At 47.0% G+C, this 1,153,433-nt stretch overlaps 4 protein-coding genes, 1 long non-coding RNA gene and 1 other non-coding gene across 10 annotated transcripts; 1 reads left to right on the top strand and 5 right to left on the bottom strand.

Annotated features, from left to right (window-relative positions):
• Positions 1–17,853: 17,853 nt before the first annotated feature.
• Positions 17,854–81,068, bottom strand: si:ch73-234b20.5 (uncharacterized protein LOC449923 homolog). Its single transcript, XM_038791659.1, has 3 exons — positions 80,586–81,068; positions 29,984–30,142; positions 17,854–18,191 (listed from the first exon to the last, which is right to left on the bottom strand). The coding sequence occupies exons 1-3, from the start codon at positions 80,586–80,588 to the stop codon at positions 18,048–18,050; spliced, it is 306 nt and encodes a 101-aa protein (XP_038647587.1). The 5' UTR covers positions 80,589–81,068; the 3' UTR covers positions 17,854–18,047.
• Positions 36,862–36,932, bottom strand: trnag-gcc. The gene has a single exon. It is a non-coding gene; the product is annotated as a tRNA-Gly (tRNA).
• Positions 81,069–94,332: 13,264 nt separating the features above from the next.
• LOC119963082 lies at positions 94,333–95,929 on the bottom strand. The gene is made up of 2 exons (XR_005460022.1): positions 95,736–95,929; positions 94,333–94,951 (listed from the first exon to the last, which is right to left on the bottom strand). It is a non-coding gene; the product is annotated as an uncharacterized LOC119963082 (long non-coding RNA).
• Positions 95,917–103,845, top strand: ostc (oligosaccharyltransferase complex subunit). Its single transcript, XM_038791658.1, has 4 exons — positions 95,917–96,143; positions 98,466–98,559; positions 99,493–99,690; positions 103,687–103,845. Exons 1-4 carry the CDS (start codon positions 95,933–95,935, stop codon positions 103,703–103,705), a joined length of 522 nt encoding a protein of 173 aa, XP_038647586.1. The 5' UTR covers positions 95,917–95,932; the 3' UTR covers positions 103,706–103,845.
• A 104,286-nt stretch (positions 103,846–208,131) lies between these two features.
• LOC119963080 (ethanolamine-phosphate phospho-lyase-like) lies at positions 208,132–261,748 on the bottom strand. Its single transcript, XM_038791657.1, has 13 exons — positions 261,391–261,748; positions 246,688–246,806; positions 245,003–245,162; positions 243,846–243,920; positions 241,860–241,953; positions 240,556–240,672; positions 238,432–238,514; positions 235,557–235,782; positions 217,842–217,996; positions 217,030–217,119; positions 216,263–216,393; positions 214,541–214,635; positions 208,132–209,178 (listed from the first exon to the last, which is right to left on the bottom strand). Exons 1-13 carry the CDS (start codon positions 261,447–261,449, stop codon positions 208,990–208,992), a joined length of 1,593 nt encoding a protein of 530 aa, XP_038647585.1. The 5' UTR covers positions 261,450–261,748; the 3' UTR covers positions 208,132–208,989.
• Positions 261,749–322,446: 60,698 nt separating this feature from the next.
• Positions 322,447–1,139,440, bottom strand: LOC119963079 (collagen alpha-1(XXV) chain). 5 transcript variants are annotated; one of them, XM_038791652.1, is made up of 38 exons: positions 1,138,818–1,139,440; positions 1,138,405–1,138,474; positions 689,708–689,752; positions 672,667–672,674; positions 550,563–550,589; positions 550,406–550,432; positions 540,290–540,349; positions 528,429–528,536; positions 528,015–528,050; positions 524,858–524,884; positions 515,134–515,178; positions 509,785–509,820; positions 499,800–499,835; positions 499,645–499,689; positions 476,054–476,086; positions 475,906–475,941; positions 470,221–470,265; positions 457,518–457,580; positions 455,981–456,049; positions 453,749–453,793; positions 433,301–433,345; positions 433,124–433,201; positions 430,181–430,204; positions 429,728–429,772; positions 423,831–423,875; positions 423,635–423,706; positions 422,135–422,206; positions 411,742–411,792; positions 408,676–408,702; positions 405,799–405,879; positions 386,732–386,767; positions 385,196–385,249; positions 354,143–354,196; positions 348,210–348,236; positions 347,611–347,655; positions 340,282–340,368; positions 325,240–325,278; positions 322,447–322,530 (listed from the first exon to the last, which is right to left on the bottom strand). In XM_038791652.1, the coding sequence occupies exons 1-38, from the start codon at positions 1,139,169–1,139,171 to the stop codon at positions 322,528–322,530; spliced, it is 2,100 nt and encodes a 699-aa protein (XP_038647580.1). In that variant the 5' UTR covers positions 1,139,172–1,139,440; the 3' UTR covers positions 322,447–322,527. The 5 variants fall into 5 exon arrangements, with proteins under 5 accessions (XP_038647580.1, XP_038647581.1, XP_038647583.1 ...); XM_038791653.1 differs by lacking the exons at positions 405,799–405,879; positions 540,290–540,349 and adding an exon at positions 528,830–528,907; XM_038791655.1 differs by lacking the exons at positions 354,143–354,196; positions 405,799–405,879; positions 540,290–540,349 and adding an exon at positions 528,830–528,907.
• Positions 1,139,441–1,153,433: the final 13,993 nt, after the last annotated feature.

Here is a 1,153,433-nt window from a genome sequence, read left to right as displayed (position 1 = left end):
CCTTTCCTGCAGCGTAAGAGGTAAACTACATTGGTCGAGTCGCACGAATATGTGCCGCGTACCTAGTGGGTGGTGCTACCACGTGTAATGGTGGTATCCAAGTCGATGATCTGGCATGTCTTGCAGAGATTGCTATCCCCTATGGACAAGCCCTCCGTATACACAGGATCTGCTGAGACGAGGAGGAGCGTAACAGACACCTACAGATGCTGAAAGATGCTCTCGTACGAACGGGATATGGCGCTCGACTCATCGATCGACAGTTCCAACGCGCCACAGCAAAAAACCGCACCGACCTCCTCAGAAGACAAACACGGGACACCACTGACAGAGTACCCTTCGTCGTCCAGTACTTTCCTGGGGCGGAGAAACTACGACATCTTCTTCGCAGCCTTCAACACATCATCAATGAAGATGAACATCTTGCCAAGGTCATCCCCACACCCCCACTACTGGCCTTCAAACAACCGCGCAACCTCAAACAAACCATTGTTTGCAGCAAATTACCCAGCCTTCAGAACAGTGACCACGACACCACACAACCCTGCCAGGGCAATCTCTGCAAGACATGCCAGATCATCGACTTGACTACCACCATTACACGTGGTAGCACCACCCACCAGGTACGCGGCACATATTCGTGCGACTCGACCAATGTAGTCTACCTCTTACGCTGCAGGAAAGGATGTCCTGAAGCGCGGTAAATTGGCGAGACCATGCAGACACTGCGACAACGAATGAACGGGCATCGTGCGACAATCACCAGGCAGGAATGTTCCCTTCCAGTCGGGGAACACTTCAGCAGTCAAGGGCATTCAGTCTCTGATTTCCAGGTAAGCGTTCTCCAAGGCGGTCTTCAGGACACGCGACAACGCAGAATTGCCGAGCAAAACTTATAGCTAAGTTCCGCACCATGAGTGCGGCCTCAACAGGGATCTTGGATTCATGTCGCATTACATCCACCCCCCACCATCTGGCCTGGATTTGCAAAATCCCACCAACTGTTCTGGCTTGAGACAGGCTTTAACCTGTGATTATCCCTCTCCCTGGATCTGTAATGATTTGATTACCTGCAAATGCTCGCATTCCAAGCATTGTCCAGCATCTCTGACTTTGTCTATATAAATGTTTCTGGAACATACCTCACCATTCACCTGAGGAAGGAGCTGCGCTCCGAAAGCTCGTGTTTGAAACAAAGCTGTTGGACTTTAACCTGGTGTTGTAAGACTTCTTACTAGGACAATGGCAGCAGATACATGGGAACCCCATTACATGGAAGTTTCCCTCCATCCTGACTGCGCTGGGTCAAACTCCTGGAGCTCCCTCCTTAATAGCACAGTGGGTGTGCATGCACTACACTACATGCACTACAGCAGTTCAAGAAGGCAGCTCGCCACCACCTTCTCAAGCGCAATTAGAGATGGATAATAATTGCTGACCTAGCCAGCAAAACCCGCAGCCCTAAAATTAATTTTTAAAAACTTAGCGTATGGCCACACATACCTTCAAAACTGCCACCCTAACAAACAGTTTCAGCTCCCAGGATGTTGACAGGTCCCCAGTCAAAAACTGCAGAATTAATGAGAGTGCCGCCGGCATGGTCTTCACCAAAAATAGCGCAGATCTGTGGAACATAATATCTGCTTGCAACGGTCCGAATGGTCTAGATCCACCAATGCTCAAATAACGAAGAGCTGCAACAACTGTTCTCTGCTCCTGGATCAAAACTCTTCCACCTGCCTGTACTGCACCACTGAGCTCATCAACTTTAATTGCTGATCTTGGATGGCTGTGCACCTGTCATGTCAGCTGGTTTCAGTCTGTCCAAAAGTTTTTGTTTCATTAGAAACTGGGAGGGTCTGTTTCCTTTCTTGGTTTCCATCTACATCTAGAGCAGGGGTGGGCAAACTTTTCCGTGCAAGGGCCACATTCAGAAATTCACAATTTTAAAGGGCCGCATAGTATATTAAGTAAAATAATTACTTCACCCGGTTATGATTCTGGGCGCCTCATATAGAACATAGAACAGTACAGCACAGAACAGGCCCTTCGGCCCTCAATGTTGTGCCGAGCAATGATCACCCTACTCAAGTCAACGTATCCACCCTATACCAGTAAGTAACCCAACAGCCCCCCCCCCCCCCCGCCCATTAACCTTTTGGTGGGCTGCATAAAGACCTTTGGCGGGCCGCATGTGGCCCGCGGGGCCGTAGTTTGCCCACCCCTGATCTAGAGTGACATCGAAGCTTGGCAAGACATCGAAGCTTGGCAATGACAGATTTGTCACATTATGCTAATTATCATGTGACTTGGGCCTTCTACCAAGTGTTCACATCCTTCCTAAAGTGTGCTTCCCAGAATTGAACAAAATACTCCAGCTGGGCTCGAGTTAGGTTTATCATAACACATCCAGGCTTTTTACTCTTATGCATCTACTTACAATGTAGTGGATCTCAAATGCTCTATTATCTGCTTTCTTAATCTATCTTGACCTTCAAAGACTTGTGGACAAACACCAGCTGATCTCCAGTCTTGAATTTCCCCCCCACAACCCAGTTTCAAAATGTACCATTTAGCTTGTATTGCCTCCTTATTCGTCCTTCCTAATGTATCATCTCTCAGTTTTCTGCATTGAAGTTCCTCTGCTGTGTCACTCCATTTCACTGGCTCATCTACTTCACTGTTTACTATACTTCCAATATTTGTGCCATTTGCAAATGTTGAAATTGTGTGTGCCCTGTGCCCAAAGTTAGTCATTAATGTACATCAAAAACAGCAGTGTTCCTATTATTGAACTCCTTTATGTGCCTCCTCCAGTCTGAGAAAATAAACATTCTCTGTAACACTTTTTTCTATTCCATATCTAATTTTGCTAACATGCCCAATATATGCTGTTTTATCAGTGCCTTTTGAAAGCCCAGATACACATCAGTTGGATTATTCTCTCATTCATTCTTACTTCATCAGAAAACTTGAATCGCGTCAGTGCAACATAATTTCCCTTTAAATATGCGCTTATTCTGCTTTATTATTCCAAGCGGCTGTTCATTATCTCCCAAATTATAAAACCTTTCTCATCAACATTTAACTGGTTGACATGTAATTGCTGGATTTATCTTTTTCCCCTTATTTGAGCAAGGATGGTAACATTTGCAGTCCTCTGGCACCACGCATACATCTAATGAGTCATGGAAGATAGGGGCCAACATCTCCACAAATTCTATCTTTACTTGCTTCAAAGTGCCAGAGACCCAGGTTAAATTCTAGCCTTGGGTGATCGTCTGTGTGGAGTTCACACTTTCTCCCTGTGTCTGCGTGGATTTCCCCCAGGTCAGGGGTGGGCAAACTTTTCCGTGCAAGGGCCACATTCAGAAATTCACAATTTTAAAGGGCCGCATAGTATATTAAGTAAAATAATTAATATTTTAAATAGCCAAAATAAAAGGTCTTAAAGAAAAAAAAGCACATTTATCTGAAAAACAAAGTAACTCAGTAAGTAACAGAACAATGTCAATGAGAATGATGCATCTGACTGCAGTCATTTACCAGTTTGTTGAAATCAGGTGTCAAGTTGCTTGTGCTAATCCTTAACACTGACAGAAGCACAGCCTAGCCGAGTCAACGATAAAAACGCGCGTAGTGGGGTGGATGAGTGGGGCTGCCTTATTGGTCGTTTAGTTGGGTGTGCGACCAATAGGAGTCCAGGTTACAAACATAATAAGGCTTATTGTTTGTAACCTGGACTCCTATTGGTCGCACACCCAACTAAACCGACCAATGAGACAGCCCCACTCATCCACCCCACTACGCGCGTTTTTATGCGGCCCGCCAATGAGGTGCCCGGAATCATAACCGGCATTTTGAAAAGCCGCCGGGGAAAAGCCGCTGAAGTAAATGCGCTTATTGAATACGCATTTACTTCAGCGGCTTTTCCCCGGCGGCTTTTCAAAAATGCCGGTTATGATTCCGGGCACCTCATTGGCGGGCCGCATAAAAACCTTTGTCGGGCCGCATGCGGCCCGCGGGCCGTAGTTTGCCCACCCCTGCCCTAGGTGCTCCGGTTTCCACTCACAGTCCAAAGGTGTGCAGATTGGATGGATTATTGGCCATGCTAAATTGCCCCTTAGTGTCCAAAGATGTGCAAGTTAAGTGGGGTCACAGGGATAGGGCTAGGGACTGGGTACTTTTTCAGAGGGGCGGTGCAGACTTGATGGGCAGAATGGCCCTCCTGCACTGTAGGAATTCTATGGTTCCCTCAGCAACATAGGTAGCATCTCACAGAGATGTATCCACTTATACTGCCAGATTTGTAGTACTTTTATTTATATCTCATTCAGTATCCTGGTATCCTCCTTCACTGTAGTTTTGCCAAAACCTTCTTCTTTGGTAAACATTGATGCAAGTACCAGACTTTCTGCCACAATCATTTTGACACCTCTGACTCCTATGTCTTACGGTCTGATGGACTACCTTTTGATGTTAATAAGCTAACAGAGACCTTTAGATTCCTTCAGTGTTGGCCAGGTGTGATGTCATACCCTTGTATTCAAGGCATGTGAAAACAAACCTCACTTCATGGTTGTGTTCATCTTTGTGTACAGAAATTGGTCCTTATTTCAGCATGCTTTCATAGTTTTTTGTGTAAAAGTCAAAACTTCAGTCATGCCTTTTGCACTGTACATATCCATTGATATTTGTGTGCGGACCTGACATCAAATTATCTCCATAAAAGCAAATTACTGTGGATGCTGGAATCTGAAACCAACAGAGAAAATGCTGGAAAATCTCAGCAGGTCTGGCAGCATCTGTAGGGAGAGAAAAGAGCTAGGTCATTGGGATTCGAAACGTGAGCTCTTTTCTCTTCCTACAGATGCTGCCAGACCTGCTGAGATTTTCCAGCATTTTCTCTGTTGGGGTCAAGATTGTCTCGTCCTGTTATATCCCCCACCAAACCTATTGTATCTGGACAAGGGAAGCTCCTCTTGAAAGGAGGCTATAATCGATTCAGAAGAGAAATGGGCTATCTTAAGGCCGGCACATTGGAGTTTAGAAGAAAGGGAGGTGAACGTCAATGAGAGATAAAGTGGTTAAGAGGCAGGTATACTTGCCTTTATTAGCCAAGGCATAGAGTTTAAGGCAGGGAGGATATGCTGGAATTGTATAAATATTGTATAAAACGCTGGTTAGGCCACAGCTAGAGTATTGTGGACAGTTCTGGAATCCACATTATAGGACGGATGTGATAGCACTGGAAAGGGTGCAGAGGAGGTTTACCAGGATGTTGCCTGGGCGGGAGAGTTTTAGTTATGAAGAGAGATTTGAAAGATTGGGATTGTTTTCCTTAGAGCCAAGGAGACTGATGGGGACATGATTGAGATGTATATAATTATGAGGGGTATAGATGGAGTAGACCGGAAGAAACTTCCCCTTGGTAGAGTGATCAATGACCAGGGGACATAGATTTAAGACAAGGGGCAGGAAGTTTAGAGGGGATGTGAGGAAAATCTTTTTCACCCAGAAGGTGGTGGGAGTCTGGAACTCCCTACCTGAAAGGGTGGTGGAGGCAGAGACCCTTGTAACATTCAAGAAGGCCCCCATCTGCAAAAACCATAGATTCATCACCGTGACGATGGACGCCTCCTTCAAAAGGTGGGAGACAGGATGAAGGGACACTGATGATAGGGGACCTCTATGTAGATGGCAGAATAGTGACTCTGGGGGAAGTCACGGACAAGCTGTAATTCACAACAGGGAATGAGCTAAGATGCAGACAAATCAGAAACTTCTTTCAAAAAGAGCCAACGCGTTCTCCAGAAATGAGGACACTCATTATTGGACAGACGTCTGACCGTGGGCGAACTAGGGATGGCAACTGCGCGGACATTTGCTAACGGATACTAGAAGGTGTACGCACATCCCTTGACAAAACACAGGTGAAATGGGAGGAGGAATGGGCATGGAGATAGGGGAAGGACTCTGCACAAGGCGAATTCTGCCTCCACACGCACGAGGCTGAGATAACACAGCTAAAGGTGGTGCACGGGGCACACTTAACCAGAACACAAATGAGCAGGTTCTTCCTGGAGGTGAAAGACAAATGTAAACGGTGCCAGGGAGGCCCGGCCAACTACACCCACATGTTCAGGTCTTGTTGCCCCAGGCTTGTCGGGTACTGGACGACCTTTTTTGAGGCCATGTCCAAGGTGGTGGGGGTGAGTGTGGAGTCAAGCCCACTAGCGGCGGTCTTCGGAGTATCAGAGCAGCTAGAATGTATGGGGAGAGGGGCAGACACCCTAGCCTTTGACTCTTTGATGGCCCTTTGAAGACTCCTGTTTGGCTGGTGACCGGTAGTGGTGCCCAAGGCCGCATACTCGCTGTCTGATCCGGGGATCAGAGGAAGTCTTCCACAATGCATGGAGGCTATTAAACAGCCTGTGCCAAGACCTGTTTGTAACCAGCAACCAATAAGCGGTGTGTGGGGGTGTGTGGGGGGGGGGTGGGGGGGGGGGGGGGGGGGGGGGGGGGCAGTGGAGCAAGACAGGCAATAGAAGAAAGAAAGGGGGAGGAGATAGGCAGGGGACGGAGGATACGAGAGGGAGCAGAGAAGAAAAGGGCAAGTAGGGGGCCTGTAGGGACAAGTAGCGGAGACGCATACAACTGCGACCATAACAGCATTGCCGAGTTTGGCGTCAAACGCCCCCCTGTATGTTCCACCAGGAGGCAGGGCGGCCCCGGGCTGCTGTGTGTGTGGAATTTGCACATTCTCCCTGTGTTTCCATGGGTCTCACCCCCACAACCCAAAGATGTGCAGAGTAAGTGGATTGGCCACACTAAATTGTCCCTTAATTGGGAAAATAAAATAAGACCCGGAGGCGGCACGTACATAATCAATACAGTACAGTTGCAGCAACTGACCACCAGGTGCACAAAAGGAGGGCCCCCCAGACATGTACATATATTACTCTTGACTGTATACATGTTCATTTGTCGTGTAATTCCCTTTCTTTTTTTTACCCTTTTTGTATCCTTTTTTTTGGGAGATTCCTCTTTAGTATTGTGTGGGGCAGCACGGTAGCATTGTGGGTAGCACAATCGCTTCACAGCTCCAGGGTCCCAGGTTCGATTCCGGCTTGGGTCACTGTCTGTACGGAGTCTGCACATCCTCCCCGTGTGTGCGTGGGTTTCCTCCGGGTGCTCCGGTTTCCTCCCACAGTCCAAAGATGTGCAGGTTAGGTGGATTGGCCATGATAAATTGCCCTTAGTGTCCAAAATTGCCCTTAGTGTTGGGTGGGGTTACGGGGATAGGGGGAGGTGTTAACCTTGGGTAGGGTGCTCTTTCCAAGAGATGGTGCAGACTCGATGGGCCGAACGGCCTCCTTCTGCACTGTAAATTCTATGTAAACAAAAAATAACCCTGGAGAATGGCATGATAAATAAACGTAAAACCAATAAAAATATTTTTTGTAAAAATAACGCTCAAGAAGTATTTAGTTGTGCACTTGTGATACCAAGGCTATGGGCCATTTGCTGGAGCATGGGATTAGAATAGTTAGGTGGTTGTTATTGCCCGGCGTGTGCACAATGGGCCAAACGGTCTTTTACATAGAAACATACATAGAAAATAGAAGCAGGAGGAGACCATTCGGCCCTTCAATCCTGCTCCACCATTTGTTTGTCTGCACTGTGACTGCTACAAGGATGGACGAGAGTACTTTAGAGTTGGGTGAAAAAAAGAGAATTCAAATGGTGAGTTATAAGGGGTAAGTAGTAATTAAACTTATCTTCAGGGTAGATTACAACTCCATGGAGGTCAACCAAATTACAGAAAGGAAACAAACTGAGGTACAAAGCAAAAAGGACCACTCCTGTTATGGGCACTGCCCAAACATAACAAAGATCAACGGAAACTTAAAAACATCAAATGAACGTGCAGTTAGAGGAGTCGGCAGGGTAATGGTGGCCCTATGCCACGAGAGGGGCATCTCCTCGGTCACGATAAGTTCCCCCTGGACCCCCACGTAGTCGCTCCCCAGGACGTCCCAGAAACCCTGAAGAACTCCACGGTCAGCACATCCTGCCCTTGGGTTTTGTCCCTGGACAGGCTGTCAAGGGTCAGCTCCCCCAGGCTTATAGGGGTATCAAACCGACCTGCGCTCTCTAGGCTGACAAAGGTCCTCTCACAAAACTCTGCAAGCAGCCTCGCCGGATGGATTTGGGGAGAAGAGAGTGTTGTAGAAGCCTTGGATTTGGGCCCTGACTTCCTCCGAATCCAAGACAAGGGTCCCGTTGTCGCCAAGGGCATAAGGAGCTGCCAATGGACTCTGCGTCTTTTTTCCAGCGAGTAGAAGGGGGTGCCACAGTCTATGTCTGTGAGGATCTGGATTTGTGACCTCACGTATGCACCGTGGGATCCGATAATTTGCAGGTCCCGCACCGCATCCTTCTTCTCTCCGTGCACCAGCCTCAGGGCCGAGCCTTCGTCGGGCCGACCGAGACCTGACTTCGGGTCAAGTACCTCGTTCTCCAACTCCTCGACACTGGATTTCCGCCTCTTTGTCGACCCCCTCGCAATCTCCTGACAGAAGTGACGCACATGATTCTTGCCCATGTTCCACTCCAGCCTCAAGAAGGGGAAGCCTCTCCGCTTCCTTCTCCAGCCAGCCAAGAAGCCACAAAATAAGCCCAGGAACCGCTCCTCCTCCAGCAGCAGGCTGTTAAAATACCAGTACGCGGACCGCGATTGAGCACGAGACAGGGTGAGGCCCGCCCACACCAGATGGTGGTCAGAGCAAGGCATCTGCTTTACAGAGACTGTCGGAATGAGGGGCAGATACGCCCTTGAAATGTAGAGGCGGTGTATTCTGGACGCTCCACCCCCAGGCCTCACAAAGGCGCAAGTGCTGGAGTCAGGATGCAGAGTCCGCCAGACGTCCACCAAGTCAAAGAACTCGACCAGGTTCCTTAACTTCACCACCACACGAGAGCTACACTGGGTAACGATGTGGTGCTTTGACTCAAGGATTTAATTATTAAAATACTCCCCCCAGGACAATGCATTCGCTCACGGCGATGGTGCCAAGTCATGGATGGCATGGTGGCAGAGTGGCTAGCACTGTTGCTTCACAGCTCTAAGGTCCGAGGTTCGATTCCCAGCTTGGGTCACTGTCTGCACGTTCTCCCTGTGTCTGCGTGGGCTTCCTCCAGGTCCTGCGGTTTCCTCCCACATGTCTCGAAAGACACGCTGTTAGGTTAATTAGGCATTCTGAATTCTTAGGCATTCTGAATTCTCCCTCTGTGTACCCGAACACGTGCCGGAGTGTGGCGACTGGGGGATTTTCAGAGTCACTTCATTGCAGAGTTAATGTAAGCCTACTTGTGACACAAAACACTAATAAAGATTATTATTATGAATGGACACATGCTCCAAGAAAGTCATCTGCTGCTGGCCAACTTGGGAAGCGCCCACATTCACAAACTGAAATACCTCCCCCCCACCTCACGGACGGTCAGGGCCAACAACCGGCCTGGCACTGGCTCCTTGACCCCCCAAGATTTCGGCTGAAAATGTGGGGCCAACAAGATAGCCACCCGTCCAAACGTGAGGTCAGGTGACTCATGCAATCCCCTCCCCCCCCCACCCAACCACTCCAGGACCCACGTGGCTTTGTCTCCCGGAGTGGTGTGGGTTTCCTGCAGGAAGCAGGGTGCATACCTCCCATCCTGGAGGAGTGAGAAGTTCTGGAATCTGCGGAGCATATCCCTGCTGCCGTTGTTGAGGCTGGCTATGATTACCACCATGTCAGCAGCAAAATGCCACTTTCGCCGTCACCTTTTTAGTGTTCGGAAGGAGCAGAGGAGCACGTGCCCCTCCACTCCTCAGGAGTCTGGCGAGGAAAGGTTTAAGCCAGCGCTGCTCAGTCACATCCGCGTCACCCGCCTGTCGAGCGTAGGCGCGGGAAGACTTAATGAGCAGCACCATGACTGACAACCGGTCAAGGGCTAACTGCACTTGGTTTCGGCAACGCGTTTGTATGAAGAAAATCGTGGAGTTTCCCTGGGGGCATGAGGGAGTCCACCGCCTCACCAAAGATCAACTCAACCATCCCCTGTGCCCCCACCAAGCAGACATCTCCTCCAGGCAGCCGCCGTCTGGGACCGAGTTCCCCACCACATTGAGTGTGGCGGACGGCACAGACCCAACCCCGATCATCAACAGACGGGTTCCTGGCAGGCTCCTCTCAAGGTATCAGGCCAGAGGGAGGTGGTGGCTCAGACCCCCCCCCCCCCCCCCCCCCCCTTGCTGGAGGGCAGATCCGGGAACAATTCTGAGAAAAGCTCCGGAATGGAGATGGAGGCACTCGGCATCAAAGGTTGGGGAAGAGCGGCCCTCCCACGCCACCACCGCCCACTGACCCTGAGGTCAGGGAGCCGCCGCAGCCCTCCGGCCACGTGAAAATGAACAAAGGTGCAAAATTTCACCGGGTGGAACGAGCCGCCGAGGGTCTTGCTGGAATCTGGCCCTGAGGCATCCTGCTGGGGGGGGGGGGCTGCTGTGACAACTTAGGTGTTGAGATGTGCTGTACCATTTCTGTTTTCCTGCAGGGGCTGGGTGTGATATTGAGAGGCAATTATCGGGGTGCCACACTCTCCGCACCGGAAGGGTTATTATGTTTTTCTCCCCCCCCCCCCCCCCCCCCAAGGAGTGGCGCTGTCTATGGGGGGGGGGCTCTGCACCGAGGAAACCTCTGTCCTTGTATCACCCCCCACTTCCCTCAACACTCTACCCCCGGGTTTGTGACTTTATCGATTTACGCACTGGCTCGGGTCAAGCGCATCACCGCTGCCCCCCTTGTTGACCCGCGCTGACAGGATGCCGGGACCAGTGCCTGATGCTGAGCTGTCAATGGGCCCTGGATGAGGTGGAGTGTCTGTGGGGCAAGGTGTGTCAGTGGCCCACGAGCTGGGGTTCCAGGGTGCGGGGTTCTCTAGGGCGACTGGATCGGGTGTGTCTGGGCCAATCCCCACCCCGCCGCCTTATGGGTCTTGGCAGCGGATTTGTCAGTAGGTGCCAGTGTGATGTTCCCTCGCGGGGGTGGGCTGATAACGTCAGTGGAGGGAGATGGAGCGGCAGTGCCAGCCATGGCTACCTTGGTATCTGTCGTGGCTTTGGAGGTAGGCCAATTCGTCCACACATACCCCACCTTCTTGCAGGCATGGCACCGCACCCAATCTGCAGACCAAAAAAAAAGGTAAGTCTCCCCTTGATGGGAGAGTTTGAATCCCCCCTCTAATACCTCCTCCTGGGCCAGGTGGATGAACGTATGGCGCTGGAAGAAGTAGATGTGCCTGAGGAGTGCACCTCGGAATGCTCCTCCCCCAGTAGTTGGAGGTGGGAAAGGAGGAGATCGTAGGGAGGTAGGGTGGTACATTGGAAAATATGCCCCTTTAGGCGGTGGCCTCAAGAGGATGCACCGCCCCGTAGGTCCTGCCCACCGTGAGCCTCTTTTTAAGGACGGGGTGGACCACCCGCTCAGCCCTCAGGAAAGATTCGACCTTCCCGTCCATGTGAGAGGCAGCTACAATGGTCGAGGGGCCAACGGCCCCGGCCATTGCCCGAACGCACGCATCTATGGTCACGGTGGGGTATGCGCAGCACTTGACCCTCAGCTTCCGGGTTAGCTACTGGAATGGTGACAAAGATGTGGGGGTAGTGGAGGCCACCACCCCTGCATAGGTGACTCTGGAAGGCCCCGCCACTGGCAAAGGTGGAGTAGCTATTAGGGCAAGTGCCACGCGCATCCAATGTGGACTTTGTCACATCGGTTAGTCTTCAAAATAGACAGGGAAGAGTGAGGTGGGATAATGCACTCTCCTCCTAAGAAGGCACGTAGAGGAACGAGGAAAGAAAGGGAAGAGAGAGCAATGGACAGGATAGCGGCACAGCGGGGTGGGGCACCACGGCTGGATTGGTGCCTGAGATGGGAGACTCCTGTGAAGTTGAAGGGTGGGAGGATAGCGGAGTAAAGGTAGATCTTCAGCCCGTGAGGGGGCCCAGCAAACACACAGTCCATACTTCCACCCGACCACACCAAAGAAGATGCTGCTCATGTGCGAGGTCTTCAGCCTGGGAGGGGCTCAGCAAACACACCTTCTACTAGATCCCCCTGCTTTGGAACAAGCACACCTGATGTCCTCGCTGAAGGCAGTTGTTGATGGGTGGGAGGACTGGTCTGGGCAGGGCCCTCAGCCCTGGAAGGGCCCAGCAAACAAGCAATCCAGAAGGCTCCACTCCAACCTTGGTCTGGAAGCTGGCTTCTTCTCCTTCTCTCCTTCCATCCCTCCATCCTTTCCTTTCCCCAGTCAGCTCAGCAGCAAACAAGCACTGGGAACAGGCAGCTAACTGATAGGCAATAGAGTGAGGGAGAGCAGCAGCAGCAGCCACTCCACGACAGCAACAACTTCACAACTCCAAAGTCTGCACTGTAAGTGTTACTTGGCTGGACAAGGGTACTTTAGAGTTGGGTGAAAAACAGGGAATTGGGTGAAACTAGGAGAAGGTGAACCCGAAACATCGGGAGCAGAACTGCCGGAGATTTTTGAACAGCAGCCTGGGAAGGTAAGTGGTTTCACTGATACAGTAATTGAATGTTCCGACTGGGGGAGAAAAAAAATTGAAAAGTGGCTTCACAGGAAGACTGTGATTTGACTGGCTTATAAGGAATCTGTGGAAATCTGAAAATCCATTTTAAATTACTGGTTATAAATTGTGTTCAGGCTGAGGTAATAGGCAGGGATATAAAAAAAAGTTTTAAAAGTAAAAATACCAAATAAAAAATTAATTAAACAAAATAGAGGTGCATGGTCAAGTGATGTGTTGTTCCTGCATGGCGTGGGGGCTGGTGAACCCTATTGTGGTTCCCAGTGACCACATCTGTAGTAAGTGTTGCTTGCCCGAGGAACTCCGGCTCAGAATTGATGAGCTTGATTCTGAAACTTGGTACACTGCCACACATCGAAGAGGGAGAGAGGTATCTGGACACTGTGTTCCAGGAGGCGGGCACATCCCTTAGGCTAACTACCTTTAATTCGGCCAGTGGTCAGGGATAGGAGGATGTGACTTTGAGTGAGGCAGGTAGAGGGATCCTAAACTCAGGCATGGAGGAGCCTCAGCTCCTTGACCTTTTCCAACAGGTGCAAAGTACTTGCTCCCTGTGTGGATGAGGAAAAGGACTGTAGGGAGCATGAACTAGCCGACCCCTGCACAGCGGGTCAGGGGGCCATTCAAGCCAGGGTGGGGGTAACAAACAGACTAGTGGTAGTTGTAGGGGATTCTATAATTAGGGGACAAATAGTATCTTTTGTAAGCAGGACCAAGAGTCCCACGTGGTGTGTTGCCTGCCTGATGCCAGGGTGAGGCACATCTCTGACCTTTGAAAGGATATTGGAGTGGCGGGGGTGGGGGAGGATCCAGTTGTTGTAGTCCACGTTGGGACAAACAACATAGACAAGACTAGGAAAGAGGATCTGTTTGTGGATTATCAGGAACTAGAAAAAAAATTAAAGAACAGGTCCTCAAGAGTTATAATCTCTGGATTACTTCCCCAGCCACGTGCAAACTGGCATTGGACTGAGAGAATTAGGGAACTAAACATGTGGCTAAAGGAGTGGTGCTGGAAAGAGGGGCTCCATTTCATGGGGCATTCACATCAGCATTGGGACAGGAAGGATCTATACCGTTGGGACAGTCTCTGAACCAATCTGGGGGAAGTGTTCCAGCGGAAAGGGTAAATAGGGTTGTCACAAGGACTTTAAACTAGCAAATGTGGGGCGGTGGGGCATATTTTAAAACCCTGTACCTAAATGCACGCAGAATTCGGAATAAGTTCAATGAGCTGACACAAATAGAGACAAATGGGTATGATTTGATGGGGATCACTGAAACAGGGTGGCAGGAGGACCACAACTGGGAGTTGTATGTCCAAGGATACTCAGTATTCCGAAAGAATAGACAGAATAGAACAGGAGGTGGAGTTGCTTTATTGGTTAAAGGTGACATCAAGTCTATAATAAGAAATTATATTGGCATTAAGGGCTAAGATGTTGAATCGATATGGGTGGAAATAAAAAAACAAGGAGAAAACTCCTTGGTAAGAGTTTTACAGGCCCGCCGAGCAATACTCCCAAAGTGGGGCATAGTGGTAAACCAAGAAATAATGAGGGCTTGTGAGAAGGGCACAGCGGTAATCACGGGTGATTTAACATGTATATTGCTGGATTAATCAAACTGGCAAGGGTAGCCTCAAGGGATAGATTTGATAGCATGTATGAGGGATTGTTCTTAGATCAATATGTTTATGGAGCCAACCAGAGTGCAGACTATTTTAGATTTAGTATTATGTAATGAAGAAGGGTTGATAAAAAGTCTTGCCATTAAGGATCCTCTTGGAAGGAGTGATTACAGCATTTTAGAATTTCAAATATAGATTGAATGAGAGACGACAGACAGCTATTCTAGAGTTTTAGCATTGGCTAGAGGTAATTATACAGGCCTGAGGAAAGTGTGGCCAAAGTAGACTGGGCACAATAATTGAGGGTAGGACAGTTGAGGAACAATGGCGGATGTTCAGGGAGATTTTAAACACCTCTCAATTATAGTATATTTCTGAGAAGAAGAGATTTGTAAAAGGAGAAAAAAATTCCAAGGCTAAACAAGGAAGTCAAGGAGTCCAAGGCCAAAACAGGGCATACTATACTGCCAAAGCTAGCTGGAAGGTTGGGAGAACTTTAGGTGTCAGCAAAAAAGTTACTAATAGAATCAAAAAAGCTAAGTTGAACTATGAAGGAAACTCGCAGAAAAATAACACTGATACCAAAAGCTTCAGCAAAGTATATAAGAGGACGATTCTCCCGCGTTCTTGTTTGTTTTTCAGTGTCTCCCCCATCTTTATCCCGCGGTCTTTCTTTAAGAGGCTGAATAAAATTATTCTGGGATTTGTATGGGCAGGGAGTTCCCGCGGGTGAAGAGGGTGATGCTTGAAAGGAACAGAGAAGAAGGGGGGCTGGCGTTGCCGAACTTCAGTAGTAACTTTCAAATGGATAAATACTAAGGGGAAATCTGCGGGTTATTAGGAAAGTGCAGGGATGAGGGATTAATGGCTGACTTCAGTGCAGTTTCAAGTGCTGCCAGTCCATACAGAATTGTATTATTCTGCTTTCCTTGGGTGGGAAGAGGGGCTGAGCTTCCATGGTGTGATTTGATGCTTCTGCTGTTGCTGCAGAAGTCAATTAATAGGAGATGTCATCCTAATATCCCACTGGTGCCTGTGTCTCGGGTGTTATTACACACAGGTGAGCTGTTATGGATCTTTCACACAGCACTGACAGCATGGTGCTGCCACGCTCCCGGTGAGAATTTGAACTACAGTTTGATGCTGATAAATAGTTCTTCAATGTTACCTTTAAGGTGAGCTGAGAGTTTGTTTTATTGGTATAACTATCTTAAAACAAAATATGCAGGAATGCAGTTTAGAAGCAGTGATCATGCAGTCTGGTTCTGTATGTTCTCCTTGGTAGCGTGGTGTCTTGTATTGTACGTGCTATAAACAAATTACATTGTGTGGAAGTTGCATGTTCTCCCCGTGTCTGTGTGGATTTCCTCGAGGTGCTCCGGTTTCCTCCCACAGTCCAAAGATGTACAGGTTAGGTGGATTAGCCATGCTAAATTGCTCTTGGTGTCCATGAAGGTTAGTTGGGGTTACTGGGTTACAGGGATAGGGTGGAGGTGCGGGTTTAAGTAGGGTGCTGTTTCCAAGGGCTGGTGCAGACTCGATGGGCCGAATGGCCTCCTTCTGCACTACAAATTCTATGATTCTATGAAAAAAAAGTTAAAAGACACAAACTTAGCACTTTATTGAAGACATCTCATTCACTGTGTATTTCCATTTACAATTTCACTTTCTTTTGTCTTTAGACTGTACATTTAATAAGTAACAGAATATGACTTGATATAATGCTTTATCCCAACTCCCAAGCAAACATCCTTTTAACTTACCAGTAACAATGGACTGAAAATGATAAGTTCTTCCTCATTGGCGAATTAAGGAAAGGACAGAACTTGCATTTATAATAATCTTTATTAGTGTCACAGTAGGCTACATTAACACTAGCAATGAAGTACTGTAAAATCCCCCTAGTCGCCACACCCTGGTGCTTGTTCGGGAACACAGAGGGAGAATTTAGAATGTCCAAATGACCTAACAGCATGTCTTTCAGGACTTGTAGGAGGAAACTCGAGCACACCGGATGAAACCCACGCAGACATGGGGAGAGCGTGCAGACTCCGCACAGTGACCAATCCAGGAATCGAACCTGGACCCTGGCACTATAAAGCAACAGTGCTAACGACTGTGCTACCGTGCCATCTATATGTAGTGGGACTTTATGATCGCTGGACATCAAATGTATTTTCCAGCCCATTGGACAGTTTGAATTGTAATCATTGTAACATAGAAAAACACAGCAAGGCCCCACCAACAGCAATAAAACATATTACCAGATAATCTGTTTTAGTGACATTAATTGATTAGGTCTCCAGAAATTCCCTTCAAATAATCCCATTGGATTACTTATGTACATAAATGTTCACCTAACACTAGGGTAGATGGGACCTTGATAGAACATCCCTTTTGAAAAATGCTGCAGCGCTCCCTAAGTACAGTACTGAATTTATAGTATGGCATATAATAGAGGGAAGTAAACAAACAGCAGTGTTGCCTAATAGTGTAACAGTTTGAAATAAAATACTTCCAGATCAATATCCTATTCTTCCTGTTTACCATCACCCTTCCCTTATTTTGCAGTGCTTAGACCAAGAAAACTACAGAAACAATGAAGCCACTTTCACACTTTTCTTGGTGAGTTCCTACTTCTGTACACAAAGTTTGATTCATAGTTATAATGTAACCTTGCTTGCTTTTTCTTCCTTTGCTACTGTTGTTTCCCTTTGCTTCTTCATCTCTGTCAACCTGTGTTACAGCACTCTGGAACCCTGCCATCATATATCTGGAAGGGTAAAGAGATGGAAGCAAAGATTTTTGTTGAAAAACACAGTGCGTTCATCAAATTATGTCCCCCAACTCCACCTCCCTCTCACCCTTGCCCCCAGACCAGAAAGATAGCCTATCTTCTAATTCAGTTGATCCAAACTGGGGTAACAATAGGGCTGGTGCAATTGGCCTTGACACCTTAGAAAGGGTCTGTGCTATAGACTGCTTTGACGCCTGCTGGAAGCATAACATGCAGTGAGATTATGGTTGATCACAGCTGAATAACCTGTAGAAGTCACTATGTCAGTTCACTTGGAGATTCGTAGCATTTATCCACCTCAACTTCAGCTGTAATCCCAACACCTTAGAAAATAATTGTCAGTTGAGTAGTTTTTGTAGAGGGTTGGGAGGAAGGAACTTGCAGGAAAAACTAGAACCAGAGGCCACCGTCTCAGACTAAAGGGACGATCCTTTAAAACAGAGATGAGGAGGAATTTCTTCAGCCAGAGGGTGGTGAATCTGTGGAACTCTTTGCCGCAGAAGGCTGTGGAGGCCAAATCACTGAGTGTCTTTAAGCCAGAGATAAATAGGTTCATGATTAATAAGGGGTTCAGCGGTTATGGGGAGAAGGCAGGAGAATGGGGATGAGAAAATATCAGCCATGATTGAATGGAGGAGCAGACTCGATGGGCCGATTGGCCTAATTCTGCTCCTAAGTTTTATGGTCTAAGCTGGAAATATGTTCTACATACAATTAAATAGGCTTTGTAACAATGTAGGTAGAACTATTTTAATTTATAGGAATAAATAAAGTTCAAATATAAATTCCTTTATTATTCATTTGTTTTTTTAAAGTTGTTGTACATCTTTACATACATATGATTGTCATGTAATTTGTTCTATTTATAGCATTTAATACATATTTCTAGAGAAGAATTGCACTATATACAAGAAAGTGAAATTGCTCCAGTAATTGTTCCATCAGTGCAAGGTAGGAAGGCCCTATGTTGGGATGACACCTGTGGCAAAGAGAATGATGAGGACGATGATCACAATCACAATTACCACAATGATAATGATCATTTTTTTGTTTTTCCACCACATCTTCCTTGCAATCTTTGTGGATGTCTTCTGAAAAGAGTCGGCCTGAAATCAAACAGGATAGAGAGTAAATTAAAAGCAAATTATTGCGGATGCTGGAATCTGAAACGAAAACCAGAAAATACTGGGCAATAATCTCTGCAGGTCTGGCAGCATCTGTGGTGAGAAAAGGATAGCGAGTATGTATCGGTGTTCCAACCAAATCCTCATCCTGCCTCCCTAAAACAAATAATTTGGAAGGCCACATTCCAGCAAGAATGTACAGATAGAGAAACCTTGTCCACAACACTTTACTCAGAGTCCACTTTGTTGCTGGTGAACTGCAAGGGTCTTGCTGACTAGTAAATGATCCATATCACTGTTACAAATTCACACCTCCTGTGGATACCTTCTTGGGTTCTGTGGCATCATTGCTTTCAGAAGTGCTCTGAATGTCTTACTTTCATGGAATTTACTGGCACCACCCTGGATCTACTTGTTTGATAGTTGGACTCAGGTGTAATAATGGTGTCCCTTTTGCAAATTGGACTAGGCACTCATGCCATTGGGTGCACTTCTTAAACCTATCCAATGCAGATACGCTTAAGTTAAGATGTGGTGAAGTTTGGTTTGAATTGTAAATTGTTCTGTTTCATAGTAAGGTGAAATACAGAGAGCTGATCATAGAATTTACAGTGCAGAAGGAGGCCATTCGGCCCATCGAGTCTGCACCGGCTCTTGGAAAGAGCACACTACCCAAGCCCACACCTCCACCCTATCCCAATAACCCAGTAACCCCACCCAACACTAAGGGCAATTTTGGACACTAAGGGCAAGTTAACACGGCCAATCCACCTAACCTGCACATCTTTGAACTGTGGGAGGAAACCGGAGCACCCAGAGGAAACCTACGCACACACGGGGAGAACGTGCAGACTCCGCACAGACAGTGACCCAAGCTGGGAATCGAACCTGGGACCCTGGAGCTGTGAAGCAATTGTGCTAACCACTATGCTACCGTGCTGCCCTGAGAGTCATTTACTTCAAGCGGGACAATATATTTTCATAAGACCACTGATCCTTCTTTGGTAGGTTGTCTGACTTAGCTTAAAAAAATAAGTTTTCTAATTAATCCACCCATATTTCTATCCTCAACGGAGGCCCTTCTAACTTTTTCCTTCACAAAAGATTGACCGCCCTTGCAGACTTGCTGTTTCAAACCTCACCTCAGCATGAAGCTAGGTCCTTTTTCACCTGCCCCTTTCAGCCCCCTGTGGGCTGGCTGAGAGAGCTACAAATCAAACCTACTTGGATGGAGGCCCCTTGAAGTTAGCTTCCCACAAAACTCAAAAAGACAAAGCATTTGAAACCCTCTGATGTGAATGAATGTTGGAAAGTATTTTATTGAGCTCCCATTATCCGAGCCAATCTGATTTACATCCCATTTTGAGCTTGTCCTGAGAAGCTAGCCTTCTTAAAAAAAATTCAACTTAGAAGTATGATTTAAAAATAACACATCTATCTCCCTGCTGTGAAATAACTGTTAAAATATCGATATATGTGACAATCAAATTGTGCTCTGCCACTCATTCATATTAGTCCATGCATAGTGGTTAGCACTGTTGCTTCACAGCGCCAGGGTCCCAGGTTCGATTCACAGCTTGGGTCACTCTCTGTGTGGAGTCTGCATGTTCTCCCTGTGTCTACGTGGGTTTCCTCCGGGTGCTCCGGTTTCCTCCCACAAGTCCTAAAAGACGTGCTTGTTAGGTGATTTGGACATTCTGAATTCTCCCTCAGTGTACCGAACAGGCGCCGGAATGTGGTGACTAGGGGATTTTCACAGTAACTTCATTGCAGTGTTAATGTAAGCTTACTTGTGACACTAATAGAGATTATTATTATTATGTGAAACAATCTTAATAGAAACTGCTTTCAATTCCATTGAATTAAATAGTTTAATTAAAAAGGCCTTTCCTACCGTAAGAAATTGTTGGAGCATTTTCCCGTGGCATTTTCTGACAATTTAATAACTTATTTCCTTCTGAATGAGGAAACACGTTGCTTTTATATCCTACTAAGTATGCAACGTGATTAAGGAGTTTGAAATCCAAACCCAACATTCAGGAACGATCAATTCTATTTCCTCTCTGTTCAGGTTGATTTTCAGGCCTATGCACAGAATATTGTCAGTGGCATGTTCACAATGGTGGACCTGGACGTTTGAGCCATTTCTGCTCTCTTGCTTTTTCCAATTAAAGTTTAAAGTGCCAGCAGTGTTCAGGGAAGCACATGAGATTCTGTGGCGGGAACCTTTTCTCAGTGGTGAAACCCGTCATCAGCTGACAATGCAAAAACTACCATGGCTTATAAAAGAGCCTCTGATTGAAGAGAGAGGCTCTGCATTGATGTACCATCAATGACCACGAGACGAAATGGTGAAACTATTGAGGCTTTATTGCACTAGATGTAAAGCCTCCTGCAGCTGGAACCAGAATGGAAGCAGCGCTGGAGAGCGTACCCTTTTATACTGCGCCTGCTGGGAGGAGCCAGCAGGCTGGGATGTACTGTATTAACTATAGTACAATGGCAGTACCGTAATACATGTAGTGTGTTACCAGTGCTGTTTACCATATTCACCCCCTGTTAAAAAAAAAAAGTCCAGCGGGGGCGAAAACAACGTTACAGGTTGAGTCTGTCGGGGGCTTTGACCCTCCGCTGCGATCGCCTCAGTCCTGGCTGTGGTGTGGACGCCGATGTGGGTACCTGTGACTCCAGGAATGTGTTCTCGTCTTCGTCACCCCTTAGTGGTTCCGGTGAGGGGACGGACGCTGCTGGGGTGGGGGCTGTGGTGAGGGTCGCTGGTGGGAGGGTGAACGGTGCAGGGGAGGCAACCGGAGGGGGAGGGGACGGTACCAGGTCGGGGGTGGTGGTGGTTGTGGATGGGGAACCAGCGGGTGCCAGGTCCCGGAGGGAGACTGTGTCCTGTCGCCCGTCATGGTGTGCCACGTAGGCGTATTGTGGGTTTGAATGGAGAAGGAGGACTTTTTCAACAAGGAGATCCGATTTATGACTCCTCGCATGCTTCCGGAGGAGGACAGGCCCAGGAATTGTCAGCCAGGTTGGGAGCGAGACCCCGGAGGTGGACTGCCAAGGGAAGGCAAACACACGTTCGTGAGGGGTCTCGTTAGTAGCAGTGCACAGGAGCGACTGGATAGAGTGGAGCGCATTGGGGAGAACCTCCTGCCAGCGGGAGACCGGGAGATTCCTAGACCGAAGGGCCAGCAGGACGGCTTTCCAGACCATCGTGTTCTCCCTCTCCACCTGCCCGTTTCCCCGGGGGTTGTAGCTGGTCATCCTGCTCGAGGCGATGCCCTTGCTGAGCAGGAACTGACGCAGCTCATCACTCATGAAGGATGATCCCCGATCGCTATGGATGTAGGTGGGGAAACCGAACAAGCTGAAGACGCTGTGTAGGGCCTTGATGCCCGTGGCAGACGTCATGTCGGAGCATGGATTGCGAAAGGGAAGCGGGAGTACTCGTCAATGATATTGAGAAAGTACACGTTGCAGTCAGTGGAGGGGAGGGGCCCTTTGAAGTCCATGCTGAGGCGCTGAAAGGGGTGGGAGGCCTTCACCAGATGCACTCTGTCTGGCCGGTAGTAGTGTGGCTTGTACTCCGCACAGACTTGGTAGTCCCTGGTCACGGTACTGACCTCCTCGATGGAGTAGGGCAGGTTGCGGGCCTTGATAAAACGGAAGAATCGGGTGACCCCCGGGTGGCAGAAGTCATTGTGGAGGGCCCGGAGTCAGTTCACTTGTGCGCTGGCACATGTACCGCGAGATAGGGCATCTGGGGGCAATACAAGATCTCATAATTATAGGTGGAGAGCTTGATCCTCCACCTCAAGATCTTGTCGTTCTTGATCTTGCCCCACTGCTCCGCTGTGTATTGCTAAACATGAAGGCAACCGACCGTTGGTCAGTGACGAGAGTGAATCTCCTGTCGGCCAGCTAATGCCACCAATGTCGCACAGCTTCTACAATGGCTTGGGTCTCCTTTTCGACAGAGGAGTGCCGAATTTTGGAGACATGGAGGGTGCGGGAGAAGAAAGCCATGGGTCTGCCCGCCTAGTTGAGGGTGGCAGCCAGAGCCACGTCCGATGCACCGCTCTCCACCTGAAAGGGGTGGGTCTCGTCGACCACGTGCATCGTGGCTTTGGTGATGTCCGCCTTGATGTTGTTGAAGGCCCAGCGGGCCTCAGCCGTCAGGGTAAAACTGTGGACTTGATGAGTGGCCGGGCCTTGTCCGCATAATTAGGGACCCACTGGGCGTAAAATGGGAAGAACCCCAGGCATCATTTCAGGGCCTTGGGGCAGTGGGGGAGGGGGAGTTCCAGGAGGGGGCGCATGTGGACGGCTTTGGGCCCCAGGACTCCATTTTCCACAACATTGCCAAGGATGGCTAAGCGGGTGGTGCGGAAAACGGTATGGAGGAATTTCTGGAGATTCGCGTCATGGTCCTGCTGGTTGTGGCCGCAAGTGGTGACATTATCTAGGTACGGGAACGTGGCCCGCAGCCCGTACTGGTCAACCATTTGGACCATCTCTCGCTGGAAGCCCGAGACACCATTGGTGACGCTGAAGTGAATTCTAAGGAAGTGATAGAGGCGGCCATCTGCTTCGAATGCAGTGTATTGGCGGCCCTCCGGGCACATGGGGAGCTGGTGATAGGCGGACTTCAAGTCAACTGTGGAGAAGACTCGATATGCGCAATCTGATTGACCATGTCAGATATGCGTGGGAGGGGGTACGCATCGAGCTGTGTGTACCGGTTGATGGTCTGACTGTAGTCGATGACCATCCGGTGTTTTTCCCCAGTCTTAACTACCACCACTTGAGCTCGCCAGGGGCTGTTACTGGCCTCAATGACCCCCTCCCGCAGAAGCCATTGGACTTCCGACCTGATAAAGGTCCTGTCCTGTGCACTGTACCATCTGCTCCTCGTGGCGACGGGCTTACAGTCCGGGGTGAGGTTTGCGAAAAGTGAGGGCTGGTCGATCTTAAGGGTTGTGAGGCCACAGACGGTGAGAGGGGGCAGGGGTCCGCCGAACTTCAGAGCAAGGCTCTGGAGGTGGCACTGAAAATCGAGACCTAGTAACAGGGCAGCGCAGAGGTGGGGGAGGACTTGTCTGAAGTTACTGTACTCTAAGCCCTGTACGGAGAGGGTCGCGATGCAGTATCCCCTGTACGGAATGGGATCCGGAGGCCAGGAAGATTTTTTGGGTGACGGGGTGGACCGGGATGGAGCAGCGCCTTACTGTAGCAGGGTGGATGAAATTCTCTGTGCTCCCAGAGTCGAAGAGGCAGGTCGTCTCGTGCCCGTTGATCCGTACAGTCGTTGTAGCGGTCGCGAGGCTGCGGGGTCGAGACTGATCGAGGGTGATGGAGGCGAGCTGCAGAAGATGTTGGGAGTTGTTGGGCTGGTTGGCGGTGGTGGAGGTATTGGCAGGCCTCGAACGGCCAGGCGAGCAGGGGTCCTGAAGCGCGGTCCAAGATGGCGGCGCCCACAGGGCGCACATGGCGGACAGCATCCAAGATGGCGGCGCACATGGCGGACAGCATCCAAGATGGCGGCACCCACAGGCCGCACGTGGCAGGTTGCGGCGAAGATGCGGCGCCCCTGCATCGCAAGTGGAGGGTGCAGCGATGTTGGGCCTGGAAAAGGCAGCGACAGAACGGGCCTGGCAAACGGAGACAAAGTGGCCCTTGCCACATCCGTTGCAGGTCACGCTCCTAGGTCTGGGCAGCATTGTCTGGGGTGCTTGGACTGGCCACAAAATTAGCATTTGGGGTCTCTGGAGTTAGCTGGCTGCCGGGTGGTGTAGGCTTGCGGCATACTCGGGTCGGAAGATGGTGGGGCCCATGACGCCCACGAGGGTGCCGCGCGGTCGCAGGTGGAGGACTCTAGATTATGGGAGGCCACTTCTAGGAAGTTAGCGAGCTGTTCAGTCTCTGTAAGGTCGAGCGTACTCCCTTCTAATAATCGCTGGCAAACATAATTGGACTTGATGCCCGTGCATAGGCGTCTCTGATCAGCGGTTCTGTGTGTTGGACTGCTCGACACCGCCTTGCAATTACAGTTCCTACCAAGTATCCGCAGAGCACGCAAGAAATCGTCCTGAGATTCCCCCGGGGGTTACCATCTCGTGGCTAGGAGGTGCCTGGCGAACACCTGATTCACAATCTTGATGTACTGTCCTTTTCGTGATGCCATCGCTTCCGTGTAGGTGTGTGTGTCCCGAAGGCAGGGGTAAACCTGTGGGCTCACCCGTGAGTCGAGGGACTGGAGCTTCTGCGGGTCTGAGAGGGCTTCAGTGGCTGCTCCGAGATATCCTTCAAAGCAGGCTAGCCAGTGCTTGATGGTGGCTGTGGCATCAGGGTTCAGCACCAGGTGATCAGGCTTGATTAAGACGTTCACCTCTAAAATTCTAGTGCAATAAATTGATGTACCACCAATGACCAAGGGATGAAATGGTGAGACAATTGAGGCTTGGGAGGAGCCAGCATAAGACCATAAGACATAGGAGCGGAAGTAAGGCCATTCGGCCCATCGAGTCCACTCCACCATTCAATCATGGTTGATTTCAACTCCATTTACCCGCTCTCTCCCCATAGCCCTTAATTCCTCGAGAAATCAAGAATTTATCAATTTCTGTCTTAAAGACACTCAATGTCCCGGCCTCCACCGCCCTCTGTGGCAATGAATTCCACAGACCTACCACTCTCTGGCTGAAGAAATTTCTCCTCATCTCTGTTCTAAAGTGACTCCCTTTTTATTCTAAGGCTGTGCCCCCGCGTCCTCGTCTCCCCTGCTAATGGAAACAACTTCCCTACGTCCATCCTATCCAAGCCATTCATTATCTTGTAAGTTTCTATTAGATTTCCCCTCAACCTCCTAAACTCCAATGAATATAATCCCACGATCCTCAGACGTTCATCGTATGTTAGGCCTACCATTCCTGGGATCATCCGTGTGAATATCCGCTGGACCCGCTCCAGTGCCAGTATGTCCTTCCTGAGGTGTGGGGCCCAAAATTGCTCACAGTATTCTAAATGGGGCCTAACTAGTGCTTTATAAAGCCTCAGAAGTACATCCCTGCTTTTATATTCCAAGCCTCTTGAGATAAATGACAACATTACATTTGCTTTCTTAATTACGGACTCAACCTGCAAGTTTACCTTTAGAGAATCCTGGACTAGGACTCCCAAGTCCCTTTGCACTTTAGCATTATGAATTTTGTCACCGTTTAGAAAATAGTCCATGCCTCTATTCTTTTTTCCAAAGTGCAAGACCTCGCACTTGCCCACGTTGAATTTCATCAGCCACTTCTTGGACCATTCTCCTAAACTGTCTAAATCTTTCTGCAGCCTCCCCACCTCCTCAATACTACCTGCCCCTCCACCTATCTTTGTATCATCGGCAAACTTGGCCAGAATGCCCCCAGTCCCGTCATCTAGATCGTTAATATATAAAGAGAACAGCTGTGGCCCCAACACTGAACCCTGCGGGACACCACTTGTCACCAGTTGCCATTCCGAAAAAGAACCTTTTATCCCAACTCTCTGCCTTCTGTCTGACAGCCAATCGTCAATCCATGTTAGTACCTTGCCTCGAATACCATGGGCCCTTATTTTACTCAGCAGTCTCCCGTGAGGCACCTTGTCAAAGGCCTTTTGGAAGTCAAGATAGATAACATCCATTGGCTCTCCTTGGTCTAACCTATTTGTTATCTCTTCAAAGAACTCTAACAGGTTTGTCAGGCACGACCTCCCCTTACTAAATCCATGCTGATTTGTCCTAATCCGACCCTGCACTTCCAAGAATTTAGAAATCTCATCCTTAACGATGGATTCTAGAATTTTGCCAACAACCGAGGTTAGGCTAATTGGCCTATAATTTTCCATCTTTTTTCTTGTTCCCTTCTTGAACAGGGGGGTTACAACAGCGATTTTCCAATCCTCTGGGACTTTCCCTGATTCCAGTGACTTTTGAAAGATCATAACTAACGCCTCCACTATTTCTTCAGCTATCTCCTTTAGAACTCTAGGATGTAGCCCATCTGGGCCCGGAGATTTATCAATTTTCAGACCTTTTAGTTTCTCTAGCACCTTCTCCTTTGTGATGGCAACCATATTCAACTCTGCCTCCTGACTTTCCTGAATTGTTGGGATATTACTCATGTCTTCTACTGTGAAGACTGATGCAAAGTACTTATTAAGTTCCTCAGCTATTTCCTTGTCTCCCATCACTAGCAGGCTGGGATGTACTGTATTAACTGTAGTACAGTGGCAGTACCATAATACATGTAGTGTGTTACCAGTGATGTTTACCACATGCATCAAGGCCACAACTTTCCTGCCCAACTTCATTGCCGTTAACGTAACATGTGAGCAAAAAGATTGTATGGGTGTTTTTGTCAAATTAAAATTTCACTTGTAAATAATTTACATTATTACTTCCCATTTCACTCCCATGCCCCTGACGCCACCCCTCCCCACCATCATTGATTCAGTCTTGCCGTCCTGAGCCTCAATACAAGCTGCCATTCTCCTGCTCTCCTTCCTTGTGCTGTAGAGTTCAACAAAGAAAACCCCTGACCTCAAGACACAACTCCACAAATCCAACTGTTGTGTGCCACTTTTAAGCTATCATGAACCAGGTGCAACAAGTATCTATTGCCCAGTGGATGAGGCCTGACCCCACAAGAACTTCTGAAGTCACCCTAACCATTATTCTTTCAGCAAGCTCGGCGGCACGGTAGCACAGGGTCCCAGGTTCGATTCCCAGCTTGGGTCACTGTCTGCGCGGAGTCTACGTTCTCCCTGAGTCTGCGTGGGTTTCCTGCAGTGCTCCGGTTTCCTCCCACAATTCCCAAAAGGTGTGCTGTTGGGTGAATTGGACATTCTGAATTCTCCCTCTGTGTACCTGAACAGGCGCCGGAATATGGCCACTAGGAGATTTTCACAGTAACTTCATTTCATTACTTAATGTAAGCCTACTTGTGACAATAAGAAAAATAATAATTATTAAAGGTAGGCAGTCGCAACTGGGATATAAATTGGGCTACATAATTGCAAAGCATATTTTTGCCTGAGTGAAGTAGTAGCATCGTTGGCTGAGGTTGTGTGTAAGGAGAGCTGCCCTGTTTATTCCATAGCGATCTCCCCAGGGGAGAATTGGGCAGCACCTGACATCAGGTGGCAGCCAGCCAGTCTCAGTAATGTATGCATTAATCACAGAGCTTGGGAACAGATGCTTAGGAAGATGACACAGTTTAAAGAAAAACTGCCTTTAAGGTAAGCCTACCCAACTGCCTCACTTCTGAGACACATAAAAGTCCTGGTTCATAATTTACTTGCACACTGCATATTCACTAAATGGCACCAAGTGTGAACTGCAGCGTTGGCAGGCCTGTCAGTGAGTATGTATCATGCTTAGTAGATGATATTCCTTCTTTACCTCCCAGGTGTAGATGGCAGCAAATATGAATGAATAAACTCAAACAGGAGGAGAGCTCAGAAATTACTTTAGAGAAAGCCAGCTTGCTTAAAAGAAGGTGAAACCATAGGGTCCACAGAATATAGTGGGTTTCCCCCTGATTCCAATTGACTCCTGTTTACCTAGGGCTCCTTGATGCCATACTTGATCAGACCCTGCCTTGATGTCAAGGGCTGTTACTCTCATCTCACCTCTGGCATTAATGTTGGAACCAAGGTTGGTGTGTCCATGTTTGAACCAAGGTTGCAATGAGGTCAGGAGCTGAGTGATCCTGGCGGAACCCAAACTGAACATCCCTGAGCAGGTTATTGCTGAGAAAGAGCTGCTTGATTGCGCTGCTGATGACCCCTTCCATCAGTTTACTGATGATGGAGACTGGACTGATGGGCAGTAATTGGCTGGGTTGGATTTGTCCTCATTCTTGTGTACAGGATATATCTGGGAGATTTCCCACATTGTTAGGTAGATGCCAGTGTTGTAGCTGTACTGGAACAGCTTGGCTAGGGGTGCGGCAAGTTTTGGAGCACTTGCCCTCTTCTCACTGCCATCATAGGCTTATACAGAAAACCACAATTCAATGTTTTGTAATGTGAGGTGATACTTGGAATTAGCAACAGAAAAGCATTGAACCTGCTGGTCATTGTAAGGGCACCTTATACTTTGAAAAATGCAGCAGTGGTCTTGAAACATACACCTTCTCACATATGCTGTGATATGTGTCCCTGTGGACTTTTAGAGCCCTCATATTTAATTATTTTCCACTGCCAGTCTAATGTTTCATCTGCCATTCGCTCCAACTAATTCATTTGGGGGTAGGTCTCTTTTCCTTTCACTTGAATTAATTTTGAGTCCAAAACATTTATCTTTATCCATTTTTATAATCTTAATTACTGTCACAGGTAGGCTTACATAACACTGTAATGAAGTTACTGTGATGATCCCCTAGTCACCACATTCCAGCGCCTGTTCGGGTACACAGAGGGAGAATTCAGAATGTCCAATTCACCTAACAAGCACGTCTTTTGGGACTTGTGGGAGGAAACCGGAGTACCTGGAGGAAACCTATGCAGACACGGGGAGAACGTGCAGAGTCCCCACAGATAGTGACCCAAGCCAGGAATCGAACCCGGGTCCCCGGCGCTGTGAAGCAACAGTGCTAACCACTGTGCAATGTGTACCTAATTAAGTTATGAAGATGATATCCCATTATTCTTCTTTCACGGAATGCAATCTAGCACTGCACCTCCCTTGTTGAACATGCAACATACTGCTTAAGGAAACGATTTTGAAAGTGTTTTAAGAAAACTCTCCCCACTTTTTGCTACAAATGTTTGATTTGCTCTTTTCAATATTGTCAGCAAATATCCACTCCTATTAATTTAAAGTTTTCGTTTGCTGGAAAAAAAGTGAATTATTCAACAGTTTGAATTAAGCAATTAAGATAACACAGCTCAGGGGTGTTCTTTGCACAATTCCAATCAAATTAATAGACCTTTCAAATTGAGAAGACTAGACTAAACCAAATCTCTTCCAGAGTTTGTCTCTCTTTCTTTTCATGTAATACGTCCTCCACCCACCAGTCATATTCCACACGTACATCTGACATGAGCATCATCACTCAAAACTCAAGGAGATAATGCACTGTTTTGAATAATTAAATAAAAACATATGGTTCACAATGGTGTCATAAGGCAGGGTGGTGCAGGTTTGATCTTTTAGGTTGTTGAGATCACAGAATCACAGAATGTCAGTGTCATATCTCTTTCAGGTCACAGTGTTGCAGTTGCTGACAGTCCCTACGTTGTAGCATCCACGTCATGACAGACAATGGTATTGGCTGCCACTCTGGCTGACTATGAGAGCCTATTCTGCCTACACCATGCCAACAATGCAATTTTCCCATAGCTGGCTTATGGGGGTCTGCTCCACCCAAAAGTTGCACTGCTTGCAAACTGATATAAATGGGCAGCTTCACATGGAAAAGTCACACACATTGCTGGTGTAGAAACCAAAAATGTAATCCGCATGGGATTGCGGCCAAAAATATATCGGTGAGGTCATATGGACTGACCATCTGACTGGTTCCATCTGATTTGGTATAATTGATGCTAACACTAGGTGTAACAAAATGGAGATATTCCTTAGCCCCCCATAACCTTGAAGAAAATATGCAGAGAAAAATATGAAAAATATTTGGGAAACTATTTCCAAGGCCGAATATACAGACCGAACTTCTTTTCCCATTCTTCTTTTTAAATTCGTGAATTTCCCTGTAATGCTGGGAAAAAGGGATACTTACAGTAGCTTGGAGATCGTCTGTTTTAATGATTAAATCGTCCAGCTTTTCTCCTCTCTCCAGAACCTTTTCAATGTTCTGTGACATGATGCCTTTCACATCATTCACCTGACCTTGCAGGCTCGATAACTTTTCAGGGCATGGATCAACGGTGTAGCTAGCCTGAAATGAGAAAGATTTACACTTCAAAATCTGCCACATCTCTCACAAAACACGTGAAGTCCTTCACAAACAACAAATTATTTTGAAGCCAAATCATTTCTGCATATATAGAAAAATTATCTAATTTTCTTTGGTGACAAAAATCATGTTTAAGCTGATACTCGCTGTTTAAGCCGAAGGGGTGATTCTAAAACCAAAGCGTCAAATCTGACCCAGAGTGGAATTCCTCTGATGATGCCACAGCCAAAGTAACTCAGAATGAATCTGATGAACTCTTTGCGTTGGATGCCAAACACGGTGAATTTGACGATTGTTGAAACGTTTCGATTGTGGTTAGAGATATCCTTGTAAAATTAATTAGTTCAATAAAATGTCACGTTGACTTAATTTGAGTTTCTGATGCTTTTACTCATGTTTCAAAATGACAACCAGCTACACCTGCGCCAACACCAACAGTTCACATTTCATATTTGCCATATAACGTGGGCAGCACAGTGGCTAGCACTGCTGCTTCACAACGGCAGGGGCCTGGGTTCGATTGCAGCCATGGGTGACTGTGTGGAGTATGTACATTCTCCCCATGTCTACGTGGGTTTCCTCCAGGTGCTCTGGTTTCCTCCCAAAGTCCTAAGAGGTGCGGATTAGGTGGATTGGCAATGATCAATGAGCTGGGTTTCAGGGATAGGGCAGGGGAGTGGGCCTAGGTAGCGTGCTTTTTCGAAGAGTCGGTGCAGGTTTAATGAGCCAAATGGCCTACTTCTGCAGTGTAGGGTTCCTATGGAATATGAAATTGTCCATTTTGGCAGGAAAAATAAAAAAGAAGCTTATTATCTAAATGGTGGGAGATTGCAGAGCACTGAGGTGCAGAGGGATCTGAGTCCTGGTGCATGAATCACAAAAGGCATACAGATATTGTAGGCAATTAGGAACGCTAAAAGAATGTTATCATTTATTGTGTGTACAAATATAGAGAGGTTATGCTTCAGTTGTATAGGGCATTGGTGAGAACACATCTGGAGTATTGTGTAGAGTATTAGTCTCCATATTTAAGGAAATATTTGCCATATTGGTTGGTCATGAGATATATCAACTCCACAATCCCAGAATACCTTGATCCAATGTAATTCGCCTACCGGCACAACCAGTCCACAGCAGATGCCATCTCCCTGGCCCACCACTCGTTCCTGGAGCACCTCAACAATAAGGACTCCTATGTCAGACTCCTATTTATTGACTACAGCTCTGCCTTCAACACCATAATTCCAGCCAAGCTCATATCAAAGCTCCAAAGCCTAGGACTTGGCTCCTCCCTCTGCATCTGGATCCTCAACTTCTTGACCCATAGACCACAATCAATAAGGATAAACAACAGCACCTCCTCCATGATAGTCCTCAATACCAGGGCCTCACAAGGCTGTGTACTTAGCCCCCTACTATACTACCTGTGCACACACGACTGTGTAGCAAAATTTACAAGTTGACTGATGACACTATTGTGGTGGGACATATCTCGAACAAAGATGAGTCAGAGTACAGGAGGGACATAGAGAACCTAGTGGCATGGTGTAACAACATTAATCTCTCCCTCAATGTCAGCAAAAGTAAAGTGCTGGTCATTGACTTCAGGAAGCAAAGTATCGTACGCACCCCTGTCCACATCAATGGTGCTGAGGTGGAGATGGTTAACAGCTTCAAATTCCTTGGTGTGCACATCACCAACAATCTGTCCTGGTCCACCCACATCGACGCTATGACCAAGAAAGCACAACAGCATCTATACTTTCTCAGGAAACTAAAGAAATTCAGCATGGCCACATGGACTCTAACCAACTTTTATAGATGTACCATAGAAAGCACCTTCACTGGCTGCATCACAGCCTGGTATGGCAACTGCTTGGCCCAAGACCGTAAGAAACTTCAGAGCATCATGAACACAGATCCCAGTCCATCACGCGAACCCATCTCCCATCCATTGACTCTGTCTACACCTCCCGTTGCCGTGGTAAACCGGGTAGCATAATCAAAGACCCCTCCCACCCGGCTTATTCACTCTTCCAACTTCTTCCATCGGGCAAAGATACAAAAGTCTGAGAACACGCAGGAACAGACTCAAAAACAGACTCCCAAATGACCCTCTTATCGACTGATCTGATCTCTTCACACATCATCTCCACTGAGTAGTACTACACTCCTGTATGCTTCACCCGATGCCCGTGTCTACGTATTTACATTGTGTATTTTATTTTTGCCCAATGTATTTTGTTTTCATAGAACATACAGTGCAGAAGGAGGCCATTTGGCCCATTGAGTCTGCACCGACCCACTTAAGTCCTCACTTTTTGCCCTTAGTGTTGGGTGGGGTTACTGGGTTATGGGGATAGGGTGGAGGTGTTGACCTTGGGTTGGGTGCTGTTTCCAAGAGCCGGTGCAGACTCAATGGGCCGAATGGCCTCCTTCTGCACTGTAAATTCTATAATATTCCACCTTATCCCCATAACCCAATAACCCCTCCTAACCTTTTTTTGGACACTAAGGGCAATTTATCATGGCCAATCCACCTAACCTGCACGTCTTTAGACTGTGGGAGGAAACTGGAGCATCCAGAGGAAACCCACACACAGAGAGAGAACATGCAGACTCTGCACAGTGACCCAGCGGGGAATCAAACCTGGGACCCTGGCGCTGTGAAGCCACAGTGCTAACCACTTGTGCTACCGTGCTGCCAATTTCATGTACGGAATGATCTGTCTGAGCTGCACGCAGAACAATACTTTTCACTGTACCTCGATACATATGACAATAAACAAATCCAGATATTTAAATACATTAGAAGCAGTTCAGAGAGGGAATTCCGGTGGCGGCCATGGTGTGCCTGGTCGCACACAAACAGCTCCTGCTTGAAGGCATGGAAAAGAGTTCTTTTTACCTGAAATTTGGTGCATCAGCAATGGAAAATTGGAATTAAAGTTCGGAGGAGAAGTTCCCCCCAGGAGTGGTACGTTTGCTGGTTACCAAACCCGGCAGAATGTAAAAGACCTAGCCAAGGAGTTGGAAGAGACCTGTGGCGCAGCAGCCAGTGGAAGGATGGTAGAGGGGGAAGGGCTAGCGCAAGTAGCAAAGCCCCAGATGGAACAGTTGATGACCCTCCTCAAGGAAGAGTTCCACCAGCAGAGGAAGGAGATGTAGGAGGATCGCTCGAAGGCCATAAAAGGTGCTGTGGTATGCTTGAAGGGCTCGATGGGGAGGGTGCAGAAATGCTTGGAGGCACAGGGGTCGCAGATCCGAGAGATTGAGAGGGTGATGTCGGACCACAGCAATCGGTTGGTGGCATTGGAGATGGAGGTAGGCTCTTAGGAGACCTTTGCAAGACATTGAAAGCAAAGATGGAGGAGCAGGAAAATAGATTGAGAAGGCAGAATTTGCGAATAGTGACGTGCTTGAAGGAGTGGAAGGTGCAAGTGCCACGACGTACGTTTCGAGGATGCTGGAAGAGCTAGTGGCGGAGGGGGTGTTGGATAAGGCCGCTGAATTGGACAGAGCGCACAGATCTCTGAGGCAGAGGCCTAGAGTGGGGGAGCCGCCGTGGGCGGTGATTGTGAGGCTCCACAAGTTCGTGGAGAAGGAGAAGATTCTGCAGTTGGTCAGGGAGAAGTGCAACTGTGAATGGGAGGGAACAAGGTCCGAATATACCATGACATTGGAGCTGAGCTGGCAAAATGGCGTGCGGAGTTCAACAAAGCCAAGGCGGTGCTATATCGATGGCAGATCAGGTTTGGGGTGCACCACCTGGCGAAGCTTTGGGTGATGTATGAAGGTCTGGAATACTATTCTGAGACCCCAGAAATGGCCAATGACTTTATAAAAGAGCATGAACTGGAGGAGAACTGAACTGAACAATTCTGGGAGTCTGAGGTGTTGGCAATTTGCAGTAATTGGGAACACAGGTAGAGTGGGGGTTGGTGGGGGGGGGTTTCTTTTCCTCCGATGTGGAGAGGTTTTTTCTTTTTTTTCCCATCGGGGTGACAAAGGGTAGCAGGGGTGGAAGGTTAGTAAGGGGACGGCTGACCCCATCCCCCCTCCTGCTGCCTGGGTGTGGTGAATGTATTCACCTAAGTATGAACTGTCTGTATAGTGCTGTGACCTATGACCTTGTATTGGAACCCCAGGGGGCTCCGCCTCTGGCTCCGCCCTCCCTGGGTGATATATAGACCGGCCACCTGTGGGTGGCACTCATTTGTACAGCTGACACTGGCAGGCGAGTTCCTGGATAATAAAGCCTTATATTCACTCGTTCTCACGGTCTCATAGTATAACAATGGGGTTGTGTTTTTTTCCTTCTGTTTGTTCTTGGGAAGGTGACCTGAGGTTCGAGATGAGTCTTTGTTTGGGGAGGGGAGGTCAGCCTTCTTCACAGAGCAGAGAGGCGGGAGAGGGGTGGGGCCAGTTGGAGGAGCCTGTGTGCTGGTGTTGCCACGCTGGCAGATAATGCTGTTGAATGGAAGTGAGGTGGGGGAGAAGGCAGAGAGAGGTGGCCGTAGGGAGGGGGGGGGGGGGGGGTGGGGGGGGGGGGGGTACGCAAAGAGGCGAAGTTGGAGAAGAAACATGTTCGGGGCAGAGAAAGGAGCCATCTTGGATGGGTCAGGTATAGGGTGAAATTAACGGGGATACAGCCAAAAGGGGAGAATGGCGTATGGTAGAGGGGAATGGAGGCGTAAGCCCCTGGTAACGTTGATAACATGGAACGTGCGAAGGCTCAATGGACCGCTCAAAGGATCTTGTGTCTTTGTGCACCTTAGGAGCTTGAAAGCGGAGGTGGTCTTTCTGTAGGAGATGCACCTCCGTGTGAAGGACCAGGTTAGGCTAAGGAAGGGGTGGGTGGATCAGGTTTTCCATTTGGGATTTGATTCAACGTCGCGGAGGGTGGCAATTTTGATGATTCGGAAAACAGGGTTTGTGAGCGCGAAGGAAGTGAGGGTTCTGGGTGGGAGATATGTGATCGTGAGTGGGGTATTAGAAGGGACGCCAGTGGTGTTGGTGAACGTGTATGCACTGAATTGGGAAGATGTCGGTTTTCTAAGGGGGTCGCTGGCAGTGATCCCAGACTTGGCCATGCACCAGTTGATCATGGGAGGAGATTTTAATTGTGTCCTAGAGCCGAGGGGAATTAAATTGAGTTCCAGGTCAATGGGTAGGTGATACACAGGGTACATATGACGTGGGCAAGAATTCTTTGAGGGGGTGGCAGACATTTGTGAGAGGTCTGGGCGGGAACCAGTGAACCACACACATCGGGCTGGATTCTCCTAGCCTCCGTGCCGATATCGCGGTTGGCATGGGGGCGGAGAATGGGCATTAACCCCGAAATTTTGACTGGCCTGACCGGTCCCTGGAGAATCACACGCACGTGAACTATGCAGCGCGGCTGGGGAGCCATTGACAGAGCCCTCCCCCCCCCCCACAATTCTTCGCTCGCAACTGGCTGAGTTCCCGATGGCGTGGTTCTAAGCACTTATCGGCCGTCGGCTACGTCGGGTGGCGGCTGCGGACTCAGTCCGAGGCCGCCCTGGTGGCGGGAGTGGGGGAATCGTTCACCCGGGGGGGGGGGGCCTCATGGTTGACCAGGCATGCGATCGGGCTGCACCGATCCGCGGGCATGCACGATCTCGGGGGGACTTACTTCTTCCATCCCAGTCCGCGGTGCCTGTCCGCCATGTCGCACAGCCCGGCCACCGCAGTCCACCGCCGTGTGCATGCCTGGACTACCCACCGGAAGTGCGGGGCCCTGTATCCACAACCAGAGCTGCAAGAACCATTCCGGTGCCCTGCCAGCCTCCTGCAGATGGGAGAATCATTCAGGACTTAAGGAAAGTCCAGAGTGAAACACCAGCATTTTTACGCTGGCATGGGGACATAGCCGCATTATTGGAGAATCCAGCCCATGTTCTGGGGCTGCGAAAAGTTGGAGCGATTCTGGGCGGGAGTGTTCGCAGCGCTAGGAAGGATAGTGGGGGAAGAGGTCGAGCCGGACCCTTTGGTGGCGATATTTGGGATATCGGAGAAGCCGGAGCTGATGGAGGAAAGGAAGGCCGATGTTGTGGCCTTCCCCTCTCTGGTTGCCTGGTGACGAATCTTATTGGAATGTCGGTCAGCAACACCACCGGGGGGTAGCGGCCTGGCTGGATGACTTATATGACTTTCTTCGGCTCAGAAAGATCAAGTACGAGTTAAGGGGTTCAGCGGAGGGTTTCGATGTAAGGTGGGGGGATGTTCGTGGCTTTCATAGAATCATAGAATTTACAGTGCAGAAGGAGGCTATTCAGCCCATCGAGTCTGCACCGGCTCTTGGAAAGACCCAAGGTCAACAACTCCACCCTATCCCCATAACCCAGTAACCCCACCCAACACTAAGGGCAATTTTGGATACTAAGGGCAATTTATCATGGCCAATCCACCTAACCTGCACATCTTTGGACTGTAGGAGGAAACCGGAGCACCCGGAGGAAACCCACGCACACACGGGGAGGATGTGCAGACTCCGCACAGACAGTGACCCAAGCCGGAATCGAACCTGGGACCCTGGAGCTGTGAAGCGATTGTGCTATCCACAATGCTACCGTGCTGCCCCCTGTGAAAATGTAGTTGTGATGAAAGAAAGGTGGTGGTAAGAATGCAGAGAGGAATGAAAAACTGCTGGCCAGAGGAATGAAAAAGAGGTGCGATGCATTGGCCGTGAATCGAACCCGGGCCTCCCGCGTGGCAGGTGAGAATTCTACCACTGAACCACCAATGCTACTCCTTTTTGAGGATGTTTGAGGAGTTGTTCATTCGGGGGGGGGGGGGAGCAAAAAGGAGGAAAATTTGTACAAACGGTATAGTTGTGTGCTGGGAAGTTTGTTTCCCCAAACTGTTTCTGTGTTGTATCTTTTTATAGACGTTTGGAATTAAATATAATTTTTAAAAAACAGTTCAGAGTAGGTTTACTCGACGATTACCAGAAATGTGTGGGTTGTTTTACCAGGAAAGGTTGGACAGGTTAGGTTTGTATCCACTAGAGGCGGCTTGATCAAAACCTTTCCAATCCTGAGGAGCATTGGCAGGGTCTGTATGGAGAGGATGTTTCCTCTGATCAGAGAATCAAGAACTAGGAGTTGCTGATTAAAGATAAAAGAGGTCACTTATTCAAGACGGAGATGAGAAATAAAAATTCTGTCAGAGGGTTGTGAATCTCTGGAATTCTCTTCCACAAAAGGCATTGAAAGCAGAGTCTTTGAATAATCTGAAGGCTGAGCTGGATAGATTCTTGATTAACAAGAGGGTGAAAGGTTGTCGGGTGTAAACGGGAATGTGGGGTTGAAGTTACAATCAGATCAGCCATGACCTTATTGAATGGTGGAGAAGGCTTGAGGGGTTGAGTGCCCTACTTATATTCTAAATTCATATGTTTGGGTCAGTCAACCCTTGTTTTTGGTAGGGTTTTTCCAGGCTTCAGAGGTCAATTTAAATGCCGTGATCTATTGTAGTTATGATAGGAGTGCTGTGAGACATGAACTTGTCAAGACCTAAACTGCAGCTCTACCCAATATTCCAGTCAGTGTACTGTAGAGATAAAGCAGAGTACATAGTATGGCATGGTAGCACAGTGGTTAGCACTGTTACTTCACAGCACCAGGGACCTGGGTTCGATTCCGGGCTTGGGTCATTGTCGGTGCAGAGTCTGCACCTTCTCTCCGTGTCTGCGTGTGTTTCCTCTGAGTGCTCCAGTGGATTGGCCTTCTAAATTGTCCTTAGTGTCCAAAAAGGTAGGTGGGGTTACGGGGTTAGTATGGAGGTGTAGGCTTAAGTAGGGTGCTCTTTTCAAGGGCCAGCAGAGACTCGATGGGCCTTATGGCCCCCTTCTGCACTGTAAATTCTATGATTCTATGATACACAGGTTTGTGCAATGATACATTTAGAAATTTGTGAAGTGACCAGTGATCTGGGGCAACCTTCCCTATATCTTAGGGGTCAATTGAATCTTTGACAGGGGTGAAAAAGAACCATAGCTGATAAGCTTGAGGCAATTGGCAGCTGGTGTTAGTTGAGGGAGGAATGCTGCAAAGGATTTTAAGTGAATTTCCTACACTTCTTCAAAAAGTGTAATGGGATCTTTAACATCCAATTGAAACACTGAAGCATGTACTTCGCATGGTTAACATCGCAATAGTGATGTGCTCCTTGGTCAAATCCCTGCACACACTCGATTGCCTAGGTTTATTCATGATGTGTAAAGCAGTGAGGGCTGCCTGTAAATATGGAACTGTTCCCTGGCAAAGGAACACATATTTGGGAAACCTGGGAGAAAACAAAGAGTGGACAAATTGCAGATCACCAAAAGCATCAATCAACAGTTCATATGGAGGTGAAACCTTAACAGCTTTGCACAGATTTATTGGAAAGCAAGGTCAATGAGGTAACCTTGTGTACTTACTTCTAATCATTGTTTGTGGTTCATGTAATCGGGAATCTGGTACACACAGAAAATAGGGCCACTATCACTGTCTGAGATTGTGGGACAGCTCAGTTGTAAATGCTCTTTATGGAGTGAACCATTTTGGAAGTTTTAGTGATCTGTAATCCCAAGACAGATTTCAGATAAATATGGTTTACGGAATTGGAGCTGTGTTTACCCATTAGTTTGAGGTGGTTATGCTGATGGCAGGGCTGGTCTCAGTGAATTTTGTGCAGCACGAGTATATGAACTCAATAAGGCAGCACGGTAGCACAGTGGTTAGCAGTGTTGCTTCACAGCTCCAGGATCCCAGGTTCGATTCCCGGCTTGGGTCACAGTCTGTGTGGAGTCTGCACGTTCTCCCCGTGTCTGCGTGGGTTTCCTCCGGCCGCTCTCGTTTCCCCCCACAAGTCCCAAAAGATGTGCTTGTTAGGTAATTTGGACATTCTGAATTCTCCCTCTGTGTACCTGCACAGGCGCCGGAATGTGGCGACTAGGGGCTTTTCACAATAACTTCACTGCAGCGTTACTTGTTGTGGTGAATGTAACTCCGTAATTCACACTGCATTGTATATACATGAGACCATGCATTTGTAAGCGCAGTTGCGTTGCCCGACCACTAGGGGGAGTAGCGCTGGGAATGCTTAGGAGTTTGTACAGGGCTCCACCCTTGGCTCCGCCCACGACTCCTCCCCCTGGACTGCTGTACAAATACCAATGCTTAGAGCCAGTCGTTCAGTTCATCGAGAGTTCAACGCGGAACAGGCTGGCTCTGTTGTAAGTAGATTAAAACCACTGTTCATATCTTAAAGCACGTGTCTAGTAAATTGATGGTTCCATCAATTTAATCTACTTAAGAAACAGTCAGGATCAATCATGGAATCAGCCCTCACGCCTGAGCGACTGGAACTCGACCCGCAGGATGCAGAGGCAAAATAATTTTTTTCTCATTGGCTGCGGTGTTTTAAAGCCTACCTGGCGGAAGCAAGCACAACCGAAACAACGGAGGAGCAGAAAATGAGCCTACTGCACGCGAGGGTGAGCCACAGAATCTCTACTCAACTAAACTGCCGGTTCGTATACTGAAGCCCTAGCGCTACTCGACAATATGTATGCGAGGCCTGTTAATGAAGTCTATGCACGACACGTGTTCACTACTCGCCGCCAGCGGCCTACGGAATCGCTCGCAGAATTCCTGAGAGAGCTTAAAACTTTATCCAGTGACTGTAATTACCAGGCGGTTACCACGGCAGAACATAGAGAACTTGCTGTATGCGATGCCTTTGTTGCAGGCCTTAGGTCAAATTACGTGCACCAGCGACTGCTTGAAAAGGGGGCCCTAAATCTTGAAGCGACTGTTGAACTTGCTGCCACTATGGAGGTCTCCTTCCGCAGCCTCACCTCGTTCCCCGCGACCCCGTCATGGGCCCCCGACCAGCGACTCCCCCAGGCCTGCGCCGTGCGGCCGCCCAGCCACAATGCTGCCCCAGCCTGCCACTTTTGCGGCCAGAATCAGCACTCACGGCAGCACTGCCCGGCCCGCAACGCGACCTGCAGCAGCTGTGGGCGAAAAGGAGACTATGCCAGAGTGTGTCTGGCAAAGAAAGCCCCAGCCTCTAACCCTCCCACAGCTCAAAACACTCGTTCCCTGAATTCACAGGCCCGCGGGCCCCAAAATGCTGCAGCCTGTATGCCGACTCCGCCCCCACCCGACATGTGCGACTCATGGGGGCGGCCATCTTGGCAATCCTCCTCCATGCGGCCGGCCATGTGCGAATCATGGGGGCAGCCATCTTGGCAATCCTCCTCCATGCGGCCGGCCATGTGCGACTCATGGGGGCGGCCATCTTGGGATCCATCCCCTTCAAACTCTGAAACTCACCTCGACGACTACGAACTCAGAGGGCAGTCATCACGGGGCCACTCCAGCACAGCTGATCGAGCCGCCGACTACCCGCAACTCAGCGCAGTCACTCTGGACCAATTGCGCCCGAAGCATCTGCGAAACCCGATGACAGGTCCAAATCAACGGGTACAGCACGCCATGCCTTTTCGACTCCGGGAGTACTGAGAGCTTCAAACACCCAGATCTGGTAAGACGCTGTTCGCTCCCCGTTTTCCCCGTGCGGCAAACTATCTCTCTCGCTTCAGGCTCCCACTCTGTCCAGATCCAGGGGCGCACCACCGCGACACTCACAATCCGAGGCGCTAGCTATGCAAAATTTCAACTCTACGTCTTGCCCGAACTCTGTGCGCCACTCTTATTAGGCCTAGATTTTCAATGTAACCGTAAGAGCCTCACCCTCAGCTTCGGCAGGCCCCTGCCTAAACTCACTATCTGCAGCCTCGCCACGCTGTGAATCTCCCCCCCCCCTCCCCGCTTTGCCAATCTCACACAGGACTGTAGACCCGTAGCCACTCGCAGCAGGCGGTACAGCCTGCAGGATAGGGTGTTCATCAGATCGGAGGTCCGAAGGCTTCTCATTGAGGGGGTCATAGAGGCCAGCAACAGCCCCTGGAGAGCTCAGGTGGTGGTCGTGAAGACCGGGGAAAAAGTCTGTATGGTTGTCGACTATAGTCAGACCATAAATAGATTTACACTCCTTGACGCGAATCCCCTCCCCAGGATTGCAGACATGGTAAACCAGATCGCCCAGAATTGGCTCTTTTCCACGGTGGATCTGAAGTCTGCATACCACCAGCTCCCAATCCGCCCGCAGGACCGCCACTTCACGGCGTTCGAGGCCGATGGCCGCCTCTTCCATTTCCTCCGGGTCCTTTTCGGCGTCACTAATGGGGTCTCGGTGTTCCAACGAGCAATGGACCGAATGGTGGACCAGTACGGGCTGTGGGCCACGTTTCCGTACTTGGACAATGTCACCATCTGCGGCTATGATCAGCAGGACCACGACGCCAACCTCTACCGTTTTCTCCAGACGGCTCAGAAATTAAACCTCACTTATAACAAGGAGAAATGCGTTTTCCGCACAACCAGACTAGCCATCCTCAGCTATGTCGTGGAAAACGGAGTCCTGGGCCCAGACCCGGACCGTATGTGCCCCCTCTTAGAACTCCCCCTCCCTCATTGTCCCAAGGCCCTCAAACGGTGCTTGGGTTTCTTTTCCTACTACGCCCAGTGGGTCCCTCAATATGCAGACAAAGCCCGGCCACTCTTTAAGGCCACACTATTTCCCCTGTCAGCTGAGGTGCGCCAGGCCTTCAACTGCATCAAGGAGGACATCGCCAAGGCGGCCATGCGGGCGGTGGATGAAGCCACTCCATTTCAGGTTGAGAGCGACGCCTCAGAGGTAGCTCTAGCAGCCACCTAAATCAGGCAGGAAGGCCAGTTGCATTTTTCTCCCGTACCCTCTCCGCTTCGGAACTCCGACACTCGGCAGTCGAAAAGAAGCACACGCCATTGTGGAGGTTATTCGTCACTGGAGGCACTACCTCGCAGGTAGGAGGTTCACCCTCATCACCGACCAACGATCGGTTGCCTTTATGTTTGACAACTCGCAAAGGGGCAAAATTAAAAACGATAAAATCCTGCGGTGGAGGATCGAACTCTCCACCTATAGCTACGATATTAAGTATCGACTGGGGAAGCTCAACGAGCCTCCAGATGCCCTATCCCTCGGGACATGCGCCAGCGCGCAGATTGACCGCCTGAAAGTCATCCACAACGACCTCTGCCACCTGGGGGTCACCAAGCTCGCCCACTACATCAAAGCCCGAAATCTGCCTTTCTCCACTGAGGAGGTAAAAGCCGTCACCAGAGACTGCCCGATCTGTGCGGAGTGCAAACCGCACTTCTATAGACCAGACAGGGCCCACCTGGTCAAGGCTTCTAGGCCCTTTGAACGCCTCGCGATCGATTTCAAAGGGCCACTCCCCTTAACTAACAGGAACGTTTACTTCTTAAACGTCATAGATGAGTTCTCCCACTTCCCATTTGCTATCCTGTGCCCCGATATGACCTCCCACACAGTCATTAGGGCCCTACATAGTATCTTCACCCTGTTTGGTTTCCCCAGCTACGTGCACAGCGACCGGGGTTCGTCCTTCATGAGCAACGAGCTGCGTCAGTACCTGCTCGACAAGGGCATCGCCTCGAGCAGGACTACCAGCTACAACCCCAGGGGGAACGGGCAGGTGGAGAGGGAGAATGCGACGGTCTGGAAGATCGTCCTACTGACCCTCCGGTCCAGGAATCTCCAAGTCTCCCATTGGCAGGAAGTCCTCCCAGACGCGCTCCACGCTATTAGGTCCCTCTTATGCACAGCGACCAATCAGACCCCTCACGAGAGGCTCTTCATTTTTTCCAGGGGCACTACCATGGGGGTCTCACTCCCGGCATGGCTGAAGACACCGGGGCCTGTACTCCTGAGGAAGCACGTCAGGGCGCACAAAACCGACCCCCTTGTTGAGAAGGTGCGCCTGCTTCACTCCAACCCCCAGTACGCCTTCGTCGAGTTCCCCGACGGCCATCAGGACACCGTATCCCTCCGGGACCTTGCACCCGCCGGGTCCAGCATCCCCTCTATCACTACAGATGCACCCCTCACCCTACACCCCATCCTGCCGCCCCCTCGGGCTCCCGAGCCCACTAGCTCGCTGCATCGGTTCCGCGCAACCCAGCCGCCCCCTTGCGCTCCCGAGCCCACTAGCTCGCTCCACCTGTTCCGCGTGCCCGCACCGGCTAACCCCCAGCGCCCTCAGTCCCCAGTCGAACCAGACGGGTTTGGAGCTCGGACGAGATCTTTCCTGGAGTCCGCCATCGTACCCCAACCCACAACACCCGTCCAGCCACCGCAAGAGGCTGCAACCCCGGTGCTCCGCAGATTGCAGCGGACAGTCCGACCACCGGACTCAATTTATGAACCACCACCCCCGCCGGACTTGATTTTTTTTGTAGGGGGTGAATGCGGTGAATGTAACTCCGTAATTCACACTGTATTGTATATACATGAGACCATGCATTTGTAAGCGCAGTTGCGTTGCCCGACCGCTAGGGGGAGTAGCGCTGGGAATGCTTAGGAGTTTGTACAGGGCTCCACCCTTGGCTCCGCCCATGACTCCTCCCCCTGGACTGCTGTATAAATACCAATGCTCAGAGCCAGTCGTTCAGTTCATCGAGAGTTCAACGCGGAACAGGCTGGCTCTGTTGTAAGTAGATTAAAACCACTGTTCATATCTTAAAGCACGTGTCTAGTGAATTGATGGTTCCATCAATTGTGACAATAATAAAAGATTATTTAAAAAGATTATAAAAGCAGGAGTAGTACATACAAAGCCTTTGAGTCTACTCCACCATTAAATATGGTCGTGGCTACACTTTCCTGCCTGGTCTCCATACCCCTTGATTCTCTTATTTCCCTTAGTGTGAGTAAGACTCCCTTCATGTCCAAGAGGCCCGAGCCTGCATTTGTTTTTCTCATGCTACATGAAAAACATACTCATTGGGAGAGGCCTATCACACGATTGGCTGTTTGCCATTTAAAAGGGAGTGGGTCATTTCAGTAAATGGACTTGGGCTGCAGAAGGATTGTCGTTGCTATGATGAAGTGTGTATATTGTTAAGTTTGATAAGGTGTGCAATGAGGGCACTGGGGATCACACCCTCCATTCTAAAGTGTGTGCTGAGATAGGAGCTTACGTCAAACCTTGTTGACATCTAATTCCTTTATCCTGACAGAGGGATAAGATTGCCTGAATATATGCTGTTCTGTGCAAGTGGCTGAGCAGCATGATGCATTAGTTGCTCTCGGTGAAAACACAAGCCTGCACTTCCTGGGCCCCAATGCAGCTGGAGGGTGTCGTAGACCCCACCCAGTGCCAGGAGCTGAAGACCAGTCAGAGATGGGAGGCAGAGAAGGCAGCCCTCCAGCAGAAACTGGAATCAGAGAAGGCTGCCCTCCAGCAGAAACTGCAGACAGAGAAGGCAGCTCCCCAGCAGGAACCAGAGGCAGAGAAGGCAGCTCTCCAGCAGAAACTGCAGGCAGAGAAGGCAGCTCTCCAGCAGAAACTGCAGACAGAGAAGGCAGCTCTCCAGCAGAAACTGCGGGCAGAGAAGGCAGCTCTCCAGCAGAAACTGCAGGCAGAGAAGGCAGCTCTCCAGCAGAAACTGCAGACAGAGAAGGCAGCTCTCCAGCAGAAACTGCAGACAGAGAAGGCAGCTCTCCAGCAGAAACTGCGGGCAGAGAAGGCAGCTCTCCAGCAGAAACTGCAGGCAGAGAAGGCAGGTCTCCAGCAGAAACTGCAGGCAGAGAAGGCAGCTCCCCAGCAGGAACCAGAGGCAGAGAAGGCAGGTCTCCAGCAGAAACTGCGGGCAGAGAAGGCAGGTCTCCAGCAGAAACTGCGGACAGAGAAGGCAGCTCTCCAGCAGAAACTACAGACATATACAGCAGCCCTCCAGTAGAAGGTAGGGGCGGTTTCTGTGATTAATCAGGGCCCCAAAGAGAGTTCGGAAGATCTATTGAGGCATAATTGCAGACTCCATAATCAATTTCTCACCACTTCCGCACAGTAATATTTTATATAACTGCAGCCCTCATGTTACATACCACAGCTATCTTAGTGCTGGCAAATCATAGAAGATTCATTATTTTTATTGATTACTGGTGCAGCAAGAGGACCACAACAATCTTGTGTGCAGATGTATTGCAGCCTGGAATCATGCCCTTCGTGACTGTCACAATGATGGAGATAAAACTGCAAATTATGTTCAGATATATTGGCCATTTAAATAAGTCAATTGCATTAAAGAATAAACATACAATGCAAAGGTGGCTGAAGATGCAAATTCTCATTATGTAAACTCCATCACTGTCTGAATTGCTCCTGTGGTGGTGATACTAAGAGAGGATCAAGGGGTGTGATTCAACCACCTCATCGCGCCCATTATTGAGCCAGGTGCGACGGGTGGATCATGGGAGAGGCCCAAATCGGGCTTGAGTAACCCGACTCACGGTGCCCGGCGGGATCTGGATCACACCCTCGCTGGGTATGATCAAGATAATCATATTTAATTGAGGCTCATTTAAATAAGTGCGACCATCTTGATGCCGCATTCACCTGGTGCCTGGGAGTCACCGGCAAGGCCTCAATCGGGCGCCGATTAGTACTGGTCTCCAGAAGTGGAATGCCGACCTGGGCGCCCAGGTGCCAGGTTGGAAGTGCTAGGGTGCCTGAATGCCAGGTAGGCACTACCAAGGATCAGGATCTGAGGGAGGCCAAGCCCATGAAAGGGGGCATGAGGGGGGTTTGATGGGTGGGGATTGAAGGGAGATAAGAAGGGGCCACATAAAGGTTGGGATGGTGATGAGGTTCATGAAAGGGGGGGCCCAAAGCAGGGTGTGGAGCCTGAAAAAGGGGGGCTCTCAGCGATTCCATAGCAGCATGTCATGATTTGGGAGGAGGGTAATGCTCATATTTGTGGGAGGTGGCATTGCCCTTGGGTGGGGGATTCTCTAGCTCACTTAGAGATTGGGGCAGCTTTTCAAAATGGTGCCCCGATCTCGGAGGAGCCGTTCCAACTGGCGAATTCAGCTCCCCACCAATGAAAACATTTCTTTTTTTAAAAAATAATTTTTATTGGAATTTTTTGAAAAATATATAGCAACAGAACAATAATAATAATAACAATAATAAACACCCCCCAGCACCCGTAGCAGCGCATGTAACAAACCCCCCCAAACCCAATAAACAACAAAATAAATTAACAATAAGCAAATAAACTTAAACAATACTCCCGAGTTCTCCCATCCCCCCCCTCTCTCTCTCTCCCCCCCTCTCTCTCTCCCCTCTTTCTCTCTCTCTCCCCTCTTTCTCTCTCTCCCCCCCCCCCTCGGGGTTGCTGCTGCTGCTGACCTAGTTCCTTATTGTTGAGCCAGAAAGTCGAGGAAAGGCTGCCACCTCCTAAAGAACCCTTGTACCGACCCCCTCAGGGCAAATTTGACCCTCTCCAGCTTAATGAATCCCGCCATGCCATTGATCCAGGTCTCCACGCTCGGAGGTCTCGCATCTTTCCACTGCAGCAAGATCCTCCGCTGGGCTACTAGGGACGCAAAGACCAAAACATCGGCCTCTTTCGCCTCCTGCACTCCCGGCTCCACCCCAACCCCAAATATCGCGAGTCCCCAGCCTGGTTTGACCCTGGACCCTACCATCCTCGATGCCGTCCTCGCCACCCCCTGCCAGAATTCCCCCAGTGCCGGGCATGCCCAAAACATATGGGCATGGTTCGCTGGGCTCCACGAACACCTAATGCACTTATCCTCACTCCCAAAAAACTTGCACATCCTCGTCCCGGAAATATGAGCCCTGTGCAGTACCTTGAACTGGATGAGGCTAAGCCTCGCACATGGAGAGGAGGAGTTCACCCTCTCCAGGGCGTCCGCCCATGTCCCCACCTCAATCTGCTCCCCCAGCTCCACTTCCCACTTAGCCTTCAGCTCCTCTACCGACGCCTCCTCCACCACCTGGTAGATGTTAGACACCTTCCCATCCCCGACCCACACCCCCAAAAGCACCCTATCCCTTGCCCCCCGCGGGGGCAGTGAAGGGAACCCCTCCACCTGCCGCCTACAATGAAAATATTTCTAAGTGTGGGCTAGACCAGGGATAGAAACCGCAAGGCCCACAAAAATGCGTAAATTGCACCTAAATCTCATGCCATGTCTCACCCAAGAAGCCGAGAGGAAACACTCCACCAAACCCATCAAACATGACATTTCAAAATGTTTTGGTTGAATCGTGCCCAAGAATATCACGCCTTCTTTCTGGACAGGGACATTTCAAAGGTGTGAAAGGCATGGCGAAACTTATCTGCCATCTCCTGTGGAGATAATGGAAGCTGATTATCATCTCAGCAGGAATTCTATCCTGTAAATGATGTCCCAGACTGGTTTGTGGTTTTTTTGCCTTCTGGAATACACAAGAAACTGCAATAAAAGTCAACTGCAAAACCTGGTCAATGTGGCCTAGTGCTGGACGTGTCAGAGTGTGTGACACAGAAACAAAAAGTCAGCAGTAGTCATCCCTGCTCTAAAGTAGGTACAAATGCAAGTCATGCTCTCTCTCTGATTGCTGAAGCAATCACAGCTGAAAGGAAAATAGGACAACTTCTCGGGTAAACTGCAGGACCCCAGAATCTCCAAACAGCTACTCAACTGCTGAAGTCAGTGCTTTTGGAATCATGAATCTCAAGTGGCTGCAACATTTTACCATCTACTCCTCACAGGCAAGTCAAAGACTGATGTGTATATTTTGTTTTAACTTATTTTTGGACTCAATTCTCATCTCTAATCTGTGTGAATGAATGTGCATGTGTTTTAATTTTATTTCTTGTGTTTAGTAGCTAACAAATCCACTCTTTCTTTAACTCCAGAAAGCCTGGTTAAATTGGCTCGTTTAAAGCGAAGATATATTGGGACTGAGAAAACAATTCCGCAAGGGGAGGGATCCTCTTGAAATAATCAGATTGGGACCAACTGAACGGGTTGAATATAGAAAGTGCACCAGTTCATCCCTCCTCACCCCGGGGTGTAACAATTTTGGGGTATCCCATCCAGAATTTTAAAAATCGAAGGGAACTTGTCTGGAATAACAAATTTAGGGGAACTTGCAGGGGCCGATCATAACAAACTGGGGGCTAATCTAGTTTAGTGCCCCTAGGCACAGATATGTTCCTTCATTTTCCTTACAGGGTTAATTACAGGGCGGCTTGATGATCACCATTGGCAATAGGCAAAATTTACAGACCAGAGGACACATTGTTTGTTCAGCCCCCGGCTTTTGCCGGATGGGAGTCAGATGCACTCAGACATTCCATATATGGCCGTATGTGTCCACACTTCATAAACACTGGCACACATGACACAGCAAAATTCCCACTCTCACCCGGAAGATGAACACTTTCAAAGGTAGCCTTCTGAAAGCATTATTTATCTTAAATTGAATTCACTGTAAATGTCCATCTGTTTTAACATCACACCTCTCCCTGCGATAGATGTCTGTGCCATCTCGATTGTGATCTCAGTTGTGACTTTAATGGTTTCAATGAGTTGATGCTCATATTTTTCCTCTTCCCTCCCCATCTGACGCATGTTTCACCCATCAATTGAAGCCAAAGGTGTTGAGTGAGGCGGAGATCTCGAAGGAGCTAGGCATGCTGGACAATTACATCACGGAGAAGATTGTGGATTTTAACAGAAAATCAAAATGGACCCAAACTCAATCAGCAGTGCAGTGTATTGAGAACGTGCAGCTATTTGTGTTTGTTTCCATTTTTTTTCCAACAATAGAATTGGTGCAATTTGTATGGAAACCCTTATTCTCGAGGGCCAATTCTGTGTTTTAATTATGTATCATTGCCATTTCAGCACAATAAGATTTGCATAGTTTTCATGCAACATTTTGTTCAGAGTTTATCAGGACATAACCTCCAGATCTGCAGAATCAATTTATTAATCTTGGTCATGTCTTGTTATGCTCTAAGTGTGGCATAAGCGGCTTCCTTGTGGTGCACTTGACAAAGGAAGGTTCAGACGTGGAGATAACTTCAACACGTCTATTAAACTATACACGCTTCCATTACTCGGGTTCGACACTACTGCTAATCCTACTATAGCTACCCAGACTGACTAACCAGACTGCTACAATCCATGTGGTAGGAGTGATATTGAATCAACCCTGTGTCTGTACTCACTGACTGTCTCCACTGGAAAGAGGCAGATCATGTGTGTGGTGTCCTTTATATATGGGTTGGTGTAATGCCCTCCTGTGTGTACCATGAATGCCCATTGGTTGTGTCCTATCTAACTGTTCTATTGGATGAGTGTCTGTGTGTCATGTCTCTGGTGCTCCCTCTAGTGTCTAGCTAGTCTACATGTATTTACATTAACCCCTTGTGTATTTACAGTGATGCACATCACCATATCCCCCCCTTTTTAATATGTTACATATTTTTTGGACACTTTTAAGAAAATTGAACACAAAACAGGTAGATAAGTTAAGGTATATACACGTCATGGGCGGTAACTAAGGCATCCAGTCTGTAGTGCAGATTGTGCTTGCGGTAGTCCTCCTTCGGTCCTGATTCCATTCGTGGGCAATCCGTAGTGCTGGCCTGTTTGAGAATATGCTGCATAGACTGCTGGCTGCTGCATGCCTGAATACTGGGGTTGTCGAGCGTAAGCTGTCATTGGCTGCACTGCTGGTGTGGAAGAAATATGTGGGTATGGCTTGGAAGGATAGAGCTGTGGTGAATCTTGGTGTATTCCTCTTGGACTGTAGCCACTACTTGTTATTACTGACCCAGTGTAATTGTTAAGTGATCCATCTCCTGTCGTTGTGGCATCTGCTGTCACCCTGAGCGTGCCGTCACTGAGGTTGCGGCACTCCCTGTCTGGAGTAAAGTCCGGCTTACGTAAATCAGAGTCGGCATTTGGTTGCTCCCCATCTGGAGTCCGGTCTGTTTTAACTAAGTCAGTGTTGGTTCGTTGATGCTCCCCGTCTGGAGTCTGGTTTGTGTAACCTGAGTCAGTTGTGGTTTGTCGGTGCTCCTCGTCCGGAGTCTTAGCAGGTTCACTGGAGTCAGCTGAGATTTCTTGAGGCTGCACGTCTGGAGTCGGAACATGCAGGAATGCATTGACTTGCGAAGAGGTTCGGGCGAATGAGGTTGGAAGTATTATGGTGTCACCGGAGTCACCAACGGTCTCTCAGTGATCGTCGAGTGCCTCTCTGCACCCTAGCTGAGGTCTGTCACATTGCACATCTTGCATGGGAAGTGGGATGCTGTCGTCACTCATCTCACATAACGTGGGTAGAGCCTCAGTAGCTGCTTGTTGTTCACTTGGGTTGGGTAAATTGTCAGAGTCTTCATCTGGTGGCGCAAGCAATGTGGGTGAACTGTCATTGTCTTGCTGTTGTTCTTCATTTGGGCTTGGACTGTCACCGTCGCTTTGTTCTGCACTGGAGCATGATAGACCGTTATGGTCGACCTGCTGTGCGCTGGAGCGTGGTGGACTGTCATTACTTGAGCATGGCAGACTTGCATCGTCTGCTGCTAGTTGGTCAGAGGAGGTTACCAGGCCCTCAGGGTCTTGTTCCTGCCAGGACTGCACGTCGGAGTCTTGCGTTGCTTCCATCGTGGAGGCTGTACACGAGCTCGCTCTGGAGGCTTGTGACACTCAAGTCACTTCTTGTTCATGCAAGGACTGCGGTGTGGCTTGTGACAGTGGAATCACCTCTTGTTCGTGCAAGGACTGCAGTGTAGAGTCTTGCGTGTCTTCTGTCGTGGAGTCGGGAACCCTTAGCGGTGCGCGGACCACACTCTGTGTGGCAGCAGGCCGCTCTTTGTGGGCTTGTACCGCTCCCTGTCCCTTGGTTTCAGGACGCAGCATAGTCCTGCACTCACGAGTCGGGATGTCGTAGTCACTGGGCTGCAGATCCTCAACTGCGAAGAATGAATCCGCGTCTGCGTTGGATTCGGTACGGGGGTCACCATTATTTATGAAAAAACCTTTGTCCGAGTCGTAGTCCTCTAGGACCATATCATCACTGTTTGTGTCGGAGCTGGCATTGGGCTCGCGAGGTCCAGAAAAAATATAAAGGTCGGTTTCGAAGTATTCAAGGTCGGAATCATCGGTTTGGGCGTAGGTAACTGCTTGTTGCAGGGCTCTTTGGAGGTAAATATCATTTTCTGGTTCAATTTGAGCCACTGTTCTGTCTTTCCAGGTGAAAGGGATGTTTTTGCGGCTTTAAGAGTTTTTTTCTTTGATTTGGGACATTTCCCCTTTAAATGGGTGTGGTCCAGCACCTCTGACGTCATGACGCATGTGACGTCAGACGTAGGAAGCGTTTGCGCATGCGCATATCGCTGTTCCTGTACTGGGGGCCGTTTTCGCAATTGCGCATGCCTGGCTTGTTGCGCATGCGCAAACGGACCTTCCCATTTGATTCATGATCAATAACTACTGAAACGAGGAAGTAGTCCGAATTGAAGGCTTTAATCAACAAGATGTTTCCCCAGCAGCTCAAGTACAGAAAGAAGGTTGGCTGCTGGGAAACACGGGTTCTTATACCCCACCTCACTGGGCGGAGCTACCTTACGTTCCGACCAATGAAATGCAAACACTTGGGCCAATGAGCAGCGAGCCTTCTCCACCACTGGTAGCTCACACTCCCAAGTACCGTAGTACCTCTAGTCATACTACCACATTCATGTTGAGAAAGGAACCGGGGTGGGGGGGGGGGGGCGGGTGATTTTGGGCGTCCAGCCATGACGGCTAGTCCGGTGTGGGTGGGACAATTTACTGGTAGTATGACTAGTGACATGGGACTATACCTCTCTCTAACGGCGGCTGCCCACTGGCCCGAAACTATGTACAGCGTCAGGAATTGTGTTATCAACATGGTAACTATTTACAGAGGCAGAAAAAAAATCCATTAAAAGTTCATATCGACTCAATCAGACGATCGGGGGCCTTGGACGTCCTCTGCGACCGACGGAGCTTTGGCGGAGGTGTTGATGGAGATCCGGGCGTCCATGACTCCGGGAGCGATGATCTGGTCCTTGTGGAGGTTTCAACACCCCTAGATGGTGCTGGTGAGGGCCGAGCCGGGGGTGGGGGCGTCTAGTCCTCCAGGCGGCGCAGGTGAGGGGGTTGGCGGGCCAGGGAGGAGAGCGCCTGCAGGGAGCAGTTGCGGTTGGGTGGGTCCCGCCATAGCCTGTAGAATGGTTTTCCAGACCGTACCGTTCTCCCTCTCGACCTGTCCGTTACCTCAGCGGTTATAACTGGTCGTCCTGCTTGAGGCAATGCCCTTGCTGAGCAGGAATTGACACAGTTCGCCACTCATGAAGGAGGACCCCTATCACTGTGTGTGTAGGCGGGGAATCCGAACATGGAGAAAATGCTGTGGAGGGCTTTTATGAAAATCGCTTATTGTCACGAGTAGGCTTCTAATGAAGTTACTGTGAAAAGCCCCTAGTTGCCACATTCCGGCGCCTATTCGGGAAGGCTGTTACGGGAATCGAACCATGCTGCTGGCCTGCTTTGTCTGCTTTCAAAGCCAGCGATTTAGCCCTGTGCTAAACAGCCCCTTAAGTGCGGAGGGCTTTTATGATGGTGGTTGTGGTCATGTCGGGGCAGGGGATGGTGAATGGGAAGCGGGAGTACTCGTCAATCACGTTGAGGAAGTATGTGTTGCGGTTGGTAGAGGGGAGGAGACCTTTGAAGTCCATGCTGAGGCATTCAAAGGGACGGGAAGCCTTTATCAGATGCGCTTTTTCGGGGCGGTAGAAGTGCGGCTTGCACTCCGCGCAGTTGTGGCAGTTTCTGGTGACTGTCCTGACCTCGATGGAGAAGGGCAGGTTGCGGGTCTTCACGAAATGGAAGAAGCGGATGACCCCCGGGTGGCAGAGGTCTTCGTGGAGGGCTCGGAGGCGGTCCACTTGTGCGTTGGCACAGGTGCCGTGGGACAGGGCATCGGGAGGCTCATTTATTTTCCCAGGACGATACAAGATGTCGTAGTTGTAGGTGGATAACTCGATCGTCCACCGCAAGATCTTGTCATTTTTTATCTTGCTGTGCATTGTCAAACATGAAGGCCACCGACCGTTGGTCTGTGAGGAGGGTAAACCTCCTGCCGGCCAGGTAATGCCTCCAATGCCGCACATCTTCTACTATGGCCTGTGCTTCCTTCTTGACCGAGGAGTGGCGGATTTTGGAAGCATGGAGGGTTCGCGAGAAGAAGGCCACGGGTCTGCCCGTTTGGTTGAGGGTGGGCTGCCAGAGCTACGTCAGACGCGTCGCTCTCGACCTGGAAGGGGAGGGACTCGTCGATGGCGCGCATCTTGGCCTTTGCGATATCCACTTTGATGCGGCTGAAGGCCTGGCGGGGTCCGTCGACAGGGGGAAAGTGGTAGTTTGTATGAGGGGACGGGCTTTGTCAGCGTAGTTTGGGACCTACTGAGCGTAATAAGAGAAAAACCTGAGGCAGCGCTTCAGGGCCTTGGAGCAGTGGGGGAGGGGGAGCTCCATCAGGGGGTTCATGCGTTCCGGGTCGGGGCCTATCAATCCATTTCGCACTACGTAGCCGAGGATGGCTAGGCGGTCGGTGCTGAACACGCATTTCTCTTTGTTATAGGTCAAATTCAGGAGTATTGCAGTTTGGAGGAATTTGCGGAGGTTGGTGTCGTGGTCCTGCTGATCGTGGCCGCAGATGGTGACATTATCGATATACGGGAAGGTTGCCCGTAAATCATATCGGTCGACCATTCGGTCCAACTCTCGTTGGAAGACCGAGACCCCGTTTGTGACACCGAAGGGAACCCTTAAAAAGTGGTAGAGCCGCCCGTCCGCCTCGAACGCAGTCTACTTGCGATCACTCGCGTGGGTGGGGAGCTGGTGATAGGCTGACTTCAGGTCTACCGTGGAGAAGACCTTGTACTGTGCGATCCTGTTGACCAGGTCGGATATACGGGGGAGAGGGTACGCGTCCAGCTGCGTAAACCTGTTGATGGTCTGACTGTAGTCTATGACCATCCTATTCTTCTCCCCGGTCTTTACCACCAGAACTTGTGCTCGCCAGGGGCTGTTACTAGCCTCGATGACCCCTTCCTTCATAAGCCGGTAGACCTTGGACCTGATGAATTCCCGGTCCTGGGCACTATATTGTCTGCTCCTGGTGGTGACAGGTTAGCAATTCGGGGTGAGGTTTGCAAACAAGTACGGGGGATCGACCTTGAGGGTTGCGAGGCTGCAGACAGTGAGGGGAGGTATAGGGCCGCCGAATGGGTGAGACTACATGTGTCCCACGCCTTTGGGAATTCAGCCTGTTGGGGGCGGAGCATTGGGGGCCGGGCTTCAGGCAATGGCCTGAGGCTGTGGATACGTGGCGCGGCATACTCTGTGATTATGCTGTTTTGAGGGGGCTGAGCCGCGCGGAAGAGGCATTGCTCCCGATTCTGTCGGGAATTTGGATTCTCCGGCCTGTCGCCAAACACAATTTTGGCAGCAACCATCTGTCCCTAGCAGCAGCACAGATCCGGTAGGTAATGAACGGCATAGGCTTCAAATAGGAGCACTGGGTGAGGACAAATAAGTGGAAGTGACAGGCAAGGAACAACAAACGGCAGGCGAGAGCACACTGCATTTATATCCAACTCAATTTCAGTTCTCAGTGCCACAGCTGTGGATAAAAATAGTAAGTCGAAGTCTAGGGGCGCGATCTACCCTCAGCATTGCACCTGAAAGGCGGTGCAATCGGTAGATGCCAGGACATCCTTCTTCTGGGATCTACCCGGCTTGCCACGCCCCGCGAGATCACTCTAATGTACACTCCCCTGATCTACTCTGCTGCTTGCTCTCTGGGCAAGATGGCACCCTGGCACTGCCAGCCTGGCACTACAAAGGTGCCCAGGTGGCACTGCCAGGCTGATATTTTTCCTGTGAGGGCGATCAGGCATGGGGATGCACTGTGCCTGTGAGGTGGGGTGTAAGGGGGCCAAATCGAAGGGGGGGTGTGAGAGATCGGGACGCTATTTAAAATTAACTTCTCGATCTCGTCCTGCGCTGAGGAGTTTCAGTGAGCGGAGCTCCTCAGTGCAGAAGATGGGACTAAGTGCAGTCTCGGTGGGGAATTCCTCACTGAGGCCCCGAAATAAAAGTCCCGATAGACAGCGTGGTACCAGCACCGGGAAACACCCGGCTAAATGCGCTTGTCACAGGAATCTGTTCCAATTTGGTTAGATCGCGCCCTAGGTTTTCAGGAGAAGCCAAAACCTACAAAACTTTACCTCATTGGATAAATATAATCGAATAATGGTGACATATTTTTAATATTTTGTTTAAACCTTCATTTTAGACACTAGCATTTTTACTCCTGACAAAAAGATACCCGATAACCAGACAGTTTGAGTATACACAGTGTACCTAATTTCCTTTGATAATATGTTTCCTAGCGTTCTCTGTTCAGCTGTTTTCAATCTTATTTGATAAAAAAGAGAGGTCAAGTTTCAAAAGCTTTATCGAAACAAAATGTATGTAGAAGGTGGTTTTATTTAAAGTGGGAAAATGATCTGGTCGAATTACTCATGGCTTTTGTTTTGACATCTTATGAACATCAGAAAATATAATAAGCTGAGCAGGATAGCAATGGAATGTAATTTGAGAGAGGGAAAGATAGTTAGAGATACTGAGTTCAGGGAAAGAGTGGAATGATAAAGAGAGAACCTATAAGTTCATAAGAGACTGGTGAGACCGCAGCGAAACGGCGGGAATCAGATCACAGTTACATATCACATTTCAACCTCAAAGTTAGTAACCCATTAGTTCGTGTTTGTTACTGGCATTAAAGAAAAAAGATGAGAGCTATCTTTGACCACCCCAGCACATAATCTGGTGATTGTTGTTGAATCAGTTAACAGCAGTTTCAGAGAACCAGGTGCCTCCCATGACTACATGGTTACATAATCATTGGTGGGACAGCGTGGCATAGAATATAGGGGAGGGGAGGTGGGGAAATATTTTTAAATTAATTATTCCAGACAAAGGCATTAATCTGATCCTAAAAACAAAGTAGTAAAACGGATCTTGCATCATTTCAAACTTCATGGATTGCAAGCATGCCAGCCAATGACAACTACCATACAGGAGGTGGCGCTGAATCTCACATGCATTGTGCTTTGGAGATAGGACGGGCTTAGAGCACCCAGAGCAAATGCAAGGTGACAATCAGCAGCAGCATTCATTTACTTCCATTTTTATCGATACAACCAAGTTGCATTTCATCCTTATTTATCCAATGGAAAGTCAAATATTATGGTGTAAATCAAACAGTTCAAACCTTTTAAGGAATTTGAAAAAAATACCTTTAGCAACATGAATTATAAAAGAAATGAGTGTGTGAAATATGTGAATTGGCTGGACAGCTGGTTTGTGACGCAGAGTAAGGCCAACAGTGCGGGTTCCATTCCCGTACCAGCTGAGGTTATTCATTTTTTTTTTAAAATTTAGATTATCCAATTATTTTTTCCAATTAAGGGGCAATTTAGCGTTGCCAATCCACCTACTCTGCACATTTTTTGGTTTGTGGTGGCGCAACCCACGCAGACACGGGGAGAATGTGCAAACTCCACACGGACAGTGACCCAGAGCCGGGATCGAACCTGGGACCTCAGCGCCGTGAGGCGGTTGTGCTAACCACTAGGCCACCGTGGTGCCCAAGCTGAGGTTATTCATGAAGGCCCCGCCTTCTCAACCATACCCCGCGCCTGAGGTGTAGCGATCCTCAGGTTAAATCATCACCAGTCAGCTCTCCCCCTCAAAGAGGAACGCAACCTATGGTCATCTGGGACTGTGGTGATTTTGGTTAGCTGGCTAGAGTGTGGTGCAGAATGACACCAACTGTGCGGGTTCTATCCTCATGCTGGCTTGGTAGTTCACGGAGGCCTGATCCTTACGTTTCCTCATGCTTGATGTGGAGTAGGTAGAGAGCACAGAGTCTCACTCTATGCGGATGATGTGCTCCTCTATATCTCGGACCCACAAAGCAGCATGGACGGAATCATCGCGCTCCTGAAAGAGTTTGGAGCCTTCTCGGGCTACAAACTCAACATGAGCAAAAGCGAGATCTTCCCAGTACACCCGCAAGGGAGGGGGGGGGGGGGGGGGCAGCACTAAAGGGGCTGCCGTTCAAACAAGCCCGACATAAATTCCGCTACCTGGGGATCCAAATAGCCCATGACTGGAAAGGGATCCACAAATGGAACCTCACCAGCCTGACGGAGCAAGTTAAAAAGGACCTGCAAAGATGGAACACACTCCCGCTCTCCCTCGCGGGGAGAGTCCAGACGATCAAAATGAACGTACTGCCCAGGTTCCTCTTCCTGTTTAGATCCATTCCGATCTACATCCCCAAGGCCTTTTTCAAAGCGCTGGACAAACTTATCATGGCGTTCGTATGGGGGGGGGGGGGGGGGGTAAAAATGCTAGGATCCCAAAGAAGGTCCTACAAAAAACAAAATCCAGGGGGGGCTAGTCCTCCCGAATCTACAATTCTACCACTGGGCGGCAACAGCCGAGCGAGTAAGGGGATGGATCCAGGAGCCAGAAGCCGAGTGGGTGCGTGCGGAGGAGGCCTCCTGCATGGGAACCTCCCTCCGGGCCCTCGCCACGGCAGCACTCCCATCCCCACCCAAAAAACACTCCAGCAGCCCAGTGGTGACAACCACCCTCCAATCCTGGAACCAACTGCGGCAGCAATTTGGCCTGTACAAAATGTCGGACAAGGCTCCCATCTGCAACAACCATAGGTTCAAACCAGCACTGACTGACACCACCTTCAAAAGGTGGAGGCAGGACGGGGGGACACTGACAGTCAGGGACCTATACACGGACGACAGGATCGCAACACTGGACGAACTGACACAGAAATTTCAGCTAGCTGGGGGGAACGAGCTACGGTACCTGCAGCTCAAAAACTCCCTACGAAAGGAGACAAGGACGTACCCACAACCGCCACGACAGACACTACTGGAAGACCTACTGGACGCAAGTATCCTAGAGAAAGGGAACTGTAGTGACATGTATGACTGACTGGTAGATAGGGACGACACCGTACTGGATGCAACAAGAAGGAAATGGGGATGGAGATAGGGTGGGGACTCTGGAGCGAAGCACTGCATAGGGTCAACTCCACCTCCACGTGCGCAAGGCTCAGCCTGACGCAACTAAAAGTGGTACATAGAGCCCATTTAATGAGAAACCGTACGAGTAGGTTCTTCCCGGAGGTGGAGGACAGATGTGAGCGGTGCCAAAGAGGCCCGGCCAACCACGCCCACATGTTCTGGTCTTGTGGATTACTGGACAGCCTTCTTCGAGGCTATGTCCAAAGTGGTGGGGGTGAGGGTGGAGCCATGCCCGATAGTGGCGGTCTTCGGGGTTTCAGACCAGCCAGATCTATTCCTGGGGAGGAGGGCGGACGCCCTTGCCTTTGCCTCCCTGATCGCCCGTCGTAGAATCCTGTTTGGCTGGCGGTCAGCAGCACCGCCCTGAGCTGCAGACTGGCTGTCCGACCTCTCGGAATCTCTCCAAATGGAGAAAATCAAATTTGCCATCCGAGGGTCAGACGACGGCTTCCACAGAACGTGGGAACCATTCATGCAATTGTTCCGGGACCTGTTTGTGGCCAACGTACAAGAGGAAGAATAGTCGGGTGGCCAAGAATCAGGGGAAAATGGACAGGAATTGGGGGAAGGTAGCTGGGGGGGGGGGGGGGTTACGGGCTCGTTATGGGGGTTTGATGGCAAGCTAAGGCCCAAAACCAAACTATAAATAAATGCCTATAAACATGTGCCTCGGCCATATTGGGGAGTGCAAAATATGTATGCTGGCTAAAGGGGGCGGCCACAATTGTTGTTATGAAGATGCTTACCTGTAAATATTCACGTTAAATTTTTGTGTTTTCTTTTTTTCTCTCTAATAATTTGTAATTTGTCATATATAAAATATGAAAACTCAATAAAAAACATTTATAAAAAAAAAATGCTTGATGTGGAGTGGTGCTCCTCAAGCTGTATAACCACTGCTCTCTCTCTAGAGAGATGCCCATGGTTCCTTGTGAACGACAACTAATTACCAACAAGTTTATAGAATTTTTAAAGTCTATCTTAGCTCACATACATAATGGGCTGGATTCTCCGATTTGGAGACTATGTCGCCATGCCGGCGTGGGAACGGCAGGAAAGCCTTTCCCGAAATGGGCACCGATTCCCCGTTTTGCTGGGGGCTAGCAGGCAGGCAGTTTGGAGCACCCGGCTCCAGCTGCCGATATGGCCTGGAGAATTGCAGGGTCCGTGGCCGCGCATGCGCGTGGCGGCGGCCTGCAGCGGCCGTGCCGTGCTTCATGGGGGTTGCAGTTAGCGGACCCGGCCCGCAAAATAGTCCCCCCCCCCCCCTTTGGTCGGCTCGCGCACCCCGGACCGCCCCACCACAGTGCCCCCAGCCCCGAATATGTCCACCACTGCGGTTTGGCCCTCCCCCAACCCGTGGCAGTGCTGGACTGAGTCCGCAGCCGCCACACTGAGTTCCGAATGGGTGGGACTACATGTGTCCCACGCCTTTGGGAACTCAGCCTGTTGGGGGCGGAGCATTGGGGGCCGGGCTTCAGGCAATGGCCTGAGGCTGTGGATACGTGGCGCGGCATACTCTGTGATTATGCTGTTTTGAGGGGGCTGAGCCGCGCGGAAGAGGCATTGCTCCCGATTCTGTCGGGAATTTGGATTCTCCGGCCTGTCGCCAAACACAATTTTGGCGTCAGAGACCAGAGAATGCAGCTCTGGTCTAAACATCTTTTGGTATGCTGGGATAAGGATAATAATAATCTTTATTAGTGTCACAAGTAGGCTTATATTAACACTGCAATTAAGTTACTTGTGAAAGTTCCCTAGTTGCCACACTCCGGCTTCTGTTTGGGTACACAGAGGGAGAATTCAGAATGTCCAATTCATCTAACAAGCTCGTCATTCGGGACTTGAGGGAGGAAACCGGAGCACGCGGAGAAAACCCACGCAGACACGGGGAGAACGTGCAGACTCCACACAGACAGTGACACAAGCCGGGAATTGAACCCAGGTCCCTGGCGCTGTGGAGCAACAGTGCTAACCACTACCATGCCACCCATAATGGTTTCACTTGAATTAGATAAGAAAATATTTTGTATTCTTTGCAAAAGGATAACCAAGTTAAAAATGAAATAGCTAAGCTGGGAATGATGGAATATACGGACATGGTTTAACGTGAGATGTCAAGAATCACATGCCAGTCTCTAATTAGCTATACTCCCAATTAACTTAAAGGACAGTGGGAAATACTAGTTGGACTAAATTTTATGGATCTGGTCCCGATACTACTCCCGTGATTCCAAGGCCCAGGAGAATACTGTAGAATGTTTCACTTCATTGCTAACATTCTTTGTATTTATGATAAGTTACTTCTCCTCAGAAATGTTTCTTGTTTTTTTCCAATTAAGGGGCAATTTAGAGTGATCAGTCTCCCTACCCTGCACATCTTTGGGTTGTGGGGGTGAAACCCATGCAGGCACGGGGAGAATGTGCAAACTCCACACGGACAGTGACCCGGGCCAGGATCGGACCCGGGCCAGGATCGAACCCGGGTCCTCAGTGCCGTAGACACTGGAAGAACGTGCAGACTCTGCACAAACAGTGACCCAAGCCGGGAATCGAACCTGGGACCGTGGAGTTGTGAAGCAGCTGTGCTAATACTATGTTACCATGCTGCCCTGAAATGTTTCTTGTTGCGTAGTTCTCTAAGCAGTATGATACTTTAATCATATCAAATATTACTAGTTTCCTAATGCAACCAGTGACATATTGCAGAGATAAAGCATGCAACTTCATATTTTGGAGGTTAGAGTTTTCACCCTTTTATAGTCCTAGTGTTGCAGGAATACATGCACGTTTTTACTTTCCCATTTTAAATTTTGTCACATTGAAACGTTTATTTTCTCTATTCCCTTCAGTACCTTTGATCGGTACCTGGACAGGAGGCATGTAACAGGACCTTAGTGAAGATTTGTTGACATGTTCTGCATAGAATCCCTACAGTGCAGAAGGAAGCCATTCAGCACCGACCCTCTGAAAGTGTCTTTTATCTAGGCCCACTCCTCCGCCTTATCTCCGTAACCCAGCGCATTTACCATGGCCAATCCACCTAACTTGCACATATTTGGACTGTGGGAGGAAACTGGAGCACCCAGACAAATCCGCCCAGACATGGGGAGAATGTGCAGACTCCACACAGTCACCCAAGGCCAGAAGCAAACCTGGGTCCCTGGCGCTGTGAGACAGCACTGGCATCCACTGTGCCACCATGCCACGTCTATCCACCATGTCTATCCAAGGTTGGGCGGAAATGTTAAACTCACCATTTAGAACCACTGGCAGCATGATAGCATAGTGGTTAGCACAGTTGCTTCACAACTCCAAGGTCCCAGGTTCGATTCCTGGCTTGGGTCACTGTCTGTGCGGAGTCTGCACATTCTCTCCGTGTCTGCGTGGGTTCTCTTCGGGTGCTCCGGTTTCCTCCCACAGTCCAAAGATGTGGGGCGCGATTCTCCCAGACAGGGAGAAATCGTAAGGCTGGCGTCAAATCCGGGCGGGTTTGACGCCAGCCTCCCCCTCCCCGACCGGGAACCGATTCTGGTCCCCGGTCGGGGCTAGCATGTCGCGGCCGTGAACTCCGGCATCGCGGGCTTAACGAATTTCGTTAAGCCCGCTTGCCAGAGTTTGCGCTGGCTGATGCGTCACATGACGTCAGCCGCGCATGCGCAGATTGGAAGACTCCAACCCGCACATGCGCGGATGACGTCATCGCGCATTTGCGCGAAACCCGCGCATGCGTGGGCCGGGATGCCCCTCAGCCGCCCCGCGAAGTGATACAGCGGGGCGGCGGAAGGACAAAGAGTGCGCGGGAATCGGACCCGCTGCCCGCGATCGGTGCCCACCGATCGCGGGCCCATGGCACCCTTGGCACGGCCGTGGTACTGCCGTGCCAATCGGTGCCATGGTTTTCAAAATCGGGACATTACGGCTGTTTTTACGAACGGCCAGACCAGGTGTGTTTGCCGTTCGTAAAAACAGCCATAAAGGGCTTGGACTTCGGCCCATCGGCCAGCTGAGAATCGCTGCTGGCCGTAAAAAAACGGCGGCAGCGATTCGTGTCGGGAGTCGGGCGTGGGGGGGGGGGGGGGGGGAGGGGGGGGGGGGGAGAATAGCGGGAGGGCGTCAGACTAGCGTGGCCGTAAAAATTTACGAACCCCGCTATTCTCTGCACCGTCGTGAGTGCGGAGAATTGCGCCCGTGGAGTTTAGGTGGATTGGTAATGCTAAATTGCCCTTAGTGTCCAAAAAAAGGTTAGCTGGGGATAGGGTGGAGGTGTGGACTTAAGTAGCAGGCTCTTTCCAAGAGCCGGTGCAGACTCGATGGCCCGAATGGCCTCTTTCTGCACTGTAAATTCTATGATTCTATGAACCAAATACCAAGTCCCCTAAACTGAGCTGGACCTGCATTCTCTTGTCACTGAACTGTGTTGGCTTCCTCCAGTAATTGATTTTGATGTGCCAATGAATTCTAGGGACCCAGCGTTTGATAAGCACTGTTTTGGTGCTGTGGTAAGGACAGAAATTTGATTGGAGGATGCAAGCATGGAAGAATGGAAAAGATGGCCATGGATCAGGAAACCGACATTACACTCAAGAAGTTTGGAGAGAAAGTGAAGAAATGGTGGAGGGGAGGAATTTGAAAGGACAGTGGGGTTGTTTTTTTGAGACGGGCTAGATGATGACATGTTTAAAGAGGAGGTGGACTGCGGTTGAAAGCTAGTCTTAATAATGGTGACCATGAAACTATCATTGATTGATGCACAAACCCACCTGCTTCACTATTGCCCTTTAGGGATGGAAATCTGCTGTTCTCACCTGGACAGGCCTACATGTGACTCCAGATCACAGCAATGTTGTTAACTCTTAAATGGCCCCTGAAAAAGCCTAGCAAGCCACTAAGTTCAAAGCCTTGCCAGCGACACCCACATCCCATCAAAGAATTAAAAAACTGAGGGGAAACGACTGTTAACAATGTCAGCTAACATAGAGGACATGAAAGGAAGACAGTGTCAGCAGAATAGTGAAAGCAAGGTCAAGGGAGCAGGAGGTGGTCTCAGGTCAAGATTGACGTGGAGAGGGTGTGAGGGGAGGCAGAAACTCGAGGCAGATGTGAGTTCAAGTAGAGGACACAGGAGGGAAATGATCAAAGCAGCAGAACAATTAATTACTTTATCAGTGTAGGAAATGTTGAATACAGTAGCCAAGTAGTTATCAGTTTGGTTCCACAAACTGCAAATTAATTATCAGATAACATCTTGCTGGTAGTGTTATCTGAGGGTGCAATGTTGGGTAGGATAACAAGAGATTCTTTGCCTTCTTTCACGTGGTGTCAATGTGAGCAGGTAGAGGGAGTTCTATCGGACATTGACACCTCCAACCAACTGGGCCTTGAACCCACATTTTTCTGCGCAAGTCCATAAAACCATAAGACATAGGAGCAGAATTAGGCCACTCGGCCTAATGGCTCTGCCATTCAATCATGGCTGATATTTTCTCATCCCCAAAACCCCTGATCCCCTTAATAAAACCATAAGACATAGGAGCAGAAGTCAGAGTGCTACCAACTCAACAAAGGTGACAAAAAATTTCAAACAAACTAATGTTAATTTTTTAATTCTCTTTTTTTGAAGGCTGAGACAAACAGTATTTGCTGATGGCACAGGATATCTGATGTGCACAACTATATCACCAAACAATTCGAGGTCTTACAACACCAGGTTAAAGTCCAACAGGTTTATTTGGAATCACTAGCTTTCGCAATGCAGCTCTTTCATCAGGTGACTCACCTGATAAAGGAGCTGTGCTCCGAAAGCTAGTGATTCCAAACAAACTTGTTGGACTATAACCTGGTGTTGTAAGACTTCTTACTGTTCCGCCCCAGTCCAACACCGGCATCTCCACATCATGGCTACTGTGGAAACCTAAACTTGACCCTCTGAAGCATTGTGGGATACATGACATAAAGTCTTAAAGAGTCTCATTGTAAAGTGCTTTCTGCACCTCATTAATTCAGTTAGCAGACAAGTGGCCCCTTGTAAATTGATTACATTGTCTTGGGTTTAATCGATCTCTTGACGAGATCAATTCAGTTTGTATGGTGGCACACACACACCATTGTTCAAACAGTACCATCGGAGCCAGTGATGCCAGTCGATTAGCACGACCTTTGTATTGCCAATATGTATTCATCTCTGTAAGATCACTGCAGGAGACATTGACGTCACTGATCACTTCTTCTTTGTAATAGAATTGTACCTTTGTCTCTGTGTAAGCCAACTGAAAGGCTCAGCAATGATCAATGTATCACCTGTGAGGGAGGATGGGGTTCTTTTGTGTATAAAGATCTCCACGTCCCTCATGTTCCTTAGAGTGTGCCTGCTGCGACCCTTGATTCCAGCAGCCTCTCTCCTTGTGACAAGTAAAATCATTTAACTTGAACTGTTATCTGTTATGCCTCTTTCAGTCTAAAAGTCTTACTCGGGTGTTAAAGATTTCGACACTACCAAACAGCTCAGAATAGACCAGTTGGTACATAACCAGTGGAATGAATGTCTTTTTGTATGCTGCAATATCTATGATTTATGATCTGTCATCTTGGAAGAAGGCACCAGAACACTTGAGTTTGTTACCATTGTCACTTCCAGGGTAAGTGTCTACTAGCAACAACACCAAGAATAAAAATATATTCTGGAACATTGAAACCAGAACTAGGGGGCATAGCCTCAAAATAAGGGGGAGCAGATTTAGGACTGAGTAGAGGAGGACCTTCTTCACTCAAAGGGTTGTAAATCTGTGGAATTCCCTGCTGAGTGAAACAGTTGAGGCTACCTCGTTGAATGTTTTTAAGGCAGAGATAGATTTTTGAACAGTAAAGGAATTAAGGGCTGTGGCGAGCGGGCGAGTAAGTGGAGCTGAGTCCACAAAAAGATCAGCCATGATCTTATTAAGTGGTGGAGCAGACTTGAAGGGCCAGATGGCCTACTCCTGCTCCTAATTCTTATGTTCTTATGTAAGCCTACTGGGGGAAAGGGATGGGAAAAATCTTCCATCTGCAATCAATGACTCGAAAAGGTTGACAAGTTTGATACTGTTAACCTGCCCCAGTTGAGTTGATGAATTTGGATAAAGTTGAAGCAATAAATGGGCAGCCAATCATAAATTGATTCCTCTCTGTTTAAATTTAAGAGTTTGTTTGCAGTAGCCTTACTTATTTTCATTATTGCTGCATTGTTTAGCATTGTTTTGTTAAAAACAATAAATATTAAGGACCTCTGAGATGCCTGGGGCTGGAAAGCCTGGTTTCTGTCACCTGGGGCAGGTGGGGAATGGGTGGCAGCAACATGGGTTGGAACTTAATTGTACCAAGATTCTGCCCCACTTGCATTGGTCCTTTAAATCCAGGGGCAGGAGAGCACCATGCCCCCATGTGAGGGAGGCAAGCCCAATGAAGCGTTCCGCCAGCCCAATGAAGTGTTTATAAAGGTCTTGTGCAGACCGGTACACAGGTACATGTTTCCCCTTGTAATTGAAGACCTTTTAATGTGTTTTTTCTTTAGGAATGAGGGGGCATTGAGCTTGCACTAGTGGAGCAATATTGGGCCAATACATCATCTTGCAGATGGATTAGAATGAGCAGCACTGAAGTGGCTTTGCAGACATAATGCCAGTTAATGACCCCGTGTTTAAGGCTGAGGTTCTATAGCTTCAGGTTAAGGTGAATGGCAATTTTGCTCCACTGTATTTGTACCTACTAGGGCTAACAGTCTTTACAATAGAGGTGAAGAGAAACCAGTTTTTGAGCATACCATCGCCTCACAAATCCACCACAGGTTAACCTTATTATACATACAGGAGTGTTTTGTTTTGGACAGGGATTGCCTGGCAGGGGTGTTAGATGCCGAGTATTTGTACCAGTGGATTAGGTCTTCATGGATTTTAGAGCCCAAATGTTTTAAAGTTCAGAAAGGAAAACTTGAGATACAAGGATTGAAATGTCCTAGAGGAAGTTCTTTGAATCACTGAAGATACAAATATGTTGCCAACAGTTCGTCCACAGTGTACTGAGAAACACTTTGTGGTAGTATGACTAGGGGTATTACGGTACCTTGGAAGTGAGCTGCTATTGGTGCAGAGGACTCGCTGCCCATTGGCCCGGGTAAGTCATGTGCCTCTCAGCCGATTGGCTGAGAGGTTGGTAGCTCTGCCCACGGAGCGGGGTACAAGAACCCGTGCTTCCCGGCAGTCGGACTTTCTTCTGTACGTCTGCGGCCGGGCACACATCTTGCGGATTAAAGCCTATCGTTTGGATCTCATCTACGTTTCGTGTCCATTGATTATGCATCAATTTAATGCACACGTTTTTAAAGGATGGAGCTTCATATCAAGCCAGAGTGCCTTCGACTCAGCCCGCACGCAGAAAATGCAACAGCAGCATTTAAACACTGGCTGGCTTGTTTCAATAGCTACTTGAGCACAGCCAAAAACACCCCGACGAGGGAACAAAAACTGCACATCCTCCATTCGTGCGTTGGCACCGCCATGTACACGCTCATAGAGGACATGACAGACTACGACGCGGCTATGGACTTAAAGGACATTTCATCCAGCCGGTAAACCAGGTCTACGCTCAGCACTTACTGGCCACGAGACAGCTATTCCCTGGTGAGTCTTTAGACGCATTCTACCGGGCCCTCCTTGTTCTGGGGAGAAACTGCGCCTGCCCACAAGTTTCTGCGGCCGAGCACACCGATCTTTTAATCAGAGACGCTTTCGTTGCAGGTATGCAATCTTCCCAGATCCGTCAGAGACTCTTAGAGAAATAAACTTTAAGCCTCGCCGAAGCACTGGCCCTCGCCTCCTCCCTAGATGTCGCTAATTGCAATGCCCGCACGGACGCTCCCGACCGCGCGGCGGCCCCCTGGGCAGCATGGAACGCGACCCCCCTCACCTCCGCAGACTTGGACCCCCCTCAGGCCTGCGCCGCAGGGTGCCCCGATAAACCCACGGGTCCCCGCTGCTTCTTTTGCGGCCAGGCCAAGCACCCCCGCCAGCGCTGCCCGGCCCGCACCGCAACCTGTAAAGGCTGCGGCAAGAAGGGCAACCTTGCGGCCATTTGTCAGTCCAAGGCGGTCGCTGCAGTCCCGAGCAGTGACCACGGGTCATCCCTCCGCGCTCCTTAGGGGCCCCGTGCAGCCCGTGGACCTCGCTGCCCCCAGCCCCCGCTGCCACGTGCGATCCCCGGGCGCCGCCATTTTGGACCCCCAACTCCACGTGCGATCCCCGGGCGCCGCCATTTTGTTCACCCCATACCACGTGCGGCCGACGGGCGCCGCCATCTTGGATCAGCACCGAGGACCCCGCAGGCGACTGCTCCCTGTCAGATGACGACTCCGAGTTCCTGCCATGACTCGCCTCAGTAACATTGGATCAGTCGCAGCCCCGCACGCTGTCCACGGCAACCACGAAGATCCTTCTCAACAGCCACGAGACGAGCTGCCTGCTGGACTCTGGAAGCACAGAGAGTTTCGTCCACCCTGCCACGGTAAGACGCTGCGCAATTCCCGTTTACCCGGTGAAACAAAGAATCGCTCTGGCCTCCGGTTCGCACTCGGTCCAGATCACAGGGTGCTGCATAGCGGACCTCACTATAAGCTCTTCGTCCTTCCCCACCCCTGCGCGGCAGCACTCCTGGGGTTAGATTTCCAGTGCAACCTCCAGAGTTTAACGTTCAAATTCAGCGGCCCTATGCCCCCCCTTAATGTCTGCAGCCTCGCGTCCCTCAGGGTCGATCCCCCATCCTTGTTTGCAAACCTCACCCTGGATTGCAAACCCATCGCCACCAGGAGCAGACGGTACAGTGCCCAGGACCGGACCTTCATCAGGTCCGAAGTCCAAAGGCTTCTGAAGGAAGGGGTTATCGAGGCTAGCAACAGCCCCTGGCGAGCACAAGTGCTGGTGGTTAAGACCGGGGAGAAAAATCGGATGGTCATAGACTACAGTCAGACCATCAACAGATTTACGCAGCTGGACGCGTATCCTCTCCCACGTATCTCCGACCTGGTTAACAGGATCGCGCAGTACAAGGTTTTTTTCCACGGTGGACTTTAAGTCCGCCTACCACCAGCTCCCCATCCGCGCGAGTGACCGAAAGTACACTGCGTTCGAAGCGGATGGGCGACTACCACTTTTTAAGGGTTCCTTTCGGTGTCACAAATGGGGTCTTGGTCTTCCAAAGGGAGATGGACCGAATGGTCGACCAACACGGTTTATGGGCAACCTTCCCGTGTCTCGACAATGTCACCATCTGCGGCCACGACCAACAGGACCACAACACCAACCTCCGCAAATTCCTCCGTACCGCAAAACTCCTTAACCTGACCTACAATAAGGATAAGTATGTCAGGAGTCACTTTGGGAGCCTCAGAGGTCTCTCACTACACTGGGGAGTTTTGGTCAGCGGTGCCGCCGTGTGTACAAAATGGGGCTATGTTGGCCTCGACCGCATGTTCCCCTCTGAGGACCCTTGTGCAACACGTGTCGCATTTAATAGCCATATGTTTCTCGGCTCTGCGTGCGCTGGGAAACATGCAGCTAAATGTGCTCGCTCTGGGACTTTGTTCTCAATTAGTTGAGTAACGTGTTGGCAGAGCCGACAGGAAACTCCCTGAAAAACCCGCCACAAATGAACTTTGAACTTTGAAATTTTTCTGTTAAATTCCACCCATTGACTTCAAACTTCATGAAATCTCATTACATGGTCTGACATGGGCATGGAAATCTACTATAGATCACCACCTTCTGACCTCCTTCAGCTGATTACTTGGTACTTCTCCATGTTGAACACCACACGGAAGAATCACATAGGATGGCAATGGCATCATTTTGGGTGTGAAATTTCAATATCCTTCAAATCCATATACAGACACAAAACTGGCAATGAGAGAGCGAAGTGAACAAGTGCGAGAGTGAAGTGAATGAATGAACTGAGGGTGCAGTCGAACAGAAAAGTTTCTAAGTGTCAGTGTGGTGAATGTAACATGGTAATTCACACTGTATCTTTGTAAGCGCAGTAGCGTTATCCGGCCACTAGGGGGAGTAGCTCTGGGAATGCTCAGGAGCTTGTACAGGGCTCCACCCTTGGCTCCGCCCACGACTCCTCCCCCTTGTGCTGCTGTATAAATACCCTTGTCCAGAGTCAGCCTGCAGTTCACCGAGAGTTCATCAACGGGTAACAGGCTGGCTCTGTAGTAAGTAGATTAAAGCCTATATTGGAAAACACGTGTCTGGTGAATTGATGGTTCCATCAATTTAATCTACTTAAGAACAGTCAAGATCGATCATGGAATCGGCCCTCAAGCCTGGACGCCTGGAACTCGACCCGCAGGATGCAGAGGCAAAAGAAATCTTCTCCCACTGGCTGCGGTGCTTTAAGGCCTACCTGGCAGAAGCGAACACAGCCGAAACGACAGAGGAACAGAAGTTAAGTCTACTGCACGCGAGGGTGAGCCACAGAATCTCTACGCAACTAAACTCGGCCGGTTCATATACCGCAGCGCTAGCGGTACTCGATAAGATATATGTAAGGCCCATTAACGAAGTTTACGCACACCATGTGTTCACGACTCGCCGCCAGCGGCCTACAGAATCACTTGCCGAATTTTTAAGGTAACTCAATAATTTGTCAAATGACTGTAATTATCAAGCGGTTACCGCGGCTGAACACAGAGAACTTGCTGTACGCGATGTTTTTGTAGCGGGCCTCAGGTCTAATTATGTGCGGCAACGACTGCTGGAAAAGGGGGTCCAAGACTTAGAAATAACTGTGGAAGCTGCGACCACGATGGAGGTCTCCTTCCGCAGCCTTAACTCGTTCCCCGCGGACCCCGCGACCGAATCATGGGCCCCCGACCAGCGACTTCCCCAGGCCTGTGCTACGCGGCCGCCCAGCCACCATGCTGCTCCAGCCAGCCACTATACTGCTCCAGCCAGCCACTATGCTGCTCCAGCCAGCCACTATGCTGCCCCAGCCTGCCATTTCTGCGGCCAGAATCAGCACCCGCGGCAGCACTGCCCGGCCCGCAATGCGACCTGCAGCAGCTGCGGGCAGAAAGGCCACTACGCAAGAGTGTGCCTTGCTAAAAGTGCCCCAGCTTCCAACCCGCAGGCCCGCGGGGCCCGAAGTGCTGCAGCAAATGCCCCGACTCCGCCCCCTCCCGCCACGTGCGATCCATGGGGCTGCCATCTTGGCGAACCTCCACCACGCGGCCGGCCATGTGTGACTCATGGGGGCCGCCATCTTTGACACCATCTTGCTCGCCGCCCGCTACGTGCGATCCACGGGCCCGACCTGCATCGCCACGCTCGGACAACACATCGGAAGAGTACGACTATGAACTCAGAAGGCAGTCATCACGGGGCCACTCCAGCACAGCTGATCGAGCCGCAGACTACCCGCAACGCAGCGCAGTCACTCTGGACCAATCATGCCCGAAGCATCTGCGAAATTCGATGACAGAGGTCCAAATCAACGGGTACAAAACGCCATGCCTCTTCGACTCCGGGAGCACTGAGAGCTTCATACATCCAGACCTGGTAAAACGCTGTTCGCTCCCCGTTTTCCCCGTGCGGCAAACTATCTCGCTCGCTTCAGGCTCCCATTCGGTCCAGATCCAGGGACGCACCGCCGCGACACTCACAATCCGAGGCGCTAGCTACTCAAAATTCAAACTCTACATTTTGCCCGACCTCTGCGCGCCACTCTTATTAGGCCTAGACTTTCAATGTAACCTTAAGAGCCTCACCCTCAGCTTCGGCGGGCCCCTGCCCCCACTCACAACCTGCAGCCTCGCTACGCTGCGAATCCCCCCCTCCTCTCTTCGCCAATCTCACAAAGGACTGTAAACCCGTAGCCACTTGTAGCAGGCGGTACAGCCTGCAGGATAGGGTATTTATCAGAACAGAGGTCCGAAGGCTTCTCAGTGAGGGGATTATAGAGGCCAGCAATAGACCCTGGAGAGCTCAGGTGGTGGTCGTTAAGACCGGTGAAAAATTCCGCATGGTTGTCAACTATAGTCAGACCATAAATAGATTTACGCTCCTCGACGCGTATCCCCTCCCCAGGATTGCAGACATGGTAAACCAGATCGCCCAGTACCGGCTCTTTTCCACGGTGGATCTGAAGTCTGCATACCACCAGCTCCCAATCCGCCCAGAGGACCGCCACTACACGGCATTCGAGGCCTATGGCCGCCTCTTCCATTTCCTCCGGGTCCCTTTCGGCGTCACTAATGGGGTCTCGGTGTTCCAATGAGCGATGGACCGAATGGTGGACCAGTACGGGCTGCGGGCCACGTTTCCGTACTTGGACAATGTCACCATCTGCCGCTATGACCAGCAGGACCACGACGCCAACCTCCACCATTTTCTCCAGACGGCACAGAAACTGAATCTTACGTATAACAAGGAGAAATGCGTTTTCCGCACAACCAGACTAGCCATCCTCGGCTATGTCGTGGAAAACGGAGTCCTGGGCCCAGACCTGGACCGTATGCGCCCCCTCTTAGAACTCCCCCTCCCCCATTGCCCCAAGGCCCTCAAACGGTGCTTGGGCTTCTTCTCCTACTATGCCCAGTGGGTCCCTCAATATGCGGACAAAGCCCGCCCACTCTTTAGGACCACACGATTTCCCCTGTCAGCCGAGGCACGCCAGGCCTTCGACGGCATCAAGGAGGACATCGCCAAAGCGGTCATGCGGGCGGTGGATGAATCCACTCCATTCCAGGTTGTGAGCGACGCCTCAGAGGTAGCTCTAGCAGCCACACTAAATCTGGCAGGGAGACCAGTCGCATTTTTCTCCCATACCCTCTCCGCTTCAGAACTCCGACACTCCTCAGTCGAGAAAGAAGCACAAGCCATTGTGGAGGCTATTCGTTACTGGAGGCACTACCTCGTAGATAGGAGGTTCACCCTCATCACCGACCAAAGATCGGTTGCCTTCATGTTTGACAACTCGCAAAGGGGCAAAATTAAAAACGACAAAATTCTGAGGTGGAAGATCGAACTCTCCACCTACAATTACGATATTAAGTATCGACCCGGGAAGCTCAACGAGCCTCCGGATGCCCTATCCCGTGGGACATGCGCCAGCGCGCAGATCGACCGATTGAAAGTCATCCACAATGACCTCTGCCACCCGGGGGTCACCCGGCTCGCCCACTACATCAGAGCCCGAAACCTGCCTTTTTCCAACGAGGAGGTAAAAGCGGTCACCAGGGACTGCCCGATCTGTGCGGAGTGCAAAACGCACTTCTATAGACCAGATAGGGCCCACCTGGTCAAGGCTTCTAGGCCCTTTGAACGCCTCGCGATTGATTTCAAAGGGCCACTCCCCTCAACGAACAAGAATGTTTACTTTCTAAACGTCGTAGATGAGTTCTCCAGTTTCCTATTTGCTATCCCGTGCCCCAACATGACCTCCCACACAGTCATTAGGGCCTTGCATAGCATCTTCACCCTGTTTGGTTTCCCCAGCTATGTACACAGCGACCGGGGCTCGTCCTTCATGAGTGATGAGCTGCGTCAGTACCTGCTCGACAAGGGCATTGCCTCGAGCAGGACTACCAGCTACAACCCCAGGGGGAACGGGCAGGTGGAGAGGGAGAACGCGACGGTCTGGAAGGCCGTCCTACTGACCCTCCAGTCTAGAAAGCTCCAAGTCTCCCAGTGGCAGGAAGTCCTCCCAGACGCGCTCCACACTATTAGGTCCCTTTTGTGCACAGCGACCAATCAGACCCCTCACGCGAGGCTCTTCATTTTTTCCAGGGGCACTACCACGGGGGTCTCACTTCCGGCATGGCTGAGGACACCAGGCCCAGTACTTCTGAAGAAACACATCAAGGCACACAAAACGGACCCCCTTGTTGAAAAGGTGCACCTGCTCCACTCCAACCCCCAGTACGCATTTGTCGAGTTCCCTGACGGCCGTCAGGACACTGTATCCCTCCGGGATCTGGCACCCGCCGGATCCAGCGCCCCCTCTACCCCCACAGAAGGACCTCACACCCTACACCCCATGCTGCCGCCCCCTGCGCTCCCGAGCCCACGAGCTCGCTCCACCAGTTCCGCGCACCCACGCCGGCCAGCCCTCAGTCCCCGGTCGAACCAGGAGAGTATGAAGCTCGGATACAACCCTGCCTGGAGTCCGCCATCGTACCCCAGCACACAACACCCATCCAGCCACTGCAAGAGGCTGCAACCCTGGTGCTCCGCAGATCACAGCGGACAGTTCGACCACTGGACAGACTGACTTTGTAAACCACCACCCCCGCCGGACTTGATGTTTTTTGCAGGGGGTGAATGTGGTGAATGTAACATGGTAATTCACACTGTATCTTTGTAAGCGCAGTAGCGTTATCTGACCACTAGGGGGAGTAGCTCTGGGAATGCTCAGGAGCTTGTACAGGGCTCCACCCATGGCTCCGCCCATGACTCCTCCCCCTTGTGCTGCTGTATAAATACCCTTGTCCAGAGTCAGCCTGCAGTTCACCGAGAGTTCATCAACGGGTAACAGGCTGGCTCTGTAGTAAGTAGATTAAAGCCTATATTCATATCGGAAAACACGTGTCTGGTGAATTGATGGTTCCATCAGTCAGTTGTGGCAGATTTTGCTGGGAGTTTCCTGCCAGCTCTGTCGGCGAGTTCCCTACCGTTATCTAACCACACTTCGGGCTGGATTTTGTGGCCACGGCCACTGTAAGATTGCCACAGATAGGACAGGGATCATGTAAAGGTGCGTTGACCTTGGACGGGTATTTCCGGTCACCAGGCAAGTGTGGACGACAAACGCTGTCCTCAGTCACTTTTTAAGGCCCTGGGGGTTTCTCCCTGGTCAAGCCCACACTTAATTATTTTCATCACTGGGGAGCGGAACTCACTGGCCATACCGCCTCCTCAGAGATGGGGCACCATTTTGAAGGGTGCCCTGATTTCTAAGAGGGCTTGTGGGTCCTCCACATCCCCCACCCATGGGCAATGTCACCCACCACATACATGGGTATTTACCCCCTCCCTCCAAGTGATAACACTCTGCTATAGGGTCGCTTAGGGCCCTCTTTTTAGGCCTTCCTGTGCCCCCTTTCTGGCACCCCACTTCCAGGACCCCCCCCCCCCAATAATCCAGAGGCCCCTTCATACCCGCTTCCACCCTCCTTTCATGGACATGGCTGTCCCACACCCTGGCCCTTGGCAGTGCCATCCTGACACCTGGGCACTCTGTTACAGTGCCAATATGGCAGTGCCAAGATGCCAGCCTGGCAATGCCAAGGTGCCCGTGTTCTAGGGGGTGGGCCGCGGTGCCACCCTGACCTGTTCTTGACCAACTAATGGGCCTCCAATGGCCGGGGAGATACCCCGGGTACCATTCCGCCTAGTCCACGTTTGTGCGGACCAGTACTGAACGGCACCTGGCTGGGGACTCCCTGGGGAGGCCGTTACATTCCGGGAGCCCGGTAGATCCCGGATGAGCATTCCTAAGTGGGTTTAAAACTGACTTCAATGCACAAGGCTTGGTCACACCCATTGTGGGCAGAACCTGATTACGACACCTCGCGAGGTCTGGACAGATCTCACGAGGCGTACTGGCTGCCGGGAAGTCCACGGGAGATTTCTCTCGGCCTTTACCCGCCGTGCTGCACATCCGTTACACAACGCGGCCAATAGATCGCACCCCGAGTGTTTGTGAGAGTGAGTGTGTGTGAGAGAGACAGAACCCTGCGTGTGCACACTGATCCTGAATATCACTGAAGATTCTTTCACAGATCAATTATTTAAAACATATATAATTTTATATTAGAAACCAGCTCTTCAGCTGGTCAGGTTAAAATGAAATGATGTCACTTTAATGGAAGTTAAATCAATAATTCAAGTCAGTCATGTATGAGTGTAAATAGGATCAATGTCAGGGTGGAATTCAAGAGATAAGATAGCTCATGGACGGTGGTGTAAAACCAGAGTATGATTATATTACTGCTAATGAAAGGCAGTCCAGTGACAGAGCACATTGCTAGAGATCATAGGTTCACATTCACAATTCCTCATGTAGTTAGTTGCTCTTGCGAACAGCGTCATTAAGGTTTATGAAATCTACGGCCCCTCTTGATAGATGCAGGGAAAGGCAAGAAAAAAAGGTGCAGGAGCGTGATCAGTGGCTGCTGTTTCTCTCCTCAATGTCAGATTAACTGCAGAGGATTAGATCAGACATCTGGGCTGGAAAACGGTGGGCTAGGTAAAGAGGGGTTTAAAAACTAAATGAAAGAAAGTAAGAAAGAGGAAATCAATAAGGGGGCTACAGTTAGCAGCACGGTAACACAAGTGGCTAGCACTGTGGCCTCACAGTGCCAGGGTCCCAGGTTCGATTCCCTGCTGGTGCTCCTCCGGGTGCTCCGGTTTCCTCCCACAGTCCAAAGATGTGCAGGTTAGGTGGATTGGCCATGCTAAATTGCCCTTAGTGTCCAAAAAGGTTAGGTGGGGTTATTGGGTTACAGGGATAGGGAGGAAGTGAGGGCTTAAGTGGGTCGGTGCAAACTCGATGGGCCGAATAGCCTCCTTCTGCACTGTATGTTCTATGTTCTAGTAGCTAGTTCTGAGCCCATCCATTTCCAACCCCAAACATATGGAAACGTTTTATGCATTTCTCACTTGTTTCTCAGCGCACCCAAACCCCTGCTGCTAGATTTATATTGATCAATGTTAATATTTGAAAGAAGGATGGACAGATAGACACAGGCCTTGTGAAATACTGTCTTATTGAGGAAGCATTTGTCAAAGCTTTTTTTATTTGGCTCGTTTACAAACACAAAGCAATGATGTAAATTGAACCAAATTCATCATTACTTCATTCGGTTCTTTTCTCACCAAATGGAAGACTTCCCAAGCAACTTTTCATGAAGATGCTGCTTACCTCCTCAAATGTCTCCACACTTCAGTGAATTCTTTACGAGATGCTTAGAACATAATGCATCAAACTCTTGTTTGGTTCAGTTTGATATGTTCATCTCCTTAGCAGTTCATATTTATTTAGTTGACCAAGTGACCACACAGGAGACTATGGCCAGAATTTTATGGAGTTTGGGAGGGATGGTGTGCAACCCACCTTATTTCACATGAAATTGCACGTGAAGATATTGGGAGCGTGTCCAAATGTCATGGTGCCATCGTGCAATCCTTTGGTTGGAGGGGCACGTGCGAGATCGGAAGCATGGCTGCTGACACTTGAAACAGCCTACTTGTGACAATAAAGATTTTTTTTTCTAGAAGTGTCCAATTGATCCTGATTTTAAGTGGCCCGTGGGTTTCTACGCATGGGCCAATCGGCCAGACGGCGTTCATGATTCACTATTGATGATCCAGGGTGGGATAAAATTCTGGGATGAATTTAAAATAAATATTTGAAAGTTGATGGCTGATGGGTTATGCTGCCAGTTGTTGATTTTGCACGATAGAGAGTTTGCAGTATTTCTTTGGCGAAAATGCCATTAGAAACAATACTGCTTACCTTGAGGCAGCTGTTAGCCTTCAGGGTGCTGGCCGGAAATGCCCGGCAGCACCGTCACCATACTCGGTGCCTGCCCCTTTCCCCCCCCTCCCCAGCAGTCCTCAGCCTTTCACAGCATGTGTTTCACTCCAGCTGGCTGGTTAATTGGACAGTGTGAACTCGTGCTCCGGGGCCAATCGTGGCCTGAAGCACTTTTCGCGCCCGCTCCAGGGCCTGTCGAATACGCGTGCCCCACAGGTAAAAAAATTCAGGCCAATGTATTTCTATCCATTAGCCTGCAATATGCTGAAAATTCCAAACACCGTGTGTAGAGGAGTGTCCTCAGATGAGACCCCTTAAAACTGAATAGCTAGGACAACACTAGACTAATTCCACATAAATTAGTTTATTAAGGATTGAGACTAATCATAGAAAGTATACCCAGTAATCATTAAATATGTATTTTTAAGACATAGCTGTAATAAGCATTCAAACTCTTGCTACAAGCAGTGGCCAAATGCATGATGGGATTTAAGCTAGCTAACTTGAAGCAGTGGCCATATGCATGATGGGATTTAAGATAGCTAACTTGCCCAAGTTTTTGAGACCAACAGGATTAGACATAATAGTGGGGTCAGCAATAACACAGACAGCTCAGTAAGCAGTTCTTATCAGTGCCACCAACATCCTGGGCTGGATTCTCTGATTCTGGGGCTATGTCCCCACGCAGCGTCGGAACGGTGGTGTTTTACGGCAGAAGAAAATGCATAATTCGGCCAGCGATTCCCCGTTTTGCTGGGGGATAGCATGCTGGCAGCGTAGGGCACTCGGCTCTAGCTGCCGATACAGCCCGGAGAATTGCTGGGTCCGTGGCTGTGCATGCGCACCTCAGCGACCTGCAGCAGCCCTGCCATGCTACATGGTGGAGGCCACTCGCGGACCCTGCCCGCGAAATAGTGCGCCCCCTTTGACCGGCTCGTGCATCACAGACCACCATCCCTTCATTGCTCCCAGCCCCTGATGATGTCCCCCCACTGCCCATGGATCGGCCCTCCCCCAACTGTAGCGGGGCTGGACTGAGTCCACAGCCACCACGCCGAGTTCGCAACGGGTGAGACCATGTGAGACCCATGCTGTCAGGAACTCGGCCGGTCGGGGTGGAGCATCGAGGGGTGGGCCTCACGCAATGTCCTGAGGCCGTCGGTATGTGGTGCGGCGTACTCTCCGAAAGCGCCGCCGCCCCCAATTTGGTCAGGAACTTTGATTCTAATGCCAATCGCCAATCGTGATTTCGTTGTCGGCAACCAGAGAATCCAGCAATCTTACGCAATCCATGGTATAAAAAGGAACCAACTTTGGCATCCTGCCCCTAAATGAACAATGTGGTGGGCAGGAACTGACTGCGATAAGAAAGATGGGAATGGACGAAAAACAACTTTATAACGGATACAGTGTCCTGATAAACAACAGGCGAAAGGATGGGGTTAAATCATGATTGGATTGGATTGGATTTGTTTATTGTCACGTGTACCGAGGTACAGTGAAAAGTATTTTTCTGCAAGCAGCTCAACAGATCATTCAGTACATGGAAGAAAAGGGAATTAAACAAAATTCAAGAAAATACATGAGAATACATAATAGGGCAACACAAGATATACAATGTGAGCTGATCACAGTCATCATTTTGCTTAAAGTAAATTTTGCTGGTCAATATAAAATTGACAGCTCCAAGAATTGGCTCAAGTGCAACTGGGGTAGGCTATTGATTTTTGGAAAGCTGTATATTTGGGGTGTCTGTACCAGTGTCAAGCAGAGTGATTTTGGCATTTATCCAGATCACTCTCCCACGTACGTGGACCAAGCTTGGAAAAATAAAGCCGTCTTAACTGGAGTTGATGTGTCTGCAGTCTGCGAGTTCAGCTGAGCTGTAACTAAGACGAAGAACCTCATGTAAAATCTAGCTCAATTCTCAGTCCTTGGAAACGTTCCTAATTCGTGGTCTTGGGAGAATGACAAAAGACAAGAGATACCCCAAAGACTAGGATATTCCAGCATTTATAGTAATACTGAACATTCTCTATTAAAAATATATGGAGCTACAGTTCTAATGTTATAAATCGTGCACTTAAAAATGCCGTGAAGAGACAAAAAGAAATTCAGAATAAAAGAAAGAAGCAGCGAAAGGTAGGGAGAGATCAGAACAGAGAACACATTAACTTAACTGCCCCTGTGGTCCATGTGACTGAGACAGCATTCTGTTTATGTTTATGTTGCTGGTGTGGTTTGTACTTATGATTGAGAAATCTCACTTTTTAAATCAATTTTAACAGATATGGCTTTTAAAAGAGATATTTCAGAGAGGTCTGTGTAGCCAACAGGAAGTTGGATTTACCACCAGTAGATTTTTAAAAAATCAACTCCCTGCCCTTTCCTCCCTCTGCCTTCGTGGTAACCTCCCCTTGTACTGAGATTCTTGTTCATATAGAACAGAACCTGATAGAGGTCTACAAAATTATGAGGGGCATAGACAGAGTGGATCGTCAGAGGCTTTTCCCCAGGGGAGAGGGGTCAATTACTAGGGGGCATAGGTTTAAGATGCGAGGGGCAAGGTTTAGAGTAGATGTACGAGGCAAGTTGTTTTTTTTTTTACACAGAGGGTAGTGGGTGCCTGGAACTCGCTGCCGGAGGAGGTGGTGGAAGCAGGGACGATAGTGACATTTAAGGGGCATCTTGACAAATACATGAATAGGATGGGAATAGAGGGATACGGACGCAGGAAGTGTAGAAGATTGTAGTTTAGTCGGGCAGCATGGTTGGCACAGGCTTGGAGGGCCGAAGGGCCTGTTCCTGTGCTGTACTTTCCTTTGTTCTTTGTAGAACAGTTGTCACATTAGTTCATTGTTTGTCTGTGGCTGCTGAGCGGGTCTCAGCTGGAATTGTCTTTGGGTGGGGAGACATTCTGGCACCAATGTCCCTAGGGAAGGTGATGGAAAACAAATTATCTACAGTTCCTGCCCCTTATCCTACCTGCTGGAAAGTATGTGTGGAATTCAGGTGAGCACAAACTCAGGGTTGAAAGTGGTCCTGCCAGTGGTCAAACAGCCTGCCGATATTTACTGTCACTTGGACAAAGTCCTCGAGGGCTGCTGGTGACTGGGGAGTCACACCCAGTATGAATCAGCCCGCTTCAGAAGAAGAGGAAAGAAAAGGGGGGGAGGAAAACTGGGCAAAGAATGCAATCCCCAATGCAACAATAACTGTTGTTGGGCTTGACATTTATCGCATTGCAATAGAGTGGGATAAATGGTGATTCAGTTGGTGTTTGTGAAAAGAGTCACGATAGTTTGTGACGGATGAGGTAGATGGGTTTGAAGTTGCAGCCAAGCGATATAACATTTTCTCAGCGAGGCCTCTGCTGAACGTATTTTTCTGCGTGCTTACCAAATATTTTGGGCAAGGCGAGGGGTCCTTTAAACTTTACAATGCTGCTCTTCATACTTGTAAATACCAAATGAGAAAATTTACCGAACCCTGCTGAGACTAAAGTAGAGCCAAAAGCTCAAGCCTTTTCGGATTACAGTAGAGTTGTTATTGTTCACAGCTTCTCCACCTTTCACTTCAGTCTTTTTGTCAAATAATCAGCTGTGTGCGTACACTATATTGAAAGCCATCGGAACACTTGTGGTAAGAATAGATTTGACCAGAAATTACATATTTTGATTCAAATTAAACAAGCTTACCATTGTTGTCTGTGAAGCTGCTCCTACTTTTGCCGATGGGTGTAATGGAAGACAAAACGCTGAAACGACTGGTTAATATTTAACTTGGATTACAACATTTTCATCGACGGCCAACCTGTAAGCAGAGCTGATGCTACATTCCTCCCCCTCCCGCTTGCACTGAAGCTAAAACAGAAGCAGTACAGGCGCTGCCTGTTACTGAGTGAAACCAAAGCAACGTAACAACAGGTGAGATTCTTCCTGCGCTGCAGCTGTTTACTACATCTGGAGGTTTCTGAACAAGTTTCCGCGCATCCTGATCCACCCTCAGAAAATGGCTTTGCCTGCTGTTGCTGGCAACGCTGATTCTCATTGGTTAGTTATTCTGTTGTGATTCCCACCTGCCACCAGCCAACACCTGTTCGAAATCCCCAGTGAATGGAAAGGGCTGGGCAAAGTTCACCTTCCGATTGGCGGAGCCACAAACAGGCAGCTAACAAAGCTGAGGAGACAGAGACATCTGTGACTGCGTGCAGTTAGTCCGACAGAGCTGGAAAGGTAAACAGGTACCAGAGGTTTATTCTCCAATTCCGATTGGATAAAGGTCACAATATGAATAGGCTGCAGAGGGAAGAAACGAATTCCAAGAGTAAGTAGTGTTGGTACAAGTAGAACAAAATTGCAAATGCTGGAAATCTGAAATACAGGCAGAAATTGCAGGTCAGTCAAGTATATCAGAGGAAAGACAATTTCACCATCAGGTCTGGACCTCAACAGATGCAGTCCCCTCCACAATGGGGTCCAAATGCAGATTGGGGAGTCCATTCTCTGCCGCCCGCTGCCTGGAGGGGAGTTCCAGATGCAGCACTGAGAGCTGATCCCATTCCGATGCTCCGGTCTCCTGCCACTGGCAGCAGCGGGCTACATGCCTGGGTCATTTGAACCCATGTGCATCCAATTTACAGGCTGGCAACCCAATTCTCCATTACTCTGTGATGCTCTAGCCCTCTCAGCTGGGATAACTCGGGCGTGGATTGGTGCAAGTATTTTCCAGTGTGGCCCTGATATGCTGGGTCAAGGGGATATGTACGTAACATAGGTGCCCCCAAAGTCCATCCTCCCCCCCCCCCCCCCCCCTCCAACACCACACATCCTGCCCACCCCAGCCTCCCAGCGGAACCCCTATCAGAATTCCTCATCAGACCCCTCCCATGATCCCCATCAGACCCCCATACTAGAGCCCCATCAGCCCCCCATCAGACTCTCATCAGACCCCCATATCAGAGACCCCCATCAGATCCCTCAATCAGAAATAGTTTTTACAAGTATCACATTCCTGACCAGCGCCCAATAGTAGCTAGGATACTCAACCAAAACACCAATATTTTAGTTTATTTTGTAAGTCTGTGTGGGGGCGGTTAGCACTGTTGCTTCACAGCGCCAGGGTCCCGGATTCGATTCCCGGCTTGGTTACTGTCTGTGCGGAGTCTGCACGTTCCCCCTGTGTCTGCGTGGGTTTCCTCCGGGTGCTCTGGTTTCCTCCCATAAGTCCTGAAAGACGTGCTTGTTGGGTGAATTGGATATTCTGAATTCTCCCTCTGTGTACCCGAACAGTTGCCGGAATGTGGCAACTAGGGGCTTTTCACAGTAATGTCATTGCAGTGTTAATGTACGCCTACTTTGTGACAATAAAGATTATTATTATGAAAGAATACTTCGCTCCAGGAGTGATTGCATAAAGAAATAGGGATTTGTTATTTTAAAACTAAACTTTATTAGTAACACACTATTAAACTCTTTAACATCACACCTGAAAATAGCTTACAATTACCCCTTAAACAATACTACTGGGCAGCACGGTGGTCTAGTGGTTAGCACAACCGCCTCACGGCGCTGAGGTCCCAGGTTCGATCACGGCTCTGGGTCACTGTCCGTGTGGAGTTTGCACATTCTCCCCGTGTCTGCGTGGGTTTCGCCCCCACAACCCAAAACAAAACGTGCAAGCTAGGTGGATTGGCCATGCTAAATTGCCCCTTAATTGAAAAAATGATTGGGTACACTAAATTTATTTTTAAAAAACCAAAAAAACAATACTACTCAATACAGTAAATACAATACCCTTAACTGTAATCTCTATTCCCAATTAACATACAAGAAAGAAAAAACATACAGTTGTCAATCCATCACAAATCCCAATGGTACAGAGTAAAACTTGCTTTCCAGAACAGATTTGGGTCATGTTAGAACCCCTGCAGACTCTGGCTGGATGTCTTCAAAAAGCTGTTTGAACTGGTTTGTTTCAGCTTCCGCGTTGTCCTCAGACAAGTCTGCACTTCTTTAAATACTATTATTCTTTTTAAATTATCCTACTGGGAGCAAAATACTTTGCTTGTGGTCTAAAAGGGTAGCCAGATTAGAACTCAACTCAAAAAGCTTTCTCAAAATGCCTGAATACATTGGCAATGTCATCTCCCGAAGCTGAAAACAAATCAACTTCCCAGGCTGAAAACACATTAACTCTCCAGGATCTCCCCCAAGATATATAACATTGCATTAGCCTAGTCCCTTGACTCTGGTCAATTTTACCACTGGCTCCTAAAGCTTTCTGGTCTTGCAGTTAAACACACTCTAAACCCAGGCATTTAACCGGTAAATTACTAAATGCTTATCATTCAATATATCTAAAATTCCTGCATTTGTCATACAAGGTTGTAATTGACAGAACAATAGCTTCCAGATACCCAGGTGTCTGGACTGTTTATCATCATTTCCCTTCATGCTTGAATGTGTCCCAAGTCCCTTGCTGTGAGCGAACCACAATGTTTATAAATATCTAGCTATAATTGACACGTCCTCACCATATCAAAAGCAGTCAAGTGCTTTCTGCTGAGAAAAGGAGGAAGTGAAAGCATTTATCTCCTGCCTTGGAGAGCTGTCGGCCAATCCTCAAACAAGAGGAGGTAACGGAGCTGGACTTTAAGGTAGGTCCAGGGCAGCAGCTGGACCCGTGGTTGCTGGATTGGAGATGACAGCGGGTGTGTCTAAAGGGGGATATTATCTTTGTGGAGGGTGCCTTAAATGGGCACAGGGTAACCCACAAAGTGATCACCTCCATCTTGCCTGTCCTCAGCCCATGCAGTGAAAGTTACCGGGCTATCCGCCTTCTCTCTGCCCACTCCTGCTGGGGTAAAATAGCGGTGATAGAAAAATGAGGCCCTTAAGTGGTTATTAATTGGCCACTACAGGCCTCAACAGGCTTAGGGGCAGGTTGGCTGCCTGAGGCTTTCCCTGCCACTGTAATATGGGATAAAGGTCCGGAGTGTGCTGAAAGGCAGTGGGGCGACCATGTGCTGTACTTTATAAGCACCCCTGCCTTCAAATATGCTGGTGGGGGCAGAGTTATACTTTGTGGGGCTCTGCGTTCACCTTCAGTTCTGCCCCCCCCCCCCCACCCCACGACATCACGGCACACCCGACCCAGCCCACCCTCGTCCCACAGAACGGAAAGGTGCAAGCCACAAAAATACACAAATTGTTCCCTGCTTCAGTGCTTTTTAACTTGTAAAAACCCGCCTGTACGAATAATTGCTGAATTGAAATCCAAGCTTCCCTGATGGTCAATATTGTGATGCGGGTTTCGAGGTGAGCAGGCTTGGAACTTACTGATGAGCAACGAGATATAAAAGTCAGCCAATGACATCACTTTTTTTTTATTTGTTCATGGGATGTGGGCGTCATTGGCTGGGTCAGCATTTATTGCCCATCCCTGAGGGCATTTAACAGTCAACCACATTGTTGTGGATCTGGAGTCACATGTAGGCCAGATCAGGTAAGGATGACAGATTTCCTTCCCTAAAGAGCATTAGTGAACTAGATGGGTTTTTACAATTGACAGTAATTTCGTGGTCACCTTTTAGACTTTTAATTCCAGATTTTTATTGAATTCAAATTTTACTGGCAGCACGGTGGCGCAGTGGGTTAGCACTGCTGCCTCATGGTGCCGAGGTCCCAGGATCGCTCCCGGCTCTGGGTCACTGTCCGTGTGGAGTTTGCGCATTCTCCCCGTGTTTGCGTGGGTTTACCTCCACAACCCAAAGGTGTGCACGGTAGGTAGATTGGCCACGCTAAATTAATTGGAAAAATGAATTGGGTACACTAAATTAATAAAAAAGAAAAAAAAAATTAAATTTCACCATCCGCCATGGCGGGATCACTGCAGCATACTCCAATCAACAAGATGCATACAGTGCCATTCACTATATTTTAGAGCCTCATTTAGTTTCAAAACTTGACTTCCTCATTTCCTGACAAAATCGAAGATGTTACTGCTGTAAATGAGCGGAGTGTCCAGTGAGTCCAAGTCCAATATCAGTGGCTCTGTCTGCAGGATTCTGTTCTTTGTTCTCGAAGGCCAGTCTTGTCCAGCAGCACGTGACCAGCAGCAGCTAATTTATCAGACCAGCAGAGATCCATTTTGAAAAATTGAATTTGAGCAAGAGAATATGAAGATTTTTAAGATTTTCTTGTTTCATCCCTTGCTGGCATGGCAATTTAGTTAGACTATTTCTCTACCTTTTATTCCCCAATTTATCAATTACATCATTGTAAGTAAAATCTTGTAAAGGTGTACTTTCAATCATCAATATTGCTGAATTTGTCAAATGTTCCCGATTCATTGTACTTCGCAAATAATTTTTAACTCGTTTCAATACAAAAAAGAACGATCACCAGAAGCCTTTGTGACAGGTATTGTTAAAATTATTTTCAAAGTTGGTTAGCCCTGCTGCCTCACGGCGCTGAGGTCCCAGGTTCGATCCCGGCTCTGGGTCACTGTCCGTGTGGAGTTTGCACATTCTCCCCGTGTTTGCGTGGGTTTCACCCCCACAATCCAAAAATGTGCAGGTTAGGTGGATTGGCCACGTTAAATTGCTCCTTAATTTAAAAAAATGAATTGGGTACTCTAAATTTATAAAAAATAAATAAATAAAATATTTTCAAAATGGTTTCCACATTTGGAAAGGTTGCCTGCAAACCATCATGTACAAATCAGCTGCTGATCTCGAAGCACAGAGCTCATCATTATCAATGAAATTAATGAATTGTTTCACTTTATCTTCAAAAAGACATACATGTTTTGAACAAAGTTGAAAAACCGGACAGCTCCCTCACAGGATTCAGCTGCAGCATTGCAGATTAAATTCAAGGAGTGACTGGAGCATGAGTTGAATGATGCACAAGGGTTTTCATTTTTCAGTGCTTTCAGACCTGAATATTATCCTGCCATATTTGTGGCATTATCAAAGCTCTGCCCACAACATTTTTTGATGTCCAAATCTAAATTTTCAATGATTTCCAAAACTGTTGTCTCTAGAAGTGTGGGATTGTAGCTGGACAAAACAAAGAAGTTGCTCCACAATATTACCATCACTTGTCACATATCTTAAAATTAATGTTAATTGGTCCATACGAGCCATATCTAGTGTTGTATCAACTATTATGGACTAGTATTTGACATATTTTACTTGGTTTCTGAACTGCTCTGCTATTATAATGATGAAGTCATTGTAGATTTGGTGTTTTAAAAAGTTGATCTTCCCTGAGCCACAATATTCACTGAGATATTCAAAGCAGGCTAAAAAAATACCTCTTTGACTTGACAATGATGACTCATTATGTCCTCTTTGAGGTAGTCCGAAAGAAGACAGCAGTTTGACTGAGGAAACAGCACATCTTAGCACTTTCCTCCAAAAAGAACACTCCTTTTGAAACTAAGCTAATAATGTGACATCAATTCTAGATAATTTACATCTTTGAACGGATGCACACATAGCTTTTATATGAGCTTTGGAAGTCCCATGATCAGCAATATTTCTTCCAACATTTCTCCAGTTAGAGTACCCATCAACAAATGACTGTTTCCCTTTACTAGGGTCAAGGAATAACTCGCAAACACAACAGCAGACTGCCTAAGAGATTTTTTAAAAAAGCAACCAATTTCTAATTTCCGTCATCCCATTTCTCTTCATCCTTTGAAAAAGGGGATTATGAAGACTTCTAACCTGCTTTCGGCCTCCAACCTCAAACTTTTTTCTTAAATTTTCCTTTTCATCTATGTTTTCTGGTTTATTTAGTACGAAATATTCAATTATAATCAGCGGAACAGATTTTGGCCATAAGGCAATAATAATCTCTTATTGTCACAAGTAGGCTTCAATGAAGTTATTGTGAAAACCCCTAGTTGTCACATTCCGGCGCCTGTTCGGGGAGGCCAGTACAGGAATTGAACCCTCGCTGCTGGCTTATGTACTGTCATACAAGCCAGCTGTTTAGCCCACTGTGCTAAACCATCCGCCAATATCTTTTGGGGGTAGGTTTCTTCCCTCACTTCAACGGAAGAAATATCTTGTAGTTCTCTTGCCATTTCAGATTCCACTTCTTGTCATCAGATAATTCACCCATACTTTTGGTGGATGACAATGAATGTGCAGTTTTGGACTGCTCAATATTTTGAACTTTTTAATGTAAAATGACAAACTGTCTTTTTGCTGCCTTTGACCTCTTGCCTTGCCTTCAATTTTCTGCATTGTTGACAGCCAGATTGATAGGGTCATTTCATATTGCTAAAGAAGCTGATCTTGATTTTAATGAATTTTCTGAAAGAGCAGGCTTTTGCACAATCAATCCAATGTTAATTAAAGCTCTGCAAAAATTGGATTAATCTTTTAACTATGAAGCTGTGACTCTGGATTTCACATAAGACTCTCTTTACTCTTCTCCTGCCGATTTCCACCTCAGAAACTCACAAAGTCTCCTTCCTTCCAAAATGCCTGGTCCTCCCACACTCTCCCTCACAATCTTCCCCATCACCTCTCATACCCTCACAATCTCTTCCCCAATGCTCACCGTCTCACTAACCTCACTCGCCTGGAGTCTTCAAGGCGGCCTCCTGCCTCACGTGTTGTCTCCTCATGCTGGTAAGACTTGATTCGGCGCCTCATGACTCCACTGTTGCTGGCTAGTGTTGCTCGTTCTGGGTGAGTGTGCTTTCCACTCAATTGGCTCTGTTTTACTCCTTAGCTCTAGAGTCGCCAGGTATCTTTATGATACCACCACAAGGTTCAAGTTCAAGTTCAGATCAATGACTCAATACACCAGTTAGTAAGTTCAAACAAGGCACGTTTATTATTACACAGTTATTTACTACTCATGCATATAATACTAAGACTAAACTATTCCTACCAATACTAGGCCAATACTTATCTGGAATAAGGGAACTGCCGGATCAGGGAACAATGGGCTCTTGCTCTGTCCTGGATCTGCAGGCTTCCAGTTGGTGTGGACTAAAGGGGTCAGGAGTGTCTATTCTCGTAGCGGGCATTGTATGACATTTACTTGTCGGGGTAGCAATTGGCCAGGCCAATGCTCCATGCCCAATGGGCCGAGTTCCCGACCATATGGTTGACGTGTGGTCTCAACGGATGGGAACCAGTTGTGGCGACTGTGTCCACAGCCCCACAGTCGGGCGGGAGCTATGCTACTGGACGGGGGGGGGGGGGGGGGGGGGGGGGGGGGGGGTGCGCACTTCCGCGAAGGTTGGGGTTGGCCTGGGGGTGGTCAGGCAGTGGGCAGTGAGGCACTATCTGGCAGTTCGGGTCCGCGTGCGATCAGCGCCATGTTTTACTATGTGACCGCTGCAGGGTCATTGCCATGCGCAGGCGCAGCCATGGACCCCGCCATTGTCCAGCCCTTTATATCTTGGGAGCTAGGAGTTTTACTCAGTGTGGCTGCTAGTCCATCGCTGGTCGCAGGATCGGTGAGGGGTTGCCGCCGATTTCTTTGACATAAAACGCCACAGATCCTCCGCACTCAAAAACAATGATTCCAGCCCCTCATCTCCCTCTGTGACAGATGTCTGTGCCATCCCGATTGTGATCTCAGTTGTGACTTTTAAAAAATAAATTTAGAGTACCCAATTCATTTTTTCCAATTAAGGGGCAATTTAGCACGGCCAATCCACCTACCCTGTACATCTTTGGAATGAGGGGGTGAAACCCACGCAGACATGGGGAGAATGTGCAAACTCGACACGGACAGTGACCCAGGGCTGGGATTCGCATCCTATTTGATTTAGTTTACTTATGTTGTAACTCCCGCGGGATGGACCGATTGCTCTCCCTGTGGGGCTTGTGGAATACAAGCCCCCTCACTCAATTTCACCTCCTAAAAGCTGGCCAGAAGGGAACCAGTATCTTCGGATGATCCTGGCTGTGACTAATTGTGCTCTCTGTCGCTGAGTGACTTTACTTTGTGTTGGAAATAAAAGTATTTTTACTAACCTTTTCGGACTCCTGGTGATGAGGCTAAACAGAGTGGTGCTGTTGGACATCCTGAACCCCTGGATGAGGACTCACAGAGGTGCTACATCTGTGCTCGGAGGAACCTCAGGGACCAGGAAGTCCAAATCAGCCATAAGTGTGTCGCCCTGGTCAAGGGACATGCCCGTCGAGAGCCAGAGTTTTCTATCTGCAACCTGCGAGGAAGGTTGAACTGCATCCCCGTGCTCCCCCATCAAAGTCACTGTCCAGGTTAATGATCACCCATTCGTCATGGACCTTGACACTGGAGTTGCGGTCTCAGTGATAGGATGGCAGACATTCCAGAAGGTGACGCTGGCAGACGTTCAAGTGAGTAGCATTTGTGGTTCAGTGGTAGAATTCTCGCCTGCCATGCGGGAGGCCAGGGTTCAGGGTTCGATTCCTGGCCAATGCCAAGCTGGCTGGTGTTTAATTGTTATTTCAGTTCTTTGCAAGGGGCTGTTTGGCACACTGGGCTAAACCGCTGGCTTTTAAAGCAGACCAAGCAGGCCAGCAGCACGGTTCGATTCCCGTAATAGCCTCCCCGAACAGGCGCCGGAATGTGGCGACTAGGGGCTTTTCACAGTAACTTCATTGAAGCCTACTCATGACAATAAGCAATTTTAATTTTTTTAATTTTTAAGAAGGTCAGGTGAGGAATCCAATGCCTTGACCTGGGGTTATTGAGGCACATTTGGCAATGCACTCATTGGCCCGTTGGTCATCGCAGGCACAACAATGTCGCTAGTTGCTGATTGTCAGCATACATCTATTTGCCTTTGATAGTAGTAAGGGACCCGGACCCAACTGTCTGTTGGGTGGTGACTGGTTGCAGAGGCTCCACCCAAGCTGGCAGCAGGTTTTCAGGATGGGCACCGGGGGTTTATGAGAGGTCCTAGGGAAATATCCGTAAGTCTTCCAGAATTGTCTGGGAAAGATCAAGGGTGTAGTGACCAAAATCTACATAGACCCTGAAGCCCAACTGAGGTAATATAGGCCCCATCCAGTTCCCTATGCCTTACTGAAGAAGGTAGATGATGAGCTCAATCATTTCGAAAGCCTTAGAATCATTCGGCCTGTACAATTCGTGGAGCGGGCAGCGCCTATAGTCCTGGTGCTGAAGTCGGATAAAACCATCTTTCAATGTGGGGAATACAAGTTAACAATGGACAAGGTCTCTCACTTGGATGGGTACTCGATGCAGCACATGGAAGACCTCTATCCAAAGCTGATTGGAGGACACCCCTTTTCTAAACTTGACATGAGTTACACATACCTCCAATTGGAGCGGCATCCAGAAGGTTCGTGACCATTAATACCTATAGGGGCCTTTACAAAAATATACAAGGTTTTCATTTGGCGTATTATCGGTTTGTGCAATTTTTCACAGAGTTATGGAGAACATTCTCCAAGAACTTCCAAGGATGGCAGTTCACTTGGATGATGTCCTGCTCACCAGAGCTGCAAAAAAGGAGCACCTGCGGAAGTCCACTGCCGGTTTTCTGAATATGCATCCTCCTTAAGAGGTGCAAATGTGTTTTTCATGCAAACGAGGTCACGAACTTAGGGTCATGTACCAGGTCAACAGGTACGGCTTGCACCCGATGGAGGAGAAGGTATGGGCCAGCAAACAAGCCTCCCCACCTGAGAACATGACTGAACTGTGGTCATTCCTCAGAATAGTGAATTATTAAGGGAAATTCATCCCAAACAGTGACTGAAGAAGTTGTATCGGCCTTGAATTTTATGGACACTCTGCCAGTCACCAACGCACAGATTCGCGACACAGAAGGACCTAGTCTTGGTGAAGTTACACCGTACCATCTTGCACGGGGGTTGGCAGGGGAAACTGCCTTCGGAGCTGTAGGTTCTCGAGACTAAACAGCAAGAGCTCAGCATGGAGGATGGCAGCCTCCTGTGGGGAGCCCACGTTCTGATTCTCAGCCAGGGTGGAAAGTCCATACTTCAGGTCTTACTCAATGGACACTTGGGTGTGTCGACGATGAAAATGCTCATCAGGAACTACATATGATGGCTCGGCTTGGATGGCCATATCGAGCAGTTGGCACAGCAATGCACCACATGTCAGGAACATCAAAAGCTCCCACCAGTCATGTCCCTCCACCCCTGGGTGTGGCCAGGACAACCTTGGGTACAATTGCCGGACCCTTTCAATTCCTGTTGATAGCCGATGCCCATTCCAAGTGGTTAGATATCCATCAAATGTCGTCCACCGCTTTGAAGGCTACCATTGGGAAATTGCGTCTCTAATTTAGTACCCATAGCATCCTGGAGGTACTGGTCACAGACAACAGTAACCCTTTTACCAGCGAGGAGTTCTCATACTTCTCAAAGTCAAACTGGGTAAAGCACATTCGGACCGCCCCATACCACCCTTCCTCAAATAGTCTGGCAGAACGGGCAGTGCAGACGTTCAACAGGAGCATGAGGAAACAGGCCACGGGATCTGTGGAGACGAGGTTGGAACATTGCTTATTCAACTACTGTAACACGCCACACATATTGGTGGTACTGCAGATGGGCCGGAGGATGAGGACCAGCCTTAGTCTGGTGTTCCCTGATATTAGCGGGAAAGTAGAACAAAGACAAGTTCTCCAGAGGCAGTATTGCAGCAGACGGACGCAGGACAGAAGTTTTAAACTGGTGCACACGGTATACATCTGGAACTTCGGAGAAGGAGCCCGGTGAATACCAGGGACCACAGTGGAACATGCTGGACCGGTACCATATACGGTGAAAACACTGGAGCGGACGGTGAAAAGGCAGATAGACCACTTCCGCAGCAGGGAGCCAGCATCAGGACCGACCCCGCCGGATGAGCCAGCCCTTCATCCCTCCTTCCCTTCACCCAAGGGCCAAGGGGTAAGACACCCTAGGGGAGCAGACACCATGAGGTGGAAGACACAGGATCCGACATGGAGACACAAGCGGCATTTTTTTTGGTGACAGCCTTGCCAAGGAATGGTCACCGATGGCGCCCATCCCAGATGATCGGTGGGGAAGCGATGTTCACCAATGCGTTACATGCCCCCTGACTCAGGTCCGCAAAGGCGGGTGAGGTGAAGAAGGAGGCCTCCTCCACCCTGTGACAGACGGACTTTGTGAGGGTGGGATGTTTTTAACCTCATGAGACCCACAAGGTCGACCCGATTGATCGCCCTGTGGGGCTCGTGGAACACGAGCTCCCCTGCTGGAGGGCGAAAGCCCAACTGCAGGGATCATTAATTTCACCTGATAAAAGAAGGGCGCAAAAGGAAACCGGCATCTTCGGATGGTCCCGCCTCGAACTACTTATGCTCTCTGCCGCTAAGCGGCTTCACTGACTTGGTGTTGGAAATAAAACTATTTGGACAAACCTTTTCGAGACTCATCGTGACTATAACTTGGTTAATAGATTTACCTCAAAATAATGATAACCACAAACTTATGGCAATTTTCTGAAATCCTACGTTCGAATCCTACCATGTAGATGGTTAAATTTGAATTCTGAAATCAACCTCCTGTGGCAGGTGATGCTCACTTGACTTATTTCAAGACTCCAAATTGAACTCAACTTGATCCTTAACTTTAATTTGCATTCCCCCAGTTCTCGTGGATAGTGGATCATATGAGCCTTCCACCTTGTACACCGAGCTACTCATGATAAGCTCCCTGATAGGCTGGTGTCCAGGACCATTGGCAGTGCCCATCCACACTGTTCATGCCCTACAGCTGCCCCTTGCAGCCTGAGGGTGGGGCATAAATGTGACTGGCCTGACTGACTTAAGTTGATCTTTTCTCTACACCTTGATATAACTGTAACATTATATTCTGCAGTCTCTCCTTCCTTCCCTATGTACGGTATGCATTGTTTCTACAGCATGCAAGAAACAATAATTTTCACTGTATACTAACACATGTGACAATAATAAATCAATTCAATTCAATTTGTTGCCCCCTTTCTAGCAGGATCCTGTTGCCTTCATGGAGCAACTCCCCACTGCAAGTTATTGTCACCTACATTGCCCATCCGACCTGGCATGACACCGGACCCCACCTTGGGACCTCATTGTGCTGACCGTGGAGATTTTCCCACTCCCATCCACTCCTAGCTGCCACCCAAGAAAAGCAATCTCTCAGAGGAACAATCGGTTAAATCCCAGCAAGGGTGACCCGAGATGTGCAACCTCCACATCCCCAACAAGCGCCAGGCCCCTTTGAGACCACAAGCACCACAATAATGGAAGCCTGCAAAGGCCTGTGAGCAGAAGCCCCTCCCCCACTCCCAACTGCCAGGACACAAACCCCCTCTCCTGTCCCTGAGAATGACTTGGCAGATTCTCCCACATCCTCTCCGGTGCCTCCACTCCATTGGACTTCCTGGTTGGCAATGGTGACCTATGCGCTCACCTCTTTTTTTTATTTGTTCATGGGACGTGGGTGCTGCAGGCTGTTCCAGCATTTATTGCCCGTCCCTAATTGCCCTTAAGGGGGCAGTTAAATGTCAAACATATTGCTGTGGGTCTGGAGTCACATGTAGGCCAGACCAGGTAAGGATGGCATATTTCCTTCCCCAAAGGACATTAGTGAACCAGATGAGTTTTTACGACAATTGACAATGGTTTCAGGGTCATTAGACTTTTTAATTCCAGATGATTTTTTATTGAATTCAAATTTCACCATCTGCAGTATGGGATTTGAACCTGGGTCCCCAGAGCATTACTCTGGGTCTCTGGTTTACTAGTCCTCTACGCTACTGCCTCCCCTGAGATCCCCTTAAGAGGTGATGTTACAAGGTTCACAATTTTATGGTTTCTGAGGGTGGAAGTGCTGGTGAGACAGCTTGTTAATGATATATAATTTATTGAAATGAGGTTCACGACCTTCCTGGGTGGGAACCTCATTACATTATGGGCAAAGGGCTTGGAAAATCAGGAAATTAGATCTCATTGGTGGGAGTCTAGTTTCCCGACTCTTGTGAGATTTTGGGTCCGTGCCTCCATTTACACTGACAGCTAACACAGGCTCAAAATTCCCCACATACTGATCAAGGAAAGTCTCCTGAACACACTTCAAAAACTCTTCCCCCTTTCTCTCTTATTACGATTCCGGTTTATTAGATAACTAAATTCCCCCATAATCACTGTAGTCTTTGTGCTTCTTTGTATTTGCACAGAAATTTACTCCTCTATATCTTCCCCACTAATTGGTGACCTATAAAATAGATTCAGTATTGTGTTATGGGTAGGGGTGGTGGGGTTCATTTAAACAGAACTAATTTCTGCTCTCATCACCCATCCATGAACAGTAAGGTGTTTTTGATTTCCTTGCCTCTTTATAAGTGATGGCATATTTCCAAACCCTCAGTTTTGGTGTGATTCAATTTTTTTTAACAACCGCACAGCAAACATAAGGTAGGATGAACTCAAAGGGTTAGTTTATTTGCATACACTCAAACTGCAAGAGAAGGTGGCAATATTTCCTCTTCTGCATTTTGAAGGTAAAGGGGATAGAGAAAGAGATTTACAATGCAAAGACCCACAGAGAAAATAAATTGTTTTATGTGGGCCCAAAGTCAAGATTCAAAGTCCAATAAAGCATTCCTTCGTGGAGGTCAGCAGGCTGCAAACCGAAACTGCATAATACAGTATTTCAGTAGCGTTAATTTCCCACGATGAGGTAGGCATTCAAGATGAATTAGTCTTGTAGGCAATGATACAGCAGTTCCAATCGAAACACTGGAGATGGGGCCAGGTATTCAATCTGGGCAGAGCTTTTCTTTTTGTAATGCTGCTAGTTAATGGTAAAATGGCAGACTGAGTTTACAGTTCCTCAAGGCAATATTACTGCTTTCACAAACTTAAAGTCAATGTCGCCTCTTTACATTGTCTTTAACATGGGATGTGTAGTCCTCATTCTGTCACCAAGCACACTCCCGGTGGATGTGCGGATTCCTGAGCAACAGCTCCCTGATGACAGCCACTCCTCCATCATGTGGTGTGTGGCGACCGCTCTCCAGACTTTGATCAGGCCCTGGTAATAGACAAGAAACACCTGTAAGGAGCTACGAAGGCCCGTCAGGTGATAACTAGAAGCCTGCCTAGGATTGTGCCTCTTAACCAAATAAGCTAAATCAGCAAGCTGTGATAAATTAAAAATGCAGTTCCTTAAATACTGCATCAAAGTAATCAGAATCTCAAAGGAAACTTCAAACCTCCATCGCTATAATTTCAGGCAGAGAGGAGGGCTATGACTACTGGCTGGGATGATCAAAATTGGTGATGTGCTGGGTGGCAGAGAATGGGCTGGATGACCCCTTTTGAACTGATGTGTTGGTGGGCATCCAGTTTGTGGCCAATACATTCTATCGGTGGTGCTCAGCTGCAATGGCACACAAGGTCTTCAGAATGCTCAGGTGTATGATGGACTCCCCTCTGAACATACCCCTGCTAGGATGGAAGTTTGCATCAAAACAAAACATCATGAAAGGGGTAAATAATCCACCCCAGTCTCCACGGTACCCACTGGGCATGGAGGCCTCGATGGTGCCAGCACAGACCACCTGCTCCCTTTCCAGGGATACCCAGCAGCGAACATAGCTGTGGAAGAGACAGTCGGGGTGGATCACCCCCTCGACTGCCCACTGCCTGGACCTACCAATGGTCAGCATGGCGAGGCCCAGGAGGAGTCCCACCAGGAGGTCATCCTCCTTCACCTTAACCAAAGGTCAGGAGTGTGAGGCTGAAGTGCAGCCAAAAAGTAACAGATTTCTCAGAAAACTAAAAAGGGGGTGCAGCCTGGGACAATTTACATATACCTGCCTGTAGTTGTATAGGGAATCTGATAACGATTGGAATCAACAACCCAGTAGCCCAGATAACACGTGACAGCTCAGTGCTGGAGACGAGAGTGTCAATAACCATTGTGACGTCATCACGGGGCAGCCCGCCCGGTCGCAAAGCGCGGATCACGTGATCATCACCGACAGGCCCACGTGATCACCAACTGGCTGTGATGCAGGGCTGCGTACCGGAAGTGATTGCCGGTGCTTCCGGGACACGTTGCGGTGGGGGTCAGTGTTCGGACATGGAGACGCTGTTCGGGCTGCCGTTTAAGGTGCTGGAGTGTCCCAATGTGAAGCTCAAGAAGCCGGGATGGCTGCACATGCCGTCCGCCATGACCGTGTACGCGCTGGTCATCATCTCCTACTTCCTCATCACCGGTGGTGAGTGAGCCAGTCAGCAGCAGCGCACAGGGACCGTCCCCAGCAACAGTCAATACTCAGTCCCTCCGCTCTGAAACCCTTCCCATCCTTGACTGTTCGCCCAGACAAATCTTCACAAACCTCTTGTGAAGATTGCCATAGAAATGCAAGTTACTAAACTGATTCAAATTGATGCCGGCCCCGAAGTTTTTTCACACTGGCGTTTTTTAAAGTTAGTTTTTAATGTAATCAATCTTTTGTCCTGCATACTGTATATACTGTAAACCTGGGGCTGAGACCTGACTTGACACTGCATATAGTGGGGATTAACTCTTGAAGGAGGGAGTCTTACATTGTGAGTTCCATAGAATCTCTACAGTGCAGAAGGAGGCCATTCAGCCCATTGAGTCTGCACTGACCCTCTGAAAGGGCACCCTGTCTAGGCCCATTCCACTTCCCCATCCCTGTAACCCCACCTAACCTGCACATCCTTGGACTCTGGGAAGAAGCCAGAACACCCGGAGGAAACCCACCCAGACTCAGTGCATGCAAACTGTGCACAGTCACCCAAGGCCGGAATCGAACCTGGGTTCCTGTCTCTGAGGCAGCACTGCCAACCACTGCCATGGTGTCTTAATTCAGTATAGGACTTTATTACTAGTTCTTGAAAGATTGTTTGACTAGAGGATTTGATAACTTTAACTATTTTGAAAATATTTAAATTTGTCTTTTATGAGACCTCAAAAGATTCAAACCCTTTCTGTGACTTAACCATTGTAGCTGCTTTGTGGAGAGTGATGACCCCCCCCCCCCCCCCCCCCTCCCCCACCCGACAGGAATCTTGGTCACAGATTTGAAATTAACAATTAACTCAGCCAGTTGCCATTTGTGGAAGAGAGTTTCAACCTTCCATCACTCTTTTGTGTACAGAAGTGATTCTTAATTTCACTCCTGAGAGCCCTAACTTTTAGGTTATAATCACTTTGTCCTAGATTCCACAATTTGACAGATTCTATCTAGCCTATTTGGTTTCTCTTAATAATGGCCTCATAACCTATCTAAATTCCAGGGTTTACAATATTTGTTTGTTTAATTTCTCCTTATGATTTAGCCCATGGGAGCCCAGCTATCGTTCTGCTAAATTTGTACTGCATGCCCTCAAAGGCCAATACATTTTTCCTAAATATTTTGCCCTGAACTACATCTCTGTGCACTAAATATGATCTAACAAGGGCTGTGTACAGCTGTATATGACATCTATCCACTACTTCCTAATCCCTGGATCTTAATGCACGTATTCCATTAGTCGTCTTAAAAAATATTTTTAGGGACTTCCGGTGATGGTGGGCGGGAGGCAGCCGGACGCTGGAGGGCTCCTGTTTGGGAACGGCATTGTTGGGTTTTAACGCCCGGCCCTAGGGGCAGCTGAATGGGACACCATAACTGATTAGTATTCTTTTCCTTTTCCCTTTCCCAGCTCTGGGTGCTCAACCTGTGAATCTGGCCCTCAATTAACCCGGATCAACCATCTCAGCAGAGATGGGGATTTAACCTACAAATTTCTGGTCTGATAGCTAAATAGGACAATGTCTTTACCAAATGAGTTATTGGAGGAGGTCTTTGTTCAGAACCACCTTTTGGAAACCAAATTTGAGAAAATCAATGGACCTTTGACGTGATTATAAATGAAAATCGCTTATTGTCACGAATAGGCTTCAATGAAGTTACTGTGACAAGCCTCTAGTTGCCACATTCCGGCGCCTGTTCGGGGAGGCTGTTACGGGAATCGAACCGTGCTGCTGGCTTGCCTTGGTCTGCTTTCAAAGCCAGCGGTTTAGCCCAGTGTATTTGAGATGTTGATGACTTAGTTGGCTAAAGCATTGAATAGCTGAACAGGAAGGTCCTGACTTCTGTCCTTGACTATGCCAGTTTTAGTTGATTCAAAGTCGGTGAAGGTCAGGAAATAATTAATTTTGCGCAGAGGCTGTCTGCTTCTCTGGACTTCTGTCTGCACACTGGGTAAGGAATAAATTAAACTTGTCTGTGATTCAGTGTATTCTCATCCACGGTCAAAGAACCTCCAGACACGTTATATTTGCAATCTCTTGATGAGGGAATGAAGATTTGCTGGCGCTTGCCGAAGCAGTGTGGTCAGGGGGGAGACATTTCCACAGCATGATTAGAGTACTAAGTACTGGGGCTGTGAAACATTTTGCTTTCAGTTACAGGGAAAGTCAGTCTGTTTTCTCCCAATATTGCTTTTGATTTTAAATAAAGAAAAAGTGTGTATAGAGTTCTCTGCTCATTGCTGTTATGTTTATAAAATATTTAATGCTTTATTAGGTATCATTTATGATGTTATTGTGGAGCCTCCAAGTGTGGGATCAATGACAGATGAACATGGCCACCAGAGGCCTGTAGCCTTCCTAGCGTACAGGTATGCCTGAGTGACACTGCTGCCTTTTAATTGTTTCTTTCCGGTTTTCTCCCGTTTCTCCTCCGAAGACTTTGAACCATTGCTTGATTGTGGTTTCCTAATGCATGTGCCTAACTGGACTATTATGGATTAATATACATCCTATGACTCTATAATATATTGTCAGCCGTTTATTTCAGATTGGCATCACAATTTATCTGATTCTGTTCTTGCCTGTTGGCGAGGCACACATCCCATCTTGCAGGACTCTTGTAGTTTTCTTCTAACCCAAGGGCTAAGAGGCCAACAGTGAATTTTGGAGCTTTATTTTGGTTCGTATGTGAGGGCATTAATTGATAAACTCACTGGGTCAGCGAAGAAACACCTTGTTGTAAAATCATTGCAGCTGATTTCTCCCCCTTCCCATTGCTCCTATGTTTTGCTAGTTTTTCAAAATTTCCCCAGCCGCCTTGTTTTTTAAATAAATTTTAGGGTACCCAGTTATTTATTTTTTTTTCCAATTAAGGGACAATTTAGCTTGGTCAATCCACCTAACCTGCACATCTTTGGGTTGTGGGGGTGAGACCCTCGCAGACACAGGGAGAATGCACAAACTCCACACGGACAGTGACCCGAGGTCGGGATTGAACCCGGCTCGTCAGTGCCGTGAGACAGCAGTGCTAACCACTGTGCCACCATGTCACCCGTGAGCCTGGGCTGTTGTGCATATTGCAAAGTAAGATTGTTATTAGGAAAAGATAACCTTTTTTGTGATTTGTAATCAAAAATCCATCAAAATCGGGCGCACATGTGTCTGCTACTTTCACACCTAAATCTTTCATTTGCGAGTCCTTTTAAGAGTTGCTGCTACATTTACAATGACCTGTTCCCATACTTTTCTTGTCTTGGAGCCACAGTAGATTGGAGCTGAAGATGTTTCTTTTCCCGTTTCAGAGTGAATGGACAGTACATTATGGAAGGTCTTGCTTCTAGTTTTCTGTTTACAATGGGAGGACTAGGATTCATAATCTTGGATCGTTCAAACGCCCCCAACATTCCAAAACTGAATAGATTCCTGCTTTTGTTCATTGGTTTCGTCAGTGTGCTGTTGAGCTTCTTCATGGCCAGAGTCTTCATGAGAATGAAACTGCCGTAAGTAATAGTCATCCAACTTTTACCAAATGCTGTCTAGGTGCCTTTTTATTTTGGATGATACATGTTGCAGTTTATCATTTGACTAAATGCACTTTAATTTTTCTAGCTTAGAACTTTAATCATGTTAAAGGAAAATTAGCCAGATAAGTTTGTGTAAAAGAAGTAACACTAATTGGTTACATGTAATGTATTTCTGGGCAGTATAACTTCCACCTGGGTGATTTGTAGGAGCAAGCGGGCAGCACGGTAGCATGGTGGTGAGCATAAATGCTTCACAGCTCCAGGGTCCCAGGTTCGGTTCCCGACTGGGTCACTCTGTGCGGAGTCTGCACGTCCTCCCGTGTGTGCGTGGGTTTCCTCCGGGTGCTCCGGTTTCCTCCCACAGTCCAAAGATGTGCGGGTTAGGTGGATTGGCCATGCTAAATTGCCCGTAGTGTCCTAAAAAGTAAGGTTAAAGAGGGGGTTATTGGGTTACGGGTATAGGGTGGGTTTAAGTAGGGTGATCATTGCTCGGCACAACATCGAGGGCCGAAGGGCCTGTTCTGTGCTATACTGGTCTATGTCTATGTCTAAGCCTAACTATTTGTTTAGAGAGATCTAATTAATTTTGATATCGCTGCTGGCTTCAGTAGTGGTTCTCAAATATTCTCCATAAAGAGAGGTGAGATGTCCTTTTCCATTAAGAGAATCATTCTCAAGACACTGCTTTGGAAGGTAAACCCACTTTATCCAGGTGCTTGTTCTAGAGTGTTATTATTATGCATCATCTTGTTTAAATCTGTTGCTCATGTCATCGGTAAGTGCTGTGAAGTAATTTGTTGTCACTTGTGTATATTCGTATTTAACTGCCGTTAGTCCTAATTCTATTATGTTACTGTTATTTTGATTTGATTTATTGTCACTTGTACCGGAGTACAGTGAAAAGTATTTTTCTGTGGCCAAGGGAATGTACACAGTACGTACATAGTAGGCAAAAAAAAGAATAATGGACAAAGTGCATTGACAAATGGTACATTGACAAAGTGATTGGTTATAATGCGGAACAAGGGGCCAAACAAAGCAAATACGTGAGCAAGAGCAGCATAGGACATCATGAATAGTGTTCTTAAGGGAACAGATCAGTCCGAGGGAGAGCCGTTGAGGAGTCTAGTAGCTGTGGGGAGGAAGCTGTTCCTATGTCTGGATGTGTGGGTCTTCAGACTTCTGTATCTTTGCCTGATGGAAGGGTCTGGAAGAAGGCAATGCCTGGGTGGGAGGGGTCTCTGATAATGCTGTCTGCCTTCCTGAGGCAGCGGGAGGTGTATACAGCATCAATGTGGGGTGGCAACCTTGTGTGATGCGTTGGGCTGAGTTCACCACAATCTGCAGTTTCTTGCGATCTTGGACCGAGCAGTTGCCATACCAAGTTGTGATGCAGCCGGATAGGATGCTTTTTATGGTACATCTATAGAAGTTTGTGAGAGTCGATGCAGACATGCCGAATTTCTTTATCTTCCGTAGGAAGTAGAGATGTTGTTGGGCTTTCTTGGCTGTTGCATCAACATGAGTGGACCAGGACAGACTGTAGGTGATGGTGACCCCCAGGAACTTAAAGCTATTGACCATCTCCACTTCGGAGCCATTAATGCAGACAGGAGAGTGTGTCGTGATGCGCTTCCTGAAGTCGATGATCAGTTCCTTGATCTTTCTGACATTTAGAGAGCGGTTGTTTTCGGTACACCATGCAACCAAGTGATTTATCTCCCTTCTGCAGTCTGATTCGTCGTTGTTTGAGATACAACCCACCACAATCGTATCGTCCGCAAACTTATAGATTGAGTTGGAATTAAATCTTTCCATACAGTAATGTGTGTATAGGGAGTACAGTGGAGGACTGAGCACACATCCTTGCGGGGCTACTGAGGACTATTGTGGAGGAGGTGCTGTTGCCTATCCGGACAGATTGGGGTCTGTTAGTGAGGAAGTCAAGTATCCAGCTGCACAGGGAGGTGTCAAATCCAAGATTGCAGAGTTTGGTTATAAGTCTTGTCGGGATAATGGTGTTGAAGGCGGAGCTGTAGTCTATGAACAGCAGTCTCGTATAGGTGTCCTTGTTGTCAAGGTGTTTGAATGTTGATTGTAGAGCCAGGGAGATAGCTTCTGCTGTGGACCTGTTGCGGTGATGGGCGAACTGCAAGTATCGAGACCGTCTGGGAGGCTGGCGTTGATCCGTCTCGTGACTAACCGCTCGAAGCATTTCATGATAACAGACGTCGGGGCCACCTGTATTCGTTGAGGCAGGCTACCTTGTTCTTCTTTGGTACTGATATTATCGTGGTCTTCTTGAAGGAGATGGGGATCTTGGAGCGGAGGAGTGAGGTGTTGTAGATGTCTGCGAATACACTCGCCAGCTGGTCTGGGCAGGCTCTTGAGTGCTCGCCCAGAGACTCCGTCGGGGCCTGTCGCTTTCTGCGGATTCTCTTTCAAGAAGGCAGCTCTTGCCTCCGAGGCTGTAATAGTGGGTATGGGTGTGTCCATGGCTGTTTGTGCGGGTGGCACTGCATTGGCTGACTGCTCAAAGCGGGCATAAAACTTGTTTCGATATTTAACTAGCCGCTCCCGTTTTTGAGTCCAAACTATATTTTAAACTTTTTTATTTTTATATTATTAAAGAATGGGAACTTTATGTTTCGGCTACCTTTTGGTGGTCAAGTTACCACAGTGCCCTTCTCTCTATCATCTTCCAATAGCTGCCACTTCACAAAAGAAATGGAAGAGCCGACTGAAATCTTGACTTCCCTAGCCTTTAAGGCCACTGTGGTCTTCAATGACATTGGCTCAACCACAAAGAAAGTACAATACCACATGGAAGATTGCCAGCATCAATCTGTTCCAGGAATTTGATAAGAATATTTGCTTCTTGAGAAGCCAATGTGGAGAAAACTGGAGAGATGGGCCAACAGAGCCTCCTTCCCTCTCTAGTCCAAATATCAAAGCACATAGGATTTTGAAGGAGTTTTTGAGTTAGCTGTCTGTCTGTGCTAGGTGCTGTATCTATAGATTGAAGCGGTGCAAAATGTTTGGATAGGTGCTGTTAGGCTAAGGTCAAATCTAATCCAGGCTTCAATTGGCAGGAAAAATTGACTAGGTCCCCACAATAAATACTTAAGTAATTAACTGTGGAGGATATTGTTAGTTCTGTACCTTTTGTGCAGTGGATAATTGGATCCAGTATTGCAGTGTTTCTCAAACTTTTTTCTGGGGACCCATTTTTACCAACCGGCCGACCGTGGAATTTGAGGCAATGAGTTCAGTAGCAAATGTCCTGTTTTAATTATTTTTAAATTCTTCTTTGCTGTTGAGTCTTGATGTGGAAGCATTTAAATTAGTTATGCATCTTGAGTGGTTAGGCAACAAAATAAATGTTGTCAAATCAGGAAATCTTTGTGCAACAATTGCCTCTGACCTGTTTTAAAACGCAATCACACAGCCTTCAAGAAACTTGTAGATTTAGGATTGAGTGATGGGGTATTTTACTGTTAATCAATCAAATATTCAGCATCCAATAGGATAGCTCAGTTGGATCAAAGTTAAAAGTTATGATATAATTATATGAAAGTATCTGAGCTGGTGCAAGCTTGGACAGCCACATCGAGTTCCCAATGAGCTTGGTTGTATGGTACAAATATCCCCACAATTATTACTGATTTGGCAGACTCACCTTTTAAAAAAAAACTTAAAAGTACCCAATTCTTGTTTTGCCAATTAAGCGGTAATTTAGCATGGCCAATTTCACCAGCAGGCACATCTTTGGGTTGTGGGGGTGAGACCCACGCAGACACGAGGAGAATCCACATGGACAGTGACCTGGAGCTGGAAATCGAACCCGGATCCCTGGCGCTGTGAAGCAACAGTGAAAACCACTGTGCTACCGTGCCGCCCCAAAGAAAGGGAATGGATGATATTGATGTGATATCATAAATGTTTTTTAATGATTTGATTTTTGTTTTTCAGGGGCTACTTGATGGGTTAATACCAATTTGGAAGCGCCAAAGCTAGAATTTCCAGATGGAGGCAATCAATCCCCAAACTGTAAAAAGTGTGCTGTAATTTGAAGGTGAAAGAGAATTTGTAAAGAACAAAATAAATTTTTACAACACTTGTGTTTAAATACATTGGTGTAACTTTATTAGCTACCACAACCTGTTTCAGTTCAAAGGGAACTGTACCAATTCGGCGATATAAGTATTTGAAGAGCGGGCTGTCAGTGGGATAAAAGTCTTGTGCAGCATGTGGTTTTGCTCTTGCCATTTGCATGGCACCTTTCACAACCTCCCGATATTTCAAAGCAGTGCACAGGCAATTAGTTTCTTTTGAATTGTAATTACTGTTGCAATGTAGGAAATGTGGTAGCCAATTTGTGGATCATAAGATATCACAAACAGCGATGTCTAGGTCTAATGTAAAGAGTTTATTGCAGGTATTTTCAAATATATACAAAAAACAGACTCGTTACTCAACGACAATGTAATAACCTGTCGAACACTAACTTTGCACAGTCCCTCCTACCTCCCTCATCCCTCCTCTTATCCAGTGTAACCTTTGACCTCCTCTCCTAACAAGGAGACTGAAAGAAAAAAAAAGCCCCCTCTCCCCTGCTGAGGTTTTGGTACACTTTAAAGAAGTCGATGACCAGCTTCCATCACGTGCAGAACCCCTCGTCCATCTCCCTAATGGTGAACTCAACCTTTTCTAAGTGAAGAAATTCCGCCAGGTCACTCGCCCATGACTTTATTTTTGGTGGCTCAGAATCCTGCCAACTCAACAAGATCCTCTTCCGACCTAGCAAGGAGGCTAAGGCCACTGCGTCAGCCTCTTTCTCCAACTGAGCACCCAGATCTTCCAACACTCCAAAAATTGCTACCCACGGGCTTGGTGTTACCTGCACTCCCAAAATCTTTGATAATACTCCCGTCACCCCAGCCCAGAGTCCCAGCAGCCTCAGACATGGCCAGAACATGTGGGTATGGTTCACCGGTGTCCCAGCACATCGCCCATATTGGTCCTCTACCTCTCGGGAAGAATCGACTCGTCCTGGACGTCATCATAAGTCCCGAGGAAGAGGTGGTTATTAGGTGAATTGGACATTCTAAATCCTCTGTGTACCCAAACAGCCGCTGGAATATGGCCACGAGGGGATTTTTCAGTAACTTCATTGCCGTGTTAATGTAAGCCTACTTGTGATTATTATTATAATATGTGCCCTATGGACCACCTTAAACTGTATTAGGTTTAATATTGTACATGACGAGGATGTGTTAATCCTGCGTGGGAACCCCTCCACCCCCACCAAGTTTCTCCGCTCACTTTCGCCGAATTTCCTCCACTGGTGCTTCCTCCGTTTTACTCAGCTCCGCATAAATGTCCGAGACCTTGCCTTTCCCAATCTTGTCCTCGGAAACTAACCCAGCTCCTTTCTCAGGAAGGCCCTGATCTGTACGTACTTGAATCCATTTTCCTTCGGCAACTGATATGCCTCTTCTAGCTCTGACAAGTCTGCAAACCTCCCCCCAACAAACAGGCCTCCAAAACACCCAATCCCACCTGGTCCCACGCCCGAAACCTAGTGTCTAGTCTCGATGGCACAACTCTGTGGTTGTCTCAGATCGGTGCCCTCGTGTATGTGTCCTGCCAAAGTGCTGCCCGCACTGGTTCCACACCCTCAGCGCAGAAACCACCATTGGATTTGAGGAGTATCCGGCGAGAACGGCAGAGGTGCTGACACCAATGTTCCGTGGCTTCCTTACACTGTCCTGGTTCAAGGGGTCTTTCCTGCCATAGAAAGCTCATTCATCTTACTCACTTTCCTATAAAAATGACTTTGGAAGAAAATTGGGAAATTTTGAAACGAACAGGAATTTCGTAAGACCGCCATTTTCACTGTCTGAATTCTCCCGGTCAGGGACAGTAATATCAAATTCCATATCCTAATGTACACCCTCATTCCCTCCACAAGTCTCACGACTTATGGAGCTGAACTTAGCTTCTTGCCACATGCATCCTCAGGTAACGGAATCTCAACCCCACCAACTGGAATGGTAGCTTATTTGGACTTCCATCCTGCCCCCTGGTGTTTATCGGAAACACTTCACGTTTTGGCATATTAAGTTTGTATCCCAAGAAGGTACTAAATTCTCTCATGATCCCCGTTATCCTGCCTGCTTTCCCGTCCCTCCCGCCCTGCTCAACACTCCTCCATTCCCAGTGACCTGAAAAGCCAAAGCCAATGGCTTGATCTCCAGGGCAAAGAGCAATGGGGAGAGTGGGTACCCCTGTCTCGTCCAACGCTGCTACACAAATTACTCTGAACTGACACTATTAGTCAGGAAACTTACCCTCAGGGACCTTATACAATAATCTGACCCAGTCTACAAATCCCTGTCCAAACCCGAACAGTTCCAACACATCGAGCGAGTATGCCCACTCCACCTCGTCAAATGCCTTCTCCGCATCCACAGATACCACCACTTCCACCTCTTTCCTCACTGTAGGCTTCATGATCACATCCAATAACCTCTGTAAATTTGCCGAAATTGCCTGCCCTTTACAAACCCCATCTGGTCTCCCCCTATCACTCTCGTCACACAACTCTCTATCTGTGTAGCCAGCACCTTCGCCAACATTTCGCATCAATGTTCGGTAGTCAAATCGGCTGATATGACCCACACTAATAGGGGTCTTTGTCCTTCTTTAGGATGAGTGTAGATGCCTGTGACAACCTTGTTGGGTGGGGGGCACCCTTCTCAAGCACCTTGTTCTACATCCCCACCACCAAGGAACCCAAACCACATATGGAATTTGGCTGGGCCCAGGGCCTTCATTGCCTGCATTGCCCCCACAAAAATCATCACTCTCGCATCCCGATGGGGCCCTTGGCCTCTGCACACTTTTCTGCTTTACTCTCAAACTCCAGTCTATCCAGAAAACACCTTCCCACCTCGGCCCCTGGCAGTGGTCTGATTGCTAGTTTCTGGTAAAAGGCCTCAAATACTCCGTTACTAATACTAATATTTATTATGTCACAAGTAGGCTTACAATACACTGCAATGAAGTTACTGCAAAAGTCCCCTCGTCAACACACTCCAGTGCCTGTTCGGGTACACTGAGGTAGAATTCAGCAGGGAGTTACCACCTACAGGTTATTTCTCCACAGCACCTTTTAGCAGAAACTTGTGTTCAGGAAAGCCTGCTTGCTGCATCTGGGTGTCTGTCTATGATGGCAGCTGCTTCTACTGTGTCCCTTTCTTCAGTTATTGTGCTATGGATACATAATTCTTTCCCTTTGATGTTACACATTCTATGGATCCAGCTTTTTAGCAAATAAGTGCCAATTCCCTTATATCTGCACTTTAGAAGTTACCTATTCTATCCACCATTATTTCCCCCCTCAAGTCACATAAGTAAACACTTGCTGTTTACACTGGTATGCTAATTCGCACATCAAAACACCCCCTCAGACAGCTGCACTTCTAAGTCCCCTTTTTATTTTATCCCAATTTCATTCGTGAATGTTTACTTTCCTCATCGTAAGACATTCATGTAAGTTGCTGTTTCTCTGCTTTCCTTCTGAAAAAATACTGATCACACGTTTACAAAGTGATGCAGTATTTGCAACACAAAAATGGGCCGGTCAGTGCAACAGATGCATGCCATTGTGTATTGTCCACATGAACCTCCTCCCATTGCTCTTCAGCTAACTCTAACATATTGTATTTACTCTCTGGGCAAAGACATTTCTCCTGTATTCCCCATTGGTTTATTAATGACCATCTAATGTTTATGACCCCTGGTCTCACCTGCAAGTGGAAACATCTTTACTTCAACCCTACAATCCGTTCACAATTTTGACCACTATCTGATCACCCCTCAATCGTTTTGAGAGAAAGACCCCCAGCCTGTGCCAACCTTTACCTCTGCTATCATTCTGGTAAACATAGAACATACAGTGCAGAAGGAGGTCATTCGGCCCATCGAGTCTGCACCGACCCACTTAAGTCCTCACTTCCACGCTATCCCCGTAACCCAATGACCCCTCCTAACCTTTTTGGTCACCAAGGGCAATTTATCATGGCCAATCCACCTAACCTGCGTATCTTTGGACTGTGGGAGGAAACCAGAGCTCCCGGAGGAAACCCACCCAGACACGGGGAGAATGTGCAGACTCCGACAGACAGTGACCCAGCGGGGAATTGAACCTGGGACCCTGGCGCTGTGAAGCCACAGTGCTATCCACTTGTACTACTGTGCTGCCCAAACTTTATTTTTTGCAACTTCTCCAGTGCCTTTACGTCCTTTTTATAATATGGAGATCAGAACTGTTCACAGTACCCCCAAGTATAGCCTAACCAAGATTCTATACAAGTTTAATATATCTTAGACCATCAACTGTGCAGCTTTGGAAATAAAGCCCAGTGGTCTTTATTTGGTGATCACCGTAACCTGCATTTCTCCTTCTAGTTATGTGTATCAAGATCTCCCTCTCCCACTTCCTCATTTAGAAACACTTTTTCCAAAACGTATGTGGCCTCCTTATTCTCCCGTTATTTTTGAACTGAGGATTTGCGACTAGCTTCCTTTCTCTTGCCCCATCAGAATCCATGTCTCCACTAAATAAGGGACATTCAACTTGGCGAGACTCTGTCCCTGGCTCAAACCATGTGGCTACCCTCTTCCCCCCCCCCCCCCCCCCCCCCCCCCCCAACCCCCACTGGCCTTGCAAGAGGCTCTTGCAGTTACTACCAATCACACCCCGCCACCAGAGCCTATACCAGAGTCCGCAGTGCCAAGTGGGAGCACCTTGGACCTGGTTGGGCATGGGGCTGGGCACCATGCTAACATGTCTGCCTCACCCACTGCAGACAGTTGATATTGGAATTCAACCAGCAATGGTGGCCTTCCTGCTGGTCACCGCAGCCCTGAGGGTTGCCCTGCAGCTCTATTAGCTGAAACTACTCAAGGATGAGGAAGCTGCAGCAGCGGAGCGTGTAGCAGCGGAATATGAGGCAACCGTGAAGGTGGAGAGCTGGCCACCCAACAGGCTGAGGAGGAGGTGGTGTGAAGGAGCTGCCGCACGAGGCCTCCTGTGTACTGGCAGCGCAGTATTTGAGGACCTGCCGGACCGGGCATGCCGTCGGAGACTCCGGCTGAACAGAGAAACAGTGCAACATATCTGCCCGATCATGGCGCCCCTGGCATTGTGGGAGAATGGGGGAGAACACCTGCTCCCGGTGGACATCAAGGTGACGGTCCCTCTGAATGTTTACGCCACGGGGTACTTCCAGGTGCCTAGTGGGGACCTGCCCGGGATCTCGCAGAGCTCGGTGCACAGGTGCATCCGCGCTGTAATGGAGGCCCTATATGCCCAGTTCGTGCAATACATCCGCTTCAATGTGCACCGAGTGATGTGCCATCAATTAAGACGGAGAACGCAGAGTGAATTAACCATGGCTTTAATTGACTTACAACAGAACTGGCAGTGTGCCCCAGAATGAGACAGTGAAAGGTCGGCAGCCTATATACCCAGGCCTTAGGGGGAGGAGCCATGGGCAGAGCCAAAACCGTACAACATGTAATATAGTGGCAATACTGTACAACACGTAATACTGTGGCAGCACAATACAACACAGTGGTTTCACCACACCGAGCCCTCTATGATACCCAGGCAGCGGGATTCGCTGGCATCACCAACATGCCCCGGGGGGGGGGGGGGGGGGGGGGGGGTGATTGACGAAATGTATGTTGCCCTATGAGTGCTTGCAGATGACAGGCCACTCTACACAAACTGAAAGAGGTTCCTCTCTATCAATATGCAGCTGGTGTGTGACCATCAGCTGTGTATCATGCATGTCTACACCCGATATCCGGGCAGTGGGCATGACGCCTTCATCCTGACACACTTGATGATTCCCGGCCTCTTCGAAACGCGCTCCCGGGTTGGAGGGTTGGCTCCTGGGTGGCAGTGGTTATCCACTGCAGTCATGGCTGATTAGGTCAATACGAAGGCCACAGCCGACAAGGAGACCCGCTACAAAGAAGCCCGTGCAGCGACCAGGGACGTGACCGAGCACAGCTTCAGCCTCCTGAAGATACGGTTCAGGTGCTTGGACCACTCTGGAGGAGCTGGAAGGGTAGCTCGCATCGTGGAGGCCTTCTGCGTCTACCACAACATCATGTAGCAGAGGGACGACGTGCTGGAAGAGGCGGATGAACGCCAGGCCTCGTCCACTGAGGAGGATGCGGGGGAGGGAGATGGACAGGCACAGGCACGGGAAGCCGTACGACATGTGCGCCAGGACCAACGCACAGGGAAGCTCTGATCGCCTCCAGGTTCGCCGACTGGAGAAGGGAGGTGAGTGTGGTGTGGGGGTGAGGGTAATGTGGGGGTGAGGGTAATGTGGGGGTGAGGGTAATATGGGGGGGTGAGGGTGGTGTGGGGGTGAGGGTGGTGTGGGGTGAGGGGGGTGAGGGTGGTGTGGGGTGAGGGTGGTGTGAGGGTGGTGTGGGGTGAGGGTGGGGTGAGGGTGGTGTGGGGGTGAGGGTAATGTGAGGGTGGTGTGGGGTGAGGGTGGTGTGGGGGTGAAGGTGGTGAGGGTGGTGTGGGGGTGAGGGTGGTGTGGGGGTGAGGGTGGTGTGGGGGTGAGGGTGGTGTGGGGTGAGGGTGGTGTGGGGTGAGGGTGGTGTGGGGGTGAGGGTAATGTGAGGGTGAGGGTGGTGTGGGGGTGAGGGTGGTGTGGGGGTGAGGGTGGTGGGGTGAGGGTGGTGTGGGGGTGAGGGTGGTGTGGGGGTGAGGGTGGTGTGGGGTGAGGGTGGTGTGGGGGTGAGTGTGGGGGTGAGGGTGGTGGGGGTGAGGGTGGTTTGAGGGTAGCGTGGGGGTGAGGGTGGTGTGGGGGTGAGGGTGGTGTGGGGGTGAGGGTGGTGGGGGGTGAGAGTGGTGGGGGGTGAGGGTGGTGTGAGGGTAGTGTGAGGGTGAGGGTGGTGTGCGGGTGAGGGTGGTGTGGGGGTGAGGGTGGTGTGGGGGTGAGGGTGGTGAGGGTGGTGTGGGGGTGAGGGTGGTGTGGGGTGAGGGTGGTGGGGTGAGGGTGGTGTGGGGTGAGGGTAATGTGGGGGTGAGGGTGGGGGTGAGGGTGGTGTGGGGTGAGGGTAATGTGGGGGTGAGGGTGGGGGGTGAGGGTGGGGGGTGAGGGTGGTGTGGGGGTGAGGGTGGTGTGGGGGTGAGGGTGGCGTGGGGTGAGGGTGGTGTGGGGGTGAGGGTAGTGTGGGGATGAGAGTGGTGGGGGGTGAGGGTGGTGGGGGGGTGAGGGTGGTGGGGGGGTGAGGGTGGTGGGGGGGTGAGGGTGGTGTGGGGGTGAGGGTAATGTGGGGGTGAGGGTGGTGTGGGGGTGAGGGTAATGTGGGGGTGAGGGTGGTGTGGGGGTGAGGGTGGTGGGAGGTGAGGGTGGTGGGAGGTGAGGGTGGTGTGGGGTGAGGGTTGTGTGGGGTGAGGGTGGTGTGGGGTGAGGGTGGTGTGGGGTGAGGGTAGTGTGGGGGTGAGGGTGGTGGGAGGTGAGGGTGGTGTGGGGGTGGTGTGGAGTGAGGGTGGTGTGGGGTGAGGGTGGTGTGGGGTGAGGGTGGTGTGGGGTGAGGGTGGTGTGGGGTGAGGGTGGTGTGGGGTGAGGGTGGTGTGGGGTGAGGGTGGTGTGGGTTGAGGGTGGTGTGGGGTGAGGGTAGTGTGGGGGTCAGGGTGGTGGGAGGTGAGGGTGGTGTGAGGGTGGTGTGGGGGTGAGGGTGGTGTGGGGTGAGGGTGGTGTGGGGTGAGGGTAATGTGGGGGTGAGGGTGGTGTGGGGTGAGGGTGGGGGTGAGGGTGAAGGTGGTGGGAGGTGAGGGTGGTGTGAGGGTGGTGTGGGGGTGAGGGTGGTGTGGGGTTGAGGGTGGTGTGAGGGTGGTGGGAGGTGAGGGTGGTGTGAGGGCGGTGTGGGGTGAGGGCGGTGTGGGGTGAGGGTGGTGTGGGGTGAGGGTGGTGTGGTGTGGGGTGAGGGTGGTGTGGGGGTGTGGGTGGTGTGGGGGTGGTGTGGGGTGAGGGTGGTGTGGGGGTGAGGGTGGTGTGGGGGTGAGGGTGGTGGGAGGTGAGGGTGGTGTGAGGGTGGTGTGGGGGTGAGGGTGGTGTGGGGGTGAGGGTAATGTGGGGGTGTGGGGTGAGGGTGGTGTCGGGGTGAGGGTGGTGGGAGGTGAGGGTGGTGTGGGGGTGAGGGTGGTGTGGGGGTGAGGGTAATGTGGGGGTGTGGGGTGAGGGTGGTGTGGGGTGAGGGTGGTGTGGGGTGAGGGTAATGTGGGGGTGAGGGTAGTGTGGGGGTGAGGGTGGGGATGAGAGTAGGATGGAGGGTGGGGTGATTATGGCATGTGGGTGAGAGTGGTGGGGATGAGGGTGGTGGGGTGTTGTTGGAGAGTATAACACACGTGTCACATGGAACCGCAACTCAGCAGACTCCCTTCCTCGCCCCTGGCTGACCTGCACCCCGGTGACTTCCCTTTCCTCAGGGCCGTCAGTCACGTCCAGGGCCCGCTGCTCTGTCATGTGAGGGGCCGCAGCTCCGGCGGTCCCCCTCCAATTTTCAAGCTGCTACAGGTGGTTATGAACGGCGTTCTCTTGAGGGGGGGAAACAAAATTAGTGTTAGACTGTCCGACGCATGCAACCCATGGGGTGGGTTGCTGGTGACCTCAGTGGCCAGGGCAACTGGCCATGGAGGCCTGTATTGGTGCTGCCATGTGGTGCAGGGTGCGTGTATGGCCGCTCTCCTGGTGCGGGGTGGGGGGGTCACGGGTGTGTGTGACGGGGCTTGGTGCCAGGGGCACAGTGCTGCCTACTCACCCTGGCTGCTCTGAGGAGGTGGTGCAGTTTTTTCCTATACAGCTGGCCAGTTCGGATGGTGTGGCCGGTGGTGCTGATCGCCTCTGCCACCTGCGCCCAGGCTCACCGAATCGCGGCGGCTGGCAGTCGCCTTCCCGGGCCGGGGTACAGGTGGCCCACCTCTCCTCCACAGCGTCCAGGAGGGTCTCCAGCTTGGCATCCGTGAAGCCTGGTGCCGTCTTCCTAGCTGCCAACTTGTTGGCTGGGATGGTGTGGGGGAGTAAAGTGTATATGCGGCTGCAGCTTGTCAGTCGCCAATCCGGTGAATCCGGAACCATTTCTCATTGGAATCGATTGTATTCCACATGGCACTGGTGCTGGTGCTGACCTCTTAACAGTCGCTGAATCGGTCCAGGTGTGACGCCAGTTTCAGTGTCGTGGAACTGACGAATTCTGCCCCGGCGTCAACACTTAGTTTCAGGAACGGAGAATCCAAGCATCGGTCTGGTCCCCAATCTGTAATAATCACCGGTTTTCCCCGTGGAGTATGGATGGGGGGTTCCGGGTATGGCGGAGAGCAGGGATTGAGAGGGTGGGGGATGTGTTCATTGAGGGGAGCTTTCCGAGTATGAGGGCGTTGGAGGAAAAGTTTGGGTTGGCGAGGGGAAACAAATTCAGGTCTTCGTGTGTGGGGGGGGGGGGGGGGGGGGGCAAATACCCGCGAATGAGGAGGGTAATGCTTGAGCAGAGTCGGGGAGAGGGCAGGCTGGCGCTGCCGAAATTTAGCAATTATTACTGGGCGGCTAACATAGCCATGATTAGGAAGTGGGTGGTGGGGGAGGGGCCAGCATGGGTTCATATGGAGGCGGCTTCATTCAAGGGCACAAGTTTGGGGGCGCTGGTAGCTGCGCCTCTGCCATTCCCGCTGGCACGGTACTCCACCAGCCCCGTGGTGGTGGCGGCCCTGAGAGTCTGGGGGCAATGGAGGAGATATGTGGGAGCAGAGGGAGCATCAGGCTGGTCCCCAATCTGCGATAATCACCGGTTTGCCTTGGGGAGTATGGATCAACCCCCAATGGCTGACATTGATGCGGCCATCCAACATCATGTCCAATCCACGAATGCTTCCTTCGGATGCCTGAGGACAGAGCCTTTGATGACCTTGACATCCGTGCTGACAACAAGGTCCTCGTACACAAGGCAGTCAGCCTCCCAACTCTTCTATACTGCTCAGAAACTTGGACTGCGTACAGGTGCCACCTCAAGTCCCTGGAGAGGTCCCTGAGATGGATTTCCTGCTGCCAAAACAAACCCTCACCCAGCTCCAGGAAGGCTCCTGTACAAGAGGAGGATAAAGAAAGACACCCTGAAGGCTTACCTCAAGAAATGCAGTATAGCCATCAATGCCTGGGAAACCCTTGCTCAGAAGAGGCCTACTTGGAGGAACCTTTCTGATTGAAGGGACAGATTTGTTCGAGGACAATTGCCCCTTAATTGGAAAAAAAGGAATTGGGTACTCTAAATTAAAAAAAAAAAACTGCCACTACGCGCAGTGTCTCATATTGGATCATCAGTACGACTCTGCAAAGAGGGTGAGTATATTTTATTTATCACCCATAGCTAGTGCAGTAAGTCTGTCCAGAATGATCTGACAGAGAACCAAAGGAACTGAGAGGGGAACTGAGGATGAGGGGTTGGTGGTGTGGGGGTGGGGCGCCAGGGTAAGGATAGTATGAAACAGTAGGAACATAGAGGTGCAGGCAGGATGGGTGGTAGTTGATGTGACCATCAATTCACTAGAGACACGATTGGAAGTAAACTGTGGTTTTAATAGTCTTACAACTGAGCCAGCCTGCGACCAGAGGAACTGAGAGCAGGGCTTACGGCTGCAGCACTTTATACTTCCGGTAGTGGGAGGGGCCATGGGTGGAGCCATGGGCGGAGCCAAGGGCGGAGCCCTGTACAAGCTCCTCATCTCCTCCTATGGGCAGAGCCGCGCAACGGCTCACATATAGAGCCCACAAGGACATAATACAATGCAATGCAATACAGTGTGAATTACAATGCAGTATAATTCACCACAGTAGTGAAGCCACAGTCCAAGCTGCAAATATAGTGCCGTATTTTGTTTGTTCATATTTTCTGTTTGTTGTGTTTTCTGAATTGTAAGAAATTATTTTTTTTAGAGTACGCAATACTTTTTTTTTCCAATTAAAGGGCAATTTAGCGTGGCCAATCCACCAACCCTGCACATCTTTAGGTTGTGGTAAGAATAAATTTAAATAGCATAGAACCAATGTCTAAAACAACAGGCAGCGTTATGGACTTTGATTGTGCAGCCGAGAGCTCCATCATGAGGTTCATAGCAGAATAACAGTCAAAATGAAATAAGAAAACACAGAAGAATGGAAGCCAGAAGGGACCCCCAAGGGATAGGAAAGCTGATGGATAGGAGAGAAGAAGGACAAATAGCAGAAAGGAGATGGTTTATTCTTACATCGGTTTATATCTACAATATTTAGATAAATGAATGACAAAACCCAGAACAGCCAGTGGCTGCAGTTTGCATATAATAAATCTTTATTGTCACAAGGGGGCTTACATTTACACTGCAATGAAGTTACTGTGAAAAGCCCCTAGTCGCCACATTCCGGCGCCTGTTCGGGTACACAAAGGGAGAATTCAGAATGTCCAAATTACCGAACAGCACGTCTTTCGGGACTTGTGGGAGGAAAACGGAGCACCGGGAGGATCCCACGCAGACACAGTGGGAACCTGCAGACTCCACGCAGACAGTGACCCAAGTGGGAATCGCACCTGGGACCCTGGAGCTGTGAAGCATCAGTGCAATCCACTGTGCTACCATGCCGTCCCTATGGGGCATATCGGGGTGGGGCCATGCCAGTGCACCAAAACACAATCACCGACCGCCCCTTGTGCCGAGGACACTAAGCCTATGTCCCTTTGGCCATAATCAATAAATTTGATAACACTACAGGATAAGGCTAAGCCTGAAGGAATTGAATATGCTGAGAAATGGGAAGGTGAGGGGTTGGTGTCACTTTACCTTACCTGAAAGCAGAGGAAACTGATCGCTAAAATTAAACAGTTCAGCTAGCCAAACTGTAAATGATACAGGCTTGTGTCTCAAAATAAAATATTCTGTCGGTGAAAAGCATTTTTACAAACTTTAAACCAAGGCCATTCAGAGCATGTTGATACGGACAAGTACAGCTCCTTATGCGATTGTGAGAAGCTACACTAAACATTCTGTCATATATTCTCCCTTCCCTTGTACTAGCGAGATAGGAACAATGAAAGTTGAAATGTATCAAATTAATTTACTGTTCCGTTACTGCCGTGTTTACTTCTGTAAAAAATGTTTAAAGTTAGTTTGGACAGGAAACTAAAGTTCATTGAATGTTAAACTCTGTTTAAAATAAATTCAATCTGTGCTAGGATTCAAGAGATAGGTTTGAAAGTTAGCAATCCATGTTTAGAAATTGGTAGGTAAGTCTGTTCCAAAACAAAGATAAGACGAGTTTGGCAGCAAACCAATATGAACTTCCCAATACATTTAAGTTATAAAAAAATGTTCAGAATCAGTTAACAACTCGCTTCATAAAGTATCCTTTCCAACTTTGGTTAAGTAGCAAATATTGGAAAGTGAAAGGGAAAAGGATAGACAGCAGAAAATGAAAATGAAGCAAATAGAACAAAAGGAGTTTTAAAATTACGTAAAGGGACGCAAATGCGTGCAAAGTTTCTCCGCCCACTCCCCGTCCCTTTAGGAAAATTAAACATTTCAACAGACAGCTGATTTATTTTAAATCTCCTGGAAAATTGCATGTCTATGATAATGTATCGACCTATGTTAATTTATATAAGGTTTACTTGTGGATTTGTGGGAATTCAACAAGACCAGTTAAATGTGGAAATTTTAAGCATAGTCCAGAGGAACATGGAATAAGTGTGAGAATTATATTATGTTTGTCACATCCCGCCACATTAGCAACAAGCATTTTTGCAGGTGGCAATTTATTTGGTTGAGAATGCACCTGAGACTTTGAATCAACGAAGAATAGGTAATGCCTACAAAATCAGGCATTGGAAATTTGTGGACGGGGATGAAGACGGATGTTCTCACCTTTGCTTTGTTGATAGCCCGGAGGCAGGTTCTGCCGGGATGGAGATCATCTGCTCCGCCCAGTGCCTCGGCCTGGTTGGATGACCTTATGGAATTTTTACATCTGGAGAAGGTCAAGTATACTGTCAGGGGGGTGGTCGAGGGATTCTACCTGAGGTGCGGCCATTCATTTCTTACTTTAAAAAATTAATCACCATCAGCTGTTGGGGGGAGCATGGGTTTAGTTATTCGTTATCATTGTTGGGGAAAGGGTGTTTCTTTCCTGGTTGGACTTTGAATGGTTGGTTTTGTTTTTTCTAATACTGCATTTTGTATCATCCATTTTCCGTGTTGTTATTGTGTATTTTGTTTGTTATAAATGAAAATTCTTTAATAAAAATATTTTTAAAAGAGAATTTTAAATTGATCATGAGAGAAAAAAAGCAGCCCATTTGATAGAATATAAAGGCCAAGGAGGATGAAATATTTAGTAACAATTGACAACAAGATATGAAAAAGATAAACTCTAACAAGCAATCAGCAGTTGCTGTTGGATATAGAAAATCCATATAGAACACCCCTTCATGCTGATTTTGAACATGGGAAGATTGAAAACAGTTTCAGACGCTAGAAGGGCTCAAGGGGAGAGTGTATTACTTCAATGGGCAGATTACAGTAGTTAAGGACTGGTGAAACAACCCAGTGGGATATATATACATTTTGAAAATATTTTTATTGAACTTTTAACATTTTATATCAAAAAATTTACAAAACAAAACAAAACCAACACATGTATCAAGAAATTCCAAACAGTGGCAATAACCCCAGTAACAGAAATACAACTCCCCTCCCCCACTAACAGCTAACAGTAACCAATTCCTTAAAGTACAATATGAAAGGTCACCATTTACGATAGAGCCCATCGATCGACCCCTAACTGTAAACTTGGCCTTCTTCAGGTACAGAAACTCCATCAAGTCACCTAGCCACGCTGAGGCACTAGGTGGCATTGTCTCCAGCTCAGCAGAATTTGCCTCCGAAAAATCAACAAGGCGCATGCCAGGACATCCACACCCGTCCTCAATTCCGGCTGGTCTGACACTGCAAATATAGCTAATAACGGACAGGGCTCTCAATCAATATTTAGATTTGCCAATATGGTGCTGACAAAAGATACCCAAAAATCTACTAGTTTGGGCAGGACCAGGACATGTGTGTATGGTTTGGGGGCCCTCTTGAACACCGCTTGCACCTATCTTCAACAAAAAATGGACTCATTCTGGCCTTGGTGAGTTGCGCCCTAAACATCACTGTGAGCTGGATCAAGCTCAACCTCGGAGGGGGGTCACTCCACACCTCATCCTTTAAAATGGGTCGCAGCTCCTCCTCCCACTTGGCCTTCACTTATTCTACTGAAACTTGGTCTTCCCCCAAGAACCATCCATATATCCAGAACATGCTACCCTCTTAATAATTCATTTTAATAATCTTTATTGTCACAAGTAGGCTTACATTAACACTGCAGTGAAATTACTGTGAAAAGCGCCGAGTCACCTCATTCCGGCGCCTGTTCGGGTACACAGAGGGAGAATTCAGAATGTCCAATTCACCTAACAGCATGTCTTTCGGGGCTTGTGGGAGGAAACCGGAACACCCGGAGGTGAACCACACAGACACGGGAAGAAAGTGCAGACTCCACACAGTCAGTGACCTAAGCTGGGAATCGTACCTTGGACCCTGGTGCTGTGAAGCAATTGTACTAACCACCGTGCTACGGTTCCGCCCACCTATACAGGGGAGTATCCTCTGCAATAAAGTGGATAACAGTGCTACCTGGAACTTTGTCCGCCGAACAAAGTTCCGTACCTGGAAGTACCTGAAAGTATCTGTCCTCTCAAATCCTGCTTTCTCCTTCAACTCCTCCAAGCTGGCAAACTACCCTTCCTGAAACAAATCCCCCACCCTCTTCAGCCACTTACCTTCCACCTCCCAAATGTGGCATCCAATTTCACCGGCTCAAACAAATGATTCCTACAGTTAGTGTTCCACCTTGACATTGCCCCAAGCTTAAAATGCTGACGAAGCTAGATATCCAAACTAGATCGCACCCACGAAACAATCCCAGGACCCACACCAAACCGCTCTAGAACTGCGAAAAGATAGCTCCACTTAAACCTATCAAGTGTTTTTTCTGTGCCCAGAGACACGGCTCTCTCCAGTTCTGGCCCCACCACCACGTGAGCAGCTGCCTTACTTGTTGGATGACAGTTTTCTGTCCTTCACAAAGCCTATCTAATCCTCCCCCACTAACACTGGGACAGTGGGTTCCAAACTCAACTCTGAGACCTTAGCTAAAAGCTTCGCATCCACACTGAACAGCAAAATTGGGCGGTACGGCCCACTCTGTGGGGTCCTTATTCTTCTTCAGGAGGAGGGAGATGGGCTCTTGTGCCAGCGTCCCTGGGAGAGAACCCTGTGCCAGTGAATTGTTAAATATCCCCAACACTAACAGGGCCAACTGATTGGCAAACCTCTTATAAAAGTCCATTGGGAACCCGCCTGGCCCCCGGCACCTCCCCACGTGCATCTTTCCTAAAGCTGTTGGAACCTCCTCCAACTTCAGCGGTGCTTCCAACTTCTCCCGCAATTCCTTTTCAACCTGAGGGTACTCCGAACCCTCTAAAATCAGCCATTCCATGATCGCCCTCTGACGGCTCCATCCTATAAAGCCCCTCATAAAATGTCTGAAACACCCCATGCACATTTTCTGGGGTGGAAACCAACCCACCCCCTAAAATTAATTGGTGTGCATCTGTGGTGAATGTAATATATATATATATGATAATTCACACTGTCTTTGTAAGCGCAGTAGCGCTATACTACCACTAGGGGGAGTAGCTCTGGGAGTATCCTAGGAACTTGTACTGGGCTCCACCCTTGGCTCCGCCCACGACTCCTCCCCCTAGTGCTGCTGTATAAATACCCTTGTCCAGAGTCAGCCTGAGTTCACTAAGAGTTCATCAACGGGTAACAGGCTGGCTCTGAAGTAAGTCGATTAAAGCCTAGATTCATATCGGAAACACGTGTCTGGTGAATTGATGGTTGCATCAATTTAATCGACTTAAGAACAGTAAAGATCGATTATGGAATCTGCCCTCAAGCCTGGACGCCTGGAACTCGACCCGCAGGATGCAGAGGCTAAAGAAATCTTCTCCCACTGGATGCTTCAAGGCCTACCTGACAGAAGCGAGCACAGCCAAAACGACAGAGGATCAGAAGCTAAGTCTACTGCACGCGAGGGTGAGCCACAGAATCTCTACGCAACTAAAATCGGCCAGTTCATATACTGCGGCGCTAGCAGTTCTCGATAAGATTTATGTAAGGCCAATTAATTAAGTTTACGCTCACCATGTGTTCACAACTCGCCGCCAGCGGCCTACAGAATCGCTCGCCGAATTTCTAAGGGAACTCAATAATTTGTCCAATGACTGTAATTACCAAGCGGTTACCGCGGCTGAACATAGGGAATTGGCGGTACGCGATGTTTTTGTAGCGGGCCTCAGGTCTAACTATGTGCGCCAACGACTGCTGGAAAAGGGGGCCCAGGACTTAGAAACAACTGTGGAAGCTGCTACCATAATGGAGGTCTCTTTCCGCAGCCTTAACTCGTTCCCCGCGGACCCCGCGACCCAATCATGAGCCCCCGACCAGCGACTCCCCCAGGCTTGTGCTACGCGGCCGCCCAGCCACCATGCTGCTCCAGCCAGCCACTATGTTGCTCCAGCCAGCCACTATGCTGCTCCAGCCTGCCATTTCTGCGGCCAGAACCAGCACCCGCGGCAGCATTGCCCGGCCCGCAATGCGACCTGCAGCAGCTGCGGGCGAAAAGGCCATTATGCAAGAGTGTGCCTCGCTAAAAGGGCCCCGGTTTCCAAATCCCCAGCTACTCGAAGTAATCGCTCCCCTCACTCACAGGCCCGCAGGTCCCGAAACGCTGCGGCCTATGCCCCGACTCCGCCCCCTCCAGCCACGTGCGATCCATGGGGGCCGCCATCTTGGAAAACCTCCACCACGCGGCCGGCCACGTGCGACTCATGGGGGCCGCCATCTTGGACGCCATCTTCCTCGCCGCCCGCCACGTGCGATCCACGGGCCCGATCGGCATCTCCGCGCTCGGATAACTCTGCGGAAGAATTCGACTATGAACTCAGAGGGCATTCATCATGGGGCCACTCCAGCACAGCTGATCGAGCCGCCGACTACCCGCAACTCGACGGCATCAAGGAGGACATCGCCAAAGCGGTCATGCGGGCGGTGGACGAATCCACTCCATTTCAGGTAGAGAGCGACGCCTCTGAGGTAGCTCTTGCAGCCACGTTAAATCAGGCAGGGAGACCAGTCGCATTTTTCTCCCGTACCCTCTCCGCTTCAGATCTCCGACACTCTTCAGTCGAGAAAGAAGCACAAGCCATTGTGGAGGCTATCCGTCACTGGAGGCGCTACCTCGCAGGTAGGAGGTTCACCCTCATCACCGACCAAAGATTGGTTGCCTTTATGTTCGACAACTCGCAAAGGGGCAAAATTAAAAACGACAAACTTCTGAGGTGGAGGATCGAACTCTCCAACTACAATTACGATATTAAATATCGACCCGGGAAGCTCAACAAGCCTCCGGATGCCCTATCCCGCGGGACATGCGCCAGCGCACAGATTGACCGATTAAAAGTCATCCACAATGACCTCTGCCACCCGGGGGTCAGCTGGCCCGCCCACAACATCAGGGCCTGAAACCTGCCTTTCTCCAACGAGGAGGTAAAAGCAGTCACCAGGGACTGCCCGATCTGTGTGGAGTGCAAACCGCACTTCTATAGACCAGACCACCTGGTCAAGGCTTCTAGGCCCTTTGAACGCCTCGCGATTGATTTCAAAGGGCCACTCCCCTCAACTAACAAGAAGGTTTACTTTTTAAACGTCGTAGACAAGTTCTCCCATTTCCCATTCGCTATCCCGTGCCCCAACATGATCTCCCAAACAGTCATTAGGGCCCTGCATAGCATCTTCACCCTGTTTGGTTTCCCTGGCTACGTACACAGCGACCGGGGTTCGTCCTTCATGAGCGACGAGCTGCGTCAGTACCTGCTCGACAAGGGCATTGCCTCGAGCAGGACTACCAGCTACAACCCCAGGGGGAACCGGCAGGTGGAAAGGGAGAACGCGACGGTCTGGAAGACCGTCCTACTGACCCTCCGGTCTAGAAAGCTCCAAGTCTCCCAGTGGCAGGAAGTCCTCCCAGACGCGCTCCACGCTATTAGGTCCCTTTTGTGCACGGCGACCAATCAGAAACCTCACGAGAGGCTCTTCATTTTTTCCAGGGGCACTACCACAGGGGTCTCACTTCCGGCATGGCTGAGGACGCCGGGTCCTGTACTGCTGAGGAAACACGTCAGGGCGCACAAAACCGACCCCCTTGTTGAAAAGGTGCGCCTGCTCCACTCCAACCCCCAGTACGCATTCGTCGAGTTCCCTGACGGCCGTCAGGACACAGTATCCCTCCGGGATCTGGCACCTACCGGATCCAGCGCCCCCTCTACCCCCACAGAAGGACCTCTCACCCTACACCCCATGCTGCCGCCCCCTCGCGCTCCCAGGCCCACGAGCTCGCTCCACCAGTTCCGAGCACCCGTGCCGGCCAGCCCCCAGCGCCCCCAGTCCCCGGTCGAACCAGGAGAGTATGAAGCTCGGATACAACCCTCCCTGGAGTCCGCCATCGTACCCCAGCACACAACACCCGTCCAGCCACCGCAAGAGGCTGCAACCCCGGTGCTCCACAGATCACAGCGGACAATTCGACCACCGGACAGACTGACGTTGTAGGCCACCACCCCCGCTGGATTTGATTTTTTTGCAGAGGGTGAATGTGGTGTATGTAATATATATATATGATAATTCACTGTCTTTGTAAGCGCAGTAGCGCTATCCTACCACTAGGGGGAGTAGCTCTGGGAGTACTCAGGAACATGTACTGGGATCCACCCTTGGCTCCGCTCATGACTCCTCCCCCTAGTGCTGCTGTATAAATACCCTTGTCCAGAGTCAGCCTGAGTTCACTAAGAATTCATCAACGAGGGGCAGCACGGTGGCGCAGTGGGTTAGCCCTGCTGCCTCACGGCGCCGAGGTCCCAGGTTCGATCCCGGCTCTGGGTCACTGTCTGTGTGGAGTTTGCACATTCTCCCCGTGTTTGCGTGGGTTTCGCCCCCACAACCCAAAGATGTGCAGGTAGGTGGATTGACCACACTAAATTGCCCCTTAATTGGAAAAAATGAATTGGGTACTCTAAATTTATAAAAAAAAAAAAAAAAAAGAATTCATCAACGGGTAACAGGCTGGCTCTAAAGTAAGTCGATTAAAGCCTAGATTCATATCGGAAACACATGTCTGGTGAATTGATGGTTCCATCAGCATCTAACTCTGATATTGCACTCAGCAATCGTCCCATAAAATTGACATTGTCCGAAGTCAGGCGGTACACGTTCACTAACACCACGGCCTTCCGCTCCAGCGTACCTGTAAACATCACCACCCAGAATGGCCAGAACTGTCCCCACCTGACAGTGAACTCATTTACTGACCAAAATTGCCATCCCGTTCCCTCCCCAAACCCTACTGTCAAACCCTGAGTGGAAAACCGGGCCCACTCAAGCCTTCTGCAACCTGGTCTGGTCCCACACCCACGGTGAGTTTCTTGTAGGAATATCACGTCAGGACCCAAGCCCTTTAAATGGGAAAAAAACTCTTACCCTCTTCAGAGACCCCCCTGGCACTGCATGTTCCAGGTGACTCCCCCTCGAGTCAGCCATCCCCACCATGATGGAAACTCCCACACAGGTTTCTGAGTCCCCCACCTAAGATGGCTTCCAGCCCCACCTCTGGGGTGGGACAAAGAGAATTCCCTGGCCACTGCCGCCACAACCAAGCCTAACCCGTCACCAAACAAATAAATAACTGGACCCATTGTACCCACCCAACCTGGCCCAATGATTCGCAGCCTCTCCCCCCCCCACCCCCAACTCCACTCGCGATCGCTAGCCGCCCCTTCATGTTAGCGAGGTGGCGCCCCTTCCAATACCCGCTACAAATAACAACCATCCAATCCCTCCGGACACACTCCCCTCCCCAACATGCCCAAACACCAACATCATTAGCAAGCTTCTCTCCCCACCAAGAAACATGTCACTTCCCCTTTCTTACAGCCTCAACCCCCGAGAACATAAAACATAACAAAAAGAGGCATAAACAAACACCCCTTTATAGACAGAGTCCCAAAAAGTCCTCCTCAGATCGGTCCCAGCTTCATCTCTCTGATGAAGACCTCCGCCAGCTCTGGTCGGCTTCGAGCCCTCCACTCCCTCCGACAACCCCACCAACCTGAGGTTCAACCACCTTGACCTGTTCTCAAGATCTTCCACTTTTAACCTCAGGCTTCTGTTGCTCTCTGCCACAAGCAGCAACTCCACTTCCAGTGAGGCAAACTGATCCTGGTGCTGCAACAAGGCCTCTTCCACTTGAGGTCTTTGCAAGCTGTTCGCGAATTGGGCCCTGATAATAATCAACTATTTTCTGATAGGTAAAAAGGCTATTTTAATGTAAATATTAACGCCCAGTCTTAATACCCATTTTAAAATAAGGATTTCAGTACTCATAACCTCAGGCCATGACAAAACACATAACCTCAACAGAAGCACAAAAGCCTGACACATGCATAAACTAATTGTAGATTAAAACAACATCTCTGCTGACAAAATGAACAAACTATTGTTCGAATAAACAGATTTTCAAAATCAGTTTGACATTAAGAAATGAGCTGTACCAATAATCTAGATCAAGGTTGAAGGAAACACCATAGCAATATGAAGGCACCATTGTTCATAATGTGGATAAAGTAAAGTCAGCAGAAAACCAGTAAAAACCAGTCTTGATAATAGCACAATTTCGCATTCCATAGCATGCACAAATTTTCAAACATGAAACATTCAGAACTTATGTTGCACATTGAGGATTGACAGTTAACCATCGAATCAAATGTATTTGATTCTCACCCAAACGAATTAGGACAACATAGAGGTGTCGACAGGTGGCTTAAGACTGATAAAATTCTCCTTAAATATGATGGTCCGTACAGCCATCTTTATCCAGGATCATTCTATACTTTGATTTAACTACTCGCTATCTATTTTCATATTTTCACTTTTCCACTCTGACTCTTGAAGTAACTGCAAGCTGTTTTGCCGTAAGCAAGAAACCATTTCTGTATTATTTTGGAAGTTAAATTGTTTATAAATTACTTCTCTTTAAGTCCTTTTGCTAGCCGGACTTTATTGAGAATAGAGAATATTGAGAATAGATATAAGTTTCTCTTAATTGTAATCAAATAGAGACAATAAGATTCTTGTTTACATCCGAGAAGTGTAACTCAAATTTCTACTGAGTTTTAGTGTTGCAAGACTTGACTAGATCCGTATGGTAGATCTCTACAGGCCCAAAACCTCCTCAACAGTGGCTTTAAATATGATTCCTTTATCTCCTTGCCCTGCTGCCATCACCACAGCTCCTGCACCATCACCACAGCCAGCGTTCTAATGTAATGGGCACAGCAGGCATCTTCACTCCCTCAGGTTCTTTCGACAGGCTACGCTCTGGGCTTCTTTATCGATGTTTTGACATGCCTCCGTCGAGCAAACGTCCACCAATAACTTGGTTTAGACTCCAAAATCCCCAGATAAAACAGATAAAAGGGATCAAAACAAATACTCTGCCGGGAGCCACTTTTTGTGCATCTTGCTCTTACATGACATCACCGGTGGGATTTATATAATAATAATAATAATCTTTACTGTCACTAGTAGGCTTACATTATCACTGCAATGAAGTTACTATGAAAAGCCCCTCGTCCGAAACTCCAGTGCCTGTTCAGGTACACAGAGAGAGAATTCAGAATGTCCAAATTAACTAACAGCACGTCTTTCGGGACTTGTGGGAGGAAACCGGAGCACCCGGTAGAAACCCAAGCAGTCACGGGCAGAACGTGCAGACTCCGCACAGACAATGACCCAAGCCGGGAATCGAACCTGGGACCCTGGTGCTGTGAAGCAACAGTGCTAACCACTGTGTTTTTAAAAATCAATATTTTTGTTGAAATTTTATCGTTTTATACCAAAATGAACATAACCAACACATATGTCAGTAAATACAAGCAACAACAGGAACCCAACTAACCAAAATTATACCCAGAACAATCCCTCCCATCTCACTAACCTGCCCAACCCCCTTTCCCCACACTAACAGTGACCAGATCTTTAAAGTGCAAGAAAAACGGCCGCCATCTACGATAGAACCCATTGATTGACCCCCTCACTGTGAACTTGACCTTCTCAAGGTACAAGAATTCCATCAAATCACCCAGCCATGCTTTGGCACTGGGTGGCGTTGCCTGCTTCCAGCTCAGCAGTACCCGTTGCTGGCCCAACAGCGATGCGATTACTAACGTATCCCCCATCCCCGTCTTCAACTCTGGTTAGTCCAACACCCCAAATACAGCGACTAACGGACAGGGCTCTAAGTCAATATTCAGAATTACCGATATGGTGCGAAAAATGGACCCCCAATAAACCGACCAGCTTGGGACAGGACCAGACCATGTGCGCATGGTGAGGAGGCCCTCTCCATCACCGCTCACATGTATCGTCGACCCCCTCAAAAAATTGACTCATCCTGGCCCTGGTGAGGTGCACCCTAAGTACCACCTTTAGCTCTATCAAGCCCAACCTCATGCACAATGACGTAGCATTCACCCTCTGAAGGGACTCACTCCACACCTCTTCCAAAATAGATCCTCCCTCCACCTGGTCTTCACCTTATCCACCGTTACCTGCTCTTTCCCCATGATCCACCCATAAATCCCAGTCATGTTGCCGTCCTCCAACCCCGCACCTGGAAATAACATAGATGGTGGTGCCTCCGGGAAAGTCGGAAATGCCTGCTGAACAAAGTCCCGCACCTGGAAATATCTGAACCTAGCTGGTCCCTCAAGCTCTGCTTTCACCTTCAACTTCTCCAAACTCGCAAGCTGCTGCTCCAGAAACAAATCCCTCACCCTCTCCAGCCCCTTGCGTTTCCACTCCTGAATGTAACATCCAATTTTGTTTGCTCAAATAGGTGGTTCCTACAGATTTGGGCCCACCTTGACACGGCCCTCATCTTAAAATGCTGACGACGTTGCTGCCATATTTTCAACATGGAGACCACCACCGAATTTACGGAATATTCCACTGGTGAAAATGATGGAGATGCCACCGTCACCATGACTTCCAGCCCCGTCCCTCTACATGACCGCGACTCCATCTGTGCGGAACTAACCTCCTGATCCCCAAACCACAGCAACATCTTCTTCACATTGGCCGCCCCATAATAATGCACCAAATTTAGCAGCGCTAATCTCCCACCTGCCTTTCACTCTGTAAGACCCCTCTCTGAATCCAAGGTGTTCTTCCCGCCCATATGAAGTCTGTTATGAGCTGCTCCATCTCCCAAAAAAACAAATTTGGCATAAAAACTGGAAGGCGTTGAAATAATAACACAAATCGCGGCAAAACGTTCATCTTAATAGATTGAACCAGTGGGATATATGACTAACGATACATGCGCTTGTGTAGACATCCAAGGAGAAAGGTTCGCGAAACACTAATCTAAACCAAAGTGCTTTACTAATTGGTCTCGTTTTATAGAAAATTAACACTAGCTGACTGGAGATGACTGGGGAGGTCATTAGCTTAAGTTTACAGAATGTTAACAGCCGTATCAACTCTTGTGAGACTGATGACCATAGTCATAGGAATGGGAGGTGTACCTGCTCCTTGACATCACAATAGAAGAAGCAGCCAAGGCCTTGTCACCAGCCATGCAAACTGACTCACCCCCTCCAACCATGAGTCCAGGACCAGAGATGGGCTTGTATTAATTAATGGGCATAAGATTTTGTACGATAATATACACCATGAGCTAGTCCCCGTAGTCCTAAATATTACAGATATTGCCTTGCCTCACTGATGTTCAATTTATATTCAAGAACTCACAAACTGCATCTGGCTTTAACCGATCAATTAGTGACCGAAGCAGTTTAGATTAATGGTGGGGTGTGGCCAATTGCTGAACCTAGCAATAAGTCAGGTTAAGACGTGGCTTGATGAATTGTCAGAATCTAACAAATGTCGTCAGCTCTGCTTTCTTACAGGTATCGGCAGCATGGGGTGACCCTCCTGAACGCTGGCATGACCTTGTGTTAAAGTCCACATGAAGAAACTGCAGATGGAGTTGTTGGGGTCCAAGTGGGAAGGACTCTATCAGGTGCTGTTCACAACCCAAGTGGCTGCGAAGCTCCTGGAAAGAAGGCCTGGATCAATGCCTCACTTGTTAAAAGAGCTCATTATGATTGAAGCTAATTTCTGTAAAATGCTTGCCACCATTTTGGTTTTTGGTTGTCTTTTCAGTTTAACAGACCATGACCAACCCACAAAGGCTCGCAAGGAGTTAAATGATAACAATTTTCTTTATATGTCCAAGGTGTACGCCAAAGATTTGAATGTCTCCAATTGTTGGGTATGCATTGCTACTCCCACCCACTCAGGGGTGGGTATTTCCTTTTTGTCTATTCTTTTTAGTATTTCTGAAGCAACATTTTCCAAAACACTGCCCGTTCTTCCCAAGCTCGTGAGGGAGCCGCCACATGTAGGGGCCCCGAATTCTGGTTCTTCCTGAGAAAGAGGGCTCGGTTGTGGAGGTCTGCAGGTTACCCGCCGACGACCTTTTCAGGGTGGTACCAGCCCAACTACGACAGGGACCAGAATCCTCCCTATATAAACCTCCCAACCACCTTCATTCAGGAGGGATCTGCGTGTTTGATAAGTCATCACCCTAAGGGGCTGAAGATGGGATACAGTAATTACACCCATTTTAATGTAAGTAGGGCTTACTGATGTACTCCAACGTTAATAGAGGCCGCTCTCGGTTCTTCCCCACTGACAGGCCTATACAATTCTACTGGCGGTGGGGATTTCACAGACCGCTGATACCCAGAAAATGTTGCTCGCTTTACATTTTACAATGATGCTTATTGTGTTTGTGACCACAGAGCCTATCCTTGGCTTCCACGTTTTTGGTCAAGATCATGTTATCTGGGGTATGTGATACCCGCTATTCGTCATTCCCCTTCTCTATTAGAGTAGCAGGGGCCAGTGGTAAACGTGCCATTACTGCACGTAACAGGTTGTTCGCTTTGTTTGTTCCTTTTTCTGGTGATGCCAAGGAAGTCGAAGAGTTTAATAAAATGGTAATCATCATAGAAAAGGTAGCTATTGACACATTCACAGCCCTGTTCAAGATTTCTGCTTAAATACTAGCTAGTCCTACTGTGACCTTGCAAAATCAACTGGCTCTTGATTACATTCTTGCCAAGAGAGGTGGGCCATGTGCCCTGATTGGGTCAGAATGGTGTGCTTAAATTCCAGATAGCTCCAAAGAGATCACTGATTTGAAAAGAGGTTGAAAAACTCCAGCAACCCGAATCCAGAACCCTTTAGGGTTGGGCTACTGGGTGGCTAGGGTCCTTGGGGGCCTCAGTGATGCATGTTTGGTCATGTTCTTTGTAGTTATTTTTGCTCTGTATGTTTTGTTTCTGATGATCAAATGGATCTGCAAAGAAATGGCAAGAAGTCCTAAAATGCTGCCTAAGGATTCGCTTAAACAAACACCTCCACAGGGTATAAGCGGTTCTTACTATTAGTCCAAAGTGCTTGTAGCTCTTTCAAGGCTTGGCCATTCCAGTGTTGAAGGCTATTCCTAAACAAAGGGACTATCAAAGGCAATTGTGAATGTGTTCCTACTAGTTTTGATTTATTTTATTTTAGTCTCCTTTTCACGTTACTTTAATTCTGATTCATTCTATTAGGTTTAGAAGAATCAAAGCAGGGATTGATAGGGTCTAGTTTTATTCATACAGGAGCTTGTTGAATGCATATGGCTAAAGAAGCTAAATATTAAAAGTGTCTTGACTGTGGGAACTCAGTCAGGGTATCATATAATGAATAAACCATTGTATTCCAATGTATTCAGTACTGAGAACGTATTGTTCTCTGTCTAATCAACCAATCAATTATTAAGGTCTCCGCCAATCTATGAGACATTGCAAAATGTGAGAAAACATACCCAATAATTTTCCTGAGACTGCGCATGCAGATGCTAAACTACTTTTGATAGGCACCAGTCAATCTTAAGTAATGTCCAATCTTTTATTAACAAATCATCCTCTAAGTAGCAGACATTCGTTTGAACAAACCAGGAGGTCTCAGCTGAGAATTAGAAGCCAATGAAAGTAAATGAGGGGTTAAAAAATAGATTAAAATTCCCTTAAAAGTAGGACCATGTGGTCAAAGTCTGCATTCTTGAATTCTTGAATCATCTATCTGTTTGTTTGTGTTCAAGTGATTTATTTTAGAGCTTTACGCTTTTTTCCATGTGCTTGACTTTTTTATGTATTGTTTGATATTTAATTTCTAAGTTTTGATTCAGTTCTTATTCAAGTGTATTCAAGTGAATATTTAGTAATAAAGGTGTATTTTTGCCACCTCTCACCAACCGGACTACTGATTTTTATTAGAAGGTAAAATAAGAGTTCCACAATGAAGAAAGAGGGATTTGGTATTATTAGAAAAGAATTATTATTAATATAATATTAAACTCTTTAACATCGCACCTAAAAATAGCTTAAATTACCCTTAAACAATACTACTCATTACAGTGAATGCAGTACCTTAATTACTACCTCTATTCCCAATTACAATTAAACAACAATAAAGGAAAAGCATCCAACTCTCAATCCATCCTACATTTCAAACAGAGTAATGCTTGCTTTCCAGAATAGATTTGGCTCCTGTAGAACCCCTGTAGACTCTGGCTGGATGTCATCAAAAAGCTTTTTCAACTGGTATGTTTCAACTTCCCCCTTGTCCTCCGAGAATTCTGCATTGCTTTAAGTACTATGAATCTTTTTTTTAAAACTTTCCCACTGTGAGAGCAAAATACCTTACTTGTAGTCAAAAGGGTTACCTAGATCAGGACTCAACTCAAAAGTTTTCTCAAACTATCTGAATGCCTTAGCTCCACCCAGCAACGACATAATCTCCCAAGCTGAAAACACCTCTCCAGGCTGGAAACACATTGGCCGGGATTCTCCAATCCCGCGGCCAAGTTCTGACGCCGGCGTGAAAAGTGGCGCCAACCATTCCGGCGTCAACGGTCCTCGATTATCAGGTATGCTCCTCTTCCTAGGGGGCTAGGTCGGAGCCGGAATGGTTCCCGCAGCTCCAGTAGGTGCGGCATGGCTGCCACGAGTTCGCGCATGCGCGCTACGGCCGGCATGAGTTTGCACATGCGCGCCACGGCTGGCGTGATTCCACGCATGCACTTGGGTTCCTGTCTCCGCGCCAGCCCCCGGGCAATATGGCGGAGCCCTACAGAGGCCCGGCACAGAGGAACATGGGCCTCCATGGAGCCAGCCTGCCCGCCGATCGGTAGGCCCCGATCGCGGGCCAGGCCACCGTGGAGGCCCCACCCCGGGGTCGGATCCACCCGCACCCACACCAGGGCAGCCCCCACACACAGAAATTCCAGGTCCCGCTGTATGGGACCATACGTGATCAACGCCGGTGGGACTTGGCCGAACCCGCCGGCCACCCGGCCCGTCAGGGCGTGGAGAATCGCTGGGATGCCGCTTTCAACGGCCCCCAACCGGCGCAGCGGCGATCACGCGGGCGCCCAAGAATCGGAGTCAGAGCGGCGTGGCGCGATTCTCCCCCCCCCCCCCCCCCAGGGCACGTGGTCGGAGAATCCCAGCCATTAACTCCCCAGGGACTCCCCTAGTCAAACAACAGTGCATTAGCACGGACTTTTTCCTCTGGTCAATTTCAATTCTGGCACCTAACAGCTTTCTTGTCTTGCAAAACAAAGGCTGGGCTTCTCCCCTACACGGCGGGGCGGGGGGTCCCGGCGTACCAGAGTGGCGAGAACCACTCCGGCGTTGGGCCTCCCCAAAGGTGCGGAATTCTGAGTCCGTGCATGCGCCGGAGCGTCAGTTGCCGCTGACATCACACCAGCGCATGCGCAGTGGAGGGGGTCTCTTCTGCCTCCGCCATGGTGGAGGCCGTGGCAGCAGCGGAAGAAAAAGAGTGCCCCCACGGCACAGGCCCGCCCGGCGATTGGTGGGCCCCGACCGAGGGCCAGGCCACCGTGGGGGCACCCCCTGGGGTCAGATCGCCCCGCGCCCCCCCCAGGACCCCGGGGCCCACTCGTGCCACCTGCTCCCGCCGGCACCAGAGGTGGTTTAAACTACGTTGGTGGGAGGGGCCTGACAGCAGCGGGACTTCGGCCCATCGCGGGCCGGAGAATCGCCGCAGGGGCCCCGCCGACCGGCGCAGCGTGATTCCCGCCCCCGCCGATTCCCAGGTGGCGGAGAATTCCGACCACGGCGGGGGCGGGATTGACTCTGGCGCAGGGCAATTCTCCGACCCTGTGGGGGGTCGGAGAATTCCGCCCAAGATTCTTTTAAAAACATGCCTACTGCAGTCAAACGCACTCTAACCCAAGCTTTTAACTCTTAAATTGCCAAATGTTTATAATTCAATATCTCTAAAATCCTGCATTCATCACAATGGATTCACACATTCCCCATGCCCCAGCTGTGATGCAAATGATAGTGCTTAGATAACTAATGTATCTCATCCTGCAGACTAGGAAGACACATAAGGAATGACAATGGAGATTAAGCTTAGTAATTGGGGTAACAAGGTAAAATACCAAGTGCCTGTACGAGGGGCCGTATAATACAGATGGTCTGACAACCTGCCTTTATGAACCTAAGCTAGCTATCTGGCCAACATCAATGGTGCGGGGAGACAGGCGCCGGAATGTGGCGACTAGGGGCTTTTCACAGTAACTTCATTGAAGTCTACTCGTGACAATAAGCGATTTTCATTTCATTCATTTCGTAAAGAAAACAATTGGCAACTGCATGTTGACCAAATAGACCAAGGACCAAATAGGGGGACTGTTGTAGAGAGGGAAATGAACAAGGTTTGTTCACAATGATTTATTGAGGCAATCAACTATTATTCTTCGGGATTCTTGAACTTATATAATGCAGTATAGTTTACTAGAACAGTAGAGGATAATGTTTCAAAGTTGTCACCTATTAATATGCTGATGTGGCAAAATTACACAAGTATTGCTAACTGAATGCTGACATAGCATCTTTTGCAAATAGTCAGAATAAGGGTCAAACAACATATTTTCAAACTAACTGGTTCTTAGTGACCATAGCACCTTAGCAACTTGTTTTTCGAGACATCCTCTGTGAGAAATCAGAATAAGGGTCAACAATATGCTTTCTCGTTTAACCTATAGACCAGCCACATCTAACTTCTGACAACAAGGGAAAGAGTCATAGAAAGATAAGGGTAGATAATACTCACTCTGCCTAAGTGCGTATCTGCAACTTGTTTAAATGTGAAGTTGAACCAGACAATGCTCAAATATAAACAACGTCTTTGCCTGCGTAATCTGCATTGTATAAATCAGGGTTGCGACCCGTGGGTGGGACGCGGGCTGGTGTTGGGAGGGCCATGGAGCAATCGGTTGTGGCATTCCCGATCGCGTGAAGGCATCCCAAATGGCCATGACTGGCTTTTAAGAATGCTGGCCGCTGGCAGTCCCTGATCAGTTGTGGCTTTTGAGGGGGCTGCGCGAGGCTGCGCTGTGCGCTAGTCACAGTGCGTGCACAGGGTGGGGGTGGGGTAGGATGGGGACAGGGGCTGATGGGCACTCACGTGGACACGCGATGTTAACAGTGGTGGTCCCAGCTTGGAGCTCCACTCTGCTGTTTGTCCTCTGAGTGCTGCTTGGCTTGTCCCGTGCCACCTATAGGCAGTATGCACCGTGCGGCTCAATGGTCAAGCTGTTTAATGGCCGGTACAATGTCCGCTTGCACTGCCACGATGTGAAGTACTGGTGGGAAGTGGTCAGCAGTCTGTGACTAGGGTGGATGCAGCTACTGGACAATGAGAGGGAAGCCAGGCCAGGTTTGCAGCGAGGAACACCGATCAAATGAGATGAGTCACTACGGCTGACACATGTCAACACGGGAAGAAACCTATACAGTGATCACTTTCTGTCACCACTCTCTGGAAAACAGGAAGTAAGTGCTTTTGGTGAGAATGGGGCAGGAGATGACTTGGATATTTGGATAGTGAAAGCAGTAAGAAATATTGTAACATTGTATGTGTTTGACAAGTTACTTCATCTCATCTAAAGTCATACTTTGGAAAGTAAAAACAAAATTGTACTTTTTTCTAGACTTGTTTAAATTTCTAAAGAATTGGGAAATATTTAAAACAAAGTTTGTGTGTAAATGTAAGGATGTGCATGTTCAATGGAAATTGTTTTAATTTTCAGTAGTAAAAAATCATAAACTTGGACAAATCAGGTATTGGAATTAAAAGTTCAAAGTAACAAAAAGAAAGCCGACCGAGACCGGCCTTTAAAGATAAACGATGGAGTCTTCCCGCCAGAGGCAGCGACAGAGAGAAGGTCACATGTCCAGAACATACACTGACGCCACATGCTCTGTACGTCCGTGGTTTGGGTGTGAAATCATGGAGGGAAGATGGATTATTTTGTAATAAGGAAGAGAGAGCTTGATTAATGATACTTGATTAATGAGGGGATCAGGGATTATGGGGAGAAGGCAGGAGAATGGGGATGAAAAAAATATCAGCCATGATTCAATGGCGGAGCAGTCGATGGGTCGAGTTGCCTAATTCTGCTCCTACATCTTGTGGTTTTAGGATACCAACAGGCCAGGATCTCACACTTGAATCTGCTGGAGAGAGCTGCTCAGTAGAGTCCATGGCAGGACAAAGCAGTGCTGGTGTGAGCTGTACCCAGAGCTCCAGGGCCTCTGGTGAACAAATAATTAAGAAGAAACTGAAGTGGGAACAAAGCAGTATAAAGATGATTTCTTGATGTATGGATTTGTTAATTGTGCCAATGCAAATCAGGATGCAAAGCTCATGTGTGTTTATGCAGGGAAGTACTGGCAAATGAAAGTTTAAAACCCTTAAATCTTTAAAGGCATTTGAAGACTAAGCATGGCGAGTTCCAGGACAAACCTCTTGATTCTTTTCAAAGGATGCGGTGCAAACTCAAATCATCAGCTGAAGTCCTTAGCAGAAATGTAACATTGAATGACAAAGCAAGTGAGATCATGAGGACCAAGCAGGCTGACCTGCCGCATTAAAGGTATGTCGAAATGATGTGTCGCGAAGGTCGGCCGGCATGGGTCCCGAAGGTCGGCCGGTTGCTAAAAGTGGGTCCCGGGAAAAATAGTTTGAAAAGCACTGGTATAAATGTTAGATGCTTTCTCCAAAGTCGTTCTCTCCCAATGGTCAATAAACAATTGTTTTTGTACCTACGTTTCATCTTCTTTTGCATCAAAAAGAAAATACAACAACACTAGCCTCAGAGTCAAAAGGAGATGTTGAATAATCAAGAATTGGGTGATGATGGAGGAAATGAACTGGTGGAGAGTGGAGATTTGAGAAAAATGGCAGGAGATTGGGTCGGGGTTGTGGGGTGGGGGTGTAAATGTTGAGGAAGCAAAAAAAAAGCAACTGTTGGGGAGAGGATAGAGCAGTGAATGGCTATTTGCAATGATGGGATCTTCCATGGCAAAGAAATTCATGAACTCATTGCACTTATGAATGAAGATGAGGATGGAGAAGGAGAAAGGAGTTTCGGAAGATTTCCTGAGGAAAATAAATATCCTTGGCTTCCTGGATGATCCTGGATAACTGTTCTATCATCCCAAATTATCAAGTTTCTTCCATTGATTGATTGTCACATGTACCGAAGTACAGTGAAAAGTATTTTTCTGTGGCCAAGGGAACATACAGAGTATGTACACAATAGACAAAAAAGAATAATAGACAGTTCGTGAATGTCCCTGCAGTTCAGTACAGTCCAAAAGCTGTCCCTGCAGTACTTTCAGAATTGTTCTTTGGAAATTAAATTTTGCAACATTCGCCATGTTACCAATACATGCAACATTCAACTCCAATGAAATTAGTGAAGCTGAATCTAAAGCCTTACTGGGAACCTCGAAAGGACACCAAACTCTGCAATATCCCATTTTCCTATTACTGTTACCACCTTTAATTTCAGAAACTGTGACTTAGATCACAAGTAAATTAAAAAATCCATTCTGGTTATCTGTCCATTACACTTGTAAAGCTGCAGATGGCGACACAACATTGACAACCAGGCTGATGAAACTCTTGCCTTGGAGGTCTTCTAGCTTGAGCAGGACTTTAACAATCTCTGACTCCAGTGCCTTCAGGTCCAGTGGCTTTTCTGGAATTTCTTTTTCAAAGGATTTCTGTGAGGCTTTGGATCCTACTGTTTGGACTGCAGCAACACCGTGCCAGTGGGATTTTTGGTGCCAGATCCAAGATTTCAGATAAATATCCTTAGCTTCCCGGATGATCCTGGATAACTGTTCTATAATCCCAAATTATCAAGTTTCTTCCATTGATTGATTGATTTATTGTCACATGTACCGAAGTACAGTGAAAAGTATTTTTCTGCAGCCAAGGGAACATACACAGTACGTTACATTGCAGATTTCCAGCATCCACAGTATTTTGCTGTTGTTATACAAACAATGGGCATAGATTTAGAGTAATTGGTAGAATGATCTGAGGGGAATGGGGAAGTAATTCTTTTAACCCGGAGGCTGGTGGTAGTTTGGAATTCACTGTCTAAACCGATAATAGAGGAAGACACCTTTACCACACCTAAAAATGACTGGGACATGCATTTGAGATGATGTGGGGTTAGACTGCATAGCTCTTTTTCAGCTGGCACAGACCAGGTGGGCCGATTGGCCTCCTCTGTGCCATAAACTATTTTACGTTTCTATAAAGCCATTGCCTGTTTTACACCATTGCATCCAGGAAGTAACAAAGGATTATTTGGTTCCAGGAGAAACAGTTTGATCACTTCCCCATAAAATAGAGGCAGCAGCACAAGGCAAAAAACATTTACTACATGCAGGATTCCTGAGGCCTCATTGATGATAAACTAAAAGAAAAGATTAACCTTCACCCAGCAGCTGGTTCATTTTCAAATGAAAAATGATAATGAATAAGGTGTGAAGCTAAAGTCCTCCATAACTATTTCAACAAGAGGCAGCACGGTGGTGCAGTGGATTAGCCCTGCTGCCTCACGGCGCCAAGGTCCCAGTTTCGATCCCGTGGGTCACTGTCCATGTGGAGTTTGCACATTTTCCCCGTGTTTGCGTGGGTTTTGTCCCCACAACTCAAAGATGTGCAGGCTAGGTGGATTGGCCACGCTAAATTGCCCCTTAATTGTAAAAAATTAATTGGGGACTCTAAATTTATAAAAATAAACTATTTCAATGAATCATAGAATACCAACAGTGCAGAAGGAGGCCATTTGACCCATCGGGTCTGCACTGACCCTTCGAAAAAGCACTTTGCTCATGTCCACTCCCCATCCATCCCTGTAATCCCATAACCTAACCCGCACATCCCTGGACACCAAGGGACTATTTAGCATGGCCAGTCCACATAACCTGCACATCCTTGGACTGTGGGAGGAAACCCACGCAGACACGGGGAGAAAGTGCAAACTCCACACAGACAGTGACCGAAGGCCGGAATTGAACCCGGGTCTCTGGCACTGTGAGGAAGCAGTGCTACCCACTGGAGAGGTTACTGACATGCATGCAACTGAATGGAAAACCAGTCATGGCGTTGAGATGTGTAGCATCTCTTGTCTGCTTGGGAGTTACCTCCACTCCACACCCCTACCCAATGGTTACCTTCATGAACATCAAGCCAAGTGATCATAGTGAGAGATCAGCTTGCAGAAATAGCCCTGCATTTAAAATGACAGGTTTCAGAATTAATCTTGGAATCAATAGATCTTCAAATTAAATTCATAACTCGAACAAGACCAGTTAATACCAAATTCAAGGAAAACATTTCATACAAGAAAATGGAACACAAAAGTTTTTCGATGCAAAGTAGTTTAACATGTTTAAAAGGGCAATAACATCAGGATACTCAATATTTCGGTCCAAGAGAGACAAGACAGAAGATTGTTCATATCAAAACTCTAAAACTTAGGACTTGGCTCCTCCCTCTGCAACTGGATCTTCGACTTCCTGACCCATAGACCACAATCAGTAAGGATAAACAACGACGCCTCCTCCACAATATCCATCAATAACAGGGCCCCGCAAGGCTGCTTACTTAGCCCCCTATTATACTCCACATGACTGTGGCAACATTTGGCTTCAACTCCATCTACAAATTTGCTGATGACACAACTGTAGTGGGTCGGTTCTCAAATAATGATGAGTCAGAGTACAAGTAGGAGATAAAGAACCTAGTGGCATGGTGTAACGACAACAATCTCTCCCTCAACATCAGCAAAACTAAGGAGTTGGTCATTGACTTCAGGAAGCGATGTATCGTACATGCCCCTGTCTGCATCAATTGTGCCAAGGTGGAGATGGTTGACAGCTTCAAATTCCTAGGTGTGCACCTATGTCGAATCTACGACCAAGAAAGCACAAGAACACTTCCGCAGGAAATTTGGCATGCCCACATTGACTCTTACCAATTTTTACAGATGCACCATAGAAAGCATCCTATCTGGCTGCATCGCAGCCTGGTATGGCAACTGCTTGATCCAAGGCCGTAAGAAACTACAGAGAGTTGTGAACACAGCCTAGTCTATTACATGAAACCGCCTCCCATCCATTGACTCTGTCTACACCTCCTGCTGCCTTGAGAAAGTGGCCAGCATAATCAAAGACCCCTCCTACTCAGATTACTCTCTTTTCCAACCTCTTTCATCGGGCAGGGGATACAGAAGTCTGAGAACACGCACTAACAGGTTCAAAAACATCGGGTGGGATTCTCTGACCCCCCCGCTGGGTCGGAGAATCGCCGGGGGGCGGCGCGAATTCCATGCCAGCCGGCGGGGCGCAAACCACTCCGGAGGATTCCACACCTTTGGGGCGGCCCGACGCCGGAGTGGCTCCCGCCACTCCACTACGCCGTTTCTGCCCGCCCCACCGTTTCCGGTGAATCCCGCCCATCTTCTTTCCCGCAGTTACCGGACTCCTGAATGACCCTCTTATGGACTGAACTGATCTTTTCACACATCTTCACTACTGAGTAGTACTGCACTCACTATGCTTCACACAATGCCTGTGTCTATGTATTTACATTGTGTATCTACTGTATGTCCTATGATTTTTTATGTATGGAACGATCTGTCTGGACTGTATGCAGAGCAATACTTTTCACTGTACCTCGGTACTCATGATAATAAATCAAATTCAATTCAATTCAATTGGGACTATAAAGATATAGTTGATATGGCTAGCACAAATAGCGCAGCAGGCATGGTAATTACATTTTTATATTTGAAATTTCATATTGCTGCTTATTTTGTAATATGAGTAGTGTGTTGGGGGCAGCTTCCCTTAATCACACTGGGCTAACCTCTGAGAGAGGAGAAACAGCAGCTCCAACAACACTTAAGAAGCTCAAACCATCAAAGCAGCTCGCTTAATTGACATGCCATCCACAACATCCAGTCCCTCCACCACTAACACACAGTGGTAGCAGTGCGTACCATCTACAAGATGCACTGTAGGTCCTTAGACTTATAACTGAAGCAGAACATCCTTATTTTTATATTAAATTCCTCTCATAATAATGGATAACATTCCATTAGCCTTCTTGATTATGTGCTGTACCTGAATACTAACGTTCTATGACTCATACACTGGAATACTTAGATCCCTCTGCACCTGGGATTTCTGCAGTCATTCTTTATTAAGTAATATTCTGTTTTTTCTTCATTCTGCCAAAGTGAAAAACTTCACATTTTCCCACATTATACTCCATCTGCCAGATTTGTTTATTCATTCAACCTATCTATATCCGTCAGCAAACTCATTGGGCTGGATTCTTCCTTCTGGGGACTAAGTCCCCACACTGGGGGAAAACCGGCGCCAACCACTCCGGCGTCAACAGCCCCCGAAAGTGAGGAATTCTCCAAATTTTCGGGGGCTAGTTTGACGCCGGAGAGGTTGGCGCGGAACGGCCGGCATATTTCTGCGCATGCGCGGGGGTTCCCATTTCCGCGCCGGCCCCCGGGCAATATGGTGGAGCCCTACAGGGGCCCGGTGGGGTGGAAAGGTGGCCCCCACGGAAACAGCCCTTGTGACACTTTTTGTTGAAACGTTTGGTTGCATGTCATCCCGTACGCTGACATAAATTTTTCCCTCTCTTTAATCGCTGTCCTTTGTGGTTTGGAAAGCTAGAAAAAAAAAGAGGACAAACAACAGGTGCCTTCTGAGCTTTTTTCACCATTAAATCTCTTGAGATGTTGTGAATACGTGTTATATTTTCCCAGCACATATTGGTAGTTCTTTCAACACCTTAATATGAAAAGGCAGAGATGATTTATTATTTGTTTACAGCTTCATTAAGCACCCAAGTTTACAAAATAACTCTTGACATGCAAAAAAAAATTTGTACGCTTAGGTTACTAGGTTGAGATGGCTGACGATCTGGAACTGGCAAAATCTGGTTGTTTGACCCTTCAATGGGTAAATCCCCACCAACTTTATTTTCATTCCCTCTATGATTTTCACAACAGTTTTTTAATTCCTTTGGGCCTATCATCTTTCTTTCTTGTATTTATGGGATGGGTTCCAGCAGAGGGCAGTAGAGCGGAGCTGCTGATTGGTTGTTGCGGGGAAAATTTGCATCAGTGCATTGCGATCACTGCATCCATAATGTGTACATGAGCAAGACTCCCTCCGTGTTCAAGTGAAGGCAAGCATCCAGCAGAGGGCAGTAGAGCGGAGCTGCTGATTGGCTGTTGCAGGGAAAATTTGCATCAGTGCATTGCGGTCACTGTATCTTGAAGGTGGTTTGTGGAGGAGCTGTTGGCAAGTGACAGTTAAACCTCAAACACTTCTTCAATGTTTCCCTCCCTACCTCCTCTTCTAACCAAAATAAAAACAATCAAGGATCCCAGCCAAGTAAAGTTAAAGAGGGAGACTCGAGGGCAGGTAGAAGTAGAAAGAAGTTGAACCGTGATGTCACAGCCTGCAGGTAAGTGATTGGCTGGTGACTGGTAAGTAGTTTTTCTTTTCATTGAGGTGTTATCGTGCGGGGCACAGTGGTTGCTGAGTGAGTGCTTGCTGAGAAGGGGAATAATTTAAAAAAAAACTTACTGTTGGGAGTTTCCAGCTGAATCTGGTCGGAGTGATGACAGAGTGACTGCTGGGTAATTAGTAAAGATTTAAATTGTTTGTGCAGGCCCATAACAGCTGATTGCTGTCTTGTGTGGGGCACAGTGGTTGCTGGTTAAGTGTTTTATTTTTACCTGTATTTAAGTTGGGCAGTTCCTTAACCCTAGACACTACACTTGTAGTGTCCCCCACCCTTCCACCTCCTTTAACCTAAGGGGTAGAGTGAATAACAGGTAAGCTCTTTCTTTCTTTTTCTTTTTTTTAATCTAGAGGGGATGACAGGGAAGGCAGTGCAATGTTCCTCCTGCAGAATGTTTGAGGTGAGGGACGCCGTCAGTGTCCCTGCTGATTTCACCTGTGGGATGTGCACCCCTCTCCAGCTCCTCAGAAACAGCGTTAGGGAGCTGGAGCTGGATGAACTTCGGATCATTCGGGAGGCAGCGGTGGTCATAGATAGTAGCTTCAGGGATGTAGTTACTCCGATGTATCAAGATAGATGGGTGACAGTGAGAGGGGCTGGGAGGAAGCAGTCAGTGCAGGGATCCTCTGCGGTCGTTCCCCTCAGTAACAAGTATACCGTTTTGGATACTGTTGAGGGGGACGACCTACCAGGGGTGAACGGATCTCCAGCACTGAGTCCGTCCCTGTGGCTCAGAAGGTAAGGAGGGAGAGCAGGAGAGCAATAGTTAGAGGGACAGATAGACGGTTCTGTGGCAGCGAAAGAGACTCACGGATGGTATGCTGCCTCCCGGGTGCCAGGGCCCATGACATCTCGGACAGTGTTTTCAGAATCCTTAAGGGGGAGGGGGGAACAGTCACAAGTCGTGGTACACATCGGTACCAACGACATAGGTAAGAGAAGGGATGGGGATTTAAAACAGGAATTTAGGGAGCTAGAGTGGAAGCTGAGAGCCAGGACAAACCATGTTGTCATCTCTGATTTGTTGCCGGTGCCACGAGCTAGCGAGGTGAGGAACCGGGAGAGAGTGCAGATAAGCACGTGGCTGCAGGAATGGTGTAGGAGGGAGGGTTTCAGCTATGTGGATAATTGGAGCACATTCTGGAGAAGGTGAGACCTGTTCAGACAGGACGGTTTGCACCTGAACCAGAGGGGCACCAATATCCTGGGAGGGAAATTTGCTACGGCTCTTCGGGAGGGTTTAAACTAGTTTGTCAGGGGGCTGGGAAAACAAGCTGTAGTCCAGAAGCCAGTGTTGAGAGTAGTGAGGTACTGAGGAGGGTATCAAGGTCGCAGGAGTGTACTGGCAGACAGAAAGGTGGGTTGAAGTGTGTCTACTTCAATGCAAGGAGCATCCGGAATATGGTAGGTGAACTTGAAAATGAAAATCGCTTATTGTCACAAGTAGGCTTCAAATGAAGTTACTGTGAAAAGCCCCTAGTCGCCACATTCCGGCACCTGTTCTGGGAGGCTGTTACTTGGAGTGTGGATTGGTACTTGGAACTACGATGTTGTGGCCATTACGGAGACATGGTCAGAGCAGGGACAGGAATGATTGTTGGAAATTCCGGGGTATAGATGTTTCAGTAAGAATAGGGAAGGTGGTAAAACAGGTGGAGGAGTAACATTGTTAATCAAGGACAGTTTAAAGGCTGCAGAAAGACAGTTCAAAGGGGATCTGCCTACTGAGGTAATATGGGCCAAAGTTAGAAATAGGAAAGGAGTGGTCACATTGTTAGGAATTTTCTATAGGCTCCCAAATAGTAATACAGTAGTCCCCCGTTATACCACGCTCCGCAATACCGCGGTTCGCGATATACCGCGGGGGGGATTATGGACCCCAACTGTCAGTTGTGCCAATTTCAGCGGCCGGCTGATTGTTTCAGTGAGAGAGCAGCTTCCCTCTCTGGATCAAAGTGAGCCGGCCGCTGAAATTGACACTGCCGGCTGCTCTCTCCCTCCAATCAGAAACATTAAAACTTAAAAGTTGGATTGGAGGGAGAGAGCAGCCGGCAGTGTCAATTTCAGCGGCCGGCTCACTTTGATCCAGAGAGGGAAGCTGCTCTCACTGAAATAATCAGCCGGCCGCTGAAATTGACACTGCCGAGGGGGGGGGGCGGGTGTTGGGGGGGAGAAGGGGGGGGGGGCGGGGGGTGGGGGGGGGGGGGGAGAAGAGGGGGGGCGGGTGTTTGGGGGGGGGGGAGAAGAGGATCGCAAAATGGCGAGGTTTTTGCACTGAATTGATCCCTTAAGTGATGCTGTTTGGAGCTCCTTGGTCCTGATAGGGTCATCCATGACAGCAAGGTTGGTGTTGGGGGGGGGGGGGGAGAAGAGGGGGGTGGGTGTTGGGGGGGGGGGAGAAGAGGGGGGGCGGGTGTTGGGGGGGGAGAGGAGGGGGGCGGGTGTTGGGGGGGGGAGAGGAGGGGGGCGGGTGTGGGGGAGACCCCCCTGGGGGGGTGGGGGAGAGAGGGTGGACCTGCGAGTGTTGGGGGAGAGAGGAGGGCCCTGCGGGTGTTGGGGGGGGGAGAGGAGGGGGGCGGGTGTTTGGGGGGGGAGAGGAGGGGGGCGGGTGTTTGGGGGGGGAGAGGAGGGGGGCGGGTGTTTGGGGGGGGAGAGGAGGGGGGCGGGTGTTGGGGGGAGAGGAGGGGGGCGGGTGTTGGGGGGGAGAGGAGGGGGGGCGGGTGTTTGGGGGGAGAGGAGGGGGGCGGGTGTTTGGGGGGGGAGAGGAGGGGGGCGGGTGTTTGGGGGGGAGAGGAGGGGGGCGGGTGTTTGGGGGGGGGGGAGAGGAGGGGGGCGGGTGTTTGGGGGGGGAGAGGAGGGGGGCGGGTGTTTGGGGGGGGAGAGGAGGGGGGCGGGTGTTTGAGGGGGAGAGGAGGGGGGGCGGGTGTTTTGGGGGGAGAGGAGGGGGGCGGGTGTTTGCGGGGGGAGAGGAGGAGGGCGGGTGTTTGCGGGGGGAGAGGAGGAGGGCGGGTGTTTGGGGGGGGAGAGGAGGAGGGGCGGGTGTTTGGGGGGAGAGGAGGGGGGCGGGTGTTTGGGGGGGAGAGGAGGGGGGCGGGTGTTTGGGGGGGAGAGGAGGGGGCGGGTGTTTGGGGGGGGAGAGGAGGGGGGCGGGTGTTTGGGGGGGAGAGGAGGGGGGCGGGTGTTTGGGGGGGAGAGGAGGGGGGCGGGTGTTTGGGGGGGAGAGGAGGGGGGCGGGTGTTTGGGGGGGAGAGGAGGGGGCGGGTGTTTGGGGGGGAGAGGAGGGGGGCGGGTGTTTGGGGGGGAGAGGAGGGGGCGGGTGTTTGGGGGGGAGAGGAGGGGGGCGGGTGTTTGGGGGGGGGAGAGGAGGGGGGCGGGTGTTGGGGGGGGAGAGGAGGGGGGCGGGTGTTGGGGGGGGAGAGGAGGGGGGCGGGTGTTGGGGGGGAGAGGAGGGGGGCGGGTGTTGGGGGGGGAGAGGAGGGGGGCGGGTGTTGGGGGGGGAGAGGAGGGGGGCGGGTGTTGGGGGGGGAGAGGAGGGGGGCGGGTGTTGGGGGGGAGAGGAGGGGGGCGGGTGTTGGGGGTGGAGAGGAGGGGGGCGGGTGTTGGGGGGGAGAGGAGGGGGGCGGGTGTTGGGGGGGGAGAGGAGGGGGGCGGGTGTTGGGGGGGGAGAGGAGGGGGGCGGGTGTTTGGGGGGGGAGAGGAGGGGGGCGGGTGTTGGATGGGGAGAGGAGGGGGCGGGTGTGGGGGTGACCCCCCTGGGGGTGTGGGGGAGACCCCCTGGGGGTGTGGGGGAGAGAGGGGGCCCTGCGGGTGTTGCGGGAGAGAGGGGGGTCCTGCGGGTGTTGTGGGGGGGGCGGGTGTTGGGGGGGGAGCGGGGGGGGGGGGCGGGTGTGGGGGAGACCCCCCTGTGGGTGTGGGGGAGAGAGGGTGGACCTGCGGGTGTTGGGGGAGAGAGGGGGGCCCTGCGGGTGTTGGGGGACGGGGGAGGAGGGGGGGGGGGAGGGGGCGAGCCGGAGGGTGTGGGGAGGGGGCGAGCCGGAGGGTGTGGGGGGACAGGGGGCAAGCTGGACGCTGTGGGGGAGAGCAGGAGGGTGTGGGGGAGAGGGGGAGAGGGAGGGAGCGAGCCGGAAGGTGTGGGGGGAGAGGGGGCGAGCTGGACGCTGTGGGGGAGAGCAGGAGGGTGTGGGGGAGAGGGGGAGAGGGGGAGAGGGAGCGAGCCGGAGGGTGAGGGGGAGAGGGAGCGAGCCGGAAGGTGTGGGGGGAGAGGGGGCGAGCTGGACGCTGTGGGGGGAGAGGGGGCGAGCCGGAGGGTGTGGGGAGAGGGCGAGTCGGTGGATGTGGGGGGAGAGGGGGCGAGCCGGAGGGTGTGGGGAGGGGGCGAGCCGGAGGGTGTGGGGGGACAGGGGGCAAGCTGGACGCTGTGGGGGAGAGCAGGAGGGTGTGGGGGAGAGGGGGAGAGGGAGCGAGCCGGAAGGTGTGGGGGGAGAGGGGGCGAGCTGGACGCTGTGGGGGGAGAGGGGGCGAGCCGGAGGGTGTGGGGGAGAGGGGGAGAGGGAGCGAGCCGGAGGGTGTGGGGGAGAGGGGGAGAGGGAGCGAGCCGGAAGGTGTGGGGGGAGAGGGGGCGAGCTGGACGCTGTGGGGGGAGAGGGGGCGAGCCGGAGGGTGTGGGGAGAGGGCGAGCCGGTGGATGTGGGGGGAGAGGGGGCGAGCCGGAGGGTGTGGGGGGAGAGGGGGCGAGCCGGAGGGTGTGGGGGGAGAGGGAGCGAGCCGGAGGGTGTGGGGGGAGAGGGGGCGAGCCGGAGGGTGTGGGGGGAGAGGGTGCGAGCCGGAGGGTGTTGGGGGGGAGAGGGGGCGAGTCGGAGGGTGTGGGGGGGAGAGGGGTCTAGTTGGAGGATGTGGGGGGAGAGGGGGCAAGCCGGAGGAAAAAAAAAGAAATTGACACTGCCGGCTGCTCTCTCCCTCCAATCAGAAACATTAAAACTTAAAAGTTGGATTGGAGGGAGAGAGCAGTGGGCAGTGTCAATTTCAGCGGCCGGCTGATTTCAGTGAGAGCAGCTTCCTTCTCCGGATCAAAGTGAGCCGGCCGCTGAAATTTTAATTGGATCCACGATGGGGGTTTTAAATTTATTTTAAAATCTATGCTAGCGCTTCCCATTGTGAGTCTACGGGGGTCTGACCTCTCCCCCCGCCCCCCCGTAGACTCTCAATGGGAAGCGCTAGCATAGATTTTTAAATAAATTTAAAACCCCCATCGTGGATATCCGCGGCTCGGTTGCAACGCGGGTGGATGTCTTGGACCCCAACACCCGCGTTATAAAGGGGGACTACTGTAGAGATGTGGAGGAAGAAATTGCAAAACAGATTATGGATAGGTGTGGAGGTCTCAGGGTAGTTGTTGTGGGTGACTTTAACTTTCCAAATATTGATTGGAACCTCTATAGGTGGAACAGTTCGGATGGGGCAGTTTTTGTACAGTGTGTGCAGGAGGGTTTCCTGACACAATATGTGGATAGGCCGACAAGAGGGGGGGACACATTAGATTTGGTACTGGGTAATGAACTGGGCCAAGTGTTAGATTTGTTTGTGGGAGAGCACTTTGGAGATAGTGACCACAATTCGGAGTCTTTCACTATTGCAATGGAGAGGGATAGGGCCATATGGCAGAGCAAGGTTTATAATTGGGGAGGGGAAATTATGATGTGATTAGGCAAGAATTAGGGAGCATAAGATGGGAACAGAAACTGTCAGGGAAAGGCACAAATGAAAAGTGGAACTTGTTCGAGGAACAAATACTGTGTGCCCTTGATACGTATGTCCCTGTCAGGCAGGGAGGAAATGGCCGTGTAAGGGAACCATGGTTCACAAAAGAGGTTGAATGTCTTGTCAAGAGGAAAAAGGAAGAGTATGTAAGGATGAGAAAACAAGGTTCAGTTGGGTCGCTTGAGAGTTGCAAGGTAGCAAGGAATGAGCTCAAAAAAGGGCTTAGGAGAGCTAGGAGAGGGCATGAGAAGTTTTTGACGGGTCGGATCAAGGAAAACCCCAAAGTATTTTACTCTTATGTGAGAAATAAAAGAATGACCAGGGTGAGGGTTGGGCCGGTCAAGGACAGTAGTGGGAATTTGTGCATGGAGTCAGAAGAAATAGGAGAGGCGTTGAATTAATACTTTTCTTCAGTGTTCACCAAGGAGAGGGGCCATGTTTTTGAGGATGAGAGTGTGATACAGGCGGGTAGGCTGGAGGAGGTAGATGTTCTGAGGAAGGATGTATTAACAATTTTGAAAAATCTGAGGGTCGACAAGTCCCCTGGGCCAGGTGGGATATATCCAAGGATTCTTTGGGAGGCAAGGGATGAGATTGCAGAGCCTTTGGCTTTGATATTTGGGTCCTCACTGTCCATGGGGATAGTGCCAGAGGACTGGAGAGTGGCGAATGTTGTTCCTCTGTTCAAGAAAGGGGATAGGAATGACCCTGGTAATTATAGGCCAGTTAGTCTTACTTTGGTGATCAGTAAGTTAATGGAAAAGGTCCTGAAGGATAGGATTTATGACCATTTGAAAGGTGCAGCTTAATCTGGGATAGTCAACACGGATTTGTGAAGGGTAAGTCTTGCCTCACAAATTTGATTGAATTCTTTGAGGAGGTAACTAAGTGTGTAGATGAAGGTAGAGCAGTTGATGTCGTGTACATGGATTTTCATAAGGCGTTTGATAAGGTTCCCCATGGTCGGCTCATGAAGAAAGTAAGGAGGTGTGGGATAGAGGGAAATTTGGCTAATTGGATAAGTAACTGGCTATCACATAGAAGACAGAGGGTGGTGGTGGATGGAAAATTTTCAGACTGGAGACCAGTTACCAGCGGTGTACCACAGGGATCAGTGCTGTGTCCTCTGCTATTTGTGATTTTTATCAATGACATGGAGGAGGGGCTGAAGGGTGGGCCAGTAAATTTGCTGATGACATCAAGATTGCTGGAGTAGTGGATGAGGTGGAGGGCTGTTGTAGGCTGCAAAGAGACATTGATAGGATGCAGAGCTGGGCCGAAAAATGGCAAATGGAGTTTAACCCTGAAAAGTGCAAGGTGATTCATTTTGGTAGAAAAAATTTGAATGCGGATTACAGGGTCAACGGCAGGGTTCTGAGGAATGTGGAGGAACAGAGAGATCTTGGGGTTCATGTCCACAGATCTCTGAAGGTTGCCACTCAAGTGGATAGAGCCGTGAAGAAGGCTTATAGTGTTTTAGCGTTTATTAACAGGGGGCTTGAGTTTAAGAGCCGCGGGGTTATGCTGCAACTATACATGACCCTGGTGAGACCACATTTGGAGTAGTGTGCAGTTCTCGTCACCTCATTATAGGAAGAATGTGGAAGCATTGGAAAGGGTGCAAAGGAGATTTATCAGGATGCTGCCTGGTTTGCAGAGTAGGTCTTATGAGGAAAGGTTGAGGGAGCTAGGGCTTTTCTCTTTGGAGCAGAGGAGGATGAGAGGCGACTTAATAGTGGTTTATAAGATGATGAGTGGATAGCTAGAGTGAGTGTTCAGAGACTATTTCCTCGGGTGGATGTAGTTATTACAAGGGGGCATAACTATAAGATTCAGGGTGGGAGATATAGGAGGGATATCCGAGGTAGATTCTTTACTCAGAGAGTGATTAGGGTGTGGAATGGACTGCCTGCTGTGATAGTGGAGTCGGACACTTTAGGAACTTTCAAGCGGTTATTGGATAGGCACATGGAGCACACCACAATGACAGGGAGTGGGATAGCTTGATCTTGGTTTCGGACAATGCTCGGCACAACATCGAGGGCCGAAGGGCCTGTTCTGTGCTGTACTGTTCTATGTTCTATGTTTTCCTCCAATCAGTCCCATTTCCTCTGGGACTTTACTTCTTCCTGGTGCCTGTTTTGACTTCACTGCACTCACCTGGGGCACTTCAACTATGTGTGGCATGCTCCTCACTTCCTGCCTGCTAGCTTGGGACCTTGCTCGTTCCCATTTAATTTTTTATCACAGGTGTCTGCAAGATATTTCTCTGCATATCTGTAGTTTTAATTTCAGCACTTGCTCCATGTTTGTGGCTCTCTCTTGGCCTGTACAAATTCTGATGGCTTTGACTCTGCCTATTGGATCCTTGTTGAGGTTTTCTCAACTCTTCAAGTGGCTGCAGAATTTGTTTCTTAACTATGCCAGTGTTCACAGTTTCTGAAGACTGTTTGGAGCCGCTGAGGATAATACCCTACATCCTGCTAGGTCATTACTCAGTAATAGATCTACACCTTGCATGGGTAAGCTTCAAATTACCTAAACTGTTATTAACCCTGTAACTAACTTACTCTGCAGGTATATATTGATTAAGGGAACATTCAAATATAGCCCCTTCACCAGCACACTGGCATCTATTTTGCTTTTGGGCAGAAGATCTCCACCTTCTTTCACAAGTGAAGTCCCCATGCAACCAGCACAGGAAAACTTTTCGCTTTTCCTTGTTTCTTGACAAATTTTTCTTTCAGCCAAACTTAAAAAAATATTTATCCTGGTTTATTCCTGTTACTTTCACAGCGGCAGACACTGTTTTAACCATTAAGCCCCCTGTTGGTTTACCCTTCTAATGACAACAGGCTGCCTTTTTGTGTCCAGACCTGCCACAGTGGAAGCAGATTGCATGAGTCCCTTTTCTGCTCTCTTCCTGACTTCTGCTTTTTGGAGTTGGGAACTGATCTGTCTGTTTTACCCCAATTTCCTTCTCTCTCAAGCTTACTTCTTCTTCGCCTTCTGCCCTTTCACTGTTGCCCCATCTCCTATCGTTCTCCATTTTCCTGTCCTTCCCAGTTTTAAATTAGAAGAAGGAATTATTTTCTCAACAATCAAATGTGTAAACGTAACAGCAGCCACTCATTCATTTGCACAATGTCCACACACATACAAAAGATGGTTACAAATGATGTAGCATGCACTTAGGTTACTAAAAAAATCAAAAGCAAACATCTATTATTGGTCCTCAACGGGGCAGCATGGTGGCACAGTGGTTAGCATTGCTGCCTACGGCACTGAAGACCTGGGTTCGAATCCCGGCCCTGGGTCACTGTCCGTGTGGAGTTTGAACATTCTCCCCATGTCTGCGTGGGTTTCACCCCCACAATCCAAAAGATGTGCAGGTTAGGCGGGTTGGCCACGCTAAATTGCCCCTTAATTGGAAAAAATAATTGCGTACTCTAAATTTTTTTTTAAAGTTTAAAAAATAATTATTGGTTCTCAAGATAGTAGTGTAAAATGTTTAAGGTCTGAAGATCTTCTCTTGATTACCTAAAGATAGTGGAGGAACAAAGTTTCTGGTGATGAACCTATGGTAGCTTACCCCCAAGCAGCAGCGGTTTTCTCGTCTTTCCAGTCTAGATTGTGGTAGACCCCCTGAAGTGAAGAATATAATCTGCAGATAAAAGAAAAGTTTGACTTCTCTGCTTGAGGTAAAATTTCACAGCAGCTTCCTTCTTTTCAAGGTGATTTCTCTTCCCGTTAGGTACTTTGGCCCAGGCTGACTCCCCTGGGCTATCCTTGCAAAACAAAAATGTGCTTCCCATCACAATACAGTTTCTCTCATCTGACCACAGCATCAGTGCCCTCACTGTCCACACAAATAGTTTCATGTTCTAAGCAATTATCAGATAATGGGGAATATTTGATAGCCCCACCATTTTATGAATTGCCTCCAAATATCTTTATTTGCATTTCCATCTCCATAAGCCTGGCAAATCAATCCGCTATTGTTACTCTGAAACATTTTAATTGAAATGGAAAGATGCAAGAAAGGTTGTTTTCATTTAATGACTTCTCAGACTCTTGCCAGACAGGACAAAAAGACAAAAAATAAGATCAACTGATCCCTCTGTAGTCCATCTGATCAAGGTAATTTATCCATATTCTATGCTGCTTTTCAAAACAAAAATGTTGATCTACCTCATAAATTCACAGGCACATAAACAATTATGATTGCGTGATGGTCTTTATTCTTCGTAAGCTGGGCTGGTTTAGCACAGTGGGCTAAATAGCTGGCTTTTAAAGCAGACCAAGGCAGGCTAGCAGCGTGGGTTCAATTCTCGCACCAGCCTCCCCGAACAGGCGCCGGAATGTGGCGACTAGGAGCTTTTCACAGTAACTTCATTTGAAGCCTACTTGTGACAATAAGCTATTTTAATTTTCATTTCATGTTTTCATAAGCCTCTTATTCCATTTGGACTTATGTCTCACGCACATTGTCTGGCGAGATGGCAGTTCCTGGGTATCTAAAAGTGTAAAGGTGCAAAGGTGTGATGGAGTGAGGAAAAGGGGATGGAGTGAAGTGAGAGGTGGATGGTTTTACCTTAACACGGCCTGTGGAAGGAGAGTGAGGTGAAATGTGAGAAGCTGGGTGAGGTAAGAGTTTACAGTCGGCCTCAATGGTTTAATGCCCACAGCAGGCCATGGCTTCAGTCTAGCTGCAGCAATGATTACCAGCAATGTCTCTCCCATAGGGGGTTGAGGACTTGCAACCATGTCTCTCCGTCACTGATTAGGTGTTGCTGCCTCTAATTATGCGTCATCTCGTCCTCAAATTTAGTAACGAAAGGGAAGCGTGCCGGTGAGCAGGGTGCTATGTTTATTAATGCCCTTGCCACTTCTGGTCATGTGTGTGCAAGATGGGAAATGTAAGTATGCGGCCTGCAAGGGTTCTAACCTTGTGAGGATGAAGTAAAGCTTTAAATGTCAGCTATGAGTCCTGGATGATAGTGATTGTTGATAGGTGTGAAGAGGGTATAGTGCAGTGTGAGAAGCTAACGGTTTATTTGTAAGAGATGTCATGTCAAGATATATTCACAGACGTTGACCACTTGTTCTATTCCCACTGCCTTCTTAGTATCTCCCTTGGCTACCTGAAGGAAAAGGAGGCCCTTTCTCCTCTTCTGCACTGAGGCCTCCACTGCTGCATTGGAGAACATTGAGGTACACCCTTGGTCTATTGCACCATTTGTACGGATTTTACTGCTCACAAATTATATTTAACCACTTCCTGCTCTTGCTGCAGCTAGGATGCAAATCCCTTTTAAGAGGAACAACCTGGCTTTAGGCCAGCTTTAAATGGTGCTGGAAATGAATGGACTGCAGAATTGAAGAGACACTCAGTGATGTGTTCAATGCTAGGCTGCACATCATTATTATTAATATCAGCTGGCAACATGAAGTTAGCTGTCTGCATTACTTTGAATGGGCATGAACTAATTGGGCATCACGATCCTCATGTCTGTTTATAGGGGATAACCAATTTTGCCTCCTGTGTGTCTGTGGCGATTTCTTCAGTCTTATTAATTGAAGAGTCACACTGTTTTTTGCCTTGCTCACACACACCACAGCTCCCCTGTAGAGGGTACCGCACTAGATTAGACCCCCAGTGATTGCAGGCCTATGCTTAAAAGTCTGTGAGATCTCCATGGGCAGCTGTCTGCGTAGGGAATAGTGAGTGCAATTTTACTGCTGACCACTGAATCTGAGTCAAAGACATTGCAGCAACTTGCAATTGAGCTGCAACCTTGAGAAGATATTTCTGGGGGGGGGGGGGGGGGGGGGGGGGGGGATTCCCCGTTTGCCGAAACGTGATTGGGCAGAGAATAGCCTCCGACGTCAAAATCGTGGTGGGCGCCTAATTGATGCCAAATCATGATTCTCCGTCACCTCGACAGCGGCGTCTATAGTAACCGGAACGCACGCATATTTAAAAAAAAATTTAGAGTACCCAATTCATGTTTTCCAATTAAGGGCAATTTAGTGTGGCCAATCCACCTCGCCTGCACATCTTTGGATTATGGGGGCTAAACCCATGCAAACACGGGGAGAATGTGCAAACTCCACACGGACAGTGACCTAGAGTCGGGATCGAACCTGGGACCTCGGTGCCGTGAGGCTGCAGGGCTAACCCATGGCGCCATCGTGCTGCCCCAAAACGCATGCACATTAAACACCATTCGCATACCATTAGTGGGCCCGACCCGGTATTCTCCAAAGCCCCGCGATGCTCTGCCTCCGATAGGCCGAGTTCCCAATGACGTGGTTCACTTGTGCTTTCAAAAATCATGAAACCGATGTGTTGGCTGCTGAGGGAGAGAGAGGGGGCACGGAAGGTGTCCAACCTCGGCATAGTTTGCTGACAGTTGCGCAGCTGGCTGGGAGGGCTTCTTCCAGGGCCGGGGGGAGTAGCGGTGAGGAGGTGGACTGTGGGGTTGGGGTGGACGGGCACAGAACATCATTGCCGCGGCCTGCAAGGCAGCCATGCAGTTACACATGTTGCTGACAGCCCACTGTGAACTTAGGGCTGCGGGTCGTATAGGTGTCCCCCCCCCCCCCCCCCCCCCCCCCCCCCCCCCAGGCCACCTGTAGGGTGCCCTCTGGCCTTAGCCAACCCATCACCTGTATGGGCGCGATCCAGCACAACCAGTGCCATCTTATTGGCTGAGATGAGTGGGGATTGTAATGTGTATAGGCGGCTGCAGCTTGTCAGTCTCCCGAGTGTCAATCACGGACCCGGCGAATCCCGCACTGTTTTCCAATGGAAACGACTGTTTTCCAATGGAAACGATTATGTTCCACATGGCGCTGGTGCTCGCCCCTTAACAGTTGCGGAATTGGTCCAGGTAGGGCGCCAGTTTTGCTGTCATGGAAGTTCATGAATTCTGCCTTGGCGTCAACATTTAGTCTCAGAAACGGAGAGTCCCGCTGCCTTTCTTTTGGTGTACGTAGATACATTGATCTGGACAGCGGCCTGAATTCTCTGGCCATTGCGATTATCTTTTCCCACCAGCAGTGCACTCCCACCTGCGGGTTTCCCGGCGGCATGGGGTGGGTTCAATAGGAATTCTCATTGACAAGCAGTGGGAGTAGAGAAGTCCATTGCCAGCGAACAGCACACCGCCAAGAAACACACGCTGGGGATCCAGTGGATCCAGCCCAGCATGTATCCACACTGCGTGCAATCTACAATTCCATGGGCCTTTGGCATGTCTACCACTTTTTAAAATTGCAGCACCTTGTCATGTTGCCACCATTTGCCCATGGGAAAGCTGATGAAGTGACAAATGTACACAGCTGTATGATTGGCAATTCAGCTGTTTCCAATGACCATCTGGAATGATCCTGCAGCATGGAAATAAAGGTCCGTTCTGACCTGAGTGGGGGAGCAATGCAGTGATGGTGGACTGCAATGTGCGGTCTAACTTTGTACCAACTTCCTTTAAAGAACGATGGGCTGGATTCTCCAATTGTGAGGCTATGTCCTCACGCCGGCGTGGGTACGGTGGTGTTTTACGCATGAAAATTCGGTGGAAAATGGCCACCGGTCCTCCGTCTGGCTGAGGGCTAGCATCCGAGCAGCGCAGAGCTCCCGGCTCTAGCTGCCGATACGTCCCGTAGAATTGCTGGTCCAAGTTTGTGCATGCGCACGGCGGTGGCCTACAGCAGCTGCACCCTGCAACATGGCTTCGGCTGCGCGTGGACCCGGCCTGCGAAATAAGGCCCCCCCCCCCCGGCCTGCTTACAATCCCCGGACTACCCCCCAACAGTGCCCCCAACCCCCCCAGCCCCTGACAAAGATCCCCCTGCCCGCAGATTGGCCCTCCAAGTCCGCAGCCGCCACGCTGAGTTCCCAACGGGTGAGACCATGAGAGACCCACACCGTTGGGAATTCAGCCTGTTGGGGACGGGGCATTGGGGGGTGGGCCTCAGTCAACGTCCTGAGCTCGTCCATAAGGCACGCAGTGTACTCTGCAAGTACGCGTCTTTGGAGGGGGCGGAGGATCGGCGCCCCTGATTTGGTCGGAAACGGGTATTCTCCGCCCAATCGCCGAACGTGATTTCGGTGTCAGCGGCCAGAGAATCCCGCCCATGGCTTCAGTCAGCTGTTGGTTGGAGCACCTCCATATGGATAATGTAGAGCACTGCAGGTGAGTGCTCCAATCCACACCACCTTCATGTTGTTTGATCCATTTGCTCTGCCACTTGCCTCTCATCTTCTTCCAAAGTAAACTATAGTGGAGGAGCCCAGTCAGGTAAATTTCAGCCAGATATATTTCTCCAAGTAGATCACAAATATTAGATATTGAAAGAATGTTCAAAGGTACTTGGTAATCTAGAAATCAGTCACTTGTAAATAACTGCTCCTTTGGATAGAGTTGTAATGGATTTATGATCGAGTGGAAATGATAGAGGTGTAATATCATCATGTCATATCTGAAGGCAGGTGCCCAGAAGTGAACAGCTACTTCGCTGGCCCCTGGAGGTGGCGGCAATGGGGCAGGCATGAAAGTGAATGAGCAACTTTCCTGATAATGGTGAGTAGAGGCAAAGTCAATGTTCCTAATGTGGAAAATGTTAAAGTGTTATTGTACGTTGGCTAGAATCCAGAAATAACATTGATCCAAGGTTAGAGTGTTTACAGAGTGTTTACAGAGCTCACTATTTATTTATCAATTGTTCTTTGACTTTCCTGCTCTGCCATTCCATTCCTTCTCTTTCCTGCCTCTTTTTGACTTCTGTGCTTGTACCTTTTCTCTTGGCCGCATTCTCTTTTTTTTAAATTTAGAGTATCCAGTTATTTTTTTTCCAATTATGGGGCAATTTAGCGTGGTTATGGGAGCAAAACCCACGCAAACACGGGGAGAATGTGCAAACTCCTCACGGACAGTGACCCAGAACCGGGATCGAACCTGGAACCTCGGCACCGTGAGGCAGCAATGCTAACCACTGTGCCACCGTGCTGCCCAGGCTGCATTCTCAATCCTTGTTCTCTTACTCACATCTGTGTGCGTTGCCTGGCTACTATAGCTATACCCCTGTAGTATTTTCAAACAATAGAATATCAGCTACAGTAGTCATTATATAAAGGCAGAACTGGATTGAGATGTCATATTTTCTGTGGAAAGCTTTGAAACACTCGATGTTTAAATGGAGAGCTCTTGTTCAGCTTGTTTTACATGTCCCCGCGTAGGTGTTGCGTTAGCGAATAACCTCTGAATTGTTTGAGCTACATGCTTGCCAGCTGAACTGAAAATGAACGCAAAGGACCTGAGAACTGCATCACCATTAACCTTGAACTAGGTTAACCTGAATACTCCTAATACTCAACATGAACTGGGCCTTTTAAAGCAAAGAGGTTATGGTGCAATGTTTCTTTTCTGTTTCATGTTTAACTTTATAGATGGTGATTTTTGGTCAAATATCATGAATACCAGGAATTGTGGAAGGTGGGCCCTGGTTGACAAATCTAATTGATAATAATAATCTTTATTATTGTCACAAGTAGGCTTACATTAACGCTGCAATGAAGTTACTGTGAAAAGCCCCTAGTCGCCACACTATGGCACCTGATAGCCAGATATGTAGTGTTGACAAAGAATATAAAAATGAGAAGTTTAAATCAAAACAAATTTATTTTACACTACTAAACTTGATTAGATTCGCACACTTTACTAATAACAGATAATAAAATAATAATACTGAATCTGTAGTACAGTAATCAATATTCTCTACCTATTAAACTACACTATACTCAACCTTGTGCTATATCTCTACAATTAAATCTCCCTCAGCTTTCTCTCTCCGTCTCATCAGCTTCTCATCATCTTCTCCCAGAATTCCTAGAGATGCAGCCTTATATACAATTACTTAGTAACGACATCTAGTGTTGAGTTACAAGTAGTATCTACTGTTAACCCTTTACTGCATTTGTACTATACATACCATTACAGTAGGGAGCTCCCAGGTTTAGAGATGAATATGCATATCAAGATGTTTGGGGCATTGGTGGGCCTTCGACCATCTCTTGTCACTGTTAAGGAGCATGGAGGAGTTCAGCTCTAATGTGACACAGGGCATCAGGCAAAGCTGGGAGTTCATCCATTCCATTATGGAAATGGTGGCAACCTCATGAGGCACTAGCAGACTCAGTTGGGATGGAATACCCGGAACCTGCTGTCTCAGCTTCCATTGCGGCAAAGAACTAATGTCTCACTACTGCGGTGGAAGCTCAGGCAGAGGCCATAAGGCCCCTACTTGGTGCCATGCAGGCTCACACAGCAGTCCAACAACTTGTGCTCCAGCAGGCTTTTCGGATTGCTGAGGCACTGCCTTGGGAAGAGTGACAGTGACTCCATGGAACATGAACTTGTTGTCCTCTCTTTGATAACACCATTCGTCCACCTTCCATTCTGCCAGTATCCCTGCTGTTGCCTCTTAGCCAGCCTGCCCAGTCTGCTGCCCCCATGCCAAGATGGTGCAGTCCAAAGACCCAGAGCCTTTCAAGGGCCTCCTCCAAGGCTATTTGCAGTGTCCCATAATGAAAGTCAGCAGCTTCCTCCGGCCATGTTGCAGCTATACTGGACTGACACCACATCGGAGCACTGGAGACGGACAAATACACCCACCGAATGGACACTAAGGCCATGCACAAGGCTGATTAGTTCATTCCTCTTTGGAACTTGTTCTTGGAAGGTAAAAATAAGGTTTTGTGGATGGCCTTCATTGTTGAATGGTGGCCAAGGGAACATTGTGATGCATGTGACAATAAGGAATATGGGTCCATGGTGATCAGAAGAAGTAGTTTAATTGAAAAGTTCATTTGAAAATGTGGAACATAGGAACAGGAGTAGGCCATTCAGCCCCTCGAGCTTGTCCCTCCATTCAGTGAGATCATGACTGATTTGTGACCTAACTCCATACACCTGCCTTGGGCCCATATCCCTTAATATGTTTGTTTAACAAAAATCTATCTAGCTCAGATTTAAAATTAACAACTGTTCTCGAGTCAATTGCTGTTTATGTGAGAGAATTCCAAACCTCTCCCACCCTTTACGTAGAGATGCTTCCTAACATCTCTCCATAACCTCCAGATGACCCCATAAACTTCTAAATTATAGTGAACATGTAATGGGGGCAGCCCTCGCTCCCAAGCAACTGGCCTCAGGTTCATTGATAACTGAAGATGGTGGGTAGGGCTGACTGCGGCAGGATGAGTGCATTGTGGTTGCTGCCAAGGTAATGATGTTGCCGACATGTTTACACTTCAATTGCACAGTTCCTGTACCTTTCCCATTCAGATGGAGGGCTCGTACAGTGATATCTTTGCAGTCAAGGACACCCAACGCCATTGGGAATTGCGCTATCCTCGGAAAGCCACATGTCTTTTTATTCTGCTTGTCCCTCTTGAGTGAGAGGACAATGTACTATCCTTCTCAACAATAGATGGCCTCTGTGATTCCAGGATGCTCTGAAGAACAGTGTACTTGGATATTAGAGAATGCCTCCTGCTATTGCCTGGATAAGGAGGAGTAAACAGGCTCCATTTTATTCAGCCCCCATTGGTTGATCATTATAAAGATTTTAAAAAATATATTTCCCCCAGAAATGCTTTTTCCAATCAAAATGTATTTACCGTTAACAAGGAGCCAATCAAACCAAGATTTCTTGAGTCCATGAAAGAGTAAATTTATTCATTGAAAATCTGAGGAAAAAAGATAAAGATGTAACAATGCACACACAGATCTCAGAAGTAAAAAAGGTTTGAGGGCAGCACAGTGGGGCAGTGGTTAGCACTGCTGCCTCATGGCACCGAGGTCCCAGGTTCGATTCTGGATCACTGTCCATGTGGAGTTTGCACATTCTCCCCGTGTTTGCGTGGGTTTTGCCCCCACAATCCAAAGATGTGGATTGGCGTCGCTATATTGCCCCGTAATAAGAAAAAATCAATTGGGCACTCAAAATTTCTTTTTTTAAAGTCTACTTTCCTTTTTCAAAATTTTTTTAGAGTACTCAATTATTTTTTTTCCCAATTAAGGGACAATTTAGCGTGGCTAATCCATCTCACCTGCACATCTTTTGGGTTGTGGGGGTAAAACCCACGCAGACACGGGGCGAATGTGCAAACTCCACACCGACAGTGACCCAGGGCCGGGATTCGAACCCGGATCCTCAGCGCTGCAGTCCCAGTGCTAACCACTGTGCCACCGTGCTGCCCCCAAGTCTACTTTCCTATTTGACTCCTGTAACCCTTAATTCCCTTGAGTATCAAAAATTCATCTAACTCTGCCTTGAATAAATTTAATGATGTGGGGCGGGATTCTCCGACCCCCGCCGGGTCGGAGAATCACCCAGGGCCGGCGTCAATCCCGCCCTCGCCGTGTCCCGAATTCTCCGCCATCCGAGATTCGGCGGGGGTGGGAATCATGCCGCGCCGGTCGGCGGGCCCCCCGCGGCAATTCTCCAGCCCGTGATGGGCCGAAGTCCCGCCGCTGAGAAGCCTCGCCTGCCGGTGGGAATCAAAACACCTACCTGACCGGCAGGATTGGCGGCGCGGGCGAAGGGGTCCTGGGGGGGGTGTAGCGATCTGACACGGGGGGGTGCCCCCACGATGGCCTGGCCCGGGATCGGGGCCCACCGATTGGCGGGCAGGCCTGCGCCGTGGGGGCACTCTTTTCTTTCCGCCTTCGCCATGGTCTTCACCATGGCGGAGGCGGAAGAGACCCCCTCCCCTGTGCATGCGCCGGGATGAATTCCGGCCCCAGTTTCTTTTGCTTTCTAGAGAACAGAATTCCACATTCTAACAACCTTCTGAGGGAAAAATATTTTTCCTAATTTAGTCTTAAAAAAGCGACCTCCTATTTTTAAACTATGTCCCCTAGTTTTAGTCTCCCACACAAGTGAAAAGATCGTTCTGGTATCAATCACGTCAAGTGCTCTCACAACCTTCTATTTTTCAAGATCACTTTTCATTCTTCCGAACTCCAATGGGTATAGGACCAGCCAATTCAACCTTCCTTCATAGGATAAGCCCGTCACCTCAGGAATGGGTCGCATGAAACTATTACTGCATCTATTGTAATTATATATATTTTTCAAATAAGGAGAACTGAGACGTCCCTGTGCTCCCAGAACAACATTCAATATTATATAGCTCTAGGAGCTAAATCCAGCGGGTAATTACCATGCATAGGCTATATGGTCACATTTGGGAAAAGTATCCTCAGTTTCAGCGAAGATGAAACCTTCTCTGTTCATGTTTTGATCTGAACCGGCTCCCCGTTTAGCAATAACTTGTTTTCGGGAGACTGTTCTGCAGCTGGTTGTGGCACTCCCAGCCACATGAGTAATTTTTTAATTAAATGGTTGTGGTAATGAATTCTGTCTAAAGAACTTGGTGTTCTGATTTTGAAACTTCTCAAGACATTTTAGGAGATTATGGTCTGCACATATGATTGTCTCTGCTGAATTACTGAAAACATCAATCTCAAAATGTTGTAATGCCAATACCAAACTTATAGGGTGGAATCTTACTACAACTTGGTAAAATGCCAGGCACCGACAGAAAACGGGCATGTAACTCAGGTTGCACAGACCTGCTTTCTCACAAAATCTTAAGCCTCTTTTTTAAAAAAATATTTTATTCGAGGCATTTTCAGTAATATACAGAAACGAGCAGAGGACCTGTAAATATCCTTCACAAACTACTGTCCAGATACCTGAAGCCCTCCATCCCAGCTCACTCCCTCTACCCCATTTTCTAACTATAATAACAAAAGAACCCTGCCCAGGACCCCCAGCTCACATTGTTTATACAAACACTCGCCATGGGGGCCTGTATAACCCAATCTACAAACTCCTGCCCAAACACAAACCATCCCAACATCTCAAACCAATGCACCCATTCCACCCGGTCAAATGTCTTCTCCATGCCATAGGCACTATCACCTCTGCTTCCTGGCCCACCGGGGGAATCATGATCACATTCAACAGCATTCTAATATTCACCGATAGCTGCTGCTCTTTCATGAATCCACTTGGTCCTCACCGATTATCCCTGGCACACAGTCCTCTATACGCGGTGCTTCGTATCCACATTTCGGAACGATATCGGGTTGTACGATCCACATTCCTCTGGCTCCTTATCCTTTTTTAAAATAAACAAAATTGAAGCCTGAGATAACATGGGCAGAGTTCTGTCCCACCGCCTTTCCCATAAACATAAGCTCAAACTCCAACTGGAGCCTCTTCCTCTCCTTTAGCAATGCCTCCTCGGGGGCCGCTGAGTACCTCCGATTCAACTCCAGAATGGCCTCCGATTGAAATAAACTCCCCCCTGATCACTGCCTTCAGGACTTCCCACGCTACAGAGATAGAAAGCTCGTCCATCCTGTTCAGCAGGGACACAGTGTAGAGCTCCCTACTCTAGCTGCCGATACGGCCTGCAGAATTGCCGGGTCCGTGGCTGCGCATGCGCATGGCAGCGGCCTGCAGCAGCCGTGCCGTGCTTCATGGCGGACGCAGCCCTCTGACCTAGGCCGCAAAAATAGTAGCCCCCTTCGGCTGCTCGCGTGCCCCGGACCGGCCACACCCCCCTCAGTGCCCCCAGCCCCGATTGAAGCCTACCCTGCCCGCGGATCGGCCCTCCCCTGACTGTGCCGGCGCTGGACTGAGTCCGCAGCCGCCATGCTGAGTTCATGACGGGTGAGACCACACGTGTCCCGTCGGGAACTTGGCCAGTCTGGGACGAAGCATCGCGGGGCGGGCCTCAAGCAATGGCCTGTGGCTGTGGATAAGGTGTGCAGCGTACTCCTAGAGTACACCGCTTTTCAGGGGATGGAGCATCGCGAAGGCGGCGCCTCCCCCAATTTGGGCGCCATCAGGGAATCTCCGCCCCCTCACTGAACGCGATTTTGTCTCTTTAAGTCCGCAAAGATATGTGACCTATTGATTGACCCATTCAGTTCCTTAACGTTCCAGGTGATCAGCCTGGTAGAAGTGTTCCAGCCCACCCCACCCACCCCCCCGAACAACCATATCCACTGTTAAATGAGCTTCTCCAGGCCCACGCCTCGTCTACCTCCCAGGCCTTGTCAAGATGACGGCAACCATCCCCCATTAAACAACTGTGCCACACCAACACCCTCCATATCAGCAACCCATCCCACACCTCCTACCCTTCCCCCAACCCAAACACCAAACATCCTATCATCCAAACTCCACCATCCCCCCAACAACAAACAAAGAAAACCATTCCCTCCCAAGCACTGCACCCTCTCCCCTCTCTCACCACCACTTTACCCCCCCCCCCCCACTTTGCTTCCAATAACTAGCCTACCTACTAGCAGGGTGACCCCCACCCGAGGCAATATCTTCTTCCCTCCCAAAAACATCCATCCGACCCCTGTCCCACTAACCTCTGTGTCCTCCTGAACCCCTTCATTCCCCCCCCGCCCCACGCTGCCCACATGCTAATATAAATCAGACACTACTCCCAACACTGGGAAGATAAAGTTACAACAATTCTGCCTGAGCAGCTAACTAACTAAACCCAATACAAACAAAGCCAAATCTGGCACAAACATAAACAGTTCCCCTCCCTCTCCGAATGTTTCACAGGTGAATTACCCAAGTTTCAACGTTCTCATAAGTCCCCCAGTTCATGGTCCCTCAGGAACTTACTCACATCCTCCGGCGTATCAAACTAGCGTTCCTGCCCCTCATATGTGACCCACAAATGAGCAGGATACAGTATCCAGAAATGCAGTTTATTCCTGAATAGGGCTGCCTTGACCCTATTGAACCTGGCCCGTTGCTTGGCCGGCTGTGCTTCCAAGTCCTGATAGATGCAAACTGCATGCCCTTCTCAGGTACACTCTCTCGTTTCCTTCACCCAATGTAGGATCTTTTCCTTATCCAAGTAGCGGTGTAGGCACGATGTTCGCCCTTGGCAGCTATCGGTCTCCTCCTCAGCGACCTGTGTGCCCGAACTACTTGAGGAGGTTGGTCAAACACACCTCCTCCACCAGCTTCTCAAACATCCTAGCCACATACTTCGTGGCCTGTGTTCCCTCAATCCCTTCAGGCAGCCCCACGATCCTGAGATTCTGCCTCCTTGAGCGATTCTCCAAATTGTCCACCTTCTCCTGCAACTTATTTTGATTCTCCGCGACCATCAGCATGTCACCCTCCAATGAGGCCAAACAATCCTCGTGGTATGCCGTTGACTCCTCTACCTTCTGAGCGAGGCATTCTGCATCTCCAGCCTCTGCTCCACTCACTCTAGGGCAGCCCAGATTGGCTCTGCCACCAGAGCCAAGTCTTCTGAGACTGTCTTCCTCTGTTGCTGGAATTTAGCCGTTCCGCCATCTTTGCCTCTGTAGCTCCTCGAGAGTCCTCCAGGTCTGACTTTTGTTTGTTGCACTCCTCGTTTGGTAGGACTTAGACATTTCCAGCTGCGTAATATCCTGCAAAACGGGCGAAAAGAAACAAAAAAATCCAACCTCGGGCAGAAGGTCCAACCTAATGTGCGATCACTCACTCCATGCCCGCCACCGGATGTGCCCCCGGCATTCCCTGCGTACCAAACATCAATGCAGCCCAAATGGGCTCCCACTAGGCCCTGCACTGGCACTGCCCCCTGGCACATATTGACACTGTCAGGTTAGCACTGCAAGTCTGGCATTGTCAAGTTGGCAAAGTGCCAGGTTGGTATGTCCCTCTACACCCCAGGAGCTATACGTACCTCTGCGCCCCCAGAGGGATCCCTTCAAAAGCCTCACGTCTGCGCAAACCTGTTGTAAGCCTTGCCAACATGACATTACATCAGTGTGTTTGAATATTTACTGAGAGGCGATCATGTGGCGGGTGGGGGGGGGGGGGGGGGGGGCGCTAATAATATGTAAATTTAACAGAATGTATTAATGTGACATCACTGGCGAGGAGTAAGGAAGACCGTGTTTCCTGATTCTCACAGGATTTTCCACCCACGTCACTGATCCCGCAGACGGTAAGTGTGGGCTCAAGATCGCCCCCAAAGCCTGTTTGTCAATTGTGGAATACTTCTGTTGATGAGGATTTAATTTGCTTGAGAAATACCCCACAGGCTTCTCGATTCCAAGTTAATCTTCCTGCAACAACACAGCCTCCATGCCAATGTCACTAGCATCCGCAGCCAGTTCAAGCTGTCGTAACAAGGTGCGGCTAACATTGGCGCTGTTGTCAACAAAGTTTCTAAATGTTGTTTGGCAGTTCTCTGTCCAGTTAAATTTCTTGTTGATTTCCAAGGGTTCTCTAACTGTTGCTCGTACACTGCCAAAGGTCCGTAAGAACTTACAACAATATCCATTGATTCCAAGAAACTTTAAAATCTCTTTTCTTGTTCTAAATTTTGGAAAATCCCCAAATGGCCTGTATTTTCACATCTCATGGAGCCATTTGACCATGTCCCATGATATGTCCTGGATATGAAATGTGAGCTTTAGCAAATATGTTTTTTGCTAAATCCATGACTAGATTAGTTTCTTTTAAGCATTTAAACAGTCCTTCTACATATTGCAGATGTTTTTCCACAACTTCAACGGAACACCACTAAATCGTCATTGTACACTGCACAGTGACTCAGTCATTCAATAACTTATTTGCTGGTCTCTGAAATGTTGCAGTGTGTTCTTCATCTCAAATGGCATAGTTTTACATTGATAAAGCCTTTTTGATGTAACAAATGCTGAAATGCCCATTTCCCTCTCAGCCAAAGGTACTTGCCAATTATCCCTTTAGCAAGTCTACCTTTGTGATGAATTTAGGCTGTCCAACTCTTTCAATGCAATTCTCCAACCATGGCATAGGAAACAAATCCCTCGGTGATGACATTCACTTTCCTGTAGTCCACACAAAGGGCTGGAGTGTTTCTCAGCAACCCACCATTAGCCGGTAGTGGGTTCTTCTGATTCCAACTCTATTGATGCGATTTCCCATTGATTCTACCCCACCTCATCGGGAAACCCATGGTGGGATGTGCTGTAGGCGGGTCCAGAAGATCTCATTGGCGTGAAGAGCTGGAAGATCTCACCAAAAGTCTTTGTGTTCCATCTGGCTTTGGCACCATTATGATAGATGAATTCCAATCAATAGAACCCAATTTAATAATGTTATTTTGGAGCATATATTCAATTTCCTTGTGGTAACTTTGCTGGATTTAACCTATATGGATGTTGCTTCATGGGAACTGTTTCCCCACATTTACATCACGCATTGCTATCTCTGTTCTACCTCATATATTCTCATAAATACATTTATAAGACTGCAGTAACTCTTTCAATTTGCCTCAGCTCTGATCTGGAAGGTAACTTAACCACTTGTTTAAATACCCCAGTATTTCCTCATCACCCAAACAAATTAGAGGAAAATCACTCTCACAATTTAACCCTTTCTCTTCTCCTTGCTTCATTACTATCAAGATGTTGTGCTTGTCCTCCCCTCCTCTATCCCAATATCTCTGAAGCACATTAATTTGACATACTCTGTGAGATTTGCATCTATCTGGTGTGTATACCAAATAATTTACTTTTGCTCAGTTTTCCTTCAATTTGATATGGTCCACTAAATCTAAATTTCAACAATTCATACAACACAGGTAATAACTCTAACACTATCTGCCCTGCCACAAAACTAAGAATGTGTGCTCTCCTATCAGCCATTGTTTACATTCCCTGCTGTGCTGTCTTTAAATGCTTCCTTGTCATCTCACAAGCCCCATTCAACCTTTCTCTGAAATTCGATATGGAGTCCAAAAGTGCCGGCCGAGATTCTCTCAGCCCACGCCGGGTCGGAGAATCGCCGGGCCGGGCGTGAATTGCGCGACGCCGCCCCAACGCTGGTCCGTCGATTCTCCAGTGAACGGAGAATCAGCGCCAGTGGCGCAGCCCCCCTGGTGATTCTCCGCCCAGGATCCGCCGAGTGGTCGCAAAAAACTCCGAGTCCCGCTGGCGCCGTCCATGTATGGTCTTACCCGGCGGTACCTCGGCGTGCATCCTTTTTGGGAGTGGCCTGGTGGAGGGGCCTCCGCAGTGGCCTGGCTCACGATTGGGGCCTACCGATTGATGGGCCGGCCTCTCGGGCTGGGGGCCTATTTTGCTCCGCGCTGGACCATGTAGCTCAATGCCATGTTGCGCCGGGGGCGGCACGGAGAAGGAAGCCACCGCGCATGCGCGCAATCACACTGGTCGCAGTGCGCATTCGCGCATTTGCGCCGGTCGCAGCGCACATGCGAAGACCCGCGGTGCCCATTTGATGCTGGTATCGGCATCTGGAGTGGCGTGGGTAACTCCTGTGCCATGCTGGCCTCCTGTAGGGCTCAGAGTCGCAGCTCCTGGGGGGCCTGTTGACGCCATCGTAAAATGTGACGGCGTTTACGACGGTGTCAACACTTAGCCTCAGGATCAGGGAATCCCGCCTGTAGTCTCTGATTTCTGACTTAACACTTTTTCTTGGATTATTTTCAATGGTCCTCTAACTTCATGTTCATAGACCAATTCAAAAGAACTAAATCGTAGAGAATCATTTGGTGTAACTCAAATGGCAAATAATAAAAATGGAATCCCATTGCCCGAATCATGAGGGTAATCCTGACTATACACACTCATTATTATTTTCAAAGTTTGATGTCACCTCTGTAATGCTCCCTGTGACTCAGGATGATATACTGATTATTTATACTGTTTTATTTCCAGGCTATTCATGACTTCTTTAAATAATCCTGACATGAAATTTGACCCTGATCCAATTGTAACTCTTTTGGTAAGTCACATCTAATAAAGAACTTGGTTAAGCCCTGTATCACTCTCTTGGCTGTAATGTTTTTTAATGGTATAGCTTCAGGAAATCTAATGAATATATCCATAAAAGTTAACAAGTATTGATTTACATTTCGTATTCTCAAAGTGGTCCAACACAATTGACTAGAACGCTTCCAAAGCTGGAATAGGGATCAAAGGTGATTTCTTTATTGCAGCGTGTGGTTTTCCAATACTGGGCATGTGGGACAAGTTCGACAAAATTTAACTACATCTTTATGTAGTCTTAGCCAGTAAAACAGTTTCTGTATCTTCGCTCCTGTTTTCTTTATTCTTAGATGTCCTTCTAATAGAATTTCATGAGCTATCAACAAAAAACAAAGAACAAAGAAATGTACAGCAAATGTACAGGAACAGGTTATACGGCCCTCCAAGCCTCTGTCAGCCACGCTGCCCATGTAACCTCAAAACTTCTACACTTCTGGGGTCCGTATCCCTCTATTCCCATCCTATTCATGCATTTGTCAAGATGCCCCTTAAATGTCACTATTGTCCCTCCCAAGCTACAACATGACTTGCCAATTTTTAAACTCAATACCCCGGCTGTTGAAGGCAAGCATGCCGTTTGCCTTCTTGACTACCTTCTCCACCTGCATTGCCACTTTCAGTGACCTGTGTACCTGTACACCTGGTCCCTCTGCCTGTCAATACTCCGAAGGGTTCTGCCATTTACCGCATATTTTCCACCTATATTAGATCTTCCAAAATGCATTCTCACATTTGTCTGGATTAAACATCATCTGCCTTCTCTCAGCCCAAGTCTTCAACCGATCTGTATCCTCTGACGGTCCTCATCGCTATCCACAATTCCACCAATCTTTGTGCCATCTTCAAACTTACTAATCAGACCAGTTACATTTTCCTCCAAATCATTTATATATACTACGAACAGCAAAGGTCCGAGCACTGATCACTGCAGAACACCACTAGTCACAGCCCTCCAATCACAAAAGCACTCTTCCATTGCTACTCTCTGCCTTCTACGACCCAGCCAGTTCTGTAGCCACCTTGCCAGCTCAACCCTGATCCCGTGTGACTTCACCTTCTGCAACAGTCTGCCATGAGGGACTTTGTCAAAGGCCTTACTGAAGTCCATGTGGACAATATCCACTGCCTTCCCTTCATCAACCATCTTTGTCACTTCCTCAAAAAACTCAATCAAGTTAGTGAGACATGACCTTCCTGTTACAAAACGAATACATCCATTTGCTTCCAAATTGAAGTAAATCCTGTTTCAAAGAATTCTCTCCAGTAATTTTCCTACCACGGACATAAGGCTCACCAGCCTATAATTCCCTAGATTATCCTAGCTGCCCTTCTTAATCAAAGGAACAGCAGCAGCAGCAATTCTCCAGTCCTCTGGGACCTCAGCTGTAGCCAGTGAGGATACAATGATTTCTGTCAAGGTCCCAGCAATTTCCTCCCTTCCCTCCCTCTGTATTCTGAGGTAGATCCCATCAGGCCCTGGGGACTTATCTACCTTAATGTTTTTCAAGACCCCAATACCTCCTCCTCTTTGATCTCAATGTGACCCAAAGTATCTACACACCCTTCCCCAGACTCATCATCCATCAAGCCCTTCTCTTTGTTGAATACTGATGCAAAGTATTCATTTCATACCGCACCCATTTCCTCTGGCTCCACGCATAGATTCCCTCCCATGTCCTTGAGTGGGCCAACCCTTTCTCAGGCTACGCTCTTGCTCTTTATATGTGTATAAAAAGCCTTGGGCAGGGCAGCACGGTGGTGCAGTGGGTAGCACTGCAGCCTCATGGTGCCGAGGTCCCAGGTTCCATCCCGGCTCTGGGTCACTGTCCGTGAGGAGTTTGCACATTCTCCCCGTGTTGCATGGGTTTTACCCCCACAACCCAAAGGTGTGCAGGGTAGGTGCATTCTCCACACTAAATTGCCCCTTAATTGAAAAATGAATTGGGTACACTAAATTTATATTTAAAAAAATAAAAAGCCGTGGGATTTTCCTTAATCTTGCTTGTCAAAGACTTTTTGCGACCCCTTTCAATCCTCCTGACTCCTTGCTTAAGTTCCTTCCTTCTTTCCTTATATTCCTCACTGGCTTTGACTGTTTCCAGCCTTCTAGCCCTTACAAATGCTTCCTTATGCTTTGCACTCGGCTCACAATATTCCTCGTTATCCAAGGTTCCCGAAACATGTCATACTTATCCTTCTTCCTCACAGGAACATGTTGGTCCTGAATTCCTATCAACTGATATTTGAAAGCCTCCCACATGCCAGGTGTTGATTTACCCTCAAACATTCACCCCCCCCCCCCCAATCTACATTCTTCAGTTACTGCCTAATATTGTTATAATTAGCTTTCCCCCAATTTAGCACCTTCACCCAGGAACTACTCTTATCTTTAGCCAACAGTATGTTAAAACTTACTGAATTATGGTCACTGTTCCTGAAATGCTCACCTACTGAAACTTCGACCACCTGAACTGACTCATTCCCCAATACCAGACCAGTACTGCCCCTTCCCTAGTTGGGCTATCTACATATAGTTTCAAGGAGCCCTCCTGGATGCTCCTTACCAACTATGCCCTATCCAAGCCCCTAGCACTAAGTGACTCCCAGTCAATACAGGGGAAGTTAAAATCACCCACCACAACAACCCAGTTGCTTCGACACCTTCCAAAATCTGCTTATGTATCTGCTTCACTATCTCCCGCTGGCAGTTGGGAGGCCTATAGTAAACACCCAACATTGTGACTGCAACCTTCCTATTCCTGGGTTCTACCCATATTGCTTCACTCTTTGAGCCCTCCGAGGTGTCCTCCCGCAGTGCACCTGTGATATTCTCCTTGACCAGTAGTGCAACTCCCCCACCCATTTTACATCCCCCTCTATCCCTCTGAAACATCTAAATCCTGGAACTTTTAGCTGCCAATCCTGTCCCTCCCTCAACCAAATACGTCTCTGTAATGGCAACAACATCATAGTTCGAAGTACCAACCCAAACTCTAAGTTCATCTGTCTTACCTGTTACACTTCTTGCTTTGAAACAAATGCACTTCAGGACCTGTTCCGCTGTGTTCAGCAACATCTTCCTGCCTGCTCTTCCTCTGCATCTTGCTGGCCTTATTCACTCGTTCCCCTCAGTTATTTCACCTTCTGATGTATTGCTTTGGTTCCCACCCCCTGCACACTAATTTAAACCCTACCGTGTGACACGAGCAAACCTCGCGGCTAGGTTTAGATTCAACCCGTCCTTCTTGTCCAGGTCCTACCTGCCCCGATAGAGATCCCAATGGTCCAGATATCTGAAACCCTCCCTCCTACACCAGCTGTTAAGCCACGTTTGTAGCTGTACTATCCTCCTATTTTTAGCCTCACTGGCACTTGGCACGGGTAGTAATCCTGAGATTACAACCCTAGAGGTCCTATTTTTTAACTTTCTACCTAACTCCCTAAACTGCTGCTGCAAGACCTCATCACTCTTCCTACCTATATCATTAGTACCAATATGTACCACAACCTCTGGCTGTTCACCCTCTACCTTCAGAATGCCCCTGCCCATTCAGAGACATCCTGGACCCTGGCACCAGGGAGGCAATACCATCCTGGAGTCTCTTTCACGTCCACAGAAGCGCCTATCTGTGCCCCTGACTATAGAGTCCCCAATAACTATTGCTCTTCTGTGCTTTGTCCCTCCCTGCTTAACAACAGAGCCAGCTGTGTGCCACTGTTTGGCTGCTGCTGCTGGTATCCCCTGATAGGCCACCACCCCCCCAACAGTATCCAAAACGGCATACTTTTTAGAGAGGGGGACAGTCACAGGGGATTCCTGCACTGACTGCCTGACCCTTCTAGTGGTCAGCCATCTATTGTTCTGCCACATGCATGCCCCTAAGTGCATCCAACTGCTGATCCATGCAGTCTGTGAGGAGGAGCACTTCCTGCAGATGTGGTTGTCTGGAATGCTGGATACTTCACGGATCTCCCACATCCCGCAAGTGAAGTATGTTACCCCTCTAACTGCCATTTATAGAACTAATTAATACATTTTACATTTTCCTCCAAATCATTTATATATGCAACGAACAGCAAAGGTCCCAGCTCTGATCCCTGCGGAACACCACTAGTCACAGCCCTCCAAGTTCGACCTGGGTCACTGTCCGTGTGGATTTGCACATTCTCCCTGTGTCTGCATGGTTCTCATCCTCACAACCCAAAGCTGTACAGGGTAGGTGGATTAGCCACGCTAAATTGCCCCTTAATTAGAAAATCATAATAATAATCTTTATTGTCACAAGTAGGCATACATTAACAGTGCAATGAAGTTACTGTAAAATGCTCCTAGTTGCCACATTCTGGGGCCTGTTCGGGTATACCGGGAGAATTCAGAATGTCCAATTCACCTAACAGCACGTCTTTCAGGACTTGTAGGAGGAAACTGCAGCACCCGGAGGAAACCCACGCAGGTACAGGGACACAGACAGTGACCCAAGCCAGGAATCGAACCTGGGACCCTGGAGCTGTGAGCAACAGTTCTACCCACTGTGCTACCGTGCCACCCATAATAATTTGGTACTCTGAACTTATTTAAAAAAAGATTTGCTTCAATTTGGAAACGACCTGCTTTAATTCCAGCAATTGCTTTGAGCTAAATACATCTGTTTCTTATCTTTCCTCTTTTGCATCTTCATTCAGATCACAAAAGATAGTATCAGATAACCTTATCTCACTTTTTTCATCCTGTGCTCTTAACTCCTCTTTCTCTTGTCTCATCTTATGTGTCTGTGACCTCATTACCGCACAATCAGGAAACACCCCAGGATGGTCCATTTGAAATTTTTCTACCGGTTGTTCAACTACAGTAGAGGCATCACTACTATCTGTGATCATAGAATCAGAGAATTTACAGTGTAGAAGGAGGCCACTTGGCTCATCGAGTCTGCACTGGCCCTTGGAAAAAGCACCCGACTTAAGCCCACACCTCCCCCTGTTCCGGTAATCCAGTAACCCCATCTAACCTTTTTGGACACTAAAGGCAATTTAGCATGGCCAATCCTCCTAACCTGTCATTCTTTGGACTGTGGGAGGAAACTTGAGCACCCGGAGGTAACCCACGCAGACACAGGGAGAACGTGCAGACTCTACACAGACAGTGACCCAAGCTGGGAATCGAACGTAGGACCCTGGAGCTGTGAAGCAACAGTGCTAACCACTGTGCTACATAATAATAATTTCCTAGAAGGAATTGAATCCCTGCAATGGGCAATGTTTCTACCATTCCGACAACCACTTCCCACTTTTTGAAGATACTCCTTAAGTTCACTTTCACCTTTTTTGTCTCACCGTGCATATTGCTAACCAGAACCTCTTCTTTCACTATCCCTTGTGGACAACAAATATCTTTATCCCATAACATTAGGCATTGATTTGCCCCTTTATCTCGTAAAATTCTAATATCTTTTCCCATTCTATTTTGTAAACATGAGATATTTTTCCTTTCACATGCAAAATCATTAAACACATCAGCCACCTGTTGCTCCTGTACAAGTTGTGCACACATTTTCAACCCTTTATTCACTCCTATTATTTGTTCGTAGAATCATAGAAATAACAGTGCAGAAGGAGGCCATTTGGCTCATCGAGTCTGCACCAGCCCTCAGAAAGAGCACCCTACTTAAGCCCACAACCCACCCTATCTCCTTGGCCCAGTAACCTCGCCTTATTTTTGTTCTTCGCATTGTACAAGCTCTGCCAGCTTCTCTTGTTCTCCAGTTTCTGAATTAATATTTCCTTTATTAAGACTTATAACTCAAACCGGTTTGCCATTAAACCCCCAACATAATAATTTGATATGGCCTAATTTATTACAATGAAAACATCTATCTTTCCTCGCATCTCTCATTCCCTCAGAATCCCTTTTGTTCTTTGAGGTGAAGTCTCCTTGGAATTTTCAATCACCCCCTCTCTTGCTTGCCAGTCTTTTCTCGCACCTTCCCAATTTCTCTCTTTCTCCGATTTAAAACAGTGTCAAAAAAGGTTTTTGATCCCCGACCAGCCTCCCCGAACTTGCGCCGGAATGTGGCGACTAGGGGCTTTTCACAGTAACTTCATTGAAGCCTACTTGTGACAATAAGCGATTTTCATTATTTCATTTTTCATGAACCAATTCATAGTCATCAGCAAGCTTCCCGGCTGGCCTCACAGCTTCAACTCTTTGTTCCTTCACGTGAGTTCTTATCACTGCAGGTAATGAATATTTGAATTATTCCAACAGAATTACTTCTCTTAGAGCTGCATAGATTTCTTCGATTTTTGATGCTCTTTCCTACCTATCAAAATTACTTTGCTTCACCCTTTCAAATTCAATACAAGTCTGTCCAGACTGTTTTCTTATATTTTGAAACTTTTGTCTGTAAGTCTCTGCTATTAACTCATAAGCACTCAATATCGCGTCCTTCACTGTATCATATGCCTCAGACCTTTTCTCTGCCAAAGATGAATAGACTTCACCAGCCCTACCGCCAAGCTTACTCTGTAAGAGTAGCATTCAAATATCTCAACCATTCATTTGTCTCACTATTTTCTCAAATTAATTTTTAAAAATGCCTTGCCATCCTTTTTGTCAAATTTTGCAAGTGACTGCACAAATCTAAACATCTCCCAACTAGGTTCATGCCCAGAACAACATCTTTCCTCACCCTGATCTAGAGTCTCTGCTGTAACTTCCAGCAATTTAAGTTGAAGTGCTCACTCTTTCTCCTTTTCCTTGTCTTCCCTTGCTAATCTTTGCATTTCCACATCAGGTTTCCTCATTTCAATTTTCTTTTGAGAAACTCTCTCTCTTTCTTATTCCTCTCTTTCCCTTTCTTTTGTTTTTCCTGCATCTCTAGTTCAAGTTTCTTCATGATTTAGCACATTGGGCTAAATTGCTGGCTTTGAAAGCAGACCAAGGCAGGCCAGCAGCACGGTTCAATTCCCGTACCAGCTTCCCCGAACAGGTGCCGGAATGTGGCGACTAGGGGCTTTTCACAGTAACTTCACTGAAGCCTACTCGTGACAATAAGCGATTTTCATTTCTTTCATTTTCATTTCTATTTCTTTTTCTTTTTTGTTTTCTGACATTTCTGAATTCTTAATTTCTATTTCTTTCTGTTCATCTTTTCCCTGCATTTCTAACTATTTCATTTGTAATTGAATTTTAGTTAATTAAATTTCCTCTCTTTTTGAAATACTTTGTCTATCTGACAATTCTTCTACATTTAAAGCCTTCTACCTTTCAATTACCTCAGCTTTCTTAGCCCCTGCAGGCAATCCTAATTGTAATGTATTTTCCAAATCCATCAGTTTAACTTTAGGTACACTTTTCAAACATTCCAAGGTTATATTGTCTACTCTCAAACAAGTCTTAGCCATAGCAAGAGTCATGTATCAGCCATTTTATTTTAAATTACAGTCCTCCTCAATTGGTTCCACGCTTTCTCACTCTCGTTACTTTTAAAAGTCACAAATCCGTTCCCTGATTCTTACAGAATTTTCTGCCCCACCGCCGATCCCACAGAAGCGGTGTGGGCTCAAGATTGCCCCAAAGTCTCTTTTTCAATTGTAGAATTCTTCTGTTGATGCCAGTCAAGTGCTCTCACTTCCTCTTTCGCTCTGCAGAAAGCACTTAAGTTAGTTTCACAGCTGGCTATTTGAAATCCACTCAAGCATGAAGGGAAATGAGGTTAACCAATGCAGATAGCTGGCTGTCTGTGCAAGATGTCAATCACAGCCTAATAAATTCAATTTCACACTGATGTGAAAGAAAGTCTTGCAGATCAAAGATCTGAGGGGTTTAAACCCAACTGGTGTGTTTTTCCCTTTCTGGAAATTTGCAGGTGGTGTTTCCTCTGCTATAGCCACGAGGTGTATTGAACAGTTGCGTTTTAAAACAGTGATTGTTTTTTTTACTCTCCCTGTCTGGAGTCTCTGTAATGGAGGCTTACTGGCAGGGGCCTCTCTTATGAGGGTCTCTGGTGGGGTTCGGTGTGGGAGGGGTGTTGAGGTTGGGTTACTCTCATACTGTGAGAGAGGGTGACTCAGAAAATCCTCTGTGGGGGGGAGGGGGAGGTGTGGGGTGTGGTCATGGCAGAATTGCACTGTGGGGGACCCAGCTGCCGGACTTCACGATCGGGCTTCCCACTCAAGATGGTGGCCTGATAGTGGGATTCGCGAAGGAATCCCTCGGAATCCCCGCCAATGCATGAATTTGTGTGGCAAGAGATAGTGAATCGCCTCTGATTTGTACTCCCAATGCGAGCGGAAATCAGCGGCAATTTATCTCCGGCGGGAGAACATAGTCTCCCAAACGGAGAATTCCGGCCGCTAGTTGTGACTTGCCTATTTCTAAGACCTTGGCTTTCTTTTGCCGGAGTTTTTATGTGAAACACTGTACTAGCCAATGATTTTCAATAGCAGGAACAAAACTAATGATAGATTGTTGGCAACAAGGCACACTTTCAATCAGAGCCAATATTATGCGTGATGTTTTCCACCTTAGAACATAAGAACATAAGAGCATAAAAACTAGGAGCAGGAGTAGACCATCTGGCCCTCTAACCTGCCCCGCCATTCAATAAGATCATGGCTGATCTTTTGTGGACTCGACTCCACTTATCCGCCACAACTCCACTTGCCACAAAAATTTTATTCCTTTACTGACCAAAAATCTATCTACCTTAAAAACATTTAAGGTTGAAAATGTTGAAAAACATTCAACTGCTTCACTGAGCAGGGAATTCCACAGGTTCACGGCCTTTTGGGTGAAGACGTTCCTCCTCGACTCAGACCTAAATCTACTCCCCCTTATTTTGAAGCTATGCCCCCTAGTTCTAATTTTACCTGCCAGTGGAAACAACCTCCCCGCATCTATTCTATCTATTCCCTTCTTAATTTTATAGGTTTCTCTAAGATCTCCCCTCATTCTTCTAAATTCCAATGAGTATCGTCCCAATCTACTTAGTCTTTCCTCATAAGCTAATCCTCTCAACTCTGGAATCAACCTAATGAATCTCCTTTGCACACCCTCCAGTGCCAGTACACCCTTTCTCAAGTAAGGAGACCAAAACTGTACACAGTATGTATGTATGCCTCTGTGATCTTGGCTAAAGACTCCGTGGTTGCATTTACACCTCTGAACCAGATGGCTGTGCACTGTTGAGACTTGAGCTACTATCTAGGCTGGGATTTTAGTGCAGCACTGAGGGGAGTGCCAGTCTGTTGGAGGTCTGTTGTTTAGACCAGAGGATAAACCAAGGTCTTTGACGCCTTTGCGCTAAAACAAATTCACTGCAACTCTTGCTGCCATGTTGAAAGGCGTCTGGTATAATTACACATAAGGGCGGCACGGTGGCATAGTGGTTAGCACAGTTACTTCACAGCTCCAGGGTCCCAGGTTCTATTCGGGCTTGGGTCACTGTCTGTGCGAGTCTGCACGTTCTCCCCGTGCCTGTGTGGGTTTACTCCGGGTGCCCTGGTTTCCTCCCACAGTCTAAAGGTGTGCAGGTTAGGTGGATTGGCCGTGCTAAATTGCCCCTTAGTGTAAAAGGTTAGATGGGGTTACTGGGATAATGTGGAGGCGTGGGCTTAAGTAGGGTGCTCTTTCCAAGGGCCGGTGCAGATTTGTTGGGCCGAATGGCCTCCTTCTGCACGGTAAGTTCTATGATTCTTTGATTCTATGTGCAGTGCAATCAGACCAAAATGCGGACACCTTCATTCCTGACACCTTTCTGGTCAGCAGCAGTCATTTGGACTGGAATGATTCACTGCAGCACATGCAACAATATAATTTGCTGGCAATTATTTATCCCAGTTCCCAATCTGTGATGAGATCGCAACCTCAGTTAATGTTAATGTGATTGCTGTTTTAGGGCAGGGATCCTTAAAGTCTGGGTAGCACATATGGTAGATAATAGGATTCATAATCTCAGGCATGTTGCTTTGAGTCCGATGTTGGATAATTAACTTTTCCTTAAATATTTAGATCATTGTTTGAGTTGTTGCTTTGTAATATTGACTGCCCTTTTGGTCAGTAGGCCTAATATCTCTTAATGGGACCTGGTGTCATATTTTGTTTTATAATGTTCCTGTGAAAAGCCTTGGGACAGTTTATTATGTTAAAGGCACAGTATACAGATAAGTTGTTATAACATGTGTCGCCTTGCTGAGCAAATAGCAGAGGCATCTTGATTTCCTTCTGTGTAAGCTACGATGTCAAACACAAGTTAAAAGACTTCTGCCAATACCATGCTGTGTGTGTCAGCATCTCCCCATTCATTTAGGTTATCTGACTGTTTAGCTGTGTGATTTCAGTTGGAAGTTGCAGTTAGAAATGGTGTGCCGTGAATACACCTGATAAGCAATGAGAGAGTTGTAACTTTTTCTGATGGTTTGGCATGGACTGGCAATAAATGTACAGCAGACGACAGGCAACACTTTACACCATGCATAGTTAGGGTGCCCATCGGTTGTATGATGCTGCTGTGTAGCCACATCTTGATCTTAAGGTTTGTCATCTGTGTCTGCATCTGTTCCTGAGTCTTGTGGATACAGTACACTACAGTGGCTTTGGTTTCCACCTTCTCCCAGGCATGCCATAAATGCTAAGTGCTAAACAAAGAGACCCTCTTCTTGTGGGCAGCATCTCTACTCTGCCAACCATCAGTGAGTGTTCCAGTTTTTCACAGATGCCTCTATATTAGTTCTACCATGCACTGTTTTATCCCCCCAGTCACTCCTTTTGACCCACTCGACCTTCAGATAGAATGGCAAAAGCATCTGATCACACAGGTATCTGCTTTGATTTCTGCTTGAAATTTTCTAAAATTCCAACTGCACTACATGGTGATCCTTACCCGCCTTGTCAAGATCCTGCTTGAAGACATTTCAAGAGCTTGTTCAGAACATCTAATTAGGATCAAGTTTCAGTGAAGTGGGAAGGCCTACCATTCCTGCTATCGATGAGTGCAAATAAAATTGTTCTGCAGCTAAAGCAGAAAGTCTGGAAAACAGCCCCAAGTATAACAGCATTGACAGTATTATTGTCTCACATGCGATAAACTCCTCTAAATTATTGGAGCACTACAAATATTGACTTGTTATTCAATTTTAAAATGCCTTCATCTTCCTTACTCTTGAAGAGAAAGAAGATCCATTTCAGAAACAATATTCTTTTCCCCTTAAACTTCTTAAATGCAATGATGGGCAGTTCAGACTTAGCAATGAACCCATTTGGGAAATAAGTTAATTTATCTGCCAAGGCACCAAGATGCTTTATTTGTGACCTAAAGTTCATGACTTGAGTACAGTTACAGATTACAACACAACAACCCGGGGAAAAAAATAACTGCAAGTGAAATGTTTTTAACATCAATGTTGTGCGTATGGAGTTAGACAGGCAAACACTGCAAACAAATATTTAATCAGAAATTAAAGAAAAATATAGACAAGTTAAGTCGATCATTTGTAAGAAGCATAAATCAGTCAGGGCAAGCCAAAGACCATGGGCGCAATTCAACGGGATAAAAAAAGAGGGTGGGATTCTCCGGCTGTGCCCGCTCGGTGACCGAAGAATCCCGCCCAAGGTCAATGGACTTCTCCATTGTCCACGTCTCGCCCATGGCGGTCTTGCGGCGGGCAGGATGGAAGAATCCAGCCAGGAGGTCCGTTTTGGGTAAAGTGAGCAGAGTCTTTCACGCTGCTATACAATGGCACTCTGCCGGGTTTTTATGGCCTTGGCCGGGGACACCCTGCCAAAGCCATACTTATATCAATTTGTGCACTGATGAGCTAAGCTCACCAGTGCAAGAAGAGTTCTCGCTATCAGGGCATAATTTTTAAAGGTGTTTCAACCCCTTCATCTAGCCCCCCCCCCCCCCCCCCGTGGCATCCGGATTACCCGCCAGCACTGCATCCAACCTACCTCTCTCGGGATTCTCGAGTCTCCCCCTCACCCTACCTCTTATGGTCAAGGCACCCAGGCCTGACCCCGGGCATGGGCAACCTGGCACTGTTCCTGCCAGCCTGGCAGTGGCACTTTCACAGTGTCAGGGTAGCACTGCCAGGGTGCCCGGGTTGCAGTGCCAAGGTGCCAGGCCCCGGGGGGTGGTGGTGGGTAGATATACATTTGGATGTCGGAGAGACAATTCCAATGGGTCTGGTGCTAGTGTTGCCCCTTGCTTCTCCCGGACGGATTTTGCTGCCGTTGTCGTCTCGTGCTCACTACCACTTCAGCCGGCCCTCCCGTCTTCCGCCTGTATTTTCTTTTTTCTCTGTTCCTGTGGATGCCAAGTTTGTTAACGTTTCCCTGCCTCCCCCACCTCCCTGGCTCTCCTCTATTGTTCCCTGTCTCCCCCCCAACCCCCCCCCCCGTGGTTCGCCTTTCCTTCCTCTTAGATTTAGCTGTCCCTCCCCCCCCCCCCCTCTCCCGGTCTATCTCTCCCTCTCCTGCTTTGGCTATTTTCCCCTGGTTCTTGGCTACCTGGCTATTCTTCTGCTTGTTTGTTGGCCGCAAACACGTCCCAGAACAGATGGGTGAATGGCTCCCACGTTCTGTGGAAGTCGTCGTCTGACCCCCGGATGGCGAATTTGATTTTCTCCATTCGGAGAGATTCCGAGAGGTCGGACAGCCAGTCTGCAGCTTTGGGTGGTGCTGCTGACCGCCAGCCAAACAGGATTCTACAGCGGGCGATCAGGGAGGCAAAGGCAAGGGCGTCCACCCTCCTCCCCAGGAATAAATCTGGCTGGTCTGATACCCCGAAGACAGCCACTTTCGGGCATGGCTCCACCCTCACCCCCACCACTTTGGACATTGCCTCGAAGAAGGCTGTCCAGTACTCCACAAGTCTGGGGCAAGACCAGACATGTTGGTGTGGTTGGCTGGGCCTCCTTGGCACCGTTCACATCTATCCTCCACCTCCGGGAAGAACCGACTCATACGGGTTCTTGTTAAGTGGGCTTTATGTACCACTTTTGGTTGCATCAGGCTGAGCCTTGCGCATGTGGAGGTGGAGTTTTTATAAAAAATAATTTTTATTGAAAAATTTTGAATTTATACAACAACATCACACCATACTAAAATACCAACGATAACAGAATTGACAACAATCATAAACCTTCGCCCCTCCTCAATGAACAACCCAACATATTAACAACAACTTAAGTTAACCCAGTGTTAAGTTACATAACCGTAGCGAAAAAAAATAAATATAGAAACTCGACAGTAACAGGTCATCGGCAGACAACGACACCCTATGTCCCTCCCCACCTCGCACCAAGCCTCTCCACCTCTCTGAATCCCTCAACGCCATTGCCAGCGGCTCGATTGCCTATGCAAACAACAAGGGGGACAGGGGGCAACCCTGCCTGGTCCCTCGGTAAAGCTGGAAGTACTCTGACCTCCTCCCATTCGTGGCCACGCACGCCATCGGGGCCTCATATAGCAGCCTCACCCATCTAATAAACCCTTCACCAAATCCAAACCTCCCCAACACCTCCCATAGGCACCCCCACTCCACTCTATCGAAGGCCTTCTCCGCATCCAGCGCCACCACTACCTCTGCCTCCCCCTCAATCGCCGGCATCATGATGACATTCAACAATCTCCGCACATTCGTGTTCAGCTGCCTTCCCTTCACAAACCCTCTCTGGTCCTCGTGTATAACCCCTGGCCAGGATTTTTGCCAGCACCTTGGCATCTACGTTGAGGAGAGATATGGGCCTGTATGAACCACACTGCTGGGGGTCCTTGTCCCTCTTTAAGATTAACGAGATCAGCGCCCGCGACATCGTCGGGGGAAAAGTCCCCCCTTCCCACGCTTCATTGAGTGTCCGCACCAGCAAGGGGCCCACTAGGTCCACAAACTTTTTATAAAATTCCACCGGAACCCATCCGGCCCCGGTGCCTTCCCTGACTGCATCTGCCCGATCCCCTTAACTAGCTCCTCCAGCTCAATCGGCGCACCCAGCCCCTCCACCTGCTCCTCCTGCACCTTCGGGAAAGACAGCCCGTCGAGGAACCTCTTCATTCCCCTCCTCTCCCCCGTTGACTCCGACCGGTACAGTTCCCCGTAAAAGTCCTTGAAGACCTCATTCACCTCTACCCCCTTCCGCACCACATTCTCACTCTTGTCTCTCACTCCAGCAATTTCCTTTGCCGCATCCCGCTTGCGGAGCTGATGAGCCAGCATCCTACTCGCCTTTTCACTATGTTTGTATACTGCCCCTTGTGCCTTCCTTCACTGTGCCTCCGCCTTTCTAGTGGTCAGCAAATCAAATTTAGCCTGCAGGCTGCGCCTCACCCCCAACAGTCCCTCCTTTGGTGCCTCTGCGTACCAGCATCCTTCCCACCAGTCTATCCCTCTCTCACTCCTCTCGCTCCTCTCCCTGTGTGCCCGGATGGATATCAGCTCCCCACGAATCACTGCTTTCAGGGCTTCCCAGACCACCCCCACCTGAACCTCCCTCGTATCATTCACCTCGAGGTACCCCTCAATACTTGCCTGGACCCTCCTACACACCTCCTCCTCCGCCAACAACTCCACATCCAACCGCCACAACGGGCGCTGGTCCCGCACCTCCCCCATCTCCAACTCTATCCAATGCGGAGCGTGGTCGGAGATTGCAATGGCCGAATACTCGGCCTCCTCCACTCTCGGAATCAGTCCCCTACTCACCACGAAGAAGTCTATCCGAGAGTAGACCCTATGTACGTGGGAGAAGAAAGAATACTCCCGTGCCCTCGGCCTCACAAACCTCCATGGATCCACCCCACCCATCTGGTCCATAAACCCTCTCAGTACCTTGGCCGCCGCCGGCCTCCTACCCGTCCTAGAGCTGAACCGATCCAGTGAAGGATCCAATACCGTATTGAAGTCCCCCCCCATGATCAGACCTCCCGCCTCTAGATCCGGGACCCGTCCCAACATACGCCTCATAAAGCCCGCATCGTCCCAATTTGGGGGCATACACACTAGCAAGTACGACCTTCTCTCCTTGTAGCCTGCCCCTAACCATAACATACCTACACCCCTTATCCGCCACCACCTCCGATGCCTCAAACGACACATTTTTCCCCACCAGAATCGCCACTCCCCGGTTTTTCACATCCAACCCAGAGTGGAAAACCTGCCCCACCCATCCCTTCCTCAGATGGACCTGGTCCGCCACCTTTAGGTGGGTCTCCTGAAGCATTGCCACATCTGCCTTTAGCCCCCTCAGATGAGCAAGCACCCTCGACCGGTTCACCGGCCCATTCAATCATCTCGCATTCCAGGTGACCAACCGGATCAGAGGGTGTCCCACCCCCCTCTCCCGTCGACTAGCCATAGCCCGTCGATTGCCCGCCCCAGGCCAGCACCCCCCCACCCGACCCAGTCCCCACAGCGACAACACCTCACCTCTGTCCCCCCGGCCCCCACCAGCTCCTTCCTGCCAGCAGCAACCCGGTATTTCCCCCCCCCCCCCCCCCCCCCCCCCCGCGGGCTAGGAACCCACCTAGCCGCGAACCATCCTCCATTGTACTTCTGTGGGTCAGCTAACTTCTGCTGACCCCGGGAACTCCCGCCAATAACCCGACCCCTCCCAAAGTGGGATCATCCCTCATCCTATCCCTCCTCCAGGCACCGCTCCAGTGCGGGGAAGAACCAGTTAAGGCCCCGCCTCCCCCCGTCATCGTCTCCACCCCCCCAGCCCGCAGCGCGGAAAACAGAGGAAAGCCCGCGCTTTCGCACTGCCCCACCATACCCTTCTGATGCAGCTCCCAAATACAGGCCCCACTCCATACCCCCAACCCGACATAGAATACAACAAACCACCCCGACCCTCCCCGCAAGATACAAAACTCAAACAATGCCCCACAGCAAAAAAACATAACAGAACAACACCCCCATAAATAACCATATCAAAATTGCAAAAGTACAGAAAAAGAGAACACAGCAACAGCAGAATCCAGCAATAAAGTACTACAACCGACCCCGCAACCCCCAACCCCTAGTTCAAGTCCAGTTTCTCCGTCCGCACGAAGGCCCACGCCTCCTTCGGGGAATCGAAATAATAATGCCGGTCCGAATAAGTTACCCACGGGCGCGCAGGCTGCAACATTCCGAACTTAATCTTCTTCTTGTAAAGCACCTCTTTCGTCCGATTAAACCCGGACCGCCGCTTAGCCACCTCCGCACTCCAATCCTGGTAGATCTGTACGACCCCATTCTCCCAGTTGCTGCTCTTCACCTTCTTGGCCCAGCGCAGCACACACTCCCGATCACTGAACCGGTGGAACCTCACCAGCACCGCACGCGGGGGTTCATTCTCCTTAGGCCTCCTGGCCAGTACTCTGTGTGCTCCCTCCAGCTCCAAGGGCAGATGGAAAGACCCGGCCCCCACTAGCGAGTTCAGCATCGTAGCCACGTAGGCTGTCAGGTCCGACCCCTCCAGCCCCTCCGTAAGGCCCAAGATCCGCAGATTTTTCCGCCTCATGCGGTGATCAAGCTCATCGAAGTGTTCCTGCCACTTCTTGTGGAGTGCCTCGTGGCCCTCCACCTTACTCACGAGGATCCCGGCCTCCTCCTCTCGTTCAGTGGCCTGCGTCTGCAACTCCTTGATGGCAGCACCCTGGGTCGTCTGAATCTCCGAGAGCCTTTTGTTCGTTTCCTGCAGAGAGCTCAGTACCTCAGCCTTGAAATCTGCAAAACAGCGCAGGAGAGCAGCTTGCTGCTCCTGGGCCCACTGCTTCCACTCCTCTGGTGCTCCGCCGGCCGCCATCTTGGATTCCTTCCCCCGTTTTTTCTGGGGAGCTGCTGCCGTTTTTTCCCCCCTTCCACTCCGAGTTCGAGTCATGAACTGTGGGGAAAGTCGATCAGCACACCTTCTCCCACCAGGAGGCGTCGAAAAATTTCCGTTTTGGGCTCTAAAAAGAGCCGAGAAGTCAGTTTGAAAAGGGAGCTCCCAAATGTGCAGCTTCCTACGTCATCGCCGCCACCGGAAGTCGTGGAGGTGGAGTTGACCCTATACAGTGCTTCGCTCGAGTCCCCACCCTATCGCAATCCCCGAGTCCTCTTCCCATTTCATTCTTGTTGCGTCCAGTACGGTGTCGGCCCTCTCTACCAGTCGGTCATACATGTTGCTACAGTTTCCTTTTTCTAGTATGCTTATGTCCAGTAATTAGATCATAGAATTTACAGTGCAGAAGGAGGCCATTCAGCCCATCGAGTCTGCACTGGCTCCTGGAAAGAGCACCCTACCCAAGGTTAACACCTCCACCCTATCCCCATAACCCAGTAACCCCACCCAACACTAAGGGCAATTTTGGACACTAAGGGCAATTTATCATGTCCAATCCACCTAACCTGCACATCTTTGGACTGTGGGAGGAAACCGGAGCACCCGGAGGAAACCCACGCACACACAGGGAGGATGTGCAGACTCCGCACAGACAGTGACCCAAGCCGGAATTGAACCTGGGACTCTGGAGCTGTGAAGCGATTGTGCTATCCACAATGCTACCGTGCTGCCCAAAGAGGTGCGATGCATTGGCCGGGAATTGAACCCGGGCCTCCCGTGTGGCTGGCGAGAATTCTACCACTGAACCACCAATGCAAAGTACTATTTTGTTTTCTAGGAGGAAACAGGTACTTCCAGTTCTTCCAGTAATGTCTGTCGTTGCGGTTGTGGGTATGTCCTTGTCTCCTTTCGTAGCCAGATTTTTGAGTTGCAGCAACCGTAGTTCATTGCCCCGGCTAGCTGAAATTTCTCTGTCAGTTCATCCGCCAGTGTACCACCCTGTCAAGAGCCTGACCACCAGAGGTCGCTAATGACCTGGCCTCACCACTGGTGCTATTAGGCCTCCTCCACATGTCCACATTTAGCACACCAGGGCTAAACAACACCTTGGTGAGGTCTCCCAGGTGGAGCTGTTAGGCCCCAATTGCGAGGAGATTCTGGCGCAGACATACTCAAACGAGCTTAATGGCTCACTTAAATATGCCCATCTTGATCTCGCTCAGCAATATCTCCTGAGATTCCGTTCAATCTTTCGAGACATTTTGAGCGTTGGGAATCTTGCAAGAGGCCTCTTGCGAGATTCAATGGTCTCGGAGCGTCACCAAATTGGGTGCGATGAGGCCAGTGAATCACGCCCTAGCTTTTTAAAATCGAAATATTTAATGATGAAATTTCACTGCCTTGTGTGTCTTCTTTGAAAATCAGTTTTCAGGAATCAATTGTCTTACAATGTGATACGTTGACATGGTTATTTTCTGGCCAGCTGCATTATCTTAATTCTCATTTGAAGAAAATGTCAATGAGGTTCCCATGTTTTTAACGGTGTATTTTCTGTTAATTGTGAGGAAAGAATTTTGGGAAAGTGGAAAAAGCAGGCAAATAGTTTGCTTCCAGTGTCTTTCACAGGCACTTTACAGGTAAGGTATGATTTATGTGAGAAGCAGAATAAGACTGCAGCCAGTATTTCCGCACTGCTATCTATTGGAAGAATCTCTGGTCAGCCCATGTGATCTTGATCCCTGCGTGTTCAACCTTCAATTGTATGAAAGCAAGGGTGATGCCACTTACAGTGACAATGATCATCCTGAAATCCCGGGACTGGAGAGAAAGCAGCATGTGATAGACAGAGCTCAGCGTTTGCGCAACCAATGGATCAGATCTAAGATCTGCAGTTTAGCCAAATCCAGTCATGAATGGTGGTGGGCAATTAAATAACTAACAGTAGGAGGTTCCACGAACATTCCCATAATGGGGCAGCCCAGCATGTCAGTTAAAAACAGGCTGAAGCACTTAGAGCCACCTTCAGTCTGAAATGCCAATTGGATAATCCATCCTGGCCTCTTCCTAAGGTCCTCAGTATTACAGATGTCAATCTTCAGCCAATTCGATTCACTCCACGTGATATCAAGAAACAGCTGAAGGCACTGGATACTGCAAAGGCTATGAGCTCTGACAACACCCTGACTATAATGCTGAAGGCTTGTGATCTGGAGCTAGCTGGGCACTTTGCCAAGTCGTTCCAGTATATCTACAACATTGGCGTCTACCTGACAATGTGGAAAATTGCCTTGGTATGTCCTGTCTGCAAAACTTAGGACAAACCCAACCCAACCAATACCGCCCTATGAGCTCACTCTTAATCATCAACAAAGTGACAGAAGGTGTTGCCGACAATGCTATCGAGCAGCATTTACTCAACAAAACCCTGTTCACTGATGCTCAGTTTAGGTTCCACCAGGGCAACCTGGACCCAGACCTCTTTACAGCTATGGTCCAAACATGGGCAAAAGAGCTGAACTGAAGAGGTGAAGTGAGAATGACTGTCATTGACATTAAGGCAGCATTTGACCAAGTATGGCATCAAGATGCCCACGCAAATTTGGAGTCAACGGAAACTGGGGAGGGGGGTGGACGGGAATGCTTCACTAGTTGGAATCATGCCTAGCACAAAAGAAAATGGCTGTAGTTGTTGGCGGCCAAATACCTCAGCCTCCATTTCTTAGGCTACTGGTTCAGCCATCGTCAGCTGCTTCATCAATCACATTCTCTTCATCCTGCAGCTATTCATGATTGAGTGAGTGGGGTGAAAAATGTGTGCTGTGAATTGTAGGTGATCATTGAATCATACAATATACAGTGCAGAAGGAAGCCATTCGGCCCATCGAGTCTGCACCGGCCATTGCACCCTACATAAGCCCACACCTCCACCCTTTCCCGATAATCCTGTAACCCCACCCAATCTTTTTGGACACTAAGGGAAATTTAACATGGCCAATCCACCTAACCTGCACATCTTTGGACAGTGGGAGGAAACCGGAAAAAACCCACGCAGACACGAGGAGAACATGCAGACTCCGCACGGACAGCGACACAAGCCGGAAATCGAACCTGGGACCTTGAACCCTGGAGCTGTGAAGCAACAGTACTAACCACTGTGCTATCGTGCCACCATGGTGATAGGCTGAAATGGCCCTCCATGACTGTCTATTGACTAGATTCACTCATGAGAGAAGGCTTGTGGTGTGTGTTCATGGAAGAATTCGTAACAGGAAAATCATATTATATTGTCCTGTCCTGCTGATACCAAACACTTGAGTGATAATGATCTGAATAGTCCAATCAGGTTAGCATTCTTTCAGAGGTTGTTGTTCAAAGTCATGCAAATTGTTTCATGAGATGAGCTGCCCCTATTGTATTTCCAATGCATGTCAGGCATGATAATCATATCTGTCCATTAGCCAGTGCTGTTTGTCTCTTGATCTTAGACATATGTTTTGAAATATCCTAAGTATCTCAGCTATTGCAGTTTGCTACTGGATCATATCACTTCAAACATCATGACCGGAGGCTGAGAAGGGTCAACTGGAGGTGTTTTCCAATGTAAGCTAACCAGTCTGGAGTTTTAGCCAGACCTGCCAAGATGCAATTGTCTTTATTTCTTCTTTTAAAAAAAAATTTAGAATACCCAATTATTTATTTTCCATTTAAGGGGCAATTTAGCGTGGCTAATCCACCTAACCTGCACATCGTTGGGTTCTGGGGGTGAAACCCACACAGACATGGGGAGAATGTGCAAACTCCACACGGACAGTGACCCAGGGACAGGATTCAAACCCGGGTCCTCAGTGCCGTAGGCAGCAATGCTAACCACTGTGCCACGTGCCACCCTTAAATTACCTTTATTTCAACAACTGGACCTGGTGGAGGGCTGTGCCTGGAAAGTTCCAGCTGTTGTTGGTGAAGACATCTCCTTTCCTTTGACGAAGATGTCTTAGATGTCAAGGTAAGCTGAGAGTGCCCCTGGACCCCACCCACCAAAGCTCATGTGACACCCACCCCTGCAACTTCCATCCTTCCCTTGCTCTGAGAAGCAACCTCTTTTTTTGGCTATTTATTTACTTTCCTTTACTTCTTAAATTGAACAGAATGAAGAAAGTTCCTCTCCCATCTCTACAAACAATGGACAGGTCTTTTTACTTCTTTAAGATCCCCACTCTTGGAAGAAGGTCTCCATTTAATTCATTATAATGGCAGACCTAAGTCTTGGGGCAAAGGTAGCCCGTGAAACTTTGAATGGTAGGGTAGCTCCTTGTAGCTCCTGAGGCTTCTCCTGCTGACTCTATCACTATTCATTCAAACCTCTAAAAAGATGTGAAGAGCTACACTAATCCCAATATACTTTTATATAAATTTAGAGTACCCAATGCATTTTTTCCAATTAAGGGGCAATTTAGCGTGTTCAATCCACCTACCTTGCACATCTTTGGATTGTGGGGGTGAGACCCCGCTTAGACTTTCTCCTGCAACTCTTTTTTCTGTCACATCGATGGCTGTATAGGTGCCGCTTCATGTTCTTGTTTTGACCGACAAACATTTATCGATTCTGCTTCCAATTACCACCGCGCTCTCACCTTCACATGGCCCATATCCAACACTTCCTTTCCCTCCCTTGACCTCACATTTTCAGTTCTAGATTAACCATCAGCATTCATTACAAGGTCACCAACTCCAACAGTTATCCCAACTACAGCTCCACACACACCACCCTCTGCGAAACTGCATCCTATTCTCTCATTTTCTTTAAAAAAAAATCTTTTATTGCCATTTTCAACATTATGCCCATTGACGTTCGTGTTTATTTATTGTACAGTGTAACGGCAAAAGGCTTTTATCCGACTTTACTTTATTTACAGACTGCTGCCGTCTAGTTCAGCGTGTCCTCTCCCCCCCCAGTCACCCTTTCCCTCCCGGTCTCCTCCTCCCCCCCCCCCCCCCCCCCCCCCCCCTCCCAGGTCCCCCTTTCCCTCCCCCTTCCCGGTCTCCTCCCCCCTCCCCTTCCTATCCCCCCCGGTCAATCCGGGGTGTGCTCTCCCTTTTCCTTGCTCCCCCCCTTCACGTCTCCCTTTGTCGGCTTCAGACATTTTCTTTTGTGAATGAGTGGGGGGAGGGGGGCTACCCCCCTCCCCCTGTGTTGTCCCTTTTTGCCCGCCTCAGACTCTCTGCTCCCTTTCCCTCCCCCCACCCCCCCTGGATTGTGCGTCCCTGGTGTTCCTCCTTGTCTTTTGGTTTTTTTTCCCCCTCTCTAATCCTTCCAGTTTCCCCCTCTACTGGCTGTTGTTGGCCTCAAACAGGTTTTGGAACAGACCAACAAATTGCCCACATGCAGTAAGGAAGCCTTCCTCTGACCCAGGGATGGCATATTTTATCTTCTCCAGATGGAGAAATTCCGAGATGTCAGCGAGCCAGTCTGCAGCTGTGGGTGGTGCTGCCGATCGGCAGCCAAGCAGGATTCTCCGGCGTGCGATTAGGGAAGCGAAAGCTAGGGCGTCGGCCCTCTTCCCCATGTGTAGCTCTACCTACTCTGATACCCCGAAGGTTACCACACTTGGGCATGGCTTCACCCTCATCCCCACAACCTTGGACATTGCCTCGGAGAAGGCTGTCCAGAACCCAGCAAGTTTGGGACCTGCCCAGAACATGTGGGTGTGGTTGGCTGGGTCCCTCTGGCACCGTTCACATTTATCCTCCACCTCCGGGAAGAACCTGCTCATTTGGGTTCTGGTCAGGTGTGCTCTGTGCACTACTTTGACTGCATGAAGCTGAGCCTTGTGCAGGAGGAGGTGGAGTTCCCCCTGCTTGGTGCTTTGCTCCAGAGTCCCCACCCCACTTCTGTCCCCAGTTCGTCCTCTCATTTTTGTCTGGTCTCGTCCAGTGGTGTTCAGGGTCTGTCCAGTAGCTGTCCGTATATTTTCCCACAAAGTCCTTCCTTCTTACTGTCCGTGGTCATCAGGTACTCTAATAGTGTGGTCTTTGGGGCCCTGGGGTCTCTTTGCAGAGGAAATGTTTTATTTGTAAGTGTCTCATTTCCTGGCCTGTCAGCAATTCCCATTCATCCGTCAGTTCGTTCAGCGTCACTAGTCTGTGCCCTACGTAGAAGTCCCGAACTGTCAGCGTTCCCCCGTCCCATCTCCATTTTTTAAACGTTGGGTCTAGCATGGCTGGTGGGAATCTGTGGGCACCGCAGGTGGGGGCTGTGGGTGACAACCCAGTCAGCCCGAAATGTTGGCCTAGCTGGCGCCATGTTTTCAGTGTGGGCGCCACCACTGGGCTCAGTGTGTATTTCCCCGAGGGGGGTGGGAGTGCTGCCGTGGCCAGTGCCTGGAGAGTCGTCCCCTTGCAGGGGGCCACCTCCGTCTGTACCCACTCTGAGTTGGGCTCGTGCACCCATCCCCTCACTCTTTCCACTTTTGCTGCCCTGTGGTAGTATTGCAGGTTTGGCAGTGCCAGGCCTCCCTTACTTTTCCTCCTTTGCAGTGTTGATTTGGGAACTCTTGGGTTCTTGCCCCCCCTCCCCAACCCCCAGGTGCCATAATTAAGCTATCTAAGTTCTGGAAGAAGGCCTTGGGGATGAAGATCAGTCTGGATCTAAACAGGAAGAGGAACCCTGGCAGTATGTTCATTTTGATCGTCAGCTCTCCCCGCCAGGGAGAGTGGGAGTGTGTCCCACCTCTGAAGGTCCTTTTTGACTTCCTCCACCAGGCTGGTCAGGTTCCATTTGTGGATCTGTGTCCAGTCTCTGGCTATTTGGATCCCCAGGTATCGGAATCTATTTTGGGCTATTTCAAACGGGAGTCCCTCAAGCTCTGTCCCTCCCCCATTTGGGTTCACTGGGAATGCCTCGCTTTTGCCCAGGTTGAGTTTGTAACCTGAGAAGGTTCCAAACTCTTTTAGGATCCCAATGATTGCTTTCAGTCCTTCCTGTGGCTTTGAGATGTACAGGAGCAGATCATCAGCATAGAGTGAAACTCTGTGCTCACTGTGACCTCTTTGGATGCCCTTCCAGTTTTTTGCACCTCGTAGGGCTATCGCCAGGGGTTTGATTGCTAATGCAAACAGGAGCAGGGACAGTGGGCATCCTTGCCTTGTGCCTCTCTGCAGCCGGAAGTATTCAGAGCTGGTGGTGTTAGTTCAGACACTCGCCTTGGGGGCGTTGTACAGGAGTCTCATCCAGGCGGTGACCCCCCGCTCCTAGACCAAACCATTCCAGTACCTCAAGGAGGTAGTTCCATTTGACTCTGTTGAAGGCCTTTTCTGCGTCTTGGGAGATGATCACCTCTGGTGCCCTCTCCCGGAGTGGGGGGGGGGGGGTCATTATTACGTTCATCAACCGCCTGATGGTCGCAATGAGTTGTCTACCCTTGACTAAGCCCGTCTGGTCTCCATGATTTCTCCCAGATTTATTGGTGTTTCCAGCTCCCCCTGACTGTCCTCCCCACAACTAGCATTTCCAGTCCATCGAGGAACTGTTTCATCCCCACGTCCCCATTGGGGGGTTCGAAGGTGGTATTGTCTCATTTTCTTCTCCTCCATCGCATCTGTTCTAATGATGTCACCTTCAAAAATGGTGCTTCTGACATATCTGCCTTTTCCTTAACCAAGGATCACCCTGCCCCGCTCTGTGGTTGACAGGGCACTCGAGCGGGTCTAACCCATTTCCCACACCTCTACCAATCGCAAACAGTGTAATGCTAACCCCTCCCTCCTCACCTTTCAAGGCCCAAAAAACCCAACTTTCAGATGAAGCAACATTTCATTTGGCCAATTGTATTCACTGCTCCCAATGTGGTCTCCTCTACATTGGGGAAACTGAACTCAGACTGGTTGACCACTTTGCGGAAAAGCTTTTCTCAGTCTGCATGACCTCCACCTTCCTGTCACCTGCCATTACAACTCAGCATCCTGCTGTCATAGCCACATACCATCCTTGGCCTGCTGCAATGTTCCAGTGAAGCCCAACACATCTGGAGGAGCAGCAGCTTATCTTCTGATTGGGCACGTTACAGCCTTCCGGACTCAACATTAAGCTCAACAACTTCAGGCTGTGACCTTTCTCCTCCATCTTGACCCCTTTTTTATCTAATTTGTTTTTGACCCCATGCAATGCCCTCTCTCCCCACACCGGGCCATCTGTCATTTATTCTTAAGTTTTGCTTTCACTGAGCACTAACATTTGTTCTCCTATTAACACATTCTGCTATCTTACCTTCGTTCCACTATCAGCACCTTCCATTATCCTTCACACTGCCATTGACACTTGCTTTGTCTTGTGCCCTAAACATCTTTGTTGCAAGATGTTGCAAAACATCTGCTTTACTCCACCTGCTCCACCGACTCTTATACAGCGTATAATCCATCACATTTCTCCCTCTCTTTAGCTCTGAAGAAGTCATACAGACTTGAAACGTTAACTCTGTTTCTCTCTCCACAGGTGCTGTGAGACCTGCTGAGTTTTTCCAACATTTTCTGTTTTTATTTATTAAAAACTTATCAATCTCTGTTATACAATTTTCAGTTGACCTCGCCTCCACAGCTTTTTGGAAGAAGAGATTTTCATTCCCGTTTGTGTGCAGTTGGATTTCCCGACAGGACCCCTGAATGGCTGAGGTCGCATTTGAAGGAGGAAGCTTTAATGTACATCAATGAATTTTATCATGACTGACCTGGTGGGGCTTGATGCATTCTGCAGAAATAAAACATGCGAGAAAAAATGCATCAGAGGAACATCCAACTAAAAGGGAAAGAGAAAAGAAAAGGTGGATAGTCTGAGTGGAGCCCTGTGACAGAACTGCTGAATATTAGGCTCAGAGTGTCAAAACCATAGTGGTAGATTTCGACATGGGTTTCTAAAGATATTCTGCCACGACCTTGGCTCAAGAACTATTGAGAATGCCTGAAAAAATGAAACAGATTCTTCAAAGGTGGAACAAGGCTAGAGGTTCCAGAGTATGAGGCAGGGTTGTGAAATTTATTTTCTAACATTGAATTCTTTAGAACCCCAGGTCATGAGGCCAGCCCAGACTTTACATACAGCCATGTGTCGAGAGTATGCCTCCCTTCGCTGAGCTTCATTTGCAGTACGTTGATGAGAGTCTCAGGAGCTGCTCCTCCCACTCCACACACTTCGGGAGTCCCATCACAACCCCTCAAGAGTTCCTGAGCCTTTGTGAGAGGAGAGGGGAAAACTAAAGACATGTTTTCTCTCTAGCTGGGCAATGATGCTAGTTAATCATTCCCTCACTTTCCCAACTCCCATGACAAGCAATGGTCGTTATTCTACACCAATATTCAACCAACAGCTTGCATTCATATCATGCCTTTAATCTAGAATAACATTCCAAGGCACTTCACAGGAGCGTTAAATAAAAAATGAGCCAAGGATGGCTGTATAATGGTGGATCCTGAGGTTTTAGTTCAGGATGCAGGTTTTATGCGTGGCATTTATAATGTTGCAGCACTGCTGCCTTGCCTGCAAGTCAATAGCTTTCACTCTTCTATATATTCCACACCCCTTGCAATTATGTGACACTCCTGCCAACTTCTTATTCTGGCTTTTCAAAGATAGTTTCATCACAGAAAATGTTTTGAAATGAGATTTGCTGAGACATCGCTCGCATTAATTTTTATGCGCAGCCCCAGAAAGAATAGAATTCTAATGGCACTCAGGTCGCAGATTGAATATATATTGCAGATCTTGGCCTTTGGTATGAAGTCATTCTGAGGCAGACAGTTGATCAGTGGTTTCGGGTTCCCTATCTGTATTTTGTTTCTGAGATTCAGCAGTTTACTGCAGCAAACAGGTTATTTATAGGAGTTTCTTTTTAACTTGCTGCAACAGTGTAGTCTGTGAAGGAGTAAAACACAAGGGGCATTTTTGTATTGAGCCACAAATTTTTATACCAATCGAAAGTACATTGGAGTCATAAATGAGTGATTCTGAGTGACTGATTTACAACTATTGATAATCATTTAGTCTGACTCAGTTTTTGCTTACGTTTCCTCCCTTCAAGGGATAAGTCACAAAGATCATTGTGAACTTATACACAAGACACAAACAGAAAATGCTGGAAACACACAACTGATCGGCCAGCATTTGTACTAATAGACACATTCACATTGATCTTCCTTCAGAACTGCAAGAAATTACTGATGAACAGCATGCAAAAGTTATTGGAGGTAAAGCCAAGAGATTGACTTGCCTGTTTGTCTCCACTGATGTTGACTGAGTGTTTCATCCTTTCCTTTCAAATTGTGAGCATTTGCAGTTTTTTTTTAATAAACAATTTTATTGAGGTAGTTTTTGGCTTTGTAAACAGTTACAGGCATCAACAGAAAGAAAGCAAAAAAGGCAAAAATGTGCAAACATCCACGTACATTCAATACTTCAATCGTAACATACTGCACCAGCCCGCTCCTCTCCCACCGGTACTACCTGCCATTTTATCCCCTCCCACTCTACTCTACTCTACCCCCCCCCCCCCCCCCCCCCCCTGCTGATGCTCACTCTCCTGCAAAGAAGTCAATAAATGGTTGCCACTTCCGGGCAAACCCCTGTACAGATCCCCTCAAGGCGAACTTAATTTTTTCCATACCCAGGAAACTTGACATATCCACAAGCCACAACTCAGTCTTCGGGGGCTTTGAGTCCCTCCACGCCAATAGTATTCGTCGCCGGGCTATCAGGGAAGCAAAGGCCAAAACATCGGCCTCTTTCTCCCCCTGGACTCCCGGGTCTTCCGAAACCCCAAAAATTGCCACCCCTGGACCCATCGCCACCCTTGTTTTTAGCACCCGAGGGACATGACGCCCGCAAATCTCTCCCAGTGCCCCCTAAGCTTAGGGCATGCCCAAAACATGTGAACGTGGTTCACCGGTCATCCCGTGCACCTAGCGCATTTGTCCTCTATCCCAAAGAATTTGCTCATCTGAGCCACCGTCATGTGGGCCCGGTGAATGACCTTAAATTGAATCAGCCCGAGCCTGGCACATGTTGCGGTCGCATTCACCCTAGTCAGGGCCTCTGCCCACAGCCCATCCTCCATTTCCCCGCCTAGCTCCTCCTCCCATTTAAGCTTCAGTTCCTCCGTCTGGGACTCTTCCTCCCTCATGAGCACCTTATAAATATCAGAGACTCTATCTCCCCTCCTTCCCCCCTAGAGATTACTCTGTCTTGGATCCCCATTGGCGGGAGGCGTGGGAAAGATGGGACCTGTCTACGGACAAAGTCCCGCAACTGTAGGTACCTAAAATCATTTCCCCTTACCAGACCAAATTTCTCCTCCAAGCTCCTCAAACTCGCAAAGCTCCCTTCCAGGAACATATCGCCCACCCTTCCCACCCCCGCCCGCCGCCATGCTCGAAACCCCCCCCCATCCATACTCGAGCATTTGCAGTATTAACCAAAGAATCCCTACAGTGCCGAAGGAGCCTATTTGGCCTATTGAGTCTGCACCGAATCTCTGAAAGAGTATCCCATCTAGGCCCGCAACCCACTCTAGGCCCACAACCCCACCTCACCTGCACATCTGTGGAAACTGAGGGGCAAATTAGCAAGACCAGTCCACCTAACCTGCACATCTTTGGAGGAAACCGGAGCACCCAGAGGAAACACACGCAAACACGGGGAGAACGTGCAAATTCCACATAGTCACCCAAAGCTGGAATTTAAAACCGGGCCCCTGACACTGCAAGGCAGCAGTGCCAACCACTGTGCCACCCTTACTGTGCCACCGTTATACACAAGACTTCCAGCTGGAAACTGAGTGTCACTTTTATTTTGGCAGTGGCAGACAATTCGCAATAAAGGATTAACCACCAGTTCCATGCCTCAAATTCAATGGGAAAGAAGGTTTGACAGCCCACAATGATTCAGTACCACCGTGGCTGAAAGTGAAGATTGGCTGACCTTTCTGTATCCAAAATGTCAATTGATCAATTTTGCTCTGCGATGTTCAATGATCTATCTACTATGTGCTAGCACCATTTTTTTTCCAATTAAGGGGCAATTTAGTGTGCCAATCTACCTACCCTGCGTATACATAGATTACATAGAATTTACAGTGCAGAAGGAGGCCATTCGGCCCATCGAGTCTGCACCGGCTCTTGGAAAGAGCACCCCACCCCCTATCCAAGGTCAACACCTCCACCCTATCCCCATTACCCAGTAACCCCACCCAACACTAAGGGCAATTTTGGACACTAAGGGCAATTTATCATGGTCAATCCACCTAACCCGCACATCTTTGGACTGTGGGAGGAAACCGGAGCACCCGGAGGAAACCCACGCACACACGGGGAGGATGTGCAGACTCCGTACAGACAGTGACCCAAGCCGGAATCGAACCTGGGACCCTGGAGCTGTGAAGCGATTGTGTTATCCACAAGGCTACCGTGCTGCACATCTTTGGGCTGCGGGGGTAAAACCCACGCAGCAAGGGGAGAATGTGCAAACCCCACACGGGCAGTGACCCGGGGCTGGGATCGAACCATATCCTCAACGCCATGAGGCAGAAGTGCTAACCAGTGCGCTACTGTGCCGCCCTATGTTAGCAGCATTTCTAATGTATTTCAGATTTTGGCAATTGGTTTTTAAGATCTCATCAATGATTCCCAGGCTTGAGCTTCTGAATTATCTGTTCAAATAATCAATTATTGACTAACCTGTTCTAGTTATGTATTGCTTTGCTTTTGATGGTTACAAAATGGTGGGGAGAATAGTTCAGAAACTGTGTTGTTGTTTTCTTTTGGGAACAGAGTTGAAATCTCAGAAATGTTTCTGGAATAATTGTTTCTCATTTGTCAACTGCAAAGGAGTTTGGGCTCTTTGCCAAGTTGCTACTTGGTACAAGCTCACAGAACCTTTTATTGACAGTCACACCTAAAGACCCCGGGGCGGCTTTGAGGAACAGCACCCTGGTGATAGAATACCACACCCTCATCGTTCCCTCTCAAAGTTATACATCATCATTTTCTAACTTTGATTTTGAAAACAGCAATAAACCGAGAGCTGATTGGGCCCAGCATGTACTACTTGACTAATCAACTGTGCCAAATATTTTATTACATTTTTCAGATTGATATTATGCTATTGACATCATGATGTGAGGAGAAACCACTTCAGTAAAATTGTTACAATATTACAGCACCAGATCAATGAAAAACTCATGGTTAAGAATGATCTGGTTTTGTAGATTAAATACACACAAGAGTAAAACATTACAGCTACCTTAAAAGTCCCTATTAAATTTATAAGAGGTAGTTGATACATTAATGATGAATGCTGTAAACTGATAAGCATTCGTACTACATTACAGCCCAATATAGTAGTCACTTACAATGTGGAGGATGAAGAGGACTTGAATTACATAATGATATAGAGACTCTGGAAATAGTTCAACACGTCGCTGGATTTATTCTTTCTTTAAAAGCCTTTAGTTATCATGATAGGCTTAGAAAGTTGGTTCTTTTGCTTTAGAAAAGCATAAACAACAGGATGGCTTAATTGAACTATTTAAAATGACAAAAAGACTAGACTGTGGGTGGTATTTTATGCAAATGATGCGGGGTCTCACCCGCCATCTGGAGAGCTGGTGAGAGATCCATGGCTGGTATTAAGTGCCAAGTGGCCCTTCCACAGGATCAAGGATCCCAGGGGCAGAAATGCCACACCCTAGGAGCTGCCAGCCAATCAGAGCCCAGCAACTGTCCATTGCAGGCAATGCCAGCAGTAGCCATGGTTGCTGTTGGCATGCACCCAGAAAGAGGCCTCGGATTGCCGAAAGACATAGGCCTCAGGTGAGAGTGAGGGTGGGATACAGGGCTTGGGGACGGGCTCACAGGAAATGGGGGAGTGTGTGTTGGCAGCAAGAACAGGGGCATGGCTCTCAATACGCTTGCCTCTTTCTGATACCAGGTTTCCCCGTTCTCAATGCTAGGCAGTGAATGCCTGAGAGGCCCATCACTTCCAGGAGCCTGAAAGGGTTTGCTTTACAGGTTTCCTACGTGGTGACTGCCATGCCCTTTGCTGCTGGACTTCCAGTGACAATGGGTTAAGGTCCTTAGGTGCTTCCTTCCTGCCTCAGACTTCATCGGGGCAGAGATGGAAAGGTCCCCAACCTGCTGAGTTATTGCCCTCCTTGGCCTCCAAACATGCCTGAAGAGAGTGCATTAAATTCGGTCCTTCGTCTCTGTGGTCAGATAATTTCAAGGAGAAAAGTTAGGGAAAAGGAGCCATCATCTTTGTCAGCCCTTGAAGTAGGTCAGATCTGACCGGAGATTTCTTTGGATTACAGAGTTATTTAAAACAAGTTTCTGGTTCATGTCTTGAGTGCAAATTTGCTGCCACATTTTGAAGAGGAGCTGCTTGAGATTAATATGTGCATTGAAATACAAATGTGAGGGAGCGTGGGATCTCCAGCAACTCATTTTGTTTCTTTCAGGATATTTTCAGGTTTTCCTGCAAATTGAAAAGTTTAATTTGACTTCTTTAAGAGATTACTGGATGTGAGGTGGATGGGAACATGAGGGGTCATACTCCTCAGTAGCATAATGATAGCTTGAGACAGGCTAATTGGAACAGTCAGGCTTTTCCTGTGTTTGGGTGAAATTTTGTTAGTTCCGCAATTCTCTTAAATCTCTCTCGTGAACAGGTTTGAACTGTTAAAATAAGTACTATGGTCCAGTTTTATAAGAGTCCTGTTTTCAATATGAATGTTGAAAATATTCCTGTATGGCAGGCATTATCAAAGTCAGAGGCGCGACCGGGTGTTGAGACGTGGTTGGGTCGCATGCGGGTGTTGAGAGTGTCGCGGAGCCCCCGTCGCGGCACTCCCGACAGCACAAATCCTCGCACAACAGCCGTAGCAGCAAGCGGCCTTCAAAATGGCCACACACATATAAAAGAAATGCGGCCGCACTGTGCATGCATGCCTGCTCATTGGTGCGTATATGCAGACTTTTTCGCATGCGCATCAATGAGCGGGCACGCATGCGCAGTGCGCCTGCATTTTTAAAATACGGTTGCAGCCTTTTTGTTAACAAGTTCGGGGGAGTTTTTATTTGATAAATCTTTACAGGAAAAAAATGCAGAAACTGAAAATGTTTTCATCCTCTAGAAATTGGAGGTTCACCACATTTCACCCAAACATTACAAGGTAAGAGAAAATGATGGGTTGCGAACGTCGACCAGCATGGTCTGCGAAGTTCGGGCAGCGTGGGTCGCGAAGGTCGACCGGTGTGGGCTGTGAAAGTCGGCCCGTGTGGGTCGCGAAGATCGGCCGGTGTGTGTCGCGAAGGTCGGCTGGTGTGGGCTGCGAAAGTCGGCCGACATGGATTGTGAAGGTCAGCCAGCGTGGATTGTGAAGGTCGGCGGGTCGGGTCGCGAAGGTTGGCTGGTTGGTAAAAAAAGTTTGAAAAACACTGCTGTATGGCCACTGCCCGTGTGGAGTTTGCAAATTCTCCCCGTGTTTGCGTGGGTTTCGCCCCCACAACCCAAAGATATGCAGGGTAGGTGGATTGGCCACACTACTAGCACCTACTCTGCACATCTTTGGGTTGTGGGAGCGAAACCCATGCAAACACGGGGAGAATGTGCAAACTCCACATGGACAGTGGCCCATACAGCAGTGTTTTTCAAACTTTGTTCCCAGGGACCCATTTTTACCAACCAGCCAACCCAGCCGACCTTCATGACCCAACCCGGCCGATCTTCGCGACCCAACCCGGCCGACCTTCACGACCCAACCCGGCCGACCTTCACGACCCAACCCGGCCGACTTTTGCGGCCCACACCGGCCGACCTTCGCGACCCACGCCGGCCGAACTTTGCGGCCCTAAATTGGAAAAAATTAATTGGGAACTCTAAATTTATCCAAAAAAAAAGAAAATATTCCTGTATGTTTGATTGTTTCCCCTGCTCCACAGGTTTAAGATCGCTGACATTTTCTCGTCAACAAATTGCATAAAGAGCAACATTCAGGCGTTTTGGGGAAAGATTTATCCTTGCTAAAAAAGGGAAATTATTAACAAATCTATGTATAAACACACATGAAGAATTTGTTTAGAATTTGCTCTAACCTATCAGCAGAAGACATCGTCACTCATGGCAACCAGTTCAGCAAGTTCAGGCCCACATACTTTGCCGGTCATTTAAAATTAGCTAAAGGAAGACAAACTTATCAGTTGTATACCTCTTCGTTGACGTTTGTTCTGAATTTGGACAAGGTATTATGAAATGTTTACCACTGTGACTGTAGTATCAGTGAATGAAAAATTTCCTTCTAAATTATGAAATAATGGCATGGATTCTCTATTCTGGAGATTAAGTGCTCCTGCCGGAGTTGAATTGCTCTTGGTCTCTGGTGCTAGGAGCACCACCCAGGGGCGATTCCCTCTCCTTTTCCATGAAAATTTTTTTTCTTTTTTAAAATAATTTTTATTGAAATTTTTACAAAATACAAAATATAAACATCTTAACTCTATTAACATACAACCGCGGTAACACCCCATGAACAATACCCCCCCAGCTTCAAGAGCAACTTCAAACAAAAGGAAAGAACAAAAACAAAGAAAAAGAAAAAAGAAAAAAACAAAAAAGAAAGAGATAGCACCCTCCACAAACCCACGTGCACAGTTCTCCCTCCTCCCAATCCTTACCCCACCCCCCCCCCCCCCCCCCCCCCCCTCCGGGTTGCTGCTGCTATCGGCCTATTTCCCTACCTTTCCGCCAGGAAGTCCAGAAAAGGCTGCCACCGCCTGAAAAACCCTTGTACTGATCCCCTCAGGGCAAATTTCACCCTCTCCAATTTAATGAACCCTGCCATATCCGAGATCCAGGCCTCCATGCTTGGGGGTCTCGCATCCTTCCATTGGAGCAAGATCCTCCGCCGGGCTACTAGGGACGCAAAGGCCAGAACACCGGCCTCTATCGCCTCCTGCACTCCCGGCTCCACTGCAACCCCAAAAATTGCGAGTCCCCAGCCTGGCTCGACCCTGGATCCCACCACCCTCGACACCGTCCTTGCTACCCCCTTCCAAAACTCCCCCAACGCTGGGCACGCCCAAAACATATGGGCGTGGTTCGCTGGGCTCCCCGAGCACCTAGCACACCTGTCCTCTCCCCCGAAAAACCTGCTCATCCTCGACCCAGTCATGTGGGCCCTATGCAGCACCTTCAACTGTATGAGGCTAAGCCTCGCACAGGAAGAGGAGGAATTCACCCTTTCCAGGGCATCCGCCCATGTCCCCTCCTTAATCTCCTCACTCAGCTCCTCTTCCCATTTACCCTTCAGCTCCTCCACCGAGGCCTCGTCTACCTCCTGCATTACCCGGTATATGTCCGAAATCCTCCCTCCTCCGACCCACACCCCGAGAGCACCCTGTCCCGTATCCCATGTGGGGGCAACAAGGGGAACCCCTCCATCTGCCGCCTGGCAAACGCCCTCACCTGCATGTACCGAAACATGTTCCCCGGGGGGAGCCCAAACTTCCCCTCTAACTCCCCCAAGCTCGCGAACCTCCCCTCCACAAACAGGTCCCTCAACCTCCTAACCCCTGCCCTGTGCCAGCCCAGAAATCCACCATCAATGGTCCCTGGGACGAACCGATGGTTCCCCCGTATCGGGGCCTCCATTGAGCCCCCCATTTCTCCCCTGTACCGTCTCCATTGCCCCCAAATTTTGAGGGTAGCCGCCACCACCGGGCTCGTGGTATACCTCGTTGGAGGGAGCGGCAACGGCGCCGTTACTAGCGCCTCCAGGCTCGTGCCCACACAAGACGCCGCCTCCATCCTCTTCCACGCTGCCCTTTCCTCGTCCATTACCCACTTACGCACCATCGCTGCGTTGGCCGCCCAGTAGTACCCACAGAGGTTGGGCAACGCCAGCCCCCCCCCCCCCCCCCCCCCACCCCCATCCCTGCCTCGTTCCAGGAACACTCTTCGAACCCTCGGAGTCCCATGCGACCACACAAATCCCGTGATACTCCTGTTGACTCTCCTAAAAAAGGCCTTCGGGATAAGGATGGGGAGGCACTGGAACAGGAACAAAAACCTCGGGAGCACCGTCATCTTGACGGACTGCACCCTCCCCGCCAGTGACAGCGGTAACATATCCCATCTCTTAAACTCCTCCTCCATCTGCTCCACCAATCTTGTGAGGTTGAGCTTGTGCAGGGCCCCCCAGCTCCCCACCACCTGGACCCCTAGGTACCTGAAGCTCTTCCCTGCCTGCTTCAATGGGAGCCTACCAATCCCCTCCTCTTGATCCCCCGGATGTACCACAAACACCTCACTCTTGCCCAGGTTCAACTTATACCCCGAGAAACCCCCGAATTCCCTAAGAATCCTCATCACCTCCGGCATCCCCCCCACCGGGTCCGCCACATACAGCAACAGGTCGTCCGCATACAGCAACACTCGATGCTCCTCCCCACCCCGCACCAGGCCCCTCCAGTTCCCTGACTCCCTCAGTGCCATGGCCAGGGGCTCAATCGCCAACGCGAAGAGCAAGGGGGACAGGGGGCACCCCTGTCTCGTCCCCCGATACAGCCGAAAGTACTCCGACCTCCTGCTATTTGTGGCTACACTTGCCATCGGGGCCTCGTAGAGCACCCTCACCCACCGGATAAACCCCTCCCCAAACCCAAACCTCTCCAACACCTCCCACAAGTTCTCCCAATCAACCCTATCGAAGGCCTTCTCCGCTTCTAATGCCACCACTATCTCCGCCTCCCCTTCCACAGCCGGCATCATATGACGTTGGGAAGCCTTCGTACGTTTGTGTTCAGCTGCCTTCCCTCCACAAACCCCGTCTGGTCCTCATGTATGACCCCAGGCACACAATCCTCTATTCTAGTGGCCAGGATCTTTGCCAGCAGCTTGGCGTCGGCGTTCAGCAACAAAATCGGCCTATATGATCCACACTGCAGAGGGTCCTTGTCCCGCTTCAGGATCAAGGAAATCAGCGCCCGTGACATAGTTGGGGGCAGAGCCCCCCCCTTCCTTGCCTCGTTAAAGGTCTGGACCAACAGGGGGCCCAACAGGTCCAAATACTTTTTATAGAATTCAGCCGGAAACCAGTCCGGCCCCGGCGCCTACCCCGACTGCATGCTCCCTATCCCTTTGACCACCTCCTCCAGCTCGATCGGCGCCCCTAGTCCCTCCACCTGCTCCTCTTCCACCCTCGGGAATCGCAACTTGTCCAAGAAGCGCCCCATTCCACCCCCCTCCACCAGGGGTTCAGACTGGTACAATTCCCCATAGAAGTCCCTGAAGACCCCATTGACATCTACCCCCCTCCGCACCACCTTCCCAGCTCTATCCATCACTCCCCCAATCTCCCTGGCCGCGTCTCGCTTCCGGAGCTGTTGGGCCAGCATCCTGCTCGCCTTCTCCCCGTATTCATACACCGCCCCCTGTGCTTTCCTCCACTGAGCTTCCGCCTTTCTGGTCGTCAGTAGGTCAAATCTGGCCTGAAGGCTACGCCTCTCCCCCAGCAACCCCTCCTCTGGGGCCTCCGCATATCTCCTATCCACCTGCACCATCTCCCCTATCAGCCTTTCCCTTTCCCTCTGCTCCCCCCTCTCCCTATGGGTTCGGATGGAGATCAATTCCCCCCTCATCACCGCCTTCAATGCCTCCCAGACCGTCCCCAACCGAACCTCCCCTTTATCATTGGCCTCGAGGTATCTCTCGATACACCCCCGGACCCTTCCGGCCACTCCTCATCTGCCAGCAGCCCCACCTCCATGCGCCAGAGCGGACGTTGGTCCCTCTCTTCCCCCAGCCCGAGGTCCACCCAGTGCAGGATCTGAAATGGCAATGGCGCAGTATTCCACTTCCTCCACCCTCGACACCAGCCCCCTGCTCAGGACAAAAAAATCAATCCTCGAGTAGGCCTTATGTACATGGGAGAAAAATGAGTATTCCCTGGCCCTTGGCCTCGCAAACCTCCAAGGGTCCACCCCCCCCATCTGGTCCATGAATCCCCTCAACACCTTAGCCGCCGCCGACCTCCTACCCGTCCGGGACTTGGATCGATCCAATGGGGGATCCAGTACTGTGTTAAAGCTCCCCCCCATGATCAGGCCCCCCCGCCTCCAGGTCCGGAATGCGGCCCAACATACGCCGCATAAACCCCGCATCGTCCCAATTTGGGGCATAAACATTCACCAACACTACCCGCTCACCCTGCAGCTTGCCACTCACCATCACGTACCTCCCGCCACTGTCAGCCACCACCTTCAACGCCTCAAACGACACCTTCTTCCCCACCAGGATCGCCACCCCCTTACTCTTCTCATCCAGCCCTGAGTGGAATACTTGGCCCACCCACCCCTTCCTCAGCCGGACCTGGTCCACCACTCTCAGGTGTGTCTCCTGGAGCATGGCCACATCCGCCTTCAGCCCCTTCAGGTGCGCAAATACTCGGGCCCTTTTGACCGGCCCATTCAGCCCCCTCACATTCCAGGTTATCAGCCAGATCCGAGGGCTCCCTGCCCCCTTCCACTGCCGATTAGCCATACCACATCCCTTGCCCACCCCAGGCCAGCGTCCCACACTCTGCCATTTTCCCACGGCGGCAACTCCCCCCCTCCAGCACCCCCTGCATCCTCCAGCTCCTTCCTGACCGTTTCAGCAGCAACCCGGTACCCCCCCCCCCTCCCCTCCCCCCCAGGCTAGGACCCCTCCTAGCTGCGCCCCCCCCCTCTACAGCACTCCTGTGAGCCAGCTAACTTCTGCTGACCCCGGCCGCTCCCGCCCTACTTTCGGCTCCTCCCAACGTGGGACTGCCCCTCCTCCATTGTGCCCGTCAACGAGTCCACCCTCCCCCCGCTCCTGCGCGGGAAAAGAAAACACGCCCCCTCCCTCTCACAGCGCGGGAACCCCGCAGAAAGCCCGCGCTTTCGTCCTGCCGGGCCCCGCCTCCTCCAGGGCCACTCCCATTGTCAGTCCCCCCCACCAGCTCCCCGAACACCCCGTTTACCCCTCAGTCCGAACCCGTCCACCCAACTCCTACTTGAAAACCTATTAAAAAAAACCCGTACGACATCACCCCACCCACCCTAAAGCCACCCCACATCTTACCCTAAACCCAACAAATACAAATACAGTATAAATAAATACAGTATTATACAGCATCCCCCATCAGGGGGACCCTCAGTTTGAGTCCAGTTTCTCGGCTTGCACGAAGGCCCACGCCTCCTCCGGGGACTCAAAATAGTGGTGTCGATCCTTATAGGTGACCCACAGACGCGCCGGCTGCAACATTCCAAACTTCACCTTCCGTCTGTGGAGCACCGCCTTCGTCCGGTTAAACCCGGCCCTCCGCCTCGCCACTTCCGCACTCCAGTCCTGGAAGATCCGCACCTCCGTGTTCTCCCATTTGCTGCTCCGCTCCTTCTTGGCCCACCGGAGCACACACTCACAATCCACAAACCGGTGGAACCTCACCAACACCGCCCGCGGCGGCTCGTTCGGCTTGGGCCTCCTAGCCAGAATTCTGTGGGCCCCCTCCAACTCCAGGGGCCCCTGGAAGGACCCAGTCCCCATCAGCGAATTTAGCATCATCACCACATAGGCCGCTAGGTCCGACCCCTCCAGCCCCTCCGTGAGGCCCAGGATCCGTACATTCTTCCTCCTCGACCGGTTGTCCAGCTCCTCGAACCGCTCCTGCCATCTTTTGTGGAGCGCCTCGTGCATCTCCACCTTCCCCACCACGGCCACGACCTCGTCCTCCCTTTCGGCGGCCTGCTGCTGCAGCTCCCGGATCGCAGCCCCCTGGGCTGTCTGGGTCTCCATCAGTTCCCTGTTGGTTACCTTCAGGGACTCCAGCAGCTCCAACTTCAGCTCCTGGAAGCAGCGCAGCAGAATCGTCTGCTGCTCCTGGACCCACTTCCTCAGCTCCTCAAAGCTTTCGCCGACCGCGATTTTGTTTTCCTGCCCCCGATTTTTCCTGGGTGTTTTCGTCGATCTTCTCTCTGCCCCACTCCTGGTCCAGACCATGGGACCGCTGGGGAGACTCCTGGCCTCTTCCCCCGTCGAGATTTGCCTCCTCAGCTCCGTTAGGGGCCCTGAAAAAAGTCCCGAAGTCCGTTAATCGTGGGAGCCGCCGAATGTGCGGCTTAACTGCGCATTGCCGCCACCGGAAGTCCTTTTCCATGAAACTTTATGCATGGAGGAGAGCTTGCGGCACCGGTCGCTATTTTGAGCAGGTGGCCCGATACCGAGGTCTGACGGCTGGCTCTCCCTCCCTGTGACAACGTGAGTCCTTCCCCTCCTCCTCTGTTGACAAGTAGGGACATGCTCCCCACCTCCATGGGAATAACGGGCCGCACCCCCATAGCATGCATGCATGAAGGTGACCCAATGATCCCCCACCGCCGGAGGAAACCCACTCAGACACGGTAGAGAATGTGCAGACTCCACACAGTGACCCAAGCCGGGAATCGAACCAGGGACCCTGGAGCTGTGGAGCAACAGTGCTACCCATTGTGCTACCGTGCTGCCCATTGCTACCGTGCTGCCCATTTTGCACCCTGTGAAGTGTACTGGGATTTTGAGGAAGCCTCTGGCGCTTGTAACAACTGCTACTTTAAACACTCCTTCCTGAGGAAGGAGCAGTGCTCCGAAAGCTAGTGTTTGAAACAAACCTGTTGGACTTTAACCTGGTGTTGTAAGACTTCTTACTATTTTCTAACATATATAGAGAGCATTTATCTACCTTTAACTCAAGGTTTGCTACATTTGAGTTGGAAATCCTAATACTTGTACTACAGTTTCTGAAGAAATTTCATTTGAGCTTTTGAAAAATCAACATATTCCGTTTAAAAACATTCTAATACATATTTCTATACTCTGTATTTCATTTCTCAGCTCATAATCACCAACCAAATTAGCGGGCAGACTCAAAGTCACAATAATCCGTTTAAACTAAATTGTAAAAAATGGAAATGGAGCTTTTCTGCAAACTTGAGTTTCCAATGTCATGATGTTTTTAGTTGAAGAATTGAGCTTCAACTACTGGTTGTTCCATCAAATATAGGCCCCATGGGCGTGATTTAGGGCCTCGCTGCACTTGACTTTGTGTCGAGAGGGGCCTCTCGCATGATTCGCAATGCTTGAGACGTCTCGCGAGATTCAAATGAACCTTGCGAGACGTCGCAATCTGGATCTTGCCCACTAATGAGCCATTAGGCTCACTTAAATATGCATGTGCCGGATTCTCAAAGCATCTGGAACTAGCAGCCTACCCAGCGAGGAAGGGGGGGGAGGGAGGGGGGATCCTCCCAGGCCAATGGCGAAGCCTGAGTGGTTGGGGACAAAGCAGGGTGGGACTCAGGTTCTCCCTCTGGCTCTTGGGCACCTTGGCACTGCCACCCTGGCACTGCCAGTGTGCCCAGATGACACTACCAGGCTGGCAGGAGGACTGCCAAGATGGCAGTCTCAAGGTACTTGGGTACCAGGGTGGCACTGTGAAGGGTCAGGGCCTGAGGGGTGCCATGCCCATGAAAGGGGAGGGGGGGGGGGGAAAGGTGGGTATAAAGGGACCTCGCAAAGTTTGGGGGAGTGAACAATGGGTGAACCCCCATGGGTGGGGGTCTCCCTCAAAAACTCACTTAGAGATCGGGACACCCTTTCAAAGTGGCGGCCCGATCACGGAGGAGCTGGTCTTGACAGTTAGCTCACCTCCCCATTGCTGAAAGAAATTCCAAGTGTGGGCTGGTCCGAGCGAAACTCCCCAAGGCCCAAAACAATGATTCAGTGTGGTTAAACACCGACCTGTGTGGATCTCACCCAAAAAGCCGAAGAGAAACACTGCGCCAAACTCACGTTAAATAACACTTGGAAATTTTTATATTTAAAAAATTAGAAAATATAAATGTTATTTCCGTAATTTAAAAAGTGTTTGCAGGTGCTGTGCCTTCTGATTTGCAGAAACCGACATGGTAGGGAACCAATATTCTGACAGTGGAACAACAGGGCTTGCAAAAAATATTTACTTCAATGAGTCACACAGTTGTCTGAGGGAACACGGCCAATGTTTAAATACATGTTTCCAATAGATTGAACACGTTATTTTAGTAACATGTTATAGTAACAGAAATTCAGTGTGGGAGTCAGGAGGCCCCATATATGAGTCTCTAACCAGCATGGGAAAACTCAGAATTGTACTTTCATGGGCTAATTTGAGGATTATAATGCCTGTTTATTGAAGCTGCTGAGCGAGAACCTTAATGCAGTCATGATGTCATGAGGGTGGAAAGGCTGGGCTGCCTGAGCCTTGCAACCAATTCTCAGAACCTACCACACCAAACCTTGCACGGGAACACATTCCAGCAGTATGTCTAATAGTCCCAAATGGGTGTCTGACGTGGAAAAGCTGGAGAGGCTAGGTTTGTATCGTCTGGAGTTCAGAAGAGCAAGAGGTATCTTGATTGAAACATATAAGATATTGAGGCGACGTGACACGGTGGATGGGGACAGAATGTTTCATCCTTTGGGAGAATCTAGAACTAGTGGCCACTGTTTAAAATTAAGGAGTCATCCATTTTTTTAAAATAACGTTTTATTACGGCATTTGTTATTTTTTAAACAACAATTTTGAATGCAAACATAACACAGTCAATAACACCTCTCCCCCCCACCCCACCAGCCAACAACAATGCCCAGTCAACATTGCTTCCACACACAGTTCTCCAGTCCCCCCTCCTCCTCTCGCTGATGTCCCCCCGCTCCCTCCCTATTGTATCTGCTAACAGCTTAATTTACCCCAAAGGAGTCGATAAATGACTGCCACCTCCGGATGAACCCTATCGTTGATCCCCTCAGTGCGAACTTGATCTTCTCAAGCCTGAGAAACCCAGCCATGTCACCAACCCAGACCCCCGATTCCGGGGTCTTTGAGTCCCTCCACGCCAATAACATCTGTGAAAAGTTATCGAGGCTCGGCAGAAATGTGAATTGAAATGAAAATTAGATCAGGCATGGTATTATTGAATGACCAAAGGCCTAATTCATCTGTTTGAATGTTAGTCTTCACAAAATAGTTCTGTTAAATAAAAATGTTTTTTGAAGAAAAAAATAAAGCCTGCTCAAATTCAAAATATACACCAGGATTTTCCTGGGCGTATGGGGTGGGGAGATAGTTGGGGTTGCTGTCTACCTAATTGGCTGCTCTAACTTTACCCACAGTACACCACCTAAATGGGTTTTGGGTCAAAGAACCCAGAAGGATGCTCAGTAATAGCTAATAGTCAGTGTACAAACATGTTAACATTAAAAAAAAACCTCTTAAAACTGTGGAAAAGCTCAGTCTAAATGGTACATGTGACAAAGTGCTGCAGACCAATTCATATGCAAATGAAAGTGACAATGTACAAGGAGGATCAGATCAAAATAACTGAACATGCAGTTCACGTCCTAATCCTTTTGCATGACACAGCACCATGTTCACTGCGATAGGAACTTTGTTGCTGTCCACAAAGATCTCTGTTGTAATGGTTACTGTTTTCATCTGCAGTCTCCTCACTCTGTAAAGCCTCGGTATTGCGGAGCTCATCTACCCTGCTACTGTTCAGCTCAGAAACGCTGGCTTGTGGAAGCTGTTTTGAAACACAATCAGAAAAATCAAACAACAAACAGGTTTTCTCCCTTCGTACCACACCCATGGCAACAGATATGTTTAACAGTGACATAGAATATTTGCCACACCCTCGACTTTCCTCACTTCTGAATCTCAAGCATTTCTTTGGTCACGTGGTTCGCAGAAATCCATTGGTGTCACGCGGCAGTAGGCAGTCACTTGTCAACTCAACTTGTACAAAGTGAGATATCGCTAAGTAATGAGGCGGCATGGTAGTGGTTAGCACTGCTGCCCCACAGCGCCAGGAACCTTCGTTCAATTCCAGGCTTGGGTGACTGTGAGGTTTGGACATTCTCCCAGTGTCTGTATGGGTTTCCTCCCAGTGCTCTGGTTTCCTCCCATGGTCCAAAGACGTGCAGGTTAGGTGGGGTTATGGAGTTACGGGGATAGGGCGGGGGAGTTGGCCTAGGTTGGTTGCACTTTGAGGGGAAGTGCAGACTCGATGGGCAAAATAGTCTCCTTCTGCACTGTAGGAATTCTACAATTCGAACTGACTCCGGACAGTGAGATATCACCAAGAATTATAACTAACCCAGTGAGATATCACTGAGAATTATAACTGACCAGGCACAGTGAGATATCACTGAGAATTATAACTGACTGGGACAGTGAGATATCACTGAGAATTATAACTGACCCAGTGAGATATCACTGAGAATTATAACTGACCTGGGACAGTGAGACATCACTGAGAATTCTAATTGACCCAGTGAGATATCACTGAGAATTATAACTGACCAGGCACAGTGAGACATCACTGAGAATTATAACTGACCCGGGACAGTGAGATATCACTGAGAATTATAACTGATCAGGCAGAGTGAGATATCACTGAGAATTATAACTGACTGGGACAGTGAGATATCACTGAGAATTATAACTGACCAGACACAGTGAGATATCACTGAGTATTATAACTGACCCAGTGAGATATCACTGAGAATTATAACTGACCCGGGACAGTGAGATATCACTGAGAATTATAACTGACTGGGACAGTGAGATATCACTGAGAATTCTAACTGACCCAGTGAGATATCACTGAGAATTCTAACTGACCCAGTGAGATATCACTGAGAATTATAACTGACCTGGGACAGTGAGACATCACTGAGAATTCTAATTGACCCAGTGAGATATCACTGAGAATTATAACTGACCCAGTGAGATATCACTGAGAATTATAACTGACCAGGCACAGTGAGATATCGCTGAGAATTATAACTGACTGGGACAGTGAGATATCACTGAGAATTATAACTGACCCAGTGAGATATCACTGAGAATTATAACTGACCTGGGACAGTGAGACATCACTGAGAATTCTAATTGACCCAGTGAGATATCACTGAGAATTATAACTGACCCAGTGAGATATCACTGAGAATTATAACTGACCCGGGACAGTGAGATATCACTGAGAATTATAACTGACCCAGTGAGATATCACTGAGAATTATAACTGACCCGGGACAGTGAAATATCGCTGAGAATTATAACTGACTGGGACAGTGAGCTATCACTGAGAATTATAACTGACCCAGTGAGATATCACTGAGAATTATAACTGACTGGGACAGTGAGCTATCACTGAGAATTATAACTGACCCAGTGAGATATCACTGAGAATTATAACTGACCAGGCACAGTGAGATATCGCTGAGAATTATAACTGACCCAGTGAGATATCACTGAGAATTATAACTGACCCGGGACAGTGAGATATCACTGAGAATTATAACTGACTGGGACAGTGACATATCACTGAGAATTATAACTGACCCAGTGAGATATCACTGAGAATTCTAACTGACCCAGTGAGATATCACTGAGAATTATAACTGACCCAGTGAGATATCACTGAGAATTATAACTGACCCGGGACAGTGAGATATCACTGAGAATTATAACTGACTGGGACAGTGAGCTATCACTGAGAATTATAACTGACCAGGCACAGTGAGATATCACTGAGAATTATAACTGACCCAGTGAGATATCACTGAGAATTATAACTGACCCAGTGAGATATCACTGAGAATTATAACTGACCGAGCACAGTGAGATATCACTGAGAATTATAACTGACCCAGTGAGATATCACTGAGAATTATAACTGACCCAGTGAGATATCACTGAGAATTATAACTGACCCAGTGAGATATCACTGAGAATTATAACTGACTGGGACAGTGAGGTATCACTGAGAATTATAACTGACTGGGAAAGTGAGATATCACTGAGAATTATAACTGACCCAGTGAGATATCACTGAGAATTATAACTGACCCAGTGAGATATCACTGAGAATTATAACTGACTGGGACAGTGAGATATCACTGAGAATTATAACTGACTGGGACAGTGAGATATCACTGAGAATTATAACTGACCCAGTGAGATATCACTGAGAATTATAACTGACCCAGTGAGATATCACTGAGAATTATAACTGACCAGGCACAGTGAGATATCGCTGAGAATTATAACTGACCCGGGACAGTGAGATATCACTGAGAATTATAACTGACCCAATGAGATATCACTGAGAATTATAACTGACCAGGCACAGTGAGATATCACTGAGAATTATAACTGGTCCAGTGAGATATCACTGAGAATTATAACTGACCAGGCACAGTGAGATATCACTGAGAATTATAACTGACCCAGTGAGATATCACTGAGAATTATAACTGACCGGGCACAGTGAAATATCACTGAGAATTACAACTAACCCAGTGAGATATCACTGAGAATTACAACTGACCCAGTGAGATATCACCAAGAATTATAACTGACCCAGTGAGATGTCACTGAGAATTATAACTGACCGGGCACAGTGAGATATCACTGAGAATTATAACTGACCGGGCACAGTGAGATATCACTGAGAATTACAACTAACCCAGTGAGATATCACTGAGAATTACAACTGACCCAGTGAGATATCACAAAGAAATATAACTGACCCATGTGAGATATCACTGAGAATTATAACTGACTGGGACAGTGAGATATCACTGAGAATTATAACTGGCTGGGACAGTGAGATATCACTGAGAATTATAACTGACTGGGACAGTGAGATATCACTGAGAATTATAACTGACCCAGTGAGATATCACTGAGAATTATATCTGACTGGGACAGTGAGATATCACTGAGAATTATAACTGACTGGGACAGTGAGATATCACTGAGAATTATAACTGACTGGGACAGTGAGATATCACTGAGAATTATAACTGACTGGGACAGTGAGATATCACTGAGAATTATAACTGACCCAGTGAGATATCACTGAGAATTATAACTGATCCGAGACAGCGAGATATCACCAAGAATTATAACTGACCCAGTGAGACATCACTGAGAATTATAACTGACCAGGCACAGTGAGATATCACTGAGAATTATAACTGACCCAGTGAGATATCACTGAGAATTATAACTGACCCAGTGAGATATCACTGAGAATTATAACTGACCGGGCACGGTGAGATATCACTGAGAATTATAACTGACTGGGACAGTGAGATATCACTGAGAATTATAACTGACCCAGTGAGATATCACTGAGAATTATAACTGACCGGGCAACTGACCAGGCACAGAGAGATATCACTGAGAATTATAACTGACCCAGTGAGATATCACTGAGAATTATAACTGACCCAGTGAGATATCACTGAGAATTATAACTGATCCAGTGAGATATCACTGAGAATTATAACTGACCTGGGACAGTGAGATATCACTGAGAATTATAACTGACTGGGACAGCGAGATATCACTGAGAATTATAACTGACCCAGTGAGATATCACTGAGAATTATAACTGACTGGGACAGTGACATATCACTGAGAATTATAACTGACTGTGACAGTGAGATATCACTGAGAATTATAACTGACCCAGTGAGATATCACTGAGAATTATAACTGACCCGGGACAGTGAGATATCACTGAGAATTATAACTGACTGGGACAGTGAGATATCACTGAGAATTATAACTGGCCCAGTGAGATATCACTGAGAAATATAACTGACGTGGGACAGTGAGATATCACTGAGAATTATAACTGATCCGAGACAGCGAGATATCACTGAGAATTATAACTGACCCAGTGAGATATCACTGAGAATTATAACTGACCTGGGACAGTAAGATATCACTGAGAATTATAACTGACCTGGGATAGTGAGATATCACTGAGAATTATAACTGACCCAGTGAGATATCACTGAGAATTATAACTGACTGGGACAGTGAGATATCACTGAGAATTATAACTGACCCAGTGAGATATCACTGAGAATTATAACTGACCCGAGACAGCGAGATATCACTGAGAATTATAACTGACCCAGTGAGATATCACTGAGAATTATAACTGACCGGGCACAGTGAGATATCACTGAGAATTATAACTGACCTGGGACAGTGAGATATCACTGAGAATTATAACTGACCTGGGATAGTGAGATATCACTGAGAATTATAACTGACCGGGAAATTAGTCTGGTGTTCCCTCACCCCTTATCCTCAAACACACATTGTTAATTTAGAGTAGCCAATTATTTTTTTTCCCATTTAAGAGCAATTTAGCGTGGCCAATCCACCGAGCCTGCACATCTTTGGGTTGTGGGGGTGAAACCCACACAGACACGGGGAGAATGTGCAAACTCCACACGGACAGTGACCTGGGGCCGGGATCGAACCTGGGACCTCGGTGCCGTGAGGCAGCAGTGCTAACCACTGTGCTGCCGTGCTGCCCCCCCAAATACATATTGTTGCAGGGGTTGATGGGTGTTTGTAACTGCTGGTGACAGGCGTTGATCGAATCTAAAAAGATGCAGCTGATTGACCCTTTCCAATCGCAGAGGTGTTGAAGCCAATTTTAGTTCCCTCACCGGTGGCCCGGCTAATGTCACAAAACAATGATTGAACTTAGAAGGCTCTTGGTTTCCAATGGCTCAGTACCAGGCCACATGATCTACAATACCCATGATTGGATTTAATTTCCCCTGCGCACTAAATTTAGCGCAACACATATATTTCTGCTAAATTCTTAACCGTGTTAAGACTTTCAGACCTTGTGATTGGGATAATCCAAGCAGCGAACCATATCCATATGCGGAATGCTTGGGAATTAAACTTCACTTGGCTCATGTGGTTGTGTTTTGTTTGTTCGAAGCAAGATTGAAAGTGATTCACCTGGACCCAGTCATATCTAATGCTATCCTTGTCCTTAAATTCACAATGAATGTGAATACTCAGGAAGCTTTTCTTAATGAGAATAAGAACTTGCATGCCTTTCGTTTGCTGCCACTGTGTGTCAAGGGTAATCCATTTGCTACGGACTTCGACTCCTCATTTGGAACTCCCACTCTGGTTCCTTTTTCAAGATCTAGAGGTGTAAATAAAAAGATGGCAAGAAAAAGATTGATAATTTACAAAAGGTGTCAAAAAAGGACAATAGCAAAATTGTGCCCGGTATTTCCTGGTACCTAGCCAAACCATGTTTTAGCACGTTTTACTGGCAGGCAATCCTCCCTTGCCTAATGGCGGCACAGTAGCACAGCGCCAGGAACCAGAGTTCGATTCCTGGCATGGGTCACTGTCTGTGTGGGTTTCTTACAGGTGCTCCGGTTTCCTCCCAGAAGTCCCGAAAGAGTGCTTATCAGGTTAATTGGACATTTTGAATTCTCCCTCAATGTACCCGAATAGGTGCTGGAATGTGGCGACAAGGACATTTTCACAGTAACTTAATTGCAGTTTTAATGTAAGCCTATTTGGGACACTAATAAAAATTATTACTACTCGCAGAAATAACCTCTCAGTTTTATTGAAATAACGAGGTGATTGAATTCCACCAGTCTCTTTCAGATCTCCCCGAATGCTACGTTTTTCCAATGCAGGGGGTTTCAGCTCACCAAGTCCTCCTCTGAACATCTTCCAGGCCCACCAGAACCACACCAAGTGGAGACCAAATCTGGTCATGGTTGGCTGGACTTTACCAACCCTTTAATAAGGGGCTGGGGGCTGGGAGGAGGGAGGGCTGGTAGAGCAGAAATTAAATAAATGAAACTGCTCTGCCTCAATAATGTGTCTTAAACCCAATGTCACACATCACCACAGTGCGGCCCCACACAAACCATTCTTCTGCCTCTGAGTGAGGCTCCTAGTTCAGTATTTCATTGGGTCCACACCCAGAAGGGGTTGAATTGGGACTGCCCAATCTCATTTTACAATGGGTACTTACGGTCCAAAATGGGAGATTTGCATCCCATTTGTACTAGAGGTAGATCCAGATGTCAGATTATACTTGCCGGCATTTTAACCTCATTAAATCACCCAGTCCTTTCTTGGTTATGTTTTCAAAATACAGAAATATTTATGGCCAAGGGTTTTGTGAGCACGTGAAACCCTCCTCAAAAATAAAATGTGTGCACCTGTCATCATGTGGAAAAGGGTGAAAAAGGGTTGGCAGACACTGCTCAAGGACGGGCAGCCATCATTAATAGGGAGAAGGGTGAACTGAGTTATTAGCTCAATGGGAAGTGGCAGATGTGAGCTGGAACAGAGAGCATCATACTGGAATAAGAATTCTACCTCTTTGGAAAACCTATTATTACATAATACAATGAACTGGACATCAATCTGGGTTTATTCTCCTGATAATAATGGAACAAGGAAATGTTACTCCTAAAAAATGGGATCAAAACCAGTAGGAGTAGTTTTCAAAATATTCCCTGAGCAAGTTTCCCTCCCTTCAAGGATACATCAGGGTGGGTGGAAACGGTCAGTAGTTGATGTGCCCCTCTATAGTGTACTGGTTACGGTACTGGGCAGGATGTTTCAGCCCTTCCCACTTCAGAATCTCCCAGTCCCACCAAAGGCGAACCCCGCGGTGGGTTCACTGGTGGTGGGATGGGCGAGCCACATAAATCGATGTAGACATCAGCAGGGCAGGAAGATCCCACTGGCGGCAAATGGCAAGCCGCTTCCGGATATTTTCCTATCGTACAGCATACCTGTGAGAATTCCGTCTATTTTCTCCACCGCAAACTTGGCATTCTCCATACTAAAACACATTGGTGGTTTAAATTTCAGTACGTTTCGATGGGGCCCATCAGCACTCAACAATATATTTTGTTCCTTGAGTCTGTGGGAATGTTAAAAAAAAGGCTTTACTACATTGAATAGGGGGCAAATTTCTCCCTGTAGCGTTGCTTCCAGCAATAATAGCCTTGCCCCTTGCAAAACCTTCAATCTTGGACATACCATTCTCTCTTGTACATCCAATTTCATTCCCTCAAATTGAAGGAATGGATCTGGTGCATAACGGATGTAGCCTCTGAACAACCCCCCCCCTCGAAACCTCCCCCCCAACCTTGGCACAACCAGTGGGTTACAGTGGGACACCCTTTTGGTATCTGAAGCTTGTCGGCGTAACCAAAAAGGAGAGTAGATCCTGATTTTGGTTTGGGCCTCATATCAGCATAACTGGACAAGTGGAGCAATTGCTCTGTTAATGTGGCTCCCACAGAACCTCCATGACCCTCACGGGTTGTCTGGCTAACAACATTCTGGATTGATAGCCAGGGTATGAATTTGTTCATCCATGCTGACTGAAATCTGAAACAAGAATCTATCATTCAAATGCTCACTGATATTTTGTGCCTTTCAACCTATTGCCTCTTTTACTTTGCATATCCAGGCCTTGTGACTTTGTTACCTCTGTTCTTTCAAATAAATCTTACAACAGAAAAAAGGTTTTGGATGCCTTCTCACTCTTTACCTGTAAATTATATATTGTGCTTCTGCCATTGCTGGAGTTCTCTTTTCACGATCTTTAACCAGGTCAACTCCAATAAACAATCCTACACCTCTGCAGTGAGAGAAATATTATGCTTATTAAAAAAACCCAGAATGTTTAACCTCAAAAACAGATCTGTCATTTATAGTCTTTGGGAAATATGCAGAATGGTGCAGTGAGTGGAAGCAATGTCTGAAGACAGTAAGATAATGATGATTGTTGGACGTTGATCACCACAGATCCAGGATATCGTTGTAGAAATTTCTCAGGGCATTCTAGGCATAGGCAGCTTCAGCTGCCTCACTGAGCTTCCCTCAGTTTGAAAGCCAGGATTGGTTGCTGTACAAGATTGATTCTGATTTTCAGATCCATTCACAACTTCGCTGGTGAAGCAGTCTATGGCAGCCCACAACAGGCTAACATCCAGACGTATTAGCCGATCTAAAATTTAAAATTGAGGTAAAATCTGAGGTAAAATATTTTAATAAGTCAGCCTCCTCCTGACGGTTGGTTGTCTCTCCCCATCTCTGTCCAGTTAAAACTGAAAGTGAGTGGGACTGAGGCAGGATGGGATTTTAAAAACATTTTAGCATTGCACCTCACTCAAACTCATTTATTCTTGTGGCCGTGGGGTGGTGTTTCTGTGCAACTATGTGAAGAACTCTGCCATCAGTCCCTGGCTGGATTACGATAAAATTGTACCACAGCAAATGTTGTTTCACTTCTTATTTAGATTATTTACAGTTTAGATTCACTGTCATACTGCTAACAATCTCGATTGGTAAAAACATTACCTGATATCCCCAATAAGCTGATGTTTGGCTTGCAGTTCCTTCAGTAAGTCGATCAGATAATTTCCTACTTTGCTTGCATTACCACAGAGATCCTCCTTCTCGATGATGTTCAGGACTGCCAGGCCAATAGCGCACGAGACTGGGTTACCTCCAAACTGAGATAGGTACAGGAAGGTTAGGTTGTAGAACACCCCCCTCTCAAAATCAAAATGAAACTTGAAATGTGCAAAAGCTTTATCAAAAAATTGACGTTAATAAATGCAAGTGACATTTCTCACAAATTTACTGCCATTCCCATAAAGAAGATATTTTAACAGTACAAGTACCAGTCATAGCAAAAGCAACAAAAATGTAGCTAACTGCTGGATTGCCATGCTCAGCTTCTTTTTTATATTATTCTTTCCCAGGTGGTGGTCATCGCTTGCTAGGCCAGTACCTGTTGCCCATCCCTAATTGCCCTTCAGAAGGTTGATGGTGAGCCACCATATTGAACTGCTGCAGTCCACATGCTGCAGGTACACCCACAGTGCTATGAGGAAGGGCGTTACAGAATTTTGACCCAGTGATAATGAAGGAACATTGATGCAGTTCCATGTCAGGATAGTGAGGACTTGGAGGGGAACTTGCAGTTGGTGGCGTTCCCATGCATCACCTACCAGTGTCCTTTGAGGTGGTAGAGATCCCTGATTTGGAAAGGGTCGTTCAAAGAAGCCTTAGTGATTTGCTGCAGTGTATCTTGCAGATGGCACACACTGCTACTACTGTCCTTTGGTGTTTGAAGGAGAGAATGTCGAAAGTGGTGTTAAGCGGGTTGCTTTGTCCTGGATGGTGTTGAGCTTCTTGAATGTTCCTGGAGCTGCACTCATCCAGACAAGTGGAGAGAATTACATCACACTGCTGACTTGTGCCTTGTAGATGGCGGACAGCCTTTGGGGAGTCAACAGGTGAGTTACTTGCCGCAGATTTCCCAGCCTCTGACCTGTTAGAACCACAGAATTCCTACAGCCCAGGAGGAGGCCATTCGGCTCATTGTGTCTGCACTGGCCCTCTGATAGAGCACCCTACCTATGCCCACGCTACCTCCCTATCCCATTAATCCCGTAATCCCAACTAACCTCATTTTAGGACACTAAGGGGTAATTTAGCATGGCCAATCCACCTAACCTGCACATCTTTGGACTGTTCTTGTAGCCACAGTATTTATATGGCTAGTCCAGTTCAGTTCCTGGTCAATGGTAAACCCCAGGATGTTAATAGAGGGGGATTCATTGAATATCAAGGGGCAATGGTTAGGTTCTCCCTTGTTGGGAGATGTTGTGTGGGGAAAATATTATTTGCTACTTATCAGACTAAGCTTGAATATTGTCCAGGTCTTGCTGCATATGGACATAAGCTGCTTCAGCATTGAAGAACCACGAATGGTGTTGAATATTATGTACTTATCAGTCTACATCCCACTCTGACCTATGATGGAGAAAAAAATCAGTGATGAAGCAGCTGAAGATTGTTGGGCCTAGGACACTACTTTGCATGTAGTGATGTCCCGGCACGGAGATGATTGGCTTAAAATAATCACAACCATTTTCCTTTCTGCTGGGCATGACTCCAAACTGTGGAAAGTTTCCCCCCAAATCCCATGAAGCCCAGTTTTACCAGGGCTCCTTGATACGGCAGCACGGTAGCACATTTTGCTAGCACAGCGGCTTCACAGCGCCAGAATCCCAGGTTCGATTCCCTGCTGGGTCATTGTCCATGCGGAGTCTGCACGTTCTCCCCGTGTCTGCATGGGTTTCCTCCGGGTGCTCCGGTTTCCTCCCACAGTCCAAAGATGTGCAGGTTAGGTGGATTGGCCATGCTAAATTGCCCTTAGTGTCCAAAAAAGGTTAGGAGGGGTTATTGGGTTACGGGGATAGGGTTGAAGTGAGGGCTTAAGTGGGTCGGTGCAGACTCGATGGGCCGAATGGCCCCCTTCTGCACTGTATGTTCTATGTATCTATGATGCTACATTTGGTCAAATGTTGCCTTTGGGAATTCTCCCATTTTGTGACTAAAATGCAGCGACGTGCAGCTGTGGAAGCACCTGTCCCCCTAGCCAGAACAGTGGGATCCTGCACCAGATTCAGCACTTGGAACCGCATTATGTGCAGGCAAGTTCCCCTTGACTCTCCTGGTGGACTGACCGATTCATCTGTCCACCTGCCCTCAGCTGACCGGTTTGAAGGATCTGGCGCCATATTTAAAGGGCAAGTCCAACACACTCACGTCACTCTCTCCAGCTCAGCAGAGGCAACAAGCTAGTATCTTGAGCAATCCAATGGTCTGCTCTATGAGAGTGTGTGTGGGCAGCACGGTAGCACAAGTGGCTAGCACTGTGGCTTCACAGCGCCAGGGTCCCAGGTTCGATTCCACGCTGGGTCACTGTCTGTGCAGAGTCTGTATGTTCTCCCCGTGTCTGCGTGGGTTTCTTCCGGTTTCCTCCCACAGTCCAAAGATGTGCAGGTTTGGTGGATTGGCCATGCTAAATTGTTCTTAAGTGTCCAAAAAGGTTGGGAGGGGTTATTGGATAGGGTGGAAGTGAGGGCTTAAGTGGGGCGGTGCAGACTCAATGGGCTGAATGACCTCCTTCTGTACTGTATGTTCTACGTTCTAAGGGCTGTGTTAAAGTCAGCAAAACTATTTCTGTGTGAGGTGTGAGCAACGTTGTACCTTTTTTGAGCTGGAGTCGGGGAGCACCGTCCCAGGGTTATGACCCAGTGTTTAAGTGGGTAGCTTCTATACCCCAGCAACAATCTCTGCAGATTTTTTGGCACTTCAGGCACCTTAGAGCAAATCATAGAATCCATGCAGTGCAGAAGGAGACCAATCGCCCTATTGAGTCGGGACTGACCTTGCGAAAGGGTATCCCACCCAGGCCGAATCCCCCGCTCCATCCCCATGACCCCACTCAGCCTTTGGACACTTAGGGGCAATTTAGCATAATCAATCATCCTGACCTGCACATCTTTGGACTGTGGGAGGAAACCAGAGCACCGGGAGGAAATCTATGCCGACACAGGAAGAATGTGCAAACACCACACAGTCACCCAATATCAGAATTGAACCCGGGTCCCTGGCTCTGTGAGGCAGCAGTGCTCACCACTGAGCTACTGAGGATGTGGGCATCATGGGAACTCTCAGAGACCGTGCACCTAAATGCAGAATATGTTTTAAATGGCCGCACACCAACTGCATATTGACGGAATGGAAGTCCTTGCGGTTTGATGAGCGTCAGGGCCTGCTGTCAGGCAGCCCGTACAGCCACATGGATGCTGTCTATTGCTCTCTGCACCCTGGGGAACCCAGAGATAGCTGTGAAGCCTGTGAATCTCGGATCATGGCTACCCTTGTCGGGAGTAAAGTTCACATCATAATGGGCCTTCATGTAAAGGGCATTTGCTCACATCCTGAGTGCATCAATGTGTTGCTGACTGTAAAATACCACACAAGACGCCAGCTGCTCCCTGGAATGACCACGGGGCAAACAAATTGAGCGGTATCATCACCTTCAGGGCCAGTGGCACGGGGAAGGCTCCGAACCCACATGGTGTCAAGTCTTCTCAGGGCAAGTGGCATGTGTGGGAATGAAATCTCTGAACAATTGCAGCCTTGCCCTGCACAGCCTCTCACTCCTGTGTAAAATGGAGATTTGTGGACAATAGACCCCTGGTGTTCCTCGTCATCTCTGAAGTCTGGATCTCTGCTTCTCAGCCTCCTGTTGATGCTCACATTCTCCCTCTCCTTGTCCCACATGCAGTACTTCCTGCTGGAGCTGTGCGTGCAGCTGCCATTCCCTCCTTCACCTTGAATGAGAATTCATAGGAAAGGTCCCTGCCTTTGGTAAAGGCTGATTAAAACAAAAGTGTCAATGACAGAGCCAAGGGAGAAGAGCAGCTAAGCTGTGGCAATTTAGATTGCATTGTTCCTTATTATGAGCCCCCCCCCCCCCCCCCCCCGCCGCCGCCCCGCCCCGCGCCCAACACCTGCGATGTGCCCGTGTGTGACACTTTACCCCCCCTGGGACTCTAGCACACACAGAGGTGTGGAGAGTTCACAGCCGTTACACCTGGAGCCCTGTGGAATGTGAGATCTTGAGAATGATCTCATCGAACCAATTTGGCTCTGCACTCCACTTATTGACGGTGTAACTATGACAACCGTAACACAGCACTGCAGCCCGGATCTGTTTTGGCATGAACACTAATATACTACACTAATACACACACAACCCGTAATCTGCAGTCTGCATGCATCTCCTAATGCAACTCCTAAATTACCCTCTTATGGACTGACCTCATTAACACTACACCCATGTATGCTTCATCTGTGCCAATGCTTATGTAGTTACATTGTATATATGGTGTTGCCCTATTATGTATTCTCATGTATTTTCTTGAATTCTGTTTAATTCCCTTTTCTTCCCATGTACTGAATGATCTGTTGAGCTGCTTGCAGAAAAATACTTTTCACTGTACCTCGGTACACGTGACAATAAACAAATCCAATCCAATCTCCTTCTAGTAATACATGTGCTATCCCTTAGACCCCCTGGTTTGTCTGAATGTCATGCAACCTTGTCAGAGTCCGGTGTCCCTCCCCACGGTCTTCTCTCTGCCTTCCATTGTTAATCCTCTTCATCCACCTCCTTGCCCCTCTATCTGCCATTGTGAGCCCTTGCCTTTTCCCCACCCTCATCCTTGCTGTGCCCTCCTTCCACATTGCCTCTCCCTTGCTCCCTTGTCTTTGCCCTCACTTCACAAACCCCCTCAAACTTTGGGTCTTTGCTGAGGTGGCTGCATTGTCTCACATCACAGTGCTGTCTAGGCAGACACTGGCGTGTGACATTGGAGGGGGGATAGGGGAGGGGGGATGGGGGCGGAGAGTTTAGGAGACTCCTGTACTCCCCAACCTCGGTTGCAGTACCGATCAGAGTTGGTGACACGGGAGGGTCCATGGGTCCAGCAGCATGGTGCTGTCCATAAAGTCCAGCTCAGCATGGAGGCGGAGGCAGGAACCTGGCCGGGTGGTGCACAGAGCATCAGATGTAGCACAGCTCTATGGTTGGTAGGCTTTGCTTGTTGGCACTCACCTCAAAGCCTCTGGCAAACTTAGGGCTGTCTTGTGTCTGCCAGCCTTTTATCAATTGAGTTTGGCGCGGATGTCAGTTCCCACTAGTGTGACGCGAGATTGGAAGTCTGACAGGATTCCAGTAGCCAGCTGTTTTAATGAGCATTCATGAAATGCAAATGGTCTTTGCGCCACCCGCCAGAGAGAGAATTGTAACGTGATTTTACGCCAGTGGGTTTCTGACTTCTTGGCACACATCAAATTCAGCGCAGCACCCGCCACCAAACTCGCCGCAGGACGTTCAGAAGAATGCTGCCCTTAATGTCAAGGGCAGTTATTCTCACCTCACCTCTCCAGTCCATGCATGAACCAAGGCTGTAATATGTTCTGGTGCTGAATGCTCTGGCTGGAAATGAATCAAGCATCAGGGAGAAGCTTGTTCAAGTTAGTGCCTCTTGATAGCACTGTCGACGACACCTTCCATCACATTGCTGATGGTGACGAGTAGGCTCATGGGGCAGTATTTGACTGGGTTGGATTGGTCCTACGTTTTGCAGTCAAGACATACTTAAGTAATTTTCTACATTGCCAGATCGTTGCCAGTGTTGTAGCTGTACTCGAACAGCTTGGCAGAGTGTCTGGCTAGTTCTAGATCAAAAACATTCAGCATTACAGCCAGGGTGTTGTCAGGGCCTTTGCAGTATCCAGTGCCTTCAGCCATTTCTAGATAGCGAGTGAATCGAATTGGCTGAAGATTGGCATCAGTGATGCTGAGGATCATGGGAAGAGGTCAAGATGGATTATCCACCCCACACCTCTGGATGAAGATAGTTGCAAATGTTTCAGTCTTTTACCCAGAATCCTGGGCTTCCCCATCATTGAGGATGGAAATATTTGTGGCGCTCCTCCAGTTATCTGTTTATTGTGCATCACTATTTGCGGCTGAATGAGGCAGGGCTGTAGAACGTATATCTCATACGTTGGTTGTGGGATTATTTAGTTCTGCGTATTGCTTACTGCTTCTGTTGCTTGGCACCCAAGTAGTCCTGTGTTGTAGCTTCACCAAATTTTCACCCAGTGTTGTATGTGCATGCCCTCCTGAATTCTTTATTGAACCCAGTTTGATGTTAATGGTAAGTGATTATGCTGAGCTATGAGGTTACAGATTGCTGCCGATGGCCCACAGCGCCTCATTGAATGCTCAGTTTTGAGTTGCTAGATCTTTTCAAAATATACCCCATCTAGCACAGTGACAATGCCACACAAACATAGAGGGTATCGGAACTTTGTCTCTACAAAGACTGTGCGATGATCACTCCTACTGACGCTGTCATGCACAGATGCACCTGGGGCAGGTACATTGGTGAGTAAAAGGTCAAGTAGATTTTCCCCTCTTGTTGCTTTCCTCACCACCTGCTGTAGACCCAGTCCAGTGGCTATGTCCTTTGGTCTTCCTGAGCTATTCTTGGTGATGGACATTGAAGTCTGAACCCAGGGTATATTTTGTGTCCTTTTCACCCTTAGTGCTTCCTCCAAGTGGTGTTTAACATGGAGGAGTCGTGATCAATATGTTTGAGGGGTGAAAGGGTGTGGGCAGGTTGCAGCAGTAGGTGGTAATAGTCGGAAGGTTTCCTTGCTTATGTTTGACCTGATACCATGACACTCCATGGAGCCCAGAGTTGATGTTAAGGATTCTCTGGTGCAACTCTCTCTCGACAGTATACCACTGTGATGCCACCTCTGGTGAGTTAGTTCTGCTGGCAGGATAGGACATACTCCAGGATGGTGATGATGTGTTGGGAAATGACTGGAAGGTGTGATTCCATGAGTATGGCTATATCAGGCTGTTGCTTGACTAGTCTGTGAAATAGCTCTCCGAATTTTCACAGAAGCCCCCAGAGAGTAGTAAGGAGGGCTTTGCAGAGTTGACGGTACCTCGGTGGATGCTGGGTAATCCGACTGGTTTCATTCCATGTTAACTTTTCTCTGGGCAGCAAGGTGGCACAGTGGTTAGCACTACTGCTTCATGGCACCGAGGTCCCAGGTTCGATCCCGGCCCTCGGTCACTGTCCGTGTGAAGTTTGCACATTCCCCCTGTGTTTGCGTGGGTTTCGCCCCCACAACCCAAAGATGTGCAGGGTAGGTGGATTGGCCACACTAAATTGGCCCTTAATTGGAAAAAATGAATTGGGTACTCTAAATTTAAAAAAAAAAGACATTTCTCTGGTACTTTGATATGACGGAATGGTTTACTAGGCCATTTCAGCAGGCAACCACATTGCTGTGGGACTGGAGTCACTTGCAGGCCAGACCTGTTAAGGACGGCAAATTTCCTTCCCTAAAGCTCGTTAGTGAACCAGATTTTAAAAAAAATGACAAGCGACAATGGTTTCATGGCCACCATAACTGGGACTAGCTTTTATTTCCAGATTTATTAATTAAATTTAAATTCTAGCAGCTGAGATTTGAACTCATGACCCAGATCATTAGCCTAGGCCTCTGGATTGCTAGTTATGTATTCAAGTAACACTATTGGCTGGTGACATGTCATGTGACATGCAGTGATGTCAGCAGAAGAGAAAACTGATGATGAAGATTTAGGGCCGGAGAAAATGACTGATGAGGGTTTGGGCTGGAAACAATGAATCATCCAGAGTTTGTGCCAAGTAAAAGAAAATAGTTCAGACCATGGGAAGCTGTCGATGATTCAACCAATAGATTACGACAGCTGCTAGTGCAAATAGGGTTTCAAAACACAAATCAGGACGCAACTGTGAGTGCTGGGGCATATCTTTTAAACAAAAGAATCAAAGTTTCAGGCATTCTTACTGCTTGTAATGGGTAGAAGCTGCAGAGCGCATGTAGCTTTGTAAACAGGCTGCGGGAATGGGAACTTAGAAGGCTGCAGACTCTGCAATCTATTGCTGGGGATCCGATAATTCAGACAAGGGAATAATTAGTGTGCTTGGAGATTACTTGCTTTCAGGAAATGAACAGAAGGGCGAAAGGCTGAAGAAGCATAGATCAGGGAACCGGGATCAAAAAAAATGTCGGGGAAAATGCGGGGCCATGAACATGTCTGATGAGGATTATGAGACATGGAATTCTTGCAAGGAGAGATTCCAATTGTATCTTGTAGCAAATCAGACACTGGAGAACCTGCATGCCACGACTTTTCTCATTGTGACAAACACTTGACGATACACTTAGAGACAGGCTGGTCTGTGGTCTCAGAAATGAAGCCATCCAAATGAAACTGTTGACTAAAGGTGCATTAACCCAGAAAACTGCTGTGGAAATTGCTAGTTCCATGGAACTGGCAACAATAAAGAGGCTTCGTTGATTGGAATGCAAGCAAACGTTCATAAGATGGAGACTTCCAGAAGCAGGTCTTCAAAAAATGTCATCACAGTACTCGAGTGGGGCATTCAGCAGGAGAATGTTGGAGTAAAGAGAATAAATGCAAATGTTTTGGTAAAGTAGGCCACATTACCAAGGCATATTGGTCACACCATCAGCACAAAAGAAGCGTACCAAGAAAAACACAGCCAGGTCTGCTGATCAAGTTCATCAGTTAAGTGATGGAACCGAAGACTCACTTGTTAAGTCAGCTTAAAGAATTCAAGCTTGGTGTCTTATCAGTTAAAGGAGAACAGCAAAGCTTTGGGGTTTATCCAAATCTTAATAGAAACACCATCAAGATGGAAGTGGATAGGGGACCACAGTATCACTCATGCCCGAGACAAGATTCAGTCAGAAGCTAAAACATCTTCCTTCAAAACCATCAGATGTTATCCTGAAGACAGATACTGAGTTAGATTCACAAGAGGTACTGCCGACAAGTGAACAGGAAGACATTTCCGTGAGCTCATAGAGCCAATTTCCTGAATGTTGGATACTACCTAAACGATACAGACATCCGCCAAAGAGACTATCTTACAAGACACGATGATGTTAAAGCGTTGAAAAGAAAAGTCGTTGGCACTAAAGGAGTAAATGGGGAGTGGTGTATTGTATTCAAGTAACACTATTGGCTGGTGAAATGTCACATGATATGCAGTGACATCAGCAGAGCGTTTTGCAGTCTTTTGGGGAATTCCCCATTTTACACTGTAGGAGCAACAACTCTGAATAAACATTGCACTATGTTTTTACAAACTTAAAGCATGACAACTCTACTGCTTTTTCTCTTTGCGACAACAAATATATAACAGTAGTCCAGTGGCATCATCACTGCACCGCCACCTCCTCTCGAGAAACACAGAACATTTATGACACAGACGAATTCCATTCAATCCTTCATGTTCGTCAGTTGAGAAAGAGCTGTGCAACCTAATTCCAGTTTCCAGGTAAAAGCAAATTACGGCAGATGCTGGAATATGAAACAAAAAAATATCTGGACAATCTCAGCAGGCCTGACAGCATCTGTGGAGAGAGAACGGAGCTAATGTTTCTCTCTAGTTTTGACAGAGTCATACGATCATAAGACTTAGGAGCAGAATTAGGCCATTCGCCCCATTTAGTCTGCTCTGCCATTCAATCATGGCTGACATTTTTCTCATTCCCATTCTCCTGCCTTCGCCCCATAACCCCTAAACCCCTTATTAATCTATTTCTGTCTGAAAAACACTTAGTGACTTGGCCTCCATAGACTTCTGTGGCAATGAGTTCCACAGATTCACCACCCTCTGGCTGAAGAAATTCCTCTTCAAAAGGATCATCTCTTCAATCTGAGGCTGTGCCCTAAGATTCTAGTTTGTCCTACTAGTGGAAACATCCTCTCCATGTTCACTCTATCTAGGCCTCACAGTATTCTGTAAGTTTCAATGAGATCCCCCTCATCCTTCTAAACTCCATGGAGTACAGACCCAGAGTCCTCATATGACAAGTCCTACATTCTGGGTAACATTCTTGTAAACCTCCTCTGGATCCTCTCAACGGTCAACACATACTTTCTTCGATACAGGGCCCAAAACTGCTAACAATACTCCAAATGGGGTCTGACCAGAGCCTTATACAGCCTCAACAGAACAATCCTGCTCTTGTATTCCAGCCCTCTAGACATGAATGATAACATTGCTTTTGCCTTCCTAACTGCCAACTGACCCTGCAAGTTAACCCTAAGAGAATTCTGAACTAGGACTCCCAAGTCCCTTTGCGCTTTTGATTTCCGAAGCCCTTTCCCATTTAGAAAATAGTTTATTCCTCCATTCTTCCAACCAAAGAGCATAACCTCACACTTTTCTGTATTGTATTCCATCTGCCACTTCTTTGCACACTCTCCTAGACTGTCCAGATCCTTCTGCAGCTCTATTTCCTCAACACAACCTCTACATATATTTGTATCATCTGCAAACCTAGCAACAATGCCCTCAGTTTCTTCTTCTAGGTCATTAATATGTATTTTTGAATATCTGTAGTCCCAACACTGACCCCTGCGGAACACCACTAGTCACCAGCTACCAGCCTGAGAAGGGCCCCTTTATCCCCACTGTCTGTCAGTCAGTCAGCCAATCCTCTATCCATGCCAGTACCTTGCCCCTAACTCTATGGGCTCGATCTTATTTAGCAGCCTATTGTACGGCACTTATCAAAGAACTTCTGGAAATCCAAATAGATCACGTCCACTGGTTCTCCTTTGTCCAACATCCTCGTTACCTTCTCCTCAAAGAATTCTAACCAGATTTGTCAGGCATGACCGCCCCTTGACAAATCTGTGCTGACTCAGTCCTACTCTACCATGCACTTCTAAGTACTCAGTAATATCATTCTTAATAATACTCTAAAATCTATCAACAACCAATGTCAGGCTAACCGGCCTATAATTTCCCGTCTTCTGCCTCCCTCATCCAGACTCGAAACATTAGCTTTGTTCTCTCTCCACAGATGCTGTCAAACCTGCTGATTTTGCCCCGCATTCACGGTTTTTGTCCCAATTTCCTGATGTTGGCCCACAGGTAATGACAATTGAAGTATCTATACAAGCACATTCTAAATGCAATGACGGTTTCTTGCTCTACAACCCTTTCAGGCAGTCAGTTCCAGGCTGTGCACCATGCTCTGGGTGAAAATATTTCTCCACCAACATGCCCCTCTGATTCTACTCCCATAGAACATAGAAAAATACAGCACATAACAGGCCCTTCGGCCCACGATGTTGTGCCAAACCTTTGTCCTAGGTTAATCATAGATTATCATAGAATTTACAGTGCAATTACTTTAAATCTGCACCACTAGTTATTGATCTGTTAACCAAGAGAAAGAAGTTATCCCTATCCACCCCCTCTAAGCCTTTAATTTTATGCATCTCATCCAAACTCTCTCGAGCCACTTTTGGTTCAAAGAAACCAACTACAATCTATCCAACCAAATCCAATCAACCAGTATATGATAAGCATGGTTGAGGGGGACATGATAACACATGGTGACTACTGCCCCAATAAAGTGTATTGTGTTTTGGTAAATTAGTCACTGCACTTTAAGGAATGGAATATCGTGCAACGGAAATTTGACTTGAGGCTTTTAATTGCCAACCAAATTGATGAAACAGCAAAATAACAAAACATGTATGCTTTTCCTCCCCAGAGTAAAGATTGGAATTCATCTGTCGGTAACTTCCAAAGCCAACTCTACTAAAGTGCGCAGGGTTAAGGGCAGTCGAGTTTCAATGGTGGAAACATAGACCACAAGGAGAGCATCTTAGGCACTGCCAGACTGGAGAGATCAGGAATCGTAGGGAAATTGGCTGCTCCTGGGGTGGTGATTGTGGGGAGCTGTTTAAAAGAAGTGTTGAAGTAATTTTTCAGCCTTATGGTTGAGGTCCCATTCCCATTTCCCTGGACTAATGGACTTGTACACTCGTCTTCAATTGAGTGCCTTGTACACAAGTCTCACAGAAATTAATTATTTTGGACAGCAACTATCCCAATTGAAGCTCATTTAACTTTCGGAGAAGCCACAGTTATGCTGGAACTAAGACAAAAACACTTCATTTTTGCCAACACAGTGTAAATGTGTTTCTTTTAAGCATAGGACCGTGAGAAGAGCTCATGATCACATATTCTCATCACCACAAAGACATGGGGCGGGATTATCTCCTATCCGGCAGGGTGGGGGGTCCCGGCGGGTTGGAGTGGCGTGAACCACTCCGTCGTCCGGCTGCCCCAAAGGTGCGGATTCCTCCGCACCTTTAGGGGCCAAGCCCTCACCTTTAGGGGCTAGGCCCGCGCCGGAGTGGTTGGTGCGCTGCCGGCCGGCAGGAAAGGCCTTTGGCGCCACGCCAACCGCGGCTTAAGGGAACCGGCGGGGGGTCGGAGATCTACGTCCACCCCAGCAGCATGTTTTACAGCAATGTGTAGGTAGCCTGCCATTGGCCGGTGGCGGGAATTTCTAGTCCCGCTGCTGACAACAGGGCTTCCTATTGTTCACATGCGAAGTCGTCGTCGGGACCGGAAGATTCCGCTGGCGGGAATAGCCAGAAAATCCTGCCCTGCGTTTACATTTTGTTTTTGGATAACAAAAAGTGGTGATGATTCTGCTTTCCCATTTACACCTCCTGCACACTTACCATTTGCTCCTTAACACTACCATCTCCTTTTGTTCTGCGTCATCATCCCTTTTGTCACTTAATCACTCCTGCCTTACAAATCAGCACACATTGCGTCATTATCCCTTTCGTCACTTAATCACTCCTGCCTTACAAATCAGCACACATTGTGGATGCTGGAAATCTGAAAGAGAAACTAATAATACTGGAAATACTAATAAACAATTGGACATGCTGATCGATGAAAAGGTTCACTGCCCTAAAAGGTTAACTCCATTTCTTTCTCCAGGTGCTGAATGACCTGCTTGAGTATTGTCTGTTTTTATCTCTACCATGTATCTTCCCTTTTGTTCTTCACTCTCTCCAACATTTCACTGCCTCTGTATTTACTTGAAACCTGTCACCTCTCATAGCCTTTTCAGCTATGATAAAAACAGTAGCTGTGTTTTTCTCTTTACAAATGCTATCTGACCTGTTGTGTATTTCCAGAATTTTCTGTTTTTAAAACCAAATTTCCATATCCAAAGCATTTTGCTCCTGTATTTCCATCACAAAAATCCCTATTTCCATCCACCATGACCTCACCCAACAACACCCCTGCCTCAACCCATTTGCTGCAGAAACACGCAATGCTTCTGTCAGCCCTAGATTTGTCTATTCTAGCTTTTTAATTTAGGCATAAATCTCCTACATTTTACCTTCTGTAAAATTGAGACAACCTGCTGCATGTCTTAACTCTCACCAAATCCTGTTCACGCATCTATCCTGTGCTTGCCGATCTATATTGGCTCCCAGCTTCGATTTTAATTTCTCCCCCTGGTTTTCAAATCTTTCCATGACTCTATCTCTCCCTATCACTAACCTCCTCCAACCCTCTGGAGATATTTGCACTACTTCATTCTGGCCTCTTGCGCATTCCCACGTTTGAAATTTTCCACCACTGGTGGCCATGCCTTTAATAATAATAATAATAATCTTTATTAGTGTCACAAATAGGCTTACATTAACACTGCAATGAAGTTACTGTGAAAATCCCCTAGTCACCACATTCCGGCGCCTGTTCGGGTACACAGAGAGAATTCAGAATGTTCAAATTACCTAACAGCACGTTTTTCAGACTTACGGGAGGAAACTGGAGCACCCGGAGGAAACCCACGCAGGCACAGGGAGAGCGTGCAAACACTGCACAGATAGTGATGCAAGCTGGGAATCGAACCTGGTGCTGTTAAGCGACAGTGCTAACCACTGTGCTACCCTGCAGCATTAGCTGCCGAGGACCGACACTCTGGAAAACCCTTCTAAATATCTTCCTCTGAACCACTTCTCTGACTAAGCTCCATGCCAATTGGACTGCAGCAATTCAAGAAGGCAGCTCACCACAATTAGGGATAGGCAGGTAACAAATGCTGGCTCAGCCAGCGAAGCCCACACCCTCATGATTGAATAAACAAAGTGTGTCTGCGTGTCAAATGTTGTTAGATATCAGTCCTGACAAGCACCTGGGTACATTTTATTATGTTACAGATGCTAAATAAAAGCAGGGTGTTATTGTAGACTGAACAGCAACTACTACTCTCTTTTGGGATTAACTCAGCTGCACAATAAAGTACTGGATCCTGAACATCTAATAGTAGTAAGTTTGAGTACAATATTGAGAGAAAACTGAGGCTGGGTCACCTCTCTTTGCCAATCCAGATCTAAATTCTCTAACTGTTTAGCACAGGACTAAATTGCTGGCTTTGAAAGCAGACCAAGGCAGGCCAGCAGCACAGTTCGATTACCGTATCAGCCTACCCGAACAGGTGCCGGAATGTGGCGACTAGGGGCTTTTCACAGTAACTTCATTTGAAGCCTACTTGTGACAATAAGCGATTTTCATTAGACAGGAAAAGAGAAAAATCTTTTTTTTAATATAAATTTAGATTACCCAATTATTTTTACCAATTAAGGGGCAATTTAGCGTGGCCAATCCACCTACTCTGCACATTTTTGGGTTGTGGGGGCGAAACCCACGCAGACACGGGGAGAATGTGCAAACTCCACACGGACAGTGACCCAGAGCCGGGATCGAACCTGGGACCTCAGCACTGTGAGGCGGTTGTGCTAACCACTAGGCCACCGTGCTGCCCTAAAGAGAAAAATCTTAACAATAACAACAGAGAATCCTATGAGCCATGGGGAGATTTACAAAAGAGAATGGAGACAAGGAGCTGAATTCTCTACTTCCCAATACCGGCAATGGGAATAGAGATCAGGCAAAGGATTTTTTTCTTCTTTGTTTTATAAATTTAGAGTACCCAATTAATTTTTTCCAATTAAGGGGCAATTTAGCGTGGTCAATCCACTTACCTGCACATCTTTGGGTTGTGGGGGCGAAACCCACGCAGACACGGGGAGAATGTGCAAACTCCACACGGACAGTGACCCAGAGCCGGGATCGAACCTGGGACCTCGGCGCCGTGAGGCAGCAGGGCTAACCCACTGCGCCACCGTGCTGCCCTAGATCAGTCAAAGAATAGCACGCAATGGAAAAACCGCGATTTGTGCCCGGTGCTGATTCAGTCGCCATGCTTCAATCCCTTGCTGCCGGTGTTATTTGGGTTAGTGCCCCGAGCCGGCAGGTCCATGCACAACCATCATTTGCATGGATTTAAATCTCATTAGCTGGTTGGACACTTCGGCCGGGATTCTTCCAAACGGGGGCCACTGTTGACGCTGCCGTAAACACCAGTGTGTTTCATGTCGGCGTCAACGAGCCTCTTGGCCCAGCGATTCCGTGGCCCACAGGGGACCAGACCCTGATCACGGGCCTGGCCGTCAAGAGATCCCCCCTCCCCCGAGACCAATCCCCCCACCAGGACGGGCATTGCAGCCGCGACGCCGAGCTCCCGTTGGGTCTTACCGTACGTGATCCAAGTCGGCGGGAACTCGGCCGGTCGACCGTGGAGAATCGCCGCGGGGGCCTCTTTTAACAGCCCCCAACCGGCACCACGTCATCCGCGCACGCGTAACTGGCGCTGATTCTCCAATCGTCGGAGGTTTTGAGTCCCGACATCAGACTTGATCGCGGGATGCCCCATTCTCCGTGATTTAGGCGGGGAAGCTCCGAGAATCCCACCTTTTATGTTTCACCTTTCCGCAATGCTACGCTCCTAATGGACAGAGGTCACACAGGTGTGAATTGGTACTAGTATTTACAAGCAGGTCCTGGGTGCGACGGGTGATACAGCTGTTGAGGGAGAACAGGAGGCTCAAAAAACTCTCAAATTTTCTCAAACATTATCGGGCTCACTGAGGGGTTGGCTGTCGGGGATGTGGGGAGTAGCGGCGAATGACTTGGTGCCAAAACCGTGGACTTGGGGTGTCCTCCTTGGGATCAGGGTGGCCTGATTCAGACTGCCATTGCTGCAGTATGTGTATTAAATGCACCCTGTGGTGCTACTTACAGGCTCCTGGCTGCTCACACTGCTGATTTCTCACTGTGTCCTGTAAATGTTCAGTGAGCCTCTGGTGAAATGGGAGCCCACCCAGGCTGCCCCTCAGGAAACCCTCATACCCCAGCGGTATCAAGGGGATGGGTGTGGCCAAGCTCAATAAGTGGCCCATTGGGTGTTGGCACTCCTCAGAAGCCCTGCCCCACTGCAAAGGAAGCAGGGGATTAGCAGAGCTCACCCCAACCGAAGGACACTTGCACCATGGCCTGTGGAGCCATCCCTGGTTCTCTCTCCCTCTCAGTGCAGAGGCCCCACCAGTGACCTCCATCCCTCAGGATCACCAGCTGTCATGTCTTGGTGAGGCTGGCAGCACTGACTGCCTCTGCCACCACCTTCCAGGCACTATTCAGGAGGGTGGGCCTGGGTCTGCTGCCCATCCTACACACCTCACTGGCATTAATCAGTGGGTTCACCTCGGACTCCCGATATCAGGGGTCAGGCCTTTGCTGAACCATCTTTGTGGCTGCAGAGGGTGCGTGGCAAGTGGAGCACCAGGTTATTTTCGCCCTAATTCTGGCCTCAGGAGTTACACCACCCAGTGGACCAGAAATTGGAAATCGGACACAGTTATTTCACAAATACTTTTTTTTTCTTTTTAAAAAAAATTAGAGTACCCAATTCATTTTTTTTCCAATTAAGGGGCAACTTAGCATAGCCAATCCACCTAGCCTGCACATCTTTGGGTTGTGGGGGCAAAACTCACACAAACACGGGGAGAGTGTGCAAACTCCACACAGACAGTGACCCAGAGCCAGGATTAAACCTGGGACCTCGGTGCCGTGAGGCCGCAGGGCTAACCCACTGTGCCACCGTGCTGCCCTCCGTCACAAATTACTTTAAGTTTCCTTTGCACAAGTAAAGGTCCAGATACCATTGACTAAAACCCTGCCATCATCCAGATCCACGCCACCCATGTCCCCCCAACCACCAAACGCAGCCCCTAGTTTCCTCCTTTTATTGGAGCACAAAATCTCACTGCGATTGGTGCAAAGAGCAGCACTTTCTAAAACCTCACGCCTTCTAAAGTCGAGCCTGGAAGTGAGATTGTCGGTAAATCATTCAACAAAACTATAACAGCAGTAGATACACATATTTGTGCACTTTCCAGTGGGGTGAGAGTTCAGAGTCACTGGGTAAGGATCCAAAACAGCAACTCTTAGCTAATTTTTCTACTCCCTGGTTCAGGATGTTTGGTCAACAGTAGTGAGACTTTCACTGGCCTGGCTAAAATCAGTTAACTCACTCCTTTAAAAAAAAAAAAATTTAGTGTACCCAATCATTTTTCCAATTAAGGGGCAATTTAGAGTGGCCAATCCACCTATCTTGCACATTTTTAGGTTGTGGGGGCGAAACCCATGCAAACACGGGGAGAATGTGCAAACTCCACACGGACAGTGACCCAGAGCCGGGATCGAACCTGGGACCTCAGCGCCGTGAGGCCGCAGTGCTAACCCACTGCACCACCGTGCTGCCCCCCAGTTAACTCACTCCTGACCTAGGATCCAGGATGGCTCAGTTTTGCACATGCAGTTCTCTAAAAGCCTTAATGAACTAGAATCTTCAATAACTTACTGTGTTAAAATATTCAAGCCCAGATGCTCCAAATGCTTCGGCAATTTCCTTAGTTGTAACCACACACGACATGGGATGGCCATTTCCGATGGGTTTGCCCATGGTGATAATGTCTGGAACAAAATCCCCTCCTTGCAACTGGAAGGCCCAGAAATGTTTTCCGACTCGGCCGAAGCCCACCTGGACTTCATCGGCTATAAACACTCCCCCCACATTATGCACGTATCTGCAAACAAAAGCAGCAATCCAGTTCCACAAGACGTAACAATTCACAAGCTGCAGAATAGATCCTTGACAAAATTAGGGTTTGTTAATGTTCCAGTTAAAGACTGGTAGATTTCTTCATTGCATCTATTCAGAAGAATATTTTGTTTTAAACTATGATTTAGAATTTAAAAAAAATTCATTTACGGGATGTGGGGTCGCGGAGTAAGCCAGCATTTATTGCCCATCAGAACGTGGTGGTGATTTGCTTTCTAGAACCGCCCAAGTCCTTAAGGTGTAGGTTCAATTGAACAAGTGACAACCATGGAGGAGGATTTGGAACTAGAGTTTAAGTTCTGGATATCTGAAGAGTCAGTAAGACTCCATGGACCTTTAAAAATGGCAGCCAGGACCTGGATGTCGAGGCCCTGCCCCCATTTCTGGCGGATCCATTTTTTGCCACTAAGAAATGAAAAATGAAATGAAAATCGCTTATCGTCACGAGTAGGCTTCAAATGAATTTACTGTGAATAGCCCCTAGTCGCCACATTCCGGCGCCTGTTCGGGGAGGCTGGTACGGGAATTGAACCGTGCCGCTGGCCTGTCTTAGTCTGCTTTAAAAGCCAGCTATTTAGCCCTGTGCTAAACCAGGGAAGATGGTGGGCTGTGATTTGTGCGGGCAGGAAACTAGAACTCAGCAGAGACATTTGAACTTGTGCGGATTTCAAACAGACCCGATTTTGGCTGTTGCAAGGACCTTAAGCCGCAATCGGAGAGTCACAATTGGATGGATTAGATGTAAACACTCTTGAAGGGACAATAAGGTCTGTATAACTACAATCAGTTTTTCAAATGGACCTGCTTTTCAGTCTTAAAAAAATAGGCTGCAGTGGTCAATGCGAGTTCACAAAACCCTTGTGCCGGATTACTTTGATACACAGACAGAGATTAGAAAAGATAGGAGTGTCTGGTCACGCAGTTTCAATCAAGCTCATTGTTAACATTTCCCCCAAGGGCCATCACTGTGTTATCATGAATAATATGGGTAAGTTTCAAATGCTACAAATATCTCAGCAGGACTTTCTGAGTTCAGTTTGATTGATAGCTTAAAGAAGCTATGAGAGAACTGGGTTTTGTTGTTATAAAAATAAACTTCTGCGAGTCATTTGAAAACGGCAGACATAACCAAATTCTGGCGTTCACTCTCCCATTTCTGGCACCCCCAATTTTTGCATTACATGGTAAGGGCGTGTGTTATAATCCTGCATCCTCCACTCTATACCTAGCCAGTTTTATTGCAAGGGTAGGTATCTCCTAGCATACATCTGTTTTTATGGAGCAGGTCAACTTCTTGATTTATGGCCACTCAGGATTTATGAACCACAGTCTGGATGAGGGAACCTTTTGAAAGGTAAGGTTGAAAGGTCCTACCACTGCCCTCCCCATGCAATTCAGTACCAACTCAGGAGCCTCATTATGCATCTTTGGCAGAGAGCCCAGACTAATAAAAGGATTCTCTCAGTGGGATTCAGTTTTGACAGCTGGCAAGAATTGTTGACTTCATTTGATTGACATTTTAAATGATTACAATAAGTGTTTTTATCTGTGATTTCTTTTGACAGAATCCCAATATATAATGCACTAGATTAAACGGTATGAAGTGTTTAAGGCTTAGATATTGGTATTTTAATGGACTGTCTGATTGACACTTTTATGTGGTTTTAGGAAAAGCAATTGGTTTTCAAACGAACATTGTGCATGGGTGTGTATTTTCTCAGCAGTTCACCATGTGTGATTATCATGATATGGCTCATTTGTTCTGTACAAAGTGTTCATTGGGTGTATGGGCATGGGTGAGCCATTAGTTGGCATGGGCCTAAGGGGCCATTGTGGATGGGAGGCATGAGTTTCCATTAGGAAGGCATGAGGAGTGGGTAGGTGGTGAGGCTTGAAAAAGTTACAATGCAACTGGAGGTGTGAGTGTCTGTCTGTGTGTGGGGGAGGGGGGGGGGGGGGTTAACATGTTTAATATGCTGACACGCAATGGGTTTAGATTCACATTCGAGTTCCAGGACTCAGCGGCAATGTCAGAGTGAGGCAGAGCAGAAGCCAGGAAATTCCTGGAAGGGATGGAAGAAAGAAAAAGCATAAAAAGGTACTTAAGATTGTTCTCGAGATCTACTTCGCAGGTGGGTCAAAAGAGACGGTGATAGAGGCCTCAGTATAGATTATTTACCTTTTCTCTTTGCTGAATGTTAAAATGTAGAATAGGGAAACACCACATGGCAAGGTACAAAATATAAAGGCAGCTTTTCCATAAGGTAGGTTAAAGAATATATAAATAATATGCACAAATTTCAAATTATCACACCCCAAAGCATTAATTAGTGGCCAGCTCAGAGCATATAAAAATTTTTATTTTTTATTTTTTTTTAGAGTAGCCAATTTGTTTTTTCCAATTAAGGGGCAATTTAGCAAGGCCAATCCACCTACTCTGCACATCTTTGGGTTGTGGGGGTGAGACCCACACAAACACGAGCTCAGAGCATTTTAAAACCCTAACTACTCTTATTCTTGGGAAAGAAAGATAGAAAATTTTGATCATAAAGTAAATTAAAAGCTACATCAGTCTTTCTTTCCTTAAAAAGAGAAACATAAACTATGTACATACTGTGCCACTTTCTGGAAGTAGCCAGGTGGTGGGATTATTTGACCTCCGCAAGACTGCATGGATTCAGCAATAAACGCAGCCATCTACACAAAAGAAGATGACATGAATACTACATATCTCAAGCTTGTACTGTGCTAAAAGGAATCAAATTGTCAGTGCTGACACCGAAAGCCAGGGGAAAGAACAGTTAATCACTCCACAGTCACTTAAACAAAAAAAAACAAGGACATTTGAAATTACTGTACATCTTCAGCATACTCTGCAAACTAGAGTAATCCATCGTTTCTGCGAGGATACATGTCATTTGTAAAAATATGGCAACAAGAAAGTTTCTGTACCTAGGGCTGAAAATCCACTGACTCCTGTCATCTTGAATGTGCTGGTTGATGTCCCCAAGTAAAATGTCTTTAGGCAATGCTTCAACAAAATTGTTAACTGCTTTGGTTTATTTTAGTGGAGTTTCAACCCTGGCTGTGTTTGCACAGGTTGCTATGAAGAGTAGGCCAGTTAGCAATAGTGCAAATATTTCACATGAAAAGGTCAAAGGCACAATATGCAATGGGCTTCATTCAAGGCTCCTTGATCGACAAGGGATCCATTTTAGTACATTTTACGTCCCTAAATCACAAAAGACAAGTTCTCTGTCTGAATTTGCAAAGTTATCAATATATTAGGTAAAAAGTTACGAGCCCTCCCTGGATATTACAGTTCCACAGTAGATGGTCCTCCTGGAAATAAACCACGTCTCTGGCCTTGGTGAAGTAGTGAGAGAGTAACTGAGCAAGCTGGTGCTTCAAATATATTACTGCACAAATGCCACTTGCACATTTGGCACTAGCTTTTACTCTCTCTGCGACTGACCAACATCATGGCTACCTGCAAAAATATCCAATGAAGAGGAAAAAAAAGAAAAAAAAACTATCCATTAGTAAAGGAAAGTATAAGGTCATGACCTACCTAACCTTTTGGACTGATGGTTAGGACAAGTGATTTGGCAACAAACGGTGTAGTCCAAATTGCCACATTTTGCATAAAAGGTGCTGGAGGAAGTACAGTGGGTTGAATTGGTAAATTATAACCTGCAACAAATCACTTGCCCTGCTGATGGCTGACTCTATTTACAATACAATGTGTCAGGACAGGGGAGTTCCCTCAGAGTTCCTCTCACTCTGTCATTATAACTTTGCCAGAAGTCGGTCAGAATTTCCCATTGCAGGTCTGGCGGAGTTGCAAAGGTGCGAGTGCAGGAGCGGCTCCGAGATAACCCCCAGATAGTAAATTAATTTAGTCGCTCTGTAACATGCAGGAGTTCCAGCGCAGGACCAATTCTTCCAGTGACATTTCAAAAGGCACAAATTATTCAGAATTGCCCACCAAACTCAGAAAAATACTTCCCAGTTCGATAATATTTTTCTTCTGTTTCCACGTCAATCAAAGTTGGGCCTGCCGAAGTGATTTTGTGAATCAAGGTGAAATTGGGAAGACTGCCATAACTCAGTTCACAGTCTGCACTGCTTTTGCTCCCAGCTCTCAGGGTTGAAAGAGCCAGATTTTAATGGAAAGCTTTGAGGTGTCTATCAAATACAGCAAGGTACCAACTTCGTCACATTACATCACAACTGTACCTCATTTGTACAGCTTTGTTGTGCTTTCCTGTCAAAACAACTTTTATCCAAGACGTGGGCTGATTATTGAAATTCACAGCCCCATTTTTCACCTTTAAAACATTTTCAAATCTATTTTCTGTCACAGCTCATTTGGCAGATGAACATTAGGTCCAAGCAAAAAAAAAAGTAGGGTGGGGGAAATCTTTTTGCAAAAATTATACTTCAAAGAAGTAAAACTTATCACAAAGGATCATAGCTATATTCTTGTCATTCTGCAAGAAAACATATGTACAGTAGGATACTGAAAGTTACATATTAAGTATCAATACTGTCGCAAGTTTAATAGCCTAAAATAATTTTAATAAATGTTTTTGCTTCAGGTCAGAAAGCTATGAAAAAAGAGACACATTTTAAAAACTTGTTTACTCCTAGGTAATTTTGGATTTGGAAGCAAAATTCTGTATGGGCAATATTCATCCACCACAGCACAACCAGTTTCGTTCAGCGGCCTACAAACCTTGCGGCCTTTCTTTTGCGCCTCTTGGATCAGCAAGTTTACTTCACCTGCGTAGGCTGAGGCAGGATCAGGATGGTCCTCTCTGTACCTTCCTCTGTAGATGTCTGGGGATGGTGCCTTAAAGAGGATAAAGTAAAAATTTGATTTACAAAGCTATGTTGAACAGCATAACAAAAAGAAACACAGGTTTCAGGTAGTCACGACCCGAAGCAGTCCAAATTCGATCGCACCCAATTTCTTAGGTCGAGTGTGCGATGGATCCATTTTCAGTGGCTCAGTGAAACAAAAATAAAGAAACCTTCCTGTAAAATATGTCTAAAATGGCCAAACATTCATGCTACTCTGAGCTGACAGCTCACAATATCTATTGACACTTCTTCAGTTCTCTGCAGATGATGCTGACTGGGTGCAAGTTCATAGGCAGTGGCTGCTGCCAGATAACTCACCCAAGTGGCTATTCTTTGTGCATGAGCTTACACAGCTTCATACACAAGCCTGATTGTGTCAACACTTGCATTTCGTCACAATTTGATAGTTGCAAATTAGCAGTAAGAAATGGTTTATTTTTCTCAGTCCTGCCTAAACATGCTAATTGTAGCTTCCTTACTATCGTAGTAGAGATTAGTCAGATAGCTGGCCAGCAATGGAAGAAAGATCCCAGCTGATGCACATGGCTCAGTTCCAGACAATGAACTCTTTTACAACGGAATACCTCTTGGAAGGTATTTTGTCGTGGGGCCAAATCTTCTCAGTTTTGGAATCGCCAGAGGCCAGACATCTGTGGGTCAGGACCCTGCGGACATCCTGACGTATGGACCTATGTGAGAATTGCCTGGGAAGTTTAAACTTCTAAAGGGAAATTCCCCTGTTACCCGGGACCCTCTGCAAATATCGGCGATTCTGAGATTTTGGACTGTTCCATGGTACATACCTGAATAATGACCCAGGAAATGCTGAGCAAGATTAAAACCCAGTTTAACACCTGGGTAACAGCACCCTGCAATCACCGCTTCCTCCTCCCCGAGACTATCCCTGCAATCCGCATCTACTCCCCCATCCACCCAGCTCTCCGCACGATCACACCCCCCCCCCCCCCCCCCCAACCATCTGACTAACTCCTAACCTGACAACTTCCCGCTTGATGCAGAAGGAACGCACACCAGCATCAGGTCAGGAAAATCTTCCAGTAGCAATCCGCTCCTCGTGGTTCCTGCACTGAAAGATTCAGGCCAGTATCTACTGAATGTTTGCTTGCTAACACCATTTCCAAAGGGCAAGAAAGGTTAACTATGACCAATACTCACAACATGCACAAACTCCTTTTGCCCTCCTGAGGGAAGCTCACGGAATTTGTAGGGGCTGATGTCGATCAAAGACGTTAAGTGTCCGTGATATGCACTGTATGGAAAGTGAAAGAAATCCTGGATCAATCCAAGACCTTGGAACTTGGACTGTCAGGGTTGCAACTTCATCACAATACTCTTTGTCTTACATGGATATAAATCTTTCAAATACTTGCAGCAAATTTTCCTCTGCCACTCAATGTGGACTGAAGGTACCAGACAGCTTTTACAAATCACAGGGAAAAGTGGATAATTCTGAAATACTAACAACAAATTTGCATTGAAGTGACAAAGTCTCTCAAAGCACTGTATTGGGACAGAGGAAGAAAAATAGTCTTTAAGCAGGGTCTTAAGGAGAAGAGAGAGGCTTAGAGAGGAAATTCCATAGATTGGGATCTGGATGGATGAAGACACAGCCACTAATGGTGGGGCGATGAAGGTGCAGGATGGTTAAGATGTCAGAGTTGGAGGAACACAGTTGTAAGTGAGTTACATAGACATAGAATTTACAGTGCAGAGGGAGGCCATTCAGCCCATCGAGTCTGCACCGGCTCTTGGAAAGAGCACCCTACCCCCTACACAAGGTGAACACCTCCACCCTATCCCCATAACCCAGTAACCCCACCCAACACAAAGGGCAATTTTGGACACTAAGGGCAATTTATCATGGCCAATCCACCTAACCCGCACATCTTTGGACTGTGGGAGGAAACCGGAGCACCCAGAGGAAACCCACGCACACACGGGGAGGATGTGCAGACTCCGCACAGACAGTGACCCAAGCCGGAATCGAACCTGGGACCCTGGAGCTGTGAAGCGATTGTGCTATCCACAATGCTACCGTGCTGCCCCGAGTTGTGGGGCTGGAGATTGTCACAAAGCTAGGGAGGGACGTGTATACAAAAGGTTTTGAACAAAAGGTGAGAATTTTTATCTAGTCGACCTGAAGACAACAACCACATTGGGACACATGATGATGATGTGCGTTAGGATAGGGACAGAGTTCTGGATGAGTTTTGGTTCATGACGGATGGAGGAAGGAGGAAGGATGGGAGGTCAGGCAATACAGGCTTGGAATTGTTGTGTATGCAGCTGGCAAAGGCATGGATGCGATTTTCAGCAGCAGACTGGCTAACGCAGAAGCTGAGGTGAGTTATATCAGAGAAGTGTGGTCCTCGTAAAAGAACATATGCAGATTTAATAGGTGCACTGACAGTGAAAACATGAACAACTGGAAACACTGGATGGGTAGGAGAAAGCTGTGACTTAACAGAACGGTTGGGAGATCTTTGTTAGGTGAACTGAGATTTTAATATGACAAACCTATATAGTTAAAGATACAAAGTCAGAATTCCATTGTTTTTACAAGTCTTATGCGCCCTGCTGCAATGTTTAAAGTGCCAGAGTTGGAGGAACACAGTTGTAAGTCAATAGTCACAATATTAGAAGACTTCATGCTCCCATCTCACTCCCATCTCATGCTGTAAACAATCAACACATATTTTCTGGCTGAAACAGAACAAAATAATCTGTCTGATAATCTTGGTAATGAAGGATTGAACTCAATGTCCATGATTAATACAAGAATTTGGTGTTGTAGCACACTACAAACTCTTCTTGCCTTTTACTCTTGTGGTACAACAGTAAGAACACTTCAGATAAAATGCTATTCCTAGACTTTAACCTTGACACAAAAAAGTAGCTTGGCAATTCTAGCAGCCAGAACAAGAGAAATGCTTTACTCTTGTCTAAAAATAAGTAGCCCACACAAAGCCGGTCTTTCTCTCAACCAAAAACTATAAAAGCATCAATATAAAGGAATAATAGACTGCATTTGAATCCAGGTCCCAGAGCCTTGATTTAAAACTGGTTGAACTTCTAGTCTGACTTTCAGGACTAAAAATGACCGATTTCAACATGTACATCCTATAAATTTCCACTACTTACTGGTCAAGGGTAATGATATCTTGGTGACCTGTATACTGGCGAGCTAGTCGAAGGGCAAGATCATTGGCTTCGGAGCTGTTACAAGAAAATACAATATCACAAGAATGGACTGAACAAATGCACCATAATAACATGCACGTGTGCCAAGTTCACAGTCGGTACAAGGTCTATGAATGTAAGAGACTCCTAGGAACATTCAATATACAACTTTACACAGGATATTTAATATACAACTTTGCACAGCAGAGTGTTAAAAGATGAAGTTTCTCATGGTTCACCCAAGGTTGGGTGAACATTCTCATCTATATGACTGCAAATAATGCCATTTGTCAGAAGGAGAAAATCTTGAGATCTGATCAAAATGAATAGAATGCATATCATACATTATCTAATTTTAAGTGTGAACGCTGGCAGAAATTAAGGAACACAGTTAACTACTTCATACAGTGGAGATCAGATAGAACAAACCGGACGATTCTAATCACCAATTTGATTTTCTTTTCATTTCAACTTCAGTACAAATTCAAGCATGGCAGTATTGAGGCCATGGCATTCAATATTCTCTCATCTCAAATTTATCAATGCAGATGGGCAACCACAAGTGGAAGAGGGCGCACGATGGCAAATCAGAGGTTCTCCATGGGGAGAAGTTGGAGAGAGAACATATAATTCATGTGCAGACTTGAGAAGGAGCAGGACTCCAAATCATAATGGTTGCACCAATGTATGCGAAGGGCAATGTCATTAGTCTGAAAAAAACCCCAGAAAACACTGGATAAACTCTGTGGAGAGAGAAGCAGAGTTAATATTGAGTCCATTAACCCTTCTGCAGAATCTCCCCAATCTCAGTTCTGTAGAAGAGTTATGTGGACTCGAAGCATTAACTCGGTTTCTCTCTCCACAGATGCTGCCAGAACGGCTGAGTTTATCCACCGCTTTCGGTTTTGATTTCAGATTTCCAGCATCCACAGTATTTTTCATTTAATTAAGTTATTAAAGTCTGTATTGAAATAAAATTGTGCTTAAAGATAGATCACTGTCGTCACCATACTGGACCCCAAATGCCTTCATTAAAAAAAGTGCAAACGTATAATTCCCCTTACTTCCTATTCCTCTCAAAAACATGCAAACAGGATAAAATGTGATCCCAGCATTACCCCGAGTTGACAAAGTAGCAAACGGAAAGTTTGGGGGAGAGAGTGGCAGTGAGTTGTTTGGCGTATTGGACAAGATTATCATGCAGGAAACGAGAGTTTGTGTTCAGCAGTTCCATCTGCCTGACAGCAGCTTGCACCACGTCCGGATGGCTATGTCCCACTAGAAAAAAAGGACAAAAGACATAATACAAATGAAAACTCAATCGGAGCAAAGGCTAAAAATTCCCTTCTACTTTTGTGCAGAAACAAACAGAGAATGCTTGATATTGTCCATGACTGACAAACCACTATCAAATTCACAAGAATGCAATACTTCAATGAAGCAGAGTCAGGATGTAGTAAATGAGAGTGCATGGTAGACATTCACCCATTTTGTTTGGCATCCTTGCTCTCAACAAACCAGAATTCTTGCCATAGTTAACAAACTGATAGAAATTGGCTTTTCTGGGTAGCTATAGATGATATAGGTAAAAGGTTTAATTGAGAACTCATTAAGAATAATTAACTGAAATCATATTAAGCATTAATTCAGTGGAACTATAGCTGGGAATTAATCAGATAAGAATCTGTATTTTCACATTCACAAGCTGCTTGAGGCCTGCAAGGTCAGTGACTCAACTAGCTAAAAGACCCTGTTGTTTGGTAAAAACTGGGTGGCTGCCCAGTACGGGCAGTTCCGTTTCTATAGTAACAGCCAGTCTATGTTGAGATGCAGGTGTCGATAATTTGGGAAATTGGCAAGCGATGGTATGGGAAATTCACACCGATATATTTAAATACATATCTCTCTTAAATTAATGGACAGACACTTGGGCCGAATTGGGTGAATTATAAATTAGTTAAAGCCAATCGTAGCTGTAAAGAATGCAAAACCTTAAGATAATAATCTTCTTAAGAATCACTTGTCGGGATGGAAAAATCCATTCCGGAATCAATCTATCTCTTTCTGAAACCTATTTTCTCGGCTTGCTTTTGCTAAATCGCCATCTTTCTTTTGTTTAAATCATTCAGTCTTTTTATACTGTGTGTGTTATGATTTGAAGAATTACCACGATTTGTATTTTAAACTCAACCACTGTATTCGCTAAAGACAATCAATCTGACTAGCTTGCTAAAGGGCTAGTCGGAATTCTCTGAATGTTGTATTGAAAATAAAGTTACAAGTGGGCACCACAAGCTGACTAATAAAGCTCAACTGAGCTTTGCCAATAAGCACAGACTTGATCTCTGTTATTTGGGAAGGGATAACGGATATCCAGGGTTCCGAATAGACACAGAGATCCATCACCATAGTTAACAAACTGGCTGTACTTTAGCCTTTACCTCAAACAGGTGCACCGAACTGCACCTGGACAACGCTGCTGCTTTTAAAAATCAACCATTCCTTATAAAAGCAAGTCAGTTTATTGCAAGATTGGAGTTAACAATTCTCACCCTTTAGAATCAGGCTAGAGGTTGCTAGCCACATTTCAATCACCAATCCCTTACCCTGTGTTGCAGCTTAAGTTTTCACCCCTCTACTCTGAGCTGGATTCAAAAGCAAATTACAGAGCTACAAAAATATATTTAAGCTACATCATTCAGCTTATTTGAATTTAAAAATGAAGAACTCAATGCTCAGCTGGAAGTTAAGCTTCTGTATTACAGTGTTGCAATGCATAAAGTTATAAGCAGCAGCTCCTTACCATGAGCTACATTGTTAATGCAGTCCAAGAACTTGGTGTCATTCTCATCATACATGTACTGGCCCTGGGCGCGGATTATCTTGAGTGGGTCCTTTGAAAAGAACACCTTGCATGATGGCCTAAATAGAAACAAGTGATAGAGGTCAAAAGCTGAACTGTATTTAGTAGTTTAATACAAACAAAACAATTTACAGGTTATATAACCACATTTACAGACTATATAACCTAAAAAAAAGGCTTTCATCAGAATCCCTACAGGAGGTTATTTGACCTATTGAGTCAGCACCGACCCTCTGTAAGAGCACCCACCGAGGCCCACTGCACCCGATCCCGGTAACCCCACCTAATCTTTGGACAATAAGGGGCAATTCAGCAAGGCCAATCCACCTTTGGACTGCGGGAGGAAACTGGAGCACCCGGAGGAAACCCACGGGGAGAATGTGCAATCTCCACACAGTCGCTCAATGTTGCCCGGGTCCCTGGCCCAGTGAGGCAGCAGTACTAACCATGGTGCTGCTCCAATATCTGGTTAATCAATCCTGAGTGGGAAGATCACCAGCCAATTTGAAAGATGATTACCACAGTAAATACCAACACAAGATTTGGAATTAGGCCCTGGGATCTTTCCCAAGGAACGGGCTCCACTCTTGCCTGGAAATCACGGCAGGAGCTATTAGCAATTCGCCTCTGTCTGCCATTCTAATTCAGGTCAGATCCAATGATTATTAACACTGGAATAAAAAGAAACACCTTGTGAACTATTGTCTGTTAACATTGGCAACACTAATTCTGAACCTATAATTGCAGAGATTGAGGAATAATTGTGCTAATCTTACTTCTTTGCTGAACACTTCAGATTCATCAATGATATAGAAAAAATTCCTGACTTCCCCAAATCAAATTTCAGCAGTCCTGATGCAGTGCTTTCCTTGTTGGGAACATCTTAGCAATTAGGGCATTCCCGTACAGAAAGTCACATCTGATATGTGCGCCCAATGTGCAAAGCTCTGCTGCTTTGTACGTCAACTCCCTCTCTCACCCTTCTGACTTCCCACGCTGTTTCAGCCAAGTTTAATACAAACAGTTCCTCATTTCCCCCTCCAGATGCTCTTCAGCCCTCTGGCTCGAATGTTGTTTCCAACAAGTCTGCCTGACCTTCTGCTGAATGCTCTCATTTACATTCCATTGCTTTTCTGCTCCTTCTTGAGCTATTTAATTGACCTTTTGTTTCTCTTTGAATTAATTTTCACAACGGAGATTATCTTTGTATCCCATACAACTCCCTACCCCATTTACATCTATTTAAAGGTATCAACAGTCCTTATGAAGACACTTGGAATATCCTGTACCTTTTAAGCAACAATGTCCTGGGTCAATGTACTGTACACCAGAAAGAAGTCACAAATTGCCTTTCCATTGTAACTGCACATTGCTTCCCGAGACATTCAACTAGTGTTGGTTACTAGCATGAAATAGGCAGCACAAACTAAACCTTGGCCCAGAGAGGGTGGTGAGAGACCCAAGTTACTGGGTAAATTTGCCTTCGGACCCTCATTTAAATTCAACTGGTTAACTGTATTGAAAGAAACCGATTTGCATTGTACGGTAAGTCATGTAAAATTGGAAGGGTTACACATTTTCTAAAAAAAGGTATATATATATTTTTTTATGTTTTTGTTTTTCTCATTTTGTGTTTCACACTTCAGCTCAAAACTTAAATTAGGGCAGCACGGTGGCCTAGTGGTTAGCACAACCGCCTCACGGCGCTGAGGTCCCAGGTTCGATCCCGGCTCTGGGTCACTGTCCGTGTGGAGTTTGCACATTCTCCCAGTGTCTGCGTGGGTTTCGCCCCCACAACCCAAAAATGTGCAGAGTAGGTGGATTGGCCACGCTAAATTGCCCCTTAATAGAAAAAATAATTGGGTAATCTAAATTTAAAAAAAAACTTAAATTACATGTTGCATACCCACGCAAAGCAAAACATAGCAAAAAACAAAACAGAAAAACAAACAAGGGAACAAGTTGAAATTATTAAACAGGAGCAAAGAAAACGAAGATAAAAGTGAAGGCAAAGACAATCAGAAATCTTCGCATATATTTACAGGCCATTTTCTCCCCTCCCGCTGCGGCCATGTTCCCCGTTTCGGTGGTCAACAAAGAACAAAGAAAAGTACAGCACAAGAACAGGCCCTTCGGCCCTCCAAGCCTGTGCCGACCATGCTACCCGTCCAAACTAAAATCTTCTACATTTCTGGGGTCCGTATCCCTCGATTTGTGTATTTGTCAAGATAAACGTCACTATCATCCCTGCTTCCACCATCTCCTCTGGCAGCGAGTTCCAAGCACCTACTATCCTCTGTGTAAACTTACACTCCTCTTGTACACACCTCCGTGTGGCCCGAGCGCTTATTTAAGGTGTGTCTTTACCTTTTACTTTGCATTCCAGCTTGCTCTGAGGCCTGCCCCCTGCAGATTTGTCCCTTGCCTCTCTCGCCTACTTGGCATGCCTTAGCACTCCCCCAAACCCCCGTTTCCCTCCTTCTCCCATGGTTCGTTTGCGATGGCTTCCCCCTCTGCCACTCCCTCCCACGTCTCTCCTCGACCCCTTCACCTCTCCCCACTGGGCCCCTCCCCTACCTACCTCCCTGGCCCCTCCCCCACCTCTCCCCTCCCCATCTACTTGTTGCTGGCTACGAACAGATCCTGGAAGAAGTTGGTGAACAGCTTCCAAGTCTTGGGGAAACCCTCTTCCGACCACCAGATGGCAAATTTAATTTTCTCCAGCCACCTTCCCCTCCCCCTAAAGAGTTCTGGCTGTTGTGAATCCCCGGAAACCGCCACTTTTGGACATGGCTCCACCCTCACCCGACCTTGGACACAAAGAAGGTTGTCCAGAACCCGACGAGTCTGGAGCAGGCCCAGAACAGGTGGGTATAGTTGGCCGGGTCTCCCTGGCACCATTCACATTTGTCCTCCACCTCTGGAAAGAACCCACTCATTCAGGTTCTGGTTAGGTGCACTCTGTGCTGTGTTGGGCTCAGCCCTGTGCATCCGGAGGTGAAGGCACCCTGTGCAGTGCTTTGATCCAGAGTCCTCTTCCCTATCTCGATGCCCAGTTCTTCCTCTCATTTTTCCCACGTCTTAACCAGCGTGTAGCGCACCACCTCCAACAGTCAAACCTACAGGTCCCCGCAGTTTCCCCTCCCTAGGTCACCCGCGACCAACAGTTCATCTAATGAATGTCCTGGTATCTGGGGGTACGCCGTTGTTTCCTTACGGAGGAAGTTTTTGACCTGTAGGTGTCTCAGTTCATTTTCTTTTGGTAATTGGAACTTCTCTGTGAGTTCCTCCAGCATCGCTACTCTGTTATCTGTGTACATGTCCCTAACTGTCAAAGTCCCTCCTCATCCTGTCTCCACCTTGCACTGCACTCCAGCATTTCCCTTTGTTAGCAGGTCATCCAAAATGGCCACGGTCACCGTATTCACCATGAGGCCAGGCCCCTGTGTTCCTGGGTTTTCCTTTATATTGGGGGAGGGGGGGGGGGGGGGGGCTCCAAAGTGGTCACTTGCAGTGCCTTTGTATTCCTTGCCGCCATGTGTGATCTGCCCGAGCCAGCCTAGCACCCTTCCCCTGCTTGTTCCTCAGTTTTCTCCCGGGTCTGTCATCCCCTTCTCCTACCACCACCCCCCCCCCCCCCCCCATCCCTGAGAGTTTCATCCCCTCCCCAAGCTTTCCCCCCCCGCCTGCCATTACCCTCCATCTGTTCTGTTCCCTCCTCCTATTGGCCAGGCACTCTTCCCCCCTCCTGGCACCAGGCACTCTCCCGCCTCCTGGCGCCAGGCACCCTCTCCCCAATGGGAGATGTGCCACAGCCACCCTGGGGTCGATCTGTATCTCCCTCTAACCGATGCATGTCCTTGTCTTCGCCCACCCACCCCCCACCCCCCAATGACCTGCTGTTCTCACCCCCTGCTTTCGGAGACTCAACAATCAGTATTAAAAAGAGCCGGTTCAGTCCCACGCAAATAGTCTCTCCATGCTTCGCAGTTCAATACATTGCAGTATTTGGTTCATTGCTGGTTACGTTGCCTCCCCAGCCCATGCTGGTGGACAAAGTCCTCCGCCGGTGCGATGAAATAGTATTCCCTGTCCTGGAATGGCATCCAGAGCTTGGCTGGGTACAGCATTCCGAACCGCAGGACCGCCTTGGCTTTGTTAAATTCTGCCCAGCGTTTGGCCAGGTCTGCCCCAATATCCTGTCGAGTGACCCTCCCAATTGCAGGAACGTGTATGTCTTGCCCAGTTCAGGATCCATTCCTGGACTTGGTACCAGTACAGCTTCATGATGATGGCCCGCGTCTGTTCCCTGGCCTTGGGTCGGAGTGACCTGTGGGCTATGTCCACTTCTGGGGTTTGCAGAAGCTTTCCCTTCCAACCAGATTGTCTAACATCTGGACCATGTACTCCGTGGGGTTCCTGCCCTCGCTTCCCTCCAGTAGAGCCACAATGCGGAGGTTCTGGCGTCGCGACCGATTTTCTTGGCCCTCGATCTTTATCCCTAGTGTCTCTTGTGTCGCCACCAACCTTGCCACTTCTGTCTCTAGTGAGGCGATGTGATCGCTCTGGTCAGTTGCAGCCTTCTCCAGCTCCTTGATTGTTGCCTCCTGCATTTCTAATCACCTTTCCATCTCCTCCAGCTCTGCTTGCAGGGTGCCCAGCGCCTCTGCTACCGTCACCTTCACCATTTCCATCATTTCCATGTAAATGGCATCCCTGAGCTCTTGTGTTCCTGCATTATGGAGTCCCCCATTCGTTCGTCAAGGTGGGCGGGGGTGTGTGGGAAGGCGTGTGGGTATACTCCAGCCGTCCTTCTTGCTCAGTGTGGCCATGACCTTGATGCCCTGCATGCTTGGCATCACCTCGGTCCACCTCTCACAGCTCTTACTGCCTTTGCTGTCTCTTCGGCCCCTTGGGTTGCTGCTGCTTGGCATGTCTTGATGGTGTTGGGGGAGGTTGAGGTTGAGGGTGTGCCCCCCCCCCTCCATCCAGATTTAATGGGCTATTTTGGGTTGGACGTGCCTAAATCCATGTTTCCGGGGGAGAGACACCTTTTGTGCGTCCCCTCAGCACACCCCAGTCACCGGAAGGTATATTTTGGGGAAAAGAAATCGGATGATCAGATGCATATTGCCAATTGGGAGCTAAGGGTCATTTGGCTCTGATGCCAATGGCTGGCATTCCAGTGCTGCATTGTGGGTGGTCCTGTCTTCTGGGAGAGCTGGGAACCATCCGCTCTTCCAAATGGATGTACAGGATCCCATAGCACTGTTTTGAAGAAGAGCTGGGGAGTTATCCCTGGTGTCCTGGCCAATATCACAATGCTCTTTGTGGGAGCTCACTATGTGCAAATTGGCTGGCGGATTTCCTTCTTCAGTAACTATACAAATACTTCATTGTCTGCAAAGTGTCCGGAGATACCTGGAGATCATCAAAGGAGCTATTTAGATGCAGAGTTTTCTCTTCAGATTCTGCTCGAGCTGAATATTTCCATTTTTAAAAACAATTGTCAATTTCAACTCCTTTTGTAATTTAATCACATGCCCTCTACACGACCAAACACAGACTTTCCTATATTCCATGCCCTCCCCACTGTTCCTCAGCTCAATAGCTAATCACATGCAGCACCTTAGAACCATAGAATTCCTACAGTGCAGGAGGAGGCCATTCAGCCCATAGAGTCGCACCAACCCTCGGCCCACTCCCCCACCCTATCCCACATATCCTTGGACACTAATGGCAACTTAGCATGATGAATCCACCTAAACTGAACATCTTTGGACTGTGTGAGGAAACCGGAGCACCCGGAGGAAACCCACGCAGACACAGGGAGAATGTGCAAACTCCACACAGTCATGCAAGGTCCCAATTGAACCCAAGTCCCTGGTGCTGTGAGGCAGCAGTGCTAACCACTGTGCCATTGTACCACCCTAACTGCTGAGTTCTTCCAGCTTTTATTCCACACCCACACAGAACTTTAGACTAAAGCAGGGTTTTTCAAAGTGCAGGTCACAGGATTGAATTGCTTCTTGCTGCAAATATCAGCTGCGAATGCAGAGTATCCGAACACAGCATTCAGAAACCTGCAGGGAAAATCCAGCCTAAAATGTCAATTCAGTCCTCTCCTTAAACAATGGATTACAATGAAGACAGATTTGACCATTCGGGATTCAGGTTTATTGTAGCAGATTAATGTTTATCAATATTTGTCCTATAGTTATTTTAAAGAAGTAATTTCAGTGCACTGTATTTGGTTTCAGGGACATAAGGAGCTGATGGACGTACATTTATCAGGAAGATCACAATAGAGTGACTGCAACTCTAGAGAAGTGACTGTGTGTCAACCACTGTAGGTGAGAACAGAACCGGGCTTCAGATCTTCAAATCCTTCCCTAATTTGTGCTCAGCATTTCTGCCTGGAAATGTGATAAAGCTGGCCGCTGATGAACGAAGGGTTATCAAATTGTTAACACGCAAGAGGCAACTTATCTTTTGAAGGATTGGCAAGTTCATAAACATTGTGTCTAATAGATTTATCTGTCTATTGCCGTCGTTATTGGGCCAATCAACTAATTAGAAGAACTGAAATTAATTAAGGGATAAATCAAAGGGGGCCACTCCTATAAAGAGCAACCGGAGCACAGTCTAAGAAGGGAAGGAGTCTCCAACTCTCACTTAGTGAACGAGGGGAAATTGCACATTGTCTCGGAGGCAGATTTATATGCCCCTATCTGAAATTCAGTTCTAACTGCATAATAGAATTGAGCATTGGGAGTGTTTGGAAAGATTTGCAGATGGAATTCAGACTATTTTGAGAATCAGCACATATTTGTTTTTCACCCCTCCACAGCACTACAAAAACTGTCAGTCACTTCTCGGTCTATTTTAATTAAATGCCTGTCCACTTGTTCTAATTTCATGTGACTGTGAAGGCAGATGTATTCAATCACACAACTCAGCCAGCTAACATAACCCTCAGAGGTTTCAACACTTTGAATATGGAAGACACCATGGCCAGGATTCTCCGAGCCTTCGCGCCAAAAAGGCACTTGGCGCAGCGGCGGAGAAAGGAGCCTCAGAGACCCGCGATCAGGTCCGAAGCCGGGACGCGATTCTCAGGCGACCGTGTCCCCATCGGACACACACAGCACCGACCGGCGACTTCGAGCTGGTGTGTCCCTGAGGGTCTTGGAAGCTTGACCACCACGATCATGTTCACCCGGTGACCGGAGAATCGGCGGCAGCTGCGCGCGGTCGATGCGGCACAGGTTGGGGCTTGTTGAAAGAGGTGCCTGCGGTGATTCTTCGCGGTCGACCGGCCGAGTTCCCGTTGGCATGGTTCCACCCTGTGGGAGCTACCTTCTTCTTCCGCGCTGGCCCGCTGTGTGGCTCCACCATATTGCACGGTGCTGCTGGGAAGCGGCCACCGCGCGCATGCGTGGACCCACGGCCGGCTGCCGCGTACATGTGCGGACCAGCGGCCGGTCGCCGCGTACATGCGTGGACCCGCGGCCGGCAGTACAGGGTCGCGTCCGGCAGCTGGAGCAGCACAAACCACTATGGTGCAGTGCTGGCCCCCTGTGGGCTACAGAATCGCTGGGCCAAGACCCGTTGACACAGGCGTGAAACACTCTGATGTTTACACCGGTGTCAACACTTAGAGAATCCCAGCCAGGATGTCTGAAAAAGGATGCGCCTCTTACCCTTCATTTTAGCTTCGGGTTGCATTTCCACGAGCAATAATTAAAACAGAAAATTATTATCTTGGAACATGTGTTTCATATTACATAGAATCCCTGCAGTGCATAAGGAGGCCATTCGTCCCATCGCATCTGTACCGACCCTCTGAAAGAGCACCCTACTGAGGCCCACTCCCCTGCCCCATCTCCGTAAACCCATAACCCCACCTAATCTGCACATCTTTGGATACTAAGGGGCAATTTAACATGGCCAATCCACCTAACAGTCATATCTTTGGACCGTGGGAGGAAACCGAAGCACCCGAAAAAAACCCGTGCAGACACAGGGAGAACGTGCAAACCCCACACAGCCACTCAAAGCCAGAATTGAATCTACGTCTCTGGCACTGTGAGGCAGCAGTGCTACTGTGCCACCCGTACAAATGTAGACCTATAAACACTCACCCAGCCAGGCAACATATTCAATGATAAAAAGGAAATGGCTGAACGTTTCAGCTCGATAGAATTCCATCACAGCTATGCAATGCACCTGCGGCTACTGGATAGTGACTAAGAACAGGAAAACTAGATCAGGGTTTTTCCAAAGAGCGGGTTGGCGCAGCGGGCGTTGGGAGGATCGCGAAGCGATTGGCCACGGGTCCCAATGGCCAAGACAAACTTTTAAATTGGGAATGCCAGATGCAGCCTACTTTTAAATGGAACAATTCAATCTTCCAGCCAGAAGCGGCGGCAGAGTGCTTTGGTTTCCTCCCACGGTCCAAAGATATGACGGTTAGGTGGATTGGCCATGCACCCAACATGTACACTCCGTTTTCTAGCTGCGAGCGAGAAGGCAAGGAACTGTGAAAAACTGAAGATGGATCGTTTTGTTACAAAGAAGAGAGGACCCTTGACACAAACAGACAGTGTACCTCCTGGTCAGGAACTTACAACTGAATCTGAAGGAAAGTCCACGGTGGGACAGAACAGAGCTAGTGTTAGCTCTGTACAGAGCTCCAGGGTGAACAGCCAACAAAGAAAAAAATGAAATTGGGAACAAAGCAGTATAAAGATGACTGGTTCAGGTATTGCTCTGTTAATTTTTTTTTTTATAGCTTATTGTCACGAGTAGGCTTCAAATGAAGTTACTGTGAAAAGCCCCTAGTCGCCACATTCCGGCGCCTGTCCGGGGAGGCTGGTACGGGAATTGCGTCAATGCAAATCAGGATGCAAAGCCCATGGGGTCGATTCTCTGAGCCCCGTGCCAGGCCGGAGAATCGCCGCAACCGCGCCACGATGCCTCGACGCCGGCGCACGATTCTCCAAGGTGCGGACAATTGGCACCATTTGCGCTGGCGCGGCACTGGCCGCGGGAATTGGCGCAACCGCCGAATTTCCGGCCCGGATAGGCCGAGCAGATACGACAGAGTCCCGCCGGCGCCGTTCACCCCTGGTCGCTGCCGGCGGGAACTCTGTGCGAATGGTCGGGGGGGGCAGCCTGTGGCTTGGGTGGGCGGGGGCTCCTTCCCCGGGGGGGCCTCCAATGGGGTCTGGCCCACCATTGGGGCCCACCGATTGGCGGGCCAGCCTCTCTCCCCCCCCCCGGGGCTTTCCTGCGCGGCTGGCCCCTGAACACCGACACCATGTTGAGTCGGGGCCAGCGCGCGGAAGAAGTCTTGGAACCAACAATTCTACGGACACGTGCTTGTAGGATTAGAATAGCGGTTTTAATATACTTACAACAAAGCCAGCCTGTTAGCCGTTGAACTTTCAGTGAACTGGCCGGCTGACCCTGTGGCACTGATCTTTATACAGCAGCTCCCGGGGAGGAGTCCTGGGCGGAGCCAAGGGAGAAGCCCTGTACAACTCTCAAGCATTCCCAGAGCTACTCCCCCTGGAGGTCAGATAGTGCAACTGCACTTACAATATAGACACATGTATATACAGGTTATAATCACCACATTCACCCCCTGTGAAAAAAATCGAGTCCAGCGGTGGTGGTGGCTCACAGAGTTAGTCTGTCCGGTGGACGAATTGTTCTTTTTGATCTGCGGAGCACCGGGGTTGCAGCCTCTTGCAGTGGCTGGGTGGGTGTTGAGAGCTGGGGTACGATGGCAGACTCCGGGGCGGGTCTTGTCTGAACTTTATACACCTCTGGCTCGACCAGAGACTGGGGGCGCTGGGGGCAGGCTGGTTCTGGCGCGTGGAACCGGTGGGGTGAGCTTGCGGGATCGGGGGAGCGAAGGGGCGGCAGCATAGGAAACGGGGTAAGGGGCTCCTCAGTGGGGGTGGGAGGGGGGCTGGATCCAGCGGGTGCCAGGTCCCGAAGGGATACTGTGTCCTGGTGACCGTCCAGGAACTCCACGAATGCATACTGGGGGTTGGAATGGAGGAGGCACACCTTTTCAACAAGGGGGTCAGTTTTGTGCCCCCTGACGTGCTTCCTCAGGAGGACCGGGCCGGGCTCAGCCACGCCGGAAGTGAGACTCCCGTGGTAGTGCCCCTAGGAAAAATGAAGAGTCGCTTGTGAGGGGTTTGATTTGTAGCTGTACAGAGGAGGGATCTGATAGCGTGGAGCGCGTCTGGGAGGACTTCTTGCCATTGGGAGACTTGGAGTTTTCTAGACCGGAGGGTCAGCAGGACAGTCTTCCAGACCGTCGCGTTCTCCCTCTCCACCTGTCCGTTCCCCCTGGGGTTGTAGCTGGTAGTCCTGCTCGAGGCGATGCCCTTGTCGAGCAGGTACTGACGCAGCTCGTCGCTCATAAAAGGACGAACCCCGGTCGCTGTGCACGTAGCTGGGGAAACCGAACAGGGTGAAGACACTATGCAGGGCCCTAATGACTGTGTGGGAGGTCATATCAGGGCATGGAATGGCAAAAGGGAATCGGGAGAACTCATCGATGATGTTGAGGAAATAGATGTTTTTGTTAGTGGAGGGGAGTGGCCCTTTGAAATCGATCGCAAGGCGTTCAAAGGGCCTAGAAGCCTTGACCAGGTGGGCCCTGTCTGGTCTATAGAAGTGCGGTTTGCACTCTGCACAGATCGGGCAGTCCCTGGTGACCGCTTTTACCTCCTCGTTGGAGAAAGGCAGGTTTCGGGCTCTGATGTAGTGGGCGAGCCGGGTGACCCCTGGATGGCAGAGGTCCACGTGGATGGCTTTCAGATGGCTGATCTGCGCGCTGGCGCATGTCCCGCGGGATAGGTCATCCGAGGACTTGTTGAGCTTCCCCGGTCGATATTTAATATCGTAACTATAGGTGGAGAGTTCGATCCTCCACCGAAGGATTTTATCATTTTTTATTTTGCCCCTTTGCAAGTTGTCAAATATAAAGGCAACTGATCGTTGGTCGGTGATGAGGGTGAACCTCCTACCTGCGAGGTAGTGCCTCCAGTGACGAACAGCCTCCACGATGGTTTGCGCTTCCTTCTCGACTGAGGAGTTTCGGAGTTCTGAAGCGGATAGGGTACGGGAGAAAAATGCAACGGGCCTCCCTGCATGATTTCAAGTGGCTGCTAGAGCTACCTCTGAGGCGTCGCTCTCAACCTGAAAGGGAGTGGATTCATCCACCGCCTGCATGGCTGCTTTGGCGATGTCCTCCTTGATGCAGCTGAAGGCCTGGCGCGCCTCAGCTGACAGGGGAAATCGTGTGGCCTTAAAAAGAGAGGGCAGGCTTTGTCCGCATATTAAGGGACCCACTGGGCGTAGTATGAAAAGAACCCCAAGCACCGTTTGAGGGCCTTGGGGCAATGAGGGAGGGGGAGTTCTATGAGGGGGCGCATGCGGTCCGGGTCTGGGCCCAGGACTCCGTTCTCCACGACGTAGCCGAGGATGGCCAGTCTGTTTGTGCGGAAAACGCATTTCTCCTTGTTATAAGTGAGATTTTATTTCTGTGCCGTTTGGAGAAAACGGTGGAGGTTGGCGTTGTGGTCCTGCTGGTCATAGCCGCAGATGGTAACATTGTCCAGATACAGAAACGTGGCCCGCAGCCCGTACTGGTTTACCATTCGGTCCATTGCTCGTTGGAACACCGAAACCCCGTTAGTGACGCCGAAGGGAACCCGGAGGAAGTGGAAGAGGCGGCCATCGGCCTTGAATGCCGTGTAGTGGCGGTCCTCCAGGCGGATTGTGAGCTGGTGGTATGCAGACTTCAGATCCACCGTGGAAAATAGCCGATATTGGGTTATCTGATTAACCATGTCTGCAATTCTGGGGAGGGGATACGCGTCTATGAGCGTAAAGCGATTTATGGTCTGGCAAGAGTCGACGACCATGCAAAATTTTTCCCGGTCTTGACGACCACCACCTGAGCTCTCCAGGGACTATTACTGGCCTCTATGATCCCCTCACTGAGCAGCCGTCGGACCTCCGAACGGATAAAGACCCTATCCTGTAGGCTGTATCGCCTGCTGCGAGTAGCTACTGATTTGCAATCTGGAGTAAGATTGGCGAAGAGAGGAGGGGGGGGGGGGGGGGGGGGGGGGGGGGGGGGGGGGGGGGGGGGGGGGGGAGGAGATGCGCAGCATGGCTAGGCTGCAGATAGTGAGTGGGGGCAGGGGCCCGCCAAAGCTGAGGGTGAGGCTCTTGAGGTTGCACTGGAAATCCAGGCCTAATAAGAGTGGCGCGCAGAGGTCGGGCAGGACATAAAGGTTAAATTTAGAATAACTAGCGCCTCGAATTGTGAGCGTAGCGACGGTGTGTCCTTCGACTTGGACTGAGTGGGAGCCCGAAGCGAGGGCGATAGTTTGGCTCACCGGAAAAATAGAAAGCGAACAGCGTCTTACCAGTTCTGGATGTATAAAGCTCTCGGTGCTCCCGCATGGCGTGCTGTACCCATTGATCTGGACCTCCACCATCGAACTCCGTAGGTGCTTGGGGCGGGATTGATCCAGGGTGACCGCGTTGAGTTGCGGGCCGCGTGGTGAGTGCCCGAGGAAGTTGTATTCTTCAGATGAGCTTTCTGAGCATGCCGATGCAGATGGGGCCCGTTGATCGCACGTGGTGAGCGGCGAGGAAGATGGCGGCCCCCATGAGTCGCACGTGGCCGGCCGCATGGTGGGGGTTTGCCAAGATGGCGGCCCCCATGGATCGCACGTGGCGGAGCCGGGGCGTACCCCGCAGCGTTTCGGGCCCCGCGGGCCCGCTGGTGTTGGGAGCGATTTGTTCTCTCTGTAGGGGAGTTAAAAACTGGGGCCCTTTTCGCGAGGCACGCTCTGGCATAGTGGCCTTTCTCCCCGCAGCTGCTGCAGGTCGCGGATCGGGCTGGGCAGTGCTGTCGCGGGTGCTGGGTTTCGCCACAGAAATGGCAGGCTGGGGCAGCTGAGTAGCTGGCTGGAGCAGCTGAGTGGCTGGTTGGGGCAGCAGAGTAACTGGCTTTGGCAGCGCGGTAGCTGGGGGGCCGTGCGGCACAGGCCTGGGGGGACTGTTGGTCGGGGGTCCACGATGGGGTTGCGGGGTCCGCAGGAAACGACGTGAGGCTGCGGAAGGAAACTTCCATAGTGGTAGCAGCCTCCACAGTAGTGTCTAAGTCCTGGGCCCCCTTTTCTAGCAGTCTTTGGCTCACATAGTTAGACCTAAGGCCCGCTACGAAAACGTCCCGCGCAGCAAGCTCCCTATGCTCAGCCGCGGTAACGGCTTGATAATTACAGTCATTGGAAAGATTGTTCAATTCCCTTACAAACTCGGCAAGCATTTCTGTAGGCCGCTGATGGCGAGTCGTAAACACGTGGCGTGCATAAACCTCGTTAAAGGGCCTAATGTACATTTTGTCCAATATTGCCAGCGCTGCGGTGTAAGAACCGGCTGGATTCAGCTGTGTGGAGATTCTGTGGCTTACCCTCGCGTGCAGTAGGCTGAGTTTTTGTTCCTCCGTTGTTCCAGCGGTGCTGGCTTCTGCCAGGTAGGCTTAAAAATATCTCAGCCAGTGGGAAAACATTTCCTTAGCCTCTGCATCCTGTAGGTCGAGTTCTTGGCGTCCAGACTTGAGGGCTGCTTCCATGATTTCTTAGACTGTTTCCGAAGTATATTGAATTGTTGGAACCAACAATTCTACGGACACGTGCTTGTAGGATTAGAATAGCGGTTTTAATATACTTACAACAAAGCCAGCCTGTTAGCCGTTGAACTTTCAGTGAACTGGCCGGCTGACCCTGTGGCACTGATCTTTATACAGCAGCTCCTGGGGAAGGAGTCCTGGGCGGAGCCAAGGGAGAAGCCCCGTACAACTCTCAAGCATTCCCAGAGCTACTCCCCTGGAGGTCAGATAGTGCAACTGGACTTACAATATAGACACATGTATATACAGGTTATAATCCGGTGTGAATCACATTCACCACAAATCCCTCAAAACTTCAAAGGCATTTGAAGTCTAAGCATGGGAGGTGGAGGACAAACTTTTTGATTTTTTTCAAAGGATGCAGCCAGGATGTGAATCATCAACTGAAGTCCTTAGCAGGAAATGTGACAAAGCAAATGAGATTGTGAGGACCAAGCAGGTCCCATTGAAGATCAGTGAAAAAAAAAAGTTTGAAAAACACTGAACTGGATGATTTTTCTTTCCCTCACTTGCCCGGGAAAGAAAACTTTAGTGTCCCAAACACTGCCTTGACTCAGGATAGATTGAGTAAGTGAGCGTGGCATGGGGCATGAAGGGTGGCCAGTTGCCAAAAAAAAGTTCGAGAAACACTGGACTGAAGGATCATTAGGAAACCCGATAACTGCAAATGAAGGAGTCAACAGAAAGGAGCTGACAGCAGGAGGGGTAATTAATGACGGTTATTGCAGAGGGTAGACTGAGGTGTAAATACAGCAGCAGCTCCTGTATAGTCACAAAGCTCACACAGGGATGCATACCTTCCCACTTCTCATTACACACATACAGCGTTTCAAACTAGTATTTGGGTCGGGGGTGGGACAGAAGGAATAGAATTTAAAGGTGAGTAGCGGCTGGACAGTAGCCACACTTACCCGATGTGCCTGTGCCGGAGTTGAATGGTTTGCTGTTTGTTGAAGAGTTCAGTGGCCATTCCGCCAGTTTCTGGAGCCCGGGAACTGTCAGTTTCTGGAGCCCGGGAACTGTCAGTTTCTGGAGCCCGGGAACTGTCAGTTTCAACAGTGCGTCAGGGCGACCCTCTCCAAACCTGTCCCAAAACCTGGCGTTTTTTTTTCTGTGTCCTCTCCTCAGTTACGACAATTTGAATGACACTTGTGACTTCCGCACAGAACTCGCTCTGCTCCCTTTTATAGTGTTTGGTAAACAGGTTCATCATCACGTGTGTTGGACTCCAGCCTGTTGTTGCTTTCAATACTTCTCCTCCTCCTATGCCCGAGTTCATTTTGTTTCTCAATGCTCACTCCCTCCTCCCATTCCCTCTCGCCTCGGCTCGGAGCTCCCCGGGGGGACCTTCTGCTAACATTGGCACACGCAAAACTGTTAGCTAACCAAGAGGATTTGAAAAACAAACACACAATACAAGTAACTTACTTGCTAAGCCAATCATTAGAACAGATCATGGGAACTTGCTGTCACATAAATCTGATCGCCCCAACAGTACTTCGCAAGGTATTTTCTTAGCTGTGAAATACTTTGAGAGGTTCCGTGTTCCTGCCTGACTGTATCTTAGGAGGACTCTTTCACCAGCCCCTAACACCTGGGACCTCTGTTTAGAAACCTGCGTGCTCTTGTTTTCCCTCAACAGAATTCCCTTCGTCTCATTCTCTTTCGGATATTAACTGTGTCCAGCAGCTACCCGCACCCCCCCCCCCCCCCAGTCCCTCATCTCTTTCCGCTTGATAGATACATTAATACATCGAGAGAAGAAGGTTAAGAGGTGACTTAATTGAGGGATACAAGATGATCAGAGGATTAGATAGGGTGGACATTTAGAGCCTTTTTCCTCGGATGGTGATGTCCAGCACGAGGGGACATAGCTTTAAATTGAGGGGAGATAGATATGGGACAGATGTCAGAGGTAGGTTCTTTACTCAGAGAGTAAGTAAGGGCGTGGAATGCCCTGCCTACAACAGTAGTGGACTCGCCAACACTAAGGGCATTCAAATGGTCATTGGATAGGCATATGGACGATAAGGGAATAGTGTAGAGCAGGGGTGGGCAAACTTTTCCGTGCAAGGGCCACATTCAGAAATTCACAATTTTAAAGGGCCGCATAGTAAAATAATTACTTCACCCGGTTATGATTCTGGGCGCCTCATATAGAACATAGAACATAGAACAGTACAGCACAGAACAGGCCCTTCGGCCCTCGATGTTGTGCCGAGCAATGATCACCCTACTCAAGTTAACGTATCCACCCTATTATGACTTGATCTTGGTGGGCCGCATAAAGACCTTTGGCCCGCGGGCCGTAGTTTGCCCACCCCTGGTGTAGAGGGACTTTAGAGTGGTTTCACAGGACGGCGCAACATCGAGGGCCGAAGGGCCTGTACTGCGCTGTAATGTTCTATGTTCTATGTTCGAACATACTTTTTGACAACACTGAGCCAACTGCGAGCATATCTCCTCTTGACCGAAGAATTAAATTCTCTCAGTCCACAGTGCGTCAGAGAATCGCTGGGCCGGGCGCGATTTGCGTGATGCTGCCCTGACGCCAGTGACCGGAGAATCGCGCCATTGGATGGGCCGAGTGGCCACTCAAAAAAGCCCGAGTCCCACTGGCACCGTTCACATCTGGTCTTAACCGGCGGGACCTTGGCATCCATCCTGTCGGGGGCTGCCTGGTTGGGGAGGGGGGGGGGGGTCCCCCCGGGTCCTCCACCATGGCCTGGCCCATGATCGGGGTCTACCGATCGGTGGCCCGGCCTCTCATGGTGGGGGCCTCTTTTGCCCTGCGCCGGCCCCTGTAGCCCTACGCCATGTTGCGTCGTGAGCGGCGCGGAGAAGGAAGCTATCCCGCATACGCGCATATGCACCGGTCGCAGCGTGCATGCGCAGACCCGCAGCGCCCATTTGACGCCGGTATCGGCAGCTGGAGCGGTGTGGGTCGCTCCGGTGCCGTGCTGGCCTCCTGTAGGGCAGAGGATCGCTACACTTAGCGGTCCGATAACGTCGTTCTTAAACTCTCCAGTTTGTACAATGGCGTCAACACTCTGCCTTCAGATGGGAGAATCCCGCCCAGTGTTTTTGTGGCAGAGATAATTTTTGAAGGAATCATACTTTTAAGTTGCAAGTTAATTTTTAAAAGATACTTGTTGCCCAAATAGTTTGTCTAAGTTTCCTGAAGTTTGTCTGAGTGTACCACATATTCCAGCAGGATACAGATAACTCTATTTTTCCAATACCACTGCTCTAAGATCCAGTGTGATACATCTATTTTTTGTTTTGTGAAATTGGGTGGGCTTTTGTCCATCTGTCCTTCTTTGAAGCCACATTGGGATAGATTTTAATCTTCACAACCTGGGGAATAATCTGACAGAATTATAAACCCACTTGATTTTCAATCCACCGAAATCTGTAAAGGACAGTAAATTCACTCTGGCAGTGAAGACAATAAAAAAAATCAAGGGCAGCACGGTGGCGCAGTGGGTTAGCGCTGCTGCCTCACTGGGCCAAGGTCCCAGGTTCGATCCCGGCTCTGGGTCACTGTCCGTGTGGAGTTTGCACATTCTCCCCGTGTTTGCGTGGGTTTCGCCCCCACAACCCAAAAGATGTGCAGAGTAGGTGGATTGACCACGCTAAATTGCCCTTACTTGGAAAACAAAATGAATTGGGTACTCTAAATTTATAAAGAAAAATCTACCTGATTTTATAAAATATATATTAAAATAAAGTAAACGTTCATGAAGTAATGGGTAATATATTAGCATAGAAAGAAGATTGGCCGGCTGGCGGAAAACAGAGAATATGCATGAAAAGGTGGGACAAGCAAATTTTATTATTAAACCTGACTTATTAAAGGATACTGGCAAGTACCTTTATCAGACAGGGCGAACAATGTTTCAGCTTTTGTGACGCCAAATGGTCTGAATCAGTTTGAACTCATGTCGGTTGGAACGAAGATTGTGCCAGCTCATTCCAAAGGTTAACCAAGAAGGTCACTTCTAGACTACAAAATTGTGCAGTATTCATTGACGATTTGGTGGTGTTCAGTCACATGTATAAGGGACATTTGGAACATTTAGAGGAATTATTCGATCGATTACAGAAGGCTGGATTGGTGGTAACCCTGGCTAAATGTGAATTTGTGAAAGCTCAAGTTACATTCTTAGGCCATACAATTGGACATGGTCAGATGGAATGTGAAAGCAAAAGCTATTGGGGAGTTTCCAATACCATCAATGAGGAGAGAAGTTTTGAGATTTCTGGGCATGAGTGGTTTCTACTGGAAATTCATGCCAAATTTTAGCAGTGTGGTTGTTCCACTGTCTGAACGTCTGAAAAAGCACCAGAAATTTCAGTGGACTTCGGAATGTCAGAAGCCATTAGACAATCTGAAAACTGTGTTAACCACTACACCAGTGTTGGTGACACCTAATTATGCCAAGCAATTCAAGATGGCAATTGATGCACGTGATGTGGGCGTTGGTGTTTTATTGTTGTAGGAAGACAATGAAAGAATAGAAAGGCCTGTTAGTTATTTTTCTTGGAAACTAAATATTCATCAAAGAAATATTTCACCATCGAGAAAAAGACAATGGGCGGGATTCTCCGAGCCCCCGCCGGTCGGAGACTCACCGGGGGCAGCGTGAAACCCGCCCCGCTGCTCTGACGCCGGCTGCCACATTCTCCGGTGCCGGGGTTTTGGCGGGGGCGGGAATCATGCTGTGCCGGTCGGCGGCCGCTGGTAGCGGTCCCCCGGCAATTCTCTGGCCCGCGATGGGCTGAGCGGCCGCCCATTTTTGGCCGGTCCCGCCGGCGTAAATCAAACCAGGTCCGTACTGGCGGGACCTGGCTCTACGGGCGGCCTGCAGAGTCCTCGGGGGGGGGGGGCAGGGGGATCTAGCCCCGGGGGGTGCCCCCGTGGTGGCCTGGCCCACGATTGGGGCCCACCGATCCGCGGGCGGGCCTGTGCCGTGGGGGCACTCTTTCCTTCCACGCTGGCTGCTGTCAACCTACGCCATGGCCGGCGTGGAGAAGAACACCCCTGCGCAGGTGCTGGGCTGACGCCAGCACGCACTGGCACTCCCGCGCATGTGCCAACTCGTGTCGGCTGGCAGAGGCCCTTCAGCGTTGGTTGGCACCTTCCGGGTGGTTCACGCCACTCCTCGGTGCCGGTACTGCCCGCCCCGCCGGGCAGGGGAGAATCCCGCCCATTGAATTTAGTTTAGGCATTACAACATTTGACATTTTGTTGTGAACAATGCATTAGAGACAATGGACCATAATCGAATGAAGTTTTGGAGAAGTTTAAGGATCAAAATGCAAGACTATTTTGATGGAGGTTATTACTACAACCATTTAACTTAAAAATTATACATGTAACAGGAAGAGAAAACGTGATGCAGATGCTTTATCACAGCTTTTCGATGTGAGAAGACTGGAACGTTCGAATGTGGAAAAGAAAGACTGAAATGGACTCTCCTGATGTTTAAATGTGCATGCTTAAATATAATATGATATGCATCTGATATAGTATTAGTAGTCATAGAATCCCTACAGTGCAGAAGGAGGCCATTCGGCCCTTCAAGTCTGCATCGAGTAGTGTTGAGCAATGAGAAATGTTTACAGTTGAAAGCCTGTGGAGAATGAGGCTATCTTTTCATGTTGTTGGTTCATTTTTTTTTTAAAGAGGGAGGTGTGATGAATGTAGGCATTTCATATATATATATTTAGAAAATCTTTTTATTGGCTTTTCTCATATTTATAAACAGTTGTTGTGTATATACATTACATTTTCCTTGCCTGCGCTAATTTACTTTATTTTAAAGAGAAGTTTGTTTTATCCTTCATTTAACTAACTCTGTGTACATTTTGCTGCCCTCTGGATCGGTCTATGATTCCCCCCCTTCCTCTCCTCCCCCCCCCCCCATTGGCTTCAGCACCCTTCCTCTTCTCTTGTGGTTTCCCCACCTTCCTTCCGCGCACTCCCCCCCCCCCCCCCCCCCCCCCCCCCCCCCCCCCCCCACTACCACTACTCCCCCTCCCCGGTTACGCAATCCATTGGTTCCTCATCTATCTTTTTTTTCTTTGCTTACTCGTCGTTGCTGGCCTCGAACAGGTTTTAGAACAGGCCGAACTGCCCCCAAGTATCCAGGAAGCCTTCCTCTGACCCTCGGATGGCGTACTTAATCTTCTCCAGATGGAGAAATTCCGAGAGGTCAGCGAGCCAGTCTGCAGCTTAGGGTGGTGCTGCCGATCGCCAGCCGAGGAGGATTCTCTGGCGTGCGATTAGGGAAGCAAAAGCCAGGGCGCTGGCCCCCCTTCCCCCTGTGTAACTCTGGCTGCTCTGATACCCCGAAGATTGCCACTATTGGGCATGGCTTCACCCTCACCCCCACAACCTTGGACATTGCCTCGGGGTATTTCAGGTATATTGTATTATCTGGATTTGGTGCAGTAAAGGGTTAAAAGCCTGGCGTAGAGTGTGACTGCTGCAAATTAAAATAAAATATTCAGGTTGCTGCCCAGTACCTCACAGCTGTTGGCGTCTTGTCCGGGCTCGTAATACCTATGGGGAAAGATTGGACAGGTTTATCTCATTTCCATTGAAGTTTAGAAGAGTGAGGGGTGATTTGATTGAAGTATATAAGATCCTGACTGGTCTTGACAAGGACATGGAAAGGGTATTTCCTCTTGCAGGTGTACCCAGAACCAGAGGGGACTGTTTTATAATTAGGGGTCATCCTTATTTGGCAGAGATGAGGAGAATTATTTTCCCTCGGAGGGTTGTGCGAATTTGCAACTCTCTGTCTCAGAAGGCAGGTGAGGAAGGAGCAGTGCTCCGAAAGCTAGTGTTTGAAACAAACATGTTGGACTTTAACCTGGTGTTGTAAGACTTCTTTCTGAGTCATAAGCTCTGGGTTCGAGTCCCACCCCCGGGCATAATGTGCAAGAAATGTGTATTCACAATGTGGTCAAACAGGTTCACCGTGTCAACCTGTCAATCCTTCCAAACACTCCAATGGCTGGCAGTAAGAGCTGGAGAGATTCCGAGTCAGATATGCTTGATGTGAAATGGCACCCCTCAAGTTATAAGCCTCTGGCCAGTGAACTGATCAAGGAATTACTAACTATGAAAGCAGACAAAAGTCTATCTTAGTTCACCAGTAGGTGCTGGAAGAGAATTGGAATTGGAAATATTTATCCAGCAGTAAAGTATGGCAATGAGAGAGGCAACGAAGGGCTGCTGCCATTCATATGAGGTCATGTTTAGTATGATTCATGATCATAATGAAATGCTATATGACGAATATTGGAGTGGAAATGCCCTAAACTAAAGTGGTTCTTATGTTAACAATATGATTCTACAATTTCAGCATATTGGACTCCTGACACACATCAAATAATTAAACCATTATAAAATACCACTTTGAGTAGTGCTTTTGTTATGATGGAGCAGTGCCATAAAGTCACAACAGTGTAGAATGAGCCATTTGGCCCATTGCGTCTATGCTGGCTCTCTGTCAAGCCATCCAGTTAGTCCCATTCCCACATTCTATCCCTGTATTCCTGCAAGTTTATATCCCTCAAGCACCCACTCAATTTCCTTTCAAAATCATTGATCTTCTCTGTTTCCACCACCCTTGTAGGTAGAGAGTTCCAGGCCTTTACCAGTTCCTCTGTAAAAATGTTCTCCTCATGCCCCACTTTTCCTCTTTCCCCCGACTGTATATCTATGTCCTCTAATCCTTGTACAATCAACTAACAGGAACAGCTTTGTTTTGTCTCCTTTATCTAAATCTGTCATAATCTTGTACAGTGTGGTGAATCATAATAGCATAATTCACACTGTTATCACACATGTTGTACCATGCCTCTGTAAGCTCGGCACACGAGCAGTTGCGCGGCTCTGCCCCTAGGGGGAGGTGTACTGGGAATGTACGGAAGTTTGTACTGGGCTCCACCCTTGGCTCCGCCCATGACTCCTCCCCCCCACTGGTTGTATAAAGCTTGGCAGTCGGAGCCTGCCTGCCAGTTCATCTAGAGTTCATCTCGTCACAGGCAGGCTCTGTTGTAAGACGATTAAAACCACTGTTCACTTCTAACCACGTGTCGCATGAATTGATCAATTTAATCGTCTTAAGAAACAGTAAGGAACGACTATGGAATCAGCCCTCAAGCCTGATCGACTGGAACTTGACCCACAGGATGCAGAGGCGAAATAAATCTTTTCACATTGGCTCCGATGTTTTAAGGCCTACGCGGCTGAAGCAAGCACCTCAGAAACGACAGAGGAGCAGAAACTCAGCCTACTGCACGCAAGGGTGAGCCATCGTATATCTACTCAGTTAAGTTGTACCGGCTCATAAACAGAGGCCCTGGCCCTACTCGACAAAATGTACGTGAGGCCCGTCAATGAGGTCTACGCGCGCCACGTTTTTACTACTTGCCACCAGCGCCCCACAGAATCGCTAGAAGAATTTCTAAGAGACTTAAAAGCCTTATCCCGGGACTGTAATTACCAGGCAGTAAATGCTGCTGAACATAGAGAACTTGTTGTCCGCGATGTCTTTGTTGCAGGCCTTAGATCAAATTACGTGCGCCAGCGACTGTTGGAGAAAGGGGCTCAAAATTTAGAAGAAACTGTTGAACTCGCTACAACTATGGAGGTCTCGTTTCGTAGCCTCACCTCGTTCCCTGCGGACTCCACGACCGCGTCATGGGCCCTCGACCAGCGACTGCCCCAGGCCTGCACCGCGCGGCCGCCCAGCCACCATGCTGCCCCAGCCTGCCACTTTTGTGGCCAGTCCCAGCACCCGTGGCAGCACTGCCCGGCCCGCAATGCGACCTGCACGCAGCTGCGGGCGCAAAGGTCACTATGCCAGAGTATGTCTGGCAAGGAAGGCCCCAGCCCCTAACCCTCCGGCGGCACAAAGCAACCGCTCTCCGCACTTGCAGGCCCGCAGGCCCTGGAACGCTGCGACCTATACCCCGACTCCGCCCCCGCCCGCCACGTGCGATCCATGGGGGCCGCCACCTTGGCGGACCCCCACCACGCGGCCGACCACGTGCGACTCATGGGGGCCGCCATCTTGGGCGCCATCTTCCTCGCCGGCCACCACGTGTGATCCACGGGGCGGTCATCTTGGGCTCCATCCTCTCCAAACTCATAAAATTTGATTGAAGACTGCGACCTCAGCGGGCAGTCATCGCGGGGCCACCCCAGCGCAGCCGACCGAGCCGCCACCGACCCGCAACTCAACACAGTCACACTGGACCAATCGCGCCCAAAACATCTCCACAACTCTATGACAACGGTCCAAATCAACGGGTACAGTACACCGTGCCTTTTCGACTCCGGGAGCACAGAGAGCTTCGTACACCCAGATCTGTTCGCTCCCTGTTTTTCCTGCACGGCATACTATCTCCCTCGCTTCGGGTTCCCACTCTGTCCACATCCAAGGTGCTAGTTACTCTAATTTTCAACTATATGTCCTGCCCGAACTCTGCGCTCCACTATTACTGGGACTCGACTTTCAATGCAATCTCAAGAGTCTCACCCTCAGCTTCGGCAGACCTCTACCCCCACTCACTATCTGCAGCCTAGCCACACTGCGAATCCCCCCCCTCCTCTCTTTGCCAATCTCACTCCGGACTGTAAACCCGTAGTCACTCGCAGCAGGCGGTACAGCCTACAGGACAGGGTGTTCATTCGTACCGAGGTCCGGAGGCACCTACGTGAGGGGATCATAGAGGCCCGTAACAGTGCCTGGAGAGCTCAGGTGGTGGTCGTCAAGACCGGGGAAAAATTCTGCATGGTCGTAGACTATAGTCAGACTATTAATCGGTTTACGCTCTTCGACGCGTACCCCCTCCCCAAGATTGCAGACATGGTAAATCAGATCGCCCAGTATCGGATTTTCTCCACGGTGGATCTGAAGTCTGCATACCACCTGCTCCCAATCCGCCCGGAGGACCGCCACTACACGGCCTTTGAGGCTGTTGGCCGCCTCTTCCACTTCCTCCGGGTTCCCTTTGGTGTCACAAATGGGGTCTCGGTGTTCCAACAAACAATGGACCGAATGGTGGACCAGTACGGGCTGCGGGCCACGTTTCCGTACTTGGATAACGTCACCATCTGCGGCTATGACCAGCAGGACCACAATGCCAACCTCAATCGATTTCTCCAGACAGCCCAGAAGCTTAATCTCACGTACAACAAGGAGAAATGCGATTTCCGCACAACCAGACTAGCCATCCTCGGCTATATCGTGGAAAACGGAGTCCTGGGCCCCGAACCGGACCGTATGCGCCTCCTCTTAGAACTCCCTCTCCCTCATTGTCCCAAGGCCCTCAAACGGTGCCTGGGGTTCTTTTCATATTATGCCCAGTGGGTCATTCAATATGCGGACAAAGCCCGCCCACTCTTTAAGGCCACACTTTTTCCCCTGTCAGTTGAAGGCCCGACGTTGAAGGAGGACATTACCAAAGCGGCCATGCGGGCGGTGGATGAATCCGTCCCTTTCCAGGTTGAGAGCGATGCCTCAGAGGTAGCTCTTGCAGCCACATTAAATCAGGCAGGGAGACCAGTCGCATTTTTCTCCCGAACCCTCTCCGCTTCGGAACTTCGACACTCCTCGGTCGAAAAGGAAGCACAAGCCATTGTGGAGGCTATTCGTCACTGGAGGCACTACCTCGCAGGTAGAAGGTTCACCCTCATCACCGACCAACGATCGGTTGCCTTCATGTTTGACAACTTGCAAAGGGGCAAAATTAAAAATGATAAAATTCTGAGGTGGAGGATCGAGCTCTCCACCTACAAATACGATATTATGTATCGACCAGGGAAGCTCAATGAGCCCCCAGATGCCCTGTCCCGTGGCACGTGCGCCAGCACGCAGAGCGACTGCTTAAAAGCCATCCACAATGACCTCTGCCACCTGGGGGTCACCCGGCTCGCCCACTCCATTAAAGCCCGTAATCTGCCTTTCTCCACCGAGGAGGTAAAAGCCGTCACCAGGGATTGCCGATCTGTGCGGAGTGCAATCTGCACTTCTATAGACCAGACAGGGCCCACCTGATCAAGGCTTCTCAGCCCTTTGAACGCCTCGTTATCGATTTCAAAGGGCCACTGCCATAGACTAACCAGAGATGTGTACTTCCTAAATGTCATTGACGAGCTCTCCCGATTCCCTTTTGCTATCCCGTGCCCCGACATGACCTCCCACACAGTCATCAGGGCCCTGCATAGTATCTTCACCCTGTTTGGTTTCCCCAGCTATGTACACAGCGACCGGGGTTCGTCCTTCATGAGCGACGATCTGCGTCAGTACCTGCTCGACAAGGGCATCGCCTTGAGCAGGACTACCAGCTATAACCCCAGGGGGAATGGGCAGGTGGAGAGGGAGAATGCGACGGTCTGGAAGACTGTCCTGCTGACCCTCCTGTCTAGAAAACTCCAAGTCTCCCAATGGCAAGAAGTCCTCCCAGATGCGCTCCACGCTATCAGATCCCTCCTCTGTACAGCTACAAATCAAACCCCTCACGAGCGACTCTTCATTTTTCCTAGGGGCACTACCACGGGAGTCTCACTTCCGGCGTGGCTGAGGACACATTCTTCCTGTGTTTGCATGGGTTTTACCCCCACAACCCAAAGGTGTGCAGGGTAGGTGGAATGGCCACGCTAAATTGCCCCTTAATTGGAAAAATGAATGGGGTACTCTAAATTTATAAAGAAAAAAATTGGCCAGGCATTATTCTTCACATGTGCTACCAGTGTAATGAACAGAGGAATACACCCAATATAAATTCAAATTTTCACGGACAAAAAATGCTTATGATTGAATTTACTAATTACAGCAAATATTAATTTAGAACGGGTGGCATATAGCGTATCAGAGCCCTCTACTGGATATGAGTAGAACAGTTGAAAGTAAATGAGAAATAGTCCCACATTTCATCTCAAACATCTCAAAACATTGACTGCACTGTTAAAGTAATTCATTATCTGTAAGAGCATGTTTGCCAGTTATATAATTTTTCTGGGGCTTTTCCACTGAAAGCATGGCTGGGAGACCTCCTGTGGAGATTAACCCTTTGTTTTCCGCTCATACAATGTAGGTCTGGTATCATGATCAATGTAAAACATTCTGGCCCCACAACTGCAAAAATACAACCCCCCCCGCCCCCGCTCCTATTGTTAAGGCAACTGTGTTTGCATAGACCTATCTAGCACTCCTGGGTTTCCCGCTCCTCTTGTTAAGGCAACTGTGTTTGCACAGACCTATCTAGCACTCCTGGGTTTCCCGCTGGGGACCTCTTTCTAATCTTGTTGTCAGTGGCACTTCCTGTAACCTCGCCCTGCTGAGGGCTGTTGCCATGGATTGTGCAGAGGTGGCAGAAGAGCACATGAACCACTTAGCTACAAGATATGTCTGCAGACAAGCTTTCACTCAGAAACAGAGATTAAAAAATGTATTTTCATTAGCGTTTTTCCATAATAATCAACACAAACGAGAATAAAAGAATACAAAAAATAACAAGCAAATATGAGAGTACATAAACCTGACACATAACTAACTTAAAGATTAAAAATAAACTAAACCCCCTAACAGCTGATGGGACTAGATATTAAAAAAGGAAACATCTTGGGCAAAATCTCTCCACTGATGGTGAATTTAATTTTCTCCAAGTGTAGGAATGACATGAAGTCACCCAACCCAGCAGAGACACTGAGCGGAGTGGGAAACCTCCAACCAAACAATATCTGCCTCCAGGCTATCAGAGAGGCAAAGGTGACAACGTCCACCTCTACCCCAGACTGAATAGGGCAGCACGGTAGCATTGTGGATAGCATAATGGCTTCACAGCTCCAGGGTCCCAGGTTCGATTCCGGCTTGGGTCACTGTCTGTGCGGAGTCTGCACATCCTCCCCGTGTGTGCGTGGGTTTCCTCCGGGTGCTCCGGTTTCCTCCCACAGTCCAAAGATGTGCAGGTTAGGTGGATTGGCCATGATAAATTGCCCTTAGTGTCCAAAATTGCCCTTAGTGTTGGGTGGGGTTACTGGGTTATTGGAATAGGGGGAGGTGTTGACCTTGGGTAGGGTGCTCTTTTCAAGAGCCGGTGCAGACTCGATGGGCCGAATGGCCTCCTTCTGCACTGTAAATTCTATGAAAATGAATCACGGGTGAATCCGACACCCGAAATATGGCCACCAACGGACATGGGTCTAAATCCACATGAAGTATCTCCGACATGGTCGTACAGAAGAAGACCCAGAAGCCTACGAGTTTGGGACAGTTCCAGAACAAATACGTGTGACTCATCTGACCAAGAGCACAGCGATCACATCTATGCTCAACATTTGGGAAAAACCCACTCGTCCTTGCCCTAGTCAAGTGCGTTCTGTGTAATACCTTAAATTGAATTAGACATGAGGATGTGGAGTTGACCCTGTGAAGGACCCCACACCAAACTTCACTTGTAATTCACTTTCCCATTTTGCCCTCACCTCCGCTCAGCTGGGAGGGTCCAATGAGAGAATATGGCCATGAGGTCCGAAATAGACCCAGGCAGAGCCAAGGTCATACAGACTCCTCTTCAGTGAGGAAAAAGGTGGCGCCAAAGGAAAGGAAGGAAAAGTCGTGCGCGGTAAGTCACAAACTTGAAAATAACAAAAAAGGCTGGAGCTGGGTAGCTGAAATGTATCAGTGAACCTAAAACTCACACACCTCCCCTCCACGAACAGGTCCACAAAATGCTCCAGACCCTTCACTTTCCAAGATTTATATGTTGGGTACAAACCAGAAGGCAGGAAAAGGTGATTGTTATAAATAGGGGCTAGCGAAGACAGGGTAAGGAGCTCAGTGCTATCTTAACTGTTTCCACATCCTAAAAGAGGAGACTACCACTGGATTTCAGGAAAATCTAGCCGGGGAAAGGACAATGGTTCAGTGACAATGGCAATGAGTAGAAGTGGTGCAGGAACGACCCTCCATTTTTCCCCAAATAGAATCAGGGTCACTGATCCACACCAAAATGTTTTAGATGTTAGCAGCCCAGTGATAAAACATCAAATTGGGGAGAGCCAAGCCTCCCGTCTGTCTATCCCGTTGGAGTAGAACGCTACGAATTCTGGGATTCTTACCCATCCAAATAAATTCGGTTAGCAATTTGATAACTTTGATAAAAAATGATTTGGGCAGAAAAATGGGAAGACACTGAAAGAAAAAGAAAAACCTCGGGAGCATGTCCATTTTAATTGTTTGAATCCTACTCGTCAAAGATAGAGGAGGGTGTTCCACCTCTGTAAATTTTTTTACATCACACAATTTATGTCTGAATTTATGGCAACGAAGAACCTGAGTTTCCAACTTTTATCCCTAAATCTGACTGTTCCTTATCCTTTATTTGGAAACAATTCCAATTACCCTCTATCAGTGGCTTAGGATGAAGGCCATGTTGTGTCACCAGACCTCACTGGACCCTCCCCTTCTTGAGCCCACTTTTTGGGACCCCACTCATGCGACCATGCAATAAACCCCCTTGACATTTGAGCTAATGACAGACAGGATACCGCTGTCTCCTCCTCCACTCCCATATTCCAACAGATCCCCCCCCCCCTCCCAACATACCTCCTCTTCCACCTCCCCCGCTTGTACGGACTCCTGTGCCCAGCCTTGGCACAACTTGTGATACAGACACCCAAAGTTTCACAGCAACATTCTTTTATCTTTATAAATTTAGAGTGCCCAATTCATTTTTTCCGATTAAGGAGCAATTAGCTTGGCCAATCCACCTACCCTGCACATCTTTGGGTTGTAGGGGCGAAACCCATGCAAACATGGGGAGAATGTGCAAACTCCACACAGACAGTGACCCAAGCCAAGATCGAACCTGGGACATCGGTGCCGTGAGGCAGCAGTGATAACCACTGCGCCACCGTGCTGCCCTCACAGCAACATTCTTAAAAGGAGGTGTAAGCACCATCTACTGACCTTGAAGTTGTTGATGAAGTGAAGTTCACCGGGTACATGCCACTTACACACAGTTGTGAAACAGACCGTTCTAATTATGCACTAACCAAGACTTAATTTGAAAGGCGAACATAACTCTAATGAGCTGGTCTTTTAATGAGCGTTCATGCAAAGCAAATGTGGTTCCTGACACAGATCAGAGGGAAACTGGATGAGTCTTTAAACCACCATCAAAGTCAAGAGAACAAAATTCCAAACTAAATTCAGACCGCTGGTGGGAAACAAACTTATTCCAACACGCCAAGTTTAGTGACCCCGCCCGCCACAATTCCTGCTGCTGCTGGGAATTTTTTTATTTTTTACATCTAATACAGTGACATGAATAAGGAGTGACAAATGTTGTGGGTATATTTACCTGAACTTAATAATAATCGTAGAGGCCTATTGGACTGAGAGTAAAATGTACTAACATTTTTTTTATCTGTTCATGGGATGTGGGCTCCGCTGGCTGGGCCAGCATTTATAGCCCATCCCTAATTGTCCTTGAACTGAGTGACTTGCTAGGCCATCTCAGTGGGCAGTTAACAGTCAATCACATTGCTGTGGGTCTGGAGTCACTGAAGGCCAGACAAGGTAAGGATTACGGATGTCCTTCCCTAAAAGACATTTGTGAACCAGATGGGTTTTTACGACAATGGTTTCATGGACCGTTTAATTACAGATTTTTACTGAATTCAAATTTCACCATCTGCCATGGTGGGTTTCGAACCAGGGTCTCCAGATCCTTGCCCTGGGTCTCTTCGATTGCTAGTCCAGCAATAATACCACTACACCACTGCCTTCCCTGCCTTGACTATACAGGTAGTGTTGCAAACGAGGAGGCAAATTTTCAACTGTTCTAGGCTGAGAAAAGGAAGGGTGGGAGATGAACGTCAGGCGGCTGGATTGGGAGTGGTGTGGGAAATGTGGTTATGGGGCTGTTTAGCACAGGGCTAAATCGCTGACTTTGAAAGCAGACCAAGGCAGGCCAGCAGCATGGTTCAATTCCCGTAACAGCCTCCCCAAACAGGCGCCGGAATGTGGCGACTAGGGGCTTGTCACAGTCACTTCATTTGAAGCCTACTTGTGACAATAAGCGATTTTCATTGTTTTCATTTCAAATGTGAGCGAATGAGGAGACACCAGCAATGTAGCACAGTGGTTAGCACAGTTGCTTCACAGCCAGGGTCCCAGGTTTTATTCCCAGCTTGGGTCACTGTATGTGCGGAGTCTGCACGTTCTCCCCGTGTAGAACATAGAACATAGAACAGTACAGCACAGAACAGGCCCTTCGGCCCTCAATGTTGTGCCGAGCCATGATCACCCTACTCTAACCCACGTATCCACCCTATACCCGTAACCCAACAACCCCCCCCCTTAACCTTACTTTTATTAGGACACTACGGGCAATTTAGCATGGCCAATCCACCTAACCCGCACATCTTTGGACTGTGGGAGGAAACCGGAGCACCCGGAGGAAACCCACGCACACAGGGGGAGGACGTGCAGACTCCACACAGACAGTGACCCAGCCGGGAATCGAACCTGGGACCCTGGAGCTGTGAAGCATTTATGCTAACCACCATGCTACCCTGCTGCCCTCTCGTGTGTGCGTGGGTTTCCTCCGGGTGCTCCGGTTTCCTCCCACAGTCCAAATGTGCGTGTTAGGTGGATTGGCCAAGCTAAATTACCCTTTGTGTCCAAAAAAAAGGGGGGCTGGGGTTACTGGGTTATGGGGTTAGGGTGGAAATGTGGGCTTGTGTAGGATGCTCTTCCAAGAGCCGGTGCAGACTCGATGGGCCGAATGGCTTCCGTCTGCACTGTAAATTCTATGATTCTATGAACACTGCACAGTTCCAGCTATTTGTACCAAGCGTTGAGTGGTTTAACTATCAGTTCTTAAAAACACAAATGTAAGCCTCTCAAAAACACCCCAAGTAATTTGTGGCATCGGAAAACTCCTCCCAGAAAATCCTCTGGCCTACTTCCATCCTATTTGAGACGCCACTTAATTGTCTCCTATTCTCTCCTCCTGACCGGTTGATGGGGGGATTAGAACATAGAACATAGAACAGTACAGCCAGAACAGGCCCTTCGGCCCTCAATGTTGTGCCGAGCAATGATCACCCTACTCAAACCCACGTATCCACCCTATACCCGTAACCCAACAACTCCCCCCCCCCCTTAACCTTACTTTTTAGGACACTACGGGCAATTTAGCATGGCCAATCCACCTAACCCGCACATCTTTGGACTGTGGGAGGAAACCGGAGCACCCGGAGGAAACCCACGCACACACGGGGAGGACATGCAGACTCCACACAGACAGTGACCCAGCCGGGAATCGAACCTGGGACCCTGGAGCTGTGAAGCATTTATGCTAACCACCATGCTACCGTGCTGCCCTATTTGTCCTGTCCTGTTAGGCAACACAGTTTGTCAGCTACTTTTGAACGAGACTGGACCGAAGCAAGGTTCAAGCTTCCAGACAGTAGCTTTGCACAGGAGGGGGGGGGGGGGGGGGGGTGTCACAGCTCTTCCTCTGATATTTGTGCCTGTTTTGGGGTGAAAATCATGAGCAAAGCCACCTTCACAAAGAAGGAGTGGCAGGAGGAGGAGGTAGGGCATGAGAAGGATGAGAGGGGATGGGGACACTAGGGGCTAGGGGAAGAATGAAAGAGGAAGAATAGAGGAGTGCAATGTGGAAAAGAGGTGAGGATTGAAGGAGAGAGGCTATGAGAACATATGAAAAGGGAGAACAGAAGCAAAGGAGGAAGATGGGATGGAGAAGAGGAGTGGCAGGGAAGTTCTGGGATGTGAGTGCGAAGAAAGCCAGAATTGCAGTGAGGGGAGGAGGGCAACAAGAGGAGAGCAGAGTAGGGAAAGAGGAGGAGGGGACAGTGTGAGGAGAGGCAGGTTTTGGGAGAGGGAAAAGGAGAGAGGTTAGGAATGAGATGAAGGGTGGAGGAATGGGACAAGGGGATGGATGATTTTTGCCTCAGAATCCTTATCCTGTTGCTGCCATATGTTCACAAGCTTGCATTTAGAAATACTCAGCAGGTCAGGCAGTATCTGTGGAGGGAGAAACAGAGTCAAAGTTTTGGGTCATATTACAGGCCAGGGTTTAGAAAACTCCAAAGTATATCATGAAGTTCACCTGACATATAACTGTTTATTGAATTTGGCTGGGATGAGCAGAAGAGCCTGCCTTTCAGATATTATTCAACAGAGTTCTTAGGCGCTTTTAATTTTAAAAAAAGTTTAATTCTACAAATTTAGTTAACATTTGTATAAACACACACAGTAAGAATTCTTATCAACCACAAACACAAAGACCCCACACAGCTATACTAATCTGTGTATAACCCTATTGAATCCCCCCTTAACTGTTCCAATTCAATAACAAAATCCAAGTACAACCAGAAACCCCTTTTCAAAGGTGTGGCCCAGCACACAGCTTTCTTACTGGTATAGGACTTGTTATTGATAGTCTGTTCCCCTTTTCAGACATCAGGTTTGAATTCCTTCCAGAAAACAATGATCTCTTTTACGTTACCAAGTAGTCTGGAAACAGCTTTTAAAATGAAGATGGAGAGATACTTCTTTCAACATGTGCAGTTCAAAACCAGTCCAAACTCAAAGCGAAAGTAAACTCCCAGAGCCGCAGCCCAGCTCCACCCACACAATGACATCACTGAAGCCATGTGATAAGACAAAAACATTTCTTAAAGGGACATTTCCATGACAGTCAACAATCTTTCATCAGGGCCGTCGACAGGGCTATTGAGCAGAATCTTACCAGCTATATGAGATGGCTTTGGTGGCCGGAATATTTTTGCAATTGGCACATTTGGTGCGTTCCTGCCCAGCAGTGACAGGTGACTGAATGGAATCACATTCTTATCTAATTGGGGTCAGATGGGAATGCCGCTGAGATCTTACTGAGGAGGAACGTCCCACGATGAGGGCATGTCCATGAAGGCAGCCTTTCAACGGCAGGCCAGGAGGCCAGCAAAAACCCATAGGTCCACAGCTGCCGTCACAGGCATCATGTGGAAGGGGCCCTGTCTGCTGTGGCCACAGATAATTAAAACAAAACATTTCAATGCCTCACTCTTCTGGTGCGGCTGCCAGCAGAAAATGTGGGCCCATTCATTGGCTCAGCCGGGCACATGTCCCACCCAATTCCTTAATTAGATGGTGCTGCTTGAGGTGGCCTCTTAATTTGTCATCTCCAAGAGGAGTGAGTAGGAAAGGTGGAAGGGCTTTACCAGCAGGGGTGGGCCTTGTTTTTTTAAATAAATTTAGAGTAGCCAATTATTTTTCTTTTCCCAATTAAGGGGCAATTTAGTGTGGCCAATCCACCGAACCTGCACATCTTTGGGTTGTGGGGGTGAAACCCACGCAGACACGGGAAGAATGTGCAAACTCCACACAGACAGTGACCCAGGGCTGGGATTCGAACTCCGGTCCTCAGCGCCACAGTCCCAGTGCTAACCACTGTGCCACATGCCGCCTGGGGTGGGCCTTGTTTTTTGGCCCTGACCTCTGAAAATCCTTAAAGCCGGTAAGATCCCACCCATTGGGTGAGATTTTCCGCCTGTTCATACTGACAGGATCTTCCAGTCCCACCGAGCTTGGGGTGGATTCAATGGGAAATCCCATCGAGAGTGGTGGGACCAGAAGTTCGTAGGCCGACAGGCTCCTGCTGTCAAGAAGCCCACTGCGGGGAGACCAGAGAATCTTGCTCCTTAACTCTGATTCTCTCATCCGGTGGCGGCCTTAAAGTGAGTGGTCGCTTATTTGGTAGCTCCCGCTCGTGGTGGACCTTTGGGACCTATTCCCCTGCCTTATGGGGGATTTGATTGGTAAAATAGGATATTGGTGAGGCAGAGGAGAGGAGTCCCCCACCGATTTATTAGGTCGTGGACCAGAAGTGGTCCGCAAAGCAGAGATTGTTGGGCAAAGAAGGGAGTGGAGTCTGCAGCACAGGAAAACATGGCGGAGGCTCAGGGACTGGGATTGCCGGCCCAGTGGTCAACGGAGGAGCTGGTGGAATTCCTAAAGGAGAGCTTTGCCAAGCAAAGACAGGAGTACCTGGACCTGATTAAGACAGGTATTGACCGGGTGGAGCAAAAATTGGAAGCCCAGGGACAGGTGATCCAGAAGGTTGAAGAAACGGTGGCTGAGCACAAGGACCAGCTAACTGCGATGGCGGTGGAGATGGAGCTGATAAGCGACCACCAGAAAAGGCTGCAGAAGAAGATGGAAGATCTGGACAATAGGTCGCGCAGGCAGAACGTGAGGATCGTTCGCCTCCCGGAGGGCAGCAAGGGATCGGACGCAGGAGCATATGTAGTGCGTATGTTCGAGAAGCTGCTGCGGGAAGGTGCGTTTACCCAACCCTTGCAAATGGACGCAGAGCACTTGCGAGGAAGCCGCGGATGAATGAGCCGCCGAGGGCGATGGTGGTACGAATGCACCGGTTCCTGGACAAGGAACAGATCTTGAGGAGGGCCAGGCAGACGAGGAGCTGTAAGTAGGAAAATAACGAGCTGCGCATTTACCAGGGCTTGGGTCTGGAACTGGCCAAATGAAGGGTGGGCTACAACAAAGTTAAAACGGCCCTCTTCAAGAAGGGGGTGAAGTTCACTATGTTGTACCCAGCTCGTTTGTGGGTCACTTGCGAGGGTCAAGAACTGTATTTCGGATCGCCGGATGAGGCGATGAACTTTGTTAAGGACCAGGTGACTGGCAGGTGATTGAGGACATTGAACTTGGGGGCAAGGAATTCTGTGCCTGTGCTGCTAAATGTATTTTCTTTTGGGCGGTGTATGCAGTGCCTTTGTACCAATCTTTGTTGCTCAGTTTTGTATTTGGGTTAACTTTGTTCTTGTTCGGGGATGGTGCGTGGAATTTTCTTCTTTGTGTTTGTTTGAGATTGTTTGAGCGGGGGAGGGGGGGGGGGGGGGGGGGAGGGGGTGGGGGATCAAGCTGATCACATGGAACGTGAGAGGGTTGAATGGGCCAGTCAAGCGAGCCTGCGTGTTCGTGCAATTGAAGAGTTTGAAGGCGGATGTGGCAATGTTACAGGAGACACACCTGTAGGTAGTGGATCAGACTAGGCTGAGGAAGGGGTGGGTCGGGCAGGTAAACCTAAAACTAGGGGAGTTTTGATCTTGATCAATAAGCGGGTGTCATCTGAGGTATGGAATATATGGCGGATTCAGGGGGTAGGTGTGTCATGGTGAGTGAGAAGCTGGAGGGGATGCCGGTGGTAATAGTGAATATTTAGGCACCAAACTGGGACGATGTGGAGTTTATGAGGCAAGTGTTGGGGAAGACTCCGGACCTGGCCTCGCATAAGTTGATCATGGCGTTGGGTCTTTAATACGGTCATCAATCTGAGGTTGGATTGGTTGAGGTCAAGGACAGGGAGGGTGCCAGCCGCGGTGAAGGAGCTAAAGGGGTTTATGGAACAGATGGTGGGGGGGTAGATCCATGGAGATTCAGATGGTCAAGAGCGAAGGACTTTTCTTTTTTCTCCCATGTTCACAAAGTGTACTCCCGGATTGATTTTTGAACAGGGCTTTGCTGGTGGGTGTGGTAGATGCCGAGTACTCGCCGATTGTTGTGTCAGACCATGCCCCACACTGAGTGGATTTACGAGTGAGCAAGGAGGGGGGACCAGCGCCCGCAATGGAGATTGGGTGTAGGACTGTTAGCGGATGAGGGGGTGTATGGGCGGGTGAGGGAGGCCATCCAGAATTATTTGGAGATAAATGATACGGGCGAAGTTTCTGCAGCAACGGTATGGGAAGCACTAAAGGCAGTGATTATGGGGGACCTAATTTTGATACGGGCCCATAGGGAGAAGACGGAGCAGGTAGAGATGGATAGGCTGGTTAGGGAGATACTCCAGGTGGGTAGAAGGTATTCTGACGCCCCGGAGGCAGGATTGTTGAAGGAGCGGCAGCGGCTGCAGATGGAGTTTGGTCTGTTATCCACAAGGAGGGCAGTGGGCCAATTGAGGCAGGCGAGAGGGGCAATATATGAGTATGGTGAGAAGACCAGTAGGATGCTAGCACACCAGCTAAGGAAAAGGAAGGTGGCCAGGGAGATAGGAAGAGTGAAGGACAGAGGGAGGAACACGGTCTTGGACCCAGCAGGGTGAATGGGGTGTTTAAGGAGTTATACAGTTGGCTTAATGAGTCGGAGCCCCCAGCTGCGGTGGAGGAGATGAGGCAGTTTTTGGAAGGGTTGGAGTTTCCGAAGGTGGGGGAAGGGTTAGTGGAGGGGTTGGGAGCCCCAATCGGGATTGCAGAAGTGGGAGAGGGATTGGAGGCCATGCAGTTGGGCAAGGCCCCGAGGCTGGACGGCTAGCCAGTGGAATATTACAAAAAGTTTTCTGGGATGTTGATGAGGGCATTTAATGAGGCAAAGGAGCGGGGTGTTCTTCCCCCAACAATGTCACAGGCAGCACGGTAGCACAAGTTGGGCAGCACCGTAGCACAATTGGATAGCACTGTGGCTTCACAGCGCCAGAGGTCCCAGGTTCAATTCCCAGCTGGGGTCACTGGCTGTGCAGAGTCTGCACGTTCTCCCTGGGTCAGCGTGGGTTTCCTCCGGGTGCTCCGGTTTCCTCCCACAGTCCAAAGACGTGTAGGTTAGGTGGATTGGCCATGATAAATTGCCCTTAGTGACCAAAAAGGTTAGGAGGGGTTATTGGGTTACGGGGATAGGGTGGAAGTGAGGGCTTAAGTGGGTCGGTGCAGACTCGATGGGCCAAATGGCCTCCTTCTGCACTGTATGTTCTATGTTCATTGATCCTGAAGCGGGAGCAGGACCCAGAACAATGTAGGTCATACAGACCAATCTCCCTACTGAATGTAGATGCCAAATTGTTGACCAAAAATCTGGCTTGAGGATAGAGGACCGTGCTCTCGGGAGGGGGGTGGGGGGGGGGGGGGGGGGGGGAGGCCAGATGGCAGGCAGCTAATGGCCAATGTTGTAAGGTACCTGAATGTGATCATGGTGCCCTCTGAGAGGAGGGAGGCAGAGGTGGTGGTTGCTATGGAAGTGGAGAAGGCCTTTGACCGGGCGGAATGGAATTATTTGTGGGAAACCTTGGGACGGTTTGGGTTTGGGCAGCGCTTCATTGACTGGGTGTGGTTGCTATACCAGACCCCGGTGGCGAGCGTGCGGACGACCCGGGTGAGTTCAGACTACTTTAGACTGCACCGAGAGACAAGGCAGCGATGTCCTCTCTCCCCACTGTTGTTTGCCTTGGCTATAGAGCCAATGGCGAAGGCGCTGAGAGCGTCAAAGGACTGGAAGGGGCTAGTCCGGGGGGGGGGGGGGAAGGGGTGGAACACCAGGGGTGGAATTCTCCTCGCGCCGGTCGGCGGGCCTCCTGCGGCGATTCTCCAGCCCTCCAGCCCGCGATGGGCCGAAGCCCCGCCGCTGACAGGCCTTTCCCGCCGGCGTGAAACCACCTCTGGTGCCGGCGGGAGCAGGCGGCGGGAGTGGGCCCTGGGGTCCCGGGGGGGGGGGGGGGGGGGGGGGTGCGGGGCGATCCGACCCCGGGGGGTGCCCCCATGGTGGCCTGGCCCGCGGTCGGGGCCCACTGATCGGCGAGCGGGCCTGTGCCGTGGGGGCACTCTTTTTGTTCCGCCGCCGCCACGGCCTCCACCTTGGCGGAGCCGGAAGAGACCCCTTCCACCGCGCATGTGACATCAGCGGCCGCTGATGGTCCGGCGCATGCACGGACTCACGCCAGCCGGTGAAGGCCTATCGGCCAGCCATTCGCGTCGGCTGGCAGGGCGCCAAAGGCCATTCGCGCCGGTCGGCGGGACGCCAACCACTCCGGCGCGGTCCTACCCCTAAAGGTACGCCGGGACCCCCTGTCCTGCCGGGTAGGGGAGAATTCCGGCCCAGGTCTCGTTATATGCAGACGACCTACTCATGTATATTTCTGACCTGTTAGGGGGGATGGGGGACATTATGCGGATCTTAGGAGAATTTGGCCGATTTTTGGGGTACAAATTGTATATGGGTAAATGTAAGATTGTTGTGATCCAGGCGAGGGGACAGGAGAGGAGACTGGGGGAGCTGCCGTTTAAAGTGGTGGGAGGGTGTTTCCGTTATTTGGGTATCCAGGTCGCACGGGTTTGGGAGCAGCTACAGAAATTAAATTTGACCCGGCAAGTTGAACAAATGAAGGAGGACTTTGGGATGTGGGACATGCTCCCGTTGTCCCTGATGGGGAGGGTACAGACCGTAACAATTACGGTCCTCCCTAGATTTTTGTTTGGTTTCCAGTGCCTCCCTATTTTTATACCAAAGGCCATTTTTAAAAGGGTGGAGAGGGTGATATTGGGGTTTTGTGTGGGTGGGTAAAACCCCGCGAAGCCGAGGGTGGGGGGGGAGGGTCAGGTGGGCTGGCACTGCCGGACTTTAGGAACTACTACAGGGCGGCAAATATAGCCATGGTTAGGAAGTGGGTGGGGGGGGGGGGGTTGGTCGGTTTGGGAGCGGATGGAGGCGGCCTCATGTAAGGGCACGGGTTTGAGGGTATTGGTAAGGGCTCCTCTGCCGTTCTCGACGGCCCGATACTCCACGAGCCCAGTGGTAGTGGCGGCCCTGAGAGTTTGGGGGCAGTGGTGGAACCATATGGGAATGGGAATGGAGGGAGCGTTGGTGTGGGCTCCAATTTGTGGTAATCACCGGTTTGTCCCGGGGAGGATGGATGGGGGTTTCGGTGGTGGCAGAGAGCAGGGATTGAGAGGCTGGGGGAATTGTTTACTTTCCCTGTTTGGAGGATCTGGAAGAGGAGTTTGAATTGCCGGGAGGGAATGGGTTTCGTTATCTTCAGGTGAGGAATTTTGTGCAAAGGCAGGTTTTGACCTTTCCGCTTCTACCGCCACAGGGGATACAAGACAAGGTAGTTTCTAAAACGGGGGTGGGGAAGGTATCAGAAATCTATAAGGAACTTATTGAGTGGGAGGAAACTCAGATTGGTGAGATAAAACGTAAATGGGAAGATGAGCTGGGAGGGGAGGTAGAGGCGGGTCTGTGGGATGATGCTCTGAGCAGAGTCAACACATCCTCATCATGTGCCAGGATCAGCCTGATACAATTCAAGGTGGTTCACCGGGCACACATGACGGAGGCCCGGATGAGCAGGTTTTTTGGGGTGGAGGACAGGTGTGTGAGGTGTGCAGGAGGGCCCGCAAACCATGTCCACATGTTTTGGGCATACTCGAAGCTTAGGGAATTCTGGCAGAGATATGCAGATGTCATGTCCACGGTACTAAAAACAAGGGGGGCGCCGAGTCCAGAGATGCCGATTTTTGGAGTGTTGGACTATCCAGGAGTACAGGGGGCGAGGGAGGCTGATGTTTTGGCCTTTGCCTCCTTGGTAGCCCGGAGATGGATATTGCTAGCATGGAGGGACTCGGAGCCCCTGAAATCCGGGGTTTGGATTAGTGACGTGGCTGGGTTTCTCAGTTCGCCCTGAGAGGATTAACGTTAGAGTTTGTCCGGAGGTGGCAGCCGTTTATCGACTTCTTTGGAGTAAACAAAACTGTCAGCACATTCAATAAGGGGGGGGGGGTGGGGGGGGGGGGGGGGGGATTAGGCGGGAACAGTGGGAGATAGAGGGATGTGTTACACACTGAACTATGTTTGCTTGTGTATTTATAACTTTTATTGTTATAAAACCATATATGCCTCAATAAAATGTTTGTTAAAAAATCTCTGATTTGTGTTCACAGCTGCTGCTCAGGCTGATGAGCATTTACAGCATTTTCTGTTTTAACATTAGTTTTCCATCACCCACATTACTTTGCTCTTGTGCTGATGTTTTCTTTCCCTCACGGATTAAGAATTGCTTTCGATAATGATGAGAGTTCAGCAAAGGTCTGTCAGTAATGTTGGGTTTACTCAGTCTTTCTGTGGCCCTTTCAGCTGCAGTGCCATCACAATCTGGAGGGCAGCCGCCCTTATTAAGATATGTCACCAAAGGAGCGGCATGTGGCACAGTGGGTAGCACTGGGACTGCGGCGCTGAGGACCCGGGTTCGAATCCTGGCTCTGGGTCATTGTCCGTGTGGAGTTTGCACATTCTCCCCGTGTCTGCGTGGGTTTCACCCCCACAACCCAAAGATGTGCAGGCTAGGTGGATTGGACACGCTAAATTGGCCCTTAATTGGGAAAAAAAATAATTGGGTACTCTAAATTTATTTAAAAAAAAGATATGTCACCAAGTGACTTTCATTAACATTAGTAAGCGAAGGAAATAATATTCACTTTCATGCAGGCATAACTTCAAAAATGGAGCAAAAATCTCAAATAATCACAAATGTCAGTAAACAAGGACTGAGTGTTCAACTGAAAATCTTTGTAAATTCATTGAACTGAAGCCTTTTTGTTCCACTCACTCACGTCACGTTGCCATGTATCACTGCCCTTTAACAAAGGCAAACAACAGTAAACAAGTATTGTTCATTGTCTTTTCCCTTTTCTTAGATGCTGGTAGATCTATGCTCACTTACACCATTACCAGCATCTGTTTCAAATGCCAACCAACATGATGTGGTCCTACAGGAGGCCTTTAAATGGAATTTGATGCAATACTGTACAACTATGAAAATCTCATTCCAGCTGTGAGATGGGCTGCAAATCAACCACCACGTTGCGTCTGGTGCCGATCTGGGCGTACCAGTTAAATAACGGGAAAGGCCAAAATTGAGTTCACGCCAGGCATGTATCAGTTTGCTATCTAAACGATCTGCTCCTGATCACGGCAAAATATGGTGAGCATATCATTGACCCCAATTTGCATTCATTTCCATCAACGAGATTGAAGTCAAATGGAACGGCCTCCCAGGAACTAACCCGGTGAGAAATCATGCAGGTGGCGTTTCATACCACTTTTTAAAAACTTAAAGCCAGCGCAACGGCTGCTGGGGGGAATTGAAGAGGTGAGTAACCATTTCGATTTTCCGGCATGCAGCTCAGGGGCAGTGGAGCTGCTGCCCCGGTGGTCGGTTGGGGGGGGGGGGTGCTCTGGGGTGTTGGGTTTGATTGTGGGGCTGAACATTCTAGATCCCTGGGCTGAGGAGGTGTTGAAAGCCTTTTAGTCTGCGAGGTCTTTAAGCCACCTTTAAATATTGCGGATACCCATACAGGGGAAACTACAGCTGCTTCATGTCTGTCCTGCCAAACACTTCCAAGACAGAGCCCTGCTCTTGGTTATATGCTGAAGGTCAATTTAACAGAGAGCACAGAGTCTAGCTCTATGCAGATGACCTGCTCCTCTACATTTCGGACCCATAAAGCAGCATGGACGGAAACACCCACAAGGAGGAGGGGCAGCACCAATGGGACTGCTGTTCAAACAAGCCTAACATATATTCCGCTACCTGGGGATCCAAATAGCCCATCACTGGAAGGGGATCCACAAATGGAACCTCACCAGTCTGACGGAGGAAGTAAAAAAGGACCTGCAAAGATGGAGCACACTCCCACTCTCCCTCACGGAGAGAGTCCAGATGATCAAAATGAAGGTACTTCCCAGGTACCTCTTCTTACTTAGATCCATTCCGATCTACATCCCCAAGGCCTTTTTTCAAAGCACTAGACAAACTAATCATGGCATTCGTATGGGGGGGGGGGGGGGGGGGGGGGGGGAGGATGCTGGGATCCCAAAGAAGGTCTTACAAAAAATAAAGTCTAGGGGAGAGCTAGCCCTCCCAAACCTACAATTCTACCACTGGGTGGTGACAGCTGAGCAAATAAGGGGATGGATCAAGGAGCCTGAAGCCAGGTGGGTGCGCACGGAGGAGGCCTCCTGCAAGGGGACCTCCCTCCGGGCCCTCGCCACGGCGGCACTCCCATCCCCACCCAAAAACACTCGAGCAGCCCAGTAGTGATAGCCACCCTTCAGTCCTGGAACCAACTACGGCAGCAATTTGGCCTGACCTAAATGTCGGACAAAGCCCCCATCTGCAACAACCATAGGTTTGCACCAGCACTCACTGACGCCACCTTTAAAAAGTGGGGCCAGGACGGACGGACACAGACAGTCAGGGACTTATATATGGGCGGCAGGATCACAACACTGGACGAACTGACGGAGAAATTCCAGCTAGCCAGGGGGAACGAACTAAGGTGCCTGCAACTCAAAAACTTCCTACGGAAGGAGACAAGGACATACCCACAACCGGCACGACAGACATTACTGGAGGAGTTGCTGGATGCGAACATCCCAGATAAAGGAAACTAGCAACATGTATGAACGACTGGTCGAAAGGGCTGACACCGTACTGGACGCAACAAGAAAGAAATGGGAGGAAGACCTTGGGATTGAAATCGGGCGGGGACTCTGGAGTGAAGCACTGCATAGGGTAAACTCCACCTCCACGTGCGCAAGGCTCAACCTGAGAAAACTAAAAGTGGTACATAGAGCCCATCTAACAAGAACCCGTATGAGTAGGTTCTTCCCAGAGGTAGAGAATAGATGTGAATGGTGCCTGGCCAACCACGCCCACATGTTCTGGTCTTGCCCCAGACTTGTTGGGTACTGGACAGCCTTCTTTGAGGCAATATCCAAAGTGGTGGGGATGAGGGTGGAGCCATGCCCGAAAGTGGCGGTCTTTGGGGTATCAGACCAGCCAGACCTATTCATGTGGAAGAGGACGGACGTACTTGCCTTTGCCTTCCTGATTGCCCGCTGTAGAATCCTGTTCGGCTGGCGGTCAGCAGCATCACCCAAAGCTGCAGACTGGCTGTCCGACCTCTCAGAATCTCTCCAAATGGAGAAAATCAAATTAGCCATCTGAGGGTCGGACAACGGCTTCAACAGAACGTGGGAGCCATTCACCCATCTGTTCTGGGACGTGTTTGTGGCCAACAAACAAGCCAAGAATCAGGGGAAAGTAGCCAAGGCGTGAGAAGGGGGGAGAGACCCCGGAGGGGTGGGGGGGGGGAGACAGTTAAACTTAAGAGAAAAGAAAGGTGAACCGCAGGGAAGGAGAAGGTGGTGAAGGGCGGAAGAGGGGGGCAGGGGCGGAGAGGGAAGAAGGAGGAGACAGGGAACAATAGAGGGGAACCAGAGGGGGGAGGGAAGTGAGGGAATGAAAGCCGGAGAGAGAGCACAGGAAACGACAACAACCACGGCAAACACAGTAACAGAGAGCAAGAAAATACGGGAGAAAGAAGGGACGAACGAGCGAAGCGGAGATGAACATGCAACAACAACGACCGTGAAAACCGATAAGGAGAAGCAGACAACAACACCAGATCCATCCTCGTATTGCACTCTCTGTATTGGATATAATTACCATAATTGTCTCTCCTGGACACAAATGTATATATACTTCCCCAGTTTCTACTTATTTGTTAAACGTGATTTTGCTAACTGTACAGAGTTGCTGTTTTTGAGCTGGTGTACAATATCTTACCAGTTTTTTCTATTTTATTCTGTGTGCATAACTGTAAATATATTATGTTCAAAATCCCAATAAAATAAAAAAAAACAGTACAAAGAAGTTACCCGTATCCGAAACAACCCGCCGCTCCCTCCACCTCCCAAAGCAGACTAACCAGAAAGGTACACTGATGCAGAGCATGGTGGAAGAGGGAGAGAGCACACTTTTCTAGACTCCCACCATGGACAAAAGGGGTTGCAGCAGGCAAACACACAGCCACCAGACATTAGGGACTGGTTTAGCACAGTGGGCTAAATAGCTGGCTTGTAATGCAAAACAATGCCAGCAGCGTGGGTTCAATTCCCATACCGGCCTCCCTGAAAAGGTGCTGGAATGTGGCAACTAGGGGCTTGTCACAGTAACTTCACTGGAGCCTACTTGCGACAATAAGCGATTATTATTACTAAATAACAAACAGGCAGCAGTACAATGAAATTACCAGCATCTGTATAAACCCACTGCCCTCTCCCCGTCCCGCAGATCCCAGCAGCAAACTCACCAGAAAGTCATGCTGACGCAGAGCATGGCAGAAGAGCGAGAGAGCATCTATCCCAGCTCGTGCTGCAGACAAAAGGGGCTTCAGCAGACAAACACATGGCCTCCAGACAACAAACAGCACAAGAACCCCCCCCCCCCCCCCCCTGCGAGTCCCCTCCCCAACAGCTCCAGCAGTATCAGTGGAAAGTCGCTCAGAGATGAGCAAAACAATAAAATGGAAAAATCACACCGGCACAGAGCGTAGCAAAAGGGCAAGAGAGCACTCCCTCCCCACCTCCAGTAATGACAGTAGTTCCAGACTCCAGACCACAGAAGCAAAGGTGCTGCATCCAATAAGCCCACATCATCAGGCATTAAACAGTAACAGCACACAGCTTCCGAACATTAAACATAAACAAGCAATAGTACGGAAAGGCACCAGAAATTTGCACGGCCTCCAAACCTGAAACAGTACACAGTCACCAGCACAATAAGCCACCAACAATCTTCAAAGGCTTTGCTTCACGACCTTCAAGTTGTGTAGCTGAAGCGAGCCGCCACCCTTCCCTTCCTGTAGTACTGCCGTCTGGTAAAAGAGGTGGTGACAAGCAACAAACTGTTGCCAGACATGAAACATTGGAGAGTCAGCAATACAATAAATGCACCAGAAAGCTGCAAAGCAGTTCTTCGTATCTGCAGCAAGCTATTCAGTTGAATCAGCTGCCACCTTTCCCTTCATCAGCACTGGCAGTAGTTGCATCTGGCAGCAAGCAAACACAGTTTCCATGTTGCTTAGAGTTCTAACAAGCCTCAGGAGAAATGGGCTGAAGCTCAACAAGCAAAAGTGCCAATTTGGAGTAACTGAAGTTACATTCCCAGGTGACAACTTGATAAAAGTTTACAGTTTACACTCTGATCACAGTTTACCCTCTGATGGTAGTTTCTCTGCTGTTTGGCCTTTCACACCTTTTGTTCTCTCTGGGGACTGTCATTAACACTCTTTCCCCTTGGTATCTGTGGTGATTAGCACCCTGTTTCCCTGGGTTTCTGTGGTAATGACTCATCTTTCATTCTCACTCCACAGTATAAATATTTCCCACTTTCTCTGTCTTTAGCTTTGACAAAGCGTCATCTGGACTCAAAACATGATGTGGAGATGCCGGCGTAGGACTGTGGTGACTTCACCTGAGGAGGGAGCAGTGCTCCGAAAGCTAGTGTTTGAAGCAAACCTGTTGGACTTTAACCTGGTGTTGTAAGACTTCTTACTGGACTCAAAATGTTAGCTCTTTTCTCTCCCTAAAGATGCTGCCAGCCCTGCTGAGATTTTCCAACATTTTCTTTTTGGTTCCTAGGTGACAAGCTCTCATTGCATGACATTGAACCTGACGTGGACAAAATCCAAGCAATTCTCAACATGTCAAAACCACCCACGACAAGAAACTGATGGATGTAGAAATGGTACAGCAATTATCATGGGGGATTTTAATCTACATGGCGATTTGTTTAACCAGGTCGGTCAAGGCAGCCTTGAGGAGTAGTTTATAGAATGTATCTGCGATATTTTCCTAGAACAGCATGTAATGGAACCTATGAGGGAACAAGCAGTCCTAGATCTGGTCCTATGTAATGAGACATAATTGATTAATGATCTCATAGCTAGGGATCCTCTCAGAAGGAGCGATCACAATTTCACAATAAAGATCAATTTTATAGGAAAATGAATTCCAAACCTGTCAGCAAAAACAACATATCTATGTGATCGCCTGCACAAGATAACGGATTTCACAGGGACTGAGAAACGTCAGCAAGAGTTGAAGAAGCTCAAGATTCAAAACGGAGGTATAAAGCCAACATAAGGATACTTTACCTGAATGCTTGTAGTATTTGGAATAAGGTAAATGAGTTGATGGCGCAAATCATCGTGAATGACTATGATTTAGTGGCCATTACTGAAACATGGTTAAAGGATGGTAAAGACTGGGAGTTAGAATCCAAGGGTATCAAACTATTCGGAAGGACAGAGTGCATGGTATGGGAGGTTGTGTAGCTCTGTTATTTAAGGATGACATCCGGGCAATAGTAAGGGATGACATCGGTGCTATGGAGGATAACGTTGAATCCATTTGGGTGCAAATCAGAAATAGTAAGGTGAAAAAGTCACTGATAGGAGTAGTCTATAGGCCATCAAATAGTAACATTACGGTGGGGCAGGCAATAAACAAAGAAATAACTGATGCATGTAGAAATGGTACAGCAGTTATCATGGGGGATTTTAATCTACATGGTTATTTGTTGAACCAGGTCGGTCAAGGCAGCCTTGAGGAGGAGTTTATAGAATGTATCCACGATATTTTCTGAGAACAGTATGAAATAGAACCTATGAGGGAACAAGCGGTCCTAGATCTGGTCCTGTGTAATGAGACAGGATTGATTAATTATCTCACAGTTAGGGATCCTCTCGGAAGGAGCGATCACAATATGGTGAGAAGGTAAAATCAAACACTAGTGTTTTGTGCTTGAACAAAGGAGATTACAATGGGATGAGAGAAGAGCTAGCTAAGGTAGACTGGGAGCAAATACTTTATGGTGAAACAGTTGAGGAACATTGGAGAACCTTCCAAGCGATTTTTCACAGTGCTCGGCAAAAGTTTATATCAACAAAAAGGAAGGAAAGTTATCCATTTTGGTGGGAATAACAGGAAAAGGGATTATTATTTAAATGATAAAATATTAAAACATGCTGCTGTGCAGAGGGACCTGGGTGTCCTAGTGCATGAGTTGGTTTACAGGTTCAACAGGTGATTAAGAAGGAGAATGGAATTTTGTCTTTCATTGCTAGAGGGATGGAGTTTAAGACTAGGGAGGTTATGCTACAACTATATAAGGTGTTAGTGAGGCCACATCTGGAGTATTGTGTTCAGTTTTTGTCTCCTTACCTGAGAAAGGACATACTGGTGCTGGAGGGTGTGCAGATGAGATTCACTAGGTTGAGGGGGTTGGATTACGAGGAGAGGTTGTAGCCATCTGGGATGGCCACTTACAAAGTAAACATGGATACTTGCAAAGACTCAAGGGAAATATGGTCAATACAGGATTCAGGCAAACCCAGAGCTAGAGGGCTTAGAGGGCAGCACGGTAGCATGGTGGTTAGCATAAATGCTTCACAGCTCCAGGGTCCCAGGTTCGATTCCCGGCTGGGTCACCATCTGTGCGGAGTCTGCACGTCCTCCCTGTGTGTGCGTGGGTTTCCTCCGGGTTCTCCGGTTTCCTCCCACAGTCCAAAGATATGCGGGTTAGGTGGATTGGCCATGATAAATTGCCCGTAATGTCCTAAAAAATGTAATGTTAAGGGGGGGGGGGGGGGTTGTTAGGTTACTGGTATAGGGTGGATACGTGGGTTTGAGTAGGGTGATCATTGCTCGGCACAACATCGAGGGCCGAAGGGCCTGTTCTGTGCTGTACTGTTCTATGTTCTATGTTCTATGTATATTTGCTGACAGAAAACCAGACAGTATTGAAACCCCTAGCAGATTTGCATTCTAATGACCCATTTCCCCAGGACAAAGGACTGATACTCAGGTATCAGATACAATTCCAGACACATCGGCGCCACTCCCTTCACCCAGGAAGCCCAAACAGCCACGGTCAATGACCGCTCAGGACAAGCCCAGCCATCAAGGCACCCACTCCTTTATTGGCTCAAACCGAAGGTAGTAATTGAAGCCTGCCGAATTATTGGGTCCAAAGCTAAGGACCACCCAAAAGAGCGCAAAATCCCAAAAGGATAAAGAGAGACACTGCCATGTGTTCTATCTCTTTTGGCTCTGGCACACCGGCACTCTTTGGCCCGGCCTATACCTGAAGCCAACTGCAGCACCACAACCAGAAGCAATTTCAAGATCAACGATCGCAACCAGATGGGTGAGCCCAGCAGAACCGAAGTTACTTCTCCAGACCCAGCCACTCCATATCCGAACAAAGGCCTTGTTCCTCTGCCAAAACCGGGTGCCTGAAAGTTAAGTACAGGTTGTTGTAGTGTTAGGTGTAGTTTAGCTTGTAATGTTTTTGTGTTGCATGTGTGAGTTAATCTTGTGTGTAAATAAACCATTATTGAACTTAAACTAACTGACTGGTTGTTGTGTCTTTGATCAATATCCGGTTCAACATTGTGGTGGTATCATCTGATACCTGGCGACTCTGAAAAGCAATATTACTCAATATTAAGAAGGGCAACATCAACAGTTATTAGTGACGTGGGTGGGATAGTATTCCTCTCATTAAAATTGGCAACAGTTATTGGCGACTCTGGTGGGACTCGACCTAGAAGTGATTTTGTCACTCAGAGAGAACCCACAAAACGTTGAATTAGAAGTCCAATTGGAAAAGTGAAAGAAACCACAAGTGTAAGAGCCGTATTGATCAAACCTCCAAGATTCAGAAGTGTGTAGTAATTTGCATGCGTACTAACAGGGGTATAAGCTAAACTCGTTAGATTTTGTTGCGTAAAACTATCGGGAGTTTTGTAAACCGGAAAATAGCTGAGGCCATACCCGCTATTTGCATCGCCGCCCTACTCCCCCAGTTCCAAATTTAGGATACAGAAGAGAGATACCAGTAAAAATGGCAACAAAGACAATGGAACGCCTTATGAACCCACAGGAACCCGAGGTCGCAGCGAACAACAGAGCACAGCAGTGTCCCATATGGGAAGACGGGTTTTATTTTATTTTTTTTAAAATTTAGAGTACCCAATTCATTTTTTCAAATTAAGGGGCAATTTATCATGTCCAAACCACCTACCCTGCACATCTTTGGGTTGTGGGGGTGAAACCCACGCAAACACGGGGAGAATGTGCAAACTCCACACAGACAGTGACCCAGAGCCGGGATCGAACCTGGGACCTCGGCGCCGTGAGGCAGCAGGGATAACCCACTGTGCCACCGTGCTGCCCTTGGGAAGAAGAGTTGAGGAAATATTTAAAGGGGAAAGGATGGCCCCTTTGGTCTGAGTTTTGTGTGAATTAAGAGTCAGGTCCTGGTAGTATAGGACAAACTTGGTGGGACAACCTAACCGAGATACAGAAGAAGAATTTTGGGAAAGTTCGTAAGCCGATGGCAATCGTGTCCTGTCTGGCACAATTGCGAGGCACAGAGGAGGTCGCGAGGACGCTCCGCAGACAGCTTGTAGAGAAAGAGGAGAAGAGTGAGGGAAATGTTAGCAAGTGTGAAAAAGTTAATGAGCAACTCTGAGAGCAGCTAGCAACAAAAGACAAGGAGATGGCTGATGTCAAACGGGCACACCAATTTTGCTTAGTTCACCTAAGCAGCTTTCAGACACAATATGATAAGGCCTACCAGGATACCCAACGCGGAGTCTTGGTAAGAGAAGAGACGGAACAACAGGTAGAACATTTAAAGAAGCAATGCGCAGACTTGAAGGCAGCTTTACGATCACTCCACAGTTCTACAATGGAACAAAGGCAGAGTTCAGCAGACCACGCTAAATGCAGGCAGCAGATTTCACGGTTAGAGTCACTGCTCTCAGTGCAAAATGGTTTCAGAGATACTTTTGGACCAAATTGAGACCAGGAAGATGGCCCCGATTGGCAGGAACTTAATGAAACTGCCTATAGGTATGTAGAAGATACCGAAAATCAGAATAGAGCCCCCCAGGCGCCGAAAAGGAAAGGACCCGCACCACCGACTGCACAGGCAGCACACCCCCATGAATTCAGTCACCACGCAGCACAAGTCACCGATTGACGACGAGCCGGATTTTGTGTACACCGCCCCATTATCCATCACACAATTGAGAGATGCCTGCGCCAAAATTGAACCATTCCAACCCACAGCAGACCCACACCATTTCTTTGAGCGAGTAAGACAACAGACAGTTATGTACGGTCTGGACGAACCAGAGGAAGTGAAACTTATAGTGATGAGCCTTGACCCATGCGTTAGTTCAGCATTACCAGACCCACAGAATGTAGGAGGAGGAAGCCTCCAGGACATGAAGGCAGCTATTTTAGATGCAATTGGTTATAACAGAGTATATCCTGTAGAAGGTCTAAATCACTGCGGACAAAAGGGAGAGCATCCGACTGCATATACAGGACGCCTTTGGATCTATTTTAAAGCGGTCTTTGGGGATTTAGTCTGCGCACACTTACATGTCGAAAACACAACCAAATGGGCCCGCACTTTAGTCTCCCACGCCACAGAAGCAGGTCAAAAAGCCTGTGCGAATTATGACCCCTCAGATGCCACACATAACGAAGTGTGGGTTCTGAAGAGACATTTCAGAGCTTGGGAACAATTCCTCCATCAAAAGCCAGAGCAGGAGAAAGTAGAAGCAAACATGAATCCAGTAAGGACACATCAGGACCCCGCATGGGGAAACAAGAGTAGATGTGACGGAGAGCACCACAGAGCACAGGGATGTTATAATTGCGGACAAAAGGGACATTACGCCCGTGAATGCAATGCCCCCCCCCCGAACCAGCAACGGAATCAGCAAGCAAACGCCCCACATAGGAACAATGCCAGGCATATACACAGTATTAGCGCCCGCCCAGACAATTCTGCCATAAATAGCACAGATTAACGGTGTTCGGACTCCCCAATTTGGGTCTGCGACACACTCTGGGACAAGTCAGGTAGACCAGTAGTCACAGGCACAGGCCGGGGACACCCAGTAGAGTTCCTTTGGGACACAGGAGGGTCCCGCACCATTTTAAGCTCCTCCACAATGTTTCAGCGAGATAAATGGCCCACTACAGACACTATCACTCTTAGCGGATTTACAGGACATATCCAACAGGGATATATTACGGCCCCCGTAGATATCTAAATCATAAACGTTAATGCCAAGCACCCCGCTGTGTTAGTTGATTTGCACCGAACAGCAGAACACATTTTAGGGATTGACTTCATGACTTCACATAACCTGTCTTTTGACCCCGTGAATAAGTGTGTTTGGAAAATGGCTAGAACAGTGAGAGCCCCCGCCATGCTCGCAGTAGGAGACTACGAACACAGAACCTGCTCAGTAGACGACTATTGGTTTGATCCGCAAGCCATTTTCACAGATAGGACAATTAGAGAGGTCCTATGGAAAAACAAAGCATCCTTCGCCCAGCACAAGCATGACTGTGGAAAAATTCCGGGAACAGTCGCCATTACAGGTCCCGATCCCAAGCCCCAGAAACAATATGGCTTCCCACAGCAAACTGAGGGAGAAATTGCAAAAGTAATTCAAAGTTTGCTCGACCAAGGTGTAATTCGGCCTGAAGCCTCAACAAACACTGCCCCAATTTGGCCCGTATGGAAACCAGACGGTTCATGGAGACTGACCATCGATTACAGAGAACTCAATAAAGTAACTCTACTAGCAGCCCCCACCATTGCCACGAGTCCCGAGGCAATGCTAAAGCAGGTATTTTACGGAACTGGACATTAGCAATGGCTTCTGGTCCATTCCATTAGAAAAGAACTGCCAATATAAATTTGCCTTCACGTTCCAAGGACAGTAATATACATGGACATGTCTTCCGCAAGGTTTCCACAACCCCCCTCCATTTTCCACCGACAATTGGCAAATGGATTAACCAAATTTTCCCAACCCGAATGCCTCATTCAGTATGTGGACGACTTGCTCCTACAAACTGATACCAAGGAAGAGCACATTTCACTTCTTTCCGAACTATCAGGTCTCCTACACTCAATTGGATGAAAGGGAACCCGAAAAAGGCCCAAATCCTAAAAGAAAAGGTATTTTATTTAGGCACAGTCATCACGCACGGAAAAAGAGAGATAGAGCAAAAACAGATTGATTTGATTGTTAAATTGCCCTTGCCCCATAATGTCACTGCACTCCGGTCATTTTTAGAACTGGTTGGTTACTGCGGAACAATATAGACGGTTTTGCCACCAAGGCAGCCCCACTTTCCGAGCTCCTAAAAAGGAACGCCCCTTGGGAATGGCTTCCACAGCATACGGATGCCATTGATGCATTAAAACGCACCCTAGGTACAGCCCCCACTTTGCAGGTACCAGACCCACACTCCCCATATGCCATAGAAGTAGCGACCATCGACCGAACCCTATCGGCCGTACTACTCCAAGAAAGGCACGGTCATTTAGGGCCCGTAGCCTATGCCTCACGAGCTTTGGACCCAGTGGAGCAAGGATTTTCAGCCTGCGAAATTTACTTGCTCGCAGTTCTTTGGGCTGTTCAGTACTTCGCATACATCACAGGCCTCAACCCCGTAACGATTTTAACCGAGCACACCCCAAAGCAACTACTGTTAGATGGTAGGTTAAAGGACGGTTCAATTAGCCAGATTAGAGCAGCGTGCTGGACCCTACTCTTACAAGGAAGGGACATCACAGTAAATAGAACAAAGACATACACATTTTTAGCAGATAATTTGCAGTATGAAGGAACCCCACATGAGTGTGAAATCATCGCAGCCAGGCACAACACAGGACCCTTTAATCCTAAATCGTTACCCACAAAAGCAGGCATCGGACCGCAGCAAACCCAGCCCACGGATAAATCTTAAAACATTTATGTAGATGGCTCCTCCACCGTTGATAATGGGAAAAGAATTACAGGATGTGGTATATATGTGGAAGACGTGCAGGGACGCGCATTAGAGGAGGTATCACTGAAATTACCAGGACATTTAGGATCACAAGCAGCCATTGCATACATAGTGCAGCACCCAGATTCATTCCCGAGCCCTGCAGATATATGTTTGGACAGTTTATATGTCTGCAACAGTTTGACGGAATTCCTGCCCCTGTGGGAATCTAGAGGATTCATATCTGCCGACGGTAAACCTACCCTCAGCGCCATTACTGAAGCACATTCTTGGAACAGCTAAAAACCGCAAATATGGCATAATAAAGGTTAGAAACCATCATCGTTCGTCCCCACCCGGTAACCTAAAAGCAGACGCCCTAGCAAAGGCAGGATCACGACACGGTCACTTCTGGCAACCCCCCGAGAGTGCCCCAGTACAGGCAGTCCAGGTCTCACAGATGAATATCCAAGATTTAGCACAGGCCCAAAAGGCAGACGACACTCTTCAGCAAATTTTAAATGGTAACTTCCCAGCCCCCTACGACAAATTCAAGGACACACTGATGGTACAAGATGGAATTATATTAAAGAATGGAATTTATGTGGTCCCCACCCAGGACAGGAACCAGATTATTTGTGAATTTCATGACGGAAACGGACATCAGAGGATAGAAATCACCATTGCCCACTTAAGACCTTTGTGCTGGTGGCCCAATTTAAAAGCAGACATCACACATTATATTGAAAATTGTTTAATTTGTGCTCAAAATAACCCAGCCTGATACTCCAGGAAAGGTCAGTTAAGACACGCCCACCCTGTTAATGGCCCATAGACGAATTTACAGCTAGATTATATTGGTCCCCTTCCCCCCTGCAGGAATAGTTTTAAAAATGTGTTGGTGGTGATCGACACCTTCACAAAATGGGTGGAAGCATTTCCCTCCAGGACAAACACGGCTAAGGCAACAGCCAAGATTTTAACACAGCAAGGGACTCCCCCGCAGCATTGAATCGGACCACGGTTCGCATTTTACAGGAACAGTGATGCCAAATGTTTAGTCGATTTTTGGGATAAAACAAAAATTCCATGTTGCCCATCACCCACGATCCAGCGGCATTGTGGAACGTATGAACAGAACCCTAAAAGCGACTATCAGGAAAATGGTGCAACAGCACAACACTACATGGGACATAGGTCTCCATTTGCACTTATGTTTATTAAGAACAGGTTTCACCCCCCACACCCTTATGACCGGACGACCCATGAAAGGAACTGAATATTTATTAGGACTTGATTTGGCTATCCCACAGTCACCGCCCTCACCCACGAAAAAGCAGTCCAACAGGAAATGGACAATGTTAAAGCAGCCCAGCTCGCTGCAGCTGTCCGACTAGACGCCAGGAAAAAGCAGAGTAAGGCCTGCTTTGATAAAACACTACACCCAATAGAGTATACAATCGGTCAGCCGATATAACCTCAGTTCATTCCTCTCCCCTAAATTTGCAGGACCCTACTCGATTTCAGACAAAGTAAGCCCCTCGGTATATAAAATAACGTATCCTAATGGAAAGTCAAGATGGTTTCATATCAACCAACTTAAGGTTTATGGAACCCAGTGCAGCCAATCACACCACGTCTCCCTGGCAATAGCAGACGACTACGCCCCGCCCATGACAACCTAGCCTGACCCTCCCCCAGCCAGGACAGCACGTCCACAGACCCGACCTTGTCCCCGCCCCCAGGAACGACTTTCCACCTTAAACTTGATCCGGACGATAGCGACAGCGCTCCAGACCTGTTTGAAATCAATGACCAATGGCACAACCGCCCAGGCCCCAGTCGCTCCAGCCCCAGGAAACCCGACCAAGATATGTTTGGCCCCTCATACCCCCTTTCATTGCCACAACCAGAGCCACTGCCACCGCCTGATGATAGAAATTTGTCCATTGCAGCTACCGCCCCACAGGACAAGAAATAATGGCATCGTGATAACTCTTGTCGGTTGACAAGGAATGATGATTTGGAACCCACGACGGCCACGGCACGAAAACGCTAGACACAAGTTTGGCAACCGGGTAATGGTGATGACTCAGAGTCTGACTCCCATTATGGTAACTCCTTTACGACGCTTTTTGAAAAGGAATCCTGAGGTGTCCAGATGATGAGAAAAAGGAACCGATTGAGATTTACGGTATCCAATTTTCTGATGGAGCCTGCCCGCCTTCATTTCTTGAATTTCTTGATACAGTTTATTCTTCCGGTCTCGGATGTTTCGTTAATGTCACCTGTCCACTAAATTTTGTGATACCGTCATGATTACTCGTCTGCACATTCTCAGAGTCCATATGTTACAAACTCTTTCCGCTCGTGTAAGGTCACCCAGGCAGTGGAGTAACGGCACTAATCCCCGCCCTGCCTGAGGACCCCCTATATATTCGGTCAGCCAAGCTCGGGTAGTGGAGCAACGGCACTGATCACCGCCCTACCCGGGGATTCCACCCATTCCTGCGCTGCCACGGCTCATACGCAGCCCATGTTCCCAACACTGATCTGGAAAAGTTTTAAAAACTCTTTACTGTCTCTGGCAGGTCTTTGTTTCCCCTGATAAGTTCTTTTTGCCTGTGGGTTAAAGAATGCTCTTTGCCAGTCTCTGCACTCAACTTTGGTTTCCGGCGACCCTTCGGTCGCCAACCCCAACTGCTATTTACATGTTCAACACACTTGGTTGAAACAAAATTTGCTGCTATTACAAAAAACTACCTCAGCGCTGGACGGATACATTGTCCGCCCACTCAACGCATCAACCACAAGCTGCACTTTAACAGAATGTTCTTTTCGGATGTCTTGTCTCCAAAATGGTTGGTTTAAAAAAAAATGCGGGAGTCACACATGGTGACAATTCTAATGGGAAATTGATAGTAAGGAGAAACAGACAAACGAGATAATCAACAAAGGTAATAACAGATATTATGCTTGCACCCCCAGGAATATACGAGGATACAAGGAACAAAAGACAAGATGAAGACAGAACTGATGACCTCCATCATGATCATCGTTGGATCACTACAGTTGCGCGCATCGATGGCCCCTGTAACCCACGCCACATTGGCCTCAAACACAACCATACCACACGATACCCCTAGCCTGGACACCATACCTCCCATGAAAATAAACACTGGTACCCTCACATGGTGCAATAACATTGTAAAATGGTATTCCCTCTTATACACTGTAGAAGCCCTATTAGTTATTGCAATACACTGCAGTGTCGTTCAGACACCGAGGACTCCGCAGGCTGCCCTGAGAGCCAGGTCCCGCCGGTATGAACCTTGCCCATTTCACGCTGGTGGGACTAGCTGAAAACAGGCGGCCGCTCGGCCCATCGGGGACCGGAGAATCGCCAGGGTGGCCACTGCCAACGGCCCCTGACCGGTGCGGCGCGATCCCCACCCCTGCCAATGAACCGCCGCCGGAGAATTTGGCAGCCGGCGTCGGAGCGGCGGGGCGGGATTCACGCCGGGTCGGAGAATCCTGCCCCAGATGTCTCGGGTGGTGCCCAGAGTATCAAATTTTGTTCTCTTAAATAAAAACATAGACAAGGACACAAGCATTACTAAGAGAAAGTACAGACACCCTGACAGTAATCATATGGTAGGAAGCGGAATAGAGGAGGAAATCATGTGAACTGGTCAGAAAAGCATGTCGATAATCATTGGAGATTTTACTTTTCATATAGAAAGGAAAATCGGATGGACCAAGTAGGTGAGATGAGGATTTCATGGAATAGTTTTGGGATAGTTTCTTAGAACATCCTGTGCTGGATTCTCCGATTACGAGGCTATGTCCCCACGCTGGCGTGGGAACGGTGACGTTTTACCCCCGGAAAACTGGTGCAAAACGGCCACTGATTCCCCATTTTGCTGGGGGCTAGCAGGATGGCAGTGTAGATATTGCTGCCGATATGCCCCGGAGAATTGCCGGGCCGGTGACCGCGCATGTTCATTGCGGCGGCCGGCAGTGGCTGCGCCGTGCTTCATGGCAGCGACTGCTCATGGACCTGGTCCATGAAATAGCTCCCCCCCTTCGGCTGGCCCAGGCGCCCCGGACCAACCCACCCCACAGTGCCCCAGCCCCGAATAATGTGCCCCCCTGCCCGTGGATCAGCCCTCCTCTAACTCTGGCGGCGCTGGGCTGAGTCCGCAGCCACCACGCCAAGTTCCCGATGGATGAGACCATGAGAGACCCACGCCGTTGGGAACTCGGCCGGTCGGGGGCGGAGCATCAGGGGGCAGGCCTCAGGGCATGTCCTGAGGCCGTCGATACGTGGCGCCGGGCAAGCTGTGAGCGCGCCGCTTTGGGAACGGGCGGAGCATCGTGATAATGGCACCGCCCCGATTTGGTCGTAAATTCTCCAGCCGGTCACTGAACGCGATTTCGGCGTCAACGACCGGAGAATCCAGCCCTAAGTTCCAGAACCAACCAGAGGCCAGGTGATGCTGGACTTGGTATTGTGCAATGAGACAGGATTAATTAATGATCTCATAGTTCGCCGCCATCGCTGGCACAGATGTCCATGATGTGCAGCTCATGGTCACACACTAGCAGAATGTTCATCGAATAGAACCCCTTTCGGTTTGTGAAGACCGGCTCATCATGGGCCAGTGCTCATAGGGGGACATGCATCCCGTTGATCACCCACTGGACATTGGGCATCCCAGCGATAGCGGCAAACCCCGCTGCCCGGGCATCATGGTAGACTCGGTCCATGTTGAATTTTATATATTGTGCCGTGCGGGCGCACAGGGCCACCGTGACAGCGCGGATGCACTTGTGCACTGAGGTCTGTGCGATCCCGGACAGGTCCCCACTCGAGGCCCTGCTCAGCCAGAGTCTCAGACGGCATGCCCTGTCTGATGGGTCCTCGAATGACAGGCGCTGTCAGTACCCAGAGTGCCCCAGGCATTAGACATCCTGGCCCTTGGCCGTTACCTTCACCCCCAAGGCCTCCACTGTGGTGGCACACATTGTTGTCACCGCCTCCTGCCCCTGTAGGCGGTTGGAATCCTCCAACTGCACCTGCAGGCGTTTCACGGTTGCTCACAGCCCCTCATCTAGTCCGCGGCTCTATGTCTGCATCTCCATTATCGATGGAACCGCCCTTTCCAGAAGCCCGAGGCCCTTCTTAATGGCAGCTAGTCCCTGGGGTTGGGCCGCTCTCCGACCGTCTTCCCCCTGGGAGCTCCTGCCTCCACCTGATGTACCGCAACACGTGTGTGGCGCGCACCAGAGTGTGTGTCAGGAGCGTCTTCACTAAAATGCTCAATCGGGGTGAGGGTTTCTGGGATGGCGGAGAATGTTGGGGACAGCTGTGACAGGAAGTTGTTGTCGTCCCCGGACTGGTGCTTTGGGGTGTCTCAGGCTGGTGTTTGGGGGCTTGCGTCTCTGTCCCTTGCCTCCTTGTCGCTGGGTTGCTGTTGGGGGCAGGGGACACCAGGAGGTCCCACCTCATCGCCAGGTGATCCTGCAAGACACAAGGCATGACGCATGATTGGTTCACGGGTGCGGGTGGTGGGTGATAGTGAGGAGGTGCTGTCGGGGTGGTTACCTATTTTAGTGTCAACTGCAAACTTGGCTATAGTATCTTCTATCCCTACATCCAAGTCATCAATATATATTGTAAATGGTTGGGGTCCGAGGACCTAACCCTCTGGCACCCCACCAGTTACCTCTTGCCAACCAGAGAAGGACCCATTTATCCTGACTCTGCCTTCTGTCAGTTAGTCAGTCTTCTATCCAAGCTTATAAATTAACCTGCAACCCCATGTGGTCTTATCTTGTATATTAACCTTTTGTGCGGCACCTTATCGAATGCCTTCTGGAAGTCCAGATATACTACAAGATGTCCATTATTACTTGGATTGTTACATCTTTGAAAAACTTTAAGCAAATTAATCAAACCGGATTTACGCTTCATAAAACCATACTGACTCTGATGGATTGCGTTTTGGCTTTCCAAATGTCCTGTTAGTACTTCCTTAATAATAGATTCTAACAATTTCAGATGTTAAACTAACTGGTCCATAATTTCCCACATCCTGCCTCCCTCCCTTTTTGAATAATTAGCATTTTTCCAATCCGCTGGAACCTTTCCCACATTCAGGGGATTTTGGAATATTATAACCAATGGATCCACTATTTCCGCTGCCACTTCCTTTAAGGTCCTAGGATGTAGGCCATCAGGCCCTGGGGGCTTGTCTGCCTTCAATCCCAATAGTTTGCTCAGTACGTTTTTCCTATTGATGATGATTGTTCTAAGTTCCTTCATTTCTATTACCTCTGCATTACCTGTCACTATTGGGATGGTAGTAGTGTCCTCCACTGTGACACAGAGGTAAAATATTGATTTAGCCTCTCCGCCATTTCTGTGTTCCCCACTATTAACTCCCCAGTCTGGTTCTCCAAGGGCTGAACATTCACTTTAGCTACTCTCTTCCCTTTTGTATATTTATAGAAGCATTTGCTATCCTTTTTTATATTTTGCACTAGTTTTCATTCATAATTTACCTTTGCTTTTATTGTAACCCTTTATCAATCCATGGTACTGAAAACAGACTGAGAAGATACACATAGGCCAGGAACAGAAACTGTCTTATGAGACCCTGGAATTGATCTTGGCCATCTGCAATAGCACTCAAGTCAATGCATAAACCTGTTATCGCTCTATGGACTTTGTGACTACTCACTCCAAAGACTATTAATATGTGACAAACTTCCAGACACAGGTGATCAACTTTGCAGCAGGACGAAGGACAGACAAAAAAAGCCATCAGACTCCTTAATGAGCTGACGGCTGGACAGACAAAGGGAGTTTCAGAGGACAATGGGTCTTGATTGAACCACCATCGATAAACAGGAGTATCCTGTCTTTCCCATTAACCAGTTGGGGTCTGGGTAGGACAATGGCCAGTGGTGGCCGTAAACCATGACTCAATCCTAGCTCACCAGTATAAAGAAAGGAACATTGAACAGATCTTCAGCGATAACCTGGGGAGTTGCCCAGGCACAACCATCGCAAGAAGAAAGGGCCCTGGGTTTCAAACCCAGAGAAGACATCAACATCGAGTGATTGAAGCCTGCCAGCCAGCCTCCTTTACTAAGTGTGGGTAAAACCCAAAGCTCAGCTGTGAGTCTGAGTCATATTATGTTGAGTAACAGAATTTGGAATAAAATTGTGTCAAACTGTGAGCCTGTTTTGTCAATTGTTCATCTTGTAATTAAAGACACCTGGGTTAAACTTTTGAGTAAGTAAACTGGTCGAACAGATCAGAGGTTTTAAAGTTACAACAGATGTTTTAAAGTTTCCCAATCTTCCAGCTTGCCACTGGCCTTTACAGTATGGTATGCCTTCGTTTTTGTCTTTATGTTACCTTTAACTTCCTTACTTAGCTGTGGATTTGTTTTCTCCTCTTTCAATCTTTTCCTCTCTGAAATATATTTAGTTGGGCTGAATTGAATATTTCCTTAAACAACTGCCATTGCTCATGAACAGTCCTACCTTTTAGTCAACTAGGGCCAATTAAACAGAAACTGGAACTTTAGTTTCTTGCCATCAAACTGATTTGAAATTCTGTCATACTAAGGTAATTAATTAATCCTTGCTCATTACACAATACCAAATCCAGAATAGCCTGCTCCCTGGTTGGTTCCACAATATATTGTTTCGAGAAAGCTTCCCTCGAGGCTACGCTTGCCAATTTGATTAATCCAGTCAATATGCATATTAAAATCACCCATGATTATTGTAATACCTTTCTTACAAGCCCCCAGTATTTCATGGTCTATATTATGTCCCACTGTGGAGCTCCTGTTTGGCGATCTATAGTTTACACCCACCAGGGATTTTTCTTATTTCTACCCAGGCTGATCACATGTCTTGATCTCCACTGCCTATATCATACATCGCAGCACTGATCCCTTCCTTTACTAGCAAAGCGATACCACATCCTTTCCTTTCTGTCTGTCCTTCCAAAATATTAAGTACTTTTGGATATTCAACTCCCAGACCTGGTCTCCTTGTAACCATGGGCGGGATTCTCCCCTACCCGGCGGGGCGGGGGGTCCCAGCGGGATGGAGTGGCGTGAACCACTCCGGCGTCGGGCCGCCCCAAAGGTGGGGACTTCTCCGTGCCTTTAGGGGCCAAGCTCTCACCTTTAGGGGCTAGGCCCGCGCCAGAGTGGTTGCCGTCCCTCCGGCTGGCATGGAAGGCCTGTGGCGCCATGCCAGTCGGGGCCGACGCAGAGGGGAAAGAGTGTCCCCACGGCACAGGCCCGCACGCGGATCGGTGGGCCCCGATTGTGGGCCGGGCCACTGTGGGGGCAACCCCCGGGGCCAGATCGGCCCACCCCCCCACCCCCCCCGAGGACACCGTAGCCTGCTCGCGCCACCTGGTCCTGCCGGTAAGGGAGGTGGTTTAATTCACGCTGGCGGGACCGGCATTACATAAGTGGGACTTCGGCCCATCACGGGCTGGAGAATCGCCGTGGGGGGCCCGCCGAATGGCACGGCGCAATTCCCGCCTCCGCCGACTCTCCAGTGCCGGAGATTTTGGTGGCTGGCGGGGGGGGGGGGGGGAGATTCACGCCGCCCCCCCCCCCCCCCCCCCCCCCAGCGATTCTCCGACCCGGCGGGGGGGGGGTGTCAGAGAATCCCACCCAGTCTCAGTATATCTCAGTAAGAAGCCTTACAACACCAGGTTTGTTTCAAATCACTAGCTTTCGGAGTACTGCTCCTTCCTCAGGGATTTAAAGGCACTAAACATTTCAGCAGGATGGCTCAGGAAATGATATTCTGATAAGAGCCATCATTAAAAAGACAAGATCAAAGAGTTCGGCACTGCAGTCAAGAAGGAGGGTCAGGAACAGTCACCTTGGCTTGCGAACGTACTATTCATGCTGGGAGGATCAACCACGTGAGTGATTGTAAGTAAGTTGTCAGCCAAATCCAAGGGTTATTGGTGCTGACATTTCAAAGTAACTTAAGCATAACAATCAAACCCTGCGCATGGCCGGGGGGGGGGGGGGGGGGGGGGGGGGGGAGAATTGTGTTTGAATTGAGGAAGGTTTGGGAGGGGAGGTGGGTTTGAATTGAGGAAGGTTTGGGAGGGGAGGTGGGTTTGAATCGAAGAAGGTTTGGGAGGGGAGTTGTATTTGAATTGTTATGGGCCAGGGTTTAGAGAACACCAAAGTGTATCATGCAGTTCACCTGACCCACGACATTTAATAGCTTGTGGTTATGGGAAGCACAAAGGCATACTTTATAGGTGTGATACAACAGAGATCTAAAGTACTTATTTATTTATAAATCCAGTTAACACTTTATAAAACCACAGTAAATATCTTAACAACTATCAACACCAATAATCCCCACAGATACAATATTCTATAAATAAACCTTCATAACTTTCATAACATCCATAAGACCAAAAGACCCTTTTTACAGAAAGACAGCAGGTTTAAATTCTCTACAGAAACAGGTATTACTTTGAAATCCTCAAATGATCTGGAAACAGACTTTAGATTGCAGAGAGATCAAAGCATTTTCTTGCTGTGACTTCAGCTTCTTCAACTCCAAAACAAAACTTATGCACACAGACACACACCAGCATTTTTGCTCAAAGCGAAAGTAAAAGCAGAGTCACAGCTCAGCTCCACCCACACACTGACATCACTGCAGCTATTTGATAAACACCCATTTCTTAAAGGTACATCCACTACAGCTATTTGATAAACATCCATTTCTTAAAGGTACTCTCACATGACAGAATTGAGGAAGGTTTGGGAGGGGAGTTGTGTTTAAATTGAGGAAGGTTTGGGAGGGGAGGTGTGTTTGAATTGAGGAAGGTTTGGGAGGGGAGGTGGGTTTGAATTGAGGAAGGTTTGGGAGGGGAGGTGGGTTTGAATTGAGGACGGTTTGGGAGGGGAGGTGGGTTTGAATTGCGGAAGGTTTGGGGCACAAACATGGAGTTTGCCTGTGCCTTTCTTTGTACACGCTTTTTGATTATCATGGTGAATTTAGGTGGGAGCCGAGATTGAACCATGGGCATATTTAAATCGGGCTAACTGATTAAAGGTGTGTAGAATCATTTAAGCTAGTTTAGAGCTCTTTGTTCAGGCATTAGGGGCGTGATTTAACCAAAATGTTTCTAAGTGCGGTAGCGAGCGGGAACTGCTATGAGCTTCCTGACGCTCGGCCCTGCGAGGCCATCACCGCTATAAAACATGGCCCCATCAGCTTCATGCTGTAACTGATGGTCCCGCTGGCTGATTCACCGGGACCAGGCTCACCCGCCTCCCGCTAGCAAGCACTTAAACCACTCCTGCACTATCAACCCCACTCAGCTCACAGCCATGCTATCGAGAAGATCAGCCCCACGATTTGGGGATACCAACCGTGGCAGATTACTGGACGCGACAGAGGCCAGACAGGATGCCCTGTTCCCCTGAGGGTCTCGCAGGGTCAGCAACAGGGTAGCCAGTGCCGCATGGGAGGAAGTAGCAGTGGCCATCAGCTTGGGGAATCTAACCAGGAGGTTCGGCACCCAGTGCCACAAGAAGGTCACCGATCTCCACCAGGTTGCACAGGTGAGTTGGCACCAGACCCCCGACCCGCACCACCCCCACCAAGAGCATGCACCTGGCACCACCCTGCCTAGCACCATTACATGCCCCAGCAGTGCCGCCCACGCCGCACCCCCATACTCCCCATTTCCTCAACCCTTTCCCATTCAGCCCGTCTCCTTGCCCCCCTGGAACCCCTCACCCCAAAACCACCCCAACGAGCCACCCCCACCCCCACGATGAATGACGCATGAGGCTAACAATGTTCCCTCTGTGTCCCCGCAAGAGACGTTGTCCCACGGCAGGCAGGAGAGGGCCCAGAGGGCAGTGGGGTGCTGAACATCAGAGTCCTCACCTCCATGCGGACTGGGCCCTGGAGGTCGTGGGGATGCCCGAGGACTGATCAGTAACCAACGTAAAGGTTGACGTAGGGCACATAGGTGAGAGTCCACCGCCCCCCATCCAGAACTCTCATACGTCAGATTGTAATGACATACAGAGTGACCCATCCCTCTCACTGACCACACACCCATTCTCCTGCAGGATCTCCATCGGGGGATTGGGACAGTTCGGAACACATTTATTACATAATGCAAATCATGACCAATATGACACCTCTGGCACTTTCTCCCACAATGCAGGCTGAGCACCAATCCTATGCCACATCTCCTTCAACCCCGAGGTCCTGGATGACTCTTCATCCCCACCCGGATTACCCTGCCCATGCAGTACTGGCCGTAGCGGAAGCCCCTGCTCACCGGACCCCACACCCTCTATCAGACGCCAGCACGTAACGTTACCTGGACCGGACGCTGGTCCACTCCCCAGTTCACACACTCACCCTGTGGTTGCTGAAATGCCCACGGTGCTGGGGTCCAGCCCATGAATGTTCAGATGTTGGCAGCTTTATCCGTGGGTGTTGCCTCCCACAGTGTTCAAGCACAGTATCCAGGCATCACAGACTCATTGGGATGCTAAGCAATAACCCTCACATGCTACATGACATGCTACCCATGGGGATTCACTTGGGAGGTGTGAAGGCAATAATCAGAGGCCTCTGCGGTCAGTGGGAATTATTGTTGGTCAGTGGGGCAGGTGTAGGGGCTGGGGTTGCCCCGGAATAGGACTACTTGATCCAGGGGTTGGCATGGCAAACCTGTGGGCGCTGAGACTTCCCTCTTCCCCCCCATCCCAGCCCAGGCCTTGGATGGCCAACCTCCCTCCCCCGATGAATTTCCCTCCCACACTGCCCCCCCCTTCCACCGATGACAGCACACCCCGACCGAGGCTGGCCCTCCCCGGGGGTTCCCTCACCCCTCCTCCGAGAACCGGGGCAGCAACCCCAGTTCCCCTGTGTTCATTGTCTGTGAGCAAAGCTGGCTACTAATATCCTCGGGTCCCCGCATCAGCTCTGCTGCCAGCTTTACATTTTTACAAAGGAGTACTAATCGGCTCCCACATGATCACTTGGGGAGGCTGTTAGATCACGGGAGGCCATTAGATAGACGCCATTCCTGTTAATTGACTGGAGATTGCCCTTAAATGATGATTATTGGTTTCTTGTCATACCATGGCGGGATCCTGATTTCACCAACGGGAGCAGGCCGGTTAAATCGCTAACCGATCGGCGCCCGGTGAGGTTCTCGATTTTTGCCTCTCTCGCGATTTAACGGCCTCATCGCACTCTCACTTAAGCACAATGCAGCCATTAAATCGCGCCCTAGGAGTTTTAAAAATAAAAATGTTTGTGGTTGAGCCAAACTCCGTGTCTGTGCAATTTTCTTCCCTATTAAATCCTGAAGTCAAGAATCATTTGCAAGGGAAGCGGGACCGTGAACCTCTTATTGGGAGCATTACTGCTTACTCTGCTTCATTAAAAATCACTTTGTCTGAAAGTGACCTCTTTTTGAATGGCTGCAGCTGTCCATTTAAGGATTGTTTATTACGTCGTTAAACATCCGATATCAGTGGATTGACACTGCACGGGGAATTTGTTGCCCTCTCGGATGTGGGAAACTGATATGGGAACCATATAGAAATATCCAAATAAGGGTCCCATTGTTTAGGGCCAGGGAAACTGGACACTCATTTTGAGGACTGCTTGAAAACTGAGACAAGACCTGGCTTGCCAATGGGGAATTGAAAACAATGTTACCTGCCAGGCAGCCTGATTTTCAGCATCTTCAGAGCGGGAAGTTGAAAGGAATTGGCGCTTCTGCTTCCTGCTTTAGGAATCTGTGCCTTCTTCGATCACTGCTCCCATTAAATGAAAGCCCATTCACATTTACCTTCATTACTTTTGACTTCAGCCCCAGATAAGCAATCACATAACACCTAGCACCTGTCTCCGTCAACATGGTCCTATGGTACGAGAGGAAAATCATATGTCCACAGGGTAATTTATTTGACTACACCATGACTATTGCACACCAGTTACCTTTAGGGTACAATTTGACTTTATTGCCTGTGTGTAAGGCATTGCCTGAGGTAGCTAGCTCATCCATTTAAATTCATGAACAGATAATCTAATGATGACAATGGGGGTAGTGGGGACAGTTGCAGACCTCCCCACTCAATTTTCCCCGTGTCCTCCAGCCAGGGGAATCATAAAATTGCTACAGTGCAGAAGGAGCCCATTCGGCCCATTGAGTCTGCATCGAACTTCTGAAGGAGCACCCTACCTAGGCCCACCCTATCCCTGTAACCCCATGACCCCACCTACCCGTTGGACACTAAGGGGCTATTTATCATGGCCAATCCACCTAACCTGCACATCTTTGGATGGTGGGAGGAAACCGGAGCACCCAGTTGGAAACCCACGCAGACATGGAGAGAACGTGCAAACTCTGCCTGGAGTCCAGGTGTTAAACATAAGAATATACCCACTTCCAAAATCTAGTGATAGGGATAAATTGATCTTTTCAATTTGTATTGAGATGAAAATTGCGAACTAGAGTTTCCACATTGCTAAGTCGAGATGATAATGCTGTGCTTTCAAATATTACACTACACCATGAACCAAAGGTTAAGAGTGATGAGTTAGGCAGGTTGGTTTGATGTGGACTGCACTCGATGCAGGGAAGTTAGAAACAGACGTCTAACACTGGAGAAGATCCAACACTATTTTATTCAACTATAGAACTCCTACATATTCAGCTGTGGGCCGACACTATACTGATCTGACTGGTGACCTTGTAGTAGCCTGACCAGACGTACTAGCTACCGCATGGTGTTTGCACTTGCTAGCTCGTGGACTCTGGCTGTCTCAGTACCTGGGTCCCCAGAGTGCGAGAAACCTAGTGCCCTCTGGCTTTATAGTGGTAGTGTCCTGTCTGGTGATTGGCTGTACTGTGTTATATGCTTACTGGTCATCCTATGTGTCAATCACTACCTGACTGCATCTCATTATATACATGAGTGGATATTATGACAAAGAGAATTATTGTGGCCACGGATGCTGTCACATGTATTTAGGAGTTGCAAGTCTCATGAATACAGTGTTGTAAAATGCTCTACATCACTGAATTAATAGTCTATTTCTAAAATTAGTGCAGTATTAAACTATTGCTGTTCGCCATAGGTGAGATGGCACTTATGCCCGAATAAATGACTTAATAAAACAAATAATTTGGTACACCAAGAATTTTTTTTATTCTGGCAATACCAACAAAAGACAAAATACTGGTATGGTTCACAATTGAGAAAGAAACTGTTCTGACCATTGTTTAAAATCATATCCTTAACTAATGATGATAAATACATCTTTGAACAAATCGATAAAATGTCAAATAAACAGACCTTGAGTGCTTTAATTTTCCTATGAAAGTGTTAAATTACATCCACATTTCCTGTTATTAGCTGTGATAAAATGTATGTAAATTGGTCAGCTGAATCATAGGTATGGCACTGCCGAAGCTGCCCACTCCATCAGGTTCTTTGAACAGACAGGAATAGTACAACATGAGAGTGGTGTTGTTATAGTAAGGTACTTTGACACACAGGTAGTCTGGATAAGAATCCTTTTTATTGCCCGAGTTGCTTTGTTTCCTTTCTCTGGTTTCCTGCTATCTTGCACGGTCGACAACCAATGTGGCAAGTGACCTTATTTCTTAGACAGCAGAGGGTACAAGAGCAACTTTACTTTGGGGAGTAATTGAGCCCGTGTTGGTTCTTTGCCAGAGTGAAGGTGGATACGACCAGGAGGTTGGCATGTGAGTGTACTACTGGTGCTCCAACGTATTTGTGCATTAGGGCCAGCAAACCTATTGGTTTTCAAATTCTTGTTTGAATGAAGAGAATAAAAATCACTAAAACGGTACTGGAAAATTTGATGCTTCAGCAGATCGCATGCATTGCAGTGCATGTTTGACACGCAGTTGATATTGGCCGTTTTGTTGCAGTGCTTTATCGTGAGTTAAAGCAGGCTATTATAGTCATTCAGCACAACCAAAAATTACTCCTTGATGGGGGAATAAAATGGTGCCATTTACAAAGAATTGTGCCTAATCTGATACAATTCTCAAATGGTTTGTCACTTGCAATTCTTGAATCGGAAATTGATACAGCAAAGATGAGTTACTCAACGGCAGAAAGTGGATTAGAATTTAAGACCATACCTGCTTCAGTACATTACAGAAATTGATACAAAAAAAAAATCTACAGAATGACCAGTAAAGAAATGCAATGGTGGCTGGGATATATATTATTAGACAGTCGCATACACAGTTTAGTGTGATCATATTCAAATGCGCCAAAAACAGCATCTTGTAAAAATAGATCTGAAGGTCAACTTCTTAATATTGAAACAAAACTTTGGAAATATACAAAAACACAACTGAAATAAAATGGGGTGAAATATAAACCCTTCAAACAAATAATATAAAAATGAATCAAGGTCAAGATAATACAAATCCTCATCATGTCATCAGAATCAAGCCACAAGAAGAGCAGGCGTTAAGTTTATTGTTGCTTTTGAAATGTCCAAAAAGTCAACACTTGAACCTTTTTTTTGTCTTTGCTTTGCTGCATTCAAATATACAACACGTTTATTCCCCTCAGTCAAAGCAGCAAAGAGCAATATAACCTTGCTTGAAATTAAAAACTGACAGTATTTTCTGTTACATTCAAAAGACAGTGACAAGACCTGCCCTTTCAGATTATATTAACTGTGGAAATTAGATGCAGGGAAAATAAACGCAAACTAAAGTCAAGCCTGTGTTGTATATACCATTTTTTTTTTACAAAACATTTATTTTAAATGTTCCACCAAAATAACTATAGTAAAGCATATGCTTGAATAACATACTTCCATTACGAGAGTAAAACAATTGCATTCCTGCAAAGGCATAGTAGAAGTTATAAGAAATGCCACCACATTAGTCCCTGGTATGCAGTGGACTGTAGATGGTGACATTATTCTTACTGATGCCTTTGGTAGACATACCACCTTTTTTTTTGGAGAAGGCAGAGGGAATTAAGTTAGTGCATAATGATTAAAAAGTCTGCATTATAGGTATATAATAAACCAAACTGAGGGACAATTCAGTACGGAACCTAGACCTAGATTCTCAAAGACTCATGGAGGGGTCTCTAAAAATGGGAGATGGAACCTGGATCTGGATCCAGAAGTCCTACCCACATTCCTGATAGATCATGGGTGGCATTCTCCCGTACGCGGCGGAGAGGGGGGGCCCGGCGGGACGGAGTGGAGTGGACCACTCCGGCGTCGGCCCGCCCTAAAGGTGCGGAATCCTCCGCACCTTCAGGGGTTAGGCTGGCGCTGGAGTAGTTTGTGCCCCACTGGCCGGCGTGGAAGGCCATTGGCGCGACGCCAGCCGGGGACGAAGGGGCTCCGCCGGCCGGTACAGGTCCGCGCATGCGCGGGAGCGTCAGCGGCTGCTGACGTCATCCCCGCGCATGCGCAGTGGGGGGGGTTCACCTTCGCGCCGGCCATCGCGGAGGACCACACGGCTGGCGCGTAGGAGAAGAGTGGCCACACGGCACAGGCCCGCCCGCGGATTGGTGGGCCCCGATCGCGGGCCAAGCCACCGTGGGGGCTCCCCACGGGGCCAGATCGTCCTGCGCACCCCCCCAGGACCCCGGAGCCCGCCCGTGCCGTCAGGTCCCACTGGTAAGGGACCTAATCTAATTTACGCCGGCGGGACTGGCAAAGATTGGGCGAAACTTCGGCCCATCGCGGGTCGGAGAATCGCCGGGGGGGCCGCTGCGAACCGCCTCCGACCGGCGCGGCGCAATTCCCGCCCCCGCCGAATCTCCGGTGCCGGAGAATTCGGCAGCCGGTGGGGATGGGATTCATACCGCCCCTCCCCAGCGATTCTCCGACCCGGCGGGGAGTCAGAGAATCTCGCCCCATATTTTTGTTGGTTGTGGGGGTTGAGGAGGTGGAATCAGGGACGGCTCCTCGGGTTATGACTCACACTAGGGAAACCCAAACTCAACAGGGCCATTTGAATTGAAACAGACCCTATTTTCACTGTAGCAAGGGCCTTCCCTCACAGTGTGACTCATGTATTTTTAGAGTAGATGTAAGGATGGATAAGGTACATAGTATAGTCAAGTTATTTGAAAAGGCTGCCTTTTACAAATTGAGCAAAAGGATTGCTTGCCTGAGTCTGAGTTGAAAAGAAATCTATGCTTGCTGTTCCAAAAGCTGTTTGTTGACATGCCCGGAGGGTTACCATTATATTATCACTGTTTAGCTGCTTCCACAACTTGTCATTATCAGTTAGCGGGGCCTGTAAATTCATTGTGTGATTGACAGCTCCGAAATCATTAAACAATAGCTATCTTTGACATGGGGTTATCAATGCAAATGCTTGTTTTTATAAGGGATTAAGTGTTTGATAGAATTTAAGCGTATTGATTGGAGTTTCATGAATGAGAGTCTGTTTCTATGTAATGAACTCTGTAATAGATATTTAGAACTATATTACATCTATGCATGGTTCCTGAAATATATCAAGGTGGATACTGGGTGAATTGGCATGAAGGGTGTAAGGGCATAGGTGGTGGGTCAGACCATCAGCTGATACTCAGTTGGCATCGTGGCTATAAGAGACCATTGGGAGAGTGGGGGACATGGGTTTGCAGGTAGGGGCAAGAGAGGTGAGTGGAGACAGGGATTGAGGGGGTGAGGGGCGATGTTCAAAAAAGCAACTGGGGCAAAGTCCCAGAGAAGCAAAGCTCGTCTTGGCATTCAGCAGCCCCTGTGGTTACCTCAGATCTGCATCCGGGGACTGTCGGGCCTGACTCCATCCCCCCCATTCTACCCTCATTCCAAGACAAAGATCCTCAATCCAGGGCACCTTTTTCCAGCGAGCTTGGAGATTTCCACCTCAGGAGTGAAAACCCAGGCCCAAGAAGTAATAGAGATTTCTCAATGTGGGAATTGTGACAAAGCAACAAAAAGGGAAATAAAATAGTAGGATGATATGGTGCAGAAGATGATTCCAGGGCTTTACTGTTCGACAGTTGCCCATACTTGGGATACCTGTTTATTTCTAGTTACATCATGCATTGGGAAAGATGCAGGAAAGCATCAAGACTGAAACCAAATGCAGAGGGGATGAGCCATCAGATCAGTTGCCTGAATACAGAATGACCAAAGGCTCCAGGATTTTGCAAGACACGGTCACTGCCTTCAGCCTGTTCCAGCCACCTCCGCAGATCCTCTGGTCAGCAGTGGTCTAAGAAATGTCAGAGTGAGTATTTATGAGTTCTCATTAAGCAGAATTGCAGGGAAATTAGATGGGTGGTTACAAATGCTCCCTTCTGCCTCCTGATACTAGCTACACCGAATCTGTAGGAAATTATTTAAGATCATGGGAGGCCCTAACAAAATAGTGAAGCACTGGGGGTGGAGACCGGCTGTGTAATGATCTCTACCACTTTCCCTCCTGCCCTTCAGCTGGAAAAGCTAATTCCCAAGGCACCGACAGGGCAGAGGGAATCAAAAAGGCTATTGATAAAATGTAGGTCTTTCTATCCAGAACAATAGAATACAGCACCAAAAGTCAATCATCAGCTATAGAAAGCCCTAATTAGACCACGCCTGGAGTTCTCCGAACACCACCACTTAGAAGGAACATATTTTGCCTTGAAGAGGGTGCAACTAGAATTAAATCTGGACTCCCAAGGCTAAAGCTACGAGCAGAGATTAAACAAACTAGATTTGTATTCATGGGAATGTAGGAGGTTAGGGGATGCTTGATTGAGGTTTTCAGGGGATTAAGGGAAAACAGATGGGGTAGATTGGGAGGAAATACTTTCTCCAGATTGTGGGTCCAGGGCTGAAGACATAAAAAATAGAGCTGGATCTTTCTGGAGGGAACTTAGGAAACACTTGCATCTATAGATTCTATGGATATGGAAAGCTGGATATTTATGCATTCTGGTGCCCAGTGAGCATGTTTTCATGGTATTAAGTAGGATGGTCCCACAGTGTAATGGGAACCTTCAGACAGGGGCAGGGAAATGATTATATTAGGAAGCCTGTTCACAATGCAGAATTTTCATAAACAATTAGTGGCAATAATTGTCAGCACAGGCTCAATGAAAATGAATAACTTGTCAATCAGCAGAAAGGCGAGCAGGAATTATGTTTGGATATGATACCTCTGTACCCTGTGCAGATCTTTCTCAATTTGGATTTGTTGTATTTTACTGCCAATGTAATGGCCCTTTGCAGTATCATGCCTTTGCTCTTATGGTGCACTCAGCAGCAATTAGTCAACTGACCATTCAGGCAATAACTGACACTGATTCAATTGGTTACTAGGATGCTGATATCATAAACTGACAAGAATGGGTTTTCTTTAGTTTAGAATCAATAAAGTTGATAATTTAGCTGAAAATGGAAGCAAATCAAATGGCATACATAATGACATTAATAAGGGTACTTCTCAGGGTACAAAATGCCATCTTCAGAGTAAAAAAAGAAAAAAGGACAGAATAGTTTTGCTGCTTTAACAGTCAATGGGCTGAATGGCCTCACTAATACATGATTCTATGAAATCGGGCACTGGAGAACCTCTAACCTCATATGTCATTATCAAACTGGAAAATGCTTGATAGAAATCAAAGAGGATAACACAATAGAAGACCAATTCCTCCAAATCCCATTCATTAATAAACTATGTATGATTTTCTTTTGCCTTCAAAGATTTAAATTTTTATGATCCCGCCTTGTTGGAGTAAATAATGCAATACCTATTGGTACATGCATTATTGTGCAAGGACGAGGCCGAGGAGACAGTGCTTCTCAGTGGTTCATTAAGTCTGCTGTTGTGCCAAGGGGGATATTCCACAAAAATATACTGGAACAACTCGGCCATCACTAGCGAAACTGAACCAGGAGCTGATGTGTAACACTGTTCCGGTAAATTCACACCATTCTGCAGTGAGTACACGGGCAGCAAAATGATTCCATGTATTAGCATTTAAATAAAAACAAAATCAATACAAAACATTTGCACAGGAAACATTTCAAACAACTTTTTTTTCTGAGCTAACTAGTTTGAAATGTAAGCTTCCTGACTAAGCAGTGTGATGTACATTTAGTTTAGAAAAACCTGAAAAACAATAATAATGTTAATTAATTGCAGTTCAGTGGTGCATTTGAGGCTTTGAACAGGACAATGAGCAAATATATATAAATATATATATTAAAAATAAGAAAGCTTGCATAAAATATTCCCTTCATTTAAAAAATAATGCTGGTTTGATGAACCACTGTCATAACTGCGCATTGAAAAAAACACTGAGGAACATGCGGAATGGTTAAAGTTAGAAAATAAAAAGTAACTGGCATTTTATACAAAAAAGATACATAATCTATGCTTAGCGCAATCAAAATATAAACCATGCTCAGCTAAAGCAGCAATGTGATTTTGGCAACTATACAAAAACTTGGTCTTAGCATGAAAAAATGTACAGTTGCTTCATCTTTTTGCCTACATCATGTTAAAATAAAGTACAATGAAGTAGGTTGCGAGGCCTTCATCCATGTGTTGGAATAAACATAAACATGACTCAATTAATACATTATTCAATAACTCACTTAAAACGGTAAAGAAACCAGGATCAAGCCAAAATGTTCCATTTTAGCAAGGATAGGTGAAGAACAAAGGGCGATAGGACCAATGCATTATGTTCAATAGGGAATGAACATGTTAAGTGCTGAATAAAAAACACATCAGGAAACATCTGCGAATTAGATATATCTTGTGTAAATCAGTCTCTTATGATACATTCTATTCATACAGAACTGTGCTGTGCAGCATAGGACTCTGAAAGAAGCATATCTTAAATAAAAGTAATACAATCAATTCCCAGTTGTAGCCATGATCAAAATTGGTATTAAGTGTTGCAGCTGCCATATCTAATGGTGAGGTTAGGGTCACATAAAATTTGCAATCATGCCATTTAAACACAATCCGCAAAGCATGGATCATTGATTGGAACCATAGCTATAGTGATCCACTGTTGTCATGGGTGCAATTATTACATTATTTACATAATGATTGACAACTTATAACCAAATTACTCTTGTAAATTATATCATTTTAGATCAATACTGCTAAAAGCTTTCTTGAAACGCAGGGAATAAATGAAGGAAAAAATAGAATCATGAGTATGAGTTTGGAAATGAGCTCATTAAATTCTGCTTTGTGCAGACCTGTTAGATTTTTAAGCAAGCTTTAAAAAAAATGCATGCTTTTCCAGGAGAAGATGTGAATAGTTGGCAACAATAACTTGACATGTACTTCCATGTTCTGCCAAGCTCAATACTGTTTAACAGGTGAGTAAAGGGCGGGACATGGAGCTTTGATGCTTTCTTTACAGATAATGAAAAACCTAATACCTAATTACAAATTCTGATCCATGAAGTTTCCATTGCAAAGGGTTAATGCACTTTTACTATATTCCTGTGCACTATGCTTGGATGGGTTATAATTAATTGGATTGATTCTTATGTAAGAAAGGCATGCAAGTAATGAAATACAAACTTTGGCATTTCCATTCTCAAAAGATGTAAAAGAGCGGGGAGAAAAAGAAAGGGTTACTTTTGAAAAGTGAAGGCTGTTAGTATCTGGCTTCCACATTAGAATTTGCAGACATTCAAAAACTCAAGATTATCTGATACAAATCCAGCCCACTAGCAACCATGTGAGCTTCTGTGTATGTCAGAGCCATTGAAAGGATGCTCCAAATGCAATAGGGGATAGACGTCAAGCATTAACCAGTGATTACTCAGAAACAAAAACAGAAAGCAAGGTGCCATAAAAATAAAACTGCCTGCAGATGCAGATCAGTGCAAGGAAAAAACACAGTAAAAGAAACTGAATCAGATATAAATGTTATGTCCACAGCAACTGACTGCAAAAGATGGTAAAATATAGAACACACTATAATAATTAATAGCTGACAACAGATTATCATAAAATGACTCAAATGGATATTTTTATATATATATATATATATATATATATATATAATACTGTGCATTTGCATTTACATTATGAAAGATGAATGTATAAAGTAGTGAACCCACAGCCAGTAGTTGAGGCACAAAAGGTATTTGTGCATTGATGCATCAGATTAAAGCTTTGGGATCATATGCTTCAGAGAGCATTTCCATACAAATCCAAACATTCTTGCTTTTTCACGCTGGAATCTTCCTAATTGTCATGCACAATACCTTCAGCATCTCTCCACTGTTTGTAACATCAAAAAAGTGTTTTGCGAGATGCCTTAGTTGTATGATACCAATCCTCTCATTGAAATTCAACTCCACATTACCCACTGGAGCCGGTTTGCAATTCCCATTCGGGGTGAACAATGTTTGGGTGCCAGTTCCCAATCTCAGGCAAGGGTTCTTTCCTTTTTGCCTCATTCAGGATTAACACCTCTCTGCACCTTGGGGAATTGTTCCTTATTCTCAAATGGAATTCTCAAAAACACCTTCATCTTCCAAATCCTCCGAATGAAATGTGTTCCATGCTGTAGCCGTACAATGAAAACACCCAGTGCTCACCGGCTGCGTGTGAACCAAGGACTGAACCTTAGAGCACCGAACTGTGAACTCCATCACTTTGCCATCCACTGGAGTTGGCACGCACAAAACAAAAAATAACTTATGTTGCCATGGTGACTTGACCCACAAGACAGGATGTTGTACAACAGAAGTTTAGGTTGCTTTTTTTCTCGCACATTCAAAACCCCTTTTCATCTGCATTTCTTTTATTTCTTTCTAGCAACAAGCCAGGGGTTTCCTCCCTTTAGATGAGGAGAGAAAAAGAAAGTTCAGGGCCTAGGCCACAGGTCTGGCTGTACAAGACGTTTGCGTTTGATACTCAGAAGTGGTCACACATCAAGCACTTGTCAAACACTTCATGCACTTCTCTTTAGAACAGATACGACACCAGAAATCAGTGATGGAACTTTAGGTGGAGGTTGGAAGCAAAGATCAGTAATTTGCAATGGCAGCAGCCAATGACCTTCCACAGTATTCATCTGTTTTAGTCTATTTGGTCACAATTATATGACAGAACGTGGCCCAGATATGTATCAATGGTACTTGTCCATGCAAAATACACAAGCTGAGACAGAGCTCACAGTGAGCTCATGCAAACAACATTCCAACATTGTTTCTTTTTAACACTATGAGTCTCTGACAGGACTGTTCTATCAGTCAATGTACAATGTGTAACTTCTTACTATAAAGAAGTAGAAGCAGCTATGTGTGAACATGTTCTTGACTTTTTTAAAAACAGTTACAACTATATAAATACAAAATTATGGAGCATTATATACAAACTTCATGCTTTCGTGTTAGATTCATCACTGCAAAACAAAACAATCAGACAAGCGTTAAGTAAACACACACTAAAAGATTAGTAATAACACATGGTCAAATCCTGTTGATCTACACATTCTTTGAAGACAGTAAATGAAAAAGGCTTCAAGTAAACACCAGCAATAAAGTGGCAATTACATCAGTTGCTTCCCAACCAGCTGCTGAAACTTCAAATTACACAGCTGTGCGCCAGACAAACATGGCTGCCACGTCTACCAGCAATTAGGATTAGGGTAGCTTTTAGCTGAACATTTTCCTTTTAGAGAAAGATTATATAATAATTGACCCCCATTGTTCAATTTTAAAATTCTCATCCTCTCCAATCCCTCAATGGCTTCACCCATCCCTGTCTTTGTGTCCTCCCCTAGTCCTCTAACTCTTGAGGAGCTCTGTATTCTTCCAATTCTGGTCCCTTGTGCATCTCCCTCAGTCCTTTATTCCCATCACAGGGAACTGTGCCTTCAGTTGTCTCAGCCCCTAGCTCTGGAATTCCCTCTCTAAAAATCATTCCACCTGTTCAACTCCTTTCTCCTTCAATTTAGTCCCATCTCCTAACACTTCCTTCTTTGACTCATGTCAATTTTATCTCATTACACTTTAAGAGTCACATGTCGGCCAGACCAAGTAAGAATGGCAGATTTCCTTCCCTAAATTCCAGATTTATATTAACTTCAAATTTCACCATGTGCTGTGGTGGGATTCGAACCCAGATCCCCGGAGTATTACCATGGGTTGCTGGATTACTAGTCCAGTGAAAATACCGCCATTTCCTTCACTGGAGGGCCATATGAATGGAGCAGTTTTTCACTAATATATTTCCTCAATTTGAATACTGTAAACTACTTATTCATACATTTTAGATAATAAACCATCTATTAGTGCTCAGCTTGCACTTCATTGTGGATTTGTGCTATTTCATTCTTTTCTGAAAAAGAAGAGGATTTATGTGGAATCATGTGTCAAAAAGAAATAGGAGCCAGAGTAGTTTAGTGGTTTGTACAAAGGATAAGAGTTCTCTGTTACACTCCCTAACTCATGCTACCATTTGAAATGAAAATCACTTATTGTCACGAGTAGGCTTCAATGAAGTAACTGTGAAAAGCCCCTAGTCGCCACATTCCGGCGCCTGTTTGGGGAGGCTGGTACGGGAATTGAACCGTGCTGCTGGCCTGCCTTGGTCTGTTTTAAAAGCCAGCGATTTAGCCCAGTGTGCTAAACCAGCCCCTTTAATTGGGAAGAATGTGTGCGCTCTGGATAGTAGAGGATGTGGTGTCCGATTGTGGGGGAACCAGTGACAGAGAACCATCTGGCATAAAAACCCTAAAAATGTGAACAACTGAAGCAACCTCGGGTGACTGGGCGGCACAGTGGACCAGTGGTTAGCACTGCTGCCTCACAGCGCCAGGGACCTGGGTTCAATTCCAGCCTCGGGTGTCTGTCTGTGTGAAGTTTGCACATTCTCCCCGTGTCTGCTTGGGCTTCCTCCGGGTGCTGCGGTTTCCACCTACAGTCCAAAGGTGTACAGCTTAGGTGGATTGGCCATGCAAAATTGTCCCTTAGTGTCCTAAAGGTTAGGTGGTGTTACTGGGTTGCAGGGATAGTTTGGGGGCGTGGGCCTAGGTAGGGTGCTCTTTCTAAGGGTCAGTACAGACTCAATGGGCCAATTGGCTTCCTTCTGCACTGTAGGGATTCTATGATTCTATGACTATCTGTGTGGAGTTTGCATGCTCTTCCCGTGTGTGCGTGGGTTTCCTGCGGGTTCACTGGTTTCCTCCCACAGTCCAAAGATGTGTAGGTTAGGTGAATTGGCCATGCTAATATTGCCCAATGGTTAGGTGGGGTTACGAGGATAGGGGAGGATGATTGGGCCTAGGTAGGATGCTCTATTGGAGAAAGGGCCGGTACAGACTCAATGGGCTGAATGTTCTGTATCCTTCACAATTCTATGAATCTATGAAACACTAACTGGCCTACAATTTCTTGACTTATTCCTGTCTCATTTGCAGAAGGGAGTCACATATGCACAATGTTCCATCTCAGAGAAATTTTCAAGATAGATTGCCCTAATTTCCATCAGAATAAACTGGAGGGCCTTGATGATTTCCAAAATTGAACATGAACACTTCGGCCAGGAAATTTCTGGAAACTGCTTTTGCTCGTTGTGGTTACTTTGTTGAAAGTGAGGCAGAGACCCCTAAGCCTGTGTAAGCTCCACAAAAGGAACAATTATATTCTTTCTCAGGCCCGATTATTTCAGATTAGGAGGCCATTTCACGTGGGCTGTCTGTTTGTGTCGCAGGATTTGTTCAATAAGCCTTAGAACTATAATTGGGGTCTGACCTACATCATTAGGAGCATGATTTGCATGGGAGAAGAGGCCTACCACCTCTTCTAAATGGGCACATCATTTGCACAATGGTAGGCCTTTTCCAAAAAGTCAACCACCTGTCTGGTGGTGTGAATGGGGCAGTGGGTCTACTGATCCCATTGTGAGACTGTTACCCTTCCTCCATGTAATAGATTGACTTCCTGTATCTGAATTAGTATTTACAACTTTCACCATAACAGCAAACAGTGAAACCATGCCTAACATAATATAAAGGATACTACAAGGATATGTTTATGATACGTATCTGTGGTGAATGCATCACAATCTTTATACCCATTATCTTTAAAAAAGATCATGCACTACGTACCTTCTGCCAACATCCTGGCATCGGCAATCCATCTGGGCCCTATTTTAACCAAAGATAGAGACTTTGACTAGTATGCAGAAAGACAGGAAGAAGCAAAAGCAGGGATCGGCACTCTTGCCAAATGACCTATTTAACTGTGTCATTGTCAGTAAAAACAATTTTACAAACTTGATGATTACCAAAGAGGAATTCAGTATCTAAATTTAATAGATCTAATAATGATGGCACATTGTTCAACAATTTCCACATTACAGTGCAAACCAAGCTTAAATGCTGATTCAGCTACCCAATGGATCAATGGTAGTTCTGTAACTAACTTGGTAAGGTGTAGTAGTTCCAACTCTACTCTTCTGAACCCTGCTTTTGCAAAAGATAATGGGCGTGATTCAGCTGAAAGGTTTCTATGTCCGGTTTCGGGTGTGTTTGGCGGGATATTTCTCGGCAAGGTTGACTCCGCTATTCAACAGCACCTTTGCTGTTTTTTTGGGCCTCGGGGAGTTTTCCCCATCGAGGCCAGGCATTTCCTGCACTGGGAAACTGAGCTTGCCAGGAGGACCGGCTCCTCGCAGATCAAGGCGCCATTTTGAATGCTGCCCTGATCGCTGCAATCCTCCCCCTTCAGATCCCCCTCTGCTTTGAGGACCACCCCTTCAACTCCCAACCTTTCTTTGTTCCCTCAAACCCACACTCATCCTCTCTTCTCATGGGCAAGGCCTCTCAGGCCTTCCCCTGACAGTGCCAACCTAGAACACAATACTGCCGGGCTGCCCGATGAAACTGCCAGGTTGTCAGAGTGGCACTGCCAGGGTGCCATGCCAAGGTGCCAGAGTACTACCCTGCCCTGTCCCCAACCACGTGGGGGCTCTAATGAATGCGAGCCCCCCCTCCCCCCACCCCGAGGTGCCACTGTGCCTGGTCCACGTTTGTGGAAACTAGTGCTAAACAGCATCTGATTGAGGTCTCGCAGGCGTGGCCTTGACTCCCTGGTGCCGAATGCATATGGTATCTGGGCATTTAAATAAGCCTAATGGTTCATTTAAATATAAGTATCTGCCCAGTGAGGGTGTGATCCAGATTGCAATGGGCATAGTGAGTCAGATGATTTGCGATCGGCCTGATGCGAAGCCTGATTTGGGGCTCTCGCAGGATTCACCTGTTGCGTCTGGCAGAATCACGCCCAATACGTACTCATACAAACATGACACCAAGCCACGTGCTTGCTCACATACATTTGCCTGGAAAATTGTTTTGTTAATTGCCTTATTGTTGGTAACTTACAGAATTGGTCCAGAAGTGATGGCTTCTTTTCAGTTTTTATCAAACTTGCAGGTTAACAATGTTGTCGCACTTTTGAATCTTTTTTTGAGTTTTTATGAGCACGGTTTTTTTCTGTCCCAACATGCTCCCCTTCTGAACATATTGAATTTTGTTGGTTTTGCCAGCACTGGCAGTTCTCAGCTTGTCATTCTTAGAGTTATAGAATGGCTTTAGTAGAGGAGGCCATTTTGTCTATCAACTCTGTCCTGGCTCGCTCCCAAGAGTAATTCACTGAAAGCCTCTTCCCTGTATCCCTGCAAATTGATCCAATTTTTGGATGGGACTTTATGCTATGGCCAATATCCTGATGGCGGGACTGAAATTGTGTGAAACTTCTGCGCTTGGGTGGGATTGGTTGACCGCTCATGAAGGCCAGCCAATTATCCATGTAGTGTCAAGAGTCTTGACCATTTGTGTAATGGGGGCAGGCAAGAAGTTACTGACCCACGCATTATGTCATGGGTTCAAAGGTCTGGCCGCCATATTTCAACTGCATTGGACAGGCACCCACTCCCTGCAGGCCAGCAGCATCATTCCACCTGCCTGAGAGGAGGAATTTGAAATGGAGATGTTGCCAACATAGTGTTCTTGGATCTCTGGAGCTTCTTTCAATCTCTCTTCCACAGACACCCACGTTTGATCTCCCTGGACTATCAACCCCCCCCCCCCCCCCCGCCCCCACCCGCCCCCCACCCCTGAGTTCAAAGCACAGCTCAGCCTAATCTCCCCTGTCCAACAAAGTGCCTTACAGAAAAAAAAGCTCCTACTCTCTCCATGTCTATCACATCAAGTCTACCAAGACTACGTGGCCCGCTGCATGCCACTTATAAAACCCTGTTGTCAATCTGAAGGCAGGTGTTTTTCTTTTGCTGCCGTCTCAATCTCAAAAGTATAATTTAATCGGCTATGTACTTTAGCAAATATGAAAAACATGGTAATGGTTTAAAAGTAGGTTCTTACCACTTGCAGTCAGGAACCATGATCAGCTTTCAATCTGCTACCAACTAAATTCTCAATTTTCATCCCTTTGATGGGCAGCTGCTGTTTCATCTTCCATTAAATTAAGTGACCCCCGGACACCTCATTCCTTCTCCTGGGAGCATTATTACATAGCACCCTTCGTGTGTAAAGCAGGGAGTGTGGGCAGACTTTTAATAATAATAAAGTCAACATCCAAGCTGAGACTTATATTACCCAATTTCCACTCGTACATTTTCCATTGGTTTAAGAGGTTCCTGAATTAATTTCCTTCCCCCATTCTAATGCAGGATCAGGATCAGACTTACTTTTGCTGCCTCACGCTATCAAAATCCTGGAACTCTCCACATAACCTAATTATTTTGACCACATGGACTGCAATGGTTTATGAAAGCCCACCACCACTTTCACAAGGGCAACTAGCAATAAATGCCAACCTTGCAAGCAAGGCTCATACCTGAGAATGAATTACAAACACTTATCTCATTAGTGTTCAATATTTGATCTGTTAAATCTGTCAAGATATATCTCATTTTATGGTCTTTCCCCAGGCATCAGAGGGGTTAGGAATTGTTTTCTAATTCCAATTATGTTTAGTGTTGATTTGCTAGTTTGCTTGTGTCTTCTTATGCTTTTTACACAGAGCTTATTTTAACACCTATGGGGTGAAACTATCCTGGAGTTCTTAATTTCTCACTAAAATGAATTCAGCAGGTTGGTGGAAACATGGCAAAATCAGCAGGAGAACTGGAAAACCCACGTGGAAAAACTGGGTACATATAATAAATGTAATGCTCACTTATCCACCCCCCTCCCTACCCCCCCCCCCCCCCCCCCCCCCTCACACCCCCGCACTTCACCCCATCATAAGTTGGGTGGTGTCCTTTTTGCTTTCACTCAGCTTGACTTCCACTGAATGTTGTATTTAGCTAGTTTAAATGGGCTGACTGTACACTGGCCAGGATAACCATTGCAGAATTGGCATTTTCTTCAACTCAAGGCTGGAAAGTTACGCATCCTTAAAGGTCTGTAGCAGTGCAACCTCCAGCAGAATTTTGGTCTACAACCAATAGCAACAAATGGCCTTCATCCCCACTGTGTAGATTGACAAAGCAAAGACTTACATGATGGGCTCACAGGAGATTTCTGCCAGCCGCTTTACAGTTCCTCCAAATCTGTCCACCTCATACCTTCCAGCACTCAAATTCATTATTTATTTCAGGTGCAATAAAAAGGAATAAGAAGAATTAAGAAATCCTTGGAGAGTGACATAGGAGGCACTATTAGGACGCTCATGTCTGTCCACCCAGGAAATGTGCTCAATACAGACAGAGAGTCAGTAACGTAGGTGTCAGCTCCTATCTATTTCTAAATCCTGCTGCCTGGGCTGTTACACACAGGAACATCTTCTTTCCTACATCTCAGTTGGGTTGAAAGAAAAGGTCCTCTATCAGGGTTTGAGATACTCTGTTCTGGATTGTTTACGATTGCCCTTGTGATGCCATATATTTTATCATCCGTTTGAACACTGTAATGTAGCACTTGTCACATGTTCAAATATCATTGCACCTACAGCAGCACCATCATTATTAGCTCCTTGTTCTCTCATTCGGAATCAGCAATCATAGGACTCAAGACTGCAGCTCTTTATGTAAACTACAGGTGCAAATGTGCAGTCAAATCAGTTTTTAAGCAACACAAACTTAGCACACATGATCAATAGCAGTCTTACAGCTTATTGCTAGCTGTTGCTTATCACAACTTTCTATAATAAATCACGTATAATGTCCAGAAATCAGAATGATAACATTGTCAGGATTTTGTTTAGAACCGACATTTTGTTCCCCCAAGAGAAGATTATCATGCACAACAACGCATTCCATTGAACACTTTACCTTTATAGCTAGGGTCAATCGGTCTGAACTGTGAAAGAACCAAATACAATATACCACAGCTTTTCATAAATATATAATGTGCGCATTGGTCATATTTTCATTCATGTGTGAGATGGAATCTCATCAAAATGTAGTCTTCTATTAAAATACACAATTCATCGTAAAACATTTCACTGATGAATTTTTATAAGTTTTATATGTCCCAAATGAGTATTTAACATTTCAAATTTTGCCCTATTGGTACAATAGAAGTAAGGGGTACAATTGGTTACACAGTTTATATCACAAACGGAACAGGAGGTTGCATTACAAGCTAAGAAGGGTTTGGGAAGCAATATCGAAATCTAATATGAAAAGTTGAGTCATTTTGGGAGTGAAGTGCAATTTGTTGCGGTCAGCCAGAAGCCTTGACATTATGTTAATAGTCAGGGAAGGGTTGCTAGTGTAAGCTTGGAACTGATGAGCTCAGGGAAGACGTCTTGGTTAAATGTATACTACCAAAGGGGTAAAAGGAGCATTAAGTAAGCAAGATTGATATATTCCAAGTTGAAGAGGAAATTAGGAATGCTTTCTTATTTCAGGAAGACAAACAAATGCTGCAGTGATTCACATTACACTTTGCACCTGCTTTGATAATAGTGGGGTGAATTTAATCCAACCTGTTGCAGTGGGAAAGATGATGGTTATGATCATTTAAACGCGCAGGAGGTCAAATGTCAAGGTGCCGGGTGGTGGATTCAACCGGCAGTGGGTTGCTGCCAATGTGGAAATGGGAGCGTTGCGCCCTCTTGCAGGCAAGATGCCATTAAATTTACAGCGGTGCTTAATTCCTAAGCCACTTGTTTCTTCCCGGGGTCAAATGGGGGACAGGGGTACGCTCGTTGGGTGGATTGTGAATTTTCAGACCTCTTGAACTACCCCACAAATGCCCAAGAATGAACTTGAGGGACACCACTTGACTCTTCTTTCTAGCCCTTGAAAGGTGTCACGTGTTTGAGAACCAGAAAATTGATTGCCGGAGATTTTAAATGCACAGCTTGTTCAAAGCCTACAGGAGAGGTGAAGTCTCGCAGGTCTGGCTGCCCGCCCTTTAAATCTGGTGCCCGGGCCATAAATTGATATTTCATAGAATTTACAGTGCAGAAGGAGGCCATTCGGCCCATCGAGTCTGCACCGGTTCTTGGAAAGAGTACCCTACCCAAGCCCATACCTCCACCCTATCCCCATAACCCAGTAACCCCACCTAACACTAAGGGCAATTTGGACCCTAAGGGTAATTTATCACGGCCAATCCACCTAACCTGCACATCTTTGGACTGTGGGAGGACCCGGAGCACCCGGAGGAAACCCACGCACACACAGGGAGAACGTGCAGACTCCACACAGACAGTGACCCAAGCCGGGATTCGAACCTGGGACCCTGGAGCTGTGAAGCATTTGTGCTATCCACAATGCTACCGTGCTGCCCTGGGTGGGCCCTGCCACGTGATCATGCCGAAAGCCCGCTTTTCCTGCAAACATCGGCTGGTCTCCACAGGATCAGGTTCAGCTGACACAGATCCCTGATGGATTCTGCTCCGGCCGGCTGGTACCACAATGGGAATGTCAAATCCAGCCCAATGTTTCCCTCCCTCTACAGTCTTTAAATGTTAACACAAATTTGGACCTGAACAGAAGACGTAATAAAAATGTTCAACTCTATAACAAAATTAGAATGAAAATGCCAACACCTATTGCACCCAGTTGGAAATCGTACCTCTACTGTAATCATCCCAAGTATCTGTCAGGTTAGAACACGCTCTGCTTTCCAAGGAACATCCTGACCATCTGCATCTTAGTTTATCAACTTGTGAGGGCCGAGTTGAAAGTTTCCTCTGACCATTGCTTGTTGACTGCTTCATTTTAAGGTGGGAGGGACTGCATTGATTGGTTATGCATTTTTATTGACCATTTCTCAAAATGAAACCCTGTAACTTCAGTTAGACTACTCTACTGGTCTGAGCTTGAAGGCTGGGAGGGTTAAGCACAACCAGCAATAACTGGGTTATCTGGACTCTTGTGGTGGTAAATTGTACTCTACCTCCCTGAAGAGAGTTCTGTGGCTGAATGTTTATTTGCATCAACCAAGTTCCTGACCATTCGTGGATATTTCTTTATTAAAAAAGCTTAAGTGGGAGTGTCCGCTTTCTCCTAATTTGAAAACAGTAAAACCCCATGCTAAATATGCAATCACTAAAACTGTTCACTATCCAGGAATGTAAAGACAAAGCCCATCTTCTTTTCTTGACTACAAACTGTTTTCTTAAACTACCCCCTCCTGGCTTGGATATTTCAGCCTGGTGGCATAGTGGTTAGCACTGCTGCCTCCAACGTCAAGCACCCAGGTTCGATTCCTGGCTTGGGTCACTGTCTGTGCGGAGTCTGCACGCTCTCCCTGTGACTGCTTGAGTTTCCTCCGGGTGCTTCGGTTTCTTCCCACAGTCCAAAAGTTTACAGGTTAGGTGGATTGGCCGTGCTAAATTGACACTTAGTGTCCAAAGCTGTGCAGGTTAGGTGGGGTTACGGGGATAGGATGGGGGAGTGGGCCAAGATAAGATGCTCTTTCAGAGGGTCGGTGCAGACTTGATGGGCCAATTGGGCTCCTTCTGCACTGTAGGGATTCTATGGATTCTATGGAACCCCTTGCAGGGGATGTGGTGGATCAACCAAAAGTCCATTGATTTTTGACAGGACTGGAAGACCCTGCCTCTATCTTGCCCAGCCTTCCTTAGACTGCAAATCTGTTGTCATTCATTCTCCTTTCCAGAAAACTACCCTTGATGTCTCTGTACCTGGAAATTACTGACTCATTTCCAACTTCTCTTTCCACTCCAATTTCTTGCTGTTTCAGTAGCAATGGTGGGTTTAGAGACTGAGGCTGCTAGTCCCATGTCCAACACTCCTTTTTGAACCAGCTTGGGACTGGCTTTGGTGGCATGACTAGACAACTGGATAGCAACAAGGTTCCTCCCATCACCATCAGGCAACGGCATATCAAGGCTGCTTTCCCTGCCTAGGAAGTGTGATAAACACCACTGGTCACACACTACGTGTATTACGGTACTGCCACTGTACTACAGTTAATACAGTAAATCCCAGCCTGCTGGCTCCTCCCAGCATTCATTGCTAAATATGAAGGCAACCGACCGTTGGTCAGTGAGGCGAGTGAATCTCCTGCCGGCCAGGTAATGCCGCCAATGTCGCACAAATTCCACAATGGCTTGGGCCTCCTTTTCGACAGAGGAGTGCTGAATATCGGAGGCATGGAGGGTGCGGGAGAAGAAAGCCACGGGTCTGCCCGCCTAGTTGAGGGTGGCGGCCAGAGTCACGTCCGATGCATCGCTCTCCACCTGAAAGGGGAGGGTCTGGTCGACCGCCTGCATCGTGGCTTTGGCGATGTCCGCCTTGATGTGGTTGAAGGCCCGGCGGGCCTCAGCCGTCAGGGGGAAAGTGGTGGACTTGATGAATGGGTGGGGCTTGTCCACATAATTAGGGACCCACTGGGCGTAATATGAGAACCCCAGGCATCGTTTCAGGGCCTTGGGGCAGTGGGGAGTTCCAGGAGGGGGCGCATGTGGACGGCGTTGGGCCCCAGGACTCCATTTTCCACAACGTAGCCAAGAATGGCTAAGCGGCTGGTGTGGAAAACACATTTCTCCTTATTGTAGGTGAAGTTATGGAGTTTGGCGGTATGGAAGAATTTCTGGAGATTTGCTCGTGGTCCTGCTGGTCGTGGCCACAGATGGTGACATTATCTAGGTACGGGAATGTGGCCCGCAGCCCGTACTGGTCAACCATTCGGTCCATCTCTCGCTGGAAGACCAAGACCCCATTGGTGACACCGAAGGGAACTCTAAGGAAGTGATAGAGGCGGCCATCTGCTTTGAATGCAGTGTATTTGCGGTCCTCTGGGCTGATGGGGAGCTGGTGATAGGCGGACTTCAAGTCAACTCTGGAGAAGACTCGATACTGCGCAATCTGATTGACCATGTCAGATATGCGTGGGAAGGGGTACGTATCGAGCTGCGTGTACCGGTTGATGGTCTGACTGTAGGTGATGACCATCCGGTGTTTCTCCCCAGTCTTAACTACCACCGCTTGAGCTCGCCAGGGGCTGTTACTGGCCTCAATGACCCCCTCCCGCAGAAGCCGTTGGACTTCCGACCTGATAAGGTCCTGTCCTGTGCACTGTACCGTCTGCTCCTCGTGGCGACGGGCTTACAGTCCGGGGTGAGGTTTGCGAAAAGTGAGGGTGGATCACCTTAAGGGTTGTGAGGCCACAGACGGTGAGAGGGGGCAGCGGTCCGCCGAAGTTCAGAGTGAGGCTCTGGAGGTGGCACTGAAAATCGGGACCTAGTAACAGGGCAGCGCAGAGGTGGGGGAAGAGGTAGAGTCTGAAGTTACTGTAATCTATGCCCTATACGGAGAGGGTCGCGATGCAGTATCCCCGGATCTGTATGGAATGGGATCCGGTGGCCAGGGAGATGTTTTGGGTGACGGGGAGGACTGGGAGGGAGCAGTGCCTTACTGTAGCAGGGTGGATCAAACTCTCTGTGCTCCCAGAATCAAAGAGGCAAGTCATCTCGTGCCCTTTGAGCCGCACAGTCGTTGTAGCGGTCGCGAGGTTGTGGAGCCGAGAAGGATCCAGGGTGATGGAGGCGAGCTGCGGAAGATGTTGGGAGTTGTTGGGCTGGTCGGTTGTGGCGGAGGTATCAGCAGGCCGTGAACGGCCAGGCGAGCAGGGGTCCTGAGGCGCGGTCCAAGATGGCGCCGAAGATGGCGGCCATGGTGGACGACATCCAAGATGACGGCGCCCACGGGCCGCACGTACCTTCACCGGATCCACTACTAGGTGAAGAAGGAGAGGACAACACACTCCCGGAGTCACAGGTACCCACATCGGCGTCCACACCACAACCAGGACTGAGGCGATCGCGGCAGAGGGTCAAAGCCCCCGACAGACTCACCTTGCTGGACTTTTTTTTAAACAGGGGGTGAATGTGGTAAACACCACTGGTCACACTACGTGTATTACAGCACTGCCACTATACTACAGTTAATACAGTACATCCCAGCCTGCTGGCTCCTCCCAGCAGGCGCAGTATAAAAGGGTACGCTCTCCTGCGCTGCTTCCATTCTGGTTCCAGCTGCAGGAGGCTTAACATCTAGTGCAATAAAGCCTCAATAGTTTCACCGTTTCATCTCGTGGTCATTGATGGCACATCAGGAAGCAACATGTCCAGGAAGGAGGGTGATGTAGAGATCAACATCCACACAAGAATCGGCAAAGCAGCAGCAGTCTTCTCGTGGCTGCACAGGGTCTGAGCATCCACACCATCAACATGGCCATGAAGCTGCAACTCTCCAGGTCCACAGTAGTATCAACTGCAATTGATGCCAGTGAGACATGGAAGAGAACAGCAAAGGTGGCATGTAAGTTGGATGTCTTTCACCAGCTCTGCCTACATAAGATCCTGGGCATCACATGGAGAGACAGCATCACCAATGAGGAAGTGTTTCAGAGGACTGGTTGGAGACGTTGGCATGATGGAGTGGTGACTGATGCTGGCAGGACATGTATTAGAGTGGATGCCACCGGGCAGAAGAAGATCTTGTGAAGTATACTTAAGAAGGATCTCCAAGAGCAGGACACCATCTGGGCTAAGGTGAAATAGATTGCGATGGACCAGGGTTGGTGGCAGAGTCTTGCTTTCCACTGTCCCACATAGGACTGGAGAAACTACGTCTAAATAAGTAAGTTTCCTTTCCAAAATCTTTGAATGAATTAACTCATCCCAAATCTGTGCTTACCTTTCCCACAATTCCAGATTTGAATCCCTTCAATCAGGTTTCTGGCCTGGCTACGGTGCCGAAACAGCCCACTTTAAAGTCACAAAGTACACCCTTTATGACTTTGACCATAATAAACGACCCCTTCGCATCCTTCCTGACCTTTAGAACAGTACAGCACAGAACAGGCCCTTCGGCCCTCGATGTTGTGCCGATCAATGATCACCCTGCTTAAACGTAACCCGTATAACCCGTATAACCCAACAATCCCCCCCATTAACCTTACACTACGGGCAATTTAGCATGGCCAATCCACCTAACCCGCACATCTTTGGACTGTGGGAGGAAACCGGAGCACCCGGAGGAAACCCACGCACACACAGGGAGGACGTGCAGACTCCACACAGACAGTGACCCAGCCGGGAATCGAACCTGGGACCCTGGAGCTGTGAAGCATTGATGCTTCTTGTCTGCAGCCTTCAACATGGTTAACCACGCCATTCTCCTCCAATGCATCACCACTGCCTTCCTGCTGGGTGGAACTACCCCGGCTTGGTTCCATTCTTATTTATATAATTATAGCCAGACAATCACTTTTTCTCTGTGGCTCTTCCCACTCATTCTCTGTTCTCTTTGCAGTTCATGAAAGATCTATCCTCACTCCCATTCTATTTTGCATCTCAATGATAATTCTTGGCAACATCGCTGGAAAACAGAAGGTTCCACACATATGCTGATGACCCCCCAGCTCTCTCTCTACCTCCTTGGACTCTGCCGTTGTCTCTGATTTGTCATACGATTTGTCTGACACCCAATTGTAGATCCAAAGATGTGCTGTGCACGCAGTTGTACCATCATAAGGACTGCTAACTTCAACCTGCATAACATTCTTTGATTGTTCCTGTGCATCTGTTGCTGAAACCCTCATCCATGCCTTTGTTACATCCAAATTGGACTACTCAATGTACTTCTGTTCACCATCCCATCTTCCATTCTACACAAACTGTGCTCATCCAAAGCTCTGCTGCACATATCTTCATAGAATCCCTGCAAGCAGGAGGAGGCCATTCTCCTCTGACCCTATGTAAGAGCACTCGACAGAGGCACACTCCCCTGCCCTGTCCCCGTGACCCTACGCATTGATCGTGGCCAAGCCAGCTAACTTGCACATGTTTGGACTGTGGGAGGAAAGCAGAGCAACCTGAGGAAACCCACGCAGACATGGGGAGAACATCCAAACTCCGTAGTTATCCAAGGTCAGAATCGAACCCGGTCCCTGGTGCTGTGAGGCAGCAGTCCTAACCACTGTGCCACTTTAACATGCTCAATTCGGTTCACCTATCATCCATGTGCTAGCTGACCTTCATTGGCTCTCCATCTAATGCTGTCTCATTTTTAAAATCCTCATCCTTGTTTTAAGCCCCACCCCTGTAGCCTCTGTAGCCTCTTCTTGCCCTTCAAGATCTCTCTGTTCTTGCGTACCTCTGGTTTTAATTGCTCCACCATTGGTGACTATGCATTCTGCTGTCTTGACTCTAAGCTTTGGAATCCCTTCTGTAAACCTCTCCAACTTTACATGTTCCCTCTTTGATCAAGCTTAATGTTAAACATTATAATTTCTCCTTCTGTGGATTGGTGTCAAAATGTTTTTTTATTTATATCACTTGTTAAATACTTTGGAATGTTTTACCATGTTAAATGAGCTATATTCTAAGTACGTTGTTATTATTGAAACCCCATTTTCTAATCAGAGGTCGTACGCTGCAATACAAATGAGAGGTCGAATTTAATCTGCATCAGGCAACCACCATACCAGTACAGGAATGTACCATCATGACACTATCTACAAGAACAGAATGCCCTGTCCCTGGTTAATGATATGGTCAATACTTGGATTCTGTGAGAAGCCTTTCAGATTATTGTGTCCTTTGTCACCCAGTTCCCTGAGGAGTCTGATAGATCCAGTGTAATGAGGTGTTTGGTGGTTCCAGTGTATCTCAGCTTCCTGACTGTCTCATGGGTCTGAAATCTCCAAATTCCCTGAGTACACTGGCATTCCAAGGAGGTTTTTCCCCACTTGGATGAACGCATTCAAATAAAATAAAGTGAAAGAGATCTTTACAACTCACCAGATCAAAACAATTCCATGCCTCATTAACATACATCTACTTGCAGGCAAATACTAATACAGGTATCACTGGATTGAACTCAGTTGATATGTATATGCTGGACATGTTGTAGTTCTCTCCTGTCCCCTGTGTATTCCCAGTGTATTCCATTTTAATTTCAACATCTGGCTCTTTGTGAGGGTATTTTGGAGCGAGAATGTCATTTGTTGCTTTTTCTGTAAAATGAATTTGCATTCACCAGCATCTGGGTAGGGATTTATCAAATGTATTTTACGACTGTCACAGCCAACAGGCAGGGACATTTTGAAGCCAAGGCCAGAGGTAAAACACACTGGAGTAAACTTACATCTTCACTGCATCAGTGGTTACCTGGTGGAAAGGATGGCTTGCCCATTATAGAACCTGCATGATTGGAATAAAAATTGAATAGGATGTGGTGGAAGACAGGAGCCACTGCCTACAGTCTCCAGCAATCCAGAACAAAGGGGTTTAGTTGGGAGGCTGGTGGGAGCACCGAGCAAAGGAGGGAGCTAAGGAGAGCTCATGGGGGAGTTGAGAGGTGGGCGGAGAGTCTAAAGATCTTGGTGGTTGGGGGAAGGGTGGAGCGGGGGCGGGGGGAGGGGGTTGTGGGGGTGGGGTCAGTGGATTTTAGGGAGAGTGCAACTGAGGTGGAATATTTGTTGAAGGTGCTGTAAGATAGAAGAACAAAGAACAAAGAAAGGTACAGCACAGGAACAGGCCCTTCGGCCCTCCCAGCCTGCCCCGATCCAGATCCTTTATCTAAACCTGTCGCCTATTTTCCAAGGATCTACTTCCCTCTGTTCCCCGCCCGTTCATATATCTGTCCAGAAGCATCTTAAATGATGCTATCGTGCCCGCCTCTACCACCTCCGCTGGCAAAGCGTTCCAGGCACCCACCACCCTCTGCGTAAAAAACTTTCTACGCACATCTCCCTGAAACTTTCCCCCTCTCACCTTGAAATCGTGACCCCTTGTAATTGACACCCCCACTCTTGGAAAAAGCTTGTTGCTATCCACCCTGTCCATATCTCTCATATGGTGGTGGTTGGGGTTGGGTGAAGCACTCCTGCTCCTACTGGCCATCAAACAGTGCTGGAAAAGAATGTACCTGGCAGTTTCTATCTCCCTTCAGCTGGTGGGTTTCTGGAGTGCTGGAAAACCCAACTCACAGCTGTTACATTCAAAAGACTGCCAAAATCTGATGAATGGAGCCTGATATAAATTTTAGAATCACTGACTCTCCAGAGAAAACTGGCTGTGGTGAGAGCTGGTGTGTTCATTGTGGGTTCGGGGGCACTTTCACACTTTTACCACTTAACCCCACCCCTCCACCGTCATGAGGGGAAACGGGTTAAAATTCTCCCCATTAGAAATAATTGTCTTGCATACACAAACCCAGGTATAATTAGGATACAAATCACTATTGGAAATGTAATTGTAAGGATGGTTAATGCATTTGTATTACATTCCTCTCTTTGCTATGTTAAAGGAGAACTGACTAGCCTTCAATCCACTGAAGAAGGTTGGGTCCTGTTGAAGATATTTCTAATAAGGACCAATGCAGTCTTATTCTGAATTTCTAATACTCTGAATATGTTGATGTTTCATTATTATCTCTGAGCATTCCATCCTAATGCTTTTCCCCAAATTCCTAAGTGATACCCTGGAAAGAACTTTATCAGGGTCAGATTATACAGCACATGTTACATACTGGTCAGTAAATAAATAACAAGCACACCCTTCTTGCATTGGGATACGTTAATTGAGGGAAGGTCCAGTCATGCGCATGCATTAAACCTGCAATGCAAAGAGGATCAGACCACTGCTTTGCATTGTGACAGACTGCCTAATTAAAGACTTCATGCAGGGTTGGTAGGAAAAAGAATACTGTACCAATTGGCAAGGGGCATCCAGCCCATCCAGGCCTGGCTGGCCTGGCTCCCCTTTTTCCCCCTTATTGCCTCGGAGTCCCTGTTTATTGAAATCAACTTGCATTGTTATTGACAAATGAATTGCTCTGCCTGCTGAGAGGCCAACACTTGACAGTTTCCAAACAGGAGAGAGAAGCTGCTCGTGGATCAATGGGCCGTGTGTGGAGAGAGGGGTTTCCATAACGAAAGCCAAGCTGGAAATATACAAGGACATGAAACTGAGCATCCTCTCTTCCACTTTTTACTCTTAAAAATCTCAATAATCTTAATTTGAAGAAACAGATGCTCAATTTGTCAAACTGTTCTTGTGTCTCCATCTTGGGTTGTACATTTCAAATCATCGAAGTGCAAGATTGAAATCTTTTTCCTACCACCCCCCCCCCCTCCAAAAACGGAGGATCTGAAGTGGCATGGATTTTGAAAAAAAAATTTAGAATACCCAATTCTTTTTTTACGATTAAGGGACAATTTAGCTTGACCAATTCACCGACTCCTGCACATTTTTTTGGGTTGTGGCAGTGAGACCCACACAGACACGGGGAAAATGTGCAAACTCCTCATGGACAGTGACCCAGAGCCGGGATTGAACCCGGCTCCTCAGCGCCGTGAGACACAGTGCTAACCACTGCGCCACTGTGCTGCCCATGGACTTTTAAATATTTGATGTGTTTGTGTGAAGATGAATGCCCCACTGCACAATATTGTGAAGGGATGGAAACCCCCTTACATACAGCAAACAATTCTTGCATTCATTGTGACCCGAATGCCACAGGACAAATATTGTAGATGGTTAGTTCAGCTGAGCTGGTGCTCGCCATGAAATCTTCGATTAAAATACTGCATAATTAATTTATTTCACCATGTGCACTGCACTGGGACAAAATGTGCCTCTCTCCTGTTTGGCTTTAGATGTGTGAATACCAATACACAGCAGAGACATACCAATGGGCAAGGTGCATCTAATCCAGGGGCACCCTGTTCTCCTTTCTCCCCCTTTGGCCCTTTTTTGCCTTTCTTTCCCTTTTCCCCCTGTGGACACAATGGTTTGGTCAAAAAAAAGTTTTGTGAACTCAGACACTGCTACATGTACATTAAGTTAAGCCAATTTGAACACTATGAATTAAACACTAAAAGAGTAATAATGAGTTCAAAGCCAGAAAAACGCTCGGCGGTTATAAGGAGTAAAGGGACTTCAGTGAGGATAAAGGGTGATATTAGAAAAAAAGGGGAATTAGTGAGGTTGCAGGAGCACTTAGGAGCAAAGTTATATTCAGAAAGAGGTAAAACTGCAACTCTTTATTATAGCAGTCAAATTAAGGAGTAAAAATTAAAAGGGTGGGGCAGGTCCATAGGTGGGAACCAATATGCTTGGGTTTCAGAGGGCAAAGGGGGAAGGAGAAAGGTAGGTACCTCCAGGAAAGTGAAGCATGCTTCAATCTGAACAACTTGAATAAAAAGCATCTGGAAGGAAGAACGTTTCTACAGAGGAAGTGGCCCTTTGCATTTACCTAAGAATGCTCTTGTGACAAACGGAAATCTGCTGTATAGCGCTTTGGCAATTTTCTACATCAATGATACACATGTTGCAGTCCGTGGTCACTGTCCTCATTCACAAGTGCTGCATAGGCAAATGGAAAAGGACACTACCTCTACAAACTGAAAACAATTCAATCAATTGTGCAATTAGAAGCAAAATGGAAATAAAATATAATCATTTAACACAGCCCTCCTAATACTATGAGATATCTAGCAAAGCAAATGTCCAACTATCAGGGAATTACACCCTCAAGAATATGAAACATGGCATTTGGCCAATGAAAGAAGTATTTAAAAAAAAATATTAATACATCCCTTGATATTTTAGTCTCTGAATAATTTAATTGATGAGATTTGGTCTTGGAAAGTTGCATGTACAAAGTTATATACTTTTTACAAAACTGTGCCAGTGGTTTGATCACAGTCTTTATTGCATTTCATACCAATTATGTCTTTAAAATAAATGTCTGACCGGGAAAAGACCTGTTTAAGACATTAGAACCACTATTGTTGGATAACTTGTACACTTAAAAGGAGGGCTGTGGATGGATAGCACACACAGGTCTATTTTCTGAGTAGGTGCTCCTGGCGACGTGTTTTACCAGCTGGCAGCCCATATTGGGAAGCTGCGGTAATGCTGCCCATAATCTCCTCACAACGTGCTGCAGGCAAGATTCGCTGCCAGTGTTGCCCACTCAGACAATCAACCATCAACAAGAGATGGATAACATATACACCTTCAAAAATGAACTGTTGATTGATAGTTCAGACAGTGCACCACCTTGCAATTGCCGTCAGCTATGCCAGCAGACAAATACTTACTTTGCACATATGACATTTCTTTGTTCACTATTTTCAATGGAAAAGTTAAAGTACCAAAACTAAAATGCTAACACTTAGTGGTCAGAGGAGTACAATAGGACTTTGTTAAATATCCATCCAGTTATATTGCCTTTTCTTGGCCTATATAAATGGATGTGGAAGACTGGCTTGCACGGTCGACACAAAATTGGGCAACTCATGCAGTCTACATTAGAGCCCTCGATGGACACAATTAATGCAGCCTACACAGTGTTGTGGATCGTCTTACAGCCAATAGATGAGATGTGGTTATCTGGTTCATGCCATTAGTCAGCTCATACAAAACCACAAGAAACCTATGGATGGATTTTACATGCAACTTAAAAATGGTCTCCAAACAAACACCTCTGTGCTTGATTCAAAAACATTCATGTCGGAATCCAAATGCTAATGCTTCAGTATTCCTGATTACCTCGTTCAATCAATCACTTTCCACTATTGCATTTGTTTTACTTTGCCATTACTGATTTCACATGGGCTCATTAAAATAAGCACCTTACTTTTCGATCAAAGGCTTTAAGATGTCAAACAATAAAGTAATTGGGAAAACTTAGTTCATTTTTGTTGTTGCAAATTTTTTGGCTGGAGAAGAATCAGAGTATAGGTGACCAAGGCACAATCAGCCCTTCTAGTAGACACCTTCTAGTTGGTGAGTAGCAAAAGTAAGAGGCTACCTGTTCCAGTTTCTTGAGTCCAACTGACCTAATTACCCTAAAAGATACAAAAAATGAAACAGCTCGGGAGGGGGGGGATTCCACCTGCTGACAAATTTAATAAAAATCAAGAATTTGGGGGGGGGGGGGGGGGGGGGGGGGTTTCATTGAGACAAAGCTTTTCCCTAAAACTAGGAATACATTAGGTGAAAAATAAAAATAAATCTAGTAACTTGGTTCATTACCTTTTCCAAATTTTTGTGACTAAGATCCAGGAAAAATGGTTAACGCAACATTATTGATAGGATTTTACATTATGGTTTACATCACTGGAATAATTTTAAGTATAAAAATCTTGTGCATATTGACACTGCGGTCATTATTTTTGGCTAATTTTTTAAGTCAAAACATAAGATACAATCTGATTTGAAATATTACCAAAATAATGCAGATGCTGCACTTCTGGAGGAGTCAGAGTAGACTTAAAACAAGCCCCAAGTGTGATTTTGGGTTTGTTTGGTGGGGTGTTTCTTCACACCCACGTTGGCGAGATAGCGGCCCGTATTTAACTGCACTTAGTGCCGGAAATGAGCCCCCATGGGCCTCTTGCCATTACTGGCTGCCTTGTCGTCTGATTCGCCAGAATCATGCCTCAGCATCTCGCTGCTAACAAGGGGGAACTGCTTTTAAACACTTGCTCACCACCTCACTCCCAGTCAACACACAATCATGGCAGCGTGCAGATTTCTCTTCGCTTTGGGGATGCCGACCTGGCCAGGCTTCTCGATGCCGTTATACGTGATGGGACATCCTGTTCCCCTGAGGGGCTAGAGAACCAGCAGCAAGGTCACCAATACCGTAGTGGCCATGGCTGTCAGTTCGGGCATCATGACCAGGAGGACCGCCGTCCAATGTCGGAAGGAGACCAATGCCCTCCATTGAGTTGCAAGGGTAAGTTACTACCTCGCTCCTGGCATCAGTTGCACCTGCCACCCCTCAAATTCCCAACCCCTCCTGGCTGACACCTTGCACCTCCTCGCATCCGATCTTTGTGCTTGCTCCTCAGAACATACTGGCACCCACCAGCACAACCCCTTCATGTCCAGGTTCGGTGCCCACACATGCCACCTGCCAAAGACACCCCGCTCCATCAAACATGCATTTCACAAAGCCCTCTCTTGTCCCCGTAGGAGAAGGTAGCCCATAATAAGTGAGAAAGGGTCAAGACGGGGGGGGGGGGGGGGGGGGGGGGGGGCGTGCGGAGTACCATAGATTTGAGTCCTCACCAGTATGAGAAACGGGTCGTGGAAATCACAGTTTACAGAGAACAGCAAGGTCGGCCTGCGTCAGAGAGGTGAGGATCCACTGCCCCTTCACCCAGATGACCTGTTTCAAGTGAGTTGCTCATGTCAGACAAAATGATCCTTCCCTCTCACTGACCACATGTCCACTGCCTCGCAGGATCTCCATCTGATGGGTCCGGGCCATCCGGAGCTATTCCCCCCCAACCACCACCCAACAGACCACCTCGGATGAGACCTCTGAGGAGCCCACCACTGAGGCAACATAGCTATCAACCCCACCTTTCAACATTGCAGAGATGTACACCTCGGTGGGCCACAGTGGTGGACGGGCTTACAGGGCACAATCTGGTGAGCATCACACAGTTGCTGATGCAAATCAGGTGGAGGCAGGAACATCCAAGGGAGTCAGCATTCAGAGGTCTGCTGGATCCCAGGACTCAACTGGGTCCCAGTCAGATGTCAAGCCTCTGGGCAAGGACCTCCGGAATCTGATGTATAAGATAGAACACAGCCGTGACATACAGGAGGGGATGTCAGTGACATTCCAGTGAGTGCACAGCCGAATGGAGGAATCCCAAAGGGTACGGGCGCAGGAGATGATGCCGATGATGCCATAGGAGATGATGCATGGCACCGAGGCCAACACTGCAAGGATGCCAACTGCAGTGGAAAGCTTGGAGCACGATGTTAACGTCGGCATCTTGAGTGATGGTGCCCAAGGCATGGCTCAGTGTGTGACAACTATGGCTGAGGGCCTTGACATCATGTCTCAGTGGCTGATGGATATGTCCCAGAAGCAGGTGGACATTGCCAGGCCCAGTTACTGAGGAGTATCACTGAGGGCGTCGACACCATGGTGTAGACGGTGGGGGACCACCAGCACTGACAGAGCCAGTTGACGCAGAGGTCTCTGGAGTTCACTGCAGCTGCCCCTCCATCTCATGGAGACCCCCAGGGCCGTAAAGGCCATCAGGGAGGAGGAAGCCCTGGAGGTCAACACGGGGCCTGCCACCAAGGAGACAGTGGTGATCTCCAGTTCTTCTGAATCCCTCCCTCCTGACACCAGTGCATCTCAAGGGCAGAAGGCAGAACAGGATGGCATGGCAATGTCAGTGACACCAGTAAGTCGGCTGGGGCCTGCCGCCCCCAGGCCCTCCAGAGGATGTCTACCAAGGGCATCAAAGGCCAGAGGAGAGCAGCAAGCATAAGGCTGCCTCCACCTCTGATGTGTATCCTGGGGACACACCTAGACGCAGCAACAGACTACGGAGGAGCAAGAAGAGAGAGGATGACTGATTGAGCATGTTGGGGAGAGCACGTTACACCTGATACATGCGAAGCCTCAGTCGTGTTAATCTTCACAATCGGCCTACCTGCAACCCCACCCCCGATGCAGACCCCATTCAGAGGATGGGTGAGAGCGTGTTGTGAGCAGCAAGAGGAGCACAGGAGCTTCCCTAACAGCGAGCGATCATCACTCTCCTGCCTTGTATATTGACCCACTGACAGTTCCGACACAATTCATCATCCTGGGGTAATGTTACACAGACCCTTAGATGGTGGAACAGGGTAGTTGGAGGTGGAGAGAATGGGCAATGGGGGGAGGAGGATTGGGGGAGTAGAGGAATTGGGAGGGATTGGGGAGGAGGGGAATCCGGGTGGGAGGGGGATAGGGAGAAGGAGGGATTGGGGAGGAGAAGGGGGTGATCTTACGGACAAACCCTTGTCCTATGAGAATCGGGTGAGGATGAGGGCATCCCTAGTCCTCCGAGCATTCTGGACCCTTTCCGCCTGTCCTCCATCCTCCGGCTCCTCCTACGAGTCTTTCCCGGGCTCGTCCTCCAGCTTCTCCTGGTTCGCCTCCTCTTTGGGCGGGGCTGCATGTTCCTCCTCCTCCAGTATATCGCCCTGCTGCTGTGCCAGATTGTGGATGGAAAGCAGAAAGCAGACCACCACAAAGTGGGAAACCCTCTCGGAGATGGGGGTGGGGTGTGGGTGGGGGTGTATTGCAGTGCACCTCTAGAGCGGTCCAGGCATTGGAACCACATTTTGAGCAATCCAATGCACGGCTCAATTACAGCACAGGTGGCAGCATGGGCTTCACTATATCGGGCCTCTGCCTCGGGTCTTCAGCCTCTGCGCTGGCGTTATCTGCCAAGATCTCAGCCGGTGCCCCTTATCCCCAAAGAGCCAACCCATCCTGGGGTGTCCTCGAAGATGCCAGGGATCTCAGAGTGTCCTAGGATGTAGCTGTCATGAACACACCTTGGGAAACATGCACACACGTGCATGATCTGGAGGTGGTAGTCGCACACGAGTTGAACATTCAGGGAGTGGAACGCCTTCCTGTTAATGAAGAGCCCTCACTGATGTCTGGTGCGTGCAAGGCAACATTATTGCCATCAATTACTCCTGGACCTGGGGCCCGGACATCTTGGTGGGCTTGGTCGAGCTCAAAGTTGGTAAAGTCTGATCCCTGAGCAAACAGGACATCTGTGACATCACGGATGCACTTGTGGGCTGTAGCTTGGGAAATGGCGCACAAGTCCACCCTGAAGCCTTGGAATGAACAGGTGGCTTAAAGGTTCAGGGCTGCATTGGAAATGAATGCAAATGAAGGCTAATGATATGCTCACCATATTTGGGCATGGTTCTGAACTCGCCATCGGGAGCGGGCTGGTTAGATAGCAAAGTGATTTGCGCTGGGAGCGAATCTCTATTTTTGGCCTTTCAGGCTATTTAACCGGCGTGCCCAGATCCGCACTCGGCGCAACACAGTGATTAAATCGCACAGTCACTTTCTCTCTCGACACAGGCTGCCAGACCTACTGAAGATTTCCAGCACTTTCTGTTTTGATTTCCGAATGGAAATCCTTGCATGCAAACATTTGCTCATAACAATGTAGTTACAGGTTCTACCTAGTAGGCAGTACTTTGGAACAAATCTCCCAACTTCACTGGCAACTTGGATGCATGAAAAGAACAGATTTATTAACTGATCTTGCAAAGGGCCATAGACAACTTACTGTCAACACAAAAAACTGTTTAAAGTTCCACTATTGCAAGCTGTGGACATCATTGCCTGACATTTACTTCAGGCGCAAAACGATTAGTAAGATAATGAACCAAGTTCTAACATTTATACAATTGTTTTTTTATTCATGGGTTGTGGATGTCGCTGGCTGGGCCAGCACTTATTGCCCATCCCTAACTGCCTTTGTACAGAGTGGCTTGCTTGGTCATTTCAGAGGGCATTTAAGAATTAACCACATTGCTGTGTATCTGGAGTCACATGTAGGCCCGACCAGGTAAGGATGGCAAATTTCTTTCCTTAAAGGACACGAGTGAACCAGAAGGGATTTTACGACAATCAACAATGATTTCTGCTCATCATTAGACTTTTAATTTCAGATTTTTATTATTGGGATTTCAACCCAGATCCCCCAGATTATTTTGATTTGCGAATCTGGATTACTGGTCTGGTGAAAATGCTACTGCCTTCACCAAAGTTCTTTACACATTACAATCACAACTTTTGCATGATGTTTAACCCCTTGCATTTTATTTTTATCCATCAATGATTATCCATATGACATGGAACATGATAAAGAAACAGTTTGGAATGAATTGAGAAATAATCTGAGTGAATTAATTGTCATGTACTTTATCAGTTCGATAATTTTCTTTTGTATTCACTGTACCATGTCCAGTTGCAATTGGAAAGTAATACAACAGGCCCATATCGAGTGAATGGAGGCTACCTCACTCACTGTATTGTGTTGTGCCCAATGCAGATTAAAAAGGAATACTGGAGCTCGAAGCGCATTTGGTTCTCATGCTCACGGATCATTTCATTTCACGAACAATGGAAACAACCATTTGAAGACAGTCATGAATAAACATATCTGTAACTGCACCTTTTCTCCCCTCTCTCCTCTATCTCCTTTCGGACCAGAGAAACCCTGAAAGTAAAACAAGTCATCAAAGGAACTCTGAATAAATTTGTAATGCCCGCTGTGAAAAAAATAAAATGACAAAGAATCTGTTTACTCAGACACATTTTACTGGTGTAAAGGGGAACAGATACTTTTTCTCAATCTCCAATAATTTCCTTCTTGTTCCTAATTTTCAACTGTGTCCCTGCTATTTAAATCCTTTGTCAGGATAAACAATTTGCCTTGATTAATTTTGTCAGTTATCTTGATTTTCTGAAAAGATTCACCTAGGTAGATTGACAAAAATGTATTTTCCAAAGGAAAGACATCCAACTATCTATTCCTCAGTTAAATACCTTAAATATGCAATGAGCGTTGCTGTACACCTCTACTTCTCCTTAATAGCAATCATTTTACTGAAAATCATTCAGGCAATTTGAAATCCACAAAAAAATTGAACAAAACTTGGACAAAAGGTTAAATATTTTACAAATTCTGGATGGTCTTTTTAGTGAAAACACTTGTAATCCTTAGAAACAAGAGGCTGGTAGAAACAGGAGTATAAAGGAAATGGGACTTACATCTAACCCTGGATCTCCATCGATACCCTGTCAAAGAACAACATATACATAATGACTGACACATCTGCTTTCAATTTTTATATTCAATGCAATATTCTCGGGTTCTAATTTCCTGTGACTGGACATCAACTGATTTATAACTTGGTTCATCCAAGTCACATCCAACACTTTCAAAAGTCCTAAATAAAATCCAACAGATGATGTTCGGTGCTGCTGTTTTCTTTGGGCTATTGTAACGATTGCTCATTCATATCTCAGGTCAGTGTCTCTTCGATCCTGAATGATGTTTTGCTGAAACACGGAGGGTGAATTTCTACAGGGGTAGGTCCTACTTTGCTGGACGAGCTGGAGAATCCTGAAAGAAACTGTGCAGGCATCAGGTCTCCTTGACTCTTCAGTTAGAGCAGGGTGCAAATTCACACTCGCATTTTGAGAAATTGTGAATGCAGGACTTGTTGAGGGCAACTTATTTATTAACTCGCTAGAACATAGCAATTCCAGGGCTCCTTGGTTTGTGTATTATACAAGGTGACAATCCAGGTGTGGTCATTTTCAGGAGCCCTGATGCGATTGTATGCCAATTCGGCAATTATCTGTTTACCATTGGGGTTTCCATGCCTTTTGTAGGTGGAGAGTCTGTCCTTCACAGCTTCTGGCCAGTCAGGTAGTTGACAGCTCTTCAGTGCCAACAGCACCACCAGACATGGTGACCATTGCTGGTACTGCAGCAGGTCCTGGAGCAGCCATGATGGAAGAGGGGAATGGGTCAAGCATGCCAGGGCCAGTCAGGCAGGGCCAAATGAGAGTAGCCGGGGTCTTGTGGAGGCTGGGGATGGGGGAGACAGAGAGAGTCGGGACAACAATTGGCGTCCTGCCTTCCCTTCCAATTCTATGGTCGTCCTGCCTCCAACCCCCCCACTCTCATCCTACTTTAAATTCAGTCCACTGTTGTAGCTACCGGGGTTTTATAAATGGTGGTTGACCTGTCCCACCAGATGACTGCCCACACAGTATAAATGATGATCTACCCCAGTTTGTCCGGCAGTAGCAAGTATCTAACACAAAACATCTGCAAATGTGGTCTCTGGCACAACCATGTAGGTTTTCACACACCAGGCATGGCTGGTTAGGAAATCAGCATGCACCAGGTTTTCAACCAATCAAAGGTGATGTTCTTCTCACTATAGCTTCCATCTTCAAAATGAATTGTGAGACATGCAAGATTGAGAAAGGAATTATCTTAAACTTTAAAACAAGTTAATACCAAATTTCAAATGACCACATCAATTTATATTGCAGAAGAAACGGTCGCTGATTGGCTGTCAAATCAATGCTGTTTGGCCAAGGCATTGTCATGGAGAAAACAACGGGGAGTATTAGGCTCCTCAAGCTCCAATGTAATTTTAAAAAGGTGCAAGACTTGGACAAGTTCCTTTTATTTGCAGATAACGCGTCCCTGCACAAAATGTATGTAGTTTCTAGCAAGTGTAAAAGATCCACATTATGAATTGGACAAATTATCTTAAATCGTTTGTTAGGATGGCTTTTTAAAATTTAATTCAGGGGTTGTGGGCATCATTGGCTGGACCAGCTTATATTTCCCAACCCAAATTACCCTTGAGAATATGGTGGTGAACTGCCTTCTTGAAATGCTGCAATCCATGTGGTGTAGGTACAAATACAATGCTGATAGGGAGGGAGGTCCAGGATTTTGACCCAGTAACAGTGATCAAACTGTGATTACAGTTCCAAGTCAGGATGGTGAAGGCTCGGAGGGGAACTTACAGGTAATGGTGTTCACATGTGTCTGTTGCCCTTGTCCTTCTAGTTGGTAGCATTTGTGGGTTTGGAAGGTAATTTCTAAGGAGACTTAGTGAGTTCCTGTAGTGCATCTTATAGATGGCACACATTGCTGCTGCTGTGTATTGGTGAAGGGCGTGAATGTTTGTGGATGTCTGTCAATCAAGCAAGTTGCAATTAGCGCACTCAGGGTTGTTCAGTAAGTGCTGCCCAATTGTGGAATCACATCTAACAATAGATTTGTTTCGGGATTTGTAAGTGCAGGCTGGTTGATCATTTGCCTATTACAAATGACCGAAGGAACATGAGCCCAAATCTTGCACTCATGGGGCGTGCGCAATCAGCGGGCCCAGAAGCAGATGTGATATGCCCTTCTGGTCGTGATCGGCCCCTGACTGTGATTTCACACTGGCCAATTGATTGAAAGTCAGTGTGAAATGGGTGCTGAGAAAGGCTCAGTGCTGCCAGGGGAGTGCAAGTAGAGGGTGGGTGCTGAGAGATGTGTAGATGCAAGAGGGTGCTCCCTGAAGGCTGGGAGCTGCAGTATTGTAAAAATGAAAGTAGTTCGATAAAATGTTGCAAACCATGTCTCACTGCAAAGTCAAGTAGTTGACAGTAAATCACATAATACATCATTCATCAAATGTCTTCTTCTATTCTCTTTAAACCTGAATATTTAATCTCATTCTGGATGAAGTTTGTCGTGAAAACATGAAGGCCGCCTAGCCAATTGGCACACCCGCCGGCTGTAAAAGTGGAAAGGCCACGTAAAATCATTTGACAATTGGTTCCTTTATGGGCTTAATTTCCCGCTTGCCTGCTGAGGTCAGAAATATGCCCACTGGCCGTTACATTGCATGTGAGCGAGTTGATGACTTCTCACATGATTTCACGCGATTCTGGGTCGGGCATGTACCCGCGTGTTCAACATAAACATTTGGCCATGCTGTTTCATTCCATCAGCCAATCACTGAGACTTTAGCTGGCATTGCATCAGTACTTACATTGATACATGACTTTGCTCAGTTGTGTGATAGGCAGAATGTATATATGATTATCAGTATAGGCGCAATGCCATACGTTGGCTTTATGTCCCAGTAATCAGCTAATCAAGTCAAACAGCATGTTCATTCAATGGTTCATATATAGCAGAGTACAGACCGTTCTCAACCAGCCTTCACTCGTAAAACCCAAAACCGAATGTCTACTGTTAGATGTGATTCTGCGATTGGGCAACATTTGCTGAACAATCTCAGTGCGCTAACACTAAGAATCAATTTAAGATAATCCATCAAGCTCATAAAATTGCTGATTTATGCTTGCTAAAGCAACATACGTTCATTAGCAGGGAGCCATTCTCTGCAAACTAAAGGAGTATGTTCACCTATTTTGAATTACCTGGGAGCTTGGGGAGTACAGTTTTGCATTGCTTTTACGATGACAATAACTCAGCCGAATAAGAGTTAACTTGCCAACCAGTCAATATCCTTTTCTTTTGCAGCATAAATCGGCATGATCATTTGAAATTTAGCATTCTTGTATTTGTCCTGATGCATGCAAGATAAAAACCACTCTTTTTCAGCAATATTCAAGTTCTGTATTACCAAGTGACTGTGAAACAATGCTGCCAAAATCATAGAAACAGTGACAACATGAAGGAACAAAGAACAGAGGAAAAAGAGAAAGCCAGGTACACTTAAGAAAATGTTTCAAATGATTTGCTTTAATGTTAAATTGCTTTTTAAGTGACTGGAGCTTGGATAAGCTTTCACATAACATAAATGTCTGTTCAATAATGGACAGAGTAATGCAATTTCAACATCATAGAATTTTACAGTGCAGAAGGAGGCCATTCGGCCCATCGAGTCTACACTGGCTCTTGGAAAGAGCACCCTACCCAAGCCCACACCCTATACCCATAACCCAGTAACCCCACCCAACACTAAGGGCAGTTTTTGGACACTAAGGGCAATTTATCATGGCCAATCCACCTAACCTGCACATCTTTGGGCTGTGGGAGGAAACCGGAGCACCCGGAGGAAACCCACACACACACGGGGAGAATGTGCAGACTCCACACACACAGTGAATCATTCATCCAACAGTAACTTCTATCACTGCATCAGTTTTCACAGGGCCTCCAGTCACCGAATTAAACATTAATTACTATAAAAAAATGAACAATGACTGAGAAACATCAGAAATAAATTATGCAGTAGGTGAATTCAAGTATAGTCGCAAGCATTGGGCTGGATTTTAGTCCTAGTGTTGGGACCCCTACACTGGGATCATTTCCTGCTTCCGATACTGTGATACTGTGTAATGTGCTATTTTTGAAGGGGTGATACATGCTCACCGTTTAATTAAGGATGATGTGTGGGGGTCCTTCGGCTGAAAGCCCAATACGGGGCCCTCTAGCAATGAGTGGCAGTCCCACCAGAGGTGGCAACCGCTGTCGCAGATAAGCCAGAGAGAGGGTGCCTCAATCAGGAGACCCCTCAAAAAGTAGAAAAAGTTATTCAAAAAAACTGGCCATATTTCAAGAGCACTATTGTGAAGCTGTGGCCATTTAGTAGTCACAAGGCTTGGGTGTTACATTTGGCATCATATGCAAATAAAATAGCATTGATGTTCATAGAAGAATAACCCCACAGTGATTAATATTGCATGTTTCTAGGTAAATGAAAAGGCTGGTACTTTCATGGTTCAGATTTGAGGGGAACTAAGAGTTGTTTTTTTGCTATCGATATTCGTTGTGCCTCTGACAGGTGTCCTGTGCCTGTGAGGAAGAACCTACCTGCTTTCTTCTGACCAAATCTCAAGCGAGATCTCTGACCAGTTTGTGCACCTCAGGATTGGGATAAGCCCTGCTCCTGGGATTGGGCCTTTTAGTTGTTCTTCCCAGAAAGCAGCAATCATGAAATACCAAATTCACCAGATCATCTTTGGGATGAGGAAGGTCCACCTTTACTTGCCTCTGATGGATCAAGACTGACTTGATCCCACACCCACCCCACCTGTCCCCCCCACAGGTGAACCATTATGGGCGATTCCAGCAACTGGTCCCTTCATCAGAATTTTCTTAGGCACCCAACAATTGTAACTGAAGTAGCAATTTGTGCAAGTCCAGAAACACCTAACTCTGAAATTACACGGCTGTATGTGTCCTACAAATACATATATTGTGGGGCACCTTGCATAATATCGAATTTGTGCAAAGTGATCTGAGTTCTGATAGACAGATGTCCACTCTTTCTCCCCTTCACATGCCTAGAAAATGGCCGATCTGAGGAAAATCTACCCTCATTGCTCCTTTACCTTTCCTTCCAAATAATACCTTGCTAATGTCAAGCTGGAAAACTGGCCTTTTTTAAAACCATTTCCACAATGGGCACATCACAGTCACAATCATTGTGGTTATATAAATACAAACTGCTCTCATGGACTGAAGCACATTTTGAACGACAAGCAAAATACCACAAATGGCAAGAATCCAAAGTAAAAACATAGCGCTGGATTCTTCAGCCCCAGCCGCCGCAAGATCGCCATGGGCAGGACACAGACCATGTAAAGGTCCATTGAACTCGAGTGGGAATTTCCGGTCGCCAGGTGGGCGCGGCCGGTAAATCCTGCCCAGAAAGTGTTGGATAGATTTTCCGGCTCTTTTCCGGCTCTTTCTGTTTTTGTTTAAAATGTTGGCCAAGATTTTCCAGTCCTACCGTGGCATGATTTCCTGTCGTGGATTTGCGAGTCAGTGGCCACCGACAGGATCTTCTGGTTCTGCGGAGTCTATGGACTTCTGTGTGGCTCGTCTGCCCTGTTGTCAGGGGACCAGCTACGAGGGGTCGACTCAGGCGGGAGTAGGAGATCCTGCCAGTGGTAGGGGCTGGAAAATCCCACCCTTTAGCAGTCTTTACCACCCTGAGTTGTGTTTCTGAATCCATCACAACCCATCCTGTTCATCACAGAAACTGCTCCGATAAGCTTCTAAAGTGTAAATTCCAGTCACAGGGTTAATAAAATGTTCGTGAACTAATTATCAGCCATTTGTAATTGTGGCATTAATTCAAAATCTGCACAAAGTAGCACTGTCCCCTCTTGCAGTTAGACATACTAACACTCAGTATACTTACAGGCAAGCCTGTGGGTCCCCTTGGCCCTGGGTTACCAAGTGTTCCTCTTTCACCCTGAAATGACAACACTTCACATAAACTAAACAATCACAGTTATGAAGAAGTAAGCATTCTCAAATGCTTCTGTTATCTTAAGATGTCACAGAGGGCTCCTGGCCCCGGTAAAGTTCAGGGAGGCCCTGTTGGAGGTGATGAGGTTAAAAAGCACATGTCCAGAATTCAAAAGTGGCACTGCAATGTGACAACGTGGGTTTTTGCTCCTCATTTTAGCCTTTCCGTTTTTCTTTAAAGTTTCCCTTTTCTCATTAAGTTGTTTGTTTTGCTTTCTCTCTCTTTTTTGATTTTATTTTCAAGTTGGCTTTTGATTTTTGGGTGGTGGGGCTGCTGATGCTGATGGAAGGCCAGATGGTGTAAATTCCGGTTGAGCTGGGTGGGTGCTGGGGGTTAACTGAGTTATTACTGAGGCCTGGGATGACTAGGGCTTTACCCAGGCCGAGCGTCTTTACCAGGGTTGAGAGTTAGCAGGGCTTTACCGGAGCTGGAGTTAGCAGGACTTTACCAGGAGCCGGGAGTTAGCAGGACTTTACCGGGACAGGGGGTTAGCAGTACTTTACCGGGATAGGGGGTTAGCAGGACTTTACCGGGACAGGGGGTTAGCAGGACTTTACCAGGAGCCGGGAGTTAGCAGGACTTTACCGGGACAGGGGGTTAGCAGGACTTTACCAGGACAGGGGGTTAGCAGGACTTTACCAGGATAGGGGGTTAGCAGGACTTTACCGGGACAGGGGGTTAGCAGGACTTTACCGGGACAGGGGGTTAGCAGGACTTTACCAGGAGCCGGGAGTTAGCAGGACTTTACCGGGACAGGGGGTTAGCAGGACTTTACCGGGATAGGGGGTTAGCAGGACTTTACCGGGATAGGGGGTTAGCAGGACTTTACAGGAACAGGGGGTTAGCAGGACTTTACCGGGACAGGGGGTTAGCAGGACTTTACCAGGAGCCGGGAGTTAGCAGGACTTTACCGGGACAGGGGGTTAGCAGGACTTTACCGGGATAGGGGGTTAGCAGGACTTTACCGGGACAGGGGGTTAGCAGGACTTTACCGGGACAGGGGGTTAGCAGGACTTTACCAGGAGCCGGGAGTTAGCAGGACTTTACCGGGACAGGGGGTTAGCAGGACTTTACCGGAGCCGGGAGTTGGCAAGACTTTATCGGGACAGGGGGTTAGCAGGATTTTACCAGGACAGGGGGTTAGCAGGGCTTTACCGGAGCCGGGAGTTAGCAGGACTTTACCGGGATAGGGAATTAGCAGGACTTTACCAGGACAGGGGGTTAGCAGGACTTTACCGGGATAGGGGGTTAGCAGGGCTTTACCGGGACAGGGGGTTAGCAGGGCTTTACCGGGACAGGGGGTTAGCAGGACTTTACCGGGATAGGGGGTTAGCAGGGCTTTACCGGGGCCGGGAGTTAGCAGGGCTTTACGTGGGTGGCAATGTGCCCCTAGCTAGCGAGTCTGTGAACATCTCCCGCAGGTGCGGGGCCAGCGCTGTCGCAAATTGTTTGTAGAAGTCCGCCGGGAATCCGTCCGGTCCCGGCGCCTTCCCCGCCTGCATGGAGCTAATGCTCTCCATGATCTCTCCCAGTGCTAGTGGTGCTTCCAGATCCCGTTTTCTGCCCTCTCCCACAACTGGTATGTCCAGTCCGTCAAGAAACCGGTTCATCCCAGCCTTCCCCGTTGGGGGCTCTGAGGTGTACAGCTCTTGGTAGAAGGCCTTGAAGGTTTTGTTAATCCTCTCTGGTTCTGTTTCCAACGTGCCTCTGGTATCTCTGATTTGCGCAATTTCTCTGCTGGCTGCCTGCTTTCTCAGCTGGTGGGCCAACAGGCGGCTGGCTTTGTCTCCGTGTTCGTATAGGGCCCCGCGTGCCTGGCGGAGTTGGTGTACTGCTTTCCTGGTGGAGAGCAGGTCAAAGTTCCTTTGTAATTCTTTCCTCTCCGCCAGGAGTTCTACGGTCGGGGCCTCGGAGTATTTATGGTCTACCTCCAGTATGGAGTCGACCAGCTTCTGCCTAGCCACCCTTTCCTCCCTATCTCTTTGCGCTTTGTAGGCTATGATTTCCCCTCTTAGTACGGCCTTAAGCGCTTCCCAGAACGTGGAGGGTGAGACCTCCCCGTTTTGGTTGATCTCAGTGTACTCCGCTATGGCCCGCGCTATCCTTTCGCTGAAGGCCTTGTCAGCTAGTAAGGCACCGTCCAACCTCCATTTGGGGCGCTGGGCCCTTCCCGTCTCTAGCCGCACATCCATGTAGTGTGGGGCGTGGTCTGATATCACAATTGCGGAGTATTACACCTTGTCTATCTCTGGAAGCACCGTTTTCCCCACCACAAAGAAGTCAATTCTGGTGTACACGTTGTGTACTGGGGAGAAGAAAGAGAATTCTTTCTCCCCCGGGTGGGCGAATCTCCAGGGGTCTACTGCTCCCATCTGCTCCATATAGTGACTGAGTTCCCTTGCCATGTTTGAGGTTTTCCCCGTTCTGGGGTTTGATCTGTCCGTCGTTGGGTCCTGTACAGAGTTGAAGTCCCCCCCCATGATTAGTCGGTGCGTCGCTATGTCCGGGATTTCTGCCATGGTCTTTTGGATGAAGCTCGTGTCGTCCCAGTTGGGCGCATACACGTTAACTAGGACTACCGGCGCCCCATCCAGGGCCCCGCTGACCATGACATACCGTCCCCCTGGGTCCGTAACCGTCTTTGTCGCCCTAAACATTGTCCTCTTGCCAATCAGGATCGCCACCCCCCTGGCCCTTGCCCCATAACAGGAATGATAGGTTTGTCCCACCCAGCCCTTTCTTACCCGCAGTTGGTCCTGCTCCCTCAAGTGCGTCTCTTGGAGGAAGACTATGTCGGCCCTCATGTTTCTAAGGTGGGTGAGGACTCTAGATCTCTTCACTGGGCCATTAAGTCCCCTTACGTTCCAGGTGACTATTCTGGTGGGGGGCTTCTGCCCCCTTGCTCCTGTGGGGTTAACCATATTTGTCCGGTGGACGCGCCCCTGCCCTCTGGGGTTTCCCTTTGTTAGGGGGCCGTCCAGGATGTCCACTATCACTGCTCTCCCCATGCGGTCGGGTCCCTGCGCTCCGGGGTTCCCCCTTGTCCCGGGGACACCCGCCATGGCCGTCCACTGTGTGTCCGCCACGCGGGTAGCCCCCTGCACTCCGGGGGGCCCCTTCACCCACAGACCGTACTGGGTGGGTGTTTGCAGCAGTTCCCTGTTTCGAGCCCTTGTCTGTGGCACTTTGTGGCCCTATTCCCTTTCTGGCCTCTTTTGTCCCTTCGTCCCTGCATTTCCCCTCCCTGGTCTCTCGCCCCCCGAGTGCCCCCCCCCCCCCCGCTCTATCCCTTTCGGGGATACCCCTGTGTACCCCTCCATTGCCCCTCTCTCCCCCATTCCTGTCCCCATTTGCTCTCCCACCTTTGATGGGTGATCCCCCCCCTCCCCTGCCTGGCGCCTTCCCCCCTGTTGGGGGTGCGCTGCGGCCCTGCTCTGTTGCGCGCCCCCTTCGCTAGCTTTCCTGCTAGCACGGTGGCTCCCCGCTCGGAGGTTGCTGTCCCCCTTCCCCTCTCCCCTCTCCAGTACTCCCGTTCCCTCGTGCCGGGGCCTGGCCTCCCACCTGGAGCGGGCCCTTGGGCATTGGGTTGTTTTTCCTGGGTGCTCCTGCCAGGGGGGAGGGGGCTGGCTTTGCCTCGCCCCTCCCCACCCCCCCGTCGGCATGACGTATCTCCTTGCCATGGGCCCCTCGTCCCTACTTCCCATGGCGTTTTTCCAGCCCGTGCTCCTCAACGAATCTATTCGCCTCGGCAGGGGCTGTAAAGAAATATTCCTTGTGTTGGTATGTGACCCAGAGTTTTGCTGGGTACAGCATACCAAAACGTACTTTGTTCTTATAGAGAGCTGCTTTCGCTCTGTTGAACTCCGCCCGTCTCTTAGCTATGTCCGCTCCAAAATCCTCGTAGATTCTGATGGCGTGCCCGTCCCAATTGCAGGCTCTATTCTCCTTGGCCCAGCGCAGGATTGTCTCCCTATCCCGGTACCGGTGCAGTCTGGCTATAACTGCTCTCGGTTTTTCCCCTTCCTTGGGCTTCGGGCGCAGTGACCGATGAGCTCTGTCTATTTCCGGTGGGGTGGGAAAAGTTTCCCGCCCCACTAAGGAGCCCAGCATCGCAGCCACGAATGTTGTGGGATTTCTACCCTCTATCCCCTCTGGCAGGCCCACTATCTTAATGTTTTGCCTTCTCGAGTTAATCTCCTGGTCGTCTACCCTGCCCTTCAGGCTCCCCTGTGTTGCACTCAGTTTCGCCATTTCCCTCTCCAGGGACATGACCCGGTCGCTCACGTCAGTCGCTGCCTTCTCCAGCTCTTTAATGGTTGCCCCTTGGGCTTCCAGTATCTTCCCTTGGGCTTCCAGTATCTTCCCTTGGGCATCCACTTTCTCCTCCATTCTGGTCAGAGCCTGCTGCACCCCTGACATGGCCCTGGTCACTGCTGCCTGTGCTGCGGCCTCTGTGTCTGCTTTTAACTCTGCCTTGATTGCCTGCAGCTGCTCCCTCACCACCTCGGCAATGGCTTCCTTCCAATTCACGCCCCCCTCTAACCCCAGGGGAGAGGTTGCCCGCCCGTCCAGCTCTTTTGGATGCGGCGATACATTCTTCCCGCTGCTTCGCGTGTTGACTCGTTCGCCCAAGCTGGTTTGCCCTTTGCCCCGTCCACCTCCGGTGCCCCCTTTCTCTTGGGTCCCTTCTGGCATTTTTTTCTCCCCCTTCCCCTTCATCGTTTCTTCTCTCCTTGTTCTTCTTTTCCCCCTTTTCCGCACCCTATTTTCCATTCAATGAGATCATGACTAATCTGATATAATCCTCAACTCCACTTTCCCACCTTATCCCCATATCCCTGGATAACCTTACCGATTAAAATTCTGTCTATCTCAGATTTGAACATACTTAATGACCCAGGCTCTACAGCTCTCTGGTAAAGAGTTCCACACAATCACCACCCTCTGAGAAAAGAAATTCCTCCTCATCTCCATCTTAAATGGGTGACCCCTCAATCTGAGATTATGCCCTCTGGTCTTAGACTCTCCCTCAAGAGGAAACATCCTCTCAGCATCTACTCTGTCAAGCCCCCTGAGAATCCTAGATGTCTCAATACGGTCACCTCTCATTTTTCTAAACTCCAATGATCACAGGCCCAATCTACTCAACCTCTCCTCATACCTGGGATCAGCCTAGTGAGCCTTCTCTGGACTGCTCCCAATGCCAGCATATCTTTCCTTAGATAAATGGACCAAAGCTATTCACAGCATTCCAGGTGCAGGCTAACGAGTGTCTTGTATAGTTTTGGCAAGATTTCCCAATTCTTCCTACCAAAGTGCATAACTTCACATTTTCCTCCATTATATTCTATCGAAAAAAATTTGCCCTCTCAGTTAACCTGTCTACATCCACCTGTAGATTCTTTGTGTCATTCTCACCATTTGCTTTCCCACCTATTTTTGTGTTGTCCGCAATCTTGGCAATAGGACAGCCACTTCCCTCGTCCAAATCATTATATATATTGTAAATAATTGTGGCCACAGCATTAATCTCTGTGGCATTCCACTATTATAGGTTGCCTTCCTGAAAATATCCCTCTTATCCCAACTTTCTGTCTTCTATTAGTTCGTCAGCCCTCTATCCATGCTGATATACTACCCCCAACACCATGGGCTCTTATCTTATTAAGTAGCCTTTTGTGCAGTACATTATTGAAAGCTTTTTGGAAATCCAAGTATTATTACATCTACTGATTCCCTTGTATCTACCTTGTTCATTACCACTCAAAGAATTCTAATATATTTGTCAAGCATGTTTTCCCCTTTATGAAGCCATGCTTGATTATATTATGTATTTCTAAATGCTCTGCTACTACAACTGTTATAATGGACTCTTCCTCAGGGTAAGTAGGGCTTTTCTGGGGCTGGAGGTGAACAGGGCTTTTCCGGAGCCAGGATTGTTTAGCAAATGTTGTCCAATCCTGGAATCACAGCTAATGTTGGACACTATTGTTTTGAGTTTTTCAATATTGGCTGGTTTGACAGCACTTCCTATGCAATCCTGATTATGCTAAGAATTACACTGAAACTCAATTTGAGATCATCAGTTGGGCTCACAGTGTAGTTTACTTTCACATGCTAGAAGCCACATATATTCACACACAGGGTCTTGTCCTTTGCAGACAGAAGGAGCGTATCCATGCCTTTTCCAACTAAACTAAAGCTTATGGGACAGCCATCGTCTGGTTTAGTCCCCATGACCATGCCTTGGCTGATCAGAGTCGATCTGTCTGGTTTGAATTTGAGCAAAAAGCTTGGCAGTTAACTGTTCTCTGCTGTATTCTCCATGGCAATGCCTGAACTAATCAGAATCCATTTGCCAATCATCAGCAATGTCTTCTCACCAGTATAAACTGTTGTTGCCTTGATCACTGGTTTATTTTGCAAGCTGCCCTGATGACTGCAAGATGAAATGCTTCGACAGCATGTCTCTTTTATCAACAATGCTCAAGTTCTGGATTACAGACCAGTTACTTTTACATTGATAGCCACAATGTGCTCAAAATATCTTTTAAATCCTGTTGCTCCACATATTGATCAGTTAGAGTTTGCCTATCAACCTTGTAGCCAGTGGACGATGCTGTTCTGGCCTTGGTCCATTTGATCCAACAGCACAGAAAATGATTAGGCAACTGGGTTAATGCAACTTTTGTTGATTTCTATTCATAAATTATATGTCTTTTAAAATTTTGAATACCCAATTATTTTTTTTTCCAATTAAGGGGAAATTTAGTGTGGGCAATCTACCTATCCTGCTCATCTTTGGGTTGTGGGGGCGAAACCCACGGAGACACAGGGGGAATGTGCAAACTCCACATGGACAGTGACCCAGGGTCCTCAGTACCATAGGCAGCAGTGCTAACAACTGTGCTTCCCTGTTGATTTCTATTCAGCTTTTAATACCATGCAACCATTCAAACTGATTGAAATATTGAAAAGCCTTGATATCATTCCCACTCTTCTACGTTGGATCTTTGATTTCCTTCACACTGGAACCCAAAGGGGGTTAGTTTCTGGGATTTATTCGGAGCCCATGCTAGGTCTCCTTAAGGCCTGTTATTGTCAACTTTATTTCTTATCCTCTATACGAATGATTTTCAATCAGAGTATGACTACATAACAATCCTGAAGTAGGCTGATGATGTACTCATGACTCATCAGGAATAACAAAATAAACTATAGGGATTCAGTGGATACGTTTGTAAAATGATGCAATAACAATTCTCATAAGCTGAACAAAAACAAGGTGAAAGAACTAGTTAAGACTTTCGGAAAAGGCCAGTTAATGATGTGAAGATTCATGATGTGGACATTAAATAGTTACTATCTATTTTGGTGTGAAAGTAGATGATGAGTTGAATTAGAGGGAATAGTGTAGAGATGGGCGGCCAAGGGGCATACACAATTAAACAACGGCGGCGGGAGAGGCCTTACAGCGACGGGACTTCGGCCCATCGCGGGCCGGAGAACCGCCGCGGGTGGCCCGCTGACCGGAGCGGCGCGATTCCCGTCCCCGCCGATTCCCGGGTGGCGGAGAATTCCGGCCACGGCGGGGGCGGGATTTACGCCGGCCCCAGGCGATCGGAGAATTCCGCCCCTGATGTATGGACAAGGATATGCACACAGAGTGGGACTCACTGGCTGATTACTTTAATGCATTGAAATAGTTTTTAACAGACATTTTAATTAAAGTTAGATCTGTGAAATGGGGTGATTTTCTTGCTTTTATTGCGGTTATTCATTTATATATATATTTTCTAATGAACAAGCAGCTTACCATAAATTAATTTCTGTATGAACTTATGTATGGATAATGAAATGAAATCTATAAACAGTCAAATGCCTCATGGAAAATTACAGCTGAAATCAAAACCACAAATGGGGAGGGTCTGATTGTTTGTCACCATGTTCTCAATACTTTTTTTAACAAAGGAGATAACATAATAGCTTTGGTAGATTTCAACACTGCAGTAGCAGCTGCAATAGTCTGATTTTAAAAAATCATGTTGGGAATGTCACATTGTGGATTAGGAAAATCCTGAGGCTGTTTATCTTATGCTAATGATGAAATTGTTCAGATTGGAAATGGAGTCCTGCTTTGTAGGTAATTGGGTTTTTCCACTCTCGCGTGGCCGTCACAAACAGATTCCACATGAAGTACAAGTCATGATTTAAGGAGAGTGCAGCAGAATCAAAAATGCTGCATTGATTCAAAATCCCCTGCTCACCCCTACAACCTCACAGTTTATGTTTGTACTCGGGCTGGTGGTTCACCTTGTGCAGGACTAGCAACCCTTACACACTGAAACAACAAAAACTCTCAAATTCTAAAAAGCACCATACGTCCAACTTAATCACATAACAAATTCCCATTGTAAACATCCAATTTTTATTCATTAAACATCCTGAATTGCCCTGAAGGGAGCTCCCTTCTTAAACCACTGCAGTCATCTCGTGTAGGTACACCCACAGTGCGTTAAGGAATGAAGTTCCAGCAGCTGGATTCTCCGATTTTGAGGCTACGTTCGGAGCATGTGTCTAGTATTAAGACCAAAATGTCGGTGCCACCCCTGCTCCGCCCGATGGAGGGCTGGCAGCCGCACCACATAAAACCCCCAGCTTTCCCTGCAGATACGGACAGAGAAATGCTGGGTCTGTGGGCCCGTATGTGCATGGCGGCGACCTGCAGGGTTAAGCCATACAACATGGTGCCAGCCGCGCACAGGCCAGCCTGCCAGATTGTGACCCCCTGTAACCCCCCTCCCCACCCTCGGACCACCTCCCACCAGCCCCCCCAGTCCCCGCCAAAGCCCCCCTGGCCAGCGGAGTGGCTCCCCCCGACTGTGGCAGTGCTGGACACAGTCTGCAGCTGCCACGCGAGGTTGATGAAACTTCAGGCCACAAATGATCCATGCCAAAAAATACCCGGAGGGTGACAGCATGAGCGTTGCTGTCCGCGGCGGCTAGTGTCTGGCCCAGGGAGCGAGGAGCAGCAGGAGGGAGGAGATGCTCTGTCCATGCTATTACCATTGCCCCCCCCCTCCCCCCCAACCTCGGGAGGGAGGGTCTGGCATTCTAACAATGACCACCAATACAAAGCACAAATTTGATGCCAACAAACCAGTACCAACCATAAAGGGTTTATTTACTCGCGGAGCTACATGTAGCACCAAGTTGAGACAAACCTTACAAGTGATTCAGGCACTTGCTACTTCAGATCAACTTGTTGGCAGGCCAAATTAATTCTACAAGCAGTCTCCCAAAAGAAAGCACTGGAATGATGATCATCCAAAGAACTGCAAGAGATCACGCACACAGCTTGCTCAAGACAGCACAGAATGTAGCAATGAGAACTCAGAAAGTCAAGCCATGGCAAAAGAAGCTTATTGACTTCTGGTTAAAGCTAATCCAAGTTAGCAGAGCATGTGCAGTACACGGCTGACCTGATTGCAAAGCTAACTGCACAGAGTGCTGATGATGAGTTCAACACCGATTCGGAACAGGCAGCTGAGTCAGAACAGGAAGCCATGTCCAAGGTGACCACAGAAGCTACAGAACAAGAATCTTTGATGAGAGTTCTAAGATGGGGTCTGATGAGGAAGAAGTTGTGGCAGTATGACTAGAAGTACTACGGTACCTGGGAATGTGAGCTACCATTGGTGGAGAAGGCTCGCTGCTCATTGACCCGTGTTTGTCTTTTCATTGGTCAGGACGTAAGGTAGCTTCGCCCAGTGAGGTGGGGTATAAGAACCCGTGTTTCCTAGCAGCCATCCTTCTTTCTTGTACTCGAGCTGCTGGGGAAACATCTTGTAGATTAAAGCCTTCAATTCGGACTACTCCTTCGTTTCAGTAGTTATTGATCGCGCATCAATTTAATCTACAAGATTTTAAGGGATGGAGCTCCGCATCCAGCCGGAATGTCTACGATTCAGCCCCCACGCAGCTAACGCAGCAGCTACATTCAAGCATTGGCTAGCTTGTTTTAATAGCTACCTCAGCACGGCGGAAAACGTACCGACGAGGGAGCAGAAGCTACACATCTTCCACACGTGCGTCTGCACCGCCATCTACATGCTCATCGAGGACACGGCCGACTACGACGCTGCCATGGAACTGCTTAAAGGACACTTCATCCGGCCGGTAAATCAAGTTTACGCTCGGCACTTGCTGGCTACGAGGCAGCAGATCCCTGGTGAGTCGTTAGACGATTTTTACTGTGCGCTCCTTGTACTGGGGAGGAACTGCGGCTGCCGCACGTGTCTGCTAATGAGCACACCGAACTCTTAATCCGAGCCGCCTTTGTTGCGGGCATGCAGTCACCACAAACCCGCCAGACACTGTTAGAAAGGGAAACTTTGAGCCTCACGGAGGCACGGGCCCTCGCTACCTCCCTCGACATCGCGAACAGAAACACCCGTTCATACGCCCCCGACCGCGCGGCGGCCCCCGGGCAGCGTGGAATTCAGTTACCCCTTCCCCTACGGACTCTGAATCGCCTCAGGCCTGCGCTGCAAGATGCCCTGGAAACCCCGCTGGGCCCCGTTGTTATTTTTGCAGCCAGGCAAAACACCCCTGACAGCGTTGCCCAGCCCGATCAGCAATGTGTAAGGGCTGTGGGAAGAAGGGCCATTTTTTGTCCATTTGTCAGGCCAAGGCGGTCGCTGTGGTCCCGGGCAGCGACTGCGGGACGTCACCCAGTCTCTCTCCAAGGGCCCCGTGCAGCCCGCAAACTTCTCTGGACCCATCCCCCAATGCCATGTGCGGCCCTCGGGCGCTACCATCTTGTGTTTCCAACGCCACGTGCGGGGGACGGGCGCCGCCATTTTGTCCATCCCCTGCCATGTGCGGTGGCTATGACCAGCAGGACCACAACGCCAACCTCCACCGTTTTTTCCAGACGGCGCAGAAATTAAACATCACCTACAACAAAGAGAAATGCGTTTTCCGCACAAACAGACTGGCCATCCTCGGCTACGTCGTGGAAAACGGAGTCCTGGGCCCAGACCCGGACCGTATGCGCCCCCTATTAGAACTCCCCCTCCCCCATTGCCCCAAGGCCCTCAAACGGTGCTTGGGCTCCTTCTCCTACTACGCCCAGTGGCTCCCTCAATATGCGGACAAAGCCCGCCCACTCTTTAAGGCCACACGATTTCCCCTGTCAGCCGAGGCACGCCAGGCCTTCAGCTTCATCAAGGAGGACATCGCCAAAGCGGCTATGCGGGCGGTGGATGAATCCACTCCATTCCAGGTTGAGAGCGACGCCTCAGAGGTAGCTCTAGCAGCCACTTTAAATCAGGCAGGGAGAGCAGTCGCATTTTTCTCCCGTACCCTCTCTGCTTCAGAACTCCGACACTCCTCAGTCGAGATTGGTCGCCTTTATGTTTGATAACTCGCAAAGAGTCAAAATAAAAAATAATAAAATTCTTCGGTGGAGGATCGAACTCTCCACCTACAGCTATGATATTAAGTATTGACCCGGGCAGCTCAACGAGCCTCCAGATGCCCTATCCCGCGGGACATGCGCCAGCGCGCAGATTGACAGACTGAAAGTCATCCACAACGACCTCTGCCACCCGGGGGTCACCCGGCTCGCCCACTACATCATAGCCCGAAACCTGCCTTTCTCCAACGAGGAGGTAAAAGTGGTCACCGGGGACTGCCCGATCTGTGCGGAGTGCAAACCGCACTTCTATAGACCAGACAGGGCCCACCTGGTCAAGGCTTCTAGGCCCTTTGAACACCTCGCGATCGATTTCAAAGGGCCACTCCCCTCAACTAACAAGAACGTTTACTTTCTAAACGTCGTAGATGAGTTCTCCCGTTTCCCATTTGCTATCCCGTGCCCCGACGTGACCTCCCACACAGTCATTAGGGCCCTGCATAGCATCTTCACCCTGTTTGGTTTCCCCAGCTACGTGCACAGCGACCGGGGTTCGTCCTTCATGAGCGACGAGCTGCGTCAGTACCTGCTCGACAAGGGCATTGCCTCGAGCAGGACTACCAGCTACAACCCCAGGGGGAACGGGCAGGTGGAGAGGGAGAACGCGACGGTCTGGAAGACCGTCCTACTGACCCTCCGGTCTAGAAAGCTCCAAGTCTCCCAGTGGCAGGAAGTCCTCCCAGACGCGCTCCACGCTATTAGGTCCCTCTTATGCACAGCGACCAATCAGACCCCTCACAAGAGGCTCTTCATTTTTTCCAGGGGCACTACCACGGGGGTCTCACTTCCGGCATGGCTGAGGACACCGGGCCCTGTACTCCTGAGGAAACACGTCAGGGCACACAAAACCGACCCCCTTGTTGAGAAGGTGCGCCTGCTCCACTCCAACCCCCATAATGCCTTCGTCGAGTTCCCTGATGGCCGCCAGGACAGAGTATCCCTCTGGGATCTGGCACTCGCCGAATCCAGCGCCCCCTCTACCCCCACAGAAGGACCTCTCACCCTACACCCCATGCTGCCACCCCCTCGCGCTCCCGAGCCCACGAGCTCGCTCCACCAGTTCCGTGCACCCACGCCGGCCAGCCCCCAGGCCCCCAGTCCCCGGTCGAACCAGAAGAGTATGAAGCTCGGACACAACCCTCCCTGGAGTCCGCCATTGTACCCCAGCACACAACACCCATCCAGCCACCGCAAGAGGCTGCAACCCCGGTGCTCCGCAGATCACAGCGGACAGTTCGAACACCGGACAGACTTACTTAGTAGACCACCACCCCTGCGTGGTGAATGTGGTGAATGTAACGTAGTAATTCACACTGTATTTACCAATACCATTGTAAGCGCAGTAGCGTTATCCGACCACTAGGGGGAGTAGCTCTGGGAATGCTCAGGAGTTTGTACAGGGCTCTACCCTTGGCTCCGCCCACGACTCCTCCCCCTTGACTGCTGTATAAATAACCATGTCCAGGGCCAGCCTGCAGTTCATCGAGAGTTCAACGGGTAACAGGCTGGCTCTGTAGTAAGTAGATTAAAACCACTGTTCATGACTTCCGGTGGCTGTGATGGATCAGTAAGCCACACATTTGGGGAGCTCCCGTTTTAAAGAGATTTTTCGGCTCTTTTGAGAGCCCAAAACGGAAATTTTTCGACGTCTCCCGGTGGGGGAAGGTGTGCTGAACGACTTTCCCTGCAGTCCATGACTCGAACTCGGAGTGGAAAGGGGGAAAAAACAGCAGCAGCTCCTCAGAAAAAATGGGGGAAGGGATCCAAGATGGCCACCGACAGAGCTCCAGAGGAATGGAGACTCTGGGCCCAGGAACAACAAACTGATCTCCTGCGCTGCTTTAAAGAATTCAAGGATGAAGTACTGAGCTCTCTGCAGGAAACGAACAGAAGGCTGTCAGAGATTCAGTCCACCCAGGGTGCTGCCATCAAGAAGTTGCAGACGCAGGCCATTGAACGAGAGGAGGAGGCCGTGGTCCTCGTGAGTAAGGTGGAGGGGCACGAAGCACTCCACAAGAAGTGGCAGGAACGCTTTGAGGAGCTGGATCACCGCATGAGGCGGAAAAACCTGCGGATCTTGGGCCTTGCAGAGGGGCTGGAGGGATCGGACCTGACAGCCTATGTGGCTGTAATGCTGAATTCGCTAGTGGGGGCCGGATCTCTCCATCTGCCCTTGGAGCTGGAGGGAGCGCACAGGGTGCTGGCCAGGAGGCCCAAGGAAGATGAACCCCCGCGTGCGGTGCTGGTGAGGTTCCACCGGTTCAGTGATCGGGAGTGCGTGCTGCGCTGGGCCAAGAAGGTGAAGAGCAGCAATTGGGAGAATGGGGTAGTGCGGATCTACCAGGACTGGAGTGCGGAGGTGGCTAAGCGGCGGTCCGGATTTAATCGGACGAAAGAGGTGCTTTATAGAAAAAAGATAAAGTTCGGAATGTTGCCGCCCGCGCGCCTGTGGGTAACTTATTTGGACCGGCACCATTATTTCGATTCCCCGGAGGAGGCGTGGGCCTTCGTGCGGACGGGGAAACTGGACTTGAACTAGGGGTTGGGGGTTGCGAGGTCGGCTGTAAGATATTAGTGCTGGATTCTGCTGTTGCTGTGTTCTCTTTTTCTTCTGTTGTTTTCTTCTTGTTTTAGTACTTTTGCAATTTTGATATGGTTATTTACGGAGGGGTTGTTCTGCTATGTTTTTGTTTTTGTGCTGTGGGACATTGTCTGGGCTGTGTATCTTGAGGGGAGGGTCGGGGGGGGTATGTTGTATTCTATGTCGGGTTGGGGGTATGGAGTGGGGCTGATATTTGGGAGCTGCGTCAGAAGGGTGTGGTGGGGCAGTGCAAAAGCGCGGGCTTTCCTCTGGTTTCCCGTGCTGCGGGGCTGGGGGGTGGAGATGGTGACGGGGGAGGTGGGGCCTTAACTGGTTCTTCCCCGCGCTGGAGCGGTGCCAGGAGGAGGGATAGATTGGGGGATGATCCCACTTCGGGAGGGATCGGGCTATTGGCGGGAGTTTCCGGGGTAAGCAGAAGTTAGCTGACCCACGGAAGTACAATGGAGGACGGTTCGCGGCTGGGAGGGTTCCTAGCCTGGGGGGAAGGGAGGGGGGGAAAGGGGAATACCGGGTTGCTGCTGGTAGGGTCAAGAAGGAGCTGGTGGGGGCTGGGGGGACAGAGGTGAGGGGTTGTCGCTATGGGGACGGGGTCGAGCAGGGGGTGCTGGCCTGGGGCGGGCAGTCAACGGGCTATGGCTAGCCGACGGGGGAGGGGGGCGGGACGCCCTCTGATCCGGTTGGTCACCTGGAATGTGAGAGGGTTGAATGGGCCGGTGAAGCGGTCGAGGGTACTGGCTCACCTGAAGGGGCTAAAGGCGGATGTGGCAATGCTTCAGGAGACCCACCTGAGGGTGGCGGACCAGGTCCGCCTGAGGAAGGGATGGGTGCGGCAGGTTTTCCACTCGGGGTTGGATGTGAGGAACCGGGGAGTGGCGATTCTGGTGGGGAAAAATGTGTTGTTTGAGGCATCGGAGGTGGTGGCGGATAAGGGGGGTAGGTATGTGATGGTTAGGGGCAGGCTACAAGGAGAGAAAGTGGTACTGGCTAGTGTGTATGCCCCAAATTGGGACGATGCGGGCTTTATGAGGCGTATGTTGGGACGGATCCCGGATCTGGAGGCGGGAGGTCTGATCATAGGGGGGGACTTTAATACGGTGTTGGATCCTTCACTGGATCGGTCCAGCTCTAGGACGGGTAGGAGGCCGGCGGCGGCCAAGGTACTGAGAGGGTTTATGGACCAGATGGGTGGGGTGGATCCATGGATGTTTGTAAGGCCGAGGGCACGCGAGTACTCTTTCTTCTCCCACGTACATAGGGTCTACTCTCGGATAGATTTCTTCGTGGTGAGTAGGGGACTGATTCCGAGAGTGGAGGAGGCCGAGTATTTGGCCATTGCAATCTCCGACCACGCTCCGCATTGGATAGAGTTGGAGATGGGAGAGGTGCGAGACCAACGCCCGTTGTGGCAGTTGGATGTGGGGTTGTTGGCGGAGGAGGAGGTGTGTAGGAGGGTCCGGGCAAGTATTGAGGGGTACCTTGAGGTGAATGATACGGGGGAGGTTCAGGTGGGGATGGTCTGGGAAGCCCTGAAGGCAGTAATTCGTGGGGAGCTGATATCCATCCGGGCACACAGGGAGAGGAGCGAAAGGAGTGAGAGGGATAGACTGGTGGGAAAGATGCTGGAGGTGGACAGGAGGTATGCAGAGGCACCAGAGGAGGGACTGTTGGGGGAGAGGCGCAGCCTGCAGGCTAAATTTGATTTGCTGACCACTAGAAAGGCGGAGGCACAGTGGAGGAAGGCACAAGGGGCAGTGTACGAACATGGTGAAAAGGCGAGTAGGATGCTGGCTCATCAGCTGCGTAAGCGGGATGCGGCTAAAGAGATTGCTGGAGGGAGAGATAAGAGTGGGAATGTGGTGCGGAAGGGGGTAGAGGTGAATGAGGTCTTCAAGGATTTTTACGGGGAACTGTACCGGTCGGAGCCAACGGGGGAGAGGAGGGGAATGAAGAGGTTCCTTGACGGGCTTTCTTTCCCGAAGGTGCAGGAGGAGAAGGTGGAGGGGTTGGGTGCGCCGATTGAGCTGGAGGAGCTAGTTAAGGGGATTGGGCAGATGCAGTCAGGGAAGGCACCGGGGCCGGATGGGTTCCCGGTGGAATTTTATAAAAAGTTTGTGGATCTAGTGGGCCCCTTGCTGGTGCGAACACTTAATGAAGCGTGGGAGGGGGGGACTTTGCCCCCGACGATGTCACGGGCGCTGATCTCGTTAATTTTAAAGAAGGACAAGGACCCCCAGCAGTGTGGTTCATACAGGCCCATATCTCTCCTCAACGTGGACGCTAAGGTGCTGCCAAAAATCCTGGCCACCAGGATAGAGGACTGTGTGCCAGGGGTTGTGCACGAGGACCAGACAGGTTTTGTGAAGGGAAGGCAGCTGAACACGAATGTGCGGAGATTGCTGAATGTCATTATGATGCCGGCGATTGAGGGGGAGGCAGAGATAGTGGTGGCACTGGATGCGGAGAAGGCCTTCGATAGAGTGGAGTGGGGGTACCTATGGGAGGTGTTGGGGAGGTTTGGATTTGGTGAAGGGTTCATTAGATGGGTAAAGCTGTTATATGAGGCCCCGATGGCGTGCGTGGCTACGAATAGGAGGAGGTCGGAGTACTTCCGGCTTTACCGAGGGACCAGGCAGGGTTGCCCCTTGTCCCCCTTGTTGTTTGTACTGGCAATCGAGCCGCTGGCGATGGCATTGAGAGATTCAGAGAGGTGGAGAGGCTTGGTGCGAGGTGGAGAGGAACATAGGGTGTCGTTGTATGCCGACGACCTGTTACTGTATGTGGCGGACCCGGTGGGAGGGATGCCGGGAGTGATGGAGTTACTAGCCGAGTTTGGGACCTTCTCAGGTTACAAATTAAACTTAGGCAAGAGCGAAGTGTTTGTGGTGCACCCTGGAGACCAGGAGGAAGGAATTGGTAGGCTCCCGCTTAGGCGGGCAGGGGAGAGCTTTAGGTACCTGGGGGTGCAAGTGGCCAGGGACTGGGGGACTCTCCACAAGCATAACTTTACCAGGCTGGTAGATCAGATGGAGGAGGAGTTCAGGAGGTGGGACATGCTGCCATTGTCGTTGGCGGGGAGGGTGCAGTCCGTCAAAATGACAGTGCTTCCGAGGTTCTTGTTCCTTTTTCAGTGCCTGCCCATATTTATCCCCAGGGCCTTCTTTAGGAGAGTGACTAGCAGTATTCTGAGTTTTGTGTGGGCACATTGGACTACGAGAGTGAGGAGGGTGTTCCTGGAGCGAGGAAGGGATGGAGGTGGGCTGGCACTGCCCAACCTTCTGGGGTACTATTGGGCAGCCAATGTGTCAATGGTGCGTAAATGGGTGATGGAGGGGGGAGGGGCGGCGTGGAAAAGAATGGAGATGGCGTCATGTAGAGGTACGAGCCTGGGTGCCATGGTAACGGCACCGTTGCCGCTCTCCCCTAAGAGGTTTACCACGAGCCCGGTGGTGGCGGCGACCCTAAGAATCTGGGAACAATGGAGACGGCATCGGGGGAAAACAGGGGGCTCGATGGAGGCTCCACTGGGTGGCAACCATCGGTTCATCCCGGGGAACACGGATGGGGGATTCAGGGGGTGGCAAAGGGCGGGCATCAGCAAATTGAGGGACCTGTTTATTGGCGGGAGGTTTGCGGGCCTGGGGGAACTGGAAGATAAATTTGGCCTTCCCCAGGGGAACATGTTCAGATACCTGCAGGTAAAGGCGTTTGCTAGGCGACAGGTAGAGGGATTCCCTTTGCTGCCCTCGCAGGGGGCGATGGACAGAGTGCTTTCGGGGGTGTGGGTAGGAGAGGGGAAGGTGTCTGACATCTATAAGGTAATGCAGGAGGTGGAGGAGTCGTCAGTGGAGGAGCTGAAGGCTAAATGGGAGGAGGAACTCGGGGAGCAGATAGAGGACGGGACTTGGGCGGATGCCTTGGAGAGAGTCAACTCTTCCTCCTCATGTGAGAGGCTTAGTCTCATCCAATTTAAGGTGCTGCACCGGGCCCACATGTCCGGGACTAGGATGAGTAGGTTCTTCGGGGGTGAGGACAGGTGCACCAGATGTTCGGGGAGTCCTGCGAACCACGCCCATATGTTCTGGGCATGCCCAGCACTGGAAGAATTCTGGAAGGGGGTGGCGGGGACGGTGTCGAGGGTGGTTGTATCCAGGGTCAAACCAGGGTGGGGACTCGCGATTTTTGGAGTTGCGGTAGAGCCGGGAGTGCAGGAGGCGAAAGAGGCCGGTGTCCTGGCCTTTGCGTCCCTAGTAGCCCGTCGAAGGATTCTGTTACAATGGAAGGATGCAAGGCCCCCAAGTGTGGAGACCTGGATCAGTGACATGGCGGGATTTATAAAATTGGAAAAGGTCAAATTTGCCCTGAGAGGATCAATACAAGGGTTCTATAAACGATGGCAGCCTTTTCTGGACTTCCTGGCTCAGAGATAGGTAACTGGGTCAATAGCAGCAGCAACCCGGGGGGGGGGGGGGGGGGGGGGGGTGCATTATTGTAGTGTTTATTCTGTAACTTTATAGTGTGTTAATATGCGTTGTTGTTAAAATGCTGGGTTGTTCATGGGGATGGGGCGAATGTATGATTGTTAATATTATTGTTATTTTCGGTATTTTACTAAGGTGCGTCAATGTTGTATAAAATCAAAATTTCTCAATAAAAATTATTTAAAAAAAAAAAAAAAACCACTGTTCATATCTTAAAACACGTGTCTCGTGAATTGATGGTTCCATCAGCCGCCATCTTCAATCAGCTCCGAGGACCCCGGCACGGGTGACTACGCACTGCACGATGACGACTCCGATCTTCTGCCATGCCTCGCTTCAGTCACCTTGGACCAGTCTCGACCCAGCACCCTCTCTACGGCGACGACAAAGGCCTTGCTCAACGGACACGAAACGACCTGCCTGCTGGAATCCGGGAGCACACAGAGTTTCGTACACCCTGCCTGGTAAGACGCTGCACTCTCCCTGTCTACCCCGTAAAGCAAAAAATCGTCCTGGCCTCTGGCTCCCATTCGATTGAGACCACGGGGTATTGTATCACCGACCTCACGGTCCAGGGGAGGAAGTTTAAAAATTACAGGCTCTACGTCCTCCCCCACCTCTGCGTGGCCGCACTCCTGGGGTTAGACTTCCAGTGTACCCTCCAGAGTCCAGCTTTTAAATTCGGCGGCCCTATACCTCCCCTCACTGTCTGCAGCCTCGCGACCCTCAAGGTCGATCCCCCGTCCTTGTTTGCAAACCTCACCCCGGATTGCAAACCTGTCGCCACCAGGAACAGACGGTACAGTGCCCAGGAGCGGGCCTTCATCAGGTCCGAGGTCCACCGGCTTATGAAGGAAGGGGTCAACGAGGCTAGTAACAGCCCCTGGCGAGCACAAGTTCTGGTGGTAAAGACCGGGGAGAAGAATAGGATGGTCATAGACTACAGTCAGACCATCAACAGGTTTACGCAGCTGGACGCGTACCCTCTCCCCGTATATCTGACCTGGTCAACAGGATCGCACAGTACAAGGTCTTCTCCACGGTCGACCTGAAGTCGGCCTATCACCAGCTCCCCATCCGCGCGAGCGATCGCAAGTAGACTGCGTTCGAGGCGGACGGGCGGCTCTACCACTTTTTAAGGGTTCCCTTCGGTGTCACAAACGGGGTCTCGGTCTTCCAACGAGAGATGGACCGAATGGTCGACCGATATGGTTTATGGGCAACCTTCCCGTATCTCGATAATGTCACCATCTGCGGCCACGATCAGAAGGACCACAACACCAATCTCTGCAAATTCCTCCAAACCGCGAAACTCCTGAATTTGACCTATAACAAAGAAAAATGCGTGTTCAGCACCGACCGCCTAGCCATCCTCGGCTACGTAGTGCGAAATGGATTGATAGGCCCCGACCGGAACGCATGAACACCCTGATGGAGCTCCCCCTCCCCCACTGCTCCAAGGCCCTGAAGCGCTGCCTCGGGTTTTTCTCTTATTACGCTCAGTGGGTCCCAAACTACGCCGACAAAGCCCGTCCTTTCATCCGAACAACCACTTTCCCCCTGTCCACAGAGGCCCGCCAGACCTTCAGCCGCATCAAAGCGGATATCGCAAAGGCCACGATGCGCGCTATTGACGAGTCCCTTCCCTTCCAAGTCGAGAGCGACACGTCTGACCTAGCTCTGGCAGCCACCCTCAACCAAGCGGGCACACTCATGGCCTTCTTCTCCCGCACCCTCCATGCTTCGAAATCCGCCACTCCTCGGTTGAGAAGGATGCACAGGCCATGGTAGAAGCTGTGCGACACTGGAGGCATTACCTGGCCGGCAGGAGGTTTACCCTCCTCACAGACCAACGGTCGGTGGCCTTCATGTTTGACAATGCACAGTGGGGCAAGATTAAGAACGACAGATCTTGCGGTGGAGGATCGAATTGTCCACCTACAACTACGACATCTTGTATCGTCCTGGGAAGCTAAACGAGCCTCCCGATGCCCTGTCCCGCGGCACCTGTGCCAATTCACAAGTGGACCACCTCCGAGCCCTCCAAGTGGACCTCTGCCACCCGGGGATCACCCGCTTCTTTCATTTTGTAAAGACTCGCAACCTGCCCTTCTCCATCGAGGAGGTCAGGACAGTCACTAGGGACTGCCACATCTGTGCGGAGTGCAAGCCGCACTTCTACCGCCCAGAAAAAACGCATCTGATAAAGGCTTCCCGTCCCTTTGAATGCCTCAGCATGGACTTCAAAGGTCCCCTCCCCTCCACCAACCACAACATGTACTTCTTCAATGTGATTGACGAGTACTCCCGTTTCCCATTCGCCATCCCCTGCCCCAACATGACCACAACCACCATCATAAAAGCCCTCCACACCATTTTCTCCCTGTTCGGTTTCCCCGCTTACATACACAATGATAGGAGGTCCTCCTTCATGAGTGACGAACTGCGTCAATTCCTGCTCAGTAAGGGCATTGCCTCAAGCAGGATGACCAGCTATAACCCCCAGGGTAACGGACAGGTCGAGAGGGAGAACGGCACGATCTGGAAGACCGTCCTGCTGGCCTTACGGTCCAGACATCTCCCAGTCTCCAACTGGCAGGAGGTCCTCCCGGACGCCCTCCACTCCATCCGGTCTCTACTCTGCACTTCTACTAATCAAACTCCTCACGAACGCCTTCTTGTCTTCCCTGGGAAGTCTTCCTCAGGGACCCCGCTCCCGACCTGGCTGGCAGCTCCCAGGCCCATCTTCTCCGGAAACACGTGTGGGCGCACAAATCGGACCCGTTGGTCGAGAGGGTCCAGCTGCTCCACGCTAACCCGCAATATGCGTATGTAGAGTACCCCGACGGCCAACAAGTCACGGTCCCTCTATGGGACCTGGCGCCTGCCGGATCCCCGCCATCGCCCTCGTTACCAGCCCCATCCACTGCCCCCCACCCCCCCCCCCCCCCCCCAACCACGACTGCTCCCTGCAGGCGCTCCCCTCCCTGGCCTGCCAACCCCCTCACCTGCGCTGCCTGGAGGACTAGACGCCCCGGCCCGGCCCTCCCCAGCTCCATCTAGGGGTGTTGAAACTTCCACGAGGACCGGATCATCGCTCCCGGAGTCATGGACGCCCGGATCTCCATCAACATCTTCGCTGAAGCTCCGTCGGTCGCAGAGGAGGTCCAAGGCCCCCGATCGTCTGATCGAGTCGATATGAACTCTTAATGGACCTTTTTTTTTCTCCGTCTCTGTAAATAAGTTGCCATGTTGATAACACAACTCTGTACATAGTTACGGGCCAGTGGGCAGCCGCCGTCGGAGAAAAGTATAGTCCCATATCACTAGTCATACTACCAGTAAATTGTCCCACCCGCACCGGACTGCCAGTCATGGCTGGACGCCCAAGCACCCTCCCCCCCCCGGTTCCTTTCTCAACAAGGGGTGAATGTGGTAGTATGACTAGAGGTACTACGGTGCCTGGGAATGTAAGCTACCATTGGTGGAGAAGGCTCGCTGCTCATTGGCCCAAGTGTTTGCCTTTTCATTGGTCGGGACGTAAGGTAGCTCCGCCCAATGAGGCGGGCTATAAGAACCCGTGTTTCCTACCAGCCAACCTTCTTTCTGTACTCGAGCTGCTGGGCAAACATCTTGTTGATTAAAGCCTTCAATTTGGACTACTCCTTTGTTTCAGTAGTTATTGATCGCGCATCAGAAGTTTAGGTACATTATATTCTAGACTGCTTAGACACGAGACACTAAAGGGGAATGAGACACTAAAGGGGAATGAGACACTAAAGGGGAATGAGACACTAAAGGGGAATGAGACACTAAAGGGGAATGAGACTTATTTCCCCTGCATAGTTTTCTGAAAGAACTTCAGTGCTGCACCAATGACTGCCAGTTATATGAACTGCCATCCTTGTCATCTCTAGCTTCAGTTGTCATGTGTAATTTTGTTCCATGCATAAGTTGATAATTGCATGTTTAAAATATTTCATTTTATGTAAGGAACTGTAATAGGTAGCCAGGAAACTTGACGGACAGGATTACTAAATCTGTCCTTGGTATGTAAATGTATTCCAGGAAAATGTACATTTAAGAATATATGCTTTTAGTGGATACGCCATTTTGTGTAATAATTTTTTGTAAAGTTAAAAGAAACAAGTGATCCAGCTATCAGGAAGTTGGCCATCGGGGACGGAGCTTTGGGGGAGGGCCTTCAGATGGTATCCTGAGGCCGTTGCGATGACGTGTAGCGTACTCCTCGATGATGCTGTTTTGGAGGGGGCAGAGCATCCAAAAACAGGCACCGCCCCTGATATCAGCATCAAAAAGGATTCTCCAACCAATCGCGTTTCCCGATTTCGGCATCGGCTGACGGAGCATCTCGTTCCAGGTTTTTGACTCAGTTAAGGAGCAGTGATTATAGTTCCAAATCAGGATGGTGTGTGGTTTGGAGGGGAACTTGCAGGTGGTGGTGTTCGCATATACATGGTGCCTTTCTTCTTGAAGGTGATAGAGCTTGAGAGTTTGGAAGGTTCTGTCCAAGGAGATTTGGTAAGTTGCTCCAGTACATTATGTGTTTGCTCCATACTGCTGCCACTGTGCGCCAGTGCTGGAGAGAGAGAAAGTTTAAGGTGTGTGGTAGTCACCACTGTTTGTATATATTACACACATGAGATGTAATACGGTAAGGCCCCTGTACTACAGGTACGGGGGTAGATCTCTGCTTGCTGGCTCCGCCCAGTAGACGGAGTATAAATGTGTGTGCTCACCGAGCTGCAGCCATTTCGGCAGCAGCTGTAGGAGGCAACACACCTCTGCGTAATAAAGCCTCGATTACTCTCTAATCTCGTCTCGTCGTGATTGATAGTGCATCAATTTATTACACAGAGGTTTTACAGCGATGGACCTTCGCATCAAGCCTGATCGCCTGCAGCTGCACCCTCAAGGAGACAATGTCACGTCGACCTTAGACCACTGGCTAGCTTGCTTTGAAGCCTACATCGGATCAGCGACAGAACCATCCTCAGAAGCACAGAAGCTACAGATCCTGTACACAGGGCTGAGCTCCGATATTTTTCCTCTTATCCGGGACGCGCCCAACTACACTGAGGCCATGGCGCTTCTGAAAGAGAACTACACATGGCCGATCAACAAACTCTACGCCAGGCACCACCTGTCCACGCGGCAACAACTCTCCACTGAGTTATTGGAAGATTTCTGGCGTGCCCTGCACGCCCTGGTGAGGGACTGCGATTGCCAGGCAGTTTCGGCCATTGAACATTCCGAACTCCTAATCAGGGACACTTTTGTTATGGGCATAAGGTCGGCGTATATCCGCTAGCGCCTCTTAGAAGGGGCTATCCTTGGCCTCGTGGCAACCAAGAAACTCGTGACCTCACTAACGGTAGCCTCCCGTAATGTACAAGCGTATACCCCCGACCGCACGGCGACCCCCTCCTGGACATCGTGGACCCCAGCAGCGACTGACCCAAGCCAACCCCAAGCCCGCAGCCAGCCAACCCTGGGGGGCCCAAGTGCTATTTCTGCGGGCAGACAAAGCACCCCCAGCAGCGTTGCCCGGCAAGGCCTGTGGGAAGAAAGGACATTCGCTGCGGTGTGCCAGGCCTGGTCGATCTCCACTGTAACCAGCCCCATTGTTCCTGCACCCCCCACGTGCGACCCGTGGGCGCCGCCATTTTCACCCCCGCAACTCACGTGTGGCCTGTGGGTGCCACCATCTACCCCCATCAGACCTTGTGCAGCCCGTGGGCGCCGCCACCTTTAATGGCACCATCTTCGGCGCCATTTTGGATGGCACCTCACGACCCGTCGGGCACCTCATCGTGCGACTCATCGCCCGCAAAAGCTGCCGACCAGCCCTGGGCCACCAACACCAGCCGCAGCTTGCCTCCATCACGCTTGACCAGACCCGGCCGCACAACCTCGCAACTGCGACAATGACGATGAAAGTCGATGGCCTTGAGACACCTTGCCTTCTCGACTCTGGGAGCACAGAGAGCTTCATCCACCCCAATACGGTAAGGTGCTGCTCCCTCGCGGTACACCTCATTACCCAACGAATCTCCCTGGGCTCCGGGACCCACTCCGTGGCGATTCGGGGGGTACTGCACCGCCAACCTCACCGTCCAGGGCGTAGAGTTCAGCAACTTCCGGCTCTACGTCCTCCCCAACCTCTGCGCTGCCTTGCTACTCGGCCTGGACGTATAGTGCAACCTCCAAAGTCGAACTCTGAAATTCAGCGGGCCCCTACCACCCCTTACTGTAGGCGGCCTCACGACCCTTAAGGTCGACCCACCTTCCCTGTTTGCGAACCTCACCCCGGATCGCAAACCCGTCGCCACCAGAAGCAGACGGTACAGTGCCCAGGACAGGACCTTCATCAGGTCGGAGGTCCAGCGGCTGCTGTGGGAGGCCAGCAACAGCCTCTGGAGAGCCCGAGTGGTAGTTGTAAAGACTGGGGAGAAACACAGGACGGTCATTGACTACAGTCAGACCATCAATCGGTACACGAAGCTCGATGCGTACCCCCTCCCACGCATATCTGATTTGGTCAATCAGATTGCACAGTACCGGGTCTCTCCACAGTGGACCTGTAATGTGCCTACCACCAGCTCCCCATCCGCAAGGCGGACCGCCAATACACTGCGTTTGAAGCAGACGGCCGCCTTTACCACTTCCTTAGGGTTCCCTTCGGAGTCACTAATGGGGTCTCGGTCTTCCAACAGGAGATGGACCGAAAGGTTGACCAGTACAGACTGCGGGCCACCTTCCCGTACCTGGACAATGTCACCATCTGGGGCCACGACCAGCAGGACCACGGCGCTAATCTCTCCAAATTTCGCCACAACACCAAACTCCTGAATCTAACGTATAACAAGGAGAAGTGCGTATTCAGCACCAACCGCTGAGCCATCCTTGGCTATGTGGTGCAAAATGGAGTTCTAGGGCCCGAGCCCGATCGCATGCGCCCCCTCATGGAACTCCCCCTCCCCTACTTCCCCAAGAGCCTCAAACGAAGCCTGGGGCTATTCTCATACTACGCCCAGTGGATCCCTAACTATGCGGATAAGGCCCATCCCACTCATTCACTCCACAGTTTTCCCCCTGACGGCCGAGGCTCACCAGGCCTTCAACCGTATCAAGGCCACCATCGCCAAGACCTCGATACACGCGATCGACGAGACCCTCCCCTTCCAAGTCGAGAGCAATGCATCAGACGTCGCTGTGGCCGCCACCCACAACCAGGCAGGCAGACCCGTGGCATTCTTTTCCTGCATCCTCAACGCCTCCGAAATTCGGCACTCCTCCGTCGAAAAGGAGGCCCAAGCCATCGTTGAGGCGGTGCGGCATTGGAGGCGTTACCTGGCCAGCAGGAGATTCATTCTCCTCACTGACCAACGGTCGGTTGCCTTCATGTTCAATAACACCCAGCGGGGCAAGATCAAAAATGTTAAAATCTTGAGGTGGAGGATCGAGCTCTCCACCTATAATTACGAGATTTTGTATCGCCCTCCACTCCATCAGATCGCTACTTTGCACTGCGACTAATGCAACCCCATGTGTGGCCACTGACACGGCTATCCTGCGTCTGTATCTGTAGGTAAAGGCAGGGGCTTTACATGGTGCGTCTGCTAGGCCCCCCCCCCCCGAGCGGAGCAACAGTGCGGGGTGGCGCCGACTTTTTGATCGTAAGCCTATACGGTTCCTCCAAACATAGTTGCAAAATCGGAGAATCCAGCCCTAACTGTTGATGCCGTGTCAGGATTTGTGGACTTCCACGACAGCAAAACAGGCGCCAAAGCTGGACCGATTCAGCGACTGTGGAGGGGCTAGCAATTTGTTTCCAATGAGAAATGGTGTGGGATTCGCCGGGTCCGTGATTGACACTCATGAGGATGACAAGCTGCATCTGCATATTCACATTACACTCCCCACACACACTCTTCCCAGCCAATAAGACGGCACTGATTGCGCTGGAGCCGGCCATCCTGCTGATGGGTCGGCTAGGGCCAGAGGGCACCTGGGGAGGTGCCCTGGGGGATACTCATACGTCCTGTGGCCCTAAGTCCACACTGGGCAGTCAGCGGTGTGTGCAGCTGCATGGTTAATAATAATAATCGCTTATTGTCACAAGTAGGCTTCAATGGAGTTCCTCTGGAAAGCCTTAATTGCCACATTCGGGCATCTGTTCGGAGAGGCTGGAACGGGAATTGAACCCGCGCTGCTGGTCTAGTTCTGCATTACAGGCCAGCTGTCTTAGCCCACTGTGCTAAATCAGCCCCTTGTAGGCTGCGGCAATGGTGCTCCATGTTCGTCCACCCTGACCACACAGCCCACCTCCTGGCCACCCACTGTTGCTCCCCCGGCCCTGTCAGAACACACAGAATCATATCTTACCGACAATATCCCAGACATCACTATCACCATTCCTGGGTATGTCCTGTCTCATCGGAAGGACAGGCCCAGCAGAGGTGGCAACATAGTGGTGTACAGTCGAGATGAAGTTAACCTGGGAGTCCTCAACATCAACTCTGGACCCCATGAAGACTCATGGCTTCAGGTTAAACATGGACAAGGGAATCTCCTGCTGATTACCATGTACTGTCCCCCTCAGCTGATGAATCAGTACTTCTCCAAAATGAACAGCATTTGGAGGAAGCACGGAGGGTGACAAGGGTGCAGAATATGCTCTTGGTGGGGGACTTCGATGCCCATTACCAAGAGTGGCTCGGTAGTACCACCATAGGCTGAACTAGCCGGGCCTTAAAGGACATCGCTGCTAGACTAGGACCGCAGCAGGTGGTGAGGAAACCAACAAGAGGGAAAAACATACTTGACCTCATCCTCACCAATCTACCTGCTGCAGATGCATCTGCATCAGTAGAAGCGACCACTGCACAGTCCTGTGGAGATAAAGTCCCATCTTCACATTGAGGATACCCTCCATCATGTTGTGTGGCACTACCACCGTGCCAAATGGGATAGACTTCGAACAGATCTAGCAACTCAAGACTGGGCATCCATGAGGCATTGTGGACCATTAGAAGCAGCCAAATTGTATTCAACCACAATCTGTATCCTCATGGCCCAGTATATCCCTCACTCTACCATTACCACCAAGCCAGGGGATCAAACCTGTTTCAACGAAGAGTGTTGGAGGGCATGCCAGGAGCAACATCAAGCATACAAAAAATGAGTGAAGCTACAACACAGGAATATTTGTGTGCCTCACAGCATAAGCAGCAAGTAATAGACAGAGTTAAGCGATTCCACAACAAACGCATCAGATCTAAGCTCTGTAGCCTGCCACATCCAGCTGTGAATAGCGGAGTGCAATTAACCAACTCACTGGACGAGGAGGCTCCACAAATATCCCCATCCTTAATGATGGAGGAGCCCAGCATATGTACAAAAGACAAGGCTGAGGCATTCGCAACAATCTTCAGCCAGAAGTGCCAAGTGGATGATCTATCTCGGTCTCCTCCGGAGGTCCCCACTGTGAAGTTGGGCTTACCAGCGTGTCTAGCCCCAGCCTCTCTCAATGCTGGTGCAAGGCACACTCCCATCCAAAATGTCAAAGTGTGGGTGGATTGTGATCTGAATCGTGCTGACCCACCTGGCAGGAATTGCACCACGTTTCCACCGGAAACAACACGGAGAAATATTTTGGGAAGAATTGCGTCCTTAATGTTTGTGGTTACACAAATGGGTTTGGGCAGAAACTTGAATGATAATTCACTTTGGAAAAAGAGTGCAATTTGGGCTCAGTTTGCCAATTGCCTCCAAAGTGGAAATGCTACTCCCTGATTATTGGTGAATAATATAGCACAGTGGTTAGCACAGTTGCTTCACAGCTCCAGGGTCCCAGGTCAATTCCTGGCTTGGGTCACTGTCTGTGTGGAGTCTGCACGTTCTCCCTCTGGGTGCTGCGGTTTCGTCCCACTGTCCAAAGGTGCAGGTTAGGTGGATTGGCCATGCTAAATTGCCCTTAGGTTAGGTGGGGTTACTGGGGATAGGGTGGAGGCGTGGGCTCAAGAGGGGTGCTCTTTCCAAGATCCAGTGCAGACTCGATGGGCCGAATAGCCTCCTCTGCACTATAAATTCTATGAATATTGTCCAGAGTGACAGAAGGAAAGTCTCCTCTATTTGCTAGCTGAAAGTGTGCGGTGCATTTTAGCAAATTTCATGTTGCAGTTTCTGGTGCATATGGAGTTATAGCACAAAACTGCCTCAAATTTCTTTACTGTTTCAACGTTTACCTTTGAGAAAATAATTTACGAATAGGAAACTACACATCAGTATTCCTTTACACTCTGGGCAAACTTTCAGTTTTCACCATCAAAATGTCAAGCAGCTCCTGGCAGAGCGGTGATGTTACAAAATCAGAACAGAGTAACTCTTTAAATCATGCCATATTTACAGAGCAAATATGATCCAGACCAAAGACAAGGCAGATTTAAATCTCCTAAATTGGATACTCAGGGCATACACAGGGAATGTTTAAATTTAAAATTCCATGCTGAAAGGCATGATAAAGGGATGTTGTCACATATACTGAGTGCGATTCTCCGAAATGGGGACAAAGTCCCGACGGCGGAGTGAAAACTGGAGTGTTTCACTCCGGCGTCGGAGCCCGCTCCCAGCCCCCTATTCTCCCGCCCCCGGGAGGCTAGGAGCGGCGTTGCGTATTTTACTCGCGCTGGGCCTTGGCGCCGCGTAAAAAGCGGCACCGGGTAAATGACGCGGCCAGTGTCGCGTAAATGAAGTCACCCGCGCATGTGCGGTTGCCGTCCTCTCCAAGGCCGCCCCGCAAGAAGATGGCGGATGGATCTTGCGAGGCGGTGGAGGAAAGGAGGTGCTGCTTTAGAGAGGTCGGCCCACCAATCGGTGGGACCCGATCGCGGGCCAGACCCCATCAGAGCCCCCCCCCGGTGCAGGAACCCCCCCCCCCCCCCCCCCCCGAGCCCCCCCCCCCGGTGCAGGAACCCCCCCCCGCGTTCCCATGCAGTTCCCGCCGGCAGCAACGAGGTGTGGATGGCACCGGCGGGAACCTGTCGTGTTGGGGCGGCCGCTCGGCCCATCCGGACCAGAGAATTGCCGCTTGCCTTTGCAAATGGCGAACGGCGCTTCTCCGAGTGGCTAGCCGTGATTCTCGCCACGCTGGTTTTGGGGGGTGGGAGAATCGCGTGCGGGTGCCAGGGCGGCGTGGCGGGACTTGCACGGTTCCCGGGCGATTCTCCCACCCGACGTGGGGCGAGAATTCCGCCCACTATTTCTGAGACACATGACAGAGGTGCTGCCCTGAAGCAAGAGACTGTAGCTTAAATTACTAAATCGACCCAACTTGAAATGAGCAGCTTTTGGTCTGGGTAGGTTGTCACAGGTTACAGAACAGTGACAGGCTGCAGGACTAAATGGAAGACAGAAGCTTTGCTCACTTCACCTAATTGAACAGCTCTTGGGTAAACGGAGAAGGGTTTTCAGGGGCTGTCATAGAAACATAGAAATAGGAGCAGGAAGAGGCCATTCAGCCCTTCGAACCCACACCGGCATTCATTATGATCATGGTTAATCATCCAGCTCAGTAACTTATTCCGTTTTGCCCCCATATCCTTTGACCCCTTTAGCCCCAAGAGGTATATCTAACTCCTTCTTGGAAACATAAATGTTTTAGTTTCAACTGCTTTCTGTGGTTTCCACAGGCTCACCACTCTCTGGGTGAAGAGATTTCTCCTCATCTCCGTCCTAAATGGTCCACCCCGTATCCTCAGACTGTGACCCTCTGGTTCTGGACTCCCCCACCATTGGGAACATCTTTCCTGCATCTAGCCTGTCTAATCCTGTTAGAATTGTATAGATTTCTATGCGATCCCCCTCATTCTTCTGAACTCCAGCGAATGTAATCCTAACCAACACAGACTCCTCATATGTCAAACCTGCCATCCCAGGAATCAGTCTGGTAAATCTTCGCTGCACTCCCTCTGGAGCAAGAACATCCTTCCTCAGATAAGGAAGCAAAAATTGCACACAATATTGCAGGTATGGCCTCACCAAGGCCATGTCCTATTCATTCAATCAAAGAATCTCATCAGGGTGCAAATAGGAAGCTGGGGGTAGGGTGAGAAGTGGGGAATTATGAATAGGAAATGCCATAAAGTAAATGATACAAAAGATCAGGGAAGAACAACAGTTATAGACACAGCTTTACTGCCAGCCACTGGTAGTTATCTTTCGTCAATGACTCATTGAAGTGTAACATTAAAGTATTTCTGTTTATTTCTAGCACTGCATTTCTCAATGTACATTATACATTCTACTCCTTCTCAATTCATGTACGACATTGTAACACATTCATGCAATTCAGCACTTACTCTATCTCCCTTTGGGCCTGCTGGACCTGCGGGACCCAGTGGACCATCGATACCCTTTGAACACAAAGAAAACAATTAACTGTGGTGAACATTCCCTCAACACGTTGAGAAATGAAAAGGCTAGTCTCATCTCAAAGATAGAGATAAAACAAAACATCTCACATTCACGAGAATTGCCCCAGGGCTCCGTCCTATTAATGGCGTTCAAACATTTGCAAAATAACAGACGGGATCGTGCGGAAGATAGTATTTTTCCTTCCAATTGCACAATTTTGTTTTTACTTCCTCAACCTGTGACTGCCAGAAACTCCAACAAAATGACAAATGACCAGAAAATTGTATTGGTTAGAAATACCATTCGGAATCATGTTCACCTTGTGAATGCACCATCTGAGATTGGCTCCAAGTTGATCCGTTATAGAAGAGAAGCCTCTATGAACTCAGAATGTAAATCTTGGCTACTTCTTGCTGGTTCTTGGGAACATTGGGCGGGATTCTCTAAGCCCTGGGTCGGAGAATCTCTGCGATTCTCCACAGAGCGATGCCGGCCGGGGGCCGCCCTACGGCCCCCCCCCCCTCCCCCCCCGGAGGATGGGCTGAACGGCCGTCCGTGTCAAAAAACTCGAGTCCCGCTGGCGCCGTTCACACCTGTTCTCAGCCAGCGGGAACTCGGCATAAAAGGGTGGGGGGGGCGCGGTCTGTGGGGGGGGGGGGGATCCGACCCCAGTGGGGCCTCCGATGTGGCCTGGCCTGCAATCAGGGTGCACCGATCGGCGGGCCGGCCTCTCGGGCTGGGGGCCTCCTTTCTTCTGCACCGGTCCCGTAGCCCTGCGCCATGTTGGGTTGGGGCCGGCGTGGAGAAGGGAGACACCACGCATGCGCGCATTGGTGCCGGTGCCACTACACATGCGGAGACCCCGCGGCGCCCATTTCACGCCAGGATCAGCAGCCGGAGAGAAACGCGACGGCATTTCTGACAGCGTCAACACCTAGCCTCAGGATCAGAGAATCCTGTCCATTGTTTGCCAGGTCGTTCCCCATGTGAAGATTCTGATTTGGAGCTCTCACAATTTACTAGGCAATTCTATTAATCACTCCCTACTTAAACTAGTGTGAAATCCATGCATGTATGATTGTGAAAAGGCAAACTTGCCATCGGCAATATAAAAATAATTGACCAAACCAATGATTAGGGTTTCTTTCATTGGATGTATCCGTGACTGGATCAGGGTAATTGCAAGGGTTGGATAGTTCTAACAGCGGGCAATATTTAAAGCTAAATCCCAAGGTAGTCTCCATGTCTCAATCTCCCTGGAGCAACATTACCCTGAATAGATAGTGAAAAAAGATAAATTAGTCAACACAACTTGCCAGTGCCTCCCAGTGAGTTTTGAGCGTTCCATGCACAGAGAGTGGAGTGAGTATGAAGGAAGCGGTCATGAGCACAGCATTCAGTGACTCCAGTGGACTGCCAGCACCAAGCAGAAAGGAGATAGTCAAAAGCAAGGACAAAGAGTACAAATGTGACTCACTCACCCGCAGTCCTGGCTGTCCATCTAAGCCAGATGCACCCTGCATAGTTTGTGTCATTAGAGGGGTGGGTAAGAGGAACATGTTTTTAGTGTACGATGGTTAATGATCATAAACAAACATTACACAATGAAATCAAGGTGGGAATTCCTGATTCAATTGTGTGTTAAATATGAATCACAGACATAAAAGGACTAAAAAAAACACAAAGGGAATATATAAATGATAACAGGGAACAGATGCTATAAAATTACACAACACTACAGTTAATTCATCTGAAACAGTTATAGGCGAGAAGTGCCCAAGAGACTGGTTTAATACTAGTCCTACTGTGCTCAAGGGATATTTAGACTACCACAGCTGGTTCTGTGGAATAAGCACAGTGGAAGATTTTCTCTGTAATGCAGATGCAGCCAAATTATAAAGTTGATAAAGAACAGGTTTAAAATTTGATTCCATCTGGAGCACATAGGAAACCTTCTCTTGACATTCTCACCATTGACTCACATCAGTTGCTGGAACGCTTAAACATGTGTCGTGAACAGTGGCTGTGTCAATAGGTGGATCAATGAAATCAAAATATGATGAACCTGCCTAATGATTAGCAGATTTAAAAAACTAAGAATTCAAAAACGCACTCCCCAAACACACTCCAAACTTTCACTGTGATACAGGCATGTTTCAACCTTCAGCCTCAATATAATGCAGTTCGTGGAAGCAGTTCATTACAATCAGATGCACAGAATAGTGAACATCTCATAATGTAGCCAAAATTAATGTGAATCCAACATCAATAGTTTGGTGGGAGAGTGAAAGCCAATCTGGCAAGGTGGGATGGTCTCCCTCTGTCACTGGCGGGTCGGGTACAGGCGGTTAAAATGAATGTGTTGCCGCGATTTCTGTATGTTTTTCAATGCCTACCAATTTTCCTGCCAAAGGCTTTTTTCAGGGAGATTGAGGGAAGGATTACCTCGTTTATATGGGGAGGGAAGGTGGCCAGAGTGAGGAAGGTGCTGCTACAGAGGGGAAGGCAGGCAGGGGGTTTGGGTCTCCCGAACCTGATGTACTACTACTGGGCGGCGAATGTGGAGAAGGTGCGGGGCTGGATCAGAGGGGTTGATTCCCAGTGGGTCAGAATGGAGGAGAGTTTGTGCAGGGAGTCGGGACTGAAAGCACTAGCAACAGTGCCGCTCCCGATGGCCCTGGGGAAATACTCAGGGAATCCGATAAGAATAGCTTCATTGAAAATCTGGAGGCAGTTTTGCCAACACTTCGGGTTGGGGGCAGGGTCAAGGGAAATGCCAATTCGGGGGAACCACAGATTTGAGCCAGGGAAGTGGGATGGATGTTTTCGGAAATGGGAAGATGCTAAAAGATTTGTTTCTTAGGGGTCGGTTTGCAGGATTGAGGGAGCTGGAAGCGAAGTATGGGCTGGAGCAGGGAGAAATGTTTAGATATATGCAGGCTCGGGACTTTGCCAGGAAGGAGATACCGAGCTTCCCGGAGGAACCAGCCTCCACATTGCTGGGGGAGGTGCTGAGGACGAGGGGACTCGAGAAGGGGGTAGTGTCAGCGGTGTACGGAGCTATTTTGGACGAGGATTAGGCACCACTGGAGGGGATCAAAGCAAAGTGGGAGAAAGAGTTGGGAGAGGTTATAGAGGAGGGGGTCTGGTGTGAGGTGCTCCGGAGAGTAAATGCCTCCACCTCATGTGCGAGGTTGGGGCTGACACAGCTGAAGGTTGTATATAGAGTGCACCTCACGAGGGCGAGGATGAGCCGATTCTTTGAAGGAGTAGAAGTTGAGGGTGAGCGTTGTGGGGGCGGGGCCCGCTAATCACGTTCATATGTTTTGGTCCTGTCCAAAGCTAGAGGATTACTGGAAGGAGGTTTTAGGGTAATTTCCAAGGTGGTGCACGTGGAACTAGACCCGTGTCCCCTGGAGGCCATATTTGAGGTGTCGGACCAGCCAGGGTTGGAAACGGGCATGGAGGCAGATATCGTAGCCTTCGCCTCGTTGATTGCCCAAAGGTGGATCCTGCTGGGATGGAGAGAAGCCTCTCCACCCTGTGCCCTGGCATGGCGGGGGGACCTGTTGGAATACTTGACCCTTGAGAAGGTTAAGTTTGAACTGAGGGGAAGGACGGAGGGACTCTACAAGTCATGGGCATTATTCATTATGCAATTTCAAGAACTGGGTAACATCGAACATTAGTTGGGGGGGGAGGATGGGTGGGAGGGTTGGGGGGGGGGGAGACTGGGTGTATTAAGGGTGACTATGGGTAATCCCTGATTCCTTTTTGTCATTTGTTTATGTAAACATGCGGGCTGATGTTTGGGGGTTGGTGGGAGGATGGGATCATTGTTATTGGGATTGTCATATTTGTTACTGATTATTGTTTATTGTTGGTGGGTGTAAATTTGGGAGAAAATGTGAAAAAGGAGAATTAAAAAATATTTAAAAAAATTAATGTGAATTGAACAAAGATGATTCAGCAATTTAATAATACAAATTTTTAAAAAATGCTGTAAATCAGCTGGAAATTCACAGTACGTCCATGAGCATCGGAAAGATATTTAGCATTAACCTTTGTAACATAAGAAACTGTAAGACAAGCCCCTTCTGTAAAAGTGAAGATGAAAATATGGAGAAAAGGTACAGATAAAAGTCTAGAGAACAATACACTAACCACAATCTCGCTGTTAGAAACATTGGGGTTTCACCACTTCGGCCACTGAACTGTGAAGGGAGGTGAATGAATCAGAGCTGCAGATGGTTTGTAGAAGCTGTCAATCACAGACCACTACAAGAAAGCCATGCATGGCTTGCAGCTAATGGACCTGTGAGAACCAGACTAAGGTCACAGCTGTTCTCCATCGAGGGATGGACACGTGGAGCTTCAAGGTAAATAATACATCTGAAATACCTCTCACTGCCCCTGTCTGGGCTGCTCTCTAGCTTCCAGACAGGGCTCTCTTTTCTGTGGTGGGGGTGGGGGTGGTTCCTTTAGGTAGGGGTCCCTGTGGGGGGTTCCGTTTATGTCGGAGGCCCTGTGGGGGTTTCCCTATTACGGGGGACCTTGTGGGGGGTTTCCTATTACGGGGGACCTTGTGGGGGGCTTCCTATTAAATGGGTCCCTGTGGGGGTCCCCCTATTACACGGATCCCTGTGGAGGGGTCTCCCTAATACAGGGGTTCCTATGGGGTGCATGGGGGGGGGGGGGATCTGGTAGAGGAGGCATGGGGAGGCAGTGCATTGTTCGGGGGGGGGGGGGTGGTGGTGATTCTACCAGCGTGCCACCATACCAGGGATATGGTGGTAGAGACCACAAGTGAGCTGCGCCAACCTGATTCCCGGCCGCAGGGACAAGAGAATCACGGGTGGCCGGAGCATAGGTCGCCAGGCCCGCTAAATAGATGCAAATGGGTCAAGAAGACCCATTTGCATTTATTTACATTCCCCACCGGCGTGCAGGTCACGATGCCAGTGGGGGGTCAGAGCATCGTGTTCAGATCGGCGCCAGGGAGCGCATTCCCGGCATCTCGGGACAGAGAATCCCGCCCAATGCTACTTCCATACGCAGATACTGGAACACTCATGGCTCTCAGATACGTTTTGCAGGACTGTTTATTCAGATTCTACTCAATCCCATCCCTGACCTCTTCCTCTGATATTTTTGTGTGGCATCATCCTAACTGAGGAATCTTGCTAATGTTTCCTATTTCCACCCATTCCTCCAATATAAGGTCTATTTCTGAACTATTACTCCTTCTTTCTAACTATTTATGAGTTTTCCACAGACATCTTTTATAAGCAATTGTACGATATTTCTTTCCACCTCACTTCCTGCAAGCTCATCCAGTTTTCCCATCTGTATCATATTGGCTTCAACGACTCCAGTAGTACATCAGAGTTTATGAAATTTCCTTTCTCTTTCCTCCACTTTTGCTCCCGTGATCGCAGCTTCTTTATTTTTATTTACCCTATTTTTTTGCAGATCATCCCTTTCCCTCCACGCATATCAAGATTCCTCTTGCCTCTCCATTTCGTCTCACTGACATCTGAAAGAGCTAGGTCATCTTTCACCATTTAGTTCATCAACAACACGGCCCTACTACGAAACACACCTCCTACACATCGACTTACAAGAGAGATCAACTTTCCCCGATAAATAATTTCAACTCCATTTTCATGTCTTTTCTCCATTCACCCTCCACTTCATTATCTTTCCATCTTGCAGCCATTTTCACTCCCTTTTGCTTTGTATTGGACTTTCATTGATGATTGTGATGATTTTTATGCAACAAATCTACACTTTTTCCAACAAACAAAAATACTCTCAGGATATTAGCTCCTCCTCTGAACTTGTAATTACTATGCCCAGCACTCAACTTTTACAAATTTGCTCCCTACCTTTTAGTTTAGTGCGATATAAATCTTCCAGTCGCAAGTTCTGATAAAGGGTCAAAGCAGAAATGGCAACAAATCGTTTTTTCCTTTCAAACACAACTGATCCCTGGAATGAAGAGCTTGTCGTATGAGGAACGGTTGGGGACTCTGGGTCTGTACTCGTTGGATTTAGAAGGTTATAGTTTGTGACTGTACACAGTAGCAACAGGATTGATGGCCCACAGCGCCTCTTGTTTGTCCAATCTTGAGTTACTAGGTCTGTTGGAAATATATTCCATTTAGCACAATGCCACACAACACGATGGAAGGTATCGTGGGGGCATAGCCTCAAAATAAGGGGAAGTAGATTTAGAACTGAGTTTAGGAGGAACTTCTTCACCCAAAGGGTTGTGAATCTATGGAATTCCTTGCCCAGTGAAGCAGTTGAGGCTCCTTCAGTACATGTTTTTAAGGTAAAGATAGATAGTTTTTTGAAGAATAAAGGGATTAAGGGTTATGGTGTTCGGGCCGGAAAGTGGAGCTGAGTCCACAAAAGATCAGCCATGATCTAATTGAATGGCGGAGCAGGCTCGAGGGGCCAGATGGCCTACTCCTGCTCCTAGTTCTTATGTTCTTATTATGTTCTTATGTGAGCGGGATTCTCTCAGCCCAGGCCGGGCCGGAGAATCGCCGGGATGGGCGCGAATTGCATGGTGCCGCCCCGACGCTGGTCCGCCGATTCTCAGGAGAGCGGAGAATCGGTGCCATTGGCGCCGGCGCAGCCCCCCGGCGATTCTCGGCTCGGGATGGGCTGAGCGGCCACACAAAAAACCGGAGTCCCGCCGGCACCGTTCACACCTGCTCTTACCCGGCGGGACCTTGGCATGGATGTATGCGGGGGCGGCCTGGTTGGGGGTGGAGGGGGGTCCGACCCCTGGGGGGGCCTCTGCTGTGGCCTGGCCTGCGATCAGGGCCGACGGATTGGCGGCCACCCTCTCGGGCTGGGGGCCTCTTTTGTTCCATCCTGGCCCCTGTAGCCCTACATCATGTTGCTTCGGGGCCGGCGCGGAGAAGGGAGCCACTGCACATGTGCTCATTGACACCGGTCCCACTGCGCATGCGCAGATCTGTGGTATCCATCTGACGCCGGGATCGGCAGCTGGAGTGGCGTGGGTCGCTCCACTGCCGTGCTGGCCCCCTGTTAGGGTCAGAATCACGGCTCCTGAGGCCATGTTGATGCCGTCGAGAAACGTTTACGACGGCGTCAACACTCACCACAGGATTAAAGAATCCCGCCCCATATCCTCAGTGTGAAAGCGGGACGTTTTCGACGCGAGGGCTGTGTGAGGGTCACTCCTACCAATTCTATCATGGACAGGTGCACCTTTGACAGATTGGTGAGTGTTATATTTCTTTGTTGCCACAAAGAGAAAAGGTATGGAGGTGCCCACACTCTGGATTCTTGTCAAACACGATTATTAAGGATGTTGCTCATACAGTGATCTCCCTAAGCCCGTGCAAACACTCTGCTGACGTCACTACATAGCATGTGATGCAGAACCCGCAGAAATATATTCTCTGATGCATGACAGTGAGGATCAGGTCAAGTAGGTTTTCTCTCCTTGTTGGCTCCCTCTCCACATGCCACAGACCAAGTCTAGCAGCTATGTCCTTTAGAACACAGCCAACTTGGTCTCTAATGGTGTTTCTGAGCTACTTGTGGTAATGGACATTGAAGGCACCCACCTAGAGTACATTCTGTGCCCTTGTGAACCTCAATGCTTCTTAGGGGCTGGTTTAGCACACAAGGCTAAATCGCTGGCTTTTAAAACAGACCAAGCAGGCCAGCAGCACGGTTCGATTCCCGTACAAGCCTCCCCGGACAGGCGCCGGAATGTGGCGACTAGGGGCTTTTCACAGTAACTTCATTGAAGCCTACTCGTGACAATAAGCGATTTTCATTTTCATTTCAAGTGCTGTTCAACGTGAGGAGTACTGATTCATCAGCTGAGAGAGGGCGAAAGATGGCAATCATCTGGAGTTTTCACCTTGTCCATGTTTAACCTGCTGTCTGATTTAATTGAATCCGGAATCAAACTATAGTCAGTTTCTGATTCATAACCAGAATGTCATTTTGAAAAGGAACAAAGTACCTGCCCCCAATCCCCTCATATTCTTAATGCAGATTTTTCGTATAGTCATGAGAATGGAGACAAAGGGGTAGGAATTCCAGGCTTGTGCTCAGAGTGCATGCCTCAATTGGAAAAAACAATACTTAAATTGGGTCTCAAGAGCCTTATTAGCGTTATTTGGATGAGCTGCCAGATGAGCTGCCACATCCTCGCAGCTTCTTTTATAAGAATGAATGCTGAACTGCATGCCTTGTCAACAGCGGTTTGAAGGTAAATTCCCAGGTTAGGGGGTGCAATTGCTGAGTGAGTGGCTCTCAGGAGTATTACAGCTAGCTGGGAGGCGCAGGAATGCAGCTTCCTCCTCCAAATTAAACTTAAAATAATACTTTTTTGTAATGGCTACACCCATGACTGTCACAGTTGATTGGTAGGTCTGGCATCTGCTCAAGGGGCCTCACTTTTCCTGCAGGGTCTTGAAACAGCATTACGTTGCTCATTAGTACGTGTAGAGGACCTAACATCAGCTAATGCAAATTCCAGAAAAATGGCTCCACCCCTCAATATTAGGATCGAACATCTTTGGTCTCTGAAATTGGTTCTCAACAAACAGTAGCACAGTGGTTGGGGACCCAGATTCAATTATGGCCTTGGGTGACTATCTGTGTGGCGTTTACACGTTCTCCCCGGGTCTGTGTGGGTTTCCTCCTGATCCTCCGGTTTCCTTCCACAGTCAAAAGATTATGTGGATTGGCCATGATCAATGTGCGAGATTACGGCGATAGGGCAGGGGAGTGGGCCGAGGTATAGTGCTCTTTAGGTGGGTCAGTGCTGACTCAATGGGACAAATGGCCTCATTCTGCCCTGTTTCTAATCTTTTAAAACCTGGGACGGGATTCTCCAGTCGCCGACACCGAAATTGGCGTTCGGCCGGAGAATCAATGTTGGCGCTGAAATTGGAGGCGTCGCCGCTTTCACAATGCTCCGCCCTCTCCAAAGCGCCGTATTCCTAGGGGACGTTGCATGAGGCCCACCCCCCGATGCTGTGCCCCCGACCAGCCGAGTTCCCGACGGCATGTGTCTCTCATGCTATTATTTGTCGGGAACTCGGCTGGGCGGCTGTCGACTGAGTCCAGCGCCGCCACAGTCGGGGGAGAGCCGATCCGGGGGGAAGGGGGGACTTTGGCAGGGGCTGGGGGCACTGTTGGGGATGGTCCGGGGATCGCGTGCCTGGCCAAAGGGAGGCACTATTTGGCAGGCCAGATCTGTGCGCCGCCGGCGCCATGTTGCACGGCGCGACCCATGCAGGCTGCAGGCGTGCGCATTCACGGCCACGGACCCGGCAATTCTCCGGCCGTATCGGCAGCTAGAGCCGGGTACTCTATGCTGCCTGCCTGCTAGCCCCCCCACCAGACGGAGAATCAGTGGTCGTTTTGCGCCGAATTTCCGGTCGTAAAAGGCCACCGTTCCCACGCCGGCATCTGGACATAGCCTGAAAACCAGTGAATCCAGCCCCTGGATCATTCTCCAAAACTGATGCAATGAGGACCAATTTGTACTCCCAAAACTTGAATGAGTTCGAAGAGGGATAATATATGATATCTCTAAATACTGAGATCAGAGGCTTGAGGTGACTGCCATCTCCTGGGGTTTCCTGTGCAGTGCATCAGGAATGTGACACTGGGCAATGTTTTAATATTGGGAGTCAGATTTTTCAAATTCTCGGGCTTGATTAGAGTATTTTAATTCAGCAATCTTTGCTCTGGAGCATGCTTCTTAAACTTAAAAATATCCTTCCTGTTGAAGACTGATAGTCCCAAGATCTCGGTTTGGAGTAAAAGAGTGGAACGACTGAAGAAAGTCAAGCATGTACTTCATTGTTTTTCACAATTACTTCACTTATTAACATCTCATATTTTGATGGTACATATTTGAGCGATTCTTTCTCACAGGAATTTTGAGCAAATGCTGCCTGTTGTTTTTAAACAGTAGAATTTTAATGAAAAAATGACTGAAATTTTGGGGAAATGGAACACAGTGATGCACTCCATTACACAGATGTTGAGTCATGGGAAAACAAAGATCTTAAAACTCCTGAATTTAATAAGCAGAAAATGTTGGAAAGGGTCAGCCTTTCCACAGATGCTGCCAGACCTGTTGTGATTTCTCAGCATTTTCTGTTTTTATTTCCAATATCTTGCATATGTCCTAAAATTCCTGGCTTATTAATGTTTGAAAATTTTGATAAGACGAGGGAGATTGCAACTATGCCCTGCCCCGGACAACATTTAGGAGACAAGATTCTTATAGTCAGAAATCCTACCAGCCAGAAAAAGGAATGGTTGCACAAGGCAGCTGTACTTTGAAAGATCTGGTGAAATCACAGAATCATTATGGCACAGAAGGAGGCCATTCGGCCCATCATGTCTACACCGACTCTCCAAATGTGCATCATGACTGACTGTCATACCCTGTATCACTGCACATTGCTTCTATTCACATGATCATCTACTGTCCCCTTGAATACATTGATTGAATGTGCGTTCAGACTAGCCAATCGCGTTAAATCTCGTGAGGCGTTACGAGCGAGGTAGATCCCGGGAGCGAGGTCTCCTGGCTTCTATCGCCACATTGCGCTGCGGCAAGTTGCCTTTTGGACACAGCATGGCCATCTGATCGCGGCCAATATTTTAAAATCTGTATTAGTTGGGCTCCACTATTTCAAACTGAGGCCTGACCAAAAAACAATGTTAGCCTCTTGCAATCTATAATTTTGGATGTTGGCACTGCCAATCCTGAAAACAATCCTCCCTCTAATCCTCCGCTTCTTTTTCTCTCTCTCTATTTCTTCAGTTCCATCCATCACTCAGTTCCTTCATTTCTCTTTCTTCCTCCACCACATTTTTGTCCTTCTCATTCATTTTTATGTTTCTCTCCAGCACTTCCTTCAATGCCACTTTACACTGCTTTACTTTCATTTCTCTTTCAACATTCACTTCTACTTCCTGCCGACTGGTAAAACGTTTTCCTTCACTTCTTCCTCTTCTTACTTTAGTTCTCTCCGATTTCCGTCTTGCACCCTTCTTCCACTTTTCTTACACTCTACATATTAATTTATTTCTTTCACTCCAGTAACTCTTTCTTTTCCTGTCTCTCCTCTTTTACTTGTCCTCTTTCAATTCCTGCCCTGTTTTGCTCTTTCTTTTCTGTTTTATTCTTTCTTTACACTTTTTATCTGCACTTCAGTTTTTTCTCACTTCTTCATGTTTGCCTTTGAACAGAAAGGATGATGACAGAGGGTTCAAATTCAACTTCACCGGCAGTGAAGACTGTGTATTGGGAAACCTTCCCCTTTCACTGACTTGATGATGTATATCGGAAGTCCATTCATTACCGCCCAATGTACATATAACGTACGTACAATGAGCAAATAACCAAACTCAATAATACCCAAAAAATTACTGTAAAATTAGTAAAGAAGCAAGTTTAAAATACAAAACTATAATTGTTTTAGATTATGGAATAAATCAATTAATGCAAGTTGAGTCAGTGATAATATTACAGGCAGGAATACTGGGAATTTGGTTTCACTTAGCTGACTTCCAAGCAGCTGGCATGTTCATCAGGTTAAAAATTTTACAGAAGACCAAGATTTTGTGGGATAATGAATGAACGGGTGGAACACAGTGACACAAGGGCCAGCTGCATGGAAACCTATTGCAGATGTGTAAGGCAAAGTATGTAACTCCTCTCTCTGGACAAATGACACCATTTGTGGCAACATTGCAGCAAGGAAACAGATTCTTCACAGATCTACATATTCTTTGCAAAGAGAAGATGGAATTGTAAAAGTGCTGCCGAATTCTGTGACTCATTCTGGCTCCCCAGGATTTATTTTCTTCTTTTCACATCTCCCACCCCATGTGGGGATGGACGTGGAGAGGATGTTTCCACTAGAAGGAGAACTAGAACTAGAGGGCACAGCCTCTGACTTAAGGGAGGGTCCTTTAACACTGAGATGAGGAGCAATTTCTTCAGCCAGAGGGTGGTGAATCTGTGGAACTCTTTGCCGCTGAAGGCTGTGGAGGCCAAATCACTGAGTGTCTTTAAGACAGAGACAGATAGGTTCTTGATTAATATGGGGATCAAAGGGATGGGGTGAAGGCAGAAGAATGGGGATAAGCAACATATCAGCCATGGTTGAATGGCGGAAACCCGATGGGCTGAGTGGCCTAATTCTGTTCCTATGTCTTATGGTCTGATGTAACTTTCACACTGCATGAACATTATCTCAGACCAAGGTCACAATTCTCCTGTCCTGAATCGGGATGGGAATGGAGGAGGGGTGGCAAACAAAATGGCCGCAGAGCAGACCCTGAATTTATGGGCTCTTGGATGCAATCCAACTTTTTAATGTATTTATAAATACTTGACTATGTGGGTAATTGCAGCATTAATGTAAGCCTACATGTGACAGAAATAAAGATGATTATTATTATGAAAGGGTAGGGGGGACAAATAGATTTAAATTTTAAGTTACTTTTGAAATATAAGTGTCCAGGCAGCTCACAGTTGACAAATCTCTGACATTCCTGTTTTATCCGCGTGATGCACTATCAATTACGCAAAGACGAGAGTAGGATGTAATCGAGGCTTTATTACACTGAAATGTGTGGCCTCCTACAGCAGCTGACGAAATGACTGCAGTACGGGGAGCACACATATTTATACTCCACCAACTGGGCAGAGCCAGCAGGCAGGGATCTACCCCCATACCTGTAGTACAGGGGCCTTACCGCAAAGCACATATATCAACATCCTCTATATACAATATATACATTAGTGGTGACTACCACATTCACCCCCTGTTAAAAAAATGAGTTTGGCGGGGGTGGTGGGGAATTATATACAGGAAATTGTGTTTTAAAAGTACAGATAATATTACAAATTCAGGCGGTCTGGTGCCTTAATCTGCTGTCGAGAGCGCCGTAGTGCTGGTGGCGACTCCGGCGGCGGTTTGGTCTTCTGTGACTCCGGGAGTGTGTCGAAATCCTCTTCATCCCCGGGTGTGGGCAAGGGGAGGACGGATTGTCCCGGAGCGGGGGCTGCGCCGGGGGAAGGGAGGGTGGCGCCATGGGGGGTTTCATTCGTCGCAGTGCACAGGAGCGACCGAATGGAGTGAAGTGTGTCAGGGGGGGACCTCCTGCCAGCGGGAGGCCGGGTGATTTCTGGACCGTAGGGCCAGCTGGACGGCCCTCCAGACCGTCCCGTTCTCCCGCTACACCTTCCCGTTTCCCCTGGGGGTAGTAGCTGGTCGTCCTGCTCGAGGCAATGCCCCTGTTGAGCAGGTACTGGCGCAGCTCATCGCTCATGAATGAGGATCCCTGGTCGCTGTGGACGTAGACGGGGAAGCCGGACAGAAGGAAGATGCTGTTGAGGGCTTTGATGATGGTGGCAGACGTCATGTTGGGGCATGGGATGGGGGAATCGGGAATATTCATCGACCACACTGAGAAAGTACGTGTTGCGGTCGGTGGAGGGGAGGGTACCTTTGAAGTCTACGCTGAGGCATTCAAAGGGGTGGGAGGCCTTCACTAGATGAGCTCGGTCTGGCCGGTAGAAGTGCGGTTTACGCTCCGCACAGACCTGGCCGTCTCTGGTGATAGCCCTGACTTCCTTGATGGAGTAAGACAGGTTGCGGGCGTTAATAAAATGGTTAAAACAGGTGACCCCTGGGTGACAGAGATTGTCCAGCAGGGTCCGGAGTCGGTCCACTTGTGCGCTGGCACATGTACCTCGGAATAGGGCATCGGGGGTGCTCGTTGAGCTTACTGGGGCGATACAAAATCTCTTAGTCGTAGGTGGAGAGCTCGATCCTCCACCTCAAGATTTTATCGTTTTTGATCTAGCCCAGCTGTGTGTTATTAAACATGAAGGCAACCGACCGTTGGTCAGTGAGGAGAGAGAATCTCCTGCTGGCCAGGTAATGCCTGGTTGAGGGTGGCGGCCAGAGCGATGTCTGATGCATCGCTCTCCACTTGGAATGGTAACGTCTCATCAACCGCATGCATCGAGGCCTTGCCGATGTCGGCCTTGATATGGTTGAAGGCCTGGTGAGCCTCGGCCATCAGTGGGAAAACGGTGGATTTGATGAGTGGGCGGGCCTTGTCCGCATAGTTTGGGACCCACTGGGCGTAATACGAAAAGAACCCCAGGCATAGTTTGAGGGCCTTGGGACAGTGGGGGAGGGGGAGTTCCATGAGGGGGCGCATGCGATCGGGGTAGGGCTCCAGAACTCCGTTCTGGACCACACAGCCGTGGATGGCTAAGCGGTTGGTGCTGAACACGCACTTCTCCTTGTTGTAAGTTAGGTTGAGGTGAGTGGCGGTGTGTAGAAATTTCGCAAGGTTGACGTCATGGTCCTGCTGATTGTGGCCGCAGATGGTGACATTATCCTGGTACGGGAAGGTGGCCCGCAGTCCGTACCGGTCAACCATTCCGTCCATCTCCCGTTGGAAGACCGAGACTCCGTTGGTGACGCCGAAGGGAACCTAAGAAAGTAGTAAAGGCGGCCGTCTGCTTCGAACGCAGTGTATGGGTAGTCCGCCTTATGGATGGGGAGCTGGTGGTAGGCAGATTTCAGGTCCATTGTCGAGAAGACCCGGTACTGTGCAATCTGATTGACCATATCAGATATGCGTGGGAGGGGGTACGCATCGAGCTGCATGTACCGATTGATGGTCTGACTGTAGTCAACGACCATCCCATTTTTCTCCCCAGTTTTGACCACTACCACTTGGGCTCTCCAGGGGCTGTTGCTGGCTTCGATGATGCCTTCCCGAAGCTGCCGCTGGACTTCAGACCTGATGAAGGTCCTGTCCTGGGCGCTGTACCATCTGCTCTTGGTGGCGACGGGTTTGCAATCCGGGGTTAGGTTTGCAAAAAGGCAAGGTGGGTCGTCCTTAAGGGTCGCGAGGCCGCACACAGTAAAGGGTAGTAGGGGCCTGCCGAATTTCAGGGTTAGGCTCTGAAGGTTGCACTGGAAGTCCAGGGCGAGTAGCAAGGCAGCACAGAGGTTGGGGAAGGATGTAGAGGCGGAAGCCGCTGACCTCCACGCCCTGGACAATGAGAGTGGCGATGCAGTACCCCCGGATCGCCATGGAGCGGGATCCGGAGGCCAGGAAGATTCTCTGGTTGGCAGGGTGTACTGCGAGGGAGCAGCGCCATACCGTATCGGGGTGAATGAAGCTCTCAGTGCTCCCGGAGTCCAGCAGGCAGGAGATCTCATGTCCGTTGACCTTCACTTTAGCTGAAGCAGTTGCAAGGTTGCGTGGTCGAGACTGGTCAATCGTGACCGAGGCGCGATGCGGCTGGTCGTCAGTGGTTGCAGGTGATGAGCGGCCTGATGAGGTGCCTGATGGGCAGGGGTTCTGAGTCGGGCAAGGTGGCGGCGCCCACGAGCCGCACGTTTCATGGGGGAAGCAAGATGGCGGCGCTCGTTGGTCCTGAGAGGAACAAGATGACGGTGCCCACGGGCCGCACGCTTTGCGAGTCGAGCAAGATGGCGGCGTCCACTGGCCGCATGTGGTCCAAGGAGGGGAAGATGGCGGCGTCCAGTGGCTGCACGTCGGCGGTGCCGGGACAATAGCGGCGATTGAGCATTTGTGTCCCCCGGGGTTGGTTGGCTGCCGCGCGGCACAGGCGTGGGGCTGGCTGAGGGCAGTCGCTGATGGGATCCATGATGGGGAGGCCGTCTGCGGAGTCCACAATGCACAAGAGGGGTGGGCTGCGTGGTCGGGGGCATAGGCCTGAATGTTGCGTGATGCGACCGTAAGTGAGAGCGCTAGCTTTTTGGTCGCCCCTTCTAAGAGGCGATGGCGGATGTAGTCAGGCCCTATGCTGTAACAAATGCGTCTCTCATCAGCAAATTCGAGTGTTCCATGGCCGAAACAGCCTCACAGTCACAGTCTCTAACTATGGCGAGAAGGGTGCGCCAGAAATCTTCCACTGACTCACCGGGAAGTTGGCGCTGTGTGGGGAGGAGTTGTCTGGTGTAAATTTTGTTAGTCCGCTGAGCGTAGTTTTAATTCAGTAGCGCCATGGCCTCTGCGTAAGTTGGCGCATCCTGGACGAGTGGAAAGACGTTGGAGCTCAGCCGTGTGTAAAGGATCTGGAGCTTCTGTGCTTCTGGAATTGTGTCTGGCGTAGACCCAATGTACGCTTCGAAACAGGCTAGCCAATGTGCAAAGTCCTTTTTGGCGTTGTCTGCTTGAGGATGCAGCTACAGGCGATCCGGCTTGATGCGGAGGTCCATCTCTGAAAACTCAGTATGATAAATTGATGCACTATCAATTACGCAAAGACAAGAATAGGATGTAATCGAGGCTTTATTACACTGAGATGTGTGGCCTCCCACAGCAGCTGACGAAATGGCTGTTGTACGGGTAGCACACATATTTATACTCTGGCTACTGGGCGGAGCCAGCAGGCAGGGATCTACCCCCGCACCTGTAGTACAGGGGCCTTACCAAAAAGCACCTGTATCAACATCCTCTATATACAATATATACATCAGTGGTGACTACCACACCGCGGAGGCATGCAGGTATGCTGCAACAGCAACTTGCTGTCTGTTTTTTACTTCCTCAAATCCTCTGGCCAAGGGCTCAGGGCCAGAAATTCCTGATTTTGAGTTGTAGCAGATCCTCAGTTTTTCATCATTCCCAGGGACATCAAGTTCATGGCATATCTGATGTTGTGGGGATGAAACTTGGGTTGAGCAAGGTTTTCCGACCCTCTGCAGCTTCTGCTGGCTGTTCAAAAATGGGAAACTGCAATGAGCAGTACTTCATGCCTAATGGAGAAGGAGCTGGGTAGTCTCTTGCTAAATAGGCACTCTCAGGTCCACAACACATTGTTAAGTTTAGTTTCCTCCATGTGATTGAAGTAGGAAACCTCCTTCTCTGCCTGTCCAAGAACCAACTGATATGTTGCAAATTTAAATCGTAAAAGAGTTAATTTTGGGAACATATAATAAACTCTTGTTCCATAGAAGCACTGACCCGTAGAATCCCTACAATGCACAAGGAGACCATTTGGACCATCGAGTCTACAGCAAACTTCTGAAAGAGTAGCCCAGCCAGACTGAACACAAAGGGATAATTTAGCATGGCCAATCCACCTAACCTGGACATCTTTGGACTGTGGGTGAAAACTGGAGCACCCGGAGGAAATCCACGCAGACACAGGGAAAATGTGCAAACTCCACACAGACAGTGACCCCAAGGGTGGAAACTAACCCGGGTCCCTGTCGCTGTGAGGTAGCAGTGCTAACCACCGTGATGCCCTGTTCATGAGGTAAGACATTCAACTTGGGAGATAGTTCAAAACGGGTGGTATTGCAATGACTGCCTGTTTTGCTCTCACTGGATATTCACTCCTATTGAAGCCAACTTAACTGAATATTGCACATGGTGCAAAATAGACAGGCGAAGAGATACTACAGGGGGGGTATTCTCCGCTACCGATAAAAATCGGGATGGCCGTCGTGAAATGGGCCGAGGTTCACGCTCCCCTTGGGGCCCGCTCCCCGCACCTAATCCACCCCCACCCGGGGGGCTAGGAGCGGGCCTCCGTCTTTCCCGGCCGTGACCTTGTTGTGCCAGGAATGACGCGCAAAATGGCGCATTTGTGAGGTCATCCGCGCATGTGCGGGTTGCCGGTTCCAACCCGCGCATGTGCGGATGACTTCATCGCGCAAACGGCGCGAACCGCGCATGCGCGGTGGCCGTCTTTCTCCTCAGCCGCCCGGCAAGACGTGGCGGCTTGATCTTGCCGGGCGGCGGAGGGGAAAGAGTGCGTCCGTTTTGGACGCTGGCCCGACGATCAGTGGGCACCGATCGCGGGCCTGTCTCCTCCCGAGCACAGTCGTGGTGCTCCCGTGCCAATCGGGCCCCTAGATGCCCCGAACGGGCATCTGACGCCCGTTTCACGAATGCAGCGACCAGGTGTGGTTTCTGCCGTGGTGAAACGGGCGTGAAGGGCCGGCCGCTCAGCCCATTGGGCTCGGAGAATCGCCATTCGCCGTGAAAAACGGTGAGCGGCAATTTTTCCGAGCCGGGGGGGGGGGGGAGGGGGGGAGAGAATCGCTGGGGGCGCCAGGGGGGCGTAAAAAATGTTGAGAGGCCCTCCCACGATTCTCCCACACCACATGGGGAGCGGAGAATTCCACCCTACCTGTTTAGTGCCACTTCCCAAAGAGGAATTTGTATCCTTGTTGTCCGGGTCCAAACAAACTTATCTTGTACAGCATTTACTAGTTGCTAATTGAACTATACTGTATTAACCGTTGAAGTGTGGGAATTGTGTCGGAAGCCAGAGCAGGACACAAGTAGTTGCAAAATTTCTACAAATTTAAATGTACAAGAAACTCTATAACTAGGCAGATTTTCACATTTCCATACACAGGGTAGTTTTGCCCCAAATTGTCAACATATGGCTGAGCCATTGTCCAGCCACTATGGCAGCTGGGGCTCCCTTTGGACACAGACACCAGGCTTGTCAATGTATTCAAATTGGGATCAAATGACGAGAATCTCATATTCCTTTGCCCGCTTGACTATCACCAACCACTTCCTCTTCCCACGGCCCAGTTGTGGACAGTGCACTCAGAAGGCAGCCATTTCCGTTGCACATTAAAGGGATCCTTACCGGCTGTCAGGGAAAGCTGGATGGAGATCAGAAGCCTTTTTGTGGCAGCTGCTTGTGGGTTTTGCAATTTAAGTAATTTTAGTTCAATGCAGTTACTGCTGGAGTTTCTGCAAAGGTTTTGCCACGATTCCAACTTCCTTTTAAAAAATTCTTGACACTTCTACTCCTCCCCATTGAAGGTGCAACTGTAGGGTCCCATTCAGCCAACTAGTCCATTTCCCACTTCCACAGGTTTCATGTAGCACATTGGCAGCTTCCAAGCACATTATAATGAGGATCCATGACCAAAATCTGATGCTGATAACTCGATCGGCATTGTGGGATCATAGTAATACAAGAACAGGATTAGACCGTTTAACTTTGCGAGCCTGTTCCACAATTCCACGTCAACATGGCTGATCTGTGATCTAATTCCATGTCCCACATCCTTTTGTACGTTTGTTTAATAAAAATATTTACATCTCAGATTTAAAATTGATAACTGATCGAGGATCAACTGTCGCTTCTGGAAGAGAGTTCCAAACTTCTACCATCCTCTGAGAGTAGAAACAGTTCCTAATTTTACTCTTGAACAATCTGGCCCTTAAATTTAGACTATGACCTCTAGTCCTACGCTCTCCAGCGAAGTGGAAATACATTCTCTCTGTTTCCCTTAAAGTGAACGTTTGATCAAATCACCCCATTTCGTTCAACATAAAACCCTGGCAATCTCCTCGTAATTGGAGTCCAGGTATTATCCTGGTATATCTGCACTGTATTACCTTGAAGTAACAACATTAACACTGCAATGAAGTTACTGTGAAAAGCCCCGAGTCGCCACATTCTAGCACCTGTTCGGGTACACTAAGGGAGCATTCAGAATGTCCAATTCACCTAACAAGCACGTCTTTCGGGGCTTGTGGGAGGAAACTGGAGCACCCAGACGCAACCCGCGCAGACAGGGGGAGAACGAGCAGACTCCGCACTGACAGTGATGCAAGCCTGGAATCGATCCCGGATCCCTGGCGCTGTGATGAAACCATGCTAACCACTGTGCTATTTTCCAACCCCATCAAAATTGAAATATCCCTAATTTATTCCATAGAAACAGTTCTCACAAAGTAATAACTCCTGTAATAACCTATATTACTTGCACTACAGGCAGAATCACACTGTGGCTGTAGTAACATTTCATTTATAAGCAAATTGGATGTGAGAATGATTATACTGACAAAAATGGCTAACAGTTGACCATCGGTTTTCACATTTGGCCCAACGCTGCAGAATAACGCGTGCCAAATCTCACCCGGCACTTAGTACAAGACAGCTATTAATATTTGCCTCCATGCACTAATGGTTGTGAACATATTAACTGAAATTATGAAAGGGGCTTTCTGATGTACAGTTACACTGAACCTTTTTTTTTGCTAACATGGGCAAATGGAGGAAAATGTACCCCTAAATGCTCTTAAAATAAGTTAAATTAAACGCAACTGTGCAACTTGTGGGATGTCCACACCATTCTTCAAACAGTTTAAAGGAAATTAAGAAGATACACTAAAAAAGATAAACCTAAATGAGACATCACAAGACAGGACATAATGTACATATAATGACAATGGTGCTTGTTAATCCTCTGCATTATCATCTGCATTCTGCAGAAGTGAATTAAAGAAAAACTAATTTGCGAATAAAAACAGTTATTAAAGGAATCTAATAAGACAGCACACAATGTAACTAGGTGATACTGACAGTTAGTGGTTTGTTTCTGCTCCAGCACTGTGCATTTGTTCTCCAGTATTACTCAGAGTAAACCAGAGATTGGCACTCTTACGATGTAAGCTGTATTAAATGTTATCTACTTACTGGGAGACCAAGGGGTCCTCTGTCACCTTTTTGACCTGGTTCACCCTTCCCTCCTTTAACACCATTCAACCCCGGTTCACCCTAAATGTAAAAGTAAAGTCCACCTTTTTTTTGCTACTTTGAAGCTGGGACAGAAATGCATTTAAATTAATCACAGAAAGCTACTGCAAATACCTGTGCATCCGTCAACGGATTATTTCTACACCCGCCCCTCTCCCACCCCATTCCCAGTGGCCAATGCTCTTTCCAATCCTTCTATATTACATTAGCATTCCTGATATTTACTTCATATTAGATGCAGAAAACATTTTCTTCTTCCTTGATTAAATTATACATAGAAGGAAGAAACCTATTTCAGAATGGTACATTTGCAGTCATTTTTAATATCACAGTGGTCGTATCTGGCTTTGTGCAGTATTTCATCTGTTCAAAGTTGTCATTATGTACTTTACTTATGGAATAATCTGAGACACCCAAATGTATGGTTTGTTAGTAAATGTTTTGTCTACCAGCTCCCTGAAGGAGGGCTGTCATTTCCCCCTATATTTCACAGCCGGGATGCTGGAATACAAGCCTAGAACATACTACTGGCAATATTGGACAATTAACATTTAAATGTGTTCACAAGGCACTTCTCAGTTCGCAATTCTATTAGAGTCATTAACTAATTTAAAATAAATAGGTGATATCAGTGTAAAAATAGCAGATAGATGACCACTGTACGAAAATACTAGAGTCTTTGTTTATTATTAAAAATTAGGAGTGTGCAAAAGAAAAGCGTAGCTTAATTTATTGTAGGAATTTAGGACTTTGGCGCAGGAATAGGTCATTCGGCCCTTCAAGTCTGCTCCGCCATTCAATAAGATCACGGCTGATCTAATTGTGGTCTCAACTCTACTTTGCCGTCTGCCCCACCATGGCCCTTGACGTCCTTGTCTACCAAAGATTTGTCCAACTCAGCCCTGAATAAATTCAATACCCAGCCTCTACTGCTTTCTAGGGCAGAAATTCCATAAACAAATAAACCTTTGAGAGAAAGAAAATCTTTTCATCTCTGTCTTAAATGGTGAACTGTGTCCCCTGGTTCTAGTCTCTCTCACAAGAGGGAACATCCTACTGGTATTTACCCTATCAAATCCCCTCAGGATCTTGTATGTTTCAAAATGATCACCTCTCATTCTTCTAAACTCTAAAGTATAGGCCAACCTGTTCAACCTTTCTTCATAAGATAAGCCCCTCATTCCAGGAAGGGGTGCAGCGAACCTTCTCTGAACTGCTTCTAACACAATTATATATCTTTTCAAATAAAGAGGCCATTGCTGTACACAGTGTTCCAGATGTAATCTCACCAAGGCCCTCCATAATGAATGTAATATCTCATGGAACCTCACCCCGAAGTGTTTGTAACATAATGACCAATGTATTGTATGCACAAAGTTCAAAATCTACAGAACTGCTTTCGAAGCAATGAGAGTGCTCATTGCCACATCTGCACAGCTGTGTATTACATGGGCAGGAAGCCTACAAGAGTCCTTGCTCAGAAGACACTGATGTAGAAGAAGATAACTCTTAAACTTTGATCAGATGCATTAACTGTAGACAAGTAATTTGCTAATGATGCTGATTTAGGTATGCGACTGGTGAAACTATTAATAATACACTGACAGATGCACAGAAATTTCAGTAACACCTTTTGTGCGGTGATCACTTTAAACCTATAAGTTCATGAGCTGTGATGGTGATATACAATGTGGTTAGTTTAGAGGTTTTTAAGCATTGGCAAACTGACGATAGTAATGGAAAATGGAATGTATTTTCTGCTTTCCATTCAGCGACAATATGTAGTGTTCTAAGTCAGAGACAGCTTGTGTCAGGAGCAATGAGGAACCCTCCCTACATTAACTGGACACAGTGAGATACTGCCTCTCGGAGTGACAATGGTGCCTGCTGCAGAGAATTCGGGGTTCTTTTCTGCATGGCATTCACAATTATTGGACACCTTAATTAAACTGTCCAAGCTAGGGTGACATGGTGGCGCAGTGGTTAGCACTGCTGCCTCTTGGCGTTGAGGACCCGGGTTCAATTCCGGTACCGGGTCACTGACTGTGTGGAATTTGCACCTCCTCCCCTTGACTGCATGGGTCTCACCCCCACAACCCAAAGATTTGGAGGGTTGGTAGACTAGCCACACTAAATTGTCCCTTAATTGAAATTTTTGGAAATTAAAAAAAAAAAAGTAAATAAACTATCTAAGCTCTCTTCAATTACAGCGGTATCATTATCAGTTGTCAAGGCATGAGGAAAATGTCATCACTTGTCTGACCTGCAGTTCCTACATCCTGGAAGTGAGGGCTAGTTGCTCTGATTCAATATGCAGTCCAATCAAATTGTTAGCATTATATAATATTCACATGATGTATATTCTGCATGGAGCCCCGAATATTCTGTGAAGCCAGGGCACAGATGAACTTCACAGAAATTTTCTAATGTCTGTACAGGGCAGTTGGTTGAAATCTATCGCCTCTGGCTTTGTGCTACTTCAGGGATTCTGCCTATAAATCTTCTCCCTCTCCAAGAAAAACAGAGTCCTACTGATGGCTGATCAATTTAAGATGGGAATTTACTTTGTATGAATGCATCTTGGGCCATTTTCAACAAGACTTTGTTAAATTTTGTTAAGCTTATAGGAGAAATTTATTCAACAGCCGCAAGAACTTACAGGTTTAAAGATGCTACAACATAAAATTGACATTAAATTAGTCAAGCAAATGACACAAAGCATGCATAGCTAATTTTAACAAAGGGCGTGGAGACAAATTAAAAAGTATCATTCATTTTCATTTCGCTAGATCCCCTTAGCCTTTGTTGATGATTTACCTTAGATCCTGGAAGTCCATGTGGCCCCTGGAAGAACAGAACAGAACAGCTGATTGAAAATAAGCATGAGTTGATATGAACCCTTCAGTATTGTATTCTAATCAGAAGATCTCTCCCCCCCCCCCCCCCCCCCCCCCCCCCTCCCGCACCCCTCCCCATCCCACCAATTTCTTTTGATATTCTCTATTTCAAATATTTATCCATTCTTTTCATTCTCTTTTGAATATTGGGGTTTCGGATGCAATGGCTCCTTGCAGTAAAGTGTTCCAATTTCTATTAACCCTCTGCGTGAATCACTTCCTCCAATTCCCCATTCATTCCGCAATGGATCATTCTCAGTCTATGCCCCCTTGTCATGTGCTTGTCAACCAAAGGCAATTATCATCTCAGTAATTATCATCTCAAAACCTTTCAAATATTGAAAACTTCTGTTGGATCGCTCTTTAAACTTTCTCAGTTCCAGTGACAAACTTCTCAATATTGTAAGCCTACCCTCATAACTATAACAGGTTCCAGGCACCATTCTAGTGAATTTGCAACATATCTTGAGCTGTTGCTGCAGCATTGAATTTGAATGGCCACCAAGAGGTTAAGCTATCTTTTGTTTAATGAAACCCATTGCAATTTGAATCCATGTTCCCTCAGACATGTTTCCTGTGAATTAAACCACCCAACAGCAGCTTCATAGATCATACAACTTACAGTGCAGAAAGAGGCCACTCAGCCCATTAAGTCTGCACCGGCCCTTGGAAAGGACACCCTACCTAAGCCCACACCTCCACCCTATCCCCGTAACCCCATCTAACCCTTTTGGACACTAAGTGCAATTTTGCATGGCCAATCCATCTAACCTGCACATCTTTGGACTGCTTAATGATAACATTTTGACATATTACACAAATCCTCCTATTCCTTCTTTCCCTGGTGTATGGTCAGAAATTCCAAAATTTGACACAGCTCAATATATGGAATGCAGAATCCTATGTGCTTTTTAAATGGCTTATCTGCCTTCATAGATCTCTGCATCTTTATTGATCCATTCTCATAAGGCTCATACTGTTTGAGGAATGCTTTACTTTCATGTGTACTAACCACATATTTCTCTGCATTGAGCTGGACTTGCTAGATTCTGTGCACTGTGCCTCAGGAAGAATACACTGAGCTTTAAGTGAAGATTCACCTGGAATCATATTCAGGATAAAGATCAAATGATGTGGGCAGGTTGCATCGCCTAGGTTTGTATTTCCTTGAATGTTGAAGATTAGGGGATGATGAATTGAGGTGGTTTAGGGTGGATGATTAAAGGGACTGATTATGTACATAGACAGAAGCAATTTCCATGAGGGACAGGATCCAAAACAAGAATAAATCTTAAAAAACTGGAACTGGGTTCTTCAGGGGTGATCTTAGAAATACAGATTCATGCTAAGTGCAAGGTGTAACAAAGGTTTACAATAGCGTTCTGCTGTTCTTATGTAAGAGTCCCTTCAAATACCTGTGCTCTGCCCGGGCAGTGCCAGTGGGCAGTGCTGGCGGGTGGGGTATTTCAGGTGAACCTCTTTGAGCTGGGGCAGCATTTAAAAATGGCAACCAATCTCCGAGGGACTAAATTGCTGGCGAGGCGGCCGAATCGGAGGCCACACCGCCAGTGTTATGTTATGGGATTCACGCCTTAAGGTTTCTTTCTCTATGCCCAGCACTATATGGCAGGGAAAGCGGCTTTAACACTACTTTTCCTGCTCGCTATCGGCCTTTGCCAGATGCCAGGAAAATTCCACCCAACTTCTTTCCAGTCCAAGTAACTCTGGGGAAATTTGTATTTTTGTGGGATTTGGCTAGCGTTACAAACAGATCAAGGATACGGTAACAGCAAGGTTCTATTTACACAAAGACGTTAGCATGCAAGTAAAGCAAGTGATTAAGAATGTAAATGGAATTTTGGTGTTTTTAGCAAGAGGAATGGAATATAAAAGGAGGGAAGTTTACTGCTTGCTGTACAGGGCATTAGTGAATCACATCTAGAATATTATGTAGAGTTTTGGTTTCCTTATTTGAAAAAATACATAATTGCATTAGAGACAGTTCAGAGAAGGTTCACTCGATTCATTCCTGGGATGAAGAGTTTGTCTTACGAAGAAAGGTTGAACAGATTGGGCCCATACTCATTGGAGTTTAGAAGAATGAGAGGTGATGTTATGAAACATAGATTCATAGAATTTACAGTGCAGAAGGTGGCCATTCGGCCCATCGAGCCTGCACCGGCCCTTGGAAACAGCACCCTACTTAAGCCCACGCCTCCACCCTATCCCCGTAACCCAGTAACCCCACCTAACCTTTTGGAAACTAAGGGACAATTCAGCGTGGCCAATCCACTTAACCTGCATATCTTTGGACTGTGGGAGGAAATCGGAGCACGCGTGTAAAGCCACGCAGACACGGGGAGAAAGGGCAAATTTCATAGACAGTCACCCGAGGCCGAAATTGAACCCGGGACCCTGGAGCTGTGCCACCGTGCCGTCCTGGGAAACATATGAGATTCTGAGGGGATTTGATAGGATATATTCTGAGAGAATGGTTCCATTTGTGGAAGAGACTAGAACTAGGGGACACAGTTAAAGATTAAGAGGTCTTTCTTTTAAGACCGAGGTGAGGAAAATCTTTTTTCCCCTCAGTGGGTTGTTGGTCTGTGGAATTCCCTTCTCCAGAAAACAGTGTCATTGAATTTATTCAAGGCTGAGTTAGATAGATGATAGGCAATAAAATCAAGGGTTATATGGGGGGGGGGGGGGGGGGGGGGGGGGGGGGGTTGGGCAGTGCTCAGGGTGCGGCAGACAGGTAAGTGGAGTGTAGACCATAACCAGATTATCCATAATCGTATTGAATTGCCAGCAGGCTCAACGAGCTGGATGGCCTACTCCCACTCCTACTGCTAAATCCTATGTTCCTATGTAAGTTCACATCTGTAAGAATAAACCTTGATGGTAAGCAACTTTTAAGAACATTCACACACCCTTCAGCAAATAGGAGTGGCATATACATATTCTCAAAGCAATAACTGTGACTTACCATTGGACCTGGTGGACCTTGTGAGCCAGTAGGTCCTGGGGGTCCAACAACCTGTACAAATAAACAACAGTTCTGTCAGGCAGTAAGAAGCGGGTATTATTTTAAAAAAAATCTAAATACTAACTGCACTTTCTTTGTATTTGCATGATCTGTTCACTCTTAACCAACAATAATATAAAGACATTGGTACGGTGCTTCTAATGATAAAATATTTCAATGTGTCGCACGCACGTTAGGTGCAGCAAGAGATTAAGAGGGTGAATAAATGGCTTTCCAGTGTTCAAGATCGGGGTTTCAGCATTCTGAAGAATCTGCAGATTGTGGAAAGTGGAAGCAAGGAGAGTGATTAGAGAACTATTAGTGAAGTCAATAACCCTCAAGGTAAAATGGCTTGGATTAGAGCTCTGGGGCAGGGGGAAAGGTAGGGCTCTGGTAGGTGCAGAAGAGCAAGATGAAGGGATGGAGGCTGCCATTGTGCACAGACAAAAGCGAAGAAATCAAATTAGAACATAGCAAATAGTAATGCAAAAGGGTAGCAAAAGAAAAGAAGTAAATACACTATCAGGGAAATTATATACCAGAGGAGGTTTGGAATATTTATTGGAATATCCTCCTGATTGGATGCTGTAACTGTTTAAGAGTCTATCCATTTATGTTGATTATCTGCCAGTTGATTGGGAGAACTCCTGCGGAAATTTAGGCAATTGTGGTTAGCAGGAATCTATAAAGGCTTGGACCTAATACAAGGTAGGTGGTATAGTGAAGGTAGAACTTTGGTTTTCAATTTAAATTTAATATAAGAGGTACAAATACCATTTGCTTCTGTAACTTCTGACTATACTCCGAAAACATTTGAACCTAGCTATGTGAATATTTACTTCAATAAATACTCATTTCCAAATCATGTATGCCACTCAAAGCAATCTTTATAGGCAGGATCGTTGCAGTCGGGAAGGGTCAGTGTACCTTTAAAACATGGTGAGCAGGGTTCAGATGTGGATAACCCGACCTCAATTACGAAATCCAATTTTTGCTGGTAGGGGAAAGTGGTCAGGAGTGATTCACACAGGTGGGAAACCCAAACATGGCATGGCCATTTAAAATCAGTGCTGAGTTCAAATGGATCTTATTTGAGCTGTTGCTATAGCCTTAACCTGCAATGTGGGAGTCATAAATTAATGGAGTAGATATAAACACTCTTGTAGGGTGTATAAGATCTATATAACTGATATGATCTGAAGTTTGGATAAATGCTCACTCTTTAAACCTCAATAAAAAAACAGGCAGCCGCTGTTTGTGAGTTATAAAAACCCTCTGCTGAACTACACTGCCAGGCACAGGTTAGAATAGAATAAGCATCTGGTTGTGCAGTTCCAATAGACATTTGCCCAAGGAATATCATTATGCCATTATGAATGTTTGGATGAAGCTACACTTATCTCAACAAGGGGTTTGATGAACAGCTTAAAGAGGCAATTTAAAGGATCAGCTGTCTTTGATGTGGGATCTGAATAGAAGTTTGTTTTTATAAGAGATTCACCATTTGTGGAGATTTTAAAGTTTTGAGCAGATTTTATGAATGGGAGTTCTTTTCACTATTAAATGTGTAGAAGTGAGAGCTGTGTTACGATTGCATAAGTATATTTCTCAACTCCATATGACTCTGAGGTCCGCACATGGTACACACATGGTGAATAGTGGATAACTGGCTATGGATGTGGCGTGGAAGCAATGAGCAACCATGAGGTTGGGTGGCGGTTATGAGTTGGCATTAAGGGTTTGAGCACCATGATTGTTCACAAGAAGGTAAGATTATCTATGAAAGAATGATACATCCAAAAAGAACAGCACGTACAAAACAGAGTGGCCAAACATAGTGAGAAAATTGGTCATTCTTTGTAAAGAATTACCTTCTTATTAATTCAAGTATGAAACTTAGTCTAAACCTTAATACATTCCAGGATCAATTTGGTGGGAAAAATCCAATAGGTTTACTTTGGAGGTTGAATTTAAGTTCATCTGAGTCTGTCAAAGTCAATGAGGATTAGCTGCTGATTGATTCATGTTATGTGTTTCAAACTCCGCTGTGGTACATTCTTCAATCAGCAAAATAAATGTGTTTTAATAGATTTCTATTTCTTTGTTTTTCTCACAAAGAGGGTGTTGCATTGTGTTTTCATTAGAAATTATGGGAAAATGACAAATTTCACATCTGCCCGAGATATTCTCTTCAGTCCAGCATTTCTACACACTCTGTCCCTATGATCTGGAGTGTACCTTTACTACTTATTATCTGACTATGTATTAACACAGCTCTAGAGCTGTAACGTTATGACTCCTCATTGAGTATTGGACACCTGCCTGGTGTTTCCTATCTTCCAGAAGGTGAACTGTGAATTACTCGAGTCAGATGAGCTATGCAGTATGAATGATCAGAGTACATTTTTTAGTGAAATTTGATCTATTACATATTGATCCTTGGAAACTAAAAAGTGGCAGCTCTTAGTGGATTAAACCTACTATATTTTTAAATATATATTTTTATTAAAGATTTTCCATTTTACAATGAATTTTATGAAACAAACCTCAACCCTCTCCTCAGAGCAGCGAATGGTGACTAATTCCTTGCCATGGCTGGTAGAACCCCTCAACCGACCCCGTAATGATGTACTTGACTTTCTCCAGGTACAAGAATTCCAATAGGTCACCCCCCATACTGAAGCGATGGGCAGAGTAGGAGACCTCCACCCCACCACAACTCGCCTCCGAGGAATCAACGAGGACATCTGCCTTCACTCCCGCCTGTAGCCTCGGCGTGTCTAGCATCCCAAAAATGGTCACCTAAGGACAAGGCTCCAGATGACCAGTCAGAACTGCTGACGGTGCTAAAGAAGGAAGCTTACTATATTGGGACAAGTCCAGAACATGTGTGTGTGTGTGTGTGTGTGTGGTTGGCCGACCCCACCAAACACCGCTCGCACCTGTCCTCTACCTCCGGAAAGAAACCACTCATCTTAGCTTTGGTCAGGTGCGCCCTGTGCACCACCTTAAGCTGGATCAACCCAAGCTGCGCACACAAAGACATGGAGTTCACCCTATGCAGGGCCTCACTCCACATCCACTATAGATCCCAACTCTCTCTCTCACTTCACCTTCACCTCATCAGCCAAGCCCGAATCCTCAGACAGAATTTGCTTGTAAATACCGGGCATGCTGCCCTCCTCCTCCTCCGACCCTGCCAGCTAAAGGATCTTTTCCATCAAAGACATTGGCAGTGCCACGGGAAATGTTGGGAAAGCCCCTCATACAAAATTCCTGATCTGAAGGTACCTGAACGAGTTCGACCCCACAAGTCCAAACTTCACCAAAATTCCTCCAAGCTGGCAAACCTTCTCTCTACAAACAGATCCCCGAATCTCTCAAGTCCGTTCCCTTCCCATAAGCCAAACATGGCGCCCAGTCTCGATGGCTCAAATAAGCGAAAATAGGAGCCGTCCTCGATATGGCTCCCAGCTTAAAGTGCTGCCTGAATTATCTCCATATCCTTAAAGCGGACGCACCCACTGGGTTCGAGGAGTACCTTGCCAGGGAAAATGGAAGCAAGGCTGTCATCAATGCACCCAAACTAGATCCCCTAAATGACTTCACCTTTATCTGTCCCCATGTGGAACCTGGGTCACTGCACCACCTTCTCAGCACTGGCCGCCCAATAATAATAAAGTAAATTCAGCAATGCTAGGTTCCTCAACTGTCTCTCCCTTTGATGAACTGCCCTGTGGATCCTCGGGGTTTTGCCCGCCCATCTAAAGGTGAATTAACCCACACACAAAAGACTTTGGGAGGAAGAGAGGGGCCGGGATCCTCCCTTCTGGGGACTACGTCCCCACGCCGGCGGAAAAACCGGCGGCAACAACTCCGGCGTCACCGGCCCCCAAGGTGAGGAATTCACACCTTTCTAGGGGGCTAGGTTGACACCGGAGGGGTTGGCGCCGCTCCAGCCGGCAGCAAAGGTACGGCGCGAGTTCGCCCATGCGCAGAACAGCCGGCGTGAGCATGCACGGACTGGCTACGTATTCTCGCGCATGCGCGGGGGTTTCTCTTTTCCGCGCCAGCCCCCGGGTAATATGGCGGAGCCCTACAGGGCCCAGCGCGGAAGGAAGAAATGCCCCCATGGAACAGGCCCCCCGTAGATCGGTGGGCCCCGATCGCAGGCCAGGCCACTGTGGGGGCCCCCCTGGGGTCGGATCCCCCCATGCCCCCCCCCAAGGACCGCCCATGCATACTCACCTGCCAGGTCCCGCCGATGAGTGAGGTGAGTGATTCACGCCGGCGAGACTGGCCAAAAATGGACCCATCGGGGCCCGGAGAATCGGGGGTGGGGGGGGTGGGCGCTGTCAACGGCCCCTAACCGGCATGGCGGCGATCTTGCCCCTGCCTGAAAAGTGGCGCCGGAGAATACGGCAGCCGGCATCAGGGCGGGATTTGCGCCTCCCACCGGAGTTTTTCCGACCCAGCAGGGGGTCGGAGAATCCCGCCTAGGGAATCTGAAAGGGTTAATAAATCAATCTATATAGGTTCATATATATATATACAGTATATATAAAACCAGGTTGAAATAACTCCTAATTTTTCACAGATATTGCTGTTTGCTATCATCAGAGAATTTCCACAGATAGTAGAAGCTTGTTGCGATAGTAACAGATAAGCGTCAAAGATTTGTTGTTGCAGCAAGGCTTCCTGCATATAGAAATTTAATTGATCATGAGGCTGCTGCTCACTTACAGGACAACCAAATGGGAGTATGGGAACCAGGCTTATGCGTATATTATATCTAATACTTGTCTCGAAGGCTTGTAGATAAGTGAAGACACCTACGTGCTTGGGATATTATAGTACCATGTACGTGCCTTGATTGTGATTGGTAATTATACTCATAGGTAATACGTTATATAACCCTAATTATTACTTGTGAATGGACATAGATAATTTCTGAACAAATGTATTCTTTTGATTGTATTTGTTAATTACATGAGATGACACACAAAAGTATAATTGCTCTGTATTTTCTGTGATCGGAGAGCTTGCAAGCCATCTAGTGGTAGCTTAGCTCCCCTGCTATAGTTTGAATAAAGAACTTCATGAGCTGGAACTCAACTCCAAGTGTCATCTGGTCAGTTGTGGAGTGAAGTACGCTATAGTTGAATAACTAATGGTGAAGCTCCCGCAACAGAGACATTGAAATAAAACCTTGGACTCAATTTAATAAAGTAGACTCTGGAGGGACAGGGGAAGGTTATCTCACTTTTTCAAATTGGATTTAATCTTACTCACCAGACTTGCCGGGCCGGGCCCAATCGTGGGCTACCCGGACATCCAGGTACCTGAAGTTAGAACTGGTCAAGCGAAAAGGCAACATCTCCAAATTGGCTCCCCTCCCCGAGGGATTAACCAGAAAATACACACTCTTTTCCAAATTCAACTTGTAACTCGAAAATGACCAAAGCTCAGCAGCTATATTATCTCACCAACAATGGGGACCGGGTCCGTAACATAAAGCAGCAGATCATCAGCATATAGGGACACTCTGGGCGAAATTCTCCCCCCCCCACGACGGGTGGGAGAATAGCGGGAGGGCCTTCCCGACTTTTTTGCCGCCCTCCCGCTATTCTCCCCCCCCCCCCGCCGAAATCCCGACACGAATCGCTGCCGCTGTTTTTTTACGGCCGGCAGCGATTCACAGCTGTTAGAAGGGCCGAAGTCCCAGCCCTTTACGACCTTTTTACGAACGGCAAACACACCTGGTCCTGCCGTTCGTAAAAACGTCGTGACCACCTGGAAAAAAATAACCATGGCACCGATTGGCACGGCAGTACCGCGGCCGTGCCAAGGGTGCCATGGGCCCGAGATCGGTGCCCACCGATCGCGGGCAGCGGGCCCGATGCCCGCGCACTATTTGTCCTTCCGCCGCCCCGCAGTATCAATACGCGGGGCGGCTGAGGGGCAACCCGGACCGCGCATGCGCGGGTTTCGCGCAAAAACGCGATGACGTCACCCGCGCATGCGCGGGTGGAGTCTTCCCACCTGCGCATGCGCGGCTGACGTCATATGACGCGTCAGCCGGCGCTAAGTCCGACAAGCGGGCTTAACGATTTTCGTTAAGCCCGACTTGTCGGAGCCTCCGACGTCGGGCTGCTAGCCCCGACGGGGGACCAGAATCGGTCCCCCGTCGGGAAGGGGCGCGATGCCGTAAAACCCGCCCGGGTTTTACGGCAGTTTGACGATTTCTCCCGTTTTGGGAGAATTTCGCCCTCTATGTTCCACCCCACCCCTCTGAGGGGGTGGGGGATGTCACGGAAAGCGATAAAATTCTAACAGGACTAGGCAGGGGAGATGCAGGAAGGATGTTCCCGATGATGGGTGTGTCCAAAACCACAGTCTGAGTGTACGGGGTAGACCAATTGGGACAGAGATGAGGAGAAATTTTGTCACCCAGAGAATGGTTCACCTGTGGAATTTGTTACCACAGGAAGTAGTTGAGGCCAAAAAATTGTATGTTTCCAAGAAGCAGTTAGATACAGCAATTAAGGCAAAGATGATCAAATTGTATTGGGGGGAAAGTGGGATTAGGCTATTGAGTTGGATGATCAGCCATGATCGTAATGAATAGCTGGGCAGGCTCAAAGGGCAGAATTGCTTCTTTCTGCTCCTATTTTCGATGTTTCAATCTTATTCCCTTCCACTTCCCCGAAGTCCTCAAAACTACGGCTATGGGCTGAATTGCAAATGTATATACGAGGGGGGGGGAGGCACTCCTGTCTTGTCCCCGTATTGGAAGTCCCTCGAGCTCAAGGTGTTGGTACGAACACAGCCAAAGGGTCCCCACAAAGTAACTGTATCCACAAAATTAATTTTGGCCCTATACCAAACCCCTCCAGAACTTCGAAAAGGTGCTTCCACTCCACGCTATCAAATGCCTTATTGGCATTCAAAGATACAATTACCTTTGGCTGGGGCCACCAGGTGGGCAGAGGATCCCATTTTATAACCTATCATTCCCCCGGCCCCAATATTAGCTGCCAATAACCTCTCTTGTTGTAGAAGTACCCGAAAACCTCCAATATATCCCTGTCTGGAGAGAATGGATAGAATCACTACCTCACTGGTTGGGTGTAATTGAACGGACACGCTGTGTCCGAAAAGCAACTCACAGTGCCACAGCCGATAAACGCCGGGAGACTCCCCTCCCAGGATTTACCCGACTCACAATGCCTTGTGACATCTAACGCAATCTCGCAATGCAAATTCTGGCCATTGTGGGCGGGATCACTTTTTGTCAAATCTGCATATTAAAGCGAGGCAGCTCGTCGCACTTTAATGTGCAGATTCCCGAGGTATTGCGATTTATTCCCTTCACCTTGGAGACCTCGGGCCAGTGCCTTTCAGTACTGGTCTCCAAAAACAGGGACCAGACGGAACAGCCCTTGTCGGGGTCTCGCTCGGGATTGGAAGACCCAGGTGCATCCCCTTTGGCAGGGTGGTACCCTGGCACTGCTGGTGCCACCTAGCTACCCTGGCACTGCCAGCCTGGCACTGTGGCAGCACCACCTGGGTGTCAGCCTGGCAGCACCACCTGGGTGTCAGCCTGGGACAGCCAGGGTGTCCAGGTGGCACTGTTAGCTGGAAGGTGCACTGCCAGATTTGCACTGCCAAGGTGCCAAGTTGGCATTTTTATGTGTTGGCAATCGGGCCAGGCGTGCTCTGCATGGGCATTGGGGATGCGGAAGATGGGTCCCGGACCCTCCCATAATGCATTGGAGAGCTTGTGAATGGGGGGAGGGGGGCGCTCAGGGATCACTTGGTTGGTGGAGGCTCCAGAAATCGGTGCTACGAGTGCCGGGAAACACGCAGGTAAACACCTTCACTATGAGACTTTGTTCCCATTTAGTTTAATCCCGCCCATTATTTCAATCTGGATGAACTGAACTCATTTTAAGTTTCATTTGTTCATTATCACCACAGACTTGAGGGGCTGTCGGCATTGTCTTGCCTTTTGTTTTACTTTATTCACCCATCCGATTTTTCTCTTCCTCTTCTGATTTTACCCTCAATGGTTGCCAAGACAAGGCTGTCGGGTCCTCATTGCCAATGCCTATACCTGGCTATCTTTGACTATGCTTATCAACCCGTTTCATTTCTGAACTTCTACTTTGATCTAATGCACTCATCTGTCATTCTGCCCATTCCACAGAAAGAGAAAAAACCTCAAAGCACGCTCTGCACTCTCTGAGAAAAGATTTACTTTGAACAGCAGCCTCTCTAAGGCTATGGCTTATGTATCACAGCCTTTCCAACTTGTCAGTTTCACTGAAGAAGCTCTTCCTGCCGTCAACTTTCCTTGGTTACCCTGGAGTGTTGCTGCCAGGTTGATAAACAGCTGGAAAATCCAGGATTCAGGGCTACAGAACCACACAATTGGCTTTTTAATTATTTATGTGACAGATCCAAGGGGGTTTCCCCGCTTGCCTTCAATGCCACCCTGGGGAAAGTCAGGAGAGGGTGAGATCATGCAGAAATCCTAACCCGACTCCACTTTCAGGGCTTATTCACCTTTCATGCCCCCAAACATGCCTTGGAAAATTCTGCCTACACATCGGAAAGAGCAGCTGAAATTGAAGCCAAACATGCAAAAGGCTGGAACAATCTTCAAGATCCATTTTTAGATCATCACACTTGATATGTTATTCACCGTCATGACTGCCATTTCAATTGGTCATGTCTGGTTCAGCTACCACTAACCACATTTAGAAACGCTGGCAGATTATGAATGTTCGCCTGTTATGCTGAAGAAGAAGTAGAAGCAATGATTTGCTGATCTTGAGGGGTTAGGAAGAGGCTAATTATAGCAAAAATTGATCTCAAAATGTTACCTTATCACAAGGGCGCGATTATCCGAAATGAATGCCGTCGTGTTTCACGACAACGCGAAATGGGCGCGGGGACTACCGACTCTGGCCCCCACAGGGGCCAGCACGGCACTGGAGCGGTTCACGCCGCTCCAGCCTCCCTGCCCGGTGCCAAATAGGTGCCACGCCAACTCATAAATGCGCAGTTGGGCTGCGCCAACTCAGCGCGCCAGCCCCGGCGCAACAGGGCGTGAGGGTTCAGGGGCCAGCCGTGTAAATAGGGCCGGGGTTGGAGAAGCCGGCCTGATGATCGGTAGGCCCTGATCATGGGCCAGAGCCCATCGGAGCACCCCCCCCCCCCCCCCCCCCCCCCCCTGCGAAGGAGCGCTTTTCCCCGCCCCACAGGCCGCCCCCCCCCCCAGACCCTCCGCCGGCAATGACCAGGTGTGGTCAAGGCCGGAGAGAATCGGCGGCCCAGCCACGGACAGTGGCTTGCGACTAGCGCCGCGCCAAATGCACCGCTGCAAATGGCGCCGATTCTCCGCTCCTCGGACATTCCCCTGCCAGAGGAAAAAATGGTGCGAACGCCGATTCTCCCTTACGGCGCGGCATGGGATAATCACGCCTATATTTGTTTCTCATGGTGATTTCGCCTCAAAGACGCACCATATTGAGTTTCCTTTTCTCTCGAGCCATTTAATTTCTGTCAATTTTACCTGCATCCCAGAGGTGTTCCATTCATTACACTGGGACCACCACTTCAGATTGGCTTTGGATCTGATCCAGAGCAAGCCAACCCAGGAAAGCTTCTGCCAACTGAGGCAGAAAACCCGCACTAAATTGTCTCTGCATTTGCTGTCACCGAACCAGTTTTCCTGCTCCTGGGTCCCACTGTTTTTACATCAGTCATACATTTTCCCTCTAATAAACCTGTTCTTCCCAAAGGTATATGAGTCAGCAGGATACTTATAGTGACAATAATAAGTGGCTCCCTCCATAACAAGGAATTATTAAATACATAGTCCTACCGAAACAATGTGTGATATAGGAATATCCATAGAATCCTACATTAGAACAACTTAGAACATACAGTGCAGAAGGCCATTCGGCCCATCTAGTCTGCACCAACCCACTTAAGCCCTCAATTCCACTTTATCCCCGTAACCCAATAATCCCTCCTAATCGTTTTTTGGCCACTCAGGGCAATTTATCATGGCCAATCCACCTAATCTGCACATCTTTGGACTGTGGGAGGAAACCGGAGCACCCAGAGGAAATCCACCACGGGGAGAACGTGCAGACTCGGCACAGACAGTGACCCAGCGGGGAATCGAACCTGGTGGTGTGAAGGCACAGTGCTAACCACTGTGCTACCGTGCTGCCCAGTCTTTATTATTAAAGCAGCAAAGTGCTGCCTTGTTTGACAAATATGAGAGACTTGGCCTACTTTATGCAATGATGACCAGAATACCTGGTTTTGAAGAACTTACTAAAGTGCCCTTGGGACCAGCCAACCCATGATCTCCTTTCTCTCCTTTTTCTCCCTTTTCTCCATTAACGCCCTGTCGAAACAAAAGGCAAGAGTTACAACAGAATTGTAAATTAACCTTTGATGATGTGAACTCTCCAAAGTATTCTGATTTAAAACAAAAGTAGTCTTTAATATTGATGGAAAATGTTTACTGTTGTTGATTGGTACATATAATTCTTAATGTTCACCTGAAACGCTAGAATAAGCAGTTTCAGGCCAATGTTTAATGGTTAACATCCAATTAAAGGACATATCTGCAACAATTCAGCATACTCTCAGTCCTGGAACGACTAGTTCTGGAATGACACTTGATTGAACAACCTTCTAACTTGGAGACAATCAGCTGAATGTGGCTGAACATGATATGGATTAATCATGGAATATTCTCTTCATTTTTTTGTTTTAATGGGATGCCAGTTTCATCACAGGATAATATAGAAGAAAGGTAGTATGATTTCAGTTATCCAGGCACTCTCTTCTATCTTGGATACCGTATTTTTGGAAGAATATAATGACTTTGGATGGATCGATGGGCAGTGAGGATTCACCAGGAAGATACTAGAATGAAGGATTGTAGGAATGATGTGAAACCATAACTTTAGACTTTACTCCCTAGAAATTATAACATTAAGAGATGATCTAATTTAGTTGTCTAAAATAATGAGGGGAATTGACAATATAGATAGGGAATATCTTTCTCTTCAATTAGGAAACACCAGAAAATGAGAGCAAGTAATATTAGACTAAAACTAGAACTAAACTGATTAAAATTGAATCCAGCAAACTGTTCTTCATAACAGGGCTGTGACAATGTGAAATACTCTGGCCCAAAGGTCATAATAAAAAGCCAACCAAGGTGTTTAGAGGATTGGTGGACAATTACTGGAGAAGTAAGTGTATCAAGGAATATATAGAAAGGATTGAGGAACACAGGTCTAAAAGGACATTTCATGACAAAATGGTGAAGCAGATTTGAAGGACTTAATAGTGAAGTTCTATTGCTATGTTTTGGAATCCTGATGTTGTCGGGCGTACATATATATAAAATGGGCAATGTATAAATACATTGATCATTTCAACCAACATGTAGTCTGGAGTTAACTGCCTTTATATGGCTAGTGAGTTCAAGGGCATACCTAAACCTGATCTATTCCTCACTAGATGGACAGTAACCTGCGTTTTCTAGCTGTGTCACTAGATTAGAGTCAAGAGAGGGGTTCATTCTTTGTCTTTTTATCCTTGGTTTGCTGAGACCAATTGTACTATTCCTCCTGGCTCACTTGAGATGAACTAAGTCAGCAGAAACCTGAGGTATGCATTCATATATGCCTCCAATTTCCCACAGCTCATTTAGCAAGTGAACTATCAGGTATCAGTTAATACACTTTCCCAGTACAGAATATCAAAATCTGGTTTGAAATTTCCTCACACTAACTCTGACCGTATCAAATGCACTCACAGGTAATCCGGGTAAGCCTATGCTTCCTTTGTCTCCTGATAGACCAATGTCACCTTTTGAACCTTTCGGACCCTGAAAATAAACACAAAAGCTGAATACTGTGGAAAAAGAGGTGACTTATTAAATTTTTAAAAGCTTTTCATTAAAAATGTTGGGGGAAAATTTCAAACCATCAAACATGAGATGATTTCAGTACCTGCGTGCCCTCTGCTCCAGGATGGCCAGGATTACCCATGTCTCCCTGTTGTTCAGTATAAAAAGGAATGCAAAAAATTCTTCCAGTGAATGACAACGACATGTTATCAAGTTCATAATGATAAGCTAAATCCATGTGTTCTTTCTCTCCCACCCTGCTACTAAATATACCGATTTTTTAGTCGCCCATCTTGAAATTGGTAGTAAAGAATCACCCAGAACCAACTCCATTTTAATGCCATGGTTCCCATTAAAGCTATTACTTTCTCTCAACCAGGCATAGCCCGTGGCATGGCCCTCATCTCTGCCCCCTTCATTCCAAAGGATGCAGACTTTAAGGGAAGTGGTGGACAACTCTATCCTGGAATTAGCTTGGAGTGCAAAGATTACCCTTGACTTGTTTGCTCTCCTGCACACCGTCTTCTTACACCCATTTCCCCATCTCTTGCACCCTCACACAATAACAGGTACGAGGAGATCATGGACTTCTTTGTCACTAAGGTCGAGACAACCCAATCAGCTGTCTCTGCTACATCCCTCTCATCTATCAGTCCACTGGGCCAAACTTCCATAAAGGTTGTCCCTTATTTTAACCATAAACTTGCATCTTTCTCTTCTTTATCTCCGACCTCAACACTCTTTCTGAGCTCATCTTGTCCATGAGATCCATCTTCTGATTCCTTGACCTTATTCCTATCAAAATGCTGACCATCTAACTTTCCTACCTGGCACCCATGTCAGCTGATATTTATAACAGTTCTCTCTCCTGAGGTGCCACCCCCTCTTCTGTAAATCATGGAATCATAGAATTTACAGTGCAGAAGGAGTCTATTTGGCCGATCGAGTCTGTACCGGCTCCTGGAAAAAGCACCCTACCCAAGCCCACACCTCCACCCTACCCCCATAACACAGGAACCCCACCCAACATAAGGGCAATTTTGGACACTAAGGGCAATTTAGCATGGCCAATCCATCTAATCTGCACATCTTTGGACTGTGGAAGGAAACCGGAGCACAAGGAGGAAACCCACGCACACACGGGGAGAACGTGCAGACTCCACACAGACAGCGACCCAAGTTGGGAATCGAACCAGGGACCCTGGAGCTGTGAAGAAATTGTGAGAACCATTATGCTACCGTGCTGCCCTCTGCCATCCATCATCATCACCCGCTCATCAAAAATTAATTCTTGACTCCTCTATCTTGACAAACTTCCACTCTATCTCCAACTTCCTTTTCTTTTCCATATTCTTTGTACATGTTGTGCTGCCTCACAAATCTGTGTCATCTTTCCCTGCACTCCATATTTGAATCCCTACAATCAGCTTTCTGCCCCTGTCAGAGCAGCAAAATGACTCTCATCAAAGTAACAAATGACATCCTATGTGACTGTCAAAATTAAGCTATCTGCCCTCATTCCTTTGCTCATTCTTTCAGTAGATGTGTGTGTTTCTGGCAAGACCAACATTTGTTGCCTATCCATAACTGACCTTGAGAAGGGAACAGCGGGGCAGCACGGTGGCAGAGTGGTTAGCATTGCTGCCTACGGCGCTGAGGACCCGGGTACGAATCCTGGCCCTGGGTCACTGTCTGTGTGGAGTTTGCACCCCCACAACCCAAAGATGTGCAGGATAGGTGGACTGACCACGCTAACTTACCCCTTAATTGGAAAAAATAATTGGGTACTCTAAATTTATTAAAAAAGAGAAAAGGTAACAGCGAGCCCTCTCTTGAACAGCTGCACTCTTTTTCGTGTCGTGAGGAAGTGACTTGTTCTCGACCAGCCTGCAGTCTTTGACACCGTTGACCAAATCACCTTCCTCCAATACTTCTTCATTGTTGTCTAGCTGGGTGGGGATACTCTCACCTGGTTCAGTTGTTATCTATCTAACAGTAGCCAGAGAGTCAACTGCAATGGCTCATCATCCTCCTCCTGCACTGTTACCTCTGGTATTGCCGAATGATCTACCCTCGGACACATCCTATTTCTCATCTACATGCTGCCCCTTGTCGACATCGCCTGAAAAAACAATGTTAATTTCCACTAACATGGGGCGGTATTCTCTCACCCCAGGGGCTGGCTGGAGATTCGGCAGGTCCGGAGCGAATTGCGCCACACCGCCCTGATGCTGGTCCGCCGATTCTCCGGAGAGCGGAGAATCGGCGCCATTGGCGCTGGCGCAGTTGCCGCAGCGCAGGTCGGGGGTCACTCTATGGGGCTCCACCCAGCGATTCGCCGCCCGGGATGGGCCAAGTGGCCACGCTAAAATATCCGGGTCCCACAGGCACCGTCCACACCTGCTATTACCTGGCGTGGTAATTATCCTTGGGCAGCACGGTGGCACAGTGGTTAGCATTGCTGCCTCACGGCGCTGAAGTCCCAGGTTTGATCCCGGCTCTGGGTCACTGTCCGTGTGGTGTTTGCACATTCTCCCCATGTTTGCGTGGGTTTCGCCCCCACAACCCAAAAGATGTGCAGGGTAGGTGGATTGGCCACGCTAAATTGCCCCTTAATTGGAAAAAATGAATTGGATCCTCTAAATTTATAAAAAAAGGAAAAAAAAAAAGAATTTCTGCTCCTGAAGCCATATTGACACCGTCGAGAAACGCGACGGTGTTTACGGTGGCATCAACACTTAGCCTCAGGATTAGAGAATCCCGCCCATGGTGTCAGGTTTTCGTCACCACCAACACTCTTGACCCCTCAGTGTCCCTAAATTGCCAGACGCCAAGTATTGCATGAGCAGAAATTTCTCCAACGAAATATTGGCTATTAGACCAAACCAATTCCCATTGTCTTTATTCCCTCCCAGAAACACTGTTTGTCAGCCACTGACTCCATCCCACTCACTGGCAACTGTTTGTAGTTGAACCAGGCTGTTTACAACTTTGATAACAAACTTGACCTGAGATAAGCTAACGACCACATACTTGTGCCATGACGAAGACTGGCAATTTCCACCTTTGTAACATTGTCCGTCTCTGCTTCTGCGTTACTTCCAGACTTGACTATTCTAATGTGCTCCTGACTGGTCTCCTACATGATACTCTGACAACTCTCTGATACTCTACAAATCAGACTCCTATTTATTGACTATAGCTCCGCCTTCAACACCATAATCCCAGCCAAGCTCATATCAAAGCTCCAAAACCTAGGACTTAGCTCTCCACTCTGCAACTGGATCCTCGATTTTCTGACCAACAGACCACAGTCAGTAAGAATGAACAACAACACCTCCTCCACAATAGTCCTCAATACCGGGGCCCCGCAAGGCTGTGTACTTAGCCCCCTACTCTACTCCCTGTACACACACAAGTGCGTGGCAAAACTTGGTTCCAACTCCATCTACAAGTTTGCTGACGATACGACCATAGTAGGCCGGATCTCGAATAACGACGAGTCAGAATACAGGAGGGAGATGGAGAACCTAGTGGAGTGGTGTAGCGACAACAATCTCTCCCTCAATGTCAGCAAAACTAAAGAGCTGGTCATTGACTTCAGGAAGCAAAGTACTGTACACACCCCTGTCAGCATCAATGGGGCCGAGGTGGAGATGGTTAGCAGTTTCAAATTCCTATGGGTGCACATCTCCAAAAATCTGTCCTGGTCCACCCACGTTGATGCTCCCACCAAGAAAGCACACAGCGCCTATACTTCCTCAGGAAACTAAGGAAACCCGGCATGTCCACATTAACCCTTACCAACTTTTACAGATGCACCATAGAAAGCATCCTTTCAGGTTGTATCACAGCCTGGTATGGCAACTGCTCGGCCCAGGACCACAAGAAACTTCAGAGAGTTGTGAATACCGCCCAGTGCATCTGGGCAGTATTCTAACAGTACGAACCTGCCTCCCACCCATTGACTCCATCTACACCTCCCGCTGCCTGGGGAAAGCGGAAAGCATTATCAAAGATCCCTCCCGCCCGGCTTACTCACTCTTCCAACTTCTTCCATCGGGCAGGAGATACAGAAGTCTGAGAACATGCATGAACAGACTCAAAAACAGCTTCTTCTCCACTGTCACCAGACTCCTAAATGACCCTCTTATGGGCTGACCTCATTAACACTACACCCTGTATGCTTCATCCCATGCCGGTGCTTATGTAGTTACATTGTATACCTTGTGTTGCCCTATTATGTATTTTCTTTTCTTCCCTTTTCTTCCCATGTACTTAATGATCTGCTGAGCTGCTCGCAGAAATATACTTTTCACTGTACCTCGTACACGTGACAATAAACAAATCCAATCCAACTCGAGGCCACCCTAACTCTGCTGCCTGTACCCTGACTTGCATCAAATTCTTTTTACCCATCACCCTTGTGCTCACTGGCTTACATTGGCTCCCAGTGAAGCAACGCCTCGATGTTAATGTTCTCACTGTTGTTTTCAAATCTGTGCAAGGCCTTGAGCCTCCAATCACCCCCATCTTCACAACCCTTTGAGATATCCTCTAATTTTGGCCTCTTGATTTTAATCGTTACATTACTGTAAGCCATCAGCTGCCAAAGTCCGAAGCTCTGGAATTTTCTTCCTGAACTTCTCCACCTCTCCACTTCATTTTGCTTTCCTCCTTTAAACCGCTGCTTGAAACCTACCTATTTGACCAACTTTTTACTTGGCTTAATATCAGTCTTTATAATATCCCTGAGAAGTGGGTTGGGACATTTTATTACATTACATTATCAATATAAATACTAGTTATTGCTGTTCACATCATATATATATAAAATAAAAGCTAGATGGTCTCAAATTAAATGTAGCCGCATCTTGCCTGAGATTAACGTTTACTTCAAGTTTGGGCGCAGTAGCCGAATGTTTCTATCTCAGCAAGTTTTGAAATGTTATTTAATAAATGTTTTAATTTGTGACCAATAAAAGTGCTGAATTGTTGTAAAAGCTCAACTGAATTATTAGTGACCTTCAGGGAAACCACCACTCCTACTGGTCTGCTCAACATGCAAATTTAGTCCCACACTCTGAATATAATATACACTGGCTGGCAAGTCCCATTCACATATTAAGAACAAATTAGTGGTCACTTAAATACCCTTCCTTACATCTTAACTTTTCTCACAGCACAATTTTATTCTCCTGCTCTGCCGCCATTATCTTATTTACCTCAAGCCAGAATTATTCAGCTCGACTCAACCACTGGCACAAAACACTGCAATCGAAACACGTCTTGGAATTCTGCACTTTACTCATTCCTAGTCTACCAGATTTAAATAATAATTGAAATATTTTATTAAAAGGTGGAAAATGCAACTGCTGGAAAACAGAAATGCTGGAAATGCATTCAGAAGCTGGAAGGGAAAGGTAGGTTTGCACTTTGAGGGAAATGTTTACTAGAGCTAGAGCGTTGGATTTTGTGGTAATTTGGACAAAGAGTTCCATCCAAAATATTGGTGCGTCATTTGCTTTCGGAAGCTGACTGGCCTAATGTGAAATTGTATATTTTTGTTTTATTTTCATGACCAAAATATCCACTGCAGTAGGGCTTATTTGCTGTAATGAAAAATTGATTTGCATTAGATAACTTAATAAACAGGTTCCATTTAAATAGTGAAACAATGAGCCAGAAAGTAGCTGTGCAAGCTTGCTGTTTTATAGAACTTTGCACAAACCAGCAAGTTTTCTGCAACTAAGAACAAGTTTGCACCGAATTAATGGGAAATGTGCAAACCTGTGCTCATGTTCCACCTGGACAGATCTCACACTGGCTGTGCGTAAATGAACAGATCTGCTTCCTTTAAAAACAGCAGCACTGACAGCAGGAAACCAAGTTTCACTCTGCACCATCCTTTTCAGTCTATGTCATTAAAATGAGGCTGTCCCCCTGTGACTATCGAGAAAGCCCGCTGTCAATCATAGAAAATAAATAAGGTTTTCCTACCTTTGGGCCTGGCATTCCTGAAGATCCTGGAGGCCCTGGTGGTCCCTGATGACCCAGAAACAAAAATGAATTACTTTTGCATGGAAAGAGTGGAAATGTTTTTAGATCAACATCCGTTCGTAGATTATGCAATTTATGAAATCCAAAATGAAAACACAACAATGCAAAACAGAGCTGGCCAGGTGCAGGATAATAATGTCTATGATAAAAGGCATTAAACTAGTAGAACATTGATGAGGATTGTAAGCAATGAGTGGTTATTGTAGTTCACTAATAAGGTGTACCAAGAAGCTTACATTAAAGGCAGGTTATATACTCTACACAGTGCATTAACACTGTTACTGATCTGAACTTCAGCACATCAGACAATTATTTACAATAGCCCAAATTCATAATAATACAGCCATAAGTCATAACAGCACATGCAGTAACCCTCAGGAACCATCTTGTTACCGTCACAGTTAAGGTGGTGATCCTCTGTTGAGAATGCCAAAATTAAAGAAAGAAAATGGAAGGATTAACTTGTAAAAAGGATAATTATTTCTGCAGATAATTCATTTATTTCTGCAAACGGACTTGTACTGAAGACACTCTGTACATTGAATGTATTGCTGAAAGCTGGGTGACTGGTTTTATTTACTTGAGCCAGGAATTTCCTCGGAGCTGCTTCTTTTCCATTGTTCTAACTTGACTGGAAAGGGCACTTGTGAACGTAAACTGGCTTCTGATTCAGAGCTGTGTCCAACTACTGCAGCTCGGATCTTGCTACCTTTTGACCAATAAAACAATTCATGTGTGGGTGCAACAAAGCCCAAGGTGGTAGGTTCACCTCCTTAGTGGCTGATGTCCTGCGGGACCTTTGTTGGCATTTTTGTTGTGAAGGAAAAGGTGATAAGGAGAATTTAGGATTTTGTTTGTAGCAGGTTCTCGATATTCTTCCAAAAGTGACTGAAAATGATGTACAAGCAACTTTCCTTTTGGCCCAAGGGTGAACTTCAAGGCCAACTCCAAGGGGGCACATCCCACAGGAAAGTGACATTACCTTTTCCTATTTCAGATAGATGAGAATTGTGAACCCTACAAATTAGGATAAACTTACTCACAATTCCCAACTGCGGATTCCAGCCCAATAGGAGCAGGCTAACACACATTTGAAGCAATTTTCTCATTGAGCGCTCCTCTCTGTTTAGGGCTGAATTCAAACCCAGAATCAGAAATGAAAGGGCATTGTCTAAAATCAGTGTGACAACTAGGCAGTCATTTTCAACATCTTGTGATTGTGCATTCACATTTCTTCCCCATGCCAGCAATGCAGATTGCACAGGCCAACTAAGGGACCATAGAGCTTTAAAATGTAGATACTCCCATGGGATTTTTCAGATTTTCATTAACTCTTGTTTATTACTGGATAAAATGTGAGGATAGAATGTCCTTAGCATAAACTGTTTTATTGCAGTGTAAAAGCCCACACAGATGGACAGAAGCTTTCAAGATTGTCATGGTAACTGAGACATGAAAACACAGTCCAACATTTTAAAACCAATGGGTTAAAAGCTCTCCACAATAACTCCACTTCAAAATAACAGCGTTTTAAAGTTAAGCAGTATTTGATTAATATATACGTCTGGCAATCTGTGCTCACTGTCCTGGACAATCTGAAAGGACTAGCTGTTCTTAACATCACATCTGGTACCTATATCTATTGCTCTGATATAAGCTCAATGGAAAACAAAGAAGTTTATAATTGCACGATCATTTCTTTTTAGCAAACAGTGTTACAGATATGAAAATAGACCAGTATAGATCTGCTACATATGATGAAAGATGGGAATATTACAAGCAGAAGGTTATAGTCTTTCATGATTCCAATCTAATATTTGCATTCTGAGTTCAGTTTGCCTTTAAAGCTAAATTAATCAAATAAAAGCTTTGAAGATACTGAGATAAAAAAGAACTTTTATATCAACAGATGTCTGAGGCTACAGAAACAAACTGAAGAGCCAGAAATAAAATTGAGATAAAATCGGCGATATTGGGGCCGTGATTCCACAATCTTCCTGTGCTGTCTTGACTATTTTGGCATTGACCTCTGCTCCTGACCTCACCAGAGTATCTGAGTTCAGAGTGGGGGCTAGCTCATTGCACAATTCTGACCTTCATCCACATCAATATGGGGACGCCAGTAGTGTTGTTGGAGGGTGGAGAGAGGGGTTGTAATGCAGGAAGATACAGCTCTGACTAGCCATTTGGGAAGAAGGCAGCATAACTGACAGAAGGTTGCTAGAATGGCGGAAATCGGGCATCTCTATAACGAGGCCAATTCCATTTCTGTTTCTGGTTCCAATGGGTAATGCACCCATGGCATAAAACACATATAACGTAACACTGGTTGGTTCAAAGTTGCCATGTTCACTCAGAGATCTTGGGCGGGATTCTCTCAGCCCGGGGCTGGGCCAGAGAATCCCTGCGATCGGTGCGAATCATCCCACGCTGCCCCAACGCGAATTTCCACAGAGCGTAGAATCGCCGCCATTGGTGCCGGCATGGTTGGCGTGGCGCCGGTCGGGGGCGCTCTACATGGACCCCTCACACCGATTCGGCCGTTGTAAAAAACCCAAGTCCCGCCGGCGCCATTCACACCTGCTCTCAGCTGGTGCGACATCAGCGTGGAAGGGTCCGGGGTCGGCCTGTGGAGGGGTGGGGGGCCGACGATGTGGCCTGGCCCGCGATCGGGGCCCACCAATCGGCGGGGCTGCCTCCTTGGCTGGGGGCCTCCTTCCTTCTGCGCCGGCCCCTGTAGCCCTGCACCATGTTGCGTCGGGGCCGGCACGGAGAAGGAAGCCAACGCGCATGCGCGCATTGGCGCTGGTGCCACTGCGCATGCGGGACCCCGCGGCGCCCAGCTGGTGCCGGAGTCAGCAGCTGGAGCGGCATGGGTTGCTCCAGTGCCATGCTAGCCGCCTGTAGGGGCCAGAATTGCTGATCCTGAGGCCGTGTTGACGCCGTCGAGAAACACAAAGGTGTTTTCGACGGCGTCAACACTCAGCCTCAGGATCACAGAATCCTGCCCCCTAGAAGGTGCTGAATATTAAAATGTCAGGCTGGTCCTTCAGAGGGTATTTTTCTGAGGGTGCGGGAATGAAGCAGAGTAACTGGAGCTTTACTCTCTCTGGCCAAAGCCTGATCTGCTATATGCTATCATTGAGTTCCTGAAGCGAGAGAGTGCTTAATTTCCCTATACTGGCATCCTTCAACTTAACAGCAGAAATAACATACAAAACAGGATTGAAGCATTCCTCCTGAAATGCATGTTGTCCTTTATTTGATACGTATGTAAAAAAAAGCTGTTTTGTGCAAAGTCTTGAGGCAGGAGAGGGTTTGTGCAGCTGCACTCACCTGTAGTGCTTGATGGATATTGCCATTGTAGTCTATTATCTCTGTTACTCCTTGTTCTCCTTTCTGCCCAGGTGGACCCTAAAAGAGCATCATTACAGTCCACAGTCAATTCAAGTCCACAGATGGAAAATGTATAAAAACTGATCAAAGAATACCAAGAAATACAAAACAACTTACTCTGGGTCCCATAGGCCCTGAGTCCCCAGAGACTCCACGGTCACCCTGGAACACAAAATAATTATAATTTGGTTTCACATCTGTGTGCACAAACAGTGCGGACAGGTTAACCCATAGATGCGCTGTTACAATTACAAGAAGTTCTGAATCAGAATGTTGAGTATGACACCATAAGTGTGATGGACACACCAGACGTATTGTATGGTGGGGATTGGGCAGTGACTGCCAAGAAGCAATCCCCATTCACTCAATAAACTAGGGCAGTCAATCTCAATGTGTTTCTGTCTTTGAGCTAAGCTTCATGCCAGCAACTAGTCCACAAAGTTGAACATTTGGATGTCTCTGACTTCAATTATACTTAATACTCTTCAGAATTAGACCACCTCAACATTGAAGATAACAGAAATCTGGCCAGTTTGGTTAATTCTTAAATTTTGGCAATTCATTTGCACATATAGGGACAATATATAAACGCACACTCTATACATATATATATATATATTCTAGAACATATGCAATCAGATTACAGACTTCAAATCACTTCCACATATATATTATGTTACAGTATATATGCTGTGACAGGTGTGATTTATTCATTTAATGTATTACATCATGATGGCATCTATGCTGGAGGAATAGTGGCTATGATGATCACTTCCAGTTTATCAATTGACACTCAGCAATTTGAATTGAGAATTAACACAGGAACATGAATTGGTTGTGCTATCTACAACAAAACCTCAAGGTTAAGAATGTCAAAGTTACAAACTCTCTAGTCTGCCAAATACAAAATGTATCTTAATCAAATACCACTCAGGATGGATTTATATTGCATTATGTTCCTGTCTGGTATTACATTTTAATTATCTGAATACATGGGGGGGCGGAGGGCGTGGGGATCTTCGACCTCCATTTAAAATGGAAAGGGTATCAGCAAGGTTTTTGTGCTGCCTTCCCACAGTCAACATCGATAGGCCACAACCATGGAGAGGCCTCATTTAAATGCTGTCAATATGCTCTAGATGCCAAATGGTCACTTCTCTGAAACATGCTGGGTGTGAGGATGGAATTATTGGGGGGAGGGGGGAAGGGGGGGGGGGCGGACGGTGATGGAAAGAGTGACAAATCCTGGCATGGAGTATGTTTGGACCAAAAGCATCTGGAGGTGTGTCTGTAGATTCAGGAGGGTGCACATATGTTTCTCAAAAATAAAGCATTAAAATCTCTTTGACTGCTTTGTTCTTGGCTTTTAATTACTGTCTCAAAGTGTTGCTGATTTGACCACTCAGCCCTTGATACGAATAAGTGGATTATGTGCTGCGCATACTTGCCCCATTTTACCTGAAAGTCCAACCGAGGTCTTTCAACTGGTTACGGGTATTTGCATATTTAAGCAGCTACCTGCTAGTTTCAGAGGGGTGCGATGCCGGCCCATCCATAGGCCCATCTGAAAATAAAATCAGGTGGGTCCTGGATCTCAATGGGGTGACCAAAATGTCCTCTCTCACAGTCCCCATCTTCCCCCACTGCTATAGTTCCTTTTCCTGGATGAAAAAAAAAGTGACCAACAGTCGAAACTCATTTCTTTGTGTTTAACAGTACAGTCAGTGCAATGGTATAATACCCACACTGTCCATTATCAAATTGACTTCACAAACATGTTTCTGTGAAGTATTATTTACTGAACCTTTTGTTTTCAAACAAAAATCATGATGCAGTCACATAAATCTCATTGAAGTACGATTTGTTCATGACATCTCTTGATGAAAATTATGGGCAACATTTATTGCTTCTCCTTTGGCGAGTTTGGTGGTGAAGGGAATTTAATTGGAGGGGAGGGTAGTGGGTAGAGACCAACTTTGACCTATTTATGTCCGGGGCATAAAGGTTCATGGATGGTCTTCCCACCCCGACACCAATTAATGCCCATTAAGGGCCTTCTCCCACCATCCCTGGTATTCACTCAGCAGCGGGCAGGATGTTGAAATGTCAGGAGCATGAAAAGTAAATCCTGTCGAGCTGCTTGTGGGCTTCCATGGGGGTCCCTTCTCAAAAGTACTCAGTGCCTGATTAAAGGGTCCAGGCATCAGAAAGGCGGAGGGAGGGAGGTGTCCTGAGAGCCATCCCCTTGGACTTGCTGGCACACCTTCCCTTTTCCCCCCTGAAGCATGGCGCAGAAAGAAAGTTCAAGGTCATCCAAACTTTGGTTTCGGTGTCCAAACCCACACAAAGTTCTGGTCATCCATCATTCCTGTGCTCACTGTTAAGCAAAACCTTGGGCGCAATTCTCCGGAAAGGTTTCTAAGTGTTCTAGCGAGCAGGAACTGCCGCAAGCTTACCGTTGCTCGTCCCAGAGAGACTGGCAAGACAATTCAACATGAATTGGTCTACTTAATGAGGCCTCACAGACTTCTCGCTGCAAATGAAGGCTCACCAACTGATTTGCCGGCACCACGCTCGCCAACCCCCCACTAACAAAGTTGAGCAGCACCTAAGCTGCACTTGCTCAGTCAACCCCAGCCAGCTCGCAACAATGGTGCCAGGAGACCGACCTCAAGATTCGGGGATGCAGACCTGGGAAGGCTCCTAGATGCAGTGGAGGCCAGGAGAGACATCATGTTCCCCCAAGGGTGCAGGAGGGTCAGCTGTAGGGCAGCCAGTGCTGTTTGGGACCAAGTGGAGGTGGCTGTGAACTCGGGGATGTGACCAGGAGCACTGGCCTCCAGTGCAGGAAAAAGTTCAACGACCTACACTGGGCAGCACGCTCCCCCCCCACCGAGACCTTCCGCCCCCACGGGAGCACCCATCCCCAATTCCCCATCTGATCCCCAACCCTCCCTCCAACACCCCCTCCCCTTTCAATCCCCAACCCTTCCTTCAGACCCTCCCTTCCACTCTTTGAACCTTGCGTGTGGCTAACGATGCAATCTCTGTGTCTCCTCAGGAAAAGCTCTCCCACAATTGCCATTCCCTGAGTATTCCAGATTTCAATTGCTTCACGAGTGGTGGCTCGTACCTTCAGCCACCTTAGTTCCACAGTCTCAGATTCAAGTCCAGAAACATTCCCACCTCACTTCCCTCCTTTGATATACTCCTTAAAACCTACCTCTGACTAAGCTTTTAGTCTTTTCCCCTAATATTGCCTGAAGTAGTTTGGTGCCAAAGTTTACTTTAAAAGCTCCTGTGAAGTCCCTTGGGACATTTATTACATTAAAAGTGCTATGTAAACGCAAGTGGTTATCGGAAAAAATTGCAGTTAAGGTTATGAAAGAAACATCACAGAATGAAGACAGATTGCTTAGAGTATCAAAATATCAAAGAACATTTTGGAATTAAGCATTGTAAGAGAAATGAAAGATAAAATCAAAATTTTTTTAGTTTTTGAGAAAAAAAAGCAAACCAAAGGATGGAGTTGAGCCATTTAAAGTACGATTGATGTATTTCAGGTAACTATGATGGACAGGTTGAAGAAGTGTTCAATAAGTTTGCTGCCTCTGCTTTTGCCAAGCTGGAGACAGGTAACTTATCTGCTCTGGAAAAAATGCTACAGAGCTAAGTTGTGATAACATTTACATCACCACCAGGATGGCGAGCAAACAACAATGCAAATTTAAAGCAAGTATGTTCCGGGACTTGGGGAGTTGCACCTGAGGATGTTTAAGGAAAGGGAACAAATTCCCAAACTCTGGAATGAACCCTCCAGAAATCATTGAATGTTGGAGAGGTGCCTGGTGACAGCAAAATGCAGATGGTACCTTTATTCCCTGAAAAGGTAACAAATGTGACCCAGGAAACTCAGAAACCTGTGAGTTTGACACTTAACGTGCGTAAAATTATGGAAATTATGATTAATAGAACATAGAACATGCAGTGCAGGAGGCCATTCGGCCCATCGACTCTGCACCGACCCACTTAAACCCTCACTTTCATCCTATCCCCATAACCCAATAACCCCTCCTAACCTTTTTGGACACTAAGGGCAATTTAGCATGGCTAATCGAACTAACCTGCACGTCTTTGGACTGTGGGAGGAAACCGGAGCACCCGGAGGAAACCCACGCAGACACGGCGGAGAAGGTACAGCCTCCGCACAGACAGTGACCCAGTGCGGAATCGAACCTGGGACCCTGGCGCTGTGAAGCCACAGTGCTAGCCACTTGTGCTACCGTGCTGCCCAGGTAACTTATTTGCTCTGGAAATAAGATCATATCATGGAGCATCTGGATAGATATAACATTATACAGGTAGAGTACCTCCAATCCAGCAACTATAGGACCAGTCCGTGGCGGATTTTGGAATTGCCAGTTTTTGGGAAAAAACCCAGAATGCTTTCTTTAAATTGAAATACCTTAATTCAGTGAATAGGCGACTCAGGAAAACCAATCAATATGAATGCAAATTACTTTAGGTTAATAGCCACGTCACTGTTTCCAAGATGGCATCCGATGCCCATGGAACAGCGCCCATGAGAGGCTTTTGGGAATCAAGTGCAGCATTTGAATTTAAACCTGTGTGTGCTTCCATTTGGGTGGCCTTGATGGCATTGAAACTTAATACAGATACCCTGCACAGTAGCAAGAATAGGCATAAGTCCTGCTCCCAAGGGAGTCCCTGACGGGAGCGGGAATACCATCAGGGTTCTGGGGAATGTCCTGTGGGGGAGTTTGGTGTGGGACTGTTCAATAGTTATCAGTAGCTCAAAGTGGCTTTAATGCTTCTAACTTTTTGTTTGGGTAACTATTGATACAACACAGCCGGAACCATCCGTAGTTTGCGACTGAGATCGCATTTTTGGTAGGTTACCTTGCAATGCAGGGCATTTATGCAGGGGAAGCTCGGACTTCTAAGCGATTGGTGGGGAGGGGGGTGATTGATGTTCCACAACGCATCTTTGTAGAGTCCACCAGAGACACTGCCCTGGAGCTCTGAAGTTACAATGCTATATGTATGGGAAATTGAAAAAGTAGATCTGGGAGACTTGATTGACAACAACCTGAAGCTTTTGCGACAATACTAAGTGGCATGGGAGTAAAGCAAATCAGATGTTGAGAAGCATTAAAAGGCCAGTATTGAGCTGCAAAGGTGAGGTAATCCTTCCGCTCTGTAAATTACTGGAGAAAATGTACGTGGAATACTGTACAACAGTTTTGCTTGCTGCAGTGGACAAAGGATATTGCAAAGATCGAGAGGATATACAAACGGGCAACCAGAAAGATTGAGGGGTTGGAGGGGGGGAACTGGATTACAAAGAGCGATTTCTTAGGCCAAGCATGTTCTCACTGGAACAGAGAACGTTGAGGGTTGATGTGATTGTTGAATTTCAAATTCAAAATGGACTAAAATAATCTGGATCACAGCAAATTGTTTCAAATTTTCCTGCAGAATCGAACCACAGGACATGTCCAGTGCTTGAATGGGGGTAAATTTAAAAGATAAAATTTAACATTTTGGGTTGGTATATGTGTAATCTGAGCCATGAAATTCGGTAACCAGTGTGTCTGAAAGAAACATGTGACATTGAGCCTTTGGCTCCCAAAGCTTATATGACTAAGTTGTCCTCACCACATGTCTGGGTCTGTAGTAGACTAATTGATAGAGATTGATTGGCCTGATTCATCATCAACTTCATCATTGTTTTGGCATGCAATGCTGGGATGATAGGCAAACCAGATGGCCTTTCATGCTTTTTCATTTAGCAATTCTTACGCTCTTTTTAGTTGCAATATCAGTTTGCAGTATTTGATGGCCCTTTTATTTTGTTTTCTTTATTGGAAAGGCACAGGCATGACATTATTTTGGCAATGGGTCCCTCTGGATGAAAAAAATCAGAGAAAATTGTGGCTATGGGAGAAAAGACAATCGCAATGTTCCACTTGAGAATTAGATTCATAGCCTCCAGGAACGCGACTGACTTGCTACCTGCTCCATTGTTGAGGCAGCTGTAAAATACCATGGACTTGTGACTGAGATTTGCAGCCACCCTATTAATATAAATGAAACCCTGCCAAAACAAATATCACCCAGGGAGTGGGGGGAGGGGGGAACCAAACAAATGTGCCAGAATGTCTCAATAACAATGAAAAGTATGAATGCTTGTGGGGCACAGAGATGAGGAAAGTACACAACTTACTTCATAAATGGAAGATATTAAATAAACTTCAGTGTGTGCTTCTTTGATGAGTTCCACATGCACCACATGCAAAAAACAACTGTGTCCTTCAGAGTCCACTGTAAGCATGATGGATGAGTGAGCCCGAAGGAGTAAAATCTTTCACCTTTATCAATAAATAATGGCTTACATTTCTGAGGTTTAATTAAGCACCCCCCCTTTTTTTTAACCTGAAACAAGCAGATAATTTGGGGTAATGATTTATCTCTGTCTATTTGCACAGTGATTCCAGTAAATGTTTTGAACGTGAGGTGCTTGTGCAGAACTGGACTGAGTCAGACACTTGTTCTGTTGCAATGATCTTCCAGATGGAAGAGGGAACTGTTCAAGAAGTAGTTGAATGCTGTAATAGGGAACATAGGACGCCATAGAGATTGTCCATTCAGCTGCCTATTTTCTAGCCACCCCCATTATCTTAACCTTGAACTCCTAGGTATGTTTAGTTTAGTTTCCCTTTCTTACCATGCACTCTGCAAGCTTGGCTCACCAATGAGGTCCAAGTCCTCCTTCCCTTGATCACCTATTTCCATTACTCTGCTGACTGCTTAATGACCTTTCCTGGCTGCCATGCAAGCTGGCATGTATTCTCTCCTCAGGAGCTTTCTCAGTACTCTCACATCTGTTGTCACAAACACCTGGAAAGGGTGCAAAGGAGATTTACCAGGATGCTACCTGGTTTGCAGGATAGGTCTTATGAGGAAAGGTTGAGGGAGCTAGGGCTTTTCTCTTTGGAACGGAGGAGGATGAGAGGTGACTTACTAGAGGTATTTAAGATGACGAGGGGGATAGATAGAGTGGACGTTCAGAGGCTATTTCCTCGGGTGGATGTAGCTGTTACAAGGGGGCATAACTATAAGGTTCGGGATGGAGATATAAGAGGGATGTCCGAGGTAGGTTCTTTACTCAGAAAGTGGTTATGGTGTGGAATGGACTGCCTGCTGTGATAGTGGAGTCGGACACTTTAGGAACTTTCAAGCGGTTATTGGATAGGCACATGGAGCACACCAGAATGACAGGGAGTGGGATAGCTTGATCTTGGTTTCGGACAAAACGCGGCACAACATCGAGGGCCGAAGGGCCTGTTCTGTGCTGTACTGTTCTATATTCTATGTTAAACCATCCCCCCTACAATCTTCTGTCCATGAAAATCACTGCCCCTTCATTAACTTATCTTTCCTCGCTAAATGTTTTTTTTTCCAAATCTGCCCATTTCTCTTGCAACTGACTAAACTCCTCCAAACAGGTATCTACCAATCCCAGAGCACGAAATGGCCTCAAGCAAAGTCATAAGTAATGTTCACTGTGGCTGTAACTGTGGTTCATTATCCTTCCTCATCTTCCTCGGCCTCTCTGTAATCTTTGACATGCTTCCCACTCTATCCTCCTACAACCTCTGGCCTGTTGTCCAACTTCATATTACTGCCTTCACTTGGATATATTCCCATCTATCTAGTCTTGACCACAGCACCGTTACCAATTATTTTCCCAACCCCACACTCAGGAGCCATTCCTCCTGAAGTCTCCCTTTTCCCTTATCTGTCTGCTGACTCTTGTGACATTGTCCTCAGGCAAATGTACATTTCCCTATGTGTGTGCGATGATATTTTTCACATCCACCCATTAATTGTGCACTGTCTGTATGCTGTCTGATTGCTTCAGTGATGCTGTGTCATGGATAAGTTACAATTTTCTCCAGTTAAACATTGAGAAGTACTGTGACTTCCATTAAAACTCTGTTCTTTCTATCAATATTCCCCTTGCCTCTATCTCAGGTTCAACCAGACTATTTGCAAACTTTTTATATTGTCCTGAGCTGCTAACCCAACAGAGATAGCCTCTTTTCCCTCCATAACATTGTCTACCTCCATCCCACCTAATCCAGTCCCTGCACTTCATCTCTAGAGATCCTCTCCTCTTCCTTATCAACATGCTGCTCTGGAAACATAATGGATAAACAAGGGTTCAGCTTCCATATGTAAGCTACTGATACCCAGCTCTACCTATCACTACTTCTCTCAACCTCTCCTCCATTGCTCCTTGTACCATGTGGCAATATCCAGTCTTGAAAGACCTACTTAGCATGAGAAGTTGAAACCATCATCTTTGGACTCTACCACAAATTCTGTACTTTCATCACTGACCCGATCCCTTTCACTATCGCAGGCTGGAGGAGACAGCCTACTCCATCTCTTTATCTTTATTCTTTCATGGGCTGTGAATGTCGCTGTCAGGACCTGCATTATTGTTCATCCCTCATTGCCCATGAGAAGGTGCTTTTTGGACCCCTGCAGTCCATTTGGTGCAGAGGCACCCACAGTGCTGTTGGGAAGGGAGTTCCAGGATTTTGATCCAGTGACAGTGAAGAAATGGCAATATAATTCCAAGTCAGGATGGTGTGTGCCTTGGAGGGAAACTTGCAGATTGCGGTGTTCCTTTGTGCAGGCTGCCTTTGTCCCTTTCGGTAGTAGAGGTCAAAAATTTGGAAGGTGTTTGCAAAGAGGCCTTGGTGAGTTGCTGCAGTAAATCTTGTAGATGGTACACAGTGCTGCCGCTGTGTATCGGTGGTGAAGGGAGTGAATGTTTAAGTTGGTGGATGGGGTGCCAGTCAAGCGGACTGCTCTGTCCTGGATGGTGCCAAGCTTCTTGACTGTTGTGCAAGCTTCACTCATCCAGGCAAGTGGGAGCATTTCATCACACTCCTGGCTTGTGCTTTGTAGATGGTGGCAAACATTTGGGAGTCAGGGGGTGAGTTACTTGCTACAGAATTCCCAGCCCCTGATCTTCTCTTTCAGTCATAGTATTTATAAAGTCTTTTGCTACCTTACTGTATTGTGATTGGTAGCACTACTGTATGTAACATGCATTACTTGATGAAGAAGGCTCAAAGTTATCCAGAGGTATTGAAAGGTTTATTGAGTAACAGAATGTAACAACTGCGTGAGTTCTTACTTCAAGATCAATACCAGTAGAAAGGTTACAACATTTATATACAGTAGCTATGTCTGACCACTGAACTAAATCTATGCCCCTGCTCTCGTCACCGTCTAATCACCAAAAGAGGCAGAGAGCCGCTTGCGTCTGCTTTTATACACGCCAGTGCTGCCCCCCAGTGATCTTTCAATTTCCAATTAACCCCTTATGTACATACCCATGTAAAGATCACTACATAAAGCTGGTCCAGTCCAGTTTCTAATCAATGGTAACTTTCAGGATGTTGTCAGCAGATAGATTCAGCGATGGTAATGTAATTAAATGTCAAGGAGAGATGGTGAGATTCTCTCTTGTCGGAGATGGTCATTGCCTGACCACTGCCTGTGGTGCAAATATTACTTGTCACTTATCAGCCCACACCTGAATATTGTCCAGTCCTTGCTGCGTATTAGCACGACTTCTTCAGTATCTGAGGAGTGGCGAATGGTGCTGAACATTGTACAGTCATCAGTGAACATCCCCACTCCTGATCTTATGATGGAGGGAAAGTCATTGATGAAGCAGCTGGAGATGGTTGTGCCTAGGGCAATACCCTGAGGAACTCCTGCAGTGATGTTCTGGGGTCTGGGATGAGTGGCCTCCAAAAGTCACAACCATCTTCCTTTGTGCCAGGTATGACTGCAACCAATGGAAAGTTGATTCCCGTTGACTTTAATTTTTCCAGGGCTCCTTGATGCCAAACTCTGTCAACCGCTGTTGATACGTCAAGGGCAGTCACTCTCACCTCCTGCATTGTCTATCTTCCATTGACTGCTGCAAGTTTAATCTATGCCTTTGTTATGTTCAGACTTGACTATTCCACTGTTCTGTTTGGTATCCCATCTTCCATGTTCTGTTAACCTTAGTTCATCCAAAGCTCTGCTTTCCCTATCCCAATCCAAACCAGTCCCACTTATCTATCTTACTGCCCTTGCTGATCTAAATAGTTTCTCAGTATGTGGCATTGATTTGTTTAACATAATGTGGGCTAAATTGGACATCCCACAGAAATGGGCACCAGGTTTGAGATGCTCAATTGACCTGTGTCCCCTGGATGTAATGCAGACAGGGCAACATCTTTGTGCTACCTGCTCATTTGCATGATTTCTGTATGTAGCCAGTGCTAAATATGTTACTGTTTTGCTGCATCTATCAACAGGGAGCTCCAAACTTACATGATAGAATTATATAAAGCATTGCTTAATGATAGCTTGCATCATTAGGAGGTGGGTAGGGATTCTCCCCTACCCGGCGGGGCAGGGGGGTCCCGGTGTGATGGAGTGGCGTGGACCACTCCGGCGTCAGGCCGCCCCAAAGGTGTGGAAGTCTCCGCACCTTTAGGGGCCAGGCCCTAACAGTGAGGGGCTAGGCCCGCGCCAGAGTGGTTGCCGCTCCACTGGCTGGCGTGGAAGGCCTTTGGCGCCACGCCAGCCGGGGCCGAAGGGACTTCGCCGACTGGCGGAAGTCCGCGCATGCGCCGGAGCGTAGGCGGCTGCTGAAGTCATCCCCACGCATGCGCAGGGGAGGGGGGTCACTTGCGCCTCCGCCATGGTGAAGACTAGGATGAAGGCGGAAGGAAAAGAGTGCCCCCACGGCACAGGCCCGCCCGCCAATCGGTGGGCCCCGATCGCGGGCCAGGCCACCGTGGGGGCATCCCCCGGGGCCAGATCGCCCCGCGCCCCCCTCCAGGACCCCGGAGCCCGCCCGCGCCGCCTGCTCCCGCCGGTAAGGTAGATGGTTTGATCCACGTCGGCGGGAGAAGCATGACAGCGGCAGGACTTTGGCCCATCGCGGGCTGGAGAATCGCCGGGGGGGGAGCACGCCAACCGGTACGGAGCGATTCCCGCCCCCGCTGAATCTCTGGTGCTGGAGAATTCGGGACACGGCGGGGCGGGATTGATGCAGGCCCCCAGCGATTCTCCGACCTGGCGGGGGGTCGGAGAATCCCGCCCATGGTGAAATGTGGCTACTGCAGATGCTGGGAGTTTTGTGGGAGCTAAATCTGACCTTGAAAAAAGGTAAGAAAGGCTCAATATGGAAGAGAGCAGCCATCCATGTTTTTTGAGGCTTGGTGGCGAAAGTGGAAAGAAGGAGACGTGTCACGTATCTGCAGGGGCCAGTAGTCCTTAAAGACACATACTGAAAGGGTAGTCGGAGCAGACAGCCATGGATGTCAATGCAAGCAGTCTAACCCCGTGGACCTGAACACAGTGAGGCAAAAAGTTGTGATCGCACACGGGCTGTCCAGGTCAGTGATTGCATCTTCGACTGCCATAACCCACCAATTGCTTCAGGCACTGTTCAAATCACCACACCCACATTGCCCACAACCTCTATCCATCTGGACGCATACCTTTTTTAGAAAATATTTTTATTCTCCTTTTTCACATTTTCTCCCGAATTTACACCCACCAACAATAAACAATAATCGGCAACAGATATGTCAATCCCCATATCAATGACAACGATCCCATCCTCCCACCAACCCCCAAACATCAGCCCGCATGTTTACATAAACAAATGACAAAAAGGAATCAGGGATTACCCATTGTCATCCTTAATATATACAGCCCCCACTTCCCCCCAACCCTCCCACCCATCCCCCCCAACTAATGTTCGATGTTATCCAGTTCTTGAAAGTGCATAATAAATAGTGCCCATGACTTGTAGAACCCCTCCAAGCTTCCCCTCAGTTCAAACTTAACCTTCTCAAGGGCCAAGTATTCCAACAGGTCCCCCGCCACGCCAGGGCGCAGGGTGGAGAGGCCGCTCTCCATCCCAGCAGGATCCGCCTTCGGGCGATCAACGAGGCGAAGGCTATGATATCTGCCTCCGCACCCGTTTCCAACCCTGGCTGGTCCGACACCCCGAATATGGCCTCCCGGGGACCCGGGTCCAGCTTCACATGCACCACCTTGGAAATTACCCTAAAAACCTTCCAGTACTCCTCTAGCTTTGGACAGGACCAAAACATATGAACGTGATTAGCGCCGCCCCCCCCACAACGCTCACACACATCTTCTACTCCTTCAAAGAATCGGCTCATCCTCGCCCTCGTGAGGTGCGCTCTACATACCACCTTCAGCTGTATCAGCCCCAACCTCGCACATGAGGTGGAGGCATTTACTCTCCGGAGCACCTCACACCAGACCCCCTCCTCTATAACCTCTCCCTACTCTTCCTCACACTTCGCTTTGATCCCTTCCAGTGGTGCCTTTTCCTCCTCCAAAATAGCTCCGTACACCGCTGACACTACCCCCTTCTCCAGTCCCCCTGTCCTCAGCACCTCCTCCAGCAATGTGGAGGCCGGTTCCTCCGGGAAGCTCGGTATCTCCTTCCTGGCAAAGTCCCGAACCTGCATGTACCTAAACATTTCTCCCTGCTCCAGCCCATACTTCGCTTCCAACTCCCTCAATCCTGCAAACCGACCCCTAAGAAACAAATCTTTTAGCATCTTAATCCACTTCTCTTCCCATTTCCGAAAATTTCCATCCCACTTCCCTGGCTCAAATCTGTGGTTTCCCCCGAATCGGCATTTCCCTTGACCCTGCCCCCAACCAGAAATGTTGCCGAAACTGCCTCCAGATCTTCAATGAAGCTACTATTACCGGACTCCTTGAGTATTTCCCCGGAGCTAACGGGAGCGGCGCTGTTGCTAGTGCTTTCAATCCCGACTCCCTGCACAAACTCTCCTCCATTCTGACCCATTGGGAATCAATCCCTCTGACCCAGCCCGGCACCTTCTCCACATTCGCCGCCCAGTAGTAGTACATCAGGTTCGGGAGTCCCAAACCCCCTGCAGCAGCACCTTTCTCACTCTGGCCACCTTCCTTCCCCACATGAACGAGGTAATCCTTCCCTCAATCTCCCTGAGAAAAGCCTTTGGCAGGAAAATCGGCAGGCATTGAAAAATAAACAGAAATCGCGGCAACACATTCATCTTAACCGCCTGCACCCGACCCGCCAGTGACAGAGGGAGACCATCCCACCTCGCCAGGTCGGTTTTCACTCTCCCCACCAAACTAGTGATGTTGTACCTGCGAAGCCTCCCCCACCCCTGCCCCCACCCCCGGCCGAGACACCACAAAATACTCACTCTTGTCCAGGTTCAGCTTGCACCCCGAGAAAGACCCAAATACTCGCAGTAGCTCCAATATTCCTTCTATCGACGCACTCGGCTCCGACACATACAGCAGCAAGTCGTCGGCATACAAGGACACCCTATGCTCTATCCCCCCCCCCCCCCCGCACTATTCCTTTCCATGCTTACAAACTTCTTAATTTGATGGCCAACGGCTCAATCGCAAGCGCAAACAGCAGGGAGGACATAGGACATCCCTGCCTCGTCCCACGATGGAGAGAAAAGTATCTTGAGCTGATATTGTTTGTGCGGACACTCGCCCTCGGCTCCTTGTATAGTAGCTTTACCCAGTTCACAAATCTTGGTCCAATCCCAAACCGCTCCAGAACTGCCATCTGGTACCCCCATTCTACCCGGTCAAAGGCCTTCTCGGCGTCCAATGCCACAACCACCTCTGTTTCCTTCCCTTCCGCCGGTGCCATAACGACGTTCAAAACCCTCCTGCCTCCCTTTCACAAACTCCATCTGATCCTCACCTATCACCTTCGGGAGGCACTCCTCCAGCCTACCCGCCAGTACCTTCGCCAATACTTTTGCGTCCACATTCAGAAGCGATATAGGCCTATACGACCCACACTCTGTCGGATCCTTATCGTTTTTTAGCAACAGTGAAATCGATGCTTGCCCCAAGGTTTGTGGCAGCACCCCCTTCCCTATCGCCTCTTCAAACATCCCCACCATCAGGGGTGCCAGCTTATCCTTGAGTTTTTTTATAATGTTCCACCGGAAACCCATCCGGCCGTGCCACCTTCTGCGACTGCATCCTCCCAATCGCATCCTTTATCTCCTGCTCCACTATTGCTCCTTCCAATGTAGCCCTGTCCCCCTCCCCTAACCTCGGGTACTCCAACCCATCTAGAAATTCCTGCATCTCACGGTCTGCCCCGGGTGGCTCTGATCTGTACAACCTCTCATAAAACTCGTCAAAAACCTTGTTAATCCACTCCGGAGCCACCACCAACTTCCCTGCCCTATCCCTCATCTGAAGAATTTCCCTTGCCGCTGCCTGCCTCAGCAGGAGCTGACCTGCTAACATACATATCTCCACACTCATAAACTGCACCCCTTGCTCGTCTCAGTTGGCGCACCGCCTTCCTGGTGGATAGTCGGTTGAAGCTTGCCTGTAGTTCCTTCCTCTTTTCCAGCTTCGCTGGGTCCCCATCTTCTGCATATCTCCTATCTGCCTCCAACATCTCATCTATTAGCCTCTGCCACTCCAACCTCTCCTCTTTGTCCACCCTGGCCTTAAACAAAATTACCTCACCCGTCACCACCGCCTTTAGAGCCTCCCAGACCACTGCCTTCGACACCTCACCCGTACAGTTGAATCTTACATATTCCTTAATTACCTTTTCAATTTTCTCACAGAACACTTGGTTCCCCAAAAGCCCCACATCCAGTTTCCACCCCGGCCTCTGCGCTACCCCCTTCTCCAGCACAATATCCACCCAATGCGGAGTGTGATCTGACACTGCAATTGCCGAGTATTCCGACCCCTTGACTCCAGCCAGCAAAGCCTTTCCCACCACAAAAAAGTCGATCCGCGAGTATACCCTATGGACTGCTGAGAAGAACGAGTACTCCCGTTCCCTTGGGTGCAGGAACCTCCAAGGGTCCACCCCTCCCATTTCCACCATTAGCCCAGCTAGCACCTTCGCCCCCCCCCCCCCCCGGCCCCCCCCCCCCCCCCCCCCCCCCCCCCCCCCCCCCGATGGGAACAGCAAGCGCGGCCGTGATCTGTCCAACCTTGGCTCCTGCACCAAGTTCCAGTCCCCCCCCACTATCAGTTCGTGTGTGTCCAAGTCGGGAATGGCCCCAAACACCTTCTTCGCGAATCCCACGTTGTCCAAATTGGGACCGTATACACTTACCAGCGCCACTAACCTCCCCTCCAGCGCCCCTGTCACAATCACATATCTACCCCCCGATCTGCCACCACCTTCTCCATCTGGAAGCGTACTCTTTTGCTGACCATTACCGCCAAATCCAGAGTGAAACACCTGACTAACCCAGTCCTTTTTAAGTCTCACCTGGTCCTTCACCCTCAAGTGAGTCTCCTGCAGCATTGCCACATCGGCTTTCAAACTTTTAAGATGTGCAAGCACCCTTGACCTCTTGACCAGACCTCCTAACCCCCTCACGTTCCACGTGACTATCCTAACTGGGGGTCTCTCACCACCCCCCCCACCCTTCTTATCCACCATCATCATACCACCGGGCCCTGCCCCATGAGCCTGACCCACCCATGTCCATTATTAACATCGAACCCCTTCCTCCCCTCCCAAGGACCCCCTTACATTTCTTCCTGAAACAACGTCTCCCAACATCCATCCCTTCCCCCCCTCTCGTTCTCCTCGTAGGCCCATTGAAGCCTGCTATCCAGGCTCCAACGTCCGCAGCCCTCCTTTCACCTCACCTCCGTTCACTAGCTGACTTTAGTTAGCTAGCCCGGGTGGCTCCCCCGCCAAGATATATCGTCCCTTTCCACCCAGTCCCAGAGAAAGAAAGAAAAAAACACAAAACCAACAATCCAACCCCTACAATTCGCTAACATAACATTTAACCGTCGCAATGCAGAGAGAAGTAAATTACAATACACATCAGTAAAAAAAAAGTTACAGCATTTATACATTTTCCAGCTGCTCAAATACAGTCCACAGTCTCTCTTCCAGTTCAGCCCCTCGCGTCTGTCCCAAGCCTTCTGTCCTCACGAACGCCTCAGCCGCCTCCGCTGACTCAAAATAAAAGTCTTTGGCGTTATACGTTACCCTCAGCTTTGCTGGGTACACCATACCAAATCGCACCCCCTTCTTGTACAATCCCGCCTTCACTTGCCCAAACGCCGCTCGTCTTTTTTGCCAACTCCATTGTCAAGACCTGGTAGATCCGAACCACAGTACCATCACACAGCACCTCACGCTTCTGCTTCGCTCAGCTTAATACCTTCTCCTTCATGCAGAACTTATGGAAGCAGATAATTACTGATCTTGGCGGTTCGTTCACTTTGGGTTTCGGCCTTAATGACCGATGAGCTCGGCCTAGTTCATACCGGGAGGGGTTCTCACCCTCCCCCATCAGCTCCGCAACTTCTTAGCGAAGTATTGTGTTGGCCTTGGGCTCTCTGTCCCTTCGGGCAACCCCACAATTCTCAGATTGTGCCGCCTTGAGCGGTTCTCCAAGTCTTCGAGCTTTGCTCGGAGTCCTCTGTTGACCTCCACCACCCTCCGCAGCCCGTCCCCATCGAGGTGACCTGGTAGCTATGTCGTGACATGGCCTCCTCCACTTCATTCATCTTCTCGCCCTGCTCTCTCACCTCGGCCGATGCCTTTGCCACCGCCACCCTCACCGGGGCGATTGCCTCTTCCACCAATGACTTCAATGCGACCACCGTCTCCTTCCTCAAGGCCTCCATGTGCCTCGCAAACTGTTTTTACAGCTCCACCGCCATCACCTCGGCCATCTTCTCCACCGTAAGTAGTGCGGCCCCGCCTTGCGGTTCGGCTTTCGCCATCCTGTCAGCACTTTTGCTCGTCCTCTCATTCAGCGGCAAACCCGCGTTTCCTCCTTTCTTCGACGCTGCTCTTCACATCCTTTAGCGGCTTATTGTTTTTTCTTTCTTTTCTCTTCTCTCCCCTTTCACCCTCCTGTCCTTCATCAATCTGAATTATTCTTTTTTTTTTAAAAAAGGGGGGGGAAAAAACTTTCACCCAACTTCTTTAAACTTTCTTTCTTTCTCCTCTACATTCCCCCAGAGCTCCCCTGGGACCGGACTTCAGCCTTCTTTCTTCATCCTAGGTGGGAGCCATCCGATGTGGGACACCCTACCTACATCGTACCCTGGCCTCGGGCCTGCCGCCTCGGCCTCCTTGTAGCTCCGCCCCCGCTGCTCCGACCTCCACGCCGCGCTGGGCCCAGCGCCTCAGTCCATGCCACCTGACACCCGCGCGGGGTTCTGCGCCAGTTTTTAAACAGGGCCCGCTAGCTGCCTGTGACGGCCCCAAAGGCCAACGATAGTCGGGGGGTGAGTGATGCCTCAGGGAAATCCCCGAAATCGCCGCAAATCGTGGACACCGGCGAGAGCTCTTCTTACTGCGGCCGCCCTGCTCGCCCACGCCACCGGAAGTCCTCCAGACGCATACCTAACAGTCATGAGCTTCACCTCACCCTCACGTACATAACACTACTGCAACTCTCACATCCACATCTCACAGTTTGAACGCACTACCAGTTATTCAACCATGACTGCCACATCACCCAAAGATTGAACCACACTCACTGACACACTTCCGTTCTCCTCTACGTCAAGCTGTGCACACCCGGAGGCAACAGGAGCTAACTGGAGGGGGCGGAGTGGGCGTGCACGTTCTAATCTCCATTGAGGAGACAATGCTGGGCCCAATTGGCAAGGCCATTCCTGATGCCATGGCTAGTGGCAAAGCCGAAACAATTGAACAAGATGTCGTCCTCATCCCAAATCTTCTTTCTCACATCCCATCTCCCCCTCACCCCACAATCCCTTCTGGTGTACAAGCCACAGATGATGTGATCATGCACCTCTTCCTTTACAACCTTCCAGTGATTAAACAGCAATGAAAATTGGTGGTTTTGATAACCAGTGGCTGATCCGTAACACTATTTCCATGCTCTCCAGCAAGCTAAAGATCTTCCCCAATGGTACAAGTTGTGTGAAATTGTTTTTCCTGCATGGGAGGTGCTTATTGTTTTCACAGTAACTTCCCTCCACTGACACTGATGGTGAGTGGCCCCATCACAGATCTCACACAGATCTCCCTTCCTACAGTCTGATTTGAAGAGGTTCAACCTGGCAAGGTCACCGTGCCACCTGTGCGACACTGACATCCCTGTCTTAAACACTGCCTGATAATTGTCCAAGGCCAGACAAGATGCCCACCTCTCAACTTCAGTGAAACAGTTTCCGAGAGAGAGAGAAAGAAAAAGAGAGAGTGAGAGAGGTGAGATCGGAAGTTTATCTCACATCATTATTATTTAGCTGGAAGAAATGAAAGTATGCTTTGTAACATACGAATTGGGAGCAGGAGTATTGTCTCTCAACGCACACAGGAATTGCAGTGATGAGGTGTGAAAGACCTGGTCTTCTTTGAGCTCAATACAGACTCCAAAAACCAGGGCAAACCTTTAGATGATTCCCTTATGATATTTTTGTGGATTAAATTGGTCCCTGATAGTTTCCCTGGAGCTGTCAGTCTAGACTGTCTGGAAATCCTGAAGTTACGTCCAACAGGCACAAGACTAATCATTGACCAGATTACCTACCCCTTTACATTAATAGCTTAAAAGGTTGGCCATGGTTTATGGAACCTTGGGAATTTAAGTCCCAAGCTGGACCCGTTCAAATAGAAAAGTTGGAATGCTCGAGAACTATCATTATAAGAATAAAACATAGCAGAAATATGCTGAAATGATTCTGCAGGCCATTGTTTGAAAGCTTTGGGAACATTTCCTCTTCATTAGTGACACCATGATGCAAAGCAATAAACTCCTGAGTTTAAAAATCTCCTAGGGCATTCATCTCAGATTTTTCAGTGCTAGTTTTTCTGGCACACATTATTGGGTGGCACGGTAGCACAGTGGTTAGCACCTTTGCTTCACAGCACCAGGGTCGCTGGTTCGATTCCCGGCTTGGGTTATTGTCTGTGTGGAGTCTGCATGTTCTCCCTGTGTCTGCGTGGGTTTCCTCCGGGTGCTCCGGTTTCCTCCCACAAGTCCTGAAAGACGTGCCGTTAGGTGAATTGGACATTCTGAATTCTCCCTCAGTGTACCCGAACAGGTGCCAGAGTGTGACGACTAGGGGCTTTTCACAGTAACTTCATTGTAGTGTTAATGTAAGCCTACTTGTGACACTAATAAAGATTATTATTATTGGGTATTGTTATTCTAATGGTGCTGTGCTCCAAATGGCACTTGCTTGGCTCAACATAGGTTGAGCGACCGGAGTTTCCTTTCCTTCTCTGTCACACTCTGTGGTTGGGGGACAAGTTGTGCTATTTGTGTGTACGTGCACGCACATCAGAGCTCTGCTTATGGGTACACAAATGCTGGTTCAGTTTTACTATCAAGACAACTGGTTCACCTCTCACCTAGCAGCAAAATTATTTAAAAAATAAAAAGTGCAAAATATTGCACGAAGCCACTGCACAATTTGGCCACTTTTCACAGCTTTGCTTTGTGCAGGTTGTGGGTGTGTCACACTGGGAATGAAGCCAATCAAAGTTATACTTGATTTGATCTTGCATCTGTTACCTAAAGGTGCTTCACATCTGAATTACATCACACAATTTGTATTGGTGTGAAGCCAAAGAAGCTTTGCATCCATGTAACCTGTGTATTACAACCAGTCTGTTGCAAGACCAGTTAGCGAAAGATATATATCTATATATTATATATATACACACAGACACACAATGAAAATCTCACCCTGGATGTGAGTCCATGAATATTTATCTCCTGTTGCACAGGATTCTGAGTTCAGCACCTGAAGGTGAACAGCTGGATTTAATGCTATTAGCTTGCTTCTATCGGGGGTTGACTCTGCTGAATCTTCATTTTTTTTTTTAGAAAAACACATTAACAAAGATTTATCAGTAAAAAATAAATCCATGGAACAACGAGAGCCTTTGGAGTAAGCAGTACACACAGAGCGAGGAACAGCAAGAACTTTGGTCACACATCTGTCAGCCAGTATAAATTGGCAGGCAGCTGTAGGGACACCAGAGTACTGAGGCCTCCCTATCGGACATCCTGCTCTGTGGCAAAGTACCAGGGTACTTAAGGTGGACTAGGAGGGAAGTCAGGCAAAACATTTCACTCGAAGGCTAATAGAGTTCTGGAATAATCTACCAGGGAAGGCCACTGATGTGAATTCAATGAATTTGTTTAAGAGAGAGAGGGTGCAAGGGGTCCAATAAAGGGTGTGATGTGTAACAATTGATGGCCTCGGTGGACCTAAAGAGTGTTTTGTTGCTCTTACACAGATTCTATTAAGCTTTCTGTTCTGGGCAATGCTGACAGCCTTTAACCTTGACAGCTCAGGACCAATTTCACTCCTACCAAGTTTTTCTGAAGTCGCTTCCGATTATTAACAAATAGAAAGAAAACTACAAGCATTGAAGTAACCTACAGCACTGACCTTTACTCCATAGCGGCCTGGCATCCCTAGTTCACCTGGCTCGCCCTGTTCCAGGTCACACAGCAACAGGTAAGGAAAAGCAGCAGAAGGGGAGCAGCAGGGAAAGATAAAGGTGAAACATGAAATCATTTTGTGAACAGAGACTGTTGAGAAGCATGGTTAATGATATATTGATACAAGTGCTTTGTTCGAATGGCAGTCCAATTTCTGTAATATACTCTATGCATTAAAATGAATGGGTTTAACTAACTTGGAGTGCAAGACTCTTTTTGATTTTTGTTTGGAGAAGTGGGATTTATTTAACTGATATTGTTGGTCGTGAATTTAGCAATAATAGAGATAAATTGAGTATAGCTAGGATTCTTCTGTACTTTTTTTTACTAACTATAGTTTAGAAGTTATACATCTATCAAATATGTCTTAAAAAAACCCAATATTTTGTCAGTCTGCCTCATCTTCTCTATTCAGAGTAACAGCTCGAGTTCTGATATGCCCCTTGAGGTTGCAATGAGGTCCCCTAGCCTTCAGGGTTACAGTGAGGTTCAAACTATCCTTCCCCACTTCTGGGGCACAGCCGATCCCCACTCCCAGGGTTATACAGTAGTAAGGCATAATGATCTTAATCCCCTCTCCTGGGGTTACAATGAGGTACAGTCAGCCTTTCCCCTTAGGGTTACAGCCAAGACCACACTGAAACTTTGGAGGGGAACGAGCTGGACCACACTATGCTCTAGGAGGGGGAATTTCAAAACCCTGGCAAATGGATTGCCATGATGACAAGTGTGAGGCCATCCACTTGTACATAATTAGGACAGAACAGGGAATTTTCTAAATAGTCAAAAGCTAGAAGTAGTGAAGGTCCAAAGGAGACTTAAGGGTCAGGTACATTGATCATTAAAATGGCATGAAAACATATAAAAAATAATCCAACAGGTTAATTTAATGCTGCCATTTATATCTATTTGACAGGAATACAAGTGGATAAAAGTCATGCTTTTGTTAAGTTCTGATAGTAACTGTATAATAAGAACTAGAAAGCAGATCTTGACTGCTTCAACTCCAAATTTGAGTCTGCAGCTGCCACGTGAGGTTCCCGATCGGCAAGGACCACGCCGTCGGAAACGTGGCCGGTTGGGAGCGGAGGATCGCTGGGCGACCTCTAGCAATGACCCCCCCCCCCCCAAGCCGCACGGAGTACTCCACAAACACGCCGATTCTCGGGTCCCGGAGAATCGGCGGACTGGCACCGGGTCCGATTTTGGTGCGAAAGCTGATTCTCCGCCTCTGTGATTTTGGGGCAGAGCTGCGGAGAATCCAGCCCCTTGTGTTTAATCTTGAAATAGGAGGTCATAGATCTAAAGAGTTTTTACATCGCGGAAAGAGGCCCTTTGGCCCATCATATCCATGCCGGCCATCAAACGCCCATCTATTCTAATCCCATTTTCCATCACTTGGTTCGTAGCCTTGTATGCTATGACATTTCAAGTGGTCATCTAAATATTTCTTAAATGTTGTGAGGTTTCCATCCTCTACCACCCTTTCAGGCAGTGAGTTCTAGATTCCCACCACACTCCGGGTGAAAAAGTATTTCCTCACATCCCCTCTAAACCTCCTGCACCTTACCTTAAATCTATGCCCGCTGGTTATGGACCCATCCGCTAAGGGGAAGAATTCCTTCCTATCCACCCGATGTCCCTTGTAAGTTTGTACACCTCAATCAGGTTCCCCCTTTTCTGCTCCGAGAAAAACAATCCCAGCCTATCCTGTCTCTCTTGATAGCTGAAACACTCCAGCTCAAGCAACGTCCAGATGAATCAAGGTACTGCTCCTTGAAACCACACAGTCTATGAACTGCCTCTAAATTGAAAGCACAGCAGTCCCATAGCATTGCAAAGATATTTGCACAGAGCAACTGTGGAGACCTGAAAAATCAATTGAATTGAAAACAAGTTCTCCTAGTCAGTCAGCAGTGCATTGTTCAAAAAGAATTGTTTGTTGGCCATGTAAAACAGACCCTCAGTCACAAATGATCTCCTGCTCAGTTCAACAGTATGGAGAACAAAGATCTGTCAACCCATGCAGACACCAACTGCACGTTTTCTGGACACAACTAAAGGTAGAGTCTGGAAATGTGTGTGATATGGTGCAAATGAACAACTCAGCACTTTAAACATCATGTGCACCAGTGTGAACAAGATTTTTAAAAAACCCTGGGTAAAACAATCAGCTGACCTTTGGGCCTGAAGGTCCAGACAGGCCTATTTCACCTCTTCCTGGTGGCCCTCCATCTCCTTTCTCTCCCTGTTAAAAGTACCACAGAACAAACAGCATCACAGATATGTTAGCCCAGGTTTCTCGGCAACAATAAGATCGGCAAGCCCAATGGTAAATTCCATCAGCTAGCGCACTGATCTTTCTGTTGGTAACTTCCTCCACATTTCCCAATGAGAGTATGCAGAATAGTAACGTATCAGAGGCAGGCTGCAGTCAGGCAGGCTGACGTGCGAAAGAGTTTAAAGGCAGACAATGAGTTGCTGGATTGGGTGGCAGGCTGTTTAAAAGGTTCACCTCAGGGCTTTGGGACGTCATTCTTCCTATAATAAAAACAGAAAGATCCTCACCCCTCACACGCCCTTACCCCTCCCGCAATGGATGGCTAAACCTTATTATGTATTCTTCACTGAGTGCCCAGAAGTCCATTAGTCGGTTGAAATACCTGAGCCCCAGGGAAAACATTGCTTGATTGAAAGTTCTGGCTCCCTGATGTATGCTGTCAATTTCACAACATTTATTTATACAAAGTAGAGGTTTCACATGCTTGCCGATTCAGCTATTAATACTTTAAAATGTCTGGATGCGGCAGCACAGTGGCACAGTGGTTAGCATTGCTGCCTCACGGCGCCGAGGTCCCAGGTTCGATCCCGGCCCTGGGTCACTGTCCGAATGAAGTTTTCACATTCTCCTGTGTTTACGTGGGTTTCACCCCCACAACCCAAAGATGTGCAGGGTAGGTCGATTGGCCACGCTAAATTGCCCCTTAATTGCAAAAAAAGGAATTGCGTACTCTAAATTTTAAAAAAAATGTCTGGATGATTGACATTTTTATTGTCCTGTAGTAATGTTTTTTTTAAAAAGTGGAAATATATTGAAGAATGACAGGCTCGTGTAAAGCTTTTGTTTTCCACATCCTACTGTTGCCATAGGGTTCATTGCTTCTATATAGCATATACTGGGTGGATGGGAATTGAAGTGCCTTGGCGTGGCATGGGGACATGAGATGTCAGTGGGCGGCAAACCCTGACGTGGAGGGCATGAGGGGCTGCAGGGATGGGCGAGGGACGTAACTGAGCACAGGGACATAAGAAGGACTTTTCGAACCAACGTTTCAATAGTTTCCCTCATACAGACTGTAGTTCATGGGATCTTTGAGCCCTTGTGAACCATGACTCTTTGGAAAACTGATTGGATTCAATGAAAATTGCGAAGGACTAAGACATGCCTAATCCTGCAATGGAGCTGGTCGGGTCTGGAGTGCAGGGCGCAGGTTCACGACTCACCCCAGACCCTATCGTTAAAAGAAAATTGGGAACTCGTGAAGGGGATCAGGAATCCTGGAATCGAGAACTCTACAACATTTGTAAAGGGTTTCCAAGTCACCTGGACTCACAGAAATCCAACCCGACAGGTCGAACAAATTTTAGGCAGGGAATAGACACAGGGTCAGTGCTCTCAGGCTGTAGCGTTTCACACACAACTGCAATGAACTCACCTTTGTCCCTGGTAACCCAGGCAACCCAGGTTCTCCCTGAGGTCCCCAAAATCCAGGTTCACCCTAAAATAAAAATGTCAAAGTTAATATGTATTCAATCTTAACAGGGTTTGAACTTTTGATGTTTTTTTGAATTAATCATCCGTTTGATTAACAGGCTAACAGCTTCCATAACTCAGGAAAAAAGCAATACATTGATTCAAAACAAGATATAAATTAGGAGGTTGCATTTTAAAGATCTAGACTACTTCAAACAGACTCGAGTGCTAGGATATCAGCCAATCATAAACAGCCATGAAGCCAAGATGCAATGTTGTGCACAGCAGAAATTGAGGGTAAAAGTAGCAGTCAGATCATCTAGCTGAACACCAGTACACGTTCCATGTAAAGGCAGCTATTCACTTTCAGTTTGAAATAGAATGCTCCGCCAATGCACAGGATATGAGCCTCAAATAAATGTCCTTCATTCCCTTCCTCAGTCCACAATTGGATGAAGAATTCTTGGGGTCCTGGGCACTAAGAATATTTGGACCACCAGCCAAGTTCAGATATTGTGGAAAAAGCATTCTTCAAGCCCGATTGAGAATCTTGTCTCCTGGAGTTGTGATTCTGTCCAGGGTGTTGTGAGACACTGCAGGGCTGGAGCAGAGTCTGGCCCAGCAGTGAGAAATCTAAAGGTGACAGATGCACACTGACCTTTGATAAACATGTAAGTCCATCAGTCGATGTTAAACCAGCCGCCCAGAGATGCGCTTTTTGTATTAAATGTGAAACTCAGTGAAGCCTCCATGGTCTCTCTGCTGAACACCATGCAATCCAGATCACAATGTCACACTGTAAAATGCCAACATGGTTCCCATATTTTGCTCTGTCCCCCAGGCATAGGCCCTGTAGTCACATGTATTCATCCCTCTCCCTGCCATAACTCACAGAGGCCATCAACTCCACAAGCTTAATAATATTATTAATGATGTTTCTACACTTTAACTGGTCTGTTCGTGACTAATCCGAAAAGAAAAAAGAAACCATCGTAACAAAATAAAATGTATTTTTCCACTTGACTGAAGAGCAGATTCAAAGTTACATGTGTTATAATTTTTGCAACTGGAAAACACTTGCTCTTTTAAGTAGCTGTAATTCTGAAAGCATTTCCTCAGTGCATCAGAAATCTTGTGTTAAACATCAGTTTCCATGTTTGCTCTTCCAGTCTTGATACCTTGCTTGGTGATACCATTGTGTGACTACCGCATGTCTACAGATGGCACATAGATCAGATCCTTCAAAGCACATTTTGGACTTATCTTCAAATAACATTTTTCTTTGTTCATCCCAGATGTACTAAGCTGTGAATGAAAACACCCTGGTGGCCTCTCTTATTTTTCCTAAGTCTTCATACAATCTCCCCAACAGCTCGTACTAATAAAGAAAAAGCAGCAACAGCTGGTTAGATACCAGCCAATGGAGAAATCAATGGCAGTATGTCAAACCCAGCCCTTTCATGCTTTCTCACGGTGACAGTAACCTTTCAACTAAAGAGATCCCTATTGACACAAAAATGGTGCTTGTAAAAAAAACGTAATTTGAGACAAATATGAGATGTTGAAACGATGACATCTATCTTAAATTGAAAATATGCATAACATAGCACTAGGGAAAAAAAATCAAATTGTGCGTCACGGTTAGAAAAAGGTGTGAATTCCTACTTGGTAACTAAGACCTGAGCTGCAATTGTTTCTTAACATTCAAAATTTTCAACACTCTTTATTTACCTTTCTTGTCGATAAATTGTTCACTCTCATGAGGTAATTTGTCGACAAGCACGTGAGGTTATTTTTGCATAGAACATCAGAACATAAGAACTGGGAGCAGGAGTAGGCCATTTGGCCCCTCGAGCCTGCTTCGCCATTCAATGAGATCATGGCTGATCGTTTGTAGACTCAGCTCCACTTTCCGGCCCGAACACTATAACCCTCAATCCCTTTATTCTTCAAAAAACTATCTATCTTTATCTTAAAAACATTCAATGAAGGAGCCTCAACTGCTTCACTGGGCAAGGAATTCCATAGATTCACAACCCTTTGGGTGAAAAAGTTCCTCCTCAGCTCTACTTCCCCTTATTTTCAGGCTATTCTCCCTAGTTCTGCTTTCACCCACCAGTGGAAACAATCTGCCCGCATCTATCCTATCTATTTCCTTCATAATTGTATATGTTTCTATAGAGGTGAACAATAGAAACTTTTAGGAAAAGACACACTACTGTCGCCAACTCCAAGTCATTTTTTTTCTTAGCCTGAAAGTGAGGAAGTTTTATCCCTCTGTCATCTCTCCTTTTAAACTTATGTTCTTAAAATTCAAGGTTGGCGCCTGTCATCAAAGCAATGATTCCAAATCGATCTGGTCTTTTCCTTTACTCTTTTCAATCTTGAACTATAGATCGTGATCCCTCAGCTTAGTTAATCCATAATGGCTGGAAGTGCAGCATAATTCTCAATGACTTCAATGGGATTATTTCTCAACTGTTATCTAATGCGAGCTATTCATTTTTCTGTCTATTTAGTAGAAATAACAAAAGGAGACGAATTATACTTGTCAATGACAATCAGATAGACTGAAAAAGAAGACAACTGCACTGCCACAAAGGATTGTCTAAACACATATCTCTAAATTTAAGCTGTCAGTAACAACACTCTTTAATTTTAAAGCCAGTTAATGCTGTCCTTCAATCACGAATGGCACTAACTATGTAGAGTCTTCTCTTATTTAATTGGGGCCGATATTAATTCTCCAGAAGGGTTCCTGTCTCTTCACGGGAAGTGTCACTAAGAATCTTGAGGCTTCTAACATTTGATCAGGAGGGACGCCAGTGATCTTAAGCCTCCTAATACTTGACCTGGAGCAATGACAGTGATCTTTAGATAGGTGACACTTGAATCGGGAGCAGCACTGATAAGCCAAAAAGAAAAAAATTACTGATTCCTACTGAAGGAAAATAGTTCAAGAATCATGGAACAATGCAGCAAAGAGGGAGGCCATTTTGTCCACCGTATCTGGACGAACATTTTGAAACAATTAATCCTACTCCCCTGCTCGCTCATTATATCCTTGCAGATTATTTTCCTTCAAGTGTTAATCTAGTTCCCTTTCGAAAGATGCCATTGTGGAATAACTAAGCTGAGGGATGAAGATCTATAGTTCAAGTAACCACCAAGATTGAAAAGAGTAAAGGAAAAGACCAGAATGATCTGGAAGCATTGCGTTGATGACAGGCACCAACCTTGAATTTTAAGAACATGAGTATGTTAGAAATAAATAAAATTACATTGATGTGACGAGTCATTCTATGTAACTGGCACACTCTCTAATGGCATATTTAACTGAACCGTCAGGTGATGTTTTGGAAGAATTTTATTGAGGCTTTAAATCTCCAGAAGCAGTTGCATTTCAGACTGACATAGTCAGCCCGTATTATGAGGCTGAAAAAACAGGGTAGAAAATCCAGCCGCAATCAGAAGGTGGCACTGTTTGCTTCTGATCCATTCCATCGCACGAACCAGCAAACTTGACATTTTACCAGTGCACACACTCATGCACATGCACCGACTCATGCACAACAAAGGTGTGAAAGCAGTTTTCAGCTTTGTTATCATAGTCCTGATTTCATAATTAACTACATTACATCAACCAGAGGCTAATATATAAAATAGTACACTCAAGAGCACATGCACAGGCAATCAGTTCTCCATCTGCATGCTGTGCTGTGTATAAATACACCTTGTAATTAATGTCTCGCTTTCACTGCCCCGACAGGGCTGCAACCAGCTGGAAATATTTGTTTTAATTTTGTGGAGACCCCTGCCTGTCGACAGGACCATCTTTAACTGGGGTTTGTCCACAAACAATAGGCTTAAAAGCCCAGACACGTTTGATCCTGATGTATATGCCAGGATCTGCCTGCCGCCGATGACATCATCAAAGCTTGCAAAGCCAGGGGAGAGGCTTTCAGGGGAGAGGGGAAAGGATGGGAATCTTCACCACCTGCTAAACGATAGATAGAGGCTGGACTTCCCCCATCCATCTAAAAACAGAGAATATGGGCTCTACATCTGGCATTCAACGCGTTAGTTGGTCTGCTTTTACCTGGTGTACTGACACACTGATATCCTGCTGGCCCTGTGATGAGGAAATTCCTGGCTGCAGCCCCTCTTGCTCCTTTACTTTGTTTGGAGCGAGTGGTGGCTTATCTCTTCATTATGCTCTGTGGGAATTGTTATGTAAGGCTCGGGATCAAGGTTATGTTCTAATCTGAAACCCATCCACTGTCTTCCCACAAGACGCATGTTAGGGCTATACTAGAACAACTGCAGATTTTCAGCTTCAATCATATCTATATGCAGAGTCCAGAGGCACGGGCAATCTGGCACTACCACTCTGACACCCTGGCAGCACCCCTGCCAACCTAGCAGTGCCAACTGGGTACCCTGGCAATGCTAGAGTGGCACTCCCAAAATGTTAGAGTGGCTCTGCCACGGTGCCACGTTTGTGGAAACCAGTGCTAAAGTGAGCCATGGCAAGGTCTCCCAAGCACGGGTGTTTGATTCCGGGCATTGGGAGACTCTGGTGTCGGCATACTGAAGTGATGTTAACTGCTCACATAAATATGCAAATCTGGATCCCGTCCTGTGAAGGCGTGATCCAAATCGTTACGTTTTGCGAGATCTCGTTAGATCTTGTGAGGCGTCCCGAGCATCATACATCTTGCGAGATTTAACGGCCTCGTCACGTCACCGAGTTGGCGTGAGAAGGCCATATGGTCATGCCCTATATCTCTTAAAGCCTTGGACTGAAGTCTTAGCAGCTCCAACCATTGGAGCAGATCGGAAGATAAACTAAAGGAGCAAAAGACACAATACTGAAGGGCGAATAGTACTAATTCCAAGTCTACAAAGAGGGATAAGGATAGATTCTTACAAGCAATTCTGGAACTTCAGTGATCTATTTAATTTAATGTCTTACAGGTCTTGTATGTACATGGAAAGTTTCCTATTAAAAGTCATGGATCTATAAATCTTGAGGATAATTTTCCTGGTGATAAATTAATCAAATAATTTGCCTGTGAGGGGTTAGGGTTTCACTTTTTGGCTTTCCAAAAGCCTCCCTGACCCCTTCACATAGCTCCACAGATACCTGCCACCCACTGACCTGCCAACCTCCATACGTGAGTCTGCTTGATCAAGCAAGCCTGTTAACGCATTGTATTTTGGGCTTATGAAATCTACCACAATTTTCACTACCATCTACAATTTAAAATGATGATGAATGTGCTGATTAACTCCATTAAAGAAGATTGTCAGTGCAATGAGTAGAGAATTCCCATTGCTGCCACCTGTGTTCTTACACCGGCAAATACTAGTCTCCTAAGTAAGGTCAGAATTAAATTAACATGACTGCTCAATTGATTGATTCAGTCCCGGGCGTTGAGATATTGACCTATTCTCAACTTTTAAAACCTGGCATCGTGTAGGTAACCTCCTATCTGTCTCTCAATGGAATCAACAGAAATAAAAATTGGGGAAGGCAGAATGAGAGGCTGAATGAATACTATCTATTTTACGTAATCGCCCAAAGTTAAAATGATCCCCAGTGACTCTTCTACTGGAATACAAAGAGGTTTCAAAGGGTTTTCTGATAAAAAAAACCAACGTACTAGTTATCTGGTATATTATTATACAAATTATACACTTGCTGACTCAGCTCTTTGCAATACCTCAACACTAGCTCTTCCTTTGTGTACATTTCCTACAAAACAGACCGAAAATGTCAAACCATCACCGAATACCACCACTGAAAAGATGTCTTGCTGGCCGTGAGTCAGATTGAGTTTGCAGCTGGCTGCATGACGCTTCACTTCAGGAAGCCAGTACCTACACAAGCCTCATGCAATTTTAAAGTGCTCCCAACTTTATTGGGGAAACAAAACAGCCGTCGCCTCAGTTTGCATGAAAGGAATGCCGAAGAGCTGCTTGCGGACTTCAATGTAGTAAACTGCATTGCACGCAGTAGAATTAAATGGAAAATTAAGGAACCCAAAGATACAGCAGCTGGGGATTAGGCTCTTAAATTTCCACGTTATGCTGATACTTAAAAATGAGCAAACCGAGGGAAACATTTGTTGTTATTTTATAATTCCAAAGATTTTTTTATTCTGCCACAGGATGTGGGCGTTGCGAGCTGGGCCAGCATTTAATTTGCCTGACCCTAATTGCCCTTGAGAAGGCGCTGGTGAGCCGCCTTATTGAATCACCCTACGGCTGGGATTCGCCAGGGCTTCCCGTCAATGGAGAGAATTCCGATGGCCAGGTGGATCGGGTGTCAGGCCAAAAACGGGTTTCACACCGGTCATAAAAGCTGTTGCAGGTCCGCCAGCCCACCCCGCCAGCCCCAATGAAGTTCCCAACATCCCTGGTGAGCTTCTTGCCCAGACCAGTGGAAACATGCAAATAGCTCATTAGAGTCATTGTGTAAGTAATTTATGGGCAGGGTGTTCAATTCACCTGCCTCCTGGAATGCTCCAGACCCCCAGCTGAGAGACCCACTGGCGTGAATTAGTGCAAGTTCTGAGAAATGGGGACCTGGTGGCTTGCAGTCCGAGGAGTGGCAAGGGGGTGAGTACCTTCCCTACAAATCCCTCCAGGCTTCCGGGGTGGGCCTTCATGGGACATGGGGGTTCTGGGCTTTAAACAGTTTATCAGTATGCCAAGTTAGAAGATCTGTGAGATGAAGGTAAAAGTATTTTAATGTGGTGGAAACATATGAAGTGGATTTTCCAGTCAATCTCATTGCCTTTTAACTTTTTTGATCCTGTTTACTTTTTCGATCCTGTTTATACGTCTAGAAGTCTAAAAGCTTTGAACTGCATTCTTCACATTCAATCTCACTGACTATTGCCTTTTCGAAGCTTTCTGACAGGTCCGGGCAGTTTCAAAGGAAGGCTTAAGATTGTTTATTCATATAGTTCTACAGGATCCATTAACACAGAGGAGCCGCTGTTTTTCTAACCATAGTTTTTGTTCTCAAGAGCTATCAGGTGCTGCGAACAAAGAGACAGCCTCTTAAAAAAATCTGCAGTTTATGGGGTCGGTGGGAACACTTTCACTTAATTATCTCAGAACTGTATTTTTGAGATACTGACATGCATGAACACTTAAGTCTCCGATTGGGAGAGTCGCACCCAATGTGGTGTAGGTACACCAAAGTGCTGTTAGTGAGGGAGTGCTACAATTTTGACTCAGCGACAGTGAAAGAACAGTGAAATAGTTCAAAGTCAGAATTAAGTGTGGCTTGGAGGGGAACTTGCAGGTCAAAGAGTTCCCATGTATCTCTTCCCCGTGTCCTTCTAGTGGGTAGACGTCACAGGATTGGGAGGTGATGTTGAAGAAGACTTGATGAATTGCTGCAGTGTATTATGTAAATGGTACACACTGCTCCATTGAGTGCCGATGTTGAAGGTGATAAATGGGGCGCCAATCAAGCAGGCTGCTGTGTCCCAGAGGTTGTTGAGGTTCTTGAGTGTTGTTGGAACTCCTCCAGGCAAGTGAAGAGTATTCCATCACATCCCTGTGCATCATAAGTGGTGGACAGGTGGAGGGAATGGATGTTGCTGGTGGTGGGTTGTGTGCCAGTCAAGGGGGCTGCTTTGTCTAGAATGGTGTTGGCAGATTCTTGAGTGTTGCTGGAGCTGCACTCATACAGGCAAGTGGTGAATATTCAGTCATAGACCTGCCTTGTGCCTTGTAGATGGTGAACATGCTTTGGGGAGTCAGGAAGTGAATAACTGTCCACAGAGTTCCCAGCCTCTGATCTGTTCTTGTCACCACAGATGTTACATGGCTGGTCCAGTTCAGGCTTGTAGTCAATGGTAACTCCTAGGATGCCGATAGTGGGGGTTTCAGTGATGGTGATGCCATTAAATGTCATGGGGAGATGGTTAGATTCACTCTTGCTGGAGATGGTCAATGCCTGGCACTTGTGGGACATGAATGTAACTTGCCATTTGTCAGTCCAAGTCTGGATATTGTCCAGATCTTGCTGTATTTGGACATGGACTGCTTCAGTATCTGAGGAGTCACGAATGGTGCTGAACATTGTGCAATCATCAGTGACCATCCCCATTTCTGACTTTATATTGGAAGGAAAGTCATTGGTGAAGCGGATGAAGATAGTTGGACTTGGGGCACTACCCTGAGAAACTCCTGTAGTGATGTCCTGGAATTGAGACAATTGACTACCCATCAGCACAACCACCTTCCATTGTGCCAAGCATGACTTCAACCAGCGGAGGATTTCCCCCCCGATTCTCATTGACCCCAGTTTTGCTAGGGCTCCTTGATGCCATCTTCAGCCAAATGCTGCCTTGATGTCAAGGGCAGTTTCTCACATCTGACCTCTGGCATTCAGCTCTTTTGTCCATGTTTGAACCAGGGCTGTAATGATGGCAGGTGCTGATTGGCTCTGGAGGAACCCAAGCATTGTCGACATCTACTTCCACCACTTTACTGATGATGGAGAGTAGACTGACGTGATGGTAATTAGTCGGGTTGGATTTGTCTTGTTTCTTGTGTACAGGACATATCTGGGCAATTTTCCACATTGCTGGGTAGATGTCAGTGTTGCAGCTGTACTGGAACAGCTTAGCTAGGGGTGTGATAGGTTCTGGAGCACAAGTCTACATTACTATTAGCGGAATATTGTCAGGGCCCATAGCCTTTGCAGTATCCAGTGCGTTCAGCCATTTCTTGAAATCACAAGGAGTGAATTTAATTGGCTGAAGACTGACATATGTGGGGCGCGAGTCTCCGACCCCACGCCGGGTGGGAGAATCGCAGGAGTGCCGGGTGAATCACGCCACGCCGCCCTGGCACCCGCACGCGAATCTCCCCCCCCCCCCAAAACGGCGTGTTGTGTTTTGCGACAGGCCGCTCGGAGAATCGCCGCTCCAGTCGAGCGGCGATTCTCCAGCCCAGATGGGCCGAGCGGCCTGCCTAATACGACCGGTTCACGCCGGCGCCAACCACACCTGGTCGTTGCCGGTGTGAACAGCGTGCGACCGCTGCGTGTGGGGCCTGTGGGGGGCGGAGGGAGAATCGAGCACCAGGGGGGTGCTCAGGAGGGGTCTGGCCCGCGATCGGTGCCCACCGATCGGCGGGCCGGTGTCTCTGAAAGACGCACTCTTTTCCCTCCGCCGCCCCGCAAGATCACCCTGACGTGTCTTGCGGGACAGCAGAGGGGAAGACGGCAACCGCGCATGCGCGGGTTGGCGCCGGCCAACCTGCACATGCGCGGGTGACGTCATTTAGGCGCCGCTGGCCACGTCATTCAGGCGGCGCCTCTTTGACGCGTCAAGACCCGGCGCCCGAGATTGACGCGCTGCCGCTCCTAGCCCCCTGGGGGTGGGAGAATAGGGGTCAAGGAGCGGCCTCCGACGCCGGAGTGAAACACTCCGGGTTTCACTCCGAAGTCGGCACTTTGTCTCCTTTTGGGAGAATTGCGGCCGTAATGTTGGGACCTCAGAAAGAGACATAGATGGGTGATCCATTTGGCACTTCTAGTTGCAAATATTTAAGACTTTACTTTGCACCAATGTGCTGGGCTCCCCCATCATTGAGGATGATGTTATTTGTGGATCGTCCTCCTCTAGTGAGTTGCTGAAATATCCACCACCATTCGCAATTGGATGTGGCAGGACTACAGAGGTCAGATCTAATCTGTTGGTTGTGGAATCACTTAACTCTTGTCTATTGAATGCTGTTTTTATTGTCTGGCATTAAGTCATCCTGTGTTGTCGCTTCACCAGGTTGACAACTAATTTTTAGTTACGCCTGGTGCTGCTCTATGGGAAAGTTTGCAAGTTGCAATCTTACTTGATTGAAACCATTCAGAAATATTGTTGCTATAAAATGCACTTCATATTGGAGTATCTGGATTTGTTCCCTGTGAAAATTGTACCTGAATGAAACTTTAGGTAAACTCAGTGGAAACAAATGTTTTCAACGAGTAGATTATTGCAAAAGAGGCAATGCTTTAATGTCAGGGCATGGAAGGAGTTGAGGGAAGAGCTGGATGCCAGCTGTCTCAGGAGGGGTGGAGGAATGAAAACGAGTTCAGGGGAAGGAGGTGGTGGTCGATCTCACTGCCCCATTTTCCTGTCAGTTCCATCACTATTCCTGCTCAAATGGAGGCATGATAGAGCAGGGAAATCTAGTCCATTTTGTGCTCGTTGCATCAGTGTGAAACCAAATCAAATTTATACTGATGCAAACTGCATATAAAACCATAAGATCCATAAGACAAAGGAGCAGAATTAGGCCACTTGACCCAGCGAGTCTGCTCCACCATTCAATCATGGCTGATATTTTCTCATCCCCATTCTCCTGCCTTCTCCCCATAACCCCTGATCTCTGTTATTAATCAAGAACCTATCTAACTCTGTCTTAAAGGCACTCAATGATTTAGCCTCCACAGCCTTCTGCGGTAAAGAGTTCCACAGATTCACCACCCTCTTGCTGAAGAAATTCCTCCTCATCTCAGTTTTAAAGGATTGACCCTTTAGTCTGAGATTGTGTCCTCTGGTTCTAGTTTTTCCGACAAGTGGAAACATCCTCTCCACATCCACTTTCTCCAGGCCTCGCAGTATCCTGTAAGTTTCAATACGATCCCCCCTCATCCTTCTAAACTCCAACGAGTACAGACCCAGAGTCTTCAACCGTTCCTCACACGACAAGCTCTTCATTCCAGGGATTATTCTTGTGAACCTCCTCTGGACCCTTTATAGAACTGTCATGCCACTGAGGTGGTGAATATTTCTGCAGTCTGACCAAACGTCTTGATCAAGTGGGAATTCTGAATGACACAAGCTGTGTGTTTGTGAGTGAAGTGAAACAAACTTGATTTTCTGACTGTACATCTTGGTTTGAAACCCATAAATCCAATAAGCGCAAAGGCATAGAACACACAAGTGCACCCACCATTAAGTTTTTTTCAATAAGTGATGAGAGATCCTAACTGTAAAACTATTACCCTTGAGCATGATAAACTGAAGTGGAGGGTCCCTGTTATTTCGTCCCCACTGGACGCGTAGAAGTGGCTCCTTTACAGCTTTTCAATAAGTATTCTGTGCAGGTTTCCTGCTGATATCAAAGACATCTGGGTCTTCACAAACATATTGAACTTGACTGAAGAGTTCTTGCTGCTTATGTTAGGCACAAACCCAGCTCTGTCACCCCACAATTTGATAAAAATAAGTTTTTCTTGGGCCACAAAAATCATCTAGTTGAATTCTATTCCTTGCCTTCATTCTCCTTAATATTCAGGAATAAATATTCAAAGATGTCCAAAGATATGTAGGTTAGGTGGTTTGGCTAAATTTCCACTTAGTGTTCAAAGGTTAGGTGGGGTTACGGGGATATGGCAGGGGATTGAACCTAGGTAGGGTGTTCTTTTGGAGGGTTGGTACAGACTCAATGGGCCAAATGGCCTTCTTCTGCACTGAAGGCATTCAATGAATCTGTGAATACAAGTGAACCAACTTTCACTGTTGCAGATATAGTAAAACAGGGTACTATTTTATTCAGTATTTCCAACTGATAGATAATTTCAACATTTCCCATTGTGATACCTTATTTTAAACCAATAAGGAGTTCACCCGGCTGAGAAACATTTGAAATGATTGATAATACCGGAGTATTAAACTATCAGAAACATATTTTGTTCATTGAGAAAAGGCGATATGGCCATTCCTTCGACAGCCCGTGTACTATGTGCTTTAACGAGCCCTCTACACAACTCATTTGGTCTGCTGAAGAAAAGGCTCTACAGGTGTCTTCCTGCTTCAAAGGCCAAAGCTGCCCATCGAATAAGAAATTGTGCTATTAAACCAATCTAGTGCTGATTCTGCCTCCACCAAAATAATATTCTTCTTTATTACACAGCTCGAATGGACAGGCGCAAATCATTCTCAATGAAAGGCAATGTTTCAAACCCTTTCCTTTGGTACATTTACAATCATGATGCAAATTTTATCATTGTATTGCTTACACGCAGTCACTGTAACAAAGGGACACCCAGCTTTTTCTCCAAGACAAAGTTATACTTTTTAAAATACAGATAATGTTAACTCACTAAAGATTTTAGTGACAACTCTGTCTTTGAAAGTTAATGGGCAAATTCTCAATTCAATAGAAAAAATACATGGATTAGCGGATGGCAACAAAATCCTTGTTCTTGATTAAGGGATATGTATTTGTCTAATGTATAAAAAATAATTAGAACAGGTAGACTTTATTCAGGTAATAAAAGGCTGTCCTTTTACAAAACAGCAACAAAATAAATGTCCTTGACACGGTGTCCTTGCATAATGCATTGTTCCTTGTTGCATTAGTGAACTTTGAATTAATTACAAAATTGAGGAAAATGTAGGAAGATGAGGAACCCTTCAGAGCTGATCCACAAAACAATAAAACTTCTGATAATTAGCAAACTAAAACCAACTAAAAGGAATTGATCAACTTTACATATCAAGTTAAAACTGAAGGGAGGAGCCACAGACGGAAACAGGTGACTATGCATCGAAAACCAAGCAGGCACATGGCAGCTTTGCTTGCAAAATCTTTACCATCCACCCCAATGTGCAGGCTGCAGCAGTCATTACCTTTATCCCAGGGAGTCCAGGAAGCCCAGGAAGACCTGGTTCACCCTACACAGGAAAATTACAAAACATTATAGAAGACTGTTCAGCTGTCTTAAGAGCCTTGTTTATCTCCATCTCAAAGGTAACTCAATGATATCTGAATCATGATTCAATTGAGAACAAATACAATATGCCTTTGTTTGCTTTTCAGTCATGGCAGTGTGACTTCATAAGCCATTCAACAAGGAAACATTTTTAAATGTATTTTTCTTTTAACAAGTAAATTTTGAATTGGAGCAGGATTGTAAAGTCTTGTAAAGATGTTCACGTTTCCTCAATTTTATCTGAAGTCACTGTAATGGGGCACTAGGTGGCACCATGCATCAGATTACTGCCCATTCATATCAAGGGCCTGGTTTTAAATGCTGGCAAGATGGAAAGGATGAAAGTTTCCCCATGTCTACAATTAGGGGATCTTACAGAAAACAAGCTTTAGCAAACCAAATCCAGCTCCCAGTGGGCATGAACTCCCACCATTCAGTTACCCTCACAGTAGAACTAATTGGTACGGAGTAAAATCTGGCTTCATTATTGCATAACAATTGCACCATGCGCAAAATACCCTGACGTACAGGCTTAACTTTGTGTGTCACTTCAGATGATTCCCCCTCATTTATCAGGATGTACATTTTGGAGGGTGCCAATCAAGGATTAATAACAAGCACTGGTATGAGATCTATATTGATGTGAGAGGAAATGTGCTGTCACTCATGAAATAGAAGATTTACTTTATATCCAAGTCTTTGTTCGTTGAATTAAAACGTTTAATTTTTTCCCCATCTCTGCCTGAATGCCTCAATTCATGTTGCACTTGGGTTCTACAATGCGTGACAGCTGGTTGTGCCTCATCAAGTGGACTATTAATGTGTGAATTTAAACATCAAGGGCGTGATTTTTTGGATCCACTAGCTGCGGCACAAATCATATTACAGCTGCTAAATCTCATGAGGGCCATAAAAGAATTTGTGCTGGTGAGATCTCGGTTTGAGATCTTCCCCACCCCTGCTGGTGATGTGATCATGTTCATGCCCAGGAAGAGCATGAACTTGAGATCTATAATCTTCAATGCAGTTATATATAATTAAACGGCTTTAAGTCATAGCTTCTGGCCCCGTGGAAACCTCCCCCTTGGCTGCGAGACATCACTCCGGTGCTGATTTTTGAAAATGGGAATGAGTCACGGCAAGGGTACGGATGTACCTGGAGGCCCCGGGATTGAGGGCAGAGGCTGGGCATTGCTCCCTGGGCACTGCCATGGGGTAACTATCCTCCATAGGGAGAGGCAGGCTTCCTCTAATGTGTGATGGGGAGGGGAGAGAAGGGTGCGCACCAATGAATGCACGCAGGATGGGAAGAGGGGGACCCCAATACTTCTGTGATGGGACGGAATCACCCCAAAGCTTGTGGAGCAGTGCGTGTCCTCTATGACTGTGGGGGCAGGGGGGCGGGAGATTATCTTTCTCGCAGATGGGGGCACCCATTAAAGATGGCGCCCGATCTCTCTGTAGCCGGGTATCCTGGCTCCATTAGGCCTTGTCCCACCAGGAGTGGCGGTGCAAACCATGCTCTCCCTCAATTGTTTTTTACAGAGCGTCTGAAGATCGGATCAGAAAGATTGGCTGTGTTTCTGGAAATAACGTGACACTTTGCCATTATTAAAACAAAATTCTGTCCCAAATGTCCACAGATTATCTGACTGTGGAAAAAAGTATAGTTGGACCTGATCTTGTCCTTATCTGAAGCCCTAAGATGTGTTCTTTTCTACAGGGAACACCGGACAGCAACCAGGATAGAAAACCTATTACATTTTTCCCATTCTCAGGACCAAGGAGGCAGAGGCCAATTTTAACATTGCACCACTGCACTTAGTGGCGATCAGCTCACTGAATATCAGGGGTGCAAACCTCCTGATTTGTATTGTTCAGAGCTATACTGAGTGGTGAATGTATTCCCTGAGTTGGTGAGGGAATGGTTACTGCGCTTTTTAATGGAACTTTTGTGCAATTTGCCATGTTTTGATGCAACATGAAACATACTGGGCAGAAGGAGGCTATTTGGCCCATCGAGTCTGCACCAACCCACTTAAGCCCTCACTTCCACCCTATCCCCGTAACCCAATAACCCCTCCTAACCTTTTTGGTCACCAAGGGCAATTTATCACGGCCAATCCACCTAATTTGCTCATCTTTGGACTGTGGGAGGAAACCGGAGCACCCGGAGGAAACCCACGCAGACACCGGGAGAACGTGCAAACCCCGCACAGACAGTGACCCAGCGGGGAATCGAACCTGGGACCCTGGCGCTGTGAAGCCACAGTGCTATCCACTTGTGCTACCGTGATGCCATTAGGCAGGGCCTAATGGAGCCGGGTGCCCGGCTACACAGAGATTGGGGCGCCATCTTTAATTGGTGCCCCCATCTGCGAGAAAGATAATCTCCCTCCCCCCCTGCCTCCCACAGTCATGAAGTTACTGACTACAGAGGGCTCATTTATCCAACATGGACCTGAATAAGAGGTTTCTGTTTCTGAATTCTGAAGGGGTATCATCAGTAAGAAAACATTTCATCAAAAAAAATCAAGAAAATATTTTGTTGCCTGTACATCATCGAAGCAAATTGCAATTGCTCAAATATTACAATTCCAAGATTCAACAAGTAAGACCCCAACACAAACTGCTACTGCATCAAGTTACTCAAACATGTGCTGATTTCTGAATGACCAGTGGAATGCCTAACATACCACATTGATTAGCTGATGTGAAAGTTCACAAAAGTTCAGTGACTGACGCTAGACTTTTCTTGTTTTGATTGTATTCCTGTTCAAACTATGAATAATTCCAACAATATTCTCACTAATGTGTACTGCATCTGATATCGACAATTTGGTTTTGAAACACAAAATGGTGGGGAATGTACAACGATCAGTGTCTAAAAGAGAACGAGAGACTCGTGTTTTGAATGTGATTCTTCACCAAAACTGGTGATGAAGTGTCCCACCTGAACTGTTGACCTCTCTTTCCTGTTTCAGTTGCTGACTGAAATGCAGCACATTTCCAGTAGTTCTGCTTGTTTTATTTCAGATTTCCAATGTTCAATTTTTTTCTTTTTATTTGTGACCTGCACTGTTGTCTGAACCTATGTAATAAAAGTGTGCTGGACAAACAGAGGGAAATGTTGCTCTACTGTATCAGGAACAGATATATATATATATATATGTCTGTACTTAGATACATAAGACAGGATAGTGTGGATTGTATAAAAAAGGATCTGTCAAAAAGGCCATAAATACAATACTAATGAAATTATATATTTGCAAGAAATAAACATATATAATTAGCTTTCAAACTGTCACAATTCTGTGTAATGGTGTTTTCTTCTCTTAATACCATATTTATGAAGCACTCATTTTCAATTTATCAAATACTAACGAATCTGCTTATAGGCTGTGGTAAAGAGTAACAGGGGCACAGGGGTGCTGTGGTTAGCACTACTGCCTCACAGCGCCAGGGACCGGGTTTGATTCTAGCCTTGGGTGACTGTCTGTGTGGAGTTTGCATGTTCTTCCCTTGTCTGCATGTGTTTCCTCCGGGTGTGCGCCAATTTCCTTCCACAGTCCAAGGATGTGTGGGTTATAGGCTGGTTGGTCATGATTAATGTGTGGAGTTGCACGGATGGGGTGGGGGAGTGGGCCTAGGTGGGGTGCTCTTTCAGAGGATCAGTGCAGACTTGATGGACCAAATGACCTCCTTCTGCATTATAGGGGATTCTATGAATATCTTTGGGTTCAGAATTGCCCACAAAAGGTGAGCTGACTTAATTGCAGCAAAGTCAATAGTTGTCAGCGACTATAGGGGACTGGGAGCAACAACAGGGGATGTCATATCAACAATTCACCTGTTTGCAAGTGAAACTACCCATGCCAAAATAATATCATAGAATTTACAGTGCAGAAGGAGGCCATTCGGCTCATCGAGTCTGCCCCGGCTCTTGGAAAGAACACCCTACCCAAGGTTAACACCTTCACCCTATCCCCATAACCCAGTAACCCCACCCAACACTAAGGGCAATTTTGGACACTAAGGGCAATTTATCATGGCCAATCCAACTAACCTGCACATCTTTGGACTGTGGGAGGAAACCGGAGCACCCGGAGGAAACCCACGCACACACGGGGAGGATGTGGAGACTCCGCACAGACAGTGACCCAAGCCAGAATCGAACTTGGGACCTTGGAGCTGTGAAGCGATTGTGCTATCCACAATGCTACCGTGCTGCCCGGTAGATCTTATTTGAATCACATTCAAATAAGATCTGGCTCACGCTCTACTTATTTGGCAGAGCCCTGGCTGGGCAAAGGAGTGGGATAAGGAGCAGGGAAATTGAAATGGAGAGCAAAATATGACAAAATAAAAATGAAACACTAAAAAAAACCAAACAAAACGAAATTCAAACTAAATTTCTTTGAGATATATAGAATCAATCTCTTGAAATGCGCTTGGGGTTTAGAAGAATGAACGGGAGTAGTTTTGACGTTGATGACAGTCAGTCAACACTCTCTTTCACCTCTTCAGGGGGTTCAATGGAAATGAAAAAAGCAGAGTTGTAAAACATTCTGCTGATTTGCTATTGGTTCTTTGACACTCTTGCACAAAGTCAAAATGACCTCCAATAATTCCTTCCTGAGGGAAAGCCTATTCATCATCCGAAAAGGAATGTAACATCAATATAGAAATGGATGTTTTTGTATCCATCATATTCCCAGTATCTGACTTCAAGCAGTTTTTGTTCTGAGTCACATAGCATGTCTATAATTCCCCATGGTCCATACTTCTCTCATTTGCTTCAAGAAAAAAAACACTACAGGATTGAGTGTCACTTTTCAGTCCATGAATAACAAACAGAATTTTATTGGTGATAGCTGACAAATGGCTTTGTTTGGATAGGTTACTAGACAAATTGATACTAACAATTTAGGAAAGCACCAGTCTCATTTATTTTCTTTGCAGAATAACATGGACCTTCTCCGCTAACTATTAAAAAAGCAGTGATCAAGAGAAGAGAAACATTGGGACTTAATTGCTGAAGAAATGTCAGGAAGGATTTAAATATTTAAACACATCTTCCATTGTACTCATACCCAAACAGGTGGCTAGCTGAGCGAGTACAATCCTATCTAGATGAAGAACAGAGATAATTAGGAATTACAAAAGGTGCTTCCTGAATTTTGGCTTGTTAGATATGTTCAAATTTTTTAATAATCAGAATAATATCTTTTCATACTCTTGAGAATGAAAAAAATAAGTGGTTTAGTATTTTCGTGAAGCATTCAGGATTAGAGCAGGTTAATGTGACACAATCAAGCGTATTAGTGGGAGCCTCACAGTGTATTAATGGTGATGTTCCGATCGATTCCTAACTACTTGTTTAATGGACTGTCTATCTTTGGCTATTGATTGAAAGACCTATGCCAATAAGTCACTGTTAATTCTACTTTCACTCTTTCTTTACAGCTTACTACCTGAGTAATCAGCAGATGCAAGAGCAGTGCAGAAAGTGAGTTAATTCTTGCCCAAAGACTCCCAACTACAAAAGTATTGAAAAAGAAAACAGAAAAAGCAGCCGCATGCCTTTCTCCTTTGCAATTACCTTTTGTCCTTGATGCCCAGGTTGACCTGGTTCACCCTGTAAAGGAAGGCGAGAAAGGAAAGATACAATTCACCCAACGACCAATAATCATTCAACAAAGTTCAGAGCTAATAAAGAACAGAGCTTCAGCAACAAGAACCAATCTAACCTTTATTCCAGCAGCTGATGATCCAGGGTCGCCCTAATCACAATCAGAGTGAAAAAGCAAACATACTTTAGTCCTACAAGTAACATTAAAATTAATGTAGAAAACATGGCACATGCTTCTTCTGATGATCAGCTCTATTTCATTGCAGTTTGTGGGACCTTGCTGCGCACATTTTGGCTGCCATATGTGCTTACAATACAACAGCAACCACACTTTAAATGTAACCTGTTGGCTGTAAAATGTTTGTGTTTTTTTGGGGGACATAAAAATGCTATATGAATGCAAATCTTTGTTCTTTTCAATGTCTATGGTGCGGAATAATCCACCGGATGGCCCAGTCAAGAACTAGAACATAGAGCAGTACAGCACAGTACAGGCCCTTCGGCTCACAATGTTGTGCTGACCATTTACCTAATTTAAGATCAACCAACCTACACCCCTTCAATTAACTGCTTTCCATGTGCTTGTCCAAGAGTCGCTTAAAAGTCTCTAATGACTCTGACTCCATCCCCTCGCTGGTGGTGCATTCTATGCACCCACTACTCTACAGAACCTACCTCTGACATCTCCCGATACCTTCCTCCAATCACCTTAAAATTATGTCCCCTCGTGACAGCCATTTCCGCCCTGGGGAAACATCTCTGGCTATCCACTTTATCCATGCCTCTCACCACCTTGTACACCTCTATCAAGTCACCTCTCTTCCTTCTTCACTTCAGTGAGGAAAGCCCTAGCTCCCTCAACCTTTCTTCACAAGACATGCCCTCCAGTCCATGCAGAATCCTGTTAAATCTCCTCTGTACCCTCTCCAAAGCATCCACATCCTTCCTATAATGAGGCGACCAGAACTGGACACAATATTCCAAGAGTGGTCTAATTAGGGTTTTATAAAGCTGCAGCAAAACCTCACGGCTCTTAAACTCAATTCCCCTGTTAATGAAAGCCAACACACCATACGCCTACTTTGGGGCAGCAGGGTAGCATGGTGGTTAGCATAAATGCTTCACAGCTCCAGGGTCCCAGGTTCGATTCCCGGCTGGCTCACTGTCTGTGTGGAGTCTGCACGTCCTCCCCCTGTGTGCGTGGGTTTCCTCCGGGTGCTCCGGTTTCCTCCCACAGTCCAAAGATGTGCGGGTTAGGTGGATTGGCCATGCTAAATTGCCCGTAGTGTCCTAATAAAAGTAAGGTTAAGGGGGGGTTGTTGGGTTACTGGTGGATACGTGGGTTTGAGTAGGGTGATCATGGCTCGGCACAACATTGAGGGCCGAAGGGCCTGTTCTGTGCTGTACTGTTGTAAAAAATTCTTCTTAACAACCCTATCAACCACGGATGGCAAATTTGAGGGATCTATGTACGTGGACCCCAAGTTCCCTCTGTTCCTCCACACTTCCAAGAATCCTGCCTTTAGCCATGTATTCAGCATTCAAATTCGACCTTCCAAAATGAATCACTTCACATTTATCTAGGTTGAACTCCATCTGCCACTTCTGGGGAGTAAATCGGCCTGGCAGAAAAGTCAAACATCTTGGACTTCATCCTGTGCTAGTCTATGATTGCTTCGGAGACAAGGGGTTCTCCGCGATTCTCCGACCCCCACGCCGGGTGGGAGAATCACGGGCGTGCCGGGCGATTCCCACCACGCCGCCCTGGCACCCGCACGTAATTCTCCCACCCCCCCCAAAACGGCGTGCCGGGTTTTACGACAGGCCACTCGGAGAATCGTCGCTTGCCGTTTCTAACAGTCGAGCGACGATTCTCTGGCCGGGATGGGCCGAGCGGCCTGCCCAATCCGACCGGTTAACGCCGGTGCCAACCACACCTGGTCGTTGCCGGCGTGAACAGCGTGCGAACGCTGTGTGTGGCCTGTGGGGGGGGGGGGGGGGGGGGGGGGGGGGAGGGAGGATCGAGCACCAGGGGGGTGCTCAGTGGGGGTCTGGCCCGCGATCGGTGCCCACCAATCGGCGGGCCAGCATCTCTAAAAGACGCACTCTTTTCCCTCCACCACCCCGCAAGATCATTCCTCCATGTCTTGCGGGGCGCCCGCAGGGAGGACGGCAACCGCTCATGCGTGGGCCGGCCAACCTGCGCATGCGCGGGTGACGTCATTTAAGCGCTGCCGGCCACGTCATTTACGCGGCGCTGCTTTGACGCGGCGCCAAGGCCCGGAGCGTGAAATTGACGCGGGGCCGCTCCTGGCCCCCTGGGGGTGGGAGAATTGGGGGCGAGGAGCGGCCTCCGACGCCGGAGTGAAACACTCCGGTTTTCACTCCGGCGTCGGCACTTTGTCTCCCGTTGGGAGAATTGCGCCCAAAATTATTCCAGAATAATGTTACAACCTCCTCCCATTAAAGTGCAGGAAGTGGGTTAATTTTGCTGTAGGTCTTCTGTGGAATAGCATTTCTAATCAAATCCCAATCAAATGGATCTCTGTCATGGTTATCAAATTCTGGTGGCTTGAAAAGCGAACATAACCTTTGTGCAAATACATTAGTAAACAACAACAAATTTATCTGAAGATCCTTTCACTTCATTCTTCTGATGCCCTGAAATTCTCCATAAGTCAACAATGTTTCAAATTAATAAAAAGATTCCACAGTAAAATTTATTTGCAATCAAGATGCAGGTTCTCGGTAATGGGGAATGGAAAATGTTCTCATCAAATATTCGTATCTTCCAGTTTTAATACAGTATATGCATAATGTAAACGAAAGCTCCCTCCACTCTGCTCTAACATAGATGCCACTGCACCCAGGAAAATACTTGATATTTTCAGAACAGACATCCTTTTCTGCTCTGAGACTACCAATCTGCACTGAATTAAGTCTGCGCAAAACTGTGAAACCTTCCTGTTACGAAGTGGCTTCAAAATTCCCAATTTCATTTCATGAGTGCTTTAACAGCCGGCCGAGAGAATAGACATCCACTCCATCTGTCTGGGCTGATTGCCACCCCAGATGCTAGAAGTGAAAGACAGATTGCTGAGCCGCTGCGTACATAACAATAATATGTAATACCATAGTCAGAGATAGCGGAGTGCAATTTGAACACTGGTTATCGTTGGAGTCAATAGTTGCTGTGGAACTCAAACGCAGCTGAAATGAATCAACCAAAATGTTTCCAATTTTCTCTTGTCTGGATTGGTTTTACTGTGGGTAATCCAAGTGCAATTTCAAGTTGAGTGCCGAGAACTGTCAGTAAAGGAATTCCATTATGACATTGAGGGTGCGATTCACCGGACACATTTCCAAGTCCGGTTTCGGGCACGTTTGGCAGGGTGTTTCTAGGTGGCTGCAGTGCTGAGATTGACACCGCTATTCAACAGCACTTAGCTGTTTTTTGGGCCTTTGGGAGTCTCTCCCCTTCGAGGCCACACTCAGAGAGATTTCCTGCACTGGGGAGCTGAGCTTGCCAAGAGGACCTCACAGAGTGGGGTGCCATTTTGAAGGTTGCCCCGATTGCTAAACTCCCGCGTTTCAGGGCCCCCTTTCTTCCCGCAACCTTTATTTGCCCCCTCATCCCTTCTTTCATGGTCATGACTCCCAGGCAGTGCCAACCTGGCACCTGGACACTTTGGCACTGCCACCCCGGTACCCTGGCAGTGGCAACTGGGCACTCTGGCTGACAGGTACTGCAAGGGTGCCTAGGGGGCACTGCCTGGGCTGGCAGTATCAAGGTTCCCATCTGCCAGAGGGAGTGCCAGTGTACTACCCTGCCCTGTCCCTGACCACCCAGATGGCTCTAATGGCCTGTGAGACCTCCTAAGGTGCCATCATGCCTGGTCCACGATTGTGGAAACCGATACTAAATGGTGCCCAGTTGAGGCCTCACAGGTGTGGCCACTGATACCCGGGCGGCGGGTGAATATGGCGTCCTCGGCTCATTTAAATATCATTATCTGGATCACACCCATGGTCTGCACCATGCGCCGCAAGTCAGGTGACTTGCACAAGGTTTTGTTCCTGGCGCAGAACCTGATTTGGGCCTCTTCAGCGAGTCACCCATCGCACCGGGATGTGATGGGGAAATCGCGCCCTTAGAATGGATTCTCTTCTTTCAGAAAAACATATATGGTGGAATCTTACCAAAATTTTGCAAAGTGTCGGTTCCAGTGTGGAGATCAACACAAATCTCACCGGAGCTGGAAAATCTCACAGAAAATTGAGCCTCCAAAAATGTTATTTTAACCACGTGGATCACGCAGCGCTCCCTGCGGCCTCCTGCTGATTCGCTCGCTCTGGGACAAGTTAGTCTAAGCAATCACTGGGGAGCTCCATGCAAACACCTCCCCAGCACTGGTTCCAGGTCCAGTAGAGGGGATGGCTGCCAGGACACCAGCACCAGGGGTCACAGAGGGAGCCCTGACCAGACTCCTGGATGATGTGCAGCAGAGGTGGGATGTCCATAAAACCATAAGACATAGGAGCAGAATTCGGCCAGTCGGCCCATCGAATCTGCTCCGCCATTCAATCATGGCTGATATTTTCTCATCCCCATTCTCCTGCCTTCTCCCCATAATCCCTGATCCCCTTATTAATCATGAACCTATCTATCTCTGACTTAAAGACACTCAGTGAATTGGCCTCCACAGCCTTCTGCGGCAAAGAGTTCCACAGATTCACCACCCTCTGACTGAAGAAATTCCTCCTCATCTCTGTTTTAAAGGATCGTCCCTTTAGTCTGAGATGGTGTCCTCTGGTTCTAGTTTTTCCTACAAGTGGAAACATCCTCTCCACATCCACTTTCTCCAGGCCTCGCAGTATCTTGTACGTTTCAATAGGATCGCCTCTCATCCTTCTAAACTCCAATGAGTACAGACTGAGAGTCCTCAAACGTTCCTCATACAACAAGTTCTTAATTCCAGGGATCATTCTTGTGAACCTCTTCTGGACCCTTTCCTAGCACATCCTTCCTTAGATATGGGGCTGAAAACGGCTCACAATACTCCAAATGGGGTCTGACCAGAGCCTTATACAGCCTCAGAAGTACATCCCTGGTCTTGTATTCTAGCCCTCTTGACATGAATGCGAACATTGCATTTGCCTCCTTAACTGCCGACTGAACCTGCACATTAACCTTAAGAGAATCGTGAACAAAGACTCCCAAGTCCCTTTGTGCTTCTGCTTTCCGAAGCATTTCCCCATTTAGAAAATAGTCTATGCCTAACTTCCTCCTTCCAAATTGCATAACCTCACACTTTTCCACATTGTATTTCATTTGCCACTTCATTGCTCACTCTCCGAGCCTGTCCTAGTCCTTCTGCAGCGCCCTTGCTTCCTGAATACTACCTGTCCCTCGACAGGTCTTTGTATCATCTGCAAACTTAGCAACAGTCCTTCAGTACCTTCTTCCAGATCATTAATGTATATTGTAAAATGTTGTGATCCCAGCACAGACTCCTGAAGCACAGCACTAGTCACCGGCTGCCATCCTGAAAAAGACCACTTTATCCCCACTCTGCCTTCTGCCAGTCAGCCAATCCTCTATCCATGCCAGGATCTTACCCTTAACACCATGAGCTCTTAACTTATTTAACAGTCTCCTATGCGGCACCTTGTCAAAGGCCTTCTGGAAATCTAAATAAATCACGTCCACTAGTTCTTCTTTGTCTAACTTGCTTGTTACCTCCTCAAAGAACTCTAACAGATTTGTCAGACACGACCTCCCTTTGACAAAGCCGTGCTGACTCAGTACTATTTTACCAAGTACTTCGCAATCTCATCTTTAATAACAGACTTTAAAATCTTACTAATGACCGAAGTCAGGCTAACTGGCCTATCATTTCCCGTCTTCTGCCTCCCTCCCTTCTTAAACAGTGGTGTTATATTAGCCACCTTCCAGTCCTCTGGGACCCTTCCTCCCTCCAGTGATTCCTGAAAGATCATCATTAATGCCTCCACAATTTCCTCAGCTATCACTTTTAGGACCCTGGGGTGTAGTCCATCCGGTCCAGGTGACCTATCCACCTTCAGACCTTTCAGTTTCCCCAGAGCCTTCTCCTTAGTAATGGTCATTGCACTGCACCTCTGCCCCTTGGTTGTCCAGGAGCTCTGGCATCCCATTGGTGTCTTCCATCTTGCAGACAAAGTAACTATTCAGTTCATCTGCCATTTCTTTGTTTCCTATTATTACTTCTCGAGACATATTTTCTGGTGGTCCAATGTCTATTTTTGCCTCTCTCTTACCTTTTATATATTGAAAAAAATCTCTTCCTATCTTCCTTTATATTACTAGCTAGCTTGCACTCGTACTTCATCTTCTCCCCCCTTATTGCTTTTCTGTTGTCCTCTGCTCGCTTTTTAAGGCTTCCCAATCCTTTGGTTTCCCACTAATTCTCACCACTTTGTATGCTTTTTCTTTCGCCTTTATGCTGTCCTTGACATACCTCGTCAGCCATGGCTGCCTTGTCCTTCTCCTCCTTGGGATGAATTTCTGTTGTGCCTCCCTAATAACCCCCAAAAGCTCCCGCCATTGCTGTTCCACTGTCTTCCCTGCTGGCTCCTTTTCCAATCAACTCTGGCCAGCCCCTCCCTCATGTCTTTGTAGTTACCCTTATTTAATTGTAATACTGTTACATCTGATTGCAGCTTCTCCCTCTCAAATTGCAGGGTAAATTCTACCATATTGTGGTCACTGCTCCCAAAGGGTTCCTTCACCTTAAGTTCCCTAATCAAGTTTGCCACATTACACATCACCAAATCCAGAATTACCTGTTCCCTAGTAGGCTCTGTCACAAGCTGCTCTAAAAACCCATCTCATAGACATTCCACAAATTCCATTTCTTGGGATCCAGTACCAACCTGATTTTCCCAGTCTACTTGCATATTGAAGACCCCCATGATTATTGTAATATTGCTTTTTTTACATGCCTTTTCTATCTCCTGATTTATTTTCTGCCCCACATCCTGACTACTGTACAGGGGGCCTGTATATAACCCCCATCAGGGTCTTTTTACCTTTGCAATTCCTCAACTCTACCCACAGAGATTTTATGCCTTCTGATCCTATATTGCTCCTTGCTATCGATTTAACTTCATTCCTTACTAATAATGCAACCCCGCCCCCTTTGCCCATCTGCCTGTCCTTTCGATAGGACATATATTCTTGGATATTTAGATTCCAGCCCTGATCCCCTTGCAGCCACGTCTCTGTAATGTCCATATCGTACCGGCCAATTTCAATGTGCACAACAAGCTCATTTACCTTGTTCCATATACTGTGTGCATTTATGTACAACACCCTCGATCCTGCATTGGCCACCTCCCTTTTCACACTCTCCTCAGTCACTGTACCTCTTTATGATTTTTGAATATGGCTTCTCTGCTTTACACTTTCCCCCTTACTGTTTTTGGTCCTGGCCCCGTTTTACTTCCCTCCGACTTCCTGCATTGGTTGTCATCCCCCTGCCACATGTCTTCCATCCACAGCCACACAAACATCCTTCCTGCAAAGTCACCACCCCCACCTGGGAGGCAGTGGCAGTGATAATCAATGCCAGCACACTGCAGAAGAGGACAGGACAGCAGTTCTGCAAGAAGATGAATAACCTCCTTCATGCTGTTAGGGTAAGTCTGTATAATCTAGTCTCCCATTGCACCTCTTCGCACAACCCCAAGGCGATCTCTCACCCAGCTACCTCACGAGTTGCCAATGCTTGTCACGAGGCCCTCTCTCCCCCCCAATCCCCAGGATCTCCCCCAGTATATATTCTGCTCCTCACATCTCCTCTCCCACTCAACTCTCACACATGCCACACCTCACCACCATCTGAACCGGCAGGACTCCGGCCTACACTATCCCCATCCATCTCATTGCAGGACAAACTCGAACATAACAGGCATGAGCGAGCACAGACATCCAAAGTCATGAGCGAGCTCAGAAGCCTTACCCCCTTGGAGGAAAGAGCCCTTGAGCTGGCTGAGAGTGGAGGACCGTGCCCGTGCAGAACACTACCTGGAAGATTGCAGACAAAAGTGAGAACCCTCAGGACACAGTCATTCTTCAAGCCACATGTGATTAAACATTGTCCCATCATTTATCCCCTGTGATGCACTCCTGCCATCTCCCTTGGCTTGAAAGGCAATCAGTAGACCATCCCGGATAATCCTCATGCCTTCTGACATCACGGACATGAGGGAGACTTCTCAGACACCACCACTGAAGAGCTGTCACATCTGGCGCCTGCACCCTCTGCCAGCAGATACTCACATCTCAGTGGGATTAACTCATAGGCAGGCCTCTGCTTCACTCACTGGTGAACACCTCAAAGCTGAAGATCCTCAGGAGCCCAAGGTAGGGATGTCCAGGAGACCGGCACTCTGTTGAGCCCCTGGCCGACGATGTGCCCTGGGTCCAGTTGTTCTAGAGCTGCTGGAACTGCAAAGGCAGAATCATGAACATCAGAAAGGGATGACATCATCTCTCCTCTGAGCAAGGCCATTTGGAGGTGTCCCACCACCTTCTGTCCAAGGAGATGTTGCCATCACGCCAAGCAATGAGGCCAACACTGCGAGGGTGGCCATTATAGTGGAGTCCCTTAGTGCTCCATGGCTGAGGGCATGAGCTTCATGAGTACAGGGCTTCAATTCCACTAGTGGGAATCCACGAGTATCTGTGCCGGAGGATGACAGGGCTTCTGGATCTCAGTCTGTCCCACGAAGGAGCGTTGGGACCCTCCCAGGCACCCAAAGGGAAGAAGATTGGCAGAAGTGCAGCCTGGGGCCCTCCACCTCGGGGAACCTGGAGATTTCTGACAACTCCCCTCCCTGTGAGCGACACACCTCCAGTCCAGCACATTGAGGAAGGGACTTCTGTCACACCACGGCTGCTCCAAAGTAGGCCAGCCGCCCCCCCCCCCCCCCCCTCCCCGGATGCCCACAAGGTCATCTCAGGCAACAAGGTGTGGAAGGCAGCAGGCTGCCTAAACCTCCTGGGGATACACAGTGGCAGAGTGAGTGAGAGTAAGAAACTGTAGGCACCTCATGGGCATGGGTGAACCTCGGCACCAGTTGAGATAGGTCACCAATTTATGTAGCTCCTGTATTGAACATCACTTTGTTCACCAGCAAATTCTCCACCCTGTCATTTCATGGTGCCATACTCCACAAATCCCTGCGTACACTTGCCACTTCATCCCTGTGAAGTGTGAGAGTAGCAGCGCTATGTCTCTTGCATCTCCCACACTGATTACTCTGCAAAGACACACTGATAGTGGCACACCCCCCACCCCCATCTCTCCCCCCCAAACCCCCATGAGACTGGTTATAGCGAGTCTCTGTATGTGTTTCTGGCCTCTGCACTGGCACTTTCAGTCACCACCAGAATCCCCTTATCCCCGAGGAGCCAGCCCTCCAGCCGCTGCTCTCAACAATGTCACGGACTTACGAGGGCCTCAAGATGGAACTGTCATGGACACTCCCAGGGAAATGGGCACACACTGCATAATGCGCACCATGTGGTCACAAATGATCTGGATATTGAGGGACTGGAATCCATTGAGGTAAATGAATGACGCTGCACAATGCCAGGAGACCGAGGGCCACATGGGTGCAGTCTATCACACCTTGCACCTGGGACATGCCTGCTAAGCGGGTGAAGGCCATGGCACTGGGGCCTTGGTTCGCCTGGCCCAGGTCCAAGGTTATATACATGTGTACCCTTGCATAAAGGGAATTTTTTACCTCCCTCATGCATTTGTGTATAGCTGGCTGGGAAATGCTAAACAGGCCATTGGTGTTACCCTGAATCGAGCTCCTTGAATAGAAATTCAGAGCGGCGGTAACTTTTAAGGGCCACGGGCAGTGGCTGTCCTCCCCTTCCATGTTGTACCAGTTCTTGCAGGACCTGCAAAGGTGGTCCACTGTCACCCGGAACATACACAGTGTTCTCCAGCACTGAAGCACCGGCATCTGCAGGCAGGATGTTCAATGTTGGAAGACCCTTTGCCAGTAGTGTCCCCTATGACGCTCCACCATCCTGGAATCAGGTGCTTCTCCTGGAATAACGGGCTCAGCCTCCCCCTCCTCTGCAGGGTGCATGGCACGTCAATGTCTCAATTATTGCTGTGAGTATTGGCTGGTTTAGCTCATTGGACTAGACAGCTGGCTTGTGATGCAGAACAAGGCCAGAAGCGCGGGTTCAATTCCCGTAGCAGCTTACCTGAACAGGCGCAGTAATGTGGCGATGCAGTGGCTTTTCACAGTAACTTCACACTTGTGACAATAAAAGGTTATTATTATATTATTATTATTATTATTAGAAGCGCCACCTCAACTGGCTCCAAGGTTCTCCACTGCACTAAAAAGAAGGGAATGCCAGAATGGAGGGTGATGGTTGACTGAAAGCTCAACTCCGAAATCCTCCTCAGAGGTGAGGCTGCCAGTTCGTAAACCTGTAGCAAATGCTGCCGGCGTGACATCGCGCAGGTGGTCGCTGAATATTCAGTGAGGAGGGAGGGGGGATGTCCCAGAGTGAGTTCTCAAAGGATGCCTTATATCTCCCAAAGATGTCCTGATACACGATATCCAAAGGGGTAATTTATCTTTCCTAAGGGCTTAGCTGACCATCCAAACTTTTACCTGACCTAATCTGTATTCCCTTCCAAAATTGCACTTCAGCGGAGGCTGCTGGTGACTTGAATGGCCACCTGGGTACACGAATCATGCACGCGTGTGCAGCCGGCCCGACTATAGCCCCACCCCAACAAGATGGGAAATGCCAGGTTCAGGGGGTGGGATTTAGAATTTTGAGCCACTTCTGGGATTTTTACGGTGAAAATTTGGATCTTAATTTCTCGCGAGGTGGTTAATGCTGTCGCTAGTACCCAGTTCTCATTCTGAAGGTTTCTTATGTGTACTTTAAAGGACTGCTCTTTTTTTTAAGGCTGCTTGCCATTTGTGATTACATTAGCTGAAATTTGCTGTGATGATAATTTTACAGTTCAAGTGTTCTCCCGTGATAGGTTTTGCTCCACAAAGCCTCTGGCACATCATGAGCCAACACAATCTTTATATGTATGTATTTTTTTTTTAAATTTAGTGTACCCAATTATTTTTTTTTCCAATTAAGGGCCAATTTAGAGTGGCCAATCCACCTAACCAGCACATCTTTGGGTTGTGGGGGTGAAACCCACGCAAACACGGGGAGAATGTGCAAACTCCACACGGACAGTGACCCAGAGCTGGGATCGAACCTGGGACCTCGGCGCCGTGAGGCAACAGGGCTAACCCACTGCGCCACCGTGCTGCCCTTTATATGTATGTATAGTTCATAAATCTACTTTCAAATGCAAGATGTCAGTTGCATTAATCATCTGCAGAAAACTACTAACTCCTGGCCCAACCAAAACAGGAATTAATTATACACAGCACAGGAACACGGGTTCATAGAGGTCACAGACTGTGGGCAGAGGGCTATAGGTTATGGCTGCAAAAAGTTCTTAATGATATTCCATTGATATAACACAGCAATCATCCAGGCTTTGAGGATCACGCAGACTTGGTAAGTAAGCAAACTGCCGCTTACACACAGATATGGACACAATTTCTTGGCATCCTGAAGTTCCCGCAACAAAATAAATGTAAATATAATAATACGAATAATATGTAGCAATTTTATGTCTCATGTGATTGAGACAAAGATACTCTGCCCATGAATGGCCACAGGGGTTTTCCTGTCCTTCTGCTGTAACATCAGCAGGTGGGTGGGGGAGGGGAGGGGCCGAGAAGCAGTTAACGGCCTCAATAGTCACAGCCACAATAACGCTTCTTAAAGGGAAAAACGTCAAACTGAGAAATTATTTTCTGTGGTTTGTTAAATGTATATATTCTAAACCTTTACTACATATTGTGAAGACCGGTTTAGTGAGCTTACTTTGGGTCTGAGATTCTATGATCAGCTTTGGGTACAAGTGCTGTAGTTCTGACCTGGCAGGTAAGAACTCAGAATGTCAGTAAAATACAGTACACCTGATTTGCATCTCATCCAACATACACCTCAAGCATGGGTGGAGCTGAGAGTTGGCAGAAGATGCAGCCATCCCTAAAGTAGTGCACTTGGTGCAGCACTAAAGGTGCAATTTCAAAGTGACCTTGCACTTGAGCAGCACAGTAGCACAGTGGTTAGCACTGCTGCTTCACACCGCCAGGGACCTGGGTTCGATTCCCACTTGGGTCACTGTCTGCGCTGAGTCTGCAAGTTCTCCCCGTGTCTGCTTGGAATTCCTCCGGGTCTCCAGTTTCCTCCCACAAAATCCCAAAAGATGTGCTTGTTGGGTGAATTGGACACTCTGAATTCTCCCTCAGTGTATCCGAACAGACGCCGGAGTCAAAAGTAACTACGGGACTTTTACAGTAACTTCACTGCAGTGTTAATGTAAGCTACTTGTGACAATAAAGATTCTTATTTTTATTTCAGGAAAGCCTGCCTTCGAACAATAGTAATGTGTCTTCACGTGCAGCTGGGAAAATGGATATAAGTGGTTTTCCTGGTAAACTTGCTTTTCTGTGACCATTGAAGGGTTATAGTTTGCATTCTATGCCAATGTCACCAGTGGCAACTTGAAACAACCTGATGGCAGACATTTTTAATGTTGGGTGGTTTCCATGGCAATAGACTGAGCTGTCCCTCTGCTGGATCTAGTCTTCTGGCCAGACTCAGATGACAACATAACTCAGTAACAGCCTCCCTTGTGAAACAGCAGTAGTGAAGTTAGGTCTGCTCCAACATAGCCAAGTTCAATGTGCTTGACATCTTGGTTCCTGAACCAATCTGAATTGGGCACTGGATGCTTAAGGTGCAAGGAGATCTGCCTTTTCATGCTCTTGCTTGAACTCCTCTTTCTCCCAATCCTTGGCAGATGTTGGCAGGGACACTGGAGCACCATGGTTAAAAGTTCAGGTTTGCAGCTGCTGAGGGACGTTTAGGAGCAGGAATAGGCCACTAAGCCCTTCAAGACTGTTCTGCCGCCATTCAATGAGATCATAGCTGTTCTTCAACCTTTGTCCCATGTCCTTTAACAGCCTTGGTGAACAGAAATCTATCAACTTTACATTTAAAATTAACAAATGACCCAGCATCAACTGCCATTCGCGCAGCGGAGAGTTCCAAACTTCCATCACCTTTTGTGTGAAGGACAGTTTTCTAACTTCTCCCAGAAATGCCTGGCACTAAGTTTGAGACCATGTAGATTCCCCAACCAGTGGAAAAGTTTCCCCCTTCTGTTCCCTTTCATAATTTGAAAACATCTATCAAATCAAAGTTGAGGAGGGGAGTGGGTATAGGAAAGCGAGCGAGGGTGGTAAGACCAGTCAGAGATGAGCAGCAGACCCCAACAGTTTAGAGGGCCAAGCAGCGAGCCCGCTGAATGGAGTGGACCTGAAGAAGGAACTGAAAGTCTGGGGGAGGGATGGAGGCTGGTGGAGGGGTCCACTGGAGGACAGTAAAAGGCTAAAGCAGCAAGAGCCTGAAATACATCAAAATATCCCAAAGGACTTTGCAGAATTAATCAATTTAGAATATAGTGACCGTTATGTAGCAGCTATTAAGAAAGAAGATGAATGAGTTTTCAAGAGTTGTTTGGCGCTATTAATTTAAGGTAGATTTTAACCAGGGAATGGGGGGATTTCCCTACTCTGCTTGAAATAGTGCCTTGGGATGTTTAATGCTTACCTGAACAATGTGGACAGGACCAAATGATGACATTTTCAACAGTGCAACGCTCCCTGAGTACTACATTGAACGGTCAACCAAGATTATGTGCTCTAGTCAAGTCCTTAATCTTCTGAGTCAATGTTACCAATTGTATTTGCTCCTGTATAGACACCATTGCAAATAGATCACAGAAATCATCAACTTGCAAATGAAACGTATTCCGATGCTTAAACTAATTTCTTGCTTTTCAACTTTGCAGAGTTTCTCCATTGAATAAATCATTGCTGCCTCCATGCTGAACAATAAAAACATTGCAGGTGAATAGCTGTGGGGTTTCTCTGCTTATCTAATGTAAGAGCCATGGGGACCCCAGAAAATGGTGTTTTTTTCACCTTAATTAAGGCAGACTACCAGGAGAACCCTTTCAAAAATTCACGCCTTTGTGTCAAAGAGGTTTCTTTCTCTTATGGTAGATTTGATCTGAAATGTTGGAATTATGGGTGTAATGGAGATGAAGAGCTGTACCATTACCATCTGCGATTATTCATGCAGCTATCTCTGGCTGTTGTAAAAATTGAGTGGAAAAGCAAAAGAGGTAAAATATTACTAATGCATCTGCGAAGACTTGCTGTGCCATGGGGTTTAGTACCCTGCATGCAAACCATTGAGCACTCAGCCAATTTCATTAAAAACAGCCTGACCTTCCGAGAACAATTGTAATACTAGATGTTCAGTTAATAAATGTCACCTGTACCTGCCCTTTTAGATTATTTTGATGTTTTTTGAAGGTGGTGTAAAAACTATATCCAGCAACAGATAATGCAGGGACTTAACCCTGTCAGCGCTAAATATCTAACTACAGGTTTCAAAACACCCAGGCCCATATTCTGAGGTACTTGTTCCACCTGTTGAAGAGGACGTTGACATTGTCCAAATTGAAAGGCTTGGGTAATTTTACCACTGGGTTGGATGGTCTAGTATTGCAGTGCTGAAGTGCCTTTGCTCCTCGAGTACTTTAGGTCAGCGTGAAGGTTCAAGATGGAATTCATGGAGCTGTTAAAAATCAGTGCTATCTTGAGAACATCTACAAACGTACCCATAAAACAGGTGATGATCAGAGGCCATCATCAATTGAAAGTGCATCATAAGCTGGAAACAAGACCAGTGGAGCATTCCACTCCAAACGTCTGCACCACACTCACCACCCCACTTTCCCCATTACGCTGACCACCACCACTACCCTCTCACAAGCCGCAACATTTTAGATCCACTTATTCGACCACCAGCTGCAAAATTCTTTCTTTCTTTTCTCTTTATAATCACTGTTTGGAGTTACAATATGTTGTGCTCTGGATTACATGATCATCAGTGAAGGATCAGTACTCAAAAGAACTGCCTACAAACATTGAACAGAGTGCAGACTTCCTCTACTCTGGGGCTGGATTCTCCCCTACCCGGCGTGACGGAGGGTGCCGGCGTAGGGGAGTGGCGCCAACCACTCAGGGGTCGCGCCTCCCCAAAGGTGGGGAATTCTCCCCACCTTTGGGGGCCAGCCCCGCGCTGGAGCAGTTTGCACCAGAAGACTGGCGCAAACACCCGGCGCAGTCGGAAGCGGGGCTGGCCGAAAGGCTTTCGGCGGTCGGCGCATGCGCCGGCAGTGACGTCAGCGGCAGCTGGCCGCTGACGTCACTGCCGGCGCATGCGCGATGCGGGGTTCTCCTCCGCGTCCGCCATGGCGGAGGCCGTGGCGGCGCGGAAGGAGAAAGAGTGCCCCCACGGCACTGCCCCGCGGAGTGAGCGGGGGGCCCCGATCGCGGGCCAGGCCTCCGTGGGGGCACCCCCCCGGGTCCGATCGCCCCCCGCCCCCCCAGGACCCCGGGGGCCTGCTCGCGCCGCTGAGCCCGCCGTTCCAGAGGTGGTTTAAACCTCGGCGGCGGGAGAAGGCCTCCCAGTGGCGGGACTTCGGCCCATCCGGGCCGGAGATTTGAGGTAAGTTTAAAAAAAATGAAATCCCGCCGGCGCCAGCTGTTTTCACAGGCTGCCGGCGGGATTTGCACAACGCCGGTTTATGACCGGCGGGAGAATTCAAAAACCTGCGGGAGCGGAAATAACGCCGCTTCCCGCCAATTCTCCGACCCTGCATGGGGTCGGAGAATTTCGCCCCTGATGCCAGTTTGAATTTGACAGCTCCTACAAGAGAAATGCAGTGGTCAACAACAAGGTATCCAGCAGGCAGGGTGGCATGGTGGTGCAGTGGTTAGCACCATGCCTCACGGCGTCTAGGACCCGGGTTCAATCCCGGCCCCGGGTCACTGTCTGTGTGGAGTTTGCACATTCTCCCCGTGTCTGTGTGTGGGTCTTACCCCCACAACCCAAAGATGTGCATGGTTGGTGGATTGGCCACTGTTATTACCTGCCTGCTTACCATTGGCTGGGGACTAATGACAATCCCACAATCCTATTGGAGTATGAGCTTCCCCAATGAGGGGGCGGAGAAATCATTAGCAGACTCCCTGCATAAATAGAGCTGGCCAGTTTGGAACCAGAGAGAGAGGAGTTTGGCAGCAAGAGAAGTTGTTGCTGCTGTTGTATATATATGTTAATTTGTAAATAAATGTTATTTCATTGTATCCTGAAAACTCGTGCTGGATTCTTCGTGGCCCTCACAAAAGCCACAATTAATTTACCCTTAATTGGAAAAAAGAATTGGGTACTCTAAATTTATATTTAAAAAGGTATCCAGCAGGCAGTCTGATCAGCTTAAAAACCTCTCCAGATTGCAAATCAAAAATTAAAAGAATGGGAAAACAAATCACATTTAAATCATAGTAGTGAAAGCAAAATAAAAGTTTGGACACACATATGGGGTGAAGGGAGAAGCACATAGAACATAGAACAGTACAGCACAGAACAGGCCCTTCGGCCCTCGATGTTGTGCCGAGCAATGATCATCCTACTCAAACCCACGTATCCACCCTATACTCGTAACCCAACAACCCTATTAAAAACTTGGCAGGATTCTCCATTTCAGACACACAGGGCGCGATTCTCCGGAAAAAATTCCAAGTGCTGTAGCGAGCGGAAATTGCTGCGAACTTCCCGGCACTCAGCCCAGCAAGGCCGGTAACATTATTTAATGTTAATTGGTCCACTTAATGAGGCCTCACAGGCTTCTCGTCCCGAATGCCGGCTCGCCAGCTGATTCATCGGGACAGTGCTCACCAGCACTCCGCTCACAAGGTAGCACTTAAGCTGCACTTGCTCAGCCAACGCCAGCCAGCTCACAACAATGACACTGAGGAGACCAGCCCCAAGATTCAGGGTTGCTGACCTGGGGAGGCTCCTGGATGGGGTGGAGATCAGGAGGGATGTCCTGTTCCCCTGAGGCATCCCAGTGTTTCCTGGGACGAGGTGGTGGCAGCAATCAGCTTGGGCACTGTGACCAGGAGGACTGGCCGCCCATGTCAGAAGGTCAACGACCTACACCAGGTAGCCAGAGTGAGTAGATGCCAATGTCCCACTCCCCATCCCCCCAAGGGAGCATCTCCCCAGGCAACCCACAACACTCCCTCCATCCCCCTCCCCTTTCAGCACTCCCTCCACTCACCCCTTCAATACTCCTTCCACCGCACCCCTCCCTTCACACCCGCCCCCACAACTGTGAACCACGCGTGTGGCTAACGAAGCCCTCTCTGTGTCCCCTCAGGATAAGCTCTCCCATAATTGGTGAGAGAGGGCCCAGACTGGCGGTGGGGTGCTGGACTTGAGAATCCTGACCTCCTTTGAGGAGCGTGCCCTGGAGGTGACTGGTGTGGCCGAGGACAGAGCGGTCACCAACGCGGAGGTTGGCGGACGGCGCCGAGGTGAGGGACCATCAGGCTCTACTTTGAGGACCTGTCAAACATGAATAGTGATTGCCTTACTGACTGACCACATGTCCATTCTCCCGGCGGAGCATCACAGAGGCCCAGAGAATACCGGGTCAGGCCCGCTATGCGGAGGACGTTTACTGTACGTGCGGAGTAGAAAGCATTGACATCGTTGTTGAGGCACTGGAGCATGGCATTCTGGCAGGCACCCGGTGCCGGCCTCAATTTTGGCCTCACAATTGATTCTCCACCCAATCACTTTTCCCGATTTTGGTGATCGCCAACAGAGAATCCCACCCTATTCCTGACTGATCAAAGCTCAACACTTTCATTTTTCGATGAGAGTAACCTGTGAAGAACTGAACTTCACGATCTCTGGTGTTTTAATTATTCCATCTGTATCGACTATAACGCTGTATGTGTGGAGGAGCAGGGTATCATTGACAGCAACTTCCATGTTTCTGCATTTAACAAAGGGGACATGATGGCATAGTGGCTCTGCCACTGGACTATTAATCCAGAGACACAGGCTAATGCCCAGGGGACATGGTTCAAATCCGACAGCAGCAGCTGGTGCAATTTAATTTCAGTTAATAAATCTGGAATATAAAGCTCGATTCAGTAATGATGATCATGAAACGATCAGCAATTGCTGGAAAACCCCATCTGGTTCATTAATGTCCTTTCGGGAGTGAAATTTGCCATCCTTGTGTTATGCCATCCTGTGCAAGTGGGCGGTAAATTCTAGCCCCACATGCCCAGGTCACAACACAAGTGAATTAATCAATAATTCATATAAAAATTCCCGAAGTCTTTAACCCTTGGCTGCCCAATAATTACCGTCACCAGGGTTGTAAGTAGAAACACAATTAGTGTTCATTTATAACAAGAATGATGATGAAATATACAGTTAACACAACTGGATAATGACAAGCTAACCTACTACCCCCTTTATCTATCCCACCCTCAACCCTTACACACAAGACAGACAAACACAGAGGGAGGAAGCGTAAAAAATAATAAAGATGAAGGTCCAAAGCTAAGGGGTGGGATTCTTCCTTGGCTAGCGCCGAAATCCAGAAATGTTTGACCCGAACGGCGATATAGTTCCAAGTCAGGATGGTGTGTAGCTTGGAGGAGAATTTGCAGGTGGTGGTGTCCCCATGCTCCTGCTGTCCTTGTCCTTCTAGGTGGCAAAGGTGGATTTGGAAGGTGCTGTCGGAGGAGCCTTGGTGAGTTGCTGCAATGCATAATTTCTTTCTAAAGTTTAGAGTACCCAATTATTTTTTTCCAATTAAGGGGCAATTTAGCGTGGCCAATCCACCTACTCTACACATCTTTGGGTTGTGGGGGTGAGACCCACACAGACACGGGGAGAATGTGAAAACTCCACACGGACAGTGACCCAGGGCCGGGATTCGAACCCGGGTCCTCAGCGCTGCAGTGCTGAAATGCATCATATAGATGGTACATAAGCTGACATTGTGCATCGGTGGTTGATGAGGTGTCAATCAAGCGGACTGCTTTGTCCTGGATAATGTTGAGCTTCTTGAGTTTTGTTGGAGCTTCACTCATCTAGGCAAATAAAGAGTATTCCATCACACCCCTGACTTGTGACTTGTAGATGGTGGGCAGGCTTTGGAGAGTCAAGAGGTGAGTTGCTCATTGCAAAATTCCCAACCTCTGACTTGCTCTTGCAGCCATTGTATTTATACGGCTGGTCCAGTTCAACTTCTGGACAATGGTAACCCCCAGCATGATAATGGTGGGTATTATATCCCCCACTAAGATGACAGGGGATCACTCCTTGATCTTCCCATAGGCTCCGTGGGGTATGAGTTCCTATATTGAGCGGGCGGAGGCCCACCCAATAAGGCCCTCCAGCTGGGCTTTAAATACTGACCCAGGTGCGGTCTGGGGAGTTCCCTGGTGGTCCCAGGCTGAGGCACTTGTTCTGGAAGGCACAGCTGCAGCTTTATTTTTGTTGTGGAATAAACCTTCTTTCCTTCAAGCCTGGAATTATTACAGCGGGTGTTCAGTGATGGTAATGCCATTGAATGTCACGGGGTTGACAGTGCAATTTATTTGTTGGAGATGTTCATTGCCTGGCACTTGTGTGGTGTGAATGTTACTTGCCACTTATCAGTCCAAGCCCGAATGTTGTCCAGGACTTTTTGCATATGGATACAGACTGCTTCAGAATCAGGGGCGGGATTCTCCCTTACCCGGCGGGGCGGGGCGTACCGGCGTAGCGCCAACCACTCCGGCGTCGGGCCTCCCCAAAGGTGCGGAATTCTCCGCACCTTTGGGGGCTAGGCCCGTGCCGGAGCGGTTGGCATCACGCCAACTGACGCCAAAACCGGCACCAGTGGCCTGTGACGCCCGCCGCCCGGGCTGGCCAAATGGCCTTCACCAGTTCGCGTATGCGCCGGTGGTGACGTCAGCAGCAGCTGCCGCTGATGTCACCACAGGCGCACGCGCGCTGGGGGATTCTCTTCCGCCTCCGCCGTGGTGTAGGCTGTGGCGGCGGCGGAAGAGAAAGAGTGCCCCCATGGCACTGGCCCGCCCGCCGATCGGTGGGCCCCGATCGCAGGCCTGGCCACCATGGGGGCACCCCCCGGGGTCCGATCGCCCCCCAGGACCCTGGGGGCCCGCTCGCGCCACCGATCCTGCCGCCACCAGAGGTGGTTTAAACCGCGTCGGCGAGAGCGGCTTCCCAGCGGCGGGACTTCGGCCCATCGCGGGCCGGAGAATCGCCGCAGGGGGCTCGCCGATCGACGTGGCGGGATTCCCGCCCCCGCCAATAACTGGGTGGCGGAGAATTTCTGCCACGGCGGAAGCGGGATTTTCGGCGGCCCCGAGCGATTCTCCGACCCTGCGTGGGGTCGGAGAATTTCGCCCCTGAGGAGTGAACTTTGTGCAATCATCAGTGAACATTTCCATTTCTGGCCTTACGGTGAAGGGAAGGTCATTGATTGATGAAACAGATGAAGATGGTTGGGCCAAGGTCACTATCCTGAGGATCTTCTGCAATGATGCCCTGGGACTGATATGACTGATCTTCAACAACCACAATCATCTTCTTTTCTGCCAGGTACGATTCCAACCAGTGGTGAGTTTTCTCCCTGATTCCCATCGACTCCAGTTTTGCTAGGGCTCCTTGATGTCACACTTGGTCAAATGCTGCCTTGCTATAAGGGTGGTCACTCTCACCTCACCTCTGGCATTCAACTCACTTGTCCATATTTGAACCAAGGCTGTAAAGAAGTCAGGAGCTGAGTGACCCTGGCGAAGGCCAAACTTAGCTTCCATGAGCAAGTTATTGGTAAGCAAGTGCCGTTTGATTGCACTGTTAATGACCCATTCCATCACTTTGCTGGAGATCCCGGATAGACTGATGGTACAATATTTGGCTAGGTAGGATTTGTGCTTTGCCAGTTACCATATTCAGCTCAAGTGGAGCATGTTTAGATATTTTGTGCACAGACTATACGGGGAGGGCAGGAGTTCAGGAATGAACAGGGAAGAATATTTCTTACTGAGTTCTTAAATTTCCTGACTGTAGGAAACCACTGTGAAGTATGGTGTCTGATTCCTACACATCTCCTTCCACCCTTCACTTCTCAGCTTTGAATTCTGTGGCTTGAACTCAGGGGGTTCAACGTGACATTGTAACATATAAAATGGATGATCGTAAGTCTGTTTTGCCTCTCCCTATTTATATTTCCAAATATGTCCTATTCAGTAACTTACTGTTGAGGGCTGCAATCCTCAGCACTGACCCCTGCTAAGTCTGCTCTTAGGAATGATTCAATACAGTTAACCACAGGTCTGCAATAATTTGGCAAATGAGCTTTAAATATCCAATGCTTCAGCATGGGCAGGTTTCAACAAAAGGCCAGGCATTTCCTCACAGAGAGTAAATGGGGAAAAACAGACCACAAATAGGCCTGGGACACATTGGTGTAGTGACATGTAAATTAATTGTCTTACTCCGGATACACTTATCAATTTTGACAGATACAATTACTGTATTATTCAATGTGTTTTTAGAAAATCCTTACAAGCATCTCACAATCATATATGTTACTTCCCTCCAACCACATATAGAGCTGTTAATCTAAACTCCATAGCCAAGTTTATTTTAACTTGTCTGGTTATAGGACCGAGCCAAACCTGAGCGTTGTCAGGCTCAGCTCTGTGGATCTCAAAACAAAGAAACGGCAGGCAAAAAATAATCTCGTTGCACAGTATGCAAGGACTCTATCCATCTGTGATAAGGAAAGGTGAATGTCTATTTGTTCAGCAGTAGAACTCTGTCAGGAGCTCCTCTATCTGATGAACTAGCATTGTTCTTGACATGGTCCCAGAGATCAAGATGAAAGGGCTCCAGGTTATCAGGAGCCCATTACTGCTGAAGCCAGTACCGCCAGAGCAGTTAATGTTACTGTAACGCTGCTAGTATCGGCAAAGCTGCTCATGGTTGCTCTTTGAAGTAAACACGGCAAAAAAAAAACAACAGAACTGCTGAATAATTTGAATCCCATTGCAATTTGCTTGCGATAAGTCAAATAATGTTAAAAAATATTTTTTAAACCTTCAGATGTTTTTCAAAGACCTAGCAGCATCAAGACGTTGTCCAAATCATTACAGTAATGGGGGTGTGGGGAGGGCTGGTGAGGTGTGGAACTTATTGGTCAGGAAGAAAGAAAGGAAAAGAAAGTTACGGAGATGAGTCATGTTGTACTTGAAAGGTTAATTCGTTCTCTCGCCACAGATGCTGCCAGACCTGCTGAGTTTTCCCAGCACTTTCTGTTTTTATGAATGAAAAGCCCTGCATGTCATGGCCACCAGACCCCTCAAAGCTCCTTGCAGCCAAATAAATCCCTGTTTGAGCTGTTGTCACTGTTGTAATGTAGGAAATGCAGCAGCCAGTTTACGCCCAGCAAAACTCCCACAAACAGCAATGCCAATAATGACCAGATAATCTGTCCTTTTGCGACATTGATTGAGGAGTTAATATTTGCCAGGGAGGCCTTGATTTAATGTATCACCTGAAAGACACCACCTCCAACAGTGTAGCACTCACTCAGTTCCACATTGAAGTGTCAGCCTCGATTTTTGTGCTCACACAGGTCATCATTTGTTATTATTCAAGCTGCAGGGTGGGATGTGAACCTGCTACCTTGTGGCTCAGAGGCAAGAGTGTTACCAGCTGACTTACAGATAACAAGGTTGGGAAGAATGGGCTTCCCAGAGATTCTGACAAGCAGGTCCAGACCTTTTTTCATTAACCATTTTCCAGCCGTAGACAGCCATATCGAGAAGCTGGTTTGCTTTTGGTGAGGTAGGCCTGATAATCTAGGCCACAGTGAGAGATTTGTCATGGTTTGTCATGGGGTAGGTATTCGGGGGCCGTGTCATCAGGAGAGGATTGCACTTATTCTTGGGGGGGGGGGGGGGGGGGTGGTTATTGGATAGAGTGCTGGGAGGTGGGGTCACGGGTAGGTGACAATATTGCTGGGAGTTGCGGTATTGAACAGATTGCCAGGGAGCAGTATCAGAGAGATTTCTGAGGGGGGGGGGGGGGCGTAGGCAGGCAGGCAGGCAGGGGGATATAGGACCGATTGTTGATGTCAGTCAGATAGCAGGTAGGTGTCCCACAGATTATAGGTGGGAGTTTGACAGATTGTATTGAGGCTGAGATCTTACAGATGTGCTTGTTTGCGAAGCAGGGGAACCACTCCTGCTCCTCTTGGCCCACAAGCAGTGCTGCAGAGAGATTTATCTGTTGGACCTCCCCTTCCGCTGCAGGTTTGCTCAAAACCAGTGGCTGTTCAAAAATAAAAGCAACCTTAAGGTGGAGGCACGCAGACCCCTTAAAGATTCCAGTGATTGAGCTGCCAGCTTGCATCCCCCCCACCACACCACCTCCATCCACCTCATCCCAGTGAAAATCCATTAAAACCAGAAGTCGGTGGGCTTGTGCCAAGTTCCTCTTGTTATTATTAATCTCACACCCAGCATGAGAGGGTCGAAATTACCCCCAATCACTCAGGTTATTGACGAGTTTACCTTTCCTCCTTTGTCACCTTTCAGTCCTGGCTTCCCACCGTCACCCTGAGCAAGTGGAAAAGAAGCTCTTCAGTTGCAGACAGTCAGACTCGACTTCAATCAACTTAATTTAAAATTGGAGCAAGTGCAATAGTTGAACAAAGCACAGTTCTCACCTTATCACCACGATCACCAGTACCTCCAAGCTCACCCTGATGAAAGGAAACAGCAGAAAGAAAAAAATCCTGAACGTGAACGTGACAAATGTACATTCGATTTATTATTAAAATTTGGTCCAAACATGAGAATCTCTACCTAAAATACTGCAAACTAAATTCACCTTTGTGCTTGACATTTCTGCTCAGTTAGTCGAGCTTTTGAAGAGGGATTTTAACCTACATGAGGGGCTGGGTGCAAATGTCAGTGAGTGCTGGGAGTTGAAGAAGGAAAAGAGCCAGCATATTGGAAACCCTGCATGATCCTCTGAGCTGTGGATGTAAACTCTGCGTGTGGAAAACCCCTGTGCAGGATGCTCTGCGATGTAAATATGCAAAGTGCTCACTGATTGAAGGGTAAACCCTGAATTCTGGCTTTACCTGCAGGTGCACGTTTCCTGAGTGGTCTGAAATTCGCTCGGGAAACAAAGTGAGAGCTCAACGGTGAGTGACATAGTTGGAAAGCCTTTAAACATATTGAACTATATGACCAATTGCTTCTTTGCGTAAATGAAAGGATTTTTCTCCCCAGAACTTATTCTGAGAGTATGTTTTCACGCCTTTAGAGGTACATCCAAGAGATGAGGTTATTTCCGCTACCTTAGACTTTACCTTTGATCTGCACGTCCCTCCAGGCATAGCTTCTCAGCACCATGGGAGCAGCTTATACAACTCTACCTTGGATGTCTGATCAGGAACTAGAGGAGCAGCAACAGCAAATCTACCAACAACAGGAGCAGCAGCTGCCTTCTCCTCAGCCACCTGCACCTCCATAGAACAGCGGAGATAAACACAGAACTCCAGCTTGAAGGAGATGAGACCCGGGAATGGGCATTCACAAAGAGGATTGGCTTCTTGGACATCATTGAGAAACCTTGCTTTAGGAGGCTCAGGCTCAGGCATTTTTGGCAGCATCTGCAGCTTTTTGAGACAACATTTCCTTCTAAGTGGGCAAGGCGAGTAGGCATTGCCAATGGCTGTCAAGGTCACCTGAACTGCTTTGCCTCCTGCTCCTTCCAAAGATCTGCCGGTGACATCTGCAGTTTTTCACAAGTGAATCTCTAAGGTGACAATTGCCATGTTTGCCAAGGCCTCCAATTGTGTCTACTTTGCTGCTGAGGGGGCCAGTCAGAATTAGCGGGCCCTCAAACTTGCTGCAATGGTTGGATTGCCATGGGTACACGGAGTGATAGACTGTAGCGATGACAACCAAGGTTCCTCAGATCAACCAGCTGAATTTGTCAATCAAAAAGGATTTTACCTCATTAATGTTCAGCTTTTATGTAACCAAGATATCCTGCTAATGACATGCTAATGAAGATGATTGGATAATGGAGACTTGAGATAACGCTTAATAACATAAATATTGACAACAAAATTGATACAGTGATAAACTCTTAAATACCCTCATGATTCCCCTTGTGAAACAACAAACCTTTCTTGTTCTTTTTCTACCACTCTCACATGGTGCTGTCCCTAGGCTGAGGAAGAGCTGTAGAAAGGCTGCTCATTCCCCTGTTCTGGCAGCTATGCTGATATCAGCTGACATCCACTGGGTTTTGGAGCCTGTGAGGGTCCTGCCAAAGACTGTTCCATCTGCATCAGTGCAGAGGTATACTTGGCCACCAGGACAGGAGGCAGTTTGTGGGACTGTGACTGAGGGGGTAGAGGGAAAGGGGGAGGAGTGGGAATGCTTTGAACACAGTCCACATTTCCAGGTGCCCCTTTTCCATCTTCCCTCTCATGGCCCAGCTGCATTTTCCTGCTAGGAGTTGGAAAGCATTTTGCTGCACTTCAGTGAGGCTCTGACTGGCCAAGATGAGGCTTTCCTCAATCTTATTTAAGCCTCTGGACAGGCCATTGGTCAGGGACAGCATGTGCTCAGTTGCCTGATGGCTTGATGCTCCAAGCAGATGGCCACTGTTTCCATGGTGGTGCCTCTCCCTCGAGATGTGCTCACTTCTCCTATGAGGAGAAAAAGTAGAGACTTATGAATGCGAGAAAGTGAATGTTTTGAGAGGATGGGAGGGTAAGATTTATAGAGGTTGACTGAGGGATGGATGGACATGGGATTTTAATAAGTTTAAAGGAAAGATACATGGGGCGGAATTCTCTGATAATGGGGCCATGTCCCCACTTCCGCGAGAAAACGGGCACGAGTCACCGTGATTCTCCATTTTGCAGGGGGCTAGCAGGGCCCTGGAGTAGTCCTCGCAGCTCTGGCTGCCGATACAGGGCCCTGCACTTCTGGCTGTAGGTCCGTGCAACATGGCGGACCCACACGCGGGCTGGTCGTGACAATATAAGGCCCCCCCCCCCAGATCGTGATCAGTGGCCTCTCCGAGCTCCCACCCGGTGGAACTATGAGTGACCCGGAGAATCGCCGCGGGAGCCTCTTTCAATGGCCCCCGACCGGCGCCGCGTCGACTGCGCGTGTGCGACTGGTGGCGATTATCCAGTCTTTGGAGAGTGGCGGGAAGGCGTCGGACCCGATCGCGGGTCTGACGCCCCATTCTCCGCCCCCGCGCTGAGCGCAATTGTGGCACAGAGGCTCAGAGAGTCCCGCCCATTGTTCAAATAAGTGAAATCTATAAACCCAGAATAAAGCCAAGGACATAGATGTAGAGATGTGTTTTGGGTGAGGGCAAGCAAAGTGTGACAGGAACAGACATTGTTTAATGGTCACAAATAAGGTCAAATCAGGGAAACATGTTAAAAAGTTAAAATTAAAACTGTTTATACTAAATGTACCAAATCATAAAAAGAGAGGAATGAGTTTGATCTGATAGCTAATTTAAAAAAGTACTGTAGATGCAGGAAATCTGAAATAAAGCACGTTCAGGTCTTAATTCAGATTCCAGCATCTGCAGCATTTTGTTCTTGAAAAAGCAAAATATGTTGGAAATACTTGACCGGTTTAGCAACATTGGTGGAGAGAGAAACAGAGTTAAGGGTTTCAGGTTGATGATCAGTTGTGTTGAAAGGTCACCTATCTGAAATGTTAACTCTGTTTCTCTCTCCATAGATGTTGCCAATCCTGCTGAGTATCAAAAGCATTTTCTGTTTTGATCTAATAGCCATTACAGGAACGGTTGCCTGGTGATCAATTGGTTGGGAACAAAATATTGCAGGGTATGTAAAGCTTCAAAAAGACAGACACAATGGTAAAGGAGTTGGTGGGGAGCGACCTGTGGGGGTGCTGAGCCTGATAATAAGGTGTAACACAGGGACCAGGGTGAAGATGATTTTTGGCTCAGGAAGTAAAATCAGAATGAATGGCGATAAGAAATGAAATAGGTCGGAAAATGCTTGTTAACAGGCCACCAGACAGTAACTATACTGTTGGACAGAGGCCGAAATTCTCCTGTCGTTGTGATTCAATTTTCCCGCCAACAGCGGGTTTCACAGTGGGATGTTTACAGTGGGAAATCCCACTGACAATTGGCGGGAAGATAGAATCCCTTCGTCAGCGAACATCCGGCCGAGAAACACGCAGTTGGTGGGCCGGATAATCCCGCCCAGAATATTAATCAATTAATAATAATAATAATAACCTTTTATTGTCACAAGTATGAAGTTACTGTGAAAAGCCCCTAGTCACCCAATTCTGGTGCCTGTTTGGGTAAGTTGGTGCGGGAATTGAACCCGCGCTGCTGGTCTTGTTCTGCATCACAAACCAGCTGTCTAGCCCACTGAGCTAAACCAACCCTTAATAAGGAACCAGCAATTAATAAGGGGAGATAGTAACAAAGGTTCCACAATAATCATGGAGGACTTCAATCTTTATAAAAACTAGACAAATCCAATTGACAAAATAATTTGGCAATACAGTTCATGGAGTACATTTCTGGCAGTTTCCCAGAACAATACATTGTGGAATCAATAAGGCACCAAACAAAAGTTTGTTCCACAAGATAGTTAGAGTAATATATTAGCATGGATAGAGAATTGGTTCAAGGACAAAGAACCAAGAATAGAAATAGACAAGTCAGTGCTGGTGACCCAACTATTGGCAATCTATATTAACGATTAAGATGAAGGGATTAAGAATAATGTATCCAAATCTTCTGATGAGACAAAGCTGGGTGCGAAAGTAAGCTCTGTGGAGGATACAAATAATTTACAAAGGAATGTAGACAGGTTGGGTGAGTGGGCAAATTGGAAGTTGGAGTATAATGTGGGGAAAAGTAAGGCTATTCACTTTTGTAAGAAGAATAGATAAACAGAGTATCTTTAAATGGTGAGAAACTATTAAATGTTGGTGCTCAGAGAGATCTGGATATCCTTGCGCAAGAGAAATAAAATTAATATGCAGATATAGTATGCAATAAGAAATAAAATGGTACGCTGTCCTTTACAAGAGTAAGGAAGACTACCTGCAGTTGTAAAGGGCTCTGGTGTGACTGCACTTGCAGCACTTCAGAAAATGTGGACCTCCGTAACTAAGGAAGGCTATACCTGCCATAGACACAGTACAAAGAGGATTCACCAGGTTGATTGTTAGGGTGAGAGAGTTGTATTTTGAGGAGAGATTGAGTAGAATGGGCTTATGCTCTCTAGAGATTTGAAGATTGACAGGTGATCTTATTGAAACATAAAGGCCGGAACTCTCCAGTATCCAGTGGGGGGGCTGTACCGGTGCCAAAGAGTGGCGTGAACCACTCCGGCGTCGGGCCGCCCGGAAGGTGCGGAATCCTCTGCATCTTTGGGGGCTCTGCCAGCGCTGGAGTGGTTGGTGCCACGCCAACCGGCGCCGAAGGGCCTCTGCTGGCCGGCGCAGCTTGGCGCATGCGCAGGAGCGCCAGCATGTTCGCAGAACCGCTGGCGTGTTTCCTGCACATGCACAGTGAGTTTCTTCTCCACGCCGGCCTGTGTAAAGCTCCACCATGGACAGCGCGGAGGGAAAGAGTGCCCCCACGGCACAGACCCACCCGCAGATCGGTGGGATCCAATTGCAGGCCAGGCCACCGTGGCCCCCCCCCCCCCCCCCCCCGGGCCGGATCCCCATCCCCCCCCCCCACCGAGAACTCCACAGGCCGCCCTCAGAGCCAAGACCCGCCAGTATAGATCTTGTGTAATTCACGCCGGCGGGACTGGCCGAAAACGGACGGCCGCTTGGCCCATCGGGGCCCGGAGAATCGTCGGGGGGGGGGGTGTCACACTGCCAATGGCCCAGGCTCGCACAACGTGATCCCTGCCCCCCGCACCCCCCCCCCCCCCCCCCCCCCCCCCCCCCCCCCCCCCCCCGGCGATTCTCTGACCCGGCGGGGGGTCGGAGAATCCTGCCCAAAGAATTCTAAGAGGGCTTGACAGATTCTGAGAGAGGTGCTTTCCTACGGCTGGAGAGTTTATAAGTAGGTGACATAGATTCAGGATAAGCGATCGGTCACTTCCGATGGAAATCTGGAGGAATTTTCAACACTCGGAAGGACATGAAGCTTTGGCATTCTCAACCCCAAAGAACTATGGATGCTCAGCCATTGAGGATATTCACACTTGTGATCGAGAGATTTATGGACTCTAGTGGAATGAAGGGATATGGGGGCTAGGTAGAAAGTACAGTTAAGGTCAAAGATCAGCCATGATCTCAGTGAATGGCAAAGCAGATTAGAGAGGCTGTTCAGTGTACTCTTGCTTCTACTTATTATCCTTTGTTCTCATCATATTTTATCCTACTCATTTGGCCCCATTACCTAAAAGCTATGAAACTCCTCATTTTAATCAGTCAATCTTCCTCTGAAGATCTACAGACTTCAAAGCCTGCTTTTAATCCAGCTTGTTCGTCAGAAACTGAACAGGCATTTAAAACGACTGCTGGGACTTAATCACACCAATCCATCTGCCTTTTCTTGAGGGTAAAATGAACCTGCTCTTTTGGGCAGGCGAGGCAGACACCTACCAGATGTTAACGAGGCCCTTCTTTAAACATGCAGGTCAGGTTCCAATGATGTCATCAGGGCTTGACTGCAATTATAACCAAATGCCTTCACAGAGAAAGCTTTCCTGCCCTTCCAACCTCCCCTCCAGCATTTATTGCCCATCCCTAGTTGCCCTTCAGAAGGTGGTGGTAAGTTGCCTTCTTGAAGCGCTGCAGTCCCTGAGGTGCAGGCACACCCACAGTGCTGTTAGGAAGTGAGTTCCAGGATTTTGACCATGTATGTAAAGTTTAACATGTATTCTCTACGTGATCGATGCATGCTATAAGCTTTTCTGGCAGTTGGCAAGACATTTCCATGCTGCCTCTTCAAGGCTAGCAAAGGCAAGTCTAAATCCAAATCATAAATAGAATTAAATTTTTTACAATGCTATTCATTAATGAAATTAAATGAAATTCACTTATTTTCACAAGTAGGCTTCAAATGAAGTTACTGTGAACCTAGTTGCCACATTCCGGCTCCTGTTCGGGGAGGCTGGTATGGGAATTGAAAAATGAAAATGAAAATCGCTTATTGTCACGAGTAGGCTTCAATTAAGTTACTGTGAAAAGCCCCTAGTCGCCACATTCCGGCGCCTGTCCGGGGAGGCTGGTACGGGAATCGAACCGTGCTGCTGGCCTGCTTGGTAAGCCAGCGATTTAGCCTTGTGAGTTAAACCAGCCCCAGGTTCAATAGATTTCACATTTCAAGAAGTTTATTACAGAGGTTTATGTGAACGAAAATGAAATTGTAATGATTAAAGCTCAATCGGCCTTTTGACACATGCAGGGTTAAAGAGAAGTACATCAACTACAAACCATGAAATAAATTCCAAACTCTATTGTAGTTCCACTAGCAGCTTATTTGCCATAGCATAAAATGTGTCAGAGGACTGATCTCCATGACCTTGAAATTATATTGTGAGTTAGAAGAGGGTGAATGGTTTGTGCATTTATCTGAAATTCCTATCTCCACAAGTGAAAATTGTATTTCATTTGTTTTATTCCACAGTGCCATTTCAGGGTTTGTTTTTACTTCCACTGTATTTTGTTTTGGCGTTTCTCTGCTTGGTTGGGCCCTCTTTCGCCACACCACCCTTATATTGGAATCCACAATTTACGAGAGAGGGCATGAGGCAATACATTGCTGCCCAATACTGACCCCATTCTTTGACTGGCTGTGATCCAGATTAACTGGGTATTCTTTGGGTAATTTATCCTGCAATGTGGACTCATTGGAATAGTGGCTGGGCAGTAAGCATTACTTAGACCAAACGAGGAGAGAAAATAGAAATTCAGAAACGAAAGGGAAAATGCGGGAAAATCTCAGCAAGTTTGGCAGTATCTGTAGGGAGAGAAAAGAGCTAACGTTCCGAGTCCGATGACTCTTTGTCAAAGCTAAATGGAAATTCAGACTGGAAGGGCTGCATGCTTCAAACAGTGAATGAGCCTAATTTTTGTCCATTTTGAATTTAATTTTGCCCAGATCGTGTTCAGCACACAAACGATAAAGGCAGACATATACCGCACAATATTATGACTTGTGAGCCTATATTCCTATCTTGCCAATCTGTTGTGCTGCATGTCTAACACGCTGCACTAGCAAGAACATCACCTCCTTCAAACATAGTAAAACATGAGAAGTATGAGCGGTTATTTCGCAAAATATTCCAATCAGATTAAAATATTTACCACACAATTTACATGATGAGATCTTTACTGCACCCTCGGCGCTCATATGGCCATCAAGCAGTTTTAAAAAAAATAATAATTTTTATTGAAATTTTTGAAAAATGTATAACAACAAAACAATAATAATAACAATAATAAACACCCCCCGGACCCGTAACAACGCATATAACGAACCCCCCCCCCCACCCTCCCCAAACCCGATGAACAACAAAATAAATTAAAAATAAATTAAATTTAACATAAACAATACCCCCCTGAATACCCCCCTTCACCCCCGGGTTGCCGCTGCTGCTGACCTAGTTCCCTATCGTTGAGCCAGAAAGTCAAGGAAAGGCTGCCACTGCCTAAAGAACCCTTGTACCGACCCCCTCAGGGCGAATTTGACCTTCTCCAGCTTAATGAATCCTGCCATGTCATTGATCCAGGTCTCCACGCTTGGGGGTCTCGCATCTTTCCATTGCAACAAGATCCTCCGCCGGGCTACTAGGGACGCAAAGGCCAAAACACCGGCCTCTTTCGCCTCCTGCACTCCCGGCTCCACCCCAACCCCAAATATCGCGAGTCCCCAGCCTGGCTTGACCCTGGACCCTACCACCCTCGACACCGTCCTCGCCACCCCCTGCCAGAATTCCCCCAGTGCCGGGCATGCCCAAAACATATGGGCATGGTTCGCTGGGCTCCCCGAACACCTAATGCACCTGTCCTCACCCCCAAAAAACCTGCTCATCCTCGTCCCGGACATATGAGCCCTGTGCAGTACCTTGAACTGGATGAGGAGTTCGCACATGAGGAGGATCAAGCAGTTTTGAGTCACCAGCAGCCTTTGCCAGCTTAAATGTGAGGCTGAGTGTCTTCTATCATATTGCAGGTTAGCACAGAGACAGGGGGCGAAATTCTCCGACCCCCAGCAGGGTCGGAGAATCGCCTGGGGCGCCTAAAATCCCGCCCCGCCGTGGCAGAGATTCTCCGCCACCCGGGAAGTGGCGGCGGCAGGAATCTCGCCACTCCGATCGGAGAGGCCCCTGCAGTGATTCTCCGGCCCGGATGGGCCGAAGTCCCGCCGCTGGGAGGCCTCTCCCGCCGCCGAGGTTTAAACCACCTCTGGAACGGCGGGCTCAGCGGCACGAGCAGGCCCCCGGGGTCCTGGGGGGGCGGGGGGGGGCGATCGAACCCCGGGGGGTGCCCCCACGGTGGCCTGGCCCGCGATCGGGGCCCCCTGCTCAGACTCCGGGCCAGTGCCCTGGCTGCACTATTTTCTCCCGCGTCCGCCATGGCCTCCGCCATGGCGGAAGCGGAAGAGAACCCCACATCGCGCAAGCGCCGGCAGTGACGTCAGCGGCCAGCTGCCACTGACGTCACTGCCGGCGCATGCGCGGACCGGCGAAAGCCTTTCGGCCAGCCCCGCTGCCGGGGGTGCCGATTTTTTGCGCCGGTCTTCTGGTGGCAACCGCTCCGGCGCGGGGCTGGCCCCCAAAGGTGGGGAGGCGCGACCCCTGAGTGGTTGGCGCCACTCCCCTACTCCGGGGCCCTCCGTCACGCTGGGTAGGGGAGAATGCCGCCCAGGATTAGGAGTGAAAATGGAAGAATAACCAAATCCACTAACATTCTCATGAAGGTTTATAAAAAAAAACATGATAAATCTGCAATGAAAATAGGAAATGCAGAGATGGCTGATTAACTCTCACCAGAGTGTGGTGTAGAAGGCAACTTTGTTTTTATTCAACATCAAAAAAATCTTGATTTGTTTTTATCCAGCCCCCTTGAGTTAATATTTACCCAAATAAAAATGTAATTATCCAAGGTGACGAAGTGAGTAATCTAGAATTTATCTGAAAAAGTTCATTAATATCGATTTTTTTCCCCCACAGTATTTTGGAAAACCATAGAAAATACAGTGAAGAGTAACATCTTGAGTTGTGATTGCACTGTGCCGCATTATTAATGAAGGCTTTAAGTTTCTTGGTCCTTTTTTTAAGGCATCAAATGGTTTAATGCTTTTATTAAAATGCTGGAGAAAGGAATTTCATTTGACTGCATTAACACATTGGTTATTAATATTGACACATTTTCAAAGTAGTTAGTTTTTTGAAGATGGAGTAATCTCATAACCCACAAAACTATCAGTGTCAAGTTATTCCAATCTGAATGTGAAGATATCAGCAATCTATCAATTTTATTATTTAGCTGCCATTAAATATTTTGTTAGAATTGGAGACTAACATTGCTGTCAGTGGAGCTGATCTTTGTATACTCATTGTATTGTTGACAATTGATACTTTTGGGCCAATGACATTTTTTGGGCATTTATAGGAATTAAGAATTCTAACAAAACAGACAAACCTTGGGGCCTGGATCACCATCCTTCCCAGGATCACCCTGGAGAAAAAAAGGATTTGATGAGAAAAGTAGAAAAATGAATGTACAATTTTGGTGCAGTACACCCTGAGTGAACTATATGGAGAAGCAAAGAAATCACAGTGAACGGTCTTGATTGTCCTAAACCAATTTTCAATTTGGTCAAAGCTTGTTTTCCAACATGTGTATTGAATACAGCAGAGTTTCACAGTGCCAACTGCTTCTTGCACTAAGTGGCAAGACATCATTGGAATTGCACAAATAGGATCTGATAAAACACTTGCTTGGAATTGTCCACGTAAGTCGCCAACTTTTGTCCACCTCTAAATTCAGAAGCACAATATTCTTACAGCTAAAACAATATTCAAAACAATTGTCAGGCTCATTCTAGAGGACTCTTCAGAGCTTATAACAATAGTGTATCTTTCATAAAGAACTCGATATCTGGCCTGGTAGGAGAAAATTATGAATTGCTTTTGGAGAATTACATCCTTCAAATATGACCCAGCATTTTGTTAATCCCAAATCACTGTATCTGGGGCATCCTATATACCTTTATGGCACCATTTCTGTTTTTGTTCATGAAATCGTTCTTTGAAACTAACAGGCTGGGAAGCCTGTGATAAATGAAGCTGATTAAACTCCAGCAATGGTCAGCTGTGAAGCTGCTGTTCACAGTGTTTTGGAAGACACTCTGCCAATGTTTCACTTTGCTCACCTTCAACCACACTTTCCTGCAGACAGCCTTCACAATGACACAGGAGCAGTTCACGCAACTTTACTTACCAGCTTTGAGGAACAGCAGTAGGAGCAGCAACATAAACAGAAGTGCCAGCACCTATAACAACAACAGCTGCCTTCTCTTCAGCCACAACAGACCGGCCCATAGGAGAAAGGAGATGGACATCAGTGTTCAACGGTGGTGGAGGGAGTGGAGTGCTGCCAATCAAGCAGACTGCTTTGTCCTGGCTGGTATCGAGCTTCTTCAGCATTGTTGGAGCAGGGCTCCTCCAGGCAAGTGGAGAGTATTCCATCACACTTCTGACTTCTGCCTTGTAGATGCTGGACAGGTTTGGGGAGTCAGAAGGTGAGTTACTTGCCACAGGATTCCTATCATCTGACCTGATTTTGTAGCCACAGTATTTATATGGCGGGTTCAGCTCAGTTTTGGGTCAATGGTAACCCCCAGGATGTTGATAGTGGGAGATTCTGTGATGGTAATGCGATTGAATGTCAAGGGGCGGTGGTTAGATTCTCCCTTGTTTGAGATGGTCATTGCCTGGCACTTGTGTGGTGCGAATGTAACTTGTAACTTGTCAGTCCAAGCCTGGATATTGCCCAGGTCTTACTGTATTTGGACATGGACTGCTTTAGTATGTGAGGAGTCACGAACGGCGTTGCACATTGGGCAATCATCAGAGAACATCCCCACTTCAGACCTTACGATGAAAGGAAGGTCATTGATGAAGCAGCTAAAGATGGTTAGACCGAGGACACTACTCTGGGGAACTCATGCAGTGCTGTCCCAGGACTGAGATGATTGACTTCCAAAACCACAACCATCTTTCTTTATGTCAGGTATGACTTCAACCAGTTGGTTGGAGGATTTTCCCCAAATTCCCATTGACTTCAGTTTAGCTAGGGCTCCTTGTTCCATACTCAGTCAAATGCTGCCTTGATGTCAAGGGCAATCATTCTCACCTCACCTCTGAAATTTAGTTCTTTATCCGTGTTTGAACCAAGGCTGTAATGAAGCCATGAGCTGAGTGACCCTGGCAGAACCCAAACTGAGTGTCCGTGAGCAGGTTATTGATGAGCAAGTGCCGTTTGATAGCACTGTTAGCCATTCCATCACGTTATTAACGATTGAGAGCCTGGTTGGATTTGTCCATTGCCTTCTGCCATTTCTTGATATGATTTGGCGTGTATCGAATTAGTTGAAGATTGGCATCCGTGATGCTGGAGACCACCGAGGAGGCCGAGATGGATCATCCACTCAGAACTTGAGCTAAAGATAGTTGCAAAATCTTCAGTCTTAACTTTTGCATAGATATTCTGCACTTCCCCATCATTGAAGATGAGGATATTTGGGGAGTTCCCTGCTCCAGTGAGTTGTTTAATTGTCCACTACCATTCACAACTGGATGTGTCAGGAGCTTAATTCTGGCCTGTTGGTTGTAGAATCGCTTAACTCGGTCTATTACTTGCTGCTTATGCTGTTTGTCACTCACGTAGTCCTGTGTTGTAGCTTCACCAGGTTGGCACTTCATTTTTAGGTATATCTAGTTCTGCTTCTGACATACTTAGCTGCATTCTTCATTGAACCAGGGTTGATCCCTTGGCTTGGTTGTAATGGTAGAGTGGGGGATGTGTCGGACCATGAGATCACAGATTGTGGGTGAGTAGAATTCTGCTACTGCTGATGGCCCACATCGCCTCATAGTTGCCCAGTGTTGAGTTGCTAGATTGGTTTGAAATCAATTCCATTTATTACGTTGGTGGTGCCACATAACACAATGGAGGGTATCCTCAATGTGAAAACAGGACCTTGTCTGCGTAAGGGCTGTGCGCTGGTTGTTCCTACCGATACTGTCCTGGATAGATTCATTTGCGGCAGACAGGTGAGGGTGAGATCAGGTATGTTTCTCTGTTGTTGGTTCTCATACCACCTGATGCAGACACAGTCTAGCGTGTGGCGGTAATACCGAGCCACTCTTGGTGAATGACTTAAGGTCTTCCATCCAGAGTGCATTCTGCGCCCTTGGCACCCTCTGTGCTTCCTCCAAGTGATGTTCAACATGGAAGAGTACTAATTCACCAGCTGAAGGGGGACATACCTGAGAATCAGCAGGTTTCCTTATCCATGTTTGGGCCTGATGCCATGACACGCCATGGAGTCCAATCTCCCTCCCGACTTTATACCACTGTGCTGCCACCTCTATTGGGTCTATCCTGCCAATGGGGCAGGACATACCCATGGGTGATGATGGTGGTGTCTGGAATATTATCTGTAAACTATGATACCGTATGATTACGTCAGGCACTACTAGACTGTGGCACAGCTCTCAGTTTTGGCACAAGCCCCCAGATGTTGGCAAGGAGGACTTTGCAGAGTCATCAGGGCTGGGCTTGCCATTATCATTTCCGATGCTTAAGTCAATACCTGGTGGTCCATCCAGTTTCCTTCCTTTTTATTGTGTCTGTAGCGGTTTAGTACAACTGAGTGGCTTGCTCGGCCTTTTTGGAGAGCATTTAAGAGTCACATATTGGCCAGGCCAGTTGAGGATCGCAGATTTCCTTCCTTAAAAGATACTAATGAACTAGATGGGATTTTACAACAATTGGTTTCATGGTCATTGTTAAACATTTAATTCCAGATTTTTACTGAATTCAACCTCCATGACCTGATTGAAACTCAGGCTTCCTGAAGCATTAACCTGGGACTCTGGATTGTTAGTCCAGTGGCAAATACCATCACACGTCCCATCATGAGTCCAAACTAAAATACAACCGGACACAGCTACACCTTCAGTTCAATTGAGTACAGAATCCATTGAGGGGATCATGATAATAATGTTACCCCTGTGGGGTTAGAAATCAAGTTAATGGGCATAATTTAATGGGAAACAACAGAGTCCCGTTTTGGGCATGTTTTGCGGGGTTCTTCTTGTTGACTGCAGCACCGAGACCGACCCCGCTATCAAAGGGGACTCTTTTTTCTTGCCACAGCGAGGAACACCATTTAAAATTCCGTGAAGATCTCTTAACTCCCCACCACAGCCTCTGGATTCCCCCAACTCCCCAACTTACTTGTTCGGGAGTCTTTGAGCCTCGTTCATCCCACCTCATAAGGGCAGGGCACCCCCGGACCCTATCCCCGGCATGGGCAACCTGCCACCTGAGAACTTTGGCACTGCCAAGTTTCTCTCTCCTGGTGGTGGTGTGCTGCCTTCTCCTGTTAGGCAGTCGCCAATTTTGCTATTGTAGAAGTCCACCGATTCTGTCCCAGCATCAGCACTTAGTCTCTGAAACAGAGAATCCCGCCCAATATCTCAAATTATCTACTTCCAGGGAATCTCCATCAATCATATCAAAGTTCCATTAGGTATCTCTTTGTAAGCAAGTCCGTGATTGGAATGAATTATTATTTCACTTTTACGACATCTTATTGCACTTTTTGCAGACACACCGGCCTCGCTTCTCCAACCCCAGAGAATTGCGGCACGCTGCCCGGACGCCGGCTCGCTGATTCTCCGGCGCTGATTTTCGGGCGCCCCCGAGAACGCCGCCGCCGCGGTCAGGGGCCGTTGAAACCACCCCCCTGTATCCCCCCCCATGGCGATTCTCCGGGCCCCGACGGGCCGAGTGCCCGCTGAATTAGGTGAGTCCCGCCAGCTTGGGTTACGTATGGTCCCACCCGGCGGGTCCTCGGAGTTCTGTCTGTGGGGGATGTCCTGGTGGTGAGGGGGGGGGGGGGGGGGGGGATCCACGGTGGCCTGGCCCGCGATTGGGGCCTACTGATTGGTGGGCGGGCTAGTTCATGAGAGTCTATGTTCCTCCTCGCCGGGCCTCTGTAGGGCTCCGCCATATTGCCCGGGATCCGGCACGGAGACGGGAACCCACGCGCATGCGCGGGCTCACGCCGGCCGTGGAGCGCATGCGCGGGCTCACGCCGGCCGTGGTGCGCTGGCTTTCAGGCGCCGAAGCTGCGGAGACCACTCCGGCGTGTACTAGCATCCTAGGTCGGGGTGGATAGCTGCCAGATGAGGCCCTTTGATGCCGGAGTGGCTTGCGGCACTTTTCACGCCAGCGTCAGAACTTGGCTGAAGGATTGGAGAATCCCGACCACCGTCTGCCTGTATGTTAAACACTGATTTTTAAAAATATTACTGAACAGATATAAGTACCTTAACCCAGGCTTTAAATAACATTACTACTACAGATATATATATATAAAACAATCTATATAAACATTTCCTACATTCATCCTAATTGTTTGATTAAAGGCACATTCTGACATGGGCTTATGTTCATGTGGCATTGAGACTTATGATACCACACAGAGTTTGCACAGACAATGTACAGGAGTGGACGAAAGGCAAACACAGGTCACTGATGCGAAAGGATAAAATATTGATACACTGTCACAGCCAATGTCTCAATTATTGCACCATGAATTAAAATTACCCAAATACTTTGACTGGTGTATCAAAGCAACCAATGCAATTCATCCATTTTGGGAGGAAAATGATAACATTGCAGCAATCTAACTGGATTGGGAAAAGTGTTTCTCACTGCATGCATGATGTTAAGGGTGAGTGTGCGGATGCTCACCTTTTGTCCGTGGAAGCCAGGAACACCAGTGACCCCTATCGAGCCCTACCGAGGTCAAAAATAAATAAAAAGACATTAGATCCAGAACAGATAGCAGGTCCTTTCGTATTTGCAAGGATAAAATAAAGGTTATTCTGGTGCATATTCTTTGCCAGGCCTTGTCTAAGGCTGCATATGTTTCCAATAAGTTATATTCCTTCCACATTATTCTGTTGTTAGTAATTTGCTATTTTTATAAACAGGTCCAAACATTTGATGGTTTGACCTGAAAGGTATATTTTATTGTTTTGCAGCTTAAGTGAGTTCTGTGCCAGGGTGTTGTGTCTCCATCTGTGATCAAACTCAACAAGAAAGCACTGGAAGCACTCAGTTAATTCTGCTACCTGGAATCTACAGTGACAGACATTCTGTCTCCTGACGAAGAGCTCTGTACATGTTCTGGAAAGGCACTAACTTTGGCCAATTAACAAGACTTGCATGGGGAAAATAACAAATTGACCCGTCTGCATAAAGCCTGTATCGTCAGAAAGTTGCTGTCTGATAGCAAAGCCTGAATACCTTTATTTACTAAGAAAGAAACACTCAATGACATCCAACTCTGGTATCTAGACTCATCCTCAGCATCACATGGAAAGACAATGTCACCAATGAAGCAGTGCTTTCTAGGGGAAGCATGCCAGGAAAGCTAACGTTAAACAAGCAAAGAGAGTTTCACTGATTTGGGCATATGCACAGGATAGAAGATGGGCACATCCCCCATATGAGGAAGTAGCCTATGTCAAGAAACCAACAAATCTCCGATTCCAGGAATGCTGTCAAAAGAGACAATGAACGCCCTCAACATCAAACATGGCAAATGGGAAACTCTAGCTGACGATCGATGTAAATGGCGACACCAGTTGTGGGCAGGGATTTGTCACCATCATGACGTGTGGTTTCAGAAGCTCTACAGCAGATGCCAGCCTGGCAAACAAGGCATCAGCAGTGGTTATCCCACAACACGAGCACGGGACAACGTCATGTGTGGCAGACTTTGCTTTTCCAGAAGCAGCTTGTTCAGCCATCAAAACAAGTACAGCAGCTAATCTCATCTGACCTCACCAGCTTCTGAGGCTGCATTCCCATCATCTCTCACAGATGGAAGGATGTCAATCAGGCCATATTGAGAACTCTATTACTTATCTGAGGGCCTACTACTCATTACTCTTTTACTTTAGTTTCTCTTGTTCTGGTTTTCAGCTGCGAGATCTGTGAGAGATCTACTCTCAGGTCTCTGTCCATGCAACTCTTCAGCTGGCTTGAGGAAGTGGGCCTTGTCACATTCTCCTCCCTCTTCACAGATACAAAGCACAATGGGAGTTTGAGGGATATCCCTGGCTCCGGTGGGGCTGCAGGTGGCTTTAATATTCCATTACATATTATCAGCCATAATGAGGATAACTGGGTCACACAACTTAATTTATTGAGAGACGTGTCCCAAAGCTATGCCTTGCAAGAAGAGCAATGAAGTCATTCACCATTATTTTTCCAAAAACAAGGATTTATATTGATATAATATTTTGCATTTTCTCAACGCAGATAAATTCTTATTGTGGTTGACTTATAATTTAAAAATTATGCACCTTCTGGATTGTCAGAGCTCCAAGTACATTTCAACCTGCAAATTACTTTTTGTTAAAATAACACACGAACTAGGGGAAATTCAATACTCCCTATATAACCACCATCGTGAGTCCCATGTGGTGTATTGCCTCTCTGGTAAAGTGTAAAGGAAATCATGGAAAGGGAGCAGAATATTCTCTAGGCGGAAGGGAGTGAGCGAGATGTTGTGGTACATATTGGTACGAACGCCATAGAGAGGGCAGGTACTGAGGTTCCACAGTCAGATTTTGAGGAGCTGGGAGGAAGCTAAAAAGTAAGACCTTGAGGGTGATAACCTCTGCATTACTCCTATTGTGTGACAGTGGAACAGAAATTTACAAATAGGGAGGATCAATACAGGGTTTGAGTCACGGTGCACGATGTGAGGAGGGCTTCAGATTCTTGCAGTAAAGGATCCAGTTCAGGGGTGGGGCACCTATTCAAAAGGGACAGGCCGCATATCCATAAATTAGGCCCAATGGCCTCATGGGAGCTTTACTAGTGTGGGGTGTTAGGGTACTTAAATTAAATTGGCAAAGCGGCATGCACGAGCATCTCGAAGTAGAAAAGAGGAATAATTGCATAAAATGAGAGTGATGGACAGTTCTAGAGAAGCAAATAGTTTTATATTGGATAATAGCAGGCTCGGAAGGACCACGAGGAATGCAGGTTTACAATACATGTTTGTAAACGTACAAAGTATGAGGAATAAAATTGATGAGTTACAAGCATAAATATCTGTGTGAGAATACGAAACAGAAGTAATAATTGAAATGCGACTTAAGAAGGTGAGATCTGGGTGCTTGAAATTCAATGGTAGGCAGTGTTCAAAAAGTCAGGGAAGGAAAAAAGCTGGGTGCAGTGGCAGTGCTGATTAGGGAAGACATAGCAGTGGAAAGAAGGAATGTCCTTGAGACAGCAAAGACATAATCCACTTTGTCCATGTCAAGAAGCAAAAAGGGCATGATAGCGCCACTGGAGGGAATCCATCAGCCTCCAAATAGCCAGAGAGAAATCTAAAGCAGAACTAAATTCTCCCAGATTGTTAGAACACTTTCAATGGAATGAGGAAAGGTCTGGCCGGGTAAGATGGAACCAAAGACTGACAGGAAAAACTATAACGGAACTCATGATTTTTAAGGAGGAGATGTTTCAGGAGGCTAGGTACATTCTAACAAGGGGAAAGGTGGAGGGGGACCAAAACCAGGTTACCTTAGATGATGAGGCAGATGAAACAAAGGAAAAAAGATGCATGTCAGGTGAATTCTTCAAGTGAGAACCAGGTCAAATACAATGGCTGTGATTTAGCTGGCGCGCTAACTGCGGGCGAAAATCTCAGAATGGCCGCTAAATATCGTGAGTGGTCAAAAACAGGATTTGTGGCGGCAAGATGTGATCTCCCCCATCCCCTTTCGATGATGCAATCAGGTTCACGCCCAGAAAGATTGTGCACCTGACTAGCATAGCTTATGACAAGTTAAAATGTCATTAGCAGGCTTAACGCCATAACTACTACCCTCTCCATATGGTCCCACCTAGCCAGCGTGACGTCACGCCAGCATGAATTATTCATGGCTTTCAAAAACAAAAACCAGTCATGGGGACCATGCCAGGGGCGCACAGGTAAGTATAGCCCCAGATGGTGAAGGGCATGCCCAGCACTGGCACCCTGTCAGTGCCAACCTGGCACTGCGAGGGATGGGCCCTCTGCGGAGCTCAATTGGATGGGGTTCCTCTCACATGTGGTGGGGTTGGGGGTTTGGCAATGTCTATGAGGGATGTGTGTGCCCTGATGTTTGCCTGGTTGGGGGGTGGGTGATGGAGGGGAAGGATTGCCCAGATACCTGTGTGGGGGGAAAGGGTCAGAGAGTGGCCCGATTCTTACCTGGTGGGGTGGGGGGAAGAGTGCCCGGAGAGTTGCATGGTGTGGGGACAAGTGGCAGATGGAATTTAAGACAGTGAAGTGTGAGGTGATGTTGACAATCTCACTTTAAAACCACACAAATCTTAATATGCAGTAGTCTGACTTAGAGCAATAAAATGCAATTTTATCACAATTAAAATTGACCAAGCACTTTTTTTTCAAACATTCTTTTTCTTGTAATTTCCTTGTTTTAAGTTATTCCTCCCCATGTTTGGTCTGCATGGCCTCTACATCTCTGTTGCTGAAGGAATAGGTGCACTTCCAGACGGTCACTAATAGTTCCTGTAACTGGTCTGCAGGAAGCATGCAAGCCCAACAGGCATGACCTCTCTCGTGTGGAGAAGCCACACGTTGCATTACATTTGATCTTCACTCTCGGAATTAGTGCTCCAACACGAAGCTCCCCCAACATTTATGTTTTGCCTTGCTAGGAATGGAGATTTATGTTACAGCACTGTTTTCCTAACCAGATTGCATCTGTGAGCTAACTCCTGCCTAAATGACTTCCAACTCTTCATGAGAGGAAGTTGCTGATGAAGTTTGATTAAAAAATAATGAAGAACATTAAGTAACTTCCTCTCATCAAACATTGGGTTCCTTTTCAATATCACCAATCTTCTTTTGACTAATCTACTGGTGAACTCCAAAACTGAATTAAAAATCCAGTAATTTCCAAATTGGGATGGATTTGAAAACTTTAAGGTAGTTCTATTGGAAAGATATGATGGAATTTATCGCTCTAAGCACGTACATGATCATATTATATAGCTATGTGATTGCCATATTGATAGGTCGCATGCAGAAGAAATGCATCTCTCCATAACACCGTGTGCTTTTTGACAGTGGCAGGGAGACTGATAGCATAGTGTGTTAAAACATTACTTTATTCTCATACTGTTGCATGCATTTGATCTCTTTGACACTTTAATAGTATCTTTAAAGTAAATCTCCATAGCAATGTCATGAGTTATGTAGGTAACTTGTTTTCCTGACAGTTTAGTAATAAAGCACATCCAATTTCAATAGTCATGCAGGATAAACAAATGTGTTTGAATCTGCATGTGGTTCAGGGAGCTGCTGTTTTGATCGGTTTGATTTCCAAGGCAGGCTGGGACCTGATACTCGATGGGCTGCAGTCTCCACAGTTATGTAAATGTTGTTCTCACTAGTGCTCCCCAATGCTGACTGTCAAAGTTTGAGGGGTCATGCATTAAATCCCGTGTAGCTAATTTATATGGGGAAGGCAGATGCCTGCACCCTTAGAGGCACATCTCCGGTGCCAGTCTACCCTCACAGTTGGGAAATCTGGCACCTGCTCAGCATTGGGCAGGGCCTTTTATCCATGTTCGTTCTTTGGCCGCTTTCCTAACATTAGGCCCCTCTGGATATCAGTACACCTCAACTTACTGGGCTTTCCATCGTCCTATACTGCTCTGGGTCCCAATTAACTCAGGGAAGCTGGAAGTCTATAGACTCAACCCTCCCAATGTAATTATCCCCTTATAAAGCAGCTTGAAATATCTTGGAAACAGTGAATACTTGGCACAACCTGACCCCTGGAGGCAATTTCTATTGTAACAAGTTTTTGGAGCATTTCTCAAGGAAATCTGAAACCATTTTCCTTTCCTTACGTTTGCATCAAAGAAGTTATCAAAAGAACGTAGGGTGTATATAATAGACATGCAATCGAGCATGAATTTAATTATGCGACTTTTATAAATTTGTATTCTTTTAATGAAAAGAAGAGGTATTGGCTGCACCTAAATAAACATCAATAAATGTGCAATGTTGACCTAGCTATTCAGAATAATTTTAACTCGACATACAGAGGAATGGAATGTACGAAACTGGGAGCTGCATGACATTGATTCAAGAAAAGAAAGTAGCCAAAAGCTAAACTTAAAAAAATTACACAGCATTACGTTGAATATGTAGCACAGAAACAGGCTATTCAGCTCAACAAATCTGTGATGGAGTTTACATTCCATACAAGTCTCTTCCCATTCCATCCAGCTCATCCCAGTCTTTTTCTAATGTACTCTTCTAATTTCCTAGTGAAAGCAGTTAAGCCTTAAGTATGTTCTACGATAACCAATTCCACATTATAACCATTCTCTGAGTAAAGCAATTTCTCCTCATTTCCTGAATGGCTTATTTTTGTGACTATCTTGTATTTAAGGATTCTCCCACAAGTGCAAACATTCCCTCTGCATCAACCCTGTTCAAGCTATACAAAATTTTAAAAACAATTATCAGATCACCTCAAAGTCTCCCATTTTTAAAAAAGGAAAACACCCAATTTGTTCCTTTTTTCACCCAATCTGGTGCAATCCTTGGCTATTGTTTTTAGACTTCCTCAAGTGCTTCTTAATTATCCTCTTTATTGAATGGACACCGGAACAGTGCATGATACTCTATGACCTGACCAGGGCCCGATACAAGTTTGACATAACTTCATTACTTTTAAATTCTACACCTTGGAAATAAAACCCAGTGCTTTGCTAGTATGTTAAATTGTTTTGTTGGCCTGCGACACTGTTTTAAATGATTTGTTCACCTGTATATCCCTAGACCCCTTTGCTCCTCTACTCCATTCAGTTTCTTAATTTTTTTAGCTGTGGTTGTGGGTGGTATTTTTATTTTTCCTATCAAATTGCATTACCTCCTATTACAGCTGATTTGTCACTTAATTGTTCAGTTTGCTTGTTTTCTGATGGCTTTTTGTCTTATTTTGCATGCTTCCTAAGTTAAACTTACACACCTATCATATATCAGAAACACTGAGTGCCAAAACAGGAAGTAAACCTACAAAAGGTATAGAAAATGAATGCTGAAAATGTTAGGAATAAGACACCAGAAGTGGAAGTTACTGTAGCAGGAATAGCAATATGAAAAGCATGTTAAACCCCAGACGATGGTAATGAATACAACATACAATGATACAGAATGCTCACAAAAGATAGAACAGACATGAAAGGAGGTGGTGTGGCCTATAATCAGAGACACAAGGGAAGATAAAAATGCTGATCGCTGGGAGGTGGAAAAACTCATTCTGACCTGGCATCTTCTGCATAAAAAGAATAAAGAGAAAATATGATATAGTATAGAGTGGTGGGTCTGAATACGACAGCAGTTTGCTTTATGAAAAGATAAGAAGGGTATGTGAACTTCAAACAACTAAATGTAATTTGGGAATATTCAGAGCCCAAGTTGATAAATGAAATGCATAGCTGTTTCATGACTCCATGTGTCAGGGAATACCTGAGGGCTCATGACCTGGTATTGGTCGATCCAGGCACCATATTGAAATTGGGAGTAATGGCATCCTCAGGGGTGACCATGATTACGCTTGAAGTCAAGAGAAAGGGAAATGGATGAGGTGTGGAATGAGTGGCCCATCCATTACAACCCATTCTGTGCCCCTGCTGAAGGTGACACTTTGTGAGATGAGCAGAACGATCTAGAGGCACAAAGTGCTTTAAATTTGAGATTCTAAAAGTTCCTCAAAAAGAAAATATGATATCATATGAGGGTAAATCACTAGGATAATAAAGGTCAAGTAATAAGAAATATTAATAAGGAAGAAAATTAGAAAAGAGAATGCTTGACTACGAGCGACTGTTGAGACCAAGACCATAACATGGTTCAACCAGGAACCTGGAGAATTATTTGACATGGTGGAATATAAAAGGATATAGTAAAAAGGGGAGTGAATCAGAGTGGATGGCTCCAGCTTAAGATTTAGCACCAACATAGGTTGGATGGGCTGCAGAGCCTCATCCTATGTTGCTATTTCTGTGACTGATTACTTTATTTGCCACATCAGCATGTCAAATTCTAACTGCTGTCATTGGAAGAGATTTACTAAGATTTAAAATGTTAATTTGCAAGCTATGCATCTAATTTTCAGTATGTTTAAGAGTGAGATTGTCATTTAATCACATTAGGTAATTTTGGGGATTCTCTGCCAGCAGGATTCTCCGTTGCACTGGCAGTGCACCCTTGCCCCTGGGATTCCCGGCAGCATGGGGTGGCCACAATGGGAAATCCCATTGGCAGGTGGCAGCAACAGAGAATCCTGCTGCTGGCGAGGGTGCGCTGTCTAGGAAAACATGGCTGGTGGACTGGAGAATCCCGCCCATGACTGTCACATGTTCTAGAGCAGTGGTACTCAAAGTGTGGTACGCGTACCGGTGCCAGTACGCGAGCCATCGTCTGCCGGTACGTGGAGTGTTTCCAGAAAAGAAAGAGACAGTAGTGATATTCAACGCCACGAGAGACTGCTGGTCCCTGGCACGTTGAAAAAAAAAACTGCCGGTCCGCCACATCAGATAGTTTGAGAATCACTGTTCTGGAGCACTGTATTAGATTTTGCTAATGAATGATTTGTTGGGACAATTTATTGCATCTCAATTAACAAAAATTACATTCAGATATTTAACAGTAAATTTTAGTTTTTTGTTTTTAAACAGCCATGCTAATAAATGGACCTTAAAATACTGAACCTAAATTACATTGAAGCTAACTATCCAACTTTATTGGTTCAGCAAAAACCACCCAAAGCTAGATTTGATGAGATTTAGCACGAATAAAAAGATGTTTGGAAATTCTCCAGAAATTCAAATAGGATATACAAAGAAATGTAGATGCATCTACATAAAACCCTGTCAAAGTGCACATTTCACAGGGGCAGGGGAGGCCAGAGAACATGCTGCCTAGGGTTGAGATCAATGTTGGTCACAATAGGGTTAAGTGGAGTCAGTAATATCTGAACCAAAGCTTAGCTGTTTGGCTCATGAGCATAGCAATAAATTTGTGTTTCGATCCAATCGCTTTGAAACATTAAAAGATAGATTTTTCAATTTATAACGGCACTTGTTGTTTATCTCAATTCACTGACGCATCCAATCTTTCCATTTTATTTGAATAGCTTTCTGAATGATTTCCAGTCTCCTCTGCCAATATTTCTTGCAGAAGGGACTTTTGAGAGTGTTGCTCATTTTTCTAACGCTCTCTTTATTTTTGATTATTTCTCTTCAGTTTTACCTCTCCACAATCATTGATTTTACTTCATGTAACAGCTCAACTGAAGTAACCAACTTCACTGGCAAATTAAATACAATGTTAACATATCCTACACATCTTCCTCCACCCGGCATTCTTGCAATGCTGACATCAAGATTGCATCATTTCTGACTCATTATTTTCCAAGATCTCGAAACTATGGACTCAGTCTTTTAAAAACCCATTCTAATTTTTTTAACATAAAGGAAACAGTATCTCAATGAATCATGGAATCTCACACACATTTGTTTTGGTGGCTTATGGGGAGAGAGGCGATCAACATTTTAGTTAAGACTTTCTGTAAATTCTTTTAAAGCTATGTTTGCTTGAAACATTTTCTGCAGCCAAAAAAGGGAAAAATAAACCTGGAACAGGGCGATGAATACTTTTTCTTTCAAAACTTCTTTTGTTTTTATGGAAGGGTTTCAGAGGCAAGCTTCCAATGATTGGTGGTTGGCAGTAAGGTAAGAATATACAACTGACGTTCTTTACGATGTGGTAATGAAGAAATCTCATAAATCGTGTGTTGAGTTTATCAAAAAAGAAAAACTGGCAGCCGATTCTGATAACTGTAAAAGGTGCTGACAGAAGGTCCAGGAAGTCTGTCATCAAGTTACCTCAGAAACAGGAAAAGACCAGCGGCTCAGTGATCACAGCAAAACCAAATCCATTCATCAGCGACACATAGAAAGTTTTGCTCAGTATCAATCATATGGCAGTGATCAATTAAGCTTAGTGTGGGTTGAAGTAGAAACTGTATCCTCTGTACATGTTTCAAATTTAAATTCCAGAGTTTTGCCAACATTGAAATGGGAAGACCAGTAACTTTATTTTTTTTTTAAGAAAGCATTGCTTTTAACATTCGTGTCCTGAAGAAAAACTTAAACCTGCCCAAATATTTTAACTTCCAACTTCATATAATGGAGAAATTAAGCATGTTATATACCATACAATACCGCGTTATCTTGTGTAGGTTGCAGACATGACTATATACTAATTTCTGAACTAGAGTAGCCTATTTCCTTTAGAGTCTGGGTCAAATGTTGGAAATGAACAGTTTGCTTTCTCATCCATATTGGTATAACAGTATTGTACCTTTTGTCCTGGTGGCCCCTGCGGTCCCTAGAAAAACAAAGGCACATTAAGGTGTTACTGTCATCGTGATAACAGCATAAATGATCAATCTTCAAAATCTAACCACGTAAGTGGTTCAATGTAACCTCTTATGCTGCTTAAAATGTTAAAGACACAGGAACCAAAATATTATATTCATTCTAAGGAGAAAAACTATTTGTCCTGCGAATAATGCCAGTGATTTTGGTTATAACTTCACCCATTGGAATTCAACTCAGTGACACGCTCACCAAAGATGTCTAATCCATTCCAGTTGCAGCTTGCGACACTGCATTCTTGTTTGTCAAAGTGCTGAATAAACCTTTGCGTATTTTTTTTGTTAATGAGGTGAGCATGGAAGATATTTGGTCAAACAGTAACATATGTCAGTCTCAGTTACGACTCGAGTATAAATTAGATACAGTAAATTTGCATCGGCCAGTTATCTAAGAAGGTTGTTGATTTCTAATTGTACTCAAAAAGGCCTCCAACTGAATGCAGTTGCTTTCCTCTCAAGTTTGATAGAACTAACCATTTTACCAGATCCTGAATGAGCTTGCTTTCATTAATTTTGCTGTTTCCAGCAGAAAGAATTCACGAGCCTCATGAAAACAGCACCCTGTGGTCTAATAAGCACCATACACCTGCTGCACATACTACAGAATCTCACATTTGCATGGGAATAAAAAGGTTGAAGGGAGATAGCATAAGCAGCCTGATTCTTCTGAATACATATTGTTATGCAGGAGTTGGAAATATGATTGTGTGGTTGCAAAATTCTACAGACAACCTAGGAGGAGAGAAATAATCCTTCCTTGGCTCCTGAAGGGTAATGCCGTGGCCGTTTATTTCCTTTCTTTAAAAATCACGGCTTGCTACGTGGGATAAAGAAATCAAAAACATGTCGTTACTCAATGTAATTCCCTCAAAAGGCTGATGAAGGTGCCTCCATAAGTGGACATCTGTTTCAGGCTAAAGTAAGAGAGTTATATTGCAACACTAACGTTACAGAAGTAGCCAAGTTCCAAGGTGAACACCTGGTGCATTTGGCAACTCTCTTTTTCATGCCGGTTCCTTCAAGGGCTGTCAATTCAGTGTCAGACTTTAATGGGCGTTGAGGTGATTTTATGAAATATTGGAAATGATGCTGTTAGAAAGCAAAAAGAGTGATCAGCTGCAGGGGGAATGACCGATGGAACCAGCTGCACTTTCAATTGATAGCTGGCACAGTCCCTTTCGGAACAGCACACCATCATTTCCGAAAGGAAATCTCTCACTTTCTGGGTCACACTGGATTGCCCTGGTGCTACTCAGTCTCAGACAATGGCATCAATACTCAGTAAAAGTAATAGAACAAAGGTGAAACACTTTCAATATCGCAACAATGTGTACTTGGGGAAAGCTTAGGTAGAGGCTAACATTTCAAAAGAAAACAGCATCGAGACTTATGGTGGTGTCCCGCTCAAACATGTAACAGCCATCAAATTGCTATGGGTGGAATTCAGTTTTCAGCTAAATCACTGAATGCAGCCCCATGGTAGCTGAATATCAGTTGCTCTTTTTTTTTAAAATTTAGATTACCCAATTATTTTTTCCAATTAAGGGGCAATTTAGCGTGGCCAATCCACCTACTCTGCACATTTTTGGGTTGTGGGGGCGAAACCCACGCAGACACGGGGAGAATGTGCAAACTCCACACGGACAGTGACCCAGAGCCGGGATCGAACCTGGGACCTCAGCGTCGTGAGGCGGTTGTGCTAACCACTAGGCCACCGTGCTGCCCTAGAATATCAGTTGCTCTTAAAACACAGGAATAGAATGGTCCTGCTTGGGATATGGGGACAGAAAATTTGACACTCTGCTTCTTGCCTAGCCAGTTCAGCAGTGCTTTTGCTGTCAATCATTGAAAAATTCAAGGCCATAGACATGGTAGGATATCTGCAAAATGTTTTTGCAATGCATTGGGATGAACCACTAGCACTAGCATTGAACTGACTGTATCTGTCCCTGATGGAATCATAGAATCCCTACAGTGCAAAAGGAAGCCATTCAGCCCATTGAGTCTGCACTTACACTTTTGAAAGAGCACCCTACCCAGGCCCCTGCCCTATCCCTATCGCCGTGGTACTGCCGTGCCAATCGGGCCCACAGATGCCCCAAACGGGCATCTGGCACCTGTTTCACGACAGCTGCGAGCAGGTGTGTTTGCTGCCGTGTTGAAACGGGCGTGAACGCCCGGCTGCTCGGCCCAGGAGAATCGCCGCTCGCCGTAAAAAACGGCGAGCGGCGATTCATGCCGTGGGTCGGGCGTCGGGGGGGGGAGAATAGCGGGAGGGCGTGAAAAATGTCGGGAGGCCCTCCCGCTATTCTCCCACCCGGCGTGGGGGGAGGAGAATTGTGCCCTTAATCTCCAGAGATTGGGTGGGGTGGAATCCTGGGCAGGATTCTGTGATCCTGAGGCTTCAGCATGCCCCCAAGAGCAGCGATTCTGACCCCTACAGGGGGCCAGCACGGCACTGGAGTGACCCAAGCCGCTCCAGCTGCTGATACCGGCATCAGATGGGCGCCACGGGTCTTCTCTGTGCTGGCCCCAGCGCAACATGACGTAGGGCTATAGGGGCTGGCGCGGAGCAAAAGAGGCCCGCAGCCCAAGAGGCCGGCCCGCCAATCAGTAGGCCCCGATTGCGGGCCAGGCCACAACGGAGCCTCCCCAGGGGTCAGACCCCCCCTCCAATCCCCCACCAGGTCGCCCCCCCGGATGGATGCATGCCGAGGTCCCGCCGGGTAAGACCACATGTGGAAGGCGCTGGCGGGACTCGGGTTTTTTATGCGGCCACTTGGCCCATCCCGGGCTGAGAATCACCTGGGGGGGTCGCGTAGAGTGGCCCCTGACCGGAGCTGCGCCGGCGCCAATGGCGCCGATTCTCCCCTCTCCGGAGAATCAACGGACTGGCGTCAGGGCGGCGTCGCACGATTCGCGCCCGGCCCGGCGATTCTCCCAAATATATATCCCAAACATTATCAAGCAAAAAGTCACCAAATTCATCCATTATAAACAGGGAAAATTTCCCTGACCCGCTTCCCATGACCTGAAACATCTTATTCGATCAATATGAAACAAGATAAGTATTTCACTCACCGTTAATCCTATTTCACCTCTTGATCCTATTTCACCCTAAAACCAAAATATGAATGTGTTTAGTAAACTTCACTAATATTTATATTTGATAAGTAAATATATTGAAAATTTGATGTCTATCATTGGCGTTTTTTGTCAGATCTGACACATGTTCCCCCTCTTTCTTTATTGAATCTCACTGGGCCATGGAAGAACGCTCAATGCTGCTCTGCAATGAGATGTTAAGGGCTGCACAAAAGAGCCACAGAGACAGTCTGTGAATTTCCCTTCCTTCATCTCAAGAGAGGATCACTGTGGGACATCTCCCAGTGGCTGCATTGAGCCCATGTCCTCCTGCTTCATGGTGCAATGCCTTTACCACATTAAAAGGAAACCACAATATAAAGTACTGAAATTAATCTGGTGAATTCTTACAGGTGCTCCTGGCATTCCTCGAGGACCATCCTTTCCTGTGTCACCTGGAGGACCCCGTGGACCTGGGGGACCAGGAGGCCCAGGTGGCCCAGCTTGTCCTTGATCACCCTGTAGATTGGTGAAAACGTATGTGAATAAAAATAACGTGCATGAGATAGCCAGTTTGGTTATTTTTACTTTCAATGACAAAGTCTCTAGGGAGACCATTTTTAGATTTTATGATCAATGAAAACTAATTACAATTAAATTAAAATTCCTTTGAGCAATGACACAGAAAATTAAGTCAACAGCAAATATGTAATTACTTCAAATTGTAACGCAAGTAAGGAAAATCAAGGAAAAGTAAGAGTAATATTTACAGTAAAGAATGCAAAGAAGAATTCTACAAGTACTAGCACTACCTTCATGAGACGTCGCTTAATAAACTGCTGATCAGCCGACAGGAACCCATGATTGACTCTTGGGTAAGGAAACGCCATCTGATCAGGCAAGGAAAGTCAAAGTTTGGAGGTCAGAGGTCAGAAAGGTGAAGGAGTGGCAAGGGAAGGTTTCAAAAGAAGGAGGAGAAACAGTTAAGAGCAGCAAGTTAACATTTCTATCAACTACATACAGTTCAGGCTTTTGGCTATGAAATCCATGCCCTATCAATACCAATATATGAACACAATAATATAAGCAAAGGAAGCAGAAACTGGTGGGATTGATAATCCAAAGCTTGATCCATCTGTCTGTCATCAAATGGACTAAATGTTCAGCTGTTTGATATCAACCTTTCTTTCTTTCTTTCTGTCTAGCTTTCTATTCATTTATCTCCAAATTCAAATGCCAAAAATCTGGAAATTAATGGTAACATGATTAGCTAAATTTTCCCATTGCCACTGTTAACAGGGTAGCAGAGCCTTTTGAGGCCTCGGTCAACTCTGCCCTTTTGCAAATCACTCCAGGTCTGGGTAAAGGTCCCATTTTCAGGGTTATGAACCATGGCCATTTGCAGAACCAGTGAATTCTTGGTGGTAATGGCAGAAGACCTAGAACCATAAGAGACAATGGATGCCTATAACAGGAAGAGGATCCTTAAAAAAATTCTGTTTTCTTTAAATGCACATGAGGAAGACAACTCATGCCTTCTTTTTGCTCACTAAAATTTGAATTTGGGGCCTCTTAGAAGCAACTGAAGAAGAAAGTGTAATGCTGCAGGATGTGGTGAAATGAGCAGAAAGCCCTGCTCTAAGACACATCAATACTACAACATTAGTATTACTTTGACACATTTAATATCATTCGGAAAGTCCTAGACCAGGGGTGGGCAAACTACGGCCCACGGGCCGAAGGTCTTTATGCGGCCCACCAAGTCATTAAAAAAAAAAATAATTTTTTAATTTAAAAAAAAAATTTTTTTTTAAGGTTAATGGGGGGGCTGTTGGGTTACTTACTGGTATAGGGTGGATACGTTGACTTGAGTAGGGTGACCATTGCTAGGCACAACATCAAGGGCCGAAGGGCCTGTTCTGTGCTGCATTGTTCTATGTTCTGTGTTCTATATGAGGCGCCCAGAATCATAACCGGGTGAAGTAATTATTTTACTTAATATACTATGCGGCCCTTTAAAATTGTGAATTTCTGAATGTGGCCCTTGCACGGAAAAGTTTGCCCAATCCTGTCCTAGACCCTGTCACTAAGATTCTTGGTGATGCAGAAAATCCAACCAAAAAGTGTGTTTCATAGGTGCAGTGATGTCAAAAATAGTCACTATTTATCTCCCCATAGAGGTGCCTATTTAGGAAGTCCCTCTTTTATACCAGGTCATATAATTTTGCTGGTCTGATAACCAGCAATGTAAAATTGCACACCTTAGTGTGTCTATTAATTGGTAGATTTCCATGGATTCCACATACAAAACCATTATGATTTATAGCGATGCATTCAGTCAGACATTAGTCCAGCATACTAATTCTGTGCTTAATCAAACAATGAATAAAATATTACATTGAATGAATTTAACCCTTAGATCCCGGTATCAAAGATGTATTGGTATCAAACGGTCAACCAACTGAATAGGATTATTTTATTTTAATGTTTCAGAGAAAGCTTTGTTCAAAACCAAATCATGTATAGTTAATAAAAAGAGTCATTTTATTAAGACCACGGCTGCTTCATGAATCAGAAGTGGAATAGTACGACATTCCTCTTCATGCCACATTAATTAAAATTTATTTGAATGCAGAAACCTTCATCATCTGCTTAAATTAAAATCATGTAATTTATACACATTCTCTTGATTCGTTAACTGCATTTGAATTAATTTTGTATCTAGTTTCCCTTTTTCTTTTCCTGGCTGAATTAAAATCCGGTCAGTTTCACTTATCTTTGTTCACCCTTTACCCTGTCCCCCTCTCCTGAATCTCTTATTTTCCCTCAAGTGGATCCACACTGCTCTTAAAGACTGGAAGGTGAGACAGTTGCTCTGGTTGCTCTTTGGAGGCTTTCAGTCATCTTTGGTGAAGCAATCAGCCAGAGCACTAAGGATAATCAAAGCTTAAAATACTGCGAATGCTTGAAATCTGAAACAAAATTGGATATACTCAGGATATCTGGCAGCATCTGTGGAGAGAGAAACCAAGTTAATGGCCGGAATTCTCCAGCTGTTGGGATTCTCTGTTCTCACCTGCAGTACATCCCCCATTTGCGGGTTTCCCGGCATGGTGGGTGATTCCGATGAGAAATCCCATTGACAAGTGGCGGGAGTAGAGAATCCAGCCACCAGCAAATGGCATGTCGCCGAAAACCACCCGGCTGGGGTACCAAGGAATCCAGCCCAATGTCTCAAGTCAGATACGACTCTTCTTCAGACACTGAAGTCATATTCAAATCAAGATGTCAATTCTGCTTCTCAAGGCACTAGAGGTGTTTGGAGAGGGAACTTCTCTTCTGCCACTATTACTTACTTTTGATTTCAGATGACCGAAAGAGATTTTCTACCCCCCTTTTTGGCAGGAGGGAATGGCAGAGCAGAGTGCGTAAGGGAATCCCAAAACGGCTTTTATGCCAGTGAAATTTTCACGCACGATTGTCTACGCGCCCCCCATTGTGACATAACGGGGTGCCGCCATACAATGACAGGAACCCCATGACCTCGGAGATGGCTGTGAAGGAGTAAGTTGCACATTTGGTGGCTCCTGCTCCGGTCGGACTTTTGGACCTTTTCCCCCGATTTTCTACCGGACTTGAACTGGAAAACTGAAGACAGAGGCAATTGTGTACTGGATTCCCACATCAGCGCATGGAGAGAAGGACTAGAAGTGCTTGTAAAGGCAGAAACAGAAAGACAGAGAAGGCTTGGGCTGAAGCTGCAGCGGGAGACAGCAGGGCGGAGGACCGGACCTCTGGTTTGTCGACCCAGTGGTCAACGGAGCAGCTGATGCAAGTTATTCAGGAAGGCTTTGCTAAGCAGAAACTGGACTGCTTGGAACCGATAAAAGAGTCGATTGAGCGGCTGGAGTTTAGATTGGACGCCCAAGATCGGGTGATCCAGAAGGTGGAGAAGGCACTGGCTGAGCGGGAGGAACATCAAACTGCGGTGGCGTTGGAGGTGGGAATGCTGAGAGACCAGCAGAAGAAACTCCTGGAGAAGGTGGAGGACCGGCAGAACTTGAGAATTGTTGGGCTCTCGGAGGGGTCCGAAGGAGCAGACTGTGGGCATACATCGCAGATATGTTTGAGAAGCTGCTGGGGGATGGGGCATTCTCCCAGCCCTTGAAGTTGGACAGGGCTCACAGAGCACTCAAGAGGAAGACACGAACGGGAGACCCCCCCGAGGGCAATGGTGGTGAGATTCCACAGGTACTTGGATAAGGAGCGCATTTTACAGTGGGCCAAGCAGACACAGAGCTGTAAGTGGGACAACAGTATCCTATGGTTCTACCAAGTCCTGAGTGTGGAGGTGGCCAGGAGAAGAGCAGGCTTCAACCAGATTAGGTCGATCGTTTTTAAGAAAAAGGTGAAGTTTGGACTGTTGTATCCGGCCCGTCTCTGGATCACGTACGAGGAACAACACTTTTATTTCGAGTCGCCTGAGGACGTGAAATGGAAAGGACTGGTGGTGGACTGAGAACTTTTGAACTTTGCTGCAACGTTCATGTTTTTTTCTCTTTTTGTTTCTCTGTTCTTTAAAAAAAAAAGTTTCTCGTTTTTTGTTTTGTGGAAGCTGCTTGTAATGCCTTTTGCATTGATTTGGGACCAGTGGCAGAACTGAGTGAGTTAAGGTTTTCATTTGCACTGTTGGGGGATGGAGGTGTGCTTGTTTAGATTTTGGTGTTTTTCTGTCAGGCAATTGTGTTGGGATTGTTTGATGTTGGAGTATGTTTGTATGAGCGGTGGAGGGGTGGGGGAGGGAACAATAGGTGGGAGACTATCCGGCGGCCAGGGATGGGGGCCACCAAGCTAGCTGGGCGGACTAGCTCACGGAAGCGCAGTGGGGGGTGTGCATATGTTCGATTTATCAAAGGGGTTGGGTTACAGAGTGTTGTTACCGGAGGGGGGGAAATGTTCTGCTGACGAGGGAAGGACATGGGCCAAGGGACAGAGAGGAGGTTGGGGGTGGAGGCTTCCTGGGGGCGGGCCGGTGGAGGCGCGGAGCATGGAGCAGGCCCAAAAAAGCGGATGGCTCATCGCCGAAGTGGCGGGGGGGGGGGGGGGGGGGGGGGGGGTCAATGAGGACCCCAACTAGGCTGATCACCTGGAATTTCGAGGGTTAAATGGGCCGGTCAAGAGGGCATGTGTGTTTGAGCATCTTAGTGGACTGAAGGCGGATGTGGTAATGTTGCGGAGACGCACCTTACAGTAACTGCCCAGATTAGATTGAGGAAAGGCTGGGTTAGTCAGGTCATTCACTCAGGACTGGATTCAAAGACTAGAGGGGTCGCGATCCTGATCACTAAGCGGGTGGTGTTTGAGATGGGTAGAATAGTCTCGGATGTGGGAGGTCGGTACATTATGGTCAGTGGGAAACTGGAGGGGGTGCAGGTGGTATTAGTAAATGTGGATCCGCCAAATTGGGATGAGGTGGAGTTTATAAAGAGGGTGCTGGGGAAGATAACAGACCTGGACCTGGAAGGTTGCTCATAGGAGGGGACTTCAACACAGTTATTGACTCTGGCTTGGACCGGTCAAGCACGGAAATGGGCAGGGTGCCAGCAATGACAAAGGAACTAAAAGGATTCATGGAGAAGATTGGGATGGGGGGGGTGTGGATCCATGGAGATTTGGGCAGCCGAGGGTGAAGGAGTTCTCCTTTTACTCACACGTACATAAAGTGTACTCCTGGATCGATTTCTTCATTTTGAGCAGGGCCTTACTGGCAGGGGTGGTGGACACGGGGTACTCGGTGATCACAATCTCAGACCATGCTTTGCACTGGGTTGACCTGCAGGTTAGTAAAGACAGTAACTAGCGCCCCCACTGGAGGTTAGATGTGGGACTTTTGGCTGACGAAGGGGTACGCAAGCGGCTGAGGAAATGTATTCAGAGCTACCTGCAGCTCAATGGCATGGGGGAAATTTCAGCAGTGGTGGTCTGGGAAGTCTGGGAAGGTGGCTTTGGTCAGAGGGGAGCTGATCGCGATATGGGCCCATAGGGAGAAGGTGGACAGGGCAGAGACAGACCGACTGGTTAAGGAGATACTACAGATTGATAGGAGGTATGCGGAGACCCCAGAGGCAAGGCTTTTAAGGGAATGGCGGAGGCTACAGGCAGAATTTGGCTTATTAACCACAGGGAGGTTGGTTGAGCAGCTGAGAAAGGCGAGGGGGGCGATCTATGAGCATGGAGAGAAGGCCAGCAGAATGCTTTCACAGCAGCTTAGAAAGGAGGAGACAGCCAGGGAGATAGGGAAAGTAAATGACGGAGATGGGAACCTGGTTGGACATTCAGTAGGGGTGCATAAGGCGTTTAGAGATTTCTACAGTAGGCTGAATAGGTCGGAACCCCCTACGGGGCCGGAGGGGATGAGGCACTTCTTGGGAGGGCTGAAGTTCCCAAACGTGGACGGGGAGCTGGTAGAAGGGCTGGGGCCCCCGATCGGGTTGGAAGAGATAGTGGAGGGCCTGAAGGCCATGCAGGCGGGTAAAGCCCCTGGGCCGGACGGGGACCCAGTGCAGTTTTATAAAACGTTCTCTGGTATATTGGGGCCAGTGTTGATGAGGATATTAAATGAGGCAAGGGAAAGAGGGGTGCTGCCCCCGACGATGTCACAGGCCACAATTTTACTGTTTCTGAAGCGGGACAGGAACCCAGAGCTGTGTGAGTCCGACAGGCCGATATCCATGTTGAATGTGGACGCCAAACTGTTGGCCAAAATTTTGTCCTCCAGGATTGAGGATTGTATTCCGGACGTTATTGGAGAGGACCAGACAGGGTTTGTTCTGGGTAGGCAGTTGGTGGCCAACGTAAGAAGGTTGTTAAATATGATCTTGATGCGCAATGGATGTAGAAAAGGCTTTTGATCGGGTAGAATGGGATCATCTGTGGGAGGACTGGGACGGTTCGGATTTGAGCAGGGCTTTATTGACTGGGTCAGGTTGCTGTATCAGGCTCCTGTGGCAAGCGTATGGACAAATAGGACAACATTGGACTATTTTAGATTCATCGGGGGATGAGACAGGGATGCCCTCTCTCCCCACTGTTGTTCGCGCTAGCTACAGAGCCGCTGGCAATTGCTCTGAGAGCCTCAAGGGGCTGGAAGGGGCTGGTTCCCGGGGGGGGGGGGGGGGGGGGGGGAGGGAGTCTCGCTCTCTGCAGATGACCTGCTTCTGTATGTATCGGACCCATTAGAGGGGATGGAAGAAATCATGAGGATTCTAGGGGAATTTGGACGGTTTTCGGGGTATAAGCTAAATATGGGGAAAAGTGAGATGTTTGCGGTCCAGGCGAAGGGACAGGAGAGGCGATTGGGGGAGCTGCCGTTTAGATTAGTAGGGGGAAGCTTTAGGTACCTAGGCGCGGGAATGGGACCGGCTGCATAAATTATATCTGGCCCGGCTAGTAGACCAAATGAAGGACGATTTTCGGAGATGGAACGCGCTCCCGTAGTCATTAGCTGGGCGGGTGCAAATGGTGAAGATGACGGTCCGCCCGAGATTCCTGTTCGTGTTTCAATGTCTCCCCATCTTTATTCCGCGGTCCTTTTTTAAATGGGTCAACAAAGTGATATCTGGCTTTGTTTCGGCGGGCAAGACCCTGCGGGTAAGGAGTTGCGGAGAGGGCGGGCTGGCGCTGCCAAATTTTAGTAACTATTACTGGGCGGCGAATATAGCCATGATCAGGAAGTGGGTGGTGGGGGAGGGGTCGGCATGGGAGTGTATAGAGGCGGTTTCATGCAAGGGCACCAGTTTGGGGCGTTGGTAACTGCACCTCAGCCGTTCCCACCAGCACGGTCTGGTCCCCAATCTGTAATAATCACCGATTTGCCCTGGGAAATGTGGATGGGGGGGGTTCCGGATATGGCGGAGAGCAGGGATTGGGAGGATGGGGGATATGTTTATAGAGTGGAGCTTTCTGAGTATGAGAGTGCTGGAGGAGAAGTTTGGGTTGGCGAGGGGAAACAAATTCAGCTTTCTATTGGTATCAATATGGGACGTTGATGTTTCCTCCTTGTTTAATGGTTAGTCTGATATGTGCCCTCTATTAACAGGCAGGGATCTAGTCCCTGAATGTTCAGATTGTGTGTGACTACTGCCTGAGTGTCATGCACATGTGTGCAAGCTTCCATGGGACTGTGCATGACAGCTACACCTTGGGACACTTGGAGATGCCCGGCGTCTTCGAGGACCAGCCCAGGATGATGGGTTGTCTCTTTGGGGACAAGGGGTAAGCGCTGAGGCCCTGGCTGATGATGCCATTGCGGATTCGGAGACTGAGGCTGAGACCTGATATAATGAGGCCCAGGTTGCCACCTGTCATGTCACTGAGCGGTGCATCGGACTGCTCAAAATGTGGTTCCAATTCCTGGAACACCTTCCAAAGGGTCCCCGGCTTTGTGGTACTCTCCTGTGCCCTCTACAACCTGGCAGAGCAGCGGGGCGAGATGCTGGAGGAGGAGGAAGAGGGACATGCGGCTTTGTCTGAGGAGGAGGCGGTCCAATGGGAGATGGAGGACGAGCCTGGGGAGGACTCGCAGGAGGAGCTGGAGGGTGGAGGACAAGCGGTCGCAAGGATCCAGAGGCACGGAGGATCAGGGAGTCCCTTATCCTCACCAGATTCTCATAGGATGTGGCTTTCTCCATCAGCTAAACAACCTTTACCCCCATCCCACCCCCCCATTTACCTTCTTGCCCAAATCCACCCTCCCCCATTCACACTCGCTGTTTCCCTCCTTCCCCTCCCTCATTTCCCTCCTTCTTCCTTCCCACTCCTCCAATCCCATCTCCCCATTTCCCGCATCCCCCACACCATGCCCCCCCATCCCCAACCAAGGATCCACCCTCCAAGGATCTGTGTAACATCACCCCAGGGTGATGGGCCTGTCTTGGCACTGTCAATGGGTCAATATCCAAGGAGAGTGATATCTCGCTGTAAGACAAGCTCTGGTGCTCCTCAGTTTATGTCAACTCTTGTCTTTCTGCTGGCAGCCCGTTCATACCCATCCACTGAACGGGGTTTGCATGGGGCCTGTTTGATCTTGGACTACTTTGCCTGAGTTGGGCGGGGGTTGGGGGAAGCAGAGGGCAATGGGTGGAGATGTGAGCAGGCTCGCTGTGAAGATTAACGTGGAAAAGGCTTCACATGTATCAGGTGTAAAATGCTTTAATAGTGAACATTTGAGATTTCCATTCCCCCTGGCTACAGATAGTAACCCCCTCCCTTATCAATCTTCTTGATCTTTCGTGGTCTACTGCTACTTCTAATGTGTCTCCAGGATGCAGATCAGAGGTGGAGGCAGCCGACTGCTTTCCACACCATGTGGCATTCGATGCATTTGGCGGACGTCCTCTGGAGGGCCTGAAGCCTGGGGGCCCTAGCCGACTTCCCGATGTCACTGGCATTGCCATGCCATCCTGTTCTGCCCGCTGCCCTTGAGATGCACTGTTGTCAGGAGGGGGAATTCAGAAGAACTGGAGACCGCCCTCATTTCCTTGGTGACAGGTCCCAGGTTGGCCTCCAGCGCTTCCTCCTCCCTAATGGTACCCATAGGGCCCTGGGGGTCTCCATGGGACAGAGGGGCAGCTGAAATGAACTCCAGGGGCTTCTGAGTCATCTGGCTCTGCCAGCCCTGGAGGGTCCCCATTGTCTGCTCCATGGTGCTAATGCCCATGGTTCTCAGTGACTGGGCATGCTCTTTAGTGCCTCGGCAATGCCCATCTGTGTCTGGGACATGTCCCTCAGTAACTGGGGCATGATCTTGAGGTGCTCAGACATGGTCGACACATACTGAGCCATGCCTTGGGCACCACCACTCATGATTCGGATGTCGTGCTCCAGACTTTCCATTGTGGTCGCCACCCTAGCAGTGTTGGCCTTGGTGCCATGCATTGTCGGCATCATCTCCTGCACCTGTAGCCTTTCAAACTCCTCCAAGCGGCTACGCACTCGCTGAGATGTCACTGACATCCCCTTCTGAATCTCACGGCTGTGTCCTACCATCTGCATCAGCCCTGGGAGAACATTGTCCAGAGGCGTGACATCTGTCTGGGATCCAGCTGAGTCCTGAGATCCAGCAGATCTCCGAATTCTGTCTCCCTTGGATATTCCTGCCTCCACCTGAGGTGCATCAGCAACTGTGTGCTGCTCACCAGATTGTGCCTCAGAAGCCTGCCCACTAATGTGGCCCACCAAGGTGTGTGTCTCTGCGCTGGTGGAAAGTGGGAATGACAGCTGTGACACCTTGATGGTGGTCTCTTGGATGGCGGGAGGGGAGGGTGGAAAAACGACTCCGGATGTGCCGGTCCCATCAGTTGGAGACCCTGCGAAACAATGGATATGTGGTCAGTGAGAAGGAAGGATTATTTTGTCTGACATGAACAACTCACTTCTGGCAGGTCATCTGGGTGAAGGGGCAGTGGACCCTCACCTCTGTGGTGCAGTCCACCCTCACTGTCGGTGACTGCTCTCTCCTCAGACAACCCTGTGATTTCCAGTGCTTGTTGCTCATAGAGTGAAGGCAGAAATCTCTGGTACTCCCCCCCCCCCCCCCCCGCCTTGGCCCTTTCTCGCTTATTATAGGCTATCTTCTCCTGTGGGGACAAAGAGTGGGCATTGTGAGATGCATGCTTGATAGGTCAGGAGATTTATAGCAGGTGGCATGTGTGGGCACCGCACCTGGACAAAAAGACAGTGTGCTGGTGGGTGCCAGGGGGTGCTGAGGAGCAATACGAAGATCGAATGTGAGGGGGGTGCGAGATGTCTATCAGAGATTTGTGGGGTGGGGGAGGGTTGGGATATTGAGGGGTGACAGGCGGAACTTACATCAGAAGAGAGGTGGCAACATACATTTGCAACTCGGTGAAGGTCTTCTTCAAACATTGGATGACGGTCTCCTGATCAAGCTGTCCGACTGACAGCCATTACCACTGTTTCCCAGACGGTATTGTTAACCCTGTTGCAGATCCTCCTATCCCTCGGGGAAACAAGGGCCGGGATTCTCCCTTCTGGGGACTAAGTCCCCAAGCTAGTGGGAAAACCGGCGCCAACCACTTCAGCGTCAACAGCCCCTGAAAGTAAGGAATTCTCCGAACTTTCGGGGGCTAGGTGGACGGCGGTGGGGTTGGCGCCACTCCAGCCGGTGCCGAAGGGACGGCGCGGGTTCGCACATGCGCGGATCGGTCGGCGTGATCTCACGCATGCGCGGACCGGCCGGCGTGTCTCCACGCATGCGCAGACTGGTCGGTGTATTTCCACGAATGCGTGGGGGTTCAATTCTCCGCGCAGGTCCCCAGGCAAATTGGCAGAGCCCTACAGGGGCCCGGCGCAGAGGGACAAGCCCGCCCGCAGATCGGTGAGCCCTGATCACAGGCCAGGCCATCGTGGTGGCCCCCTGGCGTTGGATCCCCACACGCCCCCCGAGGCCGCACACTCACCTGCTAGATCCCGCCATGCGTGAGGTGAGTAATTCATGCCGGCGGGACTGGCCACTCGGCCCATCGGGGCCCGGAGAATCACCGGGGCGGGGGGGGGGGGGGCGCTGTCAACCGTCGGGGGGGGGGGGGGGGGGGGGGTCGGAGAATCCCGGCCCAGATGTCCCATCTCATATCCACAGCGCCCCGAAGCCTGGCCAGGTCGGATCGCCAAAGCAAGGAACACGTCTGCGTGCTGCCACGCTTGTGTGTTGACTGAGAGTGAGTGGAGAGGGAGTGTTTAAAAGCAGCTTCTCCATGTTAGTGGTGAGATGCTTAGGTGGCAGACTGGCGAATCAGACGGCAAGACAGCCATTAATGGCGAGAAGCTCATGGGGGTGTATTTTTGGCACTAAGTGCCGTTAAATACAGGCCGCAATCTCTCCAACATGGCCTTTGAGAACACCCCACCAATCCCATCCATAATTACACTCATAAATGTTTCCATTAAATCGCTGCCCTTATCTCATATATGCCAATACTGAGGAAGAGCTTTTCTTTCATTTTAAAGACTCTTTTTATTTAATTGGCCTCATTTTTAAAAATTGATTTTGTATTGGTCATTGAGGGAGGGATTTGAAATTCCCACCCTAAGTCAACAGAATTTTGGCTATGCTCCAAATATTCCAGCCCACCTGCAACAATGGCCGCCAATGGCGGGACTGTAAAATCCTGCCCCAAGTCTTATTCAATTTAAATAATTACAGTAGTATGCTGGTTGAGGTCTGACTGAGCACCCACACATTATCCACAAACCTTGACAGTGAGGATCTGATTACTGTGCAGAGCCGCCACTGAGGGGGACCCCGGCAAACCCTGGGAACACAACACAGTATAGGAACAAACAAAAAAAAACACAACAAAACAGCACAAGGTTTCCACATTGCAACATATAACAGGACATGCCAGCTTGTTACATTCTCACTGTTATCGTTAAGAGTATGACAACTTTATCTACACCACCACTGGAGACGAGCTAAGATTCTGAAATAACTTTCCTTGTGGCAGTTTTCCACAATTTTTATTCAACTTGTGCCATTTTCTTAATAGTTCTCTTTATCCAGTTGAAATTGCGCTGCATGACGTGACAGTCGTAACCTTCCCAAGCTAGGAGGGGAAGTAAATAAATCTGGCCTCCTGTTTCTGATTGCCCAATGCTCGGAATGCATGAGTATACGCCAAGTGAGGCCAGAATTGGAATGAGCTTTCGTACTCTTTGTGATTAAATAGGCAGGCCAACGCATTAAAGGGATGTTTTTAACGTAATCTGCTGGTTATGGAATGGAAAGCAAAAATAGAATGGGCAGATGTTCTGATCCTGTCAATTCCTTGATTGAGGACTTATCTTTTGGAGGGTCGGTGCAGACTCGATGGGCCAAATGGCCTCCATCTGCACTGTAGGCATTCTATGATACCAAGTGACAAATCTTGTTTGAGTCAATACTTTTAGGTAAGCAATGAACAAAAGGGAATCTGAGATCAAATAAAGGGGAGCAAAGCAGCATGATTGGCAGCTTCAACAATGGCATTTTCTGAAGAAATATCAAAAGGCACTAAAACCCAATCAACTGTAAAATAACCTACATTGCTGCAAGTAGAATATGTGCTGCAGAATAAGCATCTCTCAAATAATAGGCAACTTTTCATAGCTGAGATTTCAGAACTTTGCTCTCTAATAAGGCAACAATCCCCATTCCAAATAAGGCCACAACAAGGAGATCAACATTAATATTTGGAATCCTTGGGGGTGGGGGGTCTTCATTTCAGAATCTCAGCATCGTCCCCTGCCTGACGTTTCTCCTGAAACGTGTTTACAAATGATGTCCCAGTAAAATGTGTAAAGGTTGCGACGCAACAGCATTTCTCATCAAAAGCACCAGAATATATCAATCTTAATTTGAGTATCAAGCCCGTTTCTATCTCAAGATTGTTTTATGTCACTGACCCAGGACTTGCGTTCAAGAGACAAAGCAGAAGTCAGTTAAAAGCCCATATTTCTTTTTTATTTATGGCAATCATTTCCCATTAGAGACAATTATGATTGTTCATAGCTATAAAAATGAGGTTTAGCATCGTTTAGTTAGGCTAGTTTGCCATTACAATATAATAATCTTTATTGTCACAAGTAGGCTTATTAACACTGCAATGAAGTTACTGTGAAAAGCCCCTAGTCACCACATCCCGGCGCCTGTTTGGGTACATAGAGGGAGAATTCAGAATGTCCAAATTACCTAATTGCACGTCTTTCGGGACTTGTGGGAGGAAACTGGAACACCGGAGGAAACCCATGCAGACACGGGGTGAATGTGCAGACTCCGCACAGACAGTGACCCAAGCTGGGAATCGAACCTGGGACCCTGGCATTGTGAAGCTATAGTGCCACTACCATGCTGCTCGTTATAAGATATCATAGTGTATGATAGTCTTTCATTTCGCATTAAGTATTTGCAACATTGCGTAAAATATTAATAATGGCATTCCTTTGTTTTCTCATTTTCAGTCATGGTTATTTATCATCTTGCTAGTTGAAATTAATTTTTTTTTTGAATTTAGATTACCCAATTATTTTTCCAATTAAGGGGCAATTTAGTGTGGCCAATCTACCTACTCTGTACATCTTTGGTTTGTGGGGGTGAAACCCACGCAGACATGGGGAGAATGTGGAAACTCCACACGGACAGTGACCCAGAGCCGGGATCGAACCTGGGACACGGCGCTGTGCTAACCACTAGGCCACCGTGCTGCCCCTGCTAGTTGAAATTCATACAGGCTGTCACTCTTTATTTCTATCCTTAAAATAAGCCTTGCAAAACAGATGTTCCAATTTTGATTTGTCAGGGATAGAAAGTGTATCTAATACAACAATAATCATGGATTCTATTACAAAATATTCCTGATTTTTAATCTGCTTTAATTGTTTCTAACATTGAAAATTGAAACTTTGTAGTAGATTAGGCGTGCCGAGATCAAAAAATAAGTTTTTGACTAACATTTTACACTGAGGAGCAGCTTAGCAGTGTTGAGATGGATGGATGGATTTGATTATTGTCACGTGTACCGAGGTACAGGGAAAAGTATTTTTCTGCAAGCAGCTCAACAGATCATTAAGTACATGAAATGAAAAGGAAATAAAAGAAAATACATAATAGGACAACACAAGGTACACAATGTAACTACATAAGTACCGGCAGCGAATGAAGCATGCAGGGGTGTAGTGTTAATGAGTTCAGCCAATAAGAGGGTCGATTAGGAGTCTGGTAACAACGGGGAAGAACTGTTTTTGAGTCTGTTTGTGCATGTTCTCAGACTTCTGTATCTCCTGCCTGATGGAAGAAGTTGGAAGAGTGAGTAAGCCGGGTGGGAGGGGTCTTTGATTCTGCTGCCCGCTTTCCCCAGGCAGCGGGAGGTGTAGATGGAGTCAATGGATGGGAGGCAGGTTCGTGTTATCCTAGCAGTTATCCATAAATTATTTCAAGACAAATCAAAAAAGCAGCAAATCTTTATTAAAGAATTCACGTACTACGATTCCCTCAGTGGACCCTTCAAAGTGAGTGAATGGGTGAAAGGACTTTTATAGAAAAAAATTCTTCTTTTATTTAACTCTGCTTCCTTCTCCTGCACTCGATCTCCTGGTCGAGTAGAGCCAGGTTACATGTGGCCAACCCTTTGGGGTGCCTATTCTATAATGCCTGTGTTTAATAGGTGTGTGAGTGTAGGTTGATTTGATGCTCTCTGATTTTCATTGTTGCTCTCTGCAGAGGTCTTCTGGAAAGTCAATCTGAGATTGCCAGCTTGTCACTCACTGTATTAGTAGATAATGGACACAAATTCCCAACCTATTCAGTGATACATCGATTGGTGTAGTTGTACATCAAACTATCGACTAGCAAAGATGATGATGATCAAAAACTGTTAAGTGCTCATATGTATTGATTGTAAATAGTGACAAGATCGCACGAAAGAGAAAGAGGTTAAGTTATTAAAATGCGGAGCTGTTACCTTACTAAAGATCACTACTGCAGTGATGAATTTATTAAAACATTACTTTTAAGATTTCCTTTGTGGAGCCTTGGAAATAGATCATTTCTGAGTGTGAAAGTGATGTAACAAGCCCCACTTGGAGTCAATTAATTCTTAGCACTAGTGTCCGGATTGCTTTGACTTCAAATAGGAGCTAACCTTTTTTTAAAAGCCCGGTGAGTAATTTACAACATTAACTAAAAACTATTTGAAGATTTATTTTAAAAGAATGACCTTCGAGTTGGGTTGTAAATGATACTGTGCCTCGTTTAATGCTCCATATTGGTGTATTGCAAATATTCAGGAAATCGCTTGTGAAAGGTAGTCCCGTGTTGCCAGAGATACAAGCCAGTTGCAGTGCAAGTGCAGCCAAATTTTTAAACTTTCAATTATAAAATTAAAAACCCTTCAGGTGCACCACTGTAATACCTTTTCATTTCTACTGCCTGAAAATAAACTGATTATCCCATGAGCTTGTTTAAATGATCTGACATGACAGCGATCGGTGACAAGATCTTGGTTAGTTTATTTGATAACATACAAACAAGGCCTTACCTTGCACCATTCCCATTCAAAAGTGATGTGAGCAAGCACATCCCAGACTGACCCTGCACTGCATAGAACATAAACCTGGCTTCAAATTCATAAATTTTAGCACCAGAGTGTGACTTTATTACTTTCCATTTACATTGAAAATTGATAGACTCCAATGGCACTGACTAGACGTGCTAAAACGTGTGCTTGTTTTATACATACTTTTTACATGGATACTCCCAAAGGAGACATAATAATTCAGAGTGTATCATAGTACAGGATGGTTCCATTATTTTCCACTTATCAAGAAAAATCCAATAGTTAACAGTTGTCTAGAGTGTGCAAAATTTGTTTCTCGCACACTTCTTAATCAGAAGTTTAACATCTTGGTATTGTAATTCTGCATTACTTGAGAACACTCTGGTGTGGAATGTGCGTTATTTGATTTTGATACTTCACATTGAAACAGATTGAGAAGATGGGGTTCAATTCAAATTGTGAGGAATTTTGAAATAAAAGCAGAAAATGTTGGATAAACCCAACAGATGTGGCAGCATCTGTGGAGAGAGGATTGTTTCGGCAGCACGTTAGCACAAGTGGATAGCTCTGTGGCTTCACAGTGCCAACGTCCCAGATTTGATTACCCGCTGGGTCACTGTGCGGGTCTCCCCGTGTCTGTGTGGGTTTCCTCCCACAGTCCAAAGATGTGCAGGTTAGGTGGATTGCCCATGATAAATTGCCCTTAGTGACCAAAAAAGGTTAGGAGGGATATTGGGTTATGGGGATAGGGTGGAAGTGAGGGCTTAAGTGGGTCAGTGCAGACTCGATGGGCCAAATGGCCTCCTTCTGCACTGTATGTTCTATGTTGTTTCAAGTCCGTATGACTACTTCAAAACTCTGAGGAAGAATCATACCTGTGCAAAACCATTAACTCAGCTTCTCTCTCCACAGATGCTGCCAGACCTGGTGAGCTTTTGCAGAATTTCTGTTTCCATTTCAAATTTCGAGCACCAAAGTGTTTTGCTTTTTTATGACGAATTGTGAATTGATTGCAATTCAATGACATGCGTCGTGTATAGTATGAATAAAAATAAACCCATAAAAGAGTCAGATTAAAATAATTCAAAGTTTGCAGCCCACAGATTGTTTTCAGGACTATCGTTACAATTAATTTTGGATGGATATTATTATGATAATTAGGAAATCTAGGTAGATGAAGTACAGTGAAGATAAATTCCGTTACATTTGAAAATTGGACACAACAAATATATAAAAATCATTCAACGTCATTTCACTGGGTTAATTAGATGTAAGCTAGTTTAAATATGAATGTAAAGTATCATTCTTTGTTCATTATATTTTCCAATCAGCACTCATAAAGCAAATATTTATTTTGCCTTACTCATCTGATAATAGCCATAAAAAGGCACATGTGTGGATCATTAATCCTAACCTGAATTCCTGAACATATCACATGGCTAAACAGAAGATTTATGAGAGAGACGTTTTCTATTTAAATTGTTTACTTTCTCGCAGCTTCCAGTGCCCCAGCTATACGGCTCCATTTTTCCTTTCGACTGCAGTTTTTAGCCTGAATTTTCATTTGAGAAATGTAGCCATTTCCATGTGGTTTTGTGTGCAAAATAGGTGAGAGGGCTTTTGCTGCAACTCTGCTCCTCAAAATAGTCATTGTGACTTCTCTCCCATGACCCTGATGTGTTTGCTGCAAGAATGATCCAATGCATTTAAATGCTGAGAGAAGGGGAATTTTGAATTTAGATGATAGACCAAACATGATTGACTCCATTGGCACCTGACCAGACGTGCTAAAATGCGTGCTTTTTTTATATATACTTTTTATATGGATACTCCCAAAAGAGACAATAATTCAGAGTGTATCATAGTACAGGATGGTTTCATTATTTTTCACTTATGAATAAAAATCCAATAGTTAACGGTAGTCTGGAAGTGCGACATTTATTTCTCCTACACTCCTTAGTCAGAAGTTTAACATCTCTGGTAGTGTAATTGTATATTTCCGGAGAACGCTCTGGTCTGGAGTGTGCTTTATTTGTGTTCCCCGTCGATGATTTGAATGGCAGGTGCCTAGTCCCTGACATCCTCAATATTCAGGCCAAGAGTTGGAGTGGACAAAAATCAAATCTTCATTTCCATGGCAAATGTTGCCTAACTTTAAACGATTCGCCATTTGAACTACAGCATTAAGAAACATAGAGCCTACTTAAGAGGGGGTCAGCTTGCACATGACTGGCAGAAATGAAGGAAACTGAAATGCAGCACTCAATGACAACAGTTCTGATCTTTAAAATGAATTTGAACCAGGAATGCCTGTTTCAGGCACAATGTGAAACCTGGTCCCTTAACTGATTTGCGGCCATAAGTCACATGAAGCACAAATAGCGAGTAAACGCTGTGCAATGGGCCACCATGCCTTTTCCCTCTGTTTTGTATGACAGAAATAGGCGCAGACGGGATGTATTGCACAAGAAAATTGGTCACTTTATCACTAAACTGCCTGAGGAACTGGAAGCTGTTGATGACTTTGTACTTTCCAGAAAACAATACCCGAGCAGCAGGCAGCTTTCCTCAAGGAAATGCCTTTACAGCTATTGAAAAAATATGTCCCTTGCTATTATGTTACACATTACAGGTTATACATTATGCAAACCAGCGTGTTGTCTTCAGTATCCCCAGTTCTTGTACCCACTCTGCTCTTGATCCTGCCGGTGTATCATATATATCTTGTGCCAGTATGGGTACAGTCTGGAAGCTCACTCAGGCAGTAAGAGCATGGAAAATATGGCGTTGAATGGCTGCATTTGGTTCAAGGGTGAGGGGTAGAAATTTCCCTGAAGATGCAGTGTTAAAAGAGATTTCTCCCCCCATTTCCAGGAGGGTTGATCAGAGAAAGGCTCCATGGTAGTGCTCTCAGCTTGGAGTCAGAAGGTCATGGATCTAAGCCCCACTTCAAAGATCTGAGCACATAATCTCGGCTGATGTTTCAACACATTACTGAGGGAGCGCTGAAATGTCTTTTGGGTGAGTTTTTAAACAAAAACCCCAACTACCCGCTGAGGTGTACGAGTTGAAAAGCAGGGACGTTCCCTCGGTGCCCTGAACAACAGTTATCCCTCATCAAACAACACAGAAATACCTCCATTGGCTATTATCTCTCATAGCCGTTTGGAAGACTTTCCAAGCTGTCTGCCACATGGTTTACATTAGAACAGCGACTGTATCTCAAAAATACTTCTTTCGTTATTGAGGGTTTTGTGACATTCTGCAGATGTGAAAGGTGCTACGCTACGCTAAAGAAAATTATTTTGCTTTCCTTGTATTAACATTTCAACCATTATAGACAAAAACAGTAAATGACACAATCCTAGCCGGTGGTACTACTCTGTCTCTCAATTTAAAAAGTGGCAATCTATCATGCACTTGTAAGAATATTAATTAATCAATATTCAGCGCATTCTTTGCATTTCCCTTTTTAACAATTTTTATTGTATGACATGGAAACTGTGGGGCTGAGTTTTGGAGGGGGGTGCATATTACTTCACCATCCCCCACCCCTCCCCCCAAGTTATAGAAGTCAATTTGAAACCAAATGAGCGACTTTTAGAAGTGCCGTCCCACAGCAGTCTAAATGATCTGATTGGCCAGCAGCCTGAGCATTGCTAGAACTCAGTAGCGGTCGCTGCTGGAAGCAATGGGACATGGACAAAAGGTAAGTCCCAGGATTTTAGGTAGGGATCAGACAGGATCTGGAGGCTAGGCAGAGAGGCACAAAGAAGGGCTATCATTTTGGGCAACAGTGCTTTCTATGTGCACAGGCCGCCCCCTTAAAAACCCTCCCGGCCTTTAACCAGCTGGTTTAAAAGAGCTACCTGCTCACTCTCGCCCACCTGCCCCGTCAACTGCATTTTAGTATGGGCAGTGCAATATTCTGGTCAAATGGTTTCTTTTTTTTTTAAAATAATTTTTATTGAGAAATTTTGATTTTATTAAGGGCAACACAGTAGCATGGTGGTTAGCATAAATGCTTCACAGCTCCAGGGTCCCAGGTTCGATTCCGGCTTGGGTCACTGTCTGTGCGGAGTCTGCACATCCTCCCTGTGTCTGCGTGGGTTTCCTCCGGGTGCTCCGGTCTCCTCCCACAGTCCAAAGATGTGCAGGTTAGGTGGATTGGCCATGATAAATTGTCCTTAGTGTCCAAAATTGCCCTTAGTGTTCGGTGGGGTTACTGGGCTATGGGGATAGGGTGGAGGTGTTGACCTTGGGTAGAGTGCACTTTCCAAGAGCTGGTGCAGACTCGATGGGCCGAATGGCCTCCTTCTGCACTGTAAATTCTATGATTAAGCTCAGCTGCTTTGCCATTTTTTTTCTTAAATGGCAGGTGAGTTGTTGATTTCAGGGCCTACCTATTATTTTATGCGGACCGGATTGGGAGTGGGCAGGAAGGTGGCAGGCTAGCAACCTGTCATATTTTAAGTGGCCCCACCCTACTCACCCTGTCAAAAATGCAGCCGACAGGGCTTGTAACATTCAGCCCATGTCTGCAGGTTACAAATGTAAATCATGATTCAGATACTCCTGGTTGAAGCATTCTGGGTAATAGAGTAAAGTTACTATACTCAGCGGCATGTTACTGCACTGTGACCACAATTCAAATTATTCAATGATTACAAGTTGACAACTGTCAGGTTGAAAGGTTGAAAATCTGTTGTGTAGTCTGACGCCTGGGTCTCCATTTGTACCGACTGTTCAGTGTATTTTCCTGATGGTAACAGCACTGAATTTGATCAGTATTGTTTGAACTGCTGCCACTCAGTAACTGATCAATCCTTGTTAACTGAATTTAGCTAGAAGCATGTACTGACCTTTTGCACAAGGACAGGCAAATGCAATCTTCAGTTCTTGATACTTTGACAAATAGGGAGAATACATTTGTTTCATTTAGTATTTCTGGACATCAACTATTGCTTCAAGTGCTAATTTGAGGGAGGGGAAGAGGTGGAGATGGGCAAATAACATATTGTCAGAAAATTAACTGCTGCAATGTTTGTTTTAACTAGAAACACCCTTTGGAGGAACATGAGATCTGGTACACTACAAGAGCACATGAATCAAAAACATGCTGTTACAATCCACATGCTGTGACTGTAAAAGGCCAAAGATCAATTATCTTTTTTTAAAATCATACTACAAAGTGCTGGAGGACACATAAAAGCTGAGCATTTGGCTGTGGTGGTGAACAGATCTAATAACACACAGAAGTTCTTAATTTAAATGAGCTGACATCTCAAAAGAACAGAAAACCTTCTTCTAACACTTGTATAATCAGACACACATGAAAATTAATAGACATCATTTGTCCAACTCCCTTGCACGCTCTGTGTGCCTGTATGTAGTCATCCCGTCAGACTGCTTTTCCAGAGTTGCTGTAGACTGAAAAGGGGAAACTCTAATCCACCCGGTGGCAATGGAATGGGGACAAGGGAGTGTTTAAATGGTGTCCAGCCTTACTGACCCATTATCATTATCATGCTTATCATTTTATCATTTAACTGCTGCAGAGTCTCAGAAATTTATGAAAATTAGGGTTGCATCCTAGCTAACGGGGTCTCGACTGAATTCAAACTCAGGCCGCAACAATCTTCTTGCCAGCAGCTGTTAAGGGGATGAAGATTCTCCAAGGTACCTGGAAATCATTTCTTTATGGGGCCAGAAGCAACGCCTGGCCAGCTGCTGATTTCTGCCCATTTAAAGCCAAACATGCAGGTGTGGTTGAGAGTTACGGAGATACCATCTGTGGGTGTGCCCAAACAGAACCACTGGGGTAAAATCTCCAACATTACTGTACTTACCAAGACATTCACACCTCTAGTGCATTCTGCTTTATTTTTATTCTGTGGCTAGCAGAACCAATACGGACGGTAGTACCATCACAGGCTGCTGAAGAACAAGCAGTACAGTAAACAGGAACATTTATTTCGAATTATCAATGCACGTCGTTGATTGAGAAACGTTGGAGAACTGATCTTGTGTTGTGGATGCACAGTCCCTTCTAACCCCAGGAAGGCCTAACACTTCTAACACTAGGTGCAAAATGGGACCTTCAGCACTGCCCTGATGTGTCAGCTGCACTAAAACGTGCTCCAGTATGGCCAGTTGACGACATTGATGTGGAGTGGAGCAGAACATTGAGAAAAGAGTCTCACGGTTTCATTAGTAACTACACTCAAACAATCATGCAATACACCTCAGAATGCCATCACGTGGCGGTTAGAAACTTACCCGTGGCCCCTGGTCCCCTTGATCACCCTGCAGGACACAAATATGTTGAATTAACATCAATGCAGAAACAATAGGAAATTTAGAATTTTGTTCAATGGAGCTAGGTGTCACATAAAAAGAAAATATATTATCTGTAAAAATGATTATTTTCACAAACCTTGTCTCCTTTTGGACCAGGTGGACCCTGCAATGAAACAATTTAAAGTCATTAATTGTTTTATCCTCAAATTGTACTCCTGAAATTCAAAACCAGCTCATTTAGTTGCTTTTCTGAAAGAAATTAGTGCCACGTTCTCAGATTGAATTAAAATCAAGGATGCCTATTTCCTGCAAGGGCAGCATGGTGGCAAAGTGGTTAGCGTTGCTGCCTATGTCGCTGAGGACCCGGGTTCGAATCCCGGCCCTGGGTCACTGTCCGTGTGGACTTTGCACATTCTCCCCGTGTCTGCGTGGGTTTCATCCCAACCCAAAAAGATTTTTTTTAAATTTAGAGTACCCAATTCATTTTTTCCAATTAAGGGGCAATTTAGTGTGGCCAATCCACCTATCTTCCACATCTTTGTGGGGGCGAAACCCACGCAAACACGGGGAGAATGTACAAACTCCACATGGACAGTGACCCAGAGCTAGGATCGAACCTGGGACCTCGGCACTGTGACCCAGAGCCGGGATCAAACCTGGGACCTCGGCGCCGTGAGGCAGCAGGGCTAACCCACTGCGCCACCGTACTGTCCACAACCCAAAAAGATGTGCAGGATAGGTGGATTGGCCACACTAAAATTGCCCCGTAATTGGAAAAAATAATTGGGTGCTCTTAATTTATATGCAGCAGGTAGCACAAGTGATTAACATTGTGGTTTCACAGCGCCAGGGTCCCAGGTTCGATTCCCTGCAGGGTCACTGTCTGTGCGGAGTCTGCACGTTCTCCCCGTGTGTGCGTGGGTTTCCTCCGGGTGTTCCGGTTTCCTCCCACAGTCCAAAGGCATGCAGGTTTGGTGGATTGGCCATGATAAATTGCCCTTAGTGACCAAAAAAGGTTAGGAGGGGTTATTGGGTTATGGGGATAGGGCTTAAGTGGGTCGGTGCAGACTCGATGGGCCGAATGGCCTCCTTCTGCCCTGTATGTTCTATGTTCTTGCCACCTCTCAACCCAAACGGAGCTGGTGAGTGATTGGCTAACACCGCTCCACAAAAAGACATTGTTTATGAATGTTGTGGAGTGGTTTGCCCTTCTTTCCTTTGTAAAGCACCTGCCTTCATCTTGCTGATCTGGCTAAAACTGAAAATCGCCTGTCTGTGCACTAGTGAGAGCCAACCTACACCTATATTCAGTGGCGTCCCGAAGTATCAATACCCTGCACCATGCACATTAGGGGTGGAATGTAATGCAGGTGACAGAGGACGGGTTCACCTGCAGGCTGGCGAGCCAATGAGAACCCCTCCTCACTTCTTTTTGGGAAGGCCTGCCGTATTAAATGTCAATCAGGCACTTAACTGGGCACTGGCAGGGCTTGCCTGAAATCAAGGACACCGGGGATGGAAATCCTGCCGCTTGAGAGTTGCCAGACAATCAGCGGCAGCAAGGGCAGGGATAACTTTCAGTGTTCCTCCCCACTTCTCGAGGCTGGGTCCCTCGATCAAGCACAACTACCTGATGACGATGAATCTCCCACCCCGGGATCAGGTGAACCAACCTGGCAGGGCTTTGTTTATCAAAATCACTTGGTGAATCCCCTACCCGCTGATGGTTAAATATCAGCAGTGTCAGAATGAAGCCCTTCAGTGGGCATCAATTCTCCATTTGAAGGCTTCAACTGGCGACAGCTCAGGAAGGCAGTCCGAGGGCCTTCCCAGTCCAAATCTAATCAGGGCAGAAGTGGGAAGATGGTGGAGTCCTCAACTGGCACCTTCCTGCCTGATGAAATGACCTTCTGCCTCCAGGCGTACCTTGGAGGAAGGCATTAAATTCCATAACAAATCCGTTGTGTCTTTAAAACAATCCAGTAGCTTTCATGGAAGTTATTTTTAATGGAATTTAATATCACAATTCACCATGATGCGATATGAATTCACCAGGAATGCTAGCGCAGTATGATAATAACTAGGTTACAACACCCTAAATCTGTGGCTTGAAAAGTGTAAGCATGATGAAGAAAGTTCCAAATATATGGACTCATTTTATAAGGTGGCTTTTATGGGAGAAGGATTGAGCTGTTTGCTATTGTTTGCAAATTGTCAAAGGTGTTCTTTGTGCACAGGTTTAGGGTTCCAAAATTTACGGTGGCAATAGAAATCTCCCACAGGTCATTACGATTAAACTGTACATAATGCTGAATGTGTTAGGTTTGACCCACAAATACCGAGTTTTCTTCTCATTAAGGGCCCACCTTGGACATCCTCCAGTTGAGGAAGCTGGGAATTCTGTTTGAAGCTGCTCACTCTGGTGATGGTAGTTTGGGGGGGGGGGGGGGGGGGGGGGGGTGAATGCTACAGCTGTTGGGGGAGACATAAATAAATAAAACCATTTTGTGGTCCGATATTAGTGTGTTTGCTACCATTTTTGATATGGGCCGGGATTCTCCCCTACCCGGCGGGGCTGGGGTCCCAGCGTGGCGGAGTGGCGCCAACCACTCCGGCATCGGGCCACCCCAAAGTTGCGGAGATCCACACCTTTGCCCGGGCTAGCCGAAAGGCCTTCGCCGGTTCGCGCATGTGCCGGTGCGTCAGCTGCCGCTGACGTCACCACCGGCGCATGCGCGCTGGGGGATTCTCTTCCGCCTCCGCCATGGTGGAGGGCGTGGTGGCGGCGGAAGAAAAAGAGCACCCCCACGGCACTGGCCCGCCCGCCGATCGGTGGGCCCAGATCGCGGGCCCGCTCGCGCCGCCAATCCCGCCGCCACCAGAGGTAGTTGAAACCACGGTGGCGGGAGAGGCCTCTCAGCGGCGGGACTTCGGCCTATCGCGGGCCGGAGAATCGCCGGAGGGCACGCCACCCGGGAATTGGCGGGGGCGGGATTTTCACCGGCCCCGAGCGATTCTCCGACCCTGCGGAGGATCAAAGAATTTCGCTCATGGTGTGCAGGCTTGGACACTGCACTACCACCCACCCCCGACACAACTCATCCATATTTGAGTGCACCAGATTCGTACTGGTGTTTAGGGCACTCAGCATAAGGGAGAAATAAAACCAAAGAGTGAAAATACTGACGCTGGCCCCTCTGAGGTTCGGGTAGGACGATGATTCTGCTCTGACTGGGAGCCACTGTGCAGGGGTCGTGTATGCACAGCCCAAAAAAATAAACTCTCAAGTGTGTTTTAGTAATTACACCATTCACTCCACCCTCCCCATTCATTTTGTCAGACTTTGGGCGACATCCTTTCTGGTTGTTGCTCTCAGGTGTGCCTACCTGCCCTGTTACTTCCTCTCCCTGGTTCACTTCCTTCTCCATCCCAATAACAGGCTCTGAGAATGAAAAGGTCTGTCGCAGGAGCATGACTAGGCCATGTCAATCATCCAGGGCAGGAAAATTATAAGCACATTTTCCCTCACAGGGCAACGCACTTGCATTTAATTGATGCATATGGATTCCTAATTGATGTAAGCACGAGTGGCCAGAGTAAGAATTTAACCAATCTTATTTCCTTCAAATGCTAACTGACCTGCTGTACATTTGCTGTATTTACTGTTTTTACTTCTACATAACTATGACTCCCCATTTGAAGCACTGGGTGTGAGGTTAACAAATGCTGAGCAAAGACACAAAGGGTCAGATGGATTCACCTGCAGCTGAAAATGCTTGTGTGGTCCTGAAGACTAGTGTCCAATAAATCTGCATTGAATAAAAGGTATCAACTCCCCCCATGTCCGGTGTATGTCTTTAATTATGGCATAATTGTTCATCTTCTGACATGTGATCAGTCAAAGCTCCAGAACTGCTCCACTGACACAAAATATTGACAGTCGGAGATAATTTACCGGTAAATAACTTTCCCAAAAAGGTTTAACTGATGTGTGATTAATAGCTGCTTGAAACACAGAAGATTTTGGAAAAAGTAAATTCCAATTTGTTTTGCACAATTTGTGGTTTACACAAGAAGACAAATCGTTTTGGAACGTTGAATATAAACAGTCCACCTTAAAAACACTGGGTGGGATTCTCCCAGCCCTGGGCCGGACCGGAGAATCCCCGCGACCGGGCCACGCCGCCCCGACGCCGGCACGCAATTCTCCGCAGAGTGGAGAATCGGCCCCATTGGCGCGGGCATAGTTGGCACGGCGCTGGTCGCGGGCTGCTCTACGTGGCCGGCCCACCGATTCTCCGACCTGGATGGGCCGAGCGGCAGTAAGAAAAAAACTGAGTCCCGCCGGCACCATTCTAACCTGCTGTGAGCAAGCGGTACCTCAGCATTGAAGGGTCAGGTGGCGGCCTGTGGGGGTGGAGGGGGGAAAAGGGGGGGCGGTCCGACCCAGGGGGTGGCCTCTCTGGCTGGGGGCCTCCTATCCTACGCGCCAGCCCCTGTAGTCCTGCGCCATGTTGCGTCGGGGCCGGCGCGTTGAAGGAGGCCACTGCGCATGCGTGGATCCCGCGGCACACAGTTCACGCCGGGATCGGCAACTGGAGCGGCGCGAACCGTGCTGGCCCCCTGTAGGTGCCAGAATTAGTCCTGTGAGCTGCCCATTCACGCCGTATCAAAACGCGACGGCATTTACGACGACCTGGACACTCTGCCGCGGGACTGGAGAATCCTGCCCACTGTTTAAATTCTGTCGAAAACGCTACAAAAAATGTGGGCAGATGTTGGTCTAAAAATAATGGTTTATTAACGACACGTTTATTAATATGCAAATAGGCTAGCAGGCTCACGTAAGAGGGACAACGAGAGTTATGGGGCTGGATTCTCCGACCCCCCACCGGGTCGGAGAATTGACGGGGCTGGCGTGAATCCCACCCCGTCGTCCGCCAAATTCTCCGGCATCGGATATTCGGCGGGGGCGGGAATCGTGCCATACCTGTTGGCCGGCGGGCCCCCCCACCCCCGGCGATTCTCTGGCCCATGATGGCCCGAAGTCCCGCTGCTGTTATTCCGGTCCCGACGGCGTGAATTAAACAAGGTATTTACCGGCAGGACCAGGTGGCGCAGGCGGGCTCTGAAGTCCTGGGGGGGGGGCACGGGGCGATCTGGCCCCGGGGGGGTGCCCCCATGGTGGCCTGGCCCGCGATCGGGGCTCACCGATCCGCTGGTGAGCCTGTGCCGTGGGGGCACTCGTTTCCTTCCGCGTCAGGCATCAGCCTCTGCGATGGCCGACGCGGAGGTGACCCCCCCCCTTCGGTCCTGGCTGGCGTGGCGCCAAAGGCCTTTCTGCCCGCCGGCAGCGCGCCAACCACTCCAGCGCGGTCCTAGCCCCTAAAGGTGAGAGCTTTGCCCCTAAAGGTGCGGAGGATTCCGCACATTTGGGGCGGCCTGACACCGGAGTGGTTCACGCCACTCCATCCCGCCAGGACCCCCCGCCCCACCAGGTAGGGGTGAATCCAGCCCAAGAATCTTCAGAAATTGGTGGTTCGTTTATTGCGCTCTGCTATTTGCACTCATGGCATCTTGTGTTATCTTCCTTGTCATTTTTAAGATTGCACTGGATTGGCATGTTAATTGCCCATTAAACGCGTTACAAAAAATTAGGACGGTAGTTAGGCGAAAGATATCCTTTTTGAAACATGATAATTGTTAATGCAATACCAGTCGACCGCTCTGGCCCAGAAAGCGAGCAATTTAAATTGGTCAATTCTATTCTTGCATGTAATACATTGTTGTTGGAGATTTCAAAGAGGCTTTGCTACTATTTCTTATAAAAATGCCTTAGTTTCCTTTCTGCCTCTTTTTACCCCCTCTCTACTAATCCGATTTTTCTTTCATTCTCTTGGGGCCATGTTTTGCACCTGATTGGTCTCTTATTCACACTCCTTCTCCCTCATTCCTCTTTTTTTAAACACTTAATTCATTGGTTAAAAAAAATGTCCTTTTGGTCCTGCTTGTTCACAAAGGTTCTAAGTTACTCGTTGCCCTTGCTACATTGTTACCAACTTACGCTTTCTGAAAGTTACTGCATGGGACAATTTTGTGATGAAGGGTGCAGTTGTGAGAGGCGCAACTCTGGCAAGGTCCAGCCCATTTCTATTTACCACATTGCGCAACAGGCAAATTGGCTCCAGAGCTGACCTGATGCATGGAGGCAGTGATGGGGGCGAGCGGGATAATCATGTTGCTAGTGTAGGATCAGCCTAACAGTGTTGTGGACAAAGGTGGTAAATGGGCTAGCTTATAGCACTCGATCCTCTCGTATGTGATTCTGGAGCCCGTCTTAGAGAGGAAAACGTGAAGTTGGTCTACAACTCCTGTAAGAAGTCTTACAACACCAGGTTAAAGTCCAACAGGTTTGTTTCAAACACGAGCTTTCGGAGCACGGCTCCTTCTTCAGGTGAATGGAAAGGCTTGTTCCAGAAATGTTTATATAGACATTGCCTGCAGGTGCTCGCATTCCGGGGCATCTCTGACTGTGTCTATATAAACATTTCTGGAACAAGCCTTTCCATTCACCTGAAGAAGGAGCCGTGCTCCGAAAGCTCGTGTTTGAAACAAACCTGTTGGACTTTAACCTGGTGTTGTAAGACTTCTTACTGTGCTCACCCCAGTCCAACGCCGGCATCTCCACATCGCAACTCCTGTGACCACTGTTTGTCTGTCACAATCTAGCTGTCTATTGTTAACCATTTCACCAATAAAACTACAGGGCGAGCAATACCAATCAAAAAGGAGACATGGTGGGACTAGGCAAATAGTTCAGGAGAGCTATTTTCCATGTCATTGATGGGCAGGAAGTACCATTCAGGGTATGATGATTACATTTTTGCTTTATTATGGGAAAACCTTAACTGTTACATACTGATCAACTGTTTAATGAATATAAAGGCTGAAGATGGGGAGAGCAACCAAAGGAGCCCCATCCTCTGGAAGACCCCTGACCCGAGTCCCTCGAGCCCAGCGCAAGACCCCTTGGTTCCCAGCTCCCATGAAGAGCCCCCTTGGCACCCTGGCAGCAATTGTTGGGAGGGTATTTATCGCCCCTCGGACTGCAAGGTACATGGCTTGCGTTGCTAAGGGGTGGGGCATGAAGGGCGGAACCTGGGGGAGTGGGAGTGAGGTACGGGCTTGGGGGACTGAAGGGGGGGTTTTGTGGTGGTGGGGGGGGGGCGATTAGGTTGCGATGGTGCCCTGCCTGCGATCTTGGATGTGGAAGGGGGAGCCGCAGCAACTAATGGAGATTGAAAAAGGCGCTCCAATTTCTAAAGCCTGGGACCTTATCAAGCGATTAGGTCCTGCCCCTCTCAGATGCAGCACAGATTCCAGCAGGGCATGGAAAACCAGATTTGCCCAAGACAAATTCTAGGTGCCATGGAATGGCACATTGGGGGCGTTCTTAGCAGCAGCGGAGACCAATCCCGATTCTCCACTGGCGGGAGCACTTAGACTCCCAAAAGGAGAATCCCGGCCGTAACTCTTCCTTTCAGGAGAATAAGCCAGGTCACCCTCCTGCAAACCCTCCTTTTTTGGCCCCAACAACATCACAGGGTGCCATGTGCAATTTTAATCTGAGGCCTGTGCCATTTTGTCTTCTATACCAGGCCAACATTGCAGTAAACAGAGCTGAAACCGTAAGAGGCTCAGAAACGCAAGTTAAACATTTTTTACTTTTATTGTTGGGCAGGAGAAGGAGGAAATCTTGGACTGGTACTGTTCTAAGGTTTGCCGGACAGGCCGTATAACATCTGGAGCATCGAGACTGGCATATGACATGCATGAACTGCCCATTTCCTGGCCTCCAATTTGCATACATAAACAGCCTAACATCTGGTTTGAGCGAAGCACCCATTTAAAGGCCTGCCTGAAATTATTCAGGTGAGAAAATGGGCACTTAAGGTTCTTGCCAAACCTTTAACTTGCCCGATTTGCAGGGGAGAAACAAAGGGCCAGCACTGAGAATCTCCCCCCTCTAACTTTAAACTGACTAATGCTTTTAACTTTAAATCCTTTTCTGATCAGATACTGAATATTGATCAAAAGAGAGACAAGTTGTCAGAACTTTTCATCCTGCACTCCTCCGGACAAATGCAAGAACACCAAATTTCAAGCAATCGCAACAATTTCGGCAGCACGGTAGCACGGTGGTTAGCACGGTTGCTTCACAGCTCTGGGTCCCAGGTTCGATTCCCGGCTTGGGTCACTGTCTGTGTGGAGTCTGCATGTTCTCCCCGTGACTGCGTGGGTTTCCTCCGGGTGCTCCCACAATCCAAAGATGTGCGGGTTAGGTGGATTGGCCATGCTAAATTGCCCTGAGAGTCCAGAAACAGTTAAGTGGGGGTTACATAGGGTAGCTACATGGGCTTCAGTAGGGTACTCTTTGTAAGGGCTGGTGCAGACTCAATGGGCCGAATGGCTTCCTTCTGCACTGTAAATTCTAAAAACAAAAAATTTATACTGCAGGAGAAAAGGGCGCTAATCGGTTAACAACTCAATTATGATTGGTCAAGGCATTCCCATGGAGATAAGCAGATATTCAACAAGGTAAAAATCCTAACCTTACGTCTTTATATAGCCATTTACATTTTGCTCTCATAGCCTCTAGCACTGTTCTTGTAACAACCCCCGACCTCCCCAACGAATAACTTGCAGTGTTAGAAATCATCGGCGGAATTCTCCGTTCCTGAGACTAAGTGTTGATGCCGGGGCGGGAATAACCAACTTTCACAACAGTCAAACTGGCGCCGCACCCGGACCCATTCAGCCACCGTTGAGGGCTAGCACAGGCATTACTTGGAACACAATCGATTCCAATGAGAAACGGTGCCGGATTCACCGTGTCTGTGATCGACACTCAGGAGGCTGACAAGCTGCAGCCACATACACACACTTCACTTCCCCCCACACACCATCCCAGTCAACAGGATGGCACTGGTTGCGCTGGAGCGTGTCCATCCCACTGATGAGTCGGTTCAGGCCAGAGGGCATCTAGGGGGTGGCCTAGGGGGTTGCCCGTACGACCCATGACCCTAAGTTCACAGTGGACCATCAGCGGCGTGCACAGCTGCATGGCTGCCTTGCTGGCTACGGCAATGGTGTTGCATGCCTGTCCACCCCGACCCCACCACCTGCCCCCCCCCCCCCCCCCCCCACCACCCCCCCCCCCCCCCCCCCCCCCCCCCACCCCCCACCGCCTCCTGACCCTGGCAGACGTCCCCAGGCCAGTGGCACAGCTGTGAGCACACAATGGCGATGCTGGACACTTTCCGTAACCCCCCCCCCCCTCCCTCAGCAGCCACTGCGCCACTTTCACAAGTGAACCTCACCGTCACGAATCTGTCCCAGTGGAGGCGGAGAATCCCCGAGGCCCTGGAGAATACCAGGTCAGGCCCGCTATTGCTATACCAACGGTATTTACTGTATGTGCGGAGTGGAACGCATTGACGACGCTGTCGAGGCACCAGAGAATTGCGATTTGGCACGAAACTGGCAACTGCCACAATTTTGGCGTCAAAACCAATTCTCCGCCCAATCCCGTTTCCCGATTCTGGCGTCAGCCGACGGAGAATCCTGCCCCATATACATCTGGAGCTTCATAACAAAAGATCTGGCAGCATCTCAGCATTGGCTTTGTGTGTGAAAAGTAATATGGGAAGTCAATGTGAAGGTTCTGAGTCTTAAATCTAACAGTGTGACCTTGGTACATCACATCACAATGCAGCAGGCCCAGAAGCTTTAATTTACTTTTTGGTTGCTTGGGTTCTGCACATTTTACTAATAGATTTCATGGCCACAGCTTTTAGCCATAGATAAGGAATGTGTGTCCAAGGAGTCTGGCCTGTTGGGCAATGGTTTCTGGAACGAGGGAGAGACAGATTCATATGGTGTACATTACTTCACACTCAACTGAGGGCTATTCGTCAATATAGCAAGAAACTTGGAAAGCTGGAATAGGTACAATTGCAACTCCAGGAGTAAAAGTCATAAAACTTCAGGAAAGAGGGAAGTCTTTTCAGGGGTTCTTTTCAATTGAAAACTTAAGAATTTGCAACTTCTGCCAGAGGTCTTTGATTTATCGCTCTGTCTACAAGAAATCTCCTCTTGTGGAAAAGGTTATTTTTACATTGCTTGTATTAAGAGCGAACAATAAAGGCTCTGAGTGACACCTTGGTGCTAAAATAAATTGGAGGCAGCATGCAAATGTTAAAGTTGTGCTACTGTAAGATTCCTCTGATGATCACATATTCTATATTCCCATTTATAGTGCCTGTTTTTTGCAAATTGAAATTTAAAAACAAAATTGGACTGAAATGTTGTGGAGTCAATTATGCTAAGGTCAGAGGCCTTTGGGTGGGTAGGGGGGAAGCAGAGGCAAACACCTGATGGGGTGGATAGGTGGCCATAGTACTGGATTGGAGCCCTGGTTGGAGTGGGGGTGGGTATGATTAGAGGACCCGTGGAGAAAGTTGGGTGGTGAGATGCCAAATCACCTGGGTCAGGAGTTAGGTGAAAATACACTAATTCCTGGATATGCCATGCGTAATTCCAGGTTCTCTGAAGCTTGGGAAACCCATCCAATTGGAGTCAGAGTTGAAAACTATGGCCTCATTGTCAAATTTGAAATATTAACACACCGCCTTGGAATGGGTTGAACTGTCTGCCCACCTTTCAACTTCACTTAAAGCCAAAATGGGCCGGTCGGAGGTGAGTTTGGGTCAGGAACCTGAATTTGAAATTTTAATCCCCCAGTTGACCCACATCTGCCTGATTTTTAAGGTTAAGATTACCCCCACTGATTGGCCTCTCTCATTCCCAGAACCTTAGAGTAGTGTCACAAAATGTTTAATGCCCTCACCAGGACAGGCAAGGTAATAAACAAAGAAACATATCAAATTGGAGTAGGAGGAGGCCATTCGGCCCTTCAAGCCTGCTCCTTCATTCATCACGATCTTGGCTGATCAACCAACTCAATAGCCTAATCCCGCTTACCCCCCCCCCCCCCCCCCCCCCCCAAATAGCCTTTGATCCCCTTCATCCGAAGTGCTATATCTAATTGCTTTCTGAAAACATACAAAGTTTTGGCCTCAACCAGTTCCTGTGGTAACAAATTCCTCTCTCTGGTGAAGAAATGTCTCCTCATCTCTGTCCCAATTGGTCTACCCCATATCCTCAGACTGTGACCCCTGGTCCTGGACACAACCACCATCGGGAACATCCTTCCTGCATCGATCCTGTCTAATCCTGTTAGAATTTTATAAGTTTCTATGAGAAACACCAGAGAAGTTTCTTTTGAACATCAGCGAATACAATGCTAACTGAATCAATCTCTCCTCATACGTCAGTCCCGCCATCCCATAATACATTAACACACTGTTCATTCTCTCAAATTACCAGTGCATGAGTAACCATTCGCACTGTGCTCAGCAATCAGAGCAGTTTGTTGGTAATCATATTGGCGACAGTTCTGTGTCAATGCCAAGTGACAGTGGGTTCTCTCTCTCAATGCAACGACCACAGTGATCACAGCTAAGACGACCCTTTGACATCGACACTAATCTATCAGAATTAGCTTCAGATACAGATATAGGGCCTCTGTACCTCTGCAGATCAGCAAGTGATTGTTCAGTAGTCACCTATATTTTCCTTCCCAGTGAGGGAACACTTGATAGTTGTGTACATCTACAATCAATTTTACAATGTGCAAAGGCAAAAGCTGTGGCTAAGGTGAAAGAGAAAAGAAGTGAGACTAACTGGTAGTTCCTACAGAGAGCTGGCACAGACCTAATGAGCCAAATCACCTCCTTCAATGCCGCATGATTCTACGATTCTATGAAGGACAGAAAGGAAAGGGGGGGACTTCCGGTGGAAACTATGAGCTGAGTGGTCACACGAAAGGTGGCTCTCTCCTAGGAACCTCTCACTGAACCTTTTTAACCCATCAATTGGGAACCAAAAGAATGACAAAGTTCCCCAACGTAACACCCACTTACTACCTAACTGACTAAGATGCCGTTGAACCAGCAACCAGGCCGCAAGTACAGCAAGAGCAGTGAAAGGACGACCCTAACCCCAGAACAAGGGGACATGCGGCGAGCCAGGCATGAGCATGGTGGATCCCAGACATGAGCATGGTGGACCCAGCAGTGCTGCCAGTGCCGGCCTAAACATTGACGGAGCAACTGATGGAGTTTATCTCTGCAGAGCTCCAAATACACAGAGAAGTGATAAAAGAGGACCTCATGTCGGCTATGAAGTCAGCATTAGAGGTCACACTGGCACCCATAAAGGGAGAAATGGACAGATTGGAGTGGAGACTGAAGGCCCAAGAGGTGACAATGGTGTAGGACCTGGAGAAATCAGCCACTGACCAGGACGGGCGGGTCGCCACACTCGAAGCCGAGGTGGCACGGTTGGTGAAGACCCTGAAGGCGCTAATAGGCAAGGTAGACGACCAGGAAACAGTCCTGTCGACAGAATCTTCGCAGCGTCAGGATACCAGAAGGTGCAGAGGGCAGGAATCCGATGGAATATGTTTTGAGGATGTTCATAAAATTGGTCAGAGAGGAGGGCTTCGACAATCCCCTAAAGGTGGACCAGGCCCACAGGACACTCCGACAAAAGCCCAAATCTGGGGAACCACTGCGGGCAATAATAGTGAAACCCCATACGTTTCAGGACAAGGAAAGGGTTTTGAGGTGGGCGAACAGCATGCGGCCATGTAAGTGGGAAGGATACATCACCCCCATGTATCAGGATATTTTAGCCGACCTGGCCAAGCGCCAGGCAGAATTTAGCGGGGCCAAAACTGCACTGTTGAAGAGTAAGATGCAATTCAGTATGCTGTACCCAGCAAGGCTTTGGGTCATGCACAAATAAATAACTTTATTTCAACACACCGGAAGAAGTTAACAAGCTTTTATGATAGTACGGACTTGGGAAGAAACAGTGTGGGGCAATTAAGAACTATGTAGAATTACGTGATCTAAGAAGGGGAAGGCGACAACTGCACATGGGGATGTGGAAGTGGGGTGGGAACCAGACAGGTCAGGTACAAAAAGATCCATTTCCAGTGGGGGAAGCCACCACAGTAGCAAGCAGGCTGGTGTCTGGGAGTAAAAAGAGTTGGGGAGGGGGTGGGGGGGGCGCAGTGTGTCTCCCGAGAGGGCGAGAGCACTGACAGGAGGGGGGTAAAACAGCAAGCTAGGGTGTAGCAGGGGGAGGAAGGAAGGAGGGCAGGCAAGGAGGGGAGGAAGCAACAGGGGAACGGGGAAAGGAAAGGTGGGACTGTATGGGCAGAGGAGCTCAGAGAGAGGATCATGGGGTTAGATGAGGGGAGGAGAGGAGGGACAGGGGAGAATGCTGGTTAGAACAGGACGCACAAGGTGACAATTGGAAGGAGGAAGGCGATGGTGGCCATCTTGGGTGGCCCATGAACAAAGAGAAACGCCGGCGTGTAGGGGCATGTCCACGAGGTAAGTATGACTGACCCCACAGGTGGGCAGAAATACCCCCACCGGAATAGTCACCTGGAATGTGAGGGGACTTAATGGACCAATGAAAAGATCCGGAGTCTTTGCCCATCTCAAAAGCCTGGGGGTCGACATAGGGCGCGATTCTCCGCTCCCCAGGTCGGGTGGGAGAATCGCGGGAGGGCCGCTATGGCACACCCCGCGATTCTCCCACCCCCCAAAATGGCGTGTCACGTTTTGCGACACGCCGCTCAGAGAATCGCCAGTCGCCGTTTTTCACGGCGACCGACGATTCTCTGGCCCGGATGGGCCGAGCGGCCTGACGATCCCGACCTGTTCACGCCAGCGGCAACCACACCTGGTCGCTGCCGGTGTGAACAGCGCGCGACAGGTAAGTGTGGGGCCTGTGGGGGGCGGAGGGAGGATCGAGCACCACGGGTGTGCTCGGGAGGGGACTGGCCCGCGATTGGTGCCCACCGATCGTCGGGCCGGCATCTCTAAGAGACACACTCTTTCCCCTCCGCCGCCCCGCAAGATCAAGCCACCATGTCTTGCGGGGCAGCGGAGGGGAAGACGGCAACCGCGCATGCACGGCTGACGTCACTTAGGCACCGCTGGCCGCGTCATTCTCGGCGCGCCGCCTTGACGCAAGCTCTTTCTTCCAACGCCGCTCTTAGCCCCCGGGGGGGGGGAAATAGGGGGCGAGGAGCGGCCTCCGACGCCGGTGTGAAACACTCCGGGTTCTCGCTGGCGTCGGCCGTTGCGGAGAATTTCGCCCATAGTCTTTCTTCAGGAGACAATTTTAAGAGAGAAAGATCGACTGAGGGTAAGGAAACACTCGGGGGAACAGACATGCCAGGTGTACTTTGACAGAAGGGCAACGGGGTGGCCATACTGTTTAACAAAAGGACAGCCTTCATAGCGATGAACACGGTGACGGACCCCGGCGGGTGGCACATAATGGTTAGCCGGACCTAGAAGGGGCGGTGATACTCGTAAATATACATGCCCCAAACTGGAATGACACTGAGTTCATTAAAAAGTCAATGGTGGAGATCACCAACTTGGACATCCACCAACTAATCATGGGATTTTTGGGGGGGGGAGAAAGAGAGAGAGACTTCAACTGTGTGTAGGATCCAACGACAGACAAGTCCAGCCCCAAATTGTGGGCTAAATCAGGAATAGCGAGAAAACTAAACATCTTCATGGTGCAGATTAGAGGGGTGGACCTGTGGCGGTTCAACCTTATGAGGGAGAAGGATTTCTCCTTTTTCTCCCATGTTCACAAAGCCTACTCCCACATAGACGTCTTTCTAGTGGGTAAGTCAGTGCTCCCAGCGGTGGTAGGGGTGGAATACTACTCCCCTATGGGCAGCACGATGGCACAGTGGTTAGCACTGCTGCCTCACTGTGCCAGGGACCTGCATTCAATTCCAGCCTTGGGTGACTGTCTGTGTGGCGTTTGCACACTCTCCCTGTGTCCATGTGGGTTTCCTCCGGGTGCTCCAGTTTCCTCCCACAGTCCATTGGTGTGCAGCTGGATGCCCTTTAGTGGTGGTCTTCAGAGTGTCGGAGCAGTCAGAGCTCTTTATGGGGAGAGGGGCCAATGCCCTGGCCTTCGCCACCCTAACTGCCCAACAGAGACGCCTGCTCGGACGGAGATCGGCAGCGCCACCCAAGGCCATGAACTGGCTGTCCGACCTAATGGAATTCCTGAAACGGGAGAAAATAAAACTCGCCATCAGGGGGTCGGAGGAAGGCTGCCACTACACATGGGGGCAAAACACCAGCCTCTTCAAGGACCTGTTTGTGACCAGCAACTAGGTGGGGGGTGGAAAAATTAGAATGGGGAAAAGGAGGGGCGGAAAGAGTGAGATTGGGGGAGTTGAGGAGGCAACATCCAAAACACAGGAAAAATACATAATACAACGGGGGTGCGGGTGCCCCCGAGCAGCGCTACAGAAGCACATTCCCAAGTTCTCTTCATGAGGCCTCACCAATCTTGGTGGGCCTCACTCTAGTGTACAACGTGCTGGAACTAACTTCCCACAGGTGACAACAGGGGGGGCCTGTGAATCATAAAGTTACCATGCCAAGCACAATATAGACCACACCAGCAAAATGTACAGCATAAATGTAACTGCATAGTCCCTTGAACGAGTTAAAAGATGTAAAATATTTAATTCTGTTACCTGTGTTATGTTTTTGCTATTATTATTACTCCAGTGTTGTACTTGTTTTCTTTTTTATCTTTCTCAGGGCAGAGACAATTGGATAGTCGGAGCATGTGTGTGATAAGTCTGTTTGTCATAAAACAAAAATTTTTCAATAAAAATAATTTTTTAAAAAGCAAGGAAAGGGCTCAGGTATAAAGGGACCAAACTGGAGGAATATGTAATGAAAAATCCAAGTAGCTAATCCCCAGTGACACAGGCTCCCGTACATCCCTTCCAATTGCCTGGAATGTTACATTTCCTCTCAATGGGAATGCAACTGGTTGATTGTTTCTTCAGTTCTTTATGGACCAGTTCTTTTTTTGCCTGGTAAATTTGAACCTCACATTTCACAGCTTCATCACCATCGTCTGGCAAGTATTATGTGTGCAACATTTATACTTGGAGAAATATCTGCTGCACTCATGAACTGCCTTTATCCGCTCTTCACCATTGCTGCTCTTTCATTTGCCTTCTGCTCTGCTAGGATCATTCACTGCCATACTAACTTTTCAATTTTCTTGCCACTAAGGAATCACTCATTACTAATTGTCATGATATGCAGACATACAGATAATGATATACAGACAGGCAGTTGATGAACACAGAGAACAGGACATGACCAATGAGCAGGCAGGACACTCAGGGGTGGTATCTCACTATAAAAGGCACGAGGCACTCACACTCCGCCTCTTTCCACTGATGAACATCTACAGAGTGAGTCAGGGTGTATGCACAGTATCACACCTCCAGCACGTGGATAAGAGCTAGTCTGGTTCAGTCAGACAGAGTAACCACACTTAGGTTAGCAGAGAGTCGAACTCATAGGGAACTGTGCTAACTGTGCTACTGGTTCAATAAATCAGATTGAACTAACTTCAAGGTCTTGAGTATCTTTTGGTTAAAGCTGCATCCGGTTGAATCCTGTGTTATCCCAGAGTACATAACACAACACTAATGACCTTTCAGGAGTTTAAAAAAAAACTAATTTTCTCACTTTTTTGCAAAACCTATTTGTTGGTGTACAGATGTTAGATTAGTGCAGAACATCTGTTGGCACTCTCTCCCACATTACACCACTTTTTAGTCAGATATATTTTTTACCAACATTAATACTGATAGGAATGTTGGTCCTCTGGTGTCCGATATTGAACACTGTACATATCGGTATAGCCCCTTGAATACAGAATCACCAGTGTTTGTCAATCATGTACTAGCGCATTCCTTAGGGGAAATCTTGCAGCTGCAAAACTGCTGTGCAGGCTGTGCAGTCAATGCATATCAATTAATCATCAGCATACCGTTTAGTGATTTGCCGATATGTTTTAACTAATATGAGGATCTCACAAAACGTCACTTCACCCACCTGCCACTTCACTGACCTGCCACCCAAACCATCTACCACCTCGCCCACCTGCCAACCCAGTCACGTGTTCATCTCACTCACAAACCCTCCCCACTTACCCCACCCACCTGCACTCCCCACCACCCTATCTATTACCCTTTCACTCGTTCATCCACTCGAGCCATTCATACTGGATCTTTAAACTTACCGTACGGCAGCTAGTGCCATAGAAAAGGAGTGTTTCCTACATTCTCCACCAACCTCGCGATGCCACAGCTCTGTGATGGAGTTCTCCGGGAGACCCAGGCTTCGAGGACCAGCAGGAAATGTGGAGCAGCAGCGAGGCATGGAAAGATTTGAGCGGAATGGCAATCTGACAGTGGTTCCCACTTCGCCGAAGGTTGAGGTCAATGTTGTGACTTTTTGTTCACTCTTTATTAAATATGCATGTCAGTGTCCAGTGCTGTAGTCAGCACTTTGCGGGATATGGCTGAACGTGCAGGCTCAGCCGGCCCTCCCTTCCATAAAGGAGATTGTCCGAGGTCACCACCGGTGGGGATAATTGAAATGCTGCAGATGAACTCAAAGTCCACAGCCCATCACCGTGCCCCCCCCCCCCCCCCCCCCCCCCCCATTGATTCACCCTTGCCAATTCCCGAGCTCCCATAAAAGCTGCTATTCCCCTACCGTGAGCAGCAGAGTTCAACGTGGAGGAGGAGGATACGTGCTCCCGGTGACCTTCAAGGTCACCGCAGCCTGAACCTTTACGCCTCAGGATCATTTTAGGGCTCGAGCGGGGACTAGCGTGGCATCTCACAAGTTACAGTCCACACGTGCATCCATGAGGTCACGGATGCCATGTTTGCCCAGGCATTTACTGTATAAACTTTGACCTGGACCAAGCCCAACAAGATGCCCAGGCAGCTGGATTCTCCATCATCGACAGGATGCCCCAGGTCTAGGGGACATCAAGGAGTGCCGTTCATCAACAGGAAGGAGTTCCACACCGTCAACATCCAACTCGTGTGTGACCAGCACCTCTGGAAGATGCATACTTCCCTAGGAGTGTGCACAATAGCTACGTACTGGGCCAGTTAGACGTCCCGAGCCTATTTAAGGACCATCTCAGGATAGCCAATTGACTCTTGGGGGATAGGGGGTAGCCACTTAGGATCTGGCTAATGATGCCAGTACTGAGGACTGTGACCGATGCAGAGACCCATAGACAACGAAGCCCATGTGGCCACCGGGGCTGTCATTAAGTAAGACATCGGAATACTGAAAATGCGGGTCAGATGCCTCGACAGCTCTGGTGGTTCACTATAGTACTCGCCCCCATCCCCCAAAGGTCACCCACTTTGTTGTGGTCTGCTGTACCCTCCACAACCTGGCATAGCTGCGAGGCGATGTGCTGGAGCTGATGGAGGAGGAGGAACATGTGGCCACCTCCGAGGAGGATGAGGAGATGCTAGACCAGGAAAGGCTGTAGGAGCAGCCCGGGGAGCAGCCGCAGGACCAGCTGGGGGGTGGCAGACAGGCGACAGTGGGGACGGCCTGGCATGCCTGGAGGGCCAGAGAAGCCCTCATCCTTGTCCGCTTCACATAGGATGTGATGTTGTCCTTCAACTCACCCCATTCCCCCCTTTCCACCCACCGTCCTACTCCACCCATCCTCAATCCCCCACCCGCCCCACCCATCCCAGCTCCCCCTCCCAACTGCCCTGTCCCATCCCCCCCAGGGTCTGTGTAACGTCACTCTAGGGTGATGGTCCTATGTTGGCACTGTCAGCGGGTGACTGTTGAAGGCAGAGGGGGTAATGATAACCTGCCATAAGCTGAGCTCTGGTGCTCCTCAATACTCCTGTCTGACTGCTGAGCGCAGGCTCACACTCATCACCTGCATGTGGTATGCCTTGGGTGGGGAGGGGGGGGGGGGAACCAGGACCACCATACCTGGGCTTTGGAGGGCGGCCTGTATTGCGCAACAACGTGCCAGAGGCTTCACATGTCTTGGGTGGAACGTGTTTTAATGATGTACATTTATGACTTCAACTGTCCCTCGCCCCAGACATTACCCCTCCTCCCCCTTACCACCCCTCCTCCCTCCTCCCCTTCCTTCCCCCATTTCCCTCTCAGTGATCCTCAATCTGCTTAGCCTTCTGAGCTCTGCGTTGCATCTCGATGTATCCCCAGGTTGCACATAAGAGGTGGAGGCAGCCTGCTGCTTACCATGCCCAACTGCCTTTGTTGCCCCTGGCAGGTGTCCTCTGGGGGCCCTGGGGCGGCCCGTTCAGCCCCAGCCCATTCCAGCGGCACATGCCTTGCAGTATCACCCTGTTCTGGAGGCTGGCTCTGAGACGCGCTGTTGTCGGAGCGGGAGGAGCTCGTAGCAGCTGGTGGCCACCTTTGCCACCCCGTCAGAAGCCTCTGAGTTGGCACCCAGCGCTCCCTTCTCCTGGTTGGTGTCCATTGGGCCCTGGGGGTCACCTTGGGGCAGCTGGATTGAGCTCATCTGACTCTCAAGCCCTGGTGGCTCCCTAATTACTACACAATGGTACCGACTCCCTCAGCAATGACTGGGACATGCTCTGGAGCACCCTGGCAAGGTCCACCTGAGACTGGGATACGTCCCACAGTGACCGGAACATGCTCTGGAGTGCCTCAGCAATGCCCACCTGAGACTGGGATACGTCCCACAGTGACCGGAACATGCTCTGGAGTGCCTCAGCAATGCCCACCTGAGACTGGGACATGTCATCCAGCGACTTGGCGATGCTGCCACAGCCCTCAGCCATGGCTATCACTAACTGTGCAATGCCTTGGACACCTCCACATGCTGCCGACGTTGTGCACCAGGCTCTCCACTGCAGTCGCCACTCTATGCACCTCTGGCACCATCTCCTGTGCTCATAGCCATTGGGACTCTTCCAATCAGCTCCTGACTTCTGGAGTGTTGCTGATAACACCCTCTGAATCTCACGGCTGCGCCCTATCGACTGCAGCAGCTCCGGGTACACCTGGTCCAGAGGCTCAACTTCCGACTGGGACCGTCCTGGGTCCGCTGACTGCCGTCTCCCCTGAACCTTCTTGCTTCCAACTGATGTGTGCTGCTCACCAGATTGTGCTCCAGAAGCCTGACCATTGTGTCATTGAGCTGGTGGAGGGTGGTGTTGACAGTTATTACACATTGATGGTCGTGCTCTCGGAGCTCTCCTCTGAGGTGTTCTTTTGGGAGGCAACAGATGGGGATGGGGGGTAGGAAGGGGTGGGGGACCAACCCGGATGGGCCGGCACCATCGTATGGAGATCCTGTGGGGGAATGGACATGTGGTCAGTGGCAGGAAATGAACATTCTGTCCGGCATTAATAACTCACGTGTGACAGGTCATCTGGGTGAACGCCGGTGGATACTTACCTCTGCGCCATATGCCAACCTCTACATTGGTGACCGATCTGTCCTCAGCCACCCCTGTGACCTCCAGGGCCTGCTCCTCATAGGGGATGAGGATTCTGATGTCCGGCAGCCCTCACGAAACTCACGGCAGTTCCTGCTCGCTACCACATGTAGAAACTTTTCCACTATATTGGGCATTTAATCTCTGCATCAGCCTCTCCCGTCTGTTGGGGACCAACCTCTCCTGCGTGGGATACAGAGAGGACATTGTGAGCCACACACTTTGTGCATCACAGGGCGGGGGAGGATCAGGCGTGGCTACCACTGCTGGACATGTGTGGCACGGTATGGTGCTGGACGGGGGTGGTGCCGGCACATGGTCATTGGGGCGGGGGGCGGGGGGCGGGGTTCTGTGCCAAAAAACCATTCGGCCCAGTGGAGGCCATTAATCTTCTTACAGCACTGGGTGCCGGTCCTCCTAGTGACACTCCCTGAGCTGATAGTCGCTGCCACTTCCTCCCAGGCGACACTGGCTGCCCTTTGGCTGACCCTCTGAAGCTGTCGGCGGTACAGGTATCTCGTCTGGACTCGACCATGTCCAACATTCTGGGCAGGTCGGCATCCCCGAATCGTGGAGCTGCTCTACTCGAAGGCAAGGCTGTGAGCTGTATGGGATTTGCTCTGCGGGATTAGATTAAGTGCTGCTCCCCATTGTTAGCGGGAGCTGGTGGGCACGATATCGGCAAGTCCACCAGCGGCACAATCATTTGTGGTTTGAAGCCCATGGGGCCTCGTTAAGTGGCCCAATTAACTTACCGGTAACGGCCATGGCAGGTTGACTGTTTGGAAACTCACGGCAGTTCCTGCTCGCTACCACATGTAGAAACATTTCCACTATATTGGGCATTTAATCTCTGCATCAGGAAACTGAAATTCAGCGTCCTGTTTGATTCAGTCACCCTGCATACCACCTTTCTCGCTCCTGTGGCCTCCATAAAATCCCCCCTTCCTCCACCTCCAGCGACTATTACAGGTGCATCATATGTTTGTACAGGCATCCACACAACAGTACAAGAATTCCATGCCAGCTACTATATAGACATATCAACATCATTGTACATATCTCAATGTATGTACAGTGTATAATGTGCCAGTTTAAGCACATTGCAGAGTAGATAATCAAACCCAAGTACATTATGTATGTTTAGATATTCCAGTAGATGTACCCAGGTTCGACATACAGATATCCCAACACAATCATTTCACATGCCAGTGTAGAATGATTTGACCTCATCCTATCCAAGCCAGATATATTTTTCTTGCCCTGCACAGTTAGAAATTCTCTCCTCGTCTAACACCATGGTCTTGAAGGTACATCCATAACACTAGATATTGGTTACAGCTGCACGCTTGATATTGAGCCTTAGGATTATGGCATGCCACGTCAATTAGAATATTTATACAAAATAATTTGTAGCAGCTCAAGGGGAGGATTTCCCTCCATGTAGCAAATAGGAAAAATATTATAAGATTCCCCCTTCTGCTCACACACATTTACACTTACTCCAGAGAACAGGCCATTTGGCCCAGCATTTGTTTGCTTAGAGAGTAAAAGCCGACAGTCCAAATCACATTGACCTGACCTGTTGCCATGTTCCTTCCCACCTTTTCCTTTGTCCGTCAATACAATCTTCAATGTTGAGATAGTTTCTGTCTCAACCACTAACCCTCCAACTGAAATACACAGCTACACAACTCTTGGCAATAGAAAAGTTTCTCCTATCATCTGTCCTCGATCTCTTGTATTTAATCTTTCCTGAACGGCTTCTCATTTTTGACACCCCAACAGTCCACTTTTATCTAACTTATCCCAGCAAGGGGATCGTTAGAACGATAGTCTTGGCTGACAGCAGTTGGAGTGTCTTGGATGAAGAGAAATTCCCTAAAAATCAGAACCAGGCCTTGCAAGACTGATATTAGGAAACACACAAGGATTGATAGATGTTTGGAACCGTCTTCGACAAATGGTAGTTGACACTGGGTCAATTGTTAACTTGAAAACTGAGTGATGATTTTTGTTAACCAAAAGTATTCAGAGCTATGGGGCAAAGGCAGGCATACGTCCTAAAATAATGGTGCATATGTTAGGTCCCAAATCAGTCACCAGCTCATTGAATGGCGAAACAGACTCAAGGGGCTAACAGTTCCTATGTTCTAAAAACTAAAGGAACGGGTGAAAGATTTGCCAAGAATAACTGAGAGGTAGTGATGAAGGTTGGAAATGTTCCGAAGACGGAAGGTACTCAGGAATAGCGATGGATTATTGCGTTTGAAACCCAGCTCAGGGTTAGGACACCAGAGTTGCACAATTAAAAAAAGACTTCTTCAAGAAAATTAGGCAATGATTAATATGTTCCATCTTTAAACAAATCGCCTATCGATTTACCACCTGCCCAATTGAAACACATGATTAAAAGCCTAAACAAAATGGAAGAGTTAAATCATGGGATCACTTGCGGTTGGGAAATATGTAGACTTGGAGGAGAGTTTTAGGTTCTTAGTAGGTGATTTATGTCAACAGTAAAATATATGCCTTTGGGACTTTTTAAGCAGCAAAGTAAAAGAAACACTGCAGGAGACACGGACCCATAAAAGGCAGTAATTGAAACAATATGGCAAGAAACTACCAGTAGCTGTCTGGCTATAGAGCATAATGTAAGTTACCGGACCATGGACATACAGCATGACAACAGGAGAGAACAGTGTGACTATTCGATGTAAAATAATGCATCTGTAAGATATCATATTTCTTTGAACAAATTATTTTATGTCTTTGTGATAATATTCATAGCTAAAAAGTGATATTCCATATGTGCATCAAAGTAACATGTGGTTTCTAAATAAGACTGAATGCACAGACAGGCAGTGCCCGATTTTGAATGTTTGAAATTGACCTGAAACTGAGAAGTTCTCGAGAAAGACTACCCGGTTTTAAAAGGTGCATTATAATAATTATACTGAAGTGCAACCCATTAACTCTTTTAGTCCTGAAGGACCCTTTCTCGTTTTCTATTGCAATATCTACAAAATTGATTTTCCTTATATTTCCAATGCAGAGTGAATAAATCAAAAGAATTACAGGTCATATTTTCAAACAACATAATGTCAGAGTAAAATATAACTTTAGAATAGGTGTTAATTGCTTTGCCCCTGAAGAGGAATACTTGCAAATAGCGTCTCCTTATGACAACAAAAGTATTTCAGTAATGATAAACTTGAGTTTCCTAGGCTCAGGATCTTGCTGTGGAACATAAATGTTCCAAATATCATCTTGGAGCAAAATGGTGAACCAGTGCCAGGATTAAAGAGAAAGGTGAGATATTTTATAGAAGCAAATTCCACAATTTTTGAAAAGCAAATGATGTGTTTGAAAATAAATAATATTAAAGAGCATATGAAGTAAACAAGAAATCAAAACTAGATTCTGTGGCTCAGGTAGGGAAATGCACTGGCACAGATTTTTTCTTCTTTTTTTTAATAAACTTAGATTACCCAATTATTTTTTCCAATTAAGGGGCAATTTAGTGTGGTCAATCCACCTATTCTGCACATTTTTGGGTTGTGGGGGCGAAACCTACACAGACACGGGGAGAATGTGCAAACTCCACACGGACAGTGACCCAGATCCGGGATCGAACCTGGGAACTCAGAGCCGTGAGGCAGCTGTGCTAACCACTAGGCCACCGTGCTGCCCTCTGGCACAGATCTAATCATTGTGAAAACACCGCAACAGTCAGCCGATGATTAGGGCAAGAGGAGAGAAATCATAGCAAAGGCAAGTGAGATCAGGACTAGAAGAAAGTAGGACTCAGATAGAGGAAAAGGAAAATGACATTGAGGGAAGGGAAAGAGGGGTGAGGGACAGGAGAAAAGCGACATTAGGTTCAGGGGAAAACAAGATTAGGAAGAGGGGGTACAGCAAGATAGGGACTGGGGAACAGTGAGAATTGGGACAGGGGAACAGTGAGATCAGGGACTGGGGAACAGTGAGATTAGGGACAGGGGAACATAGAGATTAGGGACAGGGGGAACAATGAGATCAGGGACAGGGGAACAGAGAGATTAGGGACAAGGGGAACAGTGAGATTAGGGACAGGGGGAACAGTGAGATTAGGGACAGGGGAACAGTGAGATTAGGGATGGGGGAACAGAGAGATTAGGGACAGGGGAACAATGAGATTAGGGACAGGGGAACAGTGAGATCAGGGACTGGGGAACAGTGAGATTAGGGACGGGGGAACAATGAGATCAGGGACAGGGGAACAGAGAGATTAGGGACAAGGTGAACAGTGAGATTAGGGACAGGGGAACAGTGAGATTAGGGACAGGGGAACAGAGAGATTAGGGAGAGGGGAACAATGAGATTAGGGACAGGGGAACAGAGAGATTAGGGACAGGGGGAACAGAGAGATTAGGGACAGGGGGAACAGAGAGATTAGGGACAGGGGAACAGTGAGATCAGGGACTGGGGAACAGTGAGATTAGGGACAGGGGAACAGAGAGATTATGGACAGTGGGAACAATGAGATTAGGGACGGGGGAACAGTGAGATTAGGGACAGGGAGAACAGTGAGATCAGGGACAGGGGGAACAGAGAGATTAGGGACAGGGGAACAATGAGATTAGGGACAGGGGGAACAGTGAGATTAGGGACAAGGGAACAGTGAGATTAGGGACGGGGGAACAGTGTGATTAGGGACAAGGGAACAGTGAGTTTAGGGACAGGGGGAACAGTGAGATTAGGGACAGGGGGAACAGTGAGATTAGGGACAGGGGAACAGAGAGATTAGGGACAGGGGGAACAGAGAGATTAGGGACAGGGGAACAGAGAGATTAGGGACAGGGGAACAGTGAGATTAGGAACAGGGGGAACAGAGAGATTAGGGACAGGGGGAACAGAGAGATTAGGGACAGGGGGAACAGTGAGATTAGGGACAAGGGGAACAGAGAGATTAGGGACTGGGGAACAGTGAGATTAGGGACAGGGGGAACAGTGAGATTAGGGACAAGAGGAACAGAGAGATTAGGGATCAGGTTTGGGTTAGGCTATAAAGTCTGAGAACACGCATGAACAGATTCAAAAACATCTTCTTCCCCACTGTTACCAGACTCCGACTCCTACACAACCCTCTGCCCGATGGAAGAAGTTGGAAGAGTGAGTAGGCCGGGTTGGAGAGGGGTCTTTGATTATGCTGTCCACTTTCCCCAGGCAGTGGGAGGTGTAGATGGAGTCAATAGATGGGACGCAGGTTTGTGTGATGGACTGGGCTGTGATCACGACCCTCTGAAGTTTCTTGCGGTCTTGGACTGAGCAGTTGCCATACCAGGCTGTGATGCAGCCAGGTAGGATGCTTTCTATGGTGCATCTGTAAAAGTATGTAAGAGTCAGTGTGGACATGCCGAATTTCCTTCGTTTCCTGAGGAAGTATAGGCGCTGTTGTGCTTTCTTGGTGGTAGCGTCGACGTGGTTGGACCAGGACAGATTTTTGGTGATGTGCGCACCTAGGAATTTGAAGCTGTTAACCATCTCCACCTTGGCTCCGTTGATGCTGACAGGGGTGTGTACAATACTTTGCTTCCTGAATTCTGTGACCAGCTCTTTAGTTTTGCTGGCATTGAGGGAGAGATTGTTGTCGCTGCATCACTCCACTAGGTTCTCTACCTCCCTGCTGTATTCTGACTCGTCGTTATTTGAGATCCGGCCTACTATTGTCATATCGTCAGCAAACTGGTAGATGGATTTGGAACCAAATTTTGCCACATAGTCGTGTGTGTACAGGGAGTAGAGTAGGGGGCTAAGTAAGCAGCCTTGTGGGGCCCGGCATTGAGGACTATCATGGAGGAGGTGTTGTTGTTTATTCTTACTGATTGCAGTCTATGGGTGAGAAAGTCGAGGATCCAGTTGCAGAGTGAGGAGCCAAGTCCTAGATTTTGGGTCTTTGTTATGAGCTTGGCTAGGATTAGGGTATTGAAGGTGGAGCTGTAGTCAATAAATAGGAGTCTGATGTAAGAGTCCTTGTTGTCGAGATGCTCTCGGGATGAGTGTAGGGCCATGGAGATGGCATCTGCTGTGGACCAGTTGTGACGGTAAGCGAATTGCAGTGGATCTAGGCGTTCTGGGAGTATGCAGTTGATGCGCTTCATGACCAACCTCTCGAAGCACTTCATTACGACAGACGTCAGGGTCACTGCATGGTAGTCATTGAGGCACATTGCCTGGTTCTTCTTTGGCACGGTATGATGGTCGTCTTCTTGAAGCAGTTGAGGACCTCAAGAGCGGAGTAGGGATAGGTTAAAGATGTCCGCGAACACATTTAGGGGCCTCACGGTAGCATGGTGGTTAGCATCAATGCTTCACAGCTCCAGGGTCCCAGGTTCGATTCCCGGCTGGGTCACTGTCTGTGTGGAGTCTGCACGTCCTCCCCGTGTGTGCGTGGGTTTCCTCCGGGTGCTCCGGTTTCCTCCCACAGTCCAAAGATGTGCGGGTTAGGTGGATTGGCCATGCTAAATTGCCCGTAGTGTAAGGTTAATGGGGGGATTGTTGGGTTACGGGTATGTGGGTTTAAGTAGGGTGATCATTGCTCGGCACAACATCGAGGGCCGAAGGGCCTGTGCTGTACTGTTCTATGTTCTATGTTCTATCTGTCAGCTGGACCGTGCAGGCTCTGAGTGCACAACCAGAGATCCCATCCGGACCCTCCGCCTTCTGAGGGTTCACTTTTAGGAAGGCCGATCTGACTTTGGAAGATGTGACAGTGGGTACAGGTGCGTTTTGGGCTGCTAGGGCAGCGGATCGATGGTTTCCTGCTCAAACCGAGTATAGAGTTAGGGGCTGGTTTAGCTCACTCGGCTAAATCGCTGGCTTTTAAAGCAGACCAAGCAGGCCAGCAGCACGGTTCGATTCCCATACCAGCCTCCCCAGACAGGCGCCGGAATGTGGCGACTAGGGGCTTTTCACAGTAACTTCAGTGAAGCCTACTTGTGACAATAAGCGATTTTAATTTCATTTTCATTTCATTTTCAGAATGTATTGAGTTCATCGGGGAGGGGTGCGCTACTGCCGGAGATACTGCTCGGCTTCGCTTTGTAGCCCATAATCTGGTTTAGGCCTTGCCACAACTGCCGAGATTCTCTAACGCTAGTCTGTAACTCTAGCTTGGTCTGATATTCTCTCTTGGCAGCCCGGATGGCTTTGCGGAGGTCGCACCTGGATTTCTTGTATAAGTCGGAGCCAACTGACTTGAACGCCTCAGACCTGTCCTTCAGTAGGGAGTCAATCTCACTATTGAGCCGTGGTTTCCGGTTGGGGAATGTATGTACTGCTTTCTTTGGCACGCAGTCATCCACACATTTGTTGATGAAGTCTGTGACGGTGGTGGCATACTCATTTAGGTTGGTTGCTGAGTTCTTAAATATAGACCAGTCCATAGTCACGTAGGAGCTCTTCTGTTTCCTTGGACAAGCACTGAATGACCTTCTTAGCTGGATTCTCCCGCTTGAGTTTCTGCTTGTATGCCGGGAGAAGGAGCACCGTCTTATGGTCTGATTTTCTAAAATGCGGTCAGGGGATGGAACAGTCGGCGCCATTGATTTTTGAGTAGCAGTGGTCAAGAGTGTTGTCGCCCCTGGTGGGTCTGGAGATTTGCTGGTGGAATTTTGGCAATACACTCTTGAGGTTGGACTTGTTGAAGTCCCCGGCCACGATGAACCAGGTCTCCGGGTGTTCTGTTGCGTAGTTGTTTATAACTGGGTACAGTTCATCCAGCGCCTTCTTCACTTCTGCCTGGGGTGGGATGTAGACCTCTGTGATATGGCTGAAGTGAACTCACGTGAACTCATGTGGGCGGTACTTCAAGGTCAGGTATTCAAGGTCTGGGGAGCAGTAGGTCGCCAGGGTCGCCACATCCAAGCACCAGGCGGAGTTGATGAGGCGGCAAACCCCTCCACCCTTCACTTTACCTGATGACGCGGTGCGCCCAATGAATTGAGAAGCCTTCAGGTTGCATGGCACAGTCGGTAAGGCAAGGGTGAACCATGTCTCCATGAAACAGAGCACACAGCAGTCTCTTACTTCCCTCTGAGAGGTAAATCTGGCATTTCCAGCTTGTTTTTTCGATCGCTTGGAAGTTTGCCAGGAGTTTTCCGGGGGATCAGTGAGATCACGGACAGGGGGAATAGTGAGATTAGGGACAGGCGGAACAGTGAGATTAGGGACAGGGGGAACAGTGAGATTAGGGCAGGGGTGGGCAAACTACGCCAAAGGTCTTTATGCGGCCCACCAAGACATTAAAAAAAAATTTTTTTTTAAAATTATTTTTTTTAAGGTTAATGGGGGGGGGGGGGGGGGGGGGGGGGGGGGGGGGCTGTTCTGTGCTGTACTGTTCTATGTTCTATATGAGGCACCCAGAATCATAACCGGGTGAAGTAATTATTTTACTTAATATACTATGCGGCCCTATAAAATTGTAAATTTCTGAATGTGGCCCTTGCACGGAAAAGTTTGCCCACCCCTGGATTAGGGACAGGGGAACAGAGAGATTAGGGACAGGGGAACAGTAAGATTAGGGACAGGGGGAACAGTGAGATTAGGGACAGGGGGAACAGAGAGTTTAGGGACAGGGGAACAGAGAGATTAGGGACAGGGGAACAGAGAGATTAGGGACAGGGGAACAGTGAGATTAGGGACGGGGGAACAGAGAGATTAGCGACAGGGGGAAGAGCGAGATTAGGGACAGGGGAACAGAGAGATTAGGGACAAGGAATAGAGACATTAGGGACAGGGGAACAGTGAGATTAGGGACAGGGGAACAGTGAGATTAGGGACAGGGAACAGTGGGATTAGGGACGGGGGAACAGTGCGATTAGGGACAGGGGGAACAGAGAGATTAGGGACAGGGAACAGTGGGATTAGGGATGGGGGAACAGAGAGATTAGGGACAGGGGAACAGTGAGATTAGGGACAGGGTAACAGTGAGATAAGGGACAGGGGAACAGTGAGATAAGGGACAGGGGAACAGTGAGATTAGGGACAGGGGGAATTGAGAGATTAGGGACAGGGGAACAGAGAGATTAGGGACAGGGGGAATAGTGAGATTAGAGACAGGGGGAACAGTGAGATTAGGGACAGGCGGAACAGTGAGATTAGGGACAGGGGGAACAGTGAGATTAGGGACAGGGGGAATAGTGAGATTAGGGACAGAGGAACAGTGAGATTAGGGACGGGGGAACAGTGAGATTAGCGACAGGGGAACAATGAGATTAGGGACAGGGGGAACAGTGAGATTAGGGACGGGGGAACAGTGAGATTAGGGACAGGGGAACAGTGAGATTAGGGACAGGGGAACAGTGAGATTAGGGACAGGGGAACAGTGAGATTAGGGACAGGGGGAATAGTGAGATTAGGGACAGGCAGAACAGTGAGATTAGGGACAGGGGGAATAGTGAGATTAGGGACAGGCAGAACAGTGAGATTAGGGACAGGGGAACAGTGAGATTAGGGACAGGGGAACTGTGAGATTAGGGACAGGGGAACAGTGAGATCAGGGACAGGGAGAATAGTGAGATTAGGGACAGGCAGAACAGTGAGATTAGGGACAGGGGGAACAGAGAGATTAGGGACAGGGGGAACAGAGAGATTAGGGACAGGGGAACAGTGAGATCAGGGACTGGGGAACAGTGAGATTAGGGACAGGGGAACAGAGAGATTATGGACAGTGGGAACAGTGAGATTAGGGACAAGGGAACAATGAGATTAGGGACAGGGGGAACAGTGAGATTAGGGACAGGGAGAACAGTGAGATCAGGGACAGGGGGAACAGAGAGATTAGGGACAGGGGAACAATGAGATTAGGGACAGGGGGAACAGTGAGATTAGGGACAAGGGAACAGTGAGATTAGGGACGGGGGAACAGTGTGATTAGGGACAGGGGGAACAGTGAGATTAGGGACAGGGGGAATAGTGAGATTAGGGACAGAGGAACAGTGAGATTAGGGACGGGGGAACAGTGAGATTAGGGACAGGGGGAACAGTGAGATTAGGGACAGGGGGAACAGTGAGATTAGGGACAGGGGAACAGTGAGATTAGGGACAGGGGAACAGTGAGATTAGGGACAGGGGAACAGTGAGATTAGGGACAGGGGGAATAGTGAGATTAGGGACAGGCAGAACAGTGAGATTAGGGACAGGGGAACAGTGAGATTAGGGACAGGGGAACTGTGAGATTAGGGACAGGGGAACAGTGAGATCAGGGACAGGGAGAATAGTGAGATTAGGGACAGGCAGAACAGTGAGATTAGGGACAGGGGGAACAGAGAGATTAGGGACAGGGGAACAATGAGATTAGGGACGGGGGAACAGTGAGATTAGGGACAGGGGAACAGAGAGATTATGGACAGTGGGAACAGTGAGATTAGGGGCAGGGAGAACAGTGAGATCAGGGACAGGGGGAACAGAGAGATTAGGGACAGGGGAATAATGAGATTAGGGACAGGGGGAACAGTGAGATTAGGGACAAGGGAACAGTGAGATTAGGGACGGGGGAACAGAGAGATTAGGGACAGGGGGGACAGAGATATTAGGGACAGGGAACAGTGGGATTAGGGACAGGGGAACAGTGCGATTAGGGACAGGGGGAACAGAGAGATTAGGGACAGGGAACAGTGGGATTAGGGATGGGGGAACAGAGAGATTAGCGACAGGGGAACAGTGAGATTAGGGACAGGGTAACAGTGAGATAAGGGACAGGGGAACAGTGAGATAAGGGACAGGGGAACAGTGAGATTAGGGACAGGGGAACAGAGAGATTAGGGACAGGGGGAATAGTGAGATTAGAGACAGGGGGAACAGTGAGATTAGGGACAGGCGGAACAGTGAGATTAGGGACAGGGGGAACAGTGAGATTAGGGACAGGGGGAATAGTGAAATTAGGGACAGAGGAACAGTGAGATTAGGGACGGGGGAACAGTGAGATTAGGGACAGGGGGAACAGTGAGATTAGGGACGGGGAACAGTGAGATTAGGGACAGGGGAACAGTGAGATTAGGGACAGGGGAACAGTGAGATTAGGGACAGGGGGAATAGTGAGATTAGGGACAGGCAGAACAGTGAGATTAGGGACGGGGGAACAGTGAGATTAGGGACAGGGGAACAGTGAGATTAGGGACAGGGGAACAGTGAGATTAGGGACAGGGGAACAGTGAGATCAGGGACAGGGGGAATAGTGAGATTAGGGACTGGCAGAACAGTGAGATTAGGGACAGGGGGAACAGTGAAATCAGGGACGGGGGAACAGTGAGATCAGGGACAGGGGGAACAGTGAGATCAGGGACAGGGGGAACAGTGAAATCAGGGACGGGGAACAGTGAGATCAGGGACAGGGGGAACAGTGAGATCAGGGACAGGGGGAACAGTGAAATCAGGGGCGGGGGAACAGTGAGATCAGGGACTGGGGAACAGTGAGATTAGGGACAAGGGGAACAGTGAGATTAGGGACGGGGGAACAAAGAGATTGTGGACAGGGGAACAGTGAGATTAGGGACAGGGAGAAAACGAGATTAGGAAGAGGGGGTACAGCAAGATAGGGACTGGGGAACTGTGAGAATTGTGACAGGGGAACAGTGAGATTAGGGACAGGGGAACGGTGAGATTAGGGACAGGGGGAACAGTGAGATTAGTGACAGGGGGAACAGAGAGTTTAGGGACAGGGGAACAGAGAGATTAGGGACAATGGAACAGAGAGATTAGGGACAGGGGGAACAGAGAGATTAGGGACAGGGGAACAGTGAGATTAGGGACTGGGGAAGAGTGAGATTTAGGGACAGGGAGAAGAGTGAGATTAGTGACAGGGGGAACAGAGAGTTTAGGGACAAGGGAACAGAGAGATTAGGGACAGGGGAACAGTGAAATTAGGGACAGGGGGAACAGAGAGATTAGGGACAGGGGAACAGAGAGATTAGGGACAGGGGGAACAGATATATTAGGGAGAGGGGGAACAGTGAGATTAGGGACAGGGGGAACAGAGAGATTAGGGACAGGGGGAACAGAGAGATTAGGGACAGAGGAACAGTGAGATTAGGGGCAGGGGGAACAGAGAGATTAGGAACAGAGGAACAGAGAGATTAGGGACTGGGGAACAGTGAGATAAGGGACAGGGGAACAGTGTGATTAGGGACAGGGGGAACAGTGATATTAGGGACAGGGGAACAGAGAGATTAGGGACAGGGGAACAGTGAGATTAGGGACAGGGGGAACAGTGAGATTAGGGACAGATGAACAGAGAGATTGGGGACAGGGGAACAATGAGATTAGGGACAGGGGGAACAGAGAGATTAGGGACAGGGGAACAGTCAGATTAGGGACAGGGGGAACAGAGAGATTAGGGACAGAGGAACAGTGAGATTAGGGACAGGGGAACAGTGAAATTAGGGATGGGGGAACAGTGAGATTAGGGACAGGGGAACAGTGAGATTAGGGACAGGGGAACAGAGAGATTAGGGACAGGGGAACAGAGAGATTAGGGACAAGGGAACAGTGAGATTAGGGACAGGGGAACAGAGAGATTAGGGACAGGGGGAACAGAGAGATTAGGGACAGGGGAACAGAGAGATTAGGGACAGGGGGAACAGTGAGATTAGGGACAGGGGAACAGAGAGATTAGGGACAGGGGGAACAGTGAGATTAGGGACAGGGGAACAGAGAGATTAGGGACGGGGGAACAGTGAGATTGGGGACAGGGGGAACAGAGAGATTAGGGACGGGGGAACAGTGAGATTAGGGACAGGTGAACAGAGAGATTAGGGACAAGGGAACCGTGCGATTAGGGACAAGGGGAACAGAGATTAGGGATCTGGTTAGGGTTAGCCTATAAAGTTATTGATTTCCTCTTAGTGCCTTGCAATGACGTATTCATAATGTATCGTGGGAGATACATAGCAGAGGGCAGGAAAGTTATTATGAAACAGTAATATTTATCTACTTGCACAGAACACATTGCTGCCAGAGATTGTTAACCTGTGGGTAGACATTTGGTAAATAATAAGCAAAGGCTCAAAGGGACTAACAGACCCAAAATGCTTTTCTATCCCATGAAGTACATGAAGATCACTGTACTTCCAAATCTTTGGAATTGCCGAGTGAGAATCTCTTGTAGATTTAAATATACCACTGTTAATTTTCAGTTTTTCTGAGTTTTGCAGGTTTATGAATTTTATAAAATATATAGTTTATTTGAGCTCTGGGAAATTTGTATAAACAGCTGAAATAGCAGTGGCTGTGCCAAGTTTGCAACCGTTTCCTACAATTTACTGGAGCTTTTATTTTTAAAATAAGCAGTTCTATTTTGCTGAACATGAACCTAATCTCTTTTGATATAAATTGACCCCTTGTTTCCTTCCATAGCTCACCAGTTAGTTTATGAGTTTATGCCCTGGCTGCTGGATCTTATTATGAATTTAACTAAAAAAAGCTTCCATTTTGAATCATAAACGTGATTCAAAATCCTGGATCATTTGAATTTTCATTCATGTTCCATGCACCTGCTTCTGTTTTTACAATCAGCACTTAGTGCTGTTGAAACATACAAGGACAGGAAGCAGGAAGTAAGGTTGGAAGTGAAGTAGAGCAAATTGTCTGCAATGTTGCGTCTCAACTGTAGTTATGTTTATAAAGTATTCAATGTATTGTAGATGAACTGCTTGATTAAAGGAAGGATCAAGAACTCCCCAAAATTGACCTGTTTCCCTAAGAAGAAGCTGGTTAAAGTAAAGTGCCCGTTAAAGAAAAATTACAGATGAAAAACAATTCAAAAGTAATTGATTTTCAAGATGTATCTTTTTCTCCCTCTCACGAGGGACCAAGACCAGAAAATATGCGGTTAACAAACTTGCACCACTGTTTCTACTCTTGGTCCCTGGTTCCTGCCAATCATGATCCAGCAATCAGTGGTGAAGAGCAAAGGTCAATGGTGTGAGGACATAAAATGCACACTTTCAGTTTTCTGACTCTCCCCAGAGGAAAACAAATCAAACATCTTGGAAATGAATTGTATTATGACTCGCTGAAGCCCCAACAGTAGGAGAAATGTCTGCTGTGATGGGATGTTATGACAACAGAATTCCTTGATAGTCAAATGACAAAGAACTCTGATTTCACATTCAAAATTTTAAGAAGTTCTCTGCTCGTCTGGTTTGGATAGCCCTCTCTTTTGTCCAACATCCAAACCCAAAGTGTTCCATTTTACAGGGGAATGCAGGGTATTTCTTGACCACATGACCACGCCCCCCCCCCCCCCCCCCACCCGAAAGGTCAGTAGCAAACATGCCGAATTTAAAATGCCAGCCCCGCAGCATGATAGCACATTGGTTAGCACTGTGGCTTCACAGCGCCAGGGTCCCAGGTTCGATTCCCGGCTGGGTAACTGTCTGTGTCTGCACGTTCTCCCCGTGTCTGCGTGGGTTTCCTCAGGGTGCTCCAGTTTCCTGCCACTAGTCCCGAAAGATGTGGGGCGGAATTCTCCGTTCCCCACGCGGCCTGGGAGAATCGTGGGAGGGCCTCCCGACATTTTTTACGCTCCCCTGGCGCCCCCAGAGATTCTCTGCCCCCCCTCTCGGAAAAATCGCCGCTCGCCATTTTTCACGGCAAACGGCGATTCTCCGAGCCCGATGGGCCAAGCGGCCGGCCCTTCACGCCAGTTTCACCACGGCAGCAACCACACCTGGTCGCTGCATTCGTGAAACGGGCGGCAGATGCCCGTTTGGGGCATCTAGGGGCCCAATTTGGACGGGAGCACCGTCGGGAGACAAGCCCGCGATCGGTGCCCACCGATCGTCGGGCCAGCGTCCAAAACGGACGCACTCTTTCCCCTCCGCCGCCCGGCAAGATCAAGCCGCCACGTCTTGCCGGGCGGAGGTGGACAAAGACAGCACCGCGCATGCGCGGGTTCGTGCCGTCTGCGCGGTGATGTCATCCGCGCATGACATCATGAAAAGCGCCGCTCGCGCGTCATTTCTGGCGGCCGAGGTCGCGGCCGGGAACGACGGGGGCCCGCTCCTAGCCCCCCGGGTAGGGGTGAATTAGGTGCGGGGAGCCGGCCCCGAGGCTGTTGTGAACCACGGCCGAGTTCACGATGGCCTCCGTGATTTTTGGCCTTAGCGGAGTATACCGCCCGTGCTGTTAGGTAATTTCGACATTCTGAATTACCCCTCAGTGTACCCGAACAGGCGCCGGAATGTGGCGACTAGGGGCTTTTCACAGTAACTTCATAGCAATGTAAGCCTACTTGGGACAATAAAGATTATTGTTATTATTACACTGACAGAAACCTTAATCAGCAGAGGGTGGGAGCTCTGCTGCTCTGTGGAAAGAAGTTCCAACCTTGACAGTTGCTGACCAATCTGATTGATTGGCAGCTCACATAGCCCCAGCTTTGTTAGAACTCAGTAGTGGGTGCTGCTGGGACAGCAAACTTTCCCACGAAGATCAACTGAACCCAGTTAAGTCCTCGGCAATTTGAACGGGGTGGAAATGGCCATCCTAGGGAGTGCAAGGCTGGGGGGAATGGCAGGGATGGGTGGTGGGGGGGGAGGTTTTACAGGCCAGGTGTGAAAGGCACAGTGGAGTGGGGATACAATTTTGTGGGGAGGGTTGCCCCTGAAGCATCAAGGGCATTCCCCAAAAGATGTACCCTCTTTATTTCAGCATTATGGTGAAAAGTGGACTTCCGATTCTCACCCGCCTTCCACTGCCTCTTGTATTATGGTGCTGGATGTGGATTGAGGTCTTTAAGTGGCTATTATCTGGCATCAATAGGTCTAAGGATGGGTAAAGCCAGGTCAGAGATGGGATACCCACCCATCTGCCAAAAGCACACCCAGCATGGGTAGAGAGGGGGGACGGGGTGAAATGGGACATAAAGTCCAACCCAAAATCTATACAAATAGCAGCAACTTCAACTAACATTATGTAGTGTGTGGGCTTGTCTCCTCCGATCTTCCACATGATCGTGGCATACTGAACTGTTTTGGCAAGTCCCAAAAATGCTTTATGAGGTCTAACTGGAACTGGTGATGGATTGCTAAACATGTTGTGCACAAAATATGCTCAAGTCTACATAAACACAAAGCGTGTAACACTATTCCAGTCAGTGTGGTAAATATTTTTTCCCTTTTCTGTTCATTTTGAGGTTTATATGGGCTGTCTCTCTCTTAAGTCCTGGTTTAACTTTAACAGAAGACATTACTAACTGAACTTGAACTCATGCGTTGCTCTGTATGTTATGGGAAGTTAAATTGCTCTTCTACTCAATCACATGAATTTTGTAATATACATTAATTTCTTAATATTACAGATCAAAATTGCTCCTAATTTATTTCTTTCAGAAGTTTGGAGAAGGGTATATGCAAAGATTAATTATTCCATTCACATTTGTCATAATATCCTCTTTGGGCAGAAAACTGGTAGTTTGACTTCTGACTATTTTCGTCTATCTAGAAGTTGGACTGTAGCAATGCTATTTAAACCAGTGACTGCCCTCCACGACTGAGTGCACAGGTGACCGTCTTCTGCAATACATGTAGATTCTCTCAAGAACAATTGTAAATACCTGTTGGAAGTGTCAAACAAGAACATTAATTATGTTGTCCCAAATAATTGTGGGTAACAAGATGATCAATCAATCCCCTCGATGTCTCAATGACTGTTTTCCTCAATCAAGGTGACAGGAAAGATGTTGTACATTTGAAAATTATGCCTTAAAATCCTGAACCCAAGTTCATAGCAAAAATATATTCTAGTTTAAAATAGAAATATTTGCTGGGTTAAAAATCCAAATTCAATAATCCCTAACCACTGCAATATATATCAAATTGGAAGTATTTTCCTCAATAGTTCAATGGCTAACAGATAACAGGTGATATAAGAACATAAGGACATAGGAACTAGGAGCAGGAGTAAGCCATCTGCCCCTCGTGCCTGCTCCGCCATTCAATAATATCATGGCTGATCTTTGTAGACTCAGCTCCACTTACCCACCCGCTCACCATAACCCTTAATCCCTTTACTCTTCAAAAATCTATCTATATTTGCCTTAAAAACATTTAATGAGGTAGCCTCAATTGCTTCACAGGGCAGGGAATTCCACAGATTCACGACTCTTTGGGTGAAGAAGTTCCTCCTCAACTCAGTCCTAAATCTGCCCCCCCCTTATTTTGAGGCTATGCCCCCTAGTTCTAGTTTCACCCGTCAGTGGAAACAACCTAGCTGCTTCTAAACTATTTATTCTTTTCATAATTTTATATGTTCCGATAAGATCCCCCTGCTTCTTCTAAATCCAATGAGTATAGTCCTTGGGCGCGATTCTCCGCAAATGCGGAGAGTCGCAAAGGCTGCCGTGAAACTGGCCGTGTTTCACGGCAGCCTCCGCGTCCCCTCCCGGGACCCGATTCTCCCCCCCGGGCGGAGCTAGCAGCGCGGCCCCGCGAAGCACGGCATCGCGGGCTTAGCGACCGTCACGGGCCCATGCCACCCTTGGGACAATCGGTGTTATGGTTGTCCGGAACGGCACTTTGCGGCCGTTTTCACGAACGGTGAGAGCAGGTGTGTTTGCGTTCGTGAAAACGGCCGTAAAGGCCTGGGAACTCGACCCATCGGCCAGGGGAGAATCGCTGTTCGCCGTAAAAAACGGCGAGCAGCGATTCGTGTCGTGGGGCGGCCGTGGGGGGGGGGGGGGGGGAGAGAATAGCGGGAGGTCGGGAAAAATGTCGGGAAGGCCCTCCCGCTATTCTCCGACCCGTCGTGGGCAGCGGAGAATCGTGCCCCTTGTCTACTTAGTCTCTCCGCATAAGCTAATCCTCCCAACTCTGAAATCAACCGAAGGAATCTCCTCTGCACACCCTTCAGTGACATTACATCCTTTTTCAAGTTAGAAGACCAAAACTGTACACAGTACTCCAGGTGTGGCCTTACCAGCACCCTATACAGCTGCAACACAACCTCCCTGCTTTTAAACTCCATCCCTCCAGCAATGAAGGACAAAATTCTATTTGCCTTCTTAATTACTTGCTGCACCTGCAAACCAACTTTATGTGATTCATGCACAAGGACACCCAGGTCCCTCTGCACAACATCATGCTGCAATGTTTTACCATTTAAATAATAGTCCATTTTGCTGTTATTCCTACTAAAATGGATGGCCTCACATTTATCAACAATGAACTCCATTTGCCAGATCCTTGCCCACTCACTTAAACTATCCATATCCCTCTTGAAGAACTTCAGCGTCCCCTGCAAACTTGGCTATATCACTCACCTTAGTGTCATCTGCAAAGTTTGACACATTACAACTCCAGATCATCTATGTAAATTGTGAACAATTGTGGACCCAACCCTGAGGCACACCACTAGCCACTAATCACTAACCTTAAAAACATCCATTTATTCCACTCTTTGTCAGTTAACCAATCCTCTATTCATGCTAATACACTTCCGTAACGCTATGCGCCTTTATCGTATGCAGCAGCATTTTGTGATGCACCGTGTCGAAAGTCTTCTGGAAATCCAGATACACCACATCTACTGGTTCCCGTTGTCTATCACGCTCATAATATCCTCAAAGAATTTCACTAAATTAGTCAAACATGACCTGCCTTTCATAAACCCATGCTGCATCTGCTCAATGGGACAATTTCTATCCAGATGTCTCGCTGTTTTTTCCTTTACAATAGATTCCAGCATTTTCTCCACTACAGATGTTAAGCTGACTGGCCTATAGTTACCCGTCTTTTGTCTACCTCCTTTTTTGAACAGTGGCATCATATTTGCTGTTTTCCAATCCGGAACCACCCCAGAGTCCAGCGAATTTTGGTAAATTACCTCAAGCGCATTTGCTATTTCCCCCCACCACCTTTTTTAGTATGCTGGGATGCATTCCATTAGGGACAGGAGACTTGTCTATCTTTAGCCCCATTAGCTTGCCCAACATTACTTCCTTAGTGACAATGATCGTTTCTAGGTCCTCCCCTGCCATAGCCTCCTTGCCAACAGTTTTTGCCATGTTATTTGTGTGTTCCACTGTGAAGGTTGACACAAAATACATGTTCAATACCTCAGCCATTTCCTCATTTCCCATTATTAAATCCCCCTTCTCATCCTCTAAAGGAGCAATGTTTCCCTTAGCTTCTATTTTCCGTTTCATATATTTGTAGAAACTTTTGCTATCTGTTTTTATATTTTATGCTAGTTTATTCTCATAATTTATCTGACTTTTGTTTATAGATTTTTTCATGGCTTTCTGTTGACCTGTAAAGATTTCCCAATCCTCTAGTTTCCCAATATTCTTTGCCACTTTGTATGCCTTTTCTTTCATTTTGATACCCTCCTTTATTATCCATGGCTGATTATCCCTTTTCCTATAGTCCTTTCTTTTTACTGGTATATACCTTTTTATAACACTGTGAAAAATCCCTTTGAAAATCCTCCATTGTTCCTCAATGATCCCACCACAAAGTCTTTGTTCCCAGTCTACCTTTGCCAGCTCCTCCCTCATCCCATTGTCATCTCCTTTGTTTACGCACATGACACTGGTATTGGATTTCACCTTCTCACTCTCCATCTTTATTTTAAATTCAACCATACTGTGATCGCTCCTTCTGAGAAGCTCCCTAACAATGAGATCATTAATTATTCCTGTCTCACGACACAGGACCAGATCTAGGATAGCTTGCTCCCTCGTAGATGCCACTACATGCTGTTCAAGGAAACTATTGCGGATATGTTCTATTAATTCCACCTCAATTCACCTGTCCTACCAGGTTTGGCCAATCGACATGCGGATTAAAATTCCCCATGATAATTGCTGTACCAAAATACATCAGTTATTTCTTTATTTATTGTCCGTTCCTCCATGATGTTATTATTTGGTGGCCTATAGATTACATCTATCTTTTCTCCTTACTATTTCTAATTTCCACCCAAATGGATTCAACTTTTTTTCCATAGAACCTATTTCATCTCTCATTACTGCTCTGATGTCATCCTTAAATATCAGAGCTACACCACCTCCCTTACCTTCCTGCCTGTCCTTCCAAATAGTCTGATACCCCTGGATATTTAACTCTCAGTCGTGATCATCCAGCAACCACATCTCTGTAATGGCGACTAAATCATAGATGGTTTGTGCCATCAACACATTTGTCTTGTTTCGAATGCTACGAGCATTCAGATAAAGTGCTCTTCGGCTAATTTTTATACTTTCTTTTTGAAACCTAACACCTCCATTAATAACATTTCCTGAGTTCTTCTTCCCTTTATCGTTTTTCATAACTTTTGTTGTAGTTGAACCCACCTTCCCACGTGCTAACCTGCTACTTTGCTTCTCATTAACCATTTACTTCCTGTAGTGTTACCCTTCCCTTTCCCCCATCACTTGCTACTTTAAAGTCCTTGAAACACCCTGTTTATCCTTTTCACTCGAACACCAGATAGGTTCAGATGGAGACCGTCCCAACGGTACAGATCCCTTCTGTCCCAATACTGATGCTAATTCCCCAGGAAATGAAACCCCTCCTTCCTGCCCACTCCTTTAGCCATGTAATTTACTCCCTAAATTTCTTATCCCTGTGCCAATTTGCACGTGGCTCGGGTAGTAATCCAGAGATTATGACCCTTGAGGGCCTGTTCTTTTATTTAGTTCCTAGTGTCTGATAATCCTCCCACAGGTACTCCTTCCTAGTCTTACCTATGTTGTTTGTCCCAACATGGACTACAACAACTGGATCCTCACTGTCCCACTCCAATATCCATTCAAGCCGGTTAGTGATGTGCCTCACCCTGGCATCAGGCAGGCAACACACCATGTAGGACTCTCGATTCTGCTTACAAAGGATGCTACCTGTCCCCTAATTATAGAATCCCCTACAATGACCAGTTGTCTTTTTGCTCCCCCCCCGCTTGAATGGCCTTCTGTACCACAGTGCAATGGTCAGCTAGCTCATCCTCCCTACAGCCCTTTTCCTCATCCACACAGGGAGCAAGTATTTCATACCTGTTAGACAAGGTCAAGGGCTGAGGCTCTTCCATACCTGAATTCAGGATCCCTCTACCTGCCTCACTTGCAGTCACACCCTCTGACTTTGACCACTGATCGAATTTGAGGTACTTAACCTATGGGGTGTGACCGCCTCCTCAAACAAAGTGTCATGTAACTCTCCCCTTCCCGGTATGCCGCAGTGTTTGAAGCAAACTAAGAAGGTCACAGGTTTGATCCCTTGACTGTGATCTAATGTCTGCACTTATTATCTTGGATTACAATACATTGCATGTTACACCGTAGGCTCGTTCCTGCTTTTGAATTGACTCAACTCACATTCACATATGAAGAATAGGCAAACAAGAGAAAGAGATCCAAAATTACAAACTTATACAATTTAAAAAGATAACTATAGAGAAAATAAACGCCGCTACGGAAAGTAATATTTAAGGTTTCTAGGTATTCACTGGGAACGGACATCAGGAAATTCATAGATAGCATCGGAAAATTACAGCACAGGAGGCCATTCAGCCCATCATATCCATATTGTGCAACCGCAGGTGGTGATTTTAATGGCCAAAAGTTTTAGGAATATGCATTCTTCCCCAATTCCTGGTACATACTGAAAGCGCTAAAGTGGGAAATCTCTCCTCTTAGTGTTTGCATTTAATTGTTACCACAGCAATTATTTTGGATAGGTTTGGGTTCTCAAATAATTTTTCATATTGTTTACAAAAACATGATGGAAGTACACATTAGTTCAAAGCTTTTTAAATGGGGACAAAGAAACAGGTTCGCTGGGTGCAGCACATTATAAACAAAAGGTATTTAGCAAAACTGGATGCAGCTTGAAGAAATAGAATGGAAGATACTTTACTGATGAATCTGGTATTCGAGAAGCAGTTGTTGAGATACTTATTCCATGGAAGCTCAGGAATTGCATGGTGTGATATTTCGCCGGTTGTGAAAATATTTTGAAGATCTCTAAAGTGCAGTTGAGAAATGAAAATTCGACAAGGCATGGCATGATTTCAGCCCATTTCTATTTTCCATCACATGAGTCTTGAGAGAGGTGTTAGTGGTTCTAAAAGCAGCTGGAAGATTGCAAATGGTATATGATATTACACTGTTCATCTGCAATAAAAACAAGAAGTCGATTCTGATGCATGAATACATCATCGTTAGTGTATGGGACAAGTAGTCTTTCATTCCAACTCTATTTGCCAGACTAAGTGCTGAAAGTCTTGAGGGGCTGATATGGAGAATAATTGGATGCAGAAAAATGATGCAGGTGTTTGTGAGGCCATGCCAAAAATTGCACGATCATTAACCATAAAAGATTGTACATTGCTTAGAAGTAATAGATTTTGTTCATAAAAATGTTCCTTGTTCTATTCCATGGCTATTTATGTTCATTATTATCCCACTATTACAACTACATTTTGCTATCAGTCATAAAGATTTTAAAAGAACAAACAGAACCTATTAAATTTGGGTATTAAATTCAAAATATGCACACCATTAAGCTTATCTTATAAATGTGGCCAGATAAATCTTCTAAGTTTTCTGCAGGTATTTAAAAAATATATATTAATGACCTGGACTTCTGTATAAGGGGCACAATGACAAAGTTTTCAGATGAGACTAAGTTTAGAAATAAAAAGTGAGGACATTAATAGACATCAGGAGGTCATAGTCCAGTGAAATGAGAAGACACATAGCAGATGCAATTTAACAGTTGTCATGTGAGAGTACCTTTAAGAAATGGGTGTTTATAAATGGGTATGTATATAAGTATCTGTAGTGAGAGTACATTTTAGAAATGGTTGTTTACTATTGCAGTGATGTCAGAGAGTGGGTGGAGCTGGGCTGTCTGTCAGCTTTTTACTTTTGTTTTTGGCTATTTGCTGCAGGGTGTGTTTTAGTTTTGTTTTCAGTGTTGGAGCTGAAGCCAGACCAAGCAGGTGTACTGCTGTTCTCTCTGCCATCAAAAGACTATCTCTTGATCATTTGGTGAATTCAGAATTATATATGTTTTCAGTAGTGAATGTAAACGAATGTGCTTCTGTTGAAAGTGTTTTTTCTGTCTTCTGGATATTGTTTGGGAAGTTATTAAGGATTACTTAGTGTTGTATTCTTCGGGGGTTGTATTTGAATTGACGGTTGCTAAGATGTTCACTGGATGTTTCAAAAATGTAAACTTGAGTTCATAGGATAAACATTGTTTTGCTTTAAAAATTACTTTTCCATTTCTGCTGTACCACACCTGTAGAGTGGGCCGTGTGCTCCCCATACCACAATTTATTAAAAGTTGTGGATCAGGTGAACTTTGGGGTTCTCTAAACCCTGGCCCAGAACACAGTGTGAAGTGTGAAATGATGCATTTTAGGAATGTAAAACCAGGAGAGGCAATAGATTAAACAGTCGCATTTTAAAGTGATGAAGGAACAGATAGACATGAGGCTTCACATCTTTGAAGGCCACAGGCTTTGTAAGTAGATGATGGAGTACAAAGGCAAGGAAATTACACTAAACAGTCATAAACCACTAGTTAGAACTCAGTGAGAATATGATATCCACATTTTGGGCAATATGTCACAGACTTGGAGAAGATACATTTACTGGAATGTATCAGGGACATTGGAATTGTTCTCCTTCGAGAAGAGGACGGCCGGGATTCTCGGTTTGGGATACTATGTTCCCCTGTCGGAGCTGAATCTCACCTGATTTGTGCTCATGATAGGAGCGCAAATCAGGAAGCACATCCGAACCCTTTGTGCAAGGGGTTTATTTACAAAATGCTGCTCAAACAGAGTACAATGGTGACGTTCATAAAAGCCCATGGAATGCTGCGATGATGTTATTGAGTAACACATGCCATTACACCAACCAATGGTGTCACTCTGATACATAATACCCCTCCCTCTTTACTTCTTTTGTTTCCCTGACATTTTTACTTAATCAAACACTTGAACACAGATCTAACACATTATGCCATAACTAACATTCTTATGTTATGGATATATATGTACATTAGTAAGACAGTCCCTTGAGTGAATGTCTGTCCAATTTTGGCAGAATACGACATTCAGGAACTTGGCTTTTAGCAACAGTAGGAGTGTCTTCTTGTACACCGGTTGGTGTTACATATGGCAAAAGCAACTCAGGAACTGACTCTGGTTGTGTGGACAACTCTGTCGTAACAGGTTACATAATTTCGAAAGTTGTAGTTCTCAAGCCTGGCATGTTGCTGTTTATATTCTCTGCATTGTAAACATCTGGTTCAGATTCTGTACTCTCACTGTGTGCAGACAATAATTATTCACGTGCCTATGCCAGATTTGTTCATCGTCATTTTGCACAGTATATAAGGACCCATTTTGGCTGAAGTCCATTTTTCCCTTGAGGTGTAATTTCTCACAAGAACACGTTCCCCACGATCAAAAACTCTGCCTTTGGAATGTTGTTCCCTTCTAGCCACTTACATCTGGGGCAGGATTCTCTCCTACCCGGCGGGGTGGGCGGTCCCGGAGCTGAGATGTGGCATAAACCACTCCGGTGTCGGGCCGCCCGGAAGGTGCGGAATCCTCCGCATCTTCAGGGGCTAGGCCAGCACCGGCGGGGTTGGCGCCATGCCAAATGGCGCGGAAGGGGCTTGGCGCCGCGCCGACCGGTGCCGAAGGGCCTCCGCCAGCCAGCGCAGGTTGCTCATGCACGGGAGCGCCAGCGTGTGCTGGCGTCATCCCAGCGCATGCGCAAGGGGTTCATTTCCTCACCGGACATGGCGGAGGTCCACAGCAGCCGATGCGGAGGGAAAGAATGCCCCCACGGCACAGACCCGCTTGCGGATCGGTGGGACCCGATCGCGGGCCAGGCCACTGTGGGGGCACCTCCCGGGTCAGATCCCCCTACGCCCCCCCGAGGACCCCGGAGGCCGCTCGCAGAGCCAGGTCCCGCCGGTAAGTAACAGGTCTAATTTACGCTGGCGGGACCGGCCTAAATTGGGCGGCCGCTCGGCCCATCGTGGACCGGGGACTCGCCGGGGGGGGGGGGAAGCTGCTGCCAGCGGTCGCCAACCGGCGCGGCGCGTTACCCGCCGCTGCCAAAACCTCAGCGCCAGAGAATTTGGCAGCCGGCGGGGGCGGGGTCCACGCAGCCCCCCGGTGATTCTCTGGCCCGGCGGGCGGTCGGAAAATCCCGCCCCTGAAGTTGTTGCCTGACTATCTCTGAAGTTGACGGGGGAGTCAAAAAGTCGAACTGTGCGTGGTTCACTTTTTAAAAAAAAAATCTTTTTTTGGCATTTTTCATATTTATAAACAATAGTATATATACATTTTTTTTACCGCCGTTAATTTACATTATTGTACAGAACGGTTTATCCTGTCTTTCTTTTAATTGACCCTATATACATTTTGCTGCTTTCAGGTTCGGTCTATGGTCCCTCGTGTCTCCCCCCCCCCCCCCCCCCCCCCCCCCCACCAGTTGGCTTCGGTTGTGCTTTGCTTTCGTGTTTAGGGAGGAGGAGGGGGTTATCCTCCCCTCTTTCCCTTTTTGTGGCTTGCCGATCTCCCCCCCACCCCCCGGGTTATGCAGTCCTTTGGTTCCGCATTTATCTTGGTTGTTTATTTTTAACTTACTCCTCGATGCTGGCCTCGAACAGGTTTTGGAACAGGCCGACAAACTGCCCCCAAGTATCTAGGAGGCCTTCCTCTGACCCTCGGATGGCGTACTTAATTTTCTCCAGGTGGAGAAATTCCAAAAGATCAGCAAGCCAGTCTGCCACTTTGCGTGGTGCTGCCGATCGCCAGCCGAGCAGGATTCTCCGGTGTGCGATTAGGGAAGCGAAAGCAAGGGCGTTGGCCCCCTTCCCCCTGTGTCGCTCTAGCTGCTCCGATACCCCGAAGATTGCCACTATCGGGCATGGCTTCACCCTCACCCCCACAACCTTGGACATTGCCGCAGAGAAGGCTGCCAGAACCCAGCAAGTTTGGGGCAAGCCCAGAACACGTGGGTGTGGTTGGCCAGGCCCCTCTAGCACTGTTCACATTTGTCCTCCACCTCTGGGAAGAACCTGCTCATTTGGGTTCTGGTCAGGTGCGCTCTGTGCACCACTTTCAGCTGCATTCGGCTGAGCCTTGAGCGGGAGGAGGTGGAGTTAGCCCTACTCAGTCTTTCGTTCCAGAGTCCCCACCCCACTTCTGTCCCCAGCTCATCCTCCCAGTTTTGTCTGGTCTCGTCCAGTGGTGTTCGAGCTCTGTCCAGTAACTGTCTGTATATTTTCCCACATAGCCCCCCATTCTTGTGCCTATCAAGTCCTCTGATAGTGTGGTTTCTGGGGGCTCGGGGTATACTACTGTTTCTTTGCGTAGGGAGTGTTTTATTTGGAGGTGTTTAATTTCCTGTGCTCCTGTCCCACCTCCATCTTTTGAAGGTGGTGTCAAGCATGGCTAGGTGGAATCTGTGATTGCCGCAGATGGGGGCCATGGGGGACATCTTAGTTAGCCCGAAGTGTTGTCTCAATTGGGCCTATGTTCTCACTGTGGGCACATGTTTAGCTGGGCTGGTTTGGGCTGGTTTAGCTGGGCTGGAGAGGGGCTGGTTTAGCTCACCAGGCTAAATCGCTGGCTTTTAAAGCAGACCAAGCAGGCCAGCAGCACGGTTCGATTCCCGTACCAGCCTCCCCGGACAGGCGCCGGAATGTGGCGACTAGGGGCTTTTCACAGTAACTTCATTGAAGCCTACTCGTGACAATAAGCGATTTTCATTTCATTTCATTTTCATTTCATTTTCATTTCATGTTCTCAGGAGTGTTCCTTTACAGGAGGCCTCTTCCATCTGTACCCACTCTGTGCCGGGTTTGTGTACCCATCCCGTCACTCTTTCTGCCCTTGCTGCCCAGTGGTAATATTGTAGGTTCGGTGAAGCCAGGCCCCCTTTGATATTCCTTCTTTGCAGTGTCAGTTTGGGAATTCTCGGATTCTTACCCCCACACAAACGCCATGATTAGATTATTTGCATTTTGGAAAAAGGCCTTGGGGATGAAGATAGGTATGGACCTAAACAGGAAGAGGAACCTCGGCAGCACGATCATTTTGATCGTCTGCTCTCTCCCCGCCAGGAAGAGTGGGAGCGAGCCCCCATCTCTGTAGGTCCTTTTTTACATCCTCCACCAGGCTGGTCAGGTTCCACTTGTGGATCTGTGTCCAGTCTCTGGCAATCTAGATCTCCAGGTAACGTAATCTGTTCTGGGCCGTTTTAAATGGGAGCCCCTCCAGCTCTGCTCCTCCCCCATTTGGGTTCACTGGGAATGCCTCACTTTTGCCCAGGTTACGTTTGTAGCCCAAAAAGGTTCCAATCTCTTTCAGGATTTGCAGTATTGCCTTCAGCCCCTCCTGTGGCTTTGAGACATAGAGGAGCAGGTCACCTGCACAGAGTGAAACTCTGTGCTCTCTGTCTCCTCTCCGGATTCCCTTCCAGCTTTTTGCATCCCGCAGACCTAGCGCCAGGGGTTTGATCATTCGCGCGAGCAAGAGTGGGGACAGCGGGCAGCCCTGTCTTCTTCCTCTCTGTAGCTGGAAGCATTCAGAGCTTGTGGTATTAATTTGGATGCACACCTTGGGAGTGTTTTACAGGAGTCTCACCCAGGCGGTGAACCCTGCTTCTAACCCAAACCGTTCCAGTACCTCGAGGCAGTACTTCCATTCGACTCTGTTGAAGGCCTTTTCTACGTCCAGGGAGATGATCACATCTGGGGTTCTCTCCCCAAAGAGGGGGGTGGGGGTCATTATTACGTTCAGCAGCCGCCTGATGTTTGCTATGAGCTGCCGACCCTTGACAAAGCCCGTTTGGTCCTCTGGGGCCACCTCCGGTACACTGCCCTTCAGCCACGTTCAGCAGTGAAATGGGTCTGTATGGGTCTTTATCTTTTTTGGCTATCAGTGAAATTGTGGCCTGCGCTAGCATGGGGGGCAAAGTGTCCCTTGCCAGTGAGTCCGCGAACATATCCCTTAGGAGAACCCATCGGGTCCCGGTGCCCTCCCCGCTTGCATGGAGCTGATGCTCTCCATGATTTCTCCCAGATGTATTGGTGCTACCAGCTCCCCCCATCTGTCTTCCCCCACAACTGGTCGTTCCAGTCCATCTAGGAATTGTTTCATCCCTACGCCCCCGCTGGGGGACTCAGAGGTGTACAGTCCCGGGTAGAGGGTCTCAAATGCCCGATTGACCTACTTTGGTTCTATTACCAGTCTGCCTCTGTTATTCTTAACCTGCGCTATTTCCCTCGTGGCTGCCTGCTTGCTCAGCTGGTGAGCCAATAGGCGGCCAGCCTTGTCTCCATGTTCGTAGAAAGTCCCCTGTGTCTGGCGGAGTTGGTACACTGCTTTCCTAGTGGGTAGCAGGTTAAAGTCCATTTGAAGCTTTTTCCTCTCCACAGCAGCTCTACGGTCGGGGCCTCGGAGTATTTTCTATCGACTTCCAGAATAGAGTCCACCAGTTGTTGCCTGGCCGCCCTCTCTTCCCTATCTCTGCTTGCCTTGTAGGCTATGATCTCTCCACTAATCACGGCCTTCAGTACTTCCCAAAACGTGGAGGGTGAGACCTCCCGGTTTTGGTTGTTACTAACGTAGTCGCCTATGGCACTAAATGTATTTTAGCAGAAGGCCTTGTCGGCCAGGAGGTCCGTGTCCAGCCTCCATGTGGGGCGCTGGGTACTGCCTGACTCTAACCTCACATCCATGTAATGTGGAGCATGGTCAAAGATAACGATCGCGGAGTATTCCGCTCCTGTGATCCCTGGAAGCACCGATTTCCCCACTGCAAAGAAGTCAACATGAGTGTACACCTTGTGCACTTGTGAAAAGTATGAGAATTCCTTTTCTCCTGGGTGCAGGAACCTCCATGGGTCCACCGCCCCCATCTGCTCCATAAATGCTCCTAATTCCCTAGCCATGCCAGCCTTTCTCCCTGTTATGGGGTTAGCTTTGTCAGTCAGTGGGCCCTGCAAGCAATTGAAGTTGCTCCCCCCATAATCAGTCTGTGTGTCAATGTCGGAGATTTCTGCATGGTCTTCTTTATGAATTCTGTGTCATCCCAGTTGGGAGCGTACACATTTACCAGTATGACCGGTGCCCCTTCCAGGACACTGCTGACCATGACATACCATCCCCCTGGGTCCATAACCGTCTTGGTTTCTGTAGACCTCGCCCTCTTATTAATTAGTATTGCTACTCCCCTTGCCCTCGTCCCGCAACATGAATGGTACGTCTGTCCCACCCAGCCCTTCCTGACCAGCAGTCGGTCCTCCTCCCTCAGGTGCATCTCTTGTAAGTAAATTATGTCGGCTTTTAGGCTTCTTAAGTGGGTAAAGACTCTGGCTCTTTTCACTGGCCGTTGAGTCCCCTTACGTTCCAGGTAACAATCCTGGTGGGGGATTTCTGACCCCCTGGTCTTGCGGGAACACCCATACTTACCTGGTGGACGGGCCCCTGCACTCCGAGGTTTCCCTTTGTTAGGGGGCCGTCCAAAATTGCAACGGTCGCCACTCTCACCACGTGGTCGTCCCCAGCACACCGGGGCTTCCCTTTGTCCAGGGGGCACCGAACATGGGCACCAGCTATGTGTACGGCATGTGGGTGCGTCCCTGCACTCCGGGGTCCCTTCGCCTTGAGGCCCTCCCGAGTGGCTGCTTGCAGTGCCATCTTGGTTCCTCGCCCTGCTCCATGCCTGCCGAGGCCTGCGTCCGTTCAGTTTCTATTCTTCAACCTTCCCATTGCTTCTTTTCTGCCCTGTGCAACCCCCTCCCCCTCCCCCCCCAATCCCTGTCCCACCCCGTGTTCTTCCCCCCCTTCTGCCCCCTCGCCCCCCCCTTTGTGCCAGGCGCTCCCTCTCCCCTGAGAGGTACGCCGCGGCCCTGCTTGCTTTCTGCCCTCCCGTGTTAGCCCTCCTTGCTAGTGTGGCGGCTCCCTTCCCAGTGCTTGCCCATCTCTGGCCCTACTTTACCCTCAGCAACAGGTACACTATCCACCTGGGAAATGCATACACGTTCTTCTTTTCAGCAAAAGGCAAAAGATGCAAGATTGCCATACCTTGGGCTTCTTAACCAAATAGACTTTATTACAGAGGTGTTGTTTGCTCACAGTCTAGGTGGAATGAGAGGAAATCTCCAAAGTGTTTCTGATGATGTTGCCATGTAATCACGTAATATACTACACAGAGGACATTGGTCACAATACATAACAAACCACAATAGGGAGTCGAGAGTGGAAATTAACAATTTTACGCGACTTGAAGTACTGCTGCTAGAGATGGAGAGTGATGACTTGGAAAATTAACATTTATATCTTCCACTAAAACAGGCCAAGTCAGCTGATGATAGTCCCACACTGTACAATAACTATAAGCTGCAGGGGCAAAATGGAGAATTTGAAATAGAGGAAGGAGAAATCAACAGAAAGCGGTGACAGTTAATAGAACACATGTTTCTCAAACCGTTTCCGATGTATTACATTTTATTTTACACTGACCATTATTTCTGCTCGTTGAGCAGTTCATACATTATTTCACAGTTCAATGTGGTTAGGGGGACAGTATGGAAGAGTTATACAACTTGGAGGGGTGGGGGGGGGGGGGGGGGGGGGGGGAGAGCCAGATGATTTAATCAAATGTTCAAGCATAACCTGAACTCAAAGATAAATTTACAAACTCATGTTCCAGTGTGGAAGTTGGTCTTGCCAGGATCAAGCACAGAATGTGAAGGTGGGGGTTGAGGGGGCTCTGCAGAACTTCCCCTTGGGGCTTTACTCCAGGCACTGCATAATCTTCCATTTACTACTTTTATTATATAAAGTATAGCCATTATATTTAATCAATTAAACAAATACTATTTCCTTTTCTGACTACATACATTTAATGCAACTGTACAATTCAATAAAACAATCCAAAATTTAAGAAACAAAACTGGAAAATAAGTACCAGATGTAAAAACCAACAAGTGAGGCTTCTATGATGACAGAATATTTTTACCAGTGAAACATAGAACAGTACAGCACAGAACAGGCCCTTCGGCCCTCGATGTTGTGCCGAACAATGATCACCCCACTTAAACCCACGTAACCCGTATACCCGTAACCCAACAATCCCCCCATTAACCTTACACTACGGGCAATTTAGCATGGCCAATCCACCTAACCCGCACATCTTTGGACTGTGGGAGGAAACCGGAGCACCCGGAGGAAACCCACGCACACACGGGGAGGACGTGCAGACTCCACACAGACAGTGACCCAGCCGGGAATCGAACCTGGGACCCTGGTGAATTTTTAGAAGCTTCATGAAGTAATGCCAAGTCGATGCACATGCAGTTCTAATGTGTGGGTGTGAGAGGCAATTGTTTATTTTAGCAGCACAGTATTTAATGTCATTGCAGAAAATTCCTTTAATGGTATTTTATCACAAATGTTAACCTGTTTATTCCTACCTGAAGATGTTATATCCTCAGTTGCAAATGCGATTATTAATTAAGTCGTTCACAGGTGATTCAGTTTGACAGCCATTTTTGGTTTTGAAATTAGTATTAACCCCCAGAATCCCATCCATTCAATGAATTTCAAAGTATTTACTCTGAATGAGTCCTATTACATTGTTCTATTGTAAATAATTTGTTTGATGGGCTCTGAAAAGCCATGAATAAAGGTGCATAGACGTTACACCATGCCAAGATGTGACAGGCTCAAATGCTCAGCATGTCTCTACCTGTCCTTGTCTTATATATGTTTCTATGTTGGTAAAAGTTTTAAATGCGTTCTACTATTTTTGTTATTGGCTTCTTACATCAGAGAAAGCATACTCCTCCGATAGCTGAGCGACCATTATGACAAAGGAAAATGGAAGCTACCAGTCACATGATGTCTTTTGCGGTGAGCAAATTCAAATTATTAACTAATTTGAAGGAAAATATCCAGGATCGGAACCTCTTTGGAACAGTTCTCGCTCTACTATTGCAAAATCCCCAGATGAGCAGCGGAATCTTTGTTTGCTTGCTGGGCTTTGACCCCAATTCTGGAACATCTCTGAAAAAACTCATGGACAGTTTACAAGTGATGTTCTTCAATACAGAAATAAAAACAGAAAATGGTTTAGCACTCTGGGCTAAATCGCTGGCCTTTAAAGCAGACCAAGCAGGCCAGCAGCATGGTTCAATTCCCGTACCAGCCTCCTCGAACAGGCGCCGGAATGTGGCGACTAGGGGCTTTTCACAGTAACTTCACTAAAGCCTACTTGTGACAATAAGCGATTTTCATTTCATTTTTCAGTACTCAGCGGTACAGGTCACATTTGTAGAGAAAGGACGGATGACCTTCCATGAGAACATCTCCTCTGTTTCGTCCACTGTCGATGCTGCCTGATCTGCTGAGCATTGCCAGGATCTTCTCTTTTTATTTCAGATTTCCAACATCTGCCGTATTTTGCTAATTTCTCAAATACAGTATTTTCAATGTAGCAATTAACTGCAGGGCATCTGTTGTGGCGAGGGTTAGTGGAAAGTCAGAGGATTGGGAAGACTTTAAAAGCCAGCAGAGGACAACTAAAAAAGCAATAAAGGGGGAGAAGATGAAATATGAGTGTAAGCTAGCCAGCAATGTAAAAGAAGATTGCAAGAGTTTTTTTCAATATATAAAAGGTAAGTGAGAGGCAACAATGGGCATTGAACCACTGGAAAATGAGGCTGGGGAAGTAATGGGCAACAAGGAAATGGCAGAGGAGCTGAATAGGTACTTGGCGTCCGTCTTTACAGTGGAAGACACCAGTAGCATACTAGAACTTCAATAGTCAGGAGGCAGAGGTGACTGTAGTGGGCATCACTAAGGAGAAGGTGCTGGGGAACCTGAAAGATCTGAAGGTGGATAAATCACCTGGACTGGATGGACTATACCCCAGAGTTCTGAAGGAGATAGCTGAGGAGATTGTAGAGGCATTGGTGGTGATCTTTCAGGAGTCAGGGATGTTCCCAGACGACTAGAAAATTGCTAATATAACATCCCTGTTTAAGAAGGGAGGGAGGCATAAGACAGGAAATTATAGGCCGGTTAGCCTGACTTCAGTCGCTTGGTAAGATTTTAGAGTCCATTATTAAAGATGAGATCGTGGAGTACTTGGAAGTGCATAATAAAATAGGACTGAGTCAGCAAGGCTTCGTTAAGGGAAGGTCATGCCTGACAAAATCTGTTAGAGTTCTTTGAGGAAGTAACAAGGAAGTTAGACAAAGGAGAACCAGTGGACATGATCTATTTGGATTTCCAAAAGGCCTTTGACAAGGTGCTGTTTAGGAGGCTGCTAAATAAGATAAGAGCCCATGGTGATAGGTGCAAGGTATTGGCATGGATAGAGGATTGGCTGATGGTAGAAGTTAGAGAGTGGGAATAAAGGGGCCTTTATCAGGATGGAAGCTAGTGACTAGTGGTGTTCGGCAGGGACCACAATTATTCACCATATAATTAATGATCTGGTAGAAGGAACTGAGGGCATTGTAGCTACGTTTGTAGATGATGCAAAGATATGTAGAGGTGCAGGTAGTATTGAGGAAGTAAGAGGGCTGCAGAAGGACTTGAACAGGCCAGGAGAGTGGGCAAAGAAGTGGCAGATGAAATACAATGTAGAAAAGTGTGAGGTCATGTACTTTGGTAGGAAGAATAGAGGCATAGACTATTTTCTAAATGGGGAAAGGTTTCAAGAATCTGAAGCACAAAGGGACTGAGGACTCCTAGTTCAGGATTCTCTTAAGGTTAACATGCAGGTTCCGTTGGCAGTTAGGAAGACAAATACAATGTTAGCATTCATTTCAAGAGGGCTAGACTAGAAGAGAAGGGATGTACTGCTAAGGTTGTATAAGGCTCTGGTCAGATCCCATTGGAGTATTGTGAGCAGTTTTGGGACCTGTATCTAAGGAAGGATGTGCTGGCCTTGGAGGGGATCTAGAGGAGGTTCACAAGATCGATCCCTGAAATGAAGGATTTGTTATATGAGGAGCGGTTGAGGACTCTGGGTCTGCATTTGATGGAGCTTAGAAAGATGAGGGGGGATCTCACTGAAACTTACAGAATACTGAGAGGCCTCGATAGACTGGACATGGAGAAAATATTTCTATTAGGAGAGACTAGAACCTGATGACGGCGTCAGGCTGAAGGGATGATCCTTTAAAACTGAGATGAGGAGGAATTTCTTGAGCCAGAGGGTGGCGAATTTATGGAACTCATTACCGCAGAAAGCTGTGGAGGCCAAGTCACAAAGTATTTTTAAGACAGAGATAGATAAGTTTATTAATAAGGGGATCAGGGGTTACGGGGAAAAGGTAAGAGAATGGGGATGAGAAACATATCTGGCATAATTCTGCTCCTATATCTTATGGCCTTATGTTGAAGGGAACTTCTGTGTGAATCACATTGAGTTACTTGATGCTTGCATCGTCACAGCACTGAAATCCAATGGGGTTCAGCTGGTTAACTCTGTAACTTTGGGAGAAAGATTGGTGGAACCCCTGGAGAAATGGCAGATATCGTCATGTTTAGCTACTGTTTCTCTGCTGGATCCAACAATTTTCAGTCAAAGTTACAGAAGGAGGGTAGAGGCACCTACCCAAGCATCCAATTCTACTAATAATCCAATCTGCACCTTGCAAAGCCCACTTTGTGCGTGGGTGCGTGGCAATAACAAGTGTTCCAAATGTTATCCATCAAGAATAGTCAAGTTCACAATGATCAAAAACAAAATAAATGTCCCCACGTCATAGAATACACACTAATAAAGAACAGCAGATGCTGGGGGCATGGGGGCATGAATCAGGATTTGGATGAGGGTTATAAAGTGCTTCACTCTCATGGCTTATCCTGCTCTTCCAGCACCTTGATTAGATTACTGGCCTGTAATCACTCCCAGCCATCTTATTATATTCTCACGCATGCAAAAATACTTATTTAGATTTTTTGAGTTCATAGATAGGATATCAGTTTTCTAGCACAACGTAATATTTTTTTCAAGAATTAGAAACTCTAAACCTTAACCAAACTTGAAACTACAAGAAGCTGAGGAAAGCATCTGCATTATCAGTATTACACCATTAAGGATATTTGATTTGGTTGTTGCATTTATCGTATTCTAAAGCAACCAAACAAAATAACACAGAACTTGTTCGCCTCAGCTGAGCAGATGCCTCGAATAGCCAGCACACATCGACTTGATGAACTCGCCTAACTAAACTTTTAGAAAATGAATTTGGCAACAGCAGTAGAGCTCGACCTCTCCCCTTACTTCCCACAGAACATTCTGGTGAGTTTTGCTGCCGAGAAAGAATGTGGGTAAAACTGTCACAAGGCTAAGGATTTGCACGCAGTTGCCTAATCAGAAGCCCAACACTCTGCTGTTATAACCATTTGGCTGGAAGGAGTGCACAGTTGCAACTTGCACTGGGTCATTAAGTGATAAATCCCTGAGTGGTGGCCTTTATTACCTCTGCAGTGAATAAACATGCACTCAGCAGTGAAATTAACTTAATCAATCTGCAATAAACACAGATTATTCAGAAAAATGTATCACCAGTTGTCAGGATGAAGTGAACTTTACAGGGGAGGAGGGGGTAACGTTGTATACTGTCCACCGCCCCAAGATGAAATGCAGATCCTGGACAGACTAACGGCGAACAAGGCCATCCTGCAGTCATAACATGCTCCAGACGACCTTCAGGAGATGAGGGTGGGACTTCCACTGCTCAGTGGGAGGAAGCACTGCCCTTGAGAGCTGCCAGCCAATTGGATCAGCCAGCAGCTCCAGCAATCCCAGCAGTGCTAGATCACAGTAGTGGGCACTGCTGAGACTGCAATAAGGCCCCAGGATAAACCCAGGATAAAGAGGACATAGTTCCTGGAGAGGTAGGTGGGTGTATTGGATGGGGAAGGAATGAGGATCTTGGGTGATAAGAGAAGGTTTTGGTGGCCAGGTGGAAAGAGACAAAAAGGGACAATGCCTTGTTGCCCCCCCCTCCTCAACCCGCCTACTTTTAACCAGCTGGGTTAAAAAAAACGCCTTAATTCCCACTCCTGCAGTGCATTATTCAGGCTAACTGGCTGCTTAACAATCTCAATTACCTGTGAAGTATTTATTTTAAAATGGCAACTGAGTCCCTGTTTTATGGGGAATGAGTTGGGATGGGCGAGCCATCCGTCATATTTTCCATGCTGCCACTGAAAACAAGCCCAGTGTATGGCGGCCGGGGGGGGGGGGGGGGTAAGGTCTAGCCTGACACGTGCTTTTACTTGATAATGAAACCTCTGAATGAATTTTCACTTGAAGCTTTGCCTGTGCATTGTTTTTTTTAAATAAATTTAGAGTACCCAATTATTTTTTTCCAATTAAGGGGCAATTTAGCATGACCAATCCACCTAACCTGCACATCTTTGGGTTGTGGGGGTGAAACCCACGCAGGCACGGGGAGAATGTGCAAACCCAACACACACAGTGACCCAGGGCCGGGATTCGAACCCGGGTCCTCAGCGCCGTAGGCAGCAATGCTAACCACTGTGCCACCGTGCTGCCCATGCCTGTGCATAGTTAATTCAACTTTGGGTTTCCAAAAGTCACTGTATTCAAACACATTTACTTGACAGGGAGACCATTTTGATTTTATATGATGATGTAAAGTTGATGTTATTGAGTCTGAAGCCTGTTTTCCATATCTCCATATATTCATTATTAAGTGAATGGGCAGCAAGGTGGCAGATGGAGTATAATGTAGGGAGGTGTGAAGTTATTCACACTGGTCATACGAATAGAAACACAGAGGGCTGGATTCTCCCAAAATGGGGCTATGTCCCCACACTGGCAGAGAAAAACTGGCTTTGCACACTGGTGTTTCCTCAAAAAAAGACAGTTGATTCACTTACCTTCAGGGGGCTAGCAGGGACCCAGAGTGATTCACTCAGCTTTAGCTGCGGATACGGGCCCCCGCACGTCTTATTTCGAGTCCGCACATGTGCACAGTGGCGGCCTGCAGCGGCCGGACCGACTGCCATGGCTGACTCGGACCACGGAGGCAGCTCCGAAATGTAGGCCCCCCCCCCCCCCCCCCCGATCGGCCGGGCGCCCTTGAGTCGGACCAGCCCAATCTGTTCCCTGGCCGCCCATAAGGCATTCCCCAAACCCCCCCCCCCCGCCGGTGTGCCTGATCCCCCCACCGCACAGCACGGTTCCCGAATGGAAATAGGTGGTTGGAACCTTGTCGTCGGGAATCGGCCGGCTGGGAATGGAGAATCACTGGGCGGGCCTCTGGCAATGGTCACCCAGCCGCGTGGAGTAAATCGCGGAATTGCTGATTCTCAGATCCCGGAGAATTGCCGGGCCCGATTTTGGCGCAAAAGTTGATTCTTCGCCCCCCGCCAAGCGCGATTGTGCCGCGGGGCTGCGGAGAATCCAGCCCAGAAACTTTTTTAAAAATATGTGAACTTTGTAGATAATGATGTTCAAAGAGATTTGGGTGTGCTTGTACAAGGAACACAAAAAGTTATTCCTCGCATTTCGTGCATAAGTTCATAAGAGTAGAATTAGGCCATTTGGGCCATCAAATCGATCTTGGCTGATATCATCCTTACCTTAACTCCACCGTCCTGCCCGTTCTCCATAACCCTTCAACCCATTACAAATTAAACATTTGTCTAACTCCCCCTTAGATTTACTCACTTCCCAGCGTCCACTGCACTCTGGATCAGCAAATTCCACAGATTGACAACCCTGATTAATACTACACCCGATGTTTCACCCGATGCTGGTGTCTAGATATTTACATTGTGTACCTTGTGTTGCCCTATTATGTATTTCCTTTTATTGTATTTTATTTTAATGTACTAAATGATCTGTTTGAGCTGCTTGCAGAAAAATACTTTTTACTGTACCTCTGTACACTTGACAATCAATAAATCCAAATCCATCCTTTGGGAGAAGTAGTTTCTCCTCAACTCTGTTTTAAATTTCCTACCTCTTATTCTAAGATTATGATCTCTCGTTCTAGAATGCCCCACAAGAGGAAGCATCTGCTCTACGTCTACCTTATCTATATCTTTTATCATTTTGTATGCCTCAATTTGATCTCCCCTCATTCTTCTAAACTCTCGAGAGTACAGGCCTAAACTGTTCAATCACTCCTCATATGACAAACCCCTCATCTCTGGAATCAATCTAGTGAACCTCCTCTGAACTGCATCCAATCACCTTTCCTTGAATAAGGGGATCAAAACTGTGCACAATACTCCAGGTGCGGTCTCACCAAAGCCTTATATAGTTGCAACAACACTTCCTTACCTTTATACTCTATTCCTTTAGCTATAATGTCAACATTCCATTTGCTTTCTTTATGATCTGTTGTACCTGTATGCTAGTTTTGCTTTGCTTATGAATTAAGACTCCCAGATCCCACTGCAATGGAGCACCCCGAAGTCCCTCCCCATTTAGATAATAAGTTGCCTTTCCATTTTTCCATCCAAAATGCATGACCTCACACTTATCCACGTTAAATTCCATCTGCCACATTTTGGCCTCCTCTCCTAACCTATCTATATATCCATTTGTAAGGTTCTTATTTCCTCATTGTAATTTACTGTTCCATCAATTTTTGTGTCTTTTGCACATTTGGATATAGATCCTTCTATCCCTGTGTCCAAGTCATTAATATAGAGTGTAAATAGCTGGGCAAAAGGACCGAACCCTGTGGCACCCCACTAGTTACATCTTGCCATCCAGAAAAAGACCCATTTATCACCACTCTCTGTCTCCTGTCCATCAGCCAGTCTTCTATCCAAGCTAATAAATTACCCCTAATCCCATGTGATCTCACTTTGTGAATTAACCTTTTGTGCGGCACCTTATCAAACACCTTCCGGAAGTCCAGATATACCACATCTACAGGATCCCCATTATCCACTTTGTTTGCTACATCTTTAAAGAACTCTAGCAAATTATTCAAACATGATTTTCCCTTCATAAAACCATGCTGACTGTGATGGATAGCATTCTGACGTTCCAATTGTCCTGATATTAATTCCTTGATAATTGATTCGAACAATTTGCCAATGACAGATGTTAAACTAACTGGTTTGTAATTTCCCACATTCGGTTTCCCTCCCTTTTCGAATAAGGGTGTTATGTTAGTATTTTTCCATGGCCAAGGACTTTTGGAATATTACAACCAATCTCTACTGCCACGTCCTTTAACACCCTAGGATGTAGGCCATCAGACCCGAGGACTTGCCTTCCCTCAATCCTAATAGTTGAATACCGTTTCGCTATTGATGTTGATTGTTCTAAGTTCCTCCCTTACTATTACCTCTGAATTATCGTTCCTATAGGAATGGTACTCGTGTCCTCCAGGGGCACTGCTCATGGGCAGTTCAGGTACTGCACTCAAGGACATTCTACATCTGTCAATTTATGCAGTGAATGCTGGTTGGATATCTGATAATGGAGGGCTTCATAATCAAGCTCGTGCCCGTGCTCATATACTCCTCCAACACATATCAGGAACAGTGGTCTAGGCCCATTTAAAACCATTGTCCTTGTCTTTTACTTTATGTCTTCTCCCCGACCTACCTCTGCAACCTACTGCAGTCCTTTAATCTCCTCCAGCTCTGTAATACTCTTAAACTCTCTGGTTTGTTCCCTCCGACCTTCTATAATCAGCAGAGCCAGCCACTCCCTATCCTCTAGATTCATGGTCTAAACCCATCCCATCTCTTCCATTAAATACCTCTTGAAACACATTTCTTTGCCCAAAATTTAGTCTCCTCCAATTCTCAACTTTCCTGGCTCATGTTCAAAGTAAAGTGACTTTAAAGGAGCTTTATAAATGAAGATTCTTGGACTGCACAGTGGCACAGTGGTTAGCACTGCTTCCTCATGGCACCGAGGCAGCAGGTTTGATCCGGGTCACTGTCCGTGCAGAGTTTGCACATCTCCCTGTGTCTGTGTGGATCTCACCCCCACAACCCAAAAAGAAATACAGGGTAGGTGAATTAGCCACACTAAATTGCCCTTTAAATGGAAAACAAGAATTGGGTACTCTAAATTTATTTTAAAAATATATAAATAAATGAATAAGAAAAAAATGAAAGTTGCTGTTATTTGCTATTCTCCCCACTCACTCCAGTTCAATGATATTGAGACTAATCGTCGGCTGAGAATTTCCTTGAAGCCGCTGTAACTTTGCCAGAAGGGGAGTGGAAATGCTGTTCATATCAGTGAAGAGAGTTTCCACCACATTTCCACCAAATTGAAGTCAAAACTTAATATAGCAAACACTGCAACCAGAACTCTCAAGAAAAAAAATATCCTTACAAGAGATTGCCCTTCCAAAGGCATTTGATAAAATACCACGCAGGAGACCTGTAAGTACAGGTAAGAGTTTGTGGAATAAAAGGAACACTAGCTACATGGGTATGAAATTGGTTGAGTGACAGGAAATAAAGAGTAGTGGTGAACAGTTGTTTTTTTTTTATACTGAACGACGGCGTATAGTGGCTATCCCAAGCTGTTCCTGATATACATTAATACGCTAAACATTGCTGCGCAGTGAACAATTTAAAAACTTGTGGATGATACAAACCTTGGAAGCATTGTGAACTGTGGGGAGGGTGCAGAACTTCAAAAGGATATGGACAGGTTGGTGAAATGGGCTGACAAGTGGCAGATGAAATTTAATGCAGAGACGTGTGAAGTGATTCACTTTGGTAGGAAGAATGAGAAGAAGCTGTGTAACATAGGGTACAATTATAAAGTGGGTCCAGCTGTGGATGGAACTGCGTGGATATGTGCATGAATCATTGAAGGCGCAGTTAATAAAGCATACAGAATCCTGAAATGAAAAAAATGAAACGAAAATCGCTTATTGTCACAAGTAGGCTTCAAATGAAGTTACTGTGAAAAGTCCCGAGTCGCCACATTCCGGCGCCTGTTCAGGGAGGCTGGTACGGGAATTGAACCGTGCTGCTGGCCTGCTTTGGTCTGCTTTCAAAGCTAGTGATTTAGCCCTGCGCTAAACCAGCCCCTAACTTTATCAGTAGAGCCATAAAGTACAAAAACAAATATTTTAAACCAGTACAAAACACTGGTTTTGTCTCAAATGGAATACTGTACTTCATCAAGTTCTGGGCACCACATTTTAGGAAGGATGTGAAGGCATTAGGGAGGGTGCATAAAAAGATTTATGAGAATGGTTCCAGGAATGAGAGACTTTAGTTACATAGAAACATTGCAGACGCTTGGACTGTTCTTGAAAGAGGTGGTTGACCGGGGATTTGAGCGAGAGGTATCAAAATCATGAGGCATCTGGACAGGGTAATGGGACCAAACTGTTCTCACTGGTGGAAGAATCAAGAACCAGACAGCACGTATTTAATGGACCTGGCAACAGAAGCAATGGCGAGATGGTGAAAAAATAATTCTCACATAGTGGATGGCAAGGATCCTGAATGTGCTACCTGAGAGTGTGATGGAGGCTGGTTCATTTGAGCTTTGAATAGAGAATTGGATCACTATTTGAAAAGGAGAATCAATGCAGGGCTATAGGGGCAAAGGGAGGTGAATTTATCCTTCAAAGGACCAGTACAGATGGACCGAACAGCCTTCTTCTGTACTGTAACCATTCTAAGATTGGACACCATGGGCAGGATTTTCCTTGCAGGCTTCTGAACCAGCTGTAAGGCTAGAATGGCTATCAGAACCCTGCACTGTGTGACAAAATGCCCCACAAATAAGATACGGCCAATTGCCACTCCACCTGCCTACTCTCAATTAGCAGGAAAGTGATGGAAGGCCTCGCCATTAGTGCTCTCAAGCCCTCCTCACCTATTCACTGATGATGAGTTTGGCTTCCGTCAGGAACACTTGCCTCAAGACCTCACTACAGCCTTGATTCAAGCATGAACAAATTAGCTAATTTTGAGAAGCAAGAATGATGCCCTTTACATCAAGGCAGTATTTGACCAAGTGTGACACACTAAGGAGCCCTATTAAAATAGACGTCAATGGGAATCAGAGGGAAAATCCGGCTGTTAGTCACCTAGTGGGCTGCAAGTGAGAAAACACCCAGGCTGAATCTTCTTCCCCAGCCATAGCCCCTCTGACACAAGTATGCTCATGGAAGATTTATGCTGTTTGTGCTTTCGCACACAATTTAGACACTTGTTCAAGACCCAACAACAGGTTAATTGGTGTAAGATGGCCCATTCTTTACTGACTCCATGTAATATGGACATCATCAGTCCTCATGGATTAGACTGTAGGTTTCCTCACACTACACGTTAACACAAACCTCTCCTTGCTGTGGTCAGCCTTCTCTAGAAACACACTTAAAATCAGGTGATTTGTCACAAGGCAATGGAAAAGCTTAGTCACATTATATTCTTGGCCTGGGCAAGTTTTCTTTAGAAGACGTATAATATTCAGTAGAAGCAAAAGAAGAAGCAGGGAGGGGGAAAAATATCAATTACAACTGATCTCAAATTACATCTTCAAAATGTACTGGGCTTAACTTTGTCAAAGTGAATTCACTTTGACCTTAGGCGTTTTTCTGCTTTGAAATAATAATTCAGAGCATACCTGATTAAAAAGAAATACTTTCTTATAAATATAAAGCAAAAACACATGGCGACTGAATCTGGGGTGCAACTCTTATTTTCTGTGAATCAGTTTTGATGCGGTCATTAATGATCAGAACACAAATCCAAACTCAGACATCCCAGCATTATTCTCACATCAGCTTCCTGTGGGTAAATAGTATGCATGTGGGGGCAGGATTTCATCTGTAAACTATCTATAGTAAAACTGCAAGTGCGGTTTTGGCAAATTCAGTTGTAAAATCATCCTCATTGCTCTCTGCACGCATTTATGTGATGGTTTGACTTTGGTTTTCTTTGACTTTTGGCTCTATATTACTAAAACACAATGAGTAATCCTCAGAGTACACAACCTGTTGCATCCATTCAAGGGGTAATATGCCACCAAACAGGGAAAATGAAAAGAATGCATTTTCAGATCTGATCACCTCTACATTCCATCCAAGGGTAACCTGCTTTCTTTGCACAGTAATCATGAGCTGCCATCAAAAAGAATGCTTTAAAGAGGAGCAAATCAGGCCAATAGCTCTGGCAGTTTAAAGGCAGAGAACAGAAAGTAAGAGAGTTTTCTGAAAATTCACTTTTCAAGCATCATCACATGAGCTGGTTTATTTTGATATCCCCAGTCCCAAACCTGTTCAGTTCTACCATTGGAATGAATGATAAAATGAAATTGACAATGAAATCTTCTGACAGGTATTACGCTTTCCAGTTGATGGCATGATGTTTATTTGATTTTTCCAAGAGTTAACAGTGGTTGTTGGAATCATGGATAGCTTCTTGAACCAGAAGTTCATAATCCAGGGTGTATAAACCCAACTGGTTCACTAATGCCCTCTGGGGAAGGAAATCTGCTGTTATTCCCTGGTCTGGCCTACATGTGCTCCAGAACCACAGAAATATGATTGACTCTTAACTGCCCCTTAAGGGCAATTAGGAATGGGCAATAAATATAGGCTCAGCCTGCGACACACACTTCCCATGAACAAATTGTTTTTCTAAAGTAAAAAAGGCACCATCTACAAGGCACAAGTCAGGAGTGTAATGGAATACTTTCCACTTGCCTGGATGAGTGCAGCTCCAACAAGACTCAAGAAGCTCGACACCATCCAGGAAAAAGCAATCTGCTAGATTGCTCCCCCCTTTCACAAACATTCAAACCCTCCACCACTGACGAACAGTGGCAGCCGTGTGTACCATCTACAAGATGCACTGTAGTAACTCACTAAGGTTCCTCAGACAGCACCTTCCAAACCCACGACCACTACCATCTAGAAGGACAAGAGCAGCAGATACCTGGGAACCCCACCACCTGGAGGTTCCCTCCAAGTCCTCACCACCCTAACTTGGAAATATATCGCCGTTCCTTCATTGTCACTGGGGAAACATCCTGGAACTCCCTCCCTAATAGCACAATGGGGGTACCTACACCTCAAGGGCTTCAGCGGTTCAAGAAAGCAACGCACCTCCACCTTCTGAAGGGCAGCTAGCGATGGACCTTTTTCCACGCTGCATGATACAATATGGCATAAAGTGGCATTTCTCTCTGTATTAAGAGGCTGTCCATCACACAGAGACACTATTTGTTGCAGTAGTTGGTATTATGGAAATACAGTCCTAACTTAAGCTAAAATGTTTTCTAATTCTTTATAACAACCGTAAACAATAGTGGAAGCTCTCGACCATTACAAAAAAATATGCCATTACAAACACCAAATAGTCATTTCAGCTTTTACAATTATCACTAATGAATCAATCTATTTCAAAGGAAGGGTTTTACTTAATTATAAAGAAGGCTAATCCTATCATTGCCGCAATTGGAATTACTCACTAAATTGGGCTGGAAATTCACTATGGTACATTAAGAATCTTTTAAATTAATACAAATAGAATGGAAATAAAATTAATCTCCTGGGCTGTAAGGTATTTAAGGAAATGTCTGTTTCAGACATGCTTCCTTTAAGGTTACACTGATGTCTGGGATTCCCTAATCAGTTTAAATGCTGCACACTACCAAAAGCCTGATTAGTTCCATACACTCCCAGCTTTTAAGCAGTTTGTGCTGCAGTGTCAAGCAGGTAACATGAGTGGTTAAGTAAACACATTGAAAGAAAGCACATTACACAACTAAATTTAAAATAGGTGACCTCCGGGTGCCTGCTGCTTAGTCTACGACAGCCAAGCGATCCTCAGCCATAGCATGTGTGCTTCATTTTGTAGCAGGAGATCAAACGTTCTGGAGAATGTGTCAAGTAACAGCTAATAAAGCTCTCTGGAAGCAGAATAATATGTCGCAATTCAGCAATGTGAACTGGAATGAAAATCACATCTGACAGTTTAGAATCTTCTGCAGACAAAGTTTAAGTGAATAGTCGCAGATTATTTGTGTATTGTAATAAAATAAAAATCGCAAATCCAATCAAATGCAATTGAAATAAGCCGGAAATATGTTAGTGGGTTATGATTTTGTTTGGTTATTTTTCAAAGGGTGCTACTGTGAATATCGGATCTTTCAGATAAAGCAGCAGCATTGGTTTATGTCGGGCTCTGACTTTAACTGGGGGATCAGTTTTTGGTGGGTGGGTTTTAGGGTAGCATTTGCGTGTCTGTGTCCTGATCCCACCCTTAGGAGGAAATGCAGGTCAGAAACTTACAGATGCCGGCGTTGGGACCCAGAGGTAGATTTTCGAGGAGATGGTCAATTAAGTAGCCACCGCTGGAAGCCCCATCCAATTAAGGATGGCGGATCGAATGGAACCCCCAAGCCTGGGGAGCCAATAAGTGGTTCTTTAGCACTGAGCGATCAGCTGCCTCAATGTCAGAGGTAAGAGCTGTTTGTAGTGATATCATGGTTGTGTTGTAATTCATCGACTGACTACTAGGAATTTCATTTGTATATAACTGACTGTTAAGAGTCAGGTGACCTCGGACTGACAAGGGAGCTGGGCGAGACGTTGCTGGTGCATGATCATACTATCATTCATCTGTTGTTTGTATATATTTGACCCACAGTTAATGTTCATAAATCATTTATAGCTTTAGATACAAGTGTTCTTGCAATATAAATCAGGCCATCCAACAAGAACATTACATGGTACCAGGATGGGATGGTGTTAAACCCTGAGGAAAAACTATCACATCATCGAGTGAAGCCTGCCACGAGGTCCATAGAGATTTGAAGATTTTGCAGACTGCAAGAATGAACTACATGGAGAACATTGAATCTACAAGTTCTGAGTAGCAAGGTCACACTTTGAGAAGATCAACCAGAGTCAGAAGAAAATCTGATTGACTCAATTTGTAGATTCGGACTATGCTTGATGTTTTTTTAATATATATATATATATATATACATATATTTGTTCAACCAGTTTTTAAAAATTTTAAGAAAAAATAATACTGTTAGACTCACAGGCTAATAATATCACATGCAAATATACTGATGATAATGTATTAATTTATTCCTTCAAAGGAAAGGGGATGTAGTAATATCATGGTTGTGTTGCAATTCACCGACTGACCACTAGGAGTCTCATTAGTAAATAAGGGAATGTTAGAGACAGGTGACCTCAGACAGACGAGAGCTGGGAGAAAAGTTGCTTGTGCATGGTTATACTATTATTAATCTATTGTTTGTATATATGTGACCCATAGTTAATGTTAATAAATTGTTTGTAGGTTAAGATACAAGTGTTCTTGTAATATATATCAGACCATCCGAAAAGAACTTTGCATTGCCTATGTAGGTAGCAGAAAGAAAGGGTGCTTCAAGATGGAGATGCCCTTTGAAAAGCATTTATAAATTCGTAAATGTGGTTGACTCATAAATGCACTCTAAAATTGCCTATCAAACCACTCAATTCAAGGACAATTTGGAATGGGCAACAAATTCTGGCCTTGGCAGCAATACCCACAACCAATGAAATGTTGTTTTAAAACCAAAGAGGCTGCTGGGCTGTCATCATGTTGTGGAAGGAGTGGTTTGAGTTGGGGGGAGGGGGGCATGGCTAGTATACTAGGTGGATGGAGCACTAGCTAGCATCTGCTCCCTGGGTATAATGCTGGGAGTCTTCAACCGCCTTGCCTGCATGAACGTTACCCAGGGAGGGCGGACCATGCCAGGAGACTGGGCGCCTGCCGGTTGCGGGAAGTTGCAGTTCCAGTCCCTCCTGTGCAGCCAAATGTCGTCAGTGTCAGGTCATAAATAACCTGCTGCAGTAGAGAAGAAGCCCAGGCATATTTTAACTTCTGGTGGGAAATGGTGCATCTTTGGAAACTACTAGCATGGAAGCAGCTATGAAGTTGCAGGTATCCTGGTGATTAGCAAGGGGAGATGAGATTGCATTTTGGGGACTTGGCAGAATCTGCCTGATCCACACGTCCACAGTAAGGAATGTGTTTGAATACCTCACAGTACCTCCTCTTCTTCCCCAACAGGTTTCATAAGAACATAAGAACTAGGAGCAGGAGTAGGCCAACTGGCCCTTCGAGCCTGCTCCGCTATTCAATGAGATCATGGCTGATCTTTTGTGGACTCAGCTCCACTTTCCCGCCTGAGCACCATAATCTTTTGTTCCTTTATTCTTCAAAAAACTATCCATCTTCATCTTGAAAACATTTAATGAAGTCAACTGCTTCACTGGGCAGGGAATTCCATAGATTCACAACCCTTTGGGTGAAGAAGTTCCTCCTAATCACAGTCCTAAATCTACTTCCCCTTATTTGAGACTATGCTGCCTAGTTCTGCTTTCAGCTGCCTGTGGAAACAACCTCCCCGCATCTATCCTATCTATTCCCTTCATAATTTTATATGTTTCTATAAGATCCCCCCGCACGCCGGGAAATACAGGAGGGGGATTCCAGAGCTGGCAGAGGGCGGGTATTAGACAACTGAGGGACTTGTTTATAGAGGGGAGGTTTGCGAGCTTGGGAGAGCTGGAGGAGAAATTTGGGCTCCCCCCGGGGAACACGTTCAGGTACCTCCAAGTGAAGGCATTTGCCAGACGACAGGTAGAGGGGTTCCCCGCGCTTCCCGACAGGGGGGTGGGTGATAGGGTGCTATCAGGGGTCTGGGTCGGGGAGGGGAAGATCTCGGACATCTATAAGATTATGCAGGAGGTGGAGGAGGTACCAGTAGTGGAGCTGAAAGATAAGTGGGAGTTAGAGCTGGGGGAACAGATAGAGGACGGGACATGGGCAGACGCCCTGGAGAGGGTCAACTCGTCGTCGTCATGTGCGAGACTAAGTCTCATTCAATTTAAGGTACTGCATAGAGCCCACATGACGGGGACAAGGATGAGTCGGTTTTTCGGGGGTGAAGACAGGTGTATTAGATGTTCGGGAAGCCCTGCGAATCATGCACATATGTTTTGGGCATGTCCGGCACTGGAGGAGTTCTGGAAGGGGGTGGCAGGGACGGTGTTGAGAGTGGTGGGGTCCAGGGTCAAGCCAGGATGGGGACTTGCGATCTTCGGGGTTGGGGTGGAACCGGGGGTACAGGAGGCGAGGGAGGCTGGAATACTAGCCTTTGCGTCCTTGGTGGCTCGGAGGAGGATCTTGATTCAGTGGAGGGACGAAAGGCCTCCGAGTGTTAACACCTGGTTAAACGACATGGCAAACTTCATCCAATTGGAAAGGATCAAATTCGCCCTGAGAGGGTCGGTGCAGGGGTTTTTCAGGCGATGGCAACCCTTCCTAGACCTCTTAGATCAGAGATAGAAACTGAGGCCGTGACAGCAGCAACCCGGGAGGGGAGGGGAGGGCGGGAGGGGGGGGGGGGGGGGGGACAACGACGAAGGAAGTACGGTAGCGGTGGTGGCACGAGCAAGGCCTGCCCGAGGACACTGCCAGAAATGATAAGTTGGTCCGACTGCCGGTTCGCCGGCGGGGGGGGGGGGGGGGGGGGGGGGGGGGGGGGGGTGGGGGGGGGGGGGGGACTTTTTTTTTTTGTTAAGTAGGGGGGTTTGACTTTGTTTTGTTATAACTTAAATGTAAATGTAGGGGGGGTTAAAATGTTTGTATTTTGAAAAATTTCTTCAATAAAAATTATTTAAAAAAAAAAGATCCCCCCGCATTCTTTTAAATTCCAATGAGTACAGTCCTAGTCTACTCAACCTCTCCTCGTAATCCAACCCCTTCAACTCTGGAATTAACCTAGTGAATCTCCTCTGCACACCCTCCAGCGCCAGTATGTCCTTTCTCAGGTAAAACTGAACACAATACTCCAGGTGTGGCCTCACTAACACCTTGTACAGTTGTAGCATAACCTCCCGAGTCTTAAACTCCATCCCTCTATCAATGAAGGACAAACCTCCATTTGCCTTCTTAATCACCTGTTGTACCTGGAAACCAACTTTTTGCGACTCATGCACTAGGACACCCAGGTCCCTGTGCACAGCAGCATGTTTTAATATTTTATTATTAAATAATAATCCCTTTTGCTGTTATTCCTATCAAAATGAATAACTTCATATTTGTCAACATTGTATTCCATTTGCCAGACCCTAGCCCATTCACTTAAACTAGCCAAATCCCTCTGCAGACTTCCCGTATCCTCTGCACTTTTTGCTTTACCACTCATCTTAGTGTCGTCTGCAAACTTGGACACATTGCCCTTGGTCCCCAACTCCAAATCATCTATGTAAATTCATGAGCAGGATGCCCATGCTAGGTTAAGCAGATATATCAGCTGCCTAACTAAATCCAAATTAAGGTAATGGCATTTGGATCGGGTCTTTGCAGAGCTACTTGAGCTGCACACTCTCACTGTTTTCAACATTCCCCACTGTTTTTAAAGCCCACTTTATAGATTGTTAAAAAGTCAAATTAAGGTTGAAGTATTCAAAGTAGAGCATGAGGGAAGGGTAGGAAAAGAAGTTTAGATAATTCTAGTTTAAAAGCTTGGCACTAAAGCATTTGTTATTAAGTTCAGAAATTACAAAGAACTCTGAACTTTCCAATATGAGCTCTTTATTGCACAGCTATTTTTAATGAACCAACTACAGTTGTCAATCATACACATTCAGGTCAGAGTGCTTAATGAAGTTTCTGTACTTGACCAAGGTTAAAATTGATGCAGGCAAGATATAATGGGCCATACGAACATACGAACAAAGAACAGGAGCAGGTCATTTAGCCCCTCGAGCGTATTTCACCATTTAATAAGATTATGGCTGATCTGATAGTGACCTAAAATCTGCAGCTAGTCTGCCCCCAATAACCTACCATCCCCTTGCTTATCAAGAATTTATCCACTTCTGCCTTAAAAATATTCAAAGACTCTGCTACCACTGCCTTTTCAGGAAAAGAGTTCCAAAGAGTCGTGATTCTCTGAGTGAAAACATTTGCCGAATCTCTGTTTTAATGGGTGACCCGTTTTTTATATAGGACCCATCGTCCTAGATTCTCCCATAAGAGGAAATATTCTCTTCACATCCATCCTGTCAAAACCCCTCAGGATCTTGTGTTTCAGTCAAGTCGTCTCTTACTCTTCTACGGTAGCACAAGTGGATAGCACTGTGGCTTCACAGCGCCAGGGTCCCAGGTTCGATTCCCCGCTGGGTCACTGTCTGTGCAGAGTCTGCACGTTCTCCCCGTGTCAGCGTGGGTTTCCTCCGGGTGCTCCGGTTTCCTCCCACAGTCCAAAGACGTGCAGGTTAGGTGGATTGGCCATAATAAATTGCCCTTAGTGTCCACAAAGGTTAGGAGGGGTTATTGGGTTACGGGGATAGGGTGGGTCGGTGCAGACTTGATGGGCCGAATGGCCTCCTTCCGCACTGTATGTTCTAAACTCCAGAGGATACAAGCCTAGTCTGGGCAACCTACCCTGATAAGAAAACCTGCCCATTCCAAGTGTTACTCTGGTGAACCTTCTCTGAACTGCTTCCAGTGCATTTTCCAGTGCACCTTAAATAAGGTGGCCAATACTGTACACAAGGCCTTCTTCTGTGGTGTACTTTCCGTGATTCTATGAATGAGAAGAGTAGAGCAGAAACAGTGAGGTAGTTGAAGATTTCAACTTTTTATTATACTTTAAATTATTCAATTATTCAAGTTGTTCCTGACATGGTGTTGAAGAAGTATCCAAGCTTTTTGTCTCCCCAGGCTGGGTAGTTCCAGAAAACTGAGGGTCACATGTAAATATAAAATCAATACTCCCATAATGTGCATAGATTTCAAATTACTGATAATATATGATCTGAGTTAGGATCTACCTCCATAATTACTAAAACTAACAATTTTAAGTTGTAGGACCCACCAAATTTAAGAGGACACACCGACAAGTTTGAATGTAAATGCAGATAGCTCCTGAATCATAAAAGTCTATTGCAGGACTTGGGGATAATATGTAGCCAATGGGGCATTGACTGGGCTATCCTGCAGTGCACATCAGTGTGTGAACCTATAATTTGCAAAACCTCTTTCAAGATAGCAATTATTTGCCTGGATCACTTGCCAGAAAAATGGTTAATACTGTCCAGAAGTCCAGCAGCACAGTGGCGCAGTGGGTTAGCCCTGCTGCCTCACGGCGTTGAGGTCCCAGGTTCGATCCCGGCTCTGGGTAACTGTCCGTGTGGAGTTTGCACATTCTCCCCATGTTTGCGTGGGTTTCGCCCCCACAACCCAAAGATGTGCAGGGTAGGTGGATTGAACAGGCTAAATTGCCCCTTAATTGAAAAAGAATGAATTGGATACACTAAATTGAAAAAAAATACTGTGCAGAAGTTGCAAAAATACTCTTCATTTTATTTAAAGCTAAAGTATGGATTGAAAGTATAAGCAAAATAATCCATTTCTAATTAAACAAAACAGATTAACATATTGACAAAGAAAATAATTATGATTGCTGTTGGTTACATATTCAAATGGAAAGCAGAAAGAGTGGACACACAGTCGTGAACAGTTGAGCTGATTTTCCACCAATGTGTTTTAAGCTAATCTGTGGAATCATAGTTTATATTCCCCTCTCCTTCCCCTGTGTGTTTTATTCCGATCACGCATGTTTAAAAAATATTACACATGACATTTCATTTTATTACATTACAAAAAATGTTCTTTCGGCTGAAATCTGTAGCTTGTGGAGGCTAAGATAATATTTGCCGACCTTCATGTGAAATCCATCTTATCCAAAGCAGTCGGCCTTCATCAAGATCAGTCTTTGCATTCATGAAAAAATGCTTCATGAGAATGGCAAAGAAAAGTGGGAAAGAGAACGGTTGTCAGTGAAAGGATCAGGATCATCAGATCAGGAGGATCAGGTAGAGACTGCATGAAGTGTTGGAATATGTTTGTTCGCAGGATGATTGTACTCAAAAAGAGAAAGGAGTATAATTGTGCCTTTGTTGAAATAGATGAACCAGGTCTCAATAATGGTGACCATGACAACTATCAGCAATTGTCATAAAAACCCATCTGCTTCACTAATGTCCTGTGGGGAAGGAAATCTACTGTCCTTATCGGTTCTGGCCTACGTGTGGCTAGATGCACAGCAATATGTTTGGCACTTAATTGCCCTCTGAAATGGCCCCGCAAGCCAATCAGTTCAAGGACAATTTGGGGTGGGTAGCAAATGCTGGACGTGTTAGCAAACCCACATCCCACAAAAGAATAAAGGAAATGAAAAGGGTGGCCTTAGCAACAGGAAGAGTCTATTAGCGGTATGAAGAAAAATGAGAGAGCATGGTGGTTACAACTCCGTCCCAGTGACTGATAGGGACTGAGGCCCAGTTTTTCATCTCCAGATCAGATTTGCTGAGTCAGGAGATTCCTTTGCTCGGCAAACCTGATCTTTAAAAATGGCAGCCCGCGGGTGAGATTTTTGGTTGGGGAAGGCAGGCAGAAACTGGAGTCAGGGCAGGTGACTCCTTAATGAATCTGCAGGCTTCCAGTGGAGGCGCGTTGGGCGTAAGGCCTGGCTCCATTCCCTGGTACTGTGTTTAAATAAATAAGTAATAGGAACAAAACAAAAGCTATTACTCCAGCTGTCACACCCCTCAACCCTCATGTAGTCCTTATGCCCCATCCAAGCTATGCTAACATAGACCCTCACCTACCAACCCTTAGTTCCACGCCCCTTTACCCATACCCAGAGTCCTTCATACCCCTATGCCAGCTTAATACGTCTCTATCCACCCCCTTGTTTTTTTATCTATGTTGCCAACAAAGTAACAACTCATGCCTCCCACCACCCTCTGCCCTTAGCCCATCAGTGCCAACTCACCTAGTATCCACAGACAGTTCCTTGACAGCTTTGGCAACTACTGGGTAATTTTTACACGTTTAATATTTGTTGGATTGCTTTGACAGCAGAACAGTTCCTTAACATTTAATTTCACAGATGAGCACCTATTTTACAGCTTGATGATGTTCACGTTTAACAATCCCAAAAGGTGCCCTATGTATCCCAAAGGGTGAGTCATCTCTCCCAAAGGTGTCCCAGAACCCTGTCCAAAGGGATGTCTTACTTCTCCAAAGGAATATTTACATTATCCAGAAGAATCCACCAAGTTCAGAGCTCCTTTTACCTGTTCTAATCTGCACACTCTGGATTCCATACTCCTTTTTCTTCCAAAATCCTCCTTAGGAACTTAGGAATTAGCCTTTCGAGCCTGCTCTGCCATTCAGTCAGATCATAGCTGATCTCTTCCTGGTCTTAAATCCATTCAGTGAAGGGAGCTGGTGTTTAAACAGCTAGTTGCCTCCATGAATCATGGACGTGCAACCTCTGACCCGACTGCAGTCCTGCCCCCATGAAGGTGGGAATTGCTGTGTTTAGGGTGGAATTTAGGATTTCCGGGATTTTTCCTGAAGTTCTTTGTTGCGGCGAAAAACCGGCCTAGATAGAGAAGTTCCAAGTACTGATAATCATCTTGAGGGAAATAACCAGCTGACCTTGGCCCGTCATTCAGCACAATACCTCTGGAGTTGTTGATATACTCAACCAGTCATTCATCTCTTTGATATGCCTTTTCCCAGAAAGACCTTCACTGTTTCCCATTGCAGCTATTTCCCCTTAATACAATTCTCACATTCCTCCAATAAACACAGGTTTGAGCATATCTGGCTCACATCTAGCTTAGCCATCAATTGCCAGATGTTTCTCAAGCATCATCTGGTGTCATTCCCCTCTGCCAAAACTACTCACTACTTCATGAATTACATTCCCCTAGAGTGAGTGATGGCTTTTAACGTCACTGCAGTAAGATGCAGGATGACTGATATGGAAGGAAGCATAAGAGGCTGAAATGTTTACATGTTGGCTGTAAAGTTTAATACAAATCAATTATATTCTAGAATATTTTATAAAATTCATATTGCAATTCTTCATATAAATACCATTGTCAAACTGTTTAATAATAGACGAAAGCATAACAAGCCAAAATACTACCAAAGGTTTAGACTGCAGAAGCAATGAAATTGGCCCAATTATCAACATTTATCCACTGAACGTTAGATAGGAGTTGTCAATACATTCTTTTTCCAACACAGCTCATTGTGCTCCAAATTGGTTGTTACATTGATGGACAACTTTAGTTTAAAGACTTCAGGGTCTATACTTTTACTGCATCACAGCAGATGTCAGAGCAACTGGATAGTATTCTGCATTTGTACCTGGTCTTAGTCACCTCTGGGGCATTCTTTTTGCCAGCTGTAAAGGGCATTTACAAAATTAAGTTGTGCAGTCTGAATTCAGCTTCTACTGCGTATAAATTCACAAAACAAATCTACTCATAAATCAACATTGATCAACGCTATGGAGTATAGTTTTGTCTGGTAGTGCACCAATAGTAGTACTTGAATAAAATTCCCTTGCGCTATACTGTGTCACACATAAAAATCTGTTTATTTTAAGCAAGTTAACAATGGTACTAAAATGACATCCAAAGTAACTTCACGCACACACTTTGATGAGTAACAGGGAAGGTTGATGAGGGTAATGTTGTTGATGTGGTGTAAATGGACATCCAAAAAGCATTTGAGAAAGTGCCACAAAGCAACTTGGTCTATATTAATTCATTTTTTACAGGGTGCAAGCTTCGCTGGCTAGGCCAGCATTTGTTGCCCGTCCCTAATTACCTTTGAGAAGGTGGTGGTAAGCTCCCTTCTTGAATCGCGGCAGTCCATGTGATGTAGGTACACCCACAGAGCTGTTAGGGAGGGAATTCCAGGATTTAAACCCAGCATTGGAAGGAACCGTGATATATTTCCAAGTCAGGGTGGTGAGTGTCTTGGAGGGGAAGTTCCAAGTGATGGTCTTCCCATGTACCTTGTCCTTCTTGATGGTAGTGATCGTGGAATTGGAAGGTCCTGCCTAAGGAGCCTTGGTGAGTTCCTGCAGTGCATTTTGTAGATGGTACACTCTATTGCCACTGTGCATCATTTATGGAGGAAGTTAATGTTTGTGGATGGAGTGTCAATCAAGCAGGCTTCTTTGTTCTGGATGGTGTCAAGCTTCTTGAGTGTTGTTGGCGTTGCACTCATTCAGTAAAGTGGAGAGTATTCCATCACACTCCTGACTTCTTACTTCTAGATGGTGGGCAGGTTGACAGGATCAAAGTTAGAGCACGTGGAATAAAAGGGGCAGTGGCAATTTGGAGATAGAATTGGCTACTTGACATGGAAGAAAAGAAGTGGCAAACAGTTGTTTTTCAGACTAAAGGAAGGTTTAATGTGGAGTCCACCCCAGCGATTGGTGCTTGGATCCCTGCTCTTCATGATATATATTTATAACCTCGACCTTGGTGCACAGGGCACAATTTCAAAATTTGAAGATGACACTGTTATGGATGGTGAGATATGTGGGATATTTTTTCCCTTTTTCTCGCCTTTCTGCTGTCCTCAAGAAGATGCATTTTGGAAGAGGAATGGTTAACCCTTTTGAGTGCTGCTAATTTAAAGAAGAGATATGAACTGGATTTATCTAAGTTAGAATCAAAAGAAAGGATAAACATTTATTTTTCACAACACTCAAAATCTAAACGCAACAAACACCCACTCCGCAGGCAAACATACACACACACACACATATGCACACACACAGGAAGAGAGATCTTTTAGAAATGTAACATGCACATACTAACAGAGTAACAAGAAACAGGTCGCTCTTTTTACAGTTGTTAAGATAGTGGTTGAAAACAGTGGAGGCCTGAATAATAATCTCATGGTTCCTTGAATTCAAATAAAGGTTGTGGGTTTTTGGCTTTTTCAGACAAAGTTGTGGCCGAACTCCTGCATTGAAGAAATGCAATCTTGCAGGCAAAATGACTTAGCCCCTTTTCACTCTTTGAAGTGACTGCTTTTTTGAGGCAGGGCTATTTCCTTTGGCTGGATGATCTGTCCCTCCAAGGTGCTGTTCCCAGACCATCTTTCCAGTCACTCAAATACCGGCTCCCTTATGAACTAATAAGGTATCAGCTCCTTCTTCAGCCAGTTTCAGTCATGTGATGGCAGTATCGACATATTCCGTTGTCCACATAATAGTTTGGAACCAATGTATTTGACGCAGAATGAGGGGGATATCTTATCAACCATTCCAGCTACAATAATCTCACTGACTTTATTTGAAATTCCAATTTCATGGCCCATGAGGTTTGATAGCCATTATCATTTTAAAGCTCTTCTACTGAATTGGTGAAGCACCTGGGAAGGGTATTTGCATTTTAAGAAATTTTCACCGAGTCGAGATGACGCGGGATCCCTTTAAAAATGGCGGGCAGGGCCTGCTCTTGATCACATTTGCGGGGTGTCGGATTTTCAGGTATGCCTTTTAAAGGTGCAAGCTGGTTCAGGATACAAGCCCACACCCTGCTCTCCTGCTGTGACTGACTCCATTGCAGCAACAGACATGCCCTAGTCAATTTCCATCCTGCAAACTGTGCCAGTTTTTAAAAAATATTTTTTATTCTCCTCCTTTTTCACATTTTCTCCCAAATTTACACCCACCAACAATAAACAATAATCAGTAACAAATATGTCAATCCCCATATCAATAACAACGATCCCATCCTCCCACCAAACCCCAAACATTAGCCAATGGATAAAAGCAAATTACTGCGGATGCTGGAATCTGAAACGAAAGGGAAAATGCTGGAAAATCTGAGCAGATCTGGCAGCATCCGTAGGGAGAGAAAAGAGCTAACGTTTCGAGTCCGATGACTCTTTGTCAAAGCTAACAGACAGAGAAAGTGGGAAATATTTATACTGTGGAGTGAGAATGAAAGATGAGTCATTGCCACAGAAACCCAGGGAAACCGGGTGCTAATGGCCACAGAAACCAAGGGGAAAGAGTACTAATGACAGACCCCAGAGAGGGCAAAAGATGTGAAAGGTCAAACAGCAGGGAAACTAACATCAGAGGATGAACTGTAGATGTGGGGGGAGGGGAAGGGGGAAGCAAAGAGGAGAAAGATGAAGAAAAGGTGGATAAGATGGGTGGGGGAGAGGGAATTAAATATATATTAAGAAAGAAAGAAATGGTAAAGACAGTTAAAATGAAATGAAAACAAAAGGGTCGAGGTGGGGTAGAGCTGATCATCTGAAGTTGTTGAATTCCTCCATCTTCCCCTCAGTTCAAACTTAACCTTCTCAAGAGTCAAGAATTCCAACAGGTCCCCCCGCCATGCCAGGGCACAGGGTGGAGAGTTGCTCTCCAACCTATCAGAATCTGCCTTCGGGCGATCAACGAGGCGAAGGCTACAACATCTACCTCCGCACCTGTTTCCAACCCTGGCAGGTCCGACACACCGAATATGGTCTCCCGGGGGCCCGGGTCCAGTTTCACGTGCACCACTTTAGAAATTACCCTAAAAACCTTCTTCCAGTAATCCTCTAGCTTTGGACAGGCCCAAAACATATGAATGTGATTAGCACCCCCCCCTACCACCCCCCCCCCCCCCCCCCCCCCCCCCCCCCCCCCCCCGCCCCGCAACTTTCACACACATCTTCTACTCCTTCAAAGAATCGGCTCATCCTCACCCTTGTGAGGTGCGCTCTGTATACCACCGTCAGCTGTATCAGCCCCAACCTTGCACAAGAGGTGAAGGCATTCACTCTCCGGTGCACCTCACACCAGAACCCCTCCTCCATATCCTCTCCCAAATCTTCCTCCCACTTTGCTTTGATCCCTTCCAGTGGTGCCTTCTCCTCTTCCAAAATAGCCCTGTAAACCACCAACACTACCCTCTTCTCCAGTCCCCCTGTTGTCAGCACCTCCTCCAGCAATGTGGAGGCCGGCTCCATCGTGAAGCTCTGTATATCCTTCTGGTAAAATCTCGAACCTGCATGTATCTAAACATTTCCCCCTGCTCCAGCCCATACTTCGCTTCCAGCTCCTTTAATCCTGCAAACCGACCACTAAGAAACAAATCTTTTAGCATCTTAATCCACTTCTCCTCCCATTTCTGAAAATTTCCATCCCACCTCCCTGGCTCAAATCTGTGGTGCTCCCAAATCGTCATTTCCCTTGATCCTGTCCCCAACTCGAAGTGTTGGCGAAACTGCCTCCAAATTCTCAATGAAGCTATTATTACCGGACTTTCTGAGTATTTTCCCGGAGCCATCGGGAGCGGCGTTGTTGCTAGTGCTTTCAATCCCGACCTCCTGCACAAACTCTCCTCCATTCTGACCCACTGGGAATCAACCCCTCTGACCCAGCACCGCACCTTCTCCACATTCGCCGCCCAGTAGTAGTACATCAGGTTCAGGAGACCCAAACCCCCTGCCTGCCTTCCCCTCTGTAGCAGCACCTTCCTCACTCTGGCCACCTTCCCTCCCCATATGAACGAGGTAATCATTCCTTCAATCTCCCTGAAAAAAGCCTTTGGCAGGAAAATCATCAGGCATTGAAAAATAAACAGAAATCGCGGCAACACGTTCATTTTAACCGCCTGTACCCTACCCGCCAGTGACAGAGGGAGACCATCCCACCTTGCCAGATCAGCTTTCACTCTCCCCACCAAACTAGAAATGTTTGTACCTGCGGAGCCCCCCGCACTCCCGGGCCAACTGCACCCCCAGGTACCTAAAGTGAGTCCCTGCCCTACGGAATGGCAGCCCCCACACCCCTGCCCCCACCCCCGGCCGAGACACCACAAAATATTCACTCTTGTCTAGATTTAGTTTGTACCCCGAGAAAGACTCAAACACTCAAAGAAGCTCCAATATTCCCCCTATCAACACACTCGGTTCCGACACGTATAACAGTCAGTTATCAGTATATAAAGACACCCAATGCTCTACCCCCCCCCCCCCCCCGCACTATTCCTTTCCATACCCCCGAACCTCTTAATATGATGGCCAACGGCTCAATCGCGAGTGCAAACAGCAGGGCGGGGGGAATAGGACATCCCTGCCTAGTCCCACGGTGGAGAGAAAAGTATCTCGAGCTGATTTTGTTTGTGCGGACACGCGCCCTCGGCTCCTTGCATAGTAGCTCTACCCAGTTTACAAACCTTGGTCCAATCCCAAACCGCTCCAGAACTGCCATCAAGTACCCCCATTCTGCCCGGTCAAACGCCTTCTCAGCGTCCAATGCCACAACCACCTCTGTTTCCTTCTCCTCTGCCGGTGCCATAACGATGTTCAATACCCTTCTAACATTTGAAAAGAGCTGCCTCATTCACGAACCCCATCTGATCTTCACCTATCACCTTCGGGAGGCACTCCTCCAGCCTACCCGCCAGTACCTTCGGCAATACTTCTGCGTCCACATTCAGAAGTGATATGGGCCTATACGACCCACACTCTGTCGGATCCTGATCTTTTTTTAGCAACAGGGAAATCGATGCCTGCCCCAAAGTTTGTGGTAACACCCCCTTCCCTATCACCTCTTCAAACATCCCTACCATCAGGGGTGCCAGCTTATCCTTGAACTTTTTATAATATTCCACTGAAAACCCATCCGGCCCTGCCACCTTCCCTGACTGCATCCTCCCAATTGCGTCTTTTATCTCCTGCTCCAGTATTGCTCCTTCTAATGTAGCCCTGTCCCCCTCCCCTAGCCTCGGGTACTCCAACCCATCTAGAAATTCCTGCATCTCACGGTCTTCCCCAGGTGGCTCTGACCTGTGCAACCTCTCATAAAATTCCTCAAAAACCTTGTTAATCAGATCCGGAGACACCACCAACTTCCCAGCCCTATCCCTCACCTGAACAATTTCCCTTAATGCTGCCCCCCTCCAGAGCTGACCTGCAAAACCCGCCTTATCTCCATGTTCGTAAACTGCACTCCTTGTTTGTCTCAGTTGGTGCACCGCCTTCCTGGTAGATAGTCGGTCAAAGGTAGCCTGTAGTTCCTTCCTCTTTTCCAACTTCGCTGGGTCCCCACCTTCTGCATAACTCCTATGTACCTCCAACATCTCATCTATTACCCTCTGCCGCTCCAACCTCTCCTCTTTGTTCACCCTGACCTTAAACAAAATCACCTCAACCCTCACCACCACCTTTAGAGCCTCCCAGATAAGTGCCTTCGACACCTCACCCGTACAGTTGAAGCCTACATATTCCTCAATTACCTTTTCAATTTTGTCACAAAACCCTTGGTACCCCAAAAGTCCCACATCTAATTTCCACCCCGGCCTCTGCGCTACCCCCTTCTCCAGCACCATCTTGAACCAATGCGGAGCATGATCTGACACTGCAATTGCTGAGTTCTCGGACCCCTTAACCCCAGCCAGCAAAGCCTTCCCCACCACGAAAAAGTCGATCCGCAAGTATACCTTATGGACTGCTGAGAAAAATGAGTACTCCCTCGGGTGCAGAAACCTCCAAGGGTCCACCCCTCCCATTTCCACCATTAGCCCAGCAACGCCTTCGCCCCCCCCCCCCCCCCACCCCCCGATGAGACCAGCGAGCGCGGCCGTGACCTGTCCAACCTTGGTTCCTGCACAAAGTTCCAGAACCCCCCTACTATCAGTTCATGTGTGTCCAAGTCGGGGATGGCCCCAAACACCTTCTTAGCGAATCCCATATCGTCCCAATTGGGACCGTGTACAGTTAACAGCACCACTAATCTCCCGTCAGCACCCCTGGCACAATCACATATCTACCACACTGATCTGCCACCACCTTCTCCATCTGGAAGCGCCCCCTTTTGCTGACCAACACCGCTACCCCTCAAGCCCTTCCATCAAATCCAGAGTGAAACACCTGACTAACCCAGCCCTTTTTAAGTCTCACCTGGTCCTTTACACTCAAGTGAGTCTCCTGCAGCATTGCTACATGGCTTTCAAACGTTTCGTACCATGCGTGGTTCGAATCTCGGCCTGAGTGTGATGAGGACAATTGAGGCTTTCAAAAGGGAATTCGATCATTATCTGACAAGGGAAAATGCAGGGCTCGGGGAAATGGTGGAAGAATGGTACTTGGTGAATTGTTCCTTCAGGGCACAGACACTACAGGCCAATTAGCCTCCTGTGTTGTAATTATTCTATGATTCCATGATAAGCAATACACAAACAAAGGAAATTAAATTGTTCAAGTGATAATATTACTGGTAGTGGCCTCTAAGAATAGCTTGCATAGATAGTGGAAAAATGACAGTGCGCATACTTTTCTGAGGCTGGGTTTAAAATGTGCCCAGGGCAGAGCAGAGTGTGACATTTTACTGAACAGCTAGCCCATACTACACCTGAGGGGGTCGGTTAGCTCAGTTGGCTAGATGGCTGGTTTGTGATGTGGAGCGGCGCCAACAGCATGGCTTCAATTCCTGTACCGGCTGAGGTTATTTATGAAGACCTCACCTTCTTAGCCTTGCCCCTCACCTGGGGTGTGGTGACCTTCAGGTTAAATCACCACCAGTCAGTTCTCAAAGGGGAGAGCAGCCTATGGTTCTCTGTGACATTTATAGTTAGTACACCTGATCTGGAAATGTTCCACTGCTTGATACTGATCAAGTATATCTTCGCCTGATATGGCTGGGAGTACGATTGGAACAGCAATATCAACATTTTCGCTGCAGCTTTTCTCATCCCCCTTACTGAGAAACAATTGTTACCTCTCAAAGAAGAATTCAACTCAAATTAATATAATCGCTCGTTTCTCATAACTTATTGGAAATTTTGGCCCACGAATTCAGCACTGGTGCGGTATAATTGAGCACAAATCTAAAGAAATGTCAGATTGAACGATTCTGGAACAGTTCATACTGACTAGAAGATCCTTAGGGTTCTGAAGAAGAATCATATGGAGTCAATGTTAAATCTGTTTCTCTCTCCCCGGATGCTGCCAGACCTGCTGCGTTCATCCAGCATTTTCTGTTTTTATTATATAAGATCATTAGTACAATTGGATTTTGTTTATTTTCACGTGTACCAAGGTACAGTGAAAAGTATTTTTCTGCAAGCAGCTCAACAGATCATTAAGTACATGACAAGAAAAGGAAAAGCACACTGAGGGTGGTGCCTCTGAAGCTGCTTTGCTGCGGGATCTGCCATTTTGGACTGCGCAGTTTCAGTTAACATGCTCTGTTTATCACTCCTAGTTGAACGTGCAATCAGTTGCACAAGGGTCACCCAGTATTACAGTTTAACAGGCGAATCATGCAAGCAATCATGAGATGCTTTTGACTTTCCTTTGCTGGTCCACTTACTGGAAATACTGCATTGAATGCATTGGAGGCGTTTTGCAAATCTTTTGGATCTACAAGGGATTGTTGCTGAAGCCTGACAAGGAGGTCATAGGAGCTAGAAGGCCGGTCGAGAGAAAGTCTGCTTCAGTAATAGGGGCTGTAGTTGGAGTACGACTTAGAAATGAAGTACAGGCAAGTGAGAGGGCAAGCTCTGTGCAGAATGAGGAAGAGGAGTGCTCTCAATGAAAGGACCCATTAAGGGCCTCTGCGGAGCACTTCTCCTCCCTCCATCTCAGCCTGGAGAAATGCTCCCTACATTTCACCTAGAAGCTGGTGACTGAACTGTTCCACCTCTACAATTGGACCTGCAGCCACACAGCAAGGTAAGAGGAGCACTGCACAGTGGTCATCAAAATACCATTTCCCTGAATTTATATGCTATTGGAGCCTTCCGAATGGGAGCAGATTACATCAGTAAAATGTCACAGTTCACCACCCATCACTGTATCAGGAAAGTGCCTTTGGCCCTTTATGAAAGGAGAGGAAACTTCATTGTCTTCTTACTTACCAGAGAGAAGCGTGAGGAGAGGAGAGTGGCTTTGTCACTCTAGCGGAATTTCCAATGGGGCAGTGGTTCATGACCCATCTGCCACGCAGTCATGCATGGCTACTGGGTGCGATCTAACGACCGCACCATGCGCGAATCCGAGCGGGCCGGTTAGATCAGAGGAGAGTTCGATCTAACCGGCCCGCTCTCATTGGCAAGATCAGGATCCCGCCTCGCCGTGGTGAGAAAACAATGATCACCAATTAAGGACAATGTCCATCGGGTTAACAGGAAGGACCGTCTATCTAACGGCCTCCTGTGATCTAACCGGCTCCCCAAGGCTTGGCCATGCGGGCACTGTTTAGCACAGCTATTTAAAAATGTGAAGTTAGTGAAATGGCTGCTGTGTGGACTGGAGGAGGTGAGTAGCCATCTTCGTAATTGGAAAGTCAGCCCGGCTGCTGCAGGTGGGAGCCCATTGGAGGATCAGGTCCAGTTGGGGGTATCAACGACCACCAGTGGGAGGGTTGCTCCTGGGGTGGAGAGGCGCGGGGTCTCAGTGCCCACAGGTCCAATATGCCACCCCCTGGATTGTGTGTGTATACTCATGACTTCATCTTCTGCCTGTCTGTCCCACCGAACACCCCCAAGACAGAGCCCAGTCCCTGGTAATATGGTACAGGTCACTTTAACCCCCACCAACCGTGGCAACCTGTGGCCATACAGTTGAAGGCTATCTCCAATAGGGGATGTTGTGTTCTGCTGCTTCGGATCACACAGGCTGCTACTTGATGCAGTCTTAACTAAAGGATGCTCCTGACTCTGAAATGAGTTCAACGTGTTTATTGAACTATTAACACAGTTCTCAAATCAGTTCGACTCTCTGCTAATCTAACTGTAGTAACTCAGTCTAACTGTACCAGCTTGCTCTAAGCCATGTGCTGGGGTGTGATGCTGCTGATCAATCCTGTCTAACTCTCGAGATGTCTGTCTGTGGAAAGAGGCAGGGTGCGAGTGCCTCATCCCTTTCATAGTGTTTATGTCACGCCCCCTCGTGGTGATGCCACCTCTGAGTGTCCTGACTGCCCATTGGTTGTGCCCTATTCTGAGTGTTCATTGGTTGCATGTTTGCACATCATGACAGGGAATTGGCACTGTTAGTAGTGGAAGCAATACACGGCTCCCAAGTGGATACCCATGGGTAGAAGTGCCATGCCGCAGGCACCCCAATCAGACTTTGCGGCCTGGACACGTTGCCTGAACACTGAACGCTGCACAACCGCAGGGGCAGCAGCCAACATCCATACACCCCAGAACTGGCCGCAGCACTGGGGACACCCCTGCTACCTGAGGATGGATTGGGGGGTACATGGGCCCATTCGCAGTTGCGTCCCAGGTGGGGGTCTGGTGTCCGAGTTCTGAGGCTCCGGGCCCAGGACCTCCAGCCCAACTGGATCGTTGGATGGCACCCTGAAAGATGATGTGGGATGTAAGGGTGGGGGAGGCTTGGGGGGCGAGAGGGTAATGGGCTGGAAGCCATAACTGATTGTCAGTCTCACAACCTCTTCAATTCCTTACAGATATCATAGAATGGCTGATATTGTGGACCCTGCAGCAGCTGCCCTCACACTGGCGGTGATAGTCCAGGTAACCAGGCACTGGAGAAGGCAGCAGCAGCAGCGATGGCAGAGGTTCGAGGTGGCAGCCGATGTGCAGGAGCCCACCCCACACCCTGAGGCCCCATCAGGTCAGGGAGGAGCCCAGAGGGGGAGGCAATCGACGGCCCAAGGTTTATAGGTGTCGCTAGTCATTTGAAGTGATGTTGGACACCATGTGCCGCAGGAAGCTACGCCTCAACAAAGGGATGCTGCGGCATATATGCCATGTCCTTGCAGCATTTGCACCACGTGGCGGAGGAGGACATCAGCGCCCAGAAGCCATCAACATCACCACAACCCTGAACCTTTACACCTCGGGTTCATTCCAGGGCTCGAGGGGGGACTTATCCCAACCATCAGTGATGATTTATCAAAATCCACTAGACTCTGGGGTGGTCCCGGTGGATTGGAAATTAGCAAACGTGACACCACTGTTTAAAAAAGGAGGTAGGCAGAGAGCAGGAAATTATAGGCCAGTGAACTTAACGTCGGTAGTAGGGAAGATGCTGGAATCTATCATCAAGGAAGAAATAGCGAGGTATCTGGATAGAAATTGTCCCACTGGGCAGATGCAGCATGGGTTCATAAAGGGCAGGTCGTGCCTAACTAATTTAGTGGAATTTTTTGAGGACATTACCAGTGCAGTAGATAACGGGGAGCCAATGGATGTGGGATATCTGGATTTCCAGAAAGCTTTTGACAAGGTGCCACACAAAAGGCTGCTGCATAAGATAAAGATGCATGGCATTAAGGGTAAAGTAGTAGCATGGATTGAGGATTGGTTAATTAATAGAAAGCAGAGTGGGGATTAATGGGTGCTTCTCTGGTTGGCGATCAGTAGCTAGTGGTGTCCCTCAGGGATCCGTGTTGGGCCCACAATTGTTCACAATTTACATAGATGATTTGGAGTTGGGGACCAAGGGCAATGTGTCCAAGTTTGCAGATGACACTAAGATTTTTTTTAATAAATGTTTTTATTCAGTTTTCATATTTTATATTGAACAAATTACAAATTGTTAGGAGAGAGAAAAAAAAAACAAACACGCAAAAATTAACATACATATTTACAGGTAAGCATCTTCGTAGTAGTAACTGCGCCCCCCCCCCCCCCCCCCCCCCCTCAACATGTTTATTTAGTTTGGTTTTGGGCCTTAGCTAGCCATCGCACCCCCGTACCGAACCTGTCGCCCCCCCCCCCCTCCCGCTACCTTCCCCCGACTATTCTTCCTCTTGTACATTGGCCACAAATAGGTCCCGGAACAGTTGCATGAATGGCTCCCACGTTCTGTGGAAGCCGTCGTCCGACCCTCGGATGGCAAATTTGATTTTCTCCATTTGGAGAGATTCCGAGAGGTCGGACAGCCAGTCCGCAGCTCTGGGCGGTGCTGCTGACCGCCAGCCAAACAGGATTCTACGGCGGGCGATCAGGGAGGCAAAGGCAAGGGCGTCCGCCCTCCTCCCCAGGAATAGATCTGGCTGTTCTGAAACCCCGAAGACCGCCACTATCGGGCATGGCTCCACCCTCACTCCCACCACTTTGGACATAACCTCGAAGAAGGCTGTCCAGTACTCCACGAGTCTGGGGCAAGACCAGAACATGTGGGCGTGGTTGGCCGGGCCTCTTTGGCACCGTTCACATCTGTCTTCCACCTCCGGGAAGAACCTACTCATACGGGTTCTTGTTAAGTGGGCTCTATGTACCACTTTTAGTTGCGTCAGGCTGAGCCTTGCGCACGTGGAGGTGGAGTTGACCCTATGCAGTGCTTCGCTCCAGAGTCCCCACCCTATCTCCATCCCCAGGTCGTCCTCCCATTTCCTTCTTGTTGCGTCCAGTACGGTGTCGTCCCTATCTACCAGTCGGTCATACATGTCACTACAGTTCCCTTTCTCCAGGATACTTGCGTCCAGTAGGTCTTCCAGTAGTGTCTGTCGTGGCGGTTGTGGGTACGTCCTTGTCTCCTTTCGTAGGAAGTTTTTGAGCTGCAGGTACCGTAGCTCGTTCCCCCCAGCTAGCTGAAATTTCTCTGTCAGTTCGTCCAGTGTTGCGATCCTGTCGTCCGTGTATAGGTCCCTGACTGTCAGTGTCCCCCCGTCCTGCCTCCACCTTTTGAAGGTGGCGTCAGTCAGTGCTGGTGTGAACCTATGGTTGTTGCAGATGGGAGCCCTGTTCGACATTTTGGTCAGGCCAAGTTGCTGCCGTAGTTGGTTCCAGGATTGGAGGGTGGCTGTCACCACTGGGCTGCTGGAGTGTTTTTTGGGTGGGGATGGGAGTGCTGCCGTGGCGAGGGCCCGGAGGGAGGTTCCCATGCAGGAGGCCTCCTCCGCACGCACCCACTCAGCTTCTGGCTCCTGGATCCATCCCCTTACTCGCTCGGCTGTTGCTGCCCAGTGGTAGAATTGTAGATTCGGGAGGGCTAGCCCTCCCCTGGTTTTTGTTTTTTGTAAGACCTTCTTTGGAATCCTAGCATTTTTACCCCCCCATACGAACGCCATGATGAGTTTGTCCAGCGCTTTGAAAAAGGCCTTGGGGATGTAGATCGGAATGGATCTAAACAGGAAGAGGAACCTGGGCAGTACGTTCATTTTGATCGTCTGAACTCTCCCCGCGAGGGAGAGCGGGAGTGTGTTCCATCTTTGCAGGTCCTTTTTAACTTCCTCCGTCAGGCTGGTGAGGTTCCATTTGTGGATCCCTTTCCAGTCATGGGCTATTTGGATCCCCAGGTAGCGGAATTTATGTCGGTCTTGTTTGAACGGCAGCCCCTTTAGTGCTGCCCCCCCCCCCCCCCCCCCCCCCCCCCTTGCGGGTGTACTGGGAAGATCTCACTTTTGCTCATGTTGAGTTTGTAGCCCGAGAAGGCTCCAAACTCTTTCAGGAGCGCGATGATTCCGTCCATGCTGCTTTGTGGGTCCGAGATATAGAGGAGCAGATCATCCGCATAGAGTGAGACTCTGTGCTCTCTACCTCCCCTTCGGATCCCCCTCCAATTTTTTGCTGCCCTGAGCGCGATTGCTAGCGGTTCAATTGCTAGTGCGAACAGCAGCGGGGACAGTGGGCATCCTTGTCTGGTGCCCCTGTGCAGCTGGAAGTATTGGGAGTTGGTATTGTTGGTCTGTACACTCGCCATGGGAGCGTTGTACAGGAGCTTTACCCAAGCGGTGAACCCTGTTCCAAGCCCGAACCGCTCAGATGACACTAAGATGAGCGGTAAAGCGAAAAGTGCAGAGGATACTGGAAGTCTGCAGAGGGATTTGGATAGGTTAAGTGAATGGGCTAGGGTCTGGCAGATGGAATACAATGTTGACAAATGTGAGGTTACCCATTTTGGTAGGAATAACAGCAAAAGGGATTATTATTTAATGATAAAATATTAAAACATGCTGCTGTGCAGAGGGACCTGGGTGTCCTAGTGCATGAGTTGCAAAAAGTTGGTTTACAGGTGCAACAGGTGATTAAGAATGCGAATGGAGATTTGTCCTTCATTGTTAGAGGGATGGAGTTTAAGACTAGGGGAGTTATGCTGCAACTGTATAAAGGTGTTAATGAAGCCACACCTGGAGTAGTGTGTTCAGTTTTGGTCTCCTTACCTGAGAAAGGACGTACTGGCGCTGGAGGGTGTGCAGAGGAGATTCACTAGGTTAATCCCAGAGCTGAAGGGGTTGGATTACGAGGAGAGGTTGAGTAGACTGGGACAGTACTTGTTGGAATTTAGAAGGATGAGGGGGGATCTTATAGAAACATTTAAAATTATGAAGGGAATAGATAGGATAGATGCGGGCAGGTTGTTTCCACTGGCGGGTGACAGCAGAACTAGGGGACATAGCCTCAAAATAAGGGGAAGTAGATTTAGGACTGAGTTTAGGAGGAACGTCTTCACCCAAAGGGTTGTGAATCTATGGAATTCCTTGCCCAGTGAAGCAGTTGAGGCTCCTTCATTACATGTTTTTAAGGTAAAGATAGATAGTTTTTTGAAGAATAAAGGGATTAAGGGTTATGGTGTTCTGGCCGGAAAGTGGAGCTGAGTCCACAAAAGATCAGCCATGATCTCATTGAATGGCGGAGCAGGCTCGAGGGGCCAGATGGCCTACTGCTGCTCCTAGTTCTTATGTTCTTATGTTCTTTGTTATCAACCCACAAGTGAAGTCATGGTGCCTGTTTGTCCAACAGCCGACTATATAAACTTTGACCTGGACCAAGCCCACCAAGATGCTTGGGCAGAAGGATTCTCCGCGACCACCGGGAATTCCCAGGTCCAGGGGGTAATAGATGGTACACATACTGCCTTGCACACACCAGGCATTCTGGGAGTACCTTTCATTACCAGGAAGGGGTGTCACACCCAAACATCCAGCTCATGTGCGACCACCACTTGATGTTCATACACAAGCTTCCCAGAAGTGTGCATAACAGCTACATCCTGGGGCAGGCGGGAGATCCCTGGTCTCTTTGAGGACCACCCCAGGATGACTGGTTAGTTGTTGGGGATAAGGCGGTACATTGGGCAGGATTCTCCCATCGGAGTGTTTTACTCTGGCGTCGGCGCTCATTACGAGACCCGATTCTCTGGGCCACAGCGGGGTAGCCCGGCGTGAAACCGGTGCCGCGGGGTCCGCACATGCGCAGTGGCCTTCTTCCCCGCGCCGGCGCAGGGCTACAGGAGATGACCAGGGATGACCTGTTGTAGTAGCCGGTGGATGCAAGAGAGACGACAGTGGCGATGGCCCGGCATGCCCAGAAGGCAGGGAGGCCCTCATCCTCGCCCGCTTCACATAGGACCTGGCTTTGTCCATCATCTCATCCCCTCTCCCCATCCCACCCACCATCCCCCGGCAACCATTCTACCACCCCAACCACCCACCCGATCTGCCTCTCCCTCCAGCCTCCATCCCTACCCACCCAGCCACCTTTTCCCACTATCCATTTCCCACTCCACTCCCCAATTGTCCTGTTCCACTCTCCCAGGGTCTGTGTTACATCACCCGAGGACAATGTGCCTGTGTCTGCACTCTCAGCGGGTCAACACACAAGGCAGAAGGGTGATGATAACCCGCTGTGAGCTGAGCTCTGGTGCTCCTCGGCCACCTGCTGAATCTCTACTTCACTCTGTTGCTCGGGGCCCAATTTGTCCTGAAATAGATGGGGAAGGGTGTCACTGAGTGTGATGTACTGTGTTTGGATCATGTACCTACCATAGCTGAACAGTAACCAGTAGGTGGAAGCTGCAAGATGTGGGTATGAGGTTGGTAGCATTGGTAAGTATGTAATACAAGTTTGAGTGTCTGAATGTTATTCACACACCCTGATTATTGATGGGGCTGTGGTGTGTAATGAATGTAAGAAATCATTATACATTATATTATAAATGCATTGCAATAATGTTATTAACAAACCTGTTTTAAGATAAATACAGGTGACATGTCTGCGAAAGCTGTGCTCAAGGGGTCTTAAAAGTGAGCTAATTATTGATTTTAACCATTTATTTGTTTACAGATAAATGGCTAATGGAATATTCTTTTGATTTTGGAGGATCCCTGGAGTGTAGATAATTTATGAGGGATGGTGCTGAGCCCTGGATAAACAGGTCATGGGACATCTTGGTGGGAGGAGACCGAAGAATGCCTTATGATGTTATTAAGGAGTGGAACCAGGTCTGTCTGTACTTTTGCAGTTTGCTATAGACATTTAGTCTGACAAGACAGGGCATCACCTGGCTCCTGGAAGGTTCTCTTCAAGGTCTTTGCACAGAGAGAAGTAAGTAAACCTGTTTGTTAACTTTATTTGTAAGTGGTTTTTGAACCACATTTGTTTGCTAATTGAAATACATATATAGTTGCAGGTTCAAGATTTTTCCTGTTATTCAAGAACTGTCTGAATTGTTAACTATAAAGCATTTACTGTGTTGTTAATGTGATTGTTTCTGTATTTAAATTGAAGTTTATTTGCACATAAAGGATACCTATTGATCAGTGTTAACACACCAGGGGTGTTGTATCCTTTCCTCACAGTTTCACAAATTACAATGAATTGGGTTTCTTGTCCGGGATCCTCAGAAATATTGGGGACTCGTCAAGGATCCTAACAGGTGCTTCAGCAGCATGTGTTTCGTGGTGTGTTGGGTAGGAGATATTCTTTCAAGATGTATTCACTGACCTTAAGTCACACATTTGAGGCCATTTAACCTTTTCTGGCAATGCAGCCAGGTGGTCGACACAAGGCTTTTGGATCCCTGACTACGTGTTCTCTTTTCCACCTCACAGTATACCCGAGCTCCTGACTCCCCTGTGGAACCATGACACCTCTCCTTTTTCCACATTCACGGCTGCATCATTGCTGCATTAGAACACTGGGAGCCCTCACTCTGGCCTATTGTTCCATTTGCTCTCCTCTTCCTTCCAGCAAAGCCTTGAAGACAATGCTACAGAAGTTCATACTGCAAAAAGCTGTGGTGATTGACGATTTAAGGGCACCACAGCAGAGTAAGGGTCACATGGTCTGGGTCACCAATCGGGACCCAGAGCGAGGATTCAACCCTGGGGAAGTTCTCCCAGTGCAGAGCTATTTTGGAATTAGATGCAAGCATGAAACTCCTGTAGCTGGCTTGTAAATAAATGTATTTTTGGTCTGCTAATGAAGTCTCTGAAAGTGCATAATTACAGAAGCGGGTACGCTAGCTGTGCATTGTGCTTGCCTCGCACATACCAGGGTCCCCTGCTGAGCATGCAGCCAACCAGAAGCACATTTCATGCTGGGCTGCAATCATGTTGCTGAATAGGCAACATGAAGTTACAACAGGACATACCAAGGGGTATTTGTCCATCACAATCCCTGTGCCTGAACGAGGACCTAATCCTATTTTTAGCCCCTTCAGCCCTGCAGGTTATTTTCGTATTTGCCTCTGTTTGAAAATAAAAAGAAGACAAGTCATTCATGAGCGTAGAATTTAAGTGAGTAGCCACAAAGCCAACTAATGCCCAGCTTTGATATAAAAATAGTAAAAGAGGCTGAAAATGTATATATTTCAAAAAGGGAAATGTTTCACGTTGATGGGATAATCTCTCCTCAACTACAGGGGATAAGTGGTATCATTTGCACTCAAGCACAGTTTAAAAATCCTTCTTGACATCCATTAAAAAGTGTCCTACTTGCTTTCTATTAAGTATGATATTTTCAAAAGAGTGCAATGTCTACCCGTTGGACTTTAGTGCTGTAAAATAAACATGATTCAGTAACCCCCGGGCTCAGAAAAATATTTTTCTTTGATGTTGTGGGGGATGTACTGGTACTGCTAAACATTATGAAAATATATCATTTGTTACACAATTGATTTAGTCATCAGGATTTCTACAGGGCTTCAACAAAGTGTTTAAGCTTCTGAGAATTCACACAGGTAGAGTTACTGTTTGTCTGATGCACGCACGTCCTGCCGGAACACATGTGACTTGGCTAAACTCTGACTGCTCAAGGACCTCCAACTGTGTGCAGAAGTAATGCTGGAATTTGAACAGCTGAACCATGCAATTTCCTCATATACATTTCTTGTTGCTTCCAGTTTGAGCATTAGGACAAATGTGGAGCCAAACAGAAAGAATCGAGTGACAAAGGTGAGCTCCCAGGGCCTAAATTTTGCAGGAGTGATGGAGCGAGTGCCAAGAAAAGGGAGGGTGGTGTGGGCTGGCGCTACTAATGGGCTCCCGCAAGGTGGACATCTGGTGCGGAGTTGTCTCGGGGAATTGCTGACCCCTACAAATTAAACCCTGATGACAAAACCCCAGAAAACTGTGTCGAGGTAGCTCATTCAAACATCTGACAGCAGATCTCAGAAAATCTCAGTCCCCAGTCACCTTTTAAATTTTATTTCAGCCCTGACATTTCATCCTGCCCTGGATCGAGAAAACGTAAAGGCCGCCAAGCCCATCGGCCCACTCACCAAACATTAAATTAGACTAGCCACATAAAATTGTTTTCATGGGCACGTGCCTGCCTGAGCAATGTAAATTTTTTGGCCTAGGCATTATTCATCACCTGCCTGACTGACCTACAGTAAACAATGCTCTGGAGTGGTGCAGACCTGGCTGGGTAAGCAACTGAATTTCTGAATCATAGGGTAGGAAAGCTGACTCAGTAGCTTCCACTGTCATGGGTGCTTACGAGTACCCTGAGAACTTCAAAATGGCGTGGCACTCACACACACCTTTGGGGAAATTCATGCCAAACGCACCATTGACGAGGATATCAGTTAACATACAGTGATCAGTGCCAGAACTACTCAAAACAGGGGGCAGATCATGGCATCAATCAGCATGCAGTACTGGTTTGATCACAGTGGTGCCACCTTAGCAGATCAACACTTCAGCCAACCCCCTCTCTTAACCTCACATGTGTTCAACAGCAGGCAGGAACCCCCCACCAGCATTACTGACAGGAATTACCAACTACTTACGGGCTAGTTGCTGGTTGATTACTTCTGGCTGTTGCTATGACGGCAAAAATGTTTGGTGTGCCGTTTAAGTTGTTTCAAGTTGTACAAGTCTACAGGGATTGGTGTGGCAGGTGCTGAAAGACTTTTTGCTGACTTCAAGGCTTCTGCACAAACCACTTGTTTCCAGCTAGGGGTACTCTGGTAGACATTCCCTTTGGAATGTGGCGTGACTAGGAGAATGTGTCGGAGCAACTAGTCGGGTGGAGGGGGACGGGACAAGGGGACGGGGAGAAGACTGTCAGCAGGAGGTCATATCCATCCGGGAGTAATTCTCCTCAGTGAGCCATGCTGAGGATCAGGAGCTCTCAGATGGCTGTGCCCTTGGTGCAGGGTGGCCTTTGAGTGTGCACACATAACTTCTGGGCTACCTCCTGCCAACTCTGCCATGTACAGTAAAAGAAAGGAATTTCTCTCCCTCAAGATCAGGCTGGTATGTGACCACAGACAGCGGATCCTGTTGGTCACTGCCCAGAATCCTTGCAACAATCATGCTGCCTTCATTCTGTGCCAACTGCGCTTATGCCACCATGCAAACCAAAGGGTGGCTATCTATTGACAGCCTGGTTCATGGCCGTAATGCAAACAAAACATGGACACTATGCACCTGCATAATGAAATGTGACAGAGCATTGGCATGCTGAAACAACACTCCCACTACTGGGACTCTCTGGATACTTAACAGATACTTAACAATACTTAACAGATTACGTAACAAAATCTGTTGTACGCTGTGCAACGTCTCCATCATGAAGGGATCCCCCTTGATACTAACAGGCCTAAGATGAGTAGCTAAGGAGCTGCAGGGGAAGGAGGCACGGAGACAGCCTAGACTACCCTGCACTGTCTGTAAGGAACTCATCTAAGCGCAATATCAATAATCACAACCTGAATTTCCCATTCCACCATAGTCCCACTCCTCAACTTACCTCTGACAATGACCTGCAGTCTTCACTTGGGCACAATGCAAAAGTAAAAAGCCACCACAAAATAAACATTCCAAACCAAATTTATAAATTAAATACTTGCAGATTGCTTATAAAAATGACTCAAGCAATCACAGATGCATTCCATTAGTGCCAATTTTCCATGTACCTTAACCTGACCTAGTGCTTCTGCAAGAACAACTTATATAGTGCCATCAACACAATAAAACATCACGAGGCACTTCACAGGAACAATATTACCAAACAAAGTATAACACGCAAGGAGAAATTAGGTCAACTAATCAAAAACTTGATCAGAGGTAGGTTTCAATGAGTAGTTTTAATGGAGGAAACCAAGGTTAAGAGGCAGAGTAGTGAATAGAGCATTTTCCAGAGCTTGGGGCTGAGACACTGAAGTTCCAATGGTGGGGTGACTAAAATCGGGGACGCACAAGAGGCCAGAATTAGAGGAGTAAAATGTCTCGGAGCATTTGGGAGGGGAGATTGTTGATGGGGGTGTGGTGAATTGAGCAGTGTCTGAAGTTAGTGGTGTAATTGGTAAAATATAGCTTTTGAAAATGTGTTCCTGGACCACAACAACCCCCCCCCCCCCTCCCAACATCCAGTGTGAGGTCACTGAGCTTCTTTCGACAGATTCACATCCTGCACCATTCCCAGCATCTGCTCCACATGCAGTGCACCTTCTCTTTAAGAGGTGACAGCTGGCATTAAAGAGTGCTGGCTAGCTTTAGGTGGTGTACTATTGCTCTCTGCTGATACATCCCATCAATGAACAGTGTGGTTAGCACTGGTTAGATGCTGAACTCATTCAAATCAGCAGGCAGCATAAACATGGTATGAGAGAGAGCAAATCAAAAACACATTTCCATATTCTGCTCATAATCCTCTACCTCCTTTGTTTCAATATTTATCTACTCTTCCTTTTAAAATGCCATCATATTGATCTCAACCCGTCTCTTATTTTTACAGGCACTTTCCACCATCACCTTCAATTTCTGTCTCTTTGTTTGCAATGCTCGCAATTTCTGCTTTTCACTTGTATCGGGGATTTTGCTACAAGTGTTAAATAGGAAAGTAACTCCCTTTGAATGAAAACAGAAAACGTCCAAAATACAGGCCCTCCACACCAGGAAAAGGGAACAGGTCAATGTTTCAGGTGTCAACTCTACATTATGACAGTTTGCCAAAGATCTTAACCCCTCCCCCAAGCCCCCCACTGTCTTTTCAGGTTACGCTACACCTGCTTGCTATATCCAGCTTTTTCTGTTCTTATTTAAGATTTGAAGATTTTTCTTTTCAAAGTTTCTTCTAACCTAGAACAACAAAGGAGAACAATCCGCTACAGTGAGGGAGCTTTGACCATTGCAAATCGGCTGCCTGTTTACACTCCACCCAGTATTCCGTTCCGTTGAAGTCAATGGAGAGGAAATTTGAGTGGGATGTATAACAGTGATAATCACATGGAGAACACGTTATCCCCCAGTGTGTTTAAATGGAAATCCCATGCTATAAATCTCAAGTGTAACAAAACATGGACATCGCAGGTCTCATTTTATTTGTTTTATGGTTGGTGCTTACATGCCCTATGCTGCAGTTCAGTTTTTATTGCAGGGGCTGAGATTCTATAGGGAATCATTATCTTACACTGGCTTAAACACCATCAGCAAAGAGGTGACAGACGCTAAGTGTACTGGTTAATGCAACGCACATACTTTTAAAAACCGGATAGAGGCGACGTCTAACATATTTCCCCATGGCCATGAACCCGATGTTCTGGCTGAGGCATAGCATCAGTCTGATCATTTAAATTTGGTTTTATAATCGATATATTGATACAAAGGGCAGTATGGTGGCACAATGGTAAGCGCTGCTGCCTCACAGCGCCAGGGACCCGACCTTGGGTGATTGTCTGTGTGGAGTTTGCACTTTTTCCCCGTGTCTGCGTAGGTTTCCGCCGGGTGCTCTGGCTCCTCCCACAGTCCATAGATGTGCAGGTTAGGTGGATTGGCCATGCTAAATTGCTCCTTAGTATCCAAAAGTTAGTTGCGGTTATGGGGATAGGGTCGGGCTTTGGACCTGGGGAGGGTGCAGACTTGATGGGCCAAATGGCCTCCTTCTGCACTGTAGTGATTCTATGAATTCTATGAAACATTAAATATTATTTTAGAGTCTTTTCACAGCTGAATTCGAGGTGCTGTTTGTATTTCAGTATGTATCTCTAGCTTCAATCTTGCATTAGATATTACCTTATATACATTGCCAGGTAACCATTATTTTCAATTAATAATCATTAGTAAAGTCTATGGGCGAGATTCACAGCAAATGCGGAGAGTGGTAAAGGCTGCCGTGAAACTGGCCGTGTTTCACGGCAGCCTTCACGCCCATTCCCGGGACCCGATTCTCCCCCCCCCCCCAATCAGGACTAGGAGCGGGACTCCGGGAATCACGGCGTTGCGGCCTTAACGACCTCGTTAAGGCCGCTTGCCAAGATGACGTCAGCCGTGCATGCGCAGGTTGGAGCCGGCTCCAACCCGCGCATGCACGGGTAACGTCATCACGCCATTGACGGAACCCGCGCATGCGCGGTTCCGCATTTCTCCTCCACTGTAAATTCTATGATTCAATGAACATCACCCATGTGATGTTTGCAAGTTGTTCTTTCAAACAAAGTAAGTGTTGTCAAGTTCAAACTTTGATGGGCTGGCAGTACAGCTGATTGGCCGGCAGCCCTCAGAGGCAGGAATTCCTCCGAGCTAGAGGTGGAAAGTCTGCCTCAAGCCAATCAATAGTTCGACAGTCATCAATTGCCTGAAAGGTGAGCCAATCAAGTGGAGATGGTCTAGGCTCCCAATGTAAAATTCAACCCGCGATATGTGAGAGACTGTCAGTGAAATATTGTCCTATCAATCTAGAATAATCCATATTACTCTTCACGCATCTCTCACCAAAGCATTAATAAAAGTTCTTTGTGAAGGCACGCTGTCTCAAACTGGATACGCTATTTTAGAATTAACCATATCAGAGTTAATTTGTGTTAGATACCATTAAATCTTCTTCAAAAGGTGTATTTTTAGCAACCTTGCGGATAGGGGGATCACCAAGTCTAATGTCAATAATCATGAGTAAATCCTTCATCATTTCCACCTGTGTTAATGGAATCATTCACCACTGGATATTGCTTTATATCCAACCATATTAAATCCTTCTGTCATTTCATAATGCATCCTGTTACTTTATTCAGATCCCTTTCATTGCTGCCCATCTTCCTACTTCAGTTACCTTACCATACAGATGGGCATCATCAGCAAATTTCATGTTACTGGAATTCCTTTCTTCCATATGTTTTACAAATGCTGAAAACAGCAGGGTACCTAAAATAGGCCAAGTGGAACTCCACTGGTGAGACGGAACAGTATTCATTACCTTCAGTCTTGAATTGTCAAGCCAGGTTTCAATTTAGCCAACTCAATTAGAATTAAGTCACATCAGGTCATTTAAACTCAAATGGTTTCAGAAAATTCAAGAGTACACCCCAGAAATGGCCATTTCCCACTGCCATTCTAACGCAACGCCATTATGCTCTTTAGTTGATAACTTTTCGCATTACTGGTTATACAATGCTTTGGGACATCCTTAGATTGTGAAAAGTGCGCCGTAAAAAGAAAGTCGGCCCCCTCATCCCCCCCCCCCCCCCCCCCCCCCCCCCACGGCAAGCGCACCCTGAACAAAAAACAAAGAGGGACCGCTTCAAGTGGGAGACCAGGCCCCAGAACGAGGCAGCAAGAGTATCGGAGAAAGGATAGGAAGCGAGAGGAGTGCAGGGTAGGACGGGGGAAGTGCGGGCAGAAAACCGCAGAGGTCGGGCGAGGGAGAAGAGAGACAGTAAGCCCCGAGAGGGGGGCCACCACACTAGCAGGAAAGCTAGCGCTAGAGGCATGCAACAAAGCAGGGCCGCAGTGCCCCCCCCAACAGAGGCTACTGCCCCCAGGCCCGGGGGGGGGGGGGGGGGGGGGGACACTCAACAGAGACAGGAGAACAAATGGGGCGAGGAGCAGGGGAAAGAGGGACAAAATGAAATGAAATGAAATGAAAATCGCTTATTGTCACGAGTAGGCTTCAATGAAGTTACTGTGAAAAGCCCCTAGTTGCCACATTCCGGCGCCTGTCTGGGGAGGCTGGTACGGGAATCGAACCATGCTGCTGGCCTGCTTTAAAAGCCAGCAATTTAGCTGAGTGAGCTAAACCAGATAAAAGAGAGGTATACGGGAAAGGGGAGAAAAAGGGGGGGAAAGGGAGGGACCGGGGGAGGGGGACACAGGGAAGGAGGGACAAACAAGGCGAGAAAAGGAATAGCAATAGGGCTACAAAGTGCTACAAGCCACAACCAAGGGCTCGGAACAAGGAATCGCTGCAAGCACCCACCCAGTACGGTCTCTGGGCGAAGGGAGACCCCAGAGTGCAGTGGGCTACCTGCGTGGCGGACGCACAGTGGGCAGCCATGTTGGGTGCCCCCTGGTCAAAGGGAAACCCCGGAGCGCAGGGGCCCGAGCGCATGGAGAGAGCAGCGAAAGCGGCCATCCTGGACGGCCCCCTAACAAACGGAAACCCCGGAGGGCAGGGGTGCGTCCACCAGGTGAATATGGTTAATCCCACAGGAGCGGGGGGGACAGAGGCCCCCCACCAGGATAGTCACCTGGAACGTAAGGGGGCTCAACGGCCCAGTGAAAAGATCCAGAGTCCTCACCCACCTAAGAAATATGACAGCTGACATAGTCTTCCTCCAAGAGAGACACCTGAGGGAGCAGGACCGACTGCAGGTAAGTAAGAGCTGGGTGGGGCAGACCTACCATTCCTGTTCTGGGACAAGGGCCGGGGGTTGGCAATACTGATTGACAAGAAGACGATGTTTAGGGCGACGAAGACGGTAATGGACCCAGGGGGACGGTACGTCATGGTCAGCGGGGCCCTGGATGGGGCACCTGTAGTACTAGTTAACGTGTACGCACCCAACTGGGACGACACGAGCTTCATCAAAAAGACCTTGGCAGAAATCCCCGACACTGCGACGCACCGACTAATCATGGGGGGGGGGGGGGGGGGGGGGGGGGGGGGGGGAGGAGAGGAGACTTCAACTGTGTACAGGACCCAACGATTGACAGATCAAGCTCCAAAATGGGGAAAACTTCAAGCAGGGCAAGGGAACTCAGTCACTATATGGAATAGATGGGAGCGGTGGACCCCTGGAGGTTCTCCCACCCAGGGAAGAAGGAGTTCTCCTTCTTCACCCCAGTGCACAATGTATACACCAGAATTGACTTCTTTGTGGTGGGGAAAACGGTGCTTCCAGGGATAGACAAAGTGGAATACTCCGCAATTGTGATATCCGACAACACTCCACACTACATGGATGCGAGGCTGGAGATGGGCAGGGCCCAACGCCCCACATGGCAGTTGAACATTGCCCTACCAGCAGATAAAGCCTTCAATTAAAATATATCACAGGCCATAGCAGAGTACACGGTCTCACGCTCCACGTTCTGGGAAGCGCTAAAGGCCGTAGTAAGAGGGGAAATTATCGCTTTCAAAGCACAAAGAGATAGGGAGGAAAGGACAGCTCGGCAGCAGCTGGTCGAGTCCATACTGGAGGTAGACCGTAAATACTCTGAGGCCCCAACCGTAGAGCTCCTGGCAGAGAGGAAATAGCTACAAAGGAACTTTGACCTGCTCTCCGCTAGGAAAGCAGTGCAACAACTCCGCCAGGCCCTTGGGACCCTATACAAACACGGAGACAAAGCCAGCTGCCTGTTGGCACACCAGCTGAGAAAACAGGCAGCCACCAGAGAAATTGCACAAATCATGGGTACCAGAGGCACATTAGAAACAGAACCGGAAAGGATTAACAAAACCTTCAAGGCCTTCTACCAAGGGCTGTACACCTCAGAGCCCCCAATGGGGGAGTCTGGGATGAAACGGTTCCTTGATGGACTGGACATACCAGTCGTGGGTGAGGGCAGAAAACGGGGCCTGGAAGCATCACTAGCACTGGGAGAGATCATTAACAGCATTAGCCCCATGCAGGCAAGGAAGGTGCCGGGACCAGACGGGTGTGGTAATCGGTATTAGGGGTATTACGGTACCTAGGTTGGAGGTACCTGATGCTGTAAGATCATTGGTGTTGGAGGTATCTGATACTGTAAGATCATTGGTAAAGCCTGCCTGTTGGTTCCGCCCAGTAAGGCGGAGTATAAGAGTCTGTGTTTCCCTAGCTCCTGCATTTCTGTACCTGCGCTGCTGGGGGAAACATCTAGTTCAATAAAGCCTTCAATTGTCCTACAATCTCGCTTCGGGAGTTGTTGATCGTGCATCAATTTATTGAACTAGATTTGAAGAATGGAGCTCCGCATCAAGCCGGAGTGTCCGCAACTTATCCCCCATGCGGCAAACTCAGCAGCGACCTTTAAACACTGGCTGGCGTGTTTCAACGGATACATCAGGACGGCCACAACTGCACCCACAGAGGACCAGAAACTGCAAGTTCTCCACTCAAGGGTAAGCCCAGAAATCTACACGCTCATCGAAGACGTGGACGGTTTCGAGGCCATGATGACCCTGTTGAAAGGACACTACATCCGCCCAGTAAATCAGGTTTACACCCGACATCTTCTAGCTACCAGACGACAAATTCCGGGGAATCGCTAGACGAATTCTACCGCGGACTGCTGGTAGTAGGTTGGAACTGTGACGGTCCGCAGGTTTCAGCCAACGACCACACCAAACTTTTAATCCGGGACTCCTTCGTTGCAGGTATGCAGTCCTCGCAGATCCGCCAGCGTCTGCTGGAAAAAGAGACACTAAGTCTCAAGGAGGCACGGGCTCTCGCAAACTCCTTAGACGTAGCCTACCGCAACGCCCAAGCGTATGTTCCTGACCGCGCGGCAGCCCCATGGGCAGTGTGGACCCCACCCGCAGCTGACTCCGACGCATCCCCCAACCCCCCACAAGCGTGTGCCGCGCGGCTGCCAGGCAACCCCGGGGGGCCCCGATGTTATTTTTGCAGACAAGCCAAGTACCCCCGGCAACGCTGCTGGCCCGCTCCGCAACTTGCAAGGGCTGTGGAAAAAAGAGGCATTTCGTGGCGGTATGCCAGGCCCGGGCAGTTGCCACTGTCTCCGGGGGCGAACCGGGGCCGCCGCCATTACTCTCATCGCAGGCCACGTGCGGCCCATGGGTGCCGCCATCTTCGATCCCGCGAGCCACCTGCGGACCCCGAGTGCCACCACCTTGTTCCTCAGGGATCACGTGCGATTCATGGGTGCCGCCATCTTGCCCACCCCCGGCCATGTGCAACCCGTGGGCATCGCCATCTTGGCTGGAGTCTCAAGACCCCGATTCGGATGACCGCACACCGCCCAAGGAATCCCACCAGCTCCTGCCACGACTCACCTCGGTGACTCTGGACCAGTCTCGGCCCCGAACCCTTTCGAACGCTATGAGAACGGTACTCATCAACGGACACGAGACATCCTGCCTGATCGACTCTGGGAGCACAGAGAGCTTTATACACCCCAGCACGGTAAGGCGCTGCTCCCTCCCTATACACCCAGTTAACCAGAGAATCCCCCTGGCCTCCGGGTTTGTAGAGATCAAGGGGTACTGCAAAGCCAACCTCTAGGGAAGAGAGTTTAAGAATTTCCGACTCTACGTCCTCCCTCACCTCTGCGCTGCCACATTCCTGGGATTGGGCTTCCAATGTAACCTCCAGAGCTGACCTTTAAATTCGGCGACTGTCTGCAGTCTCGCGACCCTCAAGATCGAACTGCCTTCACGTTTTGCAAAAGTCACCCCTGATTACAAACCCGTCGCCACCAAGAGCAGACAGTACAGTGCCCAGGACCGGACCTTCATTAGGTCGGAGGTCCAGCAGTTACTGAATGAAGGTATTATCGAGGCCAGCAACAGCCCCTGGAGAACTCAAGTCGTGGTTGTAAAGACCGGGGTGAAGTACAGGATGGTCATCGATTATAGTCAGACCATCAACAGTTATACGCAGCTCGACGCGTACCCTCTCCCCCGCATATCTGATTTGGTCAATCAGATTGAACAATAAAAGGTCTTTTCCACAGTGGACCTCAAATCCACTTACCACCAGCTCCCCATTCGCCCGGATGACCGCAAGTACACTGCATTCGAAGCAGATGGGCGGCTCTACCACTTCCTAAGAGTTCCCTTCGGTGTCACAAATGGGGTCTCGGTCTTCCAACGGGAGATGGACCGAATGGTTGACCAGTACGGTTTGCGGGCCATGTTTCCGTACCTCGACAACGTCACCATCTGCGGCCACAACCAGCAGGACCACGACACCAACCTCCGCAAATTTCTCCTTACCGCCAGTCTCCTTAACCTGACCTATAACAAGGAAAAATGCGTATTCAGCACCGATCGTCTAGCCATCCTTGGCTACGTAGTGCACGGTGGAGTCATAAGACCCGACCCCATACGCATGCGCCACCTCAAGGAGTTCCCTCTCCCACACTGCTCCAAGGCCTTGAAACGTTGCCTGGGGTTTTTTTCAGATTACGCACAGTGGGACCCCAATTACGCGGACAAGGCCCGCCCACTAATTCCAATCCATGGTTTTCCCCCTGTCGGCAGAGGCCCGCCAGGCCTTCAGTCGCATCAAAGCAGACATCGCAACGGCCCGATGCACACAGTCGATGAATCCCTTCCCTTCTAAGTCAAGAGTGACGCATCCAACATAGCTCTGGCGGCCACACTCAACCAAGCGGGAAGGCCCGCAGCCTTCTTCTCACCTACCCTCCATGCCTCCGAAATCCACCATTCCTCCGTTGAAAAGGAGGCCCAATCCATAGTAGAAGCTGTGCGGCATTGGAAGCATTACCTGGCCGGCAGGAGATTCACGCTCCTCACTGACCAACGGTCCGTAGCTTTTATGTTCGATAATGCACAGCGGGGCAAGATAAAGAACGATAAGATCTTACGGTGGAGGATCGAGCTTTCCACCTACAACTACGAGATCTTGTATCGCCCCGGGAAGCTAAACGAGCCTCCTGATGCCCTATCCCCCGGCACATGTGCCAACACACAAGTGGACCGACTCCAGACCCTCCACGATGACCTTTGCCACCCGGTGGTCATTCGTTTCTTCCATTTTATCAAAACCCGCAACCTGCCCTACTCCATCGAGGACTTCAGGACCATCACCAGGAACTGCGAAATCTGCGTGGAGTGCAAGCCGCACTTCTACCGGCCAGAGAGAGAACACCTGGTGTGGCTTCCCGCCCCTTTGAACGCCTCAGCATGGACTTCATGCAAGGACCCCTTCCCTCCACTGACCGCAACACGTACTTCCTGAACATGACTGACGAGTACTCCCGGTTCCCGTTTGCCATTCCTTGTCCCGACATGACCGCTGCCACCATCATTCAAGCCCTCCACAGCATATTTACCCTGTTCAGTTTCCCCACCTACGTCCACAGCGATAGGGGGTCCTCCTTCATGAGCGATGAACTGCGTCAATTCCTGCTCAGCAAGGGCATTGCCTCAAGCAGGACGACCAGTTATAACCCCCGGGGAAACGGGCAGGTGCAGAGGGAGAACGGAACGGTCTGGAAGACCGTCCTACTGGCCCTACGGTCCAGGAATCTCCCAGTCTCCCACTGGCAGGAGGTCCTCCCCGATGCACTCCACTCCATTCGATCATTACTGTGTACCACGACCAACGAAACACCTCATGAACGTCTCCTTGTCTTCCCTAGGAAGTCCTCGCTCCCAACCTGGCTGGCAGCTCCTGGACCCATTCTGCTCCGCAAACACGTGCGGGCGCACAAGTCAGACCCGCTGGTCGAGAGGGTACACCTCGTTCATGCTAACTCTCAGTACACCTATGTGGTGTACCCCGACGGCCGGCAGGATATGGTCTCCCTCCGGGACCTGGAGCCCACTGGATCCCCACCCACACCCCCCTCGCCAACCCCACCAGCGCACCCCACAGCGGTCCCCTTCCCAGGGGGATTAGTCCTTCCACTGGCCCCGCCCATGACTGATGAAGCTGAAGAAGCCATGCTCCCGGAGTCACGGATGCCCGAGCCGGCGCCTGCATCACCGCTGAAACTGCGACGATCACAGAGGATGACCAGGGCCCCCGATTGACTAATAGCTTCATTTTGAAATGTACCTGTAAATAAATACCTGTAAATAATTTGTGTGACATGTAAAAGGCAAAACACTGTACCACCGACGGGTACCGCCGTAACCTCCACCACTGTATAACGCGCGACCACCACCCCCGCCGGACCCTTATTTTTTTAACAGGGGGTGAATGTGGTAGTCGGTATTAGGGATATTACGGTACCTAGGTTGGAGGTACCTGATGCTGTAAGATCATTGGTGTTGGAGGTACCTGATACTGTAAGATCATTGGTGAAGCCTGCCTGCTGATTCCGCCCAGTAAGGTGGAGTATAAGAGTCTGTGTTTCCCTAACTGCTGCATTTCTGTACCTGCGCTGCTGGGGGAAACATCTTGTTCAATAAAGCCTTCAATTGTCCTACAATCTCGCTTCAGGAGTTATTGATCGTGCATCAACGGGTTCCCGGCGGACTTCTACAAAAAATTTGCGACAGCACTGGACCTGCACCTGCGCGAGATGTTCACAGACTCGCTAGCTAGGGGCACACTGCCACCCACGTTAGCACAGGCCTCAATCTCGCTGTTACCTAAGAAAGATAAAGATCAACGGAATGTGGGTCATACAGACCCATCTCACTACTGAATGCAGATGCCAAAATACTGGCCAAAATCCTAGCCAAGTGGCTAGAAGACTGCGTACCAGAAGTGGTTGCAGAGGACCAGATGGGTTTTGTCAAGGGTAGGCAGCTAACCTCGAATATCAGGCACCTGCTAAACGTGATAATGCCCCCCTCCAGGGAGAGAACACCAGAGGTGATCGTCTCCCGAGACGCAGAAAAGGCCTTCGACAGGGTCGAATGGAAATACCTCATAGAGGTACTGGAGCGGTTCGGGCTTGGAACAGGGTTCACCTCCTGGGTAAAACTCCTATACAACGCTCCCATGGCGAGCATACGGACCAACAACACCAACTCCCGATACTTCCAGCTGCACAGGGGCATCAGACAAGGATGCCCACTGTCCCCGCTGCTGTTTGCTCTTGCAATCGAATCATTAGCAATTGCTCTCAGCAAAAAGCTGGAGGGGGATCCAAAGGGGTGGCAGAGAGCACAGAGTCTCACTCTATGTAGATGACCTGCTCCTCTACATTTTAGACCCACAAAGCAGCATGGACGGAATCATCGCGCTCCTGAAAGAGTTTGGCGCCTTCTCGGGTTACAAACTCAACATGAGCAAAAGCGATATATAGCAGTCAATATGGTCGCCTTCCTTAATCCTAATTATGTTTACACTTGGAGTCGCCAGGTATCTTTCGATACCGCCACAAGGTTCAAACCCGAATACTGATCAAAGAGCCAATGCACCAGTTAGTTAGTTCAAACTCAATATTATTTATTTACACACACAGTAGGATCTACACATTCATAAAGTACTACAAAGTAAACTATCTCTAACGCTACCGCCAATACTTAACTTTGGGTGCCCACTCAGTCAGAGGCAGTGGGGGGCAGCACTAATGGGACTGCCGTTTAAAGAAGCCCAACACAAATTCCGCCATCTGGGGATCCAAATAGCCCATGACTGGAAAGGAAGCCACAAATGAAAACTCACCAGCCTGACAGAGGAAGTAAAAAAGGACCCGCAAAGATGGAACACACTCCCACTCTCCATCACGGGGAGAGTCCAGACAATCAAAATGAATGTGCTGCCCAGGTACCTCTTCCTACTTCGATCCATCCCGATTTACATCCTCAAGGCCTTTTGCAAGGCACCAGACAGACTAATCATGGCGTTCGTAGGATGGAGGGGCACTGAAAGTCAGGGACCTATACACGGACGGCAAGATCACAACAATGCATGAACTGCCAGAGAAATTCCAGCTAGCCAGGGGGAACGAGCTAAGGTACCTACAACTCAAAAACTTCCTACGAAAGGAGGCAAGGACGTATCCATAACCACCACGACAGACATTACTGGAAGAGTTACTGGACGCAAACAGCCTAGATAAAGGCGACTGTAGAGACATTTATGACCGACTGGTAGAAAGGGCCGACACCGTACTGGATGCAACAAGAAAGAAATGGGAGGAGGACCTGAGGATTGAAATAGGGTGGGGACTCTGGAGCGAAGCACTGCATAAGGTCAAATCCACCTCCACGTGCGCAAGCCTGACGCAGCTAAAAGTGGTACATAGAGCCCACTTAACAAGAAACCGTATGAGTAGGTTCTTCCTGGAAGTGGAGGATAGATGTGAACGGTGCCAAGGAGGCCCGGCCAACCACACCCACATGTTCTGGTCTGGCCCCAGACTTGTGGAGTGCTGGACAGCCTTCTTCGAGGCAATGTCCAAAGTGGTAGGGGTGAGGGTGGAGCCATGCCCGATAGTGGCGGTCTTCGAGGTATCAGACCAGCCAGATCTATTCCTGGGGAGGAGGGTGGATGCCCTTGCCTTTGCCTCCCTGATCGCCCGCCATAGAATCCTATGGGGGGGGGTGGCGAGAGACGGGACGAACGGATGATGCGGAGGGGAACACGAGACGATATCGGCAGCGAAAACCGTCCAGGAGCAGCAAGCGACAATACCAACACCAGATCCATTTGCGTATTGCCCTATGTAATTGTTCTGTAATTGTTTCCCCGGTGCCCAAATGTATATGTACCCCCCCAAGTTTCCCCCCCTCCCCCCACAAACAGATGCCTACTTATGTGATAAAAACAAAACTGCCAATTGTACAGAGCTGCTGTTGTTGAGCTAGCACATAATACCCTACCAGTTATTTTATTCTAACTTTTTTTTGTTTGTTAGTTGTTGTTTGTTTTGTTTTTTGTGCGTGTTCCGTTCTCTTCTATGTATACATACATGTATTCTATTGTGTACATAACGTTAAATATACTTTATTCAAAAACCCAATAAAAACATTTATATAAAAAAAGAAAACGAAAGTCTCTTCCTTTGTTCAGTCTTTACTATTACTGTTAGACTAACAGACCCCCAAATCGTGGGGGGATTCTCTGACCCCCCATCGGGTCAGAGAATCCCCGGTGGCGTCGCGAATCCCGCCCCGTCGCTACGACGCCGGCTGCAGTATACTCCAGCACCAGTTCTCGGTCTGGGGCGGGGTTTACGCCGTGCCAGTTGAGGCCGTTGGCAGCGCCCCCCCCCCCGGCAATTCTCCGGGCCCAGCTGGGCCGAGCAGCCGTCGTTTCCTGGCCAATCCCGCCGGCGTGAAATGGACATGGTCCATCACAGCGGGACCTGGCTTGTTGGCCACGTGAGTCCACTGGGGGGAGCCCGGGGGAATCCGGCCTCGTGGGGGCCCCCACGGTGGCCTGGCCCGTGATCGGGGCCCACCAATTTGGAGGCGGGCCTGTACCGTGAGGGCACTCTTTCCTTCCGTGCCGGCTCTGTAGGGCTCCGCCATGGCCGGCGCTGAGAAGACACCCCCCTGCAAATGCGCAGGAAGCACGCCGGCTGGTCTGCATGCGCGGAACTATACCTGCGGTTCTGCGCATGCGCCAACTTGTGCCGGCCCTCTGCCGCTGGCCTAGCCTCCGGAAGCACGGAGGATTCGCGCCGTTCTTGGCGCCAACGTCGGGCCATCCGGCCAGTTGCGGGAGAATCCCGCTCAATATATGGGAACTTTCACAATATTAAACAGATCCATTTCACTATCATTGGCGTTTATCATATCTACTCCTTAAATAAAGGCAGGGAATTTGTGTGTGTGTGTGTGTGCGGGGGGCGGGGGGGAGTGGGGGGGGGGGGGGGTGTGGCAGGCTCCGACACCAATGGTAATGTCAGGAGAAACAGGGGAAAATGGTGTAAACAGACAACAGCGAAAATCTTCCGCCAGAAGCTCCAGCGATTGATCGGGCAACGCCACATATACACATAAATTCTACCCACTGCTTGTAATTCTTTATTCCACCAGTTACGTAAATGAGTAATGGCCTGGAAATTAGTCTCCTGTTATAACTGGGGAGTTGGTGAAGACTGACAGAACCCCAGGTAAAGCAGCATAAACAGTCCTTTTCTGCAGTTCAGAATGATCTCCACAGAATCTCAGGGTTTACTAGCATTGCCGATGATCTATTCATAATTAGCCTCCATCCTCTTCAGCTACTTATTTGTGGAGTTCTCACTTGACCTGCACTGCTGGTACAGCTTCTAATAATTCTTCTTTGACACTGAAAGGTATTTTACTTCGTCATTCAGCTATAATAGTTGAGAAGGTTGAAATTATGCTCAATCATATAAGTGGGCAGGTAAAGATTTATCTCGTCTTTCTTGACAAAGGCAGGAGCTAATTTTTGTTATCTAGCTGTCAAAAGAACTTCTTCTGAAGATTAGCATTGTGCAATAATAACAAATTCTCACTAAAATTGTTCCAAACTTTCCACACAATCCTCCTCCAACATCCCTCCAACCATTAGCCAGCTAGAGAGGACAACATTCACCTAGTGGCTTTCTTATCTAACCAGTCATAGCCACATAATCACTTGCAGTGGCTTTTCTGCCTGCCCCTACATCAGTACATCTGGTGTCCCAGAGAATTTTCCCTTACCCTCACCCTCCCCATTTCTCATCTATCTGCTACCTCTGTATGATATAATTAGTTTCCATATGTTCACTGGTGACACCCAGTCCCTACGGTGAGCCATCACCTCTCACAACCACGCCACTGCCTGTTATCTGACTGCTCATCAGATATTAGGGAAATTTCATCCTTATCTTTGGTGAATGCCAGGAAGTCCATTCCCGAATTATTGACTCCATCCCTCTTTCTGGCAACCTCTGAGGCTGAACGAGACCGTTTGGCACCTTGGTATCATATTTGATTCTGAATTGAGCTTCTGACCACATATCCAAGCCATTGCTAATTCTATTCATTTCCATCTCTGTTCCATCCCCCAACTTTGCTCCTTCCTCAACTTAGGTACTGCTGACGCCCTCCTACATGATTTGACTATTTTAATGCACTCTTGGCCAACCTCCCACTTTCAGTGCTCTATTAAACTGAGGTCTATTAAAACCTTGTTTCCCATGTCCTCGCTTGCACCAAGTCCCACTTGTTATTTTCTGCCGTTTTTATTAACATGAGTTGCTACTGACATAGACGACGTTGAAAGACACTCCAGTCCTTGAAGTAAGTTGAGAGGATTTATTCAGTAACAACAACTAGATAAATGAGTTCAACACTCGGCTGATCTAACTCTAGTAACTCAGTGATAATGACCAACTGTACAACTAGGATCGAGACCACATGTGGTGACCCAGCCTGAGATCTAAACTATTCTGTTGCTGATCCTACAGTCCCTGCCAGGAGTGAGAAGGCGGGTCAAGTGTGTGTCTGGTTTTATAATGAGTTGTGTCGTGCCCTCCAGTGGTCGTGCCACAGCCGGGTGTTCTGATTAACCCCTTAGTTTCATGTCAGTCTACACATCATTATACCACTCATCCATTACCCCTGTTTCCATGGACCTACGCTTGTCCCTGGTTAAGCAACAGCTTGTTTTTAAAACTCTAATTGTTGTTTTCTCACCCCTCCCTATCTCTGTAATCTTCTCCAGCCCAACAATCCACCAAGATATCGGCGCTGCTCCAACTTTGGTCACTTGAACACCCCAATGTTGATTGCTTCACCACTGGCAGTCATGTCTTCGATTGCTGAGGCCCTAACCGCTGGAATCTTTCCATCTTTATCCCTTCATTTCCTCCTTTAAGGTGCTCATTGGAACCCATTTCTTGAACCAAACCTTTGGTCATCTGACCCAATATCTTATTTGGCTTGCTGTCAAATTTTGTTGGATAATGCTCCTGTGAAGCATCTTGAGACATTTCATGATATTAAAGGTACTATATAAATACAAGTTGTTGTTAAGAATTTGCTTCAAAAACAAATGTGTTTGTGACTATTATTGCTCCAAACAAGAATGCATGCATTGCTGATACTGCTCAGCATTATTTCAATCTATCTGACCAGCTGCATTGTCAGTTTTCTGCCAAGGATATATTTCCTTTCTGCATCCTTTAACGTAGCTTTGAGAGTATCCATTTTTCTTTCTTTCATTTCATAATTAAGTTTTCAACTTAATCTTCCATGATCTCCTTACGTAGCCTCGACTGTTATTCTTTTGAAGTCTTGCCCTGTGTTATTTTTGGCCATTGGCTTTCTCTTGGGTATCAGACCTAACACACAAGGTTCTCTTTTATATGTGGTCAGGTTAAATTAAGTCATGGGACTGTCAAGATGGTGAATTGAAAGACCAGAGACACCAAACGGTAGCAGTACTTTACTGTGCAGCCACATACAAGTGATCTTTTCTGTAGAAATACACAAGTATGATGGTTTCTGGATGGATTGGAATTGACTTTTACTCCAAACAATACAAGGTACAAAAAACGATCAAAAAATTTTAATGCAAACACACAGGATTATTCCACTTTACCACATGGGCATTTCAAACACTTTTGATAGAAGTTCCCAGGGCTAAGGTCCCTTCAAATTCAAATTTCTGAAATGCACTGTTCATTTGGATGTGTGCATAATGCCTCAGTGTGACTACACACTCAATCAGATTGAAGAGAAAGGGGAGGTTGATTTCACTGATTTCTATCATCTGGAGGTTTGTGCTAAAATTGGGTCAGCTACCCCACAGGCTTGTAAAGCAACAGCCTGAAATAGTCACACTCACACAATCATTCCTCACAGACAATGTCTCAGACACCACCAGCACCATCCCACTGGCAGGATAAACCAACCAGAGGTAGAGGCACAGTGCAATATAGTCAGAAGGGAGTTGCCCTCGGAATCCTCAACATTGACCCCCAACCCCCATGAAGTCTCATGGCATCAGGTCCAACATGTGCAAGGAAGTCTCCTGCTGGTGACCACCTACCACCTATCACCAGCACGGTAGCACAAGTGGATAGCACTGTGGCTTCACAGCACCAAAATCCCAGGTTCGATTCTCCGGTGGGTCACTGTGTGCGGAGTCTGAATGTTCTCCCCGTGTCTGTGTGAGTTTCCTCTGGGTGTTCCGGTTTCCTCCCACAGTCCAAAGACGTGCAAGTTAGGTAGATTGGCCATGACTGCCTTAGTGACCAAAAAGGATGGGAGGGATTATTGGGTTACGGGGATAGGGTGGAAGTGAGGGCTTAAGTGGGTCGGTGCAGACACGATGGGCCGAATGGCCTCCTTCTGCACTGTATTTTCTATGTTCTAACCAAGAGTGGTTCGGTAGCTATTGACCTAGAGGGCCGAGTCCTAAAGGACTTGGCTGCTAGACTAGGAATGTAGCAGGTGGTGAAGGAACAAACATACTTGACCTCATCCTCCCGAATCTACCTGTCCCAGATACTGCCCACAACAGTATTGGTATGAGTGGCCACTCTGCACAATCCTTGTGGAAATTTGGAGACATGACATTCCATCATGTTGTGAGGCACTGCCACCATACTAGATGGTAGTGCTGCTTCCATTTGAAATCTACAAACAGATTTTAAACAGATCTTGCAACTCAAACCCAAGCATCTATGAGGCACTGTGGACCATAAGCAGCAGCAACAGAATTGCATTCAACCACAATCTGTAATCTTATGGCCCAGCATAGCCTCCACCATACGATTACCATCAACCCTGGGGATCAACCCTGGTTCAATTAAGAATGCAGGAGGGCATGTCAGGATCTGCACCAGGCAATCTTAAAAGTAATGTGTCAACCTCAGCTACAAACCAGGACTACTTGCATGCTAAAGAGTGGAAGCAGCATGCAATAGGGTTAAACGATCCCACAACTAACAGATCATGTCTCAGCTCTGCAGTCCTACCATATCCAGTTATGAATCGTGGTGGATAATTAAACAACGAACTGGAGGAGGAGGCTTCATAACTATCCTGAATGACGGGGCAGCCCCGCACATCGATGCAAAAATAAGGCTGAAGCATTTGCAACAATCTTGAGCCAGGAGGGGTGAATAAATGATCCAACCTCCTCTGCAGGACACAGCATCACAGATGCCAGCTTTGAGCTAATTCGATTCATTCCACACGATATGAAGGCACTGGATACTGCAAAGCTATGTGCCCTGACAATATTGTGCAACAATACCGAAGACCGTGCACCAGAAATATTGTGCTCCTAGCCAAGCTGTTCAAGTGCAGTTACAACAGGCAGCACCGTGGAGCAGTGGTTAACACTGTTGCCTCACAGCACCGAGGACTTGGGTATGATCCCAGCCCCAGGTCACTGTCCAAGTTGAGTTTCCACATTCTCCCCATGTCTGCGTGGTTCTCACCCCCATAACCCAAAGATGTGCAGGTTAAAATAAATAAATTTATTGTCACAAGTAGGCTTACATTAACACTGCAATGAAGTTACTGTGAAAAGCCCCTAGTCGCCACATTCCGGCGCCTGTTCTGGTACACAGAGGGAGAATTCAGAATTCTCAACTGGTACAGGAATTGAACCTGCGCTGCTGGCCTTGTTCTGCATTACAAACCAGCTGTCTAGCCTACTGGGCTAAACCAGTTTCTCAACGAGTTGAAGTGGATTGTCCATGTTAAATTGCCCCTTAACTGGAAAAAAAATAATCGGGTACACTAAATTTTTTTTAAAAAGTACAGTTACAACACAGCATCTAACCGGGAATGTGGAAAATTACCCAGGTATGTCCTCTGCTAAAAGCAGACAAATCCAACCCGGCCAGTTACCACCCCATCAGCCTACTCTTGATCATCAGTAAAGTGATGGAAGGGGGAAGGGGAAATCAAAAATCCTATCAAGTAGCACTTGCTTAGCAATAGGATTTTGTCATCAATGTCTGCTCACACCAAGAGGAGGCTCCTGAGGTATGGGAAATGATCCACATTGTCCAAGGGATTACCGTGGATCGTGATGGCTGGGGGGCAGTTTTGTGTGGCAGGAGGGGCACTGAGGGAATCTTTGTTTCCCGGATGTTTAGTCTGAGGCTCATTCTCTCATGTGCCTCGGTGAATGGGTCAACGATGGTTTGTAGCTCGGCTTTTGTATGCGTGCATTCATAGGCCTTTTCTGCGTACTGCAGCTCGATTTCAGAGATTGGTGTGGTCTTGGTTCTGGCCTGGAGGCATCAGAAATTGTTGTTTCCCACTTGTCTGTTAGGTTAGCTTCCAGTAGGGAGCTTCAGGGTTGACTCCAATGCGCCAGTGCAGTCTTCGGGCACCTGAGGAACAGAGTATTCGTAGGCCGAGACCTCAAACCCAGAACCAAGCTCCTGGTCAACAGAGCAGCCATGGCCCCCCCGCCGTCCTGTCAGCACCAGAAACATGGAGAATGTACAGCAGACACCTCATATTCGTGGAGATATCACCAACATTGCCTCCCCAAAATCCTGCAAATCCACTGACAGCATAGATGTACCAATGTGAGCATCGTCTCCCAGGCCAATATCCCCAGTATCTAGGCACTGGTCATGCTCGACCAGCTGTGATGGGTGGGACACATTGCCCGCATCCCCGATACAAGACTCCCAAAACAAGTGCCCTATTCCGAGCTCCGTATTGGCAAGCAATCATTAGGAAGACAGAAGAATCGCCATAATGACAATCTGAAAGCCTGCCTAAATAAATGAAACATCCCCACCGACACGTGGGAATCGCTTGCCTTAGAACACACAAACTGGAGAAAAAGCATCCGCGTAGGAGCCAATCAACTCGAAGGTTGTAGGGTGGAGCATGCAAAGACCCACTGTAAACAGTGGAAGGAGAGCGCAGAATTCAGAACGTCCCATCCACCCACCTCATCAAACACCACCTGCCAAACTTGTGACAGTGTGTGGATCCAGGACTTTTTAGCTACCGCAGAACCCACCTCCCGGAGTGGAAGCCTCATCCTCAACCCTGAGGGACTGCCAAGAGAGCTTAGTAATAACCTGCTCATGGATGCTGTTTGGGTTCCACTAGGACTACCCTGCTCCTGACCTCATTACATAGAACATACAGTGCAGAAGGAAGCCATTCAGCCCATTGAGTCTGCACCGACCCACTTAAGCCCTCAGTTCCACCCTATCTCCGTAACCCAATAACTCCTCCTAATCGTTTTTGGACACTAAAGGCAATTTAGCATGGCCAATCCACCTAACCTGCACAAGGCTTTGGACTGTGGGAGGAAACCGGAACACCCGGAGGAAACCCACGCAGATACGGGGAGAACATGCAGACTCCTCACAGACAGTGACCTAGCAGGGAATCGAACATGGGACCCTGGTGCTGTGAAGCCACAGTGCTAGCCACTTGTGCTACCCTGTTGCCCCTTAGTTCAAACATGAACAAAAGAGATGAACTCCAGAGATACGGTGAGAATGGCCTTGACAGTCGGCACCATTTGACTGAGTGTGTAATAGAGGAGTCGATGGGGGAAAAGTATTCCCTGGTTGGAGTCACAGCTAGTGCAAAGGCAGATGCCTGTGGTTGCTGGAGGTCAATTATCTCAGTTTCAGGACATCACTGCAGGAGTACCGCAGGGCAGTTTCCTAGGTTCAACCATATTCAGCTGCTTAATGAATGACCTCCATTCCATCATTAAGTCAGAAGTGGGATGTTCACTGATACTTACACAATATTCAGCACCATTTGTGACTCCTCAGATACTGAAGTAGTCCATGTCCAAATGCAGCAACAAGTGGACAATATACAGGCTTGGAATGACAAATGACAAACAACATTCACGCCACACAAGTGCCAGACAATGACAATCTCCAACAAGAGAAAACCTAATCATCGCCCCTTGACATTCAATAGCATTACCATTGCTGAATCCCCCGCTATCAACATCCTGGGGGTTACCACTGATCATAAACTGAACTGAGTCAGTCATTTAATACCATCACTTCAAGAGCAGGTCAGAGACTAGGAATTCTACAGCGAGTAACTCATATCTTTTTTTTAAAAATAAACATTTTATTGAGGTATTTTTTGGTATTGTAACAACAACAATATAAACATAGTGCAAAAGCCGTCTCCCTTCCTTACAGGTCCCACCTTTATTAACCCCCTACTCTAAGCTAAACCAAACCCCCCTCCCTTCTGCTGACGATTAATTTTCAGTGAAGAAGTCGACGAACAGTTGCCACCTCTGGGCGAACCCTAACAGTGACCCTCTCAAGGCGAACTTGATTTTCTCCAAACAGAGAAAGCTAGCCATGTCCGATAGCCAGGTCTCTGATTTCGGGGGCTTTGAGTCCCTCCAAGCTAATAGTATCCGTCTCCGGGCTACCAGGGAAGCAAAGGCCAGAACGTCTGCCTCTTTCTCCTCCTGGATTCCCGGGTCTTCTGACACCCCGAAAATCGCCACCTCAGGATTCTGCGCCACCCTTGTTTTTAACACCATGGACATGACATCTGCAAACCCCTGCCAAAATCCCCTAAACTTTGGACATGCCCAGAACATATAGACATGGTTCGCTGGTCCTCCCGCACATTTTGCACACCTGTCTTCCACCCCAAAGAATCTGCTCATCCGGGCCACCGTCATGTAAGCCTGATGAATGACCTCAAATTGTATCAGGCTGAGCCTGGCACATGTTGCGGACGCGTTGACTCTACTCAACGCGTCCACCCATAGACTATCCTCTATCTCTCCTCCTCCCACTTGCGCTTCAGCTCCTCAGTCTGCGTCTCCTCTGACCCCATAAGTTCCTTGTAAATGTCCGCGAAGCTCCCTTCCCCTACCTACCCTGTAGAAACTACCCTGTCCTGAATCCCCCTTAGCGGTAGGAGCGGGAAGGTTGACACCTGTTTCCATAGGAAGTCCCGCACCTGCAGATACCTGAATTTGTTTCCCCTCGCCAACCCAAACTTCTCCTCCAGTGCCCTCATACTCGGAAAGCTCCCATCTATCAACATATTTCCCATCGACTCAATCCCTGCTCTCCGCCATATCCAGAACCCCCCATCCACACTTCCCGGGGCAAACCGGTGATTTTTACAGATTGGGGACCAGACCGATGCTCGCTCTGCTCCCACATGTCTCCTACATTTCCCCCAGACTCTCAGGGCTGGCACCACCACTGGACTGGTGGAGTACCTTGCCGGCGGGACGGCAGAGGTGCAGTTACCAACGCCCCCAAACTGGTGCCCTTGCATGAAGCCGCCTCAATACGCTCCCATGCCGACCCCTCCCCCACCACCCACTTCCTGATCATGGATATATTCGCCGCCCAGTAATAGTTACTGAAATTTGGCAGCGCCAGCCCGCCCTCTCCCCGACTCCGCTAAAGCATTATCTTCCTCACCCGCGGGGTCTTGCCTGCCCAAACAAAGCCAGAGATCACTTTGTTGACCTGTTTAAAAAAGGACCGCGGAATAAAGAGGGGGAGACATTGAAACACAAACAGGAATCTCGGAAGGACCGTCTTCTTCACCGTCTGCACCCTCCCAGCTAATGACTACGGGAGCGCGTCCCATCTCCGAAAATCGTCCTTCATTTGGTCCACTAGCCGGGCAGATTTAATTTATGCAGCCGGTCCCATTCCCGCGCCACTGGAATGCGTAGGTACCTAAAGCTTCCCCCGATTAATCTAAACGGCAGCTCCCCCAATCGCCTCTCCTGTCCCCTTGCCTGGATTGCAAACATCTCACTTTTCCCACATTGAGCTAATACCCCAAAAACTGGCCAAATTCCCCTAGAATCCTCATGATATCTTCCATCCTCTATAATGGATCTGATATGTACAGAAGCAGGTCGTCTGCATAGAGCAAGACTCTGTGTTCCACCACCCCCCCCCCCCCCCCCCCCCCCTCCCCGGGGCTGGACCAGCCCCTTGAGGCTCTCAGAGCAATTGCCAACGGCTCTGTAGGTTGCGCGAACAACAGTGGGGAGAGGGGGCATCCCTGTCTCGTCCCCCGGTGCAGTCTCAATTAGTCCAATGTTGTCCTATTCGTCCGTACATTTGCCACAGGAGCCTGATACAGCAACCTGACCCAGTCAATAATGCCCCGCCCAAATCCGAACCGTGCCAGTCCTCCCACAGATAATCCCATCCTACCCGATCAAACGCCTTTTCTGCATCCATTGCGATAACCACCTCCACCTCCCTACCTTCCGGGAGCATCATGATCCCATTTAACAACCTTCTTACATTGGCCACGAACTGCCTACCCAGAACAAACCCCGTCTGGTCCTCCCCAATAACGTCCGGAACACAATCCTCAATCCTGGAGGACAAAATTTTGGCCAGCAGTTTGGCGTCCACATTCAACAGGGATATCTGCCTGTCGGACCCACACAGCTCCGGGTTCTTGTCCCGCTTCAGAAACAGCAAAATTGTGGCCTGTGACATCGTCGGGAACAGCACCCCGCTTTCCCTTGCCTCATTGAACATCCTTATCAACACCGGCCCCAAATCCCAGAGAACTTTTTATAAAACTCGACTGGGTACCCATTCGGCCCCGGGGCTTTACCCGGCTGCATGGCCTTCAGACCCTCCACTATCTCTTCCAACCCGATCGGGGCCCCCAGCCCTTCTACCAGCTCCCCGTCCACCTTTGGGAAATTCAGCCCCCACAAGAAGTGCCTCACCCCCTCCGGCCCCGTAAGGAGTTCCGACCTGTACAGCCTACTGTAGAAATCCCTAAACGCCTTATTCACCCCTGCTGATTTCCGACCAGGTTCCCATCTCCGTCATTTAATTTCCCTATCTCCCTGGCTGTGTCCCTCTTTCTAAGTTGCAGAGCAAGCATTCTACTGGCCTTCTCTCCATACTCATAGATTTTCCCCCCCCCCTCGCCTTTCTCAGCTGCTCCACCGCCCTCCCTGTGGTTAACGCCCCCCAAAATCTGCTCCATGAACGCTTTTAGCTCCTTTGCCATTGCTGGCACCCTGCCCGTTTTCGAGCTTGACCGGTTCAAGCCAGGGACCTCCCATGACCAACCTGTGCGAGTCCAGGTCCAGTATCTTCCCCAACATCCTCTTTATAAACTCCACATCATCCCAATTTGGCGCATACACATTTACTAATACCACCTGCACCCCATCCAGTTTCCCACTGACCATAATGTACCGACCTCCCACATCCAAACCTATTCTACCCACCTCAAACACCACCCACTTGTTGATCAGGATCGCGACCCCTCTAGTCTTTGAATCCAGTCCCGAGTGAAAGACCTGACTGACCCAGCCTTTCCTCACTCTAATCTGGTCAGCTACTCTAAGTGCGTCTCCTGCAAAATTACCACGTCCGCCTTCCGTCCTCTAAGATGTACGAACACATGTGCCCTCTTGACCGGCCCATTTAACGCTCGAACATTCCGGATGATCAGCCTAGTTGGGGGGCTCATTGCCGCCCCCCCCCTCCCCCCGCTTCGCCGATCAGCCATCCCCTTTTCTGGTCCCGCCTCCAGTCCAAGCTCCGCACCTCTATCGGCCCGCCCCCCGGCAGGCTCTGCCCCAACCTCCTCTCTGTCCCTTGGCCGGCCCAAGTTCCTCCCCTGTCAGTAGAACATTCCCTCCCCCCCCCCCCCCCAGTAACAACACTCTGTAACCCAACCCCTTTGATAAATCAAACATATGCACACCCCCCACTGCGCGTCCGTGAGCTAGCCCGCCCAGCTAGCTTGGTGGGCCCCATCCCTGGTGCCGAATAGTCTCCCACCTATTGTTCCCCCCTCCCCCTCCCCCGCTCATACAAAGGTACTCCAACATCAAACAATCCCCACACAGTTGCCCGACTGAAAAACACCAAAATCTAAACAAACACACCTCCATCCCCCAACAGTGCAAATGAAAACCTTAACTCACTCAGCTCTACCGCTGGTCCCAAATCAATGCAAAAGGCATTACAAACTGCTTCCACAAAACGAAAATGAGAAACTTTTTTTTAGAGAACAGAGAAACGAAAAAAAAATATGAACGCTGCAGCAAAGTTCAAAAGTTCTCAGTCCATCACCAGTCCTTTCCTTTTCACGAAGTCCATCGCGTCCCCAGGCGACTCAAAATAAAAGTGCTGTTCCTCATATGTGACCCAGAGACGGGCCGGATACAACAGTCCGAATTTCACCTTTTTCTTCAAAAGGATCGACCTAATCTGGTTGAAGCCTGCTCTTCTCCTGGCCACCTCCACACTCAGGTCTTGGTAGACCCGCAGGATACTATTTTCCCACTTACAGCTCCGTGTCTGCTTGGCTCACTGTAGAATGCGCTCCTTATCCAAGTACCTGTGGAATCTCACCACTATTGCCCTCGGGGGGGGGTCTCCCGTTTGCGGCTTCCTCGCGAGTGCTCTGTGAGCCCTGTCCACCTCCAAGGGCCGGGAGAATGCCCCATCCCCCAGCAGCTTCTCAAACATGTCTGCGATGTATGCCCCAGCGTCCACTCCTTCGGACCCCTCCGGGAGACCAACAATTCTCAAGTTCTGCCAGCGGGACCCATTCTCTAGATCCTCCACCTTCTCCAGGAGCTTCTTCTGCTGGTCTCTCAGCATCCCCACCTCCAACTCCACCGCAGTTTGATGTTCCTCCTGCTCAGCCAGTGCCTTCTCCACCTTCTGTACCACCCGATCTTGGGTGTCCAATCTAAACTCCGACCGCTCAATTGACTCTTTTATCAGGTCCAAGCTGTCCCGTTTCTGCTTAGCAAAGCCTTCCTAAATAACTTGCCTCAGCTGCTCCGTTGACCGCTGGGTCGACAAACCAGAGGTCCGGTCCTCCGCCATGTTGTCTCCCGCTGCAGCTTCAGCCCAAGCCTTCTCTGTATTTCTGTTTCTGCCTTTACGAGCACTTCTAGTCCTTCTCTCCATGCGCTGATGTGGGAATCCAGTACACAATTGCCTCTGTCTTTAATTTTACAGTTCAAGTCCGGTAGAAAATCGGGGGAAAAGGTCCAAAATTCCGACCTGAACGGGAGCCACCAAATGTGCGACTTATTCCTTCATAGCTGCCACCTGAAGTCGAGTAACTCATATCTTGAGTCCCCAAAGCTTGTCCACCATCTACAAGGCACAAGTGTGATGGAATATTCTCCACTTGCCTGAATGAGTGCAACTCCAACAACGCTTGACACCATCCAGAACAATGGAGCCCACATGATTGACACCCCATCCACAAACATTCATTTTCTCCACAACTGATGTACAGTGACAACACTGTATACCACCTACAAGATGCACTGCAGGAACTCACCAAGTCTCCTTCGACAGCCTCTTCCAAACTCATGACCACTACCATCTAGAAGGACATGCACATGGGAACACCACCAATGAAAGTTCTCCTCCAAGGAACCACCATCCTGACTTGCAAATATACCGCTGTTCCTTCACTGTGGCTGGGTCAAAATCCTGGAACTCCCTCCCTAATAGCACAGTGGATGTACCTACACCATGCAGACTTCAATGGTTCAAGAAGGCAGCTCCCCCGCACCTTCTCAAGGACAATTAGGGATGGGATATATGCTGGCCTAGCTCGCGATACCCGCATCCCATGAACAAATAAAGAAAAAATAATTGAAGTTATGATCCTCTTTTGTTGCACTTCTGTAGTATGTTTGGTTATACTACTGAATGTAATCTACGTTACTCAATCCTATTGCTGATGAAGTTTTCTGAATCTTGATGAAAAAGACTCAAAGTCATCCAGTAGTAATGAAAGGTTTATTGAGTAACTAAAACAATAATTTTGTGAGTTATTTACTTTAAGATTAATATTAGTAGTAAGGTACAAGATCTAAATACAGTAGCTATGTTTAACTAATCACTCTGAGCGAAATCTATGTTCCTGGTCCCGTTACAGTGCAACCAAAAGAGAGCGAGGAACAGCATGAGTCTGGCTTTTATACCCATTAGTGCTGCCCTCTAGTGATCGTCTGATTACACATTAACCCCTTATGTACATGCACATACAGATCCAGGCAGGAATTGTGTGTAATTTTGACTTTGTAACGTCACACTTCCAGTCTGTGACTAGCAGCAGTGGGGGACACGGAAGAGTTTTATTCTTGCTGCTATTGCAAAATTGGAAATATGTCTTGTCATATCGGCATTCATGATTGTGCAACAACGTGCAATGAAAACCCTCGTACTTTTACACTGAAAATGTACTCCAGAGGATCCAGTAATTGATGCTGCATATGGTCACTGTAGCTGCTGATCAGCTCCACATAGGCAGTTGCTAATTTAACTAATAATAGCAAATGCATTGTTTTGAGAGTAGAAAACACCATAACTCTTATATATTGTGAAATGAGAAACAACTCTCTCAACTGGAAACTGACACATTTCCAATCCAAAGCAGCCAGAACATTGATATATCAGCTTTACAAATATAGGATTTTCAGAAACCTCCAGGAATAGCAAGGCTGATCCTCTATTGTATTACTATGTATTAAATATTGAGAATAATTAAATTAACAATACAGGCATATAGACATATCACTAGGACTATTATTTTGCTATCCTTTCATACCAGTTAGTTTTAATTGACAATGAAACTGAGAATTGGAATGACGTTGTGATATCTTACAGTATACTGATGTTCCAGTAAATTAAAAAATATACTTTTAAGTGCAAGAACTATTTCTGTTTCACTTTTATCTTCAATTGCACCCGACCGAGTAGCTGTATCTATGTGTTTTATTAACTCTGTACAATCTGCCTCATTTTAAAAGAAAAATAATTCTTATCTTGATGATGTTCATTGAGCATTCAGACATCAAAAGTACTTACAGGAGGTCCTGTAAAAAGAAAGAAAAAAAAGAATTAATCACGAGACCAACAATTTAAACACCATTTCAAAACTAGAAGGCTCAGAGTGAATAGAAACACTGGAAACTTCCCCATGTTTGTTGATTGTAAAAGCATACGGTGAGGTGCTGAAATCTGAATTCTGCTTTCTACAACATAAGAACGAGGAATAGGAGTAGGCAATTCAGCCTCTCAAGCCTGCTCCGCCATTCAATACGATCATGACTGATCTCCTCTCGGCCTGAACTCCACTTTCCTGCCCATTCTCCATAACTCTTCAACCCATTACTGAATAAAAATCTGTCTATCTCTTCAAATTTACTCAATGTCCCGGTTCCATCGCTCTCTGGATAGTGAATTCCACAGATTCACGACCCTTTGAGAGATGTAATTTCTCCTCATCCCTGTTTTAAATCTGCTAATCCTTATCCTGAACTATGACCTCTTGTTCAAGATTGCCCGACAAGAGGAAGCATCCGCTCTACTTTGTCAATATGTTTTATCATCTTATATACCTCAATTAGATCTCCTCTCATTCTTCTAAACTCAAGAGAGTAAAGGCCTAAACTGCTCCAATCTCTCTACATATGACAAACCCCTCTCCTCTGCAATCAAAGCCCTACAGATCCAAATAGCACTCCATAGAATTTATATAATGTTTCCCACATTAAACCAGTTTCTGCACTTCAAAAAGTGCTTTATTGGCCATAAAGCGCCACAGCAATATAAGTCTTTCTTTTTTTAAAAATACATCTTTTGTTTTATTTAGTTGTGGCTGGAGCCTAGAAACTACAATTGCCAATATTGGTGAACTAATGCTTAATGTGTTCATGCTGTTCCTCTGTCTATTATTATTATGCAGGTGTTGATTCATTTATTTTAAACGCAGTAAGGAATATCATATGAAATAATATCCTTTCTATCACTATTCTTTAATACACTGGGGAGTCTTTTAAAATTTACAAATGTTTCCCAAAAAAAGTATCATTCACCAAGTATGCGCTTGGCTGTGGGAAGCATCACCTCACCATTGCTATTTCATTTACAATTCCCCAATCGTCAGTGGGTGAGTTTTTTGTTGATATTCTGCAAGTGTGTCAGGAGGTAGTGGTGCTGTGGTATTGTCGTTGGACCTAAGGTAATGCTGTGGGGTCCCAGGTTAAAATCCCACCATGGCAGGTGGTGAAATTTGAATTCACTCAAAATTTGGAATTAAAAGTCTAATGATGTGGTAAAAACCCATCTGGTTCACTTTCGGGAAGGAAATCTGCTGTTCGTATCTGGTCCGGCCTACATATGATTCCAGATCCAAAGCAATGTGGTTGACCCTTAAATGCCCTCTGAGATAACCCAGCAATTCACTCAGTTCAAGGGCAATTAAGGATGGGCAATAAATGTGGACCCAGCCAGCCACCCACATCACATGAATGAATAAAACAAAAGATCTTTTACCGCATACTCAGAAAATGTTTTTTTCAAATTAACTCATCTGCTAAATTCTCAGCTGCTGTCTCTACCTCAAATTTCAAATCATCTGGAGTGACACTGGCAATGTGAAATGATCAAATCAATCAACTGCGCCCATCCTATTACCCAGCAAATTCAAGCAGTCTCTATCCAGCTCAGAGGAGATAGGACAGCAGCAGTCACACTGAGAGCACAAGCTCTGCTGTGGAAACAGGAATTTATATAGAACATAGAACATAGAACAGTACAGCACAGAACAGGCCCTTCGGCCCTCGATGTTGTGCCGAACAATGATCACCCTACTTTAAACCCACGTAACCCGTATACCCGTAACCCAACAATCCCCCCATTAACCTTACACTACGGGCAATTTAGCATGGCCAATCCACCTAACCCGCACATCTTTGGACTGTGGGAGGAAACCGGAGCACCCGGAGGAAACCCACGCACACACAGGGAGGATGTGCAGACTCCACACAGATAGTGACCCAGCCGGGAATCGAACCTGGGACCCTGGAGCTGTGAAGCATTGATGCTAACCACCATGCTACCGTGAGGCCCTAAATTAATGACCTAATTATGACCTAATTAATTGGTGAACTGTCAGCGATGGGATCTCAGTACTGGAATTTCTGTCGCTGGCTTTGCTATTGAAAACATACACATTTCCAAGAAGGCCCCATTTTTATAATCACTATTGGACTAGACATCTCACGTCCATGCAAAAGAACACTTGAATTTTGCATTGATGTTGTTTGGATGAGATACCGCCCAATTAGTTACTTGCATGTACCTTGAATTTAATAGCAGCTGCAGTAATTTTTAAAACAATCTTTATTGTCACAAGTAGGCTTACATTAACGCTGCAGTGAAGTTACTATGAAAAGCCCCTGGTCGCCACATTCCGGCACCTGTTCGGGTACACAGAGGGAGAATCCAGAAAGTCCAATTCGCCTAACAGCACATCTTTCAAGACTTGAGCACCCGGAGGAAACCCACGCAGGCACTGGGAGAACGTGCAGACTCCGCACAGACAATGACCTAAGCCGTGAATCGAACCTGGGACCCTGGAGCAATGAAGCAACAGTGCTAACCACTGTGCTGCCGTGTAACCCGAATGTTCCGGACTTAGCAAAGATCCTCGGTAGGGATCACATTATTTAAAATTAAGTTTTTAAAACCTGCCCGTTAGCAGAGGGTTAACCATCAGGTGGTTTCATTTTTTAAAAATAAAAGATACTCAGAACTCGAACTGAAGAGTGTTCGGAATGACTGAATCTAATTATGTTATTTCAGCTGATTTAAAGAGTAATATGGAATGTCTGCCCTTTCCTGCGTTTGTCTTTTGTCTGTACCGAGTCCAATGTTTGAATTTCACCAACAATCATTATTCCAGCTGTTGTGCGAGAGATTGTTTGAAAAGCTGCGAATAACATTCAGTGCTCCAGAGCAGGTTCTCAACTTCAAATTTCTGAAACTATTCTCTCAGGGTTGGTGCTCCTGCCCCCCAGGGTATTGAAGTCGTATTAGAGCTAGATTTCCCTCGATTTTGGGGGGATAGAAATACCTGTTTCTCGTCATAACTTGTGAGTCGCTGATGAAATTCAGGGAAATGTGTGGTTTAGAAATATGAGATTCCCTACAGCTCAATCTCATTCGCAGTAACAAAAAAATGAGCCAATCCTATTACACCTGTAGTAAGGAATGATCCATCAACACTTCCTGAGCAGCGACTACATCATTACACTGGGGTCATTTTGAAGTTAAATGATTGTGTAGAAAGGTCACTTAGGGCATTTGATGCCAATTCCACAATGCCCTGTTGAACAGACACGGAGAATGAAATGGTCGGCTTGAGGAGCGCACTCATTTGGTTAGTGTCTCTCATGTCTCCAGTTGGATTTGGCACAAGTGGAGTTGCAAACGGGAAACTTAAGTGGTAAAGGGCAGCAACAAGATGAGCTACAAGGCTCAATGTATGCAATGTGAAAGCCTGGCAGATTGCAGACCTTGTCCAAATTGTATACAGGTTTCCTAGTGTGAGATTGATAAAATGCAGCACCAAAAGGCTTGAGTGTCACTTAATAGATGCCAGTAAAGTTGAATTCCATGGAGCAACAAGGACAGCAGCAGCATAGACACATAGTTGGCTGAGTGATCGGAAACAGCAATGGTGAATGGTTGTTTTTGGATTGAACATGTGACTCCAGATCCACAGCAATGTGGTAGACTCTTAAATGCCCTTCAAGGGTAATTAGGGATTGGCAATAAATGCTGTCCAACCAGTGATGCATCCATCCTATGAAATGGTAAAAAAAGACTGAGATAATCATGAATTGTAATTGTATTGTTTTACCTGCATCTGCACCTAATCTTTGTGTATGCATCCATAAAATGGGTGAGATGTCATGTTTTGAACCTCTGGGGAAAATATGTGATGATAAATAACCTTCCTTATTTTTAAATTCACAATATGCTTGCTGCTGGAATTACTTAAATTGGGAAAACACGCCGAGGCTAAGAAATCACACCCCTCACATACAAAACACATTGATCACAGGCAGTAAGAAAATACATGAATTTTGTCCATGATACTACATATCTGCAAAGTAATATGCAGAAGTTCAAAACAGTCAAGGGAGAAAATGCACAAAATATATACAACAAACCACTGAAAACTACCCCTCCTAGCCCAGTTCATCGTTACTGCAGTTGACGTTGTTTCCTATCAACAGGCACCATACCTCTTCCTTTCAAAACTATTACTGTCATTTGATGATCAACAAACCAACCCCTTGACCAATACATTATCTCCACCAACCACACAACCCTAACCTACCTTTCCTTGTGTACTGTATCTCTTGGCCCTGCAGTTTCATGCCCATAACCCCTGATGTTCTCCGATTGAATTCCTTTAATATGGATCCATACATCACACAACAGTGAAATGACCATGGACAAAACCATGAATGACATCGTCTGTCACTGTCATATGTTGACTTTCACTGACCTCTCTACAGTTTTACATTATGGTTGACCATGTCATTCATTGCTTCATGACTATTGTCCAGCCCTTGTATGATTCCACTCATTCGCATCCAGGCAATATAGCAATGAATTCTTCTCCCCTCGCACCTCTATGGTCCCCTAAGATTCTACCTTTAGTCATCTATATGTAGCCCATTGGCATCCTCATCTGCAGGCAGAGGTTTAGTTCCCATATGTATGTTTGCAATACCCAGTCTGTATTATTGCTCTTAATTCTATGACCATTTCCATTCACCTTATCCACCTGTCTGACATCAAGGTCCCTAAAATTTGCAGTCATTCTGGTAGAATCTGCCGTAACAATCACAAATCTGATTGGGAGCAGAAAATAACTTGATTTTGTTCTTTGATGATGTAATAAGAGGGTCCAAATGTGGACATGGACTTAAAAAGAGATATTAACATTGAATAGCATAGAATTCCTACAGTTCAGAAGGAAGCCATTCAGCCCAGCAAGTCTGCATCGACCGTCTGAAAGATCACCCTACCTAGACCCACTCCCTTGCCCTAGCCCCGTAACCCCTATAACCCCTGTTAACCTGCACATCTTTGGACCTGAAGGTGCGATTTAGCATGGCCTGCACATCTTTGGACTGTGGGAAGAAACTGGAGTAACCGGAGGAAACCTGCACAGACACAAGGAGAAAGTGCAAACTCCACACAGACAGTCACCCAAGACCAGAATTGACCTGGGTCCCTTGTGCTGTGAGGCAGCAGTGCTAACCACTGTGCCACCATAAACGTGCTTGTAAAATTGAAGCTCATGGGGAATAGAGGGACAGGGCAGCATGGGCCAAATGACCATGCTTCAGATTCAATCATCTTGAATTTCTTAAGCTGCAATTTCTGGGATGCCCTTGTGAAAGTGGAACCCAGTATAGCATTCACAATCTGAACTGGTTGAAGTGAGATCACCTGGTCATCCAGGCTAAGGTTAGAACTCAGGCCCCAGAAGATGGGAAAGACAATAATTGTTTGTAAAATTAATAAAGCAGTTCGCTGATTGAGCAACTTTCTTGGGAGGAAAGACAGGCGTCGTCCCCCCCGCCCCCCCCCCCCCCCCCCCCCCCCCCCCGTCTCCCACCCAACTCCTCACCATCAACACCATCACCAAGACTGCCCAATTTCCACTGGTGTTGCCAGCATGATTAGCAGGGCAGGGGAGCACGACAAATTCACCCAGCCTGCTTGAGGTTCCTCCTGAAAGTTCCACCCTCAACCTTCATAAATCTTAATGTGGTCAGTAGTGCAGTTCAGCAGTGGGCTGGGATTATGATCTGATGATTTTCTGAGCCCACATTCTAGATAAACCACAATTTTCCAGTTGAACACCCGACATAGAACATAGAACAGTACAGCACAGAACAGGCCCTTCGGCCCTCGATGTTGTGCCGAACAATGATCACCCTACTCAAACCCACGTATCCACCCTATACCCGTAACCCAACAACCCCCCCCCCAACCTTACGTTTTAGGACACTACGGGCAATTTAGCATGGCCAATCCACCTAACCCGCACATCTTTGGACTGTGGCAGGAAACCGGAGCACCCGGAGGAAACCCACGCACACACGGGGAGGACGTGCAGACTCCACACAGACAGTGACCCAGCCGGGAATCGAACCTGGGACCCTGGAGCTGTGAAGCATTTATGCTAACCACCATGCTACCGTGCTGCCCGACAGCCCATAATTTCTAGTCCCCAGCACAAAAATCCCTTCCGTCGCCTCTGATTTCATCCACCTATGTCCTCTTTCTCAAGGTGAACAATCTGTGTGCTACTTCAGTATTGAATCCAACCTAGAGCTGAGTTTTGACATGATATCCTCTCTATGACCAAGAACACTCAGTTCAATCTTTGCAATATCCCCCCTTTTTTCTCCACCAGTCCTTGTTGAACCTTCTGTCACCTTCAATTCAACAACCCCACTACTTTATTATTTGACAGTCCTGCCCCACATTATGTTCTGCTTGTCCATCAGCTCAGTCTTTGCTGACCTATACTGGCTAAAACATCCCCCCTGTGCATTCAAGTTATAAATTCTAGCATTTTCTTCACATTTCTCCCCCTACCTCTGCAAACAGCTCTGTTCTTCCATTCCCTTCCTACTTCCAGTTCTGACCTGCTGTACACCTTCCCCTTTATTTTGCTCTCCCACCGATGATAACAAAGCCTCATTTTCCAGTGTTTGCTATTCCCGACCTAATTCACTTGATGAAGGAGCAGCACTTCGAAAGCTTGTGATTTCAAATAAACCTGTTGAACTTTAACCTGGTGCTGTGAGACTTCTTACTGTGCCTACCTACTCCCAGTAAGAAGTCTGACAACACCAGGTTAAAGTCCAACATGTTTGTTTCAAACACTAGCTTTCGGAGCACCGCTCCTTCCTCAGGTGAATGAGCAGTGCTCACTTACTGTGCTCACCCCAGTCCAACGCCGGCATCTCCACAGCATACCTAATTCCCGCCACTGTTTGCGCGATTTAACGGATATGAAACAGAGTCCGGTGTCGAACGCATTTAGTAGGTTGTTTCCCGGCACTTGCAGCACCGAGAATGACCCCACTGTCAAACGGGACTCTGCTTCATTTCGGGGCCTCGGTGAGGAACGTCCCGCTCGGGCTGCACTCAGTTCCATTTCCTGCACCAACGAGCTCCGCTCACTCCAGACACCCACCCTAGCCTCTGGACGTGCCCAACACATCTATAATCGGGGCATCCATCCCCCCAGCACCCCCCCCACACCCCATCTCATAAGGGCAGGACAACCCCAATCCCGATCCCTGGTGCAGGCAAAATACCACCTGGAACCCTGGCAGTGCCCCAGACAGCCTAGCAGTGCCACCTGGGCACTCTGGCACTGTCAGGCTGGCAGAGGTACTATTGCCAGCATGCCAGGGTGCCCAGGTGAAATCAGGGATGCCAGGGTACCACCCTGCCCAGAGTCCGACCACCCAGGGGCTCCCGATCACCTGGGAGACCCCACCCAAGTGCTGGTACGCTTGGTTTAAGTTTGCTTACCAACGCTCACTCGGGATCTCCAAAGCATGGGTCTTAGATCCCACGCCTTGGGTAACTCCGATGAGTGCATATTCAAGCGTGCCTTACTGCACAATTTGATATGCAAATTTAGGTTCCACCCAATGTGGGTGGGATCCAGATCGCGACGTCCTGCAAGATCCCGATAGATCTCACGAGGCGTAAAGCCACGTTGCGTCCCAGGCCGGGAGCAACATGGCCGTTGGATCACGCCTGTTATCTCCTCGCTCTTTCTGACCTACCCTTCGCAAATTGCTCCTGACATACTATTTCTGTTTTGCAAAAATTAGCCAGCACATGAAAAAATGACGCAAAGGTTTATTTCATAGTATTTTGTATTTCCTGTCTCAAGAAAATAAAAGGCTTGTAACTAACATAAGAAACACAAAATTATTACACCAAACCAGCATCTGTAGACATGTCAGAGATAGTTGACTTTTTTCCTGAAGAAACTGGGAATCATTTTGACCAGGCTTAATTTTATAACAAAAGCGACAACTTTAATAGCAAATCACAGATTCTGGTGCAGATACTCAGTCGCAAGTACGAGACTCCTTGTCTGAATAGCTTGTTTTCCTACCGCACACATGCAAACTGGTGCCTAGCCAAAAATAATTTAACCTATTTCCTTTCAACATTGATAATCACAGAACCATCCATTTTACTTCTAAGTTAATACACACGACAGTGTGTTCAACTCCAAAATTACAGCTTTATTTTTGACCTTGATATTTAACCTTGGCTTTAGACAGTTTTAGATAGCTTTCAAATGCAGCCCCTCACCTTCTATTGCCAATGGGGGAAGCCAAGCGGTCACCTGACCCTCAGGAACCTTTCTTTCATCGCTAGAATGTAGTAATAATTTCAACTTCAGCTTATAAAAACATCCCTTATTAAATCTTGCACCTTATGAGGTGACAGTTGCACATTTTTGCAATTACTTTCATTTTCAGGCTAGTTTATCTGGTGCTGATTCTGAACATTTTCAAAGTCCCATAAATGGGAAATAATATTTCAAGCTTATTGACAGAGGGAGGGAAGCCTACCGTTTTTCATTATGTTTTATGGTTCACTTCAGCTGCCGGAGAATGAACTACAAATGATATTTGAACATTCTTGCTGGCATCATAAATGTGCCTTTGATATTGTCAAGACTTCTTATTGTGGTGCGGGTCACCAACCCCGAGCTCTACATTTAATTCTGACTTAACTGAAGTCTAATGGTTGCATTTGGGCTAGGCTAGTTAGATTCACTGGTTTCTGCACTGCGGAGGTTCCCAAAAAACCATCAACAATTTGCTTTAATGCAGAAAACACTTAACCCATTCACTGGCCATTTTCGTACTATTATCAGATTTCCAAATTAAAATCAAATTAAGTTCACCATTATTTTCTTATTTATCACCAAAATATATTTTTTTCCAGAAGTTTCATTCTGCTCCTTTATGATACTGTAGGGCGGGATTTACTCGGCGGGAAATTCCCGTCCCAATCCGGTTCACGGGTTTCCTGGTGATGAGGGGTGCAGTGAGCGGGAATTTCCATTGACAACAGTGGGACCGGTAGATTCTGCTGGTGGGCCGCCTCCGTGGCCGAAAGAAACGCTGCGGGGTGGTCAGTAAATCCCACCTGCAGTCTCTTAGTGTAAAAACACTGTCGTTTAGTGGAGGTTGCAGTTGGAGTTGAAAAGTAACTATCAAACAGCAACACAAAGGACTTTTTTGTAAATACATATTCCAATGTTCTTACATTGTAATATATACAATGTCCTCAGAGATGGAGAATCGTCGTAAAGCACATTTTATGTGATTAACACAGATTCTATCCCAAAGATAGTGATGTTAGCAACCTGAGGCAGCAAGTTACACTTTGCTGGCATGTAACAGCCTGTTGCAATTTAGGTGGCTCATGCGCAGGTCCCAGTATTTTTGCCCTATTCGCGAAGACTTTTCGCGCTCTAATCTGACAGCCCGGCAGAGTGAGCGAAGGTTAATCGGGGATGTTGAGGACGGCGTTGAAGAGAATATGTATTGTTTGGGTCGTTGCTCAGTTTTGTATGTGGGTTAACTTTGTGGGGGATGGTGGGTGGAATTTTCTTCTCTGTGTTTGTTGGGGATTGGGATTTTTTGCATATGTATGTTTGAGCGGGAGGAGGGAGATCAGTGGGGGTTAGGATGCTTGGCATCATGGGTGGGGGTTACCAGCCTAGCTGGGCGGGCCAGCTCACGGAAGTGCAGTGGAGAGGTGGGGGGCGGGGAGCAGGTGATAAGTTTGTTGAGGGGAGTTAGGATTGTAATTTTGTTGTGGGGGGGGGGTTACTGATCTGCTGAAAGGGGAGGGACTGGCGCTTGGAGACAAATTGCTTTTCTCGCCGGCTCGGTGTCCACAAACCCGGTGGTGGTGGCGGCTATGGGAGTGGAGGGAGCGTTGGTGTGGACTCCAATTTGTGACAATCACCGATTTGTGCCGGGGAGGTTGGATGGGGGGTTTCGGAGGTGGCAGAGAGCAGGTATTGAGAGGATGGGGGATCTGTTTATCAATGGGAGCTTTCCTTGTTTGCAGGATTTGGAGGAGGGGTTTGAATTGCTGGGTGGGAATGAGTTTTGCTATCTGCATGAGAGACTTTGCACAAAGGCAGGTTTCGGCCTTTTTGCTTCAACCGCCGCAGGGAATAGAGGGCGAGGTATCTAAAACGGGCGGTGGAGGGGAAGGTCTCGGAAATTTATAAAGAGCTTATGGAGTGGGAGGGAACCCAGATCGGGGAGGTGAAGCACAAGTGGGAAGATGAGCTGGGTAAGGAGCTAGAGGCAGGTCTATGGGAGGATGCTCTGAGTAGAGTCAACTCGTCTGATACAATTCAAAGTAGTTCACTGGGCACACATGACAGTGGCCCGGATGGGCATGTTTTTTGGGGTAGAGGACAGGTGTGTGAGGAGTGCAGGAGGGCCCGCAAATCATATCCAAATGTTTTGGGCTTGTCCGAAGCTTAGAGGATTCTGGTAGGGATTTGCCGATGTCATGTCTACGGTGCTAAAACGAGTCCATGGTGGCAATCTTTGGAGTGTCGGAAGACTCGGGAGTCCAGGGCGAGAGAGGCTGATGTTTTGGCCTTTGCCTCCTTGTTAGCCCGGAGACGGATTCTATTAGCGTGGAGGGACTCGGAGCCCCCGAAATCGGAGGTATGTGTTAGTGACATGGCTGGGATTCTGAAGCTGGAGAAAATTAAGTTCGCCCTAAGAGGATCGATGTTAGGGTTCGTCCAGAGGTGGCAGTCATTTATCAACTTCTTCGGGGAAAATATAAGGTGGCAGAGTGGAGTTAGTATAGTTTAGTTTAGGTGGGATCAGCGAAAGGAGATGGAGGGACTGGGGATTTGTGTGTGCAAGCCATGTTGGCTGGGTATTGTTGTCGGTTGGGAGGGTGTTACGTACTGAATTATGTTTACATTTTTATTTGAATCTTATGTTGTTATAAAACCATAAATGCCTTAATAAAATATTCGTTAAAAAACAAATCTATGTATCAAAAATATGCACAGGGTAAGCGGTTAGGGCTCATTCCATAAAAGAAAACAGCTTCTCATGAAAATGCTAACAAGCGTTGAGCTTAGAGGGAATCTCATGGCGACACCATGTATTTGTGGGTATATAGTATCATTAAACTGAATTTGATTGCCCAAGTTGCTAAGTTCAGTGAATACAGATTAAGAAAATGGTGGCACATCGATATTGCCGTGACACAGCGACGTGGCACAAATGTTGATGGCTTCCTTCAGGGGTACATCGTAAATGTACTTGCAATGTTGAACAAGCATATAGACCAGATGTTGCAATCAATATGCGGTCATGTATAGTATTTGCAAAAGTGTAAAAATCCTTCACTGTATATTTGGAGAACTGACTGGCTGTAGTAATTCACTCAACCATGTGGCCAATTCAATCTGCACAACACCAGTTGTTGATAAGAAAGGGCGGAATGGGACATCATTTTTATTTGTCTTTGGCTGCCCATACATGTGTGGAATAGTGAGCCATATGGATGGATTTATCACATAATTTTGCAAGGCATTTTGTTGCTCTATCACAAGTATAAAGAATGTTTTTGTAGCTTGTTAGTGAGCAAGGCTTTGTGGGCATGGTTGGTGGCAAATCCAATCGATACAAATTTGGACCTATCATTAAGAACGACGTGTGTTTCGTCAACTTAACTGCACTTGTTTAGTGCTTACTTAATGCTTACTCCAGTCCCTTTGTCAGGCTTGCAAATTTGTGTGTCTGGGGTGACCCTGAGACCTCGCAACGTCATCAGACATTGGCGTTGCATGTGAAAATTGAACAAGTCATCAGGTATTGCGTAATTCCTTTCAACCTATTAACTACCTCTTTCACAGTGATTTCAGAGCACTTAAAACTTTGAAAACAACGCAAGACTTGGATAGTAGATTACGAGCATACGAATTAGGAACAGGATTGGGCCACTCAACCCTTCGAACCTGCTCCGCCATTCAATAAAATCATGGCTTATCCGATTGTAACCTCCACTCCAAATTCCTGCCTGCCTCCAATAACCTTTCACTCCCTCGTTTGTCAAGAATCTATCTACCTGTGCCTGAAAAATATTCAAAGATTCTGATTTTGAGGAAGAGAGTTCCAGAGACACGCCACCCTCTGAGTGGAAAAGAAAATTTGTTATCTCTCTCCTGAAACCCCTTAAAGTTAAACAGCAGCCCTTATTACTGGACTCTCCTGCATTGGTGGAATATTATGGCATAGTGAGGGCGGGGGCGTAAAATGTGGTGAGCCTTTCAAAACTCCATTGACTTCAAAGGGAACGGACGATCCTGTCAGCGAGACAGACCATAAAATTCCAGCCTTCCTCTCTGCATCAAAACTTCAACACTCCTCATGATTCTTATATGTTTCAATCAAGTGGCCTCTTAATCTTCTAAACTCCAGGGGAGACTGATCGAGCCTGTCCTTTCCTCAGATGACAAGCCGCTCAATCCCGATATTGGTTTAGTAAACATTCTCTGAACTGCTTCTAATGCATTTACATCCTTCCTTAAATAAGACCAATCGTGTACACAGTACTCCAGGTGTGTTTACAACAATGCCCCGTATAACTGAAGCATAACCTCTCCACTTTCATATTCAGTTCCCCTTACAATAAATTATAACATTCTATTAGCTTTTCTAATTACTAACCTTGTAATTCATGCCCCAAGACACACAGATCCTTCAGTATCTCAGAGCTCTGCAATCTCTCACCATTTAGATACTCTGCTTCGATATTTTTCATGCTAAAATAGGCAATTTCCCACTTTCCCACATTATACTCCATTTACCATATCTTTGCCCACTCACTTAACCTATCGCTATCCCTAAGCAGCCTCCTTATGCCCTCTTCACATCTTTCTATCCTGCTTATCTTCGTGTCATCAGCAAATTTAGCAACCATCCCTTCAATCCCTTCATCCAAATCATTTATATGAACCGTAAAGAGTTGAGGCCCCAGCACACCACTCGTTACATCTTGCCAACCAGAAAAAGACCCACTTAAGCCTCCCTGCTGTTTCTTGCTAGCCAGCCATTCTATCCATGCCAATATGTTACTCCCTCCACCATGAGCTTTCATTTTTCACAATAACCTTTGATGTTATGATTCTCAAAACTGGTGACTATCTCCAGAAAATGTTTATTTAATAAGCGAACACTCTTGTCAGTCAAATATTTCTTTGCCAAAGTTCTGGTGAAGTTCCTTGGGACATTTTGCCATGTTAAAGGTGCTTTACAAAAACAAGTTGTTGTTATATCAAGTGAATTGTGATCCGCATGTATTTTTCATTAAAAAAATTCTTCAATTAAAATAAACTGTCGACTATAAATAATGGGAATTTAGTTTTTCCTTTAACGTGAAAAATTTGCTTTGGGCTTCATATCTGCTTTGTTCTGGTAGAATTTAATTATCTTTTCTCACAAGTTCCATTATTTTATAAAGTACAGCTGACTTTAAAGTAAAGGAAGCAAAGAGACCTGAGTTTAATTATAAAGCAAGCGACCCACATTATTATTTTAATGAAACTGCAGGAGGGTAATAACTGACTTGTTATGGAGAGGATGAGGTTTCTCGTAAATGTGCTTCAGTAACTGTATCAGCTGATGACATGGCTTTACTTTCTTTGTGTTTCAGTGTAGAAACATGGGCCTGAAATAATCAGCCCTCTGATGCTGTCAGTGTTTCTATATAGGAAATTAACTAAGAACAGTTTGAGTTGTTCAAAATACAAGCTGAACAGGAGCTGGCCTACGTTCAAGGGCCAAGAACTCCATGCTATTCCCACTGAACAGGTTCATAATTTACTTTAACAACATGGGTGTGAATCTTCATTTGAGCCCAGGGCTTCATTAGCCAAGTGTGTCAGGAATTTGGCTACATGCTCGACTTGTGACTTCTCAAATTTCGGTCCATTATTTGCTCATAACTCATCTTAAAGACACAAATTAAAGACATCAACCTAAAATTCTGCCCATCCGCTGCATAACTGTGGGTGGGGTAAGGGGCAGTACACAAGTTGTAATGCAGTTCTGCTGGAACACTGTTTTGTGGCGTGAAACAGTAGAAGAATTAGAGTTGACCAAAAGCAAAGTCAAAATGATATGTTTTAAGGAAGTCTTTTAAGGTAGGTTCCTCATTTAAGGAGTCTCTGTGGAGGGGGTTCTTTTTATTTAATGGGGTTTCCGGGGGGGGGGGGGGGGGGTGGTTTTGATATTTAGAGGGTTTCTGCGGGGTTGAGTCATTCCCATATTGGGGTGGGGAGGGGGTGGGGGAAGAGCAGACCCAGAAAGTATGGGGGAAGGGGGCAGGATTGCACTGCCGGGGTGGGGTTGGGGGGGTGGGGGTGAATTGCCATGCAGGGTGGCCAACCGTGGGATCTCGCTATCGGGCTCCTCTCTGAACGATAACTCACAAGGAACTACAGGTTCGCTTGAATCTGCCCTCCCAGACATATCTTGTATTCATCCTTCAAGCAGCACCCGCAATCTCTTAGCCATGCTTTTGGCACCTCCACACACAACTTCCCTTCACAGTTGAATGATTGTGAAGTGGTCAGTGAGAAATTGACAGCACTTAACTCCATTTGAAGTGGTTCCAGAGGTGTCAATCAAAGCTTGATGTTGATAAACATTGCCGTTAGAGCACTTAAGAGTTAGTCAACCGTGAAGAAAGTTGAATGGAACAATGCTGACAGCTGTGTATGTGGAAGCTGTCAATCACAGCCTCGTAAAATCAATATCAAAGAGAAATGAATGAGTGGCTTGCAGATGAGGTGGTTTAAACATACCTGCCTGGTTTTCTCTTTCCAAAAATTGACAGGTGGTGCTTCCTGTGTCTGAGCCAACAGGTGTATTCGCCAGGTAAATGATAAACTAATTTTTTCACTGCTTCTGACTGGACTGCTCTCTAGTTTCTTGACAGGGGTCTCTCTTTTTGGGGGGGGTGCTTCCTGACTGGGATCACTTTTCTGGGGCTTTGTGGGGTGTTTCTTTATTTAAGGGGTCTCTGGGGTGGGTCTCCTTATTTAGGGGGTCTCTGGTGGGGGCAGTGGGGGGTATAGTGTGGTGGGGATGGGTGGGCAGGTCTTGCATTGTGTGTGGGGGAGGGTGGCGCTCAAATGGACTCTGGAGGCAACTCCCTTAAGTAATTATCCCCTTGGCCCACCGCAACATCCACCGGCTCAGGGCCCTAATTGTCAAGACCAGTAGTAATTCTCGACTACGTGATTCCTGGCCCAGAGGACCGGAGAATCATGCGGGCCCAGAGAATATGGTGCCCAGCCCGTTCAGTAGATGCAAATAGGTCTTAATGACCAATTTGCATCCTCCTGCTGGGCGGGGGCGGGGCGGGGGGAGGGGGGTGTACTGAACCTTGTTCCTGCCACTAGTGGGGGCAGAGCATCCGAAAGACGCCGATCACATTTTCCTTCACAACGCTGGATTCTCCGCTACCGGCAGCAGAGAAATTTGCCCATTATTTCTTGATGAACAACTGGGGAATATTCAGCCTAATTCACACCTTGATGAAATCTATGAGTCAGATGAAACAAAGGTCGTTGTAGAATGGAGGGTGATGGAAGAAAATGTCAGGAAGTTCCACCTTGTACGGATGTCAATCAACTTTTAATGAAATTGTAGAAATGTGCAGCTTTCAGGTGTGTGATTTGTGAGATTGTGATATTGCCAGCAGCAATGAAAAGCTAACAATCAATCAATCAGAAGTCACCTATAATAATGAATAGTTGATGCTTATCAAGCACCTGGGAAACCCTTGTCCATGATAAATGTCAGCAAGTTCGATAAACCAGCTGTGGGCTAGACACTTGTAGAAAATGCTGAACAGGATAAGATATGATTTACAAGTGCACCCTCCAAGTGATGTCTAAGGTGGAACTTGCTTTGATTTGTGAATCTCCAGTTGGTCTGAGTTGGTCTCTCTGTTTTCTTTTAAAATGATATCTTTTCTTATTTCGCTAGCAGTCTTCAATCCTTATTCTGTGTAAGGAATGATGCTATCTCTCGATAGCCAACCATGTGTTATTCTTGGTTAGCAAACAGGAATTTTGACTCCACGGAGCAAAGTGAGAGAAAACCTATGAAAACCTTGGGATATTTGAGGATATTCAAGATTTCCAAAACAGCCCAGTTTGGATAAAGGAGATTTCTACGTCTAGCTGCAATGTAGCATGTCAATCCTTCAATTTGCAAAAAAAAAAAACAAAGACTTAATTATTTTATTTAATACAGAAGAAGCACTTCAATTAGAATGAACAAGTGACCTCCGAAATTATTTTGAGTGCAGGGGTAAAGTGATTTACAAAGTTGGAAAACAACCTAATGAGAAACCATTTTTGTTGAACCGATTCTTGAAAAAAATATTCCAAGTAATATTAGTAACTGGGGCTGATTTTTAAAAAATCATTGACTAACTCACATTTGCATGTTCGTTGTAATATTCGTCTACCAATATTTTTATACCTGGCTTTCTTGCACTACTTAATATCCATTTATCCAATAAACACATTTTGAAACTCTTTGCCTTTTACTTTAAACACTTGAAAAATTCACAGGTGGGTTTTGTTAAGATCTTTTCCCCTCATTAGCTTAATCTGCCTTAAACGTTCAGCATTCTAAATAGAAAAAGCAAAGGTTTAATGCCAAGGATTACAGCTGTCTCAATGCATTAACAATTCCAGATTGGCTCAGCAAAAACAATTCCAGTGCACTATGTCATGCTGGGATGCTGCTTTTACATCACTACAGAATAAACCTAGTATTTACGATCAATAAAGTATATGCCTGGCTAGGTATAATGGACTTAATGTGAAACATCTTCCAAGACTACCTTTGTTCTTTAATGACTAAATACCAATGTGGAAAAAAGGCAACATTTTGAAATCAAAGTTGAGACTTACCGGGTTCCCCATTCCTACCTCTTCTGCCTCGCTTTCCTGGCGGGCCTACAGCAACAAGACAAAGGTTAAGTTAGATGTTGCTCACTAAACAAATATACTGAACAATAGTAAGTAAGTAAGCAATCCTGTCCCACTCTTTCTCATCAGTCAATGTTTTAATATGACATCATCCACAGTGTGAAGATCACAGTCGGCACTTTAATAGTTCTTGGGTACAATGTGCCCGGAGATGTTGAATTCTACAAACTTAGTGATCACGAATACAGAAATGTCTCACCAGAATTGCCTGAAGAATTGTAATTTATATTGCTCATGGATTTAGTTACATATTTTCATGGAATATTGGGAAAAGATCACAACCCTTCTCAGATACCTGCAATTTCTCAAACTTAATTTGTTGCATCGACTTTGCCTCACTTCTCTCAGAACAAGGCTGTTCCTCGCAACTAATAGCAAAATAATAATGTTGTCCAAGGAAGAAGTTAACAATGGTACACAATTTGGATTTAATAAGTAACTTTGCTCCACACATCTTCTAACACTACGCAGGGCAACGTCCATTATGTATTTTTATTGATAGCACCCATCCCCTGAAAAATAATGGAAATTGGTAGACCATTGGTAGCCCTCAAATGATGGTCCTGGACATAGAGTGCAGCATTACCTTGGCTTTGGGAAAAAGACAAGCACAAACAAAGGAACAATTACGTAATTTGCTTCTCCAAAAAAGTGGCAGAAATACAAATAACACTAGCTAATACAAACTTCAGGGCTGTAAAAGGTATAGTCAGACCCCATTTGTAGTATTGTGAGCAGTTTTGGACTCTGTATCTAAGGGAGGATGTGCTGGTCTTGGAAAGGGTCCAGAGGAGGTTCACAAGAATGATCCCTGGACTGTAAAGTTTGTTATATGAGGAGCTTTGGGTCTCTGCTCTTTGGAATTTAGAAGGATGAGGGGGGTTCTTATTGAAACTTACAGAATCATGCGAGGCCTAGATAGTGTTGATGTGGAGAGGATGTTTCCACTAGTATAAAACACTAGAACTCCAGAGGGCACAATCTCAGACTAAAGGGATAATCCTTCAAAACAGAGATGAGGAGGAATTTCTTCAGTCACAGGGTGGTGAATCTGTGGAACTCTTTGCTGCAGAAGGCTGTGGAGGCCAAATCTTTAAGACAGAGATAGATAAGTTCTTGATTAATAAGGGGATCAGGGGTTATGAGGAGAAGACAGGAGAATGGGGATGAGAAAAATATGAGCCGTGATTGAATGGCGGAGCAGACTCGATGGGCCAGGTGGCCTAATTATGCTCCAATGTCTTCTGGTCTACACTGGTCCACAATATGCCGTTCTCTATTCACGTAGAACAGGTCAGGAATCAGGGGAGGGATTCTGTGGGATTTGGCGGGGCGGGAAACTCCGGTGCGAAGGAGTGGCATGAAGCACTCCGGCATCGGGCTGCCCCAAAGGTGAGGAATCCTCCGCACCTTCAGGGGCTAGGCCGGCCCGGAGTGGTTTGCGCCGCGCCAGCCGCCGCGGAAGGTGCTTGGCGCCACGCCAACCGGCGCCGAAGGGCCTCCACCGGTCGGCGCGAGTTGGCAGGGTGTGCTGGCGTAATCCCAGCGCATGCGCAGGGAGGCTTCATCTGCGCGTCGGCCATTGCGGAGGTCCACGGCAGCCGACGTAAAGGAATAGAGTGCTCCCATGGCACAGGCCCGCCCGTGGATCGGTGGGCCCCGATCGCAGACCAGGCCACCGTGGGGGCACCTCCCGGGGCCAGTTCGCCCCGCGCCCAGCCGAGGACCCCGGAGGTCGCCCGCACAGCCAGGTCCCGCCATTAAGTACCTGTTGTAATTTACGCCGGCAGGACCAGCCTAAAATCGCGGGCCGGATAATCGCCAGGGGGAACTGCTGCTAGCGGCTGCCAACCGATGCGGCGTAATGCCGTCCCCGCCAAATCCCCGGCGCTGGAGAATTCCGCAGCCGGTGGGGCGGGATTCACGCCGCCCCCGGCGATTCTCCGACTCGGCGTAGGGTTGGAGAATCCCGCCCCATATTCCACAGCACCTTTCACCTCCAAATTTCACAAGTATGATTATCATCGACAAGGCGCCATGAATCCTCTCTCCTTCGAGTCACAATACTCTGATGGTGTAGTTTTACAGAGTTCATTTTCAACCAACCAACCATCAATACATAATTAATCTAGTCCTCTGGTACAAAGGATGAGCTTTTTTACATGCCTGAGCTCTTTGTACCACTTTTAGGATTCAGTCACTTTTAACTCGCTCATACATTGCTTCGTCAAGAACTTCTGGAATTCTCTTGTCCATTTTGCTGCCGAACAGAAAACCGACTTTTTTTGCAGAGAGCTTTGCTGGTTTCACTTCACACAAATTCATTGAGTTCCTCTTTCTGTCTTGTCCGCATTCTCTTTGTGTCTGCATCTGTGTTCAGATCCACTTCTTGCTTCAGCTCTCCTAATTGTCTGTCACTCTTCTTTGTGTCTGGCCATACAGCTTCTATATCTTAACTCCCTTTGTGTTGGTGCAGCTTCCAGATCAAAAGTTATCTGGTCATAGAGACCATTATTCAGGAAAATGACGCACTATCAATTATGCAAAGATGAGTGTAGAATGTAATCGAGGCTTCATTACACAGAGATATGTGGCCTCCTACAGCAGCTGACAAAATGGCGGCTGTACTGGGAGCACACATATTTATACACTGCCTACTGGGCGGAGCCAGCAGGCAGGGATCTACCCCCGTACCTGTAGTAAAGGGGCCTTACCGTAAAGCACCTATAACAACATCCTCTATATACAATATATACATCAGTGGTGACTACCACAGAAAATTATAGTCCTTTACAATTCATGCAATCTCATAAATATTCTTGAAAACAATTACAGGTTCCACACACACTGTAAAGAAATGTACAGCTTTCCTTATTGTATTGCTTCTGAGTCAAATATTGCTACAACTGTCACAATGGGGTTCAATAGACAAGTGATTAGGTGTTTAAAACCAAGAAAGGGGTGGACTAGAACCAGGGTCAAATATGAGAGAATGTAAAACACACAAGGATAAAATGCATGGAGAAAACAATTTAGCATGACAGATGAGGAGCAAAGAAATTCAATCTAATGACAAATGGGGAAAAGACTAAAATAAAGGCAGGGGATAATACAGGAAACAATAATGGGAAAAGGAGCAGTGTTAAGTACAAGTTGTTCTGTAAAACTGAGAATATTTATTGCAATGCAGAGTGTGGGAAATGTATTGGCGGACCTGGAAGCAATTATTTTACAGGAAGATCTAGACTTAATGGCATCAACAGAAGCTAAGCATGAATGGAAAATAAACATATGGGAATTATAATATATTAATAAGGGTAGAAAATAGGTGGAGACAGAGTGACAATATTTGTAACAGTGAGAATATGAGATAGTTGGTGAGGTCTAGGAAGGGCGGTAGGGTACCAGACCAAACCCTGTTTCTGGACACTGGGATCAGGGCGCCCATTCAAAATGACAGCCTGATACCAGTAATTGCTGGGAAGCCAGCATATTCACCGCTATGCATAATTTTGCATAGCAAAGGTCTGTAAATTCCATTATGCGATGGTTCTAGCGCCAAAGCGACACAGTTCCGATTCTCCGCTGGCGGCCACCCTATACATATTCCAATGGTTTTAGATTGCCATGGTTAATTAGAGCGATTAGGAATCAATTTTATAGAAGGCAGTGGATGGAATCATCCCAGAAATTGGCAACATCCAATGTTGGGTGGCAAAAGCGGACCCGACGATGTCAATGGCAGGCTTTTCTGCTGTATTGTGCAGCACATAGTGCAAAAATTGTGCGGGCAATGATTTTATGTCGGATTTTACGTTTATTGGCATCTGACTGTTCCACCCCGTCATCACCTCAGTGCTTCAGTTAGCCGAGCAACATAATTAAAGGTTACCCCTGCACGCAACTAGCACACTTCAGGTCAAAAGAAGCTACTAGGAAGACATGGCTTCCAAACCTAGGAAGCATACAACCCCGAAGATCACCAACGCCTCCCTCGAGAGCTTGCTGGAAGCAGTGGATGCTGACCACGATGTTATGCTCCCACCCTCTGGACGAAGACACTCATAATAGGTGACCAATCCAACATGGGCAGAACTGGCCACTGGTTAGCACTGCTGCCTCACAGCACCAGGGACCTAGGTTTGATTGTCTGTATGGAGTTTGCACATTCTCTTTATGTCTGTGTGGGTTTCCTCTGGATGCTCTAGTTTCCTCTCACAGTCCAAAGATGTTCAGGTTAGATGGATTGGCCATGATAAAAATTGCCCCTTCGGGTCGGGTGAAGGAATAAGGCGGGGGATTGGGCCTAGGTAGGATGGCCTTTCTCAAGGTCGGTGCAGACTTGATGGGCTGAATGGCCTCCTTCTGCATTGTAGGGATTCTATGAGATGGTTGCAGCGGTGGTCAGTGCCATCACCCTTCAGAAGAGGTCAGCTATTCAGTGACGCAAGAGGATGAATGATCTTGTCCATTCTGCCAGGTGATGTTACTCTTTTCAGCACTCTCAACTCACATACCCATCACACATGCACAGAGATCACACTCAATGCCAGCTCAAGGGACATCACCATGAACTCTCTCACACACATCTTCATCTTCCCTGCAGGTCAAGTCCTCATCACCTCCCTGCTCCCATTTACCATCCACACATACCAGGCATCCTTATCATCTGCCAAGGCACATGTCCTGTTTACACTCTCTCCATGCAGGCCAAGCTGGTACACAAGAAAAGGGAGAGATCCTTGACAGATGCACACCTTTTGGATCTAGTCATACATCATGCTGTTCTGACATAATGCCACCTTGTGTTAAAAACCCCGTTGATGTTACCTGTGAGAGTGTCACAATACTCCCAAGGATAACTTGAAACACTGTTTTTTATTGGTGTGCATTTGTTTAGAATTATGTGAGGAACCAGTTCAGTCATTGTGTAAACAATTAATAAAGAATATTAATGAAAAGAAAAGAAAAAATCACAACAAAAGACTAATATAGGCTAAGACGCTTAACGTATGTGAATAACTAAGCACACTGTTTTATGTGAAGTTATCTCTTGTTCCAAAAATATGCCTATATTCTCTGAACTCACTGACACTCCCTCTTTCCCAAACAACATCCAATTTTAGTAACTCTATAGCTCAAATCCAGTTAATGGTTGACACACAATACCGCTTCGGTGACCACATCTAGGAAATCATCTCTTCCTGGTTCAGCGAAAGCATAAAATTGCATCTGTTAGGAGAGAGTCTCTGTTTTCTGCTGAAGCTCTAAATGTTAGCTAGAACTGGCCTCCATGGCTTGGAACACAAATGGAACTGGTATGCCTACTTGTTTGATGGAAAACTATCCACCCTCCCCAATGAGGGAGGCAACAATTATACTGTTCACTCCCTTTGATCTGCCCCTCTGTGAATTCTGCTGTCTACCTCATTCAAATTCCTTGCCTTTAGAAGTTACCATTTGCATAGCCTCCCTGATCTCTGGTAAACATTGGCCTGGTTTCTCACACTAGCAGAGAATTGGGATTGGAGTTAGGAGCGGCTCCCAGGTGTGAACCTCTCTCTTTCACCATGCAAATGTATGCATGGTGGAGAGCTCGCCGGATTCCGTTGGAATCCTGGTACCCCTCTTTGATGCAAACCACAATGCTTATAAGTAGTCTTTCTGTGATTGACAGCTCCTCACCACAACAAAAGGAGCTAAGTGCTTTCTGCTGTGAATTATCCGCTTTTGATGTGACGAGGAGCTGTCAAACATAGCAGAAAATCCTGGCCAGTATCTATGAGGACTATAAGAATAATGCTGAAAAGACTAAAAAGAAATACGACAAAATAAAGGGTTAAAAGCAAGAGGCAGTATGAGAAAAAAATAAAGGGGAATGGGAGTGTGTTTTACAAGCATATCGTCACATTTATTAAAAGTCAGATAGCAGCCCTGCAAGGAAAATGTTGATGATTTGTAATTGCCCAAAAGATTTTGGAAGCATTTCACAGGCACTTTCCATTAGTTTTTACTGAAGAGAGGGATATTGGAATAGAGGTAAATCTGACATAGTTCTAAGCGAGCGGAATGACATTATGGTGGAAAAAAAAGGAAAGATTTAGCTAACCCAAGGAAAGACAAAGTATCAGAACCAAAGGAAATAAATCCTAGCATCCTTAGAAAAATGAGAAACAAAATTGCCATGGATCTAGAAATTATATTTTGGGGACCTATTGACTGTGCATGTTTGCTGGAGGACCAAATTAGGGTCAATGTCGTACCCATTTTTAAAAAAAAGGTAACAGAATGAATCCAGGGCCGGGATTCTCCCCTACCCGGCGGGGCGGGGGGTCCCGGCATGATGGAGTGGTGTGAACCAAGCTGGGGCCGAAGGGATTTCGCCGGCCGGCGGAAGTCCACGCATGCAACGGAGTGTCAGCGGCTGCTGACACCATCCCCACGCATGTACAGGGGAGGGGGTCACTTCCGTAAGAGTGCCCTCACGGCACAGGCCCGCCCGCTGATCGTGGGCCAGGCCACTGTGGGGGCACCCCCCGGGGCCAGATCACTCCACGCCCCCCCCAGAACCCGCCCGCGCCGCCTGTTCCCGCCAGTAAGGTAGGTGGTTTCATCCACGTCGGCGGGACCGGCATGACAGCGGCGGGACTTCGGCCCATCGCGGGCCGGAGAATCGCTGGCGGGGCCCACCGCGATTCCCGCCCCCGCCAAATCTCTGGTGCCGGAGACTTCGGGACAGGGCGGGGGCGAGATTGACGCCGGCCCCTGGCGATTCTCTGACCCGGTGGGGGGTCGGAGAATCCCGCGCCTGGTCTCTACAGACCAATTATCTTAAAATCTGTGGCAGGGAAATTTTGGAGTCTTTCATTCAGGACTAAATTACCACATGCTTAAAAATTGAGAAAATAATACTGGCTAGCATGGAATTAGAAAAGGATACATGCTTGACAAATGGCATTTGTCTTTGAGGATGCAACAGATATTGCTCCCAGTGCAAAAACGTTTAGGTAGCATTGCAATCCATTCACAGTCAGCATGCAGTCACGATGTGCATCTTCTCCATAAAATGTGTATGGAAGAGCGTACTCATAAAAAGCATATGCTACACAAAATATACAATAAATTTCTAAGTGAACGTAATCTTAATTGTACAATGGTTTCATACAATATACACGTGAATATATGTCTAACTTTACCATATTAGAATATGGTGATTTACCGGTACTAACTTATGCACATTCTCCCCCTGTCTGCGTGGGTTACCTCCGGGTGCTCTGGTTTCCTCCCACAAGTCCCGAAAGACGTGCTGTTATGTAATCTGGACATTTTTAATTCTTCCTCAGTGTCCCCGAACAGGTGCCTGAGTGTGGCGACTAGGGGATTTTCACGGTAATTTAATTGCAGTGTTAATGTAAGCATATTTGTAATTATAAATATTATTATTATCAGAGAAAAGGGGCTTCATGCTATTAGAACAAAATGTCTTTTTGTTGCCCTTCATGTTTTGTCTTTAGCTAGATTTTTTTCTTGCACTCCCTCCTAATCTTTCTAATTGCTATTTGTTTAGTTTTCCTAAATTCTTTCTTTTATCCTGAATTTCTTTTTCACTGTTGCTCTAGCTTGAAGTAATCTTTTCTCTGGAATCTCAATGCATTATTTTTCCTTCCTAGAATGCTCTTAGTTTATGTTCTTTTCACCTCCACTTTAAATATTCCCTTTTGCTGATCGATGGTTCTATCAGGCATGGTCTCTTTCTATCTCTCTGTACAGTGCTATTTTTCCAGAGAAATATACTTATATTATATTTCCTTCTTCTTTTTTCCTGTTCTGCTGTTATACTGAATTGGATTGTGGTTGGGAAATTGGCACCAAGCTGGCAAGGATCTTTCTTTTCCGCAAGTGAATAAAAATTATACACCCTCGACTGGGAAAGTAAAATGAATTAAATCAAGCTGGTGGTTAACTGTAAATATAAAGGCTGAGAGATTACAATCTGAAGTGTTCTAGTCATCGCTGTTGTGAACTGAATTTGCTGTCTTTGGGCGGAATTCTCCCATGGCCCCACCGGCGGGTTCGATGGCAGCAGGTGGTGCTGGCGGGGACAATTCAGCGGGAGTACAAAAATTGCTTTTACACCAGCATAAATTTCCCGCGGGATTTTTTTTTACATAGAATTTACAGTGCAGAAGGAGGCCATTCGGCCCATCGAGTCTGCACCGGCTCTTGGAAAGAGCACCCTACCCAAGGTTAACACCTCCACCCTGTCCCCATAACTCAGTACCCCACCCAACACTAAGGGCAATTTTGGACACTAAGGGCAATTTATCATGGCCAATCCACCTCACCTGCACATCTTTGGACTGTGGGAGGAAACCGGAGCACCCGGAGGAAACCCACGCACACACGGGGAGGATGTGCAGACTCCACACAGACAGCGACCCAAGCCGGAATCAAACCTGGGACCCTGGAGCTGTGAAGCTATTGTGCTATCCACAATGCTACCGTGCTGCCGGATGTTCTGCTGTTACTCGCTATGATGGATCAGAAAATCCATTGGAGGCCGGTGTGAAATCGATATGCATCCTGCGGGATGCAGAAGAGTGTCTAACTGGAATCATATGCCCACACCTGATCCTCCGTGACACCAGCGGCAAAACATGCCGGTCCAGAACATGTCTGGGACAATGTGACATGCAGGAGTTTGGACTTAACTGAACAATGCCTGGGGCTACCCCTAGAGTTCGGGGTGAAGGCCGTCAGCAAACGTGGATCCTGGAGCACCATAGCAGTAGGTGGGGGGAGCATCAGCAAATGGATCTTCCAAATACTGTGTCATCAAGGAAGTTCATCTTCCAGCCTCAGAGGGTTCCTGGAGACCCATCGTCTTTCTTCAACAATGGACCAGTGATGTTGGGCGTCTTTTCAATCTGGCACCCAGATACAATGGCAGGGTGCCCTCCCCACCACAGAACATGGCGCGAAACCCCTGGGTGCATAATTAATTTGGTCAGGGCTGGAACACACCTGTTCCCGCCCTTGCCACGGGACTTATTCTGCCCTACATTACCATAATATGAACATATAGTGCATGAGTCACAGAAGGTTGGTTTACAAGTGCAACAGGTGATTAAGAAGGCAAATGGAATTTTGTCCTTCATTGCTAGAGGGATGGAGTTTAAGACTAGGGAGGTTATGTTGCATTTGTATAAGGTGTTAGTGCGGCCACACCTGGAGTATTGTGTTCAGTTTTGGTCTCCTTACTTGAGAAAGGACGTACTGGCGCTGGAGGGTGTGCAGAGGAGATTCACTAGGTTAATCCCAGAGCTGAAGGGGTTGGATTATGAGGAGAGGTTGAGTAGACTGGGACTGTACTCGTTGGAATTTAGAAGGATGAGGGGGGATCTTATAGAAACATTTAAAATTATGAAGGGAATAGATAGGATAGATGCGGGCAGGTTGTTTCCACTGGCGGGTGACAGCAGAACTAGGGGGCATAGCCTCAAAATAAGGGGAAGTAGATTTAGAACTGAGTTTAGGAGGAACTTCTTCACCCAAAGGGTTGTGAATCTATGGAATTCCTTGCCCAGTGAAGCAGTTGAGGCTCCTTCATTACATGTTTTTAAGGTAAAGATAGATAGTTTTTTGAAGAATAAAGGGATTAAGGGTTATGGTGTTCGGGCCGGAAAGTGGAGCTGAGTCCACAAAAGATCAGCCATGATCTCATTGAATGGCGGAGCAGGCTCGAGGGGCCAGATGGCCTACTCCTGTTCCTAGTTCTTATGTTCTTATGTTCTTATAACTTTATTCTTCCTTCTCAAAAGCAATTATGGATTGCAATAAATTCTGGCCTAGCCAGCGGTACCCATAGCCCATGAAGTAATTTTAAAAAACAACCCCTTTGCAGTTGGCAGCCTCTGAACCCTGATAACTCACAGAAGTTGAAGCATTTTTTATGACAATAGTGCTAAAGTAAGTTTTAATAATGTAGTAGTAGATGGAACTAATGGATAGAGAAGACTTGCTCATTGACATTTTCCTTGGAGTAAGACGCAGGGGAATTGGGCCAACTCATTTGTTCCTCTGTTGATCCTGAAGAATTCCTGAAGTTAGCTTTATAGAAATTATTTTGGTAGGTTGCCAACGGTGTCTTGGCTGTACTGTAGAGTTCACTTGAATGAGAGGAGATGAAAAATCACTGCTAGTGTAAAATTCTGGCATTTATACCAACAAAACAAATGACCACGGGTCACTAACTGCACAGACAAAACTATGAGCTCTCTTTACCTCCAGGCAAAACCTGATGCTGAGAGAGAACTTTTGAGCACATCACAAATTCATTATATTTGCCAGAATGAGACGCTTAAAATTTAAACACCATCTGCCACTCCAGAAACACCACTTGTATTCAAATCTCCCTCTGCCCTTGGATGCCAATAAAATTCTGGCATAACTAACGACTAGCATTGTTAAAGTGGTGATGCGGAAAATGTAACACCTAACACCACTCTTTACCACCCTATTTGAACACTTTTGCTATTATTTAGTTGAGTCCTTTTACTGTCTGGTGGAAGGTTGGGACAAAAATGGTCAGAGTTCCGGCTTAATTCCCATTGAATTTTCACCACACCCGATTGGAGACTGATTAATTTTGGGGGGGGGGAAATCCTGTTTACTGAAATCCTGTTTGCTTGGGCTAGGTTTGAGATGGAGGGACATAGAATAAACAAGTTTTCTAAGTTTGGCTCCCAGTCACGGTCTCATCGTGATATTTGAGTTCCTACATCTGTTTGTCATTCAAAATTTCACTGCTTAGATGGGAAGGGGTAAAAAAAAACTATTTGATTTTGCCTCCTGAGCCACATATTGTTTGGCTGATGAGAGAGTAACTTTGACTGTCCTTGAGACAGTGCGGAGCAGAAGGTATTGTTTGAGGCAAATGGCTCAGTGTTGCAAGTGGAGACAAACTGTGAGCATTTCTGATGTGTGTGTTGATGCAGGTGTGAGCTCTAATCCATGAGACAGTGATCCTGTCACAATTTTCCAACATTTACACTTTTCCCTCACATTATTTGCTCCAAACAGGACATACTTTCAGTCTTCTCCAAATGGCCCAGAAATATTGTTCACAATCTGTATGGGGGCAAAATTCAACTCCTGCAGTTTGTTTTCTGCCTCAAAAGTGGGGGAGGGGTCCAGAAGCTGAAAGTATTGTGGGGACATCATTATCAACCTACTGACACCCTGATGCCATATTCAGATGCACCTATAAATAGAGAGTACAGGTGGCACGCTGGCACATTGGTTGGCACTGCTGCCTCACGGCGCTGAGGACCCGGGTTCGGTCCCGGCCCCGGGTCACTGTCCTTGTGGAGTTAGGACCTTCTGCCCGTGTCTCACCCCCACAACCAAAAGATTTTGCAGGGTATGTGGATTGGCCATGCTAAATTGCCCCTTAATTGGAAAATAAATTAGGTACTAAAATTTTAAAAGAAATTTTAAAAACAAATGGTGAGTAGGACAGCAACACGAATCAGACACAGTCCTCAAATATGATGCAAATTGGGGTCTTACACCGACTGTAAGATCCTGATGTAAAATGTAAGTAGCATTGGGTGGGGCTCCTGTTCCCACAAAAATACTGCTGGTTGTTGCGTCCTCCCATCCCACCCCAAATTTGGCTTCATCACCTCACCCCTAGGACCAACCAGTGGGCCAATTTGGCATCACAGCTGGCTAGAATTTATAAAGCCCTCAAATCAGGAGTTGCATGAGGATGCCCATTTTGGCTGGAGCTTAAATTTCCATTCAAGCAAGGCCAAATGTGAAAATTGGCTCAGAGGCAGTTCTAAAGGCTTACTGACCACCGCCTCAGCTGTGGATACTTCAACCAAACCAAACTGTCAAGGAAAAAGCAGCGGCCCCAAAAATTTACGTACAAAATTCTGGGTTAGCTGAATGCTAGCCAACTTCACCTTTACATCCACTTTAAGCTGGGTGGAAACTAGCTGGGGAAATGTTCACGAGACCCAGATGTTTAAAATCGACTGCCCCTCCCAGGGCATTTCTGGGTGAAAAATGTAATGTCTCAGCCCTGTCTTCCACCCAGGAGTTAACATCCTTGCTATTATCTAAATTAATGTGACAATTGGAAGATTAAAGGCCCAGTTCCAAGATACGCTTTACATTGGACTGGATTCTGGTCCCCAGCTTGTGTTTCTTGGCCAAGCACCATTCGCTGGTGGTGGGATTCTATTTTCCTACCACTTGTCAATGGGATTTTCCATTGTAACCACTCCACGCCACTGTGAAACCTGTTGGTGGGGGTGCGTTGTCAGTGGGAAAAGTGAATTGCGACGACCGGAGAATTCTGGTCACTGTTAATGTTCTTTCACATATTGGATATAACATTCCCAATAAATGTCCAAGTGTCAGGTTCTGACTGAAAACTGGCATTAAGAGAAACAGCAAGGCTCTCTCTCCAGACCTTTGTCAAAATAAAATGCAGGGGGTAGTGTTTTGCAGCATCATTCTGCTGGAACAGGTCCTCATAAAGCCTGTGAGCACAGCTACACAGAGATTGAGTTGCCCTTCAAAAAGGATGCCCAACCTCAAAGAGAAAGTGAAGACGCCACCCCCCCCTGCCATTATCGGCACTAGGACTTCAGTGCCCTCCCCCCACCACCATCACCGGTCTGGGCTTCAATGCCCCGCAACCCCCAACCACCATCACTGGCATCCCCACATACTGGGAAACCCCCCTGGGGTTCCTTGAAGGCCCCACCCCCTGTCCCTGCTCCTCTGCCCACCTCCTCACCATGAAAACCTCGCTGTGTTAATCTGGAACTTCCAGGTTTGCGTTGCCATGTTGCCACTGTCACGGTATCCTTGCCATGTCTCTAACCACCTTGGGACTACACTGGCCTTTGCTCCCCTGGGGTGATCATCTCGACTGCTGGAGAGCAGTAGTGAATCCCACAGCTGGACAGCCCAGGAAGATATAATGGCATTATATTTATTCAAATCCATGGTAATGAGGGTGTGAACCTAATTACTTCACTGGCGGGTGGTAAGGAAGATCTTTTTCTTACATCTCCCTGCCGCAAATCCCGTTAAAGCCCTCTCGCGAGAGTTAGCAGCCGTAATGGGATTTGCACCCGCATTGAAAGGGAATCAAGCGGGGCAGCAAATTCCCCCCTCCCCAATTGTATCAGCAGAAAACCAAAAATTTAGTTTAGGATTAGGATCAGCCAACCAATCACATTGTGGCAAAAAGGTTGGTTAACTTCAGTCCAAAGGAAAGCCATGCTTAAAACATTTTCAACCGTATCCCTAAAAGTATCTGCAGAAATTTGTACTTCAACGTTTAACATGAGCAGAGACCGAGTGCCTGGTTGATCCACTCCATCATTACTGTTATCATAGAATTTACAATGCAGAAGGAGGCCATTCGGCCTATCGAGTCTGCACCGGTTCTTGGAAAGAGCACCCTACCCAAGGTCCACACCTCCACCCTAGCCCTGTAACCCAGTAACCCCACCCAACACTGAGGGCAATTTTGGACACTAAGGGCAATTTATCATGGCCAATCCACCTAACCTGCACATCTTTGGACTGTGGGAGGAAACCGGAGCACCCGGAGGAAACCCACGCACACACGGGGAGAATGAAAATGAGTGCGTTACCCGCTGAAACACAGCTGGCTGGCAGCATTTGTGAATGAAAATCGCTTATTGTCCCAAGTAGTCTTTCAATGACGTTACTGTGAAAACCCCTGAGTCGCCACATTCCGGCGCCTGTGCAGGGAGGCTGGTACGGGAATTGAACCCGCGCTGCTGGCCTTGGTCTGCTTTACAAGCCAGCTATCCAGCACACTGTGCTAAACCAGCCCCTAAATTAAATTAAAGAAAGTTAGATCTTGAGAGAATGTGCAAGATCTGGACTTTTCCAGGCTACATACTGAAGCAATGTTAATTTTAACACCATTATCTGTATCATTAAGACACTGCTGAAGATGTATTGGCTCATACTCGACATTCAAACTACTGTCACCCATCCAAAATGTCTGACAGCACAACATCATGCAGAGATTTTGGAATGGGTGCCTTAGGGTTGTTTTTGGCTTCCACTTCATTTCCTGCCAATGCAATAAAATGGATTATCACAACAGACTGTTTATTTCCTTGCTTGCAAAGGAAATTGAGTAATTCATAGTGGCTAAAAGATGGAAAGAACGAGTGGAATGATTCTTCTTGTTAAAACCTGCCGGTCTGGATTCTGGATATCATTCTTTTCTCCGGTAGCTGCTGTTATTCCGATAGGAACTAAACTTCCCCCAATTAAACGTTTAAAAATGCAAGGAGCTACGCTTGATCGTCTTGGTACTTTCAAGTCCAAAAGCCATCATCTGCTGGAATCGTGCAAACATGTTATTCCAATAAGGTAATTACGGGGTGCAGGTGCTACATGACTGCTGGCTTGTAAAATAATGTTATTACCTACGTTAATCATGGGATTTACCTGATAAAACTGACAGCTAAACATTTCCCCGTACAAAGAATGTGCTGTTAGGTTGCAGGTAAGGGACATGTCTTTTCAACACTGCATAACTCCATCTGAATTATATATTATAACCCATTCATTGCTTAATATTAATTTTGGAGTCAAGGGCAGTCGGCCACTACAGCCGAGTCAACTTGCACTTTAAAAAATATATATAGTTAAATGTTAAAGTTTTCCAGCAAAAGTTGGGAAACAAGCTCTGATGCAGAGCATCGCAAAGGGTGGGGAAGCTAGTGGCTGCTGGCAATCGGGGGTTTCATTTCAGTTTAATGTTCATGAATATCTCCTGTATTCATTGCTTTGGAGGTATGTTTAGAAAAAGAATTTGAAAGCAAATATTATGAACATGACAGCTTTTATAAACATTAATCGGTAACTAAAGTACTGTAACTCAGAGTTTTAATGTGGCTATGTGTTCTGGTAGTCAATCATTAGATCCAAAGACAAATGGCCTGGGTTACAAATCCATTTTCTTTTTTACTCTGCGTTTTGCTAATTCCTTGTCAAGTTGGTATTCTTTCTGAAGGAAGATGCTGCTCCATCTTGGATGGTAATAGGGAGGATGCGTGTAAATAGGGAGGAAGAAAGTTCTAATAAACAAGCCTGATGAGGTCACACTACCTGTTCTTTGCTCCTGGAATGGTCTTTTTTTTTATTTAAAGTACCCAATTCATTTTTTCTTCCAATTAAGGGGCAATTTATTGTGACCAATCCACCTACCCTGCACATCTTTGGGTTGTGGGTGAGACCGACGCAGACGTGGGGAGAATATGCAAACTCCACATGGACAATGACCTGGGGCCAGGATTAAACCCAGGTCATCAGCGCTGTGAGGCAACAGCACAGACCATTGTGCCATTATGCCACTCTCAGCCACTTCTGGAATGGTCTTGATGGCACCTCGGTGATGTATGCAACACAGCCAGTGTCAGGCTTCTAAACTGCACTTCTTGACAATAGAGCGTAAAATGGCATTGTTTTCATAGGCACGGTTATGAGATCTGGTCCTGCAGGGTTGGGACCCTGGCCAGCACAAGTCAGTTGGCCAGCCACCCGATAACTAAAATCTGAAAAAAAAGGTGATTGATTAGTTGCCACATAATAGACCTGTCAGCAAAGTTGAATCTCAAGGTACAAAAAAGGGACAGTTACAAGATGGATGTATAATTGGCTGAGTGATAGGACACGGGATATAGAGATGAATTGTGGTTTTTCAGACTGGAGGAAGGTTTACAGCAGAATTCAACCAAGGATCAGCTTTTCTTGATATTTTTAATGAGCTAGACTTGGGTGAACCAACTTCAAAGTTTCAACATGGTGCAAAACTTGGAAGGACTGTGATACTTTAAGGAGGACATAAGCAAAGCAGGATAGCACAGTGGCACAGTGCTGCCTCAAGAGTGCCAGGGACCCAGGTTCAATTCCAGCCTTGAGTGACTATCTGTGTGATGTTTGCACATTTTCCCCGTGTCTGCATGCATTTTCTCCGGATGCTCCAGGTTTCCTCCCGCAGTCCAAAGATGTGCAGGTTAGGTGGATTGGCCATGGTAAATTGTCCCTTAATGTCCAAAGATTGGTGGGGTTACGGGTTTACGGGGGAGTGGACCTAGGTAGGGTGCTCTTTCAGAAAGACGGTGCAGACGGGCTGAATGGGCTCCTTCTGCACTTTAGGGATTCTATGAAATCGGCAGAATGGGCAGACATGTGGCAGATGAAAGTTAATGCAGAGAAGTTTGTAATGATACATTTTGGAAGGAAGAATGAAGAGAGGCAATATAAATAAAGAGTATAATGCTAAATGGGGTGCATTAACAGAGAGAAAAGGGGAAGTGGGTATATGTACGCAGATCATTGCAGGTGGCCAGGCAGATTGAGAAAGTGGTTAATAAGGCTTATTGGATCCTGAGCTTTGCGAATAAAGACATAGCATCCCAAAAGAAAGTATTATGATCCATCATAAAAATCTTTTTAGCCTGCAGCTGGAACGTTGTGTCCAATTCTGGGCACTGCACTTCAGTAAGTTTGTGACTGCTTCAGAGGGGATGCAGAAATGGTTCCAGGGAGAAGGAACTTTAATTGAGTGGATAGGTTGGAGAAACTTTTTTTTCTCCTGAAAGAGGAGATTTGATAGAAATGTTCAAAATCATGAGGGGTCTGGACAGAGTAGACAGAAAGAAACACTTGTCATTGGCAGAAGGATTGCGAAGCAGAGGCCATCAATTTAAGGTAATTGGCCAAAGAACCAATGGCAACAGAAGGGAAAAGAGTTTTACGCAGCAAGTGGTTAGGATCTGGAATGCACCACATGACAGTGTGCCGGAGTCAGATAACAATCAGGACTTTGGGGGGTCGGAGAATCCCGCCCCTGGTCTATGATTGTGTCAACCCAAAACATTGACTACCACATTCACTTGATGATTGGCACTGTGACATTGATTGATTAGTCCTTATCAAAGACCCTGAATCACTTTGCTCTCCAAACCAATAAACATTCAGTACTTTTATGACTTTCATTTTGGACTGTAGGAGGAATGTGGACAAAAGGTTACACTCTCTTTTTGTCTGATTTTCTCTTTCAAGGAAATGATCTACATGACACTATCGGGACCTCTCTCTAATCTTCATGAGATTACAACAACTCCAAACACATAGGGCTGGATTCTCTATTTGGGAGACTCTGGGCGAGGTCCAAAGGTGGTACTGCGCCCGAAGAGCAGCTCGCTGTGGCGCAGTGTAGCCGATAGAAGTCAGGAGACCCCGCTCCCGAAGTTTCACAAAGCCTCACGAGATCTAAAGCGATTTTGTGAGACGTTGCGATGTAAATCCCGGCCATTGTGGGTGTGTTACTTTTTAGAAACCCTGCATATTAAAGCGAGACAGCTAGTCTCACTTTAATGTGCAGATTCCTGAGTTTCCTGAGGTGAGGAATCTATCCCCTTCACCTCGGAGATCTCGAGTGTGTGCTGTTCAGCATTAGTCTCTACAAACGGGGACCAGATGAAATGGCACTCATGGGGGTCTCGTAGGCCTCCATGTGCTGCCCTTTAGGCAGGATGGGTTCCTGACACTACTGGTGCCACCTGTGCACCCTGGCAGTGCCAGTTTGGCATCCTGGCTGTGCCATCTGGGTGGCAGACTGGCAGTGCCAAGGTTCTGCCAGAGGCACTGCCAGGGAGCCAGACTGGCATTGCAATGTGCCAAGCTGGCATTTTTTTGTGAACTGGTGATTGGCCAAGATGCCTTGCGTGAGTGTTGAGAGGGGCGCAGGGGGGAGGCCAGGGACCCTCCCATAGTGCGTTGGGGTTTGGAGGGGTCGGGGGGTCATGTCGGGGGCCTTGGAGATTGGGATGCCATTTTAAAATGGCACCCCGATCTTTCGCTGCACTGAGGGGTTCTGGCGAGAAGAGCTCCTCAGTGCACACAATGGGGCTAAATGCGCTCGCAATGGGAGTTTGTTCCTTTTTAGTTAAATTGCGCCCTCAGTGTTACCACTGGAACTGAATAGTGTGCAATTCACATTCCCACTGGGGGCACTATTTGTTCCAATATTCAGGATGTGCAAATAGGCCAGCACTCTGCCAGCGAAGTAATTCCCATCACCACTGGCGACATAACCGCAGAGGCTGGAATTTGCGCTAAAGAGCCTGACAAGCTGGAGTTGCTTATAAGCGCTCCACCAATTCGTGCCCACACTTGCACCAATTCGTGCCCACGTGACTTCCGCCTGAGAGGGGTGGAGCATCACGGAGGAATGGCGCATGCAGTGTCCAACCCCTAATGAGATTTAAATCTATGCAAATGACGGTTTTTCATGGGCCTGCCGGCGCAAGGTGTGAACTTCACTAACACTGCCAGGGGGTACTGGAGCAGGGCGTCAGAATTGGGGCCGGGCGCAGATCGCGATTTTTCCATTGTGCACTATTCTCTGCCCCATCGCTGGCATTGGGAGGTAGAGAATTCATCCCATGCTTTTTCTTATCACCAATGATTTTTCACATTGAACTTCTGACCAACACTGAATTCTCTATGTTTCATGCCCAAACTGAACCTTGTCCTGGAGAATGTTTAAACACTAACTCATAAGCTGAGCAACCTGATGTAGACTGTGGGCATATTCTGTAAGAGAATAGAAAATTGTCTGGCATGTGTCAAAGAGAAACAGAAATTACTGCCCAAATAGTTACCCAATAAATACTTCTGCAAAGATCTCTTCACAATCTGTACACTTCTTTCTGCAGCACCATTCGATCCTGGATGATATGGTGGTACTGGAGTGTGTTTGACTCCATTCTAACTCAACAACATTTCTAACCCTTCTGATGTAAACTGTGGACCATTGTTTATTGACCGCGCAATAAAGAGGGCTAAAAGGGGTCATTAAATATCTTTGGCTAACAGGGTTAAGGAAAATCCCAAAGCCTTTTATTCGTATGTAAGGAGCAAGAGGGTAACTAGAGAAAGGATTTACCCACTCAAAGACAAAAGAGGGAATTTATGCGTGGACTAAGAGGAAATGGGTGAGATTCTTAATGAGTACTTTGCATCAGTATTCACAAAGGAGAGGGACAAGATGGATGTAAATTCTATGAAGAGGACAGTGTAGAACTTCAAAAGGGATATTGACAGGTGGAGTGGGGAGATAGGTGGCAGATGATGTTCAATGCAGAGAAGTGTGATTTGATGCATTTTTTAAAAAAGGGGGTAGCACGGTAGCATTGTGGATAGCACAATTGTTTCACAGCTCCAGGGTCCCAGGTTCGATTCGGCTTGGGTCACTGTCTGTGCGGAGTCTGCACATCCTACGGGTTTCCTCCGGGTGCTCCGGTTTCCTCCCACAATCCAAAGATGTGCGGGTTAGGTGGATTGGCCATTATAAATTGCCCTTAGTGTCCAAAATTGCCCTTAGTGTTGGGTGGGTTACTGAGTTCTGGGGATAGGGTGGAGGTATTGACCTAGGGTGCTCTTTCCAAGAGCCGGTGCAGGCTCGATGGGCTGAATGGCCTCCTTCTGCACTGTAAATTTTATGTAAGTCTATGTTGAGGCTAGGGATGGATGTTTAAATACTCTAGGTCAAGTTGTCATACGGAAGGGGGAAATTTTGTATATTCTAAAAGACATTAAGGTGGACAAGTCCCCAGGACCGGATGGGATCTATCCCAGGTTTCTGAGGGAAGCGAGGGTAGAAATAGCTGGGGCCTTAACAGATATCTTTACAGTATCCTTGAGCATGGGTGAGGTCCCGGAGGACTGGAGAATTGCAAATGTTGTCCCTTTGTTTAAGAAGGGTGGCAGGGAAAATCCAGGGAATTACAGACCTGTGAGCTTGACGTCAGTGGTAGACAAACTGTTGGAGAAGATACTGAGGGATAGGATCTATTCACATATGGAAGAAAATAGACTTATCAGTGATAGGCAGCATGGTTTTGTGCAGGGAAGGTCATGCCTTACAAACCTAATAGAATTCTTTGAGGAAGTGACAAAGTTAATTGATGAGAGAAGGGCTGTAGATGTCATATACATGGACTTTAGTGAGGCGTTTGATAAGGTTTCCCATGGCAGGTTGATGGAAAAAGTGAAGTCGTATGGGGTTCAGGGTGTACTAGCTAGATGGATAAAGAACTGGCTGGGTAACAGGAGACAGAGAGTAGTGGTGGAAGGGAGTGTCTCAAAATGGAGAAGGGTGACTAATGGTGTTCCACAGGGATCCGTGCTTGGAGGAAGGTATAGGTGGTCTGATTAGCAAGTTTGCAGATGATACAAAGATTGGTGGAGTTGCAGATAGCGAGGAGGACTGTCAGAGAATACAACAAAATATAGATAGATTGGAGCGTTGGGCAGAGAAATGGCAGTTGGAGTTCAATCCAGGCAAATGCGAGGTGATGCATTTTGGAAGATCAAATTCAAGAGCGGACTATATGGTCAATGGAAGGGTCCTGGGGAAAATTGATGTACAGAGAGATCTGGGAGTTCAGGTCCATTGTGCCCTGAAGGTGGCAACACAGGTTGATGGAGTGGTCAAGAAGGCATACCGCATGCTTGCCTTCATCGGACGGGGTATTGAGTACAAGAGTCGGCAGGTCATGTTACAGTTGTATAGGACTTTGGTTAGGCCACATTTGGAATACTGCGTGCAGTTCTGGTCGCCACATCACCAGAAGGATGTGGATGCTTTGGAGAGGGTGCAGAGGAGGTTCACCAGGATGTTGCCTGGTATGGAGGGGGCTAGCTATGAAGAAAGGTTTAGTAGATTAGGATTGTTTTCATTGGAAAGACGGAGGTTGAGGTGGGACCTCATTGAGGTCTACAAAGTTATGAGAGGTATGGACAGGGTGGATAGCAACAAGCTTTTCCCAAGAGTGGGGGTGTCAGTTACAAGGGGTCACGATTTCAAAGTGAGAGGGGGAAAGTTTAAGGGAGATGTGCATGGAAAGTTTTTTACACAGAGGGTGGTGGGTGCCTGGAACGCTTTACCAGCGGAGGTGGTAGAGGCGGGCACGATAGCATCATTTAAGAGGCATCTAGACGGGTATATGAACGGGCGGGAACAGAGGGAAGTAGACCTTGGAAAATAGGAGACAGGTTTAGATAAAGGATGTGGATTGGCGCAGGCTGGGAGGGCCGAAGGGCCTGTTCCTGTGCTGTAATTTTCTTTGTTCTTTGTTCTAACACCGCTGGCAACCCATAAATTGCAAACCAACTTCTCAAAACCGCAATAGTTTTGGCACTTGAAATATTGGGCATAGATTCAACCTCTATCATTTTGCTATAGCTATCATCCAAGACAAAGTAATCTCTCCCTTCCACTTCAAAAAAATCAACATGTACACATTCCCACAATTTATTTGCGTTTGACCATGGATTGAAAGGAACCGTGATTGGATCATTTCCCATTTGAGACACACTTCACAACTATTCACCAATTCTTTAATATCTCTATCTACCTTTGAGTACCAAAAATAGCATGTTTCTACATCTTTCAAAGCAGACTATTGGCGTATGCTCCTGATGAAGTTCCTCTCACAATCCCTTTCTTAAACCTTGGCAGATGAATGTCTTAAACCTCGTAAGAGATGCTTTAAACTACACTCAGTTCATTTCCACATGTGAAATACTATTGCAATTTCTCACCATCACACTCTTTGGGCCAGCGATTTATGTCATAATTCAGTCATTTACTTGATACCACATCCTTACGAGTTTCTTCACTAATTTCTCTGGCAGGCAGTGGAAGGACATTTATGTACAGAGAGTAATTCACAAGTAGCTCAGTGGCTAAGAACGAATCGGTCTTCGTGGCGAATCTTGAATGAATGTTTGCATTTGAATGATCAGCTGACAATATTTAATATCCTACTAACCAGCCATTAAATACGAGGTCCATCTCTGAAGCCATGCTGCTGGTAGGAATGGTATTCCCATATTTAAACCAAATACAATTGTGAAGGCTTGGTGGTCAGTTAACAAAGTTAACTGTACAGGTATTTGTGGAATTTTGTCACACTATTTCTAATTGCTAATATCTCTTTCTCACTTAATTAATTTTGCTTTGACTTTGTTGAAATACATGAAACATGTGCTACAGGCTTCTTCACACCATTTACATTATGTAAGAAAGCTCCGCATATTAAAGCCAAATCATAGTGGGTCAAAATGGCAATATTAGTCAATACTTCATTTAATTTTTCAAATGCATTCGGACACTCCACAGACCATTGCTAACCTGTTCCATCCATGAGAAGTTAATACATATGCTAGCTCAGTCATGGATGAACGTAGAATAATATATAAGAAAATGTTAAGTTCTTCTTTGTTCTCTGGTCTCTTTGTTCTCAAAATATCCTCAGCCCTCTCCTGTGTTGAGTGGGTATGTTCACCGTCTGTTGGTGACCCAGGTATATTGTACTTAACACTATGAAGCAACATTTGTGCTTTTTGGGGAGGCGGTGGTGCAGTGGTATTGTTGCCAGACACTAAACCATAGGCCCAGAGTAATGCTCTGAGGATCCAGCTTCAAATCCCGCCACTGCAGGTGGTGAAATTTGAATTCAATAAAAATCTAGAATTAAAAATCTAATGATGATCACAAAACGATTTAGGGAAGGAAATCTGCCGTCCTTACCTGATCTGGCCTACATGTGACTCCAGATCCACAACAATGTGGTTGACTCTTAACTGCTTAACTTAAGGGCAATTGGGGATGGGCAATAAATGCTGCCACAGCTTGCGGCGCCCATGTCTCATGAACAAATAAATCTTTTACCTTTGATGTTGTACTCTTGAAGTTGATCTAGGACTTTGTTCAACTTTACAATGTGCTCTTTCTCTTTTTTACTGCTAATTAGAATGTCATCTATGAAGCAACACCTTCCTTTCATCACACTTAATACCTAATCCTTTGACACACTGGAACACTGCAGGAGCAATGGACTCACCAAATTATAACCTTTCGTACTGGTACAACTCCTTGTGTGTATGAATGGTAACCAATTCTTTGTTTGTGTCAGTCAATTCTGATTTCCAATGTGCATCTGACAAATCTATTTTACAGAACGCCTTTCCTTTGGCTAAATTAGAAAACAAATCTTTGCTGGTAGGGTAGCTAAGTATCATTTTCGATCACTTTGTTTACTGTTTGTTTGTAATCTCCAAAGATCCCAATGGATCCATCTTCTTTTTGGAATTTCTGAGGAAACCCCACGCTCTCTTTTCAAAATGTAGCTGCTACCCTTCAGCGCTCACACCATTCTTCAGCAAGCTTTAATCCCAACACTGCTGCATTTGGTCGAACTCCATTGGGAAGGGGACTTTACCAGCTGTTCATGCCGATGGGATATTCCGGTCCCACCGCCGCCTCGGGTTTTCCGGTGACAAGGGGTACATTCAACAGGAAATCCCGTTGACAACAGCGAGACCAGAAGATCCCGCTGGCGGGCCTCCTCCGCCACTGAAAAACAAGCGGCGGGTTGCGCAGAAAATCGCCCCCCTTGCCTCCAGGATTTAAGGCCTCTATTTCAGACTGTTTTTGGTCTTTTAGCAGTTTGTTATTTCACAGCCAAGTTGCCTCCTAATTCCATTCAGCCATACCAAAGAGGACGGCTGTAGATTGAAGGGTTTAGTTTCACGTAACAACCAAATGGAGTTGGTCCACATTACTATCCTAAGGTTAAATAGATAGCATGCAGGCCTGACTCATAACTAACAAACTGTATCCTTCTGAATTCTGCCAAAAATAAATCTTTGCTCTGATGCACAAAAGTCTTTGAAGTTGCCAGTCAGGTTTTGTCAGTTTCCTAGTTTGGTTTGTGCATGCATGAAGAGATGTGCGCTCAAATGTGGGCATAATGCAAATATCGGATTTCAAGGCAGAGTTGGCACCTGCACTAAACTGGTTAAATAACTAAAACCAGTTGTTTCAGTTTCCACTTCCTCCTGCCCTGAACTTCCCCGTTTTCATAGCTACCATCATAATTCCAATTCCTCGTGTCCTTAGGGCTGATCCGCATTGATCTCAAACATCCTTCCTCTCCACCACCTGTAGCACTGACAGAAATGCCCTGTGGCACTGCTTGCATACAATTTTCCAGATAACTCTTAAGTCTGAGTTAAATCTAATACATGCCACCATGCTGTGATCCCAATTCATCGTTTGCTGGGAAGAAAAGAATGGGGATGAGCAATTCAAATGTTTTTCTTTTTTATTACCATCCACCATTGTTTGTCCTGCGTCTCTACTAGTGAAGCAATTTCTTATTTAATGTTTAGTTTAGCTGCACCGCAGTATATTGGCTGAACCCTGCAAAAATACAACAATAATTAGTTTTAAGTATAAACAGATGCCACTGCTGATAAACACTGCACGGGAGTGGCTGCCAAATGATTGTTTTACCAGGTCACTGCATGACAAGAGATAGTGGGTCTGAAAAACTAGAAAGTGACACCCCACATGTTAAGTGCTGGCATACACTTACACATGATCACAGCCACTGACGCCCTTCAAAGTACGCAGCGCCAGTAAAGGGGAAGCAGATGCTTGGGGATAATGGGCTGAAACAAGGTCTCAAAACCCACCCACTATCAACCTAGAACCCTAGGAGGCAGAAATCATGCCCCTCCAACAGCTGCTGACCAATCAGAGACTGGCAGCTCTTCTTTGCCATGAGTACTACCAGGGGTGCAGATTTAGATGCTTCCTCTGCACCCATCAGAGGTCCAGGATCCGTTAGGGACTCAGGCCAAAGGTGACTGAGGGCAGGACGGGGCTGCAGGGAGGGATTCACTGGCTGTGGGGAGGTGTGGGAAGAAGATACGGGTGGGAGGGGGAGGCTTTCAGCCAAGGCCCTCAATCAGGCTTTTGAACAAGGGACTCAAACTCCTCTCAAGGTGCCCATAATCAAACTCTTTTTGGGCTTCCTAGATGGTCACTGCTTCCTTCGCCGTTGGTTGAACATCAGGTTGAGGTCCATAAATGGGCATTATTGCCCACTTAAAGGCCTCAAACACTTTGGCATGAGTAAGTAATTCATGAGCCTTCCCACCCAAGATTTAATCGAGTCACAGGTGGGATGGTGGTGGGATCTCCACCTGGCAACTTCCCGCTTGATTGCACTCTTGGGCAGCACGGTGTCGCAGTGCATCGAGGACCCAGGTTCGATCCCGGCTCTGGGTCACTGTCCATGTGGAGTTTGCACATTCTCCCCGATCTGCATGGGTTCCAGCCCCACAACCCAAAAAGATATGCAGGGTAGGTGAATTGGCCATGCTAAATTGCCCCTTAATTAGAAAAATAGTGCCAGGGTGCCAGGTTGGCTGCCACCCTGCCAAGAGGGAAAGCACCGGTAGCCTCCGATCCTCTGGGACCCCCACAAGTGCCATTCTGTCTTGTCCCCATTTGTGGAGACCAGGGGCGAAATTCTCCGACCCCCAGCAGGGACGGAGAATCACCTGGGGCCGCCGAAAATCCTGCCCCCGCCGTGGCAGAGATTCTCCACCACCCGGGAAGTGGCGGTGGCGGGAATCACGCCACTCCGATCGGCAAGGCCCCTGCAGCGATTCTCCGGCCCACGATGGGCCGACGTCCCGCCGCTGGGAAGCCTCTCCCGCCGCTGAGGTTTGAACCACCTCTGGTGGCGGCAGGATCGGCGGCGCGACCGGGCCCCCGGGGTCCTGGGGGGGGCGCGGGGCAATCGGACCCCGGAGGGGTGTACCCACGGTGGCCAGGCCCGCGATCGGGGCGCCCCACTCAGACTCCGGGCCAGTGCCCTGGGTGCACTCGTTCTCCTCCACGGCCGCCACGGCCTCCGCCATGGCGGAAGCGGAAGAGAAACCCACACCGGCGCATGCGCCGACCGGCAAAAGCCTTTCGACCAGCCGCGCTGCCGCTGGCGGCGGTTTTTTGCGCCAGTCTTCTGGTGCCAACCGCTCCGGCGCGGGGCTAGCCCCCAAAGGTGCGGAGACTTCCCCACCTTTGGGGAGGCCCGACCCCGGAGTGGTTGGTGCCACTCCCCTACGCCGGGACACCCCGTCACGCCGGGTAGGGGAGAATCCCGCCCCAGTACTGAACAGTGCTCGCCCAAGGTCTCTGAGGCAAAGAGATTAGATCTAAATACCTTGAGTGCCTCGGAAAACATAATGTGAGACTAGCTGTCTTGCTCTAATATGCAGATTTCCCAAAAAGTCGCCCCGCCCACAATGGGCAGGATTCACATTGCAACATCCAGCGAGTTTGTGTTAGATCCCGTGAGGTGTTGCGAGCCAGGTAGACTCCTGGAGCAGGGCTTCTATTGGTCACATTGCACCGTAGCACGCTGCATTTCAGGCGCAACGTGGTCGTTCGGTCATGTCCATGTCTCCAGGTCATTAGTTTGCACCTCTGAAGTATTAATTCTTTTTTTAAATAATTATTTTAAAAATTCCAATTAAGGGGCAATCTAGTGTGGCCCATTCATCTACCTGCACATCTTTGGGTGGTGGGAATGAGACCCATGCGCACAAGGGGAAAATGTGCAAACTCCACATGAACAGTGACCCAGGGCCAGGATTGAACCCAGGTCCTCGGTGTCATGAGGCCGCAGTGCTAATTACTGCGCCACCGTGTTGCCCTCTAAATTACTAATTCAGGAACATAACCACTATGTTGGTGTACCTAGCTTTTGACCGAAGAAGCTCCCCATCCATCCTTTATGTATAATGTCCCCCACAAGACCACGTCAGAAACATCAGTGCAAGGCTGGGACTTGTGTCAAGTATTTAGTGGAACAGCCGAGGTTTTCAGAGACACCAGTCTGTCTGGAGGGTTCTTGCCCCTTCATGACCAAGTTTGTTTCTAAGCTACTTAACCGCGCTTAATGAGGTCCTTTACTGCATTATGTGAAGCCACACTGCATGTGTTACGTACATCATAATAAGAGGTGGAAACAGAAAGTTAGAAAATAGAAGCAGGAGACCATTCGGCCCTTGAGCCTGCTCCGCCTTTCACCATGGTCATGGCTGATCATCCAACTCAGTAACCTTTTCCCCTCATATCCTTTGATCCCTTAAGCCCCAAGAGCTACATCTAACTCTTTCTTGAAAACATAATATTTTGGCCTCAACTGCTTTCTGTGGTAGAGAATTCCATAGGCTCACCACGCTCTGGATGAAGACATTTATCCTCATCGGAGTCCTAAGTGTATCCTTACCCTGTGGTCCTGGTTCTGGACAACCGTCACTGGGAACATCCTTCCTGCATCTACCCTCTTAGAATTTTATAGGTTTCTAGGAGATTCCCCCTCATTCTTCTAAACTTCAGCGAATATAATCCTCATGGACTCAATATGTCTTCATATGTCACTCCCACCATCTCAGGAATTAGTCTGGTAAACATTTGCTTCACTCCCTCTATCGCAAGAACATCCTTCGTTGGATAAGGAGACCAAAACTACACACAATATTCCAGGTATGGCTTCATCAAGGCCTTGCATTATTGCAGCAAGACATCCCTGCTCCTGTAATCTGATCATGTCACTATTAAGGCCAACATACCCTTTACCTTCTTCACTGCCTGCTGCACTTGTGTGCATACTTTCAGTGATTGGTGTGCAAGGATACCCAGGTCTCATTGCACATTGACCTCTCAACCTATAGCCATTCAAATAATAATCTGCCTTCCTGCTTTTGCTACCAAAGTCAATAATCTCACATTTATCCACATTATACTGCATCTGCCATGCATTTACCCACTCACTCAACTTGTCTAAATCACACTGCAGCATCTCTCTGTCCTCCTCACAGCTCACCCTCCCACCCAGCGTAGCGCCATCTGCAAATTTGGAGATATTACATTTTGCTCCCTCATTTAAATCATTAATCGTGAATATCTGGTATCCTCGTACGAATCCCTACGGTACTCCATGAGTCACTGCCTGCTACTTGGAAAAAGACCCCTTTATTCCTACACTTTGCGCACGATCATATGGCCTTGTTGGGGCCAACTCGGAATGCAATGAAGCCATTAAACCTTCTCAGATTTGCAACGCTCGGGACAACTCGCAAGATCTAACGAGATTTCGCAAGACGTTAATATCTGGATCTTGCCCTCACTTGGCGGGATCGAGATTTGCATATTTAGTGAGCAGTTAGCCTCACTTAATTGTGTCTGCACTGGAGTCTCCCAAGGCCCGCGATCAAACACTCTCACCTGGGAGACCTCGCCATGGGACCGTGCCGAAAGCTTTGCACTGGAAACATGCTCTGACCTGAAGCTCATAGAGTGTTACATCTGAGACTGCCAAGGTTCATTAAAAAAAAAGATGTTGAAAGGAAATGGACGGCATTTGTATTTTTCAGCTTAATCCTCGAGCAGAGTCCAAGGGACAACCAAGACAATAGCTGCCCAGAACAGGATTAGCAATATGTACAATGATACTTACATTAGAGACTAATGACTGGGACATCAAAAGCTAAAAGCCATCAAACAAAAGCCAGGTTGAAAAACTAGATCAACATCCCTTTATGAAACCATTCTGGAGGACTTGAGTGACCAATTTGAAGTCACGTTCTGCTGATTTATCTTCAACCTGAAAGCCTCTGACAGCAGGACTCGAGGCCTGCTGAGCCTGCAACAAGACCTCCCCAAATGCCTGTTTATCTCGAAGCCACAGACCACCAGCTACCAAGCAGACCACGTTTCTGGATATCAACCTTAATCTACTATTAAAGATTGTGGGTCTCTGGGAGTAATATACAAACAAACAGATTATTAGTGCCATTTGACAGGAAATAACTATTTGTATTGATGTGCAAACATTGCAAGTCCTAATCATTGAGTTTAAATGTTTGTCGCAACAGATACTTCTGCCAGAGGAGTGAGAAGACCAGCAGAGTGTATAACTAAATCCTGTCTGCGTTCATATACTGCTCATTATTATTCCTCACAGGATTTACTCCTGCTACATTCACCAGCTGCCCTTATACTATAAATTTCTGTTAATCATCCTTTTTTCTGGCTAACATGATTACCATGAGCTGCAGTTATGGAACATTTAATATTCAGTCACATCATGAAGTTGTCAAAATGCTATTCTAAATTTGACTCATTACTTGGTTCTGTCATTCTTTCTGAAATGTACCCATTAAGAAAAGGATATAACTGCTGTGGAATAGAACATTTCCCCACGGTTTGCAAGCGGTGTTTGTAAAGTATTGCAGAGGTCAGTTACAGAGGCAAGCTATCTAAAAGAACACTGGGATTTCCAAAAGTCACTCACAGCCCATTATTTGTTTTTCAGGTGAGTTACTCTTATTTAGCTAAGGGCAGAACATTGCCAGAATTTGGCAAAGTGTCAGGCTCGGACTGAAAATCGGTGTGCAACTCTCCTGTCACACGGATCAATTTTCTCTTTAAATATTGAGCCTCTTAGAAAAGAAGAAATGAGTGGATGGAGTTTACTCCATCACTCTGGTGGGACGGGGCCTGGTAGTGCCAGGAAACGACTTCACAGATATCGGGGCATCATCTTTAAAGGACCCCCCTGGTCAGCATAATAGCCGAACGCCCCCAGCCCCATCGTGGAAGTATCAGGGCCTCTTCCCCCCACCCCTGACAATCCTTGTCAGCACTGCACCCCCCACCAACAGCACAGAGGTATCGCTGGCACTCCCCTCCAACCTGCCACTCAGTGTCCGCTCTCTCCCCTCCCCTTCACCCCAATCACACATAAATGCAGCCCCCCCCCCCCTCCCCATGGGGCTCCCGCTAAGGCGTGCCCCGGCACTTCCTCCGGCACAGGTTGGCACTGCCCAGGCAAGTCTCTCTTTATCCCCGGGGGCTATACTTACCTCTGCGCCACTGATAGATCCCCTTGACTACTTCTCGTTTGGCAAAACTTATTATAAATCTTGACAACATGACGTCACATTGATTAAGGTATGAATAGTGGAGGGAGCACAGTGGTTAGCACAGTGGCTTCACAGCGCCAGGGTCCCAGGTTGGATTCCCGGCTTAGGTCACTGTGTGTGGATCTGCACATTCTCCCTGTGTCTGCGGTGGTTTCTTCTGGGTGCTCCAGTTTCCTCCCACAAGTCCTGAAAGACGTGCTGTTCGGTAATTTGGACATTCTGAATTCTCCTTCTGTGTACCCAAATAGGCGCCAGAATGTGGCGACTAGGGGCTTTTCACAGTAACTCTGTTGCAGTGTTAATGTAAAAAGGTTATTGTTGTGGGGGGGGGGGGGAGGCGGGGGTGGCACTAATAACATTTAATTCATGGAAATCTATTCAAATGAGGTTCAAGCCCTTTGTGGGCGTGAATCTCATGATGTCGCCAGTGAGGGGTGGGGAAAATCAGGAAATGCACCCTGTCTAGGGAGAATCAAATTTCCTGATTCTCCCGGAATTTTCTGCCCGCATCGTTGATCCCGCGCACGGTTAGTGCGGGCTCAAAGTCGTCCCCTACATGTGGAAAGCAAAATGCCGACAAACTGCAGTACGAGAAACAGCAAATTATTTTCTCTGAATGGTGTTGATTGAAGAATATATTTTATGCTCTTCTTCAGAAAAATGCACTGGGATCTTTGGCATCCATCTGAATAAGAAAACTGATCCTTGGTTTAATGCTTCATCTGACAGATGTGCATGCATTGAAGTGCAAGGCTAGTCTGGATGCTTAGGTCCTGGAGTGGGGTTTGAACCCACAACCACAACTATGCACCTAAGACCAATTTGGAAACTGTGGGTAGAATTTTTATGTCTTGGTCCCCAGCATAACAACACAAACTTTAATGGAGGGGAACACGTTTGAATCTCCAGTGGGCTTTGTCGAGGCGTTTTAACTGAGCCACAGCCACAACATCAGCACATGGCTTGTAGGTTTCCTGACCAATCAGAGAAGGTGGGATGATGCCCCAAATCTGTCAAAGGAAGGATTTCTAATGAAAGGATACTTGTAATGGGTCTGAAAGGCTTCATTGTGCAAGAGTTCCTGAGACTGCGGCAATGACAGAAATGGTAAGAAGATAAGGTACGAGTCTCTTAAGTGGAAGTTCTGCTGGAGGATCTGAGATACTGTAGTGAGGTGATCTTTCCCATGGCCACAAGAAGACACGAAAAGGTGATCCCTCCAGCCTGGAGACCATGCACCAAGACGATCTAGAACTTCAGGAGGACTGGAAAGATGACCGACATAAAACTTTCAGATGCCATAACTCAAACTCTGACTTGCCATCATTCTCCTGCATTGCATTCCCCAGGGCAACACCTTGCAGCTCCATTCATTCCTCTCTCTGCAGGCAACTCACTTCCCCAATGGAACAGCTAAGACTTACACTCCCCCTCAGTCGATTGCCTTCTCACACCCATGCTTATCCTATTCTTCCGTCCTCTTCAAACAAGTCATTTCTAAAACTGTCATTGCAGAGGAAGAGAAGACCAGAGTGGAAGGGTGGGCGTCCAGCGACAGGTATTTAGGTGTCCATTGACAATGCATGCCCGCCTTGGCCAATGGGAAGGAGGTGTTGTTCCAGGAGCCTTCAGATGTCAGCAACAACCTGCTGTGAAATCCTGGGCTCCTGAGGAACTGGCGTTCATACATGTTGATACAGCTGATCCCTTGCCGATAGATCCTGTCCTGAGGATGGGTCTCTTTGGAGTTTAAATTTTGTGTCCATTCCCTCGGTCTTTGCAGCAGCATGTTTCTGAGGAAAAGGCAGCATGTGCTGCTGTTGGTGTTGTTTCCACTGCTTTTTAATGTTGGCTTCTCGTGTTTCTCATCAGAGTTGCAGTGCTGGGCTGCATTGGCTTCTTCACTGCCATAATCAAGGGTGGATCAGGAATGCTGTGCTTAAGACAAGCAAAGTGAAGCCCAATGCAAGTGAACGGACCCCCAAGAAGTTGGAAATCAAGCACTGAAAGCACTCTCACCTGCCGATGGCTACAGCTCTTCAGTTTCATCTCAGCTCCGGACCATCACTGCAAGAGTTGGTCAGGGTGGTGTCCGAGGCCCAACCATCTTCAGCTGCTTCATCAATGACCTCTCTTCCATCATAAGGTCAGAAGTGGGGATGTTTGCGGATGACTGCACAATGAAGCATTTGAGGCTCCCTTGTTGAATGTTTTTAAGGCAAAGATAGATAGATTTCTGAACAGTAAAGGAATTAAGGGTTATGGTAGGTGGGTGGGTAAGTGAAGCTAAGTCCACAAATGGATCAGCCATGAAATTATTGAATGATGGAGCAGGTGTGAGGGGCCAGATGGCCTACTCCTGCTCCTAATTCTTATGTTCAGCATCATTTATGACTCTTCAGACACTGAAGCAATCCATGTCCAAATGCAGGAAGACCTGGACAATATCCAGGCTTGGGCTGACAAGTGGTAAGTTGCATTTGTGCCACACAAGTGCCAGGCAACGACCTTCTCCTACAAGAGAGGATCTAACCACCGATCTTTGACATTCAGTGACATTACCATTGCTGATTCTCCCACAATCAACATCCTGGGGGTTGCCATTGATCAGAAACTGAACTGGACTAGCCATATTAATACTGTGGCTACCAGGGCAGGTCAAAGGCTAGGAATCCTACGGCGAGTAACTCACCTCCTGACCCCCCAAATCCTGCCCACCATCTACAAGGCACAAGTCAGGAGTGTAATAGAATACTCTCCATTGCCTGGATAAGTGCAGTTCCAACAACATTCAAGAAGCTTGACACCATCCAGGACAAAGCAGCTCACTTGATTGCTCTCCCTTCCACAAACATTCAAATCCTCCACCACCGATGAACAATGGCAACCGTGTGTACCATCTACAAGTTGTACTACAGTTACTCATCAAAGTTCCTTAGATAACACCTTCCAAACCCACGACCATTACCGTCTAGAAGGACAAGAGCAGCAGATACCTGGGACCCCACCAACTGGAGGTTCCCCTCCAAGTCACTCACCACTGACTTAGAAATATATCAGTAAGAAGTCTTATAACACCAGGTTAAAGTCCAACAGGTTTGTTTCGACTTGAACCTGTTGGACTTTAACCTGGTGTTTTAAGACCTCTTACTGTGCCCACCCCAGTCCAATGCCGGCATCTCCACATCATGGACATATATTGGCGTTCCTTCAATGTTGACATCCTGGAACTCCCTTTCTAACAGCATAGTGGTGTACCTGCACCTCATGGACTGCAGAGGTTCAAGAAGGCAGCTCACCACCACCTTCTGAAGGGCAACGAAGGAGGGGCAATAAATGTTGGCCAACCTGCGATGCCCACATCCTGTAAATGAATTTTGAAAAGGGTTTCACTATTCAAAGGTTTCCCAGTCTGTCAATTTGAATGAAGAAGCACAACTTGCAGTGTACCTGGCTGGCTGACCATTGCAAGTAGGCAATAAGTCACTGGATGTAAAAACCAGAATGGTTGCTTCAAAAACCAGTTAATTACCGACTTGTATTGGACAATTACTAAACCAACAACACCAAGGGAGTTTAGTGCTAGTGTATAAACGTACCTTGGTAAAACTCAAGGGTGGATGGGATGCTGTCACGATCGCAGCCCATTGTCACCTGAAGAATATTTAATTCCTCACTGACATCCACTGTACCCCTTATCTGTTAAAATTCACATCAGTACTTCCAGTATATCAATGTGATACTTTCAATTTCACAATCTAGCCATCCTTATAACCTCTATTAATGAAACACACTCAGAAAAGTATGAACAATTCTAGGGTTTAGGCTTGTGTTTATCAGAAATGCATTAATAATTATGTGACCTCACATCACTATGGGCCTTGCTGCAGGAAAAAAGGAGATAAATCATCTCATTAGTCTGCTTTCAGGTCCAAGTACATGTCTGAATCTGTTGTGCCACGCAATTTCCCCTTACTCCAAAGTAATCAGAATTAAGATACACTGGCCTGATTCTGCTGAGTCCGGGTGACCTGGGAACCCTATAAAAATGGTGGTCGGGACCAAATTCTGGGATTCACATCCCCATTTCCATTTCTGGAATTTTTTGTCAGCCCAAGTTAAGGGTGCAGCTAGCTCATCTCCACGCAGCATTTCCCATGTGACAGCATCTTTGTGGGGGTGGGCAGTTTTAGTAGAGTCAGGCCCTTTCTGGAAGTAGATATGGTTCACCGCCTGTCAGAAGTGGGGAACCAAAAAGAACACTGAAATGCAAAAAAAAGGTTCTTTCAGTTTCAATAGTTACATGTTGTATGGTAAATAATCCTGTTTTTACTGCAGTGATTGATTTTAGGAATCTGTAACGGTAAGTTTACATTGATCAGCATTATATAGGGGTTGAAGTGCATGAGAGTACTTTTCCCATTGAGAAAAATGTTCCTATGCATTCAAAAGTGAAGAATACACTATTTGGGATCTCTAGGATGATAATCTGAAATGACTTAAATGCTCCAAGTCATTTCAATTAAGGAGAAAAACTTCAGAAGCAGACACTTAGAGAAAAATAACCATCCAGCCATCTTTTCTTTTTCAGTTTCAACAGACTTAATTGTTTACATTTCCCAGGGTTTGCTATGAAAGCTCAGCCCATTATGAATGTTTGGCTGACTTTCAAAAGATCTATTACTACTTATCTCAGTAGGGAGCTATGTTCAGATTTTGGACTGACCATTTCATCAGGTTATTAAAGGATTATCTGCCTTTGATGTAACTGGTGAAATAAATTGATTGCAAGCTTTGTTGTCTGATAGGAGGTGTGTTCATCTGACTGATCTATAAATGTGCTAGATTTTTAATTGTCTTTATCTCCATTTCAAAGATTTGAATCCTGGGGTGGAATTTTCCCTAAAATATGCAGAGTGCTGCAACGGGCAGGACATGTGGTATGGTAGTACAGTGGTTAGCACAGTTGCTTCACAGCTCCAGGGTCCCAGGTTCGGTTCCCGGCGTGGGTCACTGTCTGTGCGGAGTCTGCACATTCTCCCCATGTCTGCGTGGGTTTCCTCCGGGTGCTCCGGTTTCCTCCCACAGTCCAACGATGTGCAGGTCAGATGGACTGACCATGCTAAATTGTTCTTAGTGTCCAAAAAAAGGTTAGGTGGGGTTACGGGGATAGGGTGGAGGTGTGGGGATAGGGTGGAGGTCTGGGCTTGGGTAGGGTGCTCTTTCTGTGGGCCGGTGCAGACTCGATGGGCCGAATGGCCTTCTTCTGCATTGTAAATTCTGTGTAAGCTGTGTAAGCGGTGTTCTCTTCGATATTATTCAGCTAATTGAAAAAAAACTGCTAAGGGGGTGGGGGTGGTCCCACGATGTTACGCTGGCAGGACGGGCTATGATTGAGACTGTCCTGCCATCAACTTTGTTTTTGATAGAACGTGGCACCCTTTTTAAAGACCGCCCCAATACAAAATATTAAAAATAAACTATCCCTCCCACACAAACCACTGCACCTCCTTCTCACGGGGCCGAGGTCCCAGGTTCGATCCCGGCTCTGGGTTACTGTCCGTGTGGAGTTTGCACATTCTCCCAGTGTTTGTGTGGGTTTCGCCCACATACCCAAAGATGTGCAGAGTAGGTGGATTGACCACGCTAAATTGCCCCTTAATTGGGAAAAATGAATTGGATACTCTAAATTTAAAGAAAAAGAAAAAAAATTTGAATGTAATGCCATGTCCAATTCTTAACATCATATGGTCTTCCAACAATATTGAACGCTAAGTTTAATTTCCTCTCACTCTTGCCTCCTGCCTGATGTTTGCTCCTACATTTTCAACCTTGGTCGTGTTTTGTGATGTAGGATTTGCTCCTGCCCCGAAGTTTCATGGCAATATGATCATATCCATACTATGCATGCATTCTAAAAAGGCTCCATTAATGTTTATTTGCAATCGTCCTATTATGCACCTAATACTCAGTGGATTTGGCATTTTGTTTTACAGGCAATATAACAAGAGAACAGATGGCAGTGTAATTCAAGCTAATAATTTTTACACGATGCAGACAAGATATGTGGTTCAATTCTGCTTTTCTGAAAAAGGACACCAGAGGAATTAAATTACAACCTCAAATTATTTTATTTATTTATTACTTCCTCTTTTTCCTCTTTATAGCCTCATGGATTGCTTGCCCAGGACCTCCCTCAAGTCAAAGAATATTTGGGTCATAATATTCTCCTCATCGTCTGCTGCAACAGTCCACAAGCAATTGATGAAGGTGAAGAAATGTGCCCAGAAATGTTGGCACTTGGTAAACCTAACTCTCCAAGGTGAGCTTGGCCAAGACTGATGACAAACCATCTCAGAGCGAGAAGCCACCAATCAACTGTCCAAGTTGCGACATCAAGTTTCAGAAATAATGCCGAACAGCTATTTCTGTTTCCAACTCCAGGCAGTACGTCAGTACAGAATTACACAACCTGAAACACACCAGATCATTTTGGAGCTTCTGTACTGCTAACTCTTGGAGAGAAGAGCCAACCTGTAGCAGTTGAAGACGTTCCAGTTGAGCAAACCTTTGGTCTTCAGCTGTGCATCATTTTCTTCAAAAAGGATCTTGCTTTCCTGGGTCGGTAGCACGGTAGCACCGCCCAGGGTCCAGCACGGTAGCATGGTGGTTAGTATAAATGCTTCACAGCTCCAGGGTCTCAGGTTCGGTTCCCGGCTGGGTCACTGTCTGTGCGGAGTCTGCACGTCCTCCCCGTGTGTGCGTGGGTTTCCTCCGGGTGCTCCGGTTTCCTCCCACAGTCCAAAGATGTGCGGGTTAGGTGGATTGGCCATGCTAAATTGCCCGTAGTGTCCGAAAAAGTGAGGTTAAGGGGGGGGGGGATTGTTGGGTTACGGGTATAGGGTGGATACGTGGGTTTCAGTAGGGTGATCATTGCTCAGCACAACATCGAGGGCCGAAGGGCCTGTTCTGTGCTGTACTGTTCTATGTTCTATGTTCTATGGGTCAGTTGTGGCACAATTGGGATCACTTTTGCCTCTGATCACAAGGTCCCACATTCAAGTCTCACTCCGGGATTCAACACAAAATCAAGGCAAACAATTTACTGAAGTACTCTTTGAGTGAGATATCAAACTGAGGCCCTATGTTCCCTCTCTGGTGGACATAAATGATCTACTTCGAAGATGGGCAGGGGAGTTAGTTACGCCTGGTGTCCTGGTCAATATTTATCCCTCAATCCACATCGCCAAAAGATTATCTGGTCATTACTCAGTAATGTTTGTGGGAACTTGCTGTGTGCAGGTCGACTGCCATGTTTTCAACAATGCACCACTGACTACAGTTCAAAACTATTTTTTTGGCTTAAACTGCTTTGAGGCACCGGTGATCATGAACAAGACTATGTCAATGCAACTTTTTTTTGTGTTTTTATTGTGAAGGCTATTGTAAGAATGATGCACTGGGGAACCACCACTCTCCCCCTCCGCCAACCCCCTCCCCGGTAAGGTGTGCATGGTAATTTCCCGAAAGTGCAAACTTCGGGTGGTCCTGGCTAGGTTACATCAAGTTACCAGCAAAAGGTGGAAGAATTAAAACTGCTTTGAACTCCTGGGTGCCTATCACACAGACCCACACAAATCCCCGGCAGGACTCCCCCCAGTCCCAAACCCCCCAGAGAAGCCTCCCCCCCCACCCCACCCGAGACACAACCTGACTGCGCCCCCCCCCCCCCCGAGATACAACCTGACCTGACTTTCCAAAATCCCCCCCTCACCAAATAAATCCCCTCCGCTAATCACGGTTTCCGCGGTTTCATGGGTATAGCAGCTAATGCTGTAAAAAAAGGGCCGTGGCCTCCTTGCATCCTACAGAGCTGCCCTCGACCCTGGGCCCCAGAGATACACTGCACTGCCTAGATCTCGTTCGGCCCGAGTTGGAAGGTCAGGTTAGAGAGGATTGAAAACAAAATTGAGGAAAAAACTAGGAGCAGAGTTGCAATCCGACTCTGAGGGTGTTCAAACCCCAATCAGCCCTTTTCAAGTATTTCCAAGTAAGGTGGTTTTCCTTCACATTAAGTGAAAGAACACACTTGAATTTATAGGAATATTACTTCCTTCCTAAAATCTCTCCAACTATTTTCAGAGCTTCTGTTAATAACTTATTGGCAAAGCTCTGCAAACATTCCTCGTCACTCCTGAAGTATTGGTAATTCCTATAATAAAAGCATTTTATTTTAGTTCTTTGCTTCAAACCACTTTCCAGTAGCTTTCACATGAGTCAAAGGTTGAAACTTTCTTTGCCAATTTGGCAACAAATTGGACTTTATATAATAACAAAAGCAAGCTGAAATAAGGGGAAATGAGAGCAGCGCAGGAACAAAGCATGAGCTCCCAGAGGTAACAAGTCAGGACTGGGACATAATGGTCCAGCTATGGGAGAGTGAGGAAGCAAGGTTGAAGAACTGCCAGTTGGGGGACTGGGAGGTGCACGTGTGAGCAAAGAGCTAGAGACGATCACAAATATAAGGGAGCTATGAATTCTCAAGTCAAATTGCTGGACCTCAGTAGAGCTCAGGAGAGGATGGATATAATTGCCATTTTGTCAGGTTAGATCATAGCTCTAGCTTTTTACATTGCGACCTTTGGAGTGTTGAGGCAGAAACATCAAGCAGGGGGCACAAGAGAGGTTAAACTTCAAGGCAATGAAGACAAACAAAATGAAGCAATTCTACATAGTTTTTGTCTGGGATACACTCTCATAATTAAAATACAGCACATAAGGGGCGGAATTCTCCCCCCTACACCGGGTGGGAGAATCGCCGGGGCGCCGAGCGAATCCCGCCACGCCGCCCCGGCACCCGCACGCGATTCTCCCACCCCCCCCCCAAACCGGGGCTGCGAGATTCACGGCTGGCCGCTGGGAGAATCGCTGCTCGCCGTCTGTGACGGGTGAGCGTCAATTCTCCGGCCCGGATGCGCCGAGCGGCCTGCCCAACACAAGTTTCCGCCGGCGCCGTCCACACCTGGTCAGTGCCGGCGGGAACAGCGAAGGAAGGCTGGGGGGGGGGGGGGGCGGCCTGTGGGAGGGGGGTTCTTGCACCGGGGGAGGCCTCAAAAAGGGTCTGGCCCACAATCGTGCCCATCGATCGGTGGGCCGGCATCTCTGAAGGAGGATCTCCTTTTCTCCGCCACCCCGCAAGATCCATCCGACATCTTGCGGGGCGGCCGCGGGAAGGGCGGCAACCGTGCATGCGCGGGTTGGTGCCGGCCAACCTACGCATGTGCGGGTGACATCATTTATGCGGCGCTGGCCGCGTAATTTACATGGCGCCGCTTTTACACGGCGCGCGTAAATGACGCGGCGCCGCTCCTAGACCCCCGGGGGTGGGAGAGTAGCGGGCTGCGAGCGGCCTCTGACGCTGGAGTGAAACACTCTAGTTGACAACAACCTTGGAAAGATTGGGATCCCTGGGTACAATTCCAGTTTAGGATAGCAAATGTGTCTGTTGTTTCCCACTCTGTAAGTAGGGGTAGATTAACTGCATCTACTTTAATCAATAAATGGATGAATGGAGAGAATCATAGAATCCTTGCGGTGTAGAAGGAAGTCTGCATTGACTCTTCGAATGAGCATTCCACCTATCCCCGTAACTCCATAATCTAACTTGCACATCCCTAGACATGGAGGGGCAATTTACCATGGCCAATCAACCTAACACGCACATCTTTGCATTGTGGGAGGAAACAATGAGAGCATACAATATAACCATTATTTGAAATGCAATGAAGAGGGTTTATCATTGTATCATGTTGGCAATCTGTCCTCAGCCTTTCAGTAAAGCTCACAGGGAGTCTAGAAAAGCAGTTTTGGTTGCGGGACCTGGCGTTTTGAGGGGGTAGGGTATATGGTGGGAGTGAGCCTTAAGTAGAGTCGGCCATGATTATTAATTGTGGGTCTAACGGTGCATTCCTGCTTCTCCTAGCCCCAAACATAATTAGCACTCAACTTTTTGGACCTCAGCAGCTCCATCACCTGTAACTGATGGCTGGACATAATGCGTAGCACCACTCTCGCAGTTCTGGCCTAAAATGGCAACCAAGGTCCTATGTATGTGACAGGACCCTGATTTGTATATTCAAAAGGGTCTTCTGACTCAAACAGGCAGACATTGAGGTGCCATTGATAATGACCTGTAAAAACAGCAGGGGCTGATATGGAGATGGTAAGAACCTGTTAAAATTGACCTCCAAGAGTAAAGACCTAAAGAGCCCAACACTTGCAGCTTTCCAACATCTAGTGCTACGTATTCATGTCCCAATGAGCAACAGAGTACAAAGCAGCACAATCATAAGTCTAACTAATAGCGTTTTATTGAAAGAGCCAGGTGCGTGGCCAAGTTCTTTTGTGTAGGATATCAACAAAGTTGAAAGGAGTAGGAGAGAGAATGAAGTGGATGAGGAAATAATGATTAGGCGCTGCATATTTGAGTTTTAAAAGCCTGAAGTTTGTATGAGGAAGGAAACGCTGAGGGAGGTAAGTTGGTGCCCATTAGGATGTAACTTTTCTTTCAACTTTTGTTATTAGTCTCCAAGGCATTCTTTTACCAGTTGATAAAAGTTTTTGCTTTCTTGAATGGCTGTGATTGTTGAACTCACCAGCGTAAAAGCTGAAGCCTAATCAGAGTTTTAGATTACTTCTCTCAGGATTTAATGTCATTTTATTCTTTGATTGTGAATTTATAAGGAATAACCATTAACGGTCTCCTTAATGGTGACTTTAAGAAGGCTGCAGAACTCAAATTTTTCCTATAACCCTTTCACCTCATCAGAAATGCCTGAATTCTCAAACTTAGCTGTGGCACATATTGGGCGGGATTCGCCCCTACCCGGCGGGGCGGGGGGTCCCGGCGCCGAGGAGTGGCATGAACCACTCCGGCATTGGGCTGCCCCAAAAGGTTGCGAATCCTCCGCATCTTCAGGGACTAGGCCCGCCCTGGAGTGGTTTGCACCCCGCCGGCCGGCGGGAAAGGGGCCCGGTGCCACGCCAACCGGCACCGAAGGGTCTCTGTCGGCCGGCGCGAGTTGGTGCATGCGCGGGAGCGCCAGCGTGTGGTGGCGTCATCCCCGCACATGCGCAGAAGGCTTCATTTCCGCACTGGCAATGGCGGACCGCTACAGCCGCCGGTATGGAAGAATAGAGTGCCCCCACGGCACAGGCCCGCCCACGGATCGGTGGGCCCCGATCGTGGGCCAGGCCACTGTGGGGGCACCTCCCGGGGCCAGAATCCCCCACCCCCCAAGAACCCCGGAGGCCACCAGGTCCCGCCGGTAAGGACCTACTCCAATTTACGCCGGCGGGACTGGCAAAATACGGGCGGGGCTTCAGCCCAAGGCAGGCCAGAGAATTTGGGCGGCCCCGGGGCCCATTGAGTCGGGGCGATTTTTGGTGGCCGGAGAATTTGGAGGACGGCGAGGGCGGGATTCACGCCGACCCCCAGTGATTCTCCGACCCGGCGGGGGTTGGAGAATTCCGCCCATTAAGTTCAATGTTAGAAAACAGTATGTATCTCAGGTTCACTCATGGAAAACTATGGGTGGGATTATCCATCTCTTTTTCTAAGTTCTAAATGTAGTGGTGACAGGTTCTGGCTTCGACATTCCCAGTGGAGGACACTAGTATCATTCCTGCAGGAACGGGCAATTCAGAGGTAATAGAAAAGGTGGATTTTGGAACAATCAGCATGAATAGGGAAACAGTACTCAACAAACCCATAGGGATTGAGGGCAGACAAGTTCCCAGGGCCTGATGGCCCACATCTTAGGGTGGTAAAGGAAGTGGCAGCAGAGATAGTGGGTCTATTGGTTATAATATTCCTAAATTCCGTGGACACGGGTAATTTTCCAGTGGATTGGGAAAATGCTAATTTAACAAACACCCTTATTCAAAAGGGGGGGGGGGGGAGACAGAAAGTGGGAAATTACAGACCAGTTAGTTTACCATCTGTTGTTGGAAAATTGTTAGAATCGATTATCAGGGATGTAATATCAGGACATTTGGAAAGCCAAAGCACTATCCATCAGAGTCAGCATGGTTTTATGAAGGGAAAATCATGTTTGACTAATTTGCTTGAGCTCTTCGAAGATGTAGCAAGCAAAGTGGATAATGGGGATCCTGTAGATGTGGTATATCTACACTTCCGAAGATGTTTGATAAGGTGCCGCACAGAAGGTAAATTCACAAGGTGAGATCACATGGGATTAGGTGGAATTTATTAGCTTGGATAGAAGACTGGCTGATGTACAGGAGACAGAGAGTTGGGATAAATGGGTCTTTTTCTAGATGGCAAGATGTAACTAGTGGGGTGCCACAGGGTTCGGTCCTTTTGCCCCCGCTATTTACAATCTATATTAATGACTTAGATACAGGGATAGAAGGATCTATAGACAAATTCACAGATGACACAAAAATAGGTGGGACAGTAAGTTGCAATGAGGAAATAAGAACCTAACAAATTGAGATAGATAGGTTAGGAGAGTGGACCAAAATGTAACAGATGGAGTATAATTTGTATAAATGTGAGGTCATGCATTTTGGTCAAAAAAATGGAAAGGCAATGTATTATCTAAATGGGGAGTGACTTGGAGTGCTCCAATGCAGGGGGATCTGGGTGCCCTTGTGCATGATTCACAGAAAATAGAAGAATGTAGTATAAAGATAAGGAAGTGTTGCAACTATACAAGGCATTGGTAAGACTGTACCTGGAGTATTGTGCACAGTTTTGGTACCCTTATTTGAGGAAAGATGTAGTGGAATTGGAGGCAGTTCAGAGGAGGTTCATTCGATTGATTCCAGAGATGAGGGCCGGGATGCTCCCTTCTGGGGACTAAGTCCCCACTCAGGCGGAAGAACCAGCGGCAACCACTTCGGCATCAACAGCTCCCGAAAATGCGGAATTATCATCACTTTCGGGGACTAGGCGCCGGAGGGGTTGGCGCTGCTCCAGCCGCCGCCAAAGGGATGGCATGAGTTAGCGCATGTGCCTAAGGGTCGGTGTGATCTCGCCCATGCGCGGAACTGCCGGTGTGATTCCGCGCATGCGGAGACCGGTCGGCGTATTTTGGCACATGTACAGGGGGTTCTCTTCTCTGCTCTGGCCATGGCGTAGCCTTACAGGAGGCAGCGCGGAAGAAAGGAGTGCCCCCATGGAACAAGCCCGCCCGCAGATCGGTGGGCTCTGATCGTGGGCCAGGCCACCGTGGGGGTCCCCCCCGGGGTCGGACCCCCGCACCCCTCCGAAGAACGCCCATGCATACTTCGATCCGGCGGGGATCAGAGAATCCCGACCGGGGGGTTTGTCATATGAGAAGAGATTGAACAGTTTAGTCCTATACTCTTTATAGTTTCGACGAATGAGGGGAGATCAAATCGAGGTATATAAGATGCTAAAAGGTATGGATAAAGTAGACGCGGTGCAGATGCTTCCTCTTGTGGGGCATTCTAAAACGAGACGTCATAATCTTAGAATACCGGGCAGCACGTTAGCACAAGTGGTTAGCACTACGGCTTCACAGCACCAGGGTCTGTGGTTCGATTGTCGCTTGGGTCACTGTCTGTGAGGAGTCTGCGCATTCTCCCCGTGTCTGCATGGGTTTCCTCCGGGTGCTCCGGTTTCCTCCCACAAATCCCGAAAGACGTACTTAGGTAATCTGGAATTCAGATTAATTTGGACATTCTGAATTCTCCCTCCGTGTACCTGAACAGGCGCCAGAATGTGGCGACTAGGGGCTTTTCACAATAACTTCATTGCAGTGTTAATGTAAGCCTACTTGTGACAATAAAGATTATTATAGAAAACGGGTTCGACACCAGGCGCCGACCCGTTTCCGATGCTCTGGCCCTCGCTGATGGCGGGATCTAGGTTCATGCACCGGGGCAGCGCGAGGATGCAAATGGGTCTTAATGAGACGGTGACCTTATTCTCCTGGTCCACGTGATTCTCCGGTCCTCTGGGCAGGGAATCACATGGGCGAGGATTACAACATGTATAGACAAACATGACCCTGACGTGGTGGACCTCACGGTGAGCAAAGGGGGTAGTTCCTTAATGGAGCTGCCCCCAAAGTCCATCGAGGGCCACCCCCCCAAAATGCAAGAGTCCCATCCCATATCTAGCAACCCCCACTCCTCGCTCCTCCCAGAAACCCCCAAAATAAAGAGACCCCCGGAGCTCCCTAAATAAAGAGATCCCCAGAGACTCCCTAATATAGGAGACCTCCCCAAACTCCCTAAATAAATATCATACTTGAGTGGTCAGCTGGAAATTGACAGCACTTAACTCTCTTTGAAGTGGTTGATGTTTATAAGCAATGTGTGTAGAGCACTTCAGAGTTACTCTGAAGGAAGATGAACGAAGCAAGGCTGACAGCTGTGTCTATGTGGACGCCTAGTAAGGGAAAAGCTTGCAACTCAAGCATCTAAGGGGTTTGAATGTAGCTCACTGCTTTCTCTTCCCGGGAATTGACACATGTTGCTTTTTGTGTCTGAGGCAGCAGGTGTATGCCTAGGTGAGTGTTACAACAGTAATTTTTTTTCAATGCCTCTATGTGGACTGCTCTCTGTCTTCCAGGCAGGGGTCTGTTTTCCAGGGGGCTTTCTGGCAGGGTTCTCTTTTCTGGGGCATCTGTGGGGTCTCTTTATTTAAGGGGTCTCTGGGATGGCTCTTTATGTCCAGGGCCTCTGGGGAGGGGCTCTTTATTTAGAGGGTCTCTGGGGATATCCTTATTTAGGGGGTCTCGAGGGGTGGATCTCTTTATTTACGGGGTCTCTGGGATGGTTCTTTATTTAGGAGGCAAGTCAAGTCACCCACAAACTTGGGAGAAGGAGGGGGACCCAGATAATCCGGGGGTTGGGGGATGAATTGCAATGCGGTGAGGTGGGGGGGGGGGGGTGAATTGCAATGTGTGAGATGTGTGGCCAGCCACGCTACCTAAATATCCAGCTACTCGCTCAAAATAGCGGTCCGATTGTGGGATTCCCTCGAGGATCCCTCGCAATCCTCACCATGCATAAATTTGCAAGGCGAGGGATTGGGAATCACTTCCTGATCTGGGAGCGCAAATTAGTTGCAATGCAGCTCCAGCAGGAGAAAGCAGAATCTTGCCATTGTTTTACTGAACACTGTTGAAGTTTACAAGTCATTTTACTTATTTAGCCAAAGGAAAAATTCAGAGCTCAAAATCTCTGAAAAGAGTTGGATTTTACTTTTATCCCTGTGTTTAATGTTTCCTTGGGTGGAAACTGGAAAATTTAGAGGTACACAACATGACACTCCAGCAAGTCAAGGTAGTTGAGGAATACCTGACATAAGTATTACTTTGTTGATGAAGGATGAATAACAGGACATAGAACATAGAACATTACAGCGCAGTACAGGCCCTTCGGTCCACGATGTTGCACCGTCCTGTGAAACCCCTCTAAAGGTCCTCTACACTATTCCCTTATCGTCCATATGTCTATCCAATGACCATTTGAATGTGTTTAGTGTTGGCGAGTCTACTACTGTTGCAGGCAGGGCATTCCACGCCCTTACTACTCTCTGAGTAAAGAACCTACCTCTGACATCTGTCCTATATCTATCTCCCCTCAATTTAGGGGCTGGTTTAGCTCACTCGGCTAAATCGCTGGCTTTTGAAGCAGACCAAGCAGGCCAGCAGCACGGTTCGATTCCCGTACCAGCCTCCCCGGACAGGCGCCGGAATGTGGCGACTAGGGGCTTTTCACAGTAACTTCATTGAAGCCTACTCGTGACAATAAGCGATTTTCATTTTCACTTTTCATTAAAGCTATGTTCCCTCGTGCTGGACATCACCATCCGAGGAAAAAGGCTCTCGATGTCCACCCTATCTAATCCTCTGATCATCTTGTATGCCTCAATTAAGTCCCCTCTTAACCTTCTTCTCTCTAACGAAAACAGCCTCAAGTCCTTCAGCCTTTCCTCGTAAGATCTTCCCTCCATACCAGGCAACATACTTGTAAATCTCCTCTGTACCCTTTCCAATGCTTCCACATCCTTCCTATAATGTGGCGACCAGAACTGCACACAATACTCCAAATGCGGCCGCACCAGAGTTTTGTACAACTGCAACATGACCTCATGGCTCCGAAACTCAATTCCTCTACCAATAAAAGCTAACACACCGTACGCCTTCTTAACAAACCTTTTAACCTGGGTGGCACCTTTCAGGGATCTATGGACATGGACACCGAGATCCCTCTGCTCGTCCACACTACCAAGAATCTTACCATTAGCCCAGTACTCTGCTTTTCTGTTATTCCTTCCAAAATGAATCACCTCACACTTTTCTGCATTAAACTCCATTTGCCACCTGTCAGCCCAGCTCTGCAGCTTATCTATGTCCCTCTGTAACTTGTAACATCCTTCTGCACTGTCCACAACTCCACCGACTTTAGTGTCACCTGCAAATTTACTCACCCATCCTTCTACGCCCTCCTCCAGGTCATTTATAAACATGACAAACAGCAACGGCCCCAAAATAGATCCTTGTGGCACACCACTAGTAACTGGACACCAGTCAGAGCATTTCCCATCAACCACCACTCTTTGTCTTCTATCAGTTAGCCAATTTCTGATCCAAAATGCTAAATCACCCTGAATCCCATGCCTCTGTATTTTCTGCAATAGCCTACCGTGGGGAACCTTATCAAACGCTTTACTGAAATCCATATACACCACATCAACTGCTTTACCCTCATCCACCTGTTTGGTCACCTTCTCGAAGAACTCAATGAGGTTTGTGAGGCACAACCTACCCTTCACAAAACTATCTCTAATCAAATTATTCCTTTCCAGATGATTATACATCCTATCTCTTATAAACCTTTCCAAGACTTTTCCCACAACAGAAGTAAGGCTCACCGGTCTATAGTTACCAGGGTTATCTCTACTCCCCTTCTTGTACAAGGATACAACATTTGCTATCCTCCAGTCCTCTGGCACTATTCCTGTAGACAAAGATGACTTAAAGATCAAAGCCAAAGGCTCAGCAATCTCCTCCCTAGCTTCCCAGAGAATCCTAGGATAAATCCCATCCGGCCCAGGGGACTTATCTATTTTCACACTTTCCAGAATCGCTAACACCTCCTCCTTATGAACCTCAAGCCCTTCTAGTCTAGTAGCCTGTATCTCAGTATTCTCCTCGACAACTTTGTCTTTTTCCTGTGTGAATACTGACGAAAAATACGGACAGAAAGTTACAACTATCCAGCATGCACTTGTAGCTCGAACATTCACCTTGTCCTATGGAAGACAGGAGCAAACAATTCCTCAGGTGAATGGGATCGAAATGGGTGGTGAGTTTTCAACTTCCCAGCAAAAAATATTTTAGTAAAACCTTTGCCTGGCACAACAAAACACAGAAAAAAAAATGTTCCCGGTAGAGACGCACTTTTCCCTCTCAAGAGGATTTTTCAGACTAATAAGTTCCTTTCCAACTCTTTATGATCACCTAATCTTGCGAAGGATCAGTCTTCGCAGTTCAGTGTTTGAGTGCAGGGAGGCGGTGATTAGAACACAAAATAATTGTTGCAGTAATTGAAATGGCTTGAAATTTCCTCGCAGGTACTATTAACTGTGCCACTGTAATGCTGAATTGCAGCAAATGAGGTTCATGCTGCATCTCCAACAAAGTTAGAGTGGAGGAGCAGGATCAACTCTCCAGTCGCTGCTCTCGCAGCGTGATTTTTAATAAAAATGGTCAGAACTCAACTGAAAAGGAACGTGTACCAGTCACTTATTTAATATTAATGCCTCATGTCAAAGGCCATTTCTATAAAAAAGTCCACACTCCCTATAAACCAAATTATGACCGAATGTGCATGAACTTTTGTGTTGCAATATTGTCCAGCGGTCAAACAGAAACTTTTCTTACTGTAATTGCTAAACAAACATGACACATGCCATCTGCTGATCTAGTACAACAGAAAATAAGTACTTTAAACAACTGCAGCTTGCATTTATATAGCACCTTTAACATAAGTTTAAAAACAAAACAGGTGCTTCGCAAGAGCATTATCCAACAAAAGTGAGCCACATAAGGAGCTATTAGGACAGTTGACCAAAAGCTTCGTCAAAGGGGTAGGCTTGAAGGAATGCATTGGAGGAGGTAAAATAAGTAGAGAGGTTTGGCAAAGGAATTCTACAGCTTAGGGCCTCGGAAGCTGAAAGCATAGCCACTAAAGGGGAACTGCCAAGGGTATTAGATCTGCCCCCTGTCATAATATACACACAAGTATATGATGGTGCATAGACAGACACTGACTGACATACTGAATGACCAATCAACACACAGAACACAGCAGCCAATCACCAGACAGGACACGGCCACTATAAAGCCAGAGGGCACTAGTTTTCCCGCTCTCTTGGGATTCAGCCTCTGAGACAGCCAGAGCCCGTGATCAGCAACACGAACATCCACCATGTGCTAGCAGGATAGTCTGGTCAGGTTAGCCTCAGGTCTCCAGTCAACTCAACATAGTGTCAACCCACAGTGCAAGTATGTTTAACAGCTCATAATTCAATAAAATAGAGTTGTACTTGTACAAGTGTTGGAAGCCTGTCTCTCTCACTGCTATGGTAAACGCAGTCCTTGCAGACCCAGCATACCCAACACATCATGGTACCATGTTAGAGTTTGACAGACCTACCCTGAGATAGTCTGCCTTTGACCAGCGATCAGCCATCCGGCAGTATGGACAGCGTCCGCCCTCGCAGACCCAGCATACCCAACACATCACCCCCTGTCCCCTCTGCTAGGTAGATGGGCAAGAATTCCTCTAAATCTGATTATAGTCAATAGCTCCTTTACCTGCTCTCAATCCAGCTTCTTCCAGACTATCCAATGCCTGAAAGTGGCTATCCGAAAAGGGGGCTGATATATATTTTTTTAAATCCTCAGCTTAATAATTCTGCCTCTTCCTTTCCCATTTTGTGGAAGCCCTAACAGCACTTAAACTGCCACAGCTGGTCAGTAACATTCTATATAATAGCCCCGGCATTTAGAAGGTGTCAGGCACATCTGGAAGTCCCGCTCAGTCATCAGGCCATTCAGTGGTGAAGTGGGTTCACAGGCCACTTTATACAAAGCCAAACACCCAGGTTTATGGAGGGAATTGCTGTTGCATGTTCCTCACCACAGCCCACCTCCCACCTCACCTTCTTGGAGGCATATACCATTTAATTTATGCAACTGGTCAGCATTTATCAACCTGTAGAAAGGTACTTATTTATTTTTCAGAAATGTTATTTATCTATTTTCTGGGATCTAATCAAAAATTATTACGTTGTTGTTGCTGAGGTGATCACTTCCAAATTTATTTTCAAAACTCGGGATGATGTGAACCCTTCCCTCACTGCCACATTCAACACAAATGCCTCCTGGTAACAATGTCCTCCTAACCTCACTCTCAGCTGGATCATAGGGAATCTGATAATCCTCGAGAAAGGAATAATGTCAAGCATGCCATTCATTTGTTCATGAAATCATACCACACAGAGGGTGGCCATTTGGCCCACTGTGACTGCGCTCATTCCTGTCCTCCATAGGAATATGTAGGATGTTTCTATTTTCCATTCTACTAATGGAATATCTCACTGGCCAGGGTGCTTTTTTCGAAGAAGGGGCAGTTCAAGTGAAGAAGAATCTGCCCTCGACGTGAAAGACTTTGCTTATTAGAAGGATAAACCAAGTTTATTAATTATTTATCAACAGTTTGCATAACCATTGTTAAATGAATGAAAACAACCTCTGCCGTCAGCTACTCACTACTTTGCCAAAGAAAATTCTTGATGAGTCCCAATGACTCTTTAACAAGTGGTCAGAAAACAACAGCTTCCTAATAATAAAAAACTATGTTCCACTACAATGCACAGATTTACAGGGAACCAACAAAAGTGTTTCATTTTTTTGCCACAGAACATCTGGCGTTACTTTTACTGTTTAAGAACACCTGCCCGGCATATCACGCCTACAGAGGAATACAACAGTATCCCTGCACAACCATCGTACCAAATAAACTGTGCCTTAATACGTATCTAAAAGGTACTGATGCAGCAGCAGATTCCTGCTGTGTTCTGGTCAGTTGATGCCAACTTCTTCAATTGTCAAATAGGGTGTTAATTAGATGTGTGAAACCTGAACTGCCCTGAAGGTGAAATTGTGCAACTGAAATTGGGCATTAATTAGAATTTCTCAGGTTCTACCTTGTGTTAAGTTTCCTTGGAGCTCAAGGCACTGAACCTCCATCTGCTGCGCACCTAAACCCCTAAAGGAAATCAGAGATATTTTCTTAATTTTTGATCAATTAAAAGTACAGGTTTTGGTATTGGGGTGGGGGGGCTCGTGGTTGGTGGGGGAACAGGTAGGCGGAATCTGCTTGTGGCCTTTGTTGGGGCGACCTTTGTACTCTTTACAGTGGCAACCTGGTGATTACTGACAGCATGATTGTGGTCAAGCATCAGTGATGTGCTTATATGGGTGCAGGTCGCCACTGATGTCATGTGAAATTTGGCACCTTCACACTGAGCCAACTGAATTTGGCAGGCGCAGCACTGCCGAATATCAATGAGAACGATTATGACATACAAGATAATGGATTTCTCGGGACTGCATAATTAAAGGTTACATTTTTTTTGTGATGGCATATGCAGATTGCTAGTGAAATCAATCAGATCTTGTTGTAAAATCCAGTTTTTAATCAATTAAGTCACTGACGTTTTGACTGTTTTATAATATTTTGAGTAATCTCAGTTCTCTTTGGAATTAGTTAAATGAAGTACAAATTTTACAGCTCTTCTTTTGACTGGTAGTAATTGGCAGTTAAGACTGCGAACAAGTTCTCTGCTAAGTTTCAAAGTCGTCAAGAAACTTAAACACAAAACTGAAAGGATGTAATTCCCTTTCAATTCTCCTTCTGAATGTGATCTGTTTACTCACTGCCATTCGTTTCCTCCTACTAGATGGGAGAAAAATTGACCAGGCTGCAAACCTGTTCATATTTATGAATGCCTACACTTTTGCCAATCTCTATGGGTGGGATCACAATCTGATTGTAACCCGGGGCAAGAGGTGAGCACAGATCGTTGGGGGCAGGGGACTCACCTAGGAGAAGCCGGAGCCTTTTTAACTCCTGGGCCACATGAACACATTGCAGCCCCCACTCCAATCAAACCTGAGGTATAGCTGACAGGTGTTATCAGGGCTAAGTAGGGCGGGAGGCTGACATCGGGCACCTGAGAGAAAGGTTCCTGACAGGTAAATGGAATGGGTCAACTTTTGTTTGATAATGCGTCTGTAGAGTGCCTTTGGATGTTTTACTATGTTAAAGGTGCTACATACACACAAGATGATGGTGATTGAGAAATTGGGTGTGACCATGATGAGGGCAAGGGGGAAGCCTGAGGAGGCTCGCTTTAGGTCATGGAGCTTTCTTACTGCAGCTTGCTTGGGCGCGACCAACAGTGTACATGCCCTGGGGTTAACTTCGCGGTCTGAATGACATCTTCTGAGGTCAACGTTTGCTTTCAGTGAGCTTGTGACCACCTCACATGTGTTCCAAAATGCAGCTATTAAAATGGTTTCTAATGCAAGGTCAAAGAGAAGCCAGTGAGCTGTCACACTGCAATGTTTTAACCCCCTCATCTGCAAGCCCCTGTTATGATCCAGTTAAGAAAAGGGCTGGTATGTTTGTGTAGGAGGTGGTATTAGGCAGCTGTTCCGATACTTGCTCAACATCCTGGACATCTGAAAAATTAAGAATTGATTGTTGAAATGACGGGTAAATGCCAGAGCAAGAAACAGTGGAATGGAGCACATGCTGTTGTGTTAGTCTCATTTGAACAGGAATATCCAACAGTGCATGGAGAATTCCTGTGACTGCTGAAAATCACAGGCAGGCAAATAAAATGTACTGAAGTCCAGCCACACAGTTCTTTGCCTCACCTTCCCATCTGCACACTCACAGGGAACAATCTAGGTTTGAATGTTGACGGGCTGTGGATGGAGCTGGCGATGACACTATTTCTGGTTGCCTTTCAAAGGTTTAAAACATTAATTTGAAATGATTGCAACAATGAACCAACAACATTTTAAATGTCAGAAGTCAGGACTATGTTGATTTTTGCTGTATCTCCCGCTAAATTGTGTTTGTTAGTCACCCTTGGCTAGGATCTCATTGTAAACAAACCTTTAGGCAGATCCTGTTTAAATATTTTAAATAAATAAATAAATCATCAAATGATGTATCGCACACTAACACGGCACTCTAACTGGACAGCAGCCCTGTCTCGAATAATTCAGCTTATATTCCAGTGCAATTCAATCATGAATGAAGCTCATGGTTAATGAATAATTTCTATCAAGCATTTGTTTGTCATCATGACTATAATTGGTCCTTCAAATGGTGTGAAAAAGACCACTGCTGATGTCTCTTACTCCTAATTTTCAGCAAGGTCCCAGGGACTTTATCTTCTGATCCAACCTGTTAATTTGTGGCAGCGGTGTCAGTATCGCACGGCTAATGGGCATTCACTTGAAGTATGTTAAGAACGCTTGGATCATAACCTTCAGGGCAAACCATATCCAGGAGAGGATTCAGCAGCACAGTAGGTTGCAACAATGTCCTTTGACCTTTGAGAGCTAAGTTCATACCCAGATCCAGAAGAAGGGTTGAAAGTCCTTTCTCTTCTGCAGCTGTTAATGACTGTAAGTGGAATGCTGGGCCAGCATCAAGATATTTCAGTAGACAGAGTGCAGAACATAAAACTGCGTTCAAAGTTTACGTCCTTGACATGAATTTGGCCAATTCAGTCCGGATAGACATATTCATTTCAGAAGCATCTTACTAAAACAAACTTCAAGTGGATCTGACACTGGTGCTTAGCTACATAATGCGACTCAAGCAGGAAGATCTTGGCACACTGTCTAACTTAAGGTGGAACAGGTCAACTGGTCTATCTAGGTCACAGAGATCCAAGCTATGGTATATAGTCCACACGTACGACCAGGTATGTCTGCGGTACGTCTAGTCCACAGTCGCTAGATACTTTTGAATAATGCTGGAAATGAGAGTAGAATAGAACAAAGAAATAATTCTACATTGACAATTTGGCGCTATATGGGATGAAGCCGCGTATCAAGAGATTTGGATAGTGCACAGTGCGCCTGGTTTTCTGATCTTCTCTGCCAGTGAACATAGCTACCCACTGGGAGTACAGAATTGTGGAAATGGGCCTCAAAATTCCCATCCATTTATTTTCATTTTAATCATTTGACCCTGACAGCACAGTATGCAATCACCATCCACTATGTTACCACTATATTGCATGTGACCACTCTCTGACATGTGATCACCAGACATGGTGATGCGTGCAGATGCGGTAGATCCATGAAAATGAGGTAAAAGAATATGTAAAAGAAAATGTTATAAATTGTGGGTGCTAGGTTGAAAAATTGAAATATCCAAGACTGTTTATTTAAAATGCACACATGGAGGTGTGCTCATCCCGTCAAGCTAATAGTGATTGAGAATGGTACTGGGCTCTGTTGTCTGTTCAATAGGGTTCACATTCCCTGGGTGAGTCTATGTCTTATCCGTACGGAAAGCATGGTTCAGGAGGTGCGAAGAGGTGACTAAGGTTTGGAGGGATTGGGGTTTGGGCACAGTGGCAGTGGACGGGAGGCAGAATGAATGGAAAGAGCTGTGCTTGGCGAATCTAGGTATAGACAGGGCCAAGAAAGACTCAGGTTGAAATATGACATTAGTAAAGGTGGGGAGTGATGGAGATCGGGAGAACCAGAGGGTCACCCTTCCACTGAAGGGGTCAATGAATGAGAGCATAAAGATGGCGCAGAGGAATGGCCAGTAAAGTAGATCCGGAGTTCGGTGTATGGCGAGTGAAGGAGGATGTGATCTTGAAGAAATAAACAAAGCTGTGCGACCTGAGACAATTATAAGCTTTGGGGAAGAATAATAATATTTTGTGGTGTTCAGGTTATAAACCTCAGAACAAGGGGTCGCAGGTCATTGAAGAAATGCGTCCAGAGTCTATCGGCTCCTCTACCTGAAGAAATAAACCGAATCTGGATCAACCAAAACAAGAGTTTTCCATTCATGTTAACTCTACTTCTCTCTCCACAGATGCTGCCAGACCCATTGAGTATTTTCAGCATTGCTGTTTTTGTTTGATATAAATATTTCCTCTGTGTTTCCCCTGTCATTCCCGTACCAGCCTTCCCCGACAGGCGCCGGAATGTGGCGCACAGGAATGCTAGTGGGGGGTGGAGAATTCAATGGGAGTCCCCAAATGACATATGCCAGCAGGATTTCCCGTTGACGTTGTCCCCAGCCCTCGCCATTAACACAATGAGGTTCCCGCCATGAAAAGTCGGGAACCTCAGTGTCATATATTTAAATATTAGTGGGCTTCCCCACTGTATTATCCCCTCATGGAAGGAACTCTCCCCCCCCACCCCCGATCCCCTGCTGATGTAATGTCACATTGGTGGGATTTACAACGGATCTGGACCAACAGGGACCTGACAAGTGGTCCCCACCGGGGTCACAGGAAGTACGCTGGCACGGCCCACTGGAGGGTTGTTCCGTTTCTGTGTGTGGGAGGGAGTTACTTTATTTATTCTTATATTTTTCAGATGGGGTGCCCTTTAAAAACAACACTCTGATCTGCCAGGGGCCAGGATTGCTTGTGGGATGGCTTATTGAATGTGCTTTAAAATTTGACGGGAGAAGCCGGCAAGGCCGCTGGCGGGCTGCCCACCATTTTCCCTGCCCCATAAAATTCCACCCAGGGTTTCTGCCAATCTTCTGCTGATGTTGCGGTGGTTGATCAAGAAACCTCTCCAAAAGGAGATTCCCAACAGAAGTATCTGGGCCTGGATTCTCTGACCCCCCCCCCCCCCGGCCGGGTCGGAGAATCCCCAGGGGGAGGCGCATATTCCGCCCGTCGCCCTGACGCTGGCTGCCCTATTCTCCGGCGCCTTTTTTTGGGGCTGGCGGGATTCCCGCCATGCCGGTCGGGGGCCGTTGACAGCGCCCCCCCCCTCCCCCCGGCGATTCTCCGGGCCCCAATGGGCCGAGTGGCCATCCAGCTTTGGCCAGTCCCGCCGGCGTGAATTACTCACCTCACGCACAGCAGGACCTGGCAGGTAAATGTGCGGGAACAGTCCTGGAAGGGGGGAGGGCATGGGGGATCTGACTCCGGGGAGGGGGCCCCATGGTGGCCTGACCCGTGACTGGGGCATACTGATTCTGCAGGCAGGCTGTTTCCGTAGGGACCTTCTTTCCTCTGCGCCGAGCCCCTGTAGGGCTCCGTCATATTGCCCGGGGGCCGGCGCGGAGAAGAGGACCCCCGCATCTGCGCATACACGGAAATATGCCGGCCGGTCCGCGCATGCGTGAGATAATGCCAGATAAGTCCAGATAACCGGCTGGAGTGGCGCCAGCTCCTCTGGCGTCAAGCTAGCATCTGAAAATTTGAAGAATTTCTCACTTTCGGGGGTTGTTGACGCCGGAGTGGTTGGCGCCGATTTTCCCGCCGGCGTGGGGGCAAAGTCCCCAGAAGAGAGAATCCCACCCCTGAGTAGTGGAGTCAACGGCAATGGTCCATTTGCTGTGGTTTTTGAGTCTTTTCACCAGCACCTGAAATATTCAAATTGAGCAGTCAGAATTGGAGGTGGGCAGAATGGGGTAGGTAGTGAATGATGGATTAGGGAAAAGTCAAAGTGAAGTAAAATCCTGATGGAAGGTCAAAAAGGAAAATTGAATCAATCAGACGGGCCTCATTATGTACTGTACTCCTTAATATCTGATTTCCTTCAATGTGCTGTTCCCTGGTATTTCTTTACTCGCATGAAAGATAACAGATGCCCTGATATCCCATGAATGACTATATTGCATAAACACAGTAAAGTCCAAGCATGAGTCTGATTTGTTGCTATCTTAAAGGTGAGACCACCTGTGACTCCACTGGCTTGTATGAGTGATGAACCCTGTTAGTAATGGGAAATGAGTCGGAATACTCTTTCACTGTTTTCCTGGATCAAAACCAATCTCCAGCATACAGTTAATATCAAATGATAGCTGAATGTTGGGGAATGATTCTAAAATCACCGCAGGACATTTTCACACCAATGGAGGAAAATTGCTGTAACAACAATGATTAAATACTGACGGATCTGTGTGTAAAGCAAGGACAGTGCTTCAGTTATTGCAAGCTTTATATTTAATAAGCATGTAAAATCAATGCCATCATTGACATGCTATCAAATGGACTTTTCTTTTTCACCTTTTGTAAAGCTTCTCTTTTTCACATGATGCCTTTAAAGTCCAAATTTAAATATTCTTGCCTCAGGACATCCCTGAATAATATAAATTGTCATCCTTTATTTTGCTGAATACAGTTTCTGAGAGAGAACTGATTTCACAGAAGCCGTTTGAGACTTGAGCCCATTGGGATTTTTGAGAAAGAGAGAGAGGGAGGCCTAGCAGCTGCTAACGTCATTGCTTTGATTTACTTGCTCGAATGTTACCCATGTATGGCTATGTAGTCAGTAGGATGCAGTTATGAGTACAGGTAGGTAGGATTAGATCCAAAGATAAAATGAAGATTGCATGTCTGCGCTTTCATTTTAACTCCATAGACCTTGACCTCTCCTAAGCCAGTGGAACAGCAATGATTCTTGCAACACTAGGTCATCAAATTCTAAGAGAGTTTTTCTTAGTCCACCCTGCTGTTACCAAGGTCACTGCTGTGCATAAAGTCATCTCTGCCCCCAGATTTCTGGCGTGTCTGAATTTGGTGCGAAGCCCACTTTTGAAAAACGATACATGCCTGTCAGTCCTATTCACCTCGCAGCAACCATGGGCTTTATCTTGATGAAATATACTCTCCCCTGCACACCTGCTGTCATTGGCTGTAAAGGGGATGGAATGACAGAGAATCCCTTGCAACAATGTCATGCAGTAATAACAAGAAGCTTACATCTTCTTCCGCCAGATTCTGTTCTTGTCTACACTTTGTAAAACACGACTGCTTAATCCAGGAACAAGTATAGAATGTATAACATTGCAACTGTCACATGCAAAAGAAAGAAAAGAGCTTTCAGCAAATAGCACAATTGATGACCTCAGTATATTCCAAAGCACCAATGAACTATTTTTGAAGTATAATCACTGTTGTGCTGTAGGAAACATGTTTGTACAAACAGTAATGAGATCAGTGACCAGGTCATCTGTTGCAGGTATGGGTTAAGTGATAAATATCAGCCAGGACAACAGAGAGATCTTCCTGACTCTTCTTGAAATGCACTGTAGGATATTTGATATCCATCTGCGAGGGTAGGCACAGCCTTGGTTTAACCTTGCTTTTGAAAAATATCATGTATAAAACTTCAATTGAGTTTTTAAAATAGTTTTCACAAGGACTCATTATTGGGCAAGTTTCAACAATCTTTGCTGGTTGATCTATAGATATGCAAATTACTGCCTATCTATCTTCTGGTTAGTTACCAGAAGGGTTTCCTAATTTGAACAAACTGTCTCTTTGTTCAGACTGTGACTTTTTTCTTTCAATTCTTTTGCCTAGCACTCAATATTTGTCAAATATATTCAGTGCATTGTTGAAGAAAATATCTGCTGTGCTTATCATTTTAAATCCAGCCCAAATTTAGTGTGGCCAAAGAGCAGAATGGACATTGCTGCATCACTCCTAGCCACTAGGTGGCAACATTTTCATCTGGGGATTGGGTGGTTGTGTTGAGCAGCTCTGATATTTGTGTAATAAATAAACGGGATAAAACTCAGCTGATGGTGATTAACCCAAAGTAGGAAATGAATGGCTGCCACGTCAGGTAGAACACCTCCACTGACCCCCTAACAATGTACTTGACCTTCTCCAGATATAAAAATTCCATAAGGTCACCCAACCAGACCGAGGTACTAGTCGGAGTGGAAGATCTCATCCCAGCAGAATTCACCTCCGGGCCATCAACAAGGTGGAATGGTAGCACAGTGGTTAGCACTCTTGCTTCATAGCACCAGAGTCCCAGGTTCGATTCCTGTCTTGGGTCATTGTCTGTGCGGAGTCTGCACATTCTCCCCGTGTCTGCGTGGGTTTCCTCCAGGTGCTCCAGTTTCCTCCCACAGTCCAAAGATGTATAAGTTAAGTGGATTGGCCATGCTAAATTGCTCTAGTGTCCAAATAGGTTAGGTGTGGTTACTAGGTTATGGGGATAGGGTGGCGATGTAGACTTAAGTAGGGTGCTCTTTCCAAGGGCCGGTGCTACTCGATGGGCCGTATGGCCTCCTTCTGCACTGTAAATTCTATGACTATGACTAAGGCAAAGGCAAGAACATCCGCCTTCACCCTTCTCTGCAGCCCCGGCAAGTCCGCCACCCAGAAAATGGCCAACAACAGACAAGGCTCCAGATCAATGTTAAGAATCACTGACATTGGGTGGCACAGTGGTTAGCACTGCTGCTTCACTCTGAGGACCCAGGTTCGATCCTGGACCTGGGTCACTGTCCATGTGGAGTTTGCACATTCTCCCTGTGTCTGCATGGGTATCACCCCCACAACTCAAAAAGATGTGCAGGGTAGGTGGATTGGTCACGCTAAATTGCCCCTTAACTGGAAAAAAAGAATTGGGTGCTCTAAATTTGAATCGCTGACATGGTGCTAAAGAAGGAGACCCAAAAGCATACCATCCTTGGACACAACCAGAACATCAGGGTGTGGTTAGCGGGCCCACAAGAGCACCGCTTACATAGATTACATAGAATTTACAGTACAGAAGGAGGCCATTCGGCCCATCGAGTCTGCACCGGCTCTTGGAAAGAGCACCCTACCCAAGGTTAACACCTCCACCCTATCCCCATAACCCAGTAACCCCACCCAACACTAAGGGCAATTTTGGACACTAAGGGGCTATTTATCATGGCCAATCCACCTAACCTGCACATCTTTGGGCTGTGGGAGGAAACCGGAGCACCCGGAGGAAACCCACGCACACACGGGGAGGATGTGCAGACTCCGCACAGACAGTGACCCAAGCCGGGAATCGAACCTGGGACCCTGGAGCTGTGAAACGATTGTGCTATCCACAATGCTACCGTGCTGCCCTTGTCCTCCATTCTTTGGACCCAGAAAAATCTTTTTGTTTTAAACTTGCTGAGCACCCCCTGGTTCGGTCTCTCAGCAAATGGCTAATGGGGCCTAGCATGCCCTACCATTTGTAAACTGTCAATTGGGGTCTTTGACCCAGAGTTGGACCCCACTCTGTATATTTAACCAGCCTCCTGTCTGTTTGGGGCAGAAATGGTGGCTGTGCCCATTTGATGGCCTGCCTGAAAATGGAATCAGATGGGAAAATGTGTGTCCAAAATACACATCAGACTCTTCCCTGTGGGTCAGCCAGTTGTAGGATAGAAAGTTGGTGGTCTGGGGTTGAAAATCCTCCCGTTAGTTGGACCAGAATACAAGGAGGTCTCGACTATTTTAAATCATGACTTAAATACCTATTACACTGCTCGTTGCTGATATTGAATGAAAAAAGGGCTCTATTTCCTAATGCAGACATCACTCATATTAACAAGCTCAATAATTCACCCCTTTTATGGAAAGAAAATTAATAAGGAAGTGAAGTTTTAAACTTCCAGTAATGTCAGTAATGTGGGTGACAGTTAAAGAACCAAGCAACGTGAACACTACTGCACAGAGAAAAGTTCCACTATAGAGATTTAGCAATTGGAAATGATGGAGATTTATTACCCCATGAGTCTATATGCTGATTTTAGAAAGAAGCAGGCTGACCTCTGGGATCATGAGCAGGAACAATGAAGGAGTTTTAAGTTTGCCTCCCAAATACAATAATTTACATCATGCTCCTATTTTCCATATGCCCAATTAATCAATCGAGATCCATTAACAAAATCACTCCATACAAATCACAACATATTCAACTGTAAACCCTGCCAGAATCCCTTGCACGTAACCCAAATGATGTTTGGTTCTGAAGGAAACATTATAAATTGTCAAATCTTTCACTGTGTGATCCAATCGTGACCTAGCAGTGCTCTCTGCTTTCAATGAACTGAAAATTCTTCATAAAACTATTGAGCTTTGAACTGTGTTCCACCAGATGTGTATGAGTGAATGTCGCCTTTTCCCCGACTTTCTGATTCGCCTGCTGTAACCTTGTGGTGTCATCAGTCATCTGCTTTAACAGGGACCGTCATTGTCAGAAAATTAAAAGAGAGGAAATAGTCACGAAGCCTGTCACCACCTATGGGGTACAAATAAATATTCTCCATTTCGTCTTTACAATTGAGAATGGAAATGAGAATTAGATGTACGAGTGACAAAGTTGAAATAATTGTGAGAAAATGTACTGGGCAGAAGTCAAGGTTGCTAAGTCATTGGACCATGATTTCACTCACCTTAGGTGACTGAAAGAAGTCAGTCAGGACAGAGCAGGGGCTCAGGCTTAAATGTTTCAATTTTCTTCAAATATGTAAATTGTGCTATTGACTGGAGAGTAGCGAATATAGCCAAGACAGGAGGGAAGAATAAATTGGACAACAATCAGTCAGCTAGACGAATGTCAAGTTGCGGGCAAACTCTTCACAATCCATAATGTGGGATAAAGTTGTGAACATTAGAAATGAATGGGTTGAAGAAGTGTTTGATTGATTGGGCAGTTTCGGGGAATTCAGTGGATAGAGCATTTTCAGAAAAAGTCCAATATGATGCCTCACACAGGGTTTATCAGAATAATTCTGGCTTATGGCATGAACGGATAATGTAGTAACACATATAAAAATAAAATAGGTGTAGAAAGACAAGGTCTGATACATGTGAGACAACTGTATCAGACCTATCTCTGTTCTTAAGTGTATATACAAATGATTTAGACTTGCATTGTTGAATGAGTGTCAGGCTCACCCTCGCCCGCTGATGTGACTTGGGCCTTATTTAATACACCAGACCCGACTCCAACCTGAACCCAGATTCAGTGATGCAGGCAAATGGCCCTGACCTAAATCAAAATAAAACTCCGAGTGCTGTGACCTGTTAAATAGGCCTGTAAAAATTGGCAACAGCTCTTTCAGAGGTGCTATAGGCAAGACCTGTGAGGTTTATTTTTAATGCGAAAGAACCAAAGACCACTGCATGACAAGGTTTCTGTTTGCTATGGGTCCTGATTTCAAGTGTTTATAAACCCCTTGTTTTTGTGATTCCTCTCACATAGAAGAAGTTTATTAATTAAATAAACTACAAATCCAACTTTTTGCAGTGAAAACTCTGAAATACAGCTAAACTTCAGCATGCAGCATGGTAGCATGGTGGTTAGCATAAATGCTTCACAGCTCCAGGGTCCCAGGTTCGATTCCCGGCTGGGTCACTGTCTGTGTGGAGTCGGCACGTCCTCCCCGTGTGTGCGTGGGTTTCCTCCGGGTGCTCCGGTTTCCTCCCACAGTCCAAAGATGTGCGGGTTAGGTGGATTGGCCATGCTAAATTGCCCGTAGTGTCCTAAAAAGTAAGGTTAAGGGGGGGTTGTTGGGTTACGGGTATAGGGTGGATACGTGGGTTTGAGTAGGGTAATCATTGCTCGGCACAACATCGAGGGCCGAAAGGCCTGTTCTGTGTTGTACTGTTCTATTTCTTGTGCATCTTAAATACAACAAACTAGTGTCATTTGTCTACTGATTTGACAAATGGAAGTACAAGCTCACAAGAACATGTGTGTGCATTCAGGGTATAAACTGTGACAAATGATCTTAAAATACAACAGGACCAGCGACAAATAAAGTATCTTCCTAAAAGATTTGGAACTATTAAGATAAAAGCAGTCAATGTAATTCAAGATCTTCTCATTGTCATTCCAGCTACCTCTATTAAAACAGACCACTTTTTTTAAATATAAGCATGTTTATTGAGATTTTACATTTTATAAAATAGTGCAACAAAGTCACAAAATAATGCAGCACCATGAAGGGAAAATACAAAAATGGATTGACCCGCAGTATAGGACAGGAGAACGACAGCACAACTAGCTTAATACCACCATTAGACAAAACTAGATATTCATATAGCCCCATCAGCGACTGAGGGAGAAACAGAATATCAGGAAAACATGACTGCATAACAAAATGGCACACACACTCTTCACACCGCTCTGCCCCGCAATCATCACGGAAGCTGAGGATAAACTTCCTGCCCCAGGATCGGGTGCGCACCAATATACATCCCCCTCACCTCCAGCAGCACCAATGGCCCAACACAGCCTTTTCTTTTCAGATTCCAGATCATCAGCACTCACATAGGAGCCAGGAACGGATTTGTCATACCAACCCTTGCAAAAACAAAAGAAAATACACGGAAACCCAGATCTAAGGGGAGTTATAAACATGCTACATTACCCAACAAAACTCCAAACCCAAGGCAGAAGTACAATTGTAAAGAAAGGAGAGGAAGAGAGGACTGGCAACAAAAACATGTTCAGACTACGGTCAAGGCCACAGGGCCTCCCAAGGTAGAGACGAAGAGCGAAGAAAAAAAGAGAACTACCCGGGCTATCCACCAGACGACAACACCCAACTTTGAAAAGAAAACAGGCTACTCAATCAATAAGATGGTGACCCACTCCCCCCAAAGGAAACCACGGGATATCCACCAAGGCATGGAATAGACCAATCCCCAGGTCCCTGTGCACCAGCGAGACAACAAAACAAAACCCAGCCGCTCAAGAAGCCCCTCCACACACCTTCGGCAGGTACATCAAGAGTCCGTAGGGACAACAGGGTAACTGCCACAGCACCGGGCTTGACCTAGCCCAGCACCAACCAATACATAAAAACCTATACCCCCAGAGCCTCCAGTACACCCCAACAAAGCTGCACCCCTGTCAAGCCTATGCCTTTCCAATCTAATCAGGGCAACACACCACAAGAGGATGATTATTCCAGCCCCACAGAGGAGGGTGGGAGGGGGTTCTTCCGAGCAAGAAGAGGAAGAATCGTCAAGACATCCAATAATCCAATAATTAGGTGCTCTAAGAGGGAAGGCCATATTACAATAAAACCAATACAATGCTCACGCAAATGAACAGAAGAAAATGATGAATTGAACCCCCAAAGCGGGCTCACCCAACTTAGCTCAAAGCGACCACGGTCACTGAAAGGATATTCAGAGCAACCTCCCTCCTTAACAACCCAACCACCACAAAGCCCAGAAGATGAACACATAGAGAGATCCAAACAGCAGGATAGAAAAGCTCAGCCTCAAGACAGAAGGAGTCCACTCCTCCTGAGGATATAAACTCTGCCCAGGCTAAAAAAGGATGACGACGTGGATTCTGAATTCAAAGAATATACAAATCCAAAAGAAAAAACAAAATTGATTAGTTCTAATTGGGGTGGGGAGGGGTGAGGGGGGGGGGGGGGGGGGGGGAAGAGGAAAGAGGACAAAAAACACTCCCTTACCCCAACTATAAAGATTATAAGACACAAGAGGGGTAAAACTGTGCACAAATCACACTTCCTATAATTGACTCATAATGATCCTGCCAACACAGAATAATAGGTTAAGGATAATCAATGGCACACTCACACTCCCTTAGGAAAAAAGACAGCAATAAAAAGTCAACAACATGACATCAAGGAGTAACAATCAGGCTTATTGAAGAACCGCAGGGTAAGTTGCAGGATAAAGACATCTTCGATGTCACACAAGAAGATAAAGTATAAGGCAGGATCAATGAGCGCTCTTTAGGATCTCTCAAGGATTCCATCCATTGAAGCACGAGAACACCATCTCTTCCATCAAGCCGTCTCTCTGACACCCAGATGGTCCACAGCCTAGGTCCCAGCCGAGGGGAATGACTTGTCATGCTCGTCCATCTCCAACTCCTTGAGACAAGCATCAAGAACAGCTCAAAATAGGACCAGTGATTAGTGGGCCCAACCGACCACTAGCCTCGCAGACAGGGTAGGTTGTGCTCCAACGAATCTGACGCATCCAGCCTCCAAATCAAGATTACCAAAGCATGGCAGTCAATTCTCGAACTCAGTCAGGAATTCATTTCCTATCTCTTGCCAGGGACAGGACTCAGTGGGGCATGCCTCCCAGCCCCATCTCCTAAACACGTCAGGATAACCAACACACCATGCAGCAGGATTTCAATGACACAAAGGCTAACTAGAGATAGTGCTCTTTAAAATGCAAGAACGCTCTCATGCACCACCAGCGCTCCTCTAAAGGTGCCCTGCAGTACCTCAAAGTGAGCTCTAACGACCTGCACCGCAGCACCGAAATTCTCAGCCAAGACAACGGGTTGGGTTCTCCGTTTCAGGGACTATGTCCCCACGCCGTCGTGAAAGCTGTGGCCTTTTACGCCAGAAAAGCTAGCATCAAAAGGTCACATATTCACAGCCCTGCAGGGGCTAGCAGGGAGCCGTTGTGTGGCTCACAGCTCCAGCTGCAGATACAGCCCACTGCACAACCGGGTCAGATGCCACGCATGCGCACGGTGGTAGCCTCCAGCAGCCGCGCCGTGCTCCATGACGGACTCAGATCGTGGAGCTAGACCACGCAAATAGTGCCCCCAATCGGCCGCGTGCCCGACCTGGACTACTCGCTCGAAAATACCCCAGTCCTGTATAAGGCCCCCCTGCCCTCTGATTGGTCCGCCCCCATCCACTGAGTCCGCAGCCGCCACGCGGGTATCCGAAACGGCAGGACCATGAGTCATCCACACTGTCGGGACTTCGGCCGGTCGGGGGCGGAGAATAGCGGGGCGGGCCTCTGGCAATGGTCGCAGGTAGGGGATACATGACACGGCGACTCCCCGAGTACACCGCTTTTCAGGGGCTAGAGAATCGAGGAACCGGCGCCAGTCCCAATTCCATGCATGGAACTGGATTCTCCGCACCCTGAAGCCGAAATTGCGCCCAACATCTTCAAAATCTGATGCACACCGTACCATCATCTGATGGACACCGTACCGTCACGGTGGGAGCCTGCTCAGTAGCAACTGCACCACCATCAGCAGGACTCCATCCCAGCCAACTGAGGCCACCCAGAAAAAGCGAGGATTAGCCTGGTTTTTCCCAGCACTCGGAGCGCCGAGAAAGGCCACGATATTGAATGGCCATTTGGGTAGATTGGGAACCTCAGCGGCGAATGCCTGTTTTTTGCACTGAGGAGCTCCACTCACCAGAACTCCTCAGTGCAGGATGAGATTTCTCTCGACCCCCGAACCCTCCCCAAGTCCCAACTCACCGATTAGGGGACCTCAGCACAACCACGCAGGGCACCTACTGGTCTGATCCCATTGCGGAAAAAATGCCAGCCTTGGCACCTTGGCACTGCCAGCCGTCGCAATGTGAAACCCACGCATTGTGGACAGGATCACCGTTGTGCAAATCTGCATATTAGAGTGAGACATCTAGTCATATGCCAGGCTGGCACACAGATGGCACTGCCAACCTGGCATATGACTAGATGTCTCACTCTAATATTTCAAGTTTGCAAATATGTGATCCCGCCCAAAATGCGTGGGATTCACATTGCGACGTCCCGCAAGATCGCATTAGATCTGAGGGAGTAGGTATGGAACTTCAAGGGGGAATTAGAGGCCTCAAGGTTGGGGGTTAGTCAAGGGCTCCATCCACGGAGGATGGATTGGAGACATTATAGTATCAGAGGCTGTTGGGGAGCCGAATGCATGTCTCCTCAGGTAAGCACCTGGATCCAGGTGATACGTGTAAGGTACTCAACTCCTGAATCCGCCAAGTCCTTACCTTGATAAAGCTGATGTGTTACTTGATGCTTGGGAAACAGAGTCAACAACGGTAAAAGATGAACAGTAAGAATGGAAATGAAGTCCTCAAAATCATTATAAGTACCAATCCATCTCCTTGGAGAAGGCTGGTTGCCCATCAACATTCCAGCCTCCGTTAAAAGCATGAATTGAAGGGCGGCACGGTGGTGCAGTGGTTAGCACTGCTGCCTCATGGCACCCAGGTCCCAGGTTCGATCCCGGCTCTGGGTCACTGTTTGCGCGGGTTTCGCCCCCACAACCCAAAGATGTGCAGGTTAGGTGGATTGAACAGGCTAAATTGTCCCTCAATTGGAAAAAATGAATTGGGCATTCTAAATTTACATTAAAAAAGCATGAATTGAGTGGGTTGGAGGTGGGTGTAATCAGGAAACAAGTGTTCCTGAATTTAAACCGCCCCCCCCCACCGACACCTGACCCAGGCCTACCTATTTTTAGGTTCGGTAAGAAGTCTTACAACACCATCAAACCTCTTCATTCACCTGAGGAAGGAGCAGTGCTCCGAATGCTAGTGTTTGAAACAAACATGTTGGACTTTAACCTGGTGTTGTAAGACTTCTTACTATGCTCACCCCAGTCCAACGCCGGCATCTCCACATCATTATTTTTAGGTTGAAATTCAGGCCTTGGGATGCTTTGTCTTGGAGTGAGACAGTGATGGCTGTTCCTTGCGATAATGTTTGGTGAATATCAACAGTTTAATAGACAAAAGGCTTTGTGGCTGTCCTAGAACTGCATTTTGTTGCTATTGTGTGGAGCCTGTGGCACTAACACGAAGTTTAAAGTTAAAGATTTCAGTATTAACATTCTGCTCATCTGCTTCTGACGGCTCTTTGAGTGGCTGCTTTCTTTTGGAAAATGTAACCCTTTCATCAATTACATTTTGCATGGATGGTGAAATGCCCATTGAACATTTCCATCACCGCAAAAAATTGTTTCACTTTTGTCTTTTGTCAGCTTTAATGATGCCAGAATATCCTGTGTTTCACTGTCCATGCGGTAAGTCGGTGTGTTTACTTGCTTAATTTCCACTCTGTCTGCCAGGCCGGCCAGAATAGAATAATGTTCCCACTGCTTCACCAACCCAGCCATTGGAAACATTCAATTTTGCTAAAGAATATTGTAAAATATCAACAGATGACATAATTAGCTTTACTTGTAAGTTGAATAAAATGTTTGAATGTCCAATCAGAATTTTACCTGCTTCTTACATGGCCATTATTTTTCTTATTTTGCTCAGAACAAGCCAGCAGCTTTAGAATAACAGCTTCCCTTTGTTTCGAGAGGATAATTTCTGACCTTCGACATTATGAACGGAATCTTGCGGAGTTGGAGGTGGGGGGGTGCTCGGCCCCCATTTTGTGTTTTTTTTCTGGCAGCCCCTCACTTCTTGATCCCACTCCAATCACTTGTCAGCTGAGCAGGAGGCCCTCCCCTCAGATTCAGGGATGGTGGTGCAGGGGTGGGGCCCACTTGCTGAGATCTCCTGACCAGACCAAGTACTCAGCAGCCCCACAAGAGAGGCAATGACTGCCGCGTGTGTCACATCCACCCGAGGCCTGAACCCAGAGGAGGGACCCAGGCACAGGTAAAAGACTGAGGGGGCTGCGGGAAGGGGGTCACTCACATGGAGGGGTTTGGGGGTGGGGGTTGCTCTCAGCAGGGCCCCCTTTCCCAGTGCTGGGTGCCTCAATCAGGCACTGAGTGCCTTTGAACGAGGAACCCACACACCTTCCGCCCACAAACTGGGAACCGAGAAACAAATGAGCCAGGGTTTGTGTGTGAGGCTCCCTGCATGACGACCCCCCAGATAAATGCCAGCAGGAGAAGGCCCTTAAGTGGTTGGAAGTGGGATTCCCACCTGTAACCCTCCCACCTGACTAAATGTCCCCCATCACCAAATCTGGCACAGGATTCCAGCCTGTGTAATATTTGTGAATCCAATGGGAACACTGGGTGTTATCAGAAGACATCAGCAAAACCTCTTGGACTCATTCAAGAATTAATGGAACAAGAATTTGTGCAGTGGGATTCAAGGTTTTTACACAACGGTCAACTGCACTGGACTAACATTAAAAAAAATAACTTTCCATTCAGTAAATCAGACATGAATCACAATGAACCTGGATCAGGGTGAATCAGGATCATGGTGAACCTGGAATGTGCAATTTAATCTGTTATTAGTTTTCAAAAACCTCCCCACGCAATGCCGCACCCCAACTCCACCAGGCAACAGCTTCATTGACAATCGCTCCTTACCTCACACACCAATTTCTCAGCATCTTATTCAGTCCTAATGATAAAATAAACTGCTGTGAGAAGTTGCTATGTTTACATTTGTTTCGCCTTCATTAAACGTTAATAGATGTCACTATCAGCTGTCTCGTTCTCAGCACACCAGCAGTGAGTCTCTGCCAACAGAAACATCCCCACCCCCAATCCGCCTCCACACACACGATTTTAGGCTTTCACAATATTCTTAGGCAGTCTCTCAGCAATTTTCTGTTCCTTGTGGATCCAGATAGCTTGAGCACATCATGTACATTGATAATTCTATATACGGCAGTTATTCCGAGTCTATCATGTTCTCAGCAGACCGGCAAAGTATCAAATTTACTAACTTAAAAGATTGCTGATTAACTGAAACTAGTTTATCTGCCTTTACGAATTCTTCACTGTGCAATTTATGTGAGCGGATGTTTTACAGGCAAGTTCGAAGTTTAAGCTGTATTGATAAAGCAAATGTTCCAGTGCAATTGACCCTTAAGTGTTCTTGTGGGCGTTAGAACAAAGCTGCCAGTCAGTGTTTAAATTGGAAGCTGAGAAAGAAAGCATGTGTTCATGGTACAAATTGCCCTTAATAGGCATAGCTGTAAGGAAGGAAAGTCTAGTTCCATTTCAGCACTTTGAAGAACTAACAGTTCACCAGTAATTACCGTGCCAAAACATTGGCTGCTTTGCTGTGGTGTTCAGTTGAATGAAAATAGCTTGTGAGTTATCATGATGCTTTTATCTGGTTTAAAGTGGACTTTAAACACCAGGATTATATGATTCTGCTTGATGGACATATTCCTCTTCAGTTCCACGAGAACACAAAATGCAAGAAAAACAGATTTTAAATTATTCACAAAAGGAATGGGTTACAATTTGTAATTTTGTAAAACAGCTCTCTGGCCAAGAATCTGCTGAAAGATTACTGAGGACCAATTCAATCATGAATAATTGTGATGCCATTTTTGGAGTTTGGATTTAAGTTGTCTACTTTATGGTCAAACAAGATAAGCAAATGTCTTCACAACAATTTTCTTTGCTATCATTTTTACAGTTTTTTACAGTCAGGGTATGTACACGATTGGTGACACAAAGGTACCCTTGCATTAATGTGATTAAGTAGCTTATCGTTGTCATAGTTATATCGTTACCTTACAATAATATATTGCATGGGCCTTCAGTTTCCTTTTTTATTGTTTCTGTTGATTAATGACAAACAATAACTTAATACAGCACTTTTAACATAATAAAGCATCCTGAGGCATTTCACTGGAGACTTAGAAAGCAAACTTAGACACTAAGCCACATTTGGGGCCTCACGGTAGCATGGTGGTTAGCATCAATGCTTCACAGCTCCAGGGTCCCAGGTTCGATTCCCGGCTGGGTCACTGTCTGTGTGGAGTCTGCACGTCCTCCCCGTGTGTGCGTGGGTTTCCTCCGGGTGCTCCGGTTTCCTCCCACAGTCCAAAGATGTGCGGGTTAGGTGGATTGGCCATGCTAAATTGCCCGTAGTGTAAGGTTAATGGGGGGATTGTTGGGTTACGGGTAAGCGGGTTACGTGGGTTTAAGTGGGGTGATCATGGCTCGGCACAACATTGAGGGCCGAAGGGCCTGTTCTGTGCTGTACTGTTCTATGTTCTATGTTCTATGAAATGAAATTAGGGCTGATGACTGTCTTGTTATGCTCTAAGTGTGGCAGAAGCGGCTTCCTTGCGGTGCACTTGACAAAGGAAGGTTCAGACGTGGAGATAACTTCAACACGTTTATTAAACTATAGACACTTCTATTACTCGGGTTCGACACGACTGTTAATCCTACTATAGCTACCCTGACTGACTAACCAGCCTGCTGCAATCCATGTGGTGGGAGTGATATTAAATCAACCCTGTGTCTGTACTCACTGGCTGTCTCCACTGGAAAGAGGCAGATCATGTGTGTGGTGTCCTTTATATATGGGTTGGTGTAATGCCCTCCTGTGGTCGTGTCACCTCTGTGTGTATCGTGAATGCCCATTGGTCGTGTCCTATCTAACTGTTCTATTGGATGAATGTCTGTGTGTCATGTCTCTGGTGTTTCCTCTAGTGTCTAGCTAGTCTACATGTATTTACATTAACCCCTTATGTATTTACAGTGATGCACATTACCACAATGACCAAAAGGATCAGTGAGTTTTTAGATACCCCAGAGCTTAGGGGCTAGTTGCTGTCATATTAGTAAATGCATTGGAAGCAGTTCAGACAAATTTGGCAGGACTAACAGTTGGAATGGGCAGGTTATCTTGTGTGGAAAGGATGGATAGGCTAGGCCTGGGTACAGTGAAGTTTAGGAGAGTGAGAGAATTCTTGATTAAAACATATAAAATCCTGAGAGGTCTTCACAGGGTGGATGTGGAGAGGATATTTCCTCTTGTGGAACAATCTAGAACTAAGGGTCACCATTTGAAAATAATTCCAATTCTCTTCCCACACCTAGTGGTGCACTAAGGTAGACTTTCATCCATTTCCATAGATAGTTATTCCTGGAACAGGTTGCTAGTCTGTTGCCAGAGGCTTACATAGCTTGAGGGTGCCACTCCGCATCAAACATGGCTGACCAGGAATCTCTTCCAGTTTACCTCCAGCCATTGGTGTGTTGAAAGGATTTTGCAGGTTGATATGCCACCTGTTTCTGGCCTGCCATGGTCTGCTTTAAAAGCCAGCTATTTAGCCCTGTGCTAAACCAGCTCCTAGCTAAACCAGCCCCTAATAGCTTATTGTCACAAGTAGGCTTCAATGAAGTTACTGTGAAAAGCCCCTAGTCGCCACATTCCGGCGCCTGTTTGGGGAGGCTGGTACGGGAATTGAACCAGCGCTGATGCCTTGTTCTGCATTGTAGGCCAGCTATTTAGCCCAGTGTGCTAAACCAGCCCCCAAGAGGTGTGAATTCTCTGCTTCCCAGCTGCGTGTTTTTCGGCGGCGCGCCATCACTGGCAGCGGGATTCTCAGTTCCCGCCACTGGCCAATGAGATTCCCATTGTAGGCACCTCCACGCTGCTGGGAAACCCAGAGGTGGGAATGTGCTGCCGGAGGAATGGAGAATCCTTCCGGCAGAGAATTCACCCCAGAGTTTTTGGATATTTTTACGACTGTGTGGTATATAGATTCTTGATTAACAATGGGGTGAAAGGTTATCGGGGGTAGGTGAGAATGTGGAGTTGAAATCACAGTCAGATCAGCCATGATCTTATTAAATGACGGGGCAGGCTTAAGAGGCCGAATGGCCATCTCCTGCTCTTAGTTCGTATGAGATGTATGGTTATTGAACTAATGTAGGATAAACTTGTTTGTTCCAACACACATTGCAACTACTGCAAAAAATTCCACCATTGGACAAATTTTCTCTGTTTTTTAAGTGTTACCTCTGGCGGGAAAAGCAGAGGACAGCCTACCAGCTGTCTTACCAAGTTTTCTAGTTGTATTTTCAAACATTTAGGAAAAAAAAGTTAAGGGGCAGGTCCCATGATGTCCAGCTGGTGGGGTAAGCTCCAAGAAACCTTGACTGCTGGGAGATTGGGGAACCCTTTTAAAAAAAAAAAAATACAGGTCCCCACAGAACAACTTTGAACATTGCTGCCCCCCCCCCCCCCTCCCTCACCCATGGACATGGGACACAGCCCCAGTCACAGGACCCCCATCCACAGACACAGGAAACCCCCACAGACATGGTAAACCCCCATGGACATGCGACCCCCCCACATCCCCCCGTGAACAAGGCCACCACCCCCATGGACAGAGGAGCCCCCCATGGACATAGGACCCCCTTCCCATGGACATGGGAAACCTCTCCCCCCCGCCGGGAACCCAATCCCTTCCAACAGAAGCCCCTCTGGCGGTGCCGAGCACTGCTGACGTTGGCAGTGACTCCTGGGGCAGGGTCAGATCTGTTGTAAACCCCACCAATAAGGTGTCACATCGGCAGGGTGAGGGGAAGGTGGGCGTGGAATTCCTAATGTGATCAGATAATACAATGGGAAAATCCATTAGTGAGATGTAAATGTATGCTAATGTGGTTCACAACCTTTCATAACAGGAGCCCCATTACGTCATTAGTGGAGGGACGGGGAGAATCTGAACGGAAAGCCCCACTGGTGAAAAACCGTTTGAGGATTCTTATTGGATTTTCCACCCCCACTGGCTTTCCTGCCCCTCAAAAACGGAGATGGAGAATCCTGGCAGTTATTTATGAATCTGTAAATGCTAACTGTATTTGTATCCTGGCGGATTGTGATAGGTAGAGATTATTTTTGAAAATAAAGATCGTGAAATAAGTTGGTCACATTAATCTGATCAGACATCCGTCCAATGAGTTATCTATCTATAGGGACATGTTTTGGAAGTATTTTAACCATCATATTATTCTTCATGCAAATTCAGCATCACAGTTATACCCGATTGTCTCAAATTTCAGATTCATAAACCAATGACAAATCAAAATTGAAGGGAATGACAACATGGCAATCAAACTGGAAAATGGATGGTGAACACTCAATGGTGACTTAATAAGGAGAAGGAAAAATAACAAATGATTCAAGACTAATTTCATGGAAAAATGGACAAAACCACACAATTTGATCCCTGAAGCAGCAGTAAAAATTCCTAAATCCCAAGAAAAAAAATGGAATGTGGATAAGTATTGATTAAATATAAAAGATTTGAGAGAACAAGAATAGCTTGTTTTGTACAGAGGGTTGTGAGGTGGCGGAGACCAAAATTGACGATTGAAGTTGAGACCAAGACAATATACAAAACCAATTAGATAGGTGGTTGTATGAAAGGAAACTAAATAGATAAAGAAACATGCATATGGGATTAGGACCTGAGTGAAGGATTGTGGATCATAGATCATAGGATTTACGGTGCATAAGGAGGTCATTCAGACCATCGAGTTTGCACCGGCTCTTGGAAAGAGCACCCTACTTAAGCCCACGCCTCCACCCTATCCCCGTAACCCACCTAACCTTTGTGGACACAAAGGGCAATTTATCATGGCCAATCCACCTAACCTGTACATCTTTGGACTGTGAGAGGAACCCAGAGCACCCAGAGGAAACCCACGCAGACACGGGGAGAACGTGCAGACTCCGCACAGACAGTGACCAAAGCCGGGATTCACACCTGGGACCCTGGAGCTGTGAAGCAACTGTGCTAACCCCTATACTCCAAGCTGCCCAAGGATGAACATAAATAGGGGCTGGTTAGGCTCAACTGCAGGTCCCTAGGTTGCATATTCTATGCAAAAAATGAGTCATAACTTCCATTAAAAGGTGAACCAATTAAATTAGGCAATGGCCTTTCACCTGGCTTCAAAATCCCAACAGACTGATGGAATGGAAGTCGACTATGTTGTGTTCTGTGTATTGTTCTTCAGAATGGTGAAGGTTGCAGTGTTGATAAAGAACAGCAAGCAGTGTTTAACAAACAAGGCTCATTTATTACACTGCACTGAATTAGATTTGAACATTTGCTGAGGAATTAGATATGCAAAGAATACGCTACACTTCTACAATATTAAACTATGCCATCAGCTAAACTATCTCACATCTACTCAGACTGGCTCCCTTCCACTCTCCCTCCGAAGTCAAGGACGCATGTGATATTTATATGGTTGCTCTGTAGGACCATCTAGCGACTAGAGTAGTACCATTACATTAACCCTTTATGTTCCTCACAATATCCACATATTGTGGCAGACTATTTGTAAGTATTCTGTGCGTAATGAACCACACAACATTTTAAAAATGCAAAAGGAGATTCCAAATGTGGGTATATGCTGTAAACATTCAGCAATTGCATTTGCAAACTCTTAGAGTATGGTTAAATCAAAGCTACAGTGAACTTGCATAGTTTTGCATTCTGATTTGTTTACCACGTCAAAATAAATATTTGGATTGCATGTTTTTGTGCTGTATCTGTTGTGTTTCAACAAACTGCTTATTTAATATGAGAATTATAAACAAGAATACTTGGAAGAAATGGAGACAGCTAAGCAACTAGATTTGGATATGTCTATTCAAATTCAAATAAAAAAACAGAGTAATGCAACAGATCCCTCGGTATGAATCTATATTCTCTGCGACTCAATAGTTTTACCTACAAACAATTCTTTTTCTTTTCAATCAAACTAGGCAAAATTCCAGATGGCATCCAGTGAAACTGGGTGGGTTGTAATTTTACTCCATTCTTAAAGTTACAAAGCCAATGCGCAGAGTGGACAGAGCAAGCCCTTAATCCATCTCATTGCTTGCTCCAAAAACCAATTGAATCCAAGTCATGGGGCTGGATTCTCCATCCCGCCACGTCATATTTCTGGTTCAGCACACCGGCGGGAAGCTCCGTTTCGGCGGCTGGTCAATGGGGTTTCCCATTGTGGGGCAGCCCCACTTCGTTGGGAAACCCCCGGGCTGCCGGCAAAATGGAGCATCCCGACGGCAGAGAATCCAGCCCATGGTCTCCACAAGAGGAACATACAAGATCCAAGCTGACAAGAAAAGCCACCTTGGGCTTGATATGATGCTTGTTCTTAGCCAAAAGGCCGAGGTACACAAATCCCTTAAATTTACCTGACAATGTTGATTCCTGTCCAGGAACAGGGAAATATTGAAAAGCACAGGTAACGTATCAAGGTCAGGCTGTTATTTAGGTGTCTTCAATCGTGCAGGATCCGTTTGACCCCTTTTCAGAACACAAGTTTCTCACTCTACTCTCTCCTGAATCACGATTCTGTCAAATTACCATTTACCGTCCATGGCAACTGTCACAGTGTGATTGTTTTACTGTGTGATTTTCATTTAAAATATGTTTTCTACAGTCTTCTTCCTTTTGTCACAGTATCCTTGAAAATACTGCTGGTCAGCAAGTGCTCTCATGTTCTTTACCACTTCTACTGAAAGGTCTTCACTTCTATACTTTCGGTAACCGTGTACAGATCGAGTACTGTACTGTAATGGAGGTGAAGAGTTATTCAGCACTGAGTAACACTACACATGAATACTTTTGTTAGGCAAGACAATATTGTTCACTATTATGACACATAAGCTGGAAATTAGAGCTAAGCAGATTACTTTTTACTTCAAACTGACATTTGCCTTGGCTGTAAGAGCCTCAGAGAAAATTATTGAATATGCCATGTTAAGATAACAAAGATAGTGGACGGGTCTCTCTGGCCATCCCATAGCATATATTCCAGCGGTGGAGGTGGCTCGCCATTTGCTGGCGATAGGACCTTCCAGTCATGTCAAGATCTATGGATCTTTGCATGCCCCACACTCTCGGCTGCCAGGGATTGCGCCATGTGCTGGAAAGCTTTAGCCAGTAACATTCATTTTCTGAAACCAGGTTCCTCTTCATCCTGGAGCTGAAGGAGCTTAACTGGATTGTGTTGATCTGCTTCTTCCTGTTCCTCTACATTGGCAGTCAAAGTCTCTGAAACAAATTTATTTGAAATTCCATCTTCTGGGAGCTAGCAAGTCTGGCTGTCATCATTTTAAAACTGTTCTTTTGAAATGACGAGGCTCAGCCAATCAAGCAGCTTGGAATGCCACTTATTCAATTTCCCAGAGATATGTTCAGAAATATCTGTTTGCAGAAAACACAAAAGAAGTGACTCCCCTTGAATCCATTCTGTAGAGGTAAATTGGAACTTTTAACAAACAAGCCAATGAGGATTGCTGTCATCAGAATTTAGAACAGGTCCAATGACCACTTTAATTCCACCGTTTTACCTTAAATTAAACACACAGTCCTGAAACATAACAATTTTATAAAACTTTACATGTGTAACATTATGCAATTGAAGTGGTGTGAGATTACTTGCTGTCGGCACTCTCAACTGAAGCTATGGCCTGAATTTTCACCGAGACAGAAGAGCTCTGGACCTTAGCCAAAGCCTGAGTCCCTGATTCTGGAAGTCCCGCCTCCACATCTGGGTGAAATAGGGGTGGCCTGTACTTTGCACATCTGTGCCTCATGGCGGCGGTTCCATTACAAAACATACAGCTGCCTTCAAATAGTCCAATTTTTGTAACTGGGATTTCTAGAACATGACTCGTGGGCTTTAGATTTCAGAGGAAAAGGTCCAAAACTGGTGAAGCTATTTGGAGAGGTAAGATACCTTTTCGGAGTGGAAAGACACCGCCTTGGAGTGGTAAGGTACCCTCTAAGAGATAAAGGGCAGGATTCTCAGGTCTCTGACATCAAAATCTCGTTTGGCGATCAGCCGGAGAATCCACGTTGGCGCTGAAATTGGGGGCGGTGCCACCTTTATGATGCTCCACCCCCTCCAAAACTGTACCTGAGGCCCTCCCCTGATGGGCGTTGGTCACTAATGTTATTTTTTTCGGGAACTCGGCGTGGCGGCTACAGACTAGGTCCAGCACCGCCACAGTTGGGGGAGAGCCAATCCGCTGGCAGGGGGACTTTAGTGGGAACTGGGGCCACTGATGGGGTGTGGTCTGGGGTGGGCATCCTAACCAAAGGGGAGCACTGTTTGGCAGGCCAGGTCTGCGCGCAGCTGGTGCCATGTTGCACGGTGCAGCCGCTGCAGGCAGGCACCATGCGCATGCACGGCCACGGACCTGGCAATTCTCTGGTCATATCGGCAGTTAGTGTCTGCTCGCCCCCAACCAGACGGAGGATCGGTGGCCCCTTTGCGCCGTTTATCGGTTGTAAAACACCAGCGTGGGAACGGTGGCGACAGGACATAGTCTCCAAATCGGAGACTTTTCAGCCCATGATATCTTTTGGAGACATAAGAAACTCTTTTGGAGAGGTAAGCCACCTTTTTTGGAGAGGTAAGGCTCCTTTTTGGAGAGGTAAGGCACCTTTTTGGAGAGGTAAGGCACCCCTTTAGGAGAAATCTGGTGTCTTTTTGGGATTGCTAAGAGTTGCACCTGAATGCGTGTAAAAAGTAAGTAGCTCTGTGGAACTGTCAAGCTCATAAAATTTTTGAAAAAACATCCAGTCTGCAGTTGAAAAAATGGTACTTGCTATTTCACTGTTAATTGACATACGAATGAGTGATACATGACTTCTCTCACAACCTATCATTATCATGGAGGGCCAATAAATTCACAACTTGATTGACAGCTCCAAATTGTTGTAAAGAGATTAGTTGTCTTTGATGTGGGGCTATGAATACAAATGTATGTTTTTATAAGGGATACCTGTAGGAAATGTTTGTTTTTGTAAGATATTAAGGGCTTGAAGGGAATTAAATGTTATCAATGAAAGTATTTTGTCTGCAGTCACTTGAAACTTTCAAGTAGTCACTTGAAACTTTAATTAATTTAATCTCACCATGACTCCTGATGTCTGCCCATAGCAAATACTGGGTGAGTTGGCTTGGAGTGTGTAAGGGCAAAGGGTGTGGTGTATGGGTTGGCATAAGTTGGCACTAAGTTGGCATCAAGGCTATAAAGAGCCATAGGGATGAATGAGGCACAGATTGGCATGGAGGGTATGAGGAGACACTGGGAATGGGTGGAGGGGCCATTGGGATAGGTGGGAGACACAATGTAGCATGAATTATCATAAATAGAGTGTGGGATGAGGTAGTGTGAAGGTTAAGGGCTAGAGGGCTTTTTCCTGTTTTATCGTTTTTCAAGAGCACTGTGAGGAGCCTTTTGAACACCCCAGCTTAACATTCAGCAGCCCCAGTGGCTGCCTCTGAATTCTTTCCAGGGTCACCAGGGCTGAATCTAGTTAGCACCCTCCAATCACTCTCCATCAAATAAAAATCCAAAGATGTGGCCATTTCTCCAGCGTTGGGTTTGCCAAGTCAGGAATTTTTTCTGGGAGTGACAATTCAGCCCCAAATCTCAAATTTAGAGCAGTTTAGCTGTGTCCAGACATTGGGTGGGATTCTCCCTTCTGGGGACTAAGTCCCCACACCGGTGGGAAAACCGGCTCCAACCACTCTGGCGTCAACAGCCCCCGAAAGTGAGGAATTCTCCAAATTTTCGGGGGCTAGGTTGGCGCCGGAGTGGTTGGCGCCGCTCCAGTCGGCGCCGAAGGGCCGGCACGATTCCGCGCATCAGCGGAACAGCCGGCATGATCTTGTGCATGTGCGGACCGGCCGGCGTATTTCCGCGCATGCGTGGGGCTTCTCCGCTCCGCACCGGCCCTTGGGCAATATGGCGGAGCCCTACAGGGTCCCGGCATGGAGGACAGAAGGCCCCCACGGAAACAGCCCGCCCGCAGGATCGGTATGCCCTGATCGCAGGCCAGGCCACCCGAGTAATTCACACCAGGGGGACTGGCCAAAACTGGACGGCCACTCGGCTCATCAGGGCCCAGAGAATTGCCGCCGGGGGGGGGGGGGGGGGGTCTCGCTGTCAACAGTTCCCGACCGGCGTGGCGGAAATCCCACCGGCCCCCAAAAACAAGTGCCGGAGAATAGGGCAGCCGGCGGCGGGGCGGAATTCACGCCTCCCCCGGGGTTTCTCCGACCCGGCACAGGGTCGGTTCGGAGAATCTCAGCCAAGATTCTTGTGAAACAGAAACCCCTTTATGTCAATCCATAATGTGGAGTTTGAAAATGTGAAAAGTAAGGATTCACTTTAAAGTGCTGGGCCATAGATCAGTTTGGATTTAAAAGATATGCTTAACCTAGTCAACGGAATTCAGGTTGGCTCTGAAACATGAAAAGACTTACAATATGTGTATGACGATGCATAGAGTGAAGTTCTGGATTTCATAATGACATCACAATATCCCGCCTGCTTCATGCAGCCACATATGCTCATACGTGACAGGTCGGTAGGTTTATGGCAAATTCGGAGGGGCTGGGCAAGAATAGGATTGAGGTTAAAGGAGCAATTACATGCATTTCTTTTTTTTCTCTTAATAAATTTAGAGTAGCCAATTTTTTCTTTCAATTAAGGGCAAATTATGCATGGCCAATCCACCTGCTTTGCACATCTTTTTGGGTTTTGGGGGTCAAACCCTTGCAAACATGGGGAGAATGTGCAAACTCCACACGGACAGTGACCCAGAGCCGGGATCGAACCTGGGTCCTCAACGTCGTGAGGCAGCAGTGCTAACCACTGTACCACCATGGTGCCCCATTACATGCATTTCTAACAAATTGATTATACGGGTTCAATTTAGGACTTTGGACCTGGCAAAGTACCACTTCAGTATTGACCCACCCACTGAGGTGAACGTCACTGGGGAAACACAATTTCATTTAGTTGGTTTCCACAGGTATTGTTATATCAAATTCACAAAGCTAAAGAGATGAAAATTCCAATGGAGCAGTGACAAAAAAGTGTTTCAACTGCCCCGTAGTCTAGTACATGAGTGCAGTGACCAAAAGGATGGGATTGCATGTGCTTTCTCCACTGATTGATCCCACACTTTGTATGAGGGTGGAACATTCAGGCAGTAACTCAACAATGCTATTTTCACATAAGGAAGAATGAAAAATAAATAAGCATATAACAGTGCTTTGTCTTATTTATGAGATGTACACACCTTTTTATACATACCTCCTCAGCAAAATATAATCATGGCTCGGCTCTCTGGATCGCATTGACCTTAAATAGAATGCCCCTAAACTGCTGCACAAGTCTCACTCAACTACATGGAATCGGGGAGGTTGTTTTTTTGTCCCCATATATATGTACGAACATATGAATTAGGACAGAAGTAGGCCACTAGGCCCCTCGAGCCTGCTCTGCCATTCAATAAGATCATGGCTAATCTGCTTATAACTTCAACCCCGCATTGCTGTCTACTGATAATCTTTCACCCCCCCCTTGTTAATCAAGTATCTGTCTAGCTCTATCGACATGTTGCATATAATAAGGGTGCTTCGTGGCATTAAGGTGCACCTTCGTTTTACTAATTTATATATGTTACTCCAAAGAAAAAGACCATCTTCCTCCTCACTATTGATTTAACCTCTGGCCATTGTCTCTGAATTGGGAATTCTGCTAGTCTTCTTGAACTAATAATTGAAATGCTCTCAAGGGGACACATCTAAAAGCTATTTGTGCAATTCAACTGATGTATATCTCTGCACTGTCTCAGAATTTCAATAAAGGAGTTCCAATCAATTAAATGGTGCGGTTATGACATTGAACAAAAACAATTAACAAGGAAAGGATGAAAGCATTTATTATCTCTCAGTAATGAACAACTTGTGTCACAACACTGGATTTTGAACATGATTTCCTGTTTTCCAAGCTGGGAATTTATGATTATGAGGTATTAGGTTGAAAATGTTTTGAAAGAGTCAGTTCGCATCTTAGTTAGCATCAAAACTGAAGGCATGGGTTACAGAGAGAAAAAATTACATCTCAAATAACTCTAAAAATGCCAACTGAACTGATTTTTTTGCAGATGAACTGTGAACCTATATCTGTTATCCCCCTCCCCGCCCCATGCTCCCGGCTTTTGTTTTGGCCAGTCCTGTAAAAGAAATGCCCTGGGTGGGATTCTCTCAGCCCAGTACCGGCGGCAATCACGTCACGCCGCCCCGACACCAGGACGCGATTTTCTGCAGAGAATCAGTAACAGATTCTCCGGAGTGGTCGGCATGGTGCTGGTCGGGGCCCGCCAATTCTCGGCCCGGGATGGCCATAGCAAAAAATCCAAGTCCTGCCGGCGCCGTTCTAACCTGCTCTCAGCCGGCGGGACCTTGGCGTGGAAGGATCCGGGGATGTCCTGTCGGGGGGAGGGGGGCCTCCATTGTGGCCTGGCCCGCGATCGGGGCTCATCGATCAGCGGGCAGTCCTCTCGGGCTGGGGGCCTCCTTCCTTCCACGCCGGCCCCTTTAGCCCTACGACATTTGGCGTCGGGACCGGCGTGGAGAAGGGAGCCACTGCGCATGTGCGTGTTGGTGCTGGTGCCTCTGCGCATGCGCGCATTGGCGCCGGTGCCACTGTGCATGCGTGGACACTGCGGCACCCAGTTGATGCCGTGATCAGCAGCTGGAACGGCATGGGCCGCTCAAGTGCTGCGCTGGCGCCCTATAGGGGCCAGAATTGCTGATCCTGAGACCAGGTTGACGCTGTCGGGAAACGTGACAGTGTTTCCGACGCGTCAACACGTAGCCTCAGGATCACAGAATCCCGCCTCCTATTTATTTATTACCAATTCTTATTTACATATTAACAATTCTTAGCCAAAAGGTTCCCTGTGTTTCTCATTCAGATACTGACAGACGTACTGGCACATCCAACATTTTTGTTTTTATTTTCAAACCTCAAAGCTGTGAAAGTGCCATTCATACTTTTATGAAATTATGAAATTACTAATATGAAGGAAGGAATCTTTCTAATACTGACATTGGAAGAAAGAGAACGGAACCAAATTCCTGACTATGCAGAAGTTGTTTTCAATCATAAAGGTGAGTGTTCACTGACCTTCACCATTTTGTTTTCTCCCAGGCAGCATCTAATCACTGGCAGTGTATCACTACCATGTTAGTTACATAGCTCTGCATCTTCATCAGGCATGCACATCCATGCCAACGAACAAGACTGTCCATTTAGTCTTTGTTAGGGATTGCATTTGTTTCCACCTTTGCAAACGCCAAAGAAAGCGCATTGGTCGTTGCAAACTTCAATACGTTCTGCACCTTTGCTCTAGATTATGTGAAGGATGATGAGTTATGATTATAGATACTTGGCTGGTATAGCTGTCACTGATGAGTTATTATTGGGGTCAATGTTTATGTACATCTAAAAAGAATCAGCCCCGAATTGCTGCATCTTATTTAGTAGTATATTTCCTTCATCTTTATAGGTCTTCACATTACGGTATCGGTGCCATATAACGCAGAGGCAGCCAGGGATCAATCCAGCTGCCCCTCCGTCCTGAGGTGAACCGCAGGGTCTTGAGCGGGAGGAGGGGGCACTAGGTGGCAACCAGGACCCATCCGATGGATGGCGACGGTGGCCACCAGCTCCCCTGAGTTCCACCCTCTGATGAGGTCGCGTCTCACAGCCAGAAGCCGGAACAGGGCTGTGCAAGTGCATTGGGGTTCACCGGCCCCAGAGGACCCCAGCCAGGGGCAGCTCTGATGTGCATCCTCGGGATCCAACTGGAGGTGGCGGTAGAGCAAGGACGGCTAAGCATGTCGAGGATCACTGTGAGGGAACAGGTGGGGGTAGAAGGGTAGGTAGGGGTTAAGGAGTGGAGTGTGCATGGGGAGGGGAGAGGGAGGGGGCGTTCGGGGGTAGCGGGGGGGATAATGGAGCTCCACCACTAGGAGAAGGGGCAGTGGTGAATACTTGTACAAGAACATTTAAAAAATTCTCACCACAACCAGCATGACGCCTCTGGCTCTTTGTTCCTGATGCGGACCACCTATCCCATGGCCCATCCTCCTAGACATACATCCCCCACCCCCTCCCTCCCACCAGACACGCTCTGCCCAGACATGTGCCCGGGGCTGGGGTCCATCCCCTGAGTGATTGAAGGTTGGCCGCTGCTTCTGTGGTGCTGCCTCCCGCAGTGTTCAAGCACAGTGTTCATGAATCAAGGTGTGATTGGGATGCGAGGCATGAACCCCACATGCTACATAACCCACCCACTCATGGGGATCGACTTGGAATGTGTGAAGTGTTCATTTGACCACAATTGCCAATTTCCACTAGCAATATCTTTCAGCCGCATGGCCAGAGGCCTCCGCATGCGGTCAGTGGGAATTATGGGTGATCGTTGGGCAAACAGACAGGGACTAGGGTTGCTCCTAGAATGGGAACACACAGTCCAGGGGCTGGCATGGAAGACCCATGCACGGTCGACCCGGAGAACCCCAGCATCCCATGGCAGCCCACCCCTAACCGGATGATGCGCCACCTGGTTGCCCCCCCCCCCCCCCCCCCCCCCCACCAAGCGCAGGAGCAGCATGACCAGTGCCCCCCAAACACAGGGTCAGCATGACCAGTGCTCCCGGGCTCACTGGCTCTGAGTGAAGATGGTAGCTCATCTCCTCGGCTCCCTGCAGCAGCCCTTCCGCCAGGTTCACGTTTTTCAAAAGGAGTACTCCGCCAGCTGGCGAGGTCACTTGACTGCAGGAGATCATTGGATAAGGGGTGGCTCCCATTAGTTGTATAGGGCTTAAGTGGTGATAATAGGTTTCTCACCACGCTACGGCAGGATCCCGGTTTTGCCTACGGGAGTGGCCGGTTACATCGCAAATGGGTTGTGCCTGTCACATAATAGGGGGATCTTGTGAAGGCACTGCTGGTGGTACCTCTACTTTGAGGCGCCTGCTGTAGGTTGTCCAGGTCTCTGAAGCATATAGGAGCACAAGGATCACAGTTGCTTCTTTCAATTAACCCCCACAGTACAACACTTCCCCACATTGATAAAGATAACAGCGAGATCCTGGAAATTGTGATCCATTTTCTCTAATGTGGGGGTTTCCTTTCGACAAAGGCAGACGTAGACAAAACGCACCATCCTACCAAATGTACCAGCTCAGCCTTCAGCCTACTGAGAAAAAAGAGTATTTGAGGACCAGGATCTCGACCTGAGACTAAGATCATGGTTTACCAATGAACTGGTCCCAAAACGCTCCAAATAAATTGAAGATGCTCATTTTTATTACTATTGGTCAGTGAAATCCAGTTATGTAGCGCTCAGAAACTCAATGAAATTAAAAACTATTTGTACTTTAATGACGACTGGCTGGAATTCTCCGGCCATTGGGATTCTCTGTTCCTGCCGGCAGACCACTCCCGCCCGCGGGTTTCCCCATGGCATGGGGTGCCTTCTGTCGTGTTAAACACAGTAAGATAACACGGGCTGCAACTGGATGCAGCTTTACCTGAGAGATACTCCACACCTTGAAGTTAGTTCAATATGATTTATTGAACCTGTCACACAGTTAGCTCAATCCTTTGTGAGTTCGACTCTCTGCTAACCTAGTGTGATTAACCTGCCTGACTGAACCAGACTAGCTCTTAGCCACGTGCTGTAGGAATTATATGATATGTATACCCTGACTCACACTGTAGATGTCACCAGTGGAAAGAGGCGGAGTTTGAGTGCCTCGTGCCTTTTATAGTGGGAAACCACCCCCAAGTGTTCTGTCTGCTGATTGGTTATGTCCTGTTCTCTGTATTCATTAGCTGCCTGTTTGTATCTCATTATGTGCATGTCTGCATATCATGACACCTTCCACGAGAAATCTCACTGACAAGCGGTGGGAGTAGCAAATCCCCCCACCAGCCAACGCCGTGCAGCCGGAGGGCCGGAGAATCCAGCCCTGTGCTTCAGCAATAGAAGCAAAATAATTTACCTCTTCCCCCTCCTGTATGTCCCCCCGCATCACTGAGTTCGGATTTATGTTGTAATATATTTACTGACTTGTTTAATACATTTAGTTCACTGGTTGATTGTATTGTCAAATTAATTATACCAACAATACTGCCATAATATCTGAAATTATCTTGTTAAATATGCTCTGGACATCAAACATGAAGAAACAAATCCCAAGAATCATTTTTATTTTGCTGAGTAACCTCCGTTAGTATTAAAGACTCCAAGACTTTGGTGTGATGCTTCAAACATCTTTTTTAAAGGATGTGTTGTGGGAGACGTGAGTTAAAAGGAGTACTTAGAAAGAGGATACTTCAACTTTTAATAAAATGTGTTGATTGTTTTCAAGAAAAGGTATATTGGCTGGCAGCTGACAACCTTGTCATAATTAAAGAAAGGCAAAAAGTGAAAGATATTAGTCATTTAATAATTGGTTCTCCTGCCTCCTTTCCTCCACTGTGGGAGTCAGTTTCTTCAGTTCAATCACCACACATCTGTGTGAACCTCTGATCAGGTTTCTTCATTTTCAGCTTCTTTTCCCTTGCTAGCAAAAGCCGAGCTCAAACAAAAGACCAACTCTACCCCCTACCCCGGGCAGTTTGCTGTCTCCTCTGTTTTGCTGGGAAGCAGGTACGCACCTCTTTTAACTTTGCTCCCTCGGGTTAAAGGTGACTGATAGAATGCCTCTCACAATGTCTGACCCCTTGTGTCAACCTTCACATTTCTTCTGGAATCACCACATACTTTCCTTTTCCACAGATATGCAGACTGACTCAGAACTGCAACAATAAAGGCTGTTATTTACAACCTTCTCATCCCTTTTACGGCTATATTTTTGCTGAAACTGAGGTTTGCTTTTTATCATTCCCAGACTGACGAAAGCCTAGCTTTCCTCAGTCTCATCCAGCTAATGTCACAACTTAGAATCATAGAACAGCTACAGTGAAGAAGGAGGCCATTCAGCCCATTGAGTCTACACCGGCCCAATGAAAGAGCACTCCACCTAGGCCTGATATCTCTGCCTTGTCCCCGTAATCCCACCTAGGGAGAATTTAGCATGGCCAATCGACCTAATCTGGACATCTTTGGACCATGGGAAGAAAGCAGAGCACCCGGAGGAAACCTATGCAGACATGGGGAGAATATGCAAACACGACACAGACAGTCACCCGAGGTCACAGTCGAACCCGAGGTCACTGGTGCTGTGAAGCAGCCGTGCTAACTGTTCCGCCCCTTGCTCGCTGAAAATGCTGCTACGGGTCTTAGAATTTCCTTCTCTGGAAAATAACTCTTGTAGTTCTCTCGTGTCTTTCACAAATTTGGGATTCAAAGTGCTTTACTAACTCTGCCTTGCATCTTTTACAATGGTAAGATACATTATACAACATAGCACACAATTTTCCAGCACTCCCTGCAGCAGATTTTCCAGTGGCGGAACTGGCTTGTCATTGGCCGGCGGCGGATCTCCCGGCCCCACCAAAGGCAAGGGCGATTTGCATGGCTTGTCGGCCATGCCCCCAGAAAACCCTCTAGCCAACGGCAACCTGCCTCCGCTGCTCGAAAATCCACCGCGGGATCTACATCTTTCAAGAGTTGCTAAAATCGTATATGCAGCACAGCTCTGATTAAATCCACTTCCTGGGAAAGCTGGCACATGCATTGGCATTGGTAATGTTACTGTCCACCAGTGCACGAACAATGTAATCTGTGTAAGGAAGCAGTTTTTAGTCCTGTCTCCTGAATATTCGAATTGTTACTTAAATGTCCTTCTCGTGCTCTCCTGCATCTTACTGCCATGGTGATGTCCTGAGAGAAATTACTTGGCCTGATGCTGGGAGTTGAAGTGGCTAGTTTCCTCTCTTCTCCTGAGTATAACCTTTACACCAAATAAACAAAATTAGAGAAGGTCATTTCATGAGAGCTACTTTTTATAAAGTGTCCTTCCAGTAAGATACAATAATGCAACACAGCTCCATGTAATTCTTTGCACTAGCTGTTAGTCCAGGTCTACACTTTGGCACATAAAACTACGCAATGTTTGTTATCTGTGCGCTGTACTTTCCTGATCTGTACTCCTTTATGGCGTTTTAGCTCAGAATTGCTTTATTGTTAGCTGGATTGCAGAAAGAAGTAAATGGTATAATGAAGACATTACGTACAGGATCAATGTTGCCAATAATGTAAGTGTTTCGGAAAAAAGATTTTAGAAAAGGCCATTCAACCTAACTTATTGGCTCTGGCAGGCCCATGTTAAATTCACTTGCACTTGGAAGATTGTGACGTGAAGGGTAAAGACATTCTGAAATATTTTCCTCATTATTTGTACTAGCATGTTCCATGCCAAATACTAAACAATGCTAAAATAAACAGTCATAATGGGGAAGAAGCTCCACTCTTTTTCAACATATACTCCTTATACACAGCCAAATATCAGTAAAAACATGTGGAGCATTATCTCCAGTTCCTATGAAGTGACACTGCAGTCCTGCAAAGCAGGCCTCCTGATATGTTTATATTGCTAACAAAGTGTATGATACTTGTGTCAAAGTTCAGATGTACAAAAAATCTGCCCCTCAGCAAGGACCTGGTTGAAAGTAATGAAAGGCCAAAGGTTAACCGAGCAAACTGGTGACAAAAGGAATGAAGAATGTTATTGTTATTCTGCTCTTAAAGGCAACGGTTTGACAATTGTGCTGTGGTAGAGAATTGGAAATTTAATCCTGTAATTGCTTCATGGAAATAAAAAGACAACATAAATTACATTTGTGTAGCAAAGTTGCCGAAACAGTCTTAAAGAGACAACTTGCTGATCTTTTTACTTGTCTTCATTACTCCATTCAAAGGGATCTATTCTCTATAATAATGACCAAAAGTCAGTTAAACTCCACAGCAACATTTTTGGATTAATTATGTATTTCATTAAGCTAAATGATATCACGAATTTGATGAGCTATCAAGATTGCAGTTCAAACTTTCATTCCCAAATCTTTGTTAATGCAGAATTATTAGACAAGGAAATTATCACATTGTGACATGGGACATTTCAGAAATTGCACCGAGCAGGATGTTGACAATTAATAACTTAATGCAGAAGTCACAATATTCAAACCACTAACACTCATCATATATGATTGTCTATCTTAATGTCATCTGATGCCATGAGCTCACCGTGCCAATTAACCAGCAGTAGATACATTATTTCTGTTTTGATCCAATTTTTAAATCATATTTACTGTTCATTATTGCTGTGTAGACACAAAATAACAAGCCATGTGTTATTCCATTTGGATCTGTGTGTATAGGATAAATACTGTACACAATGGTTGCTGGCATTTAACCTCGATGTAATCTGAGTACGTTATTAATTCTAACCAAACACAGACCATAAAGCCAAAGGTCAGGAAAGCGGCTTGAACGCATAAGGACCGCCAATTTTTTTTTAACCTCATCAGCAGCTAACATCTATTGGGTATATTGGGTCGGGGGAGGTGCAAGAGGCTCTTCAAGTAGCATGAGAATCAAACCCATCACCCAAAAGCATCCTGGCTACTTGGGGAGGCGCACACTTAACTTATGAACACGAGGTGTCTTTCTGGTAACCTCACAATCTCTGGTAGAGTCAATACTGGAGTGTACCAGGGGCTGGTTTAGCTCACCAGGCTAAATCGCTGGCTTTTAAAGCAGACCAAGCAGGCCAGCAGCACGGTTCAATCCCCGTACCAGCCTCCCCGGACAGGCGCCGGAATGTGGCGACTAGGGGCTTTTCACAGTAACTTCATTGAAGCCTACTCGTGACAATAAGCAATTTTCATTTCATTTCATATTGACAAGTACAATGGACTGGATTCTCCGACCCCCCGCCCTGCGGGTCGGAGAATCACCGGGGGACGGCGTGAATCCCGCCCCTGCCATCTCCCGAAGTCTCCGGCACCAAAAATTCGGCAGGGGTGGGAATCGCGCCGCGCCTGTCGGCGGGCCCCCCCCTCCCGGCGATTCTCCGGCCCGCGATGGGCCGAAGTCCTGCTGCTGTCACGTCGGTCCCGCCGGCGGGAATCAAAACACCTCCCTTAACGGCGGGACTGTCAGCGCGGGCGAGCTCCGGGGTCCTGGGGGCGGGCGCGGGGCGATCTGGCACGGGGGGGGGTGCCCCCACGGTGGCCTGGCCCGCGATTGGGGCCCACCGGTCGGCGGGCGGGCCTGTGCCATGGGGGCACTCTTTTCCTTCCGCGTTGGCCATAGCCTTCACAATGATAGACACGGAAGTGACCCCCTCCCCTGCGCATGCACGGAGATGACGTCAGCAGCCGCTGATGCTCCGGCGCATGCGCAGAATTCTGCCATTCGGCGAAGTCCCTTCGGCCCCGGCTGGCGTGGCACCAAAGGCCTTTCCCGCCAGCCGGCGGGGCGCCAAGCACTCCGGCACGGGCCTAGCCCCTCAAGGTTAGGGCTTGGCCCCTAAAGATGCGGAGAAATCCGCACTTTTGGGGCGGCCCGACGCCGGAGTGGTTCACGCCACTCCATCCCGCAGGGACCCCCCGCCCTGCCGGGTAGGGGAGAACCCGGCCAAGGTTAGGGCTTGGCCCCTAAAGGTGCGGAGAAATCCGCACTTTTGGGGCGGCCCGACGCCGGAGTGGTTCACGCCACTCCATCCCGCAGGGACCCCCCGCCCTGCCGGGTAGGGGAGAACCCAGCCAAGGTTAGGGCTTGGCCCCTAAAGGTGCGGAGAAATCCGCACTTTTGGGGCGGCCCGACGCCGGAGTGGTTCACGCCACTCCATCCCGCAGGGACCCCCCGCCCTGCCGGGTAGGGGAGAACCCGGCCAAGGTTAGGGCTTGTCTCCTAAAGGTGTGGAGAAATCCGCACTTTTGGGGCAGCCCGACGCCTGAGTTATTCACGCCACTCCATCCCGCCGGGACCCCCCGCCCCGGCGGGTAGGGGAGAATCCCGGCCAAGGTCAATGAAATCATCATAATTATAGCCTGTGATTTGGGCCCAGCAGAGAAGTGTCTGAAAACTAAGAATTTTACCTTTCTATTTCTGCTACTGTCTGCAGTTGATTCTTTTGTCTGTGAAGTAAAGCAGTATGCTTGTCGTTAAATACATGACATTTTCCCCAAACGTCAAAAGATATCAGCAGAATGGGCTGTTTTGTTATGCTCTTGACATAGCATAAGCTGCTTCCTTGATGTGCACTCTGACAAAGGAAGGTTCAGACTTGAAGATAGCTTTAACACATTTATTAAACTGTTAACGATTCTCCTACTTGGATTCGACTCTCCTGTTGATCCTGCTATAGCTACTCAGACTATCTAACCAATCTGCTACAATCCACGTGGTGGGTGTGATGCGTTTCAATCAACCCTGTCTGTACTCACTAAGTGTCTCCACTGGAAAGAGAGAGATCATGTGTACTGTGTCCTTATATATGGGTAGCCCCCTTGTAGTAGTGTCACCTCTGTGTGTGTCTTGACTGCCTATTGGTCGTGTCCTATCTTACTGACCTATTGGTTGAATGTCTGTGTGTCATGATGTCTCTGGTGCTCCCTCTAGTGTTTATCTAGTCTAAGTGTATTTACATTAACCCCTTGTATATTTACCGTGTCCTAGTGTATCTACATTAACCCCTTGTGTATTTACAGTGATGCATATCACCACATGGGCTTGGAATTGTGATGATGAAATGCTTTGCACCTCAGTTGTCATTGGTTCTAATCCAAAGAGATGATGGGTTTAACCTATAGTTATCCGATATCATCAAAGCTATCCTGCACTTGGCTGGCAAGTCCAGGGCCTGATCCATTATTATTACATTGATTACGTGGATTTAGTTACTAAAGCACAAGATATCTTTCATGCATGTTAACACAGAGGGCGCTACCACCGCAAACAGATCTTGTGGCCGCAAATACCATTCTGAACTTAAGAAAACTTCAGCAAGTCACAGGCCTGATGGTCTGAAATAAGCTTTACAATTGCCTTCAGAAGCCTGCGCCCCCTCGCCATCAACCTATTTAAGAGTCCCAGCAGGCATTTTGGTCAAAACAAGGGATTGTCTAACAATGTTCTTCTACCTGCTGCATCAGATATGAGCTGGATTCAGGAGTGAAGCTGGCGTGTGACAGTTTTACAAAGTAAACTAATCACATTACAAGGTGTCATCCAGATGTCATAACATGTTTAACACTTGACTGTTGACACATGGAAGCAATTAATTTTCTGCTGCTGGATATTAATTAACAGTAAACCTTATCATCCTGCACTGACACAATCTCAGAACAATTACAGTCCCTCAGGGAATAACAATACAGCTTTCAAGAGTGAATATTCTGTGGATTTGGGGACACTTTGAAGGCTGTCTAGGTTATTGACCCAAAATCCAAGCTTTCGCACTGAAATGGAACAATCGGGATGGTATTAAAATCATCACTTCTTTTAAGTACGAAAATAAAATTGTTGCAAATTTTTTCACAGAACAGTGATATCACTACTTTACACTCATTCCTCACTCAAGACAGGTTGTGGTACCATAAAGGTTAACAGGAAGGAATCTGATTAGCATTCAGCATTATCATTATTGACACAGCAGAGCAGTTACTGCCACTCAGTCTGCGTTTGGGTAATAACCACCAAAGGAAGTCAACAGTTATCAATCAGCTGTACATAGCGTCATCCTATCCAAAACAGGCTGAATTCTCCGGTTCTCCCACTGCATGTTTCTCAGCGGTGTGCTGTTCGCTGGTGGCAGGATTCTCTTTTCCCACCGCTTGTCAATGGGATTTCCCATTTAAACCAGCCCATGCTACCAGGAAACCTGCAGGCGGGGTGCACTGCCGCCAGGAACAGAAAATCCCAGCGACCGGAGAATTACACCCAAGATCTCTGGGTGGATAGTGTGAACGTAGCATTTTTACGGGGTATCACATTTAGGGGCTGTTTAGCACAGGGCTAAATCGCTGGTTTTGAAAGAAGACCAAGCAGGCCAGCAGCACGGTTCGATTCCCGTAACAGCCTCCCCGAACAGGTGCCGGAATGTGGCGACTAGGGGCTTTTCACAGTAACTTCCTTTGAAGCCTATTCGTGAGAATAAGCGATTTTCACTTTTTTTTCACTTTTTTTAATGCTAGTAAATTAACTTGGACGTGCCACTGGAGCAGTTCACCGAGTAATTGCTGACCTGTGCCTCTAATTCTTCCAATTATCCTGCATTTACAGAACATTGTGTTCAACATGAAGAGCTAGATTAAGGCTAGGATTTATGTTTACAATAAATGATCCACCTTTCTATTTGCACAGATGTCATCACACTGTGGAGTCAAAGTTTATTTTCTGGAAACTTGCCAGTTGTTTCCTTTTTTCCCCCGATCAGTTTCACCCTTTCACATTGCAAAAATACATGCAGCCTTGGTTACCTTTACTTTTTAACAACATGACTCTCCAGACCAGAATGTATTGAAAAAATGTCTGAAAGGTGCACAGGTTTATAAATGCGCAAACCAACAAATGAGTTGTGCCATGGAAGAGATATCCAGGAAATGCAAATTGCTGGAAGTTGCTGGTCAATTTGCACCAATCCCTCTTGTTAGCTTAGCATTTTGCCTTTAAGCTGTTCTTTTCACGAGCTTGCTGCAATTGTACATGAATCGCCTGTTAAACGTACAAACGGATACAAGGCTGCTGAAGAAAAGTACAGACAATGGAAGGATTATGTTTATATCAGAACCCTCCAAACTAGGAGTTCTTGTGCCCCAACTGTTCAAGAATTGGTTTCTTTGGTCACCAAAAACCATGCCAACCACCATAATGACAAAGTCTCACTGTGACCTTCGCCTGCTCCTGATCATCATCAAGTTTACACTGAAAGTTAAGACTTGTAATTGTAAGTATATTTTATTGCTCAGATAATTGTCATTGACTACTAATCAATCTCTCTTGCCTGAAAAGTTAACAATTTAATGTATGTATGCCATTCCATCAGATTGTGAATTTTTGTTGGAGATTAAGAAACAGTCACATTTCAATTTTTTTTTCTTACTTTTCCTTTCTGGCTTTCCTCTCTCTCTCTTAATCCAATCTCTTTTAGTTTTTCCTTCCGGAACTGATTTAATATTGAATTCACCAACTCTAACTCACCTTCTTTCTCCGACCTTCCTGTTTACTTCTCAATCCTTTAACTTCAATGGTTAAGGAGACATAGTGCAGATTTATTATTCACCAAGGTCCCAGAAGCCAAATTGTCCTTGCTGCACCATTGTTAGCATACACCTCCAGGGCAAAATATAAAATCAAAACACGCACAAACAAATCGAATAAGCAGGGCCCTACTCCAGCAAAATCCGTGCCGTGATTTGTCTGTTCCCCGTTATCTCACCAATGCCAATTTTAAATGCCCTGCTTAAAGGAGCACAAATATGTTTACTAAACTTTTAATGCATGGTGAGGAAGTAATGCCAGATGGACCATGAGTAATTTTTATCATGCAATTGCGTACTTTAATGCAAATGATCTTATTTGTAAAAAATTATTATTTTTTTTTTAACAGGGATTAAAAACTTTCTGACTCACATGATGTTACTTGACCGATATATAAGAAAAAGAGCACAGCAAGTGCCTGTGGTGAGAAATGGAGTTAATAGCCTGGACCTCCTGCAAAGCAGCAATCACTGTTGGATTATTGCTCCGACTGTACCTGTCTGCGCCCTGACACAGCTCTACATTTCTGGCCAGATCTTCAGAGTCCAGTTTCTCCAGCAATTTGGAGTGAACAATCTATCAGAAAACTCCATCATGGCAGAGTAGAGTTGGGGGGAGTACTGGACCCGCCCTCTTTTATGGTACTTGCCTTAAGATCGGTTTAAATGTCCAGTGAAAAGGGTAGTGAATGGGTAAGTGGATGCTGGTGGAATTTAAAGTCAATTAATAAAACCTGGTAAGTGGCTGGAAGAGTGAATGCAGAAAGTCGATCAGGTTAATTGGTAAGTAGGTAGGGCGGAAGGGGGGTAGGGTGGGTGAGGTTGGTCAGGGGGATAGCCTTGTCTAGTCGGGGGTAGTGGATTTGGTCAGGAGGGGTAGTTGAGTGGTTGGGCTTCAGTTAGTTTTGGAGGGGAAGTCGGGTCTGGTCATGGGGGGGGAGGGGGGTGGGGGAAGGGGAGGGGGGTGGGGGAGGAGGGGAGGTAGTCGGGTCTGGGGGTCAGGGTGATTGACATGGGTTCATTTCTGTAGTTACCCAGGAGTTAGACTAGAATTTTGCTGTGTAACATTTATTTGGTACCCAGGTACGTCAGAACTGGCCCATGTTTCCAACTCTACAATTGGAGACATTTCGGGAGGGTTCTGGAGAGCAGCAGAATTGTCCTTTGGGAGTTCAAACTTTCTGGGTAATTCCCTTGGAGATCAGTGTGTCCGGACCTCAGTGGGGTCCCAATGTGTGTCTTGGGTCACATTGGTCCATTTTTCGGGCCGATGACCTTTCATCAGAGCAGCCTGTAAGCTGCTAAATAAAATTTGTCTTGAGTCAATCATGCTTTAAACCTGGGTCGCATAGTGGTGCAGTGGTTAGCACTGATGCCTCACGATGCCGAAAACTCAAGTTCGATCCCGGCCCTGGGTCACTGTCCATGTGGAGTTGGCACAATCTCCCCATGTCTGAGTGGGTCTCACCCCCACAACCCAAAGATGTGCAGGGTATGTGGATGGGCCACGCTAAATTGCCCTTTAATAGGAAAAACACAGTTTTTTAAACTTGCTATGTATTTGCAAAAAATGAACCCATACGGTCCTGCTCGACATGACTAGCACCAAGACATTGCAAGATCCAAAAGCACAGGAGGAAGATGATAAATGTCTCAGCACTAAAGCATCCTGACTGAAGAGAAAATTCCAACTGCAGCTCAAAGTCAATCTAGAAAATCTTCACAATTCCAGCTAAATTCTCCTTTTGGGTTTGAGCATTGTCATCGCTGGGACTGGCTCAATGAAATCAATGCTGGAAAAATGAGCAGTCATCGTCGCTTGATAAAACAACCCAAGGGCCCAAGTCCAGGTCTGCGATCCAGCGTAATTAAAACTAAGTCTGCTGTTGAGCGCATTTAGCGAGGTGTTTCTCAGTGGCTGCAGCACCGAGAGACATCTTGCTATTCAACGGCACTTTGCCATAATCTTGGCCTCAGGGAGGTTTTCTCTGCCAGGCCACACTTAGAGAAATTCCCTGCTGGCAAGCCGATCTTGTCAACAGGAATGGCTGTTCACAGATCGGGGCACCATTTGATCGGCAGCCCTGATCTTTCCCTCTGTTCCCCCCTTTCAGCCCCCCCCCCACTTTATCGACACCCCCCACACCCCGCCCTACCTTGGCGAGACCCCTGGAAACCCTCCTCACCTCCCTCTAATTGGCAAGGCCCTGCTGGGCCCGAGGCCACTGCAGTGCCAACCTGGCACTTGACAACTTGGCACTGCCAGTCTGGCACCCTGACAGTGCTCCAGGCACACGAGCAGTGCCACCAAGCAACCTTAGAAGGGCACGGGCACTAGAGTGGCACTGCCAGGGTTACCATGTGGCACTGCCTGGCTGGCAGTGCTAAGGTGCCCGCTGAGTGTCAGTCTACCACCTTGCCCTGCTCTGACCACCCAGAGGTCTCAAATGGCATGCCCCCCGCCAGGTACCATTACAACTGATCTACATTTGTGTCCACCAGTACTAAACGGCATCCGGGCGTGACCGTTGAGTCCCAGGCGTCGGGTCAATTCCGCTCATTTAAATATCCAGATTGCGCCAGATGGAGCGAGTCGGGTGACTTGTGATCAGCCCAGCATCCGGTGAGGAACCTGATTTGGGGCTCTTGCGCGATTCAGCCAGCACTGGGCACAACGGGATTGCACCCTGGAAAGCAATATTTCAACAGCTCAAGGTTGACATCCGAAGACATATCCAGAAGATATTACATGTGGTGGGAAGAAAAAGCCCAAGAGATCCAACAATGTGTTGACCATCATGATTTGTAAATCTTTGAAGCCACGAGGGCCATCTATAGACCCAGGTCAAATGACAAGGTCCCCTTCAGTCACAGAATGGTGTTTCACTTCTTAAGGGTGACAATGCCATTCATCAATGCTGGAGAGCACATTTTCGACAACTCCTTGACTGCTAACCCTCAATGGCAGCTCATACTCTCCAGGTGACTTGCCACTACAATCCATGGGTGCGTCATCATCAATAGGAGAGCTGTAATAAGCAATAAAACATATGAAAAACAACAGAGCCTTGATGGATCTCTCGGGCTTTTTCTTCCCACCACATGTTCGTAATGCAGCCCGGATTCAATTCCATTGAGTTCTTCAAAGTTTTTGCTCACTTCATGACTTAATGCATCATCCTTTGGATTCGGGAAGAAAAAAGTTCTCTGTGACCCCTTGCCACCCTCACTCCCAACTTCATGAATACAACAATTGTACCTATCTTCAAGAACGGGATATACTTTATGCTATGGAAACTATTGAGGCATTTCCCTCTTGCAGAGAAAGGCCTGGCACGCATTCTCCCGTACCTTCTAATTCCTGCATCAGAAAATCCTCCCAGAGATACAGGGGCCTGAATTAGTCAGCCCTGCCATCCGCAGACTCAATAGGGAGTGCATCCTTGCCGACTCCAAAAGGCCTGCTGCCATTTTAGCGCTCTAATGAACGTTGGTTGTCAGCAGGCGAGACATCTGTCCCCACTGCAAGGAAGAGACATCTTGGAGAGCTGCCAGCCCATCAGACTGGTCGACAGCTCTCCATCCCATCCAGGCACAGTGCTGCAGTGGCGGGGACAGGTCATGGCAGCTGGTGGAATTTAAATTCAACTAATAAACCTGTTATATAAAAGTGCTCTCAGTAATGGGGACCCTGACCCCTTCAACAATTGTTGTAATTGTGGTCATCACACTGCTGGACTGTGAATCAGGCAACACAAAGAACTCTAGAGACATTCCTTCAATAATGCCTCCAACGCATCCTCCGGGTTCAACGGGAGGACCATCAACAAGTGGCTGGTTTAGCTCACTCGGCTAAATCGCTGGCTTTTAAAGCAGACCAAGCAGGCCAGCAGCACGGTTCGATTCCCGTACCAGCCTCCCCGGACAGGCGCCGGAATGTGGCGACTAGGGGCTTTTCACAGTAACTTCATTGAAGCCTACTCGTGACAATAAGCGATTTTCATTTCAAGTGTTAGTGTCCTTCTTGCAATGAGCTTCACAAACATTTATGCAAAAAATCCATCCTGCTAAATCAACTTCAATGAACAGGACACAGTGTACAAATAGCCAAAAAGTACAGAGATCCCTGGCAGAAATCTATGACTCTGAGGAGATGTCATCCTCGAATTGAGGGACAGCTGATGACAGCAATGAAGTTGAACTGATACGTGTCCGCACCCCCACAGACATGAATGAATACATCTTGAAGTAGAAATTAGACCTCATCATACTCATAAAACTGACAGACTGGGCCAATTTTGGAGACCACCTTCCTGGCATTTAGATTTTGCAATCAGTCCGACATCTAGCAAGTTTATCTAAAATGGTTGATAGGTCCCTTGCATGTGCTAATGAGATCTCCGGCACTTGTTTGCAGACTCTTCTGGTCGGTTTTCCTGGTGTGGATATGGCCTAGAAAGCAACCACCACCAAAAAGTATGTAGATTGTAAGTTTCATGTGGAGCCAGGAGGAACAAGAGTCCTCTTCCAGACCATACCAGAGGGCTACTTTCAGTTAAGCAATCAATTTGAAATTGCTCTGTTGATTATGGATAGCCTTCCTCATAAAGTGCGATAGGTGCAGACAGTTCACTGGAGGACAGAAATGAGGCCTGAGGTCCAATTTCAAGCAAGCCTCGGGCCTCCCAGTTAGAGTGCACACTGCCTGCACACTATTAGTTAAGCACCCAAAAACAACCCACTACCAATTTCTATGCCCTGATTTCATTATGAAGTTGGTGTATGACACTATACTCAATGAGAAGCAGCTCTCGTTAGAGATAATCGCGCACACAGGAACGGTAACAGAAAAAGTGGGACGTGTATATAAAGTGGAAGGCTAAAAAAAGATCTTAAGTAACATCACATTTCTATTTCAAATTTACCAGAGGGCAAGATTTCCTCTATGCGTTGTGTTACCAAAATTGGCATCTTGTTTATAAGGTTTTATTACACACAACATTCTGTGGGAATCTTCCCACCATATTACATTTCTACTGCTCATCTTCCATTTATAATCTCTGGGTATATAAACCTCGAGTGCTTAAAGCATTGACATGCCATTCATCTGTTTGCTTCTTGAACTGAAGTGCTCTGACTCCATTGAATAACAGCTAATAAAGCAAACCAGAGTTTCAGGACTGTTAGTACTGTTGATCATAGTAATATAAACTGCGCACATCATAAAAATCTGTCTCCAATGTGACTGTACATGAATGTTTAAATATAAAATATAAACTTTCTGTGGTGCATTCATAGAACATAGAACATACAGTGCAGAAGGAGGCCATTCGGCCCATCGAGTCTTCACCGACCCACTTAAACCCTCACTTCCACCCTTCCCCATAACCCAATAACCCCTCCTAACCTTTTTGGTCACTAAGGGCAATTTATCATGGCCAATCCACCTAACATGCACGTCTTTGGACTATGGGAGGAAACCAAAGCAAACCCACACAGACACGAGGAGAACATGCAAACTTCGCGCACACAGTGACCCAGCGGGGAATTGAACCTGGGACCCTGGCGCTGTGAAGCCACAGTGCTATCCACTTGTTCTACCATGCTGCCCATTCACACTTCACAGTGGAGGAACGATCCTCATTATATCTGTTTTCCGCCCGAGTCTTTCCTCCAGAGATTTTCACTTTGTTTTGTTCAGATATCATGTCAGACCCTGATACCAGGCTCAGTTGGTTTGTAATATTAAATGTACCATTGAGGTGAGGCTATGGCATGATATCTGCCAGCCCTGAACAGTTAAACTGCATTGCATCCTTTTTATTTATGTTGTGAAAGACTTTTGCGATCAGCAGTATTGGCCTGGAATAAAGTCCCCCACAAACTGGCTCCAGAGTGCAGACTTTCTTTATTCCGATGTCTTTTGAACCTGGCGCCACCTGTGAGATCGAGCAACAGGACAGGCAGCAGGCAAGCTGATCGACCAATTAGTTGAAGAGTTCTTACACGCAGCAAACCAGGAAGTGAAAAGCAGGAATTACAATTCACATTTAAATATTGGACAAAGAACAAAATAAAGATTGGGCCAGGCACATGGGACTACAGTTGAAGCTGAAATGTCATGAACAAAATGTAGAAAAAAATAAAAATCAATTTTAATTTTAAAATGAGCAAAACGTTCAAGTGTTTTTGAGGGAATGAGCCGCCATAATTGTAAAATTAAGTCTACATGGCAAGAGAGGTTGTTCATCAGTATGTAATGACTTAGTACTACATTAAAAACGCAGTTAGTCCAGATTCAGCAACTTTCAACATTCCCAATGTATAATCTGAAGTTCATGTCGGGGAAAATCCCCCGAGAAGCCAAACTCACATTTCACACCAAGGTAAAGGCATGATGTAATTGTTACCGACTTCCCACCAGTGATGTAATTGCACCATTAGAAGAAATTAGCATCTAATTATCAGGCCTCCACACCTGATAATCCCCCCAGTATATCATTATTCATGTTGACATGCCAATTATGACACATCTCCCATTCTGTGCACCTGGCAAGCAGAACTTACCAGAGCAGCTCAGGTGAGTGCATTGCTCAAGGGGGAGAAGGTCATTCCAGGGCTCTGCGAGGGACAGTGCTGGGGGGAGGGGTGGGGGAGAGGAGGATGTTTGAGGGGGGGGTGGAGTTCGGGAAGATATACTGTTTCGTATGAGTGTGCCCTTTAACAAAAGAGCCCCGACATTTTAAAAGCTAAGTTGCTGACAGGGCAGGTTCAGTCAGAGCCCTCCCCGCTAGCATTACATCATGGAACAAGCCCCCTCATTTTTTTTTAAAAATCAGCCAAATAATATGGTGGAGAAAGCTGCCATTGGGGCCGGCAGCTCCAACACCATTTTTCCTGCCCTATGCAACACTCTGCATATTTTAGGGAAAATTCCACCCCATGCCAATTCACTGATGCTGTTTGCATGCATCTGTGGCAATTGCAACAGCGCACTGTGTGGAGAAAGAGAGCATCAATGACAGCAACCTCGTGATATCCACATTTAACCGCAAGTGTATCTGTTTTACACAATAATATCACTGAGCATTAACAGTTTTGTCAATACAACAGCAATATCTGTGTTATTTTCTCTGTATGCTATTTACGTGGCATGGATCCCTGTGGACCCTTTTAGATCATAGAACATAGAATTTACAGTGCAGAAGGAGGCTATTCGGCCCATCGAGTCTGCACCAGCCCTTTGAAAGAGCAACCTACTTAATCCCACACCTCCACCCTATCCCTGTAACCCAGTAACCCCACCTAACCTTTTATTGGACACTAAGGACACTAATCCACCAAACCTGCACATTGTTTTGGGTTGTGGAGGTGAGACCCACGCAGACACGAGGAAAATGTGCAAACTCCACACGGACAGTGACCCGGGGCCGGGGTCGAACCCAGGTCCTCAACACCGTGATGCAGCAGTGCTACCCACTGTGCCACCGTGCCAACCTGGATCCCATTGGTCTTTATATGATGAATCAGGATTGCAGTACTGCACTGACCACTATATCCTTGTTAATAGCTCATTTTGTGTAATTAATTTTACAAATTCACTCCTCATAAATTAAGTTACAGAGTAAATTATAATTAATATTGTTTAATGAAAAACATCACCTGACATGGATAAATTTTGTATAATAAAAGAATGAATTTTGAATAATTAAAAATGAATTTTGCATCATTAAAAACACTAATTGGCACTCAAGAATGTAACTGGAGCAAAAACAAGCTCACTCACTGGCTGCATAGTCAGGCTTTTGTCCGGAAGCCACAGTCTCTGAGTTGCAGTTTTGACATGCCAGACCTAAAAGGAATATCTGCATTTTAACACTATTGGTAATATCGTACCTTAACAATAATATTTTTTTCCAATCCTTTCTCCAGGAGTTTCATTGTAATTAAGATTTCTGAAAGTGCAAAACGCTGTATTTTATCTAATTTTTATCTCTACCCGGCTGCAGTTCTCTTGTGTGATGCAATCGATGATGTCTCGGCACAATATTCATCAGCGATTCGTGAGGTTCTTGGAGACAGTGTTCCAACAAAGAAATGGCGTCACAAATTAAAACCACTCTGAGAAACAGAGCAAGTACAAGAAGCAAAGAGACAACAGTGGTTAGCCGAGTTAACTTGTAGAGTGGCCAGGACAAGACAATCATATTAATCATAATAGATCTGCTAACACTCAAATCTGTAGTGCGACAAGTGATGCTGAATTTTAAATGTACAGTTGCAGAAAGTGGAGACAGTAAATTATTCTGGAATATGTGAAGTCCAAAAAGAAAGCTAAAAACCTAACTGGCACACTATTTAATCCAGTAACTGGGAGGGTCATTGATAATCCCCAACAATGTACTCAGACATTTAGTGATTTTTATTCAACAGTCTGCACTGTTGAAGATTGACATCAAATCTTAGTTGCCCTTATGTACATCTGACCGATTGGAGACCATAAACTTCACTTGGAATTGTCTTCAACAAAGGCTATTCAGATGAAAGAATTTTGCCTCTCCTGGACTAGGTAAGACTTACTTTTATTGGACCATGTAGAAGTGGTCAGTGTTAATGGGCAATTATCAAATCCAACACATATTTCTGGAGTCCCTCAAGGTAGTGTCTTAGGGCCCCTTTTATTTCTGGCTCATATTAATGACATTGGTGGCCAGGTTCAGCATAGTACAGTTTTGAAATATACTGATGACATTAAAAAGTATTTGGAAGTGAAGAAGCATAATCCAGGGCTCTCAAATGCACTTCTCCAGAGTGGTGCAGTGGTCCAAGGAGTGGCAACGTACCTTTAATGTGGCAAAGTGTTCAGTTTTCCATTTTGGCGACAATTCACAGTTTCATATTGATGGCCACCATTTAGCGCATTCAACCATTGGAAAGGATTTGGATGTGACTGTTATAAGTCATTTGAAGTTTACGAATGATTTGGCTCAGGCAGTACAGTGTGCAGAAAATGTTTTACGAGCGTTGAATACATACTTTTTGAGTTGGGATGTTAATGTTTAAACTTTGTAAGCAGCTGACAGCCCACAACTGGAGAATGCATCCAGTTAGGAATCCACACTTTCGAGAGATATACAGCTCATCGGGAGAGTGAAAAGATGTGTTACCAGGAAAAAGGCATGAGGGGAATATCTTATCAGGAGCATTAAAGAATTCTTGGATTACAATCTTTATAGCAGAGAAGAGTTTTGATTTTCTTGTGATTTATAAATTGATATATGGCTTTACTACCTCCAGGCCTGAAAAGTTCTTTCCTCGCAATGATAGCACTTTGTGTGGTCATCAGTATAAGCTACAGAAATTTGGTTCTTGACTTAGTATTCCTGATTTTATTTCCCCCACAGACTTGTTGATACCTGGATTGCTTTGCTGGATTTTGTTGTGAATGCTGAAAATGTTGTGACTTTTAGAAGACTTTGTAGAAGCATGGTATGATTTCTATGTATGTATTGTCTGATGTTGTTGGTGATTTTGTTTTGAATTCTGTGCCTGTGTGCTTCACACTGTATGGCAACATAAATAAATAAAATATAAAGATAGCCCATGCTGCATGATGATCGCTAACGGAGCCACGTTTTCATTGTGCCTTGCACAGCTGATCAATCTCTATGTAAAGTGACAAGAACAAAGCAATATCAATACTTTGAAGACTCCTGAGCCTCATTGCTCAATGTCCCCCATTATACCTTGGTCAATGTCAGAACTGCATTTAGCACGGATGCATGGAAATACGGCAGTACCAAATGTTTTCAGTTACTCTGTTAATGAGTCTCTGAGAGACAGTGCCAAAGTGGAGTCATTTGAAACAGCTTTATGCTGAGCATTGAACCTATTAAGAGCAGGGTTGAAACCACCTTAATTGTCACATAGAAGTCATACAATCAATAAAAAGTGCTGGCTGACTTCCATCCATCACTGTGGACTGGCTTTAAGTCTAGTCTCAGGAGTTAAATGAATACCAATCTAAGGAGTTAAATGACGGTGTGCACAACTTATTTCCCTTTTCCCTCTTAAAAATATCTAACAAAGCCTCTTTCACAGAGATCAAACTTTCAGATGGAGTTGAAACTCGACAGTTGTGATAGCACGGCACAATTGCTGCACAGTCATTTGAGGACACAATTGAGATGATAAAATACACTGCAGCTTATATTAGTTCTAATCATGTGCAAGGCACATTTTACTCATTTTATGAGTACAGGGTACAAATATTTATACAATATAGTACGGTAAATTCTGGCAGTGTTCATGCTCAATCCAGGTCCTCATTTAACAGGTGCTGGATTAGCAAATGTTTGATTTGTGCATTCTCGAATTTCAGTTGAAATTCACTGCACGATTGGGAGGACTCCAAACCTGGAACATCGTCCTTTGTACAAGGTTCTCTCCAGAGCCCCCCCCTCACAGTTTTATCCCTTCACATGACAGATTCAATTACATTTATTAATGAACATTTAATTGGTTTAAGATATGTGCAATGACCAAGTATGTCAAAGACAAAAATGCATTCTTGTCTAGAATACCATTGAGAAATTATGATGAGTGAATCCTTCCGATTTACATCTTGCTGAGGGTTTTCAATCCGTTATGATCAAGTAATGGTATAAAAGACTTCTGGTTCATTCTGGTTCAAGGTTTTCAAAGGGAAACGATAAGGAGGTAGAGTTTCTGATTTCAGTCCAATCAGCAAATTGGCCACAATTTGTGTTGGAAACCACACCAGTTTTCTGAAGTGAAATTATGGTTTAAGTTTGAACTGAAACTCATTTACCTAATCACGAATGTGAAATCTCCCATGACCCAGTGTAATTGCTGAGCATAACAGAACATAATCTTTTCATATTTTTACATTTAAAATTCCTTGATGTATTTAAGAGTGGTAACCTGGTCCAGTTCTAAGAGTCCAGGTGAAAAGTTGTTTTATCACATTTTAATAAGTGTTTAGTCCAATCTCTGAATAACCAGTTTTAAATTGCTGAAATCGACTTTAAACAGCTATATCACACCATTTACTAATTCCACTTACTTGATGATTTCCTTCCCCAATTAAACATAAAGTGTTACTCAATCTGTTACTGTCTGCAGGTAAATATTTACAACCCTTATTAGCATAAACCAATTAACTATTCCCTTGAGAATTATTAACCTATTGCAAATCAGTTTCTTTTCACTTGAGACATATTTCTTAATTTTGTGATTAACATTACTTCACATTTCACCTTAAGTAATAGGTTGGATGCACTCGATGTCAGTCTCTCTTGCAATTATCTGACATGCACATGAATCATTTGTTGTATACACTATTTAAATATACATTTATTCAAAAGTGAGTCAATGCAACCTGCATGGAATCTACCAGAATACATGAGCGAGGAGACGCAAGTCTGAGTACTTTGCAGTATTAATAAAAAACCTACCAGTCAGTCAATCATTGTAACATCCATTAAAGTGAACAGTCTGAATAATGTATATGGTACAGTCATTAAAGGAATTGTTGGGGCAGCTCTTCTAGAATCTTGGAATTTGATGTTGAAGATAATTTTGAGTTGCCATTTGAAAGTTAATGTTGTCTCAATGGTTTGTTATTTTCAAAACACGGCCCAATGAATTATTCAGGTGAAGGATTATTATTTTCAAGTGGTTCAATAGAAAATACAGCCATCCAACAATGAACTTAAAAGTGCAATCATATGGAAGCAGTAAGTTTTGGGTACATACTGCATTATCCTATATTGCTTTGGATTCTTTACAAATCTTCTTAACCAAATGTTAACAATGAAAAGAAGAGAAAAATAAAAATGATAGTGTGCAATTACATTCTGGAAAACTGTGTTTACCAATTTAATGCAATCAAATCTTCTTTCCTTGGAACATAAACAATGTTTCAAGTGGCTGAAGGCCAGACCCCAGGAACTGTGAGGAATGGATCAATTGTTCCCAGACCAATAAATACTACAGGAGTTTTCCGACAGATCCCCTGGGTTGGCACCAAAAATAGAAACAGCAACAGGGTCAGAAAAATCAAGAATTTTCTTGCTGTGCTAATTTGCTGTGTTAATAACAAGTGAGCGACATTGACTAAAAGTGACATAACGTGAAAATTCATTAATTCTCATGTCAGCTGATGGCACTGTCATGTTGCAAGTGCTGGATTCTAGTTTCAGCTGAGAATATCATGGACTTAGACGTGAGCTATACTGCTGATTGTATGCTACTCTCTGATCAGTGGAAACAGAACGGCGTATGTGCACCTATTAGTACATCACCAGGAAGTAGCGCACACATTGTCCTTGAATTAATGGAGGGAAATTAATGTAAAAAAATATTATTCTAAAACTTCCTTTCGCTGATCGTTTAACTGAGGTGTCAATTTGTGATGGAATTGTACCTCAGCAAGGAGCAGATGCTGTTAGGAGAGGGAAAATGTGAAAATATAAATTAAAATTCTCCTTCCTGGAAGATATTGTTTGTGTGAGCAGATAATCTATAGAAACGTTGTTATACAAAAAATATGAACAGCGGCTTCTGGGGGAAGGAGTGTTCAGGATCTCACCGAACACGCCAGGAAGGTCGCGATACTTTGTGATAGCTTTATTACCAACTGATTCGTTGCTGATTTGCAAACCCGTTACAGTGGTGTTTAATCTAAATCCGGGAGAGGTTTATTGTAAATGATTAACTGCCGATGTGTCTGCTGCCAGGATGGGATCGCATTCCAGAGTTTTGGTGCTTTCATTTCATTGGTTTGCAATTTACCACAATTCAGGCAGATTGCAGTCCGAATGGTTACAAATCAAATAGAAATTCCCATTTCCTGACTGAGATTTATGCTAATCTGAAAGGCTTCCTGAGGAATTAGAAAAATATCCAACAGACCTCCAGTGAGAATCACAATTCATTCAGACTGCAGTCTAATTTGGTCGGTGTTATCTGAATTTTTCAAAAGGCGGGTGGTCTTTCTTACCGGTACACTGTGCTGTTGACTGTACTGGCTTATTTTCACCTCTGGGGTTAGTGCAGTACAAATGTCATTGTGGTAGATGATCAACCATGATCTAGCTGAACGGCAGAGCAGACTTGAGGGGCTGAATTACTTATTCCTGCTCCTATGTTGTGCAGTTAGGTTTATTAAAGTATGGCCTGATATAACTGACCAGCAAATGATTCAGGGCACATTTCACTTCAACACTGGAAGGTGAATGGATTGGTTTCCAAATTTGCTTCAGTTTTGGAGGCCCATTTCTACAGACACCTCTGATCTCCAGTCCTGGTGAAGATATAGGGCAGCACGGTGGCACAGTGGTTAGCACTGTTGCCTCACGACGGCGAGGTCCCAGGTTCAATCCTGGCTCTGGGTCACTGTCCGTGTAGGGTTTGCACATTCTCCCCCTGTTTGCGTGGGTTTCGCCCTCACAGCCCAAAGATGTGGAAGATAGGTGGATTGGCCACACTAAATTGCCCCTTAATTGGATAAAATGAATTGGGTACTCTAAATTTATTTTTTTAAATGATGTAATACAGATCTGACGTCGATGCACCCACATTTCCTTAATGCATCTGAAATTTAGAGGTATAACGATTATTTTTAACATTATCTGAGGGGATATTTCTTTGAAGAATAATATCAGGTACGTTTGAAATCTTTTCCTCTCTAGCCATGCAGAACTTTGCTTTTTGGGCCCAAGATCTGTAGTTTGATTCTGGAACAACCAGGTGCTTGGGTTAGACAGAAAGGCGTTGAGATTGAATCGATCACCATAGACTGTGCTTACTCTATGTAGTATCGCTGGGAAGTGATTTCTTGGCAGTGACATTAAACATGAAGAATGCAGCCTGAGCCAACTCTCATTTGAATCATATAATGTGCCAAAAATAACTTGTTCTGAAGTATAAATTGAAGAGTCAGATTCGCACTGAATGGCCAAATACCCACTAACATACATCCCATTTACTCATCTGGCTGTCTCACACACCGAGGGGAATCTGAGTCTGTTAAAACTGAAATCATGGCTCTCTTATTTTTAAACTTTGACTTGGGATAGGATCATCTCTGGCAAAGGGGGAATCTATTACCCTCCACTAGTTGTCCTGTGAATTTGGTGATGGGGCTTTCTTATTGAGCACTGCAACTTGTTTGGGAAAGGTGTCCCAGCAGTGTTCTTTTGTAGTGGTCTGATATTGTCGGATGGCTTGCTAGGTCACTTCAGAGATACAAAGAGGCCTTTTGGCTAAATATATTAATGAGCTAGCTGGGTTTTCTTTTCCGGCAATGACACTGGGCGAGATCCTCTGGTCCCCCAGCCATGTATTTCTCGGTAGTGGGTTGTTCGCTGGTGGCGGGAATCCCACCATTTGCCAATGGGATTTTCCATTGTAACCACCACACGGCTCCGCCAAACCCGGTGGCTAGGCTGCGCTGCCAGTGGGAAAAGTGAATCACAATGACTAGAGAATTCCGACCACTAGCTTCGTTATATTTCCAATGTTCTAAATTTGAATTCAAGTTTCTCAAACTGCCATGCGGGAAATTGGACTCAAATTATTTGGATTATTAGTCCAGGGGCTGGGTTCTCTAGTTCCCCAGCAGTGAGTTTCTCAGCGGCGCGCCGCTCGTGGCAGTGGGATTCTGACTGCCCCCCACTGGTCAATGGGATTTCCATTGAAGCCACCCCACGCTGTCAGGATGCCCATTGGCGGGTGTGTCTTGCTGACGGCAAAAGTGAATCGCAATGATCGTGGAATTCCAGCACAGATCTCTGGATTGTTATTTTATTCTCCTAAAACTCGTCCTATTTTATTTGAAATACTCTTTTTTTAAAAATTGCCAAGTATCCCCAGATTTCCTCTGCCCAAATTACAGTACGACAGTCGGGAGGGAGAGGTCAGGTTCAAAACTAGGCTTTATGCAGTTTTTTGCTGTCCCTTCTTTCCAACCAGACTTATGGGTGTGAGGGATCACACCACCAGCAACAGAGGTTGGCTTGGTCTCTTCATCACCTCTGATGGCTAATTGCAAGTGACACGGCGTGATGCACTTTACTTTCAGGTCCTTCAATGCACCTCCTGCTAACTCCAACACCTCAGCAGCGAGATACTCGAGAAAAGCTGCACGGGGCACTGCAGCTGTGCTGTCCACGGTTAGTGGTACGAGTCTGAAAATGCCATGAGTACGACCTACAGGAAACTGTAGCCCTGCTCTTTGAGAGCAGAAAACTGCTTTAGCTTTGGCTCCCCCCCCCCCCCCCCCCCCCCCCCGCGCGTCCTTCCCAGTTTTCCAGCCAGCCATCTTTTCGTTCAGCAATGAACTCTTGTGGGAAAAGTAACAATGAAAGTGATGCAGGTCAGTTGGATGAACCCAATTGTTTAACTGTTGAAAGAAGACTTTGCAAAAGCTCCCACAAGGATAATAATTAAGTCAGAAGAAAGGACAAGTTTAACGAAGCATCCACATTTAAACTTCAGTCAAACATGTTTAATTGGTCATTTTTCATTAACAAGTGTAACTTTGTCCAGTGCAATGCTTGAAGGACAGGAATAACTTTTCATTATTCAAAGAATTTACGTATTCAACAGTTGGAAACTGTGACTTGTTTTCTTCCTCTAAATTATGCTTCCATCTTTCCTCACATTTTAGGGGAAAATAAATGTGCGCATATCAGTTTACAAAGGACAAGGATGTGTGGAGGTCTGGTGCATACAAACTCAGTGCTGACATTTGTGTCTGCACAGAGCTGGGAAATAGTTGGTGTTGAAAGAGTCCTCAAGCAAGACTTCAGCCTTTAACCTTACCACTTTGAAGGGAAAGAGTACCTTCTGTGTCTGAAGTCTGAAACAACTCAAATAAGGGAGAAAAACAACAGTTTACACTGTTCCAATAAGTAGGCAATTGTAATGGTGTCAGCACTGTAACTTCAGCTGAGAAAAAGTCCTGTGGGCTCCTTTTTAAACAAATCAATTAAAACTTAATTGCAGTCCGGAGACAGAACTTCAAAAACAAATACACAGAAGAAAGGAATAACCAAAATGAATGGAAACAATGGGTTGCTCATAATACTAATAATATAATAACTATTATTATTAAGTGTTGATCTCTACTTTCTCCACAAAGGGTTTTCCACACCATGCACCATACAAGAGAGTGCAAGTGACCCCAATCAGAAGTCTTCCCTCTCTGGCTCTGAAACCAGCCATTAGAATTGTAGGGACCAAGTTTCCTTCTGACTTTCTTACCCTTTCTGTGAGGAAATATCTGGCCTCCTCCCAGTGTTCCCCCACAGTAATGTGAGTGAGATTGGGAACTCAGCTTGTGAGATTCCGAGAGCATTAACCAATGCCCCACATCTCTGAGGCATTACATTTTAAATTAATTATTTCTTGGGATATGGAAATCACTGGCAGGGCCAATATTTACTGTTCCTCCCTGGTCGCTCTTGAGTCTGTCGTGGTAGGTCTACATAGTGCTTTACGATGGCTGGGATACAGGTGAAGGATGCAGGTCGATTTAACAGACAATGTTGATTACACTCCCAGTGGGAATGATAAAGTCACATTCTCATGCAGTATAACTACAAAGGTAGGGTCTATCTCTTGAAGAGAGCCATTAGGTCAACTGCATACATGTGTTTCCCTCAAGGCTCTTTGCAGTTTTTGAAAATTAGTCAGGACTGGCAGGAAAGGCACTTTAGGATATGAATAGGGACTTCATTGTGAGTATTCAGATTTCAGTTACATGACCAAGCTGAAGCGACAGCAGCAGGTCATTCCAATTCCTGACCTTTTCCCTTTTGCTTCGCCTCTTTGTTCACGTTTTGGTCTATTTATACCACTATGCATGGAAATTATCTGAACACTGAGATTATTAGTATATTGGGCAGACTAGAGAACTAAGTCAGAAATTATTATAACTAAGACAAAAGCATAATGCTACACACATGAGTTTGCAACATTGTACATTTGTAAGTGATGTAATATAGTGTACATGTAAGTGTAATAATGTGGAGTATCTATGATACAGCAAAGCACATATATGAACATTATAGTTTGAGTGTATAGCATATATCTGTAAACATAAAATATGGGCAGAATACATTGTGTACAGGAGTCATATAGTGTGGTGGATACATGAATTGCACAACTATATATTTGACTGGTAAGATGATAAACACCTTATCATTGTGTATGATACTACTATGACTCCCAAGAATGTTCAGAAGATATTGCAAAATGTAAGGAAGCAGCATTCAACCTGGAAAGTTGAATGGCGGCATGGTGGCACAATGGTTAGCACTGCTGCCTCACAGCTCCAGGGTCCCAGATTTAATTCCAGCCTCAGGTGACAGTCTGTGTGGAGTTTGCACTTTCATCCAGTGTCAGTGTGGGTTTCCTCCGGGTGCTCCAGTTTCCTCCCACAGTCCAAAGACGTGCAGATTAGGTGGATTGGCCATGATAAATTGTCTTAGTCTCTAAAAGATTAGGTGGGGTTACTGGGTTATGGGGATAGGGTGGAGGCATGGGCTTAAGTAGGGTGCTCTTTCCAAAGGCTGGTTCAGACTCAATGGGCCAAATGGCCTCCTTCTGCACTGATTGTACGATCATATGATTCTATGATTATCAAAAGGCTTGTCAGTTGATTTGTCAATTTGCTGTGTGTGCACCACATTTTTCAGAAGGATACATAGAAACTGAAATGTTCCCTACAATGTTAAAACATTGGGCAAGATTTTCCGTGTCCCCTGCGGCATGTTTCTTGGTTGCGGGAAGCAGCCGCCATTGCCTGGTGGCGTGATCGTCTGGTCCCGCTGTTGACAATGGAATTTCCCATTGAATCTGCTCCCCTGCTGTCAGGAACCCCACGACGGGAGTTCAGCAAGACTTGAAAATCCCGCTGGCAAGAGCGGCCGGAAAATCCCAGTGTTAAATCACACAATCTAGTTTTCTCTATCTTAGTGTCAGTTCGAGGCAGAATTATCCAGTAGATTCTTTGGAATGCCCATGAAACTGTTGTCAATCAAGCTATTATGTGTCATGATAACAAAGGTTGCATTTGTATGGCACTTTAAAGTTCTTTACACGATGAATTGAAGTGCAGCTATTATTACCATCACAAGTGCAGGTTAGACATCTTTTTTATTCATCCACGAGACGTGGGCATAGCAGGCTGTGCCAGCATTTATTGCCCTTCAGGGGCAGTTAAGAATCAACCACATTGCTGTGGGTCTGGAGTCACATATAGTCACATGACAGACCTCCTTCCCTAAAAGACATTAGTGAACCAGATGGGTTCTTAGGACAATCAGTAATGGTTTCATGGTCATCGCTAGACTTTTAATTCCAGATTTATTTTTTAATTCAAATGTTGCCATCTGCAGTGGGGTCATTTGAACCTGGGACCCCAGAGTACTATATAGTACATAGAACATACAGTGCAGAAGGAGGTCATTCGGCCCATCGAATCTGCACCGACCCACTTAAGCCCACACTTCCACCCTATCACCATAACCCAATAACCCCTCCTAACCTTTTTTGGTCACTAAGGGCAATTTATCATGGCCAATCCACCAAATCTGCACGTCTTTGGACTGTGGGAGGAAACCGGAGCACCCGGAGGAAACCCACGCAGACACGGGGAGAACATGCAGACTCCACACACAGCGTGACCTAGCAGGGAATCGAACCTGGGACCCTGGCGCTGTGAAGCCACAGTGCTAATCACTTGTGCTACCGTGCTACTCTGGGTCTCTGGATTACTAGTCCAGTGACAATACCACTACACTACTGCCTCCCCTCTAATCCATGATGTGGAGATGCCGGCGTTGGACTGGGGTGAGCACAGTCAGAAGTCTTACAACACCAGGTTAAAGTCCAACAGGTTTGTTTCAAACACTAGCTTTCGGAGCACTGCTCCTTCCTCAGGTGAATCTGAGCCTGAGGAAGGAGCAGTGCTCCGAAAGCTAGTGTTTGAAACAAACCTGTTGGACTTTAACCTGGTGTTGTAAGACTTCTTACTGTACTCCCCTCTAAGCACAAGCAATGATCAAAATAACATCTATGCAACAATGTCCAATCTGATTATTTGTCGGTGGTGTTTGTTGAGGAGGCTCTACTGGCATTGGCATTTGGATAACTCTGCTCTACCATTAAGGGAGTGATCTACCAGCTGCGTTAACCCCAAAAGGCAGTGTGGCACGGCACACGATGCCAGGAGATCCCTCTTCCGGTATCTACCTGGCTTATCACGCCTTGTGAAATCTAACGCAATCTCGCGAAACGTTGCAATGTGAATCCCACCCATTGTGAGCGGATTACTTCTAAATCTGCCTATCAGAGTGAGACAGCTAGTCTTTACCAGGACCTATGGTATGCCTTGTGTGCAAAAACCCTGTCGTAGTTTCTCGATCATAACATAGGAGGTTGTGGAGCCCATGCAGTGTAATTCCAACCATTTGGGGTGTGCGCCCACCAGGATCAGGAACATAGAACCAAGAAAGGGGCTGGCAAAGGATATGTGCTGCCTGGCCACTCTAATGGGTGTAGGGAGGCCGAAGGAGTGAGTTTTTGCTGTACCTGGCATGAATCACACTGCTTCACCAATGTCTGAGTCGAGGCCGGGACACCAGACATAGCCTCTGCTGAGCATTTTCATTTTAGAGACCCCAGGGTAGCCATTATGTAGCTCCAGTAGGATTGGGTGCTGTCCAGTGTGGGGGACAACTGTCCGGAATTCCCAAAGAATGATAGCGACCTCAACACTAAGTTCATCGTTCTTGGTCAAGTAAGGTTTCATGTCGTTGGAGGGTTGTCTTCGGATTTCACCGTTCAGGATCATGTGCTTCAACTTTGACTGCTTTGAATCCTTTTGCGTTCAGGTCTTCATTTGCTTTGCAGACACTGGTAATGTCTCTAAGATATTCAAGGTCATCATGGCCGCTTCTAACTCCAGCAAGGGAGCCCGGCTTGTGGGCAGCGGGAGGCGACTCAAGGCTACTTACGTTAGCTACTTCTTAGCTACTTGTATTCCTGGGCAGTGTTCTAAGAGATACTCATAAGCTGCAAGGAACAGGGACCAATGCTGTATCCGGGCAGAGGTAATAGGGGGGGTTTACCTCAACCTCCTTAAAAAGTCCCAATAAGGGCTTGTGGTCAGTCACTATCACAAAACGCCTGCCTTGGACGTACTGGTGAATTGTTTTACACCAAACACAACCAGCAAACTCTCCTTGATTTGAGAGTACCTCTGCTTGGTATCTGAGTGAGTCCTGGATGAGTAGGCGATAAGGACTTTCAGTTCAGTCTTTCCAGCGGTGAGAGAGTACCGTCCCAACCCCTTAAGAAGGAGCATCGCAGATCAGGATGAGTTTCTTTCTGGGTCGAAATGGGTCAACACGTTTGACAAAACCAGCTGCCATTTAACTTTTTTTTAAAGGCCTCCACCTGTGGTGTCTCCCAAGACCATTTCTGGTACTTTCTCAGTTGTACGTGTAGCGGAGACAGCAAGGAAGCCAAATTCAGGATAAACTTCCCATAATAATTGATTAATGCCATGAAGGATTGCAATTCCGTGGTGTTTCTTGGAGTTAGCACTTCCTTAATGGCCCTGATTTTGTTCTCCACTGGATACCCCTGATAGCCCAAATACGTCACTTTGCTCTCTTGAAAAATGCATTTAAGACGTACCCCCACTTTCAAAAATCACTGCAAGACCTCATCTAGGTATGCAGGTTGTTCTTGTTCTGAAATGCCTGTGATCAGAACGTCATCCAAGTACACTGCCACTTTGGATAACCCTCAGAGTATGTTCTCCATGACCCGTTGGAATATGGTGCCCGCGGATGAGACTCCGAAGAGCAAGAGTATATTCACACTTGTGCCTGTTGATCGTGCTGTATTTGCGGGAAGACTCGTCTACTTCGAGTTGAAGATAAGCGTGACTCATATCTAACTTAGTGTATATCTGGGGAGGTGATGGTGTCATGGTTTTGTCACTGATCTGATAATCCAGAGACCCAGGATAAGGCTTCGGGGCATCAATTCGAGTCCCACTACGACAGATAGAATATCGGTCCATGGTGGGAAATGTTTATTTTTTGATATGTTAATGTTTTGGGAGATTCCAGGCTTTTTTCTACTTTAACTTGCTGCCCTCATCCCAGCTATGCACCTTACTTCTCTCTCAAAGTATCGATATCCTGCTATCTGGCAACTTCTAACTCTACTCTGCTATCAGGTACATGGCATTGGTCTGATGGTGATTCTTCAACTCATTTTCAATTTCTTCGACAGGAAGACCACTAGCTACATCTGTGCCTCTCCATAGGAACATAACTGTGATCAAAAATTCAGTTGAGGTGGGGAGGGGATGTGGCGTCGGAAGGGATGCAGAGGCTCTCATCAATTTTGTTTCTAAGGTGCAAATTGAGCTCATGATATGAAACTTTTATAACATGAACACTGAAATAGTTTAAACAAGAAACAAATAAGAGACTGAGATGGCAACTAAGGAGATTATAGTTCCTATTTTGTTATCTTAAAAAAAAATCGCACTTGGGGTTTCCCATGACAAACAACCATCCCAGTCACTGAATCTTCTATCACTACATGCCAAGATTATCCTTGATGATGTTTCTGTTCCTTTCCCTCTTTTATCAACCCTTGTTTCAAATGCCAAATATACATATTGTTCTAATCCTCCATTCTATAAATATGTAAGTCAGCTATGAGCTTCCTCTGACGCAGTGCAATATAAATCAGATTGATGGACTCAGTTGCTTCCTGCACTTAGGTCAAGGGATGGTCAGTTCAACCAAACAAGGTACAATCACGTGTGCTTCACTGCGCATTTTCCCAAATTGATTTCTCAAGCTTACAAATTATTTACTTTTATTGCTTCATGCTGCTAGGACTAGATTGAAGACATAAAATATAAATCAGCTTTAGCTGTTGCAAGGACAGCCTGTTATTGAGATGCAGTAGAACAGATTCAGGTGGAACGTGCAAAGAGGGCATCATGTTAGATTAGCCTTAAACCAAATGGCAACTTGCTGACATTCTCCTCCCATTGGTGTTAACTCTTATTGGTCTTAAATGATTTCCATTAGTCATTCCAGTGATATATTGCCCAAGTCCTTTCCAATAGAAATAAAGTGAGTTACTCCATAGACAAAACAAAGCAGACAGTCTTAATGCTGTATCACATCTGCTAAGTGAAGTACTCAGATAATGGAATTGCATGTAAGTTTTATTTTCAACAGTTGTCCAAATGTTGCATACTACAATGGGTATTTCAGCAGCTTTGTTTATTTAGCCAGGTAAGTCAATTGAGAACCAATTCTCATTTACAGTGATGATCTGGTCAAGAAGCTAACGTCACGGCACATCAGAAAATATACTACAATATAAATTAATTTAAATACCAAGAATAATAAAACACAAATTAGCAGTAAAAGAGAATTGACAGTTCAACAAGTACAAGAATTTGAAGCACTGTCCAGGATTTAAACTTGGAGGCCGAGACCTGCACAGGGTTTTGGATTTTCACAGTTGTGAGGCTGGGAAAATCAGAAGGGCAGATTTCCCGAAGAGTTCATTAGACTCTATCTGCATGGTGCCTTTAAGCGGAGTTCCTGGCCATCCCTGAACAGGCGCCGGAATGTGGCGACTAGGGGCTTTTCACAGTAACTTCATTGAAGCCTACTTGTTACAATAAGCGATTATTATTATTATAGGCAGCCTGATTAACACAGGTTGGAGGAATTTTGAATGTGAAACCTTCTTCACAAGGCCGAAGTCTACCTATGGATCAAGTGAGAAGAATTCCCGGGAGAGGGTGGAGTGTCTGGATTGCTCAGTGGGTGGGGAATCTGTGGATGGTTGGGTGGACAGATGGTGTTGGTGGGGGTTGCAGTTGGTACTTGGAAGGTTCGGGTAGTATTAGGGTGAGGGATGGTAGTGATAGGATGTGGTGGGGGGAGGGTAGCCTGCAGGGGATTAGGGTGAAGGGGATTGGGGTGAAGGGGGGTTAGATGATGTTCAGGGAGGTCTGGTGATGACGGTGCGGTGGTGTCAGTGGTTAGCAGGCAGATCATGTGAGTGAGGTGCGTTCATTGGACAGCTTGTTGGGTCTGGGGTAACACTCTTGCTCTTCCTTGCCTATAAGTGCTGTAAAGGCACTGAACTCATGGATTCAGTCCATTTTGTCTTCTTTAAACAGTCGAGTTTCATGAGGCCTGGCAAATCCTGTTGCCCAAATGACTGTCAAAATTAAGGCATTCAGCCTCTTTATCATACTTGAATGATCAATGTGCCTCCTGCGATCATATTGGTCAGCCTCCTCTTATCGCATTAAAATGGTAAGTGGGCGGATTCAAGATAAGTTTTATTTCTGTTTCAAATTTCCTTGCAAATTAACCTCTGGTATGTGCCCAACCCATTTGTTTTTGGAAGTTAAAATTCAGCACAGTGGCTCAAGCAAGAAACGTTGTATTATGTCTTCCTAATAAGGTCTCATACCAAGTCTTATTCAAACATTTGCTTTTCTAATAATGCACATAGTGAAAGGCATTAATACAAAATATTGCAAATGAGAAATGACAGTGCTCATGGGGACTAAATTTGACAGCTCCTGAAAATGTATGCAAGGATTGGGATATGGGATTAATCTACGCCTGTTGCTTTTGATGCAGGCACTATGCCAACTTTATGCTGCCTGCTAATTAACATGATTGCAGTGTGCAGTCAGTACTATTCATGCTGTTGAGTAGCTATTCATCTCAGCAGATACCCTGAAATCATGAGGAGCTAACCCCACTTAAAGGTATGCTGCTTTGCTCAAAGCCAGCCTGCACCTTTGAAACAGAAGGTGTATTGTTGCAGGGGTGGGGTGCTGGAAACCATTCTGCAATTGATTCAAACCTGGGAAAGAGCCAAGAATGGCACAGCATGGGAGAACACAGATTTCAAGATTTTCCAACATTCACTGTAGGTCTCATTCAAGGAGGTGAAGAGGAGGGGGAAGTGTGCTCTACCCATAAACAGTCAGGAAGAACTCCAGGTCAAGTCTCGGGAGGCAGTGTGATCAGATAGCTATGAAGGTCAATGTCACAAGTTAAACCCTGAGATGCAGTGCCAAATATAATTCACTCCTGTGAGTGCTCCTTGTCTGTGGCTGCAACTTGAGTTGATACGATGAGCCTCATACTCTGCTCAGTGCTGCATCCTCCATCACTCATCCACCAACAATCTCTATCAATCAGGACTCGTACCTGATGTTCAGAGCTTCACCTCACCCTCACACGCTTTGCATTGTTGCAAACCCATTCCACATCTCATCAGTCCAGCCGGTCAACCATCATCCAAACATATTGTGCCACACTCACTGACACATTTCCCTCTTCCTTCCAAGACAATGTGTTGCCATACCAGTCAGTAGGGCTAATTGGCATAGACAGGCTGGCTCCAAGTCTTTACCCCGATAGAGATGATGTTACTCCCCATCATTGGAGCAACTATAACTAAGGCTGTGTGGGCCAGCAGTAGGACAGGGCACTTTGTTACTTAAGTTGCTTCTTGCATCCCACAATCTGTTCTGACTTACAAGTTGCTGGTGGTGTGTAAGTTTTCACCTCTTGCTTTCCCCCTCTATTGCCACTCAAAGTGCCCATATACGTGTACCTGAACAGGCGCTGGAATGTGGCGACTAGAGGCTTTTCACAGTAACGTCATTGCAGTGACAATGAAGATTATTATAATGGATGCGGCACAGCAACATTTAGTGTCGATTAGGTTTAATGGATTTACCTGTAATATTGAAATATTTAAATTGATTCCTGACAGCCCACATGATCTTTTTAATTTATTTTTGTTTCTAACCAATTGCTTTTAGTTATGGAAAATCAGAGTCTCCTTAACCATCTCTCCACAGGACATTAGTGGTGAGAGTTCACTGAATAACCCCTGGTCTTTCTCATTTGCCTCCAGTGGAGATGCATCATACCCTGGTCACTACTTTTACGATTCCAGCTGATGTTAATACTGGACAAGTCAGATCCCAAAGTGAAACCTGTGTTGGTAGATTCAAACTTTGTTTTTAAGAAACCATGGAGGTCAGCGACTGAACAAATTCACAAGAGTCTGCCAGTATACTTTTAACACAAAGAACCAAACATTTAGTAAACAAGAAAAAATGAGTTATATTACACTAGACAACAAAAGTGAAAAAGATTTCAATACAAATGGCAGAAAATGATCCAAACTCACTGTTGTGCAGTCATATATCTGTCTAACACTGTTGCCCTTTACCCCTGCCACCCACCAGCCCGCCCCCCCACAGGAGAAGTGTGCACACAACAACAGGGAGCGTCAGAGGACTGGGGGGGGGCCCAGCTGATGAGAGACCACTCACCGTCCATGAGGAAAGGGTCCTGGAACTGGCAGGGGGACCTGAGGACCGGGAGGTTGCCGATGCAGAGGTCAGGGGCCCGCCAGCAAGTGAGCCACCCACGGCCCTTCCCCCCCTCCCCCATATCCCCCCTCCCCCATATCCCCCCTCCCCCATATCCCCCCTCCCCCATACCCCCCTCCCCTATATCCCCCATATCCCCCGATCCCCACCCGTGTGTCTAACCATGCAGCTGTATTGTGTATTGCAGGACTCCAGCACGTCTAGGCACCCGTCCCCGTGGATGCCGACCGCCCGCAGGACCCCCCAGGGCGGTCACGGGAGAGGGAGAGACCCGGCCCTCTGGCGTGCGACACCCGCAGGACCCCCCAGGGCGGCCACGAGAGAGGGAGAGACCTGGCCCCTCTGGCGTGCGACGCCCGCAGGACCCCCCAGGGCGGCCACGGGAGAGGGAGAGACCCGGCCCCTCTGGCGTGCGACACCCGCAGGACCCCCCAGGGCGGCCACGAGAGAGGGAGAGACCTGGCCCCTCTGGCGTGCGACACCCGCAGGACCCCCCAGGGCGGCCACGGGAGAGGGAGAGACCCGGCCCTCTGGCGTGCGACACCCGCAGGACCCCCCAGGGCGGCCATGAGAGAGGGAGAGACCCGGAGCAACACGCAGACGACGTCCCCATCTCGTGCGGGTGCGGCGACGCAGACGTGTGACACCCAGCGACGAGGGAAGCAGCCACAGGCCCCCGCCGCAGCCGAGCCAGGACAGCCCTACCCAGGACACTCCTACCCAGGACACCCCTCCCAGGACAGCCCTACCCAGGAAAGCCCTAGCAAGGACAGCCCTACCCAGGACAGCCTTATTCAGGACACCACTACCCAGGACAGCCCTACCCAGGACACCACTACCCAGGACAGCCCTACCCAGGACACTGCCACACATGAGACTGGATGACAGGACAGTGACACACAGCGGATGGGTGGAGACGAGGCACCACCTCAGGGGACCATGGACTCGGAGTCTGACGATGCGCACATCACAACGCCACTGCTTTCTCCAGCACCCTCCACCATCGCAGAGACACTCACCTCGGTTGGGCACTTTAGTGATGAGGCTTCTGGTACACTCACTAGTGCGCACGCGCACCCCACTGCCGTACCGATACAGTCCAGTTTCTTCAGGCCATGGCACAGTCCCAGCAGGCCGTTGCTGAGGGCATCGGCGCCATTTCCCAGATGCTGGCCGGCGTCGCCCAGACACAGATGGCCAACTCCCTCAGCTCCATGGTTTCAAACCTGCAGACCCATGTCGATACCAGCACGGGCCTCCAGGACTGGCAGTGCCAAGTTTCGGGGGGGCTTTGGATGGCCGGTCCATTCGCATCCCCGACCCATGTAGAGGCCTGGGGGCCATCGGGCACCCCGAGGGAGGAGGTGGTGCTGGGGCCCGTCCCAGGTCCTTCTGTAGGGGAGGTCCCGGAACACCGCGGCACCTTGGACTCCCTTCCTTCTGTCCCAGGTGTATCTGGTGGGCAGCGGGCAGGGCAGGCTGGCAGCTTGCCATCCCAGTCGCCCGAGTCGCAGCCTGGCCCATCTAGGCCGGGCCGCCCCAGGAAACGGCCACCAAAGGGATCCCGAGTCACAGGGCAGGAATCACAGGAGTCCACCTCCAGTTCTGCTGTACCATCTGGGGAACCACCGAGACATAGTCAAAGGGCCCGTAAGGCCAAACAATTAGACACTCAGTAAGTTGGCATGGGTGAAGTGCACAGATGAGTTATAGGGGCTAGGGCACGTGTATGGACTGTTTGTTATTAAAATCACTTTCACACCGACAGAAGTTGCCTTTGTCTTCTGTCCGAAGCGTGCGGGGGTGTCGTGTACGTTGAGCGCCAGTGTGTGTATTTGAGGGGTCGTCTTACGTCGGCTCCAAGTGAGTGTGCCCCCCCTCCACCTGGGCCGCCCTCTCTATCCCCCCGGGCAGAGGATGGTACCGTGCGCTGCAGTGTCACGGCCGCATGCAGGGATGGTCTGGGTGGATGGTGGTACTGTGGCCATGGGTCAGACATTGTCCAACGATGTGGAGCCAGGAGCTCATTGCAGAGCGGGTCGTCATCATCCTCCATGGCCTGCAATAGACACGCTTCCACCGGCGACCGTGTGAGCCCAGCCCATTGTGCCGCAGGTGGATGTGCAATGGAGGGGTGGTGTGCATGCGGGTGGGGTGGAGGTGGTTGTTGGTGGGTGGGGGTCAGGGTGTTGGTGCTAGGTGGATCGGGGGGGGCAGGGGGTCAGGGTGCTGGTGCTGGGTGGGTGAGGGGGGGTTAGGGTGTTGGTGCTGGGTGGGTCGGGGTGGGGTGAGGCTAGTCGGATGTTGCCATGGTGTGCGGTATGTGGCCACACTCGCCGAATCGTACGCCCCCTAGTCAGTGAACCGGGCGTCTATCAGCTTGTCCCGTGCCCGCTGGCCCAGCTGGTAACGGTGGGCAGCCACACCGCCCATGTCCAGCCCATCTGCCCTGACCATTGCCCCCCATCTCCCTCATCTGTGGAGGTCTGCGTCTCTTCCTGCTGCTCCTCCACTCCCCCCTCCTCTGCCTGCGGCACATCGCCCCTCTGCTGGGCTATGTTGTGCAGGACACAGCACACCACAATGATGTGGCCGACCCTATCTGGTGGGTACTGGTAGGCTCCCCCAGGGATGTCCAGGCACCTGAAACGCATCTTCAGCAGCCCAAAGCACCTCTCTATCTCACCCCTTGTTGCTGCATGGGCATCGTTGTAGCTGTTCTCCGCGTCACTCTGTGGCCTCCGTAACGGCGTCATCAGCCACGACCGCAACGGGTAATCCCTGTCGCCCAGCAACCAGCCCCTCAACCGGGGGTGGCGTCCCTTGAACATGTCGGGGATGTAAGACCGCGACAACACGTATGAGTCGTGAACACTTCCCGGGTACCAGGTGCAGACATGCAGGATCATCATGCGGTGGTCGCAGACCACCTGGATGTTCATGGAATACGTCCCCTTCCTATTGGTGAACACGGCCCTGTTATCTGCAGGTGGCCGCACTGCGACATGCATCCCATCGATCGTCCCCTGGACCATGGGAAAACCGGCCACGGCAGAGTAGCCCGAGAATCCTGGCTTGCCCGGTCCACAGGGCACCGGATGTAGCGGTCCTCAATTGCATAAAGGGCGTCTGTCACTGCCCAGATGCACCGGTGCACCGATGTCTGCGAGACGCCGGACAGGTCCCCACTCGGTGCCTGGAATGAACCCGTGGTATAAATGTTCAGGGCCACCGTAACCTGGACGGACACGGGGGGCGGGTGTCCTCCCCCAGTGCCATGCGGTGCCAGGTGTGCCAGCAGGTGGCAGATGTGTGCCACGGTTTCCCGGCTCATCCGGAGTCTCCTCCTCATTCCCGGTCCCTGAGGTCCTGGTACAACGAACGGGGCCGGTACACACGGGGCCTCCTCAGGCATCTCCGTCGATGTGGCGCCACGATGTCCTCCACCCTCTCCTCGTGCTCCTCCTCTTCGTGCTCCCCCTCCACCTTCTCCTCCTCATCCTATCGGGCGGGTGGCTCTCCAGCCTGGGAGCCTGCCCCTCTGCGGCATGCTCCTCTGCGGTAGCCTGCGCCATCTCTCTGCCACGCTCCTCCTCCTCCTCCAGGGCAATATGTAGAATAGCCGCTGCCGCCACGGTGGCCAACATCGCTGGCTGATCAGAAAACATGAGGGCCTGCGGCGGGCGGGGGGGAGAAACGACAACATGTCATCATTGTCTTGATTTACTGGGAGAATACGGGCAGCACCGGGGCCCATAGTCCGAGGCGGGGGCAGAATTGACGCCGGCCCCCGGCGGGGGGGTCGGAGAATCCCACCCCTGGTTTCACCTTTCTTAACACCCAAATACAAAATATAAATTAAACAAAAGCTGTACATTGTTCCGAACACTATGCTCTTCTTTCAGCTCATCATCAAAGAAAGCCAGGTCCAGAGGCAATTAAAGAGGCAGATTTTCCACACCACCATTCTGGGAGCCTTCTTTGGATTCCTTAGATTCTTGATACACAGTTTCACGTGGCTGATTCCTGAGATAAAGGAGTTGTCTTATGATGAAAGCTTGAGATACTTTCTGGAGTAATAGAGGTGATTTTACTGAAACATGTAGCATCCAGCCAACTTTGTCTGGATTCTGAGGGGGCTTGGCGGGGTGGAGGATGTGGAAAGTGGAGGGGGAAAGTTTGATGTGCCAAGGTAAAACCTTGAACATTTTGAAGAGCGTGAGAGAGCAACATTGAATAAAGTGTAGTTCCAGTTGTTGACTTATCTGAGCATACGAGTAAGTTTATTTCTATTATCTAGTACTTATAAGAATCCTCACAATAGTCATTGATTGTGGATACTTCTAAAATGTTTTAGCATCCCACATAAAGCAGTTGCAGAAAATTAAGGCAAAGAATTGTTATGTGAAAATCAATTTGTGATGATTTTTTCAATTAGCATTATAGTGGGCTAATTGATGAGCAATAGAACAATTTGAAAAAGTATTTACCATGCTGCCTGAAGCTTAAATTCCTAACCAAACCAACAAGGCAATTTAATTTTCCACACAAGACGAAGACAAAATAGACCATAGTTACATTCAATTTTTATAATGATGCATCCCAGTGCACTTTCTCGAATGCTCTTTCTGTACTGCACTGAAGAGTGGGTTATTTTCCTTTGTTTCCTGACTTCACACTCACAGATAGGCACTTACTCCACCAGCCACGCACATGGAAATCTGCACTGTACAGGATTTACAACCATTTTTAGTTAGAAAAATGCATGCAAATGCCCAAATTTCCTCGGTGAATCCCCAGGAGGTGAAGCTCTCAATCAGAGAAATAATGTTGTAAAAATGTCACAAAAAAGATCTTTCCTGTGAATTTAAGTTGGTTGCATTTTTTTTAACATAGCAAATCATTATTGAAGGATAATATGTGACAGTAATCCCACAATCATAAGTGATGATTTATATTTGAAAACTGTATTCTCACAGGCATGGATATAAAAAGTACATACAAATGTGCAAATGGGCACTCACCCCAGTGCAACCACATTATCGTTTTGCTCCACTTTTGTCCCTCGTGCAGGGGCTATAATGCGCAGATTAGGAAGCTTATTCTTTGATATTATTCCCAGTAACAAATAATTGTTTCAGCATTATCTAACCATCAAAATATTCTGTTGTCCTGAAATTTAAGATTCTATCCCAGTGATGTTAGTTAACCTCACTTTTTGGATGATGACAAACATGCTGTGTAATTTTTATTTTTATTTCAAAGTTTTCACGCATTTGTATTTTCTTGAGTGCACTAATAACTACACTAACAACCAATTTAAGACAATCAGTCGATCTCATAATGGCTCATTTATGCTTGCTCGAAGTTACATATATACATATGTAGCAACCTGTTCTCTACAAACAGAGAGAATACTTTCAAGCCCAGCACCTTTTTCAAATTACCTGGGAGCTAGAGGAACCTTTAGTTCCCCATTGCTCTCCCATGGCAACCAAACAACATTCCTGTCATCTAAATTGTTGTGACCATTTGAAATTTGGTATTCTTTTGTTTGTCCTGATGAGTACAAGATGAGAAGCTGCAGCAACATGTTTCTCTTGTCAGCATTATTTGTAATTTTATTTCCATCTTTTACTTTTCTTCAGGTGGTCTCACACCATTTATTAAAATTCAATCCAGTCAATTCCACCCGAAGTTAGACTCAGAAATTTGCATCAATGTGAGACCAAAATTACCCTGCATTAATATAAAAGGTAATCGGTCACATTCATGGTAGCCCCAATTAAATAGCAGGAAAACAAAAGGTCTCAAACCTTTTTAAAGTGTTTTCATAATCCAAACTGTGTTCTACACAGAACGGTTATTATTTAGTAATTGAATGCACTATTGAAACCTCATGTAAGGCAAAACCAACAGAATATGCCTCGGACCTGGTGAGTCATTAGTTACTTAATCTCCATTATACATAAAACAAGCTCGATATAATAAACAGCTAAGGTCAACAATCCACAAGTTCCATTGTTTTCACAAACTTGCTGCAAAATCACTAATCTGCTGCTTTTTCTCGAAGGAATTCCTCTTTCACTCCTTGAAAACTTTCATATCAGCCTGTTGTTTTTAAAGCCTAGAAGAAGTATAAATACTTCTGCCATCACAGCGCTCTCAGAAGACGATCTGATTGTAATCAAGACAAAAGTATGCTTTTAGATTTTATGAGTGGCTTCTGAACTGTTCCAATGAATTCTTTTTATTATTGTGCCGATCTAAAAACAATTAAGCATAATTACACCACTCAGCTGCTGGTCCTTTCATTGTATTGGCAAGAGAATTGGCATCAGATATAGGAGGTTAGAAAAACAGTGGGGATCAGAACAAATCAAGCCAATGAACCCTCATACCAAACAACATTCAGCTGTCCCCTTTCTCCTGAGGCCAATAAGGGAGGTGATACGCATTCAAACCCCAGGGGGCAATCGGCAGGCACAGAGAATACACTGAAAGTGCAATGTTATTCACAAGGAATTCCACTTCTGTGAGATATGTTAAAGAAGGTGTGTCGGCTGGCCCACAACTATTCCATAATAAAATAACTACTGAATTATTTATAAGCCTAGAGGGGTAAATATTTGCTGATCCTGGTTCTTAGGCTCACTCCTGTTAGGATTTTGATTAAAAAAGGGCAGGATGAGCCATGAATAATTTGTTTGCAGCTAAATGCATCTGGCCCTTTCCAAGCGTGGGCTTCAAGGTTCTTATGCACCAACATAACAAGTTCTTTGAAAATTAAACTTCCCTTTGAAGAGATTGCAGAGGCTCAATTGGACAATTCTTGCGATTAACCCACGCCCATTGATCTGATGCAGGCAGCATGCTAGATTCATGCTGCCTGCTAATTTGCATAATTGCTGTGTGCAGCCAAAGGTGTGGCTGAGTGACTGCATGCCTCAGTGATGGCAGGGGGTACACATTTGTGGGGGGCGGGGGGCACACAAAGCTAGTCTGCAATACTTATAACCTGCCTGCGCCTCTTAAAGGAGGGATGTACTCTGTCTGGAGCAGGTGTTGGAAGTGTTTTTGGAAGGGAATCTAAACCAGAAGAAAAGTGAATTAAAGCGTCTTGGCCTTTGGTTAAGATCAAGTGTGAGGTCAGGGGCACAATTCAGTGGTCTTATAACTCATGCACGCTTCCGGGCGTCTTTGGAAGGATGATTCTCAGCAGCTGTAGCGCCGAGAATCATCCTGCTATTCAACGGCACTTTGCCAATTTTTTCTCCTCCGGGAGTTTCACCCACCAAGGCTGGACTTGGAGGGAGTCCCTGCTGGTGGCTCGCTAGCAGGAATGGTTGTTCACAGACCACCATTTTGATCGGCAGCCCCGATCTCCACCTCCCCCCCCCCCCCCCCCCCCCCCCCTGCCGGAACCCCTCTCACCCTCCAACCACAACTTTCCCGAGGCCCCTGGGAACCTACTTCCAATTGGCAAGGCACCCCCCCCCCCCGGGCCTGAGCCTGGCAGTTCTAATCTGCATCATGGGCACCCTGGCACTGCCAGCCTGACACCCTGAAAGTGCCAGGGTGATCAGGTGCCAGGGGGTGTGCCAGAGTACCATCTTGACCTGTCCGCAACCACCCAGGGTTTCCATTGGCTTGCGAGACACCTTGAGGTGCCGATACACCAGGTTCATGTTTGTGTGGGCCAGTACTAACTGCCGCCTTGGCGAGGTCTCGCAGGCCCGGCAGTTACCAGGTGAATCCAGCGTATGGGCATTTAAATGAGCCATTAGGGTCACTTGAATATGCAAATCCCGATCACTACCCAGCAGGGCGAGATCCAGATCTGGTCAGGAGGAGCGAGTTGGGTGACTCGCAATTGGTCTGCCGTCCGATGAGGATCCCAATTTGAGGCTCTTGTGCGATTCATCCATTGCGCCCGGGTGATCCCTTACGCAACGGGGTCACTGAATTGCACTCCAGGTATAATGGGCGCGATTATCCGCAAGGCTGCCGTGGGACAGGCCGTGACCCACGGCAGCCTTCACGGCCAGTTCTGGAGCCGATTCTCCCCCCCCGGGCGGGGCTAGGAGCGCGGCCCCGTGCGTCACGGTGGTGCGGCCCGGTCGTCAAGGCTGCACGTCAAGCGTCACGCCGGCTGACGCGGCCAATGACGTCAGCCGCGCATGCGCAGGTTGCACAACGCCAACCCGCGCATGCGCAGTTGCCGTCTTTCTCCTCAGCTGCCCGGCAAGACATGGCGGCTTGATCTTGCCGGGCGGCGGAGGGGAAAGAGTGCGTCTGTTTTGGACGCTGGCCCGACGATCAGTGGGCACCGTTCGTGGGCCTGTCCCCTCCCGAGCACAGTCGTGGTGCTCCCGTGCCAATCGGGCCTCTAGATGCCCCAAACGGGCATCTGGTGCCCGTTTCACGACGGCAGCGAGCAGTTGTGTTTGCTACCGTGGTGAAACGGGCGTGAAGTGCCGGCCGCTCGGCCAATCGGCCTCGGAGAATCGCCGTTCGCCGTAAAAAACGGTGAGCGGCGATTCGTGGCGTGGGTCGGGCGTGGGGGGGGGGGGGAGAATAGCGGGAGGGCGGGAAAAAAGTCGGGAGGCCCTCCCGCTATTCTCCCACCCAGCGTGGGGGGCGGAGAATCGCGCCCAGTATATCTGTTCTTGTCAGCTTGGATCTGGTATATGTCTTTTCTGTGGACCATGAATTTAATTGTTTTTTGGAGAAAGCAAAAAGATGGATTAGGGACTTGCTCCGTCCACTCTGTGCACTGGCTTAGTAACTCTGAGAAAGGAATAAAATTAAAAAAAGCGGATGTCCATTTTTAAATGTTTGTAATGTTTTTTCTTAATATTTTATGAATAAAGCATAGTTTTGCAAAGAACAGAGGAGAGAGCATGTTCCAAGTTTCTCTGACACTGGACTGGATGCCTTGTTGAAGGAGATGGAACGAGGGGAGATATGAATGTACACAGGGAACATTGGAACAGGAATATGCCATTAAGTCCCTTGAGCCTGATCTGTCATTCAGTGAAGTCATGGCTGATCTGTAACCTAACGCTATAGATTCGCTTTTTCACCATATCCCTTAATACCTTTTAATAACAAAGGTCCATCAATCTCAAGTTTTAAAATTTACAATTGATCCAGCATCAATTCTCTTTTGCAGAAGAGAGTTCCAAACTCCTACTGTCCTTTATGTGAAGAAATATTTCCTAATTTCACTCCTGAAATGTCTGGCTCCAACTTTTAGACTGGTATCCTTTAGTCCTAGAACTAGTTTCTGTCAATCATCTCAGCTGTTGCCCCTATTAACTTGAAAACCAATCAAATCATCTCTTAATCATCTAAATTCCAAGGAGACCTCTGGTATCCTTCATCTCCGCTCATAGGTTAACCCGAGCACTCAAGGGCTGAAACTTTCCAGCACCTCTTTGCCGTGGGTTCTCCTGCAGCATGGCTGTCAAGCCATTGAAATCTCTGTTCAGATTGGTGGAACTGGAAGATCCTGTTGGTGTGAAGGGCTGGAAAATTCCAGGCAAGGTGTCATTTTGGTAAATCTGTGCAGCGTCCCCTCCAATGTTTCATTCTTCAGGGGTGACTCTATCTTAGGCTTTGTATATCTGAAGCATGACTTCCTCCCACTATTCCTCTACATTTAAAGATTAGCATCCCATTAAGATTTTATTTGATCATGATATTTTAACGATCCATGTACTTGTATCGCAAGTCTCTTGGACCTCTCCTGTTTCTAGTTTTTCACAGCAGCTGCTGCTGATTGACCCTGGAGGAATTGGCAGCAGGGAGAAGCACACCAAATGGGGCAGCAGGCAAGACAGCGGGCTCCCAAGTTTTCCCAGTGCAGTGCGGGCTGTTGGAGGAGAGAGCAGAATTTCATGCCACCCCTGTGGTGAATTTGGTGGTGAGCTGGCATTTAATTATGTGGGAGGGTGGTCCATTTAAGGGTCTCATTCTACTGCCACTGGAATTCACTCAGTGGTAGGCAGGGCTGTCGCCATGTGAGAAGCATGACAAGCGAACCCATGCGTGGTTGTTTGTGGACTTGTGGTGAGAGGGGGGTCCTTCCTTCAAAGGCACTCAGTGTGGGAAGGAGGGCCCACTGAGAGCCACTGAGAGCCAGACTCCTGCTTTTGTTACACAAGCTGTCCCCCCAAGACCTTCATCCCGCCATTACTCACCTGTGATCTGGGTCCATGATGACACTGGGCCTTGGGTGGGTGTCATACTGGCAGCAGCCACTACCTCTTCAGTGGTGCTGTAATTCAATAAAGCTGCAGGCCTTTGATTGGATGGCAGCTTTCAGTGGATGGAACATCTGACCTGGGGTCCTTGACCCAAGAAGGCCTGCCATTGTCCAGGTACGTGTCTGAATGGCACATGATGAAACGGCCTTCACAAAAAGAGGTGACGTGGCCATTTGTTGGCTCTCTAGCTGGTGGGAGAGATCCCCTTTGCCTCCACTAAATCCAGTCTAATGTTTCCACATGGGACTACAATGTCCTTGAGGTATATATTGATAAAGGAATAATAGTAGATGGCCAGAGAGCCTGGCCCCAAGGTTCTGAGAGCAATACTGGAAGAAATTTCCCTCAGTTTAAAAAAAATAATTTTAATTGGTTAATTAGGGCAGCACAGTAGCATAGTAGTCAGCACAATTTCTTCACAGCTCCAGGGTCCCAGGTTCGATTCCCGGCTTGGGTCACTGTCTGTGTGGAGTCTGCACGTTCTCCTGTGTGGGTTTTTTCCAGGTGCTCCGGTTTCCTCCCACAGTCCAAAGATGTGCAGGTTAGGTGGATTGGCCATGCTAAATTGCCTTTAGTGTCCAAAGATTGCCCTCAGAGTTGGATAGGGTTACTGCGTTATGGGGATAGGGTGTGATGCACGATCAATAACTCTCGAAGCGAGATTGGACTACAATTGAAGGCGTTATTGGACTAGATGTTTCCCCCAGCAGCGCAAGTACAGAATGCAGCAGCTAGGGAGACACAGACTCTTATACTCCGCCTTACTGGGTGGAACCAGCAGGCAGGCTTCACCAATGATCTTACTGTCTCTTACTGGCTTCACCAATGATCTTACTGTCTCACGTCCCTCCCACACCAATGATCTTACAGCATCAACCTAGGTACCGTAATACCTCTAATACCAACTACCACAGGGTGGAGGTGTGGGCTTTGGTAGGGTGCTCTTTCCAAGAGCCGGTGCAGACTTGATGGCCTGAATGGACTCCTTCTGCACTGTAAATTCTATGAAATCTGTTTTAACCCAAAATAGGGAACGTGAAGAAAAGAGCAATCCTATCGTGGTTCTTGGAGGGAGGGGAAGGGGTAAGAACAGAAGTTCAGGAAATGGTGTAGACATGGTTGAGGGCAACCACAATGGAGGGGCATCCTTTATTGAGGAAAAAGAAAGACATATGTGCTATCATCAGACCTGATGCACTATAGAAGGAGAAGCTGGGAGAATATAATAAAGTCCTTCCAGGGACCAGGGTGCACGGAAATGCAATCAATATAGCTCTGGAAATCAGGGAGGAATAGTGAATATTAGTTGGTAACCGATCCCCAGAAATTGAGACTGCAGGGCAGCATGGTGGTGCAGTGGTTCGCTCTGCTCTCTCATGTCACCGAGGTCCCAGGTTCGATCCCGGTTCCGGGTCACTGTCCATGTGGAGTTTGCACATTCTCCCCGTGTTTGCGTGGGTTCCCCCCCACAACCCAAAGATGTGTAAGGTAGGTGGATTGGCCACACTAAATTGGAAAAAAATTATTGGGTATGCTGAATTTTTAAAAAATTTGAAAAAAGAGAGTGCAAAGTTGAGACAGGGAAGGAAAGAGTCAGAGATGGACTGTGTGAAGGTGAGGGAAGGGTAGAAATTGGGTGCTAAGATGAAATGTTCCAGTCCTGGAAAAGAGCACAAAATGACACCAATAAAGCCATCAGTCTGGAAAAATAAGAGGGAGTAGACTTGGAAGAAGCAACGTTCCACACATCAGACAAAAAAGCTGGCAACGCTAGAGCCCATTCACCTTTTATTTGGAAGCAGTGAGTAGAATTAAAGAAGAAATTGTTCAATGTGGGAACAAGATTATCCAGGTGGAAGAGGTCAGTAGTGATTTGGAACTGATTGGGCCTATGATCAAGGAAGAAACAAAGAGCCCTCAATGCATCCTGGTGGGGGATGGAGGTGTCGAGAGATTGGGTGTCTGTAATGAAAAGGAGATGATTAAGGCTAGAAAATTGGCAAAAGCTAGGGTAATGGGCATTCACCAACAGGTTATGTTGGGCTAATGTTGAAAGAGGATGCCATGAGAGGTATGGTATAGGGGCGAAAGACTAATCGAACCATCTAGTAGCTGGTTCCCTTCGAAGTTTCCCTCAGGATAGCTGGCGCTCATCCACACGCGGTTTTACCCGGTAAAGCGAATGATTAGAGGTCTTGGGGCAGAAACGATCTCAACCTATTCTCAAACTTTAAACGGGTAAGAAGCCCGACTCGCTGGCTTGGAGCCGGGCGTGGAATGTGAGTGCCTAGTGGGCCACTTTTGGTAAGCAGAACTGGCGCTGCGGGATGAACCGAACGCTGGGTTAAGGCGCCCGATGCCGACGCTCATCAGACCCCACAAAAGGTGTAAAGGGGCAGCACGGTAGCATTGTGAATAGCACAATTGCTTCACAGCTATAGGGTCCCAGGTTCGATTCCAGCTTGGGTCATTCTCTGTGCGGAGTCTGCACATCCTCCCTGTGTGTGCGTGGGTTTCGTCCGGGTGCTCCGGTTTCCTCCCACAGTCCAAAGATGTGCAGGTTAGGTGGATTGGCCATGCTAAATTGCCCTCAGTGTCCAAAATTGCCCTTGGTGTTGGGTGGGGTTACTGGGTTATGGGGATAGGGTGGAGGTGTTGACCTTGGGTAGGCTGCTCTTTCCAAGAGCCGGTGCAGACTCGATGGGCCGAATGGCCTCCTTCTGCACTGTAAATTTTATGGAAAAAAAAAATTCTATGATTAAGGATGTAGATAAGAGACTGGACAAGGCGAGAAAACAAATCAACTCAAAGTATGAGAAAATGTGTTCTGGAGACAGGAACAGGTTGAAGTGATGGATCTACCAAAAGGGTACTGTTTGTGGATCATGGGAAAGAGGTAAAAGTGGGCTGTGAGTGGATGACGTGGAGATCGTTTAGACCCTAGAAGGTAGAGGGTTCAAAGGTAGAGGCAGCAAACAACAGTGAAACCTTTGTTAGCAGGTTTAATGACAATTTGGGGGGTTATATAGCTTCCCTATAGTTCATTGAGTTTTATGCTGTGACCCCATACCAAACCCGAGTACGATTAAAACTCATTTCCTATAGCCCTCTCAGCTTCCAGATAGTGAATATTTTGATCCCTTTAGCGTGGACTGAATTTGAACCTAGATCTCGGATATGTTAATCCATTCTGGTACCCAACATATACATTTTACAGTACCAACAATATAAAGTGGACAGTTTGGATGTAGGGAAAGACAAAGCCTCACTGACGTCCTGATAAACTAGAGTTGGCCCCAGTTCATTACTCAGGGCACACTCCTGGCCCACTTCGGGCCTGCTACTCGGAGGATCTCACAAAGAGGATCTTTACAAGTAGCAATCTTTAAACCATGCAGCTGAAATTAAAGCTTTGCTACTAGCTCAAGGTGAGTCTCCGCATATATGCTCAAATAATTCCCAAATGTTGTAAATATTTCATATCAATCTCTTTAAAAAGACCATCTGGAGACTAAGGTGTTGGACAAAATTTTTAAAAAGTTGCCAAAAATAATCTGAAGTCAAGAAGCACCTCGAGAAGAAGTTTTCTACGTGATGGTTAGCAAAGTGACCCTGCTGTTGCATGAAGAGGTTTGCCTTCCTGGCAATCCAGAGCATCTCCCAGGTGCTTGCCTGGCAGTATAATTGATAGAAAGATGTAGCCACGGTCTAGACAATGTGCATTTCCCACATAACCATAGCACACTTTAAGACTATTCAAAACTAGCATTTGTCGAGTAGACTATCTCAGAATGCATATCATTAAGTGTGGCCTGTCAGCCTGTTATCCATTCACTGTTGGCCTCTGGCACACCTTACTCCAACTCTTTCATTGTTGATGGCTGCAATACTTTAACAGGCACATATCGAGGAGCAGATCACAACTGAAAAACTTGGCAGGTGGACATCTTTGATGGGCCTCACATGTAAAATCACTGCAACATAAGTTAGCAATGCTATATATGGTCAGTTAGGTGGGGAGTGAGGACACCTGGCAACCTGGCCATTGCAGACTTCCAAATAATTACCGACACCTTGTCCAACCGTTTCACGTGAGGAGCCAAATTTCAAAATGTTTCTCATTCAAGGGGTCGTTGAGCAAATTTATGAAAGATAAAGTTAGGCACAACATTATAAATGTAAAATCAGAGGTATGAGCGGAAACAACTTGCCAAGCAAAAACAAAAGTAATGATTGAAGATGAGTATCAGCATATGAAAGGGAGAGTGTGTTTCCCGTTCACTCCCAGGCTCAGAGTGTTCGCTTATTCACCCACACCACTGTAAGAGTGGATGAAAATGTATAACAGCGTGTGGGTGAGGGTGAATGAAAGCCCTGATACTGGGAATGAGTCAGACTTATGGACTCATTCTGCTCCTACACATACACTCACACTTCATTTCCTCCCTTGCACACTCTCTCTCTCCCTCACACTCTCATCCCCCCCATCCTCTCACCCCTACTCTTTCCTCTCTTTCCACTCGCACCCCCTCACACTCTCTTTCCAGAACAGTCACCAGTCACTCACTTACTCAGACACTCATGTGCCCTGCTTCTGCTGTACTGTGCTCCACTGCGACATGGCTGAGCACCGGTCCAGATGCCTCATGCCCTGCCGAGTCCGGCCCACCTGGGCATCGCTCTGGCATGCATGGGTTCTGCTCTGGTCCCCGCTCAGGATGCTTGAGTCTTGCTCTGGCTCACTTGGATCCTGCTCTGGATGTCTGCATCCGGCTCTGATGCCAGGGCCCCACACACCCGGCACCTCCACTCCCAGTCCTGGCATCCCAGCTCCCTTGGGCATTTCTCCCCATCCCTTGGCTCCTCCGGTGCCACTCCTTGATGTCCCAGGCCCTGCTCCCCAGCCCTTGGCACCCCAGGCCCTGAACCCATCACCAGTGGTGTTCACTGCCCCTCCAATCGCAGTTTGTTTCTATCCCACATTTGCTTTCGATAGGCTGCCTAATGAGCCTATCGGCAGCAAACATGGGAAGAAGTGGCCTGCGATTGGACAACCAGCTCCATCTATAATCTTCCGTTCAAACACCTGTTTGGCTGGCATTTTGAAAACTGGCACCTGGGGCCACATTGAAGGGCTTTGAGGGCCGCATCTGGCCCTCTGGCTGCACATTGGACAAGCCTGATCTACAGCCTGATCTACATCACGTTACAAATTGGAGAGAGGAAGAGCAATCTGTATCTCTGATCCTCCTTTTATGTTTAGGTTATCAATTTCCGAACATTCCTTCAGGAAGAGGCTGGTTTTGCTCATTCTTTGTACTAGCTACTAAAATCTGCTCATCACAAACAGCCAATTATTCCAAAAGGGGAGGAGGGGAATACAAATAAAAATACTTCACAATTTAATTCAAGTTTCAATGCTAATTACATTTCAAAGCAAAATAAAGTGACCTATTGGAAAAGAAGAAAAAGTTTGAGCTCACTGTTCTCTTAATATTTATCTTTAATTACATTGAATTTACAGGACAAAAACAGACCATTCAACCCAAGTGGCCTGTGCCGCAATGTACGCTCGACACTCAATTTACATCATCTCACCCTATCAAATATCCTTCTAGTTCTTTCTCCAGCATGGACTTTTTCAGCTGCACTTTAAAATCACCAATTCAAAAAAGAAATGTATCACAGCCCATTAAACTATTGTCCTTTTTATGTTCATTGTTTTGCATCCATTGTAAACAAAGCAAATCACAATCCTCACTCTCTCTGATGATTAAGGTGAAATAAGTTCTGGCAGTTTCGCAGTTCCTAAGGGACATAAACTCACAGCAAAAGTGGCTCCAGAATTCATCGCTAACTCGCACCAATTTAGCAATCAAGCTCCAGCGGGCCCTCAGCATAGAGTGTCAGAAATGGACAACTTGCTAAAGTACAGTTTTGTAAATTCTAACAAACACCACCCTGTCAATCGGGAGCAACAGTTATCAGTACGAGATGCTGGTTACAAACCATTGAGATGCAAGTCAGCAGCTGAATCTGCGACAAAGGTAGGTGTACCTAGAATCTCACCGTCAGGCAGCATCTCAGCAACATGGCTGCCTTGTACATCTTGCAAAGGGTGTTATCTGTGCAGAAGAAACTGGCTTTGAGAGATTCATAACTGAAATGTATATCCTGTGCTGAAAAATCTAACGCTATAGATTTCCAGCCCTGTCCATCGAAAGTCAATCACAGAATCATACAATTTACAGTGCACAAGGAGGCCATTCGGCCAATCGAGTCTGCACCGGCCTTTGGAAAGAGCACCTTCCTGAAGCGCATGTCCTCGTAACAGAGTAACCCCATCTAACATTTTGGATACTCAGGGGCAAATTAGCATGGCCAATCCACCTAACCTGCACATCTTTGGACTGTGGGAGGAAACCGGAGCACCCGGAAGAAACACATGCAGACACGGGGAGGAAGTGCAAACTCCACGCAGACAGTCACCCGAGGCCGGAATTGAACCCGGGACCCTGGAGCTGTGAGTTTGCACATTCTCCCCGTGTCTGCGTGGGTTTCACCCCCACAACCCAAAGATGTGCAGGGTAGGTGAATTGGCCACACTAAATTGCCGCTTAATTGGCAAAAGGTAATTGGGTACTCTAAATTTACTTTTTTTAACAATAAGGGAAAAGTGATCTGATATGTATATCAACTGATTCTAAAAACATGTGCCAGTAGACTACAATGGATGGTTACCTAACCTATAGTGGGATATTTGTGCACAATTACCATCCAAGATGTAGTGGATGGATATGGTGTAACAGTAAAAAACAGCATCAAACATTCCCGGTTCTATCCCTTTTCCTATCTCTGTACCCATAGGAAAGAAAGGGGTAATATTCAGCCACAGCTCCACAGTGATGGAAAAGTAGATTAGCACAAATGACCCAATTTCTAAAATTAGCAAAATACTGCAGATACTGGGATCTAAAACAGGAGCAGAGCATGCTGGAAAAACTCAACAGGTCTGGCAGCGTCTGTAAGGAGAGAACGCAGAGTTATCATTCAAGTCCTTTTGGCTTTCATCAGAACTATAGGGCAAATGCTTTAGAAATTAAAGTGTAGATGTGAGAGATTGCCACAGAAAGTAGCAACTTCAAGAACAAAAGACTGGTGTGGAAAGGGGAAGGGTGGGGAGGGGGTTGCATTGAGGCAATACATGTATGGGATATATAGTCTGACAAAGAGTCCAAAGGACTCAAAATGTTGGCTCTGCTTTCTCTCCTTACAGACCTGCCAGGCCTCTTGAGTTTTTCCATAATCCTCTGTTCTAGGAGCATTTTTTTCTGTCAAACATCCTATCTATGCTTGAAAATGGGGTGGTAGGGGCAGCACGGTGGTGCAGTGGGTTAGCCCTGCTGCCTCACGGCGCCGAGGTGCCAGGTTTGATCCCGGCTCTGGGTCAATGTCCGTGTGGAGTTTGCACATTCTCCCCATGCCTGCGTGGGTTTCGCCCCCACAACCCAAAAAATATGTGCAGAGCAGGTGGATTGGCCACGCTAAATTGCCCCTTAATTTGAAAAAATAATTGGGTGTGTTAAAGTTAAAGAAAAAAGAAAATGGGGTGGTAGGCAAATGAAAATTTGAAGACTCCAAGTCATGTTGTCCAGCATCTCAATTTAAATCCAGTGCCATGTGAAGATAACCTTACTTAGAATCATCCGATCTCTATAGTGCAGAAGGAAGCCAATTGGCTCATCGAGTCAGCAACCACCTGCTGAAAGAGCATCTCACCTAGGCCCAATCCACCAACCAATCCCTGTTACCCCACCTAACACTTCATTCACTAAGGGGCAATTTATCATGGCCAATCCACCTGACCTACACATTTTGGACTGCGGGAGGAAACCAAAGCACCCGGAGGAAACCCATGCAGACATGGGGAGAACATGCAGACTCCAGACACCCAAGATCAGAATCAAACCCAGATCCTTGGTGCTGTGAGTAGGCAGTGCTAACCACTGTGCCACCACGTTGCCCTTAATCTTCTAGATTTTCCATCCAAAAATAATTTTCTCTCATGTTCTTCTTCAGGCTCTGAGTAAATATTGTAGCCAATGTTACTGATATGCATGAAGAATTTTATATATTTTTAAGAGTAGAAATATCAATCATAGAAAGCCTTCCCTGATTATGTTTATAATGTCACAACATGTTATAACTGACTCAGTTCTCTTGTAAAGACCTGAATAATCCAAAATGTGAATTGATCAGTATGGAGGCAAGATTTACTGCATAAGGTTGTGTCACAAACCAGAGTATTGGCTGCATTTTTTTATATTCAAAATACCATTTGAATTACAATCAGTCCAACACATATAAACTAATATGCTGAGTCACTGAAAGCCTCATAATGCACCAGTCTTAATCCAGACCGTGTTGAATAAACAATAGCTGTGCACAGATTGTGTAGTAAATGCTTTAGCATGACGACAACCAAGCCTTTGTCAGACTCCTGTAATGAGTCAAATTATTCAGTCATAACAAGAAAATTCTGACAGTATTTAAGATCCCACTATGATTGTTATATCTTGCTGTTACTTGCAAAGAATTGACATTCTCATCCCTGCCAAACTCACTGTTGAATTGTACCCCAAGTAAGGAGTTGGTACCTTGGCTTTTCTATCTTTCCTTAAATGGTTTCATTCTGAACTCTGCTGACAGCTGTCTGCTGCCAGCAGCTAATCAGTCTCCTCACGCAGAGAAGCAGATGTTATGCTTCCAAGGCAGAGTTTAGGGCCAAAATAAATGTAACCCTCCTCCCCCGTGCACCTCAGGTCCTGGCGTAAGGCGTGTGAAGTGGGCTCAGGGGCCTGTTTGGCTGTCTCGCTTATGTCTGAGCGTTTGCTGGCCTCTTGGTCGAGGGCAAGCTTTTCCTCCCACGGGGCCTACTTCAGAAAACTCAATTTTTAAAAAAATTAAGTTGGACATAAAACATAAAGTGCTACTGTTAGCCACCCTGGTGGTTTCTGAGTTACCAGAACAAAAAACTGTTTCCAACCCAATGCTGGTGTGACAGAAAAACAAGTCACAAGAGTGTGACTCCATCAAATGAGGTAGAATGGGGGTATTAAATGCAAATTAAGCACCACACTGAAAATGTGAAGCAATAGATAAAGGAAGTAAAAGCCTAGAAAATGGGGATGAAATCATGCAAACAAAAATAAATAACTCACTTAATTATGCAAAGAAAGCATCTTATGATATCATTAAAGCTATATAAACACGATAAAATCTTTTTTCATTTTGAAAAAATCTGGATATTTATGAAAGTATATTAAATATGAAAATTCCAAAATGACTTCAGGCTATTTAAATACTTTCAATATTTTGCAATGAGATCTGTAAATTGCCAGTCAAATGATCTAATGTCCACAGCTAAGCAATAAAGAGTTGTACAACTGTGTGTGCGTGGGTTTCCTCCGGGTGCTCCGGTTTCCTCCCACAGTCCAAAGATGTGCGGGTTAGGTGGATTGGCCATGCTAAATTGCCCGTAGTGTCCTAAAAAGTAAGGTTAAGGGGGGGTGGTGGTTGTTGGGTTACGGGTATAGGGTGGATACGTGGGTTTGAGTAGGGTGATCATTGCTCGGCACAACATCGTGGGCCGAAGGGCCTGTTCAGTGCTGTACTGTTCTATGTTCTATGTTCTAACTTCTTGGAAAATCTTGTTCCATAGTATGAAACATTAAAAACACCTTTTAAATACAGTATTATTCAAATCACAGGAGTAGCAGGTTTATTTTCTATTGATTGACAACAACTGGGGTGATTTTCACTTTGTGAACAGTACACAGGCAGGTGGCGGATGGAGTAAGATTGGTGACCTTTGGGAAGAGCTGCTGGGGGTTCTTGTTAATACACGGTCATACATGCTGCCAATGGAATAGTACACCCTGTACAGTTATCAATTTGGAAGTGCAAATCAGATGTTGTAGCCGGAAGCAGCTTAAAGTGAAGAGGAATTATTATGTACCAACATAACAGGCCACATAAGATCAACAACAAACTACGGGCACGATTCAGCTACCTCAAATTGGGCTCTGCACCGGGCTGATCACAAGTCACCCAACTCCCTTTACCTGGCGCAATCTGGATCACACCCTTGCTGGGCGTAATCTAGATCGGCACATTTAATGAGCATAAATACCCAGATGCTGCATTCACCTGGCACCCGGGAGTCAACGGCCGTGTCTGCAAGACCTCGACTAGGCGTTGTTTAGCACTGGTTTCCACAAACTTAGGAGGCCTTGCAGGCCATTAGAGTCCTCCGGGTAGTCAGGGACAGGGCAAGGTGGTAGCCTGGAATTTCCCTGACACCCGGGCACCTTGGCACTGCCAGCCTTGCACCCTGGTAGTGCCACCCAGGCACCGGAAACGACAACGGAAAACCCAGCCCTGCGGTGAGGGAACCAACAAGACGGAAAAATATACTTAACCTCATCCTCACCAATGTACCTGCTGCAGGTGCATCTGTCCATGACAATATCGGTAGAAGTGACCACCGCACAGTCCTTGTGGAGACAAAGTCCTGTCTTCACAATGAGGATACCCTCCATTGTGATGTGTGGCACTACCACCGTGCTACATGGGATAGACTTCGAACAGATCTAGCAACTCAAACAGGCATCATGAGGCACTGTCGTGAACAGCAGAATTGTATTCAACCACAATCTATAACCTCAGGGCCTGGCATAACCCCCACTCTACCATCACCACGAAGCCAAGGGATCAACCCTGGTTCAATGAAGAATGCAGGAGAGCATGCCAGGAGCAACATCAGGCCTACCAAAAAATGAGGTGTCGACCTTGTAAAGCTACAACACATGACTGCTTGTGTGCCAAACAGTATAAGCAGCAAGTAATAGACAGCTAAGTGATTTCACAAAGGGCGCATCAGATCTAAGCTCTGTAGTTCTGCCACATCCAGCCGTGAATGGTGGTGGACAATTAAACACTTCACTGGAGGAGGAATAACAAATAACCTTAGGCTTACATTAACACTGCAATGAAGTTACTGTGAAAAGCCCCGAGTCACCACATTCCGGGACCTGTTCGGGTACACTGAGGGAGAATTCAGAATGTCCAATTCACCTAACAAGCACGTCTCTCGGGACTTGTGGGAGGAAACTGGAGCAGCGGATGAAACCATCGCAGACACTGGAAGAACGTGCAGACTCTGCACAGACAGTGACCAAGTCGGGAATCGAACCCGGGACCCTGGTGTTGTGAAGCAACAGTGCTAACCATTGTGCGACCATGCCGCCCCCATTGTGATGAATCACAATTTGCCATTGAGGAGAATAAATTGCAGGTGGTAGACTGCAAAGATCCCAATGTTAGACCATAAGACATAGGAGCAGAATTAGGCCACTTGGCCCATCAAGTCTGCTCTGCTGATATTTTCTCAGCCCCATTCTCCTGCCTTCTCCCCATAACCTCTGATCCCCTTATTAATCAAGAACCTATCTATATCTGTCTTAAAGACACTCAGTGATTTGGCCTCCACAGCCTTCTGCGGCAAAGAGTTCCACAGATTCACCACCCTCTGGCTGAAGAAATTCCTCCTCATCACTGTTTTAAAGGATCGTCCCTTTAGTCTGAGATGGTTTTAGTTTCTCCTACAAGTGGTTACATCCTCTCCACGTCCACTCTATCCAGGCCTTGCAGTATCCTGTAAGTTTCAATAAGATCCCCCTCATCCTTCTAAACTCCAACGAGTACAGACCAGAGTCCTCAACAGTTCCTCATATGATAAGTTCTTCATTCCAGGGATCATCCTTGTGAACCTCCTCTGGACCCTTTCCAAGGCCAGCACATCCATCCTTAGATATGGGGCCCATAATTGCTCAGAGTACTCCAAATAGGGTATGACCAGAGCCTTATACTGCCTCATGTTCGAGCAAGTTCAAAGCTCATGCAGCATGACAACCAAGGATTCATCTGTATTCATATTCAAGCTGATGGTGCTTGAATAAAATGCATTTTCTATTTCCTTTGATGAATAAAAATAAAAATGTCATAAACCACAAACATGCAACATATACAGCTCAGACAATAGAAATGCACAGAATCCTGCCATGGATTACAGGGATTACAGAGTAGGGAGATAATGTTGAATCTGGACAAAATCACAGTTATGCTGCATCTGGGTTACGCTGTGCAATTTGGACTGTGGTAAAGGTACTGTCTACAAGATGTGACCACGGGTTAGACCTATGAAGTGAGAAGGTATGGGGTTGGATTCTCCGTTTGGGAGACTAGGTCCCCACTCCGGCATGAAAATTGCTGCAAAATGACCACCGATTTGCCGTTTTGCTGGGGGCTGGGAGGGGAGCAGCATAGAGCTCCCAGCTCTCGCTGCTGATACGGCCCGGAGCGTTGCCGGGTCTGTGGCCGCGCAGGCACACGGTAGTGGCCTGCAGCAGCCGTGCCATGCTTCATGGCGGACTCAGCCCGCAGACCCAGACCGGAAAAATATTACCCCTCTTCGGCCGCTTGCGCGCCCCGGACAGCCAACCCACAGTGCCCCCAGCCCCGAATGAAGCCTCCCCTGCCCGCGGATTGGCCCTCCCCGACTGTGGTGGCAACAGACTCAGTCTGCAGCTGCCATACTAAATTCACAACGTGTGAGACCACATAAGTCCTACGCCATTGGGAACTTGGGAATGAAGCATCACGGGGCGGGCCTCAGGCAATGGCCTGACGCTGTGAATACGTGGCGCGGCGTGTTCCTACAGTGCGCCGCTTTTCAGGGGGTGGAGCATTGCGAAGGGGGCGCTGCCCCCAATTTTGGCATCATCGAGGATTCTCTGCCCCCTTCGCCGAACGCGATTTCGCAGCGGAGCAGAGAATCCAGCCCAAGTTGTTTTTTCAACTGGAGCTGAGAAAGTTGTTCACGTTGGTCGGCGAGAGAGAGCAATGAAAGGACACAGGTTTATGGTCAGAAAAATAATTCACTGGAGGTCAGAACATTTCTTTACACAGAGAATAGTTATAATTTGGAATTCAAATCATGATTGAATCAGAATCCATCTTTATTTTAAAAGGAACTTTGGCACTTGATGAAGAGACTAGTAAGCTCATGATTATGAACAGGACCCAGCTAAATTTAGTAAAACACAGGCATACCAGAGGATTGTATGATGAGAATGGCCAGAACGAGAAGACAAAATAATCAGTGCATCAAGTCTGCCCCATCGAGTCTATTCCTCACGTAAAGGAACAGTAAGCTCCTTTCTTTTCTCCAAAAAGAAAATCAAATTGTAATATCTGTGAGACATTGAATCAATATGTAGGAATCTGCATGTCTTTTAAACGTATCAATCAACCATGAAAATTACCCTGGATGTTTCTTCTGCGTGACATTTTGCAAGTACAGGAGATTGTCATTCAGCCCACTGGCCAATGCTTTGAAACAGCCATTTCCTCAGTCCCTTTCCAATTGCTCTTTCTCCAAACAGAGAGAACCACCAAACATACTCTCCATTTTCCTTTCAAAAACTCATTAGGATTATGTTTCTACCATTCTTTCTCGTAGGGCAATCCGTGTTATAGTTATCCCCTCTCCCAAAATTAAATCACCTAACCTCGCCAGACTTTTGTTGGAAGGTAGTCTTCCATTTATGCCACTGGCCAATGAATATTGTTTTTATCAATTAACTTTTTTCAAAATGTTAATCCTAATTAGGGCTGCATGGTGGCACAGTGGTTAGCGCTTGTGACTCACAGCCCCAGGAGCCCAGGTTTAATTCCAGCCTTGGGTGACTATTTGTGTGGAGTTTGCACGCTCTCCTCATTCCTGCGCGGTTGCCTCTGGGTGCTCCGGTTTCCACACACAGTCCATGCTAAATTGCCCTGAGTGTCCAAAGGTGTTCAGGTTAGGTGGAATTAGAGGGTTACAGGGATTAGGGGGTGGAGTGGGTTTATGTGAGATGTTCTTTCAAAGGAGTTGTGCAGACGTGATGGGACAAATGGCCTCCTTCTGCACTGTAAGGATTCTATGATTCTATGAAAATCCTTGGTAAAATTGAAAACCTCTCATCGATCTCCTACGATTATCTGCTCCACCGAAAATAGGCTAAATTTCTCTAATCTCTCCTCTGAACTAAACTCTCTTATCACTGGTATAGGGGCTCTTCAAGTAACTTCATACTTGTGACATTAAAAGGTTATTATTATTATTATCTTATTGAGTCTCTTCAATTATCTGTACAATATTAATATTCCTGCTTTGATTTTACAATGTCTACTATCTTGTGAGAATAAGGGCATGGAATTTTCTCAGTTATGGGCCGGGATTCTCCCCAACCCGGCGGGGTGGGGTGTCCCGGCGTGTTGGAGTGGTGTGAACCACTCCCGCGTCAGGCCGCCTCAAAGGTGCAGAATTCTCCGCACCTTTAGGGGCCAACCCCTCACATTGAGGGGCTAAGCCCGCGTCGGAGTGGTTCCCACTCCGCCGGCTGGCGGGAACGGCCCTTGGCGCCACGCCAGCCGGGGCCGAAAGGACTTCGCCGGCCGGCGTACGTCCGCGCATGCGCTGGGGCGTCAGCGGCTGATGACGTCATACTGGCGCATGTGCAGGGGAGGGGGTCTCTTCCACCTCTGCTATGGTGAAGACCATGCGAGGGCGGAAGAAAAAGAGTGCCCCCACGGTACAGGCCCGCCGGCCGATCGGTGGGCCCCGATCACGGGCCAGGCCACCGTGGGGGCACCCCCCGGGGTCAGATCGCCACGTGCCCCCCCCCCCCCCCCCAGGACCCTGGAGCCCACCCGCACCGCCAATCTCGCCGGTCAGGTAGGTGGTTTAATCCACGCCGGCGAGAGAGGCCTGTCAGCGGCGGGACTTCAGCCCATCGCGGGCCGGAGATTCACCGCAGGGGGCCCGCTGACCGGCGCGGCGCGATTCCTGCCCCCGCCAAATCTCGGGGGGGGGGGGGGGCGGAGAATCGGGACATGGCGGGGGCGGGATTGACACTGGCCCCGGGCGATTCTCTGACCCCCGGGGGGTCGGAGAATCCCGCCCATGTTCCTGTACCCACTCTGTAACTTGGCTGGAGAAATGTGTGAGAAATACATGTAATAAATACAGTGAATTCTTAGCCAACAAACTTTCTGATCTCTAACATTGTTCATAGCTTGCGAATGTTGGCCTTTAGTCCTATATGTTGAAGTTAAATAGTTACTTATTTCAACTTCACACTTGAACTTTTCTTGATAACTTAGTCTCCAAAGCCAAGAATCATCCTCATCACTCTTCTCACAATCCTTTGGAATGAATCTGGTAGTGCACAGGGTAACGAGTTAGTGAAAATATTGAGCAAAGGAATTTTGTATGAAATTTTTAACCAAAGCACTATCAGAAGAAATTAAACTGAATGGTGAGGTGAATTGAGGCACCCGGCATTTATTTTCCAAATGTTTAAATTCAGTTTGAAATTGGCATCTTGGAATTCAACCACAGAGCAGTCCTTCTTCTGCTATTTTTTTGATATCTTATGGGGAGCATGCAAACATATTGAGGGCCGACTGATATTTTTGTCCTTTGATCAGGCAGGTCGTTTCACAGATGTGTGATTCTTCCCACCGGCTATTCCATTCAGCAATGTGCACACGTGACTTTTCAGATTGAAGTGTAATAAAAAGGAAAATTATCCCCTGGGATATTTGGCTGCAATTTACTAGTCCTTTGGCGATAGGTCGGGAGGAGGTGAGGCTGGCAAAATGCCACAGGAAAGCAACAGGTGTTGTGCCCAAAGCCTAGTCATTGTCATGCTATTTTGCCAGGGACAGGAAAGTTGGCAGACTGGCCACTTACCTGGCATCCAGTTGAGTTGTCTGAGTGGCCAATGAAGGTCCTCTTCCCAAATCCAATAGCATTTTGCCTGTCTTGAGGGGAGGGGGATGGTGCTGCATGGGGAGACAGCCAGTTAAACACTAGTGACCTCCCAATGGGATCTGGTGGCAGTGTCTCTTGTTTGGGCATTCTCGATGACCGATGGAGGAGCTCCCTTTGTGCCGGCAGCAAGGGCTCATCTGAAGTAATGGTGCTGCCTGTACTGAGTCAACTCCCTCCTCCTCGACAAGGTCAGAATCTGTCTTCCATGTCCTGTCATCCCCATATCTCACTTACCCAAACAGACATTTAAACAACTATCTTTCTCTGGGGACGCGGTGGCGTAGTGGTATTGTCACTCGTGTAGTAAACCAGGGACCCAGAGTAATGCTCTATGGACCCAGGTTCAAATCCCACCACTGCAGATGGTGAAATTTGAATTCAATAAAAATTTGGAATTAAAAGCCTAATGATGATCATTGTTGATTGACGTAAAAACCCAATTGGTTCACTAATGTCCTTGAGGGAAGGAAATCTGCTGTCTGGCCTGCAGGGGACTCCAGATCCACAGCAATTTGGTTGACTCTTAACTCTTAACTGCCCCCACAATTAGGGATGGGCAATAAATGCGACACCCATGTCCCAGCTAGAGCTGCGCCTTGTGGTGGTGGTGTTGAGGTCCTGGCCATATGATTAGATCTGCAGCTCTTGGGGGTGCCACTGTCATCCAATTCAGAATGGAAGCCCCAGTTGCAGAAATGTAATTGGCTGCCCTCAGCAAAATGGAGCCCTGGATCCCCTGCCAAACTGGGGACACCCCCATGCTTTCAGCTGTGGTGGTGGGACTACTGCTGCTTCTGCAAAACTGTACACTAATGCTGAGCTTCTCAATATTTCTTGGCAGTCTAATTGGAAAGTTATCAATACACCTAATAGCAGCTTGGGGCAGGGTGGTGGGGGAAGGTGGCGTTGGTGTTGCTGAACAGCCTATGTTTGCAGGATGGATTGTCCACCTAGTTGGTTTTAGAGATCCTGAAGTAGGAATCTCACCCCTTTTGTTTGATGCACTTTATTTTTATATGTGTTTTCTTTTACATTTTACCTTTCGTGTTACCTTTTATAGAATAATGTATTATTTCATGTGCAGTTGTGCAGCTGCAGAATAAAATTTCCCTCTTGGGATAATGAACTGCAGGTGGCTGTTCTCAGGTATGGAATATTTTTAACTCACTGGGTACCAGATTATCAGTAGGTGTTTGGGGCCTCTGACATGAGGCTGAACTTGCTTCTTTTCCATATTTGTAACATCATATTTAACAGTGTTAGTTAACACATATCTAACTTATGGGACTTTGGAATCATTTGTATATCTGGGATAAACATTTTAATAACGATATAAGTATAAATCTTTTCCAATCATGACAACAAGAACTTCTGAAAAGCAGTTAATGATGCAATTTATTTGTCAGACTGGGTAAGAGACTATAACATATAATATTTTATATTATCCAACCATGTACTGACTGAAGTAAGGAGGATTTCCAAGGGGGAATTCTCCACTGCCAGTAGTGGAGTTCCCGGATATCACATCAGGCAAAGAACAGGATTGGCACCCTGTTGCGATGCACCTGTGCCCCGCTGGTGGCAGCATCAAGGTTTGCATCCTGTGCCAGAAAGAGGATGATAATGAGTCATTTGAACATAGGAACATAGGAATTAGGAACAGAAGTAGGCAATTCAGCCCTTTGTGCATGCTCCGTCATTCAATCAGATTATGACTGATCTCTTCCTGATCTGAAATCCACCTCCCCACCTGTTGCCCATATCCCTTTAACACGGTTTTTAAATCAAAAATATATCTATCTCTTTCTTGAAACCATTTAATGACTCAGAGTCCACCGCACTATGGGGCAGCGAGTTCCACAAATTCACCACCTTCTGCGAGAAGTAGTTCCTCCTCACCTCAGTTTTAAATCTACCGTCTCTCAAACTATATACGTGACTTCTTGTTTTAGATTTCCGCACAAGGGGGAAGATTTGGTCTACGTTTACATTATCAGACCCATTTAGTATTTTATATACCTCGATCATATCCCCCCTCAACCTTCTAAACTCCAGCCAATATAAACCCAAACTGTTTAATCTCTCCTCTTACGTCAACCCTTTCATCGCTGGAATCAATCTGGTGAACCTCCTCTGAACTTCCTCCAATTCCACCAAATCGTTCCTCAAATAAGGAGACTAAAACTGGACATAATGATCCCGATGTGGACTCACCAACACCCGATACAATTGCAACAACACTTCTCTACTTCTATACTCCAGTTCTTTTGCAATAAATTTCCATTTGCTTTTTTAATTACATGCTGTACCTGCCTACCGACTTTCTGCAATTCATGAACAAAGACACCCAGATCTCTCTGCCCAGATGATTTTTGAATCTGCTTTCCATTTAGATAATAATTTGTCTTTCTATTTTTTCAGCCAATCTGGTGAACCTCATGCTTATCTACATTAAACTCCATCTGCCAAATTTTGGCCCAATCTCCTATCCTATCTATATCCATTTATAAAATCTGTATCTCCTCTTCACTGCCTGCTTTCCCACCTATTTTAGTATCATCCACAAATTTGGCTACGTTACACTCTGTCCCTGCTTGCAGATAATTTATATAAATTGTAAACTGTTGAGGTCCGAGGACTGAACCCTGCAGCACCCCACTAGTTACAGTTCGCCAGCCAGAGAAGGACCCATTTATCCCAACCCTCCGCTTTCTGTCAGTCAACCAATCCTCTATCCAATCTAGCAATATACCCACAGTACCCTGCGATCTCAGCTACTGGATCAGTCTTTTATGTGGCATCTTATCAAATGCTTTCTGGAAGTTTAGATATACTACATCCACAAGTTTCCCATTATCCACCCTACTGGTTACATCCTTAAAGAACAAAGCAAGTTTGTTAATCATGATTTACCCCTCATAAAACCATGCTGACAATGATGGATTGAGCTTAGTCTTTCCAAATATTCAGTCATCTCCCCCTTAATGATTAATTCCAGCAACTTCCCCACCACAGAGGTCAACCTAACTGGTCTGTAGTTTCCTATTTTTTGCCTCTCTCCCTTTTTGAATAAGGGCATCACATTAGTATGTTTCCAATCTAGCAGGACCCTTTCAGAATCCAGGGAATTTTGAAATATCATAAGCAATGCATCCACTATTCCCCTGCCAATTCCCTTAATACCCTAGGGTGCAGACCATCAGGTCCCAGACACTTATCAGCCCTTAATTCCATCAGTTTACTCAGTACCGTCTACCTAGTGATGCTTATTGTACCAAGTTCCTCTGTATCATAGCACAGTGGGTAGCACTGTTGCTTCACAGCTATCAACACTTAAACACCTCGACAACAAGGACACCTATGTCAGACTGCTGTTCATAGACTACAGCTCTGCCTTCAACACTATTATCCCAACAAGACTAATAACCAAACACCGCAATCTTGGACTTGACCCCTCCCTGTGTAGTTGGATCCTTGACTTCCTCACCAACAGACCGCAATCTGTCAGGATAGGCAACAGCACCTCCTCCACAATAGTCCTCAACACTGGAGCCCCGCAAAGATGTGTGCTCAGTCCTCTAATGTACTCCGTATATGCACACGGCTGTGTGGCAAGGTTTAACTCCAACTCAATCTATACGTTTGCGGATGATACGACTGTGGTGGGCCGTATCTCAAACAACAACGAATCAGACTACAGGAGGGAGATAAATCACTTGGCTGCATGGTGTACCGAAAACAACCTCTCTCTAAATGCTGGAAAGACCAAGGAACTGATCATCGACTTCAGGTAGCGTAGCACGACACACACTCCCGTCTCCATCAATGGCTCCAAAGTGGAAATGGTTGATAGCTTTAAGTTCCTGGGGGGTCACCATCACCAACAGTCTGTCCTGGTCCACTCACGTTGATGTAACAGTCAAGAAAGCCCAACACGTCTCTACTTCCTGCGGAAGCTAAAGAAATTTGGCATGTCTGCATCGACTCTCACAAACTTCTACAGATGTGCCATAGAGAGCATCCTATCTGCTAATCACAGCCTGGTATGGCAACTGCTCGGTCCAAGATCGCAAGAAACTGCAGAGTGTGGTGAACTCAGCCCAGCGGATCACACAAGCTTGCCACCCTCACATTGATTCTGTCTACACCTCCCGCTGCCTCAGGAAGGCAGACAACATTATCAGAGACCTCTCCCACCCAGGTTCGATTCACAACTTTTGGGACACTGTCTGTGCATAGTCTGCACAGTCTCCCTGTGTCTGCCTGGGTTTGCTCCCACAAGTCCCGAAAAACCTGCTGTTAGGTGAATTGGACACTCTTAATTCTCCCTTTGTTTACCCGAACAGGTGCCGGAATGTGGCGACTAGGGGCTTTTCACAGTAACTTCATTGCAGTGTAACTGTAAGCCTACTTTTGACAATAAAGATTATTATATTATTATATTTGCATCCGATTAACAGACTGGACAGTGGATTCTCTTGGCCCCATAATGCTCCTTCCCTCTCAGCCGGGGTTCATGTGTGCGTGGATTAGTGCAAGCATTTACCAGTGCAGCCCGGACACGGTTGACCACTCGGTGTGCCAAGGGGGTAAGTATTTAATGCAGGTACCCCTAAAGGCCATCAGAGGGCCTCACAATGAAAACCTGCCTGCCCTATCCCAAGAAAGCCCATCAGACCCCCCCCACCAGAACCCCCACCAGAGCCCCCCATCAAGACCCCTGCACCAGACCCACCCATCAGAACTCTCCCACCAGCACCCCACCAGTCATCAGACCCAACCCCCCACAAGACACCCCTCTCAGACACCCCTGTCATTCATAGCTAGATGTTTATAAACATTGAGGTTAGGTGCAAAGAAGGGTACTTGAGATGCATTCAAGTATGAAGAGAAATTAAATTAAACAATCCAAACACCTGGCTGTCTGGAAGCTGTCAACTGCAGCCTACTAGAAGTTTCTTCTCTTTGAAAGTGAATAGAAGCATTGCAGATCAAAGGATCTGGGGGATTAAAGCCTGTTGGTGTGGTTTGGCTTTCTGTGACGTAACAGCTGCTGATTTCTACACCTCTGAGGTAGCAGGTGAAAAGGACAGGTAAGGAAAAAAGCAGTGAATTTTCACTATTTCTGCCTGGACTGCTCTTTAGCTCCCAGGCAGGGGCCACTAATGGGGGGGGATGGTGTCTCTAATATGGAGGGTCTCTTGTGGGGAGATCTGATAGGGGTTTCTGGTGTGGGGAGCAGATGGGGGGGGGGGGTGTCAGGTCACCCTCATGCGTGCGTGCTGTGGGGGGTGATTCAGCATTCCTGTTGTGGGGGAGGGGAGGACGCCCCTACTTGTCAGCGGAGGGGAGCAGAATTTGCATTATGGAGGTAGAGGGGGTCAGCCACCGGACATCAGTATTGGACCGTCTGCTGAAAATGGCGGCCCGAAAACAGGATTCGGAACGTAAGCCCTTGCGCTCCCCACCATGCATAGATTTGCGTGGCAAGGGAGAAGGAATTGTTTCTGGGCACCACTCCTACTGCCAGCACAAACAAGAAGGCATTTTGTTCTGGCGGGAGAACTTTCAGCTGGACTCTCCATTGGCAGAACCCTCCGCTTCGGGATTTCCCAACGGCGTGGGGATGCCCACAATGGGAAACCCATTGACCGGCTGCCGGGATGGAGGATCCTGCTGCCGGTGGGGGCGCCCATGGAGAATCCCGCCCATAGTCTCCCAACTGAAGGATCTAGCACCTAATCTTTACTATTTTCGAGCAATGTTAAATTAAATGCAAAATTGAGTTTTGTGCGCATTCTTTCTGAAATACGTGAATCACTATTGGAATGGGGTAAGAATACATATGAAGACGTGAAGAAAAAAAAGATGGAAAGTTTGGAGTTGTTCTCATTATAAATTTGGATACAATGTCAAAAAAATAAGAGAGGAAGACAATTATTATTATTGTTCCTACAAACAAAAATAGTCTATAGGGTCTGTCAAATCCCACTGCAAATGGTGCAGCCAGCCGACCATCGGCCAGAAAATAAGCCCCTTGGATCTTGATTTTTCAAGTGGCCAGCAGCTATTTTGAGGAAAATACTTTTGTGAAACAAAATTAATTTAGCAGGTCACTACATATATTCTTTTTGAAAATTCTGCCAGTTTTATCACTCCTCCTTTTCTAAGCCAGCAATTAAACTACATTTCTCACCCATTTGCAGCAAAGACCATATTGTTTTTGTGTTACGTCTTCAGCACCAGGTCTTCAGATACTACAAAGTGCCACAACTGCATTGTCCGATTAAATGGATGATATCATACGAGAGTCAGTGAATTCCAATCATTCTTTCACTGAGTGTAAGGACTTGCCAACATGAATTATGACCGTTTGTCGCCACATGGGTGCAAGTGAGTTGTAGATTCTTCAAATTTGAAAACAACCACCATCCCCAGCGGGTGATTTTACTTGTTTTGTGGCGATGCATCTTGGAATCACAGGAGTCGATCAGCAAAACCCCATGGAAAATTGAGGCCACGATTCCCAGCTCTTGAGTACACTTTGGTTTAATTGTGATGGAAAATGTGGAGAGGTGGGAGTCTCGTGATTCTTCCTGATGATTCCTGATGGTTAAAGGATGGTCAAGACTGGGAGTTAAATATCCGAGGGTATCAAACTATTCGGAAGGACCGAGTGGATGGTGTAGCTCTTTTATATAAGGATGACATCCGGGCAATAGAAAGGGATGACATCGGTGCTATGGAGGATAAGGTTGAATCCATTTGGGTGGAAATCAGGAATAGTAAGGCGAAAAGGTCACTGATAGCAGTAGTCTATAGGCCACCAAATAGTAACGAGATGGTGGGGCAGGCAATAAACAAAGACATAATTGATGCATGTAGAAATGGTACAGCAGTTATCATGGGGGATTTTAATCTACATGTGATTGGTTTAATCAGGTCGGTCAAGGCAGCCTTGAGGAGGAGTTTATAGAATGTATCCGCGATAGTTTGAGACAGGATTGATTAATGATTTCATAGTTAGGGATCCTCTCGGAAGGAGCGATCACAATATGGTGGAATTTAAAATACAGATGGAGGGTGAGAAGGTAAAATCAAACACTAGTGTTTTATGTTTAAACAAAGGAGATAACAATGGTATGAGAGAAGAGCTAGCTGAGGTAGACTAGGAGCAAAGACTTTATGGTGAAACAGTTGAGGAACAGTGGAAAACCTTCGAAGTGATTTTTTACAGTGCTCAGCAAAGGTTTATACCAACAAAAAGGATGGTAGAAAGGGAGAGAATCGACCGTGGATATCTAAGGGAATAAGGGAGAGTATCAAATTGAAGGAAAAAGCATACAAAGTGGCAAAGATTAGTGGGAGACTAGAGAACTGGGAAATCTTTAGGGGGCAACAGAAAGCTACTAAAAAAGCTATAAAGAAGAGTAAGATAGATTATGAGAGTGAACTTTCTCAGAATATAAAAACAAGTAGTAAAAGTTTCTACAAATACATAAAACAAAAAAGAGTGGCTGAGGTAAATATTGGCCCTTTAGAGGATGAGAAGGGAGATTTAATAATGGGAGATGAGGAAATGGCTGAGGAACTGAACAGGTTTTTTGGGTCAGTCTTCATAGTGGAAGACACAAATAACATGCCAGTGACTGATAGAAATGAGGCTATGACAGCTGAGGACCTTGAGATGGTTGTTATCACTAACGAGGTAGTGATGGGCAAGCTAATGAGGCTAAAGGTAGACAAGTCTCCTGGCCCTGATGGAATACATCCCAGAGTGCTAAAAGAGGTGGCTAGGGAAATTGCAAATGCACTATTAATGATTTACCAAAATTCACTAGACTTGGGGTGGTCCCAGCGGATTGGAAATTAGCAAACGTGACACCACTGTTTAAAAAAGGAGGTAGGCAGAAAGCGGGTAATTATAGGCCAGTGAGCTTAACTTCGGTAGTAGGGAAGATGCTGGAATCTATCATCAAGGAAGAAATAGCGAGGCATCTGGATGGAAATTGTCCCATTGGGCAGACGCAGCATGGGTTCATAAAGGGCAGGTCGCGCCTAACTAATTTAGTGGAATTGTTTGAGGACATTACCAGTGCGGTAGATAACGGGGCGCCAATGGATGTGGTCTATCTGGATTTCCAGAAAGCCTTTGACAAGGTGCCACACAAAAGGTTGCTGCATAAGATAAAGATGCATGGCATTAAGGGTAAAGTAGTAGCTTGGATAGAGGATTGGTTAATTAATAGAAAGCAAAGAGTGGGGATTAATGGGTGTTTCTTTGGTTGCCAATCAGTAGCTAGTGGTGTCCCTCAGGGATCAGTGTTGGGCCCACAATTGTTCACAATTTACAAAGATGATTTGGAGTTGGGGACCAAGGGCAATGTGTCCAAGTTTGCAGACGACACTAAGGTGAGTGGTAAAGCAAAAAGTGCAGAGGATACCGGAAGTCTGCAGAGGGATTTGGATAGGTTAAGTGAATGGGCTAGGGTCTGGCAGATGGAATACAATGTTGACAAATGTGAGGTTATCCATTTTGGTAGGAATAACAGCAAAAGGGATTATTACTTAAATGATAAAATATTAAAACATGCTGCTGTGCAGAAAGACCTGGGTGTGCTAGTGCATGAGTCGCAAAAAGTTGGTTTACAGGTGCAACAGGTGATTAAGAAGGCAAATGGAATTTTGTCCTTCATTGCTAGAGGGATGGAGTTTAAGACTAGGGAGGTTCTACTGCAATTGTATAAGGTGTTAGTGAGGCCACACCTAGAATATTGTGTTCAGTTTTGGTCTCCTTACCTGAGAAAGGACGTACTGGCGCTGGAGGGTGTGCAGAGGAGATTCACTAGGTTAATCCCAGATCTGAAGGGGTTGGATTACGAGGAGAGGTTGAGTAGACCGGGACTGTACTCGTTGGAATTTAGAAGGATGAGGGGGGATCTTATAGAAACATATAAAATTATGAAGGGAATAGATAGGATAGATGCGGGCAGGTTGCTTCCACTGGCGGGTGAAAGCAGAACGAGGGGGCATAGCCTCAAAATAAGGGGAAGTAGATTTAGGACTGAGTTCAGGAGGAACTTCTTCACCCAAAGGGTTGTGAATCTATGGAATTCCTTGCCCAGTGAAGCAGTTGAGGCTCCTTCCTTAAATGTTTTTAAGATAAAGATAGATAGTTTTTTGAAGAATAAAGGGATTAAGGGTTATGGTGTTCGAGCTGGAAAGTGGAGCTGAGTCCATAAAAGATCAGCCATGATCTCATTGAATGGCGGAGCAGGCTCGAGAGGCCAGATGGCCTACTCCTGCTCCTAGTTCTTATGTTCTATGAAATTTTTTCGAAAACTTCAAGTCGCAAACAATGCAACAGCTGAAGGTTTCTGTAATTAATGATATTGTTCCAGGACTTAGCACGTACTCATATCAAATTTCTCTCTCCGTTATTTTAACACAAACGGAGTTGAGAACTCTGGGATTTACATCTCAGCGCAGAGAGAGAGGAATATGATACAAGTGTGTTAAGTGTTGCTATAAAATATCAATCACAGTAATTTCCAGTACTTGACCAATGATATATTTTTGTAAATAGCATAATAGTGTCTCTTTGAAATGTATCACGGGGTGGATGGTAACCACTGGGTGTATGACAGACTCCACAGCCTTCACCCAGATAACCACAGTGCTACTGCTCCAGCAATGACGCCTACTTTAATACCCACTTAATCTACACAAACACCACCAGCTGCACAAAAATTAAGTGACAGCTGCTGGATCAAAAGCATAGACTTTTGTCTTTTCAAAAATGCACAGACTGTCAAAAAGGTTTTTCATCTTTCTTTGACACCTCTGCAAAATATCTTATCCTATTAAAATCCAGTGCTCCACATCGTGATAGATAATCCGGTCTAAATGTTTACAGATAATAGTAATTCCACTGCGATAGGTAAGTGTTATCCTACTACCTTCCTACATCAGCCCCCTTTACTGCCAGTGTCTTGAATGAAAAATATTTGCTACGTTAGTGGCCGGATGTATGTGTATACAATATCCCTCCTGAGCCTGTCTTTTTTTAAAGCAATGCGGATTTAAATGGGCAGGGCTACAAGTAATCAATTATTATTTGTGTTTCTTATCACTGTTGTCAAATGATAAGGCTTAAACTACTGCGGAATGACAGTCGGAGTCAGATTGTCACTGCGCTCTTAGTTTCCAACTTCAAAATCCAAGCTTCCCTTTCTTACCCGATCTTCCGATTCAGGGGCCTGCTGTGAGGGCTGCCCAGTCGGGGGTAAAAAGGCCGCACTTTTCTTTACAGCACCAACCGCTTTAAAGCAGGCTAAGTTAACTGTGGGGGTCAGTTGGTCAGGGGATGGGAGAGGGTCAGATGGGATGAATCAGTTGGAGGGTGTTCTGGTGGTCAGGGGAGCTTAGGGGCTGGGCAGTCATTGGGTGCACTGGGAGTGATTGGCTAATGGGGGTGCTGGTTCAGGGAGTTGGTGGACAGTCTGGGGAAATCGGTTATTATTGATCATGACAGAATTTATTTTGTTCTTTGAAATATTGGTGAAGCAGATTGCAAAAGAATGAATCAGTGAGACAGAAGCAAAAAGTAGAAGCAAAAAGAAATGTTATGGTTCGTTACCATGTTTGATACTCATGACTAATTTTTCGATCACTGGATGAGTTTGAAACCAGTGGTTCAATCTTCAAAACCTCATCTCAAAGTTGGAAGCTACACTCGTGCTGCATTGTCTTTCAAAGGACAACTGTGTTATTTCATCACACTTGTGGCTGCAGTGTGACTCATCCAAGGATTGCTCCGTTCCATATAAACCAGCTGGCAGGGATTTATCAAAAATAATTCTGACTAGATGTGGGGCTCAAACAGGGGAGTCCGATGCCACCAACGCTGTCAGGCTGTTGACTGCACTGCTCTCCGATTTTTGAAAATAAGTCAATGGCACAAACCCACCACAAAGGGCAGCACGGTAGCATGGTGGTTAGCATAAATGCTTCACAGCTCCAGGGTCCCAGGTTCGATTCCCGGCTGGGTCACTGTCTGTGTGGAGTCTGCACGTCCTCCCCATGTGTGCGTGGGTTTCCTCCGGGTGCTCCGGTTTCCTCCCACAGTCCAAAGATGTGCGGGTTAGGTGGATTGGCCATGCTAAATTGCCCGTAGTGTCCTAATAGTAAGGTTAAGGAGGGGAGTTGTTGGGTTACGGGTATAGGGTGGATACGTGGGTTTGAGTAGGGTGATCATTGCTCGGCACAACATCGAGGGCCGAAGGGCCTGTTCTGTGCTGTACTGTTCTATATTCTAAAGTGAAATCTTGATTATTTTGTAATTAGCAAACACCACTGCACCCAGGAATGAGAGGAAATTGACTTTTAATAGAACTCATTTCAAATGCCAGAGGTTTCCTTCCAAACTCAGTTAACCAGTGATCAAGTCCAACAACCAGTGATCAACCATTCTTGTGCAAGAGTAATCGTAACTCCTACCATTTATTCTCACTGGTCAGATGAATTGGTTTGAGCAAGTGCTCTAATCAGCTTTATCCTCGGACTGTTCAATGATTACCAGAATAAATATGCTTCAAATACAGGTCAGTAACCAACCCTGCTTTAAAACCAGTTTACCTGCCTTGGGCAGAAGGCACTTTGCACCTGGAGCCCACCCTGGTGCTAATGTTTTACCTACTATATAGGGAATGAGCATGTCTAAGCTGGGGCAGCTGAATGCTGTTTCCGGACCAATTTTGTACTTTTAGACTTTATCAATTTATAAAAGTACAGATTTCACTGGAGTGCCAGTTGGTTTTGAAAAAATAAAAATGTCAAGAACCAGATGCAAGAAACGACCATTCAGGATTTCCTTCTATTTTTACACTTTGGCACTCAATTGCCGAACATTAAGAAATTAATACCCATGACATACATTCCAGCTGTTGCCTTATTGCAGAATATGAATGGGGTGTATTTTAAATGAGAGGCCTCATATAATTTTTTTACCCTAAATGTTTTCCTATTGAATTTCATGTAAAGGGTTTGTGATTATAATATAGGAGCAAGCACATGCCGAACTTGTTAGCTCTACTACTTTAAAGCGCTCATTAACACATGGTGACCACGTAAATGCTGCAATATGTTCTTAAAAGTTTTCCTATGTTACATCTTTCTTGTGCGGAGTTCTTCTGGTACTGTTCCAGATGAACTTCCTCAAGGCCATGCATTATTGTTACTTCCACATTCTAAGCCAAACCAAACAAAAGAACTATTTCTGCCAATCATTATTTCCGCAATTTTCATTCTTATTCCTCGAACATCATTTAGTGGTTCCATTGGCCAAATGCTTTGATTTCATAAATTGCATTAGCATTTATCCTCGAACGCTACGTTGCTGCAGCAGGAGGACAGAAGTAATTTGTTCAATTAGCAGCTTCCATTCCGTTAGTCGTGCAAAGAAAAAGGTTTTCACAGAACTTTAATTCAAGCAGTTTCCTTTCTTACTTCCTCCCATTTCAATTCCATTATGTCACCAACTAGTATCAAAGCTTCATCTCATGTATAATGCATTATGTTCCTTTTATTCGGGAAAGTCAATTTGGACTTCAGTGCCTTTGCAGCTAATGATTGAATTATTATTTTAAATATTTAAGAGCAATAAGGTTGAAATTATATAATTAAGGGTTCACAACAAAATTGAGAATAATAAATATTTAGAAGTAATTCTAATATATTATCCAATCACTAGGTTCATGGCAACACAATTTTTAGAATCACCATCTTATTAATAAGATTATTAGCTGCAATTATTCAATAATTCTATTTCTTTTAGGTGCTAATTGTAGGAGTTCATTCATTTTGTTTTGGGTTTGTTTTTATGACAGTATAGATTGCTAATGTCCTTCATGTAGTTGATGTGTGACATTACTAAAATTGAAGAATTAATTATGTTAAATATTCGGCGAAATATCTGGACAATACATTAATGATTTGTCCAATCATGTTACATACAAGGTCATTGTGAGTTTAAGGGTGGTAACCAATTGTGCCATTGAGAAATGTCACAGTCTGTAGGATAACATATGGGGCACGATCTTCCGGCCATGCTACATCAGAAAAGCAACTCGCCACAGCGCAGCGTGGCCGGTGAAAGCCAGGAGACCCTGCTCTCAATGCCTCATGAGATTCAACATAATCCGGCTGCCTCCTGGGTTGGATTCAGGTTGGAGGAAGGTCGGGGAATATTTTATGTGGGCCTCGGAGGTCGGGATGCCATTTAGAATGGCGTTGCAATCTCTCGCTAAAATGGGGAGTTCTGTCGAGCAGAGCTCCCCGTTGCAAAAAACAAGGCTATGTGCAGCCTGGGTCGCGCGTTCCCCGTTTAGGCCCCTTATTCAACGCAAGTTGCGTTGAATAGCCACGTGTTTCTCGGCACTGCGAGTGCCGGGAAACACATGGCTAAATGCGCACGCACAGGAACTTTGTTCCCTTTTGGGAAGATTGCACCCAAGCAGCGGAATTTAATGATTATGGCCAGGGTCCATCCACCAGCTGGAAAAATTGTGACATCCCAGCTGCAGCCATTTCCTGGAGGCTCAATGGGCTTTAATCCAAATGAGGCATCCCCCAGCTTAGTGTTGGACTTCCTGACTCCTGTGAGGGAAATTTTCACTTAGATGTCCTGGTGGAGAGTGTTGTGACTCCAAGAGTTGCCAACTAATCAGAGGCCAGTAGTTCTCCAGTGCCAGCAACGCCACTGGGAGTGACGGGCATGGCCAGTACTACAGTGCAACAAAAGTCTCTGGAGCCCCAGGAAAAGGTGAATGGGTATACTACCCAGGACGTGGCAAGGATGACGGTGAGGCCAATTTAAAGGAGTGGGGTCCCATTTCTGCCAGTATGTGCCTCCTTGTTGAGTATAAAATGTCCAACAAATAGGGTCATTTCCTTTGACCAGACCTGAGACCTATCCGTAAGTGTATTCCTGGCGGAAGGCCTACATGGCGTGCCCCCTTCCTGTGCTAATTAAATACTAGCGGCAGCAGGGTGAGGCCATTATGTCGTCCTTAAGTGGCCACTTTGGGCCTTAATTGGGCTCTGGATGGGAAGGCCACTCTTGAGTCTTCCTGCCCTGAACTACACCAGAGGGAGGCGGAAAGGCAGCAGAATCTCCACCACGCACCTTCATATCTGATCATATGCCTTCCTCCTGACCTCAGAACCCATTTAAGGTGGGTGGTGGGCCATTAACATTCGGTCCACATTTTGGGTAGTGTCGGAAAACATTCCATATAGGAGTTCAGATTGCATCATGCACATTGAGAGCAAAGTCTGAACAGTCCTTAAGTCTCACCTGATTTTGTTAAATGCCTCAAACAGACATGTGCCATTCTCGAGACAGAGCAGTACAGTTTTATGGGCTGCTTTTATTCTATTTGTGCTGAGTTTTGTTTTGTCACTTTTGGGTGTCATGGCAAGCAGTGACAGGTGGCATGCTTTGGCTATGGAGTCACCTGGTTTGAACTGCAATTCTATTATACCACATGACTCAAACTGTAGCGATATTGGATTTTATTTCAGTGCATGCTACAGGGGAATAGAATACTCTGCCTCTGGAATAGGCTTTCAGGCTCCCACATCATCCTTGGACTGTGTTCTGTTGATGTGGATGGAATACAGCAGGTGCCAGGCCTACTGCCTGACAACAGATGACATGTACAGCCAATGCAAATCTTCGTAAGCATATTACAGAGTAACGCTATTTGTTCGACCTTCCATTAGGATCAGCCACAGCTCGAGTGCCCTCATCATCTGAGGAGAAAACTGCCTTGAAAGATCAGCAGAGGTGGCAGCACAGTAAGAAGTCTTACAACACCAGGTGAAAGTCGAACAGGTTTGTTTCAAACACTAGCTTTCGGAGCACTGCTCCTTCCTCAGGAGCCCTGGTGGCAGCACAGTGGTATACAGTTGGGAGGAAGTTGCCATGGGAGTCTTCAATGTCGACTCTGGACCCGTAGAAACCTCATGGCACCAGGTAACACACTGGCATGAAAACCTCCTGCTGATTACCATCTACTGCCCCTCCTCAGTTGATGAATCAGTACTTTTCACTGTGGATGTACCTACACCGCTGGTTCAAGAAGGCAGTTTATCATTACCTTCTGAAGGACAATTAGGGATAGGCAACAAAGGCTGGCCGAGCCAGCAATACCCACCTCCTGTAACTATACATTAATTAAAAATGAAGCAAAGTCTAGAATACTATCCCAGGTTTTAGACCCCAATCTCACAAGTGAATTGAAGAGGGTTATAAAATTCCCCGTTGTCCAATCTGAGATCTTGGAGGGACATTTTAACCTCTCAAGCTGTTTTGCATTTAAAGACTGCAGAGCTTCTCAGTGAGTGGTCTTTACTGAACTGATCTTAAGGTGGCTTCTTATAGAGATTGCCTCATGGAGTGGTCATCCAACTACAGAAAGAGTCAGAGAGGACATGTAGAACTGATTGCACTTCAAACCTAAATACAAAACACGCAGGCTTGGGTCTGTTCGGAGGTTTAAAGGTTGTTACAATCACTATTTTGTGTACCTGGGTTTCCAAAAAGCATTCGATAAGATTCCAAATCCTGACCCAAATTCACCTCCAACCTGCCCATTTCTGGCTTTATTGGAGGCAGGACACTCTCTCCAACTGCATAACATTCTCCTTAACCAATGCTAACACCCAACTCTCTCCTCCTTTCTGTCCTTCCCTATCTTTCCTCAATACCTTGTATCCAGGGATATTTAAAATATACCCAGTCTTCCTTATTGTCACAATCTTATACTCTCATGGGCTTCTTGCACCTGCAGTTAACCAATCTTATTTACCATGCTCCTTGCATTTATATACTGCACTCAAAACCTGTAAACCATTTCTCTTACAACTATAGGTTTATAAAAATAATTTTTCCCCCAAATTTTTTCGATCCAGGAATGGTCCCATTAGATTGGGAGTTTGCAAATGTAACACCACTGTTCAAGAAAGGAGGGATAAAGAAAACAATGAGCTACTGACCAGTTAGCATAACATAATTTGTTAGGAAAATGCTGAAATTTATTATTAAGGAAGTCTTAACAATGCATAGTATGATTAGAGCAAGTCAACATGGTTTTACTAAAGGGAAATCCCATTTGACAAACTAAGAGCTTTTTTGAGGATGTGATTAGTAAGGGTAATAATGGGGAAGTAGTAGATGTAATATACCTGGATTTCTAAAACACATTTGATAAGGTGCCACCCAAAACCAGCTGACTTACGGAAGTACTATGGAGGGTGCATCGCGGCTAGGAAGGGTCCTAGCCTGGGGGGGGAGGGGGGTGGGGGGGGGGAGGGGGAGGGGGGAAGGGGGGGCTACCGGGTTGCTGCTGAAAAGGCCAGGGAGGAGAAGTTGAGGACCGGAGGGGTGGGGGGAGGGCGCCATCGCCATGGGGAGCGGGTCAGAAGGGGAGGGCTGACTCGGGGCGAGCAGGTGACAGGATATGGCTAGTCGGCAGGGGAGAGGGGCGGGCTGCCCTTCGACCCGGCTGATCACTTGGAATGTGAGGGGGCTGAATGGGCCGGTCAAGAGAACGAGAGTAATCTCGCATTTGAAGGGACTGAAGGCGGATGTAGCAATGCTACAAGAGACCCATTTGAAGGTGGCGGACCAGGTCCGCCTGAGAAGGGGGTGGGTGGGACAGGTGTTCCACTCAGGACTGGACGCAAAGAACCGGGGGGTGGCGATCCTGGTAGGGAAGAGGGTGTCGTTCGTGGCGGCGGAGGTGGTGGCGGATAAAGAGGGTAGATATGTCATGGTGAAGGGTAGGCTACAGGGGGAGAAAGTGGTGATGGTTAATGTGTATGCCCCGAATTGGGACGACGCTGGCTTCATGAGGCGCCTACTGGGCCTCATTCCGGACCTGGAGGCAGGGGGCCTGATCATGGGGGGGGACTTCAACACAGTGCTGGACCCCGTGCTGGACAGATCGAGTTCAAGGACGAGTAGGAGGCCGGCAGCGGCAGAAGTGTTAAAGGGGTTTATGGAGCAGATGGGAGGGGTAGATCCCTGGAGGTTTGGGAGGCCGAGGGCGAGGGAGTATTCCTTTTTCTCCCATGTCCACAGAGTCTATTCTAGAATTGACTTCTTTGTATTGAGCAGGGGACTGATCCCGAAAGTACGGGAAGTGGAGTACTCGGCCATAGCGGTCTCAGACCATGCGCCACACTGGGTAGATTTGGAAATGGGGGAGGCGCGAGACCAGCGTCCGCTGTGGCGCCTGGATGTGGGGTTGCTGGCGGATGAGGAGGTGTGTAAGAGGGTCCGGTAGAGCATTGAAAGATATCTGGACACTAATGACACGGGGGAGGTGCAGGTGGGGATGGTCTGGGAGGCCCTGAAGGCGGTGATCCGGGGGGAGCTGATCTCCATACGGGCACATAGGGAAAGGAGGGAGAGACAGGAGAGGGAGAAGCTGGTGGGGGAGCTTTTGGACGTGGATAGGAGATATGCGGAGGCACCAGAGGAGGGGCTGTTGGGGGAACGGCGCAGTTTGCAGGCTAAGTTCGACCTGTTGACCACCAGAAAGGCAGGGACACAGTGGAGAAGGGCGCAGGGCGCGATTTATGAATATGGGGAGAAGGCGAGTAGGATGTTGGCGCATCAGCTCCGCAAGCGGGATGCGGCTAGAGAAATTGGGGGAGTGAGGGAGAGGGGTGGGAACGTAGTGCAGAAGGGGCCAGAAGTAAATGGGGTCTTCAGAGACTTCTATAAGGAGCTGTATCGGTCAGAGCCACCGACGAGGGGAGGGGGGATGGAGGGCTTCTTGAACAAATTGAGGTTCCCCAAGGTCCAAGAGGAGCTGGTAGAGGGGCTGGGGGCGCCGATAGGGTTAGAGGAGCTAGTCAAGGGGATTGGGCATATGCAGACGGGGAAGGCGCCGGGGCCAGACGGGTTCCCGGTGGAATTTTACAAAAAATATGCGGATTTGGTGGGCCCTGTGCTGGTACGAGCCTTCAACGAGGCATGGGAGGGGGGGGGGCTCTGCCCCCGACAATGTCGCAGGCACTGATCTCTCTGATCTTGAAGCGGGACAAGGACCCCGTGCAGTGTGGGTCATATAGGCCTATCTCGCTCCTGAATGTGGACGCCAAGTTGCTGGCAAAGATCCTGGCTACCAGGATAGAGGATTGTGTGCCAGGGGTGATACACGAGGACCAGACGGGTTTTGTGAAAGGGCGGCAGCTTAATACGAACGTGCGGAGACTGCTAAACGTCATCATGATGCCGGCAGTGGAGGGTGAGGCGGAGATAGTGGTGGCATTGGACGCGGAGAAAGCATTTGATAGGGTGGAGTGGAAGTACCTGTGGGAGACGCTGGAACGGTTTGGATTTGGGGAGGGATTTATTAAATGGGTGAAGCTGCTCTATTCGGCCCCGACGGCAAGTGTAGTGACGAATAGTAGGAGATCGGAGTATTTTGGGCTCCACCGGGGGACCAGACAGGGGTGCCCCTTGTCCCCCCTGCTCTTCGCACTGGCAATTGAACCGTTGGCGATGGCACTGAGGGGCTCAGGGGGGTGGAGAGGGCTGACAAGGGGCGGGGAGGAGCACCGGGTATCGCTATACGCGGACGACCTGCTGCTATACGTGGCAGACCCAGAAGGGGGAATGCCGGAGGTGATGGAACTGCTAGCAGAATTTGGGGACTTTTCGGGGTACAAGCTAAACTTGGGCAAGAGTGAGGTATTTGTGATACACCCAGGGGACCAGGAAGAGGGAATCGGGAGACTCCCGTTTAAGAGAGCAGGAAAGAGTTTTAGATATTTAGGGGTGCAGGTGGCAAGGAACTGGGGGACTCTCCACAAGCTGAACTTCTCCAGACTGGTGGAACAGATGGAGGAGGAATTTAAAAGGTGGGACATGGTGCCGCTGTCGCTGGCGGGCAGAGTGCAGTCCGTTAAAATGACGGTCCTCCCGAGGTTTTTGTTTTTATTTCAGTGCTTGCCCATCTTCCTCCCTAGGGCCTTCTTCAAAAAGGTGACGAGTAGCATCATGAGCTACGTGTGGACGCACGGCACCCCAAGGGTGAGGAGGGTCTTCTTGGAGCGGAGTAGGGATAGTGGAGGGCTGGCATTACCCAATCTTTCGGGGTATTACTGGGCGGCAAATGTATCGATGGTGCGCAAGTGGATGATGGAAGGGGAGGGGGCAGCTTGGAAACGAATGGAGAGGGCGTCCTGTGGCAACATAAGCCTGGGGGCCCTAGTAACGGCGCCATGGCCGCTCCCTCCTACGAGGTACACCACGAGCCCGGTGGTGGCGGCCACCCTCAAGATCTGGGGGCAGTGGAGGCGACACAGGGGGGAAGTGGGAGGTCTGATGGAGGCACCGTTAAGAGGGAACCATAGATTCATCCCGGGGAACATGGACGGGGGATTTCAGAGCTGGCACAGGGTGGGCATCAGGCAGCTGAAGGATCTGTTTGTAGATGGGAGGTTTGCGAGCCTGAGAGAGCTGGAGGAGAAATTCGGGCTCCCCCCGGGAAACATGTTTAGACATTTGCAGGTGAAGACATTTGCTAGACGCCAGGTGGAAGGGTTTCCCTTGCTCCCCAGTAGGGGGGCGAGTGATAGGGTGCTCTCGGGGGTCTGGGTCGGAGAGGGGAGGATATCGGACATCTACAAAGTAATGCAGGAGGCGGAGGAGGCATCAGTAGAGGAGCTGAAAGCCAAGTGGGAGGGGGAGCTGGGAGAACAGATAGAGGAGGGGACATGGGCTGATGCCCTGGAGAGGGTTAATTCTTCCTCCTCGTGTGCGAGGCTTAGCCTCATTCAATTTAAGGTGCTACATAGAGCCCATATGACGGGGACAAGGATGAGTCGGTTCTTTGGGGGTGAGGACAGATGTGTCAGGTGTTCGGGAAGTCCAGCGAACCATGTCCATATGTTTTGGGCATGTCCGGCACTGGAGGAGTTCTGGAAGGGGGTGGCAAGGACGGTGTCGAGGGTGGTGGGATCCAGGGTCAAACCAGGATGGGGACTTGCGATCTTTGGGGTTGGGGTGGAGCCGGGGGTACAGGAGGCGAGAGAGGCCGGAGTACTGGCCTTTGCGTCCCTAGTTGCTCGAAGAAGGATACTAATACAGTGGAAGGACGCGAGGCCTCCAAGCGTGGAAACTTGGATTAATTACATGGCAAGCTTTATTCAGTTGGAAAGGGTCAAATTCGCCCTGAGAGGGTCGGTACAAGGGTTCTTCAGGCGGTGGCAGCCTTTCCTCGACTTTTTGGCTCAGAGATAGGGTACAGAGGTCGCAGCAGCAGCAACCCGGGGGGGAGGGGAGGGGGGGGGGAGGGGGGGGTGGCAACAACGGTTGTGGTGGGTTATTTACGGTTGAAATGCGGGCAAATTTGCTCCCAGTTCATGTTTGATGTTGATTGTTGCTTTGTTTGTTTTTGGGGGAGGGGGGAGGGGAGGAGGGACAACGCGCGCGCGAGTTTGGGCGGGGGGGGATATTTGTTAAGAGGGAATATTTTGAAATATTTTATAGTTAGTTGGGGTAAATATCTTCATGTAAAAAATTCTTTCAATAAAAATTATTTTAAAAAAAAAGATAAGGTGCCACCCAAAAGTTTCATCGGCAAGATAAGGGCTCATGGAGTTGGGGCAAATATATTAGCATGGGGGAGAGGATTGGTTAATGGATAGAAAGCAGAGAGTGGACATAAATGTGGCCTTTTCAAGTTGTCAGCCTGTGAATAGTGAAGTGCTGCAAGGATAAGTGCCAGGGTTTCAGCAATTTACAATGTATATTGATGACTTAAATAAAGAGGCAGAGAGCAATGCATCTAGGTTTGTTGATGGTATCAGGCTAGGTGGGAAAGTAAGCTGCGGGGAGGACATGCAGAGACTGCAAAGAGATATCGACAAGTTAACTGAGTGGGCAGCAAGATGGCAGATAGAGTACAATGTAGGGAAGTGTGAAGTTATTCACTTTCGTGATAGGAATAGAAAAGCAGAATATTTTTTAAAGGTATGAAGTTTGGAAGTGCTGATGTCCAAATAGACTTGGGTGTGCTTGTACAGGAACACAGAAAGTTAGCACACAGGTGCAGCAGGCAATTAGGAAGTCAAATTACATGTTGGCTTTTATTGTGAAGGGATTGGAGTACAGGAATAAATAGGTGTTGCTGCGAGTGTACAGGGTTTTGATTAGACCAGATCTGGAATACTATTTGCAGTTTTGTTCTCTGTATTTAAGAAAATATATAGTTGCACTGGAGGTAGTACAATGAAGTTTCATTAAATTGGTCCCTGGGATGAGTGGGTTGTCCTCTGATGAGAGGCTGAGTAAATTTGGCTTATATTGTCTGGAATTTAGAAAGATGAAAGGCAAATTCATTGACACTTACAAAATTCTGCAGAGGTTTGATCGAATGGATACTGGGAGATTGTTTCTGCTGGCTGCAGAGTCTAAAACCTGGGACAGTGGCAGATTAACATTTAGTGGGGCCCTGTGCTATGTGCCTACTGCCTCTTCTCCTCCAAACTCTATTCATGTTTGGATACATAAATGCCAACATAGACATAACCAGCGGGATTTTCCATGCCCCCAGTGGTGTGTTTCGCAGCAGCGCAGGTGGTCCGTCATTGATTGGAGATGCGATCTTTAGATCTCGCCGCTATCAATGAGGTTCCCCATTCTATGCTGGCCTGCCATGGGGAAACCTGGAGCGGTGGTCCAACGTCAGCGAGAACGGAAGATCATGCCAGCAAGAATGGCCGGAAAATTCGGCAAATGAAACATCAGGGGCGGGATTCTCCGACCCCCCCCCCGGCGAGTCGGAGAATCGCCTGGGACTGGCGTCAATCCCGCCCCCACCGTGTCCCGAATTCTCCGCCAGCCGAGATTCGGCGGGGGCGGGAATCGCACCGCGCCGGTTGGCGGGCCCCCCGCGGTGATTCTCTGGCCCGCGATGGGCCAAAGTCCCGCCGCTGACAAGCCTCTCCTGCCAGTGGGGATCAAAACACCTACCTGACCAGCGGGATTGGCGGCGCAGGCGGGCGCCGGGGTCCTGGGGGGGGGCGCGAGGCGATCTGACCCCGGGGGTGCCCCCACGGTGGCCTGGCCCGCGATCTGGGTCCACTGATCGGCGCGTGGGCCTGTGTCGTGGGGGCACTCTTTTTCTTCCGCCTTCGCCATGGTCTTCACCATGGCGGAGGCGGAAGAGACCCCCTCCCCTGCGCATTGCCCGGGATGACGTCAGCAGGCGCTGATGCTCCGGCGCATGCGCGGACGTACGCCGGCCGGTGAAGTCCTTTCGGCCCTGGCTGGCGTGACGCCAAAGGCCGTTCACGCCAGCCGGCAGAGCGGGAACCACTCCGGCGCGGGCCTAGCCCCTCAATGTGAGGGCTTGGCCCCTAAAGGTGCGGAGACTCCCGCACCTTTGGGTTGGCCCGATGCTGGAGTGGTTCACGCCATTCCAACACTCCGGGACCCCCCGCCCCGCCGGGTAAGGGAGAATCCGGCCATGGTCTCCTCCTTTGCTGATTGATTCTGTGATTCAAAATTATCTTGCCAATGCATTGAAACATATTTTAAGGCGGGCACTTCAGCACAGCATGAAGGGAATGAGCGATCTGCATGCTCCCCCAACCTCTGAATTTACACTCCAAAATCTCAGTCAGCATGACTTACATCATGTCTCTTCAAGATTCTGACCGCACTTTGTGTCTTCAAGTTAATTCATTTCATTGACCTAATTCCATGAATTGCAATTGGGCAGTGTAAAATATTGAACATTGGAGAAGTGCAGTATTGTGTATGTGCAACCATCAGTTCACCACTTATTTAAATCCTTCCCTGCCTGCCCATTTTGAAGTAGCATCCTTCTCAGGCTTGTGGAACAGGTGCCTGGAGAGCGGAAGTAGGTACTGTCACCAAGTGTCCCCCAAATAAATAATGAAATATAAGTCTGAGGCAAGTGATGGATGCAACACCAGATTCACAAGAGTAGGTGAGCCCAGTTCATGCTGCAATCCACGCTGGTGTTTCCACTTTAAATTACCACCAGGTTTACGCTTCATTGTTGAAAGCTCCAGTTCTGGATGTGACCTTGTTCTCAAACTGGAAGATTTAATAGCTCATTCTTGATCGCTGCTGCCATATGTTGTTTTCATTTCTCAAGATATTGTGCAAACAGTTTCTTCTTCCCACGTGCTACCATGTTCCATTGCTAAGACACATCCAAAAATTAAGATCTCTAACTTTTTCCCTCGCAGTGTTGTTTTCTTTGCCTACAGCAGCCATTGTTTCTATTATACCTGTCTGTTCTTGGTATTGATTTGTGAAATTTCAGTTCCAGTTAGTTTTCCACACCCAGATAGCGTGTCTGTCTCTTAGCAAAAGCAACGAGCTAACATTTGCTCCCATTTTATTTATGTAGGGTATCTGGAACCCTTTGCACTGTTATTCCTACTGACAAAACAATCAGTCCACTAAATATGTGTCAATGTAAATGATTTTCTTTTTAAAATCAATTTCACGGTGCACAACTCAGGTATTCCCCCTGCTGCGAACAGATGCTGCTGTTAAATGATTTCGTTCTGGCAAGCTTTTAACTTAGTTTAGTCCTGGTTTGCTGGTGAGCGATGAAGCCTTAAAATCACCTGCACTTAGAAAAGCCTTCAATTATATTTTCTTCTCTTAAAAAAAACCCTTCAAGTTCTTGTAGTAACTGAGCAGTATCATCTTCATTCCCAATTTGAGGAATATATTCCAGTAGTGCTAGTTTTTCAAACATTTATGCACACCACGCCCCAGCCCCGAATCAAATTTTGCACAATCCCTGTTTCTCCTCCGGCTTCCCCCTCTAGCGTAAGGTGATTTTACATTTTTGTTAGTAGGTTGCGATTCATTTGACTTGTATTTTATGGCCTCCTATCATTTGGGGTCCCCGTGTCATGGCATTGGTATGTTTCATGGTAAATCAACGACTGCACAGGGCCACAGTCTCAGGATAAGGGGATAGGACTGAGATCAGGAAAAATCACCACTCAAATCTCTGGGATTCACTTCCTCAGAGGATGATGGATATTTGAATACATTTAAGGTTGGGATAGAGAGATTTTGGTTTCTCAGAGAATTAAGGGAAATGGGGACCAACCGGGAAAATGGAGTTTAAGACAAGATCAGCAGTGGTCATGCCGATTGGTGGAGCAGGCTCGATAGGCCGTGTGGTCCACATCTGCTCCTATTTCTTGTGTTCTCAAGCTTAATGTTACCTACTCAGAACTTCCCTATTTATCTCCTCTCCTTCATCTTTCCAACCTCAATGAACTGTGCTTGATAGATCATGGTCCTTTATGTAGATTAGGAACATAGGAACAGGAGTATGCCATTCAGACCATCGAGCCTGCCCCGCCATTTAATGAGGTCATGGCTGATTTGTGGCCTAACTCCATATACCTGCCTTTGGCCCATATCCCTTAATATCTTTGCTTAACAAAAATCTACCTCAGATTTAAAATTAGCAACTGATCTGAAATCAATTGCTGTTTGTGGGAGAGAGTTCCGAACGTCTACCAGGCTTTGAGTGAAGAAGTGCTTCCTAACTTCGCTCCTGAACAGTCTGACCCTAATTTTTAGACTATGCCTCATAGTTTTAGAATCTCCAAGCAGTGGAAATAGTTCATCTTTATCTACCCTGTCTTTTCCTGTTAATATCTTGAATACTTGGATCAGATCATCCCTCAACCTTCTGAATTCTAGCGAAAACAGGCCTAATTTGTATAATCTTTCCTTGTAACTTAACCCCTGTAGATTCCGCAACAATAATAACAATAATGATAAAAACATATAAATTTGATAACATTTTCTTCTTTACTTGTGACTGCACATGCACTATGATTGGCCTCTAAATGTATCCTCAGATTGAAAGAGCTTTTTCTTTTATTTATTCATGTGATCCTCTTTTTCAGGTTGGTGACCTGCAACCACGTGGGTTCCACAGGGATCAGTGCTGGGAGTCGGGACCACATTTGTTTCCAATATATATTGATGACTTGGAGGAAGGAAGCAAATGTACTGCGGTCAAATTTGCAGACGACACAAAAATAGGTGGACAGACAAGTTGTGAAAGGGATACAAACAGTTTGTAAGGAGGTATTGATAGGTTAAGCGAGTGGGCAAAAGTTTGGCAAATGGTGTACAATGTGGGAAAATATGAATTTGTTCATTTTGGAAGGGAAAACAAAAGAACAGAGTATTATTTAAATGGAGATAATCCACCGGGGTATGACTTGGCCGGTAGACCCTAGGTGAAGCCTCCCACGGGCTTCCCGACAGCCACGATGTTCCGCGAGGCGTCGGAATCAGGAACCCGTCCACGATGGGTTGGACCAAGCCGCACTCGCGTAAGTAGGCCTTAAACCTACTTGAGACTTACTTACCCTGTATCTACTGGCCTCCCGGTTGAAACAATAAATGGGCGGCTGGATTCTCAGTCGGCAGGATCCTCCGTTTTGCTGGCAGCGGACTCACACCCGCGGATTTCCTGAAACCCCATTGGCCGGCTGCCGAGACGGTGAATCCCGCTGCCGTCGGGGGCACGCCAAACCAGAAAACGGATGTGACGGGACGGAGAAGTCTGCCCGGGAGCTTTAACATCCAACTGAGTGGATAATCACACCTCTTGGTCTTTTGGCTAAGATCAAGCGTGTCAGATCATGTGTGAGATTAGGCCTGTTCTTGTCAGCCTGGATCTCAATGTCCCTTTTGTGGGGACTATGAATTGGATTCAATTTGAATTGGTTTTTTGAGCAAGCAAGGAGATGGTTTAAGAGATAGCCTTGTCCACTCTTTGCATTAGCTTTGTAACTCTGAGAAAGGAGTAACATTTTTAAAAAAGAGTGGGTAATCAAAGCAGTTGTTTAACATCTCATCTGAATGTCGGCACCTCCAACAGCGAAGCACTTCAGTTTCCCTAAAGTTATCTTTACAGTCATTAACTCCTGCTAATCTTGCAAGAGCTGAGCCATCTCATCCTTCAAATTACAAATCTCATCTTCAAGCTGGACAATCGTGCCTTGGGCATTTTGCCTCCAAAATATAAGTTTTGTCCCATTTGCTGCATCTGGCACTCAACAGATGAATTTGTTCCCTTACGTGCATAAATATCGCAAGTCAGTGTCTGAATTCATTGCAGTAACCACTATTCTCTTGTTTTGCCATGTAGCCAGTATAGTACTGAAGTGTCGGCCTAGATTTTGTGCTTAAGACTTTGGAATGGAACTTGAACGAATAACCTTCTGACACAGAGGCGAACGAAAGTGCTACTGCTGAGTTATGGCTGACACGTCATGAACTGCAAATGCCTAGGCAGTGGATCTGGGTCACACAAATATTTCATACTGCTATCAGCTTAAAAGTGTCATTGATACTGAGGCGTCTGTCATTACAAGACTTTCTAAAATCTCCACAATGTTATTGAAATGCAGTTGTTCCTTCTACTCTACTTGTCTTTACTTTTGTTTGGTGGTGCTATTCAATGATGTGTTAGCCAGTTCAAAAGAGGGTGAAACCAGCCTGTGCCAACTATTATACCCTCTCATTATTACAGATTTTTCACACAAAAACATGGCAAATCTTTTCATTGGTTCCAGGCCTGGAAGAGCTGAAATGGCTAAAAAAATAAACCTTTACTGCGGATTTTTATGAACATTTAGCAATATAAGTATAGATTGCACAACCAGTCCTGACAAGATCCTGTGCATTCTCATATCATCCAATTCACTTACAATCAGAAGCGTATAATAGGGCTTGTCTGGTTCCCAAGTGTTTTTTATGTTATGTTGCTAAAGATCAAACTATGTTGGATCAAGATGATCTGAAATAAATACATCCTGGATGATATTGCAGTAAAAATATAGCTCAAGGAGCAATGACATCCTGCGATATATAGCTACAGGTGATTTGGTTCAATTCAACCTTGACATTATGAACGAGCAGAGTTATTCACCATTGAAAAAGGAGAATGATTTTTACAAGCCATTTCCATCAGTGTAATATGAATTACTTGCTTCACAGCTCAGGCCATCTCAGAGGCAAAGAGGTTTTGCTCTGAACTATGACCAGGGTAAATAACTTCACACTCTTTATAGTTGGCCCCTTACTGTGTGTCAGCTGCAAAGCTTGAACAAATGTGAACTTGCAGCTGTAGTGTCAGTGAGAGTTGGGACACAGGTTTATTACTTTTAAATAAACATTGCATGCTGTAGGCTGACAAACTGGTGTGCATGGGGGCATGGCACAGGTGGTGGGTGGGCACCGTTTGTTGTAACGTTCCATTCTTCAGGACGCCAGTGTGGAAGAGATCTAAAAACTCAGGGCTAGGTACGGTGACCGCAAGTATTTGTCTCTTTCGTTCACTGTCTGGTTTAAGAGCCTTTTTATCTCTCACTGTATTGTGTGTGTGAATTTGGCTCAGCTGCCGTTAACATGTACAGCAGCTTGCATTCGTCTTAACATCGTAAAACATCCCAAAGTGCTGCACAGGAGAATTATCAAATAAAATTTAGCATCAAGACACATAAGGAGATAGGACAGGTAAAAATGTTTGGTTTAACAGGTCAGTTTTAAGGCAAGTTTTAATCGATGAAATGTGGGGTGAAAGAGGCATGGGATTTTCTGGCCGTTAACGCTGATGGAACTTTATAGTCCCGCTGACAGTGCACCCACGCTGCCCTCCGCCACTGCAGAGCACGTTGCAGAGGGGATATATGTCGGGAATTCCAGAGCTTCGAGCCACTAATGAAGGCAGGGCCACTAATGGTGGGGCTTTAATGATGCAAATTCAGGGATGCCATGTCTGAAGTACTGAGAGATGTCGTTATGCACTCCAGAAATTGAAATTTTTCTCTTCCTTCATGCGTTGGCATTTCATGCAATCCTTATTTTAAAATTCTCCTTGTTAATTTAATATTAGAATTGGAAAGTGAAAAAAGTGTTCAGCGTTGTTGCATTGTCTCCTTCAGCCATGTTGCAATTAAATAACAAACATTTTCCTGGATGTGTGCCATTTGTAAATGGAGAGCTAACTGGATAAAGTACAGCACAATTGCCAAAAAGTATTGCCTGACAGTTAGTAAATGCAATGTCGGATGGCCATGATAATACTGGCTAATGCTGCCCTTGAGCTGGCCTTACTATCAAAAACATAGACAAGTTCAACCAAGGTGCTACATGGCCTTAAGTCAAAATAGAGCAGCAAGCTGTTAAATGGTAACATACCCATCGCACAATTCGTGACCCGTGAAAGTGACAATTATGCCATGGATGAATTAAAGGAAATGTTATTAACTTTGCTGTTTACTCTGATAACGGTCCAGGTACTGGGGCACACTTTAAATTAATATTCTTCTTGAAGTTGTCTACAGTATGTGAAAACAGATGGAACAATGTAAAATACCTTGAGGACAAATGAATCTGTGGCAGCCTGAAGAAGTATTAGGTTGCCTCGAAACATGTGCAGTGTGATGAATTATCTCATCACCTGCTGTGGATGGAAACAGTGCAGAAAGATACCCTGATGAGGCTGAAGGAGGGTTCATTCCGTCGGGGATGATTGTTTCTTCACAGCAAATACATGACTGCTGACAAATTTCAAAATAGGAGAGCAAAGGGTAGTTCCTTCAACTGCACAATAGAAACATGTTGCTTCTGTAGTTATGCTTATCTGCTCCTTTTGCTGATGCTAGGCACTTTTCGCTACCTGGACCAAATATATGAATATTGCAAGATCATTTGAACAAGGGAACACCAAATCATCCTGTCCCTTCCCAACGTTCATTCAAATGCATCATCCAGTGGAACATATCGGCTAGTGATTAGGAAGAAGAACTCTAGTTCTTTTCCCTTTCGCATCTCGAAACATTGAGGCTTTACTGAGATTGCCTTTCCAGGAACAGACCTTCAATGAACCTCTCCTTTGATAATTTGCTTTAGTCCACTTCAGAACTGAACCCACTTCGCTCAGTCCTTCCATCTTCTGCCAATCTTCCTTTTATAAAAGTCCAAGTTTGTTTGTCATTAATTGGCAGTCTATTTTACAAGTCTTGTGATTTTTACTTCCATTGACTTTAGAAGAAATAAAATCAGGACAGACATGAAACAGTTATTCAATTTGCCCATTTTCTATTTTCACACCAAGCTCTATTCCCAATGATCCCAAATGACACAGTGTTCTGTTTTGGGATAATCAAATGTTCAGCGTATTTTCAAACAAGTTGAATACCTTCAGCCCATGACTGTTACGAGAAGGAAATATTTATTTAGTGGTTAAATAATGATTCCGATTAAATAGTTTTTTAAAAGATTAATTTGCTTTAAAGAGGAACTGACTGGAATTGCTCTTCTTCATTCATTATATAGTAAGCAAGTTCATTTTCCAAACTTTGATGCTACATAAATGTCTTTGAATAGCACCAGTACGCTAACTTTCTACTTCTGTCAGATTTGGATAATACACCATTTGAAGGCCAAGCTATCCCATTTGAGCTGACCTCTGTTACAGATCGGAGTGAGGGGAGGTTAATTTAAACATCACCAATTTCTCTTCATCACATGTCCGTAAACAGAAAGATGTTTTGATTTGCTTCCCCTTTCTTTCACACGGTGACATATTTCCAATCCCTCGATTTTGCTGTGATGCAGTTTATATTAATAATCCAACTGAAAACTCGAGATAGGATGAACTCAAAGGGTTAGTTTATTTTTACACACTCAAACTCCAGGAGGAGGGTCGCAGCGTTGCCTCCTTGGCATTCATACAGTAAAAGAGGGATAGAGAAATGAAAGATTTACAGTGCAGAGACCACAGCGAAAAGAAATAGTTTTCCACATGGGTTCCAGAGTCCAGAAACAAAGTCCAGTGAGGTAGTCCTTCCAGGCGGTGAGTGAACTAAAACCGATTATGGGGAATTCACTTTTCCGATGGTGCTGACTTCACACAATGAGATAGTCAAACAGAGATGAAGCTGTCTTCTGCCGAATCTGATGTATCATTATTGGGCAATGAACGCCGAGAAGGTGCAGGGTTGGGGTAGGGATGTGGGGGAGGATGAAGGCAGGCTCATGTTGAGGGTCGATGTTGCAGGCGCTGGCAACCACCCCACTCCCGTTTGCCCCAGGCCTATATTTGAGTAGCCGGCAGTGGTGGCCACACTGAAGATATGGAGACAATTTCAGCAATATTTTAAGTTAGGAGTGGGGTCGAAGTTTGTGCCGATTTAAGAGAATAATTTGTTTGAGCCAGCAAAATTGGATGCTAGGTTTCAGGGCTGGGAGGAACAGGGGGTAGTGGAAATGAAGGACTTATTTCTGGAAGGGCGGTTCATGAGCTTGGAGGAGTTGGCCGAAAAGTTTGGGATTCCACGGAAGGAGGCCTTCGGGTATATGCAGGTATGGGATTTTGCTGGGGGGGAGGAGGGGAGCACTGGGGATGGGGTCGTGGTGTGTGGTTCTGCAGAAAGTGAATGCCTCAACCTTGTGCGCAAGTCTAGGGTTAATACAATTAAAGGTGGCGCATAGGGCGCACCTGATGAGGTCAAGGTTGAGCCGGTTGTTTAAGGACACTTGCGGGCGGTGTGGAAGGGGCCTGGCCAACCATATACATATGTTCTGGTCCTTTCCAAAATTGGAGAAGTTTTGGGGTTTGGGGCAGGGCAGGGTTGGATGTTTTAGCCTTCACCTCGCTGATTGCTCACAGCTGTGTTCAGTAGAGGTCATCTTCTCCACCCTGTGCCTCAGTGTGCCTCCTGATGGAGATCCCGTATCTCTAGAACGTTACGTTCACCTTGAGAGGGGCGGCACAGCGGTGCAGTGGTTAGCACTGCTGTCTCATGGTGCCGAGGACCAGGGTCTGATCCCGGCCCCGAGTCACTGACCTTGTGGAATTTGCACATTCTCCCCATGTCTGCGTGGGTCTCACCCCCACAACCCAAAGATGTGCAGGGGAAGTGAATTGGCCACCCTAAACTGGAATTTTAAAAAAAAACTTTTTAAAAAACAGTTCACCTTGAGGGGGCTGTTGAGGGGTTCCATAAGAGATGGAATCATGGAATGTACAGTGCAGAAATAGGCCATTTGGCCCATTGAGTCTGCACTGGCCCTAGGAAAGAGCACCCTACCCAAGCCCATGTCTCCACCGTGTCTCCTTAACCCAGTAATCCCACCTAAAATTTTGATCACTAAAGGGCAATTTAGCATGGCCAATCTACGTAACCTGAACAAATTTGGACTGTGGCAGGAAACCGGAACACCCAAAGGAAACTCACGCAGACATGGAGAGAAAGTGCAAACTCCACACAGTCAGCTGAGGCCGGAATTGAATCCGAAACCCGTGAGGCAGCAATGCTAACCACTATACCACTGTGCTGCCTCTGTTTTTTCTGCAATTTAAAGAGTTGGTCACCGTCAGTTCCTGAAGAGGGGGTGAGAGGAGGGAAGAATCTGGGAGGGGGCAGGTGTGGGGGGGGGGGGTGGGGTTTTCCCAGTCATATATGTATTAGTTGGTAATTATCCTTTCAACTTTATGTACTTTTGTTTTATGTATAACATGTTAAAATGTTAAAAACTGAATAAAAATATTTTAACAAAAGAGATGAATCTGTCTTGTAAGCAATGTACAGAATTATCAGTTGAAATAGTGGGCAAAATTCTCCGCCTCACGCTCTTACAAATGCGAACCGCAATCGGGCGGAAAATCGGATGTCCGGCCAAATTCTAGGTCCGTGCCTGGCGCCGATTTGGGCGCCAGACTCTGCTATCTCTCTAGCAGCAATAACAAGGTTTGTGACCCACGCAAATGGTGGCATAGGAAACTGGTATTTGCATGGATTTAAATCAGATTAGCGGGTTGGGCACAGTATGCTCCACCATTTTTTAAAAGAAATTTAAAGTACCCAATTTTTTTTTCTCAATTAAGGGGCAATTTAATGTGGCCAATTCACCTACATTGCACATCTTTGGATTGTGGGGGTGTGACCCACGCAGACAGGGGGAGAATGTGCAAACTCCACATGGACAGTGACCCAGAGCTCGGATCGAACCTGGGACCTCAGTGCCATAGGCAGCAGTGCTAACCATTGCGCCACTGTGCCACCCTATGCTCCGCCCTTCCGCGATGCTCTGCTCCTCTCAGTTGGAAGTCTCGTGGGTGTGAATTACTACAAGTATTTACAAACGGGGACTGGGCGCCATGTCTGCGGAGGGGGAGCGGGAGGCTAAAAAAACATTGAAAAACCATTGACAACTGTCAAGCTTGCTGGGGAATGGCTCCCCGGGTTGGGGGCAGTAGCGGGTAGTGACTTGGTGCCAAGTCCGTGGACTCGGGTGTCTCCCTCGGGATCGAGGTGGGCTGGTTCAGACTGCCATTACTGCCGTCTGTCTTATAAATGCACCCCTGTGGTGCTACTTACATGTTCCTGGCTGCTCACGCTGCTGAGTGCTGCCTGTGCCCTTTAAAAATTCAGAAGGCCTTTGTTCATCTGGTAGCCCACCAAGACTGCCCCTCTGGATACCCACATACCCCAGCTCTATCATCAAGGGCCAAGGTCAATCAGGAGCCATCACTCTTCAGAAGCACTGCCCCATTGCAGAGGAAGCAGGGGATCAGCAGAGTTCACACCAACCAGAGGACACCAGCATCACGGCCTATGGAGCCTTCCCTGATTCTCTGCCACTCTCAGGGTAAAGGACTCACCAGTGACCCCCACCCATCCGGATCACCAGCTGTCCCCTCCTGGCGAGACTGGCAGCACTGACTGCCTCTGCCACCACCTCCCAGGCAGTGTTCGCGAGGGCAGGCTTGAGTCTGCAGCCCATGCTCGGGGAGAGGGTGTGCCTCAGTTCCTCCCTGGCACGGAGTTGAGGGTCCACCTCTGATTCTCAACCTCAGGGGGCAGGTCTTCTCTGAGCCATCTTGGTCGCTGCAGTGTGTGTGTGGGAATTGGAACGCTTAAAAACTGCTCAGCTGCCAGGCTCTCAGGTACTAACTCCAGCCCCAGTGGTTAGAACGTCTGCTGGGCTGGGAATTGCTCGGAATTCGTGTCAGCAGAGTGCTGGTCCATTAGCATATTCCGAATGCTCCAGAAATAGCACCCCCAACAGGAATGTGAACTGCAAGTCAGTCCTGGCATCAACACTTAGGGCAGGATTTACCGACCAGCCCGGCGCATGATTTTTGGCGGTGGAGACGTCCCGCCAGCGGGATCTACCGACCCTGCCATTGTCAACATAAATTCCCGGTGACAGCACCCCTCGCCACCGGGAAACCCGTGCGCCGGCGTGGGACCGGAATTTTCTGCTGCCGTGAACAGCCGATAAATCCAGCCCTACATCTCCCAAACGTAGAATTTCGCCCAGTTTAGAAGGGGGCCGGGTATTAAACCTGGGCAGAGCTCTTTCCTGTGAGGCTGTTTTTAGGATGGTAAAATGGCAGACTGAGAATTTAAAGTACAGCAAGGCAATATCACTGGCTACAGAAGCAAAAGGTTCATGTCACATGACTCCCATCTCTCCACATTGTTTTTGACCTCATCTGGGTCCGCCATATTTTTGAATATCCAATCATTAAAAATTGAAAGGAAGGTTGTGGGACCCTTTGTCCCAGTAGACTCCACTTGGCTAGCCTGGATTATCAAATGTAGATGGCCTTTGTATAGCTCTCTTTGAATTTGGTCTGTGTAGCCCACAGAGGGGTCAATTATGTCTCATCGTGGCTAACAAGCTGGACATTTCTTCAATACTGCCAGGTAGCTCCTTATGTTCAAGTGTCACAGACAGACATGGATTCAACCATTTAAAAAGGTCTTTGTTCAGTTATTAAAATTTTAAAAATAGCACACTCTGCACTCCTTTCTCCTTGCGTTCTATATGGACGCTCTCTGGCATTCCAGCTTGTCGTTTGGCAGTCCCTAGCGGAGGACTCTCTATCTGCAAGTCCTCTTCTGGTTCATTAGGATCTGCAGTGGAAGGTGTTGCACAGAACAGTCCTATCTATTAGGTTTTCAAGCCAATTGCAGGCTGCTTTAAATATTTGCTGCCTGGATAAGCCAATTTGTCAAGTTACTGTATGTGTGATGTGCGAGGTAGCAGGCGCTTGTCTTCTACTTGAAGAGGCCGCTCTTCAAATTCCACCAAAGGGCCTTCAGCCATTTTGGAGAATCGTGCCCACAGTTTCTGTCGGCTTGAGGCCTTCAGAGGGATTGAAGTAAATCACTGGGAATAATAGTCTGACTTGATAAATTTATAGAGCCAACTACTTGTGACCAATCACCAACCATCTTATTTTGTTTATACAGCGTCATTCCACTCATACATTGTTAACACAGAGAGGAAAATTTGTTGTGGCCCAATTTTGGGCACATAAGCTGATGCACATATGAAGTCCATCCCTGAACTGGGAAACCTGAGGTTTTTCCCCGAAGTGAGCCTCACTTTAATAATTGTGGCAAGCTTCTGATGCTTCTCTCGCCTCCAGAGGTGATTGCCACTTCTCCATCAGCCAAACTGGGCCTTGTCGGCAGCAGCCCTCAGGTACACCCTGGTGGATGGAAGGAGAATGGGCGAGTTGGAAAACCGTGATGAGAATGGCCCTTGGAAATGCTGTGGGGAGCTGGGCTCCACACAACTTTTTGTTGGTGGCTGGCTCCAAAGAAGGGAAACCTAAGTGGGGAAAAGCACATCACTTGCTTGGAGCAGCGCTGTCCAATTTCAAGTCATGCTGTTAAAACAGGCATTCAGCTCATCTTTAACATGTACAAGTAAACTTGTTTAGTTGTCTGCAGGGACGTCTGAAAAATCATCAGGCATTTTTGAGGTCTCTTTGGTGCATAAGAGATAGCCTCACAAAATTGATCCCTTTTGCCTTGTTTTTGGCCAGAAAAGGATTGGAACAAGGTTCAATTTATACCCATGCATTCTTGATCTGGTAGTGACCAGCGCATGTTCTACAGAAGTTGTTCCGTTTCTTTCAATAGGTGGTCTTGTTCTTGCATAAAGTAAAAGGTAGCACGAGGAAAGCTCATGAATCAAATGTGACAGTCTGGTTATGGCATTGTGCCTACGATGTAAAAGGCAGGGGGAAATAAATCAAAATAAATTAACCCTTCCAACCATCTCCAGTACTGAGCATAAAAACGATTCGACCTCAAAATAAATCATGTTTTCTATCATTGCCTCCGCACTGAAAAGTAAAAGTTGCAAGTAATAAAAACTAAACTTGCCTGGAAAGATGGAAGGGAGAAAGAAGACTTCAGCATGCCTCCAATTGCAAACAAAAATGTACGACATCTGACACTTGCATTCTGAATTGAATGTCAATCAGCATCATTGTGAAAGGAAAAAGTCCCTCAGGAAAATACCCACAACATAAACATTCAGCAGTGTCTTTTGAGTTTAATTGGGCACGAACTTCATAATGGCTGTAACAGAAAAAATTCCTCCTTAAAGGAACATATTGAAACATTTTTCATAATTTGCGCAGCACAATTTTGACACACTCCAAGAGCAACTAATTACTGGAAAGGTTAAACTAGTGGAAATGTAAACATAATAGATTACTGGAAAATATCATAGTCCGTCCAAGGGGTAAAGGAACAGAAGATTCAGTGTGTACAGTAGCACTTAATCACCCCAAGGCTATTTTCCTTTTTATTACTATAATAGCAAAAATTATACACTGTAATTTCTATTTTCGTCATTTTAAATTTGTGATATGTGCATTTTTTAATGTGATTAACCAACTCCCTCCTCCCAGATCTGCTATTCGCCACCAGAATTGCTGCTGTTACATTTTCCATTTGACCTCAACATGCCGAGAAACCTTTGGATGAACTATGATATTGCCAGCTAGTGGACAAAGGACAACTGGAATTTTCATTAAATTGTAATTTATTTAATGTAAATAGCCAGCTAATAAGTAGTAAATTAATAAATACTGGTTGATTGGTGATAATGGTTCCAGGCTGATCCATCTATCTACGTCTCCATTTTAATAGAAGTAAATGAAGAGATTAAAGTTGGGTATCCCATTGAATCAAGCGGTTCTTCGCCTGCCTCTTCGTCAGGAGAGAGTGGGTCGAAGTCTCAATACCGTCTATCATTTAAATTTGCTGAACCTTCTTCAAGCAAGATCTTTCACTTCTTAGCCAGACCGCTAAACCACCAAAGGCTGTTAATACTGCACTAACGCATTCAAAACAAAGCTGAATAAATATCTAGTTAAGAATAGTTCAAAGGTTTGGAGAGAAGTAAAGATAGAGACACTGCAGGATGGTTTCTGTGGAGCTATGAGCCTAGAAATAACAGCTGTGGGAAACAAATATTAAGGTTTGAATAATGCGCAAGTGCAGATTGATATTGTGGACTATTAACTTATAGGATGACTGAACGATATTGCACAGCCTATAGGTTGAGTTGGCTAAACAGACTAGGAAGCCTTTACCATTCTATGCTTGAGGTTCTGAAGTATCTAGTGATAGTTTGAGACTAATTGTGGGTAATGCTAACCTTTGGAGCTGACTTTTTCTCATTGGTAATGATCCCCATGTTCACTTCAATTCTGTACCAGGAACCAGGAAGTGCCTGTGTCAGGATGCCGGCTCTGCTTTTCCACCAGGCAGACATTTTAAGAAATCACTTCTTAAATGTCATGCCCAATTAAGGTCAACGGGTGGAGTAGGGAAGCCGGAGACGCAATCAGAGGGCCGCAGTTAAGTCTATTCAAAACCTCCAACAAGAGGGGTTATCACCACCGAGGTAGGCAGAAGGAGGCTGGGGCCATCGTTCTTGCGTCTGTGCTGGTTAATTGGGGGCAATGATGGCCCCCTGGCCTGCTGCTGGTAGGTTGCCTCCAGTTCAATTGTGGTCTCTGGCATCAGGTGGAAAAATCACTCAGAGGTGGGAAGGTATCAGTGTGGCTACCTGACGGGCTATTTTAAAATTTTGCTCCCTCCCATCTCCCAACACACCTCTGTGGGCTTGAGAAAATTCAGCTCCAGTTATGCTGATCACTGCTGAACATGAGGGACAGTGTACAGCCTGCACACGGAGAAATGTGTACAGTCTTTACAAGGAAGAAAGTGTACACCGTGGACATGAAGTAAAATAGTGAGGAGTAAAAGTACATCTTAAATTCAAAACAGAAGTTATTGAAGATCTATTTAAATCAAGAGAATCTCCAGTTGGTGTGTGCCAAACTGAAAGTGCATCTGGGGCATCTTTTGGCAGGAAAAAGCTTTAAATCTGTGCTTAAACATTGGATATTGTTTCAGGGCAAATTATGGGATCTTTCAATTCAGACCTTTGATTCCATGCAGTTCCACATCTATATTGATCAAAGTAAGGTTTAGACAGTTGACAAAATATATAATCGAGCCAAGTATTCCCCACTGCTGCACATAGTGCAATCCATAGACTGACCTTTGGGATGAGAAAACTGTCACCTACGGACACTAAACCTGTTTGTGCAGATGTTTCTTCTTTTCGCTAAGATCAAACAGATGTGGACAGCAGGGAGTAGCCACTAAAAATAATACAAAGTAGTGCCTCAATTAAATAGACAGAAAGGGAATCATCAATTGTTGCCTGTTTGTGCCTTTCTTTCCTATTTTAAAGCTCGGTACATTTCTTGTATTAATTATTGATTTCAGTGCTATCATGTTTGGATGTGGTGTATATTGTGGTGCAGCGCGATGGCACAGTGGTTAGCACTGCTGCCTCACAGCGCCAGGGACTCTGATTCAATTCTGACCTTGGGTGACTGTCTGTGTGGAGTTTGCATGTTTTCCCCTGTGTGCATGGGTTTCCTCCGGGTGCTCCAGTTTCCTCCCACAGTCCAAAGATGTGCTGGTTAGATGGACTGGCCATGCTTCGTGCTAGCCAATATAAGGCCAGATTGCAGGCATCTTTTATTTCTTTCTTACTCTCTCTGAGGAAGCACCTGACTTTTGCTTATGTCTATTAATGCCCAATTATGAATAAGGAATCAGAATCCTGAAGCTGCTGATAGCCTAATATATTGTGCCATAATTTACAGACACCCTTCAAATAGGGCTTTTGGACGTAAGACGCTATCAGGCTTTTGTGCCTGTTGCCAATCAAAATGCACAATAGAAATCAATGTTATTTTGCCTTTTTGTTTTATAGTATCAAAGGAAAGCATACAGGGCAGCACGGTGGCCAATGGTTAGCAGCAATTTATCATGGCCAATCCACCTAAACTGCACATCTTTGGATTGTGGAAGGAAACCGGAGCACCCGGAGGAAACCCACGCAGGCACGGGAAGAACGTGCAAACTCCACACAGTCACCCAAGGCTGGAATTGAACCAGGATCTCTAGCGCAGTGACGCAACATTGCTAACCACGGTTCCACCATACATCTGTTCCTTTGCTTCCTATGTACTTACTTCTGTACAAATTCCTCATGCTAGCAAGACCTGAACAGTTGAAAATCTACATTGAACCTTCTTCATTTTGTTTTGCATGTTACACAGAGCTTCCACTGGGCACTGGAATGATAATTATTCCTAATACAGGCTGATTATTGTTAATCGGTCTGCAGCAGTTACATCCTGGTGGTAACAATCGAACAATTGAATAAAAGGTTTCTCTTTGGTATGAATAGTTAGTTTATTTTTATCTTGCTAATGATGCAGACATGTGCTTACATCTTCTTCAGACAACAGGACACATGCAGCCTTTATTTGAACCACAAGAGAGTTGGGCTGGGATTTGACTGGTCCCTTCAGAGAACAAAACAGTCTAAACAATTTTTCAATTGGAACGTGCAAATTGAATTTGTCTGCTAATAATAATAATCTTTGTTAGTGTCACAAGTAGGCTTACATTAACACTGCAATGAAGTTACTATGAAAATTCACTAGTCGCCACGCTCCGGCACCTGTTCAGATACACGGAGGGAGAATTCAGAATGTCCAATTCACCTAACAGCACGTCTTTCGGGACTTATGGGAGGAAACTGGAGCATCCGGAGGAAACCCATGCAGACACGGGAAGAACGTACAGACTCCGCACAGTGACCCAAGCCGGGAATCGAACCCGGGTCCCTGGAGCTGTGAAGAAACAGTGCTAACCATTGTGCTACTGCACCGGCCATTGCTAACCTGCCGCCCAGTGCTGTAAAGCAATTCACAGTTTCTACATTGTGAAATGTAATCCAGTCATTGTAGAGGAGGGCTCCAAATTTATCAACGCTCACCTCTACTGCATTCAGGGGACAAACAAGGCCGGAGTTCAGAGAACACGCATGCTCACACTAGGATTCAGAAAACACGTGGTGATGCTCACACTTGAGTTCAGATAAGATACGCTATCCACACTCAGGTTCAGAAAACACTCAATGGTCACACTCAAGTTCAGAGAACATTTGGTGATCACACTCGAGTTCAGAGAACACGTGGTGCTCACACTCACGTTCAGAGAACAAGCAGTGCTCACACTAGAGTTCAGAGAACATGTGACACTCATACTCATTTCAGAGAACACACAATACTCATATTCAGGTTCAGAAAACATGTGGTGCTCACATTCGAGTTCAGAGAACAAGCAGTGCCCACACCCATGTTCACAGAACACCCGGTGTTCACACTCACATTCAGAGAACAAGCAGTGCTCACACTCACCATCAGAGAAACACCCAGTGTTCACACTCTTAGTTTAGAGAACAAGCAGTGCTCACACTCACCATCAGAGAAACACCCAGTGTTCACACTCTTAGTTTAGAGAACAAGCAGTGCTCACACTCTTAGTTCAGAGAACACCCGGTGTTCACACTCACGTTCCGAGAACAAGCAGTGCCCACACCCACGTTCCGAGAACACCCGGTGCTCACACACTCACATTCAGAGAACAAGCAGTGCTCACACCCACGTTCAGAGAACACCCGATGTTCACACTCACGTTCAGAGAACAAGCAGTGCTCACACTCACCATCAGAGAACACCCAGTGTTCACACTCACGTTCAGAGAATAAGCAGTGCTCACACCCACGTTCAGAGAACAAGCAGTGCTCACACTCACGTTCAGAGAACACCCGGTGTTCACACTCACATTCGGAGAACAAGCAGTACTCACACCCACGTTCAGAGAACACCCGATGGTCACACTCACGTTCAGAGAACAAGCAGTGCCCACACCCACGTTCCGAGAACACCCGGTGCTCACACACTCACATTCAGAGAACAAGCAGTGCTCACACCCACGTTCAGAGAACACCCGATGTTCACACTCACGTTCAGAGAACAAGCAGTGCTCACACTCACCATCAGAGAACACCCAGTGTTCACACTCACGTTCAGAGAATAAGCAGTGCTCACACCCACGTTCAGAGAACAAGCAGTGCTCACACTCACGTTCAGAGAACACCCGGTGTTCACACTCACGTTCCGAGAACAAGCAGTGCCCACACCCACGTTCCGAGAACACCGGGTGTTCACACTCACATTCGGAGAACAAGCAGTGCTCACACCCACGTTCAGAGAACACCCGATGGTCACACTCACGTTCAGAGAACAAGCAGTGCTCACACTCACCATCAGAGAACACTCAGTGTTCACACTCACGTTCAGAGAACAAGCAGTGCTCACACCCACGTTCAGAGAACAAGCAGTGCTCACACTCGAGTTCAGAGAACATGTGGCACTCACACTCAGGTTCAGAGAACACACAATGCTCATATTCAGGTTCAGAGATCACGAGATGCTCACACTCACGTTCAGAGAACAGTGCTCACACTCTAGTTCAGAGATCATGTGGTGCTCACACTCACGTTCAGAGAACACCCAGTGTTCACACTCATATTCTGAGAGCACCCAGTGTTCACACTCATATTCTGAGAGCACGTGGTGCTCACACTCTTGTTCAGAGAACATGCAGTGCTCACACTCACGTTCAGAGAACATGCAGTGCTCACACTCGCGTTTAGAGAACACACGGTGCTCACACTCGAATTCAGAGAAGGTGTGGTGCTCACACTCCTGAGTGGAAGATGGCAGGCTGACTAGGTGATCATCGGAATATTTGACTCTGGAAAATAACAGGTCAATATAATGCAATGCATGTTAGTCGGAACACAGAATATGGCTTCACGTTTTAGGGAGAACAATTCTAGTTTCTGTCGTCTCTCTTTGCAACGGAAGTCTTTCACCCTTGGTATTCCTCTTAAATTTCCTCTACACCCTCTCTCAGGCCTTGACATTTTTTCTAATAATAATAATCTTTTATTGTCACAAGTATGAAGTTAGTGTGAAAATCTCCTAGTCGCCACATTCCGGCCCCTGTGTGGGTAAGCTGATACGGGAATTGAACCCGCGCTGCTGGCCTTGTTCTGCATCACAAAGCAGCTGTCTAGCCCACTGAGCTAAACCAGCCCATTAATAATCTTTTATTGTCACAGGTAGGCTTCAATGAAGTTACTGTGAAAAGCCCCTAGTCGCCACATTCCGTCGCCTGTTCGGGTGCTTGGAGGGAGAATTCAGAATTCTCACAGCAAGTACGGGAATTGAACCCACGCTGCTAGCCTTATTCTGCATTACAAGCCAGCTGTCTAGCTGTCAGCTGTCCCACTGAGCTAAACCAGCCCTCTAAAGTGTGGTTCCCAGAATTGGCCACAATAACGGAGCTGAAGCCGAACCAGTTTTGATAAAGATTCAGCATAGCTTCCGTACTTTTTGTAATGCATGCTTCTGTTAATGAATTCAATGATCATTTAAGTATTTTAACAGCTTTCTCTACTTGACTTGCCGCCTTCAGAGACTTGTGCGTGTAAACCCACATATCCCTCTGTTCCGGCATCCTTTTTAAAATTGTACTCTTTAATTTATGTTTCCTCTCCTCGCTTCTTTCTACTCTCCCACATCCCTAAATTCCTAACCTTCGTCCCTGCCCCCGTCAGTCCTGAGCGGCTGGGAGAAAACAAGGCACAAGCTGAGCTTCCAGCTAGGCATATGTTCAGCTGCAAATGAAGTGTATATGCATAGCTCCGGTGGAGTGCGGTGCAGGTAGGTGGATGCGAAGGACATCAGGCTCCACTCCCAAACAGCTACACATGCACAGAAGGGCAACCAATAAGCCAACAAGTAATCACTCTGCACTTGGATACAATGTAAGGCACTAGGTAAATAATCTGGTCACCGGAGAACATGATCTACACCGCGTATCTTTCGAAACACAACTGTCAGTTACAATGACTAACTGATCCTTCAGCAACCCCACAGATATGGTGGCAAGCTGACCACTGTACTGCCAACCATAAAAAAAAAGTTAAACTAGTACAAAGGTCATTCCGTTCCGTACATTTCTTTCAAGTATCAGATGAATGGACATAACTTGGACACCTGCAGTCAAACATCTTTTTGCAAAGTTGCTGCCTGGTTTGATGAAGCAATAGACTGAAAGTCAGCCAATCTGTTTCCTGATCGTGCAATTCAATAATCCTGAGTGTCTAACCTCTAGAATGTGTAGCACTGAGAACTGTCCCGTTAAAGCTAGGTTGCTTGTGAAAAGCCATTTTTGCAATTCCATTCATTAATGGCATTTGTGTGTCTATTTTTAAATCTGTGTTAACACCAGAATTGTTTGATGAGAAAGCAAGTCTTGAGCATGTCAACTTCAAACAATTTCAGCTAGCTCATTAAAAGTTCCTAAACGAGTACCCATCAAACATTTAGCTGCTTATAGATCAAGCATGTGTGACTCTTTATTCCAGTGATCAGTCAGAACTATGGTAGCAAGGAGGAGTTATGGCCTTCACCATTAGCCCCAGATGAGAGGGGACCATGCAGCCGCAGCGGATAAGAAGACACCCCGCTAAACTCAGATTGGGGCGCAGACTAAATTCACGTATCTGGGAAATGTGCTCTCTAAAGGTGCACACCTTGATTAATGATCACAGGCTCCTGGTATGGGTGCCCACATAAATGTAAATGGATGTATCCGGGCATTCCTTTAGAAACCCAGATAAATATCTATGAGGTGGTCGTATTCCCAACTTTTATATAACCATGAGGCACAGACATGCTACAGGTGCCATACGAAGGAACTTGACACATTTCACATTTTGCCTGCAATCAATGTGACGAATCAAAGAGCAAGGTCATTAGCTACTATTTTTTCTCCTCTAACTTTCTACCTTTCTGGTAATTTAATAGCATAAGGGTTAGAAGACAGATCTCTGCATGACCAAAAATAACCAACAGAATGTATAATTTCAGTGTTTCATAATGTTTATCTTTCCCTTAGACTGTTGATGAAGCAGCACAGATAAGCAACTGATAAAGTCACTGAACTGAGCTCAATGAGTTTCAGTGAAGACCAGCCCTAGAACTTAGGTATTTTTAGTCATCAATCACATGACCTATAGGCCCTTAGTCAAGACCTTCCCTGGTTCCTTCCACTCATTTTGCTTAAAACACACAACCGAAAATAGGAAATAGAACATAGAACATAGAACAGTACAGCACAGAACAGGCCCTTCAGCCCTCGATGTTGTGCCGAGCAATGATCACCCTACTCAAACCCACGTATCCACCCTATACCCGTAACCCAACAACACCCCCCCCCCCCAAACCTTACTTTTTTAGGACGCTAAAGGCAAGTAAGCATGGCCAATCCACCTAACCCACACATCTTTGTACTGTGGGAGGAAACCGGAGCACCCGGAGGAAACCCACGCACACATGGGGAGGACGTGCAGACAGTGACCCAGCCGGGAACCGAACCTGGGACCCTGGAGCTGTGAAGCATTTATGCTAACCACCATGCTGCCGTGCTGCCCAAAGTAATGAATACTAATATGATTCATTAAAAGATGGTGGGAAGAAATCTGTCTCAGGCAGACAGGGGTGGTATTGGGCTGGCTGTTCATTGCACAGAGTGCCTGCAATTAATTTCCATTCCAGGCAATGGAACTGACCATTAGGCACTGTGTGTTTTGTTATGCTCTAGGTGTAGCATAAGCGGCTTCCTTGTGGTGCATTTGACAAAGGAAGGATCAGACGTGGAGATAACTTCAACACTAATAAACTATATACACTTCTATAACTTGCGTTCGACACTACTGTTAATCCTATTATAGCTACTCAGACTGACTAACCAGACTGCTACAATCCACGTGGTGGGAGTGATATCAAATCAACCTCGTGTCTGTACTCACTGACTGTCTCCACTGGAAAGAGGCAGATCATGTGTGTGGTGTCCTTTATATATTAGTTGGTGTAATGCCCTCCTGTGGTCGTGTCACCTCTGTGTGTATCGTGAATGCCCATTGGTCGTGTCCTATCTAACTGATCTATTGGTTGAGTGTGTGTGTGTAATGTCTCTGGTGCTCCCTCTAGTGTCTAGCTAGTCTACATGTATTTACATTAACCCCTTGTGTATTTACAGTGATGCACATCACCACACTGTGCATAATGCATAGCTCATGCAAAATCACCTGTTTTGTACCACTGTTTGAGGTACGTTTTCAACCCAACAGGTTTAAATGTCTCACTCGACTAACCCACATGGCCATTTTCATAGCATAATGGGCGGGATTCTCCGGTCTCCGACACCAAAATCGTGTTTGGCGATCGGCAGGAGAATCGCCGTTTGCACCAACATCGGACACTCCGCCCCCTCAAAAACTGCAGGAGATATCATTCAGGTGGTAATTCAGATATTCTGGTTGGAAAATTACAATGTAAGTGCAGAAGATGCTTTTTATTCAGTCAGAAATGTATTTTCCTTCTGGAAGAGCAGTTATTGAGGAGAATAACAATCTTGGCACAAGAACACATTCATCAAAGTATAAGCCCCGGATGGTGCATGGGAAATGATAACAAAAATGCTCCATCCACCAGCAGAAGATGTTCAAAAGTTTCAAGGGTATCAAAGAGAAATAAGGAGAGCACACTTCCGTCAATAAACCAAGGAGTCAATTGAGGCAAAGCCACAACTGAAGTTGTGGTCTTGACCCATGAGTCAGGAAATACTGATATGCCAGTGAATATGGTATGTATTCTGCCTTCTATGTCATGCTATAATTACATCTAACTAATACAATGCTTGGTTTACACTAAAAATTCAATATTCATGATTTTTTTAAATTGAAAATGTATCTCTGCAGTACCCATACATGAGCAGTGTGTTTCACTATGAAACTTGCCTAAGAGAATGCAATGAAAGTTCACTGGACTGGATCTTGGGTTGAAGAAATTGTTCTATGGGGAGATATGGGATGGGATTCTCCCGCACTTGGCGCGATGGCCCGACACCGGCTCCAAGAGTGGCGGGAACCACTCTGGCGTCGGGCCACCTGGAAGTTGCAGAATCCTCCGCACTTCTGGGCGCTAGGCTGGCGTCGGAGGAGTTGGCGCAGTGCCAACCAGCACCGAAGGGCTGGTGCATGCGCAGAACAGCTGGCGTGTTCTGGCGCATGCGCAGACTCGCCAGCGAGTATCCTGTGCATTCGCAGGGGGTTTCTTCTCTGCGCCGACTATGGCAGAGCCTCACAGAGGCCGGCGCGGAGGGAAAGAGTGCCCCACGGCACAGGCCCACCCGCAGATCGGTGGGCCCCGATCACGGGCCAGGCCACTGTCCCCGGGGCCGGATCCCCCCATGCTCCCCCGAGGACCCCGCTAGATGGCCGACAAGCCAGGTCCCGCCGGGATGGACCATGTCCATTTCACGCTAGTGGGACTGGCCGAAAATGGGCGGCCGCTCGGCCCATCGGGGCCCGGAGAATTTCCAGGGGGGCCCGCTGCCAGCGGCCCCTGACCGGCGCGGCGTGATCCCCGCCCCGCCCGAAAACCGGCGCCATAGAATTCGGCGTCTGAGCGGTGGAGCGGGATTCAGGCTGCCCCCCGGCGATTCTCCGACCCGGCAGGGGGTCAGAGAATCCCGCCCATGATGTGGATATGCCGGCGTTGGACTGGGGTGAGCACAGTAAGATATCTTACAACACCCGGTTAAAGTCCAACAGGTTTGTTTCAAAGCACTAGCTTTCGGAGCTAGTGAGCCAGGCAGGAATGTTCCTTTCAAGTCGGGGAACACTTCAGCAGCCAAGGGCATTCAGCCTCTGATCTTCGGGTAAGCGTTCTCCAAGGCAGCCTTCAGGACGCGCGACAAAGCAGAATCGCCGAGTAGAAGCTTGTAGCCAAGTTCCGTACACATGAGTACGGCCTCAACGGGACGTTGCATTCATGTCGCATTACATTCACCCCCCACCATCTGGCCTGGGCTTGCAAAATCCTACCAACTGTCCTGGCTTGAGACAATTCACACCTCTTTAACCTGGGTTACCCATCTCTCTGGCTCTGTAAATACTTAATTACCTACAAATGCTCACATTCAAATAATCGACTTGTATCTTCTGTCTATATATATGTTTCTGGAATGTACCTCTTCATTCACCTGAGGAAGGAGCAGTGCTCCAAAAGCTAGTGATTTGAAACAAACCTGTTGGATTTTAACCTGGTGTTGTAAGACTTCTTACTATGGGGAGATATTCAGTGGAGTAGGTCTATCTGCCCGACAGTTTAGAAGAATGAGAGACGATCAAATTAAAACATAAAAAATTCTTAAGGGGCTAGGCGGGGTAGATGCTAAAACAATGGTTGGAATTTTCCGGTTGTTCCTATGGGTTGCACGGTGGCCGTGGAAGGGTACATAAAACAGGAAACGCTGTTGGCAGTGGTGGGAGCAGAAGATCCCGCCACCAGCCAATGACGGACCGTTTCCACCATGGCGAAACACATGGCGGGAGATGTAGAAAGTCCTGCCCAATGTTTTTCCTGGCTGAGGGATCTCGAGCACAAGGTGACAGTCTCAGAATAACAGACTCAGTCACTTAGGACAGAGATGAGGAGAAACATCTTCATTGAAAGGCTTGTAAATCCACCCCAGAGAGTTGTTGATGCTCAGTTATTGAGTATATTCAAGACAGAGATCAGTTGATTTTTGGGTAACTAAAGGCATTAGAGTTAATGGAGAGATTGCAGGAACGTGAAGGTGAGGTGGAAGATCAGGGGCTGGATTTTCCTGTCCCCCCCCATCATGTCTTTCTCAGCGGAAGATTTCCATTTGAAGCCACCCCACACCTCCAAGAAACAGGGGTAAGCTGCTAACGGGAAAGAGAATCCCAATGACTGGAGAATTCCGGCCCAGCCCTAATCTTGTTGAATGGTGCAGTGGTCTCATGGCCAATGATCTATCCCAGCTCCTATTTCTTGGCTGGAATTCTGTGGCCGTTGGGATTCTCTTTTCCTGCTGGCAGTGCACCCCCACCCGTGGGTTTGCCAGTGGCCTAGAGTGGCTTCAATGGGAAATCCCATTGACAAGCAGCAGGAAGAGAGAATCCTGCCACCAGCGAACAGCGCACCGCCACAAAACATGTGGCGGGAGACCCCAGAATCCAGCCGCTCATGTTCTTTGCACCAAAACCAGAGAGCAGACATGCATTTGTGTCGCTGATTGAATTTACCTGATTGCTCATTTTGAGGAAGCTTGAAAAGATAATATTAGCCCACAACTGGGCAGAGTGTTAAAAAGCTAGAGGAGGGGCAGGGTTATGGCTCAGAGAAACATTTTTGCAAAGTGATAGGCACAAAGGCAAATTATTTCAATTATATTGGGAAGCCCAACATTCAACCTGTATTGGAGGTGCTTTTATTTTAACACTCTTCTTTTCTCCCTCTTTCTGTTTCAGCATTTCCAGCTCCTCTGTTTGCTCGGCCTAAATTTAATTGCTGTAAGTTTAGGTGCAATGTTTCTCGCACCTTAATATTCAGCATTTGTACTATAATTTGTGTTCATTTTCATACAATCTTTATATCAGCTTTTATATATATTCATATAGAATTACATGGAATATACAGCAGAGAAACAGGCTGTTGGTCCAACCAGTTTAATGTCAGTGTTTATGCTACACTGAAGACTGAATTTATCCTTCCTAACGTAACTCTATCAGCATAACGCTCTATTTCCTTCTCCCTCATATGCATAGAGCTAATCTCCTTGTTGCCATTTATTATTTATCTACGGCCAGTAATATTTTTGGACTCTTTAATGTTTAATTGCACCTCAACTAGCTGTAGGTCAATAAAGAAGGCAGGTTCCTGAGTTCCAAATATAAAGTTAAGGAAGGTGCAACAGACAATGAGCTTATCTTTCAAGTATTAAATATTATGTTCAATATCACAGCTACCAGGAACAGATGGTGACGAGGATGGGAAGATTCAGCTCACAGCTGAATTATGAGAATATAGACTGCACTGGACCAATGTCAGGCTATGCTGCAGTTCTCTGGTTGGAGAATTTCAACCAATAAATCAACTGCATTGGAAACCCCTATAAGCCCAGAATCACAGAGTTACCCTGATTCACATGAAGTCTAATATCCATCAGAGACATGAAGCTAGTCCTAGAGGTTGCTGGAAAACATAATTGATGGTCTCTCTGGCCATAATTGTACACTGCTGTGTCCTGAGAAGGATCAATGGCAATGATGAACCATCATGAACAAAGCTGAACTGAGATTTTAGGCAAGTGCTGCACTTTACACATGAAACTAGATCAATGTCAAAATTACTATCAAACAGAAAATCGTCTCCAGCAAGTTCAGCACCTCAAGCTGTGACAGCTGTGAAGTAAACGGCATAATGGAAGCCTGAAGATAGACAGGTCAGCTCTGGTATCATTTGATTGTCTGAAACTAAGAAAAACACATGTTTATCTAAGTTAGATTATAAGTCATAATTCTCTTGCTAAATCACGGGCGGAGTTAGCAGGGAATTTTGTGGTTTTGCTTTTGTCACTCGGTCCCTAAGAGTTATTCCATTTTGAATACTATATTGTGAAGTGCTTCTTAAGTCACCTGGCTATTCCTTTTCAGGTTCCCCGTTGCTATTTGGCATTACCTAAGCAAAACAAGCTACCTGGAGTGGGGCTTGAACTCATAACCTCCTGACTTTCACAATGAAGTAGTAAGAACTGACATTGTGATAGTGTAACGCCCCAATGCTATATCAACCTTTCTAATTTACCATGGTGTGCATCTGTCACATTGGGCTGCACAAACTCTTGTATTAGCAAAGTAACAAATTGCGGGGCAAAACTGAACTTTCTGCAGACACTATGTGTACGGTGGGGAGGTCTGATCTCACCATAACCCTGCCATGTCCTCATTGAAAGAAATATTTTAATATCCACATTGAGCTATGAGAGATCAGTCAATAATAGTAAGCAGTAAGGAAATGTGCCACATTGGGTATCATAGAATATAGAATCCCTACAGTGCAGAAGGAGGCCATTCGACCCATCGAGTCTGCACCGACCCTTCAAAAGAGCACTCTACCCATGTCCACTGCCACTCTGCCCTATCTCCATAACCCACAATCTACCCTGTACATCCTTCGACACTAAGGAACAGCTTAGCATGGCCAATCCACCTAACCTGCACATCCATCTTTGGACTGTTGGAGGAAACCAGAGCACCCAGAGAAAACCCACGCAGACACGGGGAGAAAGTGCAAATGCTACACATTCACCCAAGGCCGGAATCAACCCTGGGTCCCTGGTGCTGTGAGGCAGCCACTGTAGCATGCCGCTCTGTAGGTAGGTGGTGAAACAAGCAGAACAAGGGAAAAACCTGCTTGACCTCACCTTGCCCATACACTTGTCACAGATGCATAAATCCATTTATTGGTAGCAGTGATCACTGCACCGTCTTTGTGGAGGCTAAGTCCCGTCACCATACTGAGGACACATTCCATTGGGTTGTGTGGCATTATTACTGTGCTAATGGAATAGATACAGAGCAGATCTAGCCGTTCAAAACTAGGCATCCATGAGGATCTATGGGTCATGAGCACCAGAAGAATTGTAATCTACCACAATCTGTAACCTCATTGCCCAGTACATGCTACATTGTACCATTTCCAGAGTTGAGGTAAGAGTGACTTGGCGTCAATGGAACCTTTGACCGAATGTAGCATCAAGGAGCCTGAGCAAAACTGAGACCATTTCCAATAAGAGGGAATCTAACCATCTCCCATCGACATACAATTGCATTACCATCACTGACTCCCACAACATTGCTAGCCTGGGGGCTTATCATTGACCAGAAACTTCACGTGCACTTTCCTGCCCTTTCCCCACAACCCTTGATTCTCTTACTGATTAAAAATCTATCTCAGCCTTAAATATAGAGGAGGACTCTGCCTCCACAGCTCTCTCTGTCAAGGAGTTCCAAAGACTCACAACCTTCGGAGAGAAGAAATTCCTCCTCTACACAGTCTTAAATTGGCACCTGTTTATTCTGAGACTGTGCCCTCTGGTTCAACTCTCTCTTGAGATGCAACATCTTCTCAGCCTTTACCCTGTCAAGCACCTTAAGGATCCTATATGTTTCAATCATCTCTTATTATTCTAAATTCCAATGAGTTTAATCTTTGCTCATAAGACAATCCCTTCATTCGGGGTTCATTCTAGTGAAAGTTCTCTGAACTGCCTTCAATGAAATAATACCTTCCCTTAAATAAGGGGACCAAAACTACTCATAGTACTCCAGATGTGGTTTCCCAGTACCTTCCTTGTACAGTTCCATCAAGACTTCCCTATTCTCCAACCTGCTTGAAATAAGGGCCAACCTTCCCCTGTCTGCATCAGCGGTGCTGAGGTGGAGATGGTTGACAGCTTCAAATTCCTAGCTGTGCAAATCACCAACAATCTTTCCTGGTCCACCCATGTCGACACTACAGCCAAGAAAGCACAACAGCACCTTTAGTTCCTCAGGAAACTAAGGAAATTTGGCATGTGCACATTGACTCTTACCAAACTTTACAGATGCACCATAGAAAGCATCCCATCTGGCTGCATCGCAGCTTGGTATAGCAACTGTTCAGCCCAGGACCCCAGTAAAATGCTACAGAGAGTGGAACTCAGATGGTGTAAAGGGTTATTGGAGGCTACCTGATGCACAATCCAGAATCATAGGAAGGAATTAAATTTGACATGTGGAACCCAGAGTTGTGAAAACTTTGGAAACTTCCCGGAATGCCATATGTGCTGGGAAAAACGGAAAATAAATCTTTCAGGCCTACCTTAATTGTATCAGCTATTTAAAGTGTAATTTATAGTTTCTTTTGAATAAAATGCGTCTGTCAATTCATGTTTATTTTTCATAGATTTTGGTTTGATTGGCACAGTAAAAGTTTTTTAAAATTAGATCCTCAGGGATCATGACAAAATCATTCTGCTGCTAGTTATTTTACCTATTCCGTTATGGTTGCCAAGGTATAATTGCTTAACATCCTTAAAATGAATGCTCAGAATCCATAACAAGCCATAACAAATCACAACACTGGTCTTTTTTGTAGGAAGTCAATTAAGTCAATGCTTTGCACATTTTATTTCCTAGGACCCACTTTACCAACTGGCTAACCTTCGGGACCCACATTGACCGGCCTTCACGACCTACGTTGGCCAACCTTCGCAACACATTTACAATTAATCGATAGGTGAGCCTGTTTGACCCTCATAATCTCACTCCAATCAGGTTCCCTGGAGGAGAGGGCAATGCGCATATCTGCTGCAGAATTCAGCCAGTTCCTTTGGTCTGTCTTCATCTTTGTCATGATGGAAAATCCAACCTCACACATGTAGGTCTTGTGAAGGGCTAAATGCTTGTTTTCCTCAGCATTGGATACTCCTCAGAGATGCCATTCCAGAATACTGACAGCCTCATGGAATTGCAGCGTGTTTTAAATGTGCTGTCACAGGTGAGGCGCAGAAATTCGGTCTCTTCATTTGCCGTCAGCTGTAAGTTAATAATTGGCTCTGGGGTCTCAAACTCAAAACAAGTTTTGACCCACCTCTTTCAAAGTCTGAAATTTCTCCTCTGGAAAATGGAGACAAAAATTGTTGATCAGTGCAGCCAGATGAGACTGAATAAGGCTTGCCAATCTATCAACAGTTCCCTTACACCACTGTTTTCTTCAATGTTTCGTAGCAGTGTAGGGAACATGAAATCGTTTTGGCTTTGTACTCGCACTTGCCAAACTTTCAATGACTTTTGGAAAGCATCTATTTCTACACTGTGCTAAAAGGAATCATCATCCTTTATTGCAATTTCAGGTTATTTCATTTAGAATTGAAAAGCTGTCTGCAAGGTAAAACATACTTAGCATGTAACTCTCATTTGCCAGTACTTCCCTGCAAATAACACATGTAGGGCGGGATTCTCCTGCCAGCCCCATCTTCAGTGCAGCCAACAGTGGGATTCTTCGTTCCAGCAGCCAGTCAATGGAGTTTCCCATTGTGGCCATCCCAGGGAAACCCGCCGGCGTGGGTGCAGAGCCGGTGAAGTGGAGGATCCCACCGATAGAGAATCCCACAGATGGGCATTGCATCCTGATTTGCACTGGCATTCAAAACCCTGAATTAAGAAGCTGCAGACATTCTGAATTCGATATTAAGTGTGATGCAGAAATTTGTATTCGACAATGTGTGATGCCTGAAATGCAAACATACCATTTTTCATTATTAGGTAAGTATATTGTAGAGAGGGAGATTCAAGAGATCTCAGGGAAGCACCATCTGCTGTATTTCTTACACTGGTCCCTTTCCTTGAGTCAATCCTCTGTCATTGCTACCACAATGCTTTAAATGCCAGAAGTCGAAACCACACAACACATCTCTTACATGGCACTTCTTTGAAATCTAAATACACATGCAAAATATCGCTGTGGCATTGGGTGTCCAGGAGCCAGTGTATGTAAACTAGTACTGCAGCGACGGGCGATCACGAGTTGCTATCGGATAGGATATGTGTAATGGAGTGTTACAGGGGAGAGAATGTGGGGCTGGCAAGGACAATACAGGAATGGGAGTCTGGAGGTGAAAATGGATTGAGAGCAGATCAGCAGATCTGCTGAAGCGGGTGATATTCCAGAGTTGAAACCAGTACTCTTTGTAATGTACAGGATATGAGGTTGGAAGTTCAGCTGAGGCTGAATAGGATTCTGCAGCTGCAAACACTCAAATCGAACCCGATGCAAAGTGTCATGTGAGAGTACCTTTAAGAAATGGATGTATAAGCAATGTACCTTTAAGAAATGGAGCAGCTCATATTACTGAAGTGATGTCAGAGGGTGGGGGGAGCTGAGCGGAGCTCACTTCTGTTTTTTGGTTTCAGTTTTGAGAAAAAGAGCTTGGGTGTGTCTGTGTTTGCAGTGAGCTGGATCTGCTGTGATCTCTGCCATGAAAGACTATCTCTGAATCATTTGGGTGATTTAAACTCATAATTGTAATGTCTTTAACCTGATGTGTTTCTGTTTAAAGGTGTTAAGTCTCTTGGATGTTTAAAGGAACAACTGAAGGGTTATTTAGTGTTGTATTATTTTTGGGGTTATCTTTGAAGTAAGGGGTGTTAAGTGATCCAATTTAAAAGGTTAAGTTGAGTTCATGGAATAAACATTGTTTTGTGTTTAAAAACCCACGTGCCCATAATTGTAATACCACACCTGGAGAACAAGCCGTGTGCTTCAAAAGCAACAATACATTAAAGGGGGAGGTTGGTTGAACTCCATGATACATTTCGGGGTTCTGAAAACGCCTCTCCCATAATAATTGTGGCTCGAGGGGGATAAAAGTCTATCTATTGGATTGGCTTTTGTGAACTTAAAGACAGTGAAGGATTGTTGCTTTTCCGGTGTGGTATTTTAGTTTAAGTGTGTTGTGGACAATGGCACTTTCAGAGGCTCAGAAGTTTTTGGGGGTGGAGAATGTCACACGCAGTACCTTACGGACAGAGACTAAAAGCAGACTGTTAGATTTGGCAAAAACATTGCAGTTAACATTACCTGACAAAATGTGAAAAGGTGAGGTAATTATGGTGGTGGTTAAGCATTTAAGGTTGCCTGAGATAAAGTCTGACTCATTGGAAATGGCAAAAATTCAGTTGCAAATTAAACAAATGGAACATGAGAAAGAAGTAAAGTGGTTTGAATACGAAAGAGAGAGAGAGGAAAAAGAAAGAGAGAGAGGAAAAAGAAAAGGAGAAGAAAGGAGAAAAGAAAGAATAGCCCTAGCAGAACAAAAAGAAAAAGAAAGGGAGATACAGATCAGGGAAAAAGATAAAGAGAGGGAGTTTCAACTTCAGAAAATGGTCATGAAACATGACAGTCAATTAAAATTGGCAGACGTAAAGGGAAATGTACAGTTGGATGATAGTGATGAGGATAGTGAGAAAGAGTGTCATACTCAAAGGCTTGGTGGGAATCTATTTAAATATGTCCAAGCATTGCCAAGGTTTGACGAGAAGGAAGTGGAAGCCTTTTTCATTTCATTTGAGAAGGGAGCCAAAAAAATGAAATGGCCACAGGACATGTGGGTATTACTGATTCAAACAAAGCTGGTAGGTAGAGCTAGTGAAGTGCTTGCATCACTACCGGAGGAGGTATCTGGAACATATGAGGAGATGAAGAAATCCATCTTAAGTGCATATGAGCTAGTGCCTGAAGCTTACAGACAAAGGTTTAGAAATTTAAGGAAAGAATTTGGTCAAACATACATGGAGTTTGAAAGGCTTAAACAGAATAATTTTGATAGGTGGATAAGGGCTTTGAAAATAGACCAAACGTATGAAGCTCTCAAGAGAAATTATACTTTTGGAGGAGTTTAAAAATTCAATTCCTGATGTTGTGAGAACTCATGTGGAAGAACAGAGGGTTAAAACTGCGAGATTAGCAGCAGAAATGGCAGATGATTATGAATTAGTTCATAAATCAAAGATTGGTTTCCGACATTAGTTTCAGTCGGTGAGGGATAGAAACGGGGGACATGAGAAATATTCAAGTGGTAAAGGTAAAGGTGATCTGATGGGAAACAATAAAGAGAGTGTACCTCAGATTAAAAAAGAAATCCGGGAGGGTGGAAAAGAGATGAAAAGTTTCAAATGTTTTCACTATAATAAACTAGGCCATGTAAAGTCACAATGGTGGTGGTTGAAGAAAGGCACCGGAAAGGCTGATGTGATAAAACAGGATATGACAGTGGGATTTGTTAGAGTGGTAAAGGAAATCCCAAGTGAAGCGAAGGAGGTGCAAACGATTGTACAGCCTGTTCAATAAGTAATTGTTAAGAAGGTGCCAGATGTCTTAAAAAAATTTTAGTTTGTGGGTAAAGTTTACTCATGTGTATCAGGAGGAGCAGGTAAAGATGTCACGATTTTTAAGAGATACAGGGGCTAGTCAATCTTTAATGGTAAGAGATGAGGAATTATGTAGTTTGGGAAGAATGTTGCCAGAAAAGGTGGTGATATGTGGAATTCAGAGTGAGAGGAGTAGTGTTCCATTATATAAGGTAAGATTGGAAAGTCCAGTGAAGATTGATGAAGTGGTAGTAGGAGTAATAGAGAAACTACCTTGTCCAGGAATACAGTTTATCTTGAGTAATGATATAGCTGGATCACAGGTGGGAGTGATGCCTACTGTGGTTGATAAGCCAGTGGAAAGTCAGACAACTGAAGGGTTGAAGGACGAATGTCCTGGGATTTTTCCGGATTGTGTAGTAACCTGGTCGCAAAGTCACAGGTTAAGACAAGAGGAGAAATCAAAGAGTGAAGATGAAGTTGAAGTGCAATTATCAGAAACGATTTATGATCGGATGGTTGAAAAAGAACAAGAACAGGTGGAGGATGAGGCGGATATTTTTAGTTCAGGAAAATTGGCGGAGTTACAACAGAAAGATATAGAAATAAAACGGATGTATCAGAAAGCATATATGGAAGACGAATCTGAGAGTATACCAGAGTGTTATTACCGTAAAAGTGATGTCTTGATGAGAAAATGGAGATCTGTACATACGCAGGCGGATGAAAAGTGGGCAGAAGTTCATCAAGTAGTATAGCCGGTAGAGTACAGAAAGGAGGTGTTGCGAGTTGCACATGAGGTACCAGTGGGAGGTCATTTGGGAATAAGGAAAACTCAAGCTAAAATACAGAAACATTTATATTGGCCTGGACTACATAAAGATGTAGTTAAATTTTGTCAATCATGTCACACATGTCAAGTGATAGGGAAACCTCAAGCGTGATAAAACCAGCGCCCTTAATACACATTCCAGCATTTGAGGAACCTTTTACAAGGGTCCTAATCGGTTGTGTAGGACCGTTTCCTAAAACAAAAAGTGGGAATCAATATCTTTTGACTATAATAGATGTGTCTAATAGTTTCCAGAGGCCATTCCAGTACGTAATACTACAGCTAAACGGATTGTGGAGGAGTTACTTAAATTCTTTACTAGATATGGACTACCCACAGAAATTCAATCGGATCAAGGATCGAATTTTATTTCAAAGTTATTTAAAGACGTTATGGATAGCTTAGAAATAAAACAATTTAACAATTTAAATCAACAGCGTACCATCCAGAATCGCAGGGAGCGTTAGAAAGGTGGCATCAGACATTAAAGACAATGTTGAGGGCGTATTGTCAAGATTATCCAGAGGATTGGGATAAAGGAATTTCATTTGTATTGTTTGTAATTAGGGATGCATCTAATGAGTCTACCAAATTTAGTCCTTTTGAACTAATTTTTGGTCATAACGTAAGAGGACCACTTAAATTGATTGTGGAAAAATTGGTGGGTGAGAAATCGGAAATTACATTATTGGATTACGTGTCAAATTTTAGGGAACAATTAAATAGAGCAGGTGAATTGGCTAGACAACATTTGAAAGTTGCACAAAATGAGATGAAACGGGTAGCGGACAAGAAATCAAAAGTTCGTAGTTTTGCCAGTGAGGATAAAGTTTTAGTGTTGTTACCAGTGGTAGATGAGCCTTTAAAAGCTAGGTTTTGTGGACCGTATCAGATTGAAAGGTAATTAAGTGAGGTGAATTATGTGGTAAAAACACCAGATAGAAGGAAGACTCACGAGTGTGTCATGTGAATATGCTTAAAAGGTACTTTGAAAGGGAAGGAGAGAAAAGGGAAGTTTTAATGATTCTAACTCAAAGTGATGAACCAAATCCAGATGACTGTGAATTTGACATTCCTCAAACTAAATTGGAAAATGAGGATGTTCTTAAAAATTGGGATGAATTGTTGTTACCTTCCTGAGGAAAAACGAACTGACCTGAAAGAGTTATTGATATCACATGGGCAAGTTTGTAGAGATAAATTGGGAAGTACTAAAATGGCTATACATGATGTAGATGTGGGAAATGCTGTTCCTATCAAACAACATCCATATAGACTTAATCCTTTAAAATTGGCACAGGTTAACAGAGAGATTGAGAGTATGCTGAAAAATGGCATAATTGAAGTGGGTTGCAGCCAATGGAGCTCACCCATACTAATGGTACCTAAACCAGATGGTACTCAACGGTTGTGTGTGGACTATCAAAAGGTGAATGCAGTTACAAGAACGAACTCTTACCCTATCCCAAGTTAGGGTAGCTGCGCATTACCAACATGTACAAAGCCTTTCATTCAAAATGGTCAAAGTCAGTGTTCCCAAGTGCACAATGCCAGCTCTATATGTTGGTGACTTTAGCAGCCAGCACATTATGTGGGGCCACAAAGCAAATAAATCCAACAGCCAAGACCTCATACACTGGATGTCTGTGCAAGGTCTGCAACTGGTCCCGTTATGGGCCAGGGCTTAGAAACTCCAAAGTTTATTCTGAAGTTCACCTGACCTACAATCTTTATGTTGAATTTGGCTAGGATGAACACAACAACCTTCACTGCAGGTGTGATTCAGCAGACATCCTAGACACTTTAATCAAAACAAGGTTTATTCTAAGAATATAGTTAACATATATATATATATATATATAAACACAGCAAGAATTTTAGCATTTACAAACATAAAGGCACTGCACAGCTACAGTAATCTATGTACATAACACTTAATGAATTCCTTTTTAGCTGTTCCAATTCAATAACAAAATCATGTTGAACCAAAACCCCTTTTCAAGGGCATGGCCCAATACACTGTATTGTCACTTGAGTTGGACTGGTCCTTTTCCTGAAATTCTGATCCAGTTCCAACCAGCAGATTCAAACTCCTTCCGGAAAACAACTATATATTTAAAGTTACCAAGGCAGTTAGCCACAACCAATGGGCTTTTTACTGGAACAGCTTTTAAAATTAAAACAGAGAAAAAAAGGGAAAACACTTCTTTCTCCTTCTGCAGTCCAAAGCAGTCAAACTGGAACTGAAACCCCCTCTCACCTCAAAGCCACAATCCATGTGACAAGTCACATGATAAGAGACTAAACCTTTCTTAAAGGGACACTCACATGACAATTCCAAGTAGTGAGTAATCCACACTCTAGTTACCATGCCTATTGTTGGAGTGTACAGTAGGATTACACGACAAAAATATCGAGCGAGAGTTCCATTACCAACTAATGTGAGAACTAAAGGAGAGTTTAGCCCCAGTAAAGTAAGGAAAGGCAGCCGATAGAGATGATGTTTACCCCAGAATTTCATCATCAATTAGGCCCCAAGGCAATCGAATGTTTGGTTAAATTATACATCATGCAATGGAATCTGGCTCAGCCATCGACCTGTGACATGGTCTGGATTGGAAGAGTGCAACCCCTGGGAACTCCAGCGAATTGAAAAGTACGAACGTCTCAAAACCACTTTAAACCGCACACATCCTTTTGGAGTCATGCACTTGACCTTCAACAATACAACTGCAACCATCATGAAGCTTCAAAACCTACATGGAGTTCACAAGAAGCCCAATTGTACACCGCATAAAAGAATGGGTGAAAGGTTCCTTGATTTGGTCTTCTGCAACGTTCATGGGCAGTTCCAAACTGGATCTAGACAAACAATTGGCAAACGTGGATACTTGATGCATAAATGGAGACATAAATATTGTGTATTGTGACTGTTTCACATAGAGTAGAACACGGAACAGATAACACCTCAATTCCCATAAGACATACGACATTGGAGCAGAATTAGGCCACTTGGCCCATCGTGTCTGCTCTGCCATTCAATCATGGCTGATATTTTTCTCATCCCCGTTCTCCTGCCTTCTCCCCATAACCCCTGACCCCCTTATTAATCAAGAACCTATCTATCTCTGTCTTAAAGAGACTCAGTGATTTGGCCTCCACAGCCTTCTGCGGCAAAGAGTTCCACAGATTCACCACCTTCTGGCTGAAGAAATTCCTCCCCATATCTATTTTAATTCCCGATACACAAATGTGAAGAAGACATTACAGGAATATACACTGTTAATCCTGACATAATCAACTGGCTTAACCACTTGAATGTAAAAATATATACTTACATTATATAAATTATAGTCATTGCTCTACATTTACAACAGCCACAAGAAATAAACAGGTTAAAACTGAATAGTTGAATAGAGGTGATGTTCAAAAAATTTTATTTTTTTTCTACCTCAGTTAACAGTAAAAATGATCTGCTTTAATAAATCTGCACACCTTCAGTCACATTGATGGATAACTTTCCTGGCAGTTGGCTTCAAAAATTGTCACACTATCCAAGATTCAAAATACACTTCTGGGGCACTCTTTTGAGTTCTTCATCAGTTATTTTATTGCCTTAATTTGTTTACCAACAGTTCAACTCCACTTCTAACTTACTTGAGTGCACAGACTTCTGCTTTCTTGACCTTCAAGCTATGAAAGCAACTTCATTTGGAAACAGGACATTTAGTTGAATTAAATCATCGTCAAATGCAAAAATGCTAACTTACCATTTCGGCCTTTGCACCAAGTTTCACCGATTTCAGCTCAAAATAAACTTGTTTTATCAGTGAAGTTTATGTGTTTAGTTACTGCAGATTTTGTGCATTCGGCCTAAAAGCCACCTGTATGCTTCTTTAGTCGTGACCTTTGGCCATCTGTATCAACTTGGCACGTTTCCTACAATTAACAGATGAGTGGCCCATTGTTAACCTATCTGACACTTTAAGAATGCTTCAAGTCAATCACCGAATGATATGTGACCCATAAATGTGCTGCATGTGACCTGGTTGACTTGGAGGTGACCTGGTGGCCCATCACATAAGGACAGAGTCCCATCTATCATTTTCTTTTTGAAGAACGTCACAACAAATGACTTTTCCAGATCAGTTTCAGTGAACATCTGATCAAAATGACGGACTTCAAAGATTACTTAAAATACCATCTGACCCAGTATTCATTCCACTGACCACATTTCTCCCAAAACTATTGTATTAAAAATGTAAAATAACTGCAGAAAATGTAAAGAGTGAATATTATTGATAAATTGTATGGTTTGCAGCAGGTTTACTGGATCTAATCATTTTAATAGTGACACCCGGTACAGAAATGAAAGCTTTCACTTTCTAAAATGAAAATGATTACAAAGAGTCATAGAATTGATTTTGAATTGTTTCAACCTATACTATGATCCTGATTTATTGATTTTAAATACCATGTCAGATTATTACTCTTTGAAACAGCAACAAATATCTTTTCTAGCTACGCAGATTAAAAGCAGGGCCTTGATCCGAAATGCGAAATCACTGACCATTCATACGGACCTCCAACACATGTATTAACGAACATATTAACTGCGCAGTACTTTTTGTAGTACCGATACTTTATTTAGTGACTCATTGCCCTTGTACATTCTAGCTCTCATTTCTCCATCACTGAATCTTCCTGGCTGCTTACATACGTGATATGAAAGCCAAACCATTGTTGATGTTTGTATACATTCTTTCCTCCACTATTTTGGTGGCGTCTCTAGCTGATTAGAATGCATGCTTGCATTAACATAATCAACAGAAGTATAAAATAAGTAACCAATTTTCCACTATCATCACTGACAATAATTTCTAGGCTGAAGCGAATACTCTAAAATATCTTTTCAATGAGGTGTGACAATGCATGGAGGTAAAGCTTTGTTCTGACAGAGTGCAACTTGAGTGTGAAAATGGTGTTTTCTTTGTTCATAGAACATAGAACATAGAACAGTACAGCACAGAACAGGCCCTTCGGCCCTCAATGTTGTGCCGAACAATGATCACCCTACTCAAACCCACGTATCCACCCTATACCCGTAACCCAACAACCCCCCCCTTAACCTTAAGGGTTGGATAATGTGGGAAATCTATTCCAGGGAGGCTGATCACTAAAAATCCTTATTTTAGTTGCTGTACTCATTCATTTCATTGTGACCTTTCAAAATATCTGCTTTTCTTTAACTAAAAAGTACCAAAACCATCTCTGTGAATTTCTAATGCTGAGAATTGTAAAGGGAAAACGGAGTAAATATAAAGAATTGATCAAGATTTAATGTCATTGTCAAAAGTAAAGAAAAAAGTGTTTTGCCATCTCCAAATATTTAAGTGCCTCTGGTTCCTCTCCCAACCCCTCTCCCAACGTCTGCAGCTAAAGGTTCTATGTCATCTATCATGGTAATTTCAGTCATCATGGGTGAAATGCAACTCGAAAATGTTAAAGGAAAAGAAAATTGTAAGGAAGTACTGGACTTTCAATATAAAGTACTTCTGGATTTTAGAAGTGATTTTAAAATCTCCCCAGTTAGTACCCCATATAGAACTTAGTCATGGAGACTGGAAAGCCCCAGGTTTGGTTCCTGCACTACACTGAGCTCACTGATCATGACCAGAATGCATAAAGGGACTTTCCAATTTCCCTGAGTACCCTGGGTAGAGAAAAGAAAAATAAACTAAGGCCCCTGTCCTAACTGGTATTCCAGGAAATTGGAGCATATGGCCATCAGTTGAGGGCAGATTTGAGCTTGGATGAGGTCCTCTCTACTGCAGTGTAGGCTACCATTGCTCAAGGCTCCAACAGAAAAATGTGCACTGAAGCAAGGCACTGGACAGCTGCCAGTATTACCATCCACTTTCTTGCCTTTGGGAAGAAAACTTCAAGTCTATTTTTTTAGGAAATTATTTTATTTCTGGTCGTAATGCAGTGCAAGTCAAGGAAAAAGGAGTGACCTCATGAAGAAGTGCCGCATGCATTGGCAAACCTGTGGATAGATGAAGTTGCCTGAAGTTCAAAATAATCGCATTTTTAAACTCAAATGTTGGAGCTTCACTGCATGTATTTCTCAGCTCACACCATGTGCTGTAGACAATACCTTGTTAATCCAATGCAAAGACTAGTGCAGTAATGAGTGATGTGGCACTCTGGATACTAATGTGTACATATACATATAGCTGCTAAATCATATTGGAATAATATAACACCAATGGAGCTCAGAAGCGCGATTTGAAGCCCTAGAATGATTTGCGGAGGTACCAGTAGAAAGCCAGAAAGGCAGACAAACAGGTGAGTGCAGAGTTAAACAAACCACGATAACAAGAAAACTAGCTTAGGTAAAATAAATGAAAGGAAAAAGTAAATCAGCAAGTCCATGGCCAAGAGTCTTTTGGTGAAAAGGCGGTTGTAGCAGATCTACTGGCAATGTGAAACAAAAATCAACAGAGCCATGGATAGACAACTCTGGCTCATTAAAATTCAGTCAGAACTGATGGGCATCAGAGGCCTGGTTTGGAAGAAAACCATTAAAAGAAAGAAAATAAAAACTAAATTATTCAACAGAAATGCCACCGTATTCAATATAGTTTAGTACAGAAAACTATGAGGAAAGACACTGCATTCCAAGAAACAAAATAGTAGATAATTCCTCTGCTCACATTGCATCAAAACACACATTGAGAGGGCGGCACGTGATGCAGTGGTTAACACTGGGCCCTGGGTCACTGTCCGTGTGGAGTTTGCACATTCTCCCTGTATCTGCATGTGTTTCACCCCCACAACCCAAAGATGTGCAGGTTAGGTGGATTGGCCACGCTAAGTTACCCTTTAATTGGAAAAAAAATAATTGGGTACTCTAAATTTAGTTTAAAAAAACACACATTGAGTTATGGTATATATCCCGAACAGGCGCCGGAATGTGGCGACTAGGGGCTTTTCACAGTAGCTTCATTGAAGCCTACTCGTGACAATAAGCGATTTTCATTTCATTCATTTTCATATCTACTTCTAGACCAGCATATAAAAGCTAAACTACATGTCAGATATGGTATTCAACAATACAGAAATCAATGAATGTAGTCATGTCATGAACTTTTGGCATCCTGGGCCTCCAAAACTATAAGGCCATAAGACATAGGAGCAGAATTAGGCCATTCGGCCCATCGAGTCTGCTTCACCATTCAATCATGACTGATATGTTTCTCCACCATTCTCCTGCTTCTCCCCATCACCCCTTATTAATCATGAACCTATCTATCTGTCTTAAAGACACACAGTGACTTGCTCTCATCTGCTGCATGATAATAACTAGTGCAAGCTCCAACTTAGAGCAATGCATTCAGTATTCTGTTGCATTTGGCATTGTGCCTGACTTTTATTTCCACAATGATATTAGTTTAGTTAATTTACTAACTGTGATTGTAAATTCCTGCACAGCATATGGTGAATGCAAAGGACCAATGTTTTTTCCTGAGGAAAAAAAGGAACTAACTACTAAAAGAAACTATTTATCCCAAAGGTTTTAATTCCTTTCATGGAAAAGTAATTATCTTGTTGTCGAAACATTACGACAATGTCGTTAATAATTGAAATCCCAGTGTTAAGCAGTTACACATGCAGGGATTACTTAATGGCGATGGTGGTGGTCTTGTCCATCAGTCAGTGAGAGCCTGTGGTCGCCCTGCCTCAGCCGTCTCTGGGCCCCGATAGTATTAAATCACTACCTTTCCCACCCTGACTTAATCAGGAGGAGTCAGGAAGTTGATGGGCTCTCTCACCCTGTGCTTCCCTGCCCAATTAAATGTCATCCCTGCCTCAAGCTAATTTCCAGGCCGGTTTTAGGGGGGAGGGGAAGGTATTCAGTTCCACCCATACCTTGACCCAAAAAAAGGAAAACATTTCATAGTGTTAGAATAAATTATTAATATTTATTTTTTGCAACATAATACATAAAAACATAGCCCAATTATTAACAACGAGTGCAAATTTGAGGCAGAAACTGGTGTGGAGTTTGTTAACAGTAGGCTGGGTAGATCTTTGCTTTTACATTTTAAAGCGCTGTTCTAATCTAATTAATATTGAAAGGGCTCAGAGTATGAACAGCGTTGATGGGTAAAGCATCCAGTGTCAACCAGCCAAGTGTGGACATTGACAACCGATGGGTCTAGCAGTGACATTTTAGTCAGAAGAAACATGGGGTGGGACTCTCTCAGCCCGGGAAAGGGCCGGAGAATCCCTGCGACCGGTGTGAATCGCGCCACGCCACCCCGACGCTAGGACGCGATTCTCCGCAGAGCTCCGGGATGGGCCGAGCGGCCGTCGTAAAAAAAAACAGGTCCCACCGGCACCGTTCACACCTGCTGTCAGCTGGCGGGAATTCACCATTGAAGGCTCCGGGGGCAGCCTGTGGGGGGAGGCTCCGGGGGCAGCCTGTGGGGGGGAGGGGGGGGGGGGGGTGAGAGGGTTCTGACCCCGGGGGGGGGGGAACCGATATAGCCTGGCCCGCGATCAAGGCCCACCAATCGGTGGGCCGGCCTCTCTGGCTGGGGGTCTCCTTTCTTCCGCGCCAGCCCCGACGCAACATGGTGCAGGGCTACAGGGGCCGGCTTGTTGAAGGGAGCCACTGCGCATGTGCGCGTTGGCACCAGTACCACTGCGCATGCGCGGACCCCGCAGCGCTCAGTTCACACCAGGATCAGCAGCTGGAGCGCATGGTCCACTCCAGTGCCGTGCTGGCCCCCTGTAGTGGCCAGAATTTCTGATCCTGAGGCCGTGTTGACGCCGTCGAGAAACGCAGGGAGCTTGTTAGAAGTGCCCACCCTCTTTCCGCCATGGAGCCCATGTTTGAGTTGGGGAGTTCACAATCGTGAGGTGTGGTAGGAGAGCTGGACGATTTGCCGAGCCAGATGTTAATGGAAGGACTCAAATAAATCTCACACCTTGGAGAATAGCAGGACCACTGAAGAGAATCAAAGTGAATTCCTGAAAGTTGTAGCATACCTTAGTTTGTTCCCAGGAGAACATAGAACACAGAACATACAGTGCAGAAGGAGGCCATTCGGCCCATCGAGTCTGCACCGACCCACTTAAGCCCTCACTTCCACCCTATCCCCATAACCCAATAACCCCTCCTAACCTTGTTGGTTACTATGGGCAATTTATCATGGCCAATCCACCAAACCTGCACGACTTTGGACTGTGGGAGGAAACCGGAGCACCCGGAGGAAACCAACACAGACACGGGGAGAACGTGCAGATTCCGCACAGATAGTGACCCAGCAGGGAATCAAACCTGGGATGCTGGTGCTGTGAAGCCACAGGGCTATCCACTTGTGCTACCGTGCTGCCCAAGTGAAGAGAAGTGAAGCAACCCTCAAGAACTTGTAAAGTATAGAGCACTTTTGGGTGAAAACAAATAACAGGAAGTAGTCTATTGAGTTTTTAGGTTGAAAATTTGTGGAATATAGTGAACGATCTACCGGCCATGTCGTGCAGTGGTAGATGCTGGGTGTAGCCTCCCCCGGGCTTCCCAACTCCCAGTACGCCTTGCAATAGCTACCCTGTTCTTGCAAGGTGCCGAGATCAGGATCCCACCCACAATGGCTGTGACCAAGTGGAGCTCATCCGAGATCTCCCAGCTTCCAGGATCTGCCAGCCTCACGAGGGAGGCCCCAGTGGGGCATTGTTCAGTACTGGTCCGCACAAACATGGACCAGGTGGAACGGCACCCAAGGGATCTCCATCAGAGGCCCTTGGGTGGTCAGGAAATGTGAAGGGTGGCCGCCTGGCCCTCTCCCTGAAATGTGGGCACCTTGGCACTGCCAGTCTAGCACCTTGGCACTGCCAAGGTGCCTGGGTGGCACTGCAAAGCCAACAAGGGCACAGCCAGGGTGGCAGTGCAAGGGTACCTGGGTGCCGTGGTGACACTGCCAAGGGTCAGAGCCTGAGGGGAGGGGCATGCCATGAAAGGATGGTGGGGGTGGGGTGAAGGACAGGTAGAAAGAGGCCTCTGGGAGGCTGGGGGAGTTTGATGGGTTGTAGTCCTGGAAGGCGGAGGCCTGTAAGGATGTGTGGGAGTGCCTGAAGAAGGGGACCCCAGGTACCCCATCACTTGGGGTGACATTATTTAGGGGAGGGGGGTGTGGTAATGCCGATATGTGTGTTTGTGGGGGGGGGGGGGGGTCGTGACATTGCCCATGGGTGGTGGTGTGGGGGACCACAAGCTCACTTAGAGATTGAGCACCCTTTCGAAAATGGCGGCCCAATCTCTGAGGCGGCGGTCTGTCCAGTGTGTTCAGCTCCCCAATGATGAAAATCATTCCAAGTGTGGGATAAACCGATGAGAAACTCCTCAGGACCCAAAAACGTGACTACGGGTGGCATTTACCGGCTGTTCACGCGGGCAGGATATTCTGGTCATGCCGCCGATGCACCCCCGCCCTGGACCTCCTGGAAACGAGGAGTGCCGTCAACGGGAAATCCGTTGGGTTGCTCGGTAAATACCGCCTCAAGTGTGGTTAGATATTGGCAGGGAACTGGTAACAAAGCCGATGGGAAATGCCCAGGAAAACTCGCCACAAATGACACTTCGAAACGTTTGCATTAGACTGCGCCCATAGTGTAAAGTTAGTGATTTCTGCTTTGTTTAACTCTTGCACAGAAAAATATTTTTGTTTAAAATGTGAAATCTCAGTGCAGCACAGTAGCATGGTGGTTAGCATAAATGCTTCACAGCTCCAGGGTCCCAGGTTCGGTTCCCGGCTGGGTCACTGTCTGTGTGGAGTCTGCACGTCCTCCCCGTGTGTGCGTGGGTTTCCTCCGGGTGCTCCCACAGTTTCCTCCCACAGTCCAAAGATGTGCGGGTTAGGTGGATTGGCCATGCTAAATTGCCCGTAGTGTCCTAAAAAAAAAAGCAAGGTTAAGGGGGGGTTGTTGGGTTACGGGTATAGAGTGGATACGTGGGTTTGAGTAGGGTGATCATTGCTCGGCACAACATCGAGGGCAGAAGGGCCTGTTCTGTGCTGTACTGTTCTATCTATCTATCTATAATGCTGTCATTTAATTACTGGGAGAATTCATTTATTTTCAAAACTTACTGGTCTGCATGGAGATCATAATAAAGGTATCAGTGGATTCAGCTGTGTTTGAAGATGTCACCGTCCATCCATGATATCATCCTCTTGATTCTGAGAGAGCTCACGGCGTGATGTCCTCCAGGCTGTTCAGGAATGTGGAGAGGTGCTATTCCCAGCTGATGGCCATCAAAGGCCATCATAGCTGATGATCAAGGTGGTTTGGACAGAGATTGCTATGGAGGTGAGAAGCCATGGGCTCCAGCCAATGGACAGGATCCAATGTCAATAATGGATGAATGGCATCCTCTGCATTGCAGGGGTGAGTTTGAGTTCCATACAGTCAAGAAGTGGATGAAAGGCTAGGGTGGGAGTTGAAATGTTCCCTCCTCACCACCTTCTATAGTTGCATTGGCTGCACATCCGTGTCACTGTAATCTGCATCTTCCTCTGTGTCTTTTCCAGAATTCTCTGAGAGTATGAGGATTGGAAGGACAGCTGGGTAATCTGACACCTCATGGGAGCAGGGGAAAATCCAGCAGAAAGCGATTCTCCTCAGCATCGTTGGAAACCTCACTTATGCCTGAAGGACAAAAGGCCTCACAGCACCAGGGATAGATCCAGGAACAGGGGGGAGAGCTGCTGACTGAGAGAGGGTTGGAACCACCAGGGGCGCAGGGCAGTGCATCCATATCTGACTCTGAATTCAGATTGGTGGGCACGGCGAGCGAGGAAGAATTCTGTTGACCAATCATCTCTGGTGACCGTGAAGAACTGTTGCACCCATAAATGCTAGTGGCTCTTAAAACAATCACTCCAGTAATTGTTTTTTATGCTTCATTTGCAGGGACAACTGCTGTAAGGAGTCATGACCATCCTCCCATGCATTCCAGCTGATGCCTCCTGGGAGAATGATACTCTAGATGTCTTTGAGGGTGCACCGGACCCCTGCAACCAGCAGCAGTACACAAACACACACCTTACTGGGGAGTTGACAGCATACTAACCCACAATCACAATCTGGTGGAAACTGCACAGTCACACAGATATAGCTGAGGCAAGCAGTGAGAAGCAAGGCCAATGGTAGTTGTAGGACTGCCACTTCAGTGCTCCCTGGCTAATGAAGGGCCTCAACATTTGTCATACTCAACATTTTGGAACTGCAAAGGCAAACAGGGGAGAATTAAACCTGGGTCTTTGAGCAGATGCACCTCGCCACCGCTCATGGACTATTTCAAGAAATTCACTTTCGCACAGTATGGTAGCTGTGAGATCTTAGATGGAACAACATCTGCTATCCATGGAAAATGAGTAAGGTTGTTGATTTGATGTCACCTAATAGAGGATAGGTTGTTGGAAGTGAGTCGGTATGAGTTGGTCCTTTGTCTCCCATGGATTAACTTCCATGGCCAGCACATGAGCAGCAGCCCGCTGATGTGGATTCCCTTCCATTCAGTCTTCATTTCTCCATTCTCCTCCTCAGGTGAGGTTTCTGCCTCCGAGCTAATGTTGCCACCCTTCTGCACGGTGACGTTGTGCTCTGGACTGCACAGTGTACAACTGTCTGTGGCACCTTTATTGGGTCATACTGGAGAGCTTCCCTGAAACAATAGAGGCAACAGAAGCGCACCTTCATCCGACTGCTGGTTTCTCAATGATGTTCCTTTTCGTGCCATGAATGGCATTAAACCTCTCTTCTGCCCCACTGCAAGATTTCTGACAGGCATCATCGGCCATGTGCGAAGAGGGATTTCCTTGTCACATAGGATCCATCTATTGATTTGTGGCCTTTGCACAAACAAGTACGACATCTGCACAGATATGCATGATTTGCTTATTTGATCACAGAATAACCACATTGAGTAAATGGAATCCCTCTTTTTATAATAAACATGGATGGTAGCTCAGATGGTGCCTTGATGGCAACATGGGTGCAAACTGTAACACCTCGAACGTGCAAAAAGCTGGCAACCGTTGCAAACTCCCTAGCTCCCTCTGCCTGGCTGTCCTCATCAATCACGAATCTTAACAATTCTCCAGCGCCCTCGTACAGTACATTTGTCATCTCTTTGATATGGTGAGCTCACTGTGAAGCAGTTTGCAGGTCATTCCTCTCTATGATACTTGTATTTGTTGTTTCTCTCCTTCCTCCACCCTCATCTCCTTTCCATCCTTCTGTTCGTCTTTCAGTCTTCCATTTTTACGAGGTGTTTCGTGCTCAAATGTCACAGCCTATTCTTTGATTTGCAAATCATTTCTTCTTACACTTCACATAGACAACTGTTCTTTACAGGACAATAACTTTATGAAAACATGTTTGATGAACCTCTTTATCATTTTTTTTTCACAAATTCACAAAACGATGATGCAAGTTGTGTTGAAACACATCTTTGGTCAATTGCATTTTGCACCATTTTAACATGAGTAACAGTTCTGGCTCTCCAGCCATCCCAGACAAAAGAAAGTGTTGTTTACATGCTATAATGAAGGTAAAATAACTTTAAGTAACATTGAAGAACTGTAGAACTATCTGCCCACAGAAACAAAAATAAAATACTACAGAGAATCTTAAATTTTAAAAAAGTTCTGAAAATTCCCAGGCAGTAACAGTGGAGGGAAACAGAATTAACGGGTGGAATGCCCTCCCCCTTGGTGAGTTTAATGGTGGTGGGGGAGGAACATTTAATTGGGTGGGGAACATTTAATTGGGTGGGGAACATTTAATTGGGTGGTGAACCCTCCACCTCCTGCTTCCGCCCCTAAATTTAAGGGCCTTGTTCCACCACCACTAGTATTAACTCAGCAGCAGACTCCCATGTTGGGAGTACAACAAGCAAACTCTGGTGCCTGGTGTATTTGATTGTGGACCCAAAAGGGTCCCTCATTCAAAGGCAATCACTGCCTGATTGAAAGATCTGGCATCAGGAAAGGGGAACAGGTCCACCAGAAGTCCCCCCCCCCCCCCACCTCGTCTTTGCTATCAATACCTCCCTCTTTCTGACCCCCTTCCCCAACCCTCTATCCATCATCGCTCACGCATGCCTGGGACCCTCCTCAATCCGAGACCTCGGGTGAGTGCTGTACTGACAGCAGCTACTGCCTCCCAGCATTGAGATACCAGCCTTTAACTGGTCAGCTGCTCTCGGTGGGCTCCCATTCCAGGGGCCCTTGATCCATGGGAAGGCACGCTGCTGGCCTATTGAGTGCCACGAGTGTTGGATGTTCCTGAAAAGAGGCAACATGAGGCTCTCGCTGGTTCTCTCTTGAGTGACTGAGATGCCCGTCGCCCTAAGTTCCGTCCGATGTTTAAGATCGATGAGCTTTCAACCTTTCTGGTAGAGGGATTGAGTTCCGGAGCCATGAGGTCATGTTGCAGTTGTACAAAACTCTAGTACGGCCGCATTTGGAGTATTGCGTACAGTTCTGGTCGCCTCATTATAGGAAGGACGTGGAAGCTTTGGAACGGGTGCAGAGGAGATTTACCAGGATGTTGCCTGGTATGGAGGGAAAATCTTATGAGGAAAGGCTGATGGACTTGAGGTTGTTTTCGTTAGAGAGAAGAAGGTTAAGAGGTGACTTAATAGAGGCATACAAAATGATCAGAGGGTTAGATAGGGTGGACAGTGAGCCTTCTCCCACGGATGGAGGTGACTAGCACGAGGGGACATACCCTTAAATTGAGGGGTAATAGATATAGGACAGAGGTCAGAGGTAGGTTTTTTACGCAAAGAGTGGTGAGGACGTGGAATGCCCTACCTGCAACAGTAGTGCACTCGCCAACATTGAGGGCATTTAAAAGTTTATTGGATAAGCATATGGATGATAATGGCATAGTGTAGGTTAGATGGCCTTTAGTTTTTGACTTCCCATGTCGGTGCAACATCGTGGGCCGAAGGGCCTGTACTGCGCTGTATCGTTCTATGTTCTATGTTCTATGAACTGTCCACAGAAATACATCAGCATTTAAGAAAGCACAATGGAAGGTGATTAGGCTATCTGACCAATAAGGACTCCTGTATATGTATTTATTTGTCCTTATCGTATATATATTACTGCTCTGCCTGTCATAGTGGGTCACTGTTACTTCCAGCCTATGTAGAAAGGGTTGAATAGGATACTCCATGGGTGGTATAGTCTTGAATTACTTGTAAAATTTGTCATAAAGTAACTAAATAATATATAGCCTATATATTTCATGTTCAGACCAAATCTAATTATTGTAATATACACCAAACAAAGTAATTCCAGTCAGCTCTGAAAGAAATCTATTAGAATCCTTCATCAAAGATAACTTTCTATCATTCATTTGATGATCTTCAAATTTGACTTAAGCTGAGTCTTCTTCCACATGTGCACCGCCTTTGCAGAGATACCTGTTGTAAAAACCTGAAAGACTTCCTCTGTTTATCTCTGATCCATTTCACTGGGGATTTATTACACACTAATCTCTGTTAAATATACATTGAAGTGTCAATCACTCTGAAGTCAGAGCATAAAGCTGCAGTTAAAGATTTTATGGTGTTGCGGAGTTACTTTGTCTAACTTCAATCTGTGCCTCATCAAATCATTCACTCTAAATTATTTAGCTTGTAAGGTATGTAAAGAATATTAGCCTTCTGCAGGAGGTTGCCCCTGAGGTCTGCTCAAGGCTCAATATGACAGCCTTCAGATTTAATAAAGCAGATCTGGAGACTAAAATTGAAGACGAAATTGTGCTGTACAGCCGAAGGACTCTTTCACACAAAAAAAAACCAGTACTCATTGGAAATCTCCTGATATTCATTTTGCAATGATAATATAAGATAAACATAAGATCGAGCCAAAAGTACGATTAAACATATTGGTTTCAGTTTCGCGGTCAGTGGCGAAGGAGCGGTACTTGCCAATCATTACATTTTCGCTTGCTCACAGCATGTTTGTGGGTTTTTGCAATGCGACTTGCGGTAAATAGAAATCAAAACAGGAAAGAGTTCTCTCCAGTTGATCTAGGAACTGTGTGAATAGGGTAAGCAATAGAATTTCTACTCAACCAATCACATTGATAAATCCTCATTGCAGCACGCATTGTTGAAAGCAGGAAGTGCAATATTCAATTCAGTATAAAGTTACACATGTCTGTTGTGATGGGTTTGTCAGCTTCTTATTCTAGAAGAAATCTTTTTTTAGACTAAATTTAGTGTTCAATTAATTTTCTCCAATTAAGGGCCAATTTAGCGTGACCAATCCACCTAGTCTGCACATAGAATCATTGAATTTACAATGCAGAAGGAGGCCATTCAGCCCATCGAGTCTGCACCGGCTCTTGGAAAGAGCACCTTACCCAAGCCCACACCTCCAACCTATCCCCATAACCAAGTAACCCCACCCAATACTAAGAGCCATTTTGGATACTAAGGGCAATTTAGCGTGGCCAATCCACCTAACCTGCACATCTTTGGACTGTGGGAGGAAACCGGAGCACCCGGAGGAAACCCACACACACACGGGGAGAACATACAGACTCCGCACAGACAGTGACCCAAGCCGGGATTCGAACCTGGGACCCTGGAGCTGTGAAGCAATTGTGCTAACCACAATGCTACCATGCTGCCCCCAATCTTTGGCTTATGGGGGAGAAACCCATGCAGACACGGGGAGAATGTGCAAACTGCACCTGGACAGTGACCCGGGGCCGGGATTCAAACCTGGGTCCTCAGCACTGTAGGCAACAGTGCTAACCAATGCGCCGCTGTGCCGCCCTCTACAAGACACCTTGATGATGGTGTTTGTTCAAAAAATATTCATTTACCTGCTATATACAAAGTTTAAATAAAACTAACATATCGTTAGAGCTGCCCTGTGCGATGATGTTCAGACATCCTCTCTCAGTGAGTGACGTTGCTGTGATGTAGCTTCTTTTGCACATGGGCAGCATGCTCTTATTAGAGCTAAGCACTGGGGAAAGGTGAAAATGCCGGCTTGACAAATTGAAGCTCCTTTGCTCCCATGAAGAACTTCACAGCTGTATCATTCACTGCAGCTGTGATGTGAAGGGCAGCACGGTCACACAGTGGTTAGCACAGTTGCTTCACAGCTCCACGGTCCCAGGTTTGATTCCAGCTTGGGCCACTGTCTGTGTGGAGTCTGCACGTTCTCCCCATGTGTGCGTGGGCTTCCTCCGGGTGCTCCGGTTTCTTCCCACAGTCCAAAGATGTGCAGGTCAGGTTTTGATGGCAGCATGTCATCGGTGGGGTCAGTGAAATAAATACACCAATTCACCTTTTTCGACAAAAGGGTGATTCTCCTCAAAAGGGATAGCAAAGACTTTATGATCATAGGGAGTGGAATGAAAGAGTGCAGTCAGGTCTAGAGCCTCTACTTCCAACAGATCATCTGCCTCTGCGGCAGCTTCATTCTCTTGCAGTCTTTCCTCAAAGAGAAAATAAAGGTCTGGAATCTCCTCTCGTGGGTGGGCACCATCATTCTTGGTGCATCCTGTTTCCACCTATTCTAGCCTGTCTCCACACACAAGTGAAAGATCATCTTGAATTTTGAGACTTGAACGGAAAGATGTTGAACTTTCAAGCTAGTCTGCAGACGAGAGCACTATACAGGAATTTCCTCTACGTCCCGGTCCTGAAATTTAGTCCATTGTTGATCATTGTCCAATCCCATCAGGGCATCACGGTAGCACAGCGGTTAGCACTGTTACTTCATAGCACCAGGGTCCCAGATTCGATTCCCGGCTTGGGTCACTGTCTGTGCGGAGTCTGCATGTTCTCCGCCGCGTCTGTGTGGGTTTCCTCCGGGTGCTCCAGTTTCCTCCCACAAGTCCCGAAAGATGTGTTGGGTAATTTGGTCATTCTGGGCTGGATTCTCCGTACATCGACGCCAAAATCGTGTTCGGCGAATGGCCAGAGATTCCACACTTTTGACCAAATCGGGGGCGACGTCGCTTTCACAATGCCCCACACCCTCCAAAGTGCTCGTCGCGTATCGACAGTCTCAGGACATTGCCTGAGGCCCGCCCCCAACCAGCCACGTTCTCGACAGCGTGGGTCTCTCATGGTCTCACCCGTCATTAACTCAGCGTGGAGGCTGCGGACTCAGTTCCGCGCCGCCACAGTCGGGGGTGGGCCGATCCGCAGGCGGGGGGGGGGAGCATTATTCGGGGCTGGGGGCACAGTGGGGGTGTGGTCCAGGGCACGCGAGCCGGCCGAAGAGGGGGACTATTTTACAGGCTGGGTCCGCGGGCTGCGTCCACCATGAAGCGCGGCGCGGCCGCTGCAGGCAGCCGCCATGCGCATGCACGGCCACGGACAGGGCAATTCTTCGGGGCATATCGGTAGCTAGAGCCGGGTGCTCTACACTACAGTCCTGCCAGCCCCCAGCATAACGGGGAATTGGTGTCCGTTTTGCGCCAGTTTTCCTAGCGCAGTGTTCCCACACCGGCATGGAGACATAGCCCCAGAATCGGAGAATCCAGCCCTCTGAATTCTCCCTCTGTGTACCCGAACAGATGCCGGAATGTGGCGACTAAGGGTTTTTCATAGTAACTTCATTGCAGTGTTAATGTAAGCCTACCTGTGACAATAAAGAATATTATTATTCTCCTGCTGACTACTGTGCTACGGAAGGTGATTTTTTAATAAAGACTGGTTCACTGTGTAATTTCTGTAGCAGTTGGGGATTAGAGAAGTTTCAAAGCTATACATGTGCAACTGTTTAGTGAAGAACACGGCTGATTTGAAAGGGCATATAGTGTATCAACCCATTATAGCAAAAGATAGGCTGCATCTGTCCTCACAACCTCATTATGAAACCTCTAGCGCCCTGAAGTTGCTTAGAGGGGGGTTGTAGAGTTACATTAAGCATCCTTGAAACTTTTGCAGAGAGCATTGAGATACCAATGGTTAGCACTGTGGCTTCACAGCGCCAGGGTCCCAGGTTCGGTTCCCCGTTGGATCGCTGTCTGCGCGGAGTCTGCACGTTCTCCCCGTGTCTGTGTGGGTTTCTTTCGGGTTCTCCGGTTTCCTCCCACAGTCCAAAGACGTGCAGGTTAGGTGGATTGGCCATGATAAATTGCCCTTAGTGTCCAAAAAGGTTATGTGGGGTTATTGGGTTACGGGGATACGGTGGAAGTGAGAGCTTAAGTGGGTCGGTGCAGGCTTGATGGGCTGAATGGCCTCCTTCTGCACTGTATGTTCTATGTTCTAATCTGCTCCATGTCTACTTTGGATTCTTCAGATGTCCATTTACCTCAATGTCAGCACTCCAAACAGGTTTTCATTATCCAAGGTAAGTATTTTCCAAGTCATTTGCCTGGACTGGTGGTTTTGTCGGTGAACCTCGTATTCCCACCACATTGGGGACATTGGTACATTGCAGTTGCCACCATTTCAGCACATTTCCCTGGTTGCTGCCTTGCTATAGTTTTGGTTTTAAAGCTCACAAATTGAACAAATTAATCGGGCCGTTCTTGGGAAATTCCTCTTGCATCTTGAACAAAACCTTTATTCTGCCTCCACTCTTTGGCCTGTATGGCAAGGTGTACAACTTTGCTTGAATTTAAATATTCCCGAGATCATAAGGAGTCAGAGAATTTTTCATCAAAAGCACCAACCAATATTTAATCTCTGATCGGGTTGTCCTTCAGCTTTCCACACTCACAGTTTGTAGCTATGCCGTATAATTCATTGATGAATGGGTAAATCGCTTCACCCTGATTTTTGACTGTACCAGTTAAACCTTGCCTTCTCAATAACAATGAGCTATATTCTCGCCCTACAACGCTAGCAATGTGGATCATGATCGGGCAGAGAATTGGGCGCCTGGCCGAAATCGAGGTTCACGCCGCACGCCGAAATAACAACTAGCTCTGCCCCCCTCCCTCCTGGCAGTGGATTCAGGGCTCACACCTGCACGATAGTGGCCCTGGCACCATGGTCTCAGGACCCTCACGATTCTCCAGTCCTCCGGGCCGGGAATCACATGGGCATGGATCACTACTGGTATCTACCAGGGTGGCCCTGGCTTGGTGAGTCCACCCGTGGACCCTCCCCTCCACAATACCGACCAGCCCACCCCCTCATCTACCAGACCCCCCAACACCGACTCCCCTTAATTGGGAGATACCTCTAGAGACTCCCTTAAATGTGGTACACCCCCAGAGACCCCCTAGATAGGGAAAGCCGCCAGAGACCCCCTAGAGATGGATAACCCCCAAGACCTCCTAATAGGGGGACCACCTGAGACTCAAAACACCCTAACCAAAGGAATCCCCCCCCCAAAAAAAGAAACGCCTGTCTGGAAGCTAAGGAGCAGACTAGATCGAGGCAATGAAAAAATCACTGCTCTGCTTCCAGACAGGGGTACCAAGCTGGCAGTGCCAGGCTGTCATTTTTTGTGCTGTGGTGATCGGGCCCAGGGATGCTGTGCACATGAGGTGGGGTGCAGGGGGTGGGCTGAGGACCCCCTTATAAGTGAGTTGGGACTTTGGGGGGGTTCAGGGTTGTGCCCGAGGGTTGATAGATAGGCGATCTCTCGCTGCACTGAGGAGTTTCAGCAAGCAGGGCACCTCAGTGCAGGAAATGGGATTAAGTGTGGCCTCGGCCGCGGGTTCCCCGCTGAGGCTTCATATCTAACCGGAGTCGCGTTAGATGTGTGTGTTTTTCGGCGCTCTGAATGCGCGGAAACACATGGTTAAACGGTCTTGCTATTGGACATAGTTCCCATTTGGTTCGTTCACGCCCATTGGATGGGATTCTCCAGCCTCCAAAGCCGAAATTGCATTTGCCGATCGGCATACGGTAGGAGTACGCCGCATGGATGGCCTCAGGACATTACCTGAGGCCCTCCCCTTGATGCTCCACCCCCAACTGGCAAAGTTCCCAATGGCGTGGGTCTCTCATGCTATTTCTTTACGGGAACCCGGCGTGGCGTCTGCGGACTCAGTTCAGCGCCGCCACAATTGTGGGAGAGCCGATCCGCGGGCAGGGAGGACTTTGGCAGGGGCTGGCGGCACTGGTAGGGGATGGTCTGAGGGTGGCGAGCCTGGCCAAAGTGGAGCAATATTTGGCAGACTGGTTCTGCGAGCGGCCGCTGCCATGTTGCACGGTGCGGCCGCTGCAGGCCGCCGTCGTGCACATGCGTAGCCACAGACCTGACAATTCTCCGGCCATATCGGCAGCTAGAGCCAGGTGCGCTCTGCTTCCCTGCTAGCCCCCCACCAAACAGAGGATTGGTGGCAGTTTTGCGCCGATATTTCGGTCGTAAAATGCCACCGTTCCCATGCAGGCGTCAGGACATAGCCTGAAAATCGGAGAATCCAGCCCATTGTCTCCCAAACGGAGAATCCGGCCAATATCTTTCAGAATGCTGAAGTATGAATCAAAAGCTCTGATGATATCCTCATGGTAGATTGTCTCTTCGTTCACGCCCCAGCTGATGAGCATGCCATCTGCTATGCTCCCAACAGCATTGAACAAAGTGTTAACTTGATCTTTGTTCTCTTTAGTCATGTGGTCTGAGGTGCTGCAGTATTGGGTAAAACATTTACACCAATTTTTCCCTGGTTCAGCTTTCTTAGGCCCCCAATATTGTTTGAAGATTCTGGTTGGGCAGGGTAGTCGCTGAACTTAGTTGATTGCAGATCAGACAGAATCAAATAGAATTCCTGCTTCTAGTCACTATTCAATCCCCAATTGGAAAGTCCACTCAGACAGATGAAACCCAAAACCGAGATTGAGCTAGGCTACAGCATCGTCCATAAGGGCAGGTTAGCTCAGTTGGCTGGGTGATGAATGTGTGGTTCAGAATAATGCCAATAGCACTTGTTTGATTCCTGCTCAGGCCGAGGTAGACTTGGGACCACTCTCCACCCACTGCCCTCAGAGTGGAAGGCAATGGAAAACCAGCACTGACAAAACGGACAAGAAAATGGGTCAAGGTGAAGCATCAGCAAACAATGAGCCAAGGATCTGCCTTTGGGCAGAGAACACATGGAATGGAATTGAATGGAACAATGTCATACACAGTTGTATAACCTATTGGAACTCACTGACTCGGCTTCCAAATGAAGAATGACTGCTTGAAGGAGGTCCTGGAGGACTGCCAGTACTTCAGCTAGCAGCTGTGGAATTGCATCCATTTTGTTTAAAGACTTATTTGAGGTGGAATTGGCCTTGGGTCAGTAGCACAGAGCAAGCAATTGGAAATCAACAGCATGTTTTACGCCCCACATAATTTAACTTCAATCGTAAAGAATATCAGGCGGTGTAAAAGTCAATATTTGCTAATGCCTAAAAAAGTCACCCCTCCAACTCTGCAATAGCTGTTGGTAACTTCTAGATCAAATAATTGTGCAGCAAATCAAAGTTACACTCCATTAGAAAATAACGATATTAAATACCAATTTTTTTTAATGTGGAAAGTACCAGAGAGCTTGCTGATTGGTTTTCCATTTAGAACTTTATACAATGTTCTTTCTATCATAACACAAGGAAAGATTGGAAAATATCAGATTAAACTCTGGACATCAATCATTCTTCTGACATGTGACCTAAATTAAACTTTGAGTAATGCCAGACAGAAGTGTACTTCGGCATGATGAAAATGACAATGTTACTCTTAGTTCCTTTAATTACTGAAATGGTTATACTTTTTGTTAACCAGTGTTATATGTCCTATATAATCATAAAATGATCCCCTTATTGAAGACAACTCGTAAGTTACATGTTCATATCACATTTCTCTTATTGTGACTGTCGTAAGTTATTTGGTTATTATCACAAAATATTCAACAGTTGGGCTCCTGAGCAACAACTTGATAATATTTAAGCTCATGTATCCCTTTCTTAACTCCTGAACAAAAACAGCTCTCCACAGGGCACCTAACTAATGAGAATACTGATTATTAAGCTGATGAGCAGAATATAAAATATTTAGCAATTGAGTAGAATTAAGTGATTAACCTGTGGCAGGAAGTTCCTATTGCTGCTGCCCATAGTGATGCACATAAAGCATGATCTTAAAAATATATGCAAGTATTCTAGTAAGAGCAGCAATTATCTTAAATGTATATCACCAAATTTAACTGAATTGCACTGTAATATTACTCTTTACACTTCAGCCATCTCACAATGTCATCTCTCTATTAGTGCTTTACACAGTTTAAGAAAATCATTGAACTGTGACACATTCACAATGGAACAGTCAATTAAGAAACCAGCACCAATTCACACACCATTTAGTGCCTCTGACATAAGGAAATGCTGATTGTGAGACACAGCATCCAGGTTCAGGATTCTTGTTTCATAGAGAATTTGAATATTTGCACCATCACCAACAAACCCTACCTCAAAAAGGACCGTTCATCCTTTTAAAAGATCATTACCATTCGTGGCATGGGGTATTAAAATCTGCACAGATCTTTGAGGTTCAATGTGTTAGGTTCTTTCTGTTATCAATATCTTAAGAGAATTTTCAGAGTCCAGCTTTATTTAAGGACAACCTTGCATTCTAGATTAACAGGATATGACAAGCCCAACAGTTCATGAATTTTCCTTGCATGATTGATTTGACCCATTGGACCAAATACATGGTAATGAGGATGTGTCAAAATACCCAACAAAAGGCATTTTCAGAATAATTCAGAACTAAGAAGCTATAATCTTGTGAGTAATTATGCATGGAATAACTATAAATAGTTGCAATTAAATTCCAAGATCCATGCCATTTACTCTGCATAATCCAGTTAATTACTTCTTTTTGCAAGTGTGAATTTGTACAAAAGTTATGGAAATGGAGATCGATAAGTCATTTATTCTAAGACTAGAATCAGAGAAATGTTTCAAATATTTTGAAGAAATGACTTTATGAAACTACACATTACAAAGTTCAGCTATTTTTGAAATTATAGTCATTGAGCATTTAATTTTATTCAACTGAACAAGTTATATTCCAGGAATTGGCTTGTACTTTGTAGCTGTACCATTTCTAAAGATAATAAATTTGAGTTATATTAATATTTATATGGTGCTTATTTTCAACAAGAAAATTGTTGAAAATAATTGCAGAAGTGAAATCTTCAGTGATGCATCAACTCAAGTATATCCCCAGTTTTTCCACAGCTATCAGCTAAGTATAATTAAAACTGCAGAAGCCAGCATACAAAGTTATAATTTTTTTAAAATGAAAATAGTTAGGTATTTTGGACATTCTGAATTCTCCCTCTGTGTACCCGAACAGGTGCCGGAATGTGACGACTAGGGGCTTTTCACAATAACTTCATTGCAGTGTTAATGTAATAATAAAGATTATTACATTGCCTGTCCCCAAGATTGTGACAATAAAGATTATTAAATTATTAATTAGTAAAGAAGACAGCAACCATACCACAACAAAGACTGATATAAAAATGTTTTAAAAGAGGGTATTAGAATGGTATACTTCACGTGGATTCTTCACTATTGAGTGAGCTATAAATAATGAGCAAATTGTATTATCCTTGTTAGAGCTGATGTTAGAAAGGGATAGGTTATACATTAGATAATGTTCATTGGATAAGTTCTTCAAATTTGGATTAAAAGTCACAATGTTCGAAGAACCAATTCCCCCAAATGCAAGTGGAAATGATTCTAAACCACTAATAACTTGTGTGCATACCAAATATCAATAAAGAAAAATGTAGTTCCTCTGAATTCCCAGCATTCTGTCAGACAATCACATGTGCATGTGTCAAACTAAGAATTGAATACAAAATCCTTCCTTATGTTTGTATTTCAGAAAATTGGCAATCTAAACCAAATAAACTGTCCAACTGACTGTCAATCCCTTCACCAGTTTTAAAAACCTCATCATATTGTTTCTGACTCTCTGGTTCTCAAATGTAAAAAGCCGTAATTCATGAAGCTTATCCTGACAACTGAGAGCCCTAAAACTGAATATCATTCTGATCGTCCTCCTGATATTCATTGGCATGAAAGGCACAAAAATTAGAAACAGCGGCCAGAATTCTCTGGTTGTTTCGATTCAGTTTTCCCGCTGGTAGTGCACCGCCATCAGCAGGTTTCAGGTACAATGGGAAATCCCATCTACAATCTATGGGAAGATAGAATCCCGCTCCCAGCGAACAGTACACTGCCGAGAAAACGCGGTTGGCAGACCGGAGAATCCACAGCTTGTTTTCTATTCAATGGTCCTAGCCATACAACATAAAGCCCGACTTGCTTTCTCTACAGTAGCCTCATATTATGCATCCTTATTGAGTTATCAAATGTAAACCCCATGCTTCTCTTAATCCATAAAAAATAATGAGCACCTCCATGGTGTATACATGCCTAAAGTCTCCTGCCCCCAAATACTATTGCCACCTTGAAGGGAATCTGCCATGCAAAGGTTCATTTCCCAAACACATCTGAATCAGCACCAACATAATAATTTAGTTTAAATTACTAACACAATTAGTAATAAAAGAGGGTGGGTTTTGAATGAGTTAAAATCTTGCATTTAGGTTTTCTTCAGAGTAAAACATATTGACCTGATTCAGAAACCGTTCTCTTGTGGTTATGAAATAAATATATAAATTCCCCAGAAGCTGAAAATGTTATTTATTATAAATGGCAGTTTATCATAACACCCACGTCGGGCGCAAACTTATATCAAAAATCATGTCCCAGAGGCAATACTTCCCCATCCAAGTCATTCCCAAATAGTCACTAGGAGATTAGTTTTCTCTAGATACCATTCATAACAGAGTTTGGTTGAATTTGTAAGGAATTAATTCACAGTTTTGCTACCATTGATACCCAGAGGAAATCTTCCCCATAGATTGTCAAAGAATAATAAAGTATCACTGACAGTGGATTAATAATAAACGCTGTAACCGGCATCCAGGGAATTGCCTTTAAGTATATGAAGGAGAAGGGAATAGAGGGTTATGCTGATCGAGTTAGAGGAAGAGAAGGCTTCAGTGCAGCATAAATACCAGACTGGTTGGATCAAATGGCCTGTTTCTGTCCTGTATATTCTATGTGAATAAAAAACTCATATAAAGACGAGCTATGAAAATGAATACAAAATTTAATACAAATGCTAAGTACCAATGAACTGAATACAATTCGCCTAAATTTACAGCAGTTAGGAGCTGGAAAAGATAAAACTGAAAGAGGAAGAAAGGAGAGTATTAAAATTAAAATAATGAAGGTTGAGTGTTGGGTTACAGATATAGGTGAAATAATTTGCCTCTATGTGTAGAATCTTTTTTTAAATATTTATTTTAGCCTTGTTCTTCCTCTGTTTCTAGTCTCAGGCCTGAATTGTTTGGATGGCAGGGGCTCGACTTCCACCATCCAGAGAGTTGGGGATGCCTGGGGCACGTTGCCAGGGAGGCGGTTGGATTATCGTGGGATAGGCCAGGGGTGGGGGGGGAGGGGGCAGGGGTGGAGGAGGGAGCAGGGTTGGAGGACGTTCCGGGTATATCCGGTTCTTGAGGGGAGGGTGCCCGCGAGTCAGAAGGGGCTTCCGATAACGACGTTCCTCCACCATTCCCCACCCTCCTCAACCTTCCCACACAAACGTGAATTTATATATTTCCCACCTTGAGTTATCCAGCAATCATCAGCTTGCAAATTGAGGCTGGGCAGGAAAACGATATTAATTGGCCACTTACAGGTCTTAATTGGGGCAAGGACGAGCTTCCTGTCCAAGGCTCTGCCTGTCCCACCGTAAAATCACATCTGGATCAGAGCAGGAGGAATCCTCTCTGCAATTTCAGGCTCCCTCTCACCTTACCACCGACCAAGGGAAAGCCTAAAATTCAGGCCTTATTCTGTTTCCAGTTGTAGGGCAGGATCATCTCCTAAAGAATCCTCAACATGAACCATGAGGTAAATTCATCCAGTTGACAGAAGTGTAAAATTCCCTAACATTTGTTCAATCATGTTGACAATTCTTTTAACACAATCAGGAGCAATTTATTTTTTTAAATCTCACTGAGTTTTTCTGAGACCCTCCTGAGAGATTAACTTTAAAGTAATTTATCAGTCAATCTGGTAACAGCTGGGACACATTGGTACCATTGGTTGGAACCTTGACTGACATTAGCAAAGCATTGGATAAAAGCAAATTACTGCGGATGCTGGAATCTGAAACTAAAGGGAAAATGCTGGAAAATCTCAGCAAGTCTGGCAGCATCTGTAGGGAGAGAAAAGAGCTAACGTCCGCTGACGATGAAAGAGTAATCGGACTCGAAACGTTATGCAATCTAAAATCATCTTTAATTCCTTGTAATGCTTGTACCTAGTACTCATGAGGTGGAATAGCAGCTAAAATGTCACAGGGGTCTCTCTTAGCTGACATAACACCATGGATGACACTGACATTGAGATAAAATGATGATTGGTACAACTATTTTAATATTGGTATAAATATCCATTTGTAGCAATGCTGATATATTATCAAAGAGCATTACAAAGAACATCTCTTTCGAGACCACCAGTGGTAAAACTCAACTTTGGTGGGAGCAAAATGAGTAGATTGTCTGCCTGTTATGCATTCCACCCAATTTCCATATCCACTGAAGTCAATTGTGAGGGAAAACTGGTTGGGGTGTGTAACAACAGATCCACTTTTACACCTTACTAATATTGAATTTTGCCTTCACCATCTACTGGCCAAGTACTGGGAGGACAGTCCTAGCAAACCAGACAGCATGTGACTTTTTGGACTCTTGCTACATGAGGGCTGGCTCGTCTTTGTGAAACAAAAACACACTCTCAGCTTTGTACTTTTCGCATCATTAAACTGTAGAATGGTTTTAGCACAGAGGAGGCCATTTACCTCATCATGCCTATGGCAATTCGCTGCAAGAATAATTTCACCTACTTCTACCCCTCCTCCGTCGTTTACCTGTAGACTGCAAAATGTCTTCATATAATTGTACAATTCTCTTATAAAAGCCACAATTGAATCTGCTTCCATCACAATCTTGGGCAATGTATTTCAGATCTTAACCTGCTCTCTACATGAAAAGACTTTTGCTTCTCTTGCCCATCACCTTAAATTACACCCTCTGGTTCTCTATTCTTCCACAATGGGACAGTTTTTTTCTATCTTCGTAGAACAGCCACAGCATCTGCAATAATTCCACATAACTCTAGTTCCTTATCCCTGGGGCAATTCTCCTGAATGTTTTCTACACCCTCTCTAGTGCCTTCTCATCTTTTCCAAAGTGTCGTGCCCAGGAACTGGACATAATGCTCCAGTTGATACAAAACCAGGGTGTATATTGTTTTATCGTAACTTCTTTGCTTTCTCTATGCCCCAACTCATAAAGCTTTCGATCTCACATACTTTATAAACCATTTTCTCAACCTGCCCTGCCAACCTCAAATGATTTATGTACTTATACCCCCTAGATCCCTCTGCTCCTGTACCCCTTTCGGAATTGTATCCTTTATATCATATTGCCTCTTCTTCTTCCTATCAAAATTAATCACTTCCCACTTCCCTGTATTCAATTTGATCTGCCGTGTGTCTGCCCATTCCACCAGCCTCCCCATGTCATCTTGAAGTTTCACTCTTCTCCTCACAGTTCATAAAACTGTCTTCCATAAATTTCAAAATTGTGCCTTGAGCACCAAGTCAAGTTGATTAATATATATCAGGAAAAACAGGAGTTCCGATTCAAAAAACAAGAAAGAATTTAGAATGTTCATACTCAGGGTACTGGTGATGGAAGGAGGCAACAGCCATAGTTAGAGGGAAGAGTGGGATGGGGTAGGCTAGGGGGATACGACAGGTGGCTCAGATAACGAGACGGGGCACGGGGATGGTAGCTGGCTCTTTGGGGAGGAAAATCGGGTGGAGGTGGATCGTGATAGAGTCCAAGATGATGGGGGCAGGTTCAAGGGTCACAGAAGGGAGAAGAATAGTGCATCAAGGGTAAGGGGGGGGGGGGGGGGGGGGGAAGTCGGTGGGTGACAGAGGGAGAGTAGAATGTGGTGAAGTGAGTTTGAAAGGTGACATTCACCATTTTTTCCAAACTGATCTTGACTACAAAGTTAGTCAGTCACTGAGATTAAGGTGGGAGGAGCAACGTTTTAGGTGCATGGAGTTCAAGGTCAGCACAAGTGGCCGACTGAACAGACAGCCTGATAATTACAAGGCAACTGGATGTCAAAGGTGCTCACTTGTGTTCTCTCTATAATAAAGCCACCATTGCAGCAGGTTTGTTCCCAGCTGATCCACCCTGTAACATCGCGATCTTAGCAAGGTGTGGAGTTGCCATTCATTCTGTACCGTTTGCCAGTCAGAGGCAGGGATGAAGGGAGGGAAGGAGATGAATGCCTCAAGAGGCATGGCTGATGGAGAATAACCAACTTGTGACTCCAAACATTTAGCCTCTTGGGTAAAAGGTCATGTCTGACAAGAATTATACGGCTCGTCTTTCTATTCTGACAAGCAATGGCCTCTCTATAGAGTTCCAAGGGTAGTGGGAACAAGCAGAAAAGTGTCCACTTGTTCATGGTTCTCATCACCCATGTCAAAGAGCAGTGTCTCCATGCGCCGTCATGTATGAATGGGAGGAGTATCCATCTCTGGTCATCTAGGATGTTCATTACCAGGAAGGAGTGGGGTGGGGATGCCATGTCTCGATGGAGGCCAGATGAAGGGATTAACAGATTGGCTTTGAGATGGAGCAAAACCTGTAAAGGACTTGCTCACTTAATGTACCACTTCAATTCATCAGACATCCACTGAGGCATCAATGATGCAGGCTGCAGGCAACCTTGACTTGGTAATGGCTCTCACCAGACAAGGAAAAGAGGGACTTATCTCCTGCTGACATGGGGTCAGGAGGAGAAAGGGCCAAGCAGTAGGGGGCAGTAGGGCCTCCAAAGGTCAAGCGACTGGTGACCATAGAACACTGCAGAAATTAGAATTGCCCTGACCATGGCTATATCCCAGGTGGTGTTCTTATCTAGAGATGAATAAAAGCAATTGGGTGGTTGCTCACATCTGCTAGCGTCTTCATTATGAGCTGTGGCCGCAAGGACTAGTGGAACAATGCGGAGCTCCTGGCGTGCACTGACTAAAAGTCTGTCTGGTGCTAGGACCTTTGGCCCCATGAGGTAACTGGCAACTTCCAGCCTGCCCCACCTACGCCGAACTCTGTGTGGATGCATAATTAATGACTTGTAAAACGGAAGCTCACGCATGTTCACCCGCCATGGGAATCATGCCAACTTTCCCACTTACCACAGTGCTAAGTGGAAAATTCCACCAATGTCTTTGAAAGAAGTGGACCCAAAGTCCCAAATTGCATTTTCAATCTCCATGGTTTATGTTCTTAAAGTGATTCTGGTTAGTCATCAGATGGTGAAGAATCATGACATGGTATTTTATATATGTAGCCATTCCTTGGCAATCATATTTAATTCATCATTGCTGTAATGTCTTTAGTCAGTAAAAAAGATTAACATTGTCTGCAAAGGTTATCTGTTGGGAATTTACACTACTCGGCCTGTGATTTTCCATTCATTAATTTATAATGGATGGGCTTGGGAGCACAGAAGTAGAAAATCATTTGCACTGTGTAATCATGCAGTTTGCTTCTGATTGATTATTCATCTGATAAGTGGATTTTTCAGGTGGTCCAGTGATTCTACAATAGTGCCAGAGGGTTCAGAGACCTTCGCGTTATTAACCTCACTTGACATTTGAACTTGCTTGGCTTCATTTCATGTTCCTAGTTATTTCATAGTTTTGGCAGCTACCATCTCTTCTGTAATGTGACAGGCGTTGCAGCAATATGCCAGGTCAAATAGAAAATAATATTGGCCCATAACTTCCTGATTTCCCAGTATTGCATTTGGCGGCTACCCAATGATGTACTGGGGAATCCCTCGAGGAAGTTCCCACGTAAAGATTTACCTGTCAATTACCCGAGTTGCTAACTTCCTCTAGCAGTTGCGCTGGGCTGGGAGCCATCCGACAGAAGTGATTTAAATAGCTAACTTCGGGTGAATCTGACAGTTTTGCCTGATAGTTACTCTGAAAGAGTGAGAGAAAAAGAATGACTTCTTGCTCAAGAATAACTATTTAAAAGACGCAGCCTCGCACAGGACACCCCTCAAACAGACGACCCCCAAGGGGATCCACCACCCTCACTCCCTTCCGACTCGACCCCAACCCCTCCCATTGGCCCAACCCTACCTTCCTCCCGGTGCTCCCTGTCCAATCCACTTCCTGGACTGACCCCCCACTCTGCTGGACTGACACCCCCCCCACAGATCCTCCACTGTGCCGGACTGACCCTTCCTACCACTCCAGTTCAACACCATCCTCCTGGATTGACCCCCACACCTCCTTTCCTAGACTGATCCCTCCCTCTAGTCTGACCACCACCCACCCCCCCCCCCCCTCCACCAGTCCGACTGCCATCCCCCCACCCTCCCAGGACTGACCCTCCCCCTATCCAACCCCTCGCCCAGCTTGATCTCTTCCACCCTCTCTGATCTGACATGACCTCCCCTCCCGTTCTCCAATCCGACTAGATCCCCCACCTTCCCCTTTGGTTCAGCTTGATCCTCCTCTCTCGGGTCTGACCCGACCGCACCTCCCCCTTTCTGCTCCAACCTGTGCCCCCAGTCTGACCTGGCCACTTACCTTTTAATTGTCCCGTTAAACATCCCCTTTACGGCAGCTGGTGCCGTAAAAAGGGAGCGTTTCTTACCTTTCTGCGCCCCTGTTATTCCACATCGTTTCAGCTGGGAGCGCACTTAAGTGCCCCTGTCTCATTTAGCCTGAGTGAGGAAGGTTAGGTAAGACAGGGCTTTGCAATTCCAGCGAAGATAAGTCCATCGAGGGTGGCAATCCGCTGGAGATTGCCACTCCGTGGACATTACGGGCTGGTACAGCTCAAATGGATCTCATACTAACCAAAGATGTAATAAGCTTTAATGGTGATTTCTATGGACTTTTTCATGATTTGATTTCTATCCTGTTTCTGATAAATGTTTCAAGATGAATGGATTGGATGAAGTTTTTAGACAAGCTGCGATTTGAGAACAAGATTGTAAAACATACAGCACAGGCAATACGACAGAGCTTTGTGCTCTGTTAGGAGAGGGCGCAATGCCCACTGTGATGATGATCCCTTGAATGCTTTAAAGATTTATATCCAGCCCAGAGGACTCTGGAATTCTTGAATGCCACAATAACAACTAACCATGCCCCCAACAACCTGCCTGCCAACTCTGCCATGGCAACCTGGCAAACAGTCTGCTGAAGAACAGCCCAGAATACAGCTGACTCTGCAAATGTGTGGTTAGACTTGACAGGGGAACTGATTTCAAAGCTCTCTGCAGTTACACTATTTCTGATATGTACCTCTTCTTTCTGGTATGTCCATTCGGGACTTTCAATCTGGTTTAATAATCAAGAGCATTTTGGGTATGTTCCAGACTTTGGAAATCCTGTCTCTGTTCAATGTCACATCATGTCATGGATTTGACCTCTGTTTACCAATTGCTTCATTATATAATGATTGTGGGTAATCATCAGTGCACTGTTAAGCATGTGAGTTGACCATAAATCTTGTGTTAAGTCCATTTAGCATATCACCTGAGTGTATGTAATGTGTTGAAACCGCCTTTGCAATGAGTCAATTCATAGCAACATGCATTCTTGTATGTTGAAAACATCATTGCGTTTTCCAATAAAATATCATGCTGCTGTTCTGTGGCGCCAGCAACCAAGACAATGAGGGAAATGTTTGATGAGGCTCAAACATGGGCATGGGGATCTTGATCATGTCTAATCTGCCCTCTAGGTACTGATACTGATGCTGCCAGCACACTGATTTCACGCTGCTAGTTCTCTTGTATAACTGCAGTGCGCAACCAACGCAAAGTATGCTGTTGAGTGGCTGCACACCTGATTAGCGGAGGCATAGTCTTGAGATGCTGGCATCAGTTCAGGTTAGCCTGCACTACTTAAAGAAAGCCTATAGGTTTTAAAGGAGGTTGCAATTTCGCTGGAGCAAGTGCTGGGATTCAGTGCGGCAGTGACTGGACCTGGGAAAGACACAGGAGTGGCGCAACATGGTAGAGTGCAGGCTCCTTCTCCAATACAGCACTGGAGGCCTTGGATCAGCAGGTGAATAGGACGACACTCACCAGACAAACTTTGCGAAGACAGTGGCATCGGACAACCTGGAGTTCAATGTCTGGACTATATCTCCGAGGACCTGGATGCAGTGCTGCAAGAAGTTTAATGTCAGGACTATATCTCCGAGGACCTGGATGCAGTGCTGCAAGAAGTTTAATGTCAGGACTATATCTCCGAGGACCTGGATGCAGTGCTGCAAGAAGTTCAATGACCTCACAGGAGTGATCAAGGTTGGTGAATGCATCTTCAAGCAGAACATTCCACCATGTACACCGCTAGCCTCAAACACTGCTCAAAGTACCACATTCTTATCAATCACATATCAACAATCTACATCAATCACTACTCACACTGCACGTTCACAGCTTCAACTCATTCTCACACACTTATCACTGCTCTTGTAGTGATCTGTACATCTGTACATACATCTGCACATACACCAGGGATTGCAGCACAGATGTAACAGCCACAGCACCACTAGAGGGCAGCATCAGAGACGGGTATAAAGGGTCGAGCCCAAGTCAGGATCCGCCTCTTTGAGAAGCACAGGGCTAGTGAGCAGCAGCACAAAGACAGCTCAGCATAGGCAGCTTACCTTAGTTTCACTGGTGATAACTCTTGACTGTTTTACATCTAGTTGAGTTCTGGAAGCAGAACGAACCCTTTGAATAAAGTGTTGTGTTAACTGTAAGTCTACAGTCTTCATTCAGACTGAGAGATTAACATAGCTCTAAGCTTCACACCCACATTGCACAGAATACTCATACTGCCAGCTTTTCAATTATGACAACCACATCATACTAACAGATCAGAGCAAACTCACTGACACTATTTCCTCAAGACAAGAAGATGTATAAATGGAGGCAGCAAAGTCTACCCTCATGGGGACAACTGTCCTCACCCAGTGGAGGTTCCAGTGTTTGCCATCATTGGAGCAGCCATGACTGAGGTTGTAGCCAGTGGTGAGATGGAAGGATTGAAGGTGAGGGTATATTGTTCTGTAATCTTCCTTCTTTCATCCCTCATCTCCCTTGTCTTCTAAATTCTTGAATCCCATGCTTTAGATGGTATAAGCATGCGTCTGTTGCTTTTCACATCCTCCCTCACCTTAACCATTGCCCTGTAGATTCCTCCCTTCAAATACCAAAGACCTGCACTGATGAAGCTGTGTAAAGCGCAAGAGGAAGAAGAGACTGATGATGAAAAACACTTCACGTTCGTAGTCTCAAATACTGGTAATGTGCATAATTTAGACCTTTGTATCGTGGCGGGATCTGGTGACGATAAGTCACCAGGCATGGGTGGTCCACAGCCTGACCAGTGGGATAGCACAGATACCAGCTGCCAGGAAGATGAGGTCTGACACAGAGAACTCAGATGAGGGCTTTGAAGGGACTATGTAAAAAACGAGGTTGGTGGCATGTACAATGAAAACGCCGCTCATGTGGACTTCACCAACTTCACGTAGCAGTAGAAAATTCTCAGTACTTCTTCACATTCAGAAATGATTCAGCAATTAATGTTAAATTAGTTAAGAATCCCATTAAATAGTGCTGGTGTGGCATGGGGGGGGTTGGGTCCTTTCTGCCTCTGAATGCATGTTCATCTGTACATGTTAGGAGGGCGCTAACTGGAACACAGGTCAAAGATGGCACCACTACAGTTGAATCAGCATCACACACTAACGCATCCCAATCTGCCTACTCTGCATTATTCCAGTGCACACACCTAACACCCACACTATTGCCGTCACCAAAATGGACTCCATTTGCACCTGTTGCACTGGGATTCTCCGTCCCGCCAGCCCCATTTTCTGGTGAGGAGCAACCCCGCCTGCAGCAGGACCTTCCATTCCGGCAGCCGGCCAATGGGGGGCGCAATTCTCCCAGCACTGTGCCGGGCCGGAGAATCGCTGCAACCGTGCCACGCCACCCTGACGCCAGCGCGCGATTCTCAGAGGTGTGGAGAATCAGCACCGTTCACCCGTGCTCGCAGCCGGCGGGAACTCTGCGCGTAAGGTCGGAGGGCGACCTGTGGGGTGGGGAAAAACGCTCCTTCACCGGGCCGGGGGGGGGGGGCTCCGATGGGGTCTGGCCTGCGATCGCCTGCGCTGGTTGGTACTGCCCAACTGCACATGCGCGGGTTGGTGCGGCGCCCATTTGACACCAGGAAGGGAGGCTGGAGTGGTGTGAACCGCTCCAGTGCCATGCTGGCCCCCTGTGGGGGCCAGAATCGGTAGCTCCCGCGCCTGTTTCACGCAGTCATGAAACGCGACGGCGTTCATGACGGCGCGAACACTTAGCCTCCATTTTGGAGAATCGCGCCCACGGTTTCCCATTGTGGCCATCTCATGCCACCGGGAAACCCGCGGGCGTGGGTCCACTGTTGGCCGAGTGGAAGATCCTGCCGACGGAGAATCCCGCATGGTCACTGCGAGCTGAATTTTCCAGCTAATACCCCTTTAATATAAAAACTAAACTGTGTTGTTAGTCTAATCTGGGGCAACAATATTAAAGTTCTGATGTTGTTCAAGTGGAGAGCTCACCGCCTATTGCAATCTTGTAAATGTTCTCATCATGTCTTAAACCTTTGGTAAATCGGAATTAAATATATTTACTTCATTGTTTTCTCCTTTTTCTCTCCTCTGCTGGAAGCATTCATTCTGTGCTAGGGATTTGTTCCAGGCTGATACTCTTGGCGTACCTCTCCAACTCAGGTAACTAAGTATGTAAGCAGAGAGAAGCAAGAGCCAGCAGACCTTTCTGGCCACAATGGGGAGTACAACCACCAAACCAAGCTCAGTTTTCATCCCGTGTCAATAAATGGACAGAGTCAGAAGCAAGAGCGTTGGCTAGTTACTCTCTCCCTCACTAGAATCATTACTACCAACTGTAATGAGCTGAGACCAGCCAACTCAGCACAGACTGAGCCTAAAACATTTCTGGCCTTTGTGGCTTAGCTACTCATTGTCATAACCAGCCATGCCATTGGGGGATCCTAGCAAACATTATTAATAATATTGAATACGGGCAGCACGGTGGCGCAGTGGGTTAGCCCTGCTGCCTCATGGCGCCGAGGTCCCAGGTTTGATCCCGGCTCTGGGTCACTGTCCATGTGGAATTCGCACATTTTCCCAGTGTTTGAGTGGGTTTCGCCCCCACATCCAAAAATGTGTAAATTAGGTGGATTGGCTACACTAAATTGCCCCTTAATTGGAAAAAATGAATTGGGTACTCTAAATTTAAGCAAAAAAAATTGAATACTCATAGAATTTACAGTGCAGAAGGAGGCCATTCGGCCCATCAAGTCTGCACCGGCTCCTGGAAAGAGCACCCTACCCAAGGTTAACACCTCCACCCTATCCCCATAACCTAGTAACTCCACCCAACACTAAGGGAAATTTATCATCGCCAATCCACCTAACCTGCACATCTTTGGACTGTGGGAGGAAACCGGAGCACCCGGAGGAAACCCACGCACACACAGGGAGGATGTGCAGACTCCGCACAGACGTGACCCAAGCCGGAATCGAACCTGGGACCCTAGAGCTGTGAAGCAATTGTGCTATCCACAATGCTACCGTGCTGCCCCCAATACTGCAACTTCTTATCCTTGTAAGATTACAGGCGAATGTTTACAGAACAGGGCAATTAATTACAACAATATAATGTAGTATGTCGCACAATCCAACAGGTGGCATTCATATACAAGACAACTTTATTTTGTTTACATTTTCTGGACATTTCATCGGTTTAAATAACTTCTGTCAACGTTATCCTACCTGCAATAAGAAAGGATGACAACCTGTTTTTTTTTGTCAGATCTTGTGTGCTGCTATAGTGTGAGAGTTAGACTAAAGTGCTGTGTTAATTCAATTTAATTTATATTCAGGAAGTCATAACTGAATGACGCAAAGCCAAGAGCTGAATGATTTGACTGTATTGAAAATAAGTACTCTGGGTATGATGGGTGATCGTGGGGCGGCATGGTGGTGCAGTGATTAGCATCGCAACGCACGATGCTGAGGACCTGGATTCAATCCTGGCCCTGGGTCACTATCCGTGTGGAGTTTGCACATTCTCCCCATGCCTGTGTGGGTCTCACCCCTGTAGTGATATGTATATACAGAGATGGGCTGCACCATGGCGCAGTGGTTAGCACAGCTGCCTCACGGCCCCGAGCTCCCAGGTTCGATCCCGGCTCTGGGTCACTGTCCGTGTGGAGTTTGCACATTCTCCCCGTGTTTGCGTGGGTTTCACCCCCACAACCCAAAGATGTGCAGTGTAGGTGGATTGGCCATGCTAAATTGCCCCTTAATTGTAAAAAATGAATTGGGTAATCTAAATTTAGAGACATATAGAGAGTTAATGACGACATCATAGTGTAAGACAACCACTAGATGGCAGCACTAGATTCCTGTATAAGTATAAGAACTTAAAAGATCCTGGGTCTCTTCCAACCAGGAGTAACTAAACAGCAGAGTGTTAGAGACATAGATAATAGCATAGTTAGCACGTGTAGTTAAAATAGTTAATACTTTATTCTGAATTACTTGATCACTAGTTAATTGGAAAGAAAAAACGATGGTTGATCACGATGGTATACTGCTGTAGTTTAAGATTAGAGATAAAACAATAAACAGTTAACGGTTGAAAGTATGAGCCAGTGCTTCATTTTCTGTTGGTGACCCCTCTGTTGGCAGGTAACCATTCATTACTAACATAATAACTGTTCTGTTGTCCAGTGATGCACATTTATAAACCCATCACATTCAATCTTTATACTTTGACAAGCAACACATATTTTAGTACCAGTTTTCCTGTGGCTAAAAATCTTGCTGCAATCAAGTAAAACAAAAAGAAAGCCAAATTTATTGAGGTTTTCAATAACATCGTTGGACTTAACTTCCCTAAAAGTAAACTATGGCATATACAATGCCAACATCATGCAAACAGAACCACAACAAACACTATCAACTGAGTTACGGCATGCAAAGAGGCAACAGGCCAACATTCCATGGTTAATATCTATTACAGTAACAGTTGTCTTTCCCTAAACATCGTAAAAGATTATTTGTGCTTTGTCTGCATTCATTGGTAAACTAAATGACTGAGGTAAATTTGATTCATTTTGGGGATATTTCTTTGAAACTTAAACACACTTAGAAGACAGTACTGAGGCAACTGATTCATTTTTCCCACTGGGCTTTCATGGAAAATGTAAAGAACGCAACACTTATTATTATAGCAGCAACTTGTAAAGTCCAGGGCACCTCATATTTAAGAATACACCTCTCAAAATATTGCACACCATAAATTAGTGAATAACGTACCTCTTCATTTGCCCTATAACATTTCTGGATTCAAAGCCAGGCGGTTTAATCAGGAGGTTGATGTCACTGTGAATGATTTATGGTCCATGTAGTTTGGGAATATTTCCAATTTGCAGCAAAACCTTGTTATTGCTGATTTATAAACTTAAACAATTCAAGATGTAAAGGTAATTTTCAGTAATTAAGGGACATTGCTGTATTCAGGTTGTATGTTTTAAAGATACCTATTCTAATTGACTCTTTAAGATTATCCAAAGTAGTGAGCATATGTGCTTTTTGTGATTCATGTATTTTCTCCCTTTTCCCCACTTCCCCCAGAAGGCCTTACAGGTTCTGTCAGTGAAGAATGCTCAAAGACAAGATGATTTTCTGTAATTCAGGAACACGGAGTTCAATGTTAGCACCTTCAAAGTCACCCTGACTGGGATCACTGATGTCTGTGCCACACTGGGAAAGGAAAGTAAATATGGGACCTTTCCACTCTGTACATTGTATCATCCACTGAGCCATTAGGGAAGGTGTAAGTGATTCATTTCACAAACATATTCAAATGCTGTGCATATGTTTCACACAAAATTTAAAACCTGTTGATGATACATTGCCAATGGGAATCTGAACGCGAAGGGAGTTCAGGTGGGAGAATTGTTGTAGCCCTTTATCCAATCTGTGTTCTCTTCAAGTGTGGCACCCTACTGGGAGTGTGGGGTCAAGGAATTTATACTGCATACTATTTGTTAACACAATTTCATCACAAACAGCATGGAATGAAGGATGAGGAAATCAACATTTTAGATGGCTTTTTTGTTAGGCCTTTAAGAAATATGAACTCAAGGTCGGACGCCAGTGGCAGCAGAGCACCATTGGCAGGCAGCAAGGCACCCATCACATTGCCAGCATGCAAGGCACATTCTCATTGCTAGTAGAGAACATGCATTCCTGCAGACTGTGGAGAGGGTGCAGACAGGGAACCAACTATCTTGAAACTTTTAAAAATACTCTGTTTGAATTCATGAAGTGCCCTGGAAGTCTATTGAAACACCGTGGAGCTTCTTAAATCCACTTGTACATCCAGTGGACTATAGAATGGCAAGCCCAAGTGCTGCAAAATTATCTCTGCCATGACATCCACACCACTGTGTTTTGTAGTAAGATTCTGACCTTTCTCTGCTGTTATATTGCTGCTTTTGAGTTGCCCTGAAATGAAATAGCTTCACAGTGCTTCAAAAGTGACACAATTGCAATCCGATCAAATAAAAAACAAACCCTCGTTTCTTTTGAGTAATAATTATGGACCTTTAGTGACACTGGAATAATTGCCGTTTTGCATTTCTCTTCCAATAGTATAACTATCGAGGAGAGATACTGAACCATCATATTAAAATTTCAACAACTGTGAGCTAATTTACAATCTGTCATCCTGCAAGTATTTCTGCCCTTATACGGAATTGATTGCTGTTGAACCGCTCTCTAATTACAATTTTACAATGTAACATTTGTCCCATGAAAACGTTGTTGCGGTAACACCCGATATTGTCCTCATTGCAATTTATGAAGATGATTCTCAGTGCGGTTGATTACCCAAAAAGCCTTTATTCAGGATAATAAGCTTGAGAGCAGCACAGTGACACAGCAGTTAGCCCTGCAGCCTCACAACACAAGGGACCCGGGTTCAATTCCAGCCCCAGGTAATTTTCTATGTGGAGTTTGCAACGTCTCCCCGTGTCTGCGTGGGTTTCCCCCGGGTGCTCCGGTTTCCTCCCACAGTCTAAAGATGGGCAGGTTACATGAATTGGCCATGAGAAAAAAGATGTCCCTTTGTGTCCAGGGATGTGCAGGTCAGGTGGGGTTATGGGGATAGGGTGGGGGAATGGATCTCAGTAGGGTGCTCTTTCAGAGGGTCGTGCAGACTCGATGGGCCAAACGGTCTCCTTCTGCACTGTAGGGATTCTATGTTTCTATGAAATATTCTTTCATGCAACAGAAATGTAGGTGGCATCAAGCAGGTATGAATGAATTCCATTTCTGCATCAGAAAATACATAAAAATTAAAGTTTTGCCACTTTAAATTAGAAGTGAATACTCATAATCTTTTCAATGTTTGGATCATCCATCATTTTGTTTTGTGTTCGTGAAAGACTATTTCACCAGAAAATTTGGTGACACCGAATCCTGTTCATAATGTTCTCTATTGGCTTTAATTCACGCATAAGAAAGTTCCGTGCTAATATCCTTATCACTGTACCACAGTACAGATTATGGGTGGGTTTTCCACCCTTCCCGCTGCGTGATTTCTGGCAGTGGAGGAGGCCTGCTATTGGCAACGGCGGTATCTTCCGGTTATGCCACTGTCAACAGATTTTCCCATTGTTCGCACCCTCCGACGTCGGGGAGCCCATGGCGAGGGGGCGGGGCCACCGTTGGCAGGATCAGAAGATCTCGCCAGTGGGAATGGTCAAAAAGCTTTGGTCCCTGAACTAAGTGAGTGTAGAAAAAAAAGAGGATAGACCAGGTGAATGTGTAACTGGAGAGTTGGTGCAGGAGGGTGGGCTTTAGATCTTGGGACATTGGGATTGCTTCTGGGGGGAGATGGGACCTGTACAGGCCAATTAGGACCAATTTCTTTGTGGGCCAATTTGTTAGTGCTATTGGGGAGGTGTGGGAATCAGGAGGTAATACTATAGGGCAATACCATATTGCAAAGCATATTAGGAGGAACAGATAGTACTAGAGTAGGAATTAGTAAGATATTTAGTTGGTTCAGCGTAAGACAGAAAATAATAAAGTCTAAATCAGGTGACAGTGTGTGGATGTGAATGCACACGAGTGTAGGAAATAAAATTGGTGAGTTGCAGACACAGATAGACTACAGAGACCTAGTTCAAAGAAGGGCAGGACTGGATATTAAATATTCCTGGATACAAGATGTTCACAAAAGATAAGGAAGGCAAGATTGGAGGAGGGGTGGCAGTGTCGATTAAAGAGAACACGACAGTGCAGGACTAAGAGAGAATATGCCAGGGTGACCAAGGAAAGAATATACTTGGCAAGAGCTAAGGAACAAGAAAGGTGCAGTAACATTGTTGATATAGTTCATTGGCCATCAAATAGTGGGAAAGATGTAGAAGACCAAATTTGCAAATAAATTACAGAGAAGTGCAAGAGTTATAGAGCAGGTATAATGGGGAACTTCATCCGAATATAGACTGGGATATTAGGAGTGTAAAGAGAAGAGAGACAAGAGTTCCTAATTGTGTTGAGAGTGTTTTCTACAGCATTTTTGTTTCCAGTCCAATGAGAAAGGAAGCATTGCTGGGCCTGGTTCTATAAAATGAGGCTGGTCAAGAAGATCATCTGTCAGGAGGAGATCATTTAGGGGACAGTGAGCATTGTATCATAAGGTTTAGGTTGGCTATGGAAAAGGGCAGGAATGTTTTAGAGTAAGAGTAACACATTAGGGTGAAGCCAACTTCAATGTGGTAAGAGTGGAGGTGCTGCAAACAAACTGGATTCAAAAATTAGCAGCCAAAACTGAAATTGAACAATTTAAAGAAGAGATAGTTCAAGTAAAGTCTGGGTATGCTCCCACAAAAGGGAAAGGTAGGACATACCAATCCAGAGCTCCCTAGATGACAAACAAAGTAGAGATTAAGATGAAGCAGAAAAGGAGAAGGCTTCTTTTTCTCTCAAAGTGTTGTTGTTCTGTGGAATTCCCTTCCCCATATAGAAGTGGAGGCTGCGACACTGAATATATTCATGGCTGAATTCAGCAGATTTTGATAGACAAGGGAATCAAAAGTTATGGGAGGTTGACAGGAAAATTAAATTGAGGCCACAATCTGATCAGCCCCCCCGTCCCCTGGGTTTGTTTTTGTGCAAGCAGGTACATAAAATATGACAGGTGACTAGCCACAGCTAGACACAGTGGACGTGAGATTAGGCTTGTGCAGGGACACAAAAGGATGGTGAATCGGCCGACCATTTTACATCCCACACCATCTTATTTTCCATTGAAGTCAATGTAGAAACATTGGGCAGAATCTGAGATTCACAGCTGATTCACTATTGCCCATCTTACTGTCCACCCCCAGTGACTCTTTGCCAGCTAAATGTAGTTTACTACTGTGAGCAGAATGATGGCACCCCTAAAACAGACATTAAATTAATTTCCTCCTAATGTTGATGTTGTTCATTCCTGCAACATATATATAGTTACTCATTTCCTCATAGATCTCATAGAATCCCTATCACTGCAGAAGGAAGCCATTTGGTCCACCTTTTCTGCACCATCCCTACGGCCCTATCCCCGTAACCTCAGCTTTCCTTTTGGACACTAAGCGTAGCCAATCCACTCAAACCTGCACATCTTTGGACTATGGGAGGAAATCGGAGCACCCAGAGAAAAGCCATGCAGACACAGGGAGAAAGTGCAGACTCTGCACAGACAGTCAACCAGGGCTCGGGTCCCTGGGGCTGTAAGGTAGCACTGCTAACCACTGTGCCACCGTGATGCCCCTTTCCCGCAAAGGATTTCCTCTAAATAATTTCAGGTGCTTTCTCCCAGAATGTAGCATGAATTTATAAAATTAATTGCAGCTGCTTAACTTCATTAGCCGTGGTATAAATCACATAGTTAAAAGTGTAAACTTTGGTCCATTATTAGAAATCATCAGTTTCAAAATAGTCAAGCAGAGTAATTGCATAACAAATGTTCTTTCTGTATCTGTATTCAGAAACATGGTAAAAGTGCTTGTGCCCATCAGTATAAAATGTGATCACATACCTTTAATAATATGATCCCAAAGATGGGACAGTCAGTCAATGTTGCAAAGCAGCAGCAGCAGCGAGAACAAATGGGAACAAAGAAAATACGAAAACAGATATTAATATGTGGGGACTTGCAAAATAACTATTTCACATTATTTCAAGCATAAAAAGTTAAACATCAACATACACGAAGGAAGACATTTTGCCTGGAATTTCCGCAGGAGTTCTCAGTGAGCTCAGCAAAACAACTGACGCATTGGCATAGCGAGCTAGAGACAGCTGGTTGCCAGCCATTTATATAGGTCCTCTACCAAACGCCTGTCTGACTGTTAGAGATTGGGTGGACTTTGTAGAAATTCAGGGCTGTTCTGTTTATTCAGTGACACAATCCATGGGCTGTTCACACCGACGGGATCCCCCGGTTCTGCCGTAGGTTTCCGACCCTGCATCGCCCGGGGCCGCCGAAAATCCCGCCCCCGCCGTGGCAGAAATTCTCCACCACCCGGGAATTGGCGGGGGCGGGAATCACCCCCCACCGATCGGCGAGCCCCCTGCGGCGATTCTCCAGCCCGCGATGGGCCGAAGTCCCGCCACTGGGAGGCCTCTCCCGCCGCCGTGGTTTCAACCACCTCTGGTGGCGGCAGGATCAGCGGCGCGAGCGGTCCCCCGGGGTCCTGGGGGGGCGCGGGGCGATCGGACCCCGGGGGGTGCCCCCACGGTGGCCAGGCCCGCGATCGGGGCCCACCGATCGGCGGGCGGGCCAGTGCCGTGGGGGCACTCTTTTTCTTCCGACGCCGCCACGGCCTCCACCATGGCGGAGGCAGAAGAGAATCCCCCAGCGCGCATGCACCGGTGGTGACGTCAGCGGCAGCTGACGTACCGGCGCATGCGCGAACCGGCGAAGGCCTTTTGGCCAACCCCGGCGCCGGGCAGCAAAGGCCACTGGAGCCGGTTTGGGCGCCAGTCGGAGTGGTACCAACCGCTGTGGCGCGGGCCTAGCCCCTCAATGTGAGGGCTTGGCCCCTAAAGGTGCGGTGAATTCAGCACCTTTGGGGAGGCCCGACGCCAGAGTGGTTGGCGCCACTCCACTACGCCGGGACCCCCCGCCCCGCCGGGTAGGGGAGAATCCCGCCCCTTGTCCCTTATTGTGCACAGAGTGTAGCTCAAACATCAGCTGAAGATTTAATTAAAATCATGTTGTGAAATTTCACTAAGCCTGGGGTACAAGTGTACCAGAATACATTTGGAGTTTGTTTTGTTATCGCATGCCAATATTTTGGTCTGTATGTTCAGAGTTTTATCCGGTGGACATTATTTTCCATCCATTAATTTAAACTATGTTACTGAGCAAAGAACAATAATTTTAATGGTGATGGCTTCTCTTCCCCTTAGGGATGCATAATGTCTCTTATGCATTTACTGTTTGATATCTTTCGCACCAAAAGAAATTCAAATTACATGTGGCAGCCATCCAGTTAGTTCCTATCTCGCCCCACACTGCCCTTATCAAAAACAAGTTGCACTTAAGGCAGGAGAGTGGGTCAGTTGACCTCACAAGAGATGCAAATTAAAATAAATGGCTGGCATGAGTTTATGTGGTGACTTGCGTGCTGTTTTGCTGCAATGTAATTAACTTGTTTTGTCTAGGATCTGACTAGAAAACCACATATATCACGGGAACTAAAATAGGGCCTTTCTTGTGCATCTCTTGTGCACCAATTCATGAAAGATAAATATGATTACTGGAATACTTTGGGTGGGATTCTCTGCCCACGTTCGCCAGGTGACCAGAGAATCCTGCCTGCGGTCAATGGATTTTTCCATTGTTGGCATCTCGTTTGTGGCATTCTCACCTGTGGGTGGGGCGGGAGAATCCAGCCCTTTAAAAAAATATAGAATTCAGTTGCTAATTTTTTTCAATTCCACAAACATTTACAACTTCATGCCTTATGTAGCACTTAAAATTGACCAAAAATATACCTTCAGAAACATATCTGGAGTCGGTTTACCTCAACAATATGCTGCAACAATTATCTACTGGGCTTTTCAATTTTACACTGACACTATTTTCTTGTTCACGCACATATTTAGATGTGCACTTGTGATGCCAAGGTAGACAAAGCTATGGGCCAAGTGCTAGAAAATAGGATTAGAATAGTTTGGTGGTTCTTTTTGACTGACGTAGACGCGATGGGCCAAAGAGCCTTTTCTGTGCTCGAGACTTCTACGACTCTATCATTTGATTAAGAGGATTTTCAAATTGATTGCAGATGTGTAGCTCTGTTTTGTGACACTATGCCACTGTCAAAGGGGGTGCCCGAACCTCCATTGGAATAAATGTACACGACAAAGTTATTCTACATTTGAGTGACTGAGCACTGCAGCATCCCTGGGATTTGGGGTCAGATCCATCCAAACTGATGGGGTTATAGATGCCTTTCCCTTGCAGCATGAAACAAATTTTGGTCTATCATAACCCCATTAGCAATGAGCACCGATCCACATCAACAACCATCTATAATTTGGCATCAAAGGCTGAATTTACTATCTGCACATTCCTGTCGTGGAGACTCAAGTACTGAGAGTGCTCATCAGGGAATCACATATTCTATGTGTAGAAAATCGGGTACTTCTTGTACAATTTCCTGCATTGCATTCCTGGAAGGCAGGGCTTCATTGTAATTTGTTCTCAGTGGGGCCATGTTGGTAACTTACAGGACAGAGGGAGATTGGTGCATGCGTATGGAGTTCAAGTACCCAACTGAAAAACTAGTTTGTTCTGAACAAAGAACAAAGAACAAAGAAAATTACAGCACAGGAACAGGCCCTTTGGCCCTCCCAGCCTGCACCGATCCAGATCCTTTATCTAAACCTGTCTCCCATTTTCCAAGGTCTACTTCCCTCTGTTCCCCGCCCATTCATATATCTGTCTAGATGCATCCTAAATGATGCTATCGTGCCCGCCTCTACCACCTCCACTGGCAAGGCGTTCCAGGCACCTACCACCCTCTGCGTAAAAAACTTTCCATGCACATCTCCCTTAAACTTGCCCCCACTCACCTTGAAATCGTGACCCCTTGTAATTGACACTCCCAATCTTGGAAAAAGCTTGTTGCTATCCACCCTGTCTATACCTCTCATAATTTTGTAGACCTCAATCAGGTCCCCCCTCAACCTCCGTCTTTCCAACGAAAACAATCCTAATCTACTCAACCTTTCTTCATAGCTAGCACCCTCCATACCAGGCAACATCCTGGTGAACCTCCTCTGCACCCTCTCTAAAGCATCCACAGCCTTCTGGTAATGTGGCGACCAGAACTGCATGCAGTATTCCAAATGTGGCCTAACCAAAGTCCTATACAACTGTAACATGACCTGCCGACTCTTGTACTCAATACCCCGTCCGATGAAGGCAAGCATGCTTCTGGGTAGACAATAAAAACATACATCCACACAAATGGTTGTAAGAAGGTGTTTTTACACTTTTCTGTTCTTAATGAAAAAATTACACCCAAGTTCAAATTCCATACAACTTATATGTATGTATATATATATATATATATATATATACACATATGTCTTGTTTTTCACAAATCCAACTTAACCACAGATCTCCTATTTCTAAGGGGAGTACCTCCTTTCTTGACTCAAATTTCCAGAAGCTGGGAAGGGGTTTGTCCAGTTTGGCCTGAGTCTGAGGAAAGGTTTTCTCCAACAATGACTGATTTTGGGATTGACCTTCAATTGGATTTTCCACTTTATTGGACATATCTGTCTGATTCAGATCTGAACTGGTTTCAGGCATAACCTGTATTGTGCGAGAATTGATAATCAACCAATATGCCAACTACCCAATTAATCAGACTTATTTGACTGTTCTCAACAGTTCTTCATGACAGTAAAACATGATCTATATGTCAATCCAACCTTTCCACTACAAAATATCTTAACCAAATATGTGCAAGGACCACAAACTTCCATGATTCTTTGTGGGGGTCACTTCAACTACTTCTGATGATTTTCTTTCACCTTACCTTTCTAACTCAACATCAGACATCTTTATCTCACTCTATCCCTTCATGGTTCTCTTTCTGCATGAATTATTTCTCTATTACTGGCTGTGCTGAATGTGGATTCAACAACGAAAACCTTGTTCTCAGCTTCCTTCTATGAAAAATGTCAGCTGGTGTTCTGCCAGTAGTAGTGTGAGGTGCGTAACAATAAATAAACAAAACAATTGCCAGTTTGTAATTCAATCACAATTGACATTTCTTCCAATATATATGGGGCTGGTTTAGCACAGTGGGCTAAACAGCTGGCTTGTAATGCAGAACAATGCCAGCAGCGCGGGTTCAATTCCCGTACCAGCCTCCCTGAACAGGCGCTGGAATGTGGCTAATAGGGGACTTTTCACAGTAATTTCATTGAAGCCTACTTGTGACATTAAGCGATTATTATTATTATTATATCTAGCATTTGCTTAACAAGAGCATGCTTAACAATTTGTACTATGCCTACTGCTGCTCTATTTGAACCAGAATGATGCATTAGAACTCTCATGTATTTTATCCCATTATTTCTCATAAATTTGACAAACTCTTCTGATCAAAATTGAGGGTCATTGTTGGACACAATTTCCTCTGGGAACCCATAAGCACCAAACAAACCAGCAAAATATCCAGAACCTTGTTAGTTTTTGTTCAATTAATCAGAAACCCGTGAAGCCTCTTCTAATGGCCATCGATCACAATGAATCAGCATTGCCCAGCAAATTCTGCAAAATCTATGTGCTGCCTCAGCCACACTCTAGTTGACCATTTCCATGGTTGCAAAGGAACCAAAGGCACCTGCTTTTCGACATATTGACATGCTCCACACTGTTTCACTATGACCGCTAAGTCCTTATCTAACCCTGACCACCAAAGATAGCTTCTTGCTGAGCACTTTGTCAAGCTCATCATTTAGTATTGATCATGAGGGCAACACAGTAGCGCAGTGGTTAGCACTGCTGCCTCATGGCACCAAGGTCCCAGGTTCGATCCCGGCTCTGGGTCACTGTCTGTGTGGAGTTTGCACATTCTCCCCGTGTTTGCGTGGGCTTCGCCCCCACAACCCAAAGATGTGCTGGGTTGGTGAATTGGCCACGCTAAATTGCCTCTTAATTGGAAAAAATGAATTGGGTACTTTAAATTTAGAAGAAAAAAAATATTGATCATGAAGATCACATAACAACTGAGATCAGTACAGTTCAGCTTTCACAACTCTGGCTCCCCACATAACACAACCTTTATCAATGGAGAGCTCATTCTGATGCATAAAGAATGGCCCAATTTGTAAAACTAATGTTGGCCATCCCTTTGTGATAGAATTGTGCCAGTACAGGATCCTGATCAGTTTTCTACAAATGCCATCTGCTGTAACTAACAACTCTCCTGCATGTGAAAAAAAATACTCACCTGTTGGGCTTCTGATCATCAGTACTTAATGTTGTTCTGATTAGCAGACAAAATCTCTGCTTTCAGCAGCTAAAGTGGGTATTGGAGACTTTCGGCCGAATTCTCCATTTGGGTGACTATGGCATGGATTGTCTGGACGCGTCTGCCCGGCGACCAGAAATTGGCACGATAGCGCAGCGGTTAGCAGTGTAGCTTCACAGCGCCAGGGTCCCAGGTTCGATTCCCGGCTTGGGTCACTGTCTGTGCCGAGTCTGCACATTCTCCCCGTGTCTCTGTGGGTTTCCTCCGGGTGTTTCCGGTTTCTTCCCACGAGTCGTGAAAGACGTGCTTGTTAGGTGAATTCGACATTCTGAATTCTCCTTCAGTGTACTCAAACACGCGCCAGAGCGTGGCGACTAGGGGATTTTCACAGCAATTTCATTGCAGTGTTAATGTGAGCCTACTTGTGACACTAACAAAGATTATTATCATTAAATTGCTGCCCAATGTCAATGCATCTTTACATGGTCCGCATCCCGCCTGTGGTTATCTTGCGGCGGGTAGGGTGGAAGAACCCAGCCCTATTTATCTACATAAAACTGGTTCTGCTAATCTATCATTGAAATTGCATTGATTGGGATAAATTCCCAGAAAACTGTGGCATTATGTTGAAATCGCCCAAGTGTGTTAAGAGTTGATTAGAAATCTTTACAACACTGCATTACACTCACATTAACAGCTGACAATTCTTTAAGTGCGTCTGTGTGCATAGTGCAATTCCTGAACCAAGACACATCACTTGTAAAATCTTAGATTTGAATAGTAAATCTCAATTTAAATTATTTCTATCCAATTGAAAATTCTGTTCTTCCTACAGTTACAGAACAGGCCCAAGGATCATATCCCCCTCATTTTAAGTAACTAACTGGATAAATCAAAACGCCTGGGTAAACCAAAATGCATGTTTCTATTTTTGCACTGCATTCTGATGAAGGTTCACGCACAACATCTTAAGCTAAATTTTCTTTCAGGTCGTGTGTGTTTTCCGCATTTCCTGTTTTTATTTCAATATTTACAATTTTTCATTTTATTTCCATTCACTTCAGTTTTAACAAGAGAAAGGACATATAATCCCCCGTATCATCCACCATTTCCTGGCATCAAATTAAACAGATCAGTTTATTTTGCAATGGCACCAAGTGCATCTCTAATATCAAAAGTCTCTAATATCTCGCAAGACCCTTTGGTCTGAGCAATTGTGATAATTAAAATTCTGCGCTCTTTTTAAAGGAAACCAGTTTAATGCTATAGTATCTTTTACCAGTTTTGCCATTTGATCTTTGAAAGTTACACCTCTGACCTGACAAGTTAGAGCAAAGATCATCCTTGTGGGACATCTATGTCACAGGCTGCAGCTCCCCAGCAAGAGAATCCCAACCATCCGGCCTACGTGACAAGATATAACAGCTGAGGCGTTGAGCTCCATCTCTTTAACAGACACTTTTTATCAATCACCCTCAAGAACAAGGGAGATGAAACACTGAAAGATGAGCAGCTGCTGTCGAGGCCCAATACATTTAAAAGAGGCAATTCCGATTGCTCACTTGATTACAAGAACCTTTTGAACCTCTAGCATCAGTGATACATTGCAGTCAGCGTCTAGTAGTTCAAGAGTTTCATCAGGTTAGAATTTGTTTTACTGGCAGTTTTACTCTCAAAGTATGTCACTCCTATTTTTTCCCATCCATCTGGTTTCCACATCTCTACTGCTAAGGAGAGTGGCTGGGAGAGGCCCTTCCCAGAGGATTACACCCTCCCTCTGGCTGCCCATTGTCAGGTTTGATTTACTGCTCAGGTCACACCACTACGTCTGTTTTGGCCTCCGATCAACAAGAGACACTGCAACCCCCTTGCTCATCATTCCCCAGCTGAGGGATTAAGAAGTGCATTATAGAATCATAGAATTTACAGTACAGGAGGCCATTTGGCCCATCGGGTCGGCACCGGCTCTTGGAAAGTGCACCCTACTTAAGCCCACGCCTCCACCCTTATCCCCATAACCCAGTAACCCCAGCTCACCTTTTTGGACACTAAGGGCAATTTAGCATGGCCAATCCGCCTAACCTGCACATCTTTGGACTGTGGGAGGAAACTGGAGCACCCGGAGGAAACCCACGCACACACGGGGAGAACGTGCAGACTCCGCACAGACAGTGACCCGATCCGGGAATCGAACCTGAGACCCTGGAGCTGTGAAGCAACTGTGCTGACCACTGTGCTACCGTGCTGCCCACAATTATCCTACTGTGATACTTTGTGTTAGAGCTTCAAATTGTCTTTTGGTTCTGATTTTCTTATCTCCATTCCCAGACTTGTGATTGCTTCTGTGAACCTCATTTCCCTAAACCCATACCTGTAGGGCACGTAACCAGCTCTGATGTCAGTGATGCTCCGTTCTGGTTATTATCACTCCAATGGATCTGAACTTTGCTCACAACATGTTTAAGTAGTTAACTAAGCATAGTAGTGCCAGTAGAATGATATTGACCTGATTTTGCAAAAATACAACTGCACTGTTCTATGAATAGCTAATGTCATTTGATAAGCCCCAGTCACAGTCACTGGATCTGCAAATGATTAAAAGGGTTGATCTGTCTGAATCATTCATGTGCAACAAATAATAACTACTGTAAACTTCCATTCAAAGATTAAAATGCAAACATGGGGCAAAGCCTGCACTTCCAAGTTCAATGCAGTTGGTGATATTGATTTCCTCCTACTCTGTACACCAAGAATGTTAGAGATAAATCTGTAGCTTTACATTTAAAGATGTCCAGAGTCTTGGCTTGAAATGCTTTAAGCCTGACTGATGTTGGAAGCCTATTGGAAATATGGATTCCACAATGCCTTATTATCTATCCCAAAGGAAGACAAAAAGTGAACAAAGAACTCAATGATGTGTCATCATTAATCTAATGGTCAAGAAACCACATGAGGTTTTGCCCAATCGGCAGCTGTAATTTTGATGGGAGACCAGCAGCATCTCAGAGATAAATGATAATTTTTCCAGTTGATCAGAATTCTCTGGGATGAGCTAAGATGGGAAATCGGGAGAATACCATGGAATTTTAATCAGAACTTAACTGTGCAATCATGTAAAATGGGATGTGAATAAAATTCAGCAGAGATATGAAACAGGGCTGCCAATTTGCCATTATGTCTGTTACATTATTTCAGAAAATCAATTGGCATCTTTACGGGTAAGGTGAACACCACCAGCAGAACATGGCTTTTGACTAACAGCGGTGCCACATGAAATGAAAGTCATGTCACTTGGAAGAATCTTAAGAAAAATGGGTTTGGGTAGTCTCATTCTAATTCCTTATTTATAGTCCACATCATACAAGTTACCATAATTTAGAATGTCTACCTCATTATTCGGGCAATATTCATCTCATTGACTGCAAAGTAATAAGTTGGGTGGAAAAAGGAAAGGTAAATCTGGTCCAGGAAACAGAAACATAGAGCTACAGAATATTGACTAGATTTTACATCAATGTCATTTTTTCTGCACTGAATTATGTTTATCCTTCTTTGAAAACGAGCTTGATTTAATGCCAGGAACCATGGTGGCCAGGTCCACTTAATCACAAGAAGCAAACTCTCCTCTTATCATAGGCGGAAGGTGGTGACTTGGAAATCCCAACCTCCAGCAGTGGGATGAATGAATGAGCTAATTGACACACATTACCCAAAAGCACACCACAATTTAGTGGTGGCTCAGGGATTGAATAGGGACTACGTGGCTTTCATGTGCCCTCGTCGTGGCTGCCCAACAAACCTTGTTGGGTTAACCAGCAGCCTCCCAGGGTGGGAGTCCCTCCTTGTCAGGCATCCTGCGCCTAATCGAGGGGCCCAACATTGGGAAGAGGGCAGGTCAGTTGAAAGTCATTCCCAACCATAACCCCTGATTCCACCCCCCCCCCCCCCCCCCCCGCCCCCAAGCCTTAACTCCCACTCCGTGATCCCCATCCTGCCTTCATTCACTTTTAGTCTGGATCCCAAAATGATCCCATTGCTACCAGCTGCCACTGCTATCGCTGGCATTGGTATCAATTGACAGCTGCCGGCCACCTTGGCAAGTGGAATCCCCAGTGCGAGGAACCTGAATTGTGGGGAAGCCACAGTGGTGGACTCTTAAGTGCCTGAAGGCACTTGATTCTTTCATTCCTCTTCCACAAAACTGGGGGAGTGGTACTCCACACTTTCTCTGACCAACGGGTAAAACCATTGGCTCAACAGAATCCCAGCAAACACGGGCGCAAAATCCTTCTGGCTATTTTGGCAATCTACCAAAAATTCATTATATGTGCTACGTGTTATAGTTTATGCAAGAATGGCAACAAAGGAGAAGATTTTTCATAGGCTTCCCACCTGCCATATTCCCACCATATTTGTAAAATATGAATGCCCTTTACGCACTTGCAGGTCAGCACTGCAAGTGCACAAAGGGCATTCATATTTTACAAATGCTTCTTTTGAGGCTGTTTTGAAATTATAGTTTAATATTTGTTTTACCACTGGGTTAGACAGGTCGGGATAGAAAAAACTTAAGCAGAATTGCATTTTAAAAAATGCATGATCACAGAGAAATGCAATAATTGCAGCTGTGGATGGAAGTAGATGACAGTTGGAAACGGTAAGTTCAAAGTTTGGTTTTTAAAACCTGTTCTTTCTTTGCTGACCCCACATAACTATGATAAACATCCCAATGCAAATCAGATGCCTTGTTAAATGGGTGATAAATGACAGTAAGACATGTTAAAAATGCCGTCTTTCATAGACACGCAGAGTCTACTTTTAGCAATTCGACAGCCATGGGATCATTAACAAGACTGAGCAAATACATGACTGAGGGCAGCTCTGAACTAGACTGAACTCCTCCATTAACAGTTACAAAGCAAGATTGTAGTAGTTAAGGAGCATGAGAATCAGTACTCATAAACACAAGCAGAAAGTAGGATTGATGAAATAGTTAACGCATGAGTCACAGCAGTAAAACATGAGAGATATCACAAAGCTTTGAAACCGATGGTTGATCTTTAATTCATTCTTTATTTTCACATTTTGAAGTTCTAGAGGATCAGCTTTGACAGTTTTGAGCCTTGAAAATAACAGAGCAATTGTAAAATTATAGATCTAGAAAAAAAGTGCCTGGTTTTTCAAACATATTTAAATTATTTACCAAGCCTAAGACTTAACATTACAAATGTTGTGCTAAAAATACAAGTTGACATATAAAATTATTGATTCTATGAACTACATGGTCTCTGTAAATCTGAAGTTCAATTCAATCTATTATTTAAGAAGTCCTACAACACTTCTAATCTGTGACATGTCTTGATAATTAACTTACTTGTTATAAATTTATAGTAGCATAGGATGCTCTCAATTTTATTGGATAGCAGAAACCTATTTCATGCCATTTAGTATTGTACAATGAAACATTGCACACTTCAATATATACTCAAAACATTTCTAATATGCAATAAAGGCATAGATCTGGAAATGCCTGAGTATTTTTGCTGGCAGAGCAGAATTTCTGCCTGCCAAAATCATGTTCATATCCAATTAACTCTCGGCATTCCTCCTGGAGAAAAGAGCATCCAATATCAGGGAACACCAGGCCACAGGAGAAGGAAATGCCAACAAGGCGTTTAATGCCATGTAAAGAATAAGCAAAGACCATAACAACCTTCAACTCTAGACTGGAAGTTGGGAATGGAAGTACAAGAGTCTGTGTGACTTCAGTGAGATCATAAAAATGCATGACATTTGCGTTTTTGTTCCAGTGTATTTTATCATCTCTTCTCTAGATACCACCTTCCTGATGAGAAAGTAACTATGTAAGCTACAAGATAAAGTGTACTATTTTTCTTCGCTCCGAGATTGCAAGTTTGAATACAGCAAAGACCTTGCTGCCTCCTGTACCTCTGCCAAAACTGAAGACTGCCTCCCATCCCATCATTCACCCTTTCTCTTACACGCAGCAGTCAAGAGAAATCCATTAATGGAGGCAGAAATAATGCCAATGCGGAACTGACACATGTGAAACACAAAAGATGCAGATGTGGAAGTGGATCCTTATCATATCATATAATTTACATTGCAGAAGGAGGCCATTCGACCCATCGAGTCTGCACCGGCTCTTGGTAAGAGCACCCTACCAAGGTCAACACCTCCACCCTATCCCCATAACCCAGTAACCCCACCCAACACTAAGGGCAATTTTGGACACTAAGGAGAATTTATCATGGCCAATCCACCTCACATGCACATCTTTGGACTGTGGGAGGAAACCGGAGCACCTGGAGGAAACCCATACACACACGGGGGGGATGTGCAGACTCCGCACAGACAGTGACCCAAGCCTCAATCGAACCTGGAACCCTGGAGCTGTGAAGCAATGGTGCTATCCACAATGCTACCGTGCTGCCCACTAATGTGGCTCAGTGAAGGATTATCACATATCAGCCCCTGGTGGTACAGGATCTGATGACCACAGAGGTCTTGCAATGAAGAGAAGAATGCTGGTAGAGTATTAGGTACATTTAGTGATTTTGTATGTCCTCTGACAAGATTGGCAGCAAATGATTGGATTGAGTCCATGACTGTGTTGTATGTTAGCATGGCAGGGAATTGCAGGGAAGCCCGGGGAAGGTATCTGCTTCAGCAGCACCTGTAAACCTTCCCCCACTTCTTGAGAGATCCAGGCAGGGCAGTCAACTTAGAATGGGTGCACTTAATACAGAACTACAGACCTTCTGGCAGGGTCTTTGTCAATCAAATTGTAAAGTATGCAGGTAAGCATCTCAGGGAGAGCAAAGTGTAATAGCTGATATGGGGCTTACCGGTTGGGAATGATTATCTCCTTCATGGTCCTTGAGGAGTTCGAGCTCCCCCATCATCCATTAACCTCTGTACAAAAGGTCAGCCAGTAAGGCACTGACCAAAACAGGAATCCGGTCGGGATCTATCGGACAGCGTAAATAGTGGGCAAAATTCACCGAAGACCTTCGTGAAGCCCTTGACGGGCGGGCAAAAACGGCGCTGGTGACTCCGGCGTCGGGGCCCGCTTATAAGCCCTAAATCTCCCGTCCCGAAAGGGCCAGCAGCGGAGTGACGCTGTACGCGTCAGTTTCACCCGCTGCGGAAGTGGCGCGTCGGTTGATGTCGGGTGACATCATCAACGCCGCCCGGCATTGGAGGGGGGTAGGGGTGGGGGGGGGGGAGAGGGGGGTGGGGGGGGGGGCGAGAGGGGGGTGGGGGGGAGGGGGTGGAGGGGGAGTGGGGGGGTGGGGTGGGGAGGGGGTAGGGGTGGGGGAGGGGGGTAGGGGTGGGGGGAGGGGGGAGGGGTGAGGGGGGAAGGGGGTAGGGGTGGGGGAGGGGGTTAGGGGTGGGGGGTGGGGGGTAGGGGTGGGGGAGGGGGGTGGGGGGTAGGGGTGGGGGTAGAGGTAGGGGGTAGGGGGGGAGGGGTAGGGGTAGGGGTAGAGGTAGGGGGGTCAGGGTAAGGGGTAGGGGTAGGGGGCAGCGGCGTGCGGGGGGGGGGGCGACGGTGCGTTGGCCCCGGGCATCCATTGGATGGGGGCATCAGCAGATCTTCCTCAAGGCTCCCCTTCCTCCCAGCTGCCTTGTCTTTGTTTGAGAGAGAGAGAGAGAGGGAGATTGTGGGGACAGAGAGACAGAGAGAGGGAATCCCGTCCGTCCTCTGGCTGAGAGCAGGGCTTTGGTGAGTTTATTGCAATCTGCCTCAACCCAGGAATATTGCCTGGTTAGAATGCAGAGGGAAATGCTGGGATCCCGGGGTGGGAGATGTGTCTGGATTTGTCTATTTCTGCTTCAGCCTCTGCGATTTCAGGTCAGTTTCACAACAACAGGAAAACGCGCAGAGAGAGAGGGAAAAACTTTTGGTAAAGTTTCTGGGTTCTGCCTTTATAATTCACAGCGCAGGGTTCTGCGCACACAATCTCTGTCCCCACAATCTCCCTCTCTCTCTCTCTCTCAAACAAGACAAGGCAGCTGGGAGGAAGGGGAGCCTTGAGGAAGATCTGCTGATGCCCCCATCCAATGGATGCCCGGGGCCAACGCACCGTCACCCCCCCTCTCTGCACGCCGCTGCCCCCTACCCCCTGACCCCTACCTCCCCACCTCCCCCACCCCTACCCCCACCCCTACCCCCCAAACCCCGCCTACCCCCCACCCCCTACCCTCCCCCCCCCCCGCACTCGATGTAGGTAACTGAACGGCGTCAACCATCATCAATGGTTGACGCCGTTATAAACCTAGACCTCGGCCCATCCGGGCCGGTGAATAAAAAAGCTTAAAAAAACAATGGCATCCCGCCGGCGCCAGCCGTTATCCAAGGCGGCCGGCGGGATTTGAAGAACGCCGTTTTATGGCGGGTGGGTGAATCTTTAACATGGCCGGAGCGGCAATATCGGCACCGCCGGCCGATTCTCCGACCCTGCGTGGGGTTGGAGAATTTCGCCCAGTGTGTGTAAATAAAACTACGTTCCTTTATTTAACTCGGTGTGAACTCCCTGTGTCCTTATTAAACAAAGAAAGTTCAGTTGATTGTCTCACAGGGATTTAAGGAACCTTGTTATAAAGTGGGGCCTACCCTTCTGCTGAACACCAGTGAACCCAAGTTCTGTTCCCATGACTACTTGACGTAAGGACAATTTGCTGTTTTGTTCTCTTGTGTAGGAAACTGATAATATGCTGATGTTGAGGCTAAGGATTACAATGTGAGGAGGATAAATTTTATTTAAACCATAGAAAAGTTGGTGATAGGAGGCAGGTCTTTGATAGCCTGAGATTGCCAAATGTGTGTCAAATGTGCATGTCTCTCAGCTTTCTAACAGCCATTGTCATTTCACCTTACCTTCTCTTAGTTTAAAATCTATTAAACCAAGAGCTTGTCTGTCCATCCCGGGTGGAGATGAAAGATCCAATGGCACTGTTTTGAGGAAATGCAGTGGAATTGTCCTGAATTGTCCTGAACAATGGGCAGGATTCTCTGATCCTGAGGCCAAGTGTTGACGCCATCGTAAATGCTGGAACGCTTTACACCGGCATCAACTGGCCCTTAGGATCAACGATTCTGTGCCGCACAGGGTCCAGCATGGCACTGGAGAGCCCCACGCTGCTCCAGCTGCCAATCCGGGCATCAGAACGGGCGCTGTGGTTTCGCGTATGCGCGCTACGGCCAGAGCGAGTTCGCGCATGCGCGTGGGTTGCCTACTCCGCGCCGGCCCCGACGCAACATGGCAGAGAGCTACAGGGGCCCGACGCGGAGCAACATAGGCCCCCCCAGGCTAAGCCCGCCGGCCAATCAGTAGGCCCCGATCATGGGCCAGGCCACTATGGAGGCCCCCCCAGGGTCGAATCCCCCCTCCCCCCACGAGGTCGCCCTCCGCAACATGAACGCCGAGATCCCGCCGGGTAGGACCATGTGAGAACGGTGCTGCCGGGAATCGGCTTAACTCGGCGGGCACTTGGCCCATCGCGCGGGGAGAATCGCCGGGGGGGGTGCATTGAGCGGACTGGCATCGGAGCGGCGTCACGTCAATCGCGCCCCCCCCCCCCCACGCCAATTCTCCGACCCGGCTCGGGGTCGGAGAATCCCACCCAATATTTATGCCCCCGCCAACATCACAATAAACATTGCCCAGAAATTTGGATAGAAAGCTCAGACACACGTCTGAAATCTGTGAAATCGTGCAAGAAGACACCAGCACACGCCCCGATGTCATCAGGCATTCCTGCAACACTTCACTTGCACGCATGAGAGTCGAAAGCACATCCACTGACAATCAAGAAGCTAATTAGATTAATTAAACACCGACTGACTGGAGTTTTACATTGCCCGTCTGCCTTTATGGTTGGTGGGCAGGCCCATTGGCAGGGCTGCCTTTATGCTGGAGCTGCATCCTCAATACAGGTCGAGATGAAAAGCCAGGGCTCAAATAAACAAATGTATCTGGGGACTGAGGTCTGTGCATGATTGTGCTGCCTCATGGCATAGTTTTTCTGTTAGTATTTATTTTTCACAGGTCAGCACCTTCCTCGACAGCTGCGTAGAGGTTACCCCGAGGAGCACATTGGAAACCCCGGCCCGCTCCCTTCCTTTCTTGGCACTTGCCCTCTTCCTGCCTTTCATAGTGCACATTTCATGTTGACTAGCCACTAACTGGCCAGCCAGCATGAAATCATGCTCCTGGGCAGACCGCAGCCAGGAGTGAATTTCCCGCCCACTTCTGGGTCCGCTGACAGTGTGTGCCTAACAGGCAAAACGTTTAGGCCCTTTGCTGATCATTACCACTTTAGTGCTTTTGGGACTTTTCTGTGTGCAAATTGGATCTAGTACTTCCTAAATTATAACAATGGCTGAATTTTACGGTATCCCATGTGGTGGGGGACCATTAAATTGGGCATCATGCAATGGGAACAGTTCATGGCTACCTACTTACGCACCACAATTTCAACAGCAACATGGGTGGCATTGGGAGGGCCACCAGCCATGGGCCAATTTATGCTCTTAAGTGGCTAATCAATGCTCATATATACAATTAAGGCCCTCCTGCTGCTGCTAGGGTATTTCCTGTTGAAAGGGAAGACTAACACCAAGTGTCCAGACTGCCATGCCTCACTGGGCATGTTAGTGGCTGGTCAAGCGGGGGTGGGAGGGGTGCCTCCAGTTTGCGTCCTCTGCGCCCATTGGAAGGAACTGCCTCAAGATCTACACAACCTCATATTTCCCTATCCATCAGCACCCTCCATCCTTTCCACCCCAGCTCTCCAGCCGCTTTGCTGGAGTCTGCCACGTGTCCCTCGCGAGGTCATGAACTTACCTTCAAGTTCAGCTACCTGTAGCACACTTCCCTATGGGACTACTGCAGTCCCAGCAGTGGCCAGCTCTCCCAATGGCACTGCTGATACAAGAGCTGCCAGCCATTTGATTGGCAAACAACTCTTGAAGGTGGTACCTCTTCCCTGATTGGCTTGAGGTGAAAATTCGACCCAATCAAATGGTTGCAGTGCAAGCCAGCCAAGGAGGAGGGGGGGAGGGGGGGGGGGAGAGAGAGAGAGAGAGAGAGAGAGAGAGAAGGTGTTGGAAGTGGGTAAACCCGCCCCTGACAGTTATACCAGGCAGCAGACATGAACCTCTGCCACAAATTCGGCCCTACATTTCAAATGTACTTCATTGTGTATATAATGCTTTTGGACACCCTGAGGTCATGAAAGGTGCCACAGAAATTGAAGACTTCATTTTTGCTCTTTCTTCAAGTGTGCAGCTGAAAGCATCAGTGGTGTGATTGTTACAATTATTTCTTCTGGAGAACCGGTGCAGACAATATGGGTCAATGGCTCTTTCCTGATTGCAAAATTATGAGGGCACGTAACATGGTACCTGAAGTAGCGTGCCCCAAAGAGTTCCCAATGGGTCATGTGACCTGTTCAGCCAATGGGGCCAGAGTGCGTGAATCCTGAGGCTGAGCGCGGGTTTTTCACAACAGTTTGGAGTTGGGGGTCAAGGAATACAGTCGCCTTTGAACGCAATTCAACAGAAAAACTTCAAAGTCCAGTCCACGCGTTTGGCACGGTGTTTCACAACAGCTGTGTTGGCGAGATCAAGGCCCGTATTCGACGGCACTTACTGCCGAAAATGAGCCCTCACGAGATTCACAACATTACTGGCACCCTCACCCTCTGATTCGCTAGACTCGCGCCTCAGCGTCTTATCACTAATATGGGGAACTCTCCTTCACCACTCGCTCCCAGTCAGCACATAAACATGGCAGCTCCTCATGTTAGGGTCGGCAATCTCACAAGGCCTCTCGACGCTGTGGATGATAAGCAAGCCACCTTTTTCCACCTGAGAGGGTTGGTGGCCCAGCAGAAGGATCAGCAATGCCGCCTGGGAGGTAGTGGCAGCGGTTGTCAGTGTGGGCAATATGACAGGGCGGATCACCGACTACCGACCAATGTAGGAAGAAGACAAACGATTTCCAACAAGCTGCAAGGGTAAGTTGGTACCTCAATCCTGGTATCAGTTATGCCGGCCCCCACCTGCGAATCCAGTGACTGACGCCTCACACCCTCCCTGCCATAATATACACACAAGTATATGATGGTGCATAGACAGACACTGACTGACACACTGAATGACCAATCAACAGACAGAACACAGCAGCCTATCACCAAACAGGACACAGCCACTATAAAGCCAGAGGGCACTAGTTTTCCCGCTCTCTTGGGCTGTCTCTGAGACAGTCAGAGGCCGTGATCAGCAACACGAACATCCACCATGTGCTAGCAGTATCGTCTGGTAAGGTTAGCCTCCAGTCAACTCAACATAGTGTCAACCCACAGTGCAAGTATGTTTAATAGCTCATAGTTCAATAAAATAGAGTTGTACTTCTACAAGAGTTGGTAGCCTGTCTATCTTACTGCTCTGGTAAATGCAGTCCTTGCAGATCCAGCATACCCAACACATCATGGTACCACTGCGTGATGTTAAAGTTTTACGGACCTACCCTGAGATAGTCTGCCTTTGACCAGCGATCAGCCATCCGGTAGTATGGACAGTATCCGCCCTCCCCCGCCGCTCCGCATCGCCGGCAACCTCGGTGCCAACTGGAAGATTTAAGCAGAAGTTTCAGCTGTACCGCGAAGCCACCAACCTTGAAGCCACATCAGATGCTGGAAAGATTGCTCTCTTTCTCTCCACGGCCGGGGACCACACCATCCACATTTTTAACTCCCTCACATTCGCTGAAGGTGAGGACAAGTCCAAGTTCAAAACAGTCCTGCTCAAGTTCGACAGCCACTGAGACGTCGAAGTCAATGATAGCAGGGTAGCATAGTGGTTAGCATAAATGCTTCACAGCTCCAGGGTCCCAGGTTCGATTCCCGGCTGGGTCACTGTCTGTGTGGAGTCTGCACGTCCTCCCCCTGTTTGCGTGGGTTTCCTCCGGGTGCTCCGGTTTCCTCCCACAGTCCAAGATGTGCGGGTTAGGTGGATTGGCCGTGATAAATTGCCCGTAGTGTCCTAATAAAGTAAGGTTAAGGGGGGGGGTTGTTGGGTTACGGGTATAGGGTGGATATGTGGGTTTGAGTAGGGTGATCATGGCTCGGCACAACATTGAGGGCCGAAGGGCCTGTTCTGTGCTGTACTGTTCTATGTTCTATGTTCTATAGTTTTGAACGCTATGTGTTTCAACAGCACCTGCAGGGTAAGGATGAACCTTTTCAATCTTTCCTAACCCATCTTCGCATCCTTGCGCAATCCTGTAATTACGGCTCCACCTCCGACTCCATGATGCGCGACGAGATCATTTTCGGAGTACACTCGGACCCCCTACGCCAGCAGCTCCTTAAAGTGAAACAGCTCACCCTCGCTATAGCCATCGAAACCTGCGTACTGCATGATCATGCTACTAACCGGTACTCGCACATTCAAGCGGCAGAGACGGCGCAACAAGGCCCCCATGATGCGGAGTGGGTGCAGGCCGTAAAACAGCTCCAGGGCCCGAATCTGGATGAGGGCAGCCATTTTGCGCGCTTCTCCCAGGCTCCTGCACACGGGCGCAACGACCGAGGGGACGGCAAAGCCGAAGACCGAACTGCGCAGGTGCGCACAACGTACGACCACACCGCGCATGCGCAGTGGCGCACGGAGCGTTCTGACGTCACGGCGTGCAACAACTGTGGCTCCTCCCACTTAAAGCGGCGATGTTCCACGAAATCTCGACGCTGTCTCCAGTGTGGAAAGCTTGGGCACTACGCAGCCCTGTGCAGGTCTGCTCAAACAGCTGCCTCCCATCGCTCCCAGCAGCAGCGCAGGAATGTCCGGTCCGTTCAACAACCAGTTACAGATTCCGACTCCTACATGGTTCCAGACCCTGACACCGAGGATCTCAAATCCCCATTCCGGGTGGGCATAATCACCAAGCATACGATGCTTCCCAAAAAAAAGGCCAAGCCCTACCCAGTGATGAGCATTGATCCGGACGACGAGTGGTGGGCCACCCTTACGGTCAACCAGAATCCGTCTCCCACCACAGAGACTTGGTTCTTTGTTTGCCCGTTTGTACATACTGTTATTTATATTCCATGTTTTGTCACATGCACTCTATCTGCACTAGACACCATCCCGTGTAAATACGTTAGGATTTTTGTATATAGTCAGGATCCTGGTCATGTAAATATGCTCACATACTCTGTATATAGTCAGGCACATTCACATACCACACTATTTATTGCCATATATACATTTTTTTCAAAAGAGGAGATGTCATAATATACACACAAGTACATGGTGGTGCACAGACAGACACTGACTGACACACTGAATGACCAATCAACATACAGAACACAGCAGCCAATCACCAGACAGACACGGCCACTATAAAGCCAGAGGGCACTAGTTTTCCCGCTCTCTTGGGATGCAGCCTCTGAGACAGCCAGAGCCCATGATCAGCAACACGAACATCTACCATGTGCTGGCAGTATAGTCTGGTCAGGTTAGCCTCAGGCCTCCAGTCAACTCAACATAGTGTCAACCCACAGTGCAAGTATGTTTAACAGCTCATAGTTCAAGAAAATAGAGTTGTACTTTTACAAGTGTTGGTAGCCTGTCTCTCTCACTGCTGTGGTAAACGTGGTCCTCGCAGACCCAGCATACCCAACACATCACTCCCTACATTCAATCTTCGTACTTGTTCCTCAGAGCCCCGGCACCCACCAGCACCTCATATACAGGTGCAGTGTCCACCCACGCAACCTGCGATAGGCGTCACTTATTCATCAAGCATGCAGCTTCCAATGCTCTCCCTTTGTCCCTGCCGGAGAGGATAGCCCATAACGGGAAAGGGCCCAGATTGGAGGGGGGGGGGGTTGCCTGAGGAGAGAGCAGTCACCGACAGCGAGGCTGGCCTATGCCAGAGAGGTGAGGATCCACTCCCCTTCATTCAGGTGACCTGTCTCAAGTGAGTTGTCCCCCCCCCCCCACCCTCACCCGAGTACTGGGGCAGCAGCTCCGGTGCCCTTGAAGTTTCATACCGGATAATGGAAATGGCTACTCATCTCCTGACTTCCCCTCAGCGTCACATTTTTTAAAAGGAGTACTAAGCAACACCCGCGTGAGTACCCAGTGGGGAATCGGAGTTTTTGAAATTCATTTTACTGGATATGAAATGAAAAATGAATGAAAATCGCTTATTGTCATGAGTAGGCTTCAATGAAGTTACTGTGAAAAGCCCCTAGTCGCCACATTCCGGCGCCAGTCCGGGGAGGCTGGTACGGGAATCGAACCGTGATGCTGGCCTGCTTTAAAAGCCAGCGATTAGCCCAGTGAGCTAAACCAGCCCCTGGGCATCGCTGGTTAGGTCAGAATTTATTGCCCATTCCTAGTTGCCCTTCAGAAGGTGGTGGGTAATTCCCCAGGAGGCCGCTGCATTCAACTTCAAACTCACCGGTCTGCACCGGCCCTCACAAAGAGCACCCGACTCAAGCCCACGTATCTACCCTGTCCACTGTAACCCCCACTTAACCTATCTGGACACTAAGGCCAATTTAGCATGGCCAATCCACCTAACCCGCACACCTTTGGACTGTTGCAGGAAACCGGAGCACTCAGAGGAAATCGGCATCGCATATCGCATGAATCGCGCCGCCCCCCCCCCCCCCCCCCCCCCCCAGGCGATTCTTTCGACCCGGCCCGGGGTCAGAGAATCCAAGTGTGGTCTAAACGGGGTTTATAAAGCTGCAGCAAAACCTCATGGCTCTTAAACTCAATCCCCCTGTTAATGAAAGCCAATGCACCATAAACCTTCTTAAAAATCCTAACAACCTGGGTGGCAACTTTGAGGGATCAATGTCCGTGAACTCCTAGATTCCTCTGTTCCTCCACACTGCCAAGAACCTGCCTTTAAACCCTGTATTCAGCATTCAAATTCAACCTTTCAAATGAAGCACTTCACATTTGTCTAGCTTGAACGCCATCTGCCACTACTCAGCCCAGCTCTGCATCCTGTCAATGTCCCTGTTGTAACCTGCAACAGCCTGTCAACACGATTTACAACTCCACCAACCTTTGTGTCATGGGCAAAACGTACTAACCCACCCTTCCACTTCCTCATCCAAGCCATTTATAAAAACCACAAAGAGCAGAGGTTCCAGATCAGATCCCAGCAGGACACCCACTGGTCACTGAGGGAATCCCTCTTTTCGGCCCCATTTTGAGCGAGAATTGGCGCCATTGGTGCCGGCTCGGTCGGCAGCCGCTCAACACGGCTTCCCGGCGATTCTCCGGGCAGGATGGGCCGAGTGGCCGCCGAGATAGGCTGAGACCTGCTGGCACCGTTCACATGTAATCCCACCTGGCAAGACCTCGGTGTCCATCCTGCAGCGACCGGCCTGGTGGGGGGGGTGGGGAGGGGCTTTCCAACCCCGGGGGTCCTCCATTGTGGTCTGGCCCACGATCGGGGCCTACCGATCGGCAGGCCGGCTTCTCCTGGTGGAGGCCTCTTTTTCTCCACGCCAGGGCCCTGTAGCTCTACACCATGTTGTGTCGGGGCCAGCGCAGAGAAGGCAACTTGTGCGTATGTGCGAAATCGTGCCGATTGCAGCCCTCATGCGCAGACCTGCTGCGCCCGTTTGACGCCGGTATTGGCAGTCGGAGCTGCGTGAGTCGCTCCAGTACCGTGCTGGCCTCCTGTAGGACGCAGGATCGCTACTCCGAGGGGCTTATTGACGCCGTCATAAAACACTACGCCGTTCACTTAGCCTCAGGATCAGAGAATCCCGCCCCATTGTGTCCAGTTCTGGTCACCTCATTAGAGGAAGGATGTGGATGCTTGGGAGAGGGTGCAAAGGAAATTTATCAAGACGCTGCCTGGACTGGAGAGCATGTCTTATGAAGAAAGGTTGAGGGAGCTAGAGCTTTTCTAACTGGAGCGAAGAAGGATGAAATGTGACTTGATCGAAGTGTACAAGGTGATGAGAGGCATGGATAGAGTGGAATAGCCAGAGAATATTCCCCCAGGACGGAGATGGGGTCACGAGGACATAATTTTAAGGTGATTGGAGGCAGGTATAGGGGAGTATATCAGGGTAGGTTCTTTACACAAGAGAGTGGTGGGTGCGTGGATTTGCACTGCCAGCAGAGGTGATGGAGTCAAAGTCATTAGGGATATTTTAACGATTCTTTGGACAGGCACATGGACAGAAGTGAATTGAAGGGTGTGTAGGCAGGGTGATCTTAGATTAGGATAAATGGCCGGCGCAACATCAGGGGCCGAAGGGCCTGTACTGTGCTGTACTGTTCTATGTCTTCATCTTCCCCATGCAAAAATTCATGGATAAGGATTGGGAATCGCTCTGATTTGCATCTCCCAGTCGTGAGAAAATCAGGTGCAATTCAGGGCCCAGAATTCTCTGACTGTTGCGATTCTACTGTCCTGCAGCAAACCCCGCCTGTGGGTTTCCCGGTGGCTTGGGGTAGTTTCAGTGGGCAATCCAAGTGACAAGTGGCTGGTGGACCAGAGAATCCTGCCCCAGCTCTGGTGAGAAGTCTCCTTTATTTCACACTATGTAAATAGTTTCTTACCTTAATAAACCATTTATTCATTGATCTACTTGGTGGTCGCCAGTCTTACAGAATACTACAGTACCAAACATTTCAAGACAATGGCTGAGCACATATTGCAAGCCACCTCCAGATCCATCCAGACAATGGATCTTTCTTTGAGAATCTCCATTTTTATCCTTGTCTTCACACCCGTGCTTTATTGTAGCACTCCTCTGAAGAGACGGCGGTCTTACTAACAGGGGTTATGACTCATTACTTTTCACCCAGCAACCATCTTGTCTGTCTCTCTATTGTAGAAGTGGAGCTAAAACACTAGACTGATCAAATAAAGAAAGCTCATGACTGCTCCTACATGTCGAAGCTCACTTGTGAAAAACTGTGTCTGTCACTGCAGAGAGCTGCACATTTAGAGAACGGAAGCTTGTGGTTGATATAAATATGGAAGGTTACACTTGAAGTACATAATGTCACGTGTGTGCAATCAATACACCAAACAATCCCCTCGGGGAATTTTGCAATGTTGAAATGTTTGATGGCTCACTCAGTTATCTGTCTGGATAAATTGACAAATTTATAAATTGAGCTGCCCTCTGAAAGATGGCATTGATAGCTTGCTTGATAGAGTGAAGTGAAGAAAATTGTCTGACCTGACAATCATCCCCTTTGACTCCCTGGCATGAACTTCTGGCACAAAGGTTTACACTGTGGTCACTTTCTGTGCCACAGTGAGAGCTGTTGTGCCGTGGACAATGGTTGCTTATATGACTGCAGCAATGAACAAGCTGCTCTAAAGCTGAAGTACAGCCGCCCCCCCAAAAAAATTAAAAGCCCCCCCCCCCCCCCCCCACCCCCCCAACTTCTTGTGAACCACAGCTGGTCACTGGACTAAGAAACACAGTAGGTTGTCTAACAGGTGAAGAACTTGCGGAATGAAAAAATTGTTATTCCAAGGTCAAGCGCGCATAAATTTTTTTTTAAATTTAGATTAGCCAATTATTTTTTCAAATTAAGGGGCAATTTAGCGTGGCCAATCCACCTACTCTGCACATTTTTGGGTTGTGGGGGCGAAACCCACGCAGACACGGGAAGAACATGCAAATTCCACACGGACAGTGACCCAGAGCCGGGAGAGCTCGCATAATATAAATGACCCCATGCAGATGGCTATGGCTCGGCAAAGCCTTTTAAAATAGAGGTCTTACCTACTTTAGCTGGTCTGTTCCCTTGGGTCGACCCACTGCAAAGGTGTATATCCGGGCCAAAATCATTTTGAGTGCAAAACACAGATACTGTACAAATGTTTGGCGACTTTGATGATAGAGGCTATGTAATCAAAGGTGCACTGAAATGTACTTACTTTCATTAATACATCATTTTATTCTGATTAAAAAAACACTGCAGCTACTGGATATTTGCACCAATGACCGAAAACAATAAAAAAAACTGACAGATGAGGTGGCGAGAACAAGGAACACTTCAGGTGTAGGCCTCTTGTCAGAAATGTCTAACATAACAAAGGATTCACACCTGAAATGATAACCTGCCTGCCTCTTCGTAAATGCTGCATTATTTCCTGAGTGCTTCCCGCATTTTTCATTTGTTTTCTTAATTTGCAAAGGTGCCTAGTCCTGACAAGAAAAACATACAAGACATCTACCTTTAAGAAGCAATTTGAAGGATGGGACCTTTTTGAAATAATTGTACTTTTTGAAGTATCATCTTGTCTCTAAGATCTTGTAATAAATGTAACATCCAACAAAGAGAAGTCTACTTCGATTTGCAAAGCGACCGTGATAATTTAATGACATAAAACAAGGCCTATCAGGCACTTTAAATTTTGATGCAAATTTTGTCGACTTATTTCTCACTAGTCAGCTTACCAAAGCCTTTATTAACAGTCTGTGTAGTTTACATGCCAGCTGTTGCGATGTGAAAATGAAATGAGAAAGTATCAAGTGGCTGCTGAGAGAGATTGTCCGTCTCAAGCGTTTTGAAAGATTTTTTTTTGACCTCTTGGGTTATCATTGTCGAGAATCAGCCACAACATCAGACTTGGCCCCTTATGCTGCAGTAGATGTAGCCCGCCCCATATGTAATTACATCGCCTTGAATTCCTTTGGATGTCTGTGGCACAACATTCACCATTAGAGGCGCATAAAGCTGGAAGCTTAATACATCCTGGTGTTTTCTCTGTGCAGTGTCAATAAGCAGATAAGGTTGCTTGGACTCTCTTGAGTTATTTTAGCACAATAAAATTATGGGAATATCACATGACATGGGATGCCAGCTATCTCAAGATAGCTAAATAGCCAACAGCGCGGATTCGATTGCTGTTCTGGTTGAGGTAGACTTGGGACCTGCATCCTCGTCCTACCCCAGACAGTGGAAGGCAAACGCGGTAGCAAGCTACCGCTATCAAAAACTGCCAAGAAAATGGCTCAGGAGGAAGTATGAGCAGTTAATAGGCCAAGGATCTGTCTTCATAGTATACGTCAATGAATGAATCATACAACTTAGAACATATCAGAACCACTGGTAAATATCAGGACCATCTACTGATTGATGAACAATATTTAATAAGGATGGTGTCCCCATTGAATTCTTGGTTCAATTTGAATTGGTCTTATGACTATACGACATAGGAATAGAATGAGGCATTCGACCCATCGATCCTGCTCCACCATTCAATCATGACCGGAAGTTTCTCATCTCCATTCTTTATTTTTTTAAATAGAAATCAAAATTTTGATCCAATTCATATCATTGTAGTTATGATCTCGATGAAATTGCACATTTATACTGGCATTTTTGCTGATATTTGTCTCCTAATGTCACATTGGAAACATCCCCATCAAAATGTTTTTTTTAAGAGTTCTAATTTTGAGGTGAAGTATCACTCACATTGATTTACTTTTCATGGTGCTCTTGTAGCTTTTCTATCTCAGGGTTGACGTTTCTGGCAAATTGGTGACTCCATTCATCTGCTTCTCATATGATTGGGGAAGAAGTGGAATTATCCTATACTGAAGTATTCACTTCAGTTATGGTGCCCCTTAGACTTTCTCGCCAATGTGACCAGCAAACAGCCCACCAGAGAGGGGGAAAAAATGTAAATTCGTACCGATTGAGTAGTTTAGTTTGTGGTTAAAATTAACAAAAAATTCCCATTTCTCTAATCTCATTCCCTGAAAGACAAGGTTGTCGCCCAAGTTGGCTGCATGGCATAATTAGTTGCCATCTTATGCTGCCACCTCAACCATCTGGATTCTGATTTAGCTCCCATTGGAGGTCTCTGCCTTCTTGTGATGATTTCGGGCCTTGAGGAAAGGATCAGGCTAGTTGTACACAGGATGTAGCAACAAACGGCTCTTAAATTTAGCTTCAATGGTACTTCTTCCAGTCTCCCACAGGCACGTCATGACATTAGAAAATGTAGGAATCAGTGTGATATTGTTGTGCAAGGGGAAGCATTTGTGAGATAATTGATGCAGCATTATGTGCTCTGTCTGATCTGTCTCATACCTGACCCCAGAGAGCCTACGGTTCTCATTGAATACTAAATGGAAAAAGTCTCATTGTCCAAAACTTCTATTCTTTAGTTTGATGCCCATCACATGCCTTGATATAACAGCAATGCAGGAGCTCATTTTTATTGCAAGTGATAAAGACCCCTCTAATTTCTAGTGGGTTATAAGAAAATGGAATGTCTCAAAAGTTAGAAGTATGAATTAGGATTGTATGCAAAGTTTCTTGTTTCTGTTCACATTGGCCAAAACAGATGATCAGAAAAAACTGATGGTTAAAAATCTTCAAACACGAGGTTGAAACCGCCAATCTATACTTTTTTGAATACATTTGACATTTTTTTCTGCTGTCATTACTAATAGGTATTATTTCATCAACTATCTAATCTGTTTTAGTATTTATGTTATGTGTCAATTTGAACTGGAAACTAAAAGCATACGTTTTCTCTTGCAAATTATCTGCTGCTTCTCCGATACAAGATTATGTTAGGTTTTGACAGGGTAGACAGAGAGGGCGTGATTTAACTAAATGGGAACAAAGTCCCACCGCAAGCGCATTTAGCCGTGTGTTTCCAGGCGCTCGCAGTGCCGAGAAACACGAGGCTATAAAATAATCTCGCGTTTGAGAAGGGCCTCAACAGGGAATGCATGACCGAGGCTGTACATGACCCCGTTTTGTACACTGAGGAGCTCCGATCACTAGAACTCCTCCATGCAGTGAGAGATCTGGGGCGGCATTCTCCCCTACCCGGCGTGACGGAGGGTCCCGGAGTAGGGGAGTGGCGCCAACCACTCAGGGGTCGCGCCTCCCCAAAGGTGGGGAATTCTCCCCACCTTTGGGGGCCAGCCCCGCGCCGGAGCAGTTAGCACCAGAAGACTGGCGCAAAAAACCGGCGCCCCCTGCAGCGGGGCTGGCCGAAAGGCTTTCGGCGGTCGGCGCATGCGCCGGCAGTGACATCAGCGGCAACTGGCCGCTGACGTCACTGCCGCCGCATGCGCGATGTGGGGTTCTCTTCCGCTTCCGCCATGGCGAAGGCCGTGGCAGGCACGGAGGAAAATAGTGCAGCCAGGGCACTGGCCCGGAGTCTGATTGCGGGCCAGGCCACCGTGGGGGCACCCCCCGGGGTTCGATCGCCCCCCGCTGCCCCCCAGGACCCCGGGGGCCTGCTCGCGCCGCTGAGCCCGCCGTTCCAGCGGCGGGAGAGGCCTCCCAGCGGCGGGTCTTCGGCCCATCCGGGCCGGAGAATCACCGCAGGGGCCTCTCCGATCGGAGTGGCGAGATTCCTGCCCCCGCCACTTCCCAGGTGGCGGAGAATCTCTGCCACGGCGGGGCCGGGATTTTAGGCGCCCCCAAGCGATTCTCCGACCCTGCTGGGGGTCAGAGAATTTCGCCCCAGGACACCATTTAAAATTGACTCCTGGGGCGGGATTCTCCGACCACCCGCCGTGTCCCGATTTCTCCACCACCGGAGATTCGGCGGGGACGGCAATCGCTCCGCACCAGTCAGCGCCCCCCCAGGCAATTCTCTGGCCCGCGATGGCCGAAGTCCCGCCGCTGACAGGTCTCTCACCACCTACCTGACCGGCGGGATTGGCGGCGCGAGCAGGTGCCGGGGTCCAGGGGTTTGGGGGGGGGGGGGGGGGGCGCGGGGTGATCTGACCTCAGGGGGTGCCCCCACGGTGGCCTGGCCAACGATCGGGGCCCACCGATCGGCGGGCAGGTCTGTGCCGTGGGGGGCACTCTCTTTCTTCCACCTTCGCCCTAGCCTTCACCATGGCGGAGGCGGAAGAGACCCCCTCCCCTGCGCATGCGCAGGGATGACATCAGCAGCCGCTGATGCTCTGGCGCATGCGCGGATTTACGCTGGCCGGCGAAGTCCTTTCGGCCCCAGCTGGCGTGGCGCCAAAGGCCGTTCACGCCAGTCGGCGGAGCGCCAACTACTCCGGCGCAGGCCTAGCCCCTCAATGGCCCCTTGGGGCGGCCCGACGCCGGAGTGGTTCACGCCACTCCATCACGCCGGGACCCCCCGCCCCGCCAGGTATGGGAGAATCCCATCCCTGGGGCGGAATTCTTCGACCCCCCCGCAGGGTTGGGGAAGCGCCCGGGGCCGGCGTAAATCCTGCCCCTACCGTGGCCAGAATTCTCTGCCTCCCGGGAATCGGCAGGAGCGGGAATCACGCCCCGCCGATCGGTGTGCCCCCCGCGTCGATTCTCCGGCCCGCGATGAGCCGAAGTCCCGCCGCTGACAGGCCAATCCTGCCAACGTGGTTTAAACCACCTCTGTGCCAGCGGGATTGGTGGCGCAAGCGGCCCCCGGGGTTCTTGGGGGACGGCGCGGGGCGATCGGACCCCGGGGGATGCCCCCACAGTGGCCTGGCCCGCGATCAGGGCCCACTGGTCGGCCGGCGGGCCAGTGCCGTGGGGGCACTCCTTTTCTTCCGCCGCCGCCACGGCCTCCACCATGGCGGAGGCGGAAGAGACCCCCTCCACCGCGCATGTGCCGGCGGTGACATCAGCAGCCGTTGACGCACCGGCGCATGCGCGGACCGGCGAAGGCCTTTCGGCCAGCCCTGACGCCGGGCGGCGTAGCGCCAAAGGCCTTTGACGGCAGTTTTGGCACCATCGGCAGAGCAGGAGCCACTCCGGCACGGGCCTAGCCCCTAAAGGTGCGGAGAATTCCGCACCTTTTGGGGAGGCCCGACGCCGCAGTGGTTGGCGCCACTCCGCTACGCCGGGACCCGCCCGCCCCGCCGGGTAGGGGAGAATTTCGCCCCAGATCTCTGAGGCCTCCGAAGCGGCCCCGGACAACTCCCAAGTCCCAGCGCACTATGGGAGTGTCCCCAGCCCTCACCCCCCAACACTCACGCAGGGCACCCCGGCCCGATCGCACCCGTGCAATAAATGCCAGCTTGATACCTAGTAGTGCCAACCTGGCATCCTGGCAGTACCAGGCTGGCACCAAGGTGGTACTGCCAGGTGGCACCAGCAGTGTCAGGCCACCACCCTGTCTAAAGAGCATTCACCCATGGGTCTCCAATTCCCTTGGAGACCTCTGTGAGTGCCGTTCCGGCTGGTCCCGTTTGTGGAGACCAGTACTGAACACCATTTGCCCAAGGTCTCCAAAGTGAGGGGAATTGACTAGCTGTCTTGTTTTAATATGCAGATTTGCTAAAATGTGAATCTGCCCACAATGGGAGGGATTCACATCGCAACGTCTTGCGAGATCGCGTTAGCTCTTGTGAGGCGTTGTGAGCCGGGTAGATCCCGTGAGCAGGGTCTCCCGGCTTTTATCGGCCATGCTGCGCCAAGTCGAGCTGCTTTTCAGGTGCAGTGTGGTCATTAAATCATGCCCAGAGCGTTCTCATTTGTGTGGAGACCAGAACCATAAATGTTAGATAGTCACGAATGAATCCAATGGGAAATTCAGGAGGAGCTCACTTACCCAGAGCATGGTAAGAAAGTGAAACTCACTACCAAAAAGAGGAGTTGAAGTGATTAGCACTTACACATTGAACAGAAAGCAAGCAAGATAAAACATGAGGGAAAAAGCAATAGAAAAGTGTGTTTACGGGATTAGAAGATAAAAGCCAGGATATTCTGGCCATGTTGTAGTGGGACCTGCCTTGGGAGATTCGGTACCCCGCCAAAAGTCCACTGACCTTTGGTGGGATTGGGCAATCTCGGCGGGAGGTGGAGCTTCAAAATCTCGCCCAAAGAGTAGGAGAAGATTTAAGTGGAGCATAAGTTCTGGCATAGGCCTGTTGAGCCGACTGACCTGTTTATGTGGTGTAAATACTATCTAACAGTATTTAACAATGGTAATTGCAATCGGGAACAAATAAGCTGTTGGAATTAATGCCACTGTAATTATGTTGGTAAACGTTCCCATATACCTACAAACCCAAAACTATGCAGGAAATATTTAGAAGTACCAACAACAAAATGACGCTTTTCATTAAATGGGTTAACACCTGCATTAATTGTGGCAAGATGTTGATCTGTTAATCAACAACCCAAGTGGAGACCGATGACAGAACTAATGCAAATCAAATTTTTGAAAATCACTTTTTTGTTGTTCACGAATGGTACTGAATGTATATGGAGTATAAGTCAGTATTTATGGGCAGCACAGTGGCGCAGTGGATATCATTGAGCCTCACGGCGCCGAGGTCCCAGGTTCGATCCCGGCTCCGGGTCACTGTTCATGTGGAGTTTGCACAGTCTCACTGTGTTTGCGTGGGTTTTGCCCCCAGAACCCAAAGATGTGCAGGGTAGATGGATTGCCACACTAAATTGCCCCTTAAATGAAAAAAAATGAATTGGTACTCTAAATTTATATTAAAAACAATGTAAAAGTCAGTATTTATACTGATTGTATAAATCGTACTGGAAAACCAAACCTCCAGGAGCAGAACCAACAGCTCAATGTAATGAGAAAAAAAATCACTTTAATGTCAATTGAAATACTCTTCCAATTATTTTACCAGTAACATTTTGATGGCGGTTTTGGTAGTATGAAAATAATTAGTACCATTTAAGTTATTGGAATATCTCGTGGTGCTTGATGATTAATTAAGAATGGTTGAAGAGTAGACATAGTTGTCAAGTCACAACAGCCAATTTGCACACAAGGGCCAGGTGGTGGTGGTAGCCCAGACCTCTGGCTGGATGTTAGAGGAAAGCCCACCTCCACTAGGCGATTTAAATCTTACAGGGTGGGACTTTGGTCCCCATCTGGGAGGAAGACCCCTCTGAATTTCTGACCAATGAAATGGCTGGAAGCTCTCTTGCCCCAGCAGTGTCGTTAAGAGTGGTTGTGATTACTGCAAGGTCAATCGACAGCCCTGGGTGGGTGGGTGGGGGGATCGGGGGATTGCCTTTCAGGTGAGATATTAAACTGAGGACCCTGTTCTGGTGGGTGGGAAAAAAATCTCATGGCTCATTAGCAGGGACACTTTTTCTACCTCTAAAACAGATTAAGTGCTGCTGTTTGGGGGACTTTGCTGTGTGCAAATTGGTTGCTGTGTTTTAACACCATTGTTCAGACTTAAAAATAATGAATTGGCTGCAAACTACTTTGGAAAATCCCACGGTCGTATCAATGCGACATTCTTTAATGATGAATACATGAACAAGATTACCTTTTAAAATAATAAAATTGCGCTCTCTGTTCTTTTCCTTGGTTGCACGCAGTCCCTTTAATTACTCCTGAGAATAGATAAAGTCTGACAAGTGACTGAGCACTGACCACAGATACAGGAACTAATATCCTGCTTCCATTCATCACAGGCTCCTGGTGGCATAGACAACATTTGGTAACATGCCAAACATTTCTGAATGCCCAACATTAATTTTGAAGTTGCCGAAATACGGGAACCAGATCTGAAGCTGCCAGCTGACTCTGTACCTCATAATAAGTATATATGATACTGCCGGAGTCAAAGCACTTCACACAGGGTGCTCAATTAACAACTGAAATGTGTCTGAACCCAAACATCTTGGCAGGCTTCCTGGATAGCTCTAATATTTGAGATAATAACAGCACCATCTTCATAAATCAGAAACTTAGTAACATACTATAAGAAGACCACGGATTTAAATAAAACTCACTCCTTCTCTTCTGCCGCCAGTGTAATTATGTGAAATCTCACTTCCTCTATTCCATTATTAACACAGGTCAAATACAGCATCAGGAAGCACTCAAGAATTACCGACAAGCCACCATTTTATTACTTGTCCCCCTCTCCACCTCCCAACACCCCCCACCCCCCTACAACTCCCTCAGGACTTCTCTAGGAGAACAAATAAAAAATTCTTCATTTCTGGTCACTTTGACATGATGACGATTGTGGGATACCAATGATACATATCTTCCTTTACAGGCTAAATATGCTTTATAAACTGAGGAACATGAGCTGGTTAGATTTATTTGTGTAAAATACAGGTTTTTTTCCTAATATAACTTTATTTGATCTGCCAGGAAGCATTAAGGAAATTCAATAAAACATACACAGAAAATAGTCTATATTAGGCGTATTAGTCTGTTAAATTGTGACAGGCAGAGTTATTTTTAAGGACTGAGTTGTGCAACTTTTATATGGAGACTGTCACGAAGTCCGTGCTCTATGTTACATCAGCAATGAACCAAACAATTTTGCATCCATCTAACACATTTTGGAAAATTTCATCGACTAATAATTATAGAATTCAAAACTTTACAGTTTAACTAACCGTATTGCTGCCTTATCGTGCCTCACGGTGCCGGGTTCGATTCCAACCTTGGGTGACTCTGTGTCAAGTTTGCACATTCTCCCCGTGTGTGCGTGGGTTTCCTCCGGGTGCTCCGGTTTCCTCCCACAGTCCAAAGATGTGCAGGTTAGGTGGATTGGCCATGATAAATTGCCCTTAGTGTACAGGAATATATACAGGTTCGGTTAGTGCACCTAGGGAGGGTGCTGTTTCAGAGGGTCGGTGCAGACTCAATAGGCCGAATGGCCTCCTTCTGCACTGTAAAGATGCTATGGACTTCTATGGACTAAACTGAAAGTTGTTGTGGCGAGGCACTTGTCTTAGGATGTAGAAAGGCACCAGATTGAAAGACAATGATAATAGCGGTTATACCAGATTATCAGTTACATTGATTGAACTGTGGGTCACAATAAAAGAGAAATGTAAGTTCAGAGCAGTGGCTATTTACTCTGGCTCAATGTAGATATTTTGGTTCACTCAAAAACAGTGGTATCTTTTGCTACAGGGTGTCCATTCAGCTGGCATTGGATCATTCCAAATGGAGCATTGGTCAGAAGCTTAACTTCAGTAAATTTGAAAACAATCCAAACTTTATATTATGGGAATAGTAATGGGATAAAGGGCTGGATTCTCCGCCCTGCCCCGCCACACCACTTTTTTAGTCTCGACCCGCCGGCGGGATTCTCCGTTACGCCGGCCGGTCAATGGGGTTTCACATGTTGGGGCAGCCCCATGCAGTTAGGAAACCCCCGGGCGCCGGCAAAACAGAGAATCCCACCAGCGGAGAATCCCAAAGAATTGTGTCTGAGAGCTGGGACCTATCTGAGTTTCAGTGTGCAGTCTTGCATGGGAAGTTTGGAAAATGGAGTTTTCAAGACACAAATCTAGTTTGTTATGGAAAAACTAAACAATTGGAGTTCTAATAGAGTGCTATCATTTCTGCTGCCATGGTGTTACTTTCAGCACTAGGCAATACTCCAAATCCCATGCATCTACCAATCAAATAGAAATTTTCAGTGATTTCAGGCTGATTCTGAGATTCAGCTCGTAATTAAAAGGGGAGCTGAAATACAATGTCAATCATTTAAAATAGAAACTGAGTTTAGATTTAAAAAGTGATTCAGGGGTGAGACGGTTTGCTTTTGCAATTTATGTCGTATCTCAATTTAAGGGTATCAAATACTAAGGAAAAGGAACTCAGGAGCTTTATTTCAAACCCATGTGGCATACCCATGCTAAATAAGCGGCAAAACCACAACATATCATATTAAATCCCTTTCACATCAGTTGTTACCAATTGCATTGTGATATAGATTACACATTAAGATAAAATAATGCCATCTTTAGTATATAATCTAACAGTGCCTCCAATGAGAAGGATTTTTTTACTTCCCCGCAGAAACTGTGTGTAAAATTACAATTGTTGACCTTTGGGATTGTTGAGCAGACTGTTGCTGATACTTGTTGCAGCAATTTGTTAATTTTCTCAGAGAGTTCATTTTTTAAAAAACCTACCCAGTGGAAGGTTAATGGAACTACGGGCTGGGATTATCAGGCCTCTATGCCTGATAATTCCCATTCCCCCCATTAGATTATCTATTGGCATGATCCAATGCCCAGGAGATACCTGGGGCAGTGCGGCAGGGAGTGGGGATGTTCTATGGGGATGGGTGTGGGGGGGTTCTATTTTTAGTTTTGTGCACCAGGGTGGACTTTAAAAATGGCACCCCGATCTTCAAAAAGCTAAGTTGCTGGCAGGGTGGGCTCAATCAGCGAACATACAGGAGCGAAGGTCATCGTTGGGGATGATGGCTTCATCGCCGATTATCTTGCCCACTCTGCCTCACAAATGGAAAATTATTCCAGAGTCTGCAGGTTTTACAACCCACCAGAAAGAATAATTAGGTGGGATGAAAAATTGACCACCGATCTGATTACACCTATCTTGTGCTTTCTGCAATCCATTGATACCTCTAGGAAAAGCTATCCAAATTTGGAAAGGCCCATTGAATGGCTTCATTCATATCCCTTTGCTTAAGGAATCAAGTGTGTCCAGAGCCCCTGCTCAACCCAGCCGCTTTCCTCAGCTGTTACCACACCCTTTATAATTGGGAATCAAATTAAAACTGGAATGGAATGCTGCAATCAGTTAATTAATCTGCAAATGAATTTTACTGGTACAGATGACCACCTATATCTCATCCACTATATATTAACTACAATAGTAATTAATTTGAAACATTATTGGGAGGAACAAGAAAATTAACTTAAGTTGCTTTAATTCCTCCATAAAGAATAATTCCTCAGTTCACGTATTATTGCAGTTTGAGTATGCAGAAGCAACAGTGGGTTAACCCTGTTGCCTCACGGCGCCGAGGTCCCAGGTTCGAATCCCAGCTCTGGGCCACTGTCCATGTGGAGTTTGCACATTCTCCCCGTGTTTGCGTGGGTTTCGCCCCCACAACCCAAAGATGGGCAGGCTTGGTGGATTGGCTATGCTAAATTGCCCCTTAATTGGAAAAAATGAATTGGGTACTCTAAATTTAGTTTTAAAAAAGAGTATGCCACAAGCAGCTGCCCCATAAAAGAAAACTAAGTGCTGGAACCTTCCTAATGAAGTAAAATGGCTTCTTCCCAGGTTGTAGATTTCTGCAGATTAATTTTAGCTTGCCACTGGTGTTTCATATTGCTCAACCTCATCATCGTCCACATCACAGATTAACACCCTGGAAAATATTGGAGTCGGCTCCAATTAAGTTCAGCTGCTTCTCTCTCATTTTATTTATTAAACTGTTCTCATATATTCTGACCTTGTAACTTTGCTGTCAAAAAACAGATTATACCTTTTATCCAAATAATACATTTTGCCACTGTAATTACGCAGGCAACGTAACCTTGTAAAACATATTGCACCAACCATTACCACAGAATCACAGAATAATGCAGTGCAGAAGAGGCCTTTTGGCCCATCAGGTCTACACCGATGCATAAAAGACACCTGACCTGCCTATCTAATCCTATTTGCCAGCACTTGTAGCCTTGAATGGTATGATGCAATCCACCTCTACTACCTCCAAGTCAGTGCATTCCTGACCTTCACCACCCTCTGGGTAAAATAACTTTTCCTCAAAACCCCCCACTACCCCCCACTAAACCTCCTGAATCAAGTTACCCTGTATCCCATGTGCATTTGCCTTTTTTATAAGGTTCCTATGTGCGACCTTGTCAAAGGTTTTCCTGAAATCCATGTAAACCACATCAAATTACATCAATTGTACTACCCTCATCTACAAGCCAGATCACATGTTCAAAAAATTCAATCAAATTTGTTAGGCATGACCTCTATCTGACAAAGCCATGCTGACTATTCCTGATCAAACCTTGCTTCTTTAAGTGGAGACAGATTATCCCCTTGCGCTTGCTAAAACTAATCTGCAGACATCTTCAACCTGGGAAGAAGCAATTTTACATAATTAGGAACTAACCTTTCAACTAACCGGAACAACTGCTCCTTATCCACTCTGTCCATGTCCCTCATAATCTTGTACACCTCGATCAGGTCACCCCTCAGTCTTCTCTGCTCCAGTGAAAACAACCCAAGCCTATTAAACCTCTCTTCATAACATAAATGTTCCATCCCAGGCAACATCCTGGTGAATCGCCTCTGCTCCCTCTCCAGTGCAATCATATCCTTCCGATAATGTGGAGACCAGAATTGCACACAGTACTCCAGCTGTGACCTCACCAAATTTCTAAACAACTCCAACATGGCCTCCCTGCTTTTGTAAACTATGCTTCGATTGATAAAAGCAAGTGTCCCATATGCCTTTTTCACCACCCTATTCACCTGCCCTTCCAGCTTCTGAGATCTGTGCACAAAAATGTCAAGGTCCCTTTGTTCCTTGGAACTTCCCAGTGTCAGGACATTTATTGAATACTTCCTTGTTAAATTGCGCCTTCCAAAGTGTATCACCTCACACTTTTCAGGGTTAAATTCCATCTGTCACTTCTCTACCCATTTGACCATCCCGTCTATATCTTCCTGTGACACTCAACCTGACTGTAAGCCACCCAGGCAATATTTGTGTCATCCACAAACTTACTGATCCTACCCCCCACATAGTCATCTATGTCATTTCTTTAAATGACAAATAATAGGGGACCCAGGACAGATCCCTATGGTACACCACTGGACACTGGCTTCACGTCACTAAAGCAGCCGTCTGTTATCATCCTCTGTCTCCTACAGCTAAGCCAATTTTGAATCCACCTTATCAGAGCTCCTGCTATCTCCTCCCTCGCCTCCTCCAGCATCTTGGGACACAGTTCATCTGGACCTGGAGACTTGTCCACTTTTAAGCCTGCCAACACCTCCAATACCTTGTCATTCCCTATGATAATTTGCTCAAGAACCTCACAGTCTCTCTCCTTGAGTTCCATATCTACCTCCTCATCCTCTTGGGTGAAGGCAGATGTGAAATGTTCGTTCAACACCTTACCAATGTCCTCTGGCTCCATCCACAGATTTCCCCCTTGGCCCCTAATGGGCCCTACTCTTTCCCTGGTTATCCACTTCCCATTGATATACTTATAGAATATCTTAAGATTTTCCCTTTTTATACCAGCCAGAACATTCCCATATCCCCTCTTTGCTCTCCTGATTGCTCTCTTGAGCTCCATACTGCACTTTCTGTACTCCATTAATGCCTCTGTTGATTTGCTCCCCTTGTACTTGCTAAAAGCCTCTCTTGTTCTCCTGTAGACATTTTAAGAACTCCACTCCAACTGAGCCCTTAACATGATGACTATCCCAATTGATGTTGGGAAAGTTGAAATTACCTAATATAATTACCCTATTATTATTTTTACGCACCTCTGTGAATCGCACAAACATTTGCTCCTCAATTTCCCACTGAGCATTTGGGGGTCTGTAATAAATTCCTAGCAATGTGGCTGTCCCCTTTCTATTCCTTCGCTCTACCCACAAAACGTAATTTGATGCCCCCTCCAAGATATCATCTCTCCTTACTGCAATAACTGACTCCTTAACTAATAATGTGATGCCTTCTCCTCTTTTACCCCCTCCTCTGTCTCGCCTGAGAATTCTATATCCCGGGATGTTGAACTGCCAATTCTACCCCTCCCTCAACCATGTCTCCGTGATGGCTAGTATATCACAATTCCACATGTTAATCCTCGCCCTTAACTCACCCATTTTACCATTTGGCATTAAAGTAGAGGCCATTCAGCGTTGTTTTACTCCCTTCAAACTTACTACCGTTGTATTCGCTATGACTTGATTGCTTCTCTGTGTTATGTTGCGTCACTATTCTACTAATAGTCTGCGCCACCTCCCCTGCTGAATTAGTTTAAACTCCTCCCAACAGCACTGGCAAACCCGCCAGCAAGGATGTTAGTCCCATTCTGGTTCAGATGTCGACCGCCCTGCTTGTATGGGTCCCACCTTCGCCAGAAATGGTCCCAGTGGTCCAAGAATCTAAAACCCTCCCTCCTGCACCAATTCATAAACCATGCATTCATCTGCGCTATTCTCCTATTTCTGTACTCGCTAGCATGTGACACTGGAAGTAATCCAGAGATTACAAACCGAGGAGTCCTGCTTTTTAGTCTATCGCCTAACTCTCTGAATTTTTGATGTAAGACGTAATCCCTCTTTGTATCTCTGTCACTGGTACCAACATGTACCATGACCTCTGCCTTATCATCCTTCCCCTTCAGGATGCCCTGCAGCCGTTCAATAACATCCCGGACCCTGGCACCAGGGAGACAACACACCATCCTGGGTGACTACAGTAGTGCCTATCTGTGCCCCTGACTATAGCATCCACTATTACTATTGCACTTTGTCTCTTTCCTCGTTCCTGTACAGAGAAGCTGCATGTGGTGTCAGAAGCTTGGCTCTGTCCGCACTCCCTGGAGGAACCAGCCTCATCAGCCTCTAAAATGGAATACCGATTTGCGAGCGGGACCCCAGGAGACTCCTGAACAACTGTCTGTTTCTCTTGGACTGCCTGGTGGTCACCCATTCCCTTCCTTCCTCAAGTCCCTTCAGCTATGATGTGACCATCTCTCTAAACGTGCAATCCATATTGCTCTCAGACTCATGGATACCACACAGTGTCTCAAGCTGTCATTCCAGCTCTTAAACCTGAGCTTCCAGGAGCTGCAGCTGGACACACTTCCTGCACACATGTTGGTCCTGGGATCTGGAAATGTTCCCGGGTTCCCACATGGAGCAAGAGGAGCAATCACAGCTTCGAGCTTTCCTGCCATGAATAAACCCTTTACATTTAAAATGTTAGAAGGCTGTTATATATATTTTTTAAATCAACTAAATTCCTACCCTTACTAAAACAATGACTTACATTTTAATCTAGTTTGAAAAATACCCACCAGGACTTTTTCACCAGTCAGCTGCACTCTTTGTAAACTCCGGGCTCCCCTCGTGCACTTTGAGGACAGGTAGAAAATAAAGGGAGCACCTCGCTTCCTCCTTACTGAACTCCCTCAATCACAAAACTCCCACTTTAGCAGTCTAATACAGCCCAAAGTCAGCACTCCAGTGCAAACAAAGTCAGCGTTTTTATACTGTCTGACTTTAGCCTATGAAAACTAGTTTAAGCCAGTTATCTAATGATCAAGTTGCAGCTGCAAGCAGAGCCTGTATGAACCCTTGCTATTTGGTGTGGACAAAGTTTTATTTTGTTGCAGTAATGAAAAACTCAGTAAAAGTATTTGTTTTTAGATCCCCATTGGTGTTAAATGTACACGGATGAGGCAAGTGCAAACTGCATTTGCAGGGGCAAGTATTCAGATTGAGACTATTTTAATTCTCAGGCCTTATTTGCTTCCATCAGTCTGATGCCTTCCAACAGTAGGTGGAAATGGACAGCTTGCTGGCACCAGAGGAAGGCTCACTGGCCAGCAGTTAAGGTGTGGAAAGAGGTTTCAGGAAGGACTTAGTGTCAGCAATGACTTACTTAGTTGGCAGCATGCCTACCATTGAATCAGATGTTGTAGGTTCAAGTCCAGGAGTAAAGCACACAAATCAAGGCTGACCCTCCAGTGCAGTATTCACAGAATGATGCTGTAGGGGCTGGTTTAGCTCACTCGGCTAAATCGCTGGCTTTGAAAGCAGACCAAGCAGGCCAGCAGCACGGTTCGCTTCCTGTAACAGCCTCCCCGAACAGGTGCCGGAATGTGGCGACTAGGGGCTTTTCACAGTAACTTCATTGAAGCCTACTCATGACAATAAGCGATTTTCATTTTCATTTTTCTTTTGGAAGATACATTGTTTAACTGGGGATGCTACCCAGGCTGGGTGTAAATAATCACACCATCTTTTGAAGAAGAACAGGGGAGTTATCCCAGGAGTTCTGGTCAATATTTGCCTCTTAATCAATGTCACAGAAAAACAGTTTAACGGGTCATTATCACATGTGAGCTTGATGGAAGCAGATTTGCTGCTACATTTCCTACTTTGCAAGAGTGACTACACTTCAATGCAAATACAAAAGTGTTTCCTTGGCTATGAAACTCTGTGGGGTGTCCTAATGTTGTGAAAGGCCGACTTGGTGGAGCGACAAAACTCTTGAAATCTAACAAGAGGCCGCTTGCGAGATTCGTGATGCACAAGACGTCTCGCAAGATTCAACCAAACCTTCGAGACATGGCAATCTGGATCTCGCTCGCACTGGGCGAGATCCACATCAACATAGCTCATTTAAATATGTCTAGTTGGGATTCTCCCAGCGCCTGGGACCTAACACCCACACCTGGGGCTCTGGGCAGGACGGTACCCTGGCACTCCCACTGGCACCAAGGCACTTTGGTGCTGCCATCCTGGCACTGCAATGCTGGCACTGTCAGGGTGACTGATTGGCACTGCTAGCCTTGCAGGGGCACTGCCAGGGTGGCAGGAGGCAGTGCCAAGGTGCCCAGGGTCAGGCCCATAAGGGGAATGGGGTGAGGTGGGGGCCCGAGGACCCCGGAAGAGGTATGTTAGATGCAGTGGGGGGCCCACAGAGCCCAGCCCACAGTAGGGTCACTGAGGGGGATCAAAAAATCGGGGTTTCCTTTACAAATGGCACCCAGATCCGCGAGTCAACCTCCTGCACTGGCGAGCTGAGATCGCCTCATTGGGCGCTCGCGGCCAAGGCCAAAGAAAATGACTAAATGCCATTGAATAGCAGGGTCTTTCTTGGCATTGCATGGATTGGGGGGTGGGGGGGGGGAGATGCGGGTGTGGGGTTACTTTTAGTTTTGTTCACCAGGGCTAATCTTTAAAAAGCTAAGTTGATGGTACGACGGCCTCAATCAGCCCCTTAGCATTTTATTTTAAGTTGCGAATACGACACAGAATTACAGCAGAGAAAGTCACCATTGGGGATGATGCTAATGCACTCTGCCTCAGAAAGGGAAAATTAATCCACAGAGTTCGCAGATTTTACAACCCACCTGCAATCAATGGAAAGTATAGTCAGATGGGATGTAAAATTGACAGCTGATCTCATTACACCAATCTTGTGCTTTCTGCAATGCATTGATACCTCTAGGTGCTACAGGCATTGAGAAACACCCCTCTCAACATGCCTGAAACCGGACTGTTTTCTTCTGGTTGAATCGCGCTCTACAAATGGAAGTACTTTTATTTTTTACAGAGGAAAAAGAGCAGGGCTCGAATCCAAGACAGTGGAGGCCATGGACGGGATTCTCCATCCCGCCACATCTGTTTTCTGGTGCAGTGTGCCTTTGCCGACAACGGGATTCTATGTCTCAGCAGCCAGCAATGGGGTTTCCCTTTGAGAGCACCCCATGCCGTCGGGAAACCCGCAGTATGAGTGCGCTGCCGGCGAAACGGAGGATCACGCTTATGGAGATTCCAGCTCCATGTGTTTCTGTGTGCATTCTAAAAGAGCACACCTGCTCCGAGTCTCACAAAGATTTTGACGTAAGGATCTCATTGTCCTCTGAACACCTAGTGGTTTACACTCATCTGGTGGGAAAGCCAAAATGGTTTCCCATTCAGACCCACTTTAAACTCCATTATGGGATCCCTTGATAAAGGGCCCTTATTTTCATTAATTTAACAGGGGTTACCTGATTCTAGTGGGCTCCCCAACCTTGCAATGAGCAGAACGAATTGTTACCAATGGGCACAGGGCTGTACTGAACACTCCATTTCAAAGCATTATCCTTAACTAGTGGGGAGGGTTAAAACATCAATGGGAAAGTTTACATCTAAACAGAATATTATGTGTGAATGATGAAAATCTAAATGATGACTTGAAATGGACTGCAGTTTTTGCAGGATGTGATCATCTGTCTTAGAATCCCTGCAGTGCAGAAGGAGGCTATTTGGCACATCAGCTCTGCACTGACGCTCTGAAAGAGTCCCCCACCCAGGTCCACTTCACATCCTATCCTCATAACCCCACCTAACCTGCACATCTTTGGACACTGCAAGGAAACCAGAGCACCCAGAGGAAACCCACGCAGACACGGGGAGAACGTGCAAACTCCACACAGGAAGTCACCCGAGGCTGGAATTGAACCCAGGTCCTTGGTGCTGTGAGGAGGCAGTGCTAACCACCGTGCCACCGTAATCTAGCGATTCTTTATATCACCTCCGGTATTAGAACCCTCAGCAACCTATCCTATGTTCTGGATCTCTCCTTAAACCCTTCTAGTTTTTCACCACCCTTTTCTAAACCAAATGTCTACAACCATTCCTTCAGTCACCTTGTTCAAATCAACTATTATGAATGATGAGTATCTGCATTCTTCTGCCGCGTTAGGCTCTTTGGATGCTTCCCACAATAAAAGGACAAACTGTAGTGTTGTTGTCGTCTTTGTTGTCGTATGACATAAATTGGTAAAGGTGTGTAGACCGAGTGGTCATGTGATAATGTGATGAGGTCGGTACTTAAGAGGTCATGTGATAGGAACACATGACCTCTTTGCCAGTCTATGGGAGCCCAGCACTTCTACAAAGGGGTTAAGAAGCTTTATGAAAATAATACACAAAAGATTTCACACCTTTTGATGCTATTGTGAACAATATGGCGGCACGGTCCACATCCGCTAGCATTGTTGCTTCACAGCACCAGGGTCCCAGGTTCAATTCCCGCTTGGGTCACTCTGTGTGGAGTCTGCACGTTCTCCACGTGTCTGCATGGGTGCCCTCCGGGTGCTCTGTTTCCTCCCTCAAGTCCCAAAAGACGTATTTGTTAGGTGGATTGGACATTCTGAAATCTTCCTCAGTGTACCCGAACAGGCGTCGGAGTGTGGCGACTAGGATTTTCACAGTAACTTCATTGCAGTGTTAATGTGATCTTATTTGTGACAATAATAAAGATTATTATTATTACAATAATCACACACAGTGTAATAATAATAATATTCTTCCAGAACTCCATGTTCTTTCCCCATTGGTTGGGATTTTCTTGCTCATGCACGCTTGGCCTCAAGCCGGTGATGAGGCCTACGAGGGATCGTCCCTTAAAGGGGCCACGCTACCACATCCAACCTCCCACCCCTCTTAAGTCCCTCAGTAACATATCTGCATCATAAATCATTTACAGTTAACTATGTATAATAAATGCTGAGACATGAAAAAGGGTAAGTTCAAAACAGTCCCTCATGGGGTTAGTCTGTCAAGGGACTTCTTAGTCCTAGTGTACTGCCTCAGTCCCCTGACCAGTTCCTCCAGCAGTGAGGTAGTGTCTGTCAAAAGCACAAGGTTGTTCCGAGGACTCCAGGTTGCCAGTTATAAACAAGTCGATGCCCTGAGTCAGTTCCTGCCCCTCCATAGTCTTACACCGTCACCTGTACCACAAGTGATTGTCCTGGTGGTAAATTCTATGAACACCCTGCCGATTTCATCACCCTGCATCAAGAACTGGACTCAACATGATATAGACCTCTCGAAAGTGAAAGCTGATACGACACAGGCGTCATTGTTGTACCCAAACCTTCAAGAGTTCCCTGTATAAGTTGCCAACTTGGCGGTTGTACTACTTAGGCTCAAAGGCTGAACTCGTCCTCAAAGGCATTTGAAAGTTTGTTCACCCACCACCGAGGCCGACGCCCCTGTGTTGACCTCCATGCTTAATAATTGCCCATTGACCATAAGGACTATTTCTGTTGGAGCTGTTTTCATTACTTTTACTATATTCAGCCTGTAGATTTCTGATTCCTCTTTGGAGTTCTTCTCTGCTTCATTTACTGGAGGCGTTGAGTATCTTTTTTAAGACTTGGTGCACCCTACCTAGCGTGGCAACATGTTTGGACATGGTACTTCCTGTTGCATTTAAACAGATTACAGTGACACATTTCTTGGGGGTGAACTCGCCCGCATCTATAATATTTGTCATAATTTCTTGGTTAATGGCCCGCTTTGCTGCCTGACCTCTGACTGTGGTCCTGTTCCTGGGATCGTTGCTGACGTTCCTCTGTGCCTGTCACCCTGGGTGCGTGCCTTTCAGTCATACTGCTCCACAGTTGGTTTACCTCACCTTCTTGCATGCATTGAAGCTCTGACACACCCTTCTCAGGTTGCTTGGGCTATTTAGTAGACATATCCAGGGAAATCTTCGTCTCAGCCAACAATTCCTTTGCACATTGATTGCTATTGATGCCACATATCAAACGGCCATGCAGCATGTTGATCAATGCCATGCCAAATTCACAATGCTCAGCCATTTGGCAGAGTTATAGTGTTATAGAACAGTACAGCACAGAACAGGCCCTTCGGCCCTCGATGTTGTGCCGAGCAATGATCACCCTACTCAAACCCACGTATCCACCCTATACCCGTAACCCAACAACCCCCCCCCTTACTTTTTAGGACACTACGGGCAATTTAGCATGGCCAATCCACCTAACCCACACATCTTTGGACTGTGGGAGGAAACCGGAGCACCCGGAGGAAACCCACGCACACACGGGGAGGACGTGCAGACAGTGACCCAGCCGGGAATCGAACCTGGGACCCTGGAGCTGTGAAGCATTAATGCTAACCACCATGCTACCGTGCTGCCCGTCTGGCAACAAAAGCAGAAATCATGTCTCCTCGGCCCCTGACAGCCACATTAAACTTCTAGCAGTGCAGTATGATGGAGGATCGGGGATTGAAGTGCCTTATCGCAAGCACCACCAATTGGTCAAACAATTGTGTGTCAAGGGTCTCCGGGGACGTTAAATTCTGAATGAGGTTGTAGGTCTTGTGTCCACAAACCATTAACAATGTGACGTTTTGTTTCCCTTCCCCTGTGATCTCATTGGCAGTAAAGAAACACTGGAGCCGCGCGATATATTGGCTCCAGTCTTTGGCCCCCCTGGGTGAACAGATCGAGTTTGCCTATCATAAGCATGGTTTCCAACTTAATAATTTTCTGAAGACTGTGTCGTTTTTTTGTTCCTTGGAACTTTCCAACGCAACTCCTTCCCCCACGAATTCCGAGACTTATGATCATTGTTCAATTTATGGTCGTCACCAATGTGGTAGCTTGAAGCACCACTGAGGAGGCTTCTTGTATAACAAAAGGGGTTTATTGAGAAGAGCAGAAAGTTTTCTATGTCCAGGCACAGAGGTCTCTCAAACAGGTCTTCACTCTATGACTCCCGGGTTCCACATTGCCCAAGCCCCTACTCCCAAGGCCCCATCCTTTCTCCCCAGTGACCAGGGTTTGCATGCTCAGGTTCGATAGGCCCCAAGCTGGTCACATGGACAGCGAATGATTGCCCCTTAAAGGGGCCACACTACCTTTCCTCCCTAAAGTGAAGTAGCTGAGATCAGGAACTCAGATGTATGAGGGACTGTCCTTGCAGCCCAGTAGACTGCAGCAATTTATGCTAATGCTTCAAATCATTATCATTTATTGTGCTTTACAGCTGAAATATAAGCTGCACTTGTGCAAAAATATGTGGGCTATTTTCCTCTGGTTCTGAGCTGCTGATGTCATGTGTTCACCCGTACTAGCCCCCCTGAACAGGCGCTGGAATGTGGCGACTAGGGGCTTTTCACAGTAACTTCACTGAAGCCTACTTGTGACAATAATCGATTATTAATATTATTATAGAATCATTTAATAATTACAGCACAGAAGGAGGCCATTTGGCCTGTCATGTCTGTGCTGGTTACCAGAAAGAGCAATTCGGCTAATCTCACTTCCTCACCCTTTCCCCATCGTGCATCCTGTATCGCTGGAGACTGGTGAGTTTGAGCAGGTTGAGGGCCGTGGCAAGGGGTCACTGATGAAGGAGAGGGCATCATATACAAGCATAAGAGGCTAGCTCGTGGCAAACATTGCCTTCCCAATGCCACGTCCCTTGATGGACAGTAAATGCTTTTGGAAAAGGGACATCCTGGAAGGATGTTTTTTTTAAAAGCTTTTCAAAAGGGCGGGAATAAATGTAAGGGATAACCTTCAGGGGTGCCCTTTGTGTATAGGCAGGTACACCCTCCTTCTTCCTATCTGCCTGCTGTAACACTGCACCCACACCCTGCCTCCCTAAACTGCCCAAACCCTCTATGCCCAAGTTCCCAGACTTAATAATAATAATAATCACTTATTGTCACAAGTAGGCTTCAATGAAGTTACCGTGAAAAGCTCCTAGTTGCCACATTCTGGCGCTTGTTCGGGGAGGCCGGTACGGGAAAACTTGCCTTGCTCTGGGATCCATAAGCCTTCTTTTTGGGACAGCTTGCCACTAATGTACTCTTGGCACTGCTGGGTCTGCTGGAGCTGTTGGCCAATTGAACTGGCCAGCAGCTCCTGTGGGTGGTTTTTCCTCCCCAATGAGGCATGCAAGTCACATGCTGCCCTAATTTAGGCGGCCCGCCATGAGCTGCAGGACGGGCTGACATGGACAACTTTACTTCTGGGGGAGGCAAGCTGTTCACTGCCTCGTGAGATGCTGCCCAATGTTTTATAAAGGTGCATTATAGCATCCTTGCTTTTGTACCCTAATGGCTCTATTTATAAAGCCCAGGATCCTGTGTGTCTTTTGAACCACTTTCTCAACCTGCCACCTTCAAGGCTTTGGGCATACATACACCCAGAATTTCCTGCTCCTGGACTCCCTTTAGAGCTCTCCCCTTAATTTTATAATTGTCTCCTCTTATTAATTGTCTCCTCTTAATATTCCGACAAAAACGTGTCATTTCATGAAAATGGCTTATTGTCACAAGTAGGCTTCAAATGAAGTTACTGTGAAAAGCCCCTAGTCGCCACATTCCGGCGCCTGTTACGGAAATTGAACCATGCTGCTGGCCTGCCTTGGTCTGCTTTAAAAGCCAGCTATTTAGCCCAGTGTGCTAAACCAGCCCCTTTGCTTTGTTGCTTTGTTGCATTAAATTTCATCTGCCACGTGTCTGCCCATTTTACCTGCCTTCCGATATCATTTTGAAGTTTATTGCCATCTTCTTCACAGTTCACAATACTTCCAAGTTTTTATGTCACAGTTCCTTTGACATCCCAGGCCCTTTTAGCTGTTTAATGAAATCTTTCTTTCCTCCTCCAATCGACCTGGCCTCATCCAACACTGGTCGTAAAGTGAAAAAACATTTGTGCGCATTACAATTAACGGCTGCTCAGAGGCTTATTTATAAGCACTACTCACTTTCACTTATCTTGAAAACATTTTATCAACAAGCCTTACTTTGTACCCACAAGCACAGCATAAATACCAAGCAGCTAATCTGTTTAATAGTGACCGTGATAGCTGTTTGATTCTGTATGTTTCTTTTTCACTCTTATTGCATCATGCTTCACACTTCCTTCACACAGGTGTATTCAATGTTGAAGTAAACACCAGGACATTTGATATTGGGTAATAAATAAAATTACCTCCTGGTAATGTTTTCCCCACAACCTTTACAATACGTTAACACTGAATTTTCTAATTTATTCTCGGCATTTAGAAGTAGAAAGTCTTTACAGAAAGGGACTTTCCCCAGTTGCTTTCCTTCCCCACTGGTTGTGTTCAATGAGCTTCCACAGCTTTGTCAACAACTCTTCAGTGAACTGACCCAGGCAGCTCAGCATTATCTCTTCATTTGATCTGAGGTTGGTTCTTGCCAATTCACTCGTCATCATTCCACATCTTTTTTCAATGCCTTCTTACGTAATTACTTAGTTTTTCTCCCGGGGCTCTATTCCTGCTTTTACCCGTCAGAGTACTGCTGGCACTCAACGGAAGTCGCTTTGGCTGGGATGTCAGACAGCTGACATTTCTGAGCAGGAGAACCATTCCTGCTGCTATTTGATCAGCCCCCTGAGGGAAGTTAAATCAGGCACGCAACCAAGATGAGAGCGTGAGGTGATCAGGCAGATTTTTCTTCTCCTCTTTTATTCCTTTCTGGGTGGGAAATCTCCTCTCTCCATAAATCAATGCCTTGGATTGAGGAAGGGAGTGACTAACCAGAAATCCCACCATGGATCGCTATAATGTGACACCTGCTGGAAAAATTATGTACACGTGTGGATACCAGACGTGGACAGGGCAGGGCTCAGCAGACATGTTCTCAAGTTTGAATAACCTGCTGACCTGCCTGGACTCATGCATGGGTCAGATATTGAAGAGTTATTGGTAAGTGTGGAAGCCACTCAGCGCTGGCCAGTGGAGGAAGGAAAAGGGGGAAGATGCATTTTATTTTTAAAAACACATTGCACTATTTCTAGGTGCTTTAAAATAAAATTAAAAGCTTCAATTTTAGTATATTTTATAAATTGTTGGGAACAATTATCAGAAGCTAATTTTATTTATTACAGAATCTAAATGTCCTGGCGTTTCAATTAATCTAATTTTTATTGCACCTGTCTGAAAAAAATGAAAAGCACAATGTAAAAAGAGTGAATGGGAACAGTAAAAGCATACAGATCAAACATTTATCATTGTCACTATTAAGCGTATTAGCTGCTTGACATTAGGCAGTACTTTCTCCAATGAACACACGTGGGGACAAATTAAGACATGCTTATAAAATTGTTTAGTGCTTTCTAACAGGATTTTATTAGCCAATTTGTCATCTGCTGCTGTTTCCTTGGGTAGTTGCCTGGCCGGGGGGGGGGGGGGGGGGTGTAAGTGCACCCTGAGGTTACATTAATATACAGCTCGCTCAAAGGGCTTCAGTAGGATATGAGGCTGTTAGTGGGTGAGAGACATCAGCACTTTTCACAGAACAGACCGTGGGATCTGTAAGTGGGGTCAGACACCTCTGAATCCAAAGGGCCCATGAGCACCATGCACTTTTCTTTTCAATATTCCTGATCTACAGATCACAGCTGGCCTTTCTTCTTTTCAGTCACTGACCTATCTTTTTAAGTGTGGACAAATCGACTAAATGACTGATAGAGAAAGAACTACCAGTGTTCAGTCCTGCTGCTTTGACAATTTATCAATATGGTCACCATTATTTCTAGAAGTCCAAGTACTTCTTGAATTGGGTTACGTTTGCTGCCTTCCCTTAGTTGACATGTGAATGCACACACTCAACACGCACATACGTCATACCCTATTCCTTGACCAAGGGAGCGATTACCCGAGGCAGAGTCCCGGGGCATGAGACGCCATTTTAAAATGGTGGCCTGATCTCTCACTCCACTGACACGACTCCTGAATTCCCCCATGCCCCAACCTACTATAAGGGGGTCCCCGCATCCACGCAAGGCACCTTCCGCCAATCACCGCCATGCAGAAATGCCAGCTTGGCACATTGGCATTGCCAACCTGGCATTTCTCCTGCCAGTTGACAGTGCCACCTGGGAACCTTTGCAGTGCCAATCTGGTACAGAGGTGGCACTTCCAGGGTGCTAGGCTGGCAGTGCTAAGGTGCAGTGGTGGCAGGAGAAATGAACCATCCTGCCCAAATAGCATGCACTTGGGGGGCCTCCAATCCCCTAGAGACCCCACCCCCCATGAGTGCCATTCCATCTGGTCCCCGTTTGTGGAGACCAGCACTGAACAGCGCATACCCGAAGTCTCCGAGGCGAGGAGGTTAGATCCCACGCCTTGGTTAGATATCGGGAACGCATATTAGAGTGAGACTAGCTGTCTCACTCTAATATGCAAATTTGCCATAAAGTGGTTCTGCCCACAATGGGTGGGATTCACATCGCAATGTCTTGCGGGATCGCGTTAGATCTTGTGAGACATGGTGAGCTGGATTGATCCCAGTCGCATCTACCAGTCACGTTGCGACGCGCTGCTTTTCAGGCGAACCATGACCGGTAGGTCCCGCACCAAGTGTTTGAGGTTCAGCCCATATTCAGGCCTTTGCTTCTTTGCAGACAGCTTTCCACCATGGAAAACTGGCTGGGCAAACATGGCAGGCTCTATCCAACATTGCCATCTTTTAGATTAATGGATGGAAAATCAGATCTCATTTATAACCCCCCAAAGATGTATGGAAGGCGAAGGTACTCATAAAATTAAACCTTCCCACTATCTTCTCCTCCACCCCTGACCTGTTTCCCATATTACTGTCAGGCAAGAAAAGTGTCAGGAAGCCCACCTGCTCTTAGGTCAATTGAGACCCTTAAGTGGCCACTTAAGTGCTTTGTTCTGACTCTGCCTCTATTGGCGTGCAGCAAGGGAAGGCACCTTGGAGAATCGCTCCCACAGGGGCGAATCTCCAAAATGGAGACTAAGGGGGCAATTCTCTGAGCCCCGCGCCGGGCTGGAGAATCGCCGTAACTGCGCCACGACGCCCCAACGTCAGCGTGCGATTCTCCGAGGTGCAGAGAATCGGTGCCATTTGCGCCGCCGTGTTTGACGCGGCACAGGCCGCGGGCCGCTGGAATTGGTGGGGCCGCTGATTCTCGAGCCCGGAAGGGCCGAGCAGCTGCGCGGATACAGCAGAGTCCCACTGGCGCCGTTCACCCCTAGTCGTTGCCGGCGGGAACATTGCGCGAAGGGTCGGGGGGGGGCAGTCTGTGGGTCGGGGAAAAGCGCTCCTTCACCGGGGGGAGCCTCCGATGGGGTCTGGCCTACTATGTTGCATGGTCGGCCCCTGAACCCCGACGCCATGTTGAATCGGGGCCGCGCGCTAAAGAAGTCCCCCGCGCAGGCGCAGTTTGGCGCGGCCCAAGTGCACATGCGCAAGTTGGCGCCAGGAAGTGGACCTGGAGCGGCGTGAACCGACGCGGGGCTCGGAGAATCACCCCCACATCTCAGAATGCCACACAACATGCCACCTATGATGAAATGCTCTGAAGTCGAGGTACTGCCGTTATGTCGGCAAATGTGCCACCCATTTTAGTGCATAGCAAGTTCTCATGAACAACAGTTGGATGAATAACAAGGTTTTTTTGATTGAGAAGGAGCTCCCTGCTTCTCTAAACATTCTGGTAGTATTTTGTGGTACACCACTGGAATAACTCTGATGGCCTCACTTTAATAGCTTAGTTAAATAACCATCCTGGACGATGCATTACTCTTGAGTACTGCACGGAAGTGTCACACTACATTTCAAGTCCTGGATCGGGATGTGGATCAACAATCTTATGAGTAAAAGATGAGAGTTCTACCAATTGCACCAAGCTGATATAATGGGCAGGATTTTACAGGGTATCATGCTTATGCCATGTGCCCCACCCCGCCAGCTAAAAGGGCAGTGGGGGGCAGAGGGAGAATCCAACTGGAGAAGAACAACTGCCTACAACCAGTTAATGACCAGTTGCCATTAAAAGATTGATGGTGGGATTCCTGCCCCTCTGTGACAGGAAGTCCGGCCTCAGATAGCTTCCAGCCAATCAGAGGATGGTTGTTTCCCAATATGGATAGTGGTATTCAGAGTGGTGGCCACTGCTGGAACTGCGCTCAGAGTTTAAGGAGGCAAATTGTGCTGGACTGTCACTTTGTTTGTGGGTCGGTGAGGGGAGTGGGAGCTGGGGTTTGAGAGTCCCTGGGGAGAGGGCAATCTGGGGGAATTAGAACTTTGGGCAGTGAGGGAAGGTTGCTGATGGGTCAGGGAGCCTGTTTATGAGGGACCACCCCAACCACTGAGCATACAGCCCGTACAGTGGGCTCCTGCCGTGGGCATCTCACATTCCCCATTTAAATCCCGGCGACTGCAAAATAAGGCATTAAGTGGGCATTAATTGCCCAGTTAAGGGCTTCAATTGGCTGAAAATTCCTGTAGCCAAATAATCAGTATTGGTCCCAACTAGTTTAGATTACAATGCGACCATGGAAAGATCATTTAGTTTATTAGCCAGTTAACACTTCATCCACTTCAAGTTGATTGAGTAAGACAGCCCTAGCTAATTTCGGCTTCCATTTCATTTAAAGAATTGTAATTCTTAATTAATTTGCTTCAGTCACCTCATTGATGATAACCTGAAACAGCAGTCTGATTACACCAAAAACAAAATGTCCTGGTAAGTCTAGATACCATTTTAGGTTGCAGGGCCACCAAAGAACTCTATGCAATCGTATTTACAAGTCTTGCATCTGATGTAAAATTTAAAACTCCTAAAGGTTTCTAGAAGCAATACTCAAAGTAAAAGAACAGGTGAATTTACAGTGGATCTGAGAACTTTCAAAAAATGTTGATTATTAAACACCTTAAAAGATTATTGAAGTTGAATAGCATTAAGACTGTGCGATGAATATAAACTACACATAATGGGAACATTTGTGAATAATTTAGTTCCCTCAAGTTTTACAAAAATTGTAAATGTATTTTTATTATCAACCATGACTTAAGAGGATGAAAGGCCACATTTTACTTGTGAAGATTACTGCCTATCTACTGATGGTCATATAATCCGCAGTAAAATAGGCCAAAATGTTTCTTTATTTAAATTAGATATGTATGCTACACACTAAACACACGCATACTCCATGAGATATGGTCCCCTTTACTGTAATCATGAGATGGGAAATTTCTGTTCTGTTTGCAAATACCTACGATGCAATCATTACTGTACAGCGAGATCTTCAACACTTATATGATACCAGGCCAAATGTGTAAAACAGTACAGTTCAGCCACTTAAAGCTTACGACTTGAGAGTTGCCAACTGGCTTCAATCCTAAGGTGGGGAGAAACGTGTGAGGGAATGGTGGGTGCAGACTTGTCTTCAAATTCCCAGCAGGAGTGTTATTCACTCAGCTGCCAAGACCCTGTTTGGCAGCTTGTCCCACAACTCTGACCCTTGCCAAATACTTCAAGGCAGAAAGGGAAAAGAGTAGTGGGCAAAAACAAAGAGAAGCCAGAGACAAAAACATGACAAGAAGGACTAGGACAAGCACACCATTGAAGCTTGTGGTGAGACATTTAACAAGAGAAAGACATGCCGTATTGCAAAATAAATGAAACAAGGAGCCACAGTATATAATTTTAGTCTTGTCAAACATTTCAGTGGAGTCCTAGAAATCCTCAGAGAGCTTCACTCATTACTTTGTTACTTGGGTCACACCTATCTTGTCTTTCTAGTTCAGTTTTCTCTGTCTGTTTCTCATTACTTCTCTAGTCTCTATTATTCTATTTCTGTCTATTTGGGGCTGTTACAAAACCCACCAAAGCTACCACTCCTATTTTACATTTTTTGTAACTCAATTACAATGTCGTTTTGTCTGACTAATATTTACTTATAGAGGCTTCAATTGTCTTGGTTTCACTGGCTGCAAAGTAGGCGCCCCTCATTGAATAAGTTTGTACTTGTTGAAGGTTTCATCAAATGGTACAGGACATATATAATTTTACATTTTAATTTGAGCACATGGTAACGATAAAATAAATTGAAATTTTTGCAGACTTCCTCACGGTTGCATCAGCAGAAGTACATCGCAATAGCAGAAAACGGGTTGGGATTCAGCTGTACTGGATTCCAGCTGAGCCCCAAACAAATCTGGAATGGGCTGTTAGAAGGCTATCATATGTAGGGATTTCGGATGAACATTGGATATATACTTGAAAAGGAAAAAAATCGCACGGTGATGGAGCAAAAGTGAAGGAGAGGAACTCATTGAACAGCTCGTCAGACATCATGAACTGAATGGCCCCTTCTTTGTAAGATTTGATGATACATCAGCAGTTCCTGTGCTTTTCCATTGTTACCATGTGTTTGGTTTACAGAGACACACCTGATTAAGCAAGGCATAATAATTGACAGGGGCCGAAATGGGACAATGTGAACTTAAGTTGATTATTTTTTATCAAAAATATGTATCTTTAATGTTGCCCTCTTTTAATGATGGTTCTGGACTTTCAAACTTGCTGCAATAGAAGGTACTCTAGATGCATCACAAATAGTACAAATAACCACCCACAACAGAGAAGTTAGGGGACCACCTCCTGATTCCATGAACTTTGTCAGGGTCAAAGGTGGTCATCTTGGGCAACACATTTCAGCACCTACATGTTTCACCCTCTAGATTTATGAGGCCGAATTACATTAAGTAAATGGATTTATTCTGGTAGTCGAAAGGAAATTTGTAAATGACACAGCGCTTAAAGTTAGAATCTCTGACTTTATTATTTTAGGATTAGGAGCTTCAGTCCTCTCTTAATCCTTTTGCTGTAGTGAGTAATCTTAGCAGAACATTCATTTTCCAAAGGGGATGAGAGTTTGGGCTTAATTGGAACCATTACTGCTTACAGCAGGAGACTGATCTGCCCATAAGGAAAAGCTTATCTGAACATAGTCACAATTTCCATGCATGTAAGTGTATGACAAGGTAGCCTAAAAACCTACTGGTCTCTGACTGAGGTTCAAAAGAACAAACAAAAAAGCAATACAGTCATCATTGCTTCTGGTCAGGATTGGAATTTCAGTTGACTTAGGAATCAGTTCCAAAAACTTGGTGCACTGACAAAATTGAATCTTAATGACTGATCTATTTAATGTACTCGTATCCAAAAGGAATCTCCTGATGTTAATGCTATGGAAAAAGAATAACTTGGGGTATATATTCAATAAGTGAGGATCAAACTCTCCCAAGTTACCACATTATACGATCAATACTCTAATAATGGATTATTAATGACTAGATTCATCCCCTCCCTGTTAAAATGGAAACATACAGGCTATGAAGGACTGAGATGAGCAAGTTCTCTACCTGCTATTTGTGGTAAAACTGTGAATGTATTTACAAAGAGCATTTATAATTTTGCTGCAAGGACAATGTCTATCAGTACCATTAATCATCCTGCCTTTCTCTCCTCACAAATCAGCAGAACAGTCAGGTGCAGACTCACTCATCATGGAATAGACACCATTACACTCCCAAGCGAGACCACACAGGACCATAGTCAGCCGTGGACAGCCAGAGTAATGCTGGATTAGCCAGGCATCGCTTTTCTAACTGCAAACAATCAGTCTGTGCCCTGGTCCCCAGTCCTCCTGAGGGGCCTGAAAGCTGAGCTGCAGATTCTTGATGCACAGTTGGTGTGGACTTCTACAGTTCAGGTACCAGACTCCTCTTTCCTCACTTTGCAATCCCATGACATTCCCAAACTGCCAGGCCAGCTTCGAAAATGGAAAGTAAGGCCTGGATTTGCGCTCCTGAGCCGGGAGCATCGAGTTGCAAATATTTCTGCCTCAGAGAATCCAACTCCTGAAAAATTGTCCGAGAACTTTCAAATTTCTTTCTGGGGGATGCGGAATCAGGGAGTTAAACTCTGTGTCATTTACAAATGGGAGTCAGGTCTGCTAATCCCATGAACAGATTGGAAGCAGCACAGGGGCTGCCATGTGCAAAGGTGGGCCTCAGTGATCCAGCCTTTTGTCCCAGTTGCAAAAAAAAGGTCAATGGATCTCTGGACCCTGCTGAAACTGACCATTAACTTGTCATAAAATGTAGACTTCATTGTTCTATCACATTTCAGTGGCGGGAAACCCCAGGGCCTGATCCCGTCATGGGCAGTGCCCCTGCCAGCCTGGCACCATGGCAGTGCCTTCCAGCCTGGAACCCTGGCAGTGCCACCCAGGCACCCTGGCAGTGCCAGGTTATCACCCAAGTGGCACTGCCAGGGAGCCAAGGTGGGACTGCCATTGTGGCAAGGCCAAGGTACCTTGGTGGCACCAGCAGTGCCTGGATGCCACCCTGCTAGAAGGCTGACCACACGGGGGCCTCCGTTCACCTGGGTGACCCCTCCGGTACGTTTTCACCTTGTCCCCATTGTAGGGATAAGTACTGAACAGCACCTGGCTGGGATCTCCTCAATGAGGTCAATGGATGCCGGGTGGCTGTTAGATCCGGCACAAGCACAACTAAGTGGGCTCTTAAACTCACTTAACCATGCAAGGCTGGCGTGACGTCTCGTAAGATCTGATTAGATCTCACCAGGTGTAATGGCCGTCGGGAATCCCTGGGGAGGCCTCTCCCAGGATCTAATGGCCGCATCGCACCCACGTTTCCGGTGGGGCATGGCCAGAAGATCATGCCCATAACCCCCCCCCCCCCCCCCCCCAGTACATTGGAGTTAAAAATAAATGATGAGATTCAGTGAACAACTGAGATAACAAAGTATTTCTTGTAACTTTGGTTAACTAGCAAATATTGGAAACTGAAGGGGGAAAGGGATAGACAACAGAAATAGAATTGGAGCAAAACTGAAGCAAATAGAACAAGAGAATTTTTTCAATTAGGTAAAGGGACGCAATTGCGTGCCAGATTTCTTCACTCACTCCCCACCCCTTTGGGTTTTGTAGAAAAATTTAACATTTCAGGAAACAGCTGTTTTGTTTTTAAATTGCCCAGAAACATGTGCATTTATGATTATGTATAATTTATATAAGGTTTAATTGTGGATTTGTGGGAACTCAACAACACCAGTTAAATGTGGAAATGCTAAGCATAGTCCAGAGGAATGGGTGTCGAACCAGCAGCAAAACTTGCTGCATTACCGGATTAAACCTGGTACAGAATAATCACAGTCGAACAACAGCTACTGAGATGGCGAGAATTTTTTTCTCTCGGAGGGTTGTGAGTTTTTAGAACTATTTTCCTCAAAAGGTCAGTGAAAGAAGATTCTTTTAATATTCCCAAGACAGAGCTGGATAGACTTTTGGTAAACATGGGATGAAAGGTTATCGAGGTAGTCGGGACTGTGGAGTTGTGGTGACAGTCAAATCACCATGACTTTTTTGAATAGAGGAGCGGACTCAGATGCTTAGTGCCTCTTGCTCCTTGTTCACATGTTCATTGTAGTTAGAATCTGTCAACCATTTAATTGCTTATAGCAACAAGCATTTGTATTTACAGACCCACGTCAAAGACTTTATAATCAATGAAACTGTAACCTGACAGGGACTCCGTTGGAGTAATGATAGGTTGTGCAATCAGTCATACATCACAAATTATATAATTATAACTCTCAGGCTTATGCAACAAACAGAGTGAAATAGCAAGCACTGATTTTTTTTAACCTTCAGGGTTTTTTTTTAAAAGGCCAGTGGATTTAAACCTCTTGACAGCTTGATGGTTCCAATGATCATTGACAGTAAAAGCTGCCTTAATGGTTCCCTTGATAACTCACTTGACAGCTCCAATGAACTTGACAGTTCCACTGAGTATATCCATTTTATACAGAAGTTCATACATTAAACAATCCCAAAGGACACTTTACTTCTCCAAAAGGTGGCACTGAACCTATCCAAAAGGGTGTCTTACCTCTCCATAGGGATACCCCACTTTTCTGCTACCTTTAGGCTTCCCCTTGAAAGGTCTAAATTACATAAGTTGAATACCGGACAATGCACTAGCCAAAATTCGATCCTACTGATGCCAGCTGTACTTTAACATGTGCAGCATCCTCCATGAACCATGGATGTGCAAAGTACAACTTGCCTCTAAAGCCCCACCTCCCTGCAAAAATAGTGGGACCGGGTTTGGGGGACAGGACTATTGGACCCAGGCCTCCAACATCATTTTCACTGTGCTGGAGAAAGTCTCCATTGGTGAAAAAACTTAGGCCAACCTGGGAATGGATGTGGAAAAACCCACTTAAATTTATCTCTCCAAATCACAATGAAAGGAACGGTAATTTGCTCTTAGTCAATAATGCACCCCATACCGCTAGTGATAAAAGTTGATCTGCATAATCTCTCTCTTACACATATCGAAATTCATATGTTAAAATGATTTAAGTATGTTGATTTTTATACTGGAATAGAAATTTGTCTTGTTCCAGTCAGCTGTTATACACTCTGTCAGAAATAGCTGGCTGATGTGATATCACCCATTTTACACTCCTATTCATAACACATTTCTACCTCGTTGCATTCTGTTTGCAATAAAACTTGAATTTTATTTACAGCCCAAATACAGAAAGTAACAGCCTTTACCAAACAACGTTAAAGCCACCTACTCCACATCAACTGACAAGAATGAATCACCATCTATCAAGAGGCTACTGGAGATTCATTCATTGCAATATTGGCCAACCAATTGTTACTCTTTTTCTAATGAGCTGGTTAACTTGTTCTTTTTTGCTAACCTATTTACAGTGGAATGGTACCATGAGCAGGGATGACTACATGGTCTAGGAGCAAATTAACAATTCCAGCCTTTCATCTAGGCCAGGGATCCATGATCATGTGAACATGCCCAAATATCACACCAGACATAATGCGTGACCATGCGTTACCATTGCATTGCCCCAAAGTCTACTGAACCTGTGCATGTAACCAACTGATGTGCTCGGTTGGCAGTGTAACATTCAAACAGACATTACAACAGACAATGTCTGGCCATAATGTTCACATACAACGGCTCACATTCCAATGTATGTACACGTTTTTGATGGAATCACCCTATCCGAAAAGTCAATCTGAAGAATACAGCCCAGATATTTTTCTTTTGCAGAAATCCTTACCATACCATCAAATCTTCAGGAGTCAACCCCACCTCCCATGTTTCTACAGGTCCATCTGCACTGCAAACGTAATCTCTCGAGTGATGAAAATATCTTTTCTATGACAGGTTTATACTTTCTGCAGCCTCATACTGTGCCTTGGGGTCTTAGCGATTCTGAGGACTTCTGTTCTTGCTGTCACACACACAACTGCAGAGTACTGTGCCCCAAATGTGGTATCAAATTGCCCGTGCCAAACATGTTGATGTGCAACTCAACTCAATGGGTGGAATTCTCCCACCCTACTTGCGACGGGTTTGGTGACTGGCGAGAGTGGAGAATTTAGTGGGAGCCAAAAAGCTGGAAACCTGCAAGCATTGAATCGCATTCTAATTCCCCCAATTTCCCAATAGTGGGTTAATGGCACCATTGTTCTTCCCACTGGATATTGGTGTGAATGTCATTTGTCTTCATTTGCATCTCATAAATGCTCATTAAAACAGCTGCACGCCAGTGTCCCGTCCAGCCTTCCAATCTTGTATCACACCAGCATGAATTTACATCAGTTTAAAACCTGATTGTTAAAGAGTGCCGTGAACAAGGCAGTCCTCAGTTTGCAAGATACTTTGGGGTGAGTGCAACAAAGCCTTCCTGCCATGGTTCTGCACTGCTCCTGATGCACTGTGTTCCAGCTGAGCTGGTCATCATGGACAGCACCAGGCTGCTGAACCCATGGAACATCCTGTGTTACGGATTCGGATTGTAAGGTGCCTAATGTTGGGGAGTACAAGGGTCTCTCTCCTTCTCCCTGGTCCCACACATCAGTGTCTATCTGGACAGCACTGTGCTGTGGGACTCATGCTGCCACTGCAACAAAGGTCTGAACGTGTGGGTGACGCGGTAGCACAGTGGTTAGCACTGTTGCTTCACAGCGTCAGGGTCCCAGGTTCGATTGTCTGTGTGGAGTCTGCACATTCTCCTTCTGTCTGTGTGGACGTCCTCCAGGTGGTCCTGCTTCCTCCCACAAGTCAGAAAGATGTGCTGTTAGGTGAATTGGACATTCTAAATTCTCCCTCGGTGTACCCGAACAGTGGCCGGAATGTGGCGACTAGGGGCTTTTCACAGTAACTTCATTGCAGTGTTAATGTAGGCCTACATGTGGCAATAAAGATTATTAAAAAAATTTGACCTGGGGTGGGTGGAGGTAAGGATGTGGAGGAGGGGGTAGCCTGAGGAAGACGATTGGGCAATGTTGAAGATGGACTACGCAAGGAAGTGGGAGGAGGGGGCAAGTCTGCGAGTCAACAAGATCCAGGTTGAGTCTGTGAGTGTAGTCAAGTCAATGACTCACATTGTTGGGGTGCGTCCTCTGACTAAACTTGAAGGCAGACTTAAAGAATTCCAGATCAGGCCATTGTTTGGCTTTGTGGCTGAGCACATGCTAAATAAATAAACAAATCAATGAAGTTAAAGGTATTTTTAAAAAATCATAGATTTGACTTGGTCTGAGGCCATTTGAAATTTTAAAACTCTGGAGCTTAAACTCTGGAGTTTTAACATTCCTGGGTCATGGCTGGATACCAGGATTACTTGTCCTTCCATTGCCCCCATATTTTAGGGGGAGGCACCAAGACTGTAAGGGGGCTCAACAGAGTGAAGAACATCCGGCAAGGCCAAAGACGCATTAGTTGGCCAAAGTTAAGGGCAGGACCATGTTATGATTTTTTTTCTTTCATTTCCCACCTGGCAGTCAGCGAGATTTTGCCTTATTCCCCCAGCTGACCTTTTGACTTTGATGCTATTTAAATATAATTTGAATATACCTGCCCATCTGGGTGAAAATGCAAAAGTGTTAGTGGGCCACCGGGCAATCAGGCGTTGGATCAGGAGAAAATCTCTGCCTTTGCATTTAAGGGGACCAAAGTGTACTTCAGTACATTTTTTCACGTTTTTCAGAAAACATAAGTGTCTTTTTTGAATACAGAGGACAACCGTAGGACGCCGAACATTTTTGATAGATAGAAAATTCAAAAGTGTATACAGATTTCAATTAGATACATTCGCATAATCACTTACCAGAGACAGTCATAGCAATATAAAGCAAAGTTTACCCGTGTCGTGACCTTGGCTATTTGCAAGATTTTAATTAATCTCTGAGAATTACTTGTTCTACTTTTGTGCAGTGACATTCATTTACGGAAGAATGCATCGTATAAAACTCGGCTGTTTGGAAGTGATTGGACTTAAGTGCTCTTTAGCAGTTTTGATCTATACATATTCATCAACGTGCAGAGGAATTATCATATTGCACCACACATCACAATGCTCAGATGTCATTAGAAAAATCCATTAAAAGGTACACCACCAGCATGGAAATCTGTTTGACAATTGTTTCTGAATGCACAACATAATAATATAATCTAAATCAAAACAAGTAATCACATTATTTATAAATGATGTCTTGCGGCAGAAATGACTCACAACTATTGGGACTGCATTCCAAGAAAAGATTGGTTTGCCAAATATTGTTTCATAGAGCTAATTAAACTTCATCGTTCAGATATAATGGATGGTTTTTACATGGAATTTCTAAATGTTCGTGGGCCTGATTCTTTTTTCTGTGCCGAGTGAAGGTGGGCTTCTATCCAGCCAACTTTATTGAAAATGCAAATATTCCAAAATCCTAAATTCTCTGCAAGGGGGAACAAAATTACAGTAAGGATCCCCTCCCAATTCTGCAGCAAATAGCTCTTTTATTGCCAATTTAGGGCACCAGATGATTTGAGGGAATGGTATGCAGTTTTCACACCTTCCACCACTTGCATCTCTGGCCCTCTGCTGACCGGTAGTCCTATGCACCCTTTAAATCCAGGACATCAGCTGCTGGATTTCTTCTGGGGGTTCCTGCCAAAATGGAATGGAGGTAGGGTATGTAGATAAATCTCTATGATGTTTGCAGAAATTAATTTCTAATCCAAAAGCTTTCCTCCCTCTCATCAGCCTCTGCAAAGTCATGATCTGTGGGCACTTGAAAAGGTCTCTGTCAGGGGCGGGTCTACTATGAAACTAATGAAGCTTAAGCCTCAGGGCCCTTAATCCCGGAGGGGCTCCAGAAGCGACGTTAGTCCACATTGCTTAAAACATTTGGGTCTACTGTATGAGAAGGGTTCTTTTTAAAATAATAGTATTAATAATAGTGTAATTCAATACAAAATAATAGTTAAAATAAAAATGAAAAGGTTATTAAAGTATCACGTAGGCTAGCCGTAAACAAAAAGACGTTCAAATTAAGGGGGCATGGAGGAAAGGGGGTCCTCCCTTAGAGAGGCTGGGCCGCTGATCGGTGGGCACCAATCGCGGACCAGACCCCATCGGAGCCCCCCCCGTGCAGGAACCCCCCTTCTCTTCCCCCCCCCCCCCCCACAGGCCGCCCCCCAGCATTCCCGTGCAGTTCCCGCCGGCAGCGACCAGGAGTGGATGGCGCCGGCGGGAACCTGTCGTGTTGGGGCGGCCGCTCAGCCCATCCGGGCCATCGCCGCTCGCCTTTTGCAAATGGCGAGCGGCGATTCTCTGAGCGGCCAGCCGTGATTCTCGCCACACTGGTTTGGGGGTGGGAGAATCGCGTGCGAGTGCCGGGGCGGCGTGGCTGGACTCACGTGGCGCCCCGGCGATGCTCCCACCTGGCGTGGGGGGGGGGGGGGGGGGGGGGAATTCTGCCCAGGATGTTTCATTCAAAATATATTTCATATAAAATAATTATAAATAATTTAAAACACTATTAACATTATGACAGAAATACAAACAGTAGATGACATGTCGTAACAAAAAAGGAGAGCCGTTGAAAAGGCAATCACAATGCTAATGTAAATTTTCAACGTGGTAGCACTCGTGATAGCGATCTAGACAAGAATTTTTTTCAATAAAGTGTTCATAAGGATACAATATTTTAATTACCCCACTCAAAAATAAATGTTATATTTAGAAAAGTAAGGTAAGTAATAAAGGTGAAATAGTGTTAGATTAGCCTAAGCCTATTGTTTTTATGAAGAGGTGAATGGAAGGTAGGCTTCGACTGCATAGCCTAGGCTAATACTATATTACAAGTATTTATGAAAAAGTAATAAAAGGGTGAATTTGTGTTAAATGACAGGTGTTTATTATGAAAGTGATCCAATAATGGTACAATTGTGTTACATTACCTTAGCTTATGCGTTTTGCTGGCCTAGTCTTCCCTAACTTAGTCTAGCCTAGCGTAGGCTAGCTTGAACATAGTCTAGTTTAGCCTATTAAGCTTATTTATTATAAATCTTAAAAAATGGCGCTTTACTTTCTGGGAAGGGGTTTTTTAAACACCCTTTCTCAGAAAGTAGACCTAAAATGTTTTCCTTTCAAAGCATACAACAATAGTCGCACGACTCAAATTGATTAATATTTTGTTGTTTATATTTCAACAATCCCAAAGTTTGAGAGTCAGTAGCACAGATGTTGTAAAGGTGGAGTGTCGCGGTAAATTAGCTGTTCTGCTGTGGCTAATGTAATTTTTTTCCCTTTCCCTACCATGAGTGAAGAGCGCTTAAATTCTTTATGCATATTGTCTCTAGAAAATGACATTGCAAGGAAGCTGTCATATGACAAAACTGTACGTGAATATGTTGCTAGAAAAAACAGAAAAAAGAGTATTTTGTAAAATGTGCTTCATGTAGTAAGTATTCTCATAGGTGTCTAAAATAAAAGATTATATTGACTGCGGTCTTTTCTATGTTTTATTTCATCATTCTATGATGCATCATGCATGTATATAACATTTCCCTAAATTTCATCCCCCATAACGCGAAAACTATAAGGCATAGGAAATTTTTATTCACACCAGTGACTTTGACATGTGAGATAATCCAGTATAGCAATCTTAATCAAAATCTGAGCTGTAGTGGTTAAATGATTTTTAAATTTGTGGTGTTCTGTCGTGGAACAACCCCATTGAAGAAGATAACAGTGCTTACCCAGACCGCGTTGCTGGTTGTGAAGGGTCCCCCATAACAGTTCAAGCTTCAGGGCCCCAAGAATGTAGGTCTGCCACTGGTCTCTGCTGCTAGAAATCACCATTAAACTCCCTTCTGATGACTTCTACATATTAGGCATGAATTCTAACATGTATCACTTGCATCTAACTGATTTAAATGTTTGTTTGCCAACCCTTCAGGATTCGCCTGGAATCTCTGGAAATTGAATGTCAATCGCCAGGATTCTGCTGTGTGCAACTCTGGAGAAAGTTCATCAGGTTCCAGGCTCAAACATCTTCAGCTGCTTCATCAATGACCTTGCTTCCATCATAAGGTCAGATGTGAGGATGTTCGCTGCTGACTGCACAATGCTTAGCACCATTCACAACTCCACAGGTACTGAAGCAGCCCATGGACAATATCCACACTTGGGCTGACATGTGGCAAGTAACATTCATGGCATACAAGTGCCAGGCAATGACCATCTCCAGCAAGAGAGACATTCAATGGTGTTAACATCGCTGAATCCCCCACTAAGAACATCCTGGGGGTTACCATTGACCAGAAGCTGAACTGAACTAGCCATATAAATATTGTGGCTACAGTCTCAAAGAACATCTCGTGTGCAAGAGCAAGTCAGAGGCTAGGAATGCTGCAGTGAGTAACTCGCCTCCTGATTCCCTAAAGTCTGTCTACTATCTACAAGTCTGGAGTGTGATGGAATACACTCCACTTGCCTGGATGAGTGCAGCTTCAACAACACTCAAGAGGTTCGATACCATCCAGGACAAAAGACTGTCCTTGATTGGCAGCCCTTCCACAAACATTCACTCCCTCCACCACCGACGCACAGTAGCAGCAGTGTGTACCATCAGTGATGAATGCATGAATTTCAGATATATTCTTTTAGATGTACTTGGTGAAGTAAGGGTTATAAGCCTGGGTCAGTATGTGTATCACTGCTGCAGCAGTGTTTTTAAAAATCCTGGTTGGCAAGAAAGCTAGGTTTTGTGGCAAGCCAGAGGTGGAGGTAAAGCATTGTAAAAGTTTGGGCTAATGGATTTTTGTTTGGGTTAAGAGGGTTCCCGATGGTGTATTTAATGAGAGACCTTTGTGTTCAGTTCGTAAGATAATGGATGGGAGGTGCTAGAGTACCAGTCATTTAAGCAGAGAAGTTGAGATTAATCAGTAGATTTCTAGAAGTCAAATATTGAAGACAGTTTCAGAAGACTTCAGCTAGAAATTCTGCATTGTTCTGACAGGATCCTGGTCTATCTCTTAAAACAGTCTCAAAGAACATCTTTTAATCAAGTATCCTGGAGTGCTAATTGTACTCAAAAATGGATTCTGACATGGTTCTGTTGTTTAATTAGAAGTAAAGATAGCAGTTAAGGGTTATTGTGTCACTGTATTGATTAGCATTGTTTAAGGGGTAATTGTAAGCTACTTCCTTGTGGGATGTTAAGATCTTTTAATGTTATGTTAGTAATAAAATTTGTTTTAATATACCAAGGGAAAGCCCATTGACCAGCCGGCATAACGGAGCATCCCGCCGGCGGGGTGAAACAGAAATGTGGCGCGGCAGAGAATCCAGCCCATATCCCTATTTTGCAAGAAATCGTTCCTGGAGTGAGGAATCCTTTCCTCACAGTCTTATAAAATTAAAATAAAATATTGGTGTTTCTGTCCAGTGTCCTAGCCGCTGTTGGGGTCTGATCCCGGATCCTAATAATCTACAAGATGAATTGCAGGCAGCACCTTCTAAACTCACGTCCCCTATCATTCAGAAGGATGAGGGTAGCAGATACCTGGGAATACCACCATTTGGAAGTTGCCCACTAAGTTATTCATCATCCTGGCTTGGAAATATATCGCCGTTCCTTCACGTCAAAATCCTGGAACTCCCTCCCTAACAGCATTGGGGTGTACCTACACCTCATGGACCTCAATTGCTCAATAAGGCAGCTCACTCCCACTTTCTCAAGGCCAATTAGGGGTGGGCAATACATGCTGGCCTAGCTAGTGACAAACATCTTGTAAAATGTTTTTTTAAAGATAGTCTTCCAAATAATAACCTGAAAACATTTCTCTACCAGACATAGGAATATTGAAAAGGGGGGGGGGATGTCTGTCTGGCTTACAATCAAGCATCATCCAATTGGGTGATGAGCCATTTTGCTTTCCAAGTGGAGTAGGAAGGCAGTGAGTCACAAGGATAGATGTGTTGGTCGACTAATGGCTGGAGCATGGGGTCATGTCATGTGCTGAAACCTCAATACATTTAATCATAGTTTGCAATGCTACTCAAATATGGGAACAATATTGAATTACTTGATTAATTCTGGGATGAAGGACTTAGATTGGGAGAAAAGGTTGAATAGGTTATGCTGACACCTCTTAAGAGTATAGAAGAATTAGAGGTGACCTTACTAAATCGCATAAGATCTTGAGAGGACTTGATAGGGTGGACACTGGGAGGCTGTTTCCTCTTGTGAGAGGGGCCAACACAACAGGACACAGTTTAAGAAAGACATGAGGAGAATTGTTTTCACTCAATGTGTAGTTAGTCTGTGGATTCCTGGGAGGTTGGAGTGTTATGTAAGGAATGGGTAGGGACACACTCTTTGAAACTTTTCTGTTCTACCAGCCCCATATCCATCTAAAGTAATGATCGATGTGCAGAAAGTGCAGGTCATAATCCCTTAATACAAGTAATACACAACCAAAATTATGAACTTATCTTTCCAACAGAAATAACATACATTTCCAGAGGAGGTTATGGCACCCACTGGCCATCCCAAAATGCTTTGCAACTAATTCATTATTTAAACACAGGCTCTGTTGTTAAGTAGGGAATATGGCAGCTAATCTGCCCACAGTAAAGGTCCAAAAAAACAGCAAGTGAATGAATGACCAGGTAATCTGTTTTGGGGGCAATGGGTTGAGGCTGGATTGTCGACCAGGATACAGAGAGAACTCCTTGCTCTTCATCGAATAGTGCCACGGGATTGGCTACATTCAGCTGAACGGTCAGACAAGGCTTTGGTTTAAACAGACGAGAAGTAAATAGATTAGGCCAGGGGTGGGCAAACTACGGCCCGCGGGCCGCATGCGGCCCGCCAAAGGTCTTTATGCGGCCCACCAAGTCATTAAAAAAAAAAATTTCTAACATTTTTTTAATTTTTTTTTTAAAGTTAATGGGGGGGGGGGGGGGGGGGGGGGGGGTGCTGTTGGGTTACTTACTGGTATAGGGTGGATACGTTGACTTGAGTAAGGTGATCATTGCTCGGCACAACATTGAGGGCCGAAGGGCCTGTTCTGTGCTGTACTGTTCTATGTTCTATATGAGGCGCCCAGAATCATAACTGGGTGAAGTTATTTTACTTAATATACTATGCGGCCCTTTAAAATTGTGAATTTCTGAATGTGGCCCTTGCACGGAAAAGTTTGCCCACCCCTGGATTAGGCAGAGGAGTCAGTTGGAGTGGACTAAAGGGGTCTCCTTTAATTGTTGGGTGAATGTGATAACCCTCATGAGGAGCAGGGACGAATCGCTGATTGATCTTCCCGTGGGCTTCGCAGAATACGAGTTCCCGTGTTGAGCACGCGGCGGCCCGCCCAGCTGGGGTTCATTAGCGGGACCTGTAAATGTAGCTCCCAGACCCGGACCGGCAATTTCCGATAGTCCTGGGCTGGGACGTCTATTTTGTCTGTAGCGGCTTTATTTTCAATTTAAACTAAACCAGTTTGACCTTTAACTCTGCGTCTCCTGGAATTATTACAGCGAACAAAGGCAGAGGGACTCCAGATAAGGCCAGAATCGGACCGCTGAAGGACTTGGAAGGTTTTTGCAAGGCTGAAGGAGGTAAAAACAGTCGGGTGAGGTGAGGCTGTGGAGGAACTTGAAGAGGGAATGAGAATTTTAAATTCAACGCATTGAAGTTCAGGGTTCTGTACAAGTCAATAAGGACAGAGATGACAGGCGACTACTGGATCTCGTTTACCACATATTATTCTGAGAATTCCATTTCCAGTTGCAAAATATTCTGTTTGGTGTGCCAAATTTTATTGTAACATTTTATTATCCCTCTGTGACTACAAAGTGAGCTACTGCAAAAAATAAGGAGCAATAGAGACAAACCACACTGCTGGAATCCTGTCCTTTTAAGCAGGATTCTCGAAGCTAACCCAATTTCCTGCAATGAAAAGCATATGACATTACTCAGACCCGTTTTCTAGATATCCTCCCACGAAACAACAATGCAATGAGCTGGCAAAACAAATAATTCCAAAACAATAAAATGGCAGATATAACAGCTATGATCAATTCCCTTCCACCTGCCCTATTTATGCGTGGCTTCCTTGAGAATTAAAGTAGCGACAGGAGTGTATTGGGTTCACTGAAAGCCCATCTCACATCTGCTATCTTTCAAGGACATTCACAAGTAGATTTCCATGCCTAACAGTGGAAGGAGAGTAAAAGATTCTTCCAGAAACCTTGAACAAGCACTGAGGTATCACCAAGCACATTGGCCATCCAGCGATTGCTTTTAAACAATTTTAGGGTGGCTACAACTGTTCAGAAAATATCTCTGCTCTTGCATAGGTGACCATCACTCCAACTTGCGTGGATGCGAGGGCTGGGTAAGTACGCATCTCGCTGAAGAAGATTACCTTTGCCTGATGTTTCTAATGAAATTATAAATGTAATTATAATGTCTTTGCATATACAGCCAGACTAATTCTTAACACCGAGTTCTTGCAAATCCTAACTTGATACAGAAGTGTTTGCTGTTACTTATTTCCCTGCTGGGATAGATAACATTGGTATTTCAGTGAAATTGCAGACTGCTTTGAGTTTCCAGTGTGATTGTTTGTTTTAGAAGATCATATGCTGAGAGCAATATTTCAATTTTTTACCATCTGTTTCTCCTCTCCATTCCACTTGGCCAAGAGCACTCAGTCCTGCTGGGGATCAGTTTCACAGCCAACCTTTGACTTTTGTCAAATGTCCATTCAACGTGTGTGAGTGTAGACATTCAAGGGGTGGTTTTAACCCTACCTGCATGGCAGGAACTGGGCGGGCCCAGCCCTCGCATCCAAGCAAGTTGGAGTGATGGTCACCTATGAAAGAGCAGAGATATTTTCTGAATGGTTGTAGCCACCCTAAAATTGTTTAAAAGCAATGGCTAGATGGCCAATGTGCTTGGTGATACCTCAGTGCTTGTTCAGGGTTTCGGGAAGAATCTTTTACTCCCCTTCCACTGTTAGGCAAGTAAATCTACTTGTGAATGTCCGAAAGATAGCAGGAACTGAGCGGGTGGATAGCTAAAACTACTCCCAGGACTTGCTTGATAATTTTTGCACACGCCCCGCAGTCTACAATTTTAAACTTATCTTCTGAGCAGGGAAGAATGAAACCTGCTGGAAACCGTATGGAAATATGAAGGTTAGACATCAATAACATTATCAGGGCTAAATTGTTATTTTAACCAGGGACCTGAGTGGGAATTCAATTGTGCCTTTCCCACGAGGCCAATTTCATGTAAATGTTGGATAGACAGATAAACTCAGCACGTCTGACAACATCTATAGAATAGAACAGTACAGCACAGAACAGGCCCTTCGGCCCTCGATGTTGTGCCGAGCAATGATCACCCTACTTAAACCCACGTAACCCGTATACCCGTAACCCAACAATCCCCCCATTAACCTTACACTACGGGCAATTTAGCATGGCCAATCCACCTAACCCGCACATCTTTGGACTGTGGGAGGAAACCGGAGCACCCGGAGGAAACCCACGCACACACGGGGAGGACGTGCAGACTCCACACAGACAGTGACCCAGCCGGGATTCGAACCTGGGACCCTGGAGCTGTGAAGCATTGATGCTAACCACCATGCCACCATGCTACTGTGAGAGAGAAACAGAGTTAGAGGGCGGGATTCTCTGGCCGCCTCCGCCCGGGGACCGGAGAATCCCGCCCGAGGTCACTGGATTTCTCCATTGTCCGCGTCTCGCCCATGGACGATCTTGCGGCGGGCGAAGTGGAAGAATCCAGCCCGTTGTTTCAAGTCCATATGACCCTACTGTAGAAAAGTCATATGGGTTTGAGTTTATCCAGCATTTTCTGTTCATATTTAAAATTTCTAGCATTTGCATTATTTGCTTTTATTTGTGTTCGAAAAGCTGGTGCCAGAAAAGTCCTGAAGAAGCGCCATTTCTTTATTTTTTGGACCATTCTTATAGGACCAGAAGTGATTCACTGGTCTCCACGAGGTATATTTAGACTTGGTTTACCATGGGCTTCACCCCAACATCATGTCTGTGAGATCCACCTGGGACTCCTTCTCCCTTTCTTAGCCCTTCCTTCTCCTCCTCACGGCAACCTTCTGTAATCTGACATTTGAGAGAGACTTTCTGCTTCCACCCCTCTGGCATGTTTTGCGGTAGTGGAGGCAGCCCGCCATCGACGGTGGGATTATCGTGTCCCGCCACTGTCAACGGGTTTTCCCGCCACGGCCAGGGAAACAATGGCAGGGAACGACCGAAAAATCCACCCTTTGTTCTTCCACCTGCTGTCCAACTGTTAGTTTCAAATGGGAAACTGATCAGGGACATGTTGATAAGTCAAGCAGTTAAAATTGCTCAGGATCTTGTGCTGGTGATGTCAGATAGATTGAGGGGGTTGTCACAAGCCATGGATCCCACATGCTCTTTAATGCAGACTCGAAGGTTTGGATTCTTCGGCTGCGCTTGCCGAAAGATCACCACGGACGGGACGGGAACCATATAAATGCCCGTTGACCTCCGGGGTGGGTGGTTTCCAGCCCCCGGGCATGCGCAGCCAAAGAATACCACCCAAAGGGCTGTATGGCTTCCTTCATTGCTACACTATACCCGACTCTAACCAAATTATAATGGGAATTTCAGTGTTGGCATCTGACTGACAAGGGAACATCACAAATGGGCCTAGTTTGATTCTCACCCAATGTCTACACAGGTCCACCTCCAAGAGGGATCTCTACATATAGTTTAGCAGCAGAAACTCTCACCAAATTTCCAAACCACTCCCTCAAAGGCCATTCGTTTACACAGCTATAAAATAAATTTGATTGCAAATAATGTTGAACTTAAAGCCTTTTGAATTTGTATCAAACAGAAGCATACAGAAAGTATGGTTTAGTGTTATGAAAAATAAACAAAAACATTTGGCCGTGATTCTCCGGAAAGATTTCTAAGTGTGGTAGCGAGCAGGAACTGACGCGTGTGTCCCAGCGCTCGGCCCGGCGAGGCCGGCAGCGCAATTTAATGTTAATTGGTCCACTTGCCGCAGGTGAAGGCTCGCGAGCTGATTCACCCGGATTGCGTTCACCAGCCGCCAGCCCCCCCCCCCCCCCCCCCCCCCCCCACTACTAACAAGATCAAGCAGCACTTGCACGGCCATCCCAACTCAGCTTGCAGCCATGGCACTGTGACGACCGGCCCAAATGTTTGAAGAAGCAGACTGGGGTAGGCTCCTAGATACAGTTGAGGTCAGGTGAGATGTCTTGTTCCCCCGTGGGTCCCAGAGGGCGAGCCACAGGGCAGCCAGTGCCGCCTGGAACAAAGTGGTAGTGGCCATAGGGTCAGGCACCCTGACCAGGAGGACAGGCCTCCAATGCCGCAAGAAGGTCAATGACCTACACTAGTCAGCATGGGTGAGTTGACACCAGCACCCCCCAATCCTCCCATCTGCCCAACCCAACCAAACCTTCACAGCCCCTCCTTCACCCCAACTCTCCCCTCACCCCAAACCTTCCTTCACGCACCCACCCCTCCCACACTGTGATGCCCTCTCTAAGTTTCCGCAGGAGAAGCTCTCCCACAATTACCAGGAAAGGGCCCAGACCGGCGGAGGAGTGCCAGACATAAGAATCCTCATCTACTTCCAGGACCGGGCCTGGGAGGTGACTGGGGTGGCCGAGGACAGTTTGGTCACCCTTGCAGAAGTTGGCGGATGCTTAAGTGGTGATAATTGGCTTCTCACCACGCTCCAGTGAGGTCCCAATCTTGCCTACGGGAGTCGGCCAGTTACATCACAAACATTTTGCCGCCCAGTGTGGTTTTCGTTTTCCGTCTCTCCAGTTATTCACCGATCTCTCTTTGCTCCAACCAGAGTGCAGTGAAGCCAGAGAATCGCGCCCTTTTCATTTTTGAATGAGGAAACAGGCCAGGATTTTTCTGGTGGGACACTTGGAATATAGTGTTCAATTCAGGTCGCCACACTACCAGTAGGATGTGGAGACATTGGAGAGGGTACAGAAAAGATTTATCAGGACATTGCCTGGTATGGAGGGCATTTAGCTGTGAGGAGAGGTTGGAGCAACTTGAAATGAAAATGAAAACTGCTTATTGTCACGAGTAGGCTTCAAATGAAGTTACTGTGAAAAGCCCCTGGTCGCCACATTCCGGCGCCTGTTCGGGGAGGCTGGTACGGGAATCAAACCGTGCTACTGGCCTTCCTTGGTCTGCTTTCAAAGCCAGCAATTTAGCTGTGTGCCGTGTGCAACTTGGTTGGAGGAACTCACTGGAACGACCAATTTCCTATCTAATGAAAGAATCTCAGCATCATCTCTGAACCAAAAATAACCCTCCCTTAATAGCATTTGAGGAGGAACGAACTAAACAATACTTGGCAGTGAAGAATTAAACTGGCCAAGAGAGAACAAAAACAGTAAAATCAAGAATGTTTAAAGTCTAAAAATATTTGCACCATTTTTGAGGACAGTGCCCACAAAATCGTAAGCCATCATCTTTTACTGCAATACTTGTCTAACAAAACTGCTGGCAAAGAATATAGCACTTACTGAATTAGGCAATACATTTGATGTTATTTTTATTATAATAGTTGACTCCATAAATGAGGATGATTGTAGGCTTTGAAAGAGCCATGTGCTAAAATGGTGAAAATGCTGGGAATGTTTCATAGAACATAGAACAGTACAGCACAGAACAGGCCCTTCGGCCTTCGATGTTGTGCCGAGCAATGATCACCCTACTCAAACCCACGTATCCACCCTATACCCGTAACCCAACAACCCCCCCCTTAACCTTACTTTTTAGGACACTACGGGCAATTTAACATGGCCAATCCACCTAACCCGCACATCTTTGGACTGTGGGAGGAAACCGGAGCACCCGGAGGAAACCCACGCACACACGGGGAGGACATGCAGACTCCGCACAGACAGTGACCCAGCCGGGAATCGAACCTGGGACCCTGGAGCTGTGAAGCATTAATGCTAACCACCATGCTACCGTGCTATCCCTTTCAGGGATATATTCTTTACGAATCCTCACAAGGTACTATTGATGTTCATATGAAGAGTAAAGAAGATAGTACATAATGAATAGCTGGCAGATAGAAGAGCAATAACTGGCAGCTTACAATAAACCACATTCCTTTGCAGAGGCAACTGAGTTAATTGGATGAGGGCAATCCAATATCCAGAATCATAGAATCATAGAATTTACAGTGCAGAACATAGAACATAGAACATAGAACAGTACAGCACAGAACAGGCCCTTCAGCCCTCAATGTTGTGCCGAACAATGATCACCCTACTTTAAACCCACGTAACCCGTATACCCGTAACCCAACAATCCCCCCATTAACCTTACACTACGGGCAATTTAGCATGGCCAATCCACCTAACCCGCACATCTTTGGACTGTGGGAGGAAACCGGAGCACCCGGAGGAAACCCACGCACACACAGGGAGGACGTGCAGACTCCACACAGACAGTGACCCAGCCGGGAATCGAACCTGGGACCCTGGAGCTGTGAAGCATTGATGCTAACCACCATGCTACCGTGAGGCCCCCGAAGGAGGCCATTTGCCCACCGAATCTGCACCAGCCCTTGGAAAGAGCACCTTACCTAATCCGACACCTCCACCTTATCCCCCGTGACCCCACATAACCTTTTTTGGACACTCGGGGCAATTTAGCTTAGTCAATCCACCTAACCTGCACATCTATGGACTGTGGGAGGAAACCGGAGCACCCGGAGGAAACCCACGCACACACGGGGAGATGCCACGCAGACAGTGACCCAAACTGGGAACCTTGGACCCTAGAGTTGTGAAGCAACTGTGCTAACCACTGTGCTACCATGCTGCCCTCGGTAATATACTTGGATATTTAGAAAGCATTTTATAATTTCTGTATCTGAGCCTCTAGAAAAAGGCTTAGAATTCATGGCAAAGTGCTGGATTGAAAGTTGACTAAACTATGTAAAGCGTAAGATAATGGTGAACATATTTTTGTTTGTGGTGCCTCTGACTGGCAATAAAACTCTGGATCACGTTTTGCTTACATTATTCATAACTAGTACTTTCAGTTAAGGTATGACATATACTAATAACAGCAAACTAAGTTATCGCATAACCACCGCAGTTGGGGTTGGAATTCTTCATGACAAAATGTGGATTAGGGAAGACAAATGGATATTAACAGCCATAATTTGAATTGGGGATGAGCAGCGAGTGTGTGGCCAATGGGGCAAGCGCAGTAAAGGTAATTTAGCCCATTAAGGCTGCTCCCTCGACGAAGTATGTGCAATCCATCCTGTTGGAAAAAATATGCAGCACATAAGGAACTATACTCCAGTTAAAATTAGTAAAATTTCAGAAACCTATCTCATCCAACATAATGCAACCTACATTAGCAATTAGATTTCTTGTTTTGATCTTTTATGCACAGGAATCAAACTTTTTTTTCATCTATATTTGAATTATGAAAGGCAGGCATTGACCTGTATTTTCTGAAAATTGGCATGCAGTTCTCAAGTCCAGGATGTAAGCTGGAACACTCTGGCCACTAGCTGCACCCCTGTCACTTTAGGTGTTCCACCTGTACCAGAAATTGGATCAATATTAATCAATCTGAGGTGAGTTCTCTCATTACAAACTATTCCCTCAGCAATTACAACCCACACACAAAGGACAGTAACTCCAATCGACTGGATCATGAGTAAATGAGGGACCTCTTCTCCTCCTCCATTTCTCCAGGCCGAGCTCATTCCCTGAAAGCTGGAGCAATAAAAGATGTCTCAACTTCCAGCTCTATTTAAGACCTTAACTGACACAGCATTGACTGTTCTGGCTCAGAGACTGTTTAAAATACCCACTACTCTCGGAGAAAACTCTTCTATAGTCAAGCTCCACTCAAAGGTGAGTAATTTTCTTCAGCCCTGTACTTCACTGAAAAAAAACATGCATGCCCATTATTATTACTATTATCATTATCCATCTGCATAGAATTTTTTTAATTGTGTCGTGTCATTCTCCATCCAGTGAAAACAAATTTAATTCAGTGAGTCTCGCTTCTTCACTTACCAGAATGACAACAGTGAATACACTTCAAAACTGATTAGTTGGCTCGAAGTTCTTTGAAATACCCTGTGGCTGGACAAATCCAAGTTCTATATTATTTATTTTTTCATAACTTGAATCGTTTCCATTGATCTTCTTTGATCTTTTTCAGTATCCTCATATCCAAGTCTGCACACAATGGGCTGGATTTTGTCCAGGGCAGAGGGAAGAGGCGGACGGTGCTGCTGACCACAGGCCAGAAATCTGGGGCTAACTCTGCCTTGGACATTTGAGGGACTACTCCCCCCAGTCACGTTTTAGGCCCATTGTGCAACAAATTGGCTGCTAGCGGTTTCCTGTTCCTTTAAAAAAACAGGAGCCGATCCTCAAGAGGCTGGTTCAGCACAGTGGTCTAAACAGCTGATCTGTGATGCAGAACAATGCCAACAGCGGGGGTTCAATTGCCGTACCGGCCTCCCCGAACAGGCACCAGAATGTGGCGACTAGGGGCTTTTCACAGTAATTTCATTGAAGCCTACTTGTGACAATAAGCTATTATTATTATTATTATTATTACTACTTAAGAGCTGCCAGCCAATCAGTAGGTGAGTAATTCTTCAGAGTCGCTGGTAGCCGTAGGTACTGCTGGGACTGCAGAGGGTTTGTCATGGCGGCAGCCATTACAGCTGAAGGGAAATAGAGGGCGCGATTCTCTGGAAATATTTCTAAGTGTGGTAGCGAGCAGGAATTGCCGCACGCTTCTCGGCGCTCAGCCCAGCGAAACCAGCAATTCGGATTGGATTGGATTTGTTTATTGTCACGTGTACCGAGTTACAGTGAAAAGTATTTTTCTGCGAGCAGCTCAACAGATCATTAAGCACATGAAAAGAAAAGGAAATAAAAGAAAATGCACAACAGAAAATACATAATTGGGCAACGCAAGGTATACAATGTAACTACATAAGCATCGGCATTGGATGAAGCATAGAGGGTGTAGTGTTAATGAGGTCAGACCATCAGAGGGTCGTTTAGGAGTCTGGTAACAGTGGGGAAGAAGCTGTTTTTTAGTCTGTCCATGCATGTTCTCCGACTTCTGTATCTCCTGCCCGATGGAAGAAGTTGGAAGAGTGAGTAAGCCAGGTGGGAGGAATCTTCGATTATGCTGCCCGCTTTCCCCAGGCAGCGGGAGGTGTAGATGGAGTCAATGGATGGGAGGCAGGTTCGTGTGATGGACTGGTCTAAGTTCACGACTCTCTGAAGTTTCTTGCGGTCCTGGGCCAAGCAGTTGCCATACCCGGCTGTGATGCAGCCAGATAGGATGCTTCCTATGGTGCATATGTAAAAGTTGGTAAGAGTTAATGTGGACATGCCAAATTTTCTTAGTTTTCGGAGGAAGAAAAGGCGCTGTTGTGCTTTCTTGGTCGTAGCGTCGACGTGGGTGGACCAGGACAGATTTTTGGTGATGTGTATCCCTAGGGATTTGAAACTGCTAACCATCTCCACCTCAGCCCCGTTGATTCAATGTTGATTGGTCCACTTAACAAGGCCTCACGGGCTTCTCGCCACAAGTAAGCCAGGACCGCTCTCGCCAGCCTCCCCGCTAACAAGGTTGAGCAGCACTTAAACTGTACTTGCTCAGCCACCCCAGCCAACGTGAACCCCCCTCCCCACCAATGCAGATACACGCACCTTGGTGGGACATATTAGTGGACAGGCTTCAGGGGCACCATCTGGTGAGCACCACACTGCTGCCGATGTACATCTGGTGGAGACAGGAACCCTCAAGCGAGATAGCAGTCGGGGGTCTGGATCCCAGGTCCCAGCTCGATGCTGAGCTTGTGGAAGTGGGTTACCTGGAACTGATGGAGACGATAGGGAGCGGCCGGGATGTTCAGAGGGAGGTGTCAGCGACACTCCAGCAGATCCATAGCAGCTTTGAGGAGTCCCAGAGGCTACAGGACAGGAGATGGCGCCGGCAGTGAGTGGCACCAAGGCCAACGCTGCTAGGGTGGCAACCATAGTAGAGAGCCTGGTGCACGACGTTGGCATCATGAGTGATGGTGTCCATAGAATCATAGCATTTACAGTGCAGAAGGAGGCCATTAGGCCATCGAGTCTGCACCAGCCTTTGGAAAGAGCACCCCACTTAAGCCCACACCTCCACCCCATCCCCGTAAACCAGTAACCCTACCTAACCTTTGTTTTTGGACACTAAGAGCAATTTAGCATGGCCAATTCACCTAACCTGCACATCTTTGGACAGTGGGAGGAAGCTAGAGCACCCAGAGGAAACCCAAGTAGACACAGGGAGAACATGCAGACTCCGCACAGACAGTGACCCAAGCGGGAATCGAACCTGGGACCCTGCAGCTGTGAAGTAAGTGTGCTAACCACTGTGCTACCGTGCTGCCCTGACATTGCGCAGATGGTGACGGCCATGGCTGAGGGTCTCGGCAGAATGACTGCCCGCTGGGGATATCACCCAGCACTTTGATGAAGTTCTGCGGGACATGTCCCGTTCTCAGAAGGACATGGCCGAGGCACTACAGAGCTTGGCCCAATCACGGGTGGTCATGGCTGAGGCGCTGCAGAGAATGTCCCAGTCACTGAGGAGCATCGCTGAGGGCATCAACACATTGATGCAGACCATGGGGAACCACCAAGGCTGGCAGAGACAGACGATGCAGGGGCAGCCGGGGCACAAACTGGCTGCCCCTCCATCCCAAGGTGAATCCCAGGGCCCTGGTGGCCACCGTCGTCGTGGACTGGCGACGGTGGCCACCAGCTCCCCCAAGTTCCACCCCTCTGACAAGGCCACGTCTTGCAGTCAGCACATGGGACAGGGCGGCACGGCTGTGCATGTGGCACCGGCAAATGAGCTGGGGTCCTCTGGCCAGAGGGGGGCTAGCAGCCGCACCATGTAAAGCCCCCAGATTTACCTGCAGATACGCATGGACCGCGAGGGGCATCAAAACCACGGGACGAGGTAAGCAGCTGGCTGCTTCCACCTCTGTTGTGCATCCTGGGGAATCACCAAGACGTTGTGGTAGAGCTGGGAGGGTCACTGAGGGCACCGGGATAGGGTGTGGGGAGGAGGGAGTTGGGGGCTCGATGGATGCGGGATGGCACCACGGGGAGTCACTTTCTTCAGCAATGTAGGCTGACCCCTGGACACTTTGCCCATCTCTCCAGGCATTCTCCCCCACCTCCCCGTGGCGTTCACCCATCCTCCAGCTATGGACACGTCCGCAGAGCTGTGACTCATCCCCTGGGTGTTGCGTGTTGCGTGTTGCCTCCCGCAGTGTTCAGGCATGGTGTCCAGGCATCAAGGTACGATTGGGATGCTCGGCAATGACTCCCACATGCTGCATGGCCCACCAACTGATGGGGATCCACTTGGCATGTGTCAAGTGCTCACTTAACCACGACTGCCAAATCCCTATTGGCAATAGCCTTCAGCCGCATGGCCAGAGGCCTCAGCAGTCGGTGGGGGTTATGGATGATCAATGGAGCAGACGGGCAGGTTCAACGGGTACACATGAACCAGGGTTGGCATGGTGGTGCCGTGAGCGATTGCGGTTGTCCCCACAGCCCCCCATGGCAGCCCACTCCTGCGGGGGGCCTCATAACGCCAAAGACCTTGGTTCGATTCTGACCTTGGGGACTTCCTGTGTGGCGTTTTCACGTACTCCCCGTGTACGCGTGGGTTTCCTCCAGGTGCTCCGGTTTCATCCGCAGTCCATGGTGTGCAGGTTAGGTTGATTGGCCATGATAAATTGCCCTTTGGTGTCCAACGGTTTGGTGGGGTTGCGGAGGTAGAGCAGGTGGGGTACTCCTTCAGATGTTGTGGCAGACTTGATGGGCCGAATGGCCTCCTTCTGCACTGAAGTGATTCTATGATGTCACTGATGGTGAAAAGAAGCTCCTAATAGGCCTTTTAAGTGGCATAATTGGTCTCCGGGATGCAGGGCTGACCTCCCAACTTTCCCCTCACGGCAGAATGTCAAGACTGAGAAGATGATGGGATTCCTCGCAATTTTCACTATGTAAAAATTTGCACGGCAAAGGATTGGGAATCACTTTCTGATTTATGCTCCCATGCAATTCAGTTCCGGTGGGGGAACATGGGCTGGATTCTCCGATTTTGAGGCTATGTCCGGAGGAAGTGTCTAGTTTTGCAATGAAAATGTTGGAGCCACCCCCGCACCGATGATCAGCCCAGAGGGGGGCTAGCAGCCGCACCACGTAAAGCCCCCAGATTTACCTGCAGTTACGCATGGAAAATTGACGGGTCCATGGCCGCGTATGCGCACAGCGGATCCAGCCTGCCAGATAGTGTCCCCTGTAACTACTTCTCTCCCCCCCTCCCCCCGCGACTGTGGCGGCGCTGGACATAGTCTTCAGCCGCCATGCGAGGTCCCCGGAAACTGAGAGGACACGCGATGACGCCATCGGGAGGTTGGTCCATCGGGGTCAGAGCATCGGGAGGGCCTCAGGTGATGTCCTGAGGCTGTCCCAATGGTGTGCGGCGTACTCGGCGATTACGCCATTTTTGAGGGGGCGGGGCATCCGAAAGACTGCACCTCCCCCGATTTCAGCATCCAAACAGATTGTCAGGCCAATTGCCAAACTCGATTTCAGCGTCGGCAATCGGAGAATCCCGCCCATGGTTTCTTAAATGGAGAACTTCGCCTCTGGCCTACATATGACCTCAGCCCCCTAGCCCCCTGAAATGGCCAAATATGCCACTCGGGGCAAGGGTAATCAGAGCAGTCAGGGATGGGAAAGAAATGCTGGAGCATCCAGCGACGTTCACATCCCATGAATGAACAACTTGACCTCACACCTACAGCCATTAGCTCAATTACCAGCCTTGTGGGGATGTTTAAGAGGAGATTAGAGGAAGGGTCTGCATGTGACGAGTCAACCTGGCATGAATGAGCTCGGGGAGAAAGACTCCTTCAGGTGCCAGCTCGCCAGAGGCCGAGGTTGCCCATGCGCAACATCATCCAGGTGACTACTGAGTCACTGCATTAATGGTTCCCCGGTCTCACAGTTCGGGAGGGGCATTTAATTATTCACCAGAGCATGTGTCATGACTCATCATGGTCTGCTGTATCCTCCGTTTACCCTGTACAACCATGGTATTCCCCTTCCCCCCCCCCCCCCCCCCCCCCCCCCCCACAGACATTCCGGCGTGGAGGATCGGTGAATCCCGCCCATGGTGCCTGCTCCTCAGAGTGAATGTAAATGAATCTTAATGACACATTTGATCCTCTTGCTGGCATGCGGGCATGAACCTTGATCCAATGCTACCATGTGAACATCAAAGTAGAATTTTACAGCTAATGTCTTCTCTTTGCTATTTTGCAATCCAGGGTGCCATTTTATTTACTTCATGTGACAATGCGTTGCTAGCAACCATTAGAATTGATAAAGCTGGTGAGACCAAAACAAATGAATTATACGCCAAAAATACTCAGTAAGCATCATGCATAATCACACATCTATTGGACTACACATCAAAACCAACTATCGTATTCTTTAGAAATGTGATCTATTTTTTACAACCTTAATAAATTCAGAGAAGTCCATAACAACACAAATTGTACATAGGCATTTGGAAAAGTGATCCCAATGACCTAAATGGATCTTTTTGTTCGATAGTTGATTATGATCTTGGTGAATGGGCCTGCTGCTTTCTATTCAGTGCGCCATAGGAGTCTGCTGTATTCCAGCTCCCCATTAAGCTGCTTGAATTGAGTTGAATTTTGTTGACTTAGCATGGCTTTTGGAACGGCTTTGAACCTTTACTGGATGCTAATGATGCAAACATTGCAGTGTTATCCCTGGAATGTATTTCTGCTATTGTATCTTCATTCCAGATCAGCATCGAAGCCATGGTGCCTGAAGTGAACATTTTCACCAATACACATTGCTTGGCATGGTTAGCACTGCAGACATTTTCTGTATATATTGGACTAATCCTCGAAGCCTCTGAGGATTTATGAGAGCTTTAGAGTTGGTCACCACTGGTAAATTGAGCCAGTTCCACTGTTTGTGCAACATATGACAAACTGGTGACATAAGGGTCTCCTTATTTGGGATTGTCTGTGGGGGGGGGGGGGTCTCTTTATTTAGGGAGTCTGTGGGGTGGTCTTATTTAGGGGGTCTCTGGGGAGTCTCTTTATTTAGGGGGGCTGTTGGGGGTGGGAGAGGTAGGTCTTGCATTATGGTGGGGGACGGGTGATGTTTGGATGGACTTTGGACTTTGGGTTCACCGCGAGGCCCACCCTGTCAGGCAGGGCCACGGCAGTAATACCTCTAGTAATTCTCGCCCATGTGATTCCTGGCCCAGAGGACCAGAGAATCACGCGGGCCTGGAGAATATGGGCCCGCCGGGATTCTCCCTTTTGGGGACTAAGTCCCCACGCCCACTGGAAATCGGGCAAGAATCACTCTGGACTTTTTCCATCGGGTGGTACCAGATATGAACCACGCCGGCAGGTGTTCGGCCGGTCGACCGCGGAGAATTGCTGCGGGGGCCTGTTCCAATGGCCCGAACCAGCACCGCGTCGACTGCGTGCGCACGATTGGCGGGTCCACGGAAGTGCCATCGTGCTGGGTTTCCGGCGTGAACGGCTATTCGCCACTCCCGCGCCGGGCGCGATTCCGGCGCGGAGGATCGGAGAATCCCGCCCATGGTGCCTGCTCCTCCGAGTGGATGTAAATGAATCATAATGGCACATTTCATCCTCCTGCTGGCACGCGGGCATGAACCTTGATCCCAATGCCAGCGCCCAACACTGATCCTGTTTTCTCCCTGATAATGGATTCTCCGCCTCCCCAGGAACTCCGCTACCGATGGTGCGAGGTGGAGAATTCCGCCCAATGTGTGAAAAGAGGGACTAGAGAATAAGACCAGTTTATTTAACTGTATTATGAGAATTTGTATTCACTGCTGTACGCTTCTTCCAATTTCCAATTGGGAGGATAGTGGGTCTGTATAATGACAGATTCCCTGCCTTAATGATGTGCTGAGGAAACTCTAAATTGAACTTCTGACAGAACACATACTTCCAGCATACAAAACCATGAGCATGATTGAATAGTTTTTTATTCACAGTATTCTAAAAAGAATAAAGTGAACGTGATCATTATGTACTGCACAAACTACACTCAAACATTTGCACTTCCGCAAATGCCAAACATAATTTGAGTGCACAGATTATTGGAATGAAAAATAAGAAGTATTAGACAGCTTTTTGTAACACTTTACATTTGTACCTTTTACATTCCTAAGTTAAGCATTCAGAAATCTACAAAGAAACATCTGATATAAGTAAATAGCACAATCACACAATAGTATTCAGGGAAACTGGTGGTGATGATTGTCAAAAGGGCCTTTGACCAGGTCCATCTTACTTTTTGTACTTTTGACCTGATTATCATCCCCTTCCTTTCACTACCATGACTCATGCCCCATGCCAATGACCTCTATATTGGCTAGGTCATCTTCACTCATTTCCGACAGCACTTCCTACCAAACAAATGTTCACCTCCCTTCTGTGGAGGGGTTATTCCCTCTGAGATACATTCAGTCCCTCTTTAATCACGCCCACTTTTCATCTTTCCTTCCCATGGATGCTTCCTGTGCAATGAGAACAAATGCAGATTAGGCAACCACTTTGGCAAACACTGTCTGCCACTGAACTCCCTGTGGTTCACCACTTTAACATCAGCTCCCATTTGCACATTGATCTCTCTGTCTTTGGCCTCTTACGTAAGTTCAAAGAACCTCAACAACATTGGCACCAGAAAAGAAGAGCCCTTTTTAGCAATGATCCAGGCCCCACCACACCATTCCTGAGCTGAAGAAACAATACCTCATCTTCTCTCAGGCTTCCCCGGTTCAAGACAATGGCTTCAGTATGTTCTGAAGTCATTTTCCTCGCAGCACCAGTTGCTGGCAATGTGGGGCTGGCTTTGTCAGTAACAAGAGGGAGCATGTATGACAAACTGGCCTCCCTCCATCAGAATAGAATGAAGACTGGGAGGTATGTGTGTGTGGGTGTGGCGGAGGGGGGGGGGGGGGGTGGTGGCAGGGGTGAGGAGGAGGCAGGGGGGAGGAGGGCAGACAAAATAAACGTTTTGATTTCAATTACATCAAGTTTTACATTTCGCTCATTTCCCTTCGGTCTGCCATTGTCTCACTTATTCACAGATCTTTTATATATTTTTGGAATTTCTTTAATGCTTCTTTAATTTAACTGAAATCATGTTATGCCATCCACCAATTAGTTCCCCGAGAGTTCTTGTGACTGGGATGAAGGTAGACTACCCATCCTTGTCCTAATCGGCAAGCACATGGTTATCCATGCCAGCCTCCTCCAACCTGTTGCCAGCATCAGCCAGTTGGGTGGCGCAGTACATGTCCAAATCGATTCTTATCCCTTGAGTCACAGCCAGAGAATCGTCTTGTTCCTGTGCCTTTACCGTTAGTAATTAAAGGGGCTCCGACAGATGTTACAGTGGTCCTCGCCTAGCAAACCGCAGGTACAGAGGGGTGACCTAGGAAGGCTACCCCCCAGATCTCTCACTTTGGGGATCTTTCTGCCAGATTTGAAGGACTGCAGCCAGGCAAGCACTGGAGGAAACTGCCTCTCCAACAAAGACGCTGTGGATGCTAGTACTGAGGGAGTCAGCAGTATGTGTGGCCTCGACACTCTTTTTTTTTTTCTAAATTAAGAGTACCAATTAAGGGGCAATTTAATATGGCCAATCCACCTACCCTGCACATCCTTTTGGGTTGGGGGTGAGACCCATGCAGACATGGGGTGTCATAATATACATCCATGTATATGATGGAGTGCAGACAGGCAGTGATTGACGCACAAGATGACCAGTAAGCACACAGAACACAGCAGCCAATCACCAGGCAGGACACGACCACTATAAAGCCAGAGGGCACCAGTTTTCCTGCTCTCTTGGGATCCAGCCTCTGGGACAGTCAGAGCTCGTGAGCAGCAGCTAGTACAAACACCATGTGGTAGTCAGTTAGTCTGGTCAGGCTAGCCTCTGGTCTCCAGTCAAGTAAGCATAGTGTCAACCCACAGTTAAGCATGTACTATAGTTAGATGATAAATAAAATCGTGTTGCATCTCATCAAGTGTTGGAAGCCAGTCTCTCTCTACACTGCATCAAACGCAGTCCACATAGACCCAGCCTACCCAATACATCATGGGGAGAATGTGCAAACTCCACACAGTGACCCGTGGCTGGGATCGAACCCGGGTCCTCGGTGCATGAGGCAGCAGTGCTAACCACTGCGTCACTGTGCCGTCCTCTCCAATCTGACGACAGTGCAGCAAGAGGATCCAGGATTTCAAGAGGGCGGGAAAAGCATGTGGTATGACACTTTCACATGCCAATCACGCCAATCTGACTTTCTCAGCATTTTCCTGCACCGCTCTCCTCAGAACAACACAACCTTACAGCTCCACTCATTCCTCTCTCTCCAGACACTGCACTTCTCTAATAAAGACTTACACCCAGCCTATTGCTCTCTCACACCCATCACAGTCACCATCCACAAATGTTGTCCTTCCCTCCTACTGACACAAGCCATTCCAAACACCAGACCAGGTTAATGTGCTAGGGACATGAGTACAAATCCCACTGTGGCAGATGGTGAAATTCATATTCAATTAATTAATTAATCTGGAATTGCTAAATCTCTGTAATGTCCTCCAGTCCCATAACCCTCGGAGATTACCTGCACTCTTCCAATTCTGGTCTCCTGGGCATCACCAGCTTTATTTGCTCCACTGTTATACCTTAAGCTCTGAATTTCCCTCCCTAACGTGTCTGTCTCTCTTCCCTCATTTAAGATGCTGTAAAAAAAACTTGCCTCTTTGACAAAGCTTATAGTCTCCTGCCTTATTATTTATTACCTTATGTGATTTGATGTCATATTTTGCGTTATGAAACTCCTAGGAAATGCCTGATGATGTGAAAAGAACCATAAAAATACAACTCGTTATTAGTATTGTGTGTGTTTGTCTGTATTTCTATATATCCCCCCTCTCTCATGAAGACCTCATGTTAAGAAGCTCAACAGCATTGGCCCTAAAAAATGCATTGGTCATCTACAGTGAGGAACCAGGCTGTACAAGTCTTTTCTCATTATTAATGTCCTTGTCCATCGTTTTTCAGTTCTGTTAGCAGACATTAACAAAGAAATGTTGACTATCCCGTCTCTCCACAGATTTTGATTGATTTGCAATAGTCAATATTGTATTTTCTACTTTTGCTCCAAATTAGTTGTATGTATGGTTGTCAGTGAGAATTTCGTTCTAGTGAACTGTCATTCCCAACAGCAAACTTCTGAATTGTTACCTCTCAAAGATTCAACCACGCACAATCTAATCACAGAAGCAAGTGGCTTAGACCCTCCCTTATCCCCACCCCAGCTGCTGGGAGGCCTATCCATTCATATTAAAAGGAATGAAACAAATAGTTGCTTTGTAGCAAATGTAAGAGGATAAAAGAAAATTGTCTTTAGTTGTAAGAGTACGACTCAAGGAGATAGACATCTTTGAGAAGGTGCCACATGATAGACTTGTGACAATGTAGGCTCAGAGGTCAAACAGCTGAACTGAGAGAACATTGGCTAAAAATAGAAAGCAAGGAGTAGAGGGAAGAGGGGTAAAGGGTAGTTGTTCAGATTAGAGAGGTCAGGCAAAGAGTATCAAGGTTAGTGCTGGAACCACTGCTGGGTGGGACAGTTAACATTGAGGGAGAATGTAATGTAATACATTAGGCAGGCAGGCAGGGAAGAGATGGTCGAGTGAGGGAACCATGGTTGACAAGAGAGGTTGAATGTCTTGTTAAGAGGAAGAAGGAGACTTATGTAAGGCTGAAGAAACAAGGTTCAGACAGGGCGCTGGAGGGATACAAGATAGCCAGGAGGGAACTGAAGAAAGGGATTAGGAGAGCTAAGAGAGGGCATGAAAAATCTTTGGCGGGTAGGATCAAGGAAAACCCCAAGGCCTTTTACACATATGTGAGAAATATGAGAATGACTAGAGCGAGGGTAGGTCCGATTAAGGACAGTAGCGGGAGATTGTGTATTGAGTCTGAAGAGATAGGAGAGGTCTTGAACAAGTATTTTTCTTCAGTATTTACAAACGAGAGGGGCCATATTGTTGGAGAGGACAGCGTGAAGCAGACTGATAAGCTTGAGGAGATACTTGTCAGGAAGGAAGATGTGTTGCGCGTTTTGAAAAACTTGAGGATAGACAAGTCCCCCGGGCCTGACGGGATATATCCAAGGATTCTATGGGAAGCAAGAAATGAAATTGCAGAGCCGTTGGCAATGATCTTTTCGTCCTCGCTGTCAACAGGGGTGGTACCAGAGGATTGGAGAGTGGCGAATGTCGTGCCCCTGTTCAAAAAAGGGAATAGGGATAACCCTGGGAATTACAGGCCAGTTAGTCTTACTTCGGTGGTAGGCAAAGTAATGGAAAGGGTACTGAGGGATAGGATTTCTGAGCATCTGGAAAGGCATTGCTTGATTAGGGATAGTCAGCACGGATTTGTGAGGGGTAGGTCTTGCCTTACAAGTCTTATTGAATTCTTTGAGGAGGTGACCAAGCATGTGGATGAAGGTAAAGCAGTGGATGTAGTGTACATGGATTTTAGTAAGGCATTTGATAAGGTTCCCCATGGTAGGCTTATGCAGAAAGTAAGGAGGCACGGGATAGTGGGAAATTTGGCCAGTTGGATAACGAACTGGCTAACCGATAGAAGACAGAGTTGTGGTGGATGGCAAATATTCAGCCTGGAGCCCAGTTATCAGTGGCGTACCGCAGGGATCAGTTCTGGGTCCTCTGCTGTTTGTGATTTTCATTAACGACTTGGATGAGGGAGTTGAAGGGTGGGTCAGTAAATTTGCAGATGATACGAAGATTGGTGGAGTTGTGGATAGTGAGGAGGGCTGTTGTCGGCTTCAAAGAGACATAGATAGAATGCAGAGCTGGGCTGAGAAGTGGCAGATGGAGTTTAACCCTGACAAGTGTGAGGTTGTCCATTTTGGAAGGACAAATCTGAATGCGGAATACAGGGTTAATGGTAGGGTTCTTGGCAATGTGGAGGAGCAGAGAGATCTTGGGGTCTATGTTCATAGTTCTTTGAAAGTTGCCACTCAAGTGGATAGAGCTGTGAAGAAGGCCTATGGTGTGCTAGCGTTCATTAGCAGAGGGATTGAATTTAAGAGCCGTGAGGTGATGATGCAGCTGTACAAAACCTTGGTCAGGCCACATTTGGAGTACTGTGTGCAGTTCTGGTCACCTCATTTTAGGAAGGATGTGGAAGCTTTGGAAAAGGTGCAAAGGAGATTTACCAGGATGTTGCCTGGAATGGAGAGTAGGTCATACGAGGAAAGGTTGAGGGTGCTAGGCCTTTTCTCATTAGAACGGAGAAGGATGAGGGGCGACTTGATAGAGGTTTATAAGATGATCAGGGGAATAGATAGAGTAGACAGTCAGAGACTTTTTCCCCGGGTGGAACACACCATTACAAGGGGACATAAATTTAAGATAAATGGTGGAAGATATAGAGGGGATGTCAGAGGTAGGTTCTTTACCCAGAGAGTAGTGGGGGCATGGAATGCACTGCCTGTGGTAGTAGTTGAGTCGGAAAATTTATGGACCTTCAAGCGGCTATTGGATAGGTACTTGGATTAGGGTAGAATAAGGGAGTGTAGGTTAACTTCTTAAGGGCAGCACGGTAGCATTGTGGATAGCACAATTGCTTCACAGCTCCAGGGTCCCAAGTTCGATTTCGACTTGGGTCACTGTCTGTGTGGAGTCTGCACATCCTCCCCGTGACTGCGTGGGTTTCCTCCGGGTACTCCGGTTTCCTCCCACAGTCCAAAGATGTGCAGGTTGGGTGGATTGGCCATGAAAAATTGTCCAAAATTCTATGATTAACCTAGGACAAAAGTTTGGCGCAACATCGTGGGCCGAAGGGCCTGTTCTGTGCTGTATTTCTCTATACAAGAAGACATTCTCAAAAATTGGATTCTGGGCAACCAAGTGGCAAATGAAGTTGAACATTAAGTGTGAGGTGATGCACTTTTCTGGGAAAATAAAAAACATCATCTTATTCCTGAGAAAATAAGAAAATGAATAAGATAGGAGAGCCAAGAAATCGAGGGATACAGTTGAACATACAATTAAAAACAGCATTGCAGGTAAATAAAATAATATAAAATGCTAACAAAGCATTTGGATTTATTCCTAGGGTTCTGGAAGTTTAAAGTACTGAAGTTATGTTAAACGTATACAGGACCCTGGATGGGCCATACTGTGCACTGTTCTGCACGTGGTTTAATGACCGCGTTGTGCTTAATCGAGGCCATTGGATCACGAGAGAGGCCAAAATCAAGAACTGCGTCGGGCACTGATCTGTTTGTGATCTAGTTTGCCTACCCCCGTTGGCAAAATAAGGTTTCCGCTGTAGCGTGGCGAGAAACCAATAATCATCACTTAAGTCCAATCTCCATACAATTAAGGGGAGCGACCCTTATCTAACCCCACCCGGAGATTGTCTTACAACTAAAGACAAAGATTAATCACCTCCCCAGCAAGTGGTCATGCGGGGGCGCCGATTATCCCAACAGGATTCTTCCCATCGGTGGCGTGCCCCAGGTCGAAGGGCTAATAGATGGCACGCATGTCGCCTTACTCTCACTGGGTCATCTGGGAGTGCCCTACATCAACAGGAAGTGGCTCCACTCCCTGAACGTCCAGCTCGTGTCCAGCCATTGGAAGAGGTTGAACAGGTTGGGGCTTTTTAATTTAGAAAAGTGAAGAATTAGAGGTGCTGTTGGAAAAATCTTTAGTTTTATGAATGGGATAAAATAATAGATGTGGCGAGACAATTTCCAAAACTAGTAACAAAATAGTTACAGCTGTTGTTTGTAGCTTCTCCAGCTGTCACGGTATGCTACAGTCTCCTGTTTTGCACCATCATCACACATCCACTAGCTCGTCTGCAACCATTCTGTGATATCCATCGTTCAACTTTGCCTCTCTTTCTGCTGTCTCCACTTTGTCCTCTGTCTAGGGAACAGACCTCAGCTCTGGTTAAATGGCCAGAACATTTTCTTTTCTGGATGTCACTTTTAGAGTTAGTTTTGCTCTTGCTATTTCAAGGACCTCTTCATTTGCCTTAAGGTTTGTATATGGAATTATTTGCATGTTTCAGTATCCACATGTCAAAAGGCTGCCATTTTCTTCCACAGAGTTTTAGTTACTGTCCTTTGAGGCATACAGAGAAGTGGATAGAATGTGGATGATCAGTTTTTACTTTGTTACAAGCTTGAATTTTCTTGTTAACACATCATCCATCATCACAAAATAACTTTCAGCTATTTCTGTACTTCTTCAAACTCGTGCATCACATCTGCCATTTTCTGTTATTATTTGTCCTAAATAGACAGAGGTATGTACTTGTTGCAGTGTGACACCATCCAATCTTTGCTCTAGTTTCTTCTAATGCATTTTTTCTCATTTACATTTTTAAAATCTGTTCGGTGTTCAAAGGCAATCAATATTCCATACTTCTGGATTTTACGTGATCGAAACTATTTTGTAGGGTCTCCTCTATTTCTGCAAGTAGCACTGTGCCATCAGTGAGTTTGTAATGTTCCTGCCTCCGTTTTCCTACACCTGGAGGAACTTCTAATTCCACAAATATTTGTTCTGTCCACAGATTTAATAATTTTGGCAACAGTATGCACCCTTGTCCTACTCCTCTGTTCACTTTAAATATATCTGATTGTCCCTCTTCTAGCCTGTGCTCGCTTTTTGGTGCCAATATAGACTCTGGATAAATCTCGCACCTTTGCCAACAATGTCACAATTCATCATCGCATCTATTAACTTTTGGTGATTAAATACAATCAATTGCTTTTTCATAGACTGCAAATATAAATCCAATAAAATTAGGAGAAATTTCTTGCCCCAGAGATTGCAGAGAATGTTCAACACAGAACCATGGAAGATGGTTGAGACAAGTACTTAAATGCTTTGGAAAAGGAATCGAGTCAAACACATGGAAGAAAGGGGAATTGGGAGAAGAGTTGGATAGAATGGGAAGAGTTGTGTGTGGAGTATAAACACCAGCACAGTTGGGAGGAACAGCCAGTACGTCCTCTGTAATTCCAATATTGTCAATGGAATAATGCCTGAGTAATAAAATAATTAAATCAGACCCGGGAGAATCAACCTAAGGACACTTTGCACAAAGAGAGATGAAAGGAATTGATGTAGAGGGTTACACAGCCAGAAGAAGCGTGGAGGTTAAGCAACAGAATAACAAAAGGTCTCGTAAAGAACTGGATCTGGTGGGGAGGCAGTAATGTTTAAACAAGCCACTAGGGTATATTCGAGCACGGCTGGGAAATGAAGACCTTTGATTTCTGTTACAGTCCACACAGTAAAATGATGGAGACCAAGAATCTAATGGTGTGAGACTCTAAACACACATCGTCCTCTTTGGTGACATTTGCCCATTAATGCTTTGAGGTAGTGCTCCATTAAGTCACATATGCATGTTGTAGTTTATAATTTAAAAATGAATGTGCACCGTTATGTGAGAACGCAGAGCTGTGCTTGTCTCATAGAATAATGGAATAGTCACAACACAAACGAAGGCCATTTGGCTCATTGTGTCCATGCTATCTCTCTACAAGAGCAATTCAGCGAGTTCCATTCCCCCTATTCTTTTCCTCATGGCCCTGCAAATTGTTGAATGATTGTCAGATGGAAAAAATAATGAACCCATGGTAGTTTGCAGATTTGGTATTGATGCTGTCTGTGTCAGAAGACGCAGGGTTCCTGTTACATATGATTTTTATACAAGCTGAACCTAATTGAATTACACCAGCCTGTTAAAGTCCCACGTGTGAAGTGTGTTAACGTTGTCAAGTTTTTAAGTACTTACCTCACCCAAGGAGAACAATAGTATAATTATAAAGCCTGACCGATTTCTGCAGTGGAACACTCGCGTAATTCTAAAACATGATAGGTTTCTGCTACATAATGTGACTTTAAGACAAAGCATCAATCTGAGTCTTGAAGCCCCGAGTGTCTTATGTCTGGCTCACAAGTTACCTACAAATGTTTTAAATACTTACCTCATTCGAACAGAACAATGATGCAATTATGCAACATGCTGAGTTCCTGTCGGATATGACTTTAATGCAACACGTAAACCTGACTGATTAACAGATGCCGTCTCAAGTGTGTTATGATCCTGTATTCACAAATTCCAATAGAAGCCTATTGTGCTTTAGAATTCTACTTTTGCTTCGCTAGATCAGGAATGTGTATGTAATATGAATAGTCGATTTCTCGTGGCAGTTCGTAACGAGTCAAGACTGCATTCGTTAAGTTGAGAAAGACTATAGATGAAGGGCAGGGTATACAAGTGGGGAGGGGGGAGAGAGAGAGAGAGAGGAGGCAGGTTTGTAGGAGACAGCGAAGGAGAAGGGAGGTGATGGGAAGGAAGCTTGTGAGAAGCAGTGGAGATGAGGAAGAGGGTGGGAAGAAAAGGGTTGGGGTGATATGCATCATTGTAAATACACAAGGGCTAATGTAGGTACACTGCAACTAGGTAAACACTAGAGGGAGCACCAGAGACATCATGACACACAGACATTCAACCAATAGGTCAGTAAGATAGGACACGACCAATGGGCAGTCAAAACACACCCAGAGGTGACAATACCACAAGGGGGCTACCCATATAAAAGGACAGGGCACACATGCTCTTTCTCTTTCCATAGGTGACACTCAGAGAGACCGGGGCAGATCAGGAAGCATCACACCCACCGCATGGATTAGAGCAGACTGGTTAGTTAGATTGAGTCACTATAGCAAGATCAGCAGGAGAGTCAAACTCCAGTAGGAGAGTTGGGAACTGTTCAAGAAATGTAAAAGCTATCTCCAAGTCTGAACCTTCCTTTGTCAGAGTATACGTCAAGGAAGCAGCTTATGCTACATGAAGGAGCATAACACAACAGGGATAACAGGTGGAGGAGGAGTTATAGAAGAGTGGGATAGAGTAGCAATGTGAGGAGGTCTAGTGAGAAGCAAATGCGTAATGACTGGACTTGGAGGGGGAGAAAGTGAAGGGGAAGAGCAGGAGGCAAACTACAGGAGGAGATGTGAGAGGACATTTGGATTATTAGTAGAACGGAATTTAGGCTGCAAAGGGTGAAATCTCCTACTCATTAGAGATAGCAAGTCAAAAGCTCTCAATTATGCTTAAGGGGGAGTTCAATGGATGGAAGGTGGGGAATGAAGGGGGGAGGAGCACAATGCAGCTCATTGTGAGGTTGGTTCAGTCTGTGTCTAGGAGCAAGGGCCAGGACGCTGTTCCATGGCAGGGATGAGGGGGTCACATGAAGGATAGGTCACATTGAGATCTAAAAAGACGAGGTGTTGGGCGTCTTGAAAAATATTAAGGTGGATAAGTTCCTAGAGACTGATGGGATCTACGCCAGAATACGGAAGGAGGCAAGAGCGGAAAATGCTGAGGCCTTGACAGAAATCTTTGGATCCTCACTGTCTTCAGGTGATGTCCAGTGAGGACTGGAGAATAGCCAATGTTGTTCCTTTGTTTAAGAAGGATAGCAAGGATAATCCAGGGAACTACAGGCCGGTGAGCCTTACATCAGTGGTCGGGAAATTACTGGAGAGAATTCTTCGAAACAGGATCTACTCCCATTTGGAAGCAAATGGACGTATTAGTGAGAGGCAGCATGGTTTTGTGAAGGGGAGGTAGTGTCTCACTAACTTGATAGAGTTTTTCAAGGGGTCACAAAGATGATTGATGCAGGTAGGGCAGTGGATGTTATCTACATGGACTTCATTAAGGTCATAGAAGGCAGAGAGTAGCAATGGAAGGGTGCTTTTCTAATTGGAGGGCTGTGACTAGTGGTGTTCCGCAGGGATCAGTGCTGGGGCCTTTGCTGTTCGTGGTATATATAAATGATTTGGAGGATAATGTAACTGGTCTGATTAGTAAGTTTGCAGACGACACAAAGGTTGGTGGAATTACGGATAGCAATGAGGACTGTCAGAGGATGCAGCAGGATTTGGATTGTTTGGGGACCTGGGCGGAGAGATGGCAAATGGAGTTTAATCTGGAAAAATGTGAGGTAATGCATTTTGGAAGGTCTAATGCAGGCAGGGAATATACAGTGAATAGTAGAACCCTCAAGAGTATTGAAAGTCAGAGAGATCTAGGTGTACAGGTCCACAGGTCACTGAAAGGGGCAACACAGGTGGAGAAGGTAGTCAAAAAGACATATGGCATGCTTTCTTTCATTGGCCGGGACATTGAGTACAAGAATTGGCAAGTCATGTTGCAGCTGTATAACCTTAGTTAGGCCACACTTGGAGTATAGTGTTCAATTCTGGTCGCCACACTACCAGAAGGATGTGGAGGCTTTACAGAGGGTGCAGAAGAGATTTACCAGGATGTTGCCTGGTATGGAGGGCATTAGCTATGAGGAGCGGTTGAATAAACTCGGTTTGTTCTCACTGGAACGACGGAGGTTGAGGGGTGACCTGATAAAGGTCTTCAAAATTATGAGGGGCATAGACCGAGTGGATAGTCAGAGGCTTTTCCCCAGGGTAGAGGGGTCAATTACTAGGGGGCATAGGTTTCAGGTGCAACGGGCAAGGTTTAGAGGAGATGTACGAGGCAAGTTTTTTACACCGAGGGTAGTGGGTGCCTGGAGCGCGCTGCTGGGGGAGGTGGTGGAAGCAGGGACGATAGTGACATTTAAGGGGCATCTTGACAAATACATGGATAGGATGGGAATAGAGGGATACGGACCGAGGAAGTGTAGAAGATTTTAGTTTAGGCAGGCAGCATGGTCGGCACAGGCTTGGAGGGCCAAAGGCCCAGTTCCTGTGCTGTACTTTTCTTTGTTCTTTGTTCAACTCAGCAGATTGTTCAGAGTGCTGCAGGAACAACGAGCAATTTGCCTGACATGATGCATTTGACAGTGCAAAATATATAGTTACAATATAATCTTTATTAGTGTCACAAGTAGGCTTACATTAACACTGCAATTAAGTTACTGTGAAAATCCCCTAGTTGCCACACTCCGGTGCCTGTTTGGGTACACGGAGGGAGAATTGAGATTGTACAATTCACCTAACGAGCACATCTTTCGGGACTTGTGGATGGAAACTAGAGCATCCGGAGGAAACCCACGCAGACACGGAGAGAACGTGCAGGCTCCGCACAGACTGTGCCCCAAGCCGGGAATCGAAGCCGGGACCCTGGTGCCGTGAAGTAACAATGATAACCACTGTGCTACCGTGCCGCTCACAGGTACCTGGGTGGGATGAATGTCTCAGAGGCATGCATATATGGGAAATAAATTATGATCTAAACAATTAACAGTTGTTCTTAATCTTTGCTACATAATATTCCTCGCTCACCTATTCCAACATGGCTGCTGGCTGGCCCAAATTGAAGTTGCTTTAGAGTGACACTCAGTGACCAGAGCCTGTAATAACATGTAGACTCAACCTCTGGAAATTTCCTCAGAAATTCTCTGCCTTAACTTTAGCAGAATATAAACTGAAATCCCATTTGCTTTTCGTCCTGGGATTCCTGCTGATCCTTCACCAACATTATCTGGAAAACCTTTGGGAAAATTCCCACTGTCTCAACATATTCTGTTGGTTTAGGAGATAATGTAACATGATATTTAACATTGAAAATAAACCTATTCCAATACTGTCTACATGCATAACAAGTTCTGCAGTTAAACCGCAAACAATTTTCAGTTTTATTCTGGACATTATACCACATAGTACCTTATGAGGGAATACTGCTGAAAAAGAGACACTTTTGTCAAAGCTTTTCATCTAGCACTCATCAGGACAATTTTGCAAGAATATCAAGGGAACAACAAATTTATATTGTATGAGAAGAGAGTGTTGATTGGTTGGAAACTGGACTCTGATTGGTAGAGGCATTGCTGCAGAGAAGGCGGTAGGTGATGGTGACTGACAGTTAATTGTCAAGCATTGTTTGAAATTTAAACCTGACAGCTCAACTCTAAATGGTCAATCAAATGGTGTTATTTATTTTAGTTAGCTCAAATAAGCACAATGCATATACATGGGGCGGGATTCTCCGGTATCCGGCAGGCGGGCCATACCAGTGCCAAAGAGTGGCGTGAACCACTCTGGCATCGGGCTGTCCAGAAGGTGTGGAGTGGACGGCAACATCCTGTTGCTGGAGAATACACAAGTGCCCTGGATTTCGAACTGGATTGTGCAAGCCAGGAAGTAAGAGCACTGGGATTTGCCCAGATCTCTGGGTTTCCACAGGTGCAGGGTGCCCTGGACTGCACTCGCATGACACTCAGGTATTCATAGCATCAAGGTGTCAACTATGTGAACCGCAAGGGCTTCCTGGCTAAATATTCAGCTGGTCTGTGACTGCACCAAATGCATCCTGCAGGTGTGTGCACAACTCTCAGGGAGTGAGCACGACTCCTACATTCTCAGTCACTCTCTGATCCCTGACATGTTTCGGGGTCCACAGAGAGTGCAAGCTTGGCTCCTCAGGGACAAGGGATACTCATTGAGGAGGTGGTTGATGGTGCCAGTCTGGAGGCCACAGAGTATAGCTGAGAGAAGGTGCAACATGACTATATCTGCAACTCACACTTTGGTGGAACAAATTATAAGGATGCTGAAGATACGTTTCAGTGCCTGGACCCATCTGGCGGAGCCCTGCAATACAATCCACAGAGGGTGTCACATATCGCCATTGACTGCTGTACAACCTGGCGTTGCAACAGGGTGAGGAATTGTCTAAGGAGGAGCTGGAGGAGCATCATATCTCCTCCAGTGAAGAGGACGTCAACAGGGATGAGGGTGAGGAGGTCCGCCATGAAGCCTTGACAATGCCCAGATGAGGCAGATGAGCTCAGGATGCACTCATTGCTCTCATCATGGAGAGTGATGAGGATATAGAATGAGCACCGCCTGTAATCTTCACATGGCGCCTGTTAGAATTGGACTCGAGTCTGATTGATGACAGCGCACACCAGGCTCGCCATTTGACTCAGACTCAGCAAATTCTTGGCTTCCAGCAATTATTGGAGTTCTGACAGCTGGATGTCCCTGTCTCGCCTATGGGTCAGATAGTACGATGTGTTTATCAGACTGCGAGTCCGAGGCTACTCTAGAACTATGTCCTGCCAAGGTGTGTGTGTCTGTACAGGTGGAGGGTGTGAGCACTGTAATGGGTCTTTCAATGCTTCCATCTGTGAATTTCTCCTCTGTGCTGCTCTTTGGGCAGGAGTCAAGGATTTGGCTCGTGGACCCTCTCGGCTGCTTCCCAGATGTGTCTGCACATGGCAGGAATATGAAAAACAGGATATATCACTCACAGCATTGTTGTCTGATGGATGCTGTGGTTGGAGGGTAAAGAATGGTCATGACCAGAAAAATGCTAACCGTCAAGACTCTCTCTTTACTACTGCAGTGAGGAAACAGTCAGGAAGATGGAGCTTGGTGATCCTGCTGTCTCCCCCATCGCTTATAGGCAGGAGAGAAGACTGCAATGGTGGTACTTGGCTCACCAAAGGCAGGAGCAGAACTGCACACAGAGGATGAACACCAGAGATCATTGCCTGCAGGCACCTCAGTAGACCCTCACTCAGCTGAATGCTGCCAACCGTACCATCAGCACACGAACGGTCCACAACCACCTCAGCCATCTAGATCGCTCTTTCCTCAAAATCTGAGGATCCTGAATTCCGATATCCCTCAACCGTGTGGGATCTCTCCCATTTGATGTGTGCCAGCTTGTCTTGCATGAAGACAGATGGAGAGAGTGTAAGCAGGATGCATGTCAGGGCAGATGACAAGGTTGCCTGTGGATGGTGAATGGGACAAAGCAAGGTAGTTAAGGAAGTGACCCGCAAGGGAGATGAAAATGTGTGTGGGAGCGTTAGTGGTGATGTTCCTTGAGTTGGCATTGAGTGAGATCCCTGTGGATGTGTGATGGGTGTGTGAGGTGAGAGTGATGAGAAGAGGAACTTATTCTGGCAGAATAGAAGAGATCATTCATCCTCTTATGGCACTGGATGACTGTCCTCTCCTGCACGCATTGATACTGACCACCGCTGCCACCATCTCCCATCCAAGGTCACCTTGTATGAGAGTGTTGGTCCAGAAGGTAGAACCATAACATCGTGGAGAACCCCCACTCTGCCCAGCAGGTGCATGAGGGAGGCGTTGGTGAACTTTGGCGCTATATGCTTCCTAGATTTGGTAGCCGTGACTTCCCAGTGGCTTCCTCTGACTTGAAGTATACTAGCTGTGTGCAGGGGCAGCCTTTAAATATGGCAGCCAGATTATTGAAACACTGAGGTGATGGCAGGCAGGGAATCATAGGCTGCTCCCCCAGTGATCCAAAATTAAATCAATGCCTGCACATTTGTTGCACTACGTACCGCACAATACGGCGGAAAAAAACATCATTGACGTTGGCTGATCCAACGGACATCAGACAGTGCCGATTTCTGGGATGATTCCACATATTGTTTTCTGTAATAGTTTAATGACATTTGTCAGCATTCGCGCAGCAATACTTTGAGTCCAGGAAGTTGGTTTAGAATTTTGAAATTTCCAGCCTGGATTCTTCTTTCTTCTCACTAACTTAATTATATTATTGTTCAGCACTGAAGAGCAACTATTGAAGAACCGTGTATTCTGTCCCTCCCTCCCTGAATGCCAAGTGGTGTTGGGAAAACAAAGGTAGTTTTAAAGAATTTATATTTGTATGGATAAACATTAGAAATGGGTTTAATTTAATGTTTCTGTGTCTGGAAGGCTAAATCCTGTGATTAGATTCATGCTGGACAAAGGTGTGGGGGCTTGTTCAGTTCAACCTGTGTTCCTATTGTGCTTAGAGAGGGCTACAGCATGAAGTATAAATAAACTAGCAGTGATTACTTGGAGGTAGAGATGCTTTTACATTGGAGTTGAGCTAATTTGATTGTAGTTGAAGGTAATTAGTGATAGCTCTCCTAGAAGCAGTTGGGTTTTCGAAGGTGAAAGACAGAATATCTCCTCATCCTTTCTAGGAGAGAAGCCATACTATGGAGTAATGGTTAAGAAAACAAATGCCAGAGATCAAAAGTCCAATTAGTTAAGGAAACTAGTGAAACAAAGAGAAATTTCCAAGAAGTCTGGAGTTAAGTAATCTGAGGTCATTCTAATACAATCTGGAAATCAAGAGTTAAAGCAATTGTAAGCAGTTTGCACAGAAATTTTCAAGGGGTTGGGGAAATCCTGGACTGGATTTGCTGTTAAAAGTGAAGTGGAAACATTGTTTAAATGTGTAATTTATAAAACCTGGACTGGATTTCAGAATGCAAACCTCTTTAGAAAATCAAAGCATATTCGTGGGAGTGGAGTTGGGAAATTCTCATGTGATCATCATCTGGGGGGATTCTGATTCAGACACTAACGTGGGTTCAGAACAGAGTGCATGCATTTTTTAAATTGTCCTTGGGACAAAGGCATTGCTGGCTGGGCTAATACTTATGGCCCATGCCTGAGGGCATTTAGGAGTCAACCACATTGCTGTGGATCTGGAATCACATGCAGGTCAGACCAGGTAAAGATGGCAGATTTCCTTCCCTAAAGGACATTAGTGAACCAGTTGGGTTTTTAACAACAAAAACAATAGTTTCAAAGAACAAAGAAGGAACAGGCGCTTCGGCCCTCCAAGCCTGCACCGACAATGCTGCCCGTCTAACCTAAAATCTTTTCATTTCCAGGGCCCGTATCCCTCTATTCCCATCCTATTCATGCATTTGTCAAGACGACCCTTAAATGTCACTATTGTACCTGCTTCCACCATCTCCTCCAGCAGTGAGTTCCAGGCACCCACTACCCTCCATGTAAAAAAAACTTCCCTCGCACATCTTCTCTAAACTTTGCCCCTCGCACCTTAAACCCCTAGTAATCGACTGTTCCACCCTGGAAAATAGCTTCCGACTATCTACTCTATCCATGCCTCTCATAATTTTGTAGATTTCTATCAGGTCACCTCTCGACCTCCGTTGTTCCAGTGAGAACAAGCCAAGTTTATCCAACCTCTCCTCATAGCTAATGCCCTTCATACCAGGCAACATCCTGGTAAACCTCTTATGTACCCTCTCCACGTCCTTCTCCTAGTGTGGCGAACAGAGTTGAGCACTATTATTCTAAGTGGCCTAACCAAGGTTCTATACAACTGCTGCATGACCTGCCAATTTTTATAATCAGTGCCCTGGCCGATGAAGGCAAGCATGCCATATGCCATCTTTAATACCTCCTCCACCTGCGTTGCCACTTTTAATGATCTGTGGACCTGTACACCCAGATCTCTCTGCCTGTCAATACACTTATATAGATTACATAGATTCGGTTACATAGAATTTACAGTGCAGAAGGAGGCCATTCATCCCATCGAGTCTGCATCGGCCCTTGGAAAGAGCACCCTACTTAAGCCCACACCTCCACCCTATCCCCGTAACCCGGTAAACCCACTGAACCACTTCAGGGTTCTGCCATTTACTATATATTTCCCACCTGTATTAGACCTTTCAAAATGCATTACCTCACATTTGTTTGGATTAAACTCCATTTGCCATCTCTTTGCCAAAGTCTCTTTCCGATCTAAATCCTGCTGTAACCTCTGACAGTCCTCATCACTATCCGCAATTCCACCAACCTTTGTGTCGTCTGCAAACTCACTAATCAGACCAGTTACATTTTCCTCTGAATTTATATATACTACGAACAGCAAAGGTCCCAGCACTGATCCCTGTGGGACACCACTAGTCACAGCCCTCCATTCAGAAATGCACCCTTACACTGCTACCCTCTGTCTTCTATGACCGAACCAGTTCTGTATCCATTTTACCAGCTCACCTCTGATCCCTTGAGACTTCACATTCTGTACCAGTCTGCCATGAGAGACCTTGTCAAAGGCCTTACTGATGTCCATGTAGACAACATCCACTGCCCTACCTTCATCAATCATCTTCATCGCTTCCTCGAAAAACTCAAGTTCACAAAAGCACGCTGCCTCTCACTAACATGTTCATTTACTTCCAAATTACTTCCAAATGGGAGTAAATTCTGTCTCGAAGAATCCTCTCCAATAATTTCCCTGCCACTGACGTAAAGCTCACCAGTGTAATTCTCTGCTATTCTCCAGTCCTCTGGGACCTCACCTGTAGCCAGTGAGGGTACAAAGGTTTCTCTCAAGACCACAGCTATTTCCTCCCTTACCTCTCAGTATTCTTAGATAGATCCCATCAGGTCCTGGGGACTTAGCTATCTTAATGTTTTTCAAGACGCCCTTCATCTCTTCCTTTTTGATCTCAATGTAACCCAGACTATCTACGCACCCTTGCCCAGCTCATCATCCACCAAATCCTTCTATTTGGTGAATACTGATGCAAAGTACCTCACCCATTTCCTCTGCTCTACACATAGATTCCCTCCCCATCCTTGAATGGGCCAACCCTTTCCTTAGCTACACTCTTGCTCTTTATATATGTATAAAAAGCCTTGCGATTTTCCTTAATCCTGTTTGCCAATTACTTTTCGTGGCCCCCTTTTGAGCCCTTTTGACTCCTTGTTTAATTTCCTTCCTCTTTTCCTTATATTCCTCACGGGTTTTGTCTTTTCCCAGCTTTCAAGCCCTTAAAAATGCTTCCTTTTTCTTTTGCACTGGGAATACAATGTCCCTCATTATCCAAGGTTCCCGAAACTTGCCATACTTATCCTTCTTCCTTACATGAATATGCCGGTCATGAATTCCTATCACCTGACATTTGAAAGCCTCCCACATGCCAGATATTGATCGATCCTCAAACATCTGCAACCAATCTAGATCCTTCAGTTCCTGCCTATTATTGTTAGAATTAGCCTTCCCCCAATTTAGCACCTTCACCTGAGGACTACCCTTATCTTTATCCAACAGTACTGAATTATGGTCACTGTTCCCAAAATACTCCCCTACTGAAGCTTCAAACTCCTGGTCTGGCTCATTCCCCAATACCAGGTCCAGTGCGACCCCTTCCCTAGTTGGACTATTTGCATGTTGCTTCAAGAAGCCCTCCTGGATGTTCCTTTCACACTCTGCCCCATCCAAGCCTCTAGCTCTAATGAGTCCCAGTCAATATAGGGGAAGTTACAATTGCCCACCACAGCAACCCTGTTGCTTTTATACCTTTCCAAAATCTGCCTACATATCTGCTCCTGTATCTCCCACAGGCTGTTGGGAGGCCTGTAGTTAAACCCCCAGTATTGTGACTGTACCCTTCCTATTCCTAAGTTCTACCCATATTGCCTCGCTGCATGAGCCCTCTGAGGGGCCCTCCCACAGTACTTTTAAAAATTAATTTCACGGGATACGGGCATCGCTAATTAAATGAAAATCACTTATTGTCACGAGTAGGCTTCAATGAAGTTACTGTGAAAAGCCCCTAGTCGCCCCATTCTGGCACCTGTTCGGGGAGGCTGGTACGGGAATTGAACAGTGCTGCTGGCCTGCCTTGGTCTGCTTTAAATGCCAGTGATTTAGCCCAGTGTGCTAAACCAGCCCCAGCATGATGAGGCCAGCATTTAGTGTCAATTCCTAGTTGCCCTTCAAAAGATGTGGTGAGTTGCCTTCTTGAACCGTTGCAGTCCTTGAGGTGTAGGTACACCCACTGTTAGGATGGACATTCCAGGGTGTTTCCCCAGCGACAGTGAAGGAACGGCAATATATTTCCAAGTCAGGGTGGTGCGTGACTTGGAGGGGGTGTTCCAGTTGGTGGGGTCCCAGGCATCTGCTGCTCTTGTCCTTCTAGATGGTAGAGGTCGTGGGCTTGGCAGGTGCTGTCTGAGGAACATTGGTGAGTTAATGCAGTGTATCTTGTAGATGGTGCACATGGCTGCCACTTCATCGGTGTTGGAGTGTCTGAATGTTTGTGGAAGGGGGAGCAATCAGGCGGGTTGCTTGAGTGTTGTTGTATAGCTGTGATATTCTCCTTAGCCATAGTGCAACTCCCGTTTTTCATCTCACTCTATCTCAGAAACATCTAAATCCTGTAATTCATGGCCATCATTCAACTTTATTTATCGAATTCAAATTTCACCATCTGCCATGGCAGGATTTGAATGAAATGAAAATGGCTTATTGTCACGAGTAGGCTTCAATAAAGTTACTGTGAAAAGCCCCTAGTCGCCACATTCCGGCACCTGTTCGGGGAGGCTGGTACGGGATTTGAACCCAATTCCCAAGGCGCTACCCAGGATCTCTGGATACTAGTCAAATGACAATACCAGTGCGCCACTGCCTCCCCAGTCAACTTTTGTGCTTAAAAGGGACCTTTTTGTAGTAATGAGACACATTATTGCTTAAGGTGTACTTTGAAATCCATGTTAATCTTTAAATCTGTGTGCATTTGTTAAGCTAAGGTGGGAGGGGCAATAAAGGAGGGTTGTTCAGCGCGGGTTCAATTCCCGTACCAGCCTCCTCAAACAGGCGCCGGAATGTGGCGACTAGGGGCTTTTCACAATAACTTCATTGAAGCCTACTTGTGACAATAAGTGATTAGTATTGATTATTATTATATGATCCAACATTTTGCATTTAATAAATGTTTTTTTCCTGTTTTTAGTGATTCTATGATTCTGTCCCTCCATGTTTTATTTTTTAAAAATGTAACATGTACGGTCTTTTGAACTAGGTTTCCATTCTGCGATCTTCCTATCTAGTTATAAATGTGGTGAAAGGGCTTTTAAATGCTGATTGGTAATAATTGACTGGGAAATTTTGAAACATAGAAAGCAAGTTATGGATTCTGAATAGTAAAACTGTTTTTTAAATATTAGAGTACCCAATTATTTTTTTCCAATTAAGCGGCAATTTAGCAAGGCCGGCCAATCCACCTACCCTGCACAATTTTGGGTTGTAGAGGTGAAACCCACGCAGACACGGAGAGAATATGCAAACTCCACACTGTGACTTGGGTCGAATCCGGGTCCACAGCGCCGTGAGGCTGCCGTGCTAACCATTGCGCCACCGTGCCGCCCTGAACAGGTAAACATGTTCTGGCAATTATTGTTAAATGGTGAGATCTGGTGTTACATCAACAGGGATTGTAACAATGGTGTTCTACTGAATCAGGGTAATTTACTTTTCTTTGCCGTGTGCTACCTGAACACTGAACTGTTTAAGTGTGATTATTTTATTTATAGCATGACCCAATCATGCCACAAGTATGAGATGATGATGCCTGTCTCAGAAATGGAGACAAATATCTTTACAGAATGTGTGTGAGAAGTACAATTGGCATTTCACTATTACAGCAATGTTTCCTGATATAGAATCAGAGCACAGTACAGCACACTGAGCATGCTTAATCTACAGACTGAGGAGTGGAAAGAGAAACAGGTAGATGTTTCCGGAATGGAGTCTGGCTACAGACCAAACTCGTCCATTTAACTTGGGGCCTGAATTTTGCACCCGTTTGCCGCATTGCGCTCAGCGGGCCTAGACGTGGGTGCAGAATGCTCTTCAGGCCACGATTTGCCCCGGAACATGATTTCACGCTAGTTGGTCAATTAACGGGCAGCCAGCATGAACCAGGTGCTGGAAAAGGCTCCGTGTTGACGAGGGGAGGCAGGAAGAGGGTGGGTGCGAAGAAAAGGGAGGGTGTGGGCTGGCCCTTATGATGGGCTCTCTCAAGGTGAACAGCTGCTGCGGAGCTGCCTCGGAGATCTCCGCACATTAAATGTGATGATAAAATGCAGCAAACTGTCTCAGCAGCATATTTAAACACCTTACAGCAGAACTCAGAAAACCTCATTTGACTAGTTGTGGTAATCCACCACCGTATCTATGTGTGTGCCTCTATTAGGGGATGTACAATAGTACCTGCTATTACAGGTTTGTCGGTAAGCCGCTGCCGGCTAGCTCCACCCACAGGGCGCAGTATAAATATCCATGAGATTTCCTGAGCTGCCATTTTACAGCTGCAGTTGAGGGAATAACATCTCACGGTAATAAAGCCTCTTTTGTACCCGTTCGTGTTTCTGTGTGCAATTGTTAGCGCATCACTAGTAATCCAGAGATCCTGGGTAGCGCCCTGGGAATTGTCCCGAGACATATTTTTAAATTTTATTTCACCCTGGACATTTCATCCCATCCTGGGTTGAGGTTGTAGCGAAAACGTGCAAGCTGCCTGGTCAATTGGCCCACCTGCCAACTGTAAAAGTGGACGGGCCATGTGAAATCACTTTCAATTGACTCCTTAATGGGTTTAAGTACTCATTTAATTATTGGCGGGCACACGTCCGACTCTCGTGCTTGCTCGCTGACTGAAGTATCGTGCGTAGTGTGCGATGATGTTGGGATGCGCCCCCGATGTCTTCTCACGCGATGTCATGCACTTGCAGGTCAGGCGCGATGTAAAATCCTGGCCTTAAAATAACCCAAGCTAATTGAATTGATCCTTCGTTATCATTCCAACATGTTTGGAAGTTTCTTGCATTAAAACAAAAGTGTCGGTAATTTTATGATCAGTTGCACATTATCTCTCTGCCAATCTGTTTTACATGTGGGCTCACAGGGAATCAGACTTCTCTCCCACACTGTTCACCATTCTCAGAAATGTACCGGGCCTTTGTGTATAATTTAGTGGCTGCCTTCAAGATGCTTTTGATAAGTGTGTTCACTTCTCCAAGCCTCAGACTGCCCATTCACTTTGGTGAGCTTGAAACATTATTGTGGCGGGTCTTCACTAACCCGCAGACTTGCTGGGAAAACCTGCTCTCTGAAAAGACTGCACAATGGGTAAAGAAGGAGGAACCACTCCAGAGATTTTAAACCTGCCTAGTAGCCCTGAACTCTGATTCAGTGAAACAAAAGTCGGCACAGAAGGTCCATGTTTTCTGAAAGTAAGTTAAAAAGGATACTCCCTCATCTGTGGTTTTATATTTGCAACTTCTTGAACATTTGTGAAGAAGCAAAAGGCCTTTTGTGTTATTCACAGCCAGTTTTCTTTGTGTAATTCATTAAATCTGAATCTTTTCTGAAAAGGGTCACATTAGAGAACCGTAAAATGTTTTATATTTGGAACTTATGTAAAGATAGATACATACATTCGTACATACAATACAAACATACATACACACACATTGCTTTACCAAAAACGTTTGTATCATTTAAGCTCATTTTCATCTGAACAATTTAGTTATTCTGGCTTCAATTTTTGTCTCAGTACAAAATAAAACATGCCCTTTCCCTCTCCCCTCTCCCCTCCCCCGTCCTCTGCACCTGGTCATTTATCTCTTGTTCTTGTTTGTTACATTTATGTTACAACCTCTTCCAGTTACAATATAGTTTCTGACAGATTTTCCCTCAGTTCTGATGAAGAAATTAACCCGAAACCATAGAACCATAGGATCCCTACAGTACAAAAGGAGGCCATTAGGCCCATTGACTCTGCACCAACTCTCTTAAAGAGCACCCTACCAAGGCCCACTCCCGCACTCTAGCCCCGTTACCCCACCTAACCTGCACTTCTTTGGACTGTGGGAGGAAACCAGAGCACCCGGTGGAAACCCACGCAGACATGCGAAAAAAGAGCAAACCGCACACAGACAATTATCCAAGGCTGGAATTGAACCCAGGTCCCTGGCGCTGAGGCAGCAGTGCTAACCACTGTGCCACCATGTTTTCTCTCTCTACAGATGCTGTCAGACCTGCTGAGTTTTTCCAGCATTCTTTGTTTGATAACCATTCTGACATCTAGCTAATTTGAAAATATGTGCCGGGCGGGATTCTCCGACCCCCTGCCGGGTCGGAGAATCCCCGGGGAGCGGTGCGAATCCCACCCCGACACCGGCTGCCGTATTCTCCGGTGCCATTTATCGGGCGGGGGAAGGATTCACGCCACGCCGGTCGGGGGCCATTGGCAGCGCCCCCTCTCCCCCCCCCCCCCCCCCCCCCCCAGCAATTTTCCGGGCCCCAATGGGCCGAGCAGCCGTCCGTTTCTGGCCAGCCCCGCTAGGGTGGGTTACATACAGTCCCACACAGCGGCACCTGGCACGTAAGTCGGCGGGGGCGGTCCTCGGGGGGAGGGGGGGGCACAAATCTGACCCCAGGGAGGGCCCCACGGTGGCCTGGCCCATGATCGGGGCCCACAGATCTGCAGGAGGGCGCTGCTTTCTGTACCGGCCCCTGTGGGGCTCCGCCATGGCTGGCGTGGAGAAGAGAACCCCCGCGAATGCTGGCCGGTCTGTGCATGCGCGGTACCACACCGGCGGTTCCACGCATGCGCGAGATCACGTCAGCCCTTCGCCGATTTCGCAAACTCGGTGCCGACTGCAACGGCGCCAAACCCTCCGGCGCCACCTAGCCCCCGGGACAGGTCAGAATTCCTCACCTTGGGGGCCCTTTCATGCCGGAGTCGTTGCCGCCGGTTTTCCCGGAAGGGAGAATGCCGGCCATGATGTCCCACCCGTTCGAATGCATTTGCTGAAACTCAGTGGGAATTCGATTGGTCTCCTATTATAATAACTCCAGCAGAAAGTCAGCACCTTTCCCCAGGTAAATGGTGGGAATGGCCTGTCCTGCTCTTCCTCTGTGGGTTTCTCTGGTTTCCCACTGGAATCATGAGTGGAAGCTCCCATGGAATTTCAGCCCTGAACTAATTCTAATTAAAAACATTTGTCAAAAACAAGTGAGTGGGGCTTCAACAGTGGCTATACTGAAAGCACCAACCTCGACTGACGAATGAAGAGGCCCACTTGAATTAAATCCATTATATTTCTTTGTGGGGCAAGGACCATCAACGGTGTTTGGTCATGATCCACAAGAGGAGGGTCAGCCTTCTCTGTCCTCGACTATCCCCTGAACACCTGTCACCAATTGCCCCTAACGGGGTCAACTAGAGATTGCACAAAAGTGGCCCTCTCTCTTTTGCTTTGATTTGTTTTATTTTTGTATCACAGGAAGGAGGTCCCGCCTCCAAGAGCTGCCATCCAATCAAATGGCTGAACAGTTGGCACCCAGGCCCACAACAGGGCGGCCAGGTTGAAAACTTGACACTGGTCTCCCTGGCTGTGAGTAAAACTCCAGCTGCAGCAGGAGGACGCCCTTAAGTGTCCAATCATGTTCTTCCATTTGCTCATGGATGAGGGGGGGGTGACGATGTTTCCTCCACTGTGGGTAGGATCCCAGCGATGTGCGGGTTAGGTGGATTGGCCATGCTAAATTGCCCGTAGTGTAAGGTTAAGGGGGGATTGTTGGGTTACGGGTATACGGGTTACGTGGGTTTAAGTAGGGTGATAATTGCTCGGCACAACGTCGAGGGCCGAAGGGCCTGTTCTGTGCTGTACTGTTCTATATCTATATCTAATTAGGAATGGGCATTAAGGGGGCGGAACGGTGGTGCAGTGGTTCGCACTGCTGCCTCATGGCGCCGAGGACCCGGGTTCGATCACGGCCCCGGGTCACTGTCCATGTGGAGTTTGCACATTCCACCCCCCCCCCCCACCCCACCCCATGTTTGCGTGGGTCTCACCCCCACAACGCAAAGATGTACAGGGTAGGTGGATTGGTCATGATAAATTGCACCTTAATTGGAAAGTAAGTGAATTGGATACTCTAAATTTATTTGTTTTTTATTTTTAAAAAAGAATGGGCAGTTGGGGACGGGCAATAAATGTTGGCACAGCCAATGATGCCCGCATCAGATGAATGAATTTTTAAAAGTCAGTGTGCCACTGTCATGGCACCCAATGTTTGCCAACTCACCCCCCGAATGTTTGGGGGGGGTTTAAGGTGGAGCGAGAGTGGGTTGATGGTGTTAAAATTGGCCCATGTTTTGATATAGCATTTGTGCAATTTAATGTACATGCTTCAGTGTCTTTGGAAATCCTTATTGTAGCTGTTGTCTTTGTGGAGATAAATGAAAGTTAACACGCCAGAAGAGCCTTCGCCACCGTTGATGCGGCGTCAAGCCCCTCCGCGCCAGTGCCGGCCTAGCCCTGAAGGTGCGGAGAATTCCGCACCTTCCGGGCGGCCCGACGCCGGAGTGGTTCACGCCACTCCTCGGAGCTGGCACGGCCTACCCCACCGGGTAGAGCAGAATCCCGCCCCAGGTGTTTAAAACATATGCTCACCTATGGGAGAGTATATTGTGAAAATGCACATATGACAGGGATACATACATTGCTCATAATTTCTGCCAAAGAAATGCTGAATACTACAAACATTGGCATTGCAAAATGCATTATCTCATCAATTATGCACGAGTCCGAATAGAGACGAGTTCCCCATTTCATGTGGGATCCTGGCAAAATGAACAAGCCTGGATTGGGGTGTAGGACTGGATCAGGCAAAGTCTCACTGCACCAAAGATGCACTGCCCCGGAGGAACATTGGTCCCGTGCCTTATTGCTAGAAGCTTTAATATGCCATGGGTGGAAGGTTTACTAAATCCTTTACATCTCGTGCTGTGACTTGAGTTAACCTGCAACAAATAAGAGTCCTGGTGCTGTCTTTGGAAATAAATCAACCTCGCTAGATAGTGAACACAGGGAAATAGATTCAAATCTGTTGCTAATACCGAACAGATCAGCAGCAGCTGGGAAGAGAAAAACGAACGTTTCGGGTAGTGACCTCTCATTAGGCCCGAGGAAAGGAAGGTAAGAGTGAGCAAAATAGAGATCGGGAGAGGAGAGTTGAATAAGCATTGCCAGACAAGTAACCCAAATATAAGTTCAAAGAAACAGATAAAGGATTTCATGCCTTGGAATGGGTTTTGTTTTAAACTGCAGATGTGAAATTGCTGGATGATATATAAAGGTCATCATAGTCAGGCTGTGAAAAGGCATTACAGGCATTCCTTTGTGTGTTAGCCATAGCAAAGTTTTAAACCTGTTTATAAAAGCTGGGGGTCATTTTAACTTTTACTGGTAGGCGACGAATAGTTTCCTATCTTGGGTGATTTTGTTTTTCCATTGGCTGCCAATTCGCCATCATCCGCTTACAGCAGTCAATGAGTTCCTGACTGAGAGTCAGTAAAACAGCTCGACCGTGGAAACAATAAAGTGGAATGGGAATGTCAGAAATTGGCACGAAAGTGAGTGAGAGAGTTCAGGGCTAAATTACTGATGTTTCCAAACTCAGTTTGCAATGCACTGGCTGGAAGCTGAAAAAGCTTTCTTGAAACAATGCAAGAGACCAAAGGCAAAGGGGCCAGCGTGAGAAGGAGCACGGGGAGGGAAGTTGAAGTGGTGCATGTGGATGGGGCAAAGGTCCATGAACATACTTGTTCAAATAAAACTTGTCACCCAGTCCACACATGATGTGAAATCCTCCTGGCCCCACGGAGCCCTGGGGGCAAGCTCTGCTGGGACAGTTCCCTGATGCATTCCCACCGTTGGGAAAGTTTCGTCGGGGTGGGGCGGGATGTGGATCAGCTGTTCACTGTACGGAGTTGGGCAGACAATTTAGGTATCTGCCAGTTTTGCTGCTGGTGGAGCGCACGTCCCACCACCACCGCCCCCCCCCCCTCCACGCCACCACCCCAATACCACCAACCGCAAGACCCCCACTACCACCACCACCAACAACCCCACCCCCAACACCATCACCTACCCTACCACCACGTACAACAACCGAATCATCAACAACCCCACTATCACCAACCCCCCCCCCCCCCCCCCCCCAGCCCCCAACCACTGTGCCCCACTGCCACCACCACGTCCCACCACTCCCTCCCCCATTTCACATGTGGAGGCCGCCAGCTCAATGTAGCGGCTCTGTGGCAGGCTGGTTTATCCATCAGAGTGGGCTAAAAAAGAATGCTATCCCCATGGTTACAACAATTCCCCAGAGGGTCCCTCCCTCCCACCCACCCCATTCCGCTATTCCTGCCACCTTCCCTACTCCAAAATATTTAATTAATTTTAGCTCTCGGAGGCCGGCACCATTTTGGGTTGACCTGGAATTCTCAGCCCTGCCTCAGCAGCGGCCATTTCTCCCAATGGGGTTACCGAGGCTTTGGAGCAGTCGGCCCTCTGACTGGTTCTGCAGAACCACAGCTCACCCGTCCGACATGATTGTCGTGGCGGCCAACTGGGACATTGCATTAAGGACAATAGCTCCGTTGGTCTAGTTCTCTGCAAGTGCAGGCTCGGGACACGCATGTGGTCCTGAAGAACACTGGGAAATCCTACTCATGGGGTGGGATTCTCCATGAACAGCACGATGGTCTGACGCCGGCGTCAAAAATGGCGCGATCCACGCTGGCATCTGGCCAACCGGATCGTCGGAAAACCTCTGACCCGGAGGGGCGAGCAGCGGCGTGACATCACCTGTCGCTGACGTGCGCGCCATCTTTGACGCTGGGCGGCATCACAGCACAAAAGACGCTCCCGCCGGAGACCCGGCAAAATGGCCGCCCGCCGCGCAGCGCCGAAGTTCCAGAAGCGTGACATAGAGGCGCTCCTGGTCGCAGTGGAGCAGAGGAGGGAGGCCCTGTACCCCGGACACGGCCGCAGGGTCACACCACACGTTAGCCGCCACCTGTGGAGGGAGGTGGCAGAGGCCGTCAGCGCCGTGGCCATAAAAGCCAGGACAGGCAACCAGTGCCACAAGAAGGTCAATGACCTAGTCAGGGCAGCCAGGGTGAGTACACCACCCCCCCACCCCACGATGGGTGGGACAGCCCTAGCTGAAACCAACATGGCTGCACCCACCCATACAGGCTGCATTGGCAGGATGGGCTGTGAACCTATGCCATCATACACACAGCCGCTGGTCCACATGTATATGTCTGCCAAACACTGTTGCCCATTATCCCTGCCACCCGACCCCCCCCCCCCCCCCCCCCCCCCGGCAGGAGAAGCATGCTCATAACAACCGGGAGCGCGAGAGGACAGGAGGGGGTCCACCTTAAATTGCGCCCCCTCACCGTTCATGAAGGCGAACCCGAGGACTGGAAGGTTTCAGGTGCAGAGGTTAGGGGCCCACCCCCAAGTGAGACCCCCCACTGCCTGCCCCCCTTTCCATCTTTCACCCTTCCCCCATCCCCCTTTCCCCTTCCCCATCCCCCCTCACCCCCATCCCCCCTTTCTCCCCTTCCCCCATCCTCGTCTGCGTGTCTAACCATGCATTCTGTATTGTGTATTGCAGGACCAAACGTAGACCCACCCGTCCCTGCGGATGCCGACCGCCTCCAGGACATGGCAGGGCACCACGAGGCAGGGATAGACCCAGCCCGTCAGGCATACAATGCCCCCACCAGTGCCAGGGCGCCCACGCGCCAGGGATAGACCCAGAGCATCAGGCATACACCGCCCCCATCTAGTGCCAGTGCGGCAACGCCGGTGGGCCACACCCAGCGACAAGGAGGGCAGCCACAGCAACAGGCCCCCATCCCAGTCGACTCGGGACACTGACACACACGACACAAGCACCCAGGAGACCTACATACAGGACACACCCATCCAGGACACACCCGCGAGGGACGCACCCGGCCGGGACGCACCCGGCCGGGACGCACGGACAGGAAACACCACTCCTGGTGACCCCGGATTTCGGGTCAGATGAGGGGCACGACATTACGCCACTGCTATCGCCTACACCCTCCACCATCTCAGAGACACCTACCTCGGTTGGGCACTTTAGTGATGAGGCCTCTGATACACTAACTGGTGGCACAACACAGCCGTCCCGGTACAGCAGATGGAGGTAGGAGCAGCCGAGGGGCCGGGCGGTGGGAGGGCAGCCCAGCGCAAGCAACCATCTTCCGCCCAGACGGGTCCCGGGTTCCTGGAGTTCCCACACCCACCCACAGACCTGATGCAGTCACGGGCCCAGGGAAGGGGGTGACGGCCGGCTTGCGGCAGCTGCAGACGCTGGTGGAGGAGTCCACCCGGGTCCAGGAGCAGGGAGTGGTGCCGGTCCTCCGTGCCACCCAGGCCGACACTGCACAGGTTGGGTCGGCAGTGGAGGCAATGGTGTCAGACATGGGGAGCAGTATGCAAGGCCTGGGGCTTTCCGTGCAGGCAGCGTCTGTGGCCCAGGACATGACACACAACCTCGGCCTGCCCTCTCGCAGGAAGCCATGAGCCAGAGCCAGGAGCAGATCGCAGAGGCGCTCAACGCCCAGTTACAGCAGGCCACCACTGAGGGCATCAGCGCCATTGCCCAGGCCAACTTCCTGAGCTCCATGGCTGCAAACCTGCAGACCCTTGTTGATACCAGGGTCGGCCTCCAGGACTGGCAGTGCCAGGTGCCGGGGGTGCGTCGGATGCTGGATGCTTGGATGCACACCCAACCCATGGAGAGGCCCAGGGGCCATCAGGCACCGCGAGGGAGGAGGAGGTGCTGGGGCCCATTCCGGGTCCCTCTGCAAGGGAGGTGCTGGAACACCGCAACACCTCAGACTACCCCCTCATCCAGGGTTCATCTAGTGGGCAACGGGCAGGACAGGCTGGTAGCTCGTCATCCCAGTCGCCCGAGCCGTGGTCTGGCCCATCCAGGCCAGGCCGCCCCAGGAAACAGCCGTCAAAGGGGACCCTAGTCACAGGGCAGGAACTACAGGGGTCCACCTCCAGTTCTGCTGCACCATTTGGAACACCACCTAGACGTAGTCGAAGGGCCCGTCAGGCCAAAAAATTAGACACTGAGTAAGTTAGCACAGGTGCAGGGCACAGATTAGTTATAGGGTCTAAGGTATGTGTATGAACTGTTTTTCATTAAGATCACTTTCACACCTACAGAAGCTGACCACGATCACCGGCACGCACCCTCCACCGACACCCGCGACCACCGTGCCGTCACTTCTCCGGCAGCCACCCCACGCTGACCCCTACCCCCGTGCTGGCCAGCGTCAACCAGCATGACTGGTTGATGCCGTTAAAAAGAATGTTTGATTTACGCCGCGCGATCCGTGGTCACGTCAGCGGGACTTCGGCCCATCCGGGCCAGAGAATTGGAGTAGCCCCATAGGGGCCCAGAGCATCGCGCCGGTCCTCGCTATTCTGCGAGGCACGCACCATGATTCCTGTCAGCACAAATTTTTGGCTACCGGAGAATATCGCGAGCGGCGTTGGAGCGGCGGGGTGGGATTCACACCGACCCCCGGCGATTCTCCGACCCGGCAGGGGGTCAGAGAATCCCGTCCATGGTCTCCCTACTGTAGAGAAGATTGCAACCTGAGCAACAAGTGGTAACTAGTATTTGCCATTATGCATTCTAAATTGCAGTAGCTCAGGTGAATTCAGCATTTCTCTTCCCAAACAAGGGTGTGGGAAGAAAGGAATGACAGATATTACAGGCACTATAGCTGCTTGAGGTAAACAGGGTCTGACAAAGACTAGTCAGTCATAAAATGATGGAACAGAAGTTGGAAGAGTCTCTCAAGAAATTGCAAGGTATGGGGACTTTGAGCTAGGTGGTGGGGTTATGTAGATAGAAGAAGGGATGGAGGACAGTTTGGGGAATGATTTAGTAATATCAGACCTAGACAACAGGATTTGAAATTCAAGTTTGATAAGATTTTACCCTGTCACATTCAAGTTGTCACCTGTCTAAACAGGGTATAGTTTATAACGCCAGTTATTGTAAGGGATTGGCAAAATACACTAATCAAAAAACAGTTTGCTGGTTAATTGCCAGCAGAACTCTGTAGAGTGTAATGGGTTGGAAATGTGTGCACTTTTATTCAGTATGTTCCAACTGCACTAACAGCAAAGGAAGCGACAAAGAAGCTGCCGGACAGTCAATCTGAAAAACATGTTTATACAGCTGAAGGCTAACACAGTCAGTGCTAGTTCCTTGTGTAAATTAAAACTGGAATACAGATGCCAGCTGGTTTTGGACAGGGTTACATTAAGCATATGTTCTTTGAGTTAGTGAGCAGCTGTTTACCAGCTCAGGTGCCAGATTCATGTATGTCACACACAGGGAGGAACAGCTTAAATAAGGTCTGTTTTCTCATCCACTGCATATACCTTAGCATTTGTTACGGGCATCCCCATAAAAGTATGCTTTGAAGTAAGTTCAGTGAAACTGGAAATGCAGGTGAATCTGGCATGTTATCAGTAACACTAATTTCTCAGTCAAATATCAGAACCAGAGAACAATTTCTTGTGCCATTAGTCTTTAATTACTGAGGAATTTTGCCACACTTTGTTGGGATTTATTGGTAAAAGGCTAAGTTTTCCTTTAGCTGAAAACTGAAGTTCAGTAGTTTGTCCCACGAATAGGAATGAATGGCTCCTTTCTGAGGAGACGTCTGTGTGGGCACCAACGTTTACAACAACACTTTTATTATCAGGCAATATCGCACGCTCACCCGCCTTTCCTTTTCCACTTGTCCTACAAACTTCTTGATTTAATTTTAAAAAAAGACTGAATGAAAGATTGACTGAAAGACTGAATGACGCAGACCGTGCCTTTTGTACTTCAGGAGATGTTCGCTAATCACTTTAGCCTGTAATTATTTCATGCAGAAACTGTAAAGAGGTCAGTCTCATTCTGCTTTCACACTATGCTGCCTTGTTGTTGTGGCTTCGCTGAACAAGGCCCCCAAAAGAACCTTTTCCATACAATCCTGCCTCAATAAGGAGTTCCCAACACTCAACGGGGGGAAAATCTTACATTTAGATGATAGTGTAAAACAGGCAATACCAAATCATTGAACACCTCTCCTGATTTGTTGTTTCTATCATCATCAATCAGTGGATATTTTCTAATGGGTGTCTAAGCCAATGCTGCATGTTTTACACTATCGTCCCCCAAGTCAAAGGAACAGCACTGTCCATGCTGACATGAAGTGTGGCCACTTGGCAAGGGTATCTGTTGGTGGCCAGTCACTGCTAATACATATTACTGAATTTGAACCAATGCCTTCAGGAAAATGAGACAAACGGACAAAAGGAGTAGAAAGTATGTTGAAGGTGACATATCTTCCAATCTTACTTTTAAAAAAAATCAAATGTACAGATCATCTTTCAGAACTTTAATATCATGCTGACCTGCTTTTTGTCTTGTTTTACTTATTGCTTCTGCAATATATTATGTGCTGCACTTTGGTGCTAATCGTGCTGTCAAAGTCTGTCAAAGAGCGGGGCTAAGTTCAGGTTTTATTCCTTTCGTAATTTGGTTTATGAAACATGATGGATCGCAGAAAGAGAATGAAAGAAGGAACCATTTTTGCACATAAAAATAAGAGGCACTTTCTCTCCTGTCTTTTTGATTGGTGTGTCTTGGCCCAAACAAAGGTCTGGCATTGGCAGCAGATGTCACATTGCAGAATTCCCCTTTCGGATTAAATCAGATTGGGTGATTTTCAATCAGATATGAGCTTCAAATCAAATTTACCTGACATATGCTGAGTCTTGCTCTACACTTTACGTCTCGCTTATCTGACAATGTCAAATCTCAGCTTCCCGCACATGTGAGCAGTGACAACAGTGATTATACTGCAAAAAGTACATCATTGGTTGTAAAACGTTTTGGGATGTTTTGGTGTTGTGAAAGGTACCAAATAAGTGCATGTTTCTTTTTTTCTTTTTTGTCTAAAAACAAACGCACACGTCAAAGATAACCAGTAACTTAATTGACATTAGTGTTGTTTGTAATGTTGAAACTCTTCTCCTTCAGATATTTTCTCCTGTTGCTGCTTTCCTCCACGTGGATGTTCCCCCCCAGTTACACTATAATTGCACAGGCATCGGTTGCCCTTCCAAATCTCACTCAAATAGCCATTCTTCCAGCACCAGCATCAAAGGTGATTGAAAGTAGATTATTTCATGGTTTGACCTCACCCAGTTGTGCACTTCCACCAGTTAGATGTTCCTTAACCTCAGTACATTAGGGGTCTTCTCACTCTCCCCACATAAAATATGTTAGAAACAGTTCAGAGAAGGTTCAATTGACTTATTCCGGTGATTAACGGCTTGTTTTCTGAGGAAAGATAAAACAGGTTGGGTCCATACCCACTGAAGTTCAGAAGAATGAGACGTGTCCCTTTTAAGACAGAGATGAGGAGAACTTTTCTCTGAGGGTTATTGGTCTGTGGAATTCCCTTCCCCAGAAAGCAGTAGAGGCTGGGTCATTGAATTTATTCAAAGCTGCGTTAGATAGCGTTTTGATAGACATTGGGTGGAGGGACATCAAGGGTAACGGAGAGTGGATAGGAAAGTAGAGTTGAGACTACAATCAGATAAGCTAATGGCAGAGTAAGCTGGAAGGGATGAATGGTCTACTCTTGCTCCTCAGTCCTATGTTAGAATGTTCAAATTCAGCTCAAACTGATGCTGTAAAATTGCTGGTGCATCGGATTTAGCTGGATAAACTCACTGAGCGATTGAGGAATTTGACCAGTGATTTTTCAGATTTCTGGATTCACAGTCATGATTTGTGGTGCTTTACTATTGCTAACCCAAATATTTTTCACTGAAACTGTCATAGAGAAATGACTCTTCCTTTCAGACGTTACTCTTCCTCATTGTGTGTATGGCAGATGGAATGGTGCTATGCATCAGGAAACAATAATCAGAAGAGATACCATCCTCTCAACATATGCTGCAAACAGATATAAATCTGCACTGCCACTTATTAAACTGGGCAAATGCCAGGCCCTGTAATGTAAGAACAGCTAATGTGATTTGCCCTAATCCTCTAAAAGTGACAAAATTTTATTTAATTTTTATTTGACATGAATAACTAGGCCAGTTGACCCAAGCTCTTTTTTCAACACCCTGTATTGCATTTCACTGACTTCCTCCCAGAAGGGCTGGCCGAGTATCAGAGTCAGTCAGGCTGCACTCCTGACCAGAAGCTGCAGCTGTGCCCATCTCCTTCAGTGACTGGAACAAATTTCCTGTACAGTGGAAAGGAAGCCAACTTGGCAAGCTGATTTTGGATCAGCATTTGGTCTTTAGGAAATACCGACTACTCTTCAAGCTTTCCAACTGATGTGCCACGTGCAGATACAGTCAGATCGACAAAAGGATAGATCTGATATAAATGCATTTTTGACAGGCTCCAATTTGTTCTTAAATTCAGAGTACTATTAAAAAGAAAGTGTAATTTATATTGCATATTAGGTATGCCAGCAACAACTTAAAGTTCTTTGCCTACTTAAGCAGGCAAACGTGGCAGCCTATTTGCACATGTACGATTTTCACGAATAGTAACCAGAAAAGTTACTAGTTAATGTTTTCTCTTTGTTCAGACCAATCTAATCTTTGAGTTGTACCACAGGATCTTTAATATCAACCTAAACCAGTAGAATGGGTAGACAAGATCTTGGTTAATGGTGCAATGTTAGAAAAGCCGAAGTTTTATAAAGCTTTCTTGCCATAGGAAATTAGCATTTGGCGACATCATTCCGAAACAACTAGATCAAACAAAATTCATATGCAAACATGTAAAATACAGAGCCAAGGGTACATCAGTCATATGTATCTGAAAAATAGTCCTTTTTAGGGGCCATTAATGAATTTCTAATTTCACAGTCTTTAACAGTGCCAACTGAGTGACTAGCCTTGTGATTTTGACTCTTTGTCTGTGCAACAGGGAAGGAGTAACTATGTGGAGCTCCTTTGGTTCCTAATACAACACAACAAAAGTATGTGACTCTGAGCACATTGTATGGAAAAGCATTTTGATTTTACATACATACATAAACGACAATAGGCAAAAATGCTTGGGACGTCTATTTTGAATGGTTCTGTAGTAATGGTGGGGTTAGCAACAAACATGTTGCGCCAGAGAACAACATGTCATAGATTGCGTGGTAATTTGAGATCCTGAAAAAAGTATCAATTTATCAGCTTATAAATCACCACAGATGCTTCATGAACTGATGTGGATTTTAAGACAGTTCATTTTAATTGAAAGTGAGCCGACTTACACTGTGGGTTTGCAAACTGTAACAAGAATTAGCTTTTACATCCAATTTTTAGTGCAATGGTCAGTAGAACTCATTTTGAATTTGTTTTTCTCCATATTATTCCCTCCTCTTCCCCCACCCCCTGCCCAGCTTCCCCATGCCTGCCCCCCACTGTCTGCTCCACCCTGAGAAACATAGTCCCATCGCCAATATAATGTTCCAGGAACGAGGCGGTCGGAGGCACTCAATTGTGCTGGAGGCAAAATGTCAGCTTCCTGACAATGACATATAGGTTGGGAATTAAATTGGCAGTAGATTAAAGGTGGATCAAAGTTCTCAACAGTAGCAGCAGGAACTGATTTTTAATCCATTAGAATGTCAGGCATATTCATTAATACACATGGTTAGCAGATTAAACTGTACCTTTGAGATTTAAGTCAGCAGCAAATGAGAAACTTGTGCTTTCAGATTCACAATTGGTTAAAGGTAGTGTGCAGTGAGTGAGATAGTTTTCCTGCTGGATTTGGGGTGAGTACAAGCTGTATGATGATCTTAGTTGGACCAGGGGATCGGAGGCAGAGCTGCTGCACTGAACTTGGGTGGTGGCTTTACAAGGAGGAAGTTTGGGGGTCCAGGCTGGATGATAACGGTACGGTCAATCTCTATCAAGTGTAGAGGAAGCACGATAGATAGGAGATCGAGTGGTTGAGAGTTGGTCAGTGGTGAAGCCGTGAGAGCTGAGAGTAACTGAGAATAGGTCAAGAATGATAGAGGGAGGTTCAAAGATGACAGTTGGCAGGTCAAGGGTGGCATGTCCAGGGTATCTGCTGGCAGCTCTATGGCAGTGGGGTAGCTCTAAGTTGACAGACAGCGGGTCAAGAATGATGATGGGAGGCTCCAGGATCACAAAAGGCGGGCCGAGGGTGATGGAGTGAGGGTCGAGGGTGATGGAGTGAGGGTCGAGGGTGATGGAGTGAGGGTCGAGGGTGATGGAGTGAGGGTCGAGGGTGATTGAGGAAACGCTAAAGGTGGCCAAGGGAAGGTGGAAGGTGACAGCTTGTAGCTCCAGCGATCCAAATGTAGCAGTTTGGAGGGGTGGGAGTTGTGTGGCAGCAGTACAAGTTTAAAATGCTCCACTCAGACAATCAGAATGGTGCTGTGGGCTTGCTTTCAAAGAATGGATGGCTGCCTGTGTGGCATTTTAATATGGTACCCAGACTTTAGTCATTGTGAGATTATTGTGAGATTGGTGACATGCTGCCTGCTCCTGCCGTACAGATGGCCAGGCCCCTTGACTAAGTGACTGGTCCTCTTGTGATTCTACATGACCAACTATTCTGTCGCTGTGCGTATGTCCTGCTCACTCCTGGTCCTCCAACCCAAACGCTCGCCTCTATAACAAGATTCCACCCAATGAATGGGAAGTTCTGAATATTGGAAAGCTATTTTACATGAAGGGCAGCACAGTAGAGCCTCAACACCTGGACAACAATAATGTGTGTTAAAAATCTGATGGACCGAGGTAAATGGCCCTGCCACTCCTGCAGATGATTCATTTTCTCCTGCAACCGTTCATTCCTTATTTTTTATAAATTTGCTTCAAAATCAAAGAGAAGAAAAAACTGCTTCTGTCAAATTAAGATTTCTTCTGATTCCTATCTATCAACTGCTCCCCCTTGTAAAAGGATGAAAAATGGGAGGGCACACATAGATATAGAATAGAACAGTACAGCACAGAACAGGCCCTTCGGCCCTCGATGTTGTGCCGAGCAATGATCACCCCACTCAAACCCACGTATCCACCCTACACCCGTAACCCAACCCACCCACCTTACTTTTTAGGACACTACGGGCAATTTAGCATGGCCTATCCACCTAACCCCGCACATCTTTGGACTGTGGGAGGAAACCGGAGCACCCGGAGGAAACCCACGCACACACGGGGAGGACGTGCAGACTCCGCACAGACAGTGACCCAGCCGGGAATCGAACCTGGGACCCTGGAGCTGTGAAGCATTTATGCTAACCACCATGCTACCGTGAGGCCCATATAAGGTGATTTGCAAAGGAAGCAAATGTGACGAGAGAAAATACTTTTTTGAATAACGAGTGGTTTGGGTCTGGAATTTAATCGCACCTTATTACACCCCGATCTGCGAATACTCTTCCTGCACTGGCGAGCTGAGTGCGTCGGTGCAGGAAATGATGTAAGTGCGGCCTTGCCTGGGCGTTCCTAGATGAGTCCCCAAAAACCTGCAAAGTCCCTCTAAAAACGGTGTCACAGCACCGAGAAACACCCGCTACACACGCCCAAAATGGGACTCTGTTTTTGTCCTGTATCTCACGCCAGATATGCAGGGGTAGGGAGAAAGTGCAGGGGAATAAGTCAAGGTGCCTGTTTGGAGTGCCGATGCAGACATGATAGAGCCAAATGTATATAATATATATAATATAACAATCTTTTTTTTTTAGAAAATATTTTTTTTTTCAATTGAGGCATTTATAATTTTAACTATTTTAAACATCAGGGGCTGGATTCTCCAAAAACGGGGCTATATCCCCACGTCAGATTAAAATCCTGAGTGATTCTCCCATCTGCAGGGGGCAAGCAGGGCCCCTTATTGCTTCTCGCAGCTCTGGCTGCAGATACAGGGTCCCGCACTTCCGGTTGGGAGTCCGCGCATGCGCACGGCGGCAGCCTGCGACGGCCGTCCCATGGACTCAGCCGGCGCACCTGGACCAGTTGGCAGGGCCATCTACCCCAGCCAACATGGCTTACACAAACAGTACCACCTTCTCCTGCCCCCCTCCCACTGGTTATCCTGCCCTTACTCGGCCCCACCAATCCCGCCCTTCCCCTCCCATCCCTGCTGACAACATAATTTTTCTCAAAGAAGTCGATGAACGGCTGCCACCTCCAGGCAAACCCCTGCAACCATCCCCTCAAGGTGAACTTGATTTTCTCTAGTCTGAGAAACCCCGTCATGTCACTAACCCATACCTCCGGCTTTGGGGCTCCGACTCCCTCCAGCCTAGCAGGATCCGTCTCCGAGCCACCAGGGAGGCAAAGGCCAGGACATCGGCCTCTCTCACCCCCGGGCTCCCGGATTGTCAGACACACCATAGATCGCACCTCTGGATCGGTACCACCCTCATTTTTAACACCTCTGACATGACGTCAGCAAACCCCTGCCAGAAACCCCTCTGCCTCGGGCATGCCCAAAATATATGGGCATGGTTAGCAGGACCCCCCGCACAGTGCCCACACCTATCCTCCAAGAACCTGCTAACCCTGGCCACAGTCATGTGCAGCCTGTGGATCACCTCAGGCTGAGTCTGGCACGTGACGAGGATGCATTGGCTCACCCAAGGTCCTCCTCCCATAATCCGGCCTCCAACTCCCCACCCAGCTCTTCTTCCCACTTTCTCTTCACCTCCTCTAATGGGGCTCCCTCCCATTCCATCAGTTCCCTACAGATCTTTGAAACCTTCCCCTTTCCTACTCCTGTTCCCGATACTATCTTATCCTGTAGCCATTGGTGCAACAGATGCGGGAAGGTCAAAACCTGCCTCCCCACAAAATCCCTCACTTTTACAGATACCAGAACCCATTCCTACCTGCCAACTCAAACACCTCCTCCAAGCTCGGGAAGCCCTCATCAATAAAAAGATCTCCAAATCTCTCGATCCCTACCCGCTGCCACATCCAGAACCCCCCATCCAGCCCCACCCGGAGCGAACTGGTGGTTATCATGTATCGGTGCCTACATCAATGCCCCCTCCAACTCCATATGCTGCCTCCACTGTCCCCACACCCTCCGAGCTGCCACTACTACCTGGCTTGTGTGAGTACCTGGCTGGCGTGAACGGCAGGAGTGTCATTCATAGTGCCCCCAAACACATGCCCCTACATGAGGCTGCCTCCCCCCGCTCCCACACTGACCCCTCCAACCCACTACCCACATTCTGACCATCGCAGTATTCGCCGCCCAAGAATAATTTATAAAATTCGGAAGAGCCAGCCCCTCCCCACCGCCCCCACGCCCTGCTCCAGCAGCACCTTCTTCACCCACGGGTTTGACCCACCCAAACAATTCCGGAGATCACCGCATTTACTTTATTGATATAATATAATAATCTTGATTGTCACAAGTAGGCTTACATTAACACTGCAATGAAGTAATTGTGAAAAGCCCCTGGTCGCCACATTCCGGCACTTGTTCAGGTATACAGAGAATTCAGAATGTCCAATTTATCTAACAGCACGTCTTTTGGGACTTGTGGGAGGAAACCGGAGCGCCCGGAGGAAACCCAAGCAGACACAGAGAGCGTGCAGACTCCACACAGACAATGACCCAAGCCGGGAATTGAACCTGGGACCCTTGCACTGTGAAGCAACAGTGCTAACCACTGTGCTACGAGAAATGGCCTCCTTCTGCGCCGTCACAATTCTGTGATTTTGTTAATCTGAGTAGGTGGGAAGGCATTGCCATCTAGAATGAAATGAAAAATGAAAATCGCTTATTGTCAAGAGTAGGCTTCAATGAAGTTACTGTGAAAAGCCCCTAGTCGCCACATTCCGGCGTCTGTCCGGGGAGGCTGGTACGGAATCGAACCATCCTGCTGGCCTGCTTTAAAAGCCAGCGATTTAGCCTTGTGAGCTAAACCAGCCACAGAATGATTCACCTGTGAAAACATGTTAAAGGGGCATATCTACATGCTGAAACTTTTGATGTTTTTGAGAAGAGCAAGAAACGCTATCCATTTATCCCCCCCAATCATTCTGCCATTATACACAAGTGATGAAATAATGCATTGCATCTGGAAAACGTTTGTCAAACACGTTTCCGTGAATGCGAAACCAGTGCCCCTTCAAACAGGTTCATTTAATAAAGTAGTGGACCTGTGGATGTGATGTCCAAAGAATAATAAACAAAATGCTAGGTGCTGAAGGGGGCTTGAAAGTAAATGGTGAAGTGGAGGAGTCTTTTTCACTTTGCTTATTTCAGACTGAACAGGGTTAACACACAGTCTGCAAGGACAGCACAGAGGACAAGCATGTGCAACACCCCGCACACATGCAACTGTAATGTTAGCTGAGGAATGAAAGTTAATCCTGGGCATTTGCCTCACTCTAAGCTGACTGTTTGCAGAGCAGACGCAGCACAATGGTAACTGACCATTGTGCCTTGTTAGTTGAAAAAGGATACAATCATACCACAAAGAACTTTGATCTGGGTCAATTTCGTGACCAGCAGAGATAGTGCCATGTCTGCCTTTGTTCTTTCCATCAGTAATTATGCTGTATCTCCCAATCATCTTCAATTTATTTTTCCCTGTGTCACTGTGCAACTGGTCTGGAACACAAATGCTTCACATTCTCGAAAAGCCTTTCTGATGCTCCTCTGCTAATGAGAGTTTGTTTTTATCTTTGGAGATAAGAATGCAACAGAAGATAGCCTCGAGGCTTTCACTAATTTGTATTTCGCTCTCATTTTCTAATTTGTTTACTTGCGGACTCTGCTTGATAGACTGCATGCTTCTTTCTTGGGAGATTTTTAAATGAGAATGGTGCAGTTAGAAGTTATCTGTTGCACTATTCAAGCTTAACTCAGCTGTATGAATTTCACAGACAGCTGCCCTTGATCTTCAGATATTTGAGAAAGTTTAAAATAGATAAGGTCGCACAGTTAAAAAGCTATTGCGCTTCAGTTAAGGCAGAAGGAAACCAAAACTTCAGAATTACTAATAGAGGGTGGGATTTTCCTCCCGCTCTGCAGCATGTTCTGCAGTGCTGGACGGGGGGTCACCAGTGCCTGGTGGCAGGATCTTCTGGTCCCGTCATTGTCAGCAGGGTTTTCCTTTGAACACACCCCTCCTCGCTGTGGGGTGCACTGTCGGTGGGACTGTAAAATCCCACCAGCATTAATGACCAGAAAATCCCATCCATAGTTACCTATTATGGCATTCACGTTACAGAATAATGCTCCAGTTCAGAAGCTAATGAAAGGTTTAAAAGATCTAATACTTGAGATGGTTAACAATAGGTTGAACAATTATACTACTTTTTTTTATATAAAATAATTTTAGGTGCAAACTGACACAAAACCAGTCGCATAACTCCACAGTTGAATTAATGGTCTGAACTGTACTAAAGCAGGGAATGAAAACCTGTTGCATAAACTGGTTCCTGTGCTCTAATTAATAGCCAATGTACATCCATCAATCTTAATTCAGTTGTTTCAAACACTTCATTATCATTTAAACGCATAAACGTCTCTCAAGCAACTTCCTTTCTTTAGGCCCTGTTGTTCCTCTCATAAATTGGCATACTTGGGGCAGCACGGTAGCGCAGTGGTTAGCACTGCTGCCTCATGGCGCTGAGGTCCCAGGTTCAATCTCGGCCCTGGGTCACTGTCCGTTGGAGTTTGCACATTCTCCCTGTGTCTGCGTGGGTTTCCTCCAGGTGTTCCGGTTTCCTCCCACAGTCCAAAGATGTGCAGGGTTAGGTGGATTGGCCATGCTAAATTGTCCTTGGGTTAGGTTGGGTTACGGGGATAGGGTGGAAGTGTGATCTTAAGTGGGGTGCTCTATCCAAGAGCCGGTAAAGAGTCAATGGGCTGAATGGCCTCCTTCTGCACTGTAAATTCTGAAATTCTCACAGCACCAGGGACTTGGGTTCAATTCCAGTCTTGGGAGACTCTGTGGAGTTACTCTGTTATTTCTTGTATGTTCCTTGTTTTTTCCTTTTAATTTCTGTTACTCTGCTATTTCAATGTTTGTACTTGGACAGCTAATGGGACATATGCCTTTAAGATGGACTTCACCTTTAATGTAAATAAAGAAAGAACTTCCAGCAGGATGTGCTGTTAGGTCTGACATGATCGATGACACTTCTTGATGGACTTGTCTGACAGCCAATGGACTGTTTCAGATTGTCAGGCCTTATCAATGGATTATGATGATTGGTCAGGTTTTTCTCTGGAAATTTCTTTCTCTTTGAGACTCTGTTGTTCTTTTTGTTTTGAACTCCTGAAGGAGGCTCTTTTGAGTTTCCCTGAATGGGTAACTCCAACTCAACCCAGTTGGACACACTGTTTACTCCTTAGTAAAGTTGGAGGACATTCTAGTGAGCCTGGAAACCAAGAAAGAGTAAACCCAGGCTGAAAACTGGGTTCGAGGGGAGACTAAGAAAATCTTAAGGAAATCCAGACAATCCACCAGCTGAAAGCAGGGTCAATAGTTTAAAAACCCTTTTAAAGTCTTGTGCAGGGAACTCTTTTCTTGTGTCTGAAAGGCTGGTTGACATTCGGATGGAGTTGGAAACAAATAACAAATAAACAGGCCGTAAGCGGATCTTTCGAGTGAAGGCCCAGGTTAATACAAGTTAAAGTGACTCCTCAGAGGAAATCCTACAGCCTGGGAGCCCTGACTGAATGCCACTGTCAGGAAATCATTCTAACCATACTCTGGTGGCTCCAATCTGACGACCTCCTGGAAGGACAGCCTGCTGCTGCAACATCCGAAGCGGGACACTCATCTTCCATTTCAGATTAATCTGCTTATTATTTTTACCCTTCCCCCTCCCTCTGTATTTATCTGTCTTGTGTGTGTTTGGGTAGAGGTGTGACAGTAAAGGGGGAGGGGGGGAGAGTAGTAGATTAGCTGGTCATTCTTCTATTATAAGTATAGCATGTCTTGTCTTTTTTTTTAATAAATAAACAGTTGTGTGTTTCACTTACAAATCTGGTGCCTGTACGTCTTTGAAGCAGTCAAGGGCCAAAGATCTCAGAAACATTTACGAATTATTGATTAATTCTCTGGGGTCTGTGGGGCTGGAATCGACTGTGCACTAGCCCGGGGTTTCATAACAACCTCCCTGTGTCTGCATGGGTTTCTACCAGTAGCTCCGATTTCACCTCTCAGTCCAAAGATGTGCAGGTTAGATGGGGTTAGAAAGATCGAGTGGGGGATTGGGCCTCGGTAAATTGCTCTTTCAGAGGGTCAGTGCAGATTAGATGGGCCGAATGACCTCCTTCTGCACTGTAGGTATTCTCGGAAAAGAGGTGAGATTCCCGCTGTGTGGGTCAGTGCATTCCAGAATGCAATCCACCCACACTTCTTCACATTGTTTGGAGCTTGGGGAGATTCCCAATGGGAAAGAGATGTGCAGGACCTAAAGGCGACAGCCAGGCTGGCTCCTCAAGAGATGTGAGCGCCTTTTTTAAAGTGCACCCCAATCTATATACTATGATACAGAAGCCCCCCACCTCCACTTGCCAGCAGAGAGGCCCCCTCTCACACTGCCCCCATTTTGATAACTGCATCCGCCTCAGTGACTGACACCCTGCTATGGGGTTGCTGAAATACCCCTCTTTCAGGCCCCCTCCTTTCATGCCCCCGCCCCCCCCATCCATCCGCTTTAATGGCCTCACACCTATTCAGGCCCTGCATCTTGGCAGTGGCCCTTTCCACCCCAGCATTGCCAAACTAGCACCCTCACACTGTCACTAGGTTGGCACTGCCATCATGCCAGGAGGCAGTGCCCTGTCCACGACCACCTGAGGGCTTCAATGGCCTCTGTGGCCATCTAAAATGGCTGCCCGCAAAGGATAAAGGGAATTGTGGTCAAGTCGGGACACAGACAGTACACAACCTCTGTGTATTGAGCAAAGGAAAACCAGACCGAACTAAAACTTGCACCTGTTAAAGGTCAATCACCGATTTCCCCAGGATAATAGACTCAAATTAAGAAATAGCAACAGTAGCAGACTCCCTGGCACCACCTCCCCATATTTGGAAAGGCCTTCGCACTTGGAACAATGGTGACTAGGACCTGCCCAGCCATCGAGGTACCCGCCCCTAATTGGCCAGTATCGATCAGAGTGATCGAGACCCTATTGATCCATTGGATCCTGAGTTAACCCCACCCAAAAGGGCACGGTAAAGAAGGTTAAGTGGCCCTGCACGCTGGGGTTCGGTCTCTTTTTTCGGACCGGCCTGCGCCCACACCAACTGCAGCATAACAACCAGCCAGGTTCAAGACCCGCGATCGATACCTGAGAGAGATGAGCCGCAGCAGAGACGAACCTGACGATTTCCAGCCGACACTCGTGTGGACTCAGATAAAGGCCTTGGGCGGGATTCTCTGCTCCCGGGACTAAGTGCCCGCGCCGTCGTGAAGGCCGTCGCGTTTCACGACGGCGCGACAGGGCCCGGGCATGACCTATTCTGGCCCCCACAGGGGGCCACCATGGCCGCTGGAGCGGTTCATGCCGCTCCAGCCACCTTACGCGGCGACAAATGGGTGCTGCGCTGACCCGTGCATGTGTAGTTGGGGCAGCTCATTCCTGCGCATGCGCAGTTGGGGCAGCTCATTCCTGCGCATGCGCAGTTGGGGCAGCTCATTCCTGCGCACGCGCAGTTGGGGCAGCTCATTCCTGCGCATGCGCGAGGAAACTTGTTACGCGCGCTGGCCCCTCACCAACACGGCGCCGGTGTTCTGGGGCCAGTAACGGAAGGAGGTAGGCCTGGGGGGGGGGGGGGGGGGGAAAGGCCGGCCCGCCGTTTGGGCCCTGAACGCGGGTCAGATGCCATCGGAGCCTCTCCCCTCCCAGTGAATGAGCCCACCTCCCCCCCCCCCCACACAGGCCGCCCACCCAGCGTTCCCGCACAGTTCCCGCCGGCAGCGACCAGGGGTGGATGGCGCCGTCAGGACGGTGTTGGGAGCGGCCGCTCGGCCTATCCAGGCCAGAGAATCGCCGCTCGGCGATGCTCCGAGCGGCCCGGCGCAATTCTCCCGGCCCTGGTTTCGGGGGGGGGTGGGAAAATTGCGTGCGGGTGTCAGGGCGGAGTGGCACGACTCGCGCGGCACCCCGGCGATTCTCCCACCCGGCATTGTTGGGGGGGGGGGGGGGGGGGAGAGAGAATACCGCCGCTTATCTACCTGCACAGAGCCGGTCATGCAGAAGTTAAGTAAAGGTCATCTTAGTTGATAGATGTAGTTCAATGCGTAGCCGCGTGTATCATTGCACAGAGAGATAAATCTCGTGTTTAATAATAAACTGTCTTAATAATAATAATCTTTCGAACTAAAATACTGGTTGTGTGGTCATTTGGTCAATACAAGAAACATACTCGCTGCTTGTGGTTTGTAAATAAAGGTAGCAACGCCTCCGAACCCACCGGTGTGGTATCATGTACGGTCTCCGTTGATGGAGACTAGTAGTGATTCCCGCCGGCCTCATGCTGCGGGCGGAAAATCCGGGAGCCAGGAGACTCTGGCTAAATGCATACTTAAGTGCTCGTATAAATAAGCAAATCTAGTTCACGCCCAGCAAGGGCATCCCGGTGCTGCGGGCTGGGAGCTCTGTTTGACACCCGACAGGAATCCCATTGAGGGGCTCCCCTGCTAAACTCTGTGAATTTTGGGATGTGCGACCGGCCCAATGCGGGTGCAGAATCGCCCCATTGTTACAAGCTGATCAAAGCTGGGAAATAAATATTCCAGGGTGCACAATATTTTGGGAGGTGGGAATCAAAGGGTAGGGGGACCATTAATAATATTTAGTGCATTAAAATCTATTGAAATTTTCACAAGGCGGCACGGTGGCGCAGTGGTTAGCACTGCTGCCCCATGGCATCGAAGTCTCGGGTTCAATCACTGCCCTGGGTCACTGTCCGTGTGGAGTTTGCACATTCATCCCGTGTCTGCATGGGTCTCATCCCCCACAACCCAAAAGAGGTGCAGGGTAGGTGGATTGGCCACGCTAAATTGCCCCTTAATTGGAAAAATAAATAATTGGATACTCTAAATTTTTTAAAAATGAAATGAGGTTCACCCCCAATCAGGGACATTGGGGCGATTTTGAACCCCTAATAGCTGTGCGCAGGATCTGCAATGCAGGCGGAAAATCCACAGACAATCGGGAAAAGAGATTTTCTCTGGAGAGAGCATGTTTTCATATTTCCCCCGCTCCTCGCTGATGATGTCATAAAGTTCATGCCCTTGGTTTATCGATCTTCGAGAGCCTCAACGGTCCACATGTGCCCCTACCCATCCCCATAAGGAGTTAGGGCAGGTGGGTGCATTCAATGGACCGGCATTCTAACCTCACTGCAGAGCAAGATGTTGACTCTGTTATACCCTGACGGTGTGACTGATGAGAGACTTGATTGTGGTACCTTTCCTTGGAGGCCACAGCTGTGTTACCTCTCTGTTACGTAGATGTGAGTATGAACCTAGGATTTCAATGCTTGGGGGTTACGCTTTCAAAGGGTTAAAAATTGAGCACCATTCTGTGGCACACTCGTGCATTGCAATGCTGACTTAATTGGCTTAATTGACTCATCACGGCAGGGTCAGGGAGCTGATGAGACAACTGATTCCCCTTGCGGCAGGCGAGGCACCTGATTCATGTGAACACTGCAATTAGTATGTGTGGTGGTATGATTTAACATAGCTGCCTGCCATTGGTGCAGAACACCGGCTTACCATTGGCCCTGGTCGGTCATGTACCTCTCGACCGATTGGTTGAGACCAATCATGTGACGGCTCCCCGATTGGTCGAGAGGCTGAGTTAACCCTGCCTCCAGGGCGAGGTATAAATACCCAGTACGCCCGGCGGTCGTCCATTTACTGTAGTCGACCGCAGGGCTAACATCTAGCTTACTAAATTGATGAACCATCAATTGAAAGCGAGACGAGTTGCTGTACAAAAGTAAGGCTTTAATAAACTCAGCCCCTCGACCAATCGGGGAGCCGTCACATGACTGGTCTCAACCAATCAGTCGAGAGGCACATGACCGACCAGGGCCAATGGTAAGCCGGTGTTCTGCACCAATGGCAGGCAGCTCTGTACCACAACAAATCAGACACCTCATGAACGTCGTCTTGTTTTCCCCAGGAAGCCATCCTCCTGATCCCCGGCACAGGCCTGCCCACAGATCGCAGGGCCCCGATCACGGGCCAGGCCACCGTAGCCCCCCCCCCCCCCCAAGACTCCGCTAGCCGCCCTCCAAGGCAGGTCCCGCCGGGATGGACCATGTCCATCTCACGCCGGCGGGACTGGCCAAAAACGGGTGGCTGCTCAGCCCATCAAGGCCCGGAGAATTGCCAGGTGGGCCGCTGCCAACGGCCCCCGACTTGCTCAGCGTGATCCCTGCCTCCTCCCGAAAACCGGCACCGGAGAATTCGGCAGCCGGCGTCGGAGCGGGATTCACGCCCCCCCCCCCCCTCCCCCCCTCCCCCCCCCCACCAGGGATTCTCTGACCCGGTGGGGGGGGGGCGGAGAATCCCGCCCTATGACTTTTAGCAATCTTGGAGAACTATACAAGGAACATCAATATCTCCATAACCAGTGGCCTTGACCTTCCATATATCTCTTGACCTCTGGCTTCGCCGTGCTACCTGAGTGTCGAGGTTCATTGTCACTTCAGTCACCCTCCCCACTTCAGGCCTCATGAAGCTGGAAAACACCCCATGTCGGAATCTCCCACTCTGCCCATGCAGCCTGGCATCTCATGGGACCACCACCCAAGAATCTCACAGTCACCCCCAGTGCTGACCCTATGGATTATCCTGCTTCCATCCACTTTCCAGCTGCCTCCCAGAGAGGGCAGTCCCTCAGCAGTTATATCGCTGCCACAATCCCGGCAAGGAGGACATGGGAAGCGCTGCTTGCATGACAGCTGCCAGACCCCTTTAAACCTAGAGGCTAACAGCTATGGATGGCTACTAAAGTCTACAAGTGACCTCATCCCAGAGATGTCAATACTGAACCTCTGGCCCCAAGTTGAACATGTGTGGGTCGCCTGCATCCTCTTTGCTGCTCTTCTACGACTGATACCTTGGAGGGTAATGGTGACCTGAGCACTCACCTCTGATATCTCCTTCGGAGGTGAGGTCGTCAGGTTCTCGTTTTTGTGCAACCGTTGTAAATCTCATTGGCAACAATGAATATTCAGTGAGTGGGGAAGTCCCGGAGGGAGGGCTCACTAATTATATAACAATGCATTCTGCAGTGGACTTCTCCTTATGCTAACACAAATTCGAAAGTACGACCAATCATTCGAGTCCTTCTGACTCTTCTCGTCCTTCTGACTGTTCTTTGAAAATTATTACATTTCCTTTGTTACAAGCTCCAATAGTTTCTTGTTTAATGCTCGGCCCATGGATATAACCACAGTTGGGGGACCTATAAAGTATTCCCACCAATGTTTCCCAACTCTTGTCCTTCCTAATTTCCACCCATACTATTTGTGTTGTGTCCTGAGACCAGACCCTTTCTCACTCGCCCTTGTTGAAAGGGCGACCATTTCTCCTCATGGTTTACAGCAGGTCTGGCCAAACGAGCATCAGTCGTGGGGATCCCTCCGGGGGCGCAGGGCTAAGAATAGCCCCGGGGGGGGGGGGGGGGGCACGAGGACAGATTGACACTCCCAGGTTGGCAATGCCAGGTTGTCACAGTGCCAACCTGAGAATGCCAACCTGTGTCAGGGCAGTACCAGGGTGGTCTCCAGTGGGAGCCCCATTGTGGGGGGGGGGGGGGGGCGAGAGCGGGCACTCGGGGTGTTGCTGCCGATACTTCCATGGTGGGGGCGGGTGAGAAATGTCGGTGATGATTGTCAGGGAGTGGGGTTGCGAGACCCCAATATCTCCATGGTGGGGGCTGGGGGCCATTAGGGCTCAGAGCTGATCAGGCCCCCCTTTCAAGATGGCTCCTTGATTTCTATCAGACCCCGACCCGCTGGAGTAACAGTATAAACACACCCACTCATTATTTTTCTCTTGAAAGAGGCTCAATATTTGGAGAGAAAATTGGTCTGTGCAACTGGCGAGTTACACGCCACTCTTCAGTCTGAGCCTGACACTTTGCCAAATTCTGGTAGACTTACCACACGAAGAAGGTCATTCATCTTCCTGCACTGTTTCTCCATCCTCTTATGGAGCAAGCTGGCATGCACCATCGTGGCCGTTGCCTCCCAGGCGGCAGTGGTAATCTTGCTTATTGGGCGCCTGCACGATTGAGGGTAGAGGATGTCATGCCTCAGCTTCACATCATCCAGGAGTTTGGTGAGGGCTCCCTCTGAAAACCTTGGTGATGTCTTCCTGGCGGCTATCCCCCGATTGGACTTGGAATAAGTACAGGGAGGCGTTTAAAGGGGCGCCCCACTGATTGCAGGGATTAAGTTTTCCTGGGTGAGTGAATTGGCAGCAAGCCTCCACTAGCATGGTTTGAATCAAATGGGGAAAAGAAATGTTACTAAAGAGGCTCAATATTTGGTGAGTTTCCTGCCGATGCCAGTTTTCTCACCGGAACCAACACTCTTTAAAAAGTATGGTAAAACTCCGCCAATCAACTCTGTTTCTCTCTCGGCCAATGCTACCAAACCTGCTGAGTCTTTACAGTATTTTCTGCTTTATTTCAGATTTCCAGCATCCGTGGTATTATGCATTTATAATAATTATTGGGGCCTTTAATCTTCATATAGACTGGAACAAAGAATAATCTGGAAGAAGATGGGTTTGCAGAATGTTTCAGTGATATTTCCCTGGAGCTGTATGTAGTGGAACCGACTAGGGATGAAGCTATATTGGATCTATAAAGCAGGGTTAATTAGTAATTGAGGGTTGGTGTAGCTCAGTTGGCTGGACAGTTGGTTTCTGATGCAGAGCGAGGCCAGCAGCGCGGGTTCAATTCCCGTACTGACTGAGGTTATTCATGAAGGCCTCGCCTTCTGAACTTTGGTCCTCGCCTGAGGTGTGTTTATCCTCCGGTTAAATCACCACGAGTCAGCTCTCCCTGGATTCTCTGATCCACCAGCCGCTTGTTTCTCAGCAGCGCAGGGACCAGGGAATCCAGCCCGTTTTGTCCATCTTCACAGCTGAAGACACAAGTTTCATACCAGAAATTGAAGATAAACAGAGCGGAAATGAAGAAAATTAATATCAGCATAGATAAAGGCCAGGATTCTCCGAACCGAGTTTGCCCCTCCACCGCTGCCAGTGAGAATGGAGAATGTGTCACTCAGCTAAAACACCAATCACTGCAGCGGGACAGGAGAAACCCGCTGGCGTGAACGGATGGAGAATTCCAGCCAAAGTACTGGAGCAACATGAGGGACCAGAATCCGACAAATCTCCAGAACCCGGGTGAGGGAATCTCCGATTGCTGACAATGAAATCGCATTCGGGGATGGTCTGGAGAATCTGTTTTTACGCCAAAATAGGGGGCGACGCCGTTTTTCGGAGGCTCCGCCCCCTCAAATATGGCATACTCCATGAGTACGCCACACGCTGTCAGAACAGCCTCAGGATGTCACCCGAGGCCCTCCCCCGATGGGCCGACTTCCCAACAGCGTTGGACACGTGTCCTCTCAACTTTCGTGAACCTGGCGTGGCACCTGCGGACTGTGTCCAGCGCCGCCAGTCGATGGAGGGGTGGAGCCATTCCGCTGGCAGGGGGGGCTTCGATGGGGGCTGAGGGGGCTTGTGGGGGGGTGGTGAGGGCGGTTACAGGGGGGCATTATCTGGCAGGCCGGGTCCACGCGTGGCCGGCACCATGTTGTACGCCAATATAGGTAGGTTCCTGTGAATTACTTATGTTGAGTAAGTCAATCTCAGTTGAGGCATCAGTGAGACATTGCAAGTGGCTTCGAGGTGGAGAGGACAACATTTCAGCTATCAGAATGAGCTGATTTGGGCCACAGATGATGTTCACTCCTAGCTGTCAAAAACATACAAGGTGAACTTTGTCTGCAACATTCCTAACAAGCTTTGTATTCCAGGAACTTGTATTGGAAAACGGGGCATTCCCTGGCAAGCCACACAAGAGAAAATCATTGGCAGCACCAACCTAATTTTCCAGTCTGTGCTTCTGTGCATGAACCTTGGAGCTGTGAATGCTGAAGACAGAAATGTGCTCCAAATCATTCTTACAGAAAAAGGCATCCATAGGTTTGATACGTCAATATCCGTATTCAGAACACCAATTCCAAATAATATGGGGCTGAGATAGAGTGAGTTCAAATACAACCCACATTGACAGGATGAAAACCTTTGATGGTTAGGAGGGTACTTGTTAATCTTATTCAAGCACGACAAGGTAGCTGGTGTATGAAGCAAGAAAAAGGTCACACTGGTGCAGTTGGGGTTAAAGTGCATTAAAGGTCATTTTCTCTTTTGCTCTCCTCACACAAAACAGCAAGTGTTGGAAATGCACACTGGAATATCAGCTGGGCAGGAAGGTGTGTCTGTTACCCAGCTTGTCCAATGTTCTGCTGATCAAAATGAATGATTCATATTCTGACAGGGCCTTCTCTGGTATGTTTAGGCAGTAAAGCACTTGAACATTATCCCTACTGTTGAGCTGGAAAGAGAAAGCTTTACTCCCTTATTGTACCTAACCTCAGAGCACTTGGTACTATCAGTGAAGTGTTGAAAATGTCTGTCTTCCAACACAAATATCCGTCACCTTAATGTGCACAGAAAATGACCAAATAAAAATTACAAGGAAGCAGGGAGTGAGGGGTGGCATGGTGGTGCAGTGGTTAGCACTGCTGCCTCAGGCCTTGAGGACCTGGGTCCGATTCTGGCCCAGGGTCACTGTCTGTATGAAGTTTGCACAGTCTCCCCATGTCTACGTGGGTTTCACCTCCACAACCCAAAGATGTGCAGGTTAGGTGGAGTGGCCACGCTAAATTGCCCCTTATTTGAAAAAAAAAATTGGGTACACTAAATTTATTTTTAAAATGAAGCAGGGGATGAGAAAAGTCCATTCAGATATCAAACCCATTCCTGGCACTGATCCCTTGCAATTTGTCTTGACATCGGCACTTGCCATCCATTTAATCTCTTCAAGAATTGACCTTTAAAGTTACTCTGTGATCTCCTAAATGTAAATTTATAAAAATCATAGAATATCTGTGTAAGCTACATTATTCAAATTTAAGAGTTTGTCTTTGTTGGTATATTTCTCAAGAAGCATCATGTTCAACATAACATTCTTGGTTGTCTATTTGTGCATAAGCTTAGGGCAGCATTTTTCTGATGGTGGGGTTTCCTGTTCTACCAGCCAAAGAGTTGGCAGAGAACACATCCTCGCTGACACTAGCTGACCCCACAGCAATTTAACTTTTGGCAGGCCAGTAATTGACCAAGGGCAATGCTGCCACCCCATCTGAGGAGGAAGTTAATTCATTTGTTTTAGTTTTTAAAATGTTTTCCTACACAACATTTATTGCGTTTTTGATGTAATGACGTGCGTTAACTGCTTCATGAATGAAATAATTACTTTTCGGTTTGTCAATATTATTACCCAACTTGTAAATGGCAGTAAAACAGCGGAGCGTGGAATATTCCCTTCCTGCCAACAGTAGAAATTGTGGTGGGTGGGGTGCGAGATTTGGCGGGAGGCCCAAAATCTGTTTCCCGACATCAGGAAATTTATTTGGAATCTTGTTCTCCCGGCTTTCATGCTGGGTTAAAGGTGGGTGGGGTGCTGGCAACGCCATTTGCATCTCATAAATGCTCATTAAAAGCCCAAAACACTGAATCTTGTCACCCCTTTCAAACTTAGCATCCTATCAGCGGGAATATTGTTTAGGAATCTGTTTCACAACTGAACATAAGTGGCGTGCACCTGGCTTTCAGGTAGGTCGATGTTGCTTTTGTCTTCGTTTCATGCCGTCAGTGAGAGATGTCAGCTACCTGACACATACACTATGCCAAGGCTGGGCACAGGGGAGAGTTGAGATTGAGCCAGGATTTGTAGGGTGGGGGGGTGGGGGGGAGGAGATGGTTGGTGTCAAGGGGCAGAGTGGAATAATGAATGTCTGCCCAGGTACCGTTTAATGATGGTGTCCAGACACTGGAGCCTATGAAATGATGGCAAGGTCCTCCTGCCCCACCCGACCAATAGATTTGATGTGTTCCTCATGGCTGCATAATTAATGAGCTGAACAGCACAAGACCTCGCAAGTTGAGCCGCCCCACGCTCCAGTGGAAGTCCCTTTTGCTTCCAGCACCAGACTCCAGAACAGAAAATTCCACCCACGAGCCTTCATTTTGATTTTCAAATGATCGTCACAACCTTCGCTGTCAATAATCGTTTTATTCAGAATTATTTGTGAGACTGATAAAGTGGTGATATGGTTTGTCAGGTACTCTGAAACAACTGAAACCAGAAATGATGTTTACAGGCTGTTAATGGACAAAGACCTATATCATTTGATGATTGTATTTCCAGATTTTGCTCTATATTTGTAAAAAGAATAATTTCCCACTGGTATGTTACCAATATACGACATTGGAAAGTTCATTTTTCTGATGATGCTTTTGCCCACATTAAAGGAATATTCTAGACAGTATCTTCAACATAAATAAACAGGACTTGATAGTAATGGAAACCAGTCTGTCAAGTGTACCACATGTTAAATTTTCTTTCCATTGCTTAAAATTTCTTTCAGAGATGAACCACATGTTGGTTATGTTTTCAGTAGTTACCAGTATTAGGTTTACGTTGCCTGAGTTTTACATTGCCTTATTAAGCTAAACATGGCTGTATATTGACAACCCAGAGCCTTACGATGATTTTTTCTTGTCATCTATTAAGAAAGAACTGACTGATATAACATTATGTAATCTCTTTGCAACTTTGAGCGAATTTCAGTTGAAAACATACAAGTGATGTACACTTGGTTAGAAGCGTGATATAAACTCTGCGTTAGTGAGGCTAATTTTTGACATAGAAGGGATTTTCACATCCAGCTGACAATCTAGTCAGTCAACCAGCTGGGGAGCAGCTCCTTTTGAGGACCAGGCGTCACCAACATATAAGTGAAAATGTACAACCCAACTGATGTTTCATGAAGCATGCATGCACAGGACCACAATGGGTGAGAAAGAAGCTGGAACCTCTCCTGGGTGTCTAGATAGGACAAAGATTCCCCGATCCATCACCTGCACTTGATCCACCCTGTAAAATTTTGGAGTTCCTTAAAGATTGCTTTAATGGTCGAGAGACCAATTCCGGCGGAGTTTACTGGTGGTTGTGTACTTGGTGGGACCTCTGGTGTCAAGTTCCTAATTGCGTCGCAAGTGTCCTGTTTACATATATTCGCAAGGCCCCTGTCTGACTCTGGAGAACCTACACCAATGCTGGAATTTCATATTTAAAACATCAACAGATGGAAGCACATCAGAACTCCAGCAGCAACTACTCTACCAGTACTTTTACCATCTGCCTGTCACATTCCAGTTAGTGGCAAGAGTGAAAATCAGGCCAAATGTTGCTTTTCTGAGACTTTTGGATTGATTATTACCTGCGGTGAGTGACTTACCTTCTAACTCACCAAAGCCTTTCCACTACCTGTTAGGCACAAGTCAGAGTGGGTTCCTGGATAAGTGCAGCTTCAACAACACTCAAGAAGTCTGACACCATCCAGAACAAAACAGGCACGATATGGTACCCCTTTCAACAACTTAAACACTCACTCCCTCTGCCACCAGCGTAACATGACAGCACTTTGTATCGTCTACGGTATACAACTCGGCAAATCTTCTTCAGCAGCATTCTCAAATACACATGCCTACCACCTAGAAGGACACAGAAGCTGGTGCATGGAAACATCACAACAGGCAAGTTCCCCTCCAAGTCACACACCATCCTGATCTGGGTTTATATCGCTGTTCCATCATCATCGCCGAGTTAGACTCCTGGATTCCCATCTCCATCAGCACTTTGGGTGTACTTACACCACAAGGACCATAGCAGTTCAAGAAGGCAGCTCACCACCACATTCTCAAGGGACGGGCAATAAATGTTGACCTTGCCAGCAACATCTACACCCAGTGAATGAATCAAATTATTTAAATGGCGTCCTTTAACTTTGGAGGTGACACCGCTTTCACAAGACCCCATTCAACTTAGTCATTTTAAACCTATGATGCTCAGGAGCCGCTGACATTATTAACTTATTAAAACTGAAAAATGCAAATGCAACAGTAAATAATTGGCATGTTGAACATCTAACCTATCTGACCACACACCTCACTCCAGGCCCAATCCCTGGTGCAGGAAAAATGCCACCCAGGTGACAGTGCTAGGGTAGCAGTGCTAGGGTGCCACCATACCCAGTGGGCAACCACCTAGGAGGGTCCAGCACTGAACGGCGCTTGTCTGAGATTTCCTTGGATTAGATCCCAGGGTCGTGGTGGATCCGGTGGGTGCATATTAGAGTGAGACTAGCTGTCTCACTCTAATATGCAGATTTGCCAAATACTGATCTCGCCCACGACGGCAGGATTCAGGTCGTGACATTTTGCGACATTCTGCTGGATCTCAGCATGGAGCCACAGTGGTTAGCACTGCTGCTCACAGTGCCAGGAACCCAGGTTCAATTCCAACCTTGGGTGTCAGTGTGGAGTTTGCCCGTTCTCCTCATGTCTGCGTGGGTTTCCTCCGGGTGCTCCTGGTTTCCTCCCACAATTCAAAGATGTGCAGGTTGGGTGGATTGGCCATGCTAAATTGACCCTTAGTGTTCAAAGCGTTAGGCGGTGTTACTGGTTTACAGAGATGGTGTGGGGGGCGTGGGCCTAGGTAGTGAGCACCGGTGCAGACTTGATAGGCCGAATGGCCTCCTTCTGCATTGTAGTGATTCTATCTCGGGAGGCTTGACGAGCCGGGTAGATCCTGGAAGAGGTAGAGGTGGGTCATGCCCAATGATTTAGTGCGTCAGTGAATGAAATGCAATGAACAACTACTATTGCTTTTTCCCATTGTGCTTATAAATTTTAAGTGGCCAAACCTCCCCTTTGCAGCAAATGCACCAAACCCAGGAAATCTTCATTCTCCTTCCATCAGATAATACACCAACCTGTGGAATCTTCGTCTGCTGTACATCAAATACACCACAATAGATGTGTTCTTCATACTCCTTACATCCTCATTGTTTTGAAATCAAAATCACTAAACTATCTTCTCCTCTGATTCATTCTTGCCTCGAACTGAAAAGCATGGAACTCTTGATCTTGCTCAAGCTTCAGTTGCGCCTCCAACAGGATTTCAAAACGCTAACTTAATATCATCTAATCGCACTTCTTGATTCACTTCACCTTCTCCCTTTGCTTTTCAACTTTAGTAGTTTCCTGCTTTTCACAAAAGTTTTTCAGTGAAACAAGAAAATGATTTTTCTGAACATGACATTTATTGATTTTTGAAAGTACTGATACTAAGTACACATGGTTATCAATAATAAAACAACAGTTCAGGAAAAATGGACATAATATTCAGAATTAACATCATAAACTGCAGGTAATTATCATCTCTTTTTATTACCCATGAAGTATCCATTGGGCAAAATCAATCCCCCTTTGCACAACCTTTTTTTCCGTTTCTCGTGCTTGGCATACCGCTGAGATTATATAAAAAACAGCAATTGCCTGTTATTGTTCCTAATTAACACAAGTTGTGCACACAAATGATTCCATTTATCATTCAGCATGTCAGCTCAGTTTGCTGTTTCTGTAATACAAAGTAAAATGAAACATACACTGCACATCGGACACCTCGCCTTCAGAGTGCCCCAGTTCAACAGCCTTCATTTGCCACTTTCTTTACCAGTGCTATTTCATTCCCTCACACCTTTCATTTAAAGTGTTTTGCTTTCAGCCCCTTGTATCTAATCAGATAGAGACATTCATTTCCTAATGTAAGTTTGTGACATGTTCCCAGCTAAATCTGCTTCGCACACTCAGAACAAGTACTTTAGTGGTTCCAGATGTAGAAGTGTGCAGTGTCAGAAGTATTTAATGCATTATTCTTTGTGAAGCACAAGAGTTTCGCATCTTTATAAATAACATCCCTCACCCTCCACCTAAACAACTTCACAGTCATCATCCTGAATGGAATATAAATAATTTCATATACTGTTCATCTAAAGATTGCCTTTAATGTAACTTCTACTTGTTTCAAGTTAAAAGAAAATACCATGGTGGGGTGGTGGCGGCAGGAGAGTGGGGGTGGGAAGTAGTTTTGATGTAAAGTATTTCCTTTAAAAATTGCGCAACAATGATCTTCCAAAGTTCAAAATTTACAGAAATTTATCGAGAGGGAAGCAGGATTTGTAGTCAATATTGTCGATTTTGTATTGCTAAATAGAGCAGTAATTGTAATGTTAATCATTTGGGGTAACATCATTCTCATGTTGCAACTTTCCTACTTTCATCCACATGACATCTGAACAAAAAGTAACCTTTTAAACCTCATCTGTGGTTTCCTGCAGCAATTTATTTTCTCTGATAACATTGGCCATTGATGAACTGAAACATAGGGCACGTACAGATCATTTGACCGAAAAAAATAAACCGTTTTTAAAATCATAGATTAGCTAAAAAATATCTTCAATTAAAATGACAAAAATTAACAAGTTTTTCGTAACTTCATCTTTGACCAATTAGACGTGGCATTGGAAAACATTATAAATCCTGGCACATAAGAAAGAGAATCCTTATAAAAAGGAAAGATATTTTTGCAATTTATCAGGAGAAGCAACATTATCTTCAAGATTAATTGATTAAAATTATAGTGTGGGGATCTGGTTGCCATCAAGGGGTGGGGAGAGGGAATTCGGGGAGGGGGCGAAGGATGGTGTTTGGGTTGTATTTATTGATTGTAAAAATGTTAAAATTTGAATACAATTTTTTTTTCAAATCATACCATGGGACATTAGGAACCCATATTCAGTTGAAATTCTACTACAGAATGCTCCTTTTTAGCAAAGACACTAATCTGTTCATTTTAACCTACTTGTTTTAACAGCAGATAGTCTTTTTAATACCACAGAGCATGACTTCAATCCATAGTCTGGATTTTGAAACTCTAAACACAAATCTCTGAGCTTTAGCTTCATTACAATGTGTCATAAGGTAATGGTAAAGTCGCCATAGTCCCCAATGACCAAAAGCTGCTTTCCCCTTTGAGGGGGAGAGCTGACTGGTGGTGGTTTAACCTGAGGGTCACCAGGCCTCAGGTGACGGGAAGGCTGAGAAGGCGAATAAAGGTGCCATAACGCCATGAGGACCATGGAGAAACCATTGTCAGTCTCCCTGTGGGACTGCGCAGTACAACCTTCCAAAGATGGGGGTGGAGACCACCCAGCTGCAGCTCGTTAGACCTACTTATAAAGCCTGCCCAAGTAGGGCCTGGAGCTGTTGGTTGTCCCAACAGGGACTGGATTAGGAGAGAGTTACTGCTGTGGACATAGTTCTAATAAATCCTTGTTCCACTACCGCTGGCTTCCTCAGTTACTAAAAAAGGACCCCACAGCTTTTTAGTTTAGTTTAGTGACTTTTTCAACGCTACTTCACCACTTTGTAAACGTTGTCTATTGTTGCGGTAGCAGTGCTGCTGGTGCATTAGTATATAATTTTCTGCACCATAATGTGGCAGTGATTTCAATTATACAAAGGATCAAATTGGGAACCAAAGAAGGATATCAGGGAAATTGGTGCCCAGGATACTGAAGATCGGCATTATATTTTCTTTCATTCGTTAGTTTTCTCAAAAAGCAAACACAATTAAAAAATGGAGCAGAGCACTTAAAAGTCATAGTCACTTTGCTGCCAAAAATTGACTGAATGGAGGAAGTTTACTAGGGCTCTTAAACTCCACGGGCACGATTTAGCTAAATGCAACTTAAGACCCATAGTGAGGCCCCCGACCCCCGCAAACCCCCCCCCCCTCAAGTCCCAACGCACTATGGGAAGTCTCCCCCCATCCCCACAATCCCCCAACACCCATGCAGGGTACCCCTGGCCTGATTACACCCATGCAAAAAATGCCACCTTGGCAATGCTAAACTGCCATCCTAGCAGTGCCCCTACTAGTGCCACCTGGACATGTTGGCAGTGCCAGACTGTTGCCCAGGTAGCAATGCCAGGGTGCCAAGCTAGCATTGCCAGGGTACCAGGCTGGCAGTACCAGGGTACTAACCTGCCCAAAGGGCATGCACCTAGGGGCCTCCAATCCCCTGGGAGACCTACCAAGTGCCATTCTGTTTGGCTGCCATTTGTGGAGACCAGTGCTGAACGGTACTCACCCGAGGTCAGTTGTTTTAATATGCAGATTTGCTAAAAAGTAATTTCACTCACAATGTGCGGGATTCATATTGCAACATCTTGGCGTTGCAAGCTGGGTAGATCCCGGGGGTGGGGTCTCCCTGCTTCCATCGGCCACGGCGAGCTGGTTTTCGGGTGCAGCATGGCTATTAAATCGCGCCTCATACATCATGATATTCATTTATTTAATTGTTAAGCCATCAACAATATGCCTTTTATCTCGAATAACTTAGGAAGAAAAATTATTAGCTTTAGATAGTGATAGCGATGGTGGAACTTGTGACCATAAGTGACCTGTACTTATGCAATGTCAGAGCAATCGCTTCTGGGGGAAAGGTAAGTGCATGAAAACAAACCACCGGCCAACAGTTCACATGTGTGGTACAAAGAATGTTACAAGAAAAGCAGCTGTGTTCTTCCAATCAAAACAATGGGACCGCAGGCAGGGTGAGTTTCACACACAAGTATGTTCCACAGGATTGACGATTTATAAAATCACATTCGTTTTAAGGTCTTATAATATTAATGTCTACTGTATTAATGTTCTCCACTTATACTCAAATTCAAATAAAAATGCAGGAAATTTCCTTAGTGGGATTTCTGATTGGCCTACGTTGATTTGATTAAAGATCAGCAAATACTTTGGAGACATGAATTGACCAGTTTTCTGCTGATCTTCTGCTAAAGATGCATCGGCCAATCAGGAGAGCTGCAGAAGGAAATTACTCCAATTATAAATCTCTTAATTCCAACACAAAATTGATCATACGGCTTTGATATCATTGTGAAGCTGTTAGTATTCAGCAACTGCTCTAACTCCTCACTAGAACACTGGCGTTGAGTCATACCTGACTCTGAAGAGGAGTGGTAAAGTTAAGGAGGAGACAGGCTCACTCTGCTTGGAGTTGTTAACTGTACAGAGTATATGATTTCAATGTGTTGTCAAACTCGGTACATCCTTCGCTCAGACGAACCTCCAGAGCACCATTTATATATTCAGAGGATGCCAATGCCTGTGTCCAAGTTCTCCAAATATTTCAATTTTAACCACATTGGGGGCAACTCTGTGAATGCAGATATGCTCCTCTGTGCAGCACTGTCTCCTGTAGCATGTGTTCCAGTTCCAAACCTTCAGAAACGGTTAACAAGGTAGTGCCTTGCTGGAATTGCTTGGCGTTTCCATGTGGTAGCTACCCTATGAAAGGACCCTGACAGTAACAAACATATTTATGCATGCTCTGAACTAATAATATAACCATTCTAAAAGCATGCATTCTTCAGATAAATAATTATTTTTAAAAATCAAGCTGAAAATTCTTACTTTTTATGAAAACTAGATTGTTATTGGATTTTACCAAGTTCTGAACTCCGTTGTGGTACACTTGGCTGTTTGACAGAATATTCAAGGTCCACTGCAGGACAGTATACATCTCTCGTCTCTTATTTCGGTACAGTACTGTGGGATGTTATAATTATAAAAGCAGAAATTCCTGGGAATACTCAGCAGGTAGGGAAGCATCTTTGGAGAGAGATATTGTTCTACCCCATGAAGTTGCCTCTCGTCCTTTAAAAAGTACCTGGATGAGCACTTGGCACATCATAACATTCAAGGCAATGGTCCAAGTGCTGGCAAATGGGATTAGTCGGCAGGTCAGGTGTTTTTCATGCGTCAGTGCAGACTCGATGGACCGAAGGGCCTCTTCTGCACTGTATTATTCTGAGATTCTGTGATGAGCGCGGTGGCAGAGGGCGTGTTTACTTGCAGGCTCCCTCGGGGCAGGAGGGGTTCCTCATTGTCATGCACTCTGAGAGCCACCCCCCTGCCCTTGCTATCGAGCCACCTCCCCCACAAGCCACCACCAGCCATTACTCACCTCTGGCCTAGGATCCAGCAATAATCCAAGGTCTCAGGTAGGTGTCATACCAGGGCCAGCCACTGCCTCCCCGCCATGCTGCTGTTCAATAGACCTGCTGACCTCTGATTAGCTGGCAGCTCTCAGTGAGCAGGGCTTCCATGCCTATTGCTGACCTGCAAGTGCCCGAGTGGCGCATGCTAATGGGAGCCTTCCTAAAAAGAGGCAACGCAGCGATCTCACCAACTCTCTACCTGGTGACCGAGACCCACGGCACCTCCACAAGATTCCAGTCACAGAGTGAGCATTCGAGGTTGATGACCTTTCATTCGAAATTCAGAAAAAAAGGTAATTGACCTGAAATGTTACTCTGTTCTACTCGCCAAAATGCTGCCACATTTGATAAGTATTTCCAGTATTTTCTATTTTTCTTTCAGATTTTCAGAATCTGCAGTATTTTGTTTTGATACTGGGGGAGTGCTGCAGTGTCTGAGGTAACACCCTTCATGTGAGATGCTAGACTGGGGCACTGACTGTCCTTGGGGTTGAGATATCAAAGATCCACTGGCACTAAATGAAGTGCAGGGAGTTCTTCCAATGCCCTCACCAATATCTCCTCATCTGTCAATTTCAAGTAAACAAATGTTTTTTTATGTGGAACCTTGCCATGTCTAGATTGACTGCTGTGTTTGCCAACATACCAACAGTCTCTGCATTCAAAGTTCTGCTTTACATTTGAAAAGCTTTGTTGTTTGTCTGTAAGATGCAATATGCACAGCTTTCCTTCCAGTTCAGAGAGAGATTTCATATGAAGCTAAACCATTTTGACCTGTTTTATTCAGCACTGACTTAAGTTATTAAATTCTGCTTTATGCGCAAAGATTATTTTCTGGCTACCATTTGGACATGATTTTTAGATTCTGAATTAGTGAAGTATATCAGAATGGATGGCAACAGTTTCCATGGAACTCCAATGCCCATTGCTCTGCCCTTCTGTGAAAAATATCAGCAGAAAAATAGTGAGTTGGGAAGTTCTCTCGTGTCGAACATCCTGAGCAATGTAACAGAACAACACTAAATGGCTTCATTCTTATTGTAATGAGTTATTCTGGATCAGTAACTTCATGTAAACATTGTAGTGCAGGCAGGCCTCAAGCAATGTTTGGGTTTGAAATAAAGCAATGGCTTTGTTATGTCAGTCATTACTAGTATGATTATCGCAGTAAATGAGAGCAGAAAACTTGTTCGATGTTAATCAGAACACCATAACTGGTTAAAAATACTTTTATATAACCCCTCGCTATCTTTTCAACACATGCAAAACATGTCACAATGAATTACGTTTGAAGTGCACAAAAGTTTCAGATAGGAAAGGAGTCCATAACATGGTACAACATACTACCATTTTTACAGCAGTGGGCATCATAAACACTTCAAAAACACGGCGAGGGGGGGTGTGTGGTCACAGTAACGGGAGAGGGGGGTCATTAATTTAGGATTGAAATGAGTAGAAATTTCTCCACCAAAAGGACAAAATATAATTCCCTCCCCCCACCACGCTCACATACACATACACAGACTTCATAGGTGAGTTTGAAGGTGGGGAGAGGTGGACACTTAATTGGGTGAGAGGGCCACCTCTGCCTTCCCTCCTCATACAGTTATAGAGTCATTGATGTTTACAGCATGGAAACAGGCCCTTCGGCCCAGCTTGTCCATGCAGCCCAGTTTCTATCACTAAGCTAGTCCCATTGCCCGCATTTGGCCCATATCCCTCTATACCCACCCTGCCCATGTAACTGGGGTGGGGCGAGCATAAAATTCTGGCCTGATATAAATTTCTCTGAGTCAAGCTGTTCTTAACCTTGCATACAATCGCAGAAATAAAGAAGTGAATAGCATTTTACATCTTAAGATCAGAAAATGCTTCATTTTGTTATACTAGTGTTGTCTTGCCCTGGAGACTTCCATTAGGCATTTCCCATTGAATTCAGATATGCTGTAAACTTTACAGAACTAAAATACTCGAGGTCTTGCATCTGTTCACCTTCAACTTTAAAATAACCAAATTTAATATTTATTATTATTCCCAGATGAACGCCAGCTTTTTCCAAAATTGCTTCTGGCAACATTCTGTCAACATTTGCTGATACATAATACCTAATTACACATAAAGAAACCAATATTGGCTGTTATTTTTCCAAATGTAATGCATCTGTGGAGTTAGCAAGTATTTTCAATACTGTGGCAGTTTTATAGCCTAATTACCTTTTCTGTTGTCTCCTTTCAAGTGCTTGAAGTCTAACTGAAATAAATGAAGTAATGTTGACTCGACTGAAATCCTGCAGGGTGGACTGTAGAAGACTTCAAAAGGACACAAATCTTTCAAGACTTTTAAACTCAAGGATGGAGTGGAAATAACTTAGGATGTGGAGTTGTGGGTACATTAATTTGCAAAATGTCACCTATTTTTTTTAAAGCTTAAACATGTGGGCAGGACCAGAATATTTAATCTCCAAAGCATGGCTGATAAGACCCTCGTTACTGGGATCTACTACATTGAGTGACCACTGAGATCGCTTATTGAGAACCCAGGGTTCAAAAAATCAGAAGGTTGCTCTAGTCGCGACATGACAAGATCAATCTTGAATTTCCTCAGTTACGTGAGTCTTCCGTTGTGTAGATAATTTTAGAGCACAGTACTTGTCCTCGGTGGACAGTTGCATGTTCAAGGCATTGGAAAATTCACCATAGGACAAGCTTTCTGCACAGGCTTTCCATGTGCTAGTAACCTAATCAAATTAGTGAGAAGGCTTCCTGCGCTGCTGTGCCGCCTGATACCTTTTTACAGGGAAACTGATAAAGATGTGATGCTTGCAAACAAAGCATTTGTCACATGGTGGCTTGGGCAGCATCTAATAGCAATAAAGTTTCTCAGTACGCTCACCATCATTATTACGGAAAGGCTGTTCCTGTTATCATCGCTCTCTGCAGGCCACCCATCCTGCAACAGATGGTACAACCTGTCTTTATAAAGCTAGGAACAAAGATGGAACCAGTTGCCCAAATACTTATGGTACACTCTATAAATGCAGACCACATTGTAAGACAGGTGTGGGCAAACACCTCAAATGTTACCTCATTAACCTTTCTTCTACAGCAGCACAAGGAGAATCCTGGGAGGAATATCCTGCTCAGCACTTTGCACTGTATGAGTGACCAAGAATTACACAGAGGTTTCTTATGTTCTTCAGTCCTGGCAGGAGTAAATAAAAATGCAAACATGACAGATTACAGGGTAAAAAACAACTAGTGCATATAACAAAATGCACTGAAATGGAATTGAAAACATAATAGAAAATGCCCTCCACATAGGTTTCTTACCAATTTAAATAACAACCTGCCTTTAAGAAGCCCAGTCAGAAGCCCAGTCAGGTCGAAATCTACCTACTTCCAAGAGTTCAATAAACTTATTTTGTATCGTCAGGTGCCTGGGGTGGGATTCTGTGATCCTGAGGTTCAGTGTTGACGCCGTCGGAAACACGTCAACACAGTCTCAGGATCAGCAATTCTGGCCCCTACAGGGGGCCAGCATGGCACTGGAGCGACTCTGCACATGCGCAGCGGCACTGGCGCCAACACGCAGATGCGCAGTGGCACCGGCGCCAACGCGCACAAGCGCAGTGGCTCCCTTCAAGCGCCAGCCCTGATGCAACATGGCACAGGACTACAGGGGCCGGCGCGGAAGAAAGGAGGCCCCCAGCCAGAGAGGCCGGCCCGCTGTTTGGTGGGCCCCGATCGCCAGGCAACATCGGAGGCCCCCCCCAGGGTCAGACCTCCCCCCCCCACAGGCCGCCCCCGGACCCTTACACGCCGAGTTTCCGCCGGCGGGACTTGGCATTTTTTACAACGGCCGCTCGGCCCATCCCGGGTCGAGAATCGGCGGGCCGGCCACATAGAGGACCGGCGGCACGCCAACCATGCTGGCGCCAATGGTGCCAATTCTCCGCTCTGCGGCGAATCGTGTGCCGGCATTGGGGCGGCGTGACGTGATTCGCGCCAGTCGCGGGGATTAACTGGCCCGGCCCCAGGCTGAGAGAACCCTGCCCCTGATGTTACATCATTCAACAAGAGTGCTGATTTGAGTAATTAAACTATTTAACAAAGATTGAGCGTGACTGGAGGGTGGCTCATTCCTTTGGCCAATCATCCATTGTAACATGTGATACATTGTAAATTTGGATGTGTAACTACATAGATTTACATGAAATTAACAGCCAAAATAGGATGTTTGATCCAACCAATTATGCTGTCGTTATTGCTCCATTTGCTTCTGGAATAGACTAGAAATGCAGCTCTTCTGTAGTCAGAGGCACTACAAAGAATGGAACCATGAGAAATCAGTGCTACATCGCCATGTTGGTCAACAGCTCTCATAAAGCTTAGTTCGTAAGAAATTAAGATAATAATTGCAAAACTTATTGATTATGCAACCTATATAAACAGGCCATAGTGGTGAACAAAATAAATGCTGGAACTCATTTCTATTTGTGAAATTACTGTGTTTGTTCAAAAAGTACTTTCCAGCCTTCCCAGTGAAGCAGCTTTCTACCTTGCTCAAGCGGATTTTATCCTGCTTGGAGTCCTGGAGTCGGACATGGCCAGTATGTCAGGCACAAGACCATAAGCCCGTAAGACTTGGGGGCTGAATTAGGCCATTTGGCCCATCGAGTCTGCTCCATCATTTAGTCATAGCTGATATGTTTCTTATCCCCATTCTGCTGCCTTCCCCCCATAACTCCTGATCCTCTTATTAATCAAGAACCTATTTATCTCTGCCTTAAGACACTCAGTGATTTGGCCTCCACAGCCTTCTGCGGCAAAGAGTTCCATAGATTCGCAACCCTCTGGCTGAAAAAATACCTCCTCATCTCTGTTTTAAAGGATCTTCCCTTTAGTCTGAGATTGTGTCCTCTGGTTCCAGTTTTTCCTACTAGTAGAAACATCCTCTCCACATCCACTCTATCCAGGCCTCGCAGTATCCTGTAAGTTTCAATAAGATCCCCCCTCATCCTTCTAAACTCCAACAAGTACAGACCCAGAGTCCTCAACCATTCCTCATACGACAAGCTCTTCATTCCAGGGATCATTCTTGTGAACCCCCTCCGGGATCCTTTTCAAGTTCAGCACATCCTTCCTTAGATATGGGAATTTACCAGCGTATAGTGGGGGAGGAAACAGGCTCGGTTGAGGGAGTGAAGGCAAACTGAACTGAAGAGTTAGGCCATTTTGAAAGAGGAGGCTTTGTGGGGGGTGAACAGGACCTCGTCCTGTGTGAGGCTGAGTCTCATTCAGCTAAAGGTAGCATTCCGAGCACACCTCATGAAGATTAGAATGGGACGGTTTTTTGATGGGGTGGAGGATAGATGCAATCATTATTCGAGGGGGCCGGCACACCATGCTCACATTTTCTGGTCGTGCTCAAAGCTGGTGGGCTTCTGGAGGTCCTTTTTTGATACCATATTGCCAATCTTAAACATTCGGTTGGAGCCTTGCCCACTGGTTACGATTTTTGGGGTCTTGGATGTGTCGGAGCCGTGGACGGGGGCAGGTGCAGATATTCTGGCCTTTGCCTCCTTGTGGCAAGGAAACAGATCCTCTTGGGCTGGAGGTCAACAACACCGCCGAGCGCCTCGACGTGACTGGGTGACCTGATGGACATTTTGCACCTCAAGAAGGTCAAGCTCATCGTGAGGAGGTCGGTGGAAGGGCTTTACCGTAGATGGCGGCAGTTTATAATGTACTTTAAAGAGTTGGTCACTGGTAGTTGTTAAGAAGGTGGGATAGGATGGGTGGGGTATTGAGTGGGGTATATACTGTTGTGATGGGGTGGGTGTTTTGTAAATGTTACATTTGTTCAATAAAAATATTTCCCAAAAAATGAAATTACTCTGTGTGAATTCCCACTGATTTCATGTTTAAAAAGTTCTTTTTATTTGTTCATGTGATGTGGGCATCACTGGCTGGCCAGCATTTATTGCCCATCCCTAATTGCCCTTGGGGGCAGTTAAGTCAACCACATTGCTGTGGATCTGGAGTCACATATAGGCCAGACCAGGTAAGGATGGCAGATTTCTTTCCCTAAAGGATATTAGCGAACCAGATGGATTTTTATCACAATCGCATATCACAATCATCATTCGATTCCAGATTTTTTATTGAATTCAAATTTCACCATCTGCCATGATGGGATTCGAACCCAAGTCTCCAGAACATTAACCTGGGTTTTTGGTTTCTAGACCAGTGACAATACCACTACACCACAGCCTCCCCATGCAACAAGTGGTAGATCCCCAAACCTTAACCAACTGACTCAGAAGGCTTGTGAAGACTGAAGGACAGCCCAGAACTAATGATATGAACCATACTAAATATGTTAGAATTTGTATATGTTGGAAGAACATGTGTATATATGCTTATTCTAAACTATTTCCTAACAGTCTGTCTGGATACTATATACATCCCAGAGAATAAGCATGATTATGTATCTGTATTGCACGCAAGGAGAAGCCAGTGGAACACTAACTGTACCAGACACTAGAGAAACAAAATGTGGCAAGCATGTAAAATGGGTGGTTATCTCAATGTTGCCCTTTTCCCATTCAGTGAAAACAGTTAAAATTGACTTGTAGGGTTTTATGATTCAGGTGACACACCCAATTATCCACTTTATTATTAAGCATGAACCTCCTATTTGGTATTCGGTTAGCTGATTCAGTTGGGACACATCTATGTGTGGGAACGTACACGCTGCTCATCATCCACCTTTGCTGCCCTTTGCATTTCTCAGTTGCTGTCTCCTCTTCCTGTTCCACTGGTAAAAGTGCTGTCTCAAATTGTGTCTGATTTCAACTTGGAATTAAAGAAGGCAGTAGGCAAGGGTTAAGTACTTCACAACAGGAAATAATGGTAAATTAAAAGCCACATCAGCCCTCGACACTGATACAATTCCTTTGAAGTGATTATTTTCGTGGGTGGTTTTGACGGTAACCTGGAAGTAGATCCCTTGCCAGCTGAGGAATAGTGCATGGTTAGAGATTAGTGCACGGTTAGTGCAAAACTTACTTTAAAAATTGCTACGTAAGAGATCACAGAATCACATTGTTGCAGTGCAGAAGGAGGTCATTCGGCCCATCATATCTGCACTGGTTTTCCAAATGAACAATTCCTCACTTCCCCACCCTTGCCCCAAAAACTTGCGCAATTTCTTTTTCTGAATTGCAGATTTACAAGTAGAATCTGGCAATGAATCCTGTACGAGCGTTAAAGGCTTCCACTATATCCACAAGATGCAATGCTGCCAGACATCGTTATCTAGTCAGGTATTTTCATCTGGTTTAACTTTACTTCACCTGTGCAGCCTATTTCCTCTATCTTGACAGATGGATCAAATTCATCTGTTAAGGTCACTGTTCAATAAGCTATGAAATCATACAGATTTAGTCAAGCTGCTGGCTAACCTAGTTTATTAGAAAGATTATTGGATACTGACAAGCATTACATTGTTACCATCCAGACCCTGAATTTCAACCGCCTTCAACAGAAAACCCAGACCGCCTGTTTACAATTCTCAAGTCAACAATACTCACTTTTTAACCCACAGCCAAGTTCAGAAACTTCTTAGTTAGAATCTGCCTTCACTAAAACATTTGGAACCATCCAATGGCTTTTATCATCTTCCAAAGCCATAATAGGACATCAAATAACTTTATCTTCCTACTTAAAGCTTTTTTAAAGTAACTACCAGTCTGCTGAATTCAAAGGGTAGCTCAGAAGCTATTCGCCACTTTCCAAAGTGAAAGAGTAGGGCTTTCAAGAAAATGCCAAATAAATCAGAGAACCAAAGACCCACATGGCACGGGTTCAGAACCACAATCTAGAGTACATGTTTTTTTAATAGGCTTTCTTTGGCTATTAAAGGGCTTTCTTTGGCTATTAATATTGCTACTTTGATTGAGAGCCATGATCAAACTATATTTTAGTTTCTTAACTCGTCATTTTTTACTTACATCAATGATTATATTTTTATTCCATGTAATCATTTTGCCTGCATGAGATGTACCAATTTATGTTGCAATTAGCTAATAAGAATGGAATATGTTCATACATATTACACACTTATTATGTGCTCCAGCATTCTTAATGCTGTGGCAGGTTTTTCTTTACACTTTGTGATGACAAAGGACAAATAAGTAAAAACAAGCGTTTTTCTTTTGTGATGTGGCTGTCTTTTATCCACCGATGAAATATTATTGCTAAGATCATCTCTTTCCAAATCTCCAAGCCTATAAAATTCAAATAGGGCCGACAGTGAGCAAGCAATAAGCAAAACTAGCAGAGAGTTGTCTCTGTTTCATGAATCAGATTGCTAGGATTTGGTATCACTGTTCGGACATAGCAACAGACATAGGAACAGCTTCTTCTCCACAGCTACTAGACTCCTTAACGATTCTCCCTTGGACTAATCTGTTCCCTGTAAGAATACTATTCATGACGCCCTATGCTGCTCTTGTTGGCTCTTTTTTTGCACTGTAACCAATCACTAATTGTTGATGTACCATTGTCAATCTACTCAGTCCATTATTCTTTTGTCTACTATGTATGTAGTGTATACGTTCCCTTGGCCGCAGAAAAATATTTTAAACTGTATTTTGGTACATGTGACAATAAATATCAATATACAATATATATACAATATATATACAATTTTCTCATAGATGGTTTCATCACACAGGAGCTAACCATAGCATGTTGAGAGATTGATGACTCCATTTTCCTTAATTCTATTCTTTAATTAGATTAGATTCACTGGAAAAATGACAGAAATGAATTTTGACTGGGTTTATATTTACAGAAAAACATGATATTTTGTTTCAGTTAATTTATGTGAAGATTCACTTATAAGCATAGTTAATTGGGTACGGGAATAGCATGTGGACTGAGGTCTTGACTTTAGTCTCATTCTTATATTGAATAGGGTTTTTACATATTGTTTTACATATTAACATATGAAACAATACATTACAGGAATTTATTAAACACTAGTTATTTTGGGTAACTTGAAAAAAGAGGTTTAAAATGAGAGTATCCTTTATGACTCAACATGTATTAGCTACAAAAACTACAGAATTAAAATATGACATGTTGATTTGCCTCAGGTATGATTCTTTGCTCGGATCAGCTCAATTTTAGTGATGATTTTTCAGTTTAAGTGAAAATTGCAGGATGTAGTGAACTAAACCTCATGGCCATGCATTAAATTCCAGACCTGTAATCTGTAGAAATATGGAGCTGTTACTTGGCATTACACAAAGGTTCTTCCAGCCATATTTGGTTCTTTGAAAATATAGTAATTTCATTTCTATGTACTTATTTGTAAAACACATGTAACTGCTTGTTTGAGTTAGCTCCGGTCCATTTATCCATTGGTTGTCTGATTTAATGGTAACAAATTTATATAACAGCAGTTTCTGCTGTCAGCTTTGTAGATGCGCCTGCTCAGTTGACATGCCTTTTCATGGACTTTTTTCTAACTGCACGTATTATTGTTGAATTTAGTGCAGTACATAAAATGGCATAGAGGACTGTTACCTCAAGTAACTCAGATAGGCAATGTGATTTACTTGGTAAGGTTAAGAAAAAGGCATTATGGTTGTGTTCTAAATATTCTCTTTATGGAATATATGCAGTTATCAAAGAAAAAAAGCATAATGATCATACTAAAATTATCTGCAGTATACTGGAGAATATATCAGTTTCCCAAACTTAAAGTCAGAATATTTCCACTCCTGAAAAATTTTCATCCTCTCTGTTTCTTACCATGACCTGACGTCCACAACAAATATTCCTGATGTTTTTGATCGCAAAATGGATCCTGCTTATTACTTTCAGGATGAATCAGCCTGGGCTTGTCCATGAAAACACCAAAATATTGTCCATCACAATACACAAATACGAACAGTAATACAGTATTGCTAAAACGCTTTGAGCTGATGCTGTCAAAGTTGGCATGTCCATAACTAGTCATTAGTAAAGCCCAATAGCATACTTACAAAAATGTTACAACTAAAGATAATGCTGGTCGGAATGAATGCAACCAAATACTACTAAACAACCAAATACTGCACACTAAAACACAGTACAGTCCAATGATTTACCACAAAAAATGTGTTCTACAAAAGTATAAAACCAAACTGCATGCTGCTATTTTGTAAAGCACATGAAAAACAGGAATATTGATAATATACCACAGGAGGGGCTGTTGTATAATGAATTATCAAACTCTGCTCTTTCCCACAAATCAGCTTGTGAATTATGGTTTTGATAAAAAAAACCTGCTTCATCTATATTGCTCACAGAATCCAATAAAAGCTTCTTAAGTTGGTTTAAACAGATCTGTGTAATTCCCATGCATGGCTTTTCTTAAATTAATTTTAGTAATCTTTTGTTGAATGAACGTAAATGAAATGCTCCTTCAATGAAATTAGCTACTTAATAGAGATTAGCGCCTATTTTTGTGTAACTGTATGGAATTAATCATTGCATAGATGGAGTACATAGCCATCTAATGGCATTCCTTATAAAGCTGTTGCTGATTTGGGAGCTATTTACTCTACATTAACCCAGCCTTGGCTCACCAACAAAGAGTATGAAACGCGCAGTAGGAAAGAGTAAATGCACCCCTGTGGTTCTCATGAACAATATGTGTTCTCCTCACTCATATCTGGGATGCTGAAACTGCTCCTATTATTGGGAATAAAGTGTGTAATCTGACCCACATAAACCATCTACCCCATCATTGTGAAAAGAGACCCCACCTATCAATTCAACCTTTTGAGATAAAACTCACTGCCTGATAAATAAGTTACTCTGAAGCCACTCTTACACAGGTTGTAGGAAGAAGTGACAAAATACAGGCCAACATAAAGGTCAGTGAGTTCAGGAATAGTGCCGCATAAAGATGCGAGCACCCTCTTGGTAATGCCCTTTAACCCGCAGTAGAGAACACTGAAAATGGTTCCAAGACACATGCTGACCCACCCAGAAGAGAAACAATTAAACATTCAAGAAAATTGATCCTCATTTAGAAACAAGTGTCCTTTCGTGAAGTTGGGAATATTCCCAAAAAACTTGAATACTCGAGAAGAGGTCCTTTAAAATATTGTTGACTAAAAGGCTTACAAACAATAATTGCAACAAACAGAAATATAGACAATACACGTGAAAATATTATATGTGATTTGTAATAATGTGAAGAAAGCAAGACAGAAAAGAAGGCAGACAGACAGAACGAAAAAGAAACTTAAGAAATTCTGCATTATTTACTGCATTTCAGAATTAGTGTTTTCCATTATATACTGTGTAAAGTTTGCACATTCTCCCCCGTCTGCATGTGTTTTCTCTAGGTGCTCTCTTTGTTTACTTTGTGTTTTATGAAATGAAAACTTTAATAAAAACATTTATTTCAAAAAATGTTATTGTCTACAGTGCATTTCTAAACTGCTAAATAAACTGCTAAATAAAGCATGCAGGGAATGCAAAGCGGCTTGGTTTGCTTCTAAAACAGAATATTATAGCATCATAGAATTCCTAGAGTGCAGAAGGAGGTCATTCAGCCCATTGAGTCTGCACAACCCTCTGAAAGAGCACCTTACCTAGATTAGGTTCCCCCCCCCCCCCCCCCCAACCTACCCCACGCTATCCCCACAACCCCATCTAACCTGCACATCTTTGGACTGTGGGAGGAAACTGGAGCACCCGGAGGAAACACACGCACATGCGGGGAGAAAGTGCAAACTCCATACAGGCAGTCACCTGAGGCCGGAATTGAACCCGAGTCCTTGGAGCTGTGAGGCAGTAGTGCTAATCACTGTGCCACCGTGCCGCCCTGTAGACCGAGGCCCAGGGCCCACCCAAGTCAGCCTCTAACCCCATGCATTATGCTGACAAAGAAAGGCCCCTAGTCCCCCTCAGATCCTTACCCAACCACCAGCCCTTAACCTCCCCACCCCCCAATAAACCTGAAAAGAGCTGACTTGTTATACCGTCAATTCACTGTGAGACCATGAGAACGACTGAATACGAGGCTTTATTAACCAGGAACTCGCCTGCCAGTATCTGTTGTACAAATGAGTGCCACCCACAGGTGTCCGGTCTATATATCACCCGGTGAGGGCGGAGCTACCAGCGGAGCCCACCAACCTGGAAGTAGACCGTATTATCATTTCCGGGTCATAGGTCACGGCAACCCCATGGTTCTGAGGTTCTGTGTTCTCGAACTATTCTCCCAGTCATCCACCTTTTCCCTCAGAATCTTGTTCCTCTTCTCCACCACCAGGATCTCAGCTTCCAATAAGGTGTTTTGATCACCATGCGCGGCGTAAATCAGGGGCTGGTTTAGCACAGTGGGCTAAACAGCTGGCTTGCAATGCAAAACAAGGTGGCAACGCGGGTTCAATTCCCGTGCCGGCCTCCCCGAACAGGCGCCGGAATGTGGCGACTAGGGGCTTTTCACAGTAACTTCATTGAAGCCTACTTGTGACAATGAGCTATTATTATTATTATAAATCGCAAACTCGCGATTTTTCAGGGCCTGGAGAATCGCAGGAGCAGCACTGGGCTGCGGAGAATCCAGTTCACAGTTTTTCAAACTCCTGTGCCATCATCCCAGTCCGCGTTTTCTCCATGATATAAGCAGCCACGCCCAAGGCCGGGTCCACCACCTTCCTGCATGCTGAGCTTTGCAGGCTTTCTGGCTCCGTTGAAGGATTACCTCCTGTAATCTTCTTGCCACCAATTTTCTTCATAGAATTTGACATATTTACGGCGACAAATTCCTTATCCCATATGGCGGGTGGGCTTTGATAACCAAAATCCCCGTGAACCGGGTTAAAAAGTCCAAAAAAATAAAGACCACGGTGGGAGTTACCTTACAGGTGACCTCTCCTCCCTGTCGCCACCGGAGATCCTGGGCGGGATTCTCTCACCCCAGGGGCTGGCCAGAGAATCGCCGAGACCGGAGCGAATCGCGCTACACCGCCTCGACGCCGGTCTGCCGATTCTCCGCTCTCCGGAGAATCGGCGCCATTGGCTCCGGCATGGTCGGCGCACCGCCGGTAGGGGGCGCTTTATGGGGCCTCCCCCGGCAAATCTCAGCCCGGGATGGGCCGAGCGGCCACGCTAAAAAAGCTGAGTCCCACCAACGCCGTCCACACCTGCTCTTACCCGGCAGGACCTTGGATGCATCTGCGGGTGGCCTGGTGGGGGGGTAGGGGGGCTCTGACCCCCGGGGGGGACCCTCTGCTGTGGCCTGCCCCGCGATAGGGGCCCACCGATCGGTGGAACGGCCTCTCAGGCAGGGGGCCTCTTTTGTTCCGCACCGGCCCCTGTAGCCCTACACCATGTTGCGTCGGGGCCGGCGCGGAGAAGGGAGCCACTGCGCATGCGCGCATTGATGTCGGCCCCACTGCCCATGCGCAGACCCGCGATGCACATCTGATGCCGGATCGGCAGCTGGAGTTGCGTGGGTCATTCCAGCGCCGTGCAGGCCCCCTGAAGGGGTCAGAATTGCTGCTCCTGAGGCCATGTTGATACCATCAAGAAACACAACGGCATTTACAACGGCGTCAACACTTAGCCTCAGGATCAGAGAATCCCGCTCCCTGTATACAATAACGTTGATTAAACTCGGCAAATTAACAAGACATTGGGTTGGATTCTCTGCCTCACGACACAGGGAATGCGAATCGCAATTGGGCGGAGAATTGGGCGTCATGTGCAAATTGAGGTTTGTACCCGGAGCTGATTCCGGATTTATGCTCCGGATCCTCCATGGTGGCAAAACCTAGGTTTGCGCTCCATGCCGGCGGGGGCATGTAAAAACCAGCATGTATTGGGAAGCATGGTAGCACAGTGATTAGCACTGTTGCTTCGCAGCACCAGGGTCCCAGGTTCAATTCCCGGCTTGGGTCACTGACTGTGCGGAGTCTGCACGTTCTGCCCGTGTCTGTGTGAGTTTCATCCGGGTGCTCCGTTTCCTCCCACAAGTCCCGAAAGACATGCTGTTAGATGAATTGGACATTCTGAATTCTCCCTCTGTGTACCCGAACAGGCGCCGGCATGTGGTGATTAAGGGATATTCACAGTAACTTCATTGCAGTGTAAATGTAAGCCTACTAACTTGTGACAATGAAGATTATTATTAATTGTAAAAATTATTAATTATTTAAATCCGATTAGCAGGTTGACACAGTATGCTCCGCTCTTCTTTGATGCTCCCTCCACCGCTCTGAGGCAGACATCGCACGGACATGAATTACTACAAGTATTTACAAATGGAAACTGGGGCCATGGCTGCGGAGGGAGAGTGGGAGGCTAAAAAAACACTGAAAAACCATTGAAAACTTGGGCTTGCTTGGTTGGGGGGGGGGGGGGGGGGGGGGGGATTGGCTGCCCTCCCGGCGAGGGGATGCACTGCCTCTACCAGCACCTCCCAGGTTGGTTCAAGAGGGTAGGGTTGAGTCTGGCTCAACCTGAGGAAGAGGGTGACCCTCCGCTCCTCACTGGTATGGAGCTTTGGGAGCATATCTTCTGTGAGCCATCTTCACGGCTGCAGTAAGTGTGCGGTAAGTGGAGCACTTAAAAATACCTCTAGCTGCCAAGCCTTTTGGCACTAACTCCAGCCGCAGCGGTTAGAATGCCTGCGAGGCTGGAAATTGCTCTGAATTCGCGCCGGCAACGTGCTGGCCAATTTGCATGTCCTGACTCGCTTGCTGAACAACGTCCCCAATTGGAATATGAATGGCACGCAATTCAGTCCTGGCGGCCAGACTTAGGGCGCGATTCACCCAAAAGATTTCAATCCAGTTTCGGGCCCATCTGCCGGGATGTTTCCCGGTGACGCCAAGAAACATCTCGCTATTCAACGGCACTTGGCCATTTCTTTGGCCTCGGTGAGATTCTCTTCATCGAGGCCGCACTTAGAGTGAAGCTCCCCAGCATGAAAGGCTCCTCGCACATCAGGGCACCATTTTGGAAGGCTGGCCTGACCTTTTCCACCCCTCCCCCTCCCCCCAACATTGGGGGGGGGGGGGCCTGGGAAACCTCCTCATCCCCCTCTAACTGGTAAGAATCCCTGGGCCAATCCCTGGTTGTGTCTACCTGGCGCCCAGGCACCGGGTGAACCCGGAGAATAAATATTTAAATGAACCATATGGACTCATTTAAATATGCTCATCTGGATCACACCCAGTGAGGGCGAGGTCCAGACCGTGACATCTGTAGTATCTCGTGAAACGTTTTGAGCATCGTAAATCTTACGAGAAGCCTCTGTGAGATACAACGGCCTCATCCCGACACCAGGTCGGGCCAACTTAATCGCCCCCCCTAGTCTCCCAAGCGGAGAATGCTACCAACTTCTGGGAGTGTTCTGGCTAGGTGAGGAGTGACAGAATGACTCCCCTCTCTTTCCACCGCCTAGTTAACTATAACCAGGTTTCTTGGAAAGAATTTGCTTGCCGATTTGATGGGTATTTAACTGTTTGAGTGCTGTGACTGTAAAAAACACACATACAGCGAGGTTTTCTTCTAAGTTTTAAAAGAAAAGGAAATATTTATTGTACTTAACACGATCCATAAGAAATACTCTCAAATGCTCCAACTCACACATGTATCAAAAAAGTCACACACAGAAGTAAGTTAGAAGTGGTCGGGTAGAGTGTCCAAAAATCATTGGGATTGATGCGTTCGTTCTAGGCTGTGTTCGATACGTTATTTTTCCAGATTCTGCATCGAGACTACTTAAAGAGTTGATGGAAAATCGCCATCCTTTCACCAAATCACACCAGGAATTTGGGGATGTGCAGCCTTCCCTCCCCTATTGCCCTATTATTCAAATGAATGGGCGGATGGATGGTCATTGTTTTCTTGGAGGGTGTATGGGGTGTATGTAAGGTGCACCCAAATTCCCAACATATGATCTTGATGGATGATATTCTGCACCAGGACGTCAAATTTGTCAACTTACTCCTAAAATGTGTAGAGTAAGAAGTCTTACAACATCAGATTAAAGTCCAACAGGTTTGTTTCGAATCACTAATAATAATAATAATAATAATAATCGCTTATTGTCACAAGTCGGCTTCAATGAAGTTACTGTGAAAAGCCCCGAGTCGCCACATTCCGGCACCTGTTCGGGGAGGCCGGTACGGCAATTGAACCCGTGCTGCTGGCATTGTTCTGCATTACAAGCCAGCTATTTAGCCATTGCGCTCAACTCACTAGCTTAACCTGATGAAGGAGCTGCTCTCCGAAAGCTAGTGATTCGAGACAAACCTGGTGGACTTTAACCTGGTGTTGTAAGACTTCTTACTGTGCCCACCCCATTCCAACGCTGGCATTGCCACATCATGGCTAAAATGTGTAGTCTACAAAATCTATTAGGTCACTTGCACCCACTCCCTGAGAAAACAATACATTTAATTGTGCTATTTTCAGATTTATTACTGGTAACCATACTATAATCCACAAATGACCAGAGCATAACAGACAGCTCCACCATTTCAATTTTACTGCAATTGGACTTTCAGATGAAAAAACAACTCCTTTGATGTAATAAAGTTCATTTCCCTGGTGAGATGGTAATAAAATTTCAAACAGTTACAATAGTCGCAAACTTAAAAAGTAGAATGATCCTCATAGTTCATTTCCTATGTTTCTATTATTCAACATACAGAATCCACAAAGCAGTTTGGAGGTTTGAAAAGTAGCTGAAGAAAACGTAGCACAGTCAACTGTAATCCAGTGGGAAATTATCAAAGTAATTACCGTGTACAGCATAGCAAAGCTGAAATTCACCGCTCTGTTACATGAACCTCCCCAATGTGCATTAATACTCCTGTGATCACTGTAGCCTCAACAGCCATAGTCAGTAAGCTTGCTCCAAGATTCTTTTTTCATTTATTAACAGACTTCAAGAACAGTTTTTCAGAATACAGTATATCAGAAAATTATTTGTACATTTGTGCAGCAATGTTTGACATTTTGGAAAGCATATTATCGAAACTGTTTTGCAAAGTTTTTTATTTTCCAAATTGAACATTGTTGTTTGTTGTCCACTTAGGAGTGATTTTTCAGAAGAGAGCATGTGAAGGTCCAGATCTGGAAGGCAATCGTCACCTCCCCTCACCGTCATTGGCGGAGCGCATTTCCCACCGTTTAACATTTAGAAACTGTTATAGCCTGCCTGAACACTATTGGCTGGGGACAATTGTGTATCCCGGGTCTGAGCTCCCCCAATGAGGGGGGTGGGGGAGGGGGGGAAGGAGAAATCATTAGCAGTTTCACCTTCATAAATAGAGCTGACCAGTTTGGTACTAGCTTGAGGAGTGAAGCAGCAGGGAAGTTCTACTACTGCTGCTGCTGTATATATGTAATTGTAAATAAAGTTATTTCTTTTGACTCTACAAACTCATGGCCCTCACAAAAGAAACCTCATTGGAAGAAATTATCATGCCAGAATCATACCCACACATCAAATAATACGACCACATGGGCGTGATGTCAGAACAGCGCAAAGCGCGACTGGTCTTAGAAGGTATGCACCTGGCAAACAGTATTCCTAGGGGAACCCGAGCGCAGTGCTCGGGTTTGGGGGGGGGGGGGGGGGGGGGGGTGGTGAGAGGATGGTTATACCAAGGTAAAGCCATGAGGTGCCTAGTGGAAGCTAGATTGATACCATCTTGATGCCAAGATGATGTCAAGAAATGCACCTGGGTGAAGATTGTCTCCTGACATGCTCCCCATGTGCACTGGGGCGACCATTAAAAATGACTTCCGAGCATCGATTTGCTGAGTTGAAGGTGGGGTGGGCGAATCAGAGGCTGCCACCAGCAATGCAATGTGGAACTATTGCCTGCCTTCGCTTTCTTCAAAGTCCGGCCCTATTTGGCGGAAAAATCCGACATTGCCTTTGACAGCCCCTAGGTGGCTTTTCTCACCCGACATCAGCCTTTGCTGATAGCGTAGAACAGTTTGCCCTAAATGTTTTGATAGCACCTAGTTATCTGTTCCAATGCAGCCTTGAAGGGTAGCAGCCAGGGCGACGTCTGATGCATCGCTTTCTATTTGAAAGGGGATGGCTTCGTCCACCGCGTGCATGGCGGCCTTGATGATGCCGGCCTTGATACAGTTGAAAGCCGACTGGGCCTCATCCGTCAGAGGAAAAACCGTGGTCTTAATGAGTGGCCGGGCTTTGTCCCCATATCTGGGGACCCACTGGGCGTAATAGGAGAAAAGCCCCAAGCACCGTTTGAATGCCTTGAGGCTAGGGGGGAGGGGGAGTTCCTTAAGGGGACGCATGCGGTCGGGGTCCGGGCCTAGGACCCCGTTCTCCATGACGTAGCCGAGGATGGCGAGCCGGGTTGTGTGGAACACGCATTTCTCTTTGTTGTAGGTGAGGTTGAGGGCCCGGGCAGTCGTGGTCCTGCTGGTCATGGCCGCAGATGGTGACGTTGTCCAAGTACGGGAAGGTTGCCCGTAAGCCGTACTGGTCCACCATTTGATCCATCGCCCTCTGGAAAACGGAGACTCCGTTTGTAACACCAAAGGGTACCCTGAGGAAGTGAAACAGCCGACCGGCTGCTTCAAAAGCCGTGTAGGGGCGGTCCTCTGAACGAATAGGGAGTTGGTGGTAGGCCGATTTGAGGTCAACCGTGGAGAATACCCGATACTGGGCAATTTGGGTCACCATTTCAGCGATGCGGGGAAGTGGGTACGCATCGAGTTGTGTGAAGCGGTTTATTGTCTGGCTATAATCCACAACCATGCGTTGCTTTTCCCCGGAGCGGACTACTAATACCTGGGCCCTCCAAAGGCTGTTGCTGGCCTCTATGACCCCCTCTTTTAGTAGCCGCTGAACCTCCGACTTGATGAAAGTCAAGTCTTGGGTACTGTACCGGCGACTCTTGGTGGCGATGGGCTTACAGTTGGGAGTGAGGTTCGCGAAGAGGCGGGGTGGCGCAACTTTGAGTGTCGCCAGGCTGCAGACTGTGAGTGGGGGCAGGGGTCCGCCGAACTTCAGTGTCAGGCTCTGGTGGCTGCACTGAAAGTCGAGGCCAAGCAGCAGGGGGGCGCAGAGTTGAGGAAAAATGTACAGTTTAAAACGGGAGTATTTCGCGCCTTGAATTGTGAGGTCAGCGACACAATACCCCGTGATTTGAACCAAATGGGACCCTGAGGCGAGGGCGATAGTTTGGGAGGCGGGATGGGTGCGCAGGGAGCAGCGCCTTACCGTGTCTGGGTGGATAAAGCTCTCCGTGCTCCCGGAGTCGAACAGGCAGGGAGTGTCTTGGCCGTTGATTCGCACCCGCATCATCGAGTTTCACAGGTGTTTCGGCCGTGATTGATCAAGCGTGATCGCTCCTAGGTGCGGGCCGTCAGAGTCGGACTCACAAAATGGCCGCCCGGAGTCACAAGATGGCCGCCGCCGCCGGTCGCACGTGTCGGGTTTCGAAGATGGCCGCCGCCAAGATGGCCGCTCCCATGACTCGCACGAGGTCGATGACGCGTCAGAAGTGGGCGTGTCTGGCCGCAGTGCAGCCGCGTTGCGGGGTCTGTGAGGCCGGGAGCTTGATTTCTGGGCCCGGTGAGACTTTTGTTTGTGGCCTTTGGGCCCAGCCAGGCAGACTTTCGCGAAGTGCCCTTTCTTCCCGCAGTCGTTGCAGGTCGCGGATCGGGCCGGACAACGCTGACGTGGGTGCTGGCCTTGCCCACAGAAATAGCATGGGGAGCCCCCGGAGTGAGTGGATCGACGCGTGGCACAGGCCTGTAGCGTGGCCGAGTCTGGAGGGGATCGAGAGGGATTCGTAAGGTCCGCGGAGTACGTACGGAGGTTACGGTGGGCCGTTTCGAGAGAAAAGCCGAGCGTTACCGTGCCTTGGAGATCCTTCGCCCCGTCTTCTAGGAGCCGCTGCCGGATGTACGATGACCTGATGCCAGACACAAGGGCATCGCGGATGTGTAAGTCCCTGTGTTCTTCAGCCGTCACTGCTTTGTGGTCGCAGTTCCTCGCGAGCGCGGTGAGTCTTTCCACGAACTCGTCCAGCATTTCACCGGAGTGCTGGCTGCAGGTTGAGAGCAAATGCCTGGCATGTACCTCATTGGTAGTCTTTATGAAGCGTTTCTTCAATATTCCGATCGCCGCCTCATAGGTCGTAGCGGTTTCGATCATGGCGGAGATTCGGTGGCTCACCCGGCCATGTAGGAAGCGCAGCTTGCGAGCGCTGTCGACATCAGACGGTGAGGAGTCCAGATAATCCTCAAAACACCGGAGCCAATGTTTAAAGATTTCCGAGGCTTCAGGCGTCCTGCCATCCAGGTTGAGTTTCTCTGGTTTCAGACCGCTGTCCATCTTGATGTGCACTGCTTATTAAATTGAGGCACTCTCAATTACGACACGAAAGTTAGGTCAGTAATCAAAGGCTTTAATAAGCAGTGAACAATGGCAGCCTCCATGAGAAGTGTGCTCGCAAAATGGAGTCGCATCTTAAGTACTGTTTCCCAGGGGGCGTAGCCAGAGGCGGAGTCCCCCAGGGTTCCAAGCCTCTTAAAGGGGCAATGTATTCCGATCATCACAAGCCTCTTAAAGGGGCAAGGTATTCCGATCATCACACAGCCTGACAAAGGTTTGGAGCGCTGACTAAATGTTGCTGTGCAGTCCTGACTGACTAGATCGAGGTGTCATGGCTTACTGCCCTCTGGGTCCAGATTTTTAAAAGTTCTTTCACAGAATGTCAGCTTCATTGGTTAGGCCACCATTTATTGTCCGTCCTTAATTTCCCTTGAGATGGTGGGGTGATGGTCCTTGAGTGATCTTTACCAGATTAATAAAAATATTGGTAAGATACATAGTGAAATTGTTGTACCAAACACTGTTGTTCCCTGACCCATTTGCCCATGTTCTATCGCTGAAGAGGTGTCAGACTGAATTGTTCTTTTAAAAGTCACAGATACCCCTAGATAATTAAGCTACTTGCACCCCTTTTATACAGTAAGATGTCTTACAACACCAGGTTATCAATCCCTTTTATACACATTTTACACCAATGATTGCACCATGGAAATGAAAAATACATTACGCAGGAAACTTGCAAGAAACTCCCTAGGCCACCAGCAGATGCCAGATAATTTTTAAGAGCAAGGGTGTAAACAACAGTTCAAAGAATGTTTAATTAGGCCATATTATCAACTATATATTTGACTGATTTATCTTTTTTAGATCAGATGCAAAGACTATGACAGTTGCTTTAATAACTCTACTGAGTGCATTATATTAGTCCTTAGTGTGGCTTTCAATACAATTTTACAAATTCTGGTGTTACATTCACAAGATATTGTGCCGGAATTCTCCGGTCATTGAGATTCTCTTTTCCCACCGGCAGCGCACCCCCACCCTTGGGTTTCCTGGCGGCATGGGGTGGCTTCAATGTGAAATCCCATTGCCAAGGAGTGGGAAGAGAGAATCCTGCCACCAGCGAACGATGCGCGGCCGAGAAACATGCAGCTGAGGGACCAGAGAATCCCGCCCTGATGTTTCTCTTCCAGGCACATGGGAACACAACCACCTGGTTGTTCCCCTCCAATCCACTCACCATCCTGACTTAGAAATATATCACCGTTTCTTCAATGGCTCTGGGTCAAAATACTGGAGCTCCCTCCCTAACCACTGTGGGTGTATCTACATCACATGGACTCCACCTTCTCAAGGGAAATTAGGGATGGGCAATAACTGCTGGCCTAACCAGGGATGCCTACATCCCATGAAGAAGAAAAAACTCCTCATGTTTTGGCAGTAGGTAATTCCATGACAAATTATATGGATACAGCAACACATGAATTGTTATGTGTTGCAACCATTTTCAGGTCGAAAACATGTGCAAAACATATCAATTTATTAGTGAGATGATGTGCCTTGATTCTGCATAGGCATTCGTCCCACTGCTAAGTTCTGGTGGGGTCCTTTATTCAGGCATTCTGGACAGACAAATGGATGGTGTGAGGCCCCTTAAAGATGGATCTTATGTGTCTACCAACTGCGAAAGAACCCCTTTTCAGAACCCGCTGCCGATGAGCAGGCCTCACCCACTCAGAATTCCACGTTGGCCTCTGTGGCCACTAGCAAAAGATTGGCGATAACCTATTTGTTAATACGATGCAGAGCCAGTAAGTGGAGGGTTCACGAGTGACCAACTCCAACTCTACTACTCTCCAACTCTACTACTGCTATCACCCCATTCCTTCCTGTACCCCACCAACTTGGATTAAGTAAAGATTGCTGTTCGTTCGGCGTGGCATTTGTTGCAAATTTTTGATGATATATTATTCCAAAAACTCCATTTAACAAGCCACATCTGAACTGGAAAGCAACTTGCCAAACTCAAGTACTCATTGTGCAGTAAACAGATTTTATTTCTCCTTGCAGTTCCAATATATTAAAGTGCTATTTCTTCACCAGACCTCCAGAATGTAACTTAAAACAGAGATGGTTAATTTTACATCACTTCAATAAAAATCATTGATTCTCTTTAACTGTTTAGATGACAGCTTACTGAAGGTGATTCCTTAAAGTTTTTTATAATTCAGTTCCAGGATGTGAGTGTCGCTGGTTAGGCCAGCATTTATTGCCCATTCCTAGTTGCCCTTCAGATGATGGCGGTGAGCTGCCTTCTTGAACTGCTGCAGTCCTTGAGGTGTAGGTCCACATACAGTGCTGATAGGGAGGGCCTTCCAGGATTTTTCCCCAGTGACAGCGAAGGAACGGCGCTGTATTTCCAAGTCAGGGTGGTGAGTGTCTTGGAGGGGAACCTCCAGATGGTGGGGTTCCGAGATATCTACTGCTCTTGTCCTTCTCAATAGTAGCGGCTGTGGGTTTGGAAGGTGCTGCCGAAGTTTCTGCAATGAATCTTGTAGATGGTACGGCTGCCACTGTTCATCAATGGTGGAAGGATTGAACGTTTGTGGAAGGGGTAGCAATCCAGTGTCCTGAATGGTGTTGAGTTTATGAGTGCTGTAGGAGCCGCACTCATCCAGGAAAGTGGAGAGTATTCCATTACACTCCTGACTTGTGCTTTGTAGATGATGGACAGGCTTTGTGCGGAGTCAGGAGGTGAGTTACTCATCGCAGGATTCCTAGCTTTTGACCTGCTCTGGTAGCCACAGTATTAATATGTCTAGTCCAGTTCAGTTTGTTGTCAATAGTAAGTCCCAGGATGTTAATTGTGGGGGATTCAGTGATGGTAATGCCATTGAATGTCAAAGGTCAATGGCTAGATCCTCTCTTGTAGGAGATGATCATTGCCTGGCACTTGTGTGGTGCGAATGTAACTTGCCACTTGTCAGCCCAAGCCTGGATATTGTGCAGGTCTTGCTGCATTTGGACATGGACAGCTTCAGTATCTGAGGAGTCTTGTGTGAAATAAGCCGAGAGGTTTGCAAGTGTCACACGGGAGTGTTTAAACTAGTATGGCAGGGGTTGGGTACTGGAGCAATGGGTCTGAAGGTGAAAAAATTGAGGGAGAACTAGCGAATAGAGCCAGTATGGCTCTGAGGAAGAGCAGACAATGAGATGTTGCTGAAAACAGCAGGACTGGTGGCCTGAAGTGCATATGTTTTAATGCAAGAAGTATAACAGGTATGGAAGATGAACTTAGAGCTTGGATTAGTACTTAGAACTATGATGTTGTTCCCCTTGCAGAGACTTGGTTGAGGGAAGGACAGGATTGGCAACTAAACGTTCCAGGACTTAGATGTTTCAGGCGGGATAGAGGGGGATGTAAAAGGGGTAGCAGAGTTACGCTACTGGTTAGGGAGAATATCACAGCTGTACTACGGGAGGACACCTCAGAGGGCAGTGAGGCTGTATGGGTAGAGATCAGGAATAAAAAGGGTGCAGTCACAATGTTGGGGGTTTACTACAGGCCACCCAACAACCAGCGGGAGATAGAGGAGCAGAGAGGTAGACAGATTTTGGAAAGGAGTAAAAGCGACAGGGTTGTTATGATGGGTGACTTTAACTTCCCCAACATTGACTGGGACTCACTTAGTGCTGGGGGCTTGGATGGGGCAGAGTTTGTAAGGAGCATCCAGGAGGGCTTCTTAAAACAATATATAGATAGTCCAACAAGGGAAGGGGCTATACTGCACCTGGTATTGGGGAATGAGCCTGGCCAAGTGGTAGAAGTTTCAGTCGGGGAGCATTTCGGGAACAGTGACCACAACTCAGTAAGTTTTAAAGTGCTGGTCGACAAGGATAAGAGGGGTGCTTGGGTGAATGTGCTAAATTGGAGGAAGGCTAATTATAACAATATTAGGCAGGAACTGAAGAACATAGATTGGGGGCGGATGTTTGAGGGTAAATCAACATCTGACATGTGGGAGGCTTTCAAATGTCAGTTGAAAGGAATTCAGGACCGGCATGTTCCTGTCGGAAGAAGGATAAATATGTCAAATTTCAGGAACCTTGGATAACGAGAGATATTGTAGGCCTCGTCAAAAATAAAAAGGAGGCATTTGTCAGGGCTAGAAGGCTGGGAACAGACAAAGTCTGTGTGCAATATAAGGAAAGTAAGAAGGAATTTAAGCAAGGAGTCAGGAGGGCTAAAAGGGGTCACAAAAAGTCATTGGCAAATAGGGTTAAGGAAAATGCCCAAGGCTTTTTACACGTACATAAAAAGCAAGAGGCAAGCCAGGGAAAGAGTGGACCCACTGAAGGACAGGCGAGGGAATCTATGTGTGGAGCCAGAGGAAATGGGCGAGGTACTAAATTAATACTTTGCATCAGTATTCACCAAAGAGAAGGAATTGGTGGATGTTGAGTCTGGAGAAGGGTGTGTAGATAGCCTGGGTCACATTGAGAACCAAAAAGACGAGGTGTTGGTCATCTTGAAAAATATTACGGTAGATAAGTCCCCAGGGCCTGACGGGATCTACCCCAGAATACTGAAGGAGGCTAGAGAGAAGGAGGCTCAAGGTTGGTGGAATTGCGGATAGCGATGTGGACCGTCAGACAATACAGCAGGGTTTAGATCGTTTGGAGACTTGGGCGGAGAGATGGCAGATGGAGTTTGATCCAGACAAATGTGAGGTAATGCATTTTGGAAGGTCTAATGCATGTAGGGAATATACAGTGAATGGTAGAACCCTCAAGAGTATTGACAGTCAGGGAGATCTAGGTGTACAGGTCCACAGGTCACTGAAAGGGGCAACACAGGTGGAGAAGGTAGTCAAGAAGGCATACGTGATGCTTGCCATCATTGATTGGGGCACTGAGTATAAAAATTGGCAAGTCACGTTGCAGCTGTACAGAACCTTAGTTAGGCCACACTTGGAGTATAGTGTTTAGTTCTGGTCGCCACACTACCAGAAGGATATGGAGGCTTTAGAGAGGGTGCAGAAGAGATTTACCAGGATGTTGCCTGGTATGGAGGGCATTAGCTATGAGGAGAAGTTGAATACACTCGGTCTGTTCTCACTGGAACGACGGAGGTTGTGGGGCGACCTGATAGAGGTCTACAAAATTATGAGGGGCATAGTCAGAGGCTTTTCCCCAGGGTAGAGGGGTCAATTACTAGGGGACATAGGTTTAAGGTGCGAGGGGCAAGGTTTAGAGGAGATGTACGAGGCAAGTGTTTTACGCAGAGGGTAGTGAGTGCCTGGAACTCGCTGCCGGAGGAGGTGGTGGAAGCAGGGGCGATAGTGACGTTTATGGGGCATCTTGACAAATACATGGATAGGATGGGAATAGAGAGATACGGACCCCAGAAGTAAGAAGATTTTAGTTTAGACGGGCAGCATGGTCGGCACAGGCTTGGAGTGCCGAAGGACCTGTTCCTGTGCTGTACTTTTCTTTATTCTTTGAGTCACGAATGGTGCTGAACATTGTGCAGTTATTCCCAAACATCCGCATTTCTGATCTTATAATGGAAAGGAGGTCATTGATAAAGCAGCTGAAGATGGTTGGGCCTAGGACACTACCCTGAGGAACTCCTGTGTAGACAGCCTCTCTCGCTCTGTCCCTATTGTGCCTATTACACAAAATCAATCAACAGAATTCTTCCTTTCTGACTCCATGGAAAATAGCCTCAGTTGCTTTCAGATGAAATTTAATGAAGGCAGTAACAGGGAATGTATTGAATCAGCTGGCTGCACCAAGAGACATTAAAATAAAACCATTACGGGTTGTATTGTCGCAGAGTTGGAACAACTCCAGGGCTATTTAAAAATGGCGGGCAGGACCCTGATTCCCAATACCATTCCTGGCATCCCCTGTTTTCACCAGCTCATGATGAAGGACGTGGGTGATGCTCCAGCACCCTGCACTCCCGACCTGGCGTGTTCCATTCCAGGGGTAAGCATCTCCTCGCCCCACACAATTTTCATAAAGTCAGGCCAGCTCCTCCATAACTCATGGTTCTTGGCCCCTTAGAGGATTCATGAATCATATTCTGGTTTCGGGTACCTTCTGAAAAGTAAACTCAAAATGTCTCAATCATGCTCACTCTTAATCTTCTCTCAATAAACAGTGAGACATTGAAGGAGCATGCACAATGAAGACAGGCTATCTGGGTTTCTACCTGTCCTCATGATGTATGTTCAGCTGAGATCCCAGTTCAATAAGAGCTCAGCAGGGTATTACTTTTGACAAGTGAATTGAATTGTTCACTGCTTTATTTACATTTCTAAGTGGTTATAAGTTGATCTTTTGGTGATCTCTTTTGCTCAATGTTTCAATGTCTATTTAGATAGGATTAAGAGTTGTGAAGTTCTTGAAGTCTCTTTTATTGACATTTTAATGGTCTTCTGATTGGCACTTTTATTGGGTTATAGAAACAACAGTTATTTTTTCAAAGAACGTTTCTGAATGGGTGCTTTTTTATTAATAGTTCCACACTTGCCATTGTAATTTTACCGGAATTCTTTGGCCGTTGGAACTTCCTTTTCCCACCAGCAGTGCACCCCTGCCCATTGGTTTCCCAGCTGCATCGGGAGTCTTCAATGGGGATCCCATTGACAAGCGGTGACATTAGAGAATCCCGCCAGCAGTGAACGGCGTACTGCCGAGAAACATGCTGCTCAGGGATCGGAGCATCCAGCTCTAGATTGTTTCATTAGTTATGTACATTGTGCATACTTGGTTAATGAGCATCGAAACGGCTTGAGTTGTCATGGAGAGTATAAGGGGCTGGGGGCACGAGTTGACGTTGAATTGGCATGGAGAGCATGAGGAGCAATGAAAAGTGTTTGGGTGGTGATGTGGTGAAGGGTGGAGAGCCTTACTGCTTTTGTTACAACTGAGACAAAGTCTCAAAGAACTGAGGTAGGCCTCCTAACCAGCCCACCTCAGCACTCAGCCGCCCCCTGCTCCCTCCCCATGGCTGCCTAGCATCTGCTTCCAGCATCAGCTGGTACTGCTCTATTCTACATCCTACCTCCCAGAATGAAATTATTTTGTGGGCAGGCATTTTAATCCGAGGCGAACCTGCGGAGTCAGGAAATTTCCAAATCCAAGCTACTGCCCAATCACTCCACTGCCCTATCCCTGTATACCTGCCTAACGCAGTAGTGAAATCTGTCCCTAGATCTTGGAACTACGACAGATCCTTCAGCATCCAAAAAAAGACCAGGGTGGGCAACGCAATAGGGGCATGACACATAGCATGGAGAACTGGTGGTATATTGGTATTGTCACTGGACAACAGAAGACCCAGGGCAAAGCTCTGGGGACCAGGGTTGGAATCCCATCATGGCAGATGGTGAAATTGGAATTAAATAAAAATCTGGAAATAAAAGTCTAATGATCACTACAAAACTAATGTCGATCATCTGCTTGACTAATGTCCTTTGGGGAAGGAAGTCCTTATCTAGTCTGGCCTACATGTGATTCTAGACCCACAGAAATATGGAATTATAGAATCCCTACAGTGTAGAAGGAGGCCATTTGGCCCATCAAGCCTGCACCAACCCTCTGAAAGTGCATCTTACCTAGGCTCACTCCACTGCCCTATCCCTGTATACCTGCCTAACCTTTGGACACTTAGGGGCAATTTAACATGGCCAATCCACCTAACCTGCACTTTTTTGGACTGTGGAAGGAAATCGGAAGACACAGAGGAAACCCAAACAGGCACGGGAGAACCTCCAAACTCAACATAGACAATATGATTGACTCTCAACTGCCCACAGGATGGGCAATAAATGCTGGCCCAGCCTGCAACGCCCACATCCCATGAACAATTTTTTTTAAATCAAGAGGCAATTGGATCCTGTAATGGGGATTGCCAGTACAGAAAATTATAAAGATTCTACTGAGGAATAGTTAGATGGGCTGAATTGGCCACCCTGATCTGTGCTAAATACTGCAACCCTTCGGGCAGAGAGCGACATTTGCAGTTTTTTTCTTTCCAAAAGAGTAAGGCACTAAAATCCATGGAACTCCTCTTGGCTTCTGCCTGACGAGTTGGCTCCCCTTCACAGATGCTCTTTTTACCAATGCGCAACCAAAAAGGGGGTTAGATTATTTAACAGTCTGATTGACATTCATGAATTCCAATCTGAACTTAATTAATGTCACTCCTCATTACAAGTAGAACATATCCAAGGATATTCCGCCTAACTTCCCAAGATAAACCAACTCTGAAAAAAATATGTTTTAAAGTTAGCTAAACCAGTTTCAGAGCTGCGTGCTCAGGAAGAAAATACACATTGTTCAATGAACGTATTTCAATGAGACAAATCAGCTCTCAGTCATATGTTCTTCAGTTCAACGAAGATGCAACCAGTAAAACTTTGGTTCTGTTTAATATATGCACGAGTCCCATTCTTTGGAACAAAGCCAAATTATTGTCTCCAAGTGCCCCACATTAAGAGTGCTTCTCGCAATGGAGAAGAGAATGAATTCAAGTAACAGACAATCTCCCCCATTGTAAATCTTTAGAAATCTATGTTTAAAAATAATCACAACTCAGACCTACATAACATTCTTTATAGCATATATCCCAACCAGGTCAGAAAGTTCAAAGTATTTAAAGCATGTTCAGTCAGAGGAGATGAAGTGTCTGAACTGGTGCAGGAGCCGACCATTATCTTTATTTACTGAACTGGAAAAAATATTACGCACCAGTCAAAATAGACACTTAAAGCACAACTTTACCTTGAATGTTGTCTGAATCATCATTTGCCATTCAAATACTTTGAAGCTTAAATCTAAATGAACCCCCTTCAGCTTTTGGATATATTAGTATAGATAAACATACATATTTTACTCACTTAAGAACTGCACCAGAATACATTTTTGTGACTGAATGCTGTGCAGTAACTACTTTGACATGGAATTTTCCAAGACAGAGCAGCAAAATATTGAGATTTTTCATTGTTTTTGGAATTTTCTACTTCTAAAACACAAGATGCTGTGCAGGAAGTTCTTGAATTTTCAATACGGCTTGGCAATAATCCAGTCTCAACGAAGTTAAAACACAATGAATTGAGTTGCTCCAAAACAAATAAAAGCCATCTTTTATTTGCAAGGTGAATTAGATTTGTGCATGTGCCAGGTCTGGGAGGTTTCTGTTGGCTCACGATATTGGCATAGGCACAAAATCTGGCACGGAACAAGGGAAACTGAGCACGCAACAGTAAATGGCACTGACAGCAGAATGTGTAGACCTCTTGAAGCTCCAAAGTGGAAATAAAATTTCTGACATGGGATGGGATTTTTTTGTTGTTAGCCCTGAATATCCATTGGATTTGTGCCAACCTCCTGCCGTTAATTACAACTGAAGTGACATGAGTGGCCATTTTCAATACTTTACATTTCTCTACGGGATTGCACACCACACAGGCCATGTTTTTGGTGTGGTGAGCGGAGAGAGAGAGTAAAATGTGATGGGTGGCTAGCCCACCAACTTTCTGCCCTGACCCAGTTCCTATAATATGGTAGGTGGGCAGGCGCCAGAATTGACAACCAGCTTGCCATTTTTAATAATTAATGGGTAAGCTGAGCTTGTTAACAAGCCAACTGACCCAGATAATATGCTACCCACTCCATGAAAAGGTGGGCAAATTCAGGCCGTTTTTAAAATAACTTTGTGGAAAAGGCAGTAAGGTGGGGGCAGGTGTATCTTTTGAATGGTGCCTTGTGTGCATTTGGGGCATTGTCCCAAAATGCTACCCTCCACTTTGTACCTCCCCACCTGGCCTTCCCCCCTCAGCCTCGTCCTTAGACTCCCCACCCCTTCCCACCCTAAAAGCCCTGCACTCACCTTAGTTTAGGATCCATCAAACATCTCCTTGCAATCCCAATAGTGCTCACTGAGCACTGGTGCTGCTGGACTGCTAGAGTTATAGAGGTTTACAGCATGGAAACAGGCCCTTTGGCCCAGCTTGTCCATGCCGCCCAGTTTCTATCACTAAGCTAGTCCCACTTGCCCGCATTTGGCACATATCCCTCTGTACCCACCCTGCCATGTAACTGTCTAACTGTTTTTTCCCCATATTAGAGCATACAAAATATTTAACAAACTTTGGAAAACAGACTCAAGGATTAATAGACAATTATTCCCCACAATATTCTGTATGAAAAAGCTGTTTGCATTGTTTTATTGACAAATATTAACGTTGCCGGCAAATCAGATTGCTAGGTCTCAAGGGTGGGACTTTATCCCTCTGTGGGGCAGAGGTCTGACCTTCACCCACTTAAAGCCACTCAAAGCACGTTCTTCCTGCAGGGTGCTCGCCTTGTTGAGCATTGGTTGGTTGCAGCACCATCTTCCCTTCCAGGGTTCAGCCCTAAGGCTTCCCCTAGTTTCCTGCTGAAGCTCCAGAGGACAGCACTCATCTATGTTCAGAGTCAGAAGCTACAAAAGACAGTAGAGGGTCATTTCAGGATTTTACAGGGAAGATTTGGGTGGAATTCAGGATATGGCATTGATTTTAAACGGCTAATATTTACTCAAGATGATACTGGATTAGCATGAATATAAAATGGGTTCCTTTGTAGAATGAATGATTTTATAAAATTGGGCTGATGCGTGCTCAATGAAATTACAGCCATTTTCTCATTTGTTTAATCATTCAATGGGATTGTTCCCATAGACTGGAAAGGGAGACCATGTGATGCCAAAATTAAAGAAGGGCAATAAATCAAAACTCAGAGGCGATAGGCCCAGCAATTTGATTTTAGTTTAAGACGTGTCGCTAGAAAGGATCACAAAAAATGCGTATGATAAACTTGAAAGATAATTCTGCCCTTCCCATTGGCAGGATCTTTCGGCCCTGCTGAAGGTGACACTCAGCGGCGGTTTCTGCGGCAGCACGGCAGACGAGCAATGCAAAAGGCCATTGACTTTGGCGGGATCTTCCTGTCCCATTGGCGGCCAATGGCGAACATTGGGTCCATCATGTCCATGCTAATTCTCTACAAGAGAAACTCACCTAACTGTACAAAAGGTTAAAATGTCACAGACAGAGATGAGGGTTCCACTGGGGTTTGCATCATTCACTTACAGGTAGTCTCTTGGAATTCGTTGTCGGTCGGAGACGAATCTCCCCAAACCTGTTTTTTCCTAAATTTCCCTATAGTTTCTTTCTCTGATTTCGTTTTCCCAGGCTATCGCAAGGCTGAATGATGAGGGTGTTGGAGACATTGTGAAAATCACACCCTGCGAGGATGGGGCAGATTCAATAGACCGCTGATCTTTTCCTATCCTTCTGTTTCATATATTCTTCGACTAACATCGTGAGAACGTTTAAAGGTGTTCACCCCTGCCATCCCCCCCCTCCCCAATATAGACCAGCTTCTTTTAAACGGTGACGTGTTAGAGGGACTATCTTATTTCTCATCAAAAATGTTGTAGCCCCAGTGTTGAATGTGGCTCTGCAACCATCTTAAGTGTCAGCTGGTTTCTGGATAACTATTTTTGCTTTCTTATCCATTGGTATGCGTTTTCCCCTAGTGGCCTGCCTGTTTTCCTTGCTGGTTTTGCATATTTACACAGGAAGTATCTGTCTTGATTCCACCTATCTTGATCTCTGCTCCATTGGACCTGTCTTGAAGGTGGCACACTTAGTACATTTGAAACTCGCTTCCTCTCTGATTAATTACTCATCTTTGTGACATTAACCTGATCAGTTAATTCCTCCGCCAGTAGCTGCAGCTCGTGTTGAATGAACAATTTCATCAAGACGACCTGCAGGTCTGTTCTTGGCAAATGCTAACATTCCACTTATGTAGTCAGAAGCTGTGAGTTCGACAATCCATCAGTATATGTTCAAGTCACATTTCATCATTCCCAAGCTTCATAAATATAGAAGTTTTCTGTGATTAGCCATCAGTATCGCAACATTACTCCTGTCTCATTCTTTCATGCATAAATGAGATTAATCAATTCGGTATTAGCTGCTTGTAAATTCAATCACAATAATAAGAACCTGTGCTTACGATTGATACTGTACTGATACAACTCCAACAATTGTACGCCATATACACTATCTGACCCAGTCCATTTGCAGCGACCAGATTAGTTCAATACTTCAACAATCTATCTCCTGGCGTTTATATTTGGATAGAATTGATTATTTATTATAATAGGGCACAGCAATTGCTGAAACAGTACAAATATACCCGGTGTTTGATAATGCTAAATGGTTTAGCAATGTCCTTTTCTTTCTGTGTCAAAGTTTGCTGAGGCCGACTAAATTGTCCCAGGTTAAAATAAAAGGTTGTAACTTAGGTGTAAGTCCTTTGAAAATACAATGATCGCCTACAAGTCTATGGCATGGACAGCAATGGTTAAGAGGTAAAATATTGTTTATTTTGGGAATGGAGTGTTCTGGTGAAAATGGAATACAAAACCTAATTGAACTAACTATACCAAATCGTGATGTTTTGTACCACATGAAGTTCCACCAATCTTTGTATCATCTGCAAACTTGCTACTCAGACCACCTATACCTTCCTCCAGGTCATGTATGTAGATCACAAACAACAGTGGTCCGAGCACGGATCCCTGTGGAATACCACTAGTCACCCTTCTCCATTTTGAGACACTCCCTTCCACCACTACTCTGTCTCCTGTTGCCCAGCCAGTTTTTATCCATCTAGCTAGTACATCCTGAACCCCATACGACTTCACTTTTTCCATCAACCTGCCATGGGAAACCTTATCAAACGCCTTACTAAAGTCCATGTATATGACATCTACAGCCCTTCGCTCATCAATTAACTTTGTCACTTCCTCAAAGAATTCTATTAGGTTTGTAAGGCATGACCTTCCCTGCATAAAACCATGCTGCCTATCACTGATAAGTCTATTTTCTTCCATATGTGAATAGATCCTATCCCTCAGTATCTTCTCCAACAGTTTGCCTACCACTGACGTCAAGCTCACAGGTCTATAATTCCCTGGATTTTCCCTACTACCCTTCTTAAACAAAGGGACAACATTAGCAATTCTCCGGGACCTCACCCATGCTCAAGGATGCTGTAAAGATATCTGTTAAGGCCCCAGCTATTTCGACACTCGCTTCCCTCAGTAACCTGGGATAGATCCCATCTGGTCCTGGGGACGTGTCCACCTTAATGTCTTTTAGAATATCAAAAATTTTCCCCTTCCGTATGACAACTTGACCTAGAGTATTTAAACATCCATCCCTAGCCTCAACATCCGTCTTGTCCATTTGTGAATACCGATGCAAAGTACTCATTAAGAATCTCACCCATTTCCTCCGAGTCCACGCATAAATTCCCCCTTTTGTCTTTGAGTGGGCCAATCCTTCCTCTAGTTACCCTCTTGCTCCTTTCATACGAATAAAAGGCTTTGGGATTTTCCTGAACCCTGTTAGCCAAAGATATTTCATGACCCCTTTTAGCCCTCTTTATTGCGCGTTTGAGATTCGTCCTACTTTCCCGATATTCCTCCAAAGCTTCATCAGTTTTGAGTTGCCTCGATCTTATGATTGCTTCCTTTTTCATCTTAGCTAGTCTCACAATTTCACCCGCCATCCATGGTTCCCTAATCTTGCCATTTCTATCTCTCATTTTCACAGGGACATATCTGTCCTGCACTCTAATCAACCTTTCCTTAAAAGACTCCCACATTTCAAATGTGGATTTACCCTTAAACAGCTGCTCCCAATCCACATTCCCTAGCTCCTGCCGAATTTTGTTATACTCTGCCTTTTCCCAATTTAGCACTCTTCCTTTCGGACCACTCTTGTCCTTGTTCATGAGTATTCTAAAACTTACGGAATTGTGATCGCTATTCCCAAAGTAATCACCGACTGAAACATCAACCACCTGGCCGGGATCATTCCCCAATACCAGGTCCAGTATGGCCCCCTCCCAAGTTGGACTATTTACATACTGCTCTAAGAAACTCTCCTGGATGCTCCTTACAAACTCTGCTCCATCTACACCTCCAACACTACACGAATCCCATTCAATGTTGGGGAAGTTAAAATCTCCCATCACAACCACCCTATTGCTCTGACATTTTTCTATAATCTGTCTGCATATTTGTACCTCTACTTCATGCTCGCTTTTTGGAGGCCTGTAGTAAAGTCCCAACAATGTTACTGCACCCTTCCTATTTCTTAGCTCCACCCATATTGCCTCAGTGCTCGAATCCTCCATCGTGCCCTCCTTAATCACAGCTGTGATATCATCTCTGACGAGTAATGCAACTCCTCCCCCCCTTCTACTTCCCTCTCTATCCCTTCTGAAGCATCTATACCCTGGAATATTCAGTTGCCAGTCCTGCCCTTCCCTCAACCAAGTCTCAGTAATACCAATAACATCACATTCCCAGGTACTGATCTAAGCCCTAAGTTCATCTGCCTTACCTGCTACACTTCTCGCATTAAAACAAATGCACCTCAGACCACCTGTCCCTTTGTGTTCATCAACTCTTCCCTGTCTACTCTTCCCCCTAGTCACATTGAGTTTATTATCTCGTACCTTACTGGCGTTAGTTGCTGCTTCTTTACTGACCTCTAACTTCCTAATCTGGTTCCCATCCCCCTGCCACATTAGTTTAAAACCTCCCCAACAGCGTTAGCAAAAGCACCCCCTAGGACATTGGTTCCAGTCCTGCCCAGGTGTAGACCACCCGGTTTGTAATGGTCCCACCGCCCCCAGAACCGGTTCCAATGTCCCAAAAATCTGAACCCCCTCCCTCCTGCACCATCTCTCAAGCCACATATTCATTCTGACTATTCTTGAGTTTCTACTGTCTGTCCCGTGGCACTGGTAGCAATCCTGAGATTACTACCTTTGAGGTCCTACTTTTTAACTTGTCTCCTAACTCCCTAAATTCTGATAGTAGGATCTCATCCCTTTTTTTACCTATATTGTTGGTGCCTATATGCACCACGACAACTGGCTGTTCACCCTCCCCCTTCAGTATGTCCTGCAGCTGATCGGAGACATCCCTGACCCGAGCACCCGGGAGGCAACATACCATTCGGGAGTCTCGTTTTCGACCACAGAAACGCCTGTCTACTCCCCTTACAATTGAATCCCCTATGACTATAGCCCTGCCAGTCTTTTTCCCGCCCTTCTGTGCAGCAGAGCCAGCCACGGTGCCATGAGCCTGGCTACTACTGCCTTACCTTGATGAGTCATCTCCCCCAACAGTATCCAAAACGGTATACCTGTTTTGGAGGGAGATGACCGCAGGGGACACCTGAACTGTCTTCCTGCTCTTTCTCTGCCTTTTGGTCACCCATTCCCTGTCTCCCTCACCAATCCTAACCTGCGGTGTGACCAACTCACTGAATGTGCTATCCACGACCTCCTCAGCATCGCGGATGCTCTGAAGTGAGTCCACCCGCAGCTCCAGAGCCGTCATGTGGTCGAACAGGCGCTGCAGCTGGACACACTTCGTGCACATGAAGGAGTCAGGGGCATCGGCCATGTCCCTGAACTCCCACATTGAGCACAAGGAGCATAACATGGGTCTGGGATCTCCTGCCATTTTTAGCCTTTACCTTAACTGACTACAAACTATACTATCAAATAATTAATAAGTGACAGGAAAAAAAGACTTTACTTACCAATTACAACACTCACCAACACAGGAAGAGTTAAATTTCTCTAGCTCAAAGAGAGCTATAAAACCTATGAGCTCTGAACCATTACAAGAAGAAGAAAGAAGACAGCTGATCTGCAGACAGAGACAGGAAGAGGAATTTGGCTGATCACCAGCTCCACAAAACTCACTTGACCGACGGAAGGCTGCCCTGCTGGATGACAGTGAATACCTGAACACTAAGTATATTTTGCCCATTGCAGTTTTACTCAGTAAAGAGGAATGCGCAAAGATTTGAAACCAAATTCTGGTTTTGGCATCTCATCTAGTCATTCTAATGCTTATGAGCTGAACAAAAAGGGGATTTGAACGATCGCACTTAAATCTGTGTAATCCAGAGGACCTGGGAATTCTCCTCACAGACTTAGAACAAAGAACAAAGAAAAGTACAGCACAGGAACAGGCCCTTCGGCCCTCCACGCCCATGCCAACCATGCCGCCCAACTAAACTACAATCTTCTACACTTCCTGCGTCCGTATCCCTCTATTCCCATCCTATTCATGTATTTATCAAGATGCCCTTTAAATGTCACTGTCGTCCCTGCTTCCACCACTATCTCCGGCAGCGAGTTCCAGGCACCCACTACCCTCTGTGTAAAAAACTTGCCTCGTACATCTCCTCTAAACCTTGCCCCTCGCACCTTAAACCTATGCCCCCTAGTAATTGACCCCTCTATCCTGGGGAAAAGCCTCTGACAATCCACTCTGTCTATGCCCCTCATAATTTTGTAGACCTCTATCAGGTCGCCCCTCAACCTCCATTGTTCCAGTGAGAACAAACCGAGTTTGTTCAATCGCTCCTCATAGCTAATGCCCTCCATACCAGGCAACATCCTGGTAAATCTCTTCTGCACCCTCTCTAAATCCTCCACATCCTTCTGGTAGTGTGGCGACCAGAATTGAACACTATACTCGAAGTGTGGCCTAACTAAGGTTATACAGCTGCAACATGACTTGCCAATTCTTATACTCAATGCCCCGGCCAATGAAGGCAAGCATGCCGTATGCCTTCTTGACTACCTTCTCCACCTGTGTTGCCCCTTTCAGTGACCTGTGGACCTGTACACCTAGATCTCTCTGGCTTTCAATACTCTTGAGGGTTCTACCATTCACTGTATATTCCCTGCCTGCATTAGACCTTCCAAAATGCATTACCTCACATTTGTTCTTCAGTTCCCGCCTAATATTGTTATAATTAGCCTTCCCCCAATTTAGCACATTCACCCTAGGACCACTCTTATCCTTGTCCACCAGCACTTTAAAACTTACTGAATTGTGGTCACTGTTACCAAAATGCTCCCCTACTGCAACTTCTACCACCTGGCCGGGTTCATTCCCCAATACCAGGTCCAGTACAGCCCCTTCCCTGTCTACATATTGTTTTAAGAAGCCCTCCTGGATGCTTCTTACAAACTCTGCCCCGTCTAAGCCCCTAGCACTAAGTGAGTCCCAGTCAATATTGGGGAAGTTAAAGTCTCCCATCACAACAACCCTGTTGTTATTACTCTTTTCCAAGATCTGTCTCCCTATCTGCTCATCTATCTCCCGCTGGCTGTTGGGAGGCCTGTAGTAAACTCCCAACATTGGGACTGCACCCTTTTTATTCCTGATCTCTACCCATACAGCCTCACTGCCCTCTGAGGTGTCCTCCCGCAGTACAGCTGTGATATTCTCCCTAGCCAGTAGCGCAACTCCATCACCCCTTTTACATCCCCCTCTATCCCACCTGAAACATCTTGAACAGATATTTGCTTCTTCAGTATAACCATCCAACAAGATTTGTAACTTTTAACATAGTGAGAAGGCAGATTTACCCAGGCTGAAGCAGGTAACATCCTCCACTGCCACAAGGGATCCTGCAATGAATCCTGGTTCGAGGAAACCAGGTGAACTTATCCAATTGACAGACAAAAATGATCAGCAGAAAATCAAAGCAATTTTGGATCTATGGATATCAGATTGGGAAAACGTGAAACATGAGGTTCTGGACCAGGGGACGGAAATTTAGTTATGATCTAGGAGGTTTAGAGGGGTTTGAGGGGAAATCATTTCACCCAGAGAATGTAGGGGATTTGGAACTCATGCTGTGAAAGAAAGGCACAGGCAGAAACCATCATAACATTTAAAAGAACATGGATTAGCACTCAAAGTGTCATTACCTACAAAACTACAGACCATTCAAACAAACATACAAACAGATGGAATAGGAGCAGAATTAGGACATTCAGCTGCTTGGGTTTTCTCCGCTTTTCAATAAGATAATGGCTGATCTGTTTATGTTTTGAATTCCACATTCCCACTTATTCCCAATAACCATTGATTCCCTTGCCTGACAAGAATCTATCTATCGCCGCCTTAAAAATGTTCAATGATCTGTCCCCCACCCCCTCCACCATCTTCTCAGGCAGAGAGTTCCAACGTTGCATAACCCTCACAGAAATAAAACTCCTCATCTCTGTTCTAAAACTGTTCTATTTTAAAACAGTGGCCCTGCATCTTGACTCAACCGCAAGAGGAAATATCATCTCTGCGACCACCTTGTCAAGGCCTTTAAGGATCTTTTCTACTTCAGTCAAGTCACCCTCACTGTTCTAAACTCCAGTGGAAACAAGCACAGCCTGTCCAACCTATCCAACCGATTCTCATAAGACATTCCCGCTCATTCCAGGTATACCCTAATAAATCTCCTCTGAAACGTCACCATTTGCATCCTTCCTTAAATCAGGAGGACAAAACTGCACATGATATTCGAGATGCGATCTCACCAATGTTCTGTATAACTGAAGCATAACGGGTTGGATTCTCCACTATCGGGATTTTCCGCTGCGTCGGCAGCCGGGGATTTCCTGACAGCGTGGGGCTGCCCACAATGGGAAACCCCACTGGCCAGGTGGCGAGACGGAGAATCTCGGAGGTGCAGTGCGGCAGGACGGAGAATCCCGCACAACATCTTTACTTTTATGTTCGAAAGCATTCCATGAACTCTTCATCCAGGCTACTATTGATTATCTGAATTTTCCAGTTAAAATCACCCATGATTATTACTGTCTCTTTAGCACAAGCACCCAAGAGTTGGAATGTAGGATTTGGCTGAAGAGTTCCTCCATGATTGGTATGGACACAACGCTCTGAATGGCCTCCTTCCATGCAGTCAGTTTCTATGGTTCTATGAAGCCCATGACGTGGGCTAGGAATCCTGTCAGATTGATTTATTTTCAAAGAATTGCTTTATTTTCCTTGTTATTAATTGTGCACAATTCTTCCATTGGAACATCCCAGTGCAATCATTTCATGATTGATTTCATAAACATTATGTAAGAGACAGAAAATTATCTGCTTGGTTACCAGAATCAAACCATTGGTTATACATGCTTCATGGCACCTCAGAAAACTGGAACATCTCTCAATCTTACCCTGTTATTTTAAGTTTTTAAGACGGCTCGTTAACATGTTGTCTCCTTTATTCTGGTAATATTGCTGTGTCTTAGGGACATAAATGTTACAGGCTGTCTTAAACTATCATGCCCTTGTGTTTGACACTGCTCATTTTTCTATAATCGAATCTTTACATTCAGCAATTAATTAATCTGTGGATTTCAGCTTCTAAGTTTAAGGTATTAATATCATCAGATGCCTCCGACAGATAGAGGAGTGTTCCTTCTTTATCTGATGGACTGATCGGGTTGTTTGGAGAATTTTTACACAAGGTTTTGTATCCTTTCTTCTCATTATTTATTTTCTGAGCCACATCAGAGGAAATTAATCAATGTCGTGATTCTGCAATGCACCTCCAGCAACTGTCACCTTCTCTTAGACTGAAGCTGACTAATCTAGATGTGTTCAATGCTTTTAAGTATGCCACTGACAAGTCTCCATTTATAGTCATGTATACAGTTGTTAAATACATTTTTTCATTTTCCTTGGCACTTCAGCCAGTTACTGGCATAGTTTGGAGACACTGGGCGTGATTCACCCAAAACATGACTGAGTGTCATTTTCTGTGACTTTGGCGGGGGGGGGGGGGGATTTGCGCCGGCTGTAATGGCGAGATTGCAACCTTGGTTCACCCGTATTTAGCCCAATAAATGAGCACCCACATGAATCTCGCCATGCCTGGCTCTCTCGCTATCTGGTGCACCTGAGTCACACCTTAGCTGCTCACCTGTAACTCGGGGAAGTTGCTTCGAAACTTCCTCAGCACTCACTCCCACTCTAGACACCAGCATGGCACTATGGAGACCTGCTCCTCGCCTTGGGGATGCTGACCTTGCCAGGCTCCTCAATGCCGTGGATGAGAGGCGCGGCACCCTGTTACCCTGAGGGGGTGGAAAATCAGCAGTAGGGAGAGCAATGCCACCTTGGAGGCAGTGGCATCTGCAGTGAGTGCAGGCAGCATTACAGCATTACCAGGAGGACCACCGTCCAATGTAGGAAGAAGACGAACAACCTCCTATGAGCTGGGAAGGTAACCTCCTCTCTCATGGCATCAGTCCCGCTTGCCACTCTTCAATTTCCCAACCCCCATCCAATCCACTGTGACAAGGAGAGTGAGGGCAGCCTCCACGGGATCAACTCCAGCAAATGCTTTGGTATCTGGACGGAATTGGAGAAGGGGAGAGACCAACAATCAGTCAGTCTTCCATCCCGGGATCCTCATATCTCCTAAGCCTCCCCCACCCTTACAATGACTGTCCTTTCTTCTATCAGTGCCATTCAACGAACCTCACTCTGCACACTCACTCCCGGCCAGATCAGGCACCCCTAGACTCCAGACCTCTGCCAGAAAGATTAACAAGGTCGTGTTCAGCTGTCCTACGCTTATCCACACACTTACTCGTTGGCTGCAAGAAGGTTCTTCATTGGTGAAGCTCTGCTCTTTAGTGTTTGAGTGTTGGCACCTGCCTCTATGATGCTGATGTTCCCCGAGTACAGGCACACTGTTCAGGCATCAACTGTTTCAGGACATCGAGCCCACTAATCAACCTCTCAGACAGGGCAGCTGTTCCTTCGAGGAGGCGAGGCACTTGAGAGTCCAGTAGCGTGAAGTGCTCTGACAACTAACAAGGCTAATCCAGCCTTAGAAGAGGCTGCCAAAAGCTGCTCACTGTCGAAGGGGGTGAAACTGACTTTCAGGAGAGGAGCTTCAGCGTGGCTCTGTCTTGGAGAGTTTGGTAAGATAGGCAGGCTGCAGCTGTGATTGCCCCTGTTATGGAACTCCACAATATTTAACGATGGCTTGAAGTCTTCACAGATGCAAAGCCCCACCCCTGACCCCCTCAAGCCCCCAAAGAACCCCCACACCTGAATGCAACCACCCACCCCCTCCCGAGCACTGGAGCAGCAGTTCCGGTGCCCTTGAGCAGCATCTGGTAAATGAAATGGCTACTTACCGCCTCACTTCACCTCGATAGACATTGCGTCAGATTCCCATTTTTGTAGAGGAGTCCTAAACGACGGCCACATGATTTCTTGCCGGGGAGTCGGGTGTCTCCCAGGAGGTGGCTGCAATCTCGCTAATGAGATTGAAATGAATGCAAATTAGGCTTATTCAGTTTCTCGCCATTTTTGGACGAGATCCAGAGCTTACCATCGGGAGTGGGCCCGGGTGAATTGCAAAATGGTTTGTGCCTGGTGCTGATCTCAATTTGGGCCTCTCCCACAATTCATTCTGCATGTCTGGATTGGCAGCGGGTGCAACGTAGTGGGAATATCATACCCACTGCACTGTTAGGTTTACAATATAAGGTTTGTGCCCGCCTGCGGCAAGGGCATGTTTGTGCCAGTGACAGACAGGAGTGATATATCTAGAAGCTGCAAGACAGGTTCTTCCCATTAATTATAAAAATGCAACTCCTGCCAATGGAACATGGCTGCCAACAGAGCTTCTGTGCATGTGCACGTGACGGCACATGGACAGAAATCCACCCTAAGTACCTGCGAGTGAGATATTATGGGGAATGATAAACTTTAGCATGCTTAAAAACTAGCAGGAGTAAATTACACATCTTTTAAATCACGATATTTTGTTCCATTCTGCATTCATCTTTCATGGGTTTACACTTCGACTTAATTTTTTTGAGTCAGTTAATTTTCAGTGAAGTATGGGTTTCTATTGGAGAAACATTTTTCACGTGATTCCAAGTTAAATGACAATTTTAAATAAATTTCAGTTATGGAGTAATGGAATAATGGACAATTTTGATAAATTTAAATAATGGAGTAATGATTTCTGATTTTTAGATGTTTACATTTTTCTATCACATGTTGTTTTTATTGGCATTGTTGTGCTAACCACATCAATAATGCTGGGTTTGGGGTACTGAGGTTTTCATTTAGATTTTGTATTGTCTTTAAATTGTTTTCGAAGCACCAGTAACTTGATGCTGCCAGCACAGCAATATTTCCAGTTCAAAGGCCAGTGATGATTGTGCATGCACCTTGCTGCACACTGACCCCTCTAAAGATGGCCGTCGTGAAGACAACTGCGCATGCACAGCGTCAGCAGCAAACACATCCTAATTATAACGTGTTCAACATATAGGAGGCTAGTTTGTTTTGCTGATTCAGAGGAAGTAAATATCGCTGTCACAGCCAGGATTTATTGCCCATCCCTAATTGTCCCCGAGAAGGTAATGGTGGAACATCCTTTTTGAACTGCAACAATCCACATGATAAAGGCACTTCTACAATGTTGTTGGGGTGGGGGCGAGTTACAGGATCTGATCCAGCAATGATGACAGAGTGACAATATATTTCCCAGACGATGTGTGACTTGGAAGGGAACTTGAAGGTAGTGGCATCCCCATGCATCTCCTGCCTCTGTCTTTCGCGGTGGTCGCACTCATGGGTTTTGGAGGTGCTGTTTCAGAGCAGTGATGAGTTGTTGCAGTCCATGTTAAAAATGGTACACACCACTGCCATTGTGCACCAGTAGTGAAGAGAGTGAATGTTTAAGGTGGTGGATTGGCTGCCAATGAAACCAGCTTTGTCCTGGTTAATGTTCAGCTTCTTCGTAGTTGGAGCTGCACTCATCCAGGCAGACAGAGAGTATCCCATTACAATACTGACTTGTGTCTTGCATGTGGTGGAAGGGGAGCCTTAATATGAGTCATTACCACAGAACACCCAGTTCATGACATGGCCTTTTAACCACAGCATTAATATGGTTTACTCTAAAACATTAACTCTGTTTCTCTTTCCATATGCTGCCACACACAAGACACAAGTCTTATTTTCATTTCGACTGAAATGAATGGAAAGGGAACATTTACAGATTCTATAACCGGCAGCTGATCAGCAAGTCTCACTTGAATGTGCAGAATCCTGAGTTACCCAAGGCATGGAGTCAATCTCCTTTGCCTTGGAGACCTTGGGCGAATGCTGTTCAGTACTGGTCTCCACAAATGGAATGGCACTCATGGGAGTCTCCCAGGGGATCAGAAGCCCCCTGGGTGCATTATCCCTCTCTCCAGTTGCTCTGTTTGGGGCTGTAAAGACTTAATTACCTGCAAAGACTCACATTCAAAGTATCGTCTTGCATCTTTGACTTTGTCTATATAAATGTTTCTGGAACCTACCTCCTCATTCACCTGAGGAAGGAGCTGTGCTCCGAAAGCTAGTGATTCGAAACAAACCTGTTGGACTTTAACCTGGAGTTGTAAGACTTCTTACTGTGCTCACCCCGGTCCAACGCCGGCATTGTCACATCATGGCATATAATAAGCCTGATCTGTGCCAGCAGCAGAGTCTTCCAATTGTGGGACTTGTGTCTGCTCGGCTGCATTCTCAGTTAGGAAAATTGGATGGATTACCATTGATGGAGGGATAACTGAAAATCTTAGCAAACTTGGATTCAGAAACAATAAGTAACTGTTGGTATATTAATATACCGAATTTCAATAAAAGGCATTTATTATGGCTCAGTGAGAAGAACTATGCCTTACTTCACCTCAATGTTACATGCTGGAGTCAGGAAGATGGTGCCCCTTTAATATTAATGAAAGAGCTCATTATTGCAATTATCCTAAACTTTACTGCAACAGTGCAGACAATCGGCAGTTGGCTCAGTGACAGAACATAATAATGTCCTTAAATTATAACTTGCTGCTCAGTATCCACATGAGACTCAATATATTTTTAATCTTTCCCATTTTATGTACAGTCTGGGACAAACAGGAAGAATAGTCACATCGGAAAAACAAATCAAGCAGACACACCCATTACAAGTACAGTACCAACCAAACATTTCCAAACCTACTATTTATTTCCAGTACATAAGTGTACCAAACATTTCTGCACTGAAATAAATAAATCAGCCATTTAATTCTTTGTCATGTGAGGACTCAGCCCTAAAACATCAGCATGTAACATGCTAAAATATTAAACAGCAATGATTATTAAAGAGTAAATTGTATTCCCAACTGCTGCCTTTCTTGTTGCTTTGATTAAGTTTCCTATTTAACTGTTTTGTCTATTAATCTTAACTGTCATTATTAATTTCAGGTGAAAAAAAAGATTTGCTATGCTATGGACAACATACAAGGGCAACAAAATTTCATAACATAAACTATAAATAATTAATAGTTCACAGTTGGTTTATAGATCTGGAACAAAGGGCTGGATTCTCCAATCCCCGATGATGCCAAAATCGGGGGCGGCGCCGCTTTCACGATACTCCGGCCCCTGAAAGGCGGCGCACTCTAGAGGTATGCCACGGCCTCAGGCCATTTCCTGAGGCCCGCCCCACGATGCTCCATCCCCAACCGGCCGAGTTCCCAACGGCGTGGGACACGTGTGGTCTCACCCGTTATGAACTCAGCGTGGCTACAGTCTCAGTCCAGCGGCGTCACAGTCGGCGGAGGGTTGATCCGCAGGCAGGGGGGGCTTTATTCAGGGCTGGATGCACTATGGGTGGGCGGTCTGGGGCGCGCGAGCAACCGAAGGGGGAGACTATTTTTGTGGTCCGGATCTGCAGGCTGGAGGGCATGGCTCGGCCGCTGCAGGCCACCGCCCTGCGCATGCGCAGCCACGGACCCGGCAATGCTCTGGGTCGTATCGGCAACTAGAGCTGGGGATTCTATACTGCTTGGTTGCTAGCCGACCGCCCCCCCTCCCCGGAGCAGGGAATCGGTGGCCTGGCGGTAAAATACCACCGTTTTCACGCCAGCGTGGAGACTTGGGCCGGGATTCTCCTGCAATTGGCAGGACGGCCCAACGTGGCGCCAAGAGCGGCGCGAACCACTACGGCGTCAGGCCGCCCGGCGGTTGTGGAATCCTCCGCACTTCTGGGGGATGGGCCGCGCCGGCAGGGTTGGCGCCGTGCCAACCGGCGCCGAAGGGCCGCCGTGGGCCAACGTGAGTTGACGCATGCGCAGAACCGCCGCCATGTTTCTTGTGCATGCGCAGGAGGTTTCTTCTCCGCGCCGGCCATGGCGGAGCTTTACAGAGGCCGGCGTGGAGGGAAAGAATGCCCCCACGGGCATAGGCCCGCCCACAGATTGGTGGGCCCCGATTGCGGGCCAGGCCACCGTGTGGGAGCCCCCGGGGCCAGATAAGTTGTTGCAGAAAATTATCATTACAATCCGCAATTGAATTGCCGGGCAGCACGGTAGCTCAAGTGACTAGCACTGTGGCTTCACAACCCCAGGGTCCCAGGTTTGATTCCCCGCTGGGTCACTGTCTGTGCGGAGTCTGCATGTTCTCCCCGTGTCTGCGTGGGTTTCCTCTGGGTGCTCCGGTTTCCTCCCACAGTCCAAAGATGTGCGGGTTAGGTGGATTGGCCACGCTAAATTGCCCTTAGTGACCAAAAAGGTTAGGGCGGGTTATTGGTTACTGGGATAGGGTGGATGTGAGGGCTTAAGTAGGTCGGTGCAGACTCAATGGGCCAAATGGCCTCCTTCTGCACTGTATATTCTATGTTCTATGAAATACTGGATTTTATGTCAGTCATGTCCTTCTGGTTTTGTTATGATTCCATATATAAGTTTAGAAATATCACTGAATCATATGAATAGCGCAACAGTGTGATATTTGAACCTTTAATAATGAATGGTAGAATTGAAATGGTGTGTTTTGATGCTGAAGTTAAATCAGGTCTATTGCATTAAACAGTGGACTCCAACTTTTCTCCATTATACAAATTCTTGGAAGATCTGTCACATTCTAATCCAGTTTAAATAATTTTCTCTGCAAATTCACAACTGTTCATAATTGGATCTCGAATCTGCAATGGGATCTCTATTCTGCAATGGCCATCTAAATATGTTTTAAAATCTCTGTACCAGTATTTAAAATCTCTGAAACAGCACTGTTAATGTGTTACGATGCTATACAATGATGTAATACTATGATACCATACATGGTATAGTTTAATATATGGCCCAATACAATACAGTAAAGTACAGTGCAACAAAACAAAGGAGGCTTGTAAGAATACAAGGAGAGGGGAAAGGTCCAGTTAGTCATTGCCACTAAATGATATCATGCATTCCAATGCATGAGTTATAGGCAGCACCCTAAGTTGCAGAGTTGTTGACTTACTAACTGATAATATATTGTGGCTACGCCAAGGCATAGCATGTTTATAGTTCATTGCTCATTGCTTTGAAACCACTTGTTGAGATACAGTTAAAGCCATGTGAACACCCGAAGGACATGGGGTAAAGAAAAAGTTTTAATAACCCCAGGAACTCTGTCAAGACAAGATAAGTTAATAAGTCTTTGGAGACTAAGTGTGTCTGCCAGCGGTGACTCACTTCTTGTGACGCTGGTGCGAGGAGGTACAATTCCTCCATTTTTCCATGCACATTTATGCATTGTGGAGAGCTCATTAGATTCTGTTTGAATCCCGGTAATGGGCCGCCGCTTAAAGCAAAGGTCTGGCGGCTGGCCCCTCCACCATATTTATTTCTAATCCTATTTATTTTTCCAAGATGGCATTGGAGCGTTGCAACACTCTGCGAGCTCTCCCCTAAAGAGAATCTTCCGACATCTTTTATAACCGTTATTATAGTATGTTCTATGTATTCACATATGGAGTGATCTGCCAGGACTTTAAGCAGAACAATACATTTCACTGTACCTCAATACAATAAGTAAATCAAATCAACAATGCAAACTCCCCCCTCCCCCTTTCACTAACCAAGTAGGGGCATCCTTCCACCCCCACCACGGGAATAATGGACGCATGAGTTTGACCCGACCCCTTCTCTCCCCAATCATACCGTCTTTAGAGACTCCTGCCTGAAAAAGAGCAGTCCAGGCAGCGGAGTGAAAAATTAGTGATTTTTCATGTACCCTTTCCTAACATCAGCTGTCTCAGACAAATGTGTTTAAAGCAACATGTGTTACAAATGTCAGAGGCTTCCTTGAAAGCCAAGTGCACTTCAAAGGGCTTGAAATCCCTCAATAGCCTTTGAAATGCTAATTTCCAATCAATTTCACACAGCAATACTTTGCATTAGCCAGTGACTGGCAGTTTTATTACTCCAGTAATACTCCAGGGGGGCGGAGGAGAGGTCTCTGAGGGGGGGGGTCTCTGAAGGAGGTGTCTGATGCAGCTGTTGAGGGAGTCTGATGGCGGTGGGGGGGGGGGGGGGGGGGGGCAAAGGGGTGACCAGGCAGGGGGCACAGGAATTTCATTTTGGAGGAAAGAGGACTCTTCTGATGGACTTTGGGGCACACCTCCATTGAACACTGATGCCCTTGACCCACCGCAAATGGGTCAATTCACACTGATATAACTCTCAACTTAGATGGTTAGAGCATCATGGAGGGGCGCTGGAGAACTGGGCTTCCAGCCTGTTAATCAGATGCAAATGGGTGCAAATAACCCATTTTAATGGTGCTGGTGGAAAGGCCATGTCGCTCGCTGCCAGTGGGCGACTAGTGAATTGGAATGGGAATGGAGCCCGGCGCTGATCCCTCTTTTCAGCTGACGCTTGATTCTCCACCAGATTGGGAAAGTCGTTACTGGTGGGGGACAATGAAGAATCCACCCCTTTCTCTCTGACAGGTAAGTGTGCAAAGTACGCATACAACAAAGTGTTTCCTCTCAATTTGTGGGCAGCACGGTAGCATTGTGGATAGCACAATTGCTTCACAGCTCCAGGTTCGATTCCAGCTTGGGCCACTGTCTGTGCGGAGTCTGCACATCCTCCCCGTGTGTGCGTGGGTTTCCTCCAGGGTGCTCCGGTTTCCTCCCACAGTCCAAAGATGTGCAGGTTAGGTGGATTGGCCATGATAAATTTCCCTTAGTGTCCAAAATTGCCCTTAGTGTTGGGTGGGGTTACTGGGTTATGGGGATAGGGTGGAGGTGTTGACCTTGGGTAGAGTGCTCTTTCCAAGAGGCGGTGCAGACTCGATGGGCCGAATGGCCTCCTTCTGCACTGTAAATTCTATGAAATTCTATGATATCTGAGATAAGGCCACAGAAAACAGCTCTTTCCCTGCTCAAGTTTTGTATGGCCATCCTCCATTGGGGCAAGGAATTACATCAAAGTTCCAATTCTAATTGAAAGCAACCGAGCTACAGAATACATGGCCACTCAATAATACATAGGATGGCCAAATATTTGCCTCTATGCAAGTATTTAATCAGCTTACAATATCTCAAAACTGTTTCTCTGTTTGACAAGTTGCCAAATGGGGCCTAGTTTTTATCACTTCCCTGGTGTGTAGACACCCATCTTAATGCCCTGGCCTACATGAAAAGAAAAGGTTTTCCTTTGGTTAATATCTAACAACAAAGCACTATTATGTATAACAGCAGCTGTCATCATGCCAATGGCAATGATGCTTTAATCGTGCAGCAGTCTGTGGGCTGTAATATTTGAAGAAACAGTGCTAGGTAGATGGTTGCTATGAGAACAGTGCTATCATTTGCTGATGCCACAGAGAATCAGCTGAAGAATACCTTTGTTTGGATGCCAGTGTCTGCCCATTGTTCCTCATTTACCACCTCAAACTTTAAACAAAATGAATCGTGGAGATTTGTCACAACAGTTAAGCGTGTACAAAGGCTTAATACTTGAAGTGGTACCTCACTGAAACGTAATGGTTCCTAACCTTGGTTTTTGCCAATACTTGGCAGACCACATTCATAACATTTTTAAAAATCTTTATTCATTCATAGGATGTGGGTGTTCCTGCCCAATCTAGCTGTCCTTAAGAAGATGATGGTGAGTCGCTGCCTTGAACTGCTGCAGAGCATGTTGTGTTGGTACATCCACAGTGCTGTAAGGAAGAGACTTCCAGACCCAGTGACAGTGAAAGAACAGGATATAGGACTGAGCCCAAACCATGTGTGATTTGAAAGGAAACTTGGTGGTGGTGGTGGTGGTGAATGCAGTATGTATGCTGCCTCTTCAAGGTGGTAGAGATTGTTGGTTTGGAAGGTGTTCTTGAAGGAACCTTGGAAAGTTGCTGCAGTACATCTTATAAATGGTGCATCTGTGGTGGAGTGAGTGAATGTTTAAAGTGGTGGAAGGGATGCTGATCAAACAGGCTGCTTTGTGCTAGATGGTTTTGGCCTTGAGTATTGTTGAAGGTGCATCCATATAAGCCAGTGGAGAGTATTCCATCACACTCATGACTTGTGCCTAGTAGATGGAAACATTTTTAGGAGATATATACTGCAGAATCTCCAGCTCTAACCTTGTCTAGGCTCATGCATACATAAAACATACAGTGCAGAAGGAGGTCATTCGGCCCATCGAGTCTGCACCGACCCACTTAAGCACTCACTTCCACCCTATCCCCATAACCCAATAATCCCTCCGAACATTTTTGGACCCCAAGGGCAATTTAGCATGGCCAATCCACCTAACCTGCACATCTTTGGACTGTGGGAGGAAGGCAGAGCACCCAGAGGAAACCCACATAGACACGGGGAGAATGTGCAGACTCTACACAGACAGTGACCCAGCAGGGAATTGAATCTGGGACCCTGGCGCTGTGAAGCCTCAGTGCTAGCCACGTGTGCTACTGTGCTGCTCTTATAGCCACAGTATTCTGGTCAATGTTCACCCCTAGAATGTTGATGGTTGAGGATACAATGATAATGTCATTACACATCAAGGAGAGAAGGCCATTTATGAAGAATCTGAAGATGTTTGACCCAATACACTACCAAAACTCTGGGATTCAGCTCTTTTGTCCTGTGGCCTTGGTGGAACCCAAAATGAATAAAAGTGTGCAGGTTATCGCTGGGTAGGTGGTGGCAACACCTCCATAACTTTGCTAATGGTTGAGAAGAGACTGACGATTGGGGGGATTGGGGATGGGAGGGGGAGTAGTAATTGGTCAGTTTAGATTTGTCCTACGTTTTGAGGACAGGTTTTTTTGGATAAATTTCTATATTGCCAAGTATATGCCAGATTTGTAGCCATATTGGTAACGCTTGGTTAGCAATGAACTAGTTCTCAAACACTAAGTCTTCAGCTCTAAAGTCAGAATGTTGTCAAGGCCTTTGCTGTATCCAGTATCTTCAGCCATTTATTGATATCATATGGAGTGAATTGAAATGGCTGAAGGTTGTCATCTGTGATGCTGGAGTTCTAGGGAGGAGGCTGAGATGGATCATCCACTTGGCACTTCCAGTTGAAGCTGGTAGCAAATTCCTCAGCCTTGCCTTTTGCATTGATGTGCTGAGGAAGGAAATGTTTGTGGAGCCTCCTCTGGTTAATTATTTGATTCTCCACCCCCATTTATGCATGCATGGATGGAGTAAGACTACTGAATGTGGGATGAATTGTAGGATTGCTTAGTCCTGTCTACAGGATGCTACTACTTATGTAGACAGTGCAATGATAGCACCTCATTTTTCGGTATGCTTGATGCACTGTTATTAAACCATGGTTGGTCCCCTGGCTTGATAGTAATGGCGGAGTGGGGGGATACACCAGGCCATGAGGTTACAAATTGTGGTTGAATACTATTCTGATGCTGTTGGCCCACAGCATCTCATAGATATCCAGTTTTGAACTACCAGATTTGTTCCGAATCTATCCCATTTACCACTGTGATTGAAGGTGCTGTCAACAATGGAATCCAGCAGCACTTACACAGCAATAACCTTCCCACTGATGTTCAGTTTGGGTCCCACCAAGACCATGAGGTTCCTGACCTCATTATGGGATAGGCCTGAACGTGGACAAAAGCTGGTGAGGTGACTGTGACCATCAAAGCAACATTTGATCGAGTATGGCATCAAGGAGGCCAATCATCTCAGCCCTAACATTGCTACAGAGTTCCTCAGGGTAGTGTCCTCAGTCTAACGATCCTCAGCTGCTTCATTAATGACCTTTCCTCCATCCTAAGGTCAGAAGTTGATGTGTTCACTTTGATTGCACAGTTTTCAGTCCACTTCATAACTTCGCACATGCTGAAACAGCACCAGTCCACATTCAGCAAAACCTGGGCAATGTCCAGGCTTAGGCAGGCAAGTGGCAAGTAATGTGCATGCCACACTAGTACCAGGCAATGACCATCTCCAAAAAAGAATCTAACCATTTGTATTTGACAATCAATGCATCGCCATTGCTGAGTACCTCGCCATCAACATTGAGTTACCATTGACCAGAAACCTAATTGGACAAGCCATATAAATATTGCATCGACAAGGCGGTTTGGAATTTTTGGTGACTTCTCAGCACCTAGAATAGAATAGAATCATAGAATCTCTACAGTGCAGAAGGAGGCCATTCGGCCCATCGAGTCTGCACCGACCCTCTGAAAGAGCACCATATCTAGACACATGCTCCACCCTATCCCCATAACCCAATGACTCGACCTAACCTTTTTTGGACACTAAGGGGCAATTTATCATGGCCAATCCACCTAACCTGCACATCTTGGGACTGTGGGAAGAAACCGGAGCATCCAGAGGAAACCCACACAGCCACAGAGAGAACGTGCAAACTCCATACAGACAGTCATCCAAGGCCGGAATTGAACCTGGGTCCCTGGCACTGTGAGAAAGCTGTACTAACCACAGTGCTACCATGCCACCCTATAATGAGTTCTCATATAATCACTACAGTGCAGAGGAGGTCATTTGGCCTATCGAATCTGCACCGATACATTCCACCCTATATCCTGAATCTCATAACGTAACCTATACATCCCTAGACAGTAAGGGGCAATTTATCATGGCCAGTCCACCTAGCATGCACATGTTTGGACTGTGGGAGAAAATGGACTACTCACAGGAAACCCACACAGACACGGGATGAATATACAAACTCCAAACAGACAGTCACCCAAGACCAGAATTGAACCTGGGTCCCTGGTGCTGTGAGACAGCAGTGCTAATCACTATGCCACCGTGCCATCCTGTTGACCTCCCAAAGACTCTACAGACGCAAGTCAGAAGTGTGATGGAATGCTCTCCACTTACCTGGATGAGTACGGCTCCAACAGCACAATAAACCTGACACCATCCAAGACAAAGTGGCTGCTTGATGGCACCCCATCTACCGCCATAAGCATTCACTCATTCTGCCATTGAATAATAGTGGCAGCAGTGACCCATCTACAAGATGCACTGCAGCAACTCACAAATGTTCCTTCGACAACGCCTTCCAAACATACAACTTCTACCATCTAGAAGGACAAGGGCAGAAGATGTTTTGGAATACCACCAAGTTCCCTTGAAAACCACACACTGTTTAGAACAAAATTGGCATTCCTTCACTGTCGCTGGGTCAAAAAGTTAGAACTCCCTTCCTAATAGCACTGAGTGTACCTGCAATAGATGTACTGCAGCGGGTCAAGAGGCAGCTCACTTCAACTATCACATGGAATTAGGGATGGGCAATTAGTGCTGGCTTAACCAGTCATATTCACATACCATAAAAGAAAAAATAAAATGCCGCACAACACGATGGACGAATCTGAGTGTGAAGATGAGAGATCATCTCCATAAGGACTGTACATTGGCCATCCCGACCAATACTGTCATGGACAGATGTATCTGTGACCAGTGGATTGGGGAGGACAAAGTCGCATGTGTTTTCCCTCCCACTCAGTCAGTAGTGTTGTTATTTATTGGCTCTTTTTGCTAAGCATTGAAGTCTCTTCCCCCAGACTACATTCTCTGCCCTTGTTACCCTTCCTGCTTCTTCCAAGTGGTGTCCAACATAGAACAGTACAGCACAGAACAGGCCCTTCGGCCCTCGATGTTGTGCCGAGCAATGATCACCCTACTTAACCCACGTAACCGGTATACCCGTAACCCAACAATCCCCCCATTAACCTTACACTACGGGCAATTTAGCATGGCCAATCCACCTAACCCGCACATCTTTGGACTGTGGGAGGAAACCGGAGCACCCGGAGGAAACCCACGCGCACACGGGGAGGACGTGCAGACTCCGCACAGACAGTGACCCAGCCGGGAATCGAACCTGGGACCCTGGAGCTGTGAAGCATTGATGCTAACCACCATGCTACCGTGAGGCCCCATGGAGTACTGATTCACCGGTTGAGGTGGCTTGCTTGCCCATGTGCCTTGTGGGATGCGGAGTCAATGTAGCAGTCACCCAAGGCAACTACCTCCTGTCTCTATGCCACTGAACATCAACCCTGGTGATTCTGTCGTGCTGGTGGGAGAGGATTTCCCCACACATGGTGTGTAAGGTAGGATTCAGTGAATGTGACTATATTATGCTGTTATTTGACCGGACTGTTTCCTGTTGATTCTAGGAGGCACGGTAGAATAGACCGCGGCTGGGATTCTCTGAGGCGTATGGTCCAAAATCAATTTGTGCCAGGTGTCAAACCAGTCCCGAGTCTCCTGGTTCACCCCGCCAACCAGAACTGGTTTTCTGGACCTTCCCACCCCAACCTGGTGGGACCATGCAAATAGCTCAATACATCTCATTGACAGGCAGGACACTCGATTCACTTGCCAGTTGGCATGCTCCAGCCGCCTCCTACCAGCCCCCCGGGTCCTGCAGCGTACATTGGTGCAAGTCTTGAGGAATGTGGGCCTGGTGGCTTGTAGTCCGAGGGGTGGAAAGATGGCATATTCCCTCCTGCAAATGATTCCGGGGTGCCAAGAGAGCTCCTTCATGGGAGGTGGAGGTCAGGGGGGCTTAAACTGAGCTGGAGGGACTCAGGCCAGGAGTCTTTCCTGGGATGGGGCTCATTTGGCTTCCCTCTGCATACTTTAAACCCGTTAAACCATTGCCATCGCCTGCCCCACTTCCTGTGGAGCAGTTGATGGTATTTATTAAGGAGGGTGTTTTGGCAGCATCAGAAAGAGATACAAGAGGACTGGTCCAGTGCAATTAAGGAAGCAGTAGCTCCTCTTCTTTTTTTTTAATATTTAGAGTACCCAATTCATTTTTTCCAATTAAGGGGCAATTTAGCATGGCCACTCCACCTAGCCTGCACATTTTGGGTTGTAGGGGTCGGAACCCACACAAACACGGGGATAATGTGCAAACTCCGCATGGACAGTGACCAGAGCCTGAAACGAACCTGGGACCTCGGCACATAACCACTGCACCACCATGCTGCCCCTCAGTAACCCTCTTCGGAGGCGGCATGGTGGCACAGTGGTTACTGTTGCCTCACAACACCAGGGTCCCAAGTTCAATTCCAGCCTCGGGTGACTGTCTGTGTGCAGTTTGCATGTTCTCCCCATGTCTGCGTTGATTTCCTCTGGGTGCTCTGGTTTCCTCCCACAGAACAAAGGTGTGCAGGTTAGGTTAATTGGCCATACTAAATTTTCCAAACGTTAGGTCGGGTTACAGGGCTAGGAGTGGGGAGATTGGGCCTTGGTGCTCTATCAGGGCAAAGGCTGGTGCAGACTCGATGGGCCAAATGGCCTCCTTCTCCCTGTGTCTGCATGGGTCTTACCCCCCACAACCCAGGAAGATGTGCAGGGGAGGTGGATTGGCCACACTAAATTTCCCCTTAATTGGAAGAAAAATTAAAATTAAATGAAAGTGATCCCACCTGCACCCCTAAACGCTTTTAAAAGTCTTCAGTATACCAAGTTTAAAAGACTGAGATGAATGTAAAAGTAATCTCTTTAAAGTGGTGGGAACCTTTGAAGTGGTTTCCATTGCCCTTTGAAGCGTAGAAGCCTGTGTTTACCAGAAAACTGAAAGCTTTGAACTGCATTCTTTACAATCAATTTCATGCCCCATTGCTTGCTAAAAGCTTTTTGATTGACACATTGAGGCAGTCTCAAAAGGGTGATTAAGTTGTTTATTTATATACCACTGTAGGGATCAATTAACTCAATTAACTCCAGGTGTTTTCCTAACTGTATGTTTTTTTGAGGCTGCCTCTTCATTCTCAAGTGCTTCCTTTAAAGAGCAAGGGCTGCCTCCACGCTTCCTTCCCACCCCTCAGACTGCAATGTGCCCAGTTGGCACTGCCAAGGGGTGAGGCCTGGGGGGATGGGGGGGTGGGGGGGTGCTGACAGGGGAACGTGAGGGGGGTATGAAGGGCGAGCTGAATGGCGCAGAAAATCGGATTCAGGTAAAGAAAAATTCTCAATGCCATTCCACGGTATGTCAGGGCCATTCCTAGCGTCAGTGGGAATCACTCTGGCTTTGCCGCTGGCGGGAACACTTTGTCACGGATTGGGAGAATTGTAGCCCATGCCTATATTCCCTGGAGTTTCAAGAATGAGGGGTGATGTACAAAAAATTGGAAAGGAACTTGACAGGGTAAATGCTGAGAAAATGTTTCCCCTGGCTGTGGAATCTAGAACACAGGGTCACTGTCTCAGAATAAGAGCCTAATTACTGAATAAGCATCAGTGAATCAAAAGCTTTTGTCAAATCACGTGGTTGTAGATTGAACAGATGTCAGATGGAGTTTTTCTTCAGATTCAAGTGGGACTTAAAGTTACTACAACGAACTGCAAATTTTGTATTGAACAATCAAAATTGAATTCTTATGTTACAGCTTCTTTATTTTCAGCCAGACACATGTCATCTAATTCTCGCAGTTTCATTGCTGTTAATACAGCAATCGGTGTTGCTTCAATCCATAGAATAGAAGATAGAGGCCAGTCATTTTATTGTATAATTTTAAATTTTACCTATTGCCCTCACTAAAAGCTATGGTTTGAAAATTGATACATCACCTCAGCAAAGTTAGGATCTTGTGTGCAAGATCGAGGACACTGTAAACTTTTACTTCAATACACTGCACAGTTTTAAGCTGAAACAGATGAACCCTTATCAAACTCTAGACTAACAGATTCTGTAATACAGAGAAATGAGTGTAATATATTTCATCCATATCAGTAAAACCTATGCATCAAAGTTTCCAGACAATATCACATTTATTTTAATTGGCAACTTTTCCCTAATGAGCATTTACTTCTCAAAGCACATGCAGTTCTGATTGCTGGGAAACACATCAGTCACCAGGCGGAGACAGACAAATCATTACTGTAGGCGATTTCTAAAGATGCTTCCATTTTCCAAAGAGTTCCATATAACTGGCAACTAGCAAGACAGAAGCAGCTTTAATTCTGTGAGTAATTGTGGACTATTCAGGAAAAGTGATTTATTAATAATTTCCTGCATCATCCATTCACACAAACTTGGGTACCTTTATAATTCTGCAATAAATCAAAAAGTATGACAGCTGCTCATTTTTAATCTGTATGGAAAGAGCAGCTGCCTCTAGTGACAAACGGATGTCAATACCAACAGTTAATGTTTCAGTCTTGTGTTCGAAGGCTGCCTATCTGTATAAACTTCAGGCAATAAGGCTTAAAGTAGATTTAATGCCCTGCTTATACTGCACTGCAACCCCACTGTCAGCACTGAATCCCAGTTATACTGATTGCATCATTGTTGAATTATTAAATAAGTCAAAACTCACAGCTTCAGGCATCAACCATAAAATACTGATGCCCAACTGTTAGTTGCTTTAAAAGATTAGCATCCACATTTTATCCCTTATTCTCATTACTCTCAACTTTCTCGTTTTACTATTTTATCTATATAATGTCTCTGTAGACAGTAGCTGCCACCATCTGAATGCTCTCATGGTAGGTTCCAGTGCATTTATACCTAATATTGTTATATAGTTCCTGATGCTTATTAACTTAAATCCAAATTCAGAGTAAAACGTGCTTCCATCTCATCATGGCTTAAGGTTGGCTGAGAAACAACATGATTCAGATCAGATGGTTGTATACACTCTAATTTTATTTCCTGCTCACTTATCGCTGAAAAAAGTTGCATTGCACAAATCAGGCTGGTAATTTGACATTGCCTGGTGTTTGAACAGGCTCAAGGCTGAGTTCAGTGTAACTAATAAAATATTGCACTTGAATTGACTCAACTTGATCTGAAATGAACAAATCTCCCCACCATAAATTGAGAGCCTGTGCTAAATGATTTTTAAGTCTTCACCACTGCATTTAACCTGTCAGTTTTCCACTAAAATGATTTGATTTGTAATACCCATTACACCATGGATGTGCTATCAGATAGTAAATGGTCTTCTTCCTCTGTGCCTTGTCAAAACAAATACAATTAAACTACAATTCATGGGTAAACCTGAAAAAAAATGTAGATTTAAAGAAAGACACAGCATAGTAGAAGAGCTATGCCAAGGACGGTACAACAGATGTTATATTGGGAAAAGTCAAAGAGATGAAAAAGATCACTGTGTATGTATGTGTGACAGAGAAACATTTTTTTTGCAAGCTCAGAAGTGGTTACAATTCTTCTGAGCATATCTCACGGTTAGAGTAAGTGATTTGGCACTCTGGTACAGGGATTTTGCACAATTTTGCAGTTATAGTGTGCTTTCTCAATGTATCTGATGAATAATAAATTATTTGTTACAAAAAATCATGAGACTGTTGCACATTCTGATCATGTGCTCCTTATTGTATTTTTTAACTCTACTTGGTACGTCTCATGAACATTAAGTTTTCATGATAATGTAACACAATTTCCAATGGAATGAAGAGGTAGAAAATTGCAACATGGCTTGTTGGGACAGTATTCAATTATGCAAATAGACTCACTATTTTCAGTAGGGGAAACAAAAAATGGATGGTAATCTCCACAACAATCATTAAAAGCCCCATCTAAACAATCATTACAAAATGAATCAGGAAACTCACCAATTACTTATCTCCAATCATTCATACAATTCTTTGTAATGCAATTGACTCAGTGTTTGTTCATCACAATACTCTGCAATTGTTATCATTTGTTCATTATTGAATTTTGCAAAGCTTAACATAAAAGTATTTAAAGCAGGTTCAACTGTAATTTTCAACCTATGTACTTCAATTCAACAAACTTGGGACATTCAAAGTTTGTGTTCAATGTCACTAATTCAGGTATGCACTGCATCCCAAATGAATAGTCAGAAACTCATTTGCAATGCACACCTGAATTTCCAATAAATAGTTCTGGTGGGCAAGGTGCTTTACCATGAATGCAAAAACAGCCCTTTAGATCTATTTTGTTTGCCAGTTTACATGGATTGCAACAAAAAATTTCATTTATACAGCACATTTAGTCCACATATACCCTGCCGCTTCACAGGGATGTAATCAGACAAGGAAAGTTGTAAAGTGGGAGAGGCAGTTGGCATGGTGGAATTCCAGACCTTAGCACCTAGGTGCCTGAAAACTAATGGTGAAGCAAAGGTGCTAGGGAATGCACGAGAGGTCAGAACACTGCAATATTGGCAGGTTGTCGGGTTGGAAGAGATTAGAGATAGAGATGGGTAAGGCCACAGAAGGATTTGAACACCAGGATGAGAATTTAAAATTTGAACCATTAGTGGATCGGGAGCAAATGTGGGTCAGTGATCATAGAGCTGAAGGGCGAGCAGAGCTTGACGGAGGTTACAACTGTTGCAGAAATTTGGATGAGTTTGAGTTCATGGAAGATAGGGGATTGGCTAAACAGCATGGGAATAATCCAGCAAAAGAAAATGGACTTGAGACAATGGCCAGGGAATGGAATAGAATCAGTGGTGAGGGAACAAAGTTGGGACCAGGGATGAAGATAATGGCTTTGAACATTCCACAGTTTAATTTGAACAAATTACAGCCCAGTCAGGACTGGGTGTCAGACAAATAAACTGATAAAACACAGGTGATGCAGGGGTTGAATGATATATCGGTAAAGTAGAACTGAAGATTTTCTGTATACATGTGGAATCTGATGTCATGCTTCAGATGATGTTAACAAGGGACAGTCTGCAAGTGAGAAATTAAAGAGGCCAAGGATATTGTTGGTGGACTTCAAAGGCGTTGGTCCAGGGTTATGATAATTCATTGCAGGAGATACCCGGACGAGGACAGGATAGGTAAAAATGAACTGGGGTTGGAGCAATCCTATTCGACTGAGGGGGGGGGGGGGGGGGGGGTTTAGGCAGCAGATGGGTCAAGAGGACCACATTTACCAGGGTGACTGTCACATTGAATGTGATTTCTTACTTTAACAAGGGTTGTTCCATTGCTGTGACAGGGTCAGAAACGTGATTCAAACATGGAGTTGAGAAAAAGAATGGCACCAATTTGGGAGCTAACGACATGTGTGCAGACTTCAGAAAGAAAAGGAAGTTGAAGATGAGTGGGGAGATGTAAATTAGAGTGGAATCGTGGGGGGGGGGGGGGGGGGGGGGGGGTGATTACGGGAGATTTAAAAGGGAGGGACAGTGCCTGGGAGAGGGAAGTCATTTATAACGTCAGCTAGCATGGGGGCCAGGAAAGGAAGTTTGAGTGTTCAACAGCTTCATAGGAATTGGGTTTAAGGTGCAGTAAGTGGATCTCATGGCCAAGATGAACCTGTAAGGGGATGAAGAGAGGGAACAGAATAAAAGAAGCTGACGGAGGTTCCTTGAGGATGTTTGGCTTCGTGGATAAGGGAAAGGTAGATAATGACCAGATGCTAATAACGAACGGTCTGAATCTGAATCGGAAGGCCCACAAGCTCCTCACACTTTCTGAAGGTGATGGGGCAGGGAATGGGCACGGGAGCAGAGAAATTCAACTGTGTTGACTTTGCAATCCAGGGCCAGCCTGGAGCAGTGAACAGATCTGACAGAGAGCAGTGCCTGACAGTTCTTCATGTGGCTCATCCATCTAGCCCAACATTGTGGGCGAACAGCTAAACCAGCTGTGTGCGAGATGCACCCTAGTCTGCACCCCCGTGTTAAAGCAAGTGACGGTAAGGGGCCAGGCGCTGCAGAGAGAACCGGGTGTGAGTATGGCTGAGTGAGGTGCGGAATTCATTGAGAAAAGCGCCAGAAACACAGTACACTGGAATAATTCTCAGCGTGATTTTCTGCAGGGGGTCATTCTATGTTATTAACGCCCAGGACAAGTTTCCAGTAGCAAATCTAAGAGCAGAACAAATGACTGCTGGCAATATCGGTGAGCAAATGTTTAACCCGTCCACTTATCGCATCCGTGTTTACTTTAAACAGGTTAACGCCTCCGTTAAAATGGGAAGAGTTTACTGGCATGAATGAGTTAAGCGGTTGTCTGCTGACACTGAGCTGTGCTGGAGGATGGATTTGGGGATAAGGGTATTGCTACACAGTGGAATCCACCTACCTGCAGGACAGTTACAGTCACTTGGGGCTTCTCTTGCTGCTCTGCGTTTCGCTGAGTCTTCGTAAGATCTCTGCAGGAGGGAAACAAGACAAATATCCACATTTCAGTGACAGATCAGCACCGTTAGACAACATCTTCTTTGAAGGGCACGGGCTCGTCCTTATCCCCAGCCCAGTTGCAGCACAGCCTGGGAGCTGAGTGCTCCGGGACAGGAGCTGGGGGACAGACAGTGAAGTCTCAGTCTGCAGCACATTTCCCACTTGTTAGTGGACGAAGGCAGTTTGCATTCACATTTTGCTCCGTGCTAGCTTTTCTTTTAAAAAAAAACACCGTGTCGCTTAAAATGGGACTAGCCCCCAAGTGCCCGCGGCGGAGCCATGCCTGAACGGGCGATTGGGTTCAGCGGGCGCTACCTGGCTCAGAAGTTGTTCCACTCTCTCCTGGACGAGAAGTCTCATGCGGTCTGCCGCTATACTGGGGGCCCGGTGAGGCAGGGTGTCCCCCTTCACAATCTCCAGGTCCAGTATCCTCTCCTCCAGCTGGGACGTTTTAACACTCAGGCTGATACAGAAGGCCAGCGAGCTCACAGACAGCAGGAACCACAGGGCGTTTGACAGTGTCCAGCAGCAGACACTCCCCTGGGCAACCAGAACCGGGCTGCCAGTCACCCCCATCTCCTCAACCTGCTGCCTCCGCTTCCCACTTCGCTCTGTGGACATCTTCGGCATATTCCTCCCCCAAAATCCTCGCAAAGGACCAATCAGCATGGGAGATCTCCTCAGTTTCAGCAAGCCAGGGCAAGGCGATCATTCATATATTCTCTCTCTCTCTTAAGTGTCTCAACTGGTGTCTCCTGTCTGCTAAATCTGGCCAGATTCAGTGAATCAAAGGAATGCTCTGACTTGTTGCTGTGCTGGCTGCTACCTGACTGTGTGTGTGTGTGCTGGCTGAGGAATGGGCTCAGTTCCCTGTCTGTCCACTCTCTCTCTCTCTCTCTGAGTACTGTGTGCGCGGATCTACTGCCCTGGTCTCGTTTGCCGCGTATTGACTGCAGATGGTAAATACGCCTTCAGCACCCCCCACCACCCCCCGTCCCAGCGCGATTTACATAATGCTGCTCAGATATGCAAACCTCCCCCTCCCTCCGCCTCTGGTGGGGGGGGGGGGGGGGGAGCAGGGCACGGTGCTCCTGAGATCTGTCAACAATTCACACAAAAACGACCCTCAGTCACCATCTAGGGCTCAAACACTGGGGGAACGAAGGAGGCGACCACACTGAACATTTGTGTACAGCGGTTGGACCGCAATGCATTCATAATGTCACTCGTCCCTATGTATGTTAAAATGAGAATAGGAGGTGACCTGTGATTACAGTCTGAAGGCAGTGGCACTATATAACCACTGTCCTCCCCAATGACTCCGCACTGTATCCTTGAGGGACCTGTACCTCAACAGACTCACTTTCACCTCCTCTGTCACAAAGGCAGAACCTTGCGGAGGCTGCAAACTACAACAGCAAACTCTGCAAACACTCTGGAGGTCAGGCAGCGCCTGTGGAGTGAGAAGAATTCACGTTACAGGCCATTTGGATTGGATTTGTTTATTGTCACGGGTACCGAGGTACAGTGAAAAGTATTTTCTGCAAGCAACTCAACAGATCATTAAGTGCATGGGAAGAAAAGGAGATAAAAGAAAATACATAATAGGGCATCACAAGGTATACAATGTAACTACATAAGCACCGGCATCGGATGAAGCATACGGGGTGTAGTGTTAATGAAGTCAATCCATAAGAGGGTCGTTTAGAAGTCTGGTAACATAATATTTGTTCTTATGTGAGGCCATCACAAACGGGCAATTGGCCTGTAATGTTATACGTGTTACAATAAAATCAAAGCAAATTACTGCGGGTGCTGGAATCTGAAAGAAAAAGCAGAAAATGCTGGAAAATCTCCGCGCTTCAGAGGAGAGAGAAACCAGAGCTGAGTCTGGATGGCTCTTTGTCAGAGCTGGATTGTCATCTGTTTCTCTCCTCACAGGCGCTGTCTGACCTGCTGTGTGTTGTCAGCATTTCTGTTTCTCTCACCACTGGGAGGGTGCGGGCCAGGATTAATTAAGGTGATCACCTGAGTCAGTAAAAACAGTCAGTTATTTCAGTCTATATTCAGATTCTTTAATTTATTGTCAAGTGTGCAGAGGTACAGCGAAAAGTATTGTTCTGTGTTCAGTCCAGGCAGGTCGTTCCATACATGAAAAAAAACATTGGGCATACGTAAATACACAATGTAAATATATAGCCACAGGCATCAGGTGAAACATACAGGAGTGCAGTACCACTAGTGGAGAAGATGTGTGAAGAGATCAGATTAGTCCATTAGAGGGTCATTCAGGAGTTTGGTAACAGCGGGGAAGAGGCTGTTTTTGAATCTGTTAGTGTTTGTTCTAAGACTTTTTTTATCCCCTGCCCAATGGAAGAGGTTGGAAGAAGGAATAACCCGGGTCGGAGGGGTCTTTGATTATGCTGCCTGCTTTCCCAAGGCAGCGGGAGGTGTAGACAGAGTCAGTGGATCGAGGCGGGTTTGTGTGATGGACTGGGCTGTGTTCATGACTCTCTGTAGTTTCTTATGGTCTTGGGCCATACCAGGCTGTGATGCAGCCAGATAGGATGCTTTCTATGGTGCATCTGTAAAAATTGGTAAGAGTTAATGTGGTCATGCTGAATTTCCTTAGTTTCCTGAGGAAGTTTAGGCGCTGTTGTGCTTTCTTAGTTTTAGCGTTGACATGGGTGGACAGATTGTTGGTGATGTGCACACCTGGGAATTTGAATTTTGAATCTCGGAATGTTGTTATCACTGTTTAGTTACCCGTGCACCTGGATTCATCCTGTAATGAAGTTGTCAATCATCTGTGTACCCTCGCTGCTCACAACTGCAGGGCCACCTTGCTCATGCCCCAGATACATGTTCAAAACAAAACTCTTCAGGGAACAATATCCTTTGTTCAAATTGTAACATCTCCACTGTCCAGCCGCTTCCCCCTCCTCCACTACGCTCCAACAGCTATTCGGCCACAGGAGCTGCAAGTCACTTTGTGGTGGGCGGAATTATTCTTTAAATGTGATAAAGAGTTGTTGTCCCTTCCCCCCTTCCACACACAAACGAATGCTGCTTAACAGGCCTATAATTCGACTAGCCAACGGCTATAATGAATGTTGGAATAGGACAAGCTGGAAATCGTGAACAGAAAATACTGGAGTTTCACAGGAGGTAGTCTATGAAGATAAGAGATTTGGCTATATATAACATTTGGCCTTGGTTTTTGGTGTGTGTTGTGTATTTTCAATGCTTTTGCTCCCAAAAAATAAGCTATATTTAACTTAAAAAAATCACTTGCTAAGAATTTGAGAATCAGTATTTTGTGTGAATGGGTTGATGCTATAAAGGACAGCACCAACATTGGTAGCAACATTTTTTCAAAAAGCTAGCATTAAAACAAAAAACAAATCAAGCTGCAGTAACAATTATTATTCATTTTATTATTATATACTTATTAACACTTATCAGCATTTTCTGGAAAGATTGATTGGTGGTCATTAATTCACTATTTTCTTTGTATTGCATATTCGTTGCCAATGGCACACTTTTGGCATTAGTGCTGATGTCGAAACATAACTCCGTCTGCTCTTTGTGGCTGGGTCATGCTGCTTCGAGGCGATAGAGTTAAACATCTGGAACTCAGCCTATTCCGAGTGCTGGTTGGATGCTCTCTGCTGGGTTATGGGAGTGCGCTGCACAGATCACCCTGAATGTCAGTGCCAGCCTTCCACACGAGTTCTCACTGTGCAGAAAAATCCCGCAGATGGCCCCTGGGCTCATTGTTATCCTGTGACCCCTGCTGGACAGTGTGTGCACATCAGATGTGGAGAAGATTCGACTTGGCTTAAATAGCCAATATGGTACTCCGTGACCTCTTTGACAAGAGGCTTAAACATGGGTCATATCGGATTGGTCATCCATTATGTATCTGGTTTTGGTGCCTTCTGTGAAGAAAAGTTGGTCAGGGTGTAAGAGTGGATGGCCGATCTGATATCGCCTCTTTTTACACCTTCGCTGGGGTACACATTTCTGGTTACTGTCCAGGCTGACCACATCTGACGAAGGTTTGCTTGGGTGGCGGTCTACCAATGTCTGCAGAAGCAACCGAGAAGAGTCAGGGACAAAACGACGAAGGCAGCCTCATTGTGCCATCATTCTACTGTTCAGAGTGAAGATATCCAACCATCCCCACCCCCTCCACGGCCAGAGGCAGGTCAGGATATATTGCGCACACATATGGAAATTGGTCAATCAATTCCGGGTGGTTGGCAACGATGGTTGGCAACAGTGGATCTGGAAAGAAAATGATGCCAGATGCTTCTGTGCGATGTGCTGCTGGTCAGGTTACTTGCGGGATAAGTCTCTCTGATGTACCTGACGCTCTTAAGTTGATTAGGCCAGAAAGCATGTGTTCATTCTTTCAGATAGGTTCCACATGGATTCTGCAGTAATTTGAGCATTCAATGCACGGTTTTCCCTCGTTTACTTCACTGTTCAAATGCTGCCAACACTATATTAGCAGGTGTAGTGGAATCATTCCAACAGCATGCACACTGGGTGGAGGATTTGAATTGAGTTCATACACTTTCAACTTCAGCGATGTGAATGACCACATGGCGTGATGTTATAATAGGTTTTAATTGCACTAGCACGCCACACGGATGTACAGTAATCCAGATCCCCTTTAAAATGGAAAGCTTTTAATTGCAATCTAAAACAAAATTCAATTCACAATTTGAAACCATTGTCAATGATAATTATGTCATTGAAATGAATATCTTAGCTCCGTTCAGACTTTGAAAACTTGCCCAAATGAACAGATCTGAGCTAGTCAAGAAATCAATCCGTTTATAAGATTAAACCTGACATTATTTTGTTAAAAAAAGTCATTTTCTGTGAAATTGTGATTTAAGTTGAATATGAAGGTGCAAAAGAAAAAAGGGTGATGCGTAATCATTGAAATTGAGAGATATGGGAGCAAATCTAGATATTCCCTCTTGAATATTAATCAAAATATTGCAGGCAAATACATGTTTGCAAAGTATTTGAACATCAGGTTTCATTCTGTCCAGGACAATTATGATTTTTTTTTTGGTACAATTAGCAATTAGATTTTAACCTATCAATATAAACCACATCCTATCCAGGTATTTCCAGTCCAGATTTTTTCTCCCTTATTTATCATTAAACAATTCCATATTAAGTTTACATCACTGTGAAATAAATAATAATATTCTTTATTAGTGTCACAAGTAGGCTTACATTAACACTGCAATAAAGTTCCTGTGAAAAGCCCCTAGTTGCCACACTCCGGCGCCTGTTCGGGTACACAGAGGGAGAATTTAGGATGTCCAATTCACCTGGCAGCGTGTCTTTTGGGACTTGTGGGAGGAGACCGGAGCACCCAGAGGAAACCCACACAGACACAGGGAGAACGTGCAGTCTTCACACAGACAGTGACCCAAGCCGGGAATCAAACGCGGGGTCCGTCCCTGGCCCTGTGAAGCAACAGTGCTAACCACTGTGCTGCCGTGCCGCCTCTGAGAAATTAACTGGGCTTTGCTGGGTTGACGTAAAGGAAGTGAACACATCAAAAAGAGGACACTTAATTAAGGCAAAATTTGATGCACAGTTATTTTTCTGTTTAAATGTAGAGAATAAATTTCTCTGGGTGGCGAAGGTTCACTTGAAGCAAGCCTACACAAAAGTAGAATGCTGAACGAGCTCATTCTAAGCATCTGAATGACACCTAGTGGTAAATATTGCAACTGCATGTGACTCCTCCGGCTTATTTCTATAGTGCCTATTCGTCCAGCAGTGGATGCTCTTTTACAAAAGTTGGACATGATTTTAAAAAAATAAGATGGCATAAATTAAGATTGCATTGCCTGGATCTTAGAAGTTTAAGGGATTATTTAATCAAATTATCCAACATATTTAGGAGAACTGATACGGCCGAGAGAGCCAAGAGGCGGGATACTCCGTTTCAGAAACTAAGAGTCGACACCAGGACAGAATCGGTGGACTTCGACAACAAATAAATTAGCACTGGTCCCGGACCAATGTCCCCACACACACTCATCCCAGCCAACAAGATGGCAGCAAGGAGAGCAGCACCCCGGTTTGTGGATGCTGAGCTGGAAACCCTGCTGGTCGCCCTGGAGGAGAGGTGGGCCACTCTGTTCCCCGGGGTGGGAAGGAGGCTGCCAGCCGCCACCGTACACCAGGCCTGGGTACAGGTGGCAGAGGCCATGGGTCCCAGCGCCAGGACTGGCCAGCAGTGCAGGAAGAAGTTCCTGAGGGCAGCCAGTAGGCAGCATTGTGCCCCTGGCACCAACCTCTGGCCTACATATCCACTGGCAGCGTGCGCACTCTCCACCACATGCCAGTACCTATACCGGCCATCATGTCTGGGTGCCCTGGTCGCAAAGGCCACAAGCTGCCCACCTCCTGTACTGCCCATGTCCGACTGCCTAACCCTGTGTGCTTTCCATATCCACCCCCCCCCCCCCCCCCCCTCCAGAGAAGGTGGCACACACCGCAGGGAGAGAGAGAAGACTGGAGTGGAAATGCTGGGCCTGTGGCCCCTCACCGCCGCAGAGCAGTGGGCACAGGACCTGGTCAGTGGTCCAGGAGATGGGCAGTCGCCGAGTGGAGGTCAGAATTGGGCAAGCAAATGAGACCATACTGCATTGTGGTTTCCCATGGCATGCATGACACAACCCCCACCACACCACACCACCCAACCCATGATCCAATCATGCGTCATGTCCTGTGTCTTCCAGGATCACCTGGCAACGAGGCAGACCCTTCTGGTGTCCCCTGACTCCAACCCCAAGCAGATTTCAGGAACAAGGAGGCGATGGATAGCGAAGAGAACCCCCTAACGCCAACCCGAGACACCCCGGAGCACCAGTCCAGGAACAACACTGACCTCCACCACCCAGAGACACTCGCCTCGGTTGGGTAGTGAATAGGCGCCTGGGGCATTACAAACATCAAGGGTGCCTACCAATCCATCCCCCGACCACACTTCGGAAAATCGGACCATGAGACCGTATTCTTCTCCCGGCATACAACAGAAACTTAAGTGGGAGAATCTGATTAAGAAGGTCGTGCAAGGACTTCCGGTGACTGTGATGTATTGAGCAGATGCATATCAGGTGGCTCTCCTCCAGAACATAGCCAAATAGGCACTTTCAGTGGAAATTAGCCCGAAAACGCGGTAGCATCTCACCCACAATTAAGAAAGGGAAAGAATGGTAGCATTGTGGATAGCACAATTTCTTCACAGCTCCAGGGTCCCAGGTTCGATTCCGGCTTGGGTCACTGTCTGTGTGGAGTCTGCACGTTCTCCCCGTGTCTGCGTGGGTTTCCTCCGGGTGCTTCGGTTTCCTCCCACAGTCCAAAGATGTGCAGGTTAGGTGGATTGGCCATGATAAATTGCCCTTAGTGTCCAAAATTGCCCTTAGTGTTGGGTGGGGTTACTGGGTTATGGGGATAGGGTGGAGGTGTTGACCTTGGGTAGGGTGCTCTTTCCAAGAGCCGGTGCAGACTCGATGGGCCGAATGGCCTCCTTCTGCACTGTAAATTCTATGAAACCGAACAATCATGCCAACAAATGGGAACTCGAGAGGCTGTAGAGACGGCAGGACCAGAGGAAAAGGCCACGATCAGAGGGTGGACGAGTTGGTGGACTCACGAGGCGAGGGGTCACTCGCCACCTCAGAGAGAGGGAGACCGATGACCCGAGCAATGGCCCCCACCATAAGTAAATGGATGGAAGACGTTCCTGACAAAAGTACTGATGCCGATGATCGAGGCAATATAGATGGAGATCCAGGTGGCAGCCAAGGTGGCAGGAGCGGAGGCGTTGGTCGCCATGCAGATGGCAATCGATGGACTGGGGAAGAAGGTGGAGGCGAGGGGAAGACAATCCTCGAGCTGCAGAAGGCGTCTAAAAACCAGAGCAACAGGATTGGCGAGATCAAAAGGTTGGAGCAACCCAGGGGAGCCTGAAGGGGAAAGTCGAGGACCAGGAGAATAGGTCCTGCCGCCAGAATATCCAGATCGTCGGCCTGCCAGAGGGGATCAAGGACAGGGATCCGACAAGCTATATGGCCTAAATGCTGGGCAACTTAGTCGAGAGGAACAGCTTCCCCTACCTGCCGAAGATCGACAGAGCACTGACCCCGCGGGGCGAAACCCTAAGCAGGGGAACAACCAAGGGCGATAATCGCGAAACTGCATCATTATCAGACTCATGAGAGGATCCTGAGGTGGGTGAGGCAAAAGAAAGTGAGCAGCTGTGAAAGACATTGGGGCAGAACTGGCAAAGCGCAGGGCCGAGTTCAACCACGTGAAATCGGCCCTGTACAGGAACAGAATGAAATTTGCAATGCTGTTCCCAGCCAGGCTCTGGGTCACGTTCCAAAATAAGGAACACAAATTCAACAGATGGCAGAGATGGACGCGTTTCTTTGGAAGAACGGCCTGGCAACTCTGAAGCAGAGGAGAAAAGAGCGAAAACAGAACTATGATGAACACACACTATGTTTGCGCGGGACTATATTGCTTTGATCAGAAAGATCAGATCACAGGGAAGGGTGAGGGCAACGGAATGCAGGAGAGGGTAAGGCATAGACAGAAGGAACGGTTCGTTAGTGGGGATGGGACAGGGGTATGACCAGCCTTGGGAGGGGGGGGGCCACCACACTAGCGGGGAAAGCTAGCGCAGGAAGTATGATAGCAGGAGGGACCGCGGCTCACCTCCCGGCAGGGAGAGAGTCCCTGGCAGGGACGGGGGGCACAGGGGCATGGAGGGGAAACGTACGGGGGGAGACAGGAAGGGGGAGGACAGGGGGGGTAAGGGATAGCAGGGAGAATGGGGGGAGAGGGAACTCAAGGGGAACATGAGAAGAGGAAAGGGATTGGTCTCAGATTGGTTTCAACAAGTCAGGAGCAGGTTGAAGTTAGAAGATGGCGCCGCAAGTAGCCACTTTGGAGGGCCCCTAAACAAAGGTAAACCCAGAATGCAGGGGCTCCCCACGTGGCATACACATGTTGGTGGTAATGTTGGATGTCCATTGGACAAAGGGAAACACCAGAGAGCAGGGGCTTGGCCTCATGATGAGAACAATGGCTGTGGCCATTTTAGACAGTCCCTAACAAAAGGAATCCTCAGAATGCAGGGGGAGCATCCACCAGGTAAGTATGGTCCCGTAGGAATGGGGGACAAAAAGCCCCCACCAGGATTATCACCTGGAACATTAGGGGAGTTAACAGCCCAGTGAAAAGATCCAGAATCTTCACTCATTTAAGGAGTTTGAAAACCGACAGTCTTCCTTCAAGAGACGTACCTGAGGGAGAAGGACTGACTATGGGTAAGGAAGGGCTGGGTGGGACAGACGTAACATTTATGTTACGAGACAAGGGTGAGGGAGGTGCAATACTGATTAGTAAGAGGACGGTGTTTACGTTGACAAGGATGGTTATGGACCAAGGGCGACGGTACGTCATGGTCAGCGGTGTCCTAGATGGGGCACCGGTATTCCTGGTAAATATATATGAGCCCAACTGGGACAAAACGGATTTCATAAAGAAGATCATGGTGGAAATCCCTGACATCGACACACACCAACTGATCATAGGAGGTGACTTCAACTGAGTACAGGACCCACTGATGGATCCAAAACGGGGAAAACGACAGGCATGGCAAGGCAACTAGGAGCATTCATGGAGCAGATCGTGATTGTAGACCCATGCGGTTCCTATAACCTGGTGGGAAGGAATTCCTGTTCTTCTCACTGGTGCACAAGATATTGACTTCTTTGCATTGCGGAAATTGGTGCTTCCAGAAATAGTCAGAGCAGAATACTCCACGATGGCCAACTCCGACCACATTACATGGATGTGAGGTTAGAGATAGGCCGTGCCCAATTCCCTCTTGGAGATTGAACACAGACCTGTTGGCCGACAAGGTCTTCTGCAAGAAAACATCACAGGCCATAGGCGAGCACATCACAAACAACCAGGAAGGGGAAGTCTCACCTTCCACATTCTGGGAGGCACTAAAGGTAGTGATTAGAGGAGAACTAATAGCCTACAAGGCTCGCAGAAACAGGGGAAGAGAGGGCGGCTAGGCAACAACTGATTGACTCCATCCTGGAGGTCAACAGAAAATACACTGAGGCCCAGACCATAGAGGAAAAAGCTGCAAATGGGTTTTAACCTGCTATCCACCAGGAAAGCAGTGCATCAACTCCACCAGGTACGGGGGACCTTTTATGAGCATGGAGAGAAGGCCAGCCGCTGCTGGCTCACCAGCTGAGAAAGCAGGCAGCCACGAGGGAAACAGCACAGGTAAACGACAGCAGAAGTGAACTGGTAGCCGAACCCAAAAAAGTCAACCAAGCCTTTTGAAACCTTCGACCGGGGACTGAACATAGAACATACAGTGCAGAAAGAGGCCATTCGGCCCATTGAGTCTGCACTGACCCACTTAAGCCCTCTCTTCCACCCTATCCCCGTTACCAAATAACCCCTCCTGACCTTTTTGGTTACTATGGGCAATTTAGCATGGCCAATCTGCCTAACCTGCACGTCTTTAGACTGTGGGAGGAAACCGGAGAACCCGGAGGAAACCCTCGCAGACACGGGGAGGATGTGCAGACTCCACACAGACAGTGACCCAATGGGGAATCGAACCTGGGACCCTGGCGCTGTGAAGCCACAGTGCTATCCACTTGTGCTACCGTGCTGCCCAACCTGAACCCCGATGGGGACTCAAGGATCAAACAGTTCCTCGATGGACTGGACATGCCATCATGAGGACAATAGGTGGAGGGAACTGGAAGCACCAATAGGACTGGGAGAGGTCATGGAGAGAATTGACTCCATTCATGCGGGGAAAGCGCCAGGACTCGATGTGGGTTCTCTGTGGACTTTCATAAAAGATTTGCACCAGTTCTGGCCCTGCACCTGCGGGAGATGTTCGTAGACTCGTTAGTGAGGGGCTCCCTGCCTTCTATGCTAACACAGGCCACCCAAAAAATGACAAAGACACGACAGAATGTGGATCATACAGACCCATTTCGCTGCTCAATTTGGACACATAATACTCGCAAATACCGTGGCCTGGAGACTGGAGAACTGTGTACCTGAGGTGGTCGCAGAAGACAGATAGGCTTTGTCAAGGGTAACCAGCTAAGTGCGAACGTCAGACAGCTGTTGAATGTGATACTAACCCCATCCGGGGAGAGAACACCAGAGGTGATTGCCTCCCTGGACGCAGAAAAGGCCTTCGACAGAGTCAAATGGAAGTACCTCCTCGAGGTATTGGAGCGGTTTGGATGAGGGACAGGGTGTACCGCGCCCAAGGTGAGCGTTCAGACCAACACCACCAACTCTGAATGCTTCCAGTTGTACAGAGGCAAGAATCCCCAAGACTACACTGCAGAGGCGAAGAAACATGGGCGGCCTGGCCCTCCCGAACTTGTAATACAGCAACTGAGCAGTCAGAGCTGAGAGAGTGAGGGGATGGGTAAGGAAACCGAGCACGGAATGGGTAAGGCCTTTTGAAAAGGAACGCACTCCGAGCCGTTGCCACGGCAGCTCTCCCATCTCCCCCCCCCCCCATAAAAATACATGCCCTGAGGTGGTAGCCACATCGAAATCCTGGAATCAGATGAGACAACACTTCAGCTTAATCGAGGTGTCCACCATGGCTCCCATCTGCATTAACCACAAATCCCCACCAGCCATGCTAGATGCCATTTTAAGAAGTGGAGACAGGACGTGGTGGGGGCGGGGGAGGCTAACAATCAGGGACAGACTCTCAACTCTAGATGAGCTAACGGAGAGACTGGAGCTACTGAATGGACTGGAGCTCCAACATTTACAAATCAAAAACTTTCTCCACAAGGGGACAGCGAGGTACCCAAGGGCCCTGAGAGACACATTGCTGGAGGAACAACTGGACGTGGACAGAATGGGGAAGGGGAACTGTGGGGATATTTACAGACATCTTTTAGAAAGGGCAAGAATGGAGCAAACAGAAATGGGAGGACAAACCTGGAACAGAAGTAGGGTAGGGACTCTGGAGTGAACCACTAAGTAGGGCCAACTCCACCTCCTCCTGTGCAAGGCTAAGCCTCATGCAGTTTAAAATGGTGCACAGAGCCCACCTAACCAGAACCTGAATGAACAGGTTCTTCCCAGAGGTGGAGGTGAGCGGTGCCAGAGGGGTACGGCCAATCACACCCACATGTTCTGGTATGCCCCAAACTTGGGATCTGGACAGCCATCTTCAAGGCAATGTCCAAAGTTGTGGTGGTGAGGGTGGAGCCGTGCCCGAGAATGGCACTCGGACTACGAGTATGTCGGACCAGCCAGAACTACAGATGTGAAAGAGGACCGATGCCCTGGCTTTTGCTTCCATAATCACACGCCGGAGAATCCTGCTTGGCTGGCGATCAGCAGTGCCACCCACAGCTGCAAACTGGCTGGCAGACCTGTTGGAATGTCTCCACTTGGAGATCAAATACACTGTCCGAGGGTTGGACATTTATCAGCCTGTTCCCCCTGTGGGGGTAGGGAAGGGGCAGTGGCAAGGAAGGGACTTGGGACAAGAGCTGGGGAGGGGGCAGGCAGCCCCCTTCAGAAAAGCCATAGGGCAACTGCAACAATCACAAAATGATGGAAATAATACAATACTCAGAGCGGAAGAAGAAGCCAAGATGGAGCCCGATTAACAATAGTGGGAGGATGGAGAAAGGGGGGAGCAAGAGAAGGGGGTACATGTAAATTGTACATAAGAATCATCTCATTCTGTAAATATTATGGGCTGGATTCTCCATTGCAGCGGCTAAGTGCTGGCTTGAATGGAGACTGCGCGGGAGTTCCAAGACTGAAACAATCGGCGCTGACTCCTCACCGATTCCGGGACCGGTGAGGGGCTAGCAGCAGCACCGGTCGAAACTTTGAAAACAACCAGAGAATGGCCGGGTTCCTCATGCCGCGCATGCTCAAGGAGATGGCCTGCAGTGGTTGCGCCATACACGTCAACCCCACATGCGACCTCTGGCTACCTCATGCCCACCCCTGACCAGTCCCCCCAGCCCTTGGGAAGCCCCCCCGGCCCCCCCCCCCCCCCCCCCCCCCCCCCCCCCCCCCCCCCCCCCGGCCAGCGGCATGGTTCCCAACCGCTGAGGTCACACTGAGGTCAGGAACTCGGCCAATTGACACACAAACGGCGTTGCAACGCCGCACAGCGCGCCACATGATTACACCATTTCCAAATGGGCGGAGCATGACTTACGGGTATCAAACTAGCGCCGGCCCCGATTTGGGCGTTGGAGTCGATTCTCCACCCGATTGCCGATTACAGTATCGGCGTCGGGCAATGGAGAATCCCGCACTATGTGCTTCATATGTCTGTTAAATTGTTAAGATTAGATAATTCTAATAAAAATATATATTTTTTTTAATGTCATGGAATGCTGGTCTGAAGCAACAGAAGAGCTCTTACGTGATTGCTTGGAGTCGGAGGACTATTCCATCTTCAAGAACTCAGTGGCCAACCTAAACGAGTATGCCACCACCGTCACAGACTTCATCAGCAAGTGTGCAGAAGATTGTATACCAAAGAAGGTAGTACAGATGTTCGCCATCTGGAAACCATGGTTTAATCTGGAGATTCACTCCCGACTGAAGGCCAGGTCTGAGGTGTTCAAAACAGGCGGCCCTAACCTATAAGAGAAATCCAGGTATGACCTCAACAAATCCATCAGGGATGCCAAGAGACAAGACCAGATCAAACTCGTCACAGAATAACAACATGGACTCTCGTCGGTTGTGGCAAGGCTTAAACAACATAAGCTGCAAAGCAAAGCCGAGTAGAATCTCCAGCAGTGGCGCACGCCTCCCCAATGAACGCAGGAAACCAACAAACCGTTGTCAGCAGCCGCGGACACACCCATGCCTACCATCACAGCATCCAAAGTCAGATAGGCCTTCTTTTTTTAAATACATTTATAGAGTACCCTGAAGTGTTGGCTAGTGTAGACTTGAGAGATGAACAGACACTTCCAACACTGATGAAGGTTCAACTCAATTTTATTAACTACTTCTAACTAACTAACACACGATGACTGTGGGTCTAAATGATGCTAACTTAAACTAGGGACCTTTGTCCCTTTGTCGGCCTTGTCCGAACCAGTTGATTCTGTCAGCACGTGTTGTAAGTCAGTGCTGGGCTGGATGAGTTCTTGTTACACTCAGAGGCAGCATCCAGGATGATATCTGCCTTTATAGTGTGTGTATTCTAACTGGCGATTGTATGCGGTGTTTGTACATGTTGATTGGTCCCTGTGTGGGTCCATCAGTGTCTGTCTGCACCATGATATACTGGTGTATATTATGAAATGAAAATTGCTTATTGTCACGAGTAGGCTTCAATGAAGTTACTGTGAAAAGCCCCTAGTCGCCACATTCCAGCGCCTGTCCGGGGAGGCTGGTACGGGAATGTCATTATGTCATTATGACATAATGAACAGTGCTATTAGAGCTGTGGAATTCAGTTGTCTTAAGCAAAATGCAAAGACGATTGCAAGAAAAACAGCTGAAATATACAGGTTGACACTGCGAGGCTGCAGCAGGCAAAATCTTGCACAACAATAATTTAGTGCTTTGCTGTTGGAAAATGGACATAGTATTGCAAAGTCATTACATTCCAATTTTCAATATTATAATGAGCTGTGGGTGAGAATAAACAAAATACACCAAACCAATCATCTCTGTAAAGCAAATCTGTACAAATTCAGTCAGTTACAACATCTCCAGTGATATCTAGAGCCATTCTGTATCAATTCCTGTCTGTTTCTCAATGGACACCTTGCTCATTGCAGCAAAAAGTCACCACAACCAGCAGGACTT

Source organism: Scyliorhinus canicula, chromosome 3 (genome assembly GCF_902713615.1).
Source record: "Scyliorhinus canicula chromosome 3, sScyCan1.1, whole genome shotgun sequence".
NCBI classification, from domain to species: domain Eukaryota; kingdom Metazoa; phylum Chordata; class Chondrichthyes; order Carcharhiniformes; family Scyliorhinidae; genus Scyliorhinus; species Scyliorhinus canicula.
Note: the sequence above shows the minus strand (reverse complement) of the source record. Positions and strands in the feature narration are given on the sequence as shown.

Bases quoted from the DNA above. Each gene is read 5' to 3' on its own strand.
- si:ch73-234b20.5 (XM_038791659.1), bottom strand. The intron at 18,192-29,983 runs GTAAGTATCCCT...GTTTGATTTCAG, and splicing joins CAGACGATCTCCAAGCTACT to GCCGACTCTTTTCAGAAGAC.
- ostc (XM_038791658.1), top strand. From the start codon at position 95,933: ATGCAGGGCTGCGTACCGGAAGTGATTGCCGGTGCTTCCGGGACACGT. The intron at 96,144-98,465 runs GTGAGTGAGCCA...ATGCTTTATTAG, and splicing joins CTACTTCCTCATCACCGGTG to GTATCATTTATGATGTTATT. The intron at 98,560-99,492 runs GTATGCCTGAGT...TTCCCGTTTCAG, and splicing joins GTAGCCTTCCTAGCGTACAG to AGTGAATGGACAGTACATTA.
- LOC119963080 (XM_038791657.1), bottom strand. From the start codon at position 261,449: ATGGCCACTGAACTCTTCAACAAACAGCAAACCATTCAACTCCGGCAC. The intron at 246,807-261,390 runs GTAAGTGTGGCT...GTTTCTATTTAG, and splicing joins CTCCGGCACAGGCACATCGG to GCCATCATGCAAGGTGTTCT. The intron at 216,394-217,029 runs GTAAAGAGTGAG...ACATTCCCACAG, and splicing joins GCACAATATATAATTTACAG to ACTCAAGGAACAAAATATAT.
- LOC119963079 (XM_038791652.1), bottom strand. From the start codon at position 1,139,171: ATGCTGATTGGTCCTTTGCGAGGATTTTGGGGGAGGAATATGCCGAAG. The intron at 475,942-476,053 runs GTTAGATTGGTT...CTTCCTTTACAG, and splicing joins CATCAGCTGCTGGAATAAAG to GGTGAACCAGGTCAACCTGG. The intron at 457,581-470,220 runs GTAATGACTGCT...TTTTTATTTTAG, and splicing joins CTGGACTCCCTGGGATAAAG to GGTGAACCTGGATTTTGGGG.